This window comes from Delphinapterus leucas, chromosome 2, assembly GCF_059928025.1.
Source record: "Delphinapterus leucas isolate spDelLeu-1000000601 "Yukka" chromosome 2, BTC_Dleu_Yukka2, whole genome shotgun sequence".
NCBI lineage: Eukaryota > Metazoa > Chordata > Mammalia > Artiodactyla > Monodontidae > Delphinapterus > Delphinapterus leucas.
The window spans coordinates 7,629,019-8,782,451 of NC_143130.1; the positions used below are offsets into that span (position 1 = coordinate 7,629,019).

Consider the following 1,153,433-nt stretch of genomic DNA (forward strand, 5'->3'; position numbering starts at 1 on the left):
CTTCCTCCCTTTATCCAATCTGCCATTTGTGGTTGGCATATGAGCTCTTGGAATTGAGACTACATTACCCAGCCTCCTTTGCGAATGGGTATGGCCATGTGACTAAGTCCTGGCCAATGGGATGTAAATGGAAGTGATATGTGCAACTTCCAGGAAGTGCCTTTCAAGGGAAGGAGTGTGCCTTTTTTCCTTTTCCCCCTCCTCCTGGAATGCAGATGTGATGCCTAGAGCTAGAGCAGCCATTTTGGCCCCAATGGAAGACACTTGTAGAGATGAGTAGAGCACTGAGACTTAAGTACCTACATTTATATAAGAGAGAAATAAACTTGTGGCCTAGTTTAAGCCACTATAAAAGTTTTCTTTTACTTGTAGCTAAATCCAATACTAATTAACCTGGGTTTTAAATTTCTACTACATGTATTCCTCAGTAGTTTAGGATTATGTTTCCAATATATCCAACTTCCCTTTAATAGCTTTATCTCAAGCTAGGAACCCTAAGTTTAGCCTGCGAATATTTTTGGTCTGCACGATGTCTTTGAGTGAACATCTCTTTATTCTTTCTACCCGTTCAGCGTGTGTTTTTTGAATCATTGAAAACCCACGTCCTTCTAGCTTGATGTCGCATGTTTAAGTTAAGTCAGTATTGCAGAGTGGCTGAAAGGGTGGGGGGCTGTGACACCGAACTGCCGGCATTCAAATCCTGCCTCTGTCACTCACCAGCTGTGTGACTTCAGATAAATTATCTGTTCTCAATAAATCCCAGTTTCCTCCTCTTTAAAATGAGGAAACAGGTAATCCTTCCTTCATAGCCTTCTTAAGAGGATCAACTGATAAAATGCAGGAGGAGCAATTAGCACAGTGCCTGGTGCTTGTAACTGCCTGATATGTACTAACTGCTAGTACGTTTAGGGTCTCCCATTCTTGAGAATCTTTAAGCACATTTCAAACAGCCTCATCAACATACCCGAGACTCCCAAAAGTTATATGAGTAAATTAGATTCACCCTTTCTATTTATAGGTACAAAGAGGTGAAATTGTCTTTTCTGCAGAGCATGGACAAAGTAGAATCCAGATCTACTCATGTTCACAGACTAAAGTTAATACGCATGAAAAGAGTTCTGTTAGTTCAGAGATTTGTAAAGGAAAGAGTCTGGCATTATTTCCTTGTCCATTTTAATCTAAATGCTAACATGTAGGCATCCTAGTGCTTGCCCCTTCCCTCTTGCATTTATGTTCCCATCTTCCTCTTTCCATCTGGCTCCTCTGGATGACAGAAGCCTCACGGGAGGGGAGGGACGTCCTTTCCCCCCAGTCATCACCACCAGACACTGAGCTCCCATTCTGTGCCTCTTCTTACCTGCCACCCCCAAAACTTGTGCAATAAGTGGGAAAAATTATTCCTTCGAGCATCTGCTCTCATAGGCAGGAAGAATGAGGTGAGTATAAAGTATTCAATGTGGAATTACAGGGCTGCTCCTATGGGGATGTATCTCACAGCTGACAGGCAGGGCACAAGATGGCCCTAGAATTTGCATGTTGGATTTTGCATATATTGCCTGTGAATTTAGGAAAACTATTTGATGCAGGCTGTGTTCTGCAGTGAGACTGCCTGGATTCAAATTCTGGCTCGGCCACTTTCTACCTGTGTAGATTTGGGCAAGTTCCCTAACCTCCTCTGCAAGTGTGGACAACAACCCAGCCCTGCCATAGGAGATGCAGAGATAGGAGAGTGCCATACATGGAGCATCCATGGCGTAGCACCTAGCCCCGCAGAACACATGACAAGTGTTTGCTGGGTTGATTAAGTGATGTCTCGCAAGGAGGGTTAAAGTTTCCTCCTCCCTGAGAACTTGGCTCTCATTTGACTCTTAGCTGTAACTCACTGGGTTTCTTTATAGGCAAAAGTCTTTCTTCTCAACTAGATTATGGGCTCTCTAGTTTCTTTCTCCTTCTTTTCAGAATCCTTTGCCAAGTCTAGCATGCACCTGTATCAGCTTTTGCTGCGTAACAAACTACCTTAAAACTTACTGACTTGAAATAATAATCATTTATGTAGCTCATCATTTTGTAGGTTGGCAACTTGGACTGGGCTTAGCTGGACAGTTCTGGTCTCATCTGGGCTCGCTCATGTGTCTGTGGTCAGCTGGAGGGCCAGCTAGGGAGGGCTGGTCTGTCACAGGCCCGCCTTGGATGGCTGGGTGCTGGGGCCTCTTTCCGCATGGCCTCTGATGCTCTAGCAAGGTAGCTTGAGTGTGTTAACAGCTTGGCTCCAGGGGCCAAGAGCACCATAGAGACATAAGCATTCTACAAGACCTTCCTACTGTCCTATTGTGCAAAGGAAGTCACATGGCCAAGCCCAGAGGCGGTGGGGGAAGGGATACCAGAAGCCATGGAGACAGGGGGTGTGAACAAATTAGGGCCCATCCTTGCAACAGTCTATCATAGACCTCAGAGTAGAGTTTTCATAACTGTTTACCAATTGAGTGGTTACAGTCTGGCCCCCTTTCCAAGCTGGGTAGCTGTCAGAAGCTGCCGAATCTCTGCTTCATTTTCTGAGGCTGGCATCACAGCCAGCTCTCTGCAGCATTCTGGGCTCCACGTGGGCAGCCAGGTGTGAATCGTCTATCCCCCTCGTGGGCTCCACCTAAGAAGACAAAGTAGCAAAGTCCAGGGATCCATGTTTCAAAATCCCAGGGGGTACCACTTCATTTTTTTTGTTATGAATGCACTCCCTTAATTGTGCAGTGCACGGCCTGTGCAACCATATGTGCCAGTGCTGAGACCCCAAGAGAATCTCTCTCTGGCGGATGGGAAGGCTTTCCAGCTCTGCTGGGGTGCTAGGGCACTGTATGGTCCAGAGGGAGGGGGAGAGGTGGCACAGCCACCTTCCATGTTTTCGGAGGGGGTTCTTCTCGACCTCATCTTCGTTTGTAAACGAAGCAGCTTGCACCAGAGTCCCTCAAGTAAGTTTTCTTCCAGCTCTAACTTTCTTAGAGGTTCACAAAATACAGTGTTAATGATACCAGTTAATACCATTCTAGCTGAGGGGAAGGAATGGCAAGGGAACTAGCATTTATCTAAAGCCTCTTAAGTGCCAGGCACTTTATATATATGTTATCTCATGTAATCCTCACACCAGTGATGAGGATGGTGAGCCCCATTTCTGTAGAAGCAGAAACTGGAATTCAGAGAGGATAAGTAACTTGCCTGAGGTCACACGGATGATACACAGTGGGGCTGGCATTCGGACTCTGGTCGGCCTGGCACCAAAGCCCTTTACCCTCTGCTGTGCTACAGCAGAACCTGGGAGAATAGCAGACAACTTGTCTATAACACTCGCCCCCAGTGTTCCACTGACGGTCACCTGTTGCCGGCATCAGACCTGGCAGGGGAGTAGGGGCCTCGGCAGGTGACAGGGCGCTCCGAATAGCGTCATGAGTGAGGAGATAGAGCAGCTGATCCCCTAGGCCGGAGGGCAGGTCATTGGCTGACTGCTGACTTTGGGGAAAATCAGCTGTTTACCGGAGATAATCAAACAAGGAATCTTCCAGCATCAAGGTACATGAGTTTTGGCAGGGAAAGATTTGATGACTTAGTGGTGAGCACTGGAGGCTAAGTTGAAAACGGCAGATAACTCCATCTATACCTAAGATGGTAGGCTGAGTTATTAAACTGGAGTGCCCGCGAGCCTGGAGACGGTGTTATTGAAATCGGATGGAATAGAGGCTGCTCGGTCCCAGAGGGTGGCTTCTGTTGTTCTTTAGGGTCTGTGATGTGCTCGGCCTCTTCGGGACAGCGGCCTGGCTGCAGGTGTGGCACCTCTTGAAGGCTCAGTCGACTGGAAGCAGCTGTCAGCCCTGCTGGACGTGTCTTGTGGCTTCAGAAGGGGATGTGGGAGAAGCTCACAGCTGAGCGTCCCAGTCCCTCATCTGCCTCTGGGCCCTCTGCAGCCAACGCTTTACCGGAATCGAGGACGAGAGCTTGGCTAATCTGTAGACAACTGTGTATTTCGACCATGGCTGCCGACGCACCCATCTGGGCTTGGTGCCGGGCTGTGAAGGTGAATTAGCGTTTCCTTCTCCTGGCCTCACCTGTGGTTACAGGCGGAGGGCAACCAGGCAACTTCAGTGTGACACGCTAAGTGATCGGAGAGCGTGACATGGGCAGCCATGGATGGAGGCATGGGGGTCCAAATGTGTATCAGCCTGTCAGGTATCCTGAGGAAGCTCCCGTTCCCAGGTCGGACAGGGGAAGGTGATGCTGATGGAGCCCTGGATGCCAGTGTGTGGCTACCTCCTCAGGGGCCATAGGGGCCCCTAGCAGGATGCCATCATAGTCATCAGGCTGGTCATCTCCCTTGCCACCGTCCAGCCCCACTCCAGCTGAGGAGGCCGTGTGGGGAGAGGGGCCTCAGGAGGGTCAGGTGGGGCTACTTGGTGGTCATACAACAGTACCTCTTTACCAACTGGACAGCCTAGGTGGGCTGTGTGTTCATCTTTTCATCACGTTGCAGCTGGACCTGTGTGTACAGGGTCCATGTCACACAGGAAGAGCACCTAGGGCATGGGGGAAGGCTTCCTGGAAGGGGAACATGAAAGAAAAAGGTGAGATGAGGACTCCAGGAAGAGCGAGTGGTTTATACAGAGCCACGCAGTTGAGTGGGGCTTGAATTAATGGCAGACGTAGAATGAGGTGACAAGGCTGAAGACACGAGGGGGGAATCCTGAGTGCCATTCTCGGGAGCTCAGAATACTTTCTGTTGGTGATGACATGTTGTTTAAGGGTTTTAAGGGACCATTAGTAATAATGATAATAGCCATTTAGTGAGTACTTACTATGTGCTATATTTATAGAATATGCTAAGTGCTTTACAGACTTAATTCTGGAATTCCTAACCTTATGAGTTAGGAATTACTGTACTCCATTTTACAAAAGAGGAAACCAATGTATAAGTTGACTTTGCACAGCTTGCACACCCAGTGCCACTTGCAACATGGATGGCGAATTGAACGTGGACAAGATTGTAAGCCTTTTCCCACTGAGCCTTGCACCTGGCATATAGTGGGAACTCACAAGGCATTCATTAAATAAAGAAATGATCGGAGGCAGGGTGGGGCTGAGGAGTGAGGAGACTACCGTGCTCGTGCATGGGCGGGAAGGCGTCCTGAGCTAGAAGATGGTCTCATGCATCTGGAATGGTTTGAAAGGAATGGAAGAGGTAAATGTCTCACACTTAACTGAGTGGTTTGTGAGAGACCTGTTCTGGGCACAGCCAGGGTCGAGTGGGACAGCCAGGGGAAAAATGTCTGTTGGGTGTGCGTGTCCAAAGCTCATGGGGAGGTTGAGGCAGCAGATAGAGACTTGGGGTCCGAAGATACAAAGTTAAAACTCTGTGAGTGTCCACGAAAGGCCAGGAAGATGGGAGGGGAACCAGGAAAGAGGGTGAGAAGGAGCCTGGGGACGGGGGGGAACAGACCATGGGTGTGAGAGGCCACCCTTTGTTGCCATGGAAAGGATAGGGATTCCCATGTGTTGTGCTCCCCGCGTGCAAGACCCACACTGGCCCTGCTGTGGCCTCTGCGGGCTCTGCTAGGCTCTTGGTAGCCCCAGGGGAAAGGTACTGGGTGTTGAAGGAGAAGCAGGGAAGTAGAAAGGATGCATAACTTTTTAACCAGCTCATTTGGAAGCCATGTGTGGGTGACTTTGATGTATATGGCAGTTCCCAAGGGTCTCTGTAGTGTGGTGTTACTACCATGTCTAAGATCTTTTACAGTTTAGCGCGCTAAGATTTAAGTGTAAATATTTAAGTGTAATTGTAGCCTTTGTGTGTGGGGGGGAGTGGATCTTAAAATGTAACAATAGTGTATTTGTCATGTTCTCTTAACATTACGGGAGGCGCTAGCAATCTCCCTTCCACAGGAGTGCTCTCTAAAGCGCATCCTACTTGGCTACTTTCTCTTGACTTCATATTTGCACCTGATGATACAGAAAAAGAGCAGGGGCTGAAAACACCTAATATGCCTTGTGGTTAAGACTTGGGTTCAAAGCCTGCCTGTCACTTTCTGTCATTGTGACCCTGGGCAAGTTGTTTAACCTCTCTACCCTACCTCCTCATCTACACGACGGATGGGTGTAATAATAGCAATAGCTGGTGTGGCTAAGTAGAAGGCATTTCACACGAATTTCCTAGTGAGGCTTTGCAACAATCCAGGAACGTTTGTTATGTTTTTGGATTGAAAAACAGAGTCATTTGGGTGATGGAAATGTTATTATTTTAAATAAATTAATAAGTGGCTATTTTAAAAATCTCAGTTTTAAGTTCTCTTATGGAAAATATGAATAGATAAAATCCACATAAATGAAAACTCCCTGGGGCCCTCAATCAATCAATTAATTAATTAATTATGGCTGCATCAGGTCTTCGTTGCTGTGCGCAGGCTTTCTCTAGTTGCGGTGAGCGGGGACTGCTCTTTGTTGCGGGGCGCGGGCTTCTCATTGCAGTGGCTTCTCTTGTTGCGGAGCACGGGCTCTAGGCATGCAGGCTTCAGTGTTTGTGGCACACAGGCTTCAGTAGTTGTGGCGTGTGGGCTCAGTAGTTGTGGCGCACGGGCTTACTTGCTCTGCAGCATCTTCCCGGACCAGAGCTCGAATCCATGTCCCCGGCATTGGCAGGCGGATTTTTAACAACTGCGCCACCAGGGAAGCCCCGCTATTCTACCTGTTAAGAAGGCAGATGGCCCCTAGCGTCTAGTACAGGACGTGCGCATAACTAATGAGGCTCTGGTCCCTAGCCACCCTGTAATCCCAAAGGCCTATACCATCCTCAGTTCAATTCCTCCTAGCACTCAGGTCTTTACAGTCCTCGATCTAAAAGATGCTTTCCTCACTATCCTTCTCTCCCGAGGTCCTCAAGGCATATTTGCTCTTACGTGGATGGACCCTGACACCCACCACTCTCAACATCTCACCAGGACCTCCCTCCCGCAGCGGTTTAGGGATAGCCCGCACCTCTTGGGTCAAGCCCTAGCCTCGCATTTATCCACCCTGTCACTTCCGGGCAGCACTCTCATTCAATAGGCTAATGACCTCCTCCCGGCAGCCCGGACCACAAAGCCTTCCTTCCCCAAACCATAGCCCCCCTCACCGACTTGGCTCTGCGAGGCTACTGAGTCTCTCCTTCCAAAGCACAAATTAATCAGGTCACAGCCAAATGTCTAGGATTTGTCTTGTCCCCAGGACAGTGAACAATCACTGCTCAGCACAAAGAGCTTATAGCCTTTCTCCTTCCGCCCCATAACAAAAAGGAATTAAGGGCCTTGCTGGGCCTCACTGGTTACTTTTGCATCTGGATCCCCACTATGACCTTACAGCAAAACCTCTGTATGTGGCCCTCTAAGGACCCGAAGACGAACCCCTGGAATGGAACTCCTCTCTCCAGTCAGCCTTTACCTCACTCCTGACAGCCCTCACCTCTGCCCCTGCCCTGGCCCTCCCAAACTTAGATAAGCCCTTCTTACCGTACACCCATGAATGAAGAGGGATCGCCCTGGGGGTCTTGAGACAAAAATACCACCCAGCTTTCACCTCTCAAATTACCCAACAGGTGTCTCAAGCTTTCGATGTTAAATACAAACTACATACAGCCTGACATCCGCAATTGCAGGTAAAATAGAAAAGGCTCACTTTTCTCTCAAAAAGACAACTTACCACGTTTGCCTTTGAACTCAGTCAGAGCTGGCTAGAACTCCTTCCCTATGCCCTTTTCCGACTCCAGGCTGCTCTGAAGGCCCCTCATACCTCAGTCCCTTTGAACTCATATACTCTTCTTATTCCCTTTTCTACCGTGAAACCTCCTCCTCTGGGCTCTTACCTCCAAGCCTTAGAACTAACTCGCAACCTTTTACGGACCCATACTGATAGATACCTACCCCAGCTTCAGGACTTGCCCATCTACAATCCTACAACCTGGGGAATGTGTCCTATTAAAGGACCTCACCTAACAGAACCAATAGTGTGTATCTGTATCTCTCTCTCCCCCCTGTTCCCGCCCCATAGATAGATAGATAGGTAGAGAGAGAGAGATGTATGGATATACAGATATAGATATATAGGAGGAGATTTATTATAGGAATCGTCTCATATGATTATAAAGGTTGAGAGTTTCCATGATCTGCCATCTGTAAGCTGGAGATCCAGGAAAGCCAGTGGCGTAATTCAGGGGAAGTCTGAAAGCCTGAGAATCGGGAGCTCTGATGTCCGAGGGCAGGAGAAGACAGATGTCCCACCTCAAGCAAAGAAAGGGAGAGAGAGAGAATCAATGAATTTGCCCTTCCTTCACCTTTTTGTTCTATTCGAACACTCGGTAGATTGGATGAAGCCCACCCAGGCATGCTGGGGAGGGTGGTCTTTCCTCAGTCCGCCAATTCAAATGCTCATCTCTTCTGGAAACACCCTTACAGACACACCCAGAAATAATGTTTTGACAGCTATCTGCCTTTGCTCTTTCTGGCCTTTTGCATTTTCTTATGAATTTTAGGATCAGTTTGTCAATTTCTTAAAAAAAAAATTCTGGCATTTCGATTGGGATTGCATTAAACTTATATATTAGGAGAACGTTTAATTATAATATCACATCCTACAGTCCATGTACATAGCATATCCCTTGATTCATTTGCTTTTTCTTTATTTTCTCTATGTAGTGTGTTTTTAGTTTGCATTATAGAGTTCTTGTATACCATAGTGGTTATTGAAGCTCTGAGGTGTTTCAAAGGCAACAAAAGGATAAATTGAGAAGGCTAGACACATTCTATTGAGTGAAAGTTGAAATAGTTTTCAATTAACTCAGCAACCACCAAACTACACAGCCATCACCACAGCAAGAATGTGGAGTGAACGTCAATCCTCCTTTCCAAAGGAAGAAGAAGACTGCTGTGGTTGAATTGTGTCTCCCTGCCCCCTCCCCCAAAAGATATCTTGAAGTCCAAGCCCCCTTTGCTTGGATGCAGGAGAGTCTGAGAAATATAGTTTTTGACATTTGAGTCTCAGGAATGGGTGTTGAGTGAGCCAGCTCGTAGCACTGAACACGAGGTGGAAGGGTGTTTCTTTACTGCTTGGCTTGTGTCAGGAAGAGAAAGTCCTCCAGGTCAGTTTAGAGGGTCTTCCCCATCTCTGAACTTCTCCATAGTGTCTTCTTTTGGCATACTGTTCAGTTCTACCTATGTCTCACTCCTTGGGTTTTGAGATTTAACTCTTTCCTGCCCTTTCCTTCGTGAAGGTAACATTAGCACCGGTTTCAAAAGCTCTGACAATTCACAGCATCTATTTCCCAGTCCATAGGAAAAACTACCAGCCGGTTGGTTAGTCTGCCTTTCCAACATGTTTGAGGCAGAAGGTGATTCTCGAAACCTCTAAGCCCCTCCTCCCTTTGCTATCACTTTTGTTCTCACAGTTCTATTCCTGGGACAGGCTGCAGCTCTGTCCAACGACAGCACCGCATGGCATCCTGCCTCTTAGTCTACCTCTGATCGGCAGTGCAGCCTTCTCTCCCCTGGTGCAGCTGACTGTCGGGTGCTTTTGAAATAGGATCAACAACACATGCTGCTAACTGGCACCAGTGCACACTCACACATATGTAATGTGTGTGGTCTAGCCACTCTCTTCCACTATGGCAACCGGGGCACAAGCCTTCCGAGATTGCCCTGGCACAGCCCACAGCAGCCAATGGCGCGTGGATGGGCTCTGGCAAGGGCACCCGTGTGATCTGGTGAGGAAGAGTGTGATGTTGCCATGGTGCCCAGACCCAGGCGCCATCTTGTCCCTTCTTCAAGTGTGAGAATGACAGTTGAGCTGATTGCACTTGTATTGCTTGGGTGGGAGGTAAAGAGCGGGGCTTTTCGTGGGCTCCCGTGACGGTTGGCTCCACATCTCCTGCAAAGCAAGCTGCACTGAAAGCTGCCCTCTGGTCTTTCCTGAGCCCTTTGACAGACATAAATTTGCTGCTGCAGCTGCTCAGATCATTTTTAATCTTGGGCAAAGGAGAGGCTGGCTCTTGTACTTGACAACAGGATGTGATTGGTTGAGTCGGGCTGGCTCTCGCTTCCTTGATTCCTCGACTTGAATTCATTTTTACTATGTGTATCAGGCAGGGTCCAGGCAGGAAACAGATGGACTCCTCTAACTGGTGAGTTAATTAAAGCGATTTTTTATAAAGTGGAGGCGAGTGGTATAGGGGTCCCAACAAGGAACTGTTACGCATCTTTTGGTGAGATGAAGGGGCCAGAGGAGGGAGCATTGCTGCGCGCTCTGGGGAGAGGGATTGTAAGGTGAGGCTGCCTGGCTGGAGCTGTGACCTTCAGTTCAGAGAAGCAGCCACCCCATGGCACCCAGCAGGGAGGGGCTGGGGGAAAACACCCTAACCTCAAATTCTTCCTGCCCCCCAACCTCTTCCCCTCATTGAGCCAACCCAGGCAGAAACCACAGGGCAAGGGGCTCACATACAGCCTTCATAGGTCAGCCTCCTGGGGTTCAATGAAGGGTACAAAGTGGAAGTGGAAAAATAAGTAGAAAATCACCAACAACTACGCTGGAACGTACTAGAATGAATTCCCCCCACTACGCTTGGGCACAAGAAATGTCTCATTGCTTTATTTTTCTAAACTGAGATAAAAATGGCTCAACATGCCATTATTATCATAGATCACAAATGAATATGAAGCACTAGGAAGCACCCCTGTATGACACTGGGTGAGAAAATATCCTGGCTCTTATGTGACTGTGGGAAAAATTAGAAGGGGCTTTTCCTTAGCTCCCAGGGGCCCCTTTCTGTAGCAGACACCTGTGTTTTTGCCAGTTTGTTCCTTTGTTTCAGTAAACAGCCTCTCGTGTTCATTTGGGAAATCACTCCCCCTTAGTTGTATGCATACTGCTTGGGGGGATTGTGAGCGAAGTGCCCTGCCCTTCCTTGACCGAGGGGGTAGGCAGCCACCCCACCAAGCCAATCACCCTCAATTTTGAATTGAGTGTGATTTTGAAAGTTTGAATTGAAGCTGAGTACTTGATACCTGGACAGAAAATAGTTGAAACCAAATCACCCCAACAGTGGAACCCCGAGGAGAGTGGACATCACTGGTTACCTTGATACCCTGAACTTCCCTGATTTCTGTCCTTTTGGAGACCTCGGTTTTCAGTTTTCTCTTTGGTTCTGTGAGACGCCCTTTTTAATCACTGCCATTGCTTTTTTTGCTTACAACCAAAGCGTCCTTATAGCTACACAATTGTTGCCATGGCAATGCCTGCTACATTGGTACCTTTGCCGCCCTAGTCCCTGATCTCCCAGCTGCACTGGGAGAGCTGCAGAGAGCTCTTTGCTAAGGTCTTCTCCCAACCACAGGCTTGGCCAGAAGGGATCCTTGTCACAGCTTGTAAAGCTGCAGGCTTGGTGTCCAGCCTGTCATTCTGTCTCCAAGGAGCTGCCTGGGGACAGAGGGCATGTCCCCACCACTTGTACAAAGAACTGTCCCTGCACGTCCTGTTTGCCTCGTTCATTCCTGAGGAGTCAAGACTGGGTTGGGCCAGTTCCCTCTCTTCCAGTCCTCAGCACTCTCCTCTTTTGGACAAGTGAACTCTCTTACCTTGGTAGCCCACAATTTTAAAAATAAAATCTGACTCCTCCCAGGCAAGATAAGTTTTGATTTCTAGAGTTCAAAGGCCTTGGACTATCTTCTTAAATGGTAGAGTGCTGGGAAAATACATTATTTTGTTGTGAGAAAACTTCAGTACAAAACCAAAACAAAACAATACAAAAAAAAAGTTCACTTCTCAAATAGCTTATCCTGTAATATTACTTTCTATATCTTTTGACAGAATGAATCTAAACCTACAATGTGAGTATCTGGGGAATCGTCTCTCTTTCTCTCTCCTCAAATATAATTGTCATGAATATAATTTACTACTAAACTATAAGGGATTTGTGTTTGTAAGTAAATTATATTTATCCATAATTGAATATATGCCATTATATATAAATAGTATCTCTTCTGAAACTGCTGGAAAAATGAATGAAATAATACCTACAATAAATGAATCCCTACTAATTCACTGGCACTGATCTTTAATGATCTTAGTCAACATAATTAAGACTAAAACTCACTGTTTTGCCCTGACTTCCCTCACTGTATCCCTTTGTCATCACTCACTCATGCATCAAGGCTTATCACTCTTCCCTCCACAACCCTTCCTGTAAGCCTCTGTCTTTGGTGGGTAATCTCCCTCTGGTAAACCTTTTGTCCTTCCATTCTTTTCCATGTCTAAGTCATATCTCACCACCTGTAAGAAAATTTCCAAAATTGATTGGAATTTTGCCTTTATATAATATGAATATATAATATAAATTCAAATACATGTTCACTCTCTTATGCTTGTAGGTATTTTTGTCTGTCTCTAATCTATCTCTCTACCCATCCATCCATCATCTCTGTGCTTATATAAGCAGAGACTTTGTTCGTATATTAAAACTTAATTATGGGGCTTCCCTGGTGGCACAGTGGTTGAGAGTCCGCCTGCCAATGCAGAGGAGGCGGGTTCGTGCCCCGGTCCAGGAGGATCCCACATGCCACGGAGCAGCTGGGCCTGTGAGCCATGGCCACTGAGCCTGTGCATCCAGAGCCTGTGCTCCGCAACGGGAGAGGCCACAACAGTGAGAGACCCACGTACTGCAAAAAACAAAAACAAAAATTTAAAAAAAGCAAAAAAACTTAATTATGAACAAGAACCCATTTATATATAAAGCAGAAGAAGCAAATGGGGGAAGAACTCTTCTTTGGCTTGAATATGTCAATTTGCATTTATTGAAGTTTAGACAAATAGAAATAATTTTCTCTAATTTGCTTCTTGAAGAAAATGAATTTAAACCATCTATAATAACTTAATGGTAACAGATTAGGACTCTGTACTGACATGGGAGTCATGAGAGTACAAAAGGGCACAATGCTAAAGGTAATAAAGTAGGGGCGGAGTCAAGATGGCAGTGTGGGAAGACGCAGAGTTAGTGTCTCCCAACAGCTAGGGTGCCTGCCGGCTGCTGGTGGGGGACTCTGACCCCCAGGGAGAGGAGAGGAACCCCAGAGTGAACCAGTAGGACGTAGGGGGACTGAGGGGGGAGGAGAAGTGGAGGCCAGACAAGATTGGTGCCCCTGAGGCTGGGGAGACCAGGAGAGGCAGGTGGGAGGGACACTCCGGGAAGAGCAGGAGAAGAGTGGAGGGCGATCCCCTGGCCCATGTGGGCCAGGGAGCCTGCTGAGCTCCCAAGCCAGTTCCCCTGCCCTCCAAACCCCCCTCTAGGACGCATGGGTCCTTGAGGGCATAGGAGGGAGGCTGGGGAGATCAGGAGAGGCAGACAGGGGGCCCTGCGGGAGGAGCAGGAGAGGAACAGAGGGCGTTTGCCTCGCCCACTCGAGCCCAGGAAGCCTGCTGGGCTCCCAGGTGAGGTCCCCTGCCCTCTGAGACCAGGGATGGGGGGCACGTCTGGGCCCATTCTGTACCTTGAGCCTAAGCCCCATCCCCCAGAGCCCCCAGGGCCTTTTCCAGCCCTGTGGGTCCTGAGGATTGGCCCCACCCACTGCCCAAACCTCACCCTTGCTTAGGCCCCACCCTCCACAGCCAAGGCCTTCCCCCCGAACCCTTTTTTTTTCTTTCTTTTCCCTCCTCCTCTTACTATTGTGGTACTGATATACCTTCCAGTTGTTGATTCATCTATATTTTTTATCTTTACATTCTTTCTAACATTTCTGTTAGTTTCCTAGTCTAATTTTATTTTTTACTTTGTTCTCTTTTTTTTTCTTTGCCACCCCATGTGGCTTGCGGGATCTAGATTCGTGAGCCTGGGGTCAGGCGGAGGCTCCTGTGGTGGGAGCTCCAAGTCTGAACCACTGGACTAACAGAGAACCTCAGACCCCAGGGAATATTCATGGAAGTGAGGTCTCACAGAGTTCCTCATCTCAGCACCAAGACCAAGCTCTACCCAATAGCCTACAAACTGCAGTATTAGAAACCTCAGGCTAAACAACCAGTAAAACAGGAACTCAATCCCACTTATAAAAAAAAAAAAATGAGATGTCAAAAAAATATGTCACAGGGGAAGGAGCAAGGTAAAGACCTACAAGACCAAATAAATGAAGAGGAAGTAGGCAATCTACCTGAAAAAGAATTCAGAGTAATGATAGTAAAGATGATCCAGAATCTTGGAAATAGAATGGAAGCGCAGATTGAGAAAATACAAGAAATGTTTAACAAAGATCTGGAGGAACTAAAGAACACACAAACAGAGATGAACAGCACAATAACTGAAATGAAAAATACACTAGAAGGAATCAATAACAGAATAATGCAGGCAGAAGAACGAATAGGTGAGCTGGAAGACAAAATGGTGGAAATAACTGCCAAGGAGCAGAATAAAGAAAAAAGAATGAAAAGAATTGACAATCTCAGAGACCTCTGGGACAACACTAAACACACCAACATTCAAATTATAGGGGTTCCAGAAGAAGAAGAGAAAAAGAAAGGGTCTGAGAAAATATTTGAACAGATTATAGTTGAAAACTTCTCTAACAGGGAAAGGAAATAGTCACCCAAGTCCAGGCAGCACAGGGAGTCCCATACAGGATAAACCCTAGGAGAAACACACCAAGACACATATTAATCAAACTAACAAAAATTAAATTCAAAGAAAAAATATTAAAAGCAGCAATGGAAAAACAAAAAATAACATACAAAGGAATCCCCATAAGATTATCAGCTGATTTTTCAGTGGAAACTGCAGGCCGGAAGGGAGTGGCAAGATATACTTAAAGTGATGAAAGAGGAAAAACCTGCAACCAAGGTTACTCTACCCAGCAAGGATCTCATTCAGATTTGATGGAGAACTGAAAAGCTTTTCAGACAGACAAAAGCTAAGAGAATTCAGCACCACCAAACCAGCTCTACAACAAATGCTAAAGAAACTTCTCTAAGCGGGAAACACAGGAGAAGAAAAAGACCCACAAAAACAAACCCAAAACAATTAAGAAAATGGTAATAGGAACATACATAACGATAATAACCTTGAATGTAAATGGATTAAATGCCCCAACCAAAAGACACACACTGGCTGAATGGATACAAAAACAAGACCCAAATATATGCTGTCTACAAGAGACCCAGTTCAGACCTAGGGACATATATGGACTGAAAGTGAAGGGATGGAAAAAGATATTCCGTGCAAATGGAAATCAAAAGAAAGCTGGAGTACCAATACTCATATCAGATAAAATACACTTTAAAATAAAGACTGTTACCAGAGAAAAGGAGGGACATACATAATGATGAAAGGATCAATCCAAGAAGAAGATATAACAATTATAAATGTTTATGCACCCAACACAGGAGCACCTCAATACATAAGGCAAATGCTAACCACCATGAAAGGAGAAATCAACAGTAACACGATAATAGTAGGGGACTTTAACACCCCACTTACACCATGGACAGATCATCCAAACAGAAAATAAATAAGGAAACACAAGCTTTAAATGACGCAATATATCAGATAGATCTAATTGATATTTATAGCCTATTCCACCCAAAAGTGGCAGAATACACCTTCTTCTCAAGTGCACACGGAACATTCTCCAGGATAGATCACATCTTGGGTCACAAATCAAGCCTTGGAAACCTTAAGAAAACTGAAATCATATCAAGCATCTTTTCTGACTACAATGCTGTGAGATTGGAAATCAATTACAGGAAAAAAACTGTAAAAACCACAAATACATGGAGGCTAAACAGTGTGTTACTAAATAACCAAGAGATCACTGAAGAAATCAAAGAAGAAATTTAAAAATACATAGAAACAAATGACAGTGAAAACACGAAGACCCAAAACCTTTGAGACGCAGCAAAAGCAGTTCTATGAGGGAAGTTTATAGCAATTCAGTCTCACCTCAAGAAACAAGAAACATCTCAAGTAAACAATCTAACCCTACACTTAAAACAACTAGAGAAAGAAGAACAAAGAAAACCCAAAATTTTATCCAGTAGAAGGATAGAAATCATAAAGATCAGGGCAGAAATAAATAGAAATGAAGAAAACAGTAGCAAAGATCAATAAAACTAAAAGCTGGTTCTTTGAGAAGATAAACAAAATTGATAAACCCTTAGCCAGACTCATCAATAAAAAAAGGGAGAGGATGCAAATCAATAAAATTAGAAATGAAAAACAAGAAATCACAACTGACACTGCAGAAATACAAAGGATTATAAGAGACTACAAACAACTGTATGCCAATAAAATGGACAACCTGGAAGAAATGGACAAATTCTTGGAAAGGCACAATTTTTCAAGACTGAACCAGGAAGAATTAGAAAATATAAACAGACCTATCACAAGTAATGAAATTGAAACTGTAATCAAAAATCTTCCAACAAACAGAAGTCCAGGACCAGATGGCTTCACAGGTGAATTCTATCAAACATTTAGAGAACAGCTAACACTGATCATTCTCAAACTCTTCCAAAAAATTGCAGTGGGAGAAACACTTCCATATTCATTCTACGAAGCCACCATCACCGTGATAGCAAAACCAGAAAAAGATATCACAAGAAAAGAAAATTATAGACTAATATCACTGATGAGCGTAGATGCAAAAATCCTGAACAAAATACTAGCAAACAGAATCCAACGGCACATTAAAAGGATCATACACAATGATCAAGTGGGATTTATCCCAGGGATGCAAGGATTCTTCAGTATATGCAAATCAATCAATGTGATACACCACATGAACAAATTAAGGAATAAAAACCATATGATCATCTCAATAGATGCAGAAAAAGCCTTTGACAAAATTCAACACCCATTTGTGATAAAAACTCTCCAGAAAATGGGCATAGAGGGAACCTACCTCAACATAATAAAGGCCATATATGACAAAGCCACTACAGGCATCATACTCAACGGTGAAAAACTGAAAGCATTTCCACTAGGATCAGGAACAAGACAAGTATATCCACTCTCACCACTCTTATTCAGCATAGTTTGGGAAGTCCTAGCCACAGCAGTCAGAGAAGAAAAAGAAATAAAAAGAATACCAATTGGAAAAGAAGAAGTAAAACTGTCACTGTTTGCTGGTGACATGATACTATATAGAGAAAATCCTGAAGATGCCACCAGAAAGCTACTAGAACTAATCAGTGAATTTGGTAAGGTTGCAGGATACAAAGTTAATGCACAGAAATCTCTTGCTTTCCTATACACGAACAATGAAAAATCAGAAAGAGAAATTAAGGAAACACTCCCATTTACCATTGCAACAAAAAGAATAAAATACCTAGGAATAAACCTGCCTAAGGAGGCAAAAGACTTGTACTCAGAGAAGTATACAACACTGATGAAAGAAATCAAAGATGACATAAACAGATGGAGAAATACACCATGTTATTGGATTAGAAGAATCAATATTGTGACAATGACTATACTACCCAAAGCAATCTACAGGTTCACTGCAATCCCTATCAAACTAACAGTGGCAGTCTTCACAGAATTAGAACAAAAAATCTTACAATTCATATGGAAACACAAAAGACCCCGAATAGCCAAAGCAATCTTGAGAAAGAAAAACGGAGTTGGAGGAATTGGGTTCCCTGACTTCAAACTATACCAAAAAGCTACAGTAATCAAGACAATATGGTACTGGCACAAAAACAGAAATATAGATCAATGGTACAGGATAGAATGCCCAGAGGTAAACCCACGCACATATGGGCAGCTAATTTATGACAGAGGAGGCAAGAACATACAGTGGAGAAGAGACAGCCTCTTCAATAAGTGGTGCTGGGAAAACTGAACAGCTACATGTAAAAGAATGAACTTAGAACACTCCCTAACACCATACACAAAAATAAACTCCAAATGGATTAAAGACTTAAATGTAAGACCAGACACTATCAAACTCTTAGAGGAAAACATAGGAAAAACACTTTGACATAAACCACAGCCAGATCTTTTTTGACCCACCTCCTAGAGAAATGGAAATAAAAACAAAAATAAAACAAATGGGACTTAATTAAACTTAAAAGCTTTTGCACAGCAAAGGAAACCATAAACAAGACAAAAAGACAACCCTCAGAATGGGAGAAAATATTTGCAAATGAAACAACGGACAAAGGATTAATCTCCAAAATATATAAAAAGCTCATGGTACTCAATATCAAAAAAACAAACAATCCAGTTAAAAAATGGGCAGAAGACCTAAACAGACATTTCACCAAGGGATGGCCAACAGGCACATGAAAAGATGCTCAACTTCACTAATGATTAGAGAAATGCAAATCAAAACTATGATGAGGTGTCACCTCATACCAGTCAGAATGGCCATCATCAAAAAAGCTAGAAACAATAAATGCTGGAAAGGGTGTGATGAAAAGGGAACCCTCCTACACTGTTGGTGGGAATGTAAATTGATACAACCACTATGGAAAACAGTATGGAGGTTCCTTAAAAAACTAAAAATAGAACTACCATATGACCCAGCAATCCCACTCCTGGGATATACCCTGAGAAAACCATAAATCAAAAAGAGACATACACCACAATGTTCATTGCTTCACTGTTTACAGTAGCCAGGCCATGGAAACAACCTAAATGCCCATTGACAGACAAATGGATACAGAAGATGTGGTATGTAGATACAATGGGATACTACTCAGCCATGCAAAGAAACGAAATTGAGTTATTTGTAGTGAGGTGGTTGGACTTAGAGTCTGTCATACAGACTGAAGTAAGTCAGAAAGAGAAAAACAAATACCATATGCTAATGCATATATATGGAATCAAAAAAAAAAAAGAGGTACTGATGAACCTAGTTTCAGGGCAGGAACAAAGAGGTAGACATAGAGAATGGACTTGATGACATGGGTTGGGAGGGCAAAGCTGGGGCGAAGTGAGAGTAGCATCGACATATATACACTACCGAATGTAAAATAGTTGGCTGGTGGGAAGCAGCAGCATATCACAGGGAGATAAGCTCAGTGCTTTGCGATGACCTGGAAGGGTGGGATAGCGAAGTTTGGAGGGAGACTCAAGAGGGAGGGGATATGGGGACGTGTGTGTGCACATGGCTGATTCACTTTGTTGTGCAACAGAAACTAACATGGTATTGTGAAGCAATTATACTCCAATAAAGATCTCTTACAAAAATAATGGTAGGCAAAGTTGATCTACGAGGGCTTATTGTCTAAAAAAGTTAACTATCTAAAAATAAACAATTAGTAATAATTTTGGTAGTCTGGAAGATGAAAATTTTTATGAATTACTGAAAATTCAAGTTACTGTTGGGAGAAGACAAAGAATACTGCACTGTGATTTACGATTATGAATCATAAAATGTCAAATTTCAATGTAAAAGAGAAAATTCTTTATTGTTTATATTTTATGTTCCAGGGAGCAAAGAGTGATTTCAGTTTCTTGGTGGTTTACGTCTCTCAAGTACCCTTCAAAGAATGCTTACAAGTTTACGCATGTCTGCAGAAGTGGATGAGTCCCACAAGAAAAGACTTCTAGGTACAAAAAGTTTTTCTTTACTATACTCAGGTGTCACACAGATTGGAATTCTATTAGAGACAATTCGTTTGTATGATGTGTTGGCCATATTTTCATGATTGAAATAAATTTTGCAAACTTTTATTGAGCATCACCATCTTCAGGGAACTGCAGAAGAACATAAAGGGGCTGAAGACTTGATTCTGCCAAAGGATAAATAGGTTGGTGGGCTCCCTAGGCATGATATGTGGTAAAACAGGAAATGTGCTCCAAGAGGATATAAACACAGTGATGAAGGAGGGAGCTTGAGGGGGGAGTGAGGGGTTCCCATGGAAAGAGGTGTTCAGGGGTCCTGAAGCTGATGGTCCTTAAGCCTGTGTGGGGACTTGGAGAACAACGGAGTCCCAGGACCAGAGAGTCACTAGAACACTGGGGACACAGACTCAAGCAGACTTTGCTTAGGATTGGCCCTGTCTACAAAATCATTAATGGAATTCAAACCCACTAGGAACACATCCCCTGACATTTGAAAGCTGGCCTTCCAGGTGGATTTTTATGGACTCTCACTATGTATTTTGAGCCTCTGAGTCCAGAAGTAGAGGTGTCTGCAGGCAGCCTGACTTGTTGAGTTGGAGTTTGCTCTAATGCTTCCCTCTTGTTCCAGGTCCCCGCTCCTTCCTCTTAGAACCTTTTTGAATTCTGTCTGAGTGCACTCTTGCTGCCCCACCTCTTAGACTTGTCCCCATTTTATTCAATAAGATGTCAATGCACCGACTACCTAAGGACCCGGGAAAGTTGAACAGCATCCCAGATTGATTTCATTTCATCTCATTGGTCCCAACTGCTTTACAGATACTCCAACGACTTTCACCTCCTGCCCACTGTATATGCCCCTAGAATTTCCCTGTCTCTATAGGAATCCTGCCAACAAGAAGGGGTGAATCAGAAAGGAAAAATCAATTATATTACATTTCTGATAAGCTCATTGCCCAAAGTCTACCAGGCCATCTCTTGTTCCGGTCCTTTGGGCTCCAGACCTTCAGGCCAGTGTTTCTTTTTATACTTGTGTCAAGGAGTTAGGTTTGGATAGGAAGGAGTCTGAAGTATAGCACTGGTTGTGCAGCAGCAAAAAGGATGCTGCCTGAGTTTCCACACTACCGGCCAAGATTGACGACTCAGCAGTACTGGTGCCCGCCTTCCATTCAAGGTCGTAACAAGGGATTTGTCCTGGGCAGAGAGCCGGTGCACCACCTGACTGGCAGATGCCTTTGCCCAGAGCTCTTAGGTTCTCTTCCCACGCAGAGGGGCCTTAGTGCTCCTGGGAAGAAGCAGTCCGGTGACCCAGTATGTAAATGCACTCCTTGCAATGGATTTTGGGGACTTGGCGGTGCTGCCCTTTTGCAGGTTCTAAAAGAAGGGCTAATCTTCCTTACAAAACTCTTTTAGAAATTGTGCCAGCCTGGAAATAGCATTATAAGGCCCTAATGAGCAGATAACTGGGACATCAGGAGACCTGTCTGGTCACTTTGATGTAAAATGAGAGAGGCGGATAGATGTTACGTATAATTAGTCTTTGTCTTAATCACATTCCAGCCACATAATCAACACCTAGTCCCAGCAGCAGCTACAGATGAAATGGACAAAACTCTAGTAATTAAGGTAGACTTCCCAAACATTTATATATATATTCTCTCATTCTATGTGAACACGTGGTGTATAGGAGCATTAATATTTAACATAACTGCATGGTTGAGACCATTTCACAATATGTGGCTGGAGGAGTCTGAAATTTACCGTCTACTTATTGACTTTTTGGGCATTTGGTATTAATTATTTTATGTTGAACATTCTAGGCATTTTTTTTCAGGGACTAATTAGGTTGTATTTTTGTTTCCATTTGGGAAACCTCAGAAGGGGAGGGAGGCTTACCTCTGTACATTGTGTAATTAATTCTTTTTTAGCTCTTATTCTAGCAAAAGTAAGGAATGAACATATCTCTATGGCTTTCTCATTCTAGCCTGAACTGTCTTTTGTTCTTGTGTTGGGCCCAGCTCAGGGGCTCCTAGGTCCCTCCTGTTAGCAACGAAGAGAAAGAATGAGGTGCTGGCTGCCAGCATCTGGTTTCATTCTAAAGTAGAAACAATATTTAAATTACATGTTAATGCTGGCCCTGCCCATATGCAGCCCTGGGAGAAATCATTAGTAAGACAGGAATTAATGTGATGAAAGAACAAGTGATAAACATGGAAATAAAGTAGTTAATGTCAGCTATTTCATAAGATAGTGTAATAATATTTAGTAGAGACATTACATCTTCTCTCTTACATTGTTTATATTTTCAGGTTAATTTCCTTCTGGTTTCTATATTACATGACTTGTATAATTTTGTTTTTAAAAATACTCTGAAATGGAAAACTTTCCTACATTGCATATGGTGAATTTAACTAGTTTATCCTTTAATATCTTTAGTATTCTTTTTTTTTTAAATGAATATTTAGATCTATGAATCAGCAGATTACTTCAGTTCTTTGTGATTTTTTTTTAATTTTATTTTTTTATTTTTGCTGTGTGGGGTCTTCGTTTCCGTGCGAGGGCTTTCTCTAGTTGTGGCAAGCGGGGGCCGCTCTTCATCGCGGTGCGCGGACCTCTCACTATCGTGGCCTCTCTTGCTGTGGAGCACAGGCTCCAGACGCGCAGGCTCAGTAGTTGTGGCTCACGGGCCTAGTTGCTCCGTGGCATGTGGGATCCTCCCAGACCAGGGCTTGAACCCGTGTCCCCTGCATTAGCAGGCAGATTCTCAACCACTGCGCCACCAGGGAAGCCCCCTCTTTAGTATTCTTAAGTAGACTTCTTCCTGAGAAGGTGATTAGAAATACTTAGTACATTCCTATGAAATGCTAATATTGTTCTCTTTTTTACATTAGTAAATATTTGAAGTATAAAACCATTTTTTAAAAATAGCATGTTAGTGGTGGATTTGTTCATGGTCATAGAAGCTACACCTTTGGAAATAATTCCTGAGATTCATTCCCAAACCCCTTTGCTCTCTCTCGTATTAAAACACATTGCTAGGGAGTGTTTGGTCTCCAGTCTCCTGTCAGGGAAAAGTTGGAGGTCAACCCTGAAAGGTACATTCACAGAGAATCGCCATGCAGGGGTTTGTCTACTCAACTTCACAGCAATGCTGAATTTTTAAGCCCCAAATTTTCTTTGCTCCCAGCTCTTTGCTTGACTTTTCCATCTTGACAGTAGCTCAGGGTGAGGAGTAAAGAATGATGACTTTCAAGTTGTGAGTTGTATGTCTTCAGCTTGTTGACCTGATAGGGCCCAATCCTGTTAGTTCCTATGGGATGACAATGAATTGATCATTTATTGTCCAGTTGCAGGAATTTTTCCTTCTGCCTGATGCTCTGATTTCAGTTGTACAATTAGGGCTGAAACTCTCTGATCTTTGTGGTCGTTGCTTGGCTGGCTGACGCCTGTGTTCTAGGGTGATCTTTGGTTTGACACAACTGGATAGCACAGTTTGCTGTTTGTAGAAGTATGCATTCCTTTAAATAAATATAGTGCACAAAAATCAAAATTTGAAGAATCCACTGGTAGTATACTTTACAAAGAGATTATTAGTTTTGAAAAAGTTTTTATTATAGCACTCAACTTTTACAAAGTGGGATCTATCCATATCTGTTCTTTATCTAACATTCCATTTGTCAGTTAGAAGCAGTGTTGCTATCTTATTTGTTTGGATTTTTGTAAAGATAGGCTACTTTCACAAATATAAGCATCAGGGAATATTAAGACAATCATCTAGCTAATTCAAGCCAAAATTACTTTGACATCATCACAAAATTATAGGAAAAGTATACCTGAATCCATATTACCACTTATCTTGAATTTTCACATATAGCTTTGGAACTTTTTTTCATCATCAATTATGACAATAAATCACATAATAATTAATATTTTTGGCCAAATTTCAGCCATGTTCACAGTTCTATTTTTTTAAATAAACTTAAAAAAATTTTAGACCAGAGTTATATTTGTAGAAAAATTGAGAAGATAGCACAGAGAATTCTCTTTTATAGTCCACACACAGTTTCCTCTGTTATTAATGTCTTATAATGTATATGTATGGGACATTTGCCAAAATTAATGAATCAGTATTGATATATAATTATCATATCAATAACAAGATAAAGTCCATACGTCATTCAGATTTTCTTAGTTTTTACCAAATGTCCCTTTTCTGTTTTAGGCTCCCGTCCAGGATAGCACATTTTACTTAGTTGCCATGTCTCCTTAGGGTCCCCTTGGCTCTGACAGTTTTTTTAGACTTTTCTTATTTTCGATGACTTTAACATTTTTAAGGCACACTGGTTCAGTATCTTGTAAAATGTCCCTCAATTGGGGTTTGTTTGGTGCTTTTCTCATGGGTAGACTGGAGTTAGGGGTTCTGGGGAGAAAGATATAAGTAGAAATAATCTACCACTCTCATCACATCGTGTCAAGGGTACATACTATCAGCATAGCTCATCACTGTTGACATTGACCTTGATCACCTGGCTGAGGTGTAGTGTTTGTCAGGTAGAACACTCTTTTAATAGGCAGATTCCCACTGCATATTTAAGAGATGATGAAGAAATTTCTTCATGTGCCACCTGTTAGGACACAGCTTTTAACTGGAAGAAATTACACCCATAATGTTAATTTTGGGCAGTGAGAGATTGCATGGATATGGAATGAATCAAAACTACCTATAACTGACCAAACAGTTGGATTTCTGATCAAGTTAAAATTTCATTTGATGTTTAAATATTTGCAAGTATGAATAAAACACAAAAATTGCTTTTAAGTATTCTGAATCCTGTACTGTAGTAAACACCAGACATTTTACTATCAAAAGACAAAGGTTAATTGTAATTTATTCATTAAAATGTTTGAATACTTCTCTGTGCTGGTATCACAGATAGATATGTTAGAATTAAAACCTATCTTTTACTTCTTCTTACCTGTGGGCCTTTTATTTGTAGGAAACAGTAAGGATTAGGGAAACGGCTAGACCTTGGTGAATGAGCTAGGTCATTAAGGAGGTTAAAAGAAATTATAACTCGTGGGCTATGTAATATGACTATGAAACATTGTCTGCATAAAAGTAGTTGTTGATAACTGGAACTCCCGTCAACTAACCCAGACACAGTCATTAATCAATATTATATACACAAACAAAGAAGACATATTCACAGGGGTCAATTTGAAATATGTCAGTGAAGCATTTTCACTTCATCTTGCTTAGTTTCTTGCTGGCCAAATCATTAAATTTCCTCTTTTTTGCTCTCTAGTGGATCAGCTGTTGGTCTGTATCCACGAGAAGGCAAAATGCCCAGTTGAGCAATATATCCAGTACTTTTAGGAATATCCCTGGAGATTAATTTTATTTGACCATTTAAGGGAGACATGTTTAGTGAAATACATTAACACTCTGTAGGATGACATAGTATATAAAAGTACACCTGCCTGATGAGATGTTTAATAAAATTGAGCACCAGTTCTCAAACCTATGAAAAGAAGGAACAAAATATTGTTCTTTAACATGATAAGAAGTTCTACTTAATATCATAGGTAAAAATCATGCTGAATTTACATATATTCAGAGTTATTCACCCTCAACCTACTACAAAACAATTTCATCCACTACAATACAATTCAATACAATTATGTACTGAGCACCTACTTTCTAATGCTCAGGATACAGTAAAGAGCAAAACAGGCTTGCTCTCTAAAGCTTACATTTTAGTTTAGGGGTGTATGGGAGGGAGATAGGTAGGGAGATGAGAAATAAATACATATATGCAATGTCACATGGTGAAAAGTGCAGTGGAAAAAAATAAAGCAGGGAAGGCTTAGGAAGCCCAGGGGAAGAGGATGTAATTTAAAACAGGGGAGTCAGGAGAGGCATCACTGAGAATCTAGCACTTGAGCAAACTCCTGGAGGAGGTAACAGGAAGAGCTTCCCCATACCCGGGGAAGAACTTTCCAGGCATCCACAGTAGCAGGTGCAAAGGCTCTGAGGCAGGAACATATCTGATATGTTCAAGCAATAGTGGAGTCTCCGTAGCTGGAAAGAAGCTAATGAGGAAAAGAGTTCCTCATTAAGTTGCAGAGAGAGAGGAGGTAGATCATTTGGGGCTTTGCAGGGAACTTTCAGCACTTTGGAAGATTTTTGAGCAGAAGTATGACAGTATCTGACCTAAGTGCGCAAAAATTATTCTAGCTTCTCTTTTGGATTGTGCTAAGGAGGCCATTGCAATAATGCCTGTGAGAGAGCCGGGTTGCTGACACGGAGGAGTGGAAATGGTAGGAAGGAGTGGGATTCTGGAGGGGTTTTGAAGGTAGCGTCAGCAAGTTTTGCTGACAGATAAAGGTGGATGTGAGTTTCTTTTCAGCATTGGCAGTAGGCAGGATGGAGTGACTATTTTATAGAGATTTCTATTTTCTTGTCCACATAACAACGTACAAAAAAGAAATGAGCTTTAAAAGGAAGTCCAGGGCTTCCCTGGTGGCACAGTAGTTGAGAGTCCGCCTGCCGATGCAGGGGACACGGGTTCGTGTCCCGGTCCGGGAAGATCCTGCATGCCGCAGAGCGTCTGGGCCCGTGAGCCATGGCCGCTGAGCCTGCGCGTCCGGAGCCTGTGCTCCGCAACGGGAGAGGCCACAGCAGTGAGAGGCCCGCGTACCGCAAAAAAAAAAAATAATAATAAAAAAAATTAAAAAATTTAAAAAAGGAAGTCCGTTAGAAAACTATGATTATATACCTACAAGAGCTAAAGTAATCAAGCAAAGCTCTTAGAGTTGATAGAACAGTGGAGAAAAACTGCTGGTCAAAAGATAGGATCACATGAATAAGTCCTATACTCAGATGCCTTTATTGTCCAGCTAAAAATTATAATAAGAAAAGGCTTCCAATTTATGATAGCCACAAAACTGGATTATATTACACTTGTATGACGGTATATAACACATATCAAAAAATCTACAGAATTTTCATGGTGAAAAAAAGGACTGAATACATAGAGAAATATGTCCTTTTTCTGGATAAGATCGAATGGAAGCGACAGTTACTTTCTGTTTAATTTGTAGTTTTAAGACAACTTCAGTTGAAATACCAGTGATGTCACTGGTGTTTTGTTAAAGAATTCAAAATAATTGGTTCTGTAGTACACTTGGAAAGACAGACAAAAATATGAAAGTGTTAATGAAGAACTAATAATTATGAAATAGACTGTTTAAAAAACAACTGAGCCAGTATAACCCTGGATTAGAAGGAAAAATATAGACCGTTGAAATAAAATAGGGCTTGCATAAATATTTTTTAGTATGTATGAAAAGATAATCTATGGCAAGTGAGTATAATAGAATTATACAGAGCATAATTATTTTATACATGCTTCTAGAATAATTTGATTTCAATGTGGCAAAAAACAAATTCACCTGAAAGAATTAAAATAGAAAATTAAGTCATATGCAAAGAGTTTATTTAAGCAAAGACAGAAACCATTTTAGATTATTAGAGAAGTTATGAAGAAAAAATGGGCAAAGGTTTTAAAATAAAATTCAAACATCTGTACAATTAAAATAAAACAAAGATAAAGTAGCAGCAAAATAAAGAAAATATTTTTAAGTTCTTGCAGGAAGGCCAGGTGTCACATGGGCAGTGTTGTGAAATGTTCTTTAGGGTTTCTGATGTTTTACAAATATATTTATGCAGCAGATAGAAATTCAATAGATAAAATATATAAAGAGCTTATAAAATCTCTAAGACTACCACCAAATCTCCCACAGACAAGCATATATGTCTACATCTATTTACAAATATTGTGTAAGCAAATAAGTCACACAAAAGAAAAACTTCTTAACCTCACTTATAAGAAGGTAAATAGAAATTAAACTAGTTCCAGAGTAAATTACACACCTATTAAATAAGTCAACATCACAGGAAGTGCTGATGAATCCTGAAGGTGCCGCGTGCAGTAGAGATGACACTATAAATTGATTCAGTTTCTTCAACAGGGCAATATTTTAGGCAACATGAAAATATTTTTAGCTTTATTCTAGGAAACTTAGTATGGGGAAGCTTTTGTATGAAAATAATCTAAAGGAAAACAAACGTTATCTGTAGAAAGGTAAATTATAGTGGTATTACCTGGGGTAGTTACAGCAATAACTAGAAACCAAATAGATGTTCAACACTTGAGAATAGTGAAGTAACCTATAGTTTAATAATCCGATGCAAGGCTGTTTATTATGAGCTTAAGGTGGGGAATTAGAACAATAATTATCAGATAAGGATTATAGGGAGAAATAGCAAAAGACAAAATTTTGATCATGATCCACATATCACAGAATGTTTACCTATGGTTAAAGGTGAGAGATGTTATCAAGAAACGTAGTTGAGACTAGATGAAAGAACTTGGGATGTAATTTGTGTAACGTTTTAAAAAATCAGCATTAAAGAATTAACGTGAACATCTACATATAGCAATGCATTAATGGGAGGTATTTGGGTGTTACAAGAAATGTATTGATTTGCCCATTTCCTATGCTTTGTCTTCCTTAAGCAGTATTGCTCATTGCATTTTGGAACTGGGGTGGCAAAAACACCAAGACTGTCGGCACCTTCGTTCTGTGGACCCTTGGGGAGGGGAGTCCTGGAGTAGGTGGGGCTGGGGGAGTTGACCCAGGCCTCTGTGCTGCATGGAAGATACATGACCTAGGGTTGGGGACAGAGTTGGAATCTCTTGTGGAACTGGAATGCTGGGCAGAGGACAAAGACAGAGCCAGCCACGTGGATCCAGCCAGCCCAGCAAGGATGTGGCAGATGAAGGCTGTGCGTACATCTTGGCACAATATCGGATGCCACTGGGCTCCTTGCTCCGGTTGAGAGCTAAGAGGGACTGTGTTTGCTGGTGAGAGGCATTTGTAACCCCCCTGGGTGGCCCAGGGAGGCCAGGGGTGGGGCTACCATCCGCAGTTGTGCTTCAGAGGAGCAGGTAGAGACCTGGTGTTTGAGCCTGGGTCTGGGCTACAGCAGGACAGGGTAGGTTCTGGGCCGGGGTCTCTGAAAAACATTACAGAGAGTGTCCAAGAGAAGCATGCCCTCATGTAGGCCTTGTAGTGGGTGGTCATCCACTCTGGAACCCTGTGCATTCATGTTAGGCAACAGCTCTGAGTGAGGGGCCTGGCATGGGGGGCGGGGTGGGGAGAGAGGACGTGTGAACCATCCAGGGACCATCTCCCAGGGCATTTTATCCTGGTGAAGCAGAAACATGAGGACTGTCTACTGAGATCAAGACCATGGAGTGAAGGTGCTTCAAGCCCTCCTTAGCAGATTAAAATATCTGTTTCCACTCCTCCTTCACGTTTTCTTGACATTTCTGTGCATTTCCACCTTTCTCTTCATCTCATGGGAAGATGCAGCCCTCTTTCCGGTGAAAAGTAACCCCTCTGTCTGGGATCCATTCTCCCTTGATTCCTTTGGGATTTATAGCACCCTTTGTCTTTTCGTCTTGCTGGCTTCTTTTTATGTGCCTTAAGACACAGCCGGGGCTCTTCTGCTTTCCATAGCCACAAACAAACAGCATTGTCTTCTCTTGATCCTACTAGCTCCTCAATCTGTGCCTTCCTTCTTATTTAGGTATTAAGTGATTTCTAAAAACATCGTTATTTTACGTATTGAAAATATAACGTAAGGACAATTCGAAAAGTTTTAAACAGGAAAAAAATCAATCATACCATTCTAACAGAACTAACTTAATTCTGGGGGTAATTATCGTATCATCACATTCCTTAAAAAACAACTTTATTGAGGTAAAATTAACATGCAATAACCTCCTGCAGATATTTGAAGTTCTGACACATTTCTACATCCGTGAAGCCACCACCCTAATGAAGATAATGACATACTCATCACCCCCCAAAGTTCCTCCTGCCCCATGGTAATCCCTCCCTCCTGCCTACCCCTTGTTAGACATCCACTCCTTCCCACCCCATCCCTATTCCCCAGGCAACTAGTGATCTGCTTTCTGTCACTATACATTAAATTTTCCGATCCATGAGGCCAGTATATCTCTCCATTTATTGTCTTTAATTACTTTCAGCAATGTTTTATAGTTTTCAATGTAAAGACATTTCACATCTTTGTCAGATTTATCCCTAAGTATGTCACGTTGTCTGATGCAATTATAAATTCTATTTTTAATTTAAATTTCCTATTGTTCATAGTTGGTGTTAGAAATACAATTGATTTTTGAATATATCTTGTATCCTTCAACTTTGCTAAACTAGCTTATTAATTCTAGTAGGTTTTGTGTGTGTGTGTGTGTGTGCGTGTGTGTAAATTCCATAGGATTTTCTACATGAGAGATCAAGTTGTTTGTGACTAAAGATCATTTTATTTTTTCTTTTCCAAACGGAAGATGTTTTCTTTCCTTTTCTGGTCTTATTGCGCTGTCTGGTATCTCTAGTTTGATGTTGAAGAGAAGTCCAGAGAGTAGACAACCCTGCCCTGTTTTTGATCTTAGGGGGAAAGCATTTGGTCATTCTCACTAAATATGATAATAGCTGTAATTTGTTGTAGATGCTTTATGTCAGGTTGAGAAAGTTCCCTTCTATTCCTGAATTTTTAAAAAAATCAGGAATAGATTTTGAATTTTGTCAATTGCTTTTTTATACATCTGTTGAGCTGATTTTATGGTTTTTCTTTTTTAGTTTTTTATTATGATGAATTATACTGGTTGCTTTCAGAATGTTAAGTCAACTTTGTATTCTTCGGATAAGCCTTGGCTGGTCATAATGTACTATCTTTTTAATATATTGTTAAGTTCTATTTTCTATAATTTTGTTTAGAATGTTTGCATCCTTGTTCATGAGGGATAGTTAATTTTTAGTTTTCCTTTCTTATATTGTCTTTGTCTGATTTTGATATCAGGGTAATGCAGGCCTTATAAAATGAGTTCAGAAATATTTCCTCCTCTTCCATGTTCTCAAAGAATTTATGTAGAATTGTTGTTTCTTCCTTAAATATTTGCTATAATCAGTGAAGCCATCTGGGCCTGAATTTTTTTTGGGGGTGGGGTGGGAAGTTTTACTTCTTTCTTTCCAATCTGTTTGCCTTTTATTTACTTTGTATTTCTGAAAAAGTCTATATTTTTCTTTTGTTTTTTAAAGTTACTTTTGTTGGATTAAAGAATCATTGAATGATGGTTTTTCCTTTAAATTTTTTAAAGGATGTTGCTCCACTGTCTTCTCGCTTATGTTATCAATATTTCTGTTAAGAAATCTAATGTTACCTTTACATTTGTTCTTCTGTGTGTAATATATGATTGTTTCCCTCTGGTTGCTTTCAAAATGGTTTCCTTATCACTGATACTGTGCAATTTGATTATGATGTGCCTTGGTGTAGTTTTCTTCTTGTTTCTTATGCTTAGGGTTTGTTCAGCATGTAATATGGGGAAGTTCTGGCTGTTATTTCTTCAGATATATTTTCTGTGTCTCCCTTTCTTCAGGGATGCAAATTACACGTACATTAGGCTGCTTGAAGGTACCCCACAATGCACAGATGCTCATTCTGTTTTGTTTAAAAAAATTTTTTTTAATCTCTGCCTTTCAATTAGAATAGCTTTTAATCTCTGAAAGTTCAAATAGGTTCTTTTTTATATCTTCCATGTCTCTACTTAACTTTTTGAACATATTTAATACAATTATAATAACTCTTTTCATGTTCTTTTCTGCTAACTCTAACATCTGTGTTAGTTCTGGATGATTTGATTGATTTGTCTGTTATTAAATGGTCATATTTTACTGCTTCTTTCCATACCTGGTAACTTTTATTAGATGCCAGACATGGTAAATTTTACCTTTTTGGGTGCTGAATATTTTTGTATTTCTATAAATGCTCTTTAGCTTTGTTTTGGAACACAGTTAACTTACTTGGAAGTAGTTTGCTGCTTTCATGTCTTGCTGTTCCGATTTGCTAGGCAGACTCAGGGGCGTGATCAATCTATGGCCAATTATTCATCACTACTGAGGCAAGAACTTTCTGAGTGTCCTACCTAATGCACCATGAATTATGAGGCTTTCCTAGCTGGATGTGTGAACGGGTACTATTGCTGGCCCTGTGTGAGCACTGGTCACCAATCTTTCTAATCCTTTTAGGTGGTTCCTTCCCCAGTTTCTGATAGTTTCCTCTCAGTGGTCAGTATTCAACTGAATACTCAAAGGGACCCTTCTGTAGATCTCTGAACTTCTCTCTCTCTGTACTTTTCTCATCTCTGGTACTCTGCCCTGTGAACTCTATCCATCCTGGTGTCCCTTGACTCTCAGCTTGGTCTCCTAAATTTGGGGAATCTGCTTGATTCCACTTGGGATCCCCTCTCTGTTCTGTGGCCTGGAAACACTCTTAATTCAATAATTTGGGACAATTAGAAGGTGTATTGTAGATCATTGTCCTTTGTTGTCCTGCGCCCAGTATCTTGAAAAGTATTGGTTCATATAGTTTGTCCGTTTTTTTGTTTGTTTTAGGTGGGACGGTAAACTTGTTGCCTGTTACTCCATCTTGGCTGAAAGCAGAAGTTCATTCATATCCTCTTAAAATACAACTATTTACATGGTTCAATTAGACTATATGTATCATTTTATGGTCATATAAACATTATATCTCAGACAGACAGTTTCCCTATTTCTAACTAGTTTTCATAATTGCCCTTTTAGTAGCTGCAAAATATTCCACCGTGTGCCAAATTTATTTGAGAGCATTTTATACATGAAAGAATGATTGATTCCAAAAAAGAATTTCAGATGGCTTACTGACAAAGAAAAGCCTACTAAATAAGAGTAATACATTATGAATTAAAAGGAAAAACAAGGCTGAGAAAAACCAAGGAAGTGATAATGTCAACTATGATAATATCTGCTCTAATTGAAAGTAAAATTAGGCTTTGCGTATTCTGGCAGCCAAATGTGCCAACTGTGATTAGTTCCATTATTTTCATTATCCGAATGTAAAGGAGTCGTAAGAGGAGCTAACAGTTATTGAATGCCTACTATGTGCTGCTTAACCTAAGGTATAATAATATTTGATTTGATTTTCACCTCAGCCTCCTGCTACCCACTGGGGTCACAGAGCAGATGACAGGATAGCTTTCTGATTTCCAAGAGTAAAATGGCACAGCAGGGATTCTGAGGCTAAAGCCATGGGTCACACAGGCTGACTCAGGAGGGACAGACATTTTCCTTGTACTAAATTCCAAGAGAAATTTATCACATGGGGCAGTTTTTACAGGCAGCAGTGAGTCTACTCAGCTGTTTCATACTAAATACAGAAGAGGTTTTTATTGGCTATTTTTTTTGCAACAGCTTTTCGTTGGTATGACATTGAACTGTCCTTCAACTGAGGAGCTTTTAGGAGGAGCTACACGGAAAGGAATTATGTAGCTTTCGTGGGATGTAACATTAGCCAAGGATGGGACTTAGTTACTTAGAGGACAGGATTACTGTTCTCCACACATCCTAGTTCTGTGCTCTTGATTGCTCTTGGACAAGGTTTTGAAAAGACCTAGATAGCTCATATCTCACTATTTTTTTGTTTGTCTGTTTGTTTGTTAAGTGTCTGTTTTACACTAATTGACTCCTCTTCCTTACAGATTGCCCCACAATCCTTCCACTTTGATTTCTAGGTCTATAGCTCTACTAAGAGCTCTGGGCATCTTTGTTGAGGGACCATTGTCACTGGACTTCTGGGCTTCTCTCCCTCCTCCTCTGTCAGACTGCTAGTTTTCCTCACAAACTCCCCATGTTCTCCCCAACCCTTCCTGGGTGTTGTCGTTGGCCCTTTCTTCTTGTATTTAACATTTTAGCATCTCCATTGGTGCCCAGTTGAATATTATTGAGCACCTACTGCTCTGAGCTTGATGATCAGAGCTATAGGATTTCACAGAGGGGAATGGTACTTAGTTCTGACATCTGGTTATCCTAGTAGGATATCCTCCTAGTAGGAGGATAATAAAAGAAAGTGAATGACTGTCATAAAAAACAGTAACTTAAAAGTTGTACAGACAAAGCAAATTTGAATGCCCAAATGGAAAAATTAGGAAATATTGCATGGAGGATATAACTTTTGACACTGAAAGTTTTGTAAACATACACGCTTTCACCAGACTCAGTTTATGTACCTCCCAGCCTTGCTTGGTCCTGCCATGGCCTCCGGGATTTAGCTATGTGCTTAGTGGGGAGCCCAGCTGCTGTCACTGTCCCTTCGCTCCTTCTAGCACTGCCGGCCATCCCAGCCTCCTTCAGGGTGTGGGCCAGGCTGTAGGCCAGCTTCCATCACATGCACTGAGGAAGGACCTTCAGCAGTTCCAGTGTCCGTGTCCCATCTGACTGACCCACAAAGGCTGAGGGTGTCCCTCTGTTTCTGGGCTCAGATGCCATGCCTTTCTGTTCACAGCTACCTGGAGGAGCTGGTCAGGTAACTCTGAAATGTAAGGGAGCTCATGACCTGTGGAGTCCCTTTGGCCAGCCAGAGTCAGCTGGTGGGCAGGAGCAGGCAGGTGACACACCCCCACTTCCTCTCTTTGATGTCCTATCCCAGGGAATAAAGTTCCATGCCTGTCTGGACACCCTTCCTGGACACCACCGAGCATCTATACTGTGACCAGCTGCCTAGGTACCACCTGGTACCCACTCTCATCCCCTCCCACCTCCTTCACTCTTGCTGCCCTAAGATGACACCTCCCAATAATGTCTTCATGTGTGCGATCTACTACAGGCTCTGTTCTCTAGATTCTTTCTTCTAGGGCAAAGATTCAGGGTGAGGCTTTGCAAGCAAAGTACAGAGAGAGGAAGGCAGGTGTGCCAAGGTCCAACATTGGTAGCTGACATGAAATCTCTCACCCTAGTGTGTTTTAGGCTTCTCGACATCCGGAACTTCTTGGGCTGGGCCCTCTTCGGGGTACACCCTCCCTCTGCCCACATCCGCCAGTTGCAACAGCACCGATATTCACTTTTTCATTATGCTTTCTGTATTTTCCAAATACTTAGTCCATGTGGAATCATAAACGAGGAGTCATAAAAAAGAGGTTCTGTTTATTCCTTAAATTCCAGCTCAAAAACGAAGACGTTCTTAAAGCTGAAAGTAAGCTCTCTCTGCTCTGTGCTGCCTGAACGGATTTTAGGTCACTTTACAGCATTTATCACACAATGTCTTGTACCATAAATGATTCTTGGGTATCATCACATCTACCAGATAAAAAGCGCCTTGAGGGGAGAGATTATGACTGAGTTTTGCACCTTCTACAAAGCCTATCATAGAACACAGCACACAGTAGGCACTCAGCAAAGATCAGCTGAATACACTTAGCAACCTATCCGCGAGGTTAAGATAACCCTGTAGATACGTTCCTTAAATCATTACTATTATTATGGTTAATTTTGAATTTTTTTATGAAACCCACCAGCAAATCTAGAATGTTCTGACAGCTTGGTGCAAAGCCACACTCACGTGACTCAGATCATGCTGTGAATTTCCAAGCACCTGACAGTGGGGAGTGATTCTCAGAAGTTCCTGAGGTCAAGGGCATTAAAGTCCAATCCAACAACATGGAAGGGAGTTTTGACCCATTGGGCCACCATAGGATAAACAATGAGAGAAGAAACTTTTCATTCACTCAATTAATATTTTTGAGCACTTACTTTATGCCAAGCGCTGTGATGATCAAATAAATTGCTTTTAAAAGTATAAATTATATAGGGGTAACAGCTATACTCATCCGTAGGAACTTTTAAAAGTTATTAATTTCTTCCCCCCAGTTTTTATTTAGAAAATTGTTTTCCATGTTCCTATACTTCATACTGTGTAGTTAATTCTAAGGAGTTTATGGAGTCATTACAGCAGGTGAGTAAAGGGAGAAATCAGAAAAGGACGTGAGAAACTGTTACCAGAAGTATTAGTAATTGCTATTTTTAGTTGAAAAAGTGGACTCCATAATAAGATACAAGCTTGGCAGTGCTCATAAAAAAAGATGCTTTAATTTTCTTAAATCTTTGACTCTGGGAAGCCTTTGGAGCCACTCATTATATAACAAGACTGGGCAGACTTCCTTTTTTCTTTTTTCCTTTGACATCTTCCCAGGAAAATGCTGCATGATATGATTTTCAAAGCTAATTTCCTTTTTTGCTTGTCTTAAGCAGTGTCCCTTGCTACAAATTAGCCTCCCATGCCTCCCTAAGCTAGAGAGTCTCCTTCAAAATTCCTAACAGGCAGCCTGGTGGAGAGATGGGAGGGAAGGGAAGGGAGGGAGCAGGGCGGGAGGGAGGGAGGGAGAGAGAGGTAGAGGGTGTCTGTCTGCCGTGTACATGTGGTGCAGGCAGGGAGATCAGAACGCTCACAGAACAGGCAGTGTAATTACATGGTCCTTGGAAGTATGTTAGCCCCACGGGGAACTCGGCTTGCCCTTTTACTTAGGGAGGAAAAGTAGATTTGGGGATGGTGGAAGGGGTCAGTTCATAACTGAGTTCCTGCTCGGTAATGATGAGGGCATCTGCGGATCTCCAGTGACTGCCTGATGCTCGTGGTCAGGCTCCACTCTCTTGCTCCCAGATACTTGATTTTGCAAGAGGAACACACCTTTCTGCAGGAAAGAAGAGACTGACCAGATTGCGAGCGGTAGGTTGATATCCAGCGTGTTTATGCAGCAGAATTGCTGAGAGATGCAGAGAACGCGGGGCGTGGGCGGGGTGTTATTCGGGCTGATTGATTTATCTCCAATAGGAAATGATTTGTTTTAATTGTCAGTTAAAAGAAGAGTTGCTGCCTAGGCTAAGGTATCAGTTAAGCATCCTGTGTTCTAAGCTTTTATGTTTGTGTTTCGTGGGGCTTCTGTGCTTGTACAGCTTAGGGAAGCTAGGCAGGGCTCACCTTTAAATAACCTGCAGCTTCCTCTTTTTCCTTTTTTATTTCTCTCTCCCTAAGCACCATTCCCACCCCTTCTTGCCAACATCCCCCTGACCTCTCCTGCCAGCCCCTGTGAGATGCGGCCGCTCTGCATCCCGAGCCCTTTGCACCCTGAGTCTGGATTTCTCCCTTCTTGCCAACAACCCCCTGACCTCCCCTGCCAGCCCCTGTGAGATGCGGCCGCTCTGCATCCCGAGCCCTTTGCACCCTGAGTCTGGATTTCTGGCCGTTTTGCTGCAGGTTCCTGTGGACGCTCTGCAGTCACCCAGGGCCCAGGCGGACTGACTGTGCAGGAGGTTCGTGCGTGGGAATCGGAGACCATGGCAGTGCAGCTGGTGCCAGACTCTGCGCTCAGCCTGCTGATGGTGAGTGCTTGCGAGGTGGAGCCCACACCCCGCACACCGTGGTCTGCTGCTGCTGCTTCAGTGGCTGCAGGCGCGTTCAGACTCGCTCTGCTTTATCCCACATGCTCTTCTGAGATGATTTCTGGGGTAAGAGTCTCAGCCATGACAAAGCATTCCCAGGGAAAAGAAGCGTTAGATTTGCCGTTTTAGAAACTTGTTGCTTAATGCTATTTTGAGAGATGTGCTGGCAAACAGGTGCTGAGAGCCCCTGGAAATAGATTCCCACCAACGCCTCCCCCTGGCTCTCTGCATCCTTCCCCCCTGCCCCACCCGCGCCTCTTTGTATCTAAATCGGGGTAATCATGTTTGTTTACATCTTCTGTGGCAACTGTGGAATTTTTTGCCCGCAGGGTGATGGAATAGGCTCTTCTTTCTAGGTACCCGTGTGTCTGCTTAGATTTCCCCGTAGAAGCAGCCCAGGGGGTTGGCTGTGGCCTTTTGTGGCACTTGGGCTGCAGAGGTGGAGAACGCTTATCTCCCAACCACAATTGCTGGGGAGACCCTGGCAGGCCTTGTGTGGATCACTGACCTACTTTGAGCTGCTCTGTGGTTTCCCTCATGTTAAGAAGGCCTCCTCTCTTAGTATATTTAAGCAAACAAGGTCAGTGGCATCACCTTGTTTGAACCCAGTCGACCTTTTGCTTGACCCTAGGTTCAGGGTTTGCTTTTGCTGTCCTGTTGCTACACCCTCATCCCCACCGAGTAGCCCACATGCCCTCAGAGATGCTGACGGAGGCAGCTTGGTGTGTGAATGGGTGTCACAGTGACCCGGGAGATTTTACGCACAAAGCATAAGTACTTCTGCTGTGTCTATTGATCTCTGTTTTCCCGCTAAGAAGGGGAGATGCTGCTTTTTGAGACCTGGGGAGTTTATTAAGTTCGCTGGGAAGAGAAGCCAGCTGGGATCCTGTCTCCTGCGTGGTGAGCCAGGTCAAGCTAAGAGACAGATACCTTGGTTCTGTGTTACCCCGGGAGTGGTTTCGGCCACAGAGGTATTTGAAATGATTGAGATCTCACGGGTCTCTGCTGACTTCCGATGTCACTGGGAGAGAAGGATGGGAAAGAATGAAATTAGTTTTCTGGGGAAATTACCCTTTATACATCTTCCGTCCCTCATGAATTCGTTGTCTGGTAATGCTTTAGCCTCCATTGTCTGCCTGTGGCCACATAAGTGGATGGTAGGAGTATTGGTGACTGTAGCAGGCACGGAAGTGGCAATAACTGTGAGGACCAGGGGACTACCAGGAAACTGGGAGTCTGGGTTATGTGTGAAAAAAAATAGAGATGTGTACACTCGCATGCAGGTATGCACGTGTGTATTATCTAATACTGTTTAATAATACAGAAATAAATCCTGTGTTACGCTAAGGCAGAGAAGAAACATGTTCTTGAAAAATGGCCTGCTTGCCTCCAGATTTCTGCTCTGAATTCTCCCCCGTGCTTCTGAGCACTTGGACTTGTGTCTGTTTTACTGGGACCCCTAAGGATACATCCTCGGTGCCCAAGCAGCTCAACATCCTGGTCCAGCTGCTCCGGCCACATACACACCCAGGTTCTACTGTTCCTGGGGCTCCCAAATATTATGGTTGCCACCCTGGAGATATCTGCAGCCCAGACTTTATCCTCTGTTTGTCAGCAGCCTCTGCCCTCAGATCTCTCCCCAGCGCTCACCTCCTGCCTGGATTAAAGGATTGTGTGCACGTCTTGCTCAGAAGCAGGGGGAAATAGCTCTTGACACTGTGATGGAACATTAGATTAGAGAACCCTGGAGCATTGTGTGTAATCGGGGTCAATGCATGTTTTCTGGTTCACATGTGGTTTGCGGGAATTTTCTGCTACGGACTTCATTGCTTTTTTCATTTTTAAAGGGTGAAACTTAAAGTAATTGTGTCCCTGACCAACTACATGATGAGTCTCAAAATTTATAAGCAAGTCCAGGAGGAAAGAAAGGAGGAAAAGAGGCCATTTAACAGAGTTGCTTTGGCTGTGAGTTCAGGAAGGAAGCTGTAAACATCATTATTTATTAGCTAATCAATCAGCCAATCAGTTCTCAGTATTTATGGAGCGCTCACTGACTGAGGGAAGCAGCATGGTGTAAGACCAAGAGCGGGAGCCCGAAAAAATACCCGGTTTGGGGGAAGGTCAGTATCAGGGTGCCTGACTGCAATTCTGGCTCTGTGCCATGGAGTCATTGGGCTGCAGGGAAGGCCAGGCAGGGGGATACAGCCATGTCCCTTGCTTTTGGATAAGGAGACAGCCAGAGGTTATATTCAGTGTAGACTCTAAATGGTTCAGGGCAGAAGATGTTTACTTGGTTGTGGAAATGGCAGCAGAGTCCAGAGTTGGAGAGCCCTGTGTTCTGTTCCCAGCTCTGCCACTCACTGGGGGATACTGGGTATGTCGCATCCTCTGTTCCTTAGCCATTTGCTAACCGAGGGGGTCATACTCATCACTAGGGTCCTCTTCGGCTCTGTTAAGCATGATTTGAGACCTCTAGGGATGATATCTAGAACAGAGGTCCTAATGCTTGATTCGGCATTGTGTCTTATTTGCATCCTTAGCACATGAACAGTGGTGCTTTTGGAAATGTGTTTCCATCCATGAGGCTTTTATGCCAAGGCAAGTATGTTTCATAGTATTTGCTGGAATGGGTGATCATTAGGGTTCATTCACACTCTGCTATCAAGAGTCCTACCCCACGGGAGCTTCATTTGTACTATTGAACAAGAGCAGGTGACTTTTGAGAAATACCTAAGGTGCCTTTGCAGCCTGGTGCTGGTTTTGGGCATCTGGGAGGGGTCCTGGGTTGTGAGCATGCTCTGACTCTTTATGGTGGGGGGATTTCACTGATGCTTTCAGTGGGGAGCTGCCATGGGGGCGATGAGCATCCATGTAATATGGAGCCCCTCAAACAACCAAAGAAGTGTGGTCTTGGAGAGGATGAGTGCCGGTGGTGGAGACAGCCTCCCATGGTGTGGAAAAGCCCATCTTTGCAGAAACCTTGGGAAGCAAGAAAAGATAATGCTGTGTTCACCACACTGTTGGGAGCCTTCAGCCTGATGTGACTAATTGTAGAGCAGGGAGCTCTTGGCTGTGTGTCATTTTCTGAAGTCATGTGAGTTTGGGGGACACTGCAAGGACTGGAAAGTACTAGAGCCAGGGATTCGTTGATTATTTCTTAGTGACAGGATAGAGATTCATAACCAAGGGCATACCGAGGTGGTATTATGACATTTTGCCTCTTAGATTCTGAAAGCTCAGACGCTGATTAAAATGGTTTTAAATGTAAGTTAGCTGGCTAGGTAATAATGCACATTATGCTTTTCTACAAACAGAATTTCTTTATATACATTATCTCACTTAATCCCTTCAACAATCCTATTTTTAAGACAAAAAAATTGATAATCAGAATTAGGGAAACTGTCAGTGGTCACACATCAGAATTTGATGATGCAAAGTCTCAAAAGTGGGGTCCTCAGACTGTCAAGCCTCTGATACTATATCACAGCTTGAGAACTTGGCTACCAGGATCTTCTAACACTTTGGATCAGGCCCTCAGGGGGAGCCTTACCTCAGAGCCCTTCTGCATTTTCCATGTTTCTAGGTGGGCAACCCTGTCTTCTTGGTTATCGTTATTCTTTTCCATGTAGAAATGTAAAATCAAAAATTGATACCACAAGTATGGCTCAAGACATGTGGTTTGACTCTAGCCAAATGAAGTATTTTTATATCCATAAGAGACTTGCCATGTTTTCAAGGTCCCATTCTTTGGACTCTGTTTCTAGGAAATTGCCAAGAGTCATGTTTTACAATAGGAAAATTAAATATGTAAAAACGCTAACTCATAAGTCAGAGAAATTAGTAGGTGGTTATTCACAGTGAATGAGGGGTGTGAATTAGACTATCCTGAAGGTTCTTTCCATTCCAAGAAAAATTGGTTCCATATTTCTGGGATTTTCTCTAATAGAGTCACTCCTTGATCTGTTTTGAATAGATTCCAGTTGATAACCTGCTGTCCTGTATCTTTATCTCTCTCATTTCATTTCATTTCATTATAGATTCTTCTATCACCAGCCACTTTCCTCATTTGGACACTTTCCTTTTTAATTATCCAACAAATATTTGCTGAGTATCTACTCTGTACAAGAAGAATATAAGGGGGTCACTGGCTTTAGTGGACTTACAGTCTAATTGGAGAAACAAGATAGAGACACATGGAGACTATGTTAGGAATTCACAGGACAGCTTCAGAGAGTCACAGAAGAACTGAAATAATACAGTGCACACCATCACCGAGCGAGCCCTGGGCTGTGCTGAGTTCCGAAGTCCTGGTGTGCACTGACTGCTAGAATGGAGGAACTGGCAAAGCTAGGCAATATGTTGAGGAATGGATGTGCTGAGAGAGCAGAGCTGAGGTGAGGAGAGTGATTGAGCTACAACCAAGTCTAGATTGTGTTTGCAAGATGGAAAAGTCGTCTGGCTTAGATAGAGTGGCTGTAGGTAACACAGGGTTACATGGTCAGAAGGGCAGGCTGGGGTGTGACCAAGGTTCTAGTTCTATTACTGTAACCCAGTTTTCATCTAAATTCGACAGGTGACAGATCTCTATTCAGAATTTCTGATAAGACCACAGATTTTTCTCCAGATCCCCATTGGCAAAGGGCATAGAATAAAATTCAGTTCTGTCTTGAGGAATCTTGCCCTTGAGTTAATAATAATAATCCTTATGTTTTTTTCAAAGTGCTTTTGCATCTGTTGTCTTACCAGATGTCCACTGCAAGCCGAGTGGGACAGGCACTCTTTCTTTTATATAATGAAGCTGAGACTCAGAGAAGTTAAATGACTTGCCCAAGGTGAAATTGAGATATTACCCAGGTTTCCATGATGGCTAACTCATAAGTTTGAAAATGTGATATTGACAACCTTTATGGAAATTCAGAGAATATTGCAGAGTGTAGCCATCTAAAATACTGTACACGGTGTGGGACCATCTAAACATGGGGCTTGGGACAGGGACCCTGGATGTTCTGGTCTACAGGGGTGACTGGTTCTTAATATCATTTATCTTTCTGGTTTAGTTAAAGTAGAATAATTATTCAGAAGTCTCTGGGAAATCTCATGTCATTGTTACAACTAAGGCAGTAGCTAAAATCCTTCTTACACGCAATTATCTAGTTTCTAAGGTGCAATTTTCTATGGGTAAATCTGAAATCTTGATATCAACAGTTTTTGTCATTAGTGTTTAATGTATAAATTTATCCGTCTCAGAGGGTGAAATTTGAAATCAATGACAGTCACATCACCTCTCTTAGATCATTTTTTTTTGCTAAATATATTTTTATTTCATTTTATGTCAAATCTGTCTCTCTGATTGAGGCAGAGACCTACTCAAACTAGCATTAGTGAAGAGAGAAAGGTATTGACCGATGTAATTGGGAAGTCCAAGAAATGACACAGCTTCAGAAAAAGCTGGATTGAGGACTTTGAGTGACTGCATCAAGACCCTGTTTCTCTGCCTCTCCCTGTGTCTTGATTCTAGTTTGCTCTCTGTCAACTTCAGGCTCTGACAGATTCTTCCCCCAGCAGCTCTGGGGTTACTTGTCCTTAGAGTTAATGAACCCACGTAAATGAGCAAGACTTTGCTCACAAGTTCCTTTCTTACCATCTGTTTGGCCCTGTTGGATAATAGCCTTGTCCCAGGCAAATCACTGGGTCCAGGGGTGGGTTCTTTGACTAAGCAGGTTGGCTTTTGTTTCTGGACTTGTGGTGAGGAAGGAGGTGGGTCCATTGGCTGATAACTCCATCTGAATCACATGGAATGGGAAGGGCAGGTTCCAGAAGGAAAAGGACCTCCAGAAGAGGGGAAGGGATATAGCAAGACGAAAACAATAGAGGTCCCTTACGGTGGTCATTGCACCTAGTTTACCATTATGGGGCTCCTACAGAACTAGTCAGGAAGGTAAAGCATCAGTGAACCCTAAACCATAGGTTCAGTTTCCCTCAAAATAAAGATAAATGGGAAAGCCCAATTGTCTAAATAGTTTATGTTAGGTTGAACTAGTCCTCCCATCTCTGAAGTGGAATAGTAATAGCTACTACATGAGATTTGGAATAATTCAATGAGATGTGCCTGTAAAGTACTTAGCACTCTTCCTGGACCAAAACCAGTTCATAGTAAGTACAGTCGTACCTCGGTATCCCTGGGAGGTTGGTTCCAGGACCCCCGTGGATACCAAAGTCCTCAAGTTCCTCATATTAAATGGCATAGGATTTTAATATAACCTACACACATCCTCCCATACACTTTAAATCATCCCTAGATTACTTGTAATACCTAATACAATGTAAATGCTATGTAAAGGGTTGTTATACTGTATTGTTTAGGGAATAATGACAAGAATAAAGTCTGTACAGGTTCAGTACAGGCACAACCATCATAGGCCTAACTACTTATACATGTCAGCAACAATGTAATATTATTAGGGACTGCTTTCATTTAATGACCTGAAAGAGAAATACATTGAATAAAACACAGAATATTTAAAATACAAGTACAAATAGAAAATATAATTATAAATAGAAAAATATAAATTTAAATAGAAAATATAAATTTATTCTCTCTCTCCCTCTCTCTCTCTCTCTCTCTCTCTCTCTCTCTCTCTCTCTCTCTCTCTCTCTCACACACACACACACACACACACACACACACACACACACACACATCCCAAAACCCTGGTTTTTCTCTCTTGGTGACCCTCATGTGATGATGGTGATGGTGATAATGGTGATGGTGATGGTTGCTGTATGATGCCTACAGTGTGGATGTGATGAGGTGACAAGGCATGTGGGCTCTAGGTAAGTGGTGAGACATCAGGCTAACTTGAACCTTCTCACAGGACGTCAGAAGGATCATCTGTCAATATGTAGGAAGAACTGGGTTCCGACTGTAGAAACTGGTGCTTTGGAGGAGGTCAGTGATGTAGCATCAGGATCTGTGGAGGTTGAGGGCTCAGGATCTTCAAGCGTCGAGGGTTGAGGCTTCTAGGTCGCAGATGCTTTAGTTAGAAGCATTGTTACAGGAAGCTGGTTCTTCTTTTTCTTTGCATCAGCAAACACATCTTGTGGTGGTTGTAGGCATTTTGTTATCCCTCTGGTGGCACAGAAGCCTCCTTCCATGGAAGGATCGTGCTCAAGAATCATAACCTTTAACATCTGTGCATGTTGAAAGCCTGCTTCAAAATTTTCAAGTGTCCAAATTGATGGCTCTGCCTCCTATAATTTTCTGCATCACCATCTTCTATCATTGCAGAGAATTTCAGCGTTGGTAAGGGTTTCTCTATGCGTTTCTACACGTTCCTGAACATCATCCTCAATCATGTCAGAGAGCTCTTTCCCACCAATTTCCCTTGCAGCATTCAAGGTGTTCCTGACTTTTTTATCAAGAGCAGGGAAGCTCCTGAAATCACTGACTACCTCAGTCCATAAAGGCTTCTAACGTGCATTGAGCGTCTCCACTTGATGGCATCCACAGCCTCTGTAATTGTGAAGTGCTGCCACCAATCCATGATGCTGCTGTCAGGTTGGCATCAAGGGCAGCACAGATCCTCCTGAAGGTGAGGGGGTGTAAGTCACCTTTGTGCACTCGATGATGTCTTGATCACGGGGCCGCAGCAGTGATATAGTGTAGGAGATGGGAACATCACTTCCACATCCTTGGCGGCAAAGTAGAGAGATTGGAGGTGGCTGGGAGCATTGTCAGTTACAAGGAGGACCGTGAATGGCAGCTCCTTCTTTCCGAGGTATTTCTTCACTTCAGGAATGAAGCGCTGGTGGAATCATTCCAAGAACAAGATGGCCATTACCCAAGCCTTCTTGTTGTGGTGCCACAAGGGCGGGAAGTTTTCATTTTTGTTCTTAAGAGCCTGGGGATTGTTTGTTCATTTGCTCATGTGACCTGCTGTGTCATCACGCGGCACCAGAGTAAGAAGATCTTTCCAGGCTTTGAGCCCCAGGGCTTGCTTGGCACTGGCACTCAGGGATGTAGATATGACTGGGCATCTTCCTCCAGAACAAGCCCACATCATCACAGCTGAAGGCTTGCTCTGGAAGGTAGCCTTTCTTCTGTGAGTTTCTTGAGCTCTTCTGGGAGCTCTGATGCTGCCTCGGAATCAGGTGATGTGGATTCTCCTGTGATCTTTAAGTTCTTGAGGCTGTAGCACTATACATAGCTAGATGGCCATCTCTCACTGAATCTAAACTTCTTGCTCTTCTTGCCCTCTCACAGTAGTGCTCATACAAGCTAAGTGCTTTTTCACACATAATTTTGCCATCATCAGGGATATGCTTCTGTGACATGTCCTCTAGCCACACACTTAATGCTTTCTCAGTTTTGTAAGCACTTTGTCACTAACCAGAGAGACCCCGTTTGTTGTTGGAGGAGCACAAACTCTTCCATGAACTTCAGATTCTTCCTGGTTTATTGCTTGAATGTTGGATTGGAACTCACTGACTCTGGCCCTTTGGCAAGTGACACGACACTTTTCCAAAGATCTATGATTTTAACTTTCCTATCAAGAAATAGCCCTTCATGCTCTCTCTTAGCCTTTGAGGGATGGCTTTGACCACTTAATTGCTTTGTAGGAGCCATCTTTTCACAGAAAGAAAGGGTGCACACAGCACAAGCAATGAACAAATAAGACAGGAGGTTAAACATGGTTCACCCAGCAGTGCTGTGGAGTGACTGAGGACCTGAGAAGTTGGAGGCTACAGCAGGGTGTGCCTACACATCACTTCATATGCGTGGATTCAGCAGAGTGCTCAGCACGCAGCTAATTTAAGCTCCACTTTTTGGAACTTTCTGGAATTCTTTTTCCGAATATTTTTGATCTGTGGTTGGTTGAATTTGCAGATGCAGAATCCATGGATATGGAGGGCCAACTGTATTAACAGTTGCTTGCTTTATCTTAAAATGATATGAAACGACCATCCACCTGAACTCATCTCATTGGGTTTCCTGTATGAACCAGAGTCAACCTAAAAGAAAACGTTGCCCAGTTCTCTCTTTCTGCAACCCAGTCTCTGGACGATCAGTGGCCACTTTTGGACAATCAGCCAATGGTTTTAGAAAAACAGATGCTCCGAGAGTCAGGTGAACCATTCCAGTCGTGAGCACATTTAAATTTGCATTCCTGTCTTGAATAGCTAACAAAATTTCCTTACCCTCTGAGGGGAGATGATTAAAATATGGGCTGCAATATGTTCTCTCTGGCAAATGCAAAACGCACGCCATCCAGGCCTGGTACACTTGACTAGGCAGCTATTAGTGCATCTCTGCTAAAAATTAACTGTGTGGCTGCTTTGCAAAGTTTAATAGCGGTGTGGAGAGCGTATACTCCCGGTGCAGGTAGCAGTTTCTCATTGAATTCTCTGCCAAAATAGGAAATTGGGCCATATGATATGTAGTCTGGTCGTAATCAAAGGTCCTGGAAACATGCTTCACTAAGACCATGTGGTACATACTGAGTGAGACACAATTCCAATGTCAAGGTAACATTGACCTGCATCTCAGTGATGAGTACTCTCTATAACCTTGGATATTGAAATCTTAGTCTCACCATCTGGACCTGGAGACCTAATTTTCCTGAGCGGTAGATGCACTTCCTGCCCTCAAGCAACGTCACGCACACCCGTGATTTTAACTTGCGTCTTACATTCTCCACTCTCTGATTATGTCTGTGGCTCTGCCCCAAGCTCCTGATGACGACCAATCTAAATGCTTATCGATTTATCCTCCTGCTTATCCCACAGGTACCTCAGACTCAGCACACCCCAAAGAGGTCTTAACGTTCTCCTCATTAGTCTGCATGTCTTAGCGTCATTGGTGAAAACATCATTTTCCCTGTCATCCCAGAATTCACCTTCGACTATTTCTTCTCCCTCATCCGCTTTGACCAGTTATCACCGGGTCCTGGTGCTTCTGCTGCCTCCTCTTCTCCCTCATCTGGCCCCTCCTCCCCGACCCCTGCCTCTGCCATCATTCAAGTCTATAATCTCATGCACCTGGGCTACATGAAGAGCCACCTGCCTGGTCTTCTTCCTTCTATGTGTGTCTTCTGTACATTTTCCAGAGTGATAGTTATAAAAGGAAGGTGTACTTTCTAGACCTAAGATCCTCTGGTTACACATGGAATAAGGCTCAAGCTTTTTAATATAACATATATCGCTTCTAGCTCTGGCCTCTGCCCGCCTGCCTGGCCTCATGTCCCACTGTTCCCTCCACCAGCCCTCAAAATTCCTATCCTAGCGCTTGTACGATTCCTACTCCTCACCCCTCACAAATGCCGTGACGGCTCAAGCCCATGCACTATTGGATGTGCTCTTTCCACTATCTGGATTATCATTCTTTAAGTTTCTCCTTTATTTCATTCATTCATGTATATTTCATGCATATATTTTTGTCTATCTCACTTATTGGTAACACTGCTGTATGATATTTGACTTTTATATCTATTTTCCTTAATAAAATGTGAGCACATCAAAAAAAGAGAGTATGTGCCATCCATTCATTCAACAGATATTTACTGAGCGTCTACTATCTTCTGGACACAGTTTTAATGTAAAGGATGCAACAGGGAACAAACCGGATGAGGCCTCTGCTGTGCTTGAGCTCACATTCTCTGGGGGAGAGATTGAATATAAGTAGAAATATCCAAGAGTCATAAGTGCCCTATCAGGAATTTAAAACAATAGTGGGGAGACAACACTCTAGCTTTAGAGTGGGGGACCAAGGAAGCCTCCTCTGAGGAGGTGGCATTTAGGCTGAAGGGTGATTGGTAAGAAGGAAACCTATGGCCTGGGCTTTCTAACCAGGGAAAATGCTGTAGGACCGGAAGGAGTTTAGCAAGCCTCAGCTCCTGGCACTGCACTCAGTAGATTGGGTAGATTGAGGTCTGGCTTGAGCATTTCCAAGCTTTTGCACTGGACCAGGCTCCGGGAGGAATTTGAGGTTAAGTTCAGCACATGGCCCTTACCCAGAGCTTCAATCTCATGAGAGAAATAGAATTACAGACAACGTCGAGGTACCACTGCATGAAAGCAAATGGCCCTGCATTAATGGGTGTGGTACCAACGATGTGCAGGAAGGAGTTCAGAGGAGTGGTGGTGGTTGTGAGGGCAGGGGGGATGGGAGGGAGGCTTAGAGACCTAGCTAAGACAGTCTGCAGGATAAAAGGACATCAACCCATTTCAAAGGGTGCATTTCCCCCAGTTTTATTGAGATATAATTGATACATAACACTGTGTAAGTTTAAACTGTACAACGTGTTGATTTGATACAGTTATATATTGAAAAATGATTACCACCATAGCATTCACTAACACCTCCATCATGTCATATAATTACCAACTCTTTTTTTTCATTTTGTGGTGAGAATATCTAAAATATACTCCCTAGCTACTTTCAAGTGTGTAATACCTTATTAACTATATTCACCATGCCGTCCATTAGATCCCTGGAATTTGTCTCCTAACCGGAAGTTTGTACCCTTCAACCAACATCTCCCCTTTTCCCTCACTCCCCAGCCCCTGGTAATGACCATTCTACTCTCCGTTTCTGTGAGTTTTGCTCTTTTAGATTCCATATATCAGTGAGATAACACCGTATGTCTTTCTCTGTCTGGCTTATCTCACTTAGCACAATGCCTTCAAGGTCCATTCATCTTATTGCAAGTGGCAGGCTTTCCTTCTTTTTTATGGCTAACTAATATTGCACTTTATATATATTCCACATCTTCTTTCTCCATTCATCTGTTGATGGGCACTTAGGTTGTTTCCATGTCTTGGCTATTGTAAATAGTGCTGCTGTGAACATGGGGGTGCAGATATCTCTATGAGATCCTGGTTTCATTTCCTTTGGATAAATACCCAGGAGTGGGATTGGGGTGTGTTTATTTTTGATGGGAGAGGGAAGAGAGGAAGTGTCTTCCCAGCCAAAGGAACAAAGTGATAAGGGAGATTCAGGAGGAAATGATTATAAGCAGCCGAGTGTAGAGAGGGGACGAGGGCAGAGGCGGGGCTGTGAAGGAGGGATTGGTCGGGAGCATATGGGACTAAATGAAGGGCAGGATTTGGAGGAGGAAAGCTGGCGGAGCGAGCTGCGACCAGATGAAGGAAGGGCTGTAGATGCTTCTGTGAGCACCTGGAGGGGAGCCAGGGGCACTGAATGGGAGCCTGTCTTGAGTGAGGACTGACTTAGTGGGTGTGGCGGTGGAGGTGGCATGCAGGCTGCACTGGGGGGACGGAAGGGAGAACGCCAGGTCAGAGTCACTTGCACACATTCGGGTGGGAGGTGAAGAGGCAGCGTAGCGGTGGCTGTGAGCGAGGATCAAAGTGGATGAATTCAAGGAGCATTCTGAAGGCAGAAGCATCAGAAGGATATGGCGGATTGACGACAGGGGACCGCGCACAGGGAGGAATCAGTCAGGACTGCAGCGAGTTGGCTGTTGGACCTGCAGGGAGTGGTGACAGACAGGAGCAGCTTCGGGGTGGGAAATACAGTTTGAAGGAGAATGGGCTGCCATTCACGGAGGATCCTGAGCGGAAGGGGCTGAGGTAATAACAGGATTTCCCAGAAGAGATGTTTGATGGGCAGCTGGAGATGCTGGTCCCTTTAGGTCCATGATTAGATTTGGAGAGCCAGAACCGGAAGTTAGTCCAGAAACTCAGGAACCCTGAAGAAAGATCATAGGGAGAAAAGAACAGGAGGCCAAGCCTGCGAAAGGGGAATTCCAACAGCTGTGGTTAGAAAGAGTTCACAGTAGCTTGGTACACAAGGCCACATTTGGACCAGATCAATGTCACCTTGACTGTGGAATTAATTTTCCTTACGTTAAATGCACCGCATGGCCTCACTGGAGCAGCCACGGAGCTCTTTTGCTAGATGTCGGTTACAGATTTCTGTAGTGCACGGCTGAGCTAGGAATGTACATAAGCAAACTATTACTAAACTTCACAAAGCAGCTGGAGTTATGTATCCTGTGTCTGCGTGTGTGCGTTCCAGGTAGCACTACTGCATAGCAGCTGTCCCGCACTTCGTGACTTAACACAACCGTTTTATTGTGCTCACTAATTCTATGGGTCAGGAGTTCCAGCAGGTGACAGTGGGAATGGTTGTCTCTGCTCTACAGTGTCTGGAGCCTCAGCTGAGTAGGGTCAAAATTTGGGCTCATTGGACAGCTGGACACTGGCATCTCCTGGAGGTGTCTCCACTCACATGTCGAGGCGGTGGTGTGCTGTCAGCTGGACCACAGCTGGTTCTGTTGACCACAGTGCTTCTCCAGGGCCTCTCCCTACGGCTTGGGCTTTCTCACAGCATGGCTGCTTCAAGGTATTGCACTGCTTACATGATGGCTTAGGGCCCCAAATGGAGTATCTGAGCTAACAAGGCAGAGCTGTATGACCTCTGGTGACCTAGCCTCAGCAGTCGCGCCGACTTGCTTCTGGGATCCAACAAGTCACTAAGGCTAGACTCAAAGGGAGAGGATTAGCCCTCACCTCTCGATGCAAACACGTCAACATATTTGAAGATGTGTTTAAAACCACCACAGTATGTATTCATTCTTTGTAACCTAATTTCATGGTCCTTGAGGGTCTTTTACTTGTTGAATTACTCACGACTTGTCTATGGGACTTTGCTCAGTGGAAGCATTCCATAAATATTCATTGATGGAATGGTAGGTTGATATCTGAAGAAGCCAATTTTTATTTATTTTTTCCATATTAGCAAAGAGTTGCATTAGAGTTTTCAGGTTTTCATCCAAACTCTAAATATCTGGGGAGTGACATGTGTTTAGTGCTTCTGTGTTATACCTTCAGAGAATGTCCAGAGAATGTATGAGTCATGAAGAATGGCGTGACCTGCCAGATCTGTGACCTCTAAGGTTCCCGGGTTTAGTTCCCCCTGATGATTGGGAGCTAATAAAGCAATAGTGTTGCTTCCTTTTCATGCTTGGTATTTGAACTCCTGATTTGTTTCATGTCTTTATTGCCCATGTGTCAAGGTAAAAGATGGGACATAGTTTGGTGTTAGGACTGAAATGCTTTTTTTTTTCCCTCTTGAGGAATGTGAGCAAAATTGAGCCGTAATGAACACGGCTGAACACGGAGGTCATTTCCCAGGGATTAATGACAGGGAGGATGTGTTCATGGCCTGAGGCTTAGTCTTCGGTCATTAACCTAGCTGCTCATTAATATTGTCGAGGAATGCTTTATGTTGGGCCATTACAACCACTACCACATGCTGCTACAATCGGGGACGTGAACATTACCCATGTCAACAACTATTTGTTTCCTCTCCATTCCCCACGATTACTGAGCCAGGCAGCCCTTTTAATACACACTCCGAAGGCATGAAGCAGCAAGGGCAGGAAAATTTGAAGCTTCCCTTCCCTCCTCTTCCTTTCTCTTTTCTTTTAAAAAAACATTTATAGGGGGTAGCACTCAGACATACATTGTGGTAAAGCACGAGGATATGGGAATAGATTTATTAATACCACCTGGTCCCTGCTCTCAAGAAGTTTAGCATTTCCATTGGAAAGGTCAAAAAACAAATAATTCCAACACAGCGAGTTAACGTTATGCCAAAGAAATCGTCAACACCTGTAGAACACAGGAGCATAGAGCAGCAACCTCCAAAGGGCGCTGATGTTTCAGGTGAGTTTTGAAGGATCAGGGTTGGGAGGTGGGGAGTTTCAGGTATAGGGAAGAGTAGACACAGATGCAAGTGAAAAAGTTGTATGTTTCAGCAACCCTGTGACATTTGGGTATGGGAAAAGCAAGAGGGAATGGCAGAGGTGAGGCCAAAATCCTGGCTAGGGGCACACACAGACTGTTTTCTGAACAAGCGGTAAGGAGTTTGAACTTGAAACTTACTAACATCAAGTCATTAATGATTTTAAGCAGGGGATGATGTGCTCAGAGCTGAGATGCAGAGCTATCACTCAGGAAGTAGTACGGAGAATGGATAGAAAGGAGGAGTGACCTGAGGGGAGGGAGGCAAGAAGATATGGAGATCATTCTGTTGACAAGTTAGCTGGGCTAATGCCGGGCCAGTGGGGATGGAGGAGAGGAATGGACTCGTGGGCCACTGCCGTGGGAGACAGAGGTGGGTGGTTCGTCATGACTCCCGTTAATAAATAAACTAAATGCCTGCTCCAAGTAGCTTTAAAACGGAAACTTCTTTAGTTCATATATCAAGTCCAAAGATAAAGCTGTTGCCAGGCTCTGGTCCCACCCACTCCCACCCACTTTGATCTCTTAGCTCCGCTCTGGTCTGTGGGCTCTGCCTACAGTCTGGCTTCCCTCACATGGTCACAAGGTGGCTGCCGGCAGCACCTGTTCAAGCCCAGGTGGAGAGAGGAAACATCTCTCCTCAAAATAGGAACAATAAATTCTTCCTTTCTTTTTGAGAGTGCCTACTCAGATCATCCACCCTCCCCAGGGGAATGTCAAGCACCAATTGGCTTAAGCCTGGGATTCTGAACCGGCCACTAGCCAAGAGGCACGGAGTCACCCTGCTCGGCTCGGATGTATCAGTATGTACTGCGGCAGCTGGGAATGGGGTCAATTTCCCCTGTCTCACATAAAAGGGAGGGAAGAAGGTGGGTGTGGTTGCTGCAGAGACAACCAACAGCATCTGTGACTGGAGCACAGAAAAGGACACTGAACCCACCAGGGAAAAAGCTGGAAGAAGAGGGAGGTCGGTATGTGGACTGTAAGTTTTTTGAGAGCAGGACCTATGTCTCATTCACTTTTGATTCTTTAGCTCTTAGTTCAGTGCCTGGCACATAGTAAGTGCTCAGTAAACATTTGTTGACTGAGTAAAGGCATCTAGGAAGAGGCAGTACCTGAGCTTGAAGATACAGACCATGAAATGAAGTAGACTAAGGGTTTCAAGCAAAGTTAAAAAGAATTGGGGAAAGTAAAGAATCTTACAGTTGCATGATACCTTTCAGAGAAGTCAAGGAGTTTGGAATCACTGGCACAAATGTCCAAGGCAGGGAGAGGCCAAGGGTGAGGCTCGAGAGGTAAGGAAGGACCATACTCTGCTGAGGAGCTTGGGTAATCACTTATAGAGAATGGAAGACACTTGAAAACTTTTAGGCGAGAGAATGAAATCATCCCATCTGCATTTGTATAGATCACTCTGCTAAGGAGGTGTGGCAAACTGCTGTAGGACCACGAGAAAGACATGATGAGGTGGAATCAGCTGTTGATTAGCTCTTGATTGGGTATGCTAGGCAGAGGGGAGAGTCAAGGACGACCTCAGGTCTTTATGTTGGGTGAGGAGGCAGGTGGAGATCACAGGGAGAAACCGATTTTAAAGGACTCATGATACCTCCTTTTGGACAGGTTCATTTCAGGAGCCAGTGAAACATTCTAGGGGAGGTGTTTAGCTCTGCTCAGATGTTATGTGTGTGAAGTTGGGGAAGAGTTCTGGTTAAGACATGTATATCCAGAGTTGTCAGTATTCAGGGTATGGTTAGAACAACACAAACCACCTGGGGGGATATAGACTGGGTGGAGCTGTGAGCCCTGGGTGAGGCACTGAAAGGGTAGGGAGTGGAAGGAAAGGCCATAAAAGAGGCAAAGAAAGAAAGTCAGGGAGGTGGAAGGAGGTCCAAGAGCATATACTGTCTTGGATGACAAGAGAGTGGAGGGTTCCAAAAAAGACCGAGGCGTGATGATCAAGACGTAAAGTGCAGCAGAGACTAAGGAAAATAAACACTGAAACATTGGATTTGCCAATCGCGATGACCTTACGGTGAGATGCTTCATGAATGTGGTAAAATCAGAAGCCAGTTTACAAATGAATGAAGAGGAAATAGGAGGTGGGGAGAAGAGATGGTAGCCTGAGGAGTGGGAGGAAACAAGGGAGGTGTTTCAGAGACGGGGAAATCACAAGCACTGTTACAGACTCAAGGAGAGAGGCTCAGAGAGACTGCAAGATTAAAAGTGTAAGGGCTTTGGGGGGAATGTTGGCAATGCTTGCCCTCACAGTTCCAAGATGGCTGTAGCTCCAACCATCAGGTCCCTCACTCCTGTGTCCAAAAGCAGAAAGAAGAGGAACAGTAAAGAGAGCTCTCCCTGTGTCTCTTAATTTCTATCAAGGAGGAAAATCTCTCCCAAAATCTCCCCTTATTTTCCTTCATCAGAACAGAGTCATTTATGTGACATGTTGCAGACTGGTTCACTCGGCCCCCTCTCATAGCCCTTCCCCAGAATGCCCTCTTAAACTATTGGCTGGGGATCTGAAACATGCATTTCCCAGCCTCCCTTGCAGCTGGGGTTCTGCATGTGATCTGGCTTCCACCAAGCTAGCTCTCTGGCACCAGACTTGGAGAAGCGAAGTGAATGAGTAGAACTGGCTGTTGCAGGTTTTCTTGCAAGCAAGATGGCAGAGTGTTAGGTTCTTTGGGACCAGCCATTGTGGAGGTGCTGGTGTCCAGTCTCTGATGTCAGAGGTGGCGGCTGAGTGACACTCTGGGGTCTGGAGGTATGCTTTGGCATTACTCTTGGCTCGGTGGTGAATGACCTTGATCATCTGGTTTTCCCATATATTCTTTTTTTTTTTTTTTTTTTTTGTGGTACGCGGGCCTCTCACTGTTGTGGTCTCTCCCATTGCGGAGCACAGGCTCCGGACGCGCAGGCTCAGCGGCCATGGTTCACGGGCCTAGCCGCTCCGCGGCATGTGGGATCCTCCCGGACCGGGGCACGAACCTGTGTCCCCTGCATTGGCAGGCGGACTCTCAACCGCTGCGCCACCAGGGAAGCCCCCATATATTCTTAAACTACCTAATACCCTGTAATAATTTCCTGTGTGCTTACACTAATTAGAGTGGATTTTGTTGTCTGCAACAGAACCTTGAACAGCACGCAAGACCGCTCCAGCTGTAACGGAGGCTGGGAAAGAGAATCACTGACTTTTCTAGGCTCTTCCAGTAGAGATGAAGGTTCAGGGTAATGGCTGTTTTGTAGGGAACCAAAAGGATCTGCCATAGATAAGCATGGACCTAGATAGGTCTGCAAATAGAACAGACTAGGTGAGTGTTTTATTTGGTAAACGATGGTTTTAGGGGACCATCAAAATATTTAAAGTATAACCATCATTCTATGACAATGGCTTATGTGAAAGAGCTATTAGTACAAAAGCTAAACCTATTTCATCTCTGTTGTCATTTGTGACAACAGCCTTTGAAACACTATTCAGGCCACCATCCAAATTCGAGGGATGACAGTTACAAAATAGAATCCAGGGATGGGAAGGGAGGAAGGAAGAAAGATTGTCTTTTTAATAAATATTATAATTTTAATATGATTATGTAGACAGAAAATATGATTTTTGAAAGTCTTGGTAGATATTTAGCCATTTGAATCTTAGATCCAAATCCTTTTGACTACTAATACCATTTTTCGCAAATTAAAGTTTTTGGCTAGTTTTTAAAAATACAAATACCTTTACATGATATATGTAGCTGTTGTATATATATATTTTTTACCCTCTGGAAAAAAATACATATAACCTCCCATCCTAGTTCCTTAATCCTTTAGATTATTGTGTATCCTTCCAGAAATTGTCTATACATATGCAACATCTTTCCTTGTCAGTCCCTATAGTGCTACCTCATTCTTTTTAAAGAATATATATTGGTAATATTATATTGTATGAATGACTCATAATTTATTTAAACAATCCATTACTGATGGACATTAGGCTATTTTCAATATTCTATAATTACAAACAACCCTACAATGAAGATTCACATGCATCCATCTTTGCAGATGGCTTGAATATACTGTAGGACAAATTCCTAGATGGGGAATGCTGAATCAAGGGTATATCATTCAAAATATTTATGGATATGGTCATATTGCTGTCTTCGAAAAGGCACCATGCAAATTTGTTTTCTAAAATTACACATTCAAAGCTCTAGGTTTATAAGAACCCATTCCTGGGACTTCCCTGGTGGCACAGTGGTTAAGAATCCGCCTGCCAATGCAGGGGACCCGGGTTTGATCCCTGGTCTGGGAAGATCCCACATGCCGCGGAGCATGAAAGCCCGTGCGCCGCAACTACTGAGCCTGCGCTCTAGAGCCCACAAGCCACAACCACTGAGCCCGCGCGCCACAGCTACTGAAGCCCATTTGCCCTAGAGCCCTCATGCCACAACTACTGAGTCCGCACACCGCAACTGCTGTAGCCTGCACGCTCTAGGGCCCACGTTCCACAACTACTGAGCCTGCATGCTGCAACTACTGAAGCCTGTGTGCCTAGAGCCTGTGCTCTGCAGCAAGAGAAGCCACCACAGTGAGAAGCCCGCGCACTGCAACGAAGAGAGCTCCTGCTCGCCACAACTAGAGAAAGCCCTTGCGAAGCCAAAAAAAAAAAAAAAAGGAATCCATTCCTATCTGTTGGTACAGAATACAGGGACTACAGGAAAAGTGGGCTATTCTCCAAAGGGTATTTAGAATCTTACTGTATAAACAATTACTGCATTAAATGCCTATAAAATTCAAGTGGCAAATGAGCAGTGAATATCAATTACACATCTGTTCCATCTCAAAGGCAAGTGGCCTTTTAATTTTATATCCCAAGTATTATACTCAAATTTCATCTCTTCCTCAGATTGCTCCTCTCTCTTCTTTTTTCACTGAGAAAATGGTTTATTGCATTTTTCACATATTAAATTAATTTTAACAGAAAGCACAATGGAGCTTTCTTACACATTTTAGTAAGCACATATCTTGGATTGGGATTTAATCCATTAACATATATAGGGTCCCAGTAAGTGTTTAAACACTGAGGAGTGCCATTCAAGAAAAGTTATAAGGTCCCTACCTTCAGTGATCTTACAGTCTGGGTTGAGAAGTCGACATATAAAATGTAAATGATTAAAGGCCAAATACAAAGTAGTATCTAAATGCTATAATGTGTAATTTAACTATTCATACTTAGCAATGCAAAGAAGGAAGAGGTTGCTTTGCGTGGGGGCCATCAGGGATTCTGTGAGACAGATGGGTGTTGGTTTGGTTTTGAGGGGTGGGAGGGGAAATGGAAAAGCTCTCCCCAAAGAAATGGGGAGCAGGGTGTGGTTGCCATGAGCCAGTGGAACTGAATGAGGTCTGGGTTTGGGTGGATGAGGTGGGATGTCGTAACAAAAGGCAATGCTTGTTGGTAGGAATATATAGGAAATAATAGAAACTGAGTGTGATCCACTGGAAGGAGGCTTTGGGAGAAAGATGTGTAGTGTGTGCAGAATGGTCCCCGAGAAACAAAGTGGCTCGTGGTCTGGGCTCTCACACTCAGCCACTTGAATCTGAAGTGGACCCTTCTTAGTGTCCCACATATAAATGCCATCCTTCTTTGTTCCAGCACTTTGTGAATTTATCTAAATTTGTCCAACAGCCTTTAGAGAATGTGAGAGCTGTTTTCGAGGACCTGATGTTCAAGAAAAGATTAAAGACGGGGACCAGTGGTGGGAGAAGAAGATGGAAGCTGGGCAGTGTTCCAGGCATTCAGCTAAAAAGGGGCTGAGCTGGTGGTGCACGGGTGGGAGATGGACAGTGCGGGTGAAACTCAGAGGAAGAGCAAAGCCAGAAGCCACTGGCCTTGGTGCCACATGCAGGTGAGGGGCAAGTCTATTCAGTAGCCCAGTAAGTATTTACTGCTGGTCGGCTGTGTTCAAACGCCATGCTAGATGCTAGAGGGCAGTAAAAGCTGACCAAGAGAGCTTGAAGGAGCTATACATTGTGTGCATAGAGAAAGAAACAGGCCAAATAAGGTGAGAATGCAGGAGAGGTATCAACAAAATGCTGCAGAGATTCAAGGAAGAAAAGATCCCAGGTGGCTAGGGGTCAGGGGGACATCCGAGGTGGCGGCCCTTGAGGACACACTGGAATTCAGCTTGTACGGTTGAAGAAGAGGGTCTGGGAGAGCAGGTGCCCAGAAAAAATGAGCAAGAACAAAGGAAATCACGCAAAACAGTGGTGCACCCTGCCACTGATGCACTGGAAGAGTAACCGGTCGTTCTGGGGGGCTACACAGATGGAGGACGGGGCGCGGGCAAGGGAGCGCTAGGGAATCAGGCCAGAAAGGGATCTTCTTTCAAGCTCTGAATTTGAGGCTGAGGAGTTTCTTTTGAATTAGGTAATGAGGATCCACTACAGATTTGTGAGCAGGGATGGGTGGGGAGGTGTTCACGGGGAGGGGCCATGGTGGTGAACCGATGAATTGGGAATGGTCACAGGAGTTCTGGAGGACATGAATAGCCTGAGTGGTGGAAGTGGTGCCCCCCCAGTTGGACAGGGAGTCAGGAACAAGGACCAGAGTGGCTGGAGTCTGAAATGCCCATTCAGCCAATCCCTAGTGACAGTAGACCTTGGGCCACCTTGGAGGTTCTCAGAACTTTAGATAACCCAAGAACCACCTTGGAAGTTTGTTCCAAATTCAAGTTCCAGAGCCACAACCTCCAAGACTAATTCTCTACTTCTGGCATGGCTCCATGAATGAGTGGTTTGTAAAAAGCACTCCAGATGATTCTGTTTCAGGTGGCCCGAGAAGCACACGTTGAGAACTTCTCTGTTCCCTAAATGTGTATGTGAACTGACTGTGGTTTCAGTGCAGGCTTGCATAAAGCATTTTCCCCACCAAGGAAGAAGGGGATGGAAGGAAAGGAAAATGTCAAAGAGGAAATACCACTGAATCCTTGAATAGCTCTTCAGATACATTAAAAAAGTTGGCATCTGCTCATTGAATTTTCACAGTTCTTCCCAATATTAGCTGACTTATAGACGATGTCTTATAAGATGATTAATCAAAGGGTGATTTGATAGGTTGCATTTTCAGTTTTTGTGAAAATGATTTGTCTGGTTCCTTCAATCCCAACCTGATTTTGTCAGTACCGTGTAATTATGGGGTGGTGGTTTTTTGCCTGTCTCTGCTGGGAAGACACCAGTCTGTCAGGGTGGTATTTCATAACAATGGCAGCGATGGTCATGAACATGCTTCCCATCAGTGCTTGAACCTTTTTAAAGAGCGTGCTTATCTTTCAACCTGAAAACAGACTTAAAAGAGGCGCGGTAACTACTCAGAGATGAAAGATATTTGCAGGGAGAGAAAAACCTTTGAATTTATAAAAGAGGTAGCTATTTCATACGAAAGCCGAGCTATATTTCTCCCTCAATCTGCTCCTGCATAATTTTATCCAACTTTTCTAATTATGGTAACAGAACAAGAAAAATCCAGACTGCTCTTCACATTCTCACTACTTTCCTCAAGGGGAAAAAAAAAATTGGTAGTCAGTATCTATGCCAAAGAAAGGGAAACAAAGACAGCGTGTAAATTTTCTTTGTGTGAGTTATCCTTGGCATGTTTCTCCCTCTTCTCTTCCCAAAGTCATTTAAAAGAGTGTCACTTAAGACCAATTAAAAGGATTTGGATGAGAAACTTAGAGTTTACAGTTGGTATCAATCAATAGTACAGTTTGTCCATCAGTAGACTCTGAAATGCTCTTCAAAAATGACTACATTTAACTGTGGCTAAATGATGAGAAAATGAAATTTCATTGAGCAAGGTCTCCTTTGTTTGAAAGACTGAGCTTCAGAGCACTGAACATCAGTTTCTTTTTGTTTGTTTGTTTGTGTCAAAGGCTTTCGATTGGGTAAGGAGAAACTGATGTATCTTAGATACATTCCAACACAAAGGTTTTGCCACTGACTTTTCAATACATGCCTTGTGATGAATCCTGTGGAGAAAGGAAGTGAGAAATTGGGAATCAGGACCCCAGTAAAGACTAGGAAGCAGGACTAGAGTCGGTTCTAAGATGAAGGCAAATATGTCTTTCTCACCCAGAGAGTTTGTTTAAACTTAAAGCTCTGTTAAGACTAATTCCTTTTCTTCTCTGGAGTTTGGGAAAGCAAATAAATGTTGCTAAACAAAAACTGTCCATGGAATCTTCTCACTGTTTTCTCCTGTTTCTGAAAGAACCTCAGTGGAGTTGATGATCCCTGTCACAAAAGATGTCGCTCTGGGCAGGGAATACTTTTTTGTTTCTTCTCTTTTGGTTTTCTTCTGCAGTTACCTGAACAGTGTAGCTGGTGAGAGAGGTGTTTTCTCACCCTCAACAGGAGGGACAGTGGGTAGGTTAGTAGTTCTGGCTCTGGAAGATGTGGAATTAAAAGGAGGAGAAACAGGTTTAGCGTTTGCATTTCAAGATAATCTTTTAAAAGCATTGTGTAAATGTCACTACTGGCAACCTCAAACCAGACCAAGTAGAACGTGTCATGTGATCATGTTCTTTTTCTTTTCATGACTCATTTTTGGGGAGAGTGATTTCTCAGTTGGGGACATTCCCCTTGATTAGTATTGATATATGTATTAGTCAGTATATTGGGCTGTCATAACAAAATACCACAGACTGGGTGGCTTAAACAACAGACATTTATTTCTCACAGTTCTGGAGGCCAGGCATTCAGGATCAGGGTGCTGTCCAGTTGGATTTCTGGTGTGAGCTCTCTTCTGAGCTTGTGGATGGTGTTACCAAACCAAACTTGGGTCTGCTCGCCCACATGCAGTAAAGCCAGTCTACTGACACCGGGTTATGGTGAAGGAAGGTACAGCATTTATTGCAGGGCACCAAGCAAGGAGAACAAACAGGCAGCTCAAGCTCCAAAGATCTGAACTCCCTGATGGCTTTCAGAGAAGGGGATTTAAAGGCAGTGTGAGGGAGGGCTGTAGGGTGCGGGATCAGCTCATGCACAGTTTTCAGATTGGTTGGCATCAAGGTGAAGTTTTAAGTAGTCTAGGGTCTGTGTTCCTGCAGTCATCCGTTTTCATCTGGTGGAGGTCTGCTTCCTGTAAAAACAACTTAGGAATGTGTGTCAGGCCTTTATCTCTATCCTTCAGGGAAATGGGAGCTCGGTGATTCTGTGCTGTGGCAGAATTATAGTCTAAATTGTTACCAGTTCTCCAGCCCAACAGCTCTTCTTTGTTTCGACATCTTCACATTCCTAATCATTAGCTCTTGAATCAGCCTTTTGAGACTCAAGGGAGGCCTGGGAGACTAAAGCAAAAGCCTTTTACTTCAAAGGACAGGTACACAGGGGCTTGTATACGGCTTCATTGGCAGCCTTCTCACTGGGTCCTCCCATGCCAAAGAGAGCAAGAGAGTTCTTAGTGTCTCCTCCTCTTATAAGTACACCAATCCCTTCAGATTAGGGCCCTGCCATTATGACCTCATTTCACCTTGATTACTTCCATAAAGGCCCTATTTCCAAATATTGTCACATTGGGGGTTAAGGCTTCAACATATAAAATTTGGAGGAACACAAGCATTCAGTCCATTAAGACTGGTTGACATAGCTTCATGCAAAGCCTAGCCCTTTCTTGGGTGTTGCTTTTCCCTCCTAATTGTCTCGGATTCATCCTTGGCTTTAAATTAATAGCTTTATTAATGTGTGTTTTGTTTCTAGTGACAAACACAAATGCAAATGTGTTATCGAAGAGAAGTATCGGAAGTCAGAAACTGAGAATCAAAGAGAATTGATAAACAGTATTAATGGCTGATAAGTGTGAATAGATCCCTAAGATAGCAGAAGTATTTGACTTTTATCAACACTGCTGCTTTTCAGCTCTTGCATTTTCCTGGCTCCTATACTAATCACGGGAGTAGAGCTTTTTGGAGGCTAAAAACAAATTTTTATAGGCTCTTGATTTTGCTAAATGTTATCAGATATTGTCCCTGGTCCCCCCGTCCCCCTCCTCACCATGCCCCCTACCAAAGTTTCAGATGTATAAAGTCATAGCTTTTGAATGATGGATGAGCCATTTTACCCTTTTCAAGAGCTGGAGAAATTTAAAATAAAAATTTTAACCACTGCACCTTAAACAGAATGCGTCACTGAATATTTACTAAGCTGTTACATCTACATTTCTTCTTACTATTTTTTTGGTAGCATATGCATTTCCCTCAGAGGGGCACGGGGTTCCTATTATGGACCTACATCAAAATATCAGAACCGACTCCCGTACTTCTTCTCCATGGAGAAAATGAGCAGATGTCTGGTGGGGAGTCTCTGTACCTCTCTATCCACATCCTGAAATTCAGAATTGCTTGGGTATTACTGCTGCCTGCTGTTATGACATCCATAACCTTGAAATGGAACATTGGATCTCTCTAATGGCATCTCAGCGTGTTCAGCTGTTCACTACATTCTCAGTATTAACTAGCTACTATTTTGGCTGCAACTTAGAGCAGTCTTCTGGCTTCTCTTGGGTAAACGTTTACTTTCCCACCAGGATGGTACTGATGACCTCTCAGTGTTGGGAGAGGATATTTCTCGACTCCTTCCCCTCATTTCCGTTTTGAACTTGGCTCATTTTAATTTTCACTCTCCTACTTGAAGCGTGTATATAATCCCCTTCAGGAAAAAAAATTTATGTTTTTCATACAGCAGTTGCTCTCTGTGATCTCACTCTTGGTACAATGGTTATGAACCAGATGTTTATGAGGCGCAGCTAACCAAAAAGGGGAGCCAATAGAGAAAACACCTGGTACCCAAGATTGCCGCGATTATGAGCTGCATTATCTTATTACTAGCGTTAAACTCTATGAAGATGTTTCCTTGGATTGACATGTATGTGGGTTCTAATACATGCTATACTGTGCTGGAGACTCAAGTATTTTTAATGGGAAAAGGTACAAACCATATTACTTAAAATGCTTTTTTTCAGCAATTTCCCACGTGCAGTGTGCTATTTTGAAGGATTTTATAATTTGAGGTGAGTTTATAGGACATATGACTCTCCTTGAGGCACATGCATATCTGGGGAAAATGTGAATAATAGAACCTGGCAGAAAGGTTAAAGACAGAACACAGAGTCTCTTGAGCATTTTCACAGACCTAAAAATCTTTCCCTAACTTTTATCACACCAACCAAGAACAGGTATATGCTCTTAACAAGTGTTGGTGGCTGAAAGAAGGATAATATCATCCATATTGATCTGGGTTCCCCTGAGGCCAGGATTTGAGCACAGGTTGTTTATTTAGGATGTGATCCAAGGAAATGCTTGTAGGGAAGTAGGGATGTGGGTCAGGGAAAGAAAGGAAGCCAGAATAGGAGGCATCATCAAACTAATTTCCGCTGTGGGCATGAGTCACTCAATCCGGAAACTCTTGGAGAAGTGGAGAAATGCCTCAGACTTATCCCAGCACAGGGGAGAGGCAGCTGGGGTATTTATCCAGCAGCCCTCCATCTGCCACTTGCTGCAGACTGCTCTGGGGCCATTCATTCTCCATCACTTCTGATTTGGCACTTCCCATATGCTCTGAGATGAAAGAGGATTCTCCCACTGCCAGGCAAAATGTCCTCAGGCAGAGTTTTTAAGCAGTGATTGAGGAAGGGATATGAGGGGGCATGGGGAGTGCCCACAATAGTGTCAGTGGACAGAACAGCCACTCTGGCCTAGCTGGAATCGACATGATTCAAGCAGTCTTCCATCTAACTGTAAACTAAGACTGCCACCCATGAGTAGTAAATAATGAGATGCTACCTATAAATGCTGAGAGCGAGATGGTCTGTTTTTATTAAACCTGTTGCTCTCAGCATCACTGATCAATAGGGAAATGCAAATCAAAACCACAATGAGATATGACCTCATATACATTAAGGTGGCTACTATCAAGAAAGAAAGAAAGAAACCCAGAAGATAACAAGCATTGGTGAGACTGTGGAGGAATTGGAACCTTCGTGCACTGTTGATGGGGGTGCAGAATGCTGCAGCCGCTGTGGAAAATAGTATGGCAGCTCCTCAAAAAACTGAAAATAGAATTACCATATGATCCGGCAATTCTGTTTCTAAACATATACCCAGAAGAATTGAAAGCAAGGTCTCAAGGAGTTACGCGTTCACCTATGTTCATAGCAGCCTATCTGTAATAGCCAAAAGGTGGAAGCAACTCGTGTCCATTGACAGAATAATGGATAAACAATGTGGTATATCTGTAGAATGGAATATTATTCCACTTTAAAAATGAAGCACATTCAGACGCACGCTACGACATGGATGAAACGTGGAGACATTACGCTAAAGGAAATAAGCCAGTCACAAAGGGGCAGGTGCTGTGTGGTTCTACATATAGAATCATGTAGTGTGATTATGTGTATCGGGAGTAGTTAAGTTGCGCAGAGAAAGTAGAGTGATGGGGGTCAGAGGTCGAGGGGAGAGGGAATGAGGAAAGAAAAAAAAATCTGCTGCTGCGACTTCGTTCTTCTGCTTCTGTTTACTTTTAAGTCTCAGTTCCCTGCCTTCTGGCTGCAGATGCTACCTGGGTCAGCCCTTGTCTCCACTCCCCAGCTCAGCACAGCTGAGTTCACTGACTGCCCACGTGTGCAAGCTCAGGCCTGCCCGAGAGTCCTGACCCTCTGGAGAAGAGCTCGATGGATATCAGTGTTTTCTCCTTCTGTCCGGTGGGTCCTGGATAGACGCACACTTCCCAGCCCAAGGACCTAGCAGCCAAGTTGCAGTTACCAAGCACCCACTTGGGGCTCTTCTCCAAATAATGTGTGTGCTGCCAGGCCCTAGTGTCCACAGTCCACCAACGAGCAGCATTAGCGTCACCAGGGGACTTGTTAGAAATGCAGAATCTGGGGTCTCACCCTGACCTACGGAGTCACAATCTGCGTTTTGACAAGAAGCCCCAGTATCCTTTGCACATTAATATTGGAGAAGCAGCTGGATAAACTCCAGAGCAACGTTTCTCACCCTGGATGTACATTAAAATCATGGATATGATTATGGATAAGCTTTTTAAGAATTGCCAATACTCTGAAATTCTAATTGCGTTGCCTTGGGATAGAGCATAATAAGTGTTCAGTCATTTACTGAACAATTATTATGTGCCAAGCACTGTTCTAAGAAGTTCATATGTGTTAACTAATTTAAGCCTCACAAAACCCCTATAAGGCAGGCCTTATTATTATCACCATTATGCATTGAAAGCACAGAGAAGGTCAGTAACTTGCTCAAGGTCACACAGCTGGTCCATGGCAGAGTTGGAATCTGGAGTCTGACTCCAAAGCTCACGTTCTTCACCATTCTGCTATTTTTGAATAAAGTTCCTTTAATGCAGAGTGAGAAGGCCTCCGTGAATACAGGAGGGCAGGGCAGATCAAACTTACATTGTGTAAGTTCAAGGCAGAATACAATCCATGCAGGGCAGATTTCACTGTGAAGCTCACTCGCTGAATTCAGCTTGACTCTGCATAACATATGAGTTTGATTTTTTAACACTTACAAGTTGCCCCTTACCCCCGCCCACAGGCCAGCCAGTTCAGCCTCTGGTGGTCAGAATTTATCATTGCCCTAGAACTGGCTTCAGGCAAGTTGGAAGAAAGAAGAATTCTGGAGAAAACCAGCATGTAAAGAGCGGACTAAAGGGGATGAAAAATGCAGGAAGGGACTTTGGAAGAAAGACCATCTGATGCACTATGTAAAAATCAAAGCTTTCCCACTTCAGTGAGGTCTGTTCCATAGCCACCTGGACTTGCAGGCCACAGTTTCTCAGTTCTTTTTCCCACATCCATTCGGAAAACTCCCCTGGGAATTATTCTCCTCTCTCAAGCCTTTTCTAACTGGCTTCCTTGGGTCAGTTGATGCCCTGCAGTCATGACTCACTGAGTTCCTTCAACCTGTACCCATTCAGGGTTCTACCTGTTTCTTCTCCAGGCAATTTCTCTTTGCCTTTTTAAAAGCACAGACTCAATTCCCCGTTCTTGAATCTCATTATCAATTTTACTCTCTGTAGATCTTTTCTGATTCATTATAAATTTTGCATTTCTAAAGCCTACCATTACATTGGAAAACATGTTTTCTTATAGGAAAATAAGAACTACACATAGTGTGTAGTTGTATTCATAGCTCTTGAAAGAAGATAATGTAAAAAAAAACCAAAAAACAAAAAAACCCAGCAGCATTCACTAGGCACTGAGTGTTTTTTGTAATAGCCAATATTCAGTCAATTGAGTAAAAGAGTGAGGCTTGGGGATTTATACAAAAAACGATTTTGCTATTAAGAGCAAATTGGCCCAGTGCTGAAAGTAAAATGTCCTGCCCTCTGCCCAGGAGACTTTTCCTCTTTTAGCACCTGAGATGGGAACAGTTCCCACAGGAGACCATTCCATTCCACCAATTCCAAGTTTGAGGTGTTCCCCAAACCACCTTTAGTTTCGATAATTCTCTAGAAGGACTCACAGAACTCACTGAAAGCTGTTATACTTACAGTTATGGTTTATTACAGTGAAAGGATTCAGATTAAAACCAGCCAAGGGAAGAAGCACTAAGGGCAGAGTCCAGGAAAGTTACTAGATGTGGAGCTTCCATTGTCCTTTTTTTTTTCCAGCTTTAATGAGATATAATAGATATATAACATTGTGTAAGTTCAAGGTGTACAGTGTGTTGCTTTGATACATGTATATAAGTTGCAAATTATTACCAACATAACATTAGTTAACACTTCCATCCTGGCACATAATTACATTTTGTATGTGTGTGGTGGTAAATTCAACATCTACGCTCTCAGTAACATTCAAGTATATAATACAATATTATTAGCTATAGTCACCATGCTGAACATTAGATCCCCAGAACTTGTTAATCTTATAACTGGAAACTTATACCCTTTGATCAATATCTCCCCATTTCCACCCACCTCCCAAACCCTTGTAACCATCAATCTACTCTCTGTTTCTATGAGTTCAGCTTTTTTAAGATTTCACGTATAAGTGATACCGTATAGTATTTGTCTTTCTCTGTCTGACTTATTTCACAGAGCATAGTGCCCTCGAGATTCTTCCAAGTTGTCACAAACGGTAGGATTTCCTTCTTTCTCATGGCCGAATAATATTCCATCGTATATATACATATACCACATCTTTTTTATCCATTCATCCATTGATGGACACTTAGGTTGCCTCCACTGTCTTGGCCATTGTGAATAATGCTGCAGTGAACATGGAGATGCAGATATCTCTATGGGAACCTGATTTCACTTCCTTTGGATATGTACTCAGAAGTGGGATTGTTGGATAATATTCCATCGTCCTTTCTGTGGAGTTAGGGCGCATGTTACTTTCCTGATATAGACGTTTGGCAACCTGCACGGAGTATTGCCAACCAGGAAAGCTCACCCAAGCCTTCGGTGTCCAGAATTTTCACTGAGGTTCAATCGTATACCTCCCACATGGCTGACATTCAGTCTCCAAGCCTTCCAGAGGTAGAATTAATGCAATGTGGTCCAAAGCCCCCATCATAAATCATACTGTTAGACTGTCCGGTGACCAAAGCCCCCAGGCAAACTAAGACATTCCTATCAAGCATCATGTTCTGAGGGCCCAGAGATCACCTCCCAGTATCTGAGGCAAAGGTGAGACCCCTTTGGGTAAAAATTCTTCAGTACACAGCCCCCTCACCTCCTCCCTAAGGCCTCAGTCTTACTGCCCTTTCTTTAGGGAAGCTTTTCTTTTACCTCAGGGCTGTCCTTTTGTGGTCTCATACACACCACATTCTTTTCCTTCATAATATTTCACACCATCTTACATCAGTGATTTCAGTAAGTATCACGTGAATCTCTGTTTCCCTTATTGGATTATGCATCTTGTGAGGGCAGGGATTGAGCCTGCCTTGGTCACCCATACAGGCCCAGATTTTAGCACAGTGCTGGACTCATAAAATTACCTAAGAAACAAATAAGCACTTGGGTTAATCCTCCACGTCTCCAAGCCTGTTGTCTTTTGTGTAATTGAGAATTGACTCTGGGGTAGAATTCAGCAGTTCAGTGTCACAAATGAGAGACTTGGGGATGATCCGAAGGCTGGAGAGACATGGAAGGACCTTGAATTTTGTGCTTTGCTAAGGAAATGCATCCCACTTGGAAAGAGGGAAACCAGAGCTTTTATACATTCACCAACCTTGTCAAGTAGATCTTTCTGGATTACATCACACAGGGTGGGTATCTAGCTAGGTTCCTTTCTGAATTCTGGGGCACGATTTGTTCCTTGGGAGATCCTTCTAGAGCCTTCCCTGTGTGCTTCCACTTTCTTGCCTTCCTCTCGGCCATGCTTCCTTGTGCTGTCCTGAGCAGAAAGTCCACCCATTCTGTGATGGCTTTGCTTTCTTTCTCCTCCGCACCCACAGCCTCCTCCTCCCTTGGCCTCAGCTTAGCCAAACCACACATACTGAATTCTTCCAGTCTTTCCTGACAGATCAGTCCTTCTCATACCTTAATTATACACGTGACTCTCCTCCGAATTCCCTTCAGGCTCTTGGTTCTTTTCTGGCCGTTGACGTGTCTTGTCTAAAGCAGCTCATGCCGTTCTCGGGAGGTGGACATTGGTGCTTATGGCCAGGACCCCACAAGGACAGATGAGGGGGTGACTGGAGTTGGGGAGGTAAGGTGACCTGCAGGAGTGGAGGTTAGGGCGACTCTCACCTTAAATTCTGGCTCTCACACTTAATAGCTGTGTGACACTGGGCAGTACTCAACCTCTTCAGCCACCTAGCTTGAAAAATGGGGTGAAAATAATACTTATATTGACTGGGTTCTTATAAATACCAAGTGAAGTTCTGGGCCATAACAAGAACTTCTTCATGGGGGCCTTTGTTATTATTAGCAGCCGTCAGCTTGCCCTCCCTCCTCCCCACGGCTCACTACCCATTAGCTTCTCCACTGGCCAGCCATATGCCTACAAATCAGTGTAGTCCTTCAGGATAAGGTTCTGCTGCTAAAAGGTCATGGTTAGAATGCACCTGGAGTAAGGCATAAGCAGAGAAGAGGAGGCCATTCCTTTCCACAGAAACTTTGGCAGGAAGTTGTCTACCAGAACAGAATGGATTACAGGTTCCTTAGCTTAGGAGTTTTGTCACCTTGTGTTTGGACTACAGGAATCGCTTCTGGACAGATGTCCTTGTTTCTACAAGGCTGAACAAATGTCTGGTTTCCCAACACTGTCCCAGTTTAAGCACTGAAAGTCCTACCACCCTGGAGACTGGGCAGATGGGAGCAGTAGGTCATCCTACAGAGAATATGCCCCTTTTCCCAAATACCTTAGATAATTCCCTCCTAAAACTGAACTCGGCACACCCCCTTATCATCCGAACAACCCAGGCTTCCCCTTGTTCAGTCGGGCAGTTGTAGCCTTTCCCAGTATGGTCCCAGCTTGCTTCCCAGCCTCATGCGAATGTCCTCATGCCCACAAATAACACAAATACAGCCAATCAGAGAATAGTTGATCCCCAGTTTTGAGTGGTTCCAATAATGTCCTTAAACCTGGTGTACTTCCCCAATTTATGTTCCTTGCCTGATTCATGTAGGCATTTGAGCTTGGCAGTTATGATACAGTGCAGGGGTTGGCCTGCCTTCTCTTAACCCACCTGCTCCTATCCACTACTACCTGAAGGCAAGAAAACACAGATGGCAAACAAACAAAATCAGGAAATCAAAGCATGAAATAAAATGAGAACTTTAGTAAAAAAAAAAAAAAAATAGAAACCATAAAAATGGACCAAACAGAAATATTGTGTCCCACAGAGCCTAAAATATTTAGGGCTTTGTGGGACATGAGTTTACTGTTGCAGCAACTCTATTCTGTCTCGGTGGCGTGACAGCAATCTTAGCTAATGTGTGAATGAGTGACTGTGCCTGTGTTTTAATAAAACTTTATTTATAAAAACAGGCATTGGGTTGGGCTTGGCCCTTGGTGCATACTAGTTCCTGATGCAGTTTATCTCTCTCATTTGAGAGATGAGGAAACCAGAGAGATAACATCCGTTACTAGTTTGTAGCAGAATCGACACTAAGATCTCAGTGTTTTAGATCTCAAGAGCCCAACACAAATACTACTACTTCGTGTCATCATTCATCCACTACTGGTCAGCCTCCCTCCTGGGCTGTAATCCTGCCCTGCTGGACGCAGTGAAATGATTGGAGCTGTAGGAATAAGGGTGGAAGGTACAGGTGGTGGAGCTTGTTCAAGCCTATGGTAAGGTGATCCTTCTCCCCTGGTGGTCTGTAACAGCTTGACACGCATGCACCTTAGGAGTGGTGTGTCCTTCACTACATTCTTCACTCTTGCTCTGAGTATGATTTCTTAAAATGGAAGTCTGAATGATTTGCATCGTCTTCTTTATATCCTCTTTTCTAAGGAAGAAGATTTAGAAAAATAGCATCTGAAAAGAGCCTGTGGAGAGCTGGGGTTCTCTGGATCTGGTGGAACTGTAGCTGGTGGAGTTAAGGGGGAGATGACAACTAGGTTTCCTCTTGTGGGATATTTCTGTTCAGTTGTTCCAGGATGCCTGCAGCTCTGTGATAAGAAGAACTATGGAGTATTCAGGCTCAGAGAGAGACAGAGAGACAGAGAGCTCTGTGGTTGACCAATTATGTCTGCCTGTGGCACAGAAATAAGGCAGGGGGCATCCAGGCTACGTATTTCCACCATTAATTTTAGGACAGGAAGATAATTGGGAAGACAAAGTTGCATTAGCTTTCTTCTCCCTTGCTGTTCCTCTCTGGGGCAGTCACGAAGACAAAGCTGTTTGGCATTAGGCATTTGGTCTCTCTTCTTCTCATGTGGTCTCCACATTAGCATTTTATGTTAATGAGCAGCTAGAGCTACTAACCCATTTGGCTGGTATGTCTGCGATCCTCTGAATGTTACAGGTGATGTAGGGAGATGGATCTTGCTGATACCCGAGGGCAGCTGGAGGCTGATAACAAATGCTTGGGGATCAGAAAAGTGGCTTCTGGATGGCCTAAGCCTGACAAGGCAAGGGCAGGAAGGCCTTTCTGAGAAGATGGCAAACAGGATGCGGGAAGCAGAGATTTCCTGCCGCAGGTCAAAGGACATGCTGCACCCACATCTTGGAGCAGGAGACTAAGTAAGATCGGTTCTTTCTCTTGAGCACCAGCCCCTGTTTTTCAGTCTGCATGTTCCTGCCTGTGAGTAGCCCTGTCAGGTCAGGCCAGAATTTTATTGCTTTGGCCAAAGGCCTTCACAGGAAATATCCTCACCCAGCAAGTGTTTATGACTTTGTGAACATCACCGGGTCCTTGGCTTCATTTTTCTTCTGGTGCGAGCAGGCTGTGAGTTATGACTACAGTAGTTGCCCTGTCATGCCAGGTGACTCACTTTTGCATTTTATCTTATAGCCATAAAGACACTTCTTGTTAAGTAATTAAAAAGATAGAAACAGTCATTGGGAAGAAATTTTCTTAGTGAAGTGCTTAGGCAAAGAGAACTGTATCATGCCTCACCATTTCCAAAAGGATTGTTTTTTCATTATGTTTATTTCAGACAGGTTTAGACTGCTGCATCCTGTTTTCTGAAACTATTTTTGAGATAATAGAGCTTTTCAAAAGCTTATGCTATTGGATTTATGTAATTTTAGTATTTGCAGAAGCTTTTGACATTAAGCAGTAAATTTTATTCTTTAAAATGCATATTAAACTAAAATTTCTGTATTTCCTGCCCACCCCCCTCTCCCAGACTTCTTGTAAGGGAAGGCTGTCCATCCATAGCCCCTGACGCAGGCTTATTTTATATGCTGTACCCCCTCCCCATCTCCTGTCACCCAGGCACATTGGACAAGGGGTAGCCCAGAATTTAGACAGTGCCTTTGACATATGACCCTGATGGGCCTCCCACAAAATGTGATCTGGGTGCAGCAGATTCCTTTGTCTGGAACTGGGAAGAATGGAGAGACTGAGGCAGCAGAAACTGACCTAGAAAGTTCAAGAAATATATGGGGTCAGAGAAGCTACAATGGGCTTATTCTTTGTACCTCGAAAAGCAAAACAGAAATGAAGTTAGTCTTTATTTTCCTCTTGATGTATGGTTTCTGAATCACTTGACTTTTTAGCAAATTAGAGCTTCCCAGTGAATTAGATCTTTGGTGGAAGTTAGTGTTTCGGCAGCTATGGTAAATCCTAGAGTAGACTAGGGCATCTAGTCTAGGGAAATGTGGCCTAAAGCCATCTCAATGGGCTCAGCCCTTCAGGTAACCTGGAAGGGTCACATCATGTTGATGTGGGGCTCTCATCATCTCTTCCGCTCCATGTAAACTTGTCCCAAAGCCCAAGTTTATAGAGGCCGACCCTCCTCGGAGTCACTGCTTTAAGGAGGGAGAGAATTAATCTCATTATAGGCAGACCTTGGAGATACTAGTGTTTGGTTCCGAACCACCGCAATAAAGTGAATATCGCAATAAAACAAGTCTCACGAATTTTGTTTGTTTCCCAGCACATGTAAAAGTTATGTTTACACTGTACTGTAGTCTATTAAGTGTGCACTAGCATTAAGTCTAAAAAAAAACTATGTACCTTAATTTAAAAATACGTTATTGCTAAAAAATGCTCACCATCATCTGAGCCTTCAGGGAGTAGTACCAGTAACATCAAAGATCTCTGATTACAGATCACCCTAACAGGTATAATCATAATGAAAAAGTTTGAAATATTACGAGAATTATCAAAATGTGACTCAGAGACACGAAGTGAGCAAATGGCACCTGTAGACTCGCTTGATGCAGGGTTGCCGCAAATGTACACAATTTGTAAAAATTGCAGTACCTGCAAAGTGCAATAAAGCAAAGTGCAATAAAACAAGGTCTGCCAGTACTAAAAATGCTTTGTCTTTGTCTGACTCTAGTTTCCCCATTTACAAAAAGTGGAGACCCTGGTTTACCCCATCCCCATGTTGCTAGGGTAGATAGAGAATTAATGTGGGACCCTGAAGTAGATGTGCTGAGTGATGCAGAGGGCAGATGCTATGCAAATGAGGGACAGGATAATAGCCGAGCTCAGCACACCTGAGCCCATCGTAACCGTTGCGTGGCCTCTTCTTGGAGATAAGATGGGAGCTGATATTTAACCAAGCCTGTGTTTTTTAGAAGACTGTGGTGGGGAATCGTGCCAAGCAGATTTAGGCTTCGGTGACCTTTCTTTGCCATTACAAATAGTGTCAGTAGGTTAACGCGATGCAGGATGTACTCACTGTGGTAGAGAAAAAACCTTTATGCCTTTATTAGGCTTTTCTTGGAAAGATACTAAAGGCCTCCATTTCACTGGTTTGTCCATTTGATTCTGCCTGAATTTGGGGCCAGGTTTCACTATGGTTGAAGGGACTGTGGTAATCATGCCTCTATCAAGGGTCACTGAGCTACGGATTGCGGTACTTGGCAGGGATACTGCATTTACTGCAGAGCCACAGGCAAGGCCTTATTATTTTATCTGGAGGACACCTAATACTTGTACTTGTCCCTTTTTTATTAGTCCACGCCATTTGAACTTCTGGTCCTCAGGGTCCTGACTTTTAGCATCACGGATGGGTTAAAGCAAAGATTGCCTGTTTTTAAATTAAAACGTAGGAGATAGGTCATACATACGAAAGAATATATAAAAATGTATGTCCATTCTAAAGAAGAAGAATGAAATAAACATCAGTGTATACTTCAGTCTGAATGGGTAACAGAATACCAACAGCACTTAGAAGTCCTGGGTCCCCTCCCTTCTGCACCCTCTCCCACCCCATGTGGAGGTACCAACCTGCATTTTATATTAATTGTTCCATTGATTTTCTCGGTGGTTGCACTGTGTCACTATCCCCAAACAATACTTTTATTTTGGCCTGTTTTTGAACGTTATAGAGACGAAGTTATCCTGTATGTATTCTTCTCTGGATTTCTTCTTTAACTTGACAGCATCTTTGAGATTCCTTCACGCGGATATAATGTTTAATTATGAATATGCCATCATTTATTTATTCACTAGACTGTTGATGAGCATCTGGATTGTTCCTAGATTTTTGCTAGGATGACAGTGTTGCGTGAACATTCTTTTTTTTCTTTTTTTTTTTTTTTTGCGGTACGCGGGCCTCTCACTGTTGTGGCCTCTCCCGTTGCGGAGCACAGGCTCCGGACGCGCAGGCTCAGCGGCCATGGCTCACGAGCCCAGCCGCCCCGCGGCATGTGGGATCTTCCTGGACCGGGGCACGAACCCGCGTCCCCCGCGTCGGCAGGCGGACTCTCAACCACTGCGCCACCAGGGAAGCCCTGCATGAACATTCTTGAATGTGTTTCCTGGTGCACACGCTCGAGAGTTTCTCAAGGGTTTATACCAAAGAATGGAATTGCTGGGGCTTAGAGTAAACACAACATGTGTAATGCAAAATGTTTTCAACAAAGTTGCACTAATTTAACCTCTGACCTCTAATGCCATGGGCAAGCATTACCTGGCCTATCTACATCTTCATGAAAACTTATCATTGCCAACCTGATACTGTGAAATGATAATCTAACTCTAAGCATGAAATGATTTTTGTTATTGCCCCAGTTTGTGAAATAGGGCACTTTTGTTCACTGGACATTTGAGTTTCCTCTTCTATATAATTCCTGTTCTTTCACACATTTTTCTATCAACTGTTTGTCTTTTTCTTATTAATTTTTAGCAGTTTGTTATAAGCTCTTAACACTTATCCTTTGTCAGTTGTAAGTGTTGTAATATCTACATTTGGTGGCTTATATTCTCACTCTTCTTAAGATAATAGCTTTTAGTGAGCAGAAATTCTTGACTCTGATGTAGCCAAACTTATGAATCTTTTCTCTATGGATTACACATTTGTGTGTTTAAGAAATTCTACCTGGAGGTCATAAAGATACCTTTTACTTCTTCTAAAGTTTTATCATTTTCCCTGTGGAGTTTAATAAAATCTACCGGGACTTACGTTTGTGTAGGTAAGAAGGAAGATATGCAATCGAATTTTTTTCATTGAATTGTCTGTCCTTTTCCCACTCATCTCCAGTGCTCTTCTGTGATAAGGAAGTAATGTTTGAGTGTAAAAGATCACAATCCAGTTTTTTCACTTTATTTCTCTTCCCAACTTGCTGTGAATAAATCTCACATTCCTAAAGTGTCAGTTGTTTACAATGGAGTCCAAAACCAATTTCACTGCTAGTAATAGATACCTTTTATTGAGTTCCTCTGTGCCAGGCATTGTGCTAGGCATCGCATATATCTCACACATTTTAGAACCCAAGACACTGTGAGGTAGCTATCATCATTTCCATTTGACAGATGAGGAAACTGAGTTTAAAAGAAATTGAGTAACTTGCCCAGGATCCTACAAGATGGAAGCATGCAAGACCATCCTCCTTCAATGCCTCAGTGCTGCTTCATTCCGTTTATTCAGGTATTTTTAATACATGGTGATGTCTTACTTGGACTGAGCAGAGTTTAAATTCCCAGCATGAAATTGCATATTCCCTCTTGTATGATAAATTGCAGTTTAATTGGAGCAAATCGATCCCCCCTTCTCCCATCCCCTCAACTCTAGGCAAACTACACTGGTGCATCCCAAGAGGCCTGGAGGCTTACTTTAAAGTAAGATTTTGCAATTTCTCTTCGGGAGGAATGAAGCATCCTCTTGCTTCGCTATAGGGAAATTGGACCGTGAGCTTTGTGATGAATGCCCCACTCTTAGCCACCTCTTTAAATATTTTAGCCATAGTCACATTTCTTGAAGAAAATAATGGTGAGGGTGAAGAGGCTCCTGAGGGGGTGGGTTGGCATACGTCTTTCTTCTCAGGGCTGGTGTCTTTTCATCCCCATGTTTTTCCCCTGGAGAAAATCGTTTCATCTAGAGCATCAGTTTCCTTTGAAAATGGAGGATAAACACCCTGCTTCTCCACAGGAGTCCAGGGACGATTCTGTAGTTAGTTTGTAAGGCACTTTGAGGTTCTTGGATAAGAGTTGTTTTGTCATTTCTGACATTAAGGAATTATTGTCTTAACATCCTATTTTTTCTGAAACCTGATATTTTCCGTTTATTTTCCATTTGCCTGTTTTTTGCAAAAGAGACCTCAAGAGCTGGCTGAGAGGAAAACCTTAAGAAGGTTGAGAATACTTCTTTAATGGGGGGGGGCGGTGATGTGTAACAAGAAAGGAATATGGGCATTGGTGAAGAGGCACCTTGTTTCTTCACTGGTAAAAGGACAAATATCTTTATGATAGGAACTGTCTTATTTATAAGAGTTGTCGGTATCTACCAGTACTGTTGAGCCTTAGAGGGTGTTGGGTGAGGTATCCTGCCCCCTCTGACTGATATCTCACTCCTTGGATCCTAAGGATCTTCTGATCCTTTGTAATCTCTTTTACAATGTTTATATGTCTGAGAGAAAGATACTGAAGGTGTTATCACTGGTATCTTAATCAATTTATTCAGTTGCTTTAAAAACGTATGCAGTAAGTATGAAAACCAACACTAAGGTCAGGGGATATAAAAAGAAAGGAAATAGAGCCTTCTCCCTGTAGGACCTTGCAGCCTGGGGCAGTATACATAAGAAAGCTTTGTGTGTAGCAGGATCTCTGTCTATACACACACACACACACACACACACACACACTTTCTATAGAAGCTCAGAAGTGGGGCATCCTGATTCTGATGCCTGCCCTGCAGCAGGGGTGACCTGATGGCCACCTGAGAGCATGAATGTGTCATAGACGGGGCATATCAGAGAATAAGATGGTGACAAGAAGAGAAATTGGGACACTGGTAGGTGAAGCTAGAAGATAAACTTTGCCTGCTTTGCAATTTTATTAAAGATTGACCCTAACAGTACGGAATCCCAAAAGCAACTTGAAACACACTCTTTGTGAGAATGGAAATGTGCTGTTTCTGTTGCTTCCCGTGCGGGCAACTACATTCCTGTCCCAGAAAGTCCTTGGCGAACTTCCCCATGTGGACGTGGTCTCCTCCCACCCCCTCCCAGCCTCCAAACCAATCTGATTTTTTGAAGGGTTACTTGTTTAGGTTTCATTTGTACAGAGCAGATCGAGGGCTCTCCATCCTCCCCATGCTGGGGAAGGACAGTGCCTTCCCTTTGCAACAATGAAAGTGGCTTCTGCCTTCGAGGCAGGCGTGCACCTGGCCTTGTGCTGGGAAACACAGCTGCTTGACTGCGGGGGGTTATTAGAGACTCAGCCTCACTGGGGAACTGGGAGGGAGGTATGTTTCTCTTCTCGTAGCTCTTTCCCCATCATAGCAATTTCAGTTTTACTGGCACATTTTTCCTCAAGCCGTTACTTAAGAGAGAGCAGCATGAATATGAATAATGGAATTTGAGCAGAAAACTTCCAACGGCAAGAGGCTGAGCCGCCAAGGCTCGTTCAGCCTGGAGACTTGACCACATGGCTAAAGAGCACAGGGGTCTGGGCCCGCCCATGCTTTCATTTAAGAGACAGGAGCTAGTTGAGTGAGAATAGACTCCAAAGCTATCATATCCTGTCTTTCTCTTTTTGACTGTGTTTCTAAAAGAGCGAAGAAATATCTAGCGAGGATCTGCAATTCCTTTTCTCAGGCAGCCAAGTACAAATCCATTTGCTGAGTCCAAGAGGAACTGGGGCTTAGCTGAGAATGCCAAAGCTGTGCAAAGCAAAATAGGAAGGGCAATTTCTGATTTTAAATTAGCACCATCATGCATGAGGAGAATTCTAATGGTCCACATGTTGTGTTACGCGGCTGTGATATTTTAGGAACTTTAAAGTTCTCGCACAGATCCGCCATTTTGCGTTCTTGAATAAATATGTAGGAAACTAGTATTTCCCAACCCAGGCTGTTCAGACCAGAACATCATCACCACCATTTAATTAGTTTACTGGCCCTTGAGGCCAGTGGAGCTTCTGATCTATTGACTGCCAGTCAGCTGGCACTGATCCATGATCTTAAACCTTGAGACGAGAGAGTCATTACTTTTTAGGGGAAGCTGGTGTTGGGCTCACGAGAAGAGCCAGGGAGCAGGTATTTATTGTGCATATTCAGTGCCATGTCCTATGGTAGGTGCTTCGCATGTAGTACTTTCTATAATCCTCACAACAGCCTCGAGATGTATTATGATCCCATTTTACAGGTGATCAGATAAGTTGAGTAACTTGCTTGCGTCTCACAGAAAGCGTGTCTGTGAGGGGACAGACCAGAGTCACTCTGAAGCTGCCCTCTTTCCACTACACCAAGGCAGTGATAGGAACAGCAGTGTCGGCTAGGATCCCACATCGCATGTGCTACAGGGGTGGGTGCTGTCTAACGTGGAACTTTGTAAAACTCCATTTGAGTTAAAGGGAGAACCAATCTCGAGGCCTCCGATGTTCCCTTCAGTTGAACCTCAGTATTCAGACTAGTGTTTTCCACCCGTGTCTTTTCTCATGTCTAGGATATTGGTAGCTGCAGGAGTCTACAGGTTGTAGCCCCAGTGGGACACTGAACCCTACAATGGTCTTTGTGAAGACAAGAATTGGGGCCAGACCCAAGAACGTAAATATGGAAATTAGGCACGTGAGCTGGGGGAGTCCTGCTGGAGAGACTCGCTTCGGGGGTCCATAGTATGCTTTGCTCATCAACCCAAGTCTGACCCTTCGCTGTAGACTTACTGGGAAGTGGCATCGCTCGTTCTAATGTAAGAAGTCAAATGAACGTTAGACTTTGCAATACTTAAACATATTAAACCCTGCTTTATAGTACCTCAACTATTCAGATTATTAGGAATTTTAAGTCAGCACATTCAAAGTATTCCTTCATTAAATAAACAATTACTGTGTACCTTCCATATCTCAAGCCCCATGTTGGACCTGGGTATCAAATATTTCCTAAGGGCAGTCCTCACTCTTGAGTACCATCTAGGGGAGCTCCATAGTAGTGCAGAGGAGAAGGCAGCTCCCTTCTGCTGTGGATATAAGAGAAGGCTCCCCAGAGGAAGATACTTTTGAGAAGGGCCTTGAAGGATGAATAGGAGTTTTCTAGGAAGAGAAGGCAGGAATGAGGACTGGAGATATATTACCACCACACAAACATCTAGAATAAGTACTGCAGAAGTGCGTATAGCACAGCACAAGTTTTGCCGTCACTACACAGATTTTATTGCCAATGTGTTTAGCTCTGCAACAGTATTTTATAATTTTTTGTTGTTGTTGCTGTATATTTCGGTTACCACCATCATTATCTAAAAGTGTGATTTGGCATACGTACATTAAGTTCAAGTAAGTAGAGTTTATTCAATGGTGATATGCATAGTGACAATTTGGGGCACCTTAGGAAGGTATACAATATTAGCAACCCGATATTTTTTGAGTACCTACTTTACGTCAACCTCTGTGGTATTGGTTACCCATGTAACCTCATTTAACTTTTACAACGATCCTATGGGTTGAGTATTTTTGTTCACATTTAACAGTTGAGATAACTAAGACTCAGAGAAGTATAATAGTATATTTGAACTGTTTGGGTTTAGATAACAACTCCTTACTTACTAGTTTTTGTTTGACCATGAACCAGTTACTTAACCCCTCCAACCAGGCAAACTGGTAGTAATAATGGCATACTTATCAAAAGGTTGTCGAAGGATCAACTGAGTTGATCTGTGTTCAGCCCTTGGCCCAGTATAGGTGCTCAATGAAGTATAACTATTTTTAGTTATTATTCCAGAGGTTAAGAAACTTGCCCAGAATTAATCACTATTCTATCTGATTCCAAAACATGTACTTGCGTGTTTTAAAATTAGAGCTCAGATTCCATGACCTACAAGGATTATTCACGAGATAAGCAAAGTTGTCGAAACAACATGTATTACGAACAAATAGTTGAAGGTGAACACTACACACAATCAAAGGAATTCTTGTAATTATGAGACAGTGAGTAAATGGATGTGAACCCAAGAGAAAATAAATATTCAGGAGTTTTGAATGCCAATACATGGGCCAAATCTGAAATCTAAAAATCTTCCATTCTTGAATTTATTTCTTAGTCTATCTGGTTGGTTAAGGGTTTTATTTCTTTTTTCAGTCTTTTCATCTTTACCATGGATATCGAAATATATAGGGTAAAGCAATGATATAAGTCTGTAATTAGGTGTGTCAAATATTTTGTATCCAGCCTTATTTCTTTTCAGTTATCAACTTTTCGACCATTACTGATTCGAACTCTGCTGCTTTAACAATTGCATATTTTGGCAGTGGTCATTCTGATTTAAAGCCATTCGAACCCTGAAATCTTGCTAAATTAAAGTCAGCTCCTGCTAGGAATCCGAATCTGAAGATGGGAGATCTAGCTGAGAATTGCGGTTGGAGGAGAGCTTGTGAATGACGTTTAGCAAGTACTGCTCCCTGCTGTGCTTGCTAAACAGACGCTGCTGTCTGATAATCCCTCCCTGTTTGTGAGTTGGAGCTTCATGCTCTTGCCTGGAGCTCACAAGAGACAGTAATGTCCTTTGAGGACACAACTCTAAGTGTACGGCGGCAATGCTATCTGGACACAATCCTTTCTGGAGGGATGCACTTTGATGTGAGGGCAAACCTCAAGCAACTGCTTTTTCTGGTTGTAGCTTAGGTGTAAGCAATGTTTCCTGACCCAACGGTCCAAGGAAGGGAAGGGAAGGGAAGGAGGACCCCTTCCAGCCTGTCTGATAAGATCTCTCTGAGAGCAGGAGAGAGAAGGGAGGAGGTTGTGTGTATAAATTTTTGCTTGGAGGACCCTGATTTCAAATTCTCACCACAGCTAAATGATTGATAATTGATGAGCAAACTTGTACGTTATCTCTTTCCAGACGGGTTCTCATCAAAGCTCTATCTTTCCAGTTACAAAGTTCATATATGACCTGGAGTCTGAGCTCTGTTGATTCTCAGTTCCTTTATATTTCTGCTTTTTTTCTTGTCCTGGAAGCTTCCTGCACTTTTAGCTCCATTGAACTCCATTTAGCATTGGGAGTAACTAAAGAGCATCTCTTTGGAAGCCTGTGACGGAACTGTATTAGAATGCATTCGTTTCCCCGTCTCTCCTACCTTTGTTTAATCTGCTGAGCTGTTGCTGCCTCCTCACAGCTAAAGCAAAGGTGATTACTCATTTTATTAGAGTGTTTGCCTGGAGACTTCTGAGCCTTCTGGAAGGAGAGATGAATCACAGTTGCTAGTTTATCTTGTCTGTAAGCAAGAGAGTTGACTTAGCAAGCTATGAGCTTCTTGGGATCACGGTTTAGAGCAAGTCCCTACCTTTAAAAAGGGCACTTGCCAGCCCCTCATAAATGCCTTCACACATATTTAATTTATTGACTAGCTTGTCCCTACATGTCTCTGTATGAGTCTACTATGTCTGGGTTAAAATCAAGTCAGAAGAGGTTATCATGGCTCAGAACAGGCATGGTTAAGAGTAGATTAAAATGGAAAGTTCGCATTTAATGGGTACAGAGTTTCCACTGGAGAAGATGAGAAAGTTCTGGGGATGGATGGTGGCGATGGTTGTATGACATTGTGAATGTCCTTAGTGCCACTGAGATGTAGACTTAGAAGTGATTTAAATGGAAAATTTCATGTTATGTATATTTTACCACAGACTGGGTGATATTCAAACAACAGAAATTCATGGTCTCACAGTCCTGGAGGCTAGATGCCTAAGATCAAGCAGAGGTGGTTTCTTCTGAAGCCTCTCTCCTTTGCTTGTAGGTGGCCGTCTTCCCCAGGCATCTTCACATGGTCATCCCTCTGTGTGTGTCTATGTTTTAATCTCCTCTTCTTAAAAGGTCACCAGTTGTATTGGAATAGGGCCCATCCTAGTGACCTCATCTTAACTTACCTACCTCTTTAAAGGCCGTGTCTCCAAATACCATCACATTCTGAAGTCCTGGGAGTGAGGACTTCCACATATGAATTTGAGGGAACACAATTCAGCCCGTAAGAAAAATAAAATTTTAGAAAGTAGTTTGGACTTGGTTATCAGCAGGAGTTCAAAACTTGCAATTTCTATCTCAGTAGATCTCAAATGAGGCGTGAGAATGGCCTGCAAGTTCTCCACAATTCACACACCTTCCAGAGTCTTAATATATGGGCCTAGATCTTTTGAAACACCTCCCTGGGAGCACAGTCTGGCAGGAAAGGAGGAGAGAATGGATCCACTTACTTTCACAGCTAAATCTAGAGCTGTTTGAAAAGGATTCTTTTTTTTAATTTAAAAATTGATTTGGGTAAATTTAGATGATGTTGTTTATACATACAAGTCACTTACATGGTGGGCTTGACCGTGGTAGGTCTGAGATGTAAGCAATCTCATAATGTGCATGGCCCAGGTCAGGGTGGCATAAAGCCAATCCATCAGGAGGGGGAGTCATCATGATGCTTTTCCACCAGGTTGGGCTACAGGGAGTGTAGACAGCTCCCTCCCTTCCCCCTCTGCTTTGTCCTAGCACCACATTGCACTCCCCAATCCCAGGCAGTGTTGTCCTTAAAAAATAAATGACCAGTTATGTCCCCAGAGGGTCAGAGTCTACTGAAGATAGGTAAAGAGCTGTCAGGAGCCCGGGGTGGCCTGCTCATTCTGCCACCAGTTAACATGGTGATATTGGGCAGTTCACTTCTGTGGGCTCCAGTTTCCTCATCTGTAAGGCGTGGGACACACACTGGATGGCAAGAATGTGTCGTGGTTACTCACGTGGGCTTGAGTCAGGCAGACCTGGGTTGGAAGATTGTGTCGTCTTGAACAAGTGACTTCATTTTTGACCCTCAGTTTCTTCAAAATGGGGGAGATAATGGACACTCTGTTTCTCGTAGGGTCGTGAGGATCAAGGAGATAATGCACGTAAACTCTAGCATCTAGTAAACTCCCATGTCTTATCATCATTACCACCATTACCATCTACCATTCCAAACTCAGAACAGCCTGGTTCTATGATTCTAAATCACAGTGAAGGAGATTCAATTTGACTAGATGAGTAACTGTCTCTTTCTTTTTTTGGAATTGAAGTATAGTTGATATACAGTATCATGTTAGTTTCAGGTGTACAGCACAGTGATTCAGTCATATATATGGGGTTGGCCAAAAAGTTCATTCGGGAACTTCAGATTCTCTTCCCCCAAAGGCCATCAGAAAATGTTGAGTATAGTCCCCTGTGCTATATAGTAGATCCTTGTTGGTTGTTTATTTTATATATAGCAGTATGTATATGTTAATCCCAACCTCCTAATTTATCCTATCCCTTACCCCTGTTTCCCCTTTGGTAACCATAAGTTTGTTCTCTATGTCTGTGAGTCTCTTTCTGTTTTGGAAATAAGTTCATTTGTGTCCTTTCTTTCCTTTCCTTTCCTTTCCTTCCTTCCTTCCTTCCTTCCTTCCTTCCTTCCTTCCTACCTTCCTTTCTTTCCCTTCCTTCCTTCCTTCCTTCTTTCCTTCCTTCTTTCCTTCTTTCCTTCCTTCCTTCCTTCCTTCCTTCCTTCCTTCCTTCCTTCCTTCCTTCCTTCCTTTCTTTCTTTCTTTCTTTCTTTCTTTCTTTCTTTCTCTCTTTCTTTCTTTTCATATAAGCAATATCATAAGATACTTATCCTTGTCTGGCTTACTTCATTTTGTATGATAATCTCTAGGTCCATCCATGTTGCTTCAGATGGCATTATTTCATTCTTTTTATGGCTGAATAGTATTCCATTGTATATATATACCATATCTTCTTTATCCATTCATCTGTCGATGGACATTTAGGTTGCTTCCATGTCTTGGCTATTGTAAATAATGCTGCTATGAACATTGGGGTGCCTGTATCTTTTCAAATTGTGATTTTTTCTGGGTATGTGCCCAGGACTGAGATTGCAGGATCATAAGGTAGCTCTGTTTTTAGTTTTTTAAGGAACTTCCATACTGTGTCCCATAGTGGCTGCACCAATTTACATTCTCACCAACAGTGTAGGAGGGTTCCCTTTTCTCCATACCCTCTCCAGCATTTATTGTTTGTAGACTTTTTGATGATGGCCATTCTGGCTGGTGTGAGGTGATACCTCATTGCAGTTTTGATTCGCATTTCTCTAATAATTAACGATGTTGAACATCTTTTCATGTGCTTTTTGGCCATCCATATGTCTTCTTTGGAGAAAAGTCTATTTAGATCTTCTGCCCAGTTTTTGATTGGGTTGCTTGTTTTTTTGATGTTGAGCTGCATGAGATGTTTGTATATTTTGAAAGAAGTGTGAAGAACGTTATGAGCAGTCAATTCAGATTCTTGACCTGAGTTTATAAAAGCTGAAAAACCCCACTTCCTCAAGGAAATAGTTTACTTTGATAGTGGCTTTGGGTTTATGCTTTCTAAACACCCACAGATCAATGCCAGACAATCAATGGCCCAGGCCAGGTGCTCAGCACACCCTGAAATGGCTCGGACCCTGCGAGATGCCCATGTCTCCCCCACCTGATGCACCAAGTAAACCAAAGTACAGAGACGAAGGGGAGAGTTCCAACAGCACAGCTGAGATTAACTAGAGAAAAGAAATCCATGCATTTCATCCTGAGAACACAGAATTAAATGCAAAATAGCAGAAAATAAAGATTGCCCCCCGCTGTCCTTGCTGCAGGTCTTCTTTGTAACATTTGTCAGACAGGATGAAATTGATGGCTTTACTGGGCCAGGTGCAGAGCTCCGTGGTCGAGCTGCAGACTACACAGTCACGTGGTCACCTGGAAAACGCATGACCCCCATCAAACTCCAGGCCTGGGGCCAGGCGGGATTCTTTCCCCCATCTCATATGTGGAACATCTCAAAGTATGCCGCTTTTTTGTGCCTTCATTTACGTTCCTAAGAAAATGGAGTATGGCCCTACTTACTTATTTCAACGAAAGGTTATAAGGACAAACACGTTCAAAGCTGTTTAGCAGCTAAGATGCAGACTTGTATGAATGTGGGGAGATTGTTGAATTTTCACGTTGAATATGGTGACCTTAGATAAATGTTTTCCAGCTGACCCTTGAATAAAGTGGGTTTAAACTGCACTGGGTTCACTTTTACGTGGGTAATTTTCAATAGTAAATGTTGTAGAACTACACGATTCGCAGATGGTTCAATCCACAGATGTGGAGGAATCATGGACATGGAGGGCTGACTGTATATGTGGATTAACCCCCTGCACTGTTCTGGGGTCAACTGTATTGGAAAAAAATTACTAATTGATGTAAAGCCATATTCTGAGCCTTAGTCTCATAGCCCACTGGGGAAGATGGAGACCCCCTGGGTGTTGGGGACAGTAGAGTGGGGAAGAAATTAAACCTTGATTTTAAAATGATTTGTGAGTTAGAGGAATGGGGTAAACTGGAGAGGAAATCTAGAAATAAGTTAATGTAGCCCTCACTGGTTAAGTCCCTACAAACAGAGTTTCAAGCAAGGACCACTTTTCATCTTTGTGCCTTAGACTGAATATCCTGAAACTAGGAACCCAACAGAGTTGATTTCCTTTCAGGGGATCCAAAATTTCAAATTCTTAGAGCATCCTAACTGATTTGAAATTTAGGCTCCAGGCTGTCAAAGAGGTCCCTTCAGTTAGAACACCAGAAGAAGTGATTGACAGGACCCAGGGTCCTGTTGCTGGGAGCTGAGTTGGCGGGCAGGTCAGATGTTGGCTGAGGGACCTGGGCTGGGGGAATTGGGTGCCATTCAAAACCTGGCACGTCATTATGTGTTCCCTTGGTGTTGAATTTAACTGCAATGTTCGTGGTTCAGAGCTCCGGCCATTGGGAGGAAATGACCTTGAGAAGTCAGCGAATGCCAGGGCTCCCCTAGCCCTAGGTCCTGTTGGGCTGGAGCCCCTTCCCTGGCAGGCGAAGAGCTTATGGATCAACAGAGAGCATCCTCAGTAGGCAGCTTGACACGGGGGGAGGAGGGGCTGGAAAGGGAGACCAAGCGGAAAGTATAGTAACAACGTGTAGAAAGGGCTTCTTGCCTCCTTGTTTGCTGAGAGGATTCTCTCCATCTCTAAACCGGATTTCTCCATCCTTCCTCATGCTCAGACGTAGATTCAGACCTTCCTCCCTAATGACTGTGAGGGCTTCTCCTGAGAACCTCATCTGGCTGGGGATGGCGGGACACTGGGCCTTTGACACCACCCACAAATGTGAGAAACGTGGGCTGGGAAGCATGGAGGAGGCAGACACAGCGCTGATCACATTGGAATGAAAGGCAAGGCTTAAAACCACAGAGAAACACAAAATAAACGGAAAGCAAAGAAAACCCTCTGGCTCTGGTGGCTCTGGTGAGGTGAGGATTCTAGCCTTTTCCTCCTGCCTGTGGGGGCAGGGGGGCTGTGATAAGGGACCAGCTTTCCTCACACGATTTTAGACAATTTCCAATTTCCCTGGGCAGGAATGGAAGCCAAAGGTAGTGGGCCAAAGTGGCAAGTTGGACCTTGAAAATGGGGACACGGAGTTCCTGAGCTGAGAGGCCAGAAGCCGGGGCCTTCTCAATAAGGGATTCTGGAGGGAGCTCTCTCCATGAATGGGTTTCCCAAGAGGCGGGGAGGAAAGCAAAAGAAGGTTGTGAGGTTTGCTCCAAGTGGCTTTTTGTGGGGGTCTTGGGAAGCCTCCTTAGGGGAAGTATTCAAGTTGAGCCACGTTGGGCCAGATTGTGAAGCTGGGTAATTTTGAACTTGCACTCTGCTCTCGGAAGCACACAGAGCACTCAGAGGGCAGTGTTTTAGGCAGCGTTTCACAGTCATGACACTGAGGCATGAATTTTAGAGCCAAAAAGGTCCTTACAGATTAACATAAAATACTGTTTTCTGCTGGGAAAAAAAAATCCCTTAGAGGTCATTTGACTTGGTCAGTGTCAAACACTGGCAGGCCAAGGCCAGATTCTCAGTCTCCTGATGCACTCTGATGTTTTGTGTTTTTAAAGACCAGGGATAGACTCCTGATGGAAAAGGCTTCAGTTTTTACCTAAATACAGAGATGTTTGCATTTAACCACCTTTATCATCTAATGGCAGTCTGGTTGTATATATGACAAGGCAAAACTTCAAAACACACAGAAACAGCTTAAATATTATATGAAAGTGTAAATTGGCTTGATTCTCTGCTCTTGGACATTTTTCTTTGTGTTTCCTTTCTGTATTCCCCTTCTTTGGGTTGCCTGACATCTCTGAATAGGTTCAGCATGTTCAAACGGCCACTAACCAGGTGGCTGATGATGGAAATACCACTTGTGTTTGAATATTTTGGCTAAAAAGAAAGGCAGTATTGCTGTACACACTTCCTGATATTTTGTCTGTCTATGCCATAAGACATACATTTTTAATACTCACCTTATAAAGCTTAGGTGGGTTTTATTTTCTTTAATCTTATTGGGAGAGGTTGAGACTTTGGCAGTCACCATTAAGTGTCATTCAGTTAGTCTCAGTGCTATGAACATAAGTCTGGGAGGTCAGTGATGCATACAAGGTTTTCTTGACAGTCTCCATGTGCCCAGGATGGGACAGAGAGCCTGACACCCAGGAAATCAGACCATCCCCTCATGGAGACAAGGTGGAACTGCCTGGCACTGGCCAGAAGCTGGAGTCAGAAGTTGGATTTTGAAGGGTTGACCAGAGCAGGAAGTGTCCTACCAGTGACTGTGGGAAACAGGAAAACCAAGACTAAAGCTTAAGGGAGAGAAGGATGTCAACCTGGAAACTGAAATTCCAGTGCCAAGACCAAAGGTGAGGGGTAGGAACCCGTTTGGGATTCAGCTGCCAAACTGAATCTTCATATCCAGAGATTTTAATCAAAGGACCCAAAGTCCCATCTGCATTCATCCAGAGGACATGGAGTCCTACTTCAAATAAGAATCCTGGAGTCAACTCGGACCACCCAGAGCCCCAAGCTGAAGGTCTGTAGAGATTAGGTCCCACCAAGACTCTTGCCACATCTGTGTCTAGTGTTTGGATCTGGAAGATCTATGAAAAGGTTACAATTCACTTCTACCTTGACTCTAAGCCCTATTTTATTTATTTTTATTTTTTGGCCACACCTCATGGCTTGAGGGACCTTATTTCCCCGACCAGGGATTGAACCCGGGCCAAGGCAGTGAAAGTGTCGAGTCCTAGCCACTGGACTGCCATGGAACTCCCTAAGCTCTGTTTTAATTTGAAAAGGTGAACAGGGAAGATTGCTAATTTCATTCACTCAAAAAAAAAAATTGCCGTCTCTGTGAGCTGATAGGTTTAATATCACCTATTTCAACATTTCATTTGCAAAACGAGTTTTCTTGAATATTGTTGTGAGCCAGTATTATGACTAAGAAATGACAATTGAGTACTTGAACACAGATCAACTGAATAACAGGGAATCTTATTTTTTAAATTTATTTATTTACTTTTGGCTGCATTGGGCCTTCATTGCTGCACGCAGGCTTTCGCTAGTTGTGGCGAGCGGGGCTACTCCTCGTTGTGGTGCAAGGGCTTCTCACCGAGGTGGCTTCTCCTGTTGCAGAGCATGGTCTCTAGGTGCTCAGGCTTCAGTAGTTGTGGCACACGGGCTAAGTAGCTGTGTCTCGTGGGCTCTAGAGCACAGGCTCACTGGATATGGTGCACGGACTTAGTTGCTCTGCAGCATATGGGATCTTCCCAGACCAGGGCTCGAACCTGTGTCCCCCACACTGACAGTCAGATTCTTAAGAACTGTGCCACCAGGGAAGTCGCTATAGCAGGGAATCCTTAACTGGCATTTCTCCATCTGGCTGTGTAACTTCAAATCACCATAGCTCTCTATGGTGGCAAAATTGGTTACTTCCTTGCCCCCAGGAGACGTGTGTTTAAAAAAAAAAAATAATAGGATTAGGAAACTTGCACAAGCCTCTTAGATACCCTCACCCACCAGAGGGCAGACAGCAGAAGCAAGAAGAACTACAATCCTGCAGCCTGTGGAACAAAAACCACATTCACAGAAAGATAGACAAGATGAAAAGGCAGAGGGCTATGTAACACATGAAGGAACAAGATAAAACCCCAGAAAAAAAAACTAAATGAAGTGGAGATAGGCAACCTTCTAGAAAAAGAATTCAGAATAATGATAGTGAAGATGATCCAGAACCTCAGAAAAAGAGTGGAGGCAAAGATTGAGAAGATGCAAGAAATGTTTAACAAATATCTAGAAGAATTAAAGAAAAAACAAAGAGATGAACAACACAATAACTGAAATGAAAAATACACTAGAAGGAATCAATAACAGAATGACTGAGGCAGAAGAATGGATAAGTGACCTGGAAGACAGAATGGTGGAATTCACTGGTACGGAACAGAATAAAGAATGAAAAGAAATGAAGACAGCCTAAGAGACCTCTGGGACAACATTAAATGCAACAACATTCGCATTATAGGGGTCCCAGAAGGAGAAGAGAGAGAGAAAGGACCCGAGAAAATATTTGAAGAGATTATAGTCGAGAACTTCCCTAACATGGGAAGGGAAGTAGCCACCCAAATCCAGGAAGCACAGAGAGTCCCATACAGGATAAACTCAAGGAGAAACACGCTGAGACACATAGTAATCAAATTGGCAAAAATTAAAGACAAAGAAAAATTATTGAAAGCAGCAAGGGAAAAATGACAAATAACATACAAGGGAACTCCCATAAGGTTAACAGCTGATTTCTCAGCAGAAACTCTACAACCAGAAGGGAGTGGCATGATATACTTAAAGTGATGAAAGGGAAGAACCTACAACCAAGATTACTCTACCTGGCAAGGATCTCATTCAGATTCAATGGAGAAATCAAAACCTTTACAGAAAAGCAAAAGCTAAGAGAATTCAGCACCACCAAACCAGCTGTACAACAAATGCTAAAGGAACTTCTCTAAGTGGGAAACACAAGAGAAGAAAAGGACCTACAGGAACAAACCCAAAACAATTAAGAAAATGGTAATAGGAACATACATGTCGATAATTACCTTAAACGTGAATGTATTAAATGCTCCAACCAAAGGACACAGGCTTGCTGAATGGATACAAAACAAGACCCATATATATGCTGTCTACAAGAGACCCACTTCAGACCTAGGGACACATTCAGACTGAAAGTGAGGGGATGGAAAAAGATATTCCATGCAAATGGAAATCAAAATAAAGCTGGAGTAGCAATACTTATATCAGATAAAGTAGACTTTAAAATAAAGAATGTTACAAGAGACAAGGAAGGACACTACATAATGATCAAGGGATCGATCCAAGAAGAAGATACAACAATTATAAATATATATGCACCCAACATAGGAGCACCTCAATACATAAGGCAACTGCTAACAGCTATAAAAGAGGAAATCGACAGTAACACAAAAATAGTGGGAGACTTTAACACCTCACTTACACCAATGGACAGATCATCCAAACAGAAAATTAATAAGTAAACACAAGCTTTAAAAGTGCACAATAGACCGGATAGATTTAATTGATATTTATAGGACATTCCATCCAAAAACAGCAGATTACACTTTCTTCTCAAGTGCACACGGAACATTCTCCAGGATAGATCACATCGCGGGTCACAAATCAAACCTCAGTAAATTTAAGAAAATTGAAATCAGATCAAGCATCTTTTCTGACCACAGCGCTATGAGATTAGAAATCAATCACAGGGAAAAAACGTAAAAAACACAAACACATGGGGGCTAAACAATACGTTACTAAATAACCAAGAGATCACTGAAGAAATCAAAGAGGAAGTCAAAAAATACCTGGAGACACATGACAATGAAAGCACGACGATCCAAAACCTATGGGATGCAGCAAAAGCAGATCTAAGAGGGAAGTTTATAGCAATACAAGCCTACCTCAAGAAACAAGAAAAATCGCAAATAAACAATCTAACCTTACATCTAAAGGGGCTAGAGGAAGAAGAACAAACAAAACCCAAAGTTAGCAGAAGGAAAGAAATCATAAAGATCAGAGCAGAAATAAATGAAATAGAAACAAAGAAAACAGCAGAGATCAATAAAGCTAAAAGCTGGTTCTTTGAGAAGATAAACCAAATTGATAAAACATTAGCCAGACTCATCAAGAAAAAGAGGGAGAAGACTCAAATCAATAAAATTAGAAATGAAAAAGGAGGAGTTACAACAGACATCGAAGAAATACAAAGCATCCTAAGAGACTACTACAAGCAACTCTATGCCAATAAAATGGACAACCTGGAAGAAATGGACAAATTCTTAGAAAGGTATAACCTTCCAAGAGTGAACCAGGAAGATATAGAAAATATGAACAGACCAATCACAAGTAATGAAATTGAAACTGTGATTAAAAATCTTCCAACAAACAAAAGTCCAGGACCAGATGGCTCCACAGGTGAATTCTATCAAACATTTAGAGAAGAGCTAACACCCATCCTTCTCAAACTCTTCCAAAAAATTGCAGAGGAAAGAACACTCCCAAACTCATTCTATGAGGCCACCATCACCCTGATACCAAAACCAGACAAAGTTACTACAAAAAAAGAAAATTACTGACCAATATCACTGATGAATACAGATGCAAAAATCCTCAACAAAATACTAGCAAACAGAATCCAACAACACATTAAAAGGATCATACACCATGATCAAGTGGGATTTATCTCAGGGATGCAAGGATTCCTCAATACGCAAATCAATCGATGTGATACACCATATTAACAAATTGAAGAATAAAAACCGTATGATCATCTCAATAGATGCAGAAAAAGCTTTTGAAAAATTCAACACCCATTTATGATAAAAACTCTTCAGAAAGTGGGCATAGAGGGAACGTACCTCAACATAATAAAGGCCATATATGACAAACCCACAGCAAACATCATTCTCAATGGTGAAAAATTGAAAGCATTTCCTCTAACATCAGGAACAAGACAAGGGTTCCACTCTTGCCACTATTATTCAACATAGTTTTGGAAGTCCTAGCCACGGCAATCAGAGAAGAAAAAGAAATAAAAGGAATGCAAATTGGAAAAGAAGTAAAACTCTCACTGTTTTCAGATGACACGATACTATACATAGGGAATCCTAAAGACGCCACCAGAAAACGACTAGAGCTAATCAACGAATTTGGTGAAGTTTCAGGATACAAAATTAATGCACAGAAATCTCTTGCATTCCTATACACTAATGATGAAAAATCTGAAAGAGAAATTAAGGAAACACTCCCATTTACCACTGCAACAAAAAGAATAAAATACCTAGGATTAAACCTACCTAAGGAGACAAAAGACATGTAAGCAGAAAACTATAAGACACTGTTGAAAGAAATTAAAGATGATGCCAACAGATGGAGAGATATACCATGTTCTTGGATTGGAAGAATCAATATTGTGAAAATGACTATACAACTGAAAGCAATCTACAGATTCAATGCAATCCCTATCAAATTACCAGTGGCATTTTTTACAGAACTAGAACAAAAAATCTTAAAATTTGTATGGAGACACAAAAGACCCCGAATAGCCAAGGAAGTCTTGAGGGAAAAAAATGGAGCTGGAGGAATCACAGTCCCTGACTTCAGACTATACTACAAAGCTACAGCAATCAAGACAATATGGTACTGGCACAAAAACAGAAATATATATCAGTGGAACAGGATGGAAAGCCCAGAGATAAACCCACGCACCTATGGTCAACTAATCTATGACAAAGGAGGCAAGGATATACAATGGAGAAAAGACAGTCTCTTCAATTAGTGGTGCTGGAAAAACTGGACAGCTAGCTACATGTAAAAGAATAAAATTAGAACACTCCCTAACACCATACACAAAAATAAACTCAAAATAGATTAGAGACCTAAATGTAAGACCAGACACTATAAAACTCTTAGAGGAAAACATAGGAGAAACACTCTTTTGACCTAAATCACAAGATCTTTTTTGATCCACCTCCTAGAGTAATGGAAATAAAAACAAAAATTAAAAAATGGTACCTAATGAAACTTAAAAGCTTTTGCAAAGCAAAGGAAACTACAAGCAAGGTGAAAAGACAACACTCAGAATGGGAGAAAACATTTGCAAATGAATCAACGGACAAAGGATTAATCTCCAAAATATATAAACAGCTCAGGCAGCTCAATATTAAAAGAACAACCCAATCCAAAAATGGGCAGAAGACCTAAATAGACACTTCTCCAGAGAAGACATGCAGATGGCCAAGAAGCACATGAAAAGCTGCTCAACATCACTAATTATTAGAGAAATGCAAATCAAAACTACAATGAGGTATCACCTCACACCAGTTAGAATGGGCATCATCAGAAAATCTACAAACAACAAATGCTAGAGAGGGTGTGGAGAAAAGGGAACCCTCTTGCACTGTTGGTGGGAATGTAAATTGATACAGCCACTATGGAGAACAGTATGGAGGTTCCTTAAAAAACAAAAAATAGAATTACCATATGACCCAGCAATCCCACTACTGGGCATATACCCAGAGAAAACCATAATTCAAAAAGACATATGCACCCCAATGTTCATTGCAGAACTATTTACAATAGCCAGGTCATGGAAGCAACCTAAATGCCTATCGACAGACGAAAGGATAAAGAAGATGCAGTACATATATACAATGGAATATTACTCAGCCATAAAAAGGAACGAAATTGGGTCATTTGTAGAGACGTGGATGAATCTAGTGACTCTCACAGCGTGAAGTAAGTCAGAAACAGAAAAACAGATACTGCATATTAACACATATTTGTGGAACCTACAAAAATGGTACAAATGAACCGGTTTGCAGGGCAGAAATTGAGACACAGATGTAGAGAACAAACATATGGACACCAAGGGCGGAAAGCAGCAGCTGGTGGAGGTGGTGGTGTGATGAACTGGGAGATTGGGATTGACATGTATACACTGATGTGTATTAAATGGATGACTAATAAGAACCTGCTGTATAGAGGAATAAATAAAAAGGAAACCTGGGACAAAAAGAAAAATAATAGGAAGGTGTTTCAGTGCCTGAGATGACTAGTTGAGTAAAATATTTGCCAGTTAAGTTGATTAATATATTAACTTCAAACATAACTGAGAAGTTGGCATTCAAGCCACTTTTTTTTTTTTATAAAGTTTTTTTTTTTTCCTGCAGTACACGGGCCTCTCACTGCTGTGGCCTCTCCCGCTGCAGAGCACAGGCTCTGGACGCGCAGGCCCAGCGGCCATGGCTCACGGGCCTAGCTGCTCCGCGGCATCCATGAACCCGTGTCCCCTGCATCAGCAGGTGGACTCCCAACCACTGCGCCACCAGGGAAGCCCTCAAGCCACTTTTGAAGGTGTAAGCTTTGAGTGAGTCAACATTATCAACCATCCTAAAGCTAAATCCTTCATGGAAAGACAAATGAGGTGGCTTCAAAGTGTCAGTCACTGAGATTGCCATGACTTTAATGGAATTTAGTTGTTTTAGGAAACCTTGAGAGACTGTCTTAGAGAAAATGAACCTGCCCTTAGAAAATTCCAGAGCTGCAAAATGGCAGAACAGCAGTGGAGGTGTTAGGAAGAAGGTGGCTTGGATAGCTTAGCTTCAGATCACTTTTATTTCTACTCCCATCTGTTCATCTTTCACGATATGAAGGCAAAGGAAGTCAGTGAAAGGAATGAAGGTGATGGAGTGGCAAAGACAGTTAGCCCTGAGCAAAGGTCCCATGTGCTCCCCTCAATTTCCCAGCATCCTTTGAAAGCAAGGTCGGATCATGTGACTATTTCTGGCCAATGGCCTGGGAGAGGAAGTGATACTTGTCCCTTTTCAGCTGAGGCAGTTAAGAGTAGATACACTTTCTCCATCTCTTTACTTCTGCCTATAGCAACTTGGCTGTAGGAAACCATGCTTTTCTGATGGCGTAGCAACAGGGTGGGGGAAGGTTACCTGATCTGCATAGGGCTTTGCATGAGAAAAACAAAAATCAAAAAACATTATTTTATCAGATTTTTTTAGATATCAAGAGTTGTTAGGGTCAGTCTCTAGAGTTATCTGAGATGTTGTGTCCCGGGCTTAAGTCCTCAGATTTGTCCATGGAATAAAACATAACTCTCAAATAAAAAAATAAAAATCAGGATTTGTTTGTTCCTGTACGATAGCCTGTCCTAACCTGATCAGTACGATAGGTTTCTTTATGATTTTTCTGACAAGTGATTGGGTAAGGTAACAAACAAAATAATACATTATTAATTAATTAATGTAAAAGTTAATTATAAATGTACTTATTAAGCTAATTATTAAGTAACAGCCATAAGAGTTCCACTGAAAAGATTATAGAAATGCCATGATGTTGGTCAATTCCAGGCCAGGGTGGGTTAATTTTACCCCTGCTAACCACTTATAAAGTATGTTTTAAAAAATGTAGATTAAGTCACAGAACGTCAAGAAAATGCCTCTCTCACGAGTTCCCTGGTAGCCTAGTGGTTAGGATTCTGGGCTCTCACTGCCATGGCCTGTATTCAATCCCTGGTCGGGGAACTGAGATCTTGCAAGCCACGCAGTGAGGAAGGAAAGAAGGGAGGGAGGGAGGGAGGGGGGAAGTGCCTCACTGTCTTCTTAGTTAGCTTAAATTTTTTTTTTATCAGGTGCTGATTATTTAAATAAAAAACGATTTAATGCAAAGATATCCCGAACCCAATATTGTAAGATGTTCTTAAGAGTAAACAAGAAGGTTGTAACTGAGCACAGCTATATTCTTTTTTTTTTTAACATCTTTATTGGAGTATAATTGCTTTACTATGGTGTGTTAGTTTCTGCTGTATAACAAAGTGAGTCAGCTATACATATACATATATCCCCATATCTCCTCCCTCTCACGTCTCCCTCCCACCCTCCCTATCCCACCCATCTAGGTGGTCACAAAGCACCGAGCTGATCTCCCTGTGCTATGCGGCTGCTTCCCACTAGCTATTTTACATTTGGTAGTATACATAAGGCCATGCCGCTCTCTCACTTTGTCCCAGCTTACCCTTCCCCCTCCCTGCATCCTCAAGTCCATTCTCTAGGTCTGCATCTTTATTCCTGTCCTGCCCTTAGGTTTTTCAGAACCATTTTTTTTTTTAGATTCCATATATATGTGTTAGCATAAAGTATTTGTTTTTCTCTTTCTGACTTACTTCACTCTGTATGACAGACTCTAGGTCCATCCACCTCACTACAAATAACTCAGTTTAGTTTCTTTTTATGGCTGAGTAATATTCCATTGTATACATGTACCACATCTTCTTTATCCATTCATCTGTCGATGGGCACTTAGGTTGCTTCCATGTCCTGGCTGTTGTAAATAGAGCTGCAATGAACATTGTGGTACATGACTCTTTTTTTTTTTTAATAAATTTATTTTATTTATTTATTATTTTTGGCTGCATTGGGTCTTTGTTGCTGTGCCTGGGCCTTCTCTAGTTGTGGCGAGCAAGGGCTACTCTTCATTGCAGTGTGCGGGCTCCTCACTGCAGTGGCTTCTCTTGTTGTGGAGCATGGGCTCTAGGCACGTGGGCTTCTGTAGTTGTGGCATGCAGGCTTCAGTAGTTGTGGCTCATGGGCTCTAGAGCGCAGGCTCAGTAGTTGCAGTGCATGGCCTTAGTTGCTCTGCAGCATGTGGGATCTTCCTGGACCAGGGCTCGAACCCATGTCCCCTGCATTGGCAGGCAGATTCTTAACCACTGTGCCACCAGGGAAGCCCTACATGACTCTTTTTGAATTATGGTTTTCTCAGGGTATATGCCCAGTAGTGGGATTGCTGGGTTGTATAGTAGCTCTATTTTTAGTTTTTTAGGGAAGCTCTATACTCTCCTCCATAGTGACTGTATCAATTTACATTCCCACCAACAGTGCAAGAGGGTTCCCTTTTATCCACACCCTCTCCAGCATTTAATGTTTGTAGATTTTTTGGTGATGGCCATTCTGGCTGGTATGTAGTTATACCTCATTGTAGTTTTGATTTGCATTTCTCTAATGATTAGTGATGTTGAACATTCATTCATGTGTTTGTTGGCAATCTGTATATCTTCTTTGGAGAAATGTCTATTTAGGTCTTCTGCCCATTTTTGGATTGGGCTGTTTGTTTTTTTGATATTGAGTTGCATGAGCTGCTTGTAAATGTTGGAGGTTAATTCTTTGTCAGTTGCTTCATTTGCAAATATTTTCTCCCATTCTGAGGGTTGTCGTTTTGTCTGTTTATGGTTTCCTTTGCTTTGTAAAAGCTTTTAAGTTTCATTAGGTCCCATTTGTTTATTTTTGTTTTTATTTCCATTTCTCTAGGAGGTGGGTCAAAAAGGATCTTCCTGTGATTTATGTTGTAGAGTGTTCTGCCTATGTTTTCCTCTAAGAGTTTGATAGTGTCTGGCCTTACATTTAGGTCTTTAATCCATTTTGAGTTTATCTTTGTGTGTGGTTTTAGGGAGTGTTCTAATTTCATTCTTTTACATGTAGCTGTCCAGTTTTCCCAGCACCACTTATTGAAGAGGCTGTATTTTCTCCATTGTATATTCTTGCCTCCTTCATCAAAGATAAGGTGACCATATGTGCATGGGTTTGTCTCTGGGCTTTCTATCCTGTTCCATTGATCTGTATTTCTGTTTTTGTGCCAGTACCATACTTTCTTGATTACTGTAGCTTTATAGTATAGTCTGAAGTCTGGGACCCTGATTCCTCCAGCTCCCTTTTTCTTTCTCAAGATTGCTTTGGCTATTTGGGGCTTTTGTGTTTCCACACAAATTGTGAAGTTTTTTGTTCTAGTTCTGTGGAAAATGCCATTGGTAGTTTGATGGGATTGCATTGAATTTGTAGATTGCTTTGGGTAGTATAGTCATTTTCACAATGTTGATTCTTCCAGTCCAGAACAGGGTCTATCTCTCCATCTGTTTGTATCATCTTTGATTTCTTTCATCAGTGTCTTATAGTTTTCTGCTTACATGTCTTTTGTCTCCTTAGGTAGGTTTAATCCTAGGTATTTTATTCTTTTTGTTGCAGTGGTAAATGGGAGTGTTTCCTTAATTTCTCTTTCAGATTTTTCATCATTAGTGTATAGGAATGCAAGAACTTTCTGTGCATTAATTTTGTATCCTGCTGCTTTACCAAATTTGTTGATTAGCTCTAGTAGTTTTCTGGTAGCATCTTTAGGATTCTCTATGTATAGTATCATGTCATGTGCAAACAGTGACAGCTTTACTTCTTGTTTTCTGATTTGGATTCCTTTTATTTCTTTTTCTTCTCTGATTGCTGTGGCTAAAACTTCCAAAGCTATGTTGAATAATAGTGGTGAGAGTGGGCAACCTTGTCTTGTTCCTGATCTTAGTGGAAGTTGTTTCGATTTTTCACCATTGAGAACAATGTTGGCTGGAGCACAGCTACATTCTAACAGTTGTCATAATGGCATGTGCCAGAAGGAACTTTGAGAGTTTGCTCTATAAATGAGCAATAATACTAATGGGTTCTCTAGTGTCAGTATGCTGCAGGCAAAATTGCTTCTGCAGTGGGTGGGAGGGATTTCCCTTTAAAGGGGATGAATGGGTAAAGGATTCTTCAGATCATGGACCATTTTAGTAGCCAGGTTAATAGTTTCCAAAAGATGTCCTCATCTTAATCCCCAGAACCTGTGAATATGTTACCTTACGTGACAAAAGGGATTTAGCAAATGTGATAAAGTTAATGACCTTGAGATAGGGAGACTATCCTGGCTTATCCAGGTTGACCCAGTCTAATCACATGCATCTGTAGAAGCAGAGAACTTTTCCCAGCTGGGGTCAGAAAGAGAGATGTGAGAAAGGGAGCAAGTCAGAGAGATGCTTCTTTGCTGGCTTTGAAGATGCAAGAAGGACCACGAGCCAAGGAATGTGGGCAGCCTCAAGAAAGTGGTAAAGGCAAGGAGACAGATTCTCCCCTAGGGACTTCAGAAAGGAATGCATCCCTGCTGACACCTTGATTTTAGCTCGGTGAGACTCATGTCATTAAATATAAGATAATACATTTGGGTTGTTTCAGCTGCTACATTTGGAGTAGTTTGTTACAGCATCAATAGCAGACAACCACGGCAGATTCTAAGGCCACTTGTAAAAGCTATGATGTAGTTGCCATTTCAAGCCTCTTCTTTGTTGGGCTTATGAACAGTGTGGTATTTAGTGAGAGTACCCACCTGTCCCGCACTCCTTTCAGTCACCACCCCTTCCCATGGCCTTGCCCAACCAGTGCATCCACAGAGCTGTTGTAGTATGACTTTATGGTTCAGGATGGTTTCTCTCTAAACACAGAGAGAAATCGAAATTTATCTCAGGTTTCCCCTCTCTTACTCCCAATTACTTTACCCAAACCTCAAGTAGTTGTGACACTGGCTGCCTGTCCTTGGCTTTTATCCCAAGAGTTATGCTTAGTGGACAACTCTTACCCAATGGTTGCTTCCAGTGTGAGACTATTTTTTTTTTAATGCCATTGCTAGTTGATTCGGAGCATTTTTAAATTGAGGATGAGCACAAAATATGTAGGAACTCTGCACAGTTAGCCTTGGCTCTCTGGATGGTTTGACGTGGCAGGGAATGCTGACTTGCTTTTGTTGGCTGTTGGCTTAGCTTGGACAAAGCATTGTCTCTGACTGTCTCATGCATGCACATGAATTGCAAATGAAGAGCCACCAAGCTTTGTATTTCCACAGGGATATCATGTCGATTTCATAATGCATCAGATATTTCAGACCTTAAGTGGCTTTCTCCAAATATTAGTTAATCTGCACTAGTTTGTTGGAGCCCTTGGCAGGTAGGTAGCACATGAAGAACTATAGCAATTTATTTGCTATATTTTTTTATGAAGATGAATGAAAAAGTAAATGAATCGAGGGAGTCTTACAGTATATTGCATTTGCGGTGTTTAGGGCTATTTTCAGAAAATAAATAGACCTAGGGCTGAAGGATTATGGATGAAGAGAGTCCAAGGTGTTCATTGATTAGATGAAGACATCTATACAAAGAATTCATGTTCAATTTTCTGTCGTGTTTATTATTGTGGGCAGTACAAGTGACCTATAGCATTGGAAGAAGGTGCCTTTTGGTACATAATGTATTTGTTGAAAAGTTATCACTTGTTTCGTGTCTACAGCTATGCCATGATTTGACAGTTGTGTTTCATACTTGAAACAAATACACACACACACACACACATACCTACACACAGGTTATCCCACTAATAAATGGCTAAATCTGAGCTAGACACTTGAAATATGTGTCCTCTATTTTAAATTAGATTGCATTTTAATGTTTGTAAATCAGTTATTTAGAATCTAGGATGCATTATTTCCTATAAAATAATCCTACAGTGATGAGGTATATGGGGCCTAGGTCACAAACATCTATTTATGTCATAATAAAGCTAAGTGGTGTTTGCCAGCATGCACAACTAGTAGATCGAAGAACCAGGACTCAAATCTGAATTCTGAAAATGTGTTCGTCTGCTTCTATTAACTTATGCTAACATGTACATGATTTATAAACATTTAACCTAGAGTATTTAGAGTTTTAAAAGAGGTTATTTGTTCACTTAAATGAATTCTTAATTGGCTGAATTGCAGACACTGAAAGAAAATGAAGAGTCATCTATTCAGGAAATAAAAATGTATATTTTGGCCAGGGAGGCTATATCAAGTGGCTTATGAGTAAGAGGAGGGCCTTGAAATTTGACAAAGCCATAATGTCTATTGCTTGACGTTGGGCAAGTTACGTAACGGGCCTCTTGTTTCCTCATCTTTAAAATGGGTCAATAGCACCCACTTCCCATACTGTGATGAGATGATATATGAAGATACAACTTTAAGCTATGTGTGTTTTCCCTGGTTTCTTCTCTTCCTTCTTTTAAACCTCCAGACATGTGTCCACAAGAAGTACAGTACACACAGACCTAATTTGTCTGAAAGAAACATGTGATATATAAAATAATAATTAAAAAAATCCCAAGGTCTTGATCTCTTACCTTTTCTAACCTTTCTTTCTTTTCTTCAGCCATAGACTTGATTTGTAGAACTGGAGCCAATTATGTTTTCTCTATGTGCTTTTGTTCTGCATCTATCTGCCTGCCTCAGGCATTGCGTCTCTCAAATAAAACATGTTTTGTCAATACACAGTGCTAGCAACACTGAAACTTAAATGCTGCTTAGGAATTCTGAAGAAAAAAATAGCTTTGTTCTTGATTATTTCCATGACACAGTGTGGGAATTCATTATATTTAATGGTAGCTCAATGATCTAAATTGTGTGTGGACTACAGCATGAACATAGTGTCCTCCAGAGAGTAGTAAAAGGATATAATTTATAATGGTATAATTAACTTTTTTTTTTTTTTTTTTTTTTGGTGGTACGCGGGCCTCTCACTGTTGTGGCCTCTCCTGTTGCAGAGCACAGGCTCTGGACACGCAGGCTCAGTGGCCATGGCTCACGGGCCCAGCCGCTCCGCGGCATGTGGGATCCCCCTGGACCGGGTCACAAACCCATGTCCCCTGCATTGGCAGGTGGACTCTCAACCACTGTGCCACCAGGGAAGCCCTATAATTAACTTTTGACTATATTTGCAATTACATTTCTTGGAGTCTCTTCATAAGAAAGAAAATAAAGGGAGTTAAACTAATGTATACTCTCAGGTATGAAAATATATTTTTTCTCATTCCTCATTTTTTCTCTATTTATGAATGTATTATCTTTATGTCATTAATGTCTGGGGGAACATTTTTCAAACAGCTCTTTCTGCTTTCTGCTTTATTGAGTGTTTGTGTGAAACAATCCTGCATAGCCTTACGCACACACCCCCCACCCTGGGAGTTTCAAGCATCAAATGAAGCAGAAATGGGCTCATTTAATTCATTGGTTCAATGGCATTTTACCAGAAAATATTATTAATAATCTTAAGGCACGTCCCCAAAGTTATTCAAATTTGGAGAGAAACTCCTTGAGGGATAAGGGATAAGCAGTAGTTTTCAATCGGGGGCTATTTTATACCCCCAAGACCCACCCACTAGGGGACATTTGGCAACATCTGGAGAGATTTTTGTCTGTCACAGCTAGGGAGAAGGGGTTACTGGCATCTAGTCCGTAGAGACCAGGGGTCTGCCAAATGTCCTGCAGTGTACAGGAGAGCCTCCAAGTACGTAGAATTAACCAGCCCCAAATGTCGATAGTACCAAGCTTGAGAAACCTGCTCATAGCTTGCAGCCAATTCAGCTCACTGGTCACCATGACTCAGCAGTTTTTATGTTGTCTATCTTAAGTTTATCTTCTTTGTTTCCAAGTCTGAAGACTTGTGCTGGGAGCAAGAGGGGATTTGGGGGCAAGATGCTGAGCTACTCTACATACTTCTTTATTTCCAAAGTACATCACAACCTCCTCTCCATGTCCTCCCATTTCACATCCAGATCATTCTTTCTCAATTAGTACATGTTATAAGGTCCATTTTTCATCATGTTCACCTTTTTTTTTAGACTGAATAAATCCTGTTGAAATAATAGGGAGAGATAGACATGGCACACTTTGACAGTCCATTGTTGTAGTGGTTTTGGGGGCAAGTAGAGATGATGTCTTTGCTTCCACATGAGTTGGGGGGGCGGTGATGGGGCAGCACCAGGTGGGATTTATGATGAATGGTTGCTTCTTTCTCCTTGGTTGCTCTGGCAACCAGCAGCACACACATGTGAAGTCACAGTCCCAACCTATCTGGAGGGCACTGATTTGGGATTTTAATACACAGATATGAAATATCTCTACTTCCTAGAATTCCATCACTACATCCCATCACTTAGAACCATTCCTAAATCCTTGTCGTGTACCTAACGGGCCATTCCATTTTAATCCTGGTAGGATTATTAGAAATCACTATAGGAATAATCAGTTTTGATTTTCTACCCTCGGAATGCATTGAATCTTTAAAAAATTATATTCTGTTGTTTCTAGCTGTATAATTTTATGTATCAATATATGAGTCCTTGTTCTAAAGTTTATATGATTTACTTAAAATTTTTTCATCTAAGTTGATGGGAATGTAAATTGATACAGCCACTATGGCAAACAGTATGGAGGTTCCCCGAAAAACTAAAACTAGAACTACCATACGACCCAGCAATCCCACTACTGGGCATATACCCTGAGAAAACCATAATTCAAAAAAGAGTCATGGACCACAATGTTCATTGCAGCTCTATTTACAATAGCCAGGACATGGAAGCAACCTAAGTGTCCATCGACAGATGGATGGATGAAGGAGATGTGGCACATATATACAATGGAATATTACTCAACCATAAAAAGAAACAAAATTGAGTTATTTGTAGTGAGGTGGATGGAACTAGAGTCTGTCATACAGAGTGAAGTAAGTCAGAAGGAGAAAAACAAACACCTTATGCTAACACTTGTATATGGAATCTAAAAAAAAAAAAGTTTCTGAAAAACCTAGGTGCAGGACAGGAATAAGATGAAGATGTAGAGAATGGACTTGATGACACGGGGAGGGGGAAGGGTAAGCTGGGACAAAGTGAGAGAGTGGCGTGGGCATATATACACTACCAAATGTAAAATAGCTAGTGGGAAGCAGCCGCATAGCACAGGGAGATCAGCTCTGTGCTTTGTGACCACCTAGAGGGGTGGGAGGGAGACGCAAGAGGGAGGGGATATGAGGATATATGTATATGTATAGCTGATTCACTTTGTTATAAAGCAGAAACTAACACACCATTGTAAAGCGATTATACTCCAATAAAGATGTTTAAAAAAAAAAGAAGTAATGGGTTTTCCTGAATATTGTATACATCCAAAAACATCTGCCAAATCCCTATGGAAACTTTTAGGTTAAAAAGAAAAACTTATTGCTTTGGTCCTACAGATATAACCAAGGAGAAAATACCATATTTTCATTTTAATCAAGTATAACCTTAAACTAAGGGCATTGAATGAGAGATTTTTTAAAAGGACAATGATAATAACATTAACATATTTTGTTATAATTGTGTAACACTTTAAAATTTAGAAATCATAATAGTTTACATTTATTTGGGGACTATTATAGATCAGGCACACAAAGTATTTTGTATGGATTATTTCGTTTTATCCTCACCACCATCCCATGAAACACTGCCACTCTTACTCTTCCTCAGAGATGAAGAAACCAAGGACCTGGAGATGTTTGTGTCTCGTCAGAGTAATAAGTGGTTGAGCCACGATTGGAACCCAGACCCATGGGATCAGATGGTGGGTTCTTAACCACATGCTTTCACGGGCACCATCATGCTGATTAGAAAGGGTACAGCATCAGGAGCAGCCACTCCAACTCCCACAAAATATGTAGGTTGACTGCCTTCATTCATTCATCTCTCTGTTTTCTCCTTGACATATATCCATCCCATCTCTGCTACCCGTAAACTTGGCATCCATGCTTGATGCCACAGGGCAGTGATGGCTATGTAAGTTGGCATCTTTGATCCCTGGACCTTTAAGTCTAACCCTGCACCCTTCTGATTCCTTCTAGTGCTGGCTCATTATTGCTCCCAGATTAGCCAGAGACATGATATGATGGTTTAGACCCACAGTGCCCCTCCAGCTGTCTATGCTCAGCATCTCATAGCAGTGAGCCAGCTGGAGGTGGGCTGTGAGCTTGATGTTTCTTTAGGGCTTGAGCTTAGCTCTATAATATGGAGCTTAACTCCATAACTTAATTTTCTTTGATCGGAAAATTAATATTTTAAATTACTCACCAGGTAATTTTCTTAACTTCTATCTCCTGAACCTTTGACAAGTGTGAACACCCTAGAAAATCACACATGGTTCACCAGTGGTTTCCTGCTGCCGGACACAAGGAATCATGCCTCCTACAGATGTCTGCTGTGGTTTGGGAAACAAGGGGAGGGGTATCTCTTTGCTCCAACTGTTAGCACAGGGGCTGTGGGAAAACTTCAGAACCAGTAATGGGCAAAAGGGTCTTTTCTTTTCCAATACTTGGGATAATGTTTAGGGATTACAATATTAAGTGATTAGTTCATTCCTATGTCAATGAAATCTAGAGGAAGCAAAAGTTGAGGGCAGGGAAAATATGGAACAATGGATTATTTTAATAAATATTCCATAGGAATTCCCTTCAGGCTAAGTAATATTACAACAAAGGGGGCATCCACATTATTTTTTTTTAAACTAAGTTAGCACTGAGCACAGGGCATGGTATAGCATTTGAAATATGGAAGACATTCAATAAATATCTGTTGATTAAATTAATAATTCATTGTTGACTATGAATCGGTCATCAGCAAGAGTCTGGCAATACCTCAGCTATGAAACAGTAACTTTGGGGGTAATGATAATAAATTCCTTACTTTAAAAGGGAATTAGTCAGCCATTACGTGACACAGAGATCCAGCCCATATATTTTCTACCCTCTTTCGGGATGATCTTGGAGAGTCAGCCGTGAGCAGTGGCTTGAAGTGAGATCTTAGTTCCCAGCCCAGGAATTGAACCTGGGTAGCCTGGATGAAAACCAGGAATCTGAGCCACTAGTCTACCAGGGGCTAGAGACTAGAAGCAAAATGCCCCTGGCCCTTGCCCCCACTGAAAAATGCATTTCTCAAGGAGACAAAAACTGTAAAAACAGGTACAAAGTTCATTATTAGAGACACAGCTCCATAAGTGGGAGAGCACACCAAGAAGCAGTTTGTTAAGATCGAAGCAAGGCAGAGATGCACACCTGGAGAGAAAGGTGTAGCGTCCTCCCTGTTGCGGAGGAGCTCAATAATGAGGCAGTTAAGTCATATTTATGGGGCAGTTCTTCTGGGTCTTTGTTTACCTTTGGCCAATTATCTGGTTTCTTTTTCCACACGTGACCTGCCCTAGGACCCTCCCCAATATGCATGCGCAACTTTTTTCCAAGATGGATTCCAGCCCAGAGGCCTATAGGGCGGTCTTAACATCACATACTATGGGGTGGTGCCTCCTCCTTTTTGACCCCCAAGGAGCCTTTCTGCGCATGTGCAATGTCTCCCTTTACCCAAGGATGGGAGATAGGTGACCTCTTGATCTTCTCCTCAAACAGGGTTTAGCCCCTCTCTGTCCCTGTCATTACTGTTATCTTCAAGCGTACACAGGAGGCAAAGTCCAGCTGTTTACCCTGTTCCTGTGGTTATTTCCATCTCGAAGTGCAAAGAGGAGGCTGGTTGTAATAAATATCCAGCCTAGAGCCCACCTGCCTCCTTCCTCAGGAAATGTAAACAGGAGGCTAGTTGTAAATGCCTAGCCTAGAGCCCATCTATCTCCTGCTTCAGGGATACTCGTATCAGTGGAAGGTGAGATAAAAGAAAAGACAGGAAAATGCATCTCAGAGACTTGTGCTGTTTTTTTAACATCTTTATTGGAGTATAATTGCTTTACAATGGTGTGGTAGTTTCTGCTTCATAACAAAGTGAATCAGCTATACATATACATATATCCCCATATCCCTCTTGCGTCTCCCTCCCACTTGTGCTTTCCTTTATGGAGAGAGAAGGGCTGCAGTGTGCCTAGAGACTCCAGGAAATAGCTTCATCTCTGCTCAGTTACTCCATCTCTGAACTGGGCATAATCATAATTACCAGCTTCACGGGAGGGCTGTGTGGATTAATGAGCTCATCTCGTGAAGTGCTGGGCAGGTGGAAAGGTCTTGAGTGGTGCTATGATTGCACTCATTAGTTTTTGTAGACACTCCGGGAGAGAATCTTTAGCAAGGAGATGTGCAGTTAACGCTGCAGCTCTTTATGGGGAGTGTGGGGATGTTTGTGCAGGGAAGAAGAGCCTGCTGCTACTCTGCCCAGTCTCTTCCCTTGGGTACCACTGACTGCTTATGCCCCAGCTCCATTCTATGCCCACGCGCCTTCTCTGGATCGCCTCTCCTGGCAACTGAACTGTCTGCTGGAATGTCTTAATTAGGTTTGGGACTTGCCTATTGTCTTAGTCCATTCAGACTGCTATAAAAAAATACCAGAGGCTGGGTGGCTTATAAACAACAGACATTTATTTCTCACGGTCTGGAGGCTGGGAAGTCCAAGATCAAGGTGCCGGCAGATTTGTGGTCTGATGAGAGCCTGTTTCCTGGTTCACAGATGTCTGTCTTCTCGTTGAGTCCTCACAAGGCAGAAATGACCAGGAAGCTCTCTGGGGTCTCTTTTCTAAGAGCACTAATCCCATTCATGAAGGCTTCACCCTCATGACCTAATCACTTCCCAAAGGCCCCACCTCCTACTGCCATCATATTGTAGGTTAAGTTTCAACCCATGAATTTTGTGGGGACATGAACCTTCAGTCTACAGCTCTGATCAAGGGCAGGCATGAGTCACAATGGAAATTAAGTGCCTTATAGCTCTTTTGATGATGCCAAGAGCTCCTTGAACATTGTCCCTGCTCTGCCCACACCCCAACCCCAGAATGCTAAGGAGTTTAGGGGGCCTTGTCTGGGATCTAAAGACCCCACCACTGACGCTGCCACCTCTGTGACAGTCCCTACAGCATCTTCCTGGGGCAGCGGCCCATGGCATATGATACACTGACAGATTCAGGAAACCCAGTCACCTGTGGGCAGGGGTGACTTTCCTGTGAAGGAGATTTACAGGGAACAACCTGGATATTTTGAGATTCCAAAGCACATGGAATGGATCCACTATTAATATTTGTTTAAAAAAAGAAAGTTTATGAAACCAAGGGAAAAAATGGAACATTTTGGCAATTCTTATTAGCAAGCTTGTTCAGCAGCTTTACAAGTGATTTATGTGGCCAGCCCTCACCTCCTCCTGAATTAGCTGAAGGCAAGGCCATGGGCTCAGTTTCTGAGCCAGGGCCTCAGCTCTATCAAAAAGAGCTTCACTCGGATGGAGCTGGTGAGGAAGGCCCCGTGCTGGGCTATCAGGCTGTCGTGTCAGCTCCTGAGAGGGGGTATCAGTGTCCTGCTTTCTTGAATTAAGTCGGTTCAAACTTTATGGCTCTGTCTCCTTAAACACTGCCATCAGAAAATAGCACATGAGTCCCCTCCAGGCCATTTGTCCTGAAAGGAAATTTCTGAGCGAGGATTGGGCAGGGATCCAGGCCAGGGGGATGCTGTACTGGTTTATTTACCCCCTTTGCCAGCCCTGACTGACAGAATGAGAACAGCATGGACTGGATTTGCTGGTTCCTTCTTTGATGGCTTTGCCCTCCGGTTTCCCTGAGGAATTAGAGAGCTGTTCAGTATGCTGACTTGTTCAATTCACTTGTAAAAGAAAATGTTCTTGAGGAGGGGATGCCCTTCACCAGGGTGCTTAACGCACCTGAGGTCTGAGGCCCCAGGACAACCACCCTGGGGTTTGTGATGTGCTTTCTGTCTTTTTCCCCATCACTGGAGCATTATCATTTGTCTCTCACCCCCTCAGGGATGGGAAAGAGGCTCATTCTAAATGCCTTCTGCTGCTCACCACCCAGAAGCCTTTTGTGTGTTTGTAAATCACCAGCTGTGACAAGGGTCTGAGTCTGCAGGACGAGGCGAGGGCAAGTCAGCCCTCGGAGGAAAGACACTCAGCCCTTGCCCCTTTCTGCCTGCTCCACCGTCACCATGCCAACAGCACTGTGTATGCTTGCATTCCAGGGCCTTCTGGATGAGCCTCATTACACAACATATCATCACGAATATGTACATATAATCATTACCAAGAATTTGCACCGTGCCAGGCGCAGACACGCATGGCAACCGCATGCTGTATTTTAAGTGGGTATTTTAAGCCCATTTTATAGAACCAGGATTCAAAGGAGGTGCTAACTTGCCCTAGTTAGTGTTAGGGACCAAGAGAGGAGATAAGCAGGCTAGGTAGGTGATGGGAAGCAATGTCTTAGCCCAGTTTTCGTGTAGATATTTGGAGAAAAGCACAGACTGAAATATGACATCTGTTTGCATTTTGTGGCTTTGCCACAAGAAGATGGGTTTTCCCCAAGACTCTTTCTACCTGTGAATCAAAGATTATTCTTCAAGTTTTGGAAGTGTAAGGTGGAAGGAGTATGTTGAGGAATGAAAAAAGAGGTGGAGAGACAGAGAAGTCAAGATTGGGGGAGGGGGAGATGAAGGGTGTGTGTGTATGTGTGTGACACTGTGAATAGCTACCTCCCACCAGCCCCTGGCTGGTTAACAACCTCCCTTGGAACCAGTGCCTAGGGTGGAGTCTCTCAGTTACTTTGCTTTGGACACAAGTGGATTCAAAAGAACTTTGTAATTTTTTAAAATAAATTTATTATTTTTGGCTGCGTTGGGTCTTCGTTGCTGGGCATGGCTTTCTGTAGTTGCGGTGAGCGGTGGCTACTCTTCATTGCGGTGCGCGGGCTTCTCATTGCGGTGGCTTCTCTTGTTGCGGAGCACGGGCTCTAGGCACGTGGGCTCAGTAGTTGTGGATCGTGGGCTCAGTAGTTGTGGCTCATGGGCTCTAGAGCGCAGGCTCAGTAGTTGTGGCTCACGGGCTTAGTTGCTCCGCGGCATGTGGGATCTTCCCGGACCAGGGCTCGAACCCGTGTCCCTTGCATTGGCAGGCAGATTCTTAACCTCTACGCCACCAGGGAAGCCCAAGAGCTTAGTAATTTTAAAAGATCTTTATTAACTACATTAATGTCGAAAAAAGATCCTTCCTGGCTCTCTCCTTCAGGCTATAGAAGAAGGGGCTAAGGTACAGAGAAGTTAAACGATTTACCCAAGGCCACCAAATCACCATCGTCAGAGCTGGGACGAGAGCCAGGTCTTCTCGCACGGTGCCTGAAGCCTCCCTCCCTGGGGCCGACGTGCACCAGGTTGAAACAGGGCAGGGCGGCACTGCCATGGCATCCTCCTTGGAAGGGAAAGCGTTTGGAAAAGGCAGCTGTTGGAAAGCAGCTTCTCTGACAGCTGTTCCAATGGTGGAAGAAGCAGCTTTGATTTGGGTCCTTTCAAGGGAAGAGCTGGGCATTAGGGCTGTTGGTGAGGAGGTCACCTTTCAGTTCATGACCACCTGGGTGGCGAGATAACAGGGACATAGTGACAACCAGTTTTGCAACAAAATCCATTCTGGGCACCAACTCTGATGTTCAGAAAAAGAAATCACTGGAAAAAGATTTGTTCTAAAGTGACTGCAGAATGTCAGGCATTTTGTGATGCCTTGGGGATGTCTGCTCTCTTTGAGCCTTTTGTTTTTTTTTATTTTCCTTCTTCTAAAAGCGGAGCTACTGCATGGAGAATAATACTTAAAAAGAAATACCCCCTCCCATCCCTGTGATGTAGGACTCCTTGGTGGCAGAGCTAATGATGACTTGGAAGTGAGGCCACATGGGTTTGAATCCTATAGTTAACCTTTACTCACCTTCTTCACCTCACTTTCCTCATCTGTAAAATGGGGATTAGAACAGTACCTACCCCATAGGATTGTTCATAAAGGTCAAATAGGCCAACATTCATAAAACATTCAAAACTACCTGGCATGTGACATTAAGTCTGTATATACATTTGTTAAAGAAATAAAAACAATTAACTACCAGCCAAGCAGAATACAGAAGTGGTGTTACGGGTCAGATGTGGGTGAGGACTTCATTCAGTTATGACTCGGCCCCAGGTTCACTTGGATACATGGAATGTGGTCCATATGTTGGCAGATGCCACAGCCATGAAGGTAAATTCACTCTTTAGCCATCTTGGATGAGTGATCCAAATAGCCTGGCACTCATCAGCCTTGGATCACTAAGTACAGGTCCCTTCTTTATTTTTTTTTTTTAATTTTTATTTATTTATTTTTGGCTATGTTGGGTCTTTGTTGCCACTTGAGGGTTTTCTCTAGTTGTGGCGAGCGGGGGCTACTCTTGGTTGCGGTGTGCGGGCTTCTCATTGCAGTAGCTTCTCTTGTTGCAGAGCACAGGCTCTAGACGCGCGGGCTTCAGTACTTGTGGCTCAAGGGCTCTAGAGCGCAGGCTCAGTAGTTGCGATGCACGGGCTTAGTTTGCTCCAAGGCATGCAGGATCTCCCCAGATCAGGGCTCGAACCCGTGTCCCCTGCACTGGCAGGCAGGTTCTTAACCACTGTGCTACCAGGGAAGACCGAGGTCCCTTCTTTTTGATACTCACAGTACGAAGGCATGAGTTCTCACTATATTCATAGCTAGAATCAGCTCCCCTCAATCACACTGCCCAGTTGTTCCTGAGGTCCCCCAAAGAGGTGCCCCACGTGCTCTCATTTTACACGTGTTCCCCTGTCAGTGCCCCCTCCTCCCACATGCCCAAGACTGTTGACCCCAGAGCTGCTTGGAGCAGCCTCATCCCTGCCCCTGCCCTTCATGGGGAGGCAATGTCCATGTCAAGATAAGTCAGTCCACATGACTCAAATCAGGCCTGACATGCGGTAAGTGCTCAGTAAATGCACACTGTTATTACTAAGACTGTTTTCTCTGGATGCCTCCTGAGCCTCTAGTTCCCCAAATGCTGTAGCCTGGTTAGTTTCCCTGCAGATGTAGGGAGACTGGATGCTTCCTGCTCAGAAACATTTTATTTTCTGGGTGCTGCTGTGCCTACCATTTTATAACATTTTTCTTAAGTATTCCGGTCAGTTTCTGGCCCATACTCCTCGCATGAATCCCATGAAGGCTCTCCAGAAAATCTTTTGTAGCTCTCCCTTTTCGAATCGTATGGGCTCACACTCAACCCAAGAGGTCAGATCGTAAGAACAACCAACATTTATTGAACTCTTGTTAGATGCAGGCACTCTTTTATGCTCCAGGTAATGGTGATATCATTTAATCCTCTCAACAACCCTATCAGGTTGGAATTATTAGCAATCATTTTATACATGTTGAAGCTGAAGTCCAGAGAGTGTAGCTTGCCAAGGGTTACCCAGCTAAGAAATGGTAGAGTGAGATTTCAAACCAGTGATCTGTTTCTGGATCCCAGCTCCTAACCAGTTCACCACAGTGATGGAGAACAGAGCTCATGTTACCCTAATCATACCCTCCTTTATTTCCAACCTTGCCCAGTGGTACCAAAATCCCTTCTTTACTCCTCGTTTGCAATAGGAATCTTTCCCCATATCTCAAACTGATGTAAACGTTTCCTGGGATGCATTGGGGTGGAGGAGTTTCCTATACCTTTGAAGCATCAGCTACACATCAAAGCTATCTGTTAATAAGGGCTGCTATCCTGGAGCACAGATCGCCGATTCATATGGCAGTGGTCTTAACACAGAACCCAGAATGGGCTTATTCATTATCCTTAAAGGCTCTGTCCATTGTCCCCTATGTGTCACTATGCTCATTTAATAACGCAGTTGTAATGATTACTGTGTAACTACTATATATCTAATAGAAATGCTTGCTAAAGTTCTCTTCTTCTCTTTTTGATATCTGTTCTTCATTTATTGGTTTCTGCTGCTGTCCAAGGAGATGAGAGCAGTCAAGCTAGCTACATTAAAATGGGGTCCAGAGAATTCTTCACATTTAGTTTCTTCATTCATTTATTCATTCATCAAATATGTATTTAGCTCACCACATGTAAAGAATTCATAAACAAGTGTAAAAGCAAACGTAAGGGGGATAATATTCCCGATATTAAGCCAGTATGATTTGATGCCCCCTTAAATCGTGAATCCATGCAGCCTCTACTTGCAAGACTGACTCATGAGGCATATTGCCCTGAGGAAGGAAAGATTGGACACTTTCTGGAACAAAGAGACCAGGGATCATGTTGATGGTGCAAGACCAGACTCCAGCCTCTCAATCTCATGTGTTCACTGCCCAGATAACCATCTTGTATTAAAATTCTATCCAAGTGGTTAGGCATAAAGCTTTTAGAGATCGTCTACTTCAACACACTCCTTTTCCCAGTGAGAAAACTGACTTAGAGAAGTGAGTGACATACTCAGAGAACTTAGTGGCAGAGCCAAAATTGACCCTAATGCTCTTTTTGGAATCTAGCAATCCTTAACTTTATAGCACCGTATCTTCTTTGTTACTGGGGGAAATATCTAGGTTTTCACCCATATTCATGTTTTATTTTTAATTCATTTTTATGGTCAAGGAAAGAGTTTGTCCTGACAAAATCCATGTTTCATCTTTGCTGACAGAGTTTCTCTTAAGAACAAAGGCGGAGATTGTGAGCCTGGCTGTGAACGTGTCATCTGTTCTGCCCCTTGTCATCTGGTAGCTAGCGGTGGCCAATTTGAAATGGTTAAGATCAGCATGTGCCTTGAATGGTGATCATTCTGGCTTCAGTTCTAATCTTCACAATGATTTGGCACTGTCATTAAGATGTCAGGCCATGAAAGAAAACACTCTTTACTTGTGATTGAATGAGTATTTGGGACAACTGGTAACCCTCTGATTGGATCAGTATGTGAACCTTGAGCCCCAGAGGACTTTTCATGTTTTCTCTGTGTTGTTGCAGCTGTTTGGGGCTTGACCCATTGACACGGCCACTGTTTGGTTTCCATATCTTCAGACTGGACAGTTTCCCTCTGCTAGATGGTTTGGACTGTGGGGACTAAAACTTCTTTATTGGTTTACTTGAGGATAAACAGATCCCCATCTAAAACTCGGATTACTATGAAAGCAACTGAGAGTCCACATGGTATAGAAGGAAGAGAGGGCAATGGATGGAAGTTGGATCATGGCGGGCTGGAGTCTGGGTCTTTCCATGACCTGATGAGGCTCTACGACATGTCACTTCATGCATTCCACTTTGTTCCCCTTTCTTCATGATGTCAGTGATATCCTGCCCTGTGAGTCTGGGTTAGCTGCCAACCAGACGAGGCATGGATTGTTTTTCTCCATCTCTGGACCTTATCAGTGGCATAGAGATCCTTAGAGATTTTTTCTTTCTTGAGAAGCTAGTATTAATTTCCTCTAAGTATTGTTAGGAAGAGGTAGAGGCATATATGAGAGAATAAGCTGGAACCATGTGTGATTGGGAGATGCTAATGGGACACTGTGGTCATTGTGGTATGCATCCAATGAGCCCTCCGGAAGCTGATTTCATGGTGACAGTGTCATGCTACCCCTCCCCCACTGTGAGAAACCCGTAGTCAATAGGTAGGAGACCTACAAGATACATCCAACTCTTTGTGCTTGTACATTTGCCAAATGAAGCTAATTCAAAGATTTTCCTTTTTAAGAATATTTTCTCGGATGAAAGAATTTATGGTCACTATTAAAAATGTGAAAAGAGGAAATTATAGAGGAGAAAATTAAGATGACTTCATATTGCAACATCTAGAGATATGAAGATTTTAATATTGGCAAATGGCTTCTCTGAAACGTTTTCCAGTCGCGTTACCATTGCTGGAATATGAATGCCCATTTCACTGCATCGAAGCCACATTCATTATTAAAATTGAAAAGAAATGCCACTTTTATCAATGAGAACTGGGAGGCAAAGCATTGTTTTAAATAATATTTTTGTTAATATAATTATTGAAAAATATATATTTTTAGTTGTGAATTTTTTTTTTACACTTTTGACTATTTTTAAAATTCGTTTATGCGTTCTTATTGAATTTCAAGGCCATATTGTATGTTTGGTACATTAACCATGACATGTCATGTTATAAATATTTCCCCATACATTTTTTATGATTCCATTCTTTTTGTTACAGGGTTATTGAGGTATGATTAATGTATAATACACTGCACATATTTAAAGTGTACATTTTTCGGTACATTTTTTTTTTTGGTACGTGGGCCTCTCACTGTTGTGGCCTCTCCCGTTGCGGAGCACAGGCTCCGGACGCGCAGGCTCAGTGGCCATGGCTCACGGGCCCAGCCGCTTCACGGCATGTGGGATCCTCCCCGGACCAGGACATGAACCCGTGTCCTCTGCATCGGCAGGGGGACTCTCAACCACTGCGCCACCAGGGAAGCCCTAAAGTGTACATTTTTGATAAACTTTGACATATGTATACAGTCATCAAACCATCACTACAATCAAGGTAATGAACATATACATCATTCCTAGAAGTTTCCTTGCGCCCCTTGTAATCTCTCCCCCCGACCCCCCGCCGTCCTCAGTAGCAACTGATCTGCTTTGTGTCACTGTATGCTAGTCTGCACGATGTAGAATTTTATATAAATGGGATCATACAATATGTACTCTTTCTTTCTGGCTTATTTCACTTACCGTAATTATTTTGAAATTTATCCATGCTGTTGCATGTATCAGTATTTCCTTTTTGTTGTTGTTGAATGGTATCTCATTGTATGGTTAAACCACAATTTATCTATCTTTTAAACCACTTGATGGACATTTGGGTTCTTTTCTGTTTGGGGATATTACAGATAAAGCTGCTGTGAACATTCCTGATCGAGTCTTTGTGTGGCCATATGCTTTCATTTATCTCAATAAATACTTAGGTGCAAAATGACTGGATTGCATGCTGGGTGTAGGCTTACCTTTTTAAGAAACTGACCAGCTGTTTTCCAAAGTGATTGTACCATTTCACATTCCCACCAGCAGTGCAGGAAAGTTCCAGTTGCTCTACATCATTACCAACGCTTGGAGTAGTCAGCATTTTTTTTAATCCTTTTTTTAAACTGGGAGATAGTTGCTTTAGCATTTTAAATTTGAGCAATTCTAGTGGTGTGTAATAGTATCTTTTTGTGGTTTTAATTTGCTTTTTCCTAATAACTAATGATGCGCATCTTTTCATGTGCATATCGCCATTCTTATAGCTTCTTTGGTGAAGTGTCTGTTAAAATCATTTGTCCATTTCTTATTTATCTTATTATTGAATTTTGAGAGCCAATGTATGTTTTAGATAAAACCCCTTTGTCATATATATGCCTTGCAAATATTTTCTCCCAGTATGTGACTTGCCTTCTATTTTGTAACATGTTTTTTAAGAGTATAAGTTTTAAGGCTTCCCTGGTGGCGCAGTGGTTGAGAGTCCGCCTGCCTATGCAGGGGACACGGGTTCATGCCCCGGTCCGGGAAGATCCCACATGCCGCGGAGCGACTGGGCCCGTGGGCCATGGCCGCTGAGCCTGCGCGTCCAGAGCCTGTGCTCTGCAACGGGAAAGGCCACAACAGTGAGAGGCCCGTGCACCGCAAAAAAAAACAAACAAAGTATAAGTGTTAAATTTTGATGAAGTCAAATTTATTGATTTCTTTTTTTTTAAATTAATTTATTTATTTTTTCCGTGTTGGGTCTTTGTTTCTGTACGAGGGCTTTCTCTACTTGTGGCAAGCAGGGGCCACTCTTCATCACGGTGCACTGGCCTCTCACTATCGCGGCCTCTCTTGTTGCGGAACACAGGCTCCAGATGCACAGGCTCAGTAGTTGTGGCTCACGGGCCTAGTTGCTCTGCGGCATGTGGGATCCTCCCAGACCAGGGCTCGAACCTGTGTCCCCTGCATTAGCAGGCAGATTCTCAACCACTGCGCCACCAGGGAAGCCCTGATTTCTTTTTTTTTTTTAATAGTCTGTGCTTTTTGTATCCTATTTTAGAAATCTTTTCCAAACCCAAGGTCACTAAGATTTTCCCCTATGTTTTATTCTAAATGTATTGTAGAAAGTGATCCAGTTTTAGTCAACTTTTGTATCTAGTGTGAAGTAAGGATCAAGGTTTATTTATTTTTCCATTTGGCTATTCAATATTTCCAGCGCCATTTGTTGAAAAGATTTCCTTTTCCCACTGAAGTTTTTATTAGTGTCCTAGGGCTGACATAACAAATTACTGCAAATGGGGTGGCTTAAAATCCAGAAATTAATTTTCTTCTAGTTCTGGAAGATAGAAGTTCAAAATCAGGTGTTGGTAGAACCACACTCTCTCTAGAGATTCCAAGGGTGAATCCTTCCTTGCATCTTCCCAGCTTCTGGTGGTTGTTGGCAATCCTTAGCACTCCTAGGCTTACAGCCACTCCAACTACTGCTTCTGTCTTCACATGACAATCTTTCCTCTATACGTGTGTCTCTGTTTTCTCTTCCTATAAGGACACCAGTCATACTGGGTGTAAGGACCACCCTACTCCGTATGAACTCAACCAATTACATCTGCAAAGACCCTATTCCCGATTAAGTTCACGTTCTGAGGTTCTGGGTGGACATGAATTTAACCCAGTATAAATTACTTAGGCACCTTTGCTGGAAATCAATTAACCATATATGTGACTTATACTCTTTGATTTGGGTCATTGCTTTTATGCTTCGAAAGTCATTTCTCATCCTGAGATCAGTTTAAATATTAACCTCTGTTTTATTCCAATTTCTTACATGATTTAACTTTTAAAAATTTGAAGTAAATTTTGGAGTATGGTTACACTGTAAGGTTATTTTTTTCTCCAAAATAACCAATTTCTTTTTTCCTGCTTAGTGCCTAGTATTTATTTAATGTTTTAAATTCTAAAGATATATACATGATACTTTATATAAGTGTCTGTATATGATTACATGTACTTTTTAAAAACAGCCATTTCCCATTTGTGGGATAATTCATCTCTTGCCCTTTCTGCTGCTTCCTTTAAGTTCTTATAAGCATATACATTAAGACCAATTTAATGACCATTTTGTTCTATTACTGCTTTTGAGATTTGTACCAGTACTATACTCTAATAATCACTGTAACTTTATAATTGGCTTTAACAGTTATCAGGGAAAATCTATTACTTTCACTTTTTTTCCTGCTTATTTGTCAAAATGAACTTTAAAATAACTTGGTCAAAATTGTTCAAATCCATTGTAATTTCTACTCAACTAGCATTGTACCAATGCATAATTTTGTGGAAGACTGCCACATTTTCAATTTTAGTCACACCATAGAGATATCTGTTTATGCCTTCTTTTATGTAAGTTTTTTATATCTTTCATTAAAGCTTTATAGTTTTCATCACATGGGTTTCTATTACACATTTCTTATTAGCATCATTCCTAGATTTTTCTACTTATTGCTTTCTGTCATAAACAGAGTCTTTCTTTTCCCTATTATATCTTTTAACCAGTTTCGGCTAGTGTATAGGAACGTAAATGTCTTGGTATATTTATATTTTATCTGGTCACTGAAACTACCTTTATTAATTCTATGATTTTCAAAATTGCTCTTCTCTCCTTTTGGCAGCCAAACTTTAACCTGTGTTTACTTATTTATTTTGGGTCCCTTTCATAATTGTTTTCTGGTGTACGGACTAATCACCTTCTCAGGTCTGCAATTTGGGGCAGGTTTGTGTCTTCAGCTCATAACCAAATTCCCAGCGTCAGGTGGGTGCTATTCTGCTCGTCTGATTATCTCTTGCCTTCACTGCTTTGTTTTCTGAAATTCTCAACATTGTGGGGCATTAAAATGTACAATTCCCAGTGAGCAGTGCCACCAGGGCTCTTCTTTGGTCCCGTCTACATTTCCTTTCGGAGGTCATACTTTGGCACAGTGTCCCCTGCCATTTCCTATCCTGGGTCATAGCCTGCTTGTTTCCTGAGAACTGCTCTGTCCGGTCGGGTGGAGGAACTGGAGTGGGTCGTAGTGTGTTGGAATTCTTTGCCAAACTGTTGTTGAAATGTTAGGATAGTTTTCTTAAATTCTTAGAAGAGATGCTTACTATTTATCTTGAATGCATCATGCTGTCATGCTCTGTAGAAATGATTAATAATGACACCAGCTCAGTTACTTAGTCTTCAGTGGAACTAACCTTGACCAGAGCAAGGATGAAGACAACATAAAATTCTTAGCATGAGCAAAATCTTTGCTCTAATAAAAGAAAATATACCCATGTCTTTTAGAGATGAATATATCTACTCCTGGTCCTTAAATGTTGTCAAAGCAATCTATTTGATTCAGAACTATTTAGATTTATATTTGGCTTTAATACAAATTATGGAGAGTAAAAGATTATAACCTATTGAATAAAGTAAGAATCCATGAGTCTACACTGATATAAATAGATAAATAAATAAATAAATAAAGGAAAGCTCTTCCTTAAATTAGAATGTCAACTAATAAATGCAAAATAAATTATGGAATTAGGAAAACACCATTTTCCAACTAGCGTAGTGATAATTGGTTTTAGCATAGTGGGTCAAAGTTTGAGGAATAAAAGGGTATTTACATAGTCTCCAAGTATATCCCCACAAGCTACTTTTTGTTGCAAAGAGAAAATAGTAACATTACAGTATAGATACATGGCAGACACCACCCGAACAAATGATCAAAGGAAACATTGCCAGAAATGGCACGAATGGACAGCCTGTGCCACCTGACACCATGCTCTGAGAACTTCCCATTACTTCCAGAGCATTCCTCCCAAAAGGCATAACTGGGATCTGATTATGAGGAAGCATTGGACAAACCCAAAGTGAGGAATACTCTCCAAAATAACTAGCTTGTATTCTTCAAAAATATCAATATCGTAAAGTACAATGACAGATAACAGAGCCAAGAATTGTTGTGCATTAGAGACGTGACGTCTGAATGCAGCATGTGATGTCGGATTTTCTTTTGCTGTAAAGGGCAGTATTGGGACAAATGACAAAAAAATTTCAGTAATATTTGTAGGTTAGATGATAATGCATCAAAGTTCATTTCTTGATTTTGATGATTTTCTGTGGTTATGTGAGAAGAGGAAGTAGAAAAATGTTAACATCTGACAAATCTAGAAGAAGAGTGGTCATCTTTCTCTTCTTGAAATTTTTTTTGTAAATCTGAAGTTTTGTCAAAGTGAAATATAAGCAAGTACAAATTTTAAATTAAAAATACAAAGTATGACAGTGATGTCTCATTTTGTACTATGTTTTCGTTGTCATAATAACAAGCACTTACATAACACTTACTCTTTGGCACATATTTTATATATATATATACTCATTTAGTCTTTCTCCTGTGAGCCAGGTGGTGGTGTTATTCCCATTTTCAGACCCAGAAATTAAGGGACAGTGGGGTTAAATAATTTGCCTGTATTTATATGCTAGTAAAGGGAGGACATAGGATATGAACTCCCAGGAATCTGGATCCAGAATCCATGTAAGGGCCGAATGAATCACATAGACTTCTTATTTCAACACTCATTAATACCACCTGGAACCCCTTTTTGGAAATTTCTATTTGGAGTCTGTAATAGTTATCTGCTTCTGTACAATGCGTTACCCCCAAACTTAGTGGCTTGAAATAACAGACACTTAATATCTCACAGTTTCTGATGGTTAGGAGTCTGGGTGCAGCTCATCTGGGTGTCTCCGGTCCAGGATCTCTCAAAAGGTTGCAGTGAAGCTGTTGGCTGGGGATGTGCTCTCATCTGAAGGCTTGCCTGGTGGATATTTGCTTCCAAGCTCACTCATTTGGTTGTCAGGAGCCCTGGGTCCTGTACCACATGGCCCTCGCACGAAGCTGCCTTGTGACAAGGCAGCTGGATTCCCCCAGGGCGAGCAAAGAGAAAGAGAGAGAGAACGCCTAAGACAGAAGCCACAGTCTTTTTATAATTGGATCTCAGAATTGACATCCCATGCTATATTCCATTCATTAGAAACCAATCAAGAAGATCATCTCACTTAGAAAGAGAGGGGATTTCACATTTTACTAGGGAGTAAATGATAGGAGGTGGGGATCACTGGGGGCTGTCGTAGGGGGGCCACCTACCACAGAGTTTATGTATCAGTTGTGTACACATTTTCGTATTTATTCTTGTTGGGTAGAATGATCTCTTGAAAGAGGCCAGTTTTTGAACGTAGCTAGAAACCACATGGCAGGGGAATGGAATGGTAACTTACTAAGAGAAAACCTTGCTTTGTCCTGGCAATGAGTACAATTTGGCTTCCTATTACCTTTTTCAATCCAGTACCATTAGCCCTCTGGGTACTGGAAATTCCTCCCAGTACCAGCAAGTAACCGGCTGTGACTTTGGGGCCTCCCCCAGAGATTGTCCATTCCCTTTCTGCTCATTGCATCCGTGTCTTCATCGGCCTGGCTATGCTGGATTAGTGGACTCCCTGAGGGTAGAGAATGTGTCATTTTTGCCAAATCTGTCACTTCCCACCTAGCACAAACCCTGGGCCAGGAACTGGGTTAAAAGAGCACTAGCTTCTTCCCTAGGAGAGCTTGATTGATTTTTGGCCGTAGCAGAGCGTCTGACATATGCCATGTGCTTTGCACACTTGGTTGGTTCTGTAAGACAGGCTATTATACCTGTGCAGTTGTAATGGGGAGACCAAACCGATTTTGAACTCGATAACTTCCCAGGATTACAGCCTTAATCTTTTCCCCTTAATTGGAAAATCCTTTTGCAGGGCAGCACCTCTGTGAAAGTAATCCAGGCAACAGTTTGTAAAACAAGACATCATTTCCACCCAGTTCTGTCTCCTGCCATTCCACGTGGCCTGTTTCCTCTTTCTTGACCCCCAGATTCTCACTGTTGGGAGTTATGTTTTTGCGATAGGCATGACTGTTTGGAAGGGGGAAACAAAAATAAAAATGAGAAAATGACCACCTCATTTAATTCTATCTCCCAAGATTAACTAAGTTAACCTGTTGTTGTGCTTCTTCCTAGTCTTTATATATATAGGCTTTTATTTAAAAAAAATAATAAAGCTAGAGAATTCCCTGGCAGTCCAGCGGTTAGGATTCCACGTTTTCACTGCCGAGGGCCTGGGTTCAGTCCCTGGTTGGGGAACTAAGACCCCACAAGCTGCGAGGCCGAATAATAATAATAGCAGAGCTAGAAGCATACTACACCATCTCTCAGTTTTTCCACTTGACATTTCGTGAGTGTTAAATACGGCTGCTTACCATTCCAATGTGAGTATATAGTTAGTTTAGCACGTCTCTCATTGTGGATGCTTAGTTTGTTTCCAAGTTTTTGCCCTTAAAATAATGCTATCATGAATATCCTTGGGCTGAATAATCGTGTACATTTCTAATGGGTTCCTTCTGATAAATTCCTGTTAGTGATATTGTTGGGTCAGAGGAAGGAATGAGAATTACCTTGGATTCTGAGAGCATCAGGGACGCTCTAGAAAGGGAATTGACTGCAGAAAGTGGACATGAGGTCAAGGGCCACACGGGGGGAGCACGGGCAGTGGTGTTGGCGGTTCAGCACTTGGCCCTGCCGCACGGCACTCAAACACTAGCTTTTAGCAAAGTTACTTCAACTTCTGAGCCTCAGTTTTGATCGGTAAAAGGGGGTGAACGATCTCACGTAAATCAGAACGTAGGTCCAAAGGCTTTTGCCAAAATCATCCCTTAGGAAAGAAGGCATGTCCAAAAATTCAAATCCTTGTAAAGCGTCTCAAATTTTGGGATGCTGTCTCACTGACTTTAACTGAAAAAAACAAAACAAACAAACAAAAAAAGGATTGTTTAAAGAAAATACATTGGCCTGAAATAACTTCAATCAGTGCTTGTTTGGTATATGCTTACAGAGGTTTTTTGACAGAATCAGTCAACAGAAGGGAGGCAAATGACTTGAACACAGATTTAGCAATTATTTCTGGGAATCCGACCTCATGAGTTGCGAATATCGGATGCCGTTGTAAACAGACCTTCTGAAGATTCCGTTCAAAGGCAATAGTGGTTACACTGTGGTGCTCGTAAATATACACCTATAGTTTCAATACATAAAACAGCTGTCCTAATGTTGTATTAATGGGTATTCGTGGCTTGGGATAAACTTTCCAGTGACAGTGTGCTGTATCTCAAACAACTGAGATGGAAATGAAGATGACGTGTCCTGGAAAAAATGAATTGACTCAAAAATTGACTCTGGAAACATGCAATGAATAAAATTATGTAATGATATGTCAGACTGGAAAAAGGCAATATTTCTCCATTAATGTATAATTTAAATAGTATGTGGTTATAAATATGTATGTGCAACCAAATTAATAAATTAAATTTTGTAAGTCATATTTACTTTAGCTACGGCCCTAAGAGTTTATATAATTGACTGGATAAAAAATTGGTGTTAGGGAAAAAAAAAATTGGTGTTAGGGCTTCCCTTGTGGCTCAGTGGTTAAGAATCCGCCTGCCAATGCAGGGGTCCCAGGTTCAAGTCCTGGTCCGGGAAGATCCCACATGCCGCGGAGCAACTAAGCCCGTGCGCCGCAACTACTGAGCCTGCGCTCTAGAGCCCTCATGCCACAACTACTGAGCCCACGTGTCTAGAGCCTGTGCTCCACAACAAGAGAAGCCACTGCAATGAGAAGCCCACGCACCGCAAGAAAGAGTAGCCCCTGCTTGCCGCAACTAGAGAAAGCCCGCATGCAGCAACGAAGACCTAATACAGCCAAAAACAAATTAATTAATTAATTTTAAAAAATTGGTGTTGGAAGGATCTTCTCACTGAGTAAGATGGGTCTCCCTATATTTGGGGAGACGTATTAGTTATCAAACTCCTGATGTTGTGTGAGAATAAAAATGTGACGCTTATCAGGTGCTCAGCCCTCTGCCTGGTGCATAGCAAATGCTCCACTCACCTGGCTCTTGTCACGGGGCGTCAGATGGCAGATGCTGACTCTGGATGAGCACCCACTGGGGCTGGGGGAGGCAGGAGGGCTCTAGGACAGAGGAACATAAGGCAAACTTACTTATTCTATCACGTGGCTTAGGACGGGATTTGACCATGTACAGTGGCTTGTTTCCAAAAGCAATTTTTTTTTTAAATCTTAGAAATAATGTTTTGGGTGGGGCCCCAGCTGAGCTTTCTGGCTCTTGTACAACGTGTGGAAGCACTTTACAAATTACAACCAAGCTATTTCATACCCTCACCACACATAGAAGCGTGGAGTGGCGGCTGGGCTTTAGTTCCCGGTTGAGACTTCATGGTGCCGTGCGGGTCCCATGCTCCGTGCATTTCTCCACCCCCTGTCCTTCCCTTCGTTTGAACCTCCATCAGTGAGGCTCGTTCCCAAGCCACTTGCAAGGAAGAGGATAGATGTGTCTTCATACCAGCTTCCTCTGCCAGCCTGTGACATATGGATCCTTGGGCCGCTCTTCAGAACACTGGCTAGAGAGAGAGACAGACAGAGAGAGATACAGAGACAGAGAGAGGGAGACAGAGAGAGAGTGAGAGGAACAGAGATAGAGAGACAAAGAGAGAGATAGAGAGAGAGACAGAGACAGAGAGACAGAGATAGAGAAACAGAAAGATAAAGAGACAGAGACACACAGAGAGAGACAAAGAGACAGAGAGAGAGGCAGAGAGGGCTGCCTGCATGGTAAGCTAGCTAGTTAGCAGAAAAAGGAAGTGGGAATAATTTTAGCATGATCGTGTTCTTCCTGACATGTGCTCCAGCTGTGTTTTCATTTGTCGTGTTTTGGGGACTGTGTAATGTCTTTACCCCAGGGCCTGAGGCCTGAACCTGTGCCTCCAGGAGCAAGCGCTCAGCAGTGGGACCACTGGGGAGATAACTGGCCATCTTTCTGAGGCTGTCTCTGGCCACATAGGTAGCAAACCCAGCTTCCCCTGGGAGGAAGGCAGGGTTCCTCTGGAGATGCCATCCGGTCTCCCACTAGTCTCTTGGGGTCACTGGGCCCCCTGTGTGGCCAGCAGTGTATAAATGTGGATGCCAGAGGAGACCCGCTGTTTGTATCCCACCCCACCTCGTGCTGGTTTACACACTGAAAGAGCTGCTCACGTAGCTACGGAGAACTGCCATCATCCTTTGATCATTTGGAAAAGCCTTTGAAGAAAAATGGTCTAGGGCTTCACGTACCCGTAAAGGCTACCCAGTCCATGCAGCTTTGCCTGTGGGCCTACGGCCTCCTCCCTTTCCATGTCCCTGGACTGGTCACCCTCCCCCGCTTCTGCTGCTGGACAGATGAGCTTTCCTTTCCCACAAATCTTTAGTCTCTCACTGTCTCCACGTGTTCTCCCTTCTCTGTTTCCCTTGAGGAGGGTCCTTACCTCCCTCTCTTCCTTTTTGGCACCATACCTTCCTTTGGCAATGGTGCTAAACATTTCTGCCTAGTGGACCTGGTGTTTTGTCAACATAACTTAATTTCTCACAGCTCATTCTATCAGTGGGATAAAGGCTCTGTGTGTGTGTGTGTGTGTGTGTGTGTGTGTGTGTGTCTTAGTTGTTTTTGAACCAGCACTCCTTAGGCCTGTGTATTTGAAAAGTACTTTCCTGATAAGAGTAACATTGGGTCTTATGTTTGGCTGTGATATGTTTCTTCTTGATAAATTGACTTTGACTTCGTTTCTCTGTAATCCTCCTAAATCAAAGACCTAGATTTTTAATCAGACCTGAGAAAACTTTGGTGGTTCAACCAGAAACCAAGTACTGGCCAACTGGAAGGTTCCTCCTGAGCCTGGGACCACGTCAGTGTTTGGGGGGTAGAGAGTGGATCTGAGGGAGCCCCTTGCAGGGGTAGGTCAGCAGCCCTTGAAGCCTTCCTTTGGTCAGTTCCAGGATGATTATAGCAAAGGCCTATGAGAGTTGGGGTTCTCTATGTCCTCATGGCAAAGCAGCTTTAATTGTCCAGCATCAGTAGCTAACGAAGGTTTTCAGAGTTGCCCTGGCAATTGGCAACCAGGAGAGGCTAGAGCTGCCATAACAAAGAACCACAGACTAAGAGGCTTACACAACAGAAGTTTTTTTGTGGTTCTGGAGGCTGGAAGTCCAAGATCAAGGTGTCAGCAGGGTTGGTTTCTTCTGAGGCCTCTCTCCTTGGCTTGTAGAAGGCCGCCTTCTCCCAGTGTTTTCACATGGTCTTCCCTCTGCATGTGTCTGGGTCCAAATTTCCTCTTCTTGTAAGGACACCAGTCATATAGGACTGCTGCTCCCCCTAACGACCTTATTTAACTTAATTACCTCTGTAAAGACCCAGTCTCCAAATAGAGCCACATTTTGAGGTTATGGTTTCAACATAGGCATTTAAGGGGGATGCAAATAGGCCCCAAGCAGCTTCCGGGAAGCACTTTGCTCTCCTCTAATGCTGTGTATGTACTGTATAATGTTCCTGTCTAACTTACTCAACCTGGGTGTTTTATAAGTAGGAACTCATTTTCTCCACACGTCCATCCCTTGGGTAGGTATTAATTTCTTCACCATCTCACGAGGAAACAGTAAAGGAAGGACGACCGGCCGATACCTCAGAGCTGCTCACCGGCCCGTGGACCAGAGACTGGACTCCAGCACCACACTCTCCTCCCTGTAGTGATCACCCCAATTCCTCAGCCCACACCCCTCCCCCAGCACCACTCATCCTGACCTCAGAGCCTAAGAAAGGCTCCTCAGGACACCAGGTGAACTCTGCCATGCAGTGTCTGTGAGCAGACTCGTCGGAAGAATGAACATTAGGGTTTTGTCACCTCATTTTACAGCTTGGGCTGTAGGATGTTGAGCCTTTTGTGGGAGACTCTATATTCAAGGGATCCAAGGGCACCGAAGGGCTCTGCTTTCCAAAGAAGACTGTTCTTCCAGAAAGGTGGTGCTTATCTAGAGGCAACTCAAGTGAGGCAAAGAAACCATCACTTTATCTTGAGGATAAACAGCATAGCCCTTTAGAGGTGACAGATAATAACTCATAGTGGTCTTTAATGGTCAAACTAGACATGAATGTTAAAGGGAATATTATATTACAGTGGAAAGCAAACAGGTCCTGGGGTTTTAGCTGTAAGTACTACCTTACTGGGTATGATGTTTTGGCCTCAACTGCTTCATCTGGAAAATGGGTATATAATATCTCCTTGCAGGGTCACAGATTACAGGCACACCTTGTTTTACTGCACGTTGCTTTACTGCGCTAAACAAGTACTGTGCTTTTTACAAAGTGAAGGTTTGTGGCAACCTCACATTGAGCAAATCTATCGGCGCCATTTTTCCAATAGTGTCTGCGCGCTCCGTGTCGCTATGTCACGTTTATGGTAATTCTCACACTAGTTCAGATACTTTCATTCTGATGGTGTCTGTCATGGTGATCTGTGATCAGTGACCTTTGATGTTACTACTACGACCTGCTGAGGACTCAGACGATGCTTAGCATTTTTTAGCCACAGAGGATTTTTCAATTAAAGGATATACTTTTTTTTTTAAACATAATGTTATTGCACACTTAGTAGACTACACTCTAGTGTAAACATAGCTTTTCTATTTGCTGGGAAAACAAAAAAACTCACGTGATGTGCTTCATTGCACTATTTACTTGATTGAGGTGGTCTGGAACTGAACCTGCAATATCTCTAAGGTCTACTTGTGTATATGTAAGGTACCCAGTTCAGTATCTCTGTTGTGTTTTTCATTTTGTTGCAAAAAATAGGCAAGGCTAAATAAACTGCAGTAAAAAGTCACCCGCAATCTTAGTGGTATATCACTACCAATATTTATGTCTAGTATAGTATGTCTACGCCTGACCCTTCACTCTGATAGAAAAGCCACCATCTCAAGCACTGCCAGCCACCAGCCATCTCTGGAGAATCTCATACCAGCAATTAAATGCTTCAGTTTGGGAGTGACACCTGTTGCTGCTCAGAGCTCGTTAGCTGGACCCGGTCTCGTGGCTCCACCTAAGCGCTAGGGGGCCCTGTGTGCAAACCTTCCAGCACCTGCCAGGAGGAGCAGGTGAATAGCAGTAAGGACACTTCCTCTACAGAGTAAGTGTTGAGTGCGTGGTACCAACATTCTTATGATCGGTCCTGCCTTTACTGAAAACCATTGTTCCATTTGCTCTCTTTCCAGCAAGACTTAATGAATCCTGATTAAATAGTGGACTAGTAGATTTAGCTGCACGTCCTCTTACCCCCTCACGCTTGGGGAAAATAGTCTATGAATATCCCGAAGTCAATTGTTATTCTCTGAGCTGTCGCAGTAGAGCTGTGTAGGTTGACTTATAAAAAGAAGGCATTTTGACCATACGCTGAAAAGATTTTATGAGTGTGTGAGTGACATTGTGTGTTTGTGTGTCTCGGGCAGAGAATGAGACTCAGAGGTAGTCATTTTTATTTGACTCGTACAGCTGAGGGCCACGTTGCTTTTTAGCACTGACCTGGCTGTGGCTACATTGCAGCCCAGTACTGACTTCTCCCCTTTACTTTTTGAAAAACTGTAGTAAAATGTACATGATATAAAATTTACCATTTTAACCAGTTTTAAGTATTTAGTGGCATGCACACATCCACATTATCGTGCATGTATTGTGCATCACCACCATCCACCACCAGAACTTTTTTCATCTTCTCAAATGGAAACTCCACACCCACTAAACAATAACTCTCCATTCCCCATCTCCTGGCAACCACCGTTCTACCTTTTGTCTCTGAATTTGACTACTCTCGCATAAATGGAGTCACACAGTATTTGTCCCTTTGTAACTGGCTTATTTCACTTAGTCACAGTGCCTTCAAGTTTCATCCGTATTATATCATGTGTCCAGATTTCCTTCCTTTTTAAGGCAGAATAATATTCCATTATATGTATAGACCACATGTGGTTTATCCATTCATCTGCCAGTAGACACTTGGGTTGCTTCCACTTTTTGGCTATTGTAAATAATGCTGCTGTGAACATGTGTGTGCAAACATGTGTTTGAGGCCCTGCTTTCAATTTTGGGGGGAATCTATACCCAGAAGTGGAAGTACTGGATTTTATGGTAATTCTATTTTTAATTTTTTGAGGAACCGCCACATTGTTTTCCTTACTGATTGCACCACTTCCCATTGCCACCATCAGAGTACCTTTTACTCTTTACTCCCTGGTTGACGTCCCCTTGGAGAACTTGGGAGTATTAGTTGCTTGTTTCACATTCTGTACAAAGGACAGGGTCCCTCCTGCATCCCCTCTATCATGACTTCATCTGGCATTTATTGCCTCCTTATCCTTGTTTCACTTCGTAATTTTGCTCAGAGGTCGTGTACTAGAGGCGTAGGTCATACTTTCAATCCTGACAAAGAACATGTGAACGGGGAAGTTATCCTTTGTATGTTTCATTGGACTTTTGTCATTTTTTATTACCATTACTATACTTGTTATACCTATGGGCTATCTGTCACTGAATTTCTCCAATTTTCTTAGTAACAGTGTGTAAGAAATACTCACAAAGTTTAATATAGAAATGCAGCCTCTTAGAGATTTGTGGGAATAAAGTTAATTTGAGGAATGCATTTGATGTTTAGTTAGCATCTGACTTTTAGGTGTGCTGGACATATCTGACTACATGCTACCGTATCAAAATACAAAACAAAACAAAACGTGGGGAATCTAGCTAAACCTGTGGATGTTATCCTTCTCCATCCCCTCTCTCTATGACTCTGGATGGTAACAAATATCCCATCAGTAGAATCTGTCCTCATTTTCTCAATATAATCTACACCCTTTTACTTTGAAATGATGACTTTCCCCATATCTACTTAGGTCCCCAAGCCTGAAAGGATTTTAATTTCCCAGGCTTGAGAGCTTAGCCTGTGAGGAGAGGTACAAATAAATGCTTTGAGGAGCCATATAGAGAAAACAGCCCCAAGTTCTCTGCTACTCACTCCTGTAGCCTGGCTGTTCTCCATCAGCTTTGTCTGAGCAAACAGCACTCCCCTCCCACCTGGGTGCTTAGCTTTCCAAGAAAAGCAGGTTGGCGGTGATACTAGCTTAGGAAAACAGAAGATATCCGAGCTGTGGCCTGGTTCTTCCTACATGGCCAGGAAATCCCCACCAGCGTGCTCCTGGAGTCCTCGGGAAGCCAGCTTCCTTTACTTCCAGGCAGAGATGCACATGCAAAGGACAGTTCTGTTATTTTATCTTATTTTATTTTTGTCATCTCTGTTCCTGACACCACCTATGTATAATTCTCAATTGACTTTTTTTTTTTTTACAAGGAAAAAGCAATTCCCTCCAATACTTTATAGAAGGGGATTAGAGTCACTGTGACATTCCAGGCTGGCTAATAACTAATTTGAATGTAAATTATATAGACTCTGAACACAAGTTTGTGAACTCACAGGTGTCCTTCAAACCATTGTATTTCCATATTCTGCTCTTTATGGAAGACTTTTTTTTTTAAAACAAGAGTTAAAAATAAACTCATAATTGAAATCTATTTTATGCTAAATAGGAATATCAATTACTGTTGAATAATCGGCCTCACCTGATTGTTTGGGGTTATCCTCAAAATGCTGACAATAGCAAAAAGGTTCTAGTAGCTTTTTCAAATAACAGGTTCAGAAAGTTTCAGCTGAGTCACTATTGGGTAGTTTAATATAAAGAGCCCAGGTCAAAGCCAAGCTTGTTTAGTATACATTCTTTTTTTCTCTAAATGGGGACTGACGGGCTATTTTCTAAATATGGTGACATGAAATGACATTTTACGCTAGCTAGCTATTTTATTATAGGCTCTTTTTCACACAGGCTATTTTATAGGACTGTTTTACTATATACCTTGAAAGCACTGCATTTTGGTAGAAGATATTCTGTTCTCGTTAAACGAGCAGAAACCTGTGTAGACTGAATTAATAGCCAACAGAACTGGGGTAACTTGCTTCTTCATTTGCAAAATGCTGAGCCATTAAGAGGATCAACAGTAGGGGGTGGTGTAATCCACAAACACAGACGTTTTCCCCGTGGTTCCGTTCATGCATCTGAATGCAAAATTGTTCAGGATTTTTTGTTTTTGGAAGTGCATTAAGGAAAAAGGCATCCCAGCAGGGGCTTAATAAAGGACTTTGTTTCTCCTTTTTCCAAACTTTTTATATTCATACCAGGCTTTCTAGTTTGGAAACCATTTTGAAGTCAACGTTGTGAATATTAAACAGGGAAGGGAATGAGGCCAAGCTGTTACCTCATAAAAATCAGATACTAACCCTTTCCCACTCCCTGGGTGGAAAGTGGGATATGCTCAGAATGACCGTTTTGATCTTGTTAAGTGGGCAAATTTAGTAATAACGATTAAATCTCATGCAAGCACAAGGCAGGTTATAACTGCAGTGGATTTGTGAGGGGGCCCTAATCTCCAGAGCACAAACTTGAACCTCCATCTGGAGACCAAGGTGGTCCTGTTGAACTGAATTAAACTAAACATTGCTGGTGTTGCCCCTAACAACAGTTGCTAGGCGACCTTTGCTAGCATGTGGAGGGGTGGGAATCACTGCACGTCACGGCACTGTTTATCATCATACACCAGCGGTCTTGTTTTGGGAAGGGCCTGACACATATATTGAGTGGGCCACGTGATAGAAATGTCACACACACACTGGGACAGGGAGGCATTTGGGAACGGTCTGAGAAATCAGAAATAGTTGTCATGCAGCCGGTATGGCATCCCTGCCTGTGTGATCTCTGACTAAAACTTCCAACATGGGCTTCCGTTGATTGACAGCGTTGAATTCAGTGTGTGACCCTCCTGCTCTGTTGGGGAGGCTGGGAAGGGAAGGGAAGATGGAACGAGTAAAGATGAAGATGTCATTGCTCCATCAGTATTGGGATGGCAACTCTGGTACCAATCTACGTGGTACCCTGTGTTACAATATACTGACCAAGTGAGCACACGTTGAAAGCATTCTCTCAATCAGTACATGATTTGATTTACAGATCGCCAAATATCTCGTGATGTTATTCACTTCCCGAGGTGCAAAGGGTCCTAATGCAGAAGTCTATTTACTCTTTTAAAGGGGTTACATCTATTGCAGCAGAAAATGTCGCCGCCGTTCATTGAACAGATTAGCTCAACACAAGCAGAGCCCAAGTGACTGTTTCCAAAAATCACACTGCTCTTTGGGCTGAGCAAAGGCTTGGAGGGGCGTCTTTTCTTTTTTATTCTCCTATTCTCTTTCCACGTGGCCAGTCTATGCAGTCTCAGCAGCTGGGCTGAGATGCCTGTGGTTTGAGTAGTTAGATTGTAAATCAGTAGAAACCTGTCTGACCCCGCCCTGCCTTTATCAGTTTTGAAGGAGCAATTCTCTACAAGACTTTCTTTTAAAAACCAATTAAAAAGCTATTTTTAATTAGAGCAAATGAAAGCAGTTCATAAATTTATTAATCCCTGGAGCGTCATACAACCTAAACGACATGCCTGCTTCAGAGATTTCAACTCTTAAATGATCCAGCTCTGTTACCACAAAGGAAGCGAGCGTCTCCAGGACATTTTTCTATGAATGTGCCAGATAATTAAAATGACAGTAGCTCCAGGGTGAAATGTCATACCTGCCTTCCCATGTTCTCAATATTAGAATTGCATTTAGAAGACACTTTTATAGGTCACCAGGCAGGAAGGGTAGGAATAAATAAATGGAAAAGGAAAGTGCATCTTGCTCAAAAAAGAAGGGGGGGGATGAAATAGATATTTAAAAGGTCCTTTGGAGAAGTGATGGGTCAGAGGACATTATTATTTCCCTAAGGAAGAAATAAAGTGGGTGATGATCTGATTTCTGGACAGAAAGTACACGGCTCAGGACTCTGGCTCTGAGATCAGGTCTGGATTCATTTACTGTCACCAACACTTGCTGATGACCCACATCGGGCAAGTTATTTTATCTGGATAAGCTCCTGATTCTCCTACGAATTTCAGTTAGTAAATACATCTTACGTACACGCAATATAGAACTACAGGATTTGATGACACACAATATGTCAGGCACTTAGGATTGTGCCTGGCACGCGGTAAGCTTGCAACAGATGTTAGGGTGGTTGTTGCCTTATTTTCGCCGTACATCGCTGAGAAAGTTGTTCTTAGACAGGATTCCTAGAGGGAGCAGTGAGTATTATTTGAACGTGGGGAGCGGCACTTGCTGGCAGGTTGGAAGCGTCCTGTCAATAGCATGGACCTATGGCGGCATCCTGGAATGACATGAGTAGTGCAGGAACAGATGCTATATGCGGATAAGGATCAAGGTGACACCTGCCCGTCTCTAGAAGATGTCAGAGGGAGGTCCTTGGCTGATGACTTTAAGCAGCCTCACCGTGGTGGGCACTCACAGACCCAGAGTAAATAATGGGTTCCCAGAGGGATCTTAAGTGGTCAACATAATGAATAGCATTTGTGTTGAACTTCATAGTTGCTCACATTATCCTATTTGACCCTAGCAGCAGCCAAGTGGCATAAATAGGGCTGGGATTCTTTCCTTCCTCTCTGTCTCTGTCTGTTTCTCAACAGAAGAGACAATGATGGTCAAAATCTGTGACTTGCCCCTGATTAAATGAGTCAGCCTAAGAAGCAGAAGGCACAGGGACCTAGCACATGTGTTCTGCCCCCAAATCCCACACACTAGAGTCTTGGCTTACTATGATGGTGCTTGGTGTGCCCATGTCATATCACCGTGTCCCATTTGGCTTCAGTGCAGCTGAGGGGACAGCACTTACATGTGGTCAGGGACCCACCCGGACCACAGAGCCTTGGTTTCTGTCTATCTCCCCTTCCAGGATTTTCCCAGAAGACTCCAGATCCTGAAGTAGGAAAGTTTAATGCCCTTGGAGACAATCCTCAACCAATGGCGGGGTTAGGGGGGTGGAATGGAGTTGGTGGATAAATGCCCCAGCTTCTGGTCCCTCAGGGGACAGTTTGGGGGGACATTCTGCAAGGCTTCTTAGGGATTCCCAGTGAAACTGGGCCCCCTCCCCCTTGTCCTGGCAGTAATCAGCTGAATAATGAGCCTTTTCTGACTTCCCTTCCTCTGTCTCACTTTGCTGCCCTCTCACTGCTAATGCTCGGGATTTCCTCCCCCATAAACTATGCACATCCTGCATTCAGGGAAACCCAAAGGAAGGCAACAAACCCTTAACAAGGAAGCTCTAAAAGTGACATAAAGCTGTTCTAATCAGGAAGGACAAAGGCCATATTTAATATTCCAGTTTAATAATTCAAAGGTACTCATTTGGTAAATGTTGGAAATTTAAAAAAATATTCCACTTGGATTCAGAATTCAACAGGGCAAAAGGAAAACTTTTCCCCATGTGTTGCTTTTTTAAAAAATTTTATTTATTTAAATTTGCGGCTGCGCTGGGTCTTTGTTGCTGCACACAGACTTTCTCTAGCTGCGGTGAGCAGGGGCTACTCTTTGTGGCGGTGCACTGGCTTCTCATTGCGGTGGCTTCTCTTGTTGCGGAGCACGGGCCCTAGGCACACGGCTTCAGTAGTTGCAGTGTTGTTAAATGGGTTTGTCTTCTGTGGAGCCCAGTGGACTGTGTCCTTGTGGATTTGCTGTCCCTTAACCAAGGTGCTGCCCAGATGCACAGAGCTGGAGCACAGCTGAGGGTCTTTGCTGCCTGCATGCAGTCTGGTTCCCTTTGCTGGATTCATGCAGAAATGTAGAGGGTCCTCTGTCCGCCCGCCTTGGAAATCCCGCCGCAGAGCTCTGTGTGGGAGGCCAGCCAGGGCCAGTGGTGGATCGAGGAGGGCTGAGCGCTCAGGTCCGGTCACCTCCCCCCACTTGGGCTCCTGATCATCACTCGTGGGATGCGCGTGGGATGTAGGGTAGAGCTCTGGGTGTGAGTTCAGGCGCTCACTCCTGCCTCCTATAAAAGTCACTTGCTGCTCTCTTTGGCCTGTGGCTCCTCATTTGGAGAAAAATAAAAGGGAGCAAAGCTAATGAAGATGTGTGTATGTAACTTACGGAGTTGTTGTAGGCACAGAGGTGGAGATATACGTGAAAGCGCTTAGAATACCAAAGGGAACAAAGCAAGTGTTAGCTCTTGATTTTTAGGAGGTGAGAAGGGGACAGGAGAAAGAGAAGAGAAAAGGTGACAAGGACGGTGCTTAGTAAGTTCCATCCCCTCGGGCTCCTCCCTCTGCCTGACCATGCCTCCCCTTCCCCTGCAGCCCCCTCTTTGCCTGGCTCACTCCTCTCTGCCTTCCGGTCTCAGCTTAAAGGTCACTTCCTCCAGGAAGCCCACTCTGACTGCCCCTCCACTAAGTCTCTGACAGGTGCTTCTGTGCCCTTGTGTCAACCTGAACTTGACCCGTCAGAGCCCTTCCTTCATTGCCTGTGGTTTGTCTGCATTCCCTACAGCCCCATGACGACAGCGCCTCAACACTGGAGCATATCAGTACCTTACCCAGCAGGCCCAAAATGGGGGATAAAGGACTAATATGAGCACAGATGTGTTCTCTTAATCACTCCATGGCTGAGATTTTGGCGACCCAATATTCTTGGTCTGAATCATCTTAACCTTGTTACTAATCAACTACTGTAGTTACTAAAATACCAGAAAGGACAAACCATTGGGTGGGATATTTTTTAGTAGAAGAACAAATCATTGACTTATGTATAGACATTAGAGTTGCTTTATTCAAGTTCAGAATTAGGAGTTCCAGCTTTTCCTGAAGGTGAAGGAAGCCCTGAGTGCTGCACTTTGGAGATCTGATCTACGTAAACACTGTCTATTGAAAACTTGTCAATATACAAAGTAAATGCCATCAACGACTCACCTTATCAATATACTACGTTGTAAACTTTAAAAAGTAGGTTCCCACTCCATCTGATTTCATTTAGTGGAAGGAATATTTTTATCTACTGAGTGCTGAAGGCACAGTAAGCATGTGAAAATGAAAGATAGACATATTATTTATATATATATATGTATATATGCACCCAAATTTCAGCACATTGTACATAACATACATCTTTTTAAAAAAGCTTAAACTTTAAATGTCAGAAATATTACTGCTCTGTACTTAGTGCCTAAATCTTTTTAGACACATTTTACAGATTTTCTTTATAGCAAATCATGCTCAGTGAAGTTATAGTTTAGTAGTCAATCTGTAGTGATTTAACACACATGTATGTTTTCTTGTGACTTTCATGTTTGTAGCTCATCTTAACCTAATAAGTATGAAACTACTACTAATGGTGCAATGATAGCTATTGATCTTTTCTGCCCAATTAAGTAACAAAGAATAGAAAGGCGTGATGAGAGTTTGATGCAGTTGATGTCAAATTATGATCAGTTCATATCACTAAAGGCTATAAGGGCTCCAAGTGCTAAACGGGGCATAGCCCAGCCCCTATGTTCACTGCAGCACATTCACAATGGCCAGGATGTGGAAACAACCTAAATGCCCATTGATAGATGAACGGATAAAGAGAGTGTGGTATATTCATATGGTGGAATATCACTCACACTTAAAGAAAGAAGGAAATTATGCAATATGCAATAACATGGACTTCAAGGACATTACTGAGTGAAATAAACCAGTCACAGAAAGACAGTATTGCATGATTCCACTTATATGGGGTATTGAAAATAGTCAAATTCGTAGAATCTAATAGCGGAATGGTAGTTGCCAGGTGTCAGAGGGTGGAGAAGTGGGGAGCTACTAATTACTAGGCATAGTTTCAGTCAAGTAAGATGAATCAGCTGTGTAATATTGTGCCTGTAGTCTACAATAACATACACTTAAACATGTGATGAGGGAGGGTAGGTCTCATGTTAAGTGTTCTTACCCCTAAAAAAGAAAATTTAAAAACACGGAAAACATGACAAAACAAAACCACCTTATGGTGGGCTCCCAAAACAAGTATTTTGATAGTGCTTGGGATTTGTAATTTGCTGTGGTCATTCTTCATTTTTCTTACCAAGGCAGAGGAGCAGGTTTAGAAGAATGAGGGGGGTGTCCAATCAAGGTCTCTGTATTGATTTAAGATACCTGTTAGACATGGCAACGGTGACTAGACACCGAGCTGGAGCCCAGCACTTGCAGGAAGTCTAGGATGGAGAAATAAATGTGGGCAACATCCAATTGCCCATGCCATTCAGAGCATGAGCTGGGTGCAGTCATCTAAGGAGTGTAGCTAGTGAAAGAAGGAGGCTCAGCCAGGCACTGCAGAGTTCAGCAGTTAGCCAGGTTCTCCTGGGACATTCTGCCCACCTTGACAGTTCTGTTCAGTGGGAGAACCCCAGGGAAGAAAGAGCCCAGCTGTCCCCAGCCACAGTAACCTCAGTGCTGAGAGGGTAGTTGCCAAGCACCAGCCAGACACAGTACTTACGCTGCTATAAGAGCCTGTATTCCAGAGCTCCCCCCAGGACCAGCATTGATGGCACTCCCTCAATTCCCCCACCTCCCGCATTTGCTCCTGGAAATAGAGGTCTTGGAAACACTCCACATCTACCTTGCTTCTGTTTCATCTCTATCAATATACCCTAGCCACCACAGGAGTCAGGGGCAGGGGAATTTCTCTTCTCTGCCTTTACCCCAAACCCCTCTACTGCCTAGTTGCTTTGCTTCCACTTGGAATTCCCGAGTTCCAGCCTAGTACTGGAAGTCAGATGACCAACTTGTTCCCGGTCCTCCCTTTTATAGCATGGACCACATTTTTATGTCTTCGGATTATGGAATTTTGCTTCTACATCCTGCAGAGACAGTAAATGAACCAGCTAGGTGTTGGCCCTTCTCTTACCACCATCTTCTTTGGAGAAGTCATTTTTCCTGTTTGAATAAGAATAAATCATTGACATATAAATAAATCAATCTCTTGTGGGCACTGTATGCACAGTATCTCTAATTCTCACAGTGATTCCTGAAGTATAGGCTTTATTATCTGTTCTTCACAGATGAGTAGACTGAGACCCCAAACCCCTAAGTCATTTGACCAAGGTTGCACAAAGACGAAGGTGGATTTCCCTTGAAGCCTTGTTAAATATCACCTGTTCTTAGTGTTTGCCTCTTGGATTGTTCATTCGTTTATTTATTGGTTGGCCACCATCTGAACTCCCTGCCTGTTTTAGGGCGTCTCGCACCCGATATGTAGGACAGGGTCCCACTGCCCAGGATGGAATCCAAGCAGTTGGCTCTCTGAGCCTGGTTCTCTGACTGTGCAGAGACAATGCACCAATGCAGGGGCAGTTACAGATTATTAGAGGGGTTCCCAGTTTTAGTGGCAGCATCAAACACCCAGTGGTATGGGGCCAGCTGTCCCAACCGACTGACAGTGGGGGACCTCGGCTATCTCCTCTGCTACCTAGACCCCTGGCTCTTCTTCATTCTTTCACTCTAGTTCTCTAGTCTCCCTCTCAGTTCAAGTGTGCTTCTCCTCATCCTTCCAGTGATGCCTCTTTTGCTTGAATCAGCAGAACTGCTTTCTTGGATTACAACCAAGAGCTGTCATCCAATGTTGCTGAGGAATCCAGACCATATTCTACGAATGGGGTATTTTACCCGACAAAAGATGCCCCCCTAAAGAGCTATAAACAGGACAAGGTTGAAGAATGGAATGGGACCAAGGGAAAGGGTTTTACTTTGCTCTTCTTTACCATCAGATTGAAGGCAAATGCGGCAAAAAGAGCATCCCTTTTAGGAAATCCTAAAGAATGTGAAAGGAAGACTCAGAGACTCTATGGTGAACAGTCACGGCTGAGACTTGATGGAGTTCTTTCTGTTTCGCCCTCTTCCTGGACCTGTGAATTCTTGTTACGGGGTTTGTTGAGACTCAGATACACTCTCTTTTGCCCTGGGTTGTTGCATCCCTCACTGTCAAAGGCTGAACTTTCTGTCTGATTCTTAGCAGAGTCCTAGGTGAATATAATTCGGTATGAGGGTTAGGATCTGCGCCTATTCTGTACAGTCCTTACAAGGTCATCACCACATAAGACCTGCTCTGTCATTGAACACGTCTTCAGAATGCCTGAACCCAGCCCCGTGGGACACCATTCTGGGGCAATAAGTCTGAATGTCCCTGTGTAAGATGGGCTGGTTGCTGCCTATGAGAAATACCCTCGTGGCCAATTCACATCAACCCTGGGATCCCTCTGAGGTGGTCCAGAGGACCAGTGATAAGAACTTTATGTGCGCACAAAGGGAAAACAGATCAGTGGGAGAGGCTGCTTCAGAACTTAAGGACTTCTCACCAGGGACTGATGTAAACCAACGGTAACATAGGGTTGGAGCATTTGATTCGACCAGTGCTGATTTTTTCCCATTCCCTGAAGTCCTAGTGAATAAGTAATCAAAATGCTAGACGCTTATCTTCAGAGATGCTCTGTCAAGGGTTGAGGCAAAAAGGATGCATTTCATTTATCTGCTTGCCTGGTCCGCAGCTCTGTAAGAGTACCTAGTCTTCTGGGCTTAGTCTCGGGAGGGAAGACAGTAGCTTTCTGTGCTTGGGATTTCTTTCCTCCCCCTTTGTCTTGGCGCAAGAGCAAAGAAGAGATGTTTGAATTCTCAGCAGCGGCAAAACACTGCCTATTTAGAACCTTTTCCCCATGGCACATTGACTTATTATTTCAGACTCGCTTTCAGAAAGAACTTTCCAGCTGCTGAATGTTGAATTAGAACCTGAAACGGATTCTGATCCTGACTTCAGTTCTCCGCACTGCAAAAGGCAATCAACTGCGTGGCTCTGTGGCTTAATTGTGGCTGCTTCTGCCTCTCCTGGCTCCCTGTGCGGAGTCCGTTCTTTTGTAAGGAAGCAAAGCAAGCAGGTTTCTTTTGGCTCGCCTGTCTTTATTCTTTTTTAGTCTGTTTCTATTCTTGTGAATTTGCAAAGCTCTTACATTCTACACTGAACTGAATAGGGTCACAAAAATGCCCAGAACGATTGTGTTTTGTGGTGGGGTGGGGGGATGGGATCATGAAATCAGATGGTTTTGAGGACATATTTTTATGCCTCGGTGGAGGCTGAAGAACTAATAATATCAATAATGACCATTTAATGAGTACTTACTCTCATCATCCCAATTACCTTTATATACATTACCTTTAATTCACAGTGCTCCTGTGAGGTAGGTATTATCCCCATTTTACAGATAAGGAAACTGAGTTTCAGAGGGGTTAAGAAAATGGCAGAGGGTCACATAGCTATTATGTGTCAGAACTGGGTTGGAATATAGATCGGTCTGATTTTCATAAAGCCTGATTTTTTTTTTTTCTACTCTCCCACTCTGTCCAACTAAAAATTACCGTGCAGGCTTAGGAGTGCCAGGGATCACTCTTACGAGTAGCAATAAGCAGCCACAACAAAAACAAACAGCAGTAATAACAGCTAGTGTTCACTGAGCACCTACCAGACGCCAGGTTTGTCTGCATCATCTTTGTCATCCTCACAATAATGCTGTGAGTTAGATGCCATCTTTATTCCTATTTTGCCAACAAGGCAGCTGAGACCTAGGGTGGCTAAAGAACCTGCTCGGGCTCCCACAGCTTGGACACGACAGGGCAGGGCTTTATACCCAGGTCTGCAGTATCCAGACTCCAAGCTCTTAACCATTTCTCAGTGACAGTGAACAGAAGTGTCCGTAAGTCTGGTATCGAGTAGGTGGAAGGAGAGGGTCCCACATTTCTCATCTCTGGAATGAGAAACTGTCATGAGCCTTCTTTAGACTGTAAAGGAGAAGTACACGCCTTTGCTTGTGTTTCATTCAGGGATGTGTGCACAGTGCTGTCATTAGAAAGATGGGCGGTGATTGTATTTTCAAGAAGCTCTCTGAGCAGTTGAGACTTAAAAGTTCTCTGACCGTTAGATTAGCCCGTCTCTGTAGACAGGGGTGGAATGAAGCAAATTGGATTTTCCACCAATTCCCAAAGGGCATGAACTCAACTTTTATAGTTCATAGGACAATTCAAGTTTTGATCTGAGGCCAAATGACCCCATGTAGAGAGGACAGGCTGGCTAGATGGTATGAACGTTCAGCTCTGTTTCAATATGGGAGCTCTGGGGAGTCTGAATTTTAGTTTTATGTTTTGTATAGAACTTGTTGACATTAAAATGCTTGGTTTTTGAAATAAAAATACGTGTGTGTTTGTGTATTTGTGATATACTATGACAGCCTTGTGTAACTGGCCTTAAGAGAAAAACAGGACCTCCAAATACATTTTACAAGCTTCAAAGTGTCTGTGGTTACCATTTTCCCATACCTAATTTTAGTCTTAAAAAATGGCACTTAAAGCAGTGCAATATATTGAGTAGCACAAGTTTAAATGATGGTGTAGACATGCACAAAAGCCCCTGCAACTTGTCTACTCATGTCACCAAGTTGGCTTTAAATTAATTTTGTGTCTATACTTATGCAATGGGTCTTCACTTTTTAAAAAATTTATTTATTTATTTATTTATTTGGTTGCGCCGGGTCTTAGTTGTGCAGGTGGGCTCCTTAGTTGCGGCTCCAGGGCTCCTTCTTAGTTGGCATGTGAACTCTTAGTTGTGGCATGCGTGTGGGATCTAGTTCCCTGACCAGGGATCGAACCCAGGCCCCCTGCATTGGGAGCACAGAGTCTTATCCACTGCACCACCAGGGAAGTTCCCAAGTCTTTACCTTATTACCTCTATGAAAACCTCTTTTTCTGAATATGATTTTAAATTTCGAACTATGTTAGGCAAACGATGACAAAGGAATCTTATCCTGGATATGAATCTATTCCACCCTCCCATCATTAAAGATGTCCACTTTTATCACAAAAACACTTCTCTAGTATTGGTGATGGAGAAGGGGAACAGGGTAAGGAAAATATACATGAACAGTTAATCCCAGCAGTGCCTATATCAAGCTGTATGGTGTATTCTTGTGCTTGTATTACACGGTGGTTCAGCTGATACTGTGGGAATACTTAACATTTGAAACTTAATCACAAGGCAGTCTTGGGCAGTCTGATGCAAGAGCTCTAGAAAATGGACTTTCACATCCCACTTTATGCCTTTGAACTGGGAGGGCTTGATCATAATTTTTCTCAATGTAAGAAATTAATTGGATGTATTTCTCAGTGACTAAAAAAAACCCAAACAGAAATTAGTGATTTGTATTGATCCAGACCCTAATTTGCTTTAACTCAATTACTCCAGATATATGAATCCTCTGTCAGCTCTATCACATATTGACTCAAATTTATTGTTTGTTTCCTTTATGTCAAAAGTCTGCATCTTACAAACTTCAGCTATTATCACCCTCTTGTTTCCAAACCCCACTTTCTCAAACAAACCTCATTCTGTATTTTTGGACCATAGCTATTTACTTCCTCCTAAGAAAGGAGAGTTAGGAAAATACTATTTTCATCTACAAAATGAGACATTTGTAAACTGGTGTATGGGTAGCTGACTGCATAATTAATCATCCAAATCTGTGCACTTGTGAGAGTGAATGGGAATGCTATTAAAATTATGCCTGAACAATAATGTGATGATCCCAATCAAAGGGAGACATGGTCACTGACAGTTTGTGAAAGTATTATCAATGTGTACTTTCTGTGAGTATACAAATAGGATTTGAATTTTGCAACTAAAACTATAGTAGATCTTCCAACATCGTTACCTACTTTGAATCTAGATTGATTAACATTTGATTTTGTTAAGATTTCTGGTCAGAAAGCTTTGTTAGAAAAATTAGTTATGAAGTTATTATTTTCAAAATATATCTAACGATGCTCTTTAACACCTGGGACGAGCCAGGAATGACTGCTGGGTGCTAGGGATGTGGTTGAGTGCCAAGTAGATACAGTCCAACCCGTTGTGAAGCTCACAATTCTAGTGGAGAAGGTAGATGACCAAGTGGACCATTTCAGTATTTTATGATGAGTAGAGAAGGGATGCCATGAAAATACAAAACAATGACATTTCTCACAGCCTGGGTGCAAGTGATACCCAAGCTGGGCACTGAAGGATGTGTAGAAGTTGCAAGGGTGAAGAGCTTAGCAACAGTGTTCCAGGCTGAGGGAAGAGCATGTTCAATGACAGAGGCAGGTAGGCGGGTAGAAGTAGTGATGGGAATTATGGCATGTCTATTCTGATTGTTGTATTTTCTCAGAGAAATGTGAAGGAAAATCATCATCTGAAAATGAAGACTAAAAATACTGTAAGCATTGTTGGCAAAAAAAAAACACCAAAAAAAACTAAAGTCTGACATACCAAAAAATGGAGTTGTTAACCATGTGAAACAACAGAAACTTGCATACACTACTGGGCATGAAAATGAGTAGATCCGTTTGGAAAAGAGCGTGACAATATTCAGTAAAAGCAAAGATGTTCATAAGCTATGACCCAGCAATGCCATTCCTAGTTATTTATCCTATAGAAATGTGTGCACAGGCGATCGTGGCCCCTGTACAAGAATAATTATGGCATGACTGCTCTTATGGTAGGGAGTAAAATTATAAAAAAAAAAACAATAACCAATCATCAACATAGTGGTTACTATTAGGAGGAAGGAAGGGGGCTGTGATCATGAATGAACATATACTAAAAGGTTCTGAAGTACTAACAGTGTCCTATTTCTTAATCTGGATGATTTGTTAAACTGTAAATATATGTTTTTTTTGCACTTTTATAAACTGTTCAATTCCAATATTAAAAAGTATTTTTAATCCCTTAAAAAAAAGAAAAAAAAAGACGGAGAACGTGGCCCCTTCAGAAAAGTGGAAGTAGGTCACTTTTGCTGGATGAGCAGCCCTGGGTGGGTTGTGGTCGAGCAATGTGGCTCAGTATGCGGACCCACATCCTGAAAGGTCTTCAGAGCTGTGATGAGGACTTCTGATTTCATTTCGAGGGTAAGGGGGCCCCAGTGAAGTGCTTTAAAGGCAATAGCAAGTGAGTCCTCTGGGTCGAGGTGTGAAGAGTAGATGAAGGGTCTGGAGGGGGGGTCACAGGAAGGAAATAACAGAGGCCTAGAAAGGGCAGTCACTGTGATAAAGAGACCCTTGGGGTGGAGTCAGTGGACTGGACAAGGGCTTTGATGTGTGGGCTGAGGGAGACCAGGGAATTAAGGATGTTCTCATGGGTTAAACTGTGCTCCTCCCAAATTTATATGTTGAAAACCTAACCCCTAGTGTCCTTCTGAAAAAGGCAAAAGGCACATTGGGACACAGACATAGACGGTGAAAAGACCATGGGAAGACACACAGGGAAAAGACAGTTATTCTAAAAGCCAAGGAGAGAGGCCTCCCTCTCTACGATGTTCCTTGCTTCCATAGATGATCCAGTCCATAGGAACAAAGACGTGGTTTGTCTTTTTTTTTTTGAAGTATAGTTAATTTACAATGTTGTGTTAGTTTCTGGTGTACTGGTGTACAGCAAAGTGATTCGGTTCATACATAATATATATTCTTTTCCATTATAGTTTATTACAAGTGGTTTGTCTTTGAAATATGAATATCCTCCATCAGATGAAACACTTGTCTTGCTGCCTTAAGAACCAGTCACTTTCTTTGAAATAATTCTGTATCTCGCTGCTTTCACCCATTACGTGCTGATTTTAAAGTTTCATTTCTCTCATTTCCACATTCTTGGCTATGGGGGTTGGAGATCAGGATTGGGGATGAGGTCTCACTATAGTTCTCATGCCAATTTCTTTTATTTTTTAAAAAATTTATTTATTTATGGCTGCGATTTTGGTCTTTGTTGCTGTGCGTGGGCTTTCTCTAGTTGCAGCGAGCAGGGGCTACTCTTCCTTGCGGTGTGCGGGCTTCTCGTCACGGTGGCTTCTCTTGTTGCAGAGCATGGGCTCTAGGCACGTGGGCTCAGTAGTTTTGGTCCGCGGGCTCTAGAGCACAGGCTCAGTAGTTGTGGCGCACAGGCTTAGTTGCTTCGCAGCATGTGGGATCTTCCCAGACCGGGACTTGAACCCACGTCCCCTGCATTGGCAGGCAGATTCTTAACCACTGTGCCATCAGGGAAGTCCTCCAATTTCTTAAATAGGTATAAATATAATATTTTTAAAGCAATGACTTTAGTAACGGTTATTTCAGGCTCAGTGTTTCGCAGCAATTTTTTTTAAGATGTTCATTTGTAAAATACTGTTAACTTACTCTCACCTGGTGTATACTCAACCTTTCACTCATCCCACTATTTCTCACATGAATGCCAGGTCTCTTTGGAGTCAGGTGACTCTCTTACCCTGGAGACCCTTGCTTTTAGAACTTTTTATAGTTCAGATGACTTGGGATCATAATGGAAAGAGCAGGGCACATTTATTTCAGGTTTGCTGGTTCACTTCTTTGAGACTCTAGGACAGTTTCCTTTTCCGTTTGCTCTGTGAGGCATGGTTTCCTGTGGGGCTGCTCTCCATCAGTGACAAGCTGGGTTTACAAGTAAAGTTGATAAAACTTCCAGCCTCTCTCCCTGTAGCTGCAGGCCAGTGGAATTAAGTTAATCAGGTCTCTTCCCTCTTAACATGACTGTCATCAAAAGTCATATGCCCTCGGGAGATAAATACGAGTCTCTTTTAAGCTTCCTCTTTCATCTTTTGCTGCTTCTGGATGGTGATGGGGGCGGGCCCTTGAATGGCTGAAGCCGGCAGTTGGAATTTTATCCACGTAGGCTTGCTTGCAAGTTGCTGGTATGTTGAAGTTCTTTGCAGGAAAAATATTTCAAAATTTGGTCAAGGTGCCACCTTCACAGTCAAGAACGCTTCCCTTTAAATATGTCAACTAGCATTTTAACTGACTAAACCCCAGATCTTTCCTCCTGGTCTAAGGAGCAGAAGTGAGGGAAGAAAAAACAAGTAAACACAGCTCCGCTCTCAAAGGGCCTCTATCTGATGGGGAGACCGCACGTACACAAGTGACAGTCACACAGTGGCGGGTGTCCCAAAGGAGCCACACAGCGTTGCAGAAGGATAAGAATAGGCAGCTCTGCAGGTGTGTGCCCCGCCGTGAGAAATAAAGACCTTGATTCATAAGACACTCCTCAGAAACAGAGCTATTTTTATGGAGTTGGCTTTCTGCACACTTTTGGGGGGGCAGGGATTTGAAAGAGAGGGGCTTGTTTTTCCCATCAGAGGGAGCAGGGCAGCCCTGTCCTGGGAGTGAAATGTGCAGGACCTCTTCCCCAAGCAGAGCAATGCACTGTAAATGTCACCTCAGCACAAAGCCCCCAGGGCAAAGCTCCTTGCTGAGAACGACCAGCTTTAGAGAGAAGTTCCCAAAAATCTTTTCAGCTAGCCTGGCTCTTGTCAACACTTCTCCAAGAACCCCTAAGAAAATAATCGGAGCCACCGAAACCGGAGTCTGACACCTTCCAGAGAGCAGCTCTTCCCAGAGAGAAGCATGGATGTGTCCCCCAGCCTAGGTTTGGGGAAGGAAGGAGGAGGGAGTGTGTCTCCCTGGTATGGATGGAGAAAGGGTGGTGCAAGGGTGAGGGTGTCATGCTGGCCTTGCTGAGCAGGTGTGCCTGATCCCCCAAGAAATGTGGACCATAGAGATCTTCCCCTCCGGGGAAGTGAAAATCACTAGACCAGTGGTTCTCACTAGTTTATTAATTTCAGGGCCCCATGGCGATCACCACTAGCGGGAAGCATCACCTGAAAGCAACAAGAAAACAATAAATACTATTTCTCTCCTCAAGATGCGTTCACTCCAGTGATCTCCTGGACCTGCCTATTCAAGGCTGTGGTCCAGTTCTGCAGCGAGTGGGGGAGGGGTGGGAGTAGCACAGGTTGGATGGAAAGGGGTCACACGTGATGAGAATCATATTTTGAATGTCATTTTAAGAAGTAGCTTCCAATTTCTAAGTATGTGTTCCTACTGCTGGTTTAGAATATCCACTGCTACAGATGGCTCAGTTTCTGTGTCTCTATCTCTGTCTCTCTTCAAAGCAGATTCTCATATCTTCTGCTCTCAAAGGATGGTTCTGATTATTCAACAACTGGATAACCTCACGTACCTCTTTTATTCATGCTCCATGGTGGGCACAAGCTGGGCTAGGTATTTTGCAGACCAGGAAGCACCAAGCAAACCTATGTTCTCTAAATAATGAGAACTTTTGCTAAGTGAGGATTACTGAGGTCTGCTGGTAAGTATTCTGCACGGCCAGTAAAGAACCCAAACACACAGGAGTTTCAGATGACTTCACAGCTGATTTATATGCACTAAGAATAATTTGCATCATGTAATTTTCCTTGCCAGATTGATTCTCATTTGAATATCGAAAGATATATCATTTAAAAATAATTTCGTACTTCACTGCTGAACTAAAATTGAGACATTGGACACATACGGCATGTGTGTGTGCTTGTGGGCAAGAGAACAATCACCTTCTCTCTTAGGAAGGCAGGGACAGCAAAACCCACAAGAAGTAATTAACCAGCTTTCAGAGAAGCACCCATCGTTTTTTAAGCCTGTTCTCTAGAAAAGTATACCAGGCCCTCCCTACTCAACAGTCAGCCGCGTCCCACCAGTAACACGGGGGAGTTTGGAAACAAAATCATTGGCATGAAAACTCCGCCAGTTAAGAAATACAGATTCAGGGAGAGTGCTGCGTTAATCTTCAAGGTAACGATTTGAGAGCTGCAGCACACTGATTTGGGTTTGAAGAAAGGAAGGTATTGTGATCCATCTCCCCAGATCACGCCATCCAGGGCTGGCCCCGGCCCACTGGGGTTAGAGAGCCCATCCTTGGCACCTGCCCCACACAGCGCCTTCTCTGGGGCATCTCACCACATCCCCAGGCCTCCTTTTCCATGTTTCTCTAGACTCTGATATGAGGCCTCCACTGTCGCCAAAACTCCCTGCTTGGCGTCCCTCCTGAAAGCCCTCCACCCCTGTAGATGCAGCAGTTTGCCCCAACCTGCGTAGGGCAGGCCCTCAGTCAAGTTCTGGCATTAGTACTCACCTAGTCAAGAGGGTTTAAGGCCCCTCAGGTCAGTAGGGCAGCACCCACGGCTCTGGACCAGCCCTGCCTCTGCTCTGCCCACCCAGGATCCTTGATCAGCGCCTTGCTTCCCTTTGCCTAAATCTTGCCACCAGTGGCTGCATGATCCCCTTTATTCTTCAGGACTTCTTTCCTCAGTCAACGTGGTAGGATTCCTGCCCCGTACACCTGCCTCAGTGAGCTGTGCCCTGCCCCAGAGGTGCAGACCCTCTCCACCCCCGCCAGGCAGCTCCTCCAACCCCTCTGCCTGCTTCCTGAGTGCCAAGGCTGCCAAGCAGCCCACTCAGAACCTCTATCATCCGGCTGGTCCAATGCGGGAGGACCTTGTGTTCTGACACTCCCTTCTTCACTGATTTCAGTCACTTTATTTTAAACATCTTTATTGGAGTATTATTGCTTTACAATGGTGTGTCTGTTTCTGCTTTATAACAAAAGTGAGTCAGCTATACATATACATATATCCCCATATCCCCTCCCTCTTGCGTCTCCCTCCCACCCTCCCTATCCCACCCCTCTAGGTGGTCACACAGCACCGAGCTGATCTCCCTGTGCTATGCGGCTGCTTCCCACTAGCTAACTGTTTTACATTTGGTAGTGTCTGTATGTCCTTAAAAGTCACTTACTGCAGAATCAGAATGCTTTCAAGCAGTTCAAGTGAATTTTCTCTAATTGGTGAGGTTTCAGAGAGCACAGCAGTGATGAGAGGACTTTCAGGCCATATAGCTCACACATACCGAACAAATTCAATGATTGGCTGAAAGGCTGGAGGTAGGGATGGGCCATGATGACCCCCCTTTGGTGCATGGGGTGGGGTGTGGCACAGGGCACTGTGATTGTCGATTTCCAGGAAGGATTTCTAATTGCCCTGTCCAGTTAACAGAGGTGAAAGGATTCATGTTTATTTTTGAATGGCCTGACACATTAGTAACTTTATCAATAATACAAATAAAGTTAAAATTGCTTTCTGGGATGAGGTGGTATAAACGGGGCATTTGAGGCTTGATTTGATGGAGTTGATTCACATTGACCTGGTGTTGGGGGGTGTCTTTGGAGGAAGATGATAAGTTGCAGTTGGTCAATGTTGGCCAGTTTGGGCCCCTGAAGGACAAGAGTAAACCAGTGTTCATCACTAGAACCTAAGTTCTGACAGCAGAGGAAAATGCAGATCCTGGACATTCAGGGCCAGGCGGTCACCATGGTCCGTGGACGGCGTGGCTTAAAACCAGCCTCTCGCTGCATATAGTATCTGTGATGAGATTCATAATAAATCATGTAAAACTCATCCTAGGAATCTCCACTTTCCTTTCTTGCCTTGAAATAAAGGGAAAATACTTTCATCCCTCTTGACGGCCGGTACTTCCAAGCGTCAGGAAACACTCATGTGATTCATCTTAAAAACCCAGGCCCTGACTCAGACCCGATTCCCTCCTCCCCACGGTCAGGTTTTGTTCCTGGACTGAGTCTGGACCGTGGACATCCACAAGCACCCGCCTGCCTTCCCCCAGCCCCTCAGAAGCTCTCAGGACCCCTGTCTAGAGGTATTCCATCCAGCTTAGTTGTCTCTGTTTGCTCCTCCATTCTTGAAAAGCAAAGCAATAAACATAGGTATTGGAGACAGGATCACACGGGACAACACAGCTCAGTCAAGAGAGCAAGAGTTTGTAACCTGAGACTTGATGGACTCCCAGGTCCGTCACTGCCTCATTCTGTCATCTCAGAAAGATGTTTTTCTGAGCCACAGTTTCCTCATTGGATAGAAACAGTAATATCCCAATAAAAATAAGAATAGTAATGTCCATGTTGCAAATTCATGGTGGGGTTAGCATATGCTGACATTCAGTAGGTGCTCCGTAAATATTTGCGGAATGTGGTGGATTAGCCAGTTTCGCACACGTCGGTCCTGATGTAGGTTCCAGGACATCTGGGTCCTCATCAGAAGCATCTCACAGAGATGACAGGGGCTGTTCTTGAAGAATCCAGAGACTCAAGGTGCCCACGGTCGCAAAGAGAACTCACACCAGTGCTCAGACAATGCAAAGTAGGAGCACTGGCTTTCGAGATTGTCTTCACTATTCTGTTCCAAGTTCTTTTTGTCACACAGACTGAGCCCTGCTTATCTGACTTACTCTTGCTTATTCTTTGGCTTCCTCTCACCTCCTATTTTCCTGGCCCTTCCCTTTCTTCCTCTTCTTTCTTTCATGAGCAGCTCCATAGCTAAGATCCATCTTGATCCAGCCTTATGACCTACCACAATTTAGGTGAATTGCATGAGATGGCATGAGAGTATATACAAAAGAACTTTGTAAACTCTAAAATGTTATACAAATGTAAAGGGTGATGATGTTGGTGGTGGAAATGGTGCTTTGTCATTTTGACTGAAGCCCAGCGGTTTAACCCTAGGGATGGTAACTCAGAAGCTTTGGGTTCTGATTTGGGTCAGTTAACGAGCATTTAGACAACTATGCCTACTTGGTGAAAGAAGATCTGTATGTCTAATCTTTAGGAAGATCTTCAACTTTATTTCACGCCAATTTAAACCAACTAAGTTGTCATGGAATTGGGGAAATGATTGGATATGGATTGCAAAAGAAAAGGAGAGAGTAGAGATAAATGATGACAATTTTGGAGAAGACCCTGCTAGCCTAAAAAGCACCTTTGTGAGAATTTCCATAGGTGGTCCTTCTTGGAAGGACCTAGATGGATAGAGCCTTCTTGGAGGGCTCTAGATGGATAGAGCCCTGTCCCAGGAGGGGGGGCCCAGACTGTAGAGAGCTGGATGTGACCAGGTGCTCCCGTGCAGGCCACCACCTCTCAACCCTGCTGGGTGGTCCAGAGTGGGAACCATGGGTCCGCTAAGGACCAATGCTTAGGATTATTCCCTTTGACATCTTTTACGTTGTCTACAGGGTAGAGTGCATATTCATTTTGAAAACTTATTCTGTATAGTAAAATGTTTAAACAAAAAGATGAGTGCATCAGGTGTAATGACAGAAAAGTGAGGAAGTGAAGGTAACACTTAGGAAATCCTGTGGACAGATTTTGGGGAAGAGTTCCGAGCACGTTCCTGTGTCCTTGGTTCCTGTGTCCTTGGCAGCCAATTATGTTTCAGGCACATAGTCGACACTCAGGAAATGGATGTGAAATAACTAAAGAAAGGGTAGGAACATGGGAAAAGGGGGAACATAGAGAAGGAGGTTCTGGATACACAGAGTTTAGGGAATTGGTCCTTTTCTGTGGGATCTGTCATCTCACCAAGGAGGAAGGCTTGCTGGTGATTTGGTAGTTGGTACAAGACTGATAATTTACAGACTCTTTAAAGAACTTGAAGCATCCTTTTCCCACGACCAAAGGTATTTTTGAAAAACCAGAAGTCTGTTTTCCTTTCGAGCAAAACCAGGTCGTATCCCTACTTGGGATGGGGGGTGGGTGTGATTCCTGTCATTTTACGTCGAGAAGATAAAGAAACCAAGAAGGAGCCTGAAAATGTTGGGGTGTTTATGAAGAGAGGGGAGAAAATCAAATGGAGTTTGATGATGTTCGAAGTCGATTTCATCATGAATGGTAACAATGGGGTAAATACTTGTTCAGCAAATCTCAGAATTCTCGAGGGAACTCGGAAAAACCACAGTTTATGCGAAGCTGGTGGGTTTCCTAAGCCTAAACACAGAGTTCGTGTCCCAAAGCAGCAGAATGTGGCCTTAGATACCACTGTCAGAAGAAGGTTGAACTTCTTTTCCCAATGGGTAATGCAATGTTAGCAAAAAGAGTTTTAAAAAGAAGAAAATGAAATGACCTGCTCAGGATGGTAAAGGCTTTCAAGCTAAGGATGCAAGGCAGCCAGGAGGCATGGAAAGCAGCCACTGAGACTCCCATGACTAAATTCTTAAATAGTGGGAAACGGTTAATTTCACAGTAGGCTTTCCTTGTTCTTTGGCAAAACTTGGTGAATTTACCGACTGATTGGTTAATACAGACTTTCACTTATGTGTTTGTACTATTCTTTCAAGCTTTCCACCAAGCTATTTAAATAGAACCTCTAAGAAAAGCTTTCAACATGCGTGGGAGAAACAGCTGGACACCTTGACCTAGTATTCTATAGGGAACTGTGTTATTACACTCGGTTTTATTAAATTTGCTTTTCTTCCCACTTACTAATGCTCTTTTCCTCTAAAAGAGGGAAAAAAAAGTCTAAAGTCACACCTGTTACTTTCAGTTTTTGAAGTTAAAAAAGTTACAGTAAAAAAAGAAAGCCATGCTTTCATGCTTTGGCTAAGATAAAGCATTCAGTAGTCTTATTAATGATATTCTGGTGTTATATTAACTTTTCAACCATACCTTGCAATTCAAGTAGCAGGCGGCAAAAACAAAAAACAAAAACAAATTGCACATACTATTACATTTTTTATGAGTAGGAAATATTGGTCCCTTTCAAACCTGAGTAGTTCATATTGATGGCTTTAATTATTTGAGGGGCTGGCTTGTTTTTCACTTACGTATACAGATGGAATTTAAAATAACTTTTGAACCCCTGGAATGTATTTATTTTCCATGGCTTTTCCATTAAAGTCAAGACAAAGGCTTCTGGAGCTGATGGCATCTACCTTTTTCCTGCTTCACTGGCTGCTATTGTGTCATTTCAACAGTCCAACTGTTGGCATTTTAAAATTCTCACATTCTTTTATCTGAAATCTAATCTAATGAAGTGACCTGGTTCCTCATGCTTGCTCTAATTTAGCCACAATAATAAATTGCAAAAAATTGGGATAATGTGCTTTTTATTATATACTTATTAGCTTTATTGGTGTGATTCTGCCTTGCAAATTATGATATTTGAGTATAAATTAGCAAGGGGCTATTACTTAGATGATTTGTTTACATTTACGCACAATACAAAGAAGACTTTTAAAAATCACAGCTGGTTTCCTTCCTTTCTATTTTCCCCAGAATGCTTCACTTGGTTGTGTCCATGATGACAGTGGAATTCTAGACACAGGGGAAATATGTCAGATACAAGGTTATCTGTGGACAGTGGGACTCTGAACATCAAAAATCATTGTTTCAATTGAGAATCTAGAGAGACCCTGCCTACGAGAAACTCACAAATTTTAGAGAAATATAGAAATAGACATGTGTGGAAATAATTATGCTGTATAAGATAATGTATATTAAGTACTAAGTTACAAAAATTTTGAGCTCGAAAGAGACAGGTTAATAGAGCTTTTGAGCTGGCAGGACCTTTAGACTCGTCTAGTTCCACTCCTTTATTTTCCAGAGATAAAACTGAGGTCTGGGAAAGTCAAATGATTTGCCTAGGGTCACTCCAGTGTACACTCGGCAGAAGCACAGCTAGAGCAACATCTGCTAGCTCCCAGCCCAGAACTTTGGGTCCCATCACTGTCTCCCCTCATCTCCACAAGGACAACTAAGGAAGCCTTCAGAGCACACATGGGATTGGAGTTGGGCTTTGAAGATCTAAGTTCAGAGCCTCTAGGTAGAGTTGTGCAGGTTGGACTCTGCACACCTCTGTATGTGCCCCCATAGATGCTAATGGTCACCTCCCGGAGGGGAAGACAGTCTAAAAAAGGACTGGATTTATACAGGCAGAGAAGACGAAAGCTCATCTAGCATCTCTCCCTTGGCAACTGTAACGCACTGTGTCCTTCATTCAGATGGCACCAAGACAGCTACAGTCTTCAAATGTTGAAATGCCACCTCTGGTTCTTCTGTTCCCTGGGTGTTTCTGGTTGAGTAGACCACCTTAGCCCAGGGCAACCCTGAGAGGTGATCTGGTCAAATCAACAGGACTCCCCTTTAGGACTGGTCCTTGGAAGTGCTAAAAGCTTGGCTAGGGCCTGAACACTGGCTCCACTGCTTACTGTCTGAGTGGGTAAGTTACTTAACCTCTCTCACTTCAAAGATAATGATAGCACCTACGTCATAGGGTTGTTGTGAAAATTAAATGAGATCATGCTTATAAAACAATTACCAGGGCATCTGGTCTATAGTCCCTTCCAGCTGCTTAGTCCATTACATGTCTTAGTCCATTCAAGCTGCTGTAACAAAAAATACCATGGACTGGGTGGCTTAAATAACAAACATTGGCTTTTCACAGTTTGGAGGCTGGGAAGTCCTAGATCAAGGTGGCAGTAGACTCAATGTCTGGTTCATAGATGACCGTTGTCTCCCTGGATCCTGACATGCTGAAGGGAGAATGGAGCTCTGAGGGGATCCCTTTATAAGGGCACTAATCCCATCATGAAGGCCCCACCCTTATGACTTAATCACCTCCCAAAAGCACCACCTCGAAGTACCATCACATGGGGGATTAGGTTTCAACATATGAACTTGGGGGGGGGGGACACAAACATTCAGTCCACAGCAGTAAGTGTGAAATAACTATTCACTATTTGAACCACGAGTGTTCTGATCCATATCACTTATATGCAGATCTAAAAAGTAATACAAACGAATGTGTATAGCAAAATAGGAACAGGCTTATAGATACAGAAAGCAAACTAGTGGTTATCGGGCAGGGGGACAAGTTAGGGGTATGGGATTAAGAAGTACAAATTACTGTGTATAAAATAGATAAGCAACAAGGATATATTGTACAGCACAGGGAATTAAAGCTGTTATCTTCTAATAACTTTTAATGGAGTAAAATCTGTAAAAATACTGAATCACTGTGCTGTACACCTGAAACTAATATAATATTGTAAATCAACTATACTTCAATACCAAAAAAAAAAAACCAGACAATTACAGCCTTCAAATGTTGAAATACCTTCTTGAAAAACAGCTCACCATGGTGCCGACGCGAGCCATCCATCACAAAATCACAAAGAGTTGTTCTCCTGATCTCCTCCTCTGCTTTCAAGGCATCTTCATGTGCTTTAAGGTTATAGATCATTTCTTTGCCTGGTGTTCTGTGTCCACAGGAGAAGAGCTGGCTGAGCTTGTGGCTGGCTTCACCGGGACTAAATGATTTTCGGTATCAGGAGTGCAGATCTTCCATTAAGGAGGAAATAAGATCACTGGACACTAGGAGCTCAGGGCAGACATCTGATCCAGCCCCCTCTTCTCTGATAAGGTGGCAGGGGTGGGGGTGAGGACAATTAGGTGAAGCTGGAGGGACAGCTGGGGCTGTTCCACCTCTCACTGGAAGCAGGCGATCTTTGGAGGCAAAGGGTAATGATGTGCCGTCTCTTATAATTAATATTCTCCCAAAGACTATCTTCCCAGGGCGGCTAATACAAAGGCCTCAGTGCCTCTGAATTCTGGTGTGGATGCTGCTGAGCAGCCTCGTTAGTGGGGGGGTCCCATAGGGAAGGCATCAGAGGGGGGTTACAGCAGAGAGGGCCACCCCTTTCTCCTACTAGGAGAGGACGCCAATTTGGAGCTATCCTGGGGCACTTCTTCAGCCCGAACAATGCCTTATTGTCTCAAAGCATCAAAGAGGGGATGTCTGTTCATACCCTAGGTATCCTTTTGGAGCTTGAATCTGCTTCGTCACATCACGCGGGTTCCCACTAAAGAGAGATGAAGAAAATCCAGCAGCCTGTTTCCCCGTGCTAAGGCATCTCTGAGATACGGTCAGGGCTTTTAAGCACTTTATATTGAAATACCCCTTATGGCAGCCCGTCTACAACTCCCATTAGGAAATTGGATTATAATGTGTTGTAATGTCTGACAGTTTTCCAAGTCACTTAATTTGACTCATTCTTGTGATTCTCACTTAAATGTTAGATCCCAGCTCCAAATACTTGGCGGTCTCAGGAATGTCAAAATGCATTCTATTCCAGGCTGGCCCACACCAGACACTCATTTGTCCTTTGCTCTCTTGGGGACAGTGGGTAAAGCTTCGGGGGACCCAAGATAAGTAAAATACAATTTTTGCCCCCTAAAGATCTTAGCATGGCAGAGTAGGGGAGGGAAATTTAAGAGAAATAGTAAGTGGCCCTTTACAAACAATATGTACAATTTGGTCTGATTCCTACCACAGCGCTGTAGAAATATCTAGGAACCTCACTTTCCTTGACTGTGAAATGGAGATGGATCTCTTAAGCATTTCAGTTCCCCTCCCTGGCTTTTCAGCATCATAAATAATACTGTGATGAACATCCCTGGGCAGAGACCTTTGTGGCACTATCCGGTTTTTTAAGCCAGCTCTCCAGAAGTAGAGGTGTTAATTAGGTCAAAGGTTTTGAATGACTTTAAAGCCATTGATTGGGCTGGATGAAATTGCTTCCCAGAAATCTTGTATTATTTTGCATTTCAATCAGTGGAACATGAGCCTGTTGATCTCATCTCCAGTGTTTTATGTAATTTTTCAAAAATATATTTTGTTTCTCTTTTTAAAGATTGACCTTTGAACTAGCTTTTCAATATGGAACATTTGGGTCTACAAATAGGAGACAAAGAAATTAAGATTAAAAGGAGCAACAGAGCATAAAGTAGATGAATATATATATTAAAATTCAAAGCACAGGCCTCTAGTGTGGAAAAGACAGCGGCAATAGTTTTTTAAAAATACTGTAAGTAGTGGGTCCATCTTTTCATCTTTTTGTTCCAATTTAAGTGCTGGCTGGTTGTCAGCGTGTGGTTGGGATGGGCGGAAGAAATGTGAGCTCTTGGGTTGAGAAGGTTCTGAAAACCTTGTGTGCCCGTGTGGTTATGTGAGAGTCTGTTAGGTTATTCTGAATATTTAGCTTGAAAATAACCAACCAATTATTATCTATTAGCAGTGGCTGGACATGATGCCTATCAAATGGGGAGGCCGACTGGGTCACTGACTCGAGGCCTGGCCCCTGGGTGGGTCAGCCAAGAGCCAGCTTTTATCTGTCTGAACCCACTCGCTGCAGAATCTACAATAAATCTCAGGAAGAAATAAGAGCCTCAAGAAGTGACAAGTTCTGGGGACAGTCATTATTCTTGTTTAATAAGTGTACAGAAAGTCCTAACAATCTAGACCAGACCAGACCCTTCCGTCCCCCAGGGAAACAAGCTGGAGGCCTGGCTGCCCCCAAATAGTCTCTGTTTGTCCTTAATGCTATTTATCCTTGGCATGATCTTTGCTGTATTTCAACATTTCAAAGAGTGGAAGTGTGACCCCCTCCAACTGCTAGGCGCTAGTTGGTGCTTGTGCCCTTTCCAGGGTGAAAGGCCTGCGTGCATATCATCTGGGAAGGTCAGGCAGGGCTGAGGAAGTTCATGGATGAGCCTTTCCGTGGGCTTGAGTGAAGCATCCCCAGCATCCTATACTTACTGTGATGAGAAGGGTGATTGGAATTGGCTCACGAGATAAGAAGGCTGAGAAGTTCTCATGTCGAAAACTTGGCCTCTGTGCACCAGTGCTGAATCGAATCTCACAGACAGAGTTTTGGGTGAAGTAGAAAAGAACAGTTTTATTGCTTTGCCAGGCAAAGGGGGACACAGCAGGCTCGTGCCTTCAAAAACTGTATGTCCCAACCCCATTTATGGCAGTGGTTCAAGGGCAGGGTTGCTGATAAGGATCAGGGTGTGTGCTGGGACTGTAGTCCTTTAACCTGGCCTCAGGTGGTCTTCTGGGGAGCTTCTGTGATTCTCATCCTTGAGGTTGTCAAACTGTGACCTCTCTGCAGTAAACAATGCTTCATCAAGTAGTTAACATCTTCCATTTGTTGGGGCTGGTTTAGTTCTGCCTGAAGGGTTCAAAGGTATTGTCATGTGTATCCCTTGAGGCGGAACCAGGGCTGCCCCAAGGCTGCACTATTGTTTCTTGATGGCTCCTCCCTTGTCTCTGCATCCCCTCCCTTCCCTGATTAGCAACTGTTTGAACCTGCTCCTTGGAACTTGGAAAAGGTCTTGGAAGCTGAAGCCTATTTCTTACAAACAAGAAACTGGGGACAGAAAGGCTTCTGTGCCCAGGAGCCCCCACAGGGTCCTGCTCAGTATCAGTCCCACGATCTGGCATCCACAAGCTGGGGAACCAGGAAAGGCAGTAGTATGATGCAGTCTGAGTCCAAAGGCCTGAGAACCAGTTGAGCCTATGGCATAAATCCCAGGCCAAGGGCAGGAGAAGATGAGATATGTCCCAGCTCAGGATTAAAGGGGTGAATTCCTCCTTCCTCCACTTGTGCTCTATTCAGGCCCTTGATGGGTTGGATGGCGCCCACTCACTTGGGGGAGGGTCATCCACTTTACTGAGTCTCCATTCAACCGTTAATCTCATTGGGAAACACCCTCACAGACACACCTAGAACTAATCTGGGCATCCCGTGATCCAGCTGATGGACAGAATTGACAATGACCTTGGGAGGCTACTTTAAAGATTAGGAAATCTTCTTTTGAGTCCCAAATAAAGCAGGGGCCTCATAGCCTACAAGAATGAACAGAGTTTCTAAACCTGAGTCACCTCGGCCCCGGGGAATTTCAGGCATCTGAGTCCACATTAGTAGTAATATCAGGAACTCAACCAAGCAACAGGGAAGGTAGGTTCTCAGAGTGTCAGAAAGCTTACAGCAATATAAACCAGCTGCGTAGTGGAAGCTGAGTTCTGTGATCCTTCCATTGCCTGGAGAACTTTCTGCAGAGATGGAAAGGTCCTATGTCTACACTGGCCAGTATGGCAGCCACTAGCCATGTGTGGTTGGGTACTTGGAATGTGGCCCGTGCAACTGAGCAATTGAATGTGTAATGGTATTTTATTATAATTCATTTTAAAGTAAATGGTCCCCTGTGGCTGTTGGCTGCTACGTTGGCTAGCACAGAGGTTTCAAACAATAAAAAAGCTTTTTAGGTTTATGGCTAACAATGTGGAAAGCCCAAATCCTGGTTTAGGTAAACTTTTGATTTATACAAAGAAGTAAAGTGTTACTGTTATCGAAAGTGGGGTCTGGCTGCTCGCAGCTCTAAAGCCGATAAAGAAGCGAGGTTGGTGGAAAGGAAAGTTTGCTTTATTTCGGAGGCCAGCAACCAGGGGTGGGGAGGGCAGACTCGTGTCAAAGTGAAACAGGAGGGAAGGGGGCAGGACACAACCTCTGAAAGAATGGCATAGCCCAAGGACATGACATAAACTGATTAGAGCCAAATGGGTCCAAGATGGCAGACAAGTCGAATTCCACTAAACCTTGAGCCTCAGTATATGCTCACTGTAACACAACAGCAAGCTAAATGACACACCCACAGGTACCATGACAGTCCCAAGGCCAACCAAAAGGATCAAAAAGTGGGCAATGGCCCAGTTCCTGGAAATCCCCACCCCTTCCCGGAATAGCTGGAATACTCCTCTCACTCATTAGCCTATGAAATTACCCACCCCAATAAAAACTAACAACCCCATACCCTGGTGCTTTTCTCATCTTCTGATATGGCCCACACTCTGTCTGTGGAGTGTGTTTCTCTCTAAATAAATGCACTTCTTACCTATCACTTTGTCTCTCACCAAATTCTTTCTGCAATGGGACATCAAGAACCTGAGCTTCATTAAGTCCTGAAACCAGGTGTGTGATCACAGTTGGAAGACCATGGGTTTTGACCGAGTTCGAGTCCCCGCACATGGGTTCAGGTCCCAATCTGAGGTGCACAGTTTCACAAAGGCCAACTCCCCCACTGACCTTCAGTGGGCAAAAGCTTTTATAGGCGGAGAGAGAGGGCTACATGCAGAAACAGCACAGTCAGCTCTGACCGTCATCTTGACATTGGTCGTGGGGTGGTCAGCTCTGACCGTCATCTTGACATTGGTCGTGGGGTGGTCAGCTCTGACCGTCATCTTGACATTGGTCGTGGGGTGGTCAGCTCTGACCGTCATCTTGACACTGGTCACTGGTGGTCTGATGAGCCTCATCTTGATTGCTTTAAGTAGAGTTAGTCTTCAGTTCCGGGGTCATTTTCTTCCCATTTCCTTGAGACCAGCTCTCGGAATTGTGGCAGCTTATGTCATGGCTACAGTCTGCTCACCATGTAGTTAACTTCTTCCACCTGGTGAGGGTTTCAGTATCTATAAGACAGCTCACAGGATATGGCTCAGAATATTATCTGTAGCCCTTGAGGAGGAACTAAAGGTCCTTGACTTTGCTTACTGACTAAACTATTATTATTTTGCCCCGTTTGACTGCTTTTCTTTGCTTCTGCATTTTCTCACTTCTCTGATTAAACTTATTCTATGGCTAAAGTTTTTCTACAGATGAAAGGCAGGCAGAGGACATGGCGGGGAAGGACCATAGGATCCTGCTCTGTTTCATTACCGTTTAATCAATAAAGAAAAATGAGGCAGCAGAACTTGCGTAAAGAGCAGCTGAGGCAGAGGAATGTAATGGAGCTTGGAGAGAATGGTAATGAATTTTTTGAAATGCAACCAAGTTGGGTTTGCTTGCCGGGGTGTGCTTTGCTGGGAGCATTTATTCCTTTTCTTTCCTTCCTGGCTGCAGAGTTATTTTCGTGGTTCGGTGTTTTGTGTTCAGTAGGCTTGGTTTTTCGCACAGCCGGGGGATCTCGGCGTGAAAGCTCTCTGCCTAATCTTCCCGATTTCTCCCTGCTCAGTCCCGCTGCACAGATGGGAGTGTGATGCTTTCATATTTCTCCAAAGGCACTGATCAAGTGTGACAGTTTCTATGATGTGCCCACTTAGAAAAATAAACAAAATGCAACTTTATTCCATAAAGTATAAACTTTATGGAATAAAGAGGTCTTGGTGAAAGGAATGTCATAGACCCAAGTGTTGCCATATCTTTCTTATTCCTTGGTGGAGTGGGTCCTGGTCGACTCATTTTACAGTTGTGAGAAAAAGAATTGACGTTGACTCTGGCAATCCACCTCGACTTGAGATAACTCAGTCTGTTGTGAGTTTCCACTCTCACGTAAAGCCTCATTATACTAATCAATAATTATTTATGGATGGATATAGTGATATCTTTCAGTCAGTTTCCCTTTCTTCTTTTCAGCCATTTTTCAATGCCAAAGGCATCTGGTGAAATAAGAAAATTGATTATCCAAAGAAAAAACTAGCTTTCCCATCGCTTACAAAAGTCCTCGTCTCTCCACTTTGTTTTTAATGGTAATTTATCTATTTTTTGAGGTATAATTGACATAGACCTTATATGAGTTTCAGGTGTACAACATAATAATTTGATACTTGTATCTATTCTTGATCGCCATAATAAGTCTAGCTAACATCCATCCATCGTTGTTACAAAAATTTTTTTCCTTGTGATGAGGACTTTTAAGATCTACTTTCTTAGCAACTTTCAAATATATAATACAGCCTTATTAACTGTAGTCACCATGCTGCACATTACATCCCATGACATTTATTTTATAACTGAGTTTCCACCTTTTGACCCCCTTCACCCATTTCAGCCACCCCCCCACCCCTGACCCCAGCAGCCACCAATGTGTTCTGTGTATCTATGAGCTCCTTTGTTTGGTAGTTTTTTGAGATCATATAGTATCCGTCTGACTTACTTCACTTAGCATAATGCCCTCAAGGCCCATCCATGTTGTGTGATTTCCTTCCTTTTTCGTGTCTGAGTAATATTCCATTGTATGTATAGACCACATCTTCTTTATCCATTCACCTATTGACGGACACTTAAGTTGCTCTCATATCTTTCCCATTTCCTACAAAAGAATTTGTCAATCTATGTCTACTCTCAATACATGCAGAAATGGAAAAAAAGGGGAAATTGCAAAGATTTCTAATGATGATGGCACAGAGCCAGATGCCAAGATGCAAACAAGACAGGTGAGGCCCATGTGTCCATGGAAAGTATTTACTGATTCAGAAACCAAATGATCAGGACTGTAGGGAAATAAGAGTAAAGGTAGTTGAGTTACTATCTGTTCTATATGTTTGATATTTTCTAGAATATAGTATTAGGTCAGCTATTTATTGGATTCCCCCTCTCATGAGTGTGACGTTGCAAAAACATTTTCTGTTAACTATAGGAAGATGACCTGTGTAATAATTAGGCTCAGCCCATCTCTACCCAATTTTGAGATGGAAAATGAGAAAATAGTATCAGTTGTCAACTTCTTCTACATGATATCAAACATTCAAGTAACTGAGTATTTAATTTATTTTAAAAATGTATAGGTGCTGCAATAAACATTTAAATTAAAGTGAAGGAAATGAAGCAAAAGGAAAATAAGAAAGACAGCCAGTAAATGCTGAGTGTGCCACGACATCTCTGTGTTCCGTGGAGCATGGGTACCAATCTGATTCTAAATAACCTAGCAGCCCCTGCTTCCACTTGTGTCACCATCTCAACTCTTATGTTTGGGAACATACTTTGAAAACCTAGAAATTCCAGGAGACTGTTCAGGTCCATTTCCTAATAGGATGTACTTTGCTGGACGAAAGTGAGGGTTGAGAAGCCACCAAAATTGGCCTGGTCTGTCCTGTAGACTCCTGACTCCCCAAAGAGCCCAATATCAGAAATAGCGGGATACAGGTGGAGCTGGCGTGACACACGGTTGGGAATGAAGAAGTAGGACTTTTCTGTCTCTTCGGAATGGTTTGGGGATATTTGTTTCTCAAGCTTGCATCTGCAATGTTCTCATTTTCTAGGGTTAATAAGCTGTAGACACTTAGGCATTAGCGTGAAGTTGGCATTTTAACATGAAGTTTACATGTATGTTTGTGTGTATCACAAATAACTTCAAAGCAATATTATGGTCTAAGACAGTTGTAGTAGTAGTAGTGGTAATAATAAAGTATAAACCTTGCCATAACTAGGGTGACTTATATATCCTATTTGACCTGAATAGTTTCAGTTTATGTCTTTTGCTCCAACATTATTATAGAGTCTCCTTCACTCTTAAAAGTTATCATAACACAATAGCCATAATACCATAAATGGGGCCCCAATATGTTGGTTCTATCAAATACGAAGTTCCTTAATGGTGAGGTTAATTAATTAAACAGTTGAGCTTCTGGGTTGGACTTTTTGGTCGCAGCCTTGTTGTGGCGCCACCTGGTGGCAGCTTTCTGAGCTAACTTAAATATCCATAGGGACAATTCTGGGTATTGTGACTGGGTGAGACTTGGAGGACAGTAGTAGCAATTCTAGGATTCTCCCAATTAGTTGGTTTCCAGTTCATGGCGATTGGGCTGGCCAACTGCTAGGAACTCATCCATTCATCCTAGACAGGGTTGCCTGCCTTCTCCTGCCTGGCCTAGGCTTCCCTTTGACAGCATCCTTCCCCATGACAAAAGCTTTGCCCACCCCATTTAGAGAACTAGGGCTGGACACAGACGTGGGGGGCAAATCACTTTATATACGAATCACTTTATATTTGATTTCGAGTTATCACATTTAGCATTGGTAATCACAATAATAGTTAACATTTATTGAGAGATGTTTGTGGGCCATCAGTTTATATTGAGAAAGGCATTTGTAATCAGACACCAAATAAACATAAGCGTAAGTACCCTGTAGACTCTGCTGTGATGCACACTCTCCAGTCAACCCCACTGAAGTCAGTGTCTCTCCGTATCTGTGAAGTGTGTAGAAATATTATTTAACTTTGTGCTTGACTGTTTGTTCTTGTACAGAAGTAGAGCCTTCTGATTTTAAATTGAATTTTAGCCTTTGATTTGAAGCTTTCATGTTCTTCATGTGCCCCAAAGCCATTTGATAATAGGGATATTTTAATGTTTTACAATGTCTCTGAACTCTTGCAGGTTGAGCTACTGTGTCTCTGGCTGAAGGTCAGCCTAGTTAAAGACGCTGGGATTCATCCTTGTAGGGTAGGTCAACTCTGAGTAGCTCACAGTTGAATTGATCTTAATTTCTGGTCCCACTCAGCCCCAGACACCCCTGGTACACCCCTGGTTTCTAGTAATGAGATTCCTGCCATGTTCCCCTGTGACCACACACGTGCAGGGGTGTGTGTGTGTGTTTGTGTGCATGTGTGCGTTTGCAGTTATACTGGAAAGGTTTTTTTTTTAATTTAATTTTATTTTCTATACACCACATTATTATTATCTATTTATACATATTAGTGTATACATGTCAATCCCAATCTCCCAGTTCATTCCCCCTGCCACTTTCCCCCCTTGGTGTCCATACATTTGTTGTCTACATCTGTGTCTCTATTTCTGCCTTGCAAACTGGTTCATCTGCACTATTTTTCTAGATTCCACATATATGCGTTAATATACGATGTTTGTTCTTCTCTTTCTTACTTACCTCATGCTGTATGACAGTCTCTAGATTCATCCACGTCTCTACAAATGACCCAATTTTGTTCCTATTTATGGCTGAGTAATATTCCATTGTATCTACATACCACATCTTCTTTATCCATTTGTCTGTCGGTGGGCATTTAGGTTGCTTCCATGACCTGGCTATTGTAAATAGTGCTGCAGTGAACATTGGGGTGCATGTGTCTTTTTGAATTATGGTTTTCTCAGGGTATATGCCCAGTAGTGGGATTGCTGGGTCATATGGTAATTCTATTTTTAGTTGTTTAAGGAACCTCCATACTGTTCTCCATAGTGGCTGTATCAATTTACATTCCCACCAACAGTGCAAAAGGGTTCCCTTTTCTCCACACCCTCTCCAGCATTTGTTATTTGTAGATTTTCTGATGATGCCCATACTAACCAGTGTGAGGTGATACCTCATTGTAGTTTTCACTTGCATTTCTCTAATAATTAATGATTTTGAGCAGCTTTTCATATGCCTCTTGGCCATCTGTATGTATTCTTGGAGAGATGTCCATTTAGGTCTGCTCATTTTTGGATTGGGTTGTTTGTTTTTTTAATATTGAGCTGCATGAGCTGTTTATATATTTTGGAGATTAATCCTTTGTCTGTTGATTAGTTTGCAAATATTTTCTCCCATTCTGAGGTTTGTCTTTTCGTTTTGTTTATAGTTTCCTTAGCTGTGCAAAAGCTTTTAAGTTTCATTAGGTCCCATTTGCTTATTTATTTTTTATTTCCATTACTCTAGGAGGTGGGTCAAAAAAGATCTTGCTGTGATTTATGTCAAAGAGTGTTCTTCCTATGTTTTCCTCTAAGAGTTTTATAGTTTCCAGTCTATAACATTTAGGTCTCTAATACATTTTGAATTTATTTTTGTGTATGGTGTTAGGGAGTGTTCTAATTTCATTCTTTTACATGTAGCTGTCCAGTTTTCCCAGCACCACCTATTGAAGAGACTGTCTTTTCTCCACTGTATATCCTTGCCTCCTTTGTCATAGATTAGTTGACCATAGGTGCGTGGGTTTATCTCTGGGCTTTCTATCCTGTTCCATCGATCTATATTTCTGTTTTTGTGCCAGTACCATACTGTTTTGATTAATGTAGCTTTGCAGTATAGTCTGAAGTCAGAGAATCTGATCCCTCCAGCTCTGTTTTGTTCCCTCAAAGACTGCTTTGGCTATTCGGGGTCTTTTGTGTCTCCATACAAATTTTAAGATTTTTTGTACAAGTTCTGTAAAAGATGCCACTGGTAATCTGATAGGGATTGCATTGTACCTGTAGATTGCTTTGGGTAGTATAGTCATCTTCACAATATTGATTCTTCCAATCCAGGAACATGGTATATCTCTCCATCTGTTTGTGTGATCTTTGATTTCTTTCAACAGTGTCTTACAGTTTTCTGAGTACAGGTTTTTACCTCCTTAGGTAGGTTTATTCCGAGGTATTTTATTCTTTTTCTTGCAGTGATGAATGGGATTAATTTCTCTTTCTGATCTTTCATTGTTAGTGTATAGGAATGCAAGAGATTTCTGTGCATTAATTTTGTATCCTGCAACTTTACCAAATTCATTGATTAGCTCTAGTAGTTTTCTGGTGGCATCTTTAGGATTCTCTATGTATAGTATCATGTCATCTGCAAACAGTGACAGTTTTACTTCTTCTTTTCTGATTTGTATTCCTTTTGTTTCTTTTTCTTCTCTGATTGCCATGGCTAGGACTTCCAAAACTATGTTGAATAATAGTGGTGAGAGTGGACATTCTAGTCTTGTTCCTGATCTTAGAGGAAATGCTTTCAGTTGTTCACCATTGAGAACAATGCTTGCTGTGGGTTTGTCATATATAGCCTTTATTATGTTGAGGTAGTTTCCCTCTATGCCCACTTTCTGGAGAGTTTTTATCATAAATGGGTGTTGAATTTTGCAAAAGCTTTTTCTGCATCTATTGAGATGATCATATGGTTTTTATTCTTCAATTTGTTAATATGGTGTCTCACATAGATTGATTTGTATATATTGAAGAATCCTTGCATCCCTGGGATAAATCCCATTTGACCGTGGTGTATGATCCTTTTAATGTGTTGTTGAATTCTGTGTGCTAGTATTTTGTTGAGGATTTTTGCATCTGTATTCATCAGTGGTATTGGTCTGCAATTTTCTTTTTTTTGTAGTATCTCGGTCTGGTTTTGGTATCAGGGCGATGGTGGTCTCATAGAATGAGTTTGGGGGTGTTCCTTCCTCTGCAATTTTTTGGAAGAGTTTGAGAAGGATGAGTGTTAGCTCTTCTCGAAATGTTTGATAGAATTCACCTGTGAAGCCATCTGGTCCTGGACTTTGGTTTGTTGGAAGATTTTTAATCACAATTTCAATTTCATTACTTGTGATTGGTCTGTTCATATTTTCTATATCTTCCTGGTTCACTCTTGGAAGGTTATACCTTTCTAAGAATTTGTCCATTTCTTCCAGGTTGTCCATTTTACTGACATACAGTTGCTTGTAGTAGTCTCTTAGGATGCTTTGTATTTCTGTGGTGTCCATTGTAACCTCTTTTTCATTTCTAATTTTATTGATTTGAGTCCTCTCCCTCTTTTTCTTGATGAGTCTGGCTAAAGGTTTATCAATTTTTTTTATCTTCTCAAAGAACCAGCTTTTAGTTTTATTGATCTCTGCTGTTTTCTTTGTTTCTATTTCATTTGTTTCTGCTCTGATCTTTATGATTTCTTTCCTTCTGCTAACTTGGGGTTTTGTTTGTTCTTCTTTCTCTACTTCCTTTAGGTGTAAGGTTAGATTGTTTATTTGATTTTTATTGTTTCTTGAGGTAGGATTGTATTGCTATAAGCTTCCCTCTTAGAATTAGGTTTTGGGTCGTCGTGTTTTCATTGTCATTTTTCTCTAGGGATTTTTTGATTTCCTCTTTGATTTCTTCAGTGATCTCTTGGTTATTTAGTAATGTATTGTTTAGCCTCCAATATGTTTGTGATTTTTTACATTTTTTTCCCTGTAATTGATTTCTAATCTCATAGCATTGTGGTTGGAAAAGCTGCTTGATCTGATTTCAGTTTTCTTAAATTTACTGAGGCTTGATTTGTGAACCAAGATATGTTCTATCCTGGAGACTATTCCATGTGCACTTGAGAAGAAAGTGTAATCTCCTGTTTTTGGATGGAATGTCCTATAAATATCAATTAAATCTATCTGGTCTATTGTGTCATTTAAAACTTGTGTTTCCTTATTAATTTTCTGTTTGGATGATCTGTCCATTGGTGTAAGTGAGGTGTTAAAGTCTCCCACTATTTTTGTGTTACTGTCAATTTCCTCTTTTCTAGCTGTTAGTAGTTGCCTTATGTATTGAGGTGCTCCTATGTTGGGTGCATATATATTTATAATTGTTGTATCTTCTTTTTGGATTGATCCCTTGATCATTATGTAGTGTCCTTCCTTGTCTCTTGTAACATTCTTTATTTTAAAGTGTATCTTATCTGATATGAACATTGCTACTCCAGCTTTCTTTTGATTTCCATTTGCATGGAATATCTTTTCCATCCCCTCACTTTCAGTCTGTATGTGTCCCTAGGTCTAAAGTGGGTCTCTTGTAGACAGCATATATATGGGTCTTGTTTTTGTATCCATTCAGCGATCCTGTGTCTTTTGGTTGGAGCATTTAATCCATTCACATTTAAGGTAATTATCGACATGTATGTTCCTATTACCATTTTCTTAATTGTTACGCGTTTGTTTTTGTAGTTCCTTTTCTTCTCTTGTGTTTCCCACTTAGAGAAGTTCCTTTAGCATTTGTTGTAGAGCTGGTTTGGTGGTGCTGAATTCTCTTAGCTTTTGCTTGTCTGTAAAGTTTTTGATTTCTCCACTGAATCTGAATGAGATCCTTGCCAGGTAGAGTAATCTTGGTTGTAGGTTCTTCCCTTTCATCACTTTAAATATATTGTACCACTACCTTCTGGTTGTAGAGTTTCTGCTGAGAAATCAGCTGTTAACCTTATGGGAGTTCCCTTGAATGTTGTTTGTCATTTTCCCCTTGTTGCTTTCAGTAATTTTTCTTTGTCTTTAATTTTTGTCAGTTCGATTATTGTGTGTCTCGGCATGTTTCTCCTTGGGTTTATCCTGCCTGGGATGCTCTGTGCTTCCTGGACTTGGGTAGCCATTTCCTTTGCCACATTAGGGAAGTTTTTGACTATAATCTCTTCAAATATTTTCTCACATCCTTTCTCTCTCTCTTCTCCTTCTGGGACCCCTATAATGGGAATGTTGTTGCATTTAATATTGTCCCAGAGATCTCTTAGGCTGTCTTCATTTCTTTTCATTCTTTTTTTCTTTATTCTGTTCTACGGCAGTGAATTCCACCATTGTGTCTTCCAGGTCACTTATCTGTTCTTCTGCCTCAGTTATTCTGCTATTGATTCTTTCTAGCGTATTTTTCATTTCAGTTATTGTATTGTTCATTTCTGTTTGTTTGTTCTTTAATTCTTCTAGGTGTTTGTTCTTTAATTCTTCTAGGTCTTTGTTAAACATTTCTTGCATCTTTTCGATCTTTGCCTCCATTCTTTTTCCAAGGTCCTGGATCATCTTCACTATCATCGTTCTGAATTCTTTTTCTGAAAGGTTGCCTATCTCCACTCCATTTAGTTGTTTTTCTGGGGTTTTATCTTTTTCCTTCATCTGGTACATAGCCCTCTGCCTTTTCATTTTGTCTATCTTTCTGTGAATGTGGTTTTCGTTCCACAGGCTGCAGAATTGTAGTTCTTCTTATTTCTGCTCTCTGCCCTCTGGTGGATGAGGCTATCTAAGAGGCTTGTGCAAGCTTCCTGATGGGAGGGACTGGTGGTGGGTAGAGCTGGGTGTTGCTCTGGTAGGCAGAGCTCCGTAAAACTTTAATATGCTTGTCTGTTGATGGGTGAGGCTGGGTTCCCTCCCTGTTGGTTGTTTGGCCTGAGGCGACCCAGCACTGGAGCCTACCTGGCTCTTTGGTGGAGCAAATGGTGGACTCTGGGGGGCTCACACCAAGGAGTACTTCCCAGAACTTCTGCTGCCAGTGTCCTTGTCCCCTTGGTGAGCCACAGCCACCCCCCGCCTCTGCAGGAGACCCTCTAACGCTAGCAGGTAGGTCTGGTTCAGTCTCCTATGGGGTCACTGCTCCTTCCCCTGGGTCCTGATGTGCACACTACTTTGTGTGTGCCCTCCAAGAGTGGAGTCTCTCTTTCCTCCAGTCCTGTTGAAGTCCTGCCAGCAAGTCCCGCTAGCCTTCAAAGTCTGATTCTCTAAGAATTCCTTCTCCCATTGTCGGACCCCCAGGTTGAGAAGCCTGACGTGGGGCTCAGAACCTTCACTCCAGTGGGTGGACTTCTGTGGTATGTGTTCTCCAGTTTGTGAGTCACCCACCCAGCAGTTATGGGATTTGATTTTCTTGTGATTGCACCCCTCCTACCATCTCATTGTGGCTTCTCCTTTGTCTTTGGATGTGGGGTATCTTTTTTGGTGAGTTCCAGTGTCTTCCTGTCGATGATTGTTCAGCAGTTAGTTGTATACTGGAAAGGTTTTAAGATGGGAGGCAGAATATGTTTTTGCAATTCCTGGCCATTGTAACTGATTTGCCTTCCCTGAGAGAAGTCTTTGTTGCATCTCTATTTCTATTGATCTTTCACAACAAGCTAATAAAGAGACATGACCACTGGTTTCTGAATATATCGCGTGAAATATTTCAGTGTTGTGAAGTGGTAAAGAACAACTTGACTCAGATTCTTAGTTCGTGTATGGTCGGTGTGGGCACAGGAAAGTATGGTGGTGTGTACGGTAGCCTTCTTCCTCTGTGAACCTCTCCTGGGCTGTACGTGTGCTGAAGATTTTGATGGACCTAATCCAACTTGGAGCTATTAATTTCCTAATGGGTTATACCCTCAGAAAAGGAGCTGGTTTCACTCTGGTCGTTTCTAAGTGTTACCACCTCCTTGCCTGGCAATCATGTAAGGAGTTGAATGGACCCAGCTTGACTCTTCCTGTAGCAGGGACACCTGGAGATCTCTCATCCAGAAGAGTCAGAGTTGATGCTCAAAACTGAGCAAGTTTATGTATTATCTGAGGCGAGAATGGAGTAAATGGGGAACCTTAGGGAAATGATTTTTACAGGTAGTTTTCAGCCTATAACTGCAGCCCTGTGTGTCTCTGCTATTTCCTGATGGCAACTGATTTTTAATGCAAAGAAACACAGGGGAGACATTTTACTTTTGTGAGAAAGATTTACTCTCTCACACAGGTATGCTTCTCTCCTAGGTATGTTTTCTTTTAAAATTTTGCTGAAATCCTGAGCCAGATTTTAGAGATTCGGTTTCTACTTCTTGTTCCGTTTCTAACTTACTGGATTATGATAGGCAGTATCCTGAATGCCTCTGGGCATTTCCATTCAAACAAAAATAAAAATTAGGACATCTAGACTCCATAAAAAGGATTGTCAGGGGAATACGGTAAATTATTTTTGACACTATAGAAGAAAAAAATAACATATACTACTACTAAAAATTCTTATTGTTCTATTTAAACCTGCCCTGAGAATAAGAATTGCTATTTAATTTTTAAGGAAGGAAGGGAAAATAAGCAGAGAGACAATTACTTAATGCTTTGACCAGACTGAAGTGAAAAAGGGGACATTCCTCTCCAAAACCAGGATGCAGTTCATAATTTTCATCTGATGGTCTCTGTGAAATCAGATGAGGCATTTTTTTAAAGGACATTTGAAATATAAATATGAATAATATTTTTAAGAGCAAAAGGAAGCTTTTAAATTTTATTTATGTAGATAAGAAGGAGGGGGATCATGAAATGTGAGATTTCATAAATTTCATCGTCTTAGCATTTCAGAAATTAAAAGTTCTCAAAGGTAAGAATGCTCCTTGTTTTTTTTAACCATGAACCTCCTCAATGCCTAGCCTAGTGGTGTTAAAAAAGGCCTCGGTGTGTGGTTGATGAGTGAATATAGGAATGTATATGTGGATGAATTAATGAAGAAACAGGTGAATATTCTGGCATCTCCTCGGTGGTTTGTTTCTGCCGGTTTTAGTTATAGAATGTTCATTGTAGGAAACTTGGAAAATGGAGATAAACACAAAAATGAAAATAATAATCACAGAGGTCCCATTATAAAGATTTTGGCATATTTCCTTCTGTTTTTCATGCATGCAGACTACACATTGATGGGTTTATGTATAATTATATATTCATTTTTATAACTCGACATCATAATATATAGTTGTGATTAACTATTTCTCCAATTAATATTCTATTGTGAATATTTTCGCAGATAAAATGTGGTTAAAAATATGATTGGATGTACCTTGAGAGAATTAAATTGTCTTGCAGATTGGACATATAAGTTTTACTATGAAATAATTCTGTAATGAGTTCCATATGTATAAATGGTTATGCCATCTTAAGACGACTTCCTTAGGATAATTTCTAGATATAGAGGGAAGGTCATTCTTCAAGCTCTTGATTTGCTTTGCCGTGTGTTTTTTTAACATTTTCTATTTCTCCTTTTGCCTAGTCATGCCCTCTGCCTACAGGTGCCTGTTTTATTGGGGAAGGTGAAGCTTGTCTCTCCCGTAAGGAAGTGCACACACCCAGTCACCTGCTGGGGGATAGGAGAGGGCAGAGAGCAGCTTTAGACATCTAAATGCAATCTTATGGGGCTCTCGGTATTTTCCAGCTTAAATCCAGATGTTGGTGCAGCTGCCGTGGAAAACAATTTGATGTTTCCTTAAATAGTTAAATACAGAATTATCATATGACCCAGCAATTCTACTCCCAGGTACAGACCCCAAAGAATTGAAAGCGGGGACTCAAACAAATACATGCGCACCCACATTCAGAGCAGCATTATTCCCAACAGCCAGAAGGTGTAAACAACTCAAATACCCATCAACTGCTGATTGCATAAACAAATCACCTGTTGGATATTATTCAGTCATAAAGAGGAATAAGGTCCTGACCCAGGCTACAACACAGATGAACCTCAGAAACTCTGAGTGAAAGAAGCCAGACACAGAAGGCCACATACTGTATGATTCCATTTTATGGAAAGCCAGAATAGGTGAATGTGTAGAGACAGATCACAGTTCGGTTGTTGCCAGGGGCTGGGGAGAGGGAGGAATAGGCAGCAGCCACTTGATGGGTACCCCTTTCCTTTTGGGGTGATGAAAATATTCACCGTATTTTTGAGGTTATGAAAATATTCCCCTTTTCCCTCTGGGGTGATACAAATATTTACCTGTTCCTTTTGGCGTGATGAAAATATTTTGAAACTAAGTAGTGGTAGTGGTTGTACAACATTGTGAATGTACTAAATGCCACTGAATTGTTCACTTTAAAAGGGTTAATTTTATGTTGTGTGAATTTCACCTCAATTTAAAAAAAAAAAGAAAATCCTTAAATTCGTGTGAGACTCAAGCTCTATCGTAGGTCCAAGGTGCAGCCTACAGCATATAGCACATACCTAGGTGGACGTGAGTCAGTCTAGCAGCAGACTGTGAGGTTTGGGGATGTGGCAGGGATGGACATGGTGTGAGGCTGGCTGAGTGAGAGGATGGGTGAGTGAAATGGGAGTGATGGTTCCTTTGTGGATAATGGAGAGGGTCATCTCATATAAGTTTCTATACATGCATATGTAGTTTTTAGTTTATTGCTAATGCGCTTTGCTTAGGACAACTGATTAACAACAAGGTCTCTTGTTTACTCCATGGTCTTTGGTTTTTTCCTATGAATCTTTTCGGCCTTTGTAAAGACTCACGTTTAAAGAACCACTTTAATTGTTGCTAGAGAGGCAAACTAGAAGCATAGAGATCTAAGTGGCAATTTCCGACAGGCAGTTCCCCCGTGTAATAGTGTCTCAGCAAAGACCGCTTGGTTCTGGCTTCGTCTTCTGTTATTCTTGCCCTGCGTAGAGCTGCCCTTCGAGGTTATCCGCTCTTGCCTTTCCCTGCACTGTCTCCGCCCCGTGTCTCCAGATTCTGCCTGTTTTGAAAAATCCAAACCACATGTCCCAAGTGCGGTGACTTCTTTCCCTGCCCCCCACCCTAATTCTCCTCTTTAATCGCCTCTCCACCCTCTGCATTCTTACAGGACTCTGGTCTCTACTGTATCATCTTGCTGGCTTCACAGACCATCTTTTATTAATTATGAATGATCTCTGGTCTCTTCTCTACCCCCCAAATTTGTAAGTTCCTTGAAAATTCATCTGGATCTGGTTCTGTATTCATTCCTATGGTTTTTCATTCACTGGGCAGCTTTTTTTTATTGCACACTTGGTGTGTGATAAGACACTGTAGGAATAAAAAGCAAGGCAGTATGACGTTTTCACCTTACGGATGTTTCATTTCTAATTGATGAGACAAGGTCTTCAGACCTGAAACAGTTAAGTACAAGTGTCACCAAAGGCTCTCCCATTGCCTCCACAGCACAATTCTCAATGCAAGGCACATCCCTGGGTGCAGTATTCCTGGTGGATTGATTGATTAATTAAGAGGCAACCTAACAGGAAAAAGCAAAGTAGAGTAAAGGTACAGTTCATTGGTGTACAGACAATCAAAATGTGTTTAAAAGTCATGTGAAGTAAGAGAGTGTTCTTCACCAGATCATGATTACCAGAAATCTCATTCAAACATAAAACAAAATTAGCCATGGTTGGCCCAGAGTGGAATTTCTGAACAGGGTATTTAACTTGACCTAGATATTGACAAGGATAACAGTGCAGTCCTTGATGTTGAAGTCAGCAAACACAGGCTGTTATTCTTTATTTTTTTGTGGCATGGCTCTCTGTGCAAATATATTTGGTGCACATTGCTGTGTACACAGCCCTGACACTGCAGCCCACTGTGGGTGATTAGAGATGTAATAGCAAATAAATACATCATCCTCTGGTAGATTCTGGTGACCTCTGGAAGAAAACGTTGACTCAAGAGTGCTTAAAAACTTCTTCAAGGAATTCATTATTTTTTAAATTCAGTTATGTAGAGGCAGAGATGTCAGTTCCTGGAAATTCACAGACAAATAAAAGTCACACATTGGTAGTGCCTTACCCACCTGTGTGCTTGAGTTTACTGTCTGACACTGTGGAGAGAACAAGAAGGCACTTCTCTGGAGAGGTTTAGAGAGGGGAAGAAAATAAATAAGTCCAAGAGATCCTGAAGCTCTCTTAAGGAAAGAGATTCAAAGGAGAAGGCATTTGCATAAACCAGAAGGTTTGAAGAGGCTGACGTGGATGAAGAAGAAGAATGTGGAGGAGACCTTGTCACACAACCGTGTCCTCAACACTTTTCTTTGAACAGCACTTGTGTTTCCTATGTATTCAGATTTTCCCATTTTTTTCTTTTACACCAACTAAGTTATTAGAGTTGTTATTTTTAACAGCTGATCAGTCTCTTTCAACATCTTTCAGATAAGGTCAACAACGTGTGTGTGTGTGTGTGTGTGTGTGTGTGTGTGTGTGTATTTCCAGAACGGTGGTGCGTAGTGTTAAACGAAATCCTTTTAGCAATTCTCATGGAGAAAAAAGTGGAAATGACATACCTATTATTCCAGATCCCAAAGAAAGATTTTCATACAAAGCCTGGAAATGTAAGTTGGGATCACCTTGGATGATAAGGTGATGGTAACTTCAGAGATAAAGAATCACCAGGGAAGCAGTTATGCACCTTTGACCAGGACTCAGAACTGTTGATTATTAGCAACTAAGGCTTAAAGTGTGATCAGTTAAGACCAGTGGGAATTGAGGCCTGGATGATGTTTCAACTAGGGATATGAAACATATAACTAAGGATATCCTGGTGAAGAGGAGATCCACAGCCAGTGAGAAAATAATTTTAATTATGGAATAAAGAGAAAATAGGAAGCAGGAATGAAGCGACATCTAGGAAATAAGTATATAAAGAGCTGCAGTCGTGCATGAGGAGATAAAGCGTTTACCAGGAGGAAAAAAAAAAAACAAAAACCCAGCCAGTTGAATTGAAAAATCCCATCTAAATATGAAAGCAGGGAATATATTCTGAAGCTGGAAATATTCATCAGTGTGTTAAATGTCACACATTCTAAAAATATGAGATCGATTTCAACAGCCCTATAGTTGAAGACTGATGATGGGAATTTTGCTTTTGTGATGCCACAGCAATTCAGATGGTTCTTAGGTCTCCATAGCAACAGCCTGATGCTACTTTTTGTCCTTCTGGGTAGTCACGTGATGCCTGATGCGCTGCATGGGAAACAGAAAAGCAGTTGACTGTATTTCCTAATTAGTGACACAGAGACCAGAACCATCATGAAGGACCTTTATTAGGTTTGGGTCCAGGCCTTGTAAACTAGAGCCGTCCCATGACAATCTTTCTAATAGGAGCTGGTACTTAAACTGGGTGTCAACCTTTGCTTTGCTCTATATCAACAACATTGTAGTTTTATGAATTGTGTGTCCATCTAGATAAAATTCCCTTAAGCAGATGACCCCTTCCACTTGTGATGCCCAATTTTCTTAGAAGTTGCCACCAATATATGAGATATATGAGTGGTGGTCATTAGCCATGAAAAGTCTCCCATTTTCACTCTAGGATGAGCAACAGAGTAGCCTACTAGGACAGAGTCATACTGGTGTGTCATGAAACAGTGGACACTATAATGGTCTGTACCTCAGTTTTCCTATCTGTGATGTCTGCAAAACATTTAGACAAGCTTTGTCAAACGTTGTTTCAGAAAGTGATGTAATTGTCAAGAGAACCCCAACTGCCCAAGCATAAGGAAGACAGATAGAAATCTCCCGAGCTCTCCTTAAATTTATAAGGGATTTCTTACTGAGGCCGACTTACATTCCCAACACTTTCACCATCATTCTCATTAATGAGTATCTGGCTGAGTTAAGATCCATCTAAACTCACCTTGACATTGGCTGTTTTTCAGTGGGAGTCGGAAGTTTATGGGCTCCAGTCCTAAGCAGTGACACCAACATTTGTTATCCTGCCCAGATCAGTTCACTCCTTTATGTCATTCTTCCTTTGTATGAGAAGACATTTATGCAAGAACAAAGACTGTTACCTTGTGTACAGGAGGTAACCAATAAATACTTGTTCTCCTTCCTCTTCTTATTCCTTTCTCCATCTAAAATTCTTACATTTCTGGAATTTTGCTATGGCGGGGGAAGAGGTGAGCCAGTGATGTAAGTGTGTCTGGAGCTAAGGATAACTTGTAGTGATGCTACAGCAGCAGCAGCAGTGCCAAGTATTAAGGTCTTATTCTCTATAGGACACTATAGTCTTGAGATAGAAATACAAAGAGCTATGAGAGGGTTAAAATGCAGTTGAAGGTTAAAAGATAACAACCACAAAGGTAGCCTAAGCTAAATGTCAAATAGGCAGTATAGCTAAGGGGGGAGCTGGTTTGCTGAGGGAAAGCTCCCTGAAGGAAGAGGAGTGGCTGTGGACTTTGAAGAGGGCTAGTATTTACTGAGTGCTGATTAAGTAAAGGGCACTGGGCCCTTTGCCTGCTTTATCTCATTGATTAAGGGGGAGATTCTTGATAAGGGGATGGCAGTGGGAAAGTGGGAATGATTGAATAATGCATTTCGCAGGAGGGGAGGTAAACAGGAAAGAGGATGGTAGGTGACCCTAAAAGCCAAATTAAGGAGTCTGAACTACGCTTTCATGTAATGGGGAGCTGTTGTACGTTTTTTAGTGGAGAATACGCTGTGTACCCAACTGTACGATTTAAGAAACGCACACTGGTGAAGCCAACCAGGAGGCCACTGGAGCAGCCCAGGCATTAGGTCTTGGGACCTGGGCATAGGAGGAGAGGTAGAAAGCAAGGAGGAGTATAAGGTTGACTGGAAGAGTTACTACCATCAGTGACAGCATTTGGAGGTCTGGGGAGGGAGCTCATTTGGGAGAAAGAAGGTTGGAGTTGAGTTTTGGATGTATTAAATTTGAGGGGACTCCAAGTAGGTGGAGATATGTTTCCTGTAAGATATTAGAGATGGGGAATTTGCACTGTGGGGTCTGCTGGGATGCACCCCCTCACCTTCCTCATGGGGAACTGGGAAGGCCACAGCCTCACAGCCCATAAGCCTAATGGACCATCGTATCCTCTCTTTTTAGCGAGTAGCAGGGACTGGCCACCATTAGAAACTACCTTCTGCCTGGGCATCCTGTAATTCTGCCTAATTAATGGGGCAGAATGGTGCCCAGCTTGTATTTTCTGGCCAGTGCCCTAGGGGAATGTGAACCATCTATTTCTGTTCGTTCCGTCTCTCTTTGTGTTATCTTTCTTTGTATCGCTTTCTTTTTTCCTAGCAAATTACGGACTCAAATAAAAACCAAATTCTCTGAGTCTATTCCTGACACCCCAGGACATGTCATTCAGCAGCTGTTCATTGGGTCCCTCCTCTGTGACAGAGCTGTGTCCTCCCTATCAATTCTTCCCACCAGACCTAGCTGTCCGTTTCCCTCTGTACATCGGAGGATCAGTGGAGAAATGCCTTGGATACAGGTCAAAGCAAATGTCCATGCAGAGTTTCCAAGTCATTCCACCAGCATTTGTAAGGTTGGTCTAAATAAAATACCTTTAACTGACAAAGGGCGTATATGGAAGACAGTGTGTTGGAGAAGAAAGAACACTGAGTTAGGAGGGCTGAGGACTCAACGTAATCTTAGGAACTTCACCGAGCTCCCTGGGACTCAGTTTACCTGTCTGTGAAGTGAGTGGATAGACTAGTTGATATAAAATTCAGCTCTAATATACTGAGCTTTTATACCATGGAGCAAAGCTTATTATGCCTTTGAGAAGTAGCACCACTATATTTCTGGACTAGAAGCTGTTTCTTATTATAAATTATTCTTGAAGGGTACAACTGTGCCCAGGGCCACCTTGAGCAGTGGAAAACCACAGTCTCTCCTGCTGAATCCCCTGGTCAGAAATCTGGAGCTCAGTCCAACAGCTGCAGCCTCAGAGGCTGAATAACCCTCTCCTCTCTCGGAAGGGTATGAGTATAATTAAGAGGGAAGAAGATGCACAGTCTATACCTGTGGATCACATGTGGGTGACATTGAATATAAGAGCAGCAGAGTCCCCAGACCATCATGTTTCCTTTGCTCAGCTATGTGGATCCCAGCTCACACCCTTACCTACTACACTGCTCCACTGACCATGCGCTCTGTGCAGCTGGTCCTCTGGACCTGCTCCTGTCTTTACATTTGACCCATAATGATTCTGCTCTGACTGCACTCTTGCCTGCTGTTATGTATTTGTTTTCTTTTCTTATTTGGAGCCATTGCTAAGCCTATCTCTGCCCCACTGCTGTTACCATTCTCTCCCACTCCTTACAGAACCTGGCCACTGCTGCTTCTGCTGGGTCCAGCCCAGATCAGCCCCACACCTTCTAGGTCTAGTGTGGATTATTCTTCCCTGTGGCTTTGGCTGGTACCAGCCTTCTCTATTGCTGCCGCCATCAGGTCCCTCTAGAACTGCTGAAGGTGCCCATCCCCGAGGCTGCCACCGCTGCCACTGCTCTCCTGTAGCTGCTAGAGATTCTCCACCTTGGCCACCAACTCCTGAGGCTGCTGCCACTCATACCCAGGTTCAGTTCTGGTTCCTGCTCTGCCACCACCATGGCCACCCTATCACCTCTTCCGCTGAGAACATCACCTGTAGATACTACAACATTGGTGCCATGGCTCCTCTGACCAGCCCCACCTCCAATGCTAACTGCTGTCTTTACAGCTTTGTAGCCATGGGTACATTCCCTTTTCATGCACTGTGTCTGTTTTCTTTTTCCTACTATAATATGTCGTTGTGATTTTAGTGGCCTAGTTCTCTTGGTTTTTCGACTTAGCCTAAGTCCCCAAGAAGATCAGGAAAGTGGCACCACGTGGCAGGACTTACCAGGGCTTTGGAGTCTGCCTCTGCTGCTGTGTTCTGACCTTCAGTACCTCTCCTTTCTCTTAGGGCGGTACCTCTGTCCCCAAGGATACCCTACAGCTGTTGAAGTTAAGTCACAGATATCTCTCCTGGGGATGTTTTGGACTAAATGAAAAAAATGAAAAGAATCCATCTCTAAATCCTTCTCCTAAGGTCTCCCAGAAAGCAAGAGCCTTATGCAAATGGTGTCTCTGGGCTTCTTGAAACAGACATGCAGATTAGACCCCGTAGTGGCTTCGGGCTATGCCATATTAGATGCATAATAGGAAAAGTGGGGTGGAAGGTTATTTCTGAGCTATACATCTGGGAAAAATTTGTCTAGACACAGACTCTGGCAAAGGAAGATCAAGATGTGCAATGGCCTTGGGTTGGTTTAACAGAGAAAAGGTAAGCGATATCAAGGCCTCGCGACCCAGATTCAAAGCATTCCTTTCTCCTGGGCATTGTTTTCTTTCATTCCAAGCTCTCTGGTTGTGTAAGTGTCTAAACATATTCAGACATGAAAGGGAGACACCCTAAACTACTTTAGTGGTCATGTTTGTTTATGCACCATCGTTCCTGCAGAGTTGCATCTTGGCGATCCCCGCCTAAGGATACGGTAAGGAAATCCAGCGTTTCCATAAAAAAAAAAAAGAAAAGAAAAAAAGAAAAAAGAAATACCATTTAATTCCCCAAACTTCTCTCTTTTTATTTCTGACACATAGCCCATGTGCCATACATCTGGGCTCCATTGAAACAAAGCTTCAGGAGATTTATTTCATAGAGAGGTGAAAAAGGAGTTATGTCTTGCCCAGCCTGGGCATGTGCGTCTGCAAATAGTCAGGATGCCCCTCGGGAGATGGGCATGATGCCTTGCATAGGGAACTTTAATCTTTGTTGAGCAAATAATTTCACGTAAATTGGAAGGAAAATACCATTTATTTAGGAAGGTTTGGGAACACTTGAGAACTAGTAATTTTCCCATTTAATAGAATAGAAAGTTGGCTAAGAGAAGCAAGGTAAATAACCAAGATTATTCAACAAGTTAGATAAAGAAAATGAGTTCAGGTATAAGAACTTTGATGATCTGGTTTTAAAAGGTCCAATCCCTTTCCCCAGACCATGACCATGTGGTCATCCCATGATCATAGCAAAGTTTTAAAACAATACCTATTTTTCTATAGCTGTGTTCCATATCATAACTTCTCTCGATGCCTATGATTAATTACCATTATGTTTAAAGGCAGTACTCTTCACATTCAGAGTTTGGTTTCTTGGGGTCAGGCTGAGGTTCTGAATCAGAAAAACCATGTTTTATTAGAATTGAGGTAGAAATACTCCTCTTGTCTGATTAAAATGCCAATGACTTTGTGACCTCAGGCACTAGTGCCTCTTTTTCTGTTTATGAAAGAAAGTCACTAGTTTTGCTTTTAAAGCACATAGTTAGATCTCAAGGTTCAGATACAGCTTGTGAACCAGAGTGTGTTTCCAGGTTTGGGGATAAAAGATGCCCATCAATATCTATCAGTAATTCCATGATTTTGACACAGTAAGAAATTGAATTAAGCAATTATTTTCCTTTGTGCCTCAGGTCAAAACTGGCCAAAAAAATTTAAGTTGCAGGATTGATTTGAAAAACTCCTCAGAGCTATGAAAATAATGCACATTGAGGCATATTTGGTGTTTGAAAGGTCACGTTCTCAGCATAATTCCATTATTAGGTAATCTCACTACTGGTAATTAAAGAGACCATCAAGTACTGTGCAGGTATGCACACTTCAACTTGTCGTGTTAAATAACTTAAAAGAATCAGCACTCAGGAAATAAAAGAATTTCCTGCAGAATGTGAAGTAAATTAATATGCAAATTTTCAAGAAAACACTGATGGTATAAAGTGAATTATGCCTATTATTTCATTTGTGCGTGGTGTCTAGATTTTTTCAAATACTGTGAGGTGTAAATTAAGTTTTAAATTAGGGAAAATCATATAACCTGGAGATCACTTGTCAGCACTCTGCACACCTTGGTGTTCTTACCTTTATCCTCAAGCATCGTGTTATTTTCTGCCTCTGTATTTCATTTTCATGTGTTACTCTTTCTGCCCGAAATCCTCTCTTCAGTCTGACCCTTCTCTGTGCCCATCCCACCATCTTGACAACTGTAAGCCCCACATAGTGGCCTTGAAGCCACGAAAATAGCCCCCTCTGTGAAGCCTCCATCCACAGTGCCATGTGAATCAGCACTTCTCCCACCTTTGGTTCCACTTTAATTGTCCAACCCCGCTCTGCGAGTTCTCCCTCAGTATAATCATCTCCAATCCTTGGAATTCTTCAAGAGCCATGACCAGTCTTCATTACTTTGGTAACCTCAGAGCAGAGCCTCTGGCTGGGCTTAGCATACAGTAGATTCTTCCCGTCAACAGAATGTTTGTGTCTCCCAAAATTCATATGTTGAAACCTAATTGCCAACATGATGGTATTAGGAGGTGGGGCCTCTGGGAGGTGACTAGGTCATGAGGGTGGAGCCCCCATGAATGGTGTTAGTGCCCTTAGAAAAGGGACTCCACAGAGCTGCCTTGTCCCTTCCTCCATGTGAGGACACAGCGAAAAGACAACAGTCTGTGAACCATGAAGTGGGCTCTCACCAGACAGTGAGTCTGATGGCACTTTGATCTTGGCCTCCTCAGCTTCCAGAACTGTAAGAAGTAAATTTCTGTTGTTTATATGCCACCCTGTCTATGGTATTTCTATTATAGCAGCTTGAATGGACTAAGACATTTCTTAACACACACACACGTGGCTTGAAAGAACCATGCAGCATCTTGGTGTCCAGCTTAGATGAGCTCAGTCATTCATGAGGTGCTTTTAGGATGAAGATGGGGGCTCTCTTTCATACCCCTAGAATGTGTGGTGGGCACATTAGAGAAAAAAGTTCTTGTTCTGCTTACACAGCTCGAGGGTTCAAAAGTCTCCGAAGCAGAAACTGCTAGGATTCCCGTCTCTGCACATCACTGTCATTTTTGTCCCATCCATGTCCAGGTTTTGATTTTTGAAAGTGATTTGTCTAAGGCCTGACCTTCCTGAACATTTTGAGAGAACAATCAAGAAAAAGTGTTTCCCTACATAATATCCTTCAGCACAATGACTTATTTGGAGCATTGAAATAAGGACCCCAACAGAAACAGGAGGCCTTAAAAATGCTAACAGATGCCTTCTTTGCAGGGAGGAGAGTGGAGAGGGGTAAAGGAACATCCAACTGCTTCCCCTTCCTTGGGGATCAGAAGGAAAGCAAGTGGCAGCAGCTTCCTCGGGGCCTTGCACCCAGTACCTCCTTCAGCTTTCTCCCTATCTGTGCTCCCAGAGGTCTTCTAAGCAAGCACAGGAGCAATGTTCTGAGGCCACAGCAGCTGTTGGTTTCCTCCCTCTTGACAAAAGCACTTAAACCAAAAACCTTAAAGAAAAGAAAGAGAAATGTAAATACCTCTTTTTTTTCTTTTTTTAGCGGTACGTGGGCCTCTCACTGTTGGGGCCTCTCACTGTTGTGGCCTCTCTCGTTGCGGAGCACAGCTTCCGGACGCGCAGGCTCAGTGGCCATGGCTCACAGGCCCAGCCGCTCCGCGGCATGTGGGATCTTCCCGGACCGGGGCACGAACCCGTGTCCCCTGCATCGGCAGGCGGACTCTCAACCACTGAGCCACCAGGGAAGCCCTGTAAATATGTCTTTTCAAACACCTTGCAAAGTAATGTCATTCTGTTCTTTTCCCTTTTGTAAAACAGACGGGGTAGGTAGAAACCCATTTCCAGTTTAAGTTTGCATGAGGATGAACAAAAGCAGTTTTCTTTTTCCCACCGTGTGGCACTTTTTCAGAAAGACAAGAACTGCTGAAGGAAGATGTCTCCCAGGGCTAGATTCCAATTAACTGCTGTACTGATTGCTGGTAACTTTTGGCAACTGCTGTTCTTTAGAAAGTGGGACAGAGCATCTGAAACATTGTAAAGATGAGATGACTGATCAACCAAGACTTACAACCTAACACCCACCTTCCCACAGGCTTCTGCAATTTTAGAATGAAAATAGTGGAGGAAAAAAGCATTGAGAATGAAATGTTTTCAGTCTTGTGCTTGATATTCAGTAACACAAGCGCACTAGTGTGTGTCTTGAAGCTCAGATCCAGAGGTCTGGAAAATACTTGAATGATCATCATGTCCATCGCTCTACATGACTTGTTTTCGGAACTGTGTAGAGTAGGAAAACTTGAAATTTGAAGTTGGAAATCCTGTGTCTAGTTCTGGTTCTACTGTTTAGAAACTGTGATCTTGGGTAAGTTATTGTATCTGTTAGCTGCCTAACAAACACACTGCCTGGGATCAGCAGACTAGACGGGGTATGCCCTTCCCATGGACATTGTCAACCTCCTATTTGTACCGCATTTGTTAACATCCCACCAGCCCAAAGCAGTCACATAGCCACACCCAGAGGAAGTGAGAGAGCCTGGCAAAATCTGAATGGCAGACGGCATGGATAACAACATGCATGAATAATTAAGGCTAAATGATGCAGTCTACCACAATACTTAATTCTCTCCTTCTCCATTCTCTCATCTGCTAAATGGGGATAATAATGTACCATTGAAGACAAAATGAGATGGCACTTAAAAGTACTCATCTCAAAGCCAGGACAAAACTTATAGTCGGTAAATGTTACTTTCTTCCTATTAGCCCCTCCAACTTTTCGAAATGGAAATTAATACCTGCCACACCACGCAGGATTATCGTGAGGTTCTAAAATGGTGATGCGCGTGAAAGCGCTTGGGAAGAACGTCAATCAGTATATAATTTTTGTATTGCGATAACTTATAGAATGTTTCCCCTTACCGGATACAAACATAAATTCAAGCATTTGGATGTTAATTCACAATTTTCATTGAGCCGTTTGGTTCAGCATGTAGCAAGTGGAACTTTTCTCTGTGATATGTTTTGATATTTACATTATAAAGCAAAGTAAATATGTGTGGCCCAAGATCAAGGGCAGAAGCAGCGGAAAGTAGATATGGGAGGGAAATTTATGGCATGAGTTAAAGTAAGTCCCAGAGTGTTGCCCGAGAGATCTGGAACCCATCTGAGAATAAGGTCTTTTCTATGCTTTATCACCCGAAAGCCTAAGTCTTAATGAGGAGGTTTCCCAATAAGAAGTAAGGAGTGATGGGTCACAGAGGGAAAACCCTAATGGTTGTCAGGTCACAGTCCTCTTATCTTAATAAATCGAAACTGTTTATGAAGCTGGGCAATACCGTCCTCGGATAATGAGCCTTAAATGTGCAACTGGCTGTGGTCCCCAGAGACTACAAGGGGCCTAAAGAAATTAACCTTGAAAATGGAGAAATGTGGGGAAGAAAGGGTCGGCATATTAATGCAAGAGAGATGGGAAATCTGAGCCTTTGACCGAGACCTGTCTAATGGCCTTTGTGACATTTCCAAGTGCTCCTGGCCTAGAGAGGTTTATTATGAAGTTCTTTCTTTTTTTTTTTTTTAATGTCAAAATGGGGAAGAAGGATGGCCAAAAGTAGAAAGGTATTTGCTAAGAGAGGTTCCTTGGTGCAGGAATGTTCCCTCCAAGGTCAGAAGCCCCTACCATGCAGTGGAAATTCCGTGAGGCAGACTTGAGCCAAGACTCCCTTTCCCTGTGATGCAAACTTAATTGATATTTTACTGGTTTCTGTATATTTGATATCCATTGACTGTTTCTTCCAAGGCTGCGTTAGTCCCAGATGATAACTCCTGCCCTTTTTGAAGCGGAAGGGTCTCTTTGAGACCATGAAATTGTAAGTGGAGAGTGCCTCGACCTAAGGAAATCTAGGGGGAGAAACGTGAATGATTGTTCCCACTTTTGCATATTTTGGCCACACTGATCTTCCTTAAGAGCGTCAGGAGAACTAATGAGCTGGTCGTTATTGTCAACTGACATGGCACATCTGTTGCCCAGGTTAGAATATTTCCTAAAAGCTCCCCCACCACTACCCGCCCCTTCCCATCCCCCGAATAAATCTAACAAAGTTAGATATAAGAGATGGATTTGTCAGTCTTTAAAGGACTTGGAATTGACAGGCAGTAAATTGGCTGGTATGGTCCATCTCACAAATAACTCGCTTTCTTTAATAAACACCAGACTTGTGCTTGGTGAGTATCTTACACGGTAACTGGCTTGAGGTGGATGGCCAATGAATATTGTTTTCATGAACAATTAAGTGAATGAGGTACTGAAGTTCACACAGTAGCCTAAAATCGTACAGTTTCAAATGCCTAATTTGCAGTCAGTAGCTAATGAAGAACGGACCATGAACTCTTTATATGTCTTACGTTGGTGGAGGAGATGGGAAGGAAACAGTGTTCCTACTAACGGTGGCCTCATTGAGCTAAATGGAGATCCATCGTGTAGGCACATTACTTAACCAAAGCGTCTGCAAAATAGCAATAAGCATAGGACCTACCTCACAGGGTAGCTGAGGGGGTAGTGTGAGCTAATGCATGAAAGTCGCTCAGTCCAGAACCTAGTACAAGACAAGTGGTTGAGAGCCATCATCATTTCCATCTTTACCATCACCGTCAGCATCACCTCAGGATCCTAATTTGGTCCAGGTCCTATCAATGTTCAAAGGTTTAGGTTAGTCAGGGACCTCTCAGCCTGATCTCGGGTGGCCTCGGCCTACAGCGGTGGCTTGAAGCAGGTTTTGGTTCACGGCCAGAGATTGAGGTCGGGTCGTGGTGGTGACAGCACCAAATCCTAGCCACTAGACCAGTGGTCAGTGACAAGGCCCTGGCCCTACGGCTTTGCAGAAAAAGAATTCCCACAAAGACGGAAAGTAGTGAAACAAATGAAGTATTCATTAGGAGAAAAAAGAGTACAGTATGAGTGGACAGGCACATGGGTGGGCTCAGAGAGTCACGCCCTCGTGGTAGTTTGAATCACTTAATATGGGGCATTTCTTCCGGGTTTCCTTTGGCCAATCATTTTGATTTGCCTGGTTCAAAGTTTGTATTTGGTATATCTCAGGATCTTCTCATGAGTGCACACGCATCTCTTAGCCAAGGTGGATTCTACCTAAGAGGCCTATGGGTAGACTTAGCCACTTAGCATCACTCCCCTTTTGACCTCCAAGGAGCCTTTCTGCACATGTGTAGTCGGGGAATATGAGAATGAGGAATATGTGGTCTCTTACCTTCTGTCTGGGCAGAGCTCAGCCTCCTCTCTCAATTGTCCTGTTATTCTCGTCTCGGAGTATCGGTCCACAGGACACACACTCCAGCCGTTTGCCCCAGGGGTCCATCTGTATCCTGCCTCAAGACTACTGTGAACATGGTGAGCAACCCCAGACTCCAGGAACTGGAGGTCTGGAGTGTGAATGACCAGAAATGTTACACTTTCCTCCTTTGCTGTGATAATACAGGAGATTCCAAATTCCTTCCTCCAGCTTCTTCCTCTGGCTCAGGAAGGCTGTTCTGGTTCCAAAAACTATGCTTGGAGTTGGTCAGAAACCAACTAGCCTCAAACATACAATCAGTCTAATTTTTTTTTCTAACCTGACACAGTCCTGTTCTGTTCTACAACTTTAACCCTTTGGGAGATTTAGGGTCAAAGAGAGTAACAAGAAGCAGGAGGTTATCAGTTGCGCCAAAGACAAAAAAAGGTCAAGGAGAAAGCTCGAGAAAAGTGATTCAAATAGGTCATCTTGGTGAGAGGGGCTCCACGACTAGGAAGGGGCAAATACCAGAACAGAATCCTTCAGAAAAGAGTTGTGGGAAGTAAAAGGTACACGATGGATGTCCCTTGTCCAGGTGGTTGAGGAATCAAACAGGATGAAAATTAAATGGAATGAGTGACGTGTCAAAAATGAGTGGAAGAGCAAACCTGTTTTAATGTCCAGGGCTAGGAAATAGGGCAGATGAGCGTTGCTATCTTGAAAAAACAAGAGCGATTTTCTCCCTCACTCCCCTGCAAAAAAATAAAGCCCTTGATAGGATAAAGGAAGGGTTTGGGGAAGAGGGAATATAATTCAAGATGGAGCTGGAGGAATGGCATTCTTGTGGAACAAATTAGTTTTTAGTTGCCTCAGAAAGTGAATAATGGGTATCCTGCTAGCAGGAGGGTCTCAAAGAGAGTGGAGTCGTAGTGGAAGGGGAATCTCATGGTAGGGTTTACAATCTTACAGAGAAACACAAGAACATGGGTAGAGGTTGGTATAAAAACTGAGGTGACAAGGACTTTCTCTACACTGTTCTCCACTGTATCACCTGAAACTAGAACAGACCCCAGCCCGTAGTAGGTACATTACAACTCTTTGTTGAATAACTGAATAAGTAAAAGATGAAGAGAGTCCCAAATACTGGTATACTGAATACGAAAAAGTCATGGTTAAGCTAATAACTAGAGAAACAAGGTCCAGAGTCCCCCAGAAATGGCAAAGATCAAAGCAGAGTGTTGCACTCAATATGCTGGGGTTGTTGAAGTTTTGTCAGGATGCTAAGACTCCGGCCAAAGGAGGGACGTACCTGGCTGAATGAGAATGAGGTTGCAGTTGTGCACCTGAGATGTAGTAGGGAAAGGTGAAGAGGAGAAGACTGGGGATCAGCTAAGGAGAGGAATCAGGAGGTGATAGAGTTGGCGTGGATCCTGGGGTTCTTTAGAATGCAGGTGTATGAACTGGAGGAGAAAACATGGGTTCACCAAGGATGAAGAACACAAATGCAGGAAGAGGCTGGGTGAGACAACCAACCTCTGACACCATCTGGAGGTCAGCATGCAGGTCGCCCCGTCTTGGAGATGTATCAAGAGCCAGGCATAAAAGCAGCAGATAGAGAGACAAGTTCCATCCAAGGGACGGGGGGCATGAGCCTTAAATATCGTTGATGAGGTCACATACGGTCTTTGTGTGCCACGTGTATATATGATGTAGAGATTTCGTATTATTTCCACACAGAGAATTTCTCAAGCATGAAAAAGTTGCAGAAAACCTCATGTTTTTCAATTTCATTGTGCCCTGACCCAAAACTTGGCAATATTTTTTCACTGTCTACTTTTTACAAGGGACCAACAAGGCTGAATGAAACACTCAGTCCCAGTTTATGTGGAGTCCTGGACCACACACACACACACACACACACACACACACACACACACACGTAATTTTTCATGCTCAGCTGTTCAGGAACCGAGTCCATAAATCTGCTTTTGAAACTTTTCCTAAGAAGAGGCTTTGCCTATATGCTTGTACACATCTGGTCAAACAGCGAGAAAACCCAGTTAACTATCCAGATGTTATGTCAACACTGGGCTGAAAAATGGGAACCTGGAAATATCCAAATGGTGAGATTTCTTTTTCGGCTTTCTGCACACCAGCCAGAAAGCCAGCTGAGTAATGGTGGCACCTGGATGCAAGGCTGTCAGGGTCCGTTCCTTAAAAGAGGAATGAATGAATGAATAGCTCCAGCAGTGCCTTGGGCTGTCAGCTCTAGAGAGAGCGGCCGCGGAGCCGGGGGTTGCCCGGGCACAGCTCAGCCCCCCTTGCCTCCTGTCCTGGGTGAGCTGCCCCTGTGCTTTGGTGCAGATCACTTTTCCTGGCTCAAATGCAGTACCGCAGACAGGAATCGTTTGTCAAGTGAGGCTGGTACACAGAGAGCTGTAGGCAGATTATGGATAGAGAGAGGGAGGAGAGAGAGGGAGGGGAGAGAGAGTGCGGGAGAGAGAGAAAGAGCGAGGGAAGAGGGTGAGGAGAGGGGCAGGCTTCTCCAGGAACAGTGCTTTCCCCCAGGCACTGGGAATTCAAGTTAGACAGGGTGGCAGTTCCCTGCCACCACCGGGAAAAGGGGAGTGACCAGCAAACTCCTGGCATGGCTCTTTTCGTGTGGGATGCTTAAGGGCTGCGAGCAGAGAGAGTAACTTGGGGGCGAGGGAAGCTGGCATGAGGATTCCGCCAAAATGGAAGGGCTCCTGTCTCCGATGAGGACGAAGGTAAGGAGGCTGGATCTCAATTCCTTTTGATTGCGCTTGGAGGCACAGAAAAGGCCGCTGCGGTGCCCGAAGCCTCGGTGAATGGGAGGCTCGCAGAGCTTTTGTCTTGTTTCAGAACTAGGCTGGCGAATGCAACTGGATCTCTCAAAGAATAGGCTCGCCTCAAAGGCAGCTTGATCAGTGGGAAGGGGAAAGCAGGGGGGAGAAAACCATCTGTCAGTGTGGACAATGGATGGGAATCTTAGTAAATGAGTTCTCCTCTCGGTGACTAGACAGCCATATTTTAGCAGGATTTCCAGTCACTCTTCCTTGGAGGCTGTGCAGCCCTCAGAGCTGTTCATTGCAGGAAGTACCGATTTCTATATTGCTGTTTAGCAGGAGAAGTAACACATTTTAAAGGAGAGCGTGCCCAGCTCCCACTCGAAATATCCTCTTTCCTCCCTCTCTTCTCTAGAGCAAGAGGGCAAGGGAATTCTCAGTGGAAAGTAGGTTAATGCATTCTGGAAGCCAGCGTGTTCTCAGAGAACTGCCAGCCTCGCGGAGGAGAGTCCAGTGCACTGGACTAGCCTGCCGCCTAGAACTCGGTCCTGTAACATTTAGAGACGCCCGTGGGAAACAGCTCACCGGTCTCCCGGAGGGTCTGGGAACTTGTTCTCCCGGCTGGAGTCTTTCACTTGAAAAAGGGAATGCCGTGAAGATGGGGCATTAAAAGCTCAGATGATGACGAGTCGATTTGATATCTCGTGTATCCACGTATAACTCTAAATAGGTGTGCCAAAAGTTCTAAATCGTGCTGGAAATACTACCTCTCCAAAAAATTAGAGGGAAGTTGGCTCCAAAGCCGCACAGCAGAGTTGAAGCCGAAAGATTAATGCTTTGATTTACCTCATCTCTTTGATGCTCCATTTAGTGATTCCAACACAGATGGACTCTTTTGTCATTGAACATTTTTTTTTCCCCTGCGAGTTAATGAGCATGACCACAGTGCTTTAAGAGGATGTTAGAACTAGAATCTTAGGCATGAAAGCCTCCCGTCCTTCCAGAGAATTCCCCACTTCCCCGTCGTATTCCCCCATCATTTGACAGTCATTCATTAGAAGGATTGCCCCAAATGAGTTGGTTACCAAAGTTTCTAATCACAGCCTCAGCTGATCTCCTGCAAGATCCCCCCTGTGACCCGTTGGCTCTCTTGGAGCACATAGCTGACATCGTTCTGGCTGCAGGCAGCGTGCTTCAATCCAGGGTGCTGTGGAAACATCGTTTCCCGTGTTGTCCAGCACTGCAAAGAGAACGGCATTGGATTCCTCTGTCTCTTTACTGACTGGGTGGGGTGTGACTGCTTCAGAGGATGGCATGCAAATCTGTTCGTTTGGCCAGCTTTTGAAATTGCTGCCACTGACCCTCTACCGTGGTCTTGTGCACGGTCAGGCTCCCATCAGAGCTATGAAGCTGCACTCAGAACCTTAATGCGAGTACAACTCTCACAGACCTGGAGGGGAGTTCCCAATGCAAATGAGTCAGAACCTAAACACTGCGGCAGCCACACTGGGGGCTGATGAAAATGGGAGAAGCGGATGTCAGTGGGTCAGACTACTCGTATATTATGTTTATCAGTTTAATTCACATCATGGCTTGTTCCTTAACCATTATATCACACAACGAATATTGAAACTGCTGGGTGGCGGTGGGCGGGGGGAAGACTCCCGCTAGAGTTCAAACATAGAATCTCTACATAGCAAACCGACTGTTACTCCAACCCACTAATTTTTAGGTTTCATGAGATTTGTGTGTGTGGATTAAATTGCTCCTGTGAATTCTTTTTAAGTCTCTTTCTTTCTGACTCTGGAAATCGATAGGTCCCTATTGAAGATACAAATTACATTTGAATTCGGTAACTTCCAGTATCATCATGACTTAGGGGACAAGACTTCACTGTGTAGAAGTCAAAAGGATATCCCTTTGATGGGTCTCAGCTTTGGTTCCTTAATTGCCCTGTCCTGTGTTGTTGAAATTACCCAGTGATTTTTAAAGGTATATCCAAAGACTTAGATCAGTGGCAGTGGGTTGATGTTCTTAAACTTTGATCCACGTTGTGTCTCATTAAGTCTATTCTGGAATATTTTCCCCCTTTCATAAGGATTTAGCTGGAAGTTTCAGATTTCAGATTATCACGATGGGTTGCACAGAAAAAGCCTCCTAGCGCTAAATTTTGATGTGTTATGGTTACTTAATAACTTACTGACAGTTTAAAGCAAGTGTTGAGGTAAATTGGACATCAGGCACTAATTTCATTATGCCGTGTAATAGACTTAACCAGTCTAAATCATGGGTGCTTAATGCATTTTTATCTTGGGATTTGCATAATTGGCACATAAATATGCATGAGATTAACTGGAAGTGGCAAAAGGAGGTGGGCAAAATGTTCACGAGTGTTCAAATTAAGGCATTTGCAAAGAGGGCACCTGAGCACGAGTGCCTCCTGGGTGGTGGCCACGCTTGACATACCTGGAAACAGACAGGGTGGCAGCTGGCCTTCCCACGTCACAGTCAGTGTTTGTCAGTGATGCGGGGACTTAAGGGCAGCTTTTGGCTTGTGGCTGGATTCACTTGAGTACACTACTTATTCTTCCTCTTATATATAATGCAATCTCAGAGTGTCTCCAGGCTGATGGATATACTTGTGACTGGCCTCCTGGCAGGCCACGACACAGGCCTCAGAATTCTAACCATAACAAATGATGTTTGCAGAGGCTGGGGGAAGAAAAAGAAAGAGGGGCACCGATTGAGTTATTTCTCCTAGAAGGGTCAAGGAAAGAATCTTATAATTAATCTTCTTGGTGCACTTTTTAAAAGTGTCCTTTTTAATTTGATTTTTAATCTCCCAATTTTCATAATTCTTGTTAATCCTCTGTGCACTGCCTCCAGTGAATGAGGCTGGCAGAAAAATTCCTCTCACTTTCAGCTTCTTGTGATTCCGGCTTGCCAGTGCCTGCTACAAAATTCGCAAGAGGAGAGGAGAGAGGAAAAGAAAGGGGAGGGAAGGGGAGAGGAAGGAGGGAAAGGAAGATGGCTTGGTTAAAGGTCCATCTTTTGGTTTTTCCTTTCCGTTTTACTGAAATGTAATTGACATACCGTGACGCTGTATACATTTAAGATGTGGAGCGTAATGACTTGACATATGTATGTATTTCAAAATGATCATCACAATAAGTTTATTTAACATCCAGCCCCTCATATAGTTAGCAAAAAATGTTTTTCTTTGTGATGAAAACTTTTAGGATTTACACTCTTAGCAACTTTCAAATATAACATCCAACAATGTTCACTGTTCTCACCGTGCTGTACGTTACATCCCTAGTACTTAGTGATCTTATGACCAGAAGTTTGTATCTTTTGACCACCTTCCTGCAATCCCCCTCCCCCATTCCCCGCCTCTGGTGACCACAAATATGATCTCTTTTTCTGTGAGTTTTTTTTTTAATTCCACATATGAGAGAGATCATACAACATTCATCTTTCTCTGTCCGACTTATCACACTTGGCATAATGCCCTCAGGTTCCATCCATGTTGTCACAAATGGCAGGATTTCCTTCTTTTTTATGGCTGGTTAGTATTTCATTTTCTATGCGTATATAGATATAAAACAATTTCTTCATCCATTTACCCACTGGTAGACAGTTTGGTTGCTTCCATGTCTTGGCCCTTGTAAATAAGGCTGCAATGAACAAGGGGTGCAGATATCTTTTTGAGTTAGTGATTTCATTTCCTTTGGATAAATACCCAGAAGTGGAATTTCTGGATTATATGGTAGTTCTAGTTTTCATTTATTGAGACATGGGAGGTCCATCTTTTATATCCAGCATCACAGATCTGTTTTATCAAGCACTTGCACGGTAAATGGATTGAAATGAACTTCTCTACAAAGGATGGAGTATTAACTTTTAAAAAGTTTAGTTTGACAGCTTGGTAACCCTTCTGTGTGCTAACTTGGGTTTTTAGAATACCGTGATAACTCTTGCCTTTATTATCTCCTCTCCATTTATAATTAGCTAACTCCCCAGAGAAGGTGCTATTTATGTCTGATTCCCTAATTTCTGCCTCAAAGATACTGTGTCATTTACTGCACTTCAGTTACTTTTTTTGAAGGAGCGACTTCTGATCTGTGGCATGAGGTAGATATCTAAGGGCAGTCCTTCTGAAAGGATGAGGCCATTTATGAAAGGGATACTGAGGAGAAATGTAAGCTGGGCTGGGCTGATAAAGTGTAAGCAACTGAAGTGAACACAAGAATTGTGTCTGGCTCTTGTGCACCCAGGTTAAGTACCCCACGCAGTAGCTGCTGGTAGTTCAAGGACAATCCTTCTCCACCACGCTGCACTTTTGGAAGCACATTAGATACCGATGTAAGATGTGAACATCCTAAAATTACAGGCAATACAGAGAGCAAAAGAAAGACTCAAACGAGTACGAAGGCTCTCTGGCTCTTTAGACCAATTATCATACAGTATAGAAAACCCTTCAAGTCACTTCGAATTGTGCTAAGGCTGCTTGAGGCTTTGCCAGGACTGCATGGAGGAGAGTGTCTGAAATGACTCATTGTCCTCTACCTGCTTGATGCAGAGATTCTGATAAAATCTTGCAATCTCCCGGTTAAAGAACTGTCTGAACTGGAAGTCAGTACAGACTAAAGAATGGTGTAGTCTGAGTGGGGAAGACTAAGGGGGGACTTGACGATCACTTTCAAACACATTAAATATATACAAGATTATTCACCAGCTGGTGACAGGCTATACTTTATCTTAATGGAGACTTGAATAAGAGAAAAACTACCGGAGCTGAAACATGGCAGCTGTAGATTAAAGTCAAGGCAATGTTTCTTGACATCAAAATGTTTTCCTGAGAAAGGTTTATACAGTTTCTAATCTAGAGGCTTCTAAGACAGGTAAGGATGATCCTACCTGTGAAGCCAGGAGGAGACTTTGAGACATGCCCTGTTTTTATGATGCTGTGAATATCCACCATAAAGCCAATAAAACCAGAAATAGGTTTGTTTATGAGGCGTGCATCAGATTCCTTTACAAAGAGCTACTGTAGCGCATTTATTGAATCCCTCAACTCAGTTGGGTACGAACAAGAAACAACTTTATTCTTTTTTCAAACAACCTCTTTCAAGGAACCTGTGAATTGTGGAGAGGAAGTTGGAGACCATAGGACAATTTTTCTGGTTAATGAGAGGAGGTGCACGAGTCACCATAGCCTCTCCTCGTCAGACTGCAGGCTACTCTGAGCTCCTGTAAAACTTGTGGTTCAAACTCTAACTCTGCCACTGACTAGCGTGTAATTCCCTGAGCCTAGTTTCCTCATGCATAAAAGGCATGCAGTGATGGGACAGATACCGTAGGTTGTCGTGAGAGGTAAATAAGATCATTGCTATAGGGTCTTGGCATGCCGTAATAAATGTTAGCTCTTACTAGTATCAGTGGGTGAACAAATGTATAAATGAATATATACAGAAATGCAAGTCATGTGACAAGTGTTTGGAATGAATGGTCATAGTCATGAGTACAAGTAGGAAAGGCAGACCATCAATCTTCGAGCTAAAACACAGAAGGAAAGCCCCTCCCATCTGCGAGATACCTGTCAAGTCAGGGCCTTGCCTGTCAAGGTGCAGCTCCAAGAGCTCAGCATAAAACAGATGACTTTGGAGCGTAAATCAGCTCTCATTACTGTCAGGCCTTTCACAAAAAAATAATTATGATAGGAAGACTGTTTAGAGGAAAAGACTGTAGATTCAGCTTAAGCTGAAAGGTTTCCTCTCCAGGACCTCGAGAAAAATCACTTTTCTGCCCCAGGTTTTGGTTTTGTCATCTCTTCACTGACACCTTCATAAAAGGACAGTCTGTCTTTTGTGCTTTAGATCTTGTAAAGTTGAACGTGCATTATCTTATGTGATCTTTACTGCAGTGGTTACAAGCCCCCTGGGAGGAGAGAGCTGGGAACGGGCAGAGGGGTGCATCTGTTGTCCCCAGACAGAACAGCTCTCCTGTTTCCCAACAGTGAGGGCTTGGTGCTTGGAGACCAGACCTGGGCAAATGCAGGACCTAAGGCTTGTTCCACCTTCCATGCCCCAGAAGGTAGGTGAAAGAGCCAGGAACAGACCGCGAAACAGCCTGGCTACTGTTGGGCTTTCAAAACCATGGTTGGTCCTTTTTCATCGTGTACCAACAAAGTTCTTGTTGGCCCAGGAGATTTTATGAAGTCACAGAGGAGGCCGCCTGGATGGCCCTGTGGAATGAGAAAAGGCATGGGCCACTGGCTTCATCAGATGAGATAACAGGGCCCCAGGTGGCCACTCCCAGGGGCTGGTTAGCCAAGCTCCACTTGTATTGAATACTTGGGAAAAAGAAGACAGATGAGGGCCCTCAAGCCCCTGACCTCATGCCATATAATTAAACTGGAATATGAGTGTGGCAGGTAAACGTTAACATGATTGAGGGAAGGGAGGGTGTAAGATGAGGATTTTTGAGCATTTCTGATAACAAAAAAAAATAGGGAGTTGATTTATTTGTGGTAATTCTGTTAATTTTCTGGTCAGATCTGTTTGGTACGTTCCCAGCAGGAGAAGCGTTCTCTTAACAGCAAAGCTGCTGAGCAGGAGAACGTCACCTGGCAGTTCTTCTGTCTCATTTACCTGTCCATCCAACAAGGATTGAATAAGTGCTTGGATCGAGTGTCAGGGAGTAAACTCATTTCCTTCTGTCAGGGTTGTACAGACAGAAGGGGACGGGTTAAAGGGCCACAAGCCAGACAAAGCAACCCAGTCCCTTTCCTTGGAAACCATCTGAGCACACGCTCTAGAAGCTGGAAGCAGGAGCAAATGCTCTTTCCAAAGGGCACATCCCTTTTCACTAAGTGCGATGCTTTTTAATACAAGTGGATGATAGCAGTTGGATAAATTAACTCCACGTTGGTATTCAGAGGGAATTACGTTAATGGTAATAACTGAGTGTCTTCAAAGGGATAAAGATGCCTCAGGGAGGATCCTACTGAGTCCTGGAAGGCTTCCTTTGTCTTACGTGAAGAGCGTGAACTCCAACGTGTTTTCTAAATGGGGAAGCTGAAACGTAGTCATTTCCCTTAAGATTTCCAAGTCAGACACTATATTTAGCACTGGAGAAACCAGTTTAGAAAACACAAGGTAGGATACTATGAAATTTGATAAAGACCAAAGTCCTTACTTAAACAATTTGTTTTGAGAACTAGGATAGCCCTAAGTTCATACATGAACTTTCTTTATCCTTCTGTCTCTACAGATTTTTGGTGGGAGATTCATATTGTGTGTGTGTGTGTGTGTGTGTGTGTGTGTGTTGTTGTTGTCATTCACTTTCAAAATTGATGCTTCTGAAAATGATTCCAACGCCAGTGTACGTGGTAGAAATGGAGTAGGGTTTAGATATCTTCCTAAAGGCTATAGAACAACTTTTCATTTATTTTACAGGTTAAGTAAATCATGGCTAGCTCTTGGGTAGGGCTCTTGGGCATGTCTATTATGGATACATTGGAAGGATATTAACATTTACTCTAAGTTACTTTGTTTTCAATATTAGGGATACAAGCATAGTATGTGCCTAGGCTATGCTGTAGTATATGACAAGGAGTGAAGGGTATGCAAGTTCTCTAACTTGGTGCTGGCCAATAGAAATATAAGTTGAGCTACAGATGTAATTTTAAAGTTTCTAGTAGACATATTAAAACACACACACACAGCTATAAGTAATTTTAATGATATCTTTTATTTAGGAAAATATATCTAATATATTACCCTCTCCCCATGTCGTCAGTACCAACATTATGAATGAGATCTTTTACATTCTTTTTTTGTACTGTCTTCAAAACCTGGTGTGCATCTAATGCGCACGCCTTGACCCAGACTGGCCACATTTCAAAGGCTCAGTAGGCCCACGTGGTTGGTGGCCACTGTGCTAGATTCTAGGGCATCTCTAACTGATTTATTGGTACAGCTACAGCTGGGATTGGTCTATACTGGTAAATTGCAGTTGCTATTCTAACAGGTTATTTTGACAATGTCGGCCCTCCCCCGTGCTGCTTTGTCATTGGGATCTTGACACAGCCCGGGAGCTCTGGTACAAACATATTTGGTGGGATGAATGCCCAGAGTGCTTTGACCTCTCCAGTGAAGGCTAATGGCCACACACAAAGAATGAATGAGCTCAGTGCCCTCATTGTGCAAGAGGGACGGGGGTCAGGTCAGAGGGGACATGTGGACACCAGGGAACAGAGCGGTTCTAAATGGTTCACGGGGTTGTTTTCCACACTTTCCTCCCAGTCAATTTAACATTAATCTTGAGTTTCTCTCTCTCTCTTTTTTTTTTTTTTGCCATTCCAAGTGTTGTTTCAGGTCTTTGCCTTTGGTTTAATCGCATTCCTGTAAGGATTTTCTGTAGCTGGTTGCTGCAGACACCAAGGCACTCTATGTAGAGGTGGTGTCAGCTGGGGGGACAGTTTCCTCCACCATGTCCCCAAACAACAGAATCCAGGTTCTTGGCCTTGCTGATGCTGGCTATGTGAGGCCTCCAGGATCCCTACCCCCAGCCCCCAACTCCCTCTCAGGTTTCATGGCTACACATCCAAATAGTTGTTTGTTTCTGTTGTTGTTGTTTTCATCACCCCCTGGATATTCTGGAGACATTTTTAACTTAATATAAAAGCATAAACTCATCATTACCCCTCAAGCTTCTCCTCCTTCTGTGTCCCCATCTCACTAAGTGGAAGCCCCCTCCGTCCAGGCTCAAGCCGAAGACCTGGTCTTTACACCCTCTCCTTCCCCGCTGACTCTTCTCTTCCCATCAGTTTCCACGTCTTGGTGTCTCATCTCTGTGCTATATCTTGTGTCTTCTCCTTCCTCTTTATCCACGTGGTCACAGTTATAGTGTGAGCGGCCATCTTTTGACTGAATTCTTGCTAGAGTCTCCTCGCTGGGCTTCTGGCCTCCAAGACTCACTCCTTCTTCTCCGTCAGTTTATTCCTGATAGTGCCACTGTTCTTAAACACAAACCCAATTATGTCATTTTTCTTCTCAAAATTCTTCTCTAGCTGCTCCCATCGCCTACAAAGAAAATTATCCCCCCTAGTGTGACATTCAGGTAATTGATACCGACCAAGGTCCTTGGCCTCCTTAATCAATAGAAATTGATAAGAGGCCAGACAAGAAATTCAGGCAAGGCTTTACTGGGCCTCTGCTGCAGCAGGGGGGAGTGAGAACCAGTAACAGGTTCCCTTGGTCGCTTGCTCGCTCCCTGAGGGGGGTGGCGAGCTTGTTCCTTACATGGGGTGAAGGTAGGGGTGTGTCCAGGGGTCTGGTCAGAGGGGTAGCTTAAGTGTTTTGCCCACCCCTTTGGAGGTGTTGAGTGCAGGGGGCATGCACAGTACCCTGCTTTTGCTCTTGGCTCTTCAGAAGTAGCAGTTGGGTTTTTGGTCTTTTTGTATCTTGTTGTCCATAGTTTGCCCCAACTGTGGGTGCATGCAGTTACTTTTAGTCCCTTATAGTTCCTTTGTACTTTGTTGCTGAAGGAGACATTTGTCCAGGTGCAAGCACTGAAACAAAACGTCCCAGGTCTCAGGTCTCAGCATGTCTCATAATCAGGCCCCTCCCTACCTGTTCAGTGTCTTCTGTTGCCACTGCCCCCGGGATGTTCTACTGTAGCATTACTGACACTTCACCCAAATCCATGGTTTCCCTGTCCTCTGTGCCTTTGCACACATTGAGTCTCGTGCCCAGATTCAGCTCTCCTCCCTGTCTGCCTAAAAATTCTGTAGGTCTCCCCCAAATAACTCAAGTGTCCCTTCTTCCATGAATCCTTCCCTGAACTGAGGTCAGAGTTAGGCCTCCTTTTCCCACGTCTCCACTATTGCACCCATACCCCACCCCACCCCTGCCCCGTACACGTCACACTAAGGTGTTCAACAGCTCACTGTGGAAAAAGGCAAAACCACCATCTAAGGGTTAAGCTCTCAGGCTTGTCCCACATGGATAGTAAGTTTGGCCAGATGCAGAATTATCATTTCATTCATTCAGTGTCTGCCTCATGTCCTGTGCGTGCTGTGCCTTAGATGGCTCACATTCACCTACAGATGTGTGGGTGCAAAAGCCAGGGTGTCTCCACCGCAGCAGGAATAACGGGGCTCAGCTGCAGCAGGAGCTGTGTCAGTGCTGGTGTTGGCCACGCTCCAGTACGATGGCGCCAGCGATGCCATCTGCTGAGTTCCACCCACTGTGATTAACACATGATTAGGTGTGTTCATTCCCATTTTAAAGCTGAGGAAACTGAGGCTTGAGAAAGTCAAGTAACTTTCCCAAGACCCCACAACCATGACGGGGATAGAGCCAGGATCTGACCCCTTAGTTGGCCTCAGATCCCACATTCCTTCCACCGTACCAAATGCCTCCCAAATCTGTGATGTGATTGGTGGTGTTATGAGTATGATATACGGGTGATCTAGTTCCTCAGGAAGAAGAGTAAAGGATGAGCCAGATTACAGTAGGTCCTGGGCTCCACTTGGGCACAGAGACAGACCAGGAGCCATGGAGAAGACTTAAAGGCTCTCCATGTACGGTCAGTTCCTACAGCATCAGAGCAAACACTGTGGATGCTGTCTTATTAGGTTGATCTGATACACGGGACCTCCTTCGAGGAGAACAGGGGTGTTGCTTTGCCACTTGGTTTTAGAGTCAGTTCACTGCAGCTTTCAGAGCTGAACCCCAAGGCTCCCAAGGGGTGGTGAGTTTTGTCCGTGAAAATACACACGTTCCTTTGTTCTGCTCCCAGGAGCTTCACCTCTATTAAACAAATGAACCAACCACAGCAACACAACCAACTGCTTTGGCATGAGTGCGTTTGCTCTAAGAAAACATGTATCCAGATTGCTGTAAACTACCTCTTGCCTTATAGACTAATGTTTTCACGGGGTGAGTCTTGATGGACTAATGAGCCTCTTTGATGGACCCAGTGAGATCATCAGGCAAGGCTTGTGCTCAGGTGTACAAGCTGTGGTCCAGGAACATCTAGGAGTCTATGAAAGCTTCAAAGGTTTCCATTGAAGTATTTTCCAAGCAGAGTTGAGTTTTATGTAAGATGGCAGATTTGCTAAAATGCCTTATTTATCATGACTTATTTCAGGTATACAAAAACACATAAAGAGTGTAGACCTATATAACTACATGTGTGTCACCCAGATTAAGAAATAAAACATTGCTAACAGGGCATCATCCCTCTCCTTACCTTCCCAGACGTGACGTCCATTTTATAACTTTATTTATATTTTTACTACCAATGTTTATAATAGAAGGTCAGTGATACTGTATGTGTATTTTAGTGCTTTCCAGAAATTGTGCCTAAGTAAATGAACGTTCTGTGACTTGTTCTCTCCACTCAACAGTTTGTGCGTGCACGTCACCAACATGGATGTGTACAGCTGTAGGTCATTCATTTTCCCTCCTGAAGGGATTGCTAGAGAACAGCAGTGCATGAACCTGCCACAAGTCCTATATCCATTTTCTTTCTTTTTTTTAGTCATTGCAAACAATATTGCCCTGTCCATCCTTATATACGTCTCCTTGAACTCATAGGGGAAAGTTTCCCCAGTGTCTACACCGGGAGGAGAATATCTGGGCTGGGAAGTATGAACATCCTAACATTTACTAAACTGCTCTGCAAAGACAGTGACCATCAAAACACATTTTATTTCCCTGTATTACACCTCTCTCTTCACTGTGTTCTTTGTTAGGCATATCTGTGTACAATTAAGGATGATGCCAAGAATAGAAACAGCATAAATGTTTCTGTCTATATACACAACATTTATTATACTTGTTGCATTATGTCTTGAGGATGAAAGTAAGAGATATTTTATTACTTCCCTCCAAAACCTCCGTCTGCTGTCATTCTACTCTAACATGTACATTCTCTCCTTTTTAAAAATTTTATTTATTTTTTAAATTGAAGTCTAGTTGATTTACAATGTCATGTTTGTGTCAGCTGTACAGCTTTTCCCTTACAGGTTATTACAAAATATTGAGTATAGTTCCCTATGCTATACAGTAGGTCCTTGTTGGTTATCTATTTTATGTATAGTAGTGTGTATATGTTAATCCCATCCTCCTAATTTATCCCTCCCCCTCCTCTTTTCCCTTTGGTAACTATAAGGTTTTTTTCTATGTCTGTGGATCTATTTCTATTTTGTAAATAAGTTCATTTATATCTTTTTCTTTTTAGATTCCGCATGTAAGTGATATCATATGGTATTTGTCTTTCTCTGTCTGACTTACTTCACTTAGTATGATAATCTCTAGGTCCATCCGTGTTGCTGCAAATGGCATTATCTCACTCTTTTTTATGGCTGAGTAATATTCCATTGTATATATGTATCACCTCTTCTTTGTCCATTCATCTGTTGGTGGACATTTAAATTGCTTCCAACTCGTGTGTACTTTCAATGTCATCATCCCAATATCCCAGTGCCCTCCCTACTGTGCATTGCATTATATATATGGCATTAATATATGTCACTAATGTATGTACATGTGTATTTATGGCATTAACCAGTGTGCCCTGATCTGGGGTGACTTGATTTTACTGGGTTTTTTTATATGTGCTCCTTTGCTCTGTCCTTTACGTAAGAGAGCACATATAGAAAAAGAAATTTTCTTTACATAAAATTCATAAAACTATAATGAAACCTGCTAGACTGGTACTAAAGCCCAGCCCACCTCCTTTAAGGCTGTCCAAGGAAGGAGAATCTCCACATGGAAAGAGATGGCAGCTAATCCTCCAAGCTTTTATTCCTTTTTGTAGAGGCCCAGCTTTCCAGAGGAATTGCTCAGTATTTATTGCCACCACTACTAGGCTGGCCTCAGAGAGACCATTGCCAGTTCTTCTTCTCAGGGGGCCTCTGAGCATTTTTATTTTACATTTCAACCCAATAATCTTCAGAACACAAATAGTAGGAGAGGACTGTGAACCATCTGATGCCTGCCTCATCTGATGACTGCCCCAAGCACAGGCCCACGATTGTACCATCCACCATATTTCTTTCAGGCTAATGAGGAAAGAGCAGAGATTTACTTAGTAACATGACGTGGTTCTGCCACATGCAGGACCAGGGGCATCACCCTGTATCATTAAAGGTTTTGCAGAGGTTTGAGCAGGAAAAGAATGAGAGGAGAATTGACTTCTCAGACCACACATGGTAATCTCGGCGTGCCACGCTCGAAAGAACCCACCGTGTGTGGGTCAAACATATTCATGCTGAGAGCAGCAATTTCGTTTCAGCCAAAAAATGTCATCAGTTTAAATCAACGATGTTAATTTGAATTTTATTGATTCTACACATACATGTGTGTATTTAATTTACAAATTTGACCTTATAGTTATGTAAGAACTCTGAGCATAAAGAGATATCTTTTTTTAGTGGTTGCACACATTTAAGTAAGTAAAATTATTTAAAAAAGAAGTGACGCCGGCCCCGGAAGTCTGGGAGTAGGTTGTCCTTGAAAGGGGTTCACGCATTTCTGAAGAGAAATCCAATCTCTTGGTATAGCTGAGACCCCGAGGGAACATTTCCGCGTGACTTTGTCACCTCTGTTGGGAGGAGTTAAGTCACTCATCGTCAGTCCTTTGGAGGCTCCTATTTGTCCCCATCTTCGGCGGAGGCCTTCCTTCTTCATCACCTGCGGTTCCTGCAAAGCTGCCGGAGGCTCTCGGAATCCATATCCTGGAGCTTGAGGTCAAGAGAGAGACAGAACCTCCCTGCCCAACGTCTCTGGGACCACTCCCTGTCTGTTACTTCCTGTTTCAGTTGGGTCCGGTCAAGTGTTTCAAACCCAGATCATTTAAGACAGGGAATTGCTTACCCAGCTGTTGGAAGAGGTGAGAAGCTGAGCAGGGGATGGTGAAGGGACAGCAGGAAGCCACTGTCTCCCCCATAAGGCTGTAGGGACACAGGGAGGAAGCGAGGTCCCCTGAGTGCACCACGCTGAGCCAGCTGTCAGGAGTTAGGGTCCCAGCGGAGGCTGCCTGGGAGGAGCCAGGTTCATGGAGGGAGAGACACAGCCAAGGAGAGGCAGCCCTAGAAGCTCAGAGAGAAAGGCGTCTCCCTCCAGTCTTCCCTCACCACTTCCCATTGACAAAGCCAACAGCCAGTGAGCCTGGGAATGCACTTCCCTGTGACCCAGTGCAAGGGAAGAGGGAAACAGGCATATGAAGGCATGCCTGTTGAGTTGTATTTTTTGTACGACGACCCTCTTCTTCTCTCAGATAACTGACACTGGGAATGACCCTTTATGAGTGACACCCCCTTTGACACATTGGTATGGCCTCACTCTATGTTGGGAGCTATATTGTACCATTGTCATTGGTTGCTGTGGCTGCCTGGGTCCCCGTGTTGATGTTCCTCTGACTCTATCTGAGCATGTGCAGTTGGGAAAAGAGTGAGTGATTGATTAATCATGCCTGTCATGAGTGCAGAAGGCGAGTTTCAGCACTCATGTTTGGTACATACCATCTCGATCTTCTGGCTTTATCCAAAAAGTCATTCAGGAGACAACAGATAAAACTTAGCATCTATATGTAACATATTTGAATCTTAGCCTGTCTACAAGGCGTAGGTGCACAAGAGTGTCCATCGCTTTATTTTCTCAAATTGAATTAATTTGAATCTGAGTTTTCACCCCTCTAGATGGGCAGGGATTACTCTCATCACTCGTTTTGCGTGGTGTGTGGAAAATGGAAGAAGACCTCTTTCCTCCAGTCCATCACGCTCACCACTGACTGCTCACTACCCAGCCTCCATGACGCAAGTTGGGTAGCTCTCTGCTTCCCTGCCTTGCGTGGGACCCAGGAGTCTTTGCCAAGGTTTGGAGCCCTAGTGCCCGGGGTCCAGCGTTCCCAGGAGCCCCTTGCTGCCATCTCCCCCTTGGATCTTGCCTTCTTCCTGGGGCTCCACCAGAGAGTGGGGTAAAGATCTCCACTCTCACGGAACATGGAACCACCTGACCTCTATCTGCATCGCAGGCTGGGGGAGTCTCTCTTCTCTACATTCTTAAGTCCGAGATGCTCAACAAAGGGCATCCAGAAGGAAGACATTTGTCCCCAGGTATCCCCTTTGGTCAGTGCAACCAAGATGCGGCCAGATATTTTTATTTCCATTTCACTGGCTGAGTTACTCTCTTTAGACTTCTCTAATGGGAACACATGGATATATCTGGTTTGGCTACATATCTATTTATTTTTGGCAAATTTTGGTGTATTAAGAGAAGGCATGAATGCATTACATTGCCTTCTCTTTGTGTTGCCCAGAGCCCCATTCTCTCTCTCTTCTCCCCCTGGGAATCTTGGCAACAGCTTTTCAACGAGCTGGGTTTTAGGAAACTAGAAACTGGGGTAGAACGTGTCCTGCAAGCAACTTCTTCCTTTGGGCTGGGGTGGAAACTTTCCTGAAGTGAGAGGCACGGGAGCCTGCTGCCTTTCTAAAACAAAAGAAAGAAAAATATAAGGAGAAAAGAAATTAATTAAACATCTCCAAAAGTAACCTACAGCATTTCTAAGAAGCATACCCTGGAGGTGGGAGGGAGGGAGGGAGGGAGAAAGGGTTACAGGGAGGATGGGCTGCTCTCCTTGTAGAAGATTTTCTTCCTCTAATCAGACATTCATCCTCCTACAAAGGGCAGAAACCCTCCCAGACACAGGGGATGTGCCAGCAAATAAACTACCAGAACTACCTCAAGGAGCTTCTAACTGGGAAGTCAAGGTATTTCCATAACCTTGGTCTTCGCCTCTGACCAGCATGTGAAATCCCTAGGCTATCACTAAGGTGTGATTATAAACTGAGATTGCTTTAGAAAAACCCTGTAGTTGGCAATTACAAGGTCTTTCTGTGAATGAGTATGAAATCGGTGGAGTAATTTATAGAGTAATTTCTAAAAGTACTGATGTATTTGCACCTTGTTTCATTAGCTAAAGCTTCCTGGGAGAGGAGCTGGGGAGGGAAAAGGAAATGTGTAGCTTGGGGTTCCTGGCTGTGAGCGTGTCTCCTAGGAAACCACGTGTGATGGAGTGCGATAGGGTCTCCAAAACGGGAGAGGAGGAGTGAGAAATATGAAGGCGAATATGCACAGGGAAAGGAAAAAATAAATCATTGGCTGAGCCCCACAGTCTTTAATTCATAAAGAAAATACTCTATTTTTAGTGAAATCTTTTGGAACTGATAAGGTCGAGGTGGGTATAGGGTGGGAGAAGTCAAAACGGGTATATTGGTTGGAGTAGAATGCAATCTAATTTCATTAGTATGCAAAAAATTAAGCAATGTACAAGTGAAATAACAGCATCATCTCTACTTTGGCGTCCCAGCATAAATAAAAATAACTATCTAATTATCCTCTGAGAATGAAGCTGATACTACTTACTCCCTGCCAGCAAGTCATAGGCGTTGGTTTCTTTTGACCAATGGAGGCCAGGTATGAAACTTATGAAATGCCCATTCTCCTTCATCTCCTTCCTTTTATGACCAAAGCATCGACCTAGATCCTAAGTGAAAGAGCGCTGGCTAGGATGGGGATGCCACTTGGGGACAAGAAGCCTATGAGTTAACCCCCTGTCCTCCAGCCTCCCTGAGGATGGGAAGTGGAGCTGGCTACATGTTTAAGGTGATGGGGGGATATTTAAAAGGCATTTACTTCAAACCCACTGGATATTTCTATGCCTCTTATATCGATATAATTAATACTGAAGTACAGTATTAAGTACATTATGGCAGGAATCCAGTTGCATGATGAATGTTGTAATTTCTTTTTCTTCCCCCATGCTGTACATTACATACCTCGGGCTTATTTATTTTATGACCAGAAGTTTGTGCATTTGCACCCCCTTCACCCAATTTACCTGCTGCCCCATCGCCACCTCTGGCAACTACCAATCCGTTGTCTGTATCTCTGAGTTTAGTGTTTGTTTGTTTGTTTGTTTTTATTTTGTTTTGTTAGATTCCACATATAAGTGAGATATATGGTATTTGTCTTTCTCTATCCGACTTATTTCACTTAGCATAAATGCCCTCGAGGTCCATCCATGTTGTCACAAATGGCAAGATTTCTTTCTTTTTTAATGGCTGAATCATATTCCATTGTATGTGTGTATACATACACACACACACACACACACACACACACACACACATGCACACACACACATTTTCTTTATCCATTCATCCACTGATGGACATACAGGTTGTTTCCATATTTTAGCAATGTTTCCAAATCTTAAGGTGATGGGAATATTTAAAAGACATTTACATCAAATTCACTGGATATGTCTATGCCTCTAGTACTGTTACTATTGAAATATTAAGCATATTATGGGAAGCAGTTGCCTGACGAGTACTGTAGTTTATTTTTCAATTGAAATTCTTCTATGACACGTGTTTTCTGTGAAAGCAATGGACCCGGAAAGAGTTCGGTGTCACTGTAAACAGTACAGCTCTGTAAGTTTTAAGAACTTGGCATTGAGTTGATCATGATGTTTGTGGGTTCTTAGAATCACCCGTATCAATGTTTTGTCATTTCTGTGCTTTGGTGTGTGAATTAGGTTTATCTTCAGTGATGCGTATACACGTATTGTACCTCGTTTATAATTACTAGTGTGTGGACGGTTGCATATATCTGGGTCTGTATGTTGGAGGTAAAATCTCAGTATAAACCTTTAATCATCTAAGAAATACATTAACACTATGAGGTCTTGCCCCAGATTTTAACGTTAAACATTCCTGGTTCTGCAGCTCCTCAAAGAAACAGGGGGAAAGGTTTTTTTCATTGTTTCTTTTAAAAGAGGAAGGGGTTTCCTCTGGATTTTAGAACACTTTGAGAACGTCTTTGTTCATTCATTGTTTGCAAAGGAGAGTTCCTGGTTGAGGACATGGTCAACTCATGGCCATGAGTTCTGGTCAAGTGTGTTGAAAAATGGATGAAAAGAATAAAACAGTCACGATATGTAAACTTCCTGGAGCTCATTAACCTGGAAATGGAAAAAGGGCAGTTAAAACATTTTATTTCCTTTCCATATCTGTCTACATCTCATGGACTCTAGAATGGTAAATAGGGCATGTTCACTCTTCAGGTGCGTGGTGGGACTGAGTCTTCCCCAAGACCTTCTCGGTAACACTGTAGCATAGCGTGGTACTTATTAGCAGAGGGTGTACCTCTTAAGGGAATGAGGACAGCCAACATTACTGAGAGTGTTCTTAAGAAATTAATGGAATTAAATGATCCTCAAACACCTTGAGGTAGGAAGAATTTCAACCATTTACTCCTTTACAGATAAGGAAACTGAGGCACAGAAACATTAAGTAATTGTTCCAAGATCACATAGTAAGTGAAGGAGCCAGGATTTGAACCCAGGCAGTGTGGGTCCAGAGCCTACATCCTTAGCAAATCTCTATGGCACTCTGGTCTGGAGTTGTGGCTTGGCCCCAGCATCTAGAGCCAGTTGACTCCCATTAGGAACATAATGGACACCCATCAGGTCTGGCTCTGGACCTTCTCACCCCCACCTGTCCTTCAGACTCTCACCTGATTTGGCTCATAAGCTATTCATTAGCTGCAGGTTGGCATGAGGAAAGGAACATTTGTATCTTTTCCAAAAGCTACTGTGTCCTAGGGCTCCGAAATCTGTAAAATCCAGGCCATCTCTCAATGAGCTGCCTGTCTGGCATTTTGTTTACTTATTTATAATTTATACTTTGTGTCTAAAAAGGAGTTGAAGCAGCATAATAAATATGTATACATGTGCTTATTAAATGAAAATAGAAAATTGCAAACCTAAAGAGGAAATGAAGCAAATAAATGATGATATTTACTATAATTAAGCATTGCTGTCATTTGCCCCGACGGATCACATATAAAACCGCACATTTATTTTCAATCCATCAATCAACTCATTTGTACTGGGAACCTGCCTCGTGCCCAGCAAGTGGGTGCTCTCGGTGAGACAAAGATGTTGAAGACGTGGCTAGATACTGACACTGAACCTCAGGGAAAGTCTGGCACACGTGCACCAAGACATGAGAATGAGATCACATCTCATGCTGTGCCATACTGTGTCAGAAATGGTGTCAGGAGGGGCTCTGCGAAGTGAAAAACCAGCCAGGTGCGGGAGAGTTCATCCCTAGATTTTCAGGATTCCAGCAGGTTTCAGTTACCTCATCATATACTGATAATGGCCATGATAAGAGCCGATAGCTGGAAGATGAGTAGGGAGCTGCTCAAAGTGGTAAACACTGCTTTGCTATCTACTGCGTTGTGTCCCGTTGTGTTGAATTGTATCACATTGTACTACTATTGGACCCACAGATCTTCAGAGGAAATGCCTGGCCTGCTTACCTCCTACACTATGTAGGAATCATTTCCTTCCTGTATCATTTCTGTCACATGATCATCTAGCTGCCACATTCAACATAGTGGAGGAATGATGACAAAGAGAAGCGCTAACGTTTATCGAGCACTTTCCGTGAGCCAGCTTTTAAGCATTCCCTACGTAGAACTCACTGAATCCTTACACTAGCTTTATGAGGTAGGGCCTGTTACCAACCCCTTTACAGAGATGAGGATGTTGAGATGCAGATGTGTTTTAGTCATTTGCTTAAGGCCACAGGGCCGGCAGACAGCAGAGCTCTTAACCACTAAGCCTTCTGAGATGATGATTTCATTCCCAGATTGTATTGTTAGGAAAATGTTCTAAGGTTTATCTGAAATCTACCTTCGCCTGCTGAGATCCAGTGATCCTATTTTATCCTATCAGAGTATAGAATAAGCTGGTTCCTCTTCCAAAGGAAAATGTTCCCAAACCGTTGTCAGGGAGCCTGCTCCATACTTCTAAGGAAGGCAAACACACCTCCAGTTTTTTTAGGAGTTTTTCGTTTTTGTATTTTGGATCACTCTCTCAGGCAACGTAGTGAGAGATTGAGAGCCTGTCTTCTGGGCCCAGGCAATGTAAGTTCAAGTCCCCATCCTGCCAGCCATTAGCTTTGTGACCCTGGACATGATGCTTAACCTCTCAGTGACTCAATTTCCTCAGCTAGTAATAGTAACTATAATTTTTGAAGATATAATTACTAAACTAATAATAAAATCAGCGAAAAAGCCTTGTCATAATGTTTAAATTGTTTGTGTGTATAACACAGGGCCTAGCACAGGGCAGGTAGGTCTTACGATTGCTGGAACCCGCCTCCTGAACCTGGGGAAAAACGTCTTAAGAGCAGCCCTCAGAACTGGACACAGATAGGATGAGACGCTGAGCATCTCAATGACCTGTGTGTGGAACTCATTTTTTAAATCGGTGAGCGTTAGTTAATTGTATATATTATCTCGATATGGGGAAGAGAAGGAGTGTGATCTGGGGGAGGTTTAGTAAGTGACTCTTCCAAAGTCACTCGATAAATCAGTGGTAGAATTAGGATTGCAATTCCAGTTTCCTGTGGCTTTCTTGCTTACTTAGCAGTTTTCCTCTGTGGTTGTCACCCACCTTATGTATGCTGTTTATGCTTCTTCCAGTTGTCCTTGTATGTACGTGTTTGCTTTGTCTTTCTGTTTCAGTGTAAGCTTACTCCTGTTCACGGTCACAGTATTCTCCAGGTCACCCCAGAAATGAACCTTGAAGTGACCTTGGATCCCTTTCTCTTCTTTGCCACCTACATCTCATCAACCACCGACAATCTCTCCAGGCCTCAGTAAAACGAAGGAGCAACATTGGGTGGTTTCAAAACGCCTTTCAGTTCTAAGAGTCTCTGTCTTGCTAAAGCTAGACAGTAGTTAAAGCAGCAAGAACAGATTTTCACCAGGAACTACTGCAATAGAGGAAAAGAGACCTAGGGGAAATGGAATAGCGTTACGTTCTGAAAACAGCATGGCCAAGTGGGGGCTTATAGCCAAGGAGCAGAGGGGGGATCCCTGGATAGAAAATTACTAAGAGGAGACTTCAGGGGTAAGGGATGATTCTGGCTAAGACGACTTGATAGGATTCTTGCTGAAGGAAGGCCTGGGTGATCAGACATCCGCCTGAGGGATCTGATCAGATACTGACATGATCAGATGTCAAGGGTGGGTATTCTAAACCAACTTGACAGGATTCTTGCTACAGTTGGGTGATGCAGGCCCCACAAGGACACAAGGATGGACACTGAATGTCAAGGCCTGGAGGATTTAGAGGAGCCTGACTAGTGAAGGGGAGAGTCTGTCTCGGTTTCCTCGTCTTTGTCTCAACCCCATGATTGCCATCTCCAGAATTTCTCTTAAACCCACATCCTTCTCTGTAGTGTCCCGTTCATCAGGTTTTATCACCCAACCCCAGAACCAAGCAGGGTATGAAACAGTTTAGGGTTTTCTCATTCCAAAGCTACTCCCCGCTCGACCCAAGGCTTGAGAGATTGTCCCCTGTCTTTCAGGCTCAGAGATGGCCATTTCGTCTATCAGAATAAATTCCCATATGGCACCCTGGCATGATAATACCCTTGTGAGTAACGCAAATTGTGCTGAGACAATTACCAAACGTGATAAAGCCGCCGAGAGCAGATAGAAAAATGCTGTAAAGACACATTTACTGCCAGTGGGATGGTTTAGAGCACAAACCCATCAGAGTTTTGTGCTTTTCAATTTGGGCAATGTAAATTGTGTGTGATGCCGACAAAAAATAATTATTTCTACTATTTGAAAGTTTCACCTAACACACCAGAGATTAAAAAGTAAAAAGGAGGGCTTCCATGGTGGCGCAGTGGTTAAGAACCCGCCCACCAATGCAGGGGACACGGGTTCAAGCCCTGGTCCGGGAAAATCCCACATGCCGCGGAGCAACTAAGCCCGTGTGCCACAACTACCGAGCCTGCACTCTAGAGCCCGTGAGCCACAACTACTGGGCCCACGCACCACAGATACTGAAGCTCGTGTGCCTAGAGCCCGTGCTCCGCAACAAGAGAAGCCACCGCAGTGAGAAGCCCACGCACCGCAACGAAGGATAGCCCCCGCTCGCCGCAACTAGAGAAAGCCCGTGTGCAGCAACAAAGACCGCACTAGTGACCGTGTGACCGAGTGCTGTCACTCCCAGGAGTAATGCTGATTTGCATTTACACAACCTAAAGTGAAATGAATGAACTTCCAGGGAAGAAATTTTGAATATCAGCCAGCCGGTGGGGAGGACTTGGGGACCCTCAAACCCTCCGCAGTAGCTTATAGGCGTCCGCGCTTCCACTACCACGTTACCCACACTTCCACACCTTCTCAATGTTCACACTTTACTCCCCCTCTTCCACACTCTCACCCTTTGTCCTCACTTAGTGGAACGGGTACAGACACTCTACCCTGAGTTCCATTTTTATTACACTAACAGCGTGTACTTTGGCAGCCAGAACTGGCAGGAAGATCCAAGCTCAGATGTCTAGGAGGCTCAGGCTTTAATTCCACCCGTTACAATACTCCCTGGCTTTAAGCACTTCTCCGTACCCTGTTCTCATTTCCTCTCATCTGGAAGGGAGGGTGTTGGGTTATATTATTGCTCAGAGGCTCTTCCAGGTTGGAAAAGCCCCGACGCTAGTCACGATTACCAGTGCTGGTTTTGGAGAGCTTATTGGACGCAGACTCTTCCAATGCACGTCCTAGAGCCAGGTTTCCAGTTAAGGGTGCACATCTCAGTGTTACTGCTTCTCTTAATTCTCTTAGGGTGTGGGATGGGTTTTTGACAGTATTTGTACTGGAAGAAGCAATCACCATGAGATTACAGCTTCTGAAGGGTCAGCATTTTACTAGGTCATATCTTCTACCTAAATTGCTTGACAGTTTCCCTTAATGGCAGAGAGTACCCTTTACTTAGAAAACCCACGCTCACCAGTTTAGAGGAGGTCACCAGATCATGTGTATAAATGTTGCCCTCGTCTTGAATGACCATTATGGCATGACAGAGAGGAAGCATACTGAAGGGGTTAATGGTGAGAAAGCTGGAACTTTCTGACAAAAACATCTTTCCTGTTAGTAGCACCTTTGTTTAAAAAACTCCTTTTCCATTCCTTATAATATCTATTATTGATCTTAATAAAAGACAGTCACCCAAACTGTGTTTTTTTCATAAACCTTCCTTTGTGACGGCTGAGCCATCAGAGCAAATGTGCATTCTGTGATGTTTAAAGGAAAATGAGCTCTTTCAGTCGACCGGCCTTTGCTGAATATTCCATCACTGTGCCAGGCATCAGGGGATCCAAAGACACAAGAAGCTGGTAATGCTGGGAAATCACACACACACACACACACACACACACACACACACACTCAAACCCCAAACTCGAAACCAGAAAGGCCATGTGGCGAGAAGTACTGGAGGGAAGAAAGTGGAAGCAACCAACCTGGATGTGAAAGTATCGAGGGAGGAAGCAGTTCATCTTGTCTGGGGGTGGGGAGTGGGGAGGCCTGGGGTGATCCTCAAGGGAGGTGTTACGGGAATGGTAACCTCTGAGGTGAACTTTAAGGAGAAGTAGGATTTCAGTAGGTGGAGGGGATGGAGATGGAGTTGTGGAGGAAGGTGTTATGGGCAAGAGGAGTGGCTCCTGTATTAGTCAGAGTTCTCCAGGGAAATAAAACCAATAGGATGTGTGTGTACGTGTGCACATACATACACACACACACTATATATATGTAAAGAGATGTATTATGAGGAATTGGCTCATGTGATTATGGAAGACAAGTCCCAAGATCTGTAGGGTGTGCCAGCGAGCTCTAGACTGGAGAGCCATACAGCTCCAGTCCAAAGACCGGCAGGCGTGAGACTCAGAGAGAGCCAGTGTTTCAGTTGTAGTCTGAAGGCAGGAAAAAAGCTGATGTCCCAATTTGAAGACAGTCAACCAGGAATAATTCCCTCTTACTCGGGGCAGGGTCAGCCCTTTGTTCTATCCAGGCCTTCAACTGATTGGATGAGGCCCAGCCACATGGGGAGGGCAATCTGCTTTACTCGGTGTACCCATTTAAATGTTAATCTCATCCCAAAACACTCTCACAGTCACACCCAGAATAACGTTTGACCAAATATCTGGGTACCCTGTGGACCAGTAAAGCTGACACTTAAAATTAATGATCACAACCTGGGCAAAGGCAGAGCAGAGGGTAGATGCTCTGTGTGTTTCAGGATGAGTCCCCGACGTGAGAATGGGCAGGAGGTGATGAGTGATGGGGCTGAATAGGTTGTACAAGGTCCATGGTGAAGAGGCTTAGGTGCCCTGCTCTCTGGACCTCTTTTACTTACTTGTAAAATGTGATAAAAATGCTTCCCTCACAGTTGCTGTGAGATTTAAGTGCAATTCCTGCAGTGGCTTCTGCGGTGGCTGGCATATTCTGGGAGCTCAAAAATGCTCATACCTTCCCTTGCATCTTCTGAGTGGGGACTTGTCACGGCTCCTTGTCTACCTATTCCTGGGTACAGGCTCCTGATAAAATATCAGATCGTCACTGTCTCTAAGCTCAGAAAACGTGTCCAGTCTTCATCTCCTTGAAATCTTCCCTCTCTCTGGAGTGTCTTCTTACCAGTGCCTGTCTCTGCCCACCAAGGCTAGCACCTTTGAACAGATGCCCCTTTGGGACAGACTGCCACATCCTCCCTTTGTGGCTGAGTCTCTTCTGTCCTTGGGGGTGTGCTGGCCAGTCACTTGCCATTTTGTGTTTCAGTATTTTAACAAGTAGAGGTTGTATTAGGTGAATATCATGGATGCTCGTAAATAGGTTAAAATTACTAGGCCTCCAGCTTTCTACTGGTGGTCCCTTGTCCCAGCAGCATTAGGAAGATAATAAAGCAGGTTGGATTTATTTATTTTGCTATCACTGTCATCAAACATTTACTGCATTACCAGAACTAGATCATTATGTTACGGAGAAAGATGAGCCACTTACAAGGCTGTAGAGAGTCTTTTGCACGAGACACCGTTGGGTTCAGCTGCTTTGTTCTGCCCACCATATTGTGAAATCCTGGAGAACAAAGGAACATCTTGGGTTCCTTGGTGTTGCCAACACTGAACACTGGGCTAGGCGTGTAGGAAGTTTGTGAATGAATAAACAAGCCTATTCTTTGGGGTTTTTTTTTTTTTTTTGGTTAATCATTTTATTTCACTAAGATGATAAACACAGGAAAAGATAATTTAGGAGAGAAGAAATGGATTCGTTTGGGGATGTGTTGAGATTGACAGGTGTCTATGTGTAATCTTAACTGCTGATCTTGTCCAGACTATTATTTCTTACCCATAATCTTACTGTACCTTCACCACGTCAATTTCCTCCAAATCTTTTCTTCATACAGAAGTCAGCCTGATGTTTATAAAAGCAATTCCAAATAAATTCCTCTGCTTGATACTTGATAGCTTTTTTATTGAAGTCTAGTTGATTTACAATGTTCTGTTGATTTTTGCTGTACCGCAAAGTGATTCAGTTACACATATGTATACTTTCTTTCTTTAAAATATTATTTTCCATTATGGCTTATCATAGCGTACTGGATATAGTTCTCTGTGCTATACAGGAGGACCTTGTTGTTTATCCATTCTATATAGAATAGTTTGCATCTGTTAATCCCAAACTCCCAATCCATCCCTCCCCCAACCCCCTTCCCCTTGTCAATCACAAGTCTGTTCTCTACGTCCATGAGTCTGTTTCTTAAACAAGCTTATTCTTGATTCCTTTAGCATCCAGAGCTAGTTGAAAACTCAGTGACCCACTTTCCATCCTATTCAGTGAGTATGTTGGGCACATTTTGGTCTCTCGGCTTACCTGCCGGGATGCTGAAGTGCTCTTTCTACCTAACAATAACTTCATACTGTGAAGAGGCTGCTCACACTTGCTGACTGGCCGGGTGAGTGCAGAGCAACTCTGTTCAAAAATTTTGGTGTGCCCAGCCCCAAAATGCTCCCCAGGGCAAAAGGACTTGGGGCTTAAATAATCCCATAAGAGAAGGAAAAGAGGCAGGAATGAAGTAGGTTCAGATAGGGTGAAAACAAAATTAGAGAACAGAGAAAGGAGGGCAGCAGAACACTCTTTCATATTCAGAGGTGGAGAAAATATATAAGCAGTTGGCAGCTAATGAGAAGAGAGATGATCAGGGGTAGGCGAGGAAGCTGGGGCGGGGGACGGGGAGAGCTGGGGACCACATCTTGGAGGTGTTTCTATGCAGTGAGAGCAGGTTTTCCTGGGCTACGTGGCACGAATTCTTATCATGCCTCCCTACTCATCTCCACTCAGCTTCAATCACTTCACTCGTATTAGGCAAACAACTTCTTAACGTCAAAATCAGTGTGTGCTGATGGCCCTGGAGGTGCGGGGGAAAATTCAAAGGGTGGGAGTTTCAGTGGGAGAGGAAGAAAGAGAGAAAGATGCCAAACCAACTCAAAGGTTCCGTTCAGTCAAACCCAACACCTTTTTGTCACTTGTCGTTGCTTCAAAACACACACGTTCCCAGGTAGAATTAAAAGCCCGGCTCAGATAGCCGGATGTGCATGCAGATAGACTGCAGATCTGGTTTCACAGTCACAGCTCCTCTTTCCATTGGGGAAGGGGCATTATTCCTATAGAGGAAGATAATGTTTAATGAATTCAGGGTCAAATTATACTCGTTCCCTTCCAGTGGAAGAAAAACAAAGCAGAAGTCGTGAGACCCTCCTTATGGGAGTCACCTAAGGAAAGTTCCTCCGTGTGTGCTGGCTTTCAGGAGGTCAGAATAGCGAGACCCTTGGAGGTTTCACCTGATGAATAGCATGGCTCTCGTTGAGTTGGAATAATTGGCAAGTGCTGAATCAAGGCGGGAATGACATCACGGGGATGTCACCTTTAGGGAGGGGATAAGATAGGTGCATGCACGGGAACGTCACTGCAGTTTGGCATTGCTTCATGGCAGTGCTCTTACACGTCTGCAAAATGCATAAAACTAATTATGAGCACTTAAAACCTATGGCTCCTAGAGATTAGTTAACAAGATGATAAGAAAACTTTGAGCAACCTGGCTAGAAAGGGCAGTGAAAGGACCAGGGCTGCCCTTGATGAAGATGGGAAGCCAATTTAGGGAGGACCCAGGGTATGTTCTCAATAGGTTGAGCATTTAGAATTCACCTCTTGACCGTGCACCTCTGAGCACTTGAAAAAGTGAATCAGAAAGCTGAATCCTCAGTTCAGTACTGCTCTTGTACTGAGCACTTGCTTTCTTATTTAAACTTTTTTTCTATGGAAATAGAAGGGCAGGTTACCTGTGCAGCCTCTAGTCCTAAAACAAAATAGTGCCTCAAAAACTCTTTGATTTCCCTTCTATGGAGCTGTCAAGGGCATTGTATTCTGAGCCTTGACATGAGAGGGTTTGTGACCATGTGTTTCTAAACTTAGTCGAGTCCTCAGTAATCCTTCTATTTGTTAAAATCTCCCTTGTCAGCAGCCAGACAGGGGTAGTGAATATTTCCCCCATTACCTTAGTCTCCATCACTCTCTCCACCTCATTTATCTTTCCATCTCTCTGATTGTCCTTCCATTCATCCATCCACCCACCCATCTATGTATGCTTTCCAAGGCTCATTGAAATCAAAAAAGAGTTCAAGACCTCTTGCAAAAGACGTGCTTTATAGCAGAAAAGTAACGAAGAGAAATACAAAGGAAAAATGGTCACAGGAAACCGAAGACTGTTAGTCTTCATTTACTGGAAGTCTTGTAGAAATTATCAAACGGTAAATTACCACTGTGGCTCTAAATTTGCTAGGAGTCACAGCAAATAGAAGAAATCAGCCTGTCCCAAGACTCACAGGTCATATCAGATGCTAAAGAGAAACAAGTCCTTCAAACCTCACCTCATCTTCCCCTCTCTCTGCCCATCACCACATGCTCCTAACAAACTATTTTCCCATCTGAATTTACCTTGTGTGGGACTAACTTTTAATACTAGAGGTGGAGAAAGAGGGAGGCCCTTTGTCCACTAAATGATGGGCTTTTTTCAGAGAATACAAAATCACAAGATATGGGCAGTAAGTAAGCATGATTTAAAGCCGACTCCCATTCTCCAAGCGGGGAAGAAAGGTCCTAGCTGAGCAGGGGAGGAAAGGATTGTGTGCCCACCTCTCTGCATGGGATGCAGCACACAGGAGGGAGTGGATCCCCAGAAGAGCTGTGTCCTTACTCCTCCAGCAGGAGAAGGACCAGGACATCTTCCAGCCGGGCCTCGGCAGCCGCTGGATGGGGTCCTGCTGGCTCCGGCTGTCCCCCAGCCATGGCTACCACACTCTCCCTACATGGTCTATGGTCCTGTTGCCTGTTGGGATGGCCAAGCGTCTAGAGACCGTGCTGCCCGGGCAGGAGGGACCCACAAATACTTTGAAAATATATGGCCAAACGCCCGCCTCACTTTTACATTCTCCAACATTGCTTTAGCACCTAAAATCAAACTCAATTATTCACTCAATTTTCACATGCCATCTTTATCGTTAAAGCCTAGAGGCTTTTACAAAGTGCGGTTTGCTTGGCCCCAAATAGGCATGTCCCAAAGACCCCTTAGCAAGGTATGATCCTTTCCTGCTAATTCGACATCTATCGATTCTATCATAGGCTGGATTGAAATCACTTGTTCCTTCCACAGCCAAACTTTTGAACCGAATCTTGGAAGGTTTGGTCAGAATTCACTTACTCAGACTTCGCTGAGATTTTCCCTCCTTCTTATTCTGATCTTGCTGATGACGACACAGCAAGATAACGTAGGACTAGCTGTTCGTAAATTAAATAATCGGGACGGCTGCCGTGTCTTTAGAATTCTAATGGTACAAGAAAATACAGTTGCTCTCAAGGACCTACTGTAGAGCACAGGGACCTATATTCAATATCTTGCTATAGCCTATCGATGGATTATTCTATTGATATTCTTGCTATAACCTATAGATGGATTCTTATTCTATGGATAAGAATCTGAAAAAGAATATTATATATATATATATAACTGAATCACTTTGCTGTACACCTAAGACACTGTAAATCAACTATACTTCAATTTACAAAAAAGAGAAAAAAGAAAATACAGTTGTTGAATCTATTGAAAACCATGATAGGGGCTCAACCCCTGTTCAGCAGGTCACAGTGAGGCCAGACCACACCTGTGTCAGAGTAAGACTCGTTTCCCTCCACCCATGATGTGACTCACAGAGGCAGGACTGGGCTGGTGACACATCTCTCTGGTGGTTTCCCATGATGGCCATGGTGTGTCCTGGTCCTGCCGTGTGCAAAGAAAACTCCAACATCAAATGGAAGGTTTTAAATGAGAGGAAGGGGGGATGGTGGAAAATACTCAAGACCCAGCTGTCCTACTCAACTCGGGCTTTTATCACACATTATCATAGACCCAGTGGCTTCAACAAGAAACATTTATTTCTCACAGTTCTGGAGGCTGGGAGGTCCAAGATCGAGGTGCAGGCAGGTTCAGTCCCCTTCCGGGTTTGCACATGGTTGCTTTCTTACTATGTCCTCACGTGGCCTTTCCTTGGTGTGTGCATGCAGGGAAGAAGAGACAGACAGAGATCTTTTGTGTCTCTTCCTCTTTTTATAAGGATGTTATTCCCATCATGGGGACCCCTCATGACCTAATCTAACCCTAACCATTTCCCAGAGGCCCCATCTCCAAATCCCATCACATTGGGGATGAGGGCTTCAACACAGGAATTTGAGGAGGACGCAGACATTCAGTCCATAGCACCAGCTGTCCCTGTCTTCATCCTCCTCTCGCGTTCCAGAAGGTTCCACGAACCTCCCAAACTCCCAGGTGCCTATGGGGTAGCTCGTAGGAAGCAGGGTTCAGTGTGGCTGGTGACAGTCAAAGACATTAGGAGGTGAAAGCTTCCTGCCGTCTGCTCCTGCAAGCCCTTGACAACCTCCCCATCCTCAGCACACGTGCTCTCCTCTCCTTTTCCGTCAATATTTCTCCGTCTGGTTGGTTGGCAACTTAGAAAGGCAAGCGTGACTCCCTGGGAACTCCCGCCTGATCATGTACGTGTACGTCTTCTGCCCCATTGGTCAGGGATAAGACATTGGAGATTGCCTGTATGACTGCAGGTCAGAGGATGAGTGCCAGCAGAACAGCGGGCTTGGGATGGGAGTACAGAGGTGGGGTGTTTTGATCAAGAGTGAAGAGGTCATTATAGTGGTCACAGCAACAGGACAGAGGTCCATGATTTCAGCAGCCCAGCTCCCGGCCCTGACAGCGTGGTGCAGTCCTTGCAGGAAAGGAAGAACGGGGCTTCCTGGGTCGGCAACGTGCAGAAAATGATCCCATCCATCTAGGGGTACTGTGTCTTGTGTGTCTGTCTCTCCTGAGCCAAGATCTTAAAATGTATTTTCGTCTATGCCCAGATTTCTTGTAATGGCCTGGCAAGTGGGTCAGAAGCTTCAGATGAAAGCCTCAGGCATTTGATACAGGAGCCGAAGGAGCCACACAGCTGAGCCACAGACACTTAACTAAGTCACTCTGTCTGTTTTGTTCGTGGGTTGTATCTTTATCTTTTCCAGCAATCTCCAGGATGGTCACACTTAACTGGATTTCACCATCAAGGCAGAGTATTGAAGCAGGGTGTCCCAGGACAGACACCAGATAGAAGAGACAGCAGGGTGGCAGGAGAGCAGTAGCTCGGATGAACTAACTAAGCATCTAGAAGCTTCCCTTTCCTTCTCCCGCCTCCCACCTCCTGCCTCCTATCCACTGTCGGGGGTCCCTCAGCGCTTCCACATCACCTTACCCTCCCCTCTCTCTGGTGGTTTTGCCAGTCCTGGTGTTTCGTGTATGGCGTAATTAGAGGAGAGAGTTGTGAACTCTGCAATTCATTGTTTCCTTTGTTCTAGCAAAAGTATAATTTGGGGATTTGTGTGGTTCAACTCCATACTACAAACGCTGCAGTTCGGTGCCCGTGGTGTAACGGGCCAGTCGTAGGGGAGCTGCGGAGAAAGTATGCGAGAATTTAACACTGTGGTGCAGCTAACCTTTCCCGAAAGAACAACAGACCTGTACCTCTCCAGGTGACAGACCTACAAACCAAAGGTGCTGGGTTCCACCTGGGCACGTTAGCCTCAGACCGGAGCTTGAGCTCCAATCTGGGATCTAGCTGGGATGCCCTGCTGGACAATTTAGGAGATGCGGAGGCTTAATCTCAGGCTAAATAAATTTCGAAGCCTCCTGGGAGCCTGGTGTTAGGAGTTTTGAGATAAGTATATAAAGCTTTATTTCCTATGTCGAGTAAATGTACACATGTCTACAGATGGATGCGTGCAGGTATGTTGCAGTGCTAATGCCTAAGTGGTGTAGCTTATATACAAATGTTTAGGTGTGTGATCATCACATCGTTTTCCAAACGTGAATGAGAAACTACAGTATGAGTCCTGTGTTAGGTGTCACTTAGCAGTGTTATCAAACATTGCAATAAACCCTAAGGCGAAAACGTAAGAACATTGACAGTGGCAAGTGAAACAGACAAAGGTTTCCAGTTTGGTGGAGGACAAAGGTCTCTGAATGTAGTAAAGACAAGAATGGGAGACATGTGGGCGTGTGGGGGGGAGAAAGAAGTGTCGTGACAGCAAAGGGAGGCGTGCTCCCTCCATCTGTGACTGTTGCCTGGGGCTCGGGAAAGGAAATCTTGGGTGGGGAGGAAGCACGGTGGGTCCACAAGGCAAGGAAACAGCCTGAATCCAACGGTAGGACCACAGCCCATGGAGGCTGGCAAGGAGGACAACCCCGGGGAACCAGGAGAACAGAGGGGGCATGCTGCAACATGGAAGGAGCTGGAAGGATCGTCTACCCAAAGCTTCAGCTAGGTGCCCGCAAGATGGAAAATCTGGCAGTGTGTGGGCAAAGAGGATTGACAACTTCAGAGGTCAACCACTGACTTCTTGTTGCTTCATGTTAATTAAAACTGTTAAGGGCTTCCCTGGTGGCGCAGTGGTTGAGAGTCCGCCTGCCGATGCAGGGGACACGGGTTCGTGACCCGGTCCGGGAAGATCCCACATGCCGCGGAGCGGCTGGGCCCATGAGCCATGGCCACTGAGCCTGCGCATCCAGAGCCTGTGCTCCGCAACGGGAGAGGCCACAGCAGTGGCCCGCGTACCGCAAAAAGCAAAACAAACAAACAAAAAAACCCTGTTAATATCACCCAACAGTAAGACTTCCTGTCTCGTATTTCAGATATTTCCCAACAACCCTGAAAGATGAGGGAAAAGGAGCCGGTCAGCTCAGCAGTGGTACACAGGACTAATTACCTAGGGCAATGCATGCGTGGCCCCACTGGCAGATGGCTTAGAAAGGACCCTTCCTCCCAGGTTGGTGGTCTGCGGGTGGATGCCTCTGTTTCCAGGGGCTGGCCTCCTGCCCAGCAGATGCGCTGCCTGGGAACTCTCTTTCCTAGCAGGGAGCTACCTAAAGTCAGTGCTAATCCCACTGTGGTATTGACCCTCTCTGCAACCTCGAGCTGGTTTTTAAATTGCTGATTCCAAATTGCTTCTACCGTTCGCATATATCTAGGAGTAGTAATGGTATTTTTATAAATTATGGGTGATTTTTAATCAGTTAGCAACCCTGAGACTCTTAGAGGAACTGTTTTTGTTTGGTCTTTTCCTGATTTAAGTCAAGTGATCAAAGGGGAAAATGTCTCTGTGCTTTGGTTCCTTGAATTATTAACTAGATAGACTGTAATGAGATGCTCCACTCCCATTCACGGTGGTGGAAAAGAGAGAAAGGTTAAAGCTATTGGGGTGAGGCTGCTATCAACGGAAAGGTCCATGCGTATAAGGAAAAGCAGGGGTTTGAAGAGGAGGTAGGGGCAGGAAGCGTGTTATTTGGGTGATAACGCCTGTACTGTGGATATTCAAACTTGCAAAGGAAGTTTATTTTCTCAGCTAGAACATAAGCAGTGTACCTTCCATTCACATACCGGGCACTTTGGGTGGTGATGATGACAACGATGGTGATGGTGATGATGGTAGCAATTGATATGCATATACAGGCAGACCTCACTTTATTGTGCTTCGCTTTATTGCATTTTTGTTTTTACAAATCAAAGGTTTGAGGCAACCCTGCATCAAGCAAGTCTGTTGGTGCCATTTTTCTAAGAGCATTTGCTCACTTTGTGTCTCTGTTACATCTTGGTAATTCTCGCAATATTTCAAACTTTTTCATTGTTATTATATCTGGTGATCTGTGATCTTTGATGTCACTACTACAACTCGCTGAAGGCTCAGATGATGGTTAACATTTTTTAGCAAGAAAGGGTTTTTTAACTAAGGTACATACATTGTTTCTTTAGACATGATGGTATCGCACAGTAGAGTGTAGACATAACTTTTATATGCGCTGGGAAGCCAAAAAGTTGTGTGACTCGCTTTATTGCAGTGATCTGGAACCAAACCCGCAATATCGGAGTCAGCATGCCTATAGTGCTTTACAATCTACAAAGTTATCGCAGGCTTTTTCTCATCACACAACTAGGACACCTATCTGCACAATGCATGGGACACTGAGTCAGGAGGCAGAAAACCTCAGACCCTAGATTTGCTCAGCTACCATATTCAAAGCCAGGTACCAACCAGCACATTTATTTTATTTTTACAGGGAAAACATACCAAAATTTGCATGAGATTTGAGTGCCTAGGATTCTTGGAATATAATGATTGTGCAAATGCTGTTTGCCCTCAGTAGTGTCACATTTGAGGAGAGGGAAGAATCACATGTGCCTATCACTCTCCAAGAAGCAAAAGATAAGAAGTGTTAGGAAAAGTGGTCCAGCATTTAAAAGTGAGCTCAGAGGAAGTGAGATGGCCGGGGGTCATTGAAGAAGGCTTTCTGGAGATGGAATTTGAATTGGTGTTTGGAGGATGGGTTGGATTTCAATAGGAGGTGGGCCAAAGTTATTTTGGGGAGAGAAAATGTCTTGAGCAATGACATAGAAGAGATAAATGTGAACATGTCGAGGGAGTAATGAGTGATCCACTTGGGATACAGCAGAGGACACAGGAAAGAGGGTTCTGAGTTAAAAGACTGAAAAGGTAGGTAACTGGTCCAGTTGTGAAGGGTCTTAGAGGCAGAGACGGATACTGTCATCATCTCATTACACAGGTGAGAAAATTGTGGCACAGAGAGGACAGGGTCATCTTGGTGGTCTCGCTCCAGAAGCCATCCTCTTAGATAGTGCATGACAGGGCTTCTAGTCGGGATGCTCTAAAACCCTCTACATCTTCAGCTTCCCCAGAGTGTGGTGAGGCCTCCCCTCTACCTCACAGGGCAGTGGGATCAACGTCACTTATTGTGCTTTGGGTTGCAAGCAACAGACCCCAACTCAAACCGATCAAAGGGAAAGGGATGACCTCAAAGAACACGCGTCCCAAGGTCAGGCAAGAGCCATCGCTGGTCAGTGCAGCCCCTGAACAGGGACATCCAGAACATGCTGGTCCCCGCCCCTCTGGCTCCAGCCTGTGGGTCAGCTTCCACCCCCTGCCTACTTACCTCCCGAGCCTCAGCTCAAGTGCCGCCTCTCCAGGGCAGGCTTTCTGACTCCCTCACGCCGTCCCTCCACTTCCAGGGCTCCTGCAGTGCACGTGGGTCTCCTCCTCAAAGCAGGGCTGCACTTTCTCCTGTTATGTGACCCTGTCATTAGTGGCAGCCCTTCCTGTTAGACTCCAAGCTCAGTGAGGGAAGGGACTCTGTGCATTTTTTGTTCCCTCTCGGGTTCCTAGTGCCTGCCACTCAAATACTTGTCAAGTGAATAAATGATAGCTCTGCCTGGTACCTGGGAACCCAAGGACTACAATAAATATGTAATATGGCAAATTACTAATTTTGATTTATTCTTCCATAATGCCTTTTCCCTGAGGCAAATTACTATTGCTTTCTGCCCCAAGAAGCACTTTCCTCTTTCTCCTTCCTATGAAACCCCACTTCTATTTTGATAGCCACACAGTGCCCTATTCCAGGAGGAGATTCTGCTGATTCTGCCACCCTGGGGTATTTCTCTGGCAACTGCTATAGGCCCAGGAGTGACCCATGTCCTAAGCTGCCCAGACTGAAGGAAAGGACATATTTTTGGAGGTAAACGAGGCTGCCTGTTGGCTCAGCTGATGCTGGTGGTCATTTTGCGGCCAAGGTAGTGCTAGTGGAGTTGGGAAAAAATGGAGAGAAATTTAGTAGGTAAAAATGAACAGGACTTGGTGAAATTTGGGGACATAAGGAGTGAGGGAGAAGGTGGTCTTAAAGACCCCTCATTTTCTGGCTTGGACCACTGGGTGATAGATAAGGGTTCCAATCACTGGCTTGGACCACTAGGTGGATGAATGGAGATTCCAATCACTGGGTTAGAAAATACTGGATAAAAAAACACTCATCCAGGCCAGATTTTCGTGCACTGCTCCGTAATCGAGTCCATAAATTAAAGTAAGTCCTAATTCATCTCCTCCTCCGGTTTGCTTCCGTTGTACCGTGTCTGGCCCCCTGTTGACCTATTTATTACAGTTCTCCTTGTATGAGACTTACTTACTAATGTTTGCATTTCTTCCTTGGACCAGCCTGAGAGCTTCGAGATAACAGGAGACGTGCATTCCCTCGTGTGTGTGTGTGTGTGTGTGTGTGTGAGAGACTGCATTCCCCACAGCAGATGACTGCTTTGTCCACAGTCAGTGGTAGATAAGTATTTGCTTGATTGAGCTGGGCTGTAGCTTTGTGAGGGTCAGACAGCCACGCTTTGGTGGAAGAGCTGCATTCTAACCTTGGAGCTGACAAAACGCCCACCTCATCATCTCCCCTCACTCCTGACTGTGCCTTTAGTTGTTGCGTTTTTGAAGAGTTCATCCTGCAAGCTTCTCCGAAGTGCACATGGACCTTTGCCAGCCTCGGGCTGTTGGCAGGGTGGCTGTGTTTTTGAATGTCCTGGAAGGAAGCTCGCCGCCCTTTGTCTTTGGAAGGTAGAGGTACAGGCCCCTCCCTGTTCTTATGAGTAAGTTTGCAATTATTTTGGCAGATCTAAAATAATATTTCAAAGGCAGTGGAGAAGCATCTGGGGGACATTACTTATAATTGCTTAATATTATTATCACATTTGCTTACAAGAAAAGAGAGGCAACCTGCCATCAATCAAGGGAGGGCATATTCATAGGCGCGGATCACGGTGCTTGCTTTGGAATGTCATGGCAACCGTCCCACAGTCCGGACTTGATGACTTCCTGCTGCATTCTCAGTCGTAGCTGAGTTGCTTCATTAACTTTACTTTCTTTAACCTCATTTGTAAAAGGAAGCTGGAAAACAGCCCTACACAGGACTTCATGATCCTCTGCTCTGAAAAACTGATGTTACCAAACAAAGTAGAATCTCTCCTTTCTATCCTTCTCCAAATACAGTCTATAATTGTACGCAGAGGCTCATGGGTCCTGCTGTAGCCGCCAAGGAAGGACTCACCCAGAGGTGAAAGGAAATTACACACTATCCAAACCTGTCTTTTTACAGGTGAGAAAAATGGTATCAGGAAAGGTGCACGCCCAGCAGTGGATAGAGTCCTGTGTGGTGATCAGGCACCCTTGGGTTCAAATCCCGGCTCCATCACTTACTACCTAGTTAGTTACTTACCTCTGCCAGACCCTCATTTTTCTCCTCTGTGAAATGGGGGATTATAACACCTGCCTAGGAGCACCTACTGTGAGAATCCCAGATCAAGCAACCATCATGATACCTGGTACAGAGCAAGGGTTTGGTACCTGGGTACTGAAATTATTCTGTCTATAGTCACAAAAGGAGGTGGCGGGAAAGCTGGAACTCAGATTCTCATGTCTCCTGAGTCTGGCCTGATTCGACCACACCACTCTGCTTGAGTCAGGAGGCCTTGGAGTCGGGGCGCTGACAGTATCTGCTCATAAAGAGTTTCCCTTATTTCGAACCCAGAGACTAGTGCTGTCCAGTTGCAGGGGATCCCGGTGTGGGTGGGTAAGCTTTTGGTCGAATGTTTGCCCTAAGCCCCGCTCTCTATAGCATTATACAGAACCCTCTGCATTCTCCTAGGGGACGTGGGGAGAATACGTGGCTGTACAGGGAGTTGCCAATAACATGGCCAGTCCCAGTCTGAAAGACTCGGGGGCTGCCTACACAAAGAAGACGACCAGTCCACTCAGATCCAAGTGACCACTGGGCACAGAGGTGATGACAGCAAGCTACTCAAAGGAGTCACAACGATGGTGGATGTTCACACTTCAGCATCAACTCCAAGACATCATAGTAGCCTCTCTCCTAGGACTGGAGCCAAGCACATCAGAGGTCTTGAAGGTTCTGAGAGGTAAACAGGATTTCTAGGAGACAGAAGGCTTTTCTGTTGAAGAAAGGCTGTATGTGGAGTGTGATTAAGAAAACAGGCCCGGACTTCCCTGGTGGCGCAGTGGTTGAGAGTCCGCCTGCCGATGCAGGGGACACGGGTTCGTGCCCCGGTCCGGGAAGATCCCACATGCCGCGGAGCGGCTGGGCCTGTGAGCCATGGCTGCTGAGCCTGCGCGTCTGGAGCCTGTGCTCCGCAATGGGAGAGGCCACAACAGTGAGAGGCCCACATACTGCAAAAAAAAGAGAAAGAAAACAGGCCTAGGGTCCCTTCACAGCCAGAAGGAAAGATGGGAGCCCCGTGGGGTGGCCCTAGACCTGGAGAGGAGCCTGACCCTTCCGGTTTTCTTATGCAGGGAGAGGACAGGGGGCCCTCCAGTCCTGTGCGTTTTGCCTTTGTTTTCACAAAGTTATCCTTCCAGTTGGTAAGAGAAATGAAACTGGAGACAGTTCCTGGAAGGTTAGGCCAGAGACCCAAAGATGGTGGCAAGAAGGAAAACTTCCGGAGCAGAGGTGGAATAGGCGGGGTACCCCGGTAACACGCTGGTGTGAAGCTGCCGGCTCTCAGCCTATGGGGAACGTGACCGCAGAGTCGATCCAGCCGATTGCCCACCTCGGCATGGCGGGGCCAATGAGAGCTTCGACCTGCCTGAAGTCAGGTTTGTGAGTAATTTCAACAGCAGCTGTCTTTTGGGTCATGCAATGCTTTGTGTCCATTTCTCATTTAATCCTCGCTACGTCCCTATGAAGCAAGTACTTTGATTCCCCTTTAACAAATGGAGACAACGAGGCTTAGAGAGGTTAAGTAATTTGCCTGGGGACAGAGATGGTAGGTAGATGAGCGAGATTAGAACCCAGCTTTCTCACGCTCCGGTGCACACACTCGCAGGCTCTAATCGTGTAGCAGTAGAGCCATTCTGTGCCAGGCACACGCTTTCTCTGTGTTAACGTAATGCTGACACCCACCTTGTAAGGTCAGTACTACGGCTAACCTCGTCTCCATTTAACTGACGGGGAAACTGAGGCACCAGGAGGCTAAGTGATTAGCTCCAGGTTGCACAGCTAGTGGGTGGCAGGGCCGGGGGAAGAGCCAGCTGGAATGGGTCCCACATGCTCTCCGTTAGCTGTGAAGCTAGCGGCTCTCGATGTCTGGTCCCCGGAACCGCAGCACAGACATCGCTCAGAACTGGTTAGAAATGCAGATGCTCAGGCCTTACCCCAGAATCAAGGCCCCCAGCCATCTGGCCCTGCCCACTCACACCTGCAGCTGGTTTCTCTCCAGTTCACAGGTGATGGTAGCTTAAATTCTTGCTCCTAGAAGCGTGGTCTGTGAACAAGCCATGTTCACATCAGCTGGGGGGGCCAGTTAGCACTGCAGGGCTCCACCCAATTCTACTGAATCAGAAGCTGCGTTTTAACAAGATCCCCAGGTGATTTATATGCAAGGTAAAGGTTGAGAGGCACTGACCTATAACAGATGAGGTCACTCCCGCAAGACCACCCTCCGATCTTGCTGCTTTGGAGACAAGGAAGAGAGGGGAGCTGGAGGGACAGCAGCCAGGAGACGTGGTCCTTGCCTGGGATACTTGTGTGCCGTTAAGGTAGCAGTAGCTGCTGTAGCGAGTAAACGAAGTCTCCGTGAATTTACAATAAGTATTTCTCACTTGTGCAGAATCTAATCAGAGGGGAGGGCTCTGCTCCCAGTAAACCGGAAGTGAAGCCCATTACTTCCTCTAGAACTCCGTGGCAACCTCTAAGCGTAAGGGAAGGCGGAAAACGTGGTCAGGCTGTGTGCTCAGGAAGCAGCTTTAGTGAATAGCCAGCAGTCCCCACCCCAGTTCAAAGGGAACTTTTAGCTCTCAACTGTTCATTTATTCATTCGGTGAATGAATAAATGCATGAATGGTACTGAATAATGAATATGATTTATGTATGCACTGTTCACTCATTTATTGATTCAACAAGCATGTGTTAATGTCTGGTATATGGAGAGACCTAGAATAACAGGGGAATGGAACCGTTCCTTCTTGCCGAGAACTCAGCATCCAAAGGGGAAGATGAGCAGCCCGGTGACTGGAGACCGTGGACATGAGTAAGCAGGAGTGCTCTGGGAACCCAGAGACTATGGGCACAGGCAGGGATATCAGGGAAGGCTTCCTGGAGGAAGTGACACTGAACTGAGTTTAGACATATGGAAAGATAAATAAGGCAAAGAGTGAAGTCTGAAGACCCAAGACTGCAGTGCAAGCAGCCTGTGTGGAGTCGTGGAGGAGCTCAAGTTTGGGAAACTGAGATATTGGTCGGCTGGATGATGGTTTCGGGGAAGGATGAGGGATCTAGAGGAAGACAATTCAGAAGGGCTGAGTGGCCTGTCTCCTGGAAGGTGGGAAAAGGTGTACCTGTGGTCTGGCCCAGGCTGGCAGGAAAAGATGACAAAGGTTCTGACCACACACTTGCATGTCACTCTCATGCCTAGTCACGTGGAAAACACACACACACACACACACACACACACACACACGAATGAGCTTCCTCCCTAAAATGCCCCTTTATAACTCTGCAAGAATGGAGGTGCAAGCTGCTTTAAATTACCCCATATTTTATAGTCCTGGCACAGCTGTCACCTCTCTCACCCTGGGGAACTCATTACTGAAGGAAGGACATGCAGATTTCACCTGTTCCCTTGGTCTTGGGTAGCCCTGGGTTTTCAGAACAGCCGGAAACCATATCTCCACCAAACTGTCAGCCCCAAATATGTCCTTCAGCAGGTCTGTGGGACAGGATACAAAGCTCTGTCTGTCATAATTAGGGAATGATTAATAACTTAGAACAAAGAGCAGCCCACAGGATGTTACCCCCTCTCACTTGTTGGACTCTAGACCCCCATTAATCACGGGACGTGCCGAATGCGGAAGAGACAGGTTGATTTGAAGCTTAGCGTTGGGGTAGCCTCACCATCGCTCCCTGATCTTCTTGAAAAACGCTGCCAGTACATCACAGCGAACATCACCGTGAGCCTCTCTTTCTCGGTTCCCAGCCTCTATTCCTGATGAACTGTTTGGGCAGAGAAACGTCATTTCTGCACGTCGAGGATGCTTGCTCCATCCCACCTCCTCCCACCGGGGGTCCTCGGAGCTGCTCCACAGCAAATGCACAGGCGAGGAAGCTCCCTGAGGTTCAGCTGCACCCCAGCGACCCCGAGCTCTGCTCTCGCCGCCATGCTGTCTCCCACAGAACGCAGGCTCCTCCCCCCTGGCCTTCTCTTCCTCTCCTAAGGATACGCCTGAGAGATTCTTCTCTTGCAGCTCTTGGTTCACAGAAGCCTGTAGCCCTGGTGTCTGCAGGGGTGAGAATGAGTCATCCTCCACGCCTGTCACCCCTCTGAACTTGGGCACTCGCCTGGTTTGCCCTGGCGGCTGGCAGGCGACGACCCCTGCATCCCTCAGCCCTGCTCCTAGCCACCTTCCTGGGCTGCACACTCAGGTGGAAACCAATTCCTTCTCCAACAAAAGACTGCTGGGTCAACTGGGAACCTTTGTCCCTCGCTGTAGAAACACATCTGGCTGATTATGAAGGAAGGAAATTGGTTAAAAGGGAGACCACTCAGGAGGTTACAGAATTTCCACGAGAGCCAGAGAATTGCTGGGATTCGGGGTTAGATGGCTCACCCAGTGGCTCCCCTGAGGACACCATCACCTCCACGCCATGCCCAGATGCTGCAGCTCGCACCCCTGGACACCAGACACCCTCACTAGGATGGCTGCCGCCACTGCTGGCCTGAGGCCACACGCCCTCCCACGGCTGCTGCCACTGGAGATGCCTCTTGGTGCCCAGGACTCCTTGACGCCAGCCTCTGACTCCAGGTATAAGGCCAATACATACGCCCAGGTCCCGTGCCCACACCCTACCTCCAGGGAGGCTGGGAGAACGAGTAAGCGCCAAACATTTTCAGCTTCCTTGGCAGGAAATCGTCTCTAGGCCACCAAGTCTCATCTGGTGGGCATGCCCCAAACAGGAAGGAGGTTCATTGTTGGCTGCTTCTGGGCCGTGCCCCTGTGGGCTGAAGTGAGGGTTAAATACATCAACGCTGGGTGGCTCGTAATGTTACTTATAACAGGTGGCTAACACTTCCAGACACTGATTTGTAGGCTCACTCTCCATCCTTCCTGCCACTTCCCCAGAGTCTTCGCTTGTAAACTTCTGCTGTCTGTCTCCCCACCTAGTAAGGGCTCGCCACCTCTGACACGCTGAGTCTTCAGGGGAAGAAGGCCGTGGGAGTTTTGCTTCTGTTTGGCTAGTGATAGAGGCCGTTTCAATTAAATTTCTACCCGTAATGTCCCTACCTTTTTAGTTTGAGGCCAAAAATGGACTCTGTTGCTCTCAAGATCTCCAATTGCTGTGTCTTTAACATTGGCCACGCAGACTACATTTAGGGCCAAGAATTTCAGGGATGCTTGTGAAAATTCAGACTCCAAGGCCCTGGCTCCAGAGATTATGGGGCCTTGGGTGTTTGATAAAACTGGCCCAGAGGTTTGAAGTTTACACTCTTTGGCAATTTCACAGTGTCTCTGGGCATCACCATTTCCCAGGTACCGCACTCACTGCTTGAATATTGAGGGCATCCAACCTCACCGAGGCTCTAAACAGGCTCACACACCTGTAGCCGAGGAAGTGCATCGCAGCCATCCTAGGCTTCCAGGTTATGCTGCATGTGCTCCCGTGAGCCACCAGGACGCTCTGGGAGTGAGTCAAGGTCTCCACTCCATCAGTAGATGCCCAGGCGATGCTATTCGCTTCGAGATGGGAGCCAGCTCCCTCCACCCTCCCTTTCCCTGGGACCCGGCCTATCCTGCTTGGAGTTAACTTCAGTAGACCATGTTGGCCTCTTGACGGAGCCTCCTTTCCTGGCCCCACCGGGTGATAAAAAAGAGTGTTCATTGCCTGATGCCTAGGGACACAGGGATCAGTGAAGTAGGCTGCTGAATTCTCAGAGTCTCAGAGACCCAAAGCCATTGTGACCCCCTTGGCAATACAATAATTCCCCATCAGCGTCTAGAAAACAGGACTCCTGCTTCCTTAGATCCAGAGGGCAGTGGCTCTGATGATAAGGAGGCCAGCTGACTGTCACTTTCACAATGAATGAAGGTTCATCTTTATAGTTAGGGCTACCTCCTTAGCTTAGTAAGGGACTCTCGTTCATTCATTCATTCATTCATTTACTCATTCAGCAAATATGACTTGAGTGACTGCTACCCGTGAGGCCGTGTTCACGCCCTGCCTCGTGATGAACTCAGGCCTTCTCCTGGGTCAGTGGAAAGGAGCTGGTGTGAATCTGGGCCTTGCGAGAAGCAGACACCAGGTCAAGGTTACACATGCAAAGATTTTATTAGGGGAAAGGCCTACATGAAAGGCAATGGGGAAGAGCTGGGAAAAGCTGGGTGAGCCCTCAGAAGGCAATGCAAGTCTGACCTGGAGCAAAGGGGAGAGGGAGTGCTATGATCTGAAGGTTTGTGTCCCCTCCAAATTCATAGGTTGAAATCCTTACCCCCAAAGACGATGGTACTAGGAGGTGGGGCCTTTGGAGGTGCTTAAGTAATGAGGGTGAGGCCCTTCTGGATGGGGTTAGTGCCCTTGTAAGAAAGGCTCCAGAGAGATCCCTCACTACCTTCTGCCATGTGAAGACATAGCAAAATATCTGTGACCCAGAAAAGGGCCCTTAACCAACCATGCCAGCACCCTGATCTTGGACTTTCAGCCTCCCAAACCATGAGACATAAATTTCTGTTGTTTATAAGCCACCCAGTCTGCGGTGTTTCTTATAGCAGCCCAAACAGACTAAGACAGGTGGAGCAGTTTGGGTGAAAGCATCCCAAACCACTGTGCTTGTACCACTGGGGAGTACTTGAGCCTAAACTGGCCAACAGATGAGTTCAGTGTCTCCCAGGAATGCAGCTGCCTTAGCGTCTCTGCTGCACTTGGTCGTAGGTGGGGAGCAGCCCTTGGGTGGCGATGCCTCAGGGCCAACACAGAGATGGATTTCAACGCACAGCAGAGGGCTCTGGATCAGTTATGCTCTCTGCTCTAGGAGGTCTGCCAGGCGCATTCCCCTGGTGGCCACAGAGCCATGCTTTTCACCAAAACCAGAAAGGAAGCATGAGTGAATTTTGGCATGAAGTCAGAGCTATGGTAAGAGGAAGTTACATCCATCTTCCCGAGATGGCTTAGGCTTGCTTGGATGATAACCATTTCCTATCTTCTAAAGACAAGGAGTAATTTATGGCGGGTGACTATAAATTTTGCCAGGTGCTGGTCTGAGTTCTCTCTTATTTATGGGAGAAGGGCGGATGGGCAAATGTTATGAGATGGCCCTTTCTTGTTTAAAACCTGCTGTAAATGGGGGTTTTGCATGGTAAGGAAGCTGAGTTCAAGGATTAGCCCCCCAGGGCTCCTTTCTGCTTCAAGATCCTGCAATCAGAAGCCCTCTTTCACCCCTTCTGCCACTTTGTACCTCAGGGCTTCTTTATTTGCAATGTCAGGGCTCAGTAAATCCCAGGATAAGCAAGTATTGCAGTAATTCTCAATATCCTCTTTCAGCTGAGCTAGAAAACACAAGAGGCCTAACACTTAAGTCTGTTCAACCCACCAGTTCCAACGGGTTCAATTTAATCGTAACAGAGGAAGAAACATGCAAAAACCACCCACCAGTGTGCATTCTTCACCTGAATCCGAGGTGAAAAATCAAGCTGTCATGGCAGCTTTTGGGTTTTCCCGACAGATGCTACACACGTTTCCAGAGTGAAACATGTTCCTGTTTTCCTGTGTCAGCTCTGGTTCCTAATAGGACAGAGCAATGAGGCAGGGCATGAAATTTTCATAACCAAGCCCTCCATTTACATGCAGGAAAGCTGAGATAGCCTGGGGAGGAAAACAACTATCACGCTGAGATCTGAAGTGTTTCTGAATATTGGTGCTGTTTTCCCCGGTGCTTTGAAATTGATGAGCATGGATGACATTTACAAAATATTTCTTCATCTTTCACTCAAAGATATTTATTAAGTGTCTATTATGGGCAAGGGTTTTTTTGTTTTGTTTTGTTTTGTTTTTTTTAGAGATACAGCCAGAGATGCTAATAGAGAAGGAGGTGGGGTTCAGGGGAGTTAAATGGAGTTTTCCATCCATTACTATGCGTGAGGTAGAGGAGAGTATAATCATATAAGCAATACCTTAGTCTGTGGTAGAAAGACTGTAAGACTAGGAATCGTCTGTCTAACTAGGTGAAAGAGCAATTATCTATGATTTTTCTTATGTAATCGGTGATTCCATGAGAACTATGGGATAAGCTACAATTAGCCCGACCACTGATGGGTTGGGACCTTTGCATGTGTAACGATCAAGGAATAACCAGATATGCCTGGACCTCCATGCATTGGGCTATGCTGTGGCCGCTCACACATGTGGTTACTGTGCACCTGCAATGTACCTGGTAAGAACTGAGGTGCTCTAAGTATAAACGACACACTGGATCTCCACAATGGGGCTGCTCTATAGTGTAGGCTTCTCGGGGACGAGTTCTCCTACTGTACCCTGAGAACACAGCCCAATTCCTGGAATGTACAAAGTGGTCTAAGATGTTTTCCAGGTAGGTGAGAGCATAAGTTCAGCACTTCAGCACTGTTGGTGGTAGGAAGGTGATTGTTTATTGTCTCACTCTGCACCCACCCTTAGTAGCCCATTCACTTTCCTTCCAGTTCTTTCGTACCTTCTGATCAGTCCATTTGGAACTTGCTCTAAGGCATCCAGATGGCCATCACAAGTCCTGAAGCATACCTCCCTGTGCTAATCCTGGCAGCTTAAATGGGGGTTTTGCAAGCTCAGTTAACTACCAGTGGATCTGTGGGGTTCAGAAGCTCTCTGAAGGGGGCTTAACTGTCCATACTCAGATTTCCCTTCATGCTTTTTACCTCTTACATTTTTCCAAACATTTTAGTTGATCCAAAAGAAGTGTGTGGCCATCCTTCCTGTTACCTGATGGTTCTGTGGCCACCATCCCTTCCTGGAACCATTCTTCTGACTGCTCTTTCATCGTCAGGTTTCCATTGGTCCTTTCTTTCTGCTCTTTGTGGGTCTGCCCCTCGTAAACTACAGGCTATAAATGCTTGAGAACTAAAGAAGCAAGAATGGGCTTTTTAGAATTGTGTCTACAAATAAGAATAAATCTGTTTCAAGTGAGGGCTTGAAGAGCCATCCTGTAAATGACATTGACTTTGGAACACAGACTCGCGCTATTTCTGTTGGCTGTTCCGAGGACTTCTGCTCGTCACTGGTCCTGAGCAACATTTCAGGTGAGGGGTGTTATTAGGGAAGTAAGCTCTGAAAAGTGAAGTTAGGTTGTATCTAGGATGATGCTGTGTTTGGAAAGTTAGAAGCCAGTGGAGTGAGGTTAAGACAGTGTTTGGCCGAAGCATTCAGATCTACCCAACCACACTTCCAGATGACTATTTCTAAGAAAACATATGCACAGAGAACCAAGAACGGTGAAGGTATATCTCCCTGCTCGCTGGGCTGTGGTCTTCTGCACCACGGTGGAGCTCCAAATGCCCTCAGAGGACTGTCTTACTCAAGCCAGGCTACTGTGAGCGGAGAAGAACCAAAGCAGCCTTTTTTTTCTTTTTTTTTTTTTTCCCAATTGAAGTATAGTTAATTTACAATGTTGTGTTAGTTTCAGGTGAACAGCAAAGTGATTCAGTTGTGTATATACATGTGTTCTTCTTCAGATTCTTTTCCATTATAGGTTATTACAAGGTACTGAGTATAGTTCCCTGTGCTGTGCAGTAGGGCCTTGTTTCTTATCTATTTTATATACAGTAGTTTGTTAATTGGGATCTGTTAATCCCAAGCTCCTAATTTATCCCTCCCCCCACTTTCACCTATGGTAACCATAAGTTTTTTCTCCATGTCTGTGAGTCTATTTCTGTTTCGTAAATAAGTTCATTTGTGTCATAGTTTAGATTCCACATATAAGCGATGTCATATGACATTTGTCTTTGTCTGACTTACTTCACTTAGTATGATAACCTCTAGGTCCATCCTTTTTGTTGCAAATGGCATTATTTCATTCTTTTATGATGGCTGAGTAGTATTCCATTGTATATATGTACCACATCTTCTTTATCCATTCATCTGTTGATGCACATTTATGTTGCAAAGCCGTCTTAAATGATGCTCTCTCAGAGCCCAACCTGTGTCTCAGAAGGTAGGACCCAGTGGGTGGCAGGCCAGAGCTTGCCCACAGAGAGGAGAACCCAAGGAAAAGAATGAGGGAGAATGGGGAACAGATCTCCCCAAGTCTGGGAGAGCTTGCCCAAGCCACCCTCCCTAAATCTTTTTGGAGCACAGAGAAGGCAAGGGGCAGGGGTGACCTTTCAGAGAAGCCTCGGGGGTGGAGGGGGAGACTAAATTCCAAAGCAAGCCATACCCAAGCATGTTAAGCCTTTGAAAGAGCCAGCCACTGAGACGTAGCCCAGTCCACGCACTGGAGTCTGGCCAGCCCACATCAGCTCTCAGCGTCCTTGGAGACAGGATGGGTTGGGGTAGTGTGAGTTGTAGAAGAACAGACCTTCTTGACCCTTGACCCTGGAGGTCAAGAGGTCTGACTCTCAGACTAGCCAAGTAGGAAACCTAGTGTTTGCTCCATAATAGAAACCTGAAGAAGGAGAAAAACATATGCATACGTATATACACATATATGTACATTTCTAATTAGAGCTTCACTAATTAGTCTTTGATTCGGATAATTGAAGAGACGAACAAAAAATGATTTCTGAAAATGGGTTTGTTATTTATAGTTACCTTTTTCTTCAGAGGAACGTTTTATCCAATAACGGTGATGACAAATGAAATGAAAATCCATTATCTCACAGCATTCTTTGAGCTGGTTTTCGCTTAAAGAATGCAGAGTATAGAGTCACTAAAAAAGCTTTTAAGGATGCATCTGTACTAGACACACCAGCTCCTGTCCCCTACCCGCACCAAGTCATTCAAGCTGGCCTCTTGTGTGTATTTCCCAATTAGCACACACTTAAACAGCCACTATTTCATAGCCCCTTTGTATGTCTCCTTAATTATAATAATTATACCCACTGAGTGAGGATGGAGATGGAAGCATAGAATGGTATGTCCTTTTGAATTTGGAAGAAATAAAGTTTAATCATTACCTTCCCATAATCCTGACCTAAAGCGTGCAGATGGGGAGGTCCCAGGGGAGCTATTGTGAGCTCTTCAGAGCCTCGTTCTTTTGAAATCAATTGAGAGAAAATGCAGAGCTGGCCACATCCAGACCCTGGCAAAGCATTCTTCACAGCTCTGTCTTCCTCTCTCTTCTCTGCACTGGTCCATCGCACATACCTGCCAGATTAATCCTCCTAAAATGCCACATTAATCGTGTTACTCCTGCTGGCCGATCTTCATCGCTCCTGGTTACGCAGAGCGTTAAGTTCAAAACCACAACCCGCTGCTGCGGGCCCTCCCCAGCGGGGCTCACGTTCTCATATCTGACCTTCACCTTCAGGTACCTCCAGGCCGGTCTGCTTCCTTCTGACAAACCACTCTGCTTAACGTTTCAGATAATTCGTGAACTTTCCCAGCACGAAGCATTTGTTCACACTTCCCCAGGCTGTAAGTTTCTTTGCGTTTCAAATGCTACCTTCCCTCCTGCAGTAATCACTGAGCACCTACAGTGGGTGAAGAACTGTGTGTGAAACACCCTCCTTCCCCCGAGCACACAGCACTTAATTCTCTGTCATTAATTTGTCAGTTAGTCATAGAATCCTGTGACAATCTCTTATGCTATTACAGTCCACTGTATTAGTCTATTCTGGCTGCTGTAAGGAAAGACCATAGGCTGTAGGCTTGTGAACAACAGACATTTATTTCTCACAGTTCTGCGGGCTGGAAGTCCAAGATCAAGGTGCTGGCAGATTTGGTGTCTGGTGAGGACCTGCTTCCTGGTTCATAGACGGCCGTCTTCTTGCTGTGTCCTCACATGGTGAGAGGGGCAAGGGAGCTCTCTGGGGTCTCTTTAATAAGGGCACTAACCCATTCAAGAGGGCTCCCCCTCCGCAAGCTAATCACCTCCCAGAAGCCCTACTTGGGAGTGAGGATTTAGTATATGATTTTAGGGGGAAGCAAACGTTCAGACTATAGCATATACTATTCATTTTTCACATGTGTTTATCTCATCTCTCAAGGAGATTTCAGGTTTCTCAGTACAGGATCATGCCTTATTCTTTTCAGTACCTGACATAATGCTTTGCCTGAGCTAGGTATGCCCAATACATGTTTCTTCTATGGATGAGCCAATTAATGAATGGATTGATTTTATTAAAATTCAGTCTTAATGATGTCTATACTCTGATCTTTCCCACAGTAGCAATCTTTTCCCAACCGTAGCATTTCAAGCTTAGAAATCCCTCCAGGCAAGAGACAGCAATGCTGCCTAAGCAACCCTTTCTTGAAGGGAGGGCTGTGGAGGGGAGAGTGATCCGTGAACTCGACATATGTGCACTTTACAACCGTCCAACAAAACCATGAGCCTGATCACAGCTTCCGGTATTAACCCAGCATTCTTTTTTTTTTAGATGTTGGGGGTAGGAGTTTATTAATTAATGTATTTATTTTTGCTGTGTTGGGTCTTCGTTTCTGTGCGAGGGCTTTCTCTAGTTGTGGCAAGCGGGGGCCACTCTTCATCGCGGTGCGCGGGCCTCTATCGCGGCCTCTCTTGTTGCGGAGCACAGGCTCCAGACGCGCAGGCTCAGTAGTTGTGACTCACGGGCCTAGTTGCTCCGCGGCATGTGGGATCCTCCCAGACCAGGGCCCGAACCCGTGTCCCCTGCAGCAGGCAGATTCTCAACCACTGCGCCACCAGGGAAGCCCCAACCCAGCATTCTTGATGGATCCAAGCCTCAGGGAAACCCAAGGCATAGAGCCCTGTGGTTTTACAGAGCAGAAGTAAATAAGAGTTCAAACATGGCCTGTGCACTTGAAGGACATTACACTGAGTGAAATAAGCCAGTCACAAAAGGACAATTACTGTATGTTCCACTTCTGTGAGTACCTGGAATAGTCACATGCATAGAGACAGAAAGCCGAGTAGTGGTTGCCAGGGGCTGAGGGAGGGGCACGGGGAGTTGTTTAATGGCTACAGAGTTTCCTTTTTGCAAGATGATAAGCGTTCTGGAGATGGTTTGCACGACAATGTGAATGGACTTCTGACCACTGAACTGTACATTTTTAAATGGTTAAGATGGCACATTTTATGTTGGGTGCATTTTATCACAATTTTTTTAAATTTAAATGACCATTAAAAAGAAAATGATAACTGCTCATGAGAGAATTCTTACAAGTGTGTTTGGCAGATTAAAATCATTTCAACAATGGCAAAAAATATTCTTATTGATTTTTAGCATAACAAAAGGATTCACAGCTATTTCTCAAAATAAGGGAGAAGTCTGACTGAGGGTAGTTCAGGTGGCTAGATGGCCCCTTCCCTGGAAGGTCTTCCAATCTTGTCTTTTTTAAAAAATAGATACACGTCTCAGTTGTCTAGAATGTGTATTTCTGCATCATCTTCTTGAATCATAAAAAAGAAGAAAGCCTTACAGATCACTCTACAATTTATAAAACTGTTCATATTCCTGTTTTCAAAGATGAGAATGGCACAGGTGTCTTCAGCACCCCATTTCCATGTTTGATCATGAGCGAGAGGGTGTTTTCTTTCTTTCAAATGAATTCTTTCCATTCTTTTTACAAACCAATGTCTTTTTATTTGGTCTTCTAAATTAAACTGAAAGATCTTAGCAGTCTTTTCATGCAATCCCTCTTATACTTACATAGTTGAAAGCAGGGTTTGTGTGTGCATAACTTTTTTTTTAACCATATCCACTTTTGATAAGATTTTCAGTACTCCTGGGGTGAAACATTTAGGAATAGAGGAGAGACCATTTGTAACATGTAGAAATAGTGAAGACTTTTAGACACCTACATGGAGCAGTTCATGCCCATTGTTGACGAATTTTGCTACAAGTTTTTCCGGCAGCTTAGACACAAAGGGAAACATATCCGATTATGTGTTTTGTTTTCTACCAGTAGAATATGTTCAAAATTAAGTGGACTTGAATACAGTAATGGGACAGCTCCTTTTACTTTCTTTAGAAATAGTATATATAATTCTGTTTACTTTTCCTTCTAACACTAATTTTCCATTTTTTTGGTCAAGTTCTCTCTTTGTATTTCTTTCCATTTCTCTGTAACTTCCATAACACAGTGAACCAAACTGGACCTTATGCTCTACTGGAGAGCTGACTGGATGAGAATAAATGAATGAGTCTTTCTCAGCCTGTGCAGGGTATAATATCTCACTCATTGCTACAGCCTCCAAGGCTTTTTCTGAGATGCTTTGACTAAGCCAGCATTTTCCCAGCACATGTGTCGATCATGAATGCCTACTCTTCTGGAGGCTGTGAAACTTGAAGTATCTTGCACTTGGTGGGAATGTAAATTGGTGCAGCCACTATGGAAAAGTATGGAGATTCCTCCAAAAGTTAAAAATAGAACTACCATACAATCCAGCAATCCCACTCCTGGGTATATATCCTAAGAAGATGAAATCACTATCTCGAATAGATATCTGCACTCCCATTTTCATTGCAGCATTAATCACAGTAGCCATGACATGAAACAACCTAAGTGTCCATCAACGGTTGGATGGATGGACAATTATATGTATACATAAATATAATGGGGGCTTCCCTGGTGGCGCAGTGGTTGAGAGTCCGCCTGCCGATGCAGGGGACGCGGGTTCGTGCCCCGGTCCGGGAAGATCCCACATGCCACTTAGCGGCTGGGCCCGTGAGCCATGGCCGCTGAGCCTGCGCGTCCGGAGCCTGTGCCCCACAACGGGAGAGGCCACAACGGTGAGAGGCCCGCGTACTGCAAAAAAAAAAAAAAAAATATATATATATATATATATATATATATATATAAAATGGAATATTATTCAGGCATGAGAAAGAAGGAGATTCTTCTGTTTTCAACAACAAGAATGGACCTTCAGGGTGTTTTGCTAAGTAAAATAAGTCAGAGAAAGACAAATACTGTGTGATCTCACTTCTATGTGGAATCTAAGAAGGTCAAACTCATAGAAACAGAGTAGATTGGTGGTTGCCAGGTATGAGGGGTGGGAGAAATGGGGAGATGTTGGTCGAAGGGTACAAACTTCCAGTTATAAGATGAATAAGTACTAGGGATCTAATGTACAGCGTGGTGAGTATGGTTAACAACACTGTATTATACACTTGAACGTTGCTATGAGAATAGAATTCAATGTTCTCTCCATAACAACTACAAAATGGTAATTATACAAGGTCAAGGGTTATGAACTAACCTTAGTGGAGTAAACATTTCACAATGCACGTGCATATCACATCATCACACTGTACACCTTAAACTTACACAGTGCTGTAGGTCAATTATATCTCAACAAAGCTGAAAAACAAACTTTCTAAGGCCCAAAGAACAGAGGAAACCATGAAAACACATTTAGCTCTTAATACAACCCATTGCTTACAGGTCAGGCTCCGTGCCAGGGACCCAGTTGTAGGTAAGTGGGACATTCAAGCTGAGATTGTAAGGATGGCGGGGGCTTTGGGGAGGAGTTCACCAGAGTGACAGGAGGGCACCCCGTGCCCAGAAGTCCTGCCTGTGATGGGGAAGAGTTTGGTGTAACTGAAGTTGGTCCATGAAACACTGAGAGTCCTGGATCTTCCCTCCTCAGATGTCATCTAAGGACACAGTTCTCGCCCTGCCCCACAGCACATGCAAGTAGGAACCTTTCAAAGGTTTCTGTTTGGGGGCTTCCCTGGTGGCGCAGTGGTTGAGAGTCCGCCTGCCGATACAGGGAACGCGGGTTCGTGCCCCGGTCCGGGAAGATCCCACATGCTGCGGAGCGGCTGGGCCCGTGAGCCATGGCCACTGAGCCTGCGCGTCTGGAGCCTGTGCTCCGCAACGGGAGAGGCCACAACAGTGAGAGGCCCGCGTACCGCAAAAAAAACAAAACAAAAACTAAAAGAAAGGTTGCTGTTTGGAGAGGATTATGTGAGGTGCTTTTGGTTCTCCCTTACAGGAGAGGAGCAGACAGTAGGAGCCGCAGGATTGAGCTGAAGCACATGAAATTGCCATTGACCACGGGCAGCGTTACACGCTCCAGCCTCATCACTCTGAGGCTTGGGACTGGCCCGTGGAGACAGGAGTGGGCAGGAAATGTCTCTCGGCTTTATGCCTCCCTCACCTTTCTGCAGAGGCCAGGGTGTTGTTATAGCACAGACTTGGTGTCGGGGGGCGGGGGAGGGAGGGAGGGAGGAAGATAGATAGATAGATAGATAGATAGATAGATAGATAGATAGATAGATGGATGGGTGGATCTGGGTGACCTTCCGACTAACCATTTCAATAAAAATTCTAGCAGTGGGCAGACAAAGTAAGGCACTCCCTTGCAGAGCTCTGCCTTCATTTAGCAATTATGTACTAACTCGAACCTGATATTTGAAAGATGCTAATTATATCAATTAGGTTTACATTCAGCTGTTTATAATTTTAAAAACTAAGGCTTACCGAGGTTACTAATAGTGGCCTAAACAGGATGGATATTTATTGCTCTCTCATGAACAAAACCATCCACAGGTAGTCAATCCACGACGGGTGTGGAGGCTCTGTAGTCAGCAGGGACCCAGGCTTCTTGAGTTTTTGTGCTCCATCGTCCTTAATATATCACCTCATGCCCCCAAATGGCTGCTTGAGAGAAAAACATCACATCTGTATTCCAGACTGCAGTGAGGCAGAAGGGGGAGAGGCTCTGTCCTCCTGGTTAAGGAGACTGCTATTAACGTCCCCCTAGGCAAAGCATAGTCACAGAACATATCTGCCTGAGAACGTACTTGTATACCCTTTTAGGTGGGCTCATTGCTGATCTGATTAAAACGCATGTTTTGTTACATGGAGCAGAGGATAGAAAAGCATGTCAGGGTTGACACCGCAGGCTCTGTTACTTTTTTTTTTTTTTTTTTTTTTTTTTGCGGTACGCGGCCCTCTTACTGTCGTGGCCTCTCCCGTTGCGGAGCACAGGCACGGGACGCACAGGCTCAGCGGCCATGGCTCATGGGCCCAGCCGCTCCGCGGCATGTGGGATCTTCCCAGACCGGGGCACAAACCGTGTCCCCTGCATCGGCAGGCGGACTCTCAACCACTGTGCCACCAGGGAAGCCCCCGACTATTTTTTAAACACTCCTGATTTTTTATAGGCTGGGTTTAGAATTTCAGAGAAAAAAAAGCTTCAGGAAGTAGCTGTGACAAGTTGCCCTGCGTGAAACCTCCCGTGCATATAATCACTGCACCAGATATAATTGGGAGCTAATTTCATATTTCCTGGATATCATATTGGAAAATTGAGCTGTCAGATCTATTTAAGGGCTACATGCCAAATGAGAACACCCAAGTCCTGCTCTTTTCAAGCATACATTTCTGCAAGACCTTTATTTTCTCTCCTCAAGACAACAATAACATTGTACGAGGAGCCAAATCCATCTAATTGAGGAAGATTTTGAAGTTCAGATATTTGCTGTATATAAAGTGTAGAAAACTTACAGGAGACAATATATAGCTGAGGGAAATCTCTGAAGTATCTTTTCCCATGTAAAGTCCCTTATGTTTCAAAGCTTTTAAAATTGTGGATTGTAATGCAGAGGGCTGATGTCTTATGCATTATGTGAGGTTCAGTTGGGTCTTGATAATCCATGGTCAGGTTGCCCTGCCACACCTGTGTCATCACAAGCTTGGTGAATAAGAGATAAGCAGGGCATTATTCAGTCTGTCTCTTGAGAGAGGTTAAGCTACATGCTGTGAATGTATATTGCTGAAGCCTTACTGCTGGTGTGGGACTGTAGGGACTGTCAGTTATCAAAGAATCTTCCAGTCACTGGACAACCCCATCTGCATTCTCTTCCCGTAGCTTCTTCTGAACTCTTTTGCATCTTGTGTTTTTTCAGAATATGCTTAACTGGGAGGAAATCTGCATCTTCTATGCCCTAAAAGTGCGGTAGTCCACAGGTTGGCCTGAAATCCACTGAAAGTAGCTTGATTTTCTCACTTGGTTTCTAGAAATGGTTGAGAGATGATGGTCGTCCTTAAACATCTGGTGGGAGATATGCTTAAAATTAGATGCGACGACCTTGACAGGAAATGCAGAAATGAAGGGGGTGGGGGAGGAAGAGAAGGAAGAGAGTGTAGTTCTGGGATTTGCTCCGTGAGTGCTTTGTGGGCATTATTCACGAAGAGAGACGTGTTGTGTTAGCATGGAGGCCAGGCTCAACGCTGGAAGGCAGAAGTTCTCAAGCACAAAGATGGCGGCCACACAGACCAGATCCAAATATGAGTAGGACGTGAAGCGGGTAGAATGGATATTGGTTTCCTCTTCGTCTCCTTGTGTTGTGTTTGCTCTTCACCTGACGTTCCTTTCTACTTTGATTCCCAGCGTCAGTTTTTTCCTCTCTTCTCTTGCCTCAAAAGAGTCTGTTACAACTAATTTACACCTAAATTATTATAAAGTATAATGAATTCCATTGGAATTTCAGCCAATGATGAGTATCTGAGAAAGGATCTTTTGAGCAGCAGATCACAAAGGCCTTTTTTACCTATTCGTAAGCCTATCTGTGTGGCAGGTAACTTCCTTTTATCATAGATTTGTCTTTTTTCATTGATTTTATTTATTTACTTTTAAGTGAAGTAGAGTTAATTTACAATGCTGTGTTAGTTTCAGGTGTATAGCAAAGTGATTCTGTTATATATATATGTATATATATATATATATATATATATACACACACACATATATATATATTCTTTTTCAGATTCTTTTCCCTTGTAGGTTATTGGAAAATATTGAGTATAGGTCCCTGTGCTATACAGTAGGTCCTTGTTGGTTATCTATTTTATATATCAGCAAGTAACTCTTGTCAGAAAACAGCCTGGGAAGTGTCTTAGCAGAGTCAACTCTATAGATTGCAAGTCAGTTCCACTAGTTTCATTGCCCCCAGTGTAGTACAGGAAGTTCTACGTGATCCTGTAATCTTCATGAGATATAGAATTGACAAAAGGATTACAAAATCACGGGTGAGAAGCTATCTAACTTCACTGAGCTATCACCTAGCCCAGAGGTTTATCAAACTTTTTGGTCTTAAGTGAAATATTTTTAAGTAGAAACAGTATGGGATTCTTAACATGTAAAACATTGAATGGATAAAGTAGAGCTGTTTTGGGGTAAACCTGGATGGGCATCAGGAAAGAAGGATGGGTGAGGGGGAGAGAAAGCCAGAGGCTCTTTCAGGGACCTCTGGGGTTTGGAGCCTAGAGTCTAAACATCATGGCACCATCTAACCCACACGTCGCAAAGATGCAGAAACCTGAGTTCTGAGATGCTAAAAGACTTGCTCACAGAGTTACACAGCCAGGAGGGGCCGAGTTAAACCAGACCCAACACTCTAAACTTCTAGTTCAGAGGTTTCCCATAACAGTGAGCAAATGACTGATTTTCCCTTCGATGTTTATTTTTTCGGATTATTTGAAAACCTAGAAAGTGTAGGGAGTGTAAGGGAAAAAATGAAATCCACCTAAAATCCCATCAGTCAAAAAAATGTACATGCTATATTTCCAGTATAATCTTAACTTCAACAATCTTAGACAGATTTGACTTTTCTCAGGCTGATTCAAATGTGTGGTTGATTCTGAGACCCAGTGAATATGGAGAATCAAACGTCCCAGGCCCTAGATCGTAACTGTGTATGGAAAGATTGAGCTGTTTCATTTATTCAGATTTTTAGGAAGGAGACATCTATGGTGGAATAGTCTTTCTGAAATTGTTCTTCCTAGGGACTTCCCTGGTGGTCCAGTGGTTAAGACTTCTCCTTCCAATGCAGGGGGTGCAGGTTTGATCCCTAGTCGTCGGGGAGCTAAGATCCCACATGCCTGGGGCCAAGAAACCAAAACATAAAACAGAAGCAATATTGTAACAAATTCAATAAAGACTTTAAAAATGGTCCACATCAAAAAAAAGAAAAGAAAAGAAATTGTCCTAAAACCTCCCTAACTAGTTATCCCAGCACCCAAACCCAACCGATCCTTGCCAAGAATGATAGACTAATTTTAAAATATTTGCATGAGGTCATTTTTCTAGGCGTTGTTCCCAAGTGTCTGAGTATATCAAGCTCTGGCTGCAGCTGAATGTTTCAAGTGAATTCGTTGAAGCTCCAGCACAGATGCTACTTCAAAGAAAAAAGCGATAGGAAAGGAAATGCTTCTTTTACCACATGCGTTAAATGATTTTAAATTCATAAGTTCAGGTGAATCACAATGAGAGTGGAAATGAAGATGACATAAATCGTAGGGCATCCCACGTGGAGCAACTGGCTTTGCTGGGCTGATTGTAAAACAAGGACGGGCTGAGCCAGAAAAATGCGGCACATTTGGGGTAAAAACCAGAGATCTGCGCTCCACCTGAGAGTTTGCATAAATGTCAGGAACAGGGAATTGAGGGGAGAGTCGGTCAGTGGAAGAGGGGGAGCGGGGGATGCTGCTTACCCGAATGCCAGGTTGCCTTGGTTCAGATCAGGCTCTGTCACTTGAAACTTATTTAATCTCTCTGACCATTGACATCCCCATCTATAAAGAGGGGAACTAAAAGTGGTACCAATCTTTTACGATTTAATAAGCCAATATACATACATCATGTAAAGCAGAGTCTGATATATCATGTTCAATGAATATTAGCTATTTTGATTATAATTATTATGCAACTTTCTGATTTTTACCCTCTTTCACCTCCCATCTCTCTTCTAACTCTGCCCTGGAAATTTAGACTAGAGTGACTCTTTTCCTAGATGCATCTGGAAGACCTAAAGAAAGATGAACCATAGTTATGGGTTTGGAGCTTAAGCCAAAGGTCAGGCCTGAGTGTGACAGTGACGGAGCGTGAGGTCAATTACGTAGAGTGAACCCTGTGTGCCTGGGCGCGCCCTGAGACACGGATGGAAGAGAGGGCACAGAATTTCCTGAGGCAGACAAAATTAGCTTCCATTTACTGAATGCTGCGCGCTGGGCACTGTGCTAAGGGGAATGCATCTCTTCTTCCCTCTGATGCTCTCAGCACTGCATGTTTTCAGATGAACAGATAAGGGTTGGCAAAGTCACACAACAGCCCAAGGTCACACAGCTGGTGGGTGGCAGAGCTGGGATTCCAGTTGAAGTCCAGTCAACCCCAAAGCTCATAACCATGCCCACTGTGCCATACTGCCCGCCAGAAGGCAAGCCAGATTGGGGCCGTAGCATGAACAAAAAGCCTTGGTCCTTTTAACACTGAACAGTGGGGTTCGCGTGACTATGAGGCATATAAAGAGGACATGAGGCTGGATCATGGGCCCTTAAGTGCCATATTCAGAAGTATTTTCTTTATCAGTCGAGTGAAAGGAGTCACTGAGAGCTTTGGATATTGGAGAGAATCATCTGACTTGCATTTTAAGAACATGAACTCTATGGGCAACTTATGGGGATGGATTTGTTGGAGAAGAGACAGGAGTCAGGGTGGCCAGTTTGAAGACTGTGACAATAGTCCACTGAGAGCTTCCTAGGCTGGGAAAATGGGAATAGAAAAGAAATTGTATATACATATTTAAATAAAGATCTAAGACATCATCTAACCGTAAGTGTAACGATTAAGGACACTGACTCTGGAACCCAGTAGAGTCCAAAGTCTGAATCTCAGTTCTGTCACATATTAATTGTTTAACCTTAGACAGTCAACTTCCTCCTTTGTAAGACAGAGAAAATGTTTGTCTTACTTAGTTACAGCTGCTATAACAAAATACCATAGACTGGGGTGGGGCATATAAACATCAGACATTTATTTCTCACAGTTCTGGAGGCTGGAAGTTCAAGATCAAGGTGCAATTATGACTGGGTTCCGGTGAGAGCCCTCTTCTGGGTTACAGACTGCCAGCTTCTCGTTGTAACCTCACATGGCAGAAAGAGGGCATGAGAACTCTCTGGGGTCCCTTTTATAAGGGCCCTAATCCCATTCATGAGGGCTCCACCCTCATGACCTAATCTCCTCCCAAATGTCCTCCCTCCTACTACCATCACACTGGGGATTAGGATTTCAACATGTGAATTTTCTGAGTACACACAAGCTTTCAATCCACTGCAGTGATGTTATTTTAAAGAGTATTGTGAAAATTAGGATCTCAAAAGATGAATCACTTAAAAACAATTATAATGCAGTTGCCTAGCACATGGCTAGTGCTCAAAAAATAATAGCTACTTTATTATCATTATAATAATTATTAATATTCCTTACTGCCTTAGTCCTTCCTATCAACCAGAGAACAAAAGTCTGCAGAGAAACAGAATTAATGAATTTTAAAAATTTCATTATGATCTCATTTAAACAATTTAAATTTTTCGAAAATTATATTTCTCATGTTTCCTTCGGACCAGTAGGGTTGAGAATCTGTGGTGTGTAGCATGGTGTCTTCCACAAATAGACATTTGTTGTTGTTGTTCTTTAGTGAATGAATAAAATGCAGTCCATCTAAACAAGCCGTCTTGTTAACGCCCCCCATTGGATGGGTGGGGAATTATGCGTTGCTGTCATGTTTCTTTTTCATTGCCTTTTTGCCTCAGACCCCCCTGGGTCCCCAACTCCTGGACAGCAGAGTCCAGGTTGGCCTGACTCTTTTCATGGCCAAGCAGAGTGAACCCCAGGCAAAATAAGTTGCTTAAAATTTGCTTTGTCTCTGTGAATTATCTGTTGTAAATTAGGAGGGAAATATCTAATAACTAAAAACATATATTTTCAAAGTTGGGTTAAGGAGTCATTTTTTTGCAGAGTTGCCTACATTTCTGTGAAGTCAACTCCCCATCTCTAGGGGGATTTGGGAATCACAGAATCTCCAAATTGTTGCCAGGGAAAGTACTAATTAAGAATGCTTGGCACTAATTTTTTCCCCAAGAACAGGATGGTGAGGGTTATTTTTACAACCTCTCTCAGTTGGGCACAGATGATCCAAATTCATAGCATACTGGAGTGTTCTAGTTTTTCATTTTTACTCCTCAAATCTTCATGTTGTTCTACTGGTTTTATTGACCCTTGGAGAGCGAGTCCCCTGTCAGTCTCACATTGGTTCCCTTTGGACTTGCCCTGGGGTGGGGACACCAACCTCTGGATGAAGCACAGTGTAATTAAACTCTGGAGAAGTTGGACGTTGTTTGGAAAGCATGTTAGCTGTGCTTACTTATATGCCACATCATCGTATATGGGCTAACACCTTTACATGTGGTCTTTGTTTCGTTCCTTCGTATTGTATAAGGATTTGATCCACCATGTAAGATAGGAACAATGATTCTGGAGAAATGGATCCAGTGAACAGCACTGGCGCACTGGCTGCACAGTGCTAAAGTTGAGATGACGTTTAGAAGTACATACGTAAAATAATTCAAACCGAGTGATCCCCTGCGATATGCTTAGACTCTTTATGCATTGCTCTATTAATAGCTCAGGTCCCCAAGGATAGAGCAAGCATTTGAATTCAATTGACAACGGTAAATTACAATACAAATAGCATCAAATCAGTGAATGACCCAGTGCTAAAATATCGATAATAATGTCACCATTTTTGCAACGTGGCAAATCTGTTCTGAGTGTGAAAGTGTTGGCTAGCAGGAAACACACAGTTACAGAGTCTTTTAACATGGAACTAGTTACTCTGGAGGATACCTGGGGGAGAGGTGTCATGAGTTGAATGGTCCATGGTCTCTTGAGTGAAAAAAGCAAATCTTAGAGTTTCATTTTGGTCTCATTTAATTATTAAAATCAGTGGATTCTTTTTCTTTACTTTCTGAGCCAAACGGCCTCACCATTTCCTTAATGATCAGAGTCATTAAAACTCACCCTTCAGAGACAATGTACGATAAGACAATAAGAGACTGGATGGCATCAGTTTCTTAGTGTTCACATAGCGTACACACACACACGCACGCGCATGCACTCACACACCTGTACTACCATGTACGTGTGTGCGCATGTGTGCATACACACACACTCCAATGGCAATAACCACTGCACATCTTATTTGCACACGTATCTTTACCTGAACCTGAGCAATCCACGTCTCCAGCGTGTTCACAGAACCTGGGCAGGCCTGAGAATCTGGGCAGGGCTGAGGGCTCTCATGATCCCGATAGAGAGAGAGGTAAGGTGGATTCTGAAGCAGATGGAGAAGATCGAGCCACACAGCAGCGCTCACAGAGTCAGTACCCCGCGGCCACCTCCCTCCCGCAGTTCTGTGTGTGGAGTGATGGAGGAACAACATCCTTTCGGTGCCCGGTGACCCTGGAAGTGAGCAGCAGAGTTACCCTGGCCCGCTCTGGATTTGGGAGGTTGCAGCCTTCGTCTTCACGCTGCAGGGAGATTGGCAAAGGCAGCCGGGGCTTAGGAAAGCTGCACAGTATTGCATTTCCGTTCTGATTACATTTCCCTCACTTCTGTGATCGTCCCGTTACCGTAGTTTTCATGCCTCCGATGCACAAACTCTGGAGCTTCGGCACCAGCTGCTTCATTCTAAACACCTTTTTTCTCTACCGAGCGCTTAACATCTGTATATTGGGCCATGCGACATGTGGCCCTGCCTTTGGGGTCAACCAAGGGACGGGCAAAGGAACAGACTGATTCCAGCCGGGCTGTCCTGATCAGCAGCCCCATGCTGTCACGAACTGCTGACCTCAACCTGCTCTTTCCAGAGGGCTCCACCGGACAGCGGCTTCATCTGTGCGCGCTGCTCCAGTGGCTTGAATTTCATTATCTCCTCCATGGCCCTTTTGGCAAGAGCTTCTACCTTCCCGCTCTGAGCACCTGTTAAAGCTATTTGCCTTTTTTTTTTTTTTTTTTTTTGTCTACAAGTTGAGCTTTATTTTGAGTTCACATGATCCCCAAGGCAGCTTTTTTTTTTTTTTGCGGTACGCGGGCCTCTCACTGTTGTGGCCTCTCCCGTTGCGGAGCACAGGCTCCGGACGCGCAGGCTCAGCGGCCATGGCTCACGGGCCCAGCCACTCCGTGGCATGTGGGATCTTCCCGGACCGGGGCACGAACCCGTGTCCCCTGCATCGGCAGGCGGACTCTCAACCACTGCGCCACCTGGGAAGCCCAATTTTTTTTTTTTTTTTAACATCTGTATTGGAGTATAATTGCTTTACAATGGTATGTTAGTTTCTGCTGTATAACAAAGTGAATCAGTTATACATATATCCCCATATCTCTTCCCTCTTGGCGTCTCCCTTCCTCCCACCCTCCCTATCCCACCTCTCTAGGTGGTCTATTTGCCTTTTAAAAAGCATTTCCTTTCCAGCTCTGGTTTCTTTTCCAAGTAAATTCACTAGGTGGCAGCGAGCAGTGAGGGAAAGAAGGCTGCTTTTGAAAGGGTTTCCAGGGCAAGTGCGGCTGAACAGTCTAGGATATCTATGAGCCATGGGCTCCGACATCAATTACAAATAGAGACCAGCCTGCACTTTTAAGGGAACACCTCGTATTTTACTAAATGATGAAATGCAAGATTCATTGTCAGACCTCCTCTTAGCTCTCTGCTAATTTCTGTTCGGGTTGTATTCTTAATATTGTTGAAACTGACAGCATTTATTCATCACCTATAAACGTATTACCTTTCCAGAAATCCGTGATTACAAGCAGGTCCTCCTCATGCAGTCAAAACTTCCATTTGTGTGTGTGTGTGAAGGTGTGCGTGCTTTCTTTAGAGGGCAGGAGAGTCTCACGATTCCTTGGAAGATTTAGGTGGTGCTGTCCTTTGATTAATTTCTCTATGCTAACCATCACCTCCCTTGTACCCTATTAGATTTAGGCTCACAGTTTTCGCAGCAGCTAAAGCCTGGAATCTTATATTGCCTCTGCCTTGGGAAGACTCTAAAACTTCAAGTTTATGAAAGGACACTGAAATCTTAGTGCCTATGCCCTCAATTAGTTTACTGATATGCTGCCTGGTTTTTAACCTAAATGCACTGTGTTAGGAGGGGAAGAAAACAGTTATAAATCAACCAGAAGGGCAGTTTCCATAAACTACTTAGTCTTGCCTGTGGCCGGAGAGGTTGACCTCACTGGGATCAGGAGTGCAGACACTGTCGTGTCACAGCCTTTGCACCCCCTGGTCTTTACCCACGGCCCTACCCTGGCCCTGGCCTGGGGAACTTAACAGAAGTGAGGCGGGAAGCTCTGTTTCTAGCCAAACATTCTTGGACCAACAGCATCGTTGCAATCAGACCCTGATCTCAGAGTCCAGCTCTCATGACTAGGCTTCTCCCAACTTCTAGATCCTTCTCTCCATCCAGGTCTCTGCCCTGGTCTTGGTAACCAGTCCACTCCCTCTATTCCTGCCTTGCTCTCGCCAGACACCTTCCGAGGCTTTTACATCTGAGCCTGGTCTCAGGACCCCACTGTCTGATGCAGACCGTCCCCCCCCTCCAGTGTCTCTGATCGCTGGATATTGCTAATTTCTGGGTCCCTGAGAGTGTCCTCCACGGAGCTGTTTGGATGCCACGTGATTCCCCTTGGACCCCCTCCCATGAGATCACCATGAAAAACTCCAGCTTTGCTGTTGCCTGCACTTGATGAACTCTATGGAGGGTTACTCCGAGCTGGATACTGGAGATACAGTGGAAATCAGACATGGTCCCTGTCATCAGAGAGCTTACACCCACCTCCAGATCTGTGTTCTGCCTCGGCACCTTTGCCCAAAGCCAGCGGCAGGGTCTGTTCCTGTGCTAGGCCACGGTCGATCCCAGTGTGGTCGATCCCGGTGTCCCCGGTCCTATTGCTGCAAAGCGGGGTACGGCTGGCTGTGCCTGAGGCCATCAAAGCCTCAGCTTTGTGCCTGAGGCCATCAGAGTCCTGCTCAGCTTCAGGTAAAACTCCTTCGGTCACTGTCCTCCAGCACGTTGGGGCTATGGTTAAGCACGTGCAGGGAACCGGAGAGCTGAGTGGTCCCCTAATCACTGTCTTCCTGGGTCAGGTGTCCGCACCAGCAAGTGCAGCACAGGGCAGACATGAGGAGCCTTCCTGGCTTGGGGTGTGAAGCCCTGGACCACTCACATTCTGCCTGATTAACTTGCTGTAAGAGAGATGAATGTGTCAGGAGTGTAAAATCACCCCGGCCTTGGGTTTAATCGCACAGGTCATCAGGAGATCCTGAGGGGGCATTGGGCTGAAACTAAGCCATCCCTTGCTAAGGCGACAAAGTTGACTGAGGTCAAGTTTCGATGTGTAGTGGACAGTTGTATGACAGTATGACAGTGGACCTTCTAGGAAAGCTGTGCTTGGGATACTTTGTTAATTATCTTCTAAGTGAGTAGCATGAGTTGTTAATAACACCGGCAATTCCAGTTGGGGACTTAAAGATACACATAGTAAATCTTAGTGATGTACTAGCTGGAAAGCAAATAAGTAAAGCCAAGCTCCTCTCTGGTGCTCCCATTGGAATGAGGCAAGCATGGTAGAAAGATACACTCATAGGGAAACTAAGATTGGAAAAATCAGTTCTGGCAGTTCTTAGAAAAAAGAAATCGTTACGCACATGGTGCAGTTTCGCCATGCAGCTCTTTTCTCTTGCAGTTATGGGAGTGTTTTGTTTTGGTTTGTTTTGAATGCTGTGTGGAACTACCTTGTCTACCGTGTACATATACATATATATACACACGCGCATCACCTGATTGCTTTTTAATGCATTTTTAAAAGATCAGATGACTTACTTAAGAAGTTAAGTATACAAGGAAATCCCTTTTAGGAGTCTGAACATTCTTTCTCACAGCCTCGTGCATGCCTTATAGTGCTAAGAGGTTTGGTGTCATTTCGTGGTTTGCTGGTCTACACTGTCAGGATTCAAGAGCGGTGACTTCAGTGTTGGTTTGGGTGCTTAATCTGGGTGCTTCTCTTTAACGAGAACTGAAGCTCAAGAATTTATACCAGTGACAAAAAGATGTATTGCAAAGTCCTGAACCCATAATAACAAAGTACCCCTGATGCAGTTCATAAAGTTAGAGGGACTTCCCTGGTGGTCCAGTTAAGACTCCGCGCTTCCAACGCAGGGGGAACAGGTTCGATCCCCGGTCAGGGAACTAAGATCCCATATGCCGTGTGGCGTAGCCAAAAAAAAATTTTTTTTAAGTTAGAAATAGAGAAAGAATTACAAATAGTACCCAGGCCCCGTTGCAGTCTGGTTCCCTCGTCCTTGGCCAACTGATAAAGGCTTCAGCACAGAGGGGCTGGCTGGGGCGATGCATCCTGATTTGAGCCCGCACGCTGGTCTCCTTGCCCCGATTCTGCATATCCTGCCCCTGCCTAGTGCGCGTCCCTGCAAGGTGGCCCCTTCCTGATGTGATGACCGCTATCGTGCAGATTGTAGAGTGTCTTTGGGCTCTCTCACTGCAGCTGTCCAGCGTGCAGTGCAAAATGCCCCACTCACGCTTGTAGTACTCTCGCTACTTCCCTTCCTGTTTCCAGTTCCCATCTGTCAGATCTGGGCAGTGCAGAGCTATGAGAGGATTAACTTTTGTGCACTCTGTGAATGTACCAAATATTCTCTCCTGTGTGGTGAGGAATGCACAGCTCTCCAGGATTTCAGAGAAGAGTAAGAATATCTTCTAAACCGAACGCTACCTTGAAGTCCCGACTCCTGTTACTCAGAAAGCTTTTCCTTTACAGTTATTTCTAGGTCCCTGCTATAAATATCCTCCCAGCAGCCATCTGCCCCTGCGGCAGAGTTTTACAATTTTATGCTGGCTGTTTGGGTTACACAATTACAGGACCGCCAGCCATTCTAGAGCCATTTCAACTATTCCTCTCTCTCTCTCTCCTAGACAATATCGTCCCTGCTCTGTTAGGAGAGGTCAAGATTTATTTTTGTTGCCTGAAAAATCCGTGCAGTTTATACAAAGCAATCAGCAGGTGGTCAGCTCATGTGGTTTAATCCATGAACTCACGAAGAGGAGGGAGGAAACGAAACAAGGTCTGGAAATTACCTCAACATCTGGACTGTGAGCTTCTGCTCTGTGGTGCTAGGCCAGGCCCCTCCAATCAATCCAAACCGTGGGTGAGGGCATCTCTCAACGGGGCAGGGAGAGGTTTTCCCACAAGAAAAATTTCCAGTAAAACTAGAGCTTTCTTTTTTTTTTAAAAAAAAGCTTGAGAGGGTATCCTGTTTTACAATTCACAACAAATAAGGTGTTTTGAGGCCAAGACCCTAAAGAGATAAACCACCACAAAAGCAGCCACTGAAAGGGGCATGTTTGGAAACTTCCTGAAAACATAGAATGGGCTGGCCCTGTTCCCAGTGGGCTGCGTGAAAGGTGGGGGAACGGGTCTTTGTTTTCCCTGTAACAGGTGACAGTTCAGAGTTGGACCAGCCCATATCCTCTCTGGGAACCGTGCTGATACGTGCACGCAGGGGCTGCTTGGCCGGGTCCCTGGAGGCAAAGAATGGATCATGGGTGGGAAGTAAGCCAAGGGCAGCCACACCATTCACTGTGCTCTCCCCGTGGAAACAACTTCCAGGGACCCCTCGCCAGGGGCTGGTGGGAATATAGGTAAAGTCAGGAGTAGGCTTTGTGACTAGTAAAATCAGCTGGGAAAGTAAATGGACTCCAAGCGCTGGGGACATTCCAGGAAAGAGGCTTTGAAGTGGCGGTGACCAGAAGTTGGCTGAAAAAGCCCCACTGGCTCCCTCATAAATGAGGACTCAGCTTACAGGCCTTTCCCGACACCTCCAACCGCTGCCCCCCAACCCTTGCTTCTCCTCTTTCCAGACAAGCCGACAGTTGCTGGGTCATGGTGGTGGCAGAGCCAGGGATCTCCTGGAGTCAGACAGAAGAACAAGAATGAGTCCGCTCCATGTTTCTTTATGCTGTGGTGGTCACCCATAATTCTAAGAAAACATATAGTATATAAATAAAATCTCCAGGAGACATACACACGAAACATCATCAGGGTAGGCTTTCTTGGCAACATTAAACTATACTCTAGTCAAGGAGGGCCACAAACTTTGCCCCAAAACTGACCCTGAAAAAAATGGTAAATCCATGAAATCAATGTTGGAAACAGCCTTTGAGCTGAGATGAGGGAATTTATGATAAAATACTTTTTAATCAAACTTGATTATCCCACATTCTATCGATGGGAAATAGACCTATCTCACTTACAGAAGGTAAGATGTAAATCATAACAAAGTACATTATGGAGAATTTTTTAGCATAAGTACTTTCTAACCTTTGTTTAGAATACATGAACATGGATTCAAATCTTTTATATTGGCAGACGTGGTGTTCATATTAGTGAATTTGAGCCACTGTCAGAAGCTGAATTATCCAAGATTAATCAAATGTTCAGTCTACTAAAGCTGAAAAGCAGGCTGGTACATTTGAAAGATTTTTTGTCAGAATGGTGGAAACCAAAGTGAGATTTTCGTTTAGACTTAGTTAAATAGTAATTAAATTTAATCAGTATATCCCATTCCCCAGCCTACCTAATTAGTTTTACTTCTTTGGCGATAAATAGAAATGTATGTCATTTCCATTTATTTTACACTCATAACTGACTACAGAAATATATATCTAAGGCGGAAGCACATGCCTTTATATATATGCTGGAGGGTTCTTGAAAGACCGAGGCACAAAAGGCTTACTGCCAATCCCATTAAAGTTGAAGGCAGAGGATTTTGCATAAGAAGAGAAAAATTGGTTGCAGTGCTCCTCAAAATGATCCACTGCATGCCTGCTGCCGTCCAAAAGGGTGCTGATACTCAAAGCTGTGAAATGAATGCGTGATTCCTGCCGCTGAGATGAGCAGTTAACGCGCTTCCCTCCAAGTTCATGAGTCACATTTGGGACCAGGCGATGGTCCATCCCCCAAATCGTGACTACACCAATTTCACAGAGAGGAGGTTTCAACAGAACAGTGAGCACGTATGAATAGCTAGGACGATTGCAGCAGCCCACAGGCCTCCTCTCTGAGCTCCACAGGCTGAGCTCTCACTGGCGTGTCGCGGTACCCAACGTATGAGGCAGGCAGCCTCTTTGCCCGGCATCCCCAAGGGCACTGAGTTGAAAGGCAAGCTCTCTGGATATGAGATTCTGAGACCTGTTTAATCTCTCTGCAGCAGAAAGAATTTTTGATAAGGGGGAATGTTCCCTGCAAACTGTCAGAGCCTCACCCAGGTGTTGTCAAGCCACAGTACCAAGACTGGTGATTGGAGAAAATAAGAATGCCTGAAAGCTACCCTTAGGTTAGTAATTGCTGGAACCCACACGAGGGGCTGTGTCCTTTATAGACACCATCTCGTGTAAACCCACAACCCTGGGGGGCTGGAGATTCACATCAACATTTACAGTTGAGAAAACTGGGACTTAGAGGGAATAACCCCCCCCCCAGCAAATAGGAGTTAGGATTCAGCCACTTCTTGCCGCTTCCAGTATCCAGGCACTGTCCTGTAATGGCACAGGGCAGCCTACCTTGCGAGGCTTTCAGAGCACGGGAGGAAAACTTCTTGATTTACAAACAGAAGGAAGAGTGATTCCCTTAGTAAAAATTAGGAGAATTTATTCTGGCATTTAGCAAGGAGGTGTTTCGAAATGGACCTAAGATTTTGTTTTTATTCAGGTATGGTAAGGCCAACAGAGCAGGAGATAATTGCCATGGAAAAGAAATTGTTACTCAGAGTTCCCAAGGGGAGGGGGCATGGCGTGCCACACAGGGTCACACGGGGAAGCACCAGGGTCGTCGGGAGGCAGAAGGAGCAAGGGAAAGGCATGCGTAAAAGCCTTTATTGTGGTTTTCCAGGGGAAAGAATGGGCGAGGATAGGTGAGCAGCTGGGCAGGCTTACAACTGAATACTTTGATTAACGTTGGCAGACTCTGGGATAGAGACTTGGTCTCTAGCTGTCCTGTATCTGGGCCTGGGGTGAGTTAGGGCAGGGGGATACCGTCCCCTGCAGGAGGCTGCCTAAAGGAGGTAGGTCGGGGTATGGACCCGGAATTGGTTGGTTTGCATACCAAGGTGTGTTGGCAGGCAAAGTGTTTGCTGCCTCTAGGAATTACAGGAGCCCCACCCCTTACCCCGTTCATGGTTTTGCTTTCCATGGTTTCAGTTGCCTACCGTCAACCTTGGTCCAGAAATATTAAATGGAAAATTCCAGAGATACATAATTTGTAAGTTTTAAGCTTCGAGCCATTCTGAGTAGCGTGATGAAATCCTGCCCAGGACGTGAGGCGTCATTTTGTCCAGTCATACCCCGTAGTCACTTGGTAGCCATCTCAGTTATCAGATCGACTGTCCAGTTATCACAATGCTTGTGCTCAAGTCACCCGTATTTTACTTAACAACAGCCCTAAGGCACAAGAGGAGTGATGATGGCCACTTAGATATGCCAAAAAGGAGCTGTAGAGAGCTTCCTTTAAGTGGAAAGGTAAAAGTTCTCGACCTAATAAGGACAGGGGAAAATTGTATGCTGAGGTTGCTAGGATCTAAGGTAAGAACAAATGTCCTACCCATGAAGTTGTGAAGAAGGAAAAAGAAGTTCGTGCTAGTTTTGCTGCTGTTCTTCAAACTACAAAAGCTACAGCCACCATGGGTGGTGAGTGCTCAGTTAAGATGGAAAAGGCGTTAAATTTGTACAATAAGATATTCTGAGAGAGGTTGAGAGAAACAGACCACATTCACATAAATTTTATTACAGTATCTTGTTATAATTATCCTGTTTTATTATTAGTTATTGCTGTTAATCTCTTACCGTGCCTGATTTATAAGTTAAACTTTATCATAAGTGTGTATGTATAGGACAAAACATAGTATATATAGGTTCAGTACTAACTGCAGTTTGCAGCATCCACTGGGGGCCTTGGAACGTATCCCCTGCAGATGGGGGCGGGGGGTAGGACAGCAGTTAATCCTGGGAGAAGCAGTCTGTCCTCCAGTCCACAAGGCTCCAAGATTTCGAAGCATCATAAAATAGAGAAAATAAAAACTATGATTAGTTCAAGAGAGCACCTAAAAAACCCTCTGTGCACGTGCCTTTTTTACTTTTCCCCGTGGCAACATGAGCAGCAGTCATGGCTACAGACATTTTATGGGACAGTGTTGCTGCTTTCAGAGCACACTGCCTATGGGCTGACTGCTTACAAGTCTAAGAGGACTGAAACATGGGCTTGTTTGCTATTTTTCTCTGGGTGTAACCTCTCATAAATGAGTCTTGATTAGCTCGGGTGCTTGACTCATGGAGATATTTCTTTAGAAATATGTTCATCCGCTTCTTTAACAGCCAAAGTTTTCATTCCCTGGAGTTTCAGTGGGACAAAGGTGGGGACGAGATGCCTCACGAAAGTATGGATGTCGTCATAAGCTTTGTGGGATGCTCATACCAAGTTTTGCTGTTTTATTTGTCTTCTGCCATTAGCTGCCTTCTTTGCTACCCAAAATGAAGGAACTGTGGCTAACTAAAATCTACTCTAAATGTCTCCTTATCCATTGGTGGGCACTAGAAGGGTGGTTAGAGAAACTGTCCAATTCCTCTATCAATTCACAGCTTAGCTCTGCCCTTAGGTGTGTCCCCAGACTGAAGCCATGCCTGATAGGGTCACCTTTGCCAGCCTTCCCTCCACCTGGAAGCACCTGAGGATCCAGTTCCTTTTACGCTCAGACAAAACTGAGTGGAGACAATAACAGTGCATTACACTCCACCCTCCCTCTTCACCCTTCCTTTTGCAGAGGCTGATGGCTAAGAGCAGAGGCTCTGCAGCACGACACGTGGTTTTCTCTTCTGGCTCCGTACCTGACCAACTCAGTGACCAGGGCTGGTCACTGAACCTCTCTGTGCTTCAGGGTTTTTCCCCCTAATCTCTAGAATGCAATGATAATAATAGAACCTATATCATAGCATTGGTGAGAGGATGAAATGACTGTTACAGGGACAGAGTAAGGGCTCGTAAATGTCAGCTGTTATTAATGATCTTTGGAACAGCATTTGTCCAAGTGGGGCCTGTGGTCCATCTGCACCAAAATAACCTATGCTGCTGTGGCCAAGTGTCCTACAGAATCCAAGTCTCTAGGGGAGGTTCCAGGATTCTGTTCCCCAGCCCGTTCTTAGACATACACAGCCCACTAACGTGTGAGAACCACACCTTAAAATTGAAGGTTGAAAGTGGTTGGGATAGAGGCTTTTCAGGCAGGCAGATCTAACTTCAAATTTCGCCTCACCTCTTAGATGCATCTGTGTGATGCAGAATAAGGTACTGGATTTCTAGTCTCTGGCAGCTGCTGTTTCAATACATTGAGATATTAACATCTGTTTTGTTCAACAAATATTTATTAGTGATGCTACGTATATGACACGTGCTTGGTGCGGGGGATATAAGAGTGAACATTCTTGAAAAATCTATTTGTTTAGATCATTGTCAGACCTTTGCAGGGCACTATAGGTAATTCCCAATCAAGCCCACCCAATTTAATGATTATTTATCATGATCATTGGTAGGTCTGAAAATGCCATGGAAGAGATGATCTGTAGAGTCAGATATGGGCTACAAAGCCATTCCCTTTACATTTTGACAGTGTCCATGAAGACCAATCACCAATCAAACGCACCTGAGTTTCAGATGCCTCCTCTTCACCTGGCCCCCACCTCACCACAGCTTGGTTGCAGGGAAATGCCAGAGCAGTGGGTCATTGGTTGTACCACTCAGCCCGAGAGATAGCATTATGTGGAGGAAGGAGTACAAGGACTTAAAATAAGTAAGCCAGGGCTTCCCTGGTGGCGCAGCGGTTGAGAGTCCGCCTGCCGATGCGGGGCACACGGGTTCGTGCCCTGGTCCGGGAAGATCCCACATGCTGCGGAGCGGCTGGGCCCGTGAGCCATGGCCGCTGAGCCTGCGTGTCCGGAGCCTGTGCTCCACAACAGGAGAGGCCACAACAGTGAGAGGCCCGCGTACCGCAAAAAAACAAACAAACAAAAAAACTAAGCTAGTTCTGTCACCAAGTAGCTGGTGACCTTGGACACAATACTGCAAACTGCAGAGCTGCAGAACCCTCTCCTGCAGAACAAGAATGTTGGACTCAAAGAACTCTACAGTCTCCTCCAACTTTATCAGCCCATGGGAGATCTATTCCAAATGCAATTAGGAGTTCTAGGCTCTCCTTGGGTAAGTAGTTTTCGGGACCCCCAATATCTACCCCTATCTCCCACCCTCCACATCTGTAGGGCTTCTAGTCACTCTTGGAAAGGAAAGGTTGAGTTCTGTATGAAGCCTCTTGCATTGGTTGGCAACAAAGGTGGCACCTCTTTTGCAGAATCCAAGCCTGGAATATCAATAAAAACATCCTAGGTTGTATCTGTGTTTTTAACAATGAGTAGAAAATCTTTGAAGAGTATGGTTTGAATTAAGGCAGATAAACCTTAGTAAAAACTACGTGTTGAATGGTCTAGGGCAGTGCAAGACCATGACTAGAGCCAGATGACCAGATTGGAGGGCTGAATTTTCACAGGAGGAATTTGCTGTGTCGCCTCCAGCAAGTTACCCATCCACTCTGAGCCCAAGGAGAGTGATACTTACCTCCTAAGAGTGCTGTAGGCATCAAAAACAATAATGAATGTCTAGTGCTTGACATAGATCCTTACGTCATAGAAGACACTCGGTATGTGATGTTTACCATCATCCTCATCGCCATCATCGTTATATTATTGTTACAACATGATCGCACTTTTACATTTTCCAGAACATAAAGCTTGCTACTGAACTTTCACTTACTTTATCCTCCATCACCCCTACAGGGTATGCACAGCTGGTACTATTTTAGATGACAAGTCACCCGCTGGGTCAGCCATGATTCCCACCCAGTTCTTCTTCAGAGAGTCTCAACTGAAGGTGGTTTTCCTGTCTCCTCTTCCATCTGAGCGATCCAGCGAGGTGCTTACAAGACCCCCAGTGCAGGCACCCGGACCCTGGGAGAGGCAGCCGGGCACACTGGCCTTCATCCGGTCACCTAACGTAAACTGACAACTGTCTCTCCACCTAGTTTTTGTTTTGTTTTGGGCCCTTTCGTCTTCACTGCACATGTGCAGGAGGAAGTTGATAACCAGACATGTCACTTCAGCACAGACCAGAAATTGACTGCTGTGGTTTTACAAGTCATGGGGAGTTTATTAAAAACTAAATTGATAGCTAGAAAGGACTCTGACTAGAAGAAGCCCATAAACTTAATGGTACTTATTAATTTATGGGCTATTATTCCAAAATGAGTCATCTCTCTAGAAAAGCATCGAGAGCTGTGATTTGGTTAGGACGATGCTTGCCGTCTCCCCTTACAGAGGTGACGACTACTCACCAGCATCTGAGCTGGGTCAGACGCCCAGCTTCACTCTCCCCACTTCAAACCGAGTGCCTTTCTCTTTGACTTGACGCATTTATATATCTCGTTGAGATCAGTGTCTTAGTCCGATGACACAAGCCTGGCGGGTGATCGGGAAGGCAGTAGATGAGCCTTAATGAGACCCCGACTGGGTGCTGGTCTCCAGGATTCTTCTCCCACCTCAGCGTCTTTCTGGCATGCCGGGTCTCCTCTCAGGCTGCAGTTTCCTCACCTGCGAAGTGAGGGGCTAGCATCACTAGCTTCCATTGTCCCTTTCCTGATTGCAAGCCACACTCAGGATCCAAAGGCCTCTGGCCCGGCAAAGTCCTGCAGAACAATCCCCAGCCCAGGAGGGGCTCGCCATCTCATCTTAGCCTGGACACTCACATGGCACAAAGAAAGAGAGGCCCCAGCAAAGAACATGCCCTGCTTGTCAACACACTGATCCCCATGAATCCAGTGAATGAGAGTCCAAGGTGCTGGAGGGCTTGACATCATGGGTTGGGGTCTCCCTTCCTAGACTAATGCGTGCACAGGACCCAATTCCCATGTCCGCGCTGGGAAAATATGGAGGAAAGGATAGAATATCATCACAGCCTTCAGTTGGTGGGTAAGAAGCAAAGTGGGGAAGCAGCAGCGGAAGTGGATGTTTGGAAGTCCGTCTCTATGGGACACTCGAGGCGGAGCGGGGGAGGAGTAATCAAGCGACCCAACACTAGAATCACACAACCTTGCTGAGCGCCAAAGGTGTTTGAGGCACTAAAGGACACATAGGATCGTCTACACGGTCTGTTACTCTCTGGCCAGTGATCTGCTGTCTAAAACACTGTAGGTTTCACCTATTTCATTAAACACCATTACTCTATAGACGTGATTATCTCAAAATTAGTGCTAGATGTCAAAGAAAGATGGAATCAGAAACCATCATTTTCATTAATGGAAATATTAGGAAACACTTTTATTGTTTTTATCTCATTTACTTTGTTTACATTATTATTATTTTTTTTTTTTGGCGGTACACGGGCCTCTCACTGTTGTGGCCTCTCCCGTTGCGGAGCACAGGCTCCGGACGCACAGGCTCAGCGGCCATGGCTCACGGGCCCAGCCGCCCCGCGGCATGTGGATCTTCCCGGACCGGGGTACGAACCCGTGTGCCCTGCATCGGCAGGCGGACTCTCAACCACTGCGCCACCAGGGAAGCCCTGCGTGTAAGATTTGACACACAGTAGGAAGACTTCCTGAGCGTCAGGGTTTTAAAGCCTGGAGTGCATTCTCACAGGAGTATCAAGGTCCTTCTTACCCCTGTTAGGTTTGGTTTCAGGGTAATCTTGCCGGGAGACACAGAAAAACCAGAGACACCCTACAGGTCCTTCCTCCCCTTTGGATTCTAAAGGAACGGACCTGAGAATATTACAACCAGGGCTGTTGTTCCTTTAGCGTCCAGCGAAGTAGACTATAGAAGACGAACCTCTGGCTTGTATTTATTACATTTGTGTTTATTATGATTATTCATTCATGGGAATGGTCCTTTGCGGTGGGATGCTGTCTGCCTCAGAAGTCTAATGACAAGGGTCATTAATCCCTGAAGCCAGGGTGATCGTCAGGTGGACTGAGGCTGAAATGATTCACCATCATGTAATGTTTTGCACAACTGGGTTCATTTTACAAGACACTTTCTCATCTTCTTCTTCCCCTACCACACGCCCTACTCACGTGTGGGTGAGGGCACCGGCACGTGCACACGCCATGTAGCACACACACCACCTAGCCACAGGCAACAGGAATATTCGAGATGGATGTGGAGCCTATGAAAACGGGTCTACTCCTGAGTGTCCCAGGGGACGCCATCTCTGATTTAATTATGTAACCCTCTTAGCATTAGACATAAAACCTCAATGCAAACAGGTCTGCTTTACCTTGTGTTTGCTTCTAAAAAAATGAATGCGTTTATTAAACCTTAAGAGACGGTTACTCCAAATGCATCACTCCCGACAAGCTTCCATGTTGTAAAGGGCATCTCAGAATTGACAAGAGTGACCTCCTGAGACAAGGGCAACAAAAAGGCTTTCCACTCAGTTGGAAATGGATACAGAAATTGACATTTTGCCAGTACTAATAACAGTGACTGCAAATACTTAGGGCCCACTTACGAAGCGTCCTCCCGTGCATTATCCCCTTTGAGCCTCATAACAGCCCTGAGAGATCATGGAGAAGGCATTGTTATTCCTCTTCTTATTCTCACTCGAGGATGAGAAAGCCAGAGCCCTGAGGTTCCATGGGCATCTGGCAGCAAGGAAGGGCCAGCATTCCCGGTGACCGGGTCCAAATCTTCCATCCCAGTGAGAACAGCTTTTGGTGCAAAAGCAATTTGGGGCCCAGAGGACAGTTCTTATAGCATCTATTTCTTGTCTCGTACGTGGTCCTCAGTCCCAAGCAGCATTTGTAGTCCCTTGCGATACCTACCCAGGTACCGTGGCAGAACCTGGGATCCCTGGAGTCTCCTCACTTCTCTAAGTGTTTGAGTGACACTGAGCCAGCCCTGAGGGAAACTGCTAGAAAGTACTCCTAGACCCAGGCCCTCTGTTAAGAGGATCGAAGTGCGAAACTCCAAGAGCTGTCTTCTCCACAAGCCTCTGGACTCTGCCCTCTCCTTCATGTTCACACGCTCCATCTTGTACACATCCTCTCTCAGCGCCTGTATCTCTTCCTCTGTTACTCTCCCCTCTGTCTCTCCTGCTTGCTGGCTCATTGAGGACAAGAATGACACTTCATTCAGCCTCGTATGCTACGGCACGTTGTCCCATTCGGGGAATATGCGTGGAATGAACATATGAAGACGTTAATTAAATAATTCATGACTAGGAAGAAATCCAGACAAGTGTAGGAAAAGGCAAATTAGTGGATTGTATCTATCTTGTTCCTTCCCCACCCCCAAATGAATAGTAATAGATTTAATAACTATACACATTTTAGCTTCTTAAGGTGATGGTTTTAGCCCAGGCCTAGAAATGACAAAGTAAACCCAAGCACACTCTGTCCTCTTGCTATGCTCACAAACTCCCCAGTCCTCGTCAGCACACAGATAACCCGAGAGACACCCGTAGGAATTCACAGACAGGCCCTCGTGACACAGCTGCTGGCTGCTGGGTGCGACCCATGCTGGGTGGATGAATAGGTAAAGGGCTGCATGGGGGGCTGGCCTCATAGCACTGAGGCTGGTTTTTCAGCGGCTCGGGAGTGGCAGACAGACCCAAGACTGGGTGGCCATCCAGCTAAAGTCAATTCTTCCGGCAAATATTCGTACCTTCCTGTGATTAAAGGTAGGCGGCATATTACAAGCTCATTTTAAGCTAAAGTATACGTTGCCACTGTTGGTTTGGAGAAGCAATGTGGTCTACCAGAAGGAGCAATAGCTCTGGATGCAGGTAGAGGGGAGTTCCAGTTCTATTTCTGTTCTTAGTGCCTGAGAAAGCTACATCAACTCTTCAGACCTTGGTTCCTTGACGTGGAAAATAGAATGAATGGTAGGTAATGCATCGTGTTGTTCTGATGACTGAATATAAGGGAGGGAACGTATTTACTATGTACCTGGATTGACTAGGTTCCAAGGAATTATTTCCGACTTGCCCTGCCTCTCCTTTTCCCATTACAGTAAAGTAATCAGATGAACAGGTTTTCACCAGGACATAAAGCGCTTACTGGAGAGAGAAAAAAAAACATTTTTTAAGAGATGTAGGTCATTGATTATTTGTATGCAAATGTGAGTATAATTTAAAATAAGCCAGATCTAATCATTGCTGACGATCTTGCAGAGCCTTTCCCGCACAGTGCTCTACAGGCCAGAAGTTGGCTTGAGCTAGTGTAGCTTTTTTCTTTAATTATTTTTATTATTTTTTAAAATAAATTTATTTATTTTATTTTTGGCTGTGTTGGGTCTTCGCTGCTGCGTGCGGGCTTTCTCTAGTTGCAGCGAGCGGGGGCTACTCTTCATTGCAGTGTGCGGGCTTCTCATTGTGGTGGGTTTTCATTGTGGAGCATTGGCTCTAGGCACGCGGGCTTCAGTAGTTGCGGCACGCGGATTCAGTAGTTGTGGCTCACGGGCTTAGCTGCTCCGCGGCATGTGGAATCTTCCTGGACCAGGGATCGAACCCATGTCCCCTGCATTGGCAGGCGGATTCTCAACCACTGTGCCACCAGGGAAGCCCCCTTTTTTCTTTAATTATTAAGGGCATCTTTCTTTGACTATACTCTATGGAATATGTAGACTGTCGGCTAGTCCTGGGTAATCCCCATGTCTGTAGTGTTTGCTGTTTTATAAGCTTCTGAAGGACGTAGATTAAACCATCTAAGAGTAAGTCCCCTGAAGTCAAGACCTGAAGGCTCTTTTTCAAATGGGAGTTATGCCTCCTATTACCCAGTCCCGCATGCTTAGCAGGTGTTTACCTGTGTTATCATCTTTAAAACCCGTCTTACCCCTGTGTGAGTCTGTTTCTCTCCTCCAGCGGAGTCCCCTCCATTCCAGCTGTGCATAACCATAAGCAGGCAGATGGACCGCAGGTCAGTCCAACACCCTCCTGGATGAGACATTTCCTCTTCTATGTGTTCGTGAGGTATGAACTCTGAACGCATTCCTCCCCAGGGGCGTTGTACCTGGACACAGAAATGCTTTCGCACAGCAGTTTATAGCATTCACAGTAGCTGTGATTGTCTTCTCAACTGCTGGCTTTGATCACTGGTGCTTTTCTCAACTGTGTGTGTCCGTTTCAGACATGAAACAGCTGATAATTCATCTTGTTGAAGACCCAGGTCTTGAAATCAATATTTACACTGCCTGACTCTCATCCTTAGCTTCTGGACAAGCGGAAGAGTGGAGAACAGAGCCCAGGTTGAGGGGCAGTTGACGCACCCTTGAGATGTTCAACCTCCCTCCCCCTTCCACTGCTTCCGATTTTGCTCTGTCCACTACTGAGACCCCATTCCATAACCCGCACCCTTACAATTCACCTTGACTACCCTTCTAATTGCCACCTAAGTACTTTGTTGGTGCCATGGTACTACCTACACAAAAGTTAAAAGGAGATTTTGGTGACTCACTTCATGCAGGGCAACTTCCAATCTTCCAGCACCTGAGTTTTCAGGAATTTCAGCCTGACCATTTGGGTGACAGATGACTGCCCATGAAAAGGGTGGACTCTTTCCCCTGAACTGCCCCTCGCTCCATCCCCTCCCCCTATAGCAGTCCTTGGGCAAGCTAAGACACCCCCAACCTCATCAGCCATCCTCTGAGGTCTTTCCCACCATGGATACCAGCCATGTAGTATCTGACCACAGATCCCAGTCATGTTTTGGTTTTGGAGGGTATATTCAAGGTCCTATGTGTTTAGTTTCAACCACACAACCACAAAACCAACCATCCAAAGATGATGGGCAAATTAAGTGAATCACCTGGGAACTTGAGGAATGTTAACATTTCTTGCAGACAACCCAATGGATCTAGTTCTTCATGACCTAAAACACCTCCTTTCATACAAAGATGCTTCCAAGTTTCCCATCCCATCAATCTCCTCGCAACCCTTCCCTCAGCTCCACCAACATCCCAGCATGCAGGTCACCCTCACTCCCCACCTACTAAAGGAATTGTAAGAAGTACATCGATCAGCAAGATCCCCAGAGACAGCATGTAAATAGAAGACACTGCCTGGTGCTAATATCTGAGCCAAGAGACAGGGACCCCCTGTTTTGCCTGGAAAGCTGGTATGGGTGCAGGTAAGACTTACTCTATCCTCATAGAGTAAGTCTTGTCCTTGATCCTTTTCTCTTTTTCTAATACTAAGTTCTTTTTCTTTCATCCTTTTTTTTTTGGCCCTTTCTCTCTCTTTCCCTTCATATAAATTATAAATGCATGTGTATATTTTTCTAGCAATCAGTATCCCTAACTATAATTTCCCAAGACTTGCATTGAAGAAACCAACCACATAACTGGGAAGCATGTGGGGTTAAGGGAAAGTAGAAAGCTATTTTCCAGAAGCATGTTTTATTACTTTTATGACTCAGATATCTCCATCTCACCTCATTTTCCTTTAAGGCTAACTATGTAGCAAACTGAGATGCACAGATAGGGATCTCCGGGGCGAATGTGTGCAGACAAAAAGCTTGTTAGCATAGTTTCCTCTCTTCTAAAAAATAAAATCCTCCCCTTTCCCAAAATAACTGGTAAATGATCCTTGGTGGTAGTGGTTTGTGGTGCTGCTCCTATGTAGTCAGACGCCTACTGGGCATCTCGCTGAAAATTAGAGCTTCGCAGCTGTGGACAGCAAACGTGGATGCTCGCTCATTGGGTAACACCACTGAGGTTCGGCGAGCACTAGGCTTTAGAAAACCAGTTGAGGCCAGCTCACAGAATTTAAAATATTTTAGATTTTGCAATTGCCAAAGAACGCTTACAACTTTGAAGAGTGAGGGTTATGTGAACCCTACATTGGGCCCAAAAGTTGCATAGCCACAGTTGTTATTTTTGGCTTATTCTTCCTCGTGTCTCCTTCACTTGGCACTTTAAGGACATTATCCTGGGGAAGTAAAAACTTGTGACTTCCCAAGACCCTACCTGTGCCTGAACTCAGCCCCGGCATCTCCTTGACGCCACATTGCCTTGCCTCTTCTTAACCACTTGGTCATCGAACTCTCATTGTGCAGCTGACCTCAGCTAGAGACCCAGAAGCAGTCCTGTTAAACACTCGTCATGAAAGATGAACGGTCAATTGACTTGAACCTTCCCAAGAGAATTTTTATTTTAAAGAGGACATTGTTAGCATGAATCAATGTCGAATAGGTGGAATTTCAGGTAGAAACGTCAACATTTATTGAAGGCTTATTAAACATTGGTCACAGTTCTTTGGGCTTTATGGCAAAACCACAAAATTAAGAGAAGCAGCCTTGTGATACTACAGGGAAAGAAATACTTTCCCAGCGCCTCTTTCTTTCACTCTCCCTCTACCCCAGCCACCAGCTCCCACTCATCCAAGTGTCCACCACACTGTCACCATCACCCAGTGTCCTCATTGAGTCAGTATCCTTCATTCAATGATTGCCTTGGAGAAGATGCCCGGTAAGCACATATCTTTCTGCACATGTGTCTGGTCATCTTCTCTGCCCCATTACCACCCATATCTTAAGCCACCAAGAGCACCCAAGTCCTATCTACTCACCTCCTAAGAACAGAGTTTAGGGACAATAATAATTCAGAAGTTGAGTTTCCTTCCTATACTGTCTCCTTCTCTTGCGCTCCTAGTTTAAAAATGTTTTCCAATCCAAAGTAGGTCTTTTTTTCTCCTAAATTAATTCTTTACATAAAGTATTTTCAGACGTTAAGAAAATTTCAGGATCATTTCCAAAGAAATTTTTTTTCTTTACATTTTTAAACGTAATTCATTGCAAACCAAAGGTTTCTCCTGTGTTTTGGGAACGGAGGCATGATGTATGAAGGGTAAGCTTAACTTTAAGCTGAAAAATCAGGATTTACGCAGTGGCCATTGTTGACATGAACTCTGTTTAAAAGTCATCTGCATTAAGTAGACTTCATCCCCAGCTAGGTCAAGATGCCAGCCTGATTTAATTTTGAATCTCTTGGAGAACTGGTTGCCTTTCTGAACGTGGCATGGAATTTGGGGGGGCAGGGATTATGTCAGCCTTGGATTTATGTTTGCTCTTGACAAGCTTCTGAGAAAGTGTGATCTAAACGCCCTCACAGGTGGAATGGCCATAAGGAGCAACAGAAAGGCAACTCAAGAAAATGAGGAGGGTACCAGTGGTCAGGGATCTGGGCTCTTTCCCTGGTGAGGGGTGTTTGCCTTGGCACATCAGTGACCTCAGTTTATGACTTTTCCCTAGAGAATAATTACTTTTATTTCCCTAGAGAATACTTACTTTTCCCTAGAGAATAAAGGTTCACCAGTATGGATCTTATCTTGCAACTTTTCGATTCTTTGATTCGATTCATCAATCTTGATCTGAAATCCTTGCATCTCCTTTTAAGAAACTAAGGAAACTACCTTTGGCAATGAGTCTGTCAACTCAGTGATCGTGAAACATAACCTCCTCCGGGATCCTGCTGATCAGTGATGTTCTGAGCCGCCATGTTTGCAGAAACCATGTCTGCATCTGTTTGCTGTTGCATCCCCAGCACCTAGCACTGTCTAGTACACAGCAGACATTCAATAGATAGTTGTCGAATGAATGAGTGAACCAAGATATAGCATTAAAACATGGATAACAGTCCAAAAGAGCTTCAGAGCCCTGAGATAGATGAGTGGTCTGGTGCTTCTGAAGCCCCCAAATGGACAGCGTTGCATTATCAGGTCCATTCTTGCTGAGATGGAAGACTAACTTTTCCTGTTTCTGCCTCTTTTCAGTGCTTTACTCTCCTCGACCGTTTTACTTTCATCCAATTCTTCTCCAGTGGGCTGCCCTGTTATACTGCTAATAAAGTGCTGGTAGAAGAAGGGTACTGGGGGAAAAAACAAGTAAAATAAAAGAGTAAGGGTGAGGAATGTAGTATATAGTTGTCTTTTTTTTTTTTTTTTGGAAGTATAGTTGATTTACTGTACAGTAGTTGTCCTTTATGAGTCTCACTTCTTTGAACTGTAACTCCATTACAAGATGAAGGATCTTATCTTCCAAATTTCCAGGATGACTGCTTGGGGAGGAGGTGGGGGAAAGAGGGTAGAGTAGATGCTGGATTGCACCCCACAGGGGTCTCCCCAGGAAAGAGCACGGGATGGGGTGTGGCACTGTGCTCAGAAGGATACAGGGAGGGAGGTGGTTGGCAGTGTGAGGACAGAAGGAAAGAAGCGGAGCAAGAATTTCATTAAGTTCTGGTCACTGTGAGATTTGAGGGGAGGGAAGGTAAATGCACTGTGATGCTCCGTGTGAGCCACCCCTGCAAGATCACCCACAGTGAAGACCTTTTGTTCTTCAAGGCTGATGGCTGTTGATTTGTGTTAGACCAGCCCTAGAGGCAGCCCAATGCTCCTTGATTCATATTACTCTCAAAATAGCCAAAGACAGACAGCAAATGTTTGAAAGGAACATTAAGGGCCAGGAGAATCTTCTATAAAAGCTGTAGTTCCCAAATATTTGGTTTCATGAGCCATGAAAATATTAAAAATCTCTTTGAACCTAAGCTTAACATTTTGCCTTGGGAATCCACTGGGGCAGAGAGCTGTGGGGACCACCCTACATTAACACCATCATAATAGTAAGTGAAACACCAAAACATTGGAAAATATATACTTTTTTTCCAATTTTTTTAACATCTTTATTGGAGTATAATTGCTTTACAATGGTGTGTTAGTTTCTGCTGTATAACAAAGTGAATCAGCTATACATATATCCCCATATCCCCTCCCTCTTGCGTCTCCCTCCCACCCTCCCTGTCCCACCCCTCTAGATGGTCACAGTACACTTTTAAAATAAAGTACAGTCTTTAAAGTTGAATCCATCTGGCTTTATAGAAACTCCCTTACAATTTTTCTTATTTTTCACATTTCGTCATGGACCAATACAAAATTCTTCATGAGTCCCCAGACCAGTGTTTATGCACAGCTGTCCTGGAGGCTCCAGGGCAAACAGGCTGGACTCAGATGAAACTCATGAACCCTCTCCCAAGAAAATATGCAGATACACACAAGCTTTTGCAAAGAACTTCAGGAAGTTCATCTCTAAGATAAGCACTTGTGCTGCAGAGAACCGTTATATGGATAGAGATCAGTCATTTAAATTCATCATACCATGGCCAGTCGTCTTTGCAATCTTATCTTAATTTTATAGCTGTGCATACCAAGGCATGGCAGTTCAGTAACTTACAGTCTATCACCATGTGAATTAGTGGCCGACGGAGGAATACAATTCACATGATCTAAGGGTCAACATTGACTTAGCCAAACTACTTAACACTCCGAGAATATAACGTAGAGGGCAAATGATATTTCCCCAACAATACTGAAAAGTAAATCAGCAAATCCACTTTCTCCCTACCCTGGAGGCAGGAGTGGGGATTGGGAATGGGGGGAGGTGGGGGTGATTGGAAACAGAACAACACTACAGAAAGAACAAAAGCGATGCCCTTGGACATGAGAAAATAAAATAACCGCAAATCATTCAGGATATTTTTAAGAGAAAGAGAAAACTGGTTAGATAAGACAGCTTCCTTCATTTCACTTAGCCTAGGGGGGAAAAAAAAAACAGGAAGCAATTCCAATTAACCCTAATAAAGCTAACATCCTAATGTGTGGGTAGTTCAGCTGCTACCCAGCAGTGTATGATAATAGATGTGTGAGAACTTCAAACTCACACATACGTAAGTGATACCATACAAACATAATGAACAAAATACAGTAATAGAGACATTTACTAGATTATAATTAATCAAAGCTTTATTGAGCTTGAATTTTTCTATACCGCATTTGAATGATAAAATCACAGGGAAACAAATAAGTAGTGGGGATCTGGTCTATATTATCCATTCTTGATCACAGCCAGTTCAGCCTCCCAAATGTTTCCTTCAGGCATGTGGTATAATTACCTCTTAGTGGAGTCATCAGGGAAATGGCATCCTGTTTCTTTCATTGACATCAGCCGAGCCCGGGGGCCTGGGGCTGCAAAAGGCTGACTTTATAACATTCCCCGCAATTCCTGCTAAGGCGTCAGTGACTTCATACCTGACTCCGCTCGGGCATACTTAGGTTGCGAAAGATGATCCTAGAAAGCACATGGCTTCATTTACTGAAATGAACTTCTAGTGGTAGGATGTCAGATGGAGTAATGCTGGGTGGAAGAGATATTTGGAGTGGAAAGAAGCTTTTCCAGCGCAAGTCTTGCTCTGCTCATTCTTATATTTGATCCCTAGAATCAGCCCTGCTCCTGCGGCTACTATTCCTGCCGATGAGATGACTCCATTTGCATATATACATATGGATTTGTGTGTGCATGCCATCCACTCCTCCCCACTTCACATTTCCACTGCTTTTGTTTCCTGGAAGTCATAGGATTCTTATCCCAGTATGACTATGTTAGCAGGGAGAATTAGGGGCTAGGACTCTGATCACCTCTAAACCATCCCATGGAGAAGAGGGTACTGTGACATTCTTCATGCTTTATTCAGTCCCCAGGTCTGTGAGCCAGGAGGTGAGGCATCCAAAAAAGAAGGGACCAACTGTGTTCCTCTTCTTTCATGGGGGCGGGGCTTCTTTGTTTCATCAAGTTAAGCAATGTTAGGCCACTGTTTATTTACCTTTAGTTCCAACAGCTTTTCCAATAGTGGAAATTTCTCCCGGATTCTGTTATTTGATGTTTTAATGTTGGATACTGGAGTGAGTTCTTAGCATCTTCTGTGACTTAGGTATTTCAGTGGGAATTTGGAGAGGTTGCATTAAGGCCTCCCCTCATAGGCTACTTCAAACAAGAACTAGAAAAACAGAGTTGGACTGAATGAGGCTAGTCTCCCATTCTCCATCTGTCTCCTCCTATTACTGGCAGAATAAAATATCAGAGATGGGTGTGAACAAAGATCCCATAAGCCATCAGCAGGGATTTATAATACTCTACCATTCAAATTAGAAAGCCCTGGGAAAATGCTTAAAAATGACAAGTCATTCGATAAATGCTTGGTAACATTATTATAGTGTATTATTATCACTGCAGTTTTGCATGCTAAAATTGCCTCTGTTGCTGTTTGAATGACCAATCACTTCCTCAGTGTTCAAAATAAGCGTAGTATTCTAATCGCTGAAATTCACCAGGAGCTCCACGGTAACGGGCACCAGCAAAGTGCCCTTAAAATTTCATGCAGAAGAAATCATAATTTCCCGAGAATAAGCATTTATTGTTTTCCAAAGGCTGAAGGGAAGCCTTCCCCACTGGTGGCCATGGCAATGTAGGGTGGAGGAATTAGCGACTTGGATGGTCACTTTCACATGGCGCCCTTTTACAACAAGGAATATTTCTGAGCCTGCTGGAAGTGGTCATAACGACGTGTTATTTAAAAGCACTATGGAAGGAAAAGTGAAACTGTGAACACATGCATTCTTTCTGTGAGGCTGTAGTTAGGGAAAACACAAATATAAAAATAGACTATTTTTAGGACCTCAATATCTCCGGCTCTATGAATGCTTCTGAGTCATATGTTATGAGGACACACTTGGCTACTGTTGGGCTGCAGCTCCCATCCAGCTGGGGGGAAGGATTAAGCGGCATTCCATTGTTGGGCGCTTTCCAGAGAAATTGCTAGTGCGCTCCTGATTGCAAAATCTTTACTCATGGTATTGACTTAAGTAGCAGGAAGAATATGACTTGATTTTTCAAATCCCTGGTAGATGTACGGCTGCTCTTAAGCTTTTGAACCATTCAGTTGGCCTCAAAAGTCTCAGGGAAGCTGTAAAATGTCTGTTTTCAGATCCTTAAGGTTTAGTGCACTTAAAACTCATGGGGCAATTTTTTAATGAGACGTATGTAGCAAGTAGACTTAATTCTCATGTTTTGACTCTCATGTCACTGAGGCAGATAGGAAATTGTAAGGAGTTCAGAATGCATCAGGAGGAGAACGCATATCAGATGGGCATTAGCTAAATCCACGTGCACGATTGTGTGGTTTAAAGCCATGATGCCCCATCCATCCTAGTTTGATTGGATAATGGCCAGATAGTTATTAAGAAATAACTGTATGCCCAGCAATGGTTTGAACCTTGTGGGGTTTCAACAGAACAATAACAAGTTTATCACTAAATTAAGGACATGCAATTAAAGCTTGTGACATGAGACATTTTTTTTTTAAGAGGAAAGGAAAAAAAGGAGAAAGAATTTTGGCTTTATCTTTAATGTGGGGTATGTTACCTGAACTCTCTGAGCCTTTGTTTCCATATATGTTAAAATCTCCAGAGATAATAAAACCAACCTAATAGTGTAGTTGAGAGAATAATATATTAAATGTAAATGGCATAGCAAATATTTGGCTCATCTTGATGAGGCAAATCAGGGCTGAAATTAAAAGAAGCATCTGGATCTTGCCTCTGCTTTGAAGAGTTGGAGACTGACTTTTGTTAATGTCCAGGAGTAATTCAGGCTGGAAAGATGGACACAAGGTAACCATGGCATCCAGAAGACTGAGGTGGGTACCAAGATGCTAGAAATTTTGATTTATTTTTATCATTTGAGATTTATTACTTCGACTAGAAATATTTTTGTCTGCAAAATAACTACATTCTCTCCTTATGTATAAAGCTCCTAAAGTAGTGTCTGGCTCATATTAAGTACTTAATAAATAATCACTAAGATGTAAGTTGTGTGATTAGAGTTAACATGAGAAACACTGTCAAAAAAACAGGAAAATAGCCAGGACATGGAAGCAACCTAAATTTCCGTCAACAGATGAATGGATAAAGAAGATGTGGCACGTGTATACAATGGAATATTACTCAGCCATAAAAAGAAATGGAATTGAGTTATTTGTAGTGAGGTGGATGGACCTAGAATCTGAGTGAAGTAAGTCAGAAAGAGGAAAACAGATACCATCTGCTAACACATATATATGGAATCTAAAAGAGTGGTACTGATGAACCTAGTGGCAGGGCAGGAATAAAGACACAGATGTAGAGAATGGACTTGAGGGTACGGGGTGGGGCAGGGGGGAAGCTGGGATAAAGTGAGAAAGTAGCATTGACATATACACACTACCAAATGTAAAATGGATGGCTAGTGGGAAGCTGCTGCGTAGCACAAGGAGATCAACTCGGTGCTTTGTGACGACCTAGAGGGATGGGATAGGGAGGGTGGGAGGGAGGGGATATGGGGATATATGTATACATGTAGCTGATTCACTTTGTTGTACTTTGTTGTACAGCAGAAACTAGCACAACATTGTAAAGCATCTTTACTCCAATAAAGATGTGGAAAAAAACAAACAAACAGGAAATATGCAACGTCTGTAGGATCAGCACATTGTGTCCCTGGAGACAAAACCACTGGGAATTAAAACAAGGGAGTTGGAGAAATAAACTGAGTGCCAGCAGAGTGGATTAGTGGACACTATAGTATGCCCACCCACCACCCATGTAACCAACACCTCCTCTGAATATTCCCCTGATTTTGTTCAATACCCACCACTCAGGTAAAGCCAGCCCGCCCCCAGTTCTAATGGTCAACCCTGTTGGGCTAGGACAACACCATCCTTACTGTAGCTATTAATTCCAGTGCAGCAGTGGCAATGTGGTTAACAAGATGAAAGGGAAGTCTGTTGGGAGGTGGCTGGCAGAGCTACAGGAAGGGATGCCTCTCTTCTCTCTCTGGACAGTGTCTGGGCTGGATGTGACACATAATTCAGTCATGGCAGATAGTTTCCAAGAAATCCCACCTCTAGCTTTTACATTATTCTTGGTTTTAAGGTAATAGCACTGGGACTGCAGAGGAGACAGGAGCTGATACTAGCCACCTGGTTTCATTTACACACAAACATTAGGTTCCACAATGACGTTCACAAAACATAACTAGATTTGGACCAGGTTTGCTCCCTCTTTCAATCCTGATAAGATTTGCAAAAAGCTCTTTGCTTTTTGATTTTTTTTTTAGTTGTTTTTAACCAAAATTATTGGATAAAGTAGGTATGCTTTGCATTTTGTATTCTCTGTTATATCTCAAATCACCATTATTGCCTTGACTACAAGAAACATTTTTAGTTTGACCACAGCATTTTTTCCCTGCTTCCACCCACCTTCTAAACCAAGGGTAGACATTATATGTGATTATGGCAGCCTGAAATGCCACTTTGGGCCTCTCAGTGCTTCATATCCCATTTGGATCTGTGGTTTAGCTGGTGGGTGTGTGTAAACATGTACAGCCAGTCTGCTCTCTGGAGACCCTACAATTGCAGGGTTCTCTGTGGCATGTTCCTTCACCAAAGGTCTTCATGGGGACTTCAAAGACCGCCATGCTGGGATGTGTTCCCACCAGCCAACCCCCTTCTGGTCAAATAAGCTGCCGAGAAATGACCATGAGAATCCAGTCCCTGCTCACCTAGATGAGGTTCTCAGTCAACAGCGAATGTCTGTATTTATCCTTTTTGTGAAACTTAGTTAATTTTTTCTTTAGTTTCTACCACACTATAGTAAATGGAAAGACCTGGATTTGAATAGTAACATGATGTTAAAAAGATACCTTTCATATTTCTTCTCTCTCAGACTCTTCCACCCTCTGCCAGTCTTACTGATCCAGACTAGACAATGTACCTAAAAGACAAATGAAGGAAAGATTCTAGAAGGAGAAATGAAGATTTTGAAAGTATGCATTTCAAATTGCGTATATCCAACTACATTTTGTCCTTGAAAAAAGCAAAAGATATGTAAGTTTAAACTTCAGATTGGCCCTAAACCAGTGAATTCAACATGATGGATAAATTCATTATGAAAATAGCCAACATCTCCTCTGCTTTCTCATCTCTGAGGGCAGAAAGAAGGAAAGGAAGCTGGCATTTGGGAATGTGGTATATTTGGTAAGAGGAATCTCTGCCCACCACCATCTCCTTCAACCAAGCCTGAGTTTTTCTAATCATTTCTCTCCAGTTTCACCTCTTGAAGGAAACAGAAATAGACACACATCCCTGGTGGGTTCTATCTAAGACCTTAGTGAAGGCGAATTAATTGATTCCTTTGTAGGCAACTAGATATTACTTCTCTGATCAAAACTGTTTTTTCTGTATGAGTTTGACTGTTATTCTTTAATCATGTTCACCAACACAGACAAACTAAGTTTGGTTTCTAGAGACTGTGATGCATCAAATGAGTGTCAAGAGTATAAACAAACACACTAGATGGGAAAGGGGTCTTTTGGTTTCAAAATTGGCTGAGCCCACATTGACTTCTGTCTTGCTGGATTTGTGTTTCCCTCTCTTTGAAATGTCTTGAGTTGAAGCAATAATGCAAAATAGCCACAGAACCTGATGTTTATTATTTTCTTGTATTTGTCAACATGACATATTCTCATAAATCCAGCTGTAAAGATAACGTGTGAGGAAGATGCTATATTCAGATTGTGCTGAATAAGACATTTTCTCTCTCTTATTGCTTTCATCTAATTAAGAATGTTGCTGTATTTACTGGGATTTGAAAAGTAAGGTACCAGTGTGTTCTCTGCCTGTGTTGCCTCAACGGAGAGGCAAATAAATAACCGAGTCTAGGGTCTGTATTGACAATATTACATGACGAAACTTCCACTGACTGCAAAGCTCTTTGAGGCCTCGTTCCCCAAGCCTGGCTGAAAATTCTTGCATTCTTATTGTCGGCTGCTTTTTAGATATGACAAGCCCAAAGAAGTCCAGAATATGTCAGCCCACTTACTGAGGCTTCAAGGTTTTGTGGCAGAAAGTCTGCCAGGCCTGGCAGGGCTAAATATAAACATAGAAAAACTCACTAAGGTAGACGTCGGCAACAATGATTTTTTTCAAAATATCCCATAAGCAATACTTTTTCTTTTTCTTTTGAATATATTGGTATGAGGGGCAGAAAGCAAAAACTCTCGCACGACTGCTTTTCTCTCACTAGAAGAGACAAAGACGCAACAGAGAGCTGAGCTCTGCATTTGAAACGCCTTAGTATTTGCACGTGAATGAACCGGAGCAGATGGTGGGGGAAGGCCTTCCCCGGGCTGTGGGTTCGGATAGGATGGAGGATGCGTGAGTGGCAGGTTAGGTGGCCAATAGCAAAGCAGTGACGCCACGCACACCACGGCGGGTACGGAGAAGGGGCAAATGGGGCTGAGACTGGTCCTAAAGAAATACTGGGGGAAAAAAATCTTTAAAAAAAAAAAAAATTATTTTCAATTGAGAAAAGCTCAGGAGGTTGGTATGTTAAAACTGAAAAGAGCAAATATCTTTAAAATGAAGGCAGGCGTAATTTAGTCGTTTTAATCCTTCAGTTGTTTCAGAAGTTCTGTGAGAAAAACAAATCTGGGGATCCTTCAGTGCCTGCTGTGTGCACAGTTCCCTGATTTTAGGTTTTGAGTATGTATGCGTGTGTGTGTGTGTGTGTGTGTGTGTGTGTGTGTAGCTTGAACAGTGTCGGGGTGGAGGGTACAGAGAAGTCAGGAAAGGAGATGCAACCCTTACTTGCTGTTCCTGAGGATCTTACTGTCTGCATGGGAACACAGATCATTACAGACATGGAGACGAACGTGGCATCTGGGAGGAACGGATCCATTAATGCATGCTCCTATAAAGGAACCTGATAACCTAACCTCCTTGAATCTTCCTTGGAAGAACACAGAGTATTAATTACTTTATTAACCAAGTGACTATGTTTCAGTTTCTGGGGACAAGGACCAGATAACACTTGGGTGGTTACAGGTGGGGTTTTCTCTGGGGTGAATCAGTGCTCTCTCCAGCCATCTTCCTGAGAGGAGGCTAAAATCAAAGCCCCAGCGAAGTGGATTTGAGATGGGAGTTGGGAATAAATACTCCCTCTCTTAGGATCCAAGAAGACAGTTTTTCTGAAACTGAGGCCTGGAGAGACCTGGGCATGGGGTGATGCTGGGTAGCCTGGGCTCACTCCTTGGACACTGTCCAGGTTCTATGTGGGATGCTGGCTGTGTACCAGATGGTAGGGTGGGACTGTGCCTGGAGGGCAATTTCCATTTTTCTTTGCACTCTTGTTGAATGTTCAATAAGGCCTATAAAAGTTGCAGCCTGGTCTCAGTCGTGGTTTGGGAAATTAGGCTTAGGACAGAGTTGTGCAGGGAAGAAAGAAAGAGCAGTGTCCCCAGTCCCAAAACCAGAATTGGAGTCTCAGGGTCTGGGCTAGGAGAGGCAATGTCTCCAGGGTCACCAACAATGAAGGAGGTGGCAGGGACATAACTATAGATGAAGGGCTAGAACCAAGCACCCAGAGCTGTTTGTTCCAGAACATACTGAAGACAGGGCCTCAGAAAATGCTCAGAAATAGCAGGGGTCCTTTTGATGGAGGTGGGCTGGTACCATAGTAATCTGGGTATAAAAAGTGTAACCTTGTCTAGAAGGCAAAGGTGGGTGACTCCTAGGCTATAGGGGTGAAAAATCAACAACTGAAACCAAGTACTCAGAGTTACAGACTGAATGCTTATGTCCCCAAAATTCATGTGTTGAAACCCCACCCCCAATATGATGGTATTATTAGAAGGTGTGGCCTTGGGAGGTGATTGGGATTAGATGAGGTCATGAGGATGGGGCCCTCATGATGGGATTAGTGCTCTAATAGGAGTCAAGAGCTTGCTTCCCCTCTCTACTCTCTGCTGTGGGCAGATATAAGGAGAAGGCAGCCTCTGTAACTTGGAAGAGGGTCTTCATTAGAACCCAATCAGGCTGGCACCCTGATCTCAGACTTCCACCCTCCAAAACCGTGAGAAATAAATCTTTGTTGTTTATAAGCCACCCAGTCTATGGTATTTTTGTTACAGCAGCCCAAAGAGACTAAGGCACTCAGGGAACCTAGAAGAAAGGGGTTGGCTGAGTTGGGTGAGAATAGAGAGTTAAGAGTCACAGGAAAGGTGTATTTGAAGTGAAGTTCTAGGGAAATGGGGACACGGAAAGGAAAGCATCCCAGCTTCCAGCTGGGGAAAACTGCAGGCTGGGCCCTGCCGATATCAGAGCCCTACGATTGATGCACACGGTGCTTCCTGCATACGCTGTCCCCAAGAGCCTCACATTCTTTGTTTTGTTTGGCCATGCTGTGCAGCTTGCGGGATCTTAGTTCCCCAACCAGGGATTGAACCTGCACCTTCGGCAGTGAGAGCGCAGAGTCCTAACCACTGAACCGCAAGGGAATTCCCTAGATCCACACATTTTGAAAGGTGTTAACTTGTGCAGGAGCAGAATTACTCATGGAGATGTGACCCTCCTTTGGCACAGCCGATCAGCCATGCTCTGCCATCACTTAACTTCTCTTAAGCCTTTGTTTCATCATCCAGAAAAGGGAGGATAATAACAGTAATCACCTCACAGGGATCTTGTGGGAATTAAATGAGTTGATTCACACAAACCTCTCAGGACAGCTGCTCCTGGCACAAGGGAGAGGCCAGTAAGTGAGAGCTGTTTCTGCCTAATGTGACTTTGCTCTCTGTTCTGACTGCTTTATATGGATTAACTCAATCTTCACAACAACTCTGGGAGATAAATACCATTAGCCCCATTTTACAGGTGGGAAAACTGAGGCCAAGAGATGTTAAAAGAATTGCCTAACACCAGTGTGTGTGTTGTAAGTGATGGAGCCGAGCCTACACTCACACAATGACTTTTTTGCCTCCACATATAGGTGCTCAATAAATACTTCTTGGTATGAAAAGATGGGCTGGATGGAGGTGTGGTAAACATGCTGGGGAGGGCAACTGTGAAAGCATGGTCAATTCATAAAAGCAAGATTTTCCCTCATGTTTAAAAAAATCTTTAGAGTAAGGCCCAACTTTTTTTTTTTCTTAATAAATTTATTTTATTTATTTATTTTTGTCTGTGTTGGGCCTTCGTTGCTGTGCGCAGGCTTTCTCTAGTTGCGGTGAGCGGGGGCTACTCTTTGTTGCGGTGTGCTGGCTCTCATAGCGGTGGCTTCTTTCGTTGCGGAGCACGGGCTCTAGGGCCTATGGGCTTCAGTAGTTGTGGCTCGCGGGCTCTAGAGCGCAGGCTCAGTAGTTATGGCGCATGGGCTTAGTTGCTCTGCAGCATGTGGGATCTTCCTGGACCAGGGCTCAAACCCATGTCCCCTGCATTGGCAGGCGGGTTCTTAACCACTGCGCCACCAGGGAAGCCCCAAAGGCCCAAATTTTAAAAACAGATAAAATCCAATAGCCCCTAAGGACATTTAAGAGAAGAGATTTACTGTAGACCACTGTGACTTATGAGGAGGGGAAGGACACAGTTTGGCTGACCCCTTTCCTGATATGCCAACAACCAAACTGGGGGCGGGAGGGGGTAAGGAGATGGGGGTGGATTCCAGGGGGGGGTTTGTGTTTTTTATAAGATTTTATTTATTATTTATGTATTTATTTTATTTATTTTTGGCTGCATTGGATCTTAGTTGTGGTACGTGGGATCTTTCATTGCAGCACACGGGCTCTTCGTTGTGGTGTTCGGGCTTCTCTCTAGTTGTGGTGCTCAGTTTCCAGAGCACGTGTGATCTGTAGTTGGCAGCACGCGGGCTGTCTCTAGTTGAGGCGCGCAAGCTCAGTAGTTGTGGTGTGCAGGCTTGGTTGCCCCACAGCATGTGGGATCTTCGTTCCCTGACCAGGGATCGAACCCACGTCCCCTGTATTGGAAGGCGGATTCTTTACCACTGGACTACCAGGGAAGTCCCTGGATTCCAGTTTTAAAAGGCCATGGTTTACCTTTGGTTCTTAAAGTTCTGGAATGCTTGCCAGCATCTTTCTTCAACTTCCTGTTCGCAGCCTGTTTTGAAGGCTCCGTCTAGTGTGAAACTGTCTGCTTCACCATGAATTCCTTATTTATATTGACCATTATCTCCTCACCCCCCAAGTCCCCAATGCACATTCGTAATTCTAATGATCTTAATTGCTCTGCTTACAATCCTTGTAAACTTGTTTATTTGAAAAAAGGTAGGAGAAAGGTCTCAGGTACAAATTAAACCAGCGCATACGTAGGTGAGGAATGCAGCAGTGGACAAGTCCAACACTTATCTCCCAGAGTGACTGGCTTCTCAGCTTTTTTCCACATGACTCTATGAGCCCTTGGTTGGTCCTGAACACAAAATCCTAGTGGCCATGGTCATTTCATGCATCCTTTTTGAACTACAAGGGGGTTTCTCCACGTTCTGCCAATAAGAGATGTTGTCGTTAAAGACCAACTTTTAGTTTGTCGTTAAAGAGCAAACTTTAGGAATTGGAGGTCAGTTAGTGAGTGGCAGTCTCCAGGGCTAGAAGGAAAGAAATAGATTTGTCTTAATAACAACCAGGGAGAGCCCGTTCTATTTCCAAAAATCACTATTGTTTTTATTACTGTAAAATGCTGCCCTATGTAATAAGTGGGGAAGCTTACAAAAATCCGTCATACAAAATGAGGGATTATACTCGTAAGGGGAAAACAAAGTGAATCAGGCATTCTCAAAGCTCGCTGACCAGAATTTCCAAAGTTCCTGCTTCTCCATCCAGATCCATTCCAGGCCCAGAAGTTGTGTGCTCTGGCGTGAGTATCCATGGGGACCATTCTGGGTTCTGTAGCTGGATGGGACTTCAGAGCACTGGCGTCCATCCTAGTAATATCTTGGTTGACTGGTTCACTCTTCAGCCTTATCCAGGGTCTTTGGTTACTGGCCCATCCCCATTCCCACGTTCCTCCTCTCCCTCCTTCCGCATAAGAAGTCTACCCCCCTTCCCCATTATCTTGGGATTTTACTGACTAACAAAGCAGAAATAATGTCTAATGTTTACTGAGTGACCGTGTGCTAGGCTGTGTGCTCAACCCCTTATACATTGTTCACTGAGTGGTCAGAACCTGTCTCTGAGGTGGACACTGTCGTTACCCCTTGGTGGGGAAGGAAGCCAAGACTTGACCTCAGTAGTCTATCTCGGGCCCCACGGTGGCGAAGCAGCAAAGCCATGATTCTCTGTCCTGTCTAACTGCAAGGCTTCTTTCTATTCCATGCCAGTACCTCGCTACTCATTGGTATTCAAACCCCAAGGAGTCACATTCTCCCACACTTCTTGGACTTGGAAATCCCTCAAAGGGGACTATTTCTAGGATGGAAAGTACTTCTCATCCTAAAGTTTTCCTTTTCATGTTACAGTCAGTTTTGCTTCCTGGATTATTCAGCACTAGTACAAGGGGGTTCTCATTTGGGTTTTCAGAACACAGATAGGAGAGAAACCAACAGGAATATTTAAATTATCTTCCTGTCAACTGAGATAGGAAACAGCTGTTGAGCGTTTGAGATTGTATCAATGAAAGTTTGGAGAGAGTTTATATCAACCTCCTTGACCCTTCGGCCTCTGAAATGAATAAAACTGACTGTGCTCTGGTTTGAAAAACTGAAATGAACCCAGTGGCTTCTTTTTCTTCTTTCCTTTCTTCCTTCCTTCTTCTTTCTTTTCCTTGTTTGTTTTTGTCTTCTTTTGTTGTTGATAATGTTCTTCTGTTTGGGATCTTGAGAGCCTGGTTGATAAGCTGGTAAAACCTTGGCCCTTCTACCTGGAATCGGGCACCTGTATTTATTTACACAAATTTTGTCTATGGTCTTTGAAGTTGCTCAGTCCTCTTGAAGACAAGGGTCACAAGGTAAGAATCCCTATAAACACAATCGACATTGAATCGACAGTTTGTAAAAGGAGATGCTGCAAAGCCATCAGAGGGTCAAGCTCAGGCCTGGGCAGTGGGTCCGGTGTGACTCTAGCTTTAAGGCTCTCTTCTTTCTCTCCCAGCCTTTTGCAAATGCAGCACCACCTCAGACCTGGGTTGCAGAGAACAACCTGTCACTTTGTCCTGGATGGATGGGGCATCAAGCTCTGGGCCACTTTCCAGTGTGGTCTACAGTGTGCTAGGCCTGGACCTTTTGCCTCTCACAGGCACATTTAGCTGGCACTCCAGAAATTTCCACAAAGGCCAGTTCCTACAGAGTTCCATAAGGGGAGACATTCCCATCAGGGGACGAGAGGAGAAAGCAGAGAGTGTCCGTGGACTACACCCTGGGAGACGGGCATTTGAAGAACTTTCTTGCCACAGCCTGGAGCCCAGCCCTTCAAGACTGTGGTATTGTTCGGGGGCTTCACTGCGAGGTGCTGGTCTACTACAGCCAAAGCACATCGGAATCAGTGGGCAACCTTTGCTCCCAAGTAACCAAGGAGATGTTCTTCACATCTTTTCCACCAGGCAAGGACAACAATAAAAGCGAAACTCCAAAGGATAAAGAAGTTCAAACAAAACAGTATGCATCGGTATATTTCCACCATGAAGAATCTATTCTTTCCTCAACAAACCTGTTTAATGGAATTAATATTTTAACACAAGAGCCATCAAAATTCTGTTCAGATGAGGACATCACTCTGCCTCACAGAGGGTCATTCCACAGTATTCTGAGAGTGACATTGGAGTTGGAAGCCCACCACTGCATCTTCTGACAAATCAGAAGGAATTTGGTTTGCACGGTCTCAGGACAGAACTGTACGGTTTATGAGTCTTTCTCTTCTCCAGATAATCTCCAGTGACCAGCCCTGATGACCATGCTTAATAATAGAAGCAGTTACCACTTGGTGGGAATTTTACATCCCCACATTTGGATCAATTTGGATTATCCTCATTAGAGCAGCCAGAAAATCACTCCCTTAACCAGTCTTTGGGCTGCTGCATGGCAAATCCAGGCGGGATACTGAATGCCTGACCATCAAAGCATGATAGCTGTGAGCACCAAAGGCCTGATCGTCACACTGAGTAAGCAAATGATTTCCTTTATTGAGTCACGAACCAGAAAGTCTGGAGTCAGGAATCTCATGAAAGAAACAGCAAAGTTGAAAATGACCTCCACCTTAGCACTAACAAATAGTAAAATAATTCTGCCTTTGTCTGTTTGTTTTCTGGCCACACCTTGTGGCTTGCGGGATCTTAGTTCCCTGACCAGGGATTGAACCCAGGCCCACGGCAGTGAAAGCACGGAGTCCTAACCACTGGACAGCCAGGGAAGTTCCAATTCTGCCTTTTGTTTTCTTAAAATGTGGTCAAATTAGGCCCCGTGGACTCAGCTGATCTGGAAAAAGGAGTTTTCCCGAAAAAGTTATAGAACAGTTTTGCATGTTGCCGTGTGTCTTTATATACTATTTTTGAAGATTCCTACGAGATAATATAGAAAAGGAAAATCGTGGCCTCTCTTGTGACGTCAGTAAGCTTTCGCCTCCAGGCTTTATGCAGAAAAAAGTGTCTCAGTTCGTAATCACTGTAGTCACTTTAGTGCAGCGGGGACTGTAAAGTTCGATTGTGTCTTAATTTTCATTGCTGTGTTTTATTCCCTTATATGATTACACAATAGGAACATACTACATATTTATCTGTTATACCTCTGATGGGCATTCGGATTGTTTTTATTTTGGAGCTACCATGAATAATGCTGCTATGAAAATCCCTGGGCATGTCCTCTGGTGCTTATATGGACACTTATTTGGGGGGAACTTATTTTTATGGGAAACTTATTTTGTGGGGTGGTACATGCCTAGATGTAAAACTTATTTGCAAATGTTTCCTAACTTTAAATCTTGTTAAATCAAATAACTCAAGTATGAAGATTATAATGTGTTTCCCTTTTGGTGCAGAAAACAAATTCATTTATAAACAGACGAAAATCATTTCAATTAGTCAGAATTTCAATGACAGAAAGTTAATCTGTAACTAAAATGTCGAACTACTGGAAGTACCACAGCAAAGCAAGGCTTTTCAGAGAACATCATCAGAAAGGCTTTTTTGAAAAGCGTCACCAGGAAGCCAAGTTAGCTTCCTTGAAAAGCAGCTCTGAAGAACTCAAAGGACAGAAAGAGCTCTGTTTTATTTGGAGAAAGCAGAAGGGTTCCAATTGCCCCATTTCAGCATGAAAACTAAAAAACAAAACGAAAAGGAGCGACTGGAACTCCACTTACTTTATGACTTTTTCAAAGCCCTCCTAGTTGCTGTTTCCAAAACTGCATTAGGGTCAGATAAGTCATTTTGCTTTCTCACAAGGGAGTCCTATAATTCCTTTAATTAAGAGGCAGTAAAATAGCTATCGCACTCTGAAGGCCTGGCGCATGTTACATCACGGCCCCAAGAAATATATTTCTGCAGGCTTGTGGGTCAGACACCTGGCCCTTCCATCTCTTCACCCCCCACCTCTTCTGGTCCAGCCACCTTCCCATCAGTGTCTCCGTTAAAGGAAGACCTGTGTGAGTGAGCCCTGAGCCACTGTGACCACTGCAGGCCAGAACTCTCCTTATGCCCTCAGTGCCTGTGAAGGATGCATTTCAGAGCAGGTCAGGGAGATGCCTGAGCTGATCTAAGGCCTCTGAGGAGTCTGTAGTTCTGTTAAGAAAGGATGGAAATGAGAGCACTGCACCTGGAGATGTTACGTCTGGATCCGGGTCCCTGGGTCCAAGATGGCCACCAGCAGACAGGCCAAATGAGGCCATAGTCCCCGGGGCCTGTTCTCTCATCTCCAAAACACAGTCAGTCTCAGATGAATCTTACACTCCTCCCAGTTTTAAGAATTGCATCACTCTGTGTTTTTTGCTCCAACGTTAATGTCAACTGAATTTCTTTAGTACCATTATTGAATCTCTCCATTACACAATGGAGATGCTATTAAGATTATCTTGTAAATGAATACCAGACATTTTCCAATGAACCCCACCATCACCACCACCACACACTTTTTAACCAGCTTTGCTTCCTCATAAGAACTCTCTGTTTCGTCCAACAGAAGCATGATTTTCCCTCCGTGACAGGGAACAAGTGATGGTTCACAGAACTAGAATGTTGAACACACACAAGCCCAGTGTAGTGGTTACATCAGCGAATCTGGAGCCAGGAGGCTTGGGCTCATATTCTGACTCCGCCACTGGACTGGCTGTGTGACTGTTAGCAGGTGTCTCTCTGTTCCTGGGTTTTCCCACCTGTAAAATGGGGGTGGAGAAATGATAACCACCTCGTAAGGCTATAGTGAGGATTAGATAAGTTCATATTTGTAAGGCAGTTAGAACAATGCCTGGCACAGGGTTAAGATTAGATGGGAGATAGATAGGTAGATAGAAAGAAAGAAAGAAAGATAGGTAGATAGATAGGTAAATGCATGGATAGATAGATGTTAGATAAATGATGGATGGATGGATGGATGGGAGAAAGAGGAATGAAGGAAGGAAGGAAGAGAGGGAGGGAAGGAGGAGGAAGGAAGGGAGAGAGAGAAGGAAAGAAAGATAGAAAATGGATGGATAGATAATAGATAAATGATGGATGGATGGATGAATGGGAGAAAGAAGGAAAGACCAATCGATAGATAATAAATGGATCGATGATGGATAAATGATGGATAGATGTATGTATGTATGTATATATGTACGGATGGATGGATGGAAGAAAAGAAAGAGAGGATAACTTGATTGATCGATAGATAGATAAGCAAGTAAACAAGCAATAAGATCTTACTCAGAAACTAGAAATACAAATTCTTAGATGTGAAAGACCTGCCTCACCCGTAGTATATATAACATCTACCCCTTTGTGAGCAAAAAGGGATATCATTAAATAGCAATACAAGCAAGTTGTCTAAGTACAGGTCGTGTTCTATAAAATAGTCTTCTAACAATTCATGAGTCTAAGCATTTCCAGCCACAGGATTAATAGCTTGGTGCTTGCAGCACATGAAAAAATCACTACAACCTCAATGCAAATCCAATAGAAAACAACAAGCTCAGTAAATATTTAATATGTTTAATTAAGTTAAATTAATTAAATTAATTATTTAGTTTGTTGGCTGCCTATCTATAATGATTTTTTTACATGTCCATGAAATAACTGGTATCTACACTGTCCCTTTGAAAAATGCTCAAGAAATGGTGTCCTGAAGATCAATATTATTATCGTTTTGTCCAAACACAGCTAGTGACCTTGAAAGTAAGTGGAAACCTAAACAGAGATGAGCAACAGTAGAAAATAGAGGCCCATCGTAAATTCAGTGAGGCAGGAGGATCAACTTTACTGATGGAAGTCAGTGGTCACGAGTCTTTGATCAACAAAGTCACTGGGGAGTCTATAGCTGTACCTAGAAGAGTTGACATTCTCGTATATCTTGGCACATAGGGGAAGTTCTGAGGACCTTTATTACCTACACTGCTGATCCTTTATGAGATTAGCTTCTGAGTCTGGTAGATTTGAAATGGAGTAGTTGACAAATGTTATCAATTTTATACAGTCCGCATCTGATCAAGTGTCATGGTCCAAAGTCTTTCAAGATTTAACCTTTTCATTGCTTTGATATCTCTTCTCAAGGGCAAAGGGAAACTTTACGAAAGAATGAATTACCCTTTGCTCTTGCTTAGTGGTGTTTTAATTTCCAGTCATCCTAACAGGTGCATAATACAGAGATGCATAAGGGAGCCATTAATAAAGATTCTCTTAAATTGCCTTTAAGTGTGGACTTCAGTGGGTACATGGGTCTAACATCTTGCTGCTAATCATTAGTTCATGCCCATTACCAGAATGTTCATGAGACACAGCTGGACCCATCTGTTTTGTTTTGTTTTGTTTTGTTGCGGTACGCGGGCCCCTCACTGTTGTGGCCTCTCCCGTTGCGGAGCACAGGCTCCAGACGCACAGGCCCAGCGGCCATGGTTCACAGGCCCAGCCGCTCCGCGGCATGTGGGATCCTCCCAGACCGGGGCACGAACCCGCGTCCCCTGCATCGGCAGGCGGACGTTCAACCACTGCGCCACCAGGGAAGCCCAGCTGGACCCATCTGGATCAATGAAGACTTGGTTTAAAAAAATGGAATTCATGTTAGGGAATTTTTGTGAACCACTATTTTCAATTAATAAAGGAGATTATAAATTGAAATAAAAACGAGATGCCATTTTTTACTCATCATATTGCCAAGATTCAAAAAATTAACTGTCACACCGTGTGGCTGACAGTGTCAGGAATCAGGCACTCTCTATTTTCTGGGGGGTATAAATTGGCACAAACTCTATGGAGGGTAAAAAATTTTTTAATGTACATGACTTTTGAGTCAGCAATTCCACGTCTAGAAGCCTACACCCCAAAATGCATTTTCATGTTGTGTTAGTGACATGTTCGAATTCCCATCAATAGGGTGCAGATTAATGAAATATTCCAGACAGTAAAGTACTATTTGCAGTTGTAAATACTTGTGATATATCTTCTATATATTGATACATATAACATACACAAGTGGTAATATTTTATGCCTGAGTCTGATTAGAACATCTCCAGAAACAGTAAAGGTGCTTGCCTTTAGCACGAACTGAGTGGCTGTAGGTCAGAGATATAAATAAAACAGAGAAACTTTTTCACCTGTTCTCTTGTTCATTTTTAATTTTGTATCATCTGCATACGTTACAATTCAAAAACCATTAACAAAAGGAGTTTCAAAAAAGGGGGACTCAGGGCTTCCCTGGTGGCGCAGTGGTTGAGAGTCCGCCTGTCGATGCAGGGGACGCGGGTTCGCGCCCCGGTCCAGGAAGATCCCACATGCCGCGGAGCGGCTGGGCCCGTGAGCCATGGCCACTGAGCCTGCGCGTCTGGAGCCTGTGCTCCGCAATGGGAGAGGCCACAGCAGTGAGAGGCCCGCGTACCGCAAAAAAAAAAAAAAAAAGAAAAAAGACGGACTCAGTCTTGTGCCTAAGAATCAGTTGTTCATTCGCAAGCACACGCGTAGGGAAGAGATTCCATCGTGTTGAGGAGTAGCGCCCAGAGAGCGCTGATGTTTCCAGAACACACCTGGAAGGACTTGGGTCGACCAAGAAGCAAAATAAGATCGCTACACTCCCCCTTGCTCTGGCTTTGTCCTTTCTCCGCGCTTCTAAAGCTGAAGGCAGAGTGTTTATTTCAGCTTCGCTCTTCTGCCTGGCTGATGTTCTCTTCCGTGGGTTGGCATTGAACTTGTGGGAGAGAAGAAACACATGGAGAGGAAGGTGGAGGATCTGTTTGCAGTGATTCACCTATGAACTGTTTCTGCGTATCTTTAGTCTGTGTTTTAGTAGCAGGGTGACGATGCATTAAAAACCAGAGGTATAATCGCAGATGTTAGAGCTGAATTGTAGCTAACGATCCGCTGGTTCCAGGCACCAATGCCTGCCTGTGATAAACTCCTCACCAGTCAGCAGCACAGAAAATACAGACAACAGAGGGAGTTCTCCATCCGACTACATGCCATCCACTTTAAATTCTGAGATGACCTCTCTCCTATTTTTAAATTTTATTTATTTAAATTTTTTTTTTTTTTGGCTGCGTTGGGTCTTTGTTGCTGCGCACGGGCTTTCTCTAGTTGCGGCGAGCCGGAGCTACTCTTCGTTGTGGTGCGCGGGCTTCTCATTGTGGTGGCTTCTCTTGTGGCAGAGCACAGGTTCTAGGCACATGGGCTTCAGTAGTTGTGGCACGCGGGCTCAGTAGTTGTGGCACGCAGGCTCAGTAGTTGTGGAGCACCGGCTTAGTTGCTCTGCGGCATGTGGGATCTTCCCAGACCAGGGCTTGAACCCGTGTCCCCTGTATTGGCAGGCAGATTCTTAACCGCTGCTCCACCAGGGAAGCCCCCTCTCCTATTTTTGGTGTGTGTTAAAATGTCTTTCCTTTAATAAAATCCTGGCGATGGCAGATGGTCATGGCCTTGTTTTGTTATTTGCTCTTGTTAATGCCCCAACTTAGCGTATAAGATATTGGCAACCCTTGCTCGGTCCTCCCAATATTTAATTCGATGTACAGATTGTAGTGTTCCGTGATACCCACCGTCTGGAATCCCTTGTCTAGGCTCAGCCCGGATTTAGACACATGCAGAAACTGAGCCCAAAGAGGCTGTGAGCCTCAGGCCACAGATGAGGGGACCCCAGTGTCAATCCTGCCTCAGCTGTACTAGAACAGCCTCCTTGCAGGGTGAGAGGGAGCACAGACCTCCCCGGTAGCCTCATGAAAACCTAGTTATGGCAAATCCTGGCCGTTGTGAGGCCATCCATGGGATAAAGCTCTCAGATCACTCACTCTCCATCTTCAGCCAAAGGTCCTTCTGTAAAAAGGGGGAGAAGCGATATTAGCCCTTCTAGGTCAGGCCTCAGTGAAAATGTAAGGGCCTGGTCTCTGGAGCAAGGCTGCCAATGTGAGATAAATTCAGGCCATTTCACGTCCTTCTCTCTTCGGGGTTAGCACTTGAGCTAAACTTGAACAGGGATTTGTCAACTGCATGAGGAACTCAGATTATTTATTGATTAGGGCTGTGAGTTATGGGTAGAGACCCACCCAAAGCCCAAGATCTGATCATCCTTTGCCCCCAACCCCCGAGTACTTCTTATGACAATATTTGTTTTGTTGTCTTGTGGAAGCTTCATTTTTCTCAGTGATGGGATTATATCAGTCTCATAAGCCTTAAGAGCTAAGAATCATCCTCCCATCGCCATTTTTCAGCCAGCTGTACCCAGAGTGCTCTTCCAAGTTCTGGGGGTCAGGTGTGGAAAACGCAGGGCTCTGCCGGCTGAAAGATGGAGAATGCGAAGAGTCAGTCTCTGGACGCTGACCTGACCACCTGTGAACTCTTTTTTTTTTTTTTTTTTTTAGTTCAAGTATAGTTGATTTACAGTGTTGTGTTAGTTTCAGGTGTACAGCAATGTGATTCAGTTATACATATAGATATATCTATTCTTTTTCAGATTCTTTTCCCTATAGGTTATTTAAAAATCCTGAGTAGAGTTCCCTGTGCTGTACAGTACTTCCTTGTTGATTATCTGTTTTATGTATAGTACTTTATATATGTTAATTCCAAACTCCTAAATTATCCTCCCCCCCCCTTTCCCATTTGGTAACCATAAGTTTGTTTTCTATGTCTGTGGGTCTATTTCTGTTTTGTGTATAAGTTCATTTGTATTTTTTTTAGATCCCACATATAAGTGACATCATACAGTATTTGTCTTTCTCTGTCTGGCTTACTTAGTGTGATAATCTCTAGGTCCATCCTTGTTGCTGCAAGTGGCATCGTTTCCTCCTTTTTTATGGCTGAGTAGTATTCCACTGTATATATACACAACTTCTTCTTTATCCATTCATTTGTCAATGGATATTTAGGTTGCTTCCATGTCTTGGCTATTGTAAATAGTGCTGCAGTGAACATTGGGGTGCATGTATCTTTTCAAATTAGAGTTTTCTCCGGATATATGCCCAGGATCACCTGGTGACTCTATTTTTAGTTTTTTAAGGAACCTCCATAGTGGTCATATCAATTTATATTCCCACCAACAGTGTAGGAGGGTTCCTTTTTCTCCACACCCTCTCCAGAGTTTATTGTTTGTAGACTTTTTAATAATGGCCATTCTGACCCGTGTGAGGTGATACTTCATTGTAAACTCTTAAGAGAGCTGCACTCACAGGAGGCCAGCCTGCCACAGCTGTAACAGCCGTTTGGACTCTATAACAAAATACCATAGGACCGGGTGGCTTTTAAGCAAGAGAAATTTATTTCTCACAGTTTTGGAAGCTGGAAAGTCCAAGGTCAAGGTGCCGGCAGATTCAGGGTCTGATGAGAACCTGTTTCCTGGTTCATAGTCCTATCACTTCCCGGTTTGTAGATGACTATCTTCTAGCTATAACCTCACGTGGCAGAAGGAAGGGGCAAGGGAGCTCTCTGGGTTTCTTTTCTAAGGGCACTAATCCCATTCACAAGGTCTCCCCCCCATGACCTAGTCACTTCCCAGAGCCCCCAGCTCCAAATACCATCACACTGGGGATTAGGTCTTCTACTTATGAATTTGGTGGGGACACAAACATTCAGTTCATAGCAAGTAGTAACCAACCCATAGTTCACAGCATCTCAGATAGTTCAAAGTGCTTTATCGGGTTCATGTTCAAAACAACCCTGGAAGGCATGGAAATCTTCAACTCCTGTGCCACTTGAACAGATGAGAAAGAGTTATCAAAAGTGTCTGTAAAATATTTGGGAGGATCTGGTAAGGATCTGTGCTTCCACAGCCTGCATTTGAACTCCAGAAATCAAGGTGCCCTGGAAGGTGCAGGTGGGGGAGCTGGGGTGATCATCCTTGGTGAATTCCCAAGGTACCCTGCTGGGGGTGAGCTCAGAAGCTCTACAAGCCTCTTTTACTCCAAATAGTAGAGCAAGTGACAGGTGTCGAGACTGAAAGAAATCAGACGAGTATTTATGCGTTCTCTCCATCATCAGCCCAGAGCACCACTGCATGTGCCTGACACGAGTTGCACAGCCCGTTAGTTTTGAAAGTCTTGAAATTCACCCTTGTGGATGGGCAGGGGATGCAGGTGGGAGAGGCAAGGCCAGAGTGTCGCGGGGGGGGACAGATGTGGAGGAATAGAGCCTTTGTACTTGTCAGAGAGGCTGTCAAAATCGAAAAGACGTGGTGAGTAGGGAAGACAAGGTTGCTTGTGTGAGCCCTGTGACACAAACATGGGAGGAACTAGGCAGACACTGCGAGCATGGTCTGCTAATAGATACCACCGCCTGGAGCCACGGCAGTGCCAGCCTGCCAGGGGCTCTATACAGGCAAACCTTTTTTTTTTTTTTTTTTTAATAGATCTTTATTGGAGTGTTCGTCCTCCGAGAGACAGCTCAAGCAGACAGGCGGGCCTTTATTACTAGACCCAGACAGGCAACTGTCTGTAGGGCCATCAAAAGAGCCTGTTCTACTTAAACATGCATATCCTTAAAAACCCTCTCTTTCTAGCAGAAGCTTGACAGACAAGTATATCAATAGGATAGTGATGTCAGTTGCTTTTACATGTATCATTGGGAGTTTTTTGCACTGTAAACTGGGCTTATGGGATATAACTGAGTGATCAAAATAAGAGCCAGTGGTTTTGCTTTTTTTCAAAAAACTCTCAGTAAATATTTCATCACTTTCACATCACTGCTCACATTCACCAATCGAGGCACTAAAAGGGTTACCTAGATTATCTTAGTGACCAATTCTGATCAACTGCACGGTGGTCTGATCCATTGCTTTGTAGTTGACCTTCAAAGGGTTTTGTTGAGTAGAAATTCACTGCAGTAGAGTGAACAGAGAGAACTTTCCAGGAAAACATCTTTGCCTATTCAGTTACTTACTGCATTGGGTTTGCACACCATCGTACTTAATAGAGATTGTTTGATATGACTTGAACCATGATCTCTTTGAACTGAGGACCTCACCTGTGCAGAGTGTTCACAGTCTAGAAGTGGATGATTTGTTTTCAGGAATAACATAGTTCTCTCTAGAAGACTGGTTTGCCCACAGCTTACCTAGGGAGGATGGAAGGGAGACTGGCTTCATGTCCGTACAGGGCATCCAGCCAATCCCTGCCTTCCAAAGATTTCCCTTTCATCTGCATCCTATCAGCAAAATATCGAGGCTGCTGGAGGAGGTTTTTCATGGACTTGGGAGAAGGAAATGGTCAATGAGGTTGAAACAGAATGAAACTCGAAATTTAAAAACATACCCTCAAAGGTTATTTGAATGTGCAGAGCAAATTCTAGCCATTGCCTACCACATCAGGTGTGTTGCCGATTAATTGTCCTTAGTTCCAGCACGGTGGTGAGTGTCAGGTCCTTCTTAGGTGGCCACTAAGTTTTGATCAATAGTTGGGAGTGTATTTTTTTTTCTAAATGAGATGTGTACCATCAAAGTGATGTCTGTGGGATGGCGTCAGGATCCCGTGCCGCTGATGTTGAGATGTTGGCTGCTACCTTCCCAAGCCCAGTGGCCTCTGGGCTCAGACCCCTAGGATCCATCAGTGCCCCCAGCCATGCCCTTGCCACTTATTGCTGCAAATCCCAGCCTCAGGAGGCATGCTCTGTACCTGACTCGCTCTCATTCATTTCCCGTGGGGTGGGAGTAATGTCCTTTCTTTTTTTATCAATGAGCCCTCTCATCGCCTAAGTCCCAGAGTGAGTGCTTCCCAATAAGGAAGCACGCTTTTCTTTCATATTCTCAATAAAACGTATAAAATTCCACCAGCGCCCCTCGCCAAGTCTTCCTAGGCGGTAAGTCTTGAAGAAAGGGCCGTGTCTTGACCTTCTGATTAGCAGCAATAGGACTCATCCCAGTATCTGGCCCAGTTGCTAAGTAAATGTTTGTCAAAAGGATGTGTGAATGAATGAACAAACGAATGTTCAGGTTTTATATAAGCATCAATAAGATGTCTCCACAGTTACCAAACATGTTTGTCAATTAGAATATATTTACTAAAAAAAACTTCCGCGTTCAATCTGCCCAGGCCGTCCTTTACCGTATGCTCATATATTGATAAGCCCTGATGCCAGCAAGCTTGCCTTATCATGATCCATCTTCAGCAATTTCCCTGCCTTAGGACTAGTGTGGTCCTGCTGCCTCCAGGGTATCCAACTTTCTCCCCATGGTTCATATCTCCCACTAATAGCAGAGCTCATACCAAATGCCTCTTGTGGGTGACATCCACAATCCACTACCTATTTCCTCATTCTCTCTTCATACTAACTCTCTTCTGGTCAGTGTTTCCCCTTTGGAAACTGTTAAGGTGACTTTGTTTCTAAAAAGTAGGATGTTCTTGATACGTCCTCCTTAGAGCTCTAGCTCAAGAATAGTAACTACTCTCACTGCCCAAATTATGCACAGTCTCTTGTCCTGAGCTTTGCTGTTTATAGTCTAAGAGGAGCCATGCCTTGGACTGACTGTAAAACCGTGTAAAGTCATTGCTGGGACTGGGAGACTGGCTGCCTTAAATGAAAAATATTAACTGTTCTGCATTGGCTAATCCCTTGTCCATCCCAGGAAGAGAATTAATGAAATACACCAGTATATCTTCTTTGAAATTCCAGATTTTTGAAATACTTTGTCCAAAATGAATTCTTAAGGCAAGGGGCTCAAAGAAAACCTGATTTTGAAAGCTCTCCTGAGAGTCTCAGGAGACCAGGACAGTATTGCAACTGTGTATACATCTCTCCTCTCCAGCAGTCTCCTGGTTATGGCCGATTGTTTACCCATCGCTCTCTTACCTGGTAAGAGAAGGTACCTGGCGTTTTGAGTTCCTTCAGGGCAGCTATAGTTTTAACAAAAGACGGCAACTACATGGCAAGACATCAGCTAGTGCTGAGTCTTGGTGCCTGACGTCGTTTGCTCTGGTCCTCGCCTCCACTGCAGACATGGGAAACACATTAGCTAATAGGGAGGTCTGTGAATGTGAGTTTGCCCATCAGGGAAATATATTTTCTGTACACTCTTGGCTATAGGAGCCATTCATCACCACAGTGCTGCCCCCTCCCTGGTGCCTCTGCCTAACAAGAGATGCTTGTCATGAAACCCACTCTAATTCCCCTATTAGAGGCTCGAAAGTGGAATCGAAGCCATAATTCAAGGAACATTTATATACAATTTATGACCGACTTGTCTACTCTGAGAGACTCCAAATCTGCTTTATGAATAATATGATGCTTTGTATCGGTTTTTTTCTTGGTCCCTTATTTTATGCTTGCTTTGTTTAAATATTATATGCCGAGTGAAGTGGGTCTGCATCTCCTTTGGGAAAATGAAAATTCATGGGAAGATACTAAATTGGAGAGTATCAGCTGTTCCCACTTTAAAGAGCTCTGACAAAAAGGGGTGGGGGGAGTTTTATTATAGTCCAGAGGGTGTCATATTTCTGTTTCCTTCTCCGTACCGTGTGGGCCACCTTCTTCTTTGGCATAAGTATTGACTGTTAAGTGGTCATAGCCTGTTTGGAGTCAGAGGCTAGAATTTGCGTGGATTATTCAGTTCAGCGATTATTTAGGGAACAGGACAGAACTCACTTAGTAGACCAAGACTGTTTCTGTTAGAACACTCACAGGAAGGATGGCCACCGTAGGCTTGACAACCAGGTGTTCCTGAGAGATTGACTGAGGCCTGAAAACTTGTCCAAAGTAGTGGTCTTTCTTAAGATGTAAGCTTTCAGCCTTAAAAGGGAAGGATGTTCTGACAAAGGCTACAACCTAGATGGACTTTGAAAGCATGATGCTAAGTGAAAGAAGCCAGACACAAAAGGACAAATATCGTATGATTCCTCTTATATGAGGTATCAAGGATCGTCAAACCCAGAGAGACAGAAAGTAGCATGGTGGTTGCCAGGGGCTGGGGTCAGGGGGGTGGGGAGTTGTTTAATGGGCGTAGAGATTGAGTTCTACAAGATGAAGAGAGCTCTGGAGGTTGGTTACACAACAACGTGAATGTACTTAACACTTCCAAACGACACACTTCAACACAGTGAAGATGGTCAGTTTCGTGCTGTGTGTATTTTACCGCAATTAAAATCTTTTAAGTTAAAAAAAGAAGAAGACGACGCTGCAGCAAACTTCAGAAGCAGAAAAGGAGAAATGGCCTTTGCAAGATTGGATTGTCTTTCACTGGCAGAAGCTTGAGGAGTTGACACAAGAGATTCAATTTTTTTCCTTGAAGTTTATCTACTCTTGAAGAGGAGGGGGCGGGGAGGACGCAGGACGGGGGAGAGTCTAAGGAGCTAATAATATTCTGAGGAAAAATTTTGTTTCCTTGTTTTTCACAAGACTATGTGCTTTTCTGTCATCGTGTACAGAACAAGGTCTGATGGGTGTCTCACAAAGAACCATTGATGGCGTGTCTGTGTGAATTGCCCTAGCATTGGTCACAGCCAACTTCTGTAGGACCCACTGCCCCCATTCTACAATACGCTCCAGTGTGTTTGGCCGTTCATGAAAGGTCACAAACGAACTGAGAAATGGGCTGGAGTCAAAAACATGTGGCCCTATAAATATCAGACTCATACGGTTTAGTCCATTTTTTCCCACTCTCCCTACTCACCCCATCTTGCTTTCTCTCTCTCTTTCACCCACTGCCAGGGCTTCCCTGTGTTTCCTACTGCACCTCGGACCGTGAAGTTACCAAGAGCCAGGCAGTAGCTGGATTCTTCACCTGGTGACATCACGTTGTGCCCAGTCTGGTCCCACAGCATCCTTAATACAGCTTCTTTTTTTTCTTTTTTTCAATCCTTTAATATTTCTGGCTACGAAGCTCCAGCCAGACAGTCTGCAATGCTCTGTTCTCTTTTGAGGGTTTCCGCCTCCCATTAGCAGCGATTCTGCCTTGTGACTAAATTTGTCTCCGCGTGTTCTGAGCGGAAGAGTTTGCAAGTTTGGGCTGTCAGTGGGGCCTCCTCGCCCATCGGATCATTCGTTATGACTTTAGCTGCCAAACTGGAGGACTTTGAGGTGACGCTGGAACACCTGCTCATGGATGTGTTTGTAAGTAAAGGCAGACCCTCTTCTGCCACCCCCAGAGTCTTCCTGTCCCCATCACTCAGTCTGATTCTCTTCCACAATCATCCAGTGCTCACCATGCTGTTAATTTCTTCCTCGTGGGCCTTTGGGGGGAGAAAACCGTAAGTGCCTGAGCTGTGCGGATTGGTCTATACAGATTACATAGCAGAGAGGCAGCTTTTTAAACCAAGTAACATGCAGAAGTCGAATGAATGGAGTGAAGAAATAGAAAACATTTGCCAGAAGAGACCAAAGCAGTTTCAGAAGGCATTGCCTGGGAGAATCAGATTCATTTGTAAAGTGAAGTCATCGCTCCTGAAAAACGGGAGAGGGTATACTGAAAAGTCTGTGCTTTTCCAGTGGAGAAGGCGGAAGACAGGGTAGAGTGAGAACTCCCCTCTCCAGCGCCTGGATCGCTGCCTCTTCCGTAGGTGTTAGGTTACCAAGACTTCCTCAGGAGTTGATTTCATGGGGTGAGGCTGTTCGAGTGACTCTCTTTTAAAGAAAAAGCAGCTGACAAGGACACTTCTGTGCCTGTGATGAGCTCAGAAACACAATCTTTGAAAAACCCTGGCATTCATAGCAACCCAAACAGCACTGCTACCTCCGCGCCGACCACAGTCTTTCTCAGTCTTCTCTGGAGGTTTTCTGTCCGTGATAGGTCTGTCTGTTTTGTGTTCTTGGCGGGAGCTTAGGGAACTCCAGACGGTGTGAAACATGCAGGTGGTAACCCAGCTGGGAGGTGTTCTTCCAAGAACAGCACCGGCTCTGCCCTGGGAAAGGCAGCCGGGGTAACATTTTGAGGACAGGCTAGTCTGCCTGTTGTATCTGGAAAAGGCTTTTAGAGGGTTGGCTCTTGCTATACTATGCATCACTGAGGCCCTTTCAGGAACCTTTCGGGGAATGGTGTGTTTTGGCAGACGTGAAAGTCTGGGGTTTTTTTCTTTATTAATTTATAATTTGTCTTCAAATTGAGGCAACATGATGCTGGCAGGATTCCCAGAGGGAATCAGCCTTTCCAGGGCTGGGTACCAGGATCTCAGTGACTCGCGGCCGTTCTGACTGTAGGCTCGGGAAGTTATGCCTTAAGAAAGAAAGCTGTCAAGAATAGAGAGGGTCCTTCTGGGTTTCCAGTGATGGGAGATCCACGGCCGGCATCCTTCCTTTACCTGAAGTATAAATAGAGACTGAACAGCAGAATGGGGAGTTTCTTTGATAGCTGAGAGCCTCTGCCTGCCGTGGTAGGGGCTGGTGGTGGGTGGCAGTGGCTCTGGGGTCTCGTGGCGGGGGGTGTCTGTGGCATACCAAAGGGTTGGGGTGAGTTTGGTTTGGAGGGGAGGAAATTAATCCAGAATATGTTTTATTTAAATACCACAAAGTCATTAATGCGTTGCCCTTCTCTCCTTAACTGCCCCCATCCCTGTGCTCTTTCCCCAATACTTCCAGCTCCATAATCTTGGAAGCTGCTGGAGGGGACTGCAGTCATGCACTCCATCCTTTTCGGTAAACACAACCCATAATTTCATGGCACCGGTTTAGGTCCTTACTACCTCTCACTTGGACTAACCATCTAATATTCCTCTGTGTCCAGCGAATCTCCTCCAATTCATCCTGCTATTATCATCTCCAGATCAACCTACCCACACTATTTTTTTAATTTATACAAAATACTTTTAGACTAGGTGTTAGATTCACAGCAAAATGGAGCAGAAAGTATGAAGATTTCCCATATCCCCCCGTCCCTGCACACTCACTGTGGATATCCCTTACAAGAGTGGTACATTTGTTACAACTGATGGACGTACACTGACACATCATTATCACAAAAAGTCAGTATTTTACATTAGGGTTCATTCTTGGTGTTGTTTGGACAAATGTATAATTACATGTATCCACCACCGCTGTATCACACAAGATAGCTTCACTGACCTAAAAATCCTCTGTGCTCCATCTGTTCATCCATCGCTCTCCCCTAACGCCTGGCAACCACTAATCCTTTTACTGACTCCATAGTTTTGCCTTTTCCAGAGTGTCATATAGTTGGAATCATACAGTATGTATCCTTTTCAGATTGGCATCTTTCACTTAGCAATATGATTTTAAGTTTCCTCCATTTCCTTTCACAGCTTGATAGCTCATTTCTTTGCAGTGCTGAATAATATTCCATTGTATGGATTACCACAGTTTATTTATTCATTCACCTACTGAAAAACAACTTGTTTGCTTCCAATTTTGGGCAATTATGAATAAACTTCTGTAAAAATCCATCTGCAGGCTTTTGTGTGGACATAAGTTTCAATACATTTGAGGAAATACCAAGGAGGTTGACTGCTGGATTGTATGGTAAGAGTATATTTAGTTTTGCAAGACACGGCCAAATTACCTTCCAAAATGGTTGCGCCATTTTGCATCCCCATTGAATGAGAACTCCTGTTACCTCACATCCTCACCAACATTGGGTGCTATCAATGTTTTGGATTTTGGCCATTCTAATAGGTATGTAGTGGTATCTAATCATTGTCTTAATTTGCATTTCTTTAAAGATATATGATTTTGAACATCTTTTCATGTGCTCACTTGCCATCTGCATATCTTCTTTTTTTTTTAACATCTTTATTGGAGTATAATATGTATACATCTGTCCCCATATCCCCTCCCTCTTCTGTCTCTCTCCAACCCTCCCTATCCCACCCCTCTAGGGGGTCACAAATCACTTAGTTGATCTCTCTGTGCTATGCAGCTTCTTCCCACTAGCTATCTATTTTACATTTGGTAGTGTATATATGTCAATGCTACTCTCTCACTTCGTCCCAGCTTACCCTTCCCCGCCCCTGTGTCCTCAAGTCCATTCTGTATGTCTGCATCTTTATTCTGTCCTGCCCATAGGTTTATGAGAACCATTTTTTTTTTAGATTCCATATATATGTGTTAGCATACAGTATTTGTTTTTCTCTATCTGACTTACTTCACTGTGTATGACAGTCTCTAGGTCCATCCACCTCACTACAAATAACTCAATTTCATTTCTTTTTATGACCGAGTAATATTCCATTGTATATATATATGCCACATCTTCTTTATCCATTCATCTTTTGATGGACACTTAGGTTGCTTCCATGTCCTGGCTATTGTAAATAGTGCTGCAAGGAACATTGTGGTACATGACTCTATTTGAGTTATGGATTTCTCAGGGTATATGCCCAGTAGCAGGATGACTGGGTCATATGGTAGTTCCATTTTTAGTTTTTTAGGGAACCTCCATACTGTTCTCCATAATGGCTGTATCAATTTACATTCCCACCAACAGTGCAAGAGGATTCCCTTTTCTCCACACCCTTTCCAGCATTATTGTTCGTAGATTTTTTTGATGATGGCCATTCTGACTGGTGTGAGGTGATACCTCATTGTAGTTTTGATTTGCATTTCTCTAATGATTAGTGGTGCTGAGCATCCTTTCATGAGTTTGTTGGCAATCTGTGAATCTTCTTTGGAGAAATGTCTATTTAGGTCTTCTGCCCATTTTTGGATTAGGTTGTTTGCTTTTTTGATATTGAGCTGCATGAGCTGCTTGTATAATTTGGAGATTAATCCTTTGTCAGTTGCCTCATTTGCAAATACTTTCTCCCATTCTGAGGGTTGTCTTTTCATCTTGTTTATGGTTTCCTTTGCTGTGCAAAAGCTTTGAAGTTTCATTAGGTCCCATTTGTTTATTTTTCTTTTTATTTCCGTTTCTCTAGGAGGTGGGTCAGAAAGGATCTTGCTCTGATTTATATCATAGAGTGTTCTGCCTATGTTTTTCTCTAAGAGTTTGATAGTGTCTGGCCTTACATATAGGTCTCTAATCTATTTTGAGTTTATTTTTGTGTACGGTGTTAGGAAATGTTCTGATTTCATTCTTTTATATGTAGCTGTCCAGTTTTCCCAGCACCACTTATTGAAGAGGCTGTCTTTTCTCCATTGTATATTCTTGCCTCCATCATCAAAGATAAGGTGACCATATGTGCATGGGTTTATCTCTGGGCTTTCTATCCTGTTCCATTGATCTGTATTTCTGTTTCTGTGTCAGTACCATGCTTTCTTGATTACTGTAGCTTTGTAGTATAGTCTGAAGTCAGGGAGTCTGATTCCTCCAGCTCCGTTTTTTGTCCTCAAGATTGCTTTGGCTCTTCGGGGTCTTTTGTGTTTCCATACAAATTGTGAAATTTTTTGTTCTAGTTCTGTGAAAAATACCATTGGTAGTTTGATAGGGATTGCACTGAATCTATAGATTGCTTTGGGTAGTATAGTCATTTTCACAGTGTTGATTCTTCCAATCCAAGTACATAGTATATCTCTCCCTCTGTTCATATCGTCTTTAATTTCTTTCATCAGTGTCTTCTAGTTTTCCTCATACAGGACTTTTGTCTCCTTAGGTAGGTTTATTCCTAGGTATTTTATTCTTTTTGTTGCAGTGGTAAATGGGAGTGTTTCCTTAATTTCTCTTTCAGATTTTTCATCATTAGTGTATGGGAATGCAAGAGATTTCTGTGCATTAATTTTGTATCCTGCTACTTTACCAAATTCATTGATTAGCTCTAGTAGTTTTCTGGTAGCATCTTTAGGATTCTCTATGTATAGTATCATGTCATCTGCAAACAGTGACAGTTTTACTTCTTCTTTTCCAAATTGGATTCCTTTTATTTCTTTTCTTCTCTGATTGCCATGGCTAAAACTTCCAAAACTACGTTGAATAACAGTGGTGAGAGTGGGCAACCTTGTCTTGTTCCTGATCTTAGTGGAAATGGTTTCAGTTTTTCACCGTTGAGGACTATGTTGGCTGTGGGTTTGTCATATATGGCCTTTATTCTGTTGAGGTAAGTTCACTCTATGCCTGCTCTCTGGGGAGTTTTTATCATAAATGAGTGCTAAAGTTTGTCAATAGCTTTTTCTGCATCTATTGAGATTATCGTATGGTTTTTCTCCTTCAGTTTGTTAGTATGGTGTATCACATTGATTGATTTGCGTATATTGAAGAACACTTGCATTCCTGGGATAAATCCCACTTGATCGTGGTGTATGATCCTTTTAATGTGCTGTTGGAATCTGTTTGCTAGTATTTTGTTGAGGATTTTTGTATCTAAGTTCATCAGTGATATTGGCCTGTAGTTTTCTTATTTTTTGTGACATCTTTGTCTGGTTTTGGTATCAGGGTGATGGTGGCCTCGTAGAATGGGTTTGGGAGTGTTCCTCCCTCTGCTATATTTTGGAAGAGTTTGAGAAGGATAGGTGTTAGCTCTTCTCTAAATGTTTGATAGAATTCACCTGTGAAGCCACCTGGTCCTGGGCTTTTGTTTGTTGGAAGATTTTTAATCGCAGTTTCAATTTCAGTGCTTGTGATTGGTCTGTCTGTATTTTCTATTTCCTCCTGGTTCAGTCTTGGAAGGTTATAACTTTCTAAGAATTTGTCCATTTCTTCCAGGTTGTCCATTTTATTGGCATGGAGTTGCTTGTAGTAATCTCTCATGATCCTTTGTATTTCTGCAGTGCCAGTTGTTACTTCTCCTTTTTCATTTCTAATTCTGTGGATTTGAGTCTTCTCCCTTTTTTTCTTGATGAGTCCAGCTAATGGTTTATCAATTTTGTTTATCTTCTCAAATAACCAGCTTTTAGTTTCATTGATCTTTGCTATTGTTTCCTTCATTTCTTTTTCATTTATTTCTGATCTGACCTTTATGATTTCCTTCCTTCTGCTAACTTTGGGGGTTTTTTTGTTCTTCTTTCTCTAATTGCTTCAGATGTAAGGTTAGGTTGTTTATTTGAGCTTTTTCTTGTTTCTTGAGGTAGGATTGTATTGCTATAAACTTCCCTCTTAAAACTGCTTTTGCTGCATCCCATAGGTTTTGGGTTGTCGTGTTTTCATTGTTATTCGTTTCTAGGTATTTTTTGATTTCCTCTTTGATTTCTTCAGTGATCTCTTGGTTATTTAGTAGCATATTGTTTAGCCTCCATGTGTTTGTATTTTTTACAGATATTTTCCTGTAATTGATATCTAGTCTGATAGCGTTGTGGTTGGAAAAAATACTTGATATGATTTCAGTTTTCTTAAATTTATCAGGGCTTGATTAGTGACCCAAGATATGATCTATCCTGGAGAATGTTCCATGAGCACTTGAAAAGAAAGTGTATTCTGTTGTTTTGGATAGAATGTCCTATAAATATCAATTAAGTCCATCTTGTTTAATGTGTCATTTAAAGCTTGTGTTTCCTTATTTATTTTCGTTTTGGATGATGTGTCCATTGGTGAAACTGGGGTGTTAAAGTCCCCCACTATTATTGTGTTACTGTCGATTTCCCCTTTTATGGCTGTTAGCATTTGACTTATATATTGAGGTGCTCCTATGTTGGGTGTATAAATATTTACAATTGTTATATCTTCTTCTTGGATTGATCCCTTGATCATAATGTAGTGTCCTTCTTTGTCTCTTATAATAGTCTTTATTTTAAGCTCTATTTTGCACAGGGAGATCAGCTCGGTGCTTTGTGACCAGCTAGAAGGGTGGGTTAGGGAGGGTCGGAGGGAGGGAGACAGAAGAGGGAAGAGATATGGGGATATATGTATATGTATAACTGATTCACTTTGTTATAAAGCAGAAACTAACACCATTGTAAAGCAATTATACGCCAATAAAAATGTTAAGAAAAAAAAACCTCCATTTTATCTGATATGAGTATTGCTACTCCAGCTTTCTTTTGATTTCCATTTGCATGGAATATCTTTTTCCATCCCTTCACTTTCAGTCTGTATGTGTCCCTAGGTCTGAAGTGTGTCTCTTTTAGACAGCAAATATATGGGTCTTGTTTTTGTATCCATTCTGTTAGTCTTTGTCTTTTGGTTGGAGCATTTAATCCATTTACATTTAAAGTAATTACCAATATGTATGTTCTTATTACCATTTTCTTAATTGTTTTGTGTTTGTTTTTGTAGGTCTTTTCCTTCTCTTGTGTTTCCTGCCTAGAGAAGTTCCTTTAGCATTTGTTGTAGAGCTGGTTTGGTGGTGCTGAATTCTCTTAACTTTTGCTTGTCTGTAAAGGTTTTAATTTCTCCATCGAATCTGAATGAGATCCTTACTTGGTAATCTTGATTGTAGGTTTTTCCCTTTCATCATTTTAAATATGTCCTGCCACTCCATTCTGGCTTGCAGAGTTTCTGCTGAAAGATGAGCTGTTAAATTTATGGGGATTCCCTTCTATGTTATTTGTTGCTTTTCCCTTGCTGCTTTTAATATTTTTCCATTGTTTTTAATTTTTGATAGTTTGATTAATATGTGTCTTGGCATGTTTCTCCTTGGGTTTATCCTGTATCGGATTCTCTGTGCTTCCTGGACTTGATTGACTATTTCCTTTCCCACATTAGGGAAGTTTTCAACTATAATCTCTCCAAATATTTTCTCAGACCCTTTCTTTTTCTCTTCTTCTTTTGGGACCCCTATAATGTTGGTGCATTTAATGTTGTCCCAGAGGTCTCTGAGACTGTCCTCAATTCGTTTCCTTCTTTTCTCTTTATTTTGCTCTGCGGTAGTTATTTCCACTCACTTATCTGTTCTTCTGCCTCAGTTATTCTGCTATTGATTCCTTCTAGAGAATTTTTAATTTCATCTATTGTGTTGTTCATCATTGTTTGTTTGCTCTTTAATTCTTCTAGGTCCTTGTTACACGTTTCTTGTATTTCTCCATTCTATTTCCAAGGTTTTGGATCATCTTTACTATCATTTCTCTGAATCCTTTTTCAAGTAGACTGCCTATTTCCTCTTAATTTGTTTGGCCTGGTGGGGTTTACCTTGCTCCTTCATCTGCTGTGTGTTTCTCTGTCTTCTAATTTTTCTTAACTTACGGCATTTGGGGTCTCCTTTTCGTAGGCTGCAGGTTCATAGTTCCCATTGTTTTTTGGTGTCTGCCCCCAGTGGGTAAGGTTGGTTCAGTGGGTTGTGTAGGCTTCCTGGTGGAAGGGACTGGTGTCTGTGTTCTGGTGGATGAGGCTGGATCTTGTCTTTCTGGTGGGCAGGGCCACATGCGGTGGTGTGTTTTGGGGTGTCTGTGACTTTATTATGATTTTAGGCAGCTGCTCTGCTAATGGGTGGGGTTGTGTTCCTGTCTTGCTAGTTGTTTGGCATGGGGCGTCCAGCACTGGAGCTTGCTGGCTGTTGGGTGGAGCTGGGTCTCAGCATTGAGACAGAGATCTCTGGGAGAGCTCTTGCCGTTTGATATTATGTGGGGTCAGGAGGCCTGTGGTAGTCCAATGTCCTGAAATCAGCTCTCCCACCTCAGAGGCTCAGGCCTGACACCAGGTCGGAGCACCAAGCCCCTGTCAGCCACACATCCAGGTACGTGGGGATTTTCTTGCCTTTTGGGAGGTCTGAGGTCTTCTGCCAGCGTTCAGTAGGTGTTCTGTAGGAGTAGCTCTACATGTAGATGTATTTTTGATATATTTGTGGGGAGGAAGGTGATCTCCACGTCTTACCCCTCCTCCATCTTGAAGGTCCCCCTGCAATAGGAGACTCCACTGGAGACACCAACCTCTATCCACAAGAGCTAGAGGTGCAGAGGCATTGTTTTCAGAGGGTTTGCAGCTTGCTTTTTTTTTTTTCTTTTCCCTTGTGCTTTGTCTAATTTCACTTGTTCACAGGGCGCTTCATGCAGAGGCCTCACACTTGGCACTTCAGATCAGAGTGCCTAGTGAGAAATGGCTGTGCTGACACTTCTGTATATCTTCTTTGGTGAGGTGTCTGCTCAGGTCCTTTGCCCATCTTTTTTTTATGTATAAATTTATTTATTTATTTATTCATGTATTTATTTTTGGCTGTGTTGGGTCTTCGTTGCTGCGCACGGGCTTTCTCTAGTTGTGGTGAGCAGGGTCTGCTCTTCATTGCAGTGCAAGGGCTTCTCACTGCAGTAGCTTCTCTTGTTGCGGAGCACAGTCTCTAGGTGCACGGGCTTCAGTAGTTATGGCACGTGGGCTCAGTAGTTGTGGCTCGCAGACTAGAGCACAGGCTCGGTAGTTGTGGTGCATGGGCTTAGCTGCTTCAAGACATGTTGGGTCCTCTCGGACCAGGGCTCAAACCCACGTTCCCTGCACTGGCAGACGGATTCTTAACCACTGCGCCACCAGGGAAGTCTCCTTTGTCCATCTTAAATCTGGCTGTTTGTTTTCTTATTGTTGAGTTTTAAGAGTTCTTTGTATATTTTGATACCCGTCTTTTGTCAGATATGTCTTTTACAAATATTTTTTCCCAGTCTATGAAGTTTCTTCTCATTCTCTTAATATCATGTTTTGCAAAGCAGAAGTTTTTCACTTTAATGCAGTCCAGCTTATCAACTATTTCTTTCATGGATCTTACCTTGGTGTTATATCTAAAAAGGTATTACCATATCCAGGGTCACCTAGGTTTTCTCCTATATTATCTTCTTGGAGTTTTATAGTTTCATGTTTTACATCTAAGTCCGTAATCCATCTTGAGTTAATTTTTGTGAAGAGTATAAGGTCTGTGCCTAGATTCATTTTCTTGCCTGTGGATATCCAGTTGTTCCAACGCCACTTGTTGAAAAGATTGCCTTTGCTCCATTCTATTACCTTTGCTCCTTTGCCAAAGAACAGTTGGCTTTATTTATGTAGGTCTATTTCTGGGCTGTCTATTCTGTTACATTGTTCTATTTATCTATTCTTGTACCAATGCCATACTGCCCTAATTAGTGTAATTTTCTAGTAAGTCTTGAAGTTAGGTAGTGTCAGCTCTCTGACTCTGTTTTTTTTCCACCAACTAATCTGTCTTTTGCCTCTCCATATAAATTTCACAATCAGTTTGTTGATATCCATAAAATAACTTGCTGGGATTTTGATTGAGATTATATTAAACATATAGATCAAGTTGCAAAGAACTGACATTTTGACAATATTGAGCCTTCCTATCCATGAACATGGAATATTTCTCCATTTATTTTTTTCTTCTTTGCTACCTCTCATGAGAGATTTCTCATTTCACTCATATAGATCTTGTACATATTTTGTTAGAATTATACCTAAATTTTTCATCTTGGGGGGTGCTAATGTAAATGGTAATGTATTTTTAATTTTAAATTCCGCTTTTCCATTGCTGGTATATAGGAAAGCACTTGACTTTTGTATGTTAACTTTGTATCTTGTAACCTTCCTATAATCACTTATTAGTTCCAGGAGTATTTTTGTCTGTTCTTTCAGATGTTCTACATGGACAATCATGTCATTTGTGAACAAAGATAGATTTATTTCTTCTTTCCAAATCTATATAACTTTTATTTCTTTTTCTTGTCTTACTGTATTAGCCAGGACTTTGTTCAGTAAATGTTGAAAGGAATGATGAGAAGGACAACCTTGGCTTGTTCCTAGTCTTAGTGGGAAAACTTCAAGTTTCTCACCACTAAGTATGATGTTAGTTGTAGGTCTTTGAGGGTATTCTTTATCAAGTTAAGGAAGTTTACCTCTAGTCCTAGTTTACTGACAGTTTTTATCATGAATGGGTGTTGGATTTTGTCAAAATCCTTCTCTGCATATACTGATATGATCATGTGATTTTTCTTCTCTAGCTTTTTGATATGATGAAATACATTAATAAATTTTTGAATGTTGAAACAGCCTTGTATACCTAGGATAAATGCCACTTGGGCATTGTATATAATTCTTTTTATACCTGTTGTATTCAATTTGCTAATACTTCGTTGAGTATTTTTGCATTTATGTTCATGAGAGTTATCAGTCTGTAGTTTTCTTTTCTAGCAGTATCTTTGTTGGGTTTTGCTATTAGAGCAATGATGGTTTCATAGAATGATTTAGGAAGTCTTCTCTCTGCTTCCATCTTCTGGAAAAGATTGTAGAGAATTGGTGTACTTTCTTCTATAAATGTTTGGTAGAATTCACCAGTGAATCCATCTACCCTCTGGCTTCTCTCAAGTTTTTTTCTTTATCATACATGCACCCCTATGTTCATACCAGCACTATTTACAATAGCCAAGACATGGAAGCAACCTAAATGTCCATTAACAGATGAATGGATAAAGAAGATGTGGTACATATATACAATGGAATACTACTCAGCCATAAAAAAGAATGAAATTATGCCATTTGTAGCAACATGGATGGACCTAGAGATTATCATAAGTGAAGTAAACCAGAAAGAGAAAAACAAGTATCATATGACATCACTTATATGTGGAATCTAAAATATGACACAAATAAACTTATCTATGAAACAGAAACAGACTCAGGAGACATAGAGAACAGATTTGTGGTTGCCAAGGGGGAGGGAGGGTGGGAGAGGGAAGGACTGGGAATTTGGGATTATCAGATGCAAACTATTATATATAGGATGGATAAACAGCAAGGTCCTACTGTAGAGCACAGGGAACTATATTCAATATCCTGTAATTAAACCATAATGGAAAAGAATTTTTTTTAAAAAAAAGATATTTATCTTTGATCTTCTGAAGTTTGACTCTGATACGCCTAGGTGTAGTTTGGTTTCTTGTGGGGTGTGTGATTGTGTGTGTGGTTTTGTGGTGGGGGGGTTGGTTTGGGGGTTTTTTAGGTAAGGGGGGGATTTATCTGGTTTGGTATTCTCTGAGCTGTCTAGATCTGTGGTTTTGTGACTAACACTGAATTGGGGGAAATTCTCAGTCATTATTTCTTCACACATTGCTTCTGGGTTCTTTCCTCTCTTTCTTCTCCTATTCCCATTATGCATATGTTACACATTTTGTAGTTGTCCCACAGTTCTTGGGTATTCTATTCTGTTTTGGGGTTTTTCTTTCCAGTCTTTTTTCTCTTTGCTTTTCAGTTTTAGGAGTTTCTGTTGTCATATCCTCAAGCTCAGAGATTCTCTCCTCAGCAGTGTCCAGTCTACCGCTGAAACCATCAAAGGCAGTTCTTCATTGCTGTCACAGTGTTTTTGATCCCTAGAGTTTCTTTTTGATTCTTTCTTAGAATTTCCATCTCTCTGTTTTTGTTATCTGTCTGTTCCTTTATATAGTCAGCTTTTTCCATTAAGGCCCTTAGGATAAAAATCACTCTTTTTGTTGTGGTTGTTATTGTTTGTCTGTTTGTTAGTTCCTGGTCTGATTTAATTCCAACATTCCTGCCCTAGCTGACTCTGGCTCTGATGCTTGTTCAGTCTCTTCAAACTGTTTCTCGCCTCTGAGGATGCCTTGTAACTCCATGGTGGACATGATGTACTGTGTAAAGAGACCTGTGGGGAATAGGCTTTTAGTAACGTGGTGGTGAGGCCAGCGATGGGGCATTCTACACTCCTACATGAGGTCTCAGTCTTTTAGGAGCCTGTGCTCTTGGACTGTGAACTTCACAGTACTTCTCAGGGATTTTCCCTCCTTTAGGTGAGACAGGATGGGTGGAGAAGGAAGCTGGAGTTGGCATTTCCCTTCCCCCAAGTAGGTTATACTCTGATACAACCTCAACTGTTTAGGCTCTGGTGAAATATTTTCTTCTTCTTAAGAACAGAATGCTCTGATGTATCTCCACATACACATCCCTAAAGAATACTGAGAATGAGTTTCAACATCACACGGACTTGGGGTCTCAACCCCAGGTTGGCAGGCATTTAATCTTTCTGAGCTCTGATTTCCTTGTCAATAAAGTGTAGGTAATACTACCCAGGTTACAGGATCACAGTGAAGTTTAGAGAGTTCATTTAGAGCAAGTGCCCAGGGCCATGCCTGATGCAGAGGAGGCACTGGGCAAGTTAGTCTTCTTCTCCCCTATGCCTTCCCCTGGAACAGGCATTGATTGGTTTTAAGTCCCTAACCATAAAAAGTAATTTCCCATTTCTTCACCCTTAAAGCTCTCTCTCACTCTCACCACCTAACCTTCCCCTTTGAATGGTCAGGGATTTGGGTTCTGCCAAGGCACAGCACTGTCTCCCTGCCTCAACCAGATCTGCCTGTGGCCGTTTCTCCCACCTGCTTCCAAAGTGGCAGGAGGTACCCGGTCCTGAACTCATGCAGCAGCCGGCAGGGGTACTGGGCACGGGCTGCGCTTGGCTTCTGCTCTCCAGCTGGGCTCTTCTGGTGGGGCCATTTAGCAAGGGGACCTGGGTCTCCACCTCCCAGAAGAGAGCCAGGGAGTGTTCGACATCCCATAGGGCTTAGGAGGATAAAAAACCATGTAAGAATGAGGGGACGTGACATCTAAAGCCCAGTGTCCCCCCTCTCCGCCTTCCTAGGGACTACAGGCATTCTCACGTGCGTATAATTGTCTAGAAAGAATATTTGCTTTCGAGTGCCATTAGCCTTGGGTTTCCTCCATAGCTCATTAGACTGTCATCTCACTATCTCAAGAACAGCTGTTTCCATATTGACACTTCCTTTCCAGGATTATGAAGGGCCGCTGGGGGTTTCGTGGGAATGCAAGGCTTCTGCAAGATGAGATAAAAGGAACACATCAGGCCTGGTGTTTTGTAATTAGTCGTCACCAGTCTGGGGCCCTTGTAGCTGAGATGCTGCCGGGCTCACAAGAGAAAATAACACACACACGTGTGTGTACATGTGTTCGTGCACACACACGAACACACACAACACCACACTGAAGTAAAGAGCTCAAAAGGTGACATCGGGACTTCCCTGGCGGTCCAGTGGTTAAGACTCGGCGCTTCCACTTCAGGGGGCATCGTTTTGATCCCTGGTCAGGGAACTAAGATTCCACGTGCCACGTGGCGTAGACAAAAAAAAAAGGTGTGATCAGTCAAAAGCATGAATGACCCTTCAGGACTGGTTCCAGAACTGATGGAAGTGCCCTTGCTGATGTATTTGTCTTTCTCCTTTTGTCTGTCTAGCCTCATCTTTTTTCAAAGGATTTAAGGTGCTCCTTTCCGAGGTATAGTTTAAAGGCTAGGTGTTCAGCAGCTATTTCAATAGCAGATCTGTGGACGGAGAGCCCTGTAACATACACTGAAGGAAAAGAAACCAGACGAAACGAAGCAGGTCTCCTGAAACCTTTACTTGTTGGATTAAGTAACCCAGCATCGGGACTCAGACCTGTCCATTCAGAAAGAGGCCAGGCAACCCAGGTCTCCTTCCACAGCCCGGCGTCTGCTATCTGCATTCCATGTACACCTTCTCAAGGCCGTCGCTGCCCTTCTAATTGCCACCCATTGCTCCCAGGGCCTCATCTGGCTCAAACTGCCTTGAACATTGCTCCTTCTCTTTACAATTTCTCGTTTTTATCAAAATCATATGTGTATGTGGCAATTTTCATAACATTTTAAAGTTGAAGAGTACTAGAAAACTTATAAAGTATTAGAAAACATAAACTTATAAAGAGTACTAGAAAACTTTAAAGTTGAAGAGTACTAGAAAACTTATAAAGAGTACTAGAAAACTTATGAAGTACTAGAAAACTTTAAAGTTGAAGAGTACTAGAAAACTTATAAATAGTACTAGAAAACTTATAAAGTACTAGAAAACTTATAAAGAAAACTTTAAAGTTGAAGCGTACTAGAAAACTTATAAAGAAAATTATAAAGTACTAGAAAACTTACACACTTATATAGAGTACTAGAAAACTTTAAAGTTGAAGAGTACTAGAAAACTTATAAAGTACTAGAAAACTTATAAAGTAACTAAAAACCTATAACTTATAAAACTTCAACATTTTAAAGTTGAAGAGTACTAGAAAACTTACAAAGAAAAACACTAGCCTCCACTTCCCTTCTTTCCATCTCTTGAGTCCCTCCCCAGGGGCACTCATAGACTTTCAACTGTTGCTTCAGATTTCTCAGTCATCTGTTTATACTGTGGTTTCTTTTTTTTTTTTTTTAATAAATTTATTTATTTATTTCTGGCTGCATTGGATCTTCGTTTCTGCGCACAGGCTTCTCACTCCGGTGGCTTCTCTTGTTGCGGAGCGCGGGATCTAGGCTCACGGGCTTCAGTAGTTGCGGCACATGGGCTCAGTAGTTGTGGCGCGCAGGCTCTAGAGTACAGGCTCAGTACTTGTGGTGCACGGGCTTAGTCGTTCCAAGGCATGTGGGATCTTCCCAGACCAGGGCTCGAACCCATGTCCCCTGCATTGGTAGGTGGATTCTTAACCATCGCACCACCAAGGAAGTCCCTATACTGTGATTTCTTAATTACTCAATTTTTGGTATTTTATGCTGCCACCCTGAAAGATGAGGCTTAAAATTTACTTCCATTGTACTCCACATCCCTACTGGCACACACATATCTCTTCTCTACTATCTTTTCAATATATCTATATCACAGTTTAAATCAAAATTCAGTTTTATTGTGACTACCAAGATATTGTTTACAGCTGAGGACAGTTGTATAGTATCATTGTATATCCTGGATTTTCCAACTTTATGTTTTTCCAGGAATTAACAGTTGCCTTGTTTCATTGTTCGCTTACTTAATGTTCTATTCTACCCATCAAGCATTTTTCTCTACGATCTTCAGTAGAGCTGTGTCTCTCCTCTCAATTTGGGAAACTCATTAGACCCTCAACCTATTCTTTTTTTCTTTCTTTTTTTGAGGCATCCTTCCTGGATCCCTCCATCCTCCCGCACCAATTGGACTAGCTCTGTAAGTCTCTTGTACCACTGTCTTCTTGAGGCTCCTTTTTTCCAATACTCTGGGAGCTCCCTTTGCACCAGTCCTATGATCCGCTCTCCTTTTCTTGGAACTCATGTTCCCCTCTTTGTAGGTTTAGCTTTCTTTTGCTGGAGATTGTCTTCCAGTAAGCTCCTAAGAAAAGGTGCCTGAGAAGTAAATTTTTGTGTTCTTGAATGTCTGCCCTCACACTTGACTAATAACTTGTCTAGTGGTTATTTGTCTGCTCTTGAAATCCAGACCTACATATCCAGGCTTGACTCCCTTCTTCAGTTCCACGTCAAAATGTTCAGGCACCAGAAATTCTGTCCATCCGGAGCTACACATTATCATCTCTCCAAACCTCCCCCTTCTCCTGTGTACTTATCTTAACTAAATAGGACCATCCTGCCTCTAGTCCCTCAGTAAACAGGAACACTATTCTTCCTTCCAGCATTTATAACGCGCCAACATCTTGTATTCAACCTCTCACCACCATCCTAGTTCTGGACTTAATCATCACTCATTTGGACAATTGCAGTGGCGTTGTAACTGCTCTTCTTGTCTCTATACGCCTTGGTTCTCCATTCTACACTTCATCCTTTATCACTGAAGTTCAAAATATGCAGGAAGATAGTATCACTTCCTTTCAAAACGTAACTTTTAATGAATCCCTCTTGCAAATAGAATAAGATCTAAAATATATTCTTCTGTAGTATGAAAGTCAGAATCTGGTCTCATTGGCATTTCTGGCCATCCTCGTTTTTACACATGTGATTCCACTGCCTCATTCGAGTTTCACAGTAGTCTTCTTATCTGTATTCATGCTACCGAGGTTTAAAGTTCAAATAGAGTGGAGTACCCCAAGCAAACAGTAACAGAATCCCTTACCCATCCTAAGTTACATCTAAGGATTTGCCCATTGAAGGAATTTTGCCCATTTTTGGCCATGATCTGATATTGGGAAACCCTTTGGCATTTTGACTTATGGGACCCCTCTAGGGCACACTTAGGATAAGGCATATTCCTACTATATGAGACTCCTGGACACCCATCTTCCTAGCAGATTCAAATGCCTTCTTTCCTCTCCTTGGGAAAATACAGACCGTGTGGCTCATTCCAGAGACCCCTGGGCAAATGGGCAGTTACCCTTGTAAATGACATGTTCCTGGGCACAGGAAAGAAAGCAATCTGATGGCCAAAATGAAAACCACCCTTTTGTGCAGCATCAGAGGGATCAGTTAAACCAAGATGAACCATTCTCCTATTGAAGAAAATTACATGTTAAATTTCTCCTCCTGGAAAAAGGAAGCATGGAAATTAGAAGCAGATTTAAGAGTTGGTCATTTACCACCCAATGCTTAACTGAAATTTGAGAGCTAAAAAAAAAAAAAAAATCAAAAGTCAACATCCATTGACTGTTTGGAAGTGTACTACATATATATATTAAGCTAATCCTGGGTAGTCAATACCACAGATAAGGACATTATTTATTTGTCCATTCTAGGTCCAATTACACAGTTTAACCAGTGCAAACAGCACTTCATAAATATAGCAAATCAATGCTAGTTATCAAAATCCATCCACAACCGATAGCACATGAAAGAGGGCTTTGCAAATGGCCTCGAAAGCCAATCCACACTGCCAGCCCCACACAGGTCAGGCTATTTACTGCTTAATCACACAGGCATCCCAGCAATCTTATTGATTGCTCAGGACCTGGCCACGACATCACTCCTAATAGCACATGCGATAAGCCATTACCACCATGCAGAAGAGCCATCATCCCAGTGATTGCCTGACTTAGCCTCATGCTGGGAAGGGCAAGTGAAGCTCTGATGGGGGCAAATCATACCCAGGCCACATGTGGAGAACCTTCCTAAGGAGCAGTAAGATCCGTCAGCTGCTTGCCGTCAGGAGGTCTGCCTGTTCCCTCTTTCCGTGGGTGAATAGTTGAATAATGCTGCCACCATGGTGATAAGCCTGTTATTTGACGTCCATGAAGCAAGGCTTGCTAAGACAGAATATGGACGGATCTACCTCATAGGCCATTAATATTTTCCACTTGACATTCTCTTTGGCTTGATCAATGCCATAAAGATTGAAGGAGATTCTTGGATGCCTGGTTAGTACGCAAGGTTTCCATCAGCACAGGCTACATCTTCTTCCCTATCCTGGAAGAGGGTGAGATCTGGTTTCCTTTGTGATGGGACGTGTGTTTTTGAGTTGATGGGGATAGAGGGTCTTATTCTGGGCTAAATTCTCTACTCAAATGAAACATCCTCAAGAGGGAGTTTTCAAAGGTCCGAGAAGAAGCCTCTTTACCCCTCCCCCCTCCCAAAAAACGGGGCCTAGCTGCATGACCTTTAGGGAATTCAGACGGATGAAACATGGCCATCATAGCAGGCTATGTATGAAGAGGGGGAGAGGTAGATGGTGAGGTCCAGGAAGGCTGTTGTGGTGACAGAGTTAACAGGAAAACTCTGTGTGTGTGTGTGTGTGTGTGTGTGTTTGTGTTTGTGTGTGTGTGTGTGTGCACGTGTGTGTGATTTACAAAGAACTTCCACAAACATGATTTCATTTCCTCCTGTGGGGTAGGCAGGTGTGCAGTAACCTTCCAGGTGCCAACTCAGGTATAAGGCCAGTGTCCTTTCACTTCCCCATCGCAGAGAGGAGCTGAGTTTCAGGAACAAAAAAGTCTTCCAATAAGCAAAAGTTCTCTTGTGTCCTCAGTTCTTGGCCCAGCACCTGATACACAGTAGCCATCTAGGAGAGGGTAACAGTTCACGGACTGTGAGGCCGCTTACAGGGGACCTCGGACAGGTGACTTCAAGACTCCCTGCCTCGGTTTCTTCATCCAGGGAAAACAAGATTATCTATTTGATAAGGTATTGTGAGAATTAAACAAATGACCGTACTTTTAAAAACCTTCAGAAGAGTGCCTGTAATAGAATGTGCTGGGTAAGGGGGTTGCCATTATGTCATTAGACACTCAGTCAAATAATTGTTGAATGAAGGATGTGCAGCCCAGGCAATGAAAAGAAAGGACAACATTGGTTTAGACAAGGACAAGGCCAGCGTGGAGCGTGGTATATGGAATACAAGACCACAGGCAGCATCATCTCAGAACCGAATAGTAAACTCACCCTCATCCACCAAACCTTTTCCCAGCAAGGATAATTGGGAGCCACACTGAAGGATTCAGATTAAGCTTCATTTATTTTCTTTGCCAGGCTGGTCATGGAGGAGAACTGTTCAATGAAGCCCAGGACAGGGCCCAACTAGGCAAAGGAAGCTTGAAACAGAGAGAGAGAGAGAAATAGGGAAGGAAAAATTCATCTGCCTACCCAAGCTCCCTACAGTTCTACCTACTGTTTCTTCCAAGTGCCGTAGCAGGAGGGAATGTCTGTCCAAAGATGGATAATACCAACCGTGCATAGCATCAGTGCAAACCTTAGTTCCAACCAAGAGAAACCTAAAGTGTCCTGCACGGGGACCTGTCAATAATCCCGTGGGGCCTGGGCACGTGAGGTCTGGTGACTCCACGTTCTGTTCTTAGGGATATTGGGTTTCGTGTTTGGCCTAAATTCCAGCCATTTTCAAACAGAAAATTATGGCTGTCAGCAGTATTTCTGTTTGCATAGCCTCAGTCACAGCTTACTCTAATAAGACGTGACATGAATCACGCAGGTTAGCCGAGTTAGGAGCTAATGGAAATGGTGCTGGAATGTTGAAGAAAGACAGAGCTTCCCTCCCTCCTGCTGGAGGAATTTTCCAAATTGGTCAGGAATGTGTTGTCTTCACGTGTGTGTTTGGGTCAATCTCTGCCTATTTACTCTCTCATCCGTTTTACATGACAGTCGTTAAAAACTCCAAATGTCATTCAAGGCTCCAGCTCAGGGCTGGTGTGGGGTGATGCCGGGTGTGGGGAAGGTAGGAGAGGTCAGGGCAGGAAAGTCTCTCTCTGGGACTGGCGGGTATTTAAACCCAATCTTGTCCTTGCAGGGTTCCTGTGGGTTCTTTGAAGACCCTGCCCTGACCCCTTTCTCACTGCTGGGGATTTCTCACTGGGGTTCCCAGGCACAGGTGATACCTCTTAACATCCTCGAACCCAGTACCAGTGTGTCGGGGGTTAGTGGTCCCCACGCCGACGGTTCTCCAGCACCAGCCGGCTGTCTTACAGTTCAGCTCAGTTCTGACACTGTCTACCCGAAGACGGCATTGGATCCCACAGGTTGAGGGCTCAGTCCTACAAGACCTCCCTGCCCCGACTTCAGACGCCAGCTGTAAGTCCAGGTCATCACCTGAGCTTCTGACCAGATGGCTACAAATCAGACCCCCTCTGGGGGGTTTGATTCCTTTGCTAGAGTAACCCCCAGAACTCAGAAACATTTTAGTTACTAAATGACCAGTTGATTTTTAATGGATCTAACTCAGGAACAGCCAGATGGAAGAGAAGCATAGGGCAAGGTGTGAGTGCACCAGTCTCCCCCAAATCTCCAGCCCAGAAGCTCTCCGACCCCCAGACTCTTGGGATCTTTAGGGAGGCTTCATTACATCATTGATTACATCATCAGCCACTGGAGACTGATTCAACCTCCAGCCCCTCTCCCCTCCCCAGAGGTCAGTGGGGTAGGACTGAAAGTTCCAGCCCTCCAATCACAGGCTTGGTTCCTCTGAACCAAGCCCCATCCTTAGGTGTCCTAGGGACTTGCTAAAAGTCACCCCTGAACATAACAAAAGGCACCTGTTAGGAAATTCCAAGGGTTTTAAGAGCTCTGTGCCGGGAAAACAGACTAAGACCAAATGTATAGCTTTGATTATAGGTCACAATATTCTACTCTCTCCCAGCTGGTCATGTAAAATCTTCGCCCCCAGCCTCTGTCAGCCGCCCTCCACACAGCACACTGAGCACCTAGGATGAACCAAGGCGATGGGATGGGATGGGACTTAACCTCCCCTCCCTTTGCTGCCAGCGGCGGCTCCACTGGGTCCCTTTCGCCGTATCCCTCCCCGCTGGCGCCTCACAGCCCCTCTCCCCGGGCCTGAGGTGAGGGGCCAGCGGCCCCCGCTTCTGCCTCTTCCCCCTGCCCGGACAGCCTGCAGGGCGAGGTCACCTGAGGGCTTCACACCCTGCCTTGCAAGCCCTGGAGCAGGGGTAGACGAAGCTGGCCCCTGCTGCCTTGAAACCGCCAATAAAACCGAGAAAGAGCCCTTTCACATCCTGCCTAATTGACAAGAGATAGTGGCCCAAGATGGACTTTAGGAGAAGCATCTCATCTGTCCGCTTTCTGTTGTCTTCATTTCCCTAATATAAGCCATATTCCGCCTTTCACCAGAGAAAGAGTGAAAATGAACAGAAAGGCCAGATATGACGTTCTTCAGATTGATTCTGTCCTTCTTTCCCGAAGGGCGCTTCAGCTCAGCCTCCCAACACTTCTCAGCTCTCTGCCCTTTGACCCTGACCCCAGGCTCACAGGGACCTCAGGCTGCCCTCTGACCCTGGAGCTTCATTATGGCACCCCTCCCCCTCTCCTACAGCGTGCCCTCAGTCACCTCCCCCAGCTGACACCTCTGTGTCCTTTGACCCCTTCTCACGTTCTGCCGAATGAACAAAATCAAGCAGTGCGAGTGAGCTGACTGGTGCGGGTGAGTTACAGTCTGCGGTGAGACAGGCATCCACGTGGACCTGCCAAGGGCCGAAAAGATTAGCCTCCCCGATGGTTGCTGCGGGCCCTGGGCCAGCAGCTGGAATGAGCGTTTGGTTCTGGTAGGTCAGGCTCACTCTGGGCAGGAAGGTGCGATGACTGGTCCCCATTTCTGTTGCCAGTGTCCTCCCAGGAGGTCACCCGCCTTCCCCAGGGCTGCCTAGCAGGCGCCAGCACGGTCAGCTGTCTGACATGGGGGTCAGCGCTCGCACCCGTGCACACGTCACCCTGTGGAACCTTCCCTCTCCTGCTTCCCACCAGCACTGGCGTCAGCAAAGGCTTTCCCCCTGACAGGCCATCATCTCCAGCCCCCTCTTTCCCCTCCTGCTATCCCTGACCATTTGATTGGATACATCTTGCTTTGGTGTGTCAAGACCATTGATTTTCCTGAAGTATGGCTCCATCGATTCCTATGCATTTTCATTCCAGGGTTTGAATGTAAACACTTTCACTGAGACTGGAAGGAAATATTCAAAATGAACAAATACAAAGCTTCACCAGGGACTTCCCTGGCGGTCCATTGGTTAAAGGCTTCGCCTTCCAATGCAGGGGGTGTGGGTTCGATCCCCGGTTGGGGAGCTAAGATGCCGTGTGTCTTGTGGCCAAAAAACTGAAACGTAAAACGGAAGCAATATTGTAACAAATTCAATAAAGACTTTAAAAATGGTCCACGTTAAAAAAAAAATCTTTAAAGAAAAAGCTCCACCAGCCTTGAGTGGGTGCTGGCCTGCCAGAGTCATCAGAAGCAGCAGCTTCAGGGACTCTAGAAGAGAGGTGCGTCTTCCCCACGTCATCTCCCAGCAGCCTTCATTGATACCCCGACCCGGCAGCATCCTCCCGGCCTGTCCCGTGCCCATTAGGCTATTCCCTTGATGCACAGGGAACCCTGTCATCCACCACCCTGGTAAAAACATGCTCTCTTTAAGTAATACACTCCCTCGCTGCTATCCCCAGGGGATTGGTTCCAGGACCCCTGCCGATGCCAACACCTGTGGATGCTCATGTCCCTGATAGTTGGCCCTCCGTATCTGCAGGTTCCACGTCTGCAGGTTCACCCAACAACGGATCAAAACCCTCTGTCCATGGTTGGTTGAATCTATGGATGCAGAACCCACGGATGGAGAGGACTGGCCGCACTCCACTCCGAAGGCTTAGCTCCAGGGACGTCAAAGCGGCGGTTCCAGAGGCTCTAGCAACTGCTCAATATAATGCCATTTCCTGTATTGCAGTTCTCTCTTTTTCAAAGACAGTGGTCTTTCCATTTCCCTGATGGGCCCCATGGATACATCTCCTTTCTAAATTTCCAAAGTGCTGTAATCTGATAAAGTCCTCAGTGGCAGGTGAGAGTACAAGGGACCGAGTCAGGCCCCGAGGTCACCCAGATTGACTTTGGCTTTCGTCTTAGCTCTGACAGTTCTAACTGTGCTACCTTGGTCAACTTACTAACCCTCTCCGGGCCCCGGTTTCATCACTTGTAAAACATGGGTAATGGAACTTAATTCCGCCACGGAGTCAGCCCTCGGTGACCTTCCAACATGTTGCCTGGCAACTGCTGGGTACTCAGTAAGCCTAAGTTACCCTCGCCTCTCCTAAAGTGGTCATATCCGCTAAGGTATGGGTGCATGTCCCCTCCCAAGAAACATATTTTTATTGTAACAGTGTAACAATGGTCTTCTGGAAATAAATAGTTTAGACTCAATAATCAATTTAAAATGCGTAAATCTCAAACACCCACAGCAAGACCATCAGAAAGATTGTTTTGCACAAGCTGAACTTTGAGAGCCTTCAAACCTCTCTGAGGAGGTGTCCACCTACTCTATGGGGACTGGGGAGGGCTCTCTATTAGCTGGGAGGAGGCGCCAGTGCTGATATGAGAAATGATCTTGGTCTCCACACCCCCAGGGTAGGGAATGGGGGTAGAATGAGCGGGGCTCAAATGTGTGGGAGTCTGGCCAATGGTTATTTTTGTTTCCATTAGCATTCTCTCCTATATGTATTTTAACTTTAATCAAAGACATATGTTTTTGTTTTATTTGCACTTAGTTCATCAAAGTGGCCCTTATGATCTGAACTATGCCACGAAGCCTTGAGCTCTTCAGCGAAACACTCATTAATACCCCTGGGAAACAGGAAGTTGCATTTAGTCAAATATAAATAAATCCAGCTCCCAGGGGCTTTGCCCTGGCCTGGGTCAGGAAAGAGATGGTGACTTCTCAGTTGATCTGACCCACGGCCCCCTCTCGAACTGCACTTGCAAACAGAATCCCAGAGCTTTGGACAGATAAGGGTTTAGAAAATGTGCCTATCCTTTGTTCAAAACCATTATAGAATCGAACGGGGTTTTATAAAAGAAAGAGAGTCTATCGATCTGGCCAAGCTATTGGGTAGCATTCCAGACGTATTTCCACAGGGCAGTGCAGAAAGGAAGTGAGAAAGAGGAAGAAGGGTCTGTAAGCCTAAGCCACCTCGCCAAAGACTCTCTGCAGGTCATGCTGGAGAAATTTCCATCTTCCCCTGTCTCCCCCCTTCCCTCTCACCCTTCCACAACTCTCAACGGCACATATGGAACCCATTACGAACAAAGCCCGATTGTTGTATATTTGGAATTTCCCACATCAACTTGATGCTTTCTTTAACTGCCTCTTAATGTGTGTCTGAGTTGGGTGCCCAGACCCACGTCTCCATCCTCCCACCCCACCGCAAGGAGCACCCCGCTTCTAAGCGTCTTTTTCCTGATTCATTTTCGAGCAGCGTAGAATTCCACTTTTGTCCCTCTGCGCCCCCCCTCAACGCCCACTTCCCATCAGACTCTTAGAATAAACAGAACTTTCTTTTCCGTCGTTTTCAATAAACGGGTCTGTAGAGAATAAATAAAAGCTGGTTCCCAAAGCATAAGAGTGATATTAGGCAAACACCCAAAAGCATGGGATTTTTTACAAAGGAAATGGCATCCCTTTCATAAAACCCCAGAATAGAGCGAAGCAGCGGAGGCAGAAATACGTTAAAAAGAAAAAAACTAAAATACCTCCAACCCTGGAAGCCCCTTACTTGTTTTCTCTTTTGAGTCATTTTCTCTGCTATAGAAATAAGCAGATTTAGGGAGGAGTAGAGATGGGGGCAGTTGCACAAGTGAGCGATATATCGGAAACAAAATCTTACAGGACACTTAAATTTTTAGAGCATGTGTACCAGCAGTCTGAGAAGCTTGTCCAGTGTGGAATTATACCATCTGATTAGAGAAGAATAGAGAAATGTGATGGGTAAATCTGAGCATAGACAGTCCTTTTCAGAGCCTTGTAAAATCAAACATAATTTCTTCATGTTTATTGGCACACATAAAAATCAATGCTCTGTAACACAAACATTTAAATGAGGAGATGCCAAGTGCAAGTCTGTCTGGTATATTTGATTTGATTCATCTGAACCATGGGATACAAACATTTTCTCCTTTCTTCCCTCACACTTCCTCTTTGTCGACGCCATTCACACATATAATTAACTGTATGCCTACATTTATTTTCTATCCGTTGGAAAGCAGGAAGGAAAAAATATGCCTGCCTGATGCTCAGGGTCATACTTATAATTTATGACTGCGAAGAGCGTTTCCCCACCAAGTCCCCACTGTGTTATGTCACTGCCCTTCAAATATTTTTCCTGTGTCCAGAAGAGAGTGAAATCAGAATGCAGGATTGCACATTAATCTCTACACCAGATGGTGATATTCCAAATAGTCTTTTTAAGGTGAGCATGTGACCTACTGTATGGCCAAGGGGCTTTGGAGTCACGTGATGGAATGAATAATACGTCTGATAGGGCTTCGATTAGACAACTGACCTGGTTACCGTCTGCAGCCACGAGAAGCAAAGTTGACATTTCTGGATCACTCTCCCCAGAAGCGTCATTTGCCCACCCCTAGGACGTGCAGACTCACCGAGGGACTGACTGACAGGCAGGGGCAGACAGGAGGAAGCTGGGCTGTGTTGCGGGAGACGCGCTGAAGTTGCAGAACTTGGGCTCTTTTTCTTCTTTCCCCATCCCCCCACCTCCTGACACACCACATCTTGGCTCATCGGTCGGAAGAAAAAAAACTCTTTCAGTTATTTGATATTTGGGAAACCTCCAGGAGTTTCCCAGTTTTGAGGACGCCTCCGTCTCTCCCTTGGCTGGGAACACACACACACACACACACACACACACACACACACATACACACACACACACACACACACACTCACCCACGGCTCTACACCATGGTGGTTCAGGCTGCAGTGGCTCCGAATAGATCCCAGAGACTTTTACTGAAAATTCCTTATGGATCTCTGAGAAGACGCAGCGTGGAGAGGGTAAGCGACGTGGCGGGCTGTTTGTTCTTCCCCCGAGCAATTGCTCCAAAGAAAGGGAGAGGTTTCTTTCGTCGTACATAGCATCCCTTCTGGTAGTCATGTTTTCCTGAAAAATTCAAATTCCTGCGACTGGAGAATACTATGGCATATGTAGTTTTTTTTCTTTGTAGATAATGATGAGAAATTTGAAACAAATGTTGGCCGGCTGTGCATGGGGGTTGGGACTGTTAGAGATGAAACATAAGAGAAAAGATTGGGGTAGGGACTCTGCCCTCTGGAAAGAGCATGGACGATGAGAGTGCTCGTTGAGAAAAGCTTCGGGCTGCAAAACCTGTTTTCCTCTCCGTTTAGTGAAACAGATTCACTGGTGCAGCAGGGCTGCCAATTTCCTTTCCTCTGCTGAGTAACAGTGTCTGCAAAGGAGGTGATGATGACAAGGGGCTGTGACGCTTTGAGGGTTTCAATGATGCACCTGGTTGATTAAAATCCCCTCTGTTGTTTAGTTGTGGTTGTACTGTTTCAAATACCTTCCTATCATTTGGGGTTTTTTACCATTATGGATTGTGGCTCTCTGTTAATTTTCTGAAAACATGCTTACTTTACGGTAGCACCTGGCAGAGAAGATGCTGTAAAACAATAACAGGGATTTGTCCTTCTCTGGAGTGACTAATGTAGTTTGGGGGATGACGGTAGTTAATGCCAATCTGGTCGTCCTCAGGACGTTGGGCTCATTCACGTGGGGACAGCGCCTGTACTCACGCAGGGACAGCGCCTGTACTCACGCAGGGGTGGAATGGTTTGCAGGTCTCAGAAACCCCCGAAGCCCCCCTGTTTGCATAATGGCAGATCCCTCTGTGGGCTGTGGATGTCTACTTAGACATTTTAGGTTAAGGTGTAATCTAAAATCAATAAGGCAGAGAGCCTCACAAACCGCTGTCGTGACAGATGAGCGACCTGCCGCATCTTATAAAGGGGAAGGCATTTAATTCAAGTGACCCTTTCTGGTTTGTATACTGACTACTCGGTGATTTTTAAATTTACGGAGAACGTGAGTCAAGCTTTAAAACCACGAGGGGCTTTAAAACTATCGAGATTTCCAGGTGGGGTTGACCTCCTGACGTCTGATGAGTTACATTTTGTTCTGCCATTTGAGTAGTAATGGAAAAAACTTCTCTTCCTATTCTGGCTGTGTGTAGGTCTTTCTTCTGAGACATATTTCTTGGGCTCCATGTCAGGGTCATCAGCTTAAATGTATTCAGGGCCTAATGCGTGCTCCCTTTCATACCAAGAGTTTTACAGTATAGGACCAACTGTTAGAGCAAAATTTGCAAATTGATCATTATATTTACAAATGTAGCTTATCTTGAATGTGATTTTAGGTTCCGGTGAAATTTTTTTTTTCCTGTATGGTAACTAAGTTTATATAATCTGTTCTGTTCACAAAAACTCCCTTGGAAATGTGAGTTGCCCGTACTGGAGTTGCACCACATGACAAAACTAAGGAGAGAATTTCCCTGCACATTTGCACAAATAGTCCAGAGTAACCTATTTAACCATTAGAATCTCCAGATGGCTGTTCCGTAAATCATGTATGTTTCATAAACCCAGACGTATTCACGTACCATTTCCGTTATTCGTTTAAGAAAAACTGACAATATATGAACACAGTGTCAGATACAGAACCTGTCTGTTGTCGTATGTGCTGGTGTATACTGACATTCAAGACACAGACCTATGTCCTGTCCTTGGGCACACACACCAGTGTCTTAGGAGTCTGATCTGAAAACGTCTAGGCCCTTAAGAGAAGCATGTCCATCGCTGGAGCATCAGATGTCCTGTTAATCTTCATTGCCAGCTGTGAAGTGGTGGGGCTGAGACAGCATCACTCACAAGAAGAGCCCCCTTGCGTTCCTACGAGGCTACCCTCTCAGCCTCCACCATGGGGAAGAGTGAGACTAATGGGAACATGTGACGTCATGTCGATTTCAATTGGATATTTTGTGCCATCGCTGGTTTTATGACAACTTTCACAATCAGCGTCATCTATTTATATAAAAGGGGGGGCAGGGGTTTCCCTGGTGGCGCAGTGGTTGAGAGTCTGCCTGCCGATGCAGGGCACACGGGTTCGTGCCCTGGTCCGGGAAGATCCCACGTGCCGCGGAGCGGCTGGGCCCGTGAGCCATGGCCGCTGAGCCTGCGCGTCCGGAGCCTGTGCTCCGCAACGGGAGAGGCCACGACAGTGAGAGGCCCGCATACCGCAAAAAAAAAAGGTGGGGGGGCAGGAAAGGTGAGAAATGTCTTCTGCTTTCAGGGCAGACACTGAGAAACAGCGTTCTTTTCTTGGGACTCCCTGAATTAAAAGCAGCAACAGTTTTCTCAGTTACATCTGCAGCCTGGAGTGCGCCAGACATCCGAGTGATTTCTATGGTCTCATGATATTTAATGATGGTAAGACCTCGCATTTCTATAACACCTTTGCCCCAATGCACTTTCTTATCTGTTACCTCCCTTTACGATCGTGAGCTGCTAATGAGGCACAGAGAATGGGGATTATTACCCTTGTCCTGTATGAACAGGGAAACCAAGGCATGTGGAGGTTTAATCTTCTGTCCGGGGACATACAGTCAAGGACAGAGCAGGACCTCAAACTAGGGACCTGGTATCTTACATCCCTGCCATTGAGCCAGTGTTTCATCACCTTTGCTCCCTGAGGGAGCTTCGACATTGCAGCCTGGCCCTGAGAAATGGGTTATAGCCAGCCTGTCACTAGTACTTCACAGGAAAGGAAACTTACCAAAGGCAGAGATGCTGACAACCAAAGAGAAGAACTCATGACCTAGCGCACTGACAGTCATGGGCCCTTACGTGTCCAGGATTAAGCAATGGCTTCTGTTTTCCAACTGCCTGGAAGTAGAGTAGAAAAAACAAAACTGCACCTTTCTAACTCTGCTACTTAGACAGCCGTCAAATCCTGATTACAAAATACTCAGGCTGGTTGACCAAGCCTGGTTCTTGTTCATATGTTTTCACAGACAACCATCAACCAACCCATCACCTTACTAGGCACGGCAGAAAAAGAAATCTAAGATGCCATGTTTGGAGACAGGAGATCTGAGGTTTATATAAATGAAACTGTTATAAGTCAATACAATAGGGCTCTAATCCAGCTCCAACATAAGTAATGGAGGTGATTCAGGTGCAACAGGAGGCAGCCAAGTGGGGTGGAAAGGGTGGGGCTTGCAGCCACACTGTCCCAAGAAACAAGAGCCTCACTACCTGCTAATTGTGTGACTTTGGCAGTGACTCAGGCTTTCTCAGCCTGGTTTATTCACCTGCACTGTCTACCCTTGAGGACGGTTATTAAGGATTAGAGGTGATGTGTGTAAGGCCCTACCATGATACATGGCGTGCAGAAAGAAGGTAATCATTAATGACGGGCATATTTTTAAAATTTATTTTATTGAAGTATAGTTGATTTACAGTGTTGTGTTAATTTCTACTGTACAGCAAAGTGACTCAGTTATATATTTTTATATATATAATATTTTATATTAAAAATATATATTTTTTCCATATTCTTTTCCATTATGGTTTATCACAGGGTATTGAATATAGTTCCCTGTGCTCTACAGTAGGACCTTGTTGTTTATCCATTTTCTATATAAGAGTTTGCGTCTGCTAATCCCAAACTCCCAATCCATCCCTCTACCACCCCACCCCTTGGCAACCACAAGTCTGTCCTCTATGTCTGTGTATCTGTTTCTGTTTCGTAGATAGGTTCATTTGTGTCATGTTTTAGATTCCACGTATAAGTGATATCATATGGTATTTGTCCTTCTTTTTCTGACTTTCTTCACTTAGTGTGATAATCTCTAGGTCCATCCATGTTCCTGCAAATGGCATTATTTCATTCTTTTTTATGGCTGAGTAGTATTCCATTGTATATATGTACCACATCTTCTTTACCCATTCATCTGTCGATGGACATTTAAGTTGTTTCCATGTCTTGACTATTGTAAATAGTGCTATGAACATAGGGGTGCACGTATCTTTTCAAATTATAGTTTTGTCCAGATAAATGCCCAGGAGTGGAATAGCTGGATCCTATGGTAGTTCTGTTTTTAATTTTTTGAGGAGCCTCCACACTGTTTTCCATAGTGGCTGCACCAACTTCCATTTGATAGGCATATTTCTGAAGTTTGACTTTGAGTAGAGGAACACTTGGCTTGTATTTTTAATAACCAGTAGCCTTTTACATACATTCTTAGTCACACTTACTGTCACCCAAAGATGTCCTTTAAGGGATATTCACCCAATAAAGCCAAGACAGAAGTATTTCCTGGTGATAATTTCCCTTGAACCCCCAATTTTATGTAAGACATAAAAAATAGAGTGTTTCAAATTCATTGCACACCAGTGCCAAGTAAGTAAACTTACCCAAGCCCAGGTACTTCAGTAGGGTCTTTTCCTTCTCGAGCTGGTAAGGTAAAAATGAACTTCAGGGAGAATTCTAAGAATGTAAGAACATAACCTATAAATGAGTTAAGGAGAGAGCAAAGGTGGACCTTTTAGGGGGGAGTTTGCTTTGGAGATGGGGAGAATGTTGTATTAAGTTTCTATGACCCTACAATATGAGGAAATTGTTTCACATTGGAGATTACCGTTATAGGTCAAAAACCTAGGAATAAGCGGGCCAAGCTGTATGTGGCCCAGCACACATTGTTTTAGTGTGTGTGTTTATTAAGGATGCCCACCTCCCCACTGATTTATCCTCTCTGTCATCCAGACCCACGTATCCTGGGTCCGGATGACCCAGGGTGGACCGGACGTCTCTCTTCTCCTGAGGCTCTCAATCCCTCATATTCAGCATGTTCAAGGTGGAATTCATGCTCTTACCCACAGTCCCGCTCCAATTCCTTCAACGCCACCAGCCGTCTAAGCACCCAAGTGAGAACCCAGGCCTCTTCCCTGCCTCTTCCCTTTCCCTGGGGTCTGCCATCTAATCAGTCCCCAAGCGCTGCCAGTTCCAGCTCCAGAACCTCTCTCACATCTAACTCCTCCTTCCCATTTCTTGGTTCAGGCCTCCATCATCTTCCACTTGTCTACTTAAAATCCCTGCCTCAAGATAAGTACAAATGTCTAAACATAATTATAAGGCCCTCCGTAATCGGGACGCTGCTACCCTCTCCAGCCTGGTCTTTCCCCATCCTTTACCCCGGGTATCATACACTCCAACCATACTGAACACATCTGCAGTTCCTCCAAACTACCACGCTCTCCCTTGCCACAGGGCCTTTGCATGTGCTTTTGTAGGCTTGACACACACACTGCATCCTCCCTCCGCCTCCTTGACTTCCGATTCACACACTTCAGCCTGAAGATAACATCCTGTCGGAAGCCTTTCCAGGTACCCACCGCCTCCCGAAGTATGAATAACAGCTCTTCCTTCCTTCGGGCTCTCAAAGCTCTCTGTATCTCCCTTACAGTAACACAAATGACACTGCATTGAATCTGCCTGCTGCCTGTTTCCTCCACACCCATGATGAAAAGCTCCTTGAGGGCAGGGAACACATTTCGGCCCCTGGTTCCCAGCAGGAGGGCGAAACATTCGTTAGATGAGAGAATGATTGAAATCTGAAAGTTGCTAGAAACTTCCCTCAGGGAGAAAATCTGGGAAGAGGATCAGAATGAAAACATAAACAGGAACAGCCTCGCATCTTATGTTAAATGGCCACCAGCCCCAGTTTTGCTGGTGGAAAATGTGTCCACACTTATATGTTAATACAGACTGAGGAGGCAAATGCTTTTCTCCTATTTATTCTGAAATGTGAGACATATCTTGAAGGGGAACAATGTGTGTATGTGAACAACGCATCAGACTCATTATATGTCTCTTCACAGAGTAATAGGAATTGGACACTTTTCTTGAAAAAAATAAATAAGAAAGCATTCTCTTTTACCACAGTTATTTAAATATCTAAGTAAAAGGGGGTTTTGTTTTGGTTTGGTTTGGGTTTTTTTTGTCCTGGAAAGACTGAATTGGTGTGGTATTTCTGGAGCAGTATTTTTAACACAGTGTAAATTAAACCTTTTTGCACCCACATTATTCATTATTTGACGTGTTATTCCAGGTTGACGTGTGGCCTGTCTATTATTTTGCAAACCGTTACATTATCACAGCTGCTAAGCTGCATAACTTAGGAATTCAGAATACAACAGAGTCTCTGTCGTGGAGTGTGTGGTGCTTACATTCTGAATGTATTCATGCAGGGAAGTGTGAGACTTTACCAAAAACACATACAGCAGACGGCTTTTAGTGGATATGTATTACCATGGAAAGCAGACAGCCCAGAAACGGTTCAGACAGATCAGTGTATTTATCCACACATATTATTATCCAACCCCCTCATCCTGCATAGGTTTTATTCTTTCTATAAATATACACCTCTCTGGAGGAGAAAGAACACGCACTATATCAGGGACTCCAATTCTCAGGTTCACGGGCTGCATTGAAGGCCGTGTTCTCCACATTGATTAGTCCCGTGTGATTTTAAGTGACCCCCAGATTGGTGCACCAACCTTTATTTTATTTCTCACAGCAGCTCATGTCAAGTTAAACCAACGACTTCTCATCCTGGCCAGAATGAGATGGCATAATGGAAAGGCTGTCCCTCTACTGGGTACCACTCCAGGGTTGTCATTCCTCAGGCTGGTGGGGAAAGCAGGACTGGAAATCTCTCTTGAAATGGTCAAGACTCCCAGGAACCTCACCATCCTGCCGCGAACTACAGCTCTCAAGCTCAGCATGAAACTAGGTGATGGCTTCCCTCTTTAGACTATTCATCCCCAGGTCCTGACTCCTTCTTAGGACTCTCTTTAATGTCTTGGGTCAGATGACATCACTCATCCTACAGCAGTGCTTCTCAACCTTGGCTTCACTCTGGAAGCACCTGGGAAGCTTTAAAAATCCCAACACCCAAGCTGTACCCCAAACCAATGAATGTCAGCATCTCTGGAGAAGGGACCCAGGCATCATCAGTAGTTAAGTGCCCACTGATTCCGCTGTGTGGCCACACTGACAACCACTGCCCCAAGGGGAGGTTATTGCCAAGATGGATTGTCTGGGCAAGACGCTAGCTTAAAGAAATTAGCTACTTCTTGTGCTTTCCGGTGTCATCACATGAAAAGGAAATAAAGGAGTCAGTTGTGTTGGATTTTTAGTCAAGAGTGTCATTCTCAATAGGAAAAAAAAAAAACTTCATCTTTTGAAAGTGTGTTCATATACCTGGGACATCCTATGAAGTGTCCAACACTTTGAGGTCACTTTCTGGATAGTTGAACACAGCCTTCTGAAGTCATAGTGGCTAGTACCATACAGGACTTCCTTTTAGATAATTTGAGATCAGAAACACCCAATCCAGCTAATCCAGCAAAGTTCTTCTCCACTGGAGCAGGGACAAAGCCCCTTCCGGGTGTATTTCAACCCACCATCTTGCAGCCACGTTCATAAAATCAATCCTGTATTCGCAGGACCCTCTCTGTAGGTATTTTGAAAGCAGATCTCTTATAAATTGCTCTAGCAGAGTGAATGCTATCCACCTGTGTGATATAAGAGTTTCTTTGAACACATAGTTGAAAACAATCCACTTTTATTTGTACTGATTTATCAATGCGCCTCTGAGAACGATAGCATCTTATGTGTAGGAAGCAATATAGGAGAAACTCTGCCATGCGGGGGGATCTATGTTTTCTAATCTGGGAGTGGATGAATCACATCTGTGGATTTTTCATTCTTTTTTCTTTTCCCTTCCTGGTCACTCAATTACTAACTGCTTCAAAGGACTTGATCAGCTTTTCTACTAAGTCCCAGAGCCTAGAGCCATGCCTGGCACATATATAGCGTGATTATATATTTATTGAATGAATGCGAATAGATGAATGAAAAGAATGTTTTTATGGTCATAAACTCAAACAGAATTGTCACTCAAAGAATAGGGTTGCAAAGTGCCTGCATTTCTTATGCCGATAAATATTTGTGTCGTTATGAGTTCTAACAAAGTGACTCAGTTTAGGATGCTAGGTCTTCTTGGTAGAGAACTTGCTCATGAAAAACTTCTTGTTCTACTCAATGCTCAGTAATGACCTATATGAGAAAAGAATTTAAAAAAGAGTGGGAAAAAGAAAGAAAAACTTCTTGAAACCTTACTACACAATTAACCCTTCTGAGTACGTGGGCAGCCGTTTTCCTTCCCAGTCAGAATCTGTGTGTATATTTCAAGAGAGTCCATAAATACGCCCCTGATCGTTTTCCTCCACTGCCTGCTGAGTTTTCTCAAACATGCCAAGGTCACATTTCCACGTGGATAGGTTGCTTCCCAATGGTTCTTCCCGTCCCTCTATTGGAACATTAATCAGGAAAGCCAATGAGGCTTTTAAAAGTATATTAATCATTTCTGGAAAACATGGTTCAACATCAGTTAAAAAAATCAGTCTCAGAAGATAAATACCCCAGAGAATCTAATATCTAGGACCCAGTGCTCTATTTTTTAATTCTACAGATTTTTATTTAATACCTACTACATGCCAGGCAGTGTTGTAGGTCCAGGGGCTGTAACAAAATCTCTGCTTTCATGCTGCGGTGGGCCTCCCTTTTACGCTGGTGTGGAACCTGCAGATACAGAAGGCTGAAGTACTATGTACCGTGCCATTTTATATAGGAGACTTGAGCATCCATGGATCTGGGTCTCTGCGAGGGTCTTGAAACTAATCCCCCACAGATACCTAGGGATGACTGTAATTGGTGCTAAGGCCTCTAGGGAAATACACAGCAGGATAAGGAGGGAGGAGAGGAGGGTGTGCTGCATTTTCTACGATGTGGCTTTCTGTTAAAGTGGTATCGGAGGTGAGGCTTGAAGAAGTAAAAGGGAGCAGAGCATATGCAGCCATCTGGGGAGAGAACACGCCGGGCAGAGGACGCTTCACATACACGGTTGTGAGGCAACAGCACACTTGATGGATCTGAGGAGTAAAGGGGGGCGGGCCGGGGGTAAGCGGCCAGGAGCAGCGGACAGGGAAGTGTTAGGGGCCCGTGTGACAGAGGGCTGCTCAGGCCATGATAAGGACTTCGGGGTTTTACTCTGAGCAGGACAGAAGGAGATGAGTGGTTTGGGGAAAGAAGGATGACCTCAGCTGACATGTTTTAAAGGAGTCCCTGCAGCTACTAGGCTGATAGGCAACCAGGCATGGAAGCAGGCGACTCATTAGGTCATGAGTGTAAGAATCCTGATGAGAAATGCTAACTCTGGAGGTGGTGAGAAATGAATGGATCGTGGATTTGTCTGCAGTGTAGAACTGACAGGATTGGCTGATGGACTGGGTGATAGGGAAAGAGGAACCAAGAAGAGGAATCCCCATCCTGAGCTGCTGGAGACGGGGAGCACTGCAGGACCAGCTTGGGGTGATGACAGCAGGGCCGGGGAGATGAGGGGTGCTACTTGGATGTGTTAGACTGGAGATGATAGTTAAAAACGCAAACGGAGGATGTTAAAAACACGTTTGGTGTTTAGGAGATATAAATGTGGACGGTAATCAGGGGGATGACAGAGCTGACTTATCCCAGGCTCTGAAGAGCTGACTGTGTACATCTCTCCCTAACGCCACATGCAGTGACCACATGTGGGCAGGTTGAAATGCGCAGTGATGGGAGAATTTTCACCGTGGAAACTGGCAAACATTACAAATCAGGGCTTTTTTTTTTCTGGGGAGTCAATGGTTGAACATTTTCTGGTATACCCTTGGAGGATAGTGTTAATAGCCACAAGACTAGGTGATGTTACCTGGCTGGTGGCACAAAGAAATAGCACAGGACTGGACCCAAGTTTAGAGATCATTTCCAGGAGGAGGAACCAGCAAAGAAAGACAAATAAGTGCATCCAGTGAGGTGCAAAGAGAATTGAAGAGAAATTCTCAGAAGGGAACGTTGGACTGTCCAGTGCTGCTGATAATCAAGTGCGATAAGGACTAAGAAATCATCTGACTGCTGTGTCATGAAAGAGCTTGTGTGCAAGCTGCGTGCGTCAGAATCACCCGGGATCACTTTGTCACAAAGCGGAAACTAACACACCATTGTAAAGCAATTATACTCCAATAAAGACGTTAAAAAAATGAAAAGAATCACCCGTGTGTTCTCTAAACCCATAGATGCACAGTCTCTCCCCAGACATACTGAATCTGAACCTCTGAGGGTTATAACATGGACTAAAATTTGAGAATGGTACCGGAAGTGTAGCTTTCCAGAAAAGAAAAAAAAAAAAAAAAAGGCACCAGTGAGGTAGAGGAAAGAGCACAGCATAGGGAGGGGGAAATAATGGAGACAGGGAAAGGAAGAAACTCTCAGGACGGTTCTTACTCAACCTGAGGTCAGTCCTGGAATGAGCAAGTAGACACCAGGATAAGGAATAATGGGTGAAAGTTATGACAACCAAGGCCAGTAGCAAATCTTCTTCCCTATAGCATCCTAGAAACTCAGTGCTCCTGTTTTAAACAGCCCCCCTCAACTTAAACCACTGTGTCAGAAAAATAAAACTGCAATCAGTCCCTTAGAGCTAGTCCAGCGGAAAAAAAAGGCAAGAGGGAAGATGAAAGACAGACTTCAACATCTTACGTTGATCGCCTGCGTCAAAAGCCAGTACCCCACCGCTCCGCCTTAGCTTTCCTGAGATCTCTCTGAAGAAAACCTCTTTTCTTTTGCTTTGTTTTGTTCTGTTTCACTTCTGAAAATATTTTAAAAATGGGTTGCTGCTATCATGTGTCAGAGCTTCATAACCCACCCGAGTCCCAGAATAGATTTAGAAAGTATAATTTAGGGCTGAGCCAGCTACCAAATGCCTGAAATGAGCAGGTCCTGATTTGAACCCTGAATGTTGGGGTTTAGACCTAGTCTGTAAAAGCAAATGGATTTGGATCGAACTGCAAGAAATCACGTCTTTGACATCAGGTTCTGAATCACTGGGTTTTCGTGGTGTTTCTTACAGGAGAAAATCTTGGTCTTATCTGCCAGTTGGGCTGAAGGACGGTAATGGCCTTTAGTAATGGGAACATAGCCCTTTATGTGGATCCCATCAATCAAAGGGTTTCCACCTGGGACAGCTGAGAATATCCACCCAGTCAGCACTTGCATAGCTCCCCTCCCCACCCCCTTTCATCTTCCTTTTAGGAACGTCAAATTCGGACTAGTGAAAGGGAAGCTTCAAAAGCAGACGTGTTGTGTGTCCCTCCCGCGATTCCAGGCTGATGTTGGGGAATTAGGCTATTTCATTTTCCAAGCAGAATCAGGTGTGTCTGGGTATGGACAAGCTCAGAGCCCAGTGCCCCGAGAAAGCTCTTCTTCTCCTCACCTGCACTGCCGTGTTGCACAGCCAGGTCCATCCGTGTAGGCAGCAATGCGGGCGCCAGGTTTTACAATCCTTCTCGTTAAAATGTCAACCTAAGGGAAGAATGAGGAAAGGGAACCCCACCCCCATGCTGCTGGGTCCCAGCTTTGGGTTTTCAAGCATCAGAGCATTTAGGGAGAGGGGCTACAACAGAAAGAAAAAACTCCTCTGGAAACACACAAGGGGCACTCGTTGATTCGAAATCAGCAGTATAGAATGATATGCTCACACCAGGGCCCCCGGATGGCAGCTCTGTCCTCCTCCTGAGGGCCTCTCCCAGGGAACAGGAGCCAGGGTCCCCAGGCCACACACCATCCCATTCCATCACCTGGGGGCAGGGGGGCGGGTCGTGGTGAATACCAAAATCCTGCAGCATTTGGCTTGGCCAGAGTCCATTCTTTTTTTTTTTTTATGTTTATTTTATTTATTTATTTTCGTCTACGTTGGGTCTTTATTGCTGCACACGGGCTTTCTCTAATTGCGGTGAGAAGAGGCTGTTCTTCGTTGTGGTGCGCGGGCTTCTCATTGTGGTGGCTTTTCTTGTTGCGGAGCACAGTCTCTAGGCACGCGGGCTTCAGTAGTTGTGGCTTGCGGGCTTCAGTAGTTGTGGCACGCGGGCTCAGTAGATGTGGCTCACAGGCTCTAGAGTGCAGGCTCGGTAGTTGTGGTGCACGGGCTTAGTTGCTCTGCGGCACGTGGGATCTTCCCGGACCAGGGCTCGAACCCGTGTCCCCTGCATTGGCAGGCGGATTCTTAACCACTGCACCACCAGGGAAGCCCCAGAGTCCATTCTTAATCATCTTAATAGTCCTTATTTCTAGCACAATCCCTGGACGTGTGTTCTGAGGTTCCCTCTGAAGAGCCCAACAGCAAATAAAGTCTCTTCGGGACTCTGTGACTTCCTTTTTCCTTCAGTCAAATGGCCTTAAGGTGGCATGAGAGAAACACGTATCACATGTCTTAGAATAGGGCCTGTGCAGGGCAACACTCTTCTTTCTCCTTCCGAGACTCACCCATCAGAAACTGGCTGTTTTCAAGAGTTAATATCCATCTCCTGTGGTACCCTTAGGACCTCATCCTTCACCTTAATCCTGGGCTGCCTCTGTTCATGCTCGTCATCCTTATAAAATCGGGCCCTACACAGGCATCATAACTCAGATGACTACAGGAGTCAAGCAGGTCAAATACATGGAGGTTAGGAAGGGAAGCTGTACCTTGCAAACTGGAGATCTCATATCTTAGCAAATGACCACCTACTACTCAGCTTTGCCACGGGGAAACTGGGGCTGGTGTTCCTGGATCTTCTGATTTTTCAAAGGGACATCTTTACGCAATTTTCTTATAAGTAAGAAAATATATATATATGTGTGTGTGTGAGAAAGAGATGAAATATCTCAATTTTTATATGCTGGCAACAAATCCAAGCTTAAAGAAAAACACCGCATGCCAAAGAAAGCATGTTTACAGGGTACATTTGGCCCACAAGATGCCAGTTTTCAACTTCTACAATGAAACGAGCACGATTCCACCCCAAATATCTATGTATTCTCTCTTCCCTGTCTTGAATATCATAAAAGGGAGACCTCGCGATACAAAGATGAATCTTGTTGTAGATCCTCAGGCCCTCCAGCTGGCACCCTAATCCTGCTGCTAAACCAGAACTTTCAAGAGAACTCTTCTGGTAGATCAAATGCAAATCTTAAAATACATTGAAATGAATTGAATGCATGTCCTCCAGCTATAGGGAATAGGACGACAGCATCCTGTTTGCTGAGTGCGCGGTTTTGTTACCCAGGAAGAGGAACAGCACTGAAGAAGTTACTGAACCTACGATCTAATTGCGACCTGAAAGGGCATCTAAGTGTCAGCACATTCTTTTGCTTTTGGCAGATGTTCTCCGGTATCATAGTGGACCGTATCAAACAGTTTCATCCAGTGGAGCAATTGCTCCATCACCTCGAGGTTTACTTTGCTACTAACACATATTTACAGACCAGCAGTGTGTGGTCTTACCCCAAACCAGACATTGCACAAGAGCCTCATGAGGTTCTTTTATGATCCAGGTGTTTGGCCGGTAACAACGGAACTAAAATTTTTTTCATTTTCAATCATCTCTTTCATGCTCGATGGAGGAGAATTCTGGGGTCTCAGCCAAGTCCTTGAGCAAGAGCTTGAATGGATTCACAGTTCCTTTTCTGATGAAAGCATTGGCTCTACCCACAGGAATTCTTGATCTTACCAGGATGTCAAGGTGGAGTGGTGCTCCAATGGGGGGGACGATATAAGGCATGCTTCTCAACTATCCCTTCTGAGTGGCAGCTCTCACTTGGACCCACAGCAGAGATGTATCTCTTTAGTTTTAATCTCAGAATATCTTCATTTCTACCTCTTGCTGGAGGAGGCCACTGTGAAATGCCTGCCCTCCAGCACTTAACCAAAGCCTTCCTAGGGACATCTGACACCTAAGAGAAGCAGATCAAGGGATATGGTAGCTCTTCATTACATCAATCTTTTTACTTTATTCTTATGAAGTTAAATAATCAAATATCAATATACCTGGACCATATGTTCTCAGCTGCCTGCTGAGATTCTTTTATTGAGTTAAGATTTAACTCATCCTTATTGAAGGCTGATATGCTTTTCTTTAATCATGCAGCACCCCATCCCGGGCCTGAACTCGGGCCAAGAGAGCTAGGACTTGGGCGGGCCATGGAGTGGGGTGGGCAGGATTTATAGAATATAAAACCAAGGCAAGGAATGAGAGTTTGCTGGTGGCAGGAATCCCTAAAACAAGCCCCATGGATAGGTTAATGGGTCCTGAGTGTGAAAGAGTTGGCTTCAGCTGGAGAAATCTGGAATGACATGGTCGATGGAGACCAGAGAAATTAGAGGAGAAGAAGTAGGTTCAGAGCAAAGGTAGGAGGAAGAGTCTGGAGGAATCTCTGATCCGCTTACAGAGCCGAGGGCAATGTCTGGGCACAGCCTGGACTGTGGGTAAGGTACCACCGTGCTTAGAAAGCCAACAGAAGAAACATCGGTAAAAATGCTTCTGAGGCTTTTTCAAAATGACAGAAATAATGTTCCTTGTGTTTTTCAGTATTCCTTCTATAAAGTCCATCCTGTTCATTCCTTTTGGAGCTAATAAGACATATGTGATTCTTCTCTATTACCTTTTTTACCTTTGCCGCCAGGAAACTCAGAGCTAAAGTTGGGGCCCAACTTGCTTGTTCTAGCGGCCTTTTCACATTATCTTATCCTTTTAACTCATTTTTGTCCTTTTCTTTTTTTCTATCTTACAGTGTCCTTAATTTCCTAGTTTACCCTTAATATTTGTTCCATATATACAGTTGACTCTTGAACAATCCAGGGGTTAGGGGAGCCAATTCTTGGCACAGCGGAAAATCCACGTGTAATTTATAGTTAGTCATCCAGATCTGCGGTTCCTTTCTATTCACAATTCCTCCGCATCTAAGATTCCACATCTGTGGATTCCATCATCCACAGGTTGTGTAGTACTGTAATACGACTACTGAAAAAAGTCCACGTATAAGGGGGCCCACACAGTCCAAACCGTGTTGCGAAAGGGTCTGCTGTCTATTTATGTGCATTTATTTTGCTCCCTGCCAAGCAGCGTGGAGTCCTGTAACTTTCTTTTCTGTTTGGGTTAGATTCTGTAAGGGAAACCAACACAGTGGGAAGAGAGTCGACTGGGAGTAAAGATAGAACAAAGCATACTGCTTCCCTTCTCTTGGCAGGGCTAATGATCCCAACAGGTGTATCCAAAATGCTGCCAGGTAAGCCGAGCCCTGGGAACTTCGTGCTCCGAACAAGGCAGTGCTTTTTCCCAGAAGGAAATGAATTCATTTGGAATGTCTGGTCCTGAAAAACAGAGCCCTTCCATTGTGTGCTGTGTGGACCCAACAACTTAGTGCAGCTCCTTGGTGGCAGCTGGAGGGATGCTCTGGGGAAGATCAGAGAATACACTCTAGACAGTATCCCCAGGGGAGGAGCAGAGGTGCACATCCTCATTCTGAATCTCCGTGTCTGACGCCCACCTTCCATACAGGCTGCAACTCTGCCTGAGGATGGTTCTTCTGTAGAGTCCTAACTTGTGCTGAGGGCCGAAAGAGAGGTGTTTCTGCTTTTAAGTTCCCACCGGGATGCTGGAAGCCTCCGTTTTGTCCTTTTCACCCTCCGCTTCTTTTTTCTCTTCCTTTCTAAATTTTGCTGTCGGCGTGCTCTGCTGTAAATGATCAGATGCACAAATAACAATAGCTTCCTGGGAAAGCTTTGCTGCTGCAGGTGCTGGGTCAGTGCCAAGCAGAGGAGGAAACCCCAGAACACAGTTTCAGGGAAACCGCAGCATTCAGATCGCAGTTTCGGGAGAATTGTTTGATTTCCATGAGGGATGCTGGCTCAGCATCCACCGTGAAACCTGGCTCTAATATCTCCTCTTTGGGTGGTGGGGGGACTTGAGCCCCACCCCACCCCCGATACCTTGGCTTTCTTGTTTTGTTTGTTTAATGTTTAAGAACAGTTCATTACCAGAATCTAGTCTCTGATCTTGGCGTTCATGGGAACAAAGATGAAAACAAAAGCTGGGAGGCGATGAGGCTTCGGTGGTCAGGTTTACTCCGAGAGGAAGAAGTAACACATCCCAAATGCTGGCTCCGGCACTCAGCAGCTTTTTGAGAATTTCTGACCTTGAAATATAAGGTGTCACTGTCCTGGGGCTTTTCCACCTTGCCGGGCTATCAGAATGCCCACTGCTCAGCTGACTGTCAAGGAAGCAAGATATCGCTCCCTGTTGGCTAAGACATCCGGCCAAGAGGCTCTGGCAAAGGAAGGTCTCCTGAGCGCACTTCCTTCCATCCTGCAGTCAATTAACGGGGTCAGCCAGGGTCAAGGAGCAAATATCAAGTGACACATTTTCTTCCCTCCTTCCCTAGTACGTCCCCCAACTCGGCCCCCAGGGAGAGAGGGGGCAGAAATGCGGGAACTAGATGGTCGCACCAGGCTGGGCCCCTCAGAAAGGAGAGGAAAGCATCCCCTTCTGCGGTTTTTCAGGCACCATGTCCTCTTCTCCCCTCTCTTCCCTCTGCAGACTGATCTCAGGTCTTCGAGAAAATGACCAGGAGCCAATTCAGACAGAAAGGAAGTTGCTGAAACCCACGGGATCTTGCCCTGATAGACAACAATGTACATTTATTCAATGAGCTCCTACTTTGTGCCTTACAGATATTTTCTCCTTTAACCCCCAAACAGTCCCATGAGGCAGGCTTCCGAGTGCATCCCCACTTTACAGAGGAGGGAGACAGAGCAGAGAGAGATGAAATCATTCGCCCAGGGTCCCACAGCCGCCAGCACTGGCAGGTCCGGGGTTTGAATCCAGGCAGAGACCTCTCCGGAGGGAATCTGATTGGGGTCTAATCTGGAAGGAGGGCCCGAGCTTCAGAGAAGAGTGTCCTCGAGGAAGGAATGAGGGTTGCTAGATTCGGCAAATGAGAATACAGATGCGCAGTTACATTTGAGTTTCAGATAAACAGCAAACAAATAGTGCTTTAGTGGTAGGTCTGTCTCACGTTGTTTATCTGAAATTCAAATTCAGCTGGGTGTCCTATATTTTGTCTGGCAGCTCTGACTATAGGGCCACTTTTGTTTCTCTCTTTGTCTTGTCTTTCTCCCATATTAAGTATGCTATCAGCCTGCTCTCTTTGATTTTTCCTATGTCCTTTGGTGCTTCTGCACATAATCTTGCTTCAGAATCACTTGTTAGCAGTGACCTAATACTGCCTGCGTATCCATAATATGCCGGGGCTTAGATGTTGTTCAGGAAGTGGTGGCCTGTGTCTTCTGGGACAGTAGGTGTTAGGATACAAACAGGCATCCTTGCTTCCCCCATAGAAGTAGAAGCAACTGCTGGTGCAGGTGGGAGGTGCCACTAGGGGGCCGAGAAGCCTTAGATAACTCACCCCTGACTCAGCCAGAGGAGTTCCGCTTCTAAGATATTTGTGTTTCCACCCACAGTTTCATTTGGGCAAAGATTTCCAGTTATAGAAGATCACTCTTCTAGGCTGTTCTGCTCTAAAGCAGCACTGCTCCAACATCAATGGACAAAGGGATCATCTGGGGATCTTGTCAAAGGCAGATTCTGATTCAGCATCTCTGGGGTTAGGGTCTGGGAACCTGCATTTCTAATAGGCTCCCAAACAGTGTGGATGCACTAACATGTCCACAGAGGACATTTTCAGTACCTTGTGTCCTAACTGATGTACATGGACATAGATTTATTTCCCCATCTTTGTTTCACATGTCATCTATCTGTCCTCTATCAATCCGTGTCTGTCTGTCTATCCATCTATCAATCTATCATCTTTACCATGACTATTTTATACAGATGTTTGGTCAAGATCAGTGTGAATGTCACTAACCCATTTTTTTTTCTATTATACCATTTACTGATGGTGGAGTTACACTGGAAATCAATCCCAACAAAAGAACCTTCTTGAATAGAGTCATTTTCTAAGTGAAACATTGCTTTGAAACGTAACGTGTAAGAGACTCAACTATGTCATCAGGGAAGCCCTTCGCTTTGTGTAGACACCTCAGCTGGGTCTCTCACAGGTTTTACTCCATAGCACATCCATGAATTGGTGTGTGTGTGTAATACCTGTATCTGTGAATGAGGAACCATATTTTAGACGGGCTTCTTGGAATAGATTTTCTCATATTGAGATGCAGGAAAGAAGGGAGTTATCTTTGGTCAGTGGGTTAGTGACATTCACACCGATCTTGCCCACTCAATGAGCAATGAAATCCGCATGGTGCCAGGGGGTCGTAAGAGCAAAAGAAAGGGACACAGCACATTGAGATGTTCCTTTCTGAAAAGTATTCCTTCCTGGGATACTGTGGGTTCTTAAATATCTAATCCACTCTGAAATAGCCCCTCCTGCCTTGATGTCCAATCAAGGTCAGAGAGTCCACTATGAGAATTTTACATTTGCCAAATTTGGAAGTCCAACAGACCTGAAACAATTCTGGGGCTTCAAAAGTCTTTAACCCTTGCATGACCAAATGGGAATCTTTATGGGTTATACGTAATCCTAAGAAGTCGTCTGCACAGATTAAGGGCAGATCATGCTTCATATATATGAAGGAGATCATTTCCATTTCCTTCTCAGTTTTGTACAAATATTAAATAAAATAATTAGGCCTGAGACACCAGCCCTGGCCTATTGTCCGATCAGATTTTTTTTTTCCCACTTTCTATCACATCTCAAATGTACATGTTTCTGTTAGATGTATTGCTCTTCCTTTTAAAAAATAAAATGAAGTGTTTATTTTTCGGCCATGGATGATATCAAGAGCTCCTGCCTTGGAGTGATTTAATGTTTTTTCCCTCTTCCTTTACAGCTGTGACCTAGTTAATTGTAGGTGGGGAGCGAACTCTGAAATCGTTCGACTTTCTGCTTTGTTTGGAAATCCCGCTCCGTGAAATTGTAGGATGTCCTCCTTAATAACAGGAAGTCAGGTCTCCAGATCCGCACCATTTGTGTCCTTTGTGCATTGAGATAAAGAAGAGTGTTTCGCCTGCAGTTTCCTCGTGGTTAAGGGAGAGGGGAGAGGGGAGATAGAGACATGAAAATGACCCAGAGATGAGTCACTCATTTCTAAAACAAGAGTCTAAACGCCCTTTGTTGAGGGCAGATTGTAACCTCTGAAATGTTCTGCCCTCCCGGCCACAGAGACAAAGGAGTAAGTGATTCAGGCTCTCGGTTTGGCTGCTTCATGCCTGCCTTTAGGGAACTCAAGTCCTGAAATATCACATCAGTAAGAAACCGTTTTAATTTAGAAATAAACGTGCATTACTAGGAGTCAGGCTTTTCAAGTCAACGAGCAGGTCCTTGTGGTGGGAAGAAAACTTGGATGCCTTTTAACAAAATATTTCTTTTAACTACTGAATTATCTTTCGGGGGGTCGGTGGGGGGGCAGTGGTGGGCAAGGAATCATTGGGTGGAAGGTCCTTAAGTGTTGATTTTCCATTCCCCAAATGGGGAAAAGTTCATTTACTAGCCCCTACCATGACACTCAGAGGTAAATGGCAGTTCTTCTGAAAAGAATGTCCAAGAATGAAATTGTAAACAGTAAAAACCGTGACTGACTCATTTCCATTTCTCCCCGTCGCCCTAAATCCAAGAATCAAGGGGTGTCATGGGCCTCGATCAGTGGCTCTCGGAAAGTGTAATCCCAGGGCCAGAGTTTCAGTCTCACCTGGGAACATGTTAGCAATTCAAATCCCCGGGCCCTACACCTGATCTACTGTGTCAAAAACTCTGGGGTGAAGTCTGGAGGTCTGTGTTTGAACACATCCTCCAGATAATGCAAGCTAAAGCGTGAGAACACTGACCTGAGCTCTTAGGTAACATTATGAGTGAAAGGAGCTCATCTTCAAGACGCAGGGAACTCAGTGTTGGTCTGTGGCCATGGTTCTTTTCTATGGCTGTACGTTAGAATGACTAGGATATTTTTTTAAGAGTAGTAATACCGACTCCCTCCCCCAGACTCATAAAGTCAGAATCTCTAGGGATGGGACCCAGGTAAATGCATTTCATAAAAGCTTCCTGGCTGACTCTAATGGGCCAGCCAGGGTTGGCAACCAGTGGTCCATGGAGGGACCAGGTAAGGGAGGGTTGCTAACTTGGCTGAAATGCTGATGCCTGGGGAGAGGGAGGCTGCAGTCCATAGGGCAGCGTCCAGGCAGGCCCTGCAGACTTGACATTCCAGGCAAGGGAGATGTCCAAAGCCAGTGGTGGCGTCCCTGTGATCGGTGGCCACAGTGGGGCTGGGGGAGTTTCATTTGGAGCCACTTGGTGGTTGTCAGACCCCACCTTGCTAGACCTTCCAGTTACAAATGTGAAAGCTGCCAACACCCCATTCCTAAATCAGCACAGGTCAAGTCTGGCCAAGTTCCAGGAGGCTAATCGCACTAGCAGGAAGCATCTACCGGCTCTGAAGCCTGGTACCCATGGCTCAGGTGGTGCCCGGGACCCTCAAGTCCCTGGGTTGGAGTTGTTACCCCCTAAACCCAAGCCAAACCAGTGGGCTTGTGCCCGTGACCCTGCTCTGCATCTGCTTTCCCACGGAAGCTGGAGCCTGAGGGGCTGCCGTCTTGCTAACCCTGCTCTAGCTGGGGCCCCTACTTCAGAAAGGATCCCAATCCGTCTCCTGCATCTGTCCACATCCTGATGCTGAGTCTAACTCAAACCCACCACCAGAAGCCAACCTATGTTCAGGGTAATTTAAATGGGGTCACAGCCTCCATCAGCCTGAAGCTAAAATACCCTAGGCCAGTGTGATCTGCTCAGAGGGCACCACCCATTCCCAACTTCCTTTTCTTGCCCTTGGCCTTCAGTGGAGGAACTAGCCCACCTCATGGCTAAGGTCCCTTGGGTCACGATGAGCAGAGTGGTCCACGCTGAGGGTCCAGGAGGAGGCAACCGTGAGGGCCACGCCAGGTGCCACCTGCACTGGGCTTCAGAGCCAGATTCTGGTTGCAGCCTGGGAATGAGAATGCAAATCAGACAGACGTAGTAAAGGTCAGGGCAGCTGAGGCAGGTGCATGCAAAGTAGCACAGGTTCACCTGAGGGCCACCTGGGCAGAGCCCATTTACATAAACAAGTCCTAGAGGTCAGCAGTTGTGTGTCTGCCTGCAGGGAAGGTCCCAGGCTGTCTCAGGAGCAACCCAGGAACAGGACAGAGCAGAAGCAGTGGGTGAAAAAGATTACTATCTAGGGGTACGTCAGTTCCTTCAAAATTTAAACATAGAATGATCAGAAGATCCAGCGTGCCATTCTGGCTATAGACTCAGCTGTCTGTACACCCATGCTCATAGCAGCATTACTTTTTATTTATTTTTTTACTGAGGTATAGTTAATTTACAGTGTTGTAGTAGTTTCAAGTGTACTGCAAAGTGATTCGGTTTCATATATATATATATATATATGTGTGTATATATATATGTATATGTATGTATGTACGTGTATGTGTTCTTTTTCAGATTCTTTTCCATTATAGATTATTATAAGATATTGAGTAGAGTTCCCTGTGCTGTGCAGTAGGTCCTTGTTATTTGCCTATTTTATGTATAGTAGTGTGTATATGTTAATCCCAAAGTCCTAATTTATCTCTCACCCAGCCCCCTGTTATCCCCTTTGGGAACTATAATTTTGTTTTCTATGTCAATTTCTCTTTTGTAAATAAGTTCATTTGTATCACTTTTTTAGGTTCCACATATAAGAGATATCATACGGTGTTTGTCTTTGACTTACTTCACTTAATATGAGAATCTCTAGATCTATCCATGTTGCTGCAAATGGCATTATTTCATTCTTTTTTATGGCTGAGTAGTATTCCATTGTGTGTGTGTGCGCGTGTGCATGTGTGTGTGTGTATATATATACACACACGCACACGCGCACACACACCACATCTTCGCTATCCATTCATCCGTCAATGGACATTTAGGTTGCTTCCATGTCGTAGCAGCATTATTCACAAAAGCCACAAGGTAGAAGCAACCCAAGTGTCCATCAACAGATGAAAGGGTAAACAAAGTGTGGTATACACACATACAGGGGAACATTATTCACCCTTAAAAAGGAAGCAAATTCTAACATAGGTTACAACATGGATGAACCTTGAAAACATTATGCTAAATGAAATAAGCCCAGTCACGAAAGAACAAATACCATGTGATTCCACTTGCCTGAGGTACCTCGGACAGGCAGATTCAGAGAGACAGAAAGCAGAATCGTGGTTGCCAGGTGCTGGCAGGAATTGTGCGATGGGCGCGGAATTTCAGGTTTGCATCCTAAAGATGGATGGTGGTGATGGTCCTACAACAGTGTGAATGTACTTAATACCATCGAGCTGTGTGTACTTAAAAATGGTCCAAATGGTCAATTTCATGTTTATGTATATTCTACCACAGTTTTCTTTTTAAAAAGATCAACATCTGAAACCCACAGGGTTGGAGGGTATGAAACCCAAAAGGTAAAATACTTCCACGCCTCACAAAGGAAATGGGGAGGGGTTGTCATCCTGGCTTGGGCTCTGAACACACATTCAGTTTCATGAAATCCCTGCCACATAGGCTGCTCTCTTTTTCACATTTTGAAATGCAGCCCGAGTTTTGGTGGAGAAGGTAGAGTATGCCCTCGAGAGAGTGCCTCAGGCCACTTAATCGAGGCCAAACTCATGAAGGAGATCTCAGACCTGCCCATTACCCGTGCTTAATTAACAAGAAGCCTGCTCCCAGCTGTGGTACAATGAGGGCGTCTTCCTGGGTTTATTAAGAGACAGGAACAGAAGGCACTTAGCTCCTAAGTGTCTCCTTACAGCCAAATCTTAAATCATCACCTTTGTTTCTGCATCAAGGGGGAAATAACCAGTCCCCTGATCCAATTTCCTTTCTCTCTTGCAGAAATTTACCTCAAATTATGCCACATAGAGACTTCATTTGAAAAAAGGGTAGAATTCATTTTACCTTTTGTAGCAAACCAAACAATAAAGTCTCAGCTAGTTTTCCTTATAGGTTTTCAGATGCTTTCATGGCCTGGGTGGGTATAATTACATTTTTCCACTTGCATCATTAAAGGGCATTACATTTCTTTCCATCTCCTGTTTCCGTGGCCCTCCTTCCTGTGCAATTTTAGGGTTGCCAATTGAGGAAAAGGACCTCTTGCAAATTAGGAGACACAGTGAGCCTTGGGTTAAGTAAATGTTTCACTTATATGGGCCGCTTGGCCTCTGTCAGAAATTGGGAAGACATAGGAGAGATCTAAATAAGAGGACTTTTAGATGGCTGATACGGGTACCTGCTGGAGCCTTACTTCCTCCTTGTCTGTGCACTTGTATTTTGGCAGGTCCCAACTCAGCTGCTTCTACCTGCAGTTCATTAGGCCCCTCTAGGAGCTTGACCACTGCTGTAAAGGGAAGGATGTGAAATTCCCTAGTACAGGCAGATGGAGGAGGGTTCAGCCAGCCATGCTTTCCCTCCAACCTTGCATCCAGCTGGGAACCCCTGGCTTGTCTGTCCTTATATCTTTTGGTCTGTTTGCTCTCAGCCCACCTAGTTTCCGGCCTTCTGGTTGACCTGAACTCTAAATTCATCGTTCACAGATATTTTGACTGCCCGCTTTGAACTCATTGATTTACCTTGACCTTTAAACTCTGGGTGACTCTGGATATCTGTGAACACTGACACGATTTCCTAGCCATAATTTGCCTAGATCTCCAACCCCAATATAGTTCTTGGTTTTCCACCTCTGTTGCTAAATCCTAAGCTATCTCTATTATCCTTGGTCAGCCATGGGTGCAGAACAGGCCACGCTACCCATAATCAGGCTAATTTAAATGGTTCCAAAAAGCAGCACTCCAAATAAATATTTTTATCCATAAGAGATCTTCATGAGAATGTACAGTATTAAACTCTTCAGTGGTAGTTTAGGTAACTCACTACATTAACAAGCTTGTCCTAAAACAGGCCTAATTTTGTATATATCAAAGGATTTGCTTCTTGGTTCGCTTTGAATTTGTAATACAAACGTCCAGTTCATGGACTGTTCCAGTCCCCCTTGACAAACTCAACTAAAGAACTCATGGTTGCTTTTTGTTTTGTTTTATGTGTTTTGGGGTTTTCTGTCATTACTATGGAGATTGTTTCATGAGAGGAATTTTATTAACTCTAGAAAATGTGATGGACTAGAATAAAACAGATTTGTTGACACAACCATGTTGGAATACAGTCTCTGGAACCAGGCATAGCTGCGGGACTTCTGGGCTTGGTGGTACTAAGGGTGAAGAGCTCTGGGGTGGGCCAATGTGATGGTCAGGAGATAGTCTCCCAGCTGGGTTCTTCGGATGGCAGACATCCTTTATTTCTCCGCTTGCTTTTTCCCCTTGGGAAAAGCATTCCAAGAAAGCAAGGGGAAAATGTAGCATAGAGAATGGCTTCCCAAAGTCATTATCTCACCAAAATGGCATCTGACCTACAAAAGTGGCATTGACCACACGTCCATTAGCAAGGCCATTCCATCCCCATTCAGCAAGCCTCCAGCATTGCCATTGTCATAGTGCGTCATGTCTTCACAGCCAAGTAAGAAAGGGGATGTAGGGCTAACCCTGCATGTCTGCTCTTTGAGAAACCAAAGCAAGAAGAATGGAAACTCCTATTATGGATCTTAAACTACTCAGGGTAGACTTTATGAAGACATGTCACCCGAGAGCAGCAGGAAAAGCCACAAGCCTATGCTTTTCTATAAAGTACACATTTTCATTCGTTCTTTGTCATTACATTTCTATTAAGCTCAAGACGCTGAGGATTTAAAAAAAAAAAAAGAAAGTAGGTTTGCTACGTTAGAAGGAATTTTAGAGAAATGAGTAACAAATTTCTTCAAACCTTCTAATATGTTATGAACAACAGAAGACGTAAGAACATCAGGCCCGCAGTTGGGGCAAGGGTTAAAAGGAATTTAAGCTATAGGTAAAAAAAGTAAGTGTTCCTCTCCTGATTTACCTCTTACCAATTCTACTTGCCTTCCTTTATGTCTGGAGGAGAAACATTAACTTCTTCCTCACTGAGTTATCCTTAAACCTTTTCACAGCTTCTAGGCACAAGTCTTCTAATATCTTGGTTCCCACTTGGAGGGAAAGTTATCTCTCAACAGCTCTCCTCTGAGCAGTTAATTCGTCTTAATCTCCCTCCATGAGAAGGGAAAAAAGACGGTTCTCAACGGAGGGCAGGCCCTCCTCCCAACTTTACAACTTCACTCCCGACAGGCCCCAGACCGTTGCCCTTCCAAGCGCTCGCAGCCCCGAAACAAAACAAGGCATCTATTTTTTTTCATGTAAGGCCATGATCGCATAAACACAGGCTTGCAAAATATATGCTCAAAAATCATCCTTGGCCACTGAGTCCCATGGAAACCAAGTAACAGGAGATTAAGAAAGAGAAGAGCTGGGGGGCGTTTAATTTCTCTTCAGGGTCTGGACTGATTTGATTCAGGCAGCCCTGATTGTATTTCTACTGGGGCCTGGCATGTATATGAGAACTGACTTTCCTAACCAGGGTAATTGATAGGATGACATCACTCTTATGGCCCTAGGATCCCTTGTATAATGGTTTGTAGCACTTGCGGGAAATATTTCTAAACATAGCTCTTGGCGTGCAGCTCTGGAGCGCTTAAGCCAGAGGGCAGCTCCTGCCTCTCTGCTACTTTCCCAGGGACCCAAAATATTTTTATGTACACAGCCGAGCATTTTTTAAAAATTATCCTCCTACCCCCAAATGATCAGAGTGCGCTCCCCAGCATTTATGTCAACGGGTGTTTTGGGATCCCAGGTTGAGGAATGATGACGCACTGATGACTCTTTGTCAGAGCTGGGATGTTTTCCAGACCCAAATATGGGATTCAGTGAGTTAGTGAGCCGTTCTGAAACGCCTCGGGATTTCAAGAGATTGTTTGGGTTTGGGTTTTGCATGTCTCCCACTCACTTCACCAGACAAGTGCTATTTCTAAATATCCTTTTCCCAAAGAGCTGGCACTGGGATTATAAAGTGACAAATGGGAACTTGCAAAAGCGTTTGGACTTTTGATCCCGACGGTGGGCGTGAGGGTGTCAGAAGGAGAGGAGGGGGAGGGGAAATTCTGGGCTCTTCTGCGCCTTCTGCCTCTGCTTCCCCAAAGTCCATCTGCATGCTTGGGGCTAAGACAGGAAAGACAGGCCAGCCCTCGAAAGGCAGCACTGCCCCACTCTACCCAAAGCCATATCTTAGAACCCAACCAGGAAAGTAAGATCGCTACCACTTCATAACCACTAGGATGGTTATAATCAAAAGGACAGACACTAACAAGGTTGACAAGGATATGGAGAAATTAAAATCCTCAGACACTGCTGGTGGGAATGTAAAATGGTGCAGCAGCTTGGGAAGACAGCTTGACAGTTCCTCAAAAGGTTAAACATGGAGATATCATATGATCCAGCAATGCCACTTCTAGGTAGCTCTCCAAGAGAGATGGAAAATATACCTCCACACAAAAACTTGTACATGAATGTCCACAGCAGCATTATTCATAATAGCCCCAAAGAATAAACAACCCAAATGCCCACCAATGGATGAATGGTTAAACAAAATGTGTTATCTCTACACAATGGAATTTTATTCAGTAAGAGAAAGACATGAAGTGCTGATACAGGCTACAACATGAATGAACCTTGAGAACATTATGCTCTGTAAGAAAAGCCAGGCACAGAGATCACATTTATGTAAAATGTCCAGAATAGGCGAATCTATAGAGACAGAAAGTAAATTAGTGTTTGCGGGTGGCTGGAGGAAGGAGGGAGAAAAACGGGTAGCTGATAGGTATGTGGTTTCATTTTGGGGTGATGAAAATGTTCTAAAATGAGGTCGTGGTCATGGTTGTACAACCCAGTGAATACACTAAAATCCATTAAATTGTATACTCTAAATGGGTAAAGTGTATGGTATATAAATTATAGCTCAATCATGTGTTCTTTATTAAAGAATACTAGCAAAGAATGATGGGCCACCTTCATTTAACAAATAAAGTTTCCAGTTCTGCCCAAACTGGCATTTTTGGTTGCACATGGAGATTTAATAACAAAAGCATTCAATGGATGGAAAGAACTATTTGTGCAATAGACTTCAACCCAAGTTTGATCCTGTGTTGGAAGTCATGGCGGGGAGGGGATATAGAATTAAAACATGAGTTAGTAGCTAAGGCTGGAAAGGTCTGTGACACAGAAATGTTAACTGTACACAAAACCCAAAAGAAATCTGCTTTCTACAAAACCTAAAGATAGGGTTGACAGGTGTTTCTGAGCACACCCCTGCTTTTCCGCTCACTGTTGTGGATTCGTTTGTTTTCCGGCACCTTCTCAGGCTCACTTTGGAATACGTTGCCTGTTTATCCTCTTTAGGTCTTCCAAAAGAACAGATGTGCCTTTTAGTAGGCCTTAATTCTGGCTGAAACGTCTTGGCATTGGGTCTCAACTGGACCGGGCCTTGATGTTGGAGAAAGTGCCCTTTCCCTTCAGGTTCTATCAGCAAAGGATAACATAACACAGGGGTCCCCAACCCCCGGGCCGCAGACCACTACTGGTCCGCAGCCTGTTAGGAACCGGGCCGCACAGCAGGAGGGGAGCGGCCGTGGAGGAGCGAAGCTTCATCTGCCGCCCCCCATCGCTCCCCATTGCTCCCATTACCGCCTGAACCGTCCCCCGCCTTCTGTGGAAAAATTGTCTTCCACGAAACTGGTCCCTGGTGCCAGAAAGTTTGGGGACTGCTGACATAACGCATCTAAGAGAATCTTTTAAAAAATGCTATTTGTGCCTCCCAGTAGGTGAATTTAACCTGACATAGAGTATGGGAGTTCTCCAGTCAGTCTTATGGCTGACATTTTCTAAAATAGATGTCAGTAAATAATCAGTGAATAATTAAGATGGGTTAATTAGATTGCCTTTCTGAACATATTTCTTTGGTTGCTCTAAGTAGACTTCTCCGCATGTGTGCCATTTCCTGTCTTTGTGTATTTGCTAATTTTGTTCCTAATGACACTACGCATTACTTCCAACTTAAGAGTTTTTCCAGGTTCTTCTCAAAGCAGTAATTATGTCTGAAAACATCCCTGGAGTCAAGCAAAGGCATTTACTGCTTTCTTAAAAATTCCTCTGTCTTTTCAAAAACAGTGAGGAAAGTCTGGGAGCAGGGCTGAAAAATCCCAAGGCATGGAGATGGAGGGAGCTGGACCAAGGGTGGAGCAGCTGAGAGAGGGGGGCCCAGGTAGGGCCCTGACAAGCCTCCCCCCTGCTCCCTGTGCCCTACGAGGCCCCACCCACCTCTCCTGCCTTTGACCTGGGCACGAACTCCTGGCTTCACCAGGCTTGCTTCTCCCCAGGGTTAGCACCTGATTTAGAGCCCCCAGCCTCGGTTCCCTTCCCAAACGTGGAACCACAGAACCAGGACTTCAGTTCTCCCTGTGATGCCCCCCGCCCCAACCCAGGGCAAACGGTAGGCAAACAGGCAGCAGCTGACCCAGTCCTGACAACTAACTCAACACTTAGACTCTTCACCCCAAACATTAGCAAAAAGGTTCATGAAAGCAGGGGAGATGCAGGGTGGATCTTGACGATGTCTCCTGGGCATCTCACGGTGCTCCTCTCCCCGTTGATACCCAGCAGGTCACCGATTCATTACTCCTTAGGTTTAGTGATCAACTGTCTAAATGGTAAATCACCTAGAAAACCCCAATTTTCTATTATTTTTGAGGAAAGAATAAAGAAAATGATTTAAAGGAGTTGGGAGTCAGTAAGACAAATCCAGGTCATTTGTTGGCCTGGTGAGCCCTGGTGCCATGTCCCAACACCATCGCAATATTCACATGGCCTGGACAGGTCGCTCTGATTTCCTTCTCTGCAACCTGAAGGTGCACACACAGAGACACATGTACACACAGATGCACACACAGACACACAGAGATACACACATCTGTATCTAATTGCTTGAGCATCATAAATCCCTTTAAAAGCACAGGGCATCACAGTCAATGGTAGCAGTGCTGTTTGCATGCACAGCCTCAGATGCCATCGGGGAAGCTGCCCTGTGAAAGTCTGAATTAGTAACCGAAGGTCTGGGGCAGAAACAGACATGACTGAAGAGACGGGGCCAGCAAAACAGGGGAGCATCCTCCACATGCACTTGGGCATGACCCATCCCTGTCACCTGTGCCTCCACGGGCTCGAAGACATCTGTTGACACGACCAGGCTCAGACTGCAGGCTCCAGAGCCAGCCTCCGCAGAGGGCATGCCTGTCCCCATGTGCGGTAAAGCCCTCAGGGCAGTTTGAGTAGGTCTTGCTCTTCTCAGGAGTTAATATGTTTATATTCAGGCATGTTATAAAAAAGCTTTATTATGGCACATTTAGACTTCAGAGATTCCCAGACCATAAGCTAAACATATATTTAACTTTTTTTTTTAAGTTTTAAAGTCACATTACTTAATCATAGATTAAAGCAGTGGCTTTAAAATTATCCCTATCCATTCCATAATTACATGCTCTGGATAAGAGCCTGGTTCACAGGCCCATATACCCAGAGGATGGAGAGTGTGAGCTTGGGGACATAGACAATGCTAACTATGATACAGCTTGCCTTTGTTTTTTCTTGAAAATACCAAGGCAGTTAACTAATGTTAATGGAACAATCACTGTCCATATACTATTTGTTTTTTTAATTTACCTTTCTTCCTTTCTTTCTTTTTCTTTCTTTCTTTCTGCTTTAGTAAAACTATCTCTGCTGATGTCTTTGTAGAAAGACAAGATTCCTTTGTAACCCCTCCCCCCCGCTGCCTTTTATTACGGGGTGTGTGAAAATAAAGGAATAACACACAGGAATGAAATCATGCAGGTTTACCCTGGAGCCATGACTCAGGGGAAAATGATAGAACTCATCCAAGAAGAGTTTAAATGAAAATGGTCTTCACATATTCATTCCATGAATGAATACATGGATCCACAGCAAAAGGAAAAAAAGGGATTCTAAGAAGGTGACTTAGAGAAACACAAATTTGGAAATGCTCTCAAGAGTTTTATACTATCAGTGATAGATAATATCCTAGAATTACCTGATCATGGGAAACGCTCCAAAAAATTAAACTAGTGTACATGCCACACCCTGCGTTATCCACTTTAAGAATATCCCCTGATAGGGACTTCCCTGGCGGTCCAGTGGTTAAGACTTTGCCTTCCAATGGAGGGGGTTGTGGGTTCGACCGCTGGTTGGGGAGCTAAGATCCCACATGCGTCGTGGCCAAAAAAAGTCAAAACATGAAACAGAAGCGATATTGTAACAAATTCAATAAAGACTTTAAAAATGGTCCACATCAAAAAAATCTTTAAAAAAAGAAAAAAAGAATATCCCCCGACTTAACCCTCACAACAGCCCTGTGAGGTTGGTATGATTTCCATCACTATGGATAAAGAACTACTAAGTCGGAGAAGTTAATTTGTCTGACCTCACGCAGTAAGTGGTAGGGCCAAATTCAAACTGTTATGTCTGACGTCAGGACATTCTAGAAGGTAGTGACTTATGAGTTCTGTGAGTTATGTTCTACTAGTTTCCTGATGACATTAAAGGTTTGAGTTGAAGAGACAAGATAATCAATCAATATAAAGAATGTGCCGAAGGCAAATATGCCTCAGTGACTACCATGCACTCAAAATGATGTTGAGACTTAAACACGCCCTTCTCTTAACTGTACAGGTTGCGTTATGATGGAATCTTCTCCTACCTCTTCCCTCCTCTTCTGACTTGGGCATCTCGTCTTTTGGTCTATAAGCTATTGAATTAGGAAGCAGATGCCCTTCTGAAACATGGTTTAAAATAATCATAATAAAATAATAACAATAATCAAAAATAATCAAAACTCAAAATAACTTGATTGACATCTCAAATAGCTGTACCTTGTTTAACTGGAGGTCCTTCCTTGGATTAAGGTCGCCACAGGGCTTATCTAATATGTGATAAAGTCACAGAGCATTTATAGAAAATGACCCTTCGTGGAGAAAAGGATGTAGGCTACGTTTACCCCCTTTATCTGCTTCCCTCCAAAATCGCAGATGTGGATATTACATCTAATAGATAAGTTTTCTTACTGCCCTTTTCTTCCTAACCTAAACTTGGGAGGTTTCCAAAGTAAATGCCTGGCTTTTTACAAATTGCCCACAGAAATAGCAGTTTTTCCCAGTGTTGATTTAAAAGAAAAAAAAAAAAACAAAAAACACCCAAACTGGCCTTTTGGCTTGCGGTGCAGAAACTCTGGTTCTCGAAGTTTTGAAGAGTTAAGACACTAGATGGAATGCCTTGGGAATGTTGGCACAGAGGCTGAAAATCCATCCCCTTTGTTTCTCACCCTAGATGGAACCCCGGAACCAGGAGCGCACAGCGATGACTCCGGGTTCACGTTCTTCTTTAAATTCTGTTCTGATCTGCGCCGAAAGTCAGCTGGGGGTCCACCGAGGTCCACCGAGTGCCTGTCCATAGTGGGGGAGGCTTAGCTTTACCTAGTCCCTGGGGACTTCCCAGAGGCAGCGAGAAAACATTTTCATTTAAGAGCCGTTTGCTCATCCTTGAAGGAAAACAGTCCCAGAAGATTAATGAGGGTGGTGGGGAGGGAAGCTGGGGGTGAGGATGAAGGACCAGGAGAAGGCAGAGTTATTTGGGTTGCATTTTCCTGGCCTGATGACATCTCAGTGACACTTGAACTTGGCGTTAGGAAAAGAACACAGCCCTGCGTGTGGGTCCTGGGACCAGAGGGGCAGAGGCGGGGCCTGGGCTGGCATGGCTGCGGGGCCGCAGGGCTCCGAGGACCTGCTGAGTGGCTGGGACCGGCTGGTATGGGGCCTGACCGGCCGGGTGCTGAGGACGCGCCGAGGGGGGAACCTGCGGGTCCTGCAGCTGATGGTGAAACCGTGGTGCATCTCCGGGGCTGTCTACCAGGTGGGACCCGACGCTCCTCTTCTGTTTCTTTGCAGCATGAGAAACCCATAGGGGATGGTGGGGAAGGGTTGTCAGCTGTTGTCACTTGTGTAGTATGTCCAATAAATAAAGGGAGGGGTTCGCTTCAGCTGCCGTCTCCTAGGTGTCAGGCGCTGGGAGAGGTGTGTCGTAAGCAGGATCTAACTCAGTTTTCCAAACAACCTGATAAACTAGGCATTTATGGCACCTTTCGGAGATGAGGTTATTGAAAGTCAGGGAGGGACGTAAGTTGTTCAGAGTTACCCAGCTGGTAACTGGCAGAGTCCTGTGATTTACACGCAAGTGAAATATGAGGATGCCCTTTCCACAAGTTCATGCCCCTCTCACAGGAGATGCTGTTTTCTCAAAGAGAGAGAGAGAGAGTGTGTGTGTGTGGGGGGGGTCCCATCCTCACCTCCCTCCCCTTTGGTGGCTCCCCTAGTCAGACATCCCCACACAAAATGTGAGAAAGAGGGAAAGTTTTCTGCAGGAGGGTGGCCCTTCTGAATCAGTTGGCTGGGGATGCAGAGCTCTTAAAAAGGGAGAGACAAGAGAGTCTGCTTTCCCATCCAGACTGGTGGCACGAAGCCAGGTCCCTGCCGGCCACGGGCGTTTCAGTCCTGACAGCCCAGCCTTACCGAGGGGGGTGAAGGCACAGGAGCAAAGGGGTAGCTGTGCCCCTGCCTGGTTCTTGAAGGAAGGTGTCACTAGCTCTTCATTGATGCTTTCTTATAACGCAGTTTATTTCGCTCATTTAACTTGAGTGGCTTGGGTCCTCTCTCTTTGTTTCCAAAACTGCTTGAAAGCAAGCAGGCACAGCTGGCCTTTGTATTTTTAGGCATCATTTGGCGGTGTAGAATCCCTTAATGAACCGAAATGGCTAAACAACCCAGGACCGTGTAGCCACCCTTCCCCCCAAGCCCTCCTCATGGAATGTCCAGACTTGCATTGAAGGGACGGCTCCTTGGAAAACGCACCCAGGAGCCCTGAGTTGATTTTACAGAGGGGCAGAGTCCTCCCAGAGCCCCCATTCCTTCTTCTGCCCACGGGCAGGTGGGATGAAGACTTTTCAAGTGGCTTGCAGGAAGGGTTGTTTTGTTTTTTGGTTTTTGTTTTCAGAATTCTTGTGTCTGAAGGGCTCATACCCGTGGTTACTGTAAACGGCAGCTATGTCTGTAATAGATCATATATAAGAGGAACTTGAGAGACGTCTTCTCAAATTTGACAACAATCTGGAAAGTCTACACAATGTTTCCCATGACGAATTGTGAATCTAAAAGACTTCTGGAAAAAAATCTCCCGGATGGGAGATTCAAGCAGTAACTAACATGGTTAGTTGGTCCTTTTTTTTTGAAACCTTGGTTTTAGAGTCAATTCTCCAACAGCTTGGTGTTTGAAGGTAATTCCTTAGTCCAGATGAGTCTGTCTTATTTGTTGCTGATTACGAATGAGTTTGGGGGTCCTGGCTTCTTACATCTGTCTCCCACTTTCTTTTTATCTCCTATTTGTCCTCTCTTATGTTTCATCAAGATTCTAAATCAAGCGAGTAGGGTGGCCTAGCCCCACCTCAGGGGGACTTTTTTAGGAACCTCCCTTCGTGTTACAAGTGTGTTGAAGAGAACCCTGAATTATTGGACACCAGGCCTAGAAAACATTTTCTTCCTGCTTCAATCTCAGCTTGATGCATCAGACACTTACTGAATAACAGTTGTATGCCTGGCCCTTGGTAGGCAATTGGGACTCAAAGGCTAATCACACCTCATGCTTGTCCACGGTTTGTCTCTGGCCGAGCTGCGCTGGTCAGCCAAGCCAGGGTGGCCAGAGGGCAGATGCCTATGACCCACACAGCCTGTCCTCAGCCAGCAGTTAATTCCCACAGGTGGGTCTGGAAAGCATTTGTGGAGGGGAAAGTCAGGACGGCAGGTCTAAACTAGTTCACTGACCTAAGAGGCCAGGTTGACCAGTTAGCTGTCTGCAGAGCTGGGCTAAGGGGCTTGGAGAAGGAAGGGAAGCTGAAAGCAAAAGGCAGCTGCACTGGGCCTGGGTGAACTGAAGGAGTCCCAGGTGAGACTTACCGTCTCCTGGGCAGCTTTACCTGCTCCCAGACCTTTTACCTGCCAGATGGGTAGGTTTCCCACACCAAGCAATTCTGACACTAAGTGCCTGGAGTTAGCACAAGTTCAGGTTAAGGGCTCAGGTTAAGGACTTCCCCCACACTTCAGACACCAACCAAGCAGGGTTGGTTTAATGAGACACGTACAAAATACCAGCCCGTCCTCAGGAGCTCACAGCCTCCTGGGGAAGAGTCAAGAAAACAAATCGAGTTTTCAGGGGAGAAACTAATTTTGCTCAGGGAAGACTTTTCAGAAAGTCTTTTATTCTCTCAGAGCCTTTGTTTTCTCAATTATAGAGTATAGCCTCATAGCAGTATAAGGGATAAATCAGGGCATATTTGTGAAAGTGTGCTGTAAATATAATACTAAAGTATATACAAATGGGAAATGTTATTGTTGTTTTATTGAAGTATTGTTACTGTACAATATTAAATAAATTACAGGTGTATAATATAGTGATTCGTAATTTTTAAAGGTTATATTCCATTTATAGTTATTATAAAATATTAGCTATATTTCCTGTGTTGTACAATATATCCTTGAAGCTTATTTTATACCTGATAGTTTGTACCTGTTACTCCCCCACCCCTATATTGCCCCTCCCCCCTTCCTTCTCCCCACTGGTAACCATTTGGTTGTTCTCTGTATCTGTGAGTCTGCTTCTTTTTTGTTATATTCAGTAGTTTGTTGTGTTTTTTAGATTCTACATATAAGTGATCATACAGTATTGGTCTTTCCCTGTCTGGCTTATTTCACTTAGCATAATGCCCTTAATGCCAGCATAAGTCCATCCACATTGTTGCAAATGGCATTATTTCATTCTTTTTTTGGCTGAGTAGTATTCCATTGTATATATGTACCACATCTTCTTTATCCATTCATCCGTTGATAGACACTTAGGTTGCTTCCATATCTTGGCCATTGTAAATAATGTTACTATGAACGTTGGGGTGCATGTATCTTTTTGAATTAGTGTTTTGTTTTGTTTTGTTTTTTGGATATATACCAAGGAGTGGAATTGCTGGGTCATATGGTAATTCTATTTTTAGTTTTTTGAGAAACTTCCGTATTGTTTTCCACAGTGGCTGCACCAATTTACATTCCCACCAGCAGTGTACGAGGGTTCCCTTTTCTCTACATCTTCTCCAATGTTTGTTATTTGTGTGTTCTTTTTTGAGGATAGTTGCTTCTAAATCTTGGCTATTGTAAACAGTGCTGCTATGAACATTGGGGTGCATTCTCTTTTCACGAGAGCGTTTTCATTTTCTTCGAATATATACCCAGGATTGGAATTGCTGGATCATATAGTAGTTCTATTTTTAGCTTTTTATTATTTTTTTTAATGTACTGTATTCTTACCGCTTTTTATCTTGGGAAAAGTTCATCAAGAGTGCCTTTATTTACTAGTGGTAAGGTGATTAATGGCCGTTTTTATGTATTTCATTTAGGCAATTGTCTAAGGAAAAACCCTCTGTTTTCCTTTACTCTCACTCTGCTTTATACTCACAATGCTTCTGACGCCAGATGGGTAGGTTTTCCACACCAAGCAATTCCGACACTAACTGCCTGGAGTTAGCACGAGTTCAGGTTAAGGGCTCAGGTTAAGGACTTCCCCCACACTTCAGACACCAGTCACAAGTCTCCAGTTTACCCACAACTTCTGGCTGACTTGGCTACAAATTGGAGGTTCCCACGATCCCCTCCTTGGATTTGATCATTTGCTAGAACAGCTCACAGAACTCAGGGAAGCACATTTATCAGTTTATTACGTGATAAAGGAGATGAGAAAGGATACAGATGAACAGCCAGATGAAGAGATTCAGAGGGCAAAGGTCTGGGAAGGTCCTGAGTGCAGGGGCTTCTGTCCCCGTGGAATTGGCAGGCACCATTATCCCAGCACGTGGATATGTTCACCAACCCAGAAGCTTTTTGAACCCCGTATTTTGGGGATTTTTGTGGAAGCTCCATCACATAGGCATGATCAGTCTTTAACTCAGTCTCCAGCACCTCTCCTCTTCCCAGAGGATGGGGGTGGGGCTGAAAGTTCCAAGTTTCTAATCATGGCTTGATCTTTCTGGTGACCAGTCCTCATTCTGAAGCCATCCAGGAGCCCAGCAAGAGTCACCTCATTAGAACAAAAGACATTCCTCTCATCCAGGAAATTCTAAGGCATTTAGGAGCTCTGTGTCAGGAACCAGAGTCAAAGACCAAATAGTAGAACAAAAGATGCCCCTAGTGCTCTTAGGAAATTACAAGAGTTTGAGGAGCTCTGTGCCAGAAACGGGGGACAGAGAACCATATATTTTTTTTCTATTATTTCATAGCAATGTTTTCATGGTTTACAGTTTCTCCATTGGCAGAACTGATGGCTGTCAGTCCCTAGCTGGACTTTTGATTCAATTGGGGAGCTTTTAAAGCAACCCATGCCCAGGTCTGACTCCTAGAGATTCTGATTTAATTGATCTGGTGCCTACATATGTATGTTTTTAAAGCTTTCCAGGTGATTCTATTGTGCAGTCCAGCTGGAGAGCCTCTGAGCTGAAGGAGGCTTATTCCACTGTCAGACAGCAAGCGATGCTTACAAAAGCCTCAAGAGGCTGCATCTGAGTCACTGTGGGGGCCACTTAAAAAAAAAAAAATATATATATATATATATATTAGCATCTTTATTGGAGTATAATTGCTTTACATTGTTGTGTTAGTTTCTGCTGTATAACAAAGTGAATCAGCTATACATATACATATATCCCCATTTCTCCTCCCTCTTGCATCTCCCTCCCACCCTCCCTATCCCACCCCTCTAGATGGTCCCAAAGCGCTGAGCTGATCTCCCTGTGCTATGCGGCTGCTTCTCACTAGCTTTCGATTTTACATTTGGTAGTGTATATATGTCCGTGCCACTGTCTCACTTTGTCCCAGCTTACCCTTCCCCTTACCCGTGTCCTCAAGTCCATTCTCTACATCTGCGTCTTTATTCCTGTCCTGCCCCTAGGTTCTTCAGAACCTTTTTTTTTTTTTTAGGTTCCATATATATATATGTGTTAGCATACGGTATTTGTCCTTCTCTTTCTGACTTACTTCATGCGATTCATGAGATTAGTAGGAAGCGCTAATAGAGAGCAAAAGGGATTATGTGACATCTAAGAATGAGGGTCACGAATAATGGTTTGACGAGGTTATCATGAGGATTAACTCAGTTCAAAAGAAACCCATGGCTTGGCACATAAGAAACACTCCGTAAGTGTTAGTGGGTTTTATTATTACAAGAATAAACGTGATCACCCATGGTCGAAACTGTGAAAAGGGTATGATTTGACCCTTAGTACAGCAGTGGCTTTCTCTAGAGCAGGACTCAAGTGTGGCTCTGGAGGGAAACCTTCCTCATTTCCAGATCCCCATCCCAGTCTCAAAACAATGGCTGTAGCTCTGCTGGAGCATGTCAGGCAACGCAGGTCTCTTCTCTGCAGGGACTTTTGTCTTCCCGAAGTGACTCTTCCTCAGGACTTCTTTCTCACAAGGGTTAATCATGGAGCCTGAATGTTATATAATTGGGGTGAGGATGTTTTAAAAGAAAAATAATAAAAAATTATACAAACTTAGGTGTGGAAGGAAAATCACAACATGTTACAAACAGAAGAAAGGTGGCAAATACCATAAGCATCATGAAATCCAAAATAGTAACAAATTTATTAATTAACTGCCTGATACATCTCTATTATACATTTTTTCCTACATACTTCAGCTGCCTACTCTTCCGTCTGTTCTTCACGAGGCAATGACTTTGTAATATTTTCTGTAGCGAGGGAAGAGAAGGAGAAGTTGATCTTTCCTCTAACATGGCTGATCAAAATCTGTGTTTTTATTACTGTTAGTTGAGAAAGGTCTTGTTCAGATTCACAACTTGTCTTTGGAAATAGTGGGCACATTTGTAGGATTGTCAGATTTGGAAATCCTTCTCTCAAGTTTCTTCTATGCATGGTCTATTATCAAACATACTGTTTATAGTAAAACTACAATAAAAGAGAGCTCTAAACAAAGGAATTCTGGAAAAATTCAGTTATGTTCTATTTCCTTTGATAAAGAAAAAATTACAGGATGCTTTTACAATTGCCTTTTTATATTATATACACTCCTGACAGAGACAACACTTTCACTTTTGACTGGGGGTTATGAGAACCAAACTCTCTACTTATAATTTTGCTGGTCTGTTGAATGGAAGATTTCTCCGCAGACTAGTGTCTGGCTCCCTGCATTTGTATATACTTTTTATTGAAATATAATTGATTTACAGTGTTGTGTTAGTTTCAGGTGTACAGCAAAGTGATTCAGTTATACACATATATACAAATATATATTCTTTTTAATATTCTCTTCCGTTATAGGTTATTACAAGGTACTGAGTATAGTTCCCTGTGCTATGCAGTAGGTCCTTATTGGTTACCTATTTTATATATAGTAGTGTGTATATTTCAGTCCCAAACTCCGAATTTATCCCTACCCCCCTTCCCTTTTGGTAACCATAAGTTTGTTTTCTATGTCTGTGAGTCGATTTCTGTTTTGTAAATAAGTTCATTAGTATCATATTTCTTAGAGTCCATATATAAGCAACATCATATGGTATTTGTCTTTCTCTGTCTGGCTTCCTTCACTTAGTATGATAATCTCTAGGTCCATCCACGCTGCTGCATATTGGCTCCTTGCATTATAAACCTGATTTCTCCTATGTGGAGGCCACACACTTCCATAGCCAGGTGCTGTAAGATGTAGTAATATCTGGGTAAGACCCCGGGCCCTGTACCTTCATGGACAGCAGAAGGTAAGTCAGCGCTTAAGGGTGAGGAGTAAAGCTGGAAACCATTCCTTCAATGGTTATCATCCATTTCCATCTGTTCATAGATAGGTGGAAATGACTGTGAACTTCATATATATATATCCCTCTAAACCCAAACTACATGTATCCCAACTCAACTTTCCCTGAGCTCAATTCCAAAAAATACCTGTGGCCATTCCAGTGCTACGTGATCAAGATGGGAAGCTTAACAGAGGGTAGGTCAGTGCAGAAAGAGACAGTAGTCATAACTGACAGCAATTAAAATAGCTCCCTTATGCAAATATGGCTACGTACACATATTACTAGGTATCATCCCAAAGACCTGGAAAAGACTCCAAGAAGTGACGGGCCCTGAAGTTTAAGCTTCATTTGCATCATGATGAATCCACCTTTGTACCCTACCACCCCACCCCTTATCACCAGTATGAACTATGGGAAAATTAAGATAAATAAGACCAATAACCTGAATTATCACTGTGCCATAAATTGCTTCTGGCCCCAAAGATGGAGACCACATATGTAAAGCATATGGAGCCTGTTTTAGATTATTTTTTTTTCAGTTGGATGTCATTCATTTTTTCAATTTTTTCATTTTTGGTCTATTTGTAGAAACAGTACCCTTCATGAGAGTTGTCAACTTTCTTTCTGTTTTTTATTTTCTGAAACCTGCTGAACAAAGCCCAAAGAGGAAACTTACCTGCTCTTCCTGACTTTAAGATATAAGCTGTAGGGAAGAAACTAGGAGTGGGAAAATGTCCCAGTGTACGTTCCCATCTTCTTCCAAGAAGTGTGGTTTCTTACATGGTTTTAAAATCATCCGTGGTCCACCCATCACTGCTTCTTCTAGAAGAAAATACAGACCAGTGGTTAGAGTGACAGCCAAGTTGTCAGGAATTCGGGAAGAGTCCCCTTTTTAATTATATAGAGTGGTTCTGACCCAATGTTCTGACACTGACTATCTGTGGCCCACAGAACCAGGCCTACATTGACCTGTATGTACTGCATTTCCCACAAACGCTGCCAGAAAACAAAAACAAAAACAAAAAAACGACAGTAGGTGAGCCAACAGAGGAGGTTGCTTTATCACGCCAGGATGGGGTTTATAGTCACAGAGAATGAGTCGTGCATTTACTTCTTAGTAGGAATTGTGTTTCTGAAACTGAGAGGTTCTAGAAATAGGAATCATTTTGAAACTGCAACTTTATCAACTGTCTGCATGATGAGTTATGATGGTATCAGTGGTAAATTCTCCTAATGATGAACAATTCCTCTAAAAGGGGATTGGGTTTGCAATGATTCATTTGCATCTTCTAAAGCAACTAATACAACCAGCCTGGGACCGATGGATGATGCCTGATTTCAAAAAACATTCCCACATGTGCAAAGCTAGGCTTTGATGCTCAATTTGCTATTTTTGCTGTTCCTCTTTCATCATTTCATTCCGGCAATGTATGTTTTCCAAGGGCTGTGCTTTTCATATTATTTAGTGCCCACATATGGTACGGGGCTGAGCCTTTTCTCTGATGATCTATAACATGTGTTATGGTTATAGCAGAAAAAAAATAGACTTGCACCAAGAAGAACAATTAGCAAATTTATCCCGTTCCTTTCTACCTTTTGTCAAGTTTGTGCATTTGTTTGCTTCAACCTTTTCTGCCACCCATTATGGCTGTTGGTGCCTGTCAGTAAAGGATGATGTGTGTGTGTTTCTGCAGATGTGCTTGAATGTTACACACCCTGTGTTTGCAACAGCATTTTCTTACATTGACAAAGAATCATGTCTTTGCAATAGGACCATTCAAAACTCTTGAGTTTGAAAAACTCATTCTTGAATTTTCTAACAACATGTTTACAAACAAAGCAGGAGCTCAGTCTTTACTTTGTTCAGAAAATATTTTTGAGTCTGACATGGGGTATGTTTTCATCCTCCTTGAAAGCACTTTCCTTGGTTCCAGTGAGAAAATAATACTTTCAAGGTTTAAAATTAGCTGTCAGTCACTACACCAAGCAACTCACTTCGGGCCAGTCCCTCCCAACATATGCTAATTTACTATGAAAGCATCGTGGAAGTCAACTCAGAAGTTTTTCTTTTGACCAATATCACACACTACCTCTGAATAGTGAGGGCTTCTAAACTTCTACTCAGGTGGGGCTTGGAGACAGTAATCCCATCAGAAGGAGAGTAGCCAGTTTTTTGGTTAAATTGTATGTTTGTTTAGGGGTCTTTTGGGCTGGGGCTGATGGAGACTGGGGGATCTAATTTCTCTGCCATTGCCTAGAAATGATTATTTAACTAAATGGCAGGTCTTCGCCTAATCTCCTCAGAATGCCCTATTCTTCACAAAGTGGTGTCTTTTCAAAATCCCATCAATTGAGAGACAATTTTTCACACTTTCTAACTTCAAGAAAAACATACATGCATCCTTTTATAGTTTACAGAGTACTGTCAAGTGCATTCTGTTACTTTTGATTCTTGACACCAGTGAGAGGGGTTATAAATGAGAGTACCACATCAAGGCTTGGAGAAGTTAGTGGCTGGCCTCTTGTCAGGTAGGACTTCAGCATCTATGTTATCAACATTTGCTCTGGGGTGCTGATCACCTATGCAAGTGTCAGCTGATTTTAAGGCATCTCTTTCTACAGAGTGATTTGGGAGAAGATGGGCAGTAGTAGCTGCAGAAATCAAATATTCTAAATTATATTTTGTAGCTATACTAATAAATCGGGGTACGACATATTTCTACCTCAGTTTCCTCACTAAATGAAGATTCATTCATTCACTCAGGTGTTTGTTCATTCATCTAACAAATAAAGAACACCTGCTAAGTGCCAGCTATTGTGCTGAGTTCTAGAGATAGGATGGTGAACAAAACCAAACATGATTCCATATTTGTATCGAGATTATGTTCCACTGGTAGAGTTCTGACAATCATTCACTCAACAGTGCTAATATAATAATTATGCAAACTCACGGGAAATTAAAACTGGAAGTCAGTGCTTTGAGGACAAGGTACCCAATAGCCTAAGAGGGTTTAACAGGAGAACTTACTTGTTCTGAGACATCAGGGAAGGCTTCCTGAGAAGGCAATAGATGAGCAGAAATCTTAAAGACAAGTGAGGGTTAACTAGACAAAGGGGATGGGCAGAAATAACACAATGTACCAGCCCAAAGCTGCTGCAGAAAAAAGGAAGACAATTAGACTGAATTTGTTAGGCTAACAATCATGCATCCTTACGTAATAAGTGTAATGTGATTTATATCATTTACAATAATGGTGACCATAGCATCACTGGTCGCTCTTCACGAGCCTTGTCCTAACCTAGCACTGGACCTTCTGAAAACAGCTGGCCTGTTCTGGAAGCCTCACCCTCCAGCCTCAGCTGGAAATTTCCTTTATTCTCAAGGGTATGAGCTCATCCCCACACCAGATGGGTTCCTAATAAATGATGGTTGTGCAATCTGATTATTTTCACGTCATGCTAACCCTCTTTGGAAGATGGAAGCAGGGCCTGGGGTCTCTTTATCATCTCCCTAAGTTGGAGGAGAATCTCCTTATTATGGTTGCACACCCTGTATTTTGAGAGAAAACTTACATTGTAGAACTAGGTGGCAGTTCCGCCCTAAGGGTCCACTAACAATAACGTTTTAACTGTGGACAGCCGATTCATTTTTCTCAAAGGGTGCATGAATTAAAGTAAGTTGGGCTTCTGCAGTAGATACCTTGGGAATCTCGGTGACTTATCACAACAGCAATTCTCTCTTAGTTCTCACTCATAATAAGTCCAACATGTTCTGGTTGCTAGACGGCCTTCCCCAGGATCGTTCAGGGTCAACTTGTGACTCATCCCTCCTCTAGGGTCTCAGTGACCTATTTATTTAGTAAAGAGGAACATGGAAGGGAAGCACCCCTGAGAGTTTTTCTAGGTCAGACCTAGAAATAGAACTCTTCCCTTATACTCACATCCCATTGGCCAGAAGGTGGTCACATGGCCAACCCCCAACCGTTAGGGATGCTGGGAAGATCCGGTGGATGGGCAGCTGGTCTGCCTATCACAAAGGGTTTAGGGCTTGTGCCCTGAGTCAGTGAATTCAGTATAAAGTCCCAGTCCCCAGACCAAATCTTCTTATCCGGAAACAGAAATAACTCTATTTACCACTTATAGTCATCTTTAGGATTGAATGAGGCATTATATATAAAATACTTAGACCAAGCCTGATAAGTAGTACCAGCACAATAGATGTTAAGCCATTATTATTAATTTATTCATTGGCTACAAAATGAAAACAAATTTAAAGGTACCTGAGCCTTTCGTATCCTCTCCTCTGAGAAATGAATGGGGATATAAAACAATATTCTTTAACTTCTGAAAGAAGAAAAAAATACTCAGTTTCCAAATTTGTACAAGAGTATTCTTCATGAGCGTCCTTTAAGTTTCTAGGGGAAATTTAAGGAAGTCTTTTGACCGGCAATTGTGTCAGGAAATAAACAAGCTACGACCCGAGATCTAAGTAGGCAATTTTGGTGTCTTAGGTAGTGGTGGCCTCCAGAGACCTAGTGCTGAACGAAAGTCCCAAGATTGGTGGTTCCTAGAAATCTGAAGGGCCCTCTGTTCTCTCCTCCCTGTGGAGCCAGGATCCAAGTGTGGGGACTGCCTCTCCCACACCAGGCAGCTTTGTTGGTGCTTCCCTAGGCGAGCATTTAGTTTGTGATTTCCCTGTTTCAGGGTGGCCACTGAGGCTTTTGCACAGTGTCTGCCGGTCTGGGCCAAATAACCTGCAGTTTGCTTTCTCTCTTGGCCAAGCCCAGAGCACAGGGCACCCCCCGCCCCCCAGCATTTTTGGAGCAAGAGGATGTGCTTGTTGCTCTTCAGCCCTGGGTGCCAAATTGCAGCTGACACCTCGTTTGAGGGCTGTGATCCAGGCTTGGCAGTGGAAGGACACAAGTGCCAGCCCTCACAGTATGCTCAGAGGCAGGCATGGAGGACCCCCATGAGGCGGGTTTGACCTCCTTTAACACCTGAGGTTATATTTTGTTTCCTCCCGTGCCCATGAAGCCGTACCTAAACCCTTGCAAAAGAATTGGCTCAGCTGTGTGTCACAACCTGGCCTTCCTCTAAAAGGTCTCTGCAGGGTATTGAGATCAAATCCTAAAAAAAAAAAAAATCCCAGCTTTTGAAGAATGCGGATAGACATTATCTGATTACCAAGGAGGGGGTTGCGGAGAAGAGACTGTGAGAATTCCAGCCCATGCTGTCTAATAAAATTCCCTTATTTAAGCCACTTAGTAGAATGAAATACTTGAAGTGCTGGGGAATCTTCTTAACTTAGTCAAGAGTAATCTCTTCTCTTCTGTTGAGGCTACATCTCGACCACCCAAGGAAACTATGTGTCTAGACTGGTGATAACTATAAAAGTAAAATAAAATGAAGGTGTTTGTTGAGTTCTGTTCCAAGCGCTTTACGTATACATTAATTTTCTCCATGATCCTACAATGATTATCCCACTTTATAGGTAAGAAAAGGGAGGTTAGGTCACCCAGTTCAAGGTCACGCAGCTCGTAAGAAACAATCAGAGGCCAGATGTTTAGTGATTGTAGGAAACCCCTGTTCACATACTGCAGCATTGATCAACTACCACCAGGAGGTCCCTCCTGTTGCCACCCTTGGTTCCTACAGCCATTTGAGTGATGAGTTTCAGGTCAGCGTGGCATTGGCATATGTGGTAATCCTTGAGATACAGTCCTTGGGTGGCCTGTCTCTCTCTTCTAAAACTCCCTACCGGCAGTTTCCTTGTTGTGTTCAGGATTGAAGGATAAAAACAGAGCTCTTTCCCATTGCCTGAAATCTAGTGAAATACATAACCATTTCTGCCTTTCAGCCTAGATTCTATTACTTTGGTCTAAGTTAGAGGTTCTTTTTTTTTTTTTTCTGGCTGCGTTGGATCTTCGTTGCTGTGTGTGGGCTTTCTCTAGTTGCGGCCAGCAAGGGCTCCACTTTCATTGTGGAGCACGACCTCTAGGAGCATGGGCTGCAGCATGCGGGGCTCAGTAGTTGCGGCACATGGGCTCAGTAGTCGTGGTGCACGGGCTTAGTTGCTCCTCGGCATGTGGATCTTCCCAGACCAGGGATCGAACCTGTGTCCCCTGCATTGGCAGGTGGATTCTCAACCACTGCGCCACCAGGGAAGTCCTAGAGATTCTTGATAATAATAGCTGACATTTATTTAAGGCTCCACATATGTGCCTTTCACATGTATATATTTAATCTTCAAGGCAACAATATGAGAGGGTTCCATGATTGTCCACGTTTATACCCGAGGAAACTGAGTCACCAGGAGCTTAATGTCACTCACCCAAGGTCAGACAGCTGGTGAACTGCGGAGCCAAGATTCAAGCCCAGTCAGTTTGACTTCGGAGTTCAGAGTTTGAAGCACGAGGCACTGGGGAGGTCCCGTATGAGAAACCGCTAACTGCAAAGCTGTTTTCATGGAATCCTCGCATTATCCCCTTGCTTCTGTTTCAGTCTCACGGTCACCTGTCTACAGCCACGTTAGCCGTAAGTGGAAATGTCCCTGCCTTGTGTCATTGTTGTTTTAGTCAGTCATCACATAGCTCTTGCTTGGGGCAGGGTAGCATGGCACTGATGGAACCCTGTAGCTCTAGGGCTGAATCTCAGTGCCAACATGTAATAGCTGTGCGATCGTTATCTTGTTACTGAGCTGCAGTTTCCTCCACTGTAAAATGGGGATAAATAAGACCTCAAAATTGTGTCGCCATGAGTGAGATATTGACATAAAGCTCTTAGCATCAATCTGGTGGGCAGGAAGCATTCAGTAAAAGGTGGCCGTTGCCGTTGTTAACATGGCTGTTTTACATTTCAATCAACAAACATTGACTCAGTCCCGTGCAGGTGAGCGTGCTAATACTGGGAGAAAAACAAAAGGCTGGGTTAAGGTATTTGCTGCAGGTTTCAAAGCAGCCAGGCAAATCAGTCAGGTAAGTAGAAAAAGACAACTAGGGATGTGTGGCAGTAGGCGATCGATGCCAAGTGAGAAGTTCAGACAACAAATCCTGTTAGATTTCAGAGAAAGAAGGGGCCGGGGCTCTGAACCAGATCCAGGGAGGAAGACAAAGACCAGACAGGATTTAGCAAGGCTATAGGTGAAGAGAAGGTTCCCAGCTAGGAAAATTATTGCAAGCGTGGGAAAAGGTGTGAGAGAAACAACATCGGATGTATTCACAGTTACCATATATGATCCACTTTCTAAGTGTGGCTTATAGTACAGAGGGAGAGAGGGAGAGCTGGGGGCCAAAGAGATACAAGGACCAGAACAGGACTGAATGGAAGGGGGAACTGAAAGCAGGAAAAAACTAGTGATTTGCTCAACCCCATGAATTACTATCACAGCTAGAAATAACACCAAGGATTCCCAATTTCCAGCTAGATTCTGAATGTGAGACACCGTGCTCTCCCCAGCAAAGGAGGGTTTACACTCCCTCCTTTTTCTTTAGACTCTGCTTATGATAAAGTAGAAGCCAAAGAGAAGTGGAAAGATTAATAAACAGCAACAGTCAGGCAGTAGAGCCTCTCAGAAGTACCTGCCTATGTGTTGAATCTTTACCCTTCAAGACACACTCCCCTTCCCACCCGCATCTGTACAGAGGCAGAGAACAACCTCCGGAGAGAGCGCCGATCTTGTTATTCACTGACCGTTTGGGTTGCCCTGTGGTTCAGGGCCTACTGATGCTCTCCATGACTTTCTTAGCCAGTTGTTTAACAAGAATGTTCTGGATAAGCAGACACTCAGTTCTCAGGAACTGAGGAAGTACCCGGCGTGGCGGCTGGAGGGAGGCTCGGAGCTGAATGCGGAACTCGTTGTGAATCTGTTTTCAAAAATGCTCCAGATCTCCTGCTTCTGCCCCTCCCAGGCGCTTGCTGAGGGCCAAGACTCAGAAGGAGTCCATTCGTTTTGTTTTTCTCCTCCAACCCTGTACTGTTCTCCAAATCATTATTGATGCTCAGGAATGCACGTCAATTCATTTGACTCTTAAAACTCACCGCTCAATCCATTTTCTGTGCCACTGGGAAAAATACACAGCCATACAGCCACGATTATTTTCTTATTTTTTCAGCTAGTAGTTTTTTTTTTTTTCCAGTTTTCTTGAGATATAACTGGCACATAGCAGTTTAAGACATATAGCCTAATGATTTGACTTACACATATTGTTAAGTGATTACCACGATAAGTTTCGTGAACATCCATCATCTTGAATAGATACCTGCCAAAAAGAAAAAAACTCTTTTTCCCTTGTGATGAGAACTCTTGGGGTTTACTCTTTTAACAGCTTTCATCACCATACAGCAGTGTTAACTACAGTCATCACGTTGTGCATTAAATTGCATCCCTGGTATTATTTATCTTGTAACTGAAGTTTGTACCTTTTGACTGCCTGCCTCCAGTTCCTCCCGGCTCCCAGCCCTGGCTCTGGAAACCACAAATATGATCTCTTTTTCTATGAGCTTGTGGGGGTGTTTTTGTTGTGTTTTTTAGATTCCACACATAAGAGACATCATACATTATTTGTCTTTCTCTGTCTGACACCCTCAAGGTCCACCCACGTTGTCACAAATGGCTGGATTTCCTTCTTTTTATGGGTGAATAAGATTCCATTGTGTATTTATACCACAAGTTCTCTATGTATCCATCACTACAGAAACTTAGTTTGTTTCCATGTCTTAGCTATTGTAAATAATGCTGCAGTAAATATAGGAGAGCCACTTGTAATTTGAGATTAGCATCGTGGCGTATCTGAGATGCGCAGGGACTTTGGTGTCAAACTGATACAGGCCCAGATTACCTGTCTCCATCAAATACAGGTCCACCATCTACCTGTTGCATGAACTTGGCAGGCTCCTTAGTTGTCATGAGCTTCGGTTTCCTCTTCTGTAGAATGGGGGTGCAAATCAGTTTCTTGTTAAGATTGTTTTGAGGATAAGATAGCCTACCTAAAGTTCTCAGCATATTGTATACACCCACGAGATGCTCAGTAAAGGGTAGTCATTCTGTTATTAATCCTTCATTTGTCACTTAAGCACTCATGGAAGTCTAGCTTTGCTAGGAAGGCCCTTTGCTGCAGCTATAGAGATAAGTGTGAAAAGGCTTAAAATAAAAACCACCTTGACAATTTTCACATGCACTACCAATTTCAAACCAAGAGTGGGAGAGCCTGAAAAATACAGAAATATACTTTTGACGTACTGCGTTATATATAAGAACTATGTTCTTCTCCCAGCACTGATTACTAGTCAATACCCACCTTCCCCCCAGTTGCGCCTTTCTGGAAGGCTGGGTATCTCCACGTATGGAGCACGGTTTTTCTGTAGGGCCTTTAATACACTAGAAACTCTAAAACAAAGTAGACCTCGGCAGGGCACTGGGTCCATGTCGGCAAGTAAGCCTGCCATCAGGCAACACCGCTGCTATTACAATGTGTTTTTGTTTTTGTTTTTTACAATGTGTTTTTAATTAAGGAAGGAATTGTCATGCCAGACTTCAAGGGTTAGCTCCTAGCCCCACATGAAAGCCCATGGGCTAATAGTACCACTCATCTGGGAACAGAGGTGCCTGGAGCCAGAGAGAGCTTTCTCCACCCCTGCGGTATTTCAGCCTCACCAGCCACCAGATTCTTCTTCGTGCGTTTACACCTCAGGAGCTTGGGTCAGAAGAATGATTAAATAGCATTTAGGAGCAGAATTATTCCAATTGGGTAGAATGACTGCCTTACACAACTGAATATGACGTATGCTTTGCTAAGATCCTATGACGTTTGAAAAATGGAGCCAGTCCAAGAAAGAAAATCACGTCGATGGCTAAAAGAATCAAAGTCAAGGTCCTTTATTAGGAGAAAATGCGAATTGCTTTTAAAGACAATGTGCTGATTATTTCTAGCCTACCTGCGACCTAAAGTATCACCAATTAAAAGGGTAACAACAGAGTCAAGATAGCGTGGAGACCCTGCATTTCACACGGGCGCTCTGGGCGGGTTTGGTGTGGGGTTTCTGACCCCAGTGTGCGGGCCTGTGATATACTCCAGGTGTGACCTTGGAGGAGCTTGGCTGATGACCCCAGCCAATCACACAGGCTGCCAGCAGGAGGGGATGGGGGTGTCCTGCCGTGGGACCGTGACACCTGTGTCTGGGCGAGCTCTGAGGGTGCAGGGACCGCGATTCTCACTTGGAGTCGCTTTCCCGTTACATGAACAGCCAGAGCCACTGGGCACCGTAGGAAACTGATCAGAAAGAGGTCGCTCCTTTTGTTTATTTCTGCACAAACATAGCCCAGCCCAGAGAAGAGCAGTGAGGACTTGGTGGAGAAGTGAAGACTGCACACATCTGGGTCTGTTTCTGCCCTAACCTCCTAGCACAGCGCTAGGTCATTCATTTTTGCTCCCGAGTTGTTTTTTGTAAAGAAAGAATGAGGATGGGCAGCTGCCCTGTGGTGATTCTTTGCAAAGTGAACTTCTTGTCTGATTAGGCTAGGCTGAGTTCTGAGGTTTTACAAAGGGTAAAAATAGTTGATCCTGCCAGGGTAGTGACAATACGTAGTTCTTTCATTTCTTTGAGGAAACATGCCATAGCTCACTTTAGAATAAAAAGGGAAGTGTTGCACATGTTATAGGAAAATGTTCACAAGGTAATGTTATGTGGGAACAAAAATAGGATATACAACGCTTCAGGCACAGAAATTCCCATTTCCCAAAGAGAACATCTATATGGAAAAGTCAGGCGAAAAACACTGTTATCGCAAAATTGGGATATCCGTACTTCCCATATGTCAGGTACGAGGCGATGTGTTCTCAGCCATAATTTTATCTTCATGTAATTCAGTCCTCACCACAGTGCTGCTAGGCAGTGGCTGTTACCATCATCGTCATTTTTTTTTTAAGGATATTCTTTTTTTTTAATTAATTAATTTATTTTGGGTGTGTTGGGTCTTCGTTTCTGTGCGAGGGCTTTCTCTAGTTGTGGCAAGCGGGGGCCACTCTTCATCACGATGCGCGGGCCTCGCAGTATCGCGGCCTCTCTTGTTGCGGAGCACAGGCTCCAGACGCGCAGGCTCAGTAGTTGTGGCTCACGGGCCTAGTTGTTCCGCGGCATGTGGGATCTTCCCAGACCAGGGCTCGAACCCGTGTCCCCTGCATTAGCAGGCAGATTCTCAACCACTGCACCACCTGGGAAGCCCCCACCGTCTTCATTTTACGTATGAAGACACCAAAGCTTTAAAGTTTATGTAATTTGCGAGGGTCCCTCTGTAAGAAGTAATAGAACCAAATTTGAACCATGGCAGATGTTCCTGGAATTCACGCTCTTAAGCCACCATGCTGTAATATAACAGTTATTTCTGGGTAGTGGAATTACAGATACATTTTTACTTCCTTCCAGTTTTCTGTGTTTTCCAATTCTTTTTTTTTTTTTTTTTTTTTTACGGAGAGCACGTATTACCTGAAAAATCAGAAAACAAACAGCATAAGAAGAGGGGTGGGTAACTATATACGTTGTGGGGGAAAAAAAAATCTTGCTTCGTCTAAGAGATGTTAAATTAAGCCAGATTTAATTGGTTCTAAAGTGAGCCACTTCTAATTTAAGATGAAAATGTTAAAGAACATCTTAACTCCAAAACATGGAAAAGCAAAGAGAACAGCTATTCTCACCTATCACTTGTCTGTAAAATTTTAGGTCATAGTACCTGACCATCCCTAATGTTTTCCCAAGGATGAGGATGACATTCCCCACCCCCAAACGTGGCTAGCGGAAGCCCTTCGTTTGTACTCTTTCTCTCCTTCTTCTCTCACCCCTTTCAGAAGGACCTCGCCTCTGTAAACACTCCTCTGCTTCTTTCATCTTCAGTGTTTCCTGAACACTGGTTTGGCTTCCTCCTGGTTTACACTCAAACTGAGATCTCCCCATCTAACCTCAGAAGTACATCCTCTCAAGCCACTACGATTCCAAGATAGCACACGAACTCTGTCCTCCCTCCTCTGCCAGCCATCAGGTGGAGCTCACTGTTCCTCAAGTCCCCTGCATCCTCGCCAACCACTTCTTAAGCCCTTGTGATCTTGGCCTCTGCCCCTCCTGTCCTGTTTCTCGCAAACATCACCACTGGCCACCTGTTGCATCCAATGCCAGGTTCCCATCCTCCTTAATGTGTCTGTGGCTTTCATCCCCTTTTCCCTGGAGGCACTCAGCACCCTTGGCTTCCATCCTGTGCTATCCTCCTCTTCCTTCTCAGCTTGCATTGCCAGTTTCTCTTGCTGCTCATTCCATCTAATGGATAAACCAAAGATCAATTCTCAGGCTTGTTTTATTCTCTCACTTTGAATCTCAGTCTTTTTTTAGTGCTGCGTGTTCATGGCATAGTTTCTTCTTGACTCTCAAGGATATATATGGGAAGCTTACATGCTATTGGGCGAGAAAGATGGTAACTAAACAAATAAGCAGGATAAGGTCATCAGGAAGGACTTCCTGACCTGGCATCTGAGCTGAGACCCAAATGATGAAAAAGAACCAAGCAAGCAAAGAACAGAGGACAGAGGGAAGGGCAAGTGCAAAAGTCCTGAGGCAGAAACAAACTTGACCTGTTCTAGGAAGAGAAAGAAGACAGGATGGCTAGGGTACGGTGAGCAAAGGACAGAGCAGAAGAAAGGTCGGATGGAAGGGTAGACTCCTCCATGAAATATTAAATTTCGGCATCCCTAGGTTGCTTTATTATTGTTATCATTATGCCTTCAAACAGCATTGTTTACAGAATGTCTCACATCTCATACAGGAGGCATCTCAAGTGAGAAGGTCAGATCTTACTTATTTTTCTAGCGTCTCTGCCACTAGATCAGCACAGTACTAAATTAGTTGAATTTCAGTGAAGGAGATAAGAGAAGACAGAAATGAAATCTGCTCAGATGCAGACTTTCCCCAAGTTAAAACCAGTCTTTGAGTCACTAATCTAGACGATGCCAGAAATAACATCACACTGAAGCATCAGTAAAATTCAGCCAGAACAACTAAGGCAAGTGTCCCCCCCTTTTTGTTGCGTCCTCCTGGCTGGGAATTCAGCATCCCCCAAAGCCACTCATTTGGGGCAGGACTTTAGGGTGTGTGCCTGTTTTTCATCTCCATAGAACTAGCTGTGGGTGGAGGAGAATTCCTCACATAGGATCAGGTCACACTGCATTAACCCAGCAGACTCTTTCCTGGGGAAATCGTCTACATGTTGCGAAGTCAGTAACACTGCTAATTAAAGAAACATTTTCTGAGATTCTGTGATCCGTCATAAGAAGTATTGACTCTTGATGACACGGAAAATGACTAGCATCTCATTTCGTGCGTTCCAAAGAGAAAGATACACAGATGTGAATGTCTGTTCTCCCCCCATCACTTCTGAGACAAGACGCTGAGAAATCTCAGGGGCGTAGGGTGCAGCTTGGAGTTGGAAAACCGAGTGTAAAGGGGAAACACTCACGTTGCCCCTCTACTCTCAGTACTCTGCTACGAGACTGCTTCACTCCTGACTCCAGAAGTGTGGGTTTTCCACACATCAGGCAATTCTGTGACACCAGCTGGATGTCCCTCAATTTAACACAATTCTGAGATTGAGAAGCTACCTGGAGATAGCATCAGATCCCACAGGTTAAGAGTTCAGTCCCACAGGACTCCCCCGCCACCCTTTTCAGATGCCAGTCGCAAGTGCAGGTTGTCACCTGTGCATTGACCTACTGGAGGTCAGAGGTTCCCACCACCCCCTCCTCAAGTTCTATTAATTTGCTAGAGTGGCTTACAGAACTCAGGAAAGCAGTTAACTTACTAGATAACTAGTTGATCATAAAAGGATATAACTCAGGAACAGCCAGGTGGAAGAGATGCATAGGGCAAGGTATGTGGGAAGGCGGGAAAACTTTCCATGCCCTCTCTGTGCACCACGCTCCCAGCACCTCCCCGTGTTTACCAACCCGGAAGCTGTCTGAACCCCGTGCTTTGGTATTTTTATGGAGGCTTCAGTAAGTAGGCATCGTTGATTAAATCCTTGGCCATTGGCGATTGATTCAACATCCAGCCCCTCTCCCCTTCCTGGAGGTCGCAACCCTCTAATAACACAGTGGTTTCCCCTGGCAACCAGCCCCCCACCCCCCCCACCCCTGTCCTTAGGGGCTTTCCAAAAGTCACTCCATTAACATAAACTCAGATGTGGCTGAAGGGGCTTGTTATGAATAACAAAAGACACCTTATCACTTAGGATATCCGAGGGTTTTAGGAGCTCTGTGCCAGGAACAGGGTTGAAGACCAAATATACATTTCTGATAAATCACAGTATCACAGCTAGGTTCAGTTATGGGCGTGGTAGCAGTTATTAACTGTCACCCGCTCTGGAACTCAGTGGCCTTGTCTACAAAAGTAGGGATTTATAAAATCTACCCAATAGAGTTGAGTGAAGCTCACTAGTTTGTGAAATTGCTTTGTGAATCATAAAATGTCTTACAAAATTTAAGTATGTTTGAAGCTTTTGAAAAATCTTGGCAGTATCGATTCTGGTCTACATTGTGTTCCTTTTGATGAAATCTGGCCCTGGACATGAGCTGCTAGGACCCATGCTGTATTTCCCAAGTCAGGGTGGTGAGTACAAAAAGAAAACTCCCCTTGAAGTCATGTATTAATTCATGTGTGAATTAATTACACTAACTTGCTATGTAAGTAAGCAAAGCTCTACCTAGAAAAAGTAAATTCTAGAAAATGCAAGCAGAAAATCTCTCATTTAGAACATAACGAAAGTTCCTCTCACAAATCCCCCCTTAACAGGGTCAACAACTTCTCTACCCTGGGTGTCATCATTCACCAGAACGGCGCAGTTTTTGCCAAAGATCAACTAGCACTGACACACTGGAATCACCCCAAATGCATAGTTTATCGTAGGGTTCACTCCTGCTGTTATACGTGCTATGGGTTTAGGCAAAAGTGTAATGACGTGTATCCATCATTATAATATCATAAGAGTGTTTTCAATGCCCTAAATCTGTGCTCTGCCTATTCATCCCCACCCCCACCCAAAGAACCCGATCTTTTTATTGTCCCATAGTTTGGCTTTTGCTGGTTGTTTTCCTATAATCATTATAGGCTGTCCATGCTGATACTGGGCGGGAGAAGGGAAAGAAACCAAAATGATCTCTCTTTTTTTGTCTTTTTTTTTTTTAATTGAAGTGTAGTTGATTTACAATGTCATGTTCGTTTCATGTGTACAGCACGGTGATTCAGTTATTCTTTTTTAGATTCTTTTCCCTTATAGGTTACTACAAAATACTGAGTGTAGTTCCCTGTGCTATACAATAGGTCCTTGATGGTTACCTATTATCTATTTTATATACAGTATTGTGCATATGTTAATCCCAACCTCCTAATGTATCCCTCCTACCAACCCCCTTTCCCCTTTGGTAACCGTATGTTTGTTTTCTATGTCTGTGAGTTTCTTTCTGTTTTGGAAGTAAGTTCATTTGTATCTTTTTTTAAAAAGATACATGCTGATTTTTAACTGATCACTTTATAGCTCAGCCAGGAGAAGGGTAGTAAAAGTAAAGAAGTGCAAGTTGGAGGATGTAAAAGAAAAGATGAGAAAAAAGACTGGATTCTATTCCCATGGTAAAGTTCCATTAAAAAGTGAGTCAGCGGCCACTAGAGTCTGTGGAGGGACCCAGGGGAGATGGAATGCATTCCCTGAATAAAAGACACATTTATGTGACTTTGGGGAAATGAGGGAAACAGACAAGTGACTGTTACACCAGAGCACCTGGAATCTTTGCAAAGATGAGAAAAATTTTCCCCTGCCCTCTGGCATCAGCTGGCTTCTGAGAAGGAAGAGGTAGAGCAGGGGATTCTGGGTAACCAGCGCATCTCAGCTTCCTGGTTCCAGCCTTAGACCTTCAACCCATCAAACGTGTTCCGTGAGCTCAGGGAAGGACTTGCCTGGAAAGTCCAGCTAGGTTTGTTCTTCTAGCTCTGAGCTTCAGGAGGCATCCACGTGTGCCTCTGATTTCACTGGCTATCCCAGCCTCCTCGTGGCCAGGCATGCTGGGTCAGGTTAGGGCTACCACTAAACAGAGTTAAAAGCAGATCGGATCCCTTCCTTTGCCCATTTGGATCCCAACTCATCGTTGTGGGACCCAAAATTATTCCACACCTGGGCAGTGCTATTTTTACCTCCCTAAACCACTTGGTGTATCGCTCTGAGAGTGGGGAAGGCAAAGCCTAAGGATGTGCAAATAATGCTCGGGCTCTGATTTATGGCTCTGGTTTCAGCCAAAGGAACGTAAAACTGATGCATCTAACCTGGCCTGGTCTGGCTTCTTCCTCACAGACTGGAGAAGTCAGCAAAAAATGGACTTAGTTGCTGCTGATAACGGGATAAGGAGAGGCAAGCAGCAGCTAAATGCACAGACCCCAGCACTGTTTAACTGTGGAGGTGGCAGGATTTCTAGGGCTGACCCTGGATATATAATAGAGCACGCTTTATTGAACTACTTGTCACATCGAGCATGAAAATTCTGCCAGCCCAGTTTATATAACGTACTCTTCCAGAGGCGGAAACCGGTTTGAATTTGAACCTCCCCAGAGCCCTGCCTGGCAGATTTGCAGACAGCGGTGCCCATGAGACATCTCAAACTTTACAACTACATATTTAAGCATTTATGAGACTTGAACTGTGTTCCATTAAAATGAAAAAAAAAAAAAAAGGAAGAGAGGCAAAGGAAAAAAAAAAAAAATCCTGAGACTTCCAGCGAGGGTAATTAGCCCCAAATGTTTCATAAAGGATTTGATAGCATTCTGGTTTTAAGTTCCTTTCCCAGGTCTGTTGTAGGAGGGAAAGTAAAGAAAGGAACTTATGAAAAATTCACCATTGCTTTAAAAAAAAGAGAAGCTTGTAGGACCAAACCAAGCGGCCAGACCCATATTTAGGAGGGACCTAACCACACAGACCTCAATCCCAAGGTAACAGATTAAAATTTTACTGATCAGAAAATATTTAAGACATGGACTTGGCAGTTTTCATCTGCCACACCCAGGAAACACCTTTTTTTTTTTTTTTTTTTTTAATCCTCTTGTGTATTTACTCTACATCTTGCCTGTTGGGTCTGGGCTTGGCTTTGCCCAGCTTCCCTCCAGCTCAGGTATATTTCTCAGCTGTTATTCTTACTGCATCGATGCTGGTAGAGAGGCATGAAGCGGCTGTAATAACAGAGATGCTCCAGTGGAGCCAGTGCTAATCCCTGGCCAGGTGACATCACCTAAACGTGGCTCCACCTCCCTCAATGAGGGCCACACCACAGGACTGTCCCCAGCAGCCTGGGTCTCGCAAAGACTCCATGTTCCTGATTGGAGGGCTAAGGGTCTCTCTCTTCATGTTGCTGTGGGTACAGGCAGAGAGGTCACAGCACCGGGAGGTATTTATCAAGCCTTCCCATGTCACAGAAGAAGCTTCCAGAACAGTCAGCAGCTGAGACAGCACTGGTCTCCAAAAATCACTACGAACTTATAAACAGGGGAGCTTTCTGTCCAATGGCAGGGAAAACACCTTGAAGGTTAAGCAGATCAAAGAGTGGTGTGCTTTGTCACACACTGCTAATGGGTGTGTGGTTCCCCAGCTCATAAAAGAGCCTCAAGAAATAAGCAGACCTCCCGGATGGTTTCAGTATTCACCTGCCGGGGAAGGGGGTCCTAGACAGATGGCCTCTCCTGGTTTCTCCAAGTCTTTCATTCTGTTGCCTCAACATGGAAGAAACATAGAAAGTTCTTCCTGATGTCCCAGTGATACATGACCTTATCCCTTTCACGGCCACATGAGTTTGCCTGTCTTCCCACCTTACTTAGCAGGACCCCTGCTCCAGGCCCCTCTGAGTCAGACTTTCAACAGCAGTTTAACCCACAGACATCAACCTACTGCCATATCAGGTATTTGGAAAGGCATGATAGCTATTCGGCTTTGGTATTATTTTAAAAGAATAAAAATTATTGGCTTTATGATTACACCAAAAACATTACTTCGGGATTTAGGTCTGTTTTTCATCACATTATCTGTTTTGATCAAGAGTGGGAGTTGGCTTTTGTGTCCTTATGCTGGATATTTTGCCATGTGAAAAAGCTCAGTTCTTTGCAAATGCCATAGAAATTCACAAAATGAAATATATAACCCATAGTTTTAGGATGACTTAACAGTGTTTTATAATTCACGAAATACCCCCTCCCCAACTCTGTGTAAGATCAGACATTTTATGACAGAAACCACAATATATCTGCTTCTCTCGAGGCAAATAAAAGCGAAAGATACATCTTATTTTTTTTAACCCATTCATTTTATATGGGAAGAAGTTTTTCTGTTTTTGCAGAAAATTCAGAGACCTCTGTAAAATTCATCCACATTTTTTCTAAGCATCACAGTCAGAAAATATCAAGCCGAATGTCTTAGCCATTTCAGGTTGTTGTAACAAAACACCGGAGACTTAATAACAATAGAAATTTATTTCTCACGGTCTGGGAAGTCCAAGATCAAGGTGCAAGCAGACTCGGGGTCTTGTGAGCCCCCGTTCCTGGTTCATAGATGGTCATCTTCTTGCTGTGTCCTCACATGGTGGAAGGGGCAAGGGAGTTCTCTGGGGTCTCTTTTAGGAGGGCACTAATCCCATTCACGAAGGCTCCACCCAAAAGCCCCACCTCCAAATACCATCACATTGGGATTAGGTTTCAAGATATGAATGGGGGGAGGGGAGCACAAACGTGCAGTCTGTAGTGCTGTAATGTCCTGTACACTGTTCCAATCATGGAAACCCAGGTGTGCCTTCAACCATCCTCCCTCCTTCCCTGGTGAAGCCTAGGTAGCCTGCAGGGAGCCCCTGATCTCTTTCAGATGCCTTCAAGCTGGACGTGACTTTCAGACTTGAAAGGCATCCTGGGTTCACAGAGTTCATCCTCAGCAAGTCCGCTCTCCTGTGAAGGGCACAGGGACACAGCATTGCAGTGAGACAGCGTTGGAGAAGCCAAGATAGCACGATAGCACTGGGGGGTGGCGGTGAAAGGGAGAGCTCATTAGTGCCTTTAATGAGCCTTCCCTGGTTTCATTTGTGGCTGAGTCAGAACCTTTCTGAGTCATTTACCCTGTCACAGAGCAGTTCTCAGAGCAGGTAACCATCCTCAGAAAGGCTAGGACTCCTCCATCCCAGGGAGACTGCAGTGAAAATGTACCACCGCCCAGAACGGAGGTCGCTGCGCTGGCCTGGAGACGCCGGGCACCTGCCTTTGGCGCCTGCCCCTCAAGCTCACCTGAACGAGGGGCTACGGGTACGAGCTGGGCGTGCTGGCCCCTAACCTGCATGTCCAGTGATCCCTCCAGTCTCTACTAATAGGCTTGGAACAGGGTCTAGTGTCCTCAGGGACCACCTGGGGAGCAAGCTAGAGTCACCACTCCAGGAGACCTCAAGCCTTTTCTGGGATCACCCTTTGCCACTTGGTTCTCCTCCTGTGGGCACCGCCCAGAAGCAGGGAGATTCCGTACCGGCGCAAGATTGTTCCTACTGAGATTGCAGGAGAGGTTCTCTCCATTCCAGGGGCATTCATGAGGTCACGGCCGCCTTCTCTGAAAGGGCAAGCACAAATCCTAACTACAGTTCTACCAGCCTGAGCCTCTAGGTAGCAGAAAAGTTCCCCTAGGTCACCTACCACCTGAGATTCTTCCCTCACCTTTTAATTTAGTTCAGTTTAGTTTCACTTTGTTTTTCTTGTTTTTTATTGAAGTATAGTTGATGTACAATGTGGTGTTAATTTCAAGTGTATAGCAGAGTGATGCAGTTACATATCTGCATATATGTGTGTGTGTATACATATACTCTTTTTCAGATTCTTTTCCATTATAGGTTTTTACAAGATATTCAGTACTGTTCCCTGTGCCGTGCAGCAGGGCCTTGTTGTTTACCTATTTTATATACAGTAGTGTGTATACGTCACTCTGTTTTTCTGAGCCTTAGTATGAATGTGCCCTGTTTTGGGAGAGCAAGGCTATGTGTTTTCTTTTCCACTGGCACTTTGAACTGAATTTAATTGGACTCTTTCAACACGTGGTCCTTGGGCACTGGAATGTTGAATTCCTGGTGTCTTTCTCCATCCTCCTCATGGGTTCACTAGCATCCACCCATCCCGCTTTCTTACTTTGTTGTCAGTGGCACCGTAGGGAACTGGTCCTATCCTGGCCTCTGACCGGTGATGTAATCACTGACGCACTGACAACTCTGGCCTACAGCTTACTGGAGGGTAGGGCTGAGCAGCCCTAAGGACATTGCTGGGCTGCAGCCTTCCACGAGCCTGTAGATAAGACAACAGGGTCAGGTTGTCTGGCGAGGCAAAATGGATAAGCCCCATCTTGTAGCTATTTTCCTAGGGCATCAACCAGACCCTTGCCCTGGCAGTGTTCTCTTCCCAACACTATCCACATCACCCCCCATTCCTCGATCCCTTCAGAATCCACCAGGTAAGAGAATTAACAGGGTGTGAAGAAGCAGAAATGGAGCCCTTTCTGCTCCAGACTCATAACCTCGAGATTGAGAAAGAGAAGTTTTCCCAGGGTAATAGATGGACATGATGCGGAAATCTAATTTTGACACGAGGACATAGTTTTTTTTTAATGGAACAAGAAATTACATATATGGCATCATATTAAATGTAAACGCGCCTGACTTTTTTATATGAAATCAACACAACGTTGAAGGATGTCCTTTCTTGGAAGTAGACCAGGAGTAATCCTACATTCTTGCCCCTCCCAACTACAGCAGTCTCATATTCATAGTGGACACTAGGGAAGGCTAGCAGGGCTGGCTTTGGCCACAGGCCTTAAAGAAACTAGCTGCCCATGGGACGAGTCAACCCAGGATCTTGACCTCAGATGACACGGCTCTGCCTGAAACAGTGTCAGACCCACAGGGAAGGAAGGATATTGCTCCTAACTCCTTCAGGCTCACCAAGCAAAACAAGGGCGGCAGTAATAGTTCTCTCTTTCTAACCATAGGGCCACATGGCTTGTGGTATAGGACTTCAACAAGTATCAAGTTGTTTTCCGGTATTTATTTCTGTCAAAGAGCTGCACTGTTGCTTTGCCAACACATTGGACGTGAATACCTTGGTAAGCCTTACAAGAGTGGATCCCACTGAAGTTTTACAAAGTATTCCAACGGCCTGTTAGGACATGGAACCTTATTTTCCAACCTTGGTGATGAGATGGGAAAATCTTTTTGCTGCCAGGAAGGGAAATCTGTTTTAACGTAGGCTCTGTACCGACTCCCCTCGTGGCCATCCTGTTGAAAAGACATGTAACACATTTAGAAGTTGTCGGGCAAGACACTCACTCTACAGAACGGTAGACCGTTATTGTTCTTGGCTCCAGAAACCCATTGGAAGGTTTTGTTCCATTCTATATTTAGTCACGCCTGCTATGAAGTTAAGAATACTTTTATATCGTTGACATTTGACACATAGACATTTTTCTGGAGGGACAAAAACATTCAAGCTCTCTTGTTAATGTTGGGAAAGTCCAATCCACCCCCCACCACCAAATGTGGCAGTGTCTAAGGTCAGAGCCAGGGACTAACCAGCCAGAAGTTTATATTGCAGATAAATCCCACACGTTATGCCAGGGAAGTATGTCAAGAGGCTGACAGTGAAGCTGGCCAAGCCAAAATGTTTCCTGAAAAATTAGAATGCCCAAATAATGAACTGTAACTTTTACCTGATGAAAAATAGAGGCAAATTGGGCTGGTAATCCGACAATAAAATAAGGACTAGGTCCAAAGTATAACGAAAATCATGTGGGTAAGAATTTTCAAAACCTCAAATGATCTCCAGGCTGGTTTCTGTCTCTAATCTCACTCTGCAGTGATTAATCCCGCAAGACTGTGAAACATTTAAACTGCACAGTCAATACCGGAGTTGAATTTCCTGCAGCTGTTTCAGGGGGTCTCTCCTTCCCATGGAGCCCCACTTCCTTCAAATCCAGGATTTGCCAACCCGGACACTATGGACATTTCAGTCCAAATCATTCTTTGTAGCAGGCGCCGTCTTGTGCATTTTAAGATCTTTAGCAGCATCACTGGTCCCTACCCACCAGATGTCAGTAGTAGCTCTCAAGCTGTAGCAATCAAAAATGTCTCCAGGGCTTCCCTGGTGGCGCAGTGGTTAAGAGTCCGCCTGCCAATGCAGGGGACACGGGTTTGAGCCCTGGTCCGGGAAGATCACACATGCCGCAGAGCACCTAAGCCCGTGAGCCACAACTACTGAACCTGCGCTCTAGAGCCCGCGAGCCACAACTACCGAAGCCCACACGCCTAGAGCCCGTGCTCTGCAACAAGAGAAGCCACCGCAGTGAGAAGCCCGCACACCACAACTAACAGTAGACCCCACTCACCACAACTAGAGAAAGCCCACGCGCAGCAACGAAGACCCAATGCAGCCAAAAATAAATAAATAAAATAAATAAATTTATTTAAAAAAAAAAACACAACACCACAACAGGAGTGATTTCTGAACACCAGAAAGACTTTCTCATATTGAGGGTCATTAATTATGACATATATCCAATAGCAGGACTCTTTGAAGGTCTTTAAAAATTCTATTAGAAGACTAGTAGGTAGTGGATGGTTTAGGTCAGGGCACATAAATAGAATAGAATTTCCTTAAAGTCCTTTTTCAAACCTTCTGTTTACTTTCTTTTATATGGAACAGAAAAGATGTGAGTATACAAGAACACAAAGGAAAAGTAGATTATTTTGCAAGAGGTTTTTTCCTTCTTTAACTGAAGAACTAGGCATTCAAAAAAAAAAAAAAGACACCAAGAGTATGCTTAAATGAGAAACAGTGGAGAATGAAATTGAGAGATTAGTGGATCATTCATAACAGAATATAATGGTTACAATTAGGAGATTTGCCTACTGGTAAATGTTTCAGAACACACGTGTTACTAACTGCCCCTCCATCCCTTTCACTGGAAATGGATTTACAGATTGAAGAGCTTTTTAAATTTTAATTTTAAGTCCCCATTCTTTTATTTAGGTTTTATTAATCTTCACCATAATTATTAATTTATGAGCACCGATGCCCCAAGGGCCTCGGCGTAGCCTCTCACAAATGATAATGAAGATCACTACTGCAGTTCACAAAAAGCAGCATGTGAAAGAACCTGACAATTTGCTGCTCAATTTGAAGTAGGGCTAAAGCAAAAAGACAGCCGTCCTTCTCCACTACCACATTTAAAGTAACGGCGCCCGAAGTGTAAGTAGCATGCATGGAGAGGCTTGTCACTGGGTTGCAGTGGGAGGGATTTTGGCTTCCACTGTTTAAGGAGTTCTTAGCTATCAGCACAGAAACCTCAAGTTGTTTTTCCGTTTATCTGCTAACTATTGTTTCACCTCCCCTTTCTGCTTCACTAAGTACATTCTCCATGAGATCTTGCTGGAAGCACCTCTGTCATCAGGAGTCCCTTAACAATTCACCTGAGCTTTGCTATTAGCAAAATGAGAGCTCCTGTTTCCTCTCTCCAAAGAGGCATAGCTTCTGGGGATGGCAAGCATTTCATGCTTTCCAGGGATAAAGGGGGTTACCCGCCAAAAGGATTGCAAAAATGTCACCCCCGGAGGCCTTTTTCAACCTCTCGTTTGCTGTCAGGAGGCTTTCCATCTTGCTGAGAAGCAAAGGCTCCCTGGGCTAGCCCAGCCAAGGTTGCTACCGCTGCCTGTCTAGCCATTGGCAGAAGAGGCTTCAGCTGCATTTATTAAATGGATCAGAGGCAGCACAAAGAAATGTCAAAACAATTTGTTTAAGGGGAAAAGCTTAGTTAACACGTGAGTCTACGGCATAAGTGATGAAAGCGTAACAACGGAATGTGTTTTTCTTTTTTATCAAAGTCGAACATAGACTGGTAGATCTTTAGGACTCAAAGCAACCTGGGCATCCTTGGTTCTCCGCCTCAGTGACAATGAAGGGCCATTCTCACCCCACCCACAGTAAGAGACTGGGTCCAGTAACCCAGTGGGGTGCTCAGGTTCTAGCCCTGGGCCGTTCTTGCCTCTCCACCACCCCTTGGTGATTTAAAACTGTGACTACTATCCAGCCTGCAACAGGCTGAAGCTCTTGACTTTCCCCTAAGCTCATATGCTGATCCCTTCAGGAAGCTTTCCAGGATGTCCATGTCTGTCTTACGGTTATTTGTGTACCAGCAGGTCAGGGTAGGAATTATATCCATTTCCTTGTATCTTGTTTGCAATGTCTGATTGACCCCCTGGCTTGGAAAAAGGAGAATCTATAGAACCTCTTTTTGTACAAACACATCTTCCTTTATTTATGCAAATCTTGCTGGGGGGTGGGGGGAACGGTCAAAGGGAGCAGAGGAGAGAGGGGCATCCTGGACAGGACAAGCTGGTGCAGGGCATTTGGACTTGAGGGGCAGACAGACTGTGATCAAGTCCGTTTTTCCACTTAAAAGATGCGTATCTTCAGGAAATTCGTGTGACTTCCTAAGCCTCCATTTCCAGTCTGTAAGAAGGAAGGGAACCTAAGGAACCATGTCTGGTGCGAGATGGCAACAGGGTGACAAAGTGCAAAGAGCCCAGCGTAGCCCCGAGCACATGGGATTGCTCAGGACAGGGCTCCCAGTGGCTGTTCTCTACCGATGGTATTTGCTTCACTTCCCCTCTGAAAAACTCATACCAGAGATGATCCACTTGTTTTGACCCTTTTCCTGAAACATAGGCACACTTTATATAAAGATATTCTCACAACCCATTGCACGCATATCATCCGGGGACTTTCTGGAATACCATCCATCCGTGGGTATCATTTCCAGAATGAGGGCTGCTGTTCTAGTCTTAAATCTACATAGTTCTTGTCATAACTTGATATCGAATTTAAAAAAATTTTTTTAGGATTAATTTATTTTTGTTATTTACTATTATTATTTTTTTGGCTGCGTTGGGTCTTCGTTGCTGCGTGCAGGCTTTCTCTAGTTGCAGCGGGTGTGGGCCACTCTTTATTGCAGTACATGGGTTTCTCACTGCGGTGGCTTCTCTTGTGGCGGAGCACGGGCTTTAGGGGCGTGGGCTTCAGTAGTTGTGGTGCGCGGGCTCAGTAGTTATGGCACGTGGGCTCAGCAGTTGTGGCTCACAGGCTCTAGAGCACAGGCTCAGTAGTTGTGGCTCATGGGCTTAGTTGCTCCGCGGCATGTGGGTTCTTCCCAGACCAGGACTCGAACCCGTGTCCCCTTCATTGGCAGGCGGATTCTTAACCACTGGACCACCAGGGAAGTCCCCGAATTTTTTAACAAGGTAATTATCATGTGGTCCATTTTTAGTTTCTCTGCAAGAAAGCCAAAATACTACTTAGCATCCTAGTCTAATGCTGTACATGTAAAAACATTCTGCAAGTGACGGACAGAAAAGAGACAGATCATTTTATTTCAGCAGATGTGTAGAGACAAAGCTTATACTCTGAGGAAAGCATCAATATTTCCTAACCAGATGTAAGTGGCATTATCTGCAAAGTTTGTTTTCCTCTGTGCTTTGGTTAATGAATATGAAAGGACAGTCAACTTCTCCAATTTTAAAAAGCATTTTTTTAAATTGAAGTATAGTTGCTTTACAATGTTGTGTTAATTTCAGGTGTACAGCAAAGTGATTCAGTCATATACATATACGTATATATCTATTCTTTTTCAGATTCTTTTCCCTTAAAGGTTATCACAAGATACTGCGTATAGAGTTCCCTGTGCTCTGCAGTGGGACCTTGTTGGTTATCTGTTTTATATGCAGTAGTATGAGCATGTTAATCTCAAACTCCTAATTTAGCCCTCCCCTCCCTTTCCCCTTTCGTAAGCACCAGTTTGTTTTCTATGTATGTGAATCTGTTCCTGTTTTTGAAATAAGTTCATTTGTATCATTTTTTCAGATTCCACATATAAGTCATATCATATAATATTTGTCTTTGTCTGACTTCACTTAGTACGATAACCTCTAGGTCCATCCATTTTGCTGCAAAGGGCATCATGTCATTCTTTTTTATGGCTGAGTAGTATTCCATTGTATATGTATACCAGATCTTCTTTCTCCATTCATCTGTCGACAGACATTTAGGTTGCTTCCACGTCTTGGCTATTGTAAATAGTGCTGCAACAAACATTATGGGTTTCTCCAGATATATGCCCAGGAGTGGGATTGCAGGATCATATGGTAGCTCTAGTTTTAGTTTTTTAAGGAATCTCCATACTGTTTCCCATAGTGGCTGCACCAATTTACATTCCCACCAGCAGTGTAGAAGGGTTCCCTTTTCTCCACACCCTCTCCAGCATTTACTATTTGTGACTTTTTAATGGATGGCAAGGACACTTTGAGAACCCTGTTTTTGCAGCTCTGAAAGTACACCTGTCTCGCCAGCAATTAAATGAATAAAGTGGAACCCCAGATATTTGTTGGGGGAAGGATTCCAACTTTTCTCCAAATTCTGATGTCCACGTGTTGAAACGAATAGCTCCCTCCGTCCTGCTGACCGTCACAATCGGAAGCTGGATCGTCTACTTACTAGGATCTGTTCCTTGTTCTCTCAGTCCTTTGATTTGGATATAAGAAATCAGATTAATGCATCCCTAAAACCCAACTCCTTTTAGCTCTCTTCAAGACCTCCTTCCATATTTTTCACCACCCTGGATGCTGTCATCATCAATGTTTTTTAGGCATAGAACTCATATATTTTTTCCAAAGTGTGAAAATTTAATTAACCCCGCATACAGGTGCTTGCCAAATCCTGTAGTGCTTTCTTGGATCATGCCTTTTAGATATTCATTCATAACAGTTTTGATGTTACTTTACAACCTTGGGTGATGCTGGCTGTTGCTGTTTTCTGCATAACAGTTATTGAGCTGTCAAGGATGCTATATTTCCCCACACACTTACATGGGTGATGTTTCTATATTTTGTTCCCAGAGTTCAGCTCTCCTGATGGTTCACAGAAGTGAGTTTCTCATCCACGTCTGTCTCACCACCTGCCTCTCCCTCATCTGTTGCCTGAGTCCCTGGGGATGCCAGGTCCTTTCTTTCTTTGCCCCGAGTTCCCCCCGGAAAGAAAAGCAGGAGGTAGGCAACACACATTGGCCACGATCATCTGAAACATCAACAAAAACAATGAAACTTCTCCTTACCTTGAAAAACTGAAAAGGAACCTTTTTTTTTTTTTCTGAAAGGGAAACTTTTAAACATAGACAAATCCAACCTTTTAAAACATCCTGTTCCCCTACTGCTATAGTCTGTATTGATTCCTTCCCGTCATGTTTGGAGTGTGACTTCTGTCTTGCATATAATTTAGAAACCATTCACTCTTCTAAATGCAGGCAGAAGTGTTCTTTTTTTTTTAATTTTTAAAATTTTATTTATTTATTTATTTTGGACTGTGTTGGGTCTTCGTTTCTGTGCGAGGGCTTTCTCTAGTTGCGGCAAGCGGGGGCCACTCTTCATCGCGGTGCATGGGCCTCTCGCTATCGCGGCCTCTTTTGTTGCGGAGCACAGGCTCCAGACGCGCAGGCTCAGTAGTTGTGGCTCACGGGCCCAGTTGCTCTGCGGCATGTGGGATCTTCCCAGACCAGAGCTCGAACCCGTGTCCCCTGCATTGGCAGGCAGATCTTCAACCACTGCACCACCAGGGAAGCCCCAGAAGTGTTCTTTTAATTACAGTGAATAAAATCAATTACTTGAGTATTCACATGCCTAGATATTGCAATGTGTTATCCACTATCATTTTATATGTGTTCGTAATTTCTTCAGATAAACTGAAAGTTCTTTGAGAATGTCCCTTCTGAAAATACACGGTGGGCTTGGATGAGTATATGTTCAAGATGAGCCAAGGGTGTTGCCAGCGGTTAAGGGGGCCCATGCAAACTTAAACCTCATTCATGGAATCGTGGGACCAGAGAGTGCGAGAAATTAATCATACTGGCCAGCCCTCCCCATCCAGAGTGCGGTGTAGCCTCTGCTGAGTCACCATCTAAACAGAACTTTGAGAACCTGTAGTTTGCTTAGAAGAGGTTTTCAGGTGATGAAGAGTCTGGAAACCATGTCTTCTGAGCAACAGAAAAAAAAAAAAAAGGAGATGTTTAGCTTAAAGAAGAAAAGACATAGGAAGGACATGGTTGATTTGTCATCAGTTAAAATTAATGCATTCATTCAGTTTTCATTAAACAAACATTTGTGGAGCACCTTCTGTGTACCAGGGGAGGGACACCACAGGCGAAAGAGAGGGACTGGTCACAGCTTTTGCAAAACTTAGAGTTAGTTGTGGGAGAACCAGGAGAAAAGGTTTTCCGAGGGGACCGTATGGTTTGGTTAGGATCTGCTTCTCTACAGTTCTGTGGGCAAAAGAGGCTGTTTGCCTTATTGTTTCTTAGTTCTGGATCCTTTCGTTCCTTTGTAACTGGTTTTTTTTCTTTCTCAAGAACAGACAATTATGCTCGAGTGGGAGATGCGTGGTGATTGGGGCTGATGGGGGTTGAGGGGCGAGCAGCCAGCACACGGGGGTCAGGAAAGTCCATTCTGAGGAATAACGCGGTGAAAGCTCTGAAATGGGAGGTGGGATTCACCAGTCAGCAGGTCCTGGGGGTGCAGAAATGCATCAAGGCTGGAAGGAGACTGGATTTGGTCAGCCCTGCCTGGAGCCATCCCAGCCCTGAAGAAGTGAGTGCAGTGGCCTGAGCCTTGGTGGGGGCATCAAGTGACCTGCATCCTGGACCTCCCTTGGGTTCAGTTTAGCTGTGGGACCTTGAGCAACGGCCCAGGCTCTCCAGGGTCTCCTCTTTCCTGGCCGCATATTGAAAGACTGAATTATCTCAAAACTTCTCTCCCCGCTTGACTTCTACACAGCTGCATCACGCTTTGGGTCTAAGATTAAAATGTTAGAAAGACCTCCCAGGACCAGTATCATTTAGGCAAAGACTAAACATGCTAGGCTCTGGGATTCAATGGTAATTAAAGGGCCCGTTTACCTTATTATTCTTAACTCTGCCCTGTGATGTTCCATAATTAAGTGTTCTCTCCCTCCGACCACATTTTTCCCTAAAGCTGACATCCCTTTATCTGTCTCTTCCCCCCCGCCCCCACCCTTTGGGGACTATCTAGCAGGGATGCTCTGCTTCTGACTGGATTTTACAGTTGATTAGAGAGAATCCTCTTGTACCCCATAGGAACAAACCGTGCCTCACTGCAAAACTATCCAAAAGCTGTTTACCAGCCTCCACGGGCTGCAACTGGCCTCTGGAGCTGATGGCTTCCTCCCTGATTCCTTGGAAGGCTCACACAGGACAGGAAACTCCTGTGGCTTATCTAGCGGAGACCAGCATTATCAAACACTCAACAGGGAAGTTGGGTGGTGGCAGGAACGACCCTCTGCTCACTCAACACCTCTCTGTTAGAGGTTCTCAGCCGCACAAGCCGCACAAGGTTCTCAGCCAACCGCACAAGCCACCAAATCCAGAGAGCTGCCTTTGATCACAGCAGCCTTCCATGAGTGACAGAGGCAGCGTCGAATCTGCCCCATGAAGTTAGCCGTTGGGATTTTAGCCAGAAGTGCTCCCACCACGCATAGCTCCGTGCCCCCATAAGATCATCTCTGCCTTCTGACCAAGTTTGAAATGCCACATTATTACACGCAACTCTTCTTGATGGAAATTCAAAGTCTTTTTCTTGGAGAAAAAGATTAATTCTCACACTCTGTCCTGGCCCAGAATAATAATTATTATAATCATTTTGGCTAATATTTATTGCATGCTGATTATGTACCAGGCTCTGGTCTGTGTGATTTTCATGGAGTATCTCATTTAATCTCCACAACAACCAGTTGTGGTCCCCATTTAAGAGATGAGCTAACTGAGGCACTAACTGAAGGTTTAATTTAATTCGCCCTGTCAAAGAGCTGGGAAGTAGCACGGCCAAGACCCAGACCCACAGAGGCTGACCCCAGATCTTGCCTCTTTACCGCTGCACCTTACTGTCATTTTGCCGGCTGAGAATTTAAATACCAAAGATTGTAAAAAGTGGGCATAAGTTCACATTTGGGACAATATCAGAAACTAGACCTCCAGCTTCGGGAGCTCTTGTCTCCTCCCCTCTTCTTATTCCGGTGGTAGAATTAGGCTACGTGCCGTGTGTTCCTGCAGTTCAGGGTTCTCCTTCCATGGATGACCTTGTTTGTCATCTTCAGAAACTGGCTTTCCCTCTGGAAGCAACAACACTTCCCTGCTCCAGATCTGACCATTGGAAGCCTTAAAGGTGCATCACTCTTGTGAACAGGAAACCCAAGACATGGGCAGGCTTGATGCCAAGGGGGCTGCGCCTGGCGCTCAGGAAGGTCTTCAGCAAGACTTCGTCCTGGAGAACATATAAGGAAGTCTTCCAGACTGCCTCCTAATTATTCCATATGGAAAGGAATGGGCTGGACAAATTGTGAACCATGGAGCTGTCACCGTTACTATAGGACGAGGAAAATTTACATTTTGTACGTCAAGCGGTAACTTAATTTAAAAATAAAAAATTGCCGCAGGCTGCCATCCCACAAATAATGTGTAGCTTGCTGGGCAAGCCAAACACTTCTACAAATAATAAGGAAATAAAACGTGAGGCTAACAGGATGGCTTGGCACAGGAAGAAAAGGATATCAAGCATGTCCAGTTAATTTCAGGTCAATTTCTAATACACGACCAAATGCTCAATCATATTTGGAGCGAAGTGGAGGCGTGGCTACATAAAAACTCCATGTAACACTATTCCAAGTAGGCCTCCTGCTTCGCGTTATTCTGTTACACATATCTGTTAAGGTGGAAGGAAGAGGGAAGGGAATTGGAGAAAGTGCCCCGTAATTTACACCCCCTGGGCCTTCTGAGTGGCTGAGTGTCCACTTGGTCCTCTAGCCCTGGGGTGGACTGAGCACTGATGGGCCATTCCCAGAAGTTCCCATCCCTTGCCCCGCCACACTGCCACACATCCTCTGGGCAGCCTCCAGCCAGCCTCAGAGCTCGTGTGAAATCACACAATGGGCTATTAAAGAAAATATATAATCTCCACTTATCACTGAATAGAAAATGAAGTGAAATGGAGCCACTAAAGTAAAAAACCCAACTGCTAGTCTTCTAGAAAGAGTCCTTATCTTTTAATTCCACAGGTTAAACAAAAAAATGCCTTAGATCATTTGCCTCAACCCAAGACACAAATGCCTATCCAAATACTTGCAAATAGTTGGATTTTCATTGACTCAAATTCACAGTTCGGGATTTTTTTTTTTTTTTTTTTAAGTAGAAGAGGAAACCAGGCTCAGTTGTGAAATCAGCTAAAGATGTGTTAAGTAGAACCATCCTTTTTCTTCTGGCTGAATTTCTACTTTTTAAAATAGATCATTGAGTGATCATTTTGAATCCCAAACGCAATTCAGTTGAATTGTGAAAATGGACTCTCAAAATGATACTAGGAAAAAAAATCAATTTCACTTCTTAGGATCTCCAGCTTAATGTACATGTTCCAAAAAACTTAAACTTCTTGGACTTCTAATGCTGCCAGCTACTTTAGAATTTAAAGATCAAATTGTGTTCACCTTTCATATGTTGTTATGAAATTACAGCCCCTCTTCTGTGCTGACCGTCTCTCCACATACATAGAATTTATAGAGTCTTTGCATTCATGGTCATGTTAGCTTCACTTTTAAGAGCCAGCCTAATGGAAATAACTAGACTCTTTTCCTGATCCTTTCCTGCTACCGAGGGTATTCCTTGGCTTTTTTTTTTTTTGCGGTATGCGGGCCTCTCACTGTGTGGCCTCTCCCGTTGCGGAGCACAGGCTCCGGACGTGCAGGCTCAGCGGCCGTGGCTCACGGGCCCAGCCGCTCCACGGCACGTGGGATCTTCCCAGACCGGGGCACGAACCCGTGTCCCCTGCATCGGCAGGCGGACTCTCAACCACTGCGCCACCAGGGAAGCCCTGAAATTCAGATTTTTTACTTCTTCAGTGGTGTGAGAAAAATCAGATACCCGTATATGATTCAGGATGCTGTACAAATCAGTCTTCAAGCAGAAATTTATGGGCAGACATGAATTTAGGGTAAGTCTAGTGCTATGGTCTGAATGTTTCTGTCCCCTCAGTATTCATATGTCAAAACCTAACCCCCAATGTGATGGTGTTAGGAAGTGAGGCCTCTGGGAGGTGCTTAGGTCACGAGGGGGAAGCCCCCATAAATAGGATTAGTGCCCTTATAAAAGGGAACCCAGAGAGATCCCGAGCCATTCCACCATGTGAGAACACAGAGGGAAGTTGGCAACCTGTAACCCAGAAGTTTCTCACAAGTTCCCAACAATGCTGGCACCCTGATCTGGGACTTCCAGCCTCCAGAACTCTGAGAAAGGTCTTTCTGTTTTTTATAAGCTACCCAGTCCATGGTACTTGTTATAGCATCCTGAACTGACTAAGACATTTAGGTTCTAGGAAACATTTCCATTATTATGGAATTGGTCTTTCTAAATCGATGATTTTACATGCTAGGGGAGAGAAGAATGAATGAATGACCTTGGGCTTCATTCTAAATAGAAATCATAAATAGAGATTTATTTTGAACTCTTTGGACTGGAAAGAACTTAACCGGGCTATTTTCTTTGGAAAGGTGGGGGATTCGATAAGTAGGAATAAACATAGGAATTCCCGAGTGACCCTGCAGTGGCTATTTATTTCTCTGTTCTGAAAGTAGCAGGTGCGCGGTGGTGCCTCTGGATGTCTTTCTTCCCTTTATTCTGTGTATCCTTGTACATTCTCACCTCAAGCACATTTTTCTTATTTGTCTATGTAAGGAAATTGTCTAAGTCGAGGAGGACACATGAAGATCAGTGTACTCAGGGAGCTCTGAGTGAGGAAGCATCCTCTCTTACTGCTCCAGTCAAAACTGTCTCAACAGCAACTGGGGGCCACAAAGGAAATATTGTGCTTTACGCTGGTGTTTGGAGGAGGTGGCATTAAGAAGCCTGCAAATAAATAGCCAAGTTTCTGATCTTTACCTTTGGCTTCTAAATTGCTGGCTGGTCATTGGCACTGCTGTTGTTTTTTACTATAGACAGGAGCTGCTTTGGGTATTGCCTTGCCCTTAATCAATACCCACTCCAAAAGAGAACAGCCTGTTAGATCATCTTTAGCCCGCCTTCCCCTGCACCTTAAGGGGTCCAGGCAGGATTATTCCCTACATCTCAAGTATTCCCTACATCTCAGACCAGCCTGGCTGCAAATGACTCCAACAAGGAGGCTTTCACCAGCTCTCTGGGGATATGTATTCACAGGTTGGGAAATGTTTCCGGATACCCAGCCTTGCTTTCTCTGCTCTTCCATTTCTTCACGTAGCTCTCAGTTCACGCCCAATACACCAAAGCAGAAACAGGTCAAAGCTGAATATATTCTTTCACTCTGGTCTTCAGATCTCTGTAGCCAAGAATTTCTTTTTTGAACCAGATGCCTAAAAGGAAGAAGTGCAAAGTTGATTTCCTTGAGCAGCAGATTTTTACCACGTACCATATTCAATCAGTCAAATACATTTACTGATTGGTAACATGAGATTACCTAAGTAAAAAACCTTTATACTAAAACAGACAAACAAATAACAAACACCTTTCACTACAATGGAAAATTTCATAGTGTTACACTAAAAATGGGATTTAATGAAGAGCAAAAGGGTAAGATTAAAAAGCATTGACATCCCCCTCTTGCCAAAATTAACTTTCTTAGGGAAATGGTCTGAATAAACAGGAGCTGTAAGTGGGAAGTGCTCAGATCAGCGAGGCTGTATTTTTTTTTAACATCTTTAGTGGAGTATAATTGCTTTACAATGTTGTGTTAGTTTCTACTGTACAACAAAGTGAATCAGCTATACATATACATATATCCCCATATCCCCTCCCTCTTGCGTCTCCCTCCCACCCTCCCTACCCCACCCCTCTAGGTGGTCACAAAGCACCGAGCTGATCTCCCTGTGCTATATCCTGAGAAAACCATAATTCAAAAAGAGTCATATAGCACGCTGTCCATTGCGAGGATGAATTTTTTACACAAAAATAAACATGCAAGTGCTTTTGTCTGACTAAAAAACTGCGATTAGAGGAACTCCTTCATATGATGTCTGCATCTCTCCCTCTCAGCCCAGTGGTCAAGTTCAAGCCCCATCCTTGGTACAGTGATTGAATCTAAATCCTGACCAGTGATGTGACCAGTCCCAGCCATCCTAGTGGTCTCTCCAAGTGACTGCAGGGTCTCTCCAGTGGTGTCACAGACAGACATGCAGTCAACATTCAATGAAGAAACACTCCAATCAGATTCTCTATGAAGTCCTTCTTTCAACAAATGACTGTGATATGCCAAATACTCCTCTAAATACTGGGCATAAAGCAGAGACCAAAACACACCCAACCCCACTGTCATGGGAGTCCCTTTGCGTGGAACAGGGTAGGCAGAAAATAAACAAACCTGTACTGTGTCCAGTGATGGGCAATGCCATAAAGAAAAGTGAGGCAGTCTAGGAGGACAAAGCGGGGTAGCAGGGGAAAGGATGTGGTTTAGATTGGATGATCAGTATGGCTTCCCTTTGAGAGAAGTCCTTTATAAACCACGAGACTCTATCTGGGGAAAGAGAGTTCCAGGCAGAGGGAACAGTAAATGCAATGGTCTGGAGGAGGGAGCATGGCTTGTCCAGGGACTGGAATAAAGGGAGGGAGAGAGAAGGAAAGTGGGAGGACATGAGTGGGAGTTGGGAAAAGGTATTCCAAATAATGTTGATTTCTTTTCTGGGCTGGGGTATACGCTTTAGGTTTTACTCTGAATTAGATGGGAGGCACTGGAGGGATTTGAGCTGACGCATAATGTGCTCTGGCTTATGATTTTAAAGAACTGTTCCAACCGCTGCTTGGACAATAGGCTCCCGGAGGCCAGGTTCTAAAGTCCACTTTGTTTAATCATCCCCTGACTGGCCAGCACAGAAAGCATGTTCATGAGACTTGCAAACAATACAAGATAGGGAAAATAATAGAATCAAGATCTTAAAACGTTTCTTCTTAACTTTTAAAACCCAGCTAAGTAGCAGCCTGTCTCGGCCCCATACCCCTAGCCTCAACGCCCCCTGTCCTGATGGGTAGATTCTCTCGGGGGACATTCCCTTAACCCCGCACCCACGTCAGTCATCACATTCTGGGATTTGCAGGTTTAGCCCTCTCTCTCCCCTTCAACACTGAGCCATCCTTGAAAACAGGATGGTGCCTTAGTCACCTTCCAAGGTAGGGATTTAGTAAAATTTCTTTGGATCAGTGAATTCTTTAGCAGTCTATTAGGATGGATCTGAACCAATGAGATGAAATATATTAAAAATCAACTGCTTATGCATACGATAGATAAGGTTGACCTTGTTATGAAAGTTCAGGTGAAAGAAAAATCTGATTTTTAGCAGACCTTGAACTCAGTATGAGGTATCCATGTGATAGAGCTTCCTTAAAAAAAAAAAAAGAAAGTTGGTGACGTCTTGTGATCTAAGCAGGTTAGCCATTTGCTGATCAGAACCAAAGCTCTGTACGGGATACATGATGCCGTACTTTTCACCTGGTTTGGATCTGCGTGTATAGTGGTGTCTACATGGGTATGTGTGCGCACGTGTGAGCTGAAACAGCGTTATCTTTTCTTTCATCAGAATAAGAGCCCGGCCGGCAGAGCCTAAATCTGAAATTGTGATGCCGGTAGTTTGGAAGCAGAAAAGTCCACACTCAGGAACACCTGTCTGGTGGCTGGGTGTGTTGCGTCCTTGGCCTTTTAACTTGGCCTCGGATTTTGTAAACACCTGAGGAAGAAAGCTGTACGTGTGCATGTACACTACAGTATCCCCTGAGACGAACAGGGAGGCCTGATTTACTTAAGTACCCCCTTCGAGGGAACGTGTGTGCAAGTTTATAAAATTCAAAGAGATGGACTTTTTTATATAAAATGGCCCTTGGAAAGCCTAGCTCCCACAGACCTCCCACTCTAGAGTCTTCTACTACATGATTTCTTCTGTGTCCAAGTGTGTTCCTTGTTATTTCTTTCAAGAAAATACATGATGACCCTGGGTTATCATTATGGATGGAGTGCATTTTTTTTTCATCCCATTTTCTCAGTTCTTACAAGTATAATTTAACTAAAGAATGAACTCCTCACAGTTGGTTATAATACTGAATAGCAAATCAAGCCTGCTGTTTGAATATAGTCTGTTTATTTCTGACAATTACTGTAGTCTGAAGAAGTCATAAATAGACAGACATGGCAGAAATAGTTGACATGCTTCATTGTAATGATTCATTTCTACTGACCATATCCTAGAGAGAGAGGGAAAAAATGACAAAGCACTGTACTTGTCGGTTTCCAAATTATTTTTAAATGGCATCATCTGATTCTAATTGTGTCTCATATTTTGGCTTTTTCTAGTCAGAAGCAGTGTGATCTTGTCATTAGAATAATAAAACAAGAATTGTACCTGCCACTCTGAGTCAAGCTGGGAGGAGGATGAGAGCTTTTTATTTTTAGAGTAGACTCCACTTACCTTATAGATAGAAATCAATCTTCTCTAAATCCCGCAAAATAAACAACCTTGTTCTAACTTCTGTGTGACTTTGACAAGTCACTTAACCTCTCTGGGTTCCACTTTCTTCTATAAAATAAAGGGGTTGGACCACATATTCTCAAACAATTTTTCTGGCTCTCTAAATGCCTTTAATTGCTGTTATAATACGTGCACTGACTTTGATCTTAAAGATCACTGTCCATCTGCTTACTTTCATAGTTCCTTAACTTTTTATTCTTCGCTGCGTATCTCAACATCGGGGTAGGCAGATAGACAGATGGACAGATGAATTGCTGTATCTTAGTTCAGGCTGCTATAAAAAAAATATATATATATATACCATAGACGAGGTGGATTAAACAACAGACATTTATTTCTTACAGTTCTGGAGGTGGGAAGTCCAAGATCAAGGTGCCAGCAGATTTGTTGTCTGGAGAGGGCTCTCTTACTGGCTTGTAGACGGCCACTTTCTCACTGTGTCCTCACATGGCAGAATGGAACTCTGGTGTCTCTTCCTCTTCTTATAAGGACACTAATCCCAATCTCATGACCTCATTCAGCCCTAATCACCTCCCAAAGGTCCCACCTCCTAATACCATCACACTGAGGGTTAAAGCTCCAATATATGGATTTGATGGGGGACACAATTCAGTCTACAGCAGCCACCATACAATATTTCTAAATTCTTAACATATAAGGAGGCAAAGCTTGCTAGAGAAACAATGTGGAATAATGTAAGGGCACTGGAACCCCACAGTTTGAATTTCATTTCGGCTCTCACTAGCTCTGTGACTCTTCATTACCTGTGAAATGGGGATTACAAGGGTTACGTGAATTAAGATAAATAGAGTACTTGGCATGGTGCCCGCCCACAGTGAGAATTTATTATATGTTTGTTATTATTCTGCTATTGAAGCACCTGTACTGAACTGATCCCATTCTAAGAGCTGCAGAAGAATTTTTAAAAGAAAAAGAAAATGATGCATTAAATATAAAAGTTGGCTCTCAGGCCCTAATAAACATAATATGTGTAAAATAATAGTGAAGGGCACTTGCCTAAAACAGAATGCTCCCATGGGAGAACCCAGTGTTTAATTTCTGACTTCCTAGTACTGTCAGGGAAATATTCTTAGATACAGTGGTTTTCAAATACACATCCACAGTATTAAAATTCAAGTTCTGATAGTATGTCCAAATTTGGATGCAACCAAAGGGTATATTGTACTGTAGGTTCTTACATCCTAGAAAGAATTCCTATAAATCACCTTGAAAGTCTGAATTCCGAACAAACTAGTTCAATATACTAAATAATTGGGTCTAAATAACTGGGTAGATGAAAGTAAGGGCAGGTGGGATGTGAGGGAGGCGATGCAGGTGTTCAGTTAAAGAACATCATCATGACATTGAGAACAGTATTGCAGTGTTGTCTGGAATGGGTAACATTGTGTCAGTAGCTACATAGTTTTTTGCTTCCACCAAAGTAGTGCCTAGGTGTTAGAGGAATGCTAAAATGCCTGACTTTATTTTTCTTCATCTAACTGGTTTCAGAAAGATTTGCTGTGACTCTGGAATTGCTTTACACTTGAAGGCTTTCTCCCATTGATGCTCCCTTTCTGATAGGAGAGATTTGGGTCTATGGGGGGAGAGGTTCTGGAGTTATCAGGGACCTCTTTGATGGTCAGATGTTCATGTAGGGGCATAATTTCAATCCAAAGTTTTAAAGAATTACTTAGGATTTCAAAATAGGTATTCTTCCACTTAATTGCTACTTTTGCATTTATTGGCACTTTTTATTGTATATGTATATATGTCATTGGAAGCATTTCCTACACTTTAACTCCAGCAATAATGTGTTATTCTTTGAGATACGCATACCACAAACATTTCTGAAGGTCTCTAGCTCTTTCTAAGTTTTCTTTCCTTCTCGACGCTTCCTTTCAAACTGTTTACGCTGTTACTGTGCAGAAGTAAAGTGGGGCACATAATTGGAAAATACAGGCATCTAGTTGCTTATTAACCCATTAATACAATGATGAATGAGCCACTTCCTAAGTAAAATGATACCCAACTGCAGTGTAAACAAAGTACCAGACAACTGGCTTATTTAAAAGTCATCACGTTAGAACAGGGATTTCCTTTTTAACCTTTTCCACTAAGGGAAAGGTTTTTTTTTTTTTTGCACATCAACCTTATTCACTAATGTTATCTTGTAAACCCACTTATCTAACAAGGATGGACCTAGAGATTATACTAAGTGAAGCAAGTCAGACAGAGAAAGACAAATATCTTATGATATCACTCATACGTGGAATCTAAAAAATGATACAAATGAACTTATTTACAAAACAGAAATAGACTCACAGACACAGAAAACAATCTTATGGTTACCAAAGGGGAAAGAGGGGAGGGAGGGGTAAATTAGGAGTTTGGGATTAACAGATACACACTACTATATATACAACAGATAAGCAACAAGGTCCTACTGTATAGCACCGGAGACTATATCCAATATCTTGTAATAACCTATAATGTGAAAGAATCCGAAAAAGAATATATACACACACACACATATATATAACTGAGTCACTTTGCTGTACACCTGAAACTAACACACATTGTAAATCAACTATACTTTAATTAAAAAAAACACTCAAAACTTTCTCCTGCTTCCGTTAAGTCAAACTTCAACAGCCTTCATAGTGGAGGTTGGCAGTAAGCTGAACTGAAGTTCAAGTTTTGCTTTGCTTGGAATTTTATTTCCTTTTTATCGTAAAATAGGTATTAACTTTTGCATTGAAAATGAGTGAGGAGGGGCCTTCCCTGGTGGCGCAGTGGTTAAGAATCTGCCTGCCAGTGCAGGGGACACATGTTCGAGCCCTGGTCCGGGAAGATCCCACATGCCGCGGAGCAACTAAGCCCGTGCTCCACAACTACTGAGCCTACGCTCTAGAGCCTGCGAGCCACAACTACTAAAGCCCGCGCGCCTAGAGCCCATGCTCCGCAACAAGAGAAGCCACCACAATGAGAAGCCCGCACACCATAACAAACAGTAGCCCCCGCTCGACACAACTAGAGAAAGCCTGTGCACAGCAACGAAGACCCAACTCAGCCAAAACTAAAATAAATAAAATAAATAAATTTATAAAAAATATATATATTAAGAAAAATGAGTGAGAGGGGACTTCCCTGCCTGTCCAGTGGTAAAGACGTCACCTTCCAGTGCAGGGGGTGCGGGTTTGATCCCTGGTCAGGGGGCTAAGATCCCGCATACCTCGGGGCCAAAAAAACAAAACATAATACAGAAGCAATATAGTAACAAATTCAATGAAGACTTTAAAAATGGTCCACATCAAAGGATCTTAAAAAAAAATGAGTGAGAGAGGCAGAGGTTTTTAAAGAACGTCATATTTTCCTACGTGTACATAGAAAAGAATGTTAGTCAATATCTAATATCATAAAAATGAATTCTACCTAAATTTTTGTGTAGAAAATCCCACATACCTATAGTAATTGCAAACATTTTCAAAGCAAGTGTGGAAGAAACAAAAGAGTACAGTATCTCCCCCTCAGCATCCAACCAGATGCCACTTCGGAAATTATGAGAAACCTCCTAAATCTAAAAAGAAGCCACGAAAAGCAAGATATCTATAAATGAGCTGTAAAGATACCAAATAGAATGGACCCTGGGTATTAGGGGGACCTTTGTCATTTAAATATGTATTCGAATTTTTTTTTTTTTTACGAAGTCCATTTTGCTTTGTTTTACAATATTCTTGACTGACATTCATGCCTCACACTTGGCATGGTTCCTTCGTTACCTAGCTCAGAGCATTGCACATAGTAGACACTCAATAAACATCAGTTAAGTGAATGAATAAATAGATGAATAAACCACTTTCAAAACCTCCTTCCAAAACAGTGTTCCTAAATTGATGAGTTTGTGACTGCTTATTCACAGTCTTAGAGCTGGGGGCTAGGAGGGGATCACTGAGACTAGAAATATCATTTGACATTTATTCATTCAACAAGAATTTACTGAGCCTAGTGGGTGTCAGGTACTGTTCAAGGCTCTGAGATACAACACAGAACAAAATGGATGAAGACCATGCCGTCATGGAAATCATCAAAGATGGGGAAACAGACAATGGACAAGTCATCAAACATATGTTAGGAAGTGATAAGCACAAAGGAGAAAAACAGATCAGTAATGGGGGAGAGAACGTGTTGTGGGCAATTTTAGATCAAGGATCTCCTTTTTAAATTATTTTTTAAATTTTTATTAGAGTATAGTTGATTTACAGTGTTGTGTTAGGTTCAGGTGTACAGCAAAGTGAATCAGTTATACATATATGTATGTATGTATGTTCTTTTTCAGATTCTTTTCCCAATAGGCCATTACAGAGAATTGAGTAGAGTTCCCTGTGCTGTACAGTAGGTCCTTATTAGTTATCTATTTTATATGTAGTAGTGTGTATATGTCAATCCCAACCTCCCAATTTATCCCCCTGCCCTTACCCCCGGTAACCGTCAAGTCTGCTTTCTACATCTGTGACTCTATTTCTGTTTTGTAAATTTTTAATAGCAGATGAGTTGAATTCTCCCCACTGGAAAGTCTATGGATGAAAGTAACAGTAACCACTTTCCATAGAGAATGCTTTAGAGTTTACTATGCTCTCTCCCACGTTTTTCTTGATTTATCCCCCATTTTATTGATGATAAAACTGAGGGTCAGAAGCTGATGAAACAGTGAGCAGTGGTGCCTGGTGCTGGCCCGGATCTCCTGTCCCCTCTGCCTGGTGATACGCAGTGTCTGTCTGTGTTGCTCCTGCCGACAGGGAAATTAAGGAAGACTGTGATGCTGTTTTTGTGTTCTGCTCAGAGTTGCTGACTCATGAAGTTTGATATTTACATAAGTTTGATATTTACAGTTTCTGGGTTTGGGGTTTCTTTTCTTCCCTAAGGGGATTAAAAGTACAGTGCATACTTATTATTTTTTTAAAAAATCTGCACAGTATTAAGATACAAAAAAAGAGGGGAATTGGGTAAAATTGAAGGATTTCCCAACAATCTGGACATAACCCTCCTCATCCATCCTGTACTTATAAATCTTTTTTGTTTGTTTGTTTGCTTTTCGGTACGCGGGCCTCTCACTGTTGTGGCCTCTCCCGTTGCAGAGCACAGGCTCCGGGCGCGCAGGCTCAGCGGCCATGGCTCACGGGCCCAGCCGCTCCGCGGCATGTGGGATCTTCCCGGACCGGGGCACGGACCCGTGTCCCCTGCATCGGCAGGCGGACTCTCAGCCACTGCGCCACCAGGGAAGCCCTGTACTTATAAATCTTGAATTATGCCCTAGCTAGGAGCTGCCACATTGGTGCTGCACACATTTGTCATCTGGGCCATCGCCTGACTTGTTATTCATCAAACTCAAGCCACTTCTTGGTGATGAGAGTCTTTATCAGATAGTATGACTTATCCCTGCTATACTGAATTTTTACAAATTTCATTTATAATTTCAATTAAGTTTTGAGAGCCAAAACTTCAGTAGACCCTCAGAGATGATTCTTTTCCCATTTAGAATTATCCAAGTATAAAATCTCAAAGCAAATTTGTCATACACAGAGCTTTCATTTTAAATGTGCTCAACCACTATTTAGGTAAAATCCTAAGATCGTGGCCTGTTTTTTGGAAAATGAGTAGAATGTTTTTCTTCATCCCCTAAAAACAAGCGAATGAATAAAAAAGCAATAATCAACAAATGTTTACTGAAAACCTGGCATCATTTTAGTAAGGTGCTGACTCGTAACTAGAGAAAAATATAGATGTGAGAAGCAGATAGAGAGGTTTCAATTCCAGTTCCACTTCTCACTGACTGACCTTGGGCAAGTTAGCCTCTGAGCCTCAGGTTCTTCTTCTGTAAAGCGGGCATAACACTTGCTCTGAAACGTCACAATAGGGACTAAGTGAAATATAGACTGTTACGTGTTTGGCACATAAGTAGATAGTCAATAAATGGCATGATAGTGGGGCTACTGAGTGCCAATTATACACCTGTTGGCCTTCCCTCTAGGGCAATGAAGATCTTGACTTGGGCTACGAACCCCCAAAGCCAGAGGGGGTAGACAGGGCTGAAACCCAAGAGCAGCCAAAGGAGTCAGAGGAGCAGTGAGGTCCAGGAGCTGGACGAAGGCAGCCTCAAGAAGTGAGGAACAATCCAGAAAACCCAAGAGAGGAGGCATGCCGAAAGCAAAACCAGAGCAAAGAGTCTACAGCAGGGACCAGGCAGATTGGAGTGTGTGGTTCAGATGACAGAGCTGAGAGGGGTTCCCTGAAATTGTCCACAGGGGAGAGGGGATAAGATGAAACCTTCTAGAGGATTCCAAGCCAAGCCAGGTCAGGCAGCCATGGAGGATGAGGGGCTCAACAAATGAAAAGCAGGCTTCTATCTTGGAGAGATTTTGCATTTCTAATTGACCTGCAGTCAGCACCATTCCAGATAGCGTTTACTTCTCAAAGTCAAGCTTCAGGGGTGCTTAAATTCAGACAATGTTACATTTGCTCTCTAAATACAAATTACTAGTGTTGGGAAGCCACAGTGCCTGAGCCAACCAGTCAACTGGAACTCTTTGTTGGTGGTACTTGCTCCCCAACTCTGAGAGTCAGAAGAACCTCAGGGTTGGGAGTCCATCTGCCCACCCTGGGAGGGGTTCCCACCCCTGCAGGATCACAGGTGGTGCCCGGCCTCTGCAGGGACACTCCTGGTGACGGGACACCCACCCACTGTATCAGAGGGAAGCCACCCCATTGGTTAGCACATCTGAATTACACAGTCACGGTAAAGTCTGCACTCTTAAACCCCCTCCACCCCGGCAGGGGTCCTAGTGTCTTGCACCAGCACTTAACACACTGAATCTCCCTGAGATCAACTCTCCAGGTAGCTGGCTCCCACCTTCCCTCCACCAGAGCTATTCCTTCAGGGACTAAACACCACTGCTCCCTTCAGTCACTGAAGTTGGCCCTGAAAGCTCCCCGTCCTTAATTACACTCGTCTTGACAGAGTTAAATTTGCAAGCATTCATCTTAAAATGTAGCCCATGAAATTACACACAGTAGTTCTCATATGTTCTGAATTGGTCCCGTGAACGCCCCTGTCAAGAACACCATGATTTATTTTGTCTACTAATATTGCACTAGATTTCGAGCCCACGCCATGACAGTCCAGGTTCCTGATTAAGCATGTTGTCAATAAAATTAGGATTTTAAAAATATTAATTGCTGTTTTTCATCCTAAGTTTATTCGGCTAGTTTGGTTAAACCCACGGTTCCCGCTGTTAATGCCATCGCTCTCTCTTCTCAGACCTTTTCGAATCTTGCTTTTTATCTCTCTTTGTTAAGTGTTTGTCATTTTGAAAATTTGATAAGAATTCTTCATAATTTCAGCCAAGGGATTACTAAAACTAGTTATCTGTACATAACCAGGAACAAGGCTCTCTGCTACACAACCAGAGACGAATGAAACTCTTATTAAAGACTACAACTCTTACTCTTCTCAATAATATTGAATGCCATTGATTATTGATATTAATCAATAATATTACTGTTGATAATGGTATTACTGTCAGTACTTATTACAGGCATATTGAATGCAGTTACTTAGTATCTACTATATGATTTCATTAATTGACATTCTTTGTGTATGGTTATTTTATAAGTTATGAACCTACCCATGGTAAGGATATACCCCTATTTGTTTTGTTTTGTTTTCATTTTATTTTGCTTTCAATTTTTATTTTATATTGGGTCATAATTGGTTAACAATGTTGTTAGTTTCAGGTATACAGCAAAGTGATTGAGTTATATACATATACATATATCTATTCTTGTTCAAATTCTTTTCCCATTTAGGTTATTACAGAATATTGAGCAGAGTTCCCTCTGCCGTACAGTAGGTCCTTGTTGGGTATCTGTTTTAAATACAGTAGTGTGTACTTGTCAATCCCAAACTCCCAATCTATCCCTCCCCCCAGTATACCCCTATTTGAATGTTTCCAGACCTCACGTTACAATTATAGAATTCAAGTACACACGAGAAACTTTGTAAAACGTTCCACTGAAACTAAAGTATACTCTGCTGATCAGCCCTAGCAAAAAGGAAACGAGGCTAGGGCTTAACGCCAGCTCCTGACGCCCTTACAAATGGAGGTGTCCACTGACGCCTTCCCCTTTTTGGGCACAGCAAGGGCCACAGCTGAGTCACTCGATAGGTCCTGCATCTTGCCCATGGCCATCCCCTTCCCAGGATGCAAAGATGCCCCAAGGCGGTGGAGAGGTGTTGGGTCTACAGCCTCATCTCCCTTCAGACTTCTTCACCCGCTCGTGACAGTCGCCTTTTGGAGGCTGTGCCCTCTCTCCCTGCAATCGGCTTCCACAGCATCTACCTCCCTCCCCGGCCACAGACCGTTCGCATCTTATAGACTATGGACTTATTTACTTATCCGTTTGTTGCCTGGCTCTCCTGCAGGAATGCCAGCTTCGTGAGTACAGGGACAGGGACTCTGGGGGTGGGGGTGGGGGGGGTCTCTTTTGTTCACTGACTATATCCTTAGGACTAAAAATAGCACCTGGCCTGTTGTAGGATCTCAACAAATGTTTGTTAGATGAATGAATGGGGATCATGTACTGGAGAGGATTTATCTAGAGCTCTACTTAAATGTCTCCCGAATTCTTGTTATGATTATAGGGTCCTCCAGCACCAAGGACCCTAATGGCAGAGAAGAGCAAAGACATGTTGCAGAGCCTGGGCACAGTGGCCCTAATGAAAGCAGCATGCTTATGATTCCCGTACCGTATGGTTCACCCATTACAGTGTACGATTCAGTGATTTTCAACAAATTAACAGAGTAACGCAACCACGCGGACAATGAGTTTTAGAACATTCTCCTCATTCCCCGAAAGAAACCCTGTACCCCTTAACCATCACCCCCCCACACACGCCACAACTGTCCCATCCCCTCAACCCTAGGCAACCACTAATTTACTTTCTCTATAGATAGACTTGTCTATTTCACATAGTTCACGTAAATGGAATCAGGCGTTACATGGTCTTTTGTAACCGACTTCTTTCACTTAGCATAGTGGGTTCAAGGTTTATCCATGTTGTAACTTGTTTCAGGACTTAACTCCTTTTGATAGCTGAATAATACTCCATTGTATGGATACACCACATTTTGTTTATCCATTCATCATTTGATGGACACTTTGGTTGTTTCTACTTTTGCCTCTTATGCCTAACGTTGCTATGAAAATTCATGTACAAGTTTGTCTGATGTATGTCTTCATTTCTCTTGGGTATATTCCTAAAATTTTGAGGAACTTCTCTTTTCCAAAACAGCTGCACCATTTTGCATTCCCACCAGCAGTGTGTGAGGGTTCCAGTTTCTCCCCAACCTCACCAACACCTGTTTCGGTAGGCTGCCTCTTCTTAGTCCCGTTGTTTGTCATACATTCCTTGTCAATTTTGCATTATTTTTATAATATCAAAGGTTCATTTGTTGAATTTCAATTCGTTACTATGAGGAAAAATAAAGCAAAACCCCAAATTGAAAGGATTTGGATTGTGCCTATTCATTTTGGAAAACTGAGCTGCATTTGAGAAAACTGAAGAAAGCTAAAAATGTCTGTTTCAGTGTCCAGAGAGTTTCTCTTCTCTGTTTTGGTGCTTCAGTATTTTGAGGACTCAGATATCCATAAATATGTCGGTAGGAAGAGCAACATTTCTCTCCCTGCTTTCATGCTACACCAGCATAATCGCTAGAGATTCCCAGGGATGCGACCAAACTATGGAGCATTTTTAGACTTCTGCAGATGGAAATGTCAAAAATGCTTCCTCTTGCATATGGTGAACGGGGAGGGTCTCTGGTCCATTAGCCAATCTCTTTTAAATCCTCAGGGACCTCAGACTTTCAGTGAAGTAAGATGACTGAGGGTGTTTTTCTTTATTTTACCCCCAGCAGGTTGGTTTTCATAATATGAATGCACTTAGAGTTACATAAGACTGTTCCCCATCAACTCCTTGCATTCATTTCCGGAACCTTCTTTTTATGGAAGTGATCATCCATTTTCAGAAAAAATAGTCATAGCTTTGCTTACCACTGTTTAACTGTGAGAGGTCAGCCTTGAAAAAAAATGTTGTGAGCTATTCTTCAACATTAGTAACTTTGTTTGTTTGGATTTTTAAATTTTTGAAAAAACTTTAAATTTTTTATACAATTTTTAAAGGTTACACTCCATTTACAGTTATTACAAAATATTGGCTATATTCCCCGTGTTGTGCAATACATCCTTGAGCCCATCTTACACCCAGTAGTCCGTGCCTCCAACTTTCCCCACCCTCATATTGCCCCCTCCACCACTGGTAACCACTAGTTTGTTCTCTGTATCTGTGAGTCTGCTTCTTTTTTGTTATATTCACTAGTTTGTTGTAGTTTTAGATTCCACAAATAGGTGATATCATACGGGATCTGTCTTTCTCTGTCTAACTTAGTTTACTTAGCATAATGCCCTTCAAGTCCATCCATGTTGCTGCAAATGGCAAAAGTTCGTCCTTTTTTATGACTGAGTACCACATCTTCTGTATCCATTCATCTGTTGATTGACACTTAGGTTGCTTCTGTATCTTGGCAACAGTAAGTAATGCTGCTGTGAATATTGGGGTACATGTATCTTTTCAAATGAGCGTTTTGTTTTTTGCGGACATCCACTCAAACGAGGAATTGCTGGGTCGTATGGTAGTTCTATTGTTCGTTTTTTGAGACACCTCCATACTGTTCTCCACAGCGGCTGCACCAACTTACGTTCCCACCAGCGATGTATAAGGATTCCCTTTAAAGGTTGCAGTCGGCCGGGGAGGGGGCGGGTATTTGTTTGTTTGTCTGTTTTTACTTGCTTTCCATGAAGAAAACTAACAATTCATCTCTGAGTTTGAAACTTCCAGCTGGTCGTTTCCTCTGGCTGAGGGAGAAGATATGCTGAGAATGTTATTTTTCAAAAAAGTCCAATTTCAGAGGCACTTTTCTTCAGATTTCCTTAAAATGACAAGTTTTCACACTACTAGATTTTTGCCTTGAAACTCCCAGAGGCTTAAGAGTCGACTGTTCCTGGTGAATGCTGCAGTGACTGCTGGTGCAGACGCGGGGCAGCGTGGTGTGACACAGCTGTGTGTCCGTCACAGACGGGTGCCAAGCTGGGCACATGATCGTTTACTGGTTCCAGCGGCTGCTGTGCTTAATGAAACATTCACAGATCTTGTCGAAAAAAATTATGTTATTTGGCCATCAAGCCCTTTGCAAATTAAGATATATTTACCCATTTCATCGGCATAAATACAGCAAAAGGAAAGAAAGTGAAGAAATTAACAGCTCTGCTTTCTGTAGGGTGAGGAACCAAGCTGGCCTGTGCGTCAGTAACCATCGCTGTGTCACCAATCATTGCACAATGTAGCGGCTTCAAACAACCTGCCTTTAGTCAGCCTGTGATCGTGTACGTCAGCAGTCTGGGCTGGGCTCAGCAGGGCAGTTCTTCCGGTCTTCCTCATGCATCTGTGCTCAGTGGCCAATCAAGCAGGCAGCTTTGCCGATCTCAGCTGAGCTCTCTCACCTCTTTAGGAATTCATCTGGGACAACTCAGCTGACTCAGCTTTGATCCACTAGGTCTCATGTCTTCCAGGCTGTTCCTAGGACAGGAAGGCAGTGTTCCCAGAGATCAAGTACAAGCACGAAAGACCTTCTGAGGGCTAATTTTTGAACCGGCACGTTGTTGCTTCTGCATTTTACTGGCCAAGGCCAGTCAGAAGCACAGTCCAAATTCAAGAGGAAGGAAAACAGACTTCACCTCTACACATCCCTTCACAATCATTATAAGGAGCCTAGATTCAGGGAGGGATTGTGGCCATTTTTGCAAAAGATCACAACCTATTTTATGACTGTTCAAGAATGTATTAAGAACACATTAAAATGTGTCATTTCGTTATATTCTTTGATCACACAGCCTTTTCTTTTTTCTTTTGGGCCATGCTGTGTGGCTTGCGAGATATGAGTTCCCCGAGCAGGGACTGAACCTGGTCCCTGGCAGTGAAAGCACCAAGTCCTAACCACTGGACCACCAGGGAACTCCCAACACACAGCTTTTAAAACTTATAACTTAAGTTCTTCTTTTGGACATTAAAGAGATTGACCATATCTGTAACAAAGGACTGTGTCAAATTTCCTCTTTTGATATGGGTTTCAAGTTTCTGAAAATTCTGAATCTGATCCCAAAGAACATTCCATGCCATTTTTGTGGAGGTTTTCATTTTATGGCTCTCAGATAAGACTTCCTCCTTTTTAGTTGAAAAAAGAATAAGGTGGCTTTTCTTCAAAATGTGTATAATGACCTTTTCGGTGTCACTGAAGCAGCAATGGGTTGGAGCAATTTTTGTTTGTTTTCTTACACAAGAGGTACCGTGGCTTAGGAATGCATCTGTAATAATTAACTCATATTTTAAATAAGCACTGAAAAACACCTGAAACCTTTTCGATTAACAGTTACTGTTTTTTATGAATTCGTTGATTGTAATTCACTAGTGAGTATCGTATGTTTTCATGCTGGTTTCAGCTATTGCTACAAAAATTTTAAATTAGTGTATTTCTAAAGGGAGGGAAAGAAAGAAGAAAGGAAGGAAGGAAGGAAAGAGAGAAAGAGGGAGAGAGGGAGGGAGGGAGGGAAAGAAAGAAGGAAGGAAGGAAGAGAAGATAGTGTGAATATGGGGAAATGGGGACTTTTACACATCGCTGATGGGAATGGAAATTAGTTCAACCACTTTGAATAGCAATGAGGAATAGCTAGTAAAGATAGACATCCTACAAAAAACAATTCCATTTCCAAGTGTTTATCTTACTGAAATTCTCAGACATATACTCAGGAGACGTACACAAAGATAGTCTCTGCATTATTTCATTCAGCAAATATTTATTGAACACATACTATGCCTCACATACTATTTCAGGTATTATGGATATAGCAGGGGACAAAACAAACAAAAATCTTGCCTTCAAAGAGCTTAGGAAGGATGACGGAAAATAAGCAAAATAAATTAGGAAAATATATGGCAGGTAAATTCGTGATAAGTGTTATGAGGGGAAATAAAACAGAGAAAAAGAATAGGAAGTGTTGGGAAGGGGTTAAAAACTTGAAGAGGATGACAGGAATGGCCTCATTGAGCACATGACAATTGGGGTTGCTAGTTTAGCAAATAAAAATACAAGACACCCCCCTAAATTTGAATTTCAGATCATCAGTGAATTTTCTAAGTATAAGCCTATCCCATACAGTATTTGGGACATGCTTACACTACACATTTATTCATCGTTTATCTGAAATTCAGATTTAACTGAACATCCTACATTTTATCTGGCCATCCTAGTGACAATTGAGTAAAAACCTGAAGGAATAAGGAAGCAAATTAAGCAGACATTATAAGAATGTTCTTGAATGAAGGAATAACTGAGAAGTAAGCATGGCAGGCAGGGGAAAGAGTAAGAGCAAAGGCCCTGTGGCCAACTTTATTTGTGAAAACTTAGAAGTCACTAATCCCTCAGTAGGAGAAAGATAAATGACCTGCGGGCTATTTGCACAGTGGATTCAAATGGATGGACTAGGTCTAAATGTGCCAACAGGGACAAGTCTCAAAAACATTCTATTGAATGAAAAATAAATTGTGAAAAGATAGACCTGTTGTGGTGCATTTGTGTAAGGTTTAAAAGCACACATAATAGTATATATTTACAGTACATATATGTATGCATATATAATAGTATATGCTTATGGCTATGTTCGTATGTAGTCAAAGGATAAAACAAACATGGGAATATGGGAATGATATTCAGAAACTTTAGAAGAGTCTCAGCCTCTGGGGAGGGAAGGAGAAAGGATGAGAGCTCGCGCTTTCTCTCTCTCTCTCTCTCCCCCCCTTTCTGTCTCTTGTCTCTCTGTCTCTGTTTCTCTCTTTCAATAAAAACAGTCTACCATTTGCGACATCATGGATGGACCTTGAGGACATTATGGTCAATGAGATAAGTCAGACAGAGAAAGACAAATACTATATAATATCCCTTATACGTGGAATCTAAAAGAGCTGAACTCCTAGGAATAGAAACAGAGAGTAGAATAGTGGTCACCAGGGACTGGGGGATGGGAGAATTGGGGAGAATTTTTTTAAGGGTACAGACTTACAACTAGAATATGAATTAGTCCTGGAGAGCTAATGCACGGCATAGTGATTACAGCCAACAACACTGTACTCTGAACTTCAAAGTTGCTAAGAGACTAGATCTTATTTATTCTCAGCACAAAAAAGAAATAATTATGTGATGTGATAGCAGTGTTACAGCAGGAGCCAAATTGTAAAGTATATATGTACCAAATCAGCACCTTGTATTCTGTAAACACACACAATGTTATATGTCAATTATATCTCAATTAAAATAAAGTCTAGAGCAAATAAGGCAAAATGTTCAGTCTTAGTGGTATTCAGGAGTCTATTTTCTGTACTTTTCTGAATGCTTAGGTTTCATTTTTTAAAATATTTTTTAAAGAAGCCCATCAAAATCTAACAAGAAAGGAATTTTAGGTACTTTTGTATTATGAGGGACTCACTACAGTGGGAAGGAACTTAGGAGTGTGTACATATCTGATCTTGTGACTGCCCTGCATACATACTGGGAGGGGACAGTATTGGTGAGCAGTGCTCAGGAAAGGCTACCTGTTCTAATTCTGAACGTCCCACAAATTCACAGGGAGCCCTTGGGCAGGCCACGAACTCCTTATTGCCCATTTCCGCATCTGTCCAGCAGAGGTGCTTACACAAGCCTTCAAGCCTCAGAGCGCTTCTATGAACAATGCTTACGGACACAGCTGGACAGGCACTGCAAGTGTCCGAGGCATGAAGGGTCAGGGCATTTAGTTTTGTCTAATCTGCGATCCACCTTGGTTTTCCCATTGAACTGGAGATTGAACAGATTTTAATGAGTCAGGCTCATTTTCCGGTTCCCTCCAAGGTGCCCTCAGTGGCTGAATGAAGTTGTAGGTGTCCTAAATGGACCTGAACCCCCTCTTAAGTTAATTGCAGACGAGCAGGGTGAACGCTCCCTACAAGGGCAGGGCACGCGGGACACTCAGAAGAAAGGGATGGAATTCAGGACACTATTCTTTAGGATCAGGGTATTTCCTGTGATTTATTTACAGGACTTACGTCCCCTGGCATCTCATTAAAACTCACAACACTTAGGTACAGGGCTTAAACCAAATATCAACATCTAACACGGCAGGCAAGGGGGTATTGTACGTGGACAAAAGCTGCCAGATTTCATGCCCTTAGTTGACACAGGTAATGCAAATAAGAATATTAATAGCACGTGTTTTATTAAGCATGTGTCCTGTGCCAAAAACTACCCGTTTTGCAAAGCAATCCTTATAGCAACCCTCTGGAAACCGAGGCTGAAAGAAGTGTAGAACCCATTAGCCTAAGATTGCTAGTATGACTAGTACAACAACTAGTAAGTGGTTGACCTGTGGTTCAAACCCAGGAAGTCCAGTGCCATAGCCTGCACTCCTAACCACTTTGCTATGTCTCTCAGCGTCTTGGGGCAGGAAAGTGGATCCTAATACTGGTTTCAGCCTGCTGTGTAGACAGATAAGGAAGGTCCTGCCTGAAGAATTAGGTTGACCTGTTCAAAGCTGTACAGGGACGAGGAACAGAATCAGAGGTGCTAACCACTAAGATTACGGTGAAAGCAGAGAGCAGAGAGCATCTGCCAGATAACTGTTGGCAAAAGTACACACCAGGGGTTATGCCAGGGTTAGCCAGCTCGGGGCAGCGCCGAGTCAGCTCCGTCCTGTCACTGGACTTGCCGGTAGGGACTACCTCCTGGTGTCTGCAGAGCTCTGCTTGGGTGGGGATGATTTTGATGACCAGAGGCAGCTCAGGGCAGGGATCGGCAAACCCGTCACCTAGATGAATATCATCTTTGGTGTTTCCTGCTTTCCATCCCTTCCGGGAGCTCCCTTGCCATCCATCCACTCCACCAGAAACCAATCCTGAGACTTCTCGCTGTGAGCCTTTGGTTGACCAACTTCTGCTTTTGCTCAAAATTAAGCCTCGCATTTTGGAGGCTTAAAAAAAAGAAATCTAGGGCTTCCCTGGTGGCGCAGTGGTTGAGAGTCCGCCTGCCGATGCAGGGGACGCGGGTTCGTGCCCCAGTCTGGGAAGATCCCACATGCCGCGGAGCGGCTGGGCCCGTGAGCCGTGGCCGCTGAGCCTGCAGGTCCGGAGCCTGTGCTCCGCAACGGGAGAGGCCGCAACAGTGAGGGCCCGCGTACCGCAAAAAACAAACAAACAAACAAACAACAAAAAAAATCTACATTAAAACCCTTTGTTGGAATGCTTTACACTTTCCACAGAACAGAAACTAAAATAACCTGTTATACAATTAGTCACAAATACAGTCCTCGAGTTTTGGAGGAATTGAATACAGACTCGGATTCAAATCTGCCTCTTTCTGGGTATGGACTTCCGGCAACTTACTTAATGTTTCTGAGCCTCAATTTCTGGATCTATAAATGGAAATTAATAATACCTACATGCAGCGTTGCTGCAGGAATTAAAGATGATTCACATCATGTGTCTGGTGCCACTCGATAAATACTAGCCATTCTCATCATCATGATCCTCCTATCCCAGTTTAGGTTATAACCCATTTCCAAGGGAATTTTCTTTGCAAATAGCACAGAAGCCATCCTCCGAAGAGTCTAAAGATACTTTCCTTTCTCTCCGCTGCATCCCCTCTTCTACTGAGAACTCAAGATCAAAACTGTCCTCAAGCGTCCTCACCTCTGCTTAGGATCAGCTATTCAGACCAGTGTTTATTTGCTTTAGTTTGGACTTTTGAGACAGTGAAGAAGAGGGTGAAATCCAAGAAAAGACCTGTGAAGATCTTCCCAAGACCCCATTAGAGAAGAATATAAAACGTGAATATAAGAATATACGCCAAGAAAGAACCTTACGTTTCTGAAAGCCAACACCAAAACGATTTAGAGTTTACTAGGTAGAGACTGAGGGGAGAGATGGAAAAACATCCATTTCAAGATAGAAATTACAGCTGCGGGATTATTAAGTGTCTTTATCAGGCCTCCACAAACGCTTTTAGAAATCTGCAGAACGCACTGCAGAAGGTTCCACACCACTGGCGGTGCATGCACCACGCGACTCGCCCCGGCTCAGTTATGAGCGACAGAGCTCATTTATAGCTTCAGATTGACTATAATTTAGGCCGCCTTTATTAAAACAATTATACGGAATTGCATATAAACACCAGTCAAATGCTGTTTCCTACCATCACAGACGCTTCTCCTGTTTTTTATTAGCTGAATGGATTTCACTCTAAAAATTTATTGGGTAGTGATCATAACGCTTGGCCAAGAGAAAGTGATAAAGCAGCATTAAATATACCGTGTACAGATGAACAAACTTTGAGGACTTCGAATAAAATAAAAGCAAAAACAAAGCACCACCACGATTCCTGCCTTGGCGGAAATCCTGAGTGAGGCATATAGACAAATGCAGAAATGGTTACAATAAAGTGCTACAAATGGGTAGAGAGATGCATGGGCTATTTCAGAGCAGGAGAGGGTTGTAACCAGGTTGTAGGCAACAGGGGGACGGGGACCATGTCAGAGTCTGTTCCCTGCCATGTCTCAGCCCCAACCAGTGCCTACTGGAGAATATCCAAGGATTTTTGGCTTTATCCCGGGTAGAAGAGGAGATTTTTTTTTTTTCAGAATGGAACAACACAGTCATATTCATTTTTGATATGGAGGCAACCAGTTATGAAGAGTTTCCATCAGAATTAAATTCTTAAAACCACAATTCCACAGGCAAGAATGTTTATTCCTTCATTTAATTCATCCTTCAGTGAATACTCATTGAACGTCTAATATGTGCCAGGGACTATTCTAGGCTCAAGAGAGTCAGCAAAAAAGAAAACAGACATAAATCCCTGCTCTCCTGGGAGAGACAGATAATGAACAAAACATACAAACAAATAAGTTGTATAGTCTGTTAGAAGGTGATAAGGGAAACCGAGAAAAATAAACCGGAGAAGGGATGAGGGTGAGGGGCAGAAGCAGGAGGGCAAGTGGGAGGAGTTGCTTTTTTAAGAAAGATGGTCATAGGGCTTCCCTGGTGGTGCAGTGGTTGAGAGTCCGCCTGCCGATGCAGGGGACACGGGTTCGTGCCCCGGTCCGGGAAGATCCCACATGCCGCGGAGCGGCTGGGCCCGTGAGCCATGGCCGCTGAGCCTGCGCGTCCGGAGCCTGTGCTCCGCAACGGAGGAGGCCACGACAGTGAGAGGCCCGTGTACTGCAAAAAAAAAAAAATGGTCATAGATCACAGTGAATTTGGCATTTGAAGAATTGAGTGACAGCTATGAGAAAGAAAAAAACTTGCTTCCATTTCTTGCTACTGGAAAAAAAAAAAAAAGGTGGTCAGAAAGGATCTCTCTAAGAAGGTGATATTTGAGCAGGGACCTGAAAAAGGTTTGGGCTTGATTGGGCTGATATCTGGAGAGGTGCATTCCAGGCACAGGGAGGTGCAAAGGTCCTGGGCTAGAGAGAGTCTGATGAGTCTGGACAACGGCAGGGAGGCCAGGGTGCCAGGAACAGAGCGAAGACCTCTGGCAGAATAGAGATGCTCGGAGACCGGCAGCATCAGCATCCCAGGAACTTATTAGAAATGCAGATTCTTGCACCGCAGCCCAGACTTATGAATCAGAAACTCTGGGGGGCCTGGGGGAGGTGAGACCCATTGATCTGTTTTTTTTGTTTGTTTGTTTTTTTGCGGTACGAGGGCCTCTCACTGTTGTGGCCCTCTCCCGTTGCGGAGCACAGGCTCCGGACGCGCAGGCTCAGCGGCCATGGCTCACGGGCCCAGCCGCTCCGTGGCATGTGGGATCTTCCCGGACCGGGGCACGAACCCGTGTCCCCTGCATCGGCAGGCGGACTCTCAGCCACTGCACCACCAGGGAAGCCCCAGTGATCTGTTTTGACAAGCCTTCCAGGTGATTCCGATGCCGGCTTAAGTCTGCCTGTAGAGCTAGGTCCTGAGCCCTCTTTTCCCCCGACAGTATCTTTCCTGGACAACCTCGTCAATTTCCATAGGTTTAAGTGCCCTCTATGTACAGGCGTTGCCAACCTTTTTTCTTTTCCACCCGGATATCTCTTTCTGAGTTCTAATCTTGCATATCCAATCCGTATCTCAGCAAACAGCCTAACCAACTGCCTATTTGAGTCAGAACCTTAGAAACTTGCTTCACTGAGCCCACCTTATTTATAACGTGAGTTATAGCAGATTCTTTGCCATTATGATTTGGGGTGGGTTGATCTTTATTTGGTGGCAGGAAAAATGTCATCACATCACAAGTCATCGCTCGATGACAGTTTTCAGCCCCATCTCAACTCCAGGAAACTGACTTGCCTTTTCTCCCTGGGGCACAGGTGCCTCTGTTCTCTTAAATCCTGGGGGCCTTCCTCCTAAACTGGCTCATGGTTCCAGTACATTCTTATTGCTTGCTTGAGAGATTAATTGATGTCACCTGCACAGAAGCCTTCTCTCTATTATAAGTTCCAACCGAAAAAGGAATGCTGGCTGAAAATTTTTTTCTATTCAGTTTCACAAATATTTCTGTTTTAACTCCCTTTCCTAAGGAGGTGATGGGCCCACGAATAAATAATGAGTATTGAGTCCCAGCTGATAGGCACTGTGTGAGGTAATAAGGGATGCAGTGCCTCCAAATACTTGACCAATGGACGGTGAGTTGAGTGGGTTAATAATCTCAACTCGGAACTCAGACCACCCAAGTTTGATAACTGGCTGTTGCCTACTTTTCATCTGTAGGACCTGAGGTGGGTTATAAACCCTCTCCCTGACATATTCCCTTCCTTCCAAATGGGGCTAATAATAGCACCAACCTCCCAGGGCTGTCGAGAAGATCAAATGAGTTATTGCATATAAAGTGCATCAGCAGTATCTGGCACCTGGTAAGTGCCAAGTAAGTCTTAACTACGGTTAATATATATTTCAAGGCAAATAAACAGAAAGGGTTTGGTGAAAGTGTTAACCTGTGTCCTTGAGCGTACTTCTAATGTACACCGATTTTATAGTATGGTACTCACTATAATACAGCTGCTCCCAGGGGCTCCAAATGACATTAATTAGCTTGTGATGTTTTGATTGATTCTTGTCTGTGTTTCACAATTACTTGCCCTGGGTTTTTACTGCCCTGAGTTGAGACAGTCTAAATCAGGATCCCCAACCAGGAAAAAATAATAAGCAACAATTTCATGTAATGAGAACATAACAAGATTATAAAACATAGCTATTAAAAAATGACATTGCTATTTTAAAAAATAACGAACTAAAACACAGTTATTAGATGGTTTCTTCGTATACCCCAGGGACTGCGGTCTTAAGTGCTTGCTGTCTGGCCAGGAGAGGAGATGGAATTCTTTCTTTTTGATTGAAGTGGCTCAGGATTGGCCTTTAATTGACCTGGGAGTGAGGAGAGAAAAGGATTGGGTATAAAAATGTAATAGGGTTCACTTAAAACCAGTCAAGGACTTTAACCTGCCCCAAAGGAGTCTTACTCTATCCTCAAAATCTGGTGAAAGTAGAAGGAAAAGATGACAGTATTATTTTCCGGAAACATATGAACGGAATGTAAATCAATGTCTGTTTGGTGCAGCTTAGAAACTAATGTAACAGTACAACATACTATCACCTCCTGTAGATGCTACCCAACTCCAACTGTGGCTCAATCCGTAATTAATAGTGTATATAAAGTAAGTGCGTGGCCATGCTCGCCGTGATTGCCAAAATATTTCATTTGTATTAGTATGAGGTAGTCAAGCTTGCGAGATAAGAGCTCAGGGTCACAAAAGGATGACTCCGGGTTCAAATCTGATGAACAGAGTCCCCTCAGTTCGTAACTTCACCTTTTTAGACCCCAGGTTCCTCCTCCATAGAAGAGAGAGAAAAAAATAACTTCCACCTCATAGGAATCTTGTGATGATCAATGAATGTTCTGGAAAGTTCTTAGCACTGTGTCTGGCACAGAATATGTACCCGTAATAATGTTAGTTATCAAGTGTCATCGGTTGTGTGGTTTTGAAAATATTTAATATGGGTTGAATCCATGGTCTTCATAAGGCTAGAGAGAGAGAGATGATTCTCAGGCCAGTTTTAAAGGTGAAGAAACGGGCACCAAAAAATCAAGAGACTTGTTCAAGGTCGCACTGCACCTTCAGGGCAGGATTCCAGGGCTGTCCCTTGTGATTGGTTCTTAGCAAAGGATTGTACAACCCAGACTCAGATCCATCCCACGCTGGGGTCTGTCCTCAGCTGGGCAGATACACCAAGGAATGAGTGGGGTCATCCTTCTCCAACAGCAGTGGTCCTCCGGCTAAGATCCAAGCTGAGGCATCCTCTCCTAAGTGCTCCGTGTACTGCCCCGAGCTTGTTAGGAAAGCTGTGACTGCAGACCCCAGAGTTAAGAACAAGAAACTTTCTATTAGCGAAGTGGGTCTAATTTTTGCTCTGCAACTTTGGGTGTAAAACAATCACATTAGTTGACTCCTCTAAACCCAGTTCAATCTATGTCCTCACTCACCAAGGTGGCAGAAATTAACTCATTCTTTCCTCTCCACCAACTCACATTCTATCAATACCTCATGACAGGAAAAGGGTCTCTTGTCATTGATCCAGCATAGATGCCACTGGAGATGCTCACGTACGCAAGAACTTGAGGTCCATTTTAAAGCCAAAGACTCCATCCCTCCTGGCAGAACCCCAAGATCCTTTGCTGTGCCTAAGACACACCTCTTGGCGTTTGGTACCTTCCTCCATTGTCCTCAGGCTGCCCCGGCAGATGACCAGCGCCCTCTTGAGGCACTCTGTAGACGTGGCGTATGGGTCTCTCCAATTGCAGGTGGCACCCCTTTCCTTCCTCCGGGGGCGCTACTGCCTCTCTCCATGCTTTTCTCCATTCCCCATTTTTCAAGCTTCAGAGCACCTCTCCTCTCTTGGAGACTTTAGCTCCTTTCAATACAAAGCTCCCTAACTCTTTGTGAGAACCCCAGGTAATCAGGTCTCAAAGTCCTGCTTGCCCTCTGGAAGAACCAAAGGAAAAGTATTTCTCCTTCTTTCTGAATCTTCTCCAGCAGTAAAAGCAAAACACAAAGGCATATGTCCAGAAACCAGCCTTCCACGTTTCTTTTTTCAGCCAGATTCTTCAAAAAGCATCACACTCGAGCTGAAAATGGAAACATGCTCTATTCTTTCATCACAGCTACATGCTAGGGCTGACCGATGGTCCAACACTTTGCAAAGAGCCTTTGATTCTTTATGTCTTTGCAAGAAACTGCCTGAATTGTCAGTGGTAGAATTGGCCTCTCTTCGGAAAACAGACCATTACAAAATTCTGACTGGCAAAGCTTGTCATCCATGAACTCCAAGGATCACTGCTGGTGAAACAGAGAATATATTTCCATCATATTTTCATTAACTTCCAGATGATTTAAGTTTGAATTTTTATCTCATTCATCAAGCTTTACCATGGCCTATTTCTCTCAGTACTTAAATTCTTCAAATGTAGTTTTTCTTCCCTAAATTTGTATCCATTCTCAGTTTGGGCTCCAAACACAAAAGGCTTAGGGGGTAAAGAGAGCCTGTGTCGGGGACTAGCCCAGGCCATGGGGACAGAGTGACAATAAAACACATAAAGGCCCTCACATGTATACGCTTATATTGCCAGGTCCTGTTCTAAGTTTTTCACATATATTGATTCATTTAATCCTTATAACAACGCTATGAGGTAGGTAGTATTACGATCCCCGTTTCATAGGTGAGAAAACTGAGGCGCAGAGAGGTTAAGATACTTGCCCAAGGTTGTACAGTTAGGAGGTGGCTGAGGCAAGAGCCAGGCTCTGGAAGCCTGACATCAGTCTGTGCCTTTCACACGCAGCTGTGAATACCGATCATAGTTAAGAAGGAAATAAACAGGCTAATGATACAAAGAGCAGCTGGGGAGGTCACTTCCCACGTGCTGATCAGGGAAGGTTACTTAGGAGGCAGGGTTTGAGCTGAAACCTGAAGGATGGCAAGGAGCCAGCTATACAAAGAGTGGGCGGGGCGAGGGCGGGCGGTGAGCATTCCAGGCAGGAGAAACAAGACACGCAAAAACCAAGGGAAGGGAAGAGTCATTTACGGGCAGAGAAGTGGCCTGGTGGCAAATCATAGAGAGGGACTCGGAGAATAACACGTGATGATGTTGGGGAGGGTGCTTCAGGAGCAGTGAGAAGCCCGGATAGTTGTAAGCAGAGATGTGACATGATCGGAGTGGCTTCTACAGTCATGGGCTGCTGGGGGACAAGGGGACCTGTGAGAACCAGGAACACAGGGGACCTGGAATAGGGTTATGGAGCTGAAGGGACTGGTGGCCGCAGACAAGGCTGGATGGATAAGGAGGACCTGATGCTCGGGACATCCCAGCCATCTAAAGAAGCGAGGACTTTATGCCTAAGAGCCAGGGAAACCTTGAATGGGTTTAAGCAAAGAAATCCTATGATCAGGTGTGAGTTTCAGGAGAGTGACTCCAGGTGGTGTGGTGAATGCATTTGAGAGACAAGACTGGGGTCCAGTCAGGAGGTTGCTAGAGACATGGCGGTGAAAGGTGATGTACACTGACCGAGGCTAGGAACAGGGCCTACTCATGCAACAAAGATTAAGCAATGGGCACCAGGCACTGTTGGAACAAGTCAGACAAGGGGCTGCTCCCAAGGAACTTTCCAGATCTATTTATGAGGATAGGCTTGGTGATAATTTGACAGTGAGGAATCAGTAAAAGGAAGGAGATGAAAGATCTCTCTATCCCTGTGGGGAGAGGAAGGATGCTGTTTCGTAAGACAGGGAACCTGGAAAGGGGCTTTACCAGTTGGTCAGCTTGATTCAGGACATATTGAGAATTCCAACGGCCAAGGTGGAAAGGCAGGAGGTGGATGTAGATGGAATCCAAAGACTATTCTAAGGATGCAAACTATCGGAAGAGAAAGGTTTGAACATTTCCTCGATCACTACCTGTTGGGTGTTGCAGTCAAAACAAAGCAGCACTGGAAATAATCTGCTTCCAAAGAAATAATATTCCCTCTAAAGGCCTCAGAACGCGAGGAGATGGGCTTCAATTGCCACATGAAAGAACCGGGCTTGGCATGAGAACAATCCTCAAGGACTTCAAAAATACAGAAACCTCCCATTCAGCTTCCCATTCCTCAGATTCAGATAATCAAGTCCCCCAGCCAGGAGCATGTGATCACCACCGTCTGAAATAAGGTGGGTAGTCCTCACAGGCGTTCATCTTTTCCTCCAACACTGACTTGGAGGAAAAGTTAGATGTTTCCCTTCTGTGGATTGTGAGGCCTCTTGAACTGTCAAAAATGTTCACCAGAGATCATCAGAGAACACACAAGCTGTGTCTGGAAAGATCAGTTAGAAGACAGGATGTGTGAGATTTCTTTTTATTAGAAAGTTTGTAAGTTTTCACTCCTGCCAATGTCCTGGAAATAATGGTATCAGTATACCTGGGTCTCCTTCAAACTACGATAAAAGGGGAAACAGTCCCTCCCTTGAAGGATGGATGGGTGGATGGACGGGTGGATGGACGACGGGTGGATGGGTGGATGGACGGGTGGATGGATATTGGCGATTCAAGTGACGAGTGAGTTCTAGGGAAAGATTTTACCTCTGAGACAAGCTGGCTTTTCCACCTTCGCTAAGCGGGTGCTCCCGCCTGCTTCTCCCTTTATTTCATCACCCGTGTTTTGACAATTCATGAAAAAGGAGAAAAAAAAAGTGTCTACGGCAAATTGAGCTCCTGAAGTAATAAACATTTAGACATACAATGTGAATTGAGTTATTGTTCTCCTCGGGATAGTCTCCCAGTGTGTTTCTCTTTTTTGGAAAGAGAACGTGTCAGGCCGTCTTCCTCCCCCACGCTCTGGAAATGGGAGTCTCCCCTCCGCAGTAATTGTTGCGAATCCTGACAATAGCCCCACGACTGGGTTATCTCACAGGAACTTCCATTTCCAAAGAGTTGAGGGGAGATTAATGCAAGAAAACTGGACTAGATCGAGGGATAAGAGCTGCACCTTCCGCCAAGTTCAGCCAAGGTAGCCTCTTCCTCCGGCTGCCAGGGTGGGAGGGGGCCTCCCGCGGCGGGTTTCGGTGGGTTTGTCGGGGACGGCGCCGGGTGCGCGGGCGGTCCTCGGGCTCCGACTCCCCGCTCCTCTCGCGCACGCCTCTGGCTCCGCGCAGCCTCTGCGGCTCGGCGGCTGATTCGGGACCTAACTTGGTCCAGATCGCGTGTGTGGCGGAGCGGGAACCGGGGGCTCGCGGGCTGCGCAGGGCCCGGGCCGGGCCGGCGCGTTCATTGTTGTCCGGGGGCTAGGCCGGCTCTCGGGGGTGCCCCGCAGCGCGCGCGGGAGGCGGCGGCGCGCTCGGCCGCGCGGGACTCGCCGGAGCCGGCCTAGCCCCCGGCCGCCGGCGGCCCCGAGCGCGCTCGCCGTGCCTGGGGGCGCCGCGCGGGGCCGACCGCGATGCGGAGGGCCGGGCGCGGCTGCACGGTGTTCGGCGCGCGGGCGAGGGGCGGGCCGGCGGCGGTGCGCCCTGGCGCGCGGCCAGGCTCGGCGTGAGCGGCGCGAGCGGGCGATGGGCTGACTGGGGACCCGCAGGGGCGGCGGGGCGGCGGCGGCGGCGGGGGCGCGCGGGGACCGGCGGGGCGGCTGCGGGCGCCGCGCGGCGGAGGCGGAGGCGGAGGCGGCGGGCGCGGATGCCGCCGGCTAGGCCCCGGGCCTGCACACCCGGGGCGCATGGGACGCCCGTTTCGGCGGATCCGCCGCTGCAAACCTGAAGTTCCTCGGCTCCCTGGGAAGCACCACGAATAAAAGGTAATGTGTCTTTGTTTCCCAGCCGTGACTGCGGGCAGGCGGTGGATTCTGCAGCACTTCTGGGTCCGTTTCTGGGCCGGTGAGAGGGACATGACACTTCTGCTTTACTGAGGACGTAGAGCATTTAATGCCGCAGATGTGACATTGTTCCAGTGCACACCCCACGTGCGGCACAGACTCTACTCCCTCGTGCTACCCCCTCTCCCCACACCCACTTTCTTTGGCATCTCGACCTCACACTGGCTAGGTCTACCCGGGGAGAAAGGAAAGGACCTTGCTGCGGGCAGACCCGGGCGTGATTTTGTTCTTTTTTTTTCTAACCGTTTTTCTGGAAGTGACAGGGAAGTCCTGTTCTTTGGGTGGGTTCAGGAGGCGGGCTGCAGATCGCCGGCTGCCTGGGACTGCTAAAATGGATTGCTCTTTCACGCTCCAATGGCTGCAGCAAGTTTAATGCAGGGAGACCGCGGGAGGAGGAGAGGAGGGAACCCCCTTCAGGACGAACCCCCCAAACGCAGGGCTTCTGTCTTGCAGGCAACTGCCCAAACGTGGGCGCATATTGCGTTTAGAAAAGATGAACCGGTCCTGTACTTTGAAAGCCGTGTGTAGTCGGGAACTCGGTGCCTTTCTCCAGTACCTCGTTAGGAGAGTAACTGCTCAGTAGATTCAAGCAAATTCTGCGAAATTTCCAAGGGATGGCTGTTCTAATAATAGGTCTGGCGGTGGCTTCTTAATAGACACACTCATTCTGAATGGTGCAGCCATGCCAGTACCCCCGGAAGCTCTGCTTGCTGAGAAGGGCGATCCCCAGACCTCACCGTGGATGGAGGAGGCTTTCTCCCCTATGAATGGAACATCCCAGTAGACGCTGTTACCGCTGTTCTGGCTTCTCTCAGTTTGAATCCTCACAGCCTCTGATGAAAGGGATTCTCAGAACACCTAAGCCAAGAACATTTCTAAATCCGAGCTCTTCGGTGGGGATGGCTTATTCAGTGTTGGAGTAGCCCCAGCTGTATGTAGACACCTGGTCAGGCTGATTTGATCTGCATTTACCTGAGTGGGTTTTGAACAGCTTCTCACATACCCCTAACACCTCGGCACTATAAGTCTGGTCCTTTTCTGAAAGCATGACTGTGATGTTCCGGAAAGCACCAGTCCAAGAGCCAGGGGCAGACTTATGACTTCATCCAGGGAAGCCACCGCTGACCCTGGGGGAACTGTCTCAGGAGTTGGATGCAAAATCTATTCCTTACACTTAGTAGAACTTAGCTCTGTGTGCCATTTTTCCAATGTGCAACGAAGTGGGAGGTTGATGGGGGGTGGGGGGGGATGGGAGGACACCTTCCACTGTTTTGTTTCTGGTTTTTAAATTGCTTCAAGTTCATTCCTAGCGTTTGGCCCCCTTTTGGAGTCTGACTTGGACATGGTGGGAAGACTAAACCTTCAGATCAGCAGAAATCTGATTTTGATTCTCAACGTGTTCATCTCTTGCAACCTAGAGGGTCAGAGGATGAGCCTCTTCTGTTGGCTGAGGGGTCCCTTCTGCTGTGAATGAAATCTGGGTTTATTTAAGGTACTCCAGGAATGGGGGGGTCCCGCAGCAGGTAGACTTGAGTCTCTTTGGTCCCAGAGGTTAGACAGCTGCAGTCAATTTGATTGGAAGCAATATTCGGACTTGCCTTGAAATCAACACTGTATCGTCCTGCCAGTGAATACAGTGTTGCCTCCAAATAACTTGGAAGAAAGTGATGCTTGATGTGCAAAACTGTGTGGGTAGAAGTAACCCTCTAGAAAAACAACAGCATTAAACTCTTCTTGTGTTAAAAGGGAATAGTGTTAGTTGAAATGAGGATCAGAAAATCCCCCCACCCACTTAAAAAATGTTTTTCTTGAAATATAGTTGATTTACAATGTCATGTTAGTTTCAGTCATGTTAGTGTACAGAAAAGTGATTAATACATATGTGTGTATACATATATATGTTCTTTTTTAGATTCTTTTCCATTATAGGTTATTACAAGATATTGAATATAGTTCCCTGTGCTGTGCAGTAGGTCCGTGATGATTATCTATTTCATACGTAGTAGTGTCTATCTGTTAACCCCAAACTCCTAATTTATTCCTTCCCCGCCTTTCCCCTTTGGTAACCATAAGTTTGTTTTCTGTTTGTGAGTCTGTTTCTGTTTTGTAAATAAGTTCATTTGTGTCTTTTTTTTTTTTTAGATTCCGCATATAAGCGATATCATATTTGTTTTTCTCTGTCTCACTTACTTCACTTAGTATGATAATCTCCAGGTCCATCCATGTGGCTGCAAATGGCATTGTTTCATTCTTTTTAATAGCTGAGTACTATTCCATGGTATATATGTACCACATCTTCTTTGTCCATTCATCTGTCGATGGACATTTAGGTTGCTTCCATGTCTTGGCTATTGTAAACAGCGCTGTAATGAACACTGGGGTGCATGTATCCTTTCGAACCATGTTTTTCTCCAGATATATGCCCAGGAGGGGGATTGCTGGGTCATATGGTAGTTCTATTTTTGCTTTTTAAGGAACCTCCATACTGTTTTCCATAGTGGCTGCACCAGTTTACGTCCCCACCAACAGTGCAGGAGGGTTCCCTTTTCTCCACACCCTCTCCAGCACTTGTTATTTGTAGACTCTGACGATGGCCATTCTGACCGGTGTGAGGTGATACCTCATTGTAGTTTTGATTTGCATTTCTTTAATAATTAGAGTTGTTGAGCATCTTTTCATGTGCCTGTTGGCCATCTGTATGTCTTCTTTGGAGAAATGTCTATTTAGATCTTCTGCCCGTTTTTTGATTCCTCCACCCACTTTTATTCTGACCAAGTGTGATCTGCCACTGTTGTTGGTAATATTCTTTCTGGCACTTGGACTAATTTTATTAATAAGGCTTGTTATTTATGGCATAGGGCCTCTTTGTAATTTGTAGACATTGTTGCCAAGTCCCCTGACAGCCTAGCAGACGGCAAGTGCCATTAGCATTATCTTGTCATGGGAGAAACCGAAACCCCTTGAGGTTCAGTGAGTCACTGATTTCATAATCCATAAGATCTGCCTCCCAGATGTGGGTGGTGCTCAGCTTTATTGTAATGGCCCAGTTACAGTCTGAGGTCAAAGAATAAACCAAGAATGAGTCCTTGGGACTTCCCCGGCCGTCCAGTGGTTAAGACTTCCTGCTTCACTGCCCCGGGGGCACGGGTTCGATCCCTGGTTGGGGCGCTAAGATCCTGCATGCTACACGGCGCGGCAAAAAAAAAAAAACAGAAAAAGAATGAATCCTTGCTTGTGTTCTGGAACTTGGCAAAAGGCTCTGTGGACTAGTGAGAATGCCAGAGTTGTAAAAGAAAGGGGTCCTTGAGCCAGCCTCCATGAGCTGATGAGAAAGTGTGATCGATTTGTGATGGGAGAGGCAGTGATGAGATGAAAGGTCCAGGAAATTGAGGGGACCTGTCAGGGTACCTTTATATTTAGTAAATGTGGGGTTGAGTGTGACTGCCTCCAAAGAAGATCATTACTGACTTTACTGCATAAATATACCACTTGTGCTCACGTTATTAATGCTGGTGTGTGTGTATAAGTAAATGACTTAGAGTTTTATTCGTTTGTCATATACTTATCAGTTATAAGAGTTGCATTTAGCCTGACACACTGAATGACTGAAAATACGATGGGGCACATTCAGAGCTCAAGCTTTGTTCTGAGAAATTTTTGCATATGTCAGTACTTTTTTTAAAAAAAAGGAACAGTGTAGCTTCTGGAGAATTTCCATTTAAACTAGGTAAAGTGAGAAAGACATGCTAACAGTTAAAATAGGTTTTGAAGTTAGTTTAAACCACATTCTACACAGTATCAGAAAGTATAAGTCTAGATTCACCAATGGCTTTCATTCCTGTCTTTTATTTATTTATTTATTTGTTTGTTTATTTATTTTTGGATATCAGTTGATGTGTCAGTAACCTTTGTGGCAGAAATTCTCTATTTGGGTTTATTCATTGTGAAAAATTCCAGCATCTCTATTAGAAAGGATCTCTGAGACCTCATGGGGAGAGAAGCCATGGGATAAAGATCTTCGATCTAAATTTCAAAAACTCCATTCCTCTTGAGCTCCCCGGACACTGGTTATCCATTCTCTCCATCTTGTCCATTTCTGATTCTTTGACGCCCATTGCTCTCTGAATAGGTAGTTAAAGGAACAATAGTAGATATTGGATGTCTCCTAAAAGGTAGGAGTTGATGGGAGAAAAGGAAGAGAAAGGATCATTCCATCAGTTACGTAAGATACATAGATGCTTGAACTTTTCCTACCATAAGCAAAATCGAAGACTTAAAGAATCTGGGAAAAAGTGGCCACTAAAAGACGAACCTGTTGGGGAAGGATGAGATTTGAGTATTTTATCTTATGCTGTTTATTCTAGCCGTAATCAGACTGAAGTGTATTGGCCGTATTTTCCATTTTTGTTTTTGCTTTCTCCAGGACATTTAATCTCAAGAGCTGGTACAATAGCTCTTGGAACTCTGGGCTCCAGGGTCACCACTGCACACAAAGCCTGCTGGTTTTGCTACTGTGTTTTGCAAGTTTTCCGAATCAGCATAAATCCAGCTTATCAGAAATTCTCTCCACAGCACTTTCCTTTTGGTTCCCTAAATCCTTCAGCTGCCACTCTTTCCCCTATCCTGTGGGATCAGCATGTCTTTCTCTTATAAGGAATAATTTAGACACACCCTTACTTTTGAGGCTACCAGCTCTACCATTAGCCACATTATCCTAAAAGTATCTATCCTTATGCCTCTCTTACTTTCTCAGAAGATGATCAGAGCTCTTGCTACCATTTAGTAAGTTGCATTAATGCTTATTTTGGGTGCTGTTGAGCGAGTGAGTATGTGTGTTTGTGGGCGGAGGGTGTGTGTTCAATTCTTAACTTTATCAGTAGAAATTAGGTATTTTTTCGCCAAAAGAGAAACACTTTTCTCCTTGAAGATGGAAATTACTGCTCAGAATAAAGGCCATGATTGTTGGAAGGGATTGGAGGGATCTGGTTCCGTTCAGTGATGTTATGACTACCAAATAATCAAGAAAAAAATGGGCTTGTAGGTTCCGTTTGAACTGAATGGGTAACCCCTCTGTAGATGATCGAGCATCTCTAACTCCAGTTCGGAGATGGAGCTGATAGGAGCCAACTTGTTACAAAGCCTGATCTCCATCGTACGTGGTGGTTTCTGGTTTTTTGTTTTAAAACTGAAGCTCTGGCCATTCCTTGATGCAGTGCAAGAAGACGTGAGTTGTGGGTCGTCAAGAACATTTGCACACCTACACCCTTCTCCCCAAACTCTGACTACCTTCACACACGCCATCGTATTAGTGATTATTTGCCAATCCATAGTTACTGTGCACTTTCTGTTCACTGAAGGCTCACTACCTTTACCCTCTGCTCATGGTGGGCACTCAGTAGATCCTATTTGAATAAGAAAAATCACCGAGTGACTCTTCACACCAACCGCAACGCTGATATATTTCAGCATCTTCAGAAACCTGGAAAACCCAGTGGTCTAAAGAAAAATGTCCTCTTAGGTCCTTCTGTATCTAACTTTTTTTGTAAGTCTGTTCTGTGGTGTGGCCCCTCATTCCCGTTTAGCAATACCTTGCCCGTCTTGGTACTCATGCAAAATACCAAACTTTTTGACGATAGTTTTCACTCCGAATTAGCCAAAAGCTATCCTCTCAACCTTGGGCTCTAACTCCACAATTTCCATCAGAGTTAGCCTGTTCTTCTGGTGATACAGGCTTCTTTGCAGGGCTTTTGCCTTTCTTTGTCCTTGCTGTACGAGGAATGCATGAAAAACGTGGCACGTAATGGGGAATTAGATTGATAATGCATGACAACTAATGGAAATAATAATCGGAGAATTGCCAGGCTGTGCCACTCATAACCATAAAATGCACGATTATGCTCTCCCCACATGCCTGTGAAAAAGTGTATAGTGTGACAAACCCAAACTAGGAAACCCTAATAGTGTGGAGCCACCTGGTGCTGGGCAACACACCTACAAACTGTGGGTAGTGCACTGCGGGCTTACCGATTTCTCTGCTGCCCCTGGTTACCCCCAAGAGGTATTGGATACTTATTTCTCTGTTGCTCAGAGAGAGAGCAGAAAAGAGGGGAGGGTGGTGAGGATAAGAACGATGGGAGTGGAGCACAATGCAGGGCAGTGTTCTGCCTTCTCAATCCCCTTTTATTGGGGTGGTTGAGTGTTTTGTAACAGAGTAACTACAGAGTGACCAGTAGCACAGATGTAGCCGGCAGGTCTTGGCAGGAGAGCAGAGACCACGGATAAGAGCAAAGCATCAAGGGCTGCAGTCACACTAAATGTGGAGCAGAGACTGTGGACCACGCACATACGAAATTTGGGGATTCTCCATCAAGTTAGACATCTCGGATGGAATTTTTGGAGTAAAAGAGGGCACAGAGATCATTTTTACAAATGAGGAGATGCTCACAGATGTTCAGGGACCTCGCCGGGGTCCCCGTTGCAGGGCCAAGACTAGAGTCCCTGACCACGTGGTTTGGCGCACAGAGCGGGTAGGGCTGTGGTGTCATGTCCCCCGGGCTTGGACTTCTGGCTCTGCCCCTTCCTGGCTGTGAGGCCTTGGGTAAATTACTGAATCTCTCTGAGCCTCGGTTTTCTTATTTATCAGAAAAGTTTTATTCAGTGGAGCCAATGAGATGATATCCGTGAAGCACCCAGCACAAAAAAAATAAGGGAGCCTCTTCTAGAATCAGAAATTTTGTCTTTGCACTCTCCCTTCCCTGCTTGGCTTGCTTATGTCCCTGGAAGACCCAACAGTACTAACTGCAGGAGGTTTAAAACACAAGGGGTGTAAGAAGGCCACTGGCCGTGGAAGTGGAGGTATTGCTGAAATAAATGGCACCTCCTTACCTACAATCCTGGAGTGAATTTTATAAATAGAAAGTAGCGTAAGAAAAAAAAACAAAAAACATTAGCTCTGATACTCCGTAAATGTCACCGAGCCTTCCAGAAAGGATTCTGCAGGTAAAGACATCACCCCAGTGATCCTTTCCTTATTGGGACGGAGGAGGCTTACCAAGAATGGGCGGCATCCTGCTGCATCCGTGAGTCTTGAGTGAGCCCGTGAACATTAAACTGGGGAGGATTGGTTGGGGGAGGGGAAGGAAGAGAAGAAGTATGATTTTGCCTTTGCACTCATGGATTCTATCACCCTACCTTTCTGAAATTCTTCAGTTTTCAGGATTGATCAGAAAGCTCTCGGGGCTTTTATTTTGAAAAAATTCTCCAGTAGAAACAAGGGTATGTCAGTCAATGGTTATGCCATCCTTTTTCTTTTAAGTGAGGTATAGTTCATTTAAAATATTGTGTTAGTTTCAGATGTACAGCAAAGTGATTCAGTTATATATGTATTTTTTCAGATGATTTTCCAATATAGGTTATTATAAGATACTGAATATTATTCCCTTTATTATATAGTAAATCCTTGTTGCTTATCTATTTTATGTAGAGTAGTTTGTTAATTACATATTCCTAATTTGTCCCTCCCGCCTCCCTTTCCCCTTTGGTAACCATAAGTTTGTTTTCTACATCTGTGAGCCATTTCAGTTTCATAAATAAATTTATTTGTATTATTTTTTAGATTCCACATCAGTGATAGCATATAATATTTGTCTTTGTCTGACTTACTTCACTTAGTATGATAATCTCCAGGTCCATCCATGTTGCTGCAAATGGCATTATTTCATTCTTTTTTTATAGCTGAGTAATATTCCATTGTGTATATGTACCACATCTTCTTTATCCATTCCTCTGTCGGTGGACACTTAGGTTGCTTCCATGTCCTGCCTACTGTAAATAGTGCTGTAATGAACACTGGGGTGCATGTATACTTTTGAATGAAGTTTTTCTCTAGATATATGCCCAGGAGTGGGATTGCTGGGTCATATGGTAGTTTTTTAAGGGACCTTAGTACTGTTCTCCATAGCAGCTGTACCAATTTACATTCCCACCAACAGTGCAGGAGGGTTCCCTTTTCTCCACACCCTCTCCAGCATTTATTGTTTGTAGATTTTTTTATAATGGCCATTCTCACTGGCGTGAGGTGATATCTCATTGTAGTTTTTGGGTTTTTTTTTTTAATAAGTTTATTTATTTTGTTTATTTTATTTTTGGGTGAGTTGGGTCTTTGTTGCTGCGCGTGGGCTTTCTCTAGTTGTGGCGAGCGGGGGCTACTCTTCGTTGCGGTACACGGGCTTCTCATTGCAGTGGCTTCCCTTGTTGCAGAGCATGGGCTCTAGGCACACGGGCTTCAGTAGTTGTGGCACGTGGGCTCAGTAGTTGCGGCACACGGGCTTAGTTGCTCCGCGGCACGTGGGATCTTCCCAGACCAGGGCTCGAACCCGTGTCCCCTGCATTGGCAGGCGGATTCTTAACCACTGCACCACCAGGCAAGTCCCCTCATTGTAGTTTTGATTTGCATTTCTCTCATAATCAGCGATGTGGGGCATCTTTTCATGTGCCTGTTTATGCCATCTATTTCTTAACAACAAAGGCAACAATCCAATCAGTATATAAAATTTTTGGTTATTTTCCATTCATGGTCAACAATTAGAAAGATTTTCACTTCCAATTTTCTTATTTATATTTCACCCAAGTACTTAACGCACCTAGTGAATGGAAGAAATAAGCCTAGAACCTGAGTGTACCAGATGTTTGTGTGAGTTTTATTAATTGCACGCACCATCTGACCGCTCTGAAAATACTGGGAGAGTTTCCTCACAGTAGGAGAAATCAACATGCCAATTTGCAGAATATTCATCAAAAATTATCTAAGCACGTAATAACCTTCAAGGTGTTAAATAAAATAAATTAGAATGAGAGATGGTCCATCTTCTGGAGACGAATTAAACAGGCACACACACGGGCAGCAGAATAAAAGCACTAAACAAATGTAAAAACAGCAAAGTATTTATAGAACATAATAGCCACATCCAGAACAAGGATATATTTTAGGTGGAGCTTCAGGGACAGCTTATAGGCTTCGTTTGCCTAGACAGGGTGGAGTGTGTCTGTCATTTTATGCAGAAATTGTAAACTGGTATTTGTTTGTGGTTCCATCTTTATTGTGGAATATGTGGTTTCGCTCGCGCGCGCACGACAGTTTAGTTTCCCTGCCCTCCTGTTCCTAAGGTTATAACTTTATCAGTGCAGATTTTGTGCCCTTTAGATACAGATATCTTGGAAATATACTCAAATATATCTTGATAATAATATCCAAGGATAATATCCCAAACCATAGTCCTTTGGTTGTTTTAAAGGACTAAGTTCTTTTTGTCTTGCCGGTAGGACTGATCACACTCCTAAAGAACGAACAAAACCAAACTGAAAAAAATCTAAAAACTATAAATTTTGTACTGTGACTTTGGGTTTTATATTGGAAATAGAAAACAGTTAATGTGTGAGCATACTTGCTTCTTGTTTGTGGAAAGGTGAGAGCGGGGAAGCTCGTGTTACTGCAGCTTTCTCTGTTGCCTAGAAGGTGATGATGAAATAGCACAGCATTTGCCTGCCCTTTCCCATCAGACCCTCCCTGGTGAGATTGCCAGTCAGACTGGCTTTGAAACAGCTGAGTCTTTGTTTGGCTAGTTATCAATGTTCAGTAAATACAATTCCCCAAAGGAACCTCATTCTGCTAGTAGTCCAGGGTCAGCCAATGCTTTGCTGAGTTTCCCTTTGTTTTTACTAGTTCCACCTGTGGTTTTTTGATTACCCTGTTCCTCTTCCTCCTAAGGCTTAAAAATCATTGTCCTGTGATAAATGACTCACCGTGTCTCCTCCCTCTTCCTCTTTGCTACATTACTAGCATCAAACTCTTCTGGCCTTTTACCATCAATTTCTCCAAAGCCTTATTCCTATGTTTTCTTCCCAAGTTCTTTTGGGGTGAGGTGCTGACTGCCACTGCCATGATTCAAGGTTTCCTCTTTCTTTTCTGAGTTATTGTAAAATGATCACCACTTATCCCTTTACCACCACCCTACCGCACACACACACACACACACACACACACACACACACACCCGCAAGCACGCACACAGGCATCCCCTCTCTCTACCTCTCCTTGCCGCCCCGCTTCATTCCCTGGAGACCACAGCCCTTAACATGGAATAAAAGGCCTCACCACAACCTGGTAGCTTCTTATTTCTGAAACTTCTTCTCTCACACTCTCCTTCATACACTGTCTTGGTCTGTTCAGGCAACCATAACAAAATACTTGGTGGCTTATAAATAACAGACATTTATTTCTCACTCTTCCGGGGGCTGGGGAGTCAAGACACCAGCAGATTTGGTATCTTCTGAGGACCTGCTTCCTGGTTCATGAATGGTGCCTTCTCACTGTGTCTCCAAACAGTGAGATGGGGCAACGGAGCTCTCTGGAGCCCCTTTTCTGAGGGCACTAATCCCACTCATGTGGGCTCCACCCTCATGACCTCATCACCTCCCGAATATCCCACCTCCTGATACCATCATATTGGGAGTTAGGATTTAGCATATGGATTCTGAGGGGGACACAGATACTCAGTCTGTTGTGCATATACCACCACACACCCTTGCCTTTCCCCATGCACATTTGACCTTTGCTGGACGTCAGCTTCTTGCAAATACTCACCCTTCAGATTAAGAGGCCCGTCCTGTCCCTTGTCTGCAGGCACCCCTGCTCGTTCTTCAGTTCCAGCCTGCAGAGTTACCTCCTCCTGTCCCTCCAAGTGGAGCAAGTCATCCTCCTCTGTTCTCCCACAGGAATCTCACCAGGTTGCTGTTCCAGTTTGATCTCAAATTCGAATGACCCGTTAATGTGTATGTCTCTCACTGTAGCTTCTAAGGGAAGGACCATGTCTTTATTTTTTTAATTTAATTATAGTTGATTGCAATATTGTATTAGTTTCTGGTGTACAGCAAAGCGATTCAGATATGTATATATGCATATACACATTTTTTTCTGATTCTTTTCCATGATAGGTCATTATAAGGTATTGAATATATATATTGAATATAGTTCCCAACAAGTAAGACCTTGTTGTTTATCTCTTTTATGTTTACTAGTTTGTATCTGTTAATCCCAACCTCCTAATTTATCCCCCCTCCCTTTCCCCTTTGGTAACCGTTTGTTTTCTTTGCCTTTGAGTCTGTTTCTATTTTGTAAATAAGTTCATTTGTATCATTTTTTTTAAGATTCCACATAGAAGTGATATCGTAAGGTATTTGTCTTTCTCTGTCTGGCTTGCTTCACTTAGTATGATAATCTCTAGGTCCATCCATGTTGCTGCCAATGGCATTATTTCATTCCTTTTCGTGGCTGAGTAATATTCCACTTTATATATATATACCACATCTTCTTTATCCATTCATCTGTCAGTGGACATTTGGGTTACTTCCAGTTGGTGAGTCAGCTATTGTAAATAGTGCTGCTATGAACATCGAGGTGCACGTATATTTTCGAATTAGAGTTTTCCCCGGATATATGCCCGGGAGTGGGATTGCAGGATCATATAGTAGTTCTGTTTTTTAGTTTTTTGAAGCTCCGTACTGTTCTCCATAGTGGGTGCACTTAGTTTTCTGATCTGAAGCACCTTATATTATGCTTGGCATCTGGTCGGTGCTCAGAAACATGAATGAGTGATTATGTGTCACATGTTGTGGTGTCTCATTTCTTTCCCTGCCTTGCATGTAGCTGGAACTGTTTTGTTTTTTTTTCCTGCTTAAGCCTGGTGTCCTTACCTGTCTGTCAGCCCTTCTCTGTCTGCACGTGTCTGTGTCAAAGAGTAAACAGTAAGACAACAAGGATGGTGCAGCACAGCTAGCATCCTTTATACGAGGGTGAGCCTTGCACCCCAGCTGGCAGAATGGCAGAACGTGCCTGCGCATGCAGTTCCTTCATTTATTCCTTCATTCAGTCAGTTGGTGAGTTAGCCAGTCATTCTGACTCATGCACTTACTCATGTGCCCCTTCTGTCCCAGGAATGTGTCAGCAAACAAAACAAAACAAACTTCTTGCCCTCATGGAGCTTGTACTCTATGAGGAAGAGGCAGGCAAGACACATAATAAATAAGTAAATTACATAGTGTGCTAGAAGGTTGTAATTGCTGTAAGAAAAATAAAGCAGAGGCTGGGAGGTATGGCAAGGTTGCTATTTTAAATTCAAAAGTCAGAGGAGACGTTATGAAAAGGTGATATGTGAGCAAAGCTTTGAAGGAAGTGAAGAGGTGAGTCATGTGGGTGTCTGGGGGGAACATTCCAGACAGAGGAAGGAGCTCATCACAGGCCCTGGGCAGAAGAGTGACCTGTAGGGAACAGCATGGAGATGAGGGTGGAACAGCAGAGTGAGTGAGGGGTTATAAAGGTAGGAATCACGCGGGGCCTTGAAGGCTTCTGCACTGGGGGAAATGGGACTTACCACTGGAGAGTGTGGACATGGGCGGCACCCTGATCCCACTTGGGCTGCACAGGGATGGTTTCGGTGCTGTGTGGGGACCAGACTGCAAGACAGGCAGAGAGAAGGGCAGGGGTGCCACTTGGCTGGCCATTGCAGGCATGGGGCAAGTGATAAAGTGAAGGTGATGAAAAGGGTCCAGGGTCTGGATACTTTGAGATTTTCTGGTGAGTTGGAAGTGGGATGTGAGAGGACAGAACATGGTGATGCAGAGCTGGAATGGCTGTTAGCTGAGAGGTGAGAGCTGCGGGTGGAGATGGTTTGCAGAAGAAGGTAGGTCAGTAATTCTGTTTGAGTTTGACATATTTAACAGCTATCCAGAAGGAGACGCTGAATGGGCAGCTTTACGTATGTCATATACAGGCCTGGGGAAGGAGAAATTCCAGGCAGAGACACGAAGTGGGACTCAGCCAGGTAGAGTTGATATTTAAAGACTTTGTGGCTCAGTCCTGGATATGACAACATCTGAGAAACACTGTAAATCCAATTCACACTTCAAATTTAAAAAATATAAGATATAAAAAATGAAGTCATTTCTCCTCAAAGTGTGAAGAACTCTGATGAGATGTACATCTCCATACATTGCACTCTTCGGTCACTTATTCACTCAACGAACATTCCTTAGGTGCCAAGTGTATGGTGTGTGTACACCAGACGTGGCTATAATAAAATTCAGGAAAGTAACAGCAACAACAAAAACAAATTGGACCTTTCAGATCATCCTGATTGTCTGTCCCTTTTTTGATGTGTGAAAGGAGTGACTCTCTCATATTTTAAATGGATTTAGTGATGTATCATTGACACACAATGAGCAGCACGTGTTTAAAGTGTACCATTTGATGAGCTTTGACATATATCCACACCTGTGAAACCGTCATCACAGTCAAGAATTGTAACTCCGTATTTTCAATCAATCATACTTCCCAAGAGTTTTGTGTGTTGCAAGCTCCACGCTGGACACTATGAAGGATATAAGATGAAATCCCTGCCTCATGTATTTGTTCATATTTAAGATTCTGCCTTTCCCTAAAAAGTGATCTCATCACACACTCATTTCCAGGTCTTTTCTCCAGCGTATGCTGAAAATACACTCAAGTTTGGTTCCAAAGGCTTTGGAATGACATGTGTAAACCATTTGACACCCGCGTTCCTGGTTAAATCAGGAAAGAGGAAAGATCAGGAACACTGCCATCTTTTAATCAGTTCCGATACAAGCAGAAACTTCTCTCGTTCCTTCTTGTGTGGAAACAGCCCAAACAGTAGGCTCTGTTTCCTCCTTTTTTCCTTTGTGTAGGCAACAGAATAATTACCTCCTGCCGAAAGCTTGGAGAAATCGTTCTGTGTCCAATTAGAATTTTTGGTTTGACTAACAGATCCAGGATCATGTCTTTATTTCTGTAACTGCTCTCAGTGAGATGCACCCTGGATGTTTTTAGATCTCCCGTTTGCCGTGGCCGTTGCATGTTACAGCACTGCGTTACACCCTGTGACAGCCTTGCCACCGAGAGGCATCCTGGGGTGAAAAGGAGGGGGGGAGCCTTCCTTTGGTTTTGGAATCCTCTCCCTCCCCCCCCCACTTCCCTTCCTTTCCTAGTCTGATGCCCCACCCCTATTTGTAAATGGTGCTGGGAAACAAGGGGTCCCGTCCTGTCCATGACGCTGCCACAGCAGAAGCAGGAGACCTGGGAGCAGGTCTTCAGGAAGCCTCTGCGGTGGCGCCCCGGGCAGCCGGCCAGCGTTGAAACCTCAAAGATGAATGGAGGGTGAGATCTGCCAGCACAGCTCGTGCAAGAGTGAGCAGTCCCTGCCAGCGACACTCCAGCCGAATCCTTTCCAGAGAACTCGGTTATGTAAACATCCAGGCGGCAGCCTCCAGCCCAGATGGACTGCCCTGTGCCGACGTCTAAGGTAGCTGTGAAAATTTCCCTCAATGCAAGCAGTCCAGGTTCCCAAGCTCTCCCTGGAGAGCTTTTTTATTAGGGGCCTTGGGCTGGGGAGGGTCAAGGGCTTGCTCCTACCTCCTGGAGCTGGGACCATCCTGCAGGGCTGTGGCTTTCCAGATCAAGGGCACCCATGTGCCCCAGGTCCGCTGTGCTGTGATGCCATTGGAAATACGATCTGATTTAAGCGTGAGTCTTAGAAGGATCAGCTCTTGGACTGGAGCACTTCCTTCCAAGCCTGGAAGATTTGGCATCTGCGCACTGGGCCCCTGGACTCAGGCACGAGTGGCATGTGGCTGCTTTGTATCTCATGCAGGTCCTGTGAAAGCAGGTGGCCTGGGGACCAATCCACCGTCTTAGGCATCTGTTCTGTCCCACCTTGCTTCAGAGTCACCAAAACCCAAGGATGGAACTCCAGGAGCTTGTGGATGTCTAAAATACTCTTTTCTGCCCCTCACATCCCTCGGGGTAGTGGAGAGTTTGACTGTATAATACACAAAGGGGGTGGTTTGTGGGAGGGACAGCCCAGTCCCAAATTCTCTTATCTGTGTGGCAAGGCTCCCCAGCTATCACTGATGGCAGACTGTTGATAATTCTGCTCATTTGCCATGTCATCACACAGATAATATAAACTACAAAGAATGCATGTGTTTCTGAGCCTGGGTTTAAGGGTATGTTTCTACAGAATAGGCAAATTAAAACATAGCTCACTAAATGCAAATCAAGTTCTATAGTACCTATAGTTTGGAATTACCCTTGAAATGATATATAAGGATATATGTTATTTGAATGCATATTTATTAATGCATGTACAAATATTTATTGAGTGCCTGTTATGACAGTCATGTCATTCTATTTCAATCATATATATATATATATATATATATATATATATATACACACACACACATATATATATATAATTTAAGGTCAACAAAATAATTTACAATAAAAATGTGGTAACCTATTGCTTAATAAGACCCATGGCTATAAATAGTGTTGTCTCATCCCACTGAGCACAACATAAGCAAAAACAAAAAATTAATTTAAAATGACAGATTGAATCAGACACTGGAATAAAGCAGGCAGATTCATATTACCAAGAAAATGTCATTGGTTCTTGGTTGTCTATTACATGAAGAGCAAACCAACTACAGAAACATAACCACCCCACACAGCATTGCAGTTTCGTGTGTGTGTGTTTTTTCTTTTAACTTTTATTGGAGTGTAGTTGATTTACAGTGTTGTGTTAGTTTCAGGTGTACAGCAAAGTGAATCAGTTATACACATACATATCTCCACTCTTTTTTAGATTCTTTTTCCATATAGGCCATTACGGAGTGCTGAGTAGAGTTCCCTGTGCTATTCAGTAGGTCCTTATAAGTTATCTACCTTATATATAGGAGTGTATATGTCAATCCCAATCTCCAATTCATCCCTCCCCCACCTTTACCCCCTGGCAACCATAAGTTTGTTTTCTACATCTGTGACTCTATTTCTGTTTTGTAGATAAGTTCCTTTGTACCCTTTTTTTAGATTCCACATATAAGTGATATCATATGATATTTGTCTTTCTCTGTCTGAGTTCACTCAGTATGACAATCTCTGGGTCCATCCATGTTGCTGCAAATGGCACTATTTCATTTTTTATGGCTGAGTAATATTCCATTGTATATATGTACCACATCTTCTTTATCCATTCCTCTGTTGATGGATTTTTAGGTTGCTTCCATGTCCTGGCTATTGTAAATAGTGCTGCAATGAGCATTGTGTTTTTAAATAGATGACTTTTTAAAAAAAATAAATTTATTTATTTATTTATTCATTTGGCTGTGTTGAGTCTTTGTTGCTGCACGTGGGCTTTCTCTAGTTGTGGTGAGCGGGGGCTACTCTTCATTGGCTTCTCATTGCAGTGGCTTCTCCTGTTGCAGAGCACAGGCTCTAGGCACACAGGCTTCAGTAGTTGTGGCATGCAGGCTCAGTAGTTGTGGCACACGAGCTTAGTTGCTTCACACCATGCGGGATCTTCCCAGACCAGGGATCAAACCCGTGTCCCCTGCATTGGCAGGTGGATTCTTAACCACTGCGCCACCAGGGAAGTCCCTAAATAGAGGACTTTTGATTGCACATTTATACAAAGGAAATTGGTAAGGGAAAAAGTAGAATAATATGTTTGTGCCTACCATCTGTAGTGTGATTTTCTTAAAGTCTTCTGAAGCAGTCAGTGGATGTGGTGACTATTTGTTTCATCAAAGTACGTGTAATACTGTAGCAGGAAGCATTATAAGTAAATACGTGAGTTATTAGAATGAATCTATTTTGGGGGGAGTTCTTGTTTATAGGTGTGCATGTATATCCATGGCTCATACCTTAGAATGTGTCCATCCACCTTCCCCCAGAGTCCAGTGAACCTTTCTACAGCATCGCAGGCTGACAGTCTCTGGCCCTTCCTGATTACTTGCAGTGGTGGGAGGGCAACTTGTTCCATCTTGAACAGTGGTGCTTGTTAGAAAGTTCTCCCTTCTATTGAAATATGATGTGTCTTTTGAAACTTCTACTCATTGATTCCATTTCTGCCTGCCAAAGCAACGTTCTCCCTTCTCATTCAGTTATCAGACCTGATCATCACGTTAGCCTTAGATCCTCAAATTAGCAAGTCCCCACATCCAGGCCTTCCCAGGACAGTCCAGTTTATACCTAGTGCCCCCGTGGAATCCATGATAGCCTCCCTTTTCACTCGCAAAGGTGTCTTGCATGGGGGATAGATTACAGGGTCCCTGTCACTGAAGCCAGCATGCAGCTTTTCCATCAGCCCTGAGAAGACAGGGTTTCCATATCTTTACCCAGTCTGATTACCCTTCTTTGGTCTTGCCCCACTTTCTTTCATGTCCTACCTAAAATATGGTACCCAGAATTAAACACAAATTTCCAGAACTAGTTTAATTGTAGTAGAGGGTAGGAGACCTCTTGGTTTCATTATTCAGGATGCTGTACTTCTAACACGTGAACTAAGAACAGGACCTGGAACCATAAACAATATGACCCCCAACTTGTAGACGTGGAAGCTACCATCTAAACAAACCTCTTGTCATCTACACATTTGGTCAGCGCACTTTCTGTGTCTGGTTACAAATCGTTGGGGGGTAATATGGATACTGAGAGCTTATGTTTAGTATCTCTTTATAATTTACCAACTGCTTGTGTGTTTTCTAAGGCAGTGAGCCTCAACACCTGCAATTAGAACCATCTTTCCAGGCTCCCCTCATTTTTACACCAGTTAGGATTAAATTGATTTGGAAACTTTGTCCAGTGGATACTTAACTATTTCATCAATGATTTAGCCATCCTCAGACCATTGATATGCGTTGTTCCTTCTTCCTGTTGTCATAAGTAGGGTTCTCCAGCTGTATTTCTCACTGCTCCACGCCAACCCACCTCCCTGTGCCCCAGCTCTACTGCCTGGCTCATGTTTCCAGAACATGCCACGTTCTCTCCCATCCAGCTCTTCTTACGTCAGCTTGTCTCTGCCGGATGTCCTGTCTTCAGATATCACTTCCTCACCTGAGCACTCACCCATCCTCCAGGTATGAGTGAGGGTCTCCCCGACCCTCTGCCTCATTGCATCTTATACTCACCCCATGGTCACACAGATTACACTGTAATCTCCTGTTAACTTGGGTATTTCTTCTGTTGGACATAGAAGCTCGTTAAGTATAGGAACAAAATTGTATTCATCATTATCTGTCTTATAAAATGCTAGGCACATAACTATGTACCGTAAACATTTGCAGAATGAATACACGCTATGATGGACACTACTATGTATAATCCTTTAAACCCATTTCTCTTATTTCATGAGGGGCGGTCACTAGATTACTCTCTGGATTACTAGAAAGATGGATAGATCTTTTCTAGAGGAGAAATGACTGTCAAAGAAGATGAACTTTTTAGCCATTTGCGTCTTAGTTTTATTTCCTGTAGGCTATTAGTAATCTTCTACTTAACTTGTAGTCATCTACGAATTAAATAATTTTAGCTTTAACATAGTAACCCTTCATTTTAGTTGTTTTCCTCCTCCCCCCCCCAACTTTGCATTTGCTTTTTCTTTTTGCTCACGGTGATTTATGGAGTTAAATTATTTAAAAATGTAATCAGATCTATACATTTTTCCCTTTTGGCTCATCCATTGCTTTTATGCTTAGAAAGACCTGATAAACCTATCTATTTTTAATATTTAACTGTATGAACCACCTGAGATTTTTTCCAGGGAAAGAGGTGCAGTTAGTTTATATTCTTTTAGTCGTTAGTCCTACCATTTCCTTTCTTAGTTGAGAAGATTAAACTGAGTGGTCCAGCAGCTCATCTTTTAACAAAAATCCATTAGCACCAAACAATGGAAACTCCTTTCCTTGCTCTTCTTGCTTGGAACGTATCTTTTTTTTTTCTTTTTTTTTTTTTTTTTTTGCGGCACGTGGGCCTCTCACTGTTGTGGCCTCTCCCGTTGCGGAGCACAGGCTCCAGACGCACAGGCTCAGCGGCCATGTCTCACGGGCCCAGCCGCTCCGCGGCACGTGGGATCCTCCCGGACCAGGGCACGAACCAACGTCCCCTGCATCGGCAGGCGGACTTTCAACCACTGCGCCACCAGGGAAGCCCTGGAACGAATCTTTAAAGGCTCTTTCATTGTCCTTAGTCTTTCCTTATTTTAAATCTCAGCTTCAGTGCCACCTCTGTTCCTCTAAACTTGTGACACTTTCTCATCTGTGTCGATACAGAATACGTATAATGTACTCTATGCCCCCGACACGTTGTATATGTTATACTACAATCTGGTCACCTTTGGGAATCCTCTGTGCGGATACTTTGTGTTCTTTGGATGTCACGGTCTTCACTTTCTCATTCAATTTTATTTTTATTGTGCTATTTTTATCTTTAAAGTTTATGTGTTAAAGTTTTGATCTCATACAAAAAATATTCTTTTCGATCCACAGAGTCAACCTTATCTTTTTTTTGGACTTTTCCTTTTCCTTTGGAAAAAGCATCTCCATTCCAACCAAAACTCTATCACTGAGATACTGAAGCCAGAGCTCCATGTGCCAAAGCCCAGGTGTCATTTTCTTTCTTCTTTCCTCCCTTCAAGGAGAACAGCGGGATGTCAGATGGTTTAGAAGGGTTCTTGCTGCTTCTTTGTATGTTTTGTTTCTTCGGAGTTTATACCTTCTCAGCCAGCCTTGAAGGATCTCTGCACAGACACCTGTGTTGTGAACAGTTTTCAGTAAGAGTAACACCCTGAATCTGCCAAGAGAAACAGGCGAGGCCTCCTTGCCAGCAAGAGGCCTTCATCTCCTCCTCCAGTAACAGACTGTGTATGTGGCCTGGCAGTTCTTGTGGTCCACACCATTGTCATCTCACACGTGATGCTGACACCCCTAAACCTCCATTCCTCGTCTGGCTCCGGCATGCCTTCCATCAGCTCTCTGTGGATGCTGGCAGGGAGCGTGGGATGACAAGCAGCCATTGCTGTTTGGGGGACGGCTGGACCTCCAGGTGCTCTGTCTGGGTGGAGTAGGCCTTCTACCCAGGGCCACGGCCCCATGGACTCTGCTCTGTGAAGACCTGGTACTTGCTCAGCGCTGGGGACAGCCACCCAGATGTTGCCCGCCCAGGCCATTGTCCTCTCCCATCCGGCCACAGCGGCAGACAGCCTGGCATGAGTGGCCGAAAGCTGCAGCCTCACCCAGGCCGTCCTGCAGGTGTGGAGGTGGGGGAGTGGCAGCAAGTGATGCAAACCGGGTTCCACCCTGCAGGGCGGGACACGTAGTCTCTCATCTTCCTGACACTGCTGCTCAGGGGAGTGTCACCTTCCCTCACTAGAGACTTTTTTTTTTTTTTTTTGGCTGTGTTGGATCTTTGTTGCTGCGCACACGCTTTCTCTAGTTGCAGCGAGCAGGGGCTACTCTTTGTTGCGGTGTACAGGCTTCTCATTGCAGTGGCTTCTCTTGTTGCGGAGCACGGGCTCTAGGCACGCGGGCTTCAGTAGTTGCAGCAGGTGGGCTCAGTAGTTGTGGCGCATTGGCTCTAGGAGGTGCGGGCTTCAGTAGTTGTGGCAGGCAGGTTCAGTAGTTGTGGCTCGCGGGCTCTAGAGCGCAGACTGAGTAGTTGTGGTGCACAGGCTTAGTTGCTCCACAGCATGTGGGATCTTCCCGGACCAGGGCTCGAACCCGTGTCCCCTGCATTGGCAGGTGAATTCTCAACCAGTGTACCACCAGGGAAGCTCCCTGACTAGAGACTTCTAAAGGTGATATTGAGCCTACTCCATGTCACACACACTCTATGTGTGTTAACTTAGTTATTCCTTTCAGCAGCCCCACGAGGTTGGCACGATGATGGTCTCCATTTCATAGACTGGGGAGTGAGGCACAAATTGGCAAAGTGCTTGTGGGGGATTACACCCAGCTCGCCCCCAGTGAAGCTGGGATAAGACACGAACCCAGGTGGTCAGGCCCCAGAGCCTTCCTCCCATCCTCTGTAAACCCTGGTGCAGTGACCTGGGGACAACAGGAGGGAAGGCTACAGGCCTGGCATTGTAGCTGCCGGCCAGGGGTGGGAAAATCCCCCCACGGGGAGGAGAAAGCATGTGTATCAGCACAGCTGAGTCTGCAAGAATGAGTGAAAGTCATGTCCATCTTCCCCTCAAGCCAGTGACCTCTGAGAATCAAGATGGTGCTTCATTTGGTCACTGCTGTGTCTCCAGCCCCTGGCTTGGTGGTGGCCTGTTGCAGGCAGGCAGGGATGGTCCTTTGTATACATGAAGGAAGAGAAAGTGTTTCCAGGCAAAAGAGACAGCATGGGCCAGGCCCTGAGGTAAGGGTGGCCCTCAGGGAAACAGAACTTAGAAGTCCAGGGCAGGTGAGTCCTGAACTTGGACTGGTCTTGGAATTGCAGGGATGGAGCCTGGGGAAGGAGAGTATTTGAAAAAAACAGATGTGGTGAGGTGAGGCCAGATCTCAGAGGGCTCGTTATCCAGCGTTCAGATACTCATCTCTCACAAATGGTAGCCACAGTGCTAGTCAACGAGGGATGTTTTATAACCATGTCAGGAATCTCCTCCCAGGCCGTTATTCCCTGAGGCCTTCCGTCCAGATCTGCTCAGGATTCTGCTGGCTAGACATTCCCACCTTCTGTTTCCAGCCGGGCTCTATCTAGGCTTCCTGAGACTCCCTCACTGGTCGAAACTCCGAACTCCCCTTCACCTATGAGAAAGCTCTATTCCCTTTGCCCATCCCTCTCCAAATAATAATAACAATAATAATGGAACGTCAAGTAGCATGGAGTCTCCTTGGATCTTCAGAGACTTTAGTTCTTCTGGTTGCAGAACCAAAGCTTTGTGGGACCCTAGGCCTGGGTAGAAAGCAAAAGCTTGCCTGTAGATGTGCTGTGAATCTGGGTTAATATGTGTATTTTGGGTAGAATAATGGATTGAGATCTTGCTAATATACTCAAAATGGTGGTCAAGAAAATCCTGTCTTCGGAAGATGCTCTGGCGGTGGCAGGAGGAAGGACAATCAGGTTATCGTTCTTTCAGTGTCCAGATGGTCAGAATGTAATTCAGAAAGCTCTGCTGCTTTCCAGGGGCTGGAGGCCTCACCTGCACTTCCGTTAACTTCCGTTAACTTCTGTTAACTGAACTGCAGTGGCTTCTCTGCTCTGTGGTCGCCAAGGTGGTGTCCGTGGTGCATAACCAGGGCCCCTGCATGTGGCTTTCGCGGTGTCCCTTTCCTCCTGACCATTTAATCAGAGGGTTGGCGCTCAGATGGGGGAGAGCCATCACCTGTCACACTCTGGCCCTGGGCTGAAATTCCCCACTTGGGCCTTGACCTTCTGTATCTGAGACGCGCCTGTCCGACTCCATGTCTATAGCTTGTCCTCAGATTACAGTGTCTTGTTGGAAGGGGAAAAGAGTCCCCTCTTCCCCACATCCCACAGAGGAGCTCTGGGTAGGAGTTCCTCTCCACTGCGGTCACACGAGCCCATCAGTGGAGCTCCCTGGCTGTCCTCTCCTCCGACCTATCTGAGTCTATCCCTTTCTTCTCAACTTTAGGCCCACAGACCAATTATTAATGTTTTTTTACCCTCTCCCCTGCAGTCCCATCTGGAGAGGATTGAAATGATGGTCCAGTAGGGCTTGTGGCTTGATCACACACAGCAGTGGTCTGCAGGGTGGCAGAGGCAGGGACTAAAACGGTCCACCTGTTACCGGGTCCAAGCTCATGCTGCTTGCTGCATGACAGGCCAGTAAGTCAAGAGATGAGTTGTTGGGGCAACGGATAGCGGCTTTATTCAGAAAGCCATCAGGTCGAGAAGATGATGCACTCGTGTCCCAAAGAACCAGCTTGCCCAGGTTAGAATTCAGGCTTCTTTTATTCTAAAAGGGAAAAGGGTGTGGTTGGTTGTTGCAGACTTCTTGTTGTCGGAATCCTTTATTCTTGCAGCTGTCCCCATAGGTCTGGTCACAGTGTTCCTATAAACCTCCAACAAGACAAATATTATTATGACCCAGCAATCCCACTCCTGGGCATATACCGAGAGAAAACCATCATTCAAAAAGACACATGCCCCCCAATGTTGACAGCAGCACTATTTACAATAGCCAGGGCATGGAAGCAACCTAAATGCCCATCGACAGACGAATGGATAAAGAAGGTGTGGTAATATATACAATGGAATATTACTCAGCCATAAAAAGGAACGAAGTTGGGTCATTTGTAGAGACTGGATGGATCTAGAGACTGTCATACAGAGTGAAGTAAGTCAGAAAGAGAAAAACAAATATCATATATTAACGCATATATGTGGAACCTAGAAAAATGGTACAGATGAACCGGTTTGCAGGGCAGAAATAGAGACACAGATGTAGAGAACAAACGTATGGACATCAGGGGGGGAAGCGGGGCGGGGGACAGGGTGGTGGTGGGATGAACTGAGAGATTGGGATTGACATGTATACACAAATATATATAAAATAGATAACTAATAAGAACCTGCTATATAAAAAAATAAAATAAAATTCAAAAAAGAATGCAATTAATGGATTTGGGAAAAAAAGACATGTTATTTTCTGTTCTGTAACTTTTTATCTCTTATGAATGGAAAAGTTATACCTTTAAAGGTCAGAGCCTTGAGAATGGGGTATCCTGTGCACTGCAGGCTGTAGGCAACATTCCTTCAGTGATTAACTTTCAGGAAAAACAATAGGATACGAAGCTTAAAGAAAAAGAGACAGATCCGATATGGAGTCAGATTTGATCTTCCCTGTGACACACCTGCCCACACGGCCCTCTGCTGTCCCCAAGCCCTTAGTACCCACACAACACCATGACTCCTCTTCTTGTGTCACCAGAGAAAACCCAGTTTCCTTTCACTGGAGGCAGAGAGACCCGGGCAGCAGCCACCACAGTCTGCTTTCCAAAGATCCTCCAGTGAAACACTGGCCGCACTCATGACCTCATCAAGTGCACACTTGCAGAGGGTCAGGCTTTGAAGAATGCAAGGCTGTTTCCATTCTTTTTTTTTTTTTAATATTTATTCATTTAGTTATTTATTTGCTTGTGCCAGGTCTCATTTGCAGCAGGCGGGCTCCTTAGTTGTGGCTCACGGGCTCCTTAGTTGTGGCATGCAAACTCTTAGTTGCGGCATGCACGTGGGATCTAGTTCCCTAACCTGGGATCAAACCCGGGCCCCCTGCATTGGGAGCACGGAGTCTTATCCACTGCGCCACCAGGGAAGTCCCTTCAGTTCTTATATGACGTTCCGTTGCCATGTAAATTTGTTTATAATAGGGCCACGCATTTAATCTCTTTCGTCTGGGTTTTATCAGTTCTGACTATTCAGCAGCCAAGGACCTCAGGAACATGCCTGTGTGTGTCCTTCTTCTGAACCCAGGAGACTCCTAATAAACACAGAGGTGAAATAACTTGCCAGAGGTCATGGAGCAAAGCTGGGACCAAGTCATTCTCTCTGAATCAGACTTCTGCTGTCTAATACTTGATATCTCCTTTCTGTCCATGAGCATCTTTATTTTAATATGATGTCACTTAGGGACAAAAAAAAGGTAATAAGCTTGAGATAAATCAGACAGAGGGAAAAACCATAGTAAAAATGGACAATATACCTTTAACTTTTTTTAAAGGTTATAAGCAGAGGCCCCTCATGCACTTTTTTTTAACATCTTTATTGGAGTATAATTGCTTTACAATGGTGTGTTAGTTTCTGCTGTATAACAAAGTGAATCAGCTATATATATACATATATCCCCATATCCCCTCCCTGTTGACCCTCATGCACTTTTATTTTAATGTTTGAAATATACATTATAATAACTTATTATATTATATCTGGTATGTCCATGGTACAGGTTAGGTGTGAGCAGCAGATGGATGAATATTTTTAATAACTTTTAATTTGCCTGAAATCCTTTCTATCTGTGTAGTCATTTACTGTGGGGTTGACTTTCTTGAGGCCACTGTGAATGTGTTGCATTTATTCGTCTCCTGGATGTGACAGCTTCACAATTACTGCGATTCTGGTATCCTGTGACTTTCTGGTACTTAGGTGAGTCCTTGGGTCCTCATTTATCTGCAGAGGAAACTGAAGTGGAGAGAGGGATGTGACACATTGAGGTGACCCAAACAGCAGAAGCCCCAACAGTGAGTTTCCCTGGGAACTTGTAGTCATGTCTCTGGAATTTCCTTCTGAGCCACAGAATGGCCTGGGTCAGAGGGCGGATTGTGAGGTGCTGCTGTCATACTTCTGGCATCCTCGGGACGCTCCGTGGCTTCATGGACTGTGCTCACAGGACGTGCTCTAAGACTTACGTCTCTAGGTTTGGGCCTTGGCTTGGACACTTCAGAAATCGGAATTTTCTCTTTGATGATAACGTTTTAAAGGGTCGGATTTCGGGTTGTTTGGGGGAGTACTGACAACTCTCCAAAGTGTGTTTTGGAAATGTGAATTCTTGGTTTTGTGCAATTCAAATGAGTCTTTAATATTTCTTATTTTATTGTCCATGAGGTATTGTCTCTAAAGTGAATCTGAATCACAGCTTGGTAACTTGTGCAGAGCTATGAACAAGTAGGCACGTGGTAACTAGGAACCTGGCTCTCCTTCCCTCCCTACCCTCACCTCAGCCCCCAGTGTCTTAGTGATAACAGTTCCAGTATAAATTAGTCTCAGGAAATATTATGGTAACATGCATTAATTGAATGTACTTCAGTTTTTATTTTTTGAAGTCGTATGTTTTTCTAAGTTTATTATCTGTTACCCTTTTGTCATTTGCACAATTGCATTAGTTTTCTCTGAAAATATTATGAACAGGGGAACTAGGGTTATTTCTTCAGAGTACTTCCTCTTCATGTATATACCATAGTAGATGACACATTTGACAAGGGGCAAGAAAAAGGGGAGAGCGGACATCCAAGAAGTGACTCAAAGAGGGAGAGAGAGGAGGGGGTGATGTGTAGAGAAAAAGGTGATAACAAGAAGCATATTGGAATGGGTTTACTTAGTTTTGAATTTGAAGAGAAAACATTCCTAATAAAACATATTTTCACATGCTGAACCCTGTACCCCTCCATGTAAAGCTCTTCAGAATCGCCCTTTGGGGGAGTTTGTCATTGCTAGTTAGGTAGTTAGTTATTTGTTTTTCGGTGATGCCCTGCAGAGGGGACTCCTCTGTCATACTTGGACAGAACCCCCTTCCGCCATCAAGAATATGTTAGGCTCTGGTAGATGGAGGCCCTCAAACACAGGTATTTGTAGTCCCCGCCTTTCAGATCCTGTGCTCCCTGAATCCTTTCTGGTCTCAGTCCGTCTCCCATGAATTCCTCCTGCAGGGAGAGAAGGTGTGAAACTTTCGGTCTTGAGATTTCTAACATCTGTGACAATCATAATTCTCATTTGTAAATTAATTAGTTTGATTTGATATGTTAAAATATAGGCAATCTAAGAAGAATTTTCTGAGAAGGAAGCTTCTTGAGCTGCATTTCCTATGGCTGACCTCAAAGTGTCCTTCATATTTCTAGATTAAGTTTCTTTTTTACATTTTTTAACTGAAAAAGAAAAAAGATGTGAAGTCATATTTGGGTAGGGGTGGGGATAGGGGACCACCCATAAGCCTATTAACCTAGCACATCAACTGTCTTATTTTTGCCTCTTCATTCCCGTACATGTTCATGACAATTTTATTGGCTGCCTTTATAGTGCACGTCTCATATTCTACTGTGTTCACTTAAGCTCGTGTTACAAATGCATTTCCATGTTTAAATGTAGTTTTCGTGATTCGGTGTGTGTCTTAACAGCAAAGTTGGATAAATGGGGTGGACACCTCACTTTCAAAATAACACTTTTCTGTGTATCCTTTGAGGGTCACAGTGCACTTGGCAGGCTTCTGCTTGGTATGGGATTGTATCGTAACAAGTCGATTTATGGCTGGAGCGGTAGCCAGCTGACATCGGCAAGAAGCCTTGTTCTCCAAAAGCATTTCCTTTGAGGGTGATGCCAGCCCTTCAGTTGTGCCTGAGCAGCTGAAAACAAGAACAAGGAAAGGAATATTTGTTTACAATTGTTAGTATTCAAAAGAAAATTTCACTATGCCCTGGAAGCCAGACAGAGCTACAGATGTCCAGCCACTCTTTCTCCGTACACACCCAGGACGGCAAACTTCTTCTGAACTGATGACGAGAACAGGCTGCTCCGATCTCCCATCCGTGTAGAACAATAGACAGGTCTCCCTTTTGAGAAAAAAAGCCACAGCTGTGCTGTCAAAAGAAAGTTGTGCTTTCAAAGACGTGATGATTCACAGTTGAGTCTCGGTTTAGATTCACTTCTCTGTGCTGACTTTTCTCAGGGACAGTTTGCCTTCCAAAAGGGAGGCAGCTTGTAAATTTCCTATTAGAATAGGGAGTGTGCTTATAAATTCCTCAGGGCTTAGTAATGAGATTTTGTTGAAGAGAAGAATGAATTGGAAGCTCCTTGGGTAGATCTTAACATCTGGATGCATAGCTACTTCTTTAAACTGCTGAGCAGATAAGGTGAGATCAAGGGAATGGGAATTGTATGTTTCAGATGAAAATGAGAATCTCACGATACACCTTTAGGTATGGGTATGAACTCGGGGTCACGTCACACTTTGCATGCTTGGAAATATTTTGAGAAAATGATAGGCTACCTCTTCTTTATGACTGTGATTAGAACTTTATTTGATACAGTAATGTCTTGGATACCAATTTTCCTTGGTTTTTATACAGCTTATTAGAACGTGAATAAGTAACTCAAGAACATGTTTATACACTTAACCTTTTACAGTAAAAGGAAGTTCAAAACTTTGTGCTTTAAATATGCACAGGACAAGCAGAATTGCTTTCTAAAAATTCCTTAAAATTGTCCCCACCCTTCAGAGAATTTTCTCAAATTCTTAATAAATGTTTTTGAAGGAATTCCAAAATAATATGCCAGATGGTTGTAGCACTCTCCTTTCTAGAACTCCCTCTCTGTTGATCTTGAGTTCTTCCTAATGAGAACTCAAGTGCTGAATATCTAAAATGTTATCCAGAGTACTTGTGCAGTTGCTGTCAGCTGCCCTATTGAAACTTGAACATTTTGGGTACACTTTTTTTTTTTTTTTGGCTGCGTTGGGTCTTCTTTGCTGCGCGTGGGCTTTCTTTAGTTGCGGTGAGTGGAGGCTACTCGTCGTTGCAGTGCACGGGCTTCTCATTGCGGGGGCTTCTCTTGTTGCGGAGCACGGGGCCTAGGCGCTCGGGCTTCAGTAGTTGTGGCACGCGGGCTGCAGTAGTTGTGGCTCGCGGGCTAGAGCGCAGGCTCAGTAGTTGTGGCGCATGGGCTTAGTTGCTCTGCGGCATGTGGGATTTTCCTGGACCAGGGCTTGAACCCGTGTCGCCTGCATTGGCAGATGGATTCTTAACCACTGCACCACCAGGGAAGCCCTGGGTGCACTTTTTTGCTAAAAGAATAATTTATACATTTTGGTATGGAAGCATATATTTTCGTGTAATTTATAATTATAGTAGTTTTCTTTGAACTTAGAGGGGTGAATGATTGAGATGAAGCCAATGGATTTTTTTTTCCAGCAAAGTTTTTTATTTATTTTGTAAAAGTTGTTTTCTTTTTTTAAATTGAGATATAGTTGACTTATAAGATTATATTAAGGCATGCAACATAATTATTCGATATCTGTATATATTGTGACATGATCACCACAGTAAGTCTAGCTAACATCTGTCCCCATATATGTTACAAAATTTTTTTCTTGTGACGAGAACTTTTAATATCTGCTGTCTTAGCAACTCTCGAATATATGACACAGTATTATTCATTATAGTTAGCATGCTGTACAATACATTCCCAAGTCTTACTTATTTTAACTGGAAGCTTGTACTTTTTGACCGCCTTCCCCAATTCACACCCGCCCCCCATGTCCATCCCCTGTCTTTGGCAACCACCAGCGTGTTCTCTGTATCTAGGGGCTCATGGTTTTTTGGTTTTGTTTGTTTGTTTGTTTTAGATTCCACATATAAGTGAGATCATACAGTATTTGTCTTCTGTCTGACTTATTTCACTGAGCATAATGCCCTCCAAGTCCATCCATGTTGTCACCAGTAACAAGATTTCCTCTTTTTTACGGCAGAATCGTATTCTTATGAATCACTGTGAGTGATAATATGACTTGATGGAAGCGTGAATAATAATATGACTTCGTTGCCTTCTTCAGGGGAAGGAGAAAGAATTCTCTCGTAGGAGTACACAGCAGCTTTGCACGTGCCAATGATCAGGGAATGAGCCGGGTTGGGCAACAAGAGAAGAGGCCACCTTCTGCGTGTTTCCTGGAGAAGGCGCTTCCAGGAAGGGACTCTGATGCCCACGTGCATCCTTCCTTTGGATCTGCGTGAAGTGGCTGGTAGCTGGGGAAGAAGAAGGTGGCTTCCGTGGGGGCTACAGTCATATAAAAATCCAAGGACCGAAAGGAGTCCTTGGGTCTTCTGGTCCTGGCAGCTGTACTGGGGCAGCTCATGAGCACCAATTGTTATATTTTCAGGAATTTTGTGCTCCGCTTGTAAAACATAGGCATTATGAACACTAAATTATATAAACTTACAGTTAAATAAATTATATTAAAAGCAAGGGTAAAAATACTATAATAACTACATAAATCAATCTGCTTCCTAATTATTTTACTGTCCTTTGCTAGCATCTACACCCTTGAGGTAGTGTGTATCGGTTTTTGTTTTGTTTTGTTTTTAACTTACTAGATTACTGGTTTATTATAAAAGGACAAAACTCAGGAACAGCCAGGTAGAAGAGATGCATAGGGAAGGTATGGGGAAGGGGCATGCCCTCTCCCAGCAGCATTCTATCTGCAGGTGGTATGTGTTATATCTGTCTGTTAGAAACACTCAGTGTTGTCCTGACAGTAGCTTGAAATCAGAGATGGTGAAGATACTTGGAGAGGCAAGACACCTTTTGGTTAGAGTGGTGGCCAGCTGTTACAGCTACCAGAAGGCTTGCTCTTCAGAGGATTTCCTTTGAGGGTGATGCCAGGGCTCCAGCAAATGCTACAAAGTAAAACTCTCTCCTTCCAGAAAGCCAACTGTTAAATGTTCACCAGCACCCGCATTGGGCCTGCCCACTCGCTTTTGTGTCTGAGATTGGGGTGCAGAGATGAACAGAGGCTTGTTCAAAGTCCTGCAGCCAATAATCAGCGGGGCTAAGATTTGACTTGGGTCTTCCAGTTCCTGCCAAGATGCTCTTCCTATTACACAGATATGTTAGTGGTGAAAGGTACAAGGGTCAGGGGCCAAGTTCAGCTGTGAGCACTTATCTCCAGGGTTCCTGTAACATAAGTGAAAGCTCTGTACGGAGTAGAGTCATAAATGAGGGGATGATTAACACAGAAATCAAATGCAGCTGGCAGCGGGGTGGTCGTCAGTTAGGGGGATGAGTCGAGAGGTGCAGAGACCAGATACTGAACTGTGTCCCTAATGCACGGTGATAAAATTATTGAATGGAAGAATGACTCAAGAATGAAGAACACTTATCACCGCCTGATATTATGGTATATACGCATTTGCTAATTTATTTTACATCTCCCCTGTTAGAATGTAAGCTCCATGTGGGCAGGGACCTAGTCTTGTATGCTGCTGTGCACCCAGCTCTCAGAATAGTGCTTGGCGCACAGAATATGCTCAATAAATATTGTTGAATGAATGAATGACGCAATCCTGCCGCATCTTGGCCTCATATGGCTCCAACTCCCAGGGGAAGCTTTGCCCAGAGGAACGTGCCTGGTGACCTCAGCATTGGGGACCCTCTAACCCGTGAAAGGCCGCTAGACTCTTGGTGACCATCATTTGTCTTTTTTCTCAGATGACGGAAGGCCGTCGATGTCAAGTACATCTTCTTGATGACCGGAAGCTGGAACTCCTAGTACAGGTAAATGCCTTTTGGCCAACTTTCTAAGTCTCTTCTGTGACTGATGTAGTTCAGACTTGGATTCAGCTGAAGGGTGGGTGAGAATATAAACTGTTTTAAAACCTCTGTTAAAATCCGCGAGTGAGGACTCGGGCACACGGTGGTATTTGTGTGTGAGTGTGAGTGCTATTTTTGCTCATTCTGTTTCTTTGTGCACCACGCCTAAGGCATTCGAGGCCAGATGTAGATCTAACCTATTGTTACAAATCTCTAGAAAAGGAAATTCCACAACTGCCATTAACTAATCTTGCTACATGGAAGGAGTTAACTATAATATAACCTAGAGAACCCTTGCTACAATTAAGACTGATTTTGTCATCTTCCTGGCTCAGAGGGGGTAGAAAACAGTTCGTTGTTTTCAAGTTACACCTTCATAGATATGAAGAAAGAAAAACAATCTCCTGGCTCTGTCTTCCCTCTAAGGGCTCAGTAACCCCCGATCCCCTCCCATAGGTCATCACTGCCATCGCTGTTGACCATCTATACGTCAGTAAACACACAGGAAATCAATCCATTTATCCCCAAACTAAGAACATATCAGTGGCAGAGAAGTCAGAGTAGGAATTAGAATCATAGACCCTGGTTTTGTTCAGCTTCAAAAAATATGTATCATTGTTTTCCTCAAAGCCCTAAAGAATGAAGTTTCCAAACTTGACTTAAAGAACTTCACTCTAAATCTGTTGCTTGCTTCCAGCTTTTCTAACTCTATTTGCCTGATATTCTCCAATGTCTATAAAAATTCTCAGGGCAGTGCCCCTTATCCTCCCTCATATTTTGCCCTGAAGAAGCTACAGTACATCAGGAGGTTGAAATGATGCCCAGACACTCAGATCTCTTACTTGTACTTGCTGCTGGGATTTGAAAATGTTCAAACTGCTAACTTAAAGAGTGAATACTTTTAATAAGATTTCAATTATAAAGGTATTACAAATGCAGCGTAGGGAAGAGAGAAACCGTGGGAAGAAGCTCAAAACCATAACATACTAGTTTGACTACTATTCTCAGTTTAGCAGATTTCTTTCCAGCTTTTTTCATCTTTGTATTTCTTACTTGGTTGTAATCATAATGTGTGACTAATTCTCTGTATTTTTTTTCACTTAACCTCTTTCATCAGTCTTTTCCAAGTTACTGTAAGTTGTCATCTTTGTTAATAGCTGCATAAATTCCAGAAATGGATATTCCATTAGTATCAAATCATTTACCCATTTGGGTCCATTGAAGGTTTCTTTACAATTTTTCCACAATTACAAGTAAATGCTGTGATTAATTTATCTACCTGTGTAGGGTTCTTTCACATTTTGGATTACGTCCTTGTTAGATTAGATTCAGAGGATCACATTCGTATTAAGAGTTAAAACTTCCTCTTCGATTTGGAGGGTGGGGCAGTGGACGGGACTGCAAAGTGAGCAAGGTCTCTTCAGTTCACAGCGTCACTAAATAACAAAGCATTTGGAGCTTTAAATTGTTAAGAAGCGTCTTCAGATGCTTAGAGGTGAGCGGTCTGGTGTGTTTTAGTTGCTTTTTTTATACCAACTCTTAGAAAGCAGCTGCCCTCTTAAACAGGAAATAAGACCTCAAGTGGCAGTGAAATGACAATCCGTCGGCCAGCCTCCCCTGGGAAAGTATGATTGGGGGCATCTGAAGTGGACTCGAGTCACAGAAAAGAGATGTAATTACTGATGTGCAGCAGTTTTGGAAAGGTCATCCTCAACCCTTGACCATCAAGAAAATGTTGAATTAGGCTAAGCAAGAGAAGTTCATACTCTTCCCATCCCTTTTTAGGACATGCTTCAAATGTTATTCCCTCTTCCTAGAACACTCCTTGCCATACCCTCACCTCTGTCCCTGGATGGTTTCTGTTAAACTTTCAGTTCACAGCTTAGAAGACACTTTCCCCCCCAGGGGTTTCCCCGGCCCCCCTGCCCCTCCCAGGTCTGGGTCTTACTGTTACCAAACCGGACTTGGGTCTACTCTCCTGCGTGCGGTAAAGCTGACTGCTGGTACCAAGTTGTGGTGAAGGGAAGTACAGCATTTATTGCAGGCACCAAGCAAGGAGTTTGGGCAGCTAATATTCAAAAGGCCTGAACTCCCAACGGCTTTCAGGGAACGCTTTTTAAAGACAGGATGAGGAAGAGGGTTGCGGGGGGTGTGATCAGCTCATGGACATTCTTCTGATTGGTTGGTGGAGAGGTAGTCGGGAGTCAACATCATCAATCTTCTGGTTCCAACCAGTCTGGGGTCTGTGTGCCTGTGGTCAGCATACACTTAACTTCTTCCACCTGGTGAGGGGCTTAGTACCTCCAAAACAGCTCAAAGGATATGGTTCAGAATATTATCTGTGACCCTTGAGTCCTTGATTTTGTTTAATGGCTAAACGATTATTATTTTCTCTGGCTTGACTGTTTTCCTTTGTTTTTGCATTTTCTCACTTCTCTGATTAAATTTGCTCTTTGGGACTTGGGGAAGGCCTAGGAGGCTAAAGTTCTTCTATAAACAAGAGGCAGGCGGAGGACATGGGGTGTCTGTCCGGGAAGGCCCCTGGGTTCCTGCTCAGTGACATTAGCTGTCACCCTTCCCCCTGAGGTTTCCCTCTTACTGTCACAACTCATTACAACTCACTGCCATCGCCTGTTTACTTCTCAGCGTTTCCCAGAGCCACCAACAATTTGAGGGCTGGGTCTGTGTCATGGTCGCTGTGTGTCCCCAGCACTCAGCCCAGTGCCTGGCACATAGGTCACTAAATAAATCCTTGTGGAATGAAAGAATGGGCAAATCCTAAGATACCGTGGAATTACCTCCCCAAAGGACCATAGAACCAATTGCTCTGCAGAGAACCAAAAAAAAAAAAAAAACAAAAAACATGGAAGCAGCCTAAATGTCCATCGATGGAGGAATGGATAAAAAAAAGATGTGGTGCATATATACAATGGAATACTACTCGACCATAAAAAAGAACAAAATAATGCCATTTGCAGCGACGTGGATGGACCTAGAGATTGTCACACTGAGTGAAGTAAGTCAGACAGAGAAAGACAAATATATGACACTGCTTATATGTGGAATCTAAAAAAAAATGGTACAAATGAACTTATTTACAAAACAGAAATAGAGTTACAGATGTAGAAAACAAATGTATGGTTACCAAGGATGAAAGGGAGGTGAGGAGGGATAAATTGGGAGATTGGGATTGACATATACACACTACTATATATAAAATAGGTAACTAATAAGAACCTACTGTAACTAGACAACCACAGAGATTATTTCCTGCACCAGTGCAGACCTGGCCACTCTGAATGGAAGCATTTCCCTTCTCTGGGTGACAGAGCACAATGGCGATAATCCCAACATCGAAGGCTTATTATAAAGCCGTTTGAGATTACGTAGTGGAATCTGCACATCCAAATTCCTGTTGACCTTGAGTAAATCCCACATTACCTGTACAGGGGAAAGAGCAAAGGTCAGGAGTGCACGTACGGGAATTTAATATTTGAAAGGCTTATCCCGAAATCCACAGGCAGGTCCCTGACACCATGACATTACCATGTAACTCCCTAAGTCCTTAAATTGCACTTAAGGACAGCTGGAACGATGCTATGACACAAGGATGTCATTCAGTAACAAGTCAAGCCTTCAACTTTGGTCATCCGTTTGGACTTTGTTCAGCTGCGTCACACTCCCATCCAACCCAGAGACAATGGCATTTGCGCTGTTGCCCAAAACTGTTTCAACCAATTAGAAGTGTACTCGAAAAAGCCTGCATCAAAATGAGAGAGGCCGCCATCATGTACGTCTCTCAATCAACCTCTTCTTGATGCTTCCATAACCAGACAAGAGGGTGCCATGCATGTTTTGTATTAAACTGAACTTCTCACGTCTGCTCTGCATACAGCTATTCCTTTAAAATGACTTTCTTCACTTTTTTTCTGACCTGAATGCGTGTTTAAGGGAGCATTTTGGAAGCAAAGAAAGGGAAATGTGCTTTAGCCTTAGTAAGAGTCATTGCATTAAGATGGAGAAGAATTTCCTGACAGTGAGGGTCGGTTGGTGGAGAACTGGAAGCCATAAATGGGAAGATTCTGGGCCCTTTCTCTTGGGTTTTTTAAAAATAGAATAGATTTTCGCTAGATTGGAATGCCTGAGGTGTGGTCCTTCCTTATTAGGGTCTCTTGAGGCTTATGATACTATATGAGATCCTGTCCTCCAGGAAGAAAGGCCAGTGCAAGAAAAACAGACCTGTTTTTTAAAGCCCTTTCCCAGCACTTTAGATGAGTGGGTATTATGCTCTGTTGGCAAAATTTCTTCCCTTTGATGATAGAGCAAATCAGAGTCCTCTCCATCCCCGCAACTCTGCCACAGTGGGAGCTGTGATGTGGGGCAGATCCTAGGATTACCGTGTCTCTCTAACCCCATCTCTAAGTGGCCATTGACAGCACATTTATAACTGTCTACTTCATTAAAATAGAGGAACAAAGTGTCCTGTGATTCTGAGAAATGGAACAAACTTCAACAAGTCAGTGTTTTTCAAGAGAATTAAAGAGAGTAGCTAAACTATTGTTCTAAGTTACATGGTGTCCCTAATCTTGAAAAAACCAGTGGGACATAAAAATCAGGAGAGATTTAAAGCTACACTGCAGAGTACATTGGAGCCCTTGAAATGTGGCCAGTCCCAATTAAGATGGGCTGTGAGTGTGAAATATGCACCAGATTTTGAAGCTTCATATTTTTTTAAATAAAAGGAAAATATCTTATTAATGATTTTCATATCGATGATTCCATGTTGAAATGAATATTTGGGGTGAGGTGAAAGAAAATACATAATTAAAATTAATCTCACCTATTTCTTGTTCCTTGTTTCATTTGGCTACTAAAAACGTTACAATTTCCTATTGGGCTCCCATGATGTTTCTGTTGGATAGCGATCTTTTTTTTTTTTTTAAATAGATCTTCATTGGAGTATAATTGCTTCACAGTACTGTGTTAGTTTCTGTTGTACAACAAAGTGAATCAGCCGTATGCATACATGTGTCCCCATATCCCCTCCCTCTTGTGTCTCCCTCCCACCCTCCCTATCCCACCCCTCTAGGTGGTCACAAAGCACCGAGCCGATCTCCCTGTGCAGCTACTTCCCACTAGCTAACTATTTTACATTTGGTAGTGTATATATGTCCATGCCACTCTCTCACTTCATTCCAGCTTACCATTTCCCCTCTCCATGTCCTCAATTGAGTCCACTCTCTGTGTCTTCGTCTTTATTCCTGCCCTGACATTAGGTTCATCAGTACCATTTTTGTTTTTTTAGGATTCCATACATATGCATTAGCATACGGTATTTGTTTTTCTTTCTGACTTACTTCACTCTGTATGACAGACTCTAGGTCCATCCACCTCACTACAAATAACTCAATTTCATTTCTTTTTATGGCGAGTAATATTCCATTGTATATATGTGCCACATCTTTATCCATTCATCTGTCAATGGATATTTAGGTTGGTTCCATGTCCTGGCTATTGTAAATAGTGCTGCAGTGAACATTGTGGTACATGACTCTTTTTGAATTATGGTTTTCTCAGGGTATATGCCCAGTAGTGGGATTGCTGGGTCGTATGGTAGTTCTATTTGTAGTTTTTTAAGGAACCTCCATGCTGTTCTCCATAGTGGTTGTATCAGTTTACATTCCCACCAACAGTGCAGGAGGGTTCCCTTTTCACCACACCCTTTCCAACATTTATTGTTTCTAGATTTTTTGATAATGGCCGTTCTGACCGGTGTGAGGTGATACCACATTGTAGTTTTGATTTACATTTCTCTTATAGTTAGTGATGTTGAGCATCTTTTCATGTGCCTCTTGGCCATCTGTATGTCTTCTTTAGTGAAATTTCTATTTAGCTCTTCCACCTATTTTTTAATTGGATTATTTGTTTTTTTGATATTGAGCTCCATGAGCTCTTTGTATATTTTGGAGATTAATCCTTTGTCCATTGTTTCATTTGCAAATATTTTCCCCCATTCTGAGGGTTGTCTTTTTGTCTTGTTTATGGTTTCCTTTGCTGTGCAAAAGCTTTTAAGTTTCATTTGTTCACCTTTTAAGGTCCTATTTGTTTATTTTTATTTTCATTACTCTAGGAGGTGGGTCATAAAAGATCTTACTGTGGCTTATGTCAAAGATTGTTTTTCCTATGTTTTCCTCTAAGAGTTTTATAGTGTCTGGTCTTACATTTAGGTCTTTAATCCATTTTGAGTTTATTTTTGTGTATGGTGTTAGGGAGTGTTCTTATTTCATTCTTTTACATGTAGCTGTCCAGTTTTCCCAGCACCACTTATTGAAGAGGCTCTTTTCTCCATTGTATGGTCTTGCCTCCTTTGTCGTAAATTAGGTGGCCATATGTGTGTGGGTTTACCTCTGGGCTTTCTGTCCTGTTCCATTGATCAATATTTCTGTTTTTGTGCCAGTACCTTACTGTCTTGATTACTGTAGCTTTGTAGTGCAGTTTGAAGTCGGGGAGCCTGATTCCTCCAGCTCCATTTTTCTTTCTCAAGATTGCTTTGGCTATTCGGGGTCTTTTGGGTTTCCATAAAAATTGTAAAATTTTTTGTTCTAATTCTGTGAAGAATGCCACTGGTAGTTTGATAGGGATTGCATTGAATCTGTAGATTGCTTTGGGTAGTATAGTCATTGTCACAATATTGATTCTTCCAATCCAAGAACATGGTATATCTCTCCCTCTGTTTGTATCATCTTTAATTTCTTTCATCAGTGTTTTATAGTTTTCTGAGTACAAGTCTTTCGCCTCCTTTGGTAGGTTTATTCCTAGGTATTTTATTCTTTTTGTTGCGATGGTAAGTGGGATTGTTTCCTTAATTTTTCTTTCTGATTTTTCATTGTTAGTATATAGGAATGTGAGAGATTTCTGTGCATTAATTTTGAATCCTGCAACCTTACCGAATTCATTGTTTAGTTCTAGTAGTTTTCTGGTAGCATCTTTAGGATTTTCTATGTATAGTATAATGCCATCTGCAAACAGTGAAATTTTTACTTCTTCTTTTCCAATTTGTATTTCTTTTCCTTCTCTGATTGCCATGGCTAGGACTTCCAAAATTATGTTGAATAAGAGTGGTGAGAGTGGACATCCTTATCTTGTTCCTGATCTTAGTGGAAATACTTTCAGTTTTTCACCATTGAGGATGATGTTGGCTGTGGGTTTGTCATATATGGCCTTTATTATGTTGAGGTAGGTTCCCTCTATGCCCATTTTCTGGAGAGTTTTTATCATAAATGATTGTTGAATTTTGTCAAAAGCTTTTTCTGCACTTATTGAGATGATCATATGGTTTTTATTCCTTAATTTGTTAATGTGGTGTATCACATTGATTGATTTGCGTACATCGAAGAATCCTTGCATCCCTGGGATAAATCCCACTTGATCATGGTGTATGATCCTTTTAATGTGCTGTTGGATTCTGTTTGCTAGTATTTTTTGTTCAGGATTTTTGCATCTATGTTCATCAGTGATATTGGTCTATAATTTTCTTTTTTTGTGATATCTTTTTCTGATTTTGGTATCAGGGTGATGGTGACTTCATAGAATGAATTTAGGAGTGTTTCTCCCTCTGCAGTTTTTTGGAAGAGTTTGAGAAGGATGAGTGTTAGCTCTTCACTAAATGTTTGATAGTATTCGCCTGTGAAGCCATCTGGTCCTGGACTTTTGTTTGTTGGAAGATTTTTAATTGCAGTTTCAATTTCATTACCTGTGATAGGTCTGTTTATATTTTCTAATTCTTCCTGGTTCAGTCTTAGAAAAGTGTACGTATCCAAGAATTTGTCCATTTCTTCGTGGTTGTCCATTTTATTGACATATAGTTGTTTGTAGTAGTCTCTTATAATCCTTTGTATTTCTGTGGTGTCAGTTGTGATTTCTCCTTTTCATTTCTAATTTTATTGATTTGCGTCCTCTCCCTTTTTTTCTTGATGAGTCTGGCTAAGGGTTTATCAATTTTGTTTATCTTCTCAAAGAACCAGCTTTTAGTTTTATTGATCTTTGCTATGGTTTTCTTTGTTTCTATTTCATTTATATCTGCTCTGATCTTTATGATTTCTTTCCTTCTACTGATTTTGGGTTTTCTTTATTCTTCTTTCTCTAGTTGCTTTAGGTGTAGGGTTAGATTGTTTATTTGAGATAGTTCTTGTTTCTTGAGGTGAGATTGAATTGCTATAAACCTCCCTCTTAGAACTGCTTTTGCTGCGTCCCATAGGTTTTGGGTCATCGTGTTTTCGTTGTCATTTGTTTCTGTGTACTTTTTATTTCTTCTTTGATTTCTTCAGTGATCTCTTGGTTATTTAGTAGCACACTGTTTAGCCTCCATGTATTTGTGTTTTTTACAGGTTTTTTCCTGTAATTGATTTCCAATCTCATAGCATTGTGGTCAGAAAAGATGCTTGATACAATTTCAATTTTCTTAAATTTTCCAAGGCTTGATTTGTGACCCAAGATGTGATCTGTCCTGGAGAGTGTTCCACATGCACTTGAGAAGAAAGTGCATTCTTCCACTTTCGGGTGGAATGTTCTATAAATGTCAATTAAAACTATTTGGTCTGTTGTGTCATTTAAAGCTTGTGTTTCCTTATTTATTTTCTGTTTGGATGATCTGTCCATTGGTGTAAGTGGCGTGTTAAATTCCCCTACTATATTATTGTGTTACTGTTGATTTCCCCTTTCATGGTTGTTAGCATTTGCCTTATGTATTGAGGTGCTCCTACGTTGCATGCGTAAACATTTATAATTATTATATCTTCTTGGATTGATCTCTTGATCATTATGTAGTGTCCTTCCTTGTCTCTTGTAACAGTCTTTATTTTAAAGTCTATTTTATCTGATATGAGTATTGCTACTCCAGCTTTCTTTTGATTTCCATTTGCATGGAATATCTTTTTCCATCCCCTCACTTTCAGTCTCTATGTTTTCCTAGGTCTGAAGTGGGTCTCTTGTAGACAGCATATATATGGGTCTTGTTTTTGTATCCATTCAGCCAGGCTGTGTCTTTTGGTTAGGGCATTTAATCCATTTACATTCAAGGTTATTATTGCTATGTATGTTCCTATTACCATTTTCTTAATTGTTTTTGGTTTGTTTTTGTGGGTCTTTTCCTTCTCTTGTGTTTCCCACCTAAAGAAGTGTCTTTAGCATTTGCTGTAAAGCTGGTTTGGTGGTGCTGAATTCTCTTAGCTTTTGCTTGTCTGTAAAGCTTTTGATTTCTCCATCGAATCTGAGTGAGATCCTTGCTGGCTAGAGTAATGTTGGTTGTAGGTTTTTCTCTTTCATCACTTTAAGTAGATCCTGCCGCTCCCTTCTGGTCTGCAGAGTTTCTGCTGAAAAGTCAGCTGATAACCTTATGGGGATTCCTTTGTACGTTATTTTTTGTTTTTCTCTTGCTGCTTTTAATATTTTTTCTTTGAATTTAATTTTTATTAGTTTGATTAATATGTGTCTTCGTGTGTTTCTCCTAGGGTTTACCCTGTATGGGACTCTCTGTTTTTCCTGGACTTGGGTGACTATTTCCTTTCCCATGTTAGGGAAGTTTTCCAGTATAATCTCTTCAAATATTTTCTCAGACCCTTTCTTTTTCTCTTCTTCTTCTGGGACCCCTACAATTCGAATGTTGGTACGTTTAGTGTTGTCTCAGATGTCTGTGAGATTGTCTTCAATTCTTTTCATTCTTTTTTCTTTATTCTGTTCCTTGGTAGTTATTTCCACCATTTTGTCTTCCAGCTCACTTATTTGTTCTTCTGCCTCAGCTATTCTGTTATTGATTCCTTCTAGTATATTTCTCATTTCAGTTATTTTGTTGTTCATCTCTGTTTGTTTGTTCTTTAGTTCTTCTAGATATTTGTTAAACATTTCTTGTATTTTCTCAATCCGTGCCTCCATTCTGTTTCTGAGATTCTGGATCATCTTTACTATCATTACTCTAAATTCTTTTTCAAGTAGATTGCCTATTTCCTCTTCATTTATTTGGTCTTGTAGGATTTTACGTTGCTCCTTCATCTGACATATTTTTTTGCTGTCTCCTTTTTTTTTTTTTTTTTTTTTGATGAGTGGGATTGTGTTCCTGTCTTACTGGTTGTTTGGCCTGAGGCTTCCAACACTGGAGTTTGTAAGCTGTTGGGTAGAGCTGGGTCTTGGTGCCGAGATGAGGACCTCCGGGAGACCTCACTCCGAAGAATATTCCCTGGGGTCTGAGGTTCTCTGTTAGTCCAGTGGCTCGGACTCAGAGCTCCCACCGCAGGAGCTTTGGCCTGACCCCTGGCTCGTGAACCAAGATCCCGCCAGCCACAGAGGGCAGCAAAAAACAAAAGAAAAAGAAAAGAGAACAATAACAAAGTAGAAAATAAAATTAGACTAGGAAACTAACAGATATGTTAGAAAGAATATAAGAATCAACAACCGGAAGGTAAAACAGAACCATAATAGTTAAAAAAAAAAAGGTGGAAAAGACCTTGGCTGTGGAGGGTGGGGCCTATGCTTACAACCCACAGGACTGGAAAAGGCCCTGGGCGGGTGTGGAGGGTGGAGCTTAGGCTCAACGGACCAGAAGGGGCCCAGGCTTGCCTCCCGCCTCTGGTCTCAGAGGGCAGGAAAGGCCCTCGACTCCTCTCCCCCTCCTCCTGTCCTGGAGGGCCCCTCCCACCTGCCTCTCCTGCTCTCCTCCACCCCCCCACCCCCACCTCCCTCCTATGTCCCCAGGTCCCATGTGGCCTGTGGGGGGGCAGGGTTGGAGGGCAGGGCATCCAGCCTGGGAGCCCAGCAGTCTTCCCCGGCCTGAGTGGGTGGGGCAAACACCCTCTGCTCCTCTCCTGCAAGGCCCCTCTCACCTGCCCCTCCTGTTCTCCCCCGGCCTCCTGCCTATGCCCCCAGGACCATTGCAGCCCAGAAGGGACCACTGAGGGCCTAGGATCTGGCCCGAGAGCCAGGCAGACTTCCCCGGCCGATTGGGTAGGGGATACACTGGGCGCACTCTCCCCTGATCTGAGCCCCTGAGGGTGTTTCCAGGCTTGGGGACCCCTCCCCGCTCTCAGCCACCCCTCAGGGGCTCTGGTCCTGTCCGGCCTCCACTTCTCCTCCCCGCTCAGTCCCCCCCATGTCCTGCAGGTTCGCTTGGGGCTTCCTCCCATCTCCTTGGGTGTCGAGGTTCCCCCACCAGCGTTTGGCAGGTGCCCTAGTTGTAGGGAGACCTGAACTCCATGTCTTCCCACACCACCATCTTGACTCCTCCCCATTTCTCCAGTTTTTCAGCAACCTTTGAAGGATTAAGAGTAGATCATTTAAGTAAGAGCAAAAATTATGACCCTAATAGACTTAAGGTTATCCAGATTTCCTACTGGATGTCCTCCACAATAATGATGGCACTTGACAGTTCTTCACAGTAGAGTTTCTCTGGAGCGTATCTCATTTAATCTCCACATTAACTGTGTAAAGAAGATGCTAACTCAGGTGAGGAAACAAATTCAGAAAGGTCGATTAACTTGCTCAAGGTCACAGAGTAGTCTTTGCAGCTGGAACATTGATCCTCTGATGTTTCAGCCTGTTCTCTTTCACTGCACAAGTAAGAAGTATATACGATAAATATCTGAGATGTGAGGTAGTTCGTGTATAATGTGGCTGCCATGTTGGCCCCAACACCAGCTTCATAAATTACCGGAGTTAAAGACTTAAAACCTCATCTCAGGTCGAGAACTGAAGATAGGCTTCCCTGGGTCATTTCGTCTGTTTGAACTCAGTTTCTAATCGATATAGTGAAGATGTACAGATTTGACACATGACGAAGAGTTTCTGCATCGTGTTGAAGCCTGAGGGTATCAGGTGTGGAAGACACTTAGGCTGCAGCAGATTAAATAATTCTTGCCTTGTCATCACTTTTCTCTGCCTGACAAAGATGCTAGTGGTACTGGCTTAAAGGTTAAGTAAGTTAATATGAGCTCTGAATAAAGCAGCACTGAAGGCAAAGTAAATATTCTTACCTATAATGGGCTTAAAAAATACAAGCTGGATATGACTTCTTTAGAAAACCTGGAGCTCTGTTAGTGCTGCATGGAATAAGTGAACAGCCCTGGGTTCTCTGCATGTGCACACATACCCACATACACAGGCATATATGCTCACCCCCCCATCCTCAGCTACTTCCGTGGTTTATCACGTTCTTCTGTAAAAATACAAAGGATTGTTCTCTACCAAGGAAGCCAGGAATTCCCCCAGAACACACTTTGCCAAGAAAAGAAATATACAGAGTCGATTCTGTATCTTCTCCACCGAGAAGGGTGGTCTGCTCCACTCGCTGGCCCATCTGCTGAAGCGTGAGCTGCCTCGGCCATCTGCTCCTGTCTGGTCTGAAGTCACCAGGAGGTACAGTCTCAGCCAGTGGTGGGAAGCCCTGTGCAGAAGCTGGGAGCAGACCGAGGGCCCAGGGTGTGATGAACCTTCTGTCCGGGACCTCCCAGGCCACCAGCCCACCTCATAAAACGAGCCAGAGTGGGGGTCAAGCAGCACTGCTTTGGGCTGACCTCAGACGTCACCGTGATCACCGTCACCATTTATCAAGCTTCTCGCTGCAAAGCTGGGCACTCCCCCAAATGAGCCAAACAGATGTCTTTCCAGCCCCTGGGGGTGGCTGATAATATGTAACATCTTAAAGGCACATGGTGAAGCAAATAGATGTTAAAGTATAGATTAGAGGTGGCGAACATAATGGTACGGAATGGTCACTCTACATGGAATCAAAAACTCATTTAGTGGCTTGGAGAAATAAGAAATAGTCCTTAAAGTATACCCTTGGGAGCCACAAGCAGCTCACGAGTTTCCCCCTTTGGCAAGAAGAGGGAGGGACCTGTACCTCCTCCCTTCTGCATCAAGGACCTTTCTGGAAAAGTTGGTGAACTCTGCTGTGCTTGACAACAAAGGAGAATCCCAGTCTCCTGGCGGGGCTGTGACAGAGGAGGGTCAGGATACGGCAGATTGATGCAATCATCCAGGGACCCCACCCAGACACGCATCCCAACATACACGCGCACACAGCTCCAGGAGCAGACAGCTCAGCCGGCCACAGGGTGAGGAGGGGAAGCCATCTCCCAGGCAGTTGGGGTCCAGGCTCTGGTTGCCTAGCGGTATCCCCTTCTTTGCCCCCCTCCCCTACCTTACCCTCCTTCCATGCCCACCCCTCCGTTTCTGTGCCCCATTCTCCCTTGATGTTAATTTTAACCGGCCTTTAAATGTACTGCTTGGAACGACTGAAACGGCCAATATTTGGCTGACTTTGTTATGCCGAAAGGACAGCTTTATGGGATTGTGTGGAGGACGAGAAAGGAACTTTTAAGAGAGGAAGACAGTGCATCTCCTCCCCTCCCAGGAACGGGCCTCTGGAAAGTTGACATTGCGGCTTTGTTTTGTGTGTGTGTGTTACTGCTTGAGTTATTTGTTTCTTTGATCCCTTTACAAACTCGTTTCCACCAACTCTCTAAGGTAGCACAAGGCAGTGTTGACAGAAAGGAGCCTTGAGAGACGGGTGGGAACTGTGGGGTGCTGGTTTAGCATCTCTGCTCAAGAGGGATGAGAAAGGCGAGGGATAAAGACGAGCTTAACGCATGGTGCAGGTCAGCAAAATGTGAATAATTGTGTTTATAAAACCCACGCACATGCGTACCCACTGCCCTCACCCTCACCCCACCCCCCAAGAGAGTGTGGAGATGGAGAGAGGGCTGGCCATCTGGGAGGGGTGGCTTCACGGGAATCGGGGCGTTAACAAATCTGGGTGTTGTTTTGTTTTTCTGCCGCTAACTCACAGATTGACTTTTGGCACGTGGCTCATTTCAAGTACTTGCGCATTTGGTGAATCTCTATTATTCATCTTTCCCTGCACTACGCAGATCTCAGCGTGCCTCCCTTTGGGGCAGGAGGTCACGTCTAGAGGTGAGAAATGATTATTCGGGCTGTACGACTTTTTACACATCCAGGGGTGGGTGTTCTTAATTCAAAAACGGGCTACATGTTTTCACGACTTGCTCCCCAGTGACTGCGACAGCCCCCCTTTCTCTGTGCAGTGATATCAAGGGGACCCCGTCCTCCATAATAAGGAGAGGGTGCAGGAGGATTCGGGGGACAGAGCTATGCATTCTGGCAGCCATTGCTGCAACTTGTCCCATCTGGCCCAGAGATGGACGGAAGGGAGGGAGATGGGGGAAGCGATCCCCCTCTCCTGGGAAACACGGTGTGATCCGTATCAGAGGTGGTGGAGAAGGAATCGGAGGTCTGGGGACATCTCAGCTGCTCTGTGCTTTCCCCTGCCTCTTCTGCCGCTGTGGCCCTGCCTCAGAGCCCTTGAATCTCTCTGCTGTCCAGTTTCCTCACTTGCCCAGCGAAGACCTAACAATTTAGCTGTCAAACAACACAGAAGATTTCCAAGTCTTTCCAAAGCCCCCACCTCACACCTCAGCCACCTCCTAGGTACAGGCAGACTGCGGAGATACTGCAGGTTTTGTTCCAGGGACTGCAAGGAAGCAAGTTGCACAGTGTTTCGTCTTTCTCTGTCTGACTTATTGCACTATGCATAGTACTCTCCAGGTTGCAAAAAATTTTTCATTCTTTTTTATGGCTGAGTAATATTCCTTTGTGTGTATGTGTGCATGTGTGTGTTTGTGTCATGACTTCTTTTTTTTAAATTTATTTTATTGAAGTATAGTTGATTTACAATGTGTTAATTTCTACTGTACAGCAAAGTGATTCAGTTATGCACAGATATATATTCTTTTCCATTATGGTTTATTACAGGATACTGAATATAGTTCTCTGTGCTATACAGTAGGACCTTGTTGTCTATCCATTCTCTATATAAATGCTTACATCTACTAACCCCAAACTCCCACTCCGTCCCTCTACCACATCCTCTCCCCCTTGACAACCACAAGTCTGTTGTCTATGTCTGTGAGTCTGTTTCTGTTTCATAGATAAGTTCATTGGTGTCATATTTTAGATTTTACATGTAAGTGATATCATACGGTATTTGTCTTTCTCTGTCTGACTTATTTCACTAAGCATAATACTCTCCAGGTCCATCCATGTTGTTGCAGATGGCAGAATTTCATTCTTTTTATGGCTGAGTAATATTCCTCTGTGTGTGTGTGTGTGTGTGTGTGTGTGTATCGTGATTTTTTTATCCATTCTTCTGTTGATGGTCACTTGAGTTGCTTCCATTATCTTGGCAATTGTAAATAATGCTGCTATGAACACTGGGGTGCATATATCTTTTCAACTTAGTGATTTCATTTTCTTCAGATACATACCCCGGAGTGGGACTGCTGGATCCTATGGTAGCTCCACTTTTAGTTTTTTGAGGAACCTCTATACTGTTCTCCATACTGACTGCACCAAATGGCGTTCCCACCAGCAGTGGTACCAGGGTTCACTCTTCTCCACACCCTCGCCAACATTTATTATTTGTTGTCTTTTTGATGATAGCCCCTCTATAAAAACATCGAATCACTGTGTTGTGCGCCTGAAACTAATATAATGTTATCAGTCAGCTATACTTCGACCTTAAAAATTACGTTTACACCAGCCTATTGTGTACAATAGCATTGTCTGAAAAAATGACGCACCTAGTTTCATTTAAAAACACTTTACTGGGGCTTCCCTGGTGGCGCAGTGGTTGAGAGTCCGCCTGCCGATGCAGGGGACACGGGTTCGTGCCCCGGTCCGGGAAGATCCCACATACCGCGGAGCGGCTGGGCCCGTGAGCCATGGCCGCTGAGCCTACGCGTCCGGAGCCTGTGTTCCGCAACGGGAGAGACCACAACAGTGAGAGGCCTGCATACCGGAAAAAAAAAAAAAAAAAAAAAAAAAAAAAAACACTTTACTGCAAATCCAACACTGTAAAGCAGCTATACTTCAATAAAAAAATACTTTATTGCTAAAAAACGATAACCCTCACCTGAGCCTTCAACAAGTCATAATCTCTGCTGGTGGAAGGTCTTGCTGACTGATCAAGGTGGTGGTAGCTGAAGACCAGGGCAGCTGTGGCCATTTCTTAAAATAAGACAACAGTGAATTTTGTCACGTCAGTTGAATCTTCCTTTCACGAACAGTCTCTCTGGAGCATACAATGCTGTTTGATGGCACGTTACCCACAGTAGCACTTTGTTCAAAATTGGAGGCAGTCTTCTCAAACCCTGCCGCTGCTTTATCAACTAGGCTTACGTCATATTCTAAATCCTTTATTGTCATCTCGACCACCTTCACAGCATCTTCACCAGGAGTAGCTTCCATCTTAAGAAACCACTTTCTCTGCTCAGGCTCAGCGGCCATGGCTCACGGGCCCAGCCGCTCCGCGGCGTGTGGGATCTTCCTGGACCGGGGCACGAACCTGTGTCCCCTGCATCGGCAGGCGGGCTCTCAACCACTGCGCCACTAGGGAAGCCCCCAGGCTCCACTTCTAATTCTAGTTCTCTTGGGGTTTCCACCACATCTGCAGTTACAAGAGTGACGTCAAAGATAAATACAATGAATAATGAAACATTTTGAAATATCATGAGAATTACCAAAATGCGACACGGAGACATGAAGTGAGCGAATACTGTTGGGAAAATGGCTCTGATAGACTTGCTCAATTGAGGGTTGCCACAGACCTTCAGTTTGTAAAAAACAAAACAAAACAAAAACAGAATATCTGCAAAGTGCAATAAACTGATGTGCAGTGAAACAAGTTTTGCTCTGTGTGGAAGTGATCATCTAAGTGGCAGCTCCAGCTCCACAGACCAGCCCCAGCACCTTCCATGCTCCTCTTGAAATCCAGGTCATCTTTTCCTTGCACCTGCTTTGAAGGTGAGCCCACCGTTCTCCAAGGCAACCAAGCTTAGGAACCCAGCCTCCTTTTTTGCCTTATTCCTCAACGCTTTTCCCTTCCTGAAGTCTTGCCGGGTCTTTCCCTCTTAAGGAAATACCTTCCTTCTCCAGTTCTGCCGTCACCCTTGTGGATTTGCCATCACCAGCATGCTCCTTGTCACCCTCTGTTTGCTCTGATCCTGTCGTAGCCTCCTTGCTCACCTCCGTAATTCCATCCCAGTTTGTCCTGCACATCACACCCAGGTTATTCTTTCTGAACTACTGCTTTGTAACATATCTCTGCCCAGAAGCCTTCAGTTGTCCATCCTGTTTGAATTCTTCTGTCGGACTCTTACTTCCCTGCATAACCTGACTTTGTCAAGAGCAGTGTATTAAAGAGATGAAGGGTGTCATTTTGCCCCAAACTGCCTCTTCCACTGGGTGTGCCCTGTGGTGTCGTACGTGCTACCCTTAGGCCAGCAGAGCTGGGGTCCTAAACTTTACCATTGCAGGCATTTGTATGTATAGTGATAGACAGGTGCAGCCACGCGACCTGAGTCTAGTCTTTTAGACCAATGGTTCTCAAGCTGCTTTTAGTTCCAAAATCCTTTGTCCAAAATCATCCAAATGGAGAAAGTCTGAACCTCTCCGGCTTGTTCCTTCCGCCTGATAGGGATTCCCCTGAGGGGGGGTCTCCGCAGACCCCTCGGGGTTTGGAAATCAGTATTCTAGATAGAAACCAGCAGATGGAAAATATAAGTGACCTTTGCTTTATGCAAATGAACACGTTCCTGAACAGTTCAATGTGACTTCAGCTTTAATTGCGTAAGCCAATTTTTAAATGCTTTGGGAAATTTTATAGCTTAGAGACTCATCATCACATGAGCTAACTGAGTACTTCTTTCTGTACCAGACTGTTCTAAGTGTTTCCTATACGCTGAATCATCAGACGATAATTAGCTCCATTATTCTTCCCATGGTTCAGATGAGGAGATTTCGGCACAGAGCGGTTAAGTAATTTATTCAGGGTGGCACAGCAGGGAAAGAGTAGATATCTGATTCAAAATCAGGCCGTCTGGCTCTGAGGAAGGGCCGCTTGTCACCAGTACACTGAACGTACGGGCTCTGGGGCCAGATGGCCTGGCTTCAAAACCTGGCTAGAATTCAAAACAGTCAAGGTGCTGAAGTTACCGGCTTAACAGTCAGTAGCTCCATCACCTTGGTCAATCGTCCAGCCTCTTTAAGCTTCAGTTTCCTTAATAGTAGCCTGGGACTCATAACTGCCTCCAGTCCTCCTGCTATAATTTCATCTGTAAATTGATACTAGAACCTGTCTCGTGGAGTTATGATTAGGCTTCAATGAATTAGAACATGTAACATATGCTCAGAAGACTTGCTGGCACATCACGGGCCATCAGATGCCCAGGCTGGACCACTTAGCAGCTGTGGTAACCCGGGCAAGCCACTTGCTTTGCTACCTCTCTGTAAAATGGGAATGTTAACTACCTCGGCCTTTGGGGAAATGCTACGTAATTTGTGGTGTTATTATGCCTAGGAAGTAATTGGTCTTCCTTATGACTCTGTACAAGGCTTTATGGAGTATTTCTAGAGTTCAGTGCAAATTCATTTGACAAGTGATGGGGTTGAGTGTTGATCAAAAATGTCTCAATTGCATAACCTTTTAGGCTTCCCAGCACATTGTCCCCCGATCTTTTTATGAACACTGGTTATCACTTCTAATCCTTTCAGTGTCATATACAGCTCATATGACAAGGTCGTAGAGGACAGGCAGGATATCAGTGGACGTGTAACCATGCCGAGTACTGATAAGCATCTAGCTGAGTGAATTCAGTTGTGACTTCCAGTTATGTCAAAGCATGCTAATCACTCATCATTCTGGGGGATAAAACAGGAAAAAAGTGATTTTGATGGTTGCAGCCTAGTGTCTTATAAATGCCCCTATCCATAATACTTTACATTTAAAATGATCTTGAAGCGTAATTATATATAAATGGCTGTGACATGGGGGAGTGTAAAAACTGAAGGCATACACCATGCCTCGTGAACAAGTTAGTGATTGGTTTCCCAGCTCATGATTCACAATCTCAGGTTTCCACAAGTTCACGCATTAACTGTTATTTCCCACTAAGGGCTGTATCCTTCCCGGAGGGCGCGGTGCGCTCGCCAGATTTTGTAGCCCAGAGTGGGATGGACATTTTTGGGCATTCAAATGCGTTCTTTGCGACTCTGCAAGGCTCAGAAGAACATGTGCAGAAGTAGGCCTGGTGGAATTCCAGCCATCTGAGATCATTCCCAGGAGAACTGCCTGGCTCCGGAAACGCCTAGCTGCCAGTTCAAAACTGGTCGCAACCTTCTTCTTGAGGGGAAGATTTTAAAATCTCACGCGGAGTCCTTTGCCAGTGGCTTAGGTCAGTACAGTGATTCTTTTTTTAATCTTTATTTTATATTGGAGTAGAGTTGATTAACAACATTATGTTAGTTTCAGGTGTACAGCAAAGTGACTCAGTTATACATATGATATGTATCTATTCGTTTTCTCATTCTTTCCCCATTTAGGTTATTACAGAGGATTGAGCAGAGTTCCCTGTGCTGTTTTAAAGACAGCGGTGTGTACATGTCAGTCCCAAACTCCCAATCTAACCACAGTGATTCTTCCATTTTAAATTGATGACAGATCTTAGGATGCATTACGAGATTAAAGCTAGGCCTATGTCGCTATTATAAAAATCTTTTATTAGCTTTCCTTACTTTTGTAATAGAGCCAGTGATTTTTAAAATAGCAGAAAGAGTATCAGTAGACTCATACAAAGGTATGTGGGACTTTAATAATCCTCCAAATGACCCCAGTTCTCCATTTCATTTAACAACATATCTGTAACAGAGTCGGAGAGGTGTGGGTACATCACTGCCTTCTCACCCGCCTTTCGGAGATTAGTAAGATGGTACATGAACTAATGAATACTGTGATATCGCCTGCACCGTTCAGTTGGCTTTGTCACACACACGCGCACACACGTACACACACACACACACACACAGTATATGTATCTTAGGGTGTAGCACTTCCATGGAACCCTGAGTTCAACAAACAGTGCTCTCACCAGATTGTATTCATAAGAACAAAAACAATCATCTTTCTGTTTGGCTTCTCTTTGCCCGCAGTGAAATTAAGTGCAGTTCCTTCTCCAGAAGTTCTCAGGCTCCCTGACTCAAGTGGTCATGAGCCGGCTGCAGCAACTCCAAGTGCCACGTCTTCACGCAGACACGGTCCAAAGCAGGAAGGGAGCTTCTCCTCTTGTAACTCTTTTATCGTGGAGGAAGAGCCTCCCCTGTCCCCTACTTCCCTACCCACCCCAGACTTTAGTTGGTTCACATTCCCGTGTCTGAACCAGTCCCTGACAAAGGGACTAGAAATGATGGGATGGGCTTAAACCAGCGCTTCTCAAACTGTTGTCCTCGATGGGCAGCATTGGCACCACTTGGAAGCATGTTAGAAATGCAGACTCTCCAGCTCCACTCGGGATGCACTGAATCAGAGACTCTGGGAGTGGGGTCCGGCAATGGAGCCAGAATCTGGTTCCATGCAGCCAGCCTCTGGAAGAGCCTGCATGCTCACCCGGCACACTGTATATTAAGGCAGTAAGAATCTAACATAGAGGAAAGTCCAGATCTGTACACCTTTCTGGAGCTTCCCTCTGGGGCTCACAGTTAGGGCCAGTGTGATGCTGTGGTTCCCAGACTTTGGGATTTAAGGGACTATAAAATATAAAGATGAAAGTAGGGCTGGAATGTTTTCTCTTTTTGCCAAGTAAGGGTATTAAAAAATATTGCTGACTATGTTAACATTCATTTATTTAATAAAAAAGAAAAACATACCAAAAAGGATATAAAAGCAGAATAAAGAGCAGTCTCTTAAGTAGGATGCATTTCGCTTTATGAAACGTTTACATACATTAATCTTATTTTCCTTGTTTCACCACTGACGCTTGGTGAAATGGACCAGGGCCAGTGATGAAACAAGGAAGATAAGATTAATGTATGTAAACATTTGGACCAGGGCTCCAGGAGCCATTGATGTGATAAAGCTTGTACTTCGGATAAAGTCAGATCCCGGTTTGAGTCCTGACTCCCTCTTCCCATGTGGATGGTGTGTGGGCTTGGGAAACATTTACCTGTATGAACCTCAGCTTTCTTGTTGCTAAAATGGGAATTGTAATAACTACTTTGCAGGATTGTGATGAGAATTAGAGATAATGAAACCGGGGCTTCCCTGGCACTACAGTGGTTAAGACTCCGTGCTCCCACTGCAGGGGGCACGGGTTCGATCCCTGGTCGGGGAACTAGGATTTTGCATGCCACACGACACTGCCAAAAAAAAATAATTAAATAATTAAAAAGAAAGAAAGAACGAAACCAAGCACCCTAGTCACGGGTGTCCCATAAGTGTTGATTGCTTTCGTCCAAAAGTTGATTCCACGCTCTTGAACGACTGAACGAATGAATGAATAGCTTTCAAAGCAAAAGCTTCTTGATTCTTCAATTTAGGACCTCTGTCCTCATTTAATTATTGTGACAAAGGGGCAACTAAATTCTTTTTCATTGAATCCAAACATAGGGACTAGATATACTAAAAAAGAGAGAGGAACATAGGAGTGGGGACAGGCTCACTAAATTACTATTGGATAATCATTTTCATTCCTAAAATCCAACCAACCTTGAGCTTGGTTGTTCTTTAGCCTCTAAACACCTCTGCCTTCAAGCACTCAGCTGCGTAATAATAGCCGATCTGTGACTGACCAAGCCTCAGGTTGTGACATTCACAAGGCAACACAGGGTCACATGGCGAGGGAGTGGATGGATGGGAGGAAGGAGGCTGCAACAGCGCAGTGCGTTTCTGGCACCAACCACTGGGAGTTAGTGCAGACTCCACCCGTCCCCAACCAGACCACCCGCCCTTCAGAGACCCGCCACAAGCCCGGGGAGTCCACAGGCCCCCTGCACTTCTGACCAGCTGGCTGTAAGTGTGGGGCTTCCCGTCAACCTCCAAGGTTCAGCAATTCACCAGCATGACTCATGAAACTCAGGAAAGCATGATACTTAGGATTATAGAGTTTTATTATAAGGGATACAAATCAGGAGCCGCCAATGAAGAGACACATGGGATGAGGTCTGGGGGTCCCGTATGCAGAATTTCTGTGCCCTCTCCCTGTGGAATCAGGACGCATCACTCTCAGGGCAACCATGTGTTCACCTAGCAGGAAGCTCCACCGAGCATCACTGTCCAGAGTTTTATTGGGGTTTCACTACAGAGGCATGATATTTCTTCATTTTTTATTGAGATATGATTAACGTATAACATTGTTTAAGTTTAAGGTGTACAGTGTGTTGATTTGATACATTTGTGTATTGCAATATGGGTACCATTGACGATCTGGTCTCTTAGCAACTTTGAAGTTTATAGTACAGTATCGTTGACTGTAATCTCTATGCTGTGCATTAGATCTCCAGGACTTATTGGGATGGCCAAAAAGCTTCTTCGGTTTTTAAGTAAAAATAAAAGACACATTTTTCATTTTCACCAAGAACTTTATTGAACAACGTATTCACCCTTTTGCTCCACTACCTTCTGCCATTTTTCAGGCAACTTCATGATTCCATCTTCCCAAAACCTTTTATCTTTTTGAGCAAAGAACTGTTCCAGGTGCCTTTTACAGTCTTCCAGGGAATTGAAATTTTTTCCATTAAGAGAATTTTGTAAAGACCAAAGTAAATGGAAATCTGAAGTTGCAATGTCTGGTGAATACGGCGGACAAATTAGAACTTCCCAGCCAAGCTGTAACAGTTTTTGCCTGGTCGTCAAAGAAACAGGTGGTCTTGCGTTGTCCTGATGGAAGATTATGCGTTTTCTGTTGACTAATTCCAGACGCTTTTCGTCAAGTGCTGCTTTCAGTTGGTCTAATTGGGAGCAGTACTTGTTGAAATTAATCATTTGATTTTCCGGAAGGAGCTCATAATAGAGGACTCCCTTCCAATCCCACCGTATATACAACATCACCTTCTTTGGATGAAGACCGGCCTTTGGTGTAGTTGGTGGTGATTCATTTCGCTTGCCCCACGATCTCTTCTGTTCCACATTATTGTACAGTATCCACTTTTCATCGCCCATCACAATTTGTTTTAAAAACAGAACGTTTTCGTTACATTTCAGTAAAGAATCGCATGCAGATATATGGTCAAGAAGGTTTTTTTTGATTAACTTATGTGGAACCCAAACATCAAAGCGATTCGCATAACCAGCTGGTGCAAGTGATTTTCCGTGCTTGATTTGGATATGGTGAGTATGCCGGCTGTCTCCTGCGTTGGTATAACGTTGATTGTTCTCAATTAATGTCTCAATTTGATCGCTATCAACTTCGACTGGTCTACCCGACCGTGGAGCATCGTCCAGCGGGAAAACTCCAGCCCGAAACTTCACAAACCGCTTTTGACACGTTCGATCAGTCACAGCACCTTCTCCATACACTGCACAAATCTTTTTTTGTGTTTCAGTTGCATTTTTACCTTTCTTGAAATAATAAAACACAATATGCCGATAATGTTGCTTTTTTCTTCCATCTGCAATATTAAGATGGCTACACAAAGATTCACCAATTTTGATAAGTTTTTTTAAATGCACGCTGATATGACAGCTGTTACAGTACAGTCTAACAAAACTGTTTCGAATGAGGTTAAAGACGACTAAGTGCTACTAGAGCCATCGTACCGAAAAGACTGAACGAACTTTTTGGCCAGCCCAATACTTATCTACTAGTTGCAGTTTGTACCTTTAAACATAACATCTCCCCAATTCCTCCACCCCCAGCACCTGGTAACCACTATTCTACTATTTCTATGAGTTCAGCTTTTTTAGATTCCATGTGTAAGTGAGATTATGCAGTATTTGTCTTTCTCTGTCTAGCTTATCTCACTTAGCATAATACCCTCAAGGTCCATCCATGCCATTGCAAATGCAAGATCTCATTCTTTTTTTACAGCTGAATAATATTCCATCATGTTTGTGTGTGTGTGTGTGTGTTTGAATATCACATCTTTATCTGCTCATCTGTTGGCAGACACTTAAATTGTTTCCACGTCTTGGCTGTTGTGAGTAATACTGAAGTGAACATGGGAGTGCAGTTATCTCCTGAGATCCTGTTTTCATTTCCTTTGTATATACACCCAGAAGTGGGATTGCTGGATCATATGGTAGTTGTATTTTTAATTTTTGTTGGAACCTCCATACTGTTTTCCATAGTGGCTGAATCAATTTACATTCCCACCAACAGTTACGTAAGCATGATTGAATTGTCGGTCATGAGACTGAACCTAATCCCCAGCCCCTGTCCCCTCCGTGGAGTTTGGGAGGTTGGGCTGGTGACCAGCCCAGTCCTCTAATGACAAGGTTGGTCTTTCTGGTGACCAGCCCCTACCCAAGACATCTCAGTAGCACAAACTCAGGTGAATGGCGATTCATGATTCCAAGGGGCTCATGAATATCAAAGATACTCCATTACTGGGGAAATCCCAAGGATTTAGAGTCTCCCTCCCAGGAACCAGGGACAAAAGCCAATCAGATTCTTTATTGTGCAACAATAGCTAATGATGCAGGCATCCAAGATCTGAAGGCTTGGCCTGAGATTGTTGAAACAAGACCAGAGTTAGGACATGAACTCTCTATGGCCCCCAAGCATGAACTTTGACACCAGACCACTTTTTAACTGTGTGACTCAGTCAGTTTGGGCTGCCGTAACGAAATACCACAGACTGGGTAGCTTAAACAACAGAAATTAATTCTCTCACAGTTCTAGAGGCTGGAAGTCCAAAATGAAGATGTTGGCAGGTTTCGTTTCTCCTGACGTCTGTCTCCTTGGCTTGCAGATGGCCGCCTTCTTGCTGTCCTCACATGGTCTTTTCCTGTACACACATCCCTGATGCGTGTCCCTGTTCTTAAAAGGTCACCAGTCCTATTGGATTAGGGTCCCACCCGTATGATCTCACTCAAATTTAATTACCTCTTTAAAGACCCTATCTCCAAACACAGCCACACTGGAGGTGAGGGCTTCAGCATATGCATTTGTGGGGGGACAGGGGGACACAGCTCAGTCCATAAGAGTAATCTTGAGCTAATGACCACTTTAAGTCTTAGCATCTAAATCTGCCTTTTTTTTTTTTTTTCAAGAAAGTAAGTAAAAGAAAATAAAAGTGGATGACGATCTATCCTTTGAAGGGCGGTTGTGAGGCAGAAAGGTGTGCAGAGCTGCTCACCACTGGCGTCCTAGGGAACGTGGGCCTCACACCATCATTGTTATAGGGTTGCCCTGGCATGCTGCCTGGGGGGAGTCTCTGGGGAGTGGGTGTGTCATGGGGCTGCTTCTCTCTGTTCTGGCTCTGAAGGCAGCTGTTGCCCTGACACTCAGTGCTTTCCAGAGGGAGTCAGAGCTGGGTAAGCACATGCCAACTCAGACCCAAGTCAGCGCTCTGGTGGTAGGTGTCCACTACTTCCTAATCTCAATCACCATGAAACATGGGTGTCAGCTGGTAAGGCCCCTTCCTCTCCTGATCCAGGTGACTGTGTGCATTGAGCAGTGATGTGAGTCTGGGTTGGATGACCACTGAAGCAGCCATCTTTGACATGACCACAGGGCATTCTGGAAAAGTACATTAGGCTTAATCTTAAATTCTCAGTGTTCAGCAACTTCAATGTCCATCAACAGATGAATGGATAAAGAAGATGGTGTGTGTGTGTGTGTGTGTGTGTGTGTATATGCGCCCTGGAATATTACTCATCCATCAAAAAGAGTGAAATAATGCCATTTACAGCAACACGGATGAACCTGGAGATTATCATTCTAAGCGAAGTAAGAAAGAAAAAGGCAAATACTGTATGATGTCACTTATATGTGGAATCTAAAATAAGACACAAATGAACTTATCTGTGAAACAGAAACAGACTCACAGACATAGAGAACAGACTTGTGGTTGCCAAGGGGCGGGGGTGGTGAGGGAAGGATGGATTGGGAGTTTGGGATTAGCAGGTGCAAACTATTACATAGAGAATGGATACACAACAAGGTCCTACTGTATAGCACACGGAACTATATTCAGTATCCTGATAAACCATAACGGAAAAGAATATGAAAACTATAGATATGTTATACACATGTATATGTATAACTGAATCACTTTTCTGTACAGTGGAAATTAATACAACATTGTAAATCAACTATACTTCAATAAAATGAATTTTTTTTAAAGTTCTCTGTGTCCAAAAAGCTTAAAGAAGAAAGAAAAGAGAGAAGAATGCTCATTGTGTCCTAAAGCCAAATGAACCAGGACCTCAATGAAAACCTCTACAGACTTCCTCAGAATCATCATAGTGGGCATTTCATGGCAGGAATCCTATTCGCTGAGATGATTACCGAGGAGGGTCATTCAAAAAGTATTTCCTCATAAATATAATTTCCTTCATCTTCTGTTCAGTTAGATGACTAAATACCATTTTGAGGTGACCTGAAAATGTCTTCAGAAATGGCTATTTTTCCAGCCAGGCCCTAAAGTTATGTCCGTCATTGTGTTTATCTTATTCTTCATCAGCTGGCTTTTCTTCAATGTCATGGTCATGGTCAGTATTTTTAGACCAGATAATAATGGGAAATAGGCAATGTCCCCACCTCCCGGGAGCTTACAATCTAGAGAATATCATGCCAGTGCAGTCAGATACATAGAAAACGATTCAGAGGGTAAGCGATGCATTAAACCAAGGAGTGCATCAGGAAGAAATGAATTTCCGAAAGGAGACCGTAAATGGAGCACGGGAATTCAGAGTCTCTTTCCCATGACGTTTGGAATAGAGGAATGACTACAGAAGAAAAGTTATGCCATGTCTTTCACAGGAGGGATGATTTCTGAGGGAGTTAAGCCTGCTTTGCTTCTCCACCCTCTTCAAAGGTGTTCACTGGGTAGGTTACCATGGAGGCCAGAGACAGATTCCTGGCTGTTCTCATGTTGTCAGAACATGAAACAGAAGGAAGAGAGGGAGGGAGTGAACGGAAGATGCCCAGGGGTTGGGCGTAAGCGGAGTCACGTGGATTGATGGTCACCTTGCAGAAGAGGAGTGGAATTGGGCTTTGACGAGAAGGAAGCAGGAGGGCACGCAAACAGCTCACTTTTGAGTTTCTTGTCGGTGAGTGCAGGGTTATACCATCAGAGTCGGAGCCCCGGCTGAGCATCTGTATGATGCCAGCACAGAGACAAGATTAGCTTTGAAGAATCATATTGCCCAAGAGGATAAAAACTCAAAAGCTGCTCGTTCCAACAGACTGTGGCTGAAAATATGACCCTCTGATCCTTTGTAACAGTTGTATGTTCCCCACCGCTGACTTTCTGTGATCCATGGAAGGCTCTAAACAGTTTCATTGAACAAGGTCAGGAGTCTTGGCTGGAATTCTTGACTTCCTGGCCCGTGTCATGGGAGAAGCAGTGATTCAGAGCCCAGCTGGGACTCCAGAACCTGAGTGACGGGGCCCTTGAACTTTGCTGGCCTCGACCCAGTGTGCTTTGAGAGAAGTTTCCAGCTTAGTGACCATATTCAGGGAGAGAGAAAGGAGGCTGGTTGGTTTAAACTTGTATTTCTCATTTGGGATGGTTTTCTCAAAAAGTCACCCTTCTAAGGAAACCATTCTCTGAACCAGCATTCCCCCAAATGTGCTCCCTGGAATACAAAGCCCAGAAGGTTCTCCACGAGGGGAGGGTCCCGTGTCAAGGAAGTTTGGGAAATGCCTCACAGTACCTTTCCATCTGAGATATGGGCACATTTGCCTGTTTAAACCATTGAGGAAGCCTGCAGTGAAGGCACCTGGTCAGCTAGTCTTCCAAGGCCTCCCTCCCCATGAAAATCCCTCCATCTTAGACCGTAAACTCCTTTTGGCTGGGCCAGAGGGACCAGGGTCTACGTCACAACACTGCAAAATGCTACATCAGACGCCACGTCCAGACGCGTCCTGTCTCAACCCCACCGGGGCCCCCTGCGTCAGCTCTGAGCAAGCCACTCAGCCTTTCTGTGCCTCAATTTTCCTAACAAAAAGTACTGATGTCTGTACCACCTCTTTTTCCTTCTCGGGAAAGCTACCAAGATCATGACAAGATGACAAGAATGTTTTGAGTGCTTTAGGAACCTGGTGCCACCACAATGTTGGATGAATGTCCCGAGAGTTCCTTCCGAGAAAGAATGATGTCCATTCCTTAAAGACAAAACTCCGTGCTGAGCTACGTAATGCCAGGCCCATCGTAGGCGCTCTCTAGATATTCGTTGAATCAGTGAATAAAAATAATAAGGATATATAAAGACTATGTAACTGTATATAAAAAAGTACCTAAAAATATATAACAATCATGAATATTTACACGCCATGCACACTTCTAAATATATTTGTACGTTTTGGCCGATTTTCATGACAACTCTGGGAGAAACTGTTCTTATCTCCACTCTGCGGTTGAGGAAACAAGTCACAGACCTGAATAAATTGCCGAAGTTCGCGCAGCTCCAGGAGTGAAGCAACTGGGCTCAGACCCCAGCTTGCCTGATATCAGAGCCCTCTCTTAACCATCCTGTATGCTGTCATGCTGAATGGAGGTATTTTGAAAAGGAAAGGAAAGCACATGCAGCAGCACGGATGGACCTAGAGATGATCGCACTGAGTGAAGCAGGTCAGACAGAGGAAGACCAATGTCATATGATATCCCTTACGTGTAGAATCTAAAAAATGATACAAATGAACTTATTTAAAAAAAAACAGAAACAGACTCACAGACTTATGGTTACCAAAGGGGAAAGGTTGGGGGAGGGAGAAATTAGGAGTTTGGGATTAACATATACGCACTACTGCATGTAAAATAGATAATCAACTACTGTAGAGCACAGGGAACTCTACTGAACATTCTGTAATAACCTGTATGAGAAAAGAATCTGAAAAGGAGTAGATATATGTATCACTGAATCACTTTGCTGTATACGTGAAACGAACACAATATTGTAAATCAACTATAATACAAAGTAAAAATTAAAAGAAGGAAAGACAAGTATATTTCTTTCTAGTCCGCTGTGATGACCTCTGTCTCTGGCCCTCCTTTGGCAGCCGGACTTTTTGGTCTTGGGCAGATGGTGGTGTGGTGATCACTTGTCTGTGTACCTGGGCTTCACAGGGAAGGATCTGATTGTCTGTGTGTCCCTTTGCCCAAATGGGACTAAGGAGAAACTCACCAGAGAAGAATTCCAGAGGTAAGAGTGAGATCTGTATAGCCAAGAGGAGAAATGTTAGCCCTCTTGGCTTAAAAAGCCACTTGGGGCTTCCCTGGTGGCGCAGTGGTTGGGAGTCCACCTGCCGATGCAGGGGGCACGGGTTCGTGCCCCGGTCCGGGAAGATCCCACATGCCGCGGAGCGGCTGGGCCCGTGAGCCATGGCCGCTGAGCCTGCACGTCCGGAGCCTGTGCTCCGCAACGGGAGAGGCCACAGCAGTGAGAGGCCCGCGTACGGCAAAAAAAAAAAAAAAAAATGCCACTTGGCTGTCCCTACAACGCCTTTAAATCACCCCCTTTTAATAGCCTTCATGGAAGTATGTCGTACATAGGCCTCATTCCTTTTTCCATTGATGTCCTTTGTAACCCTGAAGACTATTCTCTGGACGAGAAATTTCAGGCACGTCAATTTAGTCTTCCATATGCCCCGATTGGATGACGTCGGTCTGTTCGAAAGCTTTCTTTCTAATGTCAGGCTTTCAAATCCTGGTTGCCTGTGACGATTCAAACATTGATGCTTAGAGGAGCTCAGAGGAGGCTTGGGGGTAAGGAGTTTGATTCCTCCCCATCTTTTTTCCTCCTGGAGAAGAGGACAGGGGATTGAGCTCATGTGTGCAGGCAGAGTTATATTTTAGGGAAGACTAAACTAATTTGTGTCCAGAGACTGGTTTCTTAAGAGAACTGGCTCTCCTCCCACAATACTTGGTATTTTTCAGACCAGCTTACGTGTCCTCAGGGAAGAGAACTTCTTTCCTCGTTATGTGTGTCCACTGTGGGCTTGGCTTGTGAACCCACTTCTGTGTGTGACCAGAGCATCTGTCTAAAAACTCCCTGGGGGCCGGCGCTGGGGGGAGGGACTTGCTTTTACATACTTTTCACTGTGGATGCCTTTTACTGTTTGAATCATGCGCCATCTTTCTTTTTAAAAGAAAAGAAGTTTCTAAGCATATTTAACAGCTTTATTGAGACATACATCAAACTGCATATATTTAAAGTGTACAGTTTGATCGTTTTGGTGTGTACATACATCTGTAAAACCATCAAAAAGTCTAGCTAGGTCTGTAAGCACAGCCAACAAGCGCATCTTTCCTGAGCCCACCAGAGACCCCCAGATACTCAGTATCCCTTCCTGATGAAGGTGTTGTCGGTCATGAGACTGCATAAGGTGGACCCTGGGTGGCCCGGCCATCAGCTCGTCACGGGATGCTCTTGGGCTCTCTGAAAACCACATAAGGAATTTTAAGTGTTCTGTAAAAAGCAAAGGCAAGCTTTTTTTTTTTTTTTTACTTCTCCACGTCTTTCCCCCCAGGCTCTAAGCTGGGGTATTCTGGGTCATGAATGCAACACAGGGTGCTGTCCTGGCATTGGCAAGCTGGTGGGGACTGGAAACTGGGCTCACTAATTTCTAGGGCACCCCCAGCATGGGTGGAGGGTTTCACTTCTTCATCTGCTCCAAGGCAGGAAGACTGGGCAGAAAGAGTCTCAGGAACGGGGCATTTCAACAGGAACTGAACCTGCAACAAATGCTGAAGGAGGGCACCAGTGGCGAGGGGTAGGATGGGTATCAGGCCTTCAACTCCTGAGAAAGTTCCCTATCATCTTCCCAGTGTGTAGACAAGAAACCAACACAAGTAAAGATGGCCAGAGTTCTGTTACTTTTAAAATGTTGAGTTATGAAAGCTTCATTTCAGACATGCCCCTCTTACTTATGCCTCTGACTTTCACACAAAGGCAATTATTTGCAGTCCAAATGCAAAAGGTCATGCCCCAAGCTTAGGGTCATGGGCATCTTTCCTCATGGTTGAGTGCAGTATATGAACAGGCCGTATAGCTTTGCTTATGGTCGAGAGCTTTGTAAACAAACTTAATCCAAATGATGTATCTAACCTGGCCCAATTCCCAGCATGCCATGTGCCCTTCCCGTTCTGTGTCATGCTGTGTCCTGGCTCCGCGGAGGTTCTAAGTTTGACTGTTCCTGTGGCTTGCTGTTCAATGTCACGGTTGTGATTTATTCAGAAAGAAACGGGTAGGGCTTCCCTGGTGGCGCGGTGGTTGGGAATCCACCTGACAAAGCATGGGACACAAGTTCGAGCCCTGATCCGGGAAGATCCCACATGCCGCAGAGCAACTGGGCCCTTGCGCCACAACTACTGAGCCTGCACTCTAGAGCCCGTGAGCCACAACTACTGAGCCCTCACGCCACAACTACTGAAGCCTATGCGCCTGGAGCCCGTGCTCCGCAACAAGAGAAGCCACGCAATGAGAAGGCCATGCACCGCAATGAAGAGTAGCCCCCGCTCACCGCAACTAGAGAAAGCCTGCGCACAGCAGTGAGGACCCAACGCAGCCAAAAATAAATAATAATAAATAAAATAAATACTAAAAAAAATATTTAAAAAAGCAACGGGTAAAGATAAGTTGAGAGGCAGACCTTTTGCACAGTCCTGTGTTGATTAAAAATGAAATGTAAATGGCATCTGTAATGCGTGGAGAACACAGCATGCTGCTTTGAGTGACACATAGAGGACACACACCCCAGTTCAGGCCATGAGGACCTAAGCAGCATCTCAAATCACTAAGAGTTTCCTTTCAGGACTTCTCTTTTGAAATAGAATGATTTTTAAGTTCCATAGTTTTCAGATTCAGTTTAAACAGTATGAAATGTGTGTATCCCTTGTTGGAAAAGTTATGGTGGGGCTACAAACAAAGATACTCTTAAGGTTGGATTCTTAGGGAATTAGTGTGTTTTCTGTACAACTAGACTTTCACGTTTATTATCTTTGTATCTTAACATTTTTAATATGTTGTATTCACGAAACACCGGAGTGAAAGATCAGGCAATGGAAATGGGATAAATGATAGAATTCTGAATTAAAGGTGTTAAAGACCTGTAAGTTTATGTACTTCTTCTCCTTCCCTTTTTTGAGGCCATACCCACTCAATTTTGAAAATAACCCTTGCCTTCACAATATACTTGATGCCTTGTTTCATGGGGCTAGAGTTTCAGTTTTGCAAAATGAAAAGAGTTCTAGGGATTGGTTGCATAACAAAGCGAATGTCCTCAATGCTACTGAACTATATACTTAAAAATGGTTAAGATGGCAAATCTTGTATTATGTATGTTTTACCACAATTAAAAAAAAAACTGTCCTTGATACCTTGCCACCTTCTCGGAAAGCATGCTGGTGATCAAAACCTTCTTTAAAAAAAAAATTTGATTGAAGTATAGTTGATTTACAGTGTTGTTGATTTCTGCCGTACAACACAGTGACTTAGTTATATATATATATATATATATATACACACACACACACATACATATATTCTTTTCCATATTCTTTTCCATCATGGTTTATCACAAGATATTGAATATAGTTCCCTGTGCTCTACAGTAGGACCTTGAAAAACCTTCTTAGTGAGGGAATTCTTAATGTCTTTGCTAATTCTCTCCTCATAGAATTTCACATCATAGCCTCTTTAGGAGAAAGAAAGAAAGAGGAGCTTAACACCACCTGTACAACACGCTTTCCCAAGCACAAATGGGATTAAAGAGTAACCCTGCTTGGCGTTCTCTGACCCACTGGATACTCAGGAGGAAGGGAGGAGGGGAGAGTTCTTCAGAGGCTCTGAGACCCCGTGGTGAGGGTTCAGACCATCTTTGCTTAGACCTGCCCCCCGAAAGAGGCCAGAGTTAGCCCGCTGCCCTGAGGGTGCTCCCTGGAGAAAGATGGGAAACACAGATGACAGCACTGCCACTCCTGCAACTGAACAATTCCCGGGAAAGGAGAGTAGCCGGGAGAAGCTTCCAGAAGCGGGGAGGTCCCTGCAGCTAGGGTCAGAGGCTGCTCCATTTTTTTGCCTCTTCCGCCCACACTCACTGTTCCTCCAGGAAGCACAGAAGGTTCCTGGACAGACCTGCTCAGGGTGGTGCCCTCTGGCGTTTCTGGAATGTTCTGCTCCCGGCTGCATGTTGAGACCTTGGCTGTAGGATACCACCCAGCCTACTGATCACCCAGGCAGAATGCCGGGACATTTAGGGTAGCCTAAAGGGCATGAAATTACAGTTTCTCTTCCGAATGGAAGTAGAGATGTTTAAACATTTCCCACGGACAGGTAGTGACAGCTCTCTGCGCTTAAGGCAACTCAGCAGGCGGTCCACCCCCAGTTTAAATGCGGACTCTCCCCCTTGCTAGCTCTGTGATCTGGGGTGATCTGTCTAGCCTTGGTCTCTCCAGACATACGGGGTGGGGGGGGGGCTTTACCTTTTTCTTCAGTTCCTGACTGTAATGATCACATCTGATCACATAACCCCCCTTAGCCTGTAGAATCAAATCCCAACTTTGTGACGAGGCCCAAAGATCTGTTATCTTCCTTCAAGGTCCATCCCCTGTGGGTCTTAACACCTTCAGATGTGTTACCATTCGTCCAAGTGTGATTGAGTCATGCCAGGCCCTGCTTCTTTTATAACCCTTGCATGTTGTATTCCATGTAGTGGGTTGGTTTTGGGGTTTTGTTTAATTCTTTCTTCCGCACAAGCAGCATCAGAAGCGGGGAGTTATGGTCTCATGGTTCAATGCAGAGGGTCTAGAGTCAATGCAGAGGGTCTGGAGTCAATGCAGAGGGTCTGGAGTCAATGCAGAGGGTCTGGAGTCAATGCAGAGGGTCTGGAGTCAATGCAGAGGGTCTGGAGTCAATGCAGAGGGTCTGGAGTCAATGCAGAGGGTCTAGAGTCAATGCAGAGGGTCTGGAGTCAATGCAGAGGGTCTGGAGTCAATGCAGAGGGTCTGGAGTCAATGCAGAGGGTCTAGAGTCAATGCAGAGGGTCTAGAGCCTGAGTCTGAAGCCCAGCTGTGGCGCGTAATGGCTGTGTGACCTTTCCTGTAGGAATCATGTCAACAATAGTACTTGCTTCATAAGTTGTTGAGAAGATTAACTGCAATGATGTGTTTATTACTGAACATCTGACTAGATGCTGGGCACCGTTCTAAGGCTTTACCTGTTCTAAGGCTTCTAATCCCCACAACACGTGGATGAGATATTGTTTTTTTATTGAGAGGTTCATTTATCTTGCCTGAGACCCCATAGATGGTGAATGGCTTCTGAATCAGGGCTCTGAAGCCCGCGGCGTGAGGCAGGTGAACGATGTGTAGTTGTGGCTGCTTCGCTGTGAGCTCCTTCAGGTCAGGGACTGTGGCTTCCCGTCGTGGACCCTCACACCTTGCACACTGCCCAGCACACGATGGGTGCTCCATAAATTCTGCACGGCATCCAGGGGAAACATCTATGGGAAGGCGGCCTATAAACTAAAAGCTGTTGGAATTCTAATAACATCACGAAGAATCTCACCCCCAACACACTACTGCTTCCTTCAGAGCAGCTCAGTCCCAGCTGCACGTTAGAATCGATGATTCCTGGGCCTCCCCTCCCCCTCAGATCAATTAAGCCCCACTCTTTAGGGTGGGACTCAGGCGGCAGTGGCTTCTTTGACTTCCCAGGTGGTCCTCACATGCCGCCAGGGCTGGTTATTGCTAACGTAGAACATCCCTGCTGACGTTTCCGCGCAGACCTCCTGCTTCCCATTCTAGAACCTCTCCTTTGGAGGAATGCATTTTTAGAGTACAGTGGAGAGTCCTTGATCTCACTGTTGCTGTTGGTTCAGCAGGAGGGCACTTCAATCAAGCAGTTCGAAAAGTCAGCCTAGAATGTATCTTGTAAGAGATGCTAAAAGACAGCACAGTTGGCCCTCCCTATCCGTGGCTCTGCATCCGACGATTCAACCAACCACGGGTTGTAAATATAGTACATGATCCTGGTTGTTGACTCCACAGATGCGGAACCCACGGATCTGTAGGACCGACTAAGGGACTTGAGCATCCACAGATTTCGGTCTCCTCAGGGGGTCCTGGAGCTGATCCCCTGCAGATACAGAGGGCCGACTGTAGTCAGTGTGTGCAGCAAACGCAGCATTAGGTTCCATCTCCAGGGACCCAGATGGGGCAACTTGGTCCTCCTGATCTAATGTATCACCACAGCCCACCTCACACGCGTTAGAGTGGGTTTAATTTTTGCTTTTGCTCTGTTTTATTTTTCCCTCCACTCTCTGACTAAGAAAGTGAAAGTCCTGAAGATGAAGTGCCAAGAGATCTTTCTCTGGCTCTGCTAAAACGGTCCTCAGGGATTGGGCTTGATGAGTTCTGATGGACGGATGAATCAACCCGGATTGAGGCTCATCCCAGAGTAACTCAGCCCCGCCCCCAGTGAAGGCCAGATGTTCCCCAGTGATGACGCCTCACAGGAAGTCCTCCCCAAGGAAGGCAACATGAGACCAGGATGTTGATGGAGGTGTGGGCGTGGAGGGGGAGTTGCAGAGAAAGTGGGGAAGAAATTAAGAAGCATGAAGTAATAATCATACATCAAAAACTGAATTACAGGGGCTTCCCTGGTGGTGCAGTGGTTAAGAATCCGCCTGCCAATGCAGGGGACACGGGTTCGACCCCTGGTCTGGGAAGATCCCACATGCCATGGAGCAACTAAGCCCGCGAGCCACAACTACTGAGCCTGCGCTCTAGAGCCCATGAGCCACAACTACCGAGCCCGCGTGTCTACTGAAGCCCGCAGCCTAGAGCCCGTGCTCCACAACAAGAAAAGCCACCGCAATGAGAAGCCCGCGCACCGCAATGAAGAGTAGCCCCCGCGCAGCAACGAAGACCCAACGCAGCCAAAAATAAATAAAATAAGAATAAAAATAAATTTTTAAAAAAAACTGAATTACATTTTACACATACTCTCTTATCTCATCTTCGCGACATTCATAAGGTCAGTGGAATTACACCCATTTTACAGAAAAAGACTGATTTCTCTGAGAAATTAAGCTCCTTGGCCATGACCCCACAGCAGTTTGTGAGCCATGGTCCAATCCAGGTCTCTGACTTCAAAGCCTTCCTGTTTCCTGACAATGATTCTGGGTTCTTAAGCCCACAGTTAGAAGCCCAGGTCTCCAGAGGGCAGCCTGTGAAGCTGACCTCATCCAGAGGAGCGCTACTTGGGGACCAGAAAACTTTGGCCTGAAAACGCAGCAGAGACTGGAAGTGAGGGTCCCACCTCTCTCTCTCTGCCTCTTTGTCCAACTGAGAAGTGTCTCGTGGGAAGACTTAGGTCTGGAGTAATTTTTAAAAATCAGAAGTTACGATACTGAGCACACGTGTGTGGTACACACACACACACGCTCTCTCTCTCTCTCTGGATGACATTGAACATGAACGCAGAGGGTCAGACTTTCCTTTTAGCCTCTTATGGAGGGTTCAGTGGCCGTGCTGGGGTTGCATTCATGTGGAGCCTTGTGCTGGCTCTGCGGGGGTGAGCATAGGTGAAACGGAGCGATTGGAAGTTGGCTACATCTCCCAACTTCTCCGCACCTAGAACCAAGAACCCCGTGGCCAGGAGAGTCAGTACAAGAACAAGGGTCTCTGCTCTTGGCCCAGGGCTCTTCCTACTACACCCTGACCTTGGCGAAGCTCTGCGAGGGAATCCGTCTTATTTTCATTATTTTTTTCCCCTGCTCATTGTAATGTTACTGCCATCTTGAATGCTTGTCTTCTTTGATAGGAAGCCTTCAGAGAGGCCTGGCAAGGCAGCAGCACGGAACAAAATCTCTTTTGTGCCTGTGACCTGGGCCAGAGTGTGACCCTTTGTCGCACAAGTGGAGGAAAGGGGGACCAGGAGTGACAGCTCCCTCCCCAAAGGACACCCTGCCTAGCAACCAGTGACACCACGGCCACAGGGTCACAGCCTGCGATGATTTCTCTCTCCAGACTGACACGCTGTTAAGAATGTAAAGCGTATTGACCCGACTCTACAAAGGGAAATGGAGGGCCTTAAGAGAGAGAGTGGGTGAAGGGAGTCTGCAAAGGCCCCAGGTCAAGCCCCCAGATGAGTCATCGCTTGGTGCCATCACCAGCCACACTCGGGCGGGGCGCTGAGGGTCTTCGGCACTGCGTGTGAATCATCTCCCTGCAAGTCTAACAATTCAGTGTCGCAGATGGCCCTGCCAGGCCCCGGATTTATTTTGATGAAATGGTTTTTGACTCGAAGAGACAGGCAGGTGACAAGGGCAAAGCCTGGGATGCACACCTTTGTCCTGGCTTTCCTTTATCACCACTGACAGCCCCCGCCCCACTTCCTCAGTTGGGGCTCACAGGATAACACACCGAGAGAAGACGTGAGCCCCCAGCCAGACCCTCCTCTGGAAGAGTGTCACTGAACACGTACAGAGATCCCAGCAGCTGAGAATGGCTCCCTGACGCCTCCTGAGACAGATGTCCTTGCTGGCTCTGGAAGGCACTTGAATCTGGTGGGACCTAGAACGAGGAGAGACGAGCTCACTCAAGGCCCGTGTGAAGACTGAGAAGGACCTGGACCTGGGAACGGAATGCAGGGTGAACACTGGTGTTTATCAGGATAAAGGCATCCCTTGCTCCGATCATTCCTCCCCCTCACTATTCACTGATTGATGGATGGATTCATCCATCCACTCATTCACTGATCAACCCGGGCCATCATTGAACACTGACCATCTGGGTCAGGATCTGTGGAAATAAAGATACAGGCGATGCTGTACCTGCTTTCCAGTCATGGTCATTCTTGAATAAACTCTGAGCACAGATGCGTATGTCGTGGGACCAGAGCATCTGGGGAGGCTGATGGACCCCGTGTGCATGACTCACGTGGCGCTGCTGGGGCAGCCTGGGTGGGAACCGGAGAGACGGTGTGAGGTCAAGGCAGTTCTCTCCGCAGAGGGGCTACGTGCGGGGTCTTGAATTAAAAAGGTAGTTGGGGGCTTCCCTGGTGGCGCAGTGGTTGGGAGTCCGCCTGCCGATGCAGGGGACACGGGTTCGTGCCCCGGTCTGGGAAGATCCCACATGCCGCGGAGCGGCGGGGCCCGTGAGCCATGGCCGCTGAGCCTGCACGTCTGGAGCCTGTGCTCCGCAACGGGAGAGGGCCACAGCAGTGAGAGGCCCGCGTACCACCAAAAAAAAAAAAAAAAAGGTAGTTGGGGCAACTTCCCTGGGGGTCCAGTGGTTAAGACTCCGCACTTCCACTGTAGAGGGCACAGGTTTCATCCCTGGTCGGGGAGCTAAGATCCCACATGCCACACCTAGCAGCCAAAGCAAAAAAGGTAGTTGGGGGCAGCAGAGAAAGAGGAAGGGGCCCAGAGGCCACAGGAACAGATGTGCAGTGGAAGAGCCCAGCAGTAAGGAAAAGAACAGGGCCCCCAGACACAGGTGGGAGCTCCCTCCCACTCTCCCACCCACCCGCCTGGCTTGGGGGTCTCCTCAGGGTGGGCTTGCCGATGCAGATCCAAACCATTCCCCACCTCCTGGCTGCCTGTACCAGCACCTCCACTTCATCCCACCCGGGTCCGAGGGGGACTTGACTTGACTTGACTCAGCTCACCAGGCTTCGCTTTTTCCCAGCGTGATGTTTTGGATGTTGCCTCTCGCCTTAACAGCCTGCAAGGAGGCCGGTGCACTTCACCAGAATTGGGACTGACTGCCTGTTTCTTCTGTGGCTTGGCTTCAGAACCAAGACAAGACGTCAGTGCCAAGCTGCCTAATGGCTGACGTGAGCATGTGTTAAGAACCTAATAAAATAGCGCCTCCAAAATTTCTGGCCAAATTCGCTTGTGTAAATAAATCTAACATAAGGCTTCTCCCAGAATATCCCATCGGGCTTCAGGAGACAGCTTTAAAACCTGCTCCAAGCGGAGAGAGTGGCGCTTAGGGGCTAAACTACGAAACGGTTCGTGGGAGCTGCATTTCTGTCCTTCCCAGGGACCATGTTGAAGACATGCTGTCTGCTGTCCCTCACGTGTGGAACCAAACGATAAATTCCTTCTTGGATGTACTCCCAGGAAAAGGCTTGCCTGCGCGTGTTAACTCAGCCTGCGTCTTGGGTCGGTCGACAAAGACAGTGTAACCTAGTCAGCAACAGGAACTCGTTTATTTCATGTGTTTGAGCATCTTCAGGGGACTCTGTCTTATTTCGTGTTTTAATCCCCCCATTACATACCATTTAAAATTTTGTAAGCCTCCTCCGAACCATCTGGAAATAGGGGGCGGGGGGGTGAATGTAGGCAAATAATAAAATAATATTTTCGATCTGAGAATGAGGGTATCACAAGCACACAATTTTTCTTTGGACCCCGCGGCACACCATCTGTTCTCATCCACTTACTTAGCACGGCACGTGGGAGGGGCTGCAGTGCTTTTTGCCTTGTCGTCTGGCTTCAGTGAAACGGCTCTTCAGGAATAAATATTTCTCAGACAAAAGTTGACCTCCCCTCCTTCATTTCCTGGGACACCAGTGCCTGTGCACTTTCTCATCTCTCTCCCACCCCGGCAAGAGTGCCTTTTTAATTATATTGAAAATGACATCATCTTCGGGCAGAGCGCACTGTCTCTCTCTAGCATGTACCTGCCAACGATTTGCAAGAGTGATGGGGGAAGGGTCCGCAGGGAGGAGACTTGGGGAACTTCCAAACATCAGAAAGCCAGCGCCGTGTCTCCATACATCCCTGGAGCAGGAGAGAGACTTGTTTCTCTTCTGGCCAGTAAACGTCGTTTTAACCCTAAAGAAGCAGGAGGCAGGGACCGATATGAGAAAGTAAATCACTCGAGTGAATGGAGGCGAGCATCACTGAGCAGACACTGGGAGCAGAGACGGGGTGCTATTTAGGGAATGTCTACCCAAACAAGTTCACTTCCAAGGGAAGTTGTCTGCTTTCTGTTCTCCTTACTGCCTAGCGATGATTTATTCATGGTTCCTGGGATAAAGGATATGACAGTTCACTCAAAAGAGGATTTAGATTGCGATCAGAGCAGGTCCTTGTCAAAGTGATGAGAGGATAAGTCATTTGTATGGGGAGTCAGTTACTGACAGAAGGAGAAAAGGGGAATCTGCCTTTATTCAGCATCTTTCGTGCACCCGGTACTTTATAAATGATCATGTATTGACTCCTCACAGCAACCCATGAAGTAGATGTTATTGTCCCAGTGTTTCTAAGTGAAAATAAATGCTTTATTTATACATGGAATAGAATTGGGTTTCCAAGCCCTGTGGTCTGACTACAAATCCACTGCCCCGATTGCGTGAAAGGGGTGCTTATGTTTTAAGATCCATCACAGCATATATAGATGGATCAGTCACAGACATATATATATATATATATTTTTTTTAATCCCTCACAAATCCCCACTCTCCCCATCCTCATACTAGAAGGCAAGCTTTCTATTTCCAGTATGTGGGTGAGGAAGCCACATTCTTTGAACATCAGCCATGCCCTTGGCAAAGGACAGTAGGTGCCACCCTTCTGTATATTACATGAAAGGTAGCAGTCAGCCTACCTGTCCCGGAAAATGGCTCTACCCTAACGCTTCCTCTCTGCCCTATTGCCATATCATCCCTTTACTAATGAAACTCCTAAGAGCTCCTAGCTACCGCTGACTACACAACTGATTGGAATGGTTGAGCCTTGCCTAAGACTCCATGGCTTCCTATGGACCACACAGAGCTAATTTCAAAACTCCGATGTCCTGTGCTCTGGAATGATGCCCTTCTTCACTCTTCCCTGAACATCAGGCAAAGGGAATACTTCAGTGTGCAATGTCGTGAAGACCTCAATTTGGAATTGGTCTGGGTTCCATTTGTCCCACTGGAAGGGTGACCAATTGGCCAGTTTGATCCTGGGGAACTTCCTCCAGGATTCACCTCCCAGTGAATGTACGGGTGGTTTACATCCAAAATAGTAATTTACTACTCACTGTAGAACAAGATAGGGTCATAACCCAGAATGCAGGGCAGGCTTTGAGTTAAAGAAAAAAATAATAGAAGGGGTAAACACAACGACTGTGGACGATGAATCCCAAGAACCTTAGCATCCCCCATTTTCTTCAAGTGTCTCCGAATTGGGGCTGCAGACTTGTCAGCCTGACCTTGGTAAAGGCAAGTTGAGTACTGCACATCTTTTTGTGTTTTCACCTCACTGAAACCGTTATCATTTCATGAATGCGGAGAGGCTGCCGAGGGGAGCCTGGATGAGCAGTTCTTGTGACATTGCCCCGAGCAGGCTGGAGTCTGGGGGTTACTATGTCAATCAGCAGGCGCTCCCTAATGAACACCTGCCCACCTGCCCAGAGCCCCAAGGGGAGCAGATCCTGAATAGAGCAGGCTCCCCAGCCAGCTGGCAGAAGCACTTTGCATTTCTGGAGGAGTAATAATTATGTGCGCCTGTCAAAGCCTTCCCATTGGGTATCATTCAAATGCATGGATGAGAAAGGCTCGGCTTCCCAGACCGATTTCAACCCCAACTTTCCCCCATGCTGGGACCAGGGTGAATCTTAGCAAAATGTGGAAGAAACCATGTGGAAATAAGAGGATGAGAACAAGGGAATACATTAGTATCATATAGAGAATAATATATAGGAATAGTATAAAGCGTGGGGACAAGCAACTTGGAAACAAGCAGGGTTAGTCCCTGATGCTGGGTTAAAGGGCAGAGTCTGTTGAAGGGAATACAGACACAACACATCTTTTCCTGGGTGTACAAGTAACTTTCCCAAAGTATATGTCACAGCTTCCTTCGTGGGTGCCTGGAGGTATGTGACCCCATTGAAATCCAGGGGCTCTTTTGCATCTGGGCATATGGCATCTGGACCCATCCTTCTCCACGGGGTACCGCAATCTCTGCCTAGCAGCTCTGTGCTTCCAACCAGCCTTGAGAGGGCGTGTGGGTTTCATCCTCCCCGTGGTCAGCTTTCCTGCTAGGCCGGTGTAACAATCAAACAATGACCCTTCAGTCTAGAACCATCTATCAATTAAAAAAACCTGTGTGTCGGGCACTGGGCTATAGATATTGATCAAACCTGATCCCTGCCCTCCGGGAACATACTGTCTGGCAGAATTCTATTGCGCTTCGAAAAAACAGCTTCAGACCCCTCCTGTCTGTGCTGTTTGCGACTTGGATCTGTACCCGGCATTTAAAACCAAAGCTTTAGAGTCAGTCCAGACTCAAGCCCCTCGTCAGCCCTGTGCGCTTGGGGGGTTGTGACCTTGAGCACCGTAACTGCTCTAAGCCCGTGTCCTCATCGGTACAACGTTGCAGGGCTGCTTTGCTTTGAAGATGAAATAAGATCGTGTAAGTGAAGCATGGAGCCCAGAACCTGGCAGGGGGAGGCCTGTAGGATGTGATGGTGCTGGGCCAGGGGGGCAGCAGCAGCAGCAGGACGGGAAGCTGGGGAGGAGCCAGGAAACCTGGACCTTAACATGGTGTGTGCAGTGAATGCTTTTTGCCTGCCAGGACCCACATGTGATTGATGCCCTTTGGTTTTCTTTCCTTCCTGTTTCAGATCGTTGCAGCCTTTTCTGAAACCGCCTACTTAAGTGGACCAGCAAAGGACTGGTCAGGCGCTTGGGTCCCATCCCCACACGTGCTGGTCACTAAGGTGACCTCCCTTGCCCGTGGACAGGCTTCTCGACCCCTTGAATCTTAGTTTCGTGCCCTGTCAGTTAAGTGGGTTGGGTAACCAGTCTCTCTGGCTCTTTATATAATCCAGCGTCCCTGGGTGACTTATACCCACCTGACTGTTGAGTTAAATCTGCGGGTTACTAGCTGTGTGCCTTTGGCAAGTTACTGCTTTCTCTGTGCTTTGGCTCCTTCTGTATCCAATGGGGGTAGTCCTGGCATCTGCCTGCTGGTTAAGGATCGACTCAGTTCTGCGCTGGGACAGAGGCTGCACCCAGTAAATGGAAACCGTTAGTATTGGCTGTGTCTGGAGCCAGCTTTGCTGAGATACTCTGCTGCTGGTCCCTCCTGAGCCGGAGGTAAAGCATTCGTCTTCTGTCCACTAAGGAGCTGGGGTTCCTACTGGATGGGGACCTCCCAGCTGGAGAGATGCTCCCTCTGGCAGGACCCGCTGAGCTGTACACGCCCCCGACCCCTGCCTATCCCAGGCTCCTGGGAGCCCAGAAGAGCAAATAACCCTACATAAAGGAAGCAGTGCCCCCTTTGCCCCCAGCCACGGAACCCAGGGGCTGCTCAGACGGGGTAGGAAGGAAGCCAGCCTCCCCAGCTAATCAACCGGCGCGTCAAGGGGGTGACGGGGAGGGGGAGCTCGGCCAGACCCGCGTCTGTGTGCGCGATGACCTCACGCTTTCTCGCGATCACCGGCGCCCCCTCCCCAGGACGAACGAACAGCCAATGAGCGCTCGGCTGCTTAATGCCGAGCCCCCAGGGGGAGGGGGAAGCGGGGTGGGGGGAGGGAGGGCGGGAGCCAGGCTCCCAGCTGCTCTGGGAAACACAATAACAGGCAGGGCTTCAAAGAGGCCGCAGGCTCAGGCATCGTTGATTCCGAGCTGCCCCTCTTCACCCCCCTCTCTCCTTCTCTCTCGGTTTTCAGAAAGGTTGGAGAGAAAGGGCGCACTGACCACGCTTTCTTCCCCACTCTCAGCACTGGACTCCCTGCCACCTCCACTGACGCGGCCACTCCTCCGGGGCCGGGAATCACCCTTTCCTGGGATGGGGCTGGCGGTGCCGTCGGAGTGGGAGGGTGTGGCCCAGCTGCGGAGGTGTCCCCGGCAGCCTGGCGGTCACTGTGGGCACTGCAGCCAGAAGCGAATCGTCCAGATCCGCCTTGGGGAGGAGGGAGCGGTGAGAGGGTCAGTCTTTCGGCCGTGATTCCTCCCAGAGCACAGATGGGAGCCGTGTGATGTTTTAATTTTTTTAATGCAGTTAATTCAGAAGTGGCCATTCCATTGATTTTGAATCTGTGAGCTGCCCCCAAGGGAGTGGCGGATAACAGGAAAGGGCTTGAGGGGAGAAGTCGCTGAGTTGAAGCCCACGCTGCCAGTGACTGACCCAGCGTCAGTTCTGATACAAAGGCTGCTCCACCTGGACTTGTGTGTGTGGCTTCCTTGCCCATTAAGTCAATGGCATTATAATGAGAAAGTGCAAGTACTAGTAAAGGGCTTTCTGCTGAGATCCCATTTTATGTCTCAAACAACCAGCAAATTTGGGGTTTCCTGCTATTAGGACCTGCTAGGCACTGCGGGGCTTCTGCCTGAGGGCGTGTGTTCGTGTCCTGAGGCTGCCGTAACAAATCACCACAAACTTGGGGGCTTGAAATAACAGAAACATATTCTCTCACAGTTCTGGAAGGCAGAAGTCAAAAGCTGTCAGCAGAGCCAAGCTTCCTCTGGAAGCTCGAGGGGAAAATCCATTCTTTGCCTCTTCTGGTTTCTGGTGGCTGCCAGCCTCCCCTGACATGCAGCTTCATCGCTCCAATCTCTGCTTCTGTCTTCACACGGTCCTCTAGTGTGTGTCTCTGTCAAAACTCCCTCAGTCTCTCTCTTAGAAGGACCCATGTGATTGCACTTGAGGTCCACCTGGATACTGCAGGAGACCCTTTTCCTCTCAAGGATCGTAATCACATTTTTGTAATGAGAGGTCATGTTCACAGGCTCCAGCATGTAGGATGTGGACAGAACTTTTTGGGGGGCAACCATTCAGCCCGTTGCAGGACACAGCAAGTCATGTCACAAAAAATTCACCATGTTCATAGCAGCATTATTCACAGAAGCCCAAACAGGAAAGCAACCCAGGTGTCCATTGATGGATCAATAAATAAACAAAATGTGGTTTATCCACACAGTGGAATATTATTCAGCCCTAAAAAGGAAGGAAATTCTGACACCTGCTACAGTGGGAATGAACCGTGAGGATGTTATGCTAAATGAAATAAGCCAGTCACAAAAAGACAAACGCTGTATAATTGCACTTCGATGAGGTACCTGGAAGAGTCAAATTCATAGGGAAAAAAAGCAGAAGGGTGGTTGCCAGGGGCCGGGGGGAAGGGGAATGGCGAGCTGTTGTTTAATGGGTACAGAGTTTCTATTTTGCAAGAGGAAATATTCTAGAGATTGGTTGCACAACAATGTGAATATACTTAACAATATTGAACTGTATACTTAAAAGTGCTTAAGATGGTCAATTTTATGTTATGTGTGTTTTACCATACTTGTAAAAATGTTTTAATTAAAATAAATTTATCACAACACAAGAGCATGCATGCCAAGCATGAACCAAGTCCCTGTGGTAAATGCTATAGGAGTTCAGAGGAGAAAGAGACTGTTTGGAGGTAGGATGATCAGGGACGGCTTCCTGGAAGAAGTGGACCTTGAGCAAGATGAAATCCAAATGCGGGGGGAGAGGATGTTGTGGGCAAAGTTTTGGAAATAGAAACGAGATTGGTGTTTTCTTCACTCTGATACCAATAGATTGGAGAGAAATGAGTACTTTTGGAGGGAATCGGGCAAAAGTGAGGTTGGATAGGAACTAGATTCAAAGAGTGCCCTTAGGGCTTCCCTGGTGGCGCAGTGGTTGAGAGTCCGTCTGCCGATGCGGGGGACGCGGGTTCGTGCCCCGGTCCAGGAGGATCCCGCATGCCGCGGAGCAGCTGCGCCTGTGAGCCATGGCCGCTGAGCCTGCGCGTCCGGAGCCTGTGCTCCACAACGGGAGAGGCCACAACAGTGAGAGGCCCACATACCGCAAAAAAAAAAAAAAAAAAAAGAGTGGCCTTAAATACCAGACTGACATATATAACTTGATACAATTTAGGAGATTATTATAATAATTCATAGGTGAGGTAATGAGGGTCTGAAATAATAATGAACACATAGAACATTCGCTTTGTGCCAGACACTTGCTCTAAGCACCTTATGCAGGTCAATATTAATTCATTAAATCCTCATAGCAGCCCTGTGATGTAGCATGGTCATCATCCCCATTTTGCAGCCGAGGAAACTGAGGTACAGAGAGGTCAAGTGACTTGCCAGAGATTATATAAGAAAGATGGCTATGTTAACTGACAGATTTAAGAGATCCAGGGAGGATCCAGAATGGTTGCAAAGTTTTTTAGAATGAGTGACTAGACCCTTGAGAAGGTTGGGAAGGTTTTAGAGAAGGAAGAAACTAAATTTAATAAGTTTAATGAATAAAGAATCAAATTTAAGGCAGGAGTTCGATTCATCAATCTAGTTCATCACTTTATAGAGGAGAGCACTGAGGTGCTGAGGCTCTGAGAACTTATACAGTTTGTCCAAGAGCATCTCTCTGGGATGGATCCATGTTAAGTGGAAAGTAGAATATGTGAGTGATAATAAAAATATTCTGTGGGAAACTGGAGAGGAGCTTGGGTACCACCTGGTCAGCAGGTGGCTCTCCCCAGACTGCCTGGACAGCTCACGAGCTCACTAGAAAGATCATCGGCGAAGGGATGTGCCCAGAGCGCTGTACAGCCATACATTCGTGTGAAGTGTTCTTTTGATCATTACAATCCAATCATGTCCCACCTCGGAAGGCAGCATAGATGGGGCCCGTTCCAGAACCCTGTACATGCTGGTATGTGCATGGCTTCCCACTGGAACAGTTCAGGACACTTGGGAACTTAGATCTGTGTGGTAGAGTCAGACGTTTATAAAGAGATTCTAGTTGTCAGATATAAGGAGGAATAAAAGCTTAGAAGGGCACATTGGAAAAAGAATCTGAGATAGAAAAAGAAAAGCTATTGAATGAACAAAGTTCATTACAGGCTGAGAGAAAGTCAGTCTTAAATGTCTTGACCTCGGAGGGCCGGGATGGCACCAATGACCCAGCACAGGCTGTTTCTAACCCAAGACGCACAGGGCTTGCCTTGCCCACATTGGCACTGAGGCCCCGGCCCGGTTTGTCCTGTAGAACTTGACTGGTCTACAGGCTGCCTTTCTGGCCTCACTCCCAGCCCGATCCTGCAAAGCTCCACGAATGTTTACAGCAAAGTAATTGGCAAGCTGTAATCAACAGATTCTGTAAACATCGCTTCAAAGTACATAACAGCATAAAGCTTCCTACCCAGCAAGCTTCACCAAATGAGTTTAAGAAATGTAGTTCATTAATCACCATCGCGTCAAGGTGGGATATTGTCTTAGTTTGCAAGATCAGGAAATCACAGGCTGATGCCTTAAATGGTTTTAAACCTACCATACAGGGAATTAAAGTTTTGGTGCCTGAACCAATCAGGATAGATTAGGTTATGCTGTGATGACAAACAACCACCCATGTCAAGGTTACTTAGCAACGAGGTTTATTTCTCACTCTTGCTACACGTCCATCAGGTGGATGGGAGAGCTCGCTCTCATTAATGGAGCAGCTACTTGCTGGGGCACTGCCAGCCACCATGACAGCGGAAGAAAGAGTGTACCTTTTAATGGGACTTAAGATTCAGGAGTTCCAACCTCAACATCTTCTGGCATCTGTTACCTCCCCCTTCAATGCCTTTATTTCCCCATGTATATATTGTGGGTAATAAATGTAGGCTTTTCTTTATTGAGGGTGGTGCATAGGATCTATAATTACTGTTGTATGAAGTAATGGGACTAACCTTTTTTTTATTTTTTGACCAAAGATATGCATCCAAACGGATCCTGTCCTTGAAGAGTTAGGTTGAGATGATAAAGTTTATTTGAGGGATGCTGCTATCGCTCAGATCCTTTTAGCTGCGTTCAGTGTATGCGTCCCCAAGAACATTTGGTTTTTTACTGTAGAAATTCCAATGTAAAAAGGATTGCGGTGACAGACTAAATCATAGGGATGTGTCACCGTGGAGAAGCCAAAAGTCAGTGTCAACAAGGCTCCTAAGGTGACATCCATTATTCTGGTGAATTTTTCAACATGTCAAGTCAGTCCCCTAGCTCTGCAGTGCAGAAACCCGATTGTTCATCCTCGGGGGAAGACTCACATTAACCAAGTTCAAAGTACCTGATGTATAAATCAGTATTGATGTATAAAATGTCAGTGTTCTGGTTTCAAGTGAGCAATATAACCCTCACCCAGATAGGGCCCTCAGGGCTCATGATCCTTGACCTCTCACCCAGGAAGTAGAGTCAGTAGAGGTGGGGTGGCAGAAGGGTAGTACATGTGACCTGTGAGGCCAGTCTGACTTCATCTGGAAGCCTGGCTTTGCTGTGAGACAGCCTGCCTGATGTCTCCAAGTCTCAGCATCATCATTGGCAGAGGAATGACAGTCTCTTATTTTGGAAGATAATGCAGTCATATAGGAGGCTGCTCGGCAGCATATGTAGGACGCGGCAATAATAACCTCAGGAAGTTCTTCGGAAGGTATGAGATTGGAAGAAGGGGAGTTAAATAGGTAATATGAGTGTTTCAGATGACTGGCTAAGGTCGTGCCTCCTCATGCCTCCATGTCTGCCAGAGAGGAAGCCTTACCGCTGGGACTCAAATATTTAAGGCCTATTGGCTAAGACTGCATTTGTTTCCCCAGCTCGTTTCCTTTTCCCAGACTCCCCTCCATCCGCCACCCCACACCCACCAGTCATTCACCCAGCCCCTTCTATGGAACAATTACTATATTTAGTCATGTGATAGATATACTATTATTCCGACCCTAACAGTAATTCTTTTCTCTTTCTGGGTAAATTTATGTATCGCTGGTCAATTCCATTGGGATGTTGTCTTTCAAGTTTAACTCTCAAAGAGAAGGAAATCTTATTCTGTCATTTCCAAGTTTAGGCTGGAAACCTCACCATCACCCCTAAGAACCCACAAATAACGACTTTATAGTCATACCTCATTTTATAAAACCAGCTTGATCCAATGTGCTCCTGACCTCCACCACCTCTGTCACCATTCATCAGACTTGACTTCACGTGACTTGTGAAAAAATCAAGTCCGTCTGAGTACAAGAAGACTTAGCACCAATGAGGATGTTTTTATACATGTGATACAAGCTTCAAAGGCAAACCCCAAAGATTATCAAAATGTTTAAAGAAATAGCAGATTATAGAAATGCTGTGACTGCTGTGAAAGGAACGCAGACATTTGGATGGATAAGTTACAGTACATCACAGTGTAAAAATCAGCCATGTTACCTTACATTTGGTCACAACCTCTACATCAAATGCTTCGTATCTGGGCAGCCGGGTACCTTATGGGGATGGAGGTGATGCCAGCAACACGACCACAGCAAACAGTCTGAGGCTTCAAGAGCCCCCTCACCTTGGACTGATACTTTGTCATTTATCAGTGATGCTCTGAGATGTGCCACATTTATTCCCCTGCCTTCCCCTGTGTTATTTATGAAGGAGGGTCTTACATACAGCCTTGAATTCCCTAACGGTTACTTTTTCACTTTTTCACATTTTAGTGTGAACGGGAGTATAGAATATTAGATGACATTGATTTATCAAGATGGATTTTCCTGTTGATTTAATCACGTCTTCTAGGGGGAGGAAGCTCTGCCCTCGCTTCAAACCCACTCCCATCATTTCTGGCAGTTTTCGTTGGTAAATTGATGATGATTGAGGCCCGGAGGCTGCCATCCTGGGAGCTCAGGATGAGGCAGCGAAGAGGGAACCATATGCTTTGGCTTTTTAAAATGAACACTAGCTCTTACTCTATGCCCTGATGAAAGTTGAAGGTCCTATTGACAAGTGCTATGTGCTGTGCATTTTTGTATCTCCTGTAGGATTGGCTAGTGCCCTACACACATTAGACAGTAAATGTTTGTTGAATTAAAAGGAAGTACACCCGTCTTAGTCTGCCTGGGCTGCCATTACAAAAGACCACAGACTGGGGGGCTTAAACAAAAGATGCTGATTTGGGGGACTTCCCTGTCTGTCCAATGTTTAGGACTCCGTGCCTCCACTGCAGGGGGCATGGGTTCAGTCTCTGGTCAGGGAACTAAGATCCCACGTGCCGCGCAGTGCAACCAAAAAAAAAAAAGAAGACACTGATTTTCTCACAGTTCTGGAGGTTGAAAGTTTGAGGTCTGGGTGCCAGCCTGGTCGGGCTCTATGAGGGCTCTCTTCCTGACTTGTAGTTGGCAGCCTTCTCACTGTGTCCTCACCTGGTGGAGAGAAAAAGCAAGCAAGCTCTCTGGGATCTCTTCTTATAAGGCCACTAATCCCATCCTGAGGGCCTGCCCACATGACCTCGTCTAACCCTAATTACCTCTCAAAGGCCCCACCCTCCAAATACCATCACATTGGAGGTTAGGGCTTCAACACATGAATTTGGGAGGAGGGGACACAGTATAGTCCATAGTGGCACCAAAAAAAAGTGAATTAAGAAACTAAACTGTGATGTAACTCTTTTTTTTTTTTTGCCACCTTCACCCATTTCACCCACCCCTACCCCCTCCTCTGGCAACCACCAGTTTGTTCTCTGTGTCTATGAGGTATTTTTTAATTTTATTTTTTAGATTCCACGTATAAGTAAGACCATACAGTGTTTGTCTTTCTCTGTCTGACTTATTTCACTTAGCGAAGTACCCACAAGGTCTATCCATGTTGTTGTGAGTGATAAGATTTCCTTCTTTTTTATGGCTGAATAATATTCCATTGTGTTTGTATACCACATCTTCTTTATCCTTTCATCCATTGATGGACACTTAGATTGCTTCCATGTCTAGACTTTTGTAAACAGTGCTGCAGTGAGTATGGGGGTGCACTTCTTTTCAAGTTAGTGTTTTTTTTTGTTTGTTATCATTTTTTATTTTTGGCTGCGTTGGGTCTTTGTTGCTCTGCGTGGGCTTTTCTCTAGTTGCGGCGAGCGGGGGCTACTCTTTGTTGCCATGCGCGGGCTTCTCATTGCGGTGGCTTCTCTTGTTGCGGAGCACGGGCTCTAGGCGCACGGGCTTCAGTAGTTGTGGCTTGTGGGTTCTACAGCACAGGCTCAGTAGTTGTGGCTCGTGGGCTCTAGAGCACAGGCTCAGTAGTTGTGGCTCATGGGCTCTAGAGCACAGGCTCAGTAGTTGTGGCACACAGGCTTAGTTGCTTTGCAGCATGTGGGATCTTCCCAGACCAGGGCTTGAACCCATGTCCCCTGCATTGGCAGGCGGATTCTTGACCACCGCACCACCAGGGAAGCCCCCGAGTTAGTGTTTTTATTTCTTTCGTATAAATACCCAGAAATGGAATTGCTGGATCATATGGTAGTTCTAAAACAGTCATATAACTCTCGATTTATTGTCTTATCCACCTTCTTAATAGAGAAAAGCAACAGAGTAACGAGCAGAACAGGAAATATACTCAGGAAGGGTATCCTGATGTGCACCAATGCACATACATGTACACACACACACACACACACACACATTTTCTCTTCTCGAATCTGTTTCTGCTCTGAGCTTGGAGTATGCGTGGAACAGAACAGTCACCGTTAAGGCAGTGCATCACAAATACCTGAACCGGGAGGCAATTTAGAAATAACTGTTCCCTTTTGGCCCCGTGTCTCCATCATCAGCCTTTCCCTCCTCCCTGACCTCTGAGCCTGGTGGCCTGTGGTCATCTCAACAGTGATAGACCAGAGTGATTGATGTATTGACAACACAAACAACCACAGTGATTTCACATCTAAGGCTCTGGCACACTCCTTTGGATTGGCAGAAAATTTTAGGAAAGAGTTCATGATAAAAACATTCTTAGGTAAAACTGTTCTCCCTTGGAAAGGCAAAATTTCAGTTTATTCTTAAATACTATTCCCAAGGCCCTTTGGCCTTAATGTTAACATTACTTGCAGGGAGGTACTTCTGTTGTTTGGATTTTAAATTATGGGAGCATAGGGCTTCCCTGGTGGCGCAGTGGTTGGGAGTCCGCCTGCCGATGCAGGGGACGCGGGTTTGTACCCCGGTCCGGGAGGATCCCACATGCTGCGGAGTGGCTGGGCCCGTGAGCCATGGCCACTGGGCCTGCGCGTCCGGAGCCTGTGCTCCGCAAAGGGAGACGCCACAGCAGGGAGAGGCCCGCGTACCATAAAAAAATAAAAATAAAATAAATTATGGGAGCATAGGGAGTGGTCGAGGGCAGTCTCTGGAGCCAGGACTCAAATCACAGCCTCAACACTTACACAGAGATGCTCAATTTTTGGGCACCTGTTTCCTCCCCATACAATGGAGTTAATAATAGAACCATCTCACAGGGTTGTGATGAGGGTTAAAGAAGCTGGTGTTTGTAAAGTGCTTGGAACAGGGCCTGGCACGTAGCAAATACTATATAAGTGCATGTGAAATATATATATAATCATATTCTACAACATGTTAATTATAGTATTAATATATTATAGTATTATATAACGTGTTATACAATATATATTTGATATACATCATAACATATATTTACTACATATGTATGTGTACATATATATTTTTAATAAGACATCTTCCTGTCAGTTCACTGTAAAATGTTCTCCTGTGTGGGGAAGGAAGCCACGGGGTTTGACAGCTGTGTTGGTGAGCAAGTACCATTTGTTGATAGAACAAACTACCAGGAAACAAGGCCGAAGGTCTCAGTCCATTGATGACCCTGTCCTCATTGTCTACTCCTTTGGGTTTTATAAAAGTCATTTGTATGGATGTTCTTGAGCTTTGGGACATTTCTTCCAAAAAATTATGTAAACCTGAGATTGCATGTTTTAGGAAAAGTAATCTCTCATCACTTACCCTTTTTCCATTTTGTTCTCCCTCCAGCCCAAGCTTTTGGCCAAGGAGCTGCTTGACCTCGTGGCATCTCACTTCAACCTGAAGGAGAAGGAATACTTTGGAATCGCCTTCACAGATGAGACGTAAGTGCCCCATGTGCTTGGAGAACCTGAAGGGAAAATACAGAACCTGAAGTCGTAGCGTCTCAGCTGCCCACGGTGAAGGCAGCTGCAGGCCACTTGGGTCTTGTGGTTCAGGGCCAGTCCAAGTTCATCATCTGAATTTCAAAGGCCTTGTGATCATGCCTGGAACGGCCAAAGGATATAATTAGGGTGATGCTCATATTATGAAATTATGAGGTAGACCAGTTCTTATAATCAAGCCGGTACGTGTTCAGAACCGAAATGTTTGTTTTTTAGAAAGTGGATTTGTCTGGGTTTGTTTTCTATTAGAGTTAAATGAAAACTTCTGGAAATGAAACATTTCTCTCCAGTGTTGGAATAACAGTAACAGGAAGTCAATGCAATGAAAAGTTCAAAATGAAAAGTATCTGTGCAGTTTCACTGTCAACGCTGAAATAGAATATAAAATTCGAAAATTCAGATTGTTCATCTGTTGAGAAGTACATTTGCGTTCAGTGATCTTTCCGTTTGGCTCTATACAGCGGTGTTTTGCAACACAAGGAAGGAATATCTTTACTAAAATTTCAATTTCCTTCTTAATAAACTGTTTGCAAAAGACTGCAGTGAACACCTGCACAGATTCCTGGATAAAAATAAGCTGTTCTGGGCTTCCCTGGTGGCGCAGTGGTTGAGAGTCCGCCTGCCGATGCAGGGGACACGGGTTCGTGGCCCGGTCCGGGAAGATCCCACATGCTGCGGAACGGCTGGGCCCGTGAGCCATGGCCGCTGAGCCTGCGCGCCTGGAGCCTGTGCTCCGCAACGGGAGAGGCCACAACAGTGAGAGACCCACGTACCGCAAAAAAAAAAACCTGTTCTAAGCAAATGTTTCACAATTTTCTTTCCTCTGGGTGTACACATACACACGCGTGCACACACACTCCTCCAAATCCTTCGAATTACAGAGGTGACTTCCTACAGTACTAATAGATCAGGCTTCGGTTAGCGGCTGGACAAGACAGCTCAGGGAGGCTATGCCCCACCAGTCAGATGGAACCATCAAGGCAGGATGGGCTCAGAGCAAGGACAGGGGCATCCACGTTGGTCAGTAGGAGAGATGATCAGGTGTATCTGCATGAAGACCCTCCGGGAGCTGCACATGGACAGGGTGGCCATAGCATTTATGATCTAAATCGGGACCCTGTGAGTAAAAGGGGGTGTAAATCAGTATGGTCGTGGGCAAACTGGACAGGTGGTCACCCTCTAAATTAGCAACCTTTCAGGTGATGGTGTGGTCGGGGAGCAGCGTTGGGAGCAGTCACACCTGCCTCAAGAAAGCCAGGAGGGCGACTTCCTTGGCGGTCCAGCGGTTAAGACTCCACGCTTCCACTGCAGGGGGCGCTGGTTCGATCCCTGGTCAGGGAACTAAGATCCCACATGCCATGTGGTGCAGCCAAAAACAAATTAAATTAAAAAAAAAAAAAGAAAACTGGAAGGAACAGGTTACTCCCGGACCCTGGAGCCTCAGGGAACGGAGCCAGAAGGAAGGCAGGAGTGGTTGCTTCTGGTCTAGAAGGTTCTCTGTGCCTGGGGGTGGGATCAACTAACCGGGTCTGTGAACTGGAGGGCTGGGGTGGGAAGAAGCGGCAGAGTAATTTTAAGACATGCTTTAAGACAAACATGCGTCGAGAGTAACTACTTCGGCAAATGCAGATGTTTTCTACCCTTTCTCCTGAGAATCACTGCAAACTCCCTCGATTGCCACTCAGATGTTTTTTCACTAATTAGAAAGAAACCACAGTTTCAATTTATCACATGGTTCACATTTCCCAAGCACGTTTCCTCTTCTGAAAGAGCCAGTGAACTCGAGAGGAGTCCCAACTAGACTTCGCTTTTGAATAAACAAGAGTCAGAGAATGAGCTTGTTGTCCTGGGCCAAGGAGCAAGAGGTACGCTTGCTGAAGGTTTTAGACCACAGCCCTGATGGCACCAGCCAGAAGGAAGTGAACGTCAGGGAGAAAGTGGCTCTTCTCCCGGGAGAGACGCAAGCAGGAAAACCACACAGCACCGTCCGCCTGTCCCATCGAATGGAGCCTGACCGCTCCGGGTCTTTCTTGGCGCTTCTGGTTCCCTGGGCCGGCAGGGAAGGCTTGTGTGTGTCCGGGGTGGAGGGCGGAGAGAGAGAGTCCAGGCTGGAGGGAAGGGTCCCTTCCCCCTGGCCTGGTGGAACTGGCAGCTGGAGGACCCTCTGGGGGGGCAGTGATGAAGAGATTATGAACCATCTTCTGGCACCGTCCAGGGGAAGAGTGGCCACCACCAACCTCTTCACCCCGAGCCTGGGCGGGAGCGTTCCTCTGGGGACTGTAGGAGCGGCAGGCGGCCAGCCGAGATCAGTGGACAGGGCTTTGCAGCTGGCAAACGGTTCCTGGAAAAGAGGTGGCAGATGGGCCTGACTCACCGGGAAATGGTGAGTGTCAGGGACCCCGAGGAAATCAGGAACCGGGCCTCCAAGGGACTAGGATAAGGAGACAGAACAAAGAGGAGAGGGGGGTGGCGGTGACTCAGGACGTGGTCAGTCATGGGCTGACAACACCTGGGGCCAGAGGCGTTGGCTGTTGGCCTCTTTGGTCATCCGACCTTTTCTCCTTTTCCTGCTGGGAAAGGAATGAATGAAAGCTGTCACCACAGAACGGTGCCTGAGCGGGGGGAGGCTTGGTCTAGGGTGGTGATCACAGGGCATTAACCACTAGGCTTGCCCTGTGGCCCCGCCCCCCAGCCCTCACACTGGGCACCACTAGTCACTAACACAAGATCATTTAATAACTGTGTTTTCAAATTGTGCGTGTGTATTGTGTGTGTGTGCGCGCACGCACGTGCGATTTCTGCAGGTGCTACGCTGCGTATTTTATAATAAAATGCGTGGAACTTCCATCCTTTATTGCGACCCATGGTGTAGTCCATGCATTTGCCTTTTTTCCCAGTGCAAATCAAAACAAGACTAACTTAGAAAGTGCTGTAAACTATAAAATACTGCACCAGTGTTAGGTATTCCCAGCAGTGTTATCATTCCTAATAGTAGAATATATGGCACGTAGGCCATATGTGTCATAGGTCAGTGAGTCTTTCAATATGAACTGCTGTTGATGACATTTGGAAGGATCTGGACGGGCCTGGAGAAAAGAAATATAGAGCAGAATGTAGGCAAAATTGGAAGATTCTCTAAGTACGGGTGTCCTCACCCCTAAGTTGTGTTCATTAATAGTGTGTCCAAGGCCACAATGCAAGACTCAGTGCCCAGAGATGTTTCCTATTGTTAGTTGATCAACAATTGTGTGGGATTAATACTAGCTCTGCCTTCTCTTTCTTAATTCAATTTTTAAAACTTTTTATTTTGAAATAATTAGATTTACAGAACAAAGAGAGTTCTCCTATACCCCTCACCCAGCTTCCCCAATGTTAATATCCTACACACCATGTGATAATTATCAAAACGAAGAAATTAACATTGGTACTATATTAATGCCTGAACTACAGACTTTATTCAAATTTCATCAGTTTCCCATGAATGTCTTTTTCTATTCCTGGATTCAAGTGCATTTAGCCCCTTTTATTTTTAATAATTCTGCACAAATAAAAAGAGATATACAGGCAGACCTCATTTTATTATGCTTTCCTTTATTGTACTTCACAGATACTGTGTTTTTTACAAATTGAAGGTCTGTGGCAACCCTGCATCGAGCAAGTCTGTCGGTGCCATTTTTCTTACATCATTTGCTCATTTCGTGTCTCTGTGTCACGTTTTGGTAATTCTCACAATACTTCGAACTTTTTCATTATTACTGTATTATGGTTTTCTGTGATCACTGATCTTTGGTGTCACTTTTGCAAAAAGATTACAACTTGCGGAAGGCTCAGATGATAGCACTTTTTAGCCGTAAAGTATGTTTAATTAAGGTATGTACCTTTGTTTTTTTAGACATAATGCTATTGCACACTTAATAGACTACAGTATAGTGTAAACATAACTTTTATGTGCACTAGGAGACCAAAAAATTAGTGTGAGTCACTTTATTGCAACATTCACTTTATTTCGGTGGTCTGGAAGCAGACCCCCAATATCTCTGAGGTGTGTCTGGAGATGATTATCTGTGAATATCTGAATTGTGATACATGCAAACAATGACATTTTGATGGTCTTTAAAACATTCTGAGGCCAAGTAAGAGCCTAGCATAAATTTGATCTTAAAATAATTATTAACGTTTTGCTACAAACATGACCCTCAACCTTGACTCCGCATTGAAGTCACCTAGGACACCTTATAAAATGCCCGTGCCTGGGACCTACCCTCAGAAATTCTGATTTAATTGGTCTGAGTGTGGCCTGAGCATCAAGATTTTTGAAAGCTCCCCAAATGATTCTCAAATGCAGCCAAGTTTGAAAACCCCTGTTCTAGAGAAAGGGTAATAATGTTGGTGTAAATTACCTCTGCTCGCTCCCTCCAGATGCAGGAAGAGAAGCTGAGTTCACTTGAACTTTGAATGTTTGGGACCCATCAGGACACACACCAGGAACCTGCAAAGTTATAAACTCTCCCCCACTCCAGACTCTGGAAACCTGTTTGCAAACCAACTCAGAAGTTCAGATTTAATGTTTCCTTGAGTGCAAATAGAGTAATCAAGATTTTCATTTATCAAACATTGGTGTCCATCATTTAAGGAAAGTTATTTTTACATGTTATTTTCGAAACATTTCCACTGCTGTTTCAACAACCAAGTTGATTTTTTTTTCAGAACTCATGGTTCTGATTGTACAATTTAAATCCATACAGCCTTATTCTTGGTTATATGATCTAGTCTCAGTCATAATTTTTATTTCCTCTGTTTTGGTGTCTTTACAAAAAACTATATTGAGGTGTAATTGACATACTAAGCTACACATATTTAAAGTGTGCAATTCAAGGAGTTGAGACCTAGACAAACACCTGTAACACCCAAGTTTTTAATTTTTTTTAAATTTTACATTGGACTATAGTTGATTTACAATGTTGTGTTAGTTTCAGGTGTACAGCAAGGTGATTCAGTTACACGTATAGATACATCTATTCTTTTTAAAATTCTTTTCCTGTTTAGGTTCTTACAGAATATTGACATAGGCAAACACCTGTAACACCCAAGTTTTTACTTTTTAAAATTAAAAAAAAAATTTTGACAGAGAATCCCATCATCAAAAGCAATAACTAAACAACTTTTAGACTATTCAGCAGAAGTTGTCAAACACGCCCCAGGCTGAGGCCATGATTATGTAAAATATTTAAATTTGAATCTCTTCTTGTAAATGTTAAGGATTGTTTGTCAAATGCTGTAAATGAGTATCCATGTAAAAATACTTTAAGAAGTACTTAGGAAGTTGAGGGAAAAGGTTAAGAAACTCAGTTAGCCATTATTGCACATTTTCAAAGCCACATACCGTTAGAATGTATTTTCACATACCAATTAAGAAAATGAGCAGTTCTTACTTAATCACAGACCCCTGTGAAATTTCAGTTACATTCCCTCACCTCCACAAATGTTTACACACAAAATAATTAGTGCTTAAGTTTTAGAGGGTTCACAGATACTCTGAAGACAGAATCTAAGTTCAAGAACCAATTAAGGCTTTTTTTTTTTTTTTAACAACATGCTGTGTCTTAATTAATTGGATAGGTATTGTTTAAGGAGTGTGATTTATCTGGATAATTAAGGTCCAAAATGCCCCCAACACACTGGAAATACATCCGTAGACCCAATGACAGGACAATGGGGAGAGTCCTCTGTCCTACAGTGTCCTTGGGTCCTGCATCCCAGGACTGGCATTGACTGAGACATCTGAAAAGGGTCTCGTTGATGAGCATTTCCCAGTCACAAACTGACGTACAATTTAAAAAATAAAGCAGAAAAGCAATTTTCCAATTGCAGAAGAAACCTCCACAAGATGCAGCCCTGGGAATGTCATTTATTTAGAAATAGGTTTGGGATTTCCATTCATTAAATGCTCTGTACCATGAGACTAAGGAGAAAATCAATGGCTACAACCTCGGTGCCTGGGTTGTAATAGCTGCTTCTGGGAACGCAGCATTCAGCGTTCATTACCCCCTCGGAGGCGGCCTGCGTAGACCCTCGGATGCTGCGGAAAACAACAGAAACTTCTGTTCAGTAACTGGAAAGGGGCTTTAGCAGAACTCTTCCTGTGTGCAGCTAAGAGAAATAAAAAAGAATGAGGTAACCAGAGGGGGCCTTAGGGATCCTGGCTTTCTCCTGACCTTTTCCTTTCCAAGGCGAGTGGTACGGGGGCACTCGGATCCTGGACGAGGTGAATTCTCATCGAATATGGAGACTGTTTAGTTAAGGCAGGAGCGGTGTCTATACGTGGAGGGCAGTCATGGCACCAACAGCAATATTGATCTGTGGGGCTTATCTGAGGCCAGTGTATTCACTTCTTAGTAGATGTTTATTTAGCATCCACTGTTAAGCCTGGAGATACAGAAGTAGCTGGCCTTTGACTCCTTGGAGAGCTTGTATTTTTAGTTTAGGAGGTAAATATCAAGATAGAGTGTAGAAGGTACTAGAAAAGAAAATTGGGGCTAGCCTTCAGAGGACATAGTAGAGCAAACAATTCCTCCATATAATAAAAAATTAAAGGCATAAATTCAAATGGACAAAAGAGCCCATGATTTAGTCATCCGGGCTCCCCAGTACATTCCTTACCTTTATCTGTGTGCGCGCATCACTCTTGCAGGCTCTCTCTCTCTCACTCATACACCCAACATATCAATACCTGAAAGCCATTATTTGAGGTATTCTAGCTGAATCAGTATCCCTGAGCTGTCCTTGCTGAGCACACGTACTTCTGATTCACAGACACTGAAGAGCAAAATCTTCTTCCTTTTGAAGAACTCCCCACCCCCTCTCTCCATCCAGTGACATCTGTAAGAATTTCATCCTCTTGTTTAAACTTTCTTTGGAAGCTCATTCCATACGAATCAGCTGTCTACAATAAAAACCTCTAAAGGCACAGAGTCTCATTCTCCCCTGGGGTCCAAAAAGTGATGGGTTCAGATAGACTTATCACACACCTCCACCCTCCAGTGACTTTCTGCAAAGAAAGCTGTCCTTAAGGCCATCTCTATTGAAGGTGCCAATGCTTGGACCAAAAATCTATTTGTATTATATGTTAGAAGCTAAAAGCAATCTGTTAAATAAATGCATCCAATTTCTGTTGCCGGGAAGCAACCGCGTATTTATTACTGACCTAACAGTTTGACCTATTGCCACCATAAACCAAATGGGGGGTGTTATCTCGCTCAGCTTTAAAGACAGTTATCAGTCAAGCAATAACAAAAATACCCTGAGGGTCTGCTGGGACTTTTTTTTTTTTTTTTTTTGCTTTGTTATCGGCAAATGCAGTGATGTGCATTCTCAAATGAAAAATCAACGAGATGATGAAATCCAAGCTATCGAGGATCTCTTAGTTAAACTGTATAGAGAAAATGCTTCTTTTACTCTTTGCTTCCCATCCCACCCTAGCTTAAAGGAAAAAAAAAAAAAAAGAGGTTTGAGGAAGAGACCTGATGTCAGGAACGTGAGGTGTTACATATGAAAGAAGAAAATCCCAGACAGTGAGGAATCCTTGACACTGTTGGGTGTAGGAAATGTGACTTTGAACCCAACGCAATCAGCAGAAAAGATTTTAACAAGTGGAAAGCGGTGGTCTCAGAACTGGGGTTTTTAATCCATCTCTTAGCTTTTGCCTCAATATTGGGCAGTTATCCTAAGGGACCTGGGGTGGGTCACTGGTCCTTCAGTCTTTCGCTTTGTAGCACCTTCAGTGGAGAGATTTTTGTACAGGCACATAAAGTGGAAGGAGTGACTTCCTTCCGCCTGAGGGTCCCGGGACTCGACTCCAGGTGCAGGAAGCGCACCTCCCTGCAGATATTGGAACCCTGCCTGTGTGTGTGTGTGCGTGTGCGTGTGTGTGTGTGTGTGTCATGCCATGCCATCCCACACAGAACTGGGGTTGAGGAATCCAAGTAGGGGACGTGGGGGAAGGAAATTCATTTTTCTTCCAAGGCCAACTATTCGGTTTAGGGGGAGTTCTGGCCTCCTTGTTCTTTCTGTTTTTTGACCATTTTCTCACTTTCTAGTCATTTCATGGCCTGATCAGTGCTAAACTAATATGTGGCTGGGAACCAAGGAATTTGTCCCTGGAGTGTTGTTCTTTTAAAAAGTTTAGCGTAGGGAATGAAATTACCTAGGGAGGGGGGATCCAACTGCCTATTTGTCCTCTGATAACATGGATGAAGAAGATGGGCAGTGAGCAAACCCAGTAGAGTAGTATCCAAGTGATGTGCATGTCTGTGTCTCTTCAAGCAAAAGGTCCCCATTTTCAGGTTCTCCACCAAGTGAATTATGGCCCCCAGAAGCCAAGTCAAACCCCCAGTGGTCTGAGTGGTCAGAAATGCTGTGCCCTTGGGGTGGGGTGAGGATTTCTCAAGCCTGGCCCATTGACTGATCTTGAGAGCACAGGTAAAGCATTCCATCTCTCCGTTCCTCCTTATTCCTTGAGTTTGGGACCAGCGGAAAACCACTGTGCACCATTCTAGTCTGTCTTTCTTGAGAGGATCCTTAAGAGGTTATCTCACCAGACTCTTTATCAAGAATTATTGCAAGGCAAAAGATGAAAATTTAAATCTGCATGGTCATTGAATGGATTTCTGTTCCGAGTTTTTGCATATTCTGTATTTATTTGGCATCATTCATTACAGGGCCAAACTAACAGCCAAAGTTGTTTCCATCCCCGCCGTGACCCTGAGGCCACACTCTGAATCACTTCTTTTATGTAACTCTCACATCCCAAGCCCACATTCTCCCTGTCCTTAATCACCCCGGGGGCCAGTTACCAGAGAACCAGGGACAGCTCTTATGCCTCAGGGTCTGCCAGGATTGTTCAAACTAGCCAATCCTAAACTGTTCCCCCTGCCTTTTCCACAAAAACCCTAAAAAAGCCTCTGGCCTATGTCTTCCCCGTACTCCTTCCTGCCTTATGACCAACACCGTGCTTCTCCTCATGGCCCTGCGTGCTGTAGGTGCCTCTCATTTCCAGGAAACTGTGAGGAACATTAAACTTTCCCTTCAGTGGCATTGACCTCTCTGTGTTGTCACTCAGTCACTTTTATAAATTAAGATCGGGGCACAAACCATCTGCTTTTGGAGGTAGTCATCCGATCAGTGAGCAAGTATTTTTGAGTCCGTAGTGTTTGCCAAGTGCTGGGATAAGATCTGGGGATGATTTTTTTTTTTTTTTAATGTTGAAAACTTACAACTTAGTTGGAGAGGCAGGTCATGTTTTTTAAATAACTAATTGCACAGGGCAGTGCTAAATGCCTTGCAGATGACACAAACCAGAAGCTCTGGAGTTGTTTGAAAGAAACCCCAGACGTAGGCAGTCAAGGAAGACTTCACTAAAAGTAAGGCTTGAATTCAGCCTTGAACAATGGCTATCATTCAGATAAAGAGGCTGGAGACACTGTTCCAATGAGGAGAAACCGCATGATCAAAGTCCTGGGGTGAGTGTGCATATGGCGTGTTTGCAAGAGGCTGAGCACAGAGAGAGAATCCTAGGAGATCAGGGACATTTTCAGTGGCTGGAAAGGAGGGGCTATGGCTTATTACTCCCCGATAATGAGGTCTGTTTGTCTTACCTTCCAATCAATCAAAAATGCACATGCTGTTACCTTATAGGGTAGATCTCTCTGTGTTTTCCAGATATAAAAAGTCTGTTGAGGAAAAGTGTGTACACAGAATAAGTCCCATAGACTTCGGGAAGTGCAGCAGCAGAGGTGTGCCTGGGATGGGTGCCGTGTGAGTCCAGAGGAGGACCCACAGCCCAGGCTGGTGTGTGGTGTGAGGTAGGGGTGTCGGGGAAGGTTTTCTGGAGGAGACATAGGAGAGCTGGGTCTTGAAGGATGGGCCAGACTTCGCTGTGCCGTGAAGGAGAGGAAAGGCATTCTAGACCGAGGGTACAGCGTGAGCTAAGGTGCAGAGGTTTGAGACAACATGATCCCCGAGGAGCATTGTCAGCATTCAGGACGAGAGTTTATCCCGCCTTTCTAGAAGATGTCGGCCCAGTCGTTTTGCTTGGAAGACTTCTTTTTTCATTCTTTTTTTACCCTTACTGTACTCAGAGGAGAGTCACCAAGCATGAAACATAAAGTTAATAGGAAAACATTTTTGTCTAGGTGAAAATTCTTGGAGGAGAAAGAGGCCAGGTTCCTCAGGCGGACACTCTTCCAAAGCAGCTCTCATCCTCAACCCTGGAGCCACAGGTGTAGGCTTAATTGAAGAAGGGATTTGCTTTTTTGTGCAAAAGGTGCAGTGTGAATGACATCTCAGAATGGAGATGGAAGCCTCTAGAGTGTTCTCTAGCTTTCATTTTTTGGAGGCTTAGAGGAGCAAACGTTTTAATACAATGATGCAACAGCTTTTGTTTAAAGAGTGCCAGCCTTTCACACAGGTATATATGTTATAAACATCAGTGTTGCTCAGCATCAGGCCCTGAGGAAATGTTGTGCAGTTGTGTCTGTTCAGCATGAGCTTATTACTAAGGCAAGGCGGTTATAGGACTCTGAGACCTCCAGGATGATGGACCGAGATTGGGGAAGGAGAGGAGAGGAGAAGGACAAGGGTAGATTCCTCTGCTCGTACTTGTTCTGTGATCCTGCCTTGCCCTTCAAAGACCAACCTCCTCAACTTGACTCCAAGGCCTTGGTCACCACTCTCCAGCCTCATCCCTTTCTACTCTCATGACACCAAGGTTTCTTCCCACCCCAGGGCGTTTGCACATGCTGGCCTCTCTACTTGGAAAGTGGTTTCCCCTTCCTCTTTGCTTTCCTCTTGTCATTCTTCAAATCTCAATCAAACACCAAGCAGTCCTTCTCAGGTCTCAGGACTAGATCAGGTTCTTACAGGTTCTCATAACTCATCGTCCTAATACTATTAGTAATTACATAATTGTGGAAATAGTTGCTGAGTGTCTGTCTCCTAACAAGAATATAAGCATCAGGGGAATAGGGACTGTGTTGATTTCACTTACTGCTACATCTCCAGACCCTTATTTGAAGAAGGTGGTCAATTAATGTTTATGGAAGGAGGCAGGGAGAGAAGGAGGGAAGGGAGAAATAAATGCAGAAGTGACCCCATTTATATGTCATCAGATATTTCCGTGGTTCACTTTTAAACAGCTTTAATGAGGTAAAGTTGACGTGCAATAAACTACACAAAGTGTACAATTTCATAAGTATTGACATACGTCTACACCCATGAAACCATCACCACCATCAAGATAATGAACATCTCCATCACAACCAAAAGTTTCCTCGTCCTCCCTGTGTTTACCCCCCATCACCCACCCCCAGGCAACCACCCGTCTGCTTTCTGTCACTGCAGACGAGTTTGTACTTTCTAAAGCTTTCTATAAACGGAATCATACAGTCTGTACTCTCTATTGTCGGGCTTCTTTCACTCAGCATAATTATTTTGAGATTCATCTTTGTCGCTGCGTGTATTAATAGCTCATTGTCTTTATGACTGGGTAGTATTCCATTCTATAACTATATCATAATTGGTCCATTCCCCCGTTGGTAAAAATTGGGGTTGTTTCATGTTTGGAGCTATTACAAATAAAGTGAACATCTGTGTGTAAAAGTCTTTGCGTGGACACCTGCTTTCATTTCTCTTGGGTAAATACCTAGGAGTGGAGTGGCTGGGTGGTATGGTCGGTGTACATCTCATTTTTAAAGAAACTGTCTCTGACTCACTTTGCACCCCATCTGCCTCCAGCGAGATGTTGTGAAGATTGCTAACACGTTTCTAAAGTGTGTTTGGAGGCCTTCAGGAGAAAAGGCAGTCAGGAGTGTGGTGGTTAGGGAATTCAGGAGAAGAAAGAGAGTATGATTGCCTTTTCACTTTAGTGCCATTGAGGAAATGGACTGGGGGTCTCAAACCCCCGACTTTGACTGTCATGCAGTATCTCCCGCTGACGCAGTATTCCCCCGATAATTCCCTTGGGTTCTGCAAATACTGAGCACTTAAGAGTGAGGCAGAGGGCCACGTTTATCTGTGGTCACGCATGTTTTGCAGCACATATACCTTTGTCCCAAGAAACTCCGGCAAAACCCAAAGCCCTAACCCACTGGTCTCTCTTTTCCTCAGGGGACACTTAAACTGGCTTCAACTAGATCGAAGAGTCTTGGAACACGACTTCCCCAAAAAGTCGGGACCAGTGGTTTTATACTTTTGTGTCAGGTATGTACATTGGGTATCCATCCTTTGGTTTTTTTTTTTTCCCCCCTCCTTTGTCAGAAAAGTCTGGGAGGGTAGAGCGATCAAAGAAAAGGGAAGTCAAGTTTGTCTTGGTCCGTTGCCAGGAATAGAGGTTGTGGTATAGCTTCATTCCCAGCAGATGTAAACACAGGGCGTGAGAGTGTAAGGCATGTCAGCGTGTGTGCGTGGACACATGTGTTTGTGCTCTGACAATAGGATGCTTGTGTGGAATGAAAATAAAACCCTTTTTTTTTGCTTTTTTGCGGGGGAAGGAGGTCATATATCTCAAAGGAAACTAAGTCTCTGAGAATAACACAAATCCGTGGTTTCTTTTGGTGGCCTTCGAAGCTACATAGCAAAAGTCTGCGTATTCTTTCCTTCCGTCACAAGTGCTACTTGGTCTCTTGAAACTTGCCTGTTTTATCCCAGGTAGGAATAGTTGAAACCCAGCAGCAAATCACAGATTAACGCATTTCCCACTAAGGGAGGCTATGGTGTAATAATATATCAGAAACAATAGTCATTTTCTGTTCGTTAACGTACTGTAAGAAGTTTTATTTCGTGACTGTATGATTCTTATAGTTAATATTTGCAATAGTCTTATGAAGTCAACCAGGCTGACCACTTGGGTTTGCAAAAGGTTGTGTGAAGCCAGAGGGGGATCATGTCATGGGTTCAAGGGCAAAGTACAAATCATGCGTAGCAAAGCCAGAACCTGAGCCCCCAGATCTAGCGGCTCCCTGAGCGCCCAGTCTGTGGAGCCACCAGGCTGTTTCTGTCTACACAGCTGCAGAGGTACTTGGGTTCAAATGACTCAGCCTTCCACTGGACACTAACCCTTCCACTCAATGCATAGACCCAGCACTTTTTAAACATGTGAACAGAAATTCAAGAGCAGGACACCAATGCTTCACAATTCAGTTCCTCCTAAAAAGGACAGCCAAGAATACAGTTTTAAGTGTAGCCGTCCTGATACGGCGAAAGGCAAAAATCAGAGGTAAAGGGTCCCTTTCACAGGCGGGAGTATGTGTCATTATCTCAGCTGGCTGAGTACATTTAAACTTGCATTTAATCCCTTTTTGATTTGTTTAACAGCTGCAAACATATCAGAGCTAATCGTCGCCATTTCCATCCCTGACGGGCATGATTTCAGTGTCATCTTCTCTTTAATGGCGACTACTTTTTCTCAGATAAATGGAAAAGTCATCCTATATAGCAAAGAGTAACAGTGGCACCGGGAGGGGTGGCGGCATCAGGGGAGACTCGGTTGCATTTAAGCAGGTCATTAACCCGCAGTGGGAGATGGGTGCGTACACTTGCCATGGATCAGGCCCCCCTCCTTCGTGATGCTTTTTGCGAACGTTAGCCAAGAAGAGAAAACACTGGGCTGGTTGCATATTAGCTGTTTTTCTTCCAGTGTCTGTTATGAATTGAGTTATGTGTGGGTTTGGGGAACGAGCCTTGGAGAAAAGCTTGGAACGCTGTGAGATTGCTGGGTTGAAGTGTTTGTGGCCGAGGTTCTGCGTGCAGATGGTCCACCTCACTGCAAGCCAACGTCTCTCCATGGAACCAGATACACAGAGAACTGCCAAGGTAGAACCAGCCTAACAACAGAACTGGGGATGGGGTGACTGAAGACCCAGGGACATGCATTTTCCTAGTTAGCCAAAGCAGGCACCTCCCCAAATGCTCATTAGGAAAAACTCTCCGAATTCACATTTAGAGATGGACAGCTCACAGAAATACAAGGCAGAGCTTTCTCTAGCTCATCCTGCAAGCGGATCTTTCTGGAGAGCCCCAGGTTTCTATTTCCATTGACCTCTTGGCCACCTGCGTACATCAAACTCAACAGGTCCAAAGCCAAATTCATCATCGTCCCAGCCACCCCCCACCTCCCCAAACCTGTGGTACCATCAGATCTGACGTCATTATCCATTCAGTTATATAGGCTTAAATCTCAAAATCTGTCCCCCTTTCCTGTCCCTCAAATTCTTACGGGCATTAATTCTCTGCTGCTACTTACGAAATCTCTCTCTGCCCTGCTCCTTCCTCTTTATTACGTGAACTCAGGCCCTCATCTTCTGTCACCTGAATTTTTATGACCGCCTCCCGGCGTGGCTGTCTCCCTGGCCCTGGCCACGGAAGATCCTGGTTCCCGGAACCCCTGCTCTCCCGAGTCCCCACTTTGCAGCCGGCTGAACAGCATGGTATCAAAATACTGATAATTTGTCTTCTCCCAGAGAGGAAGCAGGTTCTTCCACAGGGGTGAATTCCGCACTTGTACCTTGGTTTTCAGCCTGGGAAGAATTCCCAATTTATAACTCGGTGCCTTTCTCAGGATGCCTATAGGCTGTTTTCTACAACGGAGTGGTATGAGATTATCTTCATAAAAGACCCAGACCCTGGAATATGCTGGAGTCTCCAAAAGAGCTTCTGACCAGCTGGGCTCTTTCCTTGTGCGTACACGCTGACCTTTCTAAGCAAGAACCCAGCTGTCCATCACCCGTGCATCCCTGAAGCCCCTCTCCAGCCCCTCATTGCCTTTCTTCTTACCTTTAAACATCTATATGTTACATCTATATAACATGTGTACAGTTATATAGGAGAATAAAAGCAAAATGGAACCACCTGATAAAAGAGACCATGGAAAAGATCAGCTGCCTTAAGCCAAGGTTTAAGAATTCATGGAGTGGACGTCTTAACCCTGTGTCACTGAGGATCTACGTTTGGGCTGCCACCAGCATAGCTTGTTACTTGGCATTTATATATTCTTTCGCTGCGATGCATATTCAAAACATCTGTGAGAGTGAGGGCAGAATTATGGCTTCCATTCAACCACTTAGGAAAAATAAGATCCAAATATATTAAATAACGTGAATTGGAACTCACAGAATTTTGCTTCATCCTCAAAGCCAGGAAATGAGCATTTCCTCCTGGGAGGGTGTGGAGCTGGCTGCAGGACAGTCTTGGAATGACAGGATGGAGGGCTAAGAACCTGCCTTTGCTGACCCGTTATTTAGCCTCGAAGGGACTTGATCCCTGCAATTCTCATCAGTCAGATGACCAGGAATGGTCACAGTGGCATCAGGGTCTTAATAATTACCTAAAAAGGAAAAAGGTCAGAGAAGAGGGGGAACTGTCCATTATTACGGATGAATTACCTTCACAACAATCCTTGAAACAGGTATTATTTTTCCTAATCAAGATAAGGAGGTGGGAGCCCAAGATGTTTAGGTAGATTCTGCCCCCAGGCATGGCTGGTAAGTTATTGTATCTGTTCAGCCAGATCTGACTCCAGTGGTGGGGCCCTACCCCTTATACCACGCGGCCTCCGTCTCACAAGTGAAAAGTGACATCAAGATTGCTAACCAGGGCTTCCCTGGTGGCGCAGTGGTTGAGAGTCCGCCTGCCGACGCAGGGGACACGGGTTCGTGCCCCGGTCCGGGAAGATCCCACGTGCCGCGGAGCGGCTGGGCCCGTGAGCCATGGCCGCTGAGCCTGTGCGTCCGGAGCCAGTGCTCCGCAGCGCGAGAGGCCACAACAGTGAGAGGCCCGCGTACCGCAAAAAAAAAAAAAAAAAAGATTGCTAACCAGAGAGCCTGCCGTTGCTGCCTGTGCAGCAGGGCCAGAGGACCCGAGTTGAGATCGCTGCCCTTGGCCCATCTTGGCTCCACGCTTGGCCACATCTGCAGCAGCAGCGTCCATCTGTAAAGGACAGATGCCCCCATCTCTGGGCAAGAGGTGTCGTGGAGAGCAGCCCTCCCAGGCCTCACCTTGCTCCTCTGGAGCTACCCAACTCAGCACCATGACAGAGCGCCCCCTGCGGGGGACAAAGCAACCTGCAGTCCCAAAGCTTGGCGGCCCTACTGGAAAGCACCTTGGTGGAGGAAGGGGCATCCTCAGTGGCAAAGCAGGCATTTCCAGAAGCTGAGATGTGTGCTGTTAGTCCCACTTGAGAAAGACTTGCCATCTCCTGACAAGGGGGACGTCCAGTGGGGAAGCGTTCTGCCCTGCCCTGTGCTCTCTCCTCTTCTACAAAGAACACGCCTCGGTCTCACCAGCCCCTTTCTGTCACCCTGAGCTGCGTCACTGCTGCCTTAAGAGCCAAAAGCCACTCTCATTTCAACTGTGAGGTGTCAACAGCTTTCTCACTTGTGAATGCCATGCTACGTACTCACCATTATCGATGGATTCGGTTGTTGATTCATGGATATTCATCGGCACTTGCTGTGTTGTAGGTACCATTTGAAGAGGTAGGAAGAGAGAAGTGAACAGGTAAACAAGCACCATCCCCAGCTTCCAGGGTCTGTCTGTCTCTTACACACACACGCGCGCACACACGCACACACACCCCTCATCCCATCTTCCCAGGCTGGTGCGTCCACCTGCCCTCCAGTTCCAGCCCCTCCCACCACCTCAGGGAGCTCACTCCTGATAGTTTTCCCTCTCTTTTCCTCTATCTTAAGCTGCTCCTCCACTGACCCCTCCCCTCCATGCCCCTCCATGATGCTCCCACCCTCAGAAAAGAAAATACCCTCCCTGACTTGTCTCCTCCTACAGCTACCACCCCTGTTCTCCCTTCTGTTCACAGCAAAGGTTCAGAAGGATGGACTTGCTGCCCCCTTTCCCATGTCCCATTGATCCCTCAGTCTCTGGGGGTCCAGCTTCTGGTCCCATCACCCCCATGGTCACTGGAGGTCTCTGGGCACCAAATTCCACAGGCGCTTCTCTGCCCTCCCCTGTCTGAATCAAATAATGCCATCATCTTTCTGCCCCCAACTCGCTCTTCTTTCCCTGACACCTCCTTATCTCTGCGATGGACACCACCACCCATGCAGCCCCTCAAGCCAGGAACTTGAAAGTTGGCTTTGACGTCATCTGCTGTCTCCCACCTGCTCCCTTCTCTGGCCTCTTATTCATGAATTCCTCTTGTTTTCATGTCTTTAAGAGCTCCATCCCTTACTGTCCATGCACACCCTCCCTGGCTATAATTAGGACCTTCATAAGCCTCTCCTGGTCCTGAAAATCTCCTTGTTCATCTCTGCTTCTGGTCTTGGCCCCTTCCATTCTATCCTATGTGTTGCACTGAGCCCCTTTCTAGAATTCTTCTCTGATTCCCACTCATGGTGCTCCTGGCTTTCCATTAGCATGCTAAGGCCGCCCTCCACACGTCCCTTGTGACCTGACTTGTGCATGCCCACCCAGCCTCATCTCTCCCCCCTCGCTGCCCCCTCACGCACATCCGTTACAAGCAGCCCAGCGATCAGTGTGTGACCAAGATGGAAGTCAACGACGAGACCCTTGTTCAATGCTGAGAGGCAAGCTCCCGACACCGAGAACAGCGATCCTCTGGTAGTGTCCACCAGGCAAGCTTAAGAAATAGGTCGAGAAAATAGAAGGAAAATATGCCCACCCACCCAAGGGAGCCCCTCTGTCCTGTTTTTTTTTTTTTGTAGATACAAGTTTATGCTCAGCATGATTCCTCCATGTCTGGGCTGTTCCTTTCATTGTGTATTCTCCAGCCATGTCCTCGGAGCTCTGGTCATCGACACTGTTTGTAGGAAAATAAATAGAGATTAGATGTGTCTCCTCAAACTTAGAGTTTCACAAACAATAAACAAAAGTGAGCTACAGAAAAGAAAAAAAAAAGAGAGAGAGAGAGAAAGAGAGGAGATGCCCAGAAGCTTTAATCTGGGAGAGGGGATTTTACAGTTGAGTTCATGACCCGACTGTTGGTGTCTTTGCTGGCTCATTAAGACAGCCAGTGCTGTTTCCTGTCACTCACGGTAACAGTGATGGCATGGATCTAAAACGAGGCGCCTGCTAACCAGAACTTGCTAGATCTCAACTGGGTGTCCCAGTTAGGATTTTCAGCACTGTTGAAATTCTCAACATCAGAGATACTTGGCCGCAGAAACTCACAGCAGTGTTAATTATCCTTCTCATTACGGTCGCTCCTTTTTGCTACCAAAAGCAGGCCTTCCAAATGTGACATTTGTGTTCATTACAAAATGAAATCACTGGGCCATTTAATTAACACTTGCTGTAAATAGTCAGTGATTCCCAAGTGCCAAGGGGTGGATGTGAGAGGGCGGAGGAGAGAGGGGGCCCAGTGGGGGAAACCTAGCTGACGTCATCTTGCTGGATGGTGTTCAATCTCCGCCCCCTGAGACTTCTACACGTTAAAGGGGACCAGACTCCCCAAGGCTTCAGAGCCTTCAGTATTTAACATGCTCAAACATGTACTAGCATAGCACATATTTATGCCTACTTAGACCTTCTGATAATATATACTCAGGTTAGCATCATCTGGGTCAGGTTGGGTGTGGCATCAGTCATGGGACTGAGCCAGGTTTGCCCTTGGCCTAGAGCACCGTTTCCTTTGACTCAAAAAGAAGCCCTAAGGGACTTCCCTGGTGGTCCAGTGGTTAAGATTCCGTGCTCCCAATGCAGGGGACCCAGGTTCGATCCCTGGTCAGGGAACTAGATCCCACATGCCACAACTAAGAGCCCGCATGCTGCAACTCAAAGAACCCGCATGCCACAACTAAAGATCCCACGTGCCACAACTGAAGATCCCACATGCCTCAACTAAAGGTCCTGCATGCCACAACTAAGACCCAGCACAGCCAAATAAATAAATATTAAAAAAAAAAAGAAGAAGCCCTAAGATTCAGTCCTACTGGGAATTCCCTGGCAGTCCAGTGGCTAGGGTTTCACACTTTCACTGCTCAGAGCCCGGGTTCAATCCCTGTTCAGGGAACTAAGATCCCACAAGCTGTGCGGTGTGGCCAATAAAAAAAAAGATTCAGTCCTACTAAATATGCTGAAGAGCCGGTTTTAAATTGGAGGTGTTATTAGTGTTCAGGTACTTGGGGCCAACAGATCAGGAGATGACTGCCATTGAAAAGAGAGATTGCTACTCGGTTCCCAAGAGGAGGGGGTACCCCTGCCAGGCAGGGCCACATGGGGAAGCACCAGGCTCGGCCAGGAGGCAGAGGGAGCTGGGGACCTGTGGGCACCAGCGTTTATTGTGATTTCTGCAGGAAAGAATGGGTGAGGCAGGGTAAGCAGGCTTAGGATTGGCTAGCTTGAATAATTTCAGCAGGCTTTGTCCCAAGTTATCCAGTTGCTGGCCTTGGGATGATTAAGGCAGGTGCATAGCGGCCTGGAATGTGAAATCCCCATAGGGGAGGCGAGGAAGTGTATGTGGGCGCTGGATTGGCTGGTCTACCTGCAAAAGGTGTGCTCACAGGTGAATCCTTTACCATCTTTAGGAATTGGCTAAGCCTCGAAGGGGCTGTCCCTCCAGGGTCAGCAAGGCCCCAGACGTCAAAGCATCCAAAACGCATAGTTAATACAGAATCAGACTTGGAATTGTCCACACAGACCCTCTGAAGCTACGAGACATTATTCATTTCCTTAGGTTTACACAGAGACCTGGAATTTTCTTTGTGAACCCGGTCTTTGAGGAAGCCCTCTGCGCTGGTAGATAAGCAAATGCAACATCGCCACCTACTGCCCAAAAGGAGGACCTTTGACCAGGCTCTCAGGAAAATCCAAAGGAACAGAACTGGCATCAAGACTTTGAACACACACCGTCAACCTTCCCCGTTTCCCTAGAAGTGTCTTCTCTGCCCAAAAGGAGGACCTTTGACCAGGCTCTCAGGAAAATCCAAAGGAACAGAACTGGCATCAAGACTTTGAACACACACCGTCAACCTTCCCCGTTTCCCTAGAAGTGTCTTCTCCGGTAGAGTGCGCTGGGCCTCGGTGTGGGATTGAGGTGTCTGAGGTCTGTTTTTCTCTGGGCACTTTTGACTCACTAGCTTCCTAGCGCAGAAGGGATGAATTAAATATCCAGGGTTGGGCTTCCCTGGTGGCGCAGCAGTTGAGAGTCCGCCTGCCAATGCAGGCGACGCGGGTTCGAGCCCCGGTCTGGGAGGATCCCACATGCCGCAGAGCGGCTGGGCCCGTGAGCCATGGCCGCTGAGCCTGTGCGTCCGAAGCCTGTGCTCCACAGCGGGAGAGGCCGCAACAGTGAGAGGCCCGCGTACCGCAAAAAAAAAAAAAAAATATATATATATATATATATATATATATATATATACGTATGTATATATATATATATATACATACATATATATATATATATATATATATATATATATATATATATATCCAGGGTTAGAACCATAATATGACAGGCCTGGAACTCACAGGGTTTCCCAGGCTGTTTCTTGGTGATAAAGGTTAACAGGAAACTGCTTTCCAGTTTCTTTCAAAAGGAGGTGATTTTTTTTCCCGTCCATCTCAGAATATGCTTGTTATTTCCTCCACCTTCCTGTCTCTTTTGCAGCCAGGGAACAAATACTATCTCAAAAGGCATAGAATTTGCCATCTCGTTTCAGTTTTCCATTATTAGAGAGTTGGAAAGGGACGTGTTACTTGTTTTTCTTAATATGCTGTTGAGGAGAAAATGGGGGGCCAGGGGACAGAATGTCTTCACTCCTTAATTCTCAAGAATTAAATAAAGCAAATGGTACCAAGATGTACGGCATTGCTTTGAAAAAATTAAGTTGTTTCAGACCCAACAGCTTTCGACTCAGAATTATTATTCCAGAGCTAAGGTCACTGACTGGCAGACTCTAGAAGCCTCTGCTGTTCTTCTGGCTCTAGGACTGAAAGTCATCAGCAGCCCTGCGTGGGCAGCTTTCCATGTTCACGGTGAAAGAAGGGGCAGAGGGACAGGGCCTGGGTGTGGAGTGTAAGAGCCCCAATCATAAATGGTCTGGGAAATCATTTATTATTTTTTCTCCCTCCTGCACTGTCTTCATCGCCCATTTCACTGTCCAGTAAGAACTCCCACCAACGGTGTGTGGAGACAACAGTTGAAAGCGCCTTTCATTCGTAGAACCTTAAATGTTGGTGCCAGGCTCTGGATTAGTGCTGGGGATGCAAAAATGAATGAGATTTGGTCCCAGGCCTCAAGGAGTTAGCAGCCTACTAAGAAGGCATCTCAGGGAACAGAAAATCACAGCACCATGGGGCCACACGATAAGCAGAGGGCGTCACCGGAGCCCAGGAGAGGAGGTCTTCTCTGGGGACCGTCCGCAGAGTCAGCGAAAACTTCTGGTGACCCTGAGTGAGTCTGAAGGGAGCAGGGGTGAGCTGGGGTGTGCAGGAGGATGGCTCTGGAAGTGAGAGGAATAGCTCGGACACAGGCACAGAAGCAAGATTGATCTGTAATAGGCCACGCCTGCAGGTCGCCCAGCTGAGCTGGCTTTGCTCTGACCCACCTGGAGCCCCATCCTGAGCCTCTGTCACCCTTTCCCCCTCCCCTCCTCTGCTTCCTTTCCCTTCCCTTCCATCTGTCTGCCTTCCTTCCCTCCTTCTGGTTTTGCTATTCTGACTACCCCTTGCCAGAAAGTTTACAACGGATGTAGACTTTTTAATTACATCAAATGTAACTTACAGTCGGTTCTCCATATCCACGGATCAGATGTGAAACCCGCGGATATGTACTGACTGTACTGCACCATTTTATTTACTTTTTTAAATTTCGTTTGTTTGTTTTAGTTTATTTATTTATTTTTGGCTGCGTTGGGTCTTCATTGCTGTGTGCGGGCTTTCTCTAGTTGCGGTGAGCGGGGGCTACTCTTCATTGCGGTGCGTGGGCTTCTCACTGCGGTGGCTTCTCTTGTTGCGGAGCACGGGCTCTAGGCATGTGGGCTTCAGTAGTTGTAGCATTCGGGCTCAGTAGTTGTGGCTCGCAGGCTCTAGAGCACAAGCTCAGTAGTTGTGGTGCGCGGGCTTAGTTGCTCCATGGCATGTGGGATCTTCCAGGACCAGGGCTCGAACCTGTGTCCCCTGCATTGGCAGGTGGATTCTTAACCCCTGCGCCACCAGGGAAGCCCTACTGCACCATTTTATATCAGGGGCTTGAGCATCTGAGGATTTTGATATCCTGGGGGAGAGGTGGGTCCTAGAACCAATCCCCTGTGGATACCAAGGGAAAACTGCGTTTTGCTTTGAGATGTAGAATTTGCTTCTATATTTCAAGTCTCCATTACTAGGGGAGTGAAAGTAGTACAGCTTTACAGTTCCTCTGAGACCACTCAGACCCTTTATGGAGACCTCCATGGCCTAGAATACTTGCTCCAAAAGCCAGAGGCAGGTGCTTGTTTTTTTTTCTTTTTTTTTTTTTTTTTTTGGTAGGGAAAAGGGTGATGGTAGAGATCAACCAGCCACCTCATTCCCAGGCTTTGCATGAATAAAGACTATATCGTAATTTCCAAAAATTTTGTAGACCCTCCATGATGGTAATTGTCAGACTAGTATCCGTGGATTGAAAATATCTACTAATCTCTGAAGATTACTCTGGATTCAATTACAAATTTAAATGAGCCTGTGTTGTATTCATCACGACAGCCTCTGCACACATCTGTAAAATGGTCAAAGATGTTGTTTACTTAGTCTGTAGACAAGAGGCTGCAAACTGGGGGGCCACAGGCTCGCCCAAGCCTACACACACATTTTGTTTGCCTTACAGTGTTGGTGTGTTGGTTTTGCTATTGTTGTTGTTGTTTTAATCTGAATTAGTTCCAGTATTTGAAAGCAGCAGACTTCTTAGGTGGGGAACTGCTGACCACGTCCTGCTGTCTTTTACAGACTGGCAAGCGGAAGCCCAGCAAGGTTATGGGACTTGCCCTGAATCACACAGCACTGGGCCCAGATCACTGGGCTGTCGGCTTCCTCCCCAGGATTCTTTCCATCACATCTTAACGCTGTTCTGGATGATCATAGCACTTGTTTCTTCTCATTTCACCTCCTGCCCCCTCTTGGGGCCCCCAGTTTCCACGAGGCAGGCACCCAGTGCCCTCCAGGGGTTGCCACCCCACTCAGAACCTCTTCCCCTCCAAGGCTCTGGGTGCCAATCATTTCCTTCTCCCCTCTCATCACAGCTCCCTCAGTGCAGCTGAGCCTTAGACAAGTACAAGTGCCTTACCTAATTCAGGAATTGAATAAACTCCAGAGTCGATGTGTAAAGGATCATTGAATTAAACTTAAATAATTTCAGCATGTGTTGTCTTGACAAAAATCCATAAGTTTCATCTGGATAAAAATCCAATTCTCATTTGGCTTCATGTGCATGGATATCACGGCTTTAAGAACACCAGCCACAGCTCTCTGGATGTGCAGACGTCAAACCCCACCTTGCCATCGTCACGAAGACCTGTTGTAACCATCTCAAGGAGAAATAGGGCCCTTCTTTCGATTAAGCAGAAGAAATTATCTTTTAAAACTCCAGCTCAATAGTGATGAGGACAAAAAGTAATGCAATGGAAACAAATGACATTATAAAAAAATTGGAAAGCAGGTAATGAAAAAGGATGTAAATGGTCAAGTTCAAGTGTACTCTTAGAGGTTGATGGCAGGCCGGCTCTTTGCTATGAGAAGGGCTGTCAGTCATGATGGTCCTAACCCACGGTAAACGAACTTGAAAAGCACTGTTTTCCCTCAAAAAGGAATGGTGGAAGCAATAGACGATGCCTTTTTCTTTTGTTCCTGTTGGATTGGGCGTCTGTATCCTCAAGTCAAATCATGTAACTCGGAGAACACATGATTTTCTGCCTGATTGGTTGATGCTTCTGTAGTTCACTGGCAGTTTTTCTCTTCCAGGTTCTATATAGAGAGCATCTCATACCTAAAGGACAATGCCACCATAGAGCTCTTCTTCCTGAACGCCAAGTCCTGTATCTACAAGGTAAGAACTTCCTCTTCCTGTTCAGAGTTTTCCGTTGAAATCTGAAAGTCTCCTTTGAAGCTGGGAATCCCAGCTTGCTGCCCCTAATGCAATTTTATTGATTAGTAGAAGTAACTTATAAATTAATGACTATAAATAAATGAGAACTCCGTGGAGCTAGAGCTATCAGGTGTTCATAACGTGACTACTTCCAATCCCATCACTGTGTTTTAGCTCCTTGGAGGTGTTCCTTAGCTTGATTTTAGGCGTCTCCTGAACTTGGCAACTGTGGCCAAAAGAGGGAAACCCAGGCCAATGTGACAAATGCACTAGGTCTCACAATTATAAATGAACCTCTTATAACGAAATGCATGTATATTTGATCATTTTGGGATGTTCTGGAAGTATCTCTCAAAAGGATGCTCTTGGCACTTTGGGTGAGACAGTTTTTTATTTTTTTTATTGAAGTATAGTTGATTTACAATGTGTTAATTTTTGCTGTACAGCAAAGTGATTCAGTTATATATATATATATATATATATATACACACACACACACACACACACACACGTATTCTTTTTCCTGTTCTTTCCCTTATGGTTTATCACAGGATATTGAATATAGCTCCCTGTGCTGTACAGTAGGACCTTGTTGTTCACCCATCCTATAGATACTCGTTTGCATCTGCTCATCCCACGCTCTCACTCCACCCCTCCCCTCCCCCTTGGCAACCACAAGTCTGTTCTCTATGGGGTGGGACAGTTTTTTTACTGTGATAAAAGTTACCGTGGTCTCCATTGATAAGTGTACAGTTCAGTGGCATTAAGTACGTTTACCTTGTTTTACAGCCATCACCACATCCATCCACAGAGCTCTTCATCATACAGAACTGAAACTCTGTACCCCTTAAACAGTAACTCCCCACCGCCAGCTTCTGGCAACCTCCATTCTATTTTCTGTCTTTATGAACTTGACTACTCTGGGTACCTCACGTGAGTGGAATCACGCAGTATCTGTCCTGTTGTGGTTGGCTTATTTGACTTAGCATAATGTCCTCAAGGTCCATCCATGTTGTAGCCGGTGTCCGAAGTTCCTTCCTTTTGATGGCTAATATTCCATTGTATGCAGTTACCACGTTTTGTTTATTCACCCACCAGTCCATGGACCCTTGCGTAGCTTCCACCTTTCGGCTGTAGTGAATAATGCTGCTGTGAACGTGGGTTTATAAATACCTGTTCAAGTCCCTGCTTTCAGTTGTTTTGGGTGAATACCCAGAAATGGACTTGCTGGATCATATTATAATTCTAGTTTTCATTCTTCGAGGAGCTGCCACACTGCTTTCCATAACGACTGTACCATTTTATATTCCCACCAACAGTGTGTGAAGATTCCATTCTGCACATCCTTACCCACACTTGTTATTTTCTGGGTTTTTTTTTTTAATAACAGCCAACCTAGGAATTCCCTGGCAGCCCAGTGGTTAGGACTCTGTGCTTTCCCTGCTGAGGGCACTGGTTCAATCCCTGGTCGGGGAAGTATGATCCTGCAAGTTGCACCGTGCAGCCAAAAAATAAACAAATAAATAGTAGCCATCCTAGTGGTATTAGGTGGTATCTCACTATGGTTTGGGTTTGCTTTTCCCTGACGATTAGCGACGTTGAGCATCTTTTCGTATGCTCTCTGGCCATTTTGTACATCTTCTTCATGGACATGTCTATTCAAGGGACAGTTCTCAATTGAGTGGGACAGTCCCTTGCATCCAGTTCCCCCATATGCTTGTAGTGTTTCCTTTCATTGGATAACCCAAAACGCCCACAGAATCCAGCACACACCCCGTCCCGGGGGAGAGGGGCTTGCAGAATACCGCTCCCCGCCCTGGGTTGAGAATCATAACTAACAGAATGTATTGAAAGTGAACACCCACTCTGCACCCGCCCTCCAACACGCCCCCTTCTGTCTCAGGAGTGCAGCCTTAGGTCAGCTCATTAATGACCAGGGAGAAGGACGGCTGGTACTTAACGCCCGTGGCACCGTGGTGGGCTTGGTGCCGAGTGCCTTCTGTAAGTTGTGTGGCTGCATCTTTGCACCATCTCTGAGATGAAGACTATTCTTTATCTTAGTTTTCCCTGTGAAAAAGATGAGGCACAGGGTGGTTATGAGATTCACCCGGGGTTGCATATCCGCTGAATGGCAGAGTCAGTCAGGGCTGAAGTTGGCAGCCTGATTCCAGATCACAGATCTCACCCGCTGGGCTGCACTGTGCCCTGGAGGGCAGACTCTCCTTAGAGAACTTCAAAGCCAAGTACACCTGTTGTAACATGGTCAATGGCTGTATTCAGAGGAGATCCCGCTGCCTGTATTTTCCTGTTTAACTAAACCTAGTTTGGAGAGATTGCAACAACCGACTACACATTAAAGCACACACACAGGTGAAGTGGTCTGTTGGCCATCACTTCTCCTTCTGGAAGTTCTTCAGCACATCACTGCACAGAATAGCTCCACTGAATGCAAATGTTCAAAATCGTGGAGGGCGTGGTAGTGATCAAATTCAGTTCTGTGAAAGAACCTCGCTTGGTGACAGCTGCTGAACCAAGACTTAACCTGGGCTCAAGCCCAGAGCGCTCAGACTACAGTATTTGGGGGTTTTGCTGAATGGAAGAACAAAGACGCTGCATGTAGTTCCAGGGACTTGCAAATTTCTTCCTCTCTCTAAACCCTCATTTTCTCATTATAAAGTGGAAATAATAATACCAGTCTTACGTATCTCGTAGGTGGCAAGCATCTCTGATGGTGTTTGTTTAATCCATGTGAAAGCACTTCGGAAGAGTTCAGGAATAAAAAGTGAGGACTGTCCACCAGGGGGCAGACTTGGGCAGTAGATGCCTGGGAAGTCGCTGACTGGGATGAAATCGCCCTCAACCCCAGCAAGTAAAAAGTTGCCCCAAACTGTGCTTATACAGACCCCTGGGTTAAGGGAGCAGACATGGTTTCTCTCGGAGTTGTTCAGTTCAGTCTAGTCACAGATGCTGAGCTGAAGGTGAAGATTTCAGTGCTTTTGAACATAATGATCACAGAGGACTCTGGGAGGAATGGGAAATTTTAAAAAAGAAATCCCCAGAACTAAAGAGGTGATGCATTCGGAGCCAGCCACATTTAGGGTCCAGGTGCCCACAGCCATCAGCCTGTCTGCTGACCTGGGTGGTGTGTGCCCTTCTAGAACCCCAGCTGTCTCTTCTCAGCATCTGTCCTGGGGCTTAGTGACTTGCGTCAGTGAGCCCGAGATGGCTCTTCTGAAGGTTACGTAGGGGACAGAATCGCGTCCCAAGGCCACCCGTCTCCTTCCCATCATCAAAAATAATATTTTCATCGGCATAAGTTGACGCTTAGAGTCTATAAAAATGTTTTCACTTGTCTTACACTTTTTGAGGCTCATGAGTGGGATGGAATCATCAGCCTTACTGAGGGAGGAAACCGATGCTGGAGAGATTTAGTAACTTAGTGAAAGACGAGGAACCAGAAGTGGTGGAACAGGCTTGGCACAGCTGTAAAAAGATGGTGGAAGGCCCTGGAGCAGGAGGATTGTGATTAGGGGTTTAGACTCCGTGGCGCACAGACTTGGGTTCCCTTCCTACCTCTGCCTCTTAGCAACTGCAATAAATGTGGACACCTTCTGTGACGTCTCCAAGCTTAATTTTCTTCTTTGGTTGAACAAGGATATCAAAAGACCCAACCCACCACCTTCTTGGGGAGATTAAGTGAGATAGACATGAAGGTGGTTAGCACCCCACCAGGCACGTTATTAGCTCCCGCTGAGATGGAATTGCTCACTTGGAATCAGATCTGAGCTCATCTTGGCTGCGAATTTCTGCGTGCTGCCCACACTGCCCTCTGGCACTTTGGAGGCCTTGAAGGACCTGAGAGTGGTACCAGACACGTAACCGGTAGGTGATGCTGATACCAGCTGACCCAGTGCCCTCCCTGTGTCTTGGGGACGTACTAGAATCTAAGTTGTTCAGCTACCATAAGCTGTTTATTCCTGCTTCCTCCAAGTCCTTATTTCATTCGCTTTTTTAACGCGTTCACATTTATTTTTATCTAAGGAATATATGCCGTGGTTTAGAAGCCACATGGCTCTAGGAGGCTGTTTATGAAAAAGAGCCCCCCTCCCCCCTCCTGCCCCCCCCCCCGCAACTCCTGCCGCTTCCAGCAATTTTAGTTGTTTCTTCTGGTATTTGCCTCTCTCTGTTTGTAAATAATGGGCACAGGGTGTTATTCCTTGATTTATCCATCTTTAATGTACTGAATTCTTTGTAAGGTAGGTGAGGATTGAGGTCTCCTATGCAACCACCCACACTTTCCTTTTCCCATTTTCCCAGTATGGTGATAGCACAGTTCTGGGCAAAAGCCATACCCATCAGCATTACATTATTATGACTAATCCAAGTAGCATCCTAAGGTTGTGATTCCTTTTTTAGACAACCAGTTATTTTACCGAAAGGTAATAATAATTTCCTTGCTGTTACTTGTTTTAGTTTCTATGTACCCATCATTTTTTTTTCCAGAAGCTACAGATTCCCAAATGTCTACCGACGTTAATTTGCATATGCATCGGATAATTCATCCATTCCTCTCTTTAGCTTGGGTTTTGTTGCTGCTGCCTTTGTTGTTTTTCCAGGCACCTTCCTTTTAGAGTCCTCTGTCCTTCTGTTCCTGTCTGGACATGGCCTCATTCATAGCCCTCAGCCCAAGATGCCCCTTTCCTGTCCCGTCTTCCCTTCACCCCAGCTCTGGACTGGATGCTCTGCTTCCTGGATCCCGAGTCTTCCTGTGTTTTGTTTTACAACATTGTTTCACTGGAGAACATCCTGCAGTAACCCAGAGAAAGCGTATATGAGAAGTAAAATGTTTGGGTCCTTGCATATCTGCAAAAGCCTTTGCTCTACTTTTATATCTGGTTAACGGTTTGACTGGATGTGGAAATACAGAATGACTTCTCTCGGAATATCAAAGGTGCTGCCTCAGAGTCTTTGAGAGTTGCTTGCTCTGGTGAAGTCTGCAGTCCATACGCTGTATGTGGACTCCCCCCACCTCCATGACCACCCACGGGATCTCTTAGGATTTCTTCTTTATTCCTCTTCATCTGAAGTTGCAGGATGGTGTGCCCTAAAGTAGGTCTTTGTAAGCCCACTATGTTGTGTATTCAGCGGGCACTTTTAGTCTGGACATTCGTATTCTTCAGTTCTGGGAGGTTTTTCGTATTGTTTCTTTAGTGATGTCTCTCTGTTTCCTCTGTGCTCTCCTTCTGGAGCTCCTGTTAATCTGATGCCGGGCACAGCCTCCTGCTTTGATACCTGGTTTCTCCTATTTTCCATCTTTGTCATTTTGTTCTACTTTCTAGAAGATTTTCTCAGTATTATCTTTAATCTCTTCTATTGATTTTTTAACCTTTGCCATCATGTTTTGAATTTCCCAGACTTCCTTCATATTATCTGATTTTTCTTTATATACATGTAATCCTATTATTGTCCTTGAGCCTAATATCCTCTTATCACTCCAATAATATTAATTATCATGCACGTTCTGTTTCCTTTGTGTTTCTTTCCATTTCTTTTTTCTTTTTCTGTTTATTTATTTTGGTCTCTGTCTTTCATGTAGGAGGCTTTCCATCCATATTTAAGAGTGAGGCACTCAAAAGCTCCAAGTGCCCAGGTGGGGATCGTCCTCTGTGGCTGTGCCTGTGGAGTGTCCCAGTGGCAAGCTGTTCCTTTCAGTGGGAACCCTAAGTATCAGTGCTTGGTGTCTTTTCTTGTGGCTCTTCATTTTCTCCAGAGGATGTAATGTCTTACTTCCCTCCTGGGATGTCTCCTCCCGCTTCAGGGTCTTGGGGACGGAGTGACCTCCATTGGGGTGTAGGCCCCCTTTTGAATCCCTGAGCTCTCGGTCTGCTTCATCCTAGCTTCCTACACATCATCGTCTCCAGAGAGCAGACCTCTGATCTCTTCAACAGCACAAAAGCGAGGAAAGGTGTTTCGCTCTGTTCATTTGTTTTGTCATTTTCCCCAAACCACGAATGCCAGCTCTCACTTTCCACTCTTCACCAGGAGACAGAAAGCAGAACTGCAGTGGATTTCTCTCTCACTTCTCCTTGCTTTACAATCCCCCTATTTTCTACCAAAAGAGCAGGAAATTACAGTCATAATCTGTCCAAGATGCAGAAAGTTAGAATCTGGTCAGGAATGAGCGGGGCTCTACTCGTCTCCTTTCAGTGGAGCAGGAAGACGTGTCAAAAGGGGTCATCGGGGCTTCCCTGGTGGCTCAGTGGTTGAGAGTCCACCTGCCGATGCGGGGGACGCGGGTTCGTGCCCCGGTCCGGGAAGATCCCACATGCCGCAGAGCGGCTGTGCCCGTGAGCCATGGCCGCTGAGCCTGCGCGTCTGGAGCCTGTGCTCTGCAACGGGAGAGGCCACAGCGGTGAGGGGCCCACGTACCGCAAAAAAAAAAAAAAAAAAAAAAGTCATCGACACCCGACGTGGCCACTTCCTTCACCAACATTTCTGTTGTGTTTTGACTCATTCAGGGGACAGGGGGTGATGGAAAGGAAACTTATGACCAAGGGATGGACGAAACTCATTGAGAAGTGTGTGTCTAGTTCCGAGGAAAACTCCCATGGGAAGTGAGCCTAGGATGATGTGTGCTTCCTAGGAAGCGACCCAGGAGAGCAGAGCTCTCCTGCCAAGTTTTCCATCTGGTTGTCTCTCTCTTGGGTTGTGGCTTCCTCTGTCAACTGGAGAAGGCCCATCAGTCAGCCCCGTGGGGGGCAGTGGACTTGCTACACTAGAGGGAGTGCTGGGGTGGACGTGGACTCTAACCTCAGCACTTCCACCACCTTCAGGATTGAATCCTGCCTGCTCGGAGTTCTCCACTGGCAAAGTGAGCTTGCTGTCAAAATTAGTCACCACAATAATTTTCAAAAGCTCTGCAGACAACATGTGCTAGGTCATAAAATGTCAAAATGTTTTTTTTAATTTTTAAAAGGAAGGATTCCCTTAGATGATAGACCTTAAAGTTATAAGGGAAATAAAGAATTCTGAAATCCAGCTTCCTATCATCTTCAGAGGCATACCTCCCGAGAGATAAGAAAAGAGGCTCCCGGAACTTCCCTGGTGGCTCAGTGGTTAAGAATCCACCTGCCAATGCAGTGGACACGGGTTTGAGCCCTGGTCCGGGACAATCCCACATGCCGCAGAGCAACTAAGCCTGCGCACCACAACTACCGAAGCCCCCGCGCCTAGAGCCCATGCTCCGCAACAAGAGAAGCCACCACAATGAGAAGCCCGCGCACCACAACGAAGAGTAGCGCCGCAACTAGAGAAAGCCCGCGCACAGCCACAAAGACCCAATGCAGACATAAATGAATGAATGAAAGAAAAGAGGCCCCTACACTGAAGGACCTTCCACTGCTATTCAGTTCCTCAGAGGAGCAATCTGATCCTTAGATGATTTAAGTTGGGTGAAGTGGGGGAACTGGTCAAAATAACAAGCTGCCCTGTTATGGAGCTCATGTTTGAACGGAAGGGGTTGACCATCCACTCTTTATACACATCCATCACATTTAAATGCTTGATCTCAAAATTTATCTTGTCTGAAATGATAACCGAAGAAGCAGGGCCCGTGGTCACCATCTGAAGACGCACAGAAGTGTGTCTCCTGAGTTGGAAGAGAAGTTGGCACCAGCATTTTTCTGAGTGAATTTTGATGATCACCTTCCACTGACCTCTCACTAAACAAGGAGTATAGTCAATGCTCAGTAAATTGTTTTTAATGGCTTCGTTTCCAATCCCAGGGAGAAAGGATTTGCATATTTCCTAGGAAATTACCAAGTTTGGAGCCTACATGTACCCACTGAGAGCAGATCATGTCAGAAAAACAAACTTAAAATTCCTCCTTTCTGTGCGCTGGGGGGTCTGGTCCAGCCTTCTGTGCCTAGATGTCCCCGTTGAACTAAGAGCGTCACATATGATTGAAGTTCAAACAGTCGTGCCTGGGCCAAGTTTGCTACTTTGGTCTAAATACCATCACTCTTGCTGAAATTAAAATAAGCAACCTTTATCCAAGATCTTCCAAGAGATTTGCTAATGAGCAGAGGATATCTCATCTGAAGATGAGAGAAACAAAAGCCCAGAATCAAGTCCCACAGGACAAAGGAACCAACATAAACATTTGTCTCAGACTCACAGAATCCTGGTCGTTATCTCTTAGATGGAGGGTTGCCAGCTTCGTGTATGCGCTCGCGTGACAGAGAGAGGAAGGGAAGGAGGACAGAGAGGGACTTCCATCTTCAACTCTCTAGAAATAAACATACGCAGACCCATCATCTGGGCTGTGCCCGTGACCTCTACAGGAGAGATCCCTCAGGATCGTGAAATGGACTGTATGCAGTGGACAGTGGGAGAAATACCCGGGCCACCGAGTGAGGGAGTGCCCCAGACAAACATGAAGGGACTTGACTGATGAAAAACTGGCAGAGGGCTCAGAGAGGAATTGTGCAAGATCACATCAGTCTTATCCCGCTCGTCAGCCCCTGATGGCCTGGGGGCGCCTTCCCGTAGCCACTGTAGGTTGTGCAGTGAGACAGGGTGTCACGTGGGCTCAACGAGGCTGAATGTGGGTGTCAGGACCCACTGGGATGATATACGTGGTGACCGATACACACACACATGTAGACACACAAACAATGCTGCCCACCTCCTTAAAAAGTAAGTCTTACTAGAGAGTCCAACGGCCATTATGGAGAACAGTATGGAGGTTCCTTAAAAAACTAAAAGTAGAACTACCGTATGATCCAGCAATCCCACTCCTGGGCATATATCCAGAGAAAACTCTTTTTCAAAAAGATACATGGGGGCTTCCCTGGTGGCGCAGTGGTTGAGAGTCTGCCTGCCAATGTGGGGGATACGGGTTCATGCCCCGGTCTGGGAAGATCCCACATGCCGCGGAGCGGCTGGGCCCGTGAGCCATGGCCGCTGAGCCTGCGCGTCCGGAGCCTGTACTCTGCAACGGAAGAGGCCACAGCAGTGAGAGACCCACGTACCACAAAAAAAAAAAGAAGATACATGGACTTCCCTGGTGGCACAGTGGTTAGGAATACGCCTGCCAGTGCAGGGGACACGGGTTCGAGCCCTGGTCTGGGAAGATCCCACATGCTGGGGAGCAACTAAGTCTGTGAGCCACAACTACTGAGCCTGCGCTCTAGAGCCCCCAAGCCACAACTACTACAGCCTGTGCGCCTAGAGCCCATGCTCCGCAACAAGAGAAGCCACCTCAATGAGAAGCCTGTGCACTGCAACGAAGAGTGGCCCCTGCTTGCCGCAACTAGAGAGAGCCTGCGTGCAGCAGCGAAGACCCAACGCAGCCAAAAAAAAAAAAAGATACATGCACCCCTATGTTCATTGCAGCACTATTTTTTTTTTTTTTTGCATCGGCAGGCGGACTCTCAACCACTGCGCCACCAGGGAAGCCCCTGCAGCACTATTTACAATAGCCAAGACATGGAAGCAACCTAAATGTCCATCGACAGATGAATGGATAAAGAAGATGTGGTACATGTATACAATGGAATATTACTCAGCCATAAAAAAGAATGAAATAATGCCATGTGCAGCAACATGGATGGACCTAGAGATTATCATACTAAGTGAAGAAAGTCAGACAAAGACGAATACCATATGCTATCACTTATCCGTGGAATCTAAAATAATGATACAAACGAACTTATTTACAAAACAGAAACAGAGTCACATACGTAGAAAAGAAACTTATGGTTACTGGGGGGCAAAAAAGGGGGGAGGGATAAGTTGGGAGATTGGGATTGACATATACACACCACTATATATAAAATAGATAAGCAACAAGGACCTACTGTATAGCACAGGGAACTCTATTCAATACTCCGTAATGACCTATATGGGAAAAGACTCTAAAAAGAGTGGATATTTGTATATGTATAACTGTTCACTACAGCAGAAGTTAACACAACATTGTAAATCAACTATAGTCCAATAAAAAGTTTTTTAAAAAATAAAATAAAATGTAAAAAAAAAAGATTCCAATAAATGCCAAAAAAATGCTGAAGAACAGACAAAATTGTGGAGTTCAGATGATTCAGAAATGCCAGTAAGTGAAAATAAATAATGCAGACCCGATGTTTGTAGTGAGTCTCAGAGTTTCCAAATCACCTCTACATTTCCGCCTCACCAGACTCAATACAATAATTGGAAAAGAAATTGTTCTCCCCATTCTACTGACGAGGAAGATGAAACTCAAAGACGTCCAGGGATGTATTTATTCAATGCCCCAGAGTAGAAATAGTCCTAAAGAGATGGCAAGAAACCATCCTCTTCGGGCGTTTTGCGGGTACAAAGAAAGATGGTTACAGTGGGTGAGGATTTACCGGAAAAACCATGGGGCAGCCCTGCAGGTCGTTCTGCTTGGACTTGGCAAAGGTCATTCTCATTGAAATCTTTTCAACCTACCGTGTGGTTGCTCATCATCTTTTCTGTTATAAAGCTCTCACGAATCTTCCATGAAAGCTGGAATTTCTCTCATTTCTGACCAAGGAGGAAGGCTTTTCATTAAGATTCTCCGTTGAGTCTGAATATCACCACCAGGGCCCTTGGAGCAAGGGGGTCGTGACGAGTTCCTCCAGCTCTCAGGACTTTTGGAGACCGTCCTTACACCTGTCACTGGGGATTCTCATGGGGCTCTCTCTTTGGAACACTCAGAGACCCTCAGAATGGAAATCTTTTTGAGCATATTGTTAACCGTGAGGCTGCTGGTAGATGACCTCAGGCCTCCTCATTCGGCAACTTGTAGAACATGCAGAATGCCATCCTCCACAGCCCTGTCTGAACACACACACACACACACACACGCACGCACGCACACCCTGCAGAGAGTCACGTTTTGTCTGTCCATACCACGTGGCAAAAGATCACAGAAAGTGGCACACGTGATCCAGTAGTAAGTAAGACAGATGTCCAAAGGACACGTGACCTCCGTGACATCACTGACCCTCCCATCAGCATCCCCCTGTTACCAGCGAGTCTCAGGAGGAAATGACTCCATGCCCACCAGACCACCCTAGATTCCCAAGGAAGACTCCAGCTCAGCAGACAACCCTGCCGACACCCCTCCTCAAATGGCTCTCAGAGCACTGGGGGCACAGAGGAGTGTCCCCCGTCCAGCCTGTGGGTGATGCCGGTGAGAAACACCCGTACATCTTCCTTGAAGGGCCTTCTGATCCCCATCTTTCTGCATTTCCTCCTTGGTCGGGGGAAAACCCATTGCCCCAGGAAAGTGTGGGATTTTTGCACGAACTCTTCGTGATCGTGTTCGGTTTATTTGCTCTGCTTGAGCAGAAACACTTGAAAAGAGCCACCTCTGCATTTGAGAGAAGCCAGATGAGAAAAAGGTGCAGTGATCTTTGGAATGTTATATAGTAGGCGGATCCCTGGAAACATCTGTCCACTTCTCCCCACGGGGACTCAGCTCTCAGGGTTTGAGGTACAACGGGAGGTGTGTGGTGTGGGCAGGAAATCTAGAGCTCTGTTCCATCGCAGGGGATAAAATCACCTGGGAGGACGAGGTATAAACGGGGGAAGGTATTATAAACAGGAGACATCAGGGAATCAGGCAGCAGCTGCGAGGTAGGAAAGCATGTTCTTCGCCATTTGAGAGCATCTCTTTCCCCACCCCCATCCCCGTTCCTGGGTTGGGTCTTATAAACACCATTTAGACTCTGTACTGATTCCTCTGAGGACAGATGGTGCCATGATTCTTGAACTCAATAAATACTAAATGGAAACGGTGAGAAGGAATACCGCAGCTCTCTTTCCCGTCACATTTTGCAAGAGTGGGGACGTCTGGGCCACCTCATTCTTCAATCCTTTTCCCTCTTACCGGTCACGTTCTGGCTCTCATTGTTTTTAATATCTTCACTGGGAGATGGTCAAGGTCAGAGAAAGTGGAAATTCACCCCAGTTAGAGGCACTAGTTCCCACTTACCCTGAGGACACATATGGTCGGTGAGAGAAAACTCGTATAAATCAGGTTCGATGTTTAAATGGGCATCTTTGGTAGCTTGATTCTGAATAATGGTACATACATTACAGTTGATGCTGCCATGCGATTAGCGTCTCACAGTCTCTCCTGGAACTGCTGAATGGACTGTGTAAAATCAAATCAAATAGAAAACGACCGCCCTCCGCCTTCCCCACTCCTGCCCTCTTTCCCAAAGATATAGACGTTTCCCTTTAGCAGATGAATCAAGTAATGAACTAAAAACAATGTTCGCACTTAACAGGGTTGTTCCCCATGGTTGGCTTTGAGTTGGCCTCTCCTGGGATGTTAAGTATTAGCCACCGTTGACCGTTGCCTGCAACCTCGGCGTAAATGTTTGACGGAGTACGCTGACAAGTACACACCAGCGACTTTCAGGAAGTCGACTGGTGGGAATGGAAAGGCACACAGTGCGAGTAGAAGTGATCCACTGTGGAAACCCTGTACGGTGTTTCTGTTAAATCATTTGTCCACTGTTAAATGATTTACATTCTGATGGGACCTGGTAATCCCAGGACTGCAATTCCAAGCATTCCTCCACACTCCAGCACTGACAGTCTGTATCAATTACAGTGTCCGTAAAGCTCCTTCAGCCGGTTAAACATAAAGAATTGTTGTCCCCCATCCTTCCATGTCTCTCGTTAGTTCTCTTAGCCCACGCTCCAAGGTGGTTCGGTAGCAAACATTATTATCCATATTTGAAATTCCTAAGCTCGAAAGAGCCTGCAGGATATCCTTCCCTCGAGATACACAGGCTTGCTTCAATGCATTGTCTTGAATCACAGGGGCCACTTCTGGAGCACACAAAAATAATTAGAAAATCTGTGAATCAGAGTTTGGTTTATACTTCGAAAAAAAAGTAACCCTTGTTTTAGCTAACTTTGATGCTACCTGTGGTCCTGAGACCATGTTGGCTGAGACTGTGACCTGATTGATTTGGGGGAGAGCATGCCCTCCAGAAGGTCAGATGCTGGACAAGAACTTGGGGGTGCTTCCGAGCCCCATCACAGCCACTAAAGCCTTGTGACTCTGGGGGAGTCCCTTGATGGTTTTTGGTTTCTGTTCTCAATGAAAGCGGGTGGCTGGGCTAGCTGAGGTCTAAGTCGGTGCTAGTGCTAGTTTTTTGTGCTCCAGTCACTCACTGTAGGATCTAGGGGTATTAAGGAGAGAAAAGAAAGGTAGGCATTTCTACTCGTACTTGATAACAGAAGTACAACGTCAGTTAATTTGGTTATTATTCTTGCGTGCTGGTGGACTCCAGGTTTTCCTTTGTCTGTAAGATCTGAACTGTGTATCAAATACAGTGTTGTGCACTTAAAATCTTGTTAGGAGGGTAGATCTCACATTAAGTGTTCTTACCTCCCCCCGAGAAGAACACACAGAGTGACACAAGGAAACTTTTGGAGGTGATGGATGTTTATTACCTTGAACATGGTGATGGTATCACAGGTGTTTGCATATGTCTGAAGTAACACATTATATATACTAAGCGTGCAGTTTCTTTCTGTATCTATTATACCTCAGTCAAGCTGTTAGATACAAGGAGATATGGACTATATACATTTTGAAATATATATACATAGGATTTTTTTAAAAACCTAAGAGAGGCTTATGTCCTTTTAAGACCATGTCCATAGATCACGATTAAATATTTGGGGGAAGAACTAGAGAACAGAGTTTTGTCTTGTTTTGCTTTTTAACATCTCTATTGGAGTATAATTGCTTTACAATGGTGTGTTAGTTTCTGCTTTATAACAAAGCGAATCAGTTATACATATACATATGTTCCCATATCTCTTCCCTCTTGCGTCTCCCTCCCTCCCACCCTCCCTATCCCACCCCTCTAGGTGGTCACAGAGCACCGAGCTGATCTCCCTGTGCTATGCAGCTGCTTCCCACTAGCTATCTGTTTTACGTTTGGTAGTGTATATATGTCCATGCCACTCTCTCGCTTTGTCACAGCTTACCCTTCCCCCTCCCCATATCCTCAAGTCCATTCTCTAGTAGGTCTGTGTCTTTATTCCTGTCTTACCCCTAGGTTCTTCATGACATTTTTTTTTCTTAGATTCCATATATATGTGTTAGCATACGGTATTTGTTGTTCTCTTTCTGACTTACTTCACTCTGTATGACAGACTCTAGGTCCATCCACCTCACTACAAATAACTCAATTTAGTTTTTCATGGATGACTAATATTCCATTGTATATATGTGCCACATCTTCTTTATCCATTCATCTGTTGATGGACACTTAGGTTGCTTCCATGTCCTGGCTATTGTAAATAGAGCTGCGATGAACATTGTGGTACATGACTCTTTTTGAATTATGGTTTTCTCAGGGTATATGCCCAGTAGTGGGATTGCTGGGTCATATGGTAGTTCTATTTGTAGTTTTTTAAGGAACCTCCATACTGTTCTCCAGTGTGGCTGTACCAATTTACATTCCCACCAACAGTGCAAGAGAGTTCCCTTTTCTCCACACCCTCTCCAGCATTTATTGTTTGTAGATTTTTTGATGATGGCCATTCTGACAGGTGTGAGATGATATCTCATTGTAGTTTTGATTTGCATTTCTCTAATGATTAATGACGTTGAGCATTCTTTCATGTGTTTGTTGGCAATCTGTAGAACAGAGCATTTTTAAACTTGGATTCTCTAACAGTGCGGACCAGTAGAACTTTCTACAATGAGCGAAGTGCCCTGCATGTGCTCTGACATCATGGTAGCCAGCAGCTACCTCGAAGTACTGAGTACATGAAAGAGATGTGGCTAGTGCAACTGGGGAATTCTATTTTTCATTTTATTTAATTTTAAAAGAGTCACAATCCCACTGTAACCTTTTCTTCAGTAAAGCCTTATTCCTGGTTCCGAAGTAGAGTTTAGAAAGAAAAATGCATGTGGTTATCAAGTAACCTTACTCTGATTAATCAGGTCGACAGATTTGTAAAAAGCCGGGGACTGGCCCATCCCTTAATTTCTCATGAAGACAAAGATGAAGCCCTGGAGGCAACTGTGTAGACCCAGGACCACTGGATTCATTCTAAGAGCTGTAAAAAGCATGTCAGGGAGCCAGGGTCCGAGTAATTCAGAGAAGATATTCTATGAGTGCTTGAGATTTTAGGGAACACCTTAGAAAAGAAATACCCATCCTCTTTGGGGAGAGATCATAAAGAAATCATCATTAAAGGACCAAACTTACCTTCCTTGGTTTTCCTTTCAGGAGCTGATTGATGTTGACAGTGAAGTGGTGTTTGAATTAGCCTCGTATATTTTACAGGTAAGTCGTCTCCCCCTTTGCCTTTGTATGCCAGGGCCATACACAGAAGAAAGAGGAATAAGACTTACCATGCATGGCAGTTGCTATATCCACTAGCTCTTTGACTTCTTAGTTATTTTTAGCCACAAGCAGGAAAGAGCTACTGGGGAAACTACACCATGGCAGCAAATAGAGTCTTCTCTGTTCTCTGTTCTTCTCCAAAATGTTAAGTCTGTATCTCTCTGCAAAGGAAAATTGTGTGTATAACCTGAGATTGGGGGAAACTGAGACCATCCAGTGACCCCTTTTTCTTCAGGTCACTGGAGAAAGCCAAGTAAAAAGCAGGAATTAATTGCCAGGAGAATCACTGTCATGAAAGACAAGGAAAAGATCCTTAGCTTATGTGAAAAAGAGGCCTACTGAGTATTAGAAACACTGGCAAGATGAGCTAAAATGATGTCATTAATTTATTCCTTCAGCAGGATTTAGTGAGCAACTACTATGTTCCAGGCGTTATGCTAATGCATTACAGATTCCATGGTCCCTGCCTCCAAAAGCCCACAATACAGGGTAAAACAACAAATAACACAAGACATGGACACATAGATAGTGCTATCCAGACAGACGGCCAGGTTCAGAATCTTTAAACTGGAAAAAGTTAGATCAGGGCTTAGAAATGGAAACTTTCCCTTTGTCATTATGAATCACTTTCTTTGTATATAACTTTCTGAAGTTTAATTGTCTCATATTCAAGTGGTAAATACACGTGTCCTTCCTTAATTATATTACTATAGCTCATAGGACGAAACAGCAGTCAGTCGGACTGATTCAGTAGAGGACTTCGTTACAATGTATTTTAAAATCTGTAACGTGGGATCAGAATGTGTCACTGATGTTGAATTTTCTTCTTCTACAGGAGGCAAAGGGAGACTTTTCTAGGTGAGTTTACGAGAGTTTTTGGCTTAAAAATGTATTCTGTTGCATCTCTATTAAAAGAAACTATTCTGTCTTTTCTTCGTAGGAGGGCAATTTATTAATATTATATCTTAATGTTGAAATCCAGTTCCCAACTTGTCAATGGAAATAGACACATCAGGCAGAGAAAGCCCAGTAACAGGAGGATATTCTGCACCAAACGAAAGTTACTAAGAGGCTGAGGTTAGAACCCACTGTCACACATGGCCATTGTATTGAGGTGTGTCAGGTCGCCCAGGTGTCTTCGTGGAGCCTTGAATTATCACTGTGGTATGAACTATAGTGATAGAGATAACCCCATGGACGCAAACATCTTTTTTTTCCTCTGTTTTAGTTCCAACCCTGAAGGTACAAAATCCTAGCCCGCAGGAAGATGTCTTTCGTGAAAGTGTTACAATATAAATATCCCACTTCTACTGTCTTTCCTTTTCCAGATGTTATGTTAGGGAGAGAACATAAACAGACTTAACCACGGGGAAAAATGTGCCCTGCTTTAATAACCCTGTAGATCCACAAACTTCAACCTTGTCATTCATTTCATTAAGCGTGGCCAGTTGACCAGTAGGGCTGAAGTGCCAGTCTCTCTTGATCATTACTGGAGACAGAGTAGGGGTTGTAACCATCCACCAACAGGACTGTCTGCTCAAAGACAGACATCATTGCTGGGATTCTGTTTTATTGAACTCCCCTGAGGCAAGTCCAGTATAGCTCATTCTTTAGAATCAAGGTCTAGAGATATGAAGACTCAACCACATGTACAAGAACAGCGTCAGGGCGTGGGATCCTGGCCCATCATTAGGAAATTAGCAAACTTGGTATGAAAAAGAAATGCAGGTTATACCTCTGCTCTGTGAAGGAACTTGGGTGTTTTCTCCTGGTTTGGGGGATCTGATCTGTAAATGCCGCCTAAACTACTTCACCTGGTGGCCTCCCTCTCTTTGTCCAGCTTCTCAACTTCATGCTGACTGGTTTTTCAGGTCTTAGCTGCCTTCTCTCTGCTCGCCATGCATTTCTAAGGCTTTCTAGCAAAGGCAGAGGTATATTTTCTCACTCAGATATCTCAGCAAAACCAAAAAAATTCTTTGACAATCTAAAACAAGGGTCAGCAAACACTTTCTGTAAGAACCAGACAGTAAATACTTGGGTTTTGCAGGCCACCCAGTCCCTGTTGCAACCTCTCACCCCTCCCTTTCTAAGTGCAAAAGCAGCCAGAGACAGTAGGTAAGCAAATGAGTATGTCGGTATTTCAATAAAACTTTATTTATAAATTCAGAAATTTGAATATCATATACATTTTCATGTACCACAAAATATTCTTCTTCTTTTGATTTTTTTTCTCCCAACCGTTTAAGACTTTTTTCTTAAGATTTTTTTCCCAACCATGCTTAGCTCACAGGCCACATAAAAACAAACAGGGCTGGCCAGTGGGTTGTAGTGGGCTGACCCCTGATCCTAAAATATAGTCCCTTCAGCCCAGTTTGATTATTTGTAGAAGGAGACCTCCAGGCCCCTTTTATTTAGGTTTCCCAAGTTCTTGCTATGAAACAGGGGTAGTCCTTTTTCTGGGAGGGGCGATGAAGGTTTATTTATAGCCTTAGCAGGAGACCTTGTAGGTGGCCAATAACTGTTGACCGAATGGATTGAGTGCAACATTTTCAGGATCTAGAAACTATACTTTGTTCTGTTTTTTCTTTGTTAGTTTTTTATGCCTTTCATTTGGTATTGGACTTGAGGCTCTTGGTAAGTGCAGGTTCATATCTATTTACAAAAGGCTCTAAAGCCCCATGAAAAAATGGTTTAATAACCACAGATCCAGTGGATTCCATTGTCCGGTCTACTTACTCTGAAGATACTTTTCCCTGCCTTTTCTTTCACGGGCTCTGAACTCTGCTGTAAATATTATTTATTTTTGAGAGTCCCCTGACAGGATGGAATGTGAGCTGAGAACAGCGTCATCTGGCCCCGCAGATCCTGGGAACGTGGGGCTACAGGGATGGTCAGTGGGGAGGAAGGGCAGGCCTGGCCTCCAGTAACTCATGGCCCCCTCAGGAGCTTGTGGAATCCCAGCTTGTTGGCTGCAGAGAAACAAAGGATCCTGGTTTGGCTTCATTTGTCAAAGTGTTCCCTCGCAGTTTGTTTATAACAGCAGCTGTCTGGGGTGAGAAATAGCCGTCAGGGGAGGAGAGAGGTCAGACACCTTATCCAAAAGGTCAGTTTATCTCCCAGCGTAAAACTCACGTCACAGAAGTTGGGATTCCCTGATAAACACCGTTCTCTGTACAAGCCCACAGTTCGTATGCTTGAGTGGCCCGGAGTTTCGGAACAAGAGAAGTAATCCTTGATTTTTACCTCTTCCCATCCACATCTGGGAAAATCCCCATAACATTTGGTTTGGTGGCCAAACATCGGGCATTTTAGATGTCCCATCCTCATAGTTTAGTATTGTAGAAAGTTGTTTTTGCTCTATTAATGAATGCCGGACTCTATAACCTTAATCGTATTTAACTGAATGGCTTTGACTTATATACACACCCTGTAAACACAGTACATTTTCCTGAGCAGCATTCATAACAGGAGATGTCAACTTAGAGCACCGGGGAAGCGTTTTATACAGCACGTGGTCCAGGGCTTAATTCTGAGATCTTCTAGAATCTAGAGGATCAAATAACCTTTGAAATTAATGGTCGCACACAAAAGGCAAAGTAACTCTTTCATAGCCTGATGATCCTGAATCGCTACCTTCCTAAAAAGCTACTTTGCCCAGGATGCTATTATCCTGTATGTTTACATTTCAGTGAATATATGCAGATTACATTGATGTGGAATGAGTATTAAAAATCTATATATTATGGGAATTCCCTGGCGGTCCAGTGCTTAGGACTCAGCACTTTCACTGCTGTGGCCCGGGTTCAATCCCTGGTCAGGGAACTAAGATCCCGCAAGCCACTCGGTTGGGCCAAAAAAAATCTACATATTAGGGGAGCAAGTTCCTTGATGTACAAGAGGAAAAGGGTTCTTTTTACAAAAGGGAGAAGTCGAAAGTGCTGATATTACTTTAATAGAACGAGAGCTATGTAAGGTCAACCCAGAGCCGTAACTGCTGTTTCTCATGAAACTCACAAGCTGTTCCGTTTCTCCTCTTGGACTCTTTTTTGCTCAGCAGACCCCTGAAGGCTTATTCTTACGTAACCCCCTTTTCTTTCCAGTTAATGGAAATGTTCACTTCCTTGTCTTATTGAGCTTGAAGGATTATTCTCATGTAACCCCCTTTTCTTTCCAGTGAATGGAAATGTTCACTTCCTTGTCTTACTGAGCTTGACAGTGAAATCTTGGGTTCAGTGTTGCTGAAAGAAAATGAGTGAGGTATAGATAGGAAGTATTGTCCATGATAGGAAGCAATATATGTCACCCATGTTCATATTCTAGCATAGACAAATTTGTAAGATATCGTGAAAGGTTGAGGAAATCGTCTTACCTAAAAATATTTTTTCCCTTGTATTGTTTTCCTTAGCAGAGCATGTAGTGATCGCATTTCATTTCCTGGTACAATATGTATGTAAAAAAAAAAAAATGAATGTCCATCAACAATGAGGAAATCAGTGGAGTTGGCATTTCTGTTTAAAACAATTGAATAGCCTCAGAACTGTTCATCATGGCAGCTATATAAGCAAATATTAGGTTGAAAAGGGTCAAAACAGTTCTAAAAACAGAAAGTTCTCCTTTGATAATCACTCCTGAGCATTAGTCAGCTAATACACATTTTCTAGGATTTTATACATACTTTATTCATCATAAACTCTGCAGTGGTTTAAGTGCCGAGCACTGATTTTTCTTATTAAAAAAAAAATTCCTTGTAAAACAGATAGCTAGTGGGAAGCAGCCGCATAGCACAGGGAGATCAGCTCGGTGCTTTGTGTCCACCTAGAGGGGTGGGATAGGGAGGGCGGGAGGGACACGCAAGAGGGAGGAGATATGGGGATATATGTATACGTATAGCTGATTCACTTTTGTTATACGGCAGAAACTAACACAACATTGTAGAGCAATTATACTCCAACAAAGATGTCAAAAAAAAATTCTTTCAAACATTCAGTTACCATAGAAAAATAATACTCTTGTCTTTAAAAAGGTCAATTCAGGGAATACCTAATTTAGTCAACTGAACAAGACATTCAAACTGTATAGTTACATTCTAATTTAATGTAATAGAAGACTTATTAATACCCTGCACTAAGCAAGGTATTATTTAAAGAATTTGATTTTTTTGCTTTTTTTCCCTAAGGGGACCTTAACTGAAAACCCTAGTGGCTAGTCTTCATACTCTGATTTTGAGAATAGCCTCACTTCTTACTTTCTGTCAGCCTTTCTGAAAGGGGGCCACCAAAAAAAAAAAAAAAAGGAGGGAAAATAATCATTTTAACAACATTTTACCAAATCGGTGAATTGATTAAAAATAGTTTATGCTGAGCCACATAAATGCATTCCCAAATCATACTGCCTTTGATATAAAGAATCATCCACAGATTAACAGGGACTAGTAAAAAAACATCTGTTCTGTAGAATTTTTTGCTAACAAGATTTATTGAAACCAGACCTGTAAAGCTTGGTTACCCCAGGCCATCTGTTGGGACCTGGAAATATCTTTGTTCCAGAGAACCGGATGTATTGATGCTGATCATTAAAAGACTTATAAGGACCAGTAAGCAAACAGCACCTGAAAAGGGCTGATATTAAGGAAATCCCATGTAAAGTTCTGTGGGTCACATTTTGCTTACCTGTTAGGCAAAGTTCATCACGTGCTTTAGAGGCGATGGGAGGCTGCCCTCCATCTGCAGGTTGTCTCTTCCAAGGAAACACAGCAACCAACGTCAAAAAAGCAACGCTGTGACTGAATACAGAGGGGTCAGTTTCTGTGACGTCCGTACAAAGTTAAAGGCTGGTGCCAGTGGGAGAATATCTGCTTATCAGAGTTCCAGGGTCAGTAAGAGTCTTACTGTGACCCTGATTTATCAATCTACAGGGTTCCAATTCTGCTTCTTAATAATAATAATAATGCTTTAGAAATAGAGCAACACGTTACTCCATCAACAGAAATGAGTAGCAGGGAAATTGAGTTTTACCTCCATTTTAGAAAAGGAGTTGGAGTATTTATTTGTCCTGAAAAATTCCTTTCAGCTTCCACGGACTGCCTGGTCTTAGGTCTCTAGAAGAGCAGCTAGAAACAAAAAAAAAAAAAAGTGAAGACCTTTTAATATTTCCTCTTCTGTAAACCATGGAACCATGTGTTCACTAAGCCAGAAAGATAAAATGAAATTTCTGTGGGAAAAAAAAAAGTACCCTCTTGATTTTTTTGTTCTTTGTATGAAATCTCGTCTGCCTTTCTTAAGAGCATTTGTGAATTACTGCAAGTGAAACTTGGTTTACTGGTATCTGAAAATTCCCTATTTGTAGGCTTTTGTTGTTTTTTTTTTTTGTCAGACTAGATGATGCCTTTTAGGCAGTCATAGGTTAAAGGAAGAATTTTAGAAGATCAACAGGAAAAGAAGATAAAGGGCTGATTTTCTTCTAAAAGACTTTTTTTGGTAACATAAACATTTGTACAGATTACTATCTTTAAAAAGATGACATTATTTTCTTGCCCTGCTAAGAGACAGCGTTGAAAGTTGATTAATCTCAGGCAGTGGTCTATAAATCACAATTCTGGGCTTCCCTGGTGGCGCAGTGGTTGAGAGTCTGCCTGCCGACGCAGCGGACACGGGTTCGTGCCCCGGTCCGGGAAGATCCCACATGCTGGGGAGCGGCTGGGCCCGTGAACTATGGCCACTGAGCCTGCGCGTCCGGAGCCTGTGCTCCTCAACAGGAGAGGCCACAGCAGTGAGAGGCCCGCGTATCGCAAAAAAAAAAAAAAAAAAAAAAATCACAATTCTGAATCTACTAACATCATTACTTTGCACTTACCTAAGTGGTTTTACTACTGCAAGTCATAGCGAGCTCAGTGTTAAAGCAGTATTAGAGCATTTGATCACTTGCGGTATATTTTCCTACGATGTTTTAATTGGCCTCTTGAAAGAAAACAGCTGATGGGATTATATACTAAGAGAAATCGATTTGCTGAGACTTTTAGATAATTAGTAAAAAAAAAAAAAAATACTCAGACAGCTGTGTTTGGAAGAGTCAGCATTTGGAATACAACTTACATAACCTAATAGTACCTTTAATACCCAAACTTGCAAATTTCCCTATTGGAAAATGACTAGAAAAAAAGTCATCTGTTAAGCTTGAAATACATGCAGCCCAAAGGAGAGTTTTTGTGGGAAGAATTTAAAGTTATATAATTCTTGTATGTTATTTTATTAAAAAAAAAAAGAGAGAGAGAATGGGGTGTGTGATATTTTCCCATGACTTCTAAAAGACTTAGAGGGAGAAGCAGCTGGAATCTTTCATGCCAGCAAGACCTTTTGAAAGGAACAGAATCTGAAATTTTGAAACAAAATGTTCAAGTGGAAATGTTATTACAGAAAGCTTTGTTTTGTGCACAAAAGTCCATTTTACTGAGCTTTTCAAGTGTGTAATTCACAGTTTCCAAGCATAGAAAAGTATTCAGATAGGGTATTTTGCAGGAGAATATTCTTCCAATCCTATGGGAATTGTTTAGATATACCATAAAGGAGGCAATTTTGTATTATGACAGCTTGTCTCGTTTGCTAAATATTTCTTTAATATCAGTATCATATTTTGAGTTGACCTTGGTAATAACAAAAAGGTTCACGGCTATGACATTATGTCTGTTTTTCAGAATTAAGATTTTGACTCAAAAGGATAACATAGAAAATTAAACAGCTTTTTGAGTAGAATTATTGTCTCAAATTGTAGGCTTATAAAAAATTTGTTTTGAATTTTTACAAGTTTACAACTATGTTAGAAACGCAAAAAATGTTTTCTGTCATCCTAGAAAACCAAACTCACTAATCAAGAAAGAAATCTTTACTTAGATAAATTAGCCATTACCATCAGAAATAAAGGCACGTGATTCATAAATGTTGGTAATTTTGCCCCTCCGTACAGGTGGCAAAGTAGTGCGGCATATTTATCCATGATACATGCCCAGAATCCAGAATCCTCTGCTGGAAGAATCTCAGAGGGACCCGCAGGTGCTTCCCTGGTGTCTGCAAATGGTCACACAACTACCAGAGAACCCTCACAAGCATCGTCCTCAGCCACCAGTTCTGTGAGCCTCCCTGTACCCTGAAGGAGAGTATGTGGTAGGGAGGAGATAGCCAAGTGTCCCCATTTTCTTTGCTAGCACATGAAGTTCAACTTGGTTTAAAAAAAAAAAAAAAAAGAAGGAAGAAGGGAAGGGAAGGAGAGAAATTGTTTCCTGCATGGTTATTAAGATAAGCAAAGAAGAGAAAATCTACAGCTCTCCTTACTCATCTGTCTCAGAGTTTTCTAGATGTATTGTACCGTTGAATAAAGTAATACAGATCCACAATGCATCTCTGAAACTTTAGGGTCCAGTGTTTCTGAACCCAGAACTTTGTGGGTTTTAGATGGGTAATGCGGAGTATACTGTAACACCCACAGCAGCGTCTGAGGCAGCTTCTGGAATCCAGTCTGTTCACGCTTCTGCACCGGAATATGGATATTCACACCAAGTGGAAGAGAGAGAGAAAGGTCGAACATTAGGTTCACCACCAAGTTGGTGAGAAGGCTTTATATCTTAGAGATTTTCAGATTTTTGGAATTGCGGGTAACGAGGACCCGTAATACTCTTTTTAACTTATGAAATCCCTCTCTCTGGAGAACTTGACCTTCATGATACACTCATGAAATACGGAGGAGTTAGTAGGATACTAACATCACGTTACTGTCTCTGAGTTTTGTGTTAGTCCTTTTTTGTGACACTAGTGTAACTTTCTGGCTTTAGTGCTCTAGTGTTTTAGTACCAGGACACCTCAAAACCACTGGTTTCAGGAAGAATTCTTCCACACGAAGCCAGTTCTGTCTGCCCCAGGTTTGTCCTGCAAGTTATGGACATCTCATTTAACCCAAAGGGAATCTTCTGAAAAAGCGTTTTGTCATTTTTTTAAAGGAAAACAAGCACCTTGTGGATTTTGCTAATCGTCCTATCAAATTTCATTTTTGCTTTCTTCACTCTATGGTGTCTTGGTTAAATTCGTTCTTCGCTGTTATTCGTGACAGATCCCCTAGTTGACGCATATTGCTCGAAACCTTAGTTTTCCACAGTAGATCATTCAAACTTCCCATGTTTTATGAGCAGGGTAGACAGTAGAACCGTGATCCATCATCTTAAAAACAAAAAACAAAAAAAAAGCAAAAACACCCAAGTCAAAGACTTAACGCGTCATTGAGAGACCAAGTTTTTGCTGGCAGCATTAACCACCACCTAAAAGTTGTGAATAAAATCTGGTTAATATTAAAAATAAGAAGACTTCAGTTTAGCAAGTGATTTTCCAAGAGACCTTTCCTCTTTTGCTAGAAGTGGAAACTGACCGCTGTTTGGAACAAGGAACTGTTTTAGGGTATTTCATAAGTTGGCATTTATCATTTGTCCTGACTCTGGGGGAAATGTCCAAGCAGAAGATCTTGGGAGAGGAAGCTGGGAACTTCTAGCACATTCTTTCAGTTTCAGCTTCCCAAGTCTCTGGAGATAGAGTGACCAGGTCTCCCATTAAGGCAGCTTTGTGATTTGCAGCCAGGGCATGGCCAGATCATCTGACAGGGCTGGCCCCCTCTAAGTCATTACATATGTTTACAGACAGCAGAAAGGCAAATAGGACATTTCTACATAGTTGTCCTTTGGGACGGCTTAAGAGCCCTGGATCCCTTCCAGAACGTAATGGATTTGGATGGGCTTCACGCCTTCGTGATTTCTTGTTGTATTTGTCTGTGTCACCTGGCCCTGGGGGAGCGCTAAAAAAAAAGCCACTGCATCTCCAGCCAGGAAGTCAGACCTGGGACTCTCATCAGGGGTGCTTGTTTGCCAACAAATGAGTGTTTAGTGGGTAAGACAACCTCTGCCTCCTTTAGTTCCTTCCTCCCCCAAATATACTTTAGATGTGATGGGTGTGAGTGAAACCCACACTCGTGCTTCAGCTTAATTGTCTTTCTCACAGTTCCATTCGATAAATGTTCAACCTGTAAGGTGCCACCCTAGGCACCGATGAGTCCGTGAAACAAATCCCTGTGCTCAGGGAGCTTATAGTTAATAAACTATAAGGAAAGATAAGACCCAGAAACTCATCACTGTAGGCTCTCTTGGGTGTTCGGGGACCTGAGTATTTCTTTATGCCTTAATAACATGCAAGTAAAAATTCCAAACTCTGCTTGGGACTTGAATTTTCCTAAACACAAGGAGGTGACCTGTGTGAAAAGCTCCAGTGCTGACCCTTGCCTCCTGACTAAACTTGAACTCTACCAGCCTGGCATGGAAGGTCCTCAAAATCCTATGTCTAATCTGCCATTTATTTGGTCCGCTTAACCCTTCCATACCACCCGTTCTAATTGATCTCTTCAGTTCCTGGCCTCCATACTCTACTGTATTCCACTGAGAAGAAAAATAAGATACCTGTCCTTTTCTCCATGTGGCACCTGCCCCAAAGTCTGCTTTTACAACAGAGCCCACAGGGGCCTTCCTTTCCTCCAAACTTTAGTCTGTTGTTTGAATGGACATGATCCAGTACTGCCCATGTAGTCAGTTCTCTTTTTATTCGCACCTCTCACTCCCTGCACTGAATTGTGAGCAGCTTTTGAATGAGGACTATGGCTTATCCTTTTTTTATGTATCCCTGTAGCAGGGGCTCCATAAATACATTCAACTTATTGATAATTAATCAATAAACCCTTGCCACCTACGTGATAACCATTCAAGGACTTAGATTTATTGATTTCGGGCTTCCCTGGTGGCGCAGCGGTTGGGAGTCCTCCTGCCGATGCAGGGGACAGGGGTTCGTGCCCCGGTCCGGGAGGATCCCACATGCCGCGGAGCGGCTGGGCCCGTGAGCCATGGCCGCTGAGCCTGCGCGTCCAGAGCCTGTGCTCCGCAACGGGAGAGGCCACAGCAGTGAGAGGCCCGCGTACCACAAAAAAAAATAAAATAAAATAGATTTATTGATTTCAACAGTTACAAGTTGAGATTTTCCTTCTGGCTGGTTGTCCAAAGCCAAGATTCACAAACTTCACTGTCACTGTTTCTTAGTTCAGTTGAAAAATCCCCTTTCTGGGAGCAGCTATAAGGTCACATCCATGTGTTTCTTGGTCACCAGGTACATGAACTTGAAGTATGGAAATGGTTTTGCCCACTGGCACTTGGCATCCAGAGGGTAGCTGCTGGTTCCTAGCTGGAGACAGTGTTTCCGGCTGGGCGGGGGCCCACAGAAAGGCATGTGACTGTGGTGGTCCCTCCTTCCTTTGTATTTACCCGTGAGCTCCTGTCTCGTTGCTTTTTAGATGCTACTGCCCAAGGTCCCGGTGGTCAACACCTGCCTTGATTTGCATGAGCAGAACGGAAGCTGCTCCCATAGCCTGGGTTAGAACTGTGTGTAAATGCAGGCTTCACATCAAGGGCCATGAGGCGCTGTGGTGGACCAGTACAGGGAGACACCTTTACACATCCCAAGTGGATTCTGCTGACTGGCTCTGGAGGTAGACATTGGGGGCCAACACCCGGATGTCCCTGTCCCAGCAGGGGTGTGGGTCTGCTGAGCGCCCACAGGGGAGTCAAGCCTCTGAAGCCCCCTGGTTAAATTAGGGGAATTTAAAGTATCTCCCAAACCTGAGATCATGCGAGTCTGAAGGGAAGGAAGAATTTCTGGTCCAGGGACCGGACGGGTAAGACCTCCTCCTAGTGCCTGATAATCCACTTAACACTTTCTGAGTTGTTTCTGGATCATGTCAAAAGCAAATGACAAATGAACTTATATACAAAACAGAAATAGACCCAGACAGAGAAAAAAAAGTTATGGTTACCAAAGGGGAAAGGGGGGCGGATAAATTAGGAGCTGGGGATTAACGGATACACACTACTATATACGAAATAGATAACCAACAAGGACCTACTGTATAAGCACAAGGAACTCTACTCAATATTTTGCAATAACCTATAAGGGAAAAGAATGTGGGAAAAAATATATATATATATATGTAACTGAATCATTTTGCTGTACACCTGAAACTAACACAACATTGTAAATCAACTATACTTCAATCAAAAAAAAAATTTTTTAAAGCAAATGTTATGCATTTGTCATATTTTGGACAACAGTTTCTAGCATGTGGTCAATCCAGGCAAAGAAAACTGGCCTGTGGGTTAGTGAGGGAAACAGCTTAAGGAGAAAACAGTCGAGCTGTCCGTTCTCAAAGCTCACGGCGGGGCCCTCAAGACCTCCCTAAGGTCCCCCCGTGGGGAAACTGGTGACCCTTCTGCCCACATTCCTGCTGCCCGGGGACACTCATCGGTGCCCCCTTGGCATGCAGGGCTTGAAAAGAACCCGCAGGCATCTGAGACGGCTCTGCTCGGCCCTGCCCTCTACAAGGAAAGGCCGCTGGGCTCTGCGTGCTGTGTGTTCTTTTGCGTCTCTGCTAAGTAAATAAGTACAAAGAAAGCACCGCTTTTCACTAAAGGGGAACAGATGCGGGGTCTGAGGACAAGACTGGGCCGGGTCGCCTCGCGTGGTGCTGTGGCTTTCTCCGAGGCTGAGCATGTTTCTGCCATGCTCCCTGTCTGCCCTGTCTTCCAGCAATGAAGTGGTGAGGACGGACTTGAAGAAACTACCAGCACTTCCCACGCAGGCTCTGAAGGAGCACCCCTCCCTGGCTTACTGGTAAGCCCCCTTTCCCTGCATGCCCCAGGCATCCCCCCTCCAGGAGGGAGCCCCTTCTAGGGACGCAGGGGGCTCCTGGCGACTGTCCATCCTCCCCGCCACCACGGGTCCGCCTGGACCCCAATCAGACAGCGACTGCAAACGGTATCGAGTGGCTTGAGTCTTCATGAAACTGTTTTCTGCATTTATTTAAATAACACGAAATGTGTGAGACCTCTTTTCCCTATTTTCTTTCTTTAAAAAACAAAAAAACCTTCTAAAATTTCCCTCTAGATGATTTGCCTCCTTGGAGAGTCTTTCCTGAGCTGCTAGAGTTTCGCTTTGGAATCCTTGTCATTTGATGACAGGATGTGTGGGGTTTTGAGGTGTGGGAGGAGGACAGGGTTTTTTTCTTTGCAGAAGAGAGAGATTGATTCTTTTACTTTCCCACAATGTTTAATATCTCCTGATTTAGCTTCCGTGTAACATTACACCATAGTTCATCTGTCGGGCCCTGAATTACTGATTCTGAATGAATCGGGCACTTGAACGGTTCCCAGGTTGTGGTTCGGGTCACAGTGGAGCGGGGTTTGCATTGCCGGGCAGTGTGTTGAAATACTGTTGGGCTAGCGAGCCCTGACCACTGTCCTTTGAAAGCAAAATGCCGCTCCCCCAGTCATCCTTCTGACTCCTTGACAAAAAGCACTGTGACGGCTTTTATTTAAAAAACAATAATAAGATAAAACAAAAATCGCAGAAGAAGTCAATCTTATTGAATTATAACATATGACTTTTAAGCACTTCTGTAATATGCTTTATGAAGTTGCCAGTTTACTAACATTTCATCCTGTCCAGACACCTTTCCGATCCACAGACTAGTTATTCAGTCATCCGGGTGGCTTTAAGGGATTCCTTTGGCTGGGATGGGGTGCGTCTTGCTGCAGAGGGCATTAGCAGGATGAAACTCCAGTACCTAAATCATTTCTTGCCAAGAGACCAAGTGGTGATGGGGCAGCTGGACGGGAAACAAAAGAGCTGAACCCTGAGGCTGAGAGCTCCCACCGGTGTGCTGGCATCCCCAGTTTCATCTCTCTGAACTGTTTTGTTGCCATTCTTTTTTTGGTTACACAGGTGTCCATAAATAGTGGCTTTAGATCCTTCTAATTTGCCCCCAAAGAACAAAATTGGTTTAACGTGCAAAGACTTTGCACGTGTCAATTTCCAGACTTCCATCCTGGCAGCGTGCACATACGAACACCCCCAGATGGCACTCCTGTTGCCTTGTTCGTGGAACCCAATTGCCCTCTCCCCAATTCCTTATGCTCCCTGGGCCTTACCTTCTCTATCCTCCCAGCAGTTCACTTTCAAGAAACCAATGGTGAAGTAGATGCAAGGAAGTAACTCGAGAAGCTGGTAGATCCTACCTTGTGAAATATATTTGCCGGCGGGGGCTGTAATGTTGCTGGGTTGTCTGGAGTCAGAGTTGCTTTCAGCCTAATCCCTCCCTCAATTATCTCATGTGTTTGTTTCCAAACGTTTTTTACACCCTGTGCTCATTTCAGAGCTATGAACACCTCCTTGCCTCTCCTCTTTCTCTCTCTGGATTTTCTTCTGTTACCTCCACAGTCTGCTCTGTATGCAAACATTATCACCAATACAGAAACTCGTTCCTTCATGCTTATGCTTTCTCTTTTGTCATTATGAACAGCTTCATCCTCATCTGTATCCGTAGCTCTCCTGTCAGAACAGCCCTCTATCTCTGTGACCAGGCCAGCGCTTTCCCCGGGCCTCATTTAGACCCAGAGGTGCCCATGTCACTGTCTAAATGCACTGGGAAGATGGCAGGACCGAGGGAGGGATGGTTTTGAAGCAGGTACCCTCAGCTGCTCTACAGCTCAGCTTATACACAAACAAGCCAGTAGCATGAACCATTCTGATGATGCATTGCTTAAAAAAAAAGTATACACACACACACACACACACATTCACAGATGCAGTGGACAACCTTCAGGCCAAAAGAAGCCACTGGGAGCCCATCCGCCACTAGTCAGGGAAGGCATTACAGCCTAGTGAGCAAAAGCGGTGGGTTTTAGAATCCCAGCCAAGCCTCTGAACTGTGGGGTCATGATAGGCCAGGACGCTCATGTGACTTCTCTGCTGCCTCGATTTCCCATCTCTAAAATGGGACTAACCATATCAGCCAAATTCAGACTGTAATTAAGAGAGGAAATAAAAAGGCACAGAATGCAATTAGGAAGTAGGGGAATGGTGCATAATAATGCTGAGTCATCACATAATAATCCTTTCTGCTCATTTCCCCCAAGCGTTCAACAAGCTTGGACTTCTCACCCCACGTGATTTCTCTATCGGGGAGGCATCCGAGGCACAAAGTGCCCAGGGCCACAGGACAAGGCAGCATCAGGGCCCCGACCTGGATTCTCTTGAGCGCCTCTACTGCAAATGCGGGACCACTCATACCGCCCATACAAGGTGTGAAGGGACATCTTCCCCTCACAGGCCGACGGCTCCTCCGAGACAGGGAGCCCTGTGGCCATCGCCTTGTTTCGGGGCTCCTTGTCTGCAGAGATGGACCAGCCATCCCGTGCCTGGCGCGCGGTCAGCCTCGGTCATTTGCCTTTTTCCTTCATGGAACACCATGTCCTCCAAATGTGTTTTGGGATCCCGTTTCCTCTGCCTCATGGGTCTCTGGTGATAATCCCGTTTAGTCCGCCCCAAGCATCTGGGGTAGTTGGTGCATGTGAGTCATCTGTCAAAGCCTGGAGAGGGGCAGGAACGGGGCTGGGGCTGGGGTGGGTCTCAGGCGGCTCTTGTCACACGCCAGCCTATGGAGTTTCCACTGGGGCAGAAGAGGTGGGAAAAGCCGAGGAAGAAGGAGGATACTGTGGCCTCGCGGTGGGTCTCAGACAGCAGGAGAAACCAGGCGAGGCAGGGTGACCGATCCCCACAGCTGTCAGGCACGGTGAGACCCCCAGGCTTGGACCAGTTTGTGAACAGCTGAACAGCTGCCAGCAGGTGTCGCTGACACGGCTGGTGTTCGTCCCCGCGCCATGCGCATGTTCACAGCCACGGCACTGTGTTAAGTTCCGTCTTCCCTCCTCAGCCCAGGGAACCAGGGACCCTCTTTGCAGCTCTGTACCAAGGAAGCAGGCCTGTAGCTATGCTGCGTGGCTGGACCCCCGACCTAGAAGTCCACCTCCCCAGATGCCACGTCGTGTGGCAACCCAGCTGTTGAATCAGTGGCTGTCTGGGGAGGAAGCTGGAAGGGTAACCCCAGAACGGCCTGACACGACTCTGATGCTCTGGGAGGCTGGTGTCGACCCCAGAGAGGACGTTTCTGGAGAATCCTCTGTCAGGAGAGGGCTTTGTCCCCCTCCGCATAGAACTTCCGTGGTGTGTGGGAGCCAAGGAGAAACACGGCTGCGGCTGCCCCTTTCTGAACAGAGGTGCCCGGACCCCATAGACACGACCCTCAACTAGACCAAGGCCCCTCCTAGGCAGCCATTCCCCATCCGGGGCATTAGAGAAGACACTTTCCCGTGAGGGGCCAGCCTTATGTGCGTCAAATTTCAGAATACTAAAGTGAAGGGAGATTCATGGAAGCTTGGGAGAGTAACTAGACGATAACTAAATGACCCCCAAGTACTAGGTGATGAACACATAGAATGTGTGACCGCCCCCCAGAAGTGGCCTCGCTGACAAAGAAAGAGGGGGGTGAAAGAAGGCTTTCGATCAGTTCCGGGGTACTAAATGAATAATAGCTCGTAAAGGTCAACCTAGGAGGTCTCGAGTGTTCGTCCCTGGGGTCGCCTCCTTCTCATGGAGTCCACGGGCCAGCGGGGAGGAACGTGAGGCCGAGGCGTGAGGTGGAAGGCCGTGCGGCCCAGTCCCAGAGGCCAGGCCTTTGGCCTTGACCCCTCAGCAGGTGGGATGTGCTTCCCCTGGGATTCCCAAGGTTGCTCCTGAGCTTCCAAAGGCGGCGGGGCTTGGGGTCACTTCCCAGAGGGGCCCCTGCCGCCGTCCGCCCCGTTGCAGGAGGGTGTGGCCTGCATTGCCCCTCGAGGAGTGAGCTGGCCTCTTGCTGTGTTAGAACTGAGGTTTCAGAAGGTACCAGGGTGCCCCTCTGATTTCTGCCTCCTTCTTATCTCGCCAGCACACCTCTGGGCCTTTTGTTGCTTCACGGTCTGTGTTAACCGGCCCCAGATTCCAGAACTTTCCCCTCCTCCTTGGACACCCTCAAGCCTGCCTGCTAACTCGGGGTGGGGAGGCCGTGGACGTCCTGTCAGAGTCCACGCCTGCCCACCCCACCCCGGAGGCCCTGTGCCGACGGGATGCAAGAGCGGAGGAAGGGGAGGGGGACCCGAGGGAGGTCGGCCGGAGCATCCACGCGCACCTCCGGCCAGTAGCCCTCTTCCTGTCTCCTGTCCCGTGTCCCTGCCCGCTGGCCCGCACGCTCCCCACTTCGTCCTCTGCTCCCACAGTCTCATTTCTTACGAGGAGCCAACCCCGGGCTCTCCTTTTACTGATGATAAGCCCAAGACAAAGAGAATGCGAGTCCTCTGAGGGGAAAACAGAAGTTTGGGTACACCCTTAGCCCTAGGCATCTCATTTGGGCTGCGTTCGGACATGCTGCTTTCAGGACAAATCATTTTTCCAGGAGCTCTCGGCTCCTTGGAGCTTGTCATGAGGATGCTGGGGCTCACAGATCTCTCCGTGAGCGGAGAGCGGGGCCGTCGCCCTGGGGACTGAGAGACTCCTTTCCTCTCGTTCTAGCGAGGACCGGGTCATCGAGCACTACAAGAAACTGAACGGCCAGACCAGAGGCCAAGCCATTGTCAAGTAAGTGCCCCCCAGCCCACAGTGCTGCTGAGGCCATGTGTGTGTTCACATAGTGTATGTCAGGGCTGTTCAGTTCTGCTGGGAGAGACGTAGCTCCGGGGGCAGGTGGTTCCATGTATCTTTCACGTAAATGATTACTCTAAGAACTTTATCACGTGCACACACACACACCAATATGTATACGATTCCACTTCTGCCGAATAACCAGGTGTGTGTGTTGTGTTGTCTTCCCAGCTACATGAGCATCGTGGAGTCTCTCCCAACCTACGGGGTTCACTATTACGCAGTGAAGGTAAGTGAACTCATTTGGTGAAAGTTGCCACCATGCCCTAAAAAAAAAGTTCTCATTTTTTTTTCTTTTTAATCTTACTGAAGATTTTTGGGGGAGTGGGGAGGACTTGGACAGGAAGATCACATGCTAGGGGGCGTTGGGACAATGGAACTCCCCCCCCACCCAGTGTAGTGAGACTTGATTCGGGTTCTCTGCAAAACTCACTTGCCTTTTTGTGAAGTGGGTGTGGTAAATGCCTACTTCTTCATTCTCAGAAGAATACTGGAGATCAGGGCTGCAGAGCCTCTCAGTAGGAAAATTCCATCTAAGCACAAAGAACAAAGACTTTAAGCAGAATCAACAGTATTTTTCTTGGTGGTCAAATGCCACGTAGGCAACTTAATAGGAGAAGTGGGACTATATGGGCTGACAAATCGACAGGCTCTGTTTTCTTAAAGAAGGAGTAAGTCCAGTGTAACACAGGCCCCCTTCTAAATTCTCTTGCGTTTTATCCATAATGTCCCAGACTGGGATCTCCTCTTCGAAATAATAGGTAATGATGTCCTCACGCACCCTTTTCTATCCTGAGAAAGGATAACTTCTTTTCCTTCGTTTACCCCAATGTGAAGTTTATCAAAGTCATTGCCCAAAGTCCAGACAAAAAGAGCAGAAAACACTTCTGAACTCAAGACAGTCCCACCAACCAACCCGAGATTCCATGCTCTTCCACCAGTTTCCTACCCCGTGTTTCCACCCAACTATATATATATATTTTTTAAAATATTTTCAGGTGGAGTTTTATTTATTTTTTAATTTATTTAGTTTTGGCCGCGTTGGGTCTTCGTTGCTGCGCACGGGCTTTCTCTAGTTGCGGCGAGCGGGGGCTACTCTTCGTTGCGGTGCGCGGGCTTCTCATTGCGGTGGCTTCTCTTGTTGCAGAGCACGGGCTCTAGGCACGCGGGCTTCAGTAGTTGTGGCGCACGGGCTCAGTAGTTGTGGCGCACGGGCTTAGTTGCTCTGCGGCATGTGGGATCTTCCCGGACCAGGGCTCGAACCCGTGTCCCCCGCATCGGCAGATGGATTATTAACCACTGTGCCACCAGGGAAGCCCCCGACTATATCTTTAATTCCTTTAGACCAGAACATAACACCGTGTCTCATTCATTGTTGTGTCGCCCACGGCAGTTTGCACGGCACTTTGCGCGTCCTTGGTACGCATTTTAACGTAATGGCCCGTATCTTCCTCTAAACTGCAGCCTTTTGATGGCAAAGACTGTTGCACTCTGTTATATTTCCCCAGAACCCAGTGGAGTGCCTGGCACTTAGTAGATACCCAGTAAATATTTACCAAGTACCATTATTGAGAATTGAATTGAGTAGTTGGATGTACACATTTCCGTGACGGGAACAAGTGGCAGAATGATATTTGCAGAGCTCAGTTATGAGGCATGTACGGGGACTCCAGTCCCACCCAGCAGCTCAGCCCGGGATCTCTCAGAGCCTGCAGTGGTTCAGTTCTTGCTGATGTCCTTCCAGCACGCTTCCCACCAATGGAAGCTATTCATCCCTCTTCGGCATGAGGCACAGACCTCATAGAAGCATCACAGCCATCCCTGCCCTGCTTAAGCCCCATCTATAGTCTGTCATGAGAAGTGTGACCTGGCCTCCTGGGCTATCTTCTGTCACACATGAGAAGGATGGATCCTCTAAGGAGACTTATCCCCCGTACAGCTGGCTGTGCCCTGGGATGTGGCCACTGAAGCCAGTGGGCAGTCAGCTCCCCAAAAGGAAATGGAATTGATCATGAAAAGAGGCTCAAAATCCCCCTTTCTGGCTGCCAGGGTTCAACTCTTACACTGCTAGTGAGAGTTTGGAGCCCGTGTCCATTTTGCCATCTTGCTACCAAAAAGGAAACAGAAGGGTCCAGCAGTAGTCCTGACATTATTACAAGAGGCGTGTCACAGAAATCAAACTGCGAGTCTCTCCCTGAGTTGTGGAGATATTCGACGGTGATGTTTAGCAAAGGGGTCTGCATTCGGGAGTGGGAGCCAGGAACGCGAGAATCTCCGACTCCATTCCATTCTCTGATTGGCTGTTTGTTCTTAGCTTGACCTCACCTCCGTCGCTCGTAATTAAAGTAGAGATTATGAGGGCTTCCCTGGTGGCGCAGTGGTTGAGAGTCCACCTGCCAATGCAGGGGACATGGGTTTGTGCCCCAGTCCGGGAAGATCCCACATGCTGCGGAGCGGCTGGGCCCGTGAGCCATGGCCACTGAGCCTGCGCGTCCGGAGCCTGTGCTCCGCAACGGGAGAGGCCACAACAGTGAGAGGCCCGTGTACCACACACAAAAAAAACAGAGATTATGAAATTTGCTTCTCCAGCTACCCCACGGAAGTTTTCTAGATGCTGGAAGACTGTTGAGATGGCTTGAGACAGCTAGATGGGAAGGCTTTGAGATGAAACCTCATCTGGTCTTTTACTTGCTTAAACCTGCGTTCCATTTCCTCCTCAGCCCTAGAACTTGACAGAAAGGCAACCTCTGATATGCATGCTTTCTGCCTTCCAATCAAACCTTAGACATATGCTCCTTTGCAGCTTGTTAGAGGCCAGAAGCAGACATTGTGATTTTCCAAGTGCCAAGTGTGCCTGTGTGTTTGGCTTTTGGAATCTCCAGACGTGAGTGATTGCTCTCCTATCTATTTGGAGAAAGAGCCTAATTAACTATATCGAGACTCACTGTTTGGTGGCCTTGTAAATTTCACAATGCCGCATCTCACGGTGTGATGAGAGCTCTTTTACCTCGACAAACTGAAATAGCAGTCGCCTTCATCTCTCCTCTTGTTCTGTTCTCTGAAACCATTGCAGTCACCCGGGCGCTTTCCAGAGACAGGGGTTTATACCTTTAAAGAAATTCAGAAACTTTCCTAAAAATTCAAAATGTATTTCCTCTGCCCTTTACCTTTGTGCTTACCTTGAACTAACTCTTGCCCCACATATATTTGAAAATGCTGAAGCCAACTGTGAGTTTTCAAGACATCCACCATGGGGTATGTTAGATCATTCACGCATGTGGCAATTAGGACAAATCCAGGGAAAGGCTGTTTGATATGCCCACTGTCAATTCCTAGCATTTGGGAGCTTCCAGTTAACAGTCTTGAATGTAGATTTACAACTTACAATCTGGGGAGCCAGAGGTCTCTGTTAGAGGAATAAAGATGGTGTTGGTGTTTTTAATTCAGTTCCCAGAGTGTCAAAGCTTCAATTTTGCTACCCCAGTCCTGCCAGATAGCCACTGTCTTCATGAGGTGAACAGGATGCACACCTTATGAGCACCTGCCTACCCTGCACTGCCACTGGCCTGCTGGGGGGAAGGGGAGGGTCTTGAGTAGAGTAGGACGCAACCTTTGCATGATTCCTTTGTCTATTAAATTAGAGGAGTCCTTAATAAGAACCTGCTGTATAGCACAGGGAACTCTGCTCAATCCTCTGTAATGGCCTATATGGGAAAAGAAGCTACAAAAAAAAAAAAGTGGATATATGTATATGTATAACTGATTCACTTTGCTGTACCCCGAAAACTAACACAACATTGTAAATCAACTATACTCCAATAAAACTTTTAAAATAAATAAATTTATTCAAATAGGGGAAAACAGTGATATAGAAAACTTGAGCTAGTTTTGAGAGCATTTCCACTGTTCTGGTAGGAATAAAATAAATATGCATGTATGAGCTACAAGATTTTTAAAATAAAATAAAATTAGAGGAGTCTTAAATGCATATTACTAAGTGAAAGAAGCCAATCTGGAAAGGCTGAGTATTGGATGATTCCAACTATATGACCTCCTGGAAAAGGCAAAAGTGGTTGCCAGAAGCTGGGATGAATAGGCAGAGCACAGAGTATTTTTAGAGCCATGAAAATAGTCTGTGTGACACTACGTATGTGATGGATACGTGCCCTTATACGTTTGTCCAAACGCGTAGAATGTACATCACCAAGAGTGATCCCTAAGGTAAACTATGGACTTTGGGTGGTTAAGACGGGTGAGTGTAGGTTCCTCATTGGCAACACAGGTACCACTCTGGTGCAGGATGTTCTTCACGGGGGAGGCTACACATGTGTAGGGATGGGAGTACATGGGAAACTCCTGTACCTTCCCCTCAATTTTGCTGTGAACCTAAAAGTGCTCTAAAAAAAATTAAATGTTTTAAGACAAAATTTTCAGAGGAGTCAGCTTCCATAGTCTCTATGGTTCCTTCCAGCTCTGACAGTCGATGACAGTTTCTCGGCCCAGAAGGTCATTCTGTTAGAATGTTCAGCATCTCTCAGATTTTCCCTGTTGGTAGGTGAGGGGCCCAGCTCTGAAAACCTAAAGTCTTAGAAGGAGAACAAAGAACAAGGCATCCGCTTCTTACTCAGAAACGGGGAAAGGACCCCAGCTGGTTAGGAGCAGAGCTGGGTCCCCAACCCAGGGCACTTACTAAGTCACTTTACCAAGCATCCTTTGATGACAGGGCATACCCGTTAAGGTAAGGCACAGCGAGGTGGGCTCCGTCCACTTCAAGGAATTTGCATTTCCCTTTGTCTTCAGGTGAACCAGGAGATCTCTTGGTTCCTTTCTCTCTTGTCTGGTCCCATGCTTACCCGTACTCCTTTTGATGTTCTAGGACAAGCAGGGGATACCGTGGTGGCTGGGACTGAGCTACAAAGGCATCTTCCAGTATGACTACCACGATAAAGTCAAGCCCAGGAAGGTAAGCGTGCTCTCCTTTGTGGGAGGATGGCACTCAGGTGGAGGGAGACACAGGCAGAGAAGTGAGGAAAAATGTTACCCCGTGCAGCCTCAGGGCCTCTGGGCCCCCCGGTCTCCTGCTCATTTTGGGTGTATGCAAACTCCTCCACAGTCATCCAGCCTGTGTTCCCTGGGGAAGTATTTTTCCTCCCCATCACTAAGGAAATGGAAGCTGTTAAAATTATTTAAGGTAAGAAGACTAGATCAGCTCACCCAGGGCAGATGGACCAGAGGGCTTTGAGAGACTGTCCTGTTCCTTCCTTTCCTGGGGTGCTGTGTGCTTGAGAACATGGGGGAGCATGTCTCTTGCATCCCAAGGCTAATCTGAGTTTTCCCAAAGGTTTGTTTTTGTTTTTCTGTTTCTTGTTTTTTGGACGAGGGGAACTAAAAGAAGAGATTGTAGGCCAAAAAGAGGTGAAAACTAAAGAAGCATGAGAGGCTTTCCTGCAAATCCAGTAGATATTTTCTGGCATATTAGAAGTGATCAGAAATCTGGAAGAAATAAGGTCATTTGCCAAAAAAGAAAGGGAAGCAGAAAGGAGTCTGCAAACTCACAGTGAAGCCAAAACAGAATGTTTGAAGAGGACACAGGGCTTGAATTTTCTCTGTTTTCGTTTCCACACATTTTTTAGACCAGAACAAATTGAAAAATTATAATGGAAAAATACCTCTGAGGTGAGAGCTGTCATTCAACTCCTCCGGCAGAGAAAAATGGGGAGACGGTATGCGCTTCAGACCCTGAAATACATATTAAAAGTTTATCAAAACCACACTTGCTTTCGGAGGGAGAAAGCAATATAGGGTCATTATGTTATTGCATAATGCCTTCCAAGCTTCTTTATCCACGAACAGGATTGAAATCCACACTACATATCCGAGCTTATTGTAGTCTATCCAGTTAACATCTGCCTTCAGCCAGTTTCTTTAGTAAATTGATAGAAAAAAAAATGGCCCTGTGTTGAGGAGGATTTTCACTCAGTTGATGAGTCACTCAGTTAAGATCTTGAGCATATGATGGAGGGATTCTTCCTTGGGGACAGTTCAGTAGGAATCTGGCTGTTTCGGGGACCATTGTTTCGTGACTGTTTCCAAAACCCCTCCAGTTTCCTGCTGTAGGACGTGATTTGGACTCTGCGTTCTTATTTTCTCCCTCTTTGTTTTTCTCAGTCACTGGGTCTGTACTTCTTCCACGCTCTCTTTCTGTTTCCTCTCTGCCTCTTTCCCTTATGACCTTTGTAAGTTTCTGTGCTTTTTCTTCTCTCTTTACTCCTTCCTTCTTCTTACATCCACCGTCCCCTCTCCAACTTGCTTGGCCATTTTTTTCTGCTGCAAGAGCCAAGGATACTCCTGGATCGTTTAACCCAGTCCTGGTTACAATGTATCCAGCTCTTGGCTGCCCACACTGGTGGAGACCAAGGCCAGCTTGGACGATTGGGGTCTACAGTGGAGTTCATTAAAATCCCACAGTTGAATTCTTCTCTCCCTCTGAATGTTTTTGAAAAACGTGCTTACACGTATCGGTATGTGTTCAGTTTCATTTATTAATATGTTTAAGCTCGCTTTGTTTCTCTAATTGAGGTGCTAATGAAGATTTTAGAGGTAATGAGGTAGCGCTTGATGTATGTGATATATGCAAAACGCAGGGTGTGACACAGCACAAGGGCTTAATAAATGGTAACTGTTCTTGTCAGTCTCCAAAACGGACTTCAAAATATGGAAAAGTAGGAAGTGCAACATGTAAATAATCAGCCTTTGAATAAGAGAATTGACTCTCATTGGTTGAATTCATGCAGGTCAGTGGATTAAAAATGTTAAAAGGTCAACACATTTATTCCGATATTGCCTCTATTCAAACTGAGTTGCTCTTTAAAATAACGCACGCTTCTGTGGCCTCTAAGGAAGTAGTTGGGATTCTCAAGTCTCTTGCTAATTGAGGGACAACCAAGCCATCAGAGTCATTAGTCATTCATTCAAAAATGTTTATTGCGTACCTGTTATATGCAAGGCAGACCGCCAGGTGCTGAGATAATTAAGACACACATCAGGTCTTCAGGACCTGCGCAGGGGATCAGGGACAGGGGTGTGGTGATTGCATCTTACAGATAAGAGAGGCCTGTGTGAGGGTTGGTGGTGAATTAAAGGAGAGAGTCATCAGCTGGGCTTAAGGAGAAACGTCTTCACAGACAGCAAAGTAGGAGCTGAGTGTTAAAGGGTGGACAGAGCTTTTGCAGATGGACTAACGGGGTAAGGATGCACACAGGTGTGCACGCAAGCGCCGTGAAGGAGAACAGCGTGGCGTGATGGAGAAGCACACAGCACCGCTGGGGCTGGACGTCGTGGGAGAGGAGCCAGAGAGCAGGCTCATGGGGCCCCAGCAAACAGAATCCTCAGGGTTTGCTATGAGGATTTCATCTTCGAGACAGAGGCGCGACCACATCAGACCTTCGTAGTCAGAGAAACATCGTTCTGGTACCTACCTGGTGGAGGATGAGTGGAGCGATACAGGGCAAGACTTGCAAACCGGGACATCGTTACATTAGTGTAGGCCAGAGCTGGTGGCGTGTCTCGGGGGTGGCTGTCCGTACCGGGGATAGAGAAGGGGACTTGGAAGTGAGATGTCTAGAAGGTGATGTGACTGAACAATGGCGGAAAGCGACAGGGTGGAAGTTGGAGCAGCAGGAGAATCTAGAACAACTTCCTGATTGACCAAAGCCTGGGATATAAGAGAAGGGGAGAGAAGTTCAGTTTAGGACATGCCGAGTTTTGGGCTGATGGGACGTCCAGGTAGTGGTGGCAAATAGGCAGTGGGTATTCAGTTGGAGCTCGACAGTATCAAGAATTTCGAACCAGAGACTGAACAGAGAGAGAAACGGGACAGGCACTCGGCACACTGGAAAAATTACAGTAGCTGTGAGTGGATTTCACTTCCCCATCGTGACATTCCCTGTGAGGCAGAAGGGCAGGGCTGGGACCAGGACACCCTGACCCTTCTGTAACTTGGGGAGCCATCTTTAGGAAATGAATGTGCAATCTACATATAAAATTAAGAACGGGCCTTTGAAAAGCCTATGACGGGAATTCCCTGGTGGTCCAGTGGTTAGGACATACAGCTTTCACTGTCAAGGGCTGGGGTTCAATCCCTGGTCGGGGTACTAAGATCCCACAAGCCGCCTGGCGCAGAATAAAGGAAGGAAGGAAGGACGGAGGGAGGGGAGGGGAGGGACCCATGAGGGGAAGAGACCCAAAGTTTCATTAGCCCAAGGGGTATCCGCCTCTGCTGAGACCTGCCATGGGCCCTAAAGACTTAATCTGAGCCGTAGGTAAGGGGTCCCAGCTGCAGGGGGAAGGATGCAGGGCATCTGTTCTTTCTGCTCACAGCCAGTGTCATCACCTTCATAAGAAGGCCGTCCCTGTTTTGTGTAAGGCACCTGTGAGTCCCTGAGTGCACAGGGCACGCTCCCTGGCTCCGGACCTGTGAATCTAAAGAGACGCAGGAACATGGTAGTGACCACTGGTGCACATCCACATACGAGTGCCCCAGTCTGTCTTCAGCTAAAAACCAGAAACTCACGTGAAACTGTCAGGATGAAGAGATGCCCCAGTCTCCCCTGGTCCCACCCTCCTCCATCTCTGACCCGGCCGCTGACCGTCTAGAAAGCCTCCCAGCTGATTCCGATGTGCGGCCAGAGTTGAGAACCACCGCCGCGGGCCTCCTTTCCGAACTCGGACTCGGGGAGGGTCAGCCAGGCGCAGCAGGTGTGTCCGGCAGGGCCTCTGCACTCTAGGAGTTGGACACAGGGCTCAAGTCCGGGCCGGCCCCGAGTGATGGGTGACCCTCCAGGCGGCACCACACCCTTGCAAAAGGGGCCAGGCAGAGCTTGGCACCCGGGACCCCGGCAATGCTCGGGAAACTGGGAGTGACGCCCAGTTCTGGGCACCTGAAGGCCCTTTTGTAGCAACAGCTGCACCTCCAGCCCAGGCACAGGCCTCCCTGACACTCTGACCCAGTTACAGCAGCTATGTCACATGGTACCACCATGCTAAGAGCCAACATTCAAGTAGAGGCAGGGGCAGGGTGAGCTGCTCCCTTGCCGTCGGGGGGCCTGGAGGTATTGTCTGGCCTCCACAGCTACAAGAGCATCAGCAAATAATGCATGCAGCAGGCGGCGCTCAGCAGTCTCCTATGAGAATGCACTCAAGTGCTTCCACGTGGACCACCAAAAAGGAGGGGTGGGTAGCCGATGACTGCCCAGAAATGGGCGGCGCCGTAGCTGTTCCAAGTTCCCCGGTTGGGGTGCAGTTTGCCACTCTGGTGGCAGAGTCTACGCTAAATTGCTTAATCCTCACTCTGAAGCCCTGGGGGCTTTGGGGGAGATGGAGTAAAGCACAGGGTCCCTCACCCATGGAGCAGGGAGAACATTCTAGGCCCCTCCCAATCACGCACCCCTATCTGCTACCTGGATCTTCTAAACAGATGCCTGGCCTTGCAGAAGCACAGTCCAAAAATGCAAGCTGCTGATGTTAGAGAGAAAAACAAAAACAACAGCTTCTTTGCTCTCAGGGCACATGTGTCAGGAACAGCGAGACACGTGTGGACACCCAAAGAGGGTGTTTTGGGTTTTGTGTATGTTCAGAAGCTCAAGGCCAATTTCAGAAGTATTTCGGAATGATGTGTGCAAGAATATCCCCCCAAATCCCTAAAAATCCCACACATAGGGCTAAAAACAGTTAAAATATACAGTACATCCACATACACCAGGATAGTGGCCCTTGCTTGTGTAGATGAGCTCTTTTAAAGGATCAGACAGAGTCCCAAACAGTATCCAAGGACAGATTGCAGAATTTTTATAAGTTATTAACTATCCCCCTATCAGCTCTCACTAAATCCTCCTATTTCCCTCCTTCACCCAGTGATGGTTTCCCTCTCACTCTGCCTGCCTCCCCACTTCTGCTCTCTTGTTCCTACTAAAATACTGATCACACTGCAAAACATGCCTCTCTTCTTCCCCATGATTCTGGGGTGATAATTTTAGGCACCGTTTGTGAGTGAGGTATCAAGAGTACAGGAATGGCGGTATTTACATGTCTAACTGTCTGGGTTTAACAATGGTGAGAAACGTGCAAAGAGGGTCACAGTGGTGAAAAAATGAAAGAAAAACCTTGCAGCTACATAGATGATCTTACCCTGTTTTCACCTGGGTATCACATTCCCTTTTAGCGTGTGTTTGCGTGTGTAGGAACGGAGCTCTTCACAGGTGAGAGGTCCTTTATTCCACCAGGTACTGTCCTGTTGGCATGATTCAGGGAATCATGAAACGTTGTCAGACCAGCATCTGGGAACTTGAAGTAAATCCCAAGCTTCGTCTTAGGTTGCATTTATGGCCAAGGAAAGACACCCACGCATCAAAACAGGGCAAAAGCCAGCTACATAAAGTGACCGTCAGTGGGGACGCCGCAGATCAGCTGGCACCATCAGTCTCAGATAGTTGTGTTAGTACAAGCAAGAGTGTTTCTTCTTCCCCAAGAACATTTGAGTGAAAATCAAATGATATGTACTGAAAAGGCATTGCTTATTAACTCCTGCAGAACCGGGATCAGATGGGGCAGAGATAAATAAAGCTGGACGTAATCGATCACAAAGGGCTCCCTCTTTTAGAGGAGGACCTTGCATTCCTTAGATCAGAGCCTGGAAACGTCCGAAAGCTCTGCTCTCTGGGACAATCTGCCTCTTCTTTGTGGCACCAGGAGCAAAGGCTTTGGACGATTAGCCTCTCCCACACTCAAGACTCAACCCCCAGCAGTGCCAAGCTGAGCTGCTTTCTCTGTCCGCCTGCTGGAATTTGCACTTTCCAGACCTGTGGCCAGACCAGCCATCGAATCATGAGAAAACATTATCATTTACAACAGAAAACGCTTTCCGAATGGGGTGCCAGGAAGAGTTAGGAGAAAGATCCGTCCTGCAGGCTGTGTCAGAGAATATACGCATTCAAGAACGAACAGTGTGCAACACGTAACTCCAAAAAAACCTCCCTAGAAGGCATGTTGAATACCTGTAAACCATCATTTACAGCTGTAGCCCATTCGCCAGCCTATGTTTAATGAAATCTCTCCATGGGGGGAAGGATGGCAGTGCTGGTCTTCGTTACGTATTCAGCAGACAGCATTTACTTATTTATTTGATGTGCAATTAGGAACGCTTTTATGTTCACTTAGGTGCGCAATTACGAGCACAGAGGGCTCCCCTCTGAGACATTAGGAGAAGGAACCAGAGTAAATGGTCGCCCCTTTCCCCAGAGCAGCCAATGTAGCTTCCTATGGTTCCTAAGAGTATTTCAGAATTGGGGGCATTAGCTCAGAGAATTGATGCATTCCTGTCACCTCCCCAGATTAGTAAAGATTTTTGAACTGGATGAGATGATGAAACAGGAAGAGAAAATAATATTTACAGGAAATACTCCATTAACTGTGAACCGACTCCCAGCGCAGTCAGCCTGCTGAATTATTCAGCGTGATAAGCACGCCATTAAGTGCTTTGCCAACTTATTTTTCAGCTTCTGTTTGGATGCACTTGACTCATCCTCGGGCTGCTGGGCCCTCTGCCTCGGCAGGCCCTGGGCGGGTGCCTCCCTCATTCCGTTATCTGTATTCCCCTGGGAAACCGCACCCTGGGCTCTCCGGGGAGGAAGGGCTCCATGGACTACTTTTAGCATTTTGCAGCCTTTGCTTTTTCATCGTCAGATCAAAGGGCTTCTCTGTTGCCTCCTTCAGACCTCACTCAGCGCTGAGAGGACCAGGAAGGGTTCCATGCCTGTGGGTGACAGGCCCTGGCCATGGGTCACCAAGGGGAGCCAGCCTCAAAGCTGAGGGGCAGGCCTGCCGGAGGGATGCTAGGGTGCAGGGCAGGGGAGGGGGGCAGAGAGAGTCACCAGCGTCTGCCATCTTAAAATAACTCCCCAAGAAAGAAAAAAGCAGTTGTATTCTAGGAAGACTGAGACGCTCTTCTCAAAGCGTCAGTAGGCAATAGACATCCTCTTCTCAAAGCACATGTATTAGGCATGGCTGAGTTCTCTCTCTTTGGAACAGGAATCCCAGTGTCTCCTCCCATCCAAGAATTGCAGTCCCCTGAAAGCGCTGAGCTAGAGCTTTAGAACTCCAGTAGAAGGTGTTGAATGTGAAATCCTCTCCAATAAAACGGACCCCGTAGGAGAATTACCAACTGCCTATCGTAAGCCAAGGCCCTGCTTGAGGCCCTGCAGGTGTTACAGTGAACAAAAGAGACGGGTCCCTGCCCTCAAAGACCTTAGAGTCTAGTGGGAAAGACGGTCAAACGATAGCATTAGGTAAATCTATAACGTAGAGTGTCAGAGTATTGAATTCTATGAAGATAACCAATCAGTAAGGAAGAGGGGGATGGTCAGGGGTGGGCTTGCCAAGGAGGTGACTTTAAGGGACTCTACTCTGAGTGTTGCATCCCTTGGGAAGCAGTTAGGGATTCTCGCAAGGAAGTGTATTGATTGGGAAGTGGTCTGGAATTAACAGCAGTGAGCAAAGGGAAGGAGACAGGACCTGGCAGAGGGAGAAGCTGAGCTGTGATACAACCTTAGGGAAAGCTGTGAAGCTGTAACAATGGGCGGTCAATCATCAGACCCATCGCCTTAGCCCAGCGTCAACCAATTATTAGATACAGGTGAGCCACAGGCGTGGGGCTGTGACCTTGGGTAAGACGGCTCTCCACAGCTGAGGGCAATTCCCTGAGAGAGGATAAATCCTTCAGTTCTGAAGGAGAGGCTGGTCGATGCAGTAGCTTTTCCTGCAGTGGTTCCCCCCAGTGTGGCCCTCGGACCACCAGCCGCTACGTGGTCTGGGAGCACGTTAGATCTGCAAACTCCAGGTCCACACCTGAGACGTCCAGACTCAGAAATTCAGAGGCCGGGACTCGGCAGTGTGTGTTTTCACAAGCCCTTGAGGTGATCTGAAGACAGGCTACAGAGTTTGAGGATCACTGCTCCACACACAGGTAACAGGAACTTTCTTTGTGATCCTACTTTGTTGTTTTGTCGTTAAGAGAGTGTAGTCTGAGTTAAAATCAAATTCCTTCTTGTAACAGTTAAGCCTTTAAAAAAAGATGTTTTACAAGCCAGTGGCCTCCATATCCACTTAAAGGCCCAAAATAAATCTCAAAATCTCAACCAAGGAGGAATTTGAGGGCTATTCACTCACTCCCAGGGTGTTCAGAGTTGTGATTTAGCCTCTCTGGGCCTCTGTTTTTATGTCTGTGAAATGGAGACTCTAAAACACGAGAAACAGTATAATTATCTTCATCTTGAACATGTTTACATCTCAAAGAGTTGCCTGTTCCCCAAGATAAAAGCGCTGTTGCCCTTGACATAGCAAATATCGCTGCAGTCTCTTTTATGCTGAACACAAGAGGCAGGACCACCACAAAGAGCAAACAGCATCCCTTTGTTAAGAGGATTGATTTTTTTCCTTGGTCACTGGATCTGGGAACCCAGGGTCCCTTGGTTCCCACAGGTTCTTCTGGAGGCCGTTTCCAAGCCTGGTTCTGAGTAAGCCAGCCCTCCAAGGACACCAGCTTGTATCCTTGTTGAAACTGTCTCCATAATACTTGTGCTGGTGTCAGACTGGCCCTTTTGAAAATGATGCCTGTGAGCAGAAAATAGAAGCATGTCTCCATCCAGGTGGATAATCCGTAGAAGCTATAACGTGAGAGTCATTTCTCTGGGGAGGTACGAGAGGAGAGAAATGCAACTCTCCCTTTAAGAGGCAGGTCCAGCTCTCTCCTGGGCTGGCGTGTTTGGAGGTAGCTCTTAGAGGGGGTACACTATACTCTGAAGAATTCACCCAAATGCTCTCTGCTTGCAAGGGTTAATCTCCGGACTGGCCTCACCCTTTGGCTGCTCCGTTCCTGCGCCCACCTCCTACTGTTACATCTGGTGGGAAGATATCTGGCCTGGTGGTCCCTCAGTTTTAGCTTTAGTCTGCAAGCTGAGTCACATCGCTGGGTCTGTTTCCTCATCAACAAGGCAATGATACAGGTGCTGGGGAATTTTGAGGTTGAGAGAAGCAGGAAAGGAGAAACAGGGGAGGAGGATGAAGCAAGGGGCAAGCTCATTGTAAAGCCAGAAGGGAGTCCTTCCTAAAAGGAAGAGTGAAAAGCAACACTTTCCCAGAAGAAAATGGTAGAGGGAGAAAATGCCAGTTTCTAACTGGGTAAATCCCTGTCTGTCTTTGACTGTTGTTCGCGTTAGCCGAAGTGGCAGCTAGATCTGAGCAGACAACCAAGAATAGTTTCCAGGGGCTTCCGTGGTGGCGCAGTGGCTGAGAGTCCGTCGGGCGATGCAGGGGACACGGGTTCGTGCCCCGGTCTGGGAAGATCCCACATGCTGCGGAGCGGCTGGGCCCATGAGCCATGGCCACTGAGCCTGCGCGTCCGGAGCCTGTGCTCCGCAACGGGAGAGGCCACAGCAGTGAGAGGCCTGCGTACCGCAAACAAAACAAAAACAGTTTCCAGCCCCGCCCCCCCAGCTGAGGCCTCTGTCCCTTGTGTGGGGCGTGAGGTGTCCCGGGGCTCATCCCCCGCCCGCAGCCGGACCTCGTCCTCGTGTGGACAGCCCTAGGATGGCCATATGAACAGCCACGTTGACTGGGGGGAGAGTAGGGGTCAAACTCAACAGTCTGTATTTATCACATGCAAATAAACACCCAGTCAGCCAGGCCAGCACCCGCCTTGAGACTGACGAGCTTCTAAATAACTCACAGAAACAGACTCCCGCTACTTGGGGCGCCCCATCGACTCTGGGTGCAATCCGAAGATTCAAATCAAAACCCAGCACTGTTGCTGGATCCCAGTCCTGAGTAGAGGCGCCTCCAGTATCCTCGCCCACTCCAGTGAGCCCTGGGCCAGTAGTAGCTTAAGCGTTGATGGGTTTTCTCTGGCTTAAAAACCAAAGACTTGGCCAGGTTAACAAGAACATCGACCACCTGGGACTCAAAAAGGCACATTTCTTGTATCTCCCACTGTTCTTTTAAAAGCGTTCTTCCCTAGATGGAAACGCAGACAGCCCATGACTTCTCTGATCACTCCCAGGTAATACGGAGTCATGCAGTCACTTGAAGCAGCAAAGTTAATTTTATTAAGAAATGAGTGTCCAGTCCTTGATAACAACCAAAATTCCAAACTTGGTCTAAAGGTAAATCCTGCCCCCTCTCCCAGCTGGACTTTCTCTCTCCCCGTCAGCTCCTCTGAGGGCAGCTAGCAGCCCACTTCTCGTGACTTAGATGTCAACAGGAGCCAGGGGCAGTCTTAGGTGGCCCTTAACTTCAGGAGACACCTGTCAAGCTCTCCAGGCGACCCTAGCGAACCTTTTCTCACTAGATTAGCAGAAGGCATCCTCCAAGTCCCCCCCTCTGGGTCAGGGAAGCTGACAGCACACCTCTCTCCCTCTCAAATTCTCCCTCAGTTTCCACCTTCCTAAACACTTCATACCCCAATGGAGGGTGAGAGGTTTCAGAGTCACGTAAACAGTAATGCTTTTTAAATGTAAAAAAAAAAAAAAGTCTAATTGTGAAAGTATGCATAACATAAAATTTACCATTGGAACCACTGGTAAGTGGTTAAATCTTAGGTACATTCCCACTGTTGTGCAACCCATCTCCAGAACGTTTTCTTTGTGCAAAACTGAAGCTGTCTCCGTGAAACAATGATTCCCCAGCCCTAGCGCCTGGCAACCAGCATTCTACTTCCCTCTCTATGGATTTGATTCCTCTAGGGATCTCATATAACTGGAATCATAGAATATATTTATTTTTGTGACCATAGGGTTTTAATATCCAAACCAGGACACTTTTGAGAATGGAAGAGAGCACGGGTTAATGATGATACCCCAGCGTCAGGCAAACCCGGGCTGCCCCAAGCAAACCAGGGCACATGGTGGCCTCTCGAACCAGGGTGGTGACCCGTGAAACGGGCTCTTGGCCCTTTTGTTTGTTTGGCTCTTGCCTGTCTTACTGGGTGGCCTGCTCACTACTCACTTTAATGAGGTTGATCACCGTGAAGTCGCGGCCAGTACGTCACTGTCATATCCTGTGGCTCTGGCTCTGCAGTGGTGGTATCACCCACCGATGGCATGACTCCTGACCAACTGTGCTGAGTTAAGAGCTGGGGCAACCCCAGAGATCCCGGCACCCAGGTCCTTCTGGCATTCGCAACAGGTGTTCTGATGCTTCATGGGGATTTGAAAGATTCCTCGCCAATCCTGAGAACCTTCCTGGAAAGCGTACACTGGCACTGAGGGTGGTCCGTGGGCGGACCCAGAGCAGACCCAGCCTCCTTGTGATGGGTGCCCCTGTTCTGGCCTTTTACTAGGAGGTCAAAGAGCCAGGGGAGCTCCAGATGCCCATCTCTCCAGGCCTCCCGGACCGTAAACCAGCCCCCAGCCCTGCCTGTAACAAGGGTCAGGAACCACAGCTGAGTGAATGGCCCGTGCACGGGCGTGCGCACGTAGATATCTTTACTGACACATATTGAGCTGTTGCTTGGAGCTGTGAGGGTTGAAAAACCATCTGAAACCCAGTCCCTGGCCAGGTTGCTCACATGGCGGTGGTGGAAAACACCCCCCCAGAGGTGCCTCGGCCATGACAGCCCAAAGCGGTCAGTTGGCTCCAACAGAGCCCACGCCAGGGCACCCGAGAGGAGAGGTCTATAGGAGGACCATGCGACCAGGGGCAGTGGGGGGCTGCTTATGGAGAAGGGGCAGCCCTGGGATTAGGGGGCTTTAGCCTGGACTGCTGGCTCCTTTTAAGTAATTAGTTTTACTGCGTTTTAACCAAAGAGCATCTTCTGATTTATGGTTAACGCAGAGTAGGGCATTTACCAGTCAAAACAGTGGAAAGGCCTCAAGGGAGCTCTTGACTACTCCCCATTTCTCCCCAAGCCCCACGCACCTACTTTCCTCTCTGGTCTTGCCTATTCCAGACATTTCGTATGAATGGAATCATAGAATTTGTGGCCTTTTGTGCTCGGCTTCTTCGATTTAGAATAATGTATTCAAGGCTCATCCATGTTGTGGCATGAATCAGAACTTCATTCCTCTTTAAGGCTAAATAAGATTCCATCATTCGCTGGTAACTTCAGCGTTTTCTGCACTAACATAGCAAACACACACACACATGCACACACACACACACAAATGGTGCCTTGGGTTTTTGCACTTCTTGTGTTCCCTCACATGAGTGTACGGCTTTGCCCCAGTTTCCTTCTGGTATCCACTCAGCTGTCACGTCGGTGAAGGCTCCCCGACCGCTTGATAAACAGTGACAGCCCCTGTCCTAGCCTCCCCAGCACCTGCTACCCTCTGACTTCCTCACTGTCCAGTTCTCTTATTTGCCTCCCTGTCCCCTCCCAAAAATGTGCAGAGGCTTCTGTTTCTTCTCTAGCGCACGCCTGCTGGCAGTGCAGTGCCTGACCCGTGGTGGGTGATAAATACTGGTTAAATGAGCAAAAGCAGCAGAGCAGAATATCTACTCGCTTGTTGGAAGCTCCCACTAATTTTGAGGTCATCTCCATGTATATGTGTGTAGTGGCCTCGGAGATGGGATAGTGTAGCTCCTATAAGGAAGGTTGGAGAAAGGTCCACGTTAAAGGCCAGACGTCTGTAAAGAAAGAGAGGGAGGAGGGAGGCATGAGAGCTTCTTACAGCTTAGATTTGTTGATTGGGGGGAAAAAAAGCATAAAATTTCCCTACCAATCCATCTAGACTGTCTCTTGATTTTATTTTTTGTCTCTTGGAGCGGAAGTACCCAAATTGCTACTAGTAACTGTATGTGGAAAATGAATTGCAGGAGGACACAGACCATTGCACTATTCTAGTTCATCTGGACGCCTTTTCTTACTTAGAAGCAGGAAATGTTAGGCTGAGAAACCCTGCTTGTTGCATCCAGTAACCTTTGCTTTGTCTCAGGGAATCTCGGCTTGTTTCTGCTGAGCCCTACGATACTGACGGAGCTCTGTGAGATTTTTTTTTTTTTTTTTTTTTTTTTTAATGAGCATGATTCAGAGGGGAAACCCGGGCTGAACTGATCTTCCCGAAGTGTGAACCTATTTAATACTAAACCCTAGCACAGCCAGAACGGTGTCAAGCTCTCACTCCCAGCGCCTGCAGGTAGGGCTGGGGGACTCTACCAGGAGGGTCCTGCTCCGATCATGCCTGTCAAAGAGCCCTAAGCCAGTCGAGGCAGTTTCTCAGCAGAATGGGCATGCAGAGTCACTCCAGGTCTGTACTAGGATTCCAGCTCGAGCCCCTGAGCTCCTGGAGACCGTAACTTCCCCCATTCACTTTGGAGGAGAGTTGAATTCAGACAGAACTACCAGAAGAAGGAAGGGCTGTGGTTCCTGGGTTGCAGCTCTTGGGCTGGCCCTCACTGCCACTTCCCTGTTGCCATATCCTGTGCAGTTTAGAAAGGTATTAACAAGATGTGCAGGTTCAAGGGCTGGTGGTTCCTCATGGCACAGAAGTTACCTGAATTATGAGCACCTAGGGGTTCAAATACCATCTCCCACCATTTATCATCTGTGTGACTTGGAGAAAGTAACTTAACCTCTCGGAACTTTGGTTTCCATAATACCTACCTCAAAGAGCTTTTTACTCATTCACTTATTCACTCAACAATTACTGAATGTCTAATATGCCCCAAACATTGTGCTAGGTGCCAGGAAAATACCCTCAACAAGCCTAGAGTCAGGTAGGAAAGATAACTGAGTAAAAAAGACGTTTGTGACACAGGATACGAATTGCTTGGCAGAGGGTAGTACATGAATCTCTGGGAGAACTAGCCCAGGTTAGGGCTGTTAAGTCAGAGGGGTGGGGGATGGGGACAGCAGTCATGAAAAGAAAGTGGTTTAGGGCAGGCTGCTGAGAAGTATCCATTTCCTCCTCTGCCCCCACCCCTTCTCCCCCAAATTCACACTTCCGCACATTGACCTGCCCACTTCAGGATTCCTCTAGGAAAATGGAACAAGGGCAGAGCTTGGAATAGGAGCAGTCCTCCTGGGAAGACAGAAATTCTAGAATTTCTGTCCTTATCTCTAAGAAAACATCCCCTCATGTTTCTTCTTTCTGGGAAGGCTAAATTGCGGAGCAGATACAGAACTGCTTAGTAAGAGGAACCCGAGAGAGAGAGGACCAAGGTCAGCCAGGGTGCCAGCTGCAGAGATGGCGGCTTAACACCGGCCTCCCTGCCCCTGCTGGCTGCGGCCACCATCACAGAGCAGCCGGCTAGAGCGCACGGGGTCTCAGCAGCAGTGTGGCTCGCAAAGCAAGCCTCCCAGCCCTGGCCCCGTGCCTCTCCGTCCTCCACACCCCCTGAGACACTTTCCAACCAGGAGAGCCTGGAGTTCACACCTGCTGTCTCTGCAGCAGTGGTCTGCCCCTCTCCTGGTACCCACAGCAACCAGGATCTGCAAGGCCTTCCCCTCCCCAGGAGGATGAGCCAACGCTTGAAGCACTGGGTAGTTTAAAGTGCACACAAGCTGCTCTTAAATAATTATTCCCATAGAGCCCTTGCTAGTTGACTAATTTTTTTTTAACTTTTGTTTCCCAGATAACACAGTGTAACAGAGTATTGTCATTTCTTTCTTTTTTTTTAAGCTTGATTAAGCAGGGGTTTAGTTATGATTGTTTACCTTATTTATGTAGAGCTCATTGCCAACCCATTCTTCCGCATTCTACCCCATCTCTCACGGATTCAGCCAGCCCCCATCAGAGTCTCACTGTGATGCTGCACCTCTGGGCAGGGCCACCAGGTGTAAGACAACTGATAACTGCCAACTCCTCTCCCCTCTCCCCAAAAATATAGAAAAATACAGGTTTCCCCAAAGTCTGTCCTCCAAAGTAGTCAAAACAAAAACCCTTAGAGCAATCCAAGAAGAGATCTTTGCCATTGCAAGTGGAATGGCCCATCATAATTCCCCACCCGAGATGGACCAACTGCTTCTCAGACTAATTCCCTCTCTGAAGCATCCCATTCACTGAAGTCTTCACAGGTGTGATTAGCCTTGAAGTTTTTTTTTTAAAGGGAAGGCTGGAGCCCAGAGAAGTGAAGCCACACCAAACTGGGCCACCATGCTCATTGCTAGAAAAACGAAAGCTGAACTCAGGTAAAGTGAATCCCTGGCCAGCTTCTCCCTTTGGATACTAACCCGCATCCATCCCCCAGAGGCACACGGAGGAGGGAAGAAATTCCATCAGGAGGCCAAGGATAAGAAAGGAAAAGCACTTTCAGCTTCTCTTGAAAGATTTTACATTTGCCAAAGCTTCATGGTCAGGTCCTTCCCCCAAGAAAAGCCAAAATACACACAAGAAAATGATAGAGAGAGATACCCCCCTAGGGAGAAAATTAAAAGGAAATTGCGTCCACTGGGGACAAATAAAATGGCCTGTTTTCTCCGTAGGCCTGTTAAATATCTGTGGATCTTCTTTCCCTCTTTCTTCCCCTAGTAACAACTCTGAAGTCAAAGGAAGCTAAAAGGTTTTTGATGGGTTAAAAAGAGGCCATCCATTAAAGGGTCAAGGCCCAGCGCTCTGGGCATCTGTCACGGAGTTAACCAATCAATTGAGAGCTCCTGCGGTCTGACACTGAGGGGTAGGCAGCCGGCCGGAAGAACATCTTGATTCCATTAGGTCTGGCTGTGCAGAAAAATTAGCTATTGTTTTCTTTGCTGGGTTATGTGGCCCTCTTGGAAGAAAATGGAAGCCAGGGAGCCCTCCTTCAACGCAGGTCCTGAGGACAGTGTTAGGATCACTTTGTGAGCTAATAATCTTTGGACATAGATTGCCTGTCTTGGAGGCTCTGATTTGGATCCCAGTCTGGCCCATTCATGTACTGCTGAGCTGTATCATAGGAGAGCACTTTCCTCTCAGGGTGAATGTCGCGAGATTAAAAGTCATAGCAGGGGAAATTCCCTGGTGGTCCAGTGGTTAGGGCTCCGCGCTTCCACCGCAGGGGGCACCGGTTTGATCCGTTGTCAGGGCACTAAGTTCCCACAAGGCGAGTGGCCAAAAGACGCCATAGCAGGAAAGTGGTCCAAACTGACTCTGGTCAAAGTTGTGGTGGACCCAGGAATTGACCGGATAAGGATTGGAAGCAAAGAATCCGAAGAGAATACATCAAACACCAACTACAGTGGATGAAGGAGAAGCTGGGTTAGGCTTACACTTGCGTCGTGAAAAATCCAAGGAACAAAAACCATTTTTTAAAATGCCCATGGCACCATATTAGCCATCTTTAAAAAAAAAAAAAAATGCACAACCCTGTACTTCGGGCTACGTGTTCAAAGTAATCAGAACTCTTTTTTACGTGTAGAGTAGCGTGTGAATGATGGCTGCTATTTGAGTGCTAACTACATACTGCGCTCCACTTGAAGCACTTCGTATGTATGAGTTCATCAATACAGCAGCCCTATGAAAGTAAAACTGGTGTTGTTTGGAGTTGTATTGCAAAGACGAGAAAAGAAAGACACAGAAATTTCATTGCCAAGGATACACAGCCAGTAAGTGGTAGACGGTGTGATTTGGAAAACCATGCTTTTAGTCAGGAGAGCAGTCTGCTCCTTTATCTGCGGGTTCCACATCTGTGGAGTCAACCAACTGCAAATCGAAAATATTCAGAAATAATTTTTAAATTCCAGAAAGTTCCAAAAAGCAAAACTTGAATTTGCTGTGTGCCAGCAACTATTTACATAGCATTTGCATTGCATTTGGTGTTGTAAGTAACCTAGGGATGATTTAAAGTGTACAGGAGGATGCGTGTGGGGTATATGCAAACACCACTCCGTTTTATATAAGGGACTTGCGCATCCTCAGATTTCGGTATTCGAGGAGGGTCCTGGAACCAAGGTCCTGAGGATGCCGAGGGACAACGGTATTCTGTACTGTCTCCCATAAGTAGGAAATGTTTAACACAAGCTACTTTATTTTTAAATTCCAAAGAGTAGCAGGGTGGCATTCCAAGGATTTACAATGCTGACCTTCAAGCCATGCTCAGGATGCAGGAATGCCCACACACATGCCCCTCCTTTTGCGGAAAAGGAAGCCAAGATAAAGAGCGACTTACAAAGTCAGGACTATCACCGAGGCCTCCTGATTTCCAAGTCAGAGTTCTCATCCCTAAAAACGATGAACCGAAACCCAGGAGACTCTCAGCGATGGTCATGAATGTTGATTCTGAAACAGAAGCACGAGACCTATCTCCATAAGCTGGTGGGGTGCCTCCCTAGAGTTTTAAAAGCCTGATACAGAAACCAGAGGTGGTTTTAAACTCCATCATGAAGTTAGTTCCTATATCATGAATACAGTCTGCTTTGTGTATGTCGCATCCTCCCAACTAGGTTGTAGGCGCCTTACACATATAAACATATGTGAGGCGTCATGCCCTTCCTCTGTCCTATTAGCATAGGTTTATGCAAAGTAGACGTCACAACTTGAATATTTGGAAGAGGAATGGGGATTGGTTGTTACTTAAACCCCCAGGGCCTTGTTTCTCTCTCTTTTGAGCATAAGGTAAAATGTATTGAATATCCAGGCAACCGATATAAAAACCTCTGACATATGCTGTTAGCCCACTAAAAACAGCACTGCTTCTGTTGTTCCCTAGAACTAGTTCTTGCGTGACAGTAAAGCCTCATCAGGGGACACCTGATAAAATTCTCTGAACGTGCAGGCTTGGGGTTTCTGTGTTGTGCTCCCATTTTAATTCAAGTCCATCCTGTTGGGGTTGAGTGATTCCTTTTGTCCTGTATCCCTCACGATGTGTGGCAGCTCATTTTTATTCGCTGAATTGCATAAATACACCTGGAGATGAGTGAGTGACAGCCCTACTTCTAGAGGGTGAACAGAGCAGAAATGAAATCAGGAAGTGGGTTTTTTTAGTTGGTGTGTTTCATCCCGAGTTCAGAGGTTATTCCTGGCTGTGAGTCTGATTCTTCTTACGAGAGAACTCCTTGCTGGTGTTTGGAAGGCAGACAGCCAAGAGCCTTTGGAGAAGTGATCACTTAAACATCGGCTCGAAACAACTCTGTTCCTGTTCATCGTCGGGTCCTCCTGGTGTGTTAGAAAGAGCCCAGGACAGAAGTCCCCAGAGTGGGCCCGGTATCAGTTACTTATTTAACCTCTGCCCCCCACCCCGGGCTTGCTTTATCTGTGGGAGGTGGGGACTGGCCAGATGGCCGCCGGGATTCAGTATAATGGTCCCTCTAGAAGCAGCAGGAAGTTACTCAGAGAGGGGTCATTAAGAGGCTTGGTGACTCAGCCTCAGAGACAGGAGGAAGACGAGGCTCCCCCAAGTCCTGGTCAAGAATGAGAGCCACTAGAGCGGGCTTCCTCTCAAGCCTTTATTTCCGCCTCGCTCCGAGAGCTCACCCATCACCCCACGTGCTGTGCTAGCGCCCAGTAAACACTGGCTGTGGAGGAAGTGTCAGGGATCCAAGGCCCCTCTGCCTGTCCCTGCTGTGCCCTCACCCGCTCAGAAAGAACAGGACATGAGTCCTCCTTGGCCCTGACCTTCAGCGTACACAGGATGTGGGAATCTGGCAGACCAGCTAATAGGATCCAGTAACCTGGCCCTGCTCATTAAGTATTTTTAGTGCGTCCTGCTGCACTCAGGGCTCAAAGGCTCTATTTATTAGCCACTCTTGTCTGCTTTCCATGGATAAACGTCTACCATCTCGTCTTTTATACGTTATGACATTGGGGCCCGGAAAGGGGAAGTGGAGGGCCTGTGATCGCTTGGGAATCACACATCTGGGTCAGAAGCCACGAATCCACGTCCAGGACCAGCCATGGTCCCAACCATGGCGACAGGCGTGCTCTCGAAACTGCTTCTGGATGGTTTTTCTCTGTTTCTGTTTTCCAGGCAAGGCCAAGTTATTAAGGCTGTTCTTAATCATGATTCTTGTTGTTTGTCAGTCCCTGATGGAAAGCTACGGGTACTGAGGCATCTCTGTATGGAAAACCAGAAGAGCCCAGGTCTCTAAGACAAGAAAGGAGTGAATATGTATTATCGTTTACAACCTGTAAAGGAAATAAAATCCAGTGTGTAGGACAGAAAAGATGTGGCTTTGTACATCCTACCTAGAGTCCCATTGCTGCTTGTTTGTAAAAATCATTCCACTCATAAAGTTAACCATCCTTTAGTGAGTAAGAGCTGTTCCCACTAACTGAGGGACCTATGGGGAAAGGAGCATAGTTAGAGGTTAGAGTAATGGGCCAGGTGCCCTTGATTCCTATTTCTGGTTCCTTCACTGACTTGCTGTGTGGCCTTAGGCATTTTCCTCTAATTTCTCTGGGCCTCGTTTTCCCCAAGAAGAAAATTTCCCGCTTGGTCTTCTTGTGGGGGGATACTAAAAGATCAAAGAAGAAACATCTTTTTTTTTTTTTTTTTTTTTTTTTTTTGCGGTACGCGGGCCTCTCACTGCTGTGACCTCTCCCGTTGCGGAGCACAGGCTCCGGACGCGCAGGCTCAGCGGCCATGGCTCATGGGCCCAGCCGCTCCGCGGCATGTGGGATCTTCCCGGACTGGGGCACGAACCCGTGTCCCCTGCATCGGCAGGCAGACTCTCAACCACTGCGCCACCAGGGAAGCCCAAGACATCTGCTTTTTAAAGATGCCCAGATGAAGTGCATGAGAAAGGCCTTTTTCGTAGGTATTAATAAGCCCTTTGATTACTGCTAGACCGTGTGTTTGAGCTTTTAGGTACCTCCTTGGGCAGAATTGGCCATAGAAATTAGGCAAAATCCTAAGGGCTCTAGCCCAGTTGTAACCATCATTGTGCGTCCGGTGAGTCTTTATGGGGTGTCTTTAGCTGGTGGCCGGGTTATGGTGGCTGTACTGAGCCCGGGAGGCCCCCCTGAAGTGACACAGACGATCAGGGGCCGTCCCCAAAGCAGCACATCGGAGCCCAGTGTACCCTGTTCATAAAGGGAGGCCCGGTCAGGCGTCTGCTCTATATCTGCTTGTCAGCGTCAGAGGGGAGGGTTTGGTAGGTAGGGTCCCCGTGCCCACCATCAGCCCAGCTTGATGCATGGGGGCGTCCAGCTGGCTTCATCCCCCTGTTCCCCAGCACCTCCTGTCACCTGTAAGTGGGGGGCAAAGGACAAGGCCATTGTTCCCTCATGAACACCTCCTTTTGGGTTCCTGGGACCTTCCTGTCCTGGAAAACTGCCTTCCTTCCCTCCCTCCCTTCCCAATATTTCATTTGAAAAAAAAAAAAGATCCCTGCCTAGAGCAAACATGAGGCAAAGCCACTGCTCTACCCCCTGCTGGAAATGTCTACAGACAGTACATCCTCCTGGGGAGATGCCAGGAGCCGGGCCGTCAGGGTTCAGTGCCGAAAGCAGGGATCTGGGCAGTGGCAGCAGGTGGAAGGGCCACAGCAGAGCCCACATGGTTTTGTTTTGGTCCTCGGCAGACATGAGGCTCTCCACACCAGCAGCATGGGGGAGCATTTCCGGGGAAGGCCCGGCGTGTATTCTGTTTTGCAAAAAGTCGGGGAGGGAGGAGTTGCCAGGGAACCAACCCCCTGAGTGTTGGGCTTTGGGGTTTTTCACCAGGTGGGGGAGGGGGGTGGGCTTCTGCCCCAAAGCCCAAGAGAGGTGCTCACAAGCACACCCACAAAGAGAAAGCTTGTGGAGGTCTGCCCATCAGATGCACCTCCCCCAAGTGCTGCCCAGCCCAGGACAGTGCCCATGGCATTAGCACCGGTCAGGACCAGTGACATAATCTGCAGGCCCGGGACAGAATGAAAATGCAGGGCCCGTTGATCAGTCTTATTGAGAATTTCAAGATGGAGACAGCAGAATGTTAAAACCGAGCGCGGGCCCCTCAGGTCACACACTTGTGAAGCGGGTCCTGGCCAGGGCTCTGCCTTACCTGGGCAGGTGGGTGCAGCACAGGGGCTGTGGGTCTGGCTCAGGGACGAGCCATCTACCACTCACCCCTCTCTTCAGAGGAAAGGGGGTGTGGGGGTCAGGGCACTAAATCTGTACACTTCCTTGAAGATTTCCAGGATGCAGATCATCAACCTTTATTGTCTTAAACCCTGACAACAGGGCTTGAGTTTAAAAAACAAAAAAAAAACTTAAGAATTATTTCAGTTGTTCTGGAGTTAATCTCCTTTATTCGCCAGGATTTGGGAGAGGTAAGAACAACTAGGAATTGCACTGAGATCTGAGTTCATTGAGCATTTACTTTGTACCGGTACCATGCCCAGGATCTGTTGCCTCTACCTTAGAGGAGCGTTATTGCCATTTTATGGACGGGAAAACTGGGGCTAAAGGAAATGCAGTCACTTGCCTGAGGTCACACAGTTTGGATATAGGGGAGCCAGGATTCAAACGGATGCAGAGTCCAGAGCATGTGTCTGGCCATGTTGTTCTGTGTACTACTTCCAGGTTATAAGTTAAGGAGCTGTGAGTCCCCGTGCTTTTGTGTCTGTAGCTAAGTTCAGGTGAACCATCTGTATATATCTAACAATGGGGGGTCAGAGAGGAAATTTTCACATTTCACTGAGGGATTTAGCAGAGCAGAGCATCAGATAAGGGCATAAGACTCAGACCTGGGACTCAAGTAACCGACTACACAGGTGGCATTTCATCTGTGATCTGACACAAGGCTATCTGAGCTCGTGTAGGACTTGCTTTCCTTGGAACTGACCTGAAAGGAGAAAAAAGTACAGTTTTCCTTGGACTTCAATCAAAATGTACTCTGAGCTGGGAACAAAAGAGGTAGCTCTGGAATCAGAAAAAAACCATGTCCTCCTATTAGTCAGACAAAATAATTGTAAAATTCTGCAGAGCAGGCTGTGAGAAGCACGCAGCCATTCTAGAAACAGTTTTTATTCCAGCCCAGTTTGACAAAGAGGTGAAGTCCTCTGGCCAAGCCCCGAGGAGCCGTGTCCTGGGTAGAGCAGGGCCGGGTGGATGGGACACAGAAATTGTCATCTTGAAGGAGAAAATGTGAGCAGATCAGAGAGCGTCAGGGGCCCCAGTTGAGGGGATGCTGGGTCTAGGATGAGACCCTAAAAAGCATTTGCCTTAACTGAGTGGGTGAAGAAAGGGGGGGGGGATCAGGGGAGGAATCAGCCTCTCCCAGGATGAAACTCTGACCCTTCTTTGGGCTCAATAAACTCAAATTCTCAGTCTATAGAAGGGGCTACAGTATGCATCAAATATAAATATGAATGTTACGGGCATAACTTGAACCTCTTTTGACATTTCTCAGAGAGTTTAAGTAACTTCCTTTTTCATCCAATGAAAGGACCCCCTTCCAGAGTAATGCTGCAGCCTTGATTACTCCCAAACCTCTTAGTTAACAGGCTCCCTCGTCCCAGGAGGAATGTCCACCGGGGCCAGAGGGGCCCATCAGGCAGTGCCAGGAGCTCTGTTTAGCTCCCACTGTTCAGAACTGCCTTCATTTCACTCTCTGCCTCCCTGAGCGCAGCGAGCTCCGGGCTGCAGCGCGTCCTGCCGGCCCCAGGACTCCTGGCATTCTTTGTGCTGCAGAAAGAAGCCGGGCTTGACGGGCTCACATTGTTATCTTGAGTTGCCTGCCCCCAAATAGAGTGCTAGCCGCCCCCCGCCCTTCTCGGGGAAGCTTCCCCAGCCGCCCCAGATCACCAGGGCGAGTTGGGCTCTTACACATTCATGGGCAGGAAGTAGAGTCCCGAGGGGAGGCTGGGAATGTGACCGCCTTCCCAGTTCGGCACTGGAGGCAGGAAGCTCGGTTCAGCACCGCAGGCAGATGGCTACTGCTCCCTCCCTGCGTCAGCCCGCCCTCCTCTCCCCCCCACCTCCCCCTCTCCTTGGAGGGAAAAGTCTGCAGAGCTGGGAACTGTCTTGGAGAATTCAACAAAGGCCAAGCAGAGCCGGGGAACCACTTGAAAAGAACTTGTTTTGTTCCCGTTGAGAAGCCTGCAGGAAAATCCACAGCCACATTGCTGGGGTTTTGAACTGAAGAGCAGTGTGTGTGTGCGTGTGCGTGTGCGTGTGTGTGTCAAGCAAGAGGCACGGGAGGTGCAAACAACCGTACTGTTTGAGCTTTGATAAGGAAACTGCGAGCTGTAAGCTCAGCCACAGAGGGAGGACGACAGCCGTGACCCGCCCACTCCTGAACTTCAACTGCATTGTTTTCTGTCCAGATATTCCAATGGAGGCAGTTGGAAAACCTGTATTTCAGAGAGAAGAAGTTTTCTGTGGAAGTTCATGACCCACGCAGGTAAGCTAGACAAGTCTTTTCTTCTGGGAGCATGTGGCCTCGCCGGCATATTACTTATATTACTATTTCTGTGCTGTCACTGTTCATGTTAATTTGCGGGGTGGGGGAAGAGGGTGGTTGATCGGGAGAATAGAGTTCAAGTAAGACAGTAGAGCTTTGTTTTGTTCTATGTGTTGGGAAATACAGTGGGTTTGTGTGTGTGTGTGTGCGCGCGCGCGTGTGTGTGAAATAAGCAGTTCCACGGTCATCTCATCTGGCTACACGTATTACTTGCTCGGACGTGTGGAATTGTCTTTACAAGCCAGGGCATTTTAGGAGAGATTTGTAGCACTTCAGAACAATCACCAAATTAAAGTGAGCAGTGGTCTGAGTCCTTCTAGAAAGTTTTTGCCAGAGAAGAGCCTGAGGGATGGCTTGTCAGAGCTTCTGAGAACGTTTCAGGTTGAAGAGCGAGCACAGAAGGAACCTACAGCTGAAAGGGTTGTGCTAAGTTGTTTCATTCCGTGAGCTGTAATTTTAGGGTGTTCGCCGTGGTGGGTAGATGTGAAAGAAATACAAGTCTTTTTCTCTCCACCTCACATTGTATCCCAGGGAGCGCTCACGTCAAAGTCAATGCTCTCCAAGTCCAATGCCAAACAATAGGGTCCCATTTTGGAATGCAGCAAGCCCTGCGTGGAAGGTTCTCGGGGCAGCATGTACCGTGGCTTTTCCTCCCTTTGTCTGCTAGTCCTAGAGTTACAGGCAGCCCAGAAGCGGCAGCAAAATTCCCTAAAAACAGACCTAATGCTCAAGAATAAATCGCTTTCAATAGGTCCAAAAGCAGACTTAGAACAAGAAGGTAGCCCTGGGAAGACAGTGAAAAGATCAGGCCCTGTGGAGGAGTAGATGTGGATGTTAGGTGCTGTCCATACCCCAGCCCTGGTTCGGGAAAGAGGGGTTGTCGGCATCATTTCCTCACACACATGGCTTCTGGGCGCTCAGACAAGCTGAGGTGCCTCCCAGAAAGCTCTCAGCATGAGAATAAGATTTTGCCCCATCAGAGGGTGAGGCTTGTGGGGTGATGTCCGTCCCTGCGGTCAGTGATAACCCAGGAGGACTGCTGTGCCGCTTGCCTGGCCACGTAATCTGCTTGAAACAGAGCTCCCGTGTAGGGCGAGAACTCCCCCCGACACCCCATGGTTACTGTGCAACAGGCAGGCAGAGAACATCTTAGAGATTCGTGTCTCGTCAGGTGATGATAGCGTTGGCAGTATAACAGCCCGTGCAGCGCTTTTCAGGGTCCTGTCATGAAGGGGCTCAGGATCCAGAGACCCTGTCTCTGCAGAGCAGGAGTGCATCGATTCAGGCCAGGCAGGGGGGCAAGAGATGCTGAAAGTAATGTCCCGGAATGAACGTTGCCACAATGGGTCAGATGCAGAAAGTGGATGATTGACAAAATAAAGACTGGAGATTGGATGGTCTAAGAGGCTGAGCGTAGGACTAGAGACAGACTCTCTGGGCCTGTGCTCTGTTGGGAATTCTGCTAATGCAGAGGTACCTTGGACGCATCCTTGAGTGAGTGGGTGGCGTGTGTGTGTGTGTGTGTGTGTGTGTGTGTGTGTGTGTGTGTGTGTACGTACTCGTCGTGTTCTCTCTCTGTCTGGGTCTATTGTCCTATTCGTGATGTAATTCTAAATTCCCTTCCCTTTTCCAAGACTCAGGGATATTGGAAAGAGTCCAAACCTCATGTTACTATCATGTGGGCTTTTAGCCTATTAAATGAAAGTGATCAATCTCACGTTTGTTGAGTAGTTCCTGTGTCCAGGCACAGTTACGTGTCCTGGGCTATAGAAGGAAGCCCTGAAAGAACTTCTAGCATAGTTGGAGAGACAGAAGAAGGAACTTGATGTTTATTAAGTGTTTACTATGCACGGTCACTGTTTTAAACACTTGGACAGTTATCTCATTGGGTCCTCGCTATAACCCCAGAAAATAGGTACTAGTATTCCTGTTCTACTTGGGAAACAGGCACAGAAGAAGCAGAGTAACCGGCTCCAGGTTACAAAAAGCTAGTTAAGGGGAAAAGACAGGATATGAACCCAGGGAGTCTGGCTCCAAAGCGTATGTGACTTACCGCCATGCTATACACAGACAGCGGGTACCAAGTACCAGATGGCGCAGCCTATAAGTGCTGGTCTGGGGAGGCTTCTTGAGAAGGAGAGATCTTAGCTAAGGATGTAAAGCTCAAGGTGGGCCCTCAGGGGGATAAAGATGTCGGGCAGGTGGGCCTAAGAGAGAACTGCAGGCGCCAGAGGCAGTCTGAACACAGAGCGTGAGCACGTCCCCTCGGAAAGCAGTCCTCTGTCAGCCTAGAGACACGCAGGGAGAGGAGAGGGGAGACGAGGAGAGGCCAGAGACGTGGCTTCCTTGATGGCAGCGGTGGAGACCCAGGTTGACAATGCCTTTAAAGGCACCTTTTCCAAATGCTCAACAGGGCAGGCAAAGGGGATAGTTCCAGGTTAGCTACTTAGTTTAGTGGCCAAGCCAAAGCTCCAAGCCCGTGTCTCCTGGGGGGTTGGAGCCCCGCCTGGCGCTGCAGTAAGCACTCCTCTACGGCCTCCTGGCCCTGCTCCAGTTAAACATGTCGTCCTGCTGCTGTTGCCTTGTTTATTTGAACACAGAAGAGTCATCTAATCAACTGTACTGTGTTGGGATGGTTCAGGGGTCATCCCCTCCCCCAAACCAGGAAGGAAGCCAGGAGCAAAGTTATAGGATGGCAAGTGTGGTGCAGGATCGTGTCCTGAAGATGGGCGTCCTGGGACACTGCGAGGACAGGGCATGGCTCGGCTGTCCCAGAAGATGCTTCCAGATTTGCTCTCCTGGACCGGTGTCCTAATGGATACCCAGCGTTGTTTCTGCGGTTCTCTGGGCTTGGCAAAGCAGAAGGAGTCGGTGGGGTGGGAAGAGCCTGAAGCAAACAGTGTAGAGAAGAGAGAAAATCATAATCGGGCAGGAGAAACACTCTGAGAGCATCTGATTTAGGTGCTCCTGGGAACTCCCAGACCAGCCAGCCTCTTCCCTCCCCTCCCCCACCTTACCTGAAAAATACACCTAGCCTGGCACTGCTCTCGCTACCACCCCTGAAATACACTTCAAGTTACTTTTCCTCTCCGATTCACCTTTTCTGGGAGAAAAAAAAAAAAAATGAATTTACTCCCAGGATCAGCCATTGCCACGGAAGCCAGAGTGAGTATTCAGAGCAGTTTCTTCTTACGCGTGCAGAGACCATGGGGGGTTCCTCCTTACTCTCTTGCTGGCTCCTTTTCCGTTAGTTTCAGTTGTGTGTTCCTTTGTGAGCTGGCATTTGCTCTTAACTTTAGTTATAACCAAAGGGAAGAATAATACTCAGCTTAGAACCAGTAGTAGTAACTGACCGCCAGATTCGAACTCCTCCTTGAAAGTGGGTCTGAAGAACACCTACTGTTAAACCTTGAGCCCCCGGGGGAAGGTGATCGGAGCAGCTTCTAATCTCCTTCAAGGGAAAACTTGCCATGAAAATAATATGATTATTCACAAGTCCTGACTACCCTGAGGTTCATCCAAATGAGATAGCTCTATCTTGAACACACATTGTTCTTCCGATGTGCACATAAGATACCCCCAACCTCACCCCACTGTCCCATCACCTTGCCCTACACACGCACACGCACGCACATGCACACACATGTATGGAAACACGTTCTCAGATTTCACTTGCAAAATCATGTACCCATCCTATAAAGTATACTTCACTGAGAACGTAATCATATAACTCTTTTTCCCCTTGATTCCATTAACGTGATGAATTATGTTGGGACCATTCTTTCCCACCTTCGGTTTAAAGTCTGACTGCCTCTCTGCTCTGTGCACATACGTCCTCCACATCTCCTACAGACGTGTATGTGGACATGGGTAGTGGGTCGGCATTGGCCGGGCTCATTTCTTTCTGCCTTTCCTCTCCTGATTCTTTATACCCCACCTGCCCTCTGAATATATTTGAAATTGATAACCAACTTGCGAGGAAGATTGCGTGCGAGTAATGTAAGCAGTTCTGATTGCCTTAGATACTGTGGCAATTAGAAGAGAATTTACTTGTCCTTCACCGTAGGCAGCTTTGCCTGGTTAATAAAGGACATTGTCAAAGGCTTTCCTGTCTCTGAAGTTTGTCTTGGCCCAGTGCCAGGAGCTGAAGATCAGAAAAGACCATCCCGTGACCTAGAATGACCTGTCTTATTCCAGACAAGGCAGAGGCTTGGCCAAATTCTGAACCCTAAGGAGCCAGTAAATTAAAAGATTAGCATGATTCACGGTAGCCAGGATATGGAAACAACCTAAGTGTCCACTGATGGATGAACAGATAAAGAAATTGTGGTGTATATTCACAACGGAATATCATTCAACCTTAAAAAAAAAAAACATCCTGCCATTTACAACAACATGGATGGACCTGGAGGGTATTATGAAGTGAAATAAAGCAGACACAGAAAGACAAGAACTGCATGATCTTACTTATAGGTGGAATCTAAAAGAGTCACAGAGGCAGAGAGTAGAACGATCGTTCCCAGGGACGCAGAAGTAGGGGAAATGGAGAGAGATGCTGGTCGAAGGGTATACAAAGTGGTAGTTATATAGGATGAATAAGCCTAGAGATGTAATGTACAGCCTGGTGACTGTCGTGAATAACACTGTATTATATACTGGAAATTGGCTAAGAGTGGATTTCAAGTGCTTGCATCACACACACACGCGCGCACACACGATGGTACCTATGTGAGGAGAGGAAATGTTCTTTAGTTTGACTGCAGTGATCACTTCACTGTGTATCTGTATCAGTACATCAGATCATCACGTTCTGTACCTTAGAATCAACGTTTATTTAGAGAATAAAATGAAAAGATGGCCTTTGCCAGCCAGTTTCGTGTGTGCATGCACACATGCTCATCTGTCACCTTTATGCCGGAGCTTTTAGGACCCAGTGGGTTCTCGGTAAAAGCTGTTGACTGAGGATCATAGGCCCTCGTTGTAAACGTGTTTGACCCTTCTGATTCTTGCTCTCCCAGGGCTTCAGTGACAAGGAGGACGTTTGGACACAGCGGCATCGCAGTGCACACGTGGTACGCGTGTCCGGCACTGATCAAGTCCATCTGGGCTATGGCCATTAGCCAACACCAGTTCTATCTGGACAGGAAGCAGAGTAAGGTAAGTCCCTTTCCTGGGACTGGGAGGGCCTATGATAAGACCAGACCCTTCACTGAGCTGTGAGCAGACGAGGGCCCTTGTCTGGATCTCGTAGCTCGGGGATTAGGAGTTGGATGGCTGGGGAGGCCCTGCATCCCTTGCTCTGAGATGTGCACAGGTGAGACTGGCCTTTTAGGACTATAGGAGGCAGCTCCTGAGATCAGCTCTTGAAGAGAACAACGTGTCCTCGGCGACTTGGTCAACCACGGTCAGAGCCACTCAGACCATTTGCTGCAGCCAAGTAGGGCCCTCTTGAGGAATTCCCCCGTGCTTTTGAACCTCAGGAATCTCTCCTGGAAGTTAGCAGTCCTTTTGGGTGTGTAAACAGTGGCATATTGGGTTTTTTTGGGTTTTTGTTGGGTTTTTTTTGGGTTTTTTGTGTTTTTTTTTTTTGCGGTACGTGTGCCTCTCACTGTTGTGGCCTCTCCCATTGCGGAGCACAGGCTCCAGACACGCAGGCTCAGCGGCCATGGCTCACGGGCGCAGCCGCTCCGCGGCATGTGGGATCTTCCCGGACCAACGCACGAACCCGTGTCCTCTGCATCGGCAGGCGGACTCTCAACCACTGCGCCACCAGGGAAATCCTGTTTTCCTTCTGAGGAAAAAAAAAAAAGGAACCATTCGCAACTAATAGACACCACCTAACTGTTGAGGATAATTGCTGTGAAAACCCTCCAGGCTTTTCCAACTGCCAACTCCATTTCTTAAAATTGCAAAACTGGAAACATTATAATTAAAAAAAAGCAACAAGTCTGTTTCCCTAAGGTAGACCTGGAGCCTCAGACCATAGTAAACAGTCATCCTCCAAGGGAGGTTTGACCCAGCCCCAGTTCAGACACACACATGGGGCGTGGTCATGGTGGGGAAAATGATGTCTCCTTGGTTCGCACACAGCTCATATCAACCTTCTGCCCCCTCTTCCTCCAGCCTTGTCTGCCATGCTTCCCCTGCCTTCCCCACACAAGCCACTCCCATTCATTACCCCTCAGGTGAAGAGCCATATCAAGATGGGCTCTGCATCTTTCTCAGGATCCTGTTGGCTTGGGACAGGTGGGGAGTGGAATACAGAACTTCAGAGGGAGATCGACCTTGGCCCCTGGTCTAGTCAGTACCACCACCTGTGGGAGGTTTTATCCCATCCCGTGCGTCCTAGAGAGAGGAGGAAGTGGCAGGACCCTGGGCTTACTGGGCCCAAGACTTACTGGATTGGTGCCCTTTTGGATCCTTGTAGCTTCTTGTTTTGCCTTATATTCCTTCTGAGTGGAGTTGCTCCTTCCCTGGCTTGGGGGGAGGATTGGAAGGAGAGAGTTGGGGTTGAGCGGGAGGTAAGAGAAAGATAGTAAGAAAATAGGACAGGAAGCAAACAATCCCTCAAGTCATGATTCAGTTTCAATCACAGCCTTTCCCATGTAGGAGTCACGTTCTCCTTTGTAACACATTTTCTCTTCTCCTAAGTCTTCTTCCTCCCCGCTGTTTGGTCATTTTCGGGGGGTGGATGGGCACAGGGTGGAATAGTTTTGTTGCCAGGAATAATGAGAGTATTCTACATCACTCCTGGTGATGGTGGGCATTGGCACAGGAACCTGAGGCCCGATTCGATCCAAAGAAACGAGGCCAGAACCTTTTGACTCATGCTTTAGATTGAGACAGTGGGTGGGTGTCAGTGTTTTGCCCTCCAGTGGCAGGAGTTGGAGGTCAAAACCTGAGACCATTGATTCCATCCTGCGTATTGTTTGGCAGTGCGTGACGAGGGGTAGAGAGTTTGGCAACCCACCTGAACCCCACTGCCAATTCCTCTTGCGGGCAGACCCTACACACACTGATTTTGAATGGGGAAGAGAAAAAGCCTATCTCAGCCTAAGGGTGTTATATTAGCTGTTAGAACTCTTCCTCCCTCTGCTGGCTTTTCACATTAGAGGATCTGTGGGGTAAGGCAGGAGGCCCATCCTTAGGGCTCTGCAACCCTGTTCTCAAAGATGGTCTTCCTGTGCAGCTGGAGAAGCCTTATTCAGCAGGCTTACAGGTCAACCCATTGATGTAACAAGGAAACCTCAAAAAGTAACTATCATAGATCACTTATTAACAAGAAGTCTCTCTCAAGAGACCAGACCAAATGCTCACAGCAATAGGGAGCTTTCAGCTCAGCCACCCCTGGGGGACTGAAGGACATGCACCTACCCCCAGGAGCAGGAGAATTTGCCCCAGATAAGCTCTGGATGCTCACAGTGCCCGGAGCCCATGTATTTTTCTTTTTTTTTTTTTAAAGGAGATGTTGGGGGTAAGAGTTTAGTAATTTATTTTTATTTATTTTTGCTGTGTTGGGTCTTCGTTTCTGTGCGAGGGCTTTCTCTGGTTGTGGCAAGCGGGGGCCACTCTTCATCGTGGTGCGCGGGCCTCTGACTATCGCGGCCTCTCTTGTTGCGGAGCACAGGCTCCGGACGCGCAGGCTCAGTAGTTGTGGCTCACGGGCCTAGTTGCTCCGCGGCATGTGGGATCCTCCCAGACCGGGGCTCGAACCCATGTCCCCTGCATTAGCAGGCAGATTCCCAACCACTGTGCCATCAGGGAAGCCCGCCTATGTATTTCTTATTGGAATCAGTTGCTCAGCCTGCAGTGACTGGTGAGGAACGGGTTCACCCATGGGGAGGTCCAAGGACTCTGCCTTCCGGTTCTATGACCCCGGGCAAGTCTTTCCTCACTCCTGCTGGCTTTCCACAGTGAGAGCACAGCAAAGGAAATTCCTGCCCAGGACCACTGATCAGTCCAGGGACACAGTGTGGGTGAAGTTGCTTTAGGAGATGTGTGCTCTCTCTCACTATTATCATTACTAATGCAACATACCGTTCCCTGGCCGACACCTGTGTGTAAAGTTTAACTTCTCTAAAAGTTCCCCCCGATTAAATCAGAGATGATAAAACTCACCTTAGGAATTGTGTCACAACACCTTTCATGTCTGGAATGTTCTTCAGACAACAGTGATGTGACCCATCTCCAGTGGGCAGGATGGTTCAGGGTGAGTGATGGCTGGCAGGCCTGGAATGGAGTGTTTCCAAATATTTCTGAACAGCCCGTGTTGGCTGGCATACTGGCCATTGCTTCACACTCTACTGTATCAGGCCGTGCCAACCATTCCTTTCTCTGAAGTGCTTCAGCAAAGCCCAGGCCTCCCGAGGGGTGCTCATGAACCCCAGAAACAAGTGCAATCTAGTGGTTGGAGCCAGCGGGGGTGGGTAGCTGTGAAGCCTAGTGCTCTTCCCCTGGCGCTTGGTCATTTTCTTCTTTCAGGGTCCTAGTGTAAATCACTTAGAAAATCTCTCTCTCTGTCTCTCTCTCTGTCTCTCTCTGTCTCTCTCACACACACACACACACACACACACACACACACACACACACACACACACACACACACACACACACACACACCTGCCCACCCACCCTCCATCACCAAAGACAGAGTGGAAAGAGGCGGTATTGGTCCCTTTCTGGCAGCTCATTCAGAATGAGAGGCTGTGCTGGCATCAGTCAGATTTGGTAGATTATATCCGCTGACCCCAAAGATCGGAAATATTGTCAGCTAGATCCTGCCAACGTATGTACCCCAGAGCCAAGGAATATCTTGCAGAGTTCGGAGGAAAATACTTGAGAGCTTAAATTGTTGAGTCACTGTTCCTCTGAATTCAGATTGAGAACTTGAGTTGGCCCCCAGTCCAAACATCTTTCCTTCTTCTTAATCTTTTTTTTTTTTTTTTTCTGATCCAGTTTTCTATTCTTCATTCCATCTAGATCAAAAGCCAAGGGAAAGCATGTCAGGGCCAATTAAACCTTGCTTACAGAATACCCATAATAATACTTAGTACAGCAAGACCCTCAGAGCAAAACATCCAAAACTTTGGAGGCTCTTCTGCTTGGGCACAAAGACTTGACTTTATAGGGAGAGAATCTCGCCATCAATTCATCTCTTCGTGCTCTCTCCCCACCTGGTCTGTTCAGTCACTGTGATATTTCCATTCTAGAGAGAAGCCAGTAATTTCCTAAAACTTCTAAGAATCTAGTCTCCCTTGGGAAGTGTGTCTGTTGTCCTTTTTCTGTATTTTGTTTCCTGCCTCCGAGATTGGTGTGGCGGGGCTGGAGGTGGGGTGGGGACAGGTCTTCCTTGAGATTAATGAGATCCCCCCAAATCTCCAGTTGAGTCATTCATTGAACCTCACCTAGGAAATTCCTGCCAGGCCCTGATTTATATCCTATTCCTATTCCAGTGTCACTGGCCTTGATGTCTAGCATCTGATTTCGTCCTGATATCACACCTCCGTGGTGTGGGGTTTAACAGCTCCATTTTACAAACAGGGATCTCAGTATCAGAGAGGTTGAAAATCAAGGTCAAACTGTGATTCACTGGGAAGCGCCAAGATTTCAGTCCAGGTCTGTCTGATTTCAGAGCCCAGGTCCTTCACCAGGCTGAAATGGTCTGTGTCTTCATGAGTTATTCTTGCAGAACTGCAAGCGTGGGCTTCTCTTGGTAAAGGCTGGGCCTTGGTAGAAGAACAGTGTTGAAAGAGAGGAAGTGATGGGTTGTGCTTTGCTCAGAGGATAAAACTCAGCCTGGTGGATGCAACTGATACACTGTGTTGAAATGAAGCAGAGACGCGCCTGCCTTCTGCTACAAGCCAGAAAACCCTGTGAGGCGCTGGCAGCTGGGATTGTGTTATGAGCAAGGAAGCCCTCACCCCAGGAAGGCAGCCTAGTTCTGAATGCAGGGACAGAAGTTGAGGTCAGAGAGGAGACATCAGTCAAGGAAGGACCAGTGAGATTGAAGAGGGTGAGGACGAAAATGGGTCAGACCCGGTGAACAAAACAAGCAGAAAGTCTCAGCATTTCCTCTGCCCCTCAGACTCTCATCTCATTCACGTGAGGAAAGTACTTGGCGGTCAGAAGTCATGGTCTTTCACCAATTCTGGCATCAACACGGAGGCCAGAGGAAGGGCAAGGCCTCCGGGTTCAGACAGACCCTGCTGGACCGCTGTGGGCACCTGGGCTCAGGATGTGAATAAGAGGGAGCCGAGCACTGGTCTGCCCGTCCTCCGTGGCTTCTCCTGTGTGGCGGACAGACCTAGTCTCACACCAGTGAACACGCATCAAAACCTCAGTTGGGACCCTCCACTGGCTCCATGCGTGCACCCCTGCCTAATCACCAGTGGCCACAGAAAGATCAGCACATGGGGCTTCCCTGGTGGCGCAGTGGTTGAGAGTCCGCCTGCCGATGCAGGGGACACGGGTTCGTGCCCCGGTCCGGGAGGATCCCACATACCGCGGAGCGGCTGGGCACGTGAGCCATGGCCACTGAGCCTGCGCGTCCAGAGCCTGTGCTTCACAACAGGAGAGGCCACAACAGTGAGAGGCCCGCGTACCGCAAAAATAACAAAAAAAATCAGCACATGTACAGGTTATACTAGGATTTATAGTTGTTTTCCAAAAGTCCGCAGTGCAGCGAAAGCCACTTCCTGAAGCATTGTCACAAATTGATTTCTTGAAAAAGGAAAAAAAAAAAAAACGTCCAACACATGTGTGGCACACGCAAACCCACCTCTACCTCCCAAGGTGGGAACTAGAGCAGAAAGCTTCACTGCAAACAGTTGATTTTAGGAACGTAATCATGAATGCAGAGTCCTTTTCTAATTTCTCTAACTTGCTGTTACTGTTCGACAAAGTGGGCCAGTTAATTTGTAGCATAAATGGAGTGGACTTTTAACCGTAATCTGAAGACTTCGGCTCCTATGTTTAGGTCCCAAAATAGAAGCAAGGCACCGTGTCAGGTGCCCCCTTGGGGGGAACCGAGCATCCAGATGAGCATTTGTTGCAGAAGCCCTTACACACCACGCTTACACACCACGCTGACACACCACGCTTGCAGGCTGACAGTGTGGTCACTTCCCAACCCTCTTAAGTTTTCATGGCTCCGTGGCTAATAATTTAAGAGTTTAAACCACCTTAAAAGTTACTGGAACTTCATAAATTTGCTTCAGACATCCTTTAAATCATTCACAAAGCTGAAAATTATTTTTTTCCTCCTTCTTTTAAGCACAAAATCACAGTAGCAAGTAAAATTGCTACTGTTCACTGAGAGCTATGTAGGAGGCAGTGGGGAGGGGAGGGGAGGGGTGGGGAGGGGAGGGAAGGGAACTGGGGGTGGAGGGATGCCTTCACTTGCCTTACTTCTTTTGACCCTAACAAAACCTTGAGCGGTAGGTGGTGCTTTCCCTGTGTTATGCTTGCGATTGATGAGGCTTCGTGAGGTTAAGTCCTTCCCCAAATCAGGACTCCACCGAGGCCTAGCTGACGCCGAAGTCCACACTTGTAAGCCCTGTACATACAGCCTGTGGGATAACAGGCTTCGAAAATTCCTCGCCGCGTCACCTCTGGAGCTTTATATGCTCCCACCGGGGAAGGGGAAGCTTCAGGGGATGAGCAATGGGCCCTGGGGACACAGACAGAAAAATGTGTCAGTTCGCAGGCCTGTGAGGCCGTTTGCTAGATCTCGGAAAGACAGGCGGGCGGGCGAGCGAGCGAGCGATCGCTCTCCGGAGGGGAGCGTGTCCTGGCTGGGAGGGGAGCGGCCCCCGTCTAACCTGCCCAACCCGGTGGTCCTTCTAGTCGAAGATCCATGCCGCCCGCAGCCTGAGCGAAATCGCCATCGACCTGACGGAGACGGGGACGCTGAAGACGTCGAAGCTGGCCAGCATGGGCAGCAAGGGCAAGATCATCAGCGGCAGCAGCGGCAGCCTGCTGTCCTCAGGTGGGTGGCGGCCCCCGGGGGCTGGGGCGCTCCGAGGGGGCAGGGCGGAGCCACTGGCTCTCTCGTCCTGAGCAAGGTTTGCGGCCCAGCGGGGGTCCGAGGAAACGGCCGACAGTATCACCGCGTGGAAGCAGGGGCGGGGGAGAAGCGGCCGTAGAACCTCCCGGTGTGGGAAGGCCACCTAAGTGCCTTCGAGCGGCCTCCAGAGCCTTCCCAGTGCTGGTGGCTGAGCGGCAGGAATGCCGGCTCCAAGGACGCACGGCGCGGGCTGCCTGTGTGCCACTCAAGGAGAATTATGCGAGGAGGGGCTGAAGGTCAGGCTCGTGGTGCTTGCTGAGTGACCTATATTCTGTTCCCAGGGGGACTTCTCGAGGCTTTCCAAAGTACAGAACACCCTTGATCGTTTGGAAAGGAGAGACCTGTCGCAGAGTGCGCTTTGAAAGGGAGGCTCAGGGGATCTGGTTGCCGTCTGTTTCTGCGGGGGCCCTGGGCCAGTCATTTGTCTTGAGGTGTTGGGAGGGGCAGAAATGCCCCGAGGTTTGAGATGGGGCTGGACTTCAGGAGGAGGAATGCCATTGGCTGGAGTGACAGGAAGGGTGGCAGTTTTGAGTTGGGCAGGGAGCGAGAGGGAGGCAAAAATTGTCTGGAAATGTTAGAAAAGTACAACGCAGTTCACTCCCCAGGCCACGTGGTCAAGGCCTGATTATTCTTGGAGCCAGTACACACTTCCTTGCCTCTGAGCCAGAGAGTAAAGCAGGAAGTCTTTGCCCTACCTCTTCTTCCAGGGTCAGCTCTGTACACGTGGTGATTGCAGACGGTAACAAAATAAAATAAAGGAAAAAGACAGGAGGGGGTGGGGAAAGCCGAAAGCTGCCTAGTTAGCTTCTGGGCTGGTGGAGTCCAATCACAGCCAGGGAAAACCCTCAGACCTGAAGGGCGAGGGTGAAGATGGACAGGCCTTTCTAAGGTCCTGGGAGGACCCAGGTCATGTGTGCACAGGCCAAGCGTTTTATAAAACCTGTGAACGTAATACATTTTGCATTCTTTTTCTTAAATGGAGCCACCAAAATTATGTAGGTTTCAGGCTCCACAAAGTCGTTTCTGCCTCTGCCAGATCACCGTTAAGGTTCACCGTAAACCTCTCGCTGTCCTGGGTCCTTAAAAAGTTTCCATCAATACAATGGGCCAAGTAATCATTGTTTCTGAGGCTTAGAGGTTTACAGTGAAGGCCGTGGACAGTGCTGTAGTAAAGAGAACGCCATACAAAGTCCAAGGCCCCTGCCTCGAATTCCAGCCACTTCCTATCGCCTGCAGAATGATGAAGGGCAGGGCCAGAGTCAGCCCTGTGATTGTCCCCTAGACATCCCTATCCCCCACTAAAGCCCAGAGTCTCAGATCTGAGCCTGGATTTAATCTGTCCACTGTCCTAATCCAGCCACAGATGAGCCCGCCTCTTCCTTCAGCCTCAGTGAGCGGTGCATCCCTGCCGTGGTTTCATATCCCCTTGGAAATCTACGTTCGTTCTGAATGTGGCATGTTATACCCAGGAGAATAGATTCTTCCAGCTCAGGGGTTCCCTGCCCTCCAAGTGCATCGGAACCCCTTGGAGGGTTCGTTCAAACTCAGATAGCTGGGCTCCGGCCCCGGAGTATCTGATCTGTAGGTCTGGGGTGAGCCTGGGAATTATCATTTCTAGCAAGTTCTGACAAGCTCTCCGGTGATGTTGATGCTGGTCTGGGGACCACACTTTGAGAGCCACTCTTCTTGCGAGGAACCTCGGTCTCCCCACTTTTACACCTGTGTCCTGGTCCATCTGCTCAGGCCCTTTGTCTCTGGCAGCCGCCAAGGGTACAAACGTAATAGCAGGTAGAGCAGAGGTGGTGAACAGGATCCCCAAAGCATCTAACATGGAGCTGACATCATTCAACCATCAGAAATGAGATCCAGGGACTTCCCTGGCGGTCCAGTGGTTAAGACTCTGCACTTCCACTGCAGGGAGTGCGGGTTCGATCCCTGGTACAGCCCCAGTTATTTTGGTGGCACGGCCAAAAAAAAAAAAAAAGAAAGAAATTGAGATACCGAGATCCAGGCATCTTCAAGACTGGATAGCAATTCCTCTCTGTTACCGCCAACAGCTTGACATTAATAATCAATCCCGTGAGCTAGGAGATGAATCAAAAGAAAACTCTCCTGCTGAATCCACTCCCACACCTGATATATGCATCTTTATCTCAGGATATTAGAGCAATTTTTTCATGTCTGATAACTTATTGACGAGGACCCCGGGCAAAGCTGTTTGGGCATCGATGGAGGTAGCCGAGGCCCCCTGCCTGCCCCACTTCCGCGGTGGCTTCATCCTTAGGACCGAGACCCTCAGCCTTTTGCCTGCCCACCTTCTGCTGCTCAGCTAAGCAAGAGGAAAGCTGGGCAGACGGGGAAGGAGGTGGAGAGGTGTGAGCCGTGACCAGGCCAGGGAGCATTTCGAACTCAGCCCAGCCCTGCAAGTTAGATGCTGAAGAATGGTCCTTAACTGCTGAGGCTCCGTGGGGAGGTCTCCCCCGCCTCTGGCTTAGGAAAGGCCACGGGTCAGTGGAAGGAGAGACTTTGCACAGGAAGTGTTCCATCAGTCAACTCAGGGAACTTCTAGGACCTGTCGATCTGGCCATCACTGCCAGGTCTGTGATTGCTGCCCCTCTGACTTTTCATGTGCAGGAGAAGATGCCTTCACCTGAGGCCTTGCAGTCCCACCTGGATGGGACGGTTTCCCATCCCCCACCAGACGGAAATCTAGGCTAGCCTCCCACCCATGCTTTTCATCCTTTAGTGCATCCTGCCTGACTGCGTGTGGAGAAGGCCTCTTAGTGATGGGCTCCCACAAAGGAGAGGGCGTCGCTCTTTCGGGATGGCCTTGGTTTAAGCACTCTTTTTATGACACTTTCCAGACCCTATGATCTACCTCTCACTCAGGAAATAGGGTACAAATAACCTAGTATCTTATTGGATCAATTATTGTCTCTCCTTCACCTACTGCCTCGTGCTAAGAAAAGATGGTGTCTGATAAATAGTCCTGAAAAGCATTTTGAGAAACTGATCATCACTTGAGAATTCTTTTTGCTACCTCTAACCCTGTGCCTATCACTCAGTAGGTGTTCCGTACACGATTTTTTAGATTTTTTAAATTTTTTACATGATTTCCCCGTGACTCATTTATTTACTGACTGGAAATTTGTACCTTTTGACTCGCTTTACCTATTCCACCCACCCTCTCCCCTTGTCTCTGACACCCGCCAGTCTGTTCTTTTTGTCTATGAGCTCAGGGTTTTTTGGTTTTAGTTCGTTTGTTTTTAGAGTCTATGTATCAGTGAGATCAAATGGTATTTGTCTTTCTCTGATATACTTCACTTAGCATAATGCCCTTGGGGTCCATTTATATCACAAATGGCAAGATTTCATTTCTTTTGTTATGGCTGAATAATATTCTGTTGTGTGTGTGTTATAGTTACAATTTCTTTATGCATTCATCCACTGGTGGACACTTAGATTGTTTCCATGTCATGGCTATTGTGAATAATGCTACTGTGAACATGAGGGTGCAGATATCTTTTCCAGTTACCGTTTCATTTCTTCAGATAAATACCCAGAAGTGAAATTGCTGGGTCATATGGTAGCTCTATTATTAGTTTTTTGAGGAACCTCCAGACTGTTTGACATAGTGACTGCACCAACTTGCATTCCCACCATCAGGGTATGAGGGTTCCCTTTTCTCCACATCCTCGCCAACAGTTGTTATGTTCTTTTTGATGATGGCCATTCTAACAGGTGTGAGGTGATTTCCTACTGTGGCTTTGATTTGCATTTCCCTGATGATTAATGATGTTGGGTATCTTTTCATGTACCTGTTGGCCATTTGTATGTCTTCTTTGGAAAATGTTCAGATCCTCTGCCCGTTTTTTAATTGGATTTGTTTTTTGTTGTTGAGTTGTATAAGTTGTTTATACTTTTTGGATATTGGTCCTTTATCAGATATATGATTTGCGAATATTTTCTCCCATTCAGTAGGTTGCCTTTTCTTTTTGTTGATGGTTTCCTTTGTTGTGCAGAAGCTTTTCAGTTTGATGTAGTCCCATTTGCTTATTTTTACTTTTGGTGCCTCTACTTGTGGTGTCAGATTGTAAAAAATCATCACCAAGACTGATGTCAATGATACACGATTGTTAAAATTAAATTTTGAAGGATACTAGTAAGAATCCTGCATGTGCTGCATTTTAAGAGCCTTCTACATTCCCAGAGTGTGTACCATCTCGGTCCTTGCCAAGATCGCTCATAAACCTGCCACTAACATTTTCCCTCAAATTGTACTGTATGGCTTTTGTCATGATGGTATCAGACCTTCAAAGGTTAATCTTGTCAGATCAGGCCCCTCCTGCAAAGGCCATCCTTCCTCATTATCTTTCCTTTATCCTTCCACCCTTGTCTGTACCCAAATTGTGCCGTAACTGAGCCATGTAACCACACTGTGATATTGCTACCGTATAAACATTTTTTCTAGCTCCCGAACTTTGCTAGGGGCTATGCGTAGCGTTTTAAAAGTTACAGCTTCTCTTCTCAAAGAGTTTGTGTACTATTTATTGAAGTAAAACAGAGATAAAATATTTCCAACTCTTAGTAACTTTGAAGGTGATTTTCGTATTTAACAAGGGTACATCATTATCATTACGAAGTAGTGGACTTCAGTCATTTTCAAGCTATCTGAGGTCTCAGATGCTAAAGAAATGAAGAAATGCTATTGATATCATTAAAGAAGTCAGAAGTCCACAGTTATTATTGACCTGAGCCAGGGGCTAACATCTCAAAAAGAAAAGGTCTGCAGAGTTGAAATGATTTACTAGGGCTCGGGGCCAAGACCCTCTGAGTTCTTTGGTGGTAGTACCCAGGGCTGTCCCGTGGGAGACCTGTAGTCCTACTAGAGACCCTTAGAGATGCTGAGCCTTCTGAGCTGTGTCAGATTAAAAGGGATCAAGCCCTCACCTCCCAAAATTGCACTGCATGAGATTCAGACCCTAGGAAGGTTATGGAACCCACGTCCCAAATCCATTCGTGAAGGGGCTCCGGCGGGCAGGCTTTGAAAGGAGGTGAGGACCCTTGTCCCAGAGCATCCCCTGGAGGAAGGGAGGTTGAGGCAGCTCAGGGCGCAGCCCCCGTTCCAGGCTAGCAGAGCCCCACCCCCGCCCCCATCTTGGTCTCCTCACAAGCTCTGCACCTCTGGGTAACCAGCCAGCCTGTTGCCTGACCACTGCGGGGTGGGAGAGGCGGGGTGGTGACAAGCAGGGGACGTTGTAGTCACTGTGCCCTAGGAGAGCCTCCAGATTTTCCAGGGTTCAGATAGAGTTTGAGAGGACAACTGTGAATTCAAAACATTTGGTGATGGTGATGTTTTCAGAATTCAGAAAAAGCATCCAAAATCCTTTTTGTGGGAACCTTAAAGGGTTTATTCCTCTCTTCCTTACCCCCATTTCTTGAAATCTCAGAAACAGATGGGGAAGGGAAAAAACTGGAATGACAAAAGAAAAAACCAAACAACTGCATGCTGAACACGCATGGCCTTTCCATAGCTCCTCTGAAAGCGAGAAAAAGTGTCGGATTGTCCCAGCATTGCTTCTGGAATTTGCCATCCCAGAACAGTTCTGGTTGCAGTAGGAGGGCAGGGGCTCAGGGAGATGTGTTTTTGCTCTCAGCCGATTTAAAGAAAAACGGCACAGACTTGCTTAGAAGACACCCCGTGTTATGCAGGCCCATGTGGGTTGTGCGTTAACTGCCCCCAAACAAAAAAATGTTACTGCACATCCTTAGAGGAATAGAACAATGAGACTGACGCTGGCTTTTTGAGTGGAAATACAGGGCCAGAAGCCACCCGCTGTCTCCAGAAACAAAATGGCATGTCGTGCCTATAAATAGGAATTGGGCTGTGGGATTAATGATACCGCAGTTGAGTCATCTTCATTGTCAAGAGCAGGACTGCAAAGAATGTGGTGATGGATATTTGGTTAAAAAAAAAAAAAAAAACAACGAAATATAACAAAACCCTGCAGTCTGCTGGGATCCCCCAGCTCTGTCTGACCCTTTCCGCTCTGGAGAAAAACATGTTATACTGAGTGTAGGGCCTGCTCTGCTTGGGACCCATCCATGTCCATGACTCAACTCTTCACACGTTCGCCCCCTCTGAATGCCAGCACTTCCTGCCATTGTTGGGCAGTTTATTAATAACTAACATAATAATGAGGGTGCCAGCTGTCTGCCGTCTCCCCTTCCAGAGAACTGATCTGATAGGGGTCTGCCAGCTTTATGGTCAGGGCTTTATTCAGCTTAAAATACACGGCCTGAAGTTGGTATCAATCCCATGATGTTTGGGGGTTTTTTTCTTCTTCTTTTCATCTTCATCCTTTTTTTTCTTTTTTTTTAAATATAGATTTTATTCCTACAGTTCAAATTTATTTCCTTTATGTTTTGCAATTACTTGATGTCAATTTTTTTTTAACTGGGGTATAGTTGTTTTACAATGTTGTATTAGTTTCTACTGTACAGCGAAGTGGAGTTCCCTGTGCTATACAGCAGCTTCTCATTAGTTACCTGTTTTATACATATTAGCGTATACATGTCAATCCCAATCTCCCAATTCATCCCACCACCCCCACCACCACTTTCCCCCCTTGGTGTCCATACGTTTGTTCTCTACATCTGTGTCTCCACTTCTGCCCTGCAAACCGGTTCATCTATACCATTTTTCTAGATTCCATATATATGAGTTAATATACGATATTTGTTTTTCTCTTTCTGACTTACTTCACTCTGTATGACGGTCTCTGGATCCATCCACGTCTCTACAAATGACCCAATTCCGTTCCTTTTTATGGCTGAGTGATATTCCATTGTATATGTGTACCACATCTTCTTTATCCATTCGTCTGTCGATGGAACTTGGTCAGTTTTTTGCGGCCCAGCATGTGTGATCTTAGTTCCCCAAGCAGGGATCGAACCCACGCCCCCTGCATTAGAGGCATGGAGTCTTAACCACTGGACCGCCAGGGAAGTGCCATTTTCATCCTTTCTTTTTGGTTCTCATTCTACCTCTTCCCTCTGTTTCTCTCCAGCCTTTTAAAGGTTCCTTTATCCACTGCCTGTCTCTTCTTAAGTCTGATGATGCCCAGGATTCCAGGGACCTTTAGTGTTGGTCCCAGGCTCAGTGCCCTGCAGATGGGCTTAGCCAGCAGCGCTGCCAGAGGGCTCGCCTTCTGCCAGGGTGTGTTTATACGGGACTGTGTAACCGGTGAGGGCTGCGAAATCTCTTTCTGTGGAATGGATGTTTCTGGCCATGGCTTGAGCAGGACAGGCCTGAGTCAAAATTGTGAGAAGACAGCACGGTTGTCCCTTTCTGCTCTCTCACTGGGGGTAAAAAAAAAAAAAAACCTAATAAACCATTTATACTGATATAGTTACACCCTCCCGTGTAAAGGAATATTTGCCTGCTAAAGAAAACCAGGGCAGAATGATAATCTGTAACCTAAGTGAACGACTTTGATGGAATTTTAAGAACTGAAAAAGAAATATCACCATCCCCTCCCATAGCTTTTGCTCTCTTCCCATTTATTGAGACCAGCCTTCTCAATATTACAGTCGAATCACAGAATCTTGGAGCCAGAAGGATAAGCCCCCTTATTTCACAATACAAGGAATGGAAACCATATAAATGAACTCATAACAGTAGTTTCAACTAGGTAGTTTACCAGATGCTGCTAATTTTTTAAGTCATTGGTTCACTTCTCTCCCTCCCTCCCTCTCCCCCAACCCCAAACACTGCTCTTTTTAATTATCTTTGTACCCTTCACCCTTTGGTGAAAGTGCCACTGAGCACTTTTTTTTTTTTTTTCTGAGTCCCAGAGGTTCTTCGCTGCCACCAAATGGTGTTTATTTTCAAATTGCTCCCATTTCACTGCTCTTATACATGCACTGTTTTATTTTTAAAATACTTGACCCTAATGAAAAGTTCTCCAGGCATGCACTTTTCATGTGAAAAAATCACATTTCATTCCCTGAGACGCTCTCCAGAGATCACACACAGTTATCCTGAAATCTGCCAGGTGGCTTTATTTCCCATGTTCTCTTAGGACATCTTTTCTGTAAGGAATTCATAATTGAGGATTTGTAAGGCAAATAAATATCTCTTCATCATAAAGGGTTCAGACCTTTTCCTTGTATTTATTCCTGGGGTGTCTGCCAAAACTTTTCCTTACAGCTTTTGTAGATCTGCTGGGAATATGCCTACTTTCTTTTTTTTTTTTTTTTTTTTTTCATAAAAGTCTAAACAGATTGTCATTTCCTTCCCTTACTTTTAGGACAACAGATTTCTTTCTTCTTTGGGGTACTGTTTGTTTCAAATTTCCCCTGCTTTCAGAGAGGAAAGAACCCCTTCTGTCTCCTGAGATCAGAGGGGCTGGTCATCAGAATTCCATCTGTGTAAAAACAGATGAGCCCCGGTTCCCGACAATATTCTGTTTAAGAGGATGCGTTCTCATATCCGGTGCAGCGTAGCCCAGAGTCTTTTGAAAGATTGGAGCACATTCTCCGTCTCAGCCCGATGAGGACATCCTTCCCCATGTCTGCCGGCTGGGAGGGGAGCTGCTGTTTGTGTGGGCCGGCCCTCCCCACGCATCCTGCCCCAGGGCACCAGCTGCCCACCCGGGGACACCTGGAGTTCCCTAGCTGGAGCACGAGAAAGTCCGAGAGGCGGTTTCTCCAGAGGTGGCAGGAATATCTCCGTCCAGCAACAACCCTAGCATCCGGGAGTTCACTCGGGAGATTTCCAAATACCCCCTGAAAGTGCCTTTCTGATCTTCAGTGCATCATTCAAACACTCCCGGCTGTGTTTGGATTGGAATTGTCTTCTTTGGGGTCAGACCTTTTTCTCCTCCTCTCAGCCAGCTGAGGAGTGACCTATTTCTATAAAGGATGTGGATTGAAAAATGATCATCAGATAGCCAAAAGCAAAAGACATGTTCAATCAGGGCTCATTCAGAGAGATGTTGACTGAGCAGTAAGCAGGATGAAAAGCTTTCCAGAGAGCTCATCTGATGCTGACCCTCCCGGCACTGGACCACAGGGCGACTCAGCCTCAGACCTCATCAGCCCTGCAGGTTCATTGCCTAATTGGCCTGGGATGCGGCAGCTGCCGCCTCTGCCCGTCAAGTGCGCGGCTCACGTCCTCCTTCCTCCCACTGGACAGCTTTTCACGGCCGGACGCGAGGCTCTCTGAGGGCTGGACCCACGTCCAATTCCCTGTCTCCCCCGCCCCACCTTGCACACACAAGGTGCTTCAGAGACTTCTGTGGCTTCCTTGGCACATTTGAAGGACCCGTGGGCCCCTCCTTTCTGCCTACGTGTTCCTCCGCGCGGTCCTGCAGAAAGGGTCTAGGCTGGAGAGGCAGGTAGGCTGGCACACGAACTGTGTTTATTACAGCCAGACCCAGTTCCTGCCCTCATGGTGCTTCCATTCTAGGGATGCAGCAGACCAAACCGCCAAGTTGGAATCCCAGCTGTGCCTCCTAACATCCCAATGACCTCTTCTATGAAAATGGGGATAATGTTTCTGTGAGGATGAAATGAAGTAGAACGTGTGGGAAGCTCTTATCGAGAGTCCTGTAAAAATCCCCTCCCTTCCCTTCTTCTCCCGAGTTGCCTGCATGTGCACCTTCCACCAGCCTTCCAGCTTCTTGCCTATTCACTGTTCTTCCTCTTTTACATTATGAGGCTCCCCAGAATTGGGGTGCCAGCTCCTAACAAAGGCCAGGGGACACTCCTGAATACAAATAGCTACAAATACTCATGTGGCGCCTATTACGTTCTGTTCTAAGCATCTTGCAAGCCAATGCAAATCAATTTTATTTGATTCTCCCAACTTTTGAAGAAGTCCTGCTTTTTAAATTTGTTTATTTATTTGTTTATTTTTGGCTGCGTTGGGTCTTCGTTGCTGCACGCGGGCTTTCTCTAGTTGCGGCGAGTGGGGGCGACTCTTCGTTGCGGTGGGCGGGCTTCTCATTGCGGTGGCTTCTCTTGTTGCGGAGCACGGGCTCCAGGTGCGCGGGCTTCAGTAGTTGCGGCACGTGGGCTCAGTAGTTGCGGCACACGGGCTTAGCTGCTCCCCAGCATGTGGGATCTTCTCGGACCAGGGCTCGAACCCGTGCCCCCTGCATCGGCAGGTGGATTCTTAACCACTGAACCACCAGGGAAACCCGGAAGTCCTGTTTTCATTCCCGTATGAGAAGGGAGGTAACAGATTTAGAGCGGTCATGTGACATTGCCGAGTCCTCACAACTAGTATGGCACAGAGCTGGGACACAAGTCCTGACTTGTTAGCTCTAAACTACTAGATGGTAGACTTCTGTCTCCGGAAGCTGCCAGACCAGTTGACATTTCCCGAGGTGTATTCGCATCACTCTTTCCTACAAACTTGGGGCTGCTTGAAAGTTTGACCGCCACCAACAACAAAGTGTTTATTCGCTACTCAGACCTTTCAGAAGCATTCAGATCACTCCTGTTTTTCCTTGGGTTCGTGCACCAGTTAATTATGCTTGGACAGTCCTTTCTGACTAGCGCTTGGCTACTGCTCTGTCGCTCTCTACGTTTTGAAATCTCACTCTTCTGGCTCCGGTAGAGAGCATCCATCCGTCTTCGTACTTCATTAATCCCGAACATAGCTCAGATTAAACTCTTACTTAGTATTCAGGTTTACAGATAATTTGCTTTGGCCTGTTGATAAGATGCAGAGGTCAGTCCTTTAGGTGCTGGTTGATAATTAGACATTTCCTTTTGATTTGAAGCAAACTATAGCAATAGCTGGGTGAAGGACCAGAGTTGGAGGGCTGCTTGTCTGTTCTGGAGGCAGAGATGGGAAAGAAAAGAAGAGAAAGATGGCGCCGTATGTAAGGGTCCTTTTGTAAAAATTGCAAAAATGACTGCTAAGAGGTGAGGGGAACTGCCTCAGTAAGCTGTTTATTTCAGTACCAGATTCTTCAAGTTTGGAGGAATCTTGGGGGTTAGTTAATTGGTCATTTTCTAGTTGGGGACATCATGGCCCTGAGAGGTTAACAACCCGAGATCTGACACCAGTTAACAACTGATGTGTTGGAAATCCAGGTGTCTTTTATCCTTCACTGCTCCTCTAAAAGATAGCGGATTTCCATCTTGTTAATTTCTAAGGGGCTAAACGTATAACCTTGGAGTGGGGTTGCCTGTGAAAAGGCACGTGTGTGTTCACGTAACCGGAAATGGACAAATCATCATAACTGAGGGCTTCTATACCATTCGTCAAGTGTAGGTGCTGACTGGAAATTATTTCTGTGTCTAGAATCATTTTAGATGTGCTCACAAACCTTTAGTTTGCAAGACTCTCGTTGCCCTGCGCCCCTGAGGCTCTTCTGACGGCGTTTCTCCCTGGATTCATTCTGTTCTGCCACTTGAGAGGATGAAGAGTGACTCTCTGCCTCTCTGGCTGGCCTTCCTTTTAGATGTCACGCGTGCCATTCAGGGGACGTCTAGAGGGTGAGAACATCAGCATCTCGGAGCACCTGGGGCTCCTCCTTCTGATGCTCTTGGTTTCCGTCAGTGCTTTGTGCTGTTGGTGTTGCCATCTTGTCCCTGGGCACTCAGCTGCCGCCCCCCAGGGTTGCCACGTTGGCCTGGTTGCAGGTAACACCCCGACGGCTTCAGATACGACAAGCTCCAAGAGAGAGCAGCTCTAAGAACTCAGCACGCTTGCCCAGACGGTGCATTTCCTTTACAGAAACAGAGGCACCGGGAACCTCTTCTTCAAATGCATTGTGACCAGAACCCCACGGCAGAGCTGCCCTAGCTTGAGGATGGAGTGGGGGGCCCAGAACCTGCCAAACCCCTCGACTCCATCCCAGCCTCATCCACAGGTGCACCAAAGGCATAAATGCAAACCCAGGGGCTCAAGAAACGAAATTTGAAAACAGTGCCTAGACCTCTGTTGCTCCTTCTAAAGATGAGCTTTGGAGCCCGAGCGGTAGCTGCGTTGCACAGAGCTTCTCTTCTTTGGCAAATGGCCCCTTGAGTAATGGCGAGGAAGTCATTTCAATCATTTCTCTCTTTCTAATTCTAGCCGGTATGTCCCCGTGTGGGTGTGTGCACTCACTCCAGTTAAGTCTACCCTACGGGGGGTTTACCTGTCCCAGGCACAAGCTAAATGCCGAATGTGCGTGATCTCATTAGTCTTTACAGCACATGCCGTGGAGCAGCTGGGCCCGTGAGCCATGGCCGCTGAGCCTGCGTGTCTGGATGTGGCTCCACAACGGGAGAGGCCACAACAGTGAGAGGCCCGCGTACCGCAAAAAAAAAAAAAAAAAAAAAGAATAAAGGTGTGAAGCAGAGCCAGCCAGCATTAGTGGTGCCAGATACAGAGAAGGCCTCTTGAGCCATCACTCTGTCTTATATAGGTTTGGTATTTAGGCTAATTATTATAAGTAATCATAATTTAGGTAGTGCTAATGAGCTCAAGACCAAAGCTTAACTAATCCATAACTAGAGATCAGATCATCCAAAAATTCTGGGCTTTACCACCCAGAGTTTAATGTTGTGATTTTTGCCATTCTTGAATAGAGTTCATTCTTAGATTTGACTTCATAAATCACCATCTCCTATTGAGAGGTTAGGCAGGGGTGAGAAGGAAAACAATGAATTTTTCATTTGTGCTAGAAATCCTTTCATCTTCTTGGACCCAAGTTTCCCCAGGTCTGTTTTTCAAATCTAAAGTCTGACTTCCTTCCAGTATTATTTTACCTTCTTATTAATTCTTTAGATGATGGAATAATAGAGCGTAGCTCGTTAAATTTTCCTGCGTCTTCACCTGTGACTGTGACTCAGGGAACAAGATTAAGATTCAAAATGATTTAGCTGTGTTACCTTAGATGAATGTGGACTGGAGATAGTTCAGGACTAATTGACATGGGGGTAGAAAACCTGAAGCATTTCAAAAAGGGGAGCCTGCAATAATGTCCAACCACGTGTCACATGAGTATGGCACCATGTGGATTTAGTATGAGAACCATGAGGTAATGGAGGCTTCGTGAGGGTCAAGCTTTCGTTTGAGTTTGCTGTTGAATTTGGAAACATGTGATTGAAGCAGGACGAAATCCAGGAAAGAGCTACAAAAATGATTAAAAGTTTGGAAGGTCGATTCTATAAAGAAACAACCTACAGGTACTAGATTTCTTTACGGAGATGAGCTACAACTTAATTATAGCATCCAACCATACGATTGACAACATTTATTCGTTTGTTTATTCAAGCTAATATTTATTAGCTACTGTGGAGGCATAAACATGGTACATTCCCGCAGTGATGGAGAGTCTCTATTTCAAACTAGAATGAGTCAAAATGTATTGTAGCTAAACACTGAGAATTCTTGAAGATTAGGGTTATAAGAACTTAGGTGCCTGGTAATTGAGGGAATATGGGGATTCCTGCTCAGAGCCTAAATAAGAGTCAAATCTTATATTTATGGGGATGATTTGAGCATCACAGGGTTGTTGTTGTTGTTGTTTTAAATATTATTTACTTAGTTATTTGGCTGCACCAGGTCTTAGTTGCGGCATGCGGGAACTTTGTTGCCACCTGGGGGATCTTCGTTGCAGCATGCGGGCTCTTTAGTTGTGGCATGCGGGATCTAGTTCCCTGACCAGGGATCGAACCCCGACCCCCTACGTTGGGAACGCGGAGTCTTAACCACTGGACCACCAGGGAAGTCCCCATCACAGAGTTTTTGATACCAAAGCATAGAAGTCCTTTCTAGCCTTGTGATTCTGAGACGCCTTCTTTAACCACTGGAAGAAACAGAACAATCGACTCTGGGAATTCTGACTGGATCATTGTCAAATCTGTCATTCATTCACTGAATTGTCCCGAAATATTTCCTAAGGAAATACCATTCCTACCCCTCCCTCCAACAAATCCTGCTAGAATTTTTACTGGTATTGCAATGATTCTCTGATTTAGTTCCTGAAGAATTGACATCATTACAACGTTTGGCTTCCAATCCATGACCAGACTACATCTCTGTCTTGTTTGAGGTCTTTCGTTTTTCTCAGCAGAGTATTATACTTTTCATTGTAGAGATCTTGTCCATCTTCCATTAGATGAATACCTAAGTATTCGATGTCATTTGATGCTGTTGCAGATGGCGTGATGTGAGCCCTTTGAAGGCACACCCAGTAATGCCCATCCATTTCTAAGACTCCCGCTCTCCATGGACACGAGAAGCAAGCAATAATCAGCTTTTCCTTTCTCAGGGGGTCAAGGCGCCTTGTCTAGCCATCCAGGTAGAAAAGGCATCATAGCTTCACTGCAGAAAACCTATTTCAGAATGTAAACACTGCAGCCCAGAAATGATTCTCTGGTCTACCCTAAATCTCTCCAGTTGGCATTTCAGCATATTTTCCTTCTGTTCGGTTTACAGTTTGCCTTCCACAAAGGTCTCCTATCTAGCAGTCTGCTATCTGAATCATCAAGCAGATAGCCCTGTGCTGCATATAAAAATATGTATAACTTTTATTAGGAGGGAATTTGCTCATGATACAGTCTCGGGTTCAAAAACTACAATACAAATTTAATGTTATTTTTAAAATATATGTGCTTAGGTAAAAGGGCTGAAAGAAAATGCAAGACAGTGGTTATCTCTGGGTGACTAGCTTATGGATTCTTTTCATACATGTCCAAAATTTTTATAAACATGCGTTATCTTTGTACTAAGCAAAAATAAGCGTTTTTAAATAGAAAAAATTAAAACTTTGTATTAAAATGGCTGGCTTAAACTTGACTTTCCCCTTCATGGTATAAAAAGTCTATTAAAATTTGCTAGTGAAATTAAAATGGGTGTGTGACATATCTTAAGCTAATCAAAGAAGAGGCGTGTAAATTTCCCCGCCTGTCCTTCTGACCAGCTGTAAATTACCCAAGTGCTGAGAATCCGCTCCTCACGCTTGGAGCTCTGAGCACCTGTTTTATTTCACACTCTCTTGATTCCTGGGGTAAATCCCACAGTCACAGCGTGGACTCCGGTTCAGTTCCTTTGTGGTCCAGATGTGCGTCCCCTTGTCAGCTGGCCTAGTAACCCCACTGTTAATTGACAGGTTCTCAGGAATCAGATAGCTCGCAGTCGGCCAAGAAAGACATGCTGGCAGCCTTGAAATCCAGGCAGGAAGCTCTGGAGGAAACGCTTCGCCAGCGGCTGGAAGAGCTGAAGAGACTCTGCCTCCGAGAAGCCGTAAGCATCACTGGTTCGTCCTGTGGGACTCTGTGTTGTCTGTGCCCTCGTCTGTCTTCACGTATTTATAAAAGGCAAGGGTAGGCGTCATAAAGGGCATAAGAGGGAAGCCAGCCCTCTTCTGTTGACGACCCCCAGCCCCCGGGATAAGCCCCGTCAGAAACAGGAGTCTTGGACCATAATGAAAACACTCTGACAGCAGTGAAAGTGGGTCCTGGCAGAATCCCAAAAGGGACCCCACTAGGGGCCAAATGACAAGTAGTAATAACAGTCATAATAACAATGGTAAACAGCAACATTTGCATGGTGCCCCATAGTTTATAAAGCATTTCCTCATATGATAGTTCCCACGCTGGATGGAATGGTTTGCCAGCTTCCTAAGATCTTGTGCCCGAGTTTATCCTTGTGGCGGCTTTTGTTTCTCTTGAGTGTATTTCAGACTTATCTCTGGAAATCATAGTGAGGAGTACCTTTGGGGATCAACAAGGAAATCAGGATTTCACTTGATATAAAATCCCCTTCAAAACTCATGATCTGGTGAATCTTTCACTTTTTTTTTCTTGGTAGATGATGCATTTTTTCCTTTAGCTGTTGTTTGTTTGTTTGTTTGTTTTGTTTTTACAGTAGGTCCTTCTTTTCTGTTTAAATATAGCAGTGTGTATATTTCAATCCAAACTCCCAATCTATCCCCCCCACCTTTCCCCCCGGTAACCATAAGTCCATTCTCTAAGTCTGTGTGTCTGTTTCTGTTTTGTAAATAAGTTCATTTGTATTATTTTTTTTAGATTCCTCATATAAGCAATATATGATATTTGTCTTTCTCTGCCTGACTTATTTCACTCAGTATGACAATCTCCAGGTCCATCCATGTTGCTGCAAATGGCATTGTTTCATTCTTTTTATGGCTGAGTAATATTCCATTGTATACATGTACCACATCTTCTTTATCCATTCATCTGTTGGTGGGCATTTAGGTTGCTTCCATGTCCTGGCTATTGTAAATAGAGCTGCAGTGAACATTGGGGTGCATGTATACTTTTGAACCAAGTTTTTTTCCAGATATATGCCCAAGAGTGGGATTGCTAGATTGTATGGTAATTCTACTTTTATTTTTTTAAGGAACCTTAGTACTGTTCTCCATAGTAGCTGTACCAATTTACATTCCCACCAACAATAGGAATTACATGCTTCACACCCTCTCCAGCATTTATTGTTTGTAGATTTTTTGATGATGGCCATCCTGACTGGTGTGAGGTGATACCTCATTGTAGTTTTTTTTAATATAAATTTATTTATTTATTTATTTATTTTTGGCTGTGTTGGGTCTTCATTGCTGCTTGAGGGCTTTCTCTAGTTGCAGCGAGCGGGGGCTACTCTTCGTTGCGGTGCTCGTGCTTCTCATTGCGGTGGTTTCTTTTGTTGCGGAGCACAGGCTTTAGGCGCGTGGGCTTCAGTAGTTGTGGCGTGTGGGCCCAGTAGTTGTGGCTCATGGGCCCTAGAGCTCACAGGCTTCAGTAGTTGTGGCTCACGGGCCCTAGAGCTCACAGGCTTCAGTAGCTGTGGTGCACGGGCTTAGTTGCTCCGCGGCACGTGGGATTGTCCCAGACCAGGGATCGAACCCGTGTCCCCCGTATTGGCAGGCAGATTCTTAAACACTGCACCACCAGGGAAGTCCCTCTCGTAGTTCTGCTTTGCATTTCTCTCTGCGATGTTGAGTGTCTTTTCATGTGCTTTTTGGCCATCTGTATGTCTTCTTTGGAGAAATGTCTGTTTAGGTGTTCTGCCCATTTTTTGATTGGATCATTTGTTTTTTGGGTATTGGGCCACATGAGCTATTTGTAAATGAAATCCTAGCCTAGTCATCTAAAAAAATCTTTTAATTTTAGGCAAAGCAATGCTTCCTCAAGTGTATATATACACAAGGCTCATGTCTCATTGGGATTTAGAGACTGTGGCAGGTCACTGTCTCTATTTATTTGAGCCTCTGTTTCCACCACCTTCTGCTTATTCCACAACTCCTTGTTATCATGTTTGAAGACTTGATTTTTTAATGCATCTCGCGTTATTGTGTGTATGTGTATATGCACACACGTGTGCATGTGCTTGCACACACACACACCATGGGGTGGGAGCCCTCAGGAGAGAGAGTGTTCTGTATATAACATTACAAGGAGCTCTGTTGGTCAACAGTTCAGAAAGGGAAGCGGAAAGAGGTTCCCAAACTAAGTTGAAGAGCCCTACTCCCCTCCCCCCAGTCCTAATGCCTTGCCCCAGGAAGAATGAAACAAGGGGCCACAGAATGAGACCATATTACAGTTCAATTTGGCTTAATTATGCTCTGGATTGATTCAAACCGGAGCCGCTCAAAGCAGACCCACATTAGCGCAAATCCTTTGCAAATCTTGGGGAAGCAGTTGTCCCGGCTGGGGGATGTGCTCTGAGGTACTGTTAATATCAGCAGTCTTTTTGTAAAGAATTCGCTGGAAGGATTGAGAAAACATGGGTGTGGGTGCCTGCATTTAACAATTTGTCAAGCCTTGTTGTGTTTTTCATAAAGGCAGCATCCCTAAACCCAGCAGGGAATCAGCACCAGAAAACTGGCGGAACATGTCCGGGCAAGGTTGACACGTCTAGTGAAGGTCTCTGTGCCTCTCGTAAAAATAAGAGCAAAATAAGGAAACCAAAGCTCCTGCTTCTTACTATGTGGACACAGAAAACAGAACTTGAGCAGCAGAAGGAACTTCACTCCTCTGAGGTTAGGGGACAGGAGAACTTCTGTCCTGACTCTGTCCTGCTCTTTCTGTGTCACACACCCCCCCTCAGCTAAGGGTATCCTGCAGTACTTTTTGTCCCCTGGGGTGTGGGGCAGCCAGAAGGAGGTGCTGTGGGAGCGTCTGGCAAAATATAACCAACATAAGAAGAGAAAGGGAACCAGGCCGAGCCCTCCCCAAGAGTGTGTTAAATTCCTCCTTCCCCAGGCGGCTCTCGTTACACATGTCAGATTAAATATGGAGAATCAAGGCCTGGACTCAAATACCTCCAAGCAGATGGTGGAAAATCAGTAGCTTCATTTTTGAAAAAGATATTTTGTTTTAAAACCACAGACTCTTTTTTTTTCTTCTTCTTCTTCTTTAAAGTTTTATTTCATTATTCTAGGGAGGCCTGGTACTCTTGCTGGGACAATACAGATTCTCAATTTGCAGTAATTACTAATACAGCTGTTCAAAATTTCTTTTACTTTGTAGTAGCTTAAATTCACAAACTTAGAGACGGCATTTAAATTTTTCATAGATTTAAAAAAAATTTTATTTTATATTAGACTATAGTTGATTTGCAATGTTGTGTTAGAAAACCACAAGCTCTTTAGAGTTATAAATCAATGGCCATTTTAACAACTTTCCCCTCCTTTTTATAAGTTTCAAAGTAAAAAAGAAAGTCCTAATAGTATAAAATCCTCAATATGTTATTTATAGGCAGACTTTTAGGGAAGCAAATAAAATGTTGCAGAATAAACACACAACTACTTGGGAGACATTTGAACCACGTTTAGAAAAAGAGGAAAAAAAACAGGGACGAAAACTGCAGAGCATTTCATACTCAAAGAGTTGGCCACTGTGCTCTGAAATGCTTGCAATGAGGAATAAAAAGTCCAAGAGGTCTTTTCCCAGTGGCCTGAACCCAGGAGGAAAGAGGCCTAGGATCGCAGTGAGTGGATGTGCTTGTACATGCCGGGTGTAGCCCCCCCCGACACACACATGCCCCAGTGTGTACAGACACACACACCAATGTGTACACACAGCAGTGGCACAGAGAAGCCATGTCACTCCTCCTGTTAGAAGGTCAGACTGCCCGTGGAATCTGATGATCAGAGCTTTGCTGCCCTTACGAGGCTGCCCGGCACAGAAGCTTCTTTCTGCATTGGTGATGGATGTTCCCGAGAAGAGCCTGCCTTGGGTCTTTGTGCAACATCGGTGTTGATTTGGGACTAGAGACCAGGGCTGGGCTCTGCCTGGAAGGGCCACCGGTCCCTTGGAAGCAGGCAGTGGGTCTCCCAGGGTTTTCTGGTCCCTGGAAGTGTCTCCTTGCATTGGACGCCTGGGCTCTACCACATGGATTAGCTGCTGACTCAGATTTTATCTCTGTTGAGCCCAGACATAAGCTGCTCATATAAAGCCTAATTCTAACGCTGAATCATCCCACAGACCTTTCAGCAACTGCCCGGGACCATCGTCACCACGGTGATCTGTCAACTAAATTCACTGTCGTTATACTCACAACAGTTAGATTTCCAGAGCCCCAAATGCACATACACCAGATTTTTTTTGAGCGGCCTTGTCAGTAATATGGATTATATTTTGTTTCCACTGAAACTCGTATTTGTACACATTTAATGTCCTTTCAACTCAGCCTGTTCCCTGAGCATCTGGCCAGAGTAGAATAATTATTGCTCAGTCTCAGTTTCTAGATTATATTATAATGCCCTTTTCTGGAATTTGCCATATAGATACCACGCTTCCTAAGAAAACTCATTTGAAAGACCCATTTAAAACTCAGATATTTGGTGCAGTGAAATAAGCACAGAGTTTGGAGCCGGAAAGACCAGAGATCTCATGTTGCCTCTGCTCTTACTGGCTGTGTGGCCTCAACAGGTTCGTGGTAGACATGCCAGACACGTGTGAAATTAACAAGTGAATGAAATTTGGGTTTTTATGATGAAAATCAGTAGCGATTTTATTTACCCGACAGGAATTTACTTTGAGGAAAATCTTTTCCAAGTGCCTCTGTTCTGGAAAGGAAGGACTATATTCTCCTACGTTTTTGGAGAAATGAAATTGTATTGCGTAAGATTATGGTTTCGAATCTGTGCGTTGAATCTGTGCTTTGAAGTGTGTGTGTATGTCCTAGAAGCCAGTCGTGTACCCCACTCTGACTCCTTGTCCCCTCATGCTGTCACACTTCTGCAGGAGCTGACGGGAAAACTGCCCGTGGAGTATCCCCTGGATCCAGGAGAGGAACCGCCCATTGTTCGAAGAAGAATCGGGACAGCCTTCAAACTGGACGAGCAGAAAATCCTGCCCAAAGGAGAGGTACGTGCTTCTCTCTGTGGCGGGGTTCTCTTACACCCGCCTCACTTTCCCGTTTGTGAGGGCGCCTCGGGATCCTATGAGGATGTTTCGGGATCCTGTGAGGATGTTTCGGGGTTCTATGAGGATGTTTCGGGATCCTACGAGGATGTTTCGGGGTTCTACGAGGATGTTTCGGGGTTCTACGAGCATGATTCGGTGTTCTACGAGGATGTTTCGGGATTCTCTGAGGATGTTTCGGGATGCTATGAGGATGTTTCGGGATGCTATGAGGATGTTTCGGGGTTCTATGAGGATGTTTCGGGATCCTATGAGGATGTTTTGGGATCCTATGAGGATGTTTCGGGGTTCTGTGAGGATGTTTCGGGATGCTATGAGGATGTTTCGGGGTTCTATGAGGATGTTTCGGGGTTCTGTGAGTATGTTTCAGGGTTCTACGAGGATGATTCGGTGTTCTACGAGGATGTTTCGGGATTCTGTGAGGATGTTTCGGGATTCTATGAGGATGTTTCAGGGTTCTATGAGGATGTTTCCATTCTACCGGATGCCATTTCCTCTCTCCTCCTGAGTTGCTCTCCTTTTACCTTAAGTTCGCTGCTTGGTCAGTATGTGGCTCCCATTGGTTGGATTGGCCACCTTGCGTTAATTTGTGAGCATTTTGATTTCTGTGGCGGCTGTGTGTCTACGTCAACAGGCCTGTCGCAAGCAGCAAAGTTAATGGGAGAAGAGTCCATAACACTCACGTGTTCTTCTCCCAGCTCTTTGTCACTGAGAGCCAAGCGTACTGTCTGATCTATGACAGAAAACGACCAAAGAAGAAAGAACACTGAGGGCACGCCAGCAGGTGCAGAGATGCCGCTGGCTGGGGAAAGACAGTCGGGCCTGGCCTCGGTGGTCCTAACCCCACCCGGCTGCTAAAATCACTGCCCAAGCCTGAGCAAGATGCTGCGCCTTCCCAAAGCACCCCTCACTTTACCCTCTTTGGACTAAACCTCGGTGGGGGCTGGGACTGGAGAGTTCAGATCTGGGGGCAGGGGAGCCTTGGGTCTCCAGTTGGTTAATAAGTGATCCAGTCTCAAACCAAGAGAAGTTCAAGGCCAGGCACACCTCAGGCCCTGGGGGCACGTCCAGGAAATGTCTTTCCAAATTTATTCCAAATACAGTTACTCATTACAATGCTATCGAGCAGAGGGCTTAAAAGGGCAGGAATCGAAGCCAGTGGAGACAGGAATTCTGTGCGTATTTAGTCTTTTTATAAAGTGAGAGGAACCGATGTTCTCATATGACACGTGCAGTGGGTGAGCATGCGGCTGAGTTGAGAGGGGAACACATGTGCCCTGGAGACAGCGGAAGGGGTGGCTCGGTCTCCTGAGATCTGTGATAGCAGGTCCCCATCCCCGGGTGCTGGGAGCACTGTTGGACGCGCCAGAATGCTTCACCCAGCTCTGGAGGCGCTTTTCCTCTTCTGTAAAATGAAGTTCAGTACCCTTATTTCTCTGGCTGTCGCTGGGATTAAGAGAGCCAGTGGACGGAAAATATGCAACTCGGTGCTGACACCTGCTGGACGCTCAGTAAACATGAGGAGGTGTTGGGGAAGGCGTGCTGGGCTGGGGCTGGGCCTGGGACTTTACCGGGGTCAGAACTGGGGTGCAGGCCGGTGGGACTTAGGAAACCATCTGGTGGAGTGTTTTTCAAACCCAGCTGTCATCCAAATTGCCTGGAAACTTCAAGTCCTCTTGTGCTGGGCAGACACCTGCACTAAAGGATCCGGGGGAGAACCCCCATGTATGAGCGCCACCCGCCTGCACCCCGTTGTTCTTCCCAAGGTCCCATCACACCTACTCGTGGTGCCTCCTTCACACTTTCCAGTAAAAGATGACTTACACTCCCTGAGAATCCCACTGCATCCCTGTCTCCTCACCTGTTCCTGCAGACACCGCTGGGAAATGCCTGTTTCTCCTCGGGATGCCCTTGACGTCCTTGTTCACACGGCAGGCAGCCATCTGCGCAGACGGGCTGCCAGCCTTGTCCTTGGCTCGGTTTAAGTAGCAAGAGTTTGTCCTGGGCTCCCACAAAACCCCGGGTCGGTGTCTTGGGCCAGGGCTGCCCTGACAGCCCGCGAGCAGCTGCGAGGCTTTGTCCTTGGTGACTTGTTTGTCTCAAGGCCCCGGGCAGGAGTCCACCCCGTCACTCTTCTCCAGGGAAGAAACGCAGTGGGCATTTGCAGGAACTGGGGAGTTTATTAGACCCTTAATGTTAATAATAGTTCCTTTAATGCTTACCTCCCACTCTCACCCTTAGGCCCCCTCCCTTCAGTGCTCAAGAGGAGGTGAAGTCCACCTCAGAGTTTTGTACCTGACGGAGGCACCCAGCCTGGCACGTGGGGCTGAGAGGCAAGGCTGTTGTATCGGCCTGTAATTCGGAAGGTCTCTTGGCTCCAGCGAACTTGGTGATCTGCTCCTCCGCGGTTAAATCCGTTCCTTTTGGGCTTTAGCCAGACCGTGGATCCCCCCAGAGCAAGATGCGTGCTTGGGCTCCCCTGGCCTCGCTGGTCGGCGTTTGAAAAAGGCACCAGCTGAGCCGCAGAGAAGCCACAGCTAATACGCTGGCGCTGCTTTCATCCTTTGGGTCCACCAGGCATCTTCTGGCAGCCACAGCTGCATTTCTGCCGGGTCCAAAACTCCCTTTGAGGGAACGTTCATCCATGGGCTCCTTTTGGCCAAAGTGAGGGGTAGAGGAGGGAGGGAGGCACACAGGAGAGGAGGGAGTGCCCAAGAGTGGTCCAAGTAGCAGGGGACCCGGCTGCACCACCAGCCGTCCACACTTGGGGCGCGGCCGCTGGTCACCCAGTGGAAGTTTTACGTAGAGGCAGGCGTGAGCTGACAGCCGGAGCTTGCGAAAAGAGCTTCCAGAGGACGCGTGAGTGAGTGCGGGCAAGGACCAGCATGAAGGGCTCAAAATGCGAGAGGCAGGGCCTCCCTGGTGGCGCAGTGGTTGAGAGTCTGCCTGCCGATGCAGGGGACACGGGTTCGTGCCCCGGTCCGGGAGGATCCCATGTGCCGCGGAGCGGCTGGGCCCGTGAGCCATGGCCGCTGAGCCTGTGCGTCTGGAGCCTGTGCTCCGCAGCGGGAGAGGCCACATCAGTGAGAGGCCCGCGTACCGCAAAAAAAAAAAAAAAATGCGAGAGGCAGAGGGCCTGTGTGCAGGGGGGCACCTGTGGGAGCCCCCTGTTAGCAAACCCACAGCAAAGCGCGACAGAGGCCACTCTGAAAATAGCGCTGCCCGCTCTGGCCCAAATGGGAAGGAAACACCAACCCAGTGGGCTCTGGATCTCCAGGAAGGCTGTCTTTGAGAGCCTTGCTGGAGACCTTGGAAATAAACCCTAGTGACCCCCAGGCCTGCAACAAGGAAGCTCCCCGCTTCTCAGGGACGGTGCGTGTCTCCAGGATGGAACAGGGGCCGAGGGTCTCAAAAGTGGGCGTGTCCAGGGCCCTGGCTGCCGCGGACCGGAGGGGCGGGGCCGCCGCGGGGCGGGGCCGTGTTGGCCTCCAGGGACGGAGGCTCGCTGGCCTGGCGCGGGGCAGGAAGACGGGTGTCGCCCCGCTCGGCATCCCCCTACGTGTGGTCTGTTTCTCACAGGAGGCCGAGCTGGAACGCCTGGAGCGGGAGTTTGCCATTCAGTCCCAGATTACGGAGGCTGCCCGCCGCCTGGCCAGTGACCCTAACGTCAGCAAAAAACTGAAGAAGCAGAGGAAGACCTCTTACCTGAATGCACTGAAGAAGCTGCAGGAGATTGAAAGCGCAATCAACGAGAACCGCGTCAAGTCTGGGAAGAAACCCACCCAGCGGGCCTCGCTGATCATCGAAGGTCAGTGCCAAGCCCACTCCCCACTGTGGGTGCCGCCCTCCCTCCACCGACCCTCAGAGGACTGGGTCTTCGTCCAAGGCATGAACCGAAAGCCCAGCCCCCTGAGCGACCTTGCAAAGCTGCTTAACTCCCCTGTGCCTTAATTTTTCCATCCGTAAAATGAAACTAGGAAGAAGGGATGACACAAATCAAATGATCATTGTTCCTCGTGATGGCCTCTTGGGAGAACGCTCCTCTCAGCCCTCACCGGGAGCTGAGCCCGGGGCCAGCCCAGGCTCCAAGGTCCTCAGAGACCTGGTCACCCTACCCAGGTCTGGAAGGAAAGGTGGGTGGCTCAGGTACCCTGAGGCCAGCATCCCCGCAGCCCTCCTCTGTCTCCAGGGGCTCCTGTCCCAATGCTTAAGCTAGGGAGGACTGGACTGCCCCCCTCTGATGGTCTAGAGCCCCAAACTCTGATCAGGAGAGGTTAGGAGTGGGTGGGGATTATATTCGGTGAACACGAGTAGGAAATACCCCAGAATTCACCACCAACCGTCAAGTCTCTCCAACTATTATGATCCTTTTTTTTTTTTTAAGTCAGTAAATTCTTCTTCTTTTAATAGAAGTATAGTTGTGTTGTATCACGCTGTGTTAGTTTCAGGTGTACAGCAAAGTGATTCCCAAGAGAATACATACGTGTATTCTTTTTCAGGTGCTTATAGGTTATAAACTTATAGGTTAGTACAGGATAATTTAATATAGTTCCCTGAATACAGCTTATTGTTTACCAAATCCTTTAAAATATATATCAAGTCTTCTTTCATAGTTTATACACATTTAAAATATTTTTGCTCCAGGAAGACAGAAAGTAGAAGAGAGGTTACCAGGGGGCGCTGGGAGAGGGGAACAGGGAGTTACTGCTTCACGGGGACAGAGTTTCAGTTTGGGAAGATGACAGAAGTTCTGGAGGTGGATGGAGGTGACGGCTGCACAACGACGTGAATGTACTTAATGCCACCGAACTGTACAGTAAAAATGGCTAAAATGGTCAATTTTACATTATGTGTATTTTACCACCGTTACATATATTGATATATTTTGCTGCAACCTAAAAATGTGGGCATCCTGGGGGAGGGATGATTTACTGGTGACTCCAAGATGCTAGTCAAGGTTGTGTCTCCTAATTGTTCACAGTTCATCAAGCGATATGAATAAGGCGAATTCCTAGTTAAAAGTGAGAGAGATCATAAAAAAACAATTCTTCTGCTCTAGGTAATTTGGAGTAACTACCCTTCCCCACTTCGCCCCTTTGTCACTGGCCAAGACTTTGTCACTTTCCCTAACAGAGCTGCATTCAGCCAGCCCTCCTGTCTAATGCCTCTTGGGACCTCCTTCTGCCCCCTTGAAGGGACTTGGGAGGCGTCCCAGCACTGTGGAAACGTCAGCAAGGCTGACAGAGCCTGGGAAGGGCACCGGAGGGACGGACGTCCTGCTGGTCGACCACAAAAGAGCGTGGTTTGCCGGCCATTCGGTGAGGACGGTCGGCAGAGTCTGTTTGTAAATCGCTATCTGACCAGCTTGGTCCATCTATGCCCGCAGCCGTTCGTTTTTAACGACCGCTCAAGGATGTACCTTCCCCATCTTGCTGCCTCCTTGAAATAACGTTGCATCACACGACGAGCCCACTTCAATTAGAGCAGTGATTCATGTTCTTCCTCGCCTTAGCCCGGTTTGTTATTTGAAGAGAGAAAACATTAAGCTTGGAATCTAAAGACCCGGAACCTTTTGCTGACTTAGCCAGGAGAGCAGCGCAGCCTCAGACAAACCACGCCTCCCTAGACGTCCCTCAGTTTCCCCAGCTGTTAAAGGGGGAGGATTCCCTTTGTGTCTCCCTCTGGGTGTGTTCTCATGGTTAATTGCATAGTGTCTGTGAGAATAGGCTTTGGAGAGAGAAGCTGTATTTATTTAGAAGCTTGTTTTCTCTGCTAACGATTCAAGAAGTTTATTGAGAAGCCGTTTACTGCCACAGGAGCCAAGCCAAGCTCCTCGCCCTAGTTTCACCCGTGTAGAACAAACGGCAGTTCACCTCCTCGGGTTGAGTCAGAACACGCCCTGAGATGGGCTGGGACGATGACGTGGCTCGGCCAGGCCAGGTGGCCTTTATATTGGATATGAAACTGCTGACCGTTGTTGTCGCCAATGAAACAAAGACCGGGCGCATTGCAGTGTCAGGGATGGGGGGTGAGTCATGACCCACCACAGGGACTGTCAAAAGAAATGCCCAACAGCATTTTGATTGTGTTTCATGGTTATTTTTTCTGAGAGAGGAGGGTATGGGATGGCGGGAAACCCACTCTTTTCACAGATAGGGCCTTGTCTAAGGGATGTGCTCACCTCATAGACGTTTGCTTTTTGTCTTCTCAGATGGAAATATTGCCAGTGAGGACAGCTCCCTGTCAGATGCCCTGGTTCTAGAAGATGGTAGGTTGTCTGTTTCCTGCTTGAGAACTCGGAACTGGGATTAAGCTGTGTGTAATCTGGGACAGCCCAGTGGAAAGCCAGGAGCCAGACCAACATGGCGCCGGGTTCCCTGTGATTCTGTCGCTGCCCATTGGTCGTCTGTTTGGCTGAGAGAGGGTGGGAGCTACAGAAACACACGTCTGTTGGAATTTTATTATGCCCTGTGGCCCGGAGGTAAGATTTAAGGTGATCGTGAATGGTGTTCTACATTTTTGTGGCCAAAACCACATTTTAACCTGAACAGACAATTTAAACACCACGCATAGTTTCCTTTGGCGTATTTATAATTTCTGGAGGAAAGAGGTGGCCACTGGTTTGGGTCACAAAGATTGAAACCTGCTAGCAGAGCCTGGGGGTAGGCAGAAGCAAACACGCCTCCGCACCTTCCCGAGAAACAGTGAAAGTGAAGGGGAGATGTCCCTTTAGACGCCTGCTCAGGCCTAGGAAACTGTCTTCTTATCTCCCATTGACCTCTAAAACCCTAGTGATTCTCAGAATCTTTTCCTGGGAAATTCCTACAAAAACAGAAGTGACCCGTCCCCTCCCCCCAGCCCATCACCACCACCACACATCGGGGAAGAAGGGATTCCAAACCCAGAAGCATCTGTGAGAAGGTTCCCATGGATTTAAACCCAACCTGGGGAGGTCAAGTCATTAATGACGTGGAGATCTATTGAGTGGCAGTTACGTTTTTTGCCCTTTAGGGAAACCTCAGGCGGGCAGTGTAAGTGGCGATTCAGACAGAGAACTTGAAAGATCTGCGTGGCTCCTAGCCATCATAATAACTGCAAGGATAATAATCACTGACGTTGATGTGGGGAACGGCTGGCGGGGTATTTACCCAGTTGTCTCAGCCCTGCTATTTGCCATCAGATTGTCATATTTTAATTCATTACACTGGTGGGAGGAAAGGACAGGCCTGCAGGGGAGCAGGGGGCGTGATTTGAATATCAGAGATCCAGCCTGTGGCCTCTGTGGACCCCAGTCTCTGCAGGGGAGGAAACGGGAACGTTTGAGGGAGACTCCTCTGTAACGGGGGAGGAGGTATAGATTGTCATTAGCTGAGGTCGATGCATTGCCTGTGATCAGTTTCCTCCCCATGTGTCAGACCCCCGACCTCCCAAGGGGCATTGTTGCTTCACATGGGCCCCAACTCCCATCGCAGGCTTGCTCCTGCCAAGGGCTCTTTCCTTACTGATCTGAGGGTAAAAGAGTGAAATTGTAGAACGTGCCCGCTGACGGCTGATGTCTGGGCGGAGTTGGGGTAGAGCGGCGACGTCCCGGGGGTAGGCGGGAAGGATGACCCTTGCTCACTTCCTCTCTTTCCTCTTTGTGCAGAAGACTCTCAGGTCACCAGCACACTGTCCCCCTTACAGTCCCCTCACAAAGGGCTCCCTCCTCGGCCACCGTCGCACAACCGGCCGCCCCCTCCGCAGTCCCTGGAGGGACTCAGGCAGATGCACTATCACCGCAACGACTATGACAAGTCGCCCATAAAGCCCAAAATGTGGAGCGAGTCCTCATTAGACGAGCCTTACGAGAAGGTCAAGAAGCGTTCCTCCCACAGTCACTCCAGGTGAGCTGGGCCGGGAAGGCCACACGAGGCCACTGTCCACGCTTGGACAGACTCCCAGGGCTGTCCTAAGTAGCATCCGCAAGCCGCCGATCCCCACCGCCCTGGGTGCGCCTCCCTGGCGCTGCCTTTCAGCAGGGCTGCGCCACAGCGCCCTCTGCTGCTGACATGCTCGAGGTGCAGATTCGTCCTTCCCAGGGAAACGGGGGTCTGGGCTCCCAATCCACGCGTTGGCCGCTGGCTTGAATGTCGTTAGATTCCATGGGAATTAATGAATTAGGAAATCTTAGGCAGCAGTACTCCGCAATGGCAAATGAGAGAGGCCACTCGTTAAGAATCCCAGAGTGGCTCAGAATCCTGAGCGATCAGCCAGGAGAATCCTGGAGCCGGACAGCTGTAACCTTAGCTGTGTATCAGCCGCTCATTACTCAGCTGACGTGGGGGAGGGGTTTGCGAAGGCGTTTTTGGACTGCTGCTCCGTTCTTCTCCTTTCCTTTCATTATGTCCTATAAAGCTCCCAGTGGGTACGCAGACAGGTAAATATCTGTCTCTCAGAAAACAGAAACTGTGGTTCAGGGGAGGGGCTTCGCAGGACAGTCACACTGCCTGTCCCGGAGAAGGCTGGTGAGGGTCTTCATCGCACATTGCTCTGGGCATCAGGGAAAAGGACTCACCCACTTCTGGGGGAGTTCCGGGCAAGCTTCCCCACATCGAGATTGAAGGCCCAAGGCCATACATAGTCAGCGACCCTCGAGAAGGTGCAGCTCTGTCTGGCAGTGACCAGCGTGGCCTCCTCTGCTTTGCAGTAGCCACAAGCGCTTCCCCAGCACGGGGAGCTGCGCTGAAGCGGGAGGGGGAGGCAGCTCCCTGCAGACCAGCCCCATCCGCAGCCTCCCGCCCTGGAACTCGCAGTGCAGCATGCCGTCCACACCCGACCTCCGAGTCCGGAGTCCCCACTACGTGCATTCCACGAGGTGAGTCCACCCATCTCCCTCCCTAGACCAGACCTGCCTTTGTAGAATTTTGGCATTGTTGGACCCACGCTGGCCCAGATAAGCCGAGAGCTGGAGTCAGGACTGAACCAGCGAGGTAGGTTCTTCTTTAAGTGAAGCAGAATCAAGAACTGAGCTGGTAGCCGGAAGCCCATGGGAGCCAAGAGACACGTTATATCCCACTGTCCACGCCCAGTGGGTACCGGGAGTCTGTCGGATAATCCCCTGGAGACAGTGGGCATGGAAGGAGCTTTCCTAAGCCACAGAAGTGGAGGCCGGAACGGCTCCCCAGGTTAGCAGGGAAGAGCACCAGGGCCAGAACAACCTCGCCCTGGTGGGGTGATCTTTACTGGACAGTCCTCATGTATCCTGGACTTCCTTTAATGCCCCAAGGTGTAAATTCATTCAAGAGCAAAAGGAACAGGCAAACGTGAGGCTTCAGTGAATCACACCTTCCTCTCCTAAAAAGAGGCAAAACCAAAGCCATCACTCCATTTTCTCTAAAACTTTAAAGTCCATAGGGACTGCAGCTCAAAGGACAGATGGTGTGATCTTCTGTAAGTGGTGAACCATTTATGTAGGGTACGATTGAGCTCTCCAGGCAAGAGTCTCTTGTCCGTTCATTCTCTCATTCACGCAACAGATATTAGGTGCCTATATGTACCAGGTGCTATTCTTGGGCGTAGAGCCATGGACAAAACAGGCCACGCTGTGCCCTCACCAGACTGACGTTTTAGTAGGAAGAGAGTCACAGCAAAGAAATAAGTCAGCGGTGGTAAGTACTGAGAAGGAAAATGAACAGGGCAAGTGAGTGAAGGGAGAGACCATTTAAAGGAGAGCATCGGCGAAGCCTTATCTAATAGGGTGACATTTGAGCAGAGGCCTGGATGGAGGCGGGTAGCAAGCTCTAAGGATATTCAGGGAACAGCAGGGTCAAGGCCCCCAGACACAGGCCTGCACTCAGCATGTTCCAGGAGGCCGGTGTGGCCAGAACAAAGTGATGGAGCGGGGTGGGACCAGAGAGGAAACTGAGGCCCGAGTCAAGGAGGGCCACACAGTGGGGACTTCGCAGTCTACCCTGAGTGACAGCCCTGGGAATCGCCTCTTCCTGTACTTGGTCAACCCAGCCACGGTGAATTTCTGTGGAGTCCTTGTACTCTGCCCCCTGCCATATTGATGGACATTTATCGTGTGGCTCCAATGAGCAGAATGGATTGTAAACAAAGAAGTGGAGTGGTAAGTATTTGCATCCGTCATTTTTAAGGGTTCCGTGTGCCACCAACCTTCCGTTTTAGACAAGTGTTAATGGGGAAATGGAAATCTGTCCAGTACTCATAACAGTACTGGGTGGAACCATATGATTGCTTCTGCTGGGCTGTTTCTTGACCTACAAAAATGGGCATTTCATCTGGCTTAACATAATACCAGAACGGGGATGATCTTGGTTCGCTGTGTCTATAGAACCTCTTTTCACCTTTAAAAGAAAAAAAAAAAAAAAAGCACCTGGCTATTGGCATACTTTTTTCAGAAGCCCTTACGTGGGCACTTTGTCCCCATCGCCCATTCGGAATCGAAAATCACGGCGGAGGCCCGGCTCTCCTCCGGGGATCAGCGTCCGCTCCTGGCTGGTCTTCACCTGGGAGGGATGGGAAGCACCTGGATCCCCAGGGTCCCCGCCCTTAGACTCGCTCTCCTAGATGCGCGTTTGCGGGAGGCTCTGGGCCTTGCGGCCTCGCGCTCTTTCCGAGTCCGACGATCAGAGCATCGCAGAGCCGCCAGCCCCTCCCCCAGGCGCCCCCAGACCCAGCGCGCCGCGGTCTCCCCGCAGGTCGGTGGACCTCAGCCCCACGCGGCTGCACAGCCTCGCCCTGCACTTTCGGCACCGGAGCTCCAGCTTGGAGTCCCAGGGCAAGCTCCTGGGCTCGGAGAACGACACGGGGAGCCCCGACTTCTACACGCCACGGACTCGCAGCAGCAACGGCTCGGACCCCATGGACGACTGCTCGTCGTGCACCAGCCACTCGAGCTCGGAGCACTACTACCCGGCGCAGATGAATGCCAACTACTCCACGCTGGCCGAGGACTCGCCGTCCAAGGCGCGCGCGCGGCAGCGGCAGCGGGCGGCGGGCGCGCTGGGCGCAGCGAACTCGGGCAGCATGCCCAACCTGGCGGCGCGCGGCGGCGGCCACGGCCACGGCGTCTACCTGCACAGCCAGAGCCAGCCCAGCTCGCAGTACCGCATCAAGGAGTACCCGCTGTACGTGGAGGGCGGCGCCACGCCCGTGGTGGTGCGCAGCCTGGAGAGCGACCAGGAGGGCCACTACAGCGTCAAGGCGCAGTTCAAGACCTCCAACTCGTACACGGCCGGCGGCCTGTTCCGGGAGAGCTGGCGCGGCGGCGACGAGGGCGACGCGGGCCGCCTGACGCCGTCGCGCTCGCAGATCCTGCGGACTCCGTCGCTGGGCCGCGACGGCGGCGCCCACGACAAGGGCGCGGGCCGCGCCACCGTCTCGGACGAGCTGCGCCAGTGGTACCAGCGCTCGAGCGCCTCGCACAAGGAGCACAGCCGCCTGTCGCACGCCAGCTCCGCCTCCTCGGACGGCGGCTCCCAGTACAGCGCCTCCTCCCAGAGCACCTTCGTGGCGCACAGCAGGGTCACCAGGATGCCCCAGATGTGCAAGGCCACGTCAGGTGAGAGGGGGCGGACGGCTCGGCGCGCACCTGGTCGGTATGGAGGTGAACTCGTGGGGATTGAAGGTTTTCTTAGAGCAGGCAGGAAGAAGAGATGGTTAATTCTAGAAACCTAGCTGTCAGGTGTGTGAGACCTTCCTTCCCCTCCTTCCTCACCCCTCCCACTCTAGCCTAGGTTTTGCCGCGTGAGGAAGACCTGGGAAGGGGCGGGGCAGCGCATCCTAAGCCCCGCCCCAGCCCAGCGGACTGCGCGCACCGCCGTCTCCCATATCAGCTTCCTGAGTAGGGGTGCAGACCATCGCCGCAGCCACTTGTCCTTGTAAGGACGGAGATCCAAGCAGTGGGTGAAGTCCGTGTCTTTCAGGGTTTATCCAGTCAAAGGTGCGCCTTTACCCTGGTGAAGGGGGCGACAGTAGTAGGTGAGAGGCAGCAGTGGGTTAGAGACCTGAGCGGTACCCTTGCAGGGGAGAGGAACACTTGAAGCCCTGAGATTTGGCCAGTGTCTCCCCCAGGTGGCGCAGACCGGCTACAGAATGAAGTGGCGAGCTCTGCCTGTGACTTCCCCTGGTGACTTCCTGGAAAACTGGAGACTGCTCCTCGAGATCTTGTTTCACTGATGTTATGTTCTGACCAAAGTAATGTTCGTAAAGTGCTTCTGATACCCCGTTGTTACATCTTAAAGTTTTCATCATCAGAGGAAGGGTTACCGCATATCCTTGTACTCAGGGCGTCGAGCAGTACCGAATCAGGTGAAAAACGGAAGAAACCGTTCTCTCCCTTAAGTTAATCCCCTTCCCACTCCGTCTCCAAGAAAGAATAACGATGATAGAAAAAAGTGTCCAGCAGTCTCCACGTCCCTGCGGAGTTTTCAGCTCCAGCAGACGCTAACTCATTTATATATCTTAGCACCCACAAAGAGGGGAGATTGTGCGGTGATGAGAGACTTGATCGGAGCGCCTTTCTAGTTGGTAGATGGGATGCTGCCCGATCATGAATCGCCTGATAAAAGCCAATTAAAAAGAGACTGCATCACACTGACTGTAGGAAAGTAAGTGGGAGAGGATTGTGTGACATAATGAAAAATGATTTTTAAAGTATCAGGATAAAATGAGAGCAGCAAATGGAAGGAAGTCCAAGTCAGGATTTGACTTGTGACTGGAAAGAAGGTTAAGGGCGGGCAGAAATCCAGGGAAGGGAGAGTGATCTTATAGACAGAAAATGGTGGGGGGTGGTGGCGGGTTCCTCTTTGGGGGACTGAAGGAGATTCTTGGGGCCTGGGGAGAACAGGGCGAAAAGGAAAGACCGGCCGGCTGCCTGGGTGTGCCAGCTCACAAGGCTTCTGCGTCCTCTCCCCAGATTCCCAGTGACTCGTTTATTATGTCATTGCCAAATGACAAGTTGCAGAGACAGGAGTAAATATGGTTCACGCAAGCGTGAGAGAACCGTGGACTTCAAGGTCCAAGAACCTTCTCCAGATTCCTCTGTCATCTGTAAAATCAGCCCAGTGAATTATGCTATCAACTTCCTAGGAGAATTTTGAGAATAATGAATGAATATATTATGAATATATTCATTATGAATTATATATTCAATATATTATGAATATAAAGACCATGGTCCCCTGTAACCCTGTTAGGAGAAGCTGAGGTTGGACAGGTCAGGAGTATTTATGTTCTGTTGAAACTGTAGCACTTGTCTAGTAGATCTGCTTTACCTTAAGAGATTCGGTAAATCTTTTGGAGCGTATTTTAGACTAAGCATCCCAATGAAAAAGATTGCATTCCTAAGGAAGCAGAGGGATGCATTTAAGTAGGATTTACTTCCTACTGAGTTTTCCCAACTAAAAAACTCCTGCCCACATCAGTAAGCTCCACGTAGTCAGGTTTGGATGAGCTTTGAAAAGCCCTGCCCCATTTGAAGGGTCCTGACATGGTAAATTCTAAGCCTAAAACGGCAGAGATCACAAGCTCAGAGAACCTTTCTGGAGGTTCTGTTCGTAATAAAGAACAGTTTTAACATTGGGGCCGTATCTGGAAACGCCCTGTGCAGAGAAACAGGTCCTCCCTGCACTAGGCCAGCCCAGGCCCCCCTCCGAGGATAGTGGGGACTGTCGCCATCCCTGCGGCCACTTCCCAGTGGCAAAGCGGGGACCTAGGACCCCAAGCGAGCTTGACTCAGAGTGGAGCTGCACGGCTGGGGGGAGAAAACGTCATTGGCCAAACGTGTGGAGAGGAGAGGGGTGGACGTTTTCCCACGGGACCCTGCCACGGGGCCACAGGCAGCATCTCTGAAAGAAGCTCCTTCACTGCCCCGTGTCTGACCTGTGTCTCTTCTGCGCCACCTACACGCAGCTGCCTTACCTCAAAGCCAGAGAAGCTCAACGCCGTCCAGTGAAGTTGGAGCGACGCCCCCCGGCAGCCCTCACCACATCCTAACCTGGCGGACCGGGTGAGTTCCCCCTTCAGACCTCCGACCCTCCCTTCCTGGTTCGCAGTGATCCTCCGCGTTCTTCGTCAGTTAGAGCATAGCAGGTATAAGATCCTAGTGACAGAGGGTTTATCGGCAGGAGAGTGAGGTACTGGGAAACCGGGAACGATGTACAGCGCTGGGAACTTCTTCCTCTCCGGAGAAGCCCCAGGCACTGCTGTTACCTTCCACCCCCTCCTTTCCGGCGCCGTCCCTTTATTCGGGTGAATTCTCTCTACTCTCCTTCAAAGTTGGTGATGGTCCTGAAAATGTGGAGGGAGCCCAGTGTGCTTCTTTGGCCAGAATTCCAGACAGCACTGGACTTGGGTTGCGATCACCCCAGGCCAGCCAAGGAGGGATTCAGGAACCCACCCACACCCACCCCCGGCCTGAGCCCCAGCCTGCTGCTTGGCAGTGTATCCACTGTCTTGGTGTCAGGATGCTTCTTAACGAAAAAAAAGCAGAAGGCTCAGATTCTGTCTCAGTCCCGGCCAAGCCCTTGTTCAGAACCATCCGGTACCTTGAGACCCTGAAGAGGTGGCCCACAGTAATGATGAAACCAAAACTCGGCTCCTTTTTCAGCTTTAAAGGTAGGCAGAGACCCCATAGCACAGTAAACCTCATGGACACGTAGGATGTTTTCATGTACAGAGGAGTCCGGCAGGTACACGCAACCTGCCTCCTGCTCCCCTCACCATCCCTGCGTCTTCCGTTGCTCCTAAGACGTGGACTCTAAGTGGATGCTCCATTCTATCATTATCCATTGGCTAAAGGAATAAGAGGCCCCTTTATCCAGCTTTACTCAGCTTCTCGTTCGCTGGGGCATCCGTGGGGATGTCTGGGAAAATCTGACAGCTGTCAGTTACATCAGGGGGAAACTACAGGACCCGAACTGGCTCCTCCTTTCAGGCTCTGTTCTTGGCAGACATGTTTTGTTGCTGCAGACTTATCTCTAGCGATTTTAAACCAGGCTTTAATTCAGCCTTAGTATTTGACAGAAGGGGAGCTCGCATTTATTGAGTGATTGCTGTGTACTCAAAGGCTGGAAGCGTCTGCTAACATATCTGAGCTCATATAATCCTCACTGCAATCCTGCAAGGGAAGCGCCCAGATTTTTTTAGTTTTATAGATGAGGCTCAGAGAAAATCAGTGTCTTCCCAATGTCGCACAGCTGGACGGTGCTGGAATTTCAGCCCTGCACTCTGTGGGCCCACGCCGAAGCCTCGTCTTTTTCCACCAAGCCAGTGGCTCTTAAAATGTGGTACCCCAGACCAGCAGCATAAGCATCACCTGGGGTCCTGTTAGAAATGCACTTGTCGGGCCCATCCGTGACCCACTGAATCAGAAACTCGGGGTGGCGCCCGGCAGTCTGTGTGTTAGCAAGCCCTCCAGGGGATTCTGATGCACTTAGGTTTGACGATCCATCACCGACCCACCGCACACTGCCCCTTACTCTCTTGAATTAACAGACCCTGCGGTCCCAACTGCCAGTGTTTTGTGTCCACTCCCACTGCCTGGTCTGTTGGGCAGCAGCTACCCGTCCTTATTACACACTCTTCTAACACTACCTTACGTACCATCCACACCCCAGCTCTAGCTCGTGTGGTCAGGCAGCTGCTGCAGGGCTTAGGGCCCAAGAGTTTCAAGAAGATAGACAGATTCATAAAAAGAATGACAGGTCTTCTGTGTCTATGGTACCTCCACTGGCTAACCCATGTCACCCCGGATAAGGACCTTCAGATTTCAGGCTGTCTTTCTGGCTCCTCCAAATTTTCTGGATCACACCCAGTCTCACCTGATCTAAATACATGACTGTTACTTGACGGACAGCAGGCTTTGGGACTTACGAGCACCCCTCACCTGCCTTTCCCCTGGAGTGGATCTGGGAACACGCCCATGTTTGATCACACACAGCTAGTGAGGATTCGAGACCAATTTGAAACAAAAAGGAATTCTGGTCCTTAAACTCTTTTATCAGATTGAGTTGAATTATCATTAACGAACAATACCTGTTCTCTGTGATGTGATAATAAGAAGTGGGTCAAAAGTGCCAAAGCCTGGCTGCCTTCCTAACAAAACTAAAGAGGTCTGTGACGCCCGCGAGGGGGCTGAAAGCTGCGCACGGCCTGTGTTATGTGTCACTAGCGCTTGGGTGCATAGTCAGCTGGGCTTTCCAGTGCATTAATAAGCTACTCATCGTGTCTGTGTCAGCTCGTCTCTTTAACCTGACCTCTCTTCTCTTCCTTCTGCTTTCCTTTGTTCAGAGAAGCAACAGAAAACTCGCCCATTACGGATGGGTCTGAGTCTCCAACTCACCAAAGTACTGACGAATAGAGGTATCGTAAGGGCATGTTTCGTTCTTACAGCCTTCCCCCTTCACTGTTCATGAGTCTGTGATCTCAGATGTGCTGCATCTGTGTTGCCTTTGGCCGTATGTATCATAATTTCCAGAAGGAAACATCTGAGTGGTGTGGAAGCCGTTATTTTCATGTCTTATTTCTAGATACATGTGGAAGTCGATGTTTATATGTATGTTTTTACATCAGGTGCGTGTGTGTTAGATATCCCCACTGGTACTTCCCAGAAAAGACCACAAAGTATGTTTTAGACTTGTCCCAGGCTCTTTGTACATGCAGATACTTGTAGAAGCTTTTACGGGTACTTTTAGTACTCAACGTTGGTTGAAAAGAACAGCATCATGCAGTTTATATCTCAAGGCGCCAAGGGCAGACTGAGCTTGAGCTCATCCAGAACCACCTGGTCACCCACGATTTCATCCCAGTGTTCTTGAGTGACGGCTGTGCACTCTACCAAGTGCCGTAGGGCCCTGCTTTCCAAACTGTGACCCACCGACGAGCGGCACCCCCATCATCACCCAGGAGCTTGTTAGGAGGTAGACTCCTGGCCATACTGAATTCGAATCTGCATTTTAACAGGATCCCTGGGTAAATCAAACGCACGCTGGAATTTGCAAAGCCCTGCTACAGCGGGCATAAAAACACAAACACCTGGTCTGGTTCCTGTCCTCAGGGGGAGACAAGGTATTGAAATTAAGAGCATTCCAAGGGTTAACTAAAAAGGATACCATTCAGAAGTGGCTAAAAAAAAGAGTGGTAAGGTTATTCAATCAAAAAATGATTCTTGCAGCACTTACGTATTAAATACCCTGAGACTTTAAACAGAATGCTAAAAGGTTTCCAAGGGGAGAGGGATCCCTTCCAAGGCCCAGGGTGCGAGGAGGGGTCTCGAAGGGTGGAGGCCAGTTCAAGGGCGAAAGCAGCACAGATGCAGAAACAAGCAGGGGTGTCTGGGGAACAGCAGAGTGTCATTTTGCTGTAGAGAAAGAGCGAGACTTCAGCCTGAAAAGTAGGGTAGGACAAGATCCTGACCCAAAGTGGGGAGACGTGGAACATTTTTACTGCAAGTGCCCTGAGCTGGCAGATGGGGGATTCGGAAAACAGGGGCTGAGCCTTTGAGAGGAAGATGGTGTTAAAAGAATTCAACTGAGTATATTTGAAAGAGCTTACTGGCTTTATTTCAGTGATTCATGAATCAGGCAGCATCCAGGCCGGCAGATAGAAAGGAGCTGTACAAAACGAAAGACATGCAGGCAGAAAGGAGCGGGAACGAGGAAGTTACACCAGGTGAAAAAGCGGGTTGGTTGTAGCCCAGTCGCTCTCCGTTAGGGGACGGCAGGGGTCCGTCGGGCAGACGTGCTGATCCGGCGAGTCCCGATTTGACTGGTTAAAGATTCCTTTCTGGAGGAGCTGAAACTATAAAGTTAAGTCTCGGTTTGGTGATATGGAACCTAGCCTAAGCGACTTCATTTTGGGTCTGCTGTCTTGTTTTGAACAATTACCCCCTTTCATCAGACTCTGAGCCTAATTAAGAGAAGTGATCAAAATTTAAGGCATTAGCGCTACTCCCAGCTATGGCTTTGGAGTTCTTACCGGGTTTTTTTGCTGAATCTCTGTGTGGTCTTCACAGGTCACGGCACTGGGTTCATGGTCTTTCAGTCGGTCATTCTCTTTGTTCCTTTTCTGATGTTCTGTTCTGAGGGAGATCGTTTGCTTGGTAGCTAGTGGCTGCAAAGCTGCATTTAAAGCTTTTGCGAGAATACAGCACAGTATGGCGACTGCTGTAGTATTATTAATCCCCAAAGAAAGGTCCCGTTGGCTGGTTTGTTCAGTGGTCTCATGTGGCTGAGTCTCACCTTCCCCAGAAGTGTTGACCCAGGTGCAGCAAGCGGTGCTGGTCACAGCACAGACATCGCCTTGTTCAGCTAAAGGATACTCAACCAGAGGCTTCTCTCATTTTCAAGAACAACTCTGGCCAGAGAGTCTAGGGATTTTCATTGGGCAGCCGTTGCTTTACCAGCAGATTCTGGAATCTTCAAGAGGTAAGGAGAGACTCCTGGTCGTGGCCTCATTTGTATCAGCTCCTGGCCGGCGGAGCAGGGCTGCACCAAAGGAAGCAGATTTTGAACCACTGAATGCTTCCCGGTAATTCCTGTTTCCATCTGTGGCTCGGGCCCCAAAAGGTGACAGCCGTGGAGGCCTGTACACCTGAAGGGTCTGTAGACAGCACAGGTGGCTTTATTCTCTTTCCCTTGCCTAGCGTCCCTTTCTTTGTACAGAGCCTGGATGCAGGGTTCCCCGGGGTGTTAACCAGAGACAAGGAAGTAGATCCCCAGGGTTAGGGAGTGGGACACAACAGAAAGGTGGGCTGGCTGTTTGGTCGAGAGAAACGGAGGCATTGGAAATCAGGGAGCAGTCTGTGATGGACAGAACAGTGTAGATTTACCCCCCTTTGCAATGGCCTTAGATAGATAGATAGATATGTGAACCGTGGCATTACCTTTCCAAGCCAGAGCAAAGCAAAAAGGATGGACAGCAAGAATCATAAACACCTTCACAGTGTGAGAATAGGAAGAGGATGGTCAGAGAGGGAAGGAAGAATGGAAAGACAGACACGCTCTTGATCTGACATCTCGGGAGGAAGCAGTCTGTCTATCTCGATGGTGGCTACTTCTCTTGCTAGCTAGTCGGTTTGATTGATTTGAGAGCTCCAAGCTTTTTTGCACGGGACCGGAAGTCAGGTGGAGCCTTCATCAGTTGTGAAATACGTACCCAAGGTTTGGCCCCTTGTGATGTGGCAGCCATGCGGTGGTCAAGAGTTCTTGGTAGGTTCCTTGCCATGAATCTCACTTTTGCAAAAGCGTCAGAGTAAAACAATAACTGTCTGTAAATGACAAAAGAACTTAAAAATGCCCAGTGCTAAAGATCTGATGAGAGTTCATTATAATGGAATTGACAAGGAAATTTGGTTATTTCTGTGATTGACAGACAATATTTTAAGATAACCAGAATTATGACTGATAACATTATACCAAGACATTATAGGAATCTCACACAATTTCTAGAACACTTAATAATTATACTAATAATTAAGTGTTATTAAAATACAAATAACCCAAGAAGATTTATCATCACTTAGTTGGCAACGCTTCCCATGTAACTGAACAATAAACCTAGGCAGTGTAACATCTCTCAGAAGGTAAAAGAGACAAATCCTCTGAAATCTGATTTAGAACATGGGGGCACAAACGTACTACGGTTTACAAGGCATTTGTGTCAGACTGGGCAAGGAGAGTTATGATCGGAGAAAGGTAAAAATAAGGCACTGAGAGACCGGGCTGCAAAAGTTTAACACTGTAGCTGACATCGAAGGGACTTCAGCTGTTGCTTAAGGTGGCACCAAGGATGATAGAAGAAAAATCAGGTTACAGGAAGGACCAGGGAGTCTCCAACCTTACAGACAGATCGGAGTTTTAAATGACAAATACAGAGTCTGAAAGGTTACCTCCCTTGGCAATTGTCTGGAAGACACGGGCAACCCGGAGAGAAAACAGATAAGTGGAGGAGTCTGGTTAACTTCCCCTATCATGATTTCCACAGTAAAGAGAACAGTGGCGGAAATCAAGTTAAGTTACACAGGCCTGGCCTGGCCCGTTGTCTTGGGATAGCTGTCTGTCTATGTCCGAGGTCGTCTGCTTCTGGTGCCGGGAGATCTTACGTGTGAGATCACCGGTGGCTTTGCTGGTTCATTCTGGTCCTGTTACTCCTTTCAGGTGGGCCGGATGCCTTCAAATTTAGCTGTGCAGGAACTGGCGAGCACTACCAGAAAAGATCCTTTCCAAGGAGGGAAGCAGGAGTCCTTTAGTTGGGGTCTTTTCCAGCGGATGTATTCTCCAGGAAGTAGGTCATGAGGGGTGTCAGTGTCAGGCTGTAATAAGCTTTTTAACCTGTAGGAGGAATAAGAGAATAGATGACTAGCCATTTTTTAAATAGGTCCTGTTGGGCAATTTGAGGGTCACAGTATGGAGACTGAAGCAGATGCATGGGTCTGCCAGGTACTGTTTCCTCGGGAGTGAGCTTAGGTTTTTCAAAAGGCAAGGACCTTAGATGCCAAAGGACCAGTGACAGCACCTTGGTCAAAGTCTCAGGAAATTTTCCTAATTGGGTTTTAATGATGTCATTAGTCTTTTCTCCGAGTCCTGAATGCAGCCTGTAGAGCCTAAGAAGGACTCTCCAGGGTTCTCGGATTACCTGGCCAGTAAAATGAGCTCCTCAGTCACTATGCAGAAATGATGGGGGTGCCCCATATAGGGATGACGTTTTGAAGTAATTTCTTTGCTGCAAAAGAGGCAGTTGCTTATCAACAGGAAAAAGCTTCCACCCAGTGAGAAATTTGTTCATGTGTTCTTAACAATTCTGTTTAGATTAGTCATGAAAATTTCTCGAGGCATTAAACAGCTAGCCAACATCTTAAGTTCTCTTCCTTGGTGACAAATTGTGTAACAGATTAACGTGAACTTATTTGACTAATAAACCCAGGTAGAATAAAAGTTGTACATATGCATTATATTTAACATACCTACTTTAATTTAATTAAACCAACAAACTTAAGTTAGCTTTTGTTTACTAAAGATTTTTCCTAGATCATGCGAACTTGAAAAACATTTGGGTTAAGTCTCTGTATTTCAGAGTTTTAGAATACTTAATTTGATAATCGCTTATTTTGCTTTAAGCCAATTAAATACGCTCTTTTGCAAATTAATTTTGGCAATACCCCTCAGAGGTAGAAAAACACTACAAACATACAGTGTACATAGATAAACATACAGACAGATGCAGAGATCGTAAAGCTTTTGTTTTAAAACTTTGGCAGGTACAATAATGCAAAACTTACTAGTTTATAGAAGAACACTTTTATCCAAATCCTGTTTCTGGAAGTTGGAGTAAGGTAGGGTTACCTGCTCAGATGGCTAACGCTTTTCATTACTATTTGTGGAGAAGACACTTAAGGTTTTTCATTCACCTAAGCTCCAAATAGCCTTCCCCACCTTTTTTTCCTTCTGGTGAGAATTACCTGCCTGAAGTTTGTGTTTCTGAGAGCTGGCCTAGGTAAGAATTCTCGGAGGAGACCAGGTAGAACATGCACAACTCAAAGGCACAGGGAAAAAAATGGAACTTCGTCCAGGAAGGACTTTTCTTTCTTAAATCCAGGTATTTTACAATGTCTGTCTGCAAGCCTGTTGAGATGAAGAAGGGATGTCTGGGGATTGACAGAAAGGACAGGTGAGCTTTGAACTGCCTCTAGGGCTGCATCTCTGTGCCTGTAAAGACTAGGTCTGTAAGACGAGGACAGTCGGGGAATTGGGTTGCAACGTGAATGACATCGTAGCCCATCCAACTACATTATCTTCTATTTGCTTCTTTAGATCAGAGAGAAGATCTTCAACTAAGATGGAATTCAAGAGATTCCTACGCTCTAGATTTAGAGCTTTAGAGCTTTGTCTTTGGAATGTTTTTCTTTCCCTCTGGGTACACAGCTTCATTTTGACTTAGGGGACAAAGCCTTTAAAAAGTTCCTAACGGGCTCTGTATATCAGCGTCCAGCAGTTTGGCCAACTTCTGACCATAGAGCTACTTAAACAATCCTTTTAAATATCTTGTCAGGGGAACAAACAGTAAATATTCCTGGCCATATTGAAAGACCCCATGGATGCAAGAGGCATTCCCAATGAGGGTGCAAAGACACCACTCTCCCAAGCTCCAGAGCCACCCCCAAAGATAACCAAAAGAAGGAAAGACTTAGTTCCCCTGAGGGCTGGCACTCATCGATAGGACCTCAGCCACCAATGTAAGGTGCAACTTACATTTCTGTTATATCTGCCCCACCTGACGGTCGCCAAGACAAGTTCTCAGGACACAAAACGAGACAAACAAGAAGGCAACAGCTGTCCCTGGGAGAGAAAAGATCAACCAATGGGTCTGGATTTGGAAAGGAAGGGACATGAACGTTTTACCTTTCTCTCTCAACTGGGCACTGCAAACAGAGATTCAGGAGAGCTGACTCTGGTCAGAATTCTCACCCCTTCCAGCTTCTGCCAGGTTTACCAGGATCCCATCTGCAGGCTCTGGAACAACTGGGGTTTAGAGAGTATAGCTCCACTAATCTACCAGAATTTGGCAAGGTTTTCCATTAATTTTAGTTTCCCCTTGGCTGTTGAGGGGAATAACTGGTAGCAGTTACAGGAGAATCCATGGAGTCCCATCAACCCTGGGAGAGCCCAAATGGGGGTCCTTCTTTGAGGGTAGATATGGGAGTGTTCGTAAGGCCACCAACTTGATGGCTTTTGTTTACAGTCACGCAGTCTCTTCAAAGTGGGGAGACAGTGCAGACGGAGGAGAGTATAATGAGGCAAGGTGGAGAGAGGGGAGAGTAGGAGTTAACATCAGTCTTACAGTCTTTTATTTTGGGTATCTCTTGTATCTTTGTTTTATCATCCTTTTGCAATGAATCTTTCAGTGAAGCTATTTGGGAAGTCTGAAGCCTTCTGGAGGCTTCCTCACGCCAATTAAAATAGGTATCCCATTCCACTTGTTTGATTTGGGAGCCCTTGCTTTCAGGTGCACGTCTGAAGTGAACAATCTTGGCTAACTGGAACATTCCTCATGGTGACCATTGCCATTTTAGTTTGTCTTCAGTAAGATTGGTCCTTGCGCATGCAGACAGACCAAAAAAATTTTTAACACAAAAGTGCTGTGGGTGGTTCCTAAGGCCGGGGTTGGGGGCACCCTTAAAGCATTTAGATGACTGGGATCCCATTTGCAGAGTTTTTCCTAGAATGAAGAAAATATTCTCTATAGCCTAAGGCGTGAGCTTAGGGCTGGGACTTGGGTTTTGTTTGACAGCTTACCTTTCACAGGATACTTCTTTGTCCTGGTGGACGGCCTTTGCCCATGACCAGGGGTCTCATTACATAGAATTTTCCTGCAGGTGGCCAGTGACCTATTGTGAACCTTGCTTGGCTGTGACCACCCTATCCTTACCCGGGAGCCTTGTGCTGTGGAAACAGTTGTCTCTCGTTAGGTGTTTGACCCATGCCCTCCAATTTTTGTTCTAGTTTTGCTCTCAGGAAAACTACACGTTTGAATGTGAACCAAGTGCATTCTAATTCAGAAACCAAAAGGGTACTCACCAGAAGGACAATCTGTCCTTGCCTAAGTCCCGAATCAAGTCGGACAGACCAACCACAAGGAGGGAGCCTGAAGTCAGAAGTCTCCTTCGGATCCCATGGCTGCCACCACTGTTCAAAAAACAAGTTCAAGTTTAAAGATCTTGTTGGCTTCATTCATCAAGTTGCAACCCAGTTCCTTATGGAATTAGAAACTGCCCTTGTCTTACAAACCTAGTCCTTACAAGAACAGAAATGCAGCTCTAGAAGCAATTCAAAGCCTACCTATCCTTTTTTTTTATCAATCCCCAAACATCCCTTCTTCACCTCAAAAGGCTTGCAGACATTGTAAAAGACTGGATTTAGGAAAGTAAAGTCCTTCTTGGAGGAACTCCCATTCTTTTCCTGTGCTTTTGAGTTGTGAATATTCCACCTGGTCTCCTCCAGGAACTCTTACCTAGGCCAGCTCTTAGAAACGCAAACTTCGGAGAGATAATTCTTACCAGAAGAAAAAAAGAAAAGCAAGGCTCTTTGGAGCTTAAGTGTCTTCTCCACACTGAGCACGTAACCTTCATTGAGTCCAGCTTCCAGAAACAGGATTTGGATTCTACTGTTCTTTTACAAAGTAGCGGGTTTTGCATGGTCGCACCGGCCTCGTGGCTGCGGGCAGCACGGAGCTTGCATGCTCTCTCCATCTCTGCCTCTACTTCCTGTTCCTGGCGGTCACATCCTCGGGAGGAAGTGGACAGCCCTGTAGTGTGAAAGCTGCTTGGCCCTGCTCGGGCATTTGCCCATCTCTGACCAGTGACGGGTTAGAGGACTCTAACGGGCCCCCCACCCCGGGCCACTTGGCCACCCTCAGTGAGGGTAGGGCAGACACCCTGGTGGAAAGCACCACCAGGACGACGCAGAGTTAGGGAGGGACTGTCCCCCAATGAACAGCGTATGCCCACCGTGGGGTCCAACCACCTTTTGCCACGAAAAGTCTCTCAATCCCTCAGGCACGATGGCACAGGTCAGTTTTATCAGGGTGGAGAGAGAGTTTGCAGGGTGGGTAGGATGGAATCAGCTACTTACCACCGGAGGACAGTGATAGACGGGCAGGGCCAGTTCCGGAATTAGGGCCTTGATGTTACTTTGCTTCTGAAGCCACCTTTAAGTGTATTAACCCCAGTATATATTTCAGGGGTTCCAGGCACAGGACTCTCTTTAAAGGCCACGGTATGCTCACAGAGGCCTTGGGTTTTCCAGCGTTGATGGGTTTTTTAAAAGCCAGATGAGAAACCTTCACGAAATCCAGAATGCCTTCATCCACTTGTTCCTAGAGAAATCAGCGAATCAAACAGAAAAACGGCGATGATGGCTTATTCTCAGTCATAAACTGGTTCACGAGGTTGTCCTGAAGACGCTCTTGAAACCTGCTTTCCTTTGAGTCTCTTCCTGCCACCCGTCCCCAGCCATAACGGTAGCGCAGGGCATGGGGAGATCAGTGGCAGGGGAGGAAATCATCTTCTGACATTTATGGAAAGTCCTGATGCTGTTTCCAAATAGGTATTTCTACCCCCAAAACGGCGTGTGCTCTGGGGAGGTCAAACTTGAAAACCCAGCTTGAACAAACCCACACCTACTAACTTAGAGGCACAGACCCGTGTCCCTCACAGGAATGCTATTCCAAAAACTGAAGGCTGTGGTTAAAGGCCTACAGGTTTCATCCCTTTAGGAATCAGCGCAAATGAACACTCAGAAGTTACTAGGAGCAGAAGCTCAAAACAAAGGAAGAGCACAGGCGGTAATCCAGGCCCCTCTGCAGCTGTTCCTGCACAGGGCCCCGAGGTCAGCCGTGCCCACGTCAGGGGCTGCGTGCGGCCCGCAGGGCAGGGAGAGGAAGGTAGGACCCCATCTCCTCAGGCCGCATGGCTGATTAACCAGCGTCTGGGCACCTCCTGGGCAAATTCCAGCCCATTCCTAGATTCAGTGAGATAAAGTGTGATCTTTAGCCCTGAAAGAGCTAGTTTAGGATCAGTGGGGAGGGGCCGTTTTCCCTAATAATGATGCCTAGTAATGATCATGGGCATCAGCATATCCACGTGATTGCTTCTTGATATGTAAAGACCACAGCTGACCCTTGAACAACACAGATTGGAGCTGCACAGGTCCACTTATACTCAGGTTTTTCCCAACAAATACAGTCGGCTGGCCCTCCGATCCACCGATGAGGAACCCACCGATACGAAGGGCCAACTGTACTGCACCAGTTTGTATCAGGGACTTGATCATCCTCGGACTTTGGTATCCAGGGGGGGGCTCTTGGACCCAATTCCCTGCAGATACCAAGGGACGACTGTGCCCAACCTGCGTCGTGACGCACAGCTGCAAGTCTGTTTTTAACAAAGTCTTTTCTATACACTTTTCTATATATTTTCAATACGTTTTTTGATAATCACACAACAATACATGTTATTTCAAATAAACAGCAGTAAGACTCCATTCAAAATATCACCTCAGTTTCCCTACAGGGAAACCTGCCATTTCGCATGTGCTTCCAGGACAGAATAAAAATCTGGTGGACGCTACTTACACCTGGGATCTCAGGGAGGACAAAGCAAGCAAGTGTTCTGAGAAAAAAAAGAATCCTGAGGACTCCAGCCGGAGGGGTTCTGGGCCTCGGCTGCATGGGAGAGTCACGTGGGGGGACCTGAAAGCTCCGGACACTCAAGCACAGCCCAGACCAATTAAACCTGCATCTCCACGGTGGGTGTTTTGGGGGTTCCCGGGTGAGTCCCACATGCAGCCGAGCCTGAGGACCACTGCATTAAGTGTTAGCTCCGTTTCCCTCCACACACGTGCAAGGCTTAGGTCCCCTGGGTGTGAATGTTCTCCAGTCTGCGCGCCCCTGCTGCGCGCTCAGCACTGTCGCAGGCCTGGTTCCTTATGAACGGGGAAGACGAGTGATCGTTATCGGCCCCTATGGACACGTACTTCTGAACGCAGACTGCCAAGTGACATTCCCCCCTAACTGTCTCCTCTCGCCCTTGGATTCCCTGCAGGAGCTACAATGATAGCTGTTTCCTGGATCCCTCCCTCTATCCAGAACTAGCTGATGTCCAGTGGTACGGGCAAGAAAAAGCCAAGCCCGGGACCCTCGTGTGAGCCAGCCGGCCTCAATCTGGCCGCCTCGACGCCATTCTGAGATCACCTCACTGCCTCTCATTTGCCTTACCCAGACGCAGTGTCACCTGCACCAGCTTCGGCCCTCAGCACTTTTCTTCTCCTGTCTCCGCGTCCCCCTCACCCTCCAAAAACCTGACTGGGGAGACATTCTGGAAGGTTCCGGTCCCACTGTGTGTCCCCTGGCTCCCTTGCCCAGAGAGCCAGGCACCAATCCTCAATGGCACCTTGGTGGCTCCCCCCTGCCGTGACAGCCCCCTGGCCAGGAACCATCAGGGAAGCTGGCTGGCCTGGACTCCCGTGGACTAGTGGCATTGGTGGAAACCAGGAAAGGGGACTTAAGTACAGGGTGATCCAGAAAGACTGTGAAAGCTGGGGCCCACCTGGAGGCCCCCCAAGCACTCGGTGAAGACGATGCCCCGTGGGAATATTCAGCGGACAGCTGAAGTACTTCCTGGGAGCAGTGACTGTTGCGGGAGCATGAAGAACAGAAACAGAAGCTGGACACGTCAGAGATGCATCCACGGATCACAGTCAGTTATGCTGCCAAAGATTTTAAAAAATTAAAAACTAAAAACACACAAAAAATTAAGAGGGGCCAAGAGGAAGACGTTCTTTCTGCAATGAAATCTCTTTTAAATCCCCAATTGCTACTGCATCCCACACGTGAAAGTCAACCATCTGTAACGTGTGCCCCTCACCCCTCTCCCTTAACATTCCACCTCCCTCTCCATCGAGAGCCTGAAAACCAACCCAATGTGATGGTCACATCGGGGGACCCCTGGCTGCCATTGCTGACCTGGATCTCCATGAGTCTGGACCCCAAGGAGAACAGACCCACGGGGAGTAGCGGAGTGTCCGCTTAGCCCCAGCCTGCATGGGGGGTTCAGCCCAAGACACAAAGCTGCTTTCCTTTGGGGATTTGTAGGAAACGTAAGGTGATGGTTGCCAAAAGTGGTTCTCTCTCATTAAAACAACCAGTAAAAGTGTATCCTGTTTTTTTCTCACAAGGTGTTTCATTTGATTTTTTATGGGAAGCCAAGGGAAAAAAGCACATTGCGATCCATTCAAGTGTTTAACTGTCGTAGCCCATTTTCTGTTTGTTAGCACTTGTGTGACAAAGAGTTCAGATCCGATGGCACCCGGTTACCAACGTGTCACTTCTTGCAAGAACCCAACTATGCCCTTAGGTAGGAAGACTGTACTCACATGTCTACTAGCTGGCAGTAGAAAAAATATATCAGCTCCCAGAGGGCCCATATGCCTACGACACCATCGGCTACCCTGATGTGTCCCGATGGTCTGCAGGTACCAAAAAAGGAAGAGAGAAGAAAGGTGTGTGGGAGCTGCACGTTTACATGTGTTTTGAGCTATGCTTAACACACAACTGGAAAGCCATCAATCTTCAAAGGCCTCAAAAATACTTTTATAATACTAACAAGTGCACACTCGTAGTTGGGTTATTTCAAATGGCACAAACACGGTCTCCACAGAGGTGGGATGCTGTGCTTATTGGCGCAAGTGGCGGGGCGGGGTGGGGGGGGATTTCTTTTCTGACTTGTAATGACTTCCTACTGGAAAGGCAGTGGACAGCCAGAGACAGGAGCTGGGGTGGGGTAGATTTGTGGGCAAGCAGAGTTGAAGTTAGCTTTAGCGTAACAAGAAAAAGCTTTGTTTTTTATGTATATGTAATCCAAGAATAAACAATAGACTCTACCAGACCCGGAGGGTAAGAATGGACACTTACCATTGGTTAAAATGAAATATCAGTAAATACCCACGGTGCTCCCCCTGCTGCAGCTTGAAGAGCACTGTGGGGTTCCTCTGGGGGCTCACAGCAGGCTGGGGCCAGGCTGGACGGTTCAGGGCCGGGGTTCCCTGGCTCTGTGCACGGCTGGGTTGGTGATATCAGCTTGCGGAAGGGATTGATTATTCACAGATCGCTTTAGGGGTAAACCCTGCAGGGTAAATAAAATTGGTTATGATGATATTAAACGATTCTGGGGATTGACACGGGGAGGGGTGTTGCTCTTATTTTGATGGTCAGAGCTACAAACAGCAGCTTTTTCTTTCCCCATTCGGAAACAATCTGTATTGGGCCAGATTCTTTCTCCCAAAAGAAGATGCATGAATAATCAAACTGAACTCTGTCCCAGAGGAAAAGTCAAAAGGGAAATAGATGAGGTGACAAGGTTACATACTGCGGATGATACAACAGGGATAGTAGCTTGAAACCAAGTCGGAAGTCAGTCGGATAAATTTTTAGCCCAGTTGGGTTACAAAGACTGAGAGACGAAAATTCTTTCTAAACACTTGGGTGTGGGATTCGGGGGGCAGAAAGGAAAGGAGGCAGGATAGAGGGGCAGAATTACAGTTCAGGCAAACAGTATGATGGTCTGGTAGTAAAGACGGAGATTGAGTAAAACAGGTTTTACTGTTGAGCTGCGTTCAGTTCCTACAGGATGTACATAAAAGTGCTGGTCCTTTGAGACTGACGTGGTTAATGATCAGTGTGGTGGGAAATGATATAGTTACTGTACACAAGCACTGGCAAGCTCTTTATATACCCCTATTTCTTTAAAGCAAATTAAGATGAAATATGAAACCCCTGGTCTGATATAAAGCCCCTATTGGAGTCTTTGGATACGTATAACAAACTGCCTGTTTAGCCAGAAGGCTGGTGAAAACACCTACGTCAGACTTTGTTGTGAGACAGGTGGGTTTTTTTAATTTGATCATATGCAGGTGAGTGTTGAAGCCGTTCAAATTCCAAGTTGTTTTCATTCGGTATTAGTTTAGTTCTACATATAGCAAACCCCATCCAGGTGCTATCAGATGACCAGTTACTGCTTAATTAACTAGGTGTAAAGTTTTACATATACATTAATGTCAATAGTTTATTACAAGTCGTGTAAAATGGACTCTAGTTTAATAATGGGGAAGAAAGGATTAGGTTGCTCCTGAAACTGATTTGTAGAGCATGTAAAATGACTTTACTGGATTCTGTTCAACTGTAATCAATGACAAAGATGTATGTTGTAGACAAAGTTGCAGAATTAAAAAGAAATCTGCTTTTAATTTATTCTTTTTGTATTAAGAATTTGTATAGTACCTTTACATTTTGCAAAACAGTGTTGTCAACACTTATTAAAGCATTTTCAAAATGAAAAGATCTCAGTTGCCTCTTGGACATTCTGTTTGTTTCTAAGTGATAAACACGCATGCTCCGGGGATCTGTCATTCAGTTGCCTGTGCCCCATCCGGCTCCTTTTTTAAAGTCAGTCTATATAGATGATATTCTCAGTGGCTTACTCCATGACTGACGTAGACAAGCCTGGTTTGTTTAGTAGAGGCTAATTCCCTCTTATTCTAGTTTCCTTTTTTAATTACACATAGATAACATATTCTTAGTTACGTATTTCTCCTACTACAAAAAGGATTTGAGATGAGAGGTCAGCCCTTGTTAGGACGCTATTTTAGTATCTGTATCACTGCTCATGACAAATAGTTACCTGTGTGCAGTATGTGCCAGGCTGGGTACTGTTCCCACAGAACCGTGCCACGTGGAAGAAACACCGAGGGCATCTGGGCTCTGGAGGTCGTTGTCCTTAGTCTCTGTCCCCTGTGGTCCCTGGTTCTGTGTAGGACAAAAAGGGCCAACTGTGGAGACAGGCAGGAAGCTCAGGCTCTTTACTACCACTGCTCTTTACTACCACAGCTCAAAATCCTATCACCCACCCTCTAAATCCTATCACCAAAGCAACAGCCCGCTGGGCCTGCAGGTACAAAAAGCCCACACTGATGGGCAAATTGGAGACTGGCTTACTTTAGTGGAGCTTTTGCTGCAACTACATCCCTGGTCCCCTAACCCACACTGCATCTCTTCACTAGCATGAAACTAGAAATCTGGCAGCCAAGAGCATCCCGGGATGGAAAGCCTTGCTGAAGCATTTGCCACTGGTGTGGGTTTAACTCCTGCCAAAAATGGAAACAAGCCATTGAGAACCTGAAGCACATCTGGAAGCAGGCCCATCAGGACAGCATCTTATACTTCCTAAGCCTGTCCTTGGCAAAGCAGCGAGGGCCTCTGTACCGAGGTGATCAACACTGATTGCAAACAAATAGGATCTTCTGTTAAGCCTTTTCCATGTAAATATGTCGCCGCTCAGGAAAGAAATCTATCTCCTATTAAGCTCTATCACGTGAAAGCAGCTGGCCCACAGGACGCTGGGACATTCCCGTTTCTTTCCCACTCCTTCCTACCTTTCATCACCCATACACACACACACACGCACACACGCGCACTCCCCTTACATTGTGTCAACAAGGCAATTCCAAACAATCATTATTTTGGTTATTAGAGAACACAGTAAATACCTGATTGCCGTAGAAAGCACTAGAAATGGCCAGGCCTCTCCTTCCTTACTCCCAGAATACCAGTTCAAAAAGGCTCAGACATGAAATTCTCTCAAAAAAGAGGAATATCAGAGAACCCCTGATGTGGGCTAGCAAGCAGGCAGGGGCCCACTGTTGAAGCCAGTCATTCACTCCATATTGTGTGACGGGTCCAGGTCCTCAAAACCTTACATTCTCGTGGACTAAACAAACAGGCACACGACCACGACATAAGGGGAAATGAGGTCACCAGCATTAAACAGATAGAAGGAAGAGAGTAAAATGAGCCCCATGGATAAGAGGTCAGCAAGTGTGTAAATGGGATCTCTCACTCATCTCTCATTCAAGGAGCTGCCTGGTCAAAGAGATGGCAGAGAAAAGGTGAAAGGACGTGCAGAGGTATAACCTCTCTGCCTTGCACAAAATCACACCCCCAGCATAGTCAGTACCTGTTCAGGTAACAGCTGAAGGACCTGGGCTGCAATTCAGGAGTATAAACAGTGAGCAGGTTAGCCGATAGGGCCCGTGTGTGTGCAATTGCACCAAGATTTTTTTTTAAATCAGAAAACCCCATTTCTCTGTCCATACATTTTTATCCCCACAGAAGAGTAGGTTCCTTTTGTTTTTCACTCATTCATCCATTTTCTATCAAACCCCCTCCAATCATGCTTCCATTCCTCCCACTCTACCAAAACCACTCTTGTCAAGGATGCCTCCCCACAAGGCCAAATCTGATGGTTAATCCTCTGTTCACGCGCTATGTGACTTACCAGTAGCAATGGGCACAGCTGGTCCCTGTCGCATCCTCCATGGAAACACTCTTGCACTGGAATCCAGGACAGCGTGTCCTCCAGGTTTTCCTCCGTATCAGTCAGGGCTCCTCCCGCCAATCTCCTTGAGGGTTTTCTTCATCTGCCCGAGGCCTGGGTGCCAGAGTGCCCCAGAGCTCAGTTCAAGGCCTCCTCTTTCCACCCACAGTCGCTGCCTGTAGCTCTCATCTTGTCCGTGGTTTTAAGTGTCTTATGCCGAGGACACCTGTGCTTCTCCCTGTACCCTGACCTCAGCTCTAAAGCTGGTACAATGCTCCAGCCCACTCAACAGCTCCACACGTTTGTCTAATGTGCTAACACATCCAGACTGAATCTCTGACGTTCCCTCCAAACCTGCTCCATCAATGACCTTCCTCAGCTGAGTTAGAGGGAACTCCAATCTTCCAGGGCTCAGGCCAAAACCCTCAGAATCAACCATGATGACTTTCTTTCTCATCTCATGGTCAACCACATGTGAAATCCCTGCCCTTAGAAGATATATATTCTCCTGGGAGGAGAAGGAGGGAGAAAATGAAAGCAAATTACATGGCATATTAGAAGATGTGTCATGAGGACAGTATTGGGTAAGCAAGGTCGGTCAGCGGAAGATCTAGCCCATGACAGGAGGAGCAACCCCTTCTCCTCCAAGTAAGGTAAGAACAGGTGGTGAGTGTGGGAAACAGACCTGAAGCTTTGCCTCCATACTCAACCCGGTGTGAGAAAAGACAGGTGAGGCCATCCTCCAGGTGAGACAGGAAAGGAGGGCAGGGTCGGGCTGGAGCAGAGTCACAGGTCAGAACAGCCCCGAGAGGAGAGGAGGTGGAGAACGCCCTCCAGGCATCACTTGGGGCCCAGGTGACACCCGACGCTTGGCGTGTGAACTCCCTCCAGTGGCACCTGCTAGTGGGCGCGGGAGGGGACAGATGGAACGTGCCAGGCCCAGGCTGTGTAGTGCAGTGTGGCCGGAGGGCAACAGGGCAGGAGAGTAGACGGTCCTGGTGATTAAGTGAAGTGGTGACAATGGGATCTAGATGGACTACACAGCAAAGCAAAGCCAAGAAGGTGACGATGAAGTAGCAGAGAGCAGAAGACTGAGTGGACAGAAGGTCTTGAAGAGACTGAGGAAGAGCAGAGTGGGAATGAAGGAGAGAGGGCATGAGGACAGGACTGCACGACCGAACAAGAGGTGAGATACCTGTTTCTCCATCGTCTTAGTTCTCCACGCTTGGGGTGAATCCCAGGATCTAGGAGCAAAGGCCACACGTGCCAGTGGGAAGCCAATCTGAGCTGGGGGTGCCGGGAGAGGACCCGGCCTCATTCCCCCTCACGCAGGAACTGCAAATCCGGCTGCCTGTTCCATCAGGAGGCCAAGACCATGCCAGTTATTTTAACAGAAAGGGTTGAATATCAAGGGATGTTAACAGGATACTGAAGAGGTGACAGAGATGATAACCAAGGGAAGCAGCCAGCACCCTTAGGGATGGGGAACAGAAAAGGGACTTTGAAAACCTAGAAACTGAAGGAGGCACCCCGCGGAGCTGGGAGTCAAACCTCTGAGGCATGGACACCGCGCAGCTGGTACCGGTGCCTCGGGACTTGGCGGGACCTCACGGAGCCGGAATACAAATGTCTGAAAGGGGCACCAGGCTAACGGTGCTGCAATTTTCGAGGCAAAGCTGGTTCTATGAAAGTGTGGCAATCCTGCAGGCCAGGACCACCTCCTCCAAGAATGAACTGACACTGCTGGGCTGTGACCCGCAGCTGGGCCACCACCGTCAGGGACAGGAAGCAAACATCGAGGAACAGGCCCCTTCTTCCCTCCTCGGGGTTCCCATCTCCCATGTGCCCCACCATCGGTAGAACCCAACAGAAAGCCAGTCAGCAAAGGAGAAATGTGGTTTGCAGGGTCTCATCCCGAAGCAGGGTGCGGCAGGTGCCACGGGAGAGGCAAACACAATTTTTTATAATTTTGCAAAAAACACATGTACCCTTTCAGCCCACGTTAGCATAATGTGAGTTACTGTTCTAGAAGGGACCATGGTAATAACAGGTCGAAGCATATCAAGATACTTTCCCCCGGGACTTCCCTGGTGGCGCAGTGGTTAAGAATCCACCTGCCGATGCAGGGGACACGGGTTCCAGCCCTGGTCCGGGAAGATCCCACATGCCGCGGAGCAACTAAGCCCGTGCGCCACAACTACTGAGCCTGCGCTCTAGAGCCCACGAGCCACAACTACTGAGCCCACGTGCACAACTACTGAAGCCCATGTGCCTAGAACCCGTGCTCCGCAACGAAAAGACACCACAATGAGAAGCCCGCACACCACGAGTAGCCCCCGCTCGCCACAACTAGAGAAAGCCCGCGCGCAGCAACGGAGACCCAATGCAGCCAAAAATTAATTAATTTTAAAAAAAAGATACTTTCCCCCCAAATGAAAGCACAATCGTGCATTTTCTCAAACACCTTTCACATCCGTAGAGGTATTCAGGAGTTTATTCCTCTCAGTCATTTCTAAGGCTAATGGAGATTTGGCAGCAACACAAGAGAACAAGAGCTAGATGCCTCTGTCCAACGGAGTGACAAGAACCTCCACCACAGGCCAGACCGCTGTCTGCTCTGAAGCCTGGCTGTCTCTGAACTGCCTTTAACGTCCGTTTGGTTCATGGCTTTTCTGCAGTTGAAATGACCTGGTGCCGATATCCAGAGCTCATTCCCGTGAACACTGTTACACTTACGTGTATCATACATAGTAGGACGTGGACGTGGCAGAGTCAGGTCTTGCTCCCGTTGGGGCAGACGGGACCTCAGGGCACCGGGACACACTTGCTACACGCCTCAATGGTTCTGAAAGCTGAGACATCTGAGTAACGTGTATATTGCTTAGGGACTGAATTCTGCAGAATATATGGAAACACAACTGCAGGAGCTTACCCAATACTGTCCTCACAGAACGTGAGGCCCAGAGGAAGGCAGCTGTGATGGTTAATTTTATGGGTCAACCTGACTGCGAGCCGGGTGCCCAGATGTCTGGTTAAACGTTACTCTGGGTGTATCTGTGAGGGTGTTTGTGGAGGAGATGAACATCTGAATCGGTGGACTAAGATTGCTCTCCAGTGTGGATGGGCCTCATCCAATCTGTCGAGGGCCTGAACAGAACAAGAGGTGGGGTAAGGGAGAAGCTGCTCTCTCTGCCTGACCGTGGAGCTGGAACGCTGGTCCTCTCCCTCCCTCAAAGTGGGACTTCCCATAGGCTCTCCTGGATCTCCAGCCTTTGGATTCAGACTGGAATTTACACCACTGGCTCTCCTGTTTGCAGACAGCAGATCATGGGACTTCTCAGCCTCCATAATCAAAGGAATCAATTCCATATATACAATTTCCTTGTAGGTCTGTTTCTCTGGAGAACCCTAATACAGTGGTTCAAGGTTTGAACAATGATGCCCACGATGCCATTAAAGAACTGACTCCACCATCTTTAGCATGGGTCTCCCACCATCAAGAATGCAGGATGGCTGCAAAGCACTGAAGCATCATGACCACTTTTTAGGAAAGAAGAGAGAAAGGGCAACATTTTTGTTAACTAAGTCTATACTAAGTCTCCTTTTTTTTTTTCTTTTTTAGAAAAGCAACAGGTTTCCTGGAAGTCCCACCCAAAAGACTTCTATCCATATTTATTGGCAGAACCTGTCACAAAACCAACTCTAACTTTAAAGGGTCCCAGGAGAGCAAGTAGCTTTTACCGTGCTCACTGCAGCTCTGCACAAAGTAGGGCTCTGTTGGCAAAGGAGAGGAGAATGAAAACAGGGTAAGCAGCTGGCAGTGTCCACACCACACATATACGGCCCATAAACTTGCAGACCTAAAGAAGAAAAATACAAACCAAGTCTTAATGAAACAGTAATCTAATAAAACTATACAGTTTGACAAAAGTACAAAAACTCACACGACTTCCTCTTCTCTCAAATCCCACACTCAGGCATGCCACTACGAAAAGGTTATGTTAAGATTCACATGATTTTTTATAAAATCTATCTGGCAAAGATAGCTGACAAAGGTTATGCCTGAGCTAGTTACAAGATTATTTCCCCTATGCATAGAAAACCCTGCATAAAGGCAAGCCACAGGGTGGGAGTATTTGTAATATAAATATCTAACATAGGACTCATAGCCAGACTATATAAAGAACTATTGTATCTACGTACCACATCCTCTTTTTCCATTTGTCTGTCGATGGGCATTTAGGTTGCTTCCATGACCTGGCTATTGTAAATAGTGCTACAGTGAACACTGAGGTGCATGTGTCTTTTTGAATTATGGTTTTCTCAGGGTATATGCCCAGGAGTGGGATTGCTGGGTCATATGGTAGTTCTATTTTTAGTTTCTTAAGGAACCTCCATACTATTCTCCATTGTGGCTGTATCAATTTACACTCCCACCAACAGTGCAAGAGGGTTCCCTTTTCTCCACACCCTCTCCAGCATTCACTGTTTGTAGATTTTCTGATGATTCCCGTTCTAGCTGGTGTGAGGTGATACCTCACTGTAGTTTTGATTTGCATTTCTCTAATAATTAGCAATGTTGAGCATCCTTTCATGTGTTTGTTGGCCATCTGTATGTCTTCTTTGGAGAAATGTCTATTTAGGTCTTCTGCCCATTTTTTAGCTTGGGTTGTTTTTTTGATATTGAGCTGCATGAGCTGCTTATATATATTTTGGAGATTAATCCTTTGTCAGTTGCTTCGTTTGCAAATATTTTCTCCCACTCTGAGGGTTGTCTTTGCGTCTTGTTTACGGTTTCCTTTGCTGTGCAAAAGCTTTTAAGTTTCATTAGGCCCCATTTGTTTACTTTTGTTTTTATTTCCATTACTCTAGGAGGTGGATCAAAAAAGATCTTGCTGTGATTTATGTCAAAGAGTGTTCTTCCTATGTTTTCCTCTAGGAGTTTTATAGTGTCCAGTCTAATACATTTTGAGTTTATTTTTGTGCGTGGTGTTAGGGAATGTTCTAATTTCATTCTTTTACATGTAGCTGTCCAGTTTTCCCAACACCACTTACTGAAGAGACTGTCTTTTCTCCATTGTATATTCTTGCCTCCTTTGTCATAGATTAGTTGACCATAGGTGCGTGGGTTTATCTCTGGGCTTTCTATCCTGTTCCATTGATCTTTGTAGAGACGTGGATGGACCTAGAGACTGTCATACAGAGTGAAGTCAGACAGAAAGAGAAAAAAAAATATCATATATTAATGCATATATGTGGAACCTAGAAAAATGGTACAGATGAACCGGTTTGCAGGGCAGAAATTGAGACACAGATGTAGAGAACAAACGTATGGACACCAAGGGGGGAAAGCGGCGGGGCAGGCCGGGGTGGTGGTGGTGGGATGAATTGGGAGATTGGGATTGACATGTATACACTAATATGTATAAAATAGATAATAAGAACCTGCTGTATAAAAAACAAAATAAAATTCAAAAAGAAAACAGGAGCTCCCCTGGTGGCGCAGTGGTTGAGAGTCCGCCTGCCGATGCAGGGGACATGGGTTCATGCCCCGGTCCGGGAAGATCCCACATGCCGCGGAGCGGCTGGGCCTGTGAGCCATGGCCGCTGAGCCTGCGCTCCGCAACGGGAGAGGCCACAACAGTGAGAGGCCCGCGTACTACAAAAAAAAAGAAAAGAAAACAAGCCAACTAACTCATTCAGGGAATGACTACTAATGGGTACCAGGTTTCTCTTTGGGGTGATGAAAATGTCCTGATGAAAATCAGGACCATGGCTCTGACTAGAATGAGGCGCAAAGAGATTTCTGGGGCATTAATAACATTATCTTTCCTGACTTGGATGCTAGTTACTTTGGGAGATGTTCACTTTGAAAAAAGTTATGATACGGTACTCTTCTGATTTATGCACTTTTCTGCATATGTTAAATTTCAATTAAAAAAATTACAATAAAGGAAATGTAATCTAGCCCTGAGTCTCGGGAAATAATCTTCAAAGGGCTAAACAAGCCCTCAACGGGTAACTGATTAATACCTGACTCCTGCGCTCTCTGCCCCAACCTTAACTCCTGCTTTTAAACAACCTCTTACTTACTTTACAATATCTTATTTATTCTTGCTGTACACAATGTACAGCCAGCCCAAGGTTGTACCTATCTTTACTGCCAAATTTCTTACAGAAGGACATGAGGCTGGTGCTTCTTCTATGGACAAGTCTCCCCATTTGAAACCTAAGAATTTTTACTTCAAAAGTATTTAACATTTGAAGTGCTGGAGGTTTTATCACCTGCTAAATTTCACAGTAACCTTGAGAGCTAAGTGTTCTCTCTCTTTGTATTAAAACAATAAAAAAGAAGTAGAGTCCTGTTGCCCTGAATTTATCCACCAGGTCATTTCATTCCATAACTCTGATAACTCCTTTTAATCCGTGGTTTTCAAACTGCTGGTCACAACATATTAATGAGCTGTGAGCCACTTTAGAGGGTCACAACCAGCATGTTTTTTTTTTTAAATAAGAAACACGACAGAAAAGAAAACATAAGAACGTACCGCACGTGGTATGGTCAGTGCTTCTGTTACATATGCATATACGCAAGGAATACTGGGTCTCCACACACTTTTTATTGTTGTCTGTGAGTTGTGGTCAAAACATTTCAAAGCTACAACTTTAATCCTCCCACTTCACAGGATGGCAGAATCTCGAAACCAGGCTCCGACGACAACACGCATGGTTTATAGTGTCTCCTAAGCCTCAGGGGAAGGGCAGTTGGAGAGCAAAGGCAGTTTGGTTTCGGCAAGTTGTAAAATCTGGGCGTGCAGAGGGCAAGGAGAGCCGTCTACGCCAGTGACCGGACTGTGGTGGCAGGAAGCTCGGTGACTGCATGTGTGATCACCAACGACGCTCAGAAAGCAGCTCAAACCTTCTCAGCTGCCCTCCGTGGTCAAAGTAGTGTGTTCACCTTGAATGCTGTGAGAAGGCTGACAATTATTTCAAAGCTGGTGCTTAAGGACAGAGAGGAGAGACTAAACAAAAGGAAGTGGCCTAGTTAAACAGAGTAACCATTACCATCAACACAAGGATTAGTCTGGACAAGCTGCGTTAAGAGTTTGTGGAAAAATAAGTAAATAACCAATGCTTTCATAATAAACTGTTTTGGTAAATGTAAAAAACGTTTTTCCTAAATAAGCGTGGTTCCAGAATCTTGAATGGGCTCGGCTCACACCACAGCTGCCGCCGCCCACACTGCATTCCCCTAGTTGGTCCACACCACCAGAACTTATTTTTAAATTTCAAAAGATTTTAAGGTTACTGTTAACCATTCCAGGACTACTGCGTAGTTAAAACTCAGCCAATCCAACTGCAGAGTGTGTGATGAAAACCAGTTGCCGTGATGGAGTTCCCACAGCGACCCTCCGGGGACTGGAGCTGGCTCCTGACTCTCGACAGCTGGCAACTCTTACATACACCTGCCATGAGAAGGTGCTTTCAGTTCAAGCCTCCCAGTGTGACTCCATACCATGAATTTCTATGGGACAGACATTCTTCCAGGGGCTCCACGCACGAGGGCGGGAGGAGGGAGGCATGACCCACCAAGTTACGCTGAGATATCTGCACAAAGGAAACGGCCGCAGCTCAACCCGAGCTCCCCTTTCACTGAATCTGCCCCACTTAGCTCTGCTACCCTTCTAGGTCCAGAAGCACTAAAGGGGGTTATTGCAGGGCTGCAAAGGAGCCAGTGATAGGAATCCCCCAAGTTCAAAGCTACCAAACACTTTCTTTCATATAAAAAGACAATTGTATTTCTACAGTATTTACTGGTGTCAAATCCCGGGACAATCTAAAGGGCTAGACTGGGTCAGGAGACCACCAGAAGGAAACACTTAACGTTAAGAAGTCGCACTGCTATCAACCCGATTTTCTATTCCTCCAAGTTCTTCCTGAGAGTTCAGAGTCGCAGCGCACCCTAAATGCTGCTGCTAGTGGCAGCTGCCTTCCTTGCTCCGGTCTCTCGGGACTCCTCCTCCTTCCTACAGGACCAGGACCATCCCTTCTCTCTCCCCGCCGTATGTCAATTGTCTCTGGCCTCAGCCTTCTTTTCCTAGTTTTCCCCAAAGGCTAGGATCACAGCCGTGACCTCCAGACTGCCGCAGCCCCGTGCTGCGGTGCTGAAAAATACTGCTCGGTCTTTGTAGTTGGCAAGAACACTCCTAAGAAAAGCAGTATTTACTTCTGACGGAAAACCACTGTTTCACTAAATATGAATCCAGAAAGACACGACTCCTTTGGAAAGGAGTCTGAGCAGGTGTGAGGTAGAAAGGGAAAAATATACTTAGTTCAGGATTGTGACTGATTTTAAGACAGGCCTTTACTGTTCTAGAAATAGCTTAAAAATAGAAATATGCAGCATCTGGTGAACTAAAATTTTCATGATTTGGAGACTGCGAGAGGTCATTTTTTAACACACCCCCATGATATCTGCAATCCTCTGAAGATCTTTCACTTCGGGGAAACGGAAGACTTTTCCACAAGAGCTACGTCTTTCAACCTAAGCCCAGAATGACCGACATTCACAGCACTGCAGAATACAGCACGACTCTTTTTTTCCAACCGTCTCTCCACACTGATGCGTTTTAGAAGATACTGGTGTCACATGACGCAGTTTCTTCTTCGTGGTGGGATATTAACTAACAGCAAACGGGAGGACAACACAGAATTAGCTGACTACCATGCTGACTGGGGATTAAAAAAGAAGGGACCTGGGGGAGTGTTCGCTCAACAATGTTTATAAACAAGTCCTATACAACAAGACTACGTAAGAGAAGTCTAGACTGTTGTCATATCTTATGAACGTCTGTCTCTTATTTGCTCTAGTAAGCTCTCTTCGGTTGTAATTTAATAAGAAAAAACGGTTTCTAAAGTAGGCAAGGAACCCTGATTCAATTTAGGACAGCAGGCCTCAGCCACCATCGCACACATGACCAGCGGACACCATCAGTCAGGCACAGCCACAGACCCCACAAGTGGCCAGAACCGGCTTTCGAGGCTTCCCAAGAGGGGCCAGGAGAAGTGACTGTGAGCCCACCTGCACCCGCGCAGCTGACTCCAGCCCCACCACATTCTCGATCCTTCTAAACTCAGAACTGGCTCAAAGTGTGAGCAGCTATAGAGCCTGGACACAGTAAATGCTAAACAGATGCTCCTACGAGCACTGCCGACGCTGCTAGCACGCTGCTGCCACCAACACTGTTCTCGTCACGTGAGCCCACAATGACCCTGACGGCAGGTTGGGGAAAGCTACTTTGTCTTCACTCTAACAACAAGGACACAACTGCTATTTACTGAGCTCTTACTTGCCAGGCAGCGTGCTAAGCGTTTTCTTTTACGTAAATACAACAGTGATGCCATGAGGTATGTACAAGTATCACCACCTTTGCAGATAAGGAAGCTGAGGCTTAGAGGGCTGAAGTGACTTGCTCACGGTCGTACATACATACTCACACCCTTACGTGCACAGGTGGGGAGCTGCAACATGAGGTGAGTTAGTTCTGACTTTGGAGCCCCACTCCTACCTCTAGCCGGCAGTGCCAATCCACCTGCTCAGGCAACTTTCTATTTCCCCACCTGCCTCTATCCATTGAGTCCTCTCAACCTCTAAAGTGCAGTGATTCATCACAATTATCTGGGGGTGACACTGTGCAAGATTCAAAAGAAGTCCTCGTTTGTGCAAAATCAGACCCAGGACCTACTGTCTCGGGCAGCGGCCAAGAGTCCGGGCAACTTCCTCTTCTGCTGGGCGGGATGGAGCTGGGACAGCTGTCCACCACCGGTCTCGGGAGGATGACGCTCACAGGCAGTCCTATTCTAGGAAGAACCAGCGGCAGCAAAACATCCCCGTTCTTGGCTTGACAATCCATTTCCCCACCTTGAACCTTGATGCACTGGGGTTACTGAATTTGAACTTCTGTTGGTTCAAATCTTTGTGTTCCAAACTTTGTGTTCCAAACTTCTATTTCCTGTTAATTGTATCTGTCCCGAGAGATGACCAATACTAAAATTTACACAATTTAAAAGATAAAAGCAAGCTTTGAAATGCAAGAAAAATAACACGTAACAGTAGTAATATTTACATTCAAATCTATTGCGAGATGGCAAAAGTTCAGCAACATTTAAGGACTATCAAGTTTCATTAAATGGTTCCATGTTTTTGTTGAAAAATATAAAAATATTTTTCTATGAACACTTCATAAGAGGCAACGTGAAAATTACCATATTTTACAGAAATAATTAAGTCCGTCCTCAAATGTTCCTTTTTAATCCTCTAACTGCAACTTTCAGGTCTAGAGGGAAAAAGTTATTTTAAACCCTGTCCTGTGACTGTTGTCTACACATTTAAATTATGGGGAAAAGTCTTTAGAACTTAATTTTTCGACTATTTAAAATAAAAGCAAGACACAAAAATCACTTGGCAGTCAGATGGGACATGAGAGCCAACACAGTTCTTAAAACCAAGAGTTGCATTAGGCAGAACTCAGAGACCAGAAATTCCTTTTTCTTCCTCCCTCGTGCTGTTGGCAATTCCGCAAGTCCACGCCAGGCTTCCTTATTAAGTTTCTTGTGATATTCACGGGCTGCACACAGATCTCATAGTGCATTGTACTCCACACATTTCGATGGATCTGTAGGAAAGTGCTTCTGGCAAATGGTCATTAACCTCTTCAATCCCTAAGAAAATAAAAATAAATAATGGTTGGTTATGATATGGTTAAACTATTCTCGATCGCCCTCCTCTGTACTCACTCCAGTTTACCAACGTCCCCGCTAAAATGCAGCAGCCCCTGCAACACCACTCAGACGCACAACGTCCCCGCTAAAATGCAGCAGCCCCTGCAACACCACTCAGACGCACAACGTCCCCGCTAAAATGCAGCAGTCCCTGCAACACCACTCAGACGCACACTGAGAGAAAGACTTAATCGTGTGCACTCAGAGAAAGGTACAAGATGGTCATAGCTTGTTCACAAAAACAGTAACATCAAAAGTACCAGAAACAACCCAAATGTCCATCATAGGAGAATATGTGAATAAGCTTTAGTATGCTCACAAATGGAACATACTACATCAGTAAAAAAAAGAATTACCTAGAGCTACAATTTAGCCTTTCTCCACCAGGTTCCAATAGAGAATTAAGCCCTGCTGGCTAGCCTAAAGCACCCATTATATGTAACGAGACAGCTCCTCTCCGATGTACCCTAAAAGGGTGCTACATGTGTCCCATCCTTGGAAGAAGTGAGAAAACAGGCACTCAAATCATCTTCTGTGTTCTACGGTCCAGATGAGAAACTCTGGTTGAAAACAATGGATATACATGAATCTTAGAACATTAAATGTAAAAAGCAAGTGGCGAGGGGCTTCCCTGGTGGTGCAGTGGTTAAGAATCCGCCTGTCAATGCAGGGGACACGGGTTCAAGCCCTGGTCCAGGAAGATCCCACATGCCGCGGAGCAACTAAGCCCATGCACAACTACTGAACCTGCGCTCTAGAGCCCGCGAGCCACAACTACTGAAGCCCGTGCACGTAGAGCCTGTGCTCTGCAACAAGAGAAGCCACCGCAGTGAGAAGCCCGTGCACTGCCAACGAAGAGCTGCCCCCGCTCGCAGCAACTAGAGAAAGCCCGCGGGCAGCAACGAAGACCCAATGCAGCCAAAAACAAAAAGCAAGTGGCAAAATGCTATATACAGTATTATACCATTTAAAACTTTTTTTATTATATATAATTTTTACAGGTTACTTTCCATTTACAGTTATTACGAAATATTGGCTGTCTTCCCCGTGTTGTACAGTGCATCCCTGAGCCTGTCTTACACCCAACAGTTTGTACCTCCCCCTCCCCTATATTACCTTTCTCCCCCCGCCTCCCAACTGGTAACCACTGGTTTGTTCCCTGTGTCTGTGGGTCTGCTTCTTTTTGTTATGTTCACTAGTCTGCTGCATCTTTTAGGCTCCACATGTCAGTGACATCACTGTCTCCCTCTGACTTGTTTCACTTGGGCATAACGCCCACAAAGTCTGTCCCTGCGGCTGCAAAGGGCAAAGTTTCACTCTTCATGGCTGAGCAGTACTCCACTGTGTGTATGGACCACCTCTTCTATCCATTCGTCTGTTGATGGACACTTAGGCTGTTTCCATGTCTTGGCTACTGTAAATAGTTCTGCTATGATCATTAGGGTACATGTATCTTTTTAAATTAGTGTTTTGGGGTTTTTCTGGATATATACTCAGGAGTAGAATTGCAGGGTCATATGGTAGTTCTATTTTTAGTTTTTTAAGACACCTCCTTAATGCTCTCCACAGAGGCTGCACCAATTCACATTCCCACCAACAGTGTACAACAGTTCCCTTTTCTCCTCATCCCTGCCAGCATGTTATTTGTAGACTTTTTAATGATGGCCATTCTGACAGGTGTGAGGTGGTATCTCATTGTTGTTTTGATTTGCATTTCCCTGATGATTAGCAACATTGAGCATATTTTCATGTGCTTGTTGGCCATCTGCATTTCCTCTTTGGAAAAATGCCAATTCAGTTCTTCTGCCCTTTTTTTTTTGTGTGTGGTATGCAGGCCTCTCACTGTTGTGGCCTCTCCCGTTGTGGAGCACAGGCTCCAGACGTGCAGGCTCAGCGGCCATGGCTCACGGGCCCAGCCGCTCCGCGGCATGTGGGATCTTCCCGGACCGGGGCACGAACCTGTGTCCCCTGCATCGGCAGGCGGACTCTCAACCACTGCACCACCAGGGAAGCCCTGCCCATTTTTAAAGTGGGCTATTTGTCGAGCTGTAATGGGCTGTTTATATACGTTGGGTATGAATCCTTTATTAGTCATATCATTTGCAAATATTCTCTCTCATTCAGTAGGTTGTCTTTTAGTTTTGACAATGGTTTCCTTTACTCTACAAAAGCTTATAAGTTTAATTAGATCCCATTTGTTTATTTTTGTTTTGTTTCCATTACTCTAAGACAGATTCAAAAAATATTGCTTCCATTTATGTCAAAGAGTGTTTTGCCTGTTTTCCGCTAGGAGTTTTACAGTATTTGGTCTTACGCTTAGGTCTTTAATCCATTTTGAATTTAAGTTTTGTGTATGGTGTTAGAGAATGTTCTAATTTCATTCTTTCACATGTAGCTGTTCAGTTTTCCCAGCACCACTTATTGAAGAGACTGTCTTTTCTGCACTGTATATTCTTGCTTCCTTTGTCGTCAATTAATTGACCATAAGCCATGGGTTTACTTCTGGGTTTTCTATCCTGTTCCATTGATCTATGTGTCTGTTTTTGTGCCAGTATCATAATGTTCTGATGAAAGTCAGGGAGCATAATTCCTCCAGCTCTGTTCTTCCTTCTCAAGATCATTTTGGCCATTTGGGGTCTTTTGTGTTTCATACAGATTTTAAAATTAGTTGTTCTAGTTCCGTGAAAAATGCCATTGGTATTTTGATAGGGATTGCATTGAATCTGTAGATTGCCTTGGGTAGTACGGTCATTTTAACAATATTGATTCTTCTACTATTATACCATTTTAATACAACTCAAAAACAACTTAAAAATAATATATTGCTAAGAAATACACACATAACATGGCGGAATTATTTTTGAAAAAGCAAGGAAATGACAAATTGTGGATAATGGTTACTTCTGGGGTACAGGAGGAAAATACAGATTCTATGATCTTCAGAAAGTTCTAGTTCTTAAGCTGGGATTAAGGCCTTTACACATTTATCTTATTCTTTGCCTCATAACTTACATATCACATGTGTTCTTTTTTACGTACCAAATATTACACAATAAAAAAATCATACTATAATCATAAAAAATAGCACAAGCATGACCTGGCCAGTTCTGCAGAATGCAGTCTTAGTACTACTACAGCGCCTTTGTTCTGTACCTTTGGCATCTGTTACCATGGCCTTCGGTTCTTTTTAGACAAATGCAATACACAAATTCCCATGATGTCACAAATTTCAGGTGCTTTCTATCTCTTCTACAATTTGGCCAGTTCTCATCCAGTCTATAACTTCATAGTGATATTTTTAACTGATGGTAAGAACTGTCACAATTAAGAAAGATTCAATCAGTCCCTTTCAACTCATCCTTCAGTCTGTGATCTTTTAAAATCTTTAGTGGGCATTTTATTTTCAGTTATTCTTAGCTTTCTCATCCACCAGCAAGCAAACATGCCTCTAAGTCATTATCCAAATTCACAAACAGGCCAGGGACAAGGGCAGAAACCTGCGATGTGCCACTATAGATCTCTCCAGAACAATTCTGCAAGTTTTACAACTAGCATTGAATCCTATTTACTCTTTTATCTACCAGCCTACAAATGTCCTTGTTTACAAGGAGACACTTTGTCAGATGTCTTACTGAAATCTAGACATCTATAGCAATATTGATAAGTTATTAGAAACGACAACCAATAACAGCAGCACTTTAATGATCTCCAAAGCAATTTTTGGCACAAATTATTTTAAGGTTTCTCACCTTGCATTCACAAAAACTGAAACGACCCAGTTCCTAACACAGTAAGAACAATGAAATGCCATCACAGGCCAAAGGTTGACTATGTTCAGGTCTACATCAGATATGAAAAAATATATAGCACACTACCTGGTACTTAACTAGTATTCCCCCCAAATTCATTTTCTTTCCTAAAAATGATACAATGAAATATCATGTGCTCTTAAAAGAAGAAAGAGTTTCATGACCCAGTGGGAAAAGCAGAGTATGTTGCTGGAATTATACAATCTAGTAACAGAAAAGTGCATCTAGAAGTCCGAGCAGGAAGGGTAAACCCCCTCAAAATACATACTAATGTTAACAGGTAGCAAAAACATCACCAAAGATCTAGAACTCTTACTCTGTAATTACCTTCACATTCAAACAACACTTAAGCTAAGTAAAATCACCAAAATCAAAACAAAACAATGAGGTAAAAAGCCTGCCAAATCTCTTTGGTCCCATAGTAAGCAGATAACACAAATATAAATTACTTCTACGAAGTGAGCTATAATCTAAGAGACTCAACATCAGAGAAACATGATTTTCAAACATTTCACGTCAAGTCCTTTGTGGGTTCAAAGACTGTCCATATTATGCTATTTAAGGAGTGGGAGTGTGGAGGGAGGTTATCCTTCAGCTGGTCTCCACGAAGGAAGACTTTCGCCGGCAAGGGCAAGTACGAAGGAAGCCCGGGAGCCTGCCGTGCTCCTCGTTCTGCTGGCGCTGTTGCTGCTCGCTGCGCCTAATCGGGTGTTGCTTTAGGACAAAGACCCTTCCCTCTCACAGTCCAGCTTCTCCTGCTGTGAATTCTAATCCTGTGGCTGCAGAACTGGAGCTGTAGCCATGGAAACGTATGTGATATCATTAAAAGGATCCTAAGTCTCCTGAAGGAAGAGGTGAGAAGAGAGGCAAAGCTAGGAAAGGGAACAGTCCAACGAAAGACTAAACAGCTTTAATCTGCAGCAAAACACAGCAAGAATTATTATGAGCCAATGAAAGGCAAACAGATGCTAAGATGCTGGGGGTCATTTTCCTTACACTGTAGGAATTAGAATTTTAGGTGTTTGTGCCTTATCGAAGATATCTATGATGCTTATTTACACTCACTGAACAGATTCTATGCTTAAAAAATGAATATTAGGAGTACCCTGTCTGAAATCTTAGCTGTCAAACAGTTGTGAAACTCAACAGTCTCCATCATAAACAGTTACCATGGAACGTTACAGTAAATTTTTGCCGTAAGGACTGACGACACCCAGCACAGAGTTGTAAAGGGGCATGGCCTGATGGTAACATGTGAGTATTTTCCAAGTGGAGACAGATCTTTTCAGTTATAGGCCCCTCAGGATTTTAGTCTCAAATTGCCTGGGGACGCTTAAACCAGTAAGACAAGGAACTGCTTAGCTTAGCCTACTGCAAATAGCTTTTTAAAAACAAGTAGTATTTTTAAATATAATTTTCACTTTTATAAAAGCAATACATTTATTTAATAAATCCTTATTCAGTGCCTACTACGTGCCAAGCACTGTTCTAGGCTCTGGGAATAGAGCAGGGGAAAAAAAGAGAGAAAAAATCCTCACCCTCATTGAGAATATACTCTAATAAAAGAAGACAGACGAGAAACAAAATATGTAAAAGGGACAAGAAACAAAATGAATATGTAAATATCTCACGTGTTGGATGGTGGCAAGTGCTATGGAGAAGGTCAGGCAGGCAAGAGGCGTGTGTGGATGTGGGAAGTGACCGGAAGGGCTCTGGCTCTCCCTGAACTAGGGAGCCACTGTAGGGCTCTAAGCAAGAGAGCATCACAGTCTGGTTTGTATTTTAACTGGATCCCTCTGGGTGCCATACAGACTGAACAGAAGAGGGGCAAGGAAAAAAGCAAGAGAGGAGACCCTGCAGTCATCCAGAGAAGACAGGCAGGTGCCAGACCCAGACGGTGGCAGTGCAGGTGGTAAGAAGGGATCACCCCAGATGTAATCTGAACATGGGACGATCATGGTTTGCTGACAGGACATGGGCTGAGACAGCGAGAGAAAAGCCAAGGGTAATCCCATGTTTTGTGTGCATGTTATTGTATATATTTTTAAAATCACACAGTTCTTCTATCAAATAATAGCAGTCCCCTGCCTCACCCCTTCCAATCCTAATTCCATCACCCCAAAGGCAACCACTCCAAATCTCTTAGGCGTTTCTTCTGGTATTTACTGCCATATTTCTAGATACTACACGCTGACAGTGCTTGATTTTTTTCCAGTTTTTATTTTTCTACCTCCTATGAAAGGTGAAGATTTCATCTCTTACACTACGTGCATTGGCCCCACCTATGCACACACGCGCCTTTCACTCCCTCTCCTCCCCCAGGTCACAGTCCTCAGTGAGCACCATGTTTAGGATATACCTCATAATGTCTACACAAATATTGTCCAAAACAGAGCCAATATCCTTTTTCTTAGGTATTCCTCCGCATCTTTTTGCTTTTCTGTGTAGATGTCAATTCATTCTCCAACAGTGAGACTACTCTCAGTATGACCAAACACATCAGGTAGTACGTCTGTTCCATTTTTTTCCTGGAGCCCTCTGTCTTATCTGTTCCAATCTAGATCAACTGAATTCCAGACCTCCTTGTACTGCTACAATCCTAGAGCATCCCTTCACCTTCAACCTGGGAATTCCTTTTGCCCTGCTCCTGTGCTGGATCTTGTTTTCTGGATCTTTGTTTGCTTCCCTCGGTTTGGTGGAGCACATCCTCAAGTATTAGCAATATAACATAGTGGAGTTAAGACTATGCAAGTTCAAATCCCAATTCCACCACTTACTAGCTGTGTGACCTTGGGAAATTACTTTTCCATGCCTAAGTTTCCCCACTTGTAAAACAAAGAAATCATAGTATCATCCTCTTACTACATATGTGAGAGAGCGAGAAGAGAGAGAGAGAATATATATGTGCTAAATTGCTGCAGTGAGCACACAGTAAACACCACGTAAGTGTTAGCTACAATAATAATGATTCTAGAGAATGGGTATGTGACACAAGATGGGTCACACTTTTGAGACTTTTCCTGTCTGAAAATATCTTTAACCTATACTCACACTTGACTGTTCATGTGGGAATAGAATTCTCAGTTGGAGACTTTTTCCCTTACTAATACAAAGGCATTGCTCCACTGTCTTCCAGCTTCCAGAACCATTAATGAGAAGTATGAGGGCATTTTAATTCCTGAGTCTTCATAAGTGACCTGTTTCTTTTCTCCAGAAGCACTGAAAATCTCTTTATCCTTGGCCTCCAGTATTTGATTATATTGAGCCTTGATGTGAGATCCTTCCTATTCATTTGCTATGAATTCAGTGAGCTCTTTTTTCATTCTAGAAATGCATGTCCTTCAGCTCTGGGAATCCTTCCTGCATTAATTCTTTATTTCCTACCCTCCAATTTCTCTGTTCTCTTTTTCCTGGAATTTGAATAGTTGCAGACCTTACAGATTGACTCTTGTTCTCGTATCTTTCATAGTTCTGAGATTTCCTCAACTTTATAACCCTTTTATCTAATTTTTAAATTTCTGCTATAATGTTTAACTTCTGAAAGCTTGTTTTAATTCTTTTTTTGTAGCTATTGTTATTTCATAGTTACAACCTTATCTAAGGATATTAATTTTTTAATCAAAGGGGTTTTTTCTGTTCCCTATGCTATAATTCAGTTTCTCTCAACTCCTTTTTTTCCATGTGTTTTTTGGTCTCTGTCTTTCATGTTGGAAACTCTCCCTGAATGTCTGATGATCCTAGGTGAACGTGCATATTTATGAGTAAGGCAATAAGGAGCTAAAGGAAACTCACCGAATGGGCAGGGCTCATCAGTGGAACTTCAGTTTAGGACAATATGGCAGCAAGTTAGTTTTTTCATTAGCAGAATACTAATTGTTAGTAACTGTACATCTTTTCTCTTGGGTCAGTTCACAGAGAAGAACCCTCCTGTTTCCTGAGGTGGGATAACAGCCTGGCTGCCAGCATCAGAGGGACCAGTGGAGAAAAGGAACCAGAGGTCTCATCTGTCAACATACAGACCCTCACTTGAGTTGCCTGTTTTGAGTAGGGCATCTCACCTGCCTGAGGCTACAAATCCCTCAGAAAGTTAACCTGTTTTCTGCTGTAAGGGAGAAAGGCAGGAGGGCCTACTTGCACAGGGGAGAAGGAACCTCTGGACTACTTACCCTAATTCTCAACCACTCCCTCATTTTCAGTCCCATCCCGTGGTCCAGTCTTTTTTTTTTTTTTAAGATTTTTTTGACGTGGACCATTTCTTCAAGTCTTTATTGAATTTGTTACAATACTGCTTATGTTTTGGATTTTTTGGCCACGAGGCATGTGGAATCTTAACTCCCCAACCAGGGATCAAATCTGCACCCCCTGCATTGGAAGGTGGAGTCTTACTGGACTGCCAGGGAAGTCCCTGGTCCAGTCTTTTAGAAGTACCTAAAAGTCCCATGTCCTGAGCCTTTCCAGATTCTACAGAGTCCTCATTAATGGCTCCTTAATGACTTTCTCCCCATACAATATTTAACTAAAACTGATTTTTTTTAAATCAATACTGTTTCTAGGAAAACATTCTGCATTTAAAAGTCTAACTGATGAACTGTACACTTAAAAATGGTTAAGATGGTAGAGCTGAATAAAGATTTTCTTTAAATGGTTAAGATGGTAAAATTTATGTCGTATATATTTCACCACAATTTTTAAATAACCTAATTGCAAGCATCACAGCATATTCTAGATAAGGCATAAAAATATCAATTACATATACAGTTTGGTGTATCACAGTATGTGATATAGGATACAAATCCTGGATACAGTTGTTTATATCCAGATAAATCAATGAACCATTAAAACAATCAACCTGCATCAACTCAAAAAAACAGCAATTTTTTATCATTGCAGAAAGCAAATGCTTTTTAAAACCAAACCAGGGCTTCCCTGGTGGCACAGTGGTTGAGAATCTGCCTACCAATGCGGGGGACACGGGTTCGAGCCCTGGTCTGGGAGGATCCCACATGCTGTGGAGCAACTGGGCCCGTGAGCCACAACTACTGAGCCTGCGCGTCTGGAGCCTGTGCTCTGCAACAAGAGAGGCCACGACAGTGAGAGGCCCGCGCAAAAAAAGAACAACAAAAAAAAACAAACCAAATTACAATCATACCCTTTTAGCTAGATTTGCCTTTTATTTTATAAACTATCATTAGTTAATAGGACTTGAGGAAGACTTTTTTTGTTTTTAAGTAATCTCCTTACTGAAGTATACGGAAGACATTTTATCAATGATTTCTGTTCCTGTCACCAGTGTGCCCTGTAAGAACAACGTCTTGAAAACGAAAGCACAGATGCGTTTAGTGGTGCAGCCTAGGAACGTGAAGAACAGGGATGAGTTGAGAACATTTTCCATGCAGCTATTTAAATTCTGTCAACAAACTGCCACGGTTCTAATAAAGGAATGAATTACCATGAGATATTTAAGTTACTAATTAATCCTAACTTCAGACTAAAGGAATACATATTTGACTCGAAATGTGATTTTCAAAAAATGTGTACTTAATGATGAAAAGTTAATTTCTACAATAGCAACTAACATTCATAGCCATGCATAAAAAGGCCAAGCCTTCAAGAATTGTCCACAGGAATTCTTTTCTTACAAGTATATGATTAACATTGAGTTGATCTGAATTACTCATTCTAGACTTTTTAATACCCAATCTGGATCTAGCTACTTGGGATGATGGCAGATGAAGGCCATCTCATGCTGCTTCTAATGAAGAGTCCCAATGCAAGTATTAAATGTATTAAAATATTCAGGATCTGCAGGACTTAGTGGAAAATTAAAGAAAAAATAGTTTGGGACTAAATCTTCTTCTGGAGTGTATGGTAAGAAATAGAGAGGTGCTCTCAATTTTTACTTGTCTGAATGTTTGATATATAAAAGAACAAACATTATTTCCAGTTCAAAGGTTCATCACTTCACAGAAAGGAACAAATTTCAAGTGATTATTCCATTTTGAAAACAGCACTCACGTACTTAATGAAGTTAGGTAAAAATGTATGCCAAATGACCAATTTGAGTGAAGATTTTATTTATTTGACAAGGCCTTCATGCTGCAGGGTGATCTTTTTTTTTTAAGCATGTGGTTGAGAAATATAGAGTTAACACCCCAAGTTAAATGTCTATTTAGCTGCCAGCTAAAAAGCAACGTGGCACTGTTTAGACCAGCATTCCCCACAGTGTGCTCCTACCCAACAATGGTGTTCTGTAATATTAAAAGGTAATGTATGTGAAAGAGAAATGATAGCACTATTTTTCTCTAAAAATTTCTTTTAATATGCCAGGAAGTTATTAAATGGGTAAACAGTTTGTTACCAAAACAACTTGCCTTTAAGAAATGGTTTATCAGAGCCAAGAATGCCAGGAGGTAGCATAAGGCCGCTTGACCCACAAATGTGTGACATACAATCTGATGCACAGGGAGCGTTTACCAGCTAACCGTGACATGTGCATACAACACATGGATCACGTTGTGGTCACTCACTGCAGTAATGTTTCTGTTATACCATTTTCAGCAATTCACGAACATATTATAAATTTACAAATGTTCCATGAACAACTAAATTTGACAAATTCTAGTACAGGTGAAATATGCCGAAATCTGAAATGCAGATATAATATCTGACATAAAGTGCTGGAATGATGTTTTTAACCAGGGAATTTACAAACTTAAGGTCACTGAACACAACTTGCCAGAGAAGATTATGGGACATTTTGCCTTTTGGAACAGTGAAAGCTTGAGGAAAATTATTTGGAATGAATATTACTCCTTAATCTTCTAATCCCCAAAGAAACCTGTGCTGTAACACAGCACACAGACAGACTAATCTATAGGAATCAGGGAGGGTATCCACAGGAAAACAAAGGGCATACTCAAACTGGGTAATTTGACGGTAGCAGTCCCAAGGACCTTACAAAGGCGTGGGCAAGACCGGGACCTGTGAGCTGACAACACTGCAAAGCTGTGGCTAATCTGTTTTCTAAGGGGGCAAGGGAGAAGACTGGTTACCAGAAACCCAGAGAGGGTAACTAACTGTATGGAGACGGCTGTGGCCTTGGGTGGAAGGGTGTAGTGACTCCACAGGGAGGAAGCCAGGGAAATAAATACCCCAAACTCGTTCTTCTCCCACCTACAGAATGCCTTCCAGTCCCTCTCATCACCTGCCCCGTTCAGAAGTCAGAGGGCAAGGGAGCCTGTCCATGAAAGCCAGGTTTCCAGGGCACAGAACACGGTGAGGAAGGATGGAGTGGATCTGGAGGGCAAATCACCACGTGATGTCCATTTCAGCTTTTCTTCCTGCTCTTCTTTACTAACAAGTAAAGAACACCCAAGATATGAACCTTTTCAAGAGATGTCTTGAAATGACTGAATTCTAAAGACTCTAAATAATCAAGAACTTCCTTTAATCTGTGTAGAAGCTTTATCCAAATCTGGGCCAAAGGCTACATCTGCATTTGGCAGACCAACCAAAGTCCTTGAAGTTCCTACCAACAATTTCCATCTCGCCCTAGATTTGAGGCTACCAATAAGCTATACAACTTCTCTTTGATCTACATGGTGAGCAAACCCTCCCTGTGGTGTGTTTAATTTTTGTGAGAAAGAGAACACTTCAAACAACCTTCACAGTTTAAATTCTATAGAGGTTTGCATAAAACCCAAAGATGAAATCATGTTACAGTAAAGAGCCCGCTGAATTGTTTTTACCATATTTCAGAAAACAGTTACTTCTCACCAATATTTCTACATAAAAGAAAATAATTACATATTGCAAGATTTCATTTAAATGATGTCCAAGAACTGGCAAAATTAACCAATAATGACGCATGTCAAAACCATGGTTATTTCTGATGGGAGGAGGAATTAGGCTGGGAAAAGGAATGAGGGAAACTTCAGGGGTGCTGCTTGAAATCTCCTATGATCCAGACCTCATTTTATGTCTTGATAATATCACATATGAAGAATCATTGAGCTGTACAATTAAGATTAGTACACTTTACAGGCTCCACTGTTTACTAAGGTTTATTATATCTCAATTTTAAAAGAAAAATTTTATTCAACATAGTTTTGGAAGTTTTAGCCGCAGCAATCAGAGAAGAAAAAGAAATAAAAGGTATCCAAACTGGAAAAGAAGAAGTAAAACTGTCACTGTTTCCAGTAAAACTGTCACTGTTTCCAGATGACATGATACTATATATAGAGAATCCTAAAGATGCTACCAGAACACTACTAGAGCTAATCAATGAATGTGGTAAAGTAGCAGGATACAAAATTAATGCACAGAAATCTCTGGCATTCCTATACACTAATGATGAAAAATCTGAAAGAGAAGTTAGGGAAACACTCCCATTTACCATTGCAACAAAAAGAATAAAATACCTAGGAATAAACCTACCTAAGGAGACAAAAGACCTGTATGCAGAAAACTATAAGACACTGATGAAAGAAATTAAAGATGATGCAAATAGACGGAGAGATATACCATGTTCCTGGATTGGAAGAATCAACATTGTGAAAATGACTATACTACCCAAAGCAATCTACAGATTCAGTGCAATCCCTATCAAACTACCAATGGCATTTTTCACAGAACTAGAACAAAAAATTTCAAAATTTGTATGGAAACACAAAAGACCCCGAATAGCCAAAGCAATCTTAAGAAAGAAAAATGGAGCTGGAGGAATCAGGCTTCTGGACTTCAGACTATATTACAAAGCTGCACTAATCAAGAAAGTATGGTGCTGGCACAAAAACAGAAAGATAGATCAATGGAACAGGACAGAAAGCCCAAAGATAAATCCACACACATATGGTCACCTTATCTTTGATAAAGGAGGCAAGAATATACAATGGAGAAAAGACAGCCTCTTCAATAAGTGGTGCTGGGAAAACTGGACAGCTACATGTAAAAGAATGAAATTAGAACACTCCCTAACACCATACACAAAAATAAACTCAAAATGGATTAAAGACCTAAATGTAAGGCCAGACACTATAAAACTTAGAGGGAAACGTACGCAGAATGCTCTGTGACATAAACCACAGCAAGATCCTTTTTGACCCACCTCCTAGAGTAATGGAAATAAAAACAAAAGTAAACAAATGAGACCTAATGAAACTTAAAAGCTTTTGCACAGCAAAGGAAACTATAAACAAGACCAAAAGACAACCCTCAGGATGGGAGAAAATATTTGCAAACGAAGCAACTGACAAAGGATTAATCTCCAAAATATACACGCAGTTCATGCAGCTCAATATCAAAAAAGCAAACAACTCAATCCAAAAATGGGCAGAAGACCTAAACAGACATTTCTCCAAAGAAGATACACAGATTGCCAACGAACACATGAAAGGATGCTAAACATCACTAATCATTAGAGAAATGCAAATCAAAACTACAATGAGATATCACCTCACACCGGTCAGAATGGCCATCATCAAAAAATCTACAAACAATAAATGCTGGAGAGGGTGTGGAGAAAAGGGAACCCTCTTGCACTGTTGGTAGGAATGTAAATTGATACAGCCACTATGGAGAACAGTATGGAGATTCCTTAAAAAACTAAAAATAGAACTACCAAGTGACCCAGCTATCCCACTACTGGGCATATACCCTGAGAAAACCATAATTCAAAAAGAGTCATGTACCAAAATGTTCATTGCAGCTCTATTTACAATAGCCAGGACATGGAAACAACCTAAGTGTCCATCGACAGATGAATGGATAAAGAAGATGTGGCACATATATACAATGGAATATTATTCAGCCATAAAAAGAAACGAAATTGAGTTATTTGTAGTGAGGTGGATGGACCTAGAGTCTGTCATACAGAGTGAAGTCAGAAAGAGAAAAATAAATACCGTATGCTAACACATATATTTGGAATCTAAAAAAAAAAAAAAAAAATGGTTCTGAAGAATGTAGGGGCAGGACAGGAATAAAGACACAGACGTAGAGAATGGACTTGAGGACACAGGGAGGGGAAGAGTAAGCTGGGAAGAAGTGAGAGAGTGTCATGGACATATATACACTACCAAATGTAAAATAGATAGCTAGTGGGAAGCAGCTGCATAGCACAGGGAGATCAGCTTGGTGCTTTGTGTCCCCCCTAGAGGGGTGGGATAGAGAGGGTGGGAGGGAGGGAGACGCAAGAGGAAAGAGATATGGGAACATATGTATAACTGATTCACTTTGTTATAAAGCAGAAACTAATACACCATTGTAAAGCAATTATACTCCAATAAAGATGTTAAAAAAATTAAAAGAAAAAGAAAAATTACCCTATTAAATGACTTTCACTATTACCTCCTCAGCAAACATCTTAACGTAGAAACGGTTTGGGTTTATACATTTACCAGGGGTCAGCAAACTACGGCCCACGGGCCACTCGCCCCTTTTATAAATGGAGTTTTCCTGGAACACGGCCACTGGCTGCTTTCACTGCAGGGTTGAAGAGTTGTAGCAGAGACCTATGAAGCCCAAACCCTAAAATATTTACTACCTGATCCTTTAAGTGTGTCACTTCCTGACTTAAACTTCAAATAATATATTTAAACTGTCCCTTTGTAGGAATAATTCAACTCAACCTCACCCAAATACCAAAATAAGAGGAGAAAGATTTAAAAGACAGCTTAGGAAATCACTCAGTTAACTGTAATCAAGAATTTCGTAAAACGCTAACATGGAGGTGGTTTCATTCTGCCTTGAGCTGCACTATGGGTTTATTTTAAGACAGATCAAAAACTGGTACTTTATCTGGCCTCACACAATGCTAATTTTTTTGTTTTTGTTATTGCCAATATTTTAAAAATAGGAGCATATGCTTTTTTAAAAAATTAAGGATTCTAGTTATCTCACTAAAATCTAAAGGAAGATGGAACAACACTAGAACCATATTCCTACAAGGTAACGATGAGCTGAAGTGACTCCCGTAACGCTGGAGGCTAAGTCTCAGCTGACACTTCACACTGTGCTTGCGCTATCCACTTTTTAAAGTTTTTATTTTATATTGGAGTACAGCTGAACTAACACAACATTGGTAATCAACTGTCCACCGCTCTTATCACAGAGTTGAGAGGAAAATGAAAATACTGCTTCCATCTGCGGCTACATGAAAAGTAGGAAAAGAAAAGAGAGACCGAGGGTCAGAGGCTTCTCAACACTCAGCTCACCTGTTACCCAACTATCCTGGGTATGTGAGTTTGCAACCTCAGGTTTAAGCGATGGCCTCTAGGGAAAACGGCAGAGAAGTACCAGAGAAATCAACAGACCAGAAAGGGCAACAGTTAACTGGATGCTTGCACACATCAAGTGGTAGGGATCTCCCCCATATCTTCTAAAGCAGCCCTACTCCTATTTTGGGGCAATTCTGCCTGTTAAAAAGCTTCTTTGGGGCTTCACTGGTGGCACAGTGGTTGAGAGTCTGCCTGCCGATGCAGGGGACACGGGTTCGTACCCCGGCCCGGGAAGATCCCACATGCCGCGGAGCGGCTGGGCCCATGCGCCATGGCCGCTGAACCTGGGCGTCCGGAGCCTGTGCTCCGCAATGGGAGAGGCCGCAACAGTGAGAGGCCCGCGTACCGCAAAAAAAAAAAAAAAAAAAAAAAAAGCTTCTTTGTACTATTTTTGCAACCTCTTACCAGTCTCTCATTGTTTCAAAACAAAAAGATTAAAAAAAAAGAAAGAATCCTTTCCTTACACTGATTAGAAATATGCCTTCATTCCTATACCTTACCTGGTCCTTAACTGTATGGGACAAGTTCAATCCCTCTTCCACCAGAAAGTTCTCTCATTATCTATAGTTACCCAGACCCCCACCAAGAGTCTCCTTTCTCAAGGACTAGAAAAAAAAAAGCAAGACTTGCACCTCTCGTCCTCTGGAGTATTCATTCATTCGACAAATATTTACTGAGCACCCACCACGAGTACCATTCCAGACTCTGCGGATATGACAGTGAACTATGCTCTTGCCTTGTGGAACTTATACTGAATTATTACATCTAATGATGTAGCATAAGCTATCATTAGACTTTCCAGTAGCCATACTGTACTACTGTTATTGTACTTAAATTCCCTAATTCTTCCTCATATACAGTGCTCAAACTGTGCGCTCAAGTCTAACTTGACTTGTTAGAAGTCTAACTGAGTTATTAGACTTCCAAATTTCTTTACGGTCATCATCGCTAAATATTATATTTTTAGAATCTGCTTTTTTCTTCAGTCTGTCAAGAACTTCTGGAATGCAAATTTCTTCTCCACCTGAACGCACACCCTATTCCTTCTGTTTTTTACTGTCTGTAAATCTGATAAATATACCTCTCAGTACAGTCATCCAAATTGGTCATTAAAATTGTTGAACAGGACCAGTATTGAGGTCACTAAGTGCCCCATGGCATGTCCCTAGCATGCACCCAAACAGACACGGATCCATTTGGTATGCATGGCTTCTCTCACTCAACAAGCTGAGTCCACCTGATCATTTTACCATATTTATATCTGTACACAAGAATATTATTGGATTTAGGTCAAACACCTTCCTAAAGTTCAGATACAGTATGTTTGCCAATTTTCTCTAATCATCTTGGGAAAAAGGGGGGAAAACATTTTAAGGGGAAGAGAAGAGTTAAAAAGGAAGAACAATGGAGGGAGGATAGGTCACTGTATAGCTTCCAAAATGAACCAGAAGTCTTTAAAATACTAGGCATATTTTTAAAAAGAAAACTCAGTTTATAAGATGATGGTAATCATACCATTGTCTAAAGAAGATGCTGTCTTTAAGACAATTTATCTAATTATATGAACTCTTATACACACTATAGCTTTGGCCATGGTACAGCAGAACACAATTAGCAAATTTAATCACTGGTAACTGTTTTCTATTGTTAAAGCCAAACCACTTTTTTTTTCCCCAACTAAAAGCTTTTTGCCTTCGATATGGTCAATGGTGGTTATTAAGAAAATGGAGGGGCTTCCCTGGTGGCGCAGTGGTTGAGAGTCCGCCTGCCGATGCAGGGGACACGGGTTCGTGCCCCGGTCTGGGGGGAATCCCACGTGCCGCGGAGCAGCTGGGCCCGTGAGCCATGGCCGCTGAGCCTGTGCGGCCCGCATACCGCAAAAAAAAAAAGAAAAGAAAACGGAAATGTTTTGAATTGCCACAAGTATATTTGAACTCTATAAGTTCTACAGTTCACAATAGGGGGTCAGGTTGAAATCATATTTTAAAATGCTAATATATATGAATAAGGTACAAAGCATGACACAAAATAACCTTTAGCACTTGGAATTGAAATGAAATAAAAAGATAATCAATGAACATGATAGTGACTGTTGTCTGGCACAAATTCTGAAAGCACTTTCGGCATTTTAAGTGAACCTTACACTTTAAGTAAACTTTCAGAGTTTCATCTTCAAGCTTTAGAGTTAACATCCAGCAAAAGTCATTATACAGACACAACCTGGGGTTTTTGACACCTTGGCAAAAGCTAGATTACAGCTGAGGGTTTTTTCCCACTAAAAAGAAAAGTTTAACCCAACAGCAGTGTAACCAGGTTTATGTGAGGCATGTATAACTTTAAGAAAATAAACTATAAATATTTTAAAACTGTGTACCGAAGTGTTGTTACAAATTATTTAAAAATATTTACTAGCTAAATTTTTACCGTTTATACCTTTTTAGCCTAGATGTTAATCTACCTTGAAAGTAACAAAATGTGAATTATTGCAAAATACTCTAAATTCATCATTCTTTAGTAAACCCCCAAAGCGAACAGCAATAGTTTTATTTCACTACTCAGGTAATTAAAGCACAACATTTCACCCTGTCTTACATCATATATGAAACCTAAAAGGTTTCTATTTTATAGTACAGTGGAAGGTGTCTTAAATACAAGTACTATTTACATAAGGAGTGGACTTGCATCCTATCATGCTATACCCGATCACTATAATTCTCCTCCTCTCAAAACTTAGTTTGAGAACCGGGGAATGTTAACCTCCAGAGCACTTTTCCCTCCAAACTGCTTACCTGAATATACTTCCGCTGTGTCTCATCATTTAAAACATGTGCAACGTGCTTGGAAAAAATCTTTTCCCTACCGGTTCTGGCATGGATGCCAACCATAGTGACACCAATGGGCCAAGGGGCATTTCCAATGGCCATCTGAAGATAAGCATCATTAGCCTAAAAAGAGAGTTGGAGAAGAGGTCAGGAGAGCAGAAATATTCTGCTGGTCCAAATTTTCATTTAGTATTTCACAGCCCTTCATGATGAAATTTTCATCCATCTCTTGGGCGTGTTGAAAATACTATCATTCCCATTATTCAAACAAAAGAAATTAAAATATGGGGTGACTGACTGCTTACCCAGGACCACAAATGTCTGTGGAAAAACAGAAACCAACGCTAACCCAGGGAGTAAAAAGACAAAACATTCCTTTGCAGCCTTGGTGCACTGGAAGTTAATACATTTCAGATCTGGAATTACCAGGCAGGTAATTTGATGCACTGACAAAAACTCTAGTCTGAGTTTCCGTTATACCTCGTCTTCTCCCTAGGTGGTCACAGAGAAGACAGAGGCTAACTAGTTTTTCATAATCCAACCTGAAACTACAACTACTGCCTGCACAGCAGTGCAGACCTCTGAAAGCAGTGTGGGCTCTGTGTGCTGGGACCATCACATCGGGTCCATAGCAGATGTGTAAGCAGAGGTTAAATACTGGCCCTCGAGCCAAATAGCTAAAGGATGAGATCACTTCACTTTGGCCCCCCAAACCTCCCATCTGCCAAGAACCTTAAAAGCAACAAAATGAGGAGAGAAAGCAATGAAGAAAAATGGCTCTTTTTCTAAACCAAGCCTGGCTACCTGGGCTGGGGTGGGGGACAAAACAGAAAGCAAGTAAACTCTAAAAGACCCCAATGGTTTCAGAGAGGCTTACACAGCCAGGCCTCAAAGAGATCTTCATTTAAAAATCAAACAGCTATGAGACTGATATAATGAATTTTAAAACGGCATATACACATTTTTTAAAATCCCTGATACTCGTGTGTGTAAAGTTTAATACTGGATATTAACTGATAAAATTTCCAATATTCAGTTTCCCCAAATTTCCAAAGAAGAGTGTCCTAATATTAAGTTTTAGTTCTTTCTGTACTTTATATAAAATAAACTTTCACCAGCTTCTCATATACGAGAATGAGAAAAGTATCAAGAGGGAAGGCATCGCCTCTAGTAGGCAAGTGCCGTGAATTCCTTCTGCTCTGATGGTGACCTTATCGATCCATCCCAATGCAATCATCCCTGGTAAGCTCCAGGCAACTCACAGAAACTATCCAAAAATAAAACTCATAGCTATAAAGCAGAAACACTTTCTTTGACTAACCAACAGGCTCTCATCTAGAGGGACTAAAAACACTACTTTAGCCCATTAGCATGAGGCTCTCATCAAGGAGATCTCCAGTCACCCAGGATCACCCACAGTCCCTTCTGAGGACAGACACTCAGAGCACAGGAGTAAGCAACGCATCCCCACTTTTCTGGCAGAGCCCCATCGAGGCTCTGGAACTGTCACTGGAGATGCTGCACGGAACCCTCCACTCCTCTCTTGGGAGGCACAGCCGCTGGAAGCCTCCCTCCTCAAACTCGGCTGATGGCCCACGAGCAGGGGTGCACTTCCAATCCCATTAGTGGTGCAAGAGGCCCTTCTCTTCTTGTTCGCCACACGGACTGATGGCCTTCCACCTCCTTTCTAAACTCTACCCAGGAAGCACATGGACCCCAGAGCTCTCTCCTCTGCCACCTGGTCCCAGAGTCCACTCAGGAATAAAGACACTGCAGCAGGGGAAGTCTCCCCTCCTGGGCTTTGCTATTGTTGCAGTACTGAAATGGGAGACAGAAATTCTGGCAGCCTCACTTAGAACATTTTCTCAGAGAAAACAGCATAAAGGGCAGTTAAATTCCACTGTATCATTAGTACAATGGTTCAGCTATATTACGGATTAAGTAGGTTTTTATAGCTGGCCTGGGAAACTAATCTACGTAACATTGCTTCTACGGGAAAATTTGTTCCAAGCCATAATCAACAATCTAAAAACTTTGAAATTCAATCCCATTCATGAAATGAATGGCTGCCTATATCCAGTTTGTGAAGAATCTTTACACCACCTTCCTTAAAAATGACTAAAAAATACAGTGCTGTCTTAAACTTTATTATTCATGCCTAACAATAAAGCTAATATATTAGAAAATGAAAGGTTTTTTTTACTACTAATTCATTTCACATTTATTCTTAAATCTTCTATTAAAATACTCCCACACGAGATGACCATATTATGTACACAACCTACGTATGCTCATAAACATAGATCTGATGCACAGCATGGTCATGTACCTTCACATATTCCCTCTGCAACATGAATTTAATGATATCTGTTATGGATTCTTTAATATCAGCAGGAAGATTCTGGAAAAGAAAAAAGAGCATAACTAAAGTTTGGAAGCTACAGTGTGTAGTTACAGACTGCATTTATTCTAACTTCATATATTCTATTTTTTAAAAATCAGTTAACAAAAGCATTTTTCGTGAAACCTCACCCTTTTCCGTAGCTTTCTGAAAAGGGGTCTGAGATAGGACTCGGTCTGTTTCTGAGTAGCACTGTTGAGTTTACCCTGTACGCTGCGCTTCACATAATCCTCTCTGGCATTCAGCTCCTTAGCCCAAACACCAAGAAGAAACTGTGGGGAAAAAAGGGTAAATTTAGACTACAACGCCACCCAGTGGTTCTGTAAGCTTAAAAGTTCTCTGATGCACAAAGTGGTATACACTGGCCCTTAGAGTAGATGTCCTGACTGATTAAAACATCAACCCATGTGTAACTAATGAACTATCTCTGCTTACTGCATCACGTGTGTTTTAATGTAGCACCTTTGGCAAGTCACAGACTTCCCTATTCTACACCTCTCCCAGCTCAGATGCGATCCATTTCCCCTGAAAGAGCTATCGAATTTCACCGGCAACCGCTTGACAGAAATAAACCTTTACTTGTATTTCTATTACATAAAATCCAACCCACCTAGACTCATCAGCCATAATGCCACATGCGCTGTGATATTTAATCAATCTTCCGGGGGTGACGCTGTAGTATTTGGACTTTCTACTTTTGCAGTAGAGACCACAATTCAATTAAAAATTCCCTCTAAAGTGCCTGACCAAAGGAGAAGGAAGGAAAAAAACGAACGAAAATAAAAGAAACTATGACCAGCCCCCACCCTGCCCCAGAAAACTACCCAGGTGCCCCCTGAGTTAAACTGCACAAAGAGCATCCTTCCCAGAGGCAGGTAAACACTGAGGGCTGAGGAAGCCATACTCCCCTAGCGGTGTTACCTATGCATGTCCTACATAGGAAGAGGCTGTCACCCAAAGAGGAAATTCTAGTTCATGCTAGATCCCACCACGCCCTAGCTAATTCCACGCCAAATCCTCAACAGACTGAGAATCTTGATGACTAATTATGTTGTATTTAAACTGTAAACACAAGTAAAAGCATTTCTTGCATTTATATCTCTTGTTCTGAACACAAATAATGTGTGAATAAATGTTAAAAGGAATCTGGGATTTGCACATACGCTACCTAAACCACTGAAAGAGGAATTCCGGGAAGGATGAATGAGCTAAATCCCAAGTCTCTGAAAGGCTGCTCGAGTGTTTGCTTTTTTCCCTGTCAACGTCTTCCCACCTCCTTCCCTTCCTTAGTGTCATCATCTCTCAGAAAAGCTTCTCCTTATTGCACTCCTTCCCAGAGTGCTCAAAAACAAATTTTTAATCCTTAGAATTTCTTGTTCATTCCACTGCTATGATTCTTTTCTATTTACATTAATAAGTAAGCTTTACAAGTGCTATGAAGAAAGTAAATATACATTTTCCTTGTTTAACCTCTATATCCAAGCACATAGCAATATCATAAACACCGTACGTGCAGAAATGTTTAGTGAGGATTTCCCTTTGCAGTCTGTAACTCTTAAACAATTCAAAACTGAAAACCCAAAAAAACCCCAAAAAACAGAAAGTACGACCAGTTCTTAACTAAAGAAAACGTGTCCTCCTTTCCTAACCAAAAAGTACATACCTTCAGGAATTTGGTAATGATGTCCATGTCTTTATGATCATCACCTTTTCCTAAAGACTCTCCCAGTGCCTGAAGAAAAAGAATGCTTCTGTTCATTAGTCACGAGCAACAGCGGAATACATACATTATCAACACCAGACTAAACATGGCTCTTTATTACATATACGTATGGTCCGATTTAAAACCCTGATGGAATTTCTAGATAGATTTAAAAAAAAGACAATTGGCCATTTTATATTTAGAGAGCATGTTATCTTTTATGACTCAAAGAGGGAGTAAAGGGAATGACTGCTAATGAACATGAACAAGATTTATTTTTAGGGGAACAAAATGCTCTAAACTTAGATTGTGATGATGGTTGTAGCAACCTGTGAATATACTAAAAACCACTGAATTGTACACATTAAATGGATAAATCGTATAGTATGTGACTATCTCCAAAGCTGTTTGAAACGAAGGAAAAAAGAAAAAAATGTCCAGAACTGGTTGCTCACACCAATTATTGCAGTAAAATTTAGGGGGTCGAGGTATAATTAAAAGGACATCTTCCTTAAGTACAGTCTCACTCACAGCATGCAATGTGGGTTAAGAGCCAGGAACGAAAGGTGACGGAAAAAATAACTATGCTTTATTAACCATTAAGAACTTTAAACTAAGTCATTATTTCTGCTCATGCTAGACATTTAGATAATACAACTTTTAAATAAGATTACATATATCACTCCACATTCAACACACTGGCAAAAATAAGAAAGCAAGATACTGCCAGGTGTTGGCAGGGATGCAGGGATACAAGACACTCACACACTGCTGGTGGAGGGTGGAGACTGGCAAACCCATTACAGAGAGCAATTTGGCAGTACTCAGACAAGTTAAACATATATCAGAAGCAATCCTGCTTCTGCTCCAGAGGGGTCATGTGCAAGACTGTTTGTCACAAAGCTGTCTGTGGTAACAGGGAGCTGGGAGCAATCTCACTGTCTGTCATTATGGCGAACAAAAAGTAAAAGGCAGTGAATGCCACAGTGTATGAAATGCTATGTTAACAGTTAAAATCAAAGGTTTAGATGTACCTAAGGTATCAAGGATGGAACTTAACACAGTTCTAAGTGGGAAAAAAGTGAACAGAATGAAGAATTTCACAGTAAAATATCATTTATGTGTATACCAAAACACATGCAGACAAAACACTACTGGTTCTACAAGACCATCAACAGATCAAAGGATACATATCAAACATATCAGAGTGAATACTTTTGAAGGCAGGAAGTAGGCGAATGTGTATAGAAAATGAGAAAAAAGCGAGTGAATAAACACAAGGCACGAAACAGAAGAAGGGCCTTTGTAGTGAACAAAGACGCCAGCACGCTGTACACTGAAGAGTCTGAGGAGCTCAACCATCTGCCGCAGGGAATGAAAGGCGTGACGGGGAATCAGGGAAGGTGGTGGAGGGATCACCTCTAACTCTTCAATTGTGGTGTTTTCTTCATGAACTTTCAAATCATTCTGGGTGTCTTCCTCTCCAGGTTCTTGGCCACCCACAATTTCATTCAGGTACTGCTGATCAATCTTATCCAAAGCTGCTTTCAGATCATTCCTCAATCCCTGAGGAAAGGTAAAAAGTTACATCTGGTATGAAATTTCACTGATGTTTCTTTCACTTCTGATTTTTTCTCTAGTAATGAGTATAATCCACTTTTTTCTCCACAAAGAAACTCAAATAATATTTCAATTTATTATACAGCTATCACCACTGTCCATGCAAAGTCAATTCTTATGAACATATTTAAATTTAAAAGAATGTACACACAACAGGTAATCTGATGGTCAGAAAAATAAAACATACGAGTGACAAATCCAAATAAGAATAAGCGTTAATACTGTAATTTTCTAATGAGGCCCTAGTGAAAGTGACCAGGTCTCCACTGGTCCCCAACCCATTCTCCTGGTTCACTGAAAATGTCTAACAACTGCAACCATTGATACTTTGAACTCCCAAAACATTTGGAAATGTCAACAGTATAAAACCAGGGTCTCAACCATATCCTAGGATTTCACTATGTTTCTAACAAACCAGCAAATTCCACATTGTATTCACTTCCAGTTTGTGACCACTTGGTAAAACTGGAAGCCTTAAAGCTAGACCCTTGGCATATACCACATTCAAAAATTAACTCAAAATGGATCAAAGACCCAAATGTAAGAGCTAAAACTATAAAACTCTTAGAGTTAACTAACAAAACAGAAAACAACCTGATTTTAAATGGACAAAGGACTTTAACAGATGACATACGAACGGCCAGTACGTAAATGAAAAGATGCTCAACATCACTAGTCATTAAGGAAATGCAAATCAAACCACAAAGAGATGGCACTTCACAGCCATTAGGATGAATATTATCAACAGAAAACAGAAACTAACAACTTGGCTAGGATATGGAGAAACAGACCCTAGTGCACTGCTGGAAATGTGAAATGGTACAGCTGCTGTGGAAAATGGTACGGCAATATCTGAAAATGTTAAACATACCCACACCAAGATACATTATAATGTCCAAAGTTAAAGACAACTCCTACAATACAACATAGGCGGAGCAGTCTTTGACATAAATCTTAGCAATACTCTCTTTAATCAGTCTTTAAGGCAAAAGAAATAAAAGCAAAACCAAACAAATGGGACGTGATTACACTTGAAAGCTTTTGCACAGCAAGGAAACCATCAACACAAAAAGACAACCTACTGAATGGGAGAAAATATTTATAAATGATGTGACCCACAAGGGGTTAATATCCAAAATATACAAACAGCTCGTACAACTCAATATCAAAAAACAACCCAATCCAAACATGGTCAGAAGACCTGAACAGACATTTCTCCAAAGAAGACATGCAGATGGCTAACAGGCACATGAAAAGATGCTCCACATCACTAATTATTAGAGAAATGCAAATCAAAACTACAATGAGGTATCACCTCACACCTGTCAGAATGGCCATCATCGAAAAGTCTACAAAACAAAAGTTGCAGAGGATGTGGAGAAAAGGGAACCCTCATACACTGTTGGTAGGAATGAAAATTGAGAGGGCCACTATGGAAAACAGTATTCAGATTCCTTAAACTAAAAATAGAACTACCATATGATCCAGCAATCCCACTCCTGGGTATATACCCAGAAAAAGTGAAAATACTAAATTCGAAAAGATACATGCACCCCAATGGTCACAGCAGCACTATTTATGATAGCCAAGACATGGAAGCAACCCAAGTGCCCAACAGGTGACTGTATTAAGAAGATGTGACACACACACATACATACATACACACACACACACACACACACACACACACACAGGAATATTACTCAGCCATAAAAAAAGAATGAAATTCTGCCATTTGCAACAACATGGATGGACCTGGAGAGTATTATGCTTAGTGAAATAAGTCAGACAGAGAAAGACAAATACTGTATGATATCACCCATATGTGGAAACTAAAAAATAATACAAATGAAAGTATATGCAAAACAGAAACAGACAGATATCAAAAACAAACTTGTGGTTACCAAGGGGGGAAGGAAAGGAGAGAGGGACAAATTAGGGGTATCGGAGTAACAGATACAAGCTATTATATTTAAAATAGATAAGCCACAAGGATATACTGTATAGCACAGGGAATTATACCCAATATCTTGTAATAACCTATAATGGAATATAATCTGCAAAAACCTGAATCACTATGCTCTATACCCGAAATTAACACAATACTGTAAAACAACTATACTTCAATTAAAAAAAAAAAGTTAAAGAAGGAGAGCATCTTAAAAGCAGCAAGAGAAAAACAGCTTGTTTTGTACAAGGGAACCCCGCTCCCCCATAAGACTATCAGGAGATTTTTTTCAGCAGAAACTTTGCAGACCAGGAGGGAGTGGCACAATATATTCAAAGTGCTAAAAGAATAAACTTCCAAGAACACTCTACCCAGCAAAGTTATCATTCAGAATTGAAGGAGCAACAGTTTCCAGAGAAGCAAAAGCTAAAGGAGTTCATCATCACTAAACCAGCCTTATAAGAAATGTTAAAGGGACTTCTTTAAGCTGGCAAGAAACGGCACGAATTAATAACAAGAAAACATATGAAAGTATGTATCTCACTGGTAAAGGTAAATATATAGTAAAAGTAGTGAATTAATCACTCATAAAGCTAGTATGAAGATTAAAAGACAAAAGTAGTAAAAACAACTCTAACTACAACAATTAGTTAAGGGCTACACAAGACAAAAAGATGTAAAATGTGGTATCAGAAAAATAAAACGTGGAGGGAGGGGAGTAAAAATTGTAGAGCTTCAGAATGTGTTCAAATTTATGAACTTTTAGACTGCTCCAGTTATTTCTAAAATAAATAAATCACAGGGATATAATGTACAGCATAGTGACTAAAGGTAATAACACTGTATTGCATCTTTCAAAGTTACTTAGAGAGTAGATCTCTAAAAAAAAGTCCTCATCACAAGAAAAAAAAATTTTGTTGTAACTCTGTATGGTGATGAATATTAACTAGATTATAGTGGTGATCATATAAAATCATTATGCTGTACACCTGAAATTAATGTTATATGTCAATTATACCCCAGTTTTTAAAAAGTACATAAGAAACTCTAGTATTTGGGACAGGCTTGAATAAGATTAGAATACAGCAGATTGTAATAAATTAATATTAAAAGCTAGGAGATTTTTCAAGTAATGAAATGAGCAGTAGAAAAATTAAATCAGGTAACAAAAACTGAATAGTTCACATTAGCATTTTAAACTATCTTTTGATAAGGAAAATGACTCAAGAGATAGAAGAGAAACAAATATCGGTGAAATGAAGCATTACAAAACCACTTACTCTTTCCAAGAATTTAAGTTAGGAAAGTTCAGATAGGACTGAAAATAAAGAAAAACAAATTGCTGTACACATTAATAATATAAATGAAGAAAAATTTTTAAATTCATTATGCTTTAAAAAAAAGTTAGGTTTTCCCTGGTGGCGCAGTGGTTGAGAGTCCGCCTGCCGATGTAGGGGACACGGGTTTGTGCCCCGGTCCGGGAGGATCCCACATGCGGCGGAGCAGCTGGGCCCGTAAGCCACGGCCACTGGGCCTGCATGTCTGGAGCCTGTGCTCCGCAGCAGGAGAGGCCACAGAGGTGGGAGGCCCGCGTACCGCAAAAAAAAAGAAGTTAGACACAGAATCACCGTATGATCTAGCAATTCCACTTCTGGGAATATATGCAAAAGAAGTGAAGGCAGGGACTCAAACAGATATTTATACACTTGTGTCCATAGCAGGATTATTCACAATAGCCAAAAGGTAGAAGCAACCTACATGTCCATCGAGGGTGAATGGATAAACAAAATGGGGTCCATATATACAATGGAGTATTACTCAGCCTTAAAAAGGCAGGAAATGCTGACACCTGCTACAAAGCAGCTGCACCTTTAAGGCAGCATTCTAAGTTACAAGGCCAGTCCGAGGAGCCTTCAGATGACCTCAGCCACAGCCCTCACCTGACTGTATCACATGCAAGACCCCAAGCAAAAAACTGCCCAACTTACTTAGCCCAATCGAACCACAGAACTGTGAGGGAGAATGATAAATTACCTTAGGTTACTAGGTTTCAGGGTGGTTTGTTACCATCATAGATGACTGAGAAAGATTTTATAATAATGAATTGTTTTAAGCTGTAAGTTTTGGGGTGGATTGTTACACAGCCACAGATAACCACACCTGTCTCTCACTGAAAGAGCAAGTTAATAAGGCCACAGAAGATCTGAACACCACCACTGTAACTGACATTTATCCAAAGCATAAAACATACTCTTTTCAAGAGTCCATGGAATATTCGCCAAGACAGACCATAAGCTGAGCCATAAAACAAGATTAGAGTCCTAAAAGTAAAGCTAAAACTATTAAAGTTTTAGAAGAACATACCATCTCTTTAAGACCTTAGGGTAAGCAAAGATTTCTTAAGCAAAACACCAAAAGCAATAACCATAAAGTGAACTTCATCAAAATTTGGAAGTCCTGCCCATGAAAAGGCACCATTAAGAGAACAGGTAAGGCCTAGACTAGGAAAAAATAGACACAAAACATGAATCTGTATATCTGACAAAGAATCCAGAATACACATAAAGAACGCCTATAACTCAAAAAGACAAACAACCCAACTGAAACATGAACAAAAGACACATTGCATAGAGAAAGATATGGCCAATGAGTCTATGAAAAGATGCTCATAATCTTTAGTTATCAGGGAACTGTGAGTAGAACCACAATGGGATACTACCACAATACAAGAAAATGGTTAAAATTTAAAAGACTAACAATACCAAACATTGATGAGACACTGGAAATATTTGGCATTTCCTAAAAAGTTGAACATACATTTACTCTTACTATACAGCAATTCCACTTCTAAGTATTTACCAGAGAGATAAAAACATATTTACCCAAGAGGAATAACACAGATCCAAAAAAGATCTGTGTAAGAATGTTCACAGCAGTTTTATTCGTAACAGCCCAAAGCTAGAAACATATTTTGATATATTCATACAGCTGACTATCCTCAGCAATGTAAAGGAACAAACTACCAACATCCACAATAACATGGACGAATCTACAAAATATCACACTGAGCAAAAGAAGCCAGACACACATCCTCTAAATTCACTGGTGGGGATCGAATTTAACAAGGTGGTTGCCCAGGAGTGGAGGAAGAAGAACCCGGGGACTGGCCAAGGAGGAGTGCTGGGGAACTTTCATGTGTGTGTGATGAAAATACTCTACATCTTCATAAGGGTAGTGGCCACACACTTGCATGTATTTGTCAAAATGCGCTAAACTGCATGCCCAAGATGTGTGCTTTTTAAAAGAAAATTAAAGAAAACCTGAGACTTCCCTGGTGGTCCAGGGGTTAAGAATCTGCCTTCCAATGCAGGGGACACAGGTTTGATCCCTGGCAGGGGAACTAAGATTCCCACATGCCGCGGGGCGACTAAGCCCGCACGCTGCAACTACTGAGCCCGCGCACCACAACTAGATCTCGAGTGCCACAAGTAAGACCTGATGAGGCCAAAAACAAACAAATAAATACTGAAAAATAATAAGTAAAAAAAATAAACTCACGCACACACAAAATTTTAAAAAAAAAGAAAACTTACATTCAGCAGCAGTAATCTGGCAACTTTATTTTTCCTTTTTTCTCTATAGTAATGCAATTAGTTGAACTCTGTCGAAGTCCATACTATTCTCATTTATATGGTACAATGACATTCTTCTACCTTTGTTCTGACTTCTTACCTTGTTAACTTCTGGTGTGAGGATCTCTATTTTTCTTAAACGTTGAAAAGCATCATAATCAGTTTCTCCAAAGAGTCTGATTGGTTCTCCTCTTTCTCTTAATCTCCTGATAACCTATTTTAAAAATATATCAAACAACAATAGTAATTCCCTATGTCATTAGTAATAATAATTCCTATTTTAGGAGACCAAACACTTATTTTGGTAAGTGAAAAGTAGATGCAGAAAGTAAGTTATATTTCTTTTTCTTTAGTTTCCACTAACGGATATACTGAATTATTGTCACACCTTAAATAACCCTAATGGTTTAGGTCATTTGGCGAGTGTTTCAGAAAGGACCAATCTGTGTAGTAGAATACATAAGAAAAACATTACGATGGGAGGGAGTGATAACGTTTATAAAGAGAAAAAAATAAAATAAAACCAAGCCTGGAGTCAGCGATAAGTCAATGACCACAGATAGCCATGAGTCGGCACTGCAGTACTACATTAAAACCAAAAACTAGTCCCTCAGAAGAAAAAGTGAGTTACAAATGGAGGGAGGGGGACGTGCAGGGCTTTTGAGGGCCTGATAATACTCCTCCTTGACTTCGGCCATCGTTATACGAGCGTTTGTTTTGTAATTATCCACTATATCGCACATGTTTTACACACTCTTTGTATACATGTGGTATTTCATAAAAAGGACAAACAAGAATTATAATTAAGAAAATAAGTTATAATTTTAAAAATACCAAGAACTTTATCTGGGAACATAAATAGTATCACACTTAGAAACCACTGGCAGGGCTCCCACTGGATTAAATGAAACTCGGTATTAAAAAAAACTTAAGAGGTCGTCTAGTGCTATCTCCAATCCATGCAGAAATGACCTCAAAAACACCTTCATCTGGTCCCTGTCTGACAAATGACAAAAATCACACCTCTTCATGAAACAGCCCATCCCATTTTTGGACAGATATGTTATGTTTCTCAAAATAAATGAAAAGCTACCTCTCTCAATTATCTCAGTTCTTCTTTATGAAACGACAGAGAATATTCAATGCTTTTTCAAAATTAGAACTGTGGTCAATGGATCTTTTTAAAAATCTCAAATATTCTTCGTTTCAGGCCAAGTATTCAAAAGTCCTTCATCTAATTTTTTCACACACAGCTTCTGGAGTCAGCCCTCCTTTCCTCTGAGAGTTTCCTTTAGCTCAAAGTTAATTTCGTTGTGTACCTTGTGTACAGTCTGAATTCTTTTTTCACAGGAATATCTTTAAAATCTTGTTGTTGGTGTTATTGCTGAAGGAAAATAATAGTTGATATTGACGAGGGTATGGGCAAATACTATAGCTGAGAGTATGAACTGCTATAACAAGTCTGCAGGGCTCTCTGGTAGTATGTATCCAAAGCCTTAGGCATGTATATAGTCTTTAGTCATTAGAACAGACTTCAGAAATCATGTTTCTAGAAAATTTTCCAAAGCAATCATATATTATTACACATGCAATGACATCTGTATGAGGGTGTTCATCTTAGTATGATCTAAAATAGGGAAATGCTGAGGCAACCTAAATGACCATTAGCACAGAATTGATTTTAAAAATAATAAAGTAGTTTTTAAAATATTATGGGAAATTATGCAGTCATAAAGGATCATACAGATCTCTGTATTTTGACTTAGAAAGATGCATTAAGAGGAAGTTACAAAACACTAACTTTCTTTTAATACATAATTTATATTATTTTAAATAATTTAGACAACTTATCAAGTATAATTAATTAGAATATATGCATTTAATTATACTTAGAATGTGTTTAGTTTTTAAAGTTCAGAATGATACATTCTTTAAAAACAACTTAAGACATAAGATATTAGATGACAGTACCTATAAAAGCAGAGATTAATTTAGAACCTCATAAAGAAAATTGAACTGGAATACTGTGCAGCTGGCCAGTTACGTCATTTTATACGGGAGATAATGACGAAAGTTATTGGAAAGAACTAAATGCAAATGCTGTGGAGTTTTTTTCCCACAAAACATTCATATAAAAACTTACCTCTTGCCTAGAAAGAGTCATGGGTAATTTTTCTTCTGCCAGTTCAAGTTCTAATACTGGATTCGATGAAGTTAATGGTTTCTCGTCCTCCTCTTTTGGCTGTATCTACATTAATAGCCAAAAGAAACGAAATTCTCCTTTTAAAATATAATATGGTTTAACATTTATCATTCTATACATTAGGTATTCACCGAAATTAAACATGTTTTAAATATTGAAGGTTTTCTAAATGTTCCTCCGAGCAAAGAGCTCATAATCAATGTACATGCTTGTGAGAGCTCAGGGACACCCAAGCAGAGACCATGCACCCAGGAGACAGCATTCTTGCTACAGGAGTATAATGGTTTCCACAATCAAAAACTTTAAAAGGCTGAAATTTAGACTCATTTTCTCCCTGTACTCCAAGATTTTTACTTTCTTCTTAGAAACAACCAGCTTGCTTCTCCTCTTTGAGAAAATCATCTTACAGGGTTATTTGATCCTTGCTCTGGGTTTAAAATGAAGACCAAAGAAAGGAACTGCTCTCTAACAAAAACCTGTGAAGCCTCAAGCTCCAGCTCTTTCCTCTCCTGATTTTTGAAAGGTGTTTTTCCAAGTGCACAGGAATCACTGCTGGACATGCAGAAAACTTTCCGATGCTACACAGAACTTGCCCACAAACTGAGCTGTGAACCTTGTGGGAAAATAACGAAAACCAGCACCTCTCTACTCATAGTACAGAAAGAACAGAGTGGACATTCTTGCTCATATGAACCTGCAGAGAAAAAAATTTCTTTATATATTTTCTTGAGTCTGCTGCCCAAGTCACAGTTTACGAAAATTGAGTTCAGCAATTTATAAGCCCCACTGTGTGGTCTGTAAAAAAGATACTGAAACATGGTTTTCCATCTGAACCATAAGACAAATCTAAGATGCCAAAAGAAGATCAAAAAACAAAAAAGATCAACATTAAGGAAAAACTCACATTCAGTTAAGAAAGGCTATATGGTTAAAATGATATAATTTATGATTCTATAGATTAAAGATTATGTTAATCAGTGTTAACAGTGGTAACAGAAAATTTAGGTAAAAAAACTAAACTTTCATATTTTCACAGACCAAATCAGCATCAAGCCTTTAAAAAAAACGGTAACTGGTTTTTATAAAAGAATAAAAGCAACACATGCTGTATTTTCATTACTACCAAGAAGGAAATATTAAAAGGCTTTATATCAAAAACGCTGTGCTTTCTTTTTAAGCATAAAAACAGATATTGCTCCCAAAATCTCAGGATAAAAAGCATTTTCAATTATAGAATGGCAGTGAATAACTTTAAGGAAAAGATCTAAGACATTCTGTCAGCTGGACTCAAGGTTACAAGCAGCACCTTTACAGTAATGATTCTGCTTCACTGCTTTCCTCTATATAAGCAAGAAAGTACTGCCATTATCACGGAAGCAATCTAAACAAAGCAAAATCGTCACTGTTTAAATTATTTTCCTACCTTATCAAAAAGTTGAAAACAATCAAATTCAGGGATCTGGGAAAGCAACAAGTCAGCAGACTAAAACGCATGGTTAAGTGATTCTTATTCTAGTTCAAGTGTGAGTTTAGATAATGCTGGGCAAACAAAAGATGAGAATTCTTCTTTCTGAATATCTATCTATTCGATGGTTATTTACATAAAACGTATCTTAATTTCCTAAACTAGAAGCAAATGAAATCAATGTACCTATGGAAAATATCAAAATATAAACTTTCATATTTTAGAAACCTATCAGAAATACATTTTCAACACTTGCCCTCTCCCAAAAGTACCAAAAGAAAGCAAACGCATATACATACCATTTGCATTCCTCATGCTTCTTTCTAGAAATGCTATGCCAGATAAAATTAATTTCCAGAACTTTCTCCATTACGTGCACAAGAGTATTATTTTATATTGATGTTTCACAAGCAAAAAGTCGATTTCAAATTTATGATTTGTCAAAATTATTTCAATAGAACCTCTGAACTTTGTTTAAAAAATTATTCAACTAGATTTAGCCTTCTTATAAAATAATTTAAACACAACTTCACCTCGTTACCTTTAACCCCTCCCAATAAAAACCCGAATACATTATTAACTGGTAATCTCAAAGATAATTTTAGTCATGCTTCTAAAGTATACAAAGTCGTCCAGATAACTCATTTATTTCTAACAAATATTTCAAGATCACATTTTCTATCCAATAAACTAAGCAGTGTTTGAAATGTGATACCTTATTACACAAAATGACACTGTATCTCAGGCAGAGGTACTTAGGGCCAAAAGGGATTACTAACATTGCAAACATAAAAACAATGGCTTAAAATATTCAGGAGAAAGCAGGGCAAGTACCACTGCTAATGCCACTGTTGTTGAATGAATAAAATCTTTTGAATCCTTTAAAACTGGACTTTTATTGGGAGAGGTGAGGAGAGGAGTGGTGGTGATGGTGATGAAAATGAGGCAGTATCAGATCCAGGACTTAATTAAAAAGAAAAAAAATCAAGCTTTGATCTCAAGCCACTTCATGCTGTCCACAAAAAGCCAAACCATTCCAAGCCAAAAGTCATGCATGTATTTTCCTGAATTCAAGATTAAAAAAAAAGAAAAAGGAAAGAAAAACAAAAACTCATACCTCTCCAGATGGCTTCTCATTTATAGGCTAATGTATAACATTAATAAATTGAACAGAGATCAATCGTTTTGACACTTTAACAACAGCTGTATAAATTTAAACTCAGAAACATCAATTTAACATAAAAGCAGGCATTCATACCTTGTAGCCACATCTTTCAAGATATGCTTCCTCTTCTTTTTTTGCAAGTTCACTACGCTTGAAATATTTTTTATTTTCCTATTGAAGAAAGAAGTAAGTTAATGTCTTTGGGTAAAATTTCATGTCCCTTGGTCAACAACCTTGCAAGTTTTTCAAGAATTGTAAAGTTTTTTCGTTCACGGAGATTATACTGATTTCCTGAACACACCACCTGTGCTCAGCCCCTGTTCTAAACATGAGGTATTTCTCTTGCAGCATCAGTTTGACGGACATATCCAACAGCACAAAGAAGAAACCACCCACATTTTCCAAATGTTCACATTGTTTTTATTTAGTTTCCCAGTGTTTGAATTCAATTTCTACAAATGGATTCATTATGAACCACGTAAAATGAGATACTTTAATTATTTTCTCCTAACAGAACCAACCAAACCAAAATTATGGTAGCTTCAGCTGACATGTTAAATCTCATTACAAAGAGAGCTCCAAGGGTGTGTCCAAATTCCTTTTTGTCATCTGGAATCTTATTGTAATGATCAACTGTATTAGTATTCAACAAATTTTTATAATAATCGAGACAGAATGGTTTTGGAGAGTCTCTTTAGTAAGAAGATGGTTCAAAGGTATTTGTTTTAATATGACATGCTGTTAAGATACAAACTCTAAATCTAGTGTGGCAGGTGAAAAAAAACCGGTTAGTTCTTTCCATGCTATGCATAAAATTATCCTGTTAAAAATGCAGTCCCCTGATCATTTTGTAATGTATAAAACTATCAAATCACTATGCTGAACACCTCAACTAATGAAATATTTTACATCAATTATAATGTAAAAAATACAGTCCCTAATCTGTAGGCTTGTTACTATCCGCTTCTTAGATAGTATGTCATTGATAAGTTAGCTCAAATAAAGATACTGCCCTACTTTACCAGTAGTAACCGAAACAGTACCTCAATAATACCTCCACACATGTGGTTAGCACCTCACAGTTCCAAAGCTCACTCACTCAGGCAGTGATCATCAATGGAGGCTAAAACCATGACAAGAAAGTGTGATGGTGAACAACGGAAAGATAAGGCTGCCGCACTTGAACCCACTGCTCAAGTTTGGCATCAATACCACGTACGTCCTATGTGAAACACATCGGAAGTACACAGCAGACCACTCAGAAGTGTTCTCCCTAAAAATCTAAATTGGAATCTAATCAAACAATTAACTTCCAGCTTACTAGAAATGTAAGGAATGGAGGAAGCTCAAAACACCACTGGGAAGCAATCAAACAGGAGCACATTTTACAAAACTAGCCCCAGTTTCTCCAACAAGTTGATGCATAAAAAAAAGTGGGGGACCTGGGAAATGTTTGCAATGAAAAGAAACCAAGAGTCATAATAAACAAATGTAATGAGTGGACCTTGTGTGGATTTGATGTGAATAAACCAACTGTAAAAACATATATATGTATTTATTTTAATTCAATTGGGGATATTCGAATGCGAGAGGAGTATTTGATGGTATTAAGGACCCAATTTTAATTTTGTTGGTGGTGATCTTAATTCTATAAAAACATGGTCTTATTTTCTAGAGTTATATGTGTTGAGGAAAGACAGGAATTCATTATACAACTCTATTGGTGTGTATGTTTAAAACTAACAGCTCATAACAGTTTTTTTAAGTTCATTCATTAACTCAATAAATATTTACTGACTTATGTGCTGTACCCCAAGCACAGCTTTACAGGTATGAAGATGAAGATGTTACCCGGCGTACGGAACTGATGGTATCACCTGAACATCAAAACTACTCTAAGAAATGTGGGCGCAAATAATACTAATCCCACTGTGGAGGTGAGAAACCTGAGAATTAGAAAGTTCAGGTGACTTTCCCAGAACTCAGTGAGGCTCATGAGTTAACAGAAGCAGAAGTAAGAACGCTGGTCCTTAAATCCTTTGTGCTGATCTAGTATTCAAGTTACAGTTCTTCACTCCCAAAACTCATTTCAGCATCATAAAATGTTCCTTTTGACTATGTAGCATGTACTGGTCATATTTCAAATAAGTGCGTTGACAAACGTACTGGCGGCCTCTCAGAATGAGCTGATACATAGGAAAAAAGTAAAAGGACTCTCCAGGCCAGAGACCATGGTCCAATCTTTAACTATGGTATCTTTTACTACCGTCTCTCAATTCCATTGAACACACCTAACAAAACCTTATGCCTTGAACATCAATTCTCAAAATGTGGACTTCTGGGGGGTCCCTAAGACCTTTTCAGAGGTTCCACTAGGTAAAATTTATTTTCATAATAATACTAAGATATATGTGCCCACCCCTTTTTCACTGTGCTCAGACCTGCACTGATGGTACAAAAGCAATGGTGACGAAAACTACTGGAACCTTAGCATAAATGAAGGCTAAGTTTATGTACCAGTGGTCATTGTATTCTTCACCACCATGCACTTGCAGGAAAATAAAAAAGCCAGTTTCTCTTAAGAATATCTTGATAAAGTACAATTTTACTAAATCTCATCCCTGGAGCACATGGCCTTTTAATATTTGGTATGATGAAATATATGAAGCACTTCCACTATATAATGGCGTAGGACAGTCCTCTCAAACAAAACCAAACTGGTTGATTATTCAGACCTGCATATCTGGCAAACAGTTTCTCAAAACTGAAGAAAGCAAACCTGTCGCCTAAAGGAAAACAATGATAGTATTTGTTGCCTATGATAAAATTCCACCTGTCAAGCGAAAATCAGAAGGGTAGAAAAGTGGTATCCCTCACTGTGAACTTGACGGCTTCCCAATACTTAAAGGCTTTTCTGATGAAATCAGTGGTGACATTAACAAATGTAATTTTTTAAATATTGTCTAATGAAACACATCAACATTTAGAAGATCTGCATAACTCAGCAAAGTTGAAAAAACTTATGATGTTAACAAAGGCAAGAGTTCACAAAATCATGCACAGGCAAAAGATCTATGACCAGGATAAATCAGAATAGATCTAGAGCAGAACAGGTCAATGGATTTTAGTACACGAAAAGTCTATTGATATGTGTCAGAATCTAAGCTCTTAGCTAATCTTTAAGAAACTTACCACTTACCCAGTTTTGGTGTAGTATCAAAGAAAAACGTCCACAATTACTGAAAAGGCTATTAAAATACTCCCTTTTCCAACTACCTCTGTTTCAGGATGAATTTTCTTCACATACTTGAACAAAAACAACATATTGCAACAGGTTGAAAAAAGAAACAGGAGAATCCAACTGTCTTCTTATATACCAGAGATTAAAGAGATTTGCAAAATGTAAAACATACCATTCTTCTCACTAAATTTCATTTGTTTTGGAAAACATCGTTTTCGTAAAAATGTATTATTTACGCTAACATGATGGATTTTTTTATTTTACTTGTACAGAGAATATAAATATACATTTTCAATATCCCAGTTTTAATTTCTAATAGAGTAATTATCAATAAATACATTCTACATAAACAAAGCTCTCTGGAGCTATCAGTAATTAAGAATGTAAAGGGGTCCTGAGACCGACGAGTGTTCTGTCCTACAAGAGTCCACTTGCTGGCACTCTCCACGCCTGCATCTAGCTCTTAAATGCTGGGAAACCACTTGCGTCCCAATGTTGCCCACTGATCCTGATGTATTTACCCATCTTTCTCTCCTATTGTCTACACTGATCATTATTCATTCTCCATTCTCTCAAACCTCTAAGCCCTTTATTTCTCCCCTTATTTCCAGCAAATGACTAAGTCACTCTACAGAGAAAAGGGAAGCGAGCAAACAAGAACTCCGAATTCCTCCCAGCACCAATCCCTTCTGCATCTCAGAATGGAAGAGGAAACCCTCGCCCTAAGGCCAACCCCTTCCAGCTGTCTTCCAGATCTCAATTTCTCCTGCCTTTCTCATAGTTAGCTATTTTCTGCATCTTCACCTTTTCCTTCTCTATTGGCGCAAATGATCATCACTTACATATGTTCAAGACTCTGCAACCTTAAAGGAAAAATTCATTACTCTGTGCTGGGTATCATGCTAAGTACCAATTACAGCTGAAGGACAATAAAACATTTCTCTATTCCGTCTCCATTTCCTCACCTCCAGTTCTCTTTGCAGCTGCCCAACAACTGGGAGTCCATTCTTAATGCTCCACTGAAAAATCCCCTGAGGTCATAACTAGCTTCCAAGGTGCAAAACTAAAGGATCTTCAAGTCAACTGCTAATTCCCTCCTTCTTCAATTGTTTTCTTCCCTTGGCTGTCAGACAACTTTCTTGTTTCTTCCTTACCTACTGGTTTGTTCAGATTTTCTATTTCTTGCTTTTTTGTCACTTATTTCACTTTGATTTTCCAATTTATTAGAACATATTAATGCATTATTTGCCCTAATTATTGTTTTATTATTTACTGTTTTCCAGTAACTTTCATATTGGTTACTATAGTTCTTTACTGTTTCAATTTCAGGGTTTCCTCGGTTTCTGTTAAAGGAGGGTTTTTTTTTTAATTAAGTGGTTTCTATATTTTTATAAATGAAAAAAGCAAGTGCAGAAGAGTGAATCTAGTATGCTACCGCTTGTATTCAAAAAGCAGAAAAGATATTTGCTTCTTCACATTTGCTTTCATATGCATGAAATAACTCTAGGAGACCCCAAAATTGATAATGTTAGCTGCTTTGGAGGAGGTGAACTGTACAGCTGCAGGACATGGGTAAAAAGGAAACTTTTTATTGTACACCCTTTAGTATGTTTTGAATTTTGAATCATTTGAATGCATTACCTATTAACAATACATTTAATTTTTGAAAATTAATTTGCTTTTCATTTTAAAGAGTCCTAGTGAGAAAAATATAAACATTTTGCTTCATACTATGTGACCCCTCACTTCAGGGCAACAAAAGGTTGTCAAAAACAAAAGGGTGGGGGGCTTCCCTGGTGGCGCAGTGGTTGAGAGCCCGCCTGCCGATGCAGGGGACGCGGGTTCGTGCCCCGGTCCGGGAAGATCCCACGTGCTGCAGAGCGGCTGGGCCCGTGAGCCATGGCCGCTGGGCCTGCGCGTCTGGAGCCTGTGCTCGGCAACGGGAGAGGCCACAGCAGTGAGAGGCCCGCGTACCAGAAAAAAAATTAAAAAAAAATTAAAAACAAAAAAAAAACAAAAAAAAAAACAAAAGGGTGGGGCTTCCCTGGTGGCGCAGTGGTTTAGAGTCCACCTGCCGATGCAGGGGACACGGGTTCGTGCCCCGGTCCGGGAAGATCCCACATGCCACGGAGCGGATGGGCCCGTGAGCCATGGCCGCTGAGCCTGCGCGTCCGGAGTCTGTGCTCCGCAACAGGAGAGGCCATAACAGTGACAGGCCCGCGTACCGCAAAAAAAAAAAAATAAAGTTCCCTACCATGTTTCAGATGTCACTCTGCACACTTTTGTTTAGAAACAAGAGCAGTTTATATAAGAAAAGCAAGTTAAGCAGTGACTTCTAATTATAAAACATTATTTTATAAAGCACACTGAAAACACACTTTGAAATACAAAGTATGGTGGATACATTTATGACAGAATTAAAATTGTAGGATGTAAGCATTAATAATACACCCTCCTTTATAGGTAAGTCAGGCAGGGTAGAGAACTTGCCCAAAGTTAAAGAGCTCTCTAGTAATGGAGCCCCAATGAGACTTTAGGACTTGTTTACTCATTTCACAAATTTAGTTTCCTTTCTGGCTATACTCAAAGATTTTGAACTCTAAGTTTGCTGAATTAATGACAGAATATACAACAGAACCCTACAAACACAAGTCTGAAAGTGGCTGGTAAGGGTTTTAAGACACCATGTGAACTGACAGTACCTTTATTTGGGTTCTCTCCTAAAGCACCTGACCTTTCCATTGGGCCTCTCACTCCTGCAGATTTTAGAAATGAGTTGAAAAGGGTATAGATAAAGAGCACTTCTCCTTTTAAAGACAGAACCTAACTCCTGTGTGGTGCTTCATACATGTTATTCTTGGACTTTGTCCAAGCTGTACTGTCTGGATTATAAACCTGAGATTCGCGGGTCTAAAGAGTACAAGTCTTTCTACCACATCACCGGAAATGTCGGCCCACACTAATAAGGGAGAGTCAAAATTTAAAAACCACAGGCAACATGACTGTCACCATTTCATTAATTAGAATCATCATTCCTTCAATCAGATTAAGGTTTTTAGTGTTTATATAAATGAAACACAAACATCATCAAGAGTTCTACAAAAAGACACTGGAGAGCTAACAAATACACAGCCTGGACATCCAAAGCAGAGCAATACGTGTGAGATCACGAACCACATGGCAGGGTCCGTTTCTGGCTGAAGAATGGAAATAAGCCTTAAAGAGTCTGAGGTAATAAACCTAATGGTTGGGCACTCAAACACAATTTAAAGAGACACAATGATTTTCAAAGTGAAAGAACTGTCAACTGTCAAGGGATCCTGTTAGCTAGGCAGTATGTATTCTCAATGATGCCATCCAAAATAGAAAACTATACCAAAAGCTCCCCTGCACAGGTGAATTCTATATACTTCATAATCATATATATTTATATCATTACATATAAAATTATGTAAAAATGTATGAAAGAAATAACACCAATCTTACAAAGTCTTTAAGAAAATAAAGTTAAACAGACACTTACTGTATGATCCAACCACTCCACTCCTAGGCATTTACTCAAGAGAATGAAAGTATATGTCCATACAGAAACCTGTACACCAATGTTCACAGCAGCTTTATCATAATAGCCAAAAAAATGGAAATAATCTGAATGCCCATCAACAGGCTAATGAATAAACAAATTGAGGTATATCCATACAATGGTGGAATACTGCTCAGTAACAAAAATAATGAAGTCTTGATACAGACAAATGCATAAATGAATCTCAAAATTATTAGGCTGGGGGCTCCCCTGGTGGCGCAGTGGTTGAGAGTCCGCCTGCCGATGCACGGGACACGGGTTCGTGCCCCGGTCCGGGAAGATCCCACATGCCGCGAAGCGGCTGGGCCAGTGAGCCATGGCCGCTGAGCCTGCGCTCCGCAATGGGAGAGGCCACAACAGTGAGAGGCCCGCGTACCGCAAAAAAAAAAAAAAAAAAAAATTATTAGGCTGATTGAAAGAAAGCAGATAAGAGAGGAACATACTGAAAAATTATGTTTACATAAAACTCTACAAAATGCAAACTAATGTAAAGTAACAGAAGGCAGACCAGTGGTAGCCTGTGGACAGGGTGGGTAGGGCACAGGTGGGGCAGGAAAGCAGGATCACAAAGGGGCACAAGGAAACTCTGGGGTGAGATGAACATGTTCACTCTCTTCACTGTGGTGACAGCATCCAGGTGTAAACATGGCAAAACTCACCGAACTGTACACTTCAAATATGTACGGTTTACTGTGTGTCAATTATACCTCAATAAAGCTGCTTAAAAAATAAATAGCACAATATGGAAGCAACCAAAGTGTCCATCAACAAATGAATGGATAAAAAAGATGTGGTATATATACACAATGGAATACTACTCAGCCATAAAAAAGAATAAAATTTTGCCATTTGCAGCAACATGGATGGACTTGGAGGGCATTTGCTAAGTGAAACAAAGACAACTACCGTATAATATCACCTGTATGTGGAATCTAAAAAGTACAACAAACTAGTGAATATTTTTAAAAACAGACTCACAGATATAATAGAGAACATACTAGTGGTTACCAGTGGAGAGAGGAGAAGGGGGAGGGCAATATAGTGTGAGGGGAGTAAGAGGTACAAATTATTAGGTACAAAATAAGCTACAAGGATGTATTGTACAACACAGGGAATAGAGCCATTACTTTATAATAACTATAAATGGAATACAGCCTTTAAAAATTGTGAATCACTGTATTGTATACCTGTAACTTATATAATATTGTACAGCAACTATACTTCAATAAAAATAAAATTAAATTAAATACAGTGGTAGCATTTACACTGCCTGACATTACAACTCACCAGAATGCAACAGCAATCGAGACAGTGTGGCACGGGCACAAGGATCAACAAACAGATTAGGACAAGGGAGCAGAGCACCCAGAACACAGCCACAGTTAAACTATTACTGATTTTTGATGATGCCAAAAGCAACCAAAGGGAAAAGAAAAATATTTTCAATAAATGGTGCTGGAACAAATGGATAATCACATGGAAAACAATAAACCACACCCCTACCTCCCATCATACAAAGAAACTGATTCAAAAAAATTTTTAACTGTTTTTTATAAAACATGAAATCATAAAGCTTTTAGCTCTTATAATAAGAGTATCTTGGGCTTCTCTGGTGGTGCAGTGGTTAAGAATCCGCCTGCCAATGCAGGAGACATGGGTTCGATCCCTGGTCCGGGAAGATCCCACGTACCACAGAGCAACTAAGCCCATGCGTCACAACTACTGAGCCTGTGCTCTAGAGCCTGCGAGCCACAACTACTGAGCCTGCACTCTAGAGCCCATGAGCCACAACTACTGAGCCTGCGCTCTAGAGCCCACGAGCCACAACTACTGAAGCCCGCGTGCCACAACTACTGAAGCCCGCACACCTAGAGCCCATGCTCCACAACGAGAAGCCACCGCAATGAGAAGCCCAAGCACCGCAACGAAGAGTAGCCCCCGCTCGCCACAACTAGAGAAAAGCCTGTGGGCGGCAACGAAGACCCAACGCAGCCAAGAATTAATTAATTTTTTAAAAAAAAGAATACCTTACTCTCCTGAGTAAATGTCTAGGAGTGGAATAGCTCGTTCACGTAGCAGGCCTATGTTTTCTTTTTAAGACATTACCAAACTGTTTTCCAACAGGTTATACTATTTTATACGCCTAGATAGGATACAGTCAACAATCACCATGAAAAATTGCTAAGTTGGCTTATTACATACACCAGAATGGCTGAAATTAAAGACTGACAACACAAACTGTTGACACAATGTAAAGATCTGAACCCTTTTACTTTGCTAGTGAAGGTGTGACACGGTCCAACCACTTTGGAAAAAGGTCTGGTGGATTTCTATAAAACTAAACCCATAATGTACACCATGACATAGCAATTGCACTCCCTAGCATTTTCCTAAGAGCAATGAAAACACGAGACTTGCACAAAAGGGTCCACAGCAGATTTATTCATAATTGCTAAATCCTGGAAACAGCCCAGCTGCCCATTATCAGAAGAACAGATTAACACACTGGGTCTATTTGTATAACGGAATACTTCTCAGCAATAAAAGGAGTAAACAACTGATACATGCAACAACACGAATAAAATTCAAAACATTATTCTCATTAAACCAAGTGGGTCATATAAGAGTACACAGTATGATCCCATTTACGTGAAGTTATAGGGCTGGCAAAACCAAGGGACAGTGGAAAGAAATCAGTACAGCAGTTTATTCATGGGGGGAGGGGCTGACTGGAAGGTGGAATGAGGGTAGTATCTGTATCTTGATACAGACTGGGAGACACAGGCAGATGCATTTGTCACAATTCACTGAATGGTAGGTACACTTATGATTTGTGTATTTTCTTCATACATAAAATTTTGCTGACATACCAAAAAAAGTATAAACAAACACTGAACACTAGTCAATGATATACACGCCAAATTATATTTTGGCAATTATGTTACATTACATTTTAGAGGTAAAGTGTATCAATGTCTGTAAATTAATCTGAAATGCATAAAGATCAGTACATTGTCTTCATGACCCTGTCTGCAGCTGGAAAACACTTGTCTATGGATTTGCTGTTCCAGAAGAGCCGCCTCACCTTTGGCCATTTCAAGTGGTTTCCCAGCCTTTTATGGTTCACCTGTGAGAGGTGAAACAGTAATGACTTAGCTTGTGAGTGCCTCTCGTCAAATTGTGGAGAAGCAGCCTTCCACTATCCTAAAATGTTCTGCCTGTTTTACTATTCTGAGGTAAAAGTACTTTCTGCATTGCTAGATGGATTGATGAATGGATATACAATGATGGAGAGATGGACAGTTACATGATAAAACAAATATATTAAAATATTAATCGCAGGTTTAATCGCAATATCTAGATGGTAGGCGTATGGGTGTTCACTGTATAATTCTTTTGAGTTTTCGGTACATTTAAATTTTTTCACAGTGAAATGCTGAGGAAAATAAATCTTCTTTGCAGATGTCAAAACATGGTATCAACATGACAAACTCCCTACCACACTGTTTTCTGACTATACCAAAAAAACCATGAAAGGCTCCTAAATGACCACTAAAGAAAGAGGCACTGGAGAGGATTACAGAAGACCGTGCAAGCAAAGCGAGGAACAAGGGTGAAGAAAGGCAAGTTCAAAGGCCTGAATAAATGAAACAGGTTTAGAACTGGAACAGCTGATTGGTGGTAGGGATAAATGGGCACAGAGATTTTCACCAGCCCAGAAATGACTGGTTCTTGACCTTTTTGTCAAAGATCGCTTTATTTTTTTTTATAAATTTATTTATTTATTTTTGGCTGCATTGGGTCTTCATTGCTGTGTGCCAGCTTTCTCTAGTTGCAGTGAGAGGGGGCTACTCCTCGTTGCCGTGCGCGGGCTTCTCATTGCAGTGGCTTCTCTTGTTGCGGAGCACGGGCTCTAGGCACGCAGGCTTCAGTAGTTGTGGCGCACGGGCTCAGTAGTTGTGGAGCACGGGCTCAGTAGTTGTGGTGCGCGGGCTCTAGAGCGCAGGCTCAGTAGCTGCGGCACACGGGCTTAGTTGCTCCGCGGCATGTGGGATCTTCCCGGACCAGGGCTCGAACCCGTGTCCCCTTCACTGGCAGGTGGATTCTTAACCACTGCGCCACCAGGGAAGCCCCAAATATCCCTTTAATAATATCATCAACAGGAGGAGGGGAAGAGGGGTCACATGTATACATACATGCTAAATTTTTTATAATATTTCAAGGAACTGATGGATACTCTGAAGTCCATCCAAAGGCTCCACTTAAGAACCCCTGTTACAGATGGCAACTGAAATCTAGAGGTGAATATGAAATTAATGTAAGAGAATTTTCAGTGTGAAGAGAAAGTAGCCTAGGCCTGAACTTTAAGGAAAACCAACATTTAAGGGATAAAAACTAAACAATAAAAAAACAAAAAAAGAAGAAGCCTGTAAAGGAGATCAGGAATAAGCAGCCTGAGAAGGAGAAACAGGACGCTGTGGGGTAAGAGACGTCAAGGGAAGACTGAATAAAGTGGACCAGGGCTTCCCTGGTGGCGCAGTGGTTGAGAGTCCGCCTGCCGATGCAGAGGACACGGGTTCGTGCCCCGGTTCGGGAAGATCCCACATGCTGCAGAGCGGCTGGGCCTGTGAGCCATGGCCGCTGAGCCTGCGCGTCCAGAGCCTGTGCTCCACAACGGGAGAGGCCACAGCAGTGAGAGGCCCGCGTACCGCAAAAAAAAAAAAAAAAAGAAAAAAGAAAGTGGACTAGCCGAGTGCAAATGCTGCTGAGGTTAAGAAAGCATGGAAGTCACTGCGGCCCCTGATTAGGATGGATTCAGTGCAACTGTCAGGTAGAAATCAGGTTAAGGAGTGAGTAGGAAATAAGAAGCTTGGCTGTAAAGAAAAAGGACAGCTGTGTTTTAAAAAAAAAAAAAAAAGATGGGAGAGATTTGTATGTCTCAGTGCTGCTGGAGATAAGCCAGTAGAGACTGAAGACACAGAAAGAAAAGAGACAAGTGCTATTCAGATTCTGATGATGCTACAAAAGATGAGAGCTGGGCTCCAACATGTAAGTGGTAGGTTTGACCCAACATACAGCCAATATCTCATCCACTTTAACAGGGGAAAGGTGAGGAATTTCTTGCCTGATGGCTTCTCTTTTCTCTGTAAAACTGAAAGTAGGTTCCTTAAAGAAAAGGACCAAGCATTACTTTTTTAAAAAAATCCTCTGTGGCACACAGTGTAGTATCTTGAATATAGGAAATATTCAAAAAATTTTGGAGAAAAAAACAAAGCTAAAATTCTACACAAAGTCCATGCTCAAAACTACAACTAATAAAACTGCTAATTAAGCCCCACTGAGTCCTGCAGTAGCCTGGCTTTCCACATAAATGAGGCTTTGCAGTTCAATGAAGACTCACCAACACCGGGGCGCCAAAGCGCTGGCATTCTAGCAGTACAGATACCGCACTTACCTCCAAGCAGTTACATCACGTAGAGCACTTAGCACAGGTGACAGGAGGTTAATAAAGGGGCTCTCACAAGCTGAGTGTTTACTATCCAACTCTCAGACTAACAATAAAAAGCTGGGACACCATGCTATCGATAGGATGGATAAACAACAAGATCCTACTGTCTAGCACAGGGAACTATATTCAACACCCTGTGATAAACCATAATGAAAAAGAATATATATGTATAACTGAATCACTTTGCTGTAGAAATCACAGCAGAAATTAAACATTACATTGCAAATCAACTATAGTTCAATAAAGCTTAAAAAAAAAAAAAAAAGCTGGGACATCACTCAAAATGACCAAAGAGGAGGTGGCGCTTCTGGAAAAACAATACAACAGAAACAGGTGTTCCCCAGCTACAGAAAAGGATAATGAAAAGGATTCACTGACCCCCAACCAGAATTGTTTTTAAAAATGAAACAGGATGGATTAAAACAGTGAAACATATGATAGAATCACATGTAGTTAAGACAAGAAATGTTGCATGAAACTTTTTTCATACGTATCTGATGAAAATACAGATTTATTTCTTACTGTGGCTAGGACAGTGAAAAAAAAGATGGCTTCGTCATCTGTGGAAAGAGCATCCTAACTGCCCTATGCACCAAGCAGAGCTGTTGTAAAGCTCAAATAAGAAAGCATACTAGGGTGCTTTTCACATATGTTAATTTAATTTTAAGTAATTTAATCCTTAGATCAACCCTATCAAAACTAGTTCTATGTTCACAGGGTGGAGATAAATAAACAGCCTGTCTGTAGTGGTGAAGAGAGCAAGCTTTAGAGTGGGAGAGATGGATTGAAATTCAGGCTCTATCTCTTGCTAGCTGTGCGATTCTGTAAATCAATCTAACTTCTTTTAGCTTCAATTTCCTCATCTATAAATAGGAGTAGCAGTAATTTTATGGGACTGCTGTACGAATTATATGAGGTATGAGATATGAAGCATTCTGCATAATGCTTTGCAGATTACTATTAATATTACCAGAACTATGATTTTCAGTATTTTAATCCCCATTTCATGTATTTCCTTTGCTGGTATTAATTGGAAAATCAATCTTACCTTCTGGCCAGGGTTATCTGAGTAATTAAATCTACTATCAAATTACAAAATGAAAGACATCCCAGAAAAAGTTTATATGTGACGATAAATTAAGAACAATTATGTAGAATCAGTGTTTTTGTAATTGATCATTTTTAAAGGCTGGCCTATATCCATGACAAAGAACCTGATTATGCAAACAGCCCTCTAAGCCCTGAGAGCGAGCTGAGCTCTTCGTGATTCAATTCTCCCTCTAAAGCACTTTAAATTTCAACACCTGGCTCTAACACCCACTATGCATTTCAACATCTAAATTAGCTTTTTCAAATACTCCGAAACCACTCATCAAAAGAAAAAGGCCCCTGAGTTACAGACGAAAATATCAAGTTACAACTATGGACAAGCTCTCTCCCCAGTTCCCCGCGCATTTGCTAAATAACATTCTATTTAATTAGCTCCACTTTGTTAATTGTTTTTAAAGTTTCAATGATTATGAAAGCTGCCATCTGCCAAGCTAACAATCCCAACTTACTTGCACTACATCATAAACATCAATCATACACTACACCCAAAGACCTAAGTCAGACTGTTCTCAAAGTGTGGTCCACAAGACCCCTGGAGTCCTTGAGACTCTTTGAGAGGGTCCGTGAAGTCAGAACTATTTTCAGTACTAAGGTATTATTTGCCTGTTCACTCTGTTCCCATTTATACGAAGGGTGAAAAGCAATGCTTCACAAGAATCAAGACAATAGCACTAAACTACCAGCTGTCACTGATTCTTCAATGCTCAGCACTAATGGGGGAGGGGGAGCAGTTTCACTTAACTATCTCCTTGATGAAGTAGTAAAACTATTAACTTTATTAAGTCTTGGTCCTGGACCACATCTTTGTAATATCCTGTGTGACAAAACAGGAAGTATACATAAAGCACAAACCCTTCCTAAAACGACAGAAGTGAACGGCCAGAAAAACTGGGGCACGTCCGAAGAATACCGGCAGATGGGAACGGGGATAAGGGACAGGTGAGGCGGCGGGTAGGGGAAATCGCCAAAATCTCGGGTTTTCCTGCAATTCCCACACCTCCATCCCATAAGGCTCCCAAGTGATTACCAAGGGCGCAGCGGTCTAGAGGGAGCCGCTCCAGGGTAGCGGCGGGGCTCTGGCTAAACCCCATCCGGCAAGGACCCTTTCAGTACCGTTCCCCTCCCCCAGACTCCCCTCCCCCACGCAAACGCTCAGCTCCTCCGTCGCCCACGCCCCACGACCCCAAGGATCCTCACCACCAACAGGTTCCTGTCCTCCACCAGCTGCCGCTTCCGGAGGATCTCCGATTTCAGAATGTCCATCTCGCTGCCCGGGTTGAAGCTCGAGTTTTCTTCCTCTCTCTCCGGCTCCCTGAACCAAGCCTTTTCATCCAGCCAGCCGCCGCGAACCCACTGCACATCGCGAGCCCAAATACCGAAGGGCAACAACTGACAGAGCCGCTTCCGGCGGAAGCTGAGGTGAGCGAGAGGAAAGAGCGCCCCAGGGCGCCTGTTGTTGACGAAGCCGCTGAGGCTTAGCGCCCCTGGCGACGCCCTCCGGCAGCGCGCTTGTAGTTTCCCATCCGTGGATACGTGAACAAACGTGGGCTGAAACACGAGTCTTCTAAATCGATGCTGCATTGTTTAATAAGTTATATACCTATGTCAACTCTACTTCAATTTTAAAAGGAGAAAAAAGTTATTATACCTACTTGTACCTGCTAGGTCAGGTGCAAAACTTCTTAGCAAAACACCTCAATTATGTTCATTAATGCCAGATCTTTACCTATTATACGAGAAGTCCACGTCGGAGTTCCTGAAGTTACCTGCTTGCCAAAATCAATGGGCTGGAGTGAGAAAACCCTGGACAATAATACTAGCTCAAAAGTATAGTGTTCATTGCTAGCCTGTAAAACTTCCAGTAAACTTAGGCAATTACATCCATTTAAGTCATTTCAGAAGTAGAGTTGTCTCTCCTCCCTGAGTTCTAGATTGCTTACATATCTTGGTGATAATTGAACATTTACCCCAGGAAACTGAGATGATCTCTTTGGTCACGTGTTCAGCAATCAAGATTTTCAGTGAGATGACTGGAGATGTAATCAGAGATTTTCATTTTTTAAGTCCAACTCAAGAAGCAATATTAAATTGGTGAAAAAATTATATCAGAGATTTTAATTTTTAAAAGACCTAAAAACTGGGGCTTCCCTGGTGATACAGAGGTTAAGAATCCGCCTGCCAGTGCAGGGGACACCAGTTCAAGCCCTGGTCCGGGAAAATCACACATGCTGCAGAGCAACAAACCTTGTGCGCCACAACTACTGAGCCTGTGCTCTAGAGCCCATGAGGCACAACTACTGAAGCCCACGGGCCTAGAGCCTGTTCTCCGCAACAAGAGAAGCCACTACAATGAGAAGCCCGCGCACCGCAATGAAGAGTAGCCCCCGCTCACAGCAGCTAGAGAAAGCCCGCGCGCAGCAGCTAAGACCCAACGCAGCCAAAAATAAACAAATAAATAAATAAATTTATTTTTTAAAAAGACCCAAAAACTGTTTACAATGCATTTATTTTTGGTTCTATGCCATTGAAGCTTTTCTTAAATTTCTAGTTCAGTCATTACTGAACAATATTTGACACATTACTTTTCCCCACCCAAAAAGGAAAGAAATATTATTCAGTTCAGTCGGTTCTTAATGGGTGACATGGTTTAGCAAAATAAAAGAGGTTTGTTTCGATTTACAAAGTATTTTTATTGTATACGTGTGCGTTGGGTTATATTTCATCTGAAAGATATCTGACTTTTGCCAGAAATAAATTAACATAGGAAGTTAATTCACTCTTTGAGCTAAGATGCTTTGCTAATTTTTAGGGCTTTTGAAAGCTTTTACCAAAAAAAAAAAAAAAAAAAAACTCCTTCAACGAATAAACATGGTAACATTCTTACATGGATTTCTGTTTCCTGAGTCACCTATAATTCAATAAGCAAATAACAATTTATTAGCTTTTTCCTGATTTAGGGTTTAGAAATTATGACACAAAAACCTGAAGAGTTGACGCAGGTGATTGTAACAGTAATGGAAGTTTACAGAGAAGAAGGAACAGCTGGCCGGATGGGAGATAATTCATGTAAACCAGGGAAGATAGTCACTTCTGTAAAAAGGCTCCTTTTAAATTTCAGACGTTCATTGATTTTGATGTTTATGTAAACATGCGCTTTAAATCCTGATAAGGGCCTGAAATGGAAGAATAGGAGAGATGTGTGCTTGAACAAGCAAACTGATAAGGAAGCTTTTCAATATAAAAGGGGAAAAAAGATGACCAGGTGAGCTTAGAAACACTCAATCCTGATTCTAAGGACTCCTATTCGTCTTTCAAATATGCAACCCCTTCCATCACAACAGTTATGTAAAAAGGGATATGTTGGAAACAATCCAAATGTCGTAAATGGGGGAATGGTTAGGTAAGTCATAGTTCAGACGTACAATTGAATAATATGTTCAAAAAAAATTCAGTGATATGAGAATGCTCATGACATAATGTTTAATAAAAAAGTAGGATAACAAAACTAGAAAAATAGCATATAGTCTCCATTTGGTAAGAAAAGCATATAAACCTAGAAAAATGATTAGAAGGAAACATATCCAAATATCAGATTGTTACCTGTCAATGGAAACCCTGGTGATTCTTCTTCTTTATACTATAATTGTACAAATTCCATAATTTGGAAAAAAAATCCAGAGAGCAGTCATTTTCTGTTTTATTTAATTATTATGGAAATTCTTTATAAAATTTCAGCACTACTACTTTAGAAATTATGTATGATAAATTTTAAATAACGCCAGTAAAGGAAAACAAAGGATCAGACAAAAAAAAAAGAGAATTTGTTTTAACCTTCATACTTATTCAATCAATATTTAAATGTCTTCTATGAGCTCTGTAGTATATTAAGTTCTGTGGCTTAAACCAAATACAATACATAATCCCTACCCTTGAGGATGTTACCAGCTAAAAGTTAAATTATAAAAGATAAACACAATTTAGTAGCATGTGTGGGGCTATTTAAAGTATTCACAGGAATTAAAAGAAGAAATAGTAAAAATCAATATATATATGATTGATGAGATTATTCTTCTGTTGAAGTAGCCCATCCTAAGAGAGTATCTGTCATTTCTGGAGAATGGAGGATATACCACATTTACTCAGGACCATCTGGGTTTGTTTTGTTGCTGTCCTAAAGGATAGAATGTAACTTCTTTTTTGAAAGCTATGCAATCTCATATAGAGAGTACCCTGGTGGTCCAGTGGTTAGGACTTGGCACTTTCACTGCCAGGGCCAGGGTTCAACCCCTGGTCATGGAACTAAGATCCTGCAAGCCAAGCAGTGTGGCCAAAAACAAACGAAAAAAAAAATTTTTTTTTTTAAATCTCATACAGTAGCCCTCCGTCTTCAACATGCCTCTGAATAACCCAGAGGAGTTTTTGAAACCCGGTCTGGGGGTCTCCATCCCCCAGAAAAGGTCAGTGGAGGAGCCCAAGAATTTGCTTTTTGAACAAGTTCCCAAGTGAGGCATTTGCTGTGGATCCAGGGTCCACACTTTGAGAACTACTGATCTAATATATTATTTTGGAATCTTGGGGAGCAGATGAGTCAGAACGTAGGTTTGCACGAAGTCCTGATAAACAGGACAGGGGAGGAAGCTGTGTCAGTGTCTGCAGCACTGTTATGGGGCCTCTCAGGGTGCCTGCCCACTCACAGTGGTGCTTCTACAAATTTCCTGAATAGAAGATGCAGGCTCCATTTGGATCCAGCCATATTCACAGGCCTGCTTTTGTGTGGTCACACCGTGGGTTGGTAGCTGACCTCATCCGGGCCAGAGTCTGTGCCCTAGAAAATTGACACTGGAATTGAGTCAGTCTTTGCAAGTGCAGAAGGTGTGACCTGGAGAGTGATGGAAACCGTTCCAGTGGCATGCTTGAGCCAGACCAGTCCATTCTGACCTGCAAGAGCCCACTGCTCTATTTTTAAGAATTTTGGAGTCAGCTGTTAAGCATAGCCACGGTTAAAACTTAAATGTTTATTAACAATTAAATACATTATGTTATAAACAATGGTAATAAATACACAGAACCTATTACTTACTAATTATATTACTGCATTTTACTATTATTTATGCTCTTGGAGTTAGTTATGACTGTTGCACCGTTGTGGTAGAAATATAAGATAACGGTGAACTAACTGCATGTCTTTCCCTGACACCACAGTTGAGGACCTCATGTTGGTAGCTTGAAATTAGCCATAACGGGAATATTTACACCACAGAAATTGGCAAATGCTACCAATCTGGACTTGATTTATTGTTTTGTTGATTGTCTAAGCTTTAAAAAGTTATGGGGAAAACGTTAAAAATGTTAATAAATGTTTCTCAACCTTGGGCCAGATAATTCTTTTCTGGAGGAGAAATGTTGCTAACCCTACCCAGTAGATGCTGGTAACACCCCTTCTATAGTTGTGACAACCAAAAATGTCTCTGGACACTGCCAAATGTCCCCTGACAGGCAAAATCTCTCCCCATTTGAGAACCACTGATAAAAATGAAATTTAAAGCATCGTGTCTATAGCCATTACATAGTAAAGAAGACAAAGATCTGAGGAGATATTCTTCCAGGATTTGAAAACTATTATGTGATTCAACAAAGTCTCTTACATCACTGACAAACATGTGAGGTTCTGACGTGCATCTTTGTTGTTTCACTTTTGTTTTATTCATTAATTTAAGTAAGGATTCATGTCAAAGCTGGACGCATTCATCAATTATTACTATAGGTTGGCTGGGAACACAAGAGTTCTAAAAAAATCCATGAAAGCATTCTGCGAGAATCAATTGGCTATATGGAATTTACAATAAAGAGTATAGTATCATTCATTACTGCCTATAAATTGTCCTCCATATCCTTTATAGCAGTAAAAATTATACGAATATCTGTGCCTACCTCTTTTCCTTCAGGGGCCAGTTTTTAAACATTTACCAGTGGCCATTACCCACTTCCCATGTGGGTTTTGCTAAACTATTCAGCAGAGAAAGTTTGAATATCAAGGACAAAAAGTAAAACAGGTTTGCAAGAAGAATCATGACTGACAGACAATGGAGAGGCTTCGGCCTCTGGATTTCCAGTTCTCTACTTTGGTCTTCCAGGAGTCTAGCTTCCACCTCCATGCCAAAAACACTACTGAATTTACCTTTTTAAGGTATACTTTTTTCACATTTTACTGTTTCTGAATCCAGGATGCATTTCACAACAAACGTGTTTGTAGTGAGTGCTGTGGGACTCTGCACAGACACTCTGTTCAGGGCCAAGGCACCCATCCCCCATCTGCCAGGAGCTGGGGACACACAGCTGCCTCCCTCATGGGTACAGACCCAGGGTGCAGGGACCTGCCTCAGCCAAGGTTACAGCCCCTCCCAAGGGGGTGCCCACCACCAGTGACCGACTGGAGATTTCAAGGCCCAGCCCCATTGCCTCAACTTAGGGCAACTCTAAAGGGTCATTTTAGCTCCCAGCTCCCCAAGGGCCACAGCAGATCTCAGTTGACACTTCCTTGTAGTCCAGCTTCTCGCTCTGCCAAATCCTACCTTCCTCACTTCCTTACAAATGCATCTCCAAGATCGGTCTCTAGGAAACCACAAACACGCGTCTGCAAAGAGAAGAAATGCTTTGACCGGTAGACACAGGCACTGCGGTTCAGTTGTTAGGAGACTATTAAATCGGCATGCTAGTTTTTACATCAGTCATTTCTGTGAATAACGTTAGCCAGTTACTCCAGAGCTGGTGACACTAGCGAAACTGAATTTAAGGATGCTCAAAGTTGAGAAGCAGAGCTTGGATCCTGGTACTGGTACGTTTGTGAACAGCAGTGACCCTGGTTGACTCAGACACAGAGAACAAACCAGCGGAGAGAGGGAAAGGGGGAGGGGCAAGATGGGGAAGGGGATTAAGAGGTACAAACTAAAAGGTATAAAGTTACAGGGATATATTGTACAGCATAGGGAATATAGCTGATATGTTATAATAACTTTAAATGGAGTATAATCTATAAAAATATTGAATCACTATGTTGTATGCCTGAAACTAACGTTACTGTAAACCAATTATACTTCAATTTTTAAAAATAAATAGTAAATTGATTAAAAAATTTTAAATAATTAATTAATTAAAAGAGTGAGTCAGGAGAAAAAAGTCAAGGTTAGGAATAAGAATGGAAAAATAACCAAGGATAAAAAAAGCATTTAAGGAAATATGAGAAATCCTACCTGCAACTCAATGGAAATAAATTTGAAACCCCAAAACATATGAATGATTTCCTAACAGAAATTTAAGCTACCAAAATTGTTCAACAAAAGGTAGAAAACTGAAATAAGCAATAACAGCAGCAAGATAGAAAAGGTGATTGTAGATCTCCCATTTTGAAAGTCACCAGATTCAGATGTTTTCACTGCTGAGATCCACGTAATCTTTAAAGAACAGATAACCCAAACTTTCTGGGCTCAGAACCCCTTTCTATTCATAAAAATTCTTAGAGATTTCAGAAAGCCTTGTTTATGTGAATTATAACCATCAATATTTATCATACTAAAAATTAAAACAAAGTATCTTAAATTATTAATTCATTTTAAAATAACGATAGCAAACACATTACAACTTAATAGAAATAACATATTTTTGTGGAAAGATGACATTTTCAAAAACTTTAGGGAGAAGAGTTGTATTCATTTACATGATTGCAAATCTATTTGATGTCTAGTCTAAATAAAAGAAATCCAGATTCTCACATCTGCTTCTGCATTCAATCTGCTGTAATATGTTATTTTGTTTGAAGTATGTGAAAAAGGGAATTCCCTGGCGGTCCAGTGGTTAGGATTCCGCACTTCTACTGCAGGGGTCACGGGTTAGATCCTTAGTCGGGGAACTAAGATCCCACAAACCTCATGGCGCGGCCAAAAAAAAAAAAAACGTTTAAAGTATGTGAAAAAAATCTAGCTTCACACAGCTATGTAGCTGGAAAAGAGGAGTACCTTAATCAGATAGTTGTGGGCTTTCTTCTTTGATACTATATCCAAACACAACAAACGGTAGCTTTGTAAAAGTTAGTTGCAGTGTGGAATCTGAAATCGTATCGATAAACTTTTCCTACTCTATTACATTAAAATCCATCAGTCTATCTTGAACTTTATTTGTTATTTTTAAAAAATTTTTATTGAAAAAAATTTTTTATTGGAGTATAGTTGATTTACAATGTTGTGTTAGTTTCAGGTATATCTTGAACTTTAAATGTATCTTTTACTTGTGCATGATTTTGTAACATCATGCATTGGTCATTTGGAAAATATTAGTTCACTGATTTATGAAGGTCTTCCAAACATTGACATACTATATTACATAATATTTTTAAAATCACATTTATTAATATCACCCCTTCCGTCTCCTTAGAAAAGCCTTTTATTGTTGGTGGGAATGTAAATTGGTGCAGCCACTATGGAACAGAATTCAGCTTCCTCAAAAAACTAAAAATAGAGTTGCCATATGATCCATCAATCCCACTCCTGGGCATATATCCAGACAAAACTATAATTCAAAAAGATACATGCACCCCAGTGTTCGTAGCGGCACTATTCACAATAGCCAAGACATACAAAAAACCTAAATTTCTATTGACAGATGAATGGATAAAGAAGATGTGGTATAGATATAGACATAGACATAGATTGATATATATATATATATTTATATACACATACACACACACAATGGAATACTACTCAGCCATTAAAAAAATGAAATAATGCCATTTGCAGCACCATGGATGGACCTAGATAATCTAGAGATTATCATACTAAGTGAGGTAAGTCAGTAAAAGAAAGACAAATACAATATGATACCACTTATATGTGGAATCTAAAATACAACACAGATGAACGTGTCCATGAAACAGAAACAGACTCACAGACATAGAAAACAGACTTGTGATTGCCAAGGGATGGGGGAGGGAAGGATTGGGAGTTTGGGATTAGTAGTTGCAAACTATTATATATAGGATGAATAAACAACAAGGTCCTACTGTATAGCACAGGGAATACTATTCAATACCCTGTGATAAACCATAATGGAAAAGAATATGAAAAAGAATACATATATGTATAACTGAGTCACTTTGCTGTACAGCAAAAATTAACACAACATTGTAAATCAACTACACTTTAATAAAAAAATTTTTAAACCCTTTTAATTATAGGGGAGATATTAAGCTCATGGTGTCAGATACAATTTGCTAATTGTAAAATGCTAGTTTTTACTGAAATCTCATATTTTATCACTAGCAACAAATATTGTCAATTGTTTCCTTTAAGTGGCAGGCTCACTTTGCTCTTTTACAAGAAAATATCTCCCAATACCCAAGTCTGAATAACCATATTCTGTCTATTGGTTATTCTTTTAAGTAAAAGTAGTGTCCCACCAAAAAAAAAAAAAAAGTGAAGCTAGTTCAGCTTGCAGTTCAAACACCACATATGCTTTTCCTAAAGCTGACCATCAGACTTTGGGAAACCAATGAGGTGAGCCCTAGCCCTGGACTACTACCTGGAGGTAGTTTCCAGGATACAGCACAAAGGCAAGCAGAACCCAGTTGTCTCACTGACTTGAGGAAAAGAGTTCTGGGAGTCTAAGGAAGCTACATTTGTAGGGCAGAATCCCAGGGAGAAGAGAAGCATTGAGGGGGAGATCTCAAGAGATCTGCAGAGGGGGCCCTTCAAATCATTGGCTGAACCCTGATCAGCATATGTTTAGATGAAACTCCCAAGGCTGCTGAAGAACCACCATAAAGCAGAGGCCACACTATGTGCAGAACTCACACAGGGATAGGCATACACGAGGCATAGAATAGAGTCTTCAGAAAGGAATCACCTACGTAGTGATGATCTAAATGATCTTAGATTTCAGGCTGCTCTGACTCACCCTTTTGAGCCGGCCTCAAAAGGGTCAATCAGATTCCAACTAACTGAACTGTGTGTCAGGTCAAAGGCCAATATTTCTGAAGGAGTACAACAAAATCCAGCACCTAACAATATAAAAATCCAGTGTCATGAAATGCAAACAAAATTTTCAGGCATGCAGTAGATATAATCCACAACCAAGAGGAAAATCCATCAATAGAAATAAACCTAGAAATGACAGAGATGATGAAATAGGAAAGCTTCTAAACCAGCTATTATAAATATGCCCCAGATGCTCAAAAATGTAGAGGAAAACAAACATAATGGAGAGAGAAATGGAAGAAAAGTCATTATATAAAGAGGAACAAAGAAAAGATTGACTACAGACTTCCTATTAGAAATAATGCAAGCCAGGAGACTTTTATTAAGTACTGAAAGTAAAAACCATCAATCTAGAATTCTACACTCAGTAAATTGATACATTAAAAATAAAGGTTAACTAAAGATTTTTTTTCACGCAAATAAAATTGAGAGAGTAAATCAGCAAACTGCACTATAAGAAATGTTAAAGAAAGTTCTTCAGCTGGAAGAAAAATGATACAAAAGGAAAAAGAAGAGTGTAGAAATGCTAAACGTGTATACAATACATAAAAGATTTTTTCTACTTTTTAGTCTCTTAAAAGAAAAGTAATTAACTATGTTTTTAAGAAAGGTAATTTACTATTTAATTAATAATTGCATTAAATGTAAATTGCCTAAAGAGCACAGTTGAAAAGCAGAAATTATCACACTAGATTTTTTAAAAAACTGTATATGTCTACAAGAATCCCACTTTAAGTTAAAAAAAAATAAGTTAAAAGTAAAAGGATGGGAAATGATATATGCATGCAGCCATTAATAAAAAGAAATTGGGAGCAGCTATATTAATATCAAAGAAAGTAAATTTCAGAATAAGGCATATTACTAGGGAAAAAGAGGCATATTTCAAAATGATAAAGTTGTCAATGTATCAAGAGACATAACAGTCCTAAATGTGTATGGACCTAATAACACAGTGTCAAAACACATGAAGCAGAAACTCTTAGAACTGAAAGGAGAAGTAAACAAGTCACAATTATAGGTCGAGATTTCCACACACCACTATCAGCAAATTGATGGAATAAGTAGACAGAAAATCAATAAGGATAGATCACTGTCATCTAACCTGACTTAATTAAAATTTATATAACACTCCACCCAAACTTCAGAATGCACACACACTGTTTTAAAGTGCATTTGGAACATGCACTAAGACAGATCACATTCTGGGACATTAAACAAGTCCCAGTAAATTTAAAAGAATTAAAACCATACAATGTATATTCTCCGAAAACAAATAAACTAAGCTACAAATCCATAACAGAAAAATATCTAGAAAAATCCTCAAATATTGGAAACTAAACAACACACTTAAAAATAACCCATAGGATCAAAGAATAAATCACAAGGGAAATTAGAAAGTATTTTGAACTGAATGAAAATGAAAACGCAGGGTATAAAAATTTGTGGGATGGAAACAGAACTGTCCAGGCTCTGATAGAGTCATTGAAGAAATTACCAAATATTTAAAGTAGCATTAACACATCTTTTGGACAATTGCTTCCAGAAAATGGAAAAGGAGGGAATACTTCCCAACTTATTTTATGAGGCCAGCGTTCCCCTGATACCAAAACCAGACAAAGACAATACAGAAAAAGAAAACTACTAACCAATACCTCTTATGAACTTAGACACAAAATTCCTTAATATTTAGCAAAATATTTAGCAAATTGAATCCAACAATGTATAAAAAGAATTATATACCATAATAAAGTGGAATGCAAGGATCCTTCAACACCTAAAAATCAATGAATGCAATCTACCATATTAATAGGCTAAAGAAGAAAAGGCATATGGCTACCTTAATTGACAGAGAAAAAACATTTGACAAAATCCAACATCCACAGCAAGACAACAAACTAGGAAAGAGCATTTACAGAAAACCTACAGCTAACATCATATTGAATGGTTCCCCATTGGCTTGGATAAACAACCCGAATGTATATCAACTAATAAATGAATAAACAAATTGTGGTATAACCTTTTCAAAGGAATAATAACTATTCTGCAATAAAAAAGAATGAACAGCTGAGACATGCAACAACGTGAAAAAGTCTCAAAACATCGTGCTAGGGCTTCCCTGGTGGCGCAGTGGTTGAGAATGCGCCTGCCGATGCAGGGGACACGGGTTCGTGCCCCGGTCCGGGAAGATCCCACATGCCGCAGAGTGGCTGGGCCCGTGAGCCATGGCCGCTGAGCCTGCGCATCTGGAGCCTGTGGTCCACAACGGGAGAGGCCACAACAGTGAGAGGCCCGTGTACCCCCCCAAAAAAAAAACAACATTGTGCTAAGTGAAATATTCCAAACACAAAACACCATATACTGCATGATTCCATTTTTATGAATTCTTTAAAAATTAAAACTATAGTGATCAAAGGCAGATTAGTGATTGCCAGAAGCAGAGGTTGGGCTGGCAACTGACTCCAAAGGGGCAGGAAGGAGCTTTTGTGGGGGTGTAGGGAATGGAACTATTTCTATATTACGAAGTGGTTCAAAATATCATGAAGTGGTTACAAAAAAAAAAAGACACTTCTAGACACTCCCTAAACTTCCTATCGTCTCATATATTCCATAGTCCTCCAACTGCATCCATTCCTTATCACCCCTAGCACTCTCTTCTTTGTGCTAACCACCACACCCAAAATATACACACTCCACTAGTTTCGGGGGGAGGGCACCATTTGTGACCGCAGCTGCTACAGTTCATAGCACCAAAAGGAGGGACAAAACATTGCAAGTTGGCAGTAGCAATGATCATGAGAAAGCTGGCTATGAACAGCCCCCAAGTGTTAGAAAAATCTATCAAAACACAATTATATGCTCTATTTCATCCATCTTGAGATGCTCTCTTTTTTTTCACATTTTAACTTCTCTGACACAGGGATGCATCTTTCAGTTGATGACATTATGCAATTGTCATTGGCTATGTTTTTCTTTTCCTTAGCGATACACGGTACACCTTAGAACTGACGGCATCCCCGGAGTCCATAAACTGCAGGATGGCTGGACAGAACATACACAGGCTATTGCTGTGGCTTACAGGGATAAGACAGCAGAGATGGGAGCAAAGTCTGAATCTAGAGGACTGGAACCCTTGCCCTGGGCCAGAGTCTCCCTGTTATGTTTGCAATTAACAGCCCTGTCCCCACCTATTCCTGTCCCTGGTTAAAGCTGAGGAGGTACCCTGGCAAGTGGTGCCAACAGACTCTGTAGCAAGAAGTCACTAAGAGAAATTGCTCGAAGAGACAGTGCTAGGGAAAGGTAACAAGAGCAGGCTCCATCTCCAGCAGATGGCGCCACAGAGAAGACAAATAGATGGGTTTGGGCCTGGCTTGCTGGAGTGAGAGCATGGTTGGCCAACTGCACTATGAAATTAGGTGACTAAGGAACGGGCCACAGTGCTACTAGTGGACTAGAGGACAGGGCCTCTCCACTATAATGACTTATCTTTCTGAACGTCAGTTTCTTCAACTGTAAAATGAGGGGTAATAATAGTACCAACCTAATAGAATGAGTACATTGATTAAAAAGACATATAAAGGGACTTCCCTGGCGGTGCAGTGGTTAAGAATCCGCCTGCCAATGCAGGGGACACGGGTTCGAGCCCTCGTCCAGGAAGACCCCACATGACACAGAGCAACTAAGCCCGTGCGCCACAACTACTAAGCCTGAGCTCTAGAGCCTGCAAGCCACAACTACTGAGCCCACATGCCACAACTACTGAAGCCCGTGCGCCTAGAGCCCGTGCTCTGCAACAAGAGAAGCCACCGCAATGAGAAGCCCGAGCACTGCAACGAAGGGTAGTCCCCGCTCACCGCAACTAGAGAAAGCCCACGCGCAGCAACAAAGACCCAACGCAGCTAAAAATAAATTAATTAATTTTGAAAAAAGACATATAAAAAACATATGTGATGCCGCGGAGCGGCTGCACCCGTGAGCCATGGCCGCTGAGCCTGTGCGTCCAGAGCCTGTGCTCCGCAACGGGAGAAGCCACAACAGTGAGAGGCCCGTGTACCGAAAAAAAAAAAAAAAAAACATATGTGAGGACTAAAAACAGTGCCTGCCATATGATAAGTATTCAATAATTTTATGTATCATCATAGTCATTTCCATAAATATTTAAAAATACATCCAATTCATTCATTCACTCATTCTTTCAACAAACATACTTAGCAGTTACGATGCTAGGAGCTGAACAGTTTATTGTATTTTGTTACTGTTCTTTACGTCTTTTTAATCTGCTTAGAAATTGCCTGTAGCAAATGCCAGGTCCTCATAAGTCTCACTTACCCTCCTCAATATATTTTCTGTTCCATCATCCTGCCAGTTAAGCAATTAGTTGAAAATACAGCCAGAGTTTTTACTCTTTATATTAAAACCAACACTATTGACTCATCACAGGATGTCCCTGCTGTTAGCATGCCGACAATGATATAGAAAAACACAAAAGGCTGAAAAAAAGAGAAATAGAAAGTGGCTTTGTCACTTAAGGAGCTGTGATTGTAAGACAGTCATTTGCAAAATGAAGACAATACTACACTGGCACAGATTTTTGAGAGAAACAAATGAAATTTTGAACTTCCCTGGTGGTGCAGTGGTTAAGAATCTGCCTGCCAATGCAGGGGACACGGGTTTGATCCCTGGTCCAGGAAGATCCCACATGCTGCAGAGCAACTAAGCCCGCGTGCCACAATTACTGAGCCTGTGCTCTAGAGCTGGTGTGCCGCAACTACTGAACCCACGTGCTGCAACTACTGAAGCCCGCGTGCTTAGAGCCCGTGCTCCTCAACAAAAGAAGCCACCGCAATGAGAAGCGCGTGCATAGCAAGGAAGGGTAGCCTCCACTCTCCACAGCTAGAGAAAGTCCACACGCAGCAACGAAGACCCAATGCAGCCAAAAAAAAAAAAAATATATATATATATATAAAGTTTCTAGACTTACAATAAATTGTGATAAATCTGCTTTAAAAAAAGAAGCAAATGAAATTTTATATGTGAAAATGCATAAATTTATTATTATGAGTAGACCCTACTCATAATAGGTTTTGTTATCAAAAATAACATACTACTCCAAAACTAATATATGTCAATTACACCTCAATTTTTTAAAATTAAAAATTATTTTCTTTTGATTGATAAAGATTTTTAGCAATAAATATATTTATATAGTAATATCCTACTGAAGAATTCATGAATTTAGGTCTCAGAATTCCTAAGAGAGCTAAGAGACAGAACTTAATATGTTACCCTGAGTTTATATACCATTTTTTATTGTATTGAAAAAAGGAAATTATCCAAGATTTATTAATGGGCACTAGTGCTAGATCTATAATTTGTACTTCTTACTTCCCAAATTTGCATATCTCCCCTTGATTCTAAGACCCTTAGCCTGTCAAAAGGAAAAACATACTTTTAGACCAGAGGTTTCTCAACCCTGGCTGCTCAGTAGAATCATCTGGGAGCTTTTGAAAAATACTAATGCTCAGGCCTTATCCCAGACCAGTTACATCAGAATCTCTGAGTGCGGAGTCTGGACATTTGTCATTCTAAAAGCTTCCCAGGTGATTCTCATGTGATCCAATGTTGAGAATCACTAGTAGTGAATTAAGTGTCAGTGACGCAATTTAAAAATCACACACGTGCAACAATACACTTTCTGATGTCAACTTCTCACCTGACATGGTTTTGTTGAGCACGACCTGTACACAAGGCACAGCACTTGAGTGTTGACTGTCACGGCATCCCCATCACCCTTTTTTTGTATCCCCATCACCCTTTACTTATACTTGTTGTGGTTAATAGTCCATCTTACTGTATAGATATTTGTGTATGTATTTAAGCCAACTTTTAGAATATACCTTTCTTGAAGACAAGAACTATGACAGTGCCCTTTAATGGCAGAACGTCACTAATTGTTTTAGTTGCCCACCTTATAATTTCACTGTAGAATGGCCCTGTATCCCATCTCCCCAGCTTTCACTCCCACCTTGCACCTCCCCTCTGACTAATACCCCTATTTTCTTTTCCTATTTTCAGCTTTCACATCCACACACTTAATTTCGTTTTCATAGAATTCCATTCACCATTCATACTCATTCTTCCAAATGTTTCCCCCCACCCCAAAATCACCAGAATGGCTTTACAATTCTTCCTCTCCCTCCATGGTTCTTCCCTTACAGTTTCACCCTTTTCCACTTCCTGCTGACTCTTTGCCTCATTCCCTCTCCCTACCACTTAACCGCCTTTCTTCTAAGTTCCCCACAAGGGGTATTAGCCCTATTCAAAAGTCTTAGTTGCCTGAGGGACAGAGCTGGGCTGTTCCGGAGCATCACTTCTGGCCAGTGTTGGCGAGGTATTCCATGAGAGCTAGACCTTGAAACAAAAGAAAGGGTAGCAGTGGGGAAGACCAGATCATCCATTCATCCATACTGGATAGGCAAGGTGGGGGACAAGCAGTGGGTGAGGGTATGGGCCGTTGTTGAAATGCCAAGTGGAAGAGATAAGCCAAGAAGAATAGCCAGCAAGTTCATGGATCCAGCCAAGAGGAGATAGGTTAGAGTCAGGGACAGATAGAGAGGAAACATAGGTAACAAGGTGCAGAGATCAGAGTCCATGAGCCAGTTAATGAATGGACTATTTACAGCTGTACCCTGTCATTCTCACAGCGCTTAGACGCTTTCTCACTCTGCTCGTTATAGACCTTTCTCCTCAGTGTTACCACATTGGGACTTGGTGGCATAAGAGGTGAAAATTGCTATGAAGTTATAGTCCTTAGACGGTAGACAGATACATTATTCTTATATGTGGTTCCTATTAACAGGGGGAATAAGGAGGTAATGTCAGGAATTATGGGGGCTGGGCTGAACCAGGCAGAAGTGCTGACCCGGAGAGGTGGAAGCAGAGGTAATCTTAGGGGTAAATGCAAGTTACTGTTGTGAAGAGAAATCGAAAGTCCATGCTGAAAGGACAGCATCAAGCATGAGATTGGAGGGACAAGTATAAAGCCATAAATAGGAGGAGGGGCAAGGGATCAAGAGCCAGAGGGATCAGAAATATTTTCACGAAGCCGAGTGCAATCATGAAATCAACATTAATCGTCCCAGCCTGTGCACAATGTATCAGAGCAGGCATTCGTGAGGATTGGACTCGTGTGCTAGGGGTAGCTAGCCAGTTTACGGACACAGGGTCAGATTAATTTCCTCCAGTAGGTCCATCCTATCAGGCAGGATAGGCCCAGAGTTGCCCATCTGGGTTTTCTTGATGGAGGATGGAGCTGCTCTCTTGGGTGTGCATGAGTAGCCCGTGGTCATCCTTCAGTCTGTGCCCCTCCCACAGGACCAGCGTTGGAACAGGTCTTGAAGGCTGTGGCTACATCAACCTCACTAATCATTTATCTGGGCCTCATGTAAGGTTGCTGGGGTGAGTCTTTAGAGCGTGTAATAGGGGACAGGTGCTAAAATATGTGGAATAGCAGGTACAGGGGGAACTGAAAATGGAAGGCAATCAGAGTTATGAACTTTGTAACTCCGAACTTTGTAACAGACTCCCTGGCAAGTACAGATGGGGAGGACGGTGGAAGGAGAGCCAGGAGATCTCCCATCGGAATCATTCCCCTTGCTATCTGGTGCTTATTGACCATGGCCTTGGATTGTAATGTCCCTTGTAATGCTGAGGGAGTCCTACTGGTGTTTCTGAGCAGTCTGAGCTCCTGTACAGAACTGACCAGGAGCTGGGCTCACAGAGGTTCTGCATGATACCAGGAAGAGGTGGTAGTAAAACCATAAATACCACAAAAGGGTGTATTCAGGGGACATGAGTTCAGAGAGCCGTTGTTTCTGGACTACTCGCTTACCTTGTTCATCTTTGCCATCATTAAGGTGCACAAAGAGTGCCACTTTCCAAGCCTCCTCTGAAAATTGTTGTCCACAATAAATTCTGTAGCTGCATAAGAATATCTGGGTGCTGATGATGGTGAGTTCCAAACTGTCCCAGGAGAGTCATTAATGCAGACAATGTTTCAGACTAAATCACAAGACATAGGGTCCTTGAGCACAGTCCTGCCCTGACCTCCCCCAAATGGGGGGTAGCGGATCCACTTGGGGGTCCTCTACCCTCAGCATAACTTGGTGACAGTAAGTGACAGCTCTATCAGAAGCTCTTCCTTGGCCTTATTACAACCATCCTCCAATCCCATAAGGTGAATAACATCACCACCTGGGCAGACAGAGACACGGCATGATCAAGTGACTCGCCCGGTCACATAGCTCTGAGCAGAGGACCCAGAACTTGAACCCAGGTTGGCCTTGTTTCAAAGTCCATGATCTTACCAACTAAGTTAGCACTGCCTCAAGGTAGAGGACAGTACTGGGGGACAAAAAAGCACAGCTGAAGGCCACGTCAGTCAGATGACGGTCAGGGCTTGCTGATTTCAACATTAGTTCCCATCACAGCCAAAAGGGAAGGGAAAGTGAATACAAATTATGGGCACCTGGTGTTCCAGAAAGGCACTGGAGCCCAGCTATGCTAGAATCCATCTAAATCCAACGTGGAGGTTTTCAGTGAGTCTTTGCTGGGCTGCCTAGAAAAAGATGTTTTCGCTGTTGTTGCTTGTTTGTTTTTATTTCTTTTTATCAAGGGCCAAACCTGCTTCTGATGGTTAATTGATGACTTTCTCAAAATGGCTATGTTTATACTCACTCAAGGCTCATTCTAGGACCTAGGAAACATCGGGACAGCAATAAATTAATCAAAAGAATCATTTAAATCAAAGAAAGAGTCTAAATAGGAAGAATTACAGTATCTTTAAAACAAACACAACCATATTATAGAAATTTGGAAAATAGAGAAAATAAAATCACATGTAATTCCAACTCTGTTACACGATCACTGTTACCATTTGATACAATTTATATACATATTTTACATGCATATTTATACACTTGTAATAATTCTGTGCATATTATTTCATATCTTTTTAAAACAATATTATATCATATGCACTTTTCCATCTAGAGTAATAATCTTCATAAGTTTACCTAGTTATATAATATTTCATTAAGTGGGCTATAACTAAAATTAATTTAAATCATTCCTCTGCTGTTGGATATTTAGGTCATTGCAAGTTTTTGCTATTATAAATTATTCTGCAGTGAACATCTTTATGCAAATGGCATTTTATTTGCATAAAATATTTTAGATTCATTACTTCTTTTTTTGCGGTACGCGGGCCTCTCACTGTTGTGGCCTCTCCCGTTGCGGAGCACAGGCTCCGGGCGCGCAGGCTCAGCGGCCATGGCTCATGGGCCCAGCCGCTCCGCAGCATGTGGGATCTTCCCGGACCGGGGCACAAACCCGTGTCCCCTGCATCGGCAGGCGGACTCTCAACCACTGCGCGACCAGGGAAGCCCTAGATTCATTACTTCTTATATTTACTACCACTCTAGGCCAGATCTTAAGCACCACACAGCTCCATTAATGAATTCATGTGCTAGCCAGTGTCCCCAGCTTCTGATCTACCCTGCATAACACTAAGAGATTAATCATCATGTCATGTCATGTCACTTTCTTACTTAAGACATCCTTCCCTGCCTGCCTTCCACCACGTGGTCTAATTTGACTATTCTATTATAACCTTTATAGACCAAATTGGAAGTATATTGGGGCCCCAATGGCTAATCAGCAGGACCCAGGAAATAAACTGGAGCCAGTGGGACTAGATTTAGAATACACCAAGGCAGGAACAGTGTTGAGTCCCAAGATGCGTGTCACAGTGTCTCTGGAGCAAGAAATTCTTGGGTCCAGTTCAAGTTGGATCCACCCAGGAGGGCTCATCCGGTAAGGAAGGGCCTAGCCTTAATGCTTACTGAGCAGTGGTAATGCACATGGTCAGTATGAACCGGAAATCAGAGTCCACGGGAAGTTGATCCAGTGGATGGAGCAGTGTCACCCACACTGGGAACAGAAGCCAGCAAAAGCTAGACAGGGCATCAGAGCCCAGTAGGTCTAGGTTTGTGCCATGGTTCCAGAACTACCAATTACTAGAGTGCAAACAAGGAACAGGACAGAAGCCCGGCAGTATAACCTAGGATTTCGTGGGGAGCAACAAGAAGGGCTGTACCTACAAGCAGCAGGCAGGCTTGTAAGCAATCAGGTTTTCAGGGAGTCACTACTTTAGATGTGTGGTTGACAGTGGCAGACGACACCTGGAACTAGTGGGCCCCGGTTCTTAATCTATTACCCATAGACAGAGAAAATCTATGACTCAGAGAGTGAAGACTTAGCCTGTGGATGCGGGCACCCACTATCTGTAGGTGGCAGAGATTGACATCCAGAAAGATCCTCCACCAAAGACAAAATAAGGAAAACACACATCTATGTGTGTATAATAAAAGGCACATGTCTGCAGCAGCCCACCAGCCTCTCAGCACTCCTTTTTCTTTTTGGTTAGAAGACATTATATGGTTAAAAAGATAAATAATGCCCTATCAGCTTCACATAAACAACACTCTAGTGTAAATCATCTATTTCTCCACAAATTAGGAATTAGCCGAAAGCTGATTTAGGTGGCGGGCAGAAAGAAGGCAAGAGAAATTCGGAGCCGGTAGTGCACTATTAGCCATTGTATTAGGGCTCTCCAGAGAAACAGAACCAATAGGCTATATATATATATATATATATATATATATATATACGGAGAGAGAGAGAGAGAAATTTATTTTAAGGAATTTTAAGGAATTGGCGCATGCAGTTGTGGGAGCCGGCAACTCCAAAATCTGCAGGTGGGCCAGCAGGCTGGACCCAGGGAAGAGGTGATGCTGCAGTCTTGCGTCCCAAGAAATCCTGGAGATAGAATTCCTCCCTCTTTGGGGAACCTCAGTCATTTTCTCTTAAGGCCTTCATCTGATTGGATGACCACCCTCAAACCCCATTATGGAGGGTAATCCGCATTACTCAAAGTCTACTGATTTAAATGGTTGGTCGTATTGAAAAAGCAGCATCTAAACTGGTTTTTGACCAAACAACTGGGTACCGCAGCCTAGCCAAGCTGACACACAAAAATAACCATCACAGCCATGAAACAAATCGGGGTCGCTGAACCCCTGGGCTTGGGAGAGAGATAAAGACAAATGTATCTTCTCCCAACTCTTCCTAGATGGTGTGACCAAACCCAAATTTCTCATTCTTATGTTTAAGAACTTAGTCCTCGTGGCGCCTGAACACAAGCCTTCACTCGAGTCAGGTCAGCTCTGCCTCTTTCCCATTCACTAGCGTTCACTCGCGGCCACCCCTGATGCTGTGAATCTCAAACCTCTCTGCCTGTCCAGTCCTCCCAACTCCCTCAAGAACAAGCTCCCAACAACGCTTCTCTACCAAGATCTCTGTCGCATGTGGGCTCACACCTGTGGTGGCACTTTCCTTCTGACCAGCTCTTAAAGGAAAGATACAACGCGGCATCAAAAAAAGCCATGGTTAGAGGAATGAAACCTGGAAATAGGATTCTTCCCTCTGCATGTTAGTCAACCTGAAAGACCAGCCATACGAAGGAACGCGTTTGAGAGCCATTCTCCACCTACTCCTGAAGCTCGAGAACACGGCAGGGACTCTTCAAGGTCAGCAACACTTTTTCACAGCTGAGTCCTGGTTCCTTTAAACTTTCCTGTATTGCATCATATATTTAGTTGACTGTAGCCAAATTAAGCACAGATGATACTACAGAGTTGACTTTTTATTTTTGAGATAAAATTTACATGCAGTTAAATGTATAGATTTTAAGTGTACAATTAAATGAGATTTGATTAATGTATATACGTGTGTAAACACCACCCTGGTCAAGATAAAGACATTTCACTACAATGCCTTCCTCATGGAATTGACTTTTAAAATTTCTTCTATTTTTCTTTAGTTTTTAAATTGATAGAATTTATTCTTTAAGAGCGGTTTTAGGCTACAGAAAAATGAGCAGACAGTGCAGAGTTCCCACGTACCCCGTTAATCCTCCAACCAAGTTTTCCTTACTATCAGCATCTTGCATTAGTATGGCACATTTGTTACAACCGATGAGCCTATATTGATACATTATGATTAACTAAAAACCTTCTGGGTAGCCTTTGTGTTGTACATTCTATGGGTTTTGACAAATGTATAATGACGTGTATACACAATTACAGTATCATACAAAATAATTTCACTGCCCTAAAAATCCCTTGGGCTTCACCGATTCATCCCTCTCTCCCTCCCCTAACCCCTAGAAACCACTGATCTTATTATTGTTTCCATAATTTTGCCTTTTCCAGAATGTCATACTGTTGAAATCATACAGGGTGCATTTCTCTGATTGGCTTCTTTCACTTAGCAATAGGAAGTTAAGTTTCCTCTATGTTTTTTCATTGGCTTAATAGCTCATTTCTTTTCATCACTGAATAATATTCCATAGTATGAATGTAGCACAGCCTGTTTATCCATTCACTGACTGAAGAGCTTCCAGGCTTTGACAATTATGAATAAAGCTGCTGAAAACATTTGTGGGCAGGTTTTCATGAGGACATTAAGTTTTCAACTCATTCGGGTAAATACCAAGGAGCATGACTGCTGGATCATATGGTAAGATTATGTTTGGGTTTATAAAAACAAACAAATTAAAAAAACTACTAAAGTGTCTTCCAAAGTGGCTGTATTCTCACCAACAATGAATTAGTTACTGTTGCTCTGCGTCCTCACTAGCGTCTGCTGTGTCAGTGTTTTGGATTTTAGCCATTCTAATAGGTACGTAGTGATATTTTATTGTTGTTTTAATCTGTGATTCCTTAATAACGTATGATGTTGAGCACCTTTTCATATAATTATTTGCCACTTGTATATCTTCTTTGGTGAGGTGTCTGTTCAGATCTTTTTCCCATTAAAACAAATTGAATTGTTTTCTCATGGTTGAGTTTTAAAAGTTCTTTATATCTTGTGAATATCAGTCCTTTAACAGATATGTGTTTTGCAAAGATTTTCTCCAACTTGTGGCCATTTCTTTCTCTGAACAGTGTCCCTTGCAGAAGTTTTTTAAATTTTAATGAAGTCCAACTTATCGATTTTTTCTTTCATGGATCACGTTTTAGTCTTTTTTTGTCTTTTTTTTTTTTTTTTTTTTTGGCCACACCACATGGCATGAGGGATTTTAGTTCCCTGTTCATCTGTCGATGGGCATTTAGGTTGCTTCCATGTCCTGGCTATTGTAAATGAGCTGCAGTGAACATTGGGGTACATGTGTCTTTTTGAATTACGGTTTTCTCAGGGTATATGCCCAATAGTTGGATTGCTGGGTCATATGGTTAAATACCTTACTTTTAAATGCAAAAGGACAGCCCATGATCACTAGGCAATTGAGGAACACCTCCAGTGTTGTTCTTTGTCAAGATTGCTTTGGATATTTTAGGTCTTTTGCCCTTCTACATAACTGTTCTGATTTTTTCCGCCATAGATCTGTTTTGTCTGTCCTAAAACCTCATGTAAATGGAATCAAATCGTATGTATTCCAGCTTTGTTCACTCAGCATAATGCCTGTGAAATTCACCCATAATGTTGCATGTACAAGTAGTACATTCCTTTTGATTACTGAGCAGTATTACATTGTATGAGTATATCATAATTTTTAATACATTTTCCTACAGATAGATATTTTTTTCTCCAGATTTGGGCTATTATGAAGAGAGCTGCCACAAATATTCTCATCCAAGTCTTTGAGTGGATATACAGTTTCGTTTCTCTTGGGTATATACCTAGGAGAGAAATTATCAAACCTTTTCCAAAGTGATTTTACAATTTTACATTTTACTTTCAGCAATTTCTGAGGGCTCTGGTTGCTTCACACCCTCCTCTCAACATTTTCCGTCATCAATTTTTTTTAATATATTTTAGCCATTAGAATGGTATCTCACAGGTTTTATTTTGTTTTCAGAAGTGCGTATTTTGGAAACAATCTCCAACTTAAGAAAAGTTGCAGGTAAAGTACAAAGTACATTAGCCCACTTGAACCAGTTGAGAGTAGTTGCCAATATCATGTTCTTTATTCCCAAACAGTATTTTCCACAGAAAAGGATATCTTCCCGCTTAATCACAACACCTTCGTCAAAATCAGCAAGTTTGCATTATTACATTACTACTATTTAACCCTTTTATCCCATTTAGATTTTACCAATTGTCCCAATAACATCCTTTAAAGCAAAAGGAGCCTGTCCAGAATCACATACATACATTGCATTTGTTTGTCACACCTCTTGAGTGTCCTTCAGACTAGAACAGTTCCTCAGTCTTTCCTTGATCTTCGTGACCTTGACAAGTCTGAAGATTACAGAATAGTTATTTTGTAGAACGTCCCTCAGTTAGATTCAGCTAATGAATCCTTGACAGGAGGATTGCAGAAGTGACGTTGTGTGTGTTTTTCTCATTGCATCCCATCAGGTGGCTTTGACTTCCATTTGTCCCATGACTAGTGATGCTATCTCTGCTCATCTGATTAAGATGATGTCTGCCCTGCTTCTCCACTGTAAAGTTACTTTTTCCCTTTGTAATTAATAAGTGCTTTATGAGTAGGTAATTTCAGACTATGTAAATATCTGTTCCTCATCTAACTTTCAACTCATTCACACATTTATTTATTTCAAATGTGGATGTAGGGATACCTGTTTTACCCAATGGCTTCTAATTCATTACTATTATTTATTTTGATGTCATACTGTCCCAGATTTTGCCAGTGGGAGCCCATCCAAGCTGGATTCTCTGTCCTTTGACGGATCACCACCATTCTCTGGAGATTTACTTATTTTCTGGCACAAAATGTTCCAGGCTCATTTTGTACATTCCCTACCCCAGTCCTCAGATCATTCATGTATTCAAAATGCCTTGATTCTTTTGGTTGAGAATGGTTTTCAGAAGTCAAGATCAGGCCTTTATATGTGCTCATTGCCATTAGGATGTTGATGCTTTTGAGCCTTGTCTGTGATCAGAGCTAGAAATTATATGGGTGCATGTGTCTACGGATATGTATATCCACATATATACATATATTCATGGACATATATACAGGTATATATGTACGTACATACACATATTACGTCTATATTTATGTGTTTACTTATGTATATTGAAAGCCATTGATTCACATGAATTCCAGTACTACTGGCTCATTCTAGTTTCCTGCTTTTATATTTGTAAACTCCCTTTCCTGACCATGAGAAACATAATACCCACTATCATTAATATACTTTCTGCTATTTGTTTTCTATTTGTCATATTCATTCTCTGTTCCTCTGTACCTCTTTTCCTGCCTTCTTTTGAGTTATCTGAACATTTTATAGTATTCTACTTTGATTTCTCTGATGGCTTTTTAGCTGTATAGCTTACATTATTTCTAGTCCTTGCTCTAAAGATTTCAGTATACGTCTTCAACTTGTCACAATCTACTTAGGGTTTATATTGTACTACTTTACATAAAATGTAGCAGACAACACAGTTATAATTTGCAGTATGCAGTCATATGACTTTTCAAGAAGTTAAGAAAACAAAATATGTACATACCCTTATATTTACCCAAATACTTACCATTTCCTGTGCTCTTTATTGCATCCACTGAATCCAAGTTACCATCTGGTGTCGTTCCCCTTCCACCTGAAAAATTCCCTTTAGTACTTCTATAAGAAATACTAAATATACAAGTCTGCTGGTGATACATAGTCTCAACTTTTATCTGAAAATATCTTTTTTTTTTTTTTTTTGGCTGTACCGCGTGGCACGTGGGATCTTAGTTCCCCAACCAGGGATCGAACCCACTCCCCCTGCATTAGAAGTTCAGAGTCTTAATCACTGGACCGCCAGGGAAGTCCCAATCTGAAAATATCCTTATTTGCCTTCGTTTTTTGAAAGATAACTTTGCTACACATAAAATTCTGGGTTAACAGTTTTAATTATTTCAGTACTTAAGGACATTATTCAATTGCTGTCAAGGGTTGGGTTCCCTGGGAGATAGACTCCGAAATGGAGTTTATCCAGCAGTTTGTTTACTAAGGAGTTTCCTTGGTATCAAAATCTTGCAAAGGGGAAGGAAGCAAGAGTAGCGAAAAGGAAAAGTTGGGCTGTGATGCACGCCCTATAACAGCCTCAGCTGACCCTCTGGGGGAGATCTGGAGCAGGGATGGCTCTTTGGATTGTCTTGTATTTCACCAAGATGGTCAGTTCTTTATACTTCTGCATTGATCAGTCACTGGCTGTAGGCATTCCAGGAAGGGACATGACCTTGAGCGAGGCAGCTCTCTACACCTGAGGCAAAGCCTGAAAGAGGCTGACAACTGAAGGCTGTCTGCTAACAGCACTCCTCGCAGCTGGGGCAACAAGTTTTTCACTGAGGGAATCTGGGTGTGCATCACATTCTTCTGGCCTCCATTGTTTCAGATGAGAAGGCTGCCATCATTTGTGTTATTGTTTCCCTTTATGTAATGTATAGGTTTTATTTTCTCCTGGCTCCTTTCTCTTCAGATTTCAGCAGTGTGTCATGGGTCTAGTGTAGTTTTCTTTGTATTTCTTCTGCTTGTGGTTCACTGATCTCCTTGGATCCATAAGTTAGTGTTTCTAAAGTTGGAGGTTTTCAGCCATTATTTCTTGAAATATTTTTTCTTCCCTCTTCTCTCTTTACTCCATCTGGCACTCTCGTTACATGGATTAGACTGCTTGGTATTGTCCTACAGCTGTCTGAGGATCTATTTATTTTTCTTCCATATTTCCTCTCCTTTTTCTTGAATTTGGACAATTAGTCTTCAGAGAGTTCATTTTTAATATTTTCACCCAGATTTTATCATTGTCATCTGTGGGAAACCAACCAAGCTAATCCCCCACTACCAGGAGCCGAATTTCCCAGTATTACTATTTTGCTCCATGCTGGAATCACACCCCCTTCCCCATCCCAGTTTTCTTTGTTAGTAGAATAGAAATTGTATTAAAATGTCCATCCTCCTCCCATGTATCTCTGGGGGTAAATCCTGATTTGTCTATGTCAGTGCTGTAGTTCATTTCCCCTGCTTCAATGATAGGTTTAGGAAGGGTCATCTCTCAGTCAGGAAACTAGAAGCTACTCTTTGCAGGCTTGATATAAAGGGTTCTAATACAGGGAACTGGTGGTTTACCCAGAAAAAAGGCCTAAGGGAGCGGTGGTCAGATAAATCACAACTGACCTTCTCAACTTGAAGCACTCAAAACTCACCTTGAAGTTTCTCCGAGTATCACATCCGCTCACCGTTCTGGCTAAAACAGACGGAGAATAATGGCCTCTCCATCGCTCTGACTCAAGGGTGCCTCCTGTCCACATGCTTTAGTCTGGAACTGTACGCTCAAGGGGATTCTAGCAAATGTAGCTCCTGCCTTCTCCTCTTCAGAGCAAAGGAGACCTTAGAAGGGGTGGTGACAAGGCCAAGGGAACAACGGGTAATCCAGCACGTGTGCCAAATCAGTCGCGCGGGAGGCGAAGGGAGCTGGAGAGCTTCTGATAAAGATTTATTTGCTGATAAACTAAAGAAAACAAAGACTCACAGTAAGAACGGTCTCTCTTCGTTTTCCACTGGATTTTTTTTTCCATGTGACTCTTGGAACCAAAGACTCGATCTTATGATCATGAGAGGAGCCAGTTGAGATGCAGGCAGACAGCATCTGTGTGAAGCTTGTCCAATCTGAATTTCTTTTACGTGAGAATAAATGTTATTATTTAAGTCATGTTCAATTGTTTTTTTCTGTTAATTGTAACAGAGGTAACACATTACTTAGATCATGGAGGTAAATCCCAGAAGAAACCATTTACAGGAGTGAAAATGGGAGCCTTGATAGAACAAGACCAGGGGTAATGAGATGTGGTACAGAGCACATTGGTTTTTATTCTATGCCTTCTGCTATTTCACATCACAAAGAGGATATATGTACTTGGACAAAAAAATTGAATTAGAAAAGGGACAGTCTGACATCTCATATCCATCTCCACATTGTGCTTTTCTCAATTTACTCTGATCTATAGAACAAAAAGAAACGGCAGCTAAATGCAACCGTTCATCCTTGCTCTTATTTCAGGCGATCATCAATTCCAGCTGCCCGCTGAGGAGCTTCCTAAGTGAATTCCATTCTCATCCCCCTTGATCTACTATCTGTCACCAAAATAATCATTCCTCGGGGCAAATATGATCACATCCCTCTTCTGCTTAAAATCCTTAATCGAGGGACTTCCCTGGTGGTCCAGTGGGTAAGACTCTGCGCTCCTAATGCAGGTGGCGGGGGTTCGATCACTGGTCAGGGAACTAGATCCCGCATGCATGCCACAACTAAGAGTCTGCATGCCACAACTAAGAGCCCGCATGCCGCAACTAGGAAGTCCGCATGCCACGACTAAGACCTGGTGCAGCCTAAATAAATAATAAATAAATATTTTTTAAATTCCTGCTCTCACTAGGGTTGTCGCAAGTGGCTCTGAGGAAAGCCAGTTTGGGGGGTGTCTTGCTCTCGCTGAGGGGGCACCTCGGGAACGATGGAGGAAGGAGATAATTGCAGCACCAACCTGCCGGCCGCGGGGACTGCAAGTCTGGAAGAGCAGCTGCAAGGATGGGGAGAAGCGATGCTGATGGCAGATAAAGTCCTCCGATGGGAAAAGGCCTGGTTTCCACCTGCCATAATGGGTGTGGTTTCTTTGGAGTTTCTGACTATCTACTATCTAGATCCATCCATTCCGTCAGGTGTTTCCTGTTTTGTTATGTTTCTGTGCTTGGCTGACTACCTTGTTCCCATTCTAGCGCCTAGAATTTTTGGCTCCAATAAATGGACCACTGAGCAACAGCAGAGATTCCACGAAATTTGCAGCAATCTAGTAAAAACGACGCAGAGCTGTGGGCTGCTGGAAACACCTCTTTACGCTAAAGGAAGAAAAGCCTAAAATGTACTTCATGACCATGATGATTTCTCTTGCTGTGGTTGCTTGGGTGGGACAGCAAGTCCACAACCTCCTTCTCACACACCTGATAGTGACTTTCTTACTCTTGCTTCCTGGACTAAACCAACATGGAATCATTTTGAAGTACATTGGAATGGCCAAAAGAGAGATAAACAAGCTTCTCAAACAAAAAGAAAAGAAAAATGAATAATGCATCTGCTTTATCCAGTGTGATTAACGGCGTATACGTTGGCCTTGGGGACAGTGTCTGTTATGCCGCCTGGATACTAAAACGTTACAGAAGCAGCTCTTTGCTGTCCCTCATTCTGCCCTTAGTTAGTAGAAATTCCAACTTGCCAAGTAAGGCCGTATGCCCGGTGTCTTCGTGGGTATGATCTCATCAGCTGGCCTTATATGGACAACTCATCCATCATTACCACCTGTCTTGGTTTTTCTCACCCAGGGTTAACTGAACTCTTATTTTTAAAATAATACAGTGGTGAACTTCATCCTTTAGTACAGTTAACAGTGGCCTGGGATAACTGTTCAAGTTGATCTTTGCTTTAGCTGGATTCAAGATAGGGGTCTGTGACTACAGGAAGCTGCCTCCACAGTCTGCTTAAACAGCTGTCTGGCTTCATGAATATACAAACCAAGTTTACCACGAGACCAATTAAGATTCACTCCTCATTCTGTCTTGATACCGTGGGAGAAGAATCCTCGTGGAATAAAATGAAACTAATTCCATGGCCTAGTATGTGTTGGCTTCTCCCTTGTGCAGAATTTAGCAATTTGTTGGAAACATTGATCCTTCCTCCCAAATGGGGAACCTGACAGGCTTAGAACTCTTGTTCCCTTGCGCTTAAACTTGAACTTAGTACATCCTTAAAGGCTTCTTAGTAGCAGGCTTACGCAAGATGGTATTTAGGATTTTTAGCATACTTTTAATTTCAGATTTTCAACTAACTGAAACTAAAGTACATAATAAGTTAAGAGTCATGTCTATGGCCTTCACTCCAAGACCAGCCAATAAAGAACAAAACTCATCCTGTGTTTAGTTCAGTAGAAAATCCTACTAGTTTTTCAAGACCAGAATAAGCCTTTAAAGGTAAGCCTCAAGATTCTCATTTTATGGTAACACTGGCCGCTTTTTGTCCCCGTAGATGGAGTGGTTGAAATCTGTAAGAATGAACCTCTGAGGGCTGGAAATGTGACATATTTGGGAACAATTCTTAAACTGATTAACTAGCTGTAATACAGTTTTGTGAATTTATTGCACGGATGCTGTAAAATCTGGACCTGGTGGTATATCTGTTCCTAAATAAGTGCTGTTTTCTCCCCTTCAATATTGCCGTAAACAGTGGCACCCAGGTAGCATACGTTTGACTTTTCTTTTTTAATGTTTCGTATACAAACTACCATGATTTACATGTGTTTCCTCATTGTAAATAAACTTGTCTTCCTATCTGGATTTTTGTGTGTATGTGTGCTCTACCAATTAACTACTTTTGCGGTTTTAATCCTGTATTATTTCTTCTACTTTGTTTTGTGTAAAAGGGGAAAAATAAAAAAGCTGGAATCCCCCCACCCCCCAAAAAAAATCCTTAATCGGGATAACCAGCAAGGACCTACTGTATAGCACAGGGAACTCTGCTCAATGTCATGTGGCAGCCTGGATGGGAGGGGAGTCTGGGGGAGAGCGGATACATGTATGTGGATGGCTGAGTCGCTTTGCTGTGCACCTGAAACTATCACAACATTGTTAATCGGCTATAATATAAAATAAAAAGTTACAAAAAATCCTTAATCGGACTCACACTGTCTCTACCAGATGAAGTCCAAATTTTATAATATGGCATCCAAGACTCTTCATGATTTGGCCCCTAACGCTCTCATGTACATATTCCAGCTATTCTGAAAATTTTACTTTTCTTCACACATGCCATGTTCTCTCAGACTTCCATTCCTTTGCATACACTGGTTCTTTGGTTTGGAAGGTCCTTCCTAACTAACTCCTTTTACAGCTACCTCTTCTGTGAAGATTTCTTAGCACTACCCTCCCCCACAGTCCTTCTGCATCTTTTCTTCCCAGTGTGTCGTGAATACCTATAGCCTCCATCAGCACCGATTAGATTACAGATCAAAAGTCACTTACTGGGAAGTCTGAAATCCAGAAAAATCTATGAAAATGAAAATATCTTTTGGTAACTCATTGGATGGCAAAAACTGAACTATCTGTATTTATAACCTCAATTGATTCTGCTTTGTTTGAATATTCACTAATTTTGTTGCAGAAATATTAATGAGTTTCATTAGAGTGAAGCCTCGGACCCTACTGGCGTTCTTATGTAACACGTAGCATATGCACCTGAGGCCCATTCCAAAAATGGCTACCGCAATATTTCTCGTCCCACGAGTTCTAGAACTTTCACTACTCATCAAGAGGTGAGTTCTATTTCCTCTCCCCTTGAAAATGAGAGTAATATTAATATGGACTTGGTGAGTAAAAGCAGTGAATGACACCCATTGACTTCCAAGGCAGAGTCATTAGAGATGATATGCCTTCTGCCAGTTCTCCTCTCTCTCAGAATTCTTCCCTTGGAACCCAGCCACCATATCGTGAGGCAGCCCAGCCACATGGTAAGACCACTTGCCCACAGCCCCAGCTAAGGTCTCAACCACCAGCCAGCATCGACTGGCAGATGTGTGAGTGAGTTATGCCTTCGGATGTTGCCTGCCCTTGGCATTCAGGTGCCCCAACTGTTGGCCGAATGGAACAAAGACAAGGCGGTGCCACCACGCCCTGCCAAAATGCAGATATATGAGAAAAATAAACATTTTTGTTGCTTTAGGGCACTAAGTTTTGGGGTAATTGTTCCGCAGCCGTAGTCACTGGAATCCCATCTTCACAAAAATGTGAAATATTCTTAATTCCAAAACCCATCAAAGGTTTCAGATATGTATACTCTAATTGTGCATTTATATATCAATTTTCCAATGGAATCAGAAGTTTCTAAGAACAAGAACTAAGTCTTTTTATCTTAGTATTCTCAAAACCAATGTCTAAGATTAGGTAGGTCCACGAGGCATGTTTATTGAACGAATTCTGAATGAATGGGTCAATAAACAAATGAATAAACACAGTCCCAAACAAACGGTTATTTTAAAATAGTTTTGTGGGGGACTATACTTTCATTTAACTCAATCCATTGCTCAAAAATCATTTAGAATGACTTATTTTTATAATTATTTTCAGTTGAGGAGCTATACAAAAAGTGTCATTAATGTTGCTACTTTGTTTTTATCCAAAAGTGTTACCTGTTATGATTACATACTTTACCCATCACAGTATGTTCCAAATTGTCTTTGGCTGCTTCCAAAAGTCAAATGCGTCTTTAAGGATGAAGATTTTCCATTACTGAGAACAATCAAAATAATTTGACGTAAACTCTGAAGGTAATTCCAAAACAGAGACCCCAGTGTTTTTGAACAAGACAATGTTCAAATGCAACGCAATGATGCATAAATGCAAAGATTTCAACATCCACGTCGACAACTTCGGGGAAAAAATTCCATTAATTTGGAATGTAAGTTCTACTTTGCATGACAAAAATATGTTTATCTCATGGTCACACATCATGTCACACATATATTTATCTATATGAGCGGAAAGGGAGGAAAGGAGGTAAAGAGGAAATCCACAGTGTCATGAAGACATGAAAAGATTATGTCAATTTATTTTTTTAATGTTCCTGTTGAGAATAACTGTTTTAGTGCTCCCAGGGAATCTTATAAAGATGGAACAAACGAGGCACTAGTTTTACAGTTTTGCTGCCCAACATTTGTTTGATCAGAATTTGGTGGATCCTTACTGCCCCGCTTTTCCCCCTCTTCACTTTGTATGAATAGCATAAGCTAGGTTGTATGTAGGTGTACCCGAGGATAATTCACATCCCAAGGAAACATCACTGTGACAGCAAAAGGTCATTAGATAAATATAAATATTAACCACAGTGTCTCAGAAAATGCCAAAAGGGGACAGATCTTACCAACCCCAGCAAAACTTCTTGAAAATCCTCTTTCTTTCTCCTCTCTGAAATCTTCACAGGAACAGTGCCTCCAGACTCCCTTCTTTCTCTACATTTCCCCTCCAAACTCCCCTCTCCCCCTCTGTCTCATATCCCCCCTTCCACACACACACACACACACACACACACACACACCCCGCCTTCTTCCTTTTCTGCATTACCGCTCTCATCTTCTGAACCTGTTCCTTTCTCCTTTTGTCACTTTCTGAGATCGGTGGAACTGTCCTCAGCTGCATTTAATTCCCTCCCTCTCCCATTAACCTGGTGCAAGGCAACCTGGGACCAGAGACACAGTGCCGGTGAAGACAGGATTCTCCTTGCCAAGGTGAGAAGTGGGAGAGGCTGTGAATCCTCAAGTATTTTTTTCTCTTGTCATACCAACAACTTACAGGCAGAATTACGTTTCACTACACAGCATGATGGGCAACCTTAACCAGATATACTGTTAGGACATCACCAGGTACAACATGGCCTGGCTATAGCGCCCAGGTGAACAATTCAGGGAACATACTCACTGGTAAATATTGCTGCAGCCCTGCTGGAAGCTGGTTAAATTGGTATTGATTTCAATGGCTGGGTAAAGCAGTCTTACGAGGAGGTTTCTCACGTCTGGGGCTACCTCATTCCTGAGGACCTCTTCCTTTTCCGGGTACCTCAGCACCACTTTTCTAGGCCTAAGATGGTGTTTAAAGCTCCAGAAAGTGCCAAGAGCCCTCCTACATCCCCATCCCCTCCCCTTCTCTCTGGCCTCTGAACCCTGGGTGAAGTTCTGGAGATTAAAGGGTAGGGAAGCTGCCGGAACAGAAATTCCTGTTAATGATAGGGTTGCCAAATAAAATATAGGCCACCCAGTTAAATGTGAATTTCACATAAAGAATGAATGATTTTAAAAATAAACTATAAGTATATCCCGTCAATATTGGGGGCATACTAAGAAATTATTCATTCTTTATGTGAAATTCACATTTAACTGGGTGCTTCTGTTTGATTGTTTGCTGCTACCTAGATCTGGTAACCCTAATTTATGATAATCAACCAAGAGTGAAAACCTTAGGCTTCAAAGTGGGAATTCCTAGGCATACACTGCCTCTTGAGTTGCCCACAAGAAAATATACCTGAAACATCAAAATATCAAAAAAGCAGTCTCTGAAAACGTCAAGATCAGACAGAGGGAGTCTGCAGCATTAAGATGCTTAAGTAGCTGGAAATGTTTTATTGGTGTCCTACAGACAGAGACCAAGTCAGCTGGTCCTTCGAATATATGGTGTGGTAGCCACATGAAAATGTACTTGTCAGCAAGTACAGATGAGCTCAAAGTCTCTTCTCAGTTCCAGGAAAGGGAGCTGGGAATTTCAAAGCAAAGAGCTTATAGGAATGTTTAAAAATCGGAAGGAAATCTCCATTGCCAAACTGACATGATGCAGATCAAAGATACTCCAGTGAACTAGAACTACACTGACCCGGAAAACTTAAAGAGGGTTGAGGGTAGTCATCAGCCAAAGTGTTCAAAAAACCCATGATTTTTTTTCCCTTGAAAAACACTAATACAATTGAGTAGAAAAGTGAAAATTTGGAGTGATAAAATACAGTCTAATCTGGCTAATTCGCACTTTCTTATCTTCAATCCTGATCATTCTCATAAAAGAAGAAGAAAAAAGACATTTCACCCTAATTCTTCAGAAAATGAAACTACTGCAGTCTCACTTCATAGGTCTAAATCATTATTTTAGAAGCAAATATGGAATATATTTTTACATAGTTATACACTATTTCAGTTAAATTAGTAAAAATTATTAGAATTGTATGATGTATCTATGTAGATTATTGATTACTAATAATCAAATTATAAAACCAGAAGAATCACCAAATTACCCAAGTTTCATAGCAGGTATCTAATTTATTTGTTTTGCTTTGCTGTTTTAAAAACTATTGCTACATTACCTCCACTAGATACAGATCTCATCAAAGCATTCTTGAGCAAAGGTTTTTAACTACAGGGCTTCCCTGGTGGCGCAGTGGTTGAGAGTCCACCTGCCGATGCAGGGGACACGGGTTCGTGCCCCGGTCCGGGAAGATCCCACATGCCACAGAGCGGCTGGGCCCGTGAGCCATGGCCGCTGAGCCTGCGCGTCCGGAGCCTGTGCTCCGCAACGGGAGAGGCCACAAAAGTGAGAGGCCCGCGTACCGCAAAAAAAAAAAAACAACAAAAACGTTTTAGCTACAAAGGATTTCACAGGTGAAATGAGCCCGTTTGGTCCCCCAGCAAGGATGGAACAGAGCCCGTACAAGTTTAGGGGCAGCAGTAGCTATGGAAAGTAATGAGTGCGAAGCAGCTTCCTGCCCGTACAACTATCCCCTGTTGCCTGAATAGGATGGGGGCTCCCAGGTGAGTTTGAGTCAATGATAAGATTCAGCCTGAGCAAAAGCAGAGCTTCCCTGAGAACAGATCAGGGAACTAGGAAGAGGCTTCAGAGTGAAGGCACAGGCAGGAACAGATGACAGTGCTGTTTATGTCTCCTCCGAAGAAGTCCAAAAACGACTTCGCACGTTCAGCGCTCCGTTTGAAAGGATGCTATTCTGCTGAAATATGACTTCAGAGTCATGATGGTTAATTTTATGTGTCAACTTGACTAGGCCATCGGGTCCCCAGATTGAACGTTATTTCTGGGTATATCTGTGGGAGTGTTTCTGGATGAGACTAGAAGTTGAATCAGTGGTCTCAGTAAAGTAGATCCCCCTCCCCAGTGTGGGTGGGCATCATCCAATCCATTAAGGGCGTCGATAGAACCTTGAATAGAAAAAGGCAGAGGACGGAGAAATTTGCCCCTTTTGCTTGCTACCTGCCTGCTTGAGACGGGACACTGACCTTCTCCTGACCTTGGACTGGGATTTGCACCATCAGTTCCTATGGCTCTCAGGCCCTCAGACTCAGACTGGAATTACACCACCAATTTTCCTGGGTCTCCAGCTTGCAGATGCATTTCATGGGACTTCTCAGCCTTCGTAATCACACGTGCCAATTCCTCACATAAATCTCTTTATCTGTATGTCTACTGTTAACCAAAAACAATAAAGCGGCCAATTATTTTCCCAGGAAAATGGGTTTATACTGGGGCAGCAAAGAATTGCCACTCACGGTACGCAACTATGGCGAACCACCTGCAAGTCTGGTAAAACACAGGAGAGGAAACTTTTTATAAAGGAGAAGGGAGAGTTGGGAGGGGCTCTTACAAGCAAAGAGTCCATTGGAGGAAACTGGGAGTTGGAAGTATAGTGGCTTTTCATTGGCTGAGTTGTAACAGTCTCTAATTGGCTGAGCTGTTGCCAGACACAGAGAAAATTTTTCTTCCTCCTACTGGCCGTATTAAAGTAGTGTCACTTCGTGCTGGAGATACAAAGTAGGTCTCTTACTATTGGCATCTGTATTGACCTCAAGCGGTGTGTGTGTGATCACTGTTCTGCCTCCCAACTCCATTTCAGTGAAGTTCCCTTCATTAATTTTCACAGTATGTATATGTATTCTATATGTATATGTATATCTATATATCTATAGCTCTTCTATTGGTTCTGTTTCTCTGGAGAAGCCTAAAACAAGTCCATTAAGCATCACAGAGGGAAATGAACCCATACTCGCCAACCTGGAGGCCTCCTCCGGCACTTCCTCTCTCCCCATCCACAATCACTCGCCATCTGAATTCCATTTCCTATGTTTCATTCAGCGTTTTAGAAGTGACGGCCCTGTAAAAACAGCAGCTCTTTCTCATTTTAGCAGCTAACCAAACTGTAAACTCACCGAAGGCAGGAGAAGTCTCTCAGATCTGTATTTCCTAGGGGCCTAAAACCTAGAAGCAAGTGCTTTGCGCATAGATAGGGGTTTCAGTGAGTTAATGAGTGTAATCTCCAAATTGTTAACATTTACAAACAGTAATTAGCATTGTATTATTAATCTCCAAAACCAAACAAGACTGAATCACAGAGACCATTCTGCCTTCACAGTTCTCACCCAGACTCCTTCAGAAAAAGACCGAAGCACTCTGCCAGGGGAGCGGAGAACAGACTGCAGCCTCCGGAGGTATGGCTGTGGCTTTACCAAACTTTGACCAGCATTAAATTAGCCAACAGAAAATGAATGAAAGTCCTGTCAGCATGTTACACACATTGGGGAAAAGAACATAAGAAATCGTATTAACAAAATACGCCTCTCTTTCTATAGAATTTGTTCATTTGATCTTTATCCCAAACCTTCTTTGACATAATTAACTAAAGACTGAAACCCGAAGATGTGAAACACACCAAAGCCCATTAGATTACATAGCCCACGTTATTGGGCCCCATGTACAATTAAGTGTTCTTTATGGAAATATTTTCTAGAACTTTGTCTAATCCATTTCCAGTAGACTTGCTCTAAATGTTTCAAAGTCTTCTTCTGAAGAACTTATTCCAGTTAGGCACATCTTTGATACCTGACAGTTATTCTGAGATTTCTATTTCAATTTGTCTCGTTTCAATTTTGCCTCATTACTCCTACTTAGACCCTTTCCCCGTCACCATACTGTAGATAGTTTTCATATTCCCTTTTAGACATAATTTAACCATGCTTCACACATTAACTTGAGTAGACTGTATATGGTATAAATTACAGAGAACAGCGATGTGTGAAGACATACTGTGAATAAATTAAAGCATTAATTTCAGACATATCAAACTAACACTTTTCAAATTTGTGGTTCCTATAATTTTCAGACCTGTTTCTGAGGTCTTTGGAATGGGGGAATTGAATGGAAAATTAGTCTAAAACTTCTACTTTTATTTCATAGGATGGAGACCGGCCATTTCCATGAATATTTAAAAGAGGAAGAATTTTAAAAGGTGAATTTAACACAGAGGACCTACTCAGATTTAAGGAGATGTTGACATTCAGACATACAGGTGAGAAAGACTGTTTAGCAACTCACCAGACGTAATCACCACCAATCTAGCAGTGAAGAGAATTAACGCTATTGCCAATCAGGAGAGGACTTTACGGCCCTCTGAGTATTTGTGCAACTTGGTACAATGAGTCTGAGTTGACTGAAGAAGAGAACATGTTTATAATATGAAGGGAAGATTTAAAAATGAGAACCTAACTCAAATTTAACCGAAATCTCTAGGTGGAAATGAAAATATTCCCAGCACAGGCTCTCCTGGGATCCTGGGGTTTCTGGTTTCCACAACTGATACAGAATCACAGGATATACATGGAACTGGCACCAACACACACACACACACACACACACACACACACACACTTCTTTTTAGGTAGTGAGACTTGAGAAAAAGGATCAAGTTCATTCTTGTTCCCAGTTTTATTACTCTTCATAGTATTTATCACTTACGCCATGCCTGACACATAGTAGAAGTTAATAAATGTTGGTTGAACAAATTCATTTATTTGGCACTGATTTCTCTAGTTAAGGAATCAAATAGAAAGATACCATGCGTACTTCTCTGCTAAAAAGAGCTAACCCTCCCCCCGCAAACCGATATAGAATGGGAAAAAGTTCTTTAATTTCCTAAAGGTAGGCTTTGAGATAGTATTAGTCCTCAGAATATAACTGGGAAGCATCTAACATCTAACCATCTAATTAAGGACCTAAAGATGACGCTCATGAAGGCAGAGGCAGTGTCCTATTTTTCTCTTGATATCAGCTCATGACATGGGCATGGGATGAGGTAATAAATAAGAGCCAGTTGGAACAGCTGACCTACACTGTGTTAGCCCCCTATCTGAGCGCTTACATGCTTTCTTTTTGGCTGCACTGGGTCTTAGTTGCGGCATGCAGGATCTTCACTGTGGCATGCGGGATTTTCTTAGTTGCGGCATGAGGATTCTTAGTTGCAGCATGTGGACTCTTAGTTGCGGCATGCATGCGGGATCTAGTTCCCCGACCAGGGATCAAACCCAGGCCCCCTGCTTTGGGAGCACAGAGTCTTAAGCTACTGGACCACTAGGGAAGTCCCCGTGAGCACTTACATGCTTTAATTCATATACTTTTTACAGTAATTCTGTGTGGGGGGTATAGTTCTTACCCCCAGTTTCCAGTTCTTACCATAAGGCATTCTAAGAGGATTAGTATCAATAAGTAACTGCCAGTTATCCATGTATTGTCTCTCAGCTCCAAACCCACCCTTCTGTGAGCGGGAGGCTGGCGGAATGTGAGGCTGTCAACAGAGGGCGCCAGACAGACACTGCAAGGCCACAGCCCCAGGAAGACCCTCCATAGCAGGTATTCAGGTGGGAGCCCGGTGGCTAGCTTGGAGGAGTCCAGCTGCACATCGGGCCACAGTGTCCTCACTGGGAGCTGTTTCTGCAGACCAGCTCTGGTCCCACCTTCAGGAACGTCTCTCCCCACTGGCAGGCTACATGTTCATGAGGTAGCCACAGCTTCTCGGAAGGGGAGTGACTCCCAGCCTTGGGGTTGGGGGTGGCTTAGGGGGATGGAGGTGGAGGTGGGAGTGGGTCCCTCCCTTCATCCGAAGTCCCTTTATTGTCTCCTCTCCTTCAGCCAAGACGCAGTGGCTGCAACCTCTGTACCCCTTGGATGCTTTTTATCCTGTTTAGGAGCTAAGCTCCTTCTACTGGTTAGGAGTTCTTCACATTAAATTGTCCCGATATAGTGCTGGGAGGATGCTGTATAATATCACACCCGAAATGGCCAAGATGGTGCCACTAGGAAGCAATCAAGCTGGACTTCAAAGCCAGGAGGTCTGATACCAGAGGACACACTCCAAACTTCAATGCTATGTTGTCTCAAACATTTGGGAGAAAATCCAGGTAACTTCCCCTATGGCCTGGGCACCACTAATGCCACAGGAAGAATTTACTTACCTAGGAATTTCATTCAATGGCAAAGATGAGAATTGTGATACAGAAGTAAGGTGCTCAATTGCACCTCCTCAAGTATGGCACAGACTAAAACCATGACCATGGATTTTAATATTTCAAATCACTTTCACATGCAGGATTTTACCCAAACAACTTTGTAGAGGGAATAAGCCATGTGTTATTATTCCTGTAGATATAGAAACTGAGGCCTGGAGACATTAAAAATTTACATGGGTAGCTGTACTAAGGTCTCCCAACTCCCAGCCAGAACTTTGTCTATAATACCACCGTCTTGTCTTGAAGTTTAGTTGCTCTGGAGTCAATCTGACAAGGAGACCAAAAAGACCCACGTCCTAATTCTTGGAGCCTCTGTGTATGACCTTATATGGAAAAAGGGTCTTTGCAGATGTGGTTAAGTTGAGGATCCTGAGGCACAGAGATTATTCTGGAGAATCAGGGCGGCTCTAAATGCCACCATAAGAGTCCTTATAAGAGACAGGCAGAGGGCTTCCCTGGTGGCGCAGTGGCTGAGAATCTGCCTGCCAATGCAGGGGACACAGGTTCGAGCCCTGGTCCAGGAAGATCCCACATGCCGTGAAGCAACTAAGCCCGTGCGCCACAGCTACTGAGCCTGCACTCTAGAGCCCGCGAGCCACAACTACTGAGCCCGCGTGCTGCAACTACTGAACCCCACGCGCCTAGAGCCCGTGCTCTAGCAACGAGAAGCCACTGCAATGAGAAGCCCGCAAAACACAATGAAGAGTAGCCCCTCGATCACCACAACTAGAGAAAGCCTACGTGCAGCAACGAAGACCCAACGCAGCCAAAAATAAAATAAAATAATAAATTTATTTAAAAAACAAAGAGAGAGACAGGCAGAGTGAGACTTCACACACACAGAGAAGGTGTCATGAAGACAGAGGCAGAGACTGCAGGGATGCGGCCACAAGTGAAGGAATGCCTGCAGCCTCCAGAAGCTTGGCCTCCAGAAAGAGGCCAAGAAAAGTTCCCCTCCAGAGCCTCTGGAGGGAGCACAGCCCTGCTGCCACCTGAATTTTGGCCCAGTGGGATGGATTTCTGACTTCCGGCCCCCAGAACTGTGAGAGAACAAATTACCACAATTTTAAGCCACCAAGTTTGTGATAATTTGTTACAGCAGCCTCAGGAAACTAATAGATTGACAAATTCAAGTTTAAAAGAAAAGCATGCATATAGAAAATAATTTCTTTTTCTTTTCTTTTTTTTTTTTTGGCCGTGCCACACAGCTCGCAGGATCTTAGTTCCCCAACCTGGGATCGAACCCACACCCTCAGCAGTGAAAGTATGGAGTCCTTACCACTGGACCACCGGGGAATTCCCTAGAAAATAATTTCTTAATGTGATATAAAAAGACCTATACAGTTGATCCTTGAGCAACACTGATTTTAACAGCACGGCTCCACTTATACTGTACTTGGATTTTTTCCAGTAGTCAGTGTTACAGTACTGCATGACACGCAGTTAGTTAAATCCTCGGTTGCAGAACCTCTGATGTAGAGGAACCACAGATAAGGAGGAACTGCATATACAGAAAGCGGACTACAAGTTACATTCAGATTTTTGACTGCGCCGAGGGTCAGCGCCCCTAACACCTGAATTGTTCAAGGGTCAACTGTAAACCCACTTTCATTAAATTTCAGAATGTTAAGAACATTCAGAATGAAAATACAAGCTACAGATTAGAAGACATTTGTCATATAAATATTCTACAAAGGATTTCTATCCAGAATATGGAAAGAACTCCTTCAAATTAATGAAAAAGACCAACAACTCAAAAAGTTTTAAACGGCCAAAAGTCTTGAACAGGCCCATCACAGAAAAGGATGTCCAAATGACCAACAAGCACATGAAAATGTGCTTAATGTCACTGCAAGTTAAAATCCCAATGAGAGGACTTCCCTGGTGGCGCAGTGGTTGACAGTCTGCCTGCCGATGCAGGGGACACGGGTTCGTGTCCCGGTCCGGGAAGATCCCACGTGCCGCAGAGCGGCTGGGCCCGTGAGCCACGGCCGCTGAGCCTGCGCATCTGGAGCCTGTGCTCCACAACGGGAGAGGCCACAACAGTGAGAGGCCCGCGTACCGCAAAAAAAAAAAAAAAAAATCCCAATGAGACAATGGTATACCACTACACCCTTATACTACCAAGTGCTGGTGAAGATAAGGGACAGCTAGCACTCTCATACACTGCTGGTGAGAGTGCAAATTGGTACAACTACTTAGGAAAACTATTTTACAGTACCTACTAAAGCCAAACATATACACACACACACACACACACATATATATATACTATAATTCAGAAATTCCACTCATGAACATATACACAAGATAATGTGCTTATATCCACCAAAAGACACAAACTGAAATGTACAAGAATAGCCATCAAGAGTAGAATGGATAAAAATTTGCAGTATGTTTATATAATGAACTAATATAGAGCAAAGAAAAAGAATGAACTCCTACTGTACCCAACAACAGAAGTGAACCTCGCAGACCTAATGTTGAACAAAAGAAGCCTGACACAAGATGGTACACACTGTACGATGACATTTTTTTTTTTTTTTTTTTTTTGCAGTACGCGGGCCTCTCACTGTTGAGGCCTCTCCCGCTGCGGAGCACAGGCTCCGGACGCGCAGGCTCAGCGGCCATGGCTCACGGGCCCAGCCGCTCCGCGGCATGTGGGATCTTCGCGGACCGAGGCACGAACCCGTGTCCCCTGCATCGGCAGGCGGACTCTCAACCACTGCGCCACCAGGGAAGCCCTGTACGATGCCATTTTTATGAAGTTCAAGAACACGGGAAACCAAGCTCTAGTGGTAGAGGTTAGACTTGCGGCGTCCTTGTAAGGGTTATCTGCTGGGAGGGGAGCAGCTCCCACAGGGGAGCTGACCGGTGTGCTGGAAGTGTTCTAGATCTTAACCTGGAGGGAGGGCAGTTATACGGATGTAGACGGAAGCAAAAGAGATTGATTGAGGTGTACACTTCAGAGGCATGTTCTTTACTGTATATAAGTTAGATCTTAATAAAAAAAGAACATTAAATTTTTATCTTAAAGAAATGGCAGAAAGGTAGTAAGGTTAACGTATCACATTTAAGAGTCAGGAAACTGGTATGGCATTCGAGTTTCACTAAAAAATGGTCTTATGAAAACTGATTGTCCTCATTTGCAAAATTGGAATATTAATATCTACCAACCTCCTATGGCAATTAAGGGCATTAGATAATGTGTAAGTATTCTTGAATTCCTATAAGAGAAGCCTCATATAAATATAAGGTAACATTTTGGGTGACACATTCCAAGATCTCATTTTCACTTAAGTAATCTCTTACAGATACTACCTCCTGTCTTTTAAGTTACAGTCGCTAAACCCATAAAGTAAATGAAAGTGGAAACTTGAGTTATGCCAGCAACAAATTGATAAACTGAGGCTCCAGGAGGGCCGCCTCTTATTCTTTCTATGACCCTTCTGAAGGGTGATCATCATAAAATGAAAAGTTAATACTTACTAAATCTTCCTGAAGGATTCAGAATCTACTTACAGGATTTTCAATTCCAGAGACTCCAATCAAAGATTTATAAACAGCCTCAAGCCCTAATACCATCCTGCTTATCTGCTTCTTTCTGAGGGTTAAACAATAACCAGGTGTAGTCATATCTATGTACACAGCATGGTTGAAATCATATAATTCCTCTAAATCTGAGCCGCCTAATGTGGTAGCACTGGCCATATGTAGCTATCAAGCACTTGAATTTGGCTAATCTGAATTGGTTTGTCCTCTAAGTGTAAAATACACACCATTTTCAAGAGAGTGTACACAGAAAAAGAATGTAAACTATCTCATTGATATTTTTATATTGATTACATGTCAAAATGATAGTATGTCTAATATACTGGGTTAAATAAGATATATTATTCAAATAAATTTAACCTGTTTATTTTTACTTTTTAAAAATGTGGCTACTACAAAACTTTAAATTCCATTTATGGCTTGCATTATATTGCTATTGGACAGCAGGGCTGTAAATAAAGATGGAGATCTTCATAATGCTATTCCTCTCAGGACAGAGTTTTCAGAAATGGAGTTTTAAAAATTAGGGTTAAGACTGCTTAAATGTTCTCTGGCCAAATTACCTGTCTTATGTCAGAGATTAAAACCTACATTTAATCTTTATAATCAACTGAGTTTTAGAATGGTCATATGATATTTGGCCTACCTGAAGTCATGGAATATTTGACCAGTTTTCCCTGAGCTTTAATAATATGTAAACCTGCGGTTCTAAAACCTTTGGGGAAACTTGAACTACTGAAACAGAGATGTGACCTTAGTACGTCTCCTACAGGACTATCCAGAACACGCCAACACAAAAAGTATATTCAATTAACCAAAAACAATACTGCTACAAACTGAACTGTGTCCCCTGTCCCCGAACTCTTATGTTGAAGCCCTAGCCCCCAAATGTGATGGTATTGAGAGGTGGGGCCTTTGGGAGGTAATTAGATTTGGATGAAGTCATGAGGGCGGGGCACTGATGATGGGATTAATGTTCTTATAAGGAAAGGAAGAGATGAGAACTGTCTCTCTCTCCACCGTGTGAGGTCACTGCAAGAAGGCAGCCATCTCCATGCCAGGAAGAGAGCCCTCACTAGGAACTGACCCTGCCAGACCTTGATCTGGGACTTCTAGCCTTCAGAACTATGAGAAAGTAAATTTCAATGTTTTAAACCACCCCATCTATTGTTTTTTGTTATGGCAGCCCAAGCAGCTATTACCTACCACTTGAAGCAATCTCTTTCTAGCTAAAAACATCATTAATCTTTACTTAATGCTAATTATGAATATATACCTTTTTGTTATATAAGGACAGGCCTGACCTATGGCCTCTGGAGACCAACTTGCTCACAGACCATTTTTGTTGAGCCAGGAAAAAAAGTCAAGGAGAATGATCATTATTTTAAAACATTATCACAATGAAACATTTTTTCTTAACTGTATCAAAATTATTTTCTTAAGCAAATGGAATTCATATTCCCACTTGAACTGAAAATGCTAAGTTTTTAATATCCCCCTAGGGATATGCTTCCTGGTATGTCACCTTCAATGATTTTATCATAGCTTAAGCATAATAAAAATCTCATTGTATGCTCCAAGGCATGAACGATCCTGAATGTTCCTCAATCAGTATAGTGCTCAGCCTTGTGGCTTCTGGAATAACATTTTTGTTTGTTTGTTTTTATTTTATTTGTTTATCTTTGGCTGCGTTGGGCCTTTGTTGCTGTGCACGGGCTTTCTCTAGTTGCAGTGAGCGGGGGCTACTCCTCGTTGCGGTGCGTGGGCTTCTCATTGCGGGGGCTTCTCTTGTTGTGGAGCATGGGATCTAGACACGTGGGCTTCAGTAGTTGTAGTGCGCGGGCTCAGTAGTTGTGGCCCGCGGGCTCTAGAGCGCGAGCTCAGTAGCTGTGGCACACGGGCTTAGTTGCTCCACGGCATGTGGGATCTTCCCGGACCAGGGCTCGAACCCGTGTCCCCTGCCTTGGCAGGTGGATTATTAACCACTATGCCACCAGGGAATTCCTGGAATAACATTTTTAAAGGCATTACAAAAAAAGAAAGAAAGGGTCCCAGCCCAGGGAGCAGCCTCATACGCTTTGTTTCTTTAGAAATCTTCAAAACATCTTTAGGTGTTTGGTTTTAAAGAAAGAGGGGGAAAAAATGGTAGAGAACCAAATAGGGTAGTTGATCAACACTTGTTATCACGTTAATCCCTTCTGCCACCTTTTAGAACTCCAAAAAATCTATACAAAATTTTGTCCTGCTCATATTTTCTTGGAAAAGGCCCTGAGCTCTGAACATAATCTCCAAGGAGACAGTGACCAAAAAAGTAAAGAACCTCTTATTTAAGGGTTTGTTTTAGTGAACTCGGTGAATGGTCCTCTCTCTCACCTCCATGCCAGGTATAACCAGCCTCCCCACTTGCCACATACAGGCCACCTAACATAAGACCTCAGAAGGCATACCAGGCTCTGCTTCCACTCGTTGCCGGGTTACCTTGTTCCTTGATTTAATTTCCTGGTGTGTATATGTTTACTCAGGTTGCTGTCTCCTCATTTGAACGAGACTCGCAGTGGAACCTGTTACCACACTTATCAACATACCCTTTCCCCTTATTCCTCTCTACTCTTTTGAGGCCACCTGAACTTGTCACAGTGCTGGATGGGTTGTCCATCTCTTTACTCTCTTTGTGTTCTGGTCTAGAGATGATCAGTTTGGTGGCGGTACTCTTAAGCTTGTCAGATCACATTTCTGTCCCGCCAGTCCCAGGTGGTATAGAATTCTCTTCCATTCTCACAATAAAGTTGTTGTGAGAAAGCAATGGTGTGCTCTTAGCTCCCTAGAAAAGAATATTGTATAAAACTAATACAAGCTTTCGGTTTCCTCCAATTATTCTGGCATTGTCACACCAGAAGGCAGAGCTCTCTGCACCTGCCTTGGCCATTTCTTCCCTAAGAGTCAGCAGAGCGCTCGGGCACCCCCTGACGTCGCACCGCTCACCCCTTCCACCCTCCCCAAAGCCCCCATTTCAAGTTCTCTCCTTGAACGTAACTCCCGATCTTCCTACAACCCTCCTCGTATTGGGGTAAAGAACTGAAGCTCACTCTTTTCCATACCCGGCTCATCAGTCAATTCTAAAATCTCTTTTCCTTGCAGAGCGCAGATGGGTAAGTTTTTGGGTTTCGGTTGATTTTTTTTTTTCCCCCTAAAACTTGCCTGAAACCAGTGAGTCTGGCCCTCGCACACCCGGAATCCCAAGGCGAGGAGTGGGCTGGCCAGGAGGATCCCCGACACCCAGGGCTGTTGAGAACGAGATCGGCCCCGGGGAGCGGCGAGGAGACGCAGGCGAGCTCGGGGCCCGGAGCCGGGCCCCCCGGGCAGCCGCGCCCCGACTCGCCGACCCCCGCGGCGCCGGCGTCCGGACCCCCGCGCTGGGCAGGGCCCTCGGTCCTGGGGGGACCTGAGGGCCGGCCGGCCGGCCGGGCCGAAAGCGCCGCGCCGCGGCCTCCGGCTCCTCCTCGAGGCCAGGCCGGTGGGTGGCGGCGGCCCGGGTCCCCGGGGATGGCGGCAGCCGCGCTCCGCCAGCAGGTGGCCCCGGGGTCCCGGCGGCGCCGCCTCCTCCCGGCGCCCCTCCTCCCGCGGGGGCGGTCAGCGCCCCGACCCGGCTGGCACCCCGCCGCCGCCGCCGCCCTCAGCCCGCCCGCCGCGCCCCCGGGGCCGCGCTCGCCGCTGCCGCCGCCGCCGCCGCCGCCGCCGCGTCCGGAGCTGCGCCCAGGCCGACCCGCGGCGAGCGCCCAGGGCGCCGGCAGCCCCGGCCCGCCCTCCCCGCCCCCAACTACTCGCTCCCCAACGGAAAGTTCGGCTCCGGCGGCTTCTCGCCCGGCAGCGGGGATGAGCCGGGGTCGGGGGGCGCGCTGAGCGGCGGCCAGGAGGGGGCAACTTCTCCCGGGAGAGCGCCTCCCGCCGGGCCCCGCCGCCCGCAGCCCCCGGCGGGCTCGAGTGGTTTTTCCCTTGCCTGTGCCTCCCCCCTGCGGATCCAAGAGACGGACCTAGGTCCCCGCGCTCCCGCTGCCGGGTGACAAGAGCCAGCGCCGCCGCCGCCGCCTCGGCCGCCGCTCCCTCCGTCCCTCCGCCCGGCCGGCTGGCCGCTCCCGGCCGCAGCCCCTGCCCTGCCCGCCCGCCTGCCCGCCGCACCATGGAGTTCTCGGAGAGGAAGCGGAGCAGGAAATCCCAGAGCTTCAAACTGGTGAGCCGAGGTAAGCGGCTGGCCGGGCCGGGCCGGGCGGGGGGCGTGCGGGCGGCGGAGCGAGGACTTGGCGCCGCGTAAACAGCCCCCGGCCCCTTGCCCGTCGCCCGGGCCGCGCAGCCAACTCCCGCGGGGCCGGGGCTCCCGGGACCCCCCGGTCCCCTCCCGAGGGGGGGCTGCGGCCGCAGGGCGGCGAGGAAAGTTGTGCCGGGGGGAGGCAGGATGTGATTCCGCGTAAACAAGTCGGAGGGCACATCAGGAAATTAGCAAACAATGACACTTGGGGCGCAGAGAGCCTTCTTTGGTATTCCACTCCTGTGGCTCGGCGGCGGGGTGGGGGAGGACACCTCTCCATCAGGCGGTGCGAACACCAACCCGGACCAGTGCTTGTGGTGGGTTGGGGGTCGGTGTGTTTTCCAACCCCCAAAGAGGAGGAAGAAAGGTGCTGGTGGCGTTTGGAAGATGGAGAAAGACGCTCATTAGGTGTCCAAGCCCAAATAAGAATTGTTGACATTCAGCATCTTTTCTGGGTACGTTATTTGGCCTGGAAAGGTGTTTTGGAATAGATCACTTATCCGTCAGGTAAGTATTATTAAAAAAAAAAAATAATCCAGCCGACCCCTGACGATTTAACAGGTGTACACCGCAGTCTCTGGGCTTGGGTTTATTTCATCAGGCGAGGGGAAAGTTGAATAGTCCTGCCTGTGGTCAGTGACTTGTTAAGAGTCTCTGTTTTTCCTGATGTGACTTCGAAAAACGATGAGAACTTAAGGGCAGATGTAAAAAAAAAATCAAAATGCATTGTGTTACCTTAGAGGCAGGTGACTTTTTTCTCCCCATCATGTCACAAGTCCCAATATTGAGTTTAGAATGCTCCTGTTTAAGTATCGCCTTTGAATCAGCTTGAAGTCAGAACCAAACCAGAGAACCTGTCCACTTTGGTCCTCTGTTGTTTTATCTAGCATGGGCATCAGAGCAGAGAGCAAGGCGATTGTGTTACCAACCTGGAGAAGTCCCATGTAAGCTGATGAAAATTAGAGGGCGATTGCAATTTCCAGCTAAGCTGAGCTAACTATGATGCAGATTCAGTAAAGCCTGCTTTGGGTTACTCTGAAAATGGTTTGATTATAGACATTTTGGAGATCTACTCCTGTTTCCTCCTGTTGAGTTCGGATACTGTTTAATGAAAAAAGCCTGAAGTAGTTTTACGTAGTCAAAATATTTGGCTTTTCCTTGTCTCTATGTACATTTTGTTCCCCCAGCAGTGTTGATTGCTCAGTCATTTGTACTTTAAAAGTCCCTCCATATTTGACTGGCCTGTTGGTCTATCTGATTCATTCTGGAATGTAGGCTGCTTTCTTATTTATGACCTCAGGAAACCTACTACTTTACCTTAAAAGTGAGAGGAGTTTTGTAGACCTTGTCCTGGGAGGTCTAAGGCCCCAAAAAGGGAATCGCTGTTAACAAGGGACCTAGTCTAGTTTCTTACCTAAGCGATCCTACGTTTTAGAAACAGACAACTGCCAAAGCACAGTAGCCTCTATAGAGAAGCTTGTAAAATACTGTGTCTTAAAGTTTGACTGACATAGCAAGTTTGTTTTTTTCCTTTTTTTAAAAAAAAATTATGGGTCTGATGTTTCTCTCTGCTCTGCAGGTGCATTTTTAGAACGTAAACGGTTGCATATTAAAGTGCAATAGCTGAATGCAAGACTCAGCTTTCTTATCCAAATTATACTATACTTGAAATAACAACTCAGTATTTTTCACGTGTGCTTGCCTGTAAGCTGCTCAAAGCCTGGGGTTTTTCTGGGTAAACTGAGAGTACCAGGTAACTCTAAAGCATACTATTCATCTACTCATGAAAATGGGTTGTAGAGGTAAATTTGGCATCTTCCCCTGGCCTCTGATTGGGCAAGCTTCTTTCTGTTCCTTGTAAACATACTTGTCATTTGGAAGAAAAGAAGCCTCGTATGTAACTGGCATCTGTGGGCCAAATTTCCTGAGAAAACTGTGTGATCAAGCAGAGCCGTTTTCTAAAGTCAAAGTAATAATGTCAAGTCTGTGTACTTCTCCAGAGTAAGCAAAGCTGTAGGGATGACCAGTGACTACAAATTCTGTGATTAACTGAGTTCTCGAAAATTATATTTATAAATTAAAGTATAGCTTATACCTACTATATATAGTGAGATGCTAGCCTTTCTTGCTGATTCACATCTTGTAGGTCATTAGAATTCTAATTTTTCGTTGTCTTCTCACCCCAGATTATCACCATGAGGTCTGTAAGATCTCAGAATTCAGCACCGATGTTAATGGGAAGGCCAAAGAGACACAACCCATTTTTTTAGGTAGGTTCTCATGTCAATGAATTTCTCAGCAAGACAGCATGGCCATTTGCAATTAGGGAGAAGGGAAAAAAAAAAAAAAAAAAGATTGTGCCAGAATGGGAAATGTCTGCCATTGCTTAATGTCTGACATTCTTTTCGAGACCCTTTATTTTACGGATTGCCAATATATCCCTTATTAACATTGCTAAAAGTTGTAATTTCAGACATAAATGTTTATTAGTGTCTACACACAGTGCTAATTATCACTCACACCCAGAGCCAGATGCTGACCGTGCAGTTCTGTGGCTCTGCGTTCGCCCCATTTACATTGCATATTCACTGGCATGCTTCACCGGCTGTAGTTCGTGTAATTGGGGTATTACATCTTTGACATCTGGGTAACAGAAATTCAATTTCCAAGAAGCTGCTATTTGTTTGGTTCTGCCTCTGCCTTGGGTGGGATAGAGGATTAATACGCTGTCTGACGATAATGTCCCTTCACCTCTGTGGCCTGGTTGCTAATCCTGCCACGACAAAATTAAATTAACTCTCCAGCCAAAAAGCGGAAGGAAGAGAAAAGTGTGATTGTCCGCCGAACCACCTCTTGATAGGACTAGCGATCACGGAGCCACTTCTCATCTGTCTGGCTTTGTTTTCATTTCACACCAGCATCGGTGGTCAGAGAGAAGAGCCACACTTTGCTCTCCCCACCCTCCTTCCCAGCTTACCCCAGGGCCAAGCAGAGCCAAGCAGCATCTTGGAGGCCATCTGACAAGAGTAGCTGCATGATGGATAAGTAGGTCCCCCAAGATGATGCCCCTCTCTCCAAGTGTGGTTTTTGGTGCACATACTGTACCTGATGGGGCCTTGCCTGTGCAGTTTGTTATTTGCAGACCATGAGCCCAAAATTAAACGATTTAGGATTTTGCCACGAAGAATGAACTACCCGTGAGGTTGGAGTGGAGGGTACATCATGGTGCTTGGCCTTCACCTTGCCCATCCCCAATACCTCCTCGAGCCCCAGGGGCAGGGTGAGAGCCGGGTGCCGCACACGAGGAAACAACACGGGAGACGGTCCTGGCAAGAGCCATTGAAAGCAAGGGCCAGAATGGCCGTATCTCTGGGGAGAGTTGATAGGTCTTAAGGAAGCAGGATGTGTGCTCAGACCCAATGTACTGCCAATTAAAACAACGAGGAAGCCAGGCAGTGGGGCGTTCTCACTCTTTTGCTTTGAGGAAGAGAAAGGGTGGGTTGCAAAGGACCAAGAAGTCAAACAGATAATGAGTAGAGGTAAAAGAGGAGGGAAATAATGGCATTTCTTCCACAAGTGAGCACCAGAGTCACGCGAATCTTTCCATCCAGGCAGAGAGCATGACTGAGGCCAGCACTGTTCTTAGCACCTGTTTACTCTTCAGAGGTCTAGAACCCAAAACGTTCACAGTCAAGCGAAACGCTAAGACCCAGCAGGAGGATATTCCTGGATTGTACTCTCTTCAGTTCCTTCAGCTTACTCAGAATCCTGTATTTTCAGTTCCCTAAACTCGATCGGTTGGAAATTCTATATATCAAAGCACCACCCAATCTAACCATTTGAAATGAAGAACTTGCCTATTAGTAGAAAAATGTACATTTATCATAAAAAAGAACATCATATCCTTGGTTTCGTTCATCTCCAACAAAGCAGGCTTTTCCCCCCTTTCTACTCCCTACTTGGAAAATGGTGAGGGCGCTATACAGTAGGTGGATTCTGGGTACGAGAGAGTGAAAGACGCAGAGCAGGAAGATGCTAGCGCTCGGAATTCGGTAAAAGGTAAACTCTCCACGGGGCAGGGCTGGCTTCGTTTTTCCTAGCTCGAGTCCAGGAAGATAAGAGAACATCAGTGAAAGGCCAGGCTTGGGATAAGTTTCTCAGTTGTTGGTCAGGGAGGCCTTTGACATCAAGAGACAAAAGATGGACCAGCATAAAAATGCCTGGGTTATTCTCAGTCTTCTGCTCATTCTGGGAAAAGTGTGATATGGTTCCCAAAGAACATTTCTCTTTTGTGATCTTCATGTCAGTTTGGAAAAGAAAAAAAGTGGAAGAGCAAACGACACAAACCTGATTTCTAGAGTAATTGAGAATAGTTACTGATAGCATATGAGAATCAGAATTCTGTTGTTGACAGTGTAATAAAGTAGACTTTTATTTAGCTAATAGTTCTTATTCACAAATGTAAATCATGTTTGTTTCGTAAATGGCTTGAGTCTACCCATAATATAACTCATTATGGCGTAGAATTCTGCGTGAGGTCTGTGACATCCAAGGGAGTTTGTTAGCAAAATAGCAGAACTGTTTCACCTATAACGCATTCCTCACACATGGCCCTCGGGATGCTGTATGGGATTTTCTGTGTTCAAACGTACATATGTGTCATCTTTGATACTATCTGTGCCTATAAGATTACAGTTCATGTCTCAGGGGAAGAGAACGCTCCAGAATCTGGCAGAGGTTCCCACCTCAAATCAGTTTCCTCAGAATATTTTCAGGCTGTTGATTCATGCATGCAGCACATCCAGCGAGGTAGGATGGCTCAATGGTGTGAATGGCTTGGCTGAGCGCTTTGGGCATTCCTCACACTTGATAACAGGATCAGAAGAGGTTACTTTACCCTGTGGACATTGGCTTTGTCAGGTTGGCCGTGATGGGCCACTATAAAGATTGGGTCACTATTTTGGAGAAAAACAACTTAATTCGTTTTGATCAATTCAACAGGTGTTTTTTTGAGAATATATGACGAACTCAGCACTTTTCTAGAGTGGCAGTGGGGTCAGGGGAAACCAGAGAAGTGGATAGGACAGGGACCCTGCTCTCAAGGATTAAAATCCAGTTGGGGTGATAGCACAAATTCAGGACACAGTGAAGGAGCGAAATTCAGTCACCCGTAACAGCTGCGGTTGTCTGAGTGCTTGCTCTGTGCCCAGCATTGAGTCCAGTACTTGACGTGAAGGATTTCATTTACTCCTCAGAGCAAATCTATGAGAGTTATCACCATCCCTGTTTTGTAGATGAGACTGAGAGGTGTCAGGTGGGCTGCCACAGGTCTCCCAAGGGACAAGCGCCATAGCCGGGACCCCACGCAGGTCCACCTGAGCTGGAAACACCCCATAGCATGCACAGCGTGTGTGCATGATAAATCACAAATGTGAACCTTCAGGGCAATGAGCAAAAGCAGAGCTGGGAGGGAAGGATCACATTCAGGGTCGGGTGGAAAGCTCTGGAAGGGGGAGATCTCGAACTAGGGGAGGATTTGGGTAGGCAGAGGGGAGTTGGAGAAGATTCCAGGTGGGAGGGGTGATGTGAGTCTCGGCAGAGGGCTGAGCATCGCTGTCGTCGGACTTTAAGTGCCAGGTGCACTTTGTAGTTTGGACAGCGCTGGCGCACCTGTCGTCCCATGACTTTACGGTGGACCCGTGCGGTAGCCTGGGCGGTGTTGTTGTTCCCATTCCCCAGAGGAAGAAACTGAAGCTCAAGTGACTTGCTCATAAGTAGCAGAACCTGGAGTAAACCCAGGTCTCCTATCCAAAGATCTTTTGCCTCCGCCTGGTTGAGCCAGGCAAATCCCAAGGATCATCGGAGAGGCCTCAGCCAGCAGCAAGGCACTTTTAGGAAGTATTTTAATGAGACAGTGAACTTACTATTCATAACTATAATACAAACATTTCATAAAATCTTTTATATTTGGATTTTGTTCTAGATTTACTATTGTAGTAGATAAATATGAAACATGTCTGTTTTTCAGGTGTCTGGTCCATTTATTCATTCAGATATTTACTGCACTCCAATTATGTGTCGGGCCCTGGTCTAGCTAGTTGTTCTTTTTAATAAAAAGTCTGTGACACAACTTTCAGAAGATGAAGCTCAGGCTGCAGCCGCCAAGCCAAGGGAGCAGGGTGTAGGTCTCTGATATTTTGAATCTCTTTTCAATGGCTTTCTTGATGACAGCGGCCTCTACCAGGGTCCCCAGAGTCTCGAAATTCTCTTTGGGTTGGAAAAGCAGCCAACAAGAGTAGGTGTCATTCATCGAGTTTGCTGTGTGTCAGGTACCATGCTAAGAACTTTGTTTTTTTGGTTTTTTTGGCCACACTGCACGGCTTGCGGGATCTTAGTTCCCTGGTCAGGGATTGAACCTGGGGCCACGGCGGCAGTGAAAGCACCGAGTCCTAACTACTGGACCTCCCCGGGAGTCCCCATGCTAAGAACTTTGTTACCCCATTATTTGTCCCATAAAAGATATTATTATTTCCACTTCACAGACGAGGAATTTGAGGATTTCACAAAGCAACTCAGTGACAGAACCAGGATACAAACCAGGGTCTGTCTGTCTCCAAAACCATGCCCTTAACCACGGGAAAGGCTCGTTCAAATGAACTCCTGGCTGGGACCCCAATATGTACAGAAGTGGAAGGGGAGTGGGGCAGCCAGGAGCATGCGGAAGAAGCCCAGAGCACCTTGTCCCATGTCCTACCCTCCTCTGCTAGCCTCTGCAGAACTGTCAGGGTGCCCTCATCCCTGTGTAAAAGCCTCTTGTCCAGATGGTTTCCGAGAATTCCTGCGGCACTGAAAGTATACCTGGTTCTACCGTGGGTCCAAAAATGGCTTCAAAAACAAGAGCAAGCAAAGTCCGATTTGAGAGCCTCTTGAGGAGACCTAAACACTGATGGCTTCTTTCAATGTAAGTGCACATAAGTACATGTGCTTCTGTAGCTGTGGGTGCAGACTTAGTTGTCCTTGGAGAGCACGCACTTTATTGCCTGAAGTTCTGGAGCTTTTGCTGCTAGGCCTGTCTCATACTTCCATTAATCACTGAGTTAATATCATAACCACACCATGAGGTAGGTGTTATGTCCCTTAGACAAATGGGAAGCTGAGCTCAGAGATGACAGTGACCTGCCTGAGGTCCCACAGGAATTAGTAGCTGGCCCCGCTTTAAATCGGGTGCTTTGACATCTAGTTCTGTCCTCTTTTCCTTAAGCCAGAGCGGCCTGTCCTCCCCGTCCCCTTCTGCCCACATGAGCTGATCTTACTATGTAATTCATTATTCTCTCCCCTGCTCAGAGACTTAAGTGCCTTCTCATGGATTCTAGGGTCAAGGTGAAATCCCTTAACTGAGTCTTGAGTATCCACAGTCTGCCCTTAATCTGCATCACCATCTTCGACTTTGATATAACTTACCTCCCTGGAACCCAATTGCCCCCCCCCCCAGCAAAGTAGGACTTCCAGGTGAGAAAGGGGGCCCCACCACAGGTAGAAGGAAAGGGGGCGGCCAGAGGCTTGGGCGCGGGGAAGCCTGGGACCCATTTAGGAAGAAAGGAACTAAGGTTTGTTTAACATCCACCAAGGTCGGAAAACCCCAGCTTGAATCTCAGGTTAACAGTTCGGCACACCTCGGACAAGACTCTGGGGGGTTTCCTTTATCTTCCATAATGCAATACTGATGGTGGTCCTGAGCCCCTCATCAGATGCCCTGACAGCATGCAGGACGTCCTATACGGTGAAACACTCTTTCAAACTAGAAAATGCTGTATTCTTATTTTTATCCCCTTCTCCCTTCTCTTCTGACTTAGAGGTTATGCTTTCTTCTTGGACACCTCAGCACTAAATAGGAACACCACTCTCCTATGGCACTTACCATGGACTGCCTAGTAGTTCCTCATTTTTGTACGTGCCTTTGCTGTGCTCCAGGTCACCCCAAACACTTCCCACGTTGAATTGTGGTCGTTTTTGCCCCATCTCTCCTCATGTACGTTGGAGGATCACAGAGCAAGTGGGACCTGGGTTCTGTCTTGAATCCTTTAGACCACTTAGCACAGCATTTTGTTTGATCACAGTAGGTACCCAAATTATCGGTACTCAAATCTGCGTTATCTCATTGCGTGAGTATACTGGATACGGTTGCATAGGACTCTGAAGATTTGCTTTAAAATATTCTACCGTGGGCTTCCTTGGTGGCGCAGTGGTTAAGAATCCGCCTGCCAATGCAGGGGACAGGGGTTCAATCCCTGGTCCGGGAAGATCCCACATGACGCGGAGCAACTAAGCCCGTGTGCCACAACTACTGAGCCTGCGCTCTAGAGCCTGCGAGCCACAACTACTGAGCCCCCGTGCCTCAACTACTGAAGCCCGCACGCCTAGAGCCGGTGCTCCGCAACAAGAGAAGCCACTGCAATGAGAAGCCCGTGCACCACAGCAAAGAGTAGCCCTCGCTCGACGCAACTAGAGAAAGCCCGCGCACAGCAACAAAGACCCAACTCAGCCAAAAATAAATAAATAAATAAATAAAATATACTACCGTCTTGAGATTTTAGAGACAGTTAGCGAACCAAAGATATGCCTCATTTAACTGAAGAAGCTTTGGTCATGTACTAAGCTAGCATAGAAATTGGGAATTTCTGTTGTTGATGGGTGAGAGACAACTCGAAATATAATATTTTTTTCAAATCTAGAAAAGACCAAAAAGGAGAGGAGCTCGCATATGAAAGCAGTGGCATGTTGCAAACCCAAACTGAAAAATAACATATGTTCTGCTGGCTCCGTACTCCGCTGTGATTTTGGCACACCTTTATAAAGGGGCTGAAGACTGTCCTGTCCTGTTTGTAAGCCCATGTTTAGAACTGATTGTCTGGTTCTCCACCTGCAGTAAGTTTTCCTACCTGGATTTAAGAAAATCCATGCATTAAGTAACAGCAGACCTTGGTGAATGGCCCGTTTGGGAACCCTGCCCCAACCCCATCGCACAACTGCACGCACCTGTCTTTCTGTTTCTCATAAGAGCTCGGTGTGGGTCAGCAACCGCCGTATAAGTGAAACGTGTGATGGGTTGTGAGAGTTGGCTTTTCCAGTAACGATCATGACCGCATCGCTGAAACAAAGAAATCTTCATGAGGGACAGAATCTAAGAAGATGTCTTAACAATTTAGCTTCCCTGGTTCCCATGGGAATATGGATGTTTCCTTTTGGAGGGAAAGAGCCCGGCCATCCATAAGGTGAAAGAAAGACTCCGGGAACAGTGTGTTTTGCATCTCAAAGTTGAAAATAGATCTAGGACGTTTATGCAACAAGTCTGTTATTCTTGAAAGTAACAGATTATTGGAGAGAACACTACCTGGGAAGGAATGTTAGTGCAGTAGCAGGATGCACGCCAGGACCTATGGTGACTGAGGCAGGGGGCGCACGGAGGGCCCATGGAGAGTCGCCCCCTTGCCTGAACCTCCGGTTGTCTGTGGCTTTCAGATTAGGACCCAGATGACAGATAAGACCCTGCACGAGCTGCCACCTGCCTGCCTCAAGCTTATTCCTGACACTGCCCTTCCCACCAAACCACTTCCCATTCCTGCAGCGGCCTCACTTCCCCTCTTTACCTCTTCGCCTTGGTGGCTGCACGGACCACCTCCTCTGCTGACAACCCCACACCTGCACCATGCTCCCTTCACTTTGCTTGGCTGTCTTATCCCTAAAGGCTCCAAGTTGACTTCCTCCAGGCAGTCTTCTCTGATTTCCCCCTCCCCTCTCCTTCCACAGCATCTCTACCAAAGCAAAGGCACTGCCAGTTTACTTCTGTCTCGCCCCCCCGGGTTGGAAACTCCCTCGCGGTCATCTCTGTGTCCCCATCTCCCGGCACCACACTGGTCACGTCACAAACATCCAAGGATGCTTGGCGAGTGTGCCAGGAGCCCGATTTCAAATTAAAAATAAAGTAGCGAGATCAGCCATCTTGAAGCTTTATCATTCACCTCTTTTACCTCCCAGCTCCTATCGTGGCTGCACGAGGTGAAAATCTACACATCCTCCTTAGTAGCTACCTGGACCTCACATGGCAGGAGTAACATACACCAACACTGACAATGGAACAGTTACTTTTCATTACACATTTTTTTCCCCTTTCTTACTAGGTTAACAGCAGGCCCCCTTTTATTTCTTTCTTTATTTTTGGCCGAGCCACACGACTTGTGGGATCTTAGTTCCTGGACCAGGGATTGAACCTGCGCCCCCTGCAGTGGAAGTGAGAAGTCTTAACCACTGGACCGCCAGGGAAGTCCCCAGGCCCCCCTTTTAAAGTTTAACTTGGGAATAGGACGCCCTTGTGTGTATCCCAGCCCCCGCCCCCAGGGCCTCGCAGGCTTAAGCTGCACGGTGTGAAGGTGCCCCTGGAATATTGCAATGCCGTGGGCTTGGCATCTGCCCTGCTGCTCCCTGCCTACAACCACCTCTACTAACTGCCTTGCCCGTGAGATCCTCTGTTGACCCCTTGAGTCTCAGCTTGAATTCCTGCAGGGCGAGACTTCAAGCTTCCTGTGTTCCCAGTGCACAATACCTGGCACCAAGTAGACTCTCGATCGCTAATTTTGGATAAATGAATGAGGACCATGTGAAGACATGTTAAAATGTAGTTTGCCGCCAGTTATTAGCTGATCCGAGTGGGACAGTGTGTTGAGCCGAGACGGTTTTCTTGGGCAGGACTGTCCTGTGCGTGGAAGGAGGTCTAGATCTCACCCTCTGAATGTTGGCAGGTCGGGAGCATCTCACCCAGTCATTGTGATGATCAGGACTGCCCCCAGCACATGCGAGCCAGAGCGTGGTCCTCAGCAGGCCAGGGGTGTGGGGTCCTTTAGCTTTGAGTGGAGAAAAACTATTGCATTGCCATAGACTGGATGCCCTTCCCTCGCCGTTCTCTCTCAGATGCCCGTATGAAGGGGGATAACAAATGACAGAGGCTGTGATGGACCAATTCAGCTGCATCACCATCCCGAGAAGAGAGAGATCAAAGGGCACATTCCATTCAAGGTCAGGTTACTGTGCCTCCTTTCCGCAGAAAGGACAGCTTCTTGCCGGCATATTTGATCAGATATTTTAAAACCATTAAGAAGTTTAGACAGATTTTCTTTCGAGATTCCAGACAATCAGTATCCTTGTAAATAAGAATCCATAAAATTGTTTTCTTGGTATTGTATTTTTTTCCGAGCATGTACAAATATATACTGTGTTATTTGAATTCCAAGGGTTTTACAATGTTTTTTTTTTTTAACTTGGAAATCAAATTTTATATCTGAAAGGTTAATGATTATGCTATCTGGTAACCAAATGTGTGATGAGACGTTTGTCTCTGTAATTAACAGCAAGGGACTTTTACAGTTTCATAAAATTGAATGCTACATAGAGTATTCTGTGAGCATTTGTTTGGACGGGGTGTCCAAAACAGAGATGTTTATGGATGATATAAAGTTGAACTGAAATGTAATGCAGGTGTCTGCTGTGCATCTCACAGAATTTCTCATTGTTGAAATGGAAGCCAGAAGATTAATAACTTGACTTTGTCATGATAAAATAAGTAATGTGTTCTTGGAACCGTGGTATGGCACATAAGTTACTCCGTAATTCCAAGAATTTTTTTCTGTTCCAGGAATAATATCCTGAACAATCTATTTTTATAGAAAAAGTTGATGCAACATAATAGCCTACGAAGTTGCCTGTATGGCTAAAGGAATTATATCTCAAACGTGACTTGACACCCACACATAAAGTATAAAGAACCCCACAGAAACGCAAGGTTAAGGCACATCTATTTTTTTTTTTTTTTTTTTGCGGTACGCGGGCCTCTCACTGTTGTGGCCTCTCCCGTTGCGGAGCACAGGCTCCGGATGCGCAGGCTCAGCGGCCATGGCTCACGGGCCCAGCCGCTCTGCGGCATGCGGGATCTTCCCGGACCGGGGCACGAACACACGTCCCCAGCATCGGCAGGCGGACTCTCAACCACTGCGCCACCAGGGAAGCCCTAAGGCACATCTTGAAAGGAAGAAGTCAGGAGGTGCAAAAGTAAAGGTTCTTCTGTGAACATTAACTCACCCTTCTCACACGTATATAATTTTCTCAATTACCAGCAAGACTTTAATGGGCACCTTAATAAGCATCGTGTGAAATACGGTGGAGCAGCGCTTGCTGCGGGAATGGGGGCTCCAGCCAGCCCTGTGAGCTGTTTAACTCCGCCCTGAAAGCCAGAGCAGTGCAGCCGTGAGGGGCCCAGACCTAATCCATCTTCCTCTGGTTCCCTTTGGTCGTTTTGGGTAACTCGGTCTTATCCTTTGTGAAATGGGGGAAACGGTGCCCTGTCTGTCGTCTTCGATAAACTAGGAAGGCGTTGAGGATGAGACGCGTTCCCTTGGGAGAGCTTTGCCTAAAAGACACCATCGACTCTAGGCACCAAGTGGCCTCATCTTGCAAACCCCACGCCCCACGGAAACAGGGAGAACTTCCGTCACAGATGCCACAGATGTTGGTTGACACCTTGTACATCAGTAGTGTTTTGGGGTTTCTTTTCCCCCAGCTTTCCTCAACAGTAGTGTCCCAGCATAGCTGATACTAGAATTAACCCATTCCTGTATCCATTGGTAGGTCTTTATTGAGCAGCCCCTGGTGCCAGGCTAGGAGATTTGACAGCCCACTAGGGTGTGACAGGAACACAGAACCAGGGGACCTCACCTGGGGAGTTAAGGGATGTGACCCTTGAGGAGAGGACATTTAAGCAGAGAAAGACCTGAAGAGTAAGTATGGGGATGGGGCCGAGGCTGTGAGTCAGCCAGGAAATGACAGGGCCCCGAGAGCTGAAGACCTTCCTTAGAGCTGACGCAGGGAGCCCTCTGGCCATCCAGGACAGTCGCTAATGGGATTCGGATTTAATTGTCCTGAAGTGAGGCCTGGGCGCTGGTATTTTGTCACAGTCGTCCAGGTGATTCTACTGTGTGTCAGACCCCAGAGCTGCCATCTAGAACAAGGCGAGACGTGGCAGTAGCCAAGGCTGGACGAGCCCCCAGCGGGCCCCCATCCCCAGGTGGCCGGCATCCCACCGAGGCAGGCCGCGACGTGATGCGGTTTGCATTTCTGAAAGATCACCCTGGCTTCAGGATGGACGTGTCTGGGCGGGGAGCAGTGCTGAGGGCTTTTGGCCATAGCCCCATCAGGTGGTAATGGGAGGCGAGTGGAAGGACTGAAGAGCAATCTAGAAGTTATAATAAGCAGGACTCGGTGATTAATTGGCTGTGAGAGGGGAGGGATGGGAAATGAGGCCCAGGTTTCTGGCTTGGACAGCGGGTTGGTGCTATTTATTAAGGCTCGGGGATAGTCATCATAAAATACATTTTTGGATGTGATTTTAAGGTTGCTCTTGAAATGTGCAAGTGGAGCCGTCCAGTGGGCAATTGGATATGTGGCCTGGAGCCCCGAACTGGGATCGGGGCTCCCACAGACAGATGGTCGCTGGAACCAGAGAGAGGCTGGGGGATCCAGGAAGTGTGCGGAAAGGCCCCAGGGAAACGGCATTTAAGGCAGTGGCCGTGACCTGTAAGTGCGTGGTCAAGTCAATTTAGCGGATTGTCACCAACAGGAACAAGAAGAAGAGAAATAGAAAATATCAGAGTGTCTTGCGTGCGGGAAGGATAAATTTGTGAAACTTTGGTTTTCTTGCTGTGAATCACAATCAAAAAAGTTTGGAAGCCTCTGATTTAAGCTGTGGTTGCCTCACCCCTGGAGATTTCCCCTTGGCCTCACTCAGGGAAGGCGACCACTGCCAACCTCCAGGTGCCTTTGGGCCCAAAGTCATCAGAGTTTCTTGAGATTCTTGGAAGAGAAAGGTGCTGTGAATGTGATCCGTTTTCATCATCATTAACATTATTTACATTGAAGATGAAACTGTATGACAGCATGTGTATTTAAGTTGGAATATTTTTAAAACTTTAAATGACTGAAGAAATATAATACCGCCAGTCCTTAATCTTGTTCATCCTTAACTGACCCACGGTGTAAATATGTGAATTAACATCTCAGTCAGGAGGGGGGATGTGTACTTCTGTACTAGCATTCTCTTTGAGTTTTCTGTACAGTAGAGCAGAGGGTCAAGATTTCAGATTATATTGAAAAGGATTGTCTCTTTCCAGACAGTAAATTATGAACATTTTCTCTCATATTGAATGAAGGCAAGATTTTGGTTATGCTACTCTAGGAAAATGGAAGCAGCCCTTGATCTACAATCTTGTTATATTTTTCCTGTGGGTACTGTCAGCCTTCGAAGACTTTTGCTTTATGTTTCACAGAACCATGAACACAAAAAAATTCTTATTCTCCTTTTTCCAAGTTAAAATATTTGGCTTTTGTAGAACCAACAGGACTCACATGAACCATGTTTTGAATTTATAGGACATGTCTGAGCCTTCTTCTTTTAGTTTGAAACAGTACAACTAAGTTGGACTCCATAAACATAGCTTGGTCCAAAGGTTTCATTGTTTCCAGTATGTGTATTAAGATAAGTAGGGGGTTAAGGTGCTGACTACTTCAAACAGCGCCCAGCGCAGGTCACAACAGCTTCCTGGATGCCACGCAGAGGGACTGTTTTGTGGATGGAGCCCTTCCTGCGATCCAGCTAGTTAGTTTCCCGAGCGTCGTAATGGAGCAGTGAGGCTCATGGACCTTGGAGTGTGGTGGGTCTCTAATTTCTAAACTCAAAGTCTCTGTTTTCTCCTGGGTAAGATGTATTCATAACATCCGAACCTCTTAGCTTTGTGATCAGGACTAAGTGTAGGCAGCGTGCTCGCCAGAGGGCCTGGTACATAGTAAGTGCTCCATAAATGGTAGCTTTAACACTTTTCCACCTAAGTGTGTCCAAATTCCTTTAAAAAATACATGGCTTGTAATGAGCTTCAAAAGAATGTCATCTTAGGCCTATATCCCAGGGGTTGCAAAATATGCCCCACCCAGGCCCCTCCTTCCTTGACCTTCTTTTGCTGCCGTCTCTGGCCACCTACTTCCCCTTCCTGCCCAGCTTCATCTTTCCTGGGTGACTTAGAGAAGATGTTTTTATGTCCAAAGCTGCCTCTACCAGTTGCCTTATACCCCAGCTTTACATTCCCACAGGGAGAAGATGGTACATAATTCTTCCAGATTATTTTTTTCTTACAAAAAAGTAATACATATTCATTCCAAAACCACTTTGAAAGTTTTAACATATAAAGTTGAAAACAAGGTATAAAGTAAAAAATCCTGTCCCAGGGCTTCCCTGGTGGCGCAGTGGTTGAGAGTCCGCCTGCCGATGCAGGGGACACGGGTTCATGCCCCGGTCTGGGAAGATCCCACATGCCGCAGAGCGGCTAGGCCCGTGAGCCATGGCCACTGAGCTTGCGCGTCCAGAGCCTGTGCTCCGCAATGGGAGAGGCCACAGCAGTGAGAGGCCCGCGTACCGCAAAAAAAAAAAAAAAAAAAAAAATCCTGTCCCAGTCACACTCTCCAGCAATAACCACTGTTTTTTTTTTTTGGTTGCACCAGGTCTTAGTTGCAGCAGTAGGCAGGCTCCTTAGTTGTGGCTCCAGGGCTCCTTTAGTTGTGGCTCACCAGCTCCTTAGTTGTGGCACACGGGTTTCTTAGTTGTGGCATGTGAACTCTTAGTTGCGGCATGCGTGTGGGATTTAGTTCCCTGACCAAGGATCAAACCCTGCATTGGGAGCGCAGAGTATTATCCACTGCGGCACCAGGGAAGTCCCGATAACCACTGTTAACAACATGTGTGTGTAAAAAGTACACGTGTGTGTGTTATAAAAAGGAAAATTGAATCATCCTGTATAACGTTTTGTAACTTTTGTTTTGCTTAACCAAATCTCCATCTGTTCCACACAGGTTGAGTGTCTAATTTGAGCCAAGTAGTTAGGCCCTGATTATCCAGTGGTGGAGGAAGTAATCATGGTCTCAGACGTCGTGGAGTTTCTAGTTTATCCTTCACTTACTTCCAAATGACTATAAAAGGTCCATTTCATTCTTTACAGACATGTAAAGTTATACTGTAATCTCATTGTACTGATATGCCATAATTCACTTATCTAATGCTCACTGATTGATGTCTGGGTGGTTCCCAGTGTCTCCCTAGTAAAATGATGCTACTGTGAATGTCCTTGTACTTGTGTCATGGGTACTTGTCTGAATATTTCTGTAGGATAAATGCCTGTGAATGGAATTGCCGAATTCCCTCCAAAAAGATCCCCCAACAACAGCCTATGAGAGGGGACCGTAACCCTACACCTTCACCCAAAATGGGCTTTATGAATCTATAGTTTTTGCCAAATTAATAGATAAAGAATTTCACATTATTTAACTTTCATTACATTAATAATTAGGGACCTTAAGAGATTTGAACTATTTATTTCTCGTGTGAATTGCACGTTCACATCCTGTGCCCATTTTCCATTGTTAGTACGTGTCCTTTTCTTCATTGACTTATAAGGCCTCTCCCGTGTATTTGGGATTTTAGCTCTTTGGCTTGAGTATTCCTGAACATTACTTGAAGTGGTGGCTTCTGACCTACCCACTTAATGTGGCTGGAATTACAGTCCATGTCTGATGAAGGAACGTTGTATTGGGAGGCCATGTTGTATTTATTGTAAAATCAAAGTTTTCCATGTTATAAGAACACTTGGGGGAGAGGAAAGTAGATAAACTCTCTCAACTGGTTGGGTAGTTGTAGTGGTATCATAGCACTCTCTTCTTCTCATAGAAGTTTATTCTCCTCTGTAGATGTTCTTTGAGGGACACGTTTGAGAAGCAGTGTGACAGTCCATTTTGATTCATTTCCTGGCATTTCTCTGCTCCCCTGGCCCTTCTTACCCGTCTTAAGCCCTTCTTTCCCTTTCTGCTTTGAAGGCCTGTTTTCCAGCCTGGACCCATGGCATTCTGTCTTGGGACCTGTCCTGGCGTCACCTCCTCAGCCTTGATTAAAAAGAGCTCTGGCCTCCCGCCCTGGCTGTGGGTAGCGCTTGCTGGGTGCGCCTGCCCACGTGTTAGGAGAGAGGCCCTGGGTCCTTAGAATCATTGTGCATCCATTTGGGTCCCGTGCTAGGCTGTAAACTCCTGCAGGGGAGAGACCGTATCTTGTTTTTTTTTCTTTTTCTTACTCTGCTCCCACAGTATCTCATATTTATTGAATGGATGAACGAAACTGGTATTATCTAAATAGATTTGAAAGGAACCTCGTTGTCCTTTCAGTGAAAACGCCATGTACGTGCTGAGCTGCTTAATTTTTTTCCACCTAAAACTTCAGCTGAACGGGAGGGTCCTCCAGCACGTGGCAGCACGCAGGCGGGCTAACGCCTCCTGTTCAGAGCTTTTCTCAGTGGCGTTTAGACCCCGTTGTGTCCTTGAATGGACTCCAAGGGCTGTTTCAGGACGGTGGGTTCCGGCACGTTCTCTTCAGTAGAGCTCGCTTCCTCTTTATTTTGGGGGCTTCCACTTCAGATTGCTGGGGAGGGAAGGGCTCACTTGGTGACCACCGCTCTGTTCTGTAGGGCTTCTCAGACCGTTCTTGCCGAGTTAGAACCCCAGGCTTGCGTGTCCCTGGTAAACATGGCTGTGGTCCCTGGGGACGGCCAGTTGTGACCCTGCTGGCATCTGCAAGCCAACACGGGTTTGGAGTGAGGATGCCAACCCCAGGTCTGCTCAGAGCGCAGAGTGTGCCCCAGATGCCTGCCTCTTTGGCTCACCTGTCAAGCCATGTGGTGAAGAGAGCCGTGGCCTGGGCCTGATGGACCCTGCCTCCTTTTTCCTGCTGTTTCTCTCACTGCTGTCATTTGACAGGTTGTAGTTCAGCCTTTTCTGCAACATGGCTCCATGCCAACTTCTACTCGTGTTTGAGAGGAGTTATTTGCAGCGTTCAGTATAAATCCTGGTCATCTTAGTATTTCTCACTGATAAACTCAGCTTTTTTCTATTTAACATATCATTACCTGGAAAATGCAAGGAGTTTTAAAGCTTTTTTTTTTTTTTTAAACGTATATCCACAGTGACACGCAGCCATCACCACTGTTTCCAGAACTTCTTCAACATCCCAAACAGAAAGAGTTCTTACTGTCACTCCTGCACATCTTCTCAGATGTCCCTCCTCTGTTTCTAGAACTGGAAGGGTCAGCTCTTTAGACCATAATGTCGCCCAGCTTCCTCCCTGGAAGCTACAATTTGAGTCTACTTTTTCCTCGTGAAAGATGTCGGGCTTCCCTGGTGGCGCAGTGGTTGAGAGTCCGCCTGCCGATGCAGGGGACACGGGTTCGTGCCCCGGTCCGGGAGGATCCCACATGCCGCGGAGCGGCTGGGCCCGTGAGCCATGGCCGCTGAGCCTGCGCGTCCGGAGCCTGTGCTCCGCAGCGGGAGAGGCCACGGCAGTGAGAGGCCCGTGTACCGCAAAAAAAAAAACCAAACAAAAACAAAAAGAACAATGTCAGTAATAACTCGTACTGTATTTGAAGATAATTAAGTCACTCAATAGCCATTTATCTCTCAGAGAAATGACTGGACTTCTTTAACCTTTCCTTGTTCCTTTCATCTTTTTCGTTGACTTTTGCACGCTCTCCTCAAGTTTCTCAACAGGCTCTTTAAAAGAGCGCAAAACCTGGACATGATGGGAGTTCCCTGGTGGCCTAGTGGCTAGGATTCCAGGCTTTCACTGCCGTGGCCCGGATTCAATCCCTGGTCAGGGAACTGAGATCCCACAAGCCCCGAGGCCCCAAAAAACCAACCAACCAACAAACAAACCAAAAACTGGACATGATACCATAGTAAGAGTCGACCCATACTGGATGCAGTGGTGACTGTCCCTCCGTGCTTTAAGTGCCTGTTGGGCCTTTGGTAGAGGTGAGTTACCCAGTGGCACCCTGGGGATGGACTTGACGGTGGGTCAGGGCACGTGAGGAGCTGGAGATGACGCGGTTCTGACCGCTGTGACCGCTGCCTGCCACGGGGACGGGGAGTCCAGGAGGAATAGGTGGCCTCACTTCCCCAGCTTGGACACAAATGAGGTGATAGCTCTTTTAATGTTGAAATGAGGATTTTGAGCTCTCTGCGTTGTTAGATTAATAGGAAATCTGGTATCTCCGAATACAATGACCTTCCACCCCCTGAATTGTTGGTGAACCCCAGGGTCTGACTTAGTCTAGAAGGCCAGCTACCACTAGTAGTAATAGTAGCTACTGCTACTATGGGAATAGTTCAGGAGCGTTGCTTCATCGTCAGCTTTATGTACATTTCCAGCTGCCTGCCGATTACCTAAGTTGCCTTTGTCAAAACTAGCCTCATTGTATCGCCACTTCCCTGCACCCTTCTAATTCTCTGACTGGTGTTAGCATCCATCCAGTCCCCCAAACTAGAAACCTTGGAGTTATCTTTAATTGATTCTCCTTCACATCCCACCCCCATCCCCACATCCAGTGAATCACCAAGTCTCTCTGGTGGACCTTCTTAAATGTCTCTCTTTCCATCTTATCTCTCCAGTCCCGTCCCCCAGTACTGGTACAGACTGGCACGGTCACTCACATAGCCTTTAGCAACAACCCGCTGGCTGGTTTCCCCTGCCCACACCACTTTCACCATAGTTTTGCCAGATTTGTTTTTCTAAAGGAAAGGTCTGATTATTTACCATCCTTATGTTAAAAGAGGTAATGAATTTTAAACTACCCAGAGCAATAACCCAGTTATCTCCAGCGCAAAATTTTTCTTCCTTAACCTGGTACCTTACTGGGATGACCTCACTGTACATTTCCACTTCATCACCTGCCACTTCTCTTTATGAGCCTTAAACTCCCGGCACACAGACTGCTGTTCAGGAAGAAGGGTGGGAGGTGATACAGCTGTGGCATCAACTCAAACAACAGTGAGCTTCTGTCTGGGGCCAGAAGAGTGATGTTTGGTGGGGGGGGGCACCGTCCCCAGCCCCGAGGGAATGGGAGGTGAATAATTTTCATGAGGGGCTGCAGGGAGGCAGGGACCTCAGAGAAGAGCTGATTTTTATCTCTAGCAAGGAAGCAGAGGCATCTACAGATCGTGGGGCAATCTGCTACCTGGAGTTCCGGGGGCACAGAGTTAAAAGAGGCATAGGGCCAACAGGATGGGGAGAATCAGGACCATTTCTTAGAACAACAAACCAGTATAAAGGGATTTGGGTAGAAGATGTTGAGAGATTTGCAGGGGGAGTACCTTTCAATTCGGACAAGATGATTTTTGTATCTCTGGGGCCCAGGAGATGCTTGATAAATGTTTATGGAATGATTTATTTCTGGTACTTTTTCAGTCCATCCTATTAATATATTGTTGGTTTATAACCTTAGGATCACGTTTAATTCTACTGGACTTCACTCTGCTTTTGACAGAACATTTCTTTCATTTACTTAAGAAAGGTATATGGAATGCCTACTGCATGTCAACACCAGTTAATTTTTAGGGCAAAGATATGGTGACTGTTCTTCGTGAAAAGAAGGCATATAGAAACGGACATACAATGTTTACGTACGTCATCTCACTCTATGTTTGGGCATTACCGTCTTTTTTTCTTTTAATACCCCAAACCATGAATAATCGTGTTCTGCGTAGTATATCTTTCTCTCCTGGCCAAGTTAAAGGAGATCCTGTATGGTGACTTGTGTGTTGCAAGACTCTGTATGTATTATATAAATTCTTTACGTAAAGGAAAGTGATCTTGTAGAGTCTTGAGCTTTAGCAAAGGGTAGAATCCAGCCTACTATCTTTTGTAGACCTTGTCCAAAGGAGTCTAGTCAGTAAACGCTCAAAACATTTTTCATTTAAGGCTGTTTTACCTATAAGGCAGCCACATAGCATGGATCCATGTTAGTAAGATTTCTTACTGTTCTGTCTTTTCTAAAAAGATGCAGCCCCTTGCGGTTAAACATCAGTAAAGGCATAGTTAGGTTTGGAAAGGAATCAGGAAAGTGCACAGGTTTCCTTAGGGAATCCTGCTTCTTTAGAGCTTCCTTTTCCTGACATTTATACGTGGAGAAGACATTGCCTTAAAACTGGAAAGACAAAGAGAGGTCAACTAGTGCTTTGAATCTCAATCTCGTAATACTTCCTGCCCTTTTTTGTTTTTGTTTTGGAATCAGAGAACTCGGCTTCACTGTGACAGTCAGAATAAGCCCACTTTTTCTTTTTTTTTTTTTTTTTTGCAGTACGCAGGCCTCTCACTGTTGCGGCCTCTCCCGTTGCGGAGCACAGGCTCCGGATGCGCAGGCCCAGCGGCCATGGCTCACGGGCCCGGCCGCTGCGCGGCATGTGGGATCCTCCCGGACCGGGGCACGAACCCGTGTCCCCTGCATCAGCAGGCGAACTCTCAACCACTGTGCCACCAGGGAAGCCCAAGCCCACTTTTTCTGAGAAGGACTTTTAGAGGCATTCGGTGCCCTGTGAACATCTTGGTAACGGAAAAACCTGTATCCCTCCTAGACCGCCCTGTGTCCCCCCCTAGGTTATGCCCAGCAAGGTCTGGTTAAGAATTCATTTTACGGTTCAGGAAGCTGAAGTCAGAGAAGGGCAGGCGGCTTGTCTTGTATCAAGTAGCAAGTCAGCGCAGTTGGGAAGTGAGTCCAGGTCTGGGGAGCACCAGCCCCGGCCTGTCCCCTGACCCACACACCGGCATCCGTGGTCTGAGCCTCTGCGGTGCCCCTGCTTGCCTGCAGTCCGCACCCATTCCATCCCAGTGCGTGCAGGCAGCTCGGCTTTTTCTGTTGTCCACACCTTTAGTCTTCAAGCCTCCCCGGCCCCCGGCCCTCTGCTCCATCCCTCCCAAATATGCTTGTGTGAGGATACTCTCCCCCTCTCTGCAGAGCACATCATCGCCAGCCAGCCTGTGATCCGGTTCCAGGAGCTCTTCCCCCAGGCGGTATGGTCAGGGCTGCTCCCAACTTCTCTGGCTGAAGGAAGGACAGTTCAGTTACCCATTGTCCCCTGGGGACACCCAGCGTGTGTCCTCTAAGAAGCTCCCTGCAACTAGCCCGTTTCCAGCCTTCCCCACATCCCTCAACTTTCCTCTCCTTGACTTGGGCAGTTGTTGCACTTTTCTACGTTCCGTCCTTTCGGATGCCCCGCAGTCAGATGGACAGTGCGCTGTCTTCTCAGGACGTCAGCCAGCTCCGCTGCCCTCCTTCACAGACCCCTGTTTCCTTCCTCCTCGGTCCCAGGTCCTGATCTGTTGTTGTGGTTTGTTTTTTGTTTTGATTTTAGAAGAAGTGTTTCTAAACATCAGCCCACAGCCAGGATCCCCCTTGATGCTTGCGCCTTCTTTCCTCCACCGAGGAGCCTGGACTTCCACATGAAAAGACCAAGTATGCAGAATTCACACTGTAGTTTCAGTCTTGTAATTTTCAGAGCTGCAACTTCTAGGGCTGTGAAACTAAGGTCATGACAAAGCAGATTTGCTCTTAGAAAGTTCCAGGATCCTCATGACTTCTTTCCCCGCCCAAGACAGCACTTTATCATAGAATTCAGTCCCCGCAGCAGAGGTGGAGCCTTTGGAAAGACAGCATCCCTTTTGCTGTGATGTGTCACGGTTCATGTGCAGCAGGCACTGACCCAGGAGCCAGGCCGCGCGCCTGTCTTCATCTGGCTTGGCCGGTGCAGCTCTCGCCAGGGATCCAGGAGGGAGGGCAGTGGCAGCCACCGGCCAGTGCCAGCTAAGATCAGCGTGCTGCAGGTGGATGCATGTGCAACGTCCTTGATCTAGAAGATCAAGAACAAAAACCCTGCAGGAAAGAAGCTCCTTCTTGCCGAAACTGCGCTGCTAACCTAGCGAGGAAGGTTTAGCTTTGGATGCTGAAACGAACACGGACCACACTGGCGTACAGATTTCTCTTTCAGAGTTCCTCTGGGACCTCTTCCAGACACACCCTGTTCCCCAGACATCTTGAGAAACTTGTGAATTCTGCTGACCCTGCATTACTTAAATTGTGCTTGGTCATTCATTCCCATAAAATCTGGAACATGATTTATTGTTTCCGTATTGTCATTGTCGCAGGTGTTTGAAGTGAAAAGAGTTTTATTACAAATTAAAATATTTCTCCTCTCAAGCACATGCCCACACAGAGCAGAATTGTAAATTTGGAAACCTGTGTTCCTTCTGTGTTTGCTCATGTTAGATGGTAGATAGTTAATATTTTTATTATTTTAAAAATTGAAGATACTTATTTGAAAACAGTATATAAAAGTTGCCTTATACTCAGTAATGTCTTCATATATTAATGAGCTAAATATCTAACTAGACAACACAAAATACCTACATTCATTGTGCAGTTAGTGCTACAGAGAAACCTGGCTAATATGATGCTGAATGCATTAAAACGTGACTGTATTAAATGTGCTAGATTTATCTGGAAGAGCTGTGTTTTTCCTAATAGATACTTTCTGTGGGCCTTTTCCTTTTCTTGTAGTTGAAATCGCAGGCATTTAGTAGAGTGACTGTATGAGTGCGTATACATACCCTGGCATTAGACTTTTATTTTAACACCCAGATTAGAGAAAAAAAAAACAAAAAAAAAAAACTACTTCTCTTAATGTTTGTAAAGATACTGGCTGATGACAATTTAAGAGGATAGTATGTTTGAAATAGCTCCTAATACATCTAGGCATCCTCTAATGTTATTATTTATAGAAAATACTTTATAGCTGTATAATTTGAATCATGTTTAAGTAATATTTATTAAGTACCCTCAGTGCAATACAGATACTTTGGTTCAAAAAAGAAAAAAAAATCCTCTGAGGAAGGAAGATTCTTGAAAGAGAGGCTTGCATCTGGAGTCAGTAATCATTCCCATTTCCAAAGAAGGAAGAAGGGGTGGCCTTTTATTTGTTTTGTTTTGGTTTGGTTTGGTGGTGGATTATTTTTTCTTTCGCTAATTTACAGTGATATCTCTGGCCCCATTTCCATTAGGAGACGAAAGCATGGAAATTAAAAAACAAATTACAGGAATGAGAAGATTACTGAATGACAGCGCTGGGAGGATCTACCAGCGTGTGGGCAAGGAGGGGGAGAAGTTGAAAGAAGAACCCCAGGATCTGGATTCGATGTGGCCTCCGCGTTTGAACTCTGTGGAGGCCCCACCGAGCCTACACCCGTCTTCCCGGGGTGCGTGGAACGAGCTACCACCCCAGAGTGGGCAGTTCTCAGGGCAGTATGGCACCCGCTCCAGAACCTTCCAGAGCCAGTCCCACGCCGCCGGGAGCTCCAATGGTATGGCTGCCATCAGATGCTCACAACGCTTTCGGGGCCGTTGCCCCGACGTGTTTTCTGTCTAAATATTCAGCATGTTCTTTGAGTTCAACATATTAAACCCTCCCTTAATCACCCACCCGCCTTAGCTGAGTTATCTTAAAAGACCGGGAAGACATAAAGGAAAACGTTGAAGAGCATCAAAAACCAGAATTGAGACGCAGGAAAACCTGGGGGTTCTCCATTAGAAGGGATAGTTTCTTGGTAGAGATTTTAGCCCTTTAAGAGGTTTAAAGCCATCATTTGCAGAGATAACGATACTATTGTCACAAAAGACTGAACAGTTAGGGCAGAAAGAGCTCCTCCCGCTCTGTCATTAAAAGAAGGTTCCTGGTCACGCGGTGTATTAATACGTCCCCTGGCCTAGTCTTGTGCTTTCTTCATTATCGGAAGAGTCAGATAAAGGCAGGACTGATGACCCCGCCCCCAGGTGACACCTTCACTTCAACCTCACATTCAAGCTACTGAACCTGTTGAGCCATATTTTACAACCTGCTTCATTCAGGTTGAAAAGTATTCCTATAAAGTAAAATTTCCTTAATTTAAATTCCTAATTTTTTTTAGTAATTTTTATTGGAGTCTAGGTGATTTATCATGTTGTGTTAGTTTCAGGTGTACAGCAAAGCGAATCAGCTATACACATACATATATCCACTCTGTTTTAGATTCTTTTCCCATATAGGTCACCACAGAGTACTGAGTAGAGTTCCCTGTGCTAGACAGTAGGTTCTCATTAGTTTTCTATTTTAAATTCCTAATTGTTAAGAAAAAAAAATCAAATGGCAAATTTTTTTTCAAAGCGTAAGGAAAAACTTGATGATTTCTCCATTCACGTTAATTTTCCCTCCAGTGACATATTACTCGTTCTATAAATTATGTACAGATGTGCAGAACTGTAGTTTTCACACAGAGAACAAGAAGAAAGGAAGAATGCGTTTTCAGTTTCCTTGAAAAGTTAAGGATTTTTTTTTTTTCCCCATACATCATCCTTCAAGAAAAAGAGAACTACTGTGATTTTATTTTTCTTTTTAAACACAATTTGCAAGAACCAGTTCAGAGGTATGAAGAGCCATTCTGAGCCACTGCTGATGAGACAGGGAGGGACCCCCAAGAGATGTATGGGTGTCTTCTCTCTCTCTTAATTTTACATAAGCCAATATCATGCATGCTGGCATGCTTCCAGGTTAGAAGGAGATGGCTCTTTTAAGGCTCCTTCATAAAAATGAAAGGGCAGTTCTCTTTAAAATTAGAAAATGATTTATAACAAGCTGAAAAGGGTTGGTTTTGTCCTCTAAAAGTGATAAAGATAGACTTGGAATAGTGACTAGGAACATTCTACAACGTCCGCCTAACTCTACTGCCATGGGAGAAATGATGAGAGAACTAAAATAGCCTTAGGTATGTGTGAAGTTAGTAAGCCCCGCATCAATGAGCGTTGGGTGAACAGTGTTCTGTTTTCCAGGATACAACAAGGATAGTGGATTTACTTTGGAAAATATTAGTAATGGTAATAGTTGAAAACATGAATTCCCCCATATTCGTTTAAAAATAGATCTTTTTGTGTTGATTGCTTGCATATTTTCGATAGGAATGCATTTGGTGTCTCGTTGGAATTATCTGCACTTCTAAAGTTGTAACATCTCAACGTGCTACCACTCGGAATGTAAATAATTATGCTGTTCCAAAGATTAAGTATATCCACAAATAATGCATATTGCAGGATGTAAATTACATTTAATGTATACGAAAAGCTATCACTGGACCAAAACCTTAGAACTTCCCTCTTCCACCTGTGAAAAAACCGAAGTGATAGCAGTCTCTCTTATCCTAATCCACTTAAAGGTAGCAGGGTGGGATACTGAGACTGGGAGAACTGCGCTGAAAGCGTGTTTTTCCAAATGTCCCGTTTTATTACAGGGATGATAGGAAGATATTTGTTTACATGTAAGGGAAACAGGATAGTTTCATGAAGGAAAAGATACTAAATTTAAACAGTGGAAAAGAGACTAAAGTGAAATTAAAGAAATGGGAATGGAAAAAAGATGTAGCAGGATCTCCTTTATGTAGCTGGAGAAAATCTAACACCCCAGCACCCTCTAAACCCTCAAGCTCAAATGGATCCTCCCAGACCCTCCTGCCCCCGCTTTCTCCATCCCAGACATACCACACCCAGAGTGGAAGTTTAATGTGTTGACCGTTCTTAATATTTGGAATAACATGATTAATGATAAAACTATTTTTTAAACAGACACATTTAATTCTTAATATGAACCCTCAGGACATATCCAACTACCAGGTTTTGTTTTTGGTTTTGTTTTTTTTGGTAACACTGTTCTCGGAGCTAGTTTTTTGTGCAACAGCATGAGCGTGTTTCTAGTGAATCTCTCTGGAATTGTTATCTGAGATGAACTGGGGTGTCAGTAGGGAGGCCTGCTGTGACAGTGAACTGTGTGTGTCCGTTCACGCAGGCTCTGCCACCCGAGACACAGCGCGCACCTGACAATAGAGAAGCCTGGATAATTAGACGAAGTCAGACCCCAAAATTTAGGCTGTCCAAATTACTGGGTACATTTTCCTCAGGCACGATTTCATAGTTAACTGCACAGGCTTCAGAAGCCTGTCACGGTCCCTTCCTTTTTTTTTGGCTGTTTATAATCTTGCTGTTGCTTGGCGTCCGTCATTCTTTTCTTTCGTGCTCAGGAGAACTTCCAGTGGTGAATTCGTCAGTGGGATCAAACTGCTGTACTTGTAACTGCCAGTCGACGTTGCAGGCCATTCTCCAGGAGCTCAAGGCCATGCGGAAGCTGATGCAGATTCAGGCAGGTACGGAGATCAGGCCTCGGATGGAGGCCTCGGGTTTTGAATGCATACGTGACATCTCCAGTCAGGATGTTCATGGTGCTTTGATCACTGTCTGCTTCCCTCCTTGCTATCTTTTTTTTTCTTAGTTTTTTTAAAAAACATTTTTACTGGAGTATACTGGATGACGTGCTTCTTCAATTAGCCATTTTCTCCACTTTTTCTACAACCCATCTTCCCATTAGCAACTCTAACAAATGCTTTATGGCCGGTACATGTGCTCCGGATACTTCAGCCCGACTCCCCACACTTCACAAATGTCAGCTAATTAAACTTTGAAACAATTATACCCGAAAGTGGGCAGAGCTGCTCAGGCTCATTTTCCTAATGGGAATCAACAAGGAGGTTCACGTCAGGGAAGGAGGTGAGAACGGCTCATCTTCCCTCCCGAGGGGCTCGGTTTGGGGGCTGCGTGCGTCTCACACACTCCCACTCCTGCACAAGTCACCCCCCCCCACACACACGCGCGTGCACGCCCCCTGCACTGGGCTCCGTGTGACAGGTGGGGAGCCACGCATTTTTGTGCACACGAAGGAGCCCTTAGGAAGCATGGGCTCCGCTGGTGAAGATTCCAGAGCATCAGCTGACAAGAAACGTTGGCCCTCGGGCCCTGCTTGTGGCTTTTCTCCTTAACATTCAGGTCAGAGAAGCTCAGAGACACCTCCTGTTTTGTCTTTTTATTTACACGACGCTTTTTTTGTTCTCGCCCCTGTTGGACAAGTTGAAGAACAGAAGAGCAGTGAACTTGCAGTTTGGGGTCAGAGTCCCAGTTTCTCCTGTCCTAGCTTGTTTAACTTCTCTGAACCTCAGATTTCTCATCTGTAACTGGAGTATTAATATCTAACTCACAGGGTTGTTGTGAAAATGGAATGAGATAGTAAATGGAAATGAACTCTGTAAGGCATGATCCGAGCCTCAGCTATTTCGTTAGTGTTGTTATGAAGACCTGTAGCATTTCATAGAGGTCTAGAAGTCTAGGTCCTTATTATAGTGGGTGTGTTTTCTAGTCTCCACAATTAGGGGAGAAAAAAAGGACATTTTTGTGACAGGCACAGAAAGTAACAAATCATTTTATTAAGCCCTCCCCCTTGTCAGGGAAAGCTGCTCCTTGAGCAGGAAGATAGCACTGTCTTTTATGACTATCACCCCTAACCCCCTTTTCTCTGTAAAGGTATTCAGAAAGGTCACTGTTCAGAAATCGTACTTGGTGCCGTTTAGTGAATTCTAGTAAAATTTTAATATTCAGTGATGTGGTTTGATGTAAAAAGCTTCATACTAAAACATATCAGTCACCCAAGATCACGTGAAAGTAAAATGGGCAAAAGGCTTTCTGAGAAGCGACATCTAATTTTATGTGCTGGATTTGGTCTTATCCCAAGGGAAAAAAAAATAAGCATTTTGGTCAGGCCAGTAAGCATTTAACTCACCTTGTTCCACCAGGATAATCTGTGTTCTTATTAACCTGGTAAAGGCTAACATCTGCTAAATGAGGAGCTCAGAAAGAAAGGTTACTTCATCCGGTACAGATTCTTTCCTCAATGGAAGAATTTGTTAGCACTTAAGAAAATGTGCGTAGGAAACTGTAATGATTTATTTTGTTACTTAAGCTCCTTACTCCTGAAATGGCAAACTACAAATTGCAACCCTTTAAATCCTTGACTGAAGCCTTTTTAGGATCTATTAAGTAAATGCCGCTATGTCACCCTGTTTTCTTTTCTGAACCTCTGCAGGTTAGGGTGGTAAGCGACTCCAAAGCTGTAGGAGAACCCAAAGGATAAACTGAATAAATTACTCTCCTTTCCTTAAACTTAAGAATTTGTGTTGAGTGCGTAGATTTACTTAAGGTTTATTGCCTATAAAACGTAGATTTAAATTCTATTTAGAAAGTTTCACCTTTACTTCAGGGAGAAAGCCAGGATTAAGATCAAGCGATAAGATCTGGATACAAAAGACTACGGCTCGCTCTGTCCAGACTTGCGGAAGGAGGAGAAAAACTTAGACAGTACCTGTGTTCTTTAAACTTAAATCATTTTGCTTTTAATTTTGGAAAGTGAGGCTGGAGTCCTAGACCGTAGATAATTGCTTCGGTTGTCCATGTGACTTTCGGGATGGAGACCCAGCCGCCTCAGGTGAAAATCTGGACCAAAGAGAGAAAAGTTCCTGTCCGGCTTGCATAGTAGGATCACTTGAGGAGCTTTAAAAAAACCCTGATGCCCAGGCATCACCCCTGGAAATTCCAATTCAAATTAATCTGGGGTGAGGCTGAGGCACTGGCTTTTTTTTTTTTTTAAAGCTCCAGGGTGATTCTAACGTGTAGCCGAGGTCGAGAACCGGTGAGCTAGACTAATTACTGCATGGGCGGTCAAAAAACTTCTCTGCTCATTTTACAGTGCAAGTAGTTTTTTTCTAATACTTATTTATAAATTTCTGTCCAGCCTAGAGGTGCAGATATCAAGTTCAGAGTACAAATATTCTTTATTTACAACCTGATAGGAAATGATCCATATGATGTGCATGTAAAGATCTTTAGATTTTCATTTGTCTTATTTTTAGAGGTGTACTTCTGTAAAAAAAAAAAAAAAAAAAAAGCAGCTATGTCCTGTGGTTGTATTTATCAAACCATATTAACACATGAAGATTTAAGTAGTAATGCCATATTTTCCTACAAAACTTTGCATCAGAGTATTTTTATTTATTTATGTATTTGGCTGCGTTGGGTCTTCGTTGCTGCGCGCGAGCTTTCTCTAGTTGCGGTGAGCGGGGGCTACTCTTCATTGCGGTGCGCGTGCTTCTCATTGCGGTGGCTTCTCTTGTTGCGGAGCACGGGGTCTAGGTGTGCGGGCTTCAGTAGTTGCGGCACGCAGGCCCTGCAGCTCGAGGGCTTCAGTAGTTGCAGCACTCGGGCTTCAGTAGTTGTGGCTCGCGGGCTCTAGAGCACAGGCTCAGTAGTTGTAGCACACGGGCTTAGTTGCTCCGTGGCGTGGGGGATCTTCCCAGACCAGGGCTCGAACCCATGTCCCCTGCATTGGCAGGTGGATTCCTAACCACTTTACCCCCAGGGAAGCCCCCAGAGTATTTTTAAATGGTTAATAAACGTTACTTCTCGAAGGGCACCAATGAGAACTGTAATTAGCATCCTTGGTTCCCTTAAGTACGTAGGCAGCATCGGCACCCACTTCTTGATGGGTGCTTTTCGTCTTTGGAACTCAGACTGTTTCTGGGTCTTACTGATTTGCTCTCCTTGTACAGAATTATAGCCTTCCTCTTTTTCACCTACATGAAACTGAGGCAGAGAGGAGCAGCCTGGTCGGAACCCAGGAGAGTAGTGTGTGGAGATAGTTGATGTGTGGAACAGCATTGGTTTGTGAGGCCGGAGTAACTGGACCTGAAATTGACCGGCAGGCCTGGCCCACATGCTTACTGGTCATTCCTGAATGACGCTTTTGATCAGCTTTGCCCCAGTGACCGTCCTTGCTCAGCCTTTGTCAGCTTTGGCACCTGTAGGCTGCTGGCTACTGATCAGTTTAACCTCAAGTGACAACTGGAATATTCCTGAGACTGGCTTGCCAGAAAGCATGAACATCCACACCGCAATTTAATTTCCGGAGTTCTCAGTTATACAAGAGTGTCATGGGATGCGTAAAGTCACGCTTCAGTGTTTTTTCAGAGCTCATCATCCTTTCCTCCTGTCGATTACCCACCAGCATTTGGAACAGAGTATTCTCTTGGGTTTTTCTGCCTGTAGACCTTTAAGGCTGCATTTGGTTATCTTCAGGTCCAGCGTGAGGTTGATTTCAGTGTGCCTCGTCCTTGAGTGAACCCACTTCAGCCTCAGTTTATGAAGCAAGTACATACTCCTGAGTTAGAGACAAGTGCCTGTACCATATTTTTGTTTGTTGTTCACAGTTGGAACCCAGAACAGACAACAACCCCCAATTTCCCTTATCTGCTCCCAGCGAACTGCCGTCTCGCGCAAGAGAAATAAAAAGAAAAAAGTGCCCCTGAAGACTGTGGAACCTCTCACTGTGAAACAGAAGCCCAGTGCGTTAGAAGCCGAGAAGAAGGCGGCGGCGGCCCCCGAGAATCCCAGTCTCCCCTCGGCCGAGCACACCTCCCCCAGGGAGAACCACATCCTAGGATTCGGCATCGTACTCCAATCACCAGCCTCTGATGTAAGTTGATGTTTTCTGGCTGCTGACGCTAATGTGTAACTTTGCCCTTAACTAGTTCTGCCCAAGAAAACCAGGGAAACTTGCAGAATACACGTGCGAAAGAGGAAAGGAAAACTCTTAGTAATTCCCTTGCCCAGGGTTTTCTCTTCTGAAAATCTTAGGCCTTATTTCCTTAAACATGTTTGCATTCTCTCCAAAAGAAGAAGGGTGATGAAGTTCTGCTCACTAATTTCGTTAACATTTTTAATTTTGAAGCAGCCGTTTTCAATTTCCTCAGCGTAGTGAGCTAAAAGAACATAACTGAATCCTTTGTAGATGGGCGTAAATGAACAGAACCCTACAGATAAGGTCACACCTTTCTAGAAACACAAACTAATAATAAAAAAAAGGGCAGTGGTGCTACTTCTGTTTTATAGATGCAAGCCACACTGCTAAGTAAGTCGCAGTGCCGTGCCACTGAGTCTGTGTAATGATAGGTTAACAGTCTGCAAAGGTTTTTCTATTTAAATATCATCGCTAGAAGGTCGTCGCAACCCAAGATGCTGAATGACATCTAAGACGTTCGTCTGACTTACCATTTTATAGTCACACGGCCATAAACGAACTTCTTCAGTAATGTGCTCTATCGGCCACGGCGTACCCTCCTTGCAGTACCTTGATCTGAGTACACTGATGCCGTGAACCCCAACTCGTTGGGAGAGTTCCTAAAATAAACAAGGATGGGTGAGCTATTATTACCAGATGGTATAGGTTGAGAATCCCGCTGAGAACTCCCACAGGCCTATATAGGATGAGAGTTTGGCCCTACCTCTTCAACTTTAAATAAGAAATAAATTGCTATTTTAAATCAGTTGTTCCTTTCAAGTTGCAGAAAGACGGTCTGCTAGCACGGGTCTTTAAAAAAGGGAGGCAACAAAAAGAATCATCTCGTGACTTGGTTAGACTAGAAAATCATTTGACCTTTTATCCAATCCTTGGCGTGAGGGGTTCCTGTTTATTTGTTTCTTTACCCACGAACACACACACACAATTGTTAAGAAGTTCTTCTAGACTAAAAACTTAGTTTTAAAAAATCATTAATGACGACAGCATTCTACCCTGGACCAGCTGGCTCATTTGATCCTACCCCATTGTTACTGCAGCTGAGGCCCTGGTTTCAAAGCCCACGTGGATCACACATTTGGAAGCAGAGGTAAATGGTTCCACAACACAAAGTACATTCAGTCTGAAGCAGTTTTCATACTGTTACATTTTTCTTGAATTTTTTAGGCCTTCTTTTCTGTGATAGGCATTAATGTATCAGGAGCAGTCATTTGAGTTGTGAAAATCATCTCCTGCGTGAGTCGATCTAATGCTAAGAACTGAACTTGCTCCTTTTTCAAAAATGTTTAAGGTCTAAACGTACTTCAGAGATAAATTGAGAAAGGTCTGTTAAAGGCTTTATGTACATTAGTGAAATAGAATAGAATTTTTCTTATCTTTACCAATACCAGTATTGTAATTTAAATACCAAAAAAATAATTTGCTTTTTATTCATGATGATTTTTGCTAACAAGAGGTATTCAGTTTAATAAAGCACGTTCAGAATTGTCCATGTAAACTCAGTTAGGTGCTGACTGTCTTTGACTGAAGAATAACATGCTTCTAAAGAAAAGCAAAAGCGTACACAGATATTATCTTTCCATCATCCAACTGATATGCCCTTTGATTCATCTATTCCACGGAAAGCGTCACTGCACCTAGAGGACCGCGCAGTGAGTCCCATCATCAGAAATTGTGTCCCCGGATAGTCTTGCTGGCACGAATGAGGCTGGCCCTTTAGGTGACGAGACCATCAGTGCCAAGGCATCTAAATTTAGGTGCCCTTCTAGTCTTCTGTTATTTCTTAGCCGTGAGCCGTTTAAACTTTGGTGGAAGTCCAGAGGAGACAACAAGAAAATAGATCACAATCTTGTAGGAATTATTCTATAAAATCAATTGGAGAAAAGGTAATATAACTGGATTATATATAAGAAGATGGGCATCGTGTATCTGAAGATGGGCTCTGAAAAGTACCCAGTGTTGGGACGATTAAGTCCAACGTTCTAGGACTGGGCGTGTGGCCCGTTGCAGTCAGAGCAGCTGTGTGGCCTGCACCGATAGCAGACGATACAAACACGGGATCGAGTCCGACAGCGAAAGCCCGATGTGTCCTGCCGAGGCCCTTGGGCCTTTTTTATCTTGTGGGCACTAGGGAGCCATTGCAGATTTCAAGTAGAGGAATAATCATACCTGTGTTTAGAATGGAATCTGGAACAGCACTGTGGATGATTGATGAATACAGAAAAGAGACTAGAGGCAAAGAGAGCAGGAAGAAGGTAATTCCAGGCGGCCAGGCAAGAGATGGGGAGGGTCTGTACGTGAGCAGTGAGCCTGCAGGGACAGAGAAATGAGAGGCCCCCGGGGGTGCCCACACAGAGAACCTGGTGGCTCAGGAGAAGTAAGCCCCACATTTCTATCCCGGAAAACGAGGTTGGTTACTAGATGCTACTGATTTCCTTAACTGAGACAGGGAGGACGGAGCAGAAGCAGGCCTTCAGTGCTGGATGGGAAGTAAAAAGAAGCTGAGTGTCCTCAAAAGGTCATTAGACGTTTGGAGCACAGGAGAAAGATGAGAGCGGGAAGCAATGAAAAAAGGACACATAAAACCTGTGCTTTATTGTTTTTTAAATGTAAAAAAAAAAAAAAAATTACTGTAAATTGTTTAAAGTTCACAATGCATTATCTTTTTTTATGCTGTGACTTTTAGAGTCACCCAAATACAAATTTGTGTATCTAGGCACAGGCACGAACGTGAGGGGCTGTAGATCACTGCAGGTAGACCGCCGACCCTCTGACCCCTGACGGGTATCCCTGCTCAGTGCAGAGAAACAGGGAGCCCTAATCAAAACCAGCTACAGTCCAGCACCTCGGAGTGCTGTCAGCACTAAATGACCTGGAGCACATGGGGAAATCCTCTTGCGGTGCCTGGCACATAAAAGGTACTCAGCAGATGGCCAAACGTCTCCATTTGTGTTAAGCACAATATACAAAATCACCTTTTAAAACTTTGGGTCTAGGGCTTGGCGTTAATCAGAACCTCTCCTCAATTTAACTCCTATTTTCTTGTTCTTTCCCTGTTATTCCTCACTGTGCACACATCCCCCCCGCCCAAAGCACCAATATGATTTCAACAATCCTTTATAGAACTTGCTATGCCAGTTTGTAATTATTTACGTGATTTCTTCTCCTTCCCCCTTGGCGTCTCAAGGGCAGGGAATAAATTTTAAAATAATAATAATAATAGCATTAATAGTAGTAGTAGCAGTAGCGTTTGTGGGCTATCCTCTGCCAAATAATTTTTCAAATTTCATCCTTACTCTTTGAGGTACTAGTATTATCCTCAATCTATAGATGAGGAGACGGTGGCCTAAAGGGCTTAAGTAGCCTGCTCAAGCCCACAAAGCCAGAAAGGTGGAGCTGGTTCCCAGACCAGGGCTGAGTGTGCCCTTACCCACTGAGTGCCAGACTTGGGCCCCTGCTCTAGCCCTGTTCTTGAACGTGACCACCGCTCACTAACTGTTCATGAGACGATCGTGACACAAAGGAGACCTGGAAGGTTAGACTATGGCTGTGTGTGCTGTTTACTTGGAAGTCTCTGGGGGAGACCTTCATGGTTAAGGGTGCAGCCTCTGAGGTCCGGATGCCCGGGCTACAAGCCCAGCTGTGTGACCCCAAGCAAGTGCACCCACCCTCACCTCCCTCAGTTTTCTCTCCATAAAATGGGAATGATGATAGTGCTAACCTCAGAGACGGGGCTGGCTGGAAGAGTTAAATGAAGACATCTATGTAAAGCACTTAGAATAGTACCTGGTACGTTTTAAGCACTCAGTAAATACTGGGTCTTTTTTTTTTTTTTTTTTTTTTTTTTTTGTGGTACGTGGGTCTCTCACTGTTGTGGCCTCTCCCGTTGCGGAGCACAGGCTCCGGATGCGCAGGCTCAGCGGCCATGGCCCACGGGCCCAGCCGCTCCGCGGCATGTGGGATCGTCCCAGACCGGGGCACAAACCCATGTCCCCTGCATCGGCAGGCGGACTCTCAACCACTGCGCCACCAGGGAAGCCCTACTGGGTCTTTTTTAAACCTTAGCAGTCCTAGCTAAGTACCTTTATAGGGATAAATATACATGTTCGTTAAGTAAACTTATGTGTACATATACATGAACAAATACACATGAGCTAATAGTGTTTTTAAAAAGAGAGTGGCCAGAAATCCTGCCCCTCTTTGGGGGCAGGATTACTTGACCCATTTCAAGTTAGCACATTAAATAAAATTGAAACCTGAACTACACAGAAGCAAAAGCAGAAACCCCAAATTTCAGATTTAAATACAATATTTAATTCTTTCTTTAGGAGTTCCCAACCCAGTATTCTACCAGTACTCAGACAAGACAGTTGTGCATTTTTTGCAGTCACTGTTTTTCCCTACCTAGTTGGATTTATTGGGCAGATATACGTGGCTTAGGTTTATTTCCTTGTTGTTGCTTCTTGTTTGGCTTGTTCTTTGGCCACGGTGAAACACTAACATCAGGTTTTTTTAAATATTTCAAAATGTTTTTTTAAAAAACATAGGAAGTGTTTTTCTATTTGGTGTCGTTACTATGAATACTTTCCAGTAATCCTAGGCAACACAGAAGTTATCAGAAGATACAGCTGTGGATACCCATCAACTTAAGATAATTTTGTTAATGTTTATGTCATTCTTAAAATAAATAATTTAAAATGCATTGGTGCTTTCAACATAAAGAGCTCCTGAATTCAGAATCTGTTTTCTTAATTTCTTCTTAGCCCAATAAATAAAGTAATCCACTGGGAACTGGTAAAGCAAATCAATCAAGCAAGTGATTTTTTAATTTATTCATCGACACACTGAAATTAAGGCAGTAATATGCTTGAGAGTTTAAGTTCTAGTGCAGACTGCCTGGGTTCACATCCTTGCTTCTCCACTTATTAGCTGGATAACCTTAAACAAGCTACCTAATCTCTCTAAACCTTAGTTTTTGCATCTGCAGGCTGGGGATCACGAAAGTGGCCGCCTCATAGGGTGATGAGAATTAAATTAGAAAACCCATGGAATGCGCGTCAGCCTAGGGCTTGGACTATAGTAAGTAGCGAAGACATGCTAATCGTAGCGCCATTTTCCAGGGCTACTGAAATGAAGTAGTCCTCGCCCTTCAAGTATACCATATGAGGAAAACACATAAACAGTCATCACAGGGTAGTAGGACGTAAGGCTAGCAGGCTGTCAAGGTGGAGCTGGCCTCTGCCCAGAGGGTTAAGGGCTGGCTGTCAGTGGTGGACATCTTCCCCGAGGAGCAGTTTCACTGGAGTTGTGATGCAAGAAGCTAGACTGCAGTGGTTGAAGTCTTATGTGTTAAACATTCTGGCTCAGATAGCTTGAGCATAAATCAAGCCCAAGTCCTCAGTCATTAATTTACCACCTGAGAAAGGACGTTGCTGAAAACATCCCTGAACGACTTGACAGTGTCTCATTATGCAAGTGCATGGAGGCGTGTTCAAGGAGCCAAACTGTATTGTCTTTTTAAAAATTCATTAATTCGTTAATTAATTAATTTTTATTTATTTTTTTGGCCACGCCACGAGGCTTGCAGGATCTTAGTTCCCCGACCAGGGATCAAACCCAGGGCCCTGGCAATGAAAGCACCGAGTCCTAACCATGGACCGCGAGGGAATTCCCCCCTGTGAAATTCTTAGTTCTACCAAAATTTTGTCGAATAAAAATCCATAATTGACTTAATAATCCAGAATTGACTCTTTAATGACTTCCTGTAATTATCATCCTATTCAACGTCCAGTATGTGCTAGTCTAGAGATTACGCCTACTTTTGGATAAACCTCTTGCCTGAGCTTTTTTTTTTTTTTTTTTTTTTTTTTGCGGTACGCGGGTCTCTCACTGTTGTGGCCTCTCCCGTTGCGGAGCACAGGCTCCGGACGCGCAGGCTCAGCGGCCATGGCTCACGGGCCCAGCCGCTCCGCGGCATGTGGGATCTTCCCGGACCGGGGCACGAACGCGCGTCACCTGCATCGGCAGGCGGACTCTCAACCACTGCGCCACCAGGGAAGCCCTTGCCTGAGCATTTTTTACTTGCCTTTTTACACAATGGGTCCACCCACCATGGGGCCTCTGCCCCCTTGATGCAGTGGTTCTCGGTTCTGCCACGTCCCCAGGCCACGCTGTTTTGAGCTGTGCCAGCTGGACCAACGAGAGCAGGCCCGCCTGGGTTCTTGGGGCCGCCCAGCTTATTGGCCATGATCTTGGAGTGGCATTTAATAGACAGTAATGGTAATACTTGCTAAATCTACCTGGAGCAGACCTGAGTTATAGGGAACAATTTCAGTTTTTCTCAAACAGAAGCAGATTGCATTTGCGAGCAAAATACAATCAATTATGAAGGGGTTTTGTGTGTTTTTTTTATTTCATAAACTAAAGCTCATTTTTGTAGAAGTACATCTAGTACACTGCTAAATAAATACTAAGTGAGAAAAAAGGATCATTGTATATGATAATACTATGAACAGAAAGGTTGAATTTATAGCTTTTAAACATTCTTAAAAATTTTGTTATATGTTTTCAGTCCAAATCCTGCCTTTTCATCCATAGTTTTCTTGTAGGTTTCAGTCTTGAGCCAGTCTGAAACTTGACTAGGTAGCAAGTCAAGTGTAAGAACTATTGTGTATAATTCACCAGTTTGCAATTAAAAATCTGGGGCTAATGCCCAAAATGAACATTCACGCACTTCCTTTTACTCTTTTAACCAATGACCACATGTAGCTTTTTACATGTCTTACTGTAATTTGCTACTGACAATACCTTATATAAAACAGCCAATATCAGAAATATTCCCGGTGTGATTAATTTGTTATGATTGCCTTAAAATAGTTTTACATTTTTTCTTTAGATTATATAGAGGAGTCACATGATATGTTCAGAGAGACTTAGGGAAAAATCTCTTAGTCTACCAGGTGCTATGGGATCCCCCCAGCCAAACTAGACCTTGACCCCAACTACTTCTAAGCAAAGGGAGACCACAGTTGAAATGCAGAGAGAAGCAAGATGGTTAGTGTGTCCACAGGCCTGGGTCCAAGAACATTTTCAAGAGTCCTCATGACTACATGCGGTTTTTGCCTCCCGAACTTCACTGGGTGTAAGATGTAACACCACTGGATAGGAAAAGTCACCATTTGATGCATAACTGTGCTAAGTGGCTGAGGTACTGAAACTCGGCAAGACATACATGGAAATCCAAATTTATAGTGGGAATTCAGACTCTTAAAATGGTGACTCCAAGTGTCGTAAATCCTGCCCCATACTTTGGATGTCATCATTTAAAGATCAGGGGCTTCCCTGGTGGCGCAGTGGTTGAGAGTCTGCCTGCCGATGCAGGGGACGTGGGTTCGTGCCCCTGGTCCGGGAGGATCCCACATGCCGCGGAGCGGCTGGGCCCGTGAGCCATGGCCGCTGAGCCTGCGCGTCTGGAGCCTGTGCTCCGCAACGGGAGAGGACACAACAGTGAGAGGCCCGCGTACTGCAAAAAAATAAAATAAAGATCATATTACTTCAGTAATCAATAGAATCTGTAAATTAGTGTATTAGCTGTCTGTCCTCACTCGAGTATCAAATAGTAATTCTGTCAAAGGAAGTGTAGCTTTTAAAACGATACTCATTTGGAATAGTGGTGGTTTCTATCATAGCCATCGCCAGTAAACAGAGAGATCTCGCTTCGACTAGACAGTAAACAAAAAGAAGAGATTCAAGCATACAATTAAAGAGTTTTAACCTGTTTTTAAATATAAGTGCAAAGTTGTGGATCATTACACGGCTGGAATCCACCTGCCATTATATTTCTAAAGTGGGAGAAATAAAAAGGTTTCAGAGTAAAAATTTGAGATCAATCAACCTTGTATCTTTTCTTCATGTCTCAGGATGTAAAGCTCCCCTCTTTTTTTTTTAAAGGAATTGGTTCGTTGCGTTGTGGCCCCTTAGTGCTCACCGACAACCAGCTAAGAAACTTGCATGAAAGAAAGCGTGCGAGGAGCAGGGAGGGGTAGAGACCAGTCACCTTGGCCTCTGCTGCTGGCCTCCACCTAATAAAACTGACTCCTTTGTAAGGGACGCATAGCTGGGCCAGTTCACGTTCCTTGATCTGGAAGGAGCGCTCCAAAATAACAACAACCGTCTGGCAGTAGAAAGTAGAACACGAAGCATCGACAGCTTCTGCATCGGGGGAGCATCTCAGGAATCAAAATGCTACTCTGACCCCATAGGCAGTCTCTCGGTTCCACAGAGACCTCCAGAGACTTAGTTTTAGGGGTTGCAGCAGATGCCAGAAACAGCGACTGCATCTCTCTCCTAAATCCTACCTCCAGGGCCCTGATAAAATGCTATCCTGGCCCCCTAACCAAAACCCCTTCCCCCCTCACCAGCCAAATGCTGCCTAATGGTCTGTACCCCTCTTGTAGCACTTATCGTTCTCCACTTTGTATGCTGGGGGTTTATGAACGTGTCTCGTCTAGTGAGCCCGACCTTAAACTCCTTCCACACGGAGGATGCTGAATAAATATCGATTGATTGAGCCAGGGCAGTGTTCTCTAGGTAGCCTGCTCCCTGAGCTAGCATGGGCCCTGCGGGGAGAAGACTGGCGTGCCGGACCCGGGCAGGGCAGACTCCACACATGCTTCCTTTATGTGGGGATAAAAGACCTCGAAATCAATACTAGTCATTTTGAATGAATTGTTATATAGTGTTTTGTTGATTCTGAGAAAAATCTATCAGGCGCTAGTTGGGTGTTTGGCACTCTGAATGCAGAAGACAACACACATTCTGATGAGAAACACAAACTCCCGACTAAATAAATGCAGTGTGAAAAGTGCCAGAAACATAGTTCGTAGAAAATACTCTGCATATGTGAAGAAAGAAGTGGCTAGTTCTGCCTGGCGGCCAGTTTAGGTCAGAGTCTCTCAAACCGGGTCCAAGTCCTACAAGATGGCTGAATTTTAAACACCCGCTTGGGGGGTACCAGAATCCAGCAGAGATACCTGAACGAGAGAAGATGGTATGGTATCTTTCCCTTTTCTCTCTTGCAAATTTAAGGGCTACTGCACCCCCCAGCCCGGGTCCTCAGATAGCTGTGAGTTGCTGTTTCTACAAAGTAGACTGAGGTCCTTTTTTTTTTTTGTTAACGGCATCCAAATGATACAGGAGTGCTTAGCAAAAATCTGTGCTCAGTTCATTTAGCATAAAAGGTCTAAAGTCAGCCATAGGATGTGCAAAATCAAATTCTGATTATAAATGACACCTCGTCTTCAATTTTGATGGTAGAACTCTCTCAGTCCTAACATTGCTACATCGAATCATTCAGCCAACGCGCACTGAGTGCCGAGTGTACAGCTTCTGTCCCAGGAGTTGGGGGCACAGAAGGTCAGCCTCTGCAGACCTTCACCGGCACTGAGGTGCGAAAGTCAGGAAACCATCCGGCAGCACTGTGTCCGTAGTGATATTTACCAAGCATTCAGAGACCAAAAGCCAAATGGCAAAGTAGAGCGGAGAAGTGAGATGACTTTCTGGAAAATCTAGTTGAGAATTCCCTTTGGGAGCAACAGGGCCCCAAGTCGTCCCCACGTCATCTGATTCATTTAAGCCCTTCTCTGAGCCCTTTACTCTGACCGCAGGACAAACAAAAAGAATTCCTACTCTCCAGGAGAAAAACTAGTCCCAAATCCTCACATTTCTAATATGACTTAGAAAATCTAAAGTAGTACCAGCTTTGCAAAGTTTTAAATATGGTATCTAAGAAAAAGCTTTTATGATACATCCTAAGTGAAGATTCCTTCTGACTTTTTTTCTAACAAAAGTTTACCAACTGCACTTCTTCACCTTAAAGTTATTATTTTAAAGTCGTCGTGTTATAATCAACAGTAAATGACTTAGTAGTTTAGATAATGATGAATGAACTTTTATCTATTTAACAAGAATTTATTGAGTGCCTACAATGTGCCAGGCCCTAGAGATAACAAAGACTGAGTTCCAGGCAACAGGAAGGGCTGTGATCTAATCAATAATTATAATACGGTATAGTAAACACAGTCATATAAGTATGTCAAATAAATAGCAGTGACAAAGCATGCATAGCCGCCTCCTCGGGAAAGAAACAGTTAGGAAAGGCTTTGAAAAGGAAATGGTGTGAGCTGGGTTGAAAGATGGGAAGGTGGGTTGTAAACGTCCATGGCATGTGCATAGAGAATGTATTATCAGTGTCTGAGCTTATGTGGTAGAGTTCAAGTTGAAAGGGCCCTTATAGACCTTCTGATCCAGTATCCCAGTCAGGAAACCCCCAGCAGGGAAGCACTGTGATTGGCACACTGGTTTTCCATTGGTGCTCTGGGATAGAGCTTCAGATTTTCCTCCCAAAAGCAGGGATCAGGGCACCTGCTCAGCATTGTTGTTTATGTATTAGTTGACCTAAGTTTTCACTGGAGGAAAAAAAAAATACAGCTCCACAGCTTAAAACCACTGGCCTAGTGCCAAGAGCATGGGACCTAGAGGGTAGCCTCGTGTTTGTGTCCTTAGGCAAATGAGGTCAAATTATTTACCGCAGGAGAAAGTGATCTGTAAATAGTAATGCACTGAGTATGTCTAAATTAGTTTTAAGTCATTTTTGTTGTGATCTCTTTGGGCCTGTGTTCCCTCCTTTACAAAATGAAGACGTTTCACCCAAAAGTCTCAAGTCCCCTGGGTAGCTCTAGAATTAAATGCTTTGGGAATTATCCAGCTTTCTCTCAACTTTTTCTAAGGACGAGAATGCTTTTCCAGCGTACTCCTTTCCACTGCTTTTGACAAGACTTAATATTGGAATTAGAGCATCTCATTTGGTAAACTGTCACTAGTAATTGGTTTTGTAAGTCGCAAACACTGTCACACAAAGCCGAGGCTGTGTGCTTTGCAGAGTATATGGCCATTGCAAGAGCTAGTGATGTTTTTTTGTTGCACGTATGCCCAAAGTTGGTTGCTTCAAATCTTGCTTTTAATGACATATTTATGTTCTTTTGGTAGCCAGAAGTGCAACTTGCTGAAGGCTTCGATGTGTTTATGCCTAAATCTCAGCTGGACTCTATACTGTCAAACTACACTCGCTCAGGAAGCCTTCTGTTTAGAAAACTGGTGTGTGCATTTTTTGATGACAAGACTTTGGCTAACTCCTTACCCAATGGGAAGAGGAAAAGAGGACTCAATGACAACCGGAAAGGACTAGACCAAAATATTGTGGGTGCAATAAAAGGTTGGTCTGCATCATTTCATTTTACGGGGTCTTCGTTAAGCTTTGCCTTCATTCCATAAAGATGCAGCTTAAAGTGTAGTAAATGAGCTAGAGGCGAATTTAACCTGCCGCTGGCCATCTGCCCACCGGCCTGGCTTTTGGGTGTGAGCTCCCTAACTCTCCGCCCCAAATACCACTAGAATTTGCTATTTCAAGGTGATGTTAATTTGTTAAAATCAGAATTTAAGAGCCAGTCTGATGTGCTGCAGAACTGAAAAGTTGTTCCTTAACTAACTTTGAAAATGAAAGTAGTTTTTCCTTTCAGTCATTTCTAAGAACTTCATCAAAACAGGATTTCTACTTAGATTTTTAGTTGTAAGTAAGAATAAAGCTGTGATGCTCTTTTGAAAAGAAGGTAGAAGAGTTCTCTCCAAAGTTCAGAAGTTGCTTTGCTAGGTCACTGCTTCTAAATATACTTTAAATGGAGGTGATCCCACTGTGAAGCCAGACCCTACTCTGCTCCTTCTGGTTTTGTGACATGGAGTCGTGCCAGTTACATGCAAACAAGTCCCTGGGTCTCCCCATTAACACGTGTGAAGGTGTGTCTGAATCCCACTGCGTTACGATAGCCATGCAGGCGCACGTATGTGTAGATCCTCATTTACAACCAGGTCCACATCCTAGATGTACTGCATATTTTAAATTTAATTTTCCTTCTCATTTATTTCTTACTTTTAAAATGTCCTTGGGACTTCCCTGGTGGTCCAGTTGGTAAGACTCTGCGCTCCCAACGCAGGGGGCCCAGGTTCGATCCCTGGTCAGGGAACTAGATCCCACATAATGCAACTAAAAAAAGAAAAGATCCTGCATGCCGCAACTAGGACCCGGCACACAGCAAAAATAAATAAATAAATATTTTAAAAAATAAATAAATAAAATAAAATGCCCTTACTTAGGACTCTGATAAATGTAATTTTAGGTAACAGAAGTATTTAGATGTGACTTTCAGAAAGAATGTAAATGAATTTGCAAATATAAATACAACTGCCATGAAAATGAAATTTTGGATCAGGCCTCAGTTACACCAGAATCACCGCTCGGGATGTCTCTCCCCGCCTGGGGTTGCCGTGTTGTCTGGCTGTGGACTGACACACAGAGCACTGCCGCCCAACCCCTGGTCCCCCCACCGTGCAAAATGAGTAAACGAATTCAATAGCACTTAGAGGGTACTTGGAATCCCACAATTAACTTTGCAAAATAATACGATTTTTAAATGGAGTTAGCAAGTACCAGGCAGCCTTTGTTCACGGCCAGAAGGACATGAGCCTTCATTAACAGAAAACTTCTCATCCTCCAACAGAGTTTTTTCACTTAAAGTGACAGCTGAGTTGTATTAAGTAAGCTACAGAGATATCACAATCTGTGCCATTTCTGAAAAGAATGATTCAGCCTGAAGCGACACTAAAAACAAGATTACAGAATTTGACAAAGAGTCAGTGATGTAACTAGGACTTGCTGAAGTGAAGAAGGGTCCCATTTGGGTTTAATATGTGTGGCTGGGATTTCTGGAAACATGAAGGGCAAGGCTGCCGATGCTTTTCATGCTGAAGCTTTTAAACATGCTGAAATGTAGCCAGGGATTGTTTTCATTTTCTTTTTTTCCAGGGCAGTATATTAACAATATGAAAGGGTTTGGAAATTAGGGAATCATGAATGACTGTGTTCCATCTTAATGACAGAAGAGTTACCCTAATCATAGATGATAATGAAATATATCATTACAAGCAGACTGATACGGGTTTTATGCTACCAGTTTCCATCTAGACTGGCCATCGTACAGTACTTTGAAAAAGTATATGAGAAACAGAAATAGGAAACATCCCTTGATCATCTTCACAGCCCTCCTCTAAACTGGCAACGAGGGCTCTTCTGCCCCTAATGCATAATAAAGCAGGTTATTCAAACCAAAGAACTTACACTTTTCATACTCTTCTTTTATTGTTGAATGAAACCTGGCATTAAAAAATTCTTTTAGAACAACAAAATAACTTTAAAACAGACAGAAATCCACCCATAAGGCACCAACAACCTAAGGCTACAGATATTGTCTCTTCACTTGTTTACCTGCCGTGTTGATTCACAGAAATATTTCAATTTGACTTTCTTTCCTTGATTACAAAAATAACACATGCTCGTAAAAAATCCAAACCATAAAAAAGCATAGACAGCTGAAAGGCCTCCATCGTCCCACTCTTCAGGGGGTACCGTGTACACTCCTACAATCCTCATTCAAAGTACGAATGTGGCGTCAGGTTTGTCTCTCTTACGAAGACACCCTGTTCATACTGATCAGCCAGCGTTCTTACCTGGTTTATTCTGACAATTTCTTACAAGCGCCCTGAGAAGAAGCTTTGTCTTCCTATTTTTTATTACCTGTTGCACTTCACTGAGAGCTCTACACACAGTCAGGTTTCCATAAATACACGTTGGGTGAGTGAATGGACATAGGTTTCATCTTGGCTTTGCCCTTAATTTATTGACATAATGGGCCTAGTACTCAACATCCATCCTCAGGTCTTCTCACACCTAATTTGGAAGGATTGACGTCAAAACGTTGCTGTAAATTTCTACCACTTAATAAAGTGCCAATGAAACAAACGAAAAAGGAAACCAAAACTGAATATAAATTTGAATACAATTCTCTTAATTCCCTAATATTTTTTTTCTTTTCATGCCGTACTTTGACTCGCTAAACGTTTATCAACCCACACACTATACTATAAAGCGATTTTTGGAAGTAGCTATTAATTGAAGGTCTTTTTCTTTTCTTTAACAAGAGAAAAATCACACAAAATTTAATACCATGTATACATGGGAGAGACCCAGGAAATCTGAGCAACTCCTAATTGACGGTCTTATTGAATTATTATACCCAGTTTTTCATGCTATTATTAGAGTTAAAAAAAGAAATTGATTTCCCTAACCAAGTCTTTTGAACCTGAGTAATCTGGCAAAGCGATAAAATTGTTTCTTTCTACATAATAATGGCAAGAAGACTACTCATGTTACTACTGCTGTCTACCACATATTTTGAAAAGATTTTGCAAATACTAAATACTCAGTGTTTCTTCCTCCATCCTTTATGGGACAGTGCACCAACACTGTATTAATTTGAAAAGTTCTACAACCTAGGAATATACATGGACTGGTTGATTTTATGAAACCTTCAGTAAAAACAACAGTGGAGGCTGGATTTTGTTTCAGACAAAGTGATGAGGTTGGTTAAGCCAAGAATGGGAAACAAGATAAGGAAAACCTGTAAAATGCCCATGAACAGGAACAGAAATGGACTGAAAAAGCAGAGTTTATCGTGGGATTGTTAACATATTTCTTCGTAGTTATAATTAATATTCCCCATAGTACAGTATCTTGAAAAATATGTACAAGCCTCTTTGTAGAGATCATGCTTTTCTTTTCACAGTCTCATCTGTTTTATGGTAGGTACCACTTATTGGTAATTCACTAAAAATTCATTTATAGGTATGACCCAAGGGGTTGATGATGAAAGGATCCTTAATGAGAAACTTTCACCTGAGCACTTTGAATTTAACTCTGGGAAGAAGCAACTTAGGATCTTATTAAGTGGAGTCTTAGGTTTTGGGGCTAAGGATAGTTTAGTATCCTAGATTTAATCTGGAAACGATTTTACAGCCAGGATGCAGAATGGAGGTCAGGACCCAGGTGTCCTCTCCTCCCTTTATGCTTTACTTGCCAAAGACCACCTAGTTCTTGGCGTCCTATGCCCAGGAGACCACACAGGGTGACCTAGTGAGAGTTACCAGATATTGACGTAATCATTGCACCTCTGAATGCTCTTCAGAAAGTGTAGTTGCGGTAAAGCCATTTTTAGAACCCGGGTTATGGTTTTTAATTCAGCTTCATAGTGATTAACGGAGAAAGTTTTATTACTATCAAACTACACTAGGTTTTTGAATCCTCTTGCATTCAAAGGAAACGACGTCTCCTTATCAAGTGCAAGAACCACTCTACTGCCCTTCGTTCACTCCATGTAGCACAACCTGCACTGCTGCTGTCGGGGAGCATCAGTGCTGCTGACCGGCCGGGATGGCCCGCGGGGATCAGAGCATCCCTGGGCGGGAGCCCTCCTTGGGTGGTGGTGCTCCGAACACTCGACTATGCTTCTGACACTTCGTGTGACCTCACCCTTCATAGGCTCTGCTAAGCAGGCCACCAAAACCTCTCCTTCTATTCCAGCAACTCTAGAGACACGTAGGGTCTATATTTGCCATTTTGGAACCCCTTTATTTTCCATTTTTATTGTGTATCGTCACTCATTTCCTTGGATTTATTCCCAAAAAGTGAATAGCTGTTTTCTATCTGATCTCAAATAGACTTTAATATGTTTGGGAGTGGAATCTACATCTGATTTCTTATTTATTGATAGTAACTTCTGTGTGTTCTGAGAACTCCCTGTAAGGACAAGGCTGGAACATCAGCTTGGACTCGAATACCCCTACGATGTTGATGATTTTAGTTCCATTTACGGGAGAGGAAACTGAGGCTATGAGAAGTTAAGTAAACTTAAAGGAAACAGCTAGTAAGTGGGAGCGCCAAGATTTAACCCCAGGCCTCTCTCACTCCAGAGCCATTACTTCATACCTTCTACGAGGACTATATGAAAAGAAGGAAAGGGGTCTCAGCTTTAAATTTCTATCTTAAAATTTAGCACTTTGGATTCCTTATAAATTCCACTGGGAAGGTGGCCATACTAATGATTTTAAATGACCGCTCAGTTGTTGTGCTGTATTCAGAATGAATTTCTAGGTAGAGCTTAGCTGTCCTCCAGTTTATTTACTAGCTTCAAGGGCAGGTCTTCCTTTGAAGACAGTGAGAATCAGTCCCGTCATAGTAGAGGGAAAAATAGAAGTGTGATCCCTTCCCGAGGGAAAGAGACTCTTCCAGTGCACAGGACCACAAAGAAAGAGTGTGCAAGTTGCCCTGCGTGGAAGCAGTCTTCCAGCGTTGTATGTAAATTCAATTCTAGTTGAAGTGTTTGGCCATTGGAACCAGTTGATAAATGCTTTCATTCAAGAAATCCTTTTGGAAAATGAATATTCATTTGTTAACTAATCTGTTCAGATTTTTACACATCAGATCAGCTTAAAACAGGATAGACCTGCATAATATATGACAACAAAATAATCTATAACGACTGTTCAGTGACATCAGATTCATAGCTTGTCTGTAACTATTACCTAGCTGTTGTTGTTTGCATTCTCCCTCTTTTTATGGAGGCCCAGTGACAGGTGGGTGATGCTGAATCTCGGTCATTCCATACGCAGAGCCCTGTGTGTTCATCCCCTTCCATAGCTGGTCTCATATTTCAGTGTGCACCAGAATTACCTGAGGTATTGGTTCAAAATTCCCGGATTTCTGAGTCCCATCATCGGAGATTAATTCAGTAGGTGTAGGGTAATCCCAGGAATCTGGATTTTGAACAGGCACCTGCAGGTGACTGGGGCAGGCTGTTTCCAGACCACCCTGGGAAGAGCAGTGCCATCCCAGCTCCGATGCTAACCGCCAGTTCGATCAGTCACGATCTGTACTGGCTGCACAGCCCCCCGGCACACGTTCGCCTTCCTCTGTTGCTAAGAGCACCCCCTCTTCTGTAGGCTGCCCTACGTCTCTCCTGGAGCAAATGAGAAGATAACGTGTGTCAGCGGCTCTCATCCGATGACTCTCCGGGGCTTAAACTGATTCTTCCCTGTTGTGTTGTTACACAAGGGCCCTGGTTTCAGACGAGCCCGCGGTGCCTCCCAGGACTTGAATGGTTAACTGCCTCGTTTACCAAAGTGGACGAACAGCACTGCCAGACTTCAGCGCGAGTCTAGCAGGTGGAGCAATAAACAGATGCGTACTTTTCTGTGAAGCTTTATCATCACTACAGAAAATGTCATCTCCGTTCTTGGCAAGCACTCGGCCCGGCTCCCCGATGGCGTATTTGAAGCGCTGAGCCAGCCAACTTCCGCAGCAAACAGTGCGATACAGAAGACCCACTGGCCTTTGCCGCTTTTCCGAGACTGGAGAAGTCACGAGAGCAGCAAAACGTTGGCGGTATTTTCATTGACCTCACAAACGCAGAAACCATCAGCAGGCATGGCGTTGCTGTTAACCACACTCGCGCTTACTACGCACCCGCTGTGAGGCAGGAACGGGAGACAGAGACTAGTGAGGCGTGGCCCCTGACCTCCAGGAGCGTGCAGTCCAGCGGAGTGACACACACGTAAACGGTGAGCCAGGACCTAGAACCGTCTCCAAGGTAGAACAGAATAAACGTCAAGTGCCCATCATTCACGGAGGGAGAAAGCACAGAGGCTGGAAGTCCCAGTAAGACAAGGGCTTACGGAACAGGTGACATCAGAACCAGACCTTGAAGGATGAGCAGTGTCCCAGATGCAAGATGCAAAGAGAATGGAAGAGGTTAACTTACAGAATAATTTCAATGCAGCTTCAGTGAAGTAAGACATTGGGTGAAAGCCTTTCGCCTCCAGAACTGTTTAAAGTCTATTCTAAGCGTTGGGCCTTGAGTCCTCACCAGCCCGTTCACCTTTAAGCGTTTAACTTCATGTATATAAATGCCATTGCAATGGACTCAAACACAGTTTGCCCCAGGGGTTTTCAACCGGGGCTGTGCTTCTTAAAGCTGCCTCGGCCCCATCCCAGACTTAATGAACCAGAATCCTTCGGGTTGGGGCCAGAGAGAGTGGCAAGACTGTCCCTGCTTTGTCACTGGTCTTCCGTAAGCTCGGAAAAGGAACCTCCCGTTCCTCAAAATGACAACTCTATCCGCATGAGGAGCAAAGGGAAACGCGGAGACATTTGTTAAGAAGGAGTTTGTGGCTTTTGTTGATCTGTCTTCAGCCCGTCACACCACGGATGGCAACCCATTGTGGATTAACTCGCAGGGACTCAGTTCTAAGTCCCGGTTACTGAATTCTCACCCAGCCTGCATTTCATTACATAAACAGCCTCCTGTCAAAAGAGATGAGTTTCTGTCGCACAAGCAGGGCCACTATAGCATGACTGTGTGTTTTGCAATGTCGTGGGCACCCTTCCCCTGGTGGACGTTGCCGATTTGTTTATTTATTATGACAGTTTTCTGGCAGAGGCAAGTCAGATGTCCCAAGGAAGGGGCAACTTTCTAATTTGCATCATGGCATGACGTGGGCTAGCCACAGCCCTGAACCTAGCAAACGGTGTTTTCTGTGTAGCCCATCTCTTTTTCCTTTAGATCCCTGAATTGTGTGGCTGATCTGAAACGCTCACCAGCATCTTCAGGTAATGCCACATCTCTCCTATTTTCTTTCCCACTGCTGGGAAGCAGAATTGGATAATGAGTCCAAAATTGGTCAAATTGCATAATTCCTCGTAGCTTTTCTCCTGGACCTGTCGTTGGTGCTAGTGATCTGACAATTATTTTAATTCATTTCCACGAAGAGTTATTGACTCTCTCATACAAGGTATGCTGCAGAAATCTGAGAGACTCGGGAATTGACATTTGCTTGGATCGCTGCCCTAGAGGGGTTTATGCAGCGGATCATGGAATAGTTGCTGTCACTGTAGTACCAGGGACTGATGGTAAGCCCACAAAAAAAAACTAAGGATCTGTGTCAGCTTCCATTAAGAAAATGCCTCAAAATCCATAGACCTTTATTTAAAATTGAACTGAAAGCTGTCATCTATTGTGGCTGCCTTGAAGACATCTTTGTATAAGAGCAAGCCTGGCTGCATCTGTCCGGTTAAAAGCATCCTTAGAGAGACGCTGCCTTTTGGAATTAGTCGGGTTTTCTCACCGACTGCTCCTTGAGTCAAGCCTTCTGTTATGCTGACTGTGTTTCCAGGTTCTTCTTTCTGGTGCTTCTGGCTCTTGGTTAGATTTTCACACTTCTCCATCATCAGCTCCTGGGATTTCTCAGAACCGTGGTGCCCCTGCATCCACCCTGTCCCTTTGATCACAGAGCACATCCAGTGTTGGTTATGTTATGTACATGTCTCCCCCAACCTCTTCATCTCCCCCCGTGTGGAGGCAGCTTAGCCATCTACAACTAAGTGCAGGCAAATCCTAAGTAGAAATGTGGACAGAAGCCAGGAGCAAGGGAGACAGTTGACAGCAGCCACCAAGGCACACAGGACATCCAGCCTAACCACCGGGCATGGGGGCCTGTCCTGGCCTCTTTCTAGAGTCAGGGGTGGTCCTTCTTACCCACACGTGCATCACCTGAAAGGTGGCCTGGGGCTTCTAACACTAACACCCCCTAGCAGACACATTTTTTTATACAAGCTATTTATTCATTCATTCATTCATTCATTCCTTTACTGAGTGCCTCTGTTGTATACCAGGCTCTGGGTAGGATCCACTCCCTGTTCTCAGTGAGCTGAAAGTGTTAGTATGGGGAGTAACTGGTACAAGTAGAGAACAGAGGTCAGGGGAGATAGAAATGTAAATAGGTTATTGATGTAGCAGACACATTAATTTTCACAGAGGCATCAACATTCTCCTACTTTTCAAGTTTGAAAGTTCAGAATCACCGTCAATGCCTTTTTTTTTTTTTTTTTTTTTATTCTGCTACTAATCACACTTCACGACCCGGTCCCGTCAGTTCTTTTCGTCCCTTCTCTCCCATTCACCGGCCTCTGGCTTCTCTGACACCATCCTAGTCAAGCTGTCCATCACCTTGTCCCTGAAGTTTGGCAGAAACACTCTTGAAATATCCTCCCTGACCCTCATTTCTTCTTCTGTAAGACAAGAGTTCATGACGTTTTTCCTACCGCTTCTTTGCCCATGAAATCAAGTGCAAACCCTGGCCTTACCCAGACTTCCCATAACTTGATTTTCCTCTCCTCCCAGCCACATTTCCCTGGGCTCCTACCTGGCGACCCAGCCCAGCACTGACACTGTTCCTCAAGCATCACATACTCATTTTGGACTTTTGAGTTGTGCTGTGTTCCCCAGGGCTACAGGCTCTTCCTCTCTTTGTAGACAAATCCAGCTCATTCTTCTTGGTCCGGCCCAAGTCTCATCATCTCTCCCATGAGACTTTTCTCCTGATGCCCGAGCCTCCATTGATTTCTCCTTTCTCTAAATTCCTATGGCACATGTTACCTTTAGACCGCTTAGCAATACATCCTGACCCTTCGTTTTGCTACTCATGGTTTATGTGAAGGATGACTGTATCATTTATTGCCCAAACCGGGACTCTTTTGAGAGGGAAAATGGTGCTGTTAATCATTTCACCAGGAAAACAGACATTGTGAACTATCCTGGGCAAATCAGGATCTATGGTCATCCTACTTGTGTTTAGACGTCTTATCTTTCCAACAAGACTGTAAGTTCCTAGGGAGCAAATCTTACATGGGGAATATTTGCTTTGCATATTCCGTGGCATGTGAAACACAATTAACGATCAATAAATGCAGGAAGGAAAGAAAGAGGGATGGAGGGAATCAGGCAGTCAATTCATCCTCACTGAAAAAGGTGGTTTCTTAAAAATCAAAACACAACTCCAGGACTTCCCTGGTGGCGCAGTGGTTAAGAATCCGCCTGCCAATGGAGGGGACACGGGTTCGAGCCCTGGTCCGGGAAGATCCCACATGCCGCGGAGCAGCTAAGCCCGTGCGCCATAACTACTGAGTCTGCGCTCTAGAGCCCGTGAGCCACAACTACTGAGCCCGCGCGCCTAGAGCCCATGCTCCGCAACAAGAGAAGCCACCGCAGTGAGAAGCCCGCGCACTGCAAGGAAGAGTAGCCCCTGCTCGCTGCAACTAGAGAAAGCCCGTGTGTAGCAACGGAGACCCAACACAGCCAAAAGAATAAATTACATAAATAAATGTATTTTTTAAAAAAACCACAACTCCACCCGATTGGATGTACACAAGGCATGAATAACAGGATAAGCACACAACTTCTCCATGACCAGTTGGAAGAGGGCAGCTGAAATTCGAGAAGGCAGAATATAAGTTTGAAGATAGAAGAAAAACAGCAACAGACAAATCAAGTGGTGCAGAGCACTCAAGAAGGGTCTAAATCGTGTCAATCAAAACCATCAAGGCGATCCTGAATATAAAACCTAATTTGTATTCCACGGGGGCTCTGAAAGCGTGGATTATTGTTAAATGTCAAAGAGCCGTCTCCACGACGCGCAATACAGGAAGTGTAGTTTCTCGCACTTTCATTCATGCCAGAGAGTAAGCATCTCCAAAAGGTAAAGTATAGTAAGTTTCTTGTGGGATTTTGATTTTAAATAAACCCCAAAATGGAATCCGTAAGCAGGCTAAATGTGCCATTTTCTGTCTTTTCCATCTCAAGACTCCTTGCTATATCTGTATACTTATCCATCCCTGTGTTTTTTTAGCATCCATCCTGATGGCACCTTGGTGCCTCAAAGAGAGTATCAAGGAAAAGTTTGAGAACTTTTTAATTGTCCGCCTCAACATAAGCCCCAAACTTCCTTCAAGCTGGTCTCAATTAGAAGGGAGTTGTCACCGTTAAAAAAGAACAGGAAACAAAATCTGAGGCATCAGCCCTGTCCTAATGCCCAGCATCTTCACCCCAACGTTCACTCTGCGACATCAGCCGCAGGTGGATGCAGGCAGGGATGGGGCAAGTGTGTTGCTCTGATGACCTGATCCCCATGGGCAAGGCCCGCATCACCCCCACTGCTCTCCCGGCTCATCATTCTTATTCTTCCCACCTTGGCCATCTCTGAATTTAGGTGGTTGTGAGGGATAGGATGGTCCTTGAACTTCCCAAATGTGTCATAACTCATTCTGGTCCTGTGGCTGTTACTGGCTAGTGGGCGAACTCAGGACCTCATGGAATGACTTCGAAAGTTCATGTGCCAAGAAACCCTAGCTTTAAGAACTCAGAGAAAAACTCAGCACTTTCTCCTCATTCATTTCTATAAAGAACAGGTAAACATAGAAGCACTCTATGAAGCTGTGCTTGGGTACTTGGCGGACACGTGCTTTTGTGCCACTGACCAACTGTCTGAACTGAGGATTCTCGACCTTTTAAATTTTGTTTCACTTGAGGCTCTCAGTTCCAGATCTATGAAATAAATGAGTTATACTATTTCCAAGATGCCTTCCAAGTAGAACTTCTATAAATCTATGATCTTGAAATATTTCTCTTTGCCAAAAAAAGGGGTAAAGAGTAAAACACCATTTTATCAAAGTTTGTTATCAACCAGATCTTAATATTTAGCAGATATAATACATCCCCTTAAAATACACCAAGCACACGAAACAAACGTGTTACAGCACTGCAAGCCGAAGGAAAGTGTTGTACTTCCCACTAGTTGTGTTGCAGACTAGGTCTGCTGAGGACTTTCTTAAATAAAGGTAAATTAAAATTAACTTTGTTTAGTGTAAGACACCATTAAAGGCACTTCCTCTTAGACAGAGATCCCATTATAGCAAAAACTAAATAAAGGGAGACAGAGGATACTGTTCTCTTCCTCCAGACTACTCTGGCCTCAAATCTTTGAGAATCACTGTGATTCCACAAGATTGTTCAAACCTCCAAGTCCCAGCAAGTTTGGAGACAGTGAAAGGAGCATTGTGGGACGTAGGTTTACTCCCAACCCTGCCACATAAGGTCTTGAAACATTACCTTCTCTTGAAAAAAAAAAGTGTGGCTTGGCTAATTTTTCAAGTCTCTTCCAGTTCAGAAATACTATGGGTCAGTGAATTTGGTCCAAATTCTCATAATTAAATAAGACTGGGAATCAGTTTTATGGATAACTAGATTGCTTTTCATTACAACAACCAACTGGAAGTTACAGCCCCATGCAAGGATCAGCAGTAAGGGACGAAGTATTGGGTGGTTGTTACTGGTAGCTATCGCCCTGCTGGAACAGCGGGTTGCCCTGCAGTCTCCTGCATATGCAATTCAGTAGGATATTCCGATCTCATCAATAAACACATTATTGTTTGCATGACTGTATCTCCTTATCTTTACTTCTAATCTGGAGACTTCATATTTAGGTGCATTCGTTGAGGAACCACTGTCAGTCTTATTGTTAAATCAAACCTGAAATGAATTCCAGGACTCCGTGTATTTCAAGACCAATGGCTATTTACTGAAGAAACTCTTCCTTCAGTTCTTTCAAGTTAAGTCAAAGACCAGAGAAAAAGAGTTTCTCAGATTTATTCTTCCACAAACCATACATTTATGCTGCCTGTTATGTGCCAGCCACGAACGAGAGAGCTGTGATCTCTGCCCTTGTTGAGTTTATAGTCTAGGCAATCACTAGACGGTATTATTTAAAAACCACTGGTTAACGAATTCAGGGAGACCTTGCCTGAGAAGGTCGCATTTCAGCTGAGACCTGCAGGGTGATGGAGTCTTGCCTTCACCTGTTCCTCCCAGCAGGCCGATCACCCAGTCTTCCGGTTCTCTTTTAAGGGAAGCTTTTGGTGCTCATCCTGAGAGAGTGTGTGTAAGGAGTGTGCTTGAGACAAGTCAGCATTGGCACTTCCATGCCCTCATCCTAGGAGACACTGTCTGATTTCTTCATAGACTGATTGAAGAACAGCATTTGTCCCCATTAGCAGTAAGTAGTCTTGAGGTCAGAAGTGGAAATAATGGTATTCATCTTCATCTTGAATGTGTTGAAGACATTTTCCGCGATTCCTTTTCTCCCCATCTTACCACTGAGATTGAAAACAGATGTTACTTCGTACCCTCCCCACCACCCCGCTCCTTTAGTTTAAGAGTCAAAATGTTCCTCACCAGACTCTTTCTCCCCGCTGCTCCAGAGTAACGTGAAGTTGCTATGAATCTTCCCTGTTCGCGCTATTTTTACTTTACTGCGTAAGTGTGTATCCATACCTCACATTTACTACCGTTTTGCGAATTTGTGAGTCTACATATTATACATGGCCTCAGGCTCTACTTTTTGCAAGCTTGTGTCTTTGTTTCTCAAGTTTACTCATATCAGCACACTTATAAAACTAGTGCATTCATTTTAACTGCTCGCCACTGTGTAAATAAAGCACTTTTCTTTCCCCAGCCTTCTGTTAAGACACAGTTAAGTTAGTTGGTTCTCCTTGCTCACGACTTTCCATGGAGGACGACGTGCAGTGAGCAGTGGAATTGAGTCTTGGGGTAGAAGCATCGTCAGCACCACTAAGTGTTGCCAAATGGTTCTCTAAAGCCAACAGTATCACTTAGACATCCACCAGCAATGGATACAAAATCCCATTTTTCCTCATTCTTGCCAACATCTGGTGTTAACAAATTTTACTCTTTGCCAGTCTGATTGGTCTCAAATGACACCTCAGTGGTGGGTTCCCTGATAATTAACAAGGTTGAGCGTCATTTCATACTTATGACTATTTGGTTATTTTGCTCTGTGAATTTCCATCCTTTTCCTGTTTTCCCATTAGGTTTTTGTTTCCTTATTGACTTACATGCATTCTTTCCTCTGTTACAGGTATTAAAAATGTTTTATCTCACTTTCCGACTTGTAGAAACTTTGCCGGTGAAGTCCTTTATCATACCAAAGTTTAGATTTAACAGTCAAATAGATTACTTTATGCTTTGTGCATTTCTTGTGCCCTTTTTAAGAAATTCTCCCTGCCCTGATTATGTAATGGCATTCTCTTCTTCTTTTTCCAACAAAGTTTTAACGTTTTCTCTTTCATATTCAGGTCTTTTATCCACCTGGAATTTACTTTTGCCTAAAATGTGAGGGAGCGATTGAATGTGTTTTTCTCTATGGGTCGTTAGTCATTTTAACACCATACTTCTTTTTTTTTTTTTTAAACGTGAATTGTAATTCCACCTCTTTCATAGACTAAGCTCCCCTTTTCCATGTTTACACTTGGTCTTTTATCTGCCTCTGAGCCAGTACTACACCGTTTTCATTAGTTTGGCATCGCAGTAATTCTTAATATCCTACAGGTCATGCCCTCCCTTTCTTCCCCTCCACCCCCATCTTTCGTTTCACGTTTGGTTTCTTTTTCCTCAGGTACATACAGCCTTTAGTAATTCTCTGAATGCCGGTCTGTGTGACATAGTCTTTCAGTCTTTGTTCTGCAGATGTCCTTATTTCACCCTCACTATACACCCAAGCTACCGGAGTCCGTGTCCCTCTCCCTTCCATACCAAGGCCACCTGGGCCCCTTAATATGGGGGGACCATGATCTCACAGACCTGCCTGGGTCTCCCTCCCCCGTTGGCTGCCACACTTCTGCTTCGTGTGGTTGAAAGTAGAGCAGCATTCACAGCTCTCACATGGAAGCATTACCTTAGCTGTCAGTTTGCCTCTATGGAGAATTCGGTCATTATTCTTTTACAGAATCTGTGTGCTCATATACAACGCTAAATTAAAACTTAATTAATTTATTTGGAAAATAATCCCTATTAGCTGTGCCATCTTGGGCCGGTCATTTAACCTGCCCGAACTTTGAGCTCGTCATCTGTCAAATGGGATCACAATACCTGTGCCACCGGGTTCTTGCCAAGATTAAATGAGATAGATAGATGGTACTTAGCACGTGGGATGTTTCAAATCATAGCTTGGAAAGAGTCGAAGGGAAGAGGGAAATGTGGGAGGGGCACTGGCTTTTATCCTCACTTGATGGGAGGAGGTGGGTACAGCCCGAAGGGAAACCTTGTCCGCTCGGGTTCCCTTTCTCACCCTTGACCCGGGCCCGCACAGCCTCAGGCAGTTTGGCAGATCTAACGAGGACCCCACTTTCAGTTCTGCTTGATGTTAAGTCTTGATTTCCGCTTGTCTGTCTGACCAGAAGTTAACACTGAGTCAACAAATCAGAAGCTGGGCTCTCACAGCTGGCCGGAGTTTTAACCCAGTTAGAGGATTTCACAGTGAAATTAAAACTCTGTTAAGTCTTCTCCTGCTTCTTAAATTGTCTGTGTGATCCAGTGGCTTTCTTTAAACATCCGTACCATATCCTGCTTTTCTCAGTGCAGAGAGCCAGAAAAAGCCTCATGAAGAGTCCTCTAGGAACTGTCGTGTGAACAGACAGCTGTTTGGGGAACGCAGCCGATCCGCTCTGTTCCCAGCTCATCACATTCAGACACGCTACACACCGCCGTGTTCACTGATAATTATATTAGATGCCACGTTCCCAGGGAAGGATCCACTCAGCCACCACTAGCTTATTCATTATTGATACACAGTTAAAGGGCATGGCTCGAATGAACGCAAGCATCTGAGAAAAGTCCTTATTCACGTACAGATCAAACGGAACATTTGTCATTTCCCTGGTGACCTCACATACTCTTTTGTGCCTTGGGACCTCAAAGTATGTAAGCAGAGTAGATGCTTCCACTCTTCTATTTAGTTTAATTGTTGGCCTTAATCCACTTGTTCAGATTATTTGGACGCGTTTAAAATTATCCCTTGCTTCCCCTTAATATATTAAAACAGGAGGAGAGGGAAATTTCTTTTTAGGACCTACTGCATTCTAAGGATAAATGCAAACTGTTCTACCCTGATTCTTAATGACCCACTATTAACATAGTAGGAAACCCAGCTCATAAATGCAGTACCTCTTTTCACATCATTACTCCTAATGGAACTATTACCGGGATAATAGCTTGACCTTTAGCTATAGATTCACATAGCAAAAAATATGTACTGCTTACCCGACACCTCTATCCACGTAGCATATGGAGTGTTCTCAGGTCAATACAGTGACCGTCCTTTGGCCCTGTTCTCAGGACTCATCTGTGCATGTAACAGAAAGAATAGGATTTCGTCCTCTGTAGGTAGATTCTAGTTAAAAGTTTCTTTTAAGTTTGAGTGTAAGCCATGAACCAGAATGTCAATAATATGCCCGATGGAAATATTTGTTTGTAGAGGTATTTTTCGGAAAGCCCAATGCTTTGCAAGCAAAGGGAGACCCAGGAGGCAGAGATTTCCCTGGCTTCTTATGATTGAAACCAGGTAACTTTTCACTGCAAGGAAAAAACAATAACCAGAGATTGTCACCTTTTGAACGAGCGGCAGAACACTTGAGCTTAAAATGGTGAGAAAGATCCACTTGGAAGCCACCTACACAGCGGGAGACCTTCCCTCTGTTTCTCCTGGACTTAGTCGTTGACACACGTGGTTGCCGGGAATCACTTGGATGTTGGCATAATCCAAATCTGTTTTGTTAATTTCGAATCTCTGCTTCCTGATGTGGGCTAATTTGAATGCATGCATTTCCCAGTCTAAGAAGAGAGGGGTTGCTATGGAAATTAATTACATAAATAACATTACAAGGAAGGAGGGAGAGGTTTACCTGCTAAGACGGTGTATTCAATCATTTCTGTGGTATACATTTTCCTATAATCGAATAGGGTGCCAAATACAAATATTTTCTTTTGTTCGTTAAAACACGATTTCAAGAACTTTTCGGCGGCCCTCTGATTAAGAAGTGTCATTGTGGGCATTTGAATGTAATAAAACCTTGTTTCTTTAAATATATACTATTAGGACTTCCTATTAATTGAGATAGGCCTTTCTCCCCCAATTAGCCTAAGTATCTGAGCTACTGTATTTACTTCCATTAGAAACAAAAGTAGAAAATATGTTTGTTTATTCTTCAAATGTTTATGGCGTTCTTAGTCTAGGGCACTGCAGTAGGTGCTTTTAGGGAGAGAAAATAAACAAGGACCCCCGAAGACCCCTGTCTATAACCTGGTACAGGAGATTCAGAAGCACCCCTACCCCAGGGATGCTGTCCCCTCTGCATCTCTCCCAGGTGGAGACTGCTTACTCGCATGCCCCATGTATCATAGATTGGGCAGCCTGGTTGACATTCTCCCTGGACCTTAACCCTCCCTCCTCCTTATCTCTCCTCCTCTTCTCAGTTGGGGCTAGGATGGAGCCTTTCCATCAGCACACCTCTGCATCTTCCTTCCCCTCACTCCCAGGTCCTGCTGCGATCTTGGATAACTTCACCATCCACATGAGAGATCCCGTGACCCCCTAGCTAGAGTGCCCAGACCTCGTCCTCACTGGGTTTCATCTCCACTACACTTCAACCCCACACCGTTGACCACACGTCCTGCTCGCTGCCAACATTTGACGCTCCACCATTATATTCTCAGTTGCCCCTTTTCCCCGGCATCTCCTTGCCAACCCCACTGATATATCCATTCCCTGATCTCCATAGATTTGCCCGAGTCTAAGCCATTTTCTGGCTTCACGTGCTTCCCAGATATGGGTGGAAAGGAAGGGTGGGCGAAGAAAGCTGTAATTTCATCCCAGGGGGCATCTTCACCACCACCTTCAATGCTTTATATCCTGTCCTTCTGCCAAACCTGTCCGGCGAACTCCTAACCCTACACCAGCCCTCCCATCGGGTGTCTCCACCCCAGACGAGGAGCTGCCAGGTGCCCTGGAGAAAACACCCGCCCTATGGCCGCTGCCGCCACAAGCACGCAGCCCCGCTCCTACTCGGCCTCCTGCGCTCTCGTCTGCTGCCTTCCTGTTCCTGTTCTCCTCTGGGCACTTCCAGACGTTCCCGCACTCTCCACGCCCTTCACCACTGAGTTCATTGAGGCGTCAGGAGCGATGACGACCCACCTTGATCCCTTCTAAGTCCACCCCTGTCTTCCCCTCCTCTGGGTTCAGAGGAGGAAGCTTTCCTCCTGGTCCCGGTCGAGGGTAACCTCCCATCCCTCTCCCGAATGCTGACCCTCCCCCAGTTCCTCTGGTACATGGTTCCTTAGACTGTCCCTCCATCCTCCCTGGATCCCCACTGGCCGCCTCCCCCATCCCCATCCTTCCTCCCCCCCCCCTTCCTCCCCCCAAGCCCAACGCCAGGCCTGGCGTTTGGAGAGTGTCATCTGTGGCCACCCTCCCCACGCCCTTGATGACGGCCTCCAGGGATTCTTCCCTCACCTCTTTCCTGGCCCTTCGTCTGCACTTGGGGCTGTGGGTCCCACCACTTGCGCCCGCACAAGACCACGCTTCTGGCTCCTTCCTGGACTCCCGTGCCTCAACCTCCTTTCAGACCCGGGGGTCCTCTCTGCTCTGTGCTTGGCCAGTGCTCTGTTCACTCGAAAACTTCTCCCTGGTCACTGTTTTTTCTCTTGTCGTTTTAATGACCACATATATGTTTGTGCCCCTCGAACCTGCATCTTCCTCCAGGACCCCTTCCCTGAACCAAAGGCTTCTGTGTTGAAATACCCGCCAGCTGTCCCCATGTGAGGACTCCGCAAACACCCCGAACTCAACGTGTCCCAAGCCACACCTGATGCATCTCGCAGCTCCCCTCACACACCTTCCTCCTGTATTCACCGGGTCATGGGATTCTCCAGCACTGGCAGTTCCTGATCTGTCCCCGTCACCCCTTCGACTTCGCTAGCGTTGGCCCCGATTCCCGCAATCGTGTCGATTCCTGAAAGGCATCCCGTGCTCCCACCCCCTCACGTCCACCCGCCCCTTGCTGCCCTGCATCTCTTCCTGCACAACTGGATTGTTGATGTTTGTACACTCGGCCCCTCGGATCCACAGGCTCTGCACCTGCAGGTATAACCAGCTGCCAAGCAAAAGTATTTGGAAAAGAATTCCAGGAAGTTCCCAAAAGCGACACTTAAATTTGCCAAGTGCAGGCACCTACTGACATAGCATTGACGTGGTATTAGGTATAATACGTCATCCAGAAATGATTCAAAGTATACAGGAGGATGTGCATAGGTTGTATGCATATAATACACATTGTATATACGGAACTCGAGCATCCGTGGATTTTGGTACCATGGGGGTCCTGGAACCCATGCCCCACAGAGACCAGGGGACGACTGTTTATGACTTTTTTCCCTTCTTCCATATTACTATTTCCTTAGGATAAATTTCTAGGGATAGGATTACCAGTCCCAAGGAAGAACAGTTTCATGTCTCATTATATAGAACCATCTTATTTCGCAAAAGGGTTTTGCCAATTTATGCCAACAGTCATATTTGAATGCGCCAGATTCACAGAATTTTATCAATCTTAAGTATTAGCTTAATTGTTTTTCTAATTTAGTAGGTATAAAGTGTTTCGCAACTTGGGGGCTTACAAATTATTTGAACATGTTTTGCTAAGTGTACTTTTTCCATTTATCGGTGGAGGCTTGAAGTTGCTCTTTCATTTGGGATGAGCTCTTCCTATCGTGGTAGATTTAGTGCAACTAGCTCTGCTCATTCAAATGAAATGTTTATTTTTTTATTCAATAGAAATGTTACAGCTTTGTGTAGTTGAATCTGTCAACATTTTCCTCTGTCCTTTCTTTTTAAAAGAAACCTTTAAAATGTTAAAATTATCAGTGTTTTAAATACCAAGGAGGCAGTGCAACGTGACCGCATAGCAGGCCTTGACCTTGAGGGGAGCAGGTTGAAAAGTGCTCAGGAACGATGTGTGAAGCAGAAATGGCAACCCCAGCGCTGCGTGTACCATCACACGCTGTGCGGCTTTACTAAGATAACTGTCATGGCACGTGACTCCAGAGTTTCCTTTGTGCTTATTAGGGAGGTCTTTCCTAGGAGCTGCTAGTACAAGATGCAAGAGGTTGACTCAAAGTAGGATTGGAACTTTCACTAACACCCAACTGCACTGCCTCTATTTTGAGTGCCGATCGACTTAGCAGGAATCACCACGAGACCATCATCTTTTTGCGTAATTTTCCATTTGATTTTGAGTTAGCAGAAAAGTGAAATATGTTGATACACTTGCAGAATTCTGTCATGGGGCCAATGGACCCCTAGGAAGCATTTTCTCCTCTGCCCGTAAGACACATACACATGGACGTGGAGCAATTAGAAAGAGTAGTTTCCGTAGAACTACTTAATATCTGTAACCGGTTTCATTTGGAAGCACAGGACACGGTATGTAGGATGGGCCCTGCCAAGCTCCATCTTCACCAAAGGAATGCCATATGGATTTTGAGAATATCCACTGCAGAACTGACATCTTTTAGAAGTGCACTCTTTTTTTTTTTCGTTTTTGGGGTTATGTTCCTTTTTCAGATCTGCATATTTCCTTTGTTAAAATATTTAACAATATTTCACATTTTCTTTCAGTCTTCACAGAAAAATACTGCACTGCTAATCACGTGGATAAACTTCCTGGCCCAAGAGACTGGGTTCAGATTCTACAGGATCAAATCAAACTGGCCAGAAGAAGGTTAAAAAGAGGCTCAGGTATGAATCAGCTGCAAGAAAATCATTGCAGAAGTGCTTTATCGAATTTTTAGATGATACAAAGTACAATTCTTTGCTCTCGGATACTTCATTGTCTTTTGTCTTTTAAAGGAGAAGCTTTATATAATGTGCTTTGGTTTTGTATCTTAAAATCTTAGTCAAATGATTTTGAAATTCACCTTAAGATTAAACAGTGAAAATTATGTCAGGCCATTTACTTTAAATAGTACAAATGAAAAAGATTGTTAATCTCACTGGTGGTCTTATGTATGAAATGAGGTCTCTCTTTTGTGATTTGTTTCTATTGCCTATTGATTTTTATTTGGACCTCCATGACCTCATAAAAAGTACTAGTTGCTTAAGGTAAAAAAAAAAGAAGATTCTGTGGAAATATATTTAATTGCATGGAAAGGTGTTCTTACTGTACTAAGTGAATAAATTATAAATTAAAACACACACACACACACACACACACACACAATAACCATCTTACCAGAAACACCATGTAAAATAGAAAGAGATTTTTAAGTCAGATATTTACTTTTTTTTCTTTCAATCTGGGCTTGGTGGTTCTGGGATCATTCTTCCAGGCAAGGTGAACACCAGTTGAATTATGACTATTTAGAGATGGTCATTTGAAATCTCGTTCTCCCCAAAGTGACGGTGGGACAATTTACCAATGAAGAATCCTTTTGAGGTCAGTTTTCTGCCATTATGTAGGAATAATCATCCCTAGGAGGCCACAAGCCTCTAGATAGTATTTTTAAAAAACAAAACAAAAAACAACCGATCAAACCTCAGGCCCCCTGGCCTGCTAAGAGCCTTCTGTGCTTCTGTGGCTGTGGTGTGAGAGTTTGGGAGACAGGTTTTAGATGCTTGAGTGTCACACTCTGGGGGTCCATAGAACAGCAGTACAAACGCGTGAGACTGTCTGTAACACAGCCTCTTACTTGAACTTTCACTCTGAGTAGAAGTAACCGTGACCAAGCCTGCAGAAGAGCCCAGCCACCAGCCCCGCGGAGGAGAGCTCCGGGCTCAGGCTGGGAGTGCCCTTGACTCAACAAGACACAGAGCACCGAGGGACCGAGTGGTTTTTCAGGGTGAAAAACCTTACAGTTCTATAAAAGTAGCTAGCAAGACGCTACACTATCCAGCTATAACTGGATGGGTTTTTTTTTTATTAAAAATCTTCCCTCCCTCCTTTTTTAACCTTTTGACTTCTTTTACACTTAACTGATGCTCTTTTTATAAAGAGCAATGGACTACTAAGATTTTTCATTGGTAACCAAATGGATTATTGCATTAGGTAACAAGTCACATCAGAGTCAGTAGATCTGGTTTCCAAGGCTCACGTCCGCTCTTCACCAGCTCTGGACCTTGGACAAGTCACTCCATACTTCTCATCTTGGGTCCCCATCACGAACTGGACATAGAGGTACAGCCTGCCTCAGAGCTGTCCTGAGGCTCCAGACGCGGGTTGTACATGAACGTCTTTATCAGTGAAGCTAGTGTACCTCTCGGAAGATGTCTTTGCGCGCAGCCATGCTTGGTGGCATGGAGGTCACTGAGGCAGCCACACGTCGTGTCTTCGGTCAGGGTACCGGCCAGCCTGCTGTGCTGGGGCAGCCGCTTTGCTCCTGTTGTCCTGGCATGATTATCAGTGATGCCCCTTTCACTCTCAAAGGCTTTCAGGCTTGGGCAGTAAATCATGTGCTTATCCTCCCCCTGGGTCTCCCAGTTTTCACTGCTGTCTTCTCCTGCACCCCCAAATCATCGCAAATAAACACAGCGTGGTGCAGTGGAGAGAACAGGTCTGCTTTCCTGGCTCTGATCTGCCATTTACAATTTCCTGGGAACCTGGACTAATTACTCAACCTCTCTGAGCCTCGGTTTCTCCATTTATATAACGAGGCTGATACCTACCTCCGGGTGTTTTCAGAGTTAAAATTAGATAATGTAAGTATTGCCACCGATAGACAGCTGACACGTAATAATGCTCAAGAAATGCCCACGACCTTATCCTCCTTCCCTTTGCTAACCAAAAACAAAACAAAGCAGTTCCTTTCTCCTCTGACACTGTTGGTCAGATTTCTTCCAAAAGGGCCTGCATTCCCTGAGTCTGCCTCCCCACCCAGTTCACTTTAGAATCCAGGGCATTTTGCCCCTGACCTCACTCCTCTACTTACGTGAACCTTTGCTGCCTTTGCGTCCGGATCATCAGATTTCACTTGTTTATATTAACACTCAGACTTGACCTCCATATTGATTGTTACCCTTTCAAATCACATCCTTCTTGAAACTGTCTTCCTCCAGGCTCTGTGATTTCATTCTCTTTGTTTCTTCTCCAATTTCCCTGTCAGTGCCTTGGGTCTCCTTCCCCACCTCTTTCTCCTCTGCCTGTCTCCTAAACCCGGGTCCTGGTTTCCATCTTTGGTGCTTCTTCTCGTTCTCGTTGTGCGTCCTCCCATGTGACTTGCACTGTTCCATCATCGGGGGCTCCCCAGTGTGCAGCTCCAGGCTCGGCCACGTCCTGGGACCCGAGCCTCCACTCCCTGAGCCTCTGCTAAAGAGGTCTGGTCATGCCCCGCCCCAGATTAAATACTTCTGGCTTCCTGTCCGCCCAGATAAAAACCCTTCTACATACCCCCCAGCACAGCGCGCATGGTCCTTCACCTCCTGCCATCGCCTGGTGCGCCCCTGGGCCACACCAGACCCTGCCCCGCCCCACCCCATCTGAAATCGGCGGGCCTCCCACACCCAGGCTTCCCCTCCGCCTGGAAGCACGCAGCATCTCAGAGGCTCCTTTCTCCTGGAGGCTTCACAGGCGGCCTCGGCACTTTGATCTTCTGCCACCTGAATAGTGACAGGGACACACCCGTTTCCTCCACGAGATCCTCAGGAGCAGAGGCTGCATATTTCTGTCCTAAGCATTGAGAACACTGTATGACACAGTGTGGACACGCCAGGATATTTGTTGAATGGACCAGCGAATGGGAATGAAGGGACAGCTGTCCACAGCTAAAAGGTCTCAGCTCATCGCGGTCACGTGAGATCCCGGAGAATATTTCAGCAGTTTCTGACTGGAGGTTCAGAGGCTTCCTCATCCCCCATCCCCAGAACCCGCGGGGTGGCCACGTGCTGGGTACGCCACTCGCCTGGCCTCCCTGGGTGCCCCGTCCTTCGTCCTCAGGCCCTTTCTCTCACTTCTCTGTCCCCGTCCTCTGAGGCCTCTTCACTCCTGATCGCCTCTTCTCCCAGCTCCCCCAAAGGCTCAGAGTCTCGGGTCAAGGCGCCCAGACCTCACTCTGGGTGGCTTCACTGAGAAACACCTGGGAAGATCACCCTCCTGCTGGCGGCTCTCTTATCTCTTCTTAGGCTAAAGGTCCCCTGCCTCTGCCTGGAGACACCTCACAAAGGCCCCTTTGTGACTCTGCCCTTAGATTTCAGGCTCCAGGGAAAGCACTTTTTGCGATTGACAGGTATTATAAAAGACAGCACCCCGCGAGTAACCCCTCATTAAGCAAGCACTGGTGTCCTGCTGGGTGCGTGTCTCCTCAGCTTTACTTTCAAGTATAAGCTGAGCGGTGTCCTTGCTAGTTAAGTATTAAGTTGGTCTTATGTTGCCTAGGTTCTGCGTTACCAACACTGATGGTTTTGAGTATGTGAGAACTTGTACCTACCTGTTGCTTTTCAGAGCAAGTTGTCAAACCCAAAAAACAAAGACACTAAATACAGTATCAGAGAGATCTAAGATTTGTCATAGTGAAGAGACTGAAATGTAATACTCAGTCCAAAGGAAAGGCAAAGGGTCAGAGTGGCCAGGATCCATCCACCAGCTGCCCTGTGGTCCCCGCGCCTTGGCCCCAGCTGTGCCACCAGCTTCTAGCAAATCTGCGCTTGCTTCCTCTACCTAGGACCTCTTCCTGCATCACAGGGGGTGGCGGCAGGACCTGGGAAATGCTTGGAGCTCCTTGGGAGCTTGAGGGAAAAGGACGGTATAAATTCAGGATCCGGATGTTACTGATTGAGGGGCTTTAGAGACAACCCAGAGGAAGCGGGAAGAGGGCTTGGTGTCCCAGAACCTGTGCCTCTAGCTGAGGAGATACGCGGGCCTCTCACTGTTGTGGCCTCTCGCGCTGCGGAGCACAGGCTCCGGACGCACAGGCTCAGCGGCCACGGCTCACGGGCCCAGCCGCTCCGCGGCATGTGGGATCTTCCCGGACCGGGGCACGAACCCGCGTCCCCTGCCTCGGCAGGCGGACTCTCAACCACTGCGCCACCAGGGAAGCCCTGAAGAGTCACCTTTGAAGGTGGAAGACACACACGTAGGGAGTGGAGCGTTGGGTGTATACTGAGTATATTGGAGAAGACTGTTCTCAGAGACACAGGAGCAGCTCTGCTGCCAGAGGCCACATGACTAGAAGAGCAAGTTCTGTTGCAATGTTGTTCCCTCCTGTATGTATTTTATACATAAACACGCTTTTTTTCTGTTGTCAGATGCTGAGATCAGCTATTATCATAAGTTCTGGTCTCCACTCCCTTCCCCAGTTATTATCATAAAAGTTCTGGTCTCCACTCCCTTCCCCACAGCATACACATGCACACAGTGGGCACCTTCCTCCACGTTCCTGTCTCTCTTTCCCCCAAATCGACTGGCCAGTGAGCACGTTTCTTAACCATCTCAGGGTTTGGATTAGTAATTCGTGTGCCTGTTGGTACAGAATGGGGTGCAGTCTCCCCCCTGCCTCCTGTGGAGCGTCTCACCCGCTCAGATGATCGTGTACCCTGTTCTGGAGCCGTCATCTCATTTGATTGAGGATGCTTCCACTCTGACACTGGGTTTAGATTCTCTGCCTAGAGAGTTGTGGTTGGCACCTTGGCAGGTTTCCCCAGCCTGTTTAGCAGGTTCCATTAGCGTCTGAGAAGGGGAGGGTGGCTGAAGGACAAAGCTAACCCTGACACACAGACCATACAGGAGCAAGATGACAGCACACCCACAGTGACCTGCCAAATAGGCTTTGTCTCCCAATTTTGTCAAATCCTGTCCCACCTCTTTCTCCCCCAAGCGGCACAGAAGTGGGATCCCAGCAAACCGGAACTGGAGCCGCACGCGTTACTGTCGTCATGTGGATGAGAACTGAGGGGCCAGGGTCAGTGCTATTGCTTGCTCTTTTTTTGTCTCCTTTTCAGTCTAAATGACAATACGGCGTCTCATGGATAGTCCACAGCTTCAGTCTTATTTATCATATCTGGCTCACTTCCTGGAATAAGGTACAGACTGTACCTGGGCAAGTAATCAATTCGCTGCTAAAGGCAGCCGGCGAAGCCTCCAGAAAAAGGAAGTGCCCGTCACAGATCTGAAAGGTTGTTCTGCGAATCCAAATAGAAATTCATTTGGGGCTCTCATCACATGTAATACATTTTTTTTCGATAACTGGAATGATTCCTTTTCTGGTGTGGATTTTTATCATTTCCATTAGATTATTTCCTCAGTGCAAAAATCGCAATTTTTTAATTTGTGTTGGATCTAAGAGTAAAGCTGTCGCTGCTATTAAACTTTTATTGGACTTGCTTAATCTTTCCCAAATTTCACAACTTGCCTGTCACCAGAGGAGAAAGATTGTGAGCTTGTTGTTACAGACAGATGTTAGAATCACATTTAAGTTAACAGTCATGTTCTTAATCCACAACACTTGGCCCTGTTTGTGCAGCGGGCAGCTGCTCATTTATACATAATCCTTTACAGATTTGGGGTTGTGTATGTTTGGTTCTTAGTAAAGCACATAATTGCACAGGCCTGTTTTTTTTTAAAGTGAGGAGAGCTGAATTACAAAGGGAAGATCAACTTACACCCAGAACTGATTTTTGTCATCACTAAATGAAAAGCTGCTTTTCATGGAAGGTAGAGAAAGTTACTAAAGTGTCAAATGAACTAAAACTTGAAGTTTTACAATTGCAGCTCATAGGGATGCCTGTGATTTATATTTGGACTATACATAGCGAGCGAAGAGGTCAAGCCCGGGCATTAACCTGAGTCAAACCCTTGGTACGTCTTAACGTCTGTTTGTCTCCGTTGCCTCATTTCTTAAAATGGGCATAAGATAGACCTGCCTTGTAGGGGTTGCCAAGGGTTAGCTGACACAATGCATATAATAACTGCTCAGGAGGTGGTATTCAGTAAATGGTGATGCCTATCATAGCTATTATTATTATTATTACTGAAGAATCTTTTAAATCTTCTGGTTCCTTTAGCCAAGATGCCTAGTCCAACTTTTTTTTTCTCCAATTAATCACATCCTGGGATTGATGATAAATCCAGTATTGCATGTCCTGTGCATAACTGTTCTAAAGAATCTTATTTTATGTACTATATGTATTAGAATAGTGTACACTGCCATGTGATGTAAAAAAGAAAAATCGTCGGAAATAATGCAGCCAGCTATCTAAGTGTTTAACCAACTAAAACAATAAATAAACCTTGAACAGTGAAAATAAATAAATAAATCCCAATGAAAGAACTACCGTGTACTTCATCTTCCTATTCAAGTTCACTTAAGCCAATCAGAAGAGAATATCTTCTAAATATAAAAATAACATGTTTGTTATTTTTTAAATATATAAGAAAAATTTAAAAACTCAAAGAACAAAATTTTAAATACCCATAAGCTTTTCATCCAGAGAGAAACACTTAACATTTTAGTATGTCCTGTGTTTTGTCCATAAACCTATTTATAGAATTCTAATCTTACAATTTGTCCCAACACTTGACTGGAATGCTTTATGCAGTATTAAACATTCATCTACAACATAATTTTTAGTGGTTGCTGCTCTTCTTTTTTGAATTTTATTTTTTTTATACAGCAGGTTCTAATTAGTTATCTATTTTATGCATACTAGTGTATATATGTCAATCCCAATCTCCCAATTCGTACCGTTTGTTCTCTACATCTGTGTCTCTATTTCTGCCTTGCAAACCGGTTCATCTGTACAATTTTTCTAGATCCCACCTATATGCGTTAATATGCGATATTTGTTTTTCTCTTTCTGACTTACTTCACTCTGTATGACAGTCACTAGGTCCATCCATGTCTCTACAAATAACCCAATTTCATTCCTTTTTATGGTGAGTAATATTCCATTGTATATATGTGCCACATCTTCTTTATCCATTCGTCTGTCAATGGGCATTTAGGTTGTTTCCGTGACCTGGCCATTGTAAATAGTGCTGCAGTGAACATTGGGGTGCATGTGTCTTTTTGAATTATGGTTTTCTCAGGGTGTATGTCCAGGAGTGGGATTGCTGGATCATGGCTGCTGCTTCTCTCCAGGCAAAACTTGTCTTGACTACTCTGTCTCGGTGTTTTTGTGGTGGATTTAGCAGGTGAGGGTCTTTCACCGCGGCCGTCGTGTGGCAGTCTGAGGGCAGGATGGTGGAGGGGTGAACCAGGGGAAATCTCTGAACGTCTCCAGCCATCTCTGAACCCTGATTGCGTTTAAAGCCATGGCAGTCAAAACAAGAACACACCATTAGTTTGCTTCCCAGCAACTCAGCATTACAACGTGTTACACGGGGCAGCCCTCACCTGACTGGCCTCACGGACACATGTGCAGGAAACTTCCAAGGGGGCAGCAGCCCTGGGACAGAGGGAGCAGGGCCAGAATTATCCCAGCAGCCGTGGAATGTTCTGGCCTGTCCACAGCACATTGGGGAAATTGACAAGCCCAACACTTATCAGGAAACGTACGGGCACCTTCTTTTTTGTACTTGCTGGAAGGTTTTCTGTGACGGAAGGATCTACCTTTGGAAAACTCTTCAGGAGATTGAAATATATCAGAGATGAGCAGAGTTTTGCATTTTAAAGCACAGAAGGGACAAATCATTTGAAGAAATGCTTACTCCTTCTGATTTTATTCATGACTAAATTAATGCCGATTTTAGACTGAATTTCCAGTCATCTCCGAAGAAAGGTTCGTTCCCAAGCTGTCCTGAGCCTGCCCCACTAGAATGGTTCTGAGGATGACAAGTAAAATTCTACCATAGGAATTCACTGACCTCCATGCCTTCGATGATCCTATTTAAACAATTCACGCCAGATTCTGGGTGGATACTTAAGCCTATATAAATAAGCGAAAATGAACCGAAATCATCAATGACTGATAGAATAAGGTTCCTAAGATATAAAAAATTTTAATAGAGGAAAATGGATTTTATATCATCATTTTAAAAATATTTAAATCATGGTACTAAAATCTCTAATGTGAACTGGCTGAAGCTGAGAAGGGAAAAGAAAGGTGAAAACTATTATGTACGCTGGAGTTTTTAAATGGTATTACCTTATTCAGCAGAATGAATGAGCTCACTGAAACTAATGACATTTGTGTTTCATGTTTGTAACCAGCAGAGGCAGCTGACGGTGATGAACGGCTGGACTGCGTTTCTCTACCCCCAACAGGTAAAAGACATTTCCATTTTCATCACCTGCTGGAAAATACAGCCCGTGAGAATATTTGCCTTGAAAATGTTTTTAACATCAGGGATGCGGATGCTAGAGCAAACGGCTTCTGTAAGAGGCCCAACCCCTAGTAATCAGAGGAGCTCAATGCCCTGCATTCAGAGAGATTTGGCACATTGAATATGAAAAGCTACAGTTTTCTCACATTCTGTTTCATCTTCCTGATAACCTCAGAACAGCAAGTCCTAAGAACTTAGTGTCACAACGTTTTGCCTCCCCAAGCCCTGGGACATTCAAAAAAATATTTTAACATGAAATGACATTTCTGTTTAGATCAGGGATCATCCATTTTATGATGAAATTCACATGCGCTCTGGCCTCACCTCCCTCGCAAAAACCTTTGAGAGGCAGTGTCATTGCGCTTCCTATAATGGGCACCCGATGAATACTGTGTTTTAAGTGACGGATTGAGTGTGCCTGATCCATCTAGCCTGGGTGGCACATTCGTAACGCTGTAACCCGATCAGCTGAATACACTGTCTCACTGCCACACCTGCTGCAGGGTTAAGCCATAGACTTAATTCCGACTTCTTATTTGACTCTCAAGTAATCCTTCCGAACCCGGGCTCCTCCCTCTGCGTAGGTTCTCACCCGAGAGCCTGAGGGACAGGTGTCTGATCAGTGAGCCATGTGACAAAGAGCTTATCCCCTCAGTTGGTCTCAAGACTCTTTATTCACTTCCCTCAAAATACCTGAAGGCTCTCTAACAACCAAACCCAGACACACCGCCCCCCCCCAAAAAAAAACTCTGCAAATGAAAAAGCTCAACTCAGTGTTTTCTCTCCATTTGGGGTGGTAAGTTTTAAGTTAGATCCAGCAAGTATGAGAGGAGTCGTTAGTCTGTGTAGGAACTCGGCGAGGCCCGTGTTCACAGACAGCACTTACCCTGAGTTCACGGTATAGCAGAAATGTATGTTAGCGAACTTCAGAGCAGCCAGAAGACTCGGACACGCAAATGATATGGTGCTTTCTCTGTCACTGAGTAGCTAAGCAACAGATCGATGGACAAATAATGAAATGACTTCAGAGGGCAAGAGCAACCGGCTTCTATCACATTCTCACTGTATATAGTCATTATAGAAATTACAGAAAGGGGAGTTCTTGTTTGGCTATGTTTCCACACTTATGAATCAAGAGAACTGAAATGCATGATCTCTATTGTTCCTTCCCAACCTGTGCTCCTCTGAGTATCAGGACAACTCCTATCAGCCTTGTTCTGACCACCCACTCCAGGTAGAGGCATGAAGCACTGCTACTAATGATGAAACTGTGCCCTTTCGGGAGGCCCTCTGGAGGAACACCTTGCTGTTCTAGTTGTACTTTCCAGGGTTCCTCCCCCATCAGCCCCCATGACCCCAGGACATTTGCACTGCCCGTCCTGGCCACCATCTGACACAGTGGGCTTTTAAGAAGTATTATTATTGGAAAACCATTCCCTTGAAATAATACCTTTGCATTTTCCTGTCTGAAGATGGAGGCAGAGAGATGTTTCAGATGAGAAAATTGAAATACAGGATGGTAGAACCACCTCATGGAACTGAAAAGAATTTCAAGGAATCTGAGAAAGAAGGCATGTTAGAGATCATCTAGTCCCATCCCTTCTTTTTATCCAGTCCTTTTATTTTACAGGTAAAAAAGCCTGAGGCCCAGAAACACTAAATGACTTTCTCAAGGTCTCACAGCTGGTTGGTGGCCTGGCCGGAGCCTAGGCCTCTCAACTCCCAGCCAATCCACCGCGTAGCTTTCTTACACCTTCTCTGCATGTTTCCTAAAGATCCTAAGAGGTGATGGATGTACTAATCCCTTTAGGATTGCATCTCAGTGTCACCCCGTCTTCACAGTTAGAGTGTCTGTCGTAAGTCAGCCTGAAGTCCGCTGCAGCTTCAGCTCTCAGGTTCTTCCCAAGAAGACCCTACCCAAGGCTGTGAGGCCCTAAGGAGGACAATAGTAGGACCCCTCCTGCAGGTTTTTTCACTAGACTCCTGATAGATATTTGATACAAATCACTAAACAGCATGATAAATAATACCACTTATCACCTCGAAAATGGGAAGAGACGTCACGGATTGGTGCCCAAATTTTGCAGTAATGGAATTAAACAATCTTGATTAGACTGGCATGTCTCTGGAGTGCCTCTCACATAAAATCCCAGTCTGGGGCGTCTCTGAACACAGCACCACGACTTAGTCTTCCCCCCTTTTCCGTGTCTCCTTAATGAGACCGTCCGAGGGATGAGCTCCACCTTTCTCGTCCATGCAGCTTCCTCCCTGGATTGGAGACTCACTGGCCAGACCTTCCTCATCTGGTCTGTCTGAGCTGGCAACAGCTGGTCCCTTTTAAAGATTTAACAGTGCCTTTATTACCTTATTAAGGTCTTTTTTCTCCTTCCAAATTCATGCGTGTTGGGAAGGGGTGGGACGGGGGAATAAATCCCCAAGTGTTTCGATGAACCAGAACCGACCAGGCCATGGTTACAGTCAGGCGTCAGATGACATTTACCTCAGTCCGTTAACACTTAAGCAAACTTCTGTTTGTCTAGCTTTAACAAAAATGGATACAGATTTTTCTAGTGGAAAAACATTTTCTTAATTTCTTTTCCCTCAACCCTGTCAGTAAGCGTTTTTGAGCGATGCCAGGAGTCAGCACTGAGTTAGGTTCTGGTGAACAAATCCCACCCTCAGACCAGAGGAAGAGGCTACTACAGCCCAGGGGTGGAGACAGAGCTCTGATAAAGGAGAAAAACCACCATAAGGGAACAATTTTGGGGGGGAAAGAGTACAGAGAATAAAATCAAAACAGTACTGAAATTTAAAGGAGGCTTCTGGATTTGAAATAGAACAGTGCAGAGCGCACCTAGGCTTAGCATTTTTTGCTCATAAATTGGCATTCTTTTGCACACATTTTAGAAATGAATACAGAAAAGTGTAAGGAAGAAAATGTAAATTACTTTTACCACCCAGAGACAACCATTATTGTTGGGTGTTTTTTCCCAGACTTTTCTCTATATTTTTAAAATTTATATAATGGAGGTCAAATGCATCCAATTTTGTTTCCTAAAGTTTTGTTCTCTTTTGTTTTACCACCTAACAAGCGTTTCCCATTTTATTACAAATCTCCATACACATTATTTTAATAGCTGCACTATATTCCATCTTACAGGCCATATTGTATTTTATTTAGCCATTTTCTACTCCTGGATGATAGATATGAACATACTCTAATAGGAACCCACATTCATGGGTTTTCCTGTAAAAATCATCATTACAGATTTCTAATGGCTAAAATTACTCATTCGGCACACCTAAAGCCTTGGCTAAAAAATACTGATTTAGAGGTGAAACACAGACACCTTACCAATGAGGTCCTGCGTCTGGCCGTGTCATAGAAAAGCGTACAACTCTTCCTTAGAGAAGTGGCCCCCCCTTCACTTTCTTGTCTCTGTTGTAGGTCATATATTTGACACCAGGAGAGAAAACACGGAAGACACAGAGACAGCTTTCACTGCCTAGACTTCCCTTTAGCGACACTTCTTAGCGCACGCATCTCCTCCATTGGAATTTCCTCAAAGATCCACTAGCATTTCAGGTTACTGCAAAGTGTGGGCGTTCTGTGAAGCTGACCCGTCACGTTTGAATAGTTTTCATATTCTTTCTTTGTAATGTGTGATAATCAAGCCTCCAATTTGGTCTAAGATTTTTAAAAATCATCTTTAGAGTTGAATTCTCAGCCTTTAAATGTCCAGCATATCACTGGGTTGGTTCAATGTCCATGAAAAAGAAGCAGTTTTATTTTCCCTGTTTGTTTTTTTTTTCTTTTTCAGTGTGAATATGGTATAGAGTTTTGAAGCGTATTTATTTTAATGTAAATTGCTTAGTTGCGGTATAGAGGAGAATGGCTCTTTCCGGACCAAGGAAGCAGTGTTGAAGGCCAAACTTAATTAGAATCTTCAACAGCTTAGAAGATGGAAGAGTTGTTTTGGGAGACAGGACAGCTCTGATCTATTAGATGAAATCATTTGTGGCATCATTTTCTCCCCAGAATAATCATTTGTCACTGAAATGTGCAAACGATACGTAAATTCTTAGGAAAGAAAAATCTTTCACGTAGGCTGTGTCAACACAGTGACAAAATAACTAATTAAAAGGTGAGAAGCTCAAAGTAACCAGCTATCCACATGACACCTGACAACTATTTTAACAGATGGTTTTAGCTGAGTGGTCCAGGGTTGTGGCATCACGTGGCAACTGGCCACAAATGTACTTGATCTTATATACTTCACGTGGCTCTGGTGCGCTTGCCCCCCCCCCCCGCCCGCCCGCTTGATATAAAACCAACAAGTGAAAATGTGGATTCATTTTAAAGAAATATTTGGGGCATGTGGGTATTTGTTTCACAGAGATATTTGCCTCCGGATTCCTTTCTCTAGTAAGGTGGTGAATTTAAAATACCTGTTTATTTGGAGGCATTGCATTTACACTTCATTTATTGTATAAAGCAAATTACCGTGAAGTTTTGGCACTTGATCCAAAGGCCAAAAGTTGGCTTGAAAGAACTTTGGACAGTAGAAACACCAGACCCCTGGGGCGTGGGGAGGGGAAACGCTGTGCTACCATTTAACACACGTCCCTGGCACTTATTTTATCAAATCGGAGAGTGTAAGAGCTCAGAGTTACCGTTAGTCCCACTTCCTCAGTTTGTGGTGAGGCAGCTAAGGAGGAATGAGGATCACGGATGCCCAGCGCCGGGCAACAAGCCATCAATGGGCTAGCCAAGCCGGGAACCTCAGTTCCTGACTACCCCATCCCAGGTACCTGTACCATCACGTCACTCGGGGCAGCTAACCCTGGGCTAGGAGGGGAGCTCTAGGGGGAGGCAGTACCCACTAAAGACCAGCTAATCAACCCAAGACCATAGGAGGCATTCCTGTGATGTGACAAAGCTGGTCTAGGCGTGGCTTATGGAATCAATCCACCTGCTAGACAGCTACATCTCATACACGTGTGTCTTTTATCTTCTTTTCGGAGCCTCAAGGAAGGTTCAGATCAATGGTTTCCATCACAGGTTTAGCTAGCCTTTTCGATTTCAGGCCAGTTAGTAACCCCTTCCCTGACACCAGCCTCTCTGTTCATCAAGGAGTCTAATGAAGTATTGTGAACCCAGGCTTTTGTTTTTCTGCAAGATATGTTGTAAAAGTTGTCTTCTGCCTCTCAGAAGGAAGTCTTTCTCAAGGGAATTGAAAAGATTAATTAGTGACCTTTCAACTCTGTTACAGTAAGATGAATACATTGCGAATAAAAGTAGAAACATTTACCTTACAGCTGTGGAATCTGTTAAATATACACCATGAACCTTCAAAGCACTTCCTGCCAAGACTGGGCGAGAGCTTGAATTTTTCACTACTTGAGGGGTGGGTGGGGATTGTTCAGCTCTCGGCTATGTGCAATGGATTCACAGATTGGAAATACACGGCATAAAACTGCAACCGTAAAATCATATTTTATAAATTAAAACTGTGTTTACTTAACTGCAACTACTGTTCAGACTTCAGAAATCCTTTTTATAGGTTTTCTTAGCAAAAAAACAAAAAGAATTATTCCATACCTATGGATAAGGTCTCAATCTTCTGTATGTATGTTTTATTAATATGTAAATATTTAGATTTTTTTAAGATTACTATGTTCTTTAAAAAAAATTCAACACAAGGCTAGTTGTGAAAATGGTGTATAACACGTGCTGTGATATCAATTCCCAAGATGCCCTTTATGTCTGTTCTGGAAGAATACAATAAATTACTTTAATTGAACGTGCCTGTCTCCTGCCTGTGTGCCAGCCCTCCTGCCTTTATGAAGTGGATACTATGCTAGCCATTAATTAAAAGGTATTTATTAGTACTCTGGTGATCTTATGCAGAAAGTTTTCTCTCCGTATGAAGTTAATTTTTAAAAATAAACGAACGAACCAGATTGCCACCAGAAAGAGTGTCTTGGAATGGCTCCACCTGGAAGTTAGATCAGTGGCAGGTCCCACAGTAACACTTGAGCAGTAAGTAGTGATATGCTTGAAGCCTAATTTTAACTGAATTAGGTAGCTTCATAAGCTTCACTTAAAAGGCTAAGCCCTGCTTCTATGGAAACAACACATCAGAAGGACAAATCAGTCTTCTCTAACGCAAAGTGGCTGTTCAAACCTAATTGCTTTATTCTCCTCTCTGAACACAGGGGGGCGCTACTCCTCGTGGGGACTTGCCCCCTCCTGCCTCCAAAGGCATCCCGGGCTGGCCGGCCAGCTCTGTCGGGGCTTTGGCTCGGGGTCTGGGTCTTGGGCCCTCCTTTTGTGGAGGCATTGGCGCTGAGCTAGTCTACAGCTGGGAGGAGTGCAGTAGTCGCGGGTGAGAAAGCAGCCGGACTGCAGGAGAGAAGGTGACAGGGTGAACTGCTTGCAAAGAGAGAAAATCTAAAGTACTGCCAGCTAGAGTCTTCCACACACGCGCAGCCCTTGGAAGCTGGGGGCCTGGCACCAGCCTGCCCCTCCTGCTGTAATCCCCCCAGGGCTTGCTGCGGCCCTTGGTGCGGGGAAATTATTTGTATTATCGTATTATTGCCACATCCCATGATTTGGCCCCAGGCCCCCGGGATGCCCTTGCTCCCACTCGCTGGCAAGGATCTGTGCCTCGTATGTCGCCTGGCTAACACCCTGAAGGGCTTTTCTCATCCAGTGGGAGGGGACCCAGTCTTACCCCCAGAAGGGGCACCATTTGCATTCTCGTAGAATAAGAGCTCACACACCTGCCTCAGTTGTTTCCCCTCCTACAGGCCCAGCCTTAAAACCAAGTGACAGGGGGACGGCGGCTGACTCATTTCCCAGCTGCACCCCGAGTCCAGCTCAAGCATTTACTGAACACCCACTGTCGGTAGATGCTGTGTTGGTTTAGCACAGCCAGGGTTGCGATGCAAGGGACGAGGGCTGACGCTGGGGAGGTCTGTCGGCCTGGTGCCATCCACGCCAGGCCTTATGGACCATCCCGAGAAGCTGGGAACGCGTAGGGGCCGCTGAAGCATTCTGAGTAAGAGGTCCAATCAGAGTCATAGGCTCTCTTGATCGGTCTGGCTGAAGTCTGGGACGTTAACTGGAGGGGGCCCAGCCTAGAACAGGGAGTCCCATTAAGAAGCCGAGGGAATAGCTAGAGATGAGTGAAGAGGACCCAAGAGGACAAAGCCCCACGTGCTGAAGCACAGGAGGATCAACAAGACTTGGAGATGCACTAGCTCGGGGTGGAGGAGGGAGGAGGTGTGGAAGCCGACACCCAGGTCTCTGGCTGGAGAATCGTGCTGGTGTTATTGGTGCTCCCGAGACTGGGAACACGGCGGGGAGGGGCGACTTGGAGAAAGACGACGGACAAGTTCAGGTGCACACGGGCTCCTCCATCCCTTCCTTCACCGAGTGGTCACTGAACATTCTGGGTCTGCCTGGTACTGTTCTCGGGTCCAGGAGCACAGCTGTGAGCCCCGGGGAAACACCAGCAACATAAGGCCTGTTGAGTTCCTGAACGAGAGGAGGGAACTGAAACTGGGTAGCTTTGTCCCAAGCTAGAGTCTATCAAGATTTGAAGCCCCATTCATTCCGCATAATTCAAGTGTGAACTAAACGGCATCATCACAGAGCTCACACGTAGCCCCCAATCTCCATCAAGTCTTTTCGTCCCTTCGGGTCACTTACCACACTCTGAAATTGTCTTTTTTTTTTTTTTTTTTTTTTTCCGGTACGTGGGCCTCTCACTGTTGTGGCCTCTCCCGTTGCGGAGCACAGGCTCCGGACGCGCAGGCTCAGCGGCCATGGCTCACGGGCCCAGCCGCTCCGCAGCATGTGGGATCTTCCCGGACCGGGGCACGAATCCGTGTCCCCTGCATCGGCAGGCAGACTCTCAACCACTGCGCCACCAGGGAAGCCCCTCTTTGCTTATTTACGTGTTTACTATCCGGTTTTTCTCTGGAATCTAAGCATCGTGATGTCAGGGATCTTATCTTTAAGGCCACTTAAAGATTAAAGATGTTTCCTTGGGGAAAACATGTTTTTAGGAGCCCCGACTCCCCATCGTCCCCAGCAGAGGTGAACTAAGACAGACATTACCCTCTCCCTCTTCCGTGTCTCGTAGCCTTAGATCACGTGTACCTCCTTGGTCCCTATGTCGACACTCCTCAGAAATGTTGGCAAAACCGTGTCCATAAATCTGCCAGAGAGATACTGGGTGCATTCCATGAGAATCCGGTAACTCTAATGATTCAGAGCAAAGCTTTGAATTCACACAAACCAACTCCTTTTGCATTTTGTGACCTCTCAAAGCACGCTATTGATCATTTCCCCTAAAATATATATTATATATGTGTTTATTATTTATTTCCATTTTGTTATCAGTGAAATTTAACAAATGTAAAGAGTCATAATGGAAAAGCCAAAGACCAATCTAGAAATGGATCCCATGTGGGATAATCCACAGCACACTGTGCTTTACACATACTGATGCTCCAAATAGACTCGATACTTAAGGGCCTTTTTAATTGCGTTTTACTTTTTTGCCATTTTTATCTGTTAATGCTGAGAAACTGAAGGACATTTTAAACCTAAACTTTGGAACTAAGCTACTTCAGCTAATTCCTTTAAAACGCCTTCCAAAAATGAAGCTGATTGTGAGTGTGTTAAAAAGAAGAGCTGGGGCTTCCCTAGTGGCGCAGTGGTTGAGAGTCCACCTACCGATGCCAGGGACATGGGTTCGTGCCCCGGTCCGGGAAGATCCCACGTGCCACGGAGCGGCTGGGCCCGTGAGCCATGGCCGCTGAGCCTGCGCGTCCGGAGCCTGTGCTCCGCAACGGGAGAGGCCACAACAGTGAGAGGCCCGCGTACCGCAAAAAAAAAAAAAAGAAGAGCCGATCGGAAACCAGCTCTCCTGAACTCCAGGTGGCATACTCTCCACCAAGGTGCCACCCAGATTCAAAACGTGGAGGGCCCTGGATGTGAATATGGAGGAAAAACTCAGCCTTACAAAGGAAATTTGAGCATCCTAAATTGGTTCAATGAAGTGGTGGACCAACCGCACATTCCGGTAGAAGAACTCGTAACAGCCTAGTAGTGGGTGGGTGGTCCAGGGCGGTGGTAGGCAGCTCTGCTCCATGTGGTCATCTGGAAACCCAGTTACATCCACCTTATGGTTCTGCCACCCCTGGGAGGCATCCTCGTCCATGTGGTCAAAGCTGGCTCACCAGCCTAAGTCTATAATGAAGACTATGGGAAGGGGAATAAGAGTGGAGGGGAACTTCAAGAGAACTGAGAACATCTGAGCTCACAAAGACTTGTACACAAATGTTCAGAGCAGCATTATTCATAGTAGCCAAAAGTTGGAAACGTGAGTGCCCATCAACTGATGAATGGATAAACAAAATGTGGTGTATCCATGCAATGGAATATTATTCGGCAATTAAAGAAAAGGAAGTACTCATACATGCTAACATGGATGAACCTTGAGAACATTATGCTAAGTGAAAGAAACTAGATACAAAGGCCACATATACTATGATTCCATTTATATGAAACGTCCAGATTAGGCAGGTCCACAGAGACAGAAAGTAATTAGCAGTTGCCCAGGGCCGGGATGGGGAGCGGTAATGGGAAGTGACTGCTAATGGGTGCAGGGTTTCCCTTTGGAATGACGACTATGTTCTAAAATCAGATAGTGGTGATGGCTGTGCAACTCTGAATATATTAAAAACCACTGACTTGTATAATTTAAAAGGGCAAGTTTTATAGTATGTGAATTATAGCTCAATAAAGCTGTTAAAAAATTATAGTTAAGTTGGACCCTCTTACCTTACTCTCTGTGTGACAATTAATTCCAGATATTTCAAGGATTTAAATAATAAAAATGCTAGAAAATAATAAAATTATATATATTATATAAATTTTTATATTATATAATATATAAATTTTATATATTATATAAATTATATAAAAATACTAGAAATTTTGTAATTAATATTTATATAAGCTTGAGGAGAGAAAGGATTTCTCAAACATGATGCCATAGGAAGAAATGATCAAGTAAAAATTAATTAAAATTTTTAAATCATACTTCAAAAGTTTTACAAAGGTAAACAGCAAGTGACAAAATGAGAAAAACATTTGCAGGATAAATCTTTTAAGAAAGAAGATACCTATCATATATCCAACTCTTATAAATCAAATGTCCAATAAACATTAAAATGCTAAAATTAAACCAAGAAATGCAAATTAAAACAGTAGTAAGAAAATTTCAGTTATTCAGTTGGAAAATATTGAAAGAAAGGTAGCACCAGTGTTTTTTTACGATGAAGGGAACTGTTAGTTACTACTAATAGGCATGTTAACTGGTACAATATTTCTGAGGGCAGTTTGCCAATAAATATCAAATTTGTTTAAACCTTTTGACCCAGCAACTTTACTTGAAGGAATTTATCTGGAAGAAATAAAGATTTGTCCAGAGATCAAGCTACAGGGTGTTCATCACCACATTGTTTAATATTTTTAAAAATTAAAATGATTTACATGTCAACAAGAGTTTAAACCATAATACATCCTTAAATCAGAATACTGTACAGCCATTTTCTGAATTAAAGACTTAAATATAAGACACAACACCATAAAACTCCTAGAAGAGAACACAGGCAAAACATTCTCTGACATAAATCATACCAATGTTTTCTTAGGTCAGTCTCCCAAGGCAGTAGAAATAGAGGCGAAAATAAGCAAATGGGACCTAATCAAACGTACAGGTTTTTGCACAGCAAAAGAAACCATAAACAAAATGAAAAGACAACCTATGAAATGGGAGAAAATATTCACAGATGATGTGACAAACGAGGGCTTAATTTGCAAAATACAACTCAACAACAAGAAAACAACCCAATTGAAAAATGGGAAGAAGACCTAAACAGACATTTCTCCAAAGACATACAGTTGGCCAACACGCACATGAAAAGCTGCTCAACATCACTAATTATTAGAGAAATGCAAATCAAAACTACAATGAGGTATCACCTCACACCGGTCAGAATGGCCATCATTAACAAATCTACAAATAACAAATGCTGGAGAAGGTGTGGAGAAAAGGGAACCCTCCTGCACTGTTGGTGGGAATGTAAATTGGTGCAGCCACTACGGGAAACAGTATGGAGGTTCCTCAAAAAACTAAAAATAGAGTTGCCATATGATCCAGCAATCCCACTCCTGGGCATATATCCAGACAACACTATAACTCAAAAAGATACATGCACCCCTATGTTCATAGCAGCACTATTCACAAGAGCCAAGACATGGAAGCAACCTAAACGTCCATCGGCAGATGAATGGGTAAAGAAGATGTGGTACATATATACAATGGAATACTACTCAGTCATAAAAAAGAATGAAATAATGCCATTTGCAGCAACATGGATGGACCTAGAGATTACCATACCAAGTCAGTCAAAAAGAGACAAATACCATATGATATCATTTACATGTGGAATCTAAAATATGACACAAATGAACTTATTTACAAATCAGAAACAGAATCACAGACATAGAGAACAGACTTGTGGTTGCAAAGGGGGAGGGAGGTGGGGAAGGGATGGAGTGGGAGTTTGGGATTAGCAGATGCAAACTATTATATGTAGAATGGATGAACAACAAGTCGTACTGTAGAGCACAGGGAACTATATTCAATATCCTGTGATAAACCATCATGGAAAGAACATGAAAAAGAATGTCTATATATATGTGTATAACTGAATCACTTTGCTGTACAGCAGAAATTAACACAACTATACTTCAAGAAAATAAAAAAAAAAAGGATACCGCACAGCCATTTTCAGTGCTGTACACAGAGATCACCAGTCAACTGATTGCAAAAGGCAGGTCACAGAACAATAGGTACTTTAGGATCTTTTGGTTTTTTTAATAATTGAACTCAAAAAAAAGTCTAAGAGGACATGCACCCAACTATTGATGGCTACCTGTGGATAGTGAGATTATGGGTACTTTAAATTTTTCTTCCTGTTTTTTACCTCAATTAATTTTCCTGTAATGAATATTGTTGCTTTTGCAATGAAAAGGGAAGTTATTTTTTTAAACATTTTAGTAATGTAAAAATATGTTTATAGCATGGAGAAATGTTCACAATATATTTGCTATTAAATAGCACGTTCAGCCTGATCATACTTTTTTTTTTTTTTTTTGCGGCATGCGGGCCTCTCCCTGTTGTGGCCTCTCCCTTTGCGGAGCACAGGCTCCGGACGCGCAGGCCCCTCTGATAGTACTTTTTTAATTTCAGAAACTCATTTATTTTTATAAAGTTAGCTTAATGGGGCTTCCCTGGTGGCGCAGTGGTTGAGAGTCCGCCTGCCGATGTAGGGGACACGGGTTCGTGTCCCTGTCCGGGAAGATCCCACATGCCGTGGAGTGGCTGGGCCCGTGAGCCATGGCCGCTGAGCCTGCGCGTCCGGAGCCTGTGCTCCGCAACGGGAGAGGCCACAACAGTGAGAGGCCCGCGTACCGCAAAAAAAAAAAAAAAAAAAAAAAAAAAGTTAGTTTAATGGTCATTGTGTGTAACTACAGACAAATTGCAGCATGTTCAAAACTATACCGACATCAACAACCTCCTACACCTTTAAAAAGTTATAGACGATGTATCACCCATTGGCCTGATCACATTCTGTAAAAGAAATATTTATACACATGCACAGAAAAAAAGAATAGAAGTTGTTAATAGTTGTTAGCTCTGGGTTGTAGAATAATATGTGATTTTAAAAAATTATTTGTGTAAGTTTTCTAAAATGAACATTTATCATTTTCTAAAATGAAAAAAATAAAGGTAAAGGAAGAAAAGGCTCAGTGGTCTTTGTATTTGTATGTCATGCGCACTGTTTGGATACTGTTAGGAATGCCTGAAATATCAATGTAAAGTCTTGTAATACAGGCTTCCAAAGTATCGTATAAGCTCCAAAGACTTCAGCTTGTTACTCTAATAATATGTACATTTGAACTGATTTACACGGCTCTGGAAGTTAATGCTTTACTTTCAAGGGGGGAAAAATCATTCTGCAGCTTAACAGGAAAAGGATATCCTCTCTGCAGCTTGAAAGGAAACCAGAGCTGATGATTTATAAAAAATGTATTAGTTGCAAGATAAGAAACCCATCTGAGGTCTAAGTACATTTGACACATCAGTTCAAAAAACAATTCCGCCAGGGCCTTTGGGATTTGGGGAGAATGGCTACCTAAGAAAAAGAAAACGGGTGGGTTCCTATAACAAATGAAACCGAGACACAGGCAGCAAGGCTACGACAGTCTTCACTCACATGCTTATCCCTCTGTGCAAGGTGACAGGAACCTAACCGGAGACGTGCTTTGGAAAACAGATTGAAGACTGTCAGGCCCACAGGTACTGCCCACTCTCTGTGAATACCAGCCGACACGTATTGGACACGTAGTACAGGCCAGGCACTGTTCTAATGCTTTAAAGTCCAGTTTAACTCGTATAGTCCACAAAGCCATCCTGTGAAGGAACTACTGAGGTTATCCCAACTGAACTGATGAAAAATGTGAGGCTGTTTTTTCCAGCTCACTAAGGAGTCGTTTTTAGCCAAGACTTGAGTCCAGGGAGTGTGACTCCAGCTCGCATTCATCTAGACATTCAGTAAAGTGTTCAGAATAACCCCGTTGAAAGTCCAGGCCTATCTGAGTTGACTTTACCACGCCCTTTATACTTTAGTTTGCACAAAAGCATTGAATCAGAAATGATAACACTGTCCTAAGTATTTTAAAGATAAGAATTCAGTGGATCTCCGTTCTAAGCCTGGAAGTACTACTATTATCCTCCCCATTTTACAGATGCGGAGACTGGGTTACAGAGAGCTTAACTAACTTGCCCAAAGAGCTAATAAGTGGCAGAGCCAGGATTCAAACTCAGACATTCTGACCTAGAGCCTATGCTTCTAATCTCTGTGCTACAGGATGTACGTCTATGTACATGTCTTGGATGTTTGTTCTATGTCAGGCCTTGCTTTAAGTGTTTTAATTGAATCATCTCGTTTGAAATATCTCCAACACACTGTCAGAAAGAGCCGGGGAAGTAGCTAGTGTCTTAACCTGACAACAGGTTCTTTGTTAAAAGGTTTCCAAAAGCACATAGCAAAGTGGTCAACAGAGGGAGTTTTGTAATCAGAATGACCACAGTTTAAATACTGGCTCTACCATTTACTAAGCTCGGCTACCTTTTTATCCCTAATTTCCTCCCCCTCTCCACTGTCCATCCGTCCACCAAAAGAATTAGAGGAGACAGACTGAAATGGAGGTCAGACTATCCCCAGCATAATGAAAGCCACTGAAAGCCCCTCACTTCGGTGGGGAGACATTTGCTGCAGGTGGCAGGGCTGGGGAAGCCGGAAGGGCGTGATGCCCCAAATCAATTGTTCTCAGAGTGTGATTCCCCAGACCGGCAGCATCAGCATCACCTGGGAACTTGTTAGAGATGCAAAACCTCCAGCCCCGCCCCGGACCTGCTGACCTAGCAGCTCCTGGGTGAGGCCCGGTGCCTTTGAACACGGCCTACAGGCCAACCAGACGCACACGAAAGTTTGGAAGCCACAGTCTTAGGAGGCAGTATGGCAAGGCCCCAACCTCAGAGCACGATATGGATGACCAGTAACTTGTGACTACGGATAACAATGTGAATTCGCTCCCTTAATGCGTCAAAGCAGATTCAAAGGTTTCCCTGTGATAGCATCACTGCCCCTTGCATTCTCTTTGGAGAGAACGGGAAGGCATTTCAGAAGCAACCGGAAGTGCCAGTTCCCCAGTGACTGGTGGAGGCGGGGCAAACGTAGGGAAAAGTTCAGACCCAGCCCCCCTCTTTTTTGGCTGCTGGACTGAGGCCCCTAGAGGGCAGGGACTAACTCCAGAACTCTCACCTCCTTGGGCCACATACTCAGCCGGTCACTCCCTCCCAAGACCCTCTCGGCGGCTGTGTTTCTCCCCCCGGACCTCCCCTCCGTCCCTTCCATGGTTGCCCTAGACAGTCATGTTAGCCACTCAGCAGCCCTGACCGGCACTCCGCCCTCCAGGGTGACCCCGAGCCGCGCAAACAGGATGTCCAGGAGGTGGGGAAGCACCAGCTGAGAAGAAACCAAACCCACAAATCTCAAGACACTCAGCAAACCGACAGCTATCTACCAGGCCCCTACCTCAGAGGGCCCTGCACCAGGAAAGGGGACTAAAAGTACCTCGCACATGGTTACTGCTTTCAGGGGGTAGTTGAGGAGGCAGGACATCAACCCAGCACGACTGCAGAGGCAGGACAAGCTCCAGGGGCTCTGGATACGCAGTTCCTCTAACCACCAGTAGAAAATATTCGGGGAAAAAAAAATTCCAGAAAGTTCCAAAAAGCAAAGCTTGAATTTGCCCCATGCCTGGCAACTATTTACATAGCATTAGGTATTAATTGTATTAGATGAGTTATATGCAAATACTAGGCCATTTTATATAGGGGACTTGAGCATCTGAGGAGTTGGGTATCCGCGGGGGTCCTGGAACCAATCCCCTGGCTGACTGTATATATAGAGGCATGGGAGGAAATGAAGCTTGCAGCCAGGTGGTCAAAAATCTTGGAAACCAGAGTAAGGAATTCCAAATTGATTCCATAGGCCAGGGCTTCCCCAAAGTGTTAGTATATTTCTCAGAATATTCTCTTGGTAGAGTTTTAACAGATTTTATGGGACTGAATGAGTTCTAGTACCAAATCCAATGTGGGGAGGGGATCCCACACCAACAAGCGATTCTCGGGACACCAGCTGGGTGTCCTATAATTCAGCTCCGTTCCCACAGTGCCTACCCAGACAGCATCAGATCCCACAGGCGAGGGGCTCAGTCCTAGGTGACTACCACTCAGACTCCAGGCACGAGTCCAGGTTGCCATCTATGCTTCTGACCAACTGGCTATAAATCAGAGGTTGCTACAACCTTCTCAGGTTCGAGTACTTTGCTAGAGCAGCTCACAGAACTCAGAGAAACATTTTACTTACCGGATCACCCGTTTATTACGAGAGGCTGTAACTCAGGAACAGCCAGACGGAAGAGATGCACAGGGCAGGGCAGTGGGAAGGGGCTGGGAGGTTCCATGTCCTCTCCAGGCACCACTGTTGCAGCAGCTCCATGTGTTCACCAACCCAGAAGCTCTCAGAAACCCCATCCTTTTGATTTTTTACGGAGGCTTCCTTACGTAGGCATAAGTGATTACATCATTGGCCATCAGCCCCTCTCCACTGGGTGCGGGGGTGGGACTCAAAGGTGCAACCCTCCAATCACAGGGTTGGCTCCGTGGCAACCGGCCCCCGCCCCCATCCTCAGGTGCTTCCAAAAGTCACCTCATTAGCATAACAAGAGACACCTCTGAAGCTCTCACAAGCTCATAGGTCTCAGACATTCTGGATTGGACAGTTTCACAGGTATCTCACCTGCAGGACCTCTTCAATTGTGAATCTCTGGAGGCTGCGTTTTACAAACATTTCAATATAGAACCCTTTTTCAGAGGACTAATGCTCCATGTAACAAACTCAGTTTGTAGATTTCAGTTGGTGGGTTGGTGGGTCTGTTCCTGCTGTGATCTCCTCAGTAGCTTGTTGGGAATATGGCTTCGGAGATCTCACAGCTCCTCTGAAGCAGAAATACTGCCCCAGGTGAGTCCAATGTATCATCAAGCTTGGGAATGAGCGTGTCCATTGTTGCAGCTGAATGCTATGGGCCAATGATGATGGGAAGGGACAGGTGGGAGGAAGAAGGAATAATAAGCATGGCTTAGATGTGGGGCCCCTGAGGGGATCTGGAATGTCACCTACAAATTGGCACTTGCCATCTACCTCTACAAGGATTCAATTACGAGCCTCTGCAGCTGCTGACCTTCAACACCCCCTGAAGGGAGCTCAGGGTGAAGATCAGAAATGAGGCACTCTGTGCTCTGGAGAAAACTGGCAGAACAGATCTTCAGATAGGTATTTTCAGGTGAAGATTTTCTGAGCCCAATTCCTGCATCTCCTCATATCTAGAAAAGCACTAAAATCCTTCATGGTGACGTCTGCACCTCATGACTAGCAGTAACCTTCACGAGACTAGCAGAAACCTTCTACAAAAAAATATGTGCTTGATTGCATGTACTCCCCCTTTACCAAAATCACATATATACTGACCTTCCCCTCCTAGCTCTTTGGAGCAGTTTCTCAGAGCTATCTGAAATGCCGTCTCCCGGGCTATAGTTCTCATTTTGCCCCAAATAAAACTTAACTCACAATTCTCATGTTGTGCATTTTTTTCAGCCAACAGGAGGCAGTGAGGGGATATGGGGGCCATGAGGGGATATGGAAACCCTGAGGGGGAAGAGAGGTACACCGTCAGGAACAGAACAGAGATTGGAAGGAAAACCTCACTTCTTAGTAGAAACAACCCACACTTGTGGAGGGGCTCGTGGTTTACAAAGTATCTTCCAAAATACCAGCTGACCTTCTTACAACCCCATGAGGTGGTTAGGAAAATGATCTCCACTTTTCTTGGTTTAAGGAAACCAAGGCTAAGTGGATAGGCGCTTGCTTTTCTTTACACTGTCCCGTATCTGACTGCTCCCTTCACCCTGAGCAATTGCTAGAGTGACGCGGGACCATTAGCACGCCCGGCAGCAGCGGCGGGGATGCCTGTACCAGCAGCAGGCACCGGCCCAGACCTCGCTCGGGGGCCGACCTGGCTGTGGTCACTGCCGTGCAGCCCCTGGAATGCCATTTTCCTGCCCTTTTTCCAAATCTGGTTCCCCGGCCTCCCCCCCTGCCTATTGTGTGAGCTACCCCATCTCCCTCCATACCTACCTTTTCTAAGTTAGCCAGAGTAGGTTTCCACGGCTTCTAAAAAGCTTGACTTGAATGAGAAAGGTCAAGTGTGGGCATGAACGTCCACTTCAAAACTCAAATCTTCCGCTGTGCCTGGCTGGGGCATTGAAACATATAATGAGTTCGAGTTGAGTCTTATGATAATGTCAGTGATGAATGTTCAAGTGGGAATTTCCAGTAGGCATTTGGAGATACAGGACTAGTGTATGGAATAGAGGTCAAGGTAGAAATATGGGTTTAGGGAACAATTCCACTGAAATCACGGATATGAATGAAATAGCTTGTAACAGGTCAAGCTGTGACAGCAAGCAACTGAAAGCACTCTGGTGATCCAAGGCGAATAGATTCACTTGAAAAGTCCTAAGAAGAGCCTTGGAAAGTGAAGAAGCACGGCTTGGCCGAGGAAAGTGGAAAGGCAAGACATTTGAGAAGACTCCGAGGTGGATGCCGCCTATGTTTAGAGAGGCAATTTCTTAATATCGAGGGGAAAAGTAACAGTAATACAAAAAAAAAAAAAAAAAACACCTTTCACTCAACAGTATGTTTGGTATGATCCCATTTTATTTTATTTTTTAAATGTATATATTTGCATCAGTCTGGAAGGATCTACATCAAAGCATTTGCAGTGGTTATCTCTGGATGCTAGAATGACAATTTTTGTTTCCTTGTTTTCTTATTTTCCACATTAAGCATTCATTGATTTTTTTCCAGATACAATTCATAAAGCATAAAATTCACCATTTTAGAAGGTACAGTTCAGTGTCCTGAGAATACTCACAAAGTTGTATGACCATCGTCATTCTCTAATTGCAGAAAATTTTCATCCTTCCAAAAACAAACCCTGTGTCTATTAGCGGTCGCCCCCCATTCCTGCCCTCCCTCCCAGCCCTAGGCAACCACGAATTACTTCCTGTCTCTATAGAGCTGTTTATTCTGCATGTTCTGTATGAATGAAATCATGCTGTATGTAGCCTTTTGTGACTGGTTTCTTTCCATCAGCATCATGTTTTCAGGGTTTATCCATGTTGTAGCTTGTGTCCGTACCTCACTGTACCTTGTTGCCAAATAAAATTCCCTGGCATGGCTGTCCCATATGTTGTTTATCCATTCATTAGTTGCTAGACACTTGAGCTGTGTCTTTCCACCTTTCCACTACGGCAAATAATCCTGTGGTGAACATTCATGAACCAGTTTTTGTATGAATGCATGTTTTCAATTCTCCTGAGTATATACCTAGGAGTGGAACTGCTGGGCCATATCTGTTTAACTTTTGAGGCGCCACCAAAGAGTTTTCCAAAAGGTCTACACTCTTTTACATTCCCACCAGCAACGTAGGAATGTTCTGGTTACTCCACCTTCTCCCTATAACACCTGTTCGTTTGTTAGCATCACTTTTTAGAAAGGATGGAGAAAACATGTGCTAAGGGGGCCCAAGACCCACCTTTCTTTTCAACGAACTTAATCCTTTTTGTGATTTTTTCACAGACGAAAGGTAAAGCAGGCAAGCATTCTTCTGTAAGAATATGATAGAGAAGTTGGCATTTATTGAATTCTTATTGGCCTCTGGGAGGGTTAATGTCGAACTCTGTGCATGTATTATCCTACTGAATATTTACAGAAAACACTGAGTTTGGAACCTATTCTGGAGATGAAGAATGAGGTTTCGAGGTGAAGTGACTTGAGCGTAATGACACTGACCCAAATCCGAAATTCTTAACCATCCATTGTGACAGCTAAAAACCCGCCTCTCCTTCTGCTGAGTGTTTCTGGCTGTACACACCATGTGTCATTTCCATATTTTCCCAGGGGAAAAGAAACCTTTCTCAAGATGATTTTTCACAAGTAAGTCAGGTACAATTTATCATACTCTTAATGCAAACATATTCTGGAGATGCAAAACCTATAGCATATGTATAAATAACTTGACTCAGCAGTGTAAACATTAATTCAATGCTTTTTAAAAAAATGAACAAGTGGGTCCCACCCCCTGCGCCCAGAACGGAGCCCGCGTTTCCGCAGAGCTGGAACTCCCGCAGCTCGGGGTCTCTTCCCTCCGCCGCCACGAAAGTGCCCCGGAGGCCGAGGGGAGGGCGGTCTCACTGAGGCTGCCGGCTCTGGAGGGGCCCCGGCGGCCAGAAAAAAAAAAAAAAAAAAAATGAACAACTTTGTTTCTCTGAGTTGATGTGATACTTCTTCTCTCCTGCTGGATATTTTATTGGCTCATTGGTGCCAATAGGAATGGGTTCTAAAACTGGTCAGCCCAGAGAAAGACTAATCAAATAAATCTCAAGTTAGCCATGCTTTCAATTTTGTTTTGAAGTGAGATTTTTTTTTTTCCAGCTGTGCCTTATTTCCCAAAGAAAGCATGGTAGATTTTGTGTTCGAAAACACGTTCGCCTCTGTGACTTCCAATGACAGCAGAACCAATTCTGTTTTGTAACTGGCCAATGTCAGCTCCTGAGATAGACCCATGGAAGAAGAGGGATGTGAATAAGATCTGAATAAAGCATATTATTAGATCTCAAAGAGAATCGATAGAATTTAATGTAGTTTTCCTTGCCTTGCGTCAATAAAGCAATGTTGTTAGGAAGGCATTACAATCTTGTCTTCTCTTGTGGGTTTGAAAGCTTCTTTTGTTGTGGCGGTGATGGTTGATTTGCCTGAGTCGCCTGTCCTAAGGGCTGATTTGTTTGGTTTTGTAACGCATCATCCCTGCATCTGTAACGTAAGGCTCAGAACACCTAGGGAGATAAATAGATGTTATTTTCATTATCTGTGCTTTATAAATAAATTTTAACCTGGAAAGATGACATGGCCTAAGTCACACATTCAGCTGCGTTTGACAGGTTGGTGCACAATTCTGGGCTGAACCTTAATCTGCTTAAAATCAGGAGAAATCTGGAAAACCACAGGCTCACCCATTATCTCTCTGCTGGTGAAATTGAGACCAGTTGGTTAAAGGGCTCTAACGGGCCGAATTGGCCCCAGAATTCATATGTTGAATCCATACACCCCCAGGACCTCAGAATGTGACTGTATGTGGAGATAGGGCCTTTAAAGAGGTAATTAATTTAAAGTGACATGATTAGGGTGGGCCCTAATCCAATATGACTGGTGTCCTTATAAGAAGGAGAAATTGGGACACAAGACACGTACAGCGGGAAGACAACGTGAAGACACAGGGGGAAGACAGCCAACCACAGGCCAAGGAGAGAAGCCTGGAACAGACCCTTCTGTCACAGCCCTCAGAAGGAAACAACTCTGCCCACACCTTGACCTCAGATTTCTAGCCACCAGATGTGAGACAAGAAATTTCTGTTGTTTAAGCGGCCTAGTCCGCAGGACTTTGTTACAGCAGCCTGAGCCAACGAATACAGGGCCCTCTGCTGCCACTCTGATGACGAGTGTCAGGCCCCGGGTCTCCTGACATTCATCTCAATGCCCCAAGATCGTGCTTTTGAGGCTTACTGAGCGAAACCCAGAAACCACAGACATACCAGCTGTTTGGTGCTCACATGCATCGTATTTATCTTAGATACCATGGAGGTCAGTCTCCTCTCTGGTCAGAGCATCATCCCCCCAGAAAATCTGAACGCAGGATTTGAAATTTGAGCTATCTGGTCAACCGGTCTGAGGTTGAGCTGACATCCGACCTTTCTTGCTCCAGTGCGCTTGCTGGGGAAATTTTCTCCAGGGAAATCTTCATTCCTGTCTGGATTCCCAGAAGTTGTGCTGACTCAGACCCTCTTTTCGGACATCCTGTGATTTTTGTGAAAGACGACCCTTTGCTCTTGTCAAGCGCACGCCTCTCTCCCCCTGGGGCAGAGTCCTACCTCTCCACTGGGACCCTTCTTCAGAGGAAGAAGGAAGAGAGAGGGATGGGGCACCGTGCCTAGTTCAGGCACGTCTCACTTAATCTTCACCTCCCTGAGGGGAAGCTCCCTGAGGGGAAGCTACCATCACCTCCATTTGCTAGATGGAGAAACTGAGGGACATACCAGTTAATCGCTCACCCCAAATTCACACAGCTCACAAGTGGGGGAGGTAGATTTGCCTTCCGCTCTCTGACTCAGGCCTGTGCTTCTGCTACCTCAGAATGCCATTGAGAGAGAGGCAACCAGATTACCATCCTCCTTACAGACCCCACACATCCCAAGATAACAAAGGTGAAAAGGCCCAGTGAGGACCTTGCTGAGCTGGGGCTCATGACATTTTGTCTCTGGAAGCTTCAGATAACACCTCTCCATGGCTGATGGCGTACTTCCTATGGAGCTCTAAACAGCGCCACTGAAAGGGTGGTCTGCAGCAGGAGGCCCTCAAAGGTTCGGTCCCTGCTCCAGAATGAGATGGAGACAGAAAGCAAGCAGGAACATTCAGGGGCATTCATGCCAATTCAACAGCAATGCTAGGGCATGGAACCCAATCATAAAAAAAAAATGAGCTTGTATTTCATACAATCATCTCATTTTTTTCAGCACACATCATACTTCATTGCAAATAACGAAACTGGTCCTTGGGACTTCCCTGGCGGTCCAGTGGTTAGGACTCGGCACTTTCACTGCCATGGCCCTGGGTTCAATCCCTGGTGGGGGAAGTAGGATTCTGAAAACTGAGGGGGGCGGCCAAAAGAAAAAAAAAAAAAAAACTGGTTCCTTACCATGGACACCTTGAGAAGCACTGCCCAGAGGCCAGCATAAATGAATAGGGAGACAAAGAGATGATGGGGAGGCATGGAGCCCAGGTGTTATGGGCTGAATGTCTGTGTCCCTCCCAAAATCCACATGTTGAAGCCCTGACCCCCAGTATGATGGTATAAGGGGGTGGGGCCTCTGGGCGGAAATTAGGTTTAGATGAGGTCATGAGGGTGAGGCCCCCATGATGGAATTGGTGCCCTTTTAAGAGGAAGAGACACCAGAGTGTTCTCTCTCTGCCCTGTGAGGATACAGCGAGAAGGTGGCCGTCTGCAAGCCAGGAGGAGAGGCCTTACCAGGAACCAAGTCTGCTGGCACCTTGATCTCAGACTTCCAGCCTCCATAAGTGTGAGAAATAAATGTGTGTTGTTTAAGCCCCCCAGTCTGTGGTATTTTGCTATAGCAACCCGAACGGACAAAGACTCTGGCTCTGCTACTGACAACCCAAGGCCCTGTTGCTGAGGCTGAGCCTCCTGCCGTCTGGTGCTTCCTTTACTGGCAGCATTTCCTCCCTCGGGTCCTTAACAAAATTGGCAGGGTTCCCATGACATGGCATGACAAAGCCAGTTCCCCAGGACACAAACCTGTCCCTACAAGATGCTGGGTTTGAAGGCAGGCCCTAGGACACATCACACGCCATCCCTTTCCTACTGCCTAACTTGGGGGCCACAACCTGCCCTCGTGCCATCCCTCGGTCTCCATCTCAGGAAGGAAGGGCTGGGGGTCATAATCCCATCCCTCCCACAAAGCCAGTCCCACCTCGAGGTGGGATTCCTTTTGGAAACTCTCCTACCCCATTCTTAGCAACCTTAAATCTCCTTATAGCAATCATTTCCTCCTCTTCAGTATAAATGGTACGTTCCACTTTTCTGCATTTGTGAAATAAATTTGTATCAAGAATAAGACCATTTTTATATAACGCAACATGCCTGAGACTGATTTTGTTGTTGTTTTAGAGAAAGGTCCAGATGCTTTAAAAGTTTATGAACAGCCACCCAGCTCTCGACAGCAAGCAGAAGCCTGCAGCTCCCATCACTCATTTCTCAATTATCCTGGGAGAAGTAGGTCAGGGATGAAAGCAGGCCCGGGAGGCTGGGGGGTGTAGCAGGACAGCAGGAGACTGGCCCTGCTGTTAACGAGGGTGACCTTGGGTAAGTCTGTGACCCGCCCTGTACCTGGCTCCCCACAAGGGTTTGGAGCTCTGTGACCCCATCCTTCTTGATAAGGTCACTTTCTACAGCGGCCATCCTGTCCTTTAGATTAAACAAGAAGCCAAATGGCCTGAAATGAGCCTCCCTCCCTGCCCGCTTCATTCCCCAGGCTGTCTTGTTAATAGGAAAGTAGCCAGAAGGGTAAGCAACGAGAGAAGGAAGAGACCCTCCCCCGCGACGAACAGCCAGTCCTTCGAGGGAACCTCACCCCTGAGGGCTGGGGGGACAGCGGCTTCAGCCTCCTGGACTTCCCAGCAAAGTCTGTGCTTGTCTTTGTAGTTGCTGCTGCCCACGAAGCTGGACCTGGCTTCTCTTTCCTGCCTAACAGACACCGTGGTTTCCATCAGCCTCAGGCCGCTCCCCCTCCTGGAGGCTCCTTCCTCCTTCCTCCCCTGCATCCTGCACACTCTCTTCCCACGGCCCCAGTTCTCCCGCCCCCGTCCTTCGACACCTACCTAGCACTTACAGCGCACAAAGCACAGGCATCGAATCCTCACGATGCTGTTGATTTATTGGCTTCTGAACAAAAATCTCCAGGTCTGGGGAGCTGAGTGTAGTTTTTGCCTCCGGTCCCCTGTCTACCCTGGGCCACCACAATCAGAGGGGGCTTGGGGTCATCAGACACTTTAGGTACATACCGTTCTTCCTGTGAGCCCGGCAAACCCTGTGAGACCGGGGTGGAGAGCTCCCTTTTATAAACATGGAAAGTGAGGCTCACTTGGATGCCTGGAAACAGATTGGATGCCCTGGGGTGTCCACGGGTTTTAAAAAAAAAAACAAGCACAGGCTGGTCACGTGCTGACTCAGGGCCAACGCAGAGCCAGTAAGGGGCAGAGGCGGGCTCAGCCCTGGGTCTGTGTGATGCCAAAGCCCCCTCTCCTCCACCAGACGTCCCACTCTGGTCTCTGCCCTTACCCCTCGGGGGTGTGGCCTCTAGGATGCCCGAGCAGCTCGGAAGGGTAGCAGACACAGAGCCTCTGGGATGCCCAGTGGAGAAGGAGGGTCCAGACGAGGAGAACCAGCTCTCCACCCGGAAGCTGCAGAAGGCCTGCCCTTCACCTACACAGCAGATCAGAGGCAGCTGCCGGGAGCCCAGGGTGGTCCCACCAGGAAGCGGGGGTGGGGACTGGGCTGGGTTGGGTTGGGACAGCTCAGTGACTAGGGACACTGGATACTTGATGGGGCTGAGGACACTGACAGGTCCGTCCTGCCCCAAATGCCACTAGGGCCCCTGAAGAATCACGAGCCCCTTCAGCCAGCTTCTCCTTTTGCATTTGACCCCTCACTGCCGTCTTGACATTGGCCCAGAGGACACTGTCCAGCGCTTCTGGGGCCCATGGCCTGCTCTCAGGCTGCTGGAGAAGCAAGGCATTCAGAAGCCCGTGACCAGCCCTCCCTGCGCTCGGGGCTTTTAATCTCCTTAATTGAAATTGATTGGCCTCTTGGGAGGTAGCTCCGCATTGGCCCTGAGCTTCAGCAGGTGATCAACTCCTGCTTCGTTCTTTGAAAGACCAGTTCACACACCAGGGCATCTGATCTTCTCCCTGAATCCTGGGCCCCCTTCCTGACCAGGAGCAAAACCAGAAACAGGCACACTTAACAAAACAGCTCAGGAAATAAAAGCGCCCGATAAAAATAAGGGGAGAATATTCCAGTCCCATTGTGGCTTAGCATTATACAAAAGGCCAGTCAAAACCCCATTACCAAGGAAAGATGTAATCACACAGGGACGGAGCTGCGGCAGCTCACAAGATAAACAGGCTGGGCTGGAGCATCTCGAGCACCGGGCTGCAGAAAAGATAAAAAGGGAAGAAAAGTGAAAGCCCATCTTAAGTTAAAAGCAAACCAAACATCGAGAGAACGGTTTGAGCGTCCGGATTTGTGTTCATCTAGACACATAACAGTCCACTCCCCACCCCCAAGTGGCTGGAGCTGCTTTACAAACCGGTTTGGTCCGTCATACCTTCTAATAGGGCCCCTTCCTTACCAGGCTGATCACATATCCTGGAAACATCCCTCTGGGGGTTCCCCTGGGATGGGCCGCTGGGTCATTTCACCAACTGGGAGCTGGGTTTGAAAGGGCTGTGCTGGGGGACTCGGGCCACCTTACGGTTTCCCAGCCCTGGGCTCTGTCCCTGCACTGGCTGCACAGGGTGGCACCAGGACACAAGGCTCACCTTAGAGGTAAGGAAACACAGGCCTGACAAGGTAGATAATCATTGGGAGTGACAAACTCATCCTAAGACCATCTTGCTGCCTGGCCTTCTAAAGATCAAGTTGAAGGGACCAGGATGTGCCATCCCCAAATATGCCACTGTGGCGTAAGGATTATTTTAAACTGAAGGCAAGTGAGAATGAACAAGACACAGGATGAGTTCTTCCTCCCCTTTTCTGCCTAAAAGCAGGGCATAAAATTCCCTTGGTGAAGGCTTCCCCCTCTCCTGTACTAGAAAGAGGAGAAAGACTCTTATCACCAAGACAGAGTTGTCACTGAGATGAATCTGCAGAAACAGACCTTATTCAAATAACCCACAAGAATTCCCTGGCGGTCCAGTGGTTAGGGCTCCACGCTTCCACTGCAGGGGTCATGGGTTCGATCTATGGTCAGGGAACTAAGATCCCACAAGCCACTCGGGATGTCCAAAAATTTTTAAAAAACAAAACAAACAAAAACCATTATCTTCCATTAGTTTCCTCCTTATATTTCCTAGTCACTTCTCCACAATGTATTGTCTCTAGAAGCCTAAACCTCCTTTCCTTTGTTGAAGATGAGCTATAAATGCCCAAATTGAGTCTACCTCTTTGAGTTTCACTTTTTTTCTGTGAACTCTGTGCATGTAAAATATTAATCAAATTCATCTTCTTTTTCTCCTGTTAATCTGTCTTTTGCTGGTTAAATTCGCAGGCCCTCAGGTACTGAACATAAGAGAGTAGGGGAAAAGTTTTTCCTCCCCAATGAAGTCCAGAGATCCAGATTTTGAGAGCAGAGATCCAACTTGTTTGCGGCAGAAAACTCCATTTTTAAGTAAATTCAAGTTGAAAGTGGCTCTCTTAATCTCCACTTTCTCTAGCAGCAGGAACATGACAGAAGGATGAAGCAGAGGGTGAGCTCTGTGAAAACAAGGGCCACAACTGTCTCAGTCATCATGGAGCTAGTGTCTAAGGGTGCCTAACGTATAGTAGGCACTCAATAAACATGTGTTGAATAAGTGAATAAATCAATGAATAGAGGGATGGGTGGATGTACATTGGATCAAATAGGGTTGGAAAAACTGCACTGTGCAGAAGGTAAAATTGTAGCTTCCTGAAAACAGGCTCCCATAAAATACCACCAAGACAGCCTGCTGATAAAGCAAAGCTCCCAGCAGTAAGAGAGGTCACTGCTTGGCAGTCTTGACAGTGTCTCTGAGTCAGGCCGGTGAAGTCAGGATATTCAGCTGGTCGAAGGTGGGTCTTTCAGTGTGGGAATCATAAGGACTGTGTTAAGTCTCCTGATGTAATAGTTCAGGATTCTGGGCACAGCGAGGTGTGTTAACAGTCATTCGATGTTATCTGTTGAAAGGCTAAGCAGTTTTAAGTGGGTTTGGGGGAAGTTCCTACAATAATAAAGTTATTTGCAGCTTTTATCTTCCTGGGCAAGCGTTTCCGCAATGGTCAAATCACATTGGTAAAGACAGTGGAATCCAGTCATGTCGGTGAAGACTGCGTGGTACAGGTCACATGAACGCAGACGTAAGTAAGCTCTGCGGACATGGATGCTTTCCTTGAGCCAGTGACCTTGAGTAAACCACTCTCCTTCTGCACTGTGACATATACAGAGAAGTAAAAACCATGGTTGCCCCCAGGAGTACAGTAAACCTAAGTGGGCTCTAGGGTAGGTGTGGTGGCTAATTTCTGGTTAAATAGGGGTGACACATGCTAAACCATCCAAGGGAGAGGTGATTCAGGTATGCCTTAGACTTCAGTATCTGACAATAGCCCTGAAAGGCAGGACCGGCAACATAACTTGCAGAGTCCAGTGCAAAATGAAAATGCAGCGAGCGGGGGCCACTCTTCATTGCGGTGCACAGACTTCTCACTGCGGTGGCTTCTCTTGTTGCGGAGCACACGGGCTCTAGGCACGTGGGCTTCAGCAGTGGTGGCACGTGGGCTCAGTAGTTGTGACTCGCGGGCTCTAGAGCGCAGGCTCAGTAGTTGTGGCGCACGGTCTTAGTTGCCCCGTGGCACGTGGCATCTTCCCGGACCAGGGCTCGAACCCGTGTCCCCTGCACTGGCAGGCGGATTCTTAACCACTGGACTGCCAGGGAAGTCCCAATAGTATACTTTATTGTTTTTGTTTTTGTTTTTTGCGGTACGCGGGCCTCTCACTGTTGTGGCCTCTCCCGTTGCGGAGCACAGGCTCCGGACGCACAGGCTCAGCAGCCATGGCTCACCGCGGCATGTGGGATCTTCCCGGACCGGGGCACAAACCCGTGTCCCCTGCATCGGCAGGCGGACTCTCAACCACTGCGCCACCACGGAAGCCCCCAATAGTATACTTTAAAATGACAAATTTTATGAAGTGTGTGGGTGTGTTTTATTTCTAATTATCGTACAACACTGGGACATATATACTTTGCCACAGTAGAAAAGTGATTAAATAAGAAAAACGAAGGATTTCAAGATGGCAGCAGCAGAGCATTAGCCACGCGCAGGGCCCTTCTGAGCACGGGGCTCTGTGGGAAGCCAGATCTGCCAAGAGGACAGAGACCCCCAAATGTAGGTGTCACGCCGCATTCTGGAGACTGAGTGCTGCCTCTGGGTCACTGAAGACGTCCTCAAAGTGCCCAGCCTCCAGAAGCTTCTTGTGCTCAAACAAGGATGGTAAACACCGCAAGCCCTCACCTTCCTGCTACCCGCCACGCCCTCCCTGGCCTCCTAATATCACGTCCAGATGCAGAGCTCAGGAGACTTCCCAGTGTCAGCCCTGGAGGTGACAGTGTTCATGGGATGTTTTGCCTCCTCCTTCTGACCTCAGTTATGGTACTTTAACCCTGTGGTGCCATTCACAGGGCAGACGTGTGCAGCCAGGGATACAGAGGGAGCAGGAACCTAGCTGGTAATTAGGTGACCAGCCACCTCCCCCATTTCCTGGCATTCACTGAGCACACTCCCTCCATCCCTTCTGTTTTTGCCTCCATGCAAACTATATCCCTCACTTCTCTGGGCTTCCTCTCACTCTGGATCCATTAGGTGGGACCTACTAGAGTTCCCCTGGGGGCGCTCTGGAGGGATAAAGATGAGGGATGAGAGAGGGTGGTAGAGTGTGGCCAAGAAGGAGCTCTGCCTTGTCATCCGATTCAATCAGAGTCTACAGATAACATATATTAGGTACCAATGAGAGGTGAGAAGGTAATAAAAAGGTGAACCAGGCATGGCTCTATCCCGGGAAACCTAATGAAAGATTGCCTGCCGCCTTTGCCTCGCATACCTTAGATGATCAGCCCTTAATCTGGGGTTTACTGAGCAGAGAGGATGCCCTTCTCGTGAGCCAAGCCAAACACGGGTGCTCACTCAGTGAGCTTTCCAAGCCCTGAGGCCACCTGTGGCTGCTTCTGGTCATTGGTGGCCTCAAGCCGTTCCACCTCTGGGCATTCACTCAATAGGAGGGCGGGAGCGCTGCTTGTTGGCCGAGGACAGGCCCCAAACAAGACATCACACAGGAAAATTATATGAAGTAGTTCTCTAGCTCTGACCCTGTCTACCGTTGTAGGACTCCCCGGCCACCCCAAAAGCCTCTGTCTTCATTTCTGGGACATCTCATGAGGGGATCTCACGGGTATGTGTGTCCTTTCACAACCACGTGGCACGCACTTCTTTCTCCAAGTCTAACTTTGGTTCCCTACTAGGCTAGGCACTGCCCCAACCTCTCAAGGCCTGAAGGTCCCAGGAAGGTTCCTCCCCCCAGTCCTGTCTCCTGCTGTTCAGGGGTCTGCATTCAGGCTGAGGCTTCTCTTCAAGGCCCTGGACATCAAGACAGCCCACCTGCTAATGCCCGTTCTCCCTAAAGAAGAGAGAAGCCTGAATCACACGCCCCATCCTCCCCATGTTGGGCCACTGTGTAGGTTTCTGAGCACTCCTAATGCTGTGAGGAGCATTCAGGAGGATGATGTATGGCCCTGCTGTGCTAAAGCTTGCCCTTCAGCAAGAATACACAGTGGAAAAAGCACAGTCACTTCAGCAAGTAGTGTTGGGGAAGCTGGACAGCTGCATGTAAATCAACAAAGTTGGAACAGTCCCCTCACACCATGCACAAAAATAAACTCAAAATGGCTTAAAGGGGCTTCCCTGGTGGCACAGTGGTTGACAGTCTGCCTGCCGATGCAGGGGACACGGGTTCGTGCCCCGGTCCGGGAAGATCCCACATGGTGCGGAGCGGCTGGGCCTGTGAGCCATGGCTGCTGAGCCTGCGCATCCGGAGCCTGTGCTCCGCAACGGGAGAGGCCACAGCAGTGAGAGGCCCGCGTACTGCAAAAAAAAAAAAAAAACCTATAATGAGGCGCCACTTCACAATGGTCAGAATGGCCATCATTTAAAAATCTACAAATAACAAATGCTGGAGAGGATGTGGAGAAAAGGGAACCCTCCTACACTGTTGGTAGGAATGTTAATTGGTGCAGCCACTATGGAAAACAGAATGGAGGTTCCTCAAAAAACTAAAAATAGAGTTGCTATATGATCCAGCAATCCCACTCCTGGGTATACATCCAGACAAAACTATAATTCAAAAAGATACATGCACCCCTATGTTCATAGCAGCACGATTTACAATAGCCAAGACATGGAAACAACCTAAATGTCCAATGGCAGATGAATGGATAAAGAAGATGTGGTACATATATACAATGGAATACTACTCAGCCCTAAAAAAGAATGAAATAATGCCATTTGCAGGAACATGAATACAACTAGAGATTACCATACTAAGTGAAGTCAGAAAGAGAAGACAAATATCCTATGATATCGCTTATACAATATGTGGAATCTTAATATATGACACAAAAGAACTTATCTGCAAAACAGAACAGACTCACAGACATAGAGAGTTTGCCAAGGGGCAACGGGAGTGGGGGAGGGATGGATTGGGAGTTTGGGATTAGCAGATGCAAACTATTATATATAGAATGGATAGACAACAAGGTCCTACTGTAGAGCACAAGGAAATATACTCAATATCCTGCTATAAAACATAATGGAAAAGAATATGGAAACAAACGTATGTATATGGTTAACCAAATCACTTTGCTGTACAGTAGAAATTAACACAACATTGTAAATCAACAATACTTCAATAAAATAAACTTTTTTAAAAAAAGATTGCCCTTCAGGATTGGTGCTAGGCCTGAGATCTGCCTTGCCAGCCCTCCAGGTAAACCCAGGTGAGTCCTGAATCCTGGAGGTTTGAGTTTGGTCGGCAATTTCCAACGTGCTAGAAGTGTAAGGTCTAGGTGTGTCACAGCAGAGAAACATCCATATATTTTAAGTCCTCTTAAATATAGAGGACTCTCTCCTCCTCCTCTTAGGGCGTAAGTTTTAGCATCAGAGGGATGAATATGTACCATGCTCCAACTACCTTTGTCAGGGGTTTAGTCAAACCACTCTTCTTTCAATCATGTACTGAACAGACCTGCTTTTTCTAATGTCTTTTAATCAAAAGACACTACCTTTGGAACATGTACTGGAATACCTCCCCCTGCAGAGGCGGGTCCTCTACAGCCATGCTCTGATTTCACAAGCCTACCTCTCCACCATTCACAGGAGGCTTCCTTTGCAAAAGTGTACCCTTGCCAGGCTCTGAAGGGGAAATTCATCTGTTTGACCTTGCAAGGACACATTTGCTGTAAACACTCACACTCCTTACATCCTCCTAGGCTGGTCCTTTGTCTGGTACAGAAAGAAAGTCTAGAAGTCAGAGTCTGAAGATCTGGACTTGCTTCCTGGCCCAGCTTCCCATTATATAACCAGGCAGAAATTCTCTAGTCCCTGAGCTTGTATTTTGTCATCTGGGAAAAATATTGAATGTGAGGATCAAATTCAGAACATGTGTTAAAATGTAAATGCTGGGCTTCCCTGGTGGCGCAGTGGTTGAGAGTCCGCCTGCCGATGCAGGGGACGCGGGTTCGTGCCCCGGTCTGGGAAGATCCCACATGCCGCGGAGCGGCTAGGCCCGTGAGCCATGGCCGCTGAGCCTGCGCATCCAGAGCCTGTGCTCCGCAACGGGAGAGGCCACAACAGTGAGAGGCCCGCGTACCGCAAAAAAAAAAAAAAAAAAAGTAAATGCTTTGCAAACCGTCGATCACAGTGCATGGGAGAAATTGTGTCCCTTTGATCAGCTTGGCTGAACTCTTGAGTCTGGGCATTCCTGGGGATCATATGCAGGAGAGGTAATCGCAGCCTTTCTGATCATATTCCTTAAGAAGCTGCCCAGAATGTCACCTTCCTCGGGCAGGGTGGGGTTAGGAGATGCCGGGAGACCATTGTAGTAAGACCCTCCCTGCTGAGACAGCTTTTATCAGTGGTAGAGTGTGAAGGAGGGAGCTATACGTGGCGACAGAGAGGACGGGGCTGGGGGGAGAGCCCTACTGAGTAATTTGATTAGAACAGCCCAGTGCTTACTGGGGGTAGATAGGAGAACAAGTGGGATCCCCAGCCAAGCTCAGGACAAACTTAGGCTGGCGAACTTGACTCTACTTTAGGGAGATTGGAAAGCTCTTAGGGATAGAATTCAGTGGAAACATTTGTTTTTTGATACAGAATCTTCCCACTTAAGTGAAGAGTAAATACCAAAGAAGAGACACATGTCAGTCTGTGGAAACTGACCCATCAACCTGCTCCAGAGTAGCAAGCAGGGGCCTCAGAACAGAAAGACTTGTCACTTAGTACCACAGCCTCTGTCAACAGGGCTATTATCAATGAGAAGATCAGCTGGGGAACGTCTGGGATCCCTGTTCCTACCACATGCAGGGAGGACTGACCCAAGAGAGCAAATGGAGGAAGGGACAACACGGGGCGGCGGGAGGACGAAGGAGGAGCCTGAGGAAGGAGCCGCAGTATGCCGGCCCCTGAGAGAGACCATCACAGCGTTCTAGAAACCAAAACAGCCCCCTCGCTCCATCTTTCTGCAAAGTCACCATTGAGCTCCTCCCAAACTGCTTCCTTCAAAAACTCACGGAACCCTGACTGTCCACAAAAATGTTCACCAATCCTGCCATAAGATCAGGCTATTAGGTACATCAAACTCACACCTGGAGCCCAGATGCCCTCCTCCCCCTGGAACACACTCAGGAGGAAAAGGCACACATACCATCCCTTGATTTACATAAATGTCAGCCCATCACGCAGAGCAAACAAACCCTGGGCTGAATCAGAGGAAGGCAAAACCAAGGGAGCCCAGCCGTATGAATGGCCTGCTCGCCAAAGTTTAAGACGCCATGGACAAGCTTTCACAGTCTGTCCATTACTACAAGATCACTGCCGTGGCCTTGAGCCCTTACAGGGCTCTGCATGTCATATAGGCCATAAAATTAAGCCTTGGAATCCCACTACTGGGCATATACACTGAGAAAACCATAATTCAGAAAGATACATGTACCACAATGTTCATTGCAGCAGTATTTACAATGGCCAGGACATGGAAGCAACCTAAATGTCCACTGACAGATGAATGGATAAAGAAGAAGTGGTAAATATATACAATGGAATATTACTCAGCCATAAAAAGGAATGAAATTGAGTTATTTGTAATGAGGTGGAAGGACCTAGAGTCTGTCATACAGAGTAAAGTCAGAAAGAGAAAAATAAATACCGTCTGATACCACATATATATGGAATCTAAAAAACCCAGTACTGAAGAACCTAGTGGCAGGGCAGGAATAAAGACGCAGACATAGAGAACGGACTTGAGGACACGGGGAGGGGGAAGGGGAAGCTGGGACGAAATGAGAGAGTGGCATGGACATATATACACTACCAAATGTAAAATGGATGGCTAGTGGGAAGCAGCCGTATAGCACAGGGAGAGATCAACTCGATGCTTTGTGACCACCTAGAGGGGTGGGAAAGAGGGGGTGGGAGGGAGGCTCAAGAGGGAGGGGATATGGGGATATATGTATACATAGAGCTGATTCACTTTGCTGTACAGCAGAAACTAACACAACATTGTAAAGCAATTATACTCCAATAAAGATGTGAAAAAAAAATTAAGCCTTGGGATTATAATCTAACCCATACCTAAGGGCGGCACAAAGATCAGAAAAGCTACAGAGCTGTTCTTAGAACGCTGGGTGATAAACAGCTTTCAACATCCAGAATTAACCGCCTGGAATGTGTCCCCAGCTCCCTGCATTTCTGACCCCTGTGTAATACCACCTTCTGCCTTTTCACTCTCCCAGCCCTTCCACCAGTTTTATGACTCAATGCCCTATATTAAATCCCTCTCTGTTTGAAATGCCTAAAGTGATTTCTGGTTTTAATGACCAAACATTTACCGATGAATCCTTCTTCAATATTCTTTTTCTTTTGGATGTTTGTGTACAGGCAGACCTCCTTTCTTTGTGCTCCACTTCACTGTGCTTTACAGATACTGCATTTTTTACAAATTGAAGGTCTGTGGCAACCCTGCATCGAGTAAGTCTATCGGTGCCATTTTCCCAAGAGCATTTGCTCGCTTTGTGTCTCTCAGTCACGTTTTGGTGATGCTTGCAACATTTCAAACTTTTTCATTATTATTATAGTTGTCATGGTGATCTGTGATCCGTGATCTGTGATGTTACTGCCACAGCTTGCTGAAGGCTCACATGATGGTTAGTAACTTTTAGCAAGAGAGCGTTTTTTCATTAAGGTATGTACAGTATTTTTTTAGACATAATGCTATAGCACACTCAACAGACTACAGTAGAGTGTGAACATAACTTTTACATGCACTGGGAAACCAAAAAATGTGTGCAACTCAATTCATTGATATTCGCTTTATTGCAGTGTCCTGGAACCAAACTCGCAACATTCCAAAGTACACCTGTGAACACCCAACTTTTCATGTTTGGGCGCTGTCCTTTGTCCTCATTTGGCTGAATTCTCTGACAAGTACTTTCTGCTTTTAATTTTTTCAGTTGTCAGTGTTTCTTCCCACCACCCTCTCAACGTTGGCGCACTTTGCTGCTTGGCCCTAGCTGGGCTCCTTTGCTTTTAGGCCACTGTTGCATTAAACTGCAGAACAAACTTAAGCACTGGGCAGACCCACTCCCTCCCTCCGGGGACACCTGGTGGCTCCACTGAAACTTTTATTCCACTGGGTCATTAACGAGAAAGGTCTGCCTCAGCAGGACCCTAACCCTGGCGATGGGAGCTATGCATAATTAATGAATAGGAAAATTGGGAGCCTGGTCAGTCTCAACATATCCCTAATAATCTCTGCATTTCCCTGTATATCTTCCTTCCTTCCAACATGAGTACTCCAAATCCACCTCATCCCACTAACGTTTTCAAGTCTATATTTTCTCTTCCTTTCCTCCCCATCTTATGGCACTTGGCTTCATAACTGGTTACCCCAGCTTCTCAGTAACCCTGTGCACATTTTAAATACCACTTGCCTTGGTCTCTGGTTGTGGATCCTAAGACGTCAGTAGGTATCCAGCAACTGGGAGAATTTAAGAGTAGGCACAGGGACCATTCTGAATTTTACTATCCTAATATTTACTCATCGTTACAGTAAAACATTGGATAAACCAACAGGGATGGAGTTGTTCTAGACAGACACGTGTTTCACTGAACTGGAATTTACACACTCAGGCAATAAAATGCTGTTGACTTTTCAATGTTCTGGGGAAAATATTTACGAAGCATATTCAGCGAAGGAGCGTGACACGGTCTACCTTTTCTAGGTGATTCAGGACTCACCCCGGTTCCTCCCCTGAGGGGCTAGCGCATGCTGTGACCTCTCCTTAGAACAGTCCTTCCCTGCCTTGGCCTATTTATTGTTTTTGTGTGGTTTTTTTGGTGGTACGCGGGCCTCTCACTGTTGTGGCCTCTCCCGTTGCGGAGCACAGGCTCCGGACGCGCAGGCTCAGCGGCCATGGCTCACGGGCCCAGCCACTCCGCGGCATGTGGGATCTTCCCAGACCGGGGCACGAACCCATGTCCCCTGCATCGGCAGGCAGACTCCCAACCACTGAACCACCAGGGAAGCCCCGTCTTGGCCTATTTAAATCCTCCTCATCCTTTGGCTGTCAGCTCCAAGACCATTTTCCTCAGGCACAACTATATCAATTTAGTAAAACGTGTCAAACTGTTCACTTAAAATGGGTGAATTCTGTGGCATGTAAACAGTACGTCAGTAAAGCCGTGAAAAACAAAACACATTTTCAAGGAGGTGGAGCATACCAACCCTCCCCCCTAAAATGCAGCTGCTTTACAGTATGTAAAGGGGGAGGGAAAGACCTTCACATTGGAGAAACCCGATGCAAACTATGTCAGCCCGATGGTCAAGGTCAACATCAACAGTGACGTCATGTGGACAGGATGTACCCTTGATATGACATGATGGAAACGGCACTTTATCTCTGTGGTCTTCCTCCCAGAAACCATAACCCCAGTCTAATTATGAGGAAAACTCCAGTACAGGTGCATCCTACAATATACCTAACTAGCTGTCCTCAAAACTGTCAAGGTCATCAAAAACAATAAAAATCCAAGACACTGTCACAGCCAAGAGGAGCCTAAGTAGACACGATGATTACAATGTGGGATCCTAGAACGAAAAAGAACATCAGGTACAAACTAAGGAAATCTGAAAAAAGTATGGACTTCTGTTAATAATAATGTATCAGTATAGGCTCATTACTGGTGACAAATGTGCTACAGTAATATAAGATGTTCATAATGGGAGAAAACGGGTTTGGGATAGATGGGAACTCTCTGAACTACATTCACGATCTCTCTGCAAATCTCGAACTGTTGTAAAAAAATACGGTTCATTTAAATCACATTAAAAAAAATTTTCCCCAGTTTCTCAAACCAAATCAAGTCCCCCCTGCTGTAGGTTCATATAGAAATGCAGACTATTGACTAAATGAATTAACCTATCACCATATGCAATTATGCTTGTGTGTTTTTCCCACTGTATCCTTGGTATAAGGTTAGAGCCTGGTTCTTGATAGGCATTTAGTAATAAACATATGGCAAGTGCAGTGTCAGAGAATGTTGGTTCCATGACATCAGAATTGTGTCTGTTGGGACTTCCCTGGTGGCGCAGTGTTTAAGAACCCACCTGCTGGGCTTCCCTGGTGGCGCAGTGGTTGAGAGTCCGCCTGCCGATGCAGGGGACACGGGTTCATGCCCCGGTTTGGGAAGATCTCACATGCCGCGGAGCAACTAAGCCCGTGCGCCACAACTACTGAGCCTGTGCTCTAGAGCCTATGAGCCACAACTACTGAGCCCACGTGCCACAACTACTGAAGCCCACGTGCCTAGAGCCTGTGTTCTGCAACAAAGAGAAGCCACCGCAATGAGAAGCCCGCGCACCACAACGAAAAGTATCCCCTGCTCGCTTCAACTAGAGAAAGCCCGCGGGCAGCAACAAAGACCCCATGCAGCCAAAAATAAATTAATTAATTTAAAAAAAAAAAGAATTGTGTCTGTTGTGTTCTCCACTGTATCCTCATCACCCAGAGGTGCCTGGCATATGGAGACACTCAACAAAGTCTCGTTCCCAAGTTGAGCCAAGGAATTCTTTCCCCAGTGGTTTGTTTGAGTTTGGGATGAAGACAGGTTAGCTCAATCTGCCTGGTTTCTTCAATAAAGCCTATGGAAGTATTGATGGCAATAATGTTTCTCACCAGATGAACAAAAGGCACAGGGATCTGGGCTATAACAAGAGGGAAGGGTGAAGTCAACACTCAAAGTGAAGGAAGGACAAGAGACTGAGCAAGCGGCCCCTGGGACTCCCCCCAGGGCTGTCCTCTCTAGTTCCAGGCAATTCCTGGGATCTTCTGTGTCCGGGAGACCCTCCTGCTATGTGAAGTCCAATGACATTGACCATGAGATCCTGTTGCTTAGTTCAACTTCACTGAGACTTTATCTGTGTCATGTTTGACTGGCCTGTGTTTCTGTTATGAAAGATGTTGAATCAAATTAATGTGGGAACTATCACCTGTGCTAAGAGGAAGAGAAGGAAAAAAAGACAATAGAGCACAAATGGGGACCCTAAAGGGAAAGTAGAGGCTATAAAAAGGAAAGAAGAGAAAGAATTGGAAAGAAATGAAAACGGCCTGACAAGTACACAGAAAGAAACACGGGTTTCAAAGTGTTGTGAATTCATGAGGGCTTAATTTCCAAAATATACAAACAGCTCATACAACTCAATAAGAAAAAAACAAACAACACAATCGAAAAATGGGCAGAAGACCTAGGTAGACATTTCTCCAAAGAAGGCATACAGATGGCCAATAGGCACATGAAAAGATGCTCAATATTGCTAGTTATTAGAGAAACTCAAATCAAAACCACAATGAGGTATCACTTCACACTGGTCAGAATAGTCATCATTAAAAATAATAAATGCTGGAGAGAATGTGGAGAAAAGGGAACCCTCCAGCACTGTTGTTGGGAATGTAAATTGGTGCAGCCACTATGGAGAACAGTATGGAGGTTCCTTAAAAAACTAAAAATAGAGTTGCCATACGATCCAGCTATCCCACTCCTGGGCATATATCCAGACAAAACTCTAATTCGAAAAGATACATGCGCCCCAATGTTCATAGCAGTATTGTTTACAATAGCCAGGTCATGGAAACATCCTAAACGTCCATCGACAGAGGAATGGGTAAAGAAGATGTGGTACATATATACAATGGAATATTACTCAGCCATAAAAAGAATGAAATCATGCCATTTGCAGCAACATGGATGGACCTAGAGATTATCATATGACACCACTTATATGCGGAATCTAAACTATGACACAAATGAACTTACTTACAAAACAAAAACAGACTCACAGACATAGAAAACAAACTTATGGTTACCAAAGGGGAAAGCGGGGGGAGGATAAATCAGGGTTTGGGATTAGCAAATATATACTACTATATATAAAACAGGTAAACAATAAGGCCCTACTGTACAGCACAGGGAACTATATTCAGTATCCTGTAATAAACCATAATGGAAAAGGACATGAAAAAGTATAGATATATATTTATATATATATATGTGTGTGTGTGTGTGTAACTGAATCATTTTGCTGTACACCTGAAACTAACACAACATTGTAAATCAACTATGCTTCAATTTAAAAAAATAAAACAAAATCAAAGCGTTGTGAATTCGTTCCTTCAGCAAAGATGTACTAAGCACCTACTATGTGCCGGGTTCCATTCCAGGTGTCAGTGAAATGATGGACATGGCCACCCTCAAGGAGCCTGCATCCTGGTAGGGGCTGGAGGTGGGAACAGAATGTCAATAAATAATTAAACAAAAGAGATACCAGAGACCGGCGAGTATTTAGACAGCAATTTAAAACAGAGTGGGAGTGAGAGACTGCTCTGTACAGTATTGGTTGATCAGGGAAAGTGACATTTAAATTGCTCTCCGAAGGACAAGAAGATGCTGCAAGTGTGAAGGTGGAGGAAGGTGTGTGGAGGCTACGGTCCAGCCAGAGGGAGAGCCAGGGCTCTAAGGCTCCAAGGAAGGTTCTGAGGAATAGGGAGGGGGTGGCCCCTGGGGAACATTTGCTAATGTCCGGGGACATACTGTCCTCACAAGGTGGTGGAGGGGCAGTGCCACTGGCATCTAGGGGTTAGAGGTCTGTCAGGGATGCTGCTGAACTACAGCGCAGGGGACAAACCCCCATGCAAAGGATTATCCAAAATATCAGAGGCGCCGGGTGGAGAAACCCTGCCCTTAGGCTATTACAGGCTTGGCATCTTCATGGTGTAGAAAGCAGGACACCACACCTGGAGAAGAAAAGAAGAGAGGGCAGGGCTATGAAACCACCCGCCTTTGTGGTTTTAAAACCGGGCAGTAAACATGGACTCGTTTATTTTTGGAAACAGTTACTCTGGCTCTTGTGTGGAATGTGGGAGAAGGGGCAAGGGTGAGTGAAGGAGACCAGGTGGGTGATTTTTATTGGTTGAGAGAGGGGATGGCGGCTTGGGTGCTCATCATGGAAGGAGAGATAGAGAAGTAAAGAGCTGAGACTGATTTTAGAGGCGGAACTCATAGCTCTTGCTGACAAAGTGAACTTGGAGGGTGAGGAGAAAAAAGGAATCAAGAATTCATTGAAGTGAGGTATCACCTCACACCAGTTAGAACGGCCATCATAAAAAAATCTACAAGCAATAAATCCTGGAGAGGGTGTGGAGAAAAGGGAACCCTCTTGCACTGTTGGTGGGAATGTGAATTGATACAGCCACTGTGGAGAACAGTATGGAGGTTCCTCAAAAAACTAAAAATAGAACTACCATATGATCCAGCGATCCCACTGCTGGGCATATACCCTGAGAAAACCAGAATTCAAAAAGAGTCATGTACCACAATGTTCATTGCAGCTCTATTTACAATAGCCGAGACATGGAAGCAACCTAAGTGTCCATCGGCAGATGAATGGATAAAGAAGATGTGGCACAGGGCAGGGACTTCCCTGGTGGCAAAGTGGTTAAGAATCCTCCTGCCAATGCAGGGGACACGGGTTCGAGCCCTGGTCCGGGTAGATCCCACATGCTGCGGAGCAACTAAGCCCGTGAGCCCCAACTACTGAGCCTGCGCTCTAGAGCCCACGAGCCCCAACTACTGAGCCCACGTGCCCCAACTACTGAGCCCGCGTGCCTAGAGCCCGTGCTCCGCAACAAGAGAAGCCACCGTAATGAGAAGCCCGCACACTACAACGAAGAGTAGCCCCTGCTCGCCTCCACTAGAGAAAGCCCGCGTGCAGCAACGAAGACCCAATGCAGCCAAAAATAAATAAATATAATAAAGAAATGTATAAAAATAAATAAATAAAATATCACCAAGTTACCTTTAAGAAACAACAACCCGCATAGCACAGGGAGATCAGCTCAGGGCTTTGTGTCCACCTAGAGGGGTGGGATAGGGAGGGATATGTATATGTATAGCTGATTCACTTTGTTACAAAGCAGAAACTTAACACACCATTGTAAAGCGATTATACTCCAATAAAGATATTTAAAAAAAAAGGATTCATTGAAGGATTCACGGCCAGCTTCAGTGTATCAGTGTAGTCAGTGCCAACAGCCGTCCCCACGCAGGGTTGCCGGGGACCTCAGGGTGGCTTCGGCCACCATGGTTCCAGGTACTGGGCACATCCCAGCACGGAGGCTGCGATCCCCCAGGGCGGCCGGTCCACTGGGGGCTGGGGCACAGAACTGTAAGAAGGGGGATTTGGCTTCCCTCCATCTTCATTTAGCACCAGGTCTGGCAAATTATGTAGCTGGTCCCGCTTAAAGGTTTCCATTTTGAGCAGCCAGATTTTTAATTAGTGTCACTTACCAAAATGCGGAAGAGTAGGGTGGGGTAAGAAGTGCAATTTGGGACGTGTTTAATCTCGAGATGCCTGTGAGACATCTAATTGAAAAGACCAAGTGGGCAAATGTGTAGTCTACCTACAGCTCAGGAAAAGTATGAAGTTATAGATATAAAGCTGGAATTCATCAGCCTGTAGATAGTGTTTAAAACCATGAGAATGATGGTGCAGCTGTTGTGAAAAACAGTAGGATTGGTCCTAAAACCATTAAGCATAGAATTACCATAGAATCCAGCAATTCCACTTCTGGGTATGTACCCAAAAGAAGTGAAAGCAGGGACCCCAACAGCTATTTGTACACCCATGTTCATAGCAGCATTATTCACAGTAGCGGAAACGTGGAAACAACTCATATGTCCATTTATAGACGAATAATAAACAGAACGTGGTGTAGACGTAGAAGTGATATTATTCAGCCTTAAAAAGGAAGGAAATTCTGACACAGGCTACAACATGGATGAATCTTGAGGTCATGACGCTAAGTAAAAGAAACCAGTCACAAAAGGACAATACTGTGTGATTCCAATTATATGAGGAACCTAGAACAGTCAAATTCATAGAACGAATGGTGGTTATCAAGGGCTGGGAGACGAGGGAGATGGGGAGTTACCGCTTAATGGGTGCAGTTTCAGTTTTGCAAGATGAAGGAGCTCCGGAGGTGGATGGTGGTGATGGCTGCACGACGTGGATGCCCTTAGTGCCACTGAACTGTGCACTTAGAAATGATTAAAATAGTACATTTTATGTTATGTACATTTTACCACAATAAAAAAGAACTTATTATTATTTACTGAATGCTTTCTCTATGCCCAGCACTGATCTAAGTTCTTTCCTTGTTTAAAACTCATATAACCCTTCACAACAGTCTTTAAGGTAGGTCTGACATTATCTACCCCATTTTACAAACATGGAAACTAGCGACCAGAGATGTTAAGGAACAAATCAAAGCTCACACAGCTTCTCACTGGCTGGGGTAGGATTTAGACTCAAGCGGTCTGGTTCCAGAGCCTAAGCTTTATTTTTTATTTTTATTTTTTTTAACATACTGTACTACCTGCCAACAGAGATTATGTCATAAGCTATAAGAATACACGTTTCACAACAAAACACTAATTTTTAAAATGAAAGGCTGAATTTACAGCCCACAAGCAGCTAGGTCCTGGCCTTTCACCGTATTCCAACATCACTTCCCAGCACGGAGCCTGGCACTGCAGAAGTGAAGAGAAACCATCCAGGGATGATCACTGTATCATCTCTGAGGAAACTGTTCTATGACCAGAGACATGCCCAGGAAACACATACCAGAGGGTCTCCTGCTGCATGTGAAAAGGCCGGGATCACCCATGGCCCCTTTCCTGGTCCTTAGGAGGATACAGTGTGGACTCAGCCAACTCAGGAGGCCAGGTCAGGGCCCCAATCCCAGGACAGGTAGTCTTGGGGAGGAGATGTGCAGTTCCTTGGCTTTGGAGAGAGGCAGTTACTGGGCTGTATTTAAGTTGCTTCATTATGTTATCAATTAAACCTCTCAAGCAGAAGCAGTGCCAAAGCCATGGAAACTCCAGGCCTGCAGCTGGGGAAAACACGGTGGCTGGACCACGGTATACAGAAGTTCTTATTTATGAAGCAAAGTTAGAGCTGGCTGGCAGAGGGAAGGTGCAAACCACTCGTGGGGATTCCCTCTAGAGATCTGAATTCCCTCACTCAGAAACACATCCCAGACTGTCAGGAACCCAGGGGCCAGTGTCGGCGCTGGGCAGGCCTGGGTCACTGAAGTGGACAGAAAGCAGGAAGGGCCAGACAACAAGGATGCAAAGTGTCCTTCTGGCTCAAGTCCTGGGCGGTTGGAAGAGGGTGAGCGACCTTAGATTGATCTCGAGGCAGAATCCCCAGATCTGAATGCATCCTTTAGATGCAGGGAGGCCCAGGCCCCAGAGCAGTGAGCAGGCACCCCGCTTCCTAAACCTCCCTTCCAGGTGGAATTTAAGTTGACCCATCGCCATTGCCTTTGAAGTATTCCTTACCTCTCAGCACCCCCCTTTTTAAATTTACTTGTTTTTGTTTATTTATTTTTGGCTGCGTTGGGCCTTCATTGCCGTACCTGGGCTTTCTCTAGTTGCAGCGAGAGGGGGCTACTCTTCGTTGCGGTGCGTGGGCTTCTCATTGTGTGGGCTTCTCATTGCGGTGGCTTCTCGTTGCGGAACATGGGCTCTAGTCAGTAGCTGTGGCTCGCAGGCTCTAGAGTGCAGGCTCAGTAGTTTTGGCTCACGGGCCCAGCCGCTCCGTGGCATGTGGGATCTTCCCGGACCAGGGCTCAAACCCGTGTCCCCTGCATTGGCAGGCGGGTTCTTAACCACTGCGCCACCAGGGAAGCCCCTCAGGGCCCTTTCTGAGGTGGGAAGGACTCTGACCTCAGCTATGCGACCTGGGTCAGATGTTCTGGGTGAGCACGGCCAAGGCTCCTCCTGGTTAGGGGGCCCTGCCCTAGTGACATTCACACCAACAGAAAGAGAATGAAACAGGGTTCCTTTCTCTGGTCCCAACTTTGAGGAGGGCAACTTACTTTAAGTTCCAGTTTTTAAAAAATCAGCACCTTCTTCCTTCATTACTAAATATTGGGTTGGCCAAAATGTTTGTTTGGGTTTTTCCATAGATGTTAAAGATGAAATTTTGGCCAACCCAATACAAGTTTTAAGCACATACTCATCTCCACGCACCACCCCAGCACACACCCATCTTCCTAATGCTAACTGCTCCATAACTATTGCTGTCTTGAGGTGTTTGGGATCCTCAACACTTGACATAAACACATTTAAATATATATGTATGTGTAATCGTCTGCTAGAGCTGCCATAACAATATACCACAGACTGAGGGGCTTAAACAATAGAAATTTATTTTCTCACAGTTCTGGAGGCTGGAAGTCCAAGTTCAAGGTGTGGGCAGGGTCAGTTACTGCAGAGGCCTCTCTCCTTGGCTTGTAGACAGCTGCCTTCTCTCTGCGTCCTCACATCGTCTTCCATCTGTATGAGTCTGTCTTAGTCTGTTTGGGCTGCTGTAACAAAATACCACAAACTAGGTGGTTTGTATATAGCAGAAATGCATTGCTCACAGTTCTGGAGGCTGGAAGTCCAAGATCAAGATGAGGATAGATTTGGTGTCTGGTGCGGCCCACTTCCTGGTTCATAGACAGCCATTTCCCTTGTGTCCTCACATGGTAGAAGGGGTGATGGAGCTCTCTGGGGTCTCTTTTATTATAAGGGCACTAATCCATTCATGAGGGCTCCACCCTCATGACCTAATCACCCCCAAAGACCCCACCTCCAAATACCATCTCATTGGGGGCTAGGATTTAGCATATGAATTTTGGGGGGACACAAACATTCAATCTATAGGTGTCTGAGTCCTAATCTCCTCTTCTTATAAGGACACCAGTTGTATTGGATTAGGGCCCATCCATATTTCCCAATTTTGCCTAAATTACCTCTTTAAAGGCCCTATCTCCAAATACAGTCACATTCTGAAATTTTGGGGGTTAGGGCTTCAATACATGAATTTGGAGGAGGGGGGGACACAATTCAGCCCATACAGTATGGAAATGGCCGAGGAGGTTCCGCTGAATACAGCGTTAGCACAAGGCCCAGCAAAGATGTTTTGTTTAACTTATCGGAAATAGCTAAATTTATAGCAAGGAAGCAGAGAAACTATGTTTTGTTATCTTCATTTCCATTCTCACCACCTTTAAAGGAAATTTCAAAAGCAACACCTATAGCAGTAAATCTCAGCACTCGTTAGCTATGGTTTTCTCCTAAATTTTGTTTTAATACTTCAGTTCTCTGATCCTTCCTTAAAGCAACGCAAATATCAAAAAACAACCCAACATGTTAGCATCATCCCAGGAAACGGCAACCCAGTAAGCAAAAGAACCCAGCCTCCCTGGGTCACTGGCCTCACAGCCAGAATTCCACCAAGCAGAAATAACAGGTGGCAACATTTAGCGCGCTCCTTGTTTTTTGTTTTCCTTTTTCCTACCTATCAGTACCTTACGTTGCTGAGAACACAGTTCATATTGAAATCAGTCTTGCTTTTTTCTGTTACACTTGATCAGACTCCTTTCCTAACATCGTTAAAAATTATTCATCGACGTGTTGAACGGCTGCGTAATACTACGTGGTGTTTCATGACGTCATTTACCTATTTCTAACTGTTGGAAGCAACATTTAGGTTGTTTCCAGTCTTTCTCAATTACAAATAATGATGACAAACATCTTTGGTTTATATCCCAGCCTGTGTTTCTGAGCATTTCTTTAGGCTAGATTCCTATTAGTGAAATTACTCTATCTAATGTACATACGCTTATTTTGAAGGCTTTGGAAACATAGGAAAAGAGCTGTCTTTTCAGATTCTGTGACTTCGTGGGTCAGGCCCTCCCCTGATGCTAATCCAGCATTTGGTCCTATGTTCTTACCAAGGTATCTTTGCCTTCTGCCACCTTTCCACCCAAGCACAATTATTACTTCCAATAATTACAGGCTGCTGTGATAGGTACGAGGAATAAAAAGCACCGCAGCCGCTCGTGGGGAAAAAAAGGTGAGGAGGGGTGTAGAAATGCTTGCATTTACAAAGCACTTTTCCTCCAAAGAGCTCAAAGGTTTTCCGAGACATGGTCTCATTAATCTTCTTAGGTCTGTTATTTTTCCTTCTGATACAGATCCAAACATAAACCTTATTTGTTGGCTTGCATTTAGGCACTCACTGTGCTCTAGTTTTCTTGATGTTCCCTAAAGTGACTTTTATATTTAGGACTTCTGTTCATGCAGATGACAAAAAAGCCCCAACTGGGTCTACTCATCGCTCACCCTTAAGACCCACAGGAGGAAAAGAGGAAGGACAATTGGTCTCATCTGAAGAATGAACAGAGAAGTTCAGTAGCCCAGAGAAGTTAAGTAACCCAGCACAGGGTGAAAGGGGGACTCAGGGCAGAAGCCCTAAATGACAGCTGCACACGAGGCAGGTTGCTTTCTTTCACAGTTGCTTGCTTACATCTTTTTGCACAAATACATTCACAATTTCTGACTTTGTAGACATTTTGAAATGAATCGTGGTAGACGGAATATTGGCTCCTCCAAAGATGTCCACCTCCAAGCCTCAGACTCTGTGAATACATTACCTTACGTGGCAAAAGGGACAGACTTTGCAGATGTGATTAAATTAAGGATCTTGAGATAGTGAGATTATCTTGGATTATTAGCTGTAATCACAAGGATCCTTATAAGAAGGAGGCAAAACTTGGGCATCAAAGGACGCTACCAAGAGAGTGAAAAGACAGTGGGAGAAAATACCTGCAAATTGTATGTCTGATAAGGGATTAATATGCAGAATACATAAAGAACTCCTACCACTCAATGACAAAAGGACAGACAGCCCAACTAAAAATGGGCAAAAGATTTAAACAGACATTTCTCCTAAGAAGATATACAATTGGCCAACGAGCACATGAAAGGATGCTCAACATCATTAGTCATTAAAGAAATCAAAACTACAACAAGAAACCACCTCACGTGCATGAAGATAACTATAATCATAAAGACAGACAATGACAAATGTTGGTGCAGATGTGGAGAAATCGGAACCCATGCACATTGATGGTGGGGATGTAAAATGGTGCAGTTACCATGGAAAACAGTTTGGTAGTTCCTCAAAAATCTAAACGTAGCATTTTCATATAATCCCACAATTCTGCTCTTAGGTACACAACTGAAAGAAGTGAAAACAGGAACTTAAACACACGCCAATGTTCATTGCAGCATTATTCACAATATGGAAAAAATGGAAATAAGCCAAGTGTCCATCAACTGACGAACAGATAAACACAATGTGGTGTATGTATTCAATGCAATATTATTCAGCCACAAAAGGAGTGAAGTTCTAAAACGTCCTACAACATGGATGAATATCGAAAACATTACGTTAAGTGAGAAGAACAAATACAAAAGGATAAACACTGCATGACTCCATTTACATGAAATATGTAGAATAGGCAACTCGTAGAAACAGCAAATGGACTCCAGCCGGCAGGAGGGAATGGGGAGTTATTGCTTAACATGTAAAGGGTTTCTGCTTGGGCGAGGAAGGGTTTTGGAAATAGTGGGACTGTTGTACTACATTGTGGTTGTAATTAATGCCACTGAGTTGTACACTTAAAAAAAGGGTTAATGCCAAATTTTATGTTATATATATTTTACAACAATAAAAATAAAGAGGGAGGCAAGAGGGTCAAGGTCAGAGAAAAGAGATGCAAGGACGTAAGCAGAGATTGGAGTGACGTGCTTTGAAGACAAAGGAGTAGGGCCGTGGGCCAAGGAATGACAGCAGCCTCCAGAAAAAGGTGATTCTCTCTGGAGCTTCCAACATCTTGATTTCAGCCTTCTAAAACCCTTACGGGACTTCTGACCTCCAGAATAGTAAAATAATAAATTGTGTTGCTTTAAGCCACTAGGTTTGTGGTAATTTGTTACAGCAGCAATAGGAGACTAATCACGGATGTAAAACCTTATTATATTATTATAGTTCACTCACATGATACATGGATTCAGTTTAGTTGATCCACGTGACGTTTAAAGTTCCACACCAAAGCACCCTACAGTTTGAGTACAAGAGCTGATGAACTGGCCTGAAGGGCCCACTGAGTTTAACCAACGTGTGATAGATCAGACTGGGATTCTTCGAGTGACCCGGGCTGTCAGACAGTGGTCCCCTTTCCTGAAAAGTTAAGCTGTGGAATGGATTCAATTAACGACATCCCAAAGAAAAATATTTCTACAAAAACAATCCTGAAAATTCATGCATATGTGAATTGTGTGATTTATGAAAATTAGAGCTGTGTGACCCAAGCGGGACTGAATTTAGAGACCACATTCTGTGTTCACTGCTCCCACGTCTTCTTGCCCCTTCTTTACACTCCTGTAGCACCCGGCCTGGCCTCTTATCATGCTGTTCCCTTGAGGGCTGGGACCAGGTCTTCTTAAGCTTGGTGCCGAGAGCACAGAATTTACATTTTCATCCTTATCTCTAATTATGGAATGAAAAGCTTTCTTTTTGATAAACCACTAGGAGGGGAGATGAAGTTCTGGAGAGTATCTGAAAAGATCAGGAAAAACCAGCGTGTCCCAAGGACATCTACATCCTAGTAAGAGACACCAGAGATATAATAGGATTAACTTCACAGCACCTACAGAATGGTCATACCCAGCCCTGCATCTCTCCACCCTCTCTCCTAACACCAATATCTTGATTCCTAGGCATATCCTGGTGGTTTTTCTCTAAAAACACCAACCTACAGTTGGCTCAATCCCTAAGATTCTCTGCTGAATTCCCAAGCTGCTTCTTATCCATTTATCACCCTTACATGACTTTGCTCCATGAACTTGATAATGGCTAATCAAGTCTCAGGCAGGTGCAGCCGGCTCCATCACCTGAGCTCCAAGCCAGGGGCTGTGGATGTCCTTCACGTGGTGGCACTGGGTGGGTACAAAGGCTCTGCTGGCGGCGGTGTCACAGCCAGAGTTATGGACTCAACCATCGTCCCCAGGGACCTGTGGCCCATGGTGGAGGTAGTGGGTTTCTGTCAGTCGTGGCGGTGCCCTTTAACTGCAGTGATGGACACAGAACCAAGGAGGAGGGGCAACCAGGTGGGACGGCAGATGCCCAGGGCTGCATTTAGTGCTCTGCCAACTCACTTCTTCCCAAGAGTGACCTGATCAGTGGGTTTCTTGCACTTTGCTTACAGGCTGAGGTAAATAAAGAAATGCCGGTAAATCCACCTGCCCTTTCTTTCTTCCTGTTCTCCCCAGGAAAATCACAAGTCATACACAGTGGATCAGTAAACAACAAAGACCTTTGTCAAAAAAGAGCAAGGGAGAAAGTGAAGAGAAGTCTGATAATCTGTCACTGCCACTTAACAGAACATTTCTCCAAATCGCTTTTATTTTTTCCTAATTACAGAAGGAATGCATGTTTTTTGTAAACAATTTGGAAAATAGAGAAAAACACGAAGAAAAAAGGCAAATTATCTGTAATCTTAGCATCTTGAGATACCACTGTCCCTGTGCTAACACCCTCTATATTCTTACTCTGCCTTAATTTGGTTCAGAGTCCTGTTATATTACTATTACTATTACTGTTGTTGTGGTTGTTGCTTGTTGCCTGACTACCTCAGTAGAACATGAAGCCCATGAAGGCAGGGAATCTGCATCCCTGTGCACCAAGGACAGTGCTCAATAAATATTTGTTAAATGAGAAACAGTCGAAAAGACACGCGCATCCCAATGTTCGCAGCAGCACTATTTACAATAACCAGGACGTGGAAGCGACCTAAGTGTCCACCGACAGATGAATGGAGAAAGAAGATGTGGTACATGGGACTTCCCTCACAGTCCAATGGTAAAGAATCTGCCTTCTAATGCAGGGGACGTGGGTTCGATCCCTGGTCAGGGAAGTAAGATCCCACGTGCCACAGGGCAACTAAGCCCGTGCGCCACAACTACGGAGCCCACCTCAACTAGAGAAGAGAAAACCCACGTGCCACAACCAGAGAGAGGCCCGCAGGCCACAATGAGAGAAGCCCAAGTGCCGCAACGAAGAGCCCATGCGCCACAACGAAAAAATCCCTCATGCCTCAAGGAAGATCCTGTGTGCCTGCAACTAAGACCCAACACAGCCAAAATTAATTAATTGATTTAAAAAAAGAACCATGTTTATTAAAAAAAAAGAAGATGTGGTACATATATACAATGGAATGTTACTCAGCCATAAAAAAGAACGAAAAAATGCCATTTGCAACAACATGTATGGACCTAGAGATTGTCATACTAAGTGAAGTAAGTCAGACAGAGAAAGACAAATACCATATGATATCACTTATATGTAGAATCTAAAAAAATGGTACAAATGAACTTATTTATAAAACAGAAATGGACTCACAGATGTAGAAAACAAACATGGTTACTGGGGGGAAAGAGGGGGAGAGATAAATTGGGAGATTGAGATTGACATATACACACTATGATATATAAAATAGATAACTAATAAGGACCTACTGTATAGCACAGGGAGCTCTACTCAATACCCTGTAATGGTCTATATGGGAAAAGAATCTAAAAAAGAATTGATGTATGTATATGTATAACTGATTCACCTTGCTGTATGGCAGAAACTAACACAACATTGTAAATCAACTATACGCCAATAAAATTAATTTTAAAAAAAAACAACAAAAAAAGAAAAACAAATCAGCTTTTAATCTTTTTTTCTAAAACACCTATATACATAAATTATGTTTATAAAGCATTATTTTTGTTAATTTTAAAAACCATTCTATCACCAAGAGCCCCAAGGAGAATATCTGCAATACTCATGGTCTGAAAAGTAGAGCCCGGATGGACTCACCTACACATTCCTTCCTCTCGGGGGAGTTTCAGAGCAGCAGCTCTGGGGAGCGGGCCTTGGAGAACGGATGACGTCACTGTTCCAGCCAGGGCTGACGGCCTTTGAAAGGTGCACTCAGCTCATGTGCTTTGCCCCTTAGCTTCATGCAGCTGCTGGTGTGCACACGGATACACTTGAACAGGTGATCGGGTTGCCCAGGAGGTAAGGTTGAGCAGGCTGGACGCAATGGAAGGTCAAGGGCGTGAGGGCATCAAGGAGCAAGTGCAAAATTAAGGCATCTGAACAGGTGGTTACTGGACTCTCCAGCTCCCTCTATTTCTCATCCTCAGATCTGCTTTGCCTTAAAACGTCTGAGAGCATCTGAAGTGACCTATTTCAACATACCTTCGCTTTACGTCAACGTCTCCCTGACTCCACCTATTCTCTTCTCAGGAGCAAACATCCTCCTTCCTTCCCCTGGTTCCTCCTTCCTTGTACTTGTGACCTTAATGATGTCCCCCGCCCCCACAGCATCACTAGGATTCTGCTCCATGGTTATCTCCTCTCTCTACTCTTACCTTCAGTTTTTCCAGATACATTCATTCCTTCCTCTCTTTTTATGACTGTTCTCGAACTACCCAGTCCCCCAAATAATCCTCCTTCCCACTCATGCTACCCATCTCGTCTCTTCCCTCATCTTCATATCGATCTGATTGAAAGAGAAGTTTATACCTGTTGTAAATATCCTCCCCCACTCACTCTTTCCTTAACTTCCTGTAATGTGGTTTCTACCTTGATTCCAGGACCGTCAGTGACCTTCCACCTGCTCTGTCTGAAAGCCTTCACTCACCTCATCCTCTCTGTAGCATCTTACGCTGTCAACTATCATTGTCACTTGTACAACGACTGGCAAGCGTGGTCTCCTTCAAATTCCATGCTCACCTCTCTATGCACCCTCCTGATACACCCTACACACTGATGACAAATTAATCTTTCTAAGGCATAATCTTTCTAAGGTGTTGTCTAAGATTAATTTCTTTCTATGGCTAAACCAGTAAATTAGAAAAAGTACTAAATATACTGGGTCAGGACTTGAGCAAGTCATTTAATAAGCCTCTCATCCTTGGACAGAAGGTTGAGTGACGTGGATATAACCCAGAAGCATTTTAGCAGAAGACCTCACATCGATGCAAACAGAGCTGGTCCAGAGTGAAAGCTCAATGATGGAGCTCTACCCACCGTCAACTGTGGTGCAGTGGGCATGGCCACTTCCACTGTCAAGAGTGGTGAATCTGAATACAGTAAGTGCTAAGCAATGTCCTGCAAAGTGACTGTAATTTGTTGCCTCACTTATCCTGCTCCTTCTAAGTTTGCCTTTAGTGTAGCGATGGCCAAGGCGAGGCATTGTGGAGCCATAATCCTGGTTTATCATGTCTTTAGACCCGAACCAACACCGGGATACCAGTCTGTAATACCCAAGAAGGTCTCCAGCACCCAGGCCTCTTCACCAGCTCTCATTCTCCTAACTCAGTCCTTTCCTGTCCAGGATCTCGTCCTCTGTCTGCTCAAGAGCATCCTCTCAAAACCCTCCTGTCCTTCTCTCAAGGTGCATCCACTAGACACGGGCTTCCTTAGGACCAGATTCATGTTTACTTATCATTTTAATATCATTAGCATGAGGAAGTGCCCTCTCTTCCATTCTGTCCACCTGCATCTTGGCTGTCGCACTGTCTTCGAGACCAAAATGTCATCATGGCAGCCACCTTCGTTCTCCTAGCTGTTTCTGCACTATTTCTGCAGGCTGGTAACAGACCTTAACTTCATTCACTTAACGCATTCTGTTTCCACTAACCAACCCCCAAACTCCCCTTCTCCAAAGCAATACAGTTCTCCTACTCAATACTCTCCAACAAGATCATTAAGGACTTTTAGTGCAGGTAAAACTGGTCTATTTTGGCAAAGGGTATCCATTCGAATGTAAATGAGCAAGGAATAGGAAATCTATGACTGATCTAAAAATTATCAAAGTCAGACCTGCATCCATCATTAGAGGGAATACACCTGGGGACGGCAGTTTTTTTGTTTTTTAAAGGAAGCTGTTTGTTTGGGGTTTTTTAAGTCTTTACTGAATTTGTTACAATATTGCTTCTGTTGTATGTTTTGGTTTTTTGGCCCTGAGGCATGTGGGATCTTAGCTCCCTGACCAGGGATCGAACCCGCAGCCCCTGCATTGGAAGGTGAAGTCTTAACCACTGGACCGCCAGGGAAGTCCTGGGACAGCAGTTTTAACCCCTCTTAATCACGTGGAATTTATGCACAAATGGACTTATGAACAGCTTGTTTGTAAGTAGAGGCACGTTGGTATGGTTCAGTGGATTAATAACTTGTTGAACAACTTTAACAAAAGATATGGGTTGGTAGACCCATGTCAATCTCTTTTCTTTTTTAAAAAACTTATAATTTTTAAAAAATTGAGGTATAGTTGATTTACAATATGATGTCAGTTTTAGGTGTACAACACAGAGATTCAAAAATGTTATAGCTTACACTCCGTTTACAGTTCTTATAAAATATTGGCTATATTCCCTGTGCTGTATAATATATCCTTGTGGCTTATTTATTCTATACATAGTAGTTTGTACCTCTTAATCCCCGACACCTATCGTGACCCCCTCCATCCCTGTACCCACTGATAACCACTAGTCTGCATAGTCTGTAACCACTATGTCTGTGAATGTTTCATTTTTTTAATATTCACTAGTTTGTTTTATTGTTTAGATTCCACATATAAGTAATAACATACAGTTGTCTTTCTCTGACATTTCACTATGGATAATATTTTCTATGACCATCCACATTGCAGCAAATAGCAGAATTTCATTCTTTTTATGGCTGAGTAGTATTCCATCGTGTGTGTGTGTGTGTGTGTGTGTGTGTGTGTGAGTACCATATCTTCTTTATCCATTCATCTATTGATAGACACTTAGGTTGCTTCCATATCTTGGCAATTGCAATCCATGTCAATTTAAAATGAGGTCTCTATTGCTTGATCAGTCTTCATTTCTGCCCTGTTCATGCCTTTCCAATTTGTGAAGGGATAAGAAAATCAGTGCTGAAGAATAATTTTAAGAATAAGGGTTCTCATACTAATATAAAATGAACATGTGTCCATTAATTAACTCATTAACTAACCATGAAGGCAGTAAAACATACAACTGGCTCCAAGGGGAATCCAAAGAATGGACAAGTATAGAAGCAATCAGAAATGTTGAAATAAATTTGCTAATCGATGCAAGACTCGCAGCCTCTTTCACGGGGTGGAAATCAATTGCATGCCCACCAGAGAAAATTCATTTTTCTCTTTCTGGACAAGAATTTTTTGCATCACTACTATGTGTTTTCTACAATTTATATTTGCAAAACAGTTCTGTGAAAAACAATGAAAGACACAGACCCCCGTAAAACCAGACAACCCAGAAGAATCTGCTAGATGATACCCAGCAATCCACTGAATGGAAACTCAGTAATCTTTTTGCCCATTTCAAGGCCTTCCACAATTTTTCCTGACAATAAGAGGAAACAATCATAAAGCAATCTGAGGTCTTTTGCAGGGACCAAGTACAAGGAGAAAATAGAAAAGGTTATAGCTTAGCAGTAGTGCCTTCGGGAATGGCTCGGGAGTTGAAATCAGTAGTATGTCCATCAGTACAGTGTGATGAGTGCCAGTGTTATATTGAGTGTGACTCCCCAAAAAAATCTTAAATTATTTTTCCACTTCAGGCATCTTCTGTAGAATGAGAGAAGGGAAGGGTCTGCCCTGGTCAGCTGTGATCAGACAACTGGGTTCCATGTACCACATTTATTTATTTGTTTGTTTGCTTGTTTGTTTGGCTGTGTTGGGTCTTCGTTGCTGTGCGCGGGCTTTCTCTGGTTGAGGTCAGCGGAGGCTACTCTTCATCGCGGTGTGCAGGCTCCTCATTGCTGTGGCTTCTCTTGTTGCGGAGCACGGGCTCTAGGTGCGCGGGCTTCAGTAGTTGCGGCTTGCGGGCTCCAGAACGCAGGCTCAATAGTTGTGTCACATGGGCTCAGTAGTTGTGGCTCGCGGGCTTAGTTGCTCTGAGGCACGTGGGATCTTCCCGGACCAGGGCTTGAACCCGTGTCCCCTGCATTGGCAGGCGGATTCTTAACCACAGAGCCACCAGGGAAGTCCTATGTACAACATTTTATAAGAACTGGAGACAGTCAGGCAGGTAAAGGAATGTGGAGTGGTGGAGGAAACCAAGAATATTCGGTCTAGAGAAGAAGAAGCTCAAATAGGAATGGGATAACTGTCTTCAAAGTCTTACAGGACAAATGTGGAAGAAGGCTTAAGGAAAACATTCCTAAATTATAACCCAACGTACGGTGATGTTGACAACAGCAGTCAAGATTTATTGAGCTTTACTCTCTGGCAAATCCTGAGCTAAGCATTTTACAAGTGTCATCTCATTAAACCCTCACAACAAGGAGAATCTAGTGGCCAAGTCTAGACTTGACAGTCAGAGATGTCAAGCTTTGGATGGAACCAAAGGTCTTTAAGTCCCTTTGAGCCCAGAGATCACACGGTTCTGTGTCCCTCTGCTGCTCAAAGACCTCCAATGGATCCCTACTGGCTACTATGTTAGGTACCCATTTCTCAGCCTGCCAATAAAGGCTCTTCACGGGATGGCCCAAATCACTCTCTCGGGGTTTGTCACCTGAAAACTAACACCCAAAAAAGTACCAAATCCAGCCGTGCAAGGTTCTCAACCAACCCTTCTTCAGCTTGACCACCTCTCCACATTCTATCCATGCTTTTCCATCTCCGATGTTACCTCCTTCTCAAAGTCATTCTAGTACCTTCTTTCCCTCCTCTTCCACCCTCCTCCTCTCTCCAGTAGCATTTTGCACTCCTTCTGCCACATGCTGGCCGCTGTCATAGTTAATAAGTCCTTGTTTAATCTCTTCTACCAGCTTACAAACTCCTTGAGGGGAGGGCTGTTGGCCAGATGTGTTGAGTGGCCAGAGAAGGAAGGTGGGACTTTGATGGGGAAGAAGCTTGAGGAAACTTCCAAGGCAATAGGAAGAATCCCAGGTCCTTCACCAGGAGAGCAGTTTCTGGAATGCCTTCGTCACTTGTGCTCCTCTGAGCTATTCTCTTTTTTCTCACCTCTTAACAGAAGGGAGGATGGAGCTCTCTTTTCTTCTGGAGGCAGCCTGGCTTACCCGCAGAGGATGGCATTCCCTGTGAGATGACAGGGCAGTGGGGGCTTCCTCCCTTCAGTACCCAGACCCCGACAGCAAGTCAACAAGCGTTTGATAAATGACTTATTTGTTTATTGTAGTTGGCGTCAAGACTGGACAAGTACGTTTGGGTCCAGGTTATAGAAGGCCTTGAACATCAAGACAAGGGGAGCGCCTACGGATCCTTGACCCGGAAAGTGACTTCCTTACATGATTTTCTCTAGTTGTCTTGTATGTATTGATATTTTTTTTCAAAAGTGTTTTGCAAATATGAATTATCAGGTCCAACAGGACAGTAGGAGGAGCCAGTACGAATAACCAGCAGGAATGGTCCACAGGGGCTAAGGGCCCTTCCAAGACACATATAAGTACAAATTCCATGTGAATATTTTTACCTGGGCTGTTCCCTCCAAATATTTTTAACAGGGCCCAAACCCATTGTAGAGCACCTGTAAATTGTTTGTATAACATTAAAAGATATATTTATTGTCACTTATCTGATGAAGGCATTGAAACAATATAAATCCAACTTTGTGTTCTTGTATGTATTTTTTTAAGATTTTTTTTTGATGTGGACTATTTTTAAAGTCTTTATTGAATTTGTTACAATATTGCTTCTGTTTTTTTCTTTTTTATAAATTTTATTTACTTATTTATTTTTGGCTGCGTTGGGTCTTCGTTGCTGTGTGCGGGCTTTCTCTAGTTGCGGTGAGCAGGGGCTACGCTTTGTTGCAGTGCGCGGGCTTCTCATTGTGGTGTCTTCTCTTGTTGTAGAGCTCGGGCTCTAGGTGGGTGGGCTTCAGTAGTTATGGCACGTGGGCTCAGTAGTTGCGGTTCGTGGCCTCCAGAGCACAGGCTCAGTAGTTGTGGCACACGGGCCTAGTTGCTCCACAGCATGTGGGAATCTTCCCGGACCAGGGCTTGAACCCGTGTCCCGTGCATTGGCAGGCGGATTCTTAACCACTGCACCACCAGGGAGGCCCTTGCTTCTGTTTCATGTTTTGGTTTTTTGGCCACGAGGCATGCAGGATCTTAGCCCCGCAATCAGGGATCCAACCCGCACCCCCTTCACTGGAAGGTGAAGTCTCAACCACTGGACCTCCAGGGAAGCTCCGTTCTTGTACGTATGTTTTTAGAAATATGCTCATACAATCTTTTTTTGACCTCTCATTCACCCACGTCTTTCTCTAGTTGCTCGAAAACGTTATCGCAGACATTTGATAGTTTTGTGTTTCCTCTGCTTTTTGTCATCCCCCACCTAGACCTAGAATACGCTTCGCCCCTCCTCCACAGACACAGAAATGTCCTTTGCCAATTTCCCTCTCCCCCAAATCCGTAAAAGCCTCTTGACATGTCTGCTTTTCTCTTGAGGATTTTCCCTCTTTCCTCCCTTAGCTGTTCCACTGCTCTGTTTCAACGAACTGTGATTTACCTGGGTCTGGGGCTCTCTGGTTCCTATTACGGAGGTCCGACTCTTTTCCTGTAGGAGGCTGCAGAGAAAGTGAACAGCCCAGTAAGCCATCAGGAATTTCTCGCTGATCAGTGGGTTGCCTGCACTTCGTACGTCTTCTTTCCAGAACTACGGAGCAGCCACCTCCCCACCCAGGAGCTGGGTGGTCCCCTAGGACTCTGGCCATCCTGCCCAGTGGAAATAACACGAGGATGGCGTTCTGAGCTGCCACTTCATCGTCAACCTTCAAAACAACCCTCTCACGTGGGTTACTACCTCGATACCACTGAGAGAGATGCAATGTGGAGAAACTGAATAATATCTCCAAAGTTCCAGAGCTAGGGAGTGACAGAGCCAGGATTCAAAGGCAGCCTTCCTGACCCAACGTGTGTACCCTCCCCGCAAACTTCATGGTTTGCACTGGGTTTAGAAGACTTGCATTTTCTTTAACATGCTGCCCTAACACAAATTTCAAAAAGTAAAAACAAATCGCTCCATTAAAAAATTCACATCTCCCACTTGCGGCAACGTGGACGGACCTAGAGATTATCATACTAAGTGAAGTAAGCCAGACAGAGAAAGGCAAATATATTATGATATCGCTTATATGTGGAATTCAAAAAAATGATACAAATGAACTCATATACGAAACAGAAATAGACCCACAGTCATAGAAAGCAAACGTATGGTTACCATAAGGGGAAAGGGCGGGGAGGGATAACTTAGGAGTTTGGGATCAACATATACACACTATTATATATAAAATAGATACCCGACAAGTGTATATAGCAGAAGTGTGTATAGCACAGGGAGCTGTACTCAGTATTTTGTAATAACGACAAGGGAAAAGAATCTGAAAAAGAGCACACACATATATTATTGAATATTTATATAACTGAATCACTTTGCTGTACACCTGAAACTGACATGACATTGTAAATCAATTATACCTCAATAAAAAAGTAAAATAAAATAAATTCGCACCTGAACACTCTCGCACGATAATACTAACCCTCTTGTAAACGTATCTGCTTCGTCACCTGTACAAACATTCCTCATCAAAACTGCCCTTTGTCTGCTTCTCATTGTGAAATGCAGCAACTATATAAAACAAAGGATCAAAAAACATGGATTAATTGCTTAGGGGATGCATTTGCCATATTTCCTATAGTTTTCTCTTCTTTTTCTGGATTGTCTCCCTGTTTCTGTTTCTAGAGGTTTCCTTTTTAAAAAAAAAAATTGCCAAGATTTTAATGAACCCATTCACATTCTTTCCCTGCCTCTTAACAGCTTCACCATCCTGGTCTCCTGTCTTTGGACCCTGGATAAACCCACAACACGCTCACACATTGGAAAGCACAGCCCCTTCCCTTATACCACTGTCAAGTTTACAGCATCCTCAAGTTGTGCTCAATTGAAGGGGGATGCATTTATGTCCTTCCCTGTTCTGTTCCCTGTGGTGACCTTCCACCTAGAACATAAATTCATTGTTTTCTTTTTTAAAATTTTCTCAAAGGGGTGCCAAGAAGTATGAAAAAATCATTTTAATTACTCAAACAAATTAGTAGACAATTTAAAAGGCGTAAGGGACTTCCCTGGTGGTGCAGTGGTTAAGAATCCACCTGCCAATGCAGGGGTCCCAGGTTCGAGCCCTGGTCCGGGAAGATCCCACATGCCGCGGAGAAACTAAGCCCGTGCGCCACAACTACTGAGTGTGCGCTCTACAGCCCGCGAGCCACAACTACTGAGCCTTCGTGCTGCAACTACTGAAGCCCATGAGCCTAGAGCCCGTGCTCTGCAACAAGAGAAGCCACCAACTGCAATGAGAAACCTGCGCACCGCTATGCAGAGTAGCCCCTGCTTGCTGCAACTAGAGAAAGCCCGCGCACAGCAACGAAGACCCAACACAGCCAAAAATAAATAAATTTTTAAAATAAATAAATAAAAATAAAAGGTGTAAAAGGGTATACGTCCTTGTCCCCGTCCTTTGGTTTCCTACACACAGGCTACCACTCTCACCAGTTGGTTGCCATTTCAAACAAGAAAGATCTGTGCTAATAGTTTCCTGCTCCCTGTGGCTTTAAGCTGCTTCAAAGAAAATTCACCCATTCAGTTCAGCCTACTTGAATCACTACTCCACCTTCAGTCTCAACTTAAATGGCACCTCCTCCTGGAAGCCTCCTGTCCCTCCCAAGCCTGTGACACTAAGCACTTACCCCATCGTCCATCAAGCTTACCAAGCAGGATGGAAATTGCCTGTTTCTTATCTCGGGGCAGGACCAGCACAGCACCCGGCACACAGATGTATTCAGGAAATATTTGCTTAATTAATGTAGTATCTGAATACCAATGTATATTCCAAACTATGCATGAAGTCCAGGGAATGCAAAGGCAAATAAACCAAGGTATCTACCTTGGCATCTTCATATAGTTTACCAAGAAAAAAAAAAACAGAAGCAGCAAGAGAAAGATCCACTTTCATTAATCTTACTTTCAATCCAGGTTCATTTAGTAGCAGTATTTCTCATTTGTATCCCCTGTTCTTCCTCTTACTGTTACTAAGTGTTCTGCAGTCACCCTTTATTGCCAAAATGAGTCCTAGGAACCCCATTAGTTTGTGTTGGCCAAAGCATCAAAGGCTGAACATTTCACCTTGCCTTGCTTGCCACTTTTCCTTTCTCCAAAGTGGCATCTGATCGACTCTCCAGCGCCAGGTATTGAGAATACTGGCAGGCAATGCGCTGGGGAGAGGGTACCGCTCATTTTTATGACTTCAATCGAAAAGTTACATACAGTTTACAAATATACAGTCACCCCCCCGGTATCAGCGGGAGACTGGTTCCAGGACCTCCGCAGATACCAAAATCCGAGGATGCTCAACTCCCTGATATAAAATGATAGCACAGTATTTGCCTATAACCTACCATACGATCCTTTGTATACTTTAAACCATCCCTGGGTTACTTATAATACTTAATACAATGTAAATTTTATGTAAATAGTTGCCAGTGCCCGGCAAATTCAAGTTTGGCTTTTCAGAACTTTCTTTTTTTTTTTCCCCGAGTATTTTCAATCCACGATTGGTTGAATCCGCAACCCGTGGGTACAGAGGGCCCACTGCAGTCTCGAAATATACTCAGAGGCAGTATGTGTTGCTACCCTGGAGAGTCAGAGCAGAAAAGTGGTATTTAAGGCTCAGCAGATCCGTCCAGGTCGTCTGCCAGCCTCCAGACCCAGCTCAGGAGGGCAACAGCTCTGAGCTTCTGCTGTGTGACAGGACAGCCTCTCTGAGCCATCATCGTGGGGTTTGCGACATGTTAACTAAGCTAACAAATGCAAATGTCCAAGACAATACGTGACTTGTCCTGAAGGTTCAGAATTGCTAAGAGAGGAGAAGCAATTCCTGCATGATGACGACATCTTTGATACTTATCATTTTAAAATTATTTTCAAATGTAAAGCTATCTTGCTACAAAATCCTACTTAAGTGAAATGGAGCGTATGCTCTGTGCATCAGCCTTGGGCAAATCACCTTTATCTCAACAGTATTCTTCTCCTGTCAGAAATGATGAGCTTGGGCTAAAAAGATTAGACTCTCAAGAGACAAAACAACCAAATGCAATGGGTGAAACTTAATTGGATTCTTCTTTAAAAAAACAAAAAAAAACAAGAGCTTAATTATTGTTGGCATTGCTGATATTTAAATATGACTGCCTATTAGATATTATGGAATTATTATTTGTTTTCTTAGGTGTGAATTTTAAAAAAAGTTTTGGTGTGATAGCGTTTTCGTGGGCAGGTAAGAGTATGTTCTTACTAACAGGAAATGCATACTGAAGTATCATGATGTCTGCAAACGTTTAGGAAAAAGAATATTCAAGTTTGTGTACAGAAAGAGACTGAAAGGAAGAAATAGAGAAAATATACCATTTTCACAAAATGATTTTTGAATTCCCTTTTTGCAGTCATTTCAAATTTCCAAGAGTGCATCAAAACCCTATGACCAAATATATTGAAAATCATTTTTTTAAACCAACAGTCTAGCCAAACAAGAAGGCATTCTTTATGCTCTAACTTTGGTCTTTAAAAATCTAAATATTCTGTCCCATCTGCATCATCTTAACAAAGTTTCTAAACTTGTGAGTACACTAAAAACTATAACTTTCCAAGGGACCCTCCTACACTGGTGGGAGTGTAAACTGGTGCAGCCGCTATGGAGAACACTATGGAGGTTCCTCAAAAAACTAAAATTAGACCTACCAGGGACTTCCATGGTGGTCCAGTGGTTAAGACTCTGTGCTCCCGCTGCAGGGGGCTTGGGTTCGATCCCTGGTCAGAGAACTAGATCCCACATGCATGCTGCAACCAAGAGCCCGAATGCTGCAACTAAAAGAGCCCACATGCCACAGTGAAGATCCTGCATGTTGCAACTAAGACCTGGCACAGCCAAGTAAATAAAAAATAGAGCTACCATGTGATCCAGCAATCTCACTCCTGGGCGTATATCAGGAGAAAACCATAATTTGAAAAGATACATGCACCCCAATGTTCATAGCAGCACTATTCACAATAGCCAGGACATGGAAACAACCTAAATGTCCATCTACAGATGAATGGATAAAGAAGATGGGGTGTATATATATACACACACAACGGACAATCACTCAGCCATAAAAAAGAATGAAATGATGCCATTTGCTTGGATGGACTTAAAAGATTATCATACTAAGTGAAGTAAGTCAGAAAGAGAAAGACAAATACCATATGATACCACTTATATGTGGAATCTAAAATATGACACAACTGAACTTATCTACGAAACAGAAACAGACTCACAGACATAGAGAACAGTCTTGTGGTCGCCAAGGGGGAGAGGGCGCGGTGGAGGGATGGATTGGGAGTTTGGGGTTAGCAGATGCAAACTATTACATAGAGAATGGATAGACAACCAGGTCCTACTGTAGAGCACAGGGAACTCTATTCAATATCCTGTGATAAAACATAATGGAAAAGAGTATGAAAAAGAACATATATGTATAACTGAATCACTTTGCTATACAGCAGAAATTAATACAACATTGTAAATCAACTATACTTGAAAAAAATAAATTTTAAAAAATTATAACTTTTGAAAATTCTGTTCATTAGTTTTTTTTTTAATTTATTTATTTTTATATTTGGCTGCGTTGGGTCTTCGTTGCTGCACGCAGGCTTTCTCTAGTTGCGCTGAGCGGGGTCTACTCTTTGTTGTGGTGCGCGGGCTTCTCATAGCAATGGCTTCTCTTGCTGCAGAGCACGGGCTCTAGACGCGCGGGCTTCAGTTGTTGTGGCACGCGGGCTCAGTAGTTGTGGCTCGCGGCTTCTAGAGCACAGGCTTGGTAGTTGTGGCGCACGGGCTTAGCTGCTCCACGGCATGTGGGATCCTCCCAGACCAGGGCTCGAACCCGTGTCTCCTGCGTTGGCAGGTGGATTCTTAACCACTGCGCCACCAGGGAAGCCCCATTAGTTTTATTTATCCTAATTATTACCAACATTTTGACTCCCTTCCCTTCCCTCAATGATCCTTCATGCTTCCGACTTTCAACAGAACCTGTCTTGCCTTTCCCCTTTGGATTTTATTCTTGTATGTCTTCATTTTTTCTCTCATCTCCATCATTTACAGAGATTTCTTTCTTCCTTGCTGTCAATATTTTCCTGTAGATTTGTATCCTATTCTGGGCAGTATTTTAGTTCTCTAATTTATCCTGCCTTCACTGCACTTTTTTTTTTTTTTTTTTTTTTTTTGCGGTACACGGGCCTCTCACTGTTGTGGCCTCTCCCATTGCGGAGCACAGGCTCTGGACACGCAGGCTCAGCGGCCATGGCTCACGAGCCTAGCCGCTCCGTGGCATGTGGGATCTTCCCGGACCAGGGCACGAACCTGTGTCCCCTGCATCGGCAGGCTGACTCTCAACCACTGCGCCACCAGGGAAGCCCCTCACCGCAATTATTACCTCTACATCTGTTTCATTATCTTCTATCATCCTCCATTCCCTGGAAAGGGGGAACCCTGGACATCCCCACTGATGCCCCACTCCTCTGTCTTCCTTTGTTACAAGCAGCCCTCTGAGTGCTTTTTCAAATCTGGCATGGTTTTATTTAAAATAGAAAAACTTGGGCTTCCCTGGTTGCACAGTGGTTAAGAATCCGCCTGCCATTGCAGGGGACACGGGTTCGAGCCCTGGTCCGGGAAGATGCCACATGCCACGGAGCAACTAAGCCCGTGCGCCACAACTACTGAGCCTGTGCTCTAGAGCCCGTGAGCCACAACTACTGAGCCTGAAGGCCACAACTACTGAGCCCACGTGCCACAACTACTGCGCCCGAGTGCCACAACTACTGAGCCCGTGCGCCTTGAGCCCGTGCGCCTTGAGCCCATGCTCCGCAACAAGAGAAGCCACTGTAATGAGAAGCCCACGCACCTCAACGAAGAGTAGCCCCTGCTCGCCGCAACTAGAGAAAGCCCGCATGCAGCAACAAAGACCCAATGCAGCCAAAAATAAATAACTAAATTAAAACAATGAAATAGAAAAACTTAAACTTTTTTAAAAGATTGAAATGCCAAGGCAGTAGGAATTTCCTCTCCAAGAATGTAAAAACGGAGCCAGCCCAGAATCAGTCCTCCACCGTCAGATCTAGTCTGGTCTTTCGGGGGGAGTTTACTTGGTCCATTAGTTGCCCTGCGAGAAGAAAGCCGGCCCGCCTGCATCAGTGCACTTAGACTCCCATCCACACACGGTGGAGTTCACCCAAGTGACTGCTCCTCTCCCCTCCCCCACCTCCTCTGTCCCCACCCCCCCAGCCACTCCCAGAGCTTCCTGTCATTTCACCTTTTCTCTGGTTCACAGAACCCTTGAATGATAATCCTCTTTTATTTTCCTGAACTTCTGAACTCTTCTTGCTTGCGTCTTTTACCTCCGGTCTTTGGCAGTCAGCCTCGGATTCCTTTATCTGCCCTTGGCCTGGCTTATTCTTTTTGCCCATGGAGAATAAGAAGGACTGGTTTCCACCGTCGTTCCTCGCTTTTGACCACAATGCCAGGCCATACTGCATTTTTTGTTTCCCCTGTTCTCTCCTTTGTCTTAGTTGACCTAACTTTTCCTTTCATGTCTGGACTCAGAACCCAGTGATCTTTTTTTGCTTTTTCTCTGCTCTCTGGTCTCCACTGTGGGAGCTACCTCGATGTGCTTCCCCTACCCACCTCTTTTATTCTGATTCTGGGCAAACTGAATCGTCCATCAGTCCCACATGTACCACCTCGTCGTGGAAGGAGTTCCCTGCAGTCTGCACACCTGAGCTGGTCAGTTTCAGGAGTCCTGTGTTCAAGGGCTCCTTCAACCTGTGTTTGCAGGTTTACTGCCCGGGTTCTTCATAATCATATAACCTTGCTCTGCTCTCAAAGGTGGAAGGATCATTCCATCATCTCTCTGCCACGTGCAACATTCCTCTGTCCACTCCCCAATCCGGCCCAGTATTTCACTTGGTATTTCATTGCTGTGTATTTCATTTCATTGTCCTGGCATATTTCATGGTCGTGGCTTATTAGCCATCTCAAACTAGCATCTTTTGTAACCACGTTATTTCTCGTTCTAGACGTAAAAGCATTTGTTTCTTGTCCTGCTTGGGGCTGTGCCTCTGGAAAATTAAATCACAGGCTCCCATATCAATCCCCAAATACTTTTTAAGATGTGTCATGTATTGTCTTCCTTTGAAGGCTTAGTACCACTTATTCTAGGGAACTAAATTTCACCAATGTGTCTCCTGGGATTACAGTCAAAGACTTTGTACTCTAAATTCTCTAAACAAAATTCCTGCCTTGGAATGTTTTTCAGATGACAAAACGCCCTTTCTGAATGACTGGGTGATCAGTTCCTCTCAAATCAGCCAACGACTTGTGTTAAGTCCTTTCTCCTCATGGAAAACAAGAAACTCAGTATCACTTCGTACCTCTGACTCTTCTCAGTAAAGCAGTTTTTCGTCTCTTCTCCCAAGTCTCACCTTAATATCTGGCTGCTTCTATCGCTTTTCTATTCTGGGTCTGTGACTAAAACTCGTCAGAAGAAAGCTGTTCTCTGCGAATTGCCGTTAGCATGCCATCAGCCAGTCGGCCAACAGGTATTTACCAAGCAATCCTGGTGGACAGTCATCACAAAAGTAGCCTTGGCAGAATCCCAGGATGCCAAGGCATTGAATCAAATTGCGAGGAGTCCCCTCACCTCTAACGGCAAAACCGCAGCACTCCTCTGGGTCATCTGCACATCTTGCAGGACACACGGTGTCAGGGAGGAAAAACCTTTCCTCTATCCTCTTAAACTCTGTCACTGGGGGCCTGCAAATTACACTAACAAAAGGCAAAATAATTGGAGAAAAGGCATACAATTTTTAATAATATTTTACATGCATGGGGATTTATAGGAAAGAACTAAAACTCGGGACTTCTCTGCAGTCCCCATGCAGGGGGCCCGGGTTCGATCCCTGGTCAGGGAACTAGATGCTGTCTGCCTGTCGCAACTAAGAGCAAGCAAAGCTCAAATAAATAAATATTAAAAAGAGAAGAACTAAAATTCAAAGAGGTGATTAGACTCGGGGGCTTATATATCATTTTAACAAAGGAAAGGGGGTTTGGGCTTCGAGGCACAATAAATTGTGGGGAAGTGACTAGGATGTACATGGAAGAGCTAATGGAAGATAAGGGTTATTTCAGTAAAGTCTGTTTATGCAGACTCATCTCGGTGCCGATTCTCTTTCTCTGGTGATATGAGTCGTTCTCTTCCTCCTGGTACAGGAGAGAGGGACTCTTGTCACCAAGGGAAATTTATGCCCAGCTGTAGGTAGATAAGGGAAGGCCAGAGAATTCTTCCTGCATCTGCTGATTCTCAGTTGCCTTCAGCTCAAAATAATCCTTATGCCAAAGTGGCATATTTGGCGGGGGGGGGACCTCCTGATACCCTTCAATGGTTCCTCCAATAAGTGCAACCATGCTGACACTTTCTACTGGCACCTTACAGAGAGCAGTGCTTTCTGATTAGCATTCCCATTTTTCAGTTGAATACACTGCAGCTTTGAGAGATGAATGCTTTTCCTTCTCTGATCCAATCTCCAAATGACTCGATTCAGTTACCTCGTACAGTGCTGTAATCTCACTGTTCTTCCCTCTCCAGCTCATTCATGTAGCCGCCACTGAAACTGTTGGAAAAACAAAGTATATTCTGCTCCTTAACTTTCATAGTGGGGACCCCTTGGTTTCTTCTCCCTGATTTCTCCCACTATCCCTGAGCAGAAGAATGAAAGACACTGAAGCAAGGAGAGACCGAAAGGAAGCTCAACGTTTGCAGCCAGAGTTAGAACCCACATCCTGTGCCCCAGGTCTCTGTGCCCTGTGGTTCATCCACAAGCTTGCTCTTGTGACCATCTCCTGCTTTAGCCACGAGAGTTCCACGGAATCCAAACCCTGTCCTCATTGCCTCCAGGGGATGCTCCTGAGCTCATGGTCCCCCTGATTCTTCCCAATTCTTCTCCCTAAACATTCCAATATCAAGAAATGTGAGCCCTTTGGGGCAGAAACAACGTAAGGACCTACAGAATCCCAGCTTTTCAGAGTCCGAACAGCTCTAGGGCAGGGAGTGTTTTCCCCACTGGAGGAGCACGCAGGCTGTGAGTTTGATGATGGTGATAGGTTGGTGGACCAGCGGGGTGGGACATGCCTCCAGCCGGAATCAAGTCTGTTCAGAAGCTTCACTCATATTTATTTTCTTCTGCCACTAATCCTTCCTAGTGCCCAAATTTCACGATGTTATTTGAGTGGAATTAAATTGGAACAGCTTACATTAACTGATTAATTAGAGTCAGCTTTGACCACAGTGATGAAGAGGTCCAGTCCTGTTAGTGTAATATCCCGCCCGTCAGGCTGTGGTCACATAACACTGGGAGGGGCTGGGAGAGACTGCTGGCCTACTCGTCTGTGGGTATAGGTGATTAACCCGAACCTTGTTTTAAAAAATTAGGAGGGCAACACAATGGAATATTATTCAGCTATGAAAAGGAATGAAGTACTGAGGCAACCTGCAACATGGATGAACCTCAAAATACTATGCGAGGGGGCTTCCCTGGTGGCACAGTGGTTGAGAGTCCGCCTGCCGATGCAGGGGACACGGGTTCGTGCCCCGGTCTGGGAAGATCCCACGTGCCGCGGAGCGGCTGGGCCCGTGAGCCATGGCTGCTGAGCCTGCGCGTCTGGAGCCTGTGCTCCGCAACGGGAGAGGCCACAACAGTGAGAGGCCCGCGTACCGCAAGAAAAAACAAAAGGTCATTGATTGCATGATTCTATTTATAGAAAATGGCCAGAATCGGGGAATCCACCGAAAGGGCCCACAGACAGGTGGTTGCCGGGGCTGGTGGAGGAGGGAATGGGGAGTGATTGGGAGTGGGGTTTCTTTGAGGAGTGATGGAAATGTTTTGAAATTAGGTAGAGGTGGCGTTTGCACAACATTGAGAATGTACTAAATGACACAGAATTGTTCACTGTAAAGTGGGTAATTTACATTATATGACTTTTACTTTGATTAAAATACATATATATAGAGAGAGACAGACAGGCAGACACAGGGAGTAAGAACTCACCTGATACTGATCTTTTTTTTTTTGCCTGCATTGGGTCTTCGTTGCTGTGCACGGGCTTCCTCTAGTTGCGGCGAGTGGGGGCTCCTCTTCGTTGTGGTGCACAGGCCTCTCATTGCAGTGGCTTCTCTTGTTGTGGAGCACGGGCTCTAGGCGCGCGGGCTTCAGTAGTTGCAGTACGTGGGCTTCAGTAGTTGTGGCGCACGGGCTTAGCTGCTCCGCGGCAATGTGGGATCTTCCCAGACCAGGGCTCGAACCCGTGTCCCCTGCATTGGCAGGTGGATTCTTAACCACTGCGCCACCAGGGAAGCCCACCTGATATTGAACTTTAATTGTATGATCTGAAACTCTTGCCATGCGCCTTAAAAGGGTTTTCTGTGTGCATGTTTTTAAAATAACTAGAAGAGGAACTTCCCTGGCGGTCCAGTGGTTAGGACTCCGCGCTTCCACTGCAGGGGGTACAGGTTCCATCCCAGGTCAGGGAACTAAGATCCCGAGTGCCGTGGCACAGCCAAAAAAGAAAAATAATAATAACTACAAGACTATGAAGATGAAAGGCATACTTGACAAAAGTTTATGTCAGATAAAGTGGCTCTGAGAACCAGTCAGCAGAGGTTGTTCAGGTCAAGTCCACAAGTGCTAACCGAGAACCCAGTGTTCAAGGCCCAGTACCCCCCCAAATGCGGAGGGGAAGAAGACCCCAGCCCCCTCCAACTGGAGATTCTCAAGGAGGGTGTGGGCACAGGAGCGGGCAAAACAGAGTATGATAAGTGTGCAAATAAAAAGTGTAAACACAGTCTGACCGAGGGTCTAGGCTCCAGTGCCCCTCTGTAGGGGCTGCGTTTGAGACGGGTCTGGGAGGATGAAGATGGTGATGTGAGTATTACAGGCAGAAGGGTAACATGATAAATGGCGGGGCGGCAGGAGAGCCTAAGGCATCATCTCCAGCGCGGCCTGAGAAGAACTGGAACTGGGGTGAACCACACACGTGTGAGAGGCGGCATTCTCACTGTCAGTTCCAACCCTAGTCTGCGAGTCGACTGTCACTTCAGTCCTGTGTCATTTGTCAGGCCCTCAAGCAACGCTGTTCTGTGCGCGCGCACGCGCACACATGCGCGCTCGCGCACGCGCACACTGAGGGACCTATCTCAATATGAAGCTTTCTGACACGCAGGTAGTTTGAGTGATCTCCCTGCCCCTCAAAATTCTTGCCTACTTGATCCTTAGGCTTACGTTATTTTAACCAAAGGCAAAGACTGTCATTCTATAACTAAAGTTAAAATTTAAAACAAAAGTACACTCAAAGAGGTGATGTAGCATAAAAATATCCTAAACACAGGCACCAAATAAAAAATAGATACATCGGGTTTCATGAAGATTAAATTTTTTTTGCTTCCAAGGAAGCTATCCAGAAAGTAAAATGATGATCCACAAAATGGGAGAAAATATTTGCAACTCTTATACCTGCTAAGGGTCTAGTATCCAGGATACATAAAGAGCTCTTATAGCTCAACAATGAAAAGACAAGCCAGTTGAAAAATGGGCAGAGGATTTGAAGAGACATTTCTCCAAAGACATACAAATGGCCAATAAACACATGAGAAGATGCTCAACGTCATTAGTCATCAGGGGAATGCAAATCAAAACCACAATGAGAGGGCTTCCCTGGTGGCGCGGTGGTTGAGAGTCCGCCTGCCGATGCAGGGGACACGGGTTCGTGCCCCAGTCCGGGAAGATCCCACATGCCGCGGCTGGGCCCGTGAGCCATGGCCGCTGAGCCTGCGCGTCCGGAGCCTGTGCTCCACAGCAGGAGAGGCCACAACAGTGAGAGGCCCGCGTACGGAAAAAAAAAAAGCCACAATGAGACAGGACTTCACATCCACACTTATGACCATGAGCATAAAGGCAGACGGTGACCAGCATTGCTGCGGATGTGGACAAGTGGCTCCCTCGGGTACCGCTGGTGGAGTGTGAAACGACACAGCCAACTTGGAGAACAGTTGGCAGTTTCTCAAAAAGTTAACCATAGTTCCCACACGACCCAGCAATTCCACTCCAAAGGATATAACCGAGAGGAATGAAAACATTTATATCCACACAAAAACCTGTACAGGAATGTTCACGACAGTATTATTCGTATTAGCCGCAAGGTGGAAACAACACCAATGTCCATCAACGGATGAGCGGATAAACCAAGTGAGGAACACAGAATATTCTTCAGCCATAAAAAGGAATGAAGTACTGATTCATGCTGCACCATAGACGAACCTTGAAAACATTCTTCTAAGTGAAAGAAGCCAGACACAAAACTCACATACTGTAGGATTCCTTTTATAGGAAATGTCCAGAAGAGGCCTATCTCTAGAGACAGAAGGTAGCTTAGTGCTGGGGGTGAGGGGAATGACTGTTCAACACAGAGTTTCTTTTAGGGATGATGAAAATGTTCTGGAATTAGCGGTAATAGCTGCACACTGTTGGAATATACTAACAAATCACTTAAAAGGAGTGGATTTTATGATATATGTATTATAACAACAACAACAAAAAAAAAACAACCCTAAAGCTAAGGTATAAATCACCTTCATCAGCTCCTGAGAGCAAACGTTAGCTGGGAGGATAAGGGTGAAGCAGCAGGAAGTTGCAGGCGCCCAGGCTGGAGGTGTAGACAGGCCCAGACAGGGGAATGGGCCCTCTGCCCTAAACTACAATCTGTCTTGGTCATTTTAGGTCATCTTTCCTGCCCATCTTTCCTCTCCCACTGTAGAAGGAAAGCAACCTCAACCACGGGAGGGAAAGTAACCAAAATCGACATTCATAGCCTTGGAAGTCATTTCGGGCACCAAAAAACAGACAAGTGACTTTCAAAAAGTGCAACCAACAAAAAATGTATCTATTTTTCTCACAGCTAAGAAAGAGAAAGGATAATGACAAATCCTGGCTTTGGGAAATGCTCACTTGCCAAAAGATTATCGAAAGCATGTGGTCCCAGCTCAATTGCCTGTCTCTCCACACACGTCTCCAGATGATGGAGTGAGCTGAGCGTGTTTACACAAAACACGGTCCTTGGAGCCCAGCAGATGTTTGCTGCCTTCCAGGAGGGGCAATCGGATGGCCGGTTTGGTTACGTGGCACTGCCCACTTGAGAAGGTAACTTGGGAGCTTAGTGCTGAAGGAGTATCCTTGGGGGATCTACCAGCTGGGATCAGGTGTCTGAACCTGGACGGAATAATTACACACCCCCTTTCACGACAAAAGGAGATACCCATTCCGTAACCCGAGAGGGGGATTTGACTTTCAAATTGTTAACAGACCTTGGATCAAGCGAAAAGCTTGGGAGGGAAAAGCAAGCAGCCTTGGGATGAGTCCTGACGTAGGTTGGATGTTCTCCTGAAAGACTCCTAGTCTCTGATTAAACTTCTGCCATCTTCCCTCCTACACTACGGTCCAGGGCAATCACTGAGAGTTTAGAGAAGGTCTTTAACTTATGGCTGCGGCTCATGGTACAATTAAGCGGCACTGATAAAGAACCACGTGGATTAATACGCGGGATCATAAAACGTTTTTTTTTTTAAGAGGCACGTGAGAGGAAGTATTTCACAACAGGTCAGGAGGGGACCAAATATTTCAAGTCTGTGGCTTCTTCTGTCTGGGGGAAGAGAGCTGGCCCAAAGATGAGACGAAGTCGGGGGAGTCAGGATGGGGAGTGAAGCTCGCAGACACAGTGAAAAGGTTGGGACCACAAAAGTGGGATGAGACGGGGAACAAAAATTGCCTCTTGCTGAAGAGTTTGAGAAGTGGCTGCTGCTAACGTACGTGATTTGAAGATTTTTTAAAAATCACGCAACACCGTCCAGCCTCCACCTATGGACACCCAGAAGCAGAGGAACATAAGATTAAAGGAGAATTCAGAGCGGTCAGTAAACACAAGACCATACCACCTCCTCATCTGGACCGTAGGTGCCTCTGCCCATCTCCGCCTGGGGTTTTAAGAAAAATGCTGAGATTGGTCCGTTTTTAACCCTCACTTAAGTTGTTGTCATTTAAGCCTTTTCTGGACAGTCTCTCTTCTAAGATCTTGGCTTTTAAGGTAACCTAAATGCGCCTTCTATTCTTTTCCATTATTTTTCCTGTAACTTCTTGGGGCCTTTTCAGGTTCTATTGGGGTTCCCTCCAAGCATGGATTCTCTGAGCCTGAGTCATACTATAACGTAACTGCTAGCTCCGTGTGGTCCCAGAGCACTTGAGACGTGACTAATCCCAACTGAGACGTGACTAATCCCAACTGAGAAGTGCGCTAGGTGTTAAAATACATGTTGTCTATCAAAGACTGAGATAATTTAAACTCTTTTAAAATATTGGTTACAGGTTGAAATGGTACTATTTTGGGTAAATGGGGTTCAATAAAATATATTATTAAAATCGATTTCATCTGTTCCTTTTTTCACGTGGCTGCTAGAAAATTTTAAGTTGCACCTGCGGCTCATATGCCATTTCTATCGGACAGAGCTGCTTGGAGCTTTTAATCCATGGTAGCACATGGTGAATCTCTAGGAGGAGACTGTAGTATGCAGGGTTTCCAAACACAACCATTCTTCACATGGCATCTTGTCCTAGTTATATACTGATTCTCCTTCACAGGTCCCCCAAACATAATCATGTCCATTAATTCCCATGAGTGGCTTGGAATCCTGTTTAGTGAATGACAGTAGCTGCAGTGCTCAGCCCAGAAGTGCACCTCCCAAAGAAATGCATTTATGGGGAGAGAAAAAGCAGTTGAGGCCTTTTGAGGATGTAGAGCATGATCCTGACCACTTTAACATGGTCAAGACCAGCAGAGTAACTTTTCTGTCAGTGTTCAACGTGAGGGTGGTTTTAACAAAACCAAAATGAAAGTACATTTTATCATTTCACCATATCCCATAGAACCTGATATTTGGAAGGTACCCAATCCAATGCCCCACATCATATTCTAGATTAGGGACCAAATATCCAGCCACTAATAATTTCCTGAAATATCTACTGAATGTCCACTATGTGCCAGGCTCTTGTTTCATGTTCACCAACAAGCTTACCCAGTTGGTACTATTATGACCTGTCCAATTTCATAGGTGCTGGGAAGATCAGAGAGGTTGGACCACCTCTCTGAGGTCACACAGCTGGAGGGAGGGGCTGGTATGCGTCTCCACTCTGCTTTGCTGCCTCTGGGAAATGGAGGGACTTGCAAACATAATACACCAGACCTAATATTTCAGCTCTTTCAGATAGTAATGTACAGTGTTTGCAATAGACAAATGACTGCTTTAATATATTCAAAAGTAATATAATTGTTTTAAACAATTTTAGAGCATTAAAGTAACAAAACGGAAATGGAAACGGCCAGAAAAACCCTTGCTTTTCCACTTTTTCATACCTACAGGTGGAAGTTTGCTGTGATGTTTATTTTAGTTTACTTACATCTACATACTGGACATCCTTGTCTTTTGTGAATTTACATACTAGAGTTTCCGTTTGCAGAAATAGGAACAAGACTCCCTTGTGAAAAGCTTTGAGCTTTTCAGATTTCAGGGCCAAGTCAGAGAGGGATTGGGATTATATTCAGCTGTGATTTCTACCCGGCACCCCCAGATCATTTAACGTTTTGAAAATGTTTGGCTGTTAGTTAATTCCTACCTTTTTCAGGAGGTAAAGAAGGAAACGGAAGCACAGAACCGAGGGAAGCCTCCTTCCCTGGGCCAGAGCCGACTCCAGCAACAAGGATCCTGACTCAGAGCATGAGGTTATGCTGCCTCCTACTGGCCAGACTGAGACTGCGCAAAACACACTGGGAGGAAAATTGTAATTCAGCGCTTCTCAAATTAATTACTATAGACTCTTTCTAAAGGGAAAACTGTATATCTTAAATATACCTACAGTACGTAGATTGAAAAAACACCACTCTAAATCCTGCAAATAAGGAAGTTCAAACAGCAACCAAACCTTAAATTCAAAGAGGTGCCTTCAGTTTCCACGGGAGATCCTGCAAGGCAATTACCTTTGTTCTCAGGTTAGGTCCCTCCTGTAGTTCCTGCAAAGTCTGGCAGTAGGGCTTCCCTGGTGGCGCAGTGGTTGAGAGTCTGCCTGCCGATGCAGGGGACGCGGGTTCGTGCCCCAGTCCGCGAAGATCCCACATGCTGCGGAGCGGCTGGGTGCATGAGCCATGGCCGCTGAGCCTGCACGTCCGGAGCCTGTGCTCTGCAACGGGAGAGGCCACAGCAGTGAGAGGCCCGTGTACCGCAGAAAAAGTCTGGCAGTAAGGATGACCTTGTATCAAAGGCATCTCTCTACTTAACTTTTGGTGCTGATTCTAACTCCATTCCTACAGAAACATACTCTTCCCTTGGTTTCTGTGAAACTGTACTTACCCCTCTTCTTTGCCATCTATGCCTTTCTGTCTCTTCTCCTCGAAAATGGAGAGGACATCTTTGCCCTGTTTCAGCCTCCCATCGTCTTACACTTTCTTGTAATGAGATCTCCTCACTCTGACAGCTTCCAGGCAGAACTTCTCCGTCAACCCATCCCGCTTCCAACGCCTTCACAGGCAGAATCAGTGTCTCTCTCCTCCAGGCAAACACATCACCCTATCCTGAACTCTGTCGCCTTGTATAAACAAGGTATCTGTCTCGCCCTCTAGTCCTCCAGTAACCTGAGGACAGAAGACCACGTCTTAGACGCTTTGGAACAATACCCTTATTGACATCACCTGAGCTTGAAAGTGTGCTCAGCACCCTTAAAGGAATCATCTCGACTAAGATGTCTGAATAAGACAATAAGTCAAGTTCATGACTTAGTAAGACAAATACACAAAACACTGGAAAACAAAATGAAATGGGAGAGAGAAATGGCAGGTTACAGAAGCCGAGAAAGCCTTGGACTAGGAGAGCACAAAGGAAGAAGCAAACGCCTCCAGCTAGAGAGGGAGGAAATGGCATTTGAGGCTGATCTGAAATGATAAGTACGTATGGGGGTTGAAGTGCGGACAGTGGAGTTGTCATATATGGAAAGAGTCTACTCCAGACAGAAGAAATCCAAATAAAAGAAAAGAAAATACAAGCCTCTGAGACAGGAAAGTGTGAATATCTTCTATGAGCAAAAGGAAAAGTGCTGTTTTTTCCAGAGTCTTCTTTCAGGAGGGAGAGAGAGAAAGGCACATGGGGTCAAGTCCCTGAGGGTCTTAAATGTGAAACTAAGGAGAGGAGTCGGATATCTTGACCAGGCAGGAGCTGGGATGGAGTGTCCGTGGGCCCGTGGAGCACAGACACTCCGGTACCCAGGTATCCAACTGCGTCCAACTTGCCCTTGGGCGCTGTAGTACTTCTGGGAAAATGACTTGAACTCGGTCAGCCCCAGGAGTTTGGACATACGTAGACAGAGGACCTGGTGTGAGCAGCTTCGAGGGAGGGTCCATGGAGGCTGAGTCTGACTAGGAAACCAGGCAAGCCCCAAGGCTGAGCGTGGGGAGGGGACAGGGGAGGGAGCCCCAAGCGCCCCAGGGCAGCGGGCACTAGAACCGGGGTGGTGTGTGCAACCGTGATGAAAGGGCATTTTCTTCACCTCTGGAACACTTTGGGACACGGGCAACTTTTGGAGGGACACCCCCTGCCCACCTCCACCTCAGATGGTGTGTACAAAGGAGATAGCATTCTCTTCTTTATATAAGAGCAATGATTTCCAAATTTGAGCGTGCACCAGCATCGCCTGGAGGGCTCGTGAAAGCACCCCATATGGGGCCCCACCCCCATAGCACCTGAGTTAACAGGTCTGGGGTGGTGCCCCCAAATTTGCATTTCCAGTAAGTTCCGAGGCGAGGCTGATACTGCTAATCCAGGGGCCTCTCTTTGAAAACTGTTGTGCAAGAACATCCCTGGGAGGAAAATGCTAAGAGTAGCACCCATGCCTGTGCTGTTCATCATGGAGTTCCCAGCGCCTAGCAATGTGCCTGAGACATAAAATGACCTCCAGAAATATAAGGCTAAGAGCTGGTCCTGAACAGATGCAAGGCCAGAGAGCACGTGACACATAAAAGCCCGATCACAGACGGAGAGACTGCCCCTGTCTTCAGACGGAACAATGTCGAGATGGGTGTAACACCTATTTTGCTTTAACATTTAATGAGTTTTCTTAGATTTTTTTTTTTAATAAAATGTCACAGATAGAGTTCTACCACAGCTACCACCTCAGACTTTCCTCCTCTCCCTCCCAGCAGGTAAGCATATCTTGCATTCAGTGTGATTCCTTCACATCTTTATGAATTGATCATATATATACATATTCAACATGTTTAATGCTTTATTTAGTTATGATTATTTAATATTTTTAAATGTCATGAGCACATCATACAATGCATTTCATGGTGTGCCTAATTCTGCTCATTATGGGGTTTTTTTTCCCCTTAAGTTGTGGTAAAATAGATATAACTTAAAATTTACCATTTTAAGTATACAGTTCAATGGCATTAACTACATTCATTTTGTTGTGCAAATATCACCAACCCATCCATCTCTGGAACTTTTTCCTCTTCCTGAATTAAAACTCCATACCCATCAAACACTAATTCCCTTAACATTATGTTTTCACGGTCCTTCAACTGGATACATTGACTTGTTCTATCATTGTAACTGCTATAATAGCGTTCCATTATACGACTGTGCAACCTTTATTTTCCCACCTCCTTTTTGATGGAAATTTAAATTATTTCCAACTTGCAGCTATTACAAATATCCTGATATATGACTCTTTCTTTGTACATACATCCCCCTAGGAGAGGAATTAATAAGAATCAGAGGATATATCCATCTTTACTAGAGAGCATTCATTCCATCCCCAAAATGGCTTTACTAATTTCTATACCTGCCATTAGCATAAGACAACCCCAATTTCCCCACATTCCTGACAACATTTGGTCTCACTGGACTTTTAATTTTTGCCAGTCTGGTGGATATAAAATGGTGTCACATTTTCATTTGCATTCCTTTTTTTTTTAAGTGAAACCAAGCTACACATGCAGTTTTTTAAAAATATTTATTTGTTTTATTTTTTTGGCTGCGTCGTGTCTTAGTTTTGGCACTCAGGATTTTTCGTTGCGGCGCGCAGTCTCTTCGTTGCAGAGCCTGGGCTTCTCTCTAGTTGTGGCGCACAGGTTTTCTCTCTCTAGTTGTGGCGCACGGGCTCCAGGGAGCGTGGGCCCTGTAGTTTGCGGCACGTGGGCTCTCTCTAGTCGAGGTGCCTGAGCTCAGTAGTTGTGGCGCGTGGGCTTAGTTGCCCCATAGCATGTGGGATCTTAGTTCCCCACAGGGATTGAACCCATGTCCCTTGAATTGGAAGGCGGATTCTTAACCACTGGACCACCAGGGAAGCCCTTCATTGGCATTCGTCTGATTTCTGGTTAGGTTGAACATCTTTTCACATATTTATTAGCAACACAAATGTCCCCTTTTCTGAATTCCCTGTTCATATCTTTACCACTTTTTCTATTGGTTTGTTTTTTCTTGTTGATTCATAGGAGTTCTTTACATACTTTAGAAAGTGTTCCTTTGTTGATTATGAGTTACAAATATCTACTCCCAGTCTGTGGCTTGCCTCTTGGTGTAAGTATCTTTTTTATTCCACATAAGTTTTAATTTCAATATAGCCAAATTTATCATTTTTTTTTCTTTTTACTTGATGCTTTTTGCAACTTATTTAAGAGCACCTTCTTGTTCTGAGGACATAAAGAGAAACTCTTATAATTTCTTTGATAAGTATTGATTTTTTTGTGCGTGAGTATGTGTGTGAACGCATTAGTTTATTAAATCTATGCATTTTAACGTGCATTTTAATGTGTATGAGGGTTGGGACCACAGTGTGGAAGCAGAGACATCAGTTTGGGGACTGTCTTAGTTTGGGATGCTATAACAAAATACAATAGACTGGGTGGCTTAAACTACAAATACCTATTTCTCTCAGTTCTGGATGCTGGGAAGTCCAAGATCACAGTACTGGCAGATTCAGCATCTGGGGCGAACCCTCTTCCTACTTGTAGATGGCCACCTTCTTGCTGTATCTTCACATCACAGAGGGGGAAGTCTCTGGTCTCTTTCTCTTCTTATAAGGGCACTAATCCCATCATAGGGGCCCGACACACATGACCGCATCTAAACCTAATTACCTCCCAAAGGCCCCATCTCCTGATACCATCACATTGGGGGTTAGGGCTGCAACATGTGAATTTTAGGGGGATACAAACATTCAGTCCATAGCAGAGGCCATTGCAAGTCATTCAGGCAACTGAAATATGAACTTAGGAAGAACCGGTGGAGGAAAATAATGAATGGATTTGGGCAATATTTGGTAAAGTAGAATCAACAGAAAGCCAGACCCAGCAGAGGAAATCACCACCAACAAATTGTCAGGGGTGCACACCCATTTTAAATGAATCACAGAACCTCCAGGTAGAAAAGGATCTTAAGGCTCATCCAGTACAACCACCCACGTGTTGTTTGGACCCGGCCACCAAGCATGGAAATGGAAACATGCCTGCTCACTCTCTTTGAAGAAAACAGTGCCACCGCAGCCAGGTAGACTGGCTCAGCTCAGAGAAATTCAAGCCAAGGAGGGCCAAACCTGAACCACATCCAAAACCAGACATGGTCCCTGCATTCCAGATGTGGGTGCCCTGAGAAACTTAAACTAAAACCGATTTCTGCCTCTGCCGTTATTTATTTATTATTCCTCACTTGTATCCTGTATGTCTAGTTTCGTGTCTGGAGCCCACGAGGCCGGGTCCACCTCTGAGCCGTGTCCAGCACAAGCCTCACACGTTGCAACACAGAGCAAGCGCCAGACAAGGACAGGAACCCTCGGGTAGGATGAACTCAATCTGTAATCCTTTTCCCAAGCAGCCTCACAGCAGAGGAGATAATTAAGGGAGATGGTGTATTGGGGAGTGAAGGGCGAAGTCAGCCACGGATTAAGTATGGGGAACAAAGAACGTGGATAAATACCTGCTCCTCTGCTGGCAGAACAGTGAACTCTAGTCCACTTAGGGCTTGGTTCTGGAGCCAATTTTTGTTTAACCAATTGTGAGAGCAGGAAATAGGCAGGAAGCGTGAATCTTATATCTGCACAGACATGTCATCTCTACCTGTGTTCTCGGCTTCTCCCCTTCCTCATTCTTCCTCTCTTTTCTCCTCCCCCACCAAATACCAGGGAGAACTGGGCTTCTAACACTCATCATTCATTACAATATGCCTTAGACACTAGGGGGCAGGGGAGAGCCAATTACATGTAATTCAGAAAAGCGGGAAGAAATGCACCCGAACCAAGTAGCCAAGACCCTTCGTTTATTATATTGCAGAACCAAGCCCTGAAGGACAGGAAGCTGGAAATGGCTGGGGTAGGATCTCTGGCTAGCATGCAAGAGCAGCTTTCCTTAATGGAAGAGGGAATGGAATGGTGGAGGGAAAAAACTGGAAAATGAATCAGGAGTGGATGGCTCTCAAGGTCTCAGGATTTAGGGGGAGCGGGGCGGGGCGGGGCAGTAATCTATGCATTTTTGGAAATTATGTGCAAAACCTCACTCATTTTAATCAGTGGAGACAGGAAGAGAGAGGGAATGTGAAAATGCAGTTAAAGAAAATAAACTGGTTTTACTTCCCTCCGTATTATCTCTCATGTATCAGAGACAAAGGGAAAACTTAATTAATTTTGTAGCCTTTGCTACTCTCGGGGTGCAAACAATGAAATCTTCACTTTATAGCACCAAATTAATCACTTTTGTGCTTAAGAAAAATGGGATTCACCAGGGACAACACCACAGCATAGTGGGATCTTGTGGAATGTGGCTAAATTTTGGGTGGTGCAGAGCCAGAATTTCGGAAAGCATCATATTGTTAATTGTATTTCAGTGGAGAGTACCCTCCTCGGCCGATCACACTCAGAGCCATGCATGCGGGGTGCTGCAGGAAGTGGGTCTCAGGGGGAGCCCCAGGCTTGGTGGGGAGAGGGGAGACCCTCCAGGGGGCCTGCAGGGGACTTCTTAACTATGGGGTCTACTCCAAAGAGCTTCCTTCCTTTTGAAATAACCGATTCACTTCAAACACCATGACTCGAATTTCTTGTGACCTTTTTTTCTTGCCAAAAAAGCTATGGTTTTTACCAAAGATTGTAAAAGACCACTGAAGAAAATAAATGATTATTGTAATGACTGTAGCATTAATGAACTAATGGAATAATAATGCACTCCCTATATTTCCAATTGCTCCTCTCAATTCAGATTCTGTTCTCCCCCAGCACTTGCCACCATATTACTCAGTTTGGGGGGGGTCACAGACCCCTCCGGGGAGCTGATAAAAGCTAGGAACTCTCTTCCCAGAAATGCACAAGTAGGTACAATTTTGCACGTAATTTCAGGAGGTTCATAGATCTCCCCCTGCCCTTCCTCTCCAAAAAAAAAAAGAAGAAAGAAATCGCTGAGACCTTGACTTAGCACTTGGTATTACAGCAATTCTCTTTCATTGATTGGGATCTTGACCTGTTCACAGAGTCCCAACACTGAGGACAGCGCCTGCAAACTAATAGCTGCTCAAAGATAAGGCTTATTGTTCACCTGACTTTTCAGGCGAGAATGATGGAATGAGGGACTTCCCTGGTGTCCAGTGGCTAGGGCTCCACGCTCCCAATGCAGGGGCCTGGGTTTGATCCCTGGTCAGGGAACTAGATCCTGCATGCCACAACTAAAGATCCCATGCTGCAACTAAAAAGAGAAAAAAGATCCCGCATGAGGTAATAAAGATCCCATGTGCCACAACTAAAAAAAAAAAAAGAGATCCTGCATGCAGCAACAAAGATCCCTCACAGCCAAATAAATATTAAAAAAAAAAGAATGGTGAAATGAGAGAAATGATATTTAAAAACAGGGAGAAAGCATGTTTATGTCACTCAAGAAAAAAAAATTGACTGGCCTTTAAGCTGTTACCATTTTTACTGGGATTTGGATCACTGGAAAATTTCATAGTGTGAAAAAAGAGCCAGTTTCTCTTATATAGACAGGGATCTGCAGCCTTAGCCCTTGAGAGAGTTAGATTGATCTAGAAAGATGTGTAGTTACAAGAATAAGCCTAGGGACTTCCTTGGTAGGACACGGGTTAAGAACCCACCTGCCAATTCAGGGGTCCCAGGTTCGAGCCCTGGTCCGGGAAGATCCCACGTGCCGCGGAGCAACTAAGCCCGTGCGCCACAACTACTGAGCCTGCGCTCTAGAGCCCGTGCGCCACAACTACTGAGCCTGTGTGACACAACTACTGAAGCCCGCGCGCTTAGAGCCCATGCTCTGCAACAAAAGAAGCCACTGCAATGAGAAGCTCGCACACCGCAACAAAGAGTAGCTCCCGCTCACCACAACTAGAGAAAGCCCACAAGCTCGCGCGCAAAAAAAAAAAAAAAAAAGAATAAGCCTAGATAGAGGCCTAGGGGAAAACAGAGAATGCCCCCAAAAGATCAGGATGCAGCTAAAATCTGCCTTAGGGATCTTGTTCTTTTCTAAAACCTGCCCACCAGGACGATGCTGCCTGTGAGGGGGTCGACAGTGAGTGGTTCCAGGCACAGACGCTACTTTGCTTTCCCATGAGAGCTGCCAAGGCCCCATCTTTCCTTTCCAGGCTCTGAATTTATTACCTCCGGCACTCCTGCTTCTGGATCTGAATTTCTGCCCCCCTTCGCCCCCCACAGAAACCTACCTTCCTTCGGGTTTCTGACACTCGCCCCCAGGCCCTAAGCCCTGCTAGCAGACAGTTCTAGGGCTGCAAAGCCAGCCCTGCAGGGGGTGATGGGCGGTGCGGAAGGAACACTCCTGTACCCTGCTGGGGAGCAAGGGATGGCCTAGTGGATCCTAGTCTGGCCTGGGCTGAGAGGGAGGGAGAGGGGAGAGCAAGGTGTCCAGAAGGTGTCATCCTAATGGAACCGAACATTTGGAGTCCCTGCCTCGAGGTGGAGCGTAAGGGATAATATCTCAGGCATCTGTGTGACCTCAACCCTGGTCCAGCAGACTGTGACCCTTCCGGTCAGGCCTCATTTGTGTGAGAGGACAGTGCAGATGGACAACACCCCACTTGGAGGAGGGGGAAGGTAGCTGCAGGAGGGTAAACCATCCTGCGATTTGCGGGGGGAGCATGTCAAGTGCGTTCTCAGTCACTTGACAACTACTTAGTGAGTGCCTGCATCTTTGAGTGTGGACTTGGGAGACAGATGGCCCCGGTTCAAATCCAAGCCCTCCACTTTCTGCCACTGTGACTTTGGACAAGTTACTCACCGTCTCTGTGCCTCTATTTCCTCATCTGTAAATGGATAATAATGGCACCTACTTCATCCGGTTGTTATGAGGATTAAGTGAATTTGTCTATGCCGCGCTCTCAGAAGCCTGCCTGGCGTGCACACAGCAAGCGATTTGAAGTGTTAACTGTTGTCACTATGTTGAACCCATAGCCAGGGTCCTTGCCTGCGTGAAACTGACAGCCCATGAGGAAAGCAGAACAAACACTGTACAATCAACCCACTAAACTTAGCTACCGGAGCATCCGTACCTGCTTCCTCTTCTGTCTCCATCCAGCTGCCAGAATGCCTCGCCTCTCCCCTCCTTCCAGGATCTTGTTCTACCAGCTACCCTTCCTCATTCCTACATCTTTAGTCTCCTTTGCTTTGCTTTATGCACCTGTTCAAAGCTTTTCACGTTCTAAAAAACAACACCCTTCTCCCCCTCAAGTAAATGTCTCTCTTCTTCTGCCCCTTCTACAGCATGCTTCTTAAAAGAGGCATAGTATAGACTCTTAAAAGAGTCTATACTAAAAAAAAAAAAAAAAAAGAGTCTATACTCATTATCCGCACTTGCCGACCCACACTCACTCCTCGGCCCCCTACACCCCGTCTTCCACCTGCACTCAAGTACCCCAAGGCCACTAAATCCAATGATTTATTTTTGGCCCTTATGTCGATTTTCTGTAGCACGTGACAATGTTGACTCCTCCTACCTTCTTACAATTTTCGTCCCCCAATTCCAGAGTAACTCTCTCCTGTCACTCCTACCACAGGCCAGAGAATGCCCAAGGCACTGGGAGGCAAAGGTATTCAGTCTCCCCAGGAGCTCGTGGCTTTTAGTGGGAGGGGGAAGCGGGGGGAGGTGTGGAGGAGAGATTAGGTACATGGAATCATTGCAAATCAGCGGGATAAATGCTACGATAAGGACCAAAGTAGGACGGGCGCAGCTGGTTCCCTCAGGGCGCTCAGTGGAGAATACATTTCCTCCCCTTTTCCAGCTTCTGGAAGCTGCTCACGTTGCTTGGTTTGTGGCCCCATATCACTGAGACCTCTGCTTCCTTTGTCACAACTCTTCAGGCTCTCTTGCCTCCCTTTTTTCCTGTATGAGGATCCTGGTGTTACATTGGTCCATCCAGATAATCCAGGAAAATCTCATCAAAAAAAAATCCTTGGGGGCTTCCCTGGTGGTGCAGTGGTTGAGAGTCTGCCTGCCGATGCGGGGGACGCGGGTTCATGCCCCGGTCCGGGAAGATCCCACGTGCCGCGGAGCGGCTGGGCCCGTGAGCCATGGCCTCTAAGCCTGCGCGTCCGAGCCTGTGCTCCTCGGCGGGAGAGGCCGTGGCGGTTAGAGGCCCGCGTACCGCAAAAAAAAAAAAAAAAAAAAAAAAATCCTTGGGCTTCCCTGGTGGTGCAGTGGTTGAGAGTCCGCCTGCCGATGCAGGGGACACGGGTTTGTGCCCCCGTCCGAGAAGATCCCACATGTCGCGGAGCGGCTGGGCCCGTGAGCCATGGCCGCTAAGCCTACGCTCCGCAACGGGAGAGGCTACAACAGTGAGAGGCCCGCATACGGCAAAAAACAAAACAAAACAAAACAAATCCTTAATGGGACTTGCCTGGTGGTCCAGTGGTTAAGACTCTGCGCTTCCACTGCAGGGGTCATGTGTTCGATCCCTGGTCAGGGAAGTAAGGTCCCACATGCTGTGTGGCACGGCCAAAAAAAATCCTTAACCACATCTGCAAAGTCCGTTTTGCCAGGTAAGGTAACACAGTCACAGGTGATTAGGATGTGAGTATCTCTGGGGACCACTCTGCTGTCTACCAGAGATGGAGTTTTCCCTGGAGCAGCCAGACAACTCTTCAGAGAGAAGACTCTTGGAGGGGAATTTTATAGGGTTAGTTCTTATTTGCCAGAAGGGGAGAAAAGGTGGTACAAGCAAAGGACTAGTGCCTGCCGAGAGGCTAAATGTAGAAAGAGAAGGTGAGCCTGGAGATCTGTAAGCATCCAGCATGGTTGCATGGCTGAAGTACAGGAAGAGGGTACCTTCTAGAGATCATATGAGAGAGGAAAAGTAGAAACTGGATCGTGAAGGTTTTTTTTTTTTTTAAAACCAAATTGAGTCTGAAATGTATCTGAAATGCATTTACTTGGCCAATGCCATTACTTTAGACTGTGCTATTTTTTCTTTAAAACGTTCTTTAGGGACTTCCCTGGTGGTCCAGTGGGAAAGACTCCATGCTCCCAATGCAGGGGGCCCGGTTGGATCCCTGCTTGGGGAACTAGATCCCGCATGCATGCTGCAAGTAATAAGAGTCCACATGCCTCAACTTAAAAAAGATCCTGCGTGCCGCAACTAAGACCGGGTGCAGCCCAAATAAATAAATAAACCTTGGGAATTATCCTTAAAAATAAATAAATAAATAAAATAAAGCAAATATTCTAAAAAAAACAACTTTAAGTTGACTCACTTTTTGTCCTAAAGAATAATGCCCACAAAATCACAGGTTTCATATGTTAGTTATATGTTTCCAGTGTGTGTTAAAATGTGTATGTAACTATAAATGTTCTTCCTTGTACACCCTAAAATCACTCACACCCATGAGTGAGTACCATACTTTGAGAAATGGAGCCAGAGGCATTGAAACCGCCTAAAGGTTTTGGGCAGGGAAAGAAAGAACATGATCAGGGTTGCCTTGGATCAATATCATTCCCGTAGCATTAATCACTTTGGACTGAACAGAGACCGGTGAAAATCACAGCAGAAAGCCCGTAAATTAGGAGACTTCCACAATAGTTGAGGGGAGAGATGAGACATGAACAGAGACAGGGACTGTGGGAGGGGAGTGGAGGGTTTGGATGTGAACAATATCAAGGCGGTAGAACTGACGGGTAACAGTGAAGACTGGAAATGGAAAGGGAGGAGCTGGGGATGACTACCAGGGCTCTAGCATGTGCAGTGCAGCAGATACCGGTCCATCCACCAAGATGGCAAATAGAGGGGGAGCTGATGGGCGGGCGAGGGGGGGCAGGGTTGGAAGGAAAAGAATTGCTTTGGTCTGGAACATGCTCGATTTGAAGCGTCTGTGGAACACTCATGTAAGTACTTGAATGCCTGTGTCTGTGGCTCTGGGGACTGGGGCATCATAGAGAGCCGAGCTGTCCAGTAGAAATAGGCTGTGAGCAACCTATGTCATTTTAAATGGTCAGGTGGCCATATTAAAAAAAAAAGTAAAGAGATTAAATGATATATTTTATGTAACGCAACATATCCAAAATATTCTATTGCAAGATGAATCAATAGAAAAATCATAAAGATATTTTACATTCTTTTTTCATTTTAAGTATTCAAAATCCAGTGCATTTTTTACAGAGAGCACATCTCAGCTGGGACATTCCAGGCACTCAAAACGCACCACGGAGTGTTACCGTATTTATTGGACAGCACGGCTCTAGAAGCACTTGCTGCAGGCAGGCCAGGGTGATCAGATGTTTACCTGGGGGATGGTGGAGGCTGAGGACCCTGATCAGATACTGAGGGTGATCAGATTTGCTAAAACTGGATTTTACAAGGAAGTGCACAGATGGGTCTAGGAGAAGGTTCAGGAGCCAGACTGAAGTTTGGCCAAGCAAATCATCTTTGTCACAATTCCACCCATGACACCTGATCAATATAATCTTTGGAGTGGGGCTGGTAAATGCGTATTTTTAACAAGCCTCCACCAGGTAATGCAACCCAGGAGAACCATCTTTCAGTTGGAGCCAGTAGGACCTGAGAACTCAGGGGAGATGGTTCACAACAGGATGGGGCTCTGATGAGCCGCCTGGGGAAGGCTCACAGAAAGAAAAAAAGCTGATGGGGGGAAGCACACAGAGAGGCTTGTGTTTAGGGCAAAGGAAGGGAAGGATGAGAGCTCTGGTGGAGTATCTGTCCCCAACACTGTAGCCTGGCTCCAGGCTACTCAAGGCATCGTGGCTTAGACCAGAGTCTACAAACTCTGCTCGGGAGAATCTGACTCAAGCTGTCCTGGAGCTGCCGGAGAGCTCCAACCCCAGGGCCTGGGGGAGGAAGGAGTGGGTTCTGAGGATGCTCGCCTCCCACACAAAGCGGGGATCAGCCTCTTGCTGGCCCAGACATTCAGTTTTGAAACTCCGCAGGGCTCTGTCCAAGGTCTCTTTCTTTTTCTTCCTCTGCTCTCACTCCTGGTTAATTTCACCCCTTTCCGGGGCTTCAAACTCCATTTATATGCTGATGGTGCCCACATTTGCATCTGAGACTCAGAGTCCACCCCTACTCCAAGGGCCAGACCTAGTTTTACCAATTGCCTTCTGCCTAGAGTATCTGGCGGGTGCCTGAAATTTAACATTTCCGAAGCTGAACTAACCCCCAAACCTGTTTGCTTGCTAATAAGTTCCTGTTTCAACGAGTAGCCTCACTACTCACCCGGTTCCCCCCAAACTAGAAAACTGGGTGTCATCTTACGCCTCTTCCGCCAACCATACACGAAATCACCTGAAATTCCTTCCTTTGTCTGTATTCCTGCAGCTTCAGTTCGGATACCCTCGACCCCATGCTTGACTAGTACAATTCCCTCCTCATTAGAGATGTGGCCCCATTCTCCCTTCTGGGAGAGGGCATCCTCCCAAACGTGGTACAGCCTTCTTTTACAAGCTAAACTTGTAAAACCCAAATCTGACAAACTCTGCTGACTACGGCATAAACAGCAAACTCCTCGGCATAAAACATGCATCCTCACAGAGGGCTCTACTCACCTCTGTTGTCACCTTCCCCCAATCCCCAAAATCTTTTTTTCTAGTTGTGACATTTTATTGCTAAAAAATACACACAACATACCAAAATGCCCCAAACAACTCACAAAATCGATTTTAAAAAGGAGGAGATGAGGGGAGTTAAGATATCTGTATCCTCCTTCCCTGATTCAGAAGGTCTGGAGTGTTGCCTGGGGATTGCCTGTACCTGCGTTTCCCCAGGCGATTCAGAGGCAAATCTAGGTTTGTCAACCAGTGGGTTATGCCACTCTGACAAAAGTCCAACACATCAAAGAATCTAGGCTACTATGCTCTTTCCTAACTTCCTGTAGGGCTGCAGAGAAAAGACAGAGAGGAGCCTGCATCAGCCTGGACTGCATCCTAGACTGCATCACGATTGCATCCTCACCTAGATCAAAACCCTGGGGAATTGCCAAGCAGAAATTTTAAGAATGAAAAGGGCATCTGCGTAGCCTACAAACCTGACAACAGAACCTACAGCACCTTTCGGTTAAAAAACGCTCCTGCCCCAAAATACATTTGGAAAACGTTGAACCACTCTAGAAAACTTTGATCGTCATCCCCTCCTTCACTTCTCGGTTTTACGGGGAGCCCTAAAAGACGCCATAGGAAAGCATTTTGCTTTATTTTATTCAGCAGTGCCTTAGAAAGTTGAAAACCTGAAAAAAGTAATCTCAGAAGCTGAATCGCTCCTATGGGTGTCCATTCAAACACAAACAGTATTAGACTGCCATGTTTACTTGAACCCGTGGAGAGAAAACAATGTAACTGAAGAACCTTAAGCTTTGACTTCCTACCAAGCACATGAAACGTTCAAGAAACTTTGCAGGACGTGTGCACGTTCACTAAGGCTCATATTAACTCCCGAGCCAGGCTGAACAATAGAAGGGAGACTCGTTATTAACGAAACGCGCCGTCTGTGTTTCGAAGTCCTTCATCGCAGCAGAGGGGGCCTTTCCTCTGCTCCGATTCGATTTTCAAATTGTTTCCACGCACATTGTCTACCAGTAGGAACAACGGCAGCGCTTGGGGCGCTTGGGGGAGCAGGTACAGCGTCCCGCAGAATGCAGCGCGGTTGAGCCCGGCCAGGTTTTGGGACACTCCCGGCCCTTCCAGCGGATCAAGGAAAAGGAGGTGGCCCGGGCGCCAAAGGCTGCTGCCAATGCAACTCGCAACTTTTGAAATCAATCCTTTTTGCATCATGCAACGGATGCCACCTCTCCTCTGGCTTGCAACCCCCCACCCCTCCCCCGAGACCAATCATTGCCGCGCTTGGGCCTGCACATCGCCCCCGCCCCCTTGCCGGGCCGCACGCAGCTACCGAGCCGCTCTGGCCGCGGCCCGCCGCCTCTTAAAGGGAGGGAGCCGGCCCTTAAAGGACCCTCGCGCGCGGCGCACGGCGGCCCCGTTCCCGGCAGGGGCCCGCCGAGCCAGGCCGAGCCCCCGCGGCGCCCAGGCGCGGCCCGGGGCCCTCCCGCCCTCCGCGCCGCCGCCGGGAGCGGCCTTTTTATTCAGGCGACGCTTAAGGGAGCCCGGCGGCGCCCGGTGCATTGTGGGAGCGGCGGAGTCCCGTTCGCGGGAGGAGGCGGAGGGCGCAAAGCGAACCGGTAAGCGCCTGGCTCGGGGAGGGGGGGCGAGACACCAGGCTTAAAGGGGAATATTCGCCCACAGGCCCAGGGCGGCCGTGCGGATCCCCTCGCGGGCCGCCTGGGCGCGCCGGGAGCCGTGCACGGTCGGCGCTCTGCAGCGCAGCCTGGAGAGGGGCCGAGCCAGGGCTTGGTGGGGCCGCTTTAAAAAAGAAGCACCGCCCGCGCCGCCGCCGCCGCCGCTGCCGCGCGGGGCCGAGGAAGGAGGGAGGGAGAAGAGGGCGGGGGAGGAGTGGAGGGGGAGGGCGGCGACGCAGGGGTTAATTTTTTCGCCCGCCGACATTTTTGTGCGGCGGCGGCGGCGGCCCGCGCGCGCGGCGGGAGAGCCTAGCCCGGTGCCCGGGGCGCGGCGCGCGGCGCCTCCGGGCCCTCCCCGCCCCCCCGTCCGCGCGCGTCCTCCCTCCGGCCCCGCGGGCGCAGCCTGACCCCGGGCGTCCCGGCCCGGCCGGCCCGCGAGCCGGGGAACCCGCCGCGGCCGGTGGGCCGTGCGCGCCTCACGCCCGCCCCGCGGCCTGGGCCGCGCGTTTCCCGCCGCTGCCGCCGGGACAGAGAGCGGGCGGGCCGGCATGGCCCCGCTGGCCGCCCCGCTCCGCCTCCACCGGGCCGCGCCGCACAAAGAGCCTGGGCCCGGGTGGCCTTTAACGGCGGCAGCCGGGGATTTAAGGTGTCCCCGAGCGCTGCCCTGGGCGCACCGGCTGCCGCCCCGACGTGTGCTTCCCGGGGGGTGCGCTGCCCCTGCGCCCACGTCGCCGCGTCCCCTCCGTTTTTTATTTCCTAGGCTTGGGAACCTGGGGGGAGGTAGGTACCGGGCCGGGGCTGCCCCCTCTCCCGCCCCCACTTACCGTGCTCCCTCGGCTCTGCGGCCAGCTTGGCGCCCTCGTTTGAAAAAATTAAAACGTGGCCGAGAAGGAAAGGGTTAACCGTTGTTTTTAAATATTCATGTCATTGTTTAAAGGTGTAAACAGGCGGCTTCGGGGTTGAAGTCTGCGTGTTATGCCAGCCCCCCACCATTGATTACGCCTTTCCTCACGTCCCCCTCCACCCCCCCATTTTCTCATCCCGTCCAAAAAATGTAAGAATTTATGTTTTTTTAGGATTCGGATGCGATGTGTGTGGTTTACGTCCCTCGTTCCATTTCGAATTTTAAAACTCCTGAGTGCCTTTTGGGCTTAAGGTGTTTTAAACTTTTTGCCCTTAAAAACCTAGGAAGATTTAAAAGGAAGTTAGCTCCCTGAATTCCAAGTGCCCCTCCCCGCCTTTTTTTTTTTTTTTTTTTGGATAGGGATTGGAGGTAGGAAAATAACTGGATGCCTCGTGAGTTGGATTTTTTTTTTCCCCTGGTAGGAGTGAGGCGGTGTTAAGTGTGAGGCATTTGGTGAGGAAAGGACTGTTGTTTTTGTTCCAAACCCAAGTCAAACTGCTATTGGACTTTTCCTAACTCTAAAATGGCTTCAAAATTCCCAGCTCCATAACTTAGCTCTCCTGGCGCCCTCCTTTCGGACAGGTGGTTTTCTTGGAATGTTGGAAGGTTTACTCCTTTACGGTTGTAGGTTTCAAACGGAAATCATTGCTCACCCCAAACATGGTTTTGTAAAGACAGTTTGGATTACTGCCCAAACTCAGACTCTAGGAGATTTATTTTAAATGAGTGATGGGCTTAGCAGGGGATCGAAAATTCTATAAATGGGAATTATGTTCTTAATGATAAATTTTATAGGGGAAACTGACCCTAAAACTTGGGGTGTCTAATTCTATGCCCAGTAAAGTATCAGTCTGGAAGTTTTGTAAACCCCGGGAGCACGTGGAAGGTTTTCGTGTAGCCCCAAAGGCTTCAAGCTTAGAAAAGTTTGTTCCAGAAACTTCCAGTGATACCAAGTACCATAAATGCTAGTGATTTAGTACAGTTTATCACTTTAGGTCTGCAATGAAACAGTAACGAGCAGTAGCATATTTTATCAATGATGTGTGTGTGTACTAGTTTGTTGGGCGGGGTGTTTGCTTTCTAGGAAATAGCACTGAATTAAAACATGAGAAAACTTTCCACTGCTCTCTTGTAGAAAATGAGCTTTGCTGTGTTAAACAGCCATTCCAGTTTTCAAGTTGTGTTCTTTAGAGAGGCTTCCTGTTAGTTTTGGATCATGTCGTGTACTTCTGGCTCAGAATGAAAACCTGTTTTTCTAAAACTGAATTTAGCGTCGTAAAGAATTTCATCAAATGCATATCCACCGATGTCCTTTTCACCAAAAGTATCTGTTAGGCATATTATTTTTCTTTGTGAGATAGCAAAAGATGGTAAAAGGTCTTCTGAAAAGTCACTTTAGCCAGGGCATTTAATTTCTAAACCATAGTACTTCCTGGTTGATAGGTGAAGTGACTAGTTTTCCTGTAATGCTGCCGGCTAGAAGAACGTTTGGAACTTTTTACTTAAGATGGCACTGTGTCCTGTAAGTCAGCTGGCCCATAGTTCCGTCTTCCTTGCAGCCCCTCAGAGCCACCATTATAACAACACAGACATCAGATCTCCTTCCATAGAATGTCTCTAATGGTACAGTCACCTTTTAAAATGACTTCTAGATTATGCATCACTGTGACAAACTGTTGTGGTCCCAGATGGCTGTTTCCCTGTGGTCTTGGTGATTGCAGCCCTTTTCATGTTTACTTTTCACTGTCATGTATTCACTCACTAGATTCTTGTCGGGTACTGGTAAGAAGAACTCTTTAATGGTGTCTTTGTGTTTCGGTGCTACCCAGGTGGATCTGTAAAGAAACCAGCCGTGTAGGAGAGGGAGGGGAGGAACCCAGCGGTGAGGTGTGTGCGCCCGAGAACCATGTCTGCGCGGGAGTCCTTTAACCCGGAAAGTTATGAATTGGACAAGAGCTTCCGGTTAACCAGATTCACTGAACTGAAGGGCACCGGCTGCAAAGTGCCCCAAGATGTCCTGCAGAAATTGCTGGAATCCTTACAGGAGAACCACTTCCAAGAAGATGAGCAGTTTCTTGGAGCAGTTATGCCAAGGCTTGGTATGTGAACTGCTGTTTCTTTCATATTTCCCTGAGTAGAGCATCTTGGCTGCAATGTAGTCAGTGAGTCAAAAAACTAGATTTCTCCTCCCATGTTGCCTTTTTTTTTTTTTAAGTTTCTGCAAGAAGGATTCAAAGAGCAAAGCAATGGTAACTGTTACCTTATTGTAACTTATTTGGAGGAATGACTTGAAAAACATGAAGCAATATGCTCTAACCATTTTGAAACTGTTACAATGCGATTGAGACAATTGTATTACAGTAAGCATTTTTTATTAAATCAGAGTAGGAAAGGTGTCGTGCAGGACACCTTTAGAGAGCAGTGCCTGGGTTGGGGGGAACTCGGGGTTCCTGTGCAGCAGGCATTGTTTGAAAAGCTCCCATGGGGAGGAGGGAGACACAGCAGGTGAGAACGCTGGACGGGGTCTGGACCCCAGGACGGCATCTGGACTTGAGAGCCGTGTTTCCTTGACCCAGTTCCTGCTGCCATTAGTGGTTTGCCTTTTCTCAAACACAGAGCTCAGAAAGAAATTCTAGGCTACTGGGATGCTGTTTGTTAGCTTCTCTTGTGTGCTTTGTTAAGTACATGATGCAAGACTGTGATCACTTTGCCTTTTGAGTGTTTGACATGTATTCTAGGAGTTTGTGGGTGTTTTGTAGTTATGGTGTATGAGTTGATCAGCTTTCTTACATAAGGTTTTAACTGCATTTCTTTTATGGTCACGTTCTGTCTTACAACACTGGTTTTGAACCTAGGGTACTCCTTTCTTTCCTGATGTATAAAGCAGATAAACACAGAGTTGCTTTGGGTGGGAGAGGAGAATTCACACCCTGCACTCTCGGGGCCTGTAGGGCTTGCAGGAGCTCAGTTAGAAAATCGTCGTCATCTAGCTGATGTCTCAGCGTGGAGAAATACCACATGAATGAGGTGGAGTGGATGTCAGCTTGCTTGTCAAGAAATGAGAATATACTGAGAAAGCTCTTAGATAACTTTGTCGGGAAAGATAAGCTGCCGAATGGGCAGAGACAAATGCAGTCAAAACCTCATGGATAAAGTCATCATTCCCCTCTGTAACTGCCCCCGTTGACTTCTTGAGCACTCCATGGAGCTCAGGAAGGCCGGGTAACCTGTTCCCTGTCACTTGGTGGGGGTCAGGAACTGGCATCCACATCTTCCAATTCCTCCGCCCACCATACTGCTTATCATCTGGTTTTTAAGTCCAGACGTGTTCATGGGAAGAGGAGCTGCGTCTGCTGTAACTCAGCAGTGGCAAAAGGGGACAAATGTCGACAGCAAGGGTCCAGGCAGGAGAAAGAGAAATAAATGTTACTCTGTGCAAGTTCGTAACCCTCCTGAACCTCAGTTTTCCCATCTGTAAAATGGGGTAATAATACTCACTGTTTGCAACTGTTGTGAGTACCAGAAATTATCCGTGTATGTATGTATATGCACCATGTGCACCTGTACCCATGTACATAATACTTGTGTATGTATGTATAATGTTTATATAACGTATACACACAAGTCTGTTGACCTGTATTTAAAATTTTTTTTCTAAAAGAATGTCATATTTCCTGGATTCTAAGGATGAACCGTAACAGTTGTTAAATATACACTTCTATTAAATGTATTCTAACTAAAGAAATGTTAAGATAAGTGTGTCTTAGTACTTGGTACCTCTGTTGCCTGATGCTTAAGAGCTGCCATGTTTTGATGGCTGCTGGCAGTGGGGGCAGAGTGATGATTTGGGTTTTTTTTTTTTTTTTTGATGGATAGTTTCAGTCTTGCTGAAACCTAGAATTCCCCGTCACCACCCACTGATGGTTACATACACCCTGCTCGGTCTGGTATTTGAGGCTGCCTCTACTCTGGCATTTAGCTGCCCTCTGCCTGTACTGGCCCTCTCTCTCTCAACTCGATACCCTCGTTTGCAAGGCCCATGGCCTGTCCCATTCTCACCCTCTCTCTCTTCCTTTCTTGAAATTTGGTAGGTGATTTGTAGACCAGTCACTACAGACCAGTGCTGTCCCAAAGAAAGATGAGGTGAGCCACCTGTGTCATTTAAAATTTTCTAGTACAGATAGTTCCATTTAAAAAAAAAAAAATAGAATCAGGGGAATTGAATTCTAATATATTTTATTTAATCCAGTATATAAAAACTATAATTTCAATACATAATTAATATAAAACATTGCTAACAAGACGTGGGTTTTTCTCGGTACTAAGTGTTTAAAATCGAGTGTGTGCACTTGCAGCGCATGTCACTTTGGAATTGCCCCATCTCACATGCTCGGTAACCGCATGTGGCTGGTGGTTCCCATGTGGACAGCCCTTGACCCTCCTTCTAACACGGAGTGGTGTCCTGGTGGAGAGAGAGGACTTGTAGGAGATGGAAGCTTCTTGTCAGCCCCAGGAGCGTGCTGGGGAGTCATGGTTCACACGCTCTGATGCTGGGTATCAAGAGAAATTAACTGCTTTACAAATCAAAAAGATTGAATTCCAGTTTAAGATTCCCACATTACAAAACATTTAAAGCTAACTTTCAGCAACTCTTTTTAGTGTCTCTTTCAATAGTCCTATAGTTTATATGAAAATCTAAAAGAAAAACAGTATTTCTTCCCTCTTTTCCAAAGTGAATGGTAATAGACTTGGAACACCCAGTTGTTGGAATGATCGGTTTGGGGGAGCAGTCGGTATGAGTTTAATTGTGGCTCTTGAGTGCTAGAGAGCCCCGCTAGAGGGCGCTTCTGCATACATGCGTCGCTGAGATGAATCATCACAGGCTTTCTGATCACTGGTAATGAGCGTTCCATTGTTACAAATTTGTGAGGCTTGCCATTCTGAAGCAAAGTCCTCCATTCCCTAACTGGATCTTCCACCAAGAGTTTCTGCTTTGCCATCTAGTGTAGTAATAAAAAAATCAGCCTGCCTACACAGAGCGATCTTTCACTAAACTTGATTTTATTTTAGTGTTAGTAAGAATGGATCGGGACTGGACACGGTGCTGGGGTAGTTGTGAAAGAAAGCCACACGTGGTCCTCTCTGTGTGACTCGGGTGTGACTTATTCCGTTTGAAATTCTGAATCGAGACGGTAAACATCTGCCTGCTTCCTTTCGTACTTCATGGGATTTGTCCTTTGCTTTTGGCCGTTGGGCTGCAAGGTTGAAATACTTCCTAAGGGCCAGAGGGCATCCTCTTGAGAGAGGTGAGTGTAGGAAAGCACTCCATTAGGCTTACCTGGTGAGAGGCCAGTCTGAATTTGAAGTGTTTGCATTACAGGTGATTTTTTTTAAAAAATGTAGCCTGCAGTAGCTAGTCTTGACTGTTTCTAAACTGATTTCAGGAAAAGGGAACTGTTTCTAATTAGCCCATCAGTTGTCTGTGTTATCTTTCTAAATGTTTAGAAACAATTTTTAATAAGTTGAAATATATCCCATAGGCTTGTTAAGCAAATTTTTCTTTCCCTGCTCATTAAGTTAGTAGAGGTGACATAAGTTTCTCATGAGTGGAATGCATGGAATTTTAAAGTTTCTTGGGAGCCACAGTGTTTATGTACATGCTTGATTGGAATCAATGAATACTTGTTCTAGCATTGTCCTTTTCTTTCTTTCTTCTTTCTTTCCTTCCTTCCTTCCTCTCTTTCTCTTTCTTTCTCCCTTCCTTCCTTTCTTATTTTTGTCATTTTTGACTAAAATGTAGTATAATAGCATTTTTTAAAATTTTTATTTATTTTTGGCTGCGTTGGGTCTTTGTTGCTGCGCACAGGCTTTCTCTAGTTGCGGCGAGCCGGGGCTACTCCTCGTTGAGGTGTGTGGGCTTCTCAATTGCAGTGGCTTCTTTTGTTGCGGAGCACGGGCTCTAGGCGCGCAGGCTTCAGTAGTTGTGACATGTGGGCTCAGTAGTTGTGGCTCACGGGCTCTAGAGCGCAGGCTCAGTAGTTGTTGCGCACAGACTTAGTTGTTCTGCGACATGTGGGATCTTCCCGGACCAGGGCTTGAACCCGTGTCCCCTGCATTGGTAGGCGGATTCTTAACCACTGCACCACCAGGGAAGCCCTATAATAGCATTTTATATGTGTAAAATATTTTACAGATTTTCTGTTGGAAAAACAGAATCATGCCCAAAGATATACTCCTAAGTAACTATGGAGAAGACAACCCAAGTTCCATTTGCGCTCTTCTCATCTTTACAGAAATTCTGTATGGTGCCAGTCACGTGATACAGTAACACAAAGGAAACTTCCTGTTCAAGGCATCGTTAAAGTCTAAAAATTGTACCATGTTGAAGTTGAGTCTTATGACTAACAAATTGTGTTCTCATTTTCTATCTTAAGCTGGTTTTGTTTCACGTTTATTGCAGTTATGCTTCTTGATAGGAAACACATTGCTTTGTTGGCGGTGAGCAGTGTTCCGTAAGTGTCTTATGCAAAACCCCTCCTATTCAGAACACTGCAGGTACAAAATGACATGGCTCTTCCTGTTGACTTTTGGATGATGATGACCCCCATCTTTGCAGGCATCGGGATGGATACCTGTGTCATTCCTTTGAGGCACGGCGGTCTTTCCTTGGTTCAAACCACAGATTACATTTATCCCATCGTCGATGACCCTTACATGATGGTAAGTTTAACCGACGTGTTTTTACATCTGGAACTGCTTACTCTTTTGGTTTTGGGTGGTGGCTGGGGTTTTGTTATTCTTGTGTGGGTTTTTTTGTTTCCGTTCTACACAAATTGCTCTCATCCTACCCCTGCCCTGACTCCCGTGGTTGTAGATCTGATCTGGTCGATCCCTTGCTCACACTTGGCACCGTGCATGAGGCAGGCAGTGAAGGTGGATGGGGGTGTCCCCTGCTGCTTTCGTACCTGCCTGTGTGTCTGTGCCAGAACACCTGTGGCCTGTTAAGCGTGTCTGTTGACTGATGTGTTTGTAGTTTTCTTCTTTATTTCCTTGTACTTTTCTTTCTGGGACATTTGTAAATGCCACACTCCTGTGTTTCACCATCCTCTGTAATAGGACTGATCCTAGATGTCTCTGTCCAGAAAGAAAGAGCTTAGCATCTCATCACCACTAAACCTGACCGTTGATCCTGAATCTGGTCATTCCCCCTCCCCGTGTCTTTTTTTTTTTTGCGGTACGCAGGCCTCTCACTGCTGTGGCCTCTCCCGTTGCGGAGCACAGGCTCCGGACGCGCAGGCCCAGCGGCCATGGCTCACGGACCCAGCTGCTCCGCGGCATGTGGGATCTTCCTGGACCGGGGCACTAACCTGCGTCCCCTGCATCGGCAGGTGGACTCCCAACCACTGCGCCACCAGGGAACCCCCTCTCCCCATGTCTTATTCCACTGTGTGGCGTGTGCATCCGCCTGCTGATCACGCTCTGCCCCGACACCCTGTCCTGCTCATCGCAGGGTTGCTGCCAGCAGCCCCTCCTTCTTCCCAGCTGGACCCTCCACCCTGGCAGCTGGGAGGAGCCGATGAAGAGATTGGCAACATCCTATCATTAGAAAGTGCCGGAGGCCCTTCCTTGTGCCAGGGGCACTGGGATCGAGCCCCACACGTAGGGACTGAGGCCGGGAGGTCTGAAGGTGGAGACAAGCACGCACGCTCCCAGAAACCTGTTTCTCGCCTCTCCTCTGGCGCAGCGATCCTGAGAGCCGCGCACGCCACTCCCCCGGTGTCCCACCTGTCCAGGGGCCCAGGGGGCTAGAACCGGAGTTCATCCTGTGCCAGCATCTCATAGAAGGACCCCAGCGCCCACGCAGAAGGGGCAGCAGGTCGCTGCAGCCCGAGCCTGTGGTTGGTGCCTCCCAGCTGCTGACGGCGCTGCGCCCGTTACCTCGAGTGAGTCACAGGAGGTGATCAGGCTCCCTGCCGACCTGCCAGGAGGTCGTGAGACAGCATAAACGGGCAATGAAACGGCCGCTGGAAGTGATAGTAACTTGTGGTTTGATTACCCTTACGTCAGAAAGAAAAATTGGTCGTTTTCTCCTTTACTGTCTAGAGAAGGGCAACTTTAAAAATTTTTTTAAATGTCTCTTGGCAGTAGAAAATCTTTATTACCACATTTCTGTTGAGTACTGTTTCAGAGTTCCTCAATAAAACCTTATAGTTTACTGGGAAATGCTTCCCTTTGTCTTTAGAAAACAATCTGATTTCAGGCCTAGGTGTCGTTTATTTCTTCTTTTTGTTTCTCAACCAAGATGATTTTCCTGTTTATCTCGTACAAGAAGCTCCCCAGATCTCTCCGTCTAGGTATATAAAACCCATCTTCTCTATAACCAATAAAGGTGACATTTTTAAGGATCTGCTCGTGAGAAGCGGCAGCTCCACGTCTTCTTTAGCACAGTTGTTTCCCAGCACTTCCACTCCGGCTCCTCTGAAACCAAGCACTCCAAGCTTTTCCCCGACATCTCCCCGCTCCGTTCCGCACCCAAATAAATTGCAGACCTCTCCCTAAAGTTTAGAACGGGAAAGAACCTGGAGACGATGGGTGTTGCACGAGAAAGGAGAGGTGGTAACGGGAATGCCCGAGAGTGGTTTTGTGATGGAGGAAAGGCGGTGAGTCCATGAAGCACAGAGCCGGGGACCACGTCCTGGCAAGTCCGCTGTGGCGCCTGCTCACGTCTCCCCTCTCTTCCAGGGCAGGATAGCCTGTGCCAACGTCCTCAGCGACCTCTACGCCATGGGGGTCACAGAATGCGACAACATGCTGATGCTCCTTGGAATCAGCAATAAGATGACCGACAGGGTAAGCAGGAGCCGGTCCGGCTGCATCCTCGGCCCCGGTTGTGGTCCTGTCACTTGTCTGGTTGGCCCTCCTTCCCCGCCGTGAAGTCAGGCTGTCCATGTCCCACCCGCCCTCTGCTTTTTGGCAGTTAGCAGCGAATTAGAATAGGCTGGCCTCTTCGTGTCTCCATCCCCACCCGCTGCTTCCGCTTCTCTCTCCTGGGCAAACTGAAGCCAGCACGTTTGCGTGCGTGTGTTGTGGTGACGTTTAGGCCGCAGTAACAGCACCTCCAGGCCGGGCACCCGACTCTTCGGTCACGGTTGGCTAGTGACGTGGACGGCGGTGGGGCTGGGGTGCCCTGTGCTCACCCGCTAGCATCTGTGGCCTCGCTGCCTGACCCCCTCCTTGGCCCAGAGGTGAACTCCTGTTTAGATTATTTTTGACAGGTAATTGGTTTCGTCCCCGCCAGAAGTTTGCCCTGCGCGTAGAACTGAGCATTCAACAGGCCCTTCTCTGCCCTCACAGCGTGCTCTCGGGCCACTGCTTGTACACAGACAACCGGAGCGGGCGCGTGGGCACGCATTAGCTGGTCACGGGTTGGTTAAGGACCGTCCAGAGAGCTGGCTCAGGTACAGGGCAGCCCTGTGCACCCAGCCTGTTCCGGTGTTTGCTCCTCTGTCGTCTGGGCTACATTCGCTTTGTGACCTAGATCTCTTCCGACTTTTGATAAAAGGGCTATACCATGTGAACTGTTCCCTGCCCCTTCTGTAAACTCTCAGGGCTTCCTGTAAGGGTTTTATGATCTTTTTATAACTACAGGGGTAGACTCTCTTTTCTGGGTTTTGAACTGAATGATGTGACTTTTAATTTGTGTCCTTTTAAACCGTAGGAAAGGGATAAAGTGATGCCCCTAATTATACAGGGTTTTAAAGATGCAGCAGAGGAGGCCGGAACATCTGTAACCGGCGGCCAAACAGTGCTAAATCCCTGGATTGTTTTAGGAGGTGTGGCTACAACTGTCTGCCAGCCCAACGAATTTATCATGTAAGTTGATTTTGGTTTCATGTCCCCTGGCCAGGTTCTCTCTCTCTCTCTCTCTCTCTCTCTCTTCTTTAAAAATATATTTATTGAGATACTAATTCACATACCATACATTTCACTTATTTAAAGTGTTTATAAATTCAGTCGTCTTTGGTATAGTCACAGGGTTTTGCAACCCTCACTAGAGTTGACCTCACGACACTTTTATTGCCCCAGCGAGAAACTCCATCCACCCCCTCGGTTGTCACACCCCACCGCCAGCCCCCATCTCCATCCCCCATCTCCATCCTGGCTTCTTCCACTTCACAGAATATTTGCTCATCTTTTTAAGGTGTATCCATTTTGCAGCATGTATCAGTACCTCATCCCTGTTTATAAAAAAGTTTTAGATTTTTTTTACTGAAGTATAATTCATATAAAAAATTTCACATAACATGAAATTTAGCTTTTTAAAGTACGCAGTTCATTGGCTTTTAGTATTCACGAAGTTGCGCAACCATCACCACTATCCAATTCCAGAACATTTCCGTCTCCCCAAGAAAGAAACCTTGTATCCACAGCAGCCACTCCCAACTCCCTCCTCCCCCATCCCCTGGAAGCCACAGATCTACTTTCTGTCTCATGGATTTGCCTGTTTTAGACATTTCATATAAATGGAATCATGCAACATGTGATGTTTTATGTCTGGCTTCTTTCACTTAGCGTGTTTTTAGGGTTCATCCATCTTGCATGTGTGTCACTACTTCATTCCTTTTTATGGGTGAATAACATTCCATTGTATGGACAGACCACAGTTTATTCATCCAGTCATAGGTCATGGACCTCTGAGTTATTTCCACCTGTGGTGCGTGATGCTGCTGTAAACACTCGTGTGCAAGTTTTTTTGTGTGGATATACATTCCAATTCCCTGGGGTAGATACCTAAGAATTACTGGGTCATGTGGTAACTATTTAACTTGAGGAACAGACTAAGGCAGCTGCACCGTTTTACCTGCCCACAGCCATGGATGGGACCCTGATGTCTCCACATCCTCTCACCAGGACTTGTTTTACTGTCTTTTTGGTAATAGCTGTCTTAGTGGGTATGAGGCGACATCTCACTGGGTTTTTGATTGGCATTTCCCCGGTGGCCAGGTCTGTGAGCATCTTTTCTTGTGCCCTCTGGCCATTTCTAGATCCTTGGAGAAGTTTCTCTCTCAACAGAAGTTGGCCCTTTTCGTGTTTGATGTCTTATTCAGAAAAGCCACCTTGTCCTATTCTTAGAGGAAGCAAAAGCTCCGTTTGTTTTATCTGATTTTGTGAGCAGGCACTGTGTTCAGAACTCCAGGGGTGTGAAAGGCCCTGCGGTGCAGAATCCCTCACCTGCCCTCAGTCGTTAGTGGCAAACACTTTGACCAGTCTTGGGTATTTTTAAACAAGTAACTCTTGACATTCGGATTATCTTCAGTTACGTTGACATTACACATAGTACTCCAATGCATAGATCATCTTGCATGTGTGACTCTTGGTAAGAAATTTTTCAGAATGGAATTGCTGGGTCCATTGCCTGTGCACCATAATTCTGATCGATGTCTTCAGTTTGCCCTTCATAGAGGCTCCACCAGCAATGCCCTTCATAGAGGCTCCACCAGCAGTGAGAGTGCTGGGTTGCCCCATCCTAACTAGCACAGCCTGGTGACAGCCTCCTTGGTCTTTGCCTTACTCCTGAGAGTAAGGGTGAGTGTGTAATTTTCATGTATTCATGTCTTTGGTCCATTTTTTTGACTGATGGGTGCGTCCGTGTTAAGGGTCTTGCCTTTTACCTACATCCAGGTTTTATTTTCCTATGTTTTATGTTGGTAGTTCTCAAACTTTCCACTTAGATGGGACAAGAGAACTTGCACCTGTCTCCCCCATTCCAGCTTTCCCATAGAAAAGGAACCCAGCTGTAGCCAAAAAACGGGAGAGGAAAGAACAATAAAACAGGCTTCAATGAATTTTTTGTCAACAACATGTATGCTTACTTTGTAAAATAAGAATGCACCTATGCAGGTCATAACATTTTGTAAAAGACTGCCCACAAACTTAAAAATAACCCAGCAATGTTATCATACTTCACTTGCTGATACAGATTTGTAGGTTGCACATAACCAGTGACGCACAAGAGCACATCAGCTCTCAGGTGCAGTTGAGTCAGAATTGAAAGGCATTTATGTCTTAAGGTCCCGTTTTTGGAAAATGAGTTTCTGGTATATCCTCCCAGAATTAATATTTTTCAAAGCTAGCAATGGATATAGATATTACAGGATGAGTCGAGGAGCTAGTTGTTGATTTTTAAGTCTGTGCCCCTGGCGTTTTAATCGACTCGTATGAGTATTTGAGTTGTTCGCTGTCAGGGGATGGGATGGCTGTGTGGACAGCTCCTTGAACTTGGACAAGAAAGACATGAGTGCTAGACCCATGTCCTGGTCGTGAGGATACAAGTGAGATGGGAGTTTTGTCTGAGGGGGGACAGTCTTTCTGCTTTTAGGGCTGCCTTTTTTTAGTATTTGCCTTCTGTCTTTAAGACAGGGACCCTGTGTACCAAGTAGGAAACTTATTGGTCATAACTCTGAGTTTGAAACATTGATGCTGAAATCACCAAAACATTAGACCCACGGATTCTAGCCAAATCCCACATCCTGAGAAATCCCACCTGCATCTCTATCATATAAGTGATTGTGAAAAAAAGAGAGAGAAAGGGAAAGAAAGAGAGGAGAGAGAGAGAGAGAGAGAGAAAGGAAGGAAGGAAAGGGAGGGAGGAAGGAAGGAAAGAAAGAAAAGGAACAACCGTTTTTGTTCCAGAAGTCTTGTTGCCTCAGAACCCTGGTGGGTCTGTGTTGAAAAGTACACAAGAGGGCTTCCCTGGTGGTGCAGTGGTTGAGAGTCCACCTGCCAATGCAGGGGACTCGGGTTCGTGCCCCGGTCCGGGAGAATCCCACATGCCGCGGAGCGGCTGTGCCCGTGAGCCATGGCCGCTGAGCCTGCGCGTCCGGAGCCTGTGCTCCGCAACGGGAGAGGCCACGACAGTGAGACCCGCGTACCACAAAAAAAAAAAGAAAAAGAAAAGTACACAAGAGCATGGCTGAATCAGGGCCTAATGAGGCCTTTGAAGACTAAGCGATTTGCTTTTTTGGGAAACTGATAAGTCACTGGCCTAAGTGTTGTCGAAGTCCGTGGCCTCCTCACTTTTCATTTAATGTTTTGTTCGTCAGTCATCCTAGTAGTAAACGGCAGAGCTCTAATACATGGCATTAGTTGGCTTAAATATAAGTGAGTGTTTGCAAACACACAAGTGGTTTTACCGGCCTTTTCTTTCTCCTGTTTAACCGACAATGATGAACTTATCTCCTCGGTTGATTTGACAAGGACCTGCCTGTGCTCTCTTCTTCAGGCCAGATAACGCAGTGCCAGGCGATGTGCTCGTGTTGACCAAGCCCTTGGGGACGCAGGTGGCTGTGGCCGTGCACCAGTGGCTGGACATTGTGAGTGACCTTCACCTTCCGGTGTCAGCAGTGTGGTTTCTAAAATAAGCTCTTCTAGTTTTAGTACCAGGGAGTGTGCTGTCCATCTAGGCCTTCAGAAATCCTGGGAATTGTCCCTATTCTTTTATTAGATCCAGTTTTCGTGTACTGAATGCTTGAAGTAGGTAATCCCCTGCTCGGGGTTCAGAGATAATCCATAATGAGAATTTGGAGGACAGTGAGTGCAGGTTATCTGTTCATTTGGTGCTGAGATGGGTATGTCTTTCATACTTAAACATCACTAAAAAATAATACAGAGGAGGCAGTTCCCTGGCGGTCCAGTGGTTAGGACTCCGCACTTTCACTGCCGAGGGCCCAGGTTCAACCCCTGGTCGGGAACTAAGATCCCGTGAGCCACGCAACGGAGCCAAAATAATAATAATACAGAGGAGAATATGTGCAAGGTTTGATATTTGAGGTTTAAGGCCAGGCTTATTGACAGTTTAAATTATTTTAGTCATGAGTTTTTTGGTCATTTCTGGTTGCTTGTTTTGTCTTTTTAAGCTAATTAGTAACTCAGAACATTTTGATAAATAATTATGTCGTGGAGAAAGCATCTAGAATATGAAAATATTTATCCTGAGTCACTTTTCAAATGAGCTATGATCAGTTGTTCTTCATTTAAGACTTTTCATTGCCATAACAACTCAAAAATTAATATGATTGTGGTATATTCTCACATATCTCAATGCTTTTAATTTCTACAACTGCCATCTGAAACCATCAGTCCTGAGAAACAAGTGAAAATGAACAATTTTATGTTGTTCGTCAACCAGGTATATCTTAGCTTGACAAACAGAGCAGAGAAAATCTCTTAAGGAGGCCGCATTCTTAGTTATTTTTCCCTTCTCATCCAGTGAGGATGGGGAGATTTCCCATCAGGTGTGATCACCTGTGAGTCAGACCATAGGGCTTTTATAGGCCAGTAATCCAGAGGTGCTTTCCAATACGACTGCCCAGGTGAGGCAGAGGGGGTCCAGGAGGAGGGGCTCTGGGATCCTTCTGTTTGTCCCACCCCCAGCTTGACACTGCCTTTGCTTTTTTTTAACCAGTTTCTTAAAGATGCTCAGAATTGAAAAAAGCAAGTTTCAAAGGCAAAGTAACAGCACAATACCCTTTCATAAAGGTCGGAAGCAACCCAAGAGTATTGTTTGGGCATCTATACGTACGAGGATACTATTTTTTTAAACGCAGGGAAATGACAAGTGTAAAATTCAGAATCATTGTTACCTCTGGGGGAGAGATGGGGGCAGGGGGATAAGGGAGGGACGCAGACATAGACTTAAGTTACTTGTTGGGCAGTAGATGTTGGGTATTACCAAGAAAGGAACAGACGCACGAATGCTGGCTATTAAAATGGACCGTGATGACTGTGTGTCATGAACTTCAGCATCGCGATGCCAGATCCTTTAAAAATCAGACTGAGGAAGAAGGGGGAAGACGGCAGTCTTTCAGAGGATGTGCTTTGTGGTCACCCATGCCGTCCTCATAGCTGATACAGTTCAAGTTGTTTCCCATTCATTTGTCCCTCAAGAGGACTTGATCCCAGAATTCAGGGCAAGTCAGTAAGAGTATAAATTACATGAAAAATGAAAGCCATCCGCTTACTAGGGGAGATGGAGAAGAGAACCCAAGGACATTCAGAACTGTCTTGCTGGTTTCAAGTTTCCAGTACGCTGCAGTGTTTGACTACAGAGGTGTGGCTGAGGACAGAGAAGGTGCCAGATGATATATCTAACGGCCACTTAAAGCAGTAGTCACGGGGGGAAGAGTTAGAAAACTTAATATTGTGTGCAGAATTAGGGAAGCAGAACGCCCCAGAAGATGGCTAAGGAAAAAATACTCTTTCAGTGGTTAGAAGCAAAGACTGATCACGTTTTTCTCTCTTTGCTCCCTCACCTGTGTTCCTGTCATTAGCCTGAGAAATGGAATAAAATCAAGCTGGTGGTCACCCAGGAGGATGTGGAGCTGGCGTACCAGGAGGCGATGATGAACATGGCCAGGCTCAACAGGACAGGTGCGGCCAGGGCTCGCCACGCAGGGGTTGGCCAGCTTTCTGAGCAGGGCTGGGACGGGAGACACTTAGGGCTTTGTGGGCCACAGACAGTCTCAGTTGCTTTGATTTTCTTTTCCCCCCATGACTCTTTTAACACGTTTCTTTAAAAAAAAAAACAACAGAAAACAAAAAACCAGAATACATTCTTAGCTGGAGGAACTGGCCATGGGCCAGGTTGGGCCAGTGATTGCAGAGCCCCCTCTGTCGGTGCCTGGAGCACCAGTGGGACTCCAGCTATGTCGTGCGTTCTTGACAGAAGTGTGGGGTAAATGTGACTCACCTTAGAGGAAGTAAACGGCTGGCCACTGGCCTGAACGTTGCGCTAGGTCACGTGGTGAAGCCGTGAGCGTTTGTCCCCAGCCACTCCTCTCTGAGCTGTGCATCTGGAGTTCTCCAGAGCACTGCGCCTGTGCCAGCATCTGTGTCCCCTCTGGCTTAGAATCGCTCACCGTGGGGGCAGTGCCAGGCACCGGGGAGAAGTAGAGAAGTATGGATGAAGTCATCAGTTCACTTTATGAATCTGTGAAATGGAGAGCTGAGGTCACATTTTCTCTCTGTTGCTTCAAATTCTACATTCCTGTGATTATGGGCAGCATTGAATTCCTCTGCACCCCAATAAAAACAGAAGAGAAATTTATATAGCATGTTTTCAGAAATACTTGACTGAATTATTAATTTAAAGTGTTAACCTTGTCATATTTTTAATTCCCAGATTTGTGTATATAAATGAGTAATGACACTCATGCCATAATTTTTTGACATTTCATTTCTAGTTCTAGCTTCTTAATACTGATTAGAAAATAATAATAATAATAGTGGTTACCATTGATTTGATAGTTATTATGTACCAGGAACCTGACATATTTTCTCATTTAATTCTTCTGACAACCTTATCAAGGTAGCTACTATTATTCTCATTTCACAGGGAGGTTAAGTAACTTGCTCAAGGTCACAGCTAATCGATGGGGACCTAGGATTTGAAGCCAGATACGCTTTTAATGCTTTGAAACTACTGCTTATAATGCCTTTAAATGTTATATTCTATCCTTTTCTTAATGATTTAGTAAGAGATCAAGGCCCTCTCCACAGCCTTTGTGCATAGTAATTGAACCAGTACTTTGTACTATGCTAAGAATCTTAAAAGTAGTTTAAAGTAAAACAGAAAAGTTCAGGAAAGAGCCAGGATTCATCTTCTGGGAAGCAGCAAGGCTGCCAAGGGACTCACTTGATGCAGTTTAAGCATCTTACAGTTGATTTTCATTAGCGTTCATACCTGTATAGAAAGCACCAGGTATATTTTATAATTAAGAAGGAAGCCCGGGCTTCCCTGGTGGCGCAGTGGTTGGGAGTCCGCCTGCCGATGCAGGGGACAAGGGTTCGTGCCCCGGTCCGGGAAGATCCCACATGCCGCGGAGCGGCTGGGCCCGTGAGCCATGGCCACTAAGCCTGCGCGTCCGGAGCCTGTGCTCTGCAACGGGAGAGGCCGCAGCAGTGAGAGGCCCGCGTACCGCAAAAAAAAAAAAGAAGGAAGCCCTTGTTGGGTGTCTTTGAAGTCCTAACCTCTGACCAGCCAGAGGAACCCTTTCTGGAAAAGCATCTGTGTGGGTCGCTCTGTACAGAGGATTTGGAAGCAAACCAGCATTTAGAATGTGAGCTCCAGGAGGGCAGGGAGCTCTCTTTTGTTCACTGCAGTGTCCACAGCACTTAGAAGAGTGAAGGACACACCACAGGGGTCATTAAATCTGGATGGAATGAGTGAACTCTGTGCTAGCCCTTCTTTTTGGTACTTTATGGACATCTTTTGAACAATCCTGTGAATTGGATCCTATTTTTCCTCCTTTGTCTGAAAAGAAATACATGTAAGGAATACACGCAGGTCTATTCTCAAACCCAAATCTGTCCAACTTTATAAAGGCCACTGTTTCTCCCACTTGTTCTATCTACATAAGCCTGTGATAGAAATTGGTACAGTTTTATTCTGGAAATATCAGTTTTCTTCCTCATCATTAATTGCATGTTGTATTTAAGGACCTGGGTTTGGGTTGTGTGGTATCCTATTTTGGAACTTTGAAGATACTTGAAGACGAAGTTCTAGATGAAGTTCAAAAATCTTATCCTAAAACAAGTCCCTGTTTATTTAGTTACTCAGGGTTCGCTGAGCCAGCAGTCAGAAATCTCATCCCTCCCATTCTACAACTTACCCCAAATGACTCTGAACCCAATATATGCAATACTTAAGCCATGAAGTCTTCAATTATTTAAAAAGAAGAAGAAATTTGATTGTTGAACAGGGGATCTCAAAAGATCTTCTCCGAAACTCTGATTTTAAAATCACTTTGGAGTGTGAAAAGAGGGCTTCCCTGGTGTTGCAGTGGTTAAGAACCCACCTGCCAGTGCAGGGGACATGGGTTTGAGCCCTGGTCCGGGAAGATCCCACATGCCACAGAGCAACTAAGCCCGTGCGCCACAACTACTGAGCCTGAACTCTAGAGCCCACAAGCCACAACTACTGAAGCCTGCACACCTAGAGCCCGTGCTCCACAACAAGAGAAGCCACTGCAATGAGAAGCCCTCGCACCGCAACAAAGACCCAACGCGACCAAAAATAAATAAATAATTAATTTTTAAAAAAAATGTGAAAGATTTTTTTCCAACATCTGCCTTTCCCACCTTGTTTATTAAAAATTTTTATTAGATACTGAGTTGATACAAAAGTTATTTTATAAAATTTGTGCAGGGCTTAAGGAACAGCAGTACAGTACCCATGTGTCTACCATCTCATGTGAGAAAGAGAACCTGGCCTTACAAGCCCCAAGGGGCCCCTCCCACACCCAGCTCGGGGAAAGGGGCGACGCTGTTCTGAATCTAATGTTTATTCTCATGTGTTTTAAACTGTTTTTGCCACATAGCCTTGTCCCCTTGAGCAATAAGTTAGTTTTGCATTTTTTGCTTTATTAAATCATCCCTGTGTCATTTTATTTCCTTTTTGCTGTTTTGTACACTGTTCAATATTCCTGAGTGTCAATTGCTGGTGTGTGTAGCTGGATTTCATTGTTTTCACCACTGTATAATCTTCCACTCCATGACTGACTGCTGCTGAGAACTTCTGGTGCACATGTGTAGGAAAGAGGGCAGTACTGCCTCGGCTTTTCTAGAAGGTGCTAAATGATTCCCAGAGTGGTGGTATACCACAGTTTTTGAGAGTATGCTACATTTTAAAGATTCTTTGATATGTTTTCTCTTCCTGTTTATTTTCTATAGTTTTTCTACTGTAAAAAAAAAATCATGTTAACTATAGAAAAGCTTTCAGAAAATGAAAAAAAAGAGAAAAAACATTGTTCATAATCCCACCAGCCAAAAACAGCTTCTGTTAATATTTTTATGTATAAAAATATTTTCCCAGGATTTTTTCCTTTGGTTGGTTGGTTGGTTTGGTTGGTGGTTTATTGTTGTCTTATTGTTGACGTTGTAAACGAATGGTTAGCGTACATTTTACTCATATTTGGAATTTGCTTTTATTCATTTAATATCACTAAATTCTTTTTTCCATACTATATAATCCTAGTACACATAATGTTTAATGGCCAGATGTTCTACCAGAGTGATAGCCATAACTAAATTACTTTTTGCCTACTTTTGAACAATTTATTTTGAGATCAAATTTTTTTATAATTTTTTTTTCCTGCATTCCAGGAGTATTTCTTTGGCAATATTCAACATTAAGTTGAATTGTAATTATTTAATTCTGTGTTCTCAGATGTTCTTATCACTTACAACCAAGGCTTTTCATTCGTACTTCTCTTCCTGTGCCGTTCAAAATGTCTAAGGAGGGCTTCCCTGGTGGCGCAGTGGTTGAGAGTCCGCCTGCCGATGCCGGGGACACGGGTTCGTGCCCCGGTCCGGGAAGATCCCACATGCCACGGAGCGGCTGGGCCCGTGAGCCATGGCCGCTGAGCCTGCGCGTCCGGAGCCTGTGCTCCGCAACGGGAGAGGCCACAACAGTGAGGGGCCCGCGTACCGCAAAAAAAAAAAGTCTAAGGAGTCTTTTTCCTTTCTTTGGTCCTTCAAATTAAGTAGTTTAACAATAAGAAAGTAATTTGTAATGGATTTATTTTTACCCATGTGGGTTATTAGTTTGTTTATAATTTGAGCATTTAAGATTCCCCATCCTTAAGTTGTAGACATTATTGGTAGGGATACAGTATGGCAGAACACTATGCAGGAGTGTTTGGTCATATCTAGCAAAATCCTGTGTACGTTTATTTTGACCCAGAAGTCCCACTTCTGTGCGTCTGTCCCAGAGGCCAAAGTATGAAATGACATGTGTACAAGGCTATTCATTGAAGCACTGTTTATAACTGCAAAAGAAGGAAACAGTCCAAATGTCCATCACTAGGTGACTGATTGGATTATCTCATCTCTGTGCACAGAGGAATACTATACAGCCATAAAAAGGAACAAGAAATCTTTATTACTAGGGAGCTATCTCTAGGATATGGCCAGATGAAAAAAGCATGTTCATAAGTGAATATGAATTATGTTCATAAATGAATTAATTTGTATGTTCATAAATGTATGTTCATAAATGAATATGAATTAATAATATGTATTTTATACTTTCAAAAAGAAACAATGGAAAAAATAAATCATTAATAAAAATGGTTACATATAAGAGGGAATAGGGAGGAAGCAGACCCTCTCTGAACATGCTTTGTTTTGTAAGTTTGACTTGGAAATAAATGTTTTGTATAGTTTTCTATACTTAAAAGTTAAAACAGCATATTTTACAACTCCGAACCAAATTTTTTTTTTACATCTTTATTGGAGTATAATTGCTTTACAATGGTGTGTTAGTTTCTGCTTTATAACAAAGTGAATCAGTTATACATATACATATGTTCCCATATATCTTCCCTCTTGCGTCTCCTTCCATCTCACCCTCCCTATCCCACCCCTCTAGGTGGTCACAAAGCACCGAGCTGATCTCCCTGTCCTATGCGGCTGCTTCCCACTAGCTATCTATTTTACATTTGGTAGTGTATATGTGTCCATGCCACTCTCTCACTTTGTCACAGCTTACCCTTCCCCCTCCCCATATCCCCAAGTCCATTCTCTAGTAGGTCTGGGTCTTTATTCCTGTCTTAGGTTCTTCATGACATTTTTTTTCCCTTAAATTCCATATATATGTGTTAGCATACGGTATTTGTCTTTGTCTTTCTGACTTACTTCACTCTGTATGACAGACTCTAGGTCCATCCACCTCATTACAAATAGCTCAGTTTCGTTTCTTTTTATGGCTGAGTAATATTCCATTGTATATATGTGCCACATCTTCTTTATCAGATGGACACTTAGGTTGTTTCCATCTCCGGGCTATTGTAAATAGAACTGCAATGAACATTTTGGTACATGACTCTTTTTGAATTATGGTTTTCTCAGGGTTCTTTGACCCACCTCCTAGAGAAATGGAAATAAAAACAAAAATAAACAAATGGGACCTAATGAAACTCCAAAGCTTTTGCACAGCAAAGGAAACCATAAACAAGACCAAAAGACAACCCTCAGAATGGGAGAAAATATTTGCAAATGAAGCAACTGACAAAGGATTAATCTCCAAAATTTATAAGCAGCTCATGCAGCTCAATAATAAAAAAAACAAACAACCCAATCCAAAAATGGGCAGAAGACCTAAATAGACATTTCTCCAAAGAAGATATACAGACTGCCAGCGAACCAAAATTTTTTTAAGGTCGTTCAACATATTTCTAAGTTAGCGGCAAAATCACATGAAGAATTATTTCAAATCACTTTGAGCCTGGTAGTTTCAGGGCACATCCTCAGAACAAAAATCCACAAAAATATTTCATTGTCATCAGTGGGTTTGTGTTTGTGAGAATGTTGGCATAGTAAGATAAAGCAAATAAGTTAATGTAGTTAGGAACAAAGATTTTAAGAATAAGAGAGAAGTAGTAAGATCAAAGAAGCTAAGTGAAATCTGTAATCTTTAATTTGGAATTATCAGTGTGAACTCAGGATTTTTTTTTTTCTATAAAAATGTTCATTTCCGTGCCTACTGAAAAGGCCTAGAAGTAGTGATAACCTGCAGGCCTGAAGTCCTAGTGCCCAGATTCTGTTCGGAAGGTTAATGTTCTCCACGAAAAAGTGCCAGGACTCCCTGGGGAAATGGCAGATTCCAGTTTGGGGACAGGAAGTACAGAAGCTAAGCCTGGCCTTCCTGTGCCTGAAAGTGGTGGCACTGTCAGTGACTAGTGGGGTCGTGTCACTTCCCGACAGCTTGAAGGGGCTCCCACCCGTCACAGTGGAGAGGGGGGTGCAGTTTGAGTATCAAAGACAAGAGTGACCATATCAAGTATCTAAACAAATGATAATTAAAACTTTTCTGGTCACCTTTGGAAGTTGCTAGGGCACCAACTTGTTCTGAAATAAAAGGAATCAACCCCTTATTTTACCTGTTTTATATGGAGTGTATTTCAGGGAAACCATATTTTCTAAAGAATTCTTTATAGAGGTCACATCTAATAAACACAGGAAAAATTACAAAGTTGCCATTTTTGCTGATCCCTTGATTTAATGAACCTCAACAGCAAACATCAGTGGCTGTTAAAACCTTTTGGTGAAAGGTTCTCGTTGAGATATTCCCCACCCCCATGAAGTATTCTTGCCAGCAAAAAATGAACCTGAGTCTCTTGGAGCCTTGGTCCTGAACACCAGTACAGGAAGTCAGGAAGATGGTAGAACATGTCAGCATCGGGGGAGATCACCACATCTATAATGCAGGAGATGCTACAGAAAAAAATGGCTCAGTTTCCACAAGTAAATGACGTGGGGGGAAAAGGAGGGGAAACTGTTAAAAATTAAGAAGTTTAAGAGAGAACAATCAAATGTAGTATCAATTTTGTTGGTGTGATAATGATACTGTGGCTGTTAAAAGTTTTTTTATCTTTTAGAGGCACACACGGAAATATTGTATTTATAGGCGAAGTGATATGATTGGGGTTGGCTTTAAAGTTGCCCACGCCCCGGACCCTCCACATCCCCCAACAAGTGGGCAGGAGTAGATGAGGCCCCAGAAGAAAGGTGGTGATGGTTGAAGCTGGGCATTGTTGGGTACGTGGGAGTTCGTTGTGGGCTGCTACTCTCTACTTTGTGTTTCGTTGAAATTTCCGTAGTAAAAATTAGCAACAGTAATTCCCCATACAGGGAAGAAGTGGTAATCAGTACCTCAAAAATTGAATCCCTCTTATTGACTGTAGGATTCAGTGGGTCCTCTTATCTACTATGGTCCTCAAAGCTTGGGAAGAGCTGAAGTGCAGGTCTTGGCTTTGTTAAATGTCATCGGCTGCCCCACTGCACCAGGTGCGGGTGTGTTAATAGGATGGGCTGTCCTAGTTGCTTATCTAGCAGCATGGACTAGAAGGGTCGATTCTCCTCTCTGCATGTGTCGTTGAGATTGCACCCAAGTAAAAGAGATCTTGGTCTAAAGAGAGGAAATGGACCCCAAAAAGGCATTCGCCCCAGAGTACTTCTGTAAACACAGGGCATATTTCATTCCAAAATTAGCCTTTCCGTTACTTTCCCCCCTAAAATGAAATACAGGAGTAATGCAATCCCAACTAAAATTCTAGCAAGTTATTTTGTGAGTATCGGCAAACTCATTCTGAAGATTATATGGAGAAGCAGCGGACCCAGAACAGCCAACACCGTGTTGAAGAAGAGCAGGTTGGAGGACTGACACTTCCCAACTTCAAGACTTCATATAAAGCTGCAGACATCAAGACAGTATGGCGTTAGTGAAAAAAGAGACAGATAGATCAATGGGACAGGATAGAGAGCCCAGAAGTAGGCCCGCTTAAGTATAGTTGAACTGCTCTATGACAAAGGAGCAAAGGTAATTTAATGGAGAAAGGATAATCTTTTCAACAGATGGTGCTGGAAAAACTGCACATCCACAGGCAAAAAACGAATCTAGACACAGGTCTTAAACCCTTCATAAAAATTAACTCAAAATGGATTGTAGACCTAAATGTAAAATGCAAGACTGTTAAACTCCTAGAAGATAACTTAGAAGAAAATTTAGGTGACCTTGAATTTGGTGATGACTACTGAGATAACACCAGAAGCAGTATCCATAAAAGAAAAAATTGACAAGTTGGACTTCATTAATATAAAAAAACTTCTCGGTGAAAGAGAGAGAGGATGAAAAGACAAGCCACAGACTAGGAGAAAATCTAAATCTTCACAAAACACGTCTGATGAAGGACTGATAATCCAGAATATACAACGAACTCTCAAGACCCAACAATAAGAAAATCCAATCAAAAAACGGGCCAAAGATCTGAACAGACACCTCACCAGAGAAGGTACACAGATGGCAAATAATCATAGGAAAAGATGCTCCACATCATACGTCACTAGGGAATTACAAATTAAAACAAGGTACTACCCCACGTCTACTAGAATGGCTAAAATCCAGAACACCAAATGCTGGTGAGTATGTGGAACAATAACAGCTCATTGATTGCTGGCGGGGATGCAGAATGGTTCAGCCACTTTGGAAGAGAGGTTGGCAGTTTCTTACAAAACTAAATCTACTAATAAGATCCAGCAGTTGTGCTCCTTGGTGTTTACCCAAATGAATTGAACACTTCTGTCCACCCAAAAACCTGCACATGGATGTCTGTTGCAGTTTTATTTATAATTGCCAAAACTTGGAAGCAACCAACAAGTCCTTCAGTAGGTGGTGAACAGATAAATAAACTGGTCCATCCAGACGGTGGTGGTGTTCAGTGCTAAAAAGAAGTGAGCTATCAAGCCATGAGAAGATACGGAGAAACCTGAAGTACATGTTACTAAAGTGAAAGAAATCAATCCGAAAAGACCAAATATAGTGATTCCAACTCTCTGACGTTCTGGAAAAGGCAAAACTATGGAGACAGTAAAAAGATCCGTGGTTTCCAGGGGTTGGAGGAATGGGTGAAAAGGTGGAACACGGAATTTCTAGGGAAGTGAAAGTACTCTGTATGATACTCTAATGATGGATACACGTGATCATACATTTGCCGACACCCATAGACTCTACAACATCAAGTGAACCCCAGTGTAAACTGAACTGGAGTTAGTAATGACGTATCAATACCGATTCATCACAGCACCACACTGATGCTGGGTGTCAATGCAGGAGAAATGGGGTTGGGGGGCACCGTACGGCAACTTCCTGCACTTCTGCTCAATTTTCTCTAACCCTAAGACTACTCCAAAAGATAAAGTGTTTTATTGCTTTTAATTAAAAAATAAAAGAGATTAACCTTTTAGACATCAGGAAAGTACCTTGAATTTAGGTCAGACAGTCTTAAAAGATCTTGTTCTTTGATTTTAGGAGAGTTTAGACAGGTTTACCTTTTGTTGAGATAGCGTTTCCTCTCTACAGATATTTTAGTTTACTGGCATTTAATGTTGGTTGAAGCTGCTGTTCTGAGCGGTTCAAACTGAACTAGGAAACCAACTTTCAGAATTCCACTCCAGGTTTTGTTGATTTCACTTCCATCGTATGGTGTTGCCAACCAATTAGGAGTTTTGAGATCAAAGCATATGTAAGATTTTGAGTTGAGGAAGGGTGTTTTCTCTGGGTCTCCATTCACGACACCAGATGATAAAGGCTCCTCTGTCCTCTGGCAGCGGCGGGACTCATGCACACGTTCAATGCCCACGCGGCCACCGACATCACGGGCTTCGGGATCCTGGGCCACGCACAGAACCTGGCCAAGCAGCAGAGGAATGAGGTGTCCTTTGTGATTCACAACCTCCCAGTCCTGGCCAAGATGGCAGCCGTGAGCAAGGCCTGCGGGAACATGTTTGGCCTCATGCACGGGACCTGCCCAGAGACATCAGGTACCAGGGCCACAGGCCGGGTTGAGGGTTAAGCAGGGAGGCCAGTGGGATGTCCCCGAGGAGGAGGAAGCCAGGTCCAGGAGCTGGACACCCCCCAACCCCACATGAGGTTTTGGCTGCAAGGGTTCTCAGCCCCCTGCAGCGTCTCCTGCCGTCCTGCCTGTGATGAGCAGTGTCATTTTCAGTCCAGTGTTTGTGTGTTTGGTGATGGGATGGGAGGGAGGGAGGGCGGTTATGGGGAAAATAGGTCATCATTCAGTTTCCATTGACAACTCAGCATATTAAATAACCCATGTATCCATAGGTTACATTGAAGAGGCTGTATTTTTTCCTTGCAAAAATAAGTCTAAAATTGCTGTTGTGAGATGAAATAGTATACTATGTCTCCAAAGTACCCTTTTTTTTTTTTTTCTTTTTTTGGTGGTACGCGGGCCTCTCACTGTTGTGGCCTCTCCCGTTGCGGAGCACAGGCTCCAGACGCGCAGGCTCAGCGGCCATGGCTCACGGGCCCAGCCGCTCCGCGGCATGTGGGATCTTCCCGAACCGGGGCACGAACCCGTGTCCCCTGCGTCGGCAGGCGGACTCTCAACCACTGCGCCACCAGGGAAGCCCCAAAGTCCCGTTTTTTTCTTCTTGTTACCTGGATCTCTGTTTCATCTTTTCAGTCCCCCCCCCCGCACCCCAACCCTCGTTTCTCCCCCTAGTTTCTTTTACTTCTTATTTTATTTGTTCTATAACTCAGTAGTTTCCCTACCCTGGTAAAACAGTTGAATCACCTGGGCATTAAGAAAAATACCCATGCCTAGACTGGACCACTAGGAAACCTAATTAAGTCAGTCTGGGGTGGGCCTGGTCGTGAGAAATTATGACCCCCAGAGGCCAAGACCACAAAGCCCCACCCACGCACCAGCCCTTTAGGGGGGCCTGGGGTCTCTGGTGGGCCTCTCATGGCAGTAGAGAGGATCCTTCCACTTCCTGGCCTCGAAATAGATACGAAATCCATTTCCTAGAAATAAGCTCCAGGAGGGCAACTGAACTGCTAGTAGAACAGCTCCTGCCGCCTGGAGGGCATGGAATCAGTTGGAATAAACCAACGAATATTCCCAACTAATGCAACCTGTCTCTTTTTCGAATATGAGAAGTTTCTCCTTTTTTTGTAAAAGTGTAGTATATACTTTTTCCTGATTTGTGTTTCTTCTACTTACAAGTGTATGAAATATTCTGGCCTGGCTACTCAAGTACCAATGAAGATTTCTTTTCATATATCTTATATTTTTTCCATTTTGAAGATAATGACAGAACCAGTGACAGAACCCAGATACTTTGGGGCACGCACACTTTCTTCCTGACCTTAATTTTTAAACTTAAAAAGTATATATATACCAAAAGCCTTTTTTTTTTTTTTGTAAAATGAGGACTCCATGTAGAGAATCAAATAGAAAAGGAGAAGTTCTCTTTCGTTTTTAAATAATCCTTTCAGCGCAGCCTGGAAAAGATAGCCTCCACGTATATTACTGAGCCTCAAACACCTCACTGCTACCTCCACAGCGTCAGACGATTCTCAGGTGGGGCGTTTTCATGATTTAAATTCTGTCATGTGTGTTTTGAAATACAGTAGGAGCTGACCAAGGAGCTGCTTAATGACTCCGCAGTGTGGAAGAGGCGAAGGCAGTGCAGCCGGCTTCTTCGTAGAACGTAGCTCAGTGCGGACATTTTCTAGAGAGATGGTGGCAGGGAGACTGCAGACACAGCATCACAGTTAACGGTCATCCTTTTTTCTTTTTTTTCCCTTTGCCAGGAGGCCTTCTCATCTGTTTACCGCGTGAGCAAGCAGCTCGGTTCTGCGCAGAGATAAAGTCCCCCAAATACGGTGAAGGCCACCAAGCATGGATTATTGGGATCGTGGAGAAGGGTAACCGCACGGCCAGGATCATCGACAAACCCCGGATCATCGAGGTCGCGCCACAGGTGGCCACCCAGAATGTGAACCCCACACCTGGTGCCACCTCTTAATCTAGGCCGAGGCAGCTGTGTGGTTTTGTTTTTAAATAGCTCTATTTCCTTTATCATCATTTCAATTAAAGACTATAAACAACAATGAAAAAAATCTCATTGTGTCTACACATCTGGTGACCTTAGGTCGATTTGTGAGTGGATGCAATTAATCAAATAAAATCCATTGCCTTTTTTTCCCGTTACATTAACTGAAGATGCACCTAATCTTGAGGCAGCTTCTGAGTTGAGAATTATATTGTTATCCAATACTGTTGATTCATTTTGAATCTTTAGACACTTATCTCTTGCCGAGTAGGCTCTTTTTAAAGGTGCTTTCACGTAGCACAGACATTACCCATTGTAGTGTCAAATAGCAGTTTGTGTCTTTTCATTTTGTGTATATTTATCATTATCAGTGTGACCCTTTTTGAAGTGTCTGGAATGGTATTCTGGAAAGACAGAATTGGTGAGTGAGTGACAAAATGGTATCCCAGTAGCGAGAGGGTTGCATGAGTCCTTTGAGTCTTCTAATTCCATAGCATCTCTTTGACCCAAGAGTGCATTCAGTTAAACCAGGCAAGTGCTTAACTCTGCATGGGAAGCACTTTGAAGACAAAAAAAAAATGTTCCTTCTTTTTTTTTGTAGCCTTCCTAAATACTTACAGTAATATTAACTGTTTTCTTTATCAATAGCAAAAAAGGACACTTTCTGCAATGTAATTAGATGTTCGATAGCGCAGCAAGGAATTGCCCTCCGAAAGGGGGTTCATGTATAATACTCATTTACAAGTCAACATATAATTAGCTACACAAATAATTTTTAAATATGATCAAAAATAAAGACCGTTCTGTGGATAGCAGCGTTTAATCCCTTTTATATTTTGTACGGTGATTTCAGGCCTTTGATTTCTTAAAATCGGCAGCTGTTTAGCCTGATCCTTAGCGTTATTTTGTCCTTTGCGCCAGTACTTTTCCGTGCACGCTTCCTGTGATCTGTGTGGAAACGCGTATCGCCAGCTGTGCGGCTCGGACGTCCAACTTGTTATTCAAATAAATATTTAACTTTTGTCATTGCTCTTGTATAACCAGATGCCCCTTTTAGTATTATTTTAGAAGCATCGGGAGGACTTTGGCTAAAATACCGTTTATTGGGGGAAAACTAGATTTTAGTTTTATAAAACTTTTAAGTCTTTCACGGGACCTATATTTTCTTGAGGTAAATTTTGTAGTTCTAGAACAAATAGGCAATCTAAAAAGGTGTTTATCGGTGTTAACTTAAAAACAGAGGCTTCCGTATACTTTCCCCTACGGAATGAGTAGGAGGGGCCTCCTGTCCTCAAGCACAAGTGCACTGATGCCTCACGCGTCTGCGCTGGAAGCTTCTGAGCACTTCCTGCCTGCAGGCGCCGAAGCCCAGAGAACAGCCAGACATCTTGCCAAAGGAAACCACCACCTGGGAGGCGAAGCCCTGGAAGAGGCTCCACCCTGGACGCGTCCTTCTTCAGGGGCCAAAGCGCAGCCTCTTCGCACGTGTTACTGGAAACTCAAGCCATAAGTTCGGTGCGCGGGACCGAGGGGCTGCCGCAGAACTGAAATTAATTGGACGTTTTATAGGAATTGAAACCCATGTTGGTCCTCAAAAGCTACAAGCAGGTGGTCTGCAAAATAAAATGTGTTGGAAACCTGAGTAAGAGAAACATACTGTTGAGCTTTTTTTCTTTCTTTCTTTCTTTAAATACAGGCGTGACGGCTAAATCTGAACTACTTTCAATGTTGATCATGTCTTGAATGCTGATGGTTTCCTTGGTGGCAGGTCTGCTGAGAGGAAGTGAGCCAGTTGAATGATGCACTTGAGGAAATCATCTTCGTGAAGATTCATGTTTATAAAGAAAATGCTGGGTACTTAGAAGTCCGTGTAATCGAGTTGGAAGAACGGGGCTTTAAAGGGGTGTTTCTTAGCGAGTCCACGTCACACCTGCATCAGAATCACCTGGGGATGCTTGTCCCAGTCAAACTGTTGGGCCCACCGCAGGCTAACAGCATCAGAATTCGGGGGGGGGGGCGGACTAGGGAAGCCTGCTTAAGTGAGCGCCCTGTGTGGCTAGGCACACTCGTTGCAGAGGCACCGAGGGAGGGAGAGACCTTGCTTTTACCACAAGGTTTTCCGGGAATTTTCAAGTCTTGATCATTCTGTTTATTGACATCTGGGTCCAACAAAACAAAGAAACCGCCCCCCCCCAAGTTATCTTGCACGTTTTTTGAAGAATCAAGTGATTGTCACTGAGTATTTGAGTTCTTGGCAAAATCTATGGAGACTATTTTAAAATTCGGTGAACAGTTAATAAATAGGCAATTATTTGACTTTCTGGTAGCACTTTAAAACTTCACACTGAGGCGTGTTCATCTCGGTATAGAGATTTATTGCCTTTCAACCCTATGATGTTTTGGCATCCAAAGATACAGTTTGTTAGAATGCACGGCATTGGTGAGGACAGCCTACAGAGCCTGGACCCTGGGGAGCTCAGTAATTCTTTCAGGAGACGAGTCATTTGCCAGTGAGTATCAAAGCTGGGTCTGTTAATTGCACAGGCTGTGTTGAACGATTTATTGTGATTCAGTCCAGGAAAAGAAACAAAGACTGTGTTAAGCAATATGTACTTTGGGGCTCAGTATTTTTAAATAACTTAGTATATTGTAGTTTCCAAATTCTACATGCCTTATGATGTAGTTTCCAAAGTCTGCATGCCTTAGTATATTGTAGTTTCCAAATTCTGCATGCCTTCCAAATTCTGCATGCCTTCGTATATTGTAGTTTCCAAATTCTGCATGCCTTATGTAGTTTCCAAATTCTGCGTGCCTTTTAAATAACTTAGTATATTGTAGTTTCCAAATTCTGCATGCCTTATAAATGCGAGTGTTTCAAAATCATTCTGATTGTAGATGTATAAGCCAGCAGTTTCCGGCCTGAATTTAGCATTGCCCTTGAAAGAGTTAATCTGAATTCTAAATTTTACAGTGTTATTCTGTAAAGAAAGAACAGAATAGCTATACTAGACTATTCTTAAATTTTAGAAGGAATAAAGCAAGCATAGATATTGATGCTTCAGATACTTAACTGTCGCGTGCGCACGTGTGTGTGTGTGTAAGTGTGTATATATCTCCCTGAGCTGCTCATTTCCACACCAACTCACCCTTTTCCTCTATTAGGGAATGGCTGTGTAGACAATATAATTTACTTTGAACGGTAATTTGTACCTTTTCTCATTAAAGATCCACAGTGAACCACGGAATTATTAATCATGCCAGGGTCCACCAGGAAAACCCACAAAGCCCTAGTCTTAAAAGTGGAGCATCAGAATGTCATTTTGCCTCTGGTTTAGTCTCCGTGTCTTGAAAGACTCGGAGTTGGTGGATTGTCTGGCCTTCAGTGAAACCATCAGTAAGATGGGGAGTTCACAGGTGTCTAGACACGTTCAAGAATTGCTGGGGGGACTTCCCTGGCGGTCCAGTGGCTAAGACTCCACGCTTCCACTGCAGGGGACACGGGCTTGATCCCTGGTCAGGGAACTAAGATCCCTCAAGCCATGCAGCACGGCCAAAAAAAAAAGGTAAAAAAATTAAAAATAATAAGTTATAAAAGTAAGTGGCCATGGCCACCTTATGCCAGGGAAATCGGTCTAGTAAGTCTACCTACATTAAGAAGTTTTGGGGTGGTGCTTCAAGTCCAGGGAACATTTATTTCTTTTCCCCAGCTTTTTATTTTGAAAAAAATTAAACATGGAAAAGTTGAAGAAATAGAATGGACACTCCTAGAAATGTGAAGTTGTTGACATTTTACCACACTCGCTTTCTCTCCATGTATAACACAAGCAGGCACACATTCATACATATATACATACACAGTCTGGCTTGGTGGTGACCAAGCCACTCATATAGGTAGACTGCAGACACGGTGACACTAAGTGGCAGGTGAAGGACGTCACACTGTCCTAGCAGGTACACACTGTCCTCGGCTGGGCAGACTGCCTTGCCTCTGGCCATAGTGTTTTCATGGCAGTTTTTATATTTTAAGGAAAGAATGAAAGAGAATTTCCAGAGTCTGAAATAATGGAGGTGAACAAAACTAAGAGAAATGCCAAACGGGTAATGGAGATTTTTTTAAATTGGCATATATTAGATATATTGTTGTGCAACATGTTTCTTTTCACTTAATATACCCTGGACCTAATTTCTTATCATGTTTAATGCCAGAACTATCCCCGATCACTTCAACCCTCATGTAGTATCCACTTGTATGGCTGTAGGATACTCAGGCATTGAAACAAATATTGAAGATGTTTCTAAATGTCTCCAGTTCACTCACCTTCAGTTTTGTTGAACACTAATCCTTGAAATGCTGAAAACCTAAATGTTCACTCCTGTTCGAGGCGACAAGTGTTGGCTCAAACACAGTACTTAAGTTCCGTTCCAGGAGCACATTCGTAAGTCCAATTTGTTCATAAGTCCGACAAAGTTAGCCTCGGTACCCAACTAACACAATCAGCTATATAGTACTGTACTGTAATAGGTTTAGAATAGTCTCATACAAATAATACATAAAAAACAAACAGGCTTCCCAGGTGGCGCAGTGGCTGAGAGTCCGTCTGCCGATGCAGGGGACACGGGTTCGTGCCCCGGTCCGGGAAGATCCCACATGCCGCGGAGCGGCTGGGCCCGTGAGCCATGGCCGCTGAGCCTGCGCGTCCGGAGCCTGTGCTCCGCAACGGGCGAGGCCACAGCAGTGAGAGGCCCGCGTACCGCAAAAAAAAAAAATAAATAAATAAAAATTTAAAAAAAATAAAATATTTTTAATCTTACGGTACAGTACCTTGAAAAGGACAGTAGTACAGCACAACAGCTGGCATCCAGGGGCTGGCATCGAGTGAACGGGTAAGAAGAGTTACCGACTGGAGGAGGGAGAGGAGGTGGGCGACGGTAGAGCTGAAGGATCGTCACCGATAGGAGACAGAGGGCCAGCTGCAACTTCACGCACGCCTGACGTGGATGGCAGAGGTTCTGGTTCCTTGCTGAATTCAAGTCTACCTACCCTCTTGAAAAACGATCCAGTGTGATGTCTGTGTAGTAGCTCTTTTTTTCTCATCAGAGATGACACGGTAGCACTGGATTGCATTCTGAATGGCTGCTGCAACCTGCGTCTACCAGTCTACGTTCAGGTCCCGTGCCTCAGAAACTCACAGTGCCTCCTCAAATACAGAAAATCCCCTTGCCGTCTCCTGCGTCGTGAATCTCTTCAGTTTTTCAGTTTACTTCTTCCTCTCGCCTCTCTTCGCCCTTTCTCTGGAGGCAGATTCCATCAGATCTTCATTAGTAAGCTCGTGTTGCACAGCAAGGAGTTCAATGAGGTTGTCCTCTCGCAGATCTAGCTTGAAATAAAGATACTGTACTACAGTACTGTAAAGTACACAAAAGCACAACCACTTGTAGAGGACGCACGCGCGTGACAGTGTATGCCGGACACGTGAACTAACCCACGTGATTGGACATGAAAACGCACGTTGTCATCTGGGAACGCTCGACACTTGAAGGTCCGTGCGTAGGGCACTCACTGAAAATCAATTAACAAGCATTGCTTGCGTGGCCCTGCCAAGTAGGGCCGGCTGGGAGGAAGATTTCGTCATCACTCACTGTTGAGCCCTGGGCGCCTGGCAAGCCTGGGCCTACAGGTACCCTGCGGCGTGGTCTGCTTTTCTGACGTGCAAGGATAAACCAGCAGGCTATAAGCGGCACTTTAGAGAAACAGCCAATCCCCAAATTCTTGAATTGTAAAACAGCAGAGAAATTCTGGACTTGACACATCTTCTAAGGATCTTTCCCTCCCCTGGTTTATAGTGTTTCCCTCTGACCCACCAGCTCCCAGGGTCTCTGGTACCAACTTCTCTCCCTGTCCCCTGTCCCCTCTGGCTGCATGTACTCCCCGTGGAGAAATGCCTTGTATAGATCCTGAAGCCCTTGCCAGGTACTTACTGTCTTCCTCTTTAACTAGACTGTGAACCCTCTGCTAACGTGAATGCTTACCCGCATCCCTCTCTATTTCCCCCTGTACTTTGTAGACAGCCCTGCACAAATTCGGTACCCAAGAAGTGTGTGAATTTGTGTTGGTTGATTTACCTTCATTTCATGTTGGACAATTTACCCTAGTCCTCTTGACATTTTTCAATCCTAACAATTCCATAAAGTGATAATTTTATCCTTTCATTTTCTGCTGAATTTGTACATATATAGCCTTTAGTTTCTAGTTCCTCCTGAAAGATTAAAAACCTCTCTGCCACCACACATTTTCTCAACTCTTCAGACTTGTTTTAATTATGGCTGACACCAGAAATGGGCTTGGAGAAAATAAACCTGCATCTCTTTGTCTGGAAATGATTTATAGGAGGTTTGTATTATAACTTCAACACACAGCTTAATTATATTTGTGCCCTTAGAAATATCTTTATGCTGTTTTACTTAAATTATTTTCATAAGAGAAGACCATGATCTTTATGGGACAGATGCAGAAATTATAAGTCAGAGCTAAAGGAATGGAAATGAGTGCTGTGTGTGTGTGCATGTGCGTGATTTTTTTTTCTTGTTTCCTTCCTCCCTACCCTACCTTCACCACAAAAACGCCAGAAATCAGTGGTTCTCAATGGGATGGGAGTGAGGGTAGTGGTATGTCAAAGTCACCTGGAGAGATTCTTCCTTGGGTTTAGGGCTCACCCAGGATAAGCTCACGGCTACATCCTTAATCACATCTGTGTGGACAAAAAAATGTCACCTTCCATATCAGGAAACAAAGGATGTTCTGGCCATCTTCCAGCAGTCACTGCAGCCGCCCCAGACTGTGCGCCCTGAGGGGACTCAGGGTGGAGAAAACACGGGATACCAGCCCTAGATAGTTAGGTGCACATCAGGGGAATGATTTCAAGGAGCCCAGACTCTTGCATTGTCCCATACAAAAGAAAAGTACTAAATTCATTAACTTGGGCCAGCTCGTTTTTCTGTAACTAACGGTAGTCTTTTGACGTTCCAACTACCTGGGTTTGGTTTTGGTTTGGTTTTGGTTTTCTTTTGGCAAAAACTTCTCTATATCCTGGCCCCTCCTCCTTTACAGTCGCTCAGACCTCTCTGAGAGGCTATCTCTCTCCTGGGCTTATGGCCAGCAAGTCCGCCGAATAAAACATAATTCTCCTATGTATTTTCGTTTCAGTCGACATCTGCAAAGACCCTTTTTCCAAACAAGGTCACAATGACCCTTTCCAGGGGTAGGACATGGACAGATCTTCTGGAGGGGCCTCCGCTGTGAGGGAAGGTCAGAAATTCTGTTCTGAGACGTCTGTTCGAAACTCTAGTGACGATGTGAAGTAGGCAGTTGGATACACAGGGTTGGGAATTTATTGGAGAGTCCAGACCAGAGATATAAATTTAGGGATCACCAGTTTACAGAAGGAACTTAACATCATGAGGCCGGAGATTACCGAGGGAACTAGAGTTTATAGAAGACAGATGTCAAAGTGTTAAGCAACCATTGACCGAAACCACCCGCCTGGGCCAGGCACGATGATAACCGCTGGCCTGAGCTGTCTCACATCAGGAGGTCCCGATAAAGAACATGGTGCTGCCGCTGAAAACTAACCGGGAGAATTCGGGAGGGGCCACAAGGAGGGAGGAGACCCCAGCCTATAGTATGTCTTGTAAAACTAACCCAGAAGCATTCGGGAGGGGCCACAAGGAGGGAGGAGACCCCAGCCCATAGTATGTCTTGTAAAACTAACCCAGAAGCATTCGGGAGGGGCCCCAAGGAGGGAGGAGGCCCCAGCCCACAGTATGTCTTGTAAAACTAACCCAGAAGTATTCGGGAGGGGCCACAAGGAGGGAGGAGGCCCCAGCCCACAGTATGTCTTGTAAAACTAACCCAGAAGCATTCGGGAGGGGCCACAAGGAGGGAGGAGGCCCCAGCCCACAGTATGTCTTGTAAAACTAACCCAGAAGCATTCGGGAGGGGCCACAAGGAGGGAGGAGACCCCAGCCCACAGTATGTCTTGTAAAACTAACCCAGAAGTATTCGGGAGGGGCCACAAGGAGGGAGGAGACCCCAGCCCACAGTTTGTCTTGTAAAACTAACCCAGAAGTATTCGGGAGGGGCCACAAGGAGGGAGGAGACCCCAGCCCATAGTATGTCTTGTAAAACTAACCCAGAAGCATTCGAGAGGAGCCACAAGGAGGGAGGAGGCCCCAGCCCATAGTATATCTTGTAAAACTAACCCAGAAGAATTCGGGTGGGGAAAAAGGAGGAGGGGGGAGACAATATGTCCCGCTAACCTCCCACAAACCCTCGCGCTAGAATCCATCTTGGCTAAGAGCTGCGCGAGCCACCAGAAGGGCCCTGAGGCAGACTACGGGTTAAGCAAGATGATGGGCCAGAGACAACTGGGAAACTAACCCCATCACCATAAAACCTGAGGCTGCGAGCCACGTGGCAGAGCAGTACTCCTGGGTTCCCTCACCCTCCTGCTTTCCGCCCGGGCGCCCCTTCCCAATAAAGTCTCTTGCTTTGTCAGCACGTGTGTCTCCTCGGGCAGTTCATTTCCAAGCATTAAACAAGAGCCCACTCTCGGGCCCTGAAAGGGGTCCCCCTTCCTGCAACAAAAGGACTGAATTGGGAGCCCAGGGAATGAGGAAGAACCAGCAGAGGAGGCTGAGAAAGAGCAGGAAGTGGCCCCTTCACTGGGTCCGAAGCTGCTCAGGCGTCCAGTAAGTTTCGAAATGAGAATTGACCATTGGATGCTCAAAGAGCTCGTGATTACTGGTGAACCTGACAAGAGCAGTTTCAGTGAAATGAGGCTAAAAGATTGACTGGCTTCCAAAGAAAATGAGATGAGAAAAATTGAAGACACTGAATTTATACAATTTTCTCAAGCTTTGCTGCAAAAAGATAGAGAAGTGTGAGTGACAGCTGGAAGGAGAGGTGAGGCCAACGGGAGCTTTTATAAAATAGGGGGGGAAAGAGGATGTTGTATGCTGATGGGGGAAGGACCCAACAAGATGGGGAAGGAGAGGAGGAGAAACATCAAGACAAGGGATGCACAAGGGAAGGGCTGGCTTTTGCTGGGAGCACTGAATGGTCCTTCAACAGCAGAGCTGCAGGTAGATGGCAAGTGTGCTGGCTTCTGGTGTGTTTTTTTTGGCTTGCGGATTCCCCGACCAGGGATTGAACCCCGGCCGCAGCAGTGAAAGGCCGGAATCCTAGGCCACCAGGGAACTCCTTAAGTGCACTTTAAAGCTCACTTACTCAGCCCTAAAAAAGAACTAAATAATGCCATTTGCAGCAGCACGGATGGAGAATTAGAGATCATCATACTAAGTGAAGTAAGACAGAGAAAGACAAATACCGTATGACATCACTCACATGCGGAATCTGATTTTAAAAAATGATACAAATGAACTTATTTTCAAAACAGAAACAGACTTACAGATATCGAAAACAAGCTTCTGGTTACCAAGGGGGAGGGATAAATCAGGAACTTGGGATTAACATATATACACTACTGTTTATAAGATAGATAACCAACAAGGGCCTACTGTATAGCACAAGAAACTCTACTCATTATTCTGTGATAACCTATATGAGAAAAGAATCTGAAAAAGAATGAATATATGTATATGTATAACTGAATCACTTTGCTGTACACCTGAAACTAACATAACATTGCAAATCAACTATACGCCAATAAAATAAAATAAAAAAAAACAACTCGCTACCAAATAACGTGGCCTATAGTCATATCTATTTTTCTCAAAAGGAAATGGCATTTTTCAATCTGGAATTGATTACATTTTCTCATTCATATAATGAAATTTTCTTAGTGTGCACAACACTTGAACAATTTAATCCAAGGTTTTCCTAGGTCCTAATTTTTTTTTTAATAAATTTATTCACTTTATTTATTTATTTTTGGCTTTGTTGGGTCTTTGTTGCTGTGCGCAGGCTTTCTCTAGTTGTGGCGAGTGGGGGCTACTCTCCCTTGCGTGGGCTTCTCATTGCCGTGGCTTTTCTTGTTGCGGAGCACGGGCTCTAGGCGTGCAGCCTTCAGTAGTTGTAGCACACGGGCTTAGTTGCTCCGCAGCATGTGCAATCTTCCTAGGCCAGGGCTCGAACCCGTGTCCCCTGCATTGGCAGGCGGATTCTTAACCACTGCCTCACCAGGGAATTCCCCTAATTTTTCTTAGCTGCTCAAATATATGGCTATTATCTAAAAAATCATTTCCTTAAACATCTTACACATTGGGAAAAACTATTCCTTAGATGATTTTGAAAACTGTTACGTTTCAACATTTGTCTTCAAGGTTACTTTCAATATTTGGGTAAACCAAGTACATTGCTTGAAGGGGGGAAAACAAATATTTTATTTAATAAGAAATGAATAAATATCAAACGCTGAAGAAGAAATCGTCACTCCTGTGATAATGTCCACATTCCATTAATGTTTTGTTTCAATGGTTGTAAACTGTTTTTATTTTAATAACACAATTACTAAAGATGCTTACGTACGGAATTTCCAAATGATCCAAATTACCTTTTTTTTTTTTTTTTTTTTTTTTCCGGCCTTGCTGCACAGCTTGTGGGATCTCAGTTCCCCGACCAGGGACTGAATGTGGGCCACGACAGAGAAAGCACGGAGTCCTAACCACTAGATCACCAGGGAACCCCCCAAATTGCTATTTTAAAAAACTAGTAACGTTAAAGATAAAACAAAGCAAAACAAAAAACTAGTAACATTTGCCTCTTTACCTAAAGGACAATTTATTGTTTTAATTCCCAATGGAATCTTAGATGGAAAATTTAAACCCAGCATTGCCTCTAATTTTAAAAAGGCAGATAACAACTGGAAGTTCTCAGGGATTTCCTCATCTCTTCTAACAGTCATAAACTTACACACAACCATTGTGTAAATGGCTGGTGGTAGAGAGGGCAGGGATTTTCACACACTTGTAAAATGAGGATATTTTAGGGTAACATTAAAAATACAGGTGTAGATAACTTCATTTCATTCCGATTTCTCATTGGTCAGGAAAGCCAAGGCTTCTCTCAAGGCCTGTAAGGATAAATGTCTTAATCTTTAAATAATTCGGGCAGAAGATCTAAATAGACATTTCCCCAAAGAAGACATACAGATGGCCAACATGCACATGAAAAGATGCTCGTCATCACTAATTATGAGAGAAATGCAAATCAAAACTACAATCACCTCACACCACTCAGAACAGCCATCGTCAAAAAGCCTACAAATAATAAATGCTGGAGAGGTTGTGGAGAAAAGGGAACCCTCCTGCACTGTTGGTGGGAATGTAAATTGGTGCAGCCTCTATGGAAAACAGTACGGAGGCTCCTTAGCAAACTAAAAATAGAGTTGCCATATGATCCAGCAATCCCACTCCTGGGCATATATCCAGAGAAAACCATAATTCGAAAAGATACTTGTACCCCAATGTTCATAGCAGCACTATTTACAATAGCCAAGACATGAAAGCAACCTAAATGTCCATCAACAGATAAATGGATAAAGAAGCTGTGGTACATATATACAATGGACTATTACTCAGCCATAAAAAAGAAGGAAATAATGCCATTTGCAGCAACATGGATGGACCTAGAGATTATCATACTAAGTCAGATGGAGAAAAACAAATATATGATATCACATGTGGAATCTAAAATATGATACAAATGAACTTATCTACAAAACAGAAAGAGTCACAGACACAGAAAACAACCTTATGGTTGCTAAAGGGGGAGAGGGGATAAATTATGAGTATGGGATTAACAGACAGACACTACTATATATAAAATAGACAGACAACAAGGACCTACTGTATAGCAGAAGGAACTATACTCAAAATCTTGTAATAACTTATAATGGAAAAGAATCTGAAAAAGACTATATATACATATATATGCATGTATGACTGAATCACTTTGCTGCACACCTGAAACTAACACAATATTGTAAATCAACTACAGTTCAATTAAAAAAAAAAATTCAGGTAGAGGTAGACTGAATTGACATATTTACTTTTTTTGCCTCCTCCCAGCAGTCTCCATTTTTCACCACGCGAGGGCAGTAAGGAGATACCTATTTGACCATTCCCGTTCCATCAGGGGTTTTTCTCAGAAAGTTTCAGAAAGATGCAGATTCTCTTTCGTGTACCTATCAAAGGCCAGATACTTCGTTTCAAACTATGATAAACACAAGTATATCTCCTGGAAACCCTTAGAGATCCAGTCGACAAGTTCAGGGTCAGGTTCCAGCCACGGGATGAGAAGTTTGAGGGGAATGAGGTTAAGAGCTAATAAGGGAAGGCCCAGGGCCCTCCTGTTAAGTAAAAGAATCTGGGAGTGTGGGTAAGGAGGAATCATGGAAAGAGAATAAAGAACCCAGAGGTGGAAGCCCAGAGACAGTCCTTTCTCCTTTCTGCCTTGGAGAAAACAGGCAGCAGCTCACAGCAATTCTGAGTCCTGCTTCTCTCCTTGACTGTGGCAGTTCCACCACATTGTATCAAGGCATCATCAAGAAATCAAAACATGTTTACGAGGTGAGACGTTCTGAAAGCAACTCTTTAAAATAAAGAAACAATTAAAAAATGAGAGAAAAAAACCCCAAGGACATTCTTAGCCAGCCATCTGTAGATACTAGATGGAAAAGAGATCTTATGGAAAGAATTTCTAGCTCTTACAGCCACTATGGAAAACACTTATAAAGGTACCTCAAAAAAATTAAAAATAGAACTACCATATGATCGGGCAATCCCAGTTCCAGGTATTTATCCGAATGAACTGAGATCAGGATCGCAAAGAGATACATACACCCCCATGTTCACTGCAGCATTATTACAATAGCCAAGATCATGGAAACAACCTAAGTGTCCATCAGTGGATGAATGGGTAAAGATGACGGGGTATATACATACAGTGGAATGTTATTCAGCCTTAATAAAGAAGAAAATCCTGCCATTTGTGACAACATGGATGAACCTTGACAGCATAATGCTAAGTGAAATAAGCTAATCACAGAAGGACAAATACTACATGATACCACTATGTAGAATCTAAAGGAGTCAACCTCAAAAAAAAAAAAAAAAAGTCAACCTCATAGAAGCACAGAGGAGTATGATGGTTACCAGGGCATATGGGAGGAAGTCATGGAGAGGTGGGTACAAAGTTTCAGTTATGCAAGAGAAAACAGTTCTGGAGATCTGCAATACAGCATAGTGCCTGTAGCTAAAAATGCTTCATCCTATACTTAAAATTTGCTAAAAGTGTAGATCTTATGTTGTGTTCTTACCACACATACACACACACGCACACGTACACGCACACACACACACACAAATGAGATAAACAGTGTGGGAGGAAACTGAGAGGCGATGGATGTTTATGTCCTTGATGGTGGTGATGGTTTCACGCACTCATCCCCAAACTCATCCCGTTGGGGAAAAAAAAAAAAATTCTGTTTCTTTACTAAATTTAAAATTAGGGAATTCTCTGGCAGTCCAGTGGTTAGGGCCCACTGCGCTTCCATTGCAGGGGGCACGGGTTCCATCCCCGGTCGGGGAATTAATATCCCGCATGCTGCGTGGCCCACCAAAAAAATAAAAATAAAAAATGTTATACTAGGCCGTGGTTTAGACATTTCATAGAATCATTTATTACACTTTTTTAAAATGACCAAACTGTTTCTAATATTTCGGACTGGATTCCCACTAAATTAAAGGTCTCTTTTGGAAAGCACATGTTGCTTCTAGGGCTGAACATTTGAATTTTTATTCCTTCAGCAGTTTAGTGGAAGGATCAGTCATACAGCATAAAATGAGTGGAAATTATGCCATTAAGCATGTTATGTTCTGGCTGGATTTCCTCCTGGGCGATCTTACCCTAGTGACTGAGCCCTTGGGGACTAGCTTCCTGCTCTGTGCGACAAAGATGACCTCTGCGATCCGCTAGAAGCAAGGTGCGCAGGCAGCGACCCCACGCTGTGGTCGCCACGTGAAGCTGCGCGCAGCGCCCTAGGCCGCTCCCCGGAGGTGGCGCTTCCCCGAGCCCCGTGGCCCGGGTTGAGCTGCGTCCGTGCCAAGCCCCGCCCGCCGCGCGGAGGCGGGGTCGCCCGCGGAGTTAAGTGCAGCCCAGGCCGGGCCACCGGGTGTCCCCCCGCCCGATGCCATGGACAAGGATCGCTCCTCCGCCCGCCTGCGCGTCTTGCTGCGACACCTCGGCGGCCGCTCGGCCGGGGCCGTCGTATCCTTTGGGTGCGGGGGTCTCGAGCTGGAAGGGTGGTGGCTATCAGGGCGCATCACACAGCCGCCGCGCCGGCTCTTCCTTGCTCCGCGCCGCCTGTCCCCGTGATGGTCACGTCTCTTCCGGGCCCTGGGGGCGAGGATAGGTGCGACCCCAGGAGCCGGTGGTCCCCAATGCTCCAGAGGGGACCGGCCCGCCCGGTAGGCCCGGGACTGCTGGCCCCAGCGACTGGAGTGGCGTCGCTGCAGCCGTCCGGGCCCTCAGGGCCTCTGTTCCCTGGCTTTGGGGGCGGGGGGGAAGTCGTTACCGAGCGGGCCTGCCCTCTGCTGCCTTGTCGCTTTCTGCACTTGGCCGCGCCTGATGGCCGCGGCTGCCCAGAGACCGAGACGGTAAACGGGGGCGCAGAGCTACCTGGAGGAGCCGCGGAGCCCTCTCAGGGCGGAGCAGCTCTTGCTTCTCCAGGGGAGCCCCGTGGAGCTAACACTGTCTCCTGGAGAAGGGCTGGGTGCCCTGTGTCCCCTCCTGGTCAGGCCTTGAGAAGTTAATCCCCGAGAGCAGGTGTGCGCTACGGGCGTTGGATCCAGAGAGATGTCACTGTGACATAGAAGTCAAGTAGCTTTACAGAATTGTTTTTGCCTGCTCAGTTTAAGTGTTCTCGTTCAGCGCGAACCTTTGGAAGCTCCACAGAAAACTGGGCCTGGGATTTTTTTCCCTTGTGGCCTGTTCTGCTATATTTAGGATCCTGAAATCTTTCCTAAAACGATCTTACTGGCTGTTTCTTTTACTTTCACTATTGCTCTCTCTGCTGAATTCCAAGCCTTGATGAATCGGAACCGTTGTAAATTTAAAATCTCATCCACAAACTGATGAAGGGAACCCAGGTGACTCTGTAATCTCATTTTACAGTTGAGAAAACAGTCGAGGCTAGGGGAGATGAAAACTCCTGACCAAGGTCATTTAAGGGAAGCAGTGGTTGTCAAAGTGCAGTCGCCGGACCAGCAGTATCAGCGTCACCTGGGCAATTGTTAAAAACGCAGATACTCAGGCTCATCTCAGACCTGTGGTATCAAAATACCTGGACATGGGGCCCAGCGATCTGTTTGCACTTGTTTCTGATACATTTTATTTTATTTTATTTATTATTATTTTTTTTGCGGTATGCGGGCCTCTCACTGCCGTGGCCTCTCCCGTTGTGGAGCACAGGCTCTGGACGCGCAGGCTCAGCGGCCGTGGCTCACGGGCCCAGCCGCTCCGCGGCATGTGGGATCTTCCCGGACCGGGGCACGAAACCATATCCCCTGCATCGGCAGGCAGACTCTCAACCACTGTGCCACCAGGGAAGCCCCTCCTTGACGTTTTTTTCTGGCCTCACCGCGTGGCTTGTGGGATCTTAGTTCCCCGGCCAGTAATTGAACCTGGGCCCTCCGCAGTTGGACCTCCAGGGAATTCCCATCTCCTTGACTATTATATTCCCCAGTTATATAAAGACATCATTCAAAAAGGATAACATGTTTAAGAGAAGTGACATTCTGAAAGTAACTCTTTAAGCTAAAGAAACAATGAAAAAAATGAGAAGAAAAAAACCAAGATGCTAAGTCAGTCATCTGTGATTACTGGATAGAAAACAAAAAGAAATTTCTAGTTCTGTAAGATATTTAAAATGATACTCTGCTATGTGGATCATATTTTTCTTGGAGTCATTGTTTATTTTATAGACTTTTTTTTTTCTTTTGAGAAACCATAGGTAATTCAGAGACCTGTGAAAGGCTGTATTGCTGCAAATCTTAAATCTAAGGCAACTAGTGTTTCTTTTTTTTTTTGGCTGTGCTGTGCAGCATGCGGGATCTTAGTTCCCAACCAGGGATCGAATCTGTGCCCTCTGCATTGGGAGCGTGGAGTCTTGACCACTGGACCTCCAGGGAAGTCCCTCCTTTGTCAAATTTTAATTGGATTATTTATCTTTTTATTATTGAGTTGTAATAGTTCTTTATTATATTCTAGATACACGTCCCCTATCAGATATATGATTGCAAACATTTTTTCATGTTCTTTGGGCTGTCTTTTTTTTTAACATCTTTACTGGAGTATAATTGTTCTACAATGGTGTGTTAGTTTCTGCTGTATAACAAAGTGAATCAGCTATACATATACATATATCCCCATTTCTCCTCCCTGTCGCGTCTCCCTCCCACCCTCCCTATCCCACCTCTCTAGGTGGACACAAAGCACCGAGCTGATCTCCCTGTGCTATGCGGCTGCTTCCCACTAGCTATTTTACATTTGGTAGTGTATATATGTCCATGCTACTCTCTCACTTTATCCCAGCTTACACTTGCCCCTCCCCGTGTCCTCAGGTCCATCCTCTACATCTGCATCTTTATTCCTGTCCTGCCCTTAGGTTCATCAGAACCATTTTCTTTTTTAGATTCCATATATATGTGTTAGCATATGATATCCGTTTATCTCTTTCTGACTTACTTCACTCTGTATGACAGACTCTACGGCCATCCACCTCACTACAAATAACTCAGTTTTGTTTCTTTTATAATTTATTTATTTATTTATTTTTGGCTGCGTTGGGTCTTCGTTGCTGTGCGTGGTCTTTCTCTAGTTGTGGCGAGTGGGGTCTACTCTTTCATTATGGTGCACAGGCTTCTCACGGCAGTGGCTTCTCTTGTGGAGCATGGGCTCTAGACGCACGGGCTTCTGTAGTTGTGGCACGGGGTCTCAGTAGTTGTGGCTCGCGGGCTCTAGAGCGCAGGCTCAGTAGTTGTGGCGCACGGGCTTAGTTGCTCCGCGGCATGTGGGATCTTCCCGGACCAGGGATCGAACCCATGTCCCCTGCATTGGCAAGCGGATTCATAACCACTGTGCCACCAGGGAAGTCCCAGCAGCTCCTCGTCTTGAGCCAGGGTTGGCAAACATTTTCTATAAAGGTAGACTTTTTTTTTCTAATGACCAGCCAATATTGCTAATATTTTGGACTAGACTCCTACTAAGTTAAATTCCTCTTTTGAATAGCACATGTTTCTCCTTATTTCTAGAGTAGAGCCTTTCCATTTTTATTCGTTCAGTAGTTCGGTGGGAGAAATAGCCGGGGGGAATGAAATAGATGGAAACTCTGAATACCGTGTGGAAGCCTTGGCTCAGCTGTTTTCTGCTCGGTGACCTTGGACTAGTTACTGAGCTCTCCTAGCCTAGGGTTCCTGCTCTATGCAACAGGAATAATAAAGCTCCTGGCTTGCAGCCACCTCCTCAGGCTATTGTGAAATGAAATGAGGTAAGCAGCAGTGCATCAGAACTTACGTGTGTAATCAGTTTGCTTGGTGACTATTTAGAGCCCGTCTTCCCTTGTGAAAACCAATCCAGGGCAGAGCGTTTCTAGAAAAGGTTGACACCTAAACTTTACTTCATTTGCCTTAATTCACACCCTAGATAGCGCACCACACTTCAGGGACTGTTTCTCCTGCCGGCTTCCTTCCTCAACAATTCCAGTGAGTAGATCTAATTTTAATTTTTAACCATACAATGTATATAAAGGTTTTTTTTTTCTAGTGGTAACTAGGATTTAAAATACATGTTGCCCGATGAGAATTCATTATACAAATCCTCCATTTCCAGGATTTGTTCTAACGATCATGGAAAATTTTGAAGACCCTGACTTTTTCTATATGTATTTTAAAATTCAGAAAGGGGGAAAAATGTGAGAAAGTGCATAATCTTATTTTGTAAAATTCAGGCATCGTATATCTCATTTAAATTAGCCTGTCGTTTGGTTAGTCTGATGTATTAGCTAGCATCTTTGGTTTGTCTTAAAATCACCTTTGAAGTGGAAAACATTGATCTCCATGGTATATTCTCATAGGGTCACAGTTCCAAACCAGAGTAATGGACAGGGTGATCTGAGTTTGTGTGTGTGCGCTGTACACTTATTCAGATTTTTGTTACTTTGATTTGTTCTGTGAATGCATGAACTAGACAATTTAAAACATAAAATATATTAGTTTACCATCTGAAAAACCATACATATTCATTACAGAATTTTAAAATCAGAGAAATAGAAGGAATTAAAAAAACATCATCCATAATGCCATTACATAAAGGCAATCACTATTAAAAAATTTTTTTTTGTACTTCCTTATAGTCTTTTTTTTAAACAAGTAGTGTCTTGGTTTTACATCATTGTCATCATATTTTAATTTAATAGGCATTGTCCATGCTATTATATGCTCTTTATTTTTAATGCTTGAGTCATGTCCCATTGAATGGATATAATATGATTAGTTAATTACTCCTCCATTTCTTGGCGACAGTAATTAATGCTTTGGATCTAAAGCTTTAACATTTTTTTCAGATTATTTCCTTAAAGTCTTAGAAATAAAAATGCTTAGTGGAAGAGTACATACATTTCTCAGGTTCTTGATACATATGGTTAGGTTGTGATTTTTAAATTGGACTTACTTGAGATTTTTTTCTCCTTTAGGTATACTCGGGATAATAATATTCTAAGCCTAGAACAGAGAAAATTTTATGAAGAAAATGGATTTCTTGTCATTAAAAGTTTGGTGTCTGATGCTGATATTCAATGTTTTAGGTACAGTTACACTATTTGTTATATAACAGAAATATGTATTATATGTGTATAGTGGGAATATGAGTAAGATTAGCTTGTGTCTGTACAGATATGTTTCAGGGATTGGGTTTGTTAGGAAGTGGTTTGTTAGAACCTGGGCTCAAGCCAGGGTGGCTGGCTTTAATCTTAGCCCCGTCGCTTAACATTGTGTGTATCAGGCAATTCCTTAACCTTTCCATGCCTGTTTCCATATCTGCAAAACGGGGGAAATAACAGTACTTATGTCCTAGAGTTGTTTTTAGGACTAAATAGGTAAAATAGAGAGAGAATACTTTAAACAGGGCCTGGCTTATTGTAGTGCTAGGCAAGTGTTTGCTCTTTTATTCAGATGAAACCAACTCACAAATATTTCCTCACTGGCCTGCCAAGCTAAGGAATATTTGAACTCTGGGAGCAAGTTTCAGCCTCACAGTTAGGAGGCAGGCACTTCTGAGTTGGCCATTTTCTCCTTCCTTCCATCAGAACTGTTCAACCTGGGGCTAGAGGCCAACTTGGTGCAGAAAAACCACCCCCAAACCTTCGAGTCTTTCCACAGAACAAGGCCAGGGAGGTGCTTGGAGCCTGCGGTAATGATATCATTTACCAATTGAATTTTCTAGGGATGAGTTTGAAAGAATCTGCAGAATGGAGGTGAAGCCACTGGGATTGATGGTGATGAGAGATGTGACCACTGCAAAATCAGAGTATGTGCCAAGTGAGAAAGTGATCACCAAGGTCCAAGATTTCCAAGAAGATAAGGAACTCTTCAGATACTGCACCCTCCCTGAGGTTCAAGGCCTTCTTGTGTTCTCTTTCTCTTTAAGCTAATTGCCCATCTGCATGCCTGCCTCTGAAATATTATTATTTTTTTTTACTTCATCTAGCCCTTTTCTACTGGGGTCCTAGAGTAGTGGTTCTCAATCAGAGATGGACATTTGGCAATGTCTGGAGACATGTTTGCTTGTCAGGCAGGAGGAATGGTGTCCTGTTGGCTTCTAATGGGTGGAGGTCAGGGATGCTGCTACTTGGGCCCAGGGATGCTATAATGCACAGAAGAGCCCCTTCCCGCAAACAAAGAATTATCCAGCCCAAAATGTCAGTAGTGCCAAGACTGAGAAATCCTGCTTTTGCTAATTATTTTTGGTGAAGAAGAGCAGGAATTCTGTGGTAAGAGAGAGCAAGAGAGCCTTTCTCACACTTCATACAGGCACTTCCACAGGGGTGATAATGCTGAGCCTATTTACTGTAATATCCATTTATTTTTTCATTTTGTTTTATGATCTGGTCAGTAGAGGTGTGAGTTTGTTTTTAAATGTAAACTAGGGCCTCCCTGGTGGCGCAGTGGTTAAGAATCCACCTGCCAATGCAGGGGACATGGGTTTGAGCCCTGGTCCGGGAAGATCCCACAAGCCGCGGAGCAACTAAGCCCGGGCGCCACAACTACTGAGCCTGAGCTCTAGAGCCTGAGAGCCACAACTGCTGAAGCCCGAGCCACAACTACTGAAGCCCACGTGCCTAGAGCCTGTGCTCTGCAACAAGAGAAGGCACCGCAGTGAGAAGCCCATGCATTGCAACTAAGAGTAGCCCCTGCTCACCGCAACTAGAGAAAGCCTGTGCCCAGCAACCAAGACCCAACGCAGCCAAAAAAAAAAAAAAAAACAAATAAATGTAAACTAGTTTTTAAAAAATTATTCTTTAAGAGTAGTTCATATTTATAAAAATATCCAAATAGTATGGAAGGACATGAAATGAAAAGTGAATTCTCCCAGCCCCAGCACCACTCACTGTTCAGTTTTTTTATGTATTCATCTAGAATTGTTTCAGGTATAATCAAGCATATCTGTATAACCCCACCTTTTGTGTGACAGGGAACATACTGGTTGTCACTTTGTTTTTCCACTTGCAGTAGATCTGAGACATCTTTCCATATTAGTATCTATGGATCTACTTTATACTTTGTAAACTATTGCATAGTATTCCATTGCATAAAGGTACTACAGTTTATGACCATTTATTTAGGATGCTTTGAAAGGACACTTTGCACAAAGTACTTATTAGAAGCTATAACCTCAAGTGCTGTTAAAAAATCTGATTCATGAAGAAAGACTGTACAGCTGAGCCACCTGGGATGTCGGGCCCCTTGGGTTGGGGTTGGGAGAAGTGGCCCCTCTGAGCCATGCATGCTTCCCAACCTCAAGTCCTGTTATAGAAATGGAAGTTGTGTGGGTGGACCGAGGATAAAAAGCTGGAAATCACAGGCAACATGTAGTAGATTAAGCTCTATCGGGACTTTCAGATTTCCTACCTCTGTAAGGTGTGAACCACGTATCTGGTGGTTCATGCAATGATTTTAGGGAGGTAGGCATTCTTTTAATAGCTGGGTATTTATTTTAATATGTATTGGAAAAATGAACCAGCACCTCAAATCCATGATTTCAAGAATATTATTAATCAGGATAAAACTAAGTAAAAGAGGGACTTCCCTGGTGGCGCAGTGGTTAAGAATCCGCCTGCCAATGCAGGGGACACGGGTTTGAGCCCTGGTCCAGGAAGATCCCATATGCCGCAGAGCAACTAAGCCCGTGTGCCGCAACTACTGAAGCCCGCGTGCCTAGAGCCCATGCTCCGCAACAAGAGAAGCCCCCACAGTGGGAAGCCCGCTCACCGCAACAAAGAGTAGCCCTCGCTCGCCGCAACTAGAGAAAGCCTGCGCTCAGCAACGAAGACCCAATGCAGCCAAAAAATAAATAAATAAATAAATATTTTAAAAAAGAAAAAAAAACTAAGTAAAAGAAGTGAGTTAATTTAATTTAGGGAGAATATTGGCTAAATATATTGGGAAATTCTGCAAAGCAGGACAGAAACGGTGAGGATGGCTCTTGAATGACGAAGGTTTAGAAAATCGCAGCCTAAGTGAATACCAAAAACAAAAACAAAAGACAAAAACAAACTTATTAAAAAAACAAGCATGAGGCCTGACTCCTGAGATTTTTGTAACATTTCAAGTGTTTCATACTCAAACTGCCAATATTCCTTATACACAAGAGTTCAAATAGTGAGAAACCCGTAGACTGTGCTTCATTTTTTGGAGGCAGACAGAAAGGGAGTTTGAATACCATCTTTTTCATTTAACTGGCTCTGCAAACTTAGGCATCTTATTCGTGTGGGGCATTGATTTCAAAGTATTATTAATGAATGGGGGCATTAATTTTCAGGGACTATTGTGAGGCTTAACCGAGCTGATGTGTCAATACATAGAAAGCCCCTGGCAGGTAGGAGGCATGCAGTGTTGAGTCCTTTCTGCTTTTTACCCCTTTCTAGTGGGTCTGATGCAGGAGGTGGTCCTCCCTGTCACTTGCTCCCATTGCAGCTTATTTCTCGGAGCGTGGGTCTCAACCACATCGGCCCACGTCATTATGTGTTTAACACCTTTCTTCCCACCAGCATATAAACTCCTTAGGGGCAGGGACCCGCTTATCTTGTTCACTGTTGTGTCCCTATTTGCTGTCACTCTGCCTGGTTCAGAGACCTTAGGAGGGAGTTGTTGAATTAATGGCCATGCTGATTGTGAAGTGGTCTCCAGGCCCCTGTTCTCCTGCCCTCGGGGTTACTCATGACAGCGGCAAACCTGTCGGGGCCTTTCGTGGTCCCTTCTTACGAAGAGTCTCCGTGAAGGAAAAGGAAGCTGCCTTCTCACTGGGCAACTGCCAACAGCTTTGGTGGAAAGAAGGGCATTCCTGCCCTTTGCAGTTGGTGTCTCACAGAAACTCACATCTCTCTTGTAGAAGTACGCAAGTTTCCAGCTGGCTCCAAAAAGGCTGTTTAGTTCAGAGTGTTGTAAATTTCCAATGATTTCCAGTTGCTGACTTTTCCATGGTTTGTTTGCAAGGTTGTGAAATATCAGTTGATTGTTTTAAACAGTTGCCATCTGAGTTCTTGTATAGACAGATGTACTTTGTGCCACCTGCCTATGTATCTGATTTCCCATGAACTTTCTTGCCCCTCTCCCTTAGATTCTGAAATATGTGGAGTGCTTCACTGGACCCAATATTATGGCCATGCATACGATGCTGATAAACAAACCTCCAGATTCTGGTAAAGAGCTCTTATTTGTAAAGTAGAAGCAACAACAACAGCAAAAAAAAGTGTTTAAGTACGTAAGGTTGATGTCCTAACTAATAGCAAGGTGTACAACTGCTAAACTTCGCATAAATGAATATATGTACTTTTATTTAAGTCTTAAGATAGCTTACATCATAAAAACATTGAAGTATAGGGTTATCACTGGGTTTTTACACAACTGGCTTCTGAAAGATGCAGTTCAGTAAACACGACTGTCCCTACACCCCAGAGGCTGTTATTCAACATCTCTAAGCCTTGTTACCAGTCTCACCCATGCATGAGAGTGTGGACTTTGCCTTCCTGATCTAAAGCCATTACTATTACTACCAAAGTTAAAACTATTCTTATAAATCATATACCACAGTTATTCTTAAAATTTCCTGTGCTTGCTAAAATGTAGCTTCTAAGACCTCCCTCCTAGAGAGACTGATTCAGAAAACAGAACCCAGGAATCTGCATTTTTATTAACCATACCCAGAGATGCTAATGCAGATGGCTCTTGGGCCACACTGAGAAATTCAGCTGTACCAGCGGTAGTAAATCAGCCATTAGAGATTCTGGATCCTTTTCTACTTTGTCTTCCTCCTGATGGCTGGGAGAGGTTTATGTGACAGGTCTGTAGTTTAACACCAAGTCTTTCCCTCCTTGGGTGTCTTTCCTGGAGAGATCCGGTGGCCTGGGGGAACCACGTTCAGAGGGCAAAACTAGGGAAAAATGTAAACGTGGGCCTAGTATCTCTGATTCTCCACACTGATTGTACACCAAATGCTTCTAGTTTGGTGGGGAAACCTCTGAGAGGCCTTTTAGTTAGTTAGTTAGTTAATTAACGAATATATTTTTTTGTACCAGGCACTTTGAAGGCTATCAGAGGACCTCAGATTTGACCACTCTCTTTAATTAATCAGCCTTTTTTTGGGAATACTAAGCTCTGTGCCCAAACCAGAGTTAGGAAAGAATAAAGCACAACAGAGATGATGACATATGTACAGCATGCTAGAAAATAGTGTAAAGTAGTCCTTGGCTACCAGAAGCCCAGAAAGAATGACAGGATCCAGAGTTACTGTGCTGATGGGAATTCTCTGGTGGTCCAGCACTTAGGATTCCATGCTTCCACTGCAAGGGGCATGGGTTCAATCCCTGGTTGGGGAACTAAGATCCCTCATGCCTTGCGGCATGGCCAAAAAAAAGACAGTCACTGTGCTGATTCAGTGTTCCAATTTGGTGCTTATCTGTTGAGGCTGGTTTTCTTTAGCATTGTTTCATCTGTTTGCTTTTGCAGGGATAGGTCATTGTTCTGGTTTTTCAGGCAGAGGAGAAGAATTCTGAGACTTGAGTTTACTTATTTTAACAGCAGGTTCTGTTTTAGGCAAGAAGACATCCCGTCACCCCTTGCACCAGGATCTGCACTATTTCCCCTTCAGGCCCAGCAATAGCATCGTTTGTGCCTGGACAGCCATGGAGCACATCGACCGGGACAACGGCTGTCTGGTTGTGCTCCCAGGGACACACAGAGGCCCCTTGAAGACACACGATTATCCCCAGTGGGAGGTAAGTCTGCCTGGAGGCTGAGTCTTGATCAGAATCTTTTGTTGTCTTGATTTCACATCAGTATACATAAGGAGCTTTGCCAATAAGATGACACTTCCTTTCTTAGCAAAACATTGTTCTAGGATTTAGAATAAGGATCAGGGAAAATTCAAGGATGTCAGATAAAATGATTGTCTTTGTTCTTTCAACAAGTGCTTGAAAGCCAACCAAAGTGGGGAACTTTGGTGATGCTATAAAAGATCTGAGATTATGAAGCCTAAGTGCAGAGGTAAGACACAAACGCGGCAACACCAGATGTGTGTGCCAAGTGCCACAGGAGTCCTACACCCTGATTGGTGGGTCTCGCAGCGAAGAAGTGGGATCATCTCCTTCCAGCTGAACAGACCGGCAGAGAGGCTCCAGGAAGGACTGAACAGTGTCCTGTTGCGAGGCTGCTCATGGTTTATCCATTCCGCTGATGATGCTGGAGGACTCTTTAATGCTTTGGGGCCCATGAGTGATGAGGTCAAATTGGTTCTTCAAGGCGATAACCTTGTGGTCTGGCACAGAATGTACTGCAGGTGTAAGAGTCCAGAGGCAGAGAAACCAGAGAGGAGACTCTTAGCGTTTTAGGTATAAGGCAATGTCTCAAAAATCCCATAATGATGATCAAGGTGGGAAGAGCACCTGTTGTTAAGGCAGACAGAATGGACACGGTTCTGTGGGATGTAAAGAATATGGCTCTCAGGACTTCTGTGCCAACTAGTGAGAATTCTTCTTTTTTAAAAATATTAATTAATTTTATTTTTGGCTGCGCTGGGTCTTTGTTGCTGCACACGGGCTTTCTCTAGTTGTGGCGAGTGGGAGCTACTCTTGGTTGCGGTGTGCGGGCTTCTCACTGCAGTGTCTTCTCTTGTTGCGGAGCGCGGGCTCTAGGTGCGTGGGCTTCAGTAGTTGTGGCACGCGGGCTCTAGAGCGTAGGCTCAGTAGTTGTGGTGCATGGGCTTAGTTGCTCCGCATGTGGGATCTTCCCGGACCAGGGATCGAACCTGTGTCCCCTGCATTGGCAGGCGGATTCCTAACCACTGGGCCACCAGGGAAGCCCCTAGTTAGAATTCTTGCACTGAGGATTAGTGCTAAGTGAACATATTTGAGTCTAGATTCTGATATAAAATCTGAAATTCGTCGATTAAGTTGAGGTTTAGGAAAGGTTGGTGCAAGCAACAGAAGTGGCTTTTCACTGACTTCAGCCGAAGGGAATGTTTTGGAGGGCTGCAGGGGCAGGCAGAATCGGTGGGAAGGCTGGCCAGCTCTGGGGGTTGGGGGATGGGGAAGGAAAGCGGAAGTCCCTGCTAGGCGGGAACAGTTGGGTGGGGTACCTGGCATGGGCAGTGGACCCTGACTACATCCGGTCTCTTCGATCCTCTGCTCAGATTCAAAGTGGCCTCGGTGGGAGGTCAGATTAGCTTATCTTGGTTACATATCAACCCTGTGCACAGAGAGAAGCTCACTGGGTCAAAGTCCCAATACAGTGCAGTACGAAAGTAGTCATTCCCCAAAAGGAATTTGTATTTGGGATAGTCTTAGGAAAGGAAATGGGATGCTACCCTCCAAAGACCCATAAAGGTTTGCAAACTTTGTCACTTCTCGTTTTAGCTTCTTCCATAAAGACATAACCATTACCTAATACAGTGACTAACTTTGAAAATAGTTATAAACAAACATAGTGTTTTATTTATTTTATTATTTTTTTAAATTATTCTTTATTTTTTTATTTTTGGCTGCATTGGGTCTTCGTTACTGCGCGTGGGCTTTCTCTAGTTGCGGCGAGCGGGGGCTACTCTTTGTTGCAGTGCGTGGGCTAGTCATTGCGGTGGCTTTTCTTGTTGCGGAGCACGGGCTGTAGGCTCGCGGGCTTCAGGAGTTGTGGCGCGCGGGCTCTAGAGCGCAGGCTCAGCAGTTGTGGCGCACGGGCTTAGATGCTCTGTGGCATGTGGGATCTTCCCGGACCAGGGATGGAACCTGCGTCCCCTGCATTGGCAGGCGGATTATTAACCACTGCGCCACCAGGGAAGTCCCCATAATGTTATAATTTACTATTCTTTCTTTACTCTGCACGTGACATGAGTGGTTTTTCAGCCCAGAAAAACTGAGTATTTTCTCTCCCCTAGTTTGGGAGAATAGTTAGCTTCTCAGAGATGCTCCTGAGTAATAGAATAATGATTTATGCCAAGTTCCAGGTGGGAAAAAATGATTATGGGTTAACCTGGAAAGGTGGTCTCCTGCATTACCACAAAATGCAAAGCTGATCTAGATCTTCATTTATAATTCAGTAATGAAGGGTAGGTGGAAATTCCAAATTTTTCATCCGGTCTAAAAAGTCCAAAATTTTAGCATCAACGTGTGGCTTTCTTAAAACCAGTCATCTGAGAAGCTTTGGTATATGTAAGGTTTTTTGGTTTTTTAAAATCTAATTTATTTATCTGTTTCTCTTGGAAGAACTTAGAGAAGCTTTGTTTTTTCCTGATGAGTCATTGATAGGGTTTTAATTAGTGGCTTCCTCACATCTCGACTTGGCTTCTCTCGTGTTTTAGGGAGGGGTTAACATCATGTTCCACGGGATCCAGGACTATGACAAAAATAATGACCGGGTGCACCTCCTGATGGAGAAAGGAGACACCGTTTTCTTTCATCCTTTGCTCATCCATGGATCTGGTCGGAACAAAAGTCAAGGATTCCGGAAGGTATGCATTCACATCACAGCTCTTTCTGAAGATGAACGGGTTAGGAACAAAAGTGCCACGATATATTCAAAGTTAAAGGATTTGTGACTTTTAACTAAACTGCCCTTTAGTCTGGTTTATTTAGCAGGAAATATATTTGCCTCCCTCACGCTTTCTTGCTCACAGCAGCAAGGAGCCAGGCGACCTCAGGATCCCAGCCTACTGAACGTTCATGGAATTGCTTCAGAGTGAGAGCTTATTTACTTGGAAGCTGCTAGCCTATGGTTTCAGAGGCAAAAACAAAGGCAGACATACCAAATAAGAACATCTGGAATGTGTACAGCTCATATAAGAGGAACGTTTGCAATATTATTGCTACTGGGGAAAATATTATTGATCGGAAAGGAAGGTCTGAATTGGCCACCCGGAAATCAGATATGGCCATGTTTTTCACCCCTTAGCCTCAGTGTTTTCAATTTCATGATTTCAGTGCTTACATTAAAAATTGACATAATTTCTCATAAATCCCCAGATTTCTTGCCTCTCTAAGATTCCGCAGATCTGACGATACTGTGGGCTCACGTTTCCCTATGATGACATGGCTGTTTATACTAAATATTAGGGGCTTCTTTGGGGCTGAGTGAAGTTTCCCAGTCTGTCACAACAATCCCTTGTGTCTCCCTGAGGCTGAGGGTTAGTTGTCAGATTTCATCTTCCATTCATTCAAATATCCAGCAGGGTCCGTGAACCTGGTGAGGGATGGGCATGAGGGAAGAAGGCACTCCCCTCAGGGGTACCCAAAACCTCCGCAGTCCAGTTACATAATATTTTAATGTAGTAGTTTAAAAAATCAAAATTAATGCCAAAAAATCCATGGTGAGCACAACGCCAAAATTTTAAAGATGAGGTCAGACCCTCCACTACCATGACCCTCAGAACTGTGCAAAGGGGGACAGGCACTACGCTGGAAATAATGTGTTTTAATATACCGACTTTATAATTTTTCAATATTTTTTAACTGCTTTAATGTTTGGGGAAATATTAACCATTAAAAAAATACATAAAAGGGTACAGGTAGGACTGTACATTTTTTCCCTGTTGCCTCAGGCTCCAGTATGGCTTGGTATGGCACTAGGGCTTCCATGGGAAGCAAAGTTTGTGACTCAACTGCCTCGAAATTTGATATTTGGGGCAAAGTAGGAAGCTCTTCTGATGGGTGCAGTCACCCTAAGACAACTAACCTGTGACAAGGAAGGTGAGTTTTAACTACCGCCTTGCAAGTTAGATCTGTTTATAACTCCTTCAAGAATGGGGAGAACCAAGGAACTTCCATCTTACCTTCAAAAGGAAACGAGGTGGGTATTGTATGTGAATGCGATCAAACTTTAAACATCCTTCTGATTCAAGAGGGGTGTCTGCCTATTATTTCCTTTGCAAGGTCTTTTCAGTTTTTTCACCCCATCATCTGTGGCCATTGAAATACCAACTCATTACAAACTTAACTGAGTAACTTCTGTAACTGAGGTGATGAGAAACCCTGCAATACATTCCTTTGTAGGACTTGGCAGTATCCACTCATTAGAAAAATCAAATGCTAAAAAGTTAAAGACTTCTTACTTACATAATTCTGTTCCCTGCCCCGTATATACCTTTGGAAAATAAATAACACAGCTAGTGAAAAATGTCATGTAAATTCTCAATTATCCTTTAGCTGGGTGGAAAAAAAAGCAGCTGAGCCATCAAGAGACTGATTCAGGACACATGGGAACAGCATTCAGTCTAGAAATCGAATGCGCAGTGACATCTAAAGGAAGCCTCCTTGCTAGGTTACTGGTGTTAATGGGGTGTTTTTTGTTTGTTTGTTCTTGTTTTTGTAACATGAATCGATTCACTTTGCACAGGCAATTTCCTGCCATTTTGCGGATGCCAACTGCCACTACATCGATGTGAAGGGTACCAGTCAAGAAAACATTGAAGAGGAAGTTTTAAAGATAGCCAGTAAAATCCATGGAGTGAAAGACGTCAGCCTGAAGGTATGTATGTTTGTATGAAATGACAAGGTAAAGATCTTGGTTTTTTTCTTTTCTTCAGATGCTTAATAATTCTCATACCTGACTTAGTTTGAAAGTATAAAATGCTCGTTTCGGAAACACTGCTGAGACCTAAGAATGACAGTGGAGTTTGTTTGTACTACTTGCTTCCCCAGCGTGGGAGACCTGAATTCTGTAAGTCTCTGGGCTGTCCTGTGGTACGCAGGCCATCGTGTTGCAGAACGGACAGGTAGGAGAGGAAGTAGATAACAAATTCAGAGGAGAGCAAATGGAGGACAAGGCTACCTTCTGAACACACACAGTTTAAAGGTTTGGGCTGTCAATCATAGGCCTCCTTTGTTTGTAAAGAGAGTATATGCGTTTGGAATTCCAGCAAGACTCCCAGAAAGCAGTTCTCAAGCAAGCGTTTGTTTGGGTCAGTTTGCATCCGGAGTTTAACGAGAGCCTGCACGTAGCAGAGATGAGGGATCACTGATGCTTGTCATAGCGGGCGTAAGACGGCATTCCATATGCTTCCCTAATTAATACACCTCACCTGCAGATTGTTTTTAACTGGTGAACATTCCAGGCTGCTGCTGATCGACAACAAGTTACCAGTCAAGGCAAATAAACTTATTTGCATCGTAGATTGTGTACATTTTAGCATCTGAACCAAGAACCTGACCCTACTTGTTAAATGTGCATTAGATAACTAAATGCATCTATTCTGGGGGCGACATGACCCCCAAATAGGCTGAGTGTAATGATAACTCAGGGCCTTCTAGTACTCTGAAGAGCCTTGCTCACCAAAGGCAGGGTACCACCTTCTGAAACAACTTCCCAGCGCACAAATCTTCCTCCACCCTTAACCCCTTTTCTCGTTAGAATCTGTGAATGTATCCCATATCTGAAAATGCTCTGGTCTCACATTTGCACATCCTGGAAGTCTTGTCCTTCTCCCTTTGTCCAGTACTTAAATGTCCTACAAAGGCAACATATTTTGCCAACTGGAGCTTCCATCCAACACCCTGAATTTCAAGGCAGGAAAAAAATGTATACGTTTGAGGTCTGTCACAGTTGTACTAAATGAATCAGTTCCTGTATTTATTTTTCGTTACTCTCTCAGCTATAGTTCATTGGCTTTACTTAAAAGAACAATAGTATCTTCTGCTAGAGAGTTCTTTGTCAGGTACAAAAGCACGTTCATATCCCTTTTCTTCTCTTCTTCACCAAAACCCAGTGGAGCAGTCATTATAGCTCCAAGTTCTTAATGAGAAAATGAAGAGTTCAAGAGATTGCCCTCAATTACGTAAGTGACGGAGATTTCAGAGTCAGGTCCAGTTCCAAAATCGTTCTTCCCAGGATACCTTGCTGTTTGCTCAAAAATAAACAAGAAAGTCTGAGTTGTTTTATTAGGAACAAAGAAGAAAAAACCCAAACCAGTAGCCCAGGACATCATTTTCATGATAATGATCTAATCAGGGGTACATGGCTCAGAATGGGGCAGGCAAACATGACCAAGGAAAGCAGGAGCTTGGGTACTAAACTGTTTGTATTGTGACCAGACTTAACAGCCAGTTCCAACACCTGTAATCAGCACGAGCGCCAAGTAAAACAAGACGGACACGAGTGGGGACTCACTGTCTTGGCTTACAAAACATGATTTTAGATGTTGGCAGGTACATTAATTGGAGTCTCAGAATGTGGTTTATTTACTGTTATGACCATTGTGGACGGGTTTTTTTTCTTTTTCGTATTTAACCACTTGTAGATGCTAGTAATCTACTTTGTCTTATGGTGAATAGGTAAATCAAAGTGTCCCATAAACTCACTGTTTGGTGTTATCTCCAGGATGTTTGGAAATTTCGAGCACGCGTCGTGAAAGGAGAAAGAATCAACCTTTGAAATAGCCCTTTGCTCGAACTCTTTTCAAGAAAACCAGGATGGAACAAGGTCTCAGAGGAAAACCTTTTCTCAATGAGATGATGTAATCTTTTCTATCCACTTGTTAACAAAATCAAAGTGCACAGATCCGGTACTTAATTGCATACAGGTAATTCTGCAGCACGGTGGCGTGGCTTTAATGAACATAAAATCAGTAAAAGTGAAATATTACTGTTTTAAGGAAAACTTGGGGTCGCAGCTAATAAAGGTGGTGCATAATTGAAGTCTGTCCGATCACTTTCTTTCATTCAGTTAGCTCTTTACCCAAGCAGGGATTAATGTTCTGAAATGCAAAGCCCACCACCTCCCAATTTCGTGTTGTGAGAGATTTCTTTTCAAATCTGGAACAATGAATATTAGAGGCACAGTTAGTGGAGGGCCTAAGAAGGGCATCAGGGAGTAAAAATGTGGGTGGAGACTCATGTTCTGACACAGGATTTCCTTCCATGGCCTCTCCAGCCCAACCAACCTCCTCAAAGACTGGATCTTTCCAAGTCTTTTTCTCTAAAGAGAGAAGACCAGGGTAACTTTCTCTGCCAATTCATATTGTGCAGGGCAGCATTTACGAATGAAATCTAACCTCTTTCAAGGTCTTGGAAAATGGTTAGATACTTTTTTTTTTTAACATCTTTATTGGAGTATAATTGCTTTACAATGGTGTGTTAGTTTCTGCTTTATAACAATAGCCAGGACATGGAAGCAACCTAAGTGTCCATCATCAGATGAATGGATAAAGATGTGGCACATATATACAATGGAATATTACTCAGCCATAAAAAGAAACGAAATTGAGATATTTGTAGTGAGGTGGATGGACCTAGAGTCTGTCACACACAGTGAAGTAAGTCAGAAAGAGAAAAACAAATACCGTATGGTTAGATACTTTTGATTTGGATTTCGAGTGGTGTGGACTGGGGGAATTTAATAGAGCACTGTATTTCTACACCAGCTGAGGGCAGCAAGGAGCCACAGTCCTTTTTCTTAAAAATTCTAGTTAAAGCTTTAATAAGAAAGAAAGAGTCCCCGTTTTTGTCCTTCTGCTATGCACATGTTTTCCTAAATCTAGCTTCACCGTTTTTGTCAGTTTCTCTGTAAGAACACCCAGTTTAAGCTCAGGTCTCGCTAGACACTGGGGAAGACCTGAGAATCCCTGACAGCGTCTAAGGATTATGGAATAATTGGAAATAAAATGTACATAGGGAAAGCCAGTGTAAACAGCATGTATGGGGCACTGTTCTGCAATAAACTTTTCCAACTAATTTTTTTTTAAAGGTTTTTTTTTTTTCTTTTAAAAATTTATTTATTTATTTATTTTTGCTGTGTTGGGTCTTTGTTTCTGTGCGAGGGCTTTCTCTAGTTGCGGCAAGCGGGGGCCACCCTTCATCGCGGTGTGCGGGCCTCTCACTATCGCGGCCTCTCTTGTTGTGGAGCACAGGCTCCAGACACGCAGGCTCAGTAGTTGTGGCTCACGGGCCTAGTTGCTCCGTGGCGTGTGGGATCTTCCCATACCAGGGCTCGAACCCGTGTCCCCTGAATTGGCAGGCAGATTCTCAACCACTGCGCCATCAGGGAAGCCCCCAACTAATTTTGAATTTAAAATAAATGTGAAAAAGTAGACTTTAGCAGGAAAACCAGACAGCAGAATTTGTCACTTCCCTTGTGCTTATTTATTTATTTATGGCTGCGTTGGGTCTTCGTAGCTGTGCGCGGGCTTTCTCTAGTTGCCGTGAGCGGGGGCTACTCTTTGTTGCCCAGCACGGACTCTAGGCTCACGGGCTTCAGTAGTTGTGGCACGTGGTCTCAGTAGTTGTGGCTCACAGGCTCTAGAGCACAGGCTCAGTAGTTGTGGCGCACGGTCTTAGTTGCCCCGTGGCATGTGGGATCTTCCCAGACCAGGGCTCAAACCCGTGTCCCCTGCATTGGCAGGTGGATTCTTAACCACTGCGCCACCAGGGAAGCCCCCCCTGTGCACTTTTGAGTGAACTCCAACTAGTCAATTGGGAAACATCTCCCATCTTAGCCGTGTCCCTTTTGCCTACTAGTTATCTAACAAATATCCAAGCATCTGTTACTGAACCAGGTTCGTTTTGCACCAGTTTCTAGAAAGGTTTTTCAAGCCGAAATGCTGAGACCCGAGGTTTGCAGCAAAGAGAGGAGACGGGAGAACAAAGCCTCAGATCTGCCTCCTGGAAGGCGAGGGGCTTGGGCTATTTATGGGATAAGGCAGCAGGGCGGACTGAGGCATGGGGAGCGTGGGAAAGGTGATTGGGGAAAGGTGCAGTCAGGTCATCACTGTTATTCTGCGCAGGTGTGGCTAAGCCTCAGGTCTCTGCACGTTCAAAAAGGCAGGCACTCTGCACAGACCCAGGGTGGTGTCTTCAGCCCCCTGATGTCAAAAGGTCACTTAACGGAGACTCGCGCATGCCCAGTTGGAGGGGTGGGTGGTCCTATCCGGTCTTAACCAGTTCACCTCCAAGCAGACACAGCTGACTCAAAGTTCTGGGACAAGAACTCAGGCAAACATCGTATAGCAACAATTAAAACAACCTTGGTTAGTGGAGGCAGGTGAAATGGATTTGACTAACGATTACCCACGCTTTCACATTCACTCCGTGTAACAGGCCCAAGTATGGAACGAAGACAGTAGCAGGATGAACTTGACTGCTTATTTTGCTTATGGGACCCCTGGTAAGGTGGAAGCCGATGTCCGCTGGAAACTGATGGGCTGGGACAGGAATATCACTAGATCCTGGCAGAATACGGAAAAGCCTGGAAGATAACAAGAGCCTGGCTTCACAGTGGGTGAAGGGGATTTATCCTGGGCTTATGTTTATTGCACCAGAGACCCATCTAAAAAGAGTATATGAGGTACTCAAAGCATAGAACAAAACAAATAGAAAGGCTCCTCTTTTTCTATATTTGGGACTAATCATAGGAAAACCAGAAACCTTTGCTCCTGGTATCTGCTTGGAACTCGCCCCTTTTTTTTTTTTTTTTTTGCGGTACGCGGGCCTCTCACTGTTGTGGCGTCTCCCGTTGCGGAGCACAGGCTCCGGACGCGCAGGCTCAGCGGCCGTGGCTCACGGGCCCAGCCGCTCGGCGGCATATGGGATCTTCCCGGATCCGGGGCACGAACCCACGTCCCCTGCATCGGCAGGCGGACTCTCAACTACTGCGCCACCAGGGAAGCCCCCAGGGAAGCCCCTGAGCTCGCCCCTTGTAAACCACAGGTTAAATGAGTTTGAAAAGCTTATGATTGCATCAACAAAACATGATAACATTTCCCAAAGCTAATTCTAGTAATACAGCTCAACGGTTCAAACCATCTCAAATTTACCTGTCAAAATCTTTTCTTACTAACCCAACACAACCTGAATTAATCTCTCCTTCAACTCAACTCTTGTAACCATCCTGTATGTATAGTACATACCACCACCTGGCACTTAATACATTTCCTGAAAGTATGGTTTTCCCATTTGTAAATACCCTGCCTTCCTGAATAGAGATAGTAAAGACCCTTGAAGGTCCTGCCTATTCCTTTGGGCACCTCTGTTAGCGCTCACAGTGCCCTCACATATGAGACCCTTGCTATTTATTGCTTATTCAATGTAAGCACCAAACTTCTCATTTTTTTTGGCTGTGCTGCACAGCATGTGGGATCTGAGTTCCCTGACCAGGGACTGAACCCCTGCCTCCTGCAGTGGAAGTGCAGAGTGTTAACCATTGGACCACCAGGGAAGTCCCTCATTTTTGTAACTGTTTCTCTTACATAAAAGAGTATGTCCCTCTACCCTCCTACACTGTTGGTGGGAATGTAAATTGGTACAACCATTATGGAGAACAGTATGGAAGTTCCTTAAAAAACTAAAAATAGAACTACCATATGATCCAGCAATCCCACTCCTGGGCATATATCCGGAGAAAACTAATTCGAAAAGATACATGAACCCCAATGTTCATAGCAGCATAATTTACAATAGTCAAGGCACGGAAACAACCTAAATGTCCATCGACAGATGAATGGATAAAGAAGATGTGGTACTTACATACAATGGAATATGACTCAGCCATAAAAAAGAATGACATAATGCCATTTGCAGCAACATGGATGGACCTAGAGATTATCATACTAAGTGAAGTAAGTAAGACAGAGAAAGACTAATATCAGATACCACTTATATATGGAATCTAAAAAAATAATACAAATGAACTTATTTACAAAACAGAAACAGAGTCACTGATGTAGAAAACAAACTTATGGTTACCAGGGGGGAAAGGCGGGATAGTGGGTAGGAGGGATGAACTGGGAGATTGGGATTGACACATACACACTGCCATATATACAACAGATAACTAACAAGGACCTACTGGATAGCACGGGGAACTCTTCTCAATACTCTGTAATGATCTATATGGGAAAAGAATCTAAAAAAGAGCAGATACATATATGTACAACTGACTCACTTTGCTGTATGGCAGAACCTAACACAACATTGTACATCAAGAAAGAGAGAGAGCACGTCCCTCTTAAACACACTTGGCCTGTGCAGCCTTGGCCCCAATTTCCGGTTCCCGACGTGTTTTCCCGAGTGTTCCAGCCACCTCTCGCTCCACTGCACTCTTCACCTCTTCACCAGTACCTCTTTCATATATGTTGGGGGACAGGGACGCTGGGAAAGGAGGTGACTGTGACTGAGAAGTCTGGTTACTCATCAGAGGCTCCACAATAGGTTTGACTGTGTTGAGTTTGACATCTATTTTTTAGGTGGATATGCTTTAAAAATTTTTAACTGTAGTAAAATGCACATAAAATTTACCACCGTAACCATTTCTAAGTGTACATTTGAGTGGTGTTAAGTACATTCACATTGTTGTGCAACCATCACTGCCATCCATCTAGAACCCTCTTCATCTTGCAAAACTGACCCCTACTCCTCATTTACCCCTCCCTCCAACCCATAGTACCACTAGTCTACCTTTTATCTATCTCTATGAATTTGACTATTCTAGGTTCCTCATATAAGTGGAATCATACAGTATTTGTCTTTTTGCAACTGGCTTATTCCACTTAGCATACTGTCCTCAAGGTTCATGTATGTTGTAGCAAGTGTCAGAACTTCCTTCTTTTTAAGGCTGCATAGTATTCTACTGAATGGATAGACCACATTTTGCTTATCCATTCATCCATCTGCAGACACTTGGGTTGCTTCCAATTTGTATCGATTGTGAATAAAGTTGCTATGAACGTGGTATACAAATAACCCTTTGAGACCCTGTTTTCAATTCTTTTGCCGAATTTCAGGATCATATGGTATTCTATTTTTAATTTTTTGAGGACCCACCACATTGTTTTCCACAGCAGCTGCACCATTTTACATTCCCATCGAAAAATCACAAGGGTTCCAATTTCTGCACATCCTCTCCAACTCTTATTATTTTTGGTATTTTTATAGTAGCCATCCTAATGGGTATGAGGTGGTGCTGGGTTATTTTTGACCAAAGTAAAATTCTTAGCTCAGACTTGTAAGGACAGTTGAAAGTTGACTACCTTACTGAAATAGAGTAGGTGGAGGGAGGTGGTGTACATCTCTATCATTATGTAAATTCCCTCACTGTTCCAACCTGGAAACTTCTCCATCTCACAATACTTTAGTCTTTGGCTAAGACATTGTCTCTGAACTATCAATTCTATCTTCTTCGGAAGGATACCTTTGGAAGTTCACAAGGACAAAATTATTCCAAATAAACATAAGCCACTCTTGGGTTTTAGTTCTAATGCCATTATCCTGAACAAGGCAGATCCCACATAGGCTGACCCCCTTTGTCATGTGTTTGCAAGAGGGCTGAGAAGGTTCCCACTTCAAATCATCTTCCACCCGTGTCACAAATTCCACCCTAGCCATGAGTTTCAGGACAGAGCCTCTTTCTAGATGCTCTCTTTTTTTAAAAAAAAAAATGGGAATTGACTTTATTTTTAAATTAATTAATTAATTAATTATTTTTGGCTGTGCTGGGTCTTCGTTGCTGCATGCGGGCTTTCTCTAGTTGCGGTGAGCGGGGGCTACTCTTCGTTGCGGTGCGTGGGCTTCTCATTGCGGTGGCTTCTCTTGTTGCAGAGCACGGGCTCTAGGTGCATGGGCTTCAGTAGTTGTGGCTCGCAGGCTCTAGAGCACAGGCTCAGTAGTTGTGGCTCACGGGCTTAGCTGCTCCGTGGCATGTGGGATCTTCCCGGACCAGGGCTCGAACCCATGTCCCCCGCATTGGCAGGCAGATTCTTAACCACTGCGTCACCAGGTAAGTCCCTAGACATTCTCTTTTAAAACTCAAGTGCCTCAGGAAGTCTGGCATTAAATCCTAACATCTTAGTGGGACATTTCCTCCTTTTTGATAAGAGAAATGGGACAGCCTTGGGAACAAAGGAAAGACAACAAATGGGGATAGAAAAGCAAAAGGGAAGAGGGTCACGGGAGGTGTGTAACAGTGATGCAAGGTGACATAGGCCAAAACTGGCCTTTCACCAGAACTGGCACTGAGCCCATGTGTACCAGAGCAGTTATATCTGCTGCTGAAATACGGAAAAACCGTCATAACAGTGGGTAGCGAGCCGTTGTCCCGAGCATTTCCATCACCGCCCCCCAGGCCAAGTGCCGCCTCTCCATCCCAGTTGCTCCCACCTCTTTCCTGGGACTCCTCCCCACAACTTCCCAAATCCAGCGGCCAGAGGGGACCTGCCCCAGGACCGTGAACATGCCAAGCCTCACTAGTTATTCAACATTTTGATGTCACCTGCTTCCAACAACTGTCAAGTGGACAATAAAAGCAAGTCTCAGGATAGATTCTGCTACCGATTCAAACAGCTGTTGGCAAAGGGACAGAGGAGTCAGTCATCTAACCTGGTCTGTTCATCTCAGATCTCTCTCCTTTGCCATCCTGGGGTAGGAAACAGTGATCTGAGAGCAGGTGAGCCTTGTCATTTGATCTGGCCACAGGGTCCTTGTGAATGAGGGTCCCTGGACCTAGAATGCCACACCACTGGGGTCTGGCGGCTGCTTGCTTCTGTGTTGTACATGCAAGGAGAGCTGTGGCCACACACTCTTTCTAGCCACAAGCGACACTCTATTAGGGATGGAGCACTGTTTCTATCTTCCCTTATGGGAATTACAAACCCTCTGGTGCAGATTTACATAATGATAGTTAAAGTACTTGAACACGAGTTCCTGGTGGGGATGCTTCAATGCTGACTAATCACTCCGAGGGTGCAGATTAAATTTAATACGCACCCATATTCTGCACTGTTGATTTTTTTGAATATCAGCTTTATTGAGCTATTTTGCATATCAGAGGGCTCACCCATTTAAAATACACAATTCAGTGGCTTTCAGTAGATTCACAGATATGAGCAACCATCACCACAGTCAATTTTAGAACATTTCTGTCACCTCAAAAAAGAAAGCCGGTATACACACAATTCTCCTGAGAACTGTCATTTCTTGGAACAGAGTTGGGTGGGGAGAGGAAGGCCCAGGACTTTGCTCTTATTTATTTATTTATTTATTTGCGGTACGCGGGCCTCTCTCTGTTGTGGCCTCTCCCCGTTGCGGAGCACAGGCTCCGGACGTGCAGGCTCAGCGGCCATGGCTCAAGGGCCCAGCCGCTCCGCGGCATGTGGGCGGGGCACAAACCCATGTCCCCTGCATCGGCAGGCGGACTCTCAACCACCGCGCCACCACGGAAGCCCAGGACTTTTCTCTTTTATTTGACTTTGATTGAACCAGGTGAATGCACTCCCCATTCAGAAACTAAAGCAAAATTTTAAAGTAAAAAAAAATGAACAGGAAGAAACTGAGAGTGACTCAGAGACTGGTCACTAAGGGGTGCAAGCAAAACTCTCTCTGCCCTTCTCCGGATTTCTGCCCTAGGTCGGGAGTCAGTGATCTTTCTCTGTCAAGGGTCAAAGAGTCAAAAATATTTATTTTTCGCTTCACCGGTCATACTGTGTCTATTGCAACAATTCCGGGAGGCAGCTGGGGACCACAGTAGCCGTGACCCCACGAAGCTCTATTTACAAAAACAGGTGGCCTGTGAGATTTGACCCCAGCTCCTGTTTGCCCCCGTGCTCTGGATGAATGCCCGGAGTCAGCAGAGCAAACAAGTCCTTTGCACCTGGGCAAGAAGCATCTGGCCTAGTGGCAGCTGTGCTTGGGGTGCACCCACGGTGCTTCTTTTTCTAAAAATAAATTTATTTATTTTCGGCTGTGTTGCGTCTTCGTTGCTTCACGCGGACTTTCTCTAGGTGCAGCGAGCGGGGTTACTCTTCGTTGGGGTGCACGGGCTTCTCACTGCGGTGGCTTCTCTTGTTGCGGAGCACAGGCTCTAGGCACATGAGCTTCAGTAGCTGTGGCTCGCAGGCTCTAGAGCGCAGGCTCAGTAGTTGTGCCGCACGGGTCTTAGTTGCTCTGTGGCACATGAGATCTCCCCAGACCAGGGCTCGAACCCTTGTCCCCTGCATTGACAGGCAGATTCTTAACCACTGCGCCACCAGGAAGTCCCCGCACAGTGCTTCTTTAGGACAGAGAAGGTGCCGTGAGCCTGGCCCTGCCCAGTGCAGAGTGTGGCTTGCTTTCACGTGTGATGGATGGCTGTTCCCTTTTCTGCTTTTCTTTTTAAAAAATGTATTCTTATTTTATAAAATTGAAATATAACTGACATATACCATTGTATTAGTTTTAGGTGCACAACATAATGATGATTTACATATATACTGCAAAGTGACTACCATAAATTTAGTTAACATCATTTTTTTCCTTGATGCGGCCCATTGTTGATCTCGATTAAGTTAGGGACACCCCCGAGACCTGTGGTGTAGTCTGTAGCCCAGAAAGGAGCTCCTCTGAGGTGCAGTGGAGATGCTGATAGAGTCACAGAATCCACTTAATTATATACATCAATGTCCATCAAAACTCTTGGTTACAAACAACAGACACAGATCATGACCATAGGCAATAGTCATGTGCCGTGCTGGCAGGCTCTCCAGGGCTCAGAAACATGCAGGCAGCCAGGAGGCCCGGCATGAAGTGGACAAGAGCACACACGAAAGATGGGCTGGGCCAGTGGCCGCAGCAAGAGCTGTGACCCTCCCACCTCCACCCCTGACCCTGGGGCCCCTGCTCTGGAGCCAAGACCTGGGGACAAGCTCTGGGGACAGAATGTGAGCCACATGCCACCTGCTGGCTGCCACCGAGGCGGGGAGAGAGAGGACACCGGCTTAGAGACGGCCAATATTTGTTACCGGTCTGAGACAATTTTTAAGAATTGTGGCAATGTGTGGAGGTATCTCTAGTGGAAAGAAGGAGTTAGGGGCCAAAAGGATATACATAAAAGACCTAACTTTTGTCTAAGTCACTGATTTTGTGTCTCATTTCCAGAACAAAAGGCCTCAAAGAACATAGACTTTATTAGGATAAATGTGGTTAGCGGTGTCTTCAACTCCCAGAATACATTTTTAAAAAACTTTTTGATGCTACTATTTCTTTTTTAGTATTTATTTGTTTATTTGGCTGTGCCAGGTCTTCGCTGCGGTGTGCAGGATCTTCAGCCACGGCGTGCGGGATCCCCAGTTGTGGCATGCGGATCCAGCTCCCTGACCAGGGATCAAACCTGGGCCCCCCCAGCATTGGGAGCATGGAGTTCCAACTGCTGGACCACCAGGGAAGTCTCTGACAGAGTACATTTTACTATCTATGTTTTGTGGAGTTTAACATATTTTCATATGCATTTCCTCACTGGACAAGCAGGACGGTACGGTGGAAAGATGAGCTTGGAGTTCAGACAAACTTGCATTTAATTCCTGGCTCTGATATTAAATAGCTGTGTGACCTTGGGCAAGTTACTTAACCTCTCTGGGTCTCAGAATGCTCATTTGAAAAATGGAATTAATAAGGCCTGTCTTTGAAAGTAAAAATATCCAGCTTGTTGGTGGAATATCAAAAGAGATCATACAGTGTAGTAGGCATTCAACAAGTGTTAGTTATAATGCTTTTTTTTTTTAATATTTAATTTTATTTATTTTTGGCTGCGTTGGGTCTTCATTGCTGCGTGTGGGCTTTCTCTAGTTGTGGCGAGCGGGGGCTATTCTTCGTTGTGGTGCACGGGCTTCTCTTTGTGGTGGCTTCTCTTGTTGCGAAGCATGGGCTCTAGGCGTGCGGGCTTCAGTAGTTGTGGCTTAGCTGCTCTGCGGCATGTGGGATCTTCTCAGACCAGGGATCAAACCCGTGTCCCCTGCACTGGCAGGTGGATTCTTATCCACTGCACCACCAGGGAAGTCCCTATAATGCTTATTAATCCTCACAAATGTGAGATATGAGGACAAACATGTGTTGCCCCATTTTTGGTAATCCATTGTCTGAAGAGTAATTTAGCTGGTTTGTGCAAGAGATGAGACTGGAAAATCCCGGGGTTCTAATTCCTAGATCAGACGCTTTCTATCACACCACACTCAGAATACCTGCTGATGGTCTTTACTTATAATCACAAAGAAAATCACGGTTGTGGTTTATTTTCCTTGGTAGAATGTAGAGGATGCGTGACAGGAAGTGTCTATGTGAGCTCCGATTCCTTAAGTCTCAGAGCTGGACGCAAAAACTTCTGCACTGACTCTGTTGGGGAGTGAAACCCCAGGAGACGAGAGTGAGGGAGGGGAGGGGAGGCTGGGAAGGAGAGGGAGCAGAGGCCAGATGGCTGGTGTGACACTGAACCAGCCACAGCTTCACAACAAAACAGCCTGCAGCTTGGTCACAGGGACATCTACAGAGAGGGCCTGGAGAACTTCTGCAGTCGGAGGATGGCGTGGGGCAGCAACGGAGCAATTTAACTGCTGACTCTTTCCCTTATCCCGGAGGATAAAGATGGCATGGTCAATTAAATTTGGGGAATGCTAAACAAAAACAGATTTTCCAGCTGCAGGCCTTGTCAGAGCCTTTAATATGCTCCTGTGCATTGTGAATCTGGCGCAAAGGAGGAGGACAGAGTCTATATAGTACTCCCCAAATTTATTTGACCCTGGAAGCCTTTCATCTTGGAGTATCTTGTAGTAGAGGGTGTCCAAACTTTGGGGAACCTACACCCTAAAATATTCCCCAGTGCTGGGCTGTTACTGGGAGTGACAGGATGATGCCCTCTCGCTCCGGTGAGATGCATTTTGGCGTCTGGTGGGAGGAAGATGGTCAGGGGTCTTGCCTGCTATTTACCAGTCCTTTTGGTCCCCCAGGCCTGTCGTGTAAGACTTAGCCTAACAGAGTCCCCTCACACCCGAGTCTTGCCTGCAAAGCTGTCCCCACAAGTTGGGCAAGACGGGGGTGTACTGTGTGCCTGTTTTCCTTTAACACGGCTCAGCCCTAGCCCAAGCTTCTTGATATGACTTAGTTTCTCTCCTCCCTGGGCCTGCCTTATGTGGTGCCGAGCTGTCCAGACTGTAGAGAACCCAGGATATAAGCCTTATATTCACAGGATTCCTGGATGTCCAGGGACCCCAGTCAGCTTGGCCCACACTTCTTGTCCCATAGACCTTGTCTGTATGCTCTTCCATGGGCCTTGCCTTTCTGTTCCCCCAGAGAGCCCATCCTGAAACCAGAAAGCAGCTCTGTATTTCATCTCCAGAGAGATAGTGCGCCTTTGTTGAGAAAAATGCACAACTTTCTAGGTGCCACTGCAGACCTAGGTTATCGATAATACCTCTGTCCTTGCAAAATTAAAAAACAAATTTTTAAATTGAAGTATAGTTGAATTATAACGTTGTGTTAATTACTGCTTTACAGAAAAGTGATGCGGTTATACATATATATACATTCTTTTTCACATTCTTTTCCATTATGGTTCATCACAGGATATTGAATATAGTTCCCTGGGCTATACAGTAGGACCTTGTTGTTTATCCATCCTACATAAAGCAGTCTGCATCTGCTAATCCCAGACTCCCAATCCATCCCTCTCCAAGCCCCCCTCCCCCTTGGCAATCACCAGTCCCTGATTCTGTTTCTGTTTCATAGATACGTTCATTTGTGAAAGACATGAATTTTTCAAATTACACACACAAAGACTCTCAGAGGTTGAGGCCCAATGTTGGTATTATTTAAAATAATTTATTTATTTATTTTGGCCACACCACACGGCATTCGGGATCTTAGTTCCCCAACCAGGGATCGGACCGGTGCCCCCTGCAGTGGAATTGTGGAGTCTTAACCACTGGACCGCCAGGGGAGTCCCCAGTGTTGGTATTTTTAAAGCACCAGGGAGATCTGAATTCATAGTCAAGTCTGCGAACCACATCTCTAAACCCTCTAGAGTAAAGCGAATGTATATCCATCCATCCCAAGAGTGAGAACATTCAAGTCTCTCCATCTGACAGAAGTTCAGGCTCTTTCCCATTGTACATCACGGGTCCTGTAGGCAGCCGTACAATCTGCCCTGGTTGCATCTTGGGAGGTTAATCTTGGGACTAGTGAGATTAGGGTTTGTGCTGGAACCTGGCCTCGGTGAGTTGAGCCCGTCAGCAGGCTGGGTCAAGCCTTCAGTTCCTAAAGTGGTTGTAATTGCTAAGCTGTTGTCACTGTGTAGAGCAGTAAACCCTTGGGGGTGGGCTTCCCACCTTCAAGTGTCACCTTCAGGACAGGGGCTTCAAGCCACTCTGACTGGGAGGCTTTTTAAATCCCTGACGGGTCAACTTCTGAGCAGTGAAGGCTAGGGGTGTGGTGTACCAGTAACCCAGGCACCAAGATGCTACTCCCAAAGCCTGGGGCAGCTTGGAAAGTGGGCAGTGGTTCAGTCTCATGGGTCAAAGGCAAGAGGCTGTTGAGGAAGGTGGGAGCCAGTGAGTCTGGGTCACAAGGCTCAGGCTCCCACGGTTAGGGCACAGGTGACCATGGTGGCACAGGGCGCTCCAGAGGTGGAAGCTACGTGCTCTGCTCTAGTTGCTGCCACGGGTAGTAGAACAAACGTCCTTCACTTTGTTTCTTTGGGGGGAGATGAGCCCCGGGTGACTCTCAGTCTAGGGTCTTAAGCCCAAGCTATGACAAGTCTCAGCAGTCTTCATGATCAGCTCTTGCTGTTTCCACTGACAAGAAGCCCAAGGGATGCTGGGTGAGGACCTGCCCAAGACCCCCCTTCACTGACCTGAAACATCCCTCCAGCCCCTCTTCTTCCTCCTCTACCCCTCCAACCCCTCCCCGTCCCATAAGACCTGCCAAAGTGACTAATTTTCACAACAGTGAAGATCTACCCATTCCAGGTGATTGATCTCCTTCCAGAAAAATGGGCCCAACTCACCTTTCCCTTACATCACTAACTTACTTTACTCAGCCCTACTCTAAAGGGATTCCTCAGCAAACCAGGAGAACCTGTCACGGTGGAACACCTTCCTGGCTACCTACACTCTTGTGGCTTCTCATCAGCAACTATTACACCATCATGTTCTCCATCTTTCACAACATTTCCAATAGGTACACACTCTTCTCTCCCACATACACCATCATGTGTGCCCTGCTGTTTTATTTAGACTGTTCCCACTTTTCACTTTTGTAAGTATAGATACTTTAAACCTCGGTGCATAGGAGTCTTTGTAATAGGTGTGGGATTTTTGGTGAGGGTTAGGGATAGTACTTCGGTGTGAGAGGCACAAAAGGTGGCAAAGAGGAGAGGTGGGAAAAAATATAATGTAATTTTAGATGACTCGTGAGTAACTAGAAATCTCTGAATTCAGAGGGATATTAATATGTTTAGCTGGACAGACACTGACCAATCAGAATCAAGGCCAGCTGTGGGAGCAGAGCAGGGTTCCCCGCTGGGCCAAGCATCATCCCCTTGGATAATGGACTATGGAAAGTAGGAGTCCTGTGAGGGAGCCTGGGGTACCTGGGGCAACAGTGGGTGAGAGATGGCTCAGGAAAGTGGCTACTGAACAATTGATAAGGAAGTATTTTGATATTTTAGTGACTTGTTTTAGCCATAACAGTGCTTGCCTGCTGAATATCAACTCAGATATTCACAGCAGTACTCCATGCAGCTGTAGAATACCCCATGCCCTTTTCAGAGCTTTCTCTGCTAATGTGTCATATAGCCTAGTGGTGATGGTGGAAGGCAAATGCTTCTTGGCTTCCTTGCATGGCATGCGGGGAAAGCAAGACACAGAGAAAGGGTTATAATTTTCTCTATAAACTCAAGGAAGTTGTTGGTCACACTGAGAACAGAACATTAGCCTAGTGATGCCGATTGCACTGAATGGAGACATCTCCTGCCAGACTTAATTTCAGGAGGAGACTTCTAGACACCATTTTCATAGGGACTGATAATATTTCCATGGTACATGAGGGAAAGAGCTATAAAGAAGCTCTATGACACTCTGGCTAGGTGCTTAGAGAAATGAATGTCTTTCACAGGAAAATAAGAAACCAGAAAGGTTTTAGAAATGTTGTCCTGACTCACGAAGTCCTCATTTTCCACACCCACCTGTGTCAACACAGTCAGATCCAGAGGCACTTCAAATGAGTTGAAACTTTATTTTTTGCAAACTATCACTCTCTTGCCCAACAAATAAGCCTTCACATTCACATCTATAGGGTGTTTCCTTCTCACTGAGGAGGCGGCAGGAAAGGTGTCCATCTACGTGCTCTGTGAGGGCTCCAGAGGGGGCCGAGCTCTGAGGACCTCCTGCTTCCAAGGGTCATGAGTCCCCTTTTTGGTACAATCCTTAACTCACCTCTACCACACGGGGAGGTGCTCAGGGGTAGAATTAGTTCATTGAAAATGAAATGAAATGAAAGAACATAATATATTCTTAGTATTAGCTATAGACAACGGGTTTTTCTATATTTAGTTCAGGATAACACTTACAGTTGGGCCATGGCATCTGGTGACCTCACCTGCACGGACCCACTCCCTAAGGATCATTTCCACTTACATGAGTTATGCCCTCTTTCCCTGGTGGATCAAATGAGATGCTGAGTCAGTGCCCTTGTCAAAGTTAAAACTGCACCAGAAAAAGCAAGGGAGAATTTATTCAAGACTATTGCAGTAGGGACTTCCCTGGTGGTCCAGTGGTTAAGAATCTGCCTTCCAATGCAGGTGACGCAGGTTCGATCCCTGGTCGGGGAACTAAGATCCCACGTGCTGAGGGACAACTAAGCCTGCATGCCACAGCTACTGAGCCCGCATGCTCGGGAGCGCCCCGTCCCCATGCCACAACTAGAGAGAAGTCCGCGTGCCGCAATGAAGAGCTCGCACGCTGCAACGAAAGATCCCGCATGCCGCAATGAAGATCCCGCATGCCGCAACTAAGACCCGACACAGGCAAATAAATTAGAAAATAAAACATAAAAAGACTATTGCAATAGAGGAGAGAGACTGATCTCAACTCTACTGAAACAAAGGGCTGGAGATTTTTTTTTCCAATTGAAGTATAGTTGACTTAGAATATTCTATTAGTTTCAGGTGTACCACATAGTAATTTGATACTTTTATAGAATATACTCCATACAAAGTTATTATAAAATATCGACTATATTCCCTGCACTGTACATTACAGCCTTATACCTAGTAGTTTGTGCCTCTTAATTTCCTTCCCCTATCTTGTTCCTCCCCCTATACCCTCCCCTCTGGAAACCACTAGTTTGTTCTCCGTATCTGTAAGTCTGTTTCTGTTTTGTTATATTTGTTCATTTGTTTTACTTTTCAGATTCTACATATTAGTGAAAACATACAGTATTTGTCTTTCTCTGCCTGACTTATTTCACTAAGCAGAATACCCTCCAGGTCCACCTATGTTGCTACCAATGGCAACATTTCGTTCTTTTCTATGGCTAAGTAATAGCCCATTGTGTATATATACCCCATCTTGTTTACCCATTCATCTGTTGATGGGCATTTAGGTTGTTTCCATATCTTGGCTATTGTAAATCATGCTGCTATGAACATTGGGGTGCATGTATCTTTTTGAATTAGTGTTTTTGTTTTCTTTGGATAAATAACCAGGAGTGGAATTGCCGGATGGTATGGTAGACGTGGAGAGGTTTTAAGAGCTAGGGTAGGGGGAATCACAGGCCACCTGTGTTTGCTAATTGGCCGTCACAATTGGAATAAAGTGCCCATCAACGTCAGGTGCCTACCCTCCCACAGAGGGCAAAAATGCTATCTCCTCTGGTGTGAGATAGAAGTGCTATCTCCTTTGGTGTTTTCATTTCAAAAACATGATTCCCAGGTCCTTGAGAAAGACACTTCCTGGCTTGAATGTCTGGCAAGAGGTTAGAAGATTTGCATACATTTCAAAGGTGCAGGGTAAGAATTTACAAGCGCACGTTTTCTACATTAAATGTTCTTACAAAAGGGAGGTCAGGGGCTTACAGTCAGAAAGAAACCTGTCTAAAGTTCAGTCAAACTGAGGGGAACATGAAGGCCATCTTGGTTGCCCTCTAAGACAATCCACAAATGAACCACAGAATTCATGTCTGCTGCTTGAGAAGGACCCTGAACCCAGTGATACATAAACTTGGAAATTTCAGGTCCCTGGGTAGGTACCTTCTTATGAATAGCCCATTGAAGTGAGCTCATAAATGTTTCCCTTTAATGCCCTCACCCCAGAGTATTTTCCTTGATTAATGTTTATTGAAACATTTATGCGTCAGTTCGGTGCCAGAGACCATCTCAGGTATGAACAAGGTGGAAACTCCTCCTCAAAGAGACCTCACAGCATTGAAGGAGACAGACAAGTAAATGAACATCTTAGTTATAATGTGAGAGTTCCTCAGAAGTTAAACATGGAGTTACCATATGTTCCAACAATTCTACATCTAGGTATCCACCCAACAGAAATGAAAACATATGCCCACACAAAAACATGCACAAGAATGTTCATAGCACCATTATTTATAATAGCCAAAAGGTAGAAACAACCCAAATGTCCATCAACCAATGAATGGATAAATAAAATATGGTATATCTGTACAACATGGCATTATTTAGCAATAAGAAGGAATGAAGTATGGATGCATGCTACAACATGGATGACCCTTGAACACTGTATTTGAAGTGAAAGAAGTCAGTCACAAAAGCCGCACAGGGTATGATTCCATTTAGGTGAAATATTCAGAAGAGGCAAATCCATAGAGACAGAAAGCAGGTTAGTGGTGGCCCAGGGCTTTGAGGCTTGGGGAAAATGAGGAGTGACTGCTAATGCGTATGGAATTTCTTTTTGGGGGTGATGAAAGTGTTCTAAAATTGACCGTGGGGATGGGATAGTATATTCACAAAATTACGGTTGTGGGAAGATGGGAAGAACACTGGATTTGACATCAGAAGACCTGGTTTGAATCCACAGATCACTGGACTTGATTTGTCCAATGACACACCCCTTGAACTTCCTCTGTTTTCTCCACCTCACAGAATGACCTTACCATCCATCCACCCAGTTATCCAAACTAAAAACTCAGGAGCCACCTGAAATGCACACCTCCCAATCCGTCACTCCCTTGAGCTAATAAGTCATCAAGTCTCACTGATTCTATTTCTTCAATCTTTTTAAATATCTGTCCTCTCCATTCCTGAGCTTCACCTGGACGAATGCAACAGCCTTCTCTCATTGTCTCCACTTTAGTCTAATCCCTCTCACCCTCCACATCACGGGTGTGGTGTTCCTAAAAAAAACCCTCATGTCACTTCCCTGCTCAAAATCATTCAATGGTTCATTATTGTGTCATGAGAGCAAACACATATACAATGGTCTGTGCATGCCAGGCACTGCTGTAAGAACCGTGGATGCATTGTCTCCAATCCTCATATCAATCTGTGTAACAGAAGAGGGAATTGGGCACAGAGAGGTAAAATGACTTGCCCAAGGCCATGCAGCTGGTTCAGTCCAGAGCTGGGGCTGAACTGGGGGACTGGTCCTGGGATATGTGCTTACAGCTGCCATACTAGTCTCACAAGGATGGAGGCCAGACCCCCTTACACCGTGACCTAGGCCCTGGCTACCTCCAGCCCCTCCGTGTGCTCCCGTGCTCTGCTATTGCTCATTGCCTGCAATTTCTCAAAAGGGCTTCATTTCTCTGGGCCCTTTGACAATGCCTTCCGTCTAACCGGGCTCTGGAAACCCTCATCTTTCAAGCTTCATCTCAGCCATCAGTGCTTCTTTAAAGTCTTCCTGACCTTCCCCCAACCCCCATGACCCCTACAGATGAGTATCCTGAAGCTGTTTCCATATTGTGTAATATATGTGTATATACACGTTTTTGTTGTTGTTGAATATTTATTTATTTGGTTGCACTGGGTCTTAGTTACGGCAGGCGGGCTCCTTAGTAGTGACATGCGAACTCTTAGTTGCGGCATGTGTGTAGGATCTAGTTCCCTGACCAGGGATCGAACCCGGGACCCCTGCATTGGGAGCGCGGAGTCTCAACCACTGCACCACCAGGGAAGTACCCTATACACGTGTTTTTGTAATAGTTTTGAGATGTTGATCACATACCATGCAATTCACCCACGTAAAGTGTACAATTCAATGGGTTTTAGTATATTCATAAAATTATAGTTGCATTAGAATCATGCTTTTGCCTTGAGGTGGGTGGCTTGTTATACTCTGGGGTATGATGTCACGAGGAGGCCACCTCTGCAGCACAGCCAGGTGCAGTGAGCAGCCCCAGAGGTGGGCGAGCTGAAGGTGCAAAATGAAAGAGGGTGGGAAGTGTAGACACCAAAGGGTCTAGAGGGAGAGAAAGCTCTGGAAGAACTGAGAGATTATACTTTGAGACCAGCCGTGGCCAGACCATTCCTTGGAGCACATCAGTGTAGCTGATAGAAATCTCAGGCCACCAGCCTTGGTATGTAAGAAATGTAAGCTTGTTTTTCCAGAACACAGCTTACATCCCATTGCAAGCCTCCATCCTCCATTCAGTGAATTCTGGATCTCCTGCCCTTTTCTTCCGGGCTGGGTCTGAGAGAACTTCCTAGGGCTTGAGATTCTTCCCTAAGCCTTTCTGCGTGGACAGTGGATGCACAGTGTCCGACCTGAGGCGGAAGGTACTTTGGAAACGTTGGGCAGATTTACTAAAAGCTGGTGAGCGTGTGACTAGCACAGGTGCCTGGCTTAGAGTAGGTGTTCGATAAATATTCATGGTTGAAATGAATGGAACTAAAAAAGGCAGCAAGAAGAATTAGTGTATCAAGGATGTCACAGGTATTTTGCACACCCACTTTCTCACCCACAAGTCCCATCAACATCGCTCTGTCTCCTGGCCCTTCCCTCTTTCAAGTGACAGCGTCAACCTGACAGATGAATCCTTGCTGATGTGTCCTCATGGGTATTGCCCCTCCTGGGTCGATCATGCAGAACCCACCCGCACCTGGTTAAGTGAGGTCAGCCAGTGTTGAAGGGGAGCCCTCTGTGTGCTCACAGCCACCGAGAGCTGGCAGAGGTGTCAGTCGCACTTCCCTCCACTGGAAAACAACCCATTTACTTTGTTTGCTGTGCCTTGCTTATTTTTCCGCTATTAACATTCTTTTCCTGCCAATGATCCAAGTACATGTGGGATGTTACTACGTGTCTGATGAAAGGGGAGCTTCATGTCGGTGGGTCTAGGGATGGTCACTATTAGGACGATTCTAAACAATGCCCAAAGGCAACTCTTTGGACGGTTCAAACTACATGACAGTGTCAAGAACAAAGCTCCTAAGGGACTGGGCTCTGATGGCCCCGTAGGGCTCGGATTCCATCAGCATTTCCATTTCTGGGAATGCATTTCCTCCCCTACACGGGGTGTGCCGTGAGAAGCGTGCCCAGAGGAGGGGCTCTTTACACACTGTGCTCCGCCTCTCTCCCGTGGAAGGCTGCCTCTCTTTCTCGATGCTTGAAAGGGCTCTGGGGCCCCAGGCCAAGGGGTCTTTGCTTTGCTTGACAGTGAGCATCAGCTGGGAACATGTCAAGTCGGGGGCTACTGTCAGAATGGCCCACGTGTCCATGCCAGAGTCACACTAAGGAGGGCTCTTCCAGCCTTACGGTCGGTCCCTCCTGGCCTGACAGCTGAGTCAAAGTCCCCCATTGAGCCCCACCCCCACCCCCCGCATGCTTCAGCTTCCAGGACTAGAGTCCCCACCTCCCCTGAAGCAGATGCCAGGGGCTCTTTGAAATTTGCCCTTGGTCTTTGGAATCCTGACTCTGAGGCAACTCCTTGGGTGCGGATCTTGGAAAGGCCACTTCAGAACTGTCCTGGCTGAGGCTCCGATGACAGACTCTGCTTCTGTGTGGTTTGCAAGGTGCCAAAAACATCTCCGGTGCTCTGGCAGGCGCGGCCAATGGAAGTCGTGGCCGGGACCCCTCCCACTCCCCACCCCCCACCCCCCTCAGTGGCACCCCAGCCTCCTGTCTCTCTCTCTCTCCTTCCTGATCTGCCTGACACAGAAGTGAGGACCTGGCAGCCTCAGGATCTGTAGAACCCTGTGTCTGCAGTTCCCAGACAGAGCCTCGGCCTTTGCAAAGATGGCCTGGAGACAGCTGTTCCTGATCTGCTGTCTCTCGGCCGTTGTGCTCCTGTCCAGTGAGTATGCGGAGGCCCCAGGATGGTCTTGGTGTTAGGTGAGGCTGCTCAGGTGGCCAGGTAGAGGGTGTACCTTCTGTTAAGAAGGCTGTACCTGGGTGTGTGTGTTTGTCTGTGTGTATAACACAACACAGTACAGAGAAACCAGCACGCCTGGTGGTTTCTTGGGGAAGTTGGCTGTGTGGCTGGTATCTGAGGCATCCAGTCTCCAGGGCAAGTCACAGCCCTGGGAGGGACTGTCCCGGCCTGGCTCAGGGTGAGGGCTCCTGTTGGGGTGCAGCAGCCCTCACGCTGTGCTCTCGTCCCACAGCCCTGCGGGAGGGGACTGCTGTGGCGGTGGGCACCAGGCGGTTGGCCGGACAAGAGGTGCAGGAAGGTGAGTGCCGGGGCCACCCAGGGGGCTCCCGAGGTAGCCCTGGTGAGCATGTGCCGGTTGTGACCGGCTTCTCTCGGGTTTCAGGCGTGGAAGGGAAGATCTTCATGCAGGAATCAGATGCCTTGAATTTCCTCAAGAAGCGAGGCAAGCGGTCCCTCAAATCCCGAGAAGAGGTCAATGGTAAGGATGCCGGTGGCCTGCCTTCTTCTCTTGCCTCGTGTTCCTTCTCTCTCCTACAGTCAGCCGGGCTGCAGGCACCGCCAGGGACCAAGGGCTCAACCTAGGCCCTCGGGTCTCAGTGACTGCAGCTCTGAATTAGAAGTTACATCACATTCCCTCGACTGTAGGTCACTCTTTGATTGGCTATGCTGCAGGGGTAAGAAACAAAGAGGATAGGGCCACACTGAATGCACTTAAGTGTTGAATTGCATCTCAGTTTCTGAAAGTTAAAAATGTTAAGGTCGGGGACGGGCGGCACTTCCCTGGCGGTCCAGCGGTTAGGACTCCCTGCTTCCACTGCAGGGGGCACGGGTTCCATCCCTGGTCGGGGGACTAAGACCCTGCATGCCACGTAGCGAGGCCAAAAAAAAAAAATGTTAAGGGGAAAATCTATGTTCAGTGAAGAGGGGACACAATAGCTCAGTGTGTGCTTTCCGGGTATTCATGGTGCACCCTACAGGCACTGTGAGCAGGGAGGAGGGCACATGGGACCGGGAACTGGAAATGTGGGCTTGGTGACAGCTTTACTGCTAAGTGGCCTTGACCACTTATTCTCCCTGGGCCCATTTCCTTATTTACAAGCCCCTGAAAGAGTGGTGTTCAGCCAGCAGTGTTTTTGTTTTTTTTTCTAGTTACTTTTTTAAAACATCTTTATTGGAGTATAATTGCTTTACAATGGTGTGTTAGTTTCTGCTTTATAACAAAGTGAATCAGCTACATATACATATATCCCCACATCTCCTCCCTCTTGTGTCTCCCTCCCACCCTCCCTATCCCACCCCTCTAGGTGGTCACAAAGCACCAAGCTGATCTCCCTGTGCTATGCGGCTGCTTCCCACTCGCTATCTATTTTACATTTGGTAGTGTATATATGTCCATGCCACTCTCTCACTTCGTCCCACCTTCCCATTCCCCCTCCCCGTGTCCTCAAGTCCATTCTCTACATCTGCCAGCAGTGTTTTTAAAAGTCTTCACTTCCAATGCATTTGGGAGGCTTTTGAGCTCAGAAGTATGTCTCCTTCTCAGCCTGAAGTAGGCCCTGGTATCCCCTGCTTGGCAGAGACCCTCATTTCCATGACCTGCCGACCCTTGAAGGGATTTGAGTTCTCTGTCCTTGAACTAGATTCTTCCAAGGACTCAGCTCTGACAGACTCTGAGTCCAAGGCTAGATTCGTTACTTATGTGTCTGTCTGAATAAACTCTTTGTGCCTCTCAGGCACACTCAGCAAGGTAACTTGCTCAGTGAAAATAACAGGACTGTTTTCAAATGATGGGCAAGAAGTGAGATGAAAATGCTTGGAGATGAAATTCCCTTTTTTTTTTTTTAAGTGGAGAAGTACAACCACACTGGGAAAATCTCCAGGCCTCGCACAATTTGGGATTTAAAGGTTAGCAAATGTCAAGAAACTCTGAAAAGACTGATGGAGTTTGGGCAGTTCTTGACGGAAATGAGAGCAGCGAACTTTTGGCAGACTCCCAGCGGGGACGCGCAGGAATTTAAGAGGCAAATAGTTTCCATTCTCTAAGTGGATTCAGAACGAGATGCATGATTAAGCCAGAGGTCTGTCACCCAGGTTGGAAGCTCGGGGTTTCAGTGGTGGGAACCCAGGACAGCCCGGTGAACACCTAGGATGCACCTGAGTTAATCTATTGTTACCTGGTCAACTCCGGTGATGGGTAGAACAACGCCCAATTGTGTCTGAGGTTCAGTAAAGGCAGGCAACACTTTGATAAACTTGAATCTAGAACCAGAAAACAGGCAATTCCTATCTCTAAGCTTCTGCCAGACTAAAGATGTAAAGGTGTGAGGGCAGAAATGGATGAACCTAGAAACTTATTTTACGTTGGAAAATCTAAAATCTAGAGAGGTTTTTTGAGGGTGCTACATTAGAGCAGATGAGGGACAGCTGCACCTGCTGGTGAGATGTGACCTGGCAGCTCAGGTAAGGTTCCCTCTGGTAAGCTTCATGTTCAACAGCCAAGGAATGTTTACGTGTTCTCAGTGACAGTTTTCAGTTATCACTGGAGGTATTTCTCCAACCAGAGGTGTACCTTCAGCTTTATAATGTGAAACTGGGACTCCTCATAAAAAAGTTTACAGCCAACTTTACTGGAATGCATTGCCTCACAAACTAAGGGATACCTGAGGTTGGTATTTTCATCATCAGGGAGTTTACCTGATCACCCCATATCCTGTACTAGTTATCTACTGCTGTGTAACAAATGAGCCCCAAATTTAGCAGCTTAAAACAACAAACATTTATTGTCCCAGTTTCTGGGGTCTAGGTCCAGCTTAGCTGGTGGCCTCAGGCTCAGGGTCTCTATGGGCTGTAGTCAAGGTATTGGCTGGGGCTGCATTCATTTCAAGGCCTGACTGAGAGAAGATTTGCTTTCAAGCTCACGCACATGGCTGTTGGCAAACCTCAAGTCCTGCGGACTACTGGTCAAAGACACCAGTTCCTGCCATGAGTGGGCCTCTCCACAGGACAGCTTACAACATGGCAGCTGGCTTCCCTCCGAGCAAGAGCAAAAGTGAGAGACAGACAGATAGATAGACAGACCGACGAACCCAACACGGAAGCCAGTCTTGCTTGTGACCTAATCTCAGAAGTCATATCCCGTCACTTCTGTCATATTTTGCCCATTAGAAGTGAGCCACTAGGCCAATCCACACAAGGGGAGAGAATCACCTAAGGGCATGAATATCAGGATCATCTTAGATTCCCTGGACCACAGCCATCCTTATGCCCCGTGGCAATTTCTATCACAGCAGCCATAATGCTGGGTGTAATTTATTTTCATATCTTTCTCCTTAAGTGGATCACAGGCCTCTTAGGCAGAGGGACAGAATCTTTCTTACTTGACTTTTTAATCCCAATGCTTAGCATATATTCTGGCCATGGTAGGAGCGCAAAGATGCTGAATGGACTTGCAGGTTAATTAATGTGAAATTAAGTTGGATTATTCCCTCATAGAATTCATTTCTATCATCAAATTCCTAGCTTCTAAGAGGACCAGCATGCTTGGATACACCATTCATTTTGCACCTGGAGCTAAATGGCTTCACCTTTTGGGGGTCTGTCCTCTCACTCACAAAACGAGGCAGTTGGATGGGACACTCCCCCAGGTCCCTCAGGTTTTAAAGTCTGTGTCAGGAGTGAACCATTTCAGTGAAGCCCCACTCTTAGCCCCTCACAAACAGCCCCTTTTGCACCTGATTAAGTTTCTCAGGCAGAATGATTAGTGTCCCCCTAAATGTGTGCAGCTGCCCCTATTCTTGGGGGCAACTCTCATCTCTTCCCCTCCCCCAGCGGAGAACAGGCAGAAGCTGCAGGCGGATGAGCTACGGAGAGAACATTACGAGGAACAAAGGAACGAGTTTGAGAACTTCGTGGAGGAGCAAAACGATGGTAAGAGCTCGTCAGCCAGTGACTTTGGGGAAGTGGAGTTTGCAGGAGAACCATGTGATTTGCCTGTACTTATCCCTAAATTTTAACTAGAGGAGGGAGGTAAGAGGAGATCTACTTTCAATTCATATCTATGGGAGTCTCGGAAAAACAGGGAGAAAGTCACAAAAGTGGCTACAGAACTTGAGAAGAAATGGAAGAGGACAGAACACCACTGGCTTGGAGACTGTGGGGCTGGGGGAGTTTTTGGTTGATTGTATTTTCTCCTCCTACTTGTGTGTGTTCTGTCTTAGCACCCGCGCTCCTGGCTTACTTCCCGTTAGAGCTGAGTTGGGAGGATTTCAAACTCACTTTCAAGGGCCTTGGATTTCCATCAGTGTCATGGCTCTAGGAACTGCCCATCCTGGAAAACCTAGGCCTTCATTTACCTAGTTATTATCATCAGCATCGGGTGACCAGTGGAAGCAAACCAGGACAAGTGAACTCAGAAGGCTCTGGTCACGGGGCCCTGCTCTGTACCCTCCCCACCTCCAGCGTCAACATCTACAGCCCACGGGGCGGCTCCCCTCACCCAGAGCAAGTTTTTATGGGGTTTGCGTGTTCCCTCACCCAGGGGGCCCCCGAGCGCCTTGTTTGCAAAGCCTTGACCTTTGCCTCTGTGTCTCTCACCAGACAGTCAGCACACCTCATCCCCACCCTCTGGCCTTGGGAGACAGGGCTCCAGCCTCCTCCCAGGAATGCTGGTTTCAACCAGGCCTCTGGGTGTGGGGGAGGGTGGAGGGGGAGGGAGGCTCTGCCTTTGAATCCCAGGCTCCCATGGGGGATGGGATTTGACTTGGTATCTATTAAGTGCCCTCAAGGGTCACCTATAGCAAAAAATCCATAGAACAAGGTAATAGGGATCAGACCAGGCAGGCCAATGTGTGTTTTTATTCCTTTTCCGGTCTCTTCCAAAACTTCAAGATTTAAATGCTTCCAAGTAAGTTCCTGGATGCAGGTGAGCTTGGACATCAGACCCCAGTTAAGGTGACCTTTGTTAGAGAAAGTCTGCAATTTCAGTTCCCAAGTTGTCAACCCCTCGCTTGCCTGCTCTGGTGGATTTGGGAGGTAATTATGCCCTTAGGGCACCTCTTAGTGGAAAGGACACCATCACCAGGTATCAGGGGGCTGCAGGCCATGCCCATGGCCTTGCGGGTGGCACCTGGCTGAGCCCTGCAGACAGGTGTTGGGCAGGATCCCAGCAAATCAAACATCCTGGGGAAAGCTCAGACTGTAGTAATTCAGAGGCAAATACTCCTGTTAAAGATTTGTTTACCTTGGTGGACAGCTTGGGGAGAAGCATTTAAAAAATGAGAATGTGGTCTCTAAAATTCCTTCAGTGTTTTTTTTTTTAACTCACAGTATTTTTTTTTTTCGCGGTACGCGGGCCTCTCACTGTTGTGGCCTCTCCCTTGCGGAGCACAGGCTTCGGACGTGCAGGCTCAGCGGCCATGGCTCATGGGCCCAGCCGCTCCGCGGCATGTGGGATCTTCCCAGACCGGGGCACGAACACGCGTCCCCTGTATCGGCAGGCAGACTCTCAACCACTGTGCCACCAGGGAAGCCCCTAACTCGTAGTATTAATAGCAGCATTTTATTTTGTGCATTTTTAAATGTTTCAGGTCCAAATCCCTAGCATCTGGATGAAAACCATTCCCTGTTTTCCCTCCCACGATGGATTAGGATGAGGGGTTAGGCACCTGAGGGATGCCAGGTCCTCCACCAAAGCCAGAGGAGACTAAGGTCAGGGGCCTCAGGCCTTGCCCATAGAGGAAGAGGCTGCAGGGCAGGGTACAGGCCTTCGGGGACTGTAGTGACAGCAGCCGTTGTCACTGGTTGAGCACTTGCCCTGCCAGACACTTTACTGAACCACGTAATCCTTACGACCAGCATCTCAGGTCTTACAATTTCCACTTTACAGTTTTAAAAACTCAGGCTTAGAAAGGATACATGAATAACCAAGGTGACATAGGTAGTGAAGGATTTAAATGAAGGCGAGTTTGCCAGCAAAGCCCATGTTTTTGTACCGAAGGAAGACCAAATGCGTAGAGGTCTTGGAGAGGTTCTTCAATCCAAGGACTGGCCCATGAGGATGGAGGGAGGGAGGGGGTAATGCAGAGCAGCTCAGCGGGGGTCGCCCCCCCTCACGAGCTTGATGAAAGAAGGAGAGGCAAAGAGGTGCAGGGGGCCCAGCCTGGCCGAGGGTAAACGCTGACAAGGGAAACTCACTTCAGCTTCCCCCCTTCCCTTGCCTCTGCCCCGGAACAGACCATGCACAGAGGCCAGGCTGACGGAAACCTCCACCGTGAGCAGCGCTCAGAGCCCTTCTCTGAGGTGCCCACATGCCCCGTCGGTCAGGACCCCGGCTTCGGTTAGCCCTCTTGATTGACAACGTCACCTATTCTCAGAACACTGGAGAGCAGTGGATGATCGCTCTCTCCCCGAGGCACTTGCTGCATAAAAGCAAATGCTGAGAGATACCACGGGTGACGGGAAGGACTCGGGTTTCCAGTGGAGGAATTTTAGGCAGGTGGTCTGAAGGGAGATTTCTGGACACCACTGACCTTGCTGAGGGCCTGAAAACCCCACCTTAGTCAAAGGCCCCTCTACCAACCCACCCAGGACACTGGCCCTTGTCTGGGGAAGTGGGAGGGGGGTGGTTAGAGTCTCACTTGGCTCTGTCATGGCTCCAGCTTGTAACTCTACTCAAAACCACCAACTTCAAGGCAAAAATAGCTGAGTTCTGCCTCCAAAAGCTCAGGATAAACAGTGTTGAACTACCACTTCTAAGGCCTACGTGGTAGCAGCCCAGGTCTGCTTCCACCTTCAAAACCAGAAGCCTGGGTCAGGCCATCCCAGGCTGGCTGCACGACGCCTGGCCACAAGTGGTCCCTACACGAAGGCTACAGTGTCCAGGCCTTGGGTCTTTACCAGCGAGACCTTCCCTTTGTCTAAATGAAATGGTCTAAGAAGAGTTCAGCATGATCTGGGAAGAAAAAATCAACTTTTATGTCAGAATCATGCTCTCAAGATTGGCCAAGGGTAGCTGCTCTACGTGGCCTGAGAAAGGTCTGAATGGCCCAAGGCTAACAGCCTGGGCTGACTCTGAGCTCCAGGTTTCCTCTGAGGAACCAAGTCCCTAAGAGGATTCTCAGCACCCAGGGTAGCGCCGACCCCAAGCTCACATAGAAGGAAACATACCCAGCAGACATGGCTCCTGCACACCCCGTGATCACAAGGGCCCTTCCTGTTGCGGGCACGTGTCTCTCACAGGTGCTAAGGACCATGGGGACACCCACTTCCTCCACATCCTGAAGCCACCAGGCTGTCCTGTTTGCCCAATGCCATAGAGGATGCATGTCACTAGCACCAAGGCAGGGTCACAGGCTTTTTGGTGAAGCCCACATTTGAGAAAACAGGCAAGGAAGACATTTTGAGTTTTGAATCCTTGCTATTACCTTCTATTAACTTTCTATCCTCTCAACGTTTTCTCCAAATACTCAAAAAAAAATTGTGGTAAAATATCTAGAACACAAAACTTGCAACCTTACCTATTTTTAAGCGTACAATTCAGCGGCATTTAGTACATCCACAACCATCACCATTATTTATTTCCAAACCCCTTTAATCACCTCAAACTAACTTTGTATCCATTATGCATTAACTCCCCTCTCCCCACAGCCCTGGAAACCTCTAATATATTCTCTATCCGTACGAATTTGCCTATACTACATATTTCATAGAAGAGAAATCACATAATATTTGTCCTTTTGTGTCTGGTGTATTTCACTTGGCATGTTTCAAGGCTCATTCATGTTATAGCACATATCAGAATTTCATTCCTTTTTATGGCTGAATAATACAGACATATCTATACGTTCCTGTCTGTCTGTCTATCATCTCACATTTTATCGATTCATCTATTCTTGTTTTAAGAACGGCTGGGTTAATGGTAATTCTGCTTAACTTTCTGAGGGTGCTTTTTAAACACCAATAGCCTTGGGATATCTGCTCACGCTTTAAAGCGACAGTGAGTGTACCTTACAGTGAGTGACAGGCAGTCCTGAATTGGCAACAGGAGCCTAATTTTATAGCTTCACAAAGGCGTTATTCAGAAACATGTCTTATCAAAGACAGAAAAATCAGGACTTTCTTACTCATTAAAAACTCCCTTCTGCTCTTTTTAGCCTTTACTATGAAACATTTCAAACACATGGAAAAGTATATAGTATAACAAACTCTCATATAACCATCACCCAGAATCAGGGATTATCAAGATCTTCCTGCACTTGCTTCACCCACCCCTTTCCCCAGTTAGCTTTAAAAACATAACTTTATTTTTAAAGCTAAGAAACAGTAAGAAGGAACCCCTTGCTCATAATCCCATCACTCGGAATTGACAGTCATTTCCATGAGTTTTTCAACAGTATGGTTTGCAGTCTATTTTTCTGCTGCTGTGATTTTGGATTCTGTCTTAGTTGGTGTGTCTTTGGGCCAGTTTCTGCACGCGGCTCTTCGCCCTTCGCTAGCTGTACAGGGAAGGAACACTGAACTGAATGCAGGGCCCTGGTCTCCGCTCTCTTGGCAATCAGCTCTGTGACGCTCACCTATCTGGGCCCAATCTGTATTAAAACGAGGCCTTTAGATTCGGCATCCTCTCAGGCCCTTCCAGCTGGGATTCTGTCTGTCATCCATGCATGCAGGCACAGTGGTTCATGTCACGTGTCACAGGCGGCAGGTGGGGGGGGCTTTGGGTGGACTCGGTGGCTGCCCCCAGATCAGAGCCCTCCATCCTCACACGACGACTTCATCTCTCGTCCCCAGAACAGGAAGAGAGAAGCCGGGAGGCCATCGAGCAGTGGCGCCAGTGGCACAGTGACGGCCTGTACCCACCCTATCTCTACAACCGCCACCATATCTGACCTCAGCCCGATGCACCCAGAAGATGGCACTTGACAAACCCGCCCACCCTCGGTATTCAGGCACCTCTTTTGCATACAAACAGGCCCCTTTCCAGGGCCTCAGCCTGGGGCCTTCTGTTCTCGTGGATGGAAACGCCCTGGCTTGTGCTTCTGGGCAGGTGAATTTCTGAGGTGAGCCAAGGCCTGTGGGGCATCACCCCTATGGTGGTTTCCCACTGCTTCGCCATGGTTCCCACAGTGAGACTCCTGGCCCATAGAACAATGAAAGAATCACAGTAGAGAGAAAAGACCACGTGTCTGCTTATAGTTTATGAATAAAAACGCTGAGTCAACACTCTGTACCATCTTCTTGAATCTCACACTGAGCCGCACCAGCTTGTCCCTCCCAGGTGACACTGGGCCTCTCCCGACTTGGGTGTCGGGAAGCTTGGACTCAGGAGCACTGCTCACTATTTCCGCAGCCTGTCTCAGCAGTCACGTGACTGGAAGGGACCTGCTAATGCAACTCTTTGGGAAAAACCATTCTCCAAAGCCCAGGTGCTTCTCATGTCTCTGAAAAAAGTCTTAAGGTTCAATGGTGGTTTCTTAATGGCATCACTCAGAGGCCAGGGTAAGAGCAAGGCCAGCTGTAACCAAAACTAGACAGCAGATAAGGTTTAGTTTTAGTATCACCTCCTTTTTCCTCATAGTATTTATTTGCTAGAGCTGCCATAGCCAAGTGCCAGAACTGGGAGGCTTAAAACAATGAACATTTATTCTCTCACAGTTCTGGAGGTTAGAAGTCTGAAATCAAGGTGTGGGCAGGGCCACACGCCCTCCTAAGGCTCCAGGTGAGGGTCCTCCCTTGCCTCTTCCAGCTTCCGGGGGCTCAGCTGTTCCCTGGCTTGTGGCAGTGTCACTCCAGTCTCTGTCGTCACTGTCACTCGGCCTTTTCTCCCCATGTCTCCACACACTCTCCCCTCTGTGTTTCTGTGTCTCTTCTTATAAGGACAACAGTCATTGAGTTAAGGGCCCACCCTACCAGCCTCACTAACTTGATTATATATGCAAAGACCCTATTTCTAAAGAAGGTCAACACTCACAGGTCTCAGGGGTTAGACTTCCGCATATCTTTTTGGGGAAACAATTCCGCCCATAGCAGTGCTCTTTCTTCCGTCCCAAGGGCTTGCCTTCCTGCCCCAGACTCTGCACTAGGCTACTTCCAGCCTTGCTCCCAACTGCCTTCAGGAATTCCACACTAAGAACGCAGAAAACTCAAGAACAGCCTAAGTGGGCACCCCTGTGGGGTCAGCTCTCGAAGACAAAGCGGACTGTGGGTGAAGAATGAGCACCCACTCCTGGCCACCTCCCCGCCCCACTCCTGGGCCTTGTGCCTCCGCCGCCTTGACTTGGGTCCCAGGCTGGCTGGTCCAGCCTGCTTTGGAGGCTGGGTTTCCAGAACAGTAAAGGGCAACTTTGTTTCGAGGAAAAGCTGCTCAACTGTAGTAAAATCCCCCACCAGAGGTGGAACAATTAACTAGATCTGGACACTGTGCAATGAATGCAAAGTAATTTTTTAAAAGACTGGGATAAAATCTTTAAAAACATTTAGTGATCAAGCAATTATGCACATTCCAAGCCACCTCACGTAGAGCCAGCACTTTATCTGAAACCAGGTTGTCAGTGAACACCCCACCTACACAATCTACGTTTTCCCACTGGCCACCCCCCGCCTTTGGGCCTGTCTTCAACAGACAGGCTCTTCAGGAAGCCCGCTGCCCCCAACGGCTCCCACTACAAGTACCAGGAGCTTCAACTTAGAAAGTGATAGCAGTGGAAGAAACTGGCATGAAATAAAAACTCTGCAGGTGCCTCAATATTTCATTACTGTTTTTTCTTATTACCTGATGAGACTGAAATTATTTGGGAGGAATGAGTATTCCAAAGTTTTGGAGCGTAAAGCTGAACAGACCAAAAGGGAGCTCTGCTATTTGTCCTCCATCTCTGCGATCTCTGGTCTACACTGGAGAAATCAGTCAGCTTGAGGGGAACATAGGTCAGAGATGGTCCTCTCTGAACTACAGGGCAGGAGCCTCACACACGCATCCCACCCACTTCCTACCGCACCCTTGAAAAGAGCAGGACAGGGAGCCTTAGCAAACGGGCCAGACAGACCCCCTGGTCCAGGGTCTGTGCTCTCGGGGGCGGGGCCCCTCATGGTACCCGGCCACACACACGGATGAGAAATTCTTGCTACAGGCATGTAGGAACCACAGTGCCTCTGCTCAGCTCAGTTACTCGGGGAAGCGAGAGACAGGGTTGTCATGGGGCAGGTGCAAGTTCTGCTGACTGCTAGCTCAGGTCCTGAGTCAGGGCTGCCAGCTGCTGGGCCAGCGATCCAAGTGGGCCTGTGCTCTACCCGCATGAAATGCCCTCTTGGTTGACCAGGAGCCAGATGCCAAGCCAGAAGATCCAGCCCCTGACCCTTTAGGTTGGTAACCCCAACGAGGGTGTGCGTGTGTTTTCACACACCCAGATGTACAACAGAGAAAAGGCAAAGCACTGCTCTCTCACCTCAGCCAGGAAACAAAGGAGCCACAGTCTGGCTCATATGGTGACAATCACACACCCAACGCCTTCTGACCGGAGGGCCAGGAACCAGGTGCACGGCAGCCGATGGAGTCTGACTCAAGGCCATACTCTGCAGCCACCTGGCTCAAAAAGCCTGCTGCTTACACAGGAGGGAACGCCGGGGCCATATAGATGTCACATACCAAGAATGGTCTCGGTGAGTGGCCGGTTTAAAAGAAAAGCAGCAGGCTTCCCTGGTGGCGCAGTGGTTGAGAGTCCGCCTGCCGATGCAGCGGACGCGGGTTTGTGCCCCGGTCTGGGAGGATCCCACATGCCGCGGAGCGGCTGGGCCCGTGAGCCATGGCCGCTGAGCCTGCGCGTCCGGAGCCTGTGCTCCGCAACGGGAGAGGCCATAGCACTGAGAGGCCCGCGTATCGCAAAAAAAAAAAAAGAAAAGAAAAGCAGCCTTTCCTTGTTTGTTCAAGAGCCAGGCTTGGCATGTCAGCTCTAGATAAAGAATTCTGGCAGAAGGAAGAATTCTATTACCTTGTTCTACCCCATCCTTAACAAGGGCCCCATTATACCTCAGGGTTTTAGAATTCCTTCTCTCAGAACCAATTGCAGCCATTTCCTGGGTAGGGAGAAGGATGCCAAAGGAAACATGACCAGAATCGGGGTAGCTGAATTTCATAGGAATTAGTAACGGAGGATCTATATTTTCAGAGATAGGCTTTGTCAAAAGGGTGGCCTTTGGGACATTCTTCTAACTCTTCTCTGTTCTTTCCTTACCATCCCCAAGTCCTTTAGGGGTTCCAGGTAAGTGGTTGAAAACAAATTTCGTCAAACGATGAATTGGTGAAAACTCATTATTTTTTTCCACTAATTCTGTATGTTGTCATTTTATTTTCTTCTTCACCTTCTCCTTCTTCTTTTATTTTTTTGAGAGTGTGTGTGCTCCAGGGGAGATTTTGTAACTTATTATCACGTGCCTTTGTTTACTTAGATTTCTGGAAGGAGGTGGTAATTTTCCTAAGACCCAAAATGATTTTAAATTTTTTTTTAAAAAGTGTCATATGCTTTTTTAAAATATTTAGTTGGGAAAATTCATTTCTAATTCCTTTTCAACCATTACGTTCTAATTCTTTGGCAAGTTTTTCATAATTTAAAAGTTCTTAAGGGGTTTGTCCAAAAGCAAATTGGTTAAGTATGGATATTCTAATTCACAATTTTAACTGGTATACTCTGTGATCTTACAGTGTACTACCACTGTAAAAAAAGTTTTGTCCACTTTCCACGTTATTTTGATTTTTTTAATTAAAAATATTGTGCATACGTAATGTATACACATGATTTAAATTTTTCACAGGACAAAAAAGAATGCAATATCCTTTCCCTGTCTCCCAAAGAAAACCATCATCCCCAAGTCTTGAGCATCCTTCAAGTGACCTGTGCACATCTAAGTATCCAGCTATACTTCTCTTCCACTTTTATTTTTAAACTTTAAAATTCATTTTTGACCAGTGATGCCTACTTTACATATTAAACTAATTTTCTACCACTGAAAATCTGTATAGTAATTTATAGCTAAGCAGTTTTCATAAAGCCTTTTAAAGAAAAAGCTTCCTATGGGAACGGCGATATTTGAGGGGACGTGACTGAAAAGAACACTGATTTAATACATAAAGCGAAAAGTGAAAAATATTTTTCTAGATAATTTCTCATTAATTTAGACCCTGTAATAATGAGTCTCAAATAACACACTAGTGAGCCTGAACCATTTAGTGTGTAGGCTCCCAAATTAAAAACTTTCTAAATAAAATGACAACGTCATTAATATGAGGCAGTGAGGTCCGGGAGCCTTCGAGTATGATTTTATTAGCTCATGTTTGGTTTGTTTATCATGTACCCAGCACAGAATTGTAGTAGCAAGGTGCAAGCTATTTTCTATTTTGTAAGCGGATTTAGATGATAAAAAACCCAAATATACCGTTAGACTGGTCCCTTGAAATCACTGCTGAAAAAGAGAGAATAGTACATTCCTTTAGTAAGTCACTGAAGACAGCTTTTCTTGAACCTTTAACTCAAAGTGCACGAATGACACACAACTGGACACTACTTTTGTTTGGGCAAGATTAATAATTATGTAATAAAGTCAGCATCACCACCTGAAAATGTACTTAGCTCAGGACTTGAATCCACTTCCTCCTCTCAAGGTTGAGCCCACTAATGGTCAATTGATAACATCACTCCAGGGAATATAAGAGAAGACAAACAGAAAAACACACCATTATTTAGAGATCTCATCCAACCTTACTCAAAATACTTCCTTGACACTTAATGGTGAAGGAAAATGCTTTCCTCCTCAGACTGGGAACAAGAAAAAAAAGTCATACAGGAAATGAAATAAATGTTAAAACTTCTCAGGCAACAAGATCCCATATGAAAATCCTAAGGAATGTATAAAAAAGCTGCTATACTAGTAGGTAAGTTTGGCATGGTCCCAGAACACAAGGCCAATAGACAAATATGCATTGTATTTCTGTATACTAGCATGTATGCAGAATAATAATTGGAAATTAAAATGGAAAAAAATACCGTTTATGACACCATCAAAACTATTTAAAAATAAAGACAAAATACATATACAATCTGTACACTGAAACCACTAAACATTGCTGAGAAAATTAAAGAAGACCCAAATAAATGGAGAGGCATATTCACAGATACAAAATCTTAATATTAAAGACTAAACACAATCCTAATAAAAATTTCAGCAGGGTTTTTGGGGTAGAAATTGATAAGCTGATTCAGAAATTTACACTGAAACGCAAAGGACCTAGAATTGACGAAACAAATTTTAAAAAGAACAAAGCCGGAGAACTAACACTACCTGATTCCAAGACTTATTATATAGCTTCGGTAATTAAGACAATGGTACCGGCATAAGGAATGACATCCAGATTAATTTAACAGCACTAAGTCCAGAAGTAGACCCCCAAAATGTATGGTCAACTGATTTTTGACAAAGGAGTGAAAATAATCCAATGAGGAAATTATAATCTTTTCACTGAGTGGTGCCGTAACAACTAAATGTCCATTTGCAAAACAAGGACCCACAACCCTTACCTCACAGCTTATACAGAAATTAACCTGAAATGGATCATAGACCTAATAGTAAAAGCTAAAACTATATTAAAAAATTCTAGAAGAAAATCTTTGTGATCTTAAGGCAGGCAAAGATTTCTTAGCTAGAATACAAAACACATGAACCATAAAGTGATAAAATGGGCTCCACCAAAATGACAAAAATGCTCTTTGAAAGACACTTAAAAAAATGAAAAGGCAAGCCACAAATTGGGAGAAAATATTCACCATACATATATCCACAAAAAGCACTTGTATCCAGAACACAGAAAGAATTCTTACAACTCAACCCAGTAAATAAGTAAACAGATATGTACCAAAAGAGATATACAAACGGCCAATTGCACAGGAAAAGATGTCATGAGGGAAATGCAAATTAAAACCACAATGAGATACCACCACACACCCATCAGGAATGGCTAAAACTGAGAAGACTGACAACACCGAGTACTGTTGAGGGTGTGGAGCAAATGGAACTCTGGTGCATCATCAGTGGGCATGTAAAAGGCCACTTTGGAAAACAGTTCAGCAGTTTTTTTTGTTTGTTTGTTTTGCGGTACGCGGGCCTCTCACTGTTGTGGCCTCTCCCGCCGTGGAGCACAGGCTCTGGACGCGCAGGCTCAGCGGCCACGGCTCACGGGCCCAGCCGCTCCGCGGCATGTGGGATCTTCCCGGACCGGGGCACGAACTCGTGTCCCCTGCATTGGCAGGCAGACTCTCAACCACTGCGCCACCAGGGAAGCCCCAGCAGTTTCTTATAAAGCTAAACATACTTACCAGGAATCCCACTCCTAGATATTTACCTAAGAGAAACAAAAACATATCCATAGAAAGACTTATACCTGAATATTGCTAATGGCTTTATTTGTAACAGCCCCAAACTGGAAACAAGCCAACCCAAATGTCCATCTACAGGTGAATAAACAGTGACATATCCATACAGTTGAAATACTCAACAATAAAAAATGAACTACGGACACAGGCAATAACATGGATTTATTTCAAAATATGCAGAGTGAAATATAAGAGTACATTCTGTATGATTCCATTTATATGAAACTCTAGGAAAGACAGATCTAAACAGATTGTAAACAGATCAGTGATGGATGGGACCAGGGCATGTGGCCTGACTGGGAAGTGGCAGAGGCAACTTTTTGGGGTGGTGGGAATGTTCTCTATCTTGCTTGTGGTGGTGGTCATGTGGATGTATAAATTCATCAAAATTTACCAAACTGTACACTTAAGGTGTGTGCCTTTTGCTGTGTGAAATTTAGCCCTTAATAAAGTTGACTTAAAAAAATACCAATAGAGAAGTCTCTGCTCAAGCAACATTACCACAGACTTGATTGCAATCCTGGTTTCTTCCCATAGTTTCAAATCACTTAATTTTCTAATCTGCAAAATGGGGACACTCCCAATCTGGCCCTGTTTTGGGAAATATTACACAGTTGCTCCTCATTATTTGTGGATTCCATGTTTTTCCAAATTCACCTAATTGCTACAATTTATAAAAGCAATAAATGTGGTGTTTTTGTGGTCACTTACGGACATGCACATGTGCAGACCAACGAGAGATCTAAGTTGTTCTCAGCTGAGGTAGAACAACAATTTTTGCTGGTTTCAGCTCTGATGCTGTAAAAAGATGTCCTTTTCATGCCACGTTCATCACATTTTTGTGCTTCTTTGGTGTACTTTTGCTGCTGAAAATGGCCCACAGGCATAGTGCTTAAGTGTTCCTGAGGGCAAGAAGGCTGGGATGCACCCTCTGGAGAAAAAGCGTGTGATGAGATCAGCTTTGTTCCATTAGGAGATACACTGCTGTCGGCTGTGAGTTCCATGTTAATGAATCGACGATACATATTAAATAAGGTGTTTTTAAACAGAAACACACATAATACAAGGTTATGTATTGATCCGGTGAAGAAGACGTGACCAGAGGCTCAAGGGAACCTAAGCCTGTATTTCCTCTAGGAGCAGTGATTGGGTATCTTCTAGTTTAGCTGGTGACTTTATGAGACATAATTACTGTGAATAACAAAAATCCACTCTCTCTGTATTTCTAGTTCTTTCTTCCTTTCTTTGGTGAAATGGCTTTGAGTTTTCACCACCGCGATTACTGATGTCCTGCTTTTCTCCAAAATGCAGGTCAGTCTTACTGGATACATGGTCTGACTGTGCAGGACGTGGCAGGCCTCTCCCCCATTTGATCTGGAGAGTTCAGCTGTGTGGCTATGCTGTCTTTAATTTTCTAAAATTCCACAGCTTTTTCACAAACTGCTGCTGACTTATGCCAACTGATTTCTTCCACCTTTTGTGCCTCTCTGTTATTTTCTTTAGATATATCACCGTTTCTTTCTTCAATATTGGCAAATACAGAATCTCATTTTGGGGGTCAGTCATCCTTCTTTTGAGTGGTGCTGTTTGCAAATCTCTCCTCGTGGCACCTGAGATGTCTGTTTTACCTGTAAGAGCAGAGGCTCTGATGGGCTGCTAGCAGTGACAACTCAGGCAAACAGACTTACTCTCCTGATTTTAAAAAATTAATGTTGTCAGACACATTTAATCTCTTATAAACATCAAGCTTTACTTCTATCATCAACTTTTACACAAGAACCCAATCGTTCAATCACTGCCTGTCAACTTAGCTATATATCAACTTGAAATGTTTTTAGAAGTTGAAAACTGGAAAAATTTTAAAAGTGGAAACTTTAAATGTTTTAAGTTCCCTTTGGGGACAATTCCACACCAATCATTCAGAAGCTTCTTATTTGCTATTCTGGATCACTGTTATCTACATTAGTTCAGTTTTCCTTTTGTTGTTTGGAAAGGGAAAGTATGGTTTAACAAAACTCAAGAAAAAGATGATTTTCTTTAAAAAGCCACTTAATTCCTCTAAACAGAAAAAAGCATAGGGAATTCCCTGGTGGCCTACTGGTTAGGATTCTGGGCTTTCAGTGCCGTGGCCCAGTTTCAATGGCTGGTCGGGGAACTGAGATCCTGCAAGCCCTGTGTCACGGCCAAATAAATAAATAAATAAATAAATAAAATAAACCAAAAAAGAAAATAAAGGAAAAAGGCATAGAAAAAAAAAAATCTATTGTAAAGATCAGAACATTGTGATCAACCACGAAGGACATGGCCAGTTTTTGTGTACTAACTTAGACCACCGTGTGCTTACTCTCTTCTGATGGCCCGTGATTATACAATAATCTCTACGTTGTCAAAGACAGCATAAGAAAAAAACACACATTTTGGCTTTATATGAAAGCATTTAATACACATTGATAAAGAAGGTGGCAGGATTAAAGACTTGCCTCACGATGAATCACGTTTTCAATGCAAACAAGTGCGTGCCCCCTCCAGCCCACCCATCCCTTCCCATCCCTGAATATTCTCTCTCTCTCTCTCACACACACACACACACACACACACACACACACACACACACACACACACGGCAACCCAGTGGAAGCCCCCCAACACCTAGAGTAACTGAGAAGTAACTCAATTATATTTTTAATTATTTAAAATGTAAAAATCAAATTTAAAAAAACAGAGGGCATCTAGGTTCAGCTCACCCATTAACCTTTATAAGAATGTTACTACATAACTTATACACAATATACAAGTGAATCCGGACTCTGACAACACCCTTGGTTCAAACGAGAACAAGTTGCTTACATAGGAAGGGGCTCCTCAAAGAGCAACCTGGCATTGTGTCCAGGCAGCTGCTCAGTAGTGACCTACTTCAGATCCATAGCTCTCTTTTAGGTTTATGGGACAAACACATCTACTCAAGATGAGCCATCAAAAATATCAGAATTTCAAGTGCTTTTGGTTCTTTTTGAAACTTAAACATTTTCTCTGTTAAAAATTAAAGAAAAAAACCACACACACACCTCCTGGAAAGTGAAATACTCCTAAAGATATAGCTATAAGGATGTCACCTTAGGGGGAACGCAAGCATCAGACACAGCACCTTCTATGCACAGAGCGCAGACTTCGATGAAATCTAAGGCATGTGAAATTTATTTCTGGCTCTCGGAAACCTAAAGCAACCATCTCTCACAACCACCTTATGTCCCTACTATAATACCATCTTGGGGGAAACCTAAATTATTCCTAGCTAGAGTTTAAATCCCAATATAATAATCCTGCCAATTGACCCAATCTTTAAGTGGCATTCACTTGGGTCAAACGGTATTTGGAAAATCAGGTCGCCCAGGCAGAGGACTCTCCTAAATGGAATATTCTGGTAGTAACCTGCGTGAGGTTTGACCTATACTTCTATTTTTTTGTTCGTTTGTTTGAACAATTCAGAAAACATTAAGTTTCTTGTATTCACAGTTTGTAAAATCCCTCCACCCACCCAACATTCACTGAGCACCAGTAGGTCAGCACTATGTTTGGCACCTGGAAATTGAACCACACTAAAATATACAAGCTAGCAGGTGACATGGATAAACAAACCCATTACAATAAGTTCCCTGCCAGAGCAACATTCAAAATACAGCAACAATCTGGAGGAAGGAGCGCCGACTGCTCCCAGGGACACTGGGCAGGCGTCACAGAGAAAGCATGCTCAAGCTGCTTATCTTGTTTTTTTCCTTTTCATCATGACATCTTACAACATAAGTGACAATATAGAGATGAGCAGTAGTCTCCATGTCCCCATGACCCGGCTTTAACAGTTAGTAACTCAGCCACTTGTGGTTCACCGAAAGCCCCGTTGCTGCCTTCCATCCCTTTATTTTGCTTTGAAAGTCAATCCTCGACATTTTTATCATTTCACCCATAAATGCTGAGCTGTGTTTGAGGAATGACCTGGAAAGGATCTTCCATGAGTAACATTCATCTCCCCATCTATTCTTCTGCCGGTCACTCTAACAGAGTCATATACCCTGATTCCTGACGGTGACTCCCAAGCCTGGGCTGGTTCAGGGCAAAGACCCAAGACATTATGGGTGCCTCTGAGTTGGCTGAAGGACAAGACGGAGCTGACCCAGTGAAACCCCATCGTGCCTTATCTGGAATGCTGACCGCATTCTTCTGGCCCTTGGTCCTCATAAAACTGCTATTTCTTCAGAAGCATATTGAGCACCTAATGTTTGTACCAAATGGTGGCTACAGTCCACATTCCCATGTGCCCTTAGCAACCTCTGGGGGAACCTCACACCGTATGGGTCTTGCCCTGTGGGCCAAGCTGCCCCAGAGTTGCTTCCTGCCACGGCCTTGATCTCCCTTGGGTGGGAAGCCTGGTGCAGCTGAACGTCTGGGCTGTCAGTCTCCCACCTCTTCAGAGTTTCCCCTCAACATCCATGCAGTTAGTTACCTAACCCGGAACGCCACCCTGGACTCCCTCTCCGGCACAATCTGTCTGTTCCTTTAAGGCCATCCACCACTGTCCACCTCCATCATCACCCTTCCGTTCAGGCTGCCGTTCCTTTCCCTCAGGTGCTGCGATCTGCCAGCATCGTTCTGTCTTTAGCACCCCTGCCCCCGCCTCATTCTCCACGCAGCAGCTGAGTGGTGTGAGAGAGCCCCCTGCTGAAAACCCTCTCGTGGGTCCCAGCACACACAGGACCAAGACCCATGTCCTCACCACAGCCAAGAAGGCACTGCAAAGTTCAAGGTCTGCCACCGCCTCCTTCTCCAGCCTCACCTGCGACAGTGCCTCCCGACCCGCAACCAAACTCCTTTCAGGGCCTGCTTTCTCGGGTCTCTGTGCTTTTACCTGGGAAGCGTAACAAAAGCCGCACCTACTGAGCCCTTGTGCATACGCGCTATCTCACATGAGTCCGCGCCACCAAGACATCATCGCCTTCGTTTTGCAGACAGGGAAAGTGAGGACGGGCACCTCGGCTGAGGTCACAGAACTAGTGAGCGGAAGGGCTGAGACTCGGGTGTAACCACGAGTCCCAGGCTGCCCCTCACCCTGCAACATGCAGCGATCCCCGACCTATAATTCTTAACGTGTATGATAAAACATATCTGCAAATCCCAAACTCCAGAGGATTCTCCTTGTGGGATGTTTCTGTTCTCCAACTGGGCTTCATGGCTTCTCAAATTTTATGTTCGTTTTGGTTAGAGGTTTCACTTTCTTTAAGCCATATCTAAATAAAGCCACATTTTAAAATGATGAGATTTTAGGCATTTCCATTACAGAGCTCCACGATATTCTAACAGCACAGAGACCATACAGATATGAATTGAAATGCCAAGTGGGTCAGTGACTTGATTTCCAAGAACAAAAGAGAGGTAACAGTGGAATCAACAGAAGGAACCCAGCTTTTAATATCAATACAGCAAGACTCTATCAAGGGCGACGGTCATAATTTTCTAGATGGCAAAACATTGTATTATTTTTAGACTTTGAGTGCTCAAAGACACATTTCAAGATCATTTAGTCCAACCTTCCTCATTTTACATGTGAGGAAACTGAAGCCCAGAAGTTAGGCAGGTTACCTGAGCTAAATTCATTCTTTTGTCTCTGGGTGTCCATATAAATACCAGAACCTTATTGTGATCAAGAAGCAACACTGTATTCTCTACAACCCAAGAGAGAGAAACACAACTCTCTATCTACCTTCCAGTTTGGGGCATAAAAACTGTGAATTCTGCCATCAGTACTGAGAACAGGGAAGACAATGATACCTTGAATTTCCACTTAAAGGTCAATGTTAAATTTGATGTTAAACCAACACAACCGAGGAAGGAGGCAAAGCTGTAGGCTTAGCAAGTATTCGTTCTGACTGTGTCAATCAGGAACAGGGGCAATTCAGAGCCAATACTCTTGCTTTTCCAGAACCACAAGAAGCAACGTAGGCTGTGGGTACCTGTTTGAAGTTGGGGCTATTTAAGGCTATTCAGGAATTTGGCGTGTTCTTCTCCTCTTGGTAACAGGGTTTCTCCTCCTATCTTTGGACCTGTCTTTTCCTAGAAAAATAAAAATAGTTTAATAAGAAATGGGTCAATATTATTTGCATGGGTCACTAAAACCCATCACCTTGCAGATGACATACCTTTAACATTCCGTCCCGTTCCCACTTGAAGAGGCCACAATTACTGAAACAGAAAAGATGGGATTGACTCAGCAGTGAGGTTACAGGCCCATAGACATGAAGATAATAGCGCTCCCTGCACTTGGGGGAAGATCTCCCCCATTTAAGCAGAAGCTGATCAAGGAGACATTCATATTCCAGGCTATGCTCTATTGCTACTGAAAATACTCCAGTGATTTGAGAAACAGTCTTCAACTCTGCAGTAAGCTAGATACTTCAGAGAAGGAATTTCAAATGGTAGTATAACAGGGCTACACATGCTATAGGTGGTGAGTGCAAGCTTGGTTTCCAGTGCTGGTCACTGGGAAGACCCTTGGATCAAGGAAGCCAGCCTACAGCTACGTGCAGCCTATGGCTTGCCCCTTTTTCTCCTGTTCTAGAACTAAAAGGCTGTGATAAGAAAGGATTACTTTTCCTTCTGGTTTGAACAATCCTCCCCCCTCCCCCTTTTTCAGTAGTAAGAACAGGGAAGACAGTGCTATCTTGATTTTCCACTCAAAGGTCAATGTTAAATTTGGTGTGAAACCAACACAACAGGAAGGAAATCTTTTCATAACCCAGAGATTTTTCACTCTCTTCACTCAAAGGGCCTGGAGACTCTCATTCTCACTTTTTAACATGGTAGGTGAATCCAACCCTGAGGAGGCATTGGGATGCTATGGGGAAAGCTCATTGTCTATGAAGTTTACTCTGGAGAAGAGAGAGAGAAACAGAAAAGAAATATAGTGAAGCCGTGGGACTATGTCTCCCAGCAGCTTTGGATCTGAGAGGGTCCGGGCTGTAGGGGTCACCCCACCAGCCTCATCCTTCCTCCCCATCTGGCTTAGACTCCACTCCCGCCCTGAGCATCAGCTGCCCAAGGACTTAGCCCCGAACCTCTCCACCACCTTCCCCAGCTAGAGACCAGCTGAATGTCTACTGAGAGACTTTCGTGGCCTACGACCAGACCAGTGATGATATTATGCACAGCTTACTGTCAGGGGTTGGCAATTATAACACAAGGGCCAAATCCAGCCTGCCACAGTTTTCGTGAGGTTTTGCTGAACACAGCCAAGCCTCCTTGTTTGAGCATCACCTATGGCTGCCACAAGAGCGGTGAAACAAACCACAGTGCCTGCCTAATATATTTACTATCTGCCCTTCACAGAAACAGTTTGCCCATTTCTGCTTGAGATCAAGAATTGACAAGAGAGAGACCAGAGAAAGCAGATGTTAACAAAAATAACAGTGCCACCTGGAGGCCGAAAGGCATCGTGTTCTTCCATTTGAGTTGTACTTACTGCTTATCCTCAATGAACACATTTCTCTGATAATCAAATGTTTTACACAAGCTCTTGCTGTTACAATATTTTGGAGAGAAGTCAGATATCAGTATACAAATAGCTACTTAGAACAATTCTAACCTAGATTGTAAAAAGAGGCACAAACCAGCTCCTGACAAGGTGATGAACTAGCCCCCACCCTCATCCCAAATCAGCTTTGGAGAAACTGGAAATGAGAGTGGAGTTAGGGGTCCAGGAAATAAACAACAACCAAAACGAAATGAGCAAACAAAAAGGTAGTGAGAATATCCTGGTGAAGAGGTGATAGTGAGATTGCCTCAAATTCCAAAGAATCAACATCATACAAATTATGTCCTTCAAGAATAACGCAATAAAGTTAGAAATTAATAACAAAAAAGGTAAAATCAATCCCATATATATTACTAACTCTTGGGTCAAAAAGGAAATCATCCAAGACATTAAGAAATAATTTTAACTAAGCATCAAACTTTGCAGGTGACTGCTAAAGCAGAACTACTTAGAGGGAAATAGGAGCTTTAAACTGATTTATGAGGGGACTTCCCTGGTGGCACAGTGGTTAAGAATCCACCTGCCAATGCAGAGGACAAGGGTTCGAGCCCTGGTCTGGGAAGATCCCACATGCCGCGGAGCAACTAAGCCCGTGTGCCACAACTACTGAAGCCCGTGCACCTTGAGCCCGTGCTCCGCAACAAGAGAAGCCACCGCAGTGAGAAGCCTGCGCACCTCAACGAAGAGTAGTCCCCACTCGCCGCAACTAGAGAAAGCCCACGCACAGCAACAAAGACCCAACGTGGCCATAAATAAAGAAAACGCTGTTGGAAAAATGGTGCCAATAGACTTGCTCAACTCAGGGTTGCCACAAACCTTCAATTCATTAAAAAAAAAATTTGATTTATGAGGCAACAAGAAAGTTACATACTAATAAGTTGAGTTTAAGCTTTTAACTGAAGAATGTACACAAAACGGTACAAAGCAAACCCAAAGAAACAATAAGTACATAAAGATAAGGGTGGAAATCAGGAAAACAGAAAGAAAATCAATAAATGTTTAGAAAACTACAAGATGGTGTTCTGGAAAGGTTAACAGAATGCAGAGACTTCTATCAAGGTTGACTCTGAAAAACAGAAGAAAAACAACAGGACAAAATATAGTAAATACCTATTAATAAAATATAGCAAGTAACAGACTGAAAAAAGTACATTAGGGACAACTAAATATTAATAAGTTTGAAAATCTAAATGAAATGGATTTCTATAAAAATATAAAAAGCTGAAATTGGTAGAAAAGAGACCATGAAATTGAAATGGTAATCAAAGCCACCCCTTTCCTCCAAGAACAGGGCCTAAATAATTTTATAGCTGAGATTTACTAAACTTTCAAGAAATAATTGCTAGTTGATAGGTTATTTCAGGAAGCTGCCCAATTCGTTTTATAAGGCTCACATAATCTTGGTTTGAAAACGAGATAGGTCTATATAAGAAAAGGAAAAAAAAGGTCTAATTCACTTATGAATAGATATAAAAATCACATATGAAACATTAGCTAATTGATTATAACAGTGTGCTGAAATAAAAAAGTCATCAAGATAAGTCGTGCTTATCCAAGGAATAAAAAAGGAAAGTTCAACTTCAGAAAAACTTAACAATGTAATGTACCACATTGATAAATCAAAGGAAAATAAGAAAAGATATCTAACAACACTCATAGTGAGTGAAGAAGGGGACAGAGAAATACATAAATTAGGAGAGCACTGAACGCACCAAGGACAATGTTCTACAAACTGCACCCCGAACTGCACAGGTATTCCTCAGGCTGTTCTACATGAAGCATGCCCCCTGAGTAGTCAAACACAGCAGCTCTGCCTCTGTATCCAAACTTCCCCGCCCAAAGTAAAAGCAGAAGTCCCTTAAAACACACATACTCACATATTATAAATATTTAAACAAATAACTCTTTACAGCAGAGAAAAAAAATTCCCTATCCAAGCCCCCCCCAAACACACATATTTCACCAACCCACCATACGCAGGCTCCATTTATTTATTCAACAAACATTTCTGATAACCTACTATGCACTGGGCCCTATATTTAGTATTGGGGATATAGCTGTGAAAGGGGCAGGGTCCCTTCCCTCCAGGAGCATCTGGGGATACCCAGGAGCCGTAAGGTGGCACAGAGCAAGGGTGACCCTCCCGGGGTCAAGGACTGTCCACAGTTCCAAGGGAACAGCATCACGTGGGAATTGGAAAAAGGTTCAGGAAGCCTGGATGAGACCAAGAAGCCCAGCAATTCTCAAACCTGCAGTGCTTTTGGGGGAGCCTGCCGAGGGAGACAGTTCTGTTTCCACAGGGACACTTGAAAAACCTCTTCACACCGTCGTGCCAGTGGTAGTTGTGCTGCTCGCCGACGCAGGTCTCCAGAGGCCTGAAGTGGGTGTAAGCGCACTGCGCAGAACAGCAGAAAGAAGGGACGTGTCAGGTCAAGAGCTCGGAAGGAGAAATGAGCCGGCCGCCACAAGGGCAGCCTGTCCTGAGAACTTCTGTTCTTTCGTCGCCACCAGGCAGGTGCCGGCGGAGCTACTATCTTCTGGCTGCAGTGATCATGTGATTTCTTGACTTTCCCCCTACTGATACCACTTCTTCTCATGTTTGCCCCAATGTCAGGTGTAAAATACACAATAATCTTCTGTGACATCAAGACAATAGCTAGGGCGAAGGAAGAAAAGGATTGGAAATCTCTAAGTAGCTTTGATTGGTCTGCCCTGTATTCACTGTAGTCCCTGATTGTAAGGCAACAGATTACACCCATGGGGCCTATTCAGGAAGGATGATGAGCTGCTCTTTCATTTTCTCTTACAAGGCCACTGCAAAGGATTATAAACTTATGACTACTCCTATTTCATACACAGCAAAACCAAGACAGATATTAAGTAATTTACGTTTAATTTTGATCCTTCAAAGGACTGAAAAGAACAAGAAATGATGGGTGAAGGTTGAAACAGAGCCAGACAGTGTGCAATGTAATTTCAGGTAATCACACTGAGTCCAGATAAATAACTTTTGGCCTTGGCAGCCTCAAAGAGGGTAGAGGAGAGTGGCATGCCAATTGGGGCAGGCAAAATAATCCCCCCAAGATGTGCATACCCTATTCCCTGGAACTTACAAGCATGTTATGTTACATGGCAAAGGGGAATTCAGGTTACAGATGCAATTACAGTTGCTTATCAGTTGATTTGTGACGAGAGGACCCCACCTCCCATTGCTGGTTTCGATGATGGAGGAAGGAGCCACGATCCAAGGGATGCAGGTGAGCTCTAGCAGCCAGGAAAGGCAAGGACATGGACTGTCCCCTAGAGCCTCCAGAAAGGAACGCACCCTACTGACACCTGGATTTTACCCCAGCAAGACCCACTTCTGACATGCAAAACTGTGAGATAATAAATTTGGGTTGTTCTAAGCCACCCAGTTGGTGGTCATTTGTTACAGCAGCAACAGGAAATGAATACACCAGCTTTGTCCTAATACAGCCACGCTGTCAGAGGAAAAGCTGTCCTACGAAGTAAAAGCTTTACTGATTCTCCACAGTCTGAACTTTCTCAAGGAAGCTCCACCTTTTGGCCCACCCCCTAAATGTAAAGGAGAATCTAAGGTTTTAAAAAGAATAAAGACAGAGAAAATTGCACTGGGTAAGCTAAACCTCTTTCTCCTCTTACATGTGTTCACGAAGCGGATTAGCCATGCAGACATATTTCAAAGAAATGGTAATGGAAGGAGTAGTATTCAGCAATAACTTTTTTTTTTTGGCCATTTTTGATTAATGTTGAGGAGTAGAGGATTTTGAATTTTCTAATAGACTCAGGGTAAAAATTCCGCAAACAGAGACAATAATACAATTCACACTCTGCCCTGAGATTCAGTCTAGTAGGTTAGGACCTGAGCAGAAGCGAACAACAGTAGTTGATCATGACATCTGATGCCAAATCAAGTTGTTCAACCAAGGCCCCAGGGTCTTAGGAACTATGGACTGACGGCGTGCTAAAACTTGAGGAGGAGAGATAAGAATACTCAGTCCAGTGGTCAGACAGGAAGAGGCTCTTCCACAGAACCAGGAGCTGTGGCCAAATGAGGAACATCTCAATACAAAGGCTCTACCATCAGAGCTCAGTGGGTGGGTCACGGGAAGCCCGGTGCTGGGCTATCGGACGCCATTTGGTTTGCAGCCTAATTAAATGGCCCAGGCAGGACTCTGGTCATAAGACGTGGGCCCACACCCCACAGACTCTCCACATCCTGCTGAGTCACAGCAACCCCAGACAGGTCGTGGGGAGAACTGTCTCCCGCACTCACCGTCCTGCACGTCACGACTCGACATTTCACTTCCCGGGTGTTTCTCATCTTTTCTTCTATTTGTTCTTTTTTCACCAGGGGCTCAAAATAGTGTTCCTGCAGCTCAGCCTCGGCCTGGAATGACAAGACATCCAGAAGACCTTGTACCAAATCTGATACAGCCTCAGGCAGCGGCTTAATAATAATCAAATCTGAACTGAACAGACAAGCTAACTGTATGGGGACACCGATCAATGAACCGCAACCCCAGACAGTAAGTAGAAACAAGCCCCTCAATGGGCAAAAAGAGGGTATGAAAGCATTTGGTGATGTGTGAGACACTAAATACAAATTTAAACTACTGATGTGATTAACAGTGTCATCAGATCAAGTGCGCACCAGAAGGGAACTGTTTCCACTGTTCCAATATAGATTCAGCTATGGGAGAGCTGCTGGATGCTTCCCCAGTGATGACACCCAATCTATTCGATACTATTCTCCAGACCAAGCACTTGGCAGGAACAATCCCTGCTTGTCTGGAACACAGGTAGGAGGTGTGAGGGCAGAGAGATATTCAGGGCAGGATGTGGTCACAGCTCGAGTCAGTGCAGCTGCACCAGGCGAAAGGTGCAAGGTCTTTGGTGGCCACAAGAACCAAGGAACTCAGCTCTACAGCCTTTTGGGGTCTGCTTGAGCACCTCTCCTGACTGAGTTTCAAGTCCAGTAGAAAGTTATATCATTGTCTCGTTAGCCCTTTGTTAATCAAAAGAAAGGCAGATCATTTGGCATATTGGCACTAAGTGGGGGACATTTTGAAAATTTGTGGGAGTACTTTTTTTGTTATCCCAGTGACCATAAACTTTGCTACTGGCGGGGACCACGGACACTACACCTTCTGCAATGCATGGAACAGTCCCTTACACATCAAAGGACTGTTCTCAATGTTCTACAGGGCATCCATGTGGATGAAAAACCCGATTATAACCCTCAAACCGAAAGCATTATATACAACACCACAATACTTGTGCATGGTTTTCACATACACTGACTGTTCCAAAAGTCCTGTGGATGTGGAGAGACAACTGTGCTTTGATGTCTTCAAAAGTTTAAAAATATAAACCACATTGTCAAAGAAATAGGCCCACGGTATTCAAGTTTCTAGGAAAACACATCTACTGAGTATTCACTGCTAGCTGCCTGATAAATCCACTTATATATACTTACAAATCCAAGCCTCTGTTTTATTACTTCTTCAAGGGTAGTTGTGCCCATGTATTTTACATAATGAAATACATATTTTTATTATAAACATTTTCCTTTTTTCCTCTTTATATTACAGCTAGGATATTATATTGGTATTTTTGAAATTACCAGCTAGGTAATTTACATTATCCACAAATTTAATTTCAGGATAATAAGAGAACAATACAAAACACTTGTTATTAAAAAGGGGCATTGTGAGTGTTGAGTTGAGAACTACTGATTTAGAGCATTTGCAGGGTCCATATAAAAATGTATGAATGGAAAAATCCCTTCCCATACTGCAAGGCAGAAAATAGTAGATAGTGGAGAGCCATTAAAACATAACTTCACAGCCATAACTACAGGTAAACATTTTAAAGAGTTAATTAATCATTTAAAATTGAAGTATAGTTGACTCAACAATTTTATATTAGTTTTAGGTGTACAACACATTAATTTGACATTTTTATAGAATATACTTCAAAGTTATAAAATATTGACTGAAACATTTTATAATACTGAAGTCAATTTAAATAATGTTGAATGATATTCTTCAATGCAACAAAGGCAAAGCTAAAATCTATTAGCAATATTCCTGTTCTTCAAAACAAAATCAAACAAACTGACATACAACTAACATCTCGGCTAAGGAAACAGGAAGAGATTCTTAACAATACTAGCCCGAGTCTGAGGACATCTCTGTCACCTTTGACCTTCTGGGCTCTTTTTTACCTCTTTTAGGATCCCCGTGTGCCTCGATTTTGCTTTTAGAATTTTCTGAAAATCCTCAGATTCCAGGTAGGCAAGCTGTTCTCTCCTTTTTTTCCTGGCAGGCTCCAATTCATCCTCAGCTAGAGCAGAAAGAAAAAGAGTGAACAGAGGAACCTCAGAGGGCCAGCGGGCCTCGCCAACTCAGCTGCGTCTCCCCCTACAAGACCCTTCAAACAGCATTTACCCCCACTTGGTATGAGCAAAGGATGGCTCTTAGAGATCTGAGTTGAGAAGTACAAACTAGAATATGCAGGAGGGGATGGCAGACTTGACCACTAAATTAGAATCGTTTTCACCTTAAAATAAGAGCCAATTATGAAAATAGGTAACAACAACAACAAAATTCCTATTTACAAACTCATGTTAAAAGGACACTGCCAGCTTCAGAGTTTTAAAAATAAAAATAGGGCAATTTAAAACAAAGGAATTCTACTTCTTTCAAAACAAATCTTTCTACTAATATGTATGTGCAAAGATCCAATGAGTAATCTCAAGTTTTCAAATTGTGCATAATTTCATTTTAATTTAATGTGACTATAAAAAGCAATCAGTTCCAACTGCAGAAATTCTACTCAGGTACTCTCCATAGAGGTAAATGGAAATAAAATAATGTCTTTTGATGTCAGGGAGGCTGGTTATGTTTTGGACCATTTCCTTTATAAGCAGCGTCTCTTTCCTACTACTAAGTTTCCCATTCGCAGTACCTTGAGGAGAAAATGTGTTGTTCTTTTCTACACGTTCCTTCACTGCCAGGACATCCTGGGGTTCCTTTAGCTTCTTAATGCTGTTTGGGTCTGTTTTTGTAAGAATCTGGCCTTTTACCCTTAATTTGGTTATAGCAGCCAACTAAAAAAAAAGGAAAGAGAGGGAGATAAAAATCTAAAAGATGAGATAGGCATCTGTAGCTCTGTATCCCTTTCCAGTGATTAACCAGTGAATTCTGGCTGTTCTCAAACATACATTAGCAAAATATATCTTCATTTTACTTAGCATTATTAACACAATTATTAAAATTTTAAAGAATGGAAGACAGGTCTCTAAGTTAGTAAAACAAATCTCAGCTTATTTAAATATCAATAGTTAAACTTCAGCTAGTCCTTCAGCTAGTGTGTAGGCTTTTAGACCCACAGAGGAACCACATAAACATTTTGGAAGTTTGTTTCAGAATAGACAGATTAGGAAAGGATTCCAGCCCTGCCACTTACTAGTTTATAACTTGACTTAATTTTTCAGCTTCAGTTTCTACATTTACGAAATGGGGATGACAGCACTAACCTACCTTTTAGGGTTGTGGTTTTAAGGATAAAATGAGACAATGCAAGCCAAGCATGTACTTGTACATAGTAAATAGCATGTATGCACATATCATAGACACACAGTAACATACGTGCATAATTGCTATTACTATTACTGTAGGTATGGCTTTGGCTTGCAGCTAGCCTTTGCCCTTCATGTGGTTCTAGCTGCTAACTAGAATAAAGAGAAGACGCTCAAGTCGGGGGCTTAGGGTGACTCAGGAAGAGGAGAGACAGAGCTTGCTGAGGTGGTGGGGTTCTGACCACCCCCAATTCCCACTTCAATCAGAGCAGCTTAGCTTTTATCTGTCTACAGACTGAGCTTCTGTGTAAGATTTCTTTTAAAGAAGGATTCTTTAAACCACTATTTGACAATTCAATTGCCTCAACAATTCCAAGAATGTTTCCCCCTAATACTAGGATCTCCAGCTGTAAAACAGTATCTTCTTCTAGGTTATCTCCTGCAGCCCAACAAGAACTAGTATGGAGACAGTAGCTAGTTCTCTTGGATTAAATCAATGGCATTATGTTGATACCCATTATCATTTAAAATTCCTTTGACTCTAGTTATCATGATCAATAAATAGGTATGAGGGGACTGTCTTTCCTGGTCACAGGTATATAAAGTTTGAAATACCAGCTGTGTGTCACAGAATACAAATTCAAGTGGTGAAGAAAAGAGATGCCAGTTACCTTTTTGGCTTCTGCTAACATATTCAGTTTTGGTCTTGGTGGTGGTGACTCATCAAAAAATAGGACATCATCCCCTTCTGAGATGTCTCTTCCAAGCTTTGGCATCTGTATGGCTGGGGTTCCTTTCAGCTTGGGGAACTCAGCCCCCGTTGGTGGAGACCAAGAAGGGGGCTGCCGAGAAGAGGATGGCACAACTGGGCTCTCAACTTCACTCGCGCTTTGGAGGAATCTTTAAAGAAATAGGCAGTCACAAACTATGCACACGAGCACAAAACATGCAGACTGGGAGACCGCAGGCAGGCCACCAGCTGATAACCAGTCGTCAGTAAAATAATTTTCCCTTCTTGGTTATTAATTCAGATTAGTGCACAGTAAAAACAATACTAGCCTCACTAACTCTTAAGCTAACTGGTTTTTCATTGAATAAGTGCTAAATGTTTCACCAGTTTAGAACTGATTACTATTTTTATCAACTAGCTTTCCAGTGGGTGCAGACTATGGAGCACCTTCAGCCCTGAAGGCGAGCTGTGGACTGTATTCCTAGCCCTCTGGTTAGCTGAGATCCTTCAGGAACTCACCGAATCTCTCTGTATTTTGTTTCCTCTACTGGGAAGAGATAACACATTTGTTACATTTGGAAGTCCTAACAGAAAGGTGCTATAATTCACACAGTGATTATTTTATATATGGCTTTAAGGACTATTTAAAAACAACAAAGGTCAGAAATCATCTAGGCCAAACCTCTCATTGTAGGGATAAAGAAATTGAGGCCCAAGAGCCGACTGCTCAGGCTGCTCATAAGTGAGAGGCTCGGGACTAGTAGTACCAGGTAATCCTGGGCCAGTCTTCTCTCCCCTACCACATCCCCACTCCTGTAGGCTCCAGGCTGAGTTTGCAAATTGCCTAGCAGATCCTGCCCAAAGGTATGTTTTGTTTGGCCAGCAAAATTCTGAAAAACTTCAGACTAATGCCTTTAAACTGACGGGTGCTTTCTACTCCCTACAAGGTTCACAACTCCATATACATTTTTATGTCCATATATATACATTTACGTCACCTGTAGGCCCCTGATGAATACCTCTATAGATATCCCACCAGCACCTCAAACTAACCTGCCTGAAGCCAAATTCAAAGCATTTCCTCTTGACTCATAATAGGTGTCCTTTTCCATGGAACTAGGTACCCTACAGGAGCCTAGATCTGGGACAGCATAATCGTTCAACACTGGAGTAGAACAGGTAGGTGTGAGTTCAAACTTGGCTCCACCACTTACTAACTCTCTGGTCTTCAGTTACATTAGCCATAAAACAAGGAAAATAACACCTCGCAGATTATGGTAAGGACCGATGAGATGTGTGTACAGTGTAAAGCATGGTGGCTCAGCGCATGCTGGGTGACTGTAAACAGTAGCTCTTACTACCATTGCATAACTTGAGTTCAAGAGTCTTTGATTTGTTTACCTTCCACACCCATTTTCACTTGATTTTGCCTCTGAAATGACTCTCCATTCTCAGTGCCTCATTTTTATCAATGACCTGAACAAATGCAGAATCTACGCATTGGCCCAGCCTGTAATTAAAAACCTAACTGTGGCAAAACTGAGAAATGGGCACCAAACAGCTCAACACCTACTTTCCCTTTTCACAAAACTGTCTTTATATGTTACTCCTTTCTCGTTTCCACAGTGATATTAATTACTGCAGCCTGTACCACCAGGTCTCAGGATTTACTAGCATAAGTCAGAAATACATAACTTTAAATGCTTTATAATTTTAAAGGTTATGTTAAAATTAATTTTTTAAAAACTTCCAAAGTTAAAAAGGTAGCCAACCACCCCAAATCCAAAGTCACACTTTTGAAATCTATTAAGACATCCTCAGAATTCCTGAGATGAGCTACCTAAACAGGGAACATTAAATCTGTGACTCCTACCGTTTCTGTATTTCTTCTGATTTCTTTTTCCGCAACTCTAACATACGCTGCTTCTGTTGCTTCAAGAGGGCTGATGCCGAGATAGACTGGAAAGCAGGTTTCGGGCTCCCCATGATCCCTGAAACACAACGCACAGGCTGAGGGGGTTCTGAGAGGCTGTGGGGACCTACGCACAGACACTAGAGCAGGTACAGGCTGACTCTACCTGATGACTTGACTTTGGCTAAATGATGTTTCAAATTTCTGGCTCCAGATGTAGGCAAGTCCATCAGTTCCTTGAATTCCTCAGAGCAAGACAAGCTCTTCTGGGGTACTCCTGGAATATATAAATACCAGCATTAGAGGATTCAAAATTCAGAGTATTTTATGTCATGTGACTTATCCCTTTTTAAACTCTGCTTTCATAACTTTAGTTATTTGTAAATGAAGTAGATGGAATATCAAGAGAAAAGAGAATCTTTCACCTCTAACCTCAGACCAGTAGGACTGCAAGGGTAAGACAAATGTATCTTATTTTTGAAAAATGATTAGAATATTAATACCTGCAGGGTCATTTCATACACTATTCCTGGAATATGCACTATGCATAAGGATCCATGCTAGACCTGGACCACTGTTATGAACAGAGCCCCAAGGACAGGGTGGAGGTGGCATTCTCCAGCCTAGACCTGTTTTAATGAAAGATAACCGACGAGTTTGACTAGGAACCTGATACTACTGATTCTAGTGCTGGACACTAAGAGTTAGACCCAGATACATCAAGACATTTTATTTTATTTTATTTTATTATTTATTTTTTTGGCTGCATTGGGTCTTCGTTGCACACTGGCTTTCTCTAGTTGCAGTGAGCAGGGGCTAATCTTCGTTGCGGTGTGCAGGCTTCTCATTGCGGTGGCTTCTCTTGTTGTGGAGCACAGGCTCTAGGTGTGCGGGCTTCAGTAGTTGTGGTGCACGGGATCTAGAGCGCAGGCTCAGTAGTTGTGGCACACGGGCTTAGTTGCTCCGCGGCACATGGGATCTTCCTGGACTAGGGAACGAACCTGTGTCCCCTGCATTGGCAGGCAGATTCTTAACCACTGCACCACCAGGGAAGTCCCCATCAAGACATTTTAAAAAGCTAAGACACAGCTAAGATTAATATGCTGTTTTTTCTTAAGATGCTGCCAACCAAGCTTGGTTTGTTCTGCTGAGGCCACATCACTCACCAAGTATAACTTAGTGTTAGGATCTAACCAGTTTCAATCCTGAAGACTACATGTTTAAACCTGAGAAAGAAAAATAGTATCTAGAAACAAAGTTACCAAGTTTTTGTTGAGTTTCCTGAAGGATCAAGTCTGTGCCCTTAACCACCAGATTAGTCAGAGTAGTTTGAATCTTCTTTTTAGGTGCGACAGCAGCTGCACTGAAATGACAAGAGTCACCCCCTCAAAAAAGGAAAATCACTGAACTTCAATGCTCTGTGAGGTAAAGAAGGCACAGAAGTAGTCATTTATTACAAACTGTCAACGTTTCTCAAATCACCATGTAAGTAGACTTTCTTAATACCATGGCCCTACAGCATAACTGGTGTGTGCATTATGTCACAGATATAAAACAACAGGCGACCTACAAATTTGATTGAAGGCCGTTCTGGAAGAGCAAGTTGGCAAGAGAAATAAAAAATATGCCAACACTTTGATCAAGTAGACTAGGACTTACCAAGTAGTCTAGGATTTACCTAAGACCTATGCAAAAATTTAGGATATTAACGGAAGCTTTGTTTGTATTGTTAAAAGTTGGAAATGCTATAAATGTTTATCCATGGAGACTTATTTAAATTATCACAGAGCCATGTAAAAGAACACCATGTAGCCACTAAAAATAATGCCATAAGTGAATGTTCCACAAAGTAAAATTCATTATTTTATGTGGGAAAAAAGAACGTTGGCAAAGTATAGGTATATTATGATCTCATTTTATACTATTAAAACGTTATACATTTGAGAAAAAAGGACCCCTAGAACCATATATACCAAAACTAAGTTATCTAGGTGGTGGGATTATAGATGGTTTTTACTGTCTCCTTTTGGCTAAACTGTACATACATTTTTTAAAAATAACATATGTGTATTGCTTTTTGCAATTTGGTAAAATACAGAAATTATTTTAAATCTTAAAAATGTGCTTGATATCACAAAATATACAGGAAGTGAGAGTCCTCTAGCCCAATTTCTGTTGGATCGAGGACAAAATCTGTTTTGTTCTTGGACCAAGTGTAGCTCCCTTGAGCCAGGTCCCCACCTGCCGCATCCTCAGACGTACTTTCTAGAGAACAGGGACGAGGCCATCCATCATCTACTCAGGGACTCCAGGGAGAGAATGAGATCCCCAGAGGGGAGGCCACGCATGCCAGCCTCAGCAGCGCCCCCTCCCCCGTGAGGCTTCTCTGCATATTCATTCACTAAATTAAATGTGGGTTCCAAGAGGTCGGCAACCTCACGCTAATAGTCTTCAGGGAAATGATTTCAAGTATGTCAACACTATGATTAACACTTTTAACGGCCCATCAGCCCTGACAAAGCAGCACTATTCACATTAGAAGCCAAAGAGGAAGTGTGGGTTCCCTGTTAAAGACCACCATGACCTGACTTAGTTTCCCCGCCTTCTGAGTGTTTTCCTCTCTTCCCGGGAACGAAAGAGGCCCTCAGCCGTCTTGTTCCAGGCAGCACGCTATGAAAGATAAAACCTGTACAAGTCTTCCAGGACCGGGACAGAAATGTACAACCACACTTTTTACTCTTAAAAGAAGACAAGCAAGACCGCTGACCCCAAAGAAGCCCTGAGAATGTCTCACATTGAGGCTGCATACGAGGCCGAAGAAACTCCTCCGTAGTAAAAACCATCCTGACACAGCCTTTCTTTCAGGCTGATGCCTTTGCGGGCAAACTTCTTTGGAATTCGGCCGCCGGAGAAGGTGGACTGCAGGTCTGCTCGCCTGGCACTGAGCCTCTTGTACTGGGCCTGGATGTGATACTGACAGTATTCACAGTCATTCTGTGAAAAGGAAGAGCGGCTGCATCAGCGTTAGGGAGACAGGCCGGGGACAACATTAACAGACACAGCTCCTTTCTCCCAGTCTCACAGAGAGCTGTTCTGCGGGCAGAAGCCTCCCTGCTGACCTCCGAGACCATTCTCAACGCACAGCTAAGCAGCAACTTAGATCTTCTTTTCCTAGGTAAGGATGGGGGGGGCGGGGATGAATTGGGAGATTGGGATTGACATATACACACTACTACATATAAAATACATAACTGTAAGAACCTGCTGTAGAGCACAGGGAACTCTATTTAATACTCTGTAAGGGCCTATACGGGAAAAGAATCTAAAAACAGTGGATATATGTATTGATATATGTATAACTGACTCACTTTGCTGTACACCCGAAACCAACACAACACTGTAAATCAACTCTACGCCAATAAAAATTAAAAACAAAAAGCGGGGCTGGTGGGAGAAGTTCTTCCCCTAAACTCCTCTGAACACACTACTTGGGTGAAAGAAAAAGTGGCATCATTCACTGCCTTTGCCCTCTTTCTACAATGGAAGTAAAATCAGCTTCTAGGATGAACCTTGAAAAGGTTATGCTAGGGACTTCCCTGGTGGCTCAGTGGTTAAGAATCCATCTGCCAGTGCAGGGGACATGGATTCGAGCCCTGGTCCGGGAAGATCCCACATGCCGCGGAGCAACTAAGCCTGTGTGCCTCAACTACTGAGCCTGTGCTCTAGAGCCCAAGAGCCACAAATACTGAGCCCGCATGCTGCAACTACTGAAGCCACGCACCTAGAGCCCGTGCTCCACAACAAGAGAAGCCACCGCAATGAGAAGCCCGTGCACCACAACGAAGAGTAGCCCCCGCTCGCTGCAACTAGAGAAAGCCCACAGGCAGCAACAAAGACCCAACGCAGCCAAAAATAAAATAAATAAATTTATTTAAAGAAAAGAAAAGAAAAGGTTATGCTAAGCGAAAGAAGTCAGGCACAAAGGTCCCATGTTGTATGATTCCTTTTATGGCATATATCCAGAGACAGAAAGCAGATTACAAGTCACCAGGGAAGTGATTACTTAATAGGTAGGGTGTGTTTTTATGGGGTGATGAAAAGGTCGGGAAGTTAGAAGAAGCTGGTGGTTGCACAACAGGGCGAATACACTAAATATTACTGACGTGTACATTTTTAAATCGTCAATTATACATAATGTGAATTTCACCTCAATAAAAGTTAAAAAATAAAACAAAATCAGTTTCTAGTGAGGTTTTCTGTTTCTCTGGTTGACTCTTGGACGAATGCTACCCTTTCAGTGAAAGGAACAAAGAGAAACTCCGAAGTATTATCCTATTGGGTGAACCTCAGAGATGGTGGCAGTGACGTTTTAAGTGACTTGTCACGTACTCCCCCTGAGACCTCTTTTTCCAACTATCTCCCTCCTTCCTATGTCCTGCTCACTAGTTCACCTGTTAGACAAGAATGAGGGAAACAAAAAGAGATGAAACCAAAATCTGTCATTTAATCCTTTCAAAGAGCTCTAAGAAGTACCACTTAGATGGATAGTATCCACTGGGATGGCTGCAATCAAAGACAGACAATAACAAGTGCTGGCCGGGATGTGGAGGAACTAGAACACTTACATACTGCTGGGGAGAATGTAAAAGTCACTTTGGAAACCAGTTTGATGGTTCCTCAAAAGCCTAAACATAGAGTTACCATAAGGCCCAGCAATTCCATCCTAGGCTTATATATACCCGAGGGAACTGAAAATGGACATCCACACAAAAACCTGTACATGAATGTTTACAGCAGCATTGCTCGTAACAGTCAAATGCGAAACAACCCAAACATCCATCAACCAATGAATGGATAAAAAGAGTGTGGTCATCAATGAAATATTATTCAACCATAAAAAGGAATGAGGCGCTCATAAATGGCTTTGTAGCGTGGATATAGCACAGATGAATCTTAAAAGCATTATGCTAAGTGAAAGAAGCCAGACACAAAAGGCACATATTATATATAATTCCATTGTATGAAATGTCCAGAATAGGCAAATCTATAGAGACAGAAAGTAGATTAGTGGTTGCCAGGACTTGGGGAGAGAGAAGAGTGGGGAATGACTGCTAATGGATATGGGTTTTTTGGAAGGGTACTGAAAATGTTCTGAAATTACATAGTGGTGATGCTTGCACAATTCTCTGAATATATTAAAAGCTACTAAATTGTGCACTTTAGAATTGTGAACTGTCTGGTATGTGAATTCTATCTCAATAAAGCTTTTATTTATTTTTTTAAAAAGAAATCTCTAAGAAAAGGTATAACAGAGTTAAGTATTGACTAAAATAAGGTTTCAGTATATTTCATCATTAGCGTTTAATCTCCAGCACTAGAAAGAATTGAGGGCAAATTAAAATTCTATCTTTTTTATACCTCCTAGTCAGCTAGCAATAAAAGATCACTTTCCTAAGAGGTTAAATCTTTCCCCCACCCTCAGCTTTGTAAACTGGCCATTATTAACCACACATTCAATTTTCTCACTTTGATGCTTCCTATTATGTAGGAAACTCAGTTCCAAACAGGTCATTACAGGTAAAGTACCTATAATTTATTCCTATTAGTTTCTGTCTTTAGCAAAAACCACCCCAACAAAGCTGAAACCTACCAAATTCACAGTCTGTGTACACGGTTCTCCATTCTTCTTCTTTGCTTTACAGGTTCCCAGGTCAAGAGCTTCCCCCATAATTAAGATCTTTTGAGGATGATCAATAGATAAGCACACCTGTAGAAAAAAGGGGGAGCTGGAGTTAAAAGCAAAGGTATGGCCTTTCAACAGCAAGAATGGATATAACAATAGTTGGTGCGAGTTAAGAAGGTTTTTATCCTTTTTATCAGTGCACTGGAATTTGAAGCCAGTGCTCCATAAGACAGCTGTAGAAATGGGAGGTGTAGAAGACACATTTAGTTCTCCACCCACTATCTATTTTCTCCCGTGTCTTTGCTATCAGACTCCAAACGCTCAGCCTTAGATGATGGATCCAGTTCCCAGTTTTCCCAGCATTCTTTGTAGCTAGTGGTGGTCATGTGACTGCACTCAGCAGGAGTCAGCAGGGAAGGTAGCTGGGAAAGCTTCTGCTTTCCTTTAAAAGCAGAGCAAGGAGCCTGGCTCACTTCCTGCCTTGAATGGAAATATGATGGCTAGAGCTTCACGGCCATCTTGTGACTAAGAGGAAAAGGCTGAGAGACTCATGGACACCAGCCCTGGCATCACCACACTGCCTATGTCTGGATTTTTTATTATATAAGAAAAATAAACCCCAAGGTTTACTATGAAAAAGAAACTGTAGTGAAGTTCTTCTGTTATCTGTAGCCAAACACCTTCTTAACCAATAAATGAAGACTTGCTGCCCTTCTCTGTGAAAGCAAGGAATGAAATAATTTAGTCTCTCACTCCTTGTGATATAATAATCTGTCTACAACAGAAGCAGTAGCTTCTTGCTGGCTTGAGTGGAGAAACTGTTGCTATTCATACTGTATCTAAGTTTGCAATTTACTAGAGAATCAGTAGGTAGTACCCACACTCTAATGATGCTTGAGAAGATGAAAATTCACTTTAAAAATGAAAATTCACAAGCTGCAGCTATGATTGTACTAACAAATGGAACACAGTTCCCTCAACTATAAACCCTTGGCTTCTCAATGCCATCATGGAAATTCATGGGAGATCTAAGGGAACCTGAGCCCAAGAGTTGAAAGAATTACAGGAACCTTGGAACGAACTTGAAAAGATATAATGAAAGAAGTTGTTATGAAATACTCTAGAGTAGTCTGAAATTCAGAATATTGGTGGGTGAGGGGTAGATGAATAAACAAAAAAACAGTTTAATGGAGACAAAAGAATATAAAAGCTTGACTTATTACCTGGAGGTAGACCAATATAAATGTTTGTGATAGAACTCAGCTAAGTTATAAAGACCAAAAAAAAAAAAAAAAAAAAAAAAATCATGGAAACAGAGCCTTACCTCCTCCGAACCATCCTTGGGCTTCATGGGGTTCGCGTTGAGCAGCCCTACAACGGTACCCTGTTCAGTCTTCCAGAGTTCTTTGTGAACCTCTCCAAACAGGAACAGTGACACGTACCGCGTCAGGTCACGAAGATCATTCAGTCGCCAGATGCTAAATGTTTTCCCCTGGAGCAAACATTTATCTTATTTTTAATAAATTTTGAACAACAGGTTACAATGTCTCCATTTACTGTTCGAGTGTTCTACTGTGGAAAAATATCTAAGTATAACCCACCCTGAATATCTAATCATCAGAATGTCTGTTAATTATAAATTAATCCTTTCTCTAGGTTTTGGTATGACTCTTCTCATTTTAGAAATGAAGGTGAAGAAAGGCAAGCCAATAGCAAACTTGTTACTAGCAGATACAAACTATGATATATAAAATATTTAAACAACAAGGACTACTACTGTATAGCACAGGGAACAATATTCAATATCCTGTAATAAACCATAATGGAAAAGAATATGAAAAAGAATATATATATGTATAACTGGATCACTTTGCTGTATACCAAAAACTAACACAACATTGTAAATCAACTATACTTCAATAAAAAAAAGAACTTACTGATATAAATTTAGTAAATATTATTTATCACTGATTATGTTATTAATATTAATAAGGAGGTTTCAGCTTAATGTTTCTAAATCTTTCCTTAGCTTAGAAGAAAAAAGCATCATTTAAAGAAAACTAGTTGTATTTAACTGTAAAATTTTGGAAATACTATGACATATCAAGAAGTGCAACTCAAAATGCTGCCCACTTATAATATGAATGTCTTCCATGTTTACAGATTTTTTTTTTTAAACAAAATAATTCACACAACATTGAATCAAGTTATTTCAGAGGCAGCCCTGAGTGGGTATGGTTACACGTTACGGTGAGCTATCGCCTAGACTCAAGTATTCTAATTATTCTCCCAAGGATTTGTACAGAGGAGTTCAGATAAATTTCACACCTATTATTTCCATGTCATTATAGCCAGTAGTGATCCAATTAGGAACTTAACCAAATGAAAACCAGGCTTGTTCACATTTAGCGAGATAGAACAGGGCTAGAGCAGGATTCAGAATCTGAAACTCAAGCCCTCATGTCAGAGCTCATAAAAAAATCTAAGGTTGGCCAAGATCTAAACTGGAGAATGAATTAGTTTTGAGCAAGATTATTTGCAGTATTTTAGCGAGAGCCTTTGAATCAAAAGCCAGTTCCTTCATTTTACAGGTAAGGAAATGGAGGTCCTCAAAGAAAGATTCAGGGCCACCCTAAGGCCACAACTCCTGCTAAGTGGAGAACGAGGCTTAGCATCCAGATTTTCTGACTTGTCAGGCCATAAAATAATTTTCCTGTTATGCCTCAGTCAACTGTTGCTACATCTTTTGTAATATCCATCAAATTCAATATACCATACTGTACTGGCACAAGCCAGGAATTTCAGGACTGTTGCAATTGACATCTTACACCTAGTAAAGCTTCCAAAGGATCTGTGAACTCAGCCTCTCTGAGGACTTGCTTCCCTTGCACAAAAGGGATTGCAGTGCCATAGGGGCATCTACACGCATCAACAATGACAAGTGACGTAAAAAAGAATGACACGGACAGTAAAAAGCCCAAGAAGCCTGTACAACCAGATGTTCTTTAAGTAGGGCCCTCCTTACACATCTCCCCCTCGGGTACCAACCCAACGATGGTGTGGCAACTTGGGAACTTATTAGCAATGACTTCAAAATGAAATACTCATGGGCTCTGGGTAACAAATCAAGAACATATGAGTCCCCACTGTCAATCTGTGATGAAACAGCTGAGAAATCAATAAAATGGCTTACGCTGTTAGAACTCTGTGGAGTGATTTTCTTCAATATGACCCCAAATGTCACCCAGTCTATTTCTTCCAGCTTCTCACTTGCCATCTTTTCCTTGAGCTGAGATAGTCTGATCAGTCTTCGGCCAGTCATTTTCTTGTTCATTTCTGTGGAGGATACTCGAGGCTTCCTGGGTCAAGAAACCAGCGATTGGTAGATTATTATTCTAAGAAGAGATTATCTGGCACTGTAGCAAACTGGTTAGCACAGATGTAATTGGCAGAAATCTCTAAAGCACCTGTTTTCAGGGAGGTGTAGTTATGTAGTAATGGACAAGGCACATATTTTTACAGCAGATAAAAATGAGATAATTTTGGGGCTTCCCTGGCGGTCCAGTGGTTAAACTCTGTACTTCCACTGCCGGGGGTACGGGTTTGATCTCTGGTCAGGGAACTAAGATCCCACATGGCACACAGTGCGGCCAAAAAAAAAAAAAAAGAGAGAGAGAGAGAGAATTTTAAAAGCTAGGTTTGTTCTTCCTTGGATCTAGAACTGGGACCTCTGTAGAAAATAAAGATCACAAATTCTTTAAGTTCTTATGAATTCTAATATAAAGTTATAATATCCTTTTAAAAATAATCTCTTGACTCTAATACAAAATCATGAATTGCTTAAGTAAATAAGATATTTCAATTCCATCAATTCTGTAAGAATTTCAGAAGTTCTACTATTTCTAATTAGTTTTCTTTAAGCCAACCTTTTCACATAATAAATAAAAGCTTTGAACCTAGCTTCAATTAATATATTCTTTTTCCTAATGAGTGGCTAAAAACTCATGAATTTGCAAATTGTTTTTCTCTAGTAGAATATTAACATCTGTTCCATGTTTGATCATATTACATATTCAAGGACAAGAGAAAACAGGAAAAAACATGCTTTCTGACTCTTTCAGAAGGCTTCTAGAATAGAAAGTCCAAGAGCTACCTCTGAACAATGAAGAATATTCAGGAGGGAAACACTGACATAGGTGAAGAAATCCTTTCTTTGCCTTATTTCTGTAAGTTAATAGGTTACTATCAGGCGGTGATCCTTCGGAGTATTTCTAGGTTCTGTGGTTCAGGTAGAACAATTATAGAGACTCAATTCTGCAATCCGCTAAATTTGTAGGCCCCTCAGAAGCTTTGGCTGAGTGTTTCAACTTCATCTACTTCCATACAGTTCAAACGTTCAGCACGCTCACATCAGCAACGTCTTTCATTATCTGTAGGGAGTTTCAACTGGGAAAGGCAGTATCATCTCAGGAGGGCCATGTTTACCTTGAAAAAGAACCCTGAGCCCCCTCAATGAGCTTTTACTGTATTCCGTCCCTCCGACACTGTGTCAAATGTAATTAAGATACTGATCTTCCCCCCAATTTTGGAGAGTACAGAGTCTTTACAATAAACTTCTACTGCATGTTAGCAGTCACTTGTTCTCCCCCTGCTTAATAATAAACTATTTAAGAGCTTAGCAGTTTTATTTTTGATTGACAGCTCAGGTCTTCTAGAGGGGCTGCACCTGGCTACTCAGATAGACAGTACTAAAGGCAATCGGGTTTCAGAGTTAAGGGTTACTGCTCTGCCCTGGGCTTCAAGAGCAGTAATAATGGAGATGCAAGGCAGTAGTGATGCAGAGCACAGAAGATTTAAAAGTCCAGGCTTTTCCCTGAACTGATCCTGGGATTTATTCCTATTTTAACTGAATATCTTAATTTCTCCAAGGAACAGATACACAGAATATAAATTGGCCTTAAAAGTTATCAGGAAGAAAAAGCACAGCTATTTCTCTTAACATCAACTGTAAGAAGATACTACTATTCTGGTTAAACTGTATATACCTTTAGGTGTTTAAAAATAGTCTCTATCACTGTTTCCATCAGTTTCTGATTAAATACAGTACTTATTATTTACTGATCTCTTTTTATGAACATATATCTTTTATTCTTTACACAAGCAAGAGAAAGTTTTCCTCATTCATATGTAAATATATGAGTCAAACCCAGTGCTGATGGCCTAGTATGGTCAAGTTCAAGAGCTGTAGGTCTTATGCGGATCTGCGGTACAAACACACTATTTCTGGAAGGCCAGGTCCCTAGGAAGGAGGAAGAGGCATCTAGTGGGGCCTATGAGCAGAGTGAGAGGCCCGTTACAGTTACTGACCTGAGCCTCAGGCCGGAGAAGGCTTCCACGGAGACTGTCTGAGTTGTTTCCCCAGAGCTCCTGGGGGTCCCTGCACTCTGATCCCTCGTCATCCCACCAGGCTTGTTCCCAGGAGTTGTTCGGAGTGGTTGGGAGGGTGCACTTGTCATCCTGAAAGATGAGCTTTGGGGCTCTAAAAAATGAACATAAAAATTAAAAAGAAAACCACACTGATAACTAAACATTAAATGGAATTGTTTCTTTTTTTAATCAACATATGCAATAACCAAATCTTGAGAGAACAAAGCAAGCCCACAGGACCATTTCTGTGCTACCCCCAGATCTCCGTGTGGTCCAAAGAGCTGGCTGCGCATGAAAATGTTTTATAGCGCCGATGTCCAGCGTGGCGGCCACCAGCCACAGGTGGACACTGCCCACTTGAAACTGACTGGTGTAGCTAAGGAAATGATGCCTAATTTAATCTACTTAGCCACATGTAGCCAGTGGCTGCTGCAGCAGTGCTGCTCTAAAACACCGTTCCTCTGGGCAAAGCCATTTACTGAGTATTCACCATATACAGAGCACTGCAGAAGATTCCACAAGGGAGGTAGAGACCTCCTACAGAAATCAGTAATTAGTGGAGATGTATGCACAGGGTCAAATTCTACCTGAAAAACATCCAAAGTTAGCTCCTTTGTTTTCTTATCTCTTGTTTCATTTCATTTCAATCCCATATTACTTGGGGGGTGGCGTAATTAGGGGGCCCAGGGTATTCTGACATGGTTACTTTTCATATTTTAGAAGCATTTGATAATGCTCCTGAGGGTCAGAAAGCTTGGGTACTCTCCTTAATAAAGTCTCTCTCTCTCTTAAGTAAGATTGTTGTTTACCTTCAAAGCGACTTTGGATCACTTCTCGCAAGCCAGGGGCCAGGACAACCCTAGAACTTTAGAATCTCCAGAAACCATGCCCTTGACCCATCCCTTCAAAACCCAACTTTGGACATTGCCTAATAAAACAGCTTAGTAATATACCAAAGGTCCTAAGGGGATAAACACTATTAATAAGTGGATACATGGAATATATAATTTGTTGTCAAATAAATACGAACACTAGGAGCCTACAGCTATTCTGTCCTATTGAGCCATATATATCATATTGTAATGAAAAGGGCCTCTCTGAACATGTGTGATCAATAAAATGTTGCTTACTCTAAACTATGTTATCTCCAGACCATTTTGTCTTAGACCGTCCAAAGAATAATCACTTTGGGCAAAAAGGCAGTACAACAAAACCAATACATAGAGCTTATAAATCTTTTTCATTTTATTTTGTGTGTATATATGTACGTGCTGAAATAGGATTTTGAGTACCATTCTATACTCCTGGCAAAAAAGCCTTTTCTAAAGAATGGACCTTCTAGTTTGAAACAACCTGGCTTCAAATAAAACTTGATCATTTTATAAGGGGATCAGTCTCACAGTCTGAAGATTAAATCTCTAGATTGCTGGCATAAGAACTCAGCCCAGTGGTTATACTTGACTATAATTCAAGTCAACTACAGGGCTATGAGAGCTAAAAAAATATTGAATCCACTAAGCGTTTAGTTAAATATCTATTCTCTACCTAAGGATTTTCTAAGCACTTTGAGATGAAGAGAAAGATTAGGAAGTATAGCATATGGTTTCCATTCCCAGGAAACTTACTTTTCTCAATGGGCAGGTAAGATACACCAAAACACACACACACATACACGACGTTGCCAAAATATATTGCAAACAGAACTCAAGCAGTGAGAAGCCAGGGAGGCCTCAAGTACTACACCTGCAGGTGAAACTTTTGGTGTCCGAGCCACCCGCTTGGGTTTTGGTAGAGTAGGGACGTCAAGCTCTGCAGAAAAGCGCGACGACTCCTGAATTCTCTGAACTTTCTTCTCCTTAAGAGGGGGACGTGGAGACTTATCTACTTGATTAAAAGTAAAAGAAATTAGTAAAGAAAATTTAGAAAGGGGCTCAAAAACCGTTTTACCAGGAGTTGGATGCAGAAGTAATGTTATAATTTCTTCGTAAGAGAAATGCATACTATCCTTAGAATTAGTCTGATTACCTGGGGTTTTATGCAGACGGGCTGGACTTGCAGGCTGTTTAATTGTAGCTAGTTTCAGCTGTTCTTGTAAGGACTTCATTTGCTCTTGCAACTTCCTTAATTCATCTAGGGAAGAAAAATATATTGATTTAAGAACCAGACCAGAGGAAATATTATACATGATGAAAGTGCTGAAATGATTTTTGATGTCCACCCATCACCTCCACAACCTTGAGACCCACAATAGAATCACATACCGAAAACTCACAATTAACTTTTGCACTTCGAAGGGGTCCCCTCAGAGAAAGAAACATGATTATTTCCAGTAATCAAATCTCTAATACCAAAGCTGGTTATGAATTTGTACTACTGACAGATAATCACAGATACATGTCCATGGTTGACAGGCTCTTAAGAGTCAAGAAATGATTATATTTATTTCGTAAATCAAGTACCATAATTAATATAATAAATGCTGGCTCCTGTATTAGAAGAAATAGCCCATTGATTAGAGGAGAATTTTACTGTAATTTAAAAATATATAAGAAAGATGCCAGGAATAAGGAAATGGCAGTCCTCAATGTGCGTGTTCAGAAATGGTCTTCTGCTGAAGTAAAATGTGTAGCTGCTTTGTAGTCTTGTCCCTGGCTCCCTTTGCTAAATCCTGAAGTATTATTTTTCTGTAATGAGCGTGAGAAATGTTAGAGCCATTCTGCGAAGGATCAGTCACACCTGGCTGACCCCGATATAAGGGGGCCTCTGTACCCTCCGATGCTGGCTTTAAATGCTCGCTCCACTAACTCGTACAATGTTCTTGGCAAAGTCATTTACCTCTACCCCTGACTCGGCAGCTATTTTGAGGAAAGCTGTCAGATGGGCGGTCTTCATCAGGGCTACTGTAAAGGAATTAGAGAAAGCAAGTGGTAGCGCACCTTGCAATTCCTGATTAGTTTTCCCTTGACTGGGGGCAGGAACAGGGAGGACCCTGTTGTTCGTTGATTGCGATGTAGGAGCTTCTTCCTCATCTTCTAAGTCATCCACGTCTCCAAAGAGAGCATCCAAATTCTCCTTTTGGTCTTCAGCCTTTTCCACTTCACCCTCATCAGGCTCCTCTGTGTAAGATTCACCATCACCGTCAGCATCAAAGAGCTCATCGAATGCATCAGGTTCACCATCTTGCTGGGTCAAGGGCTGACTCTCTTCTGAATTACAGTCCAAGGCCGACTTATTCTCCTCCAGCAGTGCGGTCAGCAGAGACAAATCATCCTCCTCCCCTATGGGAAAAAGAAGAAAAAGCAAAGAAAGAAAGCCTACCTGTGAAAAACAGCCTTTGACAAGCAGAGTTAAAACATTCAACATTCATAAGGCAGTTAAAATGACTCAGCAGATTCACCATTTTGCCTGGTATAAGTATTGTTCTTGTTTCTACCTCTGCTCTCCCCAAGTGCTTCTTGGAGGGCACTGGGCTAAGAAAGCAGGAGCCAGTATCTGCTTAGTGACCACCGTGCGCAGCCACTGGGCTAGATCTGTTTACCTGTGCTACTTCAGCTAATCAGACACTTCCTGCAAACGAAATTCAACCCACAAGGGAATAACTGAAAAACACGCTAAGTATACATTTAGGTTCTAGATGGATATATTCCCTCACTTTTTAATCGTCTGAGCAATTTTTAAAAACTATAGAAAGTTACAAAGCATTATATTAAATGTATTCATATCCTGTCACCCAGAATTAGCCATCATTAACATTTTATCATGTTTGCTTTTAGCTTTTACATTAAATCATTGGGAAACAAAAAGTTTAAGAGGTTTATCACGTCAAATCTTGTCCCAACTCCTTACCACTGGCTGGCTCCAGGCCCCATTGCAATCACTGTCATAATTTTGCTATATCACTCGAGGCCATTCTTCATACTTTTAACATAAATATATAAGTATTCATTAACATAGTATTCGGTTGCTTTAAAAATATTTATATAGATTATTTCACACTGTACGTGTTACTCCTATCCTGGTTTCATTCAACATTGCATGTAAGATTGATCCAAATCAAAATATCGTTGTAGTTTATTTCTTTCAACTGCTGTATAGTATTCCACGGTAAGACTGTATCACGTTTTACTCACCCATTTTCCAATAAAGGCCATTTTCCAAAAACGGGCTAGTTCTAATTTTTTCCCACTACAAACTAGGCTGCAAGCACGTTATCTACCTTCCTGCACATTTGTGAGAGTTTCTCCCTACTGCCTCACCAACATCTGGTACATCATCTAAGATGTTCTGCTAATCTGATGAATAGGTAGCTTGCTGCTTTGATTGGCATTTCCAGGATTACTGGTGAGGTAGAGAACTGCTTATGTTTACTGGCCAGTTGGATTTCTTCTTTCTTGATTTATCTGTTTATTTTGTTTGCTCATTTTTTCCCCTATTTGGGCATGATTCCTTTATAAAATCAGAGGCATTTAAAGCAAAAACATTAAGAATATGTGATGCACCCCCTCCCTCGAAAGACAGGGGCTGAAACCTAGAGAGGTTAAGGGTCTGTTCAGGATCACATGGTGAAACAGGTCAGCACAGGAGCCTGGGTTAGGATGGAGATCTCTAGATCAGTAAACCAATATCCTTTCCACTGCTCTATGCTCCCTTACCAGAAGGAAATGAGCCAATAGCCAAACTCAAGGCCTAGAATCTGATGAAAGAGTCTAAAGCTTAAAGTCAGAGGTTGCCTAACAATTAGTCTGAATTTCTTAGTCAACAAAGACTCCAAGACTGCAGGGTGCAGCAAGTGAGAAGAGCCCATGAGACTCCCTAGGCGCCAGCTGAGATCACCACACCCCCAAACGGAGCCAAGAAGCCCTCCTCTCTCCCCCGTTCCAAGCTGCTGTAAAGAGCACACCGCGGAAGAGGCCTGGGCCCACACCACTGGGAGCCACAGGTGAAAAAGGTTGCCTAGTGGCTCCACACTCTGGGCCTTGAACCCATCTTTTCATGAGAGAACCAGGGCTGATCCCGTGATGCCTTCCATCCCAGTTTACCTCGGTCACCACCCCAAATCATCTGTCTTCTCCATGTTATACTGACCCCATCTTCCACCATCCTTGCTCCCAAACTCCTGGGATCTGCTCTCTGGACCCAACAGAATCTACTACCAGCCCATTTCCTATACCTTCAGTGGCTCTTACAACAAAAATCTGGCTGCCCTGTGACCCTCTTGAGTGGAAGTTTTTTACTCATCCACACTGCAAATGCTGGAACAGTGTCTAGCACGCACTAAGCATGCAATAGATATCTGGCGGTCAACTCCAGAGTTCTGACGTCTTCTTTGCTTATCCCTGTTCACTCTGGAACCTCTTTTCTTTTCTTTTCTTTTTTTTTTTTTGCGGTACGTGGGCCTCTCACTGTTGTGGCCTCTCCCATTGTGGAGCACAGGCTCCGGACGCGCAGGCTCAGCGGCCATGGCTCACGGGCCGGACCGGGGCATGAACCCGCATCCCCTGCATCGGCAGGCGGACTCTCAACCACTGCGCCACCAGGGAAGTCCCCTTTTAACTTTCTTCAAGCCACAGTTCATGACGGAAGATTTTTTTCATCAAGATCCCCTCCTGGTTGCTGTCAGCGACTGATTTCCCTTTGGATGCCTCCCTCTTCCCCTCCATCTCTACTGCTGTCACCATTCTCAGTCACTACAACCTGCACAAGGATGATCCAGCCAATGCCTTCGTCTCTCGGTTTCCTGACCTCACCTTCAATGGTCCTGTCCTCCCCTCATCTTAGCCACTTACTCCCAAGGTCATTCCGTGTCATCACAGCAAAGGTACAGCCTACCTCTGAGATCCTGATTTCAAGCTTCCCACTCTGAACCCCACATCCTATCCTTCTGCCAACTCACTCTAGTGCTCCCATCGCCATCTCCTGCACTTAAAGATGTTCAAATCAAAACTACAATGAGGTATCACCTCACACCAGTCAGAATGGGCATCATCAAAAAATCTACAAACAATAAATGCTGGAGAGGGTGTGGAGAAAAGGGAACCCTCTTGCACTGTTGGTGGGAATGTAAATTGATACAGCCACTGTGGAGAACAGTATGGAGGTTCCTTAAAAAACTACAAATAGAACTACCATATGACCCAGCAATCCCACTACTGGGCATATACCCTGAGAAAACCATAATTCAAAAAGAGTCATGTACCACAATGTTCATTGCAGCTCTATTTACAATAGCCAGGACATGGAAACAACCTAAATGTCCATTAACAGAGGAATGGATAAAGAAGATGTGGTACATATATATATTCAATACAATGGAATATTACTCAGCAATAAAAAAGAACAAAACAATGCCATTTGCAGCAACATGGATGGACCTAGAGATTGTCATACTGAGTGAAGTAAATCAGACACAGAAAGACAAATATCATATGATATCACTTATATGTGGAATCTAAAAAACAAGGGTACAAATGAACTTATTTACAAAACAGAAGTAGAGTTACAGATGGAAAAAACAAACTTATGGTTGCCAGGGATAATGGGGGTGGGCGGAGGGATAAATTGGGAGATTGGGACTGACATATACACGTTGCTATATATAAAAGAGATAACTAATAAGAACTTGCTGTATAGTACAGGGAACTCTACTCAATATTCTGTAATGGCCTATATGGGAAAAGAATCTTAAGAAAAAAAAATAAAAAGAGTGAATATATGTATAACTGATTCACTTTGCAGTACACCTGAAACTAAACAACATTATAAATCAACTACTCTCCAATAAAAGTTAAAAAAAAGATGTCCAAATCTATCGACCCTCCTACAGTGTTTTTACCACCCTCATACCCCATCTCCTCACTTTGGATCCATGTTCTATCATTATAATCACTGCCTTCTAAAGCTTCTTAACTCCCCTGCTTGTCTCTCTTGCCCTCATGGTTCTTAACCCTGATGAAATCCGAGAGGCCACTACGTCCCTGCCTGCACTGCAGCTGGTGAACTTTCCTGAACAAAGACCCACCACCATGACTGGTTTAACTTTAAATATACACCCACCAATAACAAACGGGCCGTCAATACTGCTTAAAAATCCTCACACTTCCCTGATACACTTGCTTCCCTGTTCTCTAACTCCTTCACACGTTTCTCCTTAAACCTCTGATGCCCTCTCCTCCCACTTTAATCTTGGCTGACTGATCTTGTTTCGTATTTTATAGGAAAAAACATAGAAGCAATCACTTCATCATCTTTCACTACCAAACCTGAACCTGTATTCTCTGCTTTTCCTCCAGCGACGACAGATGAAGTGTCGGGTCCTATTTCTGGCCCATTTCTCCATTTAGACACTGGTTCCCACCCACTACTTTCAGCTTCTCCAGGACTTCGGGTGACAATCACCAGCTCTCTCCCACATCACCGGTTCTTCCCTGTCTCCTGGCGCATTCCTCTCAGCATCCAAGCTCGTTCCAGCGCCTCCCATCTTACCAACTACCTGATATTTCCCTACTTGTTTTTTTATTATCTTGCTCTCTCTACTAGCAAGTAAACATGGATGTTGTTCAACAGCACCCAGCACCAGGAAACTTTTTGATTTCGTCTGTACTGGACCAAATTGTGAAGCCATGCCAACCAAATGAGACTTTTTTTAGATACAGTGATTTCTGAGAGAACATGGACCCATTCACCACTTCTTCTCATGACCACCTCACAGCAAAAAGTTACACTTTGTATTACATCAATGGCTCTGTAGGTAATTTGGTGATTTTAAGAAATAGGAAACTATCATTATACCAATGGTACAATCAATCTCACATATTATCACAGTGCGATGAATTTCAACGTTTGGTTTTAATTTTTTTAAAAGGCAAAGTGTAACAAACTTGGGCTTTAAAATTACCAGCCAGAGTACACTTGAAACTAACACAACACTATACATCAACTATACCCCAATAAAAATTTTGAAAAATAATAAACAAAATTACACAACCAGAAAAATAATGCATTTTACTTGCTAGGGTCTCTTCAAAGCCAGCACAATCATTTTTGTGCTGCCCTCAGGCTAAGCTCTGCTAATTAGAGCAACATCACTTTGCTAGGTAAATATTTTGCACGCATCCCTGCAAGATGAACAAAATTTAAAAGCACTATAAGAATTTAAGTCAGAGCTAGACTAAAACCATTTCAACAGATTTCAATATCAAATGTGAACTCCGACGTGGGCTGCCTGGGTTCAAATCCCTGCCTCTGACAGTTTCACTTGTGACAAGTCACTCAGACATCTGTCTTCCTGTCTATAAAATAGTTGCTGTGAGGGTAAAATCAGTTAATACAGTCATCTCTGGTATCCACAGGGCATGTGTTCCAGGATCCCGCATGGATACCAAAATCCATAGATGCTCAAGTCCCTTATATAAAATAGCGTAGTATTTGCCTATAAGCTATGAACATCCTCCCGTACACTTTAAATCACCTCTAGGTGATTTATAATACCTAATACAATGAAAATGCTATGTAAATACTTGCCGGCTCTCAGCAAATTCAGGTTTTGTTTTTTGGAACTTTCTGGATTTTTTTTCTCGAATATTTTCTATGTGCAGTTGGTTGAATCCGCAGATATGGAAGGCCAACTGTATACGTAAGATCTTCGAGCAGTGCTTGGCATATTGTAAGTACATGTCAATTACCGTTATTATGAAAGACAATCAGTGCTGTCAGGAACAGAAATCTCACCTGATTAAAACAAATAACATTCACTGACTGAAGTGAGATTTCTTTCGAAACAGACAGTGCTTGAGGGGAGGGCAGCGATTTCCACTATTTTATAAGTGGAATAAGTAACAACAAGCCCATGAACACAAGAGTGATTTTCCATGAAACAAAGAGGAACTGAGAAAACGGCTAGGACTCACCATCCATGCTGGCAAGAGAACAGTGGAGATGGAGAGCTGTGAGGCAGGGTCACGTGCCCAGGAGACGGCAGGAGATGCAGGACCTTGGCTGCGTGAAATGAACATAAGAAAAGACACCCTTGAGTCTTCTCTCTCACATCGCACGCGTATCCAGCAAACCCAGAAGCCTACAAATTGTAGGGGCTCGAGCTCAGAATTCATGCAGACTCTGGCTATTTCTCACCCCACCACCATCTGCCTCCTAGTATGGAAGCAGTTCCTTTTCTTGTCTCCAAGCTATGGTTACAGAAACTCGGTTGAGGTATAGTTTGTTTGATATTAGGTTACACAGATGAGACAAATTGTGAACAGGTATTATGAAGGCTGGTCTAAATAGTAGGGCTATTATGTTTTATTTCTTGTAACACACCTGAGGTCTACATTGTCCATAAGAGCCTATTGTGTGGTTCTACTTAGTTGCAGCCTTAGTCACATCAAGATTTCGATTCAGTACTAGTTAGCAAAGCTCAGAGGAATAGTTGGCATAGCCAATTAGGATAAAGTCATATAATTCTGCGCACTTTCCTTTTTTCATTTAAAATGGTTTTTAGAACTGCAAGAAGAAAATATAAATTTTTCTAGGCTACTGCTTAACTTACATGGGCCCTATAATATATATGACCTTGGTAAGTCCGATGTCAAGTATTAATTATGGTGCTTTCTTTTCACTTATTCAACAAACATTTCTAAGGACCCATCATGCAGGTTCTACGGACCCTGCACTGTGTTGTCTACTGGGGAATCTGCGGGATTGTAAGCTTCCTGAGGGCTAGGTAGGAGCAAACTGTTCTTGTTTATTTGTATAACCAATCCTGTTTTCCCCCGAAAAAATCCACGCACCCTTCCTCGCCCTCACACCTAGGACCATCCGACAAGTGCTAGGGGTTCTATCTCCAGTATATTGCTCAAATCTTTTACTTCTCCCCAATTTCACTGGCAAAAAGCCTAGTCCAAGCCACCATCAATCTTTTGCCTGGACTACCGTGTTAGCTTCCTGTATTGGTCTCCCTGTCTCTGTAATTTATCCTCTGTACAAAAGCTACAGTAATCTTTTCTTTCCTTAGTAGTCTTTTAGGAACGTTAAGTCAGATGGCAGCATTCCCTTGATAAAATTTCTTTAATGGTTTTTCCATTGCCCTTAGAACAAAATTTACAAAAGTTCCTGCGAGGCAATGGCTACTCTCTCTCCCACCTACTTCCACTTCCTCAGTTTCTTCTAAAACCACTCCGCCCCCCTCCCCCCCACGGAGGATGCTCCAGCCAGACTAGCCTGCTTTCAACTTCTTGAACACACAAGTGCTTTGGGGCCTCAGGTTCTTTGAAAAGCTCTCCCCTAGTTCCTTCTCATCCCTCAGTCTCTGCTTAACTCTCCATTTTTCTAAGCCTTTCCAGACCACCCTATCTGACCAGGCCCCTGGAACCCTCTCACCTCCTCCTTTTCACGACTTTATTGCACATTCCACTATGGTGTACCTGTCTGTTACCTGTTAGCCACTTTTAAGTGTAAACTTCACGAAGGCTGAAGTGATGGGTGACGCATTCAGTAGCTATTAGCAAATCATCAATTTGAACAAATGAATGAATGAATAAGATACAGTACAGACGGCACGCGTTTAGCAAGCGTCTTAAAAGGTTACCTTTAAAAAGAAGAATCTGGACCCTTAAATAGCCTGGACGGCCGAACACCTGGCACCTCTCGGTGCATTTCGGAACTGCCCGCAATCCCCCAGCCCCGGAACCTCCGCCGCTCAGCACTCAGCGCCCACCCCCGCGCCCGGCCCCGCGCTCGGCCCAGGTCACCCCCGCGCTCGCCCAATTCCAGTCTCGCCCACCTGAGCGCCCCCGGACTCCGCGCCTCCCGCCCTCGGAGCTCGCTAAACTCTCCCACAGACGCGCGCGGGCAGTCCCTCACCCTGCCCCTCAACAGTCGCAGACCCGCACCTTAACCGGCTCCGCACTCCTTCCCTTTCTACAGCCAGACCGCCAAAATTCCAACTCGACTCCGCCCCCACGCCTCTGACGTCAGACGCACGCCGGCTCGGGGCTGCACTGATTGGCTACTTCAGAGGTCTTGGCGGAAACGACCGCGGGGGGGCGGGAAGAAGGTGACCCTTGCGTAGAGCAATCTGATTGGCTCACGTGACCGGCGCCCTCTTTGTTGGGGGCAAGGGAACTTCCGGTCGGTGCAGCCCTGGCTTCCTCCGGTAAGTGTTCTAGCGTCCCCACAGGCGCCGGGAAGTAGAACTGTCCCTGTACGGTATGTTCATACGAGGTCAGAAGTTAGTTAGTTCCTGACACTTTCCGGCACTAAGCGTGTCATCCAGTTCTGAGCCTCGTTTTCTCTTACGCTTGACGCAGAGAAGCCTGCACATTGAGGCTCAAACCGCGGAACCCACTGCAGACCTTCCCCCTGCCCTCACAGATTGCCTGTGGCTGGGTTGACTGTATAGAGGTCTGAACAGGCTGGTTGATAATTTCGCTCGGTTGGTTATTTTACAACCTCGTGTTCAGTTGAGATAATGGGACTGAAAAACAAACCAAAAATCTGGTCCACTTTTACCTCTCTCTGACCGTCGTCACCGTCTGTAAAATGAGGAGGAAAGACTAGATGAGATTCTTAGACCCAGTAGAAACCACTGTTTGCGGAGGAGTTCGTGGTCCGTAGACTTTAATTGCGTCAGAGTTGGGAATAACTGTTTTCTGCTTCTTCCCACCAAAATGTCAGCATCGGGAGACAAGGGGACCGTGTCTTTTTCATCTTCCTAGCTCTTCCTCTGTCTTTTCTCTTGCTGTTGGTGCCTGGCACACAATAAATGTTTACAGAGAGAAAAAATCGAATAGGGTATTTGCTCCTGAACAAGGCACTTAGCTTTGGCGGGGGCGGGGCGGGGGGTCAATTTCTTCATCCGTAAAGTGCTGATAATAGCGATAACTAGAGGGTTTCAGGAAGGATCAAATGAGAATTTCCAGTACCTTTTCACACACTGGTTATCAGCCATAATCACTTAGTGCCTCAGGTGTACATGTTTGGACAAATACAAGGTCCATATTGTAGGCATTTAGTCTAGTTTGGGAGATGTGATCTATGCATAAAAGACAAATAATATAAGGTGACTACCAGGGAGCACCAGTCTTGCTGATGAGGAGGTAAAAGGTAGAAAGATGAGGTGGAAACATTTTAAAATGTAGGTAAAACCAATAGGGTGGCAGATGAAGAATATTCTGTAAGCGGTAAAGAGACCCTGTTTGAGCAGGTGGGGGAGGAATGTAGATGGTTAGAGAAAGGTGTGGCTAAATGCCCAGACTATGCAGTTAAGACTGCATGATTTTTAATTGCCACATGCTAACTGTGCAACCTCGGCTAAGTTACTTAACCTCTCTGAGCCTCAACTTACTCATGTGCAAAACAAGGACAGTCATAGTTATTTCATAGGGTATTGTGAGGATTCATGAGAAAAACTTGAAAACATGCAGAGTGCGCCCAGCACATGTAAGCATTAAAAGTGTAATAACTTTTATTCTTACTACTTTATAAGGCAATGCTTAGGACGATTAAGCTAACAAAGATAGGTGCTCAGGAGAATTCCCTGGCGGCCCAGTGGTTAGGACTTGGTGCTTTCTCTGCCGTGGCCCCAGGTTCAATCCCTGGTCAGGGAACTAAGATCCTGCAAGCCGCACAGCGCGGCCAAAAAGAAAGAAAATTCAAAAGATAGGTGCTCGGGAACTGGATACACCAGAAATTGAAGACAAAGAAGCTTGATAGATCGTGATAGTCCCAGACTGTGAGAGCTGAAGGGAAGGGACGAATTGGAAGCACTTTACGAGGGAAACTTATCTGCTTTGGTAACTGACCAGAGGAAAGTTACCTTTGGCAGGAAAAGGAGAGGACGATGGCCAGGTTGGCAACAGCTGAGAGACGGCTGACTTACAGAGGAGGAGCTTGGCTTTGGACAGGGTAGAGATGTGAGTTCAGCCTGAGGCGATGGTGGGGAGATTTCAGCGCTACCTTTAGATATGTGACCCAAGCCAAGGGGACATATCAGGGCTGCAGTGTAGGCTTAGTGAGTGCAGTTGAGTTCTCTAAAGTAGAGATTGTAGAAGCAGAATATCTTTGAGTATGTTTCCAAGGTTAATGCACCAGACGATTAAATCGATGCTTCCACCTTTCGGCCCAGCAGGAAACAATGCTATTCAAAATCAGAAAATCAGGGCTTCCCTGGTGGCGCAGTGGTTGAGAGTCCGCCTGCCGATACAGGGGACACGGGCTCGTGCCCTGGTCCGGGAAGATCCCACATGCCGCGGAGCGGCTGGGCCCGTGAGCCATGGCCGCTGAGCCTGCGCGTCCGGAGCCTGTGCTTCGCAACGGGAGAGGCCACAACAGTGAGAGGCCCGCGTACCGCAAAAAAAAAAAAAAAATCAGAAAATCAGATCTTCTGTTGGAATTAACAGCCGGTTTCCAAAGCACCCACACCACCTCCCTGTAGACATCTGCCTTCACATCTCATGCTTTATGGCACAGAATTCTCTAGAGTCTTATCCCAAACTTGAATTTGCCCAACTAACTGAACAAAAACGCTTTACTGAGAAAACTGTCATCCTTCCTCAGAGGCAGTGCTCTACTTGAAGATGAATGGCCCTCCTGAGAAAGGAAAACCCAGCCTCCTTAATTTTCCTAACAGAATATTGTCTTTGTTGCCCAAATAAATGTCTATTGCTTTTCAAACAATCTAGAGGTTACTTCAAGCAACAGGGTATGTTCCTCCATCTCAACTGATGCTTTGCAAAGAGAAGCCAATAAAAAAAACTCTAGCCTTGCTGGTTTTAATTAATTCATGAGAATGCTCAACACATTTCTTCCTTGGTTTTGCTGAGTTAATAACTACAATATATACTCTATGCATGCAGAATAAATTTTACCTGTGATTATGGCTCCATGTGTTTAAAGGACAAAATTGCTTCATAAACCTATCAGCTTACTGAGAGTTCCTAAGCCAATATTTTTTTGTATTATACTTCATATCTTTGCAATTACCTAGAAAAAAAGAACACTTGCAATACTCAGTGATGACCAATATCTTCACAAAGAGAACATAATGTTATTTCAATAATTTTTAAACTGACGAACTCTGTAAGTCAAAGGATACCAAAGAAGATGGTAAAATTATTTCTACTTTTTGCTTTCATAGCAAAGCAGTTTTGGTACCTGTCCTTTCACTAAAACATTTGAATATTGGTCCATATACTTGATTCCTATTACACTTCAAAGCTGCAACTAGCTGTTCTATCAGCTTTCTTCCATTGAATTAATGATCGCATAATAAATCTGATATTTCATTAAAAGCAATTCCAACTTAGCCCTTTCATCATGGGTCAAATGAAATTGTTGGTCAATTTTCACCATAACCTTGATTTTATGATTTAATGTGAACAATTTTATATGTGTTCATATTAAATAATCTTATATATAGTTAAAAGGTTTTTTTTTCATTTTTAAAGAAAATAATAGACTTTATTTTTTTAGAGCAATTTTAGGATTACAGAAAAATTGTGTGGAAAGAACAGAGTTCCCATATAGCCCCTTCCACACACACAATTTTTTTTAGTAGATCTTTATTGGAGTATAATTGCTTCACAGTACTGTGTTAGTTTCTGTTGTACAACAAAGTGAATCAGCCATATGCATACATACATATATCCCCATATCTCCTCCCTCCCTCCCTATCCTACCCCTCTAGGTGGACACAAAGCACCGAGCTGATCTCCCTGTGCTATGCAGCTGCTTCCCACTAGCTATCTGTTTTACATTCTCTAGTGTATATATGTCCGTGCCACTCTCTCACTTCGTCCCAGCTTCCCCCTCCCCGTGTCCTCAAGTTCATTCTCTACATCTGCGTCTTTATTCCTGTCCTGCCCCTAGGTTCATCAGTACCTTTTTTTTTTTTTTGAGATTCCATACATATGTGTTAGCATATATTTGTTTTTCTCTTTCTGACTTACTTCACTCTGTATGACAGACTCTAGGTCCATCCACCTCACTACAGATAACTCAGTTTCGTTTCTTTTTATGGCTGAGTAATATTCCATTGTATATATACACCACATCTTCTTTATCCATTCACCTGTCGATGGACATTTAGGTTGGTTCCATGTCCTGGCTCTTGTAAATAGTGCTGCAGTGGACATTGTGGTACGTCTCTCTTTTTTAAAATTTATTTATTTTTTGGCTCCGTTGGGTCTTCGTTGCTGTGTGCGAGCTTTCTCTAGTTTCAGCAAGCAGGGGCTTCTCTTGTTGCAGAGCACAGGCTCTAGGAGCACGGGCTTCAGTAGTTATGGCTTGCAGGCTCTAGAGTGCAGGCTCAGTAGTTGCGGCGCATGGGCTTAGTTGCTCTGCGGCATGTGGGATCTTCCCAGACCAGGGCTCAATCCCATGTCCCCTGCATTGGCAGGCAGATTCTTAACCACTGCGCCACCAGGGAAGTCGCACATGTCTCTTTCTGAATTATGGTTTTCTCAGGGTATATGCCCAGTAGTGGGATTGCTGGGTCATATGGTAGTTCTGTTTTTAGTTTTTAAAGGAACCTTCATACTGTTCTCCATAGTGGCTGTACCAATTTACATTCCCACCAACAGTGTAGGAGGGTTCCCTTTTTCACCACACACTTTCCAGCATTTTTGTTTCTAGATTTTTTGATAATGGCCATTCTGACTGGTGTGGGGTGATACCTCATTGTAGTTTTGATTTGCATTTCTCTAATAATTAGTGATGTTGAGCATCTTTTCATGTGCCCCTTGGCCATCTGTATGTTTTCTTTGGCATACACACAATTTTATTATTAACATCTTGCATTAGTATGGGACTTTTTGTTACAATTGATGAGCCAATATTGATACATTATTAACTAAAGTCTATAGTTTACATTAGGGTTCACTCTTTGTTACACATTCAATAGGTTTTGACAGAGGTATCCACCATTACAGTATCATGCAGAATAGTTTCACTGCCCTAAAAATCTTCTGTGCTCTTAACCCCTCATCCCTCCCTCCACCAAACCTCTGGCAACCACTGACCTTCTTTACTGTCTCCGTAGTTTTGCTTTTTCCAGAGCATTATACAGTTCAAGTCATACAATGTGTAGTCTTTTCGGATTGGTTTCTTTCACTTAGCAATATGCATTTAAGGTTTCTGCATGGTTTTTTTGTGTGTGTGGTTTGATAGCTTATTTCTTTTTAGCACTGAATAATATTCCATCACATGGATGTACACCATAGTTTGATTATCCATTTATCTGTTGAAGGACATCTTGGTTGCTTCCAAGTTTTGGCAGTTATGAGTAAAGCTATTATGAACATCCATGTGCAGGTTTTGTATGGATGTAAGTCTTCAATACATTTGGGTAAATTCCAAGGATTGTGTGCTTAGTTTTGCAACAAATTGCCAATCTGTCTTCCAAAGTACCATTCTGCATTTCCATCAGCAGTGAATGAGAATTCCTGTTGTTCCACATCCTCCCGAGCATTTGGTGGTGTTACTGTTTTGAATTGTAGCCATTCTAATAAGTGTGAGATGGTATCGTTGAAATTTGCAATCCCCTAAAGACATACGCGGTTTAGCATCTTTTCATATGTTTATTTGCCAACTCTACATCTTTGGTGAGGTATCCATTATCTTTTGACCTTTAAAAAATTGGGTTGTTTTCTTATTGTTGCATTTTAAGAGTTCTTTGGATATTTTGATACCAGTTCTTTCTCAGATCTGTGTTTTGTAAAGATTTATTCCCAGTCTGTGGCTTGAGTTAGTTTTTGTGAAAGGTGTAATAAGGTCTGCAACTAGATTATTATTATTATTTTTCTTTTTGAATGTGGATGTTCAGTTGTGCTGGCACCATTTGTTGAAAATACTATCCTTTCTCCACTGAATTGCTTTTGCCCCTTTGTCAAAGACTCTCTGGGTCTATTTCTGGGCTCTCTGTTCTGTTCCATTCATGTATTTGTCTATTCTTTCACCAGTACCACACTGTCTTGATTACTGTAGTTTTATAGTAAGTCATGAAGTTGGGTGGTGTCCACCTTCCAACTTTGTTCTTTTCATTCAATAGCGTGTTGGCTATTCTAGGTCTTTTGCGTCTCCATATAAACTTTAGAATCAGTTTGTTGATAGCCACAAAATAACTTGGGATTTTGATTGTAATTGCATTGAATCTGTAGATCAGGTTAGGAAGAACTGATATCTTAACAATATGGAGTTTCCCTATACATAAACGTGGAATATCTCTCCATTTATTTCTTTTATTTCTTTCATCAGATCTTATACATATTTTATTGGATTTATAACTAAGCATTTCATTTTGGGGTGTTAATATAGATGTTATCGTGTTTTTTTAATTTCAAGTTCCAATTATTCATGGCACACTGATATTGGTAATCTGTGTCTTCTCTTTTCTTAGTTAACATGGGTAGAGGTTTATCAATTTTATCAGTTGTTTCAAAGAACCAGCTTTCGGTTTCATTGATTTTCTCTATTGAGTTCCTGGTTTAAATTTCATCGATTTCTGGCCTCAGTTGTATTATTTTCTTCTGTTTATTTTGCGTTTAACTTGCCATTCTTTTTCTAGTTTTTTTTTTTAAAGAAGCGTTAACTATTGATTTTAGATCTTCTTTTCTATATATGCAGTCAATGCTACACATTTCCTGCTAAGCCCTGCTTTCATTTCATCCCCAAATTTTGATGTTATATTTTATTTCATTTAGTTTAAATATATTTAAATTTCTCTTGAGACTTATTTAATCCATGTATAATTTACAAAGTGTATTTAATCTCCAAGTGTTTTGAGGGTTTCCAGGTATCTTTGTGTTACTGATTTCTAGTTTAGTTCCACTGTGGTATGAGAACATACTGTGTATGATTTCTGTTGTTTTAAATTTCTTAAATTAAATTTAAATTTCTGTGTTTAATGGCTCAGAATGTGGTCTGTCATGGTAAATGTCCTCTAAGAGCCTGAGAAGAATGTGTATTCTGTCATATGTACACTATGAAGTATTCTATAAATGTCAGTTAGATCTAGTTGATTGACGCCGTTCAGCTCAACTATGTTCTTAATGACTTTTTTGCCTATTGGGTCTGTTAATCACTGATAGAGGGATTTTCAAGTCTCCAGCTATACTAGTGGATTGGTATATTTTTCCCTGTAGTTTTTGCCTTATGTATTTTGATGCTGTGTTTTTAGGTACATATACAGTAGGGATTTTTATGTCTTCTTGGAGAATTGATCCCTATATCACTTTGTAATGCCCCTTTATCCCTGATAATTTTCCTTGCTTTGAAATCTTGTCTGAAATTAACATAGCTACTCTTTCTTTTGATTAGTGTTGGCATGCTGTATCTTTCTCCATCTCTTTACATTTTATCTATATGTGTCTTTATATTTAAAGTGGGTAGAGAGCATATAGATGAGTCTTGCTTTTTTATCCATTCTCAAAGTTTCTGTCTTTTAATTGGTATATTGAGACCAATGATGTCTAAAGTGATTACTGATATAACTGGATTAACATCTACCATATTTGTTACTGTTTTCTGTTCACTGCCCTTGTTCTTTGTTTCTTCTATTGTCTTTCATTCTATTTCTGACTTTTCTGGTTTTAATGGAACATTTTATGTTATTCCATTTTCTCACTTCTCTTAGCGTATCAATTATACTTTCTAAAACTTTTTTTTGGGGGGTGGGGTGGTGTTGCCCTAGAGTTTGCAATATACATCGACTACTAATCCAAGTTCACTTTCAAAGAATACTATATCACTTCATGGGTAGGGAAAATACCTTGTAACAGAGTATCCCCAATTCTTCCCTCCCATCCCTTATAACACTGTTGTCATTTATTTCATTTATCCATTAGCTATAATCACCAAATACATGTGGCTATTGTTATTTTGAACAAACTGTATTCTATTTGGGAATTCCCTGGCAGTCCAGTGGTTAGGACTCCATGCTTTCACTGCCAGGGCCTGGGTTCGATCCCTGGTCGGGGAACTAAGATCCCACAAGCCATGCAGCACAGCCAAAAAATCACCAAAAAACAAAAAACGAGAAAACCTATTATCTATCTGTTCATGAAGAATAAGAAAAATAAAAGACTTTATCTTCATGTATCCTTTCTCTAATGCTTTTCTTTTCTTTTTATAGATCTGAGTTTTTGACCTTCTCTGAGGAGCTTTTACATTTCTGGCAAGGCAGGTCTACTGGCAACAAATTCCATCAACTTTTGTTTGTCTAAGATAGTCTACTGCTCCTTCACTTTTGAAGAATAATTTCCATGGACACAGAATTATAGGCTGGTGGTTCTTCTCTCTCAACTTTCTTCTTGCTTGCATGGTTTCTGAAGAGAGGTCTGATATATTTCTTATCCTTGCTCTTCTACAGGTAAGTTATTTTTCCCTTTTGGCTTCTTTCAAAAAATTTTTTTTTGTTTTTGATTTTCTGCTTTTTGCCCATGATACACTTAGGTGAAGACTTTTTTGGCATTTATCCTGTGTGGTGTTCTCTGAGTTTCCCAGATCTGTGGTTTGTACCTGTCATTAATTTTTGAAAATTCTCAGCCATTATTACTTCAAACATTCCTCTGTCCCCTTCTCTCCTTCTGGTATTCTCATTGTACACTTTCTGTAACTGCCTCACAGTTCTTGAATATTCTGTTCTTCTTCATTCTTTTTTTAAAATTGCTTTTCAGTTTTGGAAGTTTCTCATGCCATTTCTTCAAGCTCACTGATTCTTTTCTCAGCCATGGTCAGTCTACTCATGATCTCATCATAGGCATTCTTTACTTCTGTTACAGGCTTTTTGATTTGTAGTATTCCCTTTTGAGTTTTTCTTAGAGTTTCCATCTCTCTGCTTACATTACCCCTCTGTCCTGCATATTGTCACTTTTTCCATTGGAGCTCTTAGGATGTTAATCACAGTTGTTTCAAATTCTGTTTTATATCTATCCATTATGTCTGAGTCTGGTTATGATGCTTTCTTTATCTTTAAAAACTGTTTTTTGGTCTTTTAGTATGCCTTATAATTTTTTGTTGAAAACTGAACATGATGTACTAGGTAAAAGGAACTGTGGTAAATAGGCCTTTGGTGTGGGGTTTTTGTTTATCTGGTTAGGAACTGGACTATTAGTGTTTGTGCAGCTGGGTCATATGCTGAAATTTCCTCTGGTGTCCTTGTTTTTGTCTCCACTGTTGTCTTTGGGTTTCCCTATAGACTTCTTCTTAGAGAAAGTCTAAGATGTGCAGTTGTTTCCGTTGTAATCCCTTGTTATTATACAGAAGCCCTGTTGATGTGGTGGTGAGGGGTAGCGGGGAGGGGAAGCATTCTATAGGTCTATGGTTAGTCTTTTCGTGAGCTTGTGCCTCTGGGCTGTGACCTTTACAGGTTTTTTCCCTCCTCCTTAGGTGCTAAGAATAAGGGGGCATAAGTTGGGTGTATCTGTTCCCCCAGGTTGGTCAGGCTCTGATAATATCCCAGCAAGTAAGGCTCTGGTAAAAAAGTTTCCCTGAGGGCAGCCTTCTTAAGAAGAACAGAATGCTCTGGTGTATTTCAAAATGTCTACTCCCACCTGCCCCCCAGCCCTGCTGGAATTATGGGGGAGTTTTTTCTAATCTTTACTGTGGGAATCTGGTAGGATTTGTGGAGGTAAAACTCATGAAAGTGCAGGGTTCCCCCTAAGACTGGGCTCCCCCTGGAGTTTTTAACTCTCAAGCTCATCCACACTGAGACTTTAGCAATTCTTCAATTACAGTTTACGTTTTCCTACTCAGGTACTGGCTCCTACTGTGGTTTCTGCTCCTGAGACCATGGTCTGGTCATCAGCGGCTCTCTGTATCTCCCTGTTTGTCTCTCCAGTTTGGGGGCAGAGGTTTACCCTGTGACCTCAGTTCTCTGAAAGATTTAAAAGAGTTGACGATTTTAAGTTTGTTTGGCGTTTTTCTTATTATAAGGATAGGAGTGATGACGTCCAAGCTCCTTACATGCCAGACCAAAATTATTTTTAACATAATATTTAAAGACTTAATTGTGTAAAATTATTAGCTGTAAAAGTTTCTTTTGCTCCCTCATATTTCTTCACATTTGCCATCTTTCTGTTGTTCCCATTAGCCACACAAGAATACAGCATGGCTGGCCCTAGAAGAGGGGCCTAAATTCTGATGAGGTGTAGTTAACTGGTAACATGGAACAAGGCCTTGAAGACTAAATTAACTGGATAAGACATGCACAGACTTTACAAGTTGTTTACCAAACTGTTTGATTCCCCCAAAACAATAGCCTTAATTTAAATTGACCATATGAACTTGCCTTCATTTACAATCCATCTAATTAGCAAGGAAACAATTTGATAACAGGCTTAATCAGCACATTCACACTGTTATTTCACATTGGGATCAGGTTAATATTTTTACTTGAACAAAGTAAAAGGATATTCCCAATATCTTAAGCGTAGAACCATTTGGTTTGCTTTTTTATTTAGGATACTGTAGAAATCTATCTTCTCCAATATAAGATAGTAAGGGAAAAAAATTTAAACTAGAAACTATAAACAAGAAATTAAAAGTAAAAATTTCGTAGTTATTTTAGAAATGTCTTTAACAAACCCCCCGGGGTGAGGGGGCGGATCTAAATTACTGTTGAATTTGTGCAGTGTGTTCTCCTGGCATGAAGCTGTAATTAACTGTTTTGATTCCTGTTTTAAAATATATATATACCTACACACATAGGCACACACAGGTCAAGTTTGTGTAGGAGAGATTCTTATGACAAAGTCAAACAGAGGAGATTTAAAATTTTTCTCTTAAATATTTTAGGATATAGATACATAAGGACATTGCTAACTTTTATGGCTGGTAAACTGTAGGTTTACAAAATATGGCAAATCCCTATCTTTTCACCTCCTTAGAAAGAACAGTTTCTAATTCAAACACCACTTACTGGTATCTAGTAAAGGGATTTGCTCATATTCATGGAATTAACAAAATGGTTCTGAATAAGTATTAAGCTTATATGAAGCTGAATACAGAAAACACATCCTATGAAATTAGCTAGTCATATATGAACAATGTGAAAGATTCATAAGCAAAATTTTATTTTGCAATAACTATTTTTTTTGCAATAACTATTTTTGTGATTATGAATATAGAGCCTGATCCAGGAAGAAAATTAATAGATAGCTATTCTTTTTAGAAATTAATACACTATTTACTGTATAGTTGATAAACATATACCTGCAGCACAACAAAAGAAAAAGAAAACTTTGCACCGTGGATGATTACGTGACATCCAGTGAACCTAATATATCCGCTTCATGTAGGTCAGTATTTTTTCACTTGTCCTGAGGATCAAGTAAAAGGTCACAGGGCTCATCTGAAAAGAGCCACATCATAATTTTGGTGCTGTGGCTGAAATAAAACTGTTAAGATATACACACATACACAACCCTAGATAGATCTATCTTAAATGAATAAAGAAAAATAACAATGTAATTTATTTAAAAATACTTCAAAGACACTTTTCTTGATTAAATCTGTGACCACTTCATTTTTCCTGCCTCCTTAGAAAGTTCTTAATCAGTGAGGCTTCTTCCATCTTATTACCACATTTACTCTATCCACGATGTCACACACTCATAACCCGCATGGACAGTTCAGTGCTCACATCAACTGAATATTAAAAAAAAAACAAACCTCTTATCAGAAGAGTGGTACGTTAAGGATTCTATTTTGCGAGTTTGTGGGAATGCACCAAAAAATGTCCTTTTTAGAACATAATGGTTTTCTTTCTCCTAAAATAATGAGCCAAAATATTTGAGTGAAACAAATGACACAAAAGTACAACTCTTGGAGGAAAAAATCTGACATTTACCAACAGTTTGGGGGAGGTGAAAGGTCAACACTTAAATGATGCAGTCTGTAACATGAATCAGTAGTGTATCTATGTCGGGCAGAACTTCTCCACATTTGGGGCAAGAATGAATTGGAATATTCTGTTGTTCCTGCTGCATCCAGTTTCTATCCTCAGCTCCTGGGAATAAGCATTAAATGAAATGTTAATCCATTCCTTCCATGTTGCAAGCAGTTTTTAAAAACAGATGGTAAATTTTAATTTTAACATCAGTTAAACTTGGTAATCAATACCTCGTGGGAAATGAATACAGGTTTTATTTTGGTCTTTAACTGAAGTAATCGACACACATAGAAAAAATCTCCAAAAGTAATACCTGCTTCCCTATCATGTTAGGATTTAGGCTCTGTTCCAGGTTCTAGGTATGTGAAAATATGTGGTTTGGGTTTAGGTACAGGATGATACATGTTCTAGTAAAAACTAGAATATTTGAGAGAAGAAAAGGATAGATGAGGATGTAAGCTAAGGAGAAGGAGAGAATTTGGACAGTGCGCAGAGCATGGAGAGGGACCCTGGAACAGCAGGGGCCTTCTCAGAAGCAGAGACAACAATTACGGCCATTCAGTAGATGCTTTTGAGCACTTGGGAGATGGGAGAGAGGGATACAGACATGGTGGGGACATCAGGCAAGAAAAAGAGACAGTGGCACGACGTGAGGGAAGCACTGAGGCTGTGTCAGACACAAGGTGGTTTTGTTGGGGCGGGCAGAGAAGGGCGCCTGGCTCAGACTGCTTGGTGCAGACAGGCCCCCCGATGGGACCAGCTCCACTTGAGAGGAGTCTTAAGAATGAACAAGAGTTATCCAGATAAAGGAAGTGAGGAGAAGGAATTGAAGAATCAGTCCTATTGTTTCCCCCAATTCTGGAGTTGGACTGAGGTTCAAGTCTTAAATCTAAGAGTGCTCTGAAGAAGTCATGGCTCTCAGCAGGTCCCCTGTGTGCAGACCGTGCTCAGTACAGGAAATGGTTTCTAGTTCCCAGGGCACCTCATTGATCTGATCTTTCTGCACCGATGCAAAGCATTTTAGTTTTTCAGCGTCTCCGCCCAGGTCTCTAGATTTTTATTCAGCCTCCAAAGTGTTTGTTTTTGCAGATAATAGTGGAGGTAACTTTTTTTTTTTTTGATTCATTTATTTTTGGCTGTGTTGGGTCTTCGTAGCTGCACGTGGGCTTTCTCTAGTTGCGGCGAGTGGGGGCTGCTCTTTGTTGCGGTGCGCGGGCTTCTCATTGTGGTGGCTTCTCTTGTTGCGGAGCACGAGCTCTAGGCGTGCGGGCTTCAGTAGTTGTGGCACGTGGGCTCAGGAGTTGTGACTCACGGGCCCTAGAGTGCAGGCTTAGTAGTTGTGGTGCACGGGCTTAGTTGCTCCGTGGCATGTGGGATCTTCCCGGACCAGGGCTTGAACCCATGTCCCCTGCATTGGCAGGCGGATTCTTAACCACTGCGCCACCAGGGAAGCCCGAGGTAACTTTTAATATGGTTATTTGCATCTGAGCATATTATTTGAATTCACTAACATGGGAGACTGTTACGGACAGTTTGTGTTAAGCAAACTTTAGAAGCACCCTTGAATAGAAATACTGATCACAAAGCATGATTTCTGAAGCAGGGAGCTTTCTAACAGTCTCATTGTTTTAGATCAGGGGTCAGTAACTTTCTGTAAAGGGCCAGACAGTAAATATTTTAGGCTTTACAGGTCATAAATTTCGGTCATAACTACTCAAGTCTGCCACTGTAGCATGAAAGTAGCCAGACAATATGTCAATAAGAGGGCATGACTATGCTGCAATAAAACTTTACTTATGCAAACATGTGGCAGGCCAGATTTGGCCTGTGGGCTGCAGTTTACCAACCCCTGCTCTAGATGACAATCTGCCACTTATCAGGGACTGTTAATTCGTCCCTTTAAACTTTATTGCATCTGTCTGTGCCTTTATTTTTGTCCTGGTCTAGGTTTCAAGATGCAGACTGGGGCTGTTTTATCAGTCAACTAATGGGTTCCCTCTGCCTCCTGGCTCTTCACTATAAAATAAGCTTAGTCAGTTTTCATTATTAACACATCACACTCATTTCTGCCTTTGCCCTTTTATTCTCATACAGAAGTTATCTAAATCCTGGCTTCCAGGTCAAGCTTAAAGTCACATCTTTCCAAGGCCTTTCTCAACCCCCCTGGCCCTTAGGGGTTATCCTTTCCTCTTATCTCCAGCACTGTTATGTCTATTCCTTACTTGTTATCTTGTATTATGAATTCATCTTTTTATGTGCACATCCTGTCTCTCCAACTAAACCATAGGCCTTCACGGATCTGACCGTGCCTTATGCCCGTTTGTCCCCTCGTGTTCAGTCAAGCGCCCAGACCAGAGTAGACACTTAGACGGCTGCAGACAGCAGAGGACAACCATGATGAAATATACTGAGGGGAGCTATTGTTTAAGGCAGCTTTGTTAGGAAACAAACAAAAAAATCTTAAGACAATCTGTTTGGAATATTGTTTTTTATAAGACAAAAAAGCTTATTAGGATAATTATGAATACATTTGCACTCTGTGGTGTTTTTTTTTTTGTGGTATGCGGGCCTCTCACTGTTGTGGCCTCTCCCGTTGTGGAGCACAGGCTCCGGACGCGCAGGCTCAGCAGCCATGGCTCACAGGCCTAGCCACTCCGCGGCATGTGGGATCTTCCCGGACTGGGGCACGAACCCGTGTCCCCTGCATCGGCAGGCGGACTCTCAACCACTGCGCCACCTGGGAAGCCCCTCTGTGGCAATTTTTAGATTATAAGTCAAAGAGTGTTTGACCAGTTTTTTTTTTTTTTTTTTAAGTGTAAATAGATATTTGCCTTATATAGCTATGAGGAAGGAAAATCTTCCCCTAAGAAATCCAGGTGCAAGAGATTGTCCTTTTTTTGAACCAAAACAATCTTGGAGGCACTTCTAGGTATGGGGTATATGGATGTTGCTAGGATATTTAAATTCACGTTAGAGAAAAGGCCTGGTGGTGCTCACGTGGGTAGATGCAGCCTTCAGAGAACACAGCTTTACCTGCTGATGCTAAAAAATGCCTGAGGCTAATATTTATGTCAGTCCCTGTGCTGCTTCTGCATATGCCCCATGAATACCATGTGTATTATTTTTTTTGGAATTTTTTTTCTATGTGTATTTTTAACCTGAATTACTACCTCTAATATTTACTTTAACCTAATTTTTCCTGTAAAAGAACTCTGGCAGGGGCATCGGTGGAGTTAGGACGTAAAAGGGATACTCAGAAATTTCCCTAGGATTTAATAGTTAACTATACATACTAATATTGCTTCCTTGCTGTTGATAACACTGTGATAGTTCCGTTTCAATAGTCTGTTGGTATGTGGAAGGGACTTAGACTCAGCCAGCATTTAAAAAAAGTTAAAGAACCAGTTACGTGAAATGTCGATAACATCTCTCTCTTGCTCTCTTTTTTTTTTTTTTGGATAACATCTAACACCCTGATTCTTCTTAGTGGCATTGCTATTAACTTTTCATCTAGCTATGTCAGTCTTTGTTCCTGTGAATTTTATGTTTTTTCATATCTAGACTCAAGGAAAATACTTCCCTTTCAGTGATGTAATTTACTGTAAATGACGGAACATTATTACTAGAGTATTAAAACCACGTAATAAACAAAGCACCATACTTTGAATAAGTGTCATGATCAATTTCACTCAGGGAATTAAAATCTGGATGTAGTACATAATTAGTGCCAGTCTATTACATGCAGTACCATGTAGTGGTGAACAGTCAGATAACCTTGGGTCCCATGTCCAGTTCTGTCCCTAAAAATCCTCATGATCCTGGGTTATTTAACCTTGTCTTCTGGAAGATGGTGATACTATATACCTCGTGGAATTTTTGAGAATCACATGAAATAATATGTATGAAGGGATCAGCACAGCATCCATGCATAGTAAACTCTCAATAAATGGTAACATTACTATGTGCAAAACAGGAAGCAGGTGAGCATATAAGCTCCAAGGGAGCTTATTTATTAGAGTACTTAAATGCATATTTAGAACACATAAATAATGGGGTAAGAGTTCACTGGAAAGAGACTGTAGGAAGAGAGATATGAATGAGGGAAGGGCATCTACGTGAAGGATACCGCATAAGCAAGTATATGTAGCTATATAAGCTTAGGATAATTTCAAGGAACAGGAAGTGATTCCATTGGCTAATATCTATAGGGGAACAGAGTGAGAGAAGGCTCAAAAGTTTGCCTATGCCAGGCCTTAACTGCTAGTGTGAAGAGTCTGGTCTGGATTCAGTAGAGAGTAGATGGAGTTTGAGGTAGTGGAAATAAGACTGATAGGTGCTATATTTTTGGTAGCTTGATTTGGAATCCATTGTATAGATGTATAGTGGAATTTTTCTTCAAGCATCTTCTTCATAGGATAGCTAACCCCAGGAGCCCTGACAACCTAGAATCACACGTGACTCACCTCTTTGAACGAGATAAGCCTGCTGGTCAGCGTCACTTGCTCTCGCCCCATGACGGCTCTGCATTTCCATCAGGGACTGCCTGCTGGGATGAAAAGCAGCACTATATGTGAAACCCTGAAATACGACAACGTTGAGCAGGCATTCAACGGAAGTACGAGAAAAAAAGACCTAAACTACAAAGCCAAGGTTCATAGAAACCAGAACTTAAGAGTAATTTGAGCTTTAAATATTACTGGCACTAGGACACAATGTAGTAAAAGTAAATAAGATTTTTAAAAATCAGGAAACAAACAAAATGTCAATTGACAGGGGAAAAGATTAGAAAAAAGTGGCATATTTCTAAAACAAGACACAACAGAGCAATTAAACAGAGTGAAGTAAATCTACATATATATACACACACACAGAGTTCAAAATTAGTTATGTAAAGCAAGTTGCAGAATAATACCTATAGTGACCGTTTTATAACCTAGGCACCTTGTTTTAAGAAATTAATATTACCTTGTTTTAAGATATTATATAGATGTGTATATATGCAAAAGTACAAAACAGCTGGGGATGCTGTTGCAGGCAGTGTGGGGAAGGGAGAGAGGCCTATAATGGCAGGGGGTGTGGGGAGAAGACTGCAACTTCATCTACAACTCCTTCTTCTTTTAATAAAAATATACTTGGGGCTTCCCTGGTGGCACAGTGGTTGAGAGTCCGCCTGCCGATGCAGGGGACGCGGGTTCGTGCCCCCGGTCCGGGAAGATCCCACATGCCGCGGAGCGGCTGGGCCCGTGAGCCATGGCCACTGAGCCTGTGTGTCCGGAGCCTGTGCTCCGCAACAGGAGAGGCCACGGCAGTGAGAGGCCCGCGTACGGCAAAGGGAAAAAAAAAAAAAAATATATATATATATATATATATATATATATACTTGAAGAAAATAAAACAAATATTAGTAACTGTCGATTCTGGATGGATACATATTGGTGTGTATTATTTTATTCTCTGTAGTTTTCTATTTTCTATTCCTTAATATTTCAGTTTTTTATCAAAATGAGAATTTTAAAGATAGAAGTAATTTTAGCAGTATTTTCTTTGAAAACATTACAGAATTATTTAAAGTGTTAGGAATATTTCATCCATGAAAATGGCAGGATATGACTTCGGAACACATAATGTCACGTTTTTACAATTTATCTAAAAGAACTCGATCAGGTTCCCACAAGGTGCTGCCAGGCCTTGCAGGGCAAACTAAGTGTTAGGAACACCGTCAGGCAAAGTGTGCTCAGAGCGATTCTTTTTTTTTTTGCGGTACGCGGGCCTTTCACTGTTGTGGCATCTCCCATTGTGGAGCACAGGCTCCTGACGCGCAGGCCGAGCCGCTCCGCGACCATGGCTCACGGGGCCAGCCGCTCCGCGGCATGTGGGATCTTCCCAGACCGGGGCACGAACGCGTGTCCCCTGCATCGGCAGGCGGACTCTCAACCACTGCGCCACCAGGGAAGCCCCAGAGCGACTCTTATAGCTCAAATTAGGAAACACTGTGGGTCACCTCCCACAGATGGGGTGATATGTGCTCTAAGTCTTCCCCTCATTCACCTGCCTTCATCTTCAAAAGCATTATTCTCTTTCAGCAGAATTGCCAGCTGCAATGCCATTTGCTCCTTTTCTTCATGAATCTTCTCTCTTGCTGCTCTTTCTGCATGAAAGTCAGAACAATAAACCTCCATCTGTTAGAGGAAAAAAAGAGACAGAAGTTACCACCTAGACAAATGTGGATTCTCTACAGCTCACCTGCTGATAAGGTGAAGAGGTAGTGCTGCATCCTGTGACATTGTCTTGCAAATAACAGGTACTTGTCCCTGCTAGAAACCAGTGTAATCACCATGACTTTCCAACTACCTTCAAATAGAAGACACAAGTTGTGTGTGTGTGTGTGTGCTTTAAACTATCAGAGCCCAGCAATTACCTAGATATAGGTAGTTTAAATACTGTGTGTACCATTAGTTCAGTAAAATTCTCTGGTCTCTTTTTTAAAAATAATATTCAGCACTAGCTTAATATGGTAAATGGTTTATTTACCCTGTCAGGTATGTTTATGCAGGCTGGCCTTAAGCTAAATTTAAAATAACAACAATAAATAGATGCTATGTATTGAATTCCAAACATCTGCAGGGCCCTGTGTTTGGTGCCCGTATTGACCATTTTATTTCCTCCTTATCCAAAATCCTGGGAAGGCAGAATTGCTATGCTCATCTTACATTTATAAATTTAATAGCTCTTAATCTTGGGGAAATTAGTTAAGTGCTCAAACCAGCATTTGAACCCAGATTGAAGCCCATGTACCATGGACGCTTCCATTTACCATACTGCTTTCCACAGCGGTAGCCAGCCTCCAAGATGGCGCCAGTGATCCTTACCTCTTGGTAATCATAACTTCATGTGGTCCCCTCCCACAATGAATGGGCCAACCTGTGTAACCACTAGGATATTACAGAAGTAATGGTGTGTGGCTTCTGAAACTAGGTCATAAAGGACACCATGGCTTCTGCCTTGTTCTCTCATGGATCACTTGCCCTGGGGGAAGCTAGTTGCCATGTCATGAGGGTATTCAAGCAGCCCTATGGAGAGGCACACATGGTCAGGAACTGAGGCCTCCCGCCCATAGCCATGAGAATGAGTCATCTTGGAAATAGATCTTTCAGTCCATCCTGAGTGCAGCCTCATGAGAGACCCTGAGTCAGAATCACCCTGCTAAGCTGCTCTTGGATTCCTGATCCATAGCAACTGGGTGAGATAACAAATGCTTGTTGTTTTAGCTGCTACGTTTGGAGAATAATTTGTTACCTATAAAAAAGTAAATATGCCATAATATGTAATTTCTTCACTGTTACAAAAATTATAAAGTGAAAATGAATGCCTTAATAGTGAATTGAGCATTATTTCAATACCAGTTTTTAACTTCCTATATTTAAAATTGGGTTTTTCATTTCAAATTTAGTGGTTCTCGGATACAAATTTATTTATTTATTTATTTTCTTGGATACAAATTTTTATCCATTACTTTAAAAAGTAAAATTAATAAAAATTTAAATATTCTAATCACACTGTAGTTACCAAAAAAGTATGAAATAGATCATTTTAAGGGACTTCTGCCATTTGTGAGTAATCCAACATTTTATGGTTATCATTGATAGATTATGGGCTTTTTTTTGAGTCAGACCTAAATCTGAGTTAGAGTCTCACCTCCATCAGTTACGAGCTTTGAGCCAGTAAGAACTGGGCCTTTGTTTTGTCCATTCCTATATCCCCGGCAGTGAGAGCAGTGTCTGACGTAAAGTGCTCAAAAAAGAGTTGTTGAATGAATGAACAAGAGTATCCATCAAAACAAATGTCTCTGTACAGAACATGGCAAAAGTACATGACTACAGTATCATGCACAAAGGAAATGCCTTAAAGAGCTCAGGTTGAAATTCTATTCCTGTCGAAATAAAACTAAAACCATAAGTTCAGTCAACCACTTCCATATTTCACTGGGCCAGCCACTCTGGGCAGCTGGTACTGAGTATGTATATAGGGAATAATAAACTTCTGGCATTGTTACACTACAAATAATCTGTTTATCTTCTTCAGATTGGCAAACATTTAAAAGAGTGATGCAAGGATGTGGGGAAATAGGAGCTCTCATCTACTTCTGGTAAGAGAATAATTTTCATTATGCATTTTTGGAAGACAACTTGGTAATACTTATTTAACTTAAAAACAGGCATATCCAATGACCCAACCATTCCATTTCTGTATCTTACTAGAGATTCCACAAGTGCACAAAGACACAGATACAAGAATGTTCAGTTCAGCATTGTTGATAATAGCAAAAATATTGGTACAACCTACAGGTCCATTAATAGAGGACTGGTTAAACCTGTCATGGCAATGTACACTTTGGACACCATACAACTGTTAAAAAAAACTACATATGGCTGTGAGTAATAACATGGAGAGATATCCAAGATATATCATGAATGAAAAAGTAGTGCAAAATGTATGGCATGATCCCACTTTTAATTAAGCAAACAAAATAGAAACAAACAAAAAAAGGTTTCCCCCCACTTTTTGGTGATTTTACATCTCAGGCAGGATGTATGTTCACTAATAAAACTCTTCTCTAAGGACTCCACCCACCAGTATGAAAAGTGGGCCAAAACAGTCACAACCAGCCAATTGTACACAAATTCTTCCAGAGAACAGTGAAAGAAGAAATGTGCCCCAACTTGTTTTTATGAGGCCAGTAAAACCCTGAAATCCAAACCCAACAAGGACATGAGCAGAAAGAAAATTCTAGGCCAATCTTACTCAAGAATATAGAAACAAAAATCCTAAGCAAAATATAAGCAAACCAAATCCAACAATATATACAGAGGATCATTCAAGAAAGGCAAAGTTTAATATTTTAAAAATCAGTGTGATTTACCACATTAACAAATTAAAGGAAAAAGGCATATAATTATCTAATTATATCATTATATGAAGAAAAACATTTCCTAAATAAAATTCAACATCCACTCAAAATAAACATTTTTGGCAAACAAGGAAGAGAAGGGAATTTTCTTAATCTAGTAAGTGATACCCATGAAAAGCCTATACCACACATTCAACAGTGAAATGTTGGAAACACTGCCACTGAGACTGAGAGCAAGGCAAGGCTGCCTGCTCTCTCCACTGTTACACAGCATTGCACTGGGGTCCCAGCCAGTGCAATAAGGCAAGAAAAAGAAAGAAAAAAAATATAATGAACTGGAAAGGAAAAAAAAAAAACTGTCATTATTTAACTGATCTTAGTGTACTAAGTCCAAAGGAATATTTAGAAATATTATTAGAATTAAAATGTGAGTTGAGTAAGTTTACTGCATGGAAAGTCAATATTAGGAATCAATTGTATTTCTATATAGCAGCAACCGTTAGAAAATGAAGTTTTAAAAAATGCTATTTATAAAACTATCATAAAAATAGAAAATATCAAAAAAATAGAAAATATCTAGGAATAATCTAATAAAAGATGAGCAAAATCTTTACTAAGAAGATTAAAAATATGACTGAAAATAATTAAAGAAGATATGTCATGTTTGTGGACTGGAAGAGTCAATGATGTAAAGTTGCCAATCATCTCCAAATTGATTTTTATATATTTAATAAAATTCTAATCAAAATCCCAGGGTTTTTTTTCTGTGTAGAAAATATCAAGGGAATTCTGAAATTTATAAGAAAAGGAAAACCTAAGGTCCTCTTGAAGAATCTCAATGAGGTAGGAAGACTTTCTACCAGATATCAAAGCATTTGATTCTTTATAATAAGAAAGTATGGTACCAGAGCAAGGATGTACAAATAGCCCAATGGAACAGTATAGAATCCAGAAATAGACCCGTGGGTACCTGGACACAATATGTGACAAAGAGGGCAGCAGAGTCCTTAAGATGACCTTTTAAATAAATGGTGCCAAATGAACAGGATATTCATGCAGAAGAAAATATGAATCTTTACCCTTACCTCACTCCATATAGAAAAGCTAATTCCAGATGGTTTTTAGATCTTAATGTAAAAGGCAAAACCATAAAACTTTTAGAAGACAACATAGGAGAATATGTTCATGGCCCTGAGATAGTGAAAGTTTTTAAAACAGAACACAAAAAGTACTATAATCATAAATAAAAAGACTCATAAACTGGATTGCATTAAAATTAAGAATTTTCGTTCAACAGACACCTTCATGAGAGTGGAAAGGCAAATCATAGAGTGAAGAAATCTGCAAAAAGTATAACTGGCAAGGGCTTGTATGTGGAATATATAAAGAACTCCTATAAATTGAAGAAAAAGCCAGAAAACCAGAAGAAAACTGGGCAAAGACCTGATCAGGCTCTTCACAAAAGGGGATGCTTAGAAGGCCGTAAACATCTGAAAAAGTACTCGCTCTCATACCATCAGGGAAATGCAGATTTAATGAGACACCATCATAAACCCACTAGAATGGTTAAAAATTCTGACAATACAAGTATGGGTAAGGATATAGAGCAATAGGAACTCTCTGTTGGTGGGAGTGAAAACTGGTCCACTTTGGAAACCTCTTTGGCATTATCTATTAAAGCTGGGTAACATGCATACTCTATGAACAAGCAATTCCACTCCTAGGTGTGTACCCAACAGAAATGAATGCACAGGTGAACAAAGAGACACGCGTAAGAATGACAGAGCAACATTAAACACAAAGCCCCAAGCTGGAAATAATCCAGCTGTCTATAAACTGTAGAATGGATAAATTCAGTGAGTAATACACTTAAAAGTGTGGTGCACTTTCCACCTGTGATATACTTCGGTAAAACGGTTTTTAAAAATATACTGGTGGAAATAGTATAAAATCAAAAGATATTTTAAGCACTATCACCTCCCTGTTAGAGAATATAATCGGGGTTGGCCTGCCTCGGCTCACATTTGGGAACGAAGCCTACCTGAGCCCTGAGAACAGCCATGGTTTCCAGGTCCTTCTCCTGCTTGGCGATGGTCTGCTTCATCTCATCCATTTGGAGCTGCTTGGAAGCCAGGGCTTTCTCTGCCAGTTCCAGCTTTCCACTCAGTTCCTGCAGCACCACCTTATCCACTTTTTCCGACTGAAAAAGACAAACTTATTCTAGACATGGTTTTGAAATAATTCAACCTATTTTAGTAAAATATTAGATGAAGGTTTATTTTTTAAAAAATGACTGGCTCTAAACTATTCTGGTAATCAGCAGTGATAACTTATTCAACAACTTTCATGCACTTAATTTACAGCTTGAAGATAATAATTTCCTAATTTAAAATAATGATTTATAAAAAGAAAACACTAAAATAAGGGAGATAATAGCAAACCCTATCTCCGGGCGGGTGTAAGTTGCTGATACTCCTATTCTTTCACTCACATTACTCTTAACTTTATGAAGTCAGTGGAATGTTTGAATTAAAAATTTACTAGGTCCTAGAGAGGAACAATATTCTAGTAAAAGTAAATGAAAAACAGAAAATATATTTCTAAGAATATAAACTCAAAGGCCCCTTCTAATTCAAAGCTCCCATGGTCTTTATTTATTCCAGCTTTATTGAGGTAAAACTGCCAAATAAAATTGTAAAATATTTAAAGTGTACAACGTGATGATTTGATATACATATACATCGTGAAAGGATTCCCACCATCGGGTTAATAATACATCTATCACCTGACACCATGGTGTTTAAATTATCACACCATTCTGGGGGCATTATTACTATTACTATTACAATAATTTAAGATGCAGCCGGATAAGTCCAGGGCCTCAAGTTCACTGACAGCAGGCAAGCTAGCCCTGTGATAGCTCCAGGCAGCAGTCTCACTATACAGTCATTACTCATGTAGGAGCCCAGGCTCAGCTCTCCTACAAACCCATCCACTGTTAGAAATGCTAAAAGCTTAGCCACGGAGCAACTAAGCCCATGCGCCACAACTACTGAGCCTGTACTCTAGAGCTCGTGCTCTAGAGCCCGCGAGCCACAACTACTGAGCCTGTGTGCCACAATTACTGAAGCTTGCGTGCTTAGAGCCCGCGCTCTGCAACAAGAGAAGCTACCGCAATGAGAAGCTAACGCACAGCAACGAAGAGTAGCCCCCACTCACTGCAACTAGAGAAAGCCCGCGCACAGCAACGAAGACCCAATGCAGCCAAAAATAAATAATAAATAAGTAAATAAATTTATTAAAAAAAATGCTAAAACTGTACTCCGACCGTAGGACATGCACATCACCTCTGTACACAAGGCACATTATACATGTGTGGAATATCAGGAGTTATAAAATGTTATAAACACTTAGACACAAGAAATCAATTATAAATGGAAAAACAACCCTTGAAACCAGACCTAGTTAAGGATTAACACAACTACTTTAGATATTTACATAAAATGTTAAATGGCTATGAAAGTAATTTTTTTTCTATGAGTACCTCTCTTCTTTTTAGTTCCTCGGTTGTTTTCAGTGCATTATTGTATTCTTGAAGAAGCCTGTTGTGTGTCAACTGTAGAGTGGCTAATTTGGACCTATTTAGAAAGAAATTTTAAAATGGAATCTTGGGAGAAATATCATAGAAGCTTAGTCTTACCTCCCAACCCTCTTCTGAACACTCAGGTGACAAAATCTTCCCTCCCACCCTTATCATCCCACCACCTACTAGCATGTTCTTACTTGCAGAGAAAACAATTCCCCCCTCCCCAATCAAGATAGATTACAAATAATTTTCATAATTGTTATTGTAAAACTTAACATTTATCTCCTCAGAAAAGTCTACTAGTACGCCTTCAAATAAATAAAAGAGAAAAAATTTTAAATTTATTCCTAAATCCTGATTCCAATCTGCATAAAAGAGCTATTCTATCTTCTTTTAGCAAGTAGCCATTCAGTCACAGCATACTCACTTTTCATCTTCTGTTTTTGCTTGCTCCATTTTGATTTCTGATCGCATGCTTTCTACTTGGAGCTCTAACTTTCTGTTATTATAAACAAGCTCTTGCTTTTCATTCAGCTCTGATGGGGTTGGAGAATTTTTCCTTTCAAGGGCCTGACATCTAAGAAAGAGCAAAATTTCATGAGGACAAAACAGTACTTCATTTCTCAGTGGCTTTTAAACGAATCCCCAGATTATGTAGCAAAATGCAAAGAATTTTAGGATTACATTTTTCAAAAATTTAACAGTACAAAATTAAATATTTTATCCTCCCTGCTTCTTTACTAGAAGTAAGTAATATTTCTGAACCGTTACGCCTGAATATAAAAAAATACAGATTTTTGTAAAAGAAATTTACATATTTCTGAACCCTTATGCCTAGCATAAACAAGTACAGATCTAAGATCACACAAGCTACTGTCTACCTGGAGTAATTGTTTCAACTAGTCATGCAAATATATTTCTGTGGTTTAGATACAGACCAAACTAGTAATTGGCTAGAGGTGCTTCTCATATAGTGATCCATGGATATCTTTAGTATTTTTAAAACTATGGGCTCTGTTAAGCATAAAAAATATGACTTCTGACAAAGATTCAATAGGGGAGAAGGAAATGCTTTCAGTCCTCTTAAAGATCAGAGAGAAAATTTCAATATAACAGCAAATACAAACCATTGATAGCTATGTGCAAGGCATTAATGCAAAGCATGTTAAACATTAGCTTACTTAATACAAAGTCAGAATTATGACACACAGTTTACAAATGATAAAACTGAGACTCAGAGAGGTTAAATAAATAACTTGTCCAGGGTAATACCACAAATAAGGGGTAGATCCATATTTCAACCTTAGGTCTGTTTATCCAAAGTCCTTAGTATCAGCTGCTATGATGCACTAGATAACCATTAATACTGTACAGCCTTGGTCAGTGTAACTCCATGGAAACATCCACTTGTATATGGGGCTGGAAATATGTTTGCTAACTAATCCAAAAGAACAACACCAACTTAGCTTTCCTAAATTTGGGATAACTTCTTACATCAAGAGAAACAAGCAAATGCAAAATTCTCCTAGTTTATAAATTAGACTTCATAACTGATTGAAAATCAATTTTTTTTTTCCTAAGTAAATCTCACTCAAGTTCTTCTTGCCCTTTGTAGCTTTTATGTTGGTTCACATCAATGGTGTCAGCTCACGTAAGTCACAGGAAGTCTGGCTCACTGCTTTTTCCAGGTCTTCATATACGCTTAACAAATGTCCCCAAACAGCAGAATCAGAGTCCCTTGGGCCCATTCCCCCATATTACTACAAGGACTTCTTGATATGTTTCTATATTAACCTGAACATTAGTGTTTTCTGAATTCATATTTTAATTAGGTCTCTTTTTCTTTTACTCAGTAAAACAGTAATAAAACTATATTTTTGTATATTAACATATTTTGTAAAACTGTACACTTTTCGAAGGAGGATAAAATTCATCTCTCATTCTTACTTTTCCTGAAGTCTCTTCTTCATTAGGTCAGCCTCACTGAGTTTTGTGTGAGCCTCCTGAAGCTCCTTAAACAGGGTTGTCACCTGAAGGTTCAACGTTTCCACTTCACTTCCAACCTGTCATCCAGGCAATCACAAACACGCATTTATCAGAGGCTAAATGAACCTCTTTGTGAGAAAACAGTGTGAACCACTGGTGTCTAAATAAGACTGTTGAATTGATTAAACTTTTGGCAATTAACGCCCCAAATATCTTGTATGGAAAAAAAAAGATTTGGGTACAACTCTGTTTCATTATAGATCATTAACTGATCAGTTTGGATGCACTTGTGATAATGTCTTTATCTTAATTAAAATGATTCCTGGACTTCCCTGGTGGCGCAGTGGTTAAGAATCTGCCTGCCAACGCAGGGGACACAGGTTAGAGCCCTGGTCCAGGAAGATCCCACATGCCATGGAGCAACTAAGCCCGTGCACCACAACTACTGAGCCTGTGTTCTAGAGCCGTGAGCCACAACTACTGAAGCCCACATGCCTAGAACCCATGTTCCACAACAAAGAGAAGCCACCACAAGGAGAAGCCCGTGCACTGCAATGAAGAGTAGCCCCTGCTCGACGCAACTGGAGAAAGCCCGCACGCAGCAACAAAGACCCAAAGCAGCCAAAAATAAATAAATTAAAAAAAAAAAAAAGAATCCTGATCATAGTTCAAGGGATTATAGATCACAGTGATGTCAAAGCACAATCTAATTTATCCAGCTAGCAACTCATGCCCTTATTCCCTGGCTGATTTATTTTTCTAGTTTACTCAACTATTTTCCCTGGCAGCTCTAGAATTTTTGTCAGTGAGTTTTATGGTGCCATGGAAGTCTCAGTACTTCTCTATTATTAGTTATCGATTAGTTGTAGTCAACAGGGTACTACTACTCACAGGTGTTCTCTTCATCTCAGTCTTTAAAATATTCTCCATTCTCTTGAAAGTAGGAGACGCAGCCCAGAGCATGGCATACAGTAGGCATTTGATATATATTTGCTGAATAAATAAATTCGCTAAAGTATTTTATGTAAATGCCTTTCTCACGGGCTACTGTGGGTCTTACAACTTCCTGCCTTCATCACCTTTCCCCAAGCTTCGGACTGTTTGCAGGCTACGAGGCACGTCTCTGAGTTGCCACAGAACAGAAATGTATAGAGCATGTATATAAAAATGAGCCTTTTTTGTTCATACTATTTTGTTCAAACAAGTAGTGGGATAGAACCAAGGTCTTTCAATGCTACCTTACGTTTCTGGGTCACATCCTCAAATGATCTTATTATAAATTGGACAAAATTCCTTTCTCAATTAGTGGGCCTGTCCACTTAGGAATTCTGGAGAGAAAATCAGCCAAGAAGAGAGAGAGACGTGATTTCCTAGAATCACTAGGACAGGAATACATCTCAGTACAATTTACAATGAATGAAATTCAGATCAGGACAAGGAAATATGAGAGAAATAGAAAATATTCAACATGGAAATTATTTCTCTATTGCTAAAGCCAATAACACATCACAAGATGCGGCTCCAGCGCCTGCACTACTCTTTGTCCATCGGGGGTGTAGTAACAGTCTTAGACACTTAGTACCCACAGTTTCTGTGCCTTTCTCCTCTTCTTTCTCTTGTTCTGTGCGCCCCTCTGTCTGGGTCTCAATCTCACAATGATCCTTCGCTTTCTTTTCAAAATCAGAAATTCTGAAAAATTAAAGAATATAGAAAAGTTACTTTCTCTTTGGCTTCCAGAGGAAAAACAATTGTGGAAGCACTGAAAAGAACATTGTTCAAAATCTGGATAAAAGATCAATGTTTTCAAAATCTCTTCACATTCTCTATATCAGCTCTGGTTTTGCTTTCAACCTGATATTGGCTAGAATTGATTTAAGGGATGAATGCACATGGAGGTATAAGATATGTATAATTTATCTTGAACACTGAAAAATACTGCCTCTTTTCACGTCATTGTCATGCACAGAAATATTTTTTAAATTTGTGTTTTTATGATTGTACACATGTGCATGCATATGTGCTACATGAGAGTGGGTGTCCCTTTATAAGGATTCGGCAGAGAGGGAAAGACTTGTTTTTTGGGACCCATATAAGTTTATGAGGTCCTGAAAACAAACAAATATAGCAACATTCTTACACTGAGTCATCATCATATGAAAGCCATCCCGTTACAAATGAAATAAAGAGACTTGTGGTTAAAGATGGTAGATTTAAATATACGCATGTAATTTTTCTCCCACCTTGAATGCCATTAAAATGACTTTTCAAAGCCACATACCTACAAGAACAAAGAGAAAGGGAGAGGAAATAATAGCAAGAAGATTTGGGAAGCATTAGGTATGAGTGGGAACTGACTAGATAGCCCAAGAGGACTGGATCTGAGCCAACAGTAGGGAGAGCCAAGATGGAACCCACTTCATACTGTGGGACCCCAAAGGCTCAGGAATCAGTGACACCAGGTACCTCTGGACATGGGGATAAAGTTGGGACCTGTTTAAGAATGACTAGAAGGTCATAAAATAAAGGGTCTCTTGACTCAGAGTCATTAATCAGAGTTGAGGGTTTGGGTTCCCTACTGAAAAGAGGGGAACTTACAGAATACTAAGACCCTCAGCCTTCTGTTCCTACTCATCTCCAGAACGCTGGCATCTAGAAAAGTACCCTTCAGACAGGAGACTGGAAAAGTCTCCTCTGGAGAATTTGATCAGGATAAGGAAAAGATTTAAAGTTTCTGACGTAAGACTTCCCCAAGGAAACCTCCTGGCCAGATCTCCCTACACATGCACACAGCACTTTGTTTGTTTTTAAATAAATTTATTTATTTATTTATTTTAGGCTGTGTTGGGTCTTCGTTGCTGCGTGCGGGCTTTTCTCTAGTTGCGGCGAGCGGGGGCTACTCTTTGTTGCGGTGTGCGGGCTTCTCGTGGCAGTGGCTTCTCTTGTTGCAGAGCATGGGCTCTAGGTGTGCGGGCTTCAGCAGTCGTGGCTCACAGGCTCTACAGCGCAGACTCAGTAGTTGTGGCGCATGGGCTTAGTTGCTCCGCGGCATGTGGGATCTTCCTGGACCAGGGCTCGAACCCGTGTCCCCTGCATTGGCAGGCGGATTCTCAACCACTGCACCACCAGGGAAGCCCCACACAGCACTTTGATCAGCATCTAACCCCCCAGTCTTAAATCCGATCAAACAGTAAAGACTACCAGACATTTCAGGAAAACCTTAAAATGAAACAGACAAAGTAAACCAGGAAATAAAACAACTTACTGAAATTAGAATATGCCAAGGGGAAAAAACTTCAAAAAAAACCCAAAAACCTATCATTAATATCCTTAGGGACAGAAGGAAACATATTACCACCATAATAAAATGGAAGAGGAACATTCAAAGGAACTGTCCCCCGCCCCACAAAGAAGATGAAAGTTAGATACAACACCAAAAGCAGAAGGGACAAAAAACCAAACAGATAAACAGGACTAGATCAAAATTTAAAAATTTTATTTTTTTGGCAAATGATGGCATCAAGGAAGTGAAAAGATAAGTCACAGACTGGGAGAAAATATTTGCAAACCATATACCTCATAAAGGACTTGTATCCAGAATATTAATGAACTCTTACCATTCAATAATTAAAAGACAATCCAATTTTTTTAAATGGGCAAGGAAGAAGATATACAAATGGCCAACATGAAAAGATGCCCAACATTATTGGCCATTGGGGAAACAGAATCAAAATCACAATGAGATACCACTTCACATCCACGAGGATGGTCATAATCAAAAAGATACACAACAGTGGTGTTCATGTGGATGTGGAGTAAGTGGAACCCTCATACATTGCTGGTGAGAATGTAAAATGGTGCAGCCACTGTGGAAAACAGTTTGGTAGTTCCTCAAAATATTCAACAGTAACCATGTGACCCAGCAATTCAACTCCTAGGTATATACCCAGAGAATTAAAAAGATATGTCCACACAAAATATTGTGCATGAATGTTGAGAGCAAATATTATTCATAATGGGAAAAAAGTGGGAACAATCCCAATGTTCATCAAATGATGACGAGATAAACAAAACGTTGTCTAGTTACATCACGGAATATTATTTTGCAACGAGAAAAGAACTGACACATGCTACATCATGGATAAACTTTGAAAACATTATGCTAAATAAAATAATCCAATCACAAAAGACTACATGTTGTATGATTCCATTTGTATGAAGTGTCCAGAAAAGGTAAGTCTATGGAGACAGAAAGTAGAATTACTAGGAGGAATGGGGAGTGAGTGCTAACAGGTATTGGGTTGCTTATTTGGAAGGAAAAATGTTCTAAAATTATAATGTGGTAAAGGCTACATAACTCTGTGAATATTCTAAAAAAAAAAAAATTGAAACGTACACTTCAAATGGATGAATTGTATGGTATCTTAATTATATCTCAATAAAACTGTTAAAAAAAGCAATGTATGGGGCTTCCCTGGTGGCGCAGTGGTTGAGAATCTGCCTGCTAATGCAGGGGACACGGGTTTGAGCCCTGGTTTGGGAGGATCCCACATGCCGCGGAGCAACTAGGCCCGTGAGCCACAACTACTGAGGCTGCGTGTCTGGAGCCTGTGCTCCGCAACAAGAGAGGCCGCGATAGTGAGAGGCCTGAGCACCGCGATGAAGAGTGGCCCCTGCTCGCCACAACTAGAGAAAGCCCTCGCACAGAAACGAAGACACAACACGGCAAAAATAAATTAATTAATTAATAAACTCCTACCCCCAACATCTTCATAAAAAAAAAAAAAAAAGCAATGTATGCATATTTCGCGTTGCCTATTTCATACCTTTCTTTGGCTTCCTTGAGGGCAAGTTCAAGTCTCTCCACCTTCTGGTTTCCTTCCCTTAGACAAAGCAGGAGCTGGCTCACAGTTAATTCCTCAAATTCCAAATAATTCCTGGCACCTTCTGCAGATTTGCTCCTATATCAGGACAGCATAAAGGTTAAAAGGTTTTCATGAGAAAACAAAAATGTCAGAGTCTACGAATATTACTGGAACCAGTTTAAAGGAACTGCTTTCCAGAATATTCTCTAGTTAATTCTCATTTACAGATCAAGCACAGCTGGCCCGGTGACCACCAGTGCCTCACTCCTCCATGCTTTCCAGGGAAGGAGTGGGGACTGATGGGTAGGCTCGATTTACACTGCACGTGCTCACTTCCTCCAAATGGTCACCATGTCCACGGCACCAGACCACAGGACCCACCGAAACAGTGGGGCAGAGGTAGCCCTGGTTTTTGGTGTCCGGCTTTCCTAGAGGACTAATCTCCAGGAAGACCACAGTCATACAAAGGGCACAAGCATGTGTGCTGCCCATGGTGACATGCAGACCACCGGCATTTCTCCAACTCGAGCGAAACCACCACGTTCTCTAGTCAGGAGAAGAAAATCATTTTTGTTTCTGGTTTCAAACAATTAGAGCAGAGAAATGTAGGCACTGTTGGCATGTCAAATATTTTTCTTGATTTCCAACTCAGATTAAATCAAGAGGCAGTTCAATGATGAAGAAAACCACAATGAGCACTGCAGCAACTAAACATTCTGGACAACTATGCTGAAGCCAACGGCAGCTGCTCTTTCACTAACCTACTCAAGGTCACACATCTAACAAAAAGCTAGGATTCAATCCCAGTTCCTGTCACCAAAGCTCAAACTCTGAACCTAGAAATCCATCTCTGACTCCTTAAAATACTTTCAAACAGGGTAAGGAAGCTGTTATTAAAAAATAGCTGTGTGGGGACTTCCCTGGTGGTCCAGTGGTAAAGAATCAGCCTTACAATGCAGGGGATGCGGGTTCGATCCCTGGTCAGGGAACTAAGATCCCACATGGCGTGGGGCAACTAAGCCTGTGCACCACAACTGCTGAGCTGGCGCGCCTCAACCAGAGCCCGCCTGCCGCAAACTACAGAGCCCAAGTGCTCTGGACCTGCGCCACAACTACAGAGCTCACACGCCCTAGAGCCTGCGCGCCACAACCAGAGAAGAGAAAACCCACACGCCACAACTAGAGAGAAGCCCACGCACCGCAACAAAGAGTAGCCCCCGCTCGCTGCAACTAGAGAAAGCCTGCGCGCAGCAACAAAGACCCAATGCAGACAAAGATAAATAAATATAAATAAATAATTTTTTTTTAAAAAAGCAATAGGGGAAAGGGGGAAGCTGAGGAATTTCTAACTAAAAAAGGGAGTAACTTTCATTTCTGCCAACTGTGCTGTTTGATGAAAAAATATTATCTAATCCTGATTTTCTCCCTTATACAAAGGCTTGGGAGCATAACTGAAAAAGAAAATAACCCACTTTTATGTTTTATAAGTACATTCATCAAGTTATAGAAAAAAGATACTAAAAGCCTATGAGGGAAGAGATCCTTAGGGAAATTTTCAGATAACTCTTCTTAAGCAGAGTCATGCAGTAGGAACCTGCTTACAGAGGATGAGCTGACAGCGCATTCTGGGTCAGAGCTGCTTGCAAGAGACTCAGGTGCCCAGTTCCCCTGCCGTCTCCTCCTCAAGGTCCCCCCACCTCTTAAGATGTCGGCTTCCTAATATCTACTTGTCACAAGTCTACTTGCAATTCCCCAGGTAAGATATGTGGGCACTTTCAAAAAACAGCCACCGTCACTCAGAGCAACAACAGTCATTGCTATGGAAGATTATCCTGAATTAGTCACCTTGGCTTGTACTCGGGAATGAACAGGGAAGACAAAATGGAAACTTCCCCCTTATCAGCTGGGCAGCCTGGTCCGGATCAGACTGCACTGGTAAACAAATCAGGAAACATGGGTCTCTTAATTGGGAAGAAGCTTGTTTTCACTGCCCATCTGATGGAGATGAAACACCTCTACACAGAGTGGTGAGGGGTCAGTTCACCGACAAAGGCACCAAACATAGTCTTTCTTCTCCACCAGTTTGGGCTGCAACATTAAATAGCAATTCAAATGGAACATTCTTGAAAGGTCCCGGTATAAATTAATAAGTGGCTTTTTCAGCCCACCATGTTTGGCCTCCCAGGGGAGAGCTGAAAGTGACAAGACTGCCCAGCGTGTCTGTCTGAAAGCTCTAGTCTGTCTTCACATACGTGTCAATGGAATCAGTTCTTGTGGGCCCAGGACTTGGCTTGATTTCTTTCGTTGCCACATCTGCTTCTCCCTCCTGTAAAAGCAGAAATGAAAGGGATTTAACATAGTACGTCTGCAAGACAAATTCCTTATCAAAAGAGAAAAAGGCAAAAGAGCAGGAATTTGGATGACACACAACCCAAGGAACCTATCAAACGTGGAAATGTGAGATGTTTAAATTCGGTCACTCAAATGTAATGGAAATTTACCCTTCCCTCAACCTGCACTCCCCGTCAGGACTATAAACATCCAGGCGAAGACGAGAAGGTCAAGAAGGTCAAGAAGGTCGGGCTCCTCTCATTCAGCAGTCAACCTGACCGCCAGCACAGGAAAGCTTATCTTCTTCTCTTTCTCCTTGGCAGTTCCCTTCTCCCCCACCAGATTAAGGTCACACAGAGCTAGTGACAGTTCCACATATCTTTCCCACACAGTCCTTTAACATGCAAAATGTTAGGACTTGCTGAAGCCACGTTGAAAAGAAGGCTGTTTTCTCTGGGCAAGGCTCACAAGCATAGGTTAGCTCCTATTAGAAATCTGTATGCATGTCGGGCCACTTAGGGAACAGGAAGACTAAGACACTTAAATGATTTGAAAGACGTTTCTTTTTCTTTTTCTTTTTTTAAATATTTATTTATTTATTTGGCTGCGTCGGGTCTTAGTTGAGGCATGCGGGATCTTTCGTTGCAGCGTACAGGCTTCTCTCTAGTTGTGGCACGTGGGCTTCATTGCCCTGCAGCATGTGGGATCTTAGGTCCCTGACCAGGAAACAAACCAGCATCCCCAGCATCGGAAGGCAGATTCTTAACCACTGGACCACCAGGGAAGTCCCTTGAAAGACATTTCTATTCCAGTGAGCTAGCAGAAAGATCTTCCAAAAATACAGAGATGGTTCTAGACAATTCTGTGTGTGCACACCGTTCCTAAATCTTGGGCAGTGCTTTTCTGTTCACAGAAGCAAGGCAAGAAAAACATGTTGACACTAGAAATAACTGTCACTCATCAGTGAGGGAGAATATTATGCTAACCATTCATCCCAAAGAAAGAAGCCTCATTTGGAAACTTCTGATACGCTCCTTGGGCTTCCTGAATTTTATCAGCTATCTGCAGAAGGTTAACGCTCTTTGATCAACGCTGTGTTTTCATAATCTTTGCTCACTTGCAGAAAGAGTCCTCTGACATTAGTGTACTTCCTGATTAGTATTTTACTTCGCTTGACTTCAGCCCCTATTCATCGAAAATTTATGAGGGGCGTGGGTGGTAGAGCTATTAAGAGCCATTTTGCAACTCTGTTCACCTTGTGCACAGCAAATAAATGAGAAGGTAAAGTCGCACTCGACCATTTCAGACACATCCATTAGTTATTAAGCTTTCGTAAGGTGCCCCTCACCCCGCCCCACTCCCACTTACCTACAAAGTCGAGTTTTCTTTTTCAGAGACACAGGTAACCTCTCTGCCTGTATCAGACGTGTACTCCGACAACGCCGGAGTGACTGTGTGTGTGAGGGAGGATTTTCTCCTCCTGTGCTTGTCTCCCTCACCCTGTATGCAGTTTTTTTCTAGTAGCAGAGGAGAGGTCCCTCTGGGCTTCACTTACCTTCTGTACTCTTTAGCAGGACTGCCTGCACGCCAGCTACCCTGACACATGCTTCCCACCAGGGATGGGCTGGCACATGCTGCCTCGCCCAGCTCGCATCATTTGGGGTTGCACATAAATGCCAGTTAGACCACCCTGCCTTCAAACCCTGTTCTCGGGGGTTCCCTAGCAGCTGCCGTTAGAGGGGAGGGACAAGCCAGGGTATTCCCTGAGGGTACAACCAGAGCTGCTCTGCTCTTTCTTTTCTCCACTTCTTAGTTTTACTATATCAACGTTCCTCGTAAGACTTTGCTTGAAAAGAGGGTTCTGTTATTAGTAAGTGTTTTAAAGCCTTTTGATTTTACCACATCTGATCACAACTCCGCTTACCTAAGTGAAATGCTGAACACAGCTTTGAGGCCTGGGCTGAAAAAGTTTATGCCTTTTTTTTCTTTTTAGGTCAGTCACATAAATTTGTCAGGACATACTGGAAGAAAAAGGACTATCTCTTGTCAGGACATACTGGAAGAAAAAGGACTATCTCTTTGGTCATAAAAGGTAATCAGTATTTTCCATTTCAGCTATGATAGCCACAAGCATTATGTTATACATTTACATTGACTACGCTGAAGTTTCCCCACTATCTGGCTACCTCATGTTGAAAGGAAATGGTGGTATTTGTAGCAGCTGTCCAGGTGAGGTTTTTGTAACTTGCTTAAAACAAAACCAAAACCAACACACTTACAGCCATCCTGATTTCAACAAAGGAGTCTTCGGAGGGGCCACCTGAGTTCAGCTTGAGTTGTAATTCAGACACGATTCCCAGCAGATCGACCTTTTCAGCTTGAAGGCGTGCCACCTGGGTCTTCAGCTGTTCCACTTCCGGTTCTGCTTCTGCCTTGGGGACCTTGGGGACGAGGAGCAAAGTGAATTAATGAATCACGCTAGGGACTTGGCCATCAAACTCGAGTGTCTCCATACCCACTGGCAAGACAGCTATGCTTTACAGTAGGATATTCTAGCTTATCCTTAGCAATTTATTTTGACATGCCAATTAAAATGGAAAAGCTTACATTATTTTATCACATGCAAATAATTGGAAGTTAAAATAACCTCATGACAAGAAAGGCTTCCTCAGCATGCTGAAATAATCTGATGCCATGAAAATAACCAGCCAGACTTTGGCGATGGCAGACTTGTAACTTCTAGTCCAAAATTCCACAAAGAACTGCCACAACTCAACCTCTTGCCTTTTTTTTCCCCCCTACAATGCATACCCACCCCCACTCTCCCCATTCTTGTCATGTCTACTCAGAAGCCAAAGCACCAAGGGCATAATGTTATAGTAATGACAAAACACAACGAAAGGTCCACAATTCTCCCAGGTATGCAGTCTGGTTGCTACAGTACTCTATGCTCATGTTTTAAGGTTGCTAAAAATAAGTCTGGTGAGAAATAAGAAAACTGAAAATTCACAGGCTGGTACCAAGGGTGGAAAAATTAAATTTCTGCCTCTATAAACATTAATAATAAACATTAATATTTCCCTGAGTACCTGCTGTGTTCATCCTGTTGCAGTTACTACATATGACAAAGTCATAAGAGAAAGAGCCTGTTGACATGTGGTGTTTTTACTTGGGAGAAGGGAGAGCAGATTCTAGTCCACACTCTGCTAATCAGAGCATGTGTCACCTTGAGCGGATTCACTCAATGTCTTGGCTTCAGTTTTCTCGGCTCAGAAAGAAAGACGTGGTACCACGTGGTCTCTGTGGTCTCTTCCAGTCGTGACCTTCTTAGCCTCTCTGATTTCTTCCCTCACTGCTCTTATGGACATGGTGCCACCAGAAACACATACACTTGAGATTATCAGAGGATTGCAACACACAGAAAATTCATACACACACACACACACACACACACACACACACACACACACACACACACACCCTATGACAGATCTCCTAAGGAATGGTAAACAGGCCCAAAGGCTTATAGTAAAACCAAAAAATTATCAGAAAGGCTTGTGCACGGACCATAAACCAGCTAGTCCATGAAGTGTTAAGAAGAGAGGGCTTGGTAGTGATTGGCAGCATGGAAGTGCCCCTCACACCAGTGGAACCATGCTCTGCCTTCATTTGGACCATTCTCTTGCTAGGAAACTCCCACAGGCGTTACAAAAAGCAACACATTGTAAAACCGAAGGGTTAGGTCTGTAAGGACAGGTTCGAAGCCTGTGCAGTCTCTCCTGGTAATGACTCAGAGCAAAGAAATGTATATTTAAAGGCACGAAAACATAAAAGAAAATGTACTGCCTAGCCTGGTACTAGGAAGCAGGCGGGGAAGGGCAAGACTATGTTCTGTGAGGGATTTTCACATCCACCCTCTTGCCCTCCCTGAGTACACTGTGAAGAATGGACTATTAAGGAAGCAAATAAGAGTTTTAAACAAGGGTCTGAGGACCAGGGATATAAGGCCATGACTCTAGAATCTCAGATGTCAGGTTAATTTTCTTCTTTGCAACTGTGCGGATCTCTTAACTATCCTGGGGAAATTATGGATCTGCTTATTTGGCTATAAAGCACCTTGTGAGGTGACACTTTAAATTTCTCTTCATTTCACTTGTTAAGGCTCTGTCCATCGTCTTCCCGGACTAAACTTCCAGGGCTTATTCTCTGGATCTCAAGCCCAGCTCCATTATTTATTATGTCTTTCATCAGTTTTGAGCACTTAGCACTGATTAGCCTTCGTGACACAACAATTTCTCTGTCTTTTTCTGTGCTTGTATTGTCCTGGAAATGTGCCCAGGATGATATGCCATTTTATAATCCAAAAACAAGAGTCTATCTAATGACCTTTGCCTGGCCATCTGTAGTTAAAAGTTAAAAAGTACTCTTTAGAGATCATTATGATGTATAATTCAGTGAAACTGGATAGAACCAGTAATGCCTCGGCCTCACCCTGAAGATCAGAGGCATATTTCCAAAGGAAATTCCCTGCTCCCTTCCCTTGTGTGACACAGACCACAGGAGAGGCCCTGATGGCTTGTGGGGGTGGGTGAGTGGGGAGGAGGGGCGCATCCTGCAGAAGCAGCAGCAAAGATGGGCCAGCATGAGTGAGGAAAATCTGAGGCCTTGAGAGCTTTAGTAAATCAGGAAGATGAGGGCCTAAATTAAAAACAACTGGGCTTCCCTGGTGGTGCAGTGGTTAAGGATCCGCCTGCCAATGCAGGGGACATGAGTTTGAGCCCTAGTCTGGGAATATCCCACATGCCGCGGAGCAACTAAGCCCATGCGTCACAACTGCTGAGCCCATGTGCCACAACTACTGAGCCTGCGCTCCAGAGCCCACGAGCCACAACTACTGAGCCTGCGTGCCTAGAGCCCGTGCTCTGCAACAAGAGAAGCCACTGCAATGAGAAGCCCATTGCACTGCCCCCGCTCACCGCAATTAGAGAAAGCCCGCACACAGCAACGAAGACCCAGTGCAGCCAAAAATAAATAAATTAAAAAAAAATTTTTTTTTTAAACCAAAAAACAACAACAACACAAGTGGTCCAGGAGACAAACATTACAGAAGAGGCAGGGGGGGCAAGGGGTGGGCCTGGGAGGTACAGTTTGGGGGGATACAGCTGATGACCAAGGGTTTTTAAGAGTCCTAAACGTCACTTTGTCCCAAGGACTCATTTCTGAGTCCTGCTTGTAGTTTGCTTCAGCTGATCGTCTGCACTGAAAGAAGCTGTCCAGAGCTCCAGCTTCTGATCTCAACTTCTTCCAATACTGGGACCTTTTTGGAAAACCTACAGGCAGACTATCTCAGGCAGACAAACTGCTTCTGGAAGCTTCCTTTTTGGCTTCAAAGTGCTGGGCCCCCGCAGGCTGAAGCCAACTGTCAGCCCACATCCCAAAAGCCAAGGGAGGAAAACAAAGTGAGATATTTTCTTCCAGCAAGTAGAAAATTACCCATATATCCCAGTGATCATTTCTTCAGAGTATTCTACCTCAAAAATATTTAGACAATGAGAGGTTTCGCCCAAAGAAGTGACTTAATGCCCTTTGAACTGTAAGACAAACTGAAGCATCAGACATGATAAATCTTATCAACAATGAAACATTTGCAGTGCAAATACAAAGTTATTAAAGCTGAATGTTTTCATTGTCCCATGAGCAGGAGTTGATAAGTAAGATCATTGATATAAACTATGATATTTTTCTAAACAACTTTTCATTCTTTAGATTATTCCGTATTTCTCTTTTCCTTATTTTACTTCTTTGTTAGTATTCTTTACCTATTTAAGAAATTAGACATCAACAAAGTTCAAGGTAAAGTCTCAAGAAAAATCACTTATGAAGGGAGGGATAAATGAGGAGTATGGAATTGAAAGATACAAACTACTTCCTGTAATAAACCATGATGGAAAAGAAAAAAATAAGGGAACAGATACAAACTACTGTACATAAAATAGATAAGCAACAAGGATTTACTGTTTAGCACATGGAGCTATACTATGTATCTTGTAATAACCTATAATGGAAAATAAATGAAAAAAATTTATATAACTGAATCACTTTGCTGCATACCTGAATTAACACAATATTGTAAATGAACTGAAAAAAAAAAAAAGGAAAGAAAATCACTGATATCCAAGAATTAACCCAGTGTTCCATCCTCCCTAAAGCTGTTAAGTTCTAGGTTTGGAAGAAAATGAACTGCAGATGTCCATCTAAACAAATAATACCCAGTGAGCCTTAGAATATGGGCAGAGGCTTCAAATGTGCTCTGATTTTCTTTTTCACTCACATCTTTGATACTCGTTCTTAGGTGTGAGCACACCTCTTGGGTTCTTTGGGTCAGTGGAAATGTGGCAACCCTACAGCCTCATATCACATGACATTTGTCAAACCAGTTTTCAGAAGTAAATGTAAAACATAAAGCGAGGAATCTATTTTAGACGGAGAGAAAGGACAAGGTCAATGAGTGAAAATTCTGAGTGATAGATTTTTAAAGTGTAATTCTACATCAAAGACATAAACTAATGACTAACACTTGGATGGTTCTAGGCAGAGGTCCTTCCGTACCATCTATAATGAATACAAAATACTGACTTATAACCGTAACACTCTTTTGACTATAATCAATATGGTCAAAGCTTTACCCATTTCTTTCCTTCACCAGAGATTATACATGACCCTTAAAATTGTAACCAATCTTCTCATCAAGCACGCTTCTTTCAAGATAATGCAAAGCACCCATCTAGCCTGCACCGTGAAAGGTTCTGATCTAGAAGTCTGGTCAAGTAAGACTGCACTACAAATATGAACAGAATAAAATCACAAGTGGTCAGTCTGCTCACCTCGAATGACCTTTCAGTTTTCCCTTTTAGTTTTCCGAGGTCCTGCTTCAGTTTTTCATTTTCAAGACTCAGTGCCGTTAGGCGCTCTTTGGCTTCTTTGCTCTGGGTCTCAAAAAAAAGGCGTTCTTCCTTCTGCTTTTCTGTCCAGGCTGAAAGCTCCTCAAATCGCCCTTTCATAGCTTGATTGTTCAGCTTCATGGCTTCTGCATGGGGTGCAGAGGGAGAGTGTCACACCAGGGGACTGGACTTGGGGTCATGAATGGAACCCGCCTGGGCCCCAGGGTCAGCCGGAAAGACTGCGAAGCAAGATGAGTGAGTGGTTTCCGCTTCCAGACAGGACTAGCAGAGTCTAATGTCATCTCTAGTCCTGAAGAGTCTCAAGAAAATAAAATTGATTTTATTGACTTATTATAACAAAAGGTCTATTAATAACTACATAGACTGAGGTCCATCACTCCTGGATTTGAACACTGGTTCTCCCCAAAACCATGGCTGGAGATATTAGAATGCTTTCTTTTAAGGTAATATTTAGGACTAACTCTGTAATAATAGCAGCCTTGTTTTCTTTTTCCTTTTAAATGGGCTAAATGTCATTATGCCATTTCCCAGAGATGCATAGTTTTTATTTTTACCTGTATCCAAAAGTAAACAATGGAAGCAGCTTTAGCCTTACTCAAAGCTAATACTGTGCTCTTTCTTCCCGCAGGGAACCAGGCACAGAGAAAGGGATTCACCTACAAGCTATTACCAAAGGATGGCATTCCCGAAGGCCCCGCGTGAATGAAGAAACATGGGGCCGGTGCTGCTCACCTTTCAGCTGATGGTTCTCAGTTAGAAGCTCTCTCATCTGCTGCAGCAGCTCATGCGGGGTGAATGTGTCCAGGTTCGGGTGAGCCAGACTGGGGGGTCCATTTCCTGTGGTTTCGTTGGGGCTGTCCCCCTTTTCAGTCAGGCAGCTAACTGGTTGGTGGGACATGGCAGCAGTTCCTATGGAAAAGTCACAAACCAAAACTATAACTGTTCCCCTCTGTGTGGCATCCTCACGAGTCCCACAAGCCCATGTGCAAGTGCTAATAAGTATTCTACAAGGTGCTTTCTCTCCCATTATATATATATATATATATATATATATATATTTTTTTTTTCTTTTGTGGTACGCGGGCCTCTCACTGTCGTGGCCTCTCCCGTTGCGGAGCACAGGCTCCGGACGTGCAGGCTCAGCGGCCATGGCTCACGGGCCCAGCCGCTCCGCGGCATGTGGGATTCTCCCGGACCGGGGCACGAACCCACGTCCCCGGCATCGGCAGGTGGACTCTCAACCACTGCGCCACCAGGGAAGCCCTCTCCCATTATATTTTGAACAATCTTGATTCTTCCTTTTTAAACAAAAAAGGTACATCCTAGCTTCAGTTTGTATGTGTATGTCTGTGTATAAGGGTGTATAAAGGGGTACAGTGAGGAGATGGGGGATAGAGGAGGGAGAGATGGACATGATATCATGATGATCAGAATCCTAACGTGGCGAGTTCAAGAGGCTTTCCATATATACATTTGTAGATGTTGGCAAAGTATTATTAAATGGATTTTTCCCCAGAAAAATCTTTAAGCTCAAATCTTCCTATTTTGGGTGAAATTGTATGGTATGTGAATTATATCTCAATAATTAATTGTTACAAAATCTCCATATTTTATTTCTTGTATATTTGGCTGAGAGGAAAGGGAGAACTAACATACTTCCAATGCTTACTATGCTCTTGATCACCGCACCAGACTGTCAGTTTCTAATCCTCACTAAAACTCAACTAGACACAGCTATTTTCCTGGTGACAGAGCTGAGTTCACAGAGGTTTTATAGCTCATCCAAGGCCACTCAATGAAGGGCACAACCGAGCATTAAGGATGATTCCAAAACGCAGCCCTGTCATACAGTGAAGGCAGCACTGAATACTTAGGCTTCCATAGTCGACACTTTTGCAAAGCGTTCTAAAAGACTAAGAAAATCTTGCTTAGTTGTTGCATATTCTGAGAATATTTTAAGCATACCACTGTATTTGCCGAGGGGTCAGTGTAGCCATAAATAAGATAGACGGGTGTATCCCAACTGTACTTCTGTATGGCCTACCACCTGGGCAAACACAGAAATCAAATGCTGTGGGCAAACATTTTCCTTTACACATTTCACAAAGATGATGATATACCTTTTCATGAGGAATTGAAGAGTTACGGCATCAGTCACTGGAAGCTGAGGAGAGAGAAGTGCTCTCTGATCTATTGCTGTATAACCTCTGGGTGTGCTCTATAGATAAACATGGAAGGCGGGCCCATCCACCTCACCCAGAGTTCAGATTCCACTTCACCCATCCATTGCACACTGCCAGAAATCTTAAAGAAATAACCAAGGCTGCCGGAAGGATTTTTTCTTCTTACTTCTTAGCAATAACAGTCAATGAATTGCTTACAAACAAGTTACTAACAAATTTTCACTGCGTCCAAAGAACCTCGTCCCTGTAAGAAGTTCCCACGTGTGCCGATAGAACCTGCCACTGCCGACAGGAGGGCAGAGTACAAATGACTATCTCTCTTCAGTTATGGTTTTTGTTGTTAAGTCCCTGTGCATGTTAGGGCAGAAGCTGGGCAAACCACCATGTATTAATGCCCGTATATTAATGCACCAAACCCTTGGGGTGCAGAGCAGTGCTTCTTTCCCACTCTGGCAGGAGGCAATCCTTGGCTCTCTGGAGGTCTCCTGGAACTGAGAGCCTGGTGACCTGCTTTTGGTCTAAAGGACCTGTAAGGTGAGCTGGGACGAAGTGAGAGAGCGGCATGGACTTACAAATACTAGCAAATGTAAAATAGCTAGTGGGAAGCAGCCGCATAGCACAGGGAGATCAGCTCGGTGCTTTGTGACCACCCAGAGGGGTGGGATAGGGAGGGTGGGAGGGAGACACAAGAGGGAGGAGATATGGGGATATATGTATATGTATAGCTGATTCACTTTGTTATACAGCAGAAACTAACACACCACTGTAAAGCAATTATACTCCAATAAAGATGTTAAAAAAATAAATAAAATAAAGGACCTGTAGAAAATCAGAGACAGTGCTGCTACTGAGGGGACAGCCAGCCCCCAGCACTGTGGCCTGTGTGATTCCTCTAGAGCAGCTGGCACAGGAAAGGCATCCTCATGGAATTCTTTAATGAGGATGGCAATTCTATGAAGTGAAAAACACGGATAAAGCATTTTGAGCCTTTTGAAAGCATCTGTGTTTTACATATCCTGATTCATTTAGAAAGAGGTACACTGCTAAAGTGTGCTATCTCTTAGCATTAGGTGACCAGAATAGACTGCTTTTGTTTTCCCCAATAAAATAATTTGGATTATTTTGCATAAAATAATTTGGATAAAGCCAGTTTCTGACTTTCCATAAAACTCATTTTTGCATAGTACTATGTTGGCACTAAAATTTCATAAAAATGGGTTTTTACTAAATAACAGTGCTCCTATCTATTTTGCAAAGAATACTAAAATTCTAAGTAATTGACAAAGATAAAATCCTTGTAACGTGTGTCATTCACTTGTCAATATTAAATTTCCTCAGGTATTCAAGGATTAGACTATACTTTGGAGACATTTAACAGATTTGTTTTTAAAGTATCTAAAGCAGAGGGAGGGAAGAGTAAGGGAAGGGGGAGGGGAGAGAAGGGAAGGGGGAGGGGAGAAAAGAGACTGTTCCTTCCGATATTTTTCCTCCTTGACTTTCCGTTATATCTCCACCAAGACTTGAGGCACAACTGTAACCGTTAAAACCGATTCTACTTATCAACTTTTTCTGGTTGCCCAGATTTTATAAGGACATGAGAGAAAAAAAAAAAAAAAACCGGGTTATGCTGAGGGAGACAGCAGAAAAATAAACCGGGTGCCACTAACCAGACACGTGACCTTGAGAACTCATCTGACCTCTGTGATGATTTACTGACTTGCCTAGCAAATGATGATCACTATAGCTGCTTTCAGCTCAAAAGCCCTATGAAAAGTATTAAGCTTCTAGCAAGATCACAGTCCAACCCGCACTGTCCAGCACGTACACCCCAGCACCCTCATGGCCATGCTGCCCTCTCTCACTCATACATATGCCCGTCCCGATTATAGTGAGCTCTTTGCTACGCAGCATTGTTAGGAAAACTATTTGGTAATTCAAATGTCATAGTATATAAGAAGTTAACATAAATGCCAAACATAAGCACATAAATACTTATAAACAAAATTTTACTAAAAGCAACTTAATTGATTTTTGGTGACTCAAAGTGCACTTTATGATTTTAGAATATTTGGGGGGCGTCATTACAACCTATCACAGTACAGTGTGTATATGAGACGTCTACTGGTAGAATGCCAGTTAGAGAAAGCTGAATTCTCTAAATGTTTAGCATCACCTTGAAATATTTTCAATTGAGAAAATGCAGAGATGTATTATAAATCCTTGCACACATCCTCAAAGGTTATGAACTAAGGAACTAAGCCATTTACTCCAAGATTCTGTCTAATAACAGAATTTCTCATAAAAATCCAACCAATGATCAGAAATGCATCATTTCTAAACAAAGGTGTTTTATTTTTAACTACAGAAGGGTGAATTAATTTAGCACAGGATTTGTCAAGATTTCACCAATGAGGAAAAATAGGAACCACCTGGAAGGTGGAAGATCAAAAGCAAAATCTCCTAGATTTTATTCCTGGATCTGCTATTCAAATTCCTGATTATAATTATTGTTCTTAATTCCAGAGGTCAAGTAATTATAGCAGTGACTTGACTTCGTAGGCATGAGCTTAAATCTTGTTTCTGAGTTGGCCTTAAAAATGACCCAGCCAAACTTATTCAATGCAGGAATGTCCTGTCCGGTTTCCATGGCAGATGGTCATATAGACCAGGCTCGAATGACTTCAATGACAGAAAAAATGAGCACATGACCTTAGCAGGCAACTGCCCATTCTATTCCAGGATGGCTCTGACTGCCAGAAAGCTGTTTTGTATCCAACAGAAGTCTGCCTTACACTGACTTCTCTCCATTGGTTGTTGGACCATCAAGAATAATACAGAATAAACCCAGGTCCTTACCCTGGTGTGGCTGATTCTCCGAACCTGCTGATTAAGTATTCACAGGTTCAATCCCCACATGGATAAATTAGTTTTAAACAGTGAAAACCTATTTCCTGATCAGAGACAATTGCTGGCTATTGGCAAATCCTGGTTTGGGTTTTCAAGGGGATTGAGTAACATTCCAAGATTGCATCAACTAAACTCATCACCATCCTGGAAAAAGAACTCAAAGTACATATCCTATTAAGGGGGTAAAAGAAGACTTACCTTTTATGCTAGAAATGGTACTCTGACTTTCATAAGTGCAAACATACAGAAAATGGAAATAGACAGCCTCATCACCCAAGGCAGGAACCTGAGAGTTATGCTTTATTCTTCCTATTTGCTCTTCCCCCAAGTCTAATGGGTCACCGAGTCCTGTCACTCCCACCTCCTCTCAATCCCCACCAGCTTAGGTCAGGCCCTTCTTGTCTTGTCTGGCCCACAGAGTACGGGACTTTCGTCTGTTTTGTCCACTGCCGTGTCCCTAGCACCTAGAACATTACCCGACATAGATGGGGGTTCAACAAATACTTGCTGAATGAATTTGCATAGCTTCCTCCATGGCTAGACTCATCTCCTTCCATTGCAGCCCCACTACCTCCATGGTTTCTTTCCTAATACTAGGGCATCCCCCTGCTTAAACCCCTCCCACACAGACAGAGCTCCAGCTCCCGAGCAAGACAAACATGGCCTTTCAGGGACTGGCCCCCACTTACCCAGCAGTATCATCTCCTGTCACCAATGCCACTCATGCCGGAGGCACATTAAAGAGCTCTCAGTTCTTGGCCTTCTTTTGCTTTTCTACCCTTCCCCGAGATGCCCGGATCTGCTTTTACCCTGGCAAACTCCCACTGGACAGTTCAATGCCAGCTCGAACAGATGTCCTGTGTAAAATGACCTGTTCTTTCCTCTGAGCACCCAACAGCGCTTTGTGTGTTCCACCCCCTTGGTCCTTTTATGTAAAGTACTGTGATCACACCATGCCAGTCAATGTTCCCATCAAACCTAAGTCAAGGTCTCTATTTTATTCTTCCTGCAGACCGGCACACTGAGAGCAGGCTCTCAGGAAATGTCTGCTGAAATGAAATGAAGCTATAGTGTAAGAGGTAAAGTCATACACTTGTAAAACACAAACCCGACATACTAGTATTATGAGTTTTTCTACAGTTCAGTGGCACTCATTTCCAGATTCTTGAACTCAACTTATTTTGAAAATTAGTACCACTTTTAAAATATCACTACAAAGGTATCTGGATGTCATTTCATAACACATATTCTATTACTCAACCCACATAATAGGTCAAAGTGAAAACAAGAACTTTCAGTATAATTTTTTTCTTTCTCAGTGAAACAGATTTTATTTTCAAAACACAGAGTTTAATTTCTTCCTTTTCCTTTGGATTTACTATTCCATAGATTCCAAAGAACATATCACACAGTCCAAGTCTTTATAAAATTCAGAAAAAGTGAGGCTTGGAGAAGAGAATACCCATGTGCCCCTACCTAAGGGTGGGGATTCCATGGGAGGGTAAAACAGTGACCAATTCCTTTCAAGAATGTTTGTTTTTGTTTTTCTGGAGAGTTTAGTTGGAGCCCATAACATAATATGCAACTTGAGGTCAGTTACCAAAAAAAAAAAAAAAAATACTACTTTTATAATGTTGTACACAATACATAAAGAAAAACTAAAATTGGCCCAGTAGAAGAACTGGCCAATCACCCGGAAGACTCTAATTACTGTCCTCTCGACAGGCTACATTTCGACTAGTCTTGCCCAGGGCATTACGGGGCAGTCCCTGGACTGGCCTCTGCTACTGGACCTCCCCAGCCCACTCCAAACTGGGCATATCCTGGGCGGGGTGGCCAGGTCCCCCTAGCTCTTCTCTCCTTCCGGCAAAGAGCAAGGGTGAGGGGTTCTTCTGTTAACAGTGCGTTTGCTTAACCAGATCCCAGGCTTTTGATGTTTTAAGTTTCGGTTTTCCGTTTCATCCTTAAGCAGTGCTGTGGCATATAATTTCCATACAGCAGTCTTCCTGGTGGAGGAAGGAGGCTAGACGGAACCTGGGTTACATTTTCTCTTAGCGATGCTCACTGCTTGCAGCTTACACGATAGAAACAATCCCTTTGGGGTTCTCGGCCTCATCACATATTCATATTCTCTATGTATCTATAAACACACACAAACACATACATACATACATGCCCTCCTAGACACAACGGTTTATGAAGATTCTTTTCAGCTGTTCAGTAATACCGCCACCTTAGAGAGCGGTCACCTGTTCTTCAGTGTCCTGGGCCATCTCGTAAAGCTAGAGTAGTTTGCACGTCTTCCAAAGGTGTGTCCTTAACCCCTTCCCTTATAATGAGGAACTGGCTGTACAATCATTCCCAACCTGCGGAAGGATGTCAGCCTCAGACCACCTTCATGACCTACAGGGGAAGGCACCTGAGGCCAGCCTGGAGGGTAAAAAAGGGGGAAGGGGCGCTTTGGGCTGGACGCCCCCGCTGCCCTTCCGCACCAGGTCAGGATCGCCAGGGCCCGGAAACCCTCCCAGCGAGCTCAGCCGTCCCACCCGAGGGGACGCCCCACCCTCTCCACCCACGTCCCTACTGGCTCCGGGTCGCAGGGAAGGCGGCTACGGGAACCGCTTCCAGGGCGGAGAGGGAGCCCCTGCCCGCCCCCTGCCCCGGCTCACCCGCCGTCCGGGTTCTGGCCTCCCTCGGGGTCACTGCCTCCTCGGCATCGTTACCGCTGGGAGAGGGCTCTGGACCCGGATGCAGACGCCGACCAGGGGACCGGCCGGGGGCGGCGGCGGCGGGGGCTGGGGAGCCTCTGGCGGACGCGCGGCCTCGCGACCCCACCCAGCGCTGCTCAGCTGACAGTCGCGCCAGCCTCCTCACCTCCGCCCGGGAATTTCCCGGGCCCCGCCCGCCGCAGGCCCCAGCCCAACGCCCGCCCCTCGGCAGGCCGCTCCCCCCGCAGGCCCCGCCCCAACTCTCCGCCCTGCCTGTCTCGTGGGCCAGCCCACAGCCTCCCTGCTAGCCCCGCAGTTCTCCCAGGGTCCAGGCCCGGACGCGGGTTAATGCGGCTTGCGCATTAAGCCAGTGTGACTGCCCTGACGGACGGCGTTAATTAAAACACTGTTAATTAAATGGAGTGTGAGGTGTCGGTCTTCGCCGCAGGGGGTGCCTGTAGAAGTCCAGAGCCACGGGGGCCGCTGCGCCCCACCGAAAGAGGGCGACGGTCCCAGGCATCCTTGGGACGAGACCTCAACCTCTGTTAAAGGCCTTACATTTAGATAGAGTTAATTGAGCACTCACGGCTTTCCACCCGATTTTGCCCTTGAAATAGACCTTTAATTAAAAACACAAAGCCTGCCGGATGCTTCTGGGGCTCTTGCTCCCGGGGAACAGGCCAGCCGTTGACACTCGGAGGTTTCAGGTGCTCCAGGCAGGTGGGATTACTAGATCGACCTGGACTGTACCTGGAAGGCAGAAGTATTGATCTACTGGACCGGAGGAGGGTGGTTGCCTCCAGACTAGACAGCGTGAAAAGTGAGGAAACAAGACGAGGAAGGAGGGAGAGCCGCCCTAGTTTGCATCCTAAGCACCGCGAAGAGGGATAAGCAAGGACGCAGACACAGGACACACAAGGCGTCTGATCGCGAGGTCCAGGTCTCGGCGAAGCCGGTGCGGCCGGTTCTCCGGGTAACAGGCCACTCGTGTAAGATAAAACAAATTTGGGCGGCGTCCCAGGAGGTGAGGGAGAGAGAGCCTGGGAGCAGGTTTGTGCTGAAGACTAAGAAGGACGCGTCGCACGTGGGAAGAAACTTGATTTACGAATGAAGAGGCTGACGCTGCTCAAATCAGCGGGATACCAAGCACGTTGTAGCTCACCCAAACTGCTTGCTGGTTAGACGGAAACGAAAAAACAAAAACCCTAATCGAAATAGGAAAGGGGGGACGCGCCCTCTCCTGGTATCCTGAAGGATTCAACTCCTCTATTTAGACCGCCTGCTCCAGGCCAGCTCTTCTGCCCGACTCTTAACACCACCCAGAGACTAACCCCCTGCTCAAGGCAAAGAGGGCTAGCAAGGCAGTACCTGCCCCAGACCCAATTCTGGAGGGTCCCTCCTGGGCTTGTTAGGGGTGCCTGGGGCGAGTCAACTCTACGGGCTCACTTCCGGTATTTTAAACCATGTTAAAGGAGAGCTTAAATGAGTATTAGAGAAGCTCGGAGCAGGGATGGGATGGGATGGGGTGGGATAGTTAGGGGTGGGGGGAGGCGTCATACACAAGGCTGCCACCAGCTGTGGAGTGAGAAGGTTGAGGATGGGTGAGCTTCTGGTAGAGAAAGTGGTCAGGGTCGTTTTCTCCAGACCCACTTGCTCCTGAAACATTGAGCACTCCCACCACTTCTTAGCTGTGTGACCTTGGACAAGTTACCTAATCTTGATGTGCCTCATTCTCTTTATCTGTAAAATGGGGCCTCTAATACAGGTCCAAAATTCCAAAGGTCTGAGAATCCAAAGCCTTTCTCAGTTCATTTTGGTGGCAGAACCAGACCCAAACTGATGCAAAGTTATTTACATTCTTTATTTACATCACTTAATATGATTATTTCACCGAAGCCACCTTCATTAGATTGTATGAGATCTGTTTCAGACCCTCTTGGGGAGTTATATTATGTAAATTACATGCACCTTATTACCTTCCTGAAATCCAAAAAATTCTGAGTTCTGAAATAGAGTTCACGCCAAAGGCTTTACATAAAGGATTTGGAAATACAGAGCTTACTGCCTAAGGTCACTGTGATGATTAAGGGATAATACATGTAAAACACTCAGAACAATGCCTGATGCCCAATGTTAGTTGCTCTTCTTACTGCTAGTGTTAGAACCAACTCTGGGGACTTCCCTGGTGGCACAGTGGTTAAGAGTCCTTCTGCCAATGCAGGGGACACAGGTTCAAGCCCTGGTCCAGGAAGATCCCACAAGCCAGTGCACCACGACTACTGAGCCCGTGCTCTAGAGCCCGCGAGCCACAACTACTGAAGCCCACAGGCCAGCCTGTGCTCCGCAACAAGAGAAGCCACCACGGGGAGAAGCCTGCGCACCGCAACGATGACCCAACGCAGCCCCAAATAAATAAAATAATAATAATAAAAAGAGCCAACTCTGTTTCTTAGCCTGACTAGTCCAGCGGGGTGCCTCCTTCCTGTCTCACACTTCCATGAGCAGATAGAATCTAAGTGCAGCTAAGGAAACTGAAATTATGACATGCTTTCCACTGTTCACTGATGTGGTTTTGCGGTAGGTTAATGCAAAGCAGTGTGGTAGGCTATTTAGTGAGATACTCATTTGTGTCATGCTTTCTGTGCCCCTCCCTACCCACCCGCTTTGTTTGGAGAATACAGCTAATCCCTTTGTGTTTCCTATCACAAGGGTATTTGCAAGATTCTTGGAAGACCAACCTTTCTTCTTGTCTCTTGGGAAAGCCCAATCATCATCTACGCCAGGTGTCCTGGAGAGAGAGAGCTGAGAACCCAGGTGGGGTGGGGGGCTTTCACAGCATTTGGGGCAGTGGGAAAGGGGTGGAGGTTGGTGGCCTCCTGAGCATCAAGGACTCAAGCCTCAGCCCCTGCAGCACCAGGACACATGGCCAGCTCTTGGAGTGACACAGCTATATGAGACATCTATTGGACCTTGGGGACTTGTTCTCACAGCTTCTGCAGATTCTGGAATGCTGGCTTGTCGCTGGAAATAACAGAGCAACCTGCCCTCTCCTTAGAAGAAGCTTTATGGTAGATGGTGAGGATACCAGCATCAATGGACTGATCAACTTAACGGGCTGAGGAATAAGTGGCCCTAACTCCAGTGGATGCCAAAAGCCCTCCTGGATTTTTCCATGACCCCAGGGAAGGAGAGCCTCCACTCCAGGCCTCAGTGATGCTCAAGAGTGGATTTCCCTACACTCCTACAGGGCAAGGGCTGGGTGCACAGAAAGTAAAGATATGTAACATATTTATGCATATCTGAGCTACTGGTAGAAAAATATACACACTTGGGACACCAGATCCAAAGACTCCCTAAACTATGATCTACCTATACTATGACTCCATATATGTGAAATGCCTAGAAAAGGAAAGCATAGACGGAAAGCAGACTTGTGGTTGCCTGGGGCTGGCAGTGGCTTGGACTGCAAACGAGCTCGCGGAAATTTTGGGGGATTGAGGAAAATATTCTAAAACTGGTTTGTAATGAGGATTGCACAACTCTATCAGCATAAAGATTATTGAATTGTACACTTACAATGGGTGAATTTTAAGGTATGTAAATCGTATCTCAGTACAGCTGCAAAAACAACACCGAGGGAATTCCCTGGCGGTCCAGTGGTTAGGAATCCACGCTTTCACTGCTGAGGGCATGGGTTCGATCCCTGGTCAGGGAACTAAGATCCCACAGGCTGCGTGGCGCGGCCCACCCCCCCAAAAGAAAACCAAAATAACAACAACAACACCACAAAAAACCACCAAAAATAATACCAGAAGTAAATCATCATGCTATCCGGTAAAGCGTATGCCCCTTCTTCTGTTGGGCCAGCGGTGAAGTGGCTGTGTCAGTCATCTACTCTGTAGCTGAGCTGGGTCTGGGCTTCGTTTGAGCTTTAGTTAGATTCAGTTCACAATTGGCTCCAAATATTCTGAAGATGGCTTCCTCAGAAAAAGTTCAACAGAATTCTACTCCTAGGTATACACCCCGAAGAACTGGAAACAGGGACTCAGGCGAGTGCGTGTAAATGCCTCTAATAGGTCGCTTCCCTCTTACTGATACCTGGCGTTGCAGCAACTGCCTGGATGAGGAGTGAGGCTTCCGTCAGAGCCAGGCTCTGGGATTAGGGGCTAATCTGTTGCCCATTTAGCAGCAGCCTCAGACAAGTATCTGGAGTCCCAGGAACAATGCCTCCGCTTTGAGAAAAGCCAGAGCAAGTGTGTGTGTGTTCGTGTGTGCGTGTGTATGTGGTCTCTACTTCCTTCCTCTCCTTTGCCCCCCAGCTCTAGACCTTGAAACAGTAAACTCATTGGGGAGAAGCTGGGTGTTTATCTTTTAGATGATCTTCAGTACTCTGTGAACATTGAATAAGAAGACCACAATAATACTGCTACTTCCTGCTTCTTCCCATTGTGTAAACACAGACGCTGGCATACTCCCTGCCACCTTTTCCATCAAGTCAAAGTAGAGCATGGAGGAACACTGAATTCTTGTTTCTTGATGTGGCACATATATACAATGGACTATTACTCAGCCATAAAAAGAAACGAAATTGAGTTATTTGTAGTGAGGTGGATGGACCTAGACTCTGTCATACAGAGTGAAGCAAGTCAGAAAGAGAAAAACAAATACCATATGCTAACACATATATATGGAATCTAAAAAAAAAATGCCTTTGAAGAACCTAGGGGCAGGACAGGAATAAAGACACAGACATAGAGAATGGACTTGAGGACACGGGGACGGGGAAAGGTGAGCTGGGACGAAGTGAGAGAGTGGCATGGACTTATATATACTAGCAAATGTAAAATAGATAGCTAGCGGGAAGTAGCCGCATAGCATAGGGAGATCAGCTCGGTGCTTTGTGATCACCTAGAGGGGTGGGATAAGGAGGGTGGGAGGGAGATGCAAGAGGGAGGAGATATGGGGATATATGTATATGTATAGCTGACTCACTTTGTTATACAGCAAAAACTAACACACCATTGTAAAGCAATTATACTCCAATAAAGATGTTAAAAGAAATTCTTGTTTCTTTGTTTTACTTTAAAAGTGTTAACAGTTCCTGGAGCAAAATTTTCTGTTGAAGTATTAATTAGCCAGCGCCCATTGATTTGGGAAAATAATCACAATGAGACACCACAATTCTTCGTCATGGTCTGAAAAGCATTGCCATCCTCTTCTCTGTGTGCCTGAGGAGTCAGAAATTGCCTCGGTGTCTCACTTTCTACACAGTTTCTTGCTTCTGATTAAATAATTCATCTGTCAGTGTTGAAGGACATGATTTCTCCTTTTCTCATCTCCCTTATTCTTCCAAAATGAGATGTCTCACTTCTCAGAAGTGCATGGGGGAATGGGGGGGCACAGGCCTGGGTGTCAGACTATATATTTTATATATCTTATATATTTTTGTATATTATTATATATGTTATATATCATATTATATTTATATTATATAATTATATTATACTTTATATGCTTTATATATCGATATTATATATTATGCTATATTAATATATAATTATATTATAATATATTTATATTATAGATTATATTTATATGATATAATTATGTATTATATATAATTTTATTTTGATTTTACAGTTTGAAATACATATATATATATATCGAGAGAGAGAGAGAGGAAGAGAGAGAAAGATTGATTTATTATGAAAAATTGGCTCATATGATCATGGAGGCTGCCATTGGCCAGCTTGAGAGGCAGGATCGGGTGTGATGGAGAGCTAAAGCTGTGGTCCCAGGCCAAAACCTGGCAGGCTTGAGACCCATGAAGTCAATGTTTCAGTTTGAACCTGAAGGCAGGAAAAATCTGATGTCCCAGCTCAAGGCAGCCAAACAGGAAGAATTTCCTCTTATTTGGGGGAGAGTCAGCCTCCAGTTCTATTCAGGCCTTCAACTGATTGGATGAGGCTCACCCACATTACAGAGAATAATCTGCTTTATTCAACCTTATCAAATTAAATTTTAAACTGATCCAAAAACTCCTTTATGGAAATATCCAGAATAATGTTTTTCCAAATGTCTGGGTCCCCCATGGCCCATTCAAGTTGACACATAAAATTAACCATTGTACTTCTATAGACCCTGACTTAAGGCGTGGCTAGTTAAATTATCAGAAGTGATTTTGCAATTTGAAAAGTTACAAGTCCCCTGTTTTCATGAGAAAATGTATTCATATATGGCTTTCAAATAGACTACTATAAACCTGGATACAAAACCTTAGCTGGATTGCCCATGACCTTTTGTCCCACAAAACCTCAGTGTTCCCCTCACCAGACTACGTTACCCCTTTTCTGATTTTGTGGACAGAGTTCCCATTTCCCTTGTCACAGACCAATAGACAGTTATTAGATTTATAGGCATAATGCCCTGATGAGCAGTAATACAGGTTTCTCTGGGGCTGGTCCCCTCCGATCTTCACAACTGGATGCCAGGAGCATACCTCTTTCTTTTCTAAGGTCCCTGGTTCAATTCTCCAGCTGATATAGCTTTAAATTTTGCAACTGGTGCTGATGCAGTTGAGTGAGGGGTTTTTTGCTTTTTGCCGTGTGTGGAGCAGAGCTCGTTCCTCTCCCGCTCAGCCATGCAGGTTGAATTGACCAAAGCTGTGGTTATGGAGAAGCCTAGTCCCCTGCTGGTCAGGTGGGAATTTGTGAGACAGTATTACACACTGCTGAACCAGGCCACAGACATGCTACACAAATTTTATGGAAAGAACTCTTCTTATGTCCATGGGGGATTGGATTCAAATGGAAAGCCAGCAGATGCGGTCTATGGACAGAAAGAAATCCATAGGAAATTGATGTCACAAAACTTCACGAATTGCCGCACTAAGATCCGTCATGTCGACACTCATGCCACTCTGAATGACGGTGTGGTGGTCCAGGTGATGGGCTTGCTCTCTAATAACAACCAGGCTTTGAGGACATTCATGAGACCTTTGTTCTTGCTCCTGAGGGCTCTGCTGCAAATAAGTTTTATGTTCACAATGATATCTTCAGATACCAAGATGAGGTCTTTGGTGGCTTTGTCACTGAGCCTCAGGAAGAATCTGAAGAAGAAGCAGAGGAACCTGAAGAAAGACAGCAGACCCCTGAGGTGGTACCTGATGATTCTGGAACTTTCTATGATCACACTGTCAGCAATGACTTAGAAGGACATTTAGAAGGACGTGTTGCTGAACCAGAGCCTGATCCTGAACCAGAACCGGAGCAAGAACCTGCGTCTGTGGTCCAAGAGGAAATGTCTGAGTGTATTGGAAGAAACTACTCCTAAGGATGCTCAGAAGAGTTCTTCTCCAGCGCCTGCAGACATAGCCCAGACAGTGCAGGAGGACTTGAGAACCTTTTCTTGGGCATCTGTGACCAGCAAGAACCTTCCTCCCAGTGGAGCTGTTCCAGTTACTGGGATACCACCTCATGTTGTTAAACTACCAGCTTCACAGTCTCGTCCAGAGTCTAAGCCTGAATCTCAGATTCCACTGCAGAGGCCTCAGAGGGATCAAAGGATGCGAGAACAGCGAATAAATGTTCCTCCCCAGAGGGAACCTAGAGCAGTCTGTGAGGCTGGTGAGCAGGTGATGTTGAACCCCGAAGAATCGTGAGACACCCTGACGGCCACCAGCTCTTTATTGGCAACCTGCCTCATGAGGTGGAGTAGACCTTAAAGATTTTTTTCAAAATTATGGGAATGTGGTGGAGCTGCATATTAACAGTGGTGGGAAATTACCCAATTTTGGGTTCGTTGTGTTTGATGATTCTGAGCCTGTTCAGAAGGTGCTTCGCAACAGGCCCATCATGTTCAGAGGTGAGGCCTGCCTGAATGTGGAAGAAAAGAAGACTCGAGCCGCCCGGGAAGGGGACCGCCGAGATAACCACCTGCAGGGACCTGGAGGCCCTCAAGGCGGGTTGGGTGGTGGGATGAGAGGCGCCCCCCCGCGGAGGCATGGTGCAAAAACCAGGATTTGGAGTGGGAAGGGGCAGTGCTCCGAGGCAGTGAATTGCTCTACACCGATCTTCAGGCAGCAGTACAAACCCTAGCTCCCACAGAATGGTGAATTTCTTCAGCCAACTTTTGGTATCTTGGAATCTGATCCTAGTCTATCATAAACTGCTTAAGTTTGTACAATTTTACTTTTTGTGTTAATGGTGTGTACTCCTTCCCCCCCCCCATTTTAGTCCTTCACTTCCAATTTTGTGGAATGATATTTTAGGAAAAATGGATTTTTAAAGAAGAAGGGAAAAAAGAAAAGACTGCATTTCCTTGCTTTATTTGCATATACAGACTGGATTTTTTTTTTTTTAACAGTTTCCCCAAAGGACTGTGTCTTGCTTATTACTGACATTTGGTATGTTTCATTCATTGGGATATTTCTTTTTTTTTTTAATTTTATTTATTTATTTATTTTTGGCTGTGTTGGGTCTTCGTTGCTGCGTGTGGGCTTTCTCTAGTTGTGTTGACGGGCTTCTCATTGCGGTGGATTCTCTTGTTGTGGAGCATGGGCTCTAGGCGTGCAGGCTTCACTAGTTGTGGTGCATGGGCTCAGTAGCTGTGGCTTGCGGGCCCTAGAGCGCAGGCTCAGTAGTTGTAGCCCCCAGGCCTAGCTGCTCTGCAGCATGTGGGATCTTCCCAGACCAGGGCTCAAACCCGTGTCCCCTGCATTGGCAGGTGGATTCTTAACTGCTGCGCCACCAGGGAAACCCGGAATATTTCTTACTTATTTTCTACATGTTTCAAAAGCCTGTGAGAATTAACAGGATTTGATAAATATTTTGAAGGCAGGAAAAACCCAAATTGTCTCTTTTGAGAGTCATGACTACCTTCTGGTGTGGAAAATTTGCTGTCGGAAAAATTGACAGTTTAGATTCTCTATGGTATGTTTAAAAACTGAATAAAAGGAGTGTTAGTGGAGCTTTTCTTTGGGTACGTGATCACAAAACAGTTCCAAAACCTACTGTTCTTACCACTGAAATTTAAATTGTGAGATAGGTTTTAAATGTCTAGAATGCAACTGATAAGCTTTTCTTGAACTGTTAGATTCTTTTTTTTTGTTTTTGTTTTTGCGGTACATGGGCCTCTCACTGTTGTGGCCTATCCCGTTGCGGAGCACAGGCTCCCGATGCACAGGCTCAGCGGCCATGGCTCACGGGCCCAGCCGCTCCGTGGCATGTGGGATCCTCCTGGACTGGGGCACGAACCTGTATCCCCTGCATCAGCAGGCAGACTCTCAACCACTGCGCCACCAGGGAAGCCCTGTTAGCTGCTTTTTGAAGTAGAGTTTGTTCAAGTTTAATTTGTATTTGTAAAAAAGAAAAAAAAACTTTAAAAATCTGAATGACACAAAACCAGAGCAAAACTGTTGTGCCTTCTATTTATCTTTGATTCCAGTCTTGGCAATTGTTTAAAGAAAAATAATGAAAAAGAAACCTAGACAAAACAATTTACAGCCTGTTACCCCATTGTTATTCCTGACCTCATTAATTTCTCTTTCTGGTTCCACTGGGAACTAAGGAAGGAAAATGAGTTAGGAATGGAATATATAGGAATTATTCCAGTGTGGAATTCACATAAAGAAATTCTCACCTAAATTAATTTGATCCGACCCCAGGGAGCTGGAAAAAGTCCCAGCCAAAATACATTTCTTGATGACTGGATATTCATGGAATATTATGGGAAAGGTGGCCAAGTTTCAAAGAGCTGGCTGTGAAAACTCCAAGAGGAAGATCTATTTGTGAACTTAGAAGTGCTTCGGCAGTATTTCCCACTGCAGTAATTTCAGACATCTCACATAAATTTAGAACTTTCACATTCATTGGGTCTTATTGTAACGAGACCCAATAATGGGAAACTGCCCCATTCTGTTTATTGTAGAAACAGGAGAAGAGTGTCTGAATCTTTTGATAAAACAATGTCCTATCTTCCTTGGCTCCCATGCTTGTGAGTTTTTAAATTTACCTTTCAGTGCAAAAGGATATTTTAGTTCATTCTGGCTTGGTTGGCTCAAGCACAGTTTCTTTGTCTGTATGTTCATGAAATGTCACCCCAGTGACTACTCTCTGCCCCCTGCACATTTTCTTCCCTGCTCTTACCCCTCACCCTACAATTTGCACCCTTACTCTCTGTGTGTCACATCAACTTTCCCACTGGATTCTTCCCTGCTCTTACCCCTCCCCCTCCAATTTGCACGCTTACTCTCTGTGTGTCGCATCAACTTTCCCACTGGATTCTCCCCTGCTCTTATCCCTCACCCTCCAATTTGCACCCTTACTCTCTGTGTGTCGCATCAACTTTCCCACTGGATTCTTCCCTGCTCTTACCCCTCCCCCTCCAATTTGCACCCTTACTCTCTGTGTGTCGCATCAGCTTTCCCACTGGATTCTTCCCTGCTCTTATCCCTCACCCTCCAATTTGCACCCTTATTCTCTGTGTGTCACATCAACTTTCCCACTGGATTCTTCCCTGCTCTTATCCCTCACCCTCCAATTTGCACCCTTACTCTCTGTGTGTCACATCAACTTTCCCACTGGATTCTTCCCTGCTCTTATCCCTCACCCTCCAATTTGCACCCTTACTCTCTGTGTGTCACATCAACTTTCCCACTGGATTCTTCCCTGCTCTTATCCCTCACCCTCCAATTTGCACCCTTACTCTCTGTGTGTCGCATCAACTTTCCCACTGGATTCTTCCCTGCTCTTATCCCTCACCCTCCAATTTGCACCCTTACTCTCTGTGTGTCACATCAACTTTCCCACTGGATTCTTCCCTGCTCTTATCCCTCACCCTCCAATTTGCACCCTTACTCTCTGTGTGTCACATCAACTTTCCCACTGGATTCTTCCCTGCTCTTATCCCTCACCCTCCAATTTGCACCCTTACTCTCTGTGTGTCACATCAACTTTCCCACTGGATTCTTCCCTGCTCTTATCCCTCACCCTCCAATTTGCACCCTTACTCTCTGTGTGTCACATCAACTTTCCCACTGGATTCTTCCCTGCTCTTATCCCTCACCCTCCAATTTGCACCCTTACTCTCTGTGTGTCACATCAACTTTCCCACTGGATTCTTCCCTGCTCTTATCCCTCACCCTCGAATTTGCACGCTTACTCTCTGTGTGTCACATCAACTTTCCCACTGGATACTTCCCTGCTCTTATCCCTCACCCTCGAATTTGCACGCTTACTCTCTGTGTGTCACATCAACTTTCCCACTGGATTCTTCCCTGCTCTTATCCCTCACCCTCCAATTTGCACGCTTACTCTCTGTGTGTCGCATCAACTTTCCCACTGGATTCTTCCCTGCTCTTATCCCTCACCCTCCAATTTGCACGCTTACTCTCTGTGTGTCGCATCAACTTTCCCACTGGATTCTTCCCTGCTCTTATCCCTCACCCTCCAATTTGCACCCTTACTCTCTGTGTGTCGCATCAACTTTCCCACTGGATTCTTCCCTGCTCTTATCCCTCACCCTCCAATTTGCACCCTTACTCTCTGTGTGTCGCATCAACTTTCCCACTGGATTCTTCCCTGCTCTTATCCCTCACCCTCCAATTTGCACCCTTACTCTCTGTGTGTCGCATCAACTTTCCCACTGGATTCTTCCCTGCTCTTATCCCTCACCCTCCAATTTGCACCCTTACTCTCTGTGTGTCGCATCAACTTTCCCACTGGATTCTTCCCTGCTCTTATCCCTCACCCTCCAATTTGCACCCTTACTCTCTGTGTGTCACATCAACTTTCCCACTGGATTCTTCCCTGCTCTTATCCCTCACCCTCCAATTTGCACCCTTACTCTCTGTGTGTCGCATCAACTTTCCCACTGGATTCTTCCCTGCTCTTATCCCTCACCCTCCAATTTGCACCCTTACTCTCTGTGTGTCGCATCAACTTTCCCACTGGATTCTTCCCTGCTCTTATCCCTCACCCTCCAATTTGCACCCTTACTCTCTGTGTGTCGCATCAACTTTCCCACTGGATTCTTCCCTGCTCTTATCCCTCACCCTCCAGTTTGCACGCTTACTCTCTGTGTGTCACATCAACTTTCCCACTGGATTCTTCCCTGCTCTTATCCCTCACCATCCAATTTGCACGCTTACTCTCTGTGTGTCACATCAACTTTCCCACTGGATTCTTCCCTGCTCTTATCCCTCACCCTCCGATTTGCACGCTTACTCTCTGTGTGTCGCATCAACTTTCCCACTGGATTCTTCTCTGCTCTTATCCCTCACCCTCCAATTTGCACCCTTACTCTCTGTGTGTCGCATCAACTTTCCCACTGGATTCTTCCCTGCTCTTATCCCTCACCCTCCAATTTGCACCCTTACTCTCTGTGTGTCGCATCAACTTTCCCACTGGATTCTTCCCTGCTCTTATCCCTCACCCTCCAATGTACACCCTTACTCTCTGTGTGTCGCATCAACTTTCCCACTGGATTCTTCCCTGCTCTTATCCCTCACCCTCCAATTTGCACCCTTACTCTCTGTGTGTCGCATCAACTTTCCCACTGGATTCTTCCCTGCTCTTATCCCTCACCCTCCAATTTGCACGCTTACTCTCTGTGTGTCACATCAACTTTCCCACTGGATTCTTCCCTGCTCTTATCCCTCACCCTCCAATTTGCACCCTTACTCTCTGTGTGTCACATCAACTTTCCCACTGGATTCTTCCCTGCTCTTATCCCTCACCCTCCAATTTGCACCCTTACTCTCTGTGTGTCGCATCAACTTTCCCACTGGAAGGCTATATGATACAGCAGTGACACTTTCGTGTGTTTTCTATATACGATGTCACCTTTCCAGAGCCTTTTGCATTTAAGATGATTTCTAATTCTGTAATAAAAACCTTGTCTGTTAGAGGAATTTCAGGGATCCACCATTTCAGGGAGGCATTTTTTTTTAGGGTTGGGCCCTTCCCAGTAATCTTGAAATCAGACATTTAGGGAACCTCCATCTCAGCTTCAAAAGAAGCCATATATTGGACTGTGTCAGAAAAAAAGGAGATACATTTGGGAGCTTTTATACAGGTGGAGTGGACAGAATTTCAGGATGACTAGATATGACAGGTGAGAAAAAGAAGTTATTGAAGCGTATTAAGAATTTCTGCCTGGGTGACTGGACAGATGGTAGGACCATTAGCTGAGATGAGAGACACAGGATGGGCAGCAGCGCTGGTGGGAAGATCATTCGTCCTGTCTGAGGAATTTGAAGTACCTGTTGGACAGCTGAATGAAGTACATGTGGGATAGGTGTGTGATGTCCACAACCACTTGGGAAAATGGGTCTGAACCTCAGGAGAGAGATTAGGCTTGGAAATATGGCCTTAGGAGTCATCCTCAGATCTCATCTGCAAAGGTTGAATTCTAGAAAGTTCCTCCATTTAAGAGGTGCTCCAAGGAAATAGAAAGTTGAAGAGGAGGGCAAAGGGAGCGGACAGAGGGGAAAAAGGGAAACTGTGCCATGTCCCAGAAGTCGGGGGAGGAAAAGTGTAGAGAAGAAGGAGCCATTGAAATTTTCAAAGGCCACAGAGCCATCATAAAGGCAGGAGCAGAAAAGTAGATTTGAGATTTGAAGACTTCAGTCAATCAGTTCCCATCGGCTTCAAAAAACAAAACAATAACACAAAGTTGTTTACTTGTGTTCTTTATGTGACTAAATATGTCCATAACCAAGTGTTAAATAATATACTCATTATGTGAAAAATGACTTTCCAAAGAGTTGGCCATTGTATGTAAGCTGCAAGAAAGAGTTTTATATGGTCAGCTATGTATTTCTTGGACCTGAACCAGACCCTGGAGAATTTGAGGGGCAAATTTGTTCTAAACCTAATTCTACAATTTTTACAGTTGCTAAAACATTTCTTCCCTCCTTCCCATCTTGTCTCCCTGATGCTGTTTAATGCCTCATTTCCTTCTTTTGCCTAAATTTTTGGAGATGAGGGCAAGCAGGTGAGAGGCAGCCTGTCTGAATCATTATATTCACTCGGTGGCTTCGATTATTATCATTATTATTTTTAAAAATATTTATTTATTTATTTAATTTGGCTGTGCCGGGTCTTAGTTGCAGCACACAGGATCTTTGTTGCGGCATGCGGGATCTTTAGTTGCAGCATGTGGACTCTTAGTTGCGGCATGCACGTGGGATCTAGTTCCCTGACCAGGGATCGAACCCGGACCCCTGCATTGGGAGTGCAGAGTCTTACCCACTGGACCACCAGAGAAGTCCCCGATTATTGGTAATATGTCATCTCTGGGAGATCTGCAGCTTAGTTTTCATCCCTGATTCCTTTTTGAGATCTTTCAAGATCAACAATCTATTTCTCAATGTTATCCATTCTACCTGGAGGCTTGTGCTAATTATAGGTGATACGGACATTGCTGGCTTTTAGGGGATGTCATCTTATGTTGTCTCTTTCTTGTTTGTAAACACTGGTTTAGTCAATTCATAGCTCTCCTCCATTTATTCTAAGATTTGTCTCTCTCCTATGGAATTGGAATCTTTCTGTCTTTGGAGATGCATGTAAATCCTTTCTATCCTCCACAGCACTATTTCTAAACCGTTGAGTCTTTTTATGATAACTAACAACCAATTAAAAAAGCCAATTAAGATGACTAAATGGTGAATAAGACTGCCCAGACTTCCTGTATATATATTTGCTAACACGAATTTGCTATGGTTTCATCTTGCTAGGATTTGTTAGAGGCTGCTATGTACGGTTGTGCAGGCTACTCACTGCACAATGGGGATGAATACGGGCTGAGGTGCAGCTGGCAGTACGCTCATTAAGCCGCGTGCTTTGGTGTGGGGCTGGGTCTTTCCAGGGACACAACTCCTCGTTCTAGTTCACACAAAGGCCCTTTATCGAACAGCAGAGTCCTGAACCTTATCGTTTCACACAGCTCCTCAGCCTACAATGCTATCGCGGAAGGGAGGGAGCAGTACAGGCCTTGCCCAAATGGTCTTAATGTGAGCACATCTAGAAAGCCTGGAAGAACACATACGTCTTATCTTCAGGCCCCAGCTGGACATCCCAGCCCATTACAGAGTTCATTCATAAGGGACTTGCAGCCACAGATCCCCTGCTCTACAGGACTAGTTCCCCGCTCCAGATTCTCTACTGGCACCAAACCATACTTCTGTCTCCAACATGGCCACTATCGTATAAGAAGGAGGAAAGGTTCTCCCCTTTGGACCTCCTGTTTTCCCCTTCCACTGCACATAACCCTTCTGTGCCTTTCTCTCACCCACCCCACTTCCAGGGTCTTGACTCGTCTTGTGCTTGTTCTCAGGCTTTCCATCTGGTCTTCTGTTACTGGGTGCCCTGTTGTTGATTCCTGATGGAGAGAGGAGCAGGGGTGGGCATGGAGAAGGCAGAGGACCAAAGAGACAGTGCCAGAGACTGTCAGCACAGCCCCTACTCCCTGATGGCACAGAGGCAAGCAGCCTGGGGACTAGATTTCTGAGGCTCCAGGACAGGGCTGAGAAGGGACATCTGTGCCATGGCTGCAGCAAGGGCTTCAGCAGATGGATTTGCAGCCCCTCTCACGTTCCTTGGACCATTCTCAGCCCAGGACTGTGGGCATCTGTGACCATCGGCAGTGGTTTTCTGCATTTTACTGACCTCTGGGTGGAAGCTGCAGCTTCTGGTATCTTGGACCACAGCTCTAGAGAGAAACCTGAGAGCTAGTGGTGAACCTCCATGTGCTCGTTGTAGAGCCTTTTGTAGAGATTCAGAGTTTTATCCGTAATTCCCCCAATATTAAGAACAAATGCTGTAAGTTTTGTTTGTTTGCTTTTGTTTTGGGGTTTTTTTGGGGCCGTGCTGTGCGGCTTGTAGAGTCTTAGTTCTCCAACCAAGGATCAAACCCAGGCCCCCTGCTGTGGAAGCGCGGAGTCCTAACCTCTTTTTTTGTAAGTTTTAATATTGACAATAAGAGTGACTTGGAATTGTTATGCCAACTTCTTTGGCAATATCTTAAAAGCATGATTACCCATCTATGCTGTATTTAAAACTTACAAGTTTTGCTTAAAGTCAGACAGAGAAAGATAGATAGTGTATGATATCACTTATATGTGGAATCTAAAAAATACAACAGACTAGTGAATATAACAAAAAAGAAACAGATTCACAGACATAGAGAACGAACTAGTGGTTACTAGTGGGAGAGGGAAATGGGGGAGGGGCAAGATAGGGGTGGGGATTAAGTGGTACAAACTACTATGTATAAAATAAATAAACTACAAGTATATATTGTACAACACGGGGAGTATGGCCAACATTTATAATAACTATAAATGGAGTGTAACCTTTAAAAACTGTGAATCACTGTTGTATACCTAGAACATATAATGTACATCAACTATACTTCAAAACAAAAAAGAAAAAGAAAAAAAAACCTTACAAGTTTTGGGTTTCACTTTCTTTCATTTATCATTGATATAGGATGTATTTACCAAGTAAAAGCTACTTGATTATAAACTCCTTGAGGGATTTGCTCCAAAAATTACTCTCTGCTTCTCCTGTTGGTCACTCTCCCTTTCTTGGGCCACCTTCCTTTGACCTAGAAACATAAGGAAGTCCCTACCGTTCTAAAAATAACTCCATCACTAGATACATAAACCTTTTCTTGGTTCTTCTTTTCTCTTTACAATCATCTGTTCTAGTTCATTTCCTTTGCCCCCAAATGTCTTAGGTGATATTTGACTCCTTGAATTTCCAATATTTTATGGACTATCCATAGATTTTTAGACTGAAAATGGGGGTTGTGGGTCAAAAAGTCTCCATGCAGCAAAATTTAGGAGAATCTCTGCTTTCCGAGACCTTTAGAATCTGCGTGATTCACACGGAGTTCGGCGCTTCCTGAATGCTTTTGGCTGAGAACGCTTTGCTCTGTCCAAGATCACTAAAGACCTCCTGTTGCTAGATTCAGTGGATGTGTCACATGGTGTAGAATTGTTTTTAGCACAAGATGCTGACAAGTCAAAGTTGCTAGCCATTTCTCTTTGCAGCATGGGGGCCCCAAGTCATCTTGGAGCAGACCTTCTTTGTTCTGGGAAGAGCCACTTCGGGGCCCCTCACTGTAGTGTTTTTGGGGTGGGTGCGCACAAGCACACCTTCATGGATTTTTCCTTGGCGAGGCCTGGGACGCTGGCTCGAGGCAGGCCTCTGCTTTGATCCATGTCTTATGGTTGTGACATGGTCATGGCACTTTGCCTGGCGGTCAGAGAGCTCTGTGGCGGTGGAGGAAACTGACACTTCAAACTTTCTCTTTGTCCTTCTGACAGGGTCTTAGAGGGGGCTCAGAAAATAGCCCTCTTCCTTTTCTGCATGGCTTCTGAACAAATTGAGAAAAAAGACAAAAGAGAAAGGCAGATGGAAGATGACCATTTTCCTTTAAGATTGATGAAGGCTTGCCTGGAGGGGTGTGGCTTACCCACTGGGGAGCTAAAGTCCAGCTCGAGTATTTTACCGACTATCCACCCAGGCAGGGCCCCGGCCAAGAGGGCCTCATGCTCTTTGGGACAGGTCACTCCCAATAGGAAAGTGAGGGGGGAATACATGTGCCCAGTTGATCCTTCCCAAATGTACCAGTCACATAAGTCCCCCCAAATGTAAGTGAAGGGGCAGAGAGAGGTAGGAGGGTAGCCCCAGTGAGCCCTGCCTCCCCTCCCTGGAGGAAACACCCATAAAGGGGAAGATGAGTCCCCTTGCAATGTATTAGCGCCACTAATGAAGCAGGTAGACCTGGACCAAGGTCAGCTGCTGGGAAGGGATCCTGGGGATCCCCGGGCGGGAGAGCTTTCCACGCAGAGCAGGTCACTGATGCTGTGACTGCTCCCGTTCCAGACGACTCAGCACTGTGGGGGTCCTTGAGGGAATGGCCCTGTGTGTGTGTGTGTGTGTGTGTGTTTTGTGTGTGTGTGTGTCTGCCTGTCTGCGTGCGTGCATGTCTGTGTGTTTGTGTGTACCTGTATGTATATGTCTATGTGTGTCTGTGTGTGTATGTATGTGTCTGCATGTGTGTGCATGTCTCTGTGTGTGTCTGTATATATTTGTGAGTGCCTGTGTGTCTGTGTGTATGCATATCTGTGTGTGTGCCTGTGTGTTTGTGTGTATATCTGTATGTGTTTGTGTGTGTGCATGTCTGTGTGTGTCTGTGTGTGTGTGTCTGTCTGTCTGTGTGTGTGCCTGTCTGTGTGTGTCTCTGTGTGTCTGTCCCTGTGTGCACATCTGTGTGTGTGTCTGTGCATGTCTGTGTGCACATCTGTGTGTGTGCATGTCTGTGTGTCTGTGCCTGTGTGCATGTCTGTGTGTGTGTGCCTGTCTGTGTGTGTGTGCATGTCTGTGTCTTTTTGTCTGTGCCTGTGTGCATGTCTGTGTGTGTGTGTGCGGGTGCAGAGTGCTACCTTGGAGCTATGGCCTGCTTTGGCGTGTAGCATCATGGCTTATGGAATCACCAAGGACACAGGCATCCTTGCCTCCTGCATCCCATATGGTGGGGCTGCAGCCTCAGCAATGCTTGCTTTCGAGTGTCTCCCGGCACAGAACTGGGGGCTTTTAGCGGATACACATGGAGGACTCACCACCTTCCTGCCCCTTCTCTGTAAAATGACATTTCCTGGGACAGACATCTGCACAGTGCGCTCACACTGGGGCCCTCAGACTCACATGACACAGGAGCCCTAAGCACGTTAGGATGGGCTGCCAGCAGTTAGAGAGCTGGGTACTCACTGTCACTGTGGTTTGAACACTAAAGAAATGCCATTTTTGTACCCCAAGACGGTGGAGTGGGGTATATCACTTATAAATACTTCGAGTTATTGTATGGACCCCCTCGGCTGCGTCTGACACCTGTGATCACGCGCTTGGCTTTATGTGCTTTTCAGGCTGCTCTGAGCGCTCCTTCTGGCCTCCGTCTCACCTGAAGTCTTGTGTGTTCCCGACATTTCTCCTCAGCACGCTCTCATGCTCTCCTTCCTGACCCTGGACCATCTTACTTGCTCTCAGCGTCGTGCTCACACCCTCCCCAAGCTTCAGGCCTGGGTTATCAGCTGCTCGCTGGCAGTCCTTTAAAGCGTCTCAAAATCAACACATTATAACCCCTGAATTCACTGTCTCGGACAAGCGGATTTTTCCTCTTTGTCCTGCATGTCAACTCATATCATCCACATTCACCCAGTTGCAAATGTTAAATGTTTGGAGGCACTCTGACTCTTCCCTCCATATCGAGGTAATCATCGAGACCTGCCTCTTCTACTTAAACTTTCCTGCTTCCAGCATCTCTGCTTCCAACTGGCCCTGGCTGGAAAGCCTTGATTTGCAGCATTTGTTGACTTCGGTGGCGTAAAGTCTCCTACCATGGTTGATTTCAAGCTATTAAAGGTTTAACGGTCTCGCCCCAATTCCTAAAAACGTAATTGGCTTTTACAAGATGGTACCAGGCAGCTCCGGCACACGCTGGTCCCGCCTCACAGATGCTTTCTCAGCCCATCCCTCTCGCTCCACCTTCCCTTCCCTTAAGCCATTCTGTAGCCAGCCACTAAAGAGGTCTGTTCTAACTTGTGGTTGCCAAGGGGGAGGTGGGTGGGGGAGGGAAGGAGTGGGAGTTTGGAATGAGCAGATGCAAACTAGTATATATGGGATGGCTAAACAACAAGGTCCTGCTGTACGGCGCAGGGAACTATAGTCAATATCCTGTGCTAAACCATCACGGAAAAGAATATGAAGAAGAATATATATACGTGTAACTGAATCGCTTTGCTGTACAGCAGAAATTGACACAACATTGTAAAAAAAACCCCTATACTTCAATAAAGTTAAAAAAATAAAAATAAAGAGGTCTGTTCCCAACTCAGATCCGATCACGTCACTTCTCTGCCCAGATGACATCGATGGCTTCCTGGGTGATCCAGTCCACGCCTCTTAGCAGCTTACTAAGCTCTTGGTGACACAACCCTGTCCACCTCTCCAGTGTCATTTCCAGCCATCCTACGGGGTTGTCTCTGTCCCCACCGTGTGCGCGTCGTCCCTCAGTGCCTTTCTCATGCTGTCTGCCCATCTCTGTGCCTCTGCCTCTTCTCCTGGCGCCCATCCTTTTCTTCTTATCGCCTCCAACCATTCTTTAGATTGAGTTAGCTGCCCCATCTCTGTGTGTCTATACTAATAACCTCAGTGGGCTTTTATCACTGCACTTATAATCTAGTATTTATGGGTTTTTGCTTTGTTTGCTTGTTTTTGATCTTTTTCTTTTCTTACGAGTCTGCAAGCTTCTTGAGGGAAAAAGCATGTTTTTGTTTTTGTCCCCAGCTTTATATCTGCAGAACCTGGAACAGTGGTTTGTGTCATTGAAATTAATCAACAAATGCTTCTCAGTTACCAAAGTGTGATTACCAGAGTTGAGCGTGAGTGTGTGTGTGTTGGGGACAGGGTGGTGGTTTAACAGCTGTCTATTTATTTATTGCTGTGTAGCAGCCCCCGTCCCCAGTTGTGGCTTAAAACAATAACAATTCATATCTGCTCACGAATCTAGGTTTATTGGGGCTCTGCTGGTCAGTTCTTGCCTGAGTTTTCGGCAGGTGTGGTCAGATGGTAACTGAAGCTGGGTTCCTCTCAAAGACTTCTGCACCCCCAGGTCTGGGAAGACTCAAACAGCTGGGGTGCCTTGGGACTCTCTCCCTCTCTCTGTCTCCCACACGTGGTTGCCTCGGGGTAGCATCTTCCATACAGTCTAAAGTAGACTTTCTCCAACAAATACCATATGATATGACTTATATGTGGAATCTAAAATATGACACAAATGAACTTACCTATGAAACAGAAACAGACTCACAGGCATAGAGAACAGACTTGTGGTTGCCAAGGGGGAGGGGGTGTGGTGGAAGGATGGATTGGGAGCTTGGGATTAGCAGATGCAAACTATTACATAGAGAATGGATAAACAACAAGGCCCTACTGTATAGCACAGAGAACTATAGTCAGTATCCTGTGATAAACCATAATGGAAAAGAATATGAAAAAGAATATATATGTATATATGTATAACTGAGTCACTTTGCTATACAGCAGAAATTAACACAACATTGTAAATCAATTATACTTCAATAAAATTTAAAAAATAGACTTTGTCCGCCCCCTCCCACCCATTCCCCACCATGACTGTCATCTATCCTTGTTTTTGGAGGGTACAGCCCTCTAAAACTACAAGATGGTTTTGCTTGCAGTGTCCTTTTGACTAAGTTTCAGGTTGGTCCCTGCCGTTGGTTTTCCTCCGTTCCTGAGGCTGAAAACTCTTCCGCAGGTTTTTTCGGCAGCTGCCCCCTTCGTCCTCTAAAGTCGCTAAAATGGTGCATTGGAAGCCAAGATTGGGAAAAAGTTTAGGGAGCTCTGACTGGCAGATTTTAGGTCAAAAAAAAAAAATTTAAAAAGCATGAGTTTGTTTGGGGAAAAACCTGTAACTAATTTCTTTCCCAGTTCCTCTCAGACCAGATCTCTGACACCCGTACTCTGCCTCTCCCTCCATTTGTCACCGAAGCTCTTCATCAGGAATTTGCACCAAGTGAATAATTCTTTTTGCACACTATCCCATGCAACAGGTGCTTTTTACTAAAGACAAGATTTGATGATGATAAAGAAGCCATAAAAATGGTCTTTAAGGGTTAGGCAGCTTTGAGGGTTAGGACTAAGCAGGAAAGATACCCAGGCAGCAGCCTGGACTCGTGATTCACCATCCAACAGTTTCTTCACTTCTCTGAGCGTCAGCATCGTCATCTGCCAGACAGGTAGCACCTGCCTTGTTCTCTTTCTACAACCATAAGGATCGGTGAGCTAATACATTCCAACGGGATTGCTAGAGTGTGATACGAATCCAGCGTGAGGCTGTTAGCTCTCCAAATGCACCAGGCGAACGCAGTGAGCAGAGCAAGGGCGACGGATGCAGACAGCAGATTTGAACTCTAGCCCCGCCACGTGCTGGCTGGGCTCCTGCCCCTCCACCAGCCCCCCGTCACCCACCCACTCACCTTCCCTTGCAGGTGCGCCCCCTGTTGGCCTCCAATGGCTGGAGTCCTTACGTCTTGGTCCCGGGCTCTACCTTCTGTCTACGAGTCTCTCGAGGTGATTCCGTCACTCCCATGTCTTTGTTTATTTTTTTCTAGGAGCTCATTTTATTCTTCTAATAAAATCTGCTCAGTTACTTTCGTTTTTTTTAAATTAATTAATTTATTTTTGCTGTGTTGGGTCTTCGTTGCTGTGTGAGGGCTTTCTCCAGTTGCGGCGAGCAGGGGCCACTCTTCATTTTGGTGTGCGGGCCTCTCACTATGGCGGCCCCTCTTGTTGCGGGGCACAGGCTCCACACGTGCGGGCTCAGTGGTTGTGGCTCATGGGCCTAGCTGCTCTGCGGCAAGTGGGATCTTCCCAGACCAGGGCCCGAACCCGTGTCGCCTTCACTGGCAGGCAGATCCTCAACAACTGCGCCACCGGGGAAGCCCTCAGTTACTTTCATTGTAATGATCACATAAGGGCAAAATCCATCCATATATACACTTTATATCCATCCATCCATCCATCCATCCATCCATCCATCATCCATCCATTCACCTCTCTGTCTCATGCACACGTACATACGTTCAAAACAGAACTAAAAAAAAGTAAAGTCAAAAGAAAGACTTAGCTCTCTGAGTAATAAGACATTTTTGGTCTCGAGAAACAAAATTGTTTCCTAGGGGCTACTTCTACGGAAACCTGCACAGCATCTGCTCCAGGTGCTAGTAGAAATTGTATTGGTAGTTTTTGTTGTTGTTTGGTTTTTAGTTCCGGTCATACAACATAGTGATTGGATCTTCCTATACGCCTGAAAATGGTCAGCATGCTAAGTCTAGTTACGATCTGCCACCGTACAAAGATATTACATAATTATTGACTACATTCCCCACACCGTACATCTCATTCCCATCTATCCCATCTATAAATCCCCCCTACCCACTAATGACTCCCAACTTTATGTCTCCACGTCAGACTCCTTCTTTGAGTTTCATACTGGTATTTCCATCTACCTCCTTGGGATGTCTTCTCCAGGATGCTGTACAGGCAGCTTCAATGGAAGTGCACAAAGCAGTCCTGATGTGTCCCCGTCCAGTGATGCCTGAGATTCCTTCCCCCACCCCCATCACACATCCTTGTTTTTCATTGGCTTTCTTCATTTCACCTTCACTGTCTAACTTAACTGACAGTGGGTCCATTCCATAGCTATTCTCTGTCACTCCATCCTACCCACTTCCTTCAAGGCACTTTTCACATGCCTTGCAAAAATATTCATTTCTAGTTCACTTGACTATTATTGGTTTTTCTTCCTAGAATTTTCTCCCAGTGAGGGGACCATGTCTCTCATTCACCTTTGTATCCCCAGGGCCATGCAAAGTGCCTGACCCATCGCAGCTGCTCAGCAAACATCTGGTGAACAAATGAATGGGTAGGTCCTGAGGAGGTTACTAACCTTGCTGAGGTGACCAGCACTGAGAGGACTGGGTGAGATATGAGATAATATGCTTGGAAGAGCCTAGCCTGGTACCTGGCACATAGCAGGTGGTTAATAAATATGGGCTCCCTTTTCCCTTTCTGAGCTATACATAGTAAGTCTTAATGTGCATCAGGGCTCTTTATCAAATCTAAACTGTCCTAATGTACCAACTGTACAACTTATTATATATAGAGATGCCCTGGCTGGTACCTCCCAGAGACAATGATTCTAATGGTGTGTATCCTGGTGCATATCAAGTTTGAGATCCTGTTGTGTAGAACATACATACATTAAAGTGCAGTTCTGTATTAGTGTATTAGTCAGGGTTCTCCCTAGGGGAAATAAAAACAATAAGAGATTATCTATCTATCTATCTATCATCTATCTATCTATCTATCTACCTATCTATCTATCATCTATCTATCTACCTATCTATCTATCTATCTACCTATCTATCTATCATCTATCTATCTATCTATCTATCTATCTATCTATCTATCTATCTACCTATCTGAGAGTTCTGAAATCTGCAGGATGGGCCCATAGGCTGGAAATTCAGGGAAAAGTTGATGTTGCAGTCTTGAGTCTGAATTCCACAGGACAGTAGTCTGGAAACTCAGGTAGGGTTTCTATGCTTCCATCTTGAAAAGAATTCCTTCCATTTTGGGGACCTCAGTCTTTGCTCTTAAGGCCTTCAACTGATTGGATGAGGCCCATCGATGTTATGGAGGGTAATCAGCTTTATTCACAGTTACTGATTTAAATATTAATCATATCCAAATTATACCTTCATGGAAACATCTAAACTGGTGTTTGACCAAACAGCTGGGATCATAATCTAGCCAAGTTGACACATAAATTAACCATCACACTGGGCAGATATTTTAATTATCAATTTTAAGAAGAATATTGAAATAGTCTAATATTTCTCCAATTCTAGGCTAGGTTTTATGAAGACCCTATAATGCAACCTATATATTCCTTCCTGCCCCCTGCAGGAGTTTGTATTGATTTTGTTACCAAACCAAACTTGGGTCCACTTGCCCAATATGCAGCAAAGCCCATCTACTGACAGCAGGTTGTGGTGAAGAAAAGTGTGGTGTTTATTCCAAGGTGCCCAACATGGGGCCAAGCAAGGAGAACAGACGGCTCAGGCTCAATAGACCCAAACTCTCCGATGGTTTTCAGGGAAGGGCTTTAAAAGGCAGCATTAGGGGTGAGGATGTAAGGTACCTGATCGGCTTGTGTGCATCCTTCTGGATTGGTTGGTGGTGAGGTAACAGTGGGGTGTTTTGGGAGCCAACATCATCAACCTTCTGGTTCCAACTGGTCTGGGGTCTATGGGCTTGTGGTCGGCATGCAGTTAACTTCCTCCACCTGGTGAGGGTTTCAGTATCTGCAAAACAGCTCAAGGATGTGGCTCAGGATATTATCTATAGCCCTTGAGGAGGAACTAAAAGTCCTTGACTTTGTTTTATGGCTAAACTCTCATTATTTTGTCTTGCTTGACTGTTTTCCTTTGTTTCTGCATTTTCTCACTTCTCTGATTAAGTTTACTCTTTGGAACTTGGGGAAGGCCTAGGAGGCTAAAGCTCTTCTACAAACAAGAGGGACATGGGGAGGTCCTCACAGGGTCCTGCTCCATTTCCATTAGTTTTTCTTTTTAGTGTTTCCCCCCTTATTCTTAACAGAGGCAATACGTCAAAGGAGGGGAGAGGGTTCCTAGTTAGGAGCTTTAAGATCATAACCCACCTAGGCTGGGAAGTCTAGAAAAGTCTCTCTCCTTAAAATAAAAGCATTTGTGTGTCATATTCCCCCAACTCAGATATTAATTGCTTATTATGTCATTCAAAAAGCTACAACCCCCCCCCCCCCCGCCAAAAAAAAAAGCTACAAACCCCAAATCAAAACAAATCCCGGAGCTCTAGTCTCTGTGCTGGATGCTAGAGATGCAACGACCGTCAAAATGTGGTTTCTTCTCTCTAGTTGTTTGTTGCTGGCTGTCAATGAGCCCCTTAATTCTCATGACACACTGGGCAAAATAAAACAAAAGCACTTTATGAAACTGCAAAGGAAATGGGAAGGAAGTAGTAGGAAAGACACCTTAGCTTCTGAGATATTTACTAGGAGTTGGAGAGATTTGTTCTAAAGGGATATAAAGCTTCGTTCCAGCAGGAAATAATTTGCCCAGGACAGCTCCAGGTGCGCGGTGGGCACCTGATACTGAATTAAGTCGGATCGGATATTCCCAGCCTGTGACTCGTTGTGTCCAGCAGATGGCGCCAAATGACTGGTTGTAGCTCGGATGCACCGGCCTCGTCTTTGGAAAACATGAAATGTATTTATATAAGGCCAGCATCTTAAAGCACTCATATTGTCTGCCGGCGACCCTTTCTTTTGCTCCATTTTAGTGTGACGTGGATCAAAATGGGGAGTGGACAGGAAAATAGTTGTCTCTTCTGGCATGTGGTAATACCGTGGAATAATGAAAACCTGAGTCAAACACAGAGACAGCCCGGTAAAACAGAACCTAAACACAGAGCTGGTGTGGGGAACTTGTGTGTGTGTGCACGTGTGCATATGTGTGTGTCTGTGTGTGTGCGTGTGTGTGTGTGAACTTATGCTTTTGAGAAAGATTTAACAGTAAAGAATGGAGGTGATGAAACATACTTCAAAAAAAGGTAAAGATAAAATACTGTAGAAAAACCTATAAAGAGAATTACAAAGTTGGAGAAGATGAAAGAGAGAGAGAGAAGAGTGAGCTCAAGGGAGCATAAGACCAGGGAACTTGGTTAAAAGTATTGTTATGGGAACTCCAGAAGAAAGGCTCCTATTCCTCTATTTCCTGAGCCCTAGTATTAGGCGACTTGAATTTCAAATGAATATCATGTAAGCGGAGGATCAGAAAAAAAGACACCAAATCATCTGGAACCAATTCAGTGGAATTCTAATTCTTCATTTCAAGGGATTCTGACTTCGTCTCACAAAGACTAGGAACGTTCTATACGACAAACCACACCCGTTACAGAAGGTGAAGTCAAAGCTTCAGGTACTGAAAGAGGAAATTCCCTACCAAGGAAAAGGAGAAAAGAAAAACGCAGCATTGAGTTGAAATAGTAGACCTATTGGGTTCACTTCTTCTTTTGTTTTTTTCTTTGTTTTTAAAAAACATATATATATATCTACTTTTTAAAAACATCTTTATTGGAGTATAATTTCTCTACAGTGTTGTGTTAGTTTCTGCTATATAACATCAGCTATATGCATACGTATATCCCCATATCCCCTCCCTCCTGCGTCTCCCTCCCACCCTCCCTATCCCACCCTTCTAGGTGGTCACAAAGCACCGAGCTGATCTCCCTGTGCTATGCGGCTGCTTCCCACTAGCTATCTATTTTACATTTGGTAGTGTATATATGTCCATGCCACTCTCTCACTTTGTCACAGCTTACCCTTCCCCCTCCCTGTGTCCTCAAGTCCATTCTCTACATCTGTGTCTTTATTCCTGTCCTGCCTTTAGGTTCATCATAACCATTCTTTTTTTTTGGTTCCATATATATGTGTTAGCATACGGTATTTGTTTTTCTCTTTCTGAGTTACTTCACTCTGTATGACAGACTCTAGGTCCATCCACCTCACTACAAATAACTCAATTTCGTTTCTTTTTATGGCTGAGTAATATTCTACTGTATATACGTGCCACATCTTCTTTATCCATTCATCTGTTGATGGACACTTAGGTTGCTTCCATCTCCTGGCTATTGTAAATAGTGCTGCAATGAACATTGTGGTCATGACTCTTTTTGAATTATGGTTTTCTCAGGGTATATGCCCAGGAGTGGGATTGCTGTGTTGCATGGTAGTTCTATTTTTAAGGAACCTCCATACTGGCTGTATCAATTTACATTCCCACCAACAGTGCAAGAGGGTTCCCTTTTCTCCACACCCTCTCCAGCATTAACTGTTTGTAGATTTTTTGATGATGGCCATTCTGACTGGTGTGAGATGATATCTCATTGTAGTTTTGACTTGCATTTCTCTAATGATTAATGATGTTGAGCATTCTTTCATATGTTTGTTGGCAGTCTGTATATCTTCTTTGGAGAAATGTCTATTTAAGTCTTCTGCCCATTTTTAGATTGGGTTGTTTGTTTTTTGATATTGAGTTGCATGAGCTGCTTGTCAATTTTGGAGATTAATCCTTTGTCTGTTGCTTCATTTGCAAATATTTTCTCCCATTCTGAGGGTTCTCTTTTCGTCTTGTTTATGGTTTCTTTTGCTGTGCAAAAGCTTTTAAGTTTCATTAGGTCCCATTTGTTTATTTTTGTTTTTATTTCCATTTCTCTAGGAGGTGGGTCAGAAAGGATCTTGCTGTGATTTATGTCATAGAGTGTCTGCCTGTGTTTTCCTCTAAGAGTTTGATAGTGTCTGGCCTTACATTTAGGTCTTTAATCCATTTTGCAATTATTTATTTATTTATTTATTTTTGGTTGTGTTGGGTCTTCATTTCTGTGTGAAGGCTGTCTTTAGTTGCGGCGAGCAGGGGCCCCCCTTCATCGTGGTGCGTGGGCCCCTCACTGCCACAGACTTCTCTTGCTGCGGAGCACAGGCTCCAGACACTCAGGCTCAGCAGCCATGGTGCACGGGCCTAGTTGCTCCATGGCACGTGGGATCCTCCCAGACCAGGGCTCGAACCTGTGTCCCCTGCATTGGCAGGCAGATTCTCAACCACTGTGCCACCAGGGAAGCCCCATTTTGAGTTTATTTTTGTGTATGGTGTTAGGGAGTGTTCTAATTTCATTCTTTTACATTTAGCTGTCCAGTTTTTCCAGCACCACTTATCGAAGAGGCTGTCTTTTCTCCATCGTATATTCTTGCTTCCTTTATCAAAAATGAGGTGACCATAGGTGCGTGGGTTTATCTCTGGGCTTTCTATCCTGTTCCATTGATCTATATTTCTGTTTTTGTGCCAGTACCATACTGTCTTGATTACTGTAGCTTTGTAGTATAATCTGAAGTCCGGGAGCCTGATCCCTCCAGTTCTGTTTTTCTTTCTCAAGGTTGCTTTGGCTATTCTGGGTCTTTTGTGTTTCCACGCAAATTGTGCAATTTTTTTGTTCTAGTTCTGTGAAAAATGCCATTGGTAGTTTGATAAGGATTGCATTGAATCTGTAGATTGCTTTGGGTAGTATAGTCATTTTCACAATGTTGATTCTTCCAATCCAAGAACAGGGTATATCTCTCCATCTGTTTGTATCATCTTTAATTTCTTTCATCAGTGTCTTAAGTTTTCTGCATACAGGTCTTTTATCTCCTTAGGTAGTTTATTCCTAGGTATTTTACTCTTTTTGTTGCAATGGTAAATGGGAGTGTTTCCACAATTTCTCTTTCAGATTTTTCATCATTAGTGTATAGGAATGCAAGAGATTTCTGTGCATTAACTTTGTATCCTGCTACTCTACGAAATTCATTGATTAGCTCTAGTAGTTTTCTGGTAGCATCTTTAGGATTCTCTGTGTAGAGTATCATGTCATCTGCAAACAGTGACGGTTTTACTTCTTCTTTTCTGATTTGGATTCCTTTTATTTCTTTTTCTTCTCTGATTGCTGTGGCTAAAACTTCCAAAACTATGTTGAATAATAGTGGTGAGAGTGGGCAACCTTGTCTTGTTCCTGATCTTAGTGGAAATGTTTTCAGTTTTTCACCATTGAGGACGATGTTGGCTGTGCGTTTGTCATATATGGCCTTTATTATGTTGAGGTAGGTTCCCTCTATGCCTACTCTCTGGAGAGTTTTTATCATAATTGGGTGTTGAATTTTGTCAAAAGCTTTTTCTGCATCTATTGAGATTTTCATATGGTTTTTATGCTTTAATTTGTTAATATGGTGTATCACATTGATTGATTTGCATATATTGAAGAATCCTTGCATTCCTGGGATAAACCCCACTTGATCATGTTGTATGATCCTTTTTTTTTTTTTCAGTATGCGGGTCTCTCACTGTTGTGGCCTCTCCCGCTGCGGAGCACAGGCTCCGTACGCGCAGGCTCATGGGCCCAGCTGCTCCGCGGCATGTGGGATCTTCCCGGACCGGGGCACTAACCCATGTCCCCTGCATCGGCAGGCAGACTCTCAACCACTGTGCCACCAGGTAAGCCCTGTATGATCCTCTTAATGTGCTGTTGGATTCTGTTTGCTAGTATTTTGTTGAGGATTTTTGCATCTATATTCATCAGAGATGTTGGCCTGTAGTTTTCTTTCTTTGTGACATCTTTGTCTGGTTTGGGTTTCAGGGTGGTGGTGGCCTCATAGAATGAGTTTGGGAGTCTTCCTCCCTCTGCTATATTTTGTAAGAGTTTGAGAAGGATAGGTGTTAGCTCTTCTCTAAATGTTTGATAGAATTCACCTGTGGAGCCATCTGGTCCTGGGCTTTTGTTTGTTGGAAGGTTTTTAATCACAGTTTCAATTTCAGTGCTTATGATTGGTCTGTTTATATTTTCTATTTCTTCCTGGTTCAGTCTTGGAAGGTTGTGCTTTTCTAAGAATTTGTCCATTTCTTCCAGGTTGTCCATAATATTGGCATATAGTTGCTTGTAGTAATCTCTCATGATCCTTTGTATTTCTGCAGTGTCAGTTGCTACTTCTCCTTTTTCATTTCTAATTCTGTTGATTTGAGTCTTCTCCCTTTTTTTCTTGATGAGTCTGGCTAATGGTTTATCAATTTTGTTTATCTTCTCAAAGAACCAGCTTTTAGTTTTATTGATCTTTGCTATTGTTTGCTTCATTTCTTTTTCTTTTATTTCTGATCTGATCTTTATGATTTCTTTCCTTCTGCTAACTTTGGGGTTTTTTTTGTTCTTCTTTCTCTAATTGCTTTAGGTGTAAGGTTAGGTTGTTTATCTGAGATTTTTCTTGTTTCTTGAGGGAAGATTGTATTGCTATAAACTTCCCTCTTAGAACAGCTTGTGCTGCATCCCATAGGTTTTGGGTCGTCTTGTTTTCATTGTCATTTTTTCTTTGTATTTTTTGATTTCCTCCTTGATTTCTTCAGTGATCTCTTGGTTATTTAGTAGTGTGTTGTTTAGCCTCCATGTGTTTGTATTTTTTACAGTTTTTTTTTTTTCCTGTAATTGCTATTAGTCTCATAGCATTGTGGTCAGAAAAGATACTTGATATGATTTCAATTTTCTTAAATTTACCAAGGCTTGATTTGTGACCCAAGATATGGTCTGTCCTGGAGAATGTTCCATGAGCACTTGAGAAGAAATTGTATTCTGTTGTTTTTGGATGGAATGTCCTATAAATATCAATTAAGTCCATCTTGTTTAATGTGTCATTTAAAGCTTGTGTTTCCTTCTTTATTTTCATTTTGGATGATCTGTCCATTGGTGAAAGTGGGGTGTTAATGTCCCCTACTATTACTGTGTTACTATCAATTTCCCCTTTTTTGGCTGTTAGCATTTGCCTTATGTATTGAGGTGCTCCTATGTTGGGTGCATAAATATTTACAATTGTTATATCTTCTCCTTGGATTGATCAGTTGATCATTATGCAGTGTCCTTCTTTGTCTCTTGTAATAGTCTTTATTTTAAAGTTTATTTTGTCTGATATGAGCAACTTTCTTTTGATTTCCATTTGCATGGAACATCTTTTTCCATCCCCTCACTTTCTGTCTGTATGTGTCCCTAGGTCTGAAGTGGATCTCTTGTAGGCAGCATTTGTATGGGCTTTGTTTTTGTATCCATACTGTCTGTCTATGTCTTTTGGTTGGAGCATTTAATCCATTTACATTTAAGGTAATTATTGATATGTATGTTCCTACTACCATTTTCTTCATTGTTTTGGGTTTGTTTTTGTAGGTCTTTTCCTTCTCTTGTGTTTCCTGCCTAGAGAAGTTCCTTTAGCATTTGTTGTAAAGCTGGTTTGGTGGTGCCAAATTCTCTTAACTTTTGCTTATCTGTAAAGGTTTTAATTTTCCCATCAGGTCTGAATGAGAACCTTGTTGGGCAGAGTAATTTTAGCTGTAGGTTTTTTCCTTTCATCACTTTCAATATGTATGTCACTCCTTTCTGGCTTGCAGAGTTTCTGTTGAAAAATCAGCTGTTAACCTTATGGGATTCCCCTGTGTGTTATTTGTTGCTTTTCCCTTGCTGCTTTTAATATTTTTTCTTTGTATTTAATTTTTGATAGTTTGATTAATATGTGTCTCGGTGTGTTTCTCTTTAGGTTTATCCTGTATGGGACTCTCTGTGCTTCCTGGACTTGACTGATTATTTCCTTTCCCATGTTAGGGAAGTTTTCAACTCTTATCTCTTCAAATATTTTCTCTGACCCTTTCTTTTTCTCTTCTTCTTCTGGGGCCCGTATAATTCGAATGTTGGTGCATTTAATGTTGTCCCAGAGGTCTGTGAGACTGTCCTCAATTCTTTCATTCTTTTTTCTTTATTCTGCTCCCTGGTAGTTATTTCCACCATTTTATCTTCCAGCTCACTTATCCGTTTTTCTGCCTCAGTTATTCTGTTATTGGTCCTTCTAGAGTATTTTTAATTTCAGTAATTGTGTTGTTCATCATTGTTTGTTTGCTCTTTAGTTCTTCTAGATCCTTGTTAAATGTTTCTTGTATTTTCTCCATTCTGTTTCCGAGATTTTTGATCATCTTTACTCTCATTACTCTGAATTCTTTTTCAGGTAGGTTGCCTATTTTGTCTTCATTTATTTGGTCTTGTAGGTTTTTATCTTGCTCCTTCATCTGCAACATTGGTTGTTTGGTCTGAGACGTCCAGCACTGGAGTTTGCAAGCAGTTGGATAGAGCCAGGTCTTGGTGCTGAGTTGAGGATCTCTGGGAGACATTACTCTGATTGATATTCCCTGGGGTCTGAGGTTCTCTGTTAGTCCAGCGGTTTGGACTCGGAGCTCCCACTACCGGAGCATGGACCCGATCTCTGGCCTGGGAACCAAGATCCCACAAGCATGTGGCAGGTGAAATAATGGTCCCCCAAAGACATGGACATCCAAATCCCTGGAACCACCTGGCTGGTGCATGGTGATGGGGACCTGGGGCTGCCGGAGGGGCAGTGCAGTGGCCTGAGGTGCATGGGGCAGCCTGGTGTCCTCAGGGTCAGAGCCAGGTCATCTGCGCTGCCCACGCTGCCCAGTGCTCCAAGGACTCTGCCTGAGCTTGACAGGCGTCTGCACCCCAGATTCACGTCCGAGGCCCTGGGTTTACATCAGTGACCCCCTTCTTTGTTTCTTAAAAAAATCTCCCCCATTAAAAGAGAAAGTCTGCCTCGGATAAGATGAAGTCTGTGAAAGGGTGTTTATTCCTGCTGCATTGAAGGACTTATCACTCAGTTTAGAAGCTGCTTCCAGAGCAGGACCACCCACACCTAATTAGGAAAATGGTTCTCTGTCTGTGTCCTAGTCACCTGTCAGGAGACATTTCTAAAAGGAAGACAAAGAAGAGCAGTCGTGGGATATTCCAAGGAGCGTCCATGGGCGACCACTGAAGACAAGACCAAGACTATCATCTTTTGCCTCAGGAGAATGCTGCTTCTCTCAGGAATCCTGCAACTTATAAAACTCCTGAGTGAAGTGATGTTGTGGGCAGAAGTGTCTTTAAAGCATCACAGTATACAAATATTATGAAGTTTGCAATTTACCTCAATTCCAGTGATCTTACCCAAAACTAAACTTGCCTAAAAACTAAAAGCCCCTTTCTTCCAGAACAGTTGATTTCTTACAAAAAGAGCATGACATCCAGGTTGTTACAAGTTTGAGCTTAATTGGAAAATCTATGGAGGGGGAGCGGTGTTGAATCCAGATTAATCCAATTAATCATTCAAAAAATATCTTCTATACATACTCTGATAAGCCAGTGGTTCTCAAATTTGTGTGTTAATGAATCACCTGGGGTGTTTGTTAAGATGCAAATTCCCAGGCCCAGCTCCAGACTCTAATCAAAGAGGTTGGGTTTGGAGCCTAGGAATTTGCATTTTAAACAGTCATTTCAGATGATTCAGATGCAGAAGATCCAAAGACCTGTCTCAGAGAAATATTGCCCTAAAAAGGGTAGGGTTGGGCATTCAGGGAGGGCTTCAAATTCACTTCCCATTCATTCATTCATTCATTCCCTCCCTCTCTCCTGAACTCATTAATTCAACAAACGTTTCTGGTGCCCTTGCATTGTACTTGATGATGTGGGACATAGTAAATATAAAGAGACTCAGTTCCTGCCTAGAAGGAATTTATACTTAATGACTGATAGGCTTATAGCTATAGCTATAGCTATAGATAGGTATATAGCTATAGCTATAAGTCTATCAGCCATTATACATATAGCTATAGCTATAGAGATAAATAGATAAATTTGTATATATTTATATAAATACAAATATATATTTACATAAATATATGTATATAAATATACATTTTAATCATTTATCATTTTATCCATAGAAATGTATATTTATATAGATATAATATATATATGAATGACAATGTAAAGTGGTACATATTAAATTTACAGACATGGTACCAAAAAGAGTGTTGCAGGAACTTAGAAGTTGTGCCAATGTGAGCTAGTGTGGTTGGGAAAGGAGAGCAACTCCGTGGAGTGGGTGGGACATGGCCTGGGTCCTGAATGATGGGGAGTGAGCAGGATATTTGAGATGAAGGAACATTAGCTTCCTATCATACGTGTTAAGCAAGGACATTATTATTATCATAAGCCTACACTAAAGATAGCAGAGTGGCAAAGCATGGCCAGGGATTAAATGGATAATCTTGTTAACTACCTTCAGAGGAGCCATAAAGGATGAGAAACCAAAAGTTCCTGACTCAGCAACATCCTCTCCTTGTGTTTTCAGTATTCTCGTGCCAAGTGGACCATTTTTTACTTCAGTAAATTGGTAAATAGTAGCAATTCTTGACATGACATGTTTAGCATATATATCCTGCTTTTCTCTTAGATCCATATCTATTTCATCAAGCTGCTTTAAAAGTTAAAATTATGGTCATAAGACACATGAAGGGCATAGACAATTAGCACCGTGAGAAGAGGATCAGACTGTTAGAAACCAAGGAAGGAAGATTAGTCCAATTAAAAATGACTTCTTGGCCTTCCCTGGTGGCGCAGTGGTTGAGAGTCCACCTGCCGATGCAGGGGACGTGGGTTCGTGCCCCGGTCTGGGAGGATCCCACATGCCGCGGAGTGGCTGGGCCCGTGAGCCATGGCCGCTGAGCCTGTGCGTCCGGAGCCTGTGCTCCTCAACGGGAGGGGCCGCAACGGTGAGAGGCCCGCGTACTGAAAAAAAAAAAAAAGACTTCTTATTTAATAAAGAGATCTGCATTCCTTAGGACTTGTGCTTAGACATATTATTTTTAGCTATCTTTTGCCTATCTCATTACAGGAAAGACATTTTAACCTAGCTACTTTGTTTTCCTTCCTCAGATCTTCTCCGCAACATCCACAAAGCATCAAAAACAATATATTTAAGCCAATTTTGTCCAGGAGTTTTCACTGACCATGTAGAGAAGAGGTATTACTATACAACCACCACACTTGGTGGGAAAGGGGACCCTTCTGGAGCCAGACAGTTGGATTTTTAATCTTAGATCCATCACTTACTATCCATGTGGCTTTGGTGAGGTTACTTAACCTTTATGTGCCTCGGTTTCCTAATCTATAAAGTAGACACAAATAGGGTCTTGTGATGGTTAAATGAAGCCATACATAGAACGTGCTTAGAACAGCCCACATAGTAAGTGCTTAATCAGTGTTAGCTGCTGTCATGAGCTCTGGTGTTGAGAGTACACAAGAGCAAGTTTCTTGGGATATATATAGGCAGATTGCAGAGGCCTTAATGTGTATTTGAAAATCAACTACAATATGGGGCTAAAAATTATTCAACACCCCGAAAACATTATTTATATCCTTCCTTGTAAGAGAAAACATTTAAGACTGTTTATAAGAATATTCAACATAATATCATATGACACAGACCTTAAATAGGAAAGGAAGAAGAGTAGGGACATAAAAGAGAACTGGAGAAGAGCTAGTATAAAATGCATTCATGGTATTTGTCTCTGAGCTTTCTAGTAACCATTGTAAAAAGGGAAACCTGATCAGTTACAAGATTAAAAACAGGCCAGTTGTTCAGGAGAAACACATTTTTTTTTTTTTGCAGTGCGCGGGCCTCTCACTGTTGTGGCCTCTCCCGTTGCGGAGCACAGGCTCCGGACGTGCAGGCTCAGCGGCCATGGCTCACGGGCCCAGCCGCTCCACGGCATGTGGGATCTTCCCAGACCGGGGCACGAACCCGTGTCCCCTGCATCGGCAGGCGGACTCTCAACCACTGTGCCACCAGGGAAACCCGAAACACATTTACTTACACAATTAATTACACACTTAAGACCAGATAGGGTACTCCCAGAAGTCACCTTTAGGATGAGGCTGTGTAATATAATAAAAAACATCTTTAACATCTTTTCATCAAATGAACCAGAGTTTCACAGGGTGCTCCCATAACATTCCTCAAATCACCACCCCAAGCACATGTCAGTAGAAGTTCTATACGGAGGTGGCGTTTGTGCCCAGGTGCTCAGCTCTGTGTTGACTCTGCTTTACAGAGAGGAAGATTTTAGACCATCTGGAACACTCATGACTTACACCCATTCCTAGTTGTTTGGCTTCTTAAAGCACAATCATCACCATCCTCTCATTTCATCCTCAGAAACCTCTCTGAGAGGATTATTGAACCTACTTCATAGATAAGAGACTGAATCTGAGGGTGTTTGGACGGCTAGAAAATTATCGGGGAGATTCCCTGGTGGTCCAGTGGTTAGGACTCAACACTCTCACTGCTGTGGTCCAGGTTCAATCCCAGGTGGGGGAACTAAGATCCGCAAGCTACGTGGTGCGGCCAAAAAAAGAAAAGTTTAAAAAGAAAAAGAAAATTGTGGGGGAGGATTTGACCTGCTGACTCCCAAGCCCTCCCCAGTCTTTGGCCATGCGTTCAGCACCAGACTTCTTAGCAGCTTGTTCCCTCTTCCTCACCTCTCATTCATTTTTTTATCCATTAAAGTCTCATTTTTATGTCTACAACTCTGTTGATGTTGCTCTGGCAAAAGTCACCAATGATATTTTTTTTATTTAAATTTTTTTTAATTGAAATATAGTTGATTTACAATGTTGAGTTAATTACTGCTGTACAGCAAAGTGACTCAGTTATACATATATATATAGACATTCTTTTTCATATTCTTTTCCATATGGTTTATCACAGGATATTGAATATAGTTCCTTTGCTATACAGTAGGACCTTGTTGTTTATCCATTCTATATAAAGCAGTCTGCATCTGCTAATCTCAAACTCCCAGTCCATCCCTCTCCCTCCCCCCTCCGCCTTGGCAACCAGCAGTCTATTCCCTATGTCCCTGATTCTGTTTCTGTTTTCATAGATAGGTTCATTTGTGTCATATTTTAGATTCCACATATAACTGATATCATATGGTTTTTGTCTTTCTCTTTCTGACTTACTTCACTTAGTATGATAATCTCTAGTTGCATCTATGTGCTGCAAATGGCATTATTTCATTCTTTTTTATGGTTGAGTAGTATTCCATTGTATATATGTACCACATCTTGTTTATCCATTCCTCTGTCAATGAACATTTAGGTTGTTTCCATGTCTTGGCTATTGTGAATAGTGCTGCTATGAACACAGGAGTGCACGTATCTTTTTGAATTATAGTTTTGTCTGGATATATGCCCAGGAGTGGGATTGCTGGCTCATAAGGTGATTCTATTTTTCATTTTCTGAGGAACCTCCACACTGTTTTCCACAGTGTCTGCACCAAAGTACACTCCCACCAACAGTGCAGGAGGGTTCCCTTTTCTCCACACCCTCTCCAGCATTTGTTATCTGCAGACTTTTTAATGATGGACATTCTGATGGGTGTGAGGTGGTACCTCATTGTAGTTTTGATTTGCATTCATGAATGATATTTTTATTGTCAAATCCAATGACCCCTTTCTCAGCTATTTTTTTTTAAGTTTTGAAATAATCAATTACTCACTCTTTGGCATTCTCTTCTCCTTTGGCTTTGAGGGCACTAAATACTCCTGGTATTCCTCCCCCCTTCCCTATTCTGTCATTAGCCTTTAGGACCTTCTCTCCACCCATCTCCTATAGGTTGGAGTTCTCTGGGTTTCCATCTTTGGTTCTTTCTTCATCTTCCTCTACACATTTCCCCCAAGAAAGCCAATCCTCTCCCATGAATTCAACTGCCATCTTGAAGACAGTAATTCACAAACTTACACAGTAGAGTCACATGTTGAATTGGGTTGACTTCTAAGACCAGGGTCAGAGGTAAGAATAGCATTTGTCAACATGAGACTTACTCATTGTTTTTTCGATTGAAAAAGAGATGAAACAGCTGGCTCAAATTTGGAGTTGTTATGAAGGAAAATGTTTCTTTAAAGACTGGAATTATACTCAGAGTGGTGAGATGTTCATATTGTGAGGACCTACAAGGGAAATGAGTCCATTTGGAGGAAGAACAGGTTCACACCTCCCATTTCATGGTCTGCTTAGAGCTTGGAGCCATAGTGTAAAATGGCAAAAAGAAAACAATTTAAATAATTCTTCCCCACTCTCCATTATTTATTTATTGAAGACTGAGCATGCACAGGTGAATTTGCATATGTAATGATGACTCCCTGTGTCTCTACAAACTCTGTCTGCCTATTAGACATTTTCATTCAGTTGTCCCACAAGATTTCAATCTCATCCTGCCCAATATTTTATCTATTGTCTTTACTTCCCACTCAGTTTTAATTAGATGTAGCAAGATATCCACTCTATATTATTGCCGTAACAAAGATACTCCCAATTCTTAGTGGCTTAACCAATAAAAATGTATTTCTCATCTGTGTAACAGTCCAAGGTAGGAGTTCCGGGTCAGGAGGTGGAGGGTGAAATGGGGCACAGGAGGTCCACTCCACAAGGTCATTCAGGGATCCAGACTCAAGGAGTCTCTGCCATCTTCAATATGTGGCTTCCGAGGTTGCCTTTGTGTGAGGAGGAGGGAGCAGAAGGGAGTATGGTAAAGACACGTCTGAATTTTAGTGTCACATTACTGCTGTCCCACTCCGTTGGGCCAACTAGATGCATGGGAGGAGAGCATAGCACCCAAGTTTAGTGGAGAGTCTGTCACACTCTCGCTTCCTCCCCATTTCTCATTTTTTCTTCCACAAGTATTTTCTGTGTCTCAGTTTCCTCTTCTGTAAAACAGGCCCAAAATTGTACTCCTCACAGGAGTTGTTGTGAAACGTGAAATAACCTACGTAAGACAATTAGAATGTGCCTGACTCACAGCTGATGCTCCAAAGTTGGTTAACTACTATTGTTACAATCAGTTGCAAGAGTTCATCAGCAACTCAGGTGCACCAGGCTACAAACTCTCCTATCCCATCACCAACTTCCAGTCAGTTGGTGAGTCCTACTTACTTATTTAAAAAATACGTACATATTTATGTTTCCTTAAATGCAGGGAATAATGCTTCTGACCTAGAAATTAAAACATATGGATTTGGATTAAAAAAACAAAAACAAAAGCCACTCTCCTTGAGGGATCCAATGTATTCATATGGCTTCAACCGCCATCTTTAAAAATGGGTCATATATGACCCAATGACTGGATTAGAACTCCCAGCTGGAAAAGATCTAGAAAAGTCTTCTTTTCCCCTCATTTTAAAACCGAGGAAACCAGCCCGGGGAAAGGCAGAGCTGGGACTCAAAGCTAGGTCTTTTAACTCCAATCAAGCACTTCATTGGACTCAGCTGCCTTCCTACAGAAGCATGTTCATATACTCCTCTTGATTCTCATTCGTGTGTTGACCTCCTAGTTTAATTTCACAGAAAAATAAACTAAGCCAAAGCCAAGCCAACAACTCCTCTTCCACATCCTCACAATTTTTAGTTGGAGTCTATTAAGTGAAAATGTCCACTGCATGAATTTCCTCTAATCTCCTATGTTACCAAACCAATTACAATTCCAGAGTGTGTACTAAATTCTGACTCTTCTGCCTGGTTACTGGGATCCCCAAGCCCAGTGCTGTCTCCCTTCCTGTTTTTTATTCTGAGCAGCAGATAGCATGTGCACAAGCCTGGAAAGATGTTTTCTATACTCAGGCAAAGTTGAGGGAAGATGTGCTCAAGTTTTTTGCTAAACACTGCTTAATTTTTTTTTAACATCTTTATGGGAGTATAATTGCTTTACAATGGTGTGTTAGTTTCTGCTTTATAACAAAGTGAATCAGCTATACATATACATATATCCCCATATCTCCTCCCTCTTGTGTCTCCCTCCCACCCCTCTAGGTGGTCACAAAGCACCGAGCTGATCTCCCTGTGCTATGCAGCTGCTTCCCACTAGCTGTCTATTTTACATTTGGTAACACTGCTTAATTTTATAGGCATGATCACCCTCCTCTTCCCAGGCTTCCCAGGTTATATGCCTGGCCTGTAAAAATCTCACATGCCTTTCCCCTCCACTCGCTGGATTTCAATGCCCAGAATGACCTTGGAAATCATGGGTTGAAGGTGGTAGAGTCGCCTCCATCTTGGGTCCCTGAATGACTGCATGGAGCCAAGTACCCCTCTGACTTGGGCCCACATTGGGCTGCTACATGAGTAAGAACTAAACGCTCAGGTGTTAAGCCTCTGAGATTGCGGGGTTTATGGCAGTGGTTAGCCTACCTTCGCTGAACAAAATTAACTGGTGGAAACCTAGTGTTCCTTGAAGAAGTGTAACCCTGACTTGTTTAATGTTCTTTGTTCTGACAAGATATAAAATTGTGTGGAAAACCCTGCTTCTATGGAGCAGTTTCTCAGTAATCTGGGAAGCGGGCCTCTGGGCTAGTCCTTAGTTTGGAGCAAATAAAACTCTTGTCTATTCTTATTATTGATTGTTTATTGATTATTTTTGTAGACATTGCACAGAAAGATAGATAAAATAAATTGGTTGGAGATACCTGAGGTTCATTTGGGGGCAGAGTCAGAATAATAATTCAAAGGAATTCCAACATCTAGAGATTTGTCTTATCCACATAGTACTATTATCACTTTTCTCAAAGCCCAGGGTCCAGAAATGACCCATGGGTTCTGCCCTCCTACAGATATGGTTTATTTAAGTATTTAAATGTGTCTCTCTCCACCCCACGTGCACCCAGGTTAGAACCTGGGCCAATTTCACCACCTTTCAGGTTGGCCGTTGCCTGTCCTGTGGAATCAAAATGACAGATTTACACAGCTCTGGGGGTTGGATCAGAAAGTGCTTGTGAGTAAATGTTTGTTCTACGCTTCTTCCCAGGCTTAGCTGCTACCTGGAAGAGCCCATAGAGAGAGAAAACAAAACAAAACAAAACTTGTTTCTTTTTCTTGGGAAATAGGCAGAGGCACGGTGAACATCCACTACAGCTGTTCTCCACACCTGGGATACGTTTAATCAGAATATAATGCATCAAGCCCACAAAAACAGGGCGGAGTCCCTTCCTTGCCAAGGAAGTGGTAACAGCCCCACCTGCGTGCACATTACCTCCAACCCCACCCCCATCTGTGGGACAGATTGGTGATTGAACTCTTTGGGCTTTGAACTCTTTTTTCCCTCCAATGAGTGTCCAGCTGATGGTCTTGCTGTGTGTTGTTTATTCCCCGGTACTTCATGGGTGGTTTTCTCTGAACTTTAACCCCTAGAACCTGTGACCTGAAGGGCTGAGAGCTCTTATTTCCATCACATTTCAGCTGCATCCTCCCCTTCAACTGTAGGCAAAACATTTGATTTCTGCCGCCTTTGTGTTTCCATAAAATGAAGTTTTGGGGGGGATGATTTCCAAGAAATCTCAAATGGTTTTAAGACCAAAAGCTGGCTTTGATTTCTTATCTCGTTTCCTCCATCTGTTTTGAGTTTTGTTCTTCTTGGTTTGCAGAGGTTTATAAAAGTGCATTTGTCATTTTCCAGCTTCACAGGTGAGAGCAGATGTTTCCAAAGAGCAAAGCTAGTCTGCGCTGAGGCCGAACCAGTAATCCATGTAGCTGGCCATTGGCTCTAACCAGATCTCTTGTTCTGAGTAGGTGTGCAGAGTGAAGGTACAGGCAGACAGGCTTCATGATTCCTGTGTTCCAAGAACAGAGGTGCTCTACAGGCTCACTCTCCAGCCTTCTTTTCCAGCAGGCAGTAAATGATTTGTTTGAATTTTGAGCTGCAGTCAAGAATGGAGGGTCTAATTGGATCTTCATGCTAAACAAAATGTTCAGGACTTGTGCATAGAATATTGACTAATTTCTAACTTGAAGTCCTGTACTCTTCCTGGTGAGTAAAGAGAAAGGGTAGCAGGGGCTTGTTCTTGCGTATCTTCAGTGGTGGTGTCTTAGATCAAATACCTAAGATGTCCCCAGATGCGACCCAAGTCAGGTGACCCAACCTTCTTTCCCATGCTATAAACAACTTTGGGGGCTTCTCTTCCCAACCATGATACTTGAACTGTGTATTTTCATCTTCATCATGATAGTAGAGCCTACACTTTGTGTTTTGCAATAAGAAGATGGACAATTCAAACCAAATGATTAAAATCCACGTGGCTCTGGAAGTAATGAAAAACAGTCATATAATGAGACACAATCTCTCTCTCTCTCACACACACACATGCACACACCACTCATATATGTTTGGATTTTAATTTTACTCTGCATCTAATAGCACAGAAGGCTGCCTGTTGTACTGGAACCTCCATCTAAAAATGGATAACACCGATAGGAAAGCTGGGGCAGAAGGTAACATTTCCCTAGCAGGTGATGGCCATGGAAACAAACCAATCTCAGGTCAACCAATCTCACTCTGGAGAGTTTCGAGAGATCCATAGCTGTTCTGAATAGGTCAGGCCACATAGAAAAGACACAGGAGACTCAGCTTGGAGCTCTTGGGACCAGAGCAGATGACTTAATATTTCTTTATATACAGCTATGTGTTCTTTGGGGGAAAAGATTGGGGCGGGGGATCAAGTTGGTTTGGGAAATTCTGCACTAAACAAAGTTAAACAGGTTTCTTTAACCTTTAATAGTCAGGTTTTATCACAAATCTCTAAGAGGGGAAAGTAAAAGGGAGCTTTTCCCAAATGTTTTTGACCTGGGAGTTCCTCTTCACTGGGAATCTCTAACATTTTAAAGGGCACTAATGTCCCACCAAACCCAATTTGGAGAAGGCCATTTGGAGAAGTCAGGGAAGCCTCAGCTGTCTCAGCTCCACTGAGACTCTGCTCCCAAGTCAGTGGGGACAGTCCAAGGGGGTGGCCTTCACGTTTGGACACCAACATCCTTGGGAGTATGTGAAGACTTGCTCAGGGTACATCAGTACATGGATTAAAAAACGCTCTAGATCCACAACCAGCATGTGCACACTTTCCTAAAATTGCTCTGCAGAGAGCCGAATGGCTGTGAGCCATTCCAGTGGGCAGAGGGCCTCCCCTTCTACAAAGGCCACTTCATAAAGGTGAGACATGCCTCTCTCTCCCCCTCTTCTTACTATGATGAGGGGCCCACAAATCTCTGGGGTGCCAGACAAAATGCTGTTTTTAGAGGAAGTGTATGACTCTGTTGACTTAGTAATAAATCTTTTGGCAACTCAGATGATTTCTAATTCTTTGCTCTCATGAAAATTGTGGGAAGACCTAACTGAGCTGTCAGAGATTAGATCATTTAAAATAATTTTCATGATAGATCACCCTATCAGAAGGAGCTTGGTAACTGACATTGCTATGATAAAATTCCTTTCATTCCCATCTATTTATTTTCATGAAAAAGGTTTCATGGTGCTAACAATAACTGTAACGATAG

The 1,153,433-nt window shown here is 44.2% G+C and overlaps 8 protein-coding genes, 1 long non-coding RNA gene, 1 other non-coding gene and 2 pseudogenes across 23 annotated transcripts; 8 read left to right on the top strand and 4 right to left on the bottom strand.

The window, feature by feature from the left end:
* The first annotated feature begins 36,810 nt into the window (after nt 1–36,810).
* FRMD4A (FERM domain containing 4A) lies at nt 36,811–660,388 on the top strand. Of its 2 annotated transcripts, XM_089906385.1 has the most exons (24): nt 36,811–36,940; nt 456,611–456,676; nt 509,510–509,604; nt 521,827–521,919; nt 533,620–533,704; nt 549,022–549,078; nt 549,974–549,996; nt 561,792–561,875; nt 566,646–566,711; nt 566,946–567,003; nt 571,651–571,737; nt 594,985–595,061; nt 600,140–600,278; nt 606,966–607,107; nt 622,305–622,438; nt 627,403–627,525; nt 631,162–631,390; nt 633,794–633,850; nt 635,228–635,465; nt 636,269–636,436; nt 638,283–639,145; nt 641,497–641,593; nt 643,876–643,947; nt 654,182–654,269. In XM_089906385.1, exons 1-23 carry the CDS (start codon nt 36,896–36,898, stop codon nt 643,943–643,945), a joined length of 3,096 nt encoding a protein of 1,031 aa, XP_089762511.1. In that variant the 5' UTR covers nt 36,811–36,895; the 3' UTR covers nt 643,946–643,947; nt 654,182–654,269. The 2 variants fall into 2 exon arrangements, with proteins under 2 accessions (XP_089762511.1, XP_022436255.2); XM_022580547.3 differs by lacking the exon at nt 643,876–643,947 and having other exon boundaries at nt 36,819–36,940; nt 654,182–660,388.
* On the bottom strand, nt 641,997–657,063 carry LOC149749940 (uncharacterized). The gene is made up of 8 exons (XR_016391870.1): nt 656,050–657,063; nt 655,512–655,604; nt 652,212–652,455; nt 651,159–651,266; nt 649,983–651,023; nt 646,741–647,915; nt 645,562–646,070; nt 641,997–645,384 (listed from the first exon to the last, which is right to left on the bottom strand). It is a non-coding gene; the product is annotated as an uncharacterized LOC149749940 (long non-coding RNA).
* A 9,235-nt stretch (nt 660,389–669,623) lies between the features above and the next one.
* PRPF18 (pre-mRNA processing factor 18) lies at nt 669,624–719,176 on the bottom strand. 2 transcript variants are annotated; one of them, XM_022580549.3, is made up of 10 exons: nt 718,972–719,172; nt 704,425–704,502; nt 701,642–701,746; nt 699,599–699,712; nt 693,718–693,864; nt 692,260–692,328; nt 690,728–690,868; nt 690,525–690,596; nt 688,163–688,318; nt 669,624–670,228 (listed from the first exon to the last, which is right to left on the bottom strand). In XM_022580549.3, the coding sequence occupies exons 1-10, from the start codon at nt 719,035–719,037 to the stop codon at nt 670,148–670,150; spliced, it is 1,029 nt and encodes a 342-aa protein (XP_022436257.1). In that variant the 5' UTR covers nt 719,038–719,172; the 3' UTR covers nt 669,624–670,147. The 2 variants fall into 2 exon arrangements, with proteins under 2 accessions (XP_022436257.1, XP_089762513.1); XM_089906387.1 differs by lacking the exon at nt 669,624–670,228 and adding an exon at nt 670,239–687,231 and having other exon boundaries at nt 718,972–719,176.
* Nucleotides 719,177–746,376: 27,200 nt separating this feature from the next.
* Nucleotides 746,377–747,253, top strand: LOC111177958 (ADP-ribosylation factor-like protein 6-interacting protein 1 pseudogene; annotated as a pseudogene).
* An 18,193-nt stretch (nt 747,254–765,446) lies between these two features.
* On the top strand, nt 765,447–843,312 carry BEND7 (BEN domain containing 7). Its single transcript, XM_022580545.3, has 8 exons — nt 765,447–765,578; nt 767,830–767,913; nt 789,660–789,959; nt 792,699–792,821; nt 796,764–797,029; nt 808,178–808,403; nt 828,491–828,610; nt 837,010–843,312. Exons 1-8 carry the CDS (start codon nt 765,518–765,520, stop codon nt 837,192–837,194), a joined length of 1,365 nt encoding a protein of 454 aa, XP_022436253.3. The 5' UTR covers nt 765,447–765,517; the 3' UTR covers nt 837,195–843,312.
* Nucleotides 809,136–809,208, top strand: TRNAG-CCC (transfer RNA glycine (anticodon CCC)). The gene has a single exon. It is a non-coding gene; the product is annotated as a tRNA-Gly (tRNA).
* An 82,409-nt stretch (nt 843,313–925,721) lies between the features above and the next one.
* SEPHS1 (selenophosphate synthetase 1) lies at nt 925,722–955,088 on the top strand. Of its 5 annotated transcripts, none has more exons than XM_022580543.3 (9): nt 925,722–926,039; nt 928,830–929,099; nt 933,617–933,720; nt 935,743–935,850; nt 936,752–936,873; nt 940,283–940,373; nt 942,330–942,429; nt 952,165–952,377; nt 954,176–955,088. In XM_022580543.3, the coding sequence occupies exons 2-9, from the start codon at nt 928,907–928,909 to the stop codon at nt 954,388–954,390; spliced, it is 1,146 nt and encodes a 381-aa protein (XP_022436251.1). In that variant the 5' UTR covers nt 925,722–926,039; nt 928,830–928,906; the 3' UTR covers nt 954,391–955,088. The 5 variants fall into 5 exon arrangements, with proteins under 5 accessions (XP_022436251.1, XP_022436252.1, XP_022436249.1 ...); XM_022580541.2 differs by having other exon boundaries at nt 925,726–926,039; nt 936,719–936,873; XM_022580542.3 differs by lacking the exon at nt 925,722–926,039 and adding an exon at nt 926,462–926,876 and having other exon boundaries at nt 936,719–936,873.
* Nucleotides 955,089–968,552: 13,464 nt separating this feature from the next.
* Nucleotides 968,553–985,886, top strand: PHYH (phytanoyl-CoA 2-hydroxylase). Its single transcript, XM_022580540.3, has 9 exons — nt 968,553–968,704; nt 972,140–972,198; nt 973,188–973,298; nt 973,937–974,105; nt 977,330–977,411; nt 978,805–978,986; nt 981,560–981,709; nt 983,590–983,721; nt 985,570–985,886. The coding sequence occupies exons 1-9, from the start codon at nt 968,630–968,632 to the stop codon at nt 985,621–985,623; spliced, it is 1,014 nt and encodes a 337-aa protein (XP_022436248.3). The 5' UTR covers nt 968,553–968,629; the 3' UTR covers nt 985,624–985,886.
* A 20,206-nt stretch (nt 985,887–1,006,092) lies between these two features.
* On the top strand, nt 1,006,093–1,015,235 carry UCMA (upper zone of growth plate and cartilage matrix associated). The gene is made up of 5 exons (XM_022580209.2): nt 1,006,093–1,006,235; nt 1,006,546–1,006,611; nt 1,006,696–1,006,791; nt 1,010,142–1,010,240; nt 1,015,101–1,015,235. The coding sequence occupies exons 1-5, from the start codon at nt 1,006,178–1,006,180 to the stop codon at nt 1,015,196–1,015,198; spliced, it is 417 nt and encodes a 138-aa protein (XP_022435917.1). The 5' UTR covers nt 1,006,093–1,006,177; the 3' UTR covers nt 1,015,199–1,015,235.
* Nucleotides 1,015,236–1,019,335: 4,100 nt separating this feature from the next.
* MCM10 (minichromosome maintenance 10 replication initiation factor) lies at nt 1,019,336–1,061,602 on the bottom strand. Of its 4 annotated transcripts, XM_089906391.1 has the most exons (21): nt 1,061,550–1,061,602; nt 1,059,570–1,059,657; nt 1,053,600–1,053,941; nt 1,052,689–1,052,793; nt 1,052,407–1,052,547; nt 1,050,604–1,050,775; nt 1,048,430–1,048,595; nt 1,046,561–1,046,728; nt 1,045,204–1,045,320; nt 1,042,348–1,042,547; nt 1,040,816–1,040,916; nt 1,039,720–1,039,830; nt 1,039,515–1,039,632; nt 1,037,583–1,037,811; nt 1,036,299–1,036,440; nt 1,035,556–1,035,674; nt 1,033,603–1,033,716; nt 1,031,555–1,031,700; nt 1,027,915–1,027,957; nt 1,027,729–1,027,828; nt 1,019,336–1,023,354 (listed from the first exon to the last, which is right to left on the bottom strand). In XM_089906391.1, the coding sequence occupies exons 2-20, from the start codon at nt 1,059,574–1,059,576 to the stop codon at nt 1,027,745–1,027,747; spliced, it is 2,625 nt and encodes an 874-aa protein (XP_089762517.1). In that variant the 5' UTR covers nt 1,059,577–1,059,657; nt 1,061,550–1,061,602; the 3' UTR covers nt 1,019,336–1,023,354; nt 1,027,729–1,027,744. The 4 variants fall into 4 exon arrangements, with proteins under 4 accessions (XP_089762517.1, XP_089762518.1, XP_089762516.1 ...); XM_089906392.1 differs by lacking the exon at nt 1,019,336–1,023,354 and having other exon boundaries at nt 1,023,363–1,027,828; nt 1,052,407–1,052,544; XM_089906390.1 differs by lacking the exon at nt 1,019,336–1,023,354 and having other exon boundaries at nt 1,023,363–1,027,828.
* An 11,741-nt stretch (nt 1,061,603–1,073,343) lies between these two features.
* OPTN (optineurin) lies at nt 1,073,344–1,103,078 on the bottom strand. Of its 5 annotated transcripts, none has more exons than XM_022580539.3 (13): nt 1,102,913–1,103,078; nt 1,102,103–1,102,305; nt 1,097,498–1,097,659; nt 1,095,140–1,095,213; nt 1,092,849–1,092,983; nt 1,089,612–1,089,714; nt 1,087,987–1,088,102; nt 1,086,467–1,086,616; nt 1,085,998–1,086,091; nt 1,084,495–1,084,653; nt 1,079,594–1,079,724; nt 1,078,009–1,078,088; nt 1,073,344–1,073,662 (listed from the first exon to the last, which is right to left on the bottom strand). In XM_022580539.3, the coding sequence occupies exons 1-13, from the start codon at nt 1,103,076–1,103,078 to the stop codon at nt 1,073,535–1,073,537; spliced, it is 1,701 nt and encodes a 566-aa protein (XP_022436247.1). In that variant the 3' UTR covers nt 1,073,344–1,073,534. The 5 variants fall into 5 exon arrangements, with proteins under 5 accessions (XP_022436247.1, XP_022436245.1, XP_089762520.1 ...); XM_022580537.3 differs by having other exon boundaries at nt 1,078,009–1,078,091; XM_089906394.1 differs by lacking the exon at nt 1,092,849–1,092,983 and having other exon boundaries at nt 1,078,009–1,078,091.
* Nucleotides 1,103,079–1,116,451: 13,373 nt separating this feature from the next.
* LOC111177941 (ras GTPase-activating protein-binding protein 1 pseudogene) lies at nt 1,116,452–1,119,300 on the top strand (annotated as a pseudogene).
* Nucleotides 1,119,301–1,153,433: the final 34,133 nt, after the last annotated feature.

Excerpts from the sequence above, each read along its gene's own strand:
- FRMD4A (XM_022580547.3), top strand. The coding sequence starts at position 36,896 with ATGGCAGTGCAGCTGGTGCCAGACTCTGCGCTCAGCCTGCTGATG. Across the intron at positions 595,062-600,139 it reads GAAGTTCATGACCCACGCAG|GGCTTCAGTGACAAGGAGGA; the intron begins GTAAGCTAGACA and ends TTGCTCTCCCAG. Across the intron at positions 635,466-636,268 it reads TCCTCCCACAGTCACTCCAG|TAGCCACAAGCGCTTCCCCA; the intron begins GTGAGCTGGGCC and ends TCTGCTTTGCAG.
- PRPF18 (XM_089906387.1), bottom strand. The coding sequence starts at position 719,037 with ATGGACATTCTGAAATCGGAGATCCTCCGGAAGCGGCAGCTGGTGGAG. Across the intron at positions 699,713-701,641 it reads TGACTCTTTCTAGGCAAGAG|GTTATCAGGAGATTAAGAGA; the intron begins GTAAGTTTTTAT and ends TTTTTAAAATAG. Across the intron at positions 690,869-692,259 it reads TCATTACCAAATTCCTGAAG|TTTCTTCTTGGTGTTTGGGC; the intron begins GTATGTACTTTT and ends TTTTCCCCACAG.
- BEND7 (XM_022580545.3), top strand. The coding sequence starts at position 765,518 with ATGGAGTTCTCGGAGAGGAAGCGGAGCAGGAAATCCCAGAGCTTCAAA. Across the intron at positions 789,960-792,698 it reads CGCCGCCGGGAGCTCCAATG|GAGAACTTCCAGTGGTGAAT; the intron begins GTATGGCTGCCA and ends TTTCGTGCTCAG. Across the intron at positions 792,822-796,763 it reads GCTGATGCAGATTCAGGCAG|TTGGAACCCAGAACAGACAA; the intron begins GTACGGAGATCA and ends TGTTGTTCACAG.
- SEPHS1 (XM_022580541.2), top strand. The coding sequence starts at position 928,907 with ATGTCTGCGCGGGAGTCCTTTAACCCGGAAAGTTATGAATTGGACAAG. Across the intron at positions 942,430-952,164 it reads GGCCAGGCTCAACAGGACAG|CGGCGGGACTCATGCACACG; the intron begins GTGCGGCCAGGG and ends GTCCTCTGGCAG. Across the intron at positions 952,378-954,175 it reads GACCTGCCCAGAGACATCAG|GAGGCCTTCTCATCTGTTTA; the intron begins GTACCAGGGCCA and ends TCCCTTTGCCAG.
- PHYH (XM_022580540.3), top strand. The coding sequence starts at position 968,630 with ATGGACAAGGATCGCTCCTCCGCCCGCCTGCGCGTCTTGCTGCGACAC. Across the intron at positions 977,412-978,804 it reads AAACAAACCTCCAGATTCTG|GCAAGAAGACATCCCGTCAC; the intron begins GTAAAGAGCTCT and ends GTTCTGTTTTAG. Across the intron at positions 978,987-981,559 it reads ACGATTATCCCCAGTGGGAG|GGAGGGGTTAACATCATGTT; the intron begins GTAAGTCTGCCT and ends CTCGTGTTTTAG.
- UCMA (XM_022580209.2), top strand. The coding sequence starts at position 1,006,178 with ATGGCCTGGAGACAGCTGTTCCTGATCTGCTGTCTCTCGGCCGTTGTG. Across the intron at positions 1,006,612-1,006,695 it reads CGGACAAGAGGTGCAGGAAG|GCGTGGAAGGGAAGATCTTC; the intron begins GTGAGTGCCGGG and ends CTCGGGTTTCAG. Across the intron at positions 1,010,241-1,015,100 it reads CGTGGAGGAGCAAAACGATG|AACAGGAAGAGAGAAGCCGG; the intron begins GTAAGAGCTCGT and ends TCTCGTCCCCAG.
- MCM10 (XM_089906391.1), bottom strand. Across the intron at positions 1,046,729-1,048,429 it reads CTCCACAGAGTTCTAACAGC|GGGAAAACATTTAGCATCTG; the intron begins GTAAGCCATTTT and ends TGTTTGCTCCAG. Across the intron at positions 1,036,441-1,037,582 it reads TGTTAGCAGAAGCCAAAAAG|TTGGCTGCTATAACCAAATT; the intron begins GTAACTGGCATC and ends CTTTTTTTTTAG.
- OPTN (XM_022580537.3), bottom strand. The coding sequence starts at position 1,103,078 with ATGTCCCACCAACCAGTTAGCTGCCTGACTGAAAAGGGGGACAGCCCC. Across the intron at positions 1,102,306-1,102,912 it reads TGAGAACCATCAGCTGAAAG|AAGCCATGAAGCTGAACAAT; the intron begins GTGAGCAGCACC and ends CACCCCATGCAG. Across the intron at positions 1,086,617-1,087,986 it reads AAGAAGAGACTTCAGGAAAA|ATGTCAGGCCCTTGAAAGGA; the intron begins GTAAGAATGAGA and ends GCTCTTTCTTAG.